Source organism: Dermochelys coriacea, chromosome 7 (genome assembly GCF_009764565.3).
Source record: "Dermochelys coriacea isolate rDerCor1 chromosome 7, rDerCor1.pri.v4, whole genome shotgun sequence".
NCBI classification, from domain to species: Eukaryota; Metazoa; Chordata; order Testudines; family Dermochelyidae; genus Dermochelys; species Dermochelys coriacea.
Window position 1 is genome coordinate 36,061,223 of NC_050074.1, and position 955,613 is coordinate 37,016,835.

A 955,613-nucleotide genomic window follows, 5' to 3' on the forward strand; every position below is an offset into this window, starting at 1 on the left:
TTTAGGCTGCCCCTAGATTTCCTTTCATCTCTTACTGGGATGGGTTGCCACAGCCAGCCTTCAAGGTTGGAGAGGCCCAAGCGCTTACACTCCAGGAGCACCTGAAAGTGAAACAAAAACTGCCTGCTGCTGCCGGGGGTTACAGGGACTCGCTGGTCGCCAGGGGCTGCCATGTGACAGTCGCTTTTTGCAGCAGCACTTGCGGCTGCTCTCCCCGCCTGCGGCTGAGGGCCCTCCCCCGAAGCACACGGCCCCTCCCCACGGCCTCAGGCCCGGTTTCCCCTTCCGCGGCCACTGACGTCCCTCGAATAGCAGCACAAGGCGGGTGATTGTGATTCTGGCGAGCGGTTCGGAGCCTCCAGCAGGCGCCCGGTGCCTCTTGGTCCCAGTGCAGCTGGGCTCATCCCCCGCCCCACATACGCGCCGCCTGACAACAAGCGTTTTGCCCACGGCTAGGCCACTTTGTAGCCGGAGACCTTGCACCGGCTGGGGGCCCCGCATCTCGCCTGACCCTCCCTGCAGCCCTCCCCAGTCCCCCGGGCGCGGGCAGGGAGAATGGCCCAGCTCGCAGCCCCTTCGCCCCGGGCGCTGCTGCTGCTGCTCCTGCTGCTGCCGCCGCCCTTCTCCGTGGCCTCCAAGCTGAACATCCCCAAAGTGCTGCTGCCCTTCGCTCGGAGCACCAGGATCAACTTCACCCTGGAAGCCAGCGAGGGCTGCTACCGCTGGTGAGTGAGCGCGGGGGCAGCCCGCCCGGGCGCTCCTCTGCTCGGGGGCTGCCCGTGGCGCAGGTGTGGCACGGGCGGCCCCGCAAGAGTCAGCCCGGAGCAGCACGTGGGGCTGGGAACCTGGGCAGCCTGCGGCCTCGTCCCTTTGTCTGCAGCCGCCCGCCTGGCTCTGGTCGGGCACCCCCGGGGGAGGCGTCCGCGCGCTCTCCCCGGGGGGTACGGCCGGGCTCTGCAGCCGTTCACGCGGCCCCTGGGAGCAGCCGAGCCTGCAAGGCAGCGGCTGGGAGCCTGGGCCCGAGAGCGTCTGTGCACCTTGCTCTGCAGCACGCCCAGGGCGGGTGAGATCTGGGCCCTGCATGCTGCCGGGGGTGAGAGCAGCGGGCGGGTCCCTGGGAAGGGTGGGCTGGGGCTGAGCGTGGTGTGAAATATCAGCTCCTTGCACTGCCCTAAGGCTGGGCCGCGAGAGCCGCACACACCAGCTCTGTGCCATGCGTGCATCCATGCACAGGGCCCAGGCCGCGCTGCTTAGGTGCCCCGTATAGGTGGGAGAAGGGCCGAGAGAGCCTGTTGCAGGCAAGGCCTCGCCGTGCTTACAGTGTAGTAAATGGGCGTGAGGGGCACGGAGTGCAATAAAAAATAAGTGGATGCAATGTAGGATGGGGGAAGAACTGAGAAAGGCTGTTGCTTGTATGCACCCTTTGATGGCCCCATTGACATTTTCATATGTAAAAGGTACCTCAGGTATGCTGGCAAAGCAACCTGTAGTGACTTTTTCTGATGATTTGAAGGTGTTCAGCAGCCTTTGCTGTGAAGGATACCTATTTTTTTTAAAAAAGCATGCATTAATTATATTGGGGGGAGGGATAGCTCAGTGGCTTTAGCATTGGCTTGCAAAACCCAGGGTTGTGAGTTCAATCCTTGAGGGGGCCATTTAGGGATCTGGGGCAAAAATCGGAGATTGGCCCTGCTTTAATTAGGAGGGGGTTGGACTAGATGACCTCCTGAGGTCCCTTCCAACCCTGATATTCATATTTTAACTTGACACTTTATCATGTAATAGTGGGAATCCAATATATGCATTGGCTAGCTCATCCAAGGATAGCACATACGCTAGGTATTGCGGGAACACCAGCCATTCACCCATCCTGTGAACACTGGACACTCAGCTGCTTTTGCAGTGTAAAGAAATAATGAGAGGGAAAATCCGTAAGGAAAATCTGATCCTACATAGTTTGAAAAACAAATCTCATAATTTTCTACCCTCTGCATGAAAAATTCCACACCCGCTCAGCACCAGATCCACAGAGGAAGTTAGGAGTTTAAATAGCTTTGTGGATCTAGACGCTGAATCCTGGGCAAGAAAAAAAGCCGGGAAAGTATTTGCATATCGGGCTGGATGAGGAATTTTTAGGTAGAGAGAAATAAATACTCACACCCTGCATGTGAAGTGGCTTTGAATATATCACCCACCCATATGTGGGCATGGTAGTAAGGGAGGAGCTAAATGCTTAGATGTCAGTCCAGATACTGAGTCAGATTCACCCCTGGTGTTTCTTCATTGGGGATTATGCCAGAAACAAAGCATGAGATGTAACAACTAACCCCTTTCTCAATCCCTCTGTCCAAAAATGTAAAAATTAGGCAATACCTCACTGTCATGGCTTATTTAGACAATATGCTAAGCATGTAGCCTCAGGAGAGACTGGATCAAAGAGGAACACTGTGTCAGGTTGTTCTAAAAGGTAAAAGATGCCCCAGTGTGAATAATTGTACTGACTTCTGGTCAAGATGTCAGAGTAAGGATACAGGATATAATCAAACACTGCATGGGCATGGAATAGACATTTCTACATTGGAAAGCCTGCTTGTTCACATGAAGCAACACAGAGGTTAGATGATAGATTGGACATGTTGAACTCAGTGGGACTGCTTGCTGAGTAAAGGAACACATACTGTACATGCAAGTACTTGCAGAATCAGAGCCATAGTGTTTCATGATGGTGCTAATATCTTCGTGCTAAACTACGTTTAAGTAACACTTCTCTGATTTGCAGTAGCAGTGAATGTGAGGTGTCTAGTTAAAGAAATGTTGATATTCCAAGTCTTCATGATTACATCTGCACTTGCTCTACTTTCATGTTTGTAGCAGATTTTAGTTGTTAAATTTGTGGTTGAAAACCATTAAAACTCATCCCAGTGGAATATATTTTTCCTTTGTATCAATGAACTTAAGCTGTCACTCAGACTTTTATGTACTTGTATATTTGCCTTGATATTAAATATTTGAGAGGCTGATCAAAAACCTTTAATATGGCTACTTACAAGTTTGAGTCCCGCTCCTCCCCCACCCAGGAAGAACAGTAATCAGAGTTGCATCAAAAGTTTATTTTAATCCTAAACTACATGTGTAGGAAAAAAAAGAGGAAGCAAGTAATAAGTACAACAGTTTTTAAATGGAAACAATAGTTTGCTGTTTGCTATGGAACTGTTTAATAATTGCAAATGTATTCTACAGATATTTTCTTATCATATTTCTTTAAAGGTGGCTGGAGTCTATGCAGAATCATTTTACCAATCAGTTTGGCTCATTAAAAGAAAAAAAAAGTCACAAATTAGGGATGTAAAATATTCAGTGGTTAACCCGGTAAGCATTAGTTTTACCGTTAACCCACCCTAACCGTTAACCCCTAGCCGTGCCAGCCGGAGCAGCCCCGGGCCAGCCCAACCTGCTGGAACAGCTCCAGTCTCTGCCCCCTCCCTTTAATCAGTGAATCAGTTAAACGATATAATTTTAATAGTTTAAACGGTTAACTTTTAAAATGATATTTACATCCCTGTCACAGATGCGTCACAGTGGTACTCAGTTTGTATAGGCAATATATCTTCATTATTCCTAGTAAATGTGTGGAAAATAGTGAACTTCCTCTCTCTCTCTCATATTGATTAGTTTATAGGAAAAAATAATGATAAACTTTCTTTGTACCAGCCATCCATTCAGAATGTCAGTTTCTCTATTCTGCACGATTAAAAGCTTGCAGTGGTAGTTAACATTAATTAAGAGATGTGTGAATCCGATAATGATCACAGTAGAATTGCACCCTTAGGCAGTATGGCCTAGTGTATAGGACACTGTACTGGACTCAGCGAAACCTGGGTTCTGTTCCCAGCTCTGCCACTGGCATTCTGGATGACCTTGGGCAAGTCATGTCACTGCTCTGTGCCTCAGTTTCCCCAGCTGGAAAGGGGGGTTAATGAGGCTGACCTCATTTTGTAAGGCACTTTGAGAGCATCTAATGAAAAGCACTGTATTAGAGCTAGGTTTTATTATTATTTGAAGGAGAAAGGCCCAAGATCTGGCATCAATTTAGACTTACAACGGTATGCCCTCATTTTCAGCCTTCGTGATATAAATCTTTCTTAACTTCTCTCTTGCAGAGCAACAGGCAGGATGTGGGTGACAGTCTATGTATATCCATAAAACCTTTTGGAGGAAGTAGCAGCTCTCTGTGAGGGGCTGAATATAAGTGATGAAGATGATTTAGCAAAACTGAAAATGTTTAGTAAATTGCATTGATTAATCTTTCTTTCCTGTCTCACAACCACCTGCCAAAAAGCCAGTCTTTAACTAGAATGCGTTAGGAGGAGACTTAATATGAGGGCAGACTGTTGTACATCTGCTTATTACCAGGTTCTCCTCTGAAACAACTGGTTCTGCCCATTGTCAGAGACAGAAAACTGGACTGGATGGACCTGGGGTCTGATCCAGTCTGGCAATTCGTATGTTTAACTCCCCCTTTGCTTCCGCCCAAACCTTTCCATAAATATGCTGGTTGGAGTTGCATATGCAAGAAAAAACAAAGTATCAGAATTACAAGATACAAGTACATATGTCTGAAGAGAGGATTGAGATTGTGTAACGTGGAGCAGTACTACCATATATCAGAGGTAACAGTATAAATATTTAGGGCATTGCTATCATTTTCATCATTTCTACTCTGTGAAGATACAACAAGCAGATAAGGGTGGCATTTGAATTTCTCCTCTTTCTAAAAGAGAAGAAACTTTTATAGGCTACAGAGTGGTAGCCATGTTAGTCTATCAGCAGAAAGAACGAGGAGTACTTGTGACACCTTTGAGACTAACACATTTATTTGAGCATAAGCTTTCATGAGCTAAAGCCCACTTCATCAGATGCATGCAGTGGAAAATACAGTAGGAAGATTCTCTCTCTCTTTCTCTAGAGAGAGAGAGAGAGAGACAAAGAGAGAGAATGAAAAAATGGGGGTTGCCATACCAACTCTTAACGAGACCAGTCGATTAAGGTGGGATATTATCAGCAGGAGAAAAACAATAACAACTTTTGTAGTGATAATCAGGATGGCCCATTTCAAACAGTTGACAAGAAGGTGTGAGTAACAGTAGGGGGAAAGGTTTCAGAGTAGCAGCCGTGTTAGTCTGTATTCGCAAAAAGAAAAGGAGTACTTGTGGCACCTTAGAGACTAACAAATTTATTAGAGCATAAGCTTTCGTGAGCTACAGCTCACTTCATCGGATGTAGGGGGAAAATTAGCATGGGGAAATAGTTTTTAGGGAGTGTAATGACTCATCCACTCCCAGTCTTTATTCAAGCCTAATTTAATGGTGTCTAGTTTGCAGATTAATTCCAGTTCTGCTGTTTCTCGTTGGAGTCTGTTTTTGAAGATTTTTTTGTTGAATAATTGCGACTTTTAGGTCTTTTAGGTTCAGGGACGTTGAAGTGTTCTCAGACTGGTTTTTGAATGTGTTAATTCTTGATGTCTGATTTGTGTCCATTTATTCTTTTGCGTAGAAACTATCCGGTTTGGCCAATGTACATGGCAGAGGGGCATTGCTGGCACATGTTGGCATATATCACATTGGTAGATATGCAGATGAATGAACCTCTGATAGTGTGGCTGATGTGATTAGGCCCTATGATGGTGTCCCCTGAATAGATATGTGGACAGAGTTGGCAAGGGGCTTTGTTGCAAGGATAGGTTCCTGGGTTAGTGTTTTTGTTGTGTGGTTGCTGGTGAGTATTTGCTTCAGGTTGGGGGGCTATCTGTAAGCAAGGACTGGCCTGTCTCCCAAGATCTGAGAGAGTGATGGATCGTCCTTCAGGATAGGTTGTAGATCTTTGATGATGCGCTGGAGAGGTTTTATTTAGTTGGGCGCTGAAGGTGATGGCTACTGCATTCTGTTACTTTCTCTGTTGGGCCTGTCCTGTAGTAGGTGTCTTCTGGGTACTCTTCTGGCTCTCTGTCACAGGACGCAGACTCACCCGACAACGCCTCCTGCTGGTCGTCTCGGGGAATTAGCGTCCAGCCTCCGGAGTGCCTCCTTCAGGCCGGTGTCTTGCCGCCCCTGGCCCCTGTGTCCCTCCCGGACCCCTGTGCCTTTGTCTTGGTTGCTACCCCCTGGCAGTACCCCCACAGTTCTGGGTCTCCCCCTCCCAGGGGAACCCCCACCCACTATCCCCATCTTGCCTCAGTCTTAGGCTACTGCCAGTCACCAACTAGCCCCTGCTCCCTGGGGCAGACTACAGTATAAGCCCCTCATCACAGGCGAAGGGGTTTGGACCTGTTGCCTCTGCCTACCCTGGCTGCCCCTGCTACCCCTGTACCTTCCCAGGTCTGCAGCCTGGGGCTTTCCTAGGCCCGAGCTCCCCAGCTCCCTTGGCCTTCCCCAGCCCTGCTCCCATTGATATGCATTTTTTTTTTTAACATGAAAGCTCAGATTCTCATGTAATTAAATGACTCCTAGAGCTGGGGTTTCAAGAAAAGCACAAAATATCATGAGTCCCGTGAGAAAATTATGGGAGATGACAAAACTACAAGCATGGCTTTAAATATGCTTCTGACATTTCAGGAGTCCATTGCTTTCTTAAGGTGTTACTGTTACTCTAGTAGCAAAGAATAATTTTTGTAAATTAAGTTTTAATCTAGATTTGTGAGGTTTCTAGGTATAAACATCATATATAATACTGGTAATTTTTTTTTTTTTTTTTTGCAAAACACAGTACCTACAGAGAAATGAAGACAAAACTTAATTTAAAAAATGCTCCAAATTTATGGTTACTTCCTAATCATACCGGGGGAAGGGAAGCATTCAGAAGCAGTGATTTTAAAATAGCAGTGCTCGCTGGCTGAACTCTGCATCACACAATTGCAAAACCTCCTTACATTGCAAATTAACGTGTGGAATTTATATTTAAGTCCACATGTGGCATATAAATATGCTTACGTTCTTGGAACACACTCATATCCGCATCTCTTTTGTAGAAATGGCATGCATCACAACACGGACCTCTACTGGTAATGAAGTATTGCTGTGTTAAGAAATATTACTAACTACGGGTCTGATCCAATGCCTGTTGGAGATGGTGGAAAGTTTCTGTTGACTTCAGTGGGAGTCAAATTGGGTTCTAAAGCCTTAGAAGAAGATTGTTTTAATAATGCTGAAATAATAACACAGGATTGAAAACTTATCCAGATACCCCCTATGTAGAAATAGACTAAAATTGTTAGCTGATGACTGTTACAAAAGATGGTCAACAAGGTGTTGGGGCTACATTGTGCTGAAGTTCTATCTAGGTACTGTCACTGGACTCTGCTTAGGGTTCACTCTTTCATTGCCACTGGAAAGTGGGCATTTGATAAACTTGAAGTTTCTCTGCCCCTTACCATGATTCCAAATAGTTGCAGTAAAATTGACCAGTCTTGTTCATACTCTTAGGAAAGAAGACTAGGAGAATTATTATTACTATTATTCTTTAAATAGAACGCTTAAATGACTTCAGTAGGTGTTGAGGGCACTCTGCACCTTTCAGGTTCATGCCCTTTTTTGTGTCAGGGTCTGTCTTTTGTTCTTGAAGCACTTCCATATCTCTGCTGCTGTAGAAATAAAAATCTTTTATAATTTTTGTCCATGATCAGAAAAAGAAATGTAGAATAAACATATGATATATTTTAAAAAAATGTAAATGAAATAATGGAAGGGTCACTGGAGCATTAAATTAAAGGAATGAGCAGGGCTGGCCAAATTAATTATACCTCTTGTGGAGCTTTGTGCTGTTCAGTGCATATCTGACAAGATAAACATGCTCACTACATGGTGAACTTTGCCATGTTTGCATGTACAGTGCATCCTATCTTCTCTCCAATCACTGGTGAGAAGGCTAAGAAATAATAGTGTATCAAGTGTCGGTCCCAAGGCAAGAACCTGGGTGTCTTGGTTCCAATTCCACAGTCAGTCCCTAACTCCCTAACCTAAACTGCTTTCCAGCAAAGTCACTGAATCTGTTATCCCAAGTGAAAAATATGGATGATAATAATTTATACTTTTCACTTGCATGGTGCTTTTACATCCCTACATCTCAAATCATTTCACAAAAGTGGATAGAAACCATTATCCCCATAAAGAAAAGGAGTACTTGTGGCACCTTAGAGACTAACAAATTTATTAGAGCATAAGCTTTCGTGAGCTACAGCTCACTTCATCGGATGCATCGGAAGTGAGCTGTAGCTCACGAAAGCTTATGCTCTAATAAATTTGTTAGTCTCTAAGGTGCCACAAGTACTCCTTTTCTTTTTGCGAATACAGACTAACACGGCTGCTACTCTGAAACCTGTCATTATCCCCATATTATAGTTCATCGTACTGAGTATAGAAGATTAAAGCCATTTGCATGACAGTCTCCGTGGTCTAGCAGATACGGGTCTACTACCTCAGGGCAGTGCTCTGTTCCAAAAACAGTTTTACATATTTTCTTCAAGCTTTGCAGAAACCTTTGCTTTTCGAGTAATCTGGCAATTTTTCGGGCAAACTAATTTTCCAGACCAAAATTATAGGGAATGAAGAGAGCACTTTTTGCTATAGTTGGTTGCACACTTTACTATGGAGAGTTTATTGCAGGGGTCGGCAACCTTTGGCACGCGGCCCATCAGGGTAATCCATAGGCAGGTCGTGAGACTTTTTGTTTACGTTGACTGTTCGCAGGCATGGCCCCCGCAGCTCCCAGTGGCCGCAGTTCACTGTTCCCAGCCAATGGGAGCCGCAGGAAGCGGCGGGCCACAGGGATGTGCTGGCCACTGCTTCCTGCAGCTCCCATGGACCTTTACAGGGTGAAAGCTATAAATTCTTAACTGGATTGGAGAGGAAGGAGGGGTTAATTTTTCCCTCCTCTTGGCAAACCTGTTTACTTGGGGGAAAAAAAACAACTAGGAGTACTTGTGGCACCGTAGAGACTAACAAATTTATTAGGGCATAAGCTTTCGTGGGCTAAAACCCACTTCATCGGATGCATGCAGTGGAAAATACAGTAGGAAGATAGATAAAGATATAGATATAGATATATATATATATAGAGAGAGAGAGATGCAGAGAACATGGAAAAAATAGGTGTTGCCATATCAACTGTATGCCCACCTGTATGCCCAACTGATAGCCCACCTTAATTAATTGGTCTTGTTAGAGTTGGTATGGCAACACCCATTTTTTCGTGTTCTCTGTGCGTATATATATCTTCCTACTGTATTTTCCACTGCATGCATCCGATGAAGTGAGTTTTAACCCACGAAAGCTTATGTCCAAATACATTTGTTTGTCTCTAAGGTGCCACAAGTACTCCTCGTTCTTTCTGCTGATAAACTAACACAGCTACCAGTCTGAAACCTGTTTACTTGAAGTGAAGGTTTGAATGTGAAGGAGCCTTCTTCTGAATTCGTGAATTTTTTGGGGGAGAATGGGGAAAGAGGGAATCACCACAATGGCTGTCATCGCAAGATACGGTGGCATGAGTTCTCACCAGGCATGCAGTAATACCTTGATTCTCCTTTTGATGATTTATACAGTCAAACCTTAATCTGTTTGGATTGCATTCTAATATTTGGATTATCTAGTGCTTTTAAAAAAAACAATTAACTGGCAGATGGCTAACATGCTTGTAGCCTTTCTGTCTGTACTCCTTCTAGCTTGTTGCATAAACATTTCAGCAGTTATAATAAAATAACTTTTGGCCACCTGTCCATGGCAGTTACTTTTGTTATCTTTTCCTTTTTTAAAAATCCAGCCAATATTTCCAGTTTGGTTGGATCATAAACTTTCTTTGTGGAGAATTAACCATTTTCCTTTACCGTGAATAGCTTGCTGTCCATAACCTCTTGGGAATGGACTATTCTGTTTTAGAATTTGTAAGGTTGCCTGGGAAATCTATGAGAACAGCAGCTGCAGCAGAGAAATGCCACTTTTTCAGAACAGCAATGTGATGGCTATTTTAGAGCTTTTCTGAACACCAGGAAAGGTTCAATAGTATCTAGACAAAGATAGGCTAACTACAGCAGGGCAGGGGAAAAAATGTTTGTGAAGAATCTCTGGGTGTCTGGCTGTGCGAGAACCTGGCTATTCATGTATTTAACAAACCTAACATGCCTATACCCTGCCTCTGTTGAATATAGATTTAATGAAAAACTGGGATCCTGTTCTAATGCACAACTGTCCCATATACTTTATTACACGTTTATGTAATAGCTACATACAAAAACCTCAAAACCATAATTATTCATTCAGAAGCTTTTTTCAGTTTTAGGTCAAGGCAAGAGGAGGAAGGGTCCAAAATATCAGTTCAATGAACTTATAAGGAAGCAATATATCAAATAATTGCCTGCATTTAGGATGCATGATGTTAATTTTGCTAAACACAGTCCCAGCTAAAATTCTGGAACAAAACCCATTATGCTTTGGGGAATATACATCTTGTTTGGTTATATTCTACCTAGTGAAGATAGAGGCAGAACAATCCACAAAATTAAATCATATATTAGTTAGAGCAGTGTATTGTAATATTCAGTGAAGGCCAAATCATGAGGGACTTACTAAGATTAAAACCCCATTGTAGGTTTTGCCTAAGAAAAAAATGAATGATTAAGATCTTTTGGATTTAACAATGTGATAGATTTGATTTCAATTGGCAATCTAGGTCTGATGTTCAAAAGCAGTCACCGGTGGCTTATCTCCGCTCCTGTTGCTGTCCATAGGTGGGCCAACTCACAGCCCTATTGAAAACCCCACTCTGAGCAAAAGCTTCACCCTTGGCTACTCTCACTGTGTCCATCTATTGCATTTGCCTCTAAAACATAGGACAGGATGGAAATCTGTTTGCTACTCATTTTCTCAGTACAATTGGCCTGAGAGAGGATCGAGTAGACTTTTTAAAAAAAAAAACCCAAAAACCTCCCTTGTAGGTTTAAAAACTCATGCAAATAGGGAAATTCTGTTCCATCATGAGGAGGGCAAGGCTGTGGAATCTTAAGATTCCCTGGGAATCTATTTGGAACCATAATTTGCTGATTCAGATAAAATTGCTTCTGTGTTGTTTCGGCGGCTGTGTAGTCAGTTTGGTAAATAAACAGTAAATTGGGTCCTGAGATTCACTGTGAATATAGCACCAAACATATTGTTCAATCAAGCCTCATCAAACTGTTGAAAGGCTTTACATGCCAGTTGATGTTACTGTTTCCATCTGGCTACATGTCTGTAAATGTTTCTAAGTTAAGTCCTGAAACATTAGATAAGCTGATAATTATTTATCATCAGAGAGACTTATTTTTGCTAATTAGACATTCTGAAGAGCAGTTATTCTTTGGTATTTAAACTGTGCAGTCTGAACTTCTCTATAAATTGGCGCAAGCATATTCACCAAAATAATGCTAAAATTATGGGGAAGGACATCCGTTTGCCAATACTTTAAAATGGATTATTAACAGCATTAAATATGGTTAGACATATTCACCCAGGATACCCACTTACTTTGTTCCTCTACCATGGCAGATAGTTGAATATTATTCTTTTAATTTTGCAGTACAGTAATTCCTCACTTAACGTCCTCTCACTTAACGTTGTTACGATCTTGCGTCCCTGCTCAGTTACAAAACATGCTCCATTTAAAGTTGTGCAATGCTTCGCTATAACGTTTTAGAGTAGCAGCCGTGTTAGTCTGTATTCGCAAAAAGAAAAGGAGTACTTGTGGCACCTTAAAGACTAACAAATTTATTAGAGCATAAGCTTTCGTGAGCTACAGCTCACTTCATCGGATGCATTTGGTGGAAAAAACAGAGGAGAGATTTATATACACACACACAGAGAACATGAAACAATGGGTTTATCATACACACTGTAAGGAGAGTGATCACTTAAGATAAGCCATCACCAACAGCAGGGGGGGGAAGGAGGAAAACCTTTCATGGTGACAAGCAGGTAGGCTAATTCCAGCAGTTAACAAGAATATCAGAGGAACAGTGGGGGGTGGGGTGGGAGGGAGAAATACCATGGGGAAATAGTTTTACTTTGTGTAATGACTCATCCATTCCCAGTCTCTATTCAAGCCTAAGTTAATTGTATCCAGTTTGCAAATTAATTCCAATTCAGCAGTCTCTCGTTGGAGTCTGTTTTTGAAGCTTTTTTGTTGAAGTATAGCCACTCTTAGGTCTGTGATCGAGTGACCAGAGAGATTGAAGTGTTCTCCAACTGGTTTTTGAATGTTATAATTCTTGACGTCTGATTTGTGTCCATTCATTCTTTTACGTAGAGACTGTCCAGTTTGGCCAATGTACATGGCAGAGGGGCATTGCTGGCACATGATGGCATATATCACATTGGTAGATGCGCAGGTGAACGAGCCTCTGCTTGTCACCATGAAAGGTTTTCCTCGTTCCCCCCCCTGCTGTTGGTGATGGCTTATCTTAAGTGATCACTCTCCTTACAGTGTGTATGATAAACCCATTGTTTCATGTTCTCTGTGTGTGTGTATATAAATCTCTCCTCTGTTTTTTCCACCAAATGCATCCGATGAAGTGAGCTGTAGCTCACGAAAGCTTATGCTCTAATAAATTTGTTAGTCTTTAAGGTGCCACAAGTACTCCTTTTCTTTTCGCTATAACGTTGTTTTGCTTCCTGCTTTGTCCACAGCTGGTAGCCCCCCTATCAGCTCCCCTATGCCCACCCCACAGCACCTCCCGCCCGCCAGCAGACCCCATGGATCAGCGCCTTCCCCCTCCTCCCCCTGCCTCCTGCCCGCGGCGATCAGCTGGCTTGCGGTGTTCAGGAGGGAGGGGGGAGGTGCGAGGACTCAGTGCGCAGGCTCCCCCTCGATCCCCTGCCTCTTGAACACTGCTAACCAGCTGATTGTTGCCGGCAGGAGGCAGGGGAGGGAGGGGGGAGGCTGCGCGCCAAGTCCTCGCTCCTCCCCCTCCCTTCCCTGCCCCCTGAACGCTACAAGCCAGTTGATTTCTGTGGGCAGTAGGGAGGGGGGAGGAGCAAGGACGCAGCGCGCCTCCCACCTCACTCCCCTGCCTTCTGCCCGTGGCAGTCAGCTGGCTTGCAGCGTTCAGGGGGCAGGGGAGGGAGGGGGAGCCTGCGCACCGTGTCCTTGCTCCTCCCTCCTGAATGCTGCAAGCTAGCTGATTGCCGTGGGCAGGAAGCAGAGGAGGGAGGAGGGAAGACCGAGGATGCTGCGTGTGGAGTAAAGGGGGGTGGGGGAGGAGGTGGGTTAAGGGTGGGGGTTTGGGGGAAGGGGTGGAGTGGATGGGCCGAGGGTTGAGCCCCTCCCACCCCAGTGCTTGCAGAGTAGGGGAAGCAGCCGCTCATGGTGCGCAACATGCTTCTCCTACTCTACAGCACCTTCAGCCTCCTTGCCTGCCTCTTTGTTCCAGTGCCAATGGGCTCTGCCTGTGTGGGGTAAGGCCGGGGCACCTCTCAATTATAGTACTGTACTGCATGGAACATTTTTTTTTTTCCCTGGAAGCTAACCCACCCATTTACATTCACTCTTATGGGGAAATTGGATTCGCTTAACATCGTTTCACTTAAAGTCGCATTTTTCAGGAACATAACTACAATGTTAAGAGAGGAATTACTGTATTTTTATAGGGACAAATTTAAGGCCCAATCTTGTCCCATTGATGCTGATTCGAGTTTTGCTACTCACAGCAATGGGGACAAGATTGGATCTCTAAAGCCTAAACCTTAAAAAGTTGAACATAATGTGGTAGAAGGTACAGAAGTCAGTGAGAGTGCTGGGCAATCACCTGAAAGTAGAATTTGGCCCAAACTGTGGGAATAAAACAAATGTTGGGACATAAATTACATATTTCTTTTGTTTTGCCCTCCCTCTTCGCTATTCAGCTTCTTCCCCACCAGCACCACCCAAGCATTGTTTTTACTACTAGATGCTATTAGCGGTTTTAATATGCAATTCAAGAAGTCCTACCAGGTACATATTGGTAGAATCTAATGTTGAAATATTAGTAGCTCTTCTAGCATCTAATTACTGGCATGCTGTCCCAGGAATTAAAAACACTGCAGTAGTTAGGATGTGGAATAAATTGTGGAGGTATGTGTTGCTTTGTGAAATAGTGAATTGTTTATTGTCTGTATCACAAGACTAAAATTAGCTCTGTGGAGGGAAGAGCATAACAGAGTACAAGACACTACTGTAACAATGTTGTTTCAGTTAATGTCTTAATCATCCAACCTACAATTATTACGCCCTATTTATGGGCAAGTATAGATAGGATTCTTATTAGTGAATATTAATGTATAATAACATTTTCTCTATCAGGACTTGACTTTCACACTTTTAAGTACATAAACTTAATTGTTTTCTGTTTATTTTCAGACTTAGACAATTGATCAGTTCTTAAACTGCCCATAAATAACTGCTGATAGCTGTTCATTTGTTGTGATTTGGTGTGATTTTTGTTTTGTTTTGAGTAGGCCAAATCCTGGTACTTGTTTCAGAAACATCAGTGACAGTTGTACCCCGTTCTTTAAACCTAGTCCTTACTTGGGCCAAACATCTGTTGGAGTCATATTAATTAATACATTGACTTCAGTGGTGGTCATTTTGCCTAAGGACAGCAGAGTTTGGCAAGCAGATATGCAAAACCGTATAAATCCCCACAAATCTGCATTTTCATGTGCAATTCATATAATTACAAACCAAGTACTTGTGTACTTTACAGATCCAGTACTTTACTCATACCTTTAGATTGTAAGCTGCTTAAAGCCTTTTTGTCATGTGTTTGTTCAGTGCCTGCTATGGTGGAAATCTGGTCCACGCCTAGGTACAACTCAATACCAACTGTGTACAATGGTTACATGTCCATTTCTACAGTTATTCATGTTCTGTAGTTTTGAAAATGTATTCTAATTTAAACCTTATTCGTCCTGAAACTGATCTGTTACATGTTTCATTTGAGGAGCCCAACTGTGAGACTTGCAGAGTCTCTTGAACTTCCATTGATCCTGCTTGGAGTTGATGGTGTTCAGTATGTTGTAAGGCTGGATTCAATATTAAAATGGTGATTTTTGTTGAATGTTACAATGGGACAAAGAATAATTTATTCTAATTAATATAACAAAGGTGGTTCTGTGTTCTTCTTGACTGGATAACTAACTGAAAAAGAAAACTGCAAGTACTGCAAAATGCAATGTGGTGGTGGTGCGTTTATAATGGGCACGAAGTAATCACGAAGGAGCTAATTTCTTGATTTGGTTAATTTGTTAATATCAAATCCAAGCCTCAGGTTTGGAGAGAGAGTTGATGAAAATCAAAACATTTCTGTTTCAGGTGATCTCCCATAGATCATTGCTTTGTGAAACTTTTCCAAAAATTGCCATTATTTGGAAATAATTCCAAAAATAAGGTCAGTTCTTCAGCTGATATAAATCAGTGTAGCTTTGCTGTTTCCACCAGCTATGGATCTCACCCATAGTTTTGTTTATTATTTTTTAAGAAAACCCAATAGCCAATCAACTGTGCTTTCATCATCACCATAAAGTCCCCTTAGAGAAATGCAGAATGTTTCGAGCTGTGACTCAACCCTCTCCCCTCCCCCAATCCTGCTTCCATTCAGGCCCTTGCAACATTTAAGAAATTAGAAATTTGGGCCCCAGTCCTGCAATGAATTCCACATGGACCCAGGGCATGCAGAACTCACTACAGGATTGGGGTCTTGCTTTTTAAAGAAACAGTTTTGAGCAAAAATGGAATTGGTCAAATAATTTATAATGGTTCAAACTGTTGTGTTGATTTAAATAGCACCAAATAGTATTATATAAGCTTCTAAATCTAAATTGCATTGCATACATTAACTAGACATTAGATCACATTTGAATTTCTTAATTAGAAAAATGTTACTCATCACTTTTACTGTTAATTGGGCTCTGCCACAGCAAATCTATGGATAATTGTGATTTTTTTGTAACTGGGAAAAACATGAGTCATCATCCATACCTTTGCTATTGAAAATGCTAATTATGATTGCACGTGAGGAATAGCACTTATCTTATGATGCTAATTGATAGACTTAATCTTAGGTTGCACTTCATATTCTGTTTGCATTTTATCTTACTATCTCTGCTTCTAATTTGTTAAAACACAGGATGAAGGATTTTTTGGCTTAGTAAATGCATAGTTTTTTTTTTTTTTTTTAAAGCAAAATGACTAGCATAAGTTGGCGTTCTTTTGCTGCAGTGAAGGGTATATAGATATAGCAATAGGCTTATGGCATGTTTTTTCCCCAGAAGTGCTGACCAACTTCAACTTTGGTTGAAATTCCTGGTAGATGTGGGCACTCTGCACATGCAAAAGTCATTCCCATATCTTGTAATATGAAGACAAAGATTTTACATACGGTAATGGTGGTGGTGGTTTAGATAAAAAGGTTACTGTTGCTTTTAAATAAGAGTCTGTGCATTTTCCATGATAGCTGACTAACATTCCAGTAACTTTCAGTGATATTCTTGTAGGTCTTCCACAAGGCCAGAAGTTGCCAGCATAGAACCTGCAGATCACGATGAACGCCAATGTTCTCAAAAGGCTGTTGTCCAGGCACGTTCATCGCAGCCAACACGTCTGACAAGTATCATTTTTGCTGAAGATATATGTAAGTTTTCAGCTTTTTTAAAGTCGCATTTTATTGTGTGGGTTAAAAAAATTGTACAATACTGCAGGTTTATGAGCCCTGTGACATCTTTAAGGGATACAGACATATACATACTGTATATGTAACAAACATTCATTCATATGTGCACTTATATATAAGCTTATAGATAGAAAAGACCATATGAACCCTGTTCCGCAGAGGTCTCAAGTCAATGTGGGTAAGGCATCTGAAACTTTCAGGGGTGGGTAGGTGTATCTGAAACCCTCTCAAATCTGGGGATTCCTAAAAGTGAATGTTTCCATTTTAATTTTACATAATTCAGCTTTAGATATGTGGGATTTGGAAAACTGGAGTTTACTTCCATGCCTTACCTCAGTGCAGGGTACTGTCTGCCTTTAGAAAGAAAGATATGTAAAGTAGATGAGTTAATAGACATTTATTTGAAACGTAATCATTGTATAATAAATTGGCTACGTTATATTGCACTTTTCATCCCAAAGGAATATAGGGTGTTTTATGAATGATACGTGTAGGGGGCTTCTACCCATTTCAGTCATTGAATTGTGTCCAGGGAGCTGCTATTCTGAAACAGCAACACTCTACAAAAATTTTCTGGAGGGGAAATAAAGCAAATTTTCTTCACTGACAGTATGGTGGGCGTTGCAAATCCTATACAAACACTTTTATTTTGAGCTTAGAAGGGAGGAACTACTTCTCTTGTCTTCAGGGCCTAGTTTGTTTTTCAGTAGCATTCAGGACCTGGATTCCATCCCTTGAGTGGCAAAGCTTTGTGCTGCCCCTAGTTTAGATCTGCCAACTGGTTAATTTGTTCATTTTATTTGCTTAATAATTTTGGTGGTGATCGTGCTCAGTGCTTCTGACTTAATGTTTTCTATTGTTTCCTTAAGTGACTGGTCAAGTGCTTCGTTGTGATGCCATAGTTGACATAATTCATGGCATCCAAATTGTGTCCACGACAAGAGAACTTTATCTTGAAGATTCACCGCTGAAGCTGAAAATTCAGGCTTTGGATTCTGAAGGTCAGAGGCTTACTGTTAAGATGTGAAAGTGTTAATGAAGTCGTGTGTGTGTGTGTAAAGTACTCTGCTCAGACTTTACCTAGGACAGGACTGGATGTTGGAGCCCAACCCAGACAATGTGTAGGAGAATTGTCCTGTTGGCGCACAGATACTAACCTATTGTAACATTTGTGGTTAAGTATAAGAGGGCTGACCAAGCAATCCCAAATATCCAAATGGCCAGTTGGACATTGTTTCATATCTGACAATTCCTGTTCAATTTTTTCTGTGTTGCTCAGGAATCAACTTTAGTATTAATGGCATTTCAAATATCAGAATCCCAAATAAACATATTTACATGTAAAAGCTCTAACTTCAGGGAAAGGGGGTGAGAGAAACAAAAAGCAGGAAGTAATAATGTTTGCATTGCTGAAATGTCACATCAATATTTGGCTGGTCTGGTCAGGGCTGCAAGGAAGATTGAAGCAGTAGTGATACAAGTCTGTGAACTGCACTGTAAATTCGATAGGGTTTTGCTAAGTTGAGGCAAGGAGGATGCATTTTTAAGGCAAACCTGTAAAAAAGACATTTTATATAAGGTCAATGTGTCTTTTGTTTAATGTGTCTTTTGTTCACACTTCTGTCCCTGTTCTAGCCACCAACAGCTGGGCTTCATATCCCTCAATCTAATATAATCTAGATTTTTTTTATAGTTGTTTCCCCCAACATAGGGTCTGACCCACTGGAGTCAGTGGGAGTCTTTTCAGTGACTTCAGTGGAAGATGGATTGGGTCCTTCGTATCTAAGAGGAAGAGGAAACCTCTACTTGCCATAGTGTATGTAATAATCTGAATGCCTTCAGGAACTTCAGACCTTGCTTCAGCAGCTCAATTCTACACACAAAACAAAAGGTTTTGAAAAAACTTAGCCAATTAAGGAGGCTGGCCGACTTAAACAGCAGTAGAAGCTTGATGTTTATAGTTTGGATACTAGAGGCCTAAACAACATATGTTTACTTATAAATCATAAAAGCCAGGCTCTGTACTGCAAAATATCAATAGGTAGAACTGTTAAACTTCCTTACTGTATTTGTAATTCCAGAATCTTGGCTTGGTGTTTCTGTAGACTCTCAAACATACTCATCTGACAAATTTTTTTGGGAGCCATCCAAGTTAAAGTTTGAACAGAAGCTATGGTTTAAAACACACAAAGAACACTATAATCTAAATTGCTGGAACAAGATGTTCGCTAGGAGCCTAAGTTTAAACTTTCAAGCTTAAATTAATGGAAACTGATTGCTCAGCAGCTCTGAAAATCACTTTTTTGTAAGTGATTAACTTTAGGAACTCAACTTTAAGAGTTTTGCTGATGGCTTTTAAACTGCTATGGTGTTCTCTTACAGTACTTTCTACAGATACATCTCCTTTTGCAAACATTGTTCCTCTACTAACAGGTGACCAAGTTTTAGAACATGAGCAGAGTTATTGAAGACAGTCTTTACATTTCAGAGGTGCTTCCTTGTCATGTAAGAAAACTGAATAAATGACTTTTAGACAGTAAATTATTCATCCTTTTGCATACAAGAGGAGCAAAAATAAAGGGAAAAATAAGCTTGTAATTGGTGAACAGTTGAACACTGCAAAGGGCGTGTAGCTGGCTTTTACTTTGGACTTCTGCTCATATACATGATTATATTTGGTAGATTTTGTAGTAACTTGTATGTTGTTTTATTTACTCACATAATGGAATGTTAGGGAATTTTTAAAAATGTTATCTTTGTTTCAGACTGACCATATACTGTACCTCATTATTGCATCTTGTATGAAAGATCAGGTCATGCATTACTGTGAAGCTCAGGTCCTGTGACAGAGGATGCTGTAAATAGCAGTACCTAGATATATAGTTCAGTGGTGCCTCCCTTTACACATACTACTTTGGAATTTTGTCACGCACTTAACATCCTATTGTATTGTATGCAAATTATTTTTGTTAGTGACAGTAAAAAAGGAAGACACTTTAAACATGCACATTAAATATGGTCTAACATGTATTTTTTCTGATGACACAAGTTATGGTGTGCTATTTAAATCAGCACTTAGCACTTTCCCCAAATAGTTTTGCAGCATTGCTGAAAAAAATTAGGACAATAGTTACACCATGGGGAAGTTGGCCTCATGAATGTAGGAAGAAGGGAGATGATATTCAACCAATCTTTGATACTATGAGCCAAATTAGTCTTGGTGTAAACTCTTGCACATCACCCATTATCTCAAAATAGCTTTATATCAAGACATTTTGTAAACCCAGAGAATGTTAATGTTAAAGCCATTATGTAAACTTTTAAAAAACTTGTTCACAAAATTACTGTGCATGTACATGTCTTCATAGCTTCTACTTGATTCTTTTTTGTACAGTGTAAAATGAATCAAAATTCTGATTAACAAGTTCTGGACTAAACTTCCTACCAAATATTTTAGGAAAGTTTATTTTGTTATGCTTGACATGAATTATGGAGAGTTAAATACAGTGAAAGCTTCTCATTAAATGCTTGAACTTCCAATTGTTGGTAACAGAGCAGAACTCTTAAGATTAAATTCCATCTGAACATCTTAAAAGTACCATAACATTAGCTTAGCTCACATGATTAGTCTTGAGTTCAAGAATAGCTATTTACGTTTGTAAGTGTTTATAGGACGAAAACAAACTTGCAATCCTTATTAAAGGCAAAAGTCCCATTGAATTCAATGGGATTCTTATCTGGATAGGGCCTGTGGGATCAGGGCCCAAAGTAATTTCATATATAGGATTCCAAAAGCTCCTGGAACCATTTCAGTTCGCTCTCTCTCTGTGTGTATATATGTGTGTGTGTGTGTGTGTGTGTATATGAATTTCAGCTGCTTAAAATAGTGATTTGTCCTAGAAACGATGAGTGATTCTTGACTTAGATCCTAGCAGGAATCACTGTAAAGTATATGTTACACTTGTTTTAGCAACCCTTGGTTCTGATCCTGCGTTTAGGTCCACATGGCTGGTAACTGTGCTGTGTCTATCATAACTTTCTGATCTATGTTAATCAGTATGTTGCAGTACAATAGGAGAATTGCTTCTTTTAATGACCTACCTCTTACATAGTGCTCTTTATCAGTGTATCTTTAGATGAAGTCCCTGAATTGCTGTGTGTTAGTTATCGCCTGTATTCTCTGTGACTAACTAAATACAAAAATTCAGGTCAAAAGTATTTTGAAGGGAGTAGATTTGAAATTGGATTTTATTTAAAAAAAAAAAAAAACAACCCAAAACAACAACTTGTTTTTTTTATCACCAAACTGAGGTGTATTGAGAAACTTCCTGACACAGTTCCCTATTTTTGAAGGATCTCCGTACCATCTGACAAGATAATATATTGAAAAAAATAATTATTTTTATATTGAGGTTGTATGCTATTTTGTAGCATAATCTGGGAATGGTGAAACTCCAGTCTTATCATAGCTCAGTGTACCAAAGAATTGGTAGGGCTGTTGCTTTAGAACTACTGTCATAGAACCGTTAGCAAGAGCAGGGTGGGGAAATAATCCCGATGTATCTAAAATGACTTTTTAAACTCCTGTCCAAACTTAATCTTTACTTGATTGATCAGTGTGTTCTTGGCGTAAACTCTGTATAAGGATTAATGGAGGCTAATCAAATCATAGTGGGACTAAAGTGCTTTCAGTTTCTAACAGGCAGAATGAAATTTAATATATCATGCCACTCTTTTTAAATTATACTTCGGGCTAAATCCTGCTACTAACTAAAGTCTAAATGGAATTTTTCTGTTGACTCCAGCGAGACTAGGATATGACTTTCTAACATTTATTTACCTTGGATAACTCATGTGCTTCAGAGGCCCTGACCCCGTTGTCCCAGCAGGGATTTCATTGTGCTTCTGCTGAGTGTTTGCTGCGGCACTGTTCAGACACATCTCTGGACCTGCTTGCATCTTTAGTTTGAGCAAGAATTAGGGAAGACTTGTCTTAGCTTTGCAAAGCTAAAACATTTGTTATGAGAACAGCTAATTTAGCTCTGCATCTTAAAATATCCTCAAGCAGTTTGAAACATGTTGCCCCTGTAACAGACTGAGTTAAAGAAAGAAGTTTTAGAATGGAAGAATAGAAAGGTGCTTTTTATAGTCACAATCTTGTTGCAGGATACAAAGCTATCTGTGTAGTATATATTTGAGAGGGAAAATATGTTTTGAATTGTATTACCACTGTTACAACATTTCTGTGGTTTAGATGATGCCATAAACCTTTAGCTGTAGGAACTTGGCAGTGAAGTTGCAGTGGTCACTATAATTTGCCAGTGAAGAATGAGAGAGGAAAACTAAGAATATAAATGAAAACAAATTATTATTAATTATAAAAATACTAGCAATATAAGGCTTCAGCTCTGCACCCATGAATGTCAATGGGAGCTTAGTAATTGATTTCAGTGGGTGCAGCATCTCTCTCCAAGACTGAGAACTTTCTAAAAGACTTTCAGATTCAGCATGAGACAATTTATCTGGCTTCAGTGTGTTTGTTCCATTTATAATCCTTTAATATCTGTTATTTCACATGTTGCAATGACTCAGGGCTTGTCTACACTTACCAGGGGATCGATGAGCGGCGATCAATGTATCAGCAGTCAATTTAGTGGGTCTAGTGAAGACTCGCTAAATTGATCGCAGATCGCTCTCATGTTGACTTCTGTACTCCATTGGATTGAGAAGAGAAGGGGGAATCAACGGGAGAGCATCTCCCGTAGACATCGCACAGTGTGGACCCTGCAGTAAGTAGATGTAAGCTACATCGATTTGAGTTACTCTAGTCACGTAACTCAAATTGTGTAGCTCAGACTGAATTTCCCCTGAAGTGTAGACAAGACCTAAGATCTAGCCCCCCAAAAAACATGAATGACTTGAATTGTCTATATTACAGGTAAATCCATTTCAGGTTTAAAAAAGTCATATTGAAAGTGCATTTCATTAAAATGTGGATCCCAAATTCCCCAAAGAGTATCTCAGATCCATATGTCTCAAAATGCTGGATTATACGCTTGGCTCTGAGTTAGCTGAAAGTTGTATAAAATTATATGTAGGTTGATAGTTCCTTACTGATACTATGTCTGAAGTGTCTCTCGTATGTGGTTTGTTTCCACTAGAATGTGGAATATATGGTACTTAGGAGATATGACTGTGACATACATATGCCATAAAAGAGATTTGCCATTGACTTGAGGGGTAGTTGGATCTGGCCTTCTGCAGACAGCCAAGGTGAAGGACTTAACCCTCTCCTTTTCTGCCAAGCCACTGAGTTGTTTAAGGACTTGTATATCTGCCCTAATGTACCATTAGGGAGTCAGCAACACTTTGTTATGGAGTCTGTGAGCACCTATGATGCAAAAATGCTTCTAATTTTAGGTGGCGCACACATACTTCAGGATTGGAATCTATCCTGCATGTGAAAATGAGTTTGACATAAATTCTATTGTGATGTTTTCAACATTCAAACGAAGGTGCCTCATATCCACTTGGCCCAAAGAGCATGGGAGTTTTGCTGATTACCAGGAATGGATCCATTGTCACATCTGACTTTTGTAATAACCTGCATTGAAGGATGCATGTGTCCTATTGGTATCCAAAAAGTAGTCACAGAATCTAATCATGGTTTAGGTAGTTATTGTTTTGAAGGGGATAAGGATGTGATTTGCTTATTCCAGCAGTATCTTATTAAAAATTCAAACAGTTAATTCCCTTTACTCTAGAGCAGACATGCTGGTACACTTAATGTGACCAGAAAATACAAATTTGTAATTGAGCAGTGAGGGTCTATGATAATACCTGTATATATGTACTGGGATCCAAAGTATGCCCAGTGTCGTATGTTGGGCATAAAGTGGAACAACTGCATTCATACTGCAGATATTTATGGTCACCACAGGCTAATGGGGTCATTGTCTGCAGATGGTGTCTTACGCTTTTTGGAGATGTTGCAAGAATGCCACAAGACGTTCTGGCGACCTCCATTCTGCAGCTGGCTTGTAACATCCAGGATAAAATTCCACCAACTGAGGAGTGGAGGCAGCCCAGAGGCAGACCCCTTATTATGGGGGCATATCAAGTCTGTTCCAGTGTTGGACTCTTGGCCCATCAAGCCCTTGCGGCTGCACGGGAACAGACCCAATGGCAAACAATGGTTACGGCCGACCATTTGGCGAAGTATTGAAGAAGAAGAAGAAGAAGAAGATCCAAAGCCACATATCAGACCATATGCTGGAAACAATTCTCTATTCTATTTTGATTCTTCAAACCTTCCAGTTATCTGGCTTTAAAAAAAACCCCTCCTTTTTAACTTTAATGAAGAGCTATTTTGTTTGAATGATCTTAGCAAATTTAAGATGCTCCTGTTCCTGTTCATTGATGTTTTTGTTTGTTTGTTTGTTTGTTTGTTTGTTTGTTTCCAAGCAGCAGGAAGACTTTTGTCATTTTGAATTTTGTTACCTAGTTATTCATTTGATTTATAGGAAACACTTTTAGCACATTGGCGGGGTTAGCCTTTGACTGGACGATAGTAAAAGATACCGAGGCTGATGGCTTCTCGGATTCCCACAATGCATTGCGGTAAGCACAATTTACATTATTCTCAAGGGCCCCAGGTTTAGTCATGAACAAAAGTTACTTTGCTGAATCTGAGTCTATAAACTGAAATGATAATATCCAAAGTATTGTATACAGGTTCATTGTTTTAGATTTCTAACTACTACAATTGCCAATCCACAATTCTGGGCACATTCACACCCATTTAAAATTCACAATAATAAAAATACAATTAATGATGTTCAGAAGTTGCCCATATAGCTCTAAACCACCAATAAAAATTTAACAATAGACTCAACTGTGCCAGAGCTGACCCCTCCCCAAACAACTGGGGAAAACGATAAGGTATTAGTGCTGCGATTAGTGCATAAGGTAGTGGGGGTGGCTGCAGATGTCAGAGGTTAGCCTCTTGTTTGGAAGATGGGGCTATGGCCCATTCAATATTTGGCCTCTCTGCTGAGACTGCCAACAAGGTGGCCAAGATGGTTGCGGCGTTGGTAACTCTCAACACCATTTACAAGGAACTGTATGGAGAAACAAATATTTCATTTTTTAAAAGGTTTTAATGAGCTTTTTTAAGCTTTCAGAGCAGGGCATTTAGCATTCTAGTGGAAGATGTAGCAGTTAGCCTCTCACCATTTTGAAAATCCAAACCACTGTGTCTTGCTTGGCACTTATAATCTGTAGGAGCCCTACGCACCACACTGGGACCTATGGTCCCATCGACTTGTGAGTAGGATCTGGCCCAAACTCTGAACTCTAAGTGAAACTTCCATCCAAAGGTCTTAAAGTGTTTTGCAACTTCTTAATGAATTAAGCCTTGTAACGCCTCTGGAAAGCAACGAAATACTATTATCTGTGTTTAACAGATGGGAAACTAAGATACAGCTAGGTTAACTTCTTGCCCAACATCATACTGAGAGCTTGTGGCAGGAATAGGAATACTCCTAGCTTCCTGTGCTTACCCAACAACAGCCTTCCCCTCACTTATAGGTACTGCATAAGCTTTCACTGTACCTACTTTAGTATTCTGTTGATTTCCTTTGACTGAGAGGAGTCACGCTACAAGGATTTCAGTTTCCACACTTATTAAACTCATCAACTTTGAAGGCTACCCAGCATTGTCGTATTTGGGATATTTTTCATTTTAAGTTCCCAAAGTCCTGGTTCAGCCTTTATGTTGATACTGACTGACTGGTAATAGGCCTTTAGCAGAGCAGGATTATTTTGTCTATTAGAACTTTACTAATATCCATCATAGTAAATACTACAATGAATGTTAGATTTGCTTGATATGAATGTCAGCTCCAGAAATGCTTGCCTGACATACTTTTGAGTTTCTAGTCATACCAGAAGCATATAAAACAGTAACTCAATTTTCTTTCCTATCAAGCAGTTTCCACACACTAGCCAAGTAGAACATTAAACTGACGTTCTTGTAATATATAATCGGGATGCTAAGACACAATAGATTCAAACTCAAGTGCCAGGATTTCCATTTACTTAAGAAAATAATATCCAGCAAAATTTAGTTAGTAAGGAAGTGAATCAAAGCGTGAGGCAGAGGAGATAGGAAAGTATATTGTGCTTTGAGTCCTGCCCATTAATGTGAAATATCTATGTTGTTGTGTCTGTAGTACTCTGTTATATTGGGTGTGTTTTTTTTTTAATAGTAAACCGATGTCATTTCTCTGATCAAACCTACGTTATTTATTTATTGCCAGTATTTCCCCTGGGTTTTGCCTGTAATTGGAAAACATGTCTTTTTAGCAGCTTATATGGCTAGAACTCTTTCTGCACTAATGTGTGTGTGTGTGTGTGTGTGTTTTGTTTTGTTTTGTTTTTTTAGATGGTGCAGCTTTTGTGTGTAGACAAGCCCTGAGTCACTTAAGTGCTTTTGAAAATCCACCCCAGCTCTTAGAAACAGACATCCCATCTTGATTTAAAAATGCTAAGGGATGGAAAATCTGTCACAATTTTAACATATAATATTTTTAATAAAGTGGTTGTGTCAACCGCCCTTCCCCTCAACCCCCCCAACATTTTTTTTTGAAGCAAGAAATTCAGAGTTTAAGGCTGATTTTTAAAGAAACCCAAGGGAGTAAGTTGCTGAACTCCCATTGAAATGTAGCAGAGGTCCGGTGCCTAACATCATTTAGCTCCTTGGAAAATTTCATCCTAAGTTTTTTTTGTTTTGTTTTTGTTTTTCATGTTTTTTTGCAAGCAACCTTCAAAATTTGACCCTGTTATCAACACCTACCCAGATTCTGTCCACCAGAAATTCCTTTTCTCCTAATTACTATACCTCATCTAAATTTCCAACCCAGACCACATAATACACAGTTTACAGACTGCCCGTGCATATGTAATCAGCACTTTCTATCCACTTCACATCAAATGCCCTTCTAGTTCATTTGAGCAAAACACCATAATGTTATCGTAATCACAAACAAACCCGCAATGCCTTTCCCATTTACCATACCTCACTGATCTAGAGAATCCTCTATACGCAGACTAGAAACATCATTGGGGATACCTCGTCCATGTTTCCTGTATGTCTCTAAGAAGGTCCTGCCTTCTATACATAGGCTTCAGATGCACTTTTATCCGAGTCACTACACAAATTAGCCACAGAAACCAGAGTACCACAGTGTCAGAGCACACAGATATATTGTGCACTATATGTCCATTGCTGAATACAATGCGAACTCTGAATTATCTTGGTACTGAATACAGTTATGCCTAATAGTCACAGTACAGGTTATAAAAGGTACCTGCACATAGGTATTACAGACATCTATGTTTTCCAGTCCTACACAAGCCCATACAGCACCCATGAAAGCTTAATTTAACGTTTATGTGTTCAGGAATATAAGTGAAAATTGAGCCTCTCCTTCCTGGCATAAGATAAGCACCTTACGTTTGCTGTGGGCATTTTTGCTAGAAGTAAACAATACTGTAGTTCTGATATGGGTTAGCATACATTATTCATGACTCTTGTTTCATAAAGTTGTTCTGTTCACTTTTCAGTATACTCAAATTCTTAGAATCTACCTACATACCACCTTCCTATATATCAGAGATGGAAAAAGTTGCCAAACAAGGAGACACCGTTCTGGTGTCTGGAATGAAAACGGGTAGTTCCAAATTAAAAGCAAGAATACAAGAATCTGTCTATAAGGTAAGAAATTCACATGGTTCATTTATTATTTATTTTTCATGGCAGAACTTCCCTAGAGCCACATTAATTTTCCCTCTCATATTACTACATACTCCACTCCAACATTTCTTCCTTTATCAGCTATTGTAGCACTGCTCCTCTTTCCCAATGAGTAGATTATGTGGCTTTTCGTGAGGTGGTTGCCAATACTACTCCATTGATTTTTGCCCAGCACTGGGGATGGATAGTGCAGTTGTCCTGTTTAATGAGCACTCCAGATGATGTGGGTCCCAAAGCTAGTTTCCAAACCTGTCTCTGTGATATGATGGTGTAGATATCTTGTTCCTGTGTTATTTAGTTTGTTTTACAAAGGAATGCACTTTAAATTCACAATTTCTTTTCCTTCCCTTTGATCATTAGCTCTTCAGGGTAGAGACCGCCTTTCACTCTGTTTATATGGCACCTAGTACAGTGGGGCTCCATTTTTCATTAGAGTCTCTAATTACTGGTGTAATACCAATATTTAATAATAACGTGAACTTATTGTGGTGATGTGCAAGCCAGAAATAAAACACCTTACTTTTGAAATCCCAGCTTATGTAAGGCTCCCAGTTATAAAACCAGCTGTTTGCTTGTAAACTGTGCAAACTTCTGCTGGAAGTTGAAAAGTGATTATGGGGAGGAAAAAAAAAAGGGCATTTTGGGATTCCAAGTTCATTGTCTTTGAATCAGAGCATAATGACACTTGGATGCTTGCACCAGTGCTTTGACATCATACATCTTAAATTAAGTGCTGCTGCTATTAATGTTTGTTTATTAATATCCTTGGACAACATCTGCCAGATTCTGGCCTTCACTTAACGCTGTGCAGCATTGTGTAACTCATCGGGGCCCTGATTCAGCAAGACACCTAAACACATGTATCTTTAAGCATGCAGGTTGTCAGCTTGATTCAAGTCGGGGGGGATGACACACAGTTAGGTATCTGCTGAATTGGAGCCTTGATCTACTACTGCTACCGAATAGAAGCATTCCCTCTGCTTGGTGATTATCTGCATTCATTGTGGGATGAGGTTTTGGCCCTCTGGCTGCCTATCAACAAATATTAAAGATTTATCTGATGGATTTTTCTATCTTGAGCATTGTATTGAATCAAGACCACCCCCTTAGTTCCCTGCATCGTACCAATCCTCATTTTGTAATCAATTCTGCCTCATTAGATTCCAGTCTCAGAAAGCAGTGAGATCAAATGCTAATAAACAAGTGTGTTTAACTATAGCATTGGCCTTTTTCCCAGCTCGCCTATCGATTTATGCTATTTGTTACTTTGTAATCTACAGTAACAGTGTTTTCATTTTAACCCTAGTAATGAAATTTATCCTTTCTGTTAGTACAGACATTTATCTCTCTCTTTTTTTTTTTAATGGGTTATTTCCTACAGGAATGTTTTGCATTTCATTAGTATTTTAAACTTTGCAATATTTTAAGAAATAAATGTTCACTTACAGTATTTTTAAAAAAATCCATCCAGTATCTATCCAATTACTTGATATATTGCCAGTTTCTCTATTAAACAAAATATATTGGTTTACATTTTTTAGATACTGGTTAAATAATCTACGGTCCTCTGAAAATATTATCTAGAAGTACAAAAATAATAGTGCAACTTAAGGACCATATTTTGGTTGCAGTGGTGCAGTTGAAAAGTAATTCTGCTCTACTCCTTGCAATTTCTCCAGATTCACACTATTGCTGATGAGATCAGAGTATGGCCCGGTATTACTAATGTTTATTTTTGCGGTGGTTCTTAGCAACTTGTAGTTGGTTTTGTTTTTTATCTTCGTATTTATTTTTTTCTGCATTGGTTCTGGCATCATTCTGTAAATTTTGATTGAAATAATAGTATCCTGTGCAGAACTTTATATGATTTGCTTTGTTACTATTGTCCTTACATCTTTCAGTGGAAAATCCCTCAAGCAAATGGAATAGAACAGTATTTGATTTTGTGTAGTGTATTTCATATTCTTGATTTTATAAACAAAGGAGTTACACACAGATACCATAGCACAGTGTTAGAAGACATGCCTAGCACAGTGTTAGAAGACACTCCAAACAAAGGTATGTTGGACCACCCGGAAAAAAATGCATTTCCAGATCTCAGATTATCCATTGTGTGCTTGCCCCCAAAAGTCATAGGGTGGGACGCATTCTCCACATGATTAAATTGAGCAGGTGCCCTCCACCCTATCCTTCTGCAGCATTGCTGAACAATGTATAATTTGGAATTGCTTCCTTCTTTGAGCTGCTGCAGGGACAAGCTTTTTGCATCTGCAGCTATTGCAGAGTGACAGGCAGTCAACAAATTCTAAAGGACCACTGAATTTTTCGGCTGTGCCAGGATGCAGACCATAATTTATGGCTGAATTCTTGCACTGAAATCCTGACTCCACGGACGTCAGTGGCAAAACTTCTATTGACTTTTGTGGGTCCAGGATATCACCCAGGCTCTTGGTGTTTTTCCCACTATCCAGGACAGTAAACCTGAAAGGTGGAAGGAGGACAGAGCACTACATTTTGCAGCTTCAAAGTGTTCACTGTTGTATGACCACTTCCATTTTTTATAAACGCTTTTTGGCATGTCTTTGGCTATAATAGCAAATATAAATGGCTTACATAAGAAGGAAAGGACATAAGAGAGATCCATCTCTATATAAGTAAATTAAATTCCCTGTTAATAAAAAAAAACCCCAAGAATTTCCGATTAACCTGCACCTTCTTATTTTTTCCTATCAAGAATAAACCAAAATATGAACAAACTTTCAATGCACTGAGCCTTCTAAGTTGTTCTACCTGGATATGCAAAGACCATAAGGAGAGAACATCTGATCATAAAGGGAAGCATGATTTAGTGGCCGAAAGCACACGTGATTCATGAACTCTTCATTATATATATTCCTGGCTGCAACATAGTGTGGACTAATTACTTATACACTCTATGCCTTAGTTTCCCTATCTGTGAAATGGCATTAGTATTCCATTGTTGTGTTGTGAAGTTTATTAATGTCAGTAAAGAACTTTAAGGTTTTTGATTGGAAAATACTATACATTTGAAATTATTATTTGCTAATTGAGATTTTTATTCACTTCCTATTTAGTAGGCTTTTCTACTCAGAGTCAGTTCTCAAAGTACATAAAGCCATGCCATGGCCAGTTGGATTGAGCTGGAGGTCAGGGATGGTGGTGTTAACCTGGAAACTTTTCTGCTGGTAGTACTGGCTATGCCAGTGCACTCTGTGGCACTGTTGGCACTGGTATGTGAAAGGGATAGTTGGCAAATTAGAGAGCAAGTTAATGTGTGGCAAGCCAGGTCTCTGTGAATCTACAGCACACCAGGTCTCTGTGAATCAAGATCCATGTAGACACAGCTGTGGCGTACTGAAAGTTAGCATACTATACTTTCAAATGTAGCACGTTTAAGCCAAGCCACACTTTCAGTGCACTGTAGCAGTGTCCACATGGGATGTTACTGCATCGCAAGATGATGTGCTACAGAGTCACACCCCGGCTTGCTGCACAGTAGCTCACCATGTAGCCTCTCACATGGCAATACGTGTTTCTTTGCCAATAAACTAAAACTGGCCTCCTTCAGGCTTCCTTGACTATTTAACAGCCATTTCCTCCCAAAAGCCCCACTTTTCTCTTCACTGTCCCCTCCTCAAGAAATGTAGGCTTGTAGGCAATTTAGAACTGCAGGCTTTAACAATGTGTACAATTTTTAATCTAGGCCATAGATTGGAATATAGGTGGGGGGATTTTAAATGTGTGATAAGGTTTAAAAAAAATTCCCAGTACTTGAAAAATGGAGAATCCACTCTTAAGTCTGGTACATATGTAAATGCCAGTTCTTCATAAAAGTATTCTGCATTTAATACACCTGAATGTCTCTTCTGAAGCAGTTCAAATCTGTCATGCAATTAGAGAATATAAATGTTTGCTGCACTGTAGTATAAAAAGAAAAACACTTGTAGCAAATACCTACTGAGCTTGTCCTATTCTGGGAAGTCATATTTAAAAAAAAAAAATCTGTAACAGTTTGGTATGATGCATGATACCGTACAGACTTTTGGAGTTCTGCTACATTTAATCTGCTTGGACCCTTATAAAAATGCTCCCTGCAGAGCACAAACAGGTACAAAAGTTGATGATACACTTAACTTCTTTTCTGTGCTGCAGAAGATGGGTATATTCCTTCACTGAAATCCAGTCTTTTTCTGTCTAGTCATGTGTTATTCTTAGCTATCAGTATTTATTAAATAGTGTACTTCAAACAAGCCAAAAGCCCTGGAAGTGTGCCAACGTTGAGATTTTTCAAGTTATGAAATTTTGAGAGCAGTTGTGGAAGGCTTTATGAAAACATTAGTTGATTTTAAATAAGAGGTGCACAACAAGTACTATTGTAATGATTAGAGAGGAATGATTCTGACCAAGATATTTTGATTACCTTGTCTCTAATGCCCTGGCCAGGTTTGTTTGCGTATTTATCTATCTATTTATTTATTTATGCTTGCCTTCTTTCATGGTCTTTCCTCATCTCTGTATTTCTGAGACCTTATCGTTGTATTCATCACTTGATATTTTACACATTAATCATTAAGTTAACTGTTTATTGGCTTGACCCTGCTCAGATATGTTCAAATGTCTCATTTTGCTTATCTCCTTTAGCGTCCATAGCTGATGGTGCAAAGTGAAGCTGTGCTTCTGTGCACCACTATGTGCTCTGAGTTCTATTGCCATTAGAAAAGTGGTAGTGTGAAACTGTTCTTCAGGACAGAAATAACTTTACACATATTTTTAATTTGTGGATTATGAAGCTTTATTAAAATAGATATGTTTGTAACTTTAAAATGTGGCTTTTGTTTTTTCTTTTAACCAATAGAATGTACATCCTGCAGAAGTTAGGTTGCTTATTTTGGAAAACATTCTTCTAAATCCAGCCTATGATATCTACCTGCTGGTAGGAACATCACTTCAATATAAAGTTCAGAAAATAAGACAAGGCAAGATTACAGGTTTGTCTCCTCCATTTTTCTTAATATTCCACATTTCAGTATGAATTTTTCACCTATAAGTGGAAAATTAAAATATTGTGTATACTGATAAGGAAACGGTCTTAAATTCAACTTAGATTGTTTTAACTTTCATAATCAAAATTATGCTGAGAGATCCTTTATTTCTCCCCTTTCTCTCATCATGCAAACACTTACGCATATGCTTATTTTCTATGTAGGAGTAGTCCTATTAAGGATTAGTTATGTGCATAAATGTGAGCACATTCATAACAGTTTGCAAGTTTGGGACTCAGGTCTGTATTATTCAAACAAGTTCATCTGTCTTTCATATTGGGAAACATTTGAATTTTTAGTACATTTGTTTTCAACAGAAAGGCCTCACTCACTTTGTGAAATGCTTGATTTAGATGTTACTCCATTTTCTTGGCTCGTTAATATGAAAATTGGAAAAGGGTTGAACTAGCTGCATACCAATTTCAGAGGATGAGGAGATTTGTTATTAAGATACGGGTACAAGTACAAGACGCTTGCAATATTGTTGATGGGAGTTATTTTAAGAAACCAGATATGAAATAATGTATTCACTTAGACCTACTTCAGCTCTCTAGCTGGCCGTATGGGATGCAGCAGCTTGGATTTCAGTTGCTCATGTAAAAAGTTCTATTTGCCAAGACAAGAAATTGGTCTGATGTCGTTCTCCTTTAAGCAGGAAGGCAATTTTAGTTGGAGGCTTCAACAATGGGAAAAAAATATTATTTTATTCATCTAGCTTACATTATGTTTCATGCCTGGGTGTAGAAAATGCATTTTCTACAAAACTATTTAAAGCGCCAATTTAATACGTGCTAAGCATCAAATAAAAAATTAATCGGTAATAATTAACAGGGTCCAAACAGTGACACTTTGGCTTGTGTTGTTTCATATGTCTTCTTGCTTCATGTACAGAATTAATGATGCCTTCAGATCACTATGAACTGCAGCTTCAGAACAACATCCTGGGTCCTGAGGGAGATCCGGCTCGGCCTGTTGCCAAGCTGGATCAGGCAACATCAACGGTAACTGCATTGCAGCAGGGACAAATTAATCTAGTGCTGGGGCACAAAAATATCCTTTCTGTGGGGTGCTCTTTAGTTCAGCATTTAGTGCCTGATGTCAGGAGGCAGATTTTCCACTCTCTGCCACATACCAGGATAAAACTCTCCATGCTTTGCCCAGTGGTCTGAAAATCAGCACTAGCTGATAGAGGTGTAGAAAGCATTGCTCTGAATTCAGTCACAGTACTACCTCCAGATACCTTGACATGCTCCTAGAAATTAAGGCTTTAGGGCTGGAAAAATCCATTACATTATCTTGCCGGTTACCTTAGTGGGAGGGAGGAGGAGGGACAAAGAGAGTATGTGTGTAAACCAGTATATTCTGGAAATGCTCACTCTCTTAAGAGAGCTAACATTTTTTTTGTCCTTCTTTTCAGGAACATGGAGTCAGTTTTAAATAGCATTAAACTATTAGCCAAAAGTTAGTTTTAATGTTCTTGTTTCAAAGCCTTTTAGTTCCTTGACTGAGCTTGCAGGTATTCGCATGCAAAGTGTTTCCAGATTACCAAACAGCACTATCTATGTTGTGGATCCTGGGTATTTAGGTTAGTATTTGCTGTTACTCTTTGGAGTGTTTATTTCTTTAACAAATTCTCAAACTATTTACCTGTATCAATGCCTAGTATTGGTGCATATGGTATCTAAGTACCTGTACCTGCTCACATATATAAACTGTAGTTAGTAGAAATGTCTTTTTAATAAGAAAATGTTTCATATTAAGCAATTTTGGCTTTAACGTGATTTCCTCTCTGTTTCTCCACCACTAGTCTTTAGCAATTAAAGCACATCTTTAAATTTTATGAACCAAAATGTTTGTGAATATATGATACATAATAGTTCATCACATAAATGGCCTTCTGGTCTATGCTGTTGAACGTGTTCTGTTTTACAGGATTTACAATTCATCCTGGTGACAGATGGGTTCTAGAAACAGGCAGACTTTATGAAATTACAATAGAAGCATATGACAAATCAAGCAATAAGGTGTATTTATCTGATGTAAGTACAGTGTTAGTGTATGTTTCTATTCTGTGTTACTGGATGTTGTGTGTCTAGCAAATCTGTAAAAATTTTTGTGGAATTAACTAAGCAGCCGTTTACTTACACAGACTTGGAAAGTTGAATATTTTTTGTTCTTAAAAAGCATGCTGGGTAGCTCTGTCAGGGGACACATCTTAGCACATGTGACAAAAAAACCGAGAGAACATTGGCTGCATCTCGGCAAGTTTACGATAGAATGAAACTTCCAAACCAGTGCAGCCAGTAAGGATGAGCACCAAGTGTAGTTAGCAGACATTTTTAAGCTATTGAATCTTTTTTGAACCTCTTGTTAAAGGTGTTTCTTATCTAGTTTTATGGAGTAAGTTTACATATTTACACAGACGTAGCCCCCAGTGTAGATGCAACATATATTGACAGGAGGAGTTTTCCTTCCAGGGTAGGAGGAACACGATCACAGGCACATCAGCTACACCAACACAATCAGTCTTCTGTCGGCCTAGCTGTGTACACACTGGGGGGGGAAGAGGGGGGTTTGTTGGCATAGCTATGTTGTTCAGGGGTGTGGTGTTTTCTCACCCCATACCACATAGCTACACCAGTGTAAGTTTTAAGCCAAATTATGAAGAAATTTTTTGTTAGGGAAATAATTCATATATTTCCTTGCGTATTAAGGATGACAAAATAGAGAAATTGTAAACTGGAGGTTGTAAAATCTGAATTGATTAGTTTAGTGATAGAAGTAGTGCTGTCCTTTCCTGCCACATTACAGGTTGTTTTTGATGGAAATAAATTCTCTTAAATTATGATGATAGAAGTGTTTTTGGATGCTAGTACTCTGTCCCATAGGAAACCAGTAAGATGATCTTGATGCACTGGATGATATCTGTCTTAAAGGGGGGGGGAAGCCCTCTTATATGCCTGAATTTCAGATATGCTTGTTTGAACTATATATAGTTATACAATGTAACTTTACAACGTTTGCTTACGTTATTTATATGTCAACATTTTCAAACTTCAGTACCTCCGGTTAGGCATTTGAATCCATATTCATTCACCTACATGAGTGATCTGTTTTGGAAGTTGTCTGTGCTCAGCACATCTGAAAACCTTATTTAGCTTTCTAATCTCAAGCACCTAACTTGGAACTTTTATCTTAATCTTATTTATTTGTCTGAGAGGAAGGTTGGATATTTGGGAGTTTATTTGTTTGTAAATTGACCATATATGTGGAGTGTGACTTTTTTTCTGGTTGGATTTTCTGATTTTTTTTTTTTTAACAGAATACTTTTTTTGGCTGTCCTGAAATGTATTCCTCAATGTTGTTAATCCATGGCAACACATAAGCAATATATTTTAATTTCAGAATATCAGAATTAATACAGAATTGTCTGAAGAATATTTTGAGATTCTGAAATCCTCTCTGAATGGATCATATCACTATGTGAAAGCAATAAAGAAGGGTCAAACTATTATCGATGCCGCTTTAACATCTGTAGTAGATCAGGTATGTCTTACTAAGAAACGTTCTAGTTTGCATGCTTAGAAAAATTATCAAGTACACACACATCAGAATCTTTTTATTGGTATACTCCTCTGAAAGCAAAAATAGGAATTAAGTGTCTAAGCCATACAAAAATAAGAATATATATAAATGGATGAGGGGGCAGAGCCTGAATTCCTTACTTAAGCAAAACGCTCAGCAAAGTGTTTTTAATCTGTATTTGTACAGTGCCTAACACAATGGGGTCCTGGTCTGTAGGTGGGACTCCTGAATGCTACAGAAATAGAAATAATGAACAATAGATGTTTTGCCTGAGTAAGGCTTGCAAGATTGATACCTAGTTGTGTGCCATTTACCTCTTGTTTAGAGTGATTGAAATGCACTGCTCTGAATTTCTTCTCTGGTAGCTATCAGGAATACGTGGGCATGGCTTGTAGCAGGGTGCTGACTAAGGGCCCAGTCACATACTCTGAGTAAATGTCAAGGCTTACTACTGCGTGTAGGGAAATTCTGACTCACTGTGCCATGTCCTAGCTCTGCTTTGCATGACATTAAATTTTGGGACACTTTCTGTCATTTGGTAAGTGACCATTAAATGGTAGAAAGAAGACCTGCCAAACATACAAGCCTACAAACCTCTTAAAAACTAATATTGATTAAACTTTTCTGCTACCGGGCCAGTCTTGGTGGCTGCCAAGTATGCAGCCACCAGGGCACTTCTGTTTGGAAGGGTTCCTCTCCATTCAGCAATTTGGTTTTATGTCTGAAAGTTGATGGGGTTCAAATACCTAGACACATTTGTTCTCAAATCTTTTCCTAGCCGCTCCTTGAAAGTGATGAACCAGTTCCACCCTCTGCTTCAGGCAGTTGGCCTCTCTCTGTCAGCTTCTCTGAAAAGGCCTCTCTCTCTAAGGTCTGCGAGAGTTGCAGTGTTTTCAGAACCCCAGCAGGGGGAATGACATCTTCATTGGGAATCGTAGTCATGGAAGGCTCTTGATGGAAACGTAACAGCCAGTTTCAGAGTATGGTATTAACAATCCCTTCCTTGGGCATAGATGCATTATTCTCCACCCACAATCTGCCCCTTTCCCTCTGAACAGGATGTAGTAGGTAGGGGGCTGAGCAGGGTGTGAAGAAGGGTTATGAAGTACAAGGAGTGGAGAAGGGGTAAGTGGGCTCCTTGTTACTTAATTTACCAGTAAATTGCCATGTTCATCTATGGCTCCAGAGTAATGACAGTGGTAATATTTATCTAATTTAGAGTAGGCATTGTTCCAATGAGTTGCTAATTTGCTCACAGGAAGTGCAGAGCTAATAGTAAAAAAAAAAAAAATGGTGCTAAATGTATCCTTGTGTGTGTGTGTGTGTGTTTGTTTCCTCAGTAACCTAATTATAAATAAATACAGAATTTTATTTTAAAAAATGCTGTGAATGTCATTTATAATTATACATGCTGTTACTTATTATAGGATGGAGGTGTTCATACATTGCCTGTACCAGTACGAAACCAGCAAGAAGTTGAAATTTATGTTCCCATTGTGCTTTCACCAAGCATTTTGACATTTCCATGGCAGCCAAAGGCAGGAGCCTATCAGTACACAATAAAGGTATGCTAAGGAAGCCATCTAAATGCAGGAAGTGTCACTCTGGCAGATTCAGTGAGGCCAGTAGTTGTTTGGGGAATCTGCTGCTACATATTAACTGTGGATGCTGCAGGCATGTTCATGTTAAAAGTGTGTCTGGTAGAATTTCACTGGAGTTCAGTTGCACTGACTGGTAACTGCTTTAAAAAGGGTTGCACCTCTTATTTTTGTCTCTGTTGTTGTACCTTTTAAAGTAAAGCATAATTACAAAATAGCCAAATTTAACAATAATTGAGTGTGACAGATTTCAGGCAATGAGAGAGGCACTTAATTTATTGCAAATAGGTTCCCTGAATTAGTTGGCATAGTGACTGCCAGGAAGCCATCTTAAGATGAGTGAGCAACTCCCTAGAGCATTGATGTTGGCATTCTTCGTTCCCTGCCTATCTCCCTGGCTGTACCAATAACATGGTTATTGGAAGGGAAAGGCCACAGCTATCTTTACAGTAGATTCAACAACGGTAGTTTTTAAAATTCTCCTTTCTTGTACTCCTCCTGTCCTTCTCATGCTGCCATGCTTGCCGAGGCACACTATTAAACCAAACCAACTTTTGAATGTGCTCCACTGGAAGCAGAGTTTACAAAGCAAACAGTATTTGTTTTATGTTTTTCTCCAGTTCAGACTGTATTCTTAAATCAGGAATCTTTTTGTTTACTGCTTTCAAAATTTGAATCCTTGAGGTGGTTGCTAAATGAAGATTCCCCAACACATTTGGCCTCAAAAATATTACATATGCAATTCCTGTCTATCCACTCAGCATATGTGTATGCTGAGATACGAGTCTTTTCTCTTATCGAACTGTCCAAGAAAAGATACGAAACAGCCTCCATATGGTAAAACAAGAGATTTGAATGGCTTATTTTTACACTTCATACAGGGCCAAATTCTGCTCTTCCACAGTGGTGTAAATCTGGAATGACACCATTGACTTCATTGGCTTCAACTGGATTTTTACTTGTGAGAGACCAGAGTTCAGCTTACCATACTCAGTTACCCTATACATAACCACGTAAAAACGCCCTGCACTGTTGCACATTTCTGTTACAATACTGTAACTCAAGTTGGTTGTTCCCGGTGGAGAGTTGAACATTTGGCGCATGCTCATTCAAAATGTTCCTTTGTTTCTTCTTTTAATCTTTTTTTTTTATGCCATCGTGGTGGTTAGCGCAATATGAAATGTCCAACTGGTTACATTGATTTTTCATAAAAAATAAATCATTAGATGTTCTGCTTTGATTTCCTTAAATTATAAAGTGGGTCTACTGACAAGTTTTACCTAATCTACATTTACAGCAGCATTGTATTAATTTAGATGGAATAAAGGGGCCCAGAGAGTCACAGGGGTTACAATGATCCTAACTGTCCAATGGTAAACAAGGTTTGGGGTTTGGTGTACAGAGACCACAGCCTGCTTGGTACCATGGCAAACAGGCCATGACAAATCCTTGTTAACATTTTATTGAAAATAAAGAAAAGGAGAACGGGGGGAAGGTGAAAGCATTTGAAATGTAAAATATTGAATAAGGCTTTCATTTTAAACATATCCCCTGTTCCCTTTCCCCTTTGCTGGAGAAAGTCGTCATCCCCTTTCTTCCTTCCTTCCTTTTTTTCTTTCTTTCGTCCTTCCTTTCGTCCGCTTTTTCTGGTGAGAGTCATGGTAGCAGCATGGAGAGTAGGAAGGACCAGACCTCCTTTTCCACAACAGGTTCTAGCCCCTCTGGGGGATTCTCCAGCATCCCCAGACCAGCCAGGAGATATAATCCCTCCAGCGTGTCTTGTGTTGACCTCAGGGCCTACACCCTGTGGGACGTGCCCGGTAAAGTTCCAATGGAAGCCCCAAGTGGACATCCTTATCAGGTGCCCAAACAACCTCAACTGGCTCCACTTGATCCAGAGGAGTAGTGGCTCTACTCCGAGGCACTCCTATATAGCCGAGCTCCTCACCCTATCTCGGAGAGTAAGCCCAGCTACTCTGTGGAGAAACCTCATTTCCGCCACTTGTATCCGTGATCTCGTCCTTTTGGCCATTACCCAAAGTTCACGACCATAGGTGAGGATGGGGACACAGATTGACCTGTGAACAGGGAGCTTGGGCGAGAACTCAGCTCCCACTTCACCATCATGGATCAGTACAGTGCCCGCATTGCTGCCGCAACAATCCGCTGGTTGATCTCACGCTCCCGTTTGCCATCACTCATGAACGAGACTGCTAGATACTTGAACTTATCCACTAGGGGCAGCTGCTCCCCCCTCACCTGGAGAGGGCAGTTCACTTTCTTCCGGGAGAGGATCATGACCTCTGATTTGGAGGGGCTGATTCTCATCCTAACCGCTTCACACTCAGCAGCAAAACATTTGAGTCAGCGTCGGAGATCACAGTCTGAAGAAGCAAGAAGGCCAATATCAGTTACAAGCAGCAGAGATGCCACCTCAGAGTCCCTCTAGTGGATGCACTCCATAGCTCAGCTGTGCCTTGATGTCCTGTCCATGAAAATCACAAACAGCGATGGTGACAAGATGCATTCTTCGCGGAGTCCAACGCCCACTTAGCACAAACGTGACATGATTCCAAGAATATGAACGCAGCTCTCTCTCCAAGAATAGAGGGATCAGATAGCATTCAAAAGCGGCACCGACACCTCATACGCCCACAGCACTTCCCACAGGACATCTCGTGGAACGCTGTCATACGCTTTCTCCAGGTCTATAAAACAAAGGTAAACCAGATTAGCAAATCCCTCGACCCCTCAAGTATCTGTGAGAGAACAAAGAACTGGTCCATTGTTCCATACTGGGATGGAATCCACATTGTTCCTCCTGAATCCGAGATTCAGCTAGCAGGCGTAACCTTCTCTCCAGTACCCTGGCATAGGCTTTGCCAGGGAGGCTGAGGAGTGTGATCCCCCTCTAGTTGTAACACCTCCTCTGGTCTCCTTTCTTAAAGATTGGGACCACCACTCTTTTTTGCCAGTCCAGAGGTACTGCACCTGCCTTCCATGCAACATTAAACAGGCACATTCACCACAACACCCCACATTGTCCAGGGATTTCAACATTTCCAGGTGAATCTTGTCCACTGCTGCTGCCTTATGCCTACTATGAAGGAACTTTACTGCTATATTGACCTCAGCATCAGAAATAGATCTGATCTCACCGGAGGTGTCTGACACTGCCTTCTGGAAGGGGGAGGCATATCCATCGACTTGAGGAGTTTCTCAAAGTTCTCCTTCCACCTCTCGACAATCTCCTTAGTCGAAGTCAGTGTTTCACCACCCTTACTGAGTACAGACTGGGCAATGTCCTGCTGACCCCTTCGAAGGCAATGAATGGTTTTCCAGAATACCTTTTGAGGCCATCTGGTAGTCATTATCCATGGTTTCTCCATACTCCTCCCAAGCCTGGGCTTTTGCTTCAACAACTGCCACAGCTGCAGCATCCTTAGCCAGCCAGTATCTCTCAGCCATATCAGGAGTCCGGTTCGTGAGCATTGTTTGGCAGGCCTCCTTCTTTGACTTGACAGCTTCCCTCACCACTGGAATCCACCAGTGGCCCTAGGTTAGCCACCATGGCAGGCACAAACCGCCTTTAAGGCCACAGCTTTTCGTGGCTGCCTCAACGATTGGGGTCCTGAACAAGGTCCACTTGGACTTAGTGCCCAAGACTTCACCCAGAATGCAAGAGAGGTTCTCCTCCTGAAAGTATTTTAGAAAGGAAAAAAACACATTTCACAGTTTCTTAGATGATATTAAGGATGGTAATAACTGTCCTTTTGGGGAAAAAGACGTTAGTTGAGATGGGCTGTTGTTGCTGCTGCTGCTGTTAAAGTGCCGTTTCCTAAAAGAAAATACACAAAAAGGGAGAGAAAAAAACAGCAAAGATAGAAAACGCAGCTTCTGTCTCTAATGTTAACTCTCACTTGTGATCTCACTGCTGGAAAAACACAGACATAGCACATAATCTTACCAGCCATTCCAAGACCTGGCACACTTGTTACTAGCATTGGACTGTTTAGGACATTGCTTTGAGCTGGCTCATTCTGGTCACAGGTGTACAGCAGTGTTGCAAAATATGCAGTCTTCCTGGCTAAGCCAGACTCTTATTAGACCAAAGGAAAAAGGCGAGAGATGGGAAAAAGAAGAAATAAGGTAGGGAAGGAAAAGGACACATTTCAGGTGGGAGGAGACAAAGTCTGACATCCCAGGTGGTCATCTCTAAGGAGTAGGATGAAGAAGGTCCTGGGTCTCAGGAGATGGTGAGGGTGGCAGCCAGGACAGTGAAGCTCACTCCAGGAATCAATTTTTCTCCCAAAGTCTCCTTCTTTAAGAACCCCAAAAGGAAGTGATGGGCGGAATAGCCCATCTCCTCATTATTTTGTCCATCAGTTAGACCTAATTTCAGACACATGTATTTTGATTCATTGATTTCCGGTCCTCTGCTCCTCATGTTTACCGGTCACAATCTTAACGCAATCCTTGTATTATAACAGGGGGGCTTTTTTCTTTTTACTAATTCAGTCTTTCCATCTTGCTTTTCCCATCAATGCTTGTTGTAATAGCCTATTGTGACATTTCATGAATTTTCACTTCTCATGGCTGCCCTCACAATTAGGGCAAATTTGTAGGCTTAATTATCACAACAGCAGTCAGTTCTCAGTTACAACTGGTTATTAATTGCGGTAGACAGTTTATTATTGCCATTCTTGCTTTCAGATCAGTCTCCACCTCTTGCTCAGTGGATTTCGGATCAAGCCCTTTTAAGTCAAGGAATAAACTCCCAGAGATTTTGGTGGGCTTTGGACTAATCCCAAAATTTCTTTAATCTCTGAAAAGTGTTTCTGCCCAAATAGCATCATGGGGGTTCCATGTTTATTTTATGTCACTGATTTCTTGATTTCTAAACTGGCTCTGAATACATGTAAAAGTGAGTTTAAACATCATTTTACTTTACTTGCTTTAGGAAAGCCAAGTGTCAGCCCTACAAAGCTAGAAATCTGAAAGTCAGGTTGTGTTTTTTCTGGTTTGTGCATCATCAGTAATACAAATTGTGCAGGTAGGGCCCAGTTAACAAGTCCGTGGATGATGTGCAAGTCAGGATAGAATCTAGTGTATTCTCCCTGAGCTGTCCAGTAGTAACTAGAGTAAAAAGTAGCAACACTTTTTTTTTGGCTGCCTAGTAAGAAGATGCGACTCTGCATACATATGAGAAGGTAACATTTTTACAGTCAGTCTTCTGACTATTTTAACTGAAGCTCTGTTTATCCAGATATACCTGATGTCTCCAAAGCATTTTGAATAAATAATTCTGCATTATCCTAAGGAATCTGAGCTTTCACCCTTCTAGACTGGTCCTATTTCCCCAAGTTCCACTCCAACTGTTGCCTATTTGCCCTGTAGTTTTTCATTTTTTTCTGATGATTTTCTGTTAATGGGCCATGCAGAAGCACATGAGAGAAAAGGAACTACCATATTAAATCGCCTCCTCTTTGATTCCTTTGGGAAGAGTCTGCTTGCATGTCTGTCAGCTGTTCCTCCTTTTAGACCTATGATTACTGCCCACACGAACCTTGTTTTTCATTGTACTTGGTTTTCATCAGTTGAATCCTGAAACTGTTTATAGAAAATGTGTATTATGCTATAGAAGTTAACCCCCACATAATTTGAAGCTTCTTGTCATATGACATTATTCTTTTTGTATCTTTCATTATGGAGCATTGTCTCACAGGTTGACCATAGCATGTGGAGAACAGCACCTGGGTGGTAGAGAAAAAGACTTTTTGAAAAAAATGCAAATTATTCTCAGTATCTTTTGCTGTGCAGCACAATGTGCCACAGAATTATTTTTGTAACTTACCATAGTGCAGTTTAAAAACTATGAATTCTATAGCAATGGTTTTCTTTATATAAGAATGTTACAGATCGAGAATAACATTGTTACTTCTGATGGGGCAAACTCGGTGGTTCTTGACTAAGTGTGAATGTGAAACTTAAGCAGATAGTATTCTGCTTTGATTCCAATAAGCCACAGAGTTACCATACTACTTAGTGGGCAAAGTCATTCATCTCTCTTGTGACACAGACCATAAGACTGAATAATTAGTTGTTCCCACTTGCTCCATTAAACTAAACTAAAGTTAAAATCTTGGCAATTTATCTTAAAATCCTTCATGAACTGGAAAGCTCTGATTTTTGGGAATGGTGCCTTTTGACTTGAATATCTAGGTTTGGCAATGATTGAATCCTTAGAGAGCCTGGCTGAGGATGTAATCTACACCGTGTATGGGCTCTGTATTGCCCAAGGTAAGTGCAGGCAATCTACGTTGCTACCTATCACTTACTCCTGATGGATAAATTCCTGAAGCAGTATGTATGCTGGATGTACAGATACAGAAACATCTGCTAACATACCCTTCAGGCTAAAAATAAAGATGTGATGGCAGCAAAAAATCTGTTTTTGTTTCCTTTTCTCTGCCCTCTTTTGCTTTTTAGACTTCTTAATTCCTGTTGGTAGAATCCAGTTGCCATAGTACAGTAAGCTAGCTGCACTGAGACCTAAAATCGTCCACTTGGCTGTCTTTGGCTTTCAGCAACAGAAAATTAATCGGAGTTTTGAAAAATACAGCAATCACACACGCTGGGCCTCTGTTGTGCTGACTTGTGAAATGATATGCTGACAGCAAGTGCTATTAATCACAGGGATCTTTGAGCATTAGAATTCTGCAGCAGTGGTAGAAATAGGCGTTTAGGTTAGCAGCAGTGATGAGCAAAATGTACATGTGTGAAGAAATCTGAAATTAAAATGAAAGAAGGGCAGGAATCTTTTAATCCCTGGCCTTGCTGATTTAAAGTGTTGGGGCCTCAGTTTCATTGTATTTCAGTGCTAGCATTCTTAACTCTACTCAGTGTGTCTAGCATTTTATGCAGTATGTCCAAAGTTTGGGTAGATGGTAACCAAGAGAACAGGGCATCTTATTAATACAAATTAAATATTTTTTCCTTCATGTTTTAGGCTCACGGTGGAAGTGGAAATTTCAGTTGGTCCTATTCTAACCAGGCTGTTGCTACAGTAACAGTCAAAGGAGTCATGACAACTGGAAGTGATATTGGTGTCAGTGTTATACAGGCAAATGATGTTCAGAACCCACTGCACTATGGAGAAATGAAGGTAAACAGTATTTTCTCTGGTCACTTTTGAAAGTTGGCTTTAGTGGCTGTAGAGAAGGCAGGGAGAGCTGTCAAGGAGCAAAGTGTCTCTTAAACCGCAATCCCTGGTCACATGTCCCATAGAATTCTACGTCCATGCCCTGTGGCGGGCAAGCTGAGTCAGAGCTCATGCTACTCAGGGCTATCTCTTTAATTACTATTTTAATGTCTGTTCCAGCCATGAAATTTAGCCTGTCCCTTTACCTCCTCTCCCAGGAAAGGCTTTTCCCAGTTGAATTCTTTGTTTAAAAAATAACACACACTTACTAGCTGCCGGCCAAGCAATTGGCCTGATAACCCTAAGTAAAAACGTGTTTAGTTTCCTGCAGAGCCTCTGCGAGAAACAGTTTGTTTTCCCCTTGTGTTAAATGATAAAAGATACCATCCAGGTGGATGGGCATTTCTCATCAAGGATAGAAAGCCAGAATTTTACAAAATCCCACATGACAGACCCATTTGAGTTCCAGATTCCAAAACAAGCTAAAACTGTGTTTAGAAAAGACACCATGATTACTTCTGTGGGTTATTGCTTCACACAGATACAGGGGACAAAAAAATATACCTCAGTCAGGAGGCATTTGGAAGCATTGGCCACCTCTCTGCAAACCCGCACCCGTTCTTACTGCTTTTCCAGAATAATCATTGCTTGCGGTAGTGACCTAGTGGGGGAAAAATCTAGGAACAAGCATCGCAATCTACGTACAAGAAAATCTCTGACAAGAAGTGGGGGAGCAGAAAATTCCCTAATTGATACTTATGATGGAGCTGCATGAATTTAAATACTTTTTCCTAGCATTTTTGCAGCTTTGGAAGTTTTCAGTTGGGGGAACTTGCATGATGCCCTGTTCCTTAATGGAGAACTGGCCAATGCCTTTAAGTAATCCTGAACAATAAACTGATAAAAAATAAATTGAATGGATAAACCATATTATTTTATTTATTTATTTATTTATTTTACAAAAGAGAAATCAGTAGGCCCAGTTGTTCTGTTCAGATTCTAATTTGGGTAACTGCATCTGTCGTCTTCAAAAACGATGCTATTTTTCACTGTATTCAACTGTTGTATGGCATTCATGGTGCTCTTAGGAATACAGGCGGCCCCAGTCTAGCATGGCACGTAAGTATGTGCTTAACTTTTTAAGCTGGATTGGGGCCAAAATGGGCATTCTCTTGTCTGTATCAGCCTCAGTGAAATTCAGTGGAGCATGAGCATGGCCTGAATGCAGGCTTTTGAAAAAGGCAGAGTAGAAATATAGCTTTGAAAAGCTAAACATTGTAGAGAGAACCTGAATTGAAGGGTAAAAGCTTGCTCCTGAACTCCAACAGTAGAAGTAAGAGATGGTGGTTGAGAGCTGCAAGTTTGTGTGTGAATTATTTGACTATTTTGAGACCTGGAGCCTGTATATTTGTGTACAGTATGGTCATAAATAGAGAACTCCTCATCTGGAATATGCTTATTTATGCCAAGCAATGAGAGACCCAGTCTGGCAAGCAAGCTTTCACCCTTACATCCAACTGAGAACCTTGTAAACAAAAACAACATCAACAAAAAAAATGCTGTCCATCTCCAAGAAAAGGTGGCAGTTGAGTTTGGAAGAGCATTTGTAGACTTGGAAAAGTGCACCTGCATAACAGGTTCATGGATATAAGTTAGCAGCTGATGTGAAGTGAACTGATAGGATTAAAATTGCAGATACTGGTGACCCAAAATGCCTAATCGCTTTTATGACCTCCTGAATCCAGCATAGCTAAAATCCTGCAGGTTCCACATTGTACCCTTGTTTGCTTCAGACCTCCTTCTGGCAAGAGTGTGAGAGAGTATGTGCTTGTCAAACTCTCCAGTACTGTACCATAATGAAAAGAGAGCTATTTAAGCAGCCTGACTTTTTTGTTTGATATGCCTGTGTTTGGAAAAATCTTTCGAAACAAAACTTGCTGGGTAAAACGGCATCTACAACAGCTTTGCAGGGTGCACCAGCTTGCTTTTTAATGTATTTTAAGTTAACGACATCAATTCTACGAAATGTAGTTTAAATGGACGTTAAACATTGTGTTTAAATGTGTAAACAATGATGTTCTTCTGGCTGTTAAACCAGTGTTAAAGCAAGATGGGACCTACTTTACAATCTTTCTGTGACACTAAAACATATTATCTGTGTCCCAAAGATGTCACTTTTAGCAATATGACAGTTTCCTGCAGGAGGTTCAGAAAAGATGTTTTTAATTAAAACTCTATTTCCAAATACAATTCAAAGTTTATAGACAGTAATAACTCAAAAAAATGTTTCTTACCATGCAAGCTTTTAGAGCAGTACACTGAGCAAACTGAGCATCATGTGAAGGTACTAAATATCTCTGCTAACGTGTTAAACGCTTGGAATAAATTGAAGTGTTTGGGGTAGGAGCTTTATCTGCTGACCTTGATAAGCAAGTTATAAGAATAGTCATTTATGTTCCATGAGAATTACAGTTTTAACACCATACCATATGGTCTAAATTTGCCCTGAAGCTTTTGGCAGATGGTTTAAAAAGTTAAAGATGCTGCAAATGAAAAGCTTTGATCACAGCAATGGTTATGAAGTGTTACAATCCGTCTGTGATGGTTTCTTTAACATTAGCGAGAAGGTAACAAATCGGAGTAACAAACAAACACCATTCAAGGGCCTGCTCATCAACATTTCAGATAATGTCTTTAAATGTTCTATTAATCGTTTCAGATCATCTAGATCCTAGGATCTGATGCTCCCTCTCTTACTTACACACACAACCCTTTTGATTTCGGAGGTGCTTCTCATGTAAAGATTACCTGCATAAATAAAAGTTGCAGGATCAAGCTCCAGATTGTCAAGGGTGCTCAGTGCTTGGTATAGTTTGGGGTTTTTTGGTACGATAGTGGAAATCTCAGTAAGTAAAAATGACAATCTCTTATAAATACACTATTGAAAAAAGACTTCTTTAATCAGAGTCTATTAACATAGTTAAAGAAAAAATTAATACAAACCACCACCAGCATTTCCTTCATACACTGCTGCCATCTTCTTTCTTGATCCAAAGCCTATTGAAACTGGTTGAAAGACTCTCATTGACTTCAATGGGATTGGCTCAAGCCCTTATACCAGTGGAACTTCAGCTCAGAAACTTCCTCTGTTGGAATCTGTGGCAGTGTCTTATGGGGGGGAGGTCCAATGTTTTAAAATGATCCCAGAAAAAAATAGGCAACAGATAATAGAGTGCTTAAAAATAGGTGCAGGTTTCAATGCACTTGTGAAAAGATCACTAGTCTGGCATTAGGGAACACTTCTAGACACACTTTCGCACCCCTCCTCATCCCCCCCCCGGTAGTTTTGGGGAACAGCACTGGTGGGGCTCTGAACGGTTGTTCCTAGCCTTCTTCTCTCAGAGGGAAGCTGACTGTGGTGAGGTGTCCTTGGGAGGGGGTGTTTGGGAGGAAAACATAATTACTGAGTCTTAAACTTTCTTTCTAGTTCCTTATGTAGCTGTGTCTTACCTCCTTGTTTTTTCTTGTCTGTCTCAGGTATATGTAACTGAACCTAGGGGCATGGAGTTCACGCCGTGTCAGGTTGAAGCACGTGTGGGTCAGATACTGGAGCTGCCCTTGAGGATTAATGGCCTAATGAATATTGAGACTAGTGAGATGGTCACACTCAGCGATTGTTCACATTTTGATTTAGTTGTGGAGGTAGAAAACCGTGGTGTCTTCAAACCACTCCAAGGTGAGTTTAAAAAACAAAACAAACAAACAAAAAAACCCTATGTATTTAGTTCAGGTTACAAGACAAATAGAGATGTTACAAATGTAAATCATTTACCTACGTGTAATGGCCTATTTTAATGGATTCAGGGCAGATTACTAGAGAGATGTTGGACTGCTGTGGTCTCTGTATTTGCAGTTGGACATTTCCTGTATATTGAAGATACCCATTTTCTTTTTTTTATGGAGGAGCATTTTTATTTCTTTGTCTGTTTTTTAATATTTAAGGATACCAAAATCTCTGGCAACAAATAAGCCGAATATGCTGAGGAATGTTCAGACTCACATACATGCTGCTCTATCCAGACCTTTCCACTGTTTTTTTCAAAGTCCTTGTTGTAACAAACCTGATGGTTTCCTCACTAGAGATGATCAGTTATGTCAGGTTTTGGGAAGGCATATTGGCCGATGGGAAGTTACCAAACTCTTTCACTTATGATACCTTTGCCCAAATTTGCATAAAGTTCCCTTTTCAGTTCTATTAAGTCATTCACCCATCTGATTGTTTGCTTGTTTTCTGAGAGACATAGGGGCCAAGGATAGCAATTTCTTAAATTCCATTCCCTGCAGTCATTGGAGCAGGGCCAAAGCACTTTCCTGAAGCTTACTATTTTAAGCAGTGCATTTCCTCAGGTGCTTCCCTAGGTGTTTCTACCATTATAGCGCTTGTCTGACCAGAATATGGAATGTGCAAACTCTTCTAAATTTGCCATTAGTGAATCCTTCTGCACTAACAGGCTGAGCAACTTTGTTGTCATCTGGTGTCTGCTGGACCTTGCACCCACAATCCTTTGTTAGCCTGCTTCTTGTTAGTTCTTCCTTGTGGTGTATTTATTGAGCCAGCCAAAGCAGTTATTGTTAGAATTACAGCGTCTGCTTGCTGAAGAGGCAGCTCTTTTAAATGTCATTCTACTTAGTTTGTATATGTACCTTATTTGCCATTGTTCTGTTTAAAAAAAAAAATCCAGTCAAACCGAAAAAAGGAGAGCGAAGAAAAAAAACCCCACAAAACACCTGGGTCAGCAAACAGGCACATGCCATGAAACTAGCAACTTAGTTTTCCCTAGATAAAACTTAGAACTTAATGATTAACTTGAATTTAGGTAATACATCATGCTCTGTGCAGTAAAGTTTGTTTTAACTGTGCATTTTATTTTGGCTTAATTACAAGCCAGTTTCAATTTAGAACAGCAGGGAAAAAATACTCTGCTAAAAGGAAGAGCAAATTATATTGCTCTGTATCCCAAAGAGAAGACTAATGTCCTTTTAGAAAAATTTGGAAGGAAAAGAAGTTTAATAAGTTTGTGTGTTTTCATAAGGTGTCAGTTTTGAGGCTAATGACTATACATTATTTAATAGAGCTATGGGTATTGCATTTCCTCCATGCCGTCACTGAAATTACCTGTACATATTCCCTGCATGTTTCTAGCACAAAAGTAATACTATCAAGAAAGCTATATTAAAATCTGTATTAACACCTCACTTATTCTCCCCAAATGTTTACTCTTGTTTGTTTGTTTTTTTGACAGGGAGACTTAAGCCAAGTTCTGATTTTTGCAGTGGAGTCAGAGTGAAAGCTGAGGCACAAGGATACACAACACTTGTTGTTAGTTACACTCATGGTCATGTCCACCTTAGTGCTAGCATCACCATTGCTGCTTACCTACCACTAAAAGTACGCCTGTAGTAAAATATTTTCTCTTTAATTGCTGCTCTTAAAATAGTCTACTTTTGAAAATTCATTTAACTCCTAACTGAGATTTGATATTATGTGCTAGTCTGTTGATTTGGGATGTTCCAATTCAGGTAATCATGTCTTTTAAGCACTGCTTAAGTACTTTTCTGAATCCAGGGCCAATACTTACTGCAAGCAGTTTGATTTCTGCACCACGACTTCCCTGATGTCTTTGACATGTTTCTTGTCCAAATCCATGCTCCAAGCCAAATAAAGGACTTGGTAGAATTCTGTAGTGGGTTAGTGCACTGTATTTCTGTTTCTCCCTTAGTTCAGAAATGAAAAAGAGTTTGGTGCTATCTGAAAACAATCACAGATAGACAGGACTCAAGAAAAAACCTAGGACTAGAATAGCAGGGGATACTGTCAGCATGAGTGTTGATTTGCTGGCAGAGTGGTGCATATAAGAACAGCTATACTAGGTCAAACCAAAGGTCCATCTAACCCAGTATCCTGTCTTCCGACAGTAGCCAATGCCAGGTGCCCCAGAGGGAATGAACAGAACAGGTAATCATCAAGTGATCAATCCCCTGTCGCCTATTCCCAGCTTCTGGCAAACAGAGGCTAGGGACATTTCATGTGAGAATAGGAGAACTTGGGTGTACATGCTGTTCAGACTATTCCTGTATCTAGCTAGTTTTGCTAGTCCTTAACTTTCATGAATATTAAATTTGCCCACAGTCATCTTCACTTTAAAAAGGAAATATAAAAAGCACAGTAATGAAGCAAAGGCAGTGTATTGCAGATCTCAATAAGAGTAATGTAAAATCCTGGGAGATGAAGGTGCTATTAGGTGAGTTAAATAGAGAAAGTATGCTGCTAAATGATAACACATAGAACAAGATTTATAAAGGGATCTGGACTTATCAGTCAGTTCAAGAAATTGAATCTTTCTGAACTCAGATACAATATTTTTCTCCAAAATGACTGTTGAATTTATTAGTTACTCATCAGTAAAATTCAAAGTGATGGGAGGTTCAAACCCTTCCTTGTATCTAACTGTCTGTTTAAAATTATTAACAATTGGCCTAATAAGCTATTAATGAGAGCAGTCACAATTGCATGGCCACAGCAGCAGGTAAAAGCAAGCACAGCTTATTAACCCGTTAGTCACAGCACATAAAACTATTATTTGGCAAAAAGGCAGAGTCTGGTGGCCTGTATAATCTGTGGAACTGAGTGTTTTTTTCCTTGCAAACAATGAAAATGTGTTTCACCATTGGACAGGTTACAAAGTGAAATAAGACCCTCATTTAAAAGATAGTGTTCACAAGTCCAAGGAATGATTAAGAAGCATAGGACAGTGTGTCAGCTTCATGATTAGATGCCAACGACTGAATCCACAGAGGGTACCACTGCTGCAAGTTAGGATAGTAATGTTTCAGAATCTGGAATGAATCAATTTTCTTATGTCTAATGATGATTTCACTTTAAAAGATAACGTTCTGTCCAAGAGTTGTTTCTGCAGCATTGATCAGAATAAAAGAAATCTTGTTTCATCAGTATGGAACTAAAACACTAATCTTGTGTTTCATTCCCCAAGGCTCATTGTAGAGATTTATGGACAAGGGCAAGTTCTGTCCAACAATCTGAAAGTGGGGATCAATTTGGAAATACACAGTAGTCAGTCTTAACCCAGTATACTCGAGTAACATAGTTAAAATAAAATAAATAAATAAAATAAGAGCCTGTTTGCTGCTGTGTCCCACTCCCGTCCCTTGAACTCTGCTTCACCTTTGCCAATAATCATTCCATCTTCTTAATTGCTGGCTATATTTATTGCAATTTTACTTGTATAAAGTATTCTAAATTCCGCTCCAAGTACTACATAAAAAAAAAAACCTAACTCCCAATACAGTTTTATACGGCAAAGATGCCATAAATTTTCAGTTCTGCAGCTATGAACTTGGTAAACTGTTGGGTGTTTGAAGATTGAACACAGCACATATAGTAAATTCAAAAGATTAAATTGACATGTAAGAGTTTATACAAGGGAATATAGGTATTGTATTAACAAGGGGCTGGGGAGTCCATTCAACTGGGAAAAAGTTATACGAATTACATCAGCTGAAGAATGAGTGTTTCATTTCTTGGTGTTTAAAATAAACAGATTGAGATTACAAAGTGGAATACACCAGGTTTGGGGAAATTTAAATATAGCCTTTAACAGAAGCAATAAATGGATTCCATATCAGATCAAAGAAGTCTTTAAAAAAAAAAAAAAAAAAAAAGAGATCCTTGCACATTTTTCAGACAGGAGGATGTTGAGATATCCAGAACAGAATAAAAGATCTTCTCTCCCATTCAGTTAAGATATTGGCTATTCATTAGAAGTAGTACAGGTATGACATCAGTGCTTCCCTTCTGGAGGCAATGAATAAAGGGGACATGGGTATATGGAAGGGGGGAGGATAGACTACTTTAGGGATTACGCTGTTATCTTTTCATTATTGGCCAGTGCTCAGTTAGCACCGTGACAGGGCCTTTAGAAAGACCTTAGAACTTTTCTAAGTGGTTTTCAAGCAGTGATCCATAGTACCCTTCCTTGTTGTTGCCATCTGAAGAATGAAATATTTTTATATGTAAAAATGCAGGGGTGAGACATTGGGAGGAGTTGTCTTCCATTAAAATGTCTCTTACAAAGTGGTCCACAGAGTGAAAAAGTGGAAGAATCCCTGCCATAAGAAGACAAATAGTTAGGAGCCAAGGGCAGAGCAAAAGCACATGAATGAATAAACTTTACAGTTTTGGCAACATGTGGATGTCTGTGCAATGAGAATAACCTATGAGGGTTGAGTGAAGATTAGTCTGTGCCTAGCATTTATAAACATGTTCGTCAAACCAGCATGCATGAATTTTCACAGAAAGTATTGAGCCATCCTATGTCCAGATCAGTCTTGGTCTGTCTTACTAACATCGGGTTGTGAAAAACTTGAAACAGATGATTCTTTGTGCATTAAAAATGTCAAACCAATTTCCGTGTTGATTTTCATTGCAGGCAATGTCAATGAGATGGGATAGGATTTAAATCAGTGCAGAATTAGTTCTAGTATTCCTGTAGGGTTTTGAAGTGAGACCTTTGTTTCATTTAGTAGGGTAAATAAAGTCAGGGTGTAAAATGCAGGTTCTGAAGAACAGCTGTACCTGGGAGATAAATCAACCTGAAGGGTTTCAAAAGATAGAGGGTGAAATCCAGCCTTATTTAAATCAATGAGAAGATCGCCATTTACTTCAGTGGGACCAGGATTTTACTCAGAATCTCTTCCTCCTGGAGTAGCTCAGTTAATATAAGAGGGGGAGATTGGAGAATTATCATCAATAGAAGGAAAAACAGAGTTCCTGAGGCACTGTGGGCATAGCCCTAATGAGCAAAGCTTGCTTTTAATTGTTGCTAATCATTTTAATACTCCTGTGTTCTTAATTAACCATATTTATAAAAGTTTTGGGAGAACTGATCATTGGCTAAACAGAAATGATAATCAAATGGCTCTTACACAGAGAATGAGAAAAATGTCACATAAAGTATGGTCACCTGATAGATTTCAGTATAAAAGATATATATAATATATATATATATATAATATGTATGTATGTATGTATATATATGTCATGGTGTATATGCATGAGTATAACTTTTGTTCATTTCCAGACTATAGATCCTTCTTCTGTTGCCTTAGTAACTTTGGGTTCTTCCAAAGACATGTTGTTTGAAGGTGGACCCAGACCATGGGTACAGGAACCTTCAAAATTCTTTAGGAACATCACTGCTGAAGATACAGAAAGTATTGGTTTATCTTTATTTGGGCCTCCAACATCTCGGAATCATTTCCAGCACTGGGTCAGAGTATCTTGCAAAACCCTGGGAGAACAAGTAAGTGCCAGAAGGTGTTTATGTTGTTTTCTGTCAAATCCAGGGCATGGTAATTGAGAAGAGAAACCAGATTGATTTATGATAAAGTATAGCCTCCAAATGATTAACAGCTTTTGTAATAAGCCAGTATGGAACTTGAATAAGTACATGACTGCCTATTGCTTATGAACTGTGTTCAGTCTGGTATCAGTCAAGAGTGAAGCATTTTTGAAATTGTTATAAAGATTACAATGGCTTTATTGTAGTATGAAGTCAGTTCATAGTAACCTTATATCATGGAAGGTATTAGAACAGATAAATCCTTATAGCTGCTGTTGAATGTATTTACCATGAATACGATAATTGTAAAAGGTTATGTTAAGAAGAGACTGAACTCTTTAGTCTAACTTGCTATACTGGACCTAATCCTTGGTGTAGCTCCATTGACTTGAATAAATATCAGAAAGGGGGCCCCAAGTTCTCTCCATGGTGTACCAATCTGGTATGCCACTTTTCCAGACACTTATGGGAAAGCGCCCAGCTCTAATGCTCAAAGATTGGGTACACACACAGCCAAGGTCCATTAACACTTGTTTCTGCAAAATGTAGTAGAAGTGAATTCTCCTGCCTGCAGATACTGTTCAGTTTGTATATTGCCTTGCTGTGGTCTACATTTTGACCAGTTATCTAATCATCTTCCAAGGGCTATTAACTACCCAATATAGCTGGCATCCCAAAGTGCATACTCCACAAAACCCAATTGAATCTAGCAGGGTTAGTCCAAAAGAAACAGTTTCTTGCTGTTACCTCCCCATCGAGGACTCTTGTAACAAAATATAATTCGGAACCTTCATGACTCAGAAATGGTCACATTTTGAATGGCATTGCAATGATTCTCACCAATAGCTGATAGGGATTATTCACAGACAGCCAACAAGGGGAAAACCCAAGGTGCCTATACTTAATTCAGTCTGATATTATCATGTGAGAGAGAGCTGTGGGTAAAAAATGAAAAAACAAATGAAGTTTTTAAAGCTGCTGAAGTGGTTACAGGACCTCCAGCCCAGTTCCCTGTTGGCTTCCTTTCTCTCCTATGAGAGAGTGACCCCAGATGACTATCTTTATAAGCTCTGAAAGCTGCCGCCTTGTCAGTTTGGTGAGATAGTAATAACTATGAAAAGGGACTGAAAATTTGTGCTTTGATAATGGTCTGGAACAGCGTTTAAAATAAATCCTCTTCACTTGTCTGTCTGTGGTATAGAATGTGATTGGGACATCAACTCATGAGCCCTTCATATCATAGCTTATTTATTCTTTCTTTCAGAGTAGCAGCTGTGTTAGTCTGTATTCGCAAAAAGAATTGTGAGCTACAGCTCACTTAAAGCTTATGCTCTAATAAATTTGTTAGTCTCTAAGTGCCACAAGTACTCCTTTTCTTTATTCTTTCTTGACGCCAGAAAATAACAGAGATGCCTCAATCAGGATAGTTGTACCTGTAAAATATACCTGCACTCAGTTGTTTTTTGCTTTCATCTACCTTGTTGACTTTCCCAAATGTTATACAGGTGATTGCCTTAACAGTTGGAAATAAGCCCACAGTTACCAACCCTTTTCCAGCCATCGAACCTGCCGTTGTGAAATTTATTTGCGCAGCCCCTTCCCGACTCACTTTGACTCCTATTTATGCAAATCCTCAGCTTGACCTTTCCTGCCCTTTGCTGCAACAAAACAAGCAAGTGGTAAGTCTGATAATGACACAGGAGCAATCCATTCATTTCACTTCTAAAAGGCAAAGTGTGCTTCCATGTGGCAGTATCCCGAAACAGGCGTGCTCACAGGCTGCAAGAGCAGTGACATTGAGCACCTATGTTCTGACCGACCAGCACTAGGTCCAACTTCACCCGTGCTAAGAGAAAGAATAATCAGAGCGTAGGGGTATTAAAGGGATTGTTTGAATGTGTGTATAGGGGCCATACCAGGTAATAGGATGTGTGTGCAAAACCATGTGGGTCATGTCCTCTGACCCCCAAGTGCCCCTGTAAGAGGGCCTCTTGAATGACGTCTCCTAGGATTTCATGGGTCATCTGGGATAAGGACAGGGGAACTCCTTCCTTGTATATACTCTGTGTTATGCATGGGTTTCTTGCAAAATTTGATTCTGTTCTGTTTCCTTCTCCTGACCTCCCAGTTGTTCTTGGTGTGTATTTGATAACATCCTTGTTTTGTATTTTTGTTTGAAAACTTAATGTAAACAAAATGTAGGTTCATCTGACTTTAAACAAAAATATGTCTTTGACAACTCTTTCTGGGTACAACAATTGTTCCTCATACCCTTTGATTCTAATCTGGATGGTCCAAGTTTATTGTATCCATAGACCTAGATTTTAAAATGCTTGCAAGTACACACATGTGCCTAACTTGTGTAGGCGCAACTGTTTGTGTACAAATACTTACATGTGTGCATGAATTAGTGTGGGAGAGAGTGTTTTTTGGGCATATGTGAAAGTGCATGCATGCTTGAAAATCTGGCCCAGAATACATAGGCAATGTTTATTTGGTGGTTATGCCAACATTAAGGACGTATGACTCCATCATCCAAATGAGTAAAACTTTGTGCTCCCCTGTTAGCATGCGATATTCATGGCATCCTAGCATCAGCATTCATAAGTACAAAACGTTTTAGTTGCACAAAATTAGAGGTCTTGCCTTTATATGTAACTTTATATATTTTCTTTGTTTTTTTTAATGTCTTGAGGTAGATATTTTGACATGTTATAAAACAGTTTGAGGTTGAACAGTTGTCACAAACTCCTCAGGCATCAGACTTGCAGTTTATATCATCTTAGTAGCCCTTGGAAAGATTTATAACCCTGAAATGCATCTTGTGTGTAATAGCAAGTTAATATCTCCAGACCTCTTTCATTTTGCAGAATCCAGAGACTGCTTAAGTGTTTTATAAGTAGACTCATTGGCACACAAAAAAAAAGTTGAAGTACAATCTAATATGGTATTTCATTGGTGGCCGTTACTTTTCTTATGAAATGTTCTGATGACAAAACTTTACCTTAAAAATCTCATAAAACTCAACAAAGTGATGTCTTTGTTCGAGAGTTGCCATTCTGCTGCATATAACTGTTTTTCAGGGATCAAAATGGGATCCTAGCAAAATGGGATCCAGTCCAAATTTTTTTTTTTCCTTTTCAGGTTCCTGTTTCAAACTATCGCAATCCAGTATTGGACTTGGCTGCTTTTGACCAACAGGGGCGTAAATTTGATAATTTCAGTTCCCTTGGTATTAATTGGGAATCAACAAAAGTTTCCTTAGCCAGCATTGAGCCTAGTATGCCGATGGAGCTGTCTCTAAAAGAGGATGGAAATGGTCAGAAAAAAATGCATGGTACAGATCACTTAAGATTATGCACTGTTGTTTGGAGGAAAACTGGGTTAATTACAATTAGTGATGTTTACGCTAAAGAGGGGTGGGCAAACTTTTTGGCCCGTGGGCCACTTCGGAATGCAAAACTGTATGGAGGGCCAGGTAGGGAAGGCTGTGCCTCCCCAAACAGCCTGACCCCCCCACTCCCTCCCACTTCCCGACCCCTACCTGACCCCTCAAAACCCCCGACCCCTGCCTGACCCCTCAAAACCCCCGACCCACCCACCCACCCCTGCTCCTTGTCCCCTGACCACCCCCTCCCGGGACCCCACCCCCTATCTAACCCCCCCACCTCCGTGGCTGCTCCCCCAGAATCTCTGCCCTATCCAACCGCCCTTGTTCCCCATTCCCTGACTGCCTCACCAAACATCCGCCCCATCCAACTGCCCCCTGGGATCTCCTGCCCCTTATCCAACCCCTTGGCCCCCTTACCATGCCACTCAGAGCAGCATGTCTCGGCCGGAGCCAGACGCGCTACCCTGCATGAGCGGGCAGCCCCGCTGCCCAGAGCACTGCCCGCGCAGCGGCGTAGCTGCAGGGAAGGGGGAACAGTAGGGAATGGGCCGAGCAGGACGGTCCCACAAGCCGGATGTGTCCCATGGGCTGTAGTTTGCCCATCTCTGTGCTAAAGCCAAGAAAATGGAGTTCTATAATCTGACCTGCAAAACATTCAATCAGCTTTAATTTTTTAAAGCTTGTTTTCTAACTGGGTGTGAAATTTTTCCAAGAGAAATCTGTATGTAAAAAAGAAAATCCTTGGCTGTTTAAAAATGTATAAAATGAAAGTGGAAAATATGTTGAGCATTAATTTTAAATGGCCATAACCTCCCCTCTCCTTCTGCCATGCAGCCTGATTAATATGACTTCATTGGGGGTGCTTTAAGCTAAAATGTAGTAAACAGTTCTTCCTGTTGTTAATCTGTCATTTTGTTTTTGTTTCAGGCTTGCAAACTGTTCAAGTTCATCACAAGACTGGAACAACTGCTGTCTCTGCTACTGCAACCGGATACCAGCAATCTCATCTTAGTGCAGCTAAAGTGAATATACCGGTACTTTGAAGTATAATTTACTCTCTGCTTTTCCCATAGTGCCCTAATGAGGATTGCCCTATATATTCATTTCCTTGCTGCATTATGCTTAATTAGTTTAAAAATAATAAGATAACCCTTTATTAGCATCTTCCCAAGACAGAACCATATCAATCTATTTGTATAATGTCCTCAGTTGTTTTATTTTTCTTTATTCTTATTTATTTACCTACCTTAAATATAACTGGTTCTTTTTTCACAATCTGGGTAAGAGGATTATAAAGAATTTTCATACTTTATTTCACTTAATTTTCTTTGATTCAGGGTTTTTTATGGATTGGTGAAGCTTTGTCAGGTTGCCCTTCACTAAAGCAACCATTTGCTTGATACAACTGTCATTGGGGAAACTTATTTAGGATTTAGTTGCAAAATAGAGCAGAAAGTTTCAGCTTCTACAACTCTGACATATTGATGATTGTCAGACTATCTCTGTAGTTCGGCTTGACTTGCGTCTGTTAGAGCAGTGAGGTTAATATTTGTATAATACCAGCCATGTGCCAGCTAGGGGATGTATATAGATATATAAAAAGCCATAGTACCTGCCTTGAAATACTTAACTAAGTAGACATTTTATAAACACAGGGAAGGGTGGCAGCAAAAAGCAGTCTCAATAAGCAGTGAAACCTGACTCAAATTAGTGGCTTAATTTTTGAAAAAATACATATTTTTAAACTGGAGAAGGGAGGATTGTGACCATTTTCTTGTGGGATTGGCTAGGACTTGTACACAGCAAGTTACTAATTTACAAAAAACAAATCCAAACAAACCAAAATAACCCTGAATCACATATCAGTTGTCTTGGAGATCTAATTACATGTGTAAAATAAATTAAACAGTGTTAGGGCTTTGCTAAAAAATTTTTCTAAGTGGTTCTTTGAAAACCCTGCTAAGGGCGTAGGTGTATGTAGGATTCATGCAAAGTGCAGAATTTATTGCCTGGGAGACTGAGGTTATCTTAGCTTATAACATACATTTGGATAGCAGTCATGTGAATTCCTCCCTGCTTTGTCAGTATGCCCCAGCTCTGCTCTGGAGGTGAGATCCCGTAGGAGTGGGAGGATGATCAGAATTGCCATTCAGTCCTTAACTCTGCACTGAGATGGCCAGCAAGGATCCCAATTTGTTCCAGTTCGGAAGTTGTTTTGTATCATGTGTGGATGTGCCCATCTAGCAATTAGACTGAAACTAACTCTTGGAAGCCATCCAATGGTAATTACTCTTTTTGTTCATGATTACACAGAACTAGATTTAAATTGACATAGAGGGTGACTGGATCTGTGTCTCTTTTTCCCCTGACCCATTCAGTCCCTCTTCTGTAATTTCTGTAAGAAAAGTGGAGTGTAATAGGAACATCTGTACCCTGGTATTACTATATGATCCTTCAAATTCTACCTTTATTTTAAGACAAACAAATAACAATTGCCCTATATTTCAACACCAAACATCAGGTTGGCAGTCTGAGAGATCGACAGATACCTAGAAATAGTGACTTTGTAGAATTTTTCTTCATGAGTTTGGAAGATTCTACATTTTTTCCCAAATATGCAGGACTGATTTCTTGGTCTATCCTTTCCATAAAACATCCACACAAAATGACTTCAAACATCTGTAAGGTACCAAGATTTGGCTTTCGTTCACTTTGAATTCCAGATCTGGGAGAAACCTGTATTTTGTCAAGGCAAAGATTGGTTACACAGCCAGTTTCTGCTAGTCAGACACATACGTCAGTAATAGTCAGACACATACATCAGCAATTTAAATGACAGAAAATATTGATTTGTTTGCTCATTCTTGTTGCAGTATGAACATTATGGCAAAGAAAGCTGGCACTTTTTTTTCCCCCCCCTTAAAAACAAAAAAAAACCCAAACAAATATCTTGTTAATAGCTATGCTAATTAAGATGTCTTGATTGGTTGTCCTCTCTTTAAGTAAAGCACCCAAGTGTTTCATTGTGGATGACATCCCTCTCTATATTGAGCAAAATAATTTAACTAATTGGGTTGAGTGGGGATAAAATACTTAACTTCCTCTGAAAAGGCTGTTCTGCATTTTTCCTGCTTAACCTAATGTCATTGGGATCAAATGATTAGACCAGGTTCAGTAGTACAATTTTATATATCGGTTATGTACTTGCAAGTAATTGTGGGTTGATTTTATTTTATTTGTTGATTTTTGTGGATAACTTTGTGCATTTCTGAAAAGGAAATGTGGAAGGACAAGAGAGACTGAACGCTATCATCAGAATTCTATCTAAACTTGGAACACCAGGCCTCCAAAATGTCTTTGGTGATCTAATAAGCCCTACACATTTATGTCAATCATTGTAAATTAATCCTTCCAAGCCTTAATGCACAGGCCTATACTCTTTGTCTTGCTCTTTTGGGCATAATGCAGAAAACTGCAGCATGCATTGTGTACCTCTGCATGCATAACAGATAAGCAACTCCATCTGTACCTTGATTGTTGGAGACATTGTGTTACCTAATCTCCACTTTCGTTGTCCATTTACGTATCTGGGTAGTCCATCCTTCCCTACATAGAGGAGTAACTGACTCTCCTCTGGGTTTTAATTGTGTGCTACCCCAGTTGATCAATAGTCTGCATTATTCCTTTCAGTATGAACCTCTTATCCCTGTGTCTGCCACTATTGAGCTGATACTTGTAGAAGACGTGAAAGTGAGTCCTAGTGATGTTACAATCTACAATCACCCTGATGTCAAGGTAAATAATCGTCTTACTAATTATATTGATTTATATCTGGGGGAAGGTGGAGTGTCACAAATACTCAAAGTAAGTGTGTTACAGTTTTGGCAATGTACTAAAAAGATGTAATCTCGCATGCTTTTCCTTTTTTGCAGGCAGAGCTGCTCATCAGAGAGGGTTCTGGATATTTTTTCATCAACACCAGTGTTGTAAATGTTGTAAAAGTGGCTTATCAAGAAGCTCGAGGCATTGCTTTGGTGAGTAGAATAATACTTCAGTGTATTTATTTTAATGATCTGAGTATGCTAATCTCATTGTTCAGTGTTGCCTTTTTGGTATGGTGAGAGATAACAGCTTGTTGTTATAATTCATAATAAATTGTACTATTAACAAATTATAAAGAAGAGGGAAGAACTTACTAAAAGATTGTAAAAATCCTTTGATTTTTTTTCCTGTTGGTGCCTTTCCATTTTCTGTTATCACACCACATTTGACAGCAAGATCTAGTGATCTTGCACTCTTTACGGTCAAGATCTGTTAATGGTGATCATATATTGTCCATCCTTTTGGTTAGGAAACAACGGGGGAGTTTTAGGTTTGCATGGCAAGGACATAAGGAAAAACTTGACACTAATATTTGACATAAATGCTCTTTGTAGGTGAAGTGGTCTCTTGTAATAGTCTCTGATTGTAGAATACTTTCCAGGTATTTTATTTGTGCTAATTTGTTTTTGTTATCGTAGTAGGTCTCTTCCTACAACATAAATGACTTATCTGGTATAAGCATTTTTGTCCTTTAAAACAAAAAACGAAGTAAATTTGTCAGATTTAAATATTTATAGTTGCTGTTTAAAATCTGTTCTTCCTTTTATAGAGCTGTTATGAGACTTTCTGTAGTGCTGTTCGTTGAGGTCTAAAGCTGAGATTTTTAGATGTGCTCTGTACTGGTCTAACTCTGCTCTCATGGAAGTCAATGGCAGTTTGAGCGGTTTTGTAAATCCGAGCCTAAATGCTTCCCAGATAAATGAGACCTTTATGGACAGGTCCAGAGTTGAACTTCATGAGTGTTTTGTCCTTGTCCTTTCCATGGTAAAGCAGTCTGTGTCATGCTACATTTTGCCCATGATATAGAAATTATTCAGGTGTTACTATAACCAGTATTAGGTCCTGATTCAGTGAACACTCATGCATGTGCTTCATTTTAGTACCATGAGTAGCACCATTGATTTAAATGGGATTACTCATGGTAGTAAAGTTAAGCGTGTGCCGCGGCAGTCAAAAAAGCGAACAGAATGCTGGGAATAATTAAGAAAGGGATAGATAATAGGATAGAAAATATCAAGTTGCCTCTATATAAATCCATGTTACGCCTGCATCTTGAATACTGTGTGCAGATGTGGTCGCCCCATCTCAAAAACGATACATTGGAATTGGAAAAGGTTCAGAAAAGGGCAACAAAAATGAGATATGGAATGGCTTACATATGAGGAAAGATTGATAAGACTTGGACTTTTCAGCTTGGAAAAGAGACAGCTAAGGGAAGATATGACTGAGGTCTATAAAATCATGACTGGTGTAGAGAAAGTAGATAAGGAAGTGTTGTTTACTACTTCTCATAACACAAAAATTAGGGGTCACCAAATGAAATTAATAGGCAGCAGGTTTAAAACAAATAAAAGGAAGTATTTCTTCACACAACCCACAGTCAGCCGGTGGAACTCCTTGCCAGAGGATGTTGTGAAGGCCAAGACCATAACAGGTTTCAAAAAAGAACTTGGTAAGTTCATGGAGAATAGGTCCATCAATGGCTATTAGCCAGGATGGGTAGGAATGGTGTCCCTAGCCTCCGTTTGCCAAAAGCTGGGAGTGAGAGATGGGGGATGGATCCCTTGATGATTACTTGTTCTGCTTATTCCCTCTGGGGCACCTGGCACTGGCCACTGTCAGAAAACAGGATACTGGGCTAGATGAATCTTTGGTCTGACTCAGTAGGGCCATTCTTATGTTCTTATGGGTATGCCTGTTTGCAGGATTGGTGACTATCTCCTGAATGGCAACATCTTCTTTCAGGGTACTTACAGGAGTCTGCAGGCAATCAGTACAGAATACAGTTGGTACACCTTGAAGGAAAATGTGCCACTCTCCATTTACTTTATTATGTCAAGAATTATCCATTCAATTTTTTAATCTGAAGATGGGAGTACAATAAATTATAACAATGAAAAATGCACCATACTAGAGATACAAATGTATATTTTAAAAGGAGCAGAAGGTAGACTTGGATATCAATAGAAAAATGCACTTATAAATGCATTTCAACAACTTACTTTTATTGTAATAATAAAACTAGCTACATGACAGACATCCTACCCTTATTTCAACACATATTGCCATAACTCTAGCAATCTGCATCTTTTTCCACGCTATGTCAGTCCATTTTCCTGTTATGATTTTCCATTGTATACATCCATAAATCAGTGCTAATGTGACTTCGGAAAGAACACATTCAGAACTAGAAATGCAGATTGGTCAGATCCTTTCCTAGTCTCCTAAATATTTGTATAAAATAAATATATATATTAATTGGGTGATGATAACTCATCACAATTCCTAGCTGTTGCTCTGGCGAGTTGGACTGGATTTTTGCAGCAGATGGCATGTTTGGCACTTTTCAAGGAAGAATTAACTGTCTTTTCTTCCTTAATCTCTTACCCAGGGATGATGACAATGCTCCCAGCAGTTCTACAATCAATTTTTTTTTATTCCCTTTCTCAGCAAAGAGATCTTTAAATTACTTCCTCTGTTTTCAAGTCCCCAACACTTAGCATGTCCCCAAGGTTCTTCTTTGAGTATGAGTCAGTGTGGATCCACTGGAGGTGTGCGTGCACGTGGGATTGGATTTTGTTTTGAAAGAGGTGCCACTGGAGCCATACTTGTGCTCTGTTCCCAATAAGGGCATAAAGAGCAGGGCAGCTGCAACCCTCCCTCAATTTCCTCTTGCTGCCCTTGGCAGTGTGACTGAACCTTGACGTGGTGGCTGGCTCTGGTGCCAAGCTCAGGAGGGCAGAGCTCCGATCATTATTTGACTGATGCGGCTGGTATTTCTTATTCCACTATCCAGAAGGGATACCTCTTGCCAGTCACCTACAGCAGGAGCTGCACTGACGCACACCCTGCAGTAACTGTGGTTCTTTGAGATGTTGTCATCAGAGCATGACTGCCACCACTCTCCTTCCATCCCCACTTCTCAGCAACATGGGCTGCGAATTGAGAGGGAACTGAAGTAGGGTCATTCCACCCTCCCTTCATAACCTCGAACGGAAACATGAAGAGGCACAGGGCGGCCCTGATGGGGAAAGTGCTATTCAAAAGAATCCAGTTCTACATGTGTGAAGCGGGTGCTTACCCAGAGTGGGATCAACATTGACTACAACATCTCAAAGAACTTCAGTTACTGTGCAGTGGTTTTCAAACTTTTATACTGGTGACCCCTTCCACATAGCAAACGTCTGAGTGTGACCCCCCCACCCCCAAATAATTAAAAATACTTTAATATATTTAACACCATTATAAATGCTGGAGGCAAAGTGGGGTTTGGGGTAGATGCTGACAGCTCGTGACCCCCCCCCCCCCATTTAATAACCTCGCAACCCCCTGAGTGGTCCCGACCCCCAGTTTGAGAATCCCTGCCGTAGGGTAAGTAATTTCTTTCTGGAGGGACTGTTGAAAGTTGAAATGGACCTTGGAACCATTACATAAAGTTAAAGAGAATCATGAGGGAAGTCAGCACACGCCTCAGTATGAGTGAGACTAGAGGCTACAAATCAATATTAGGGTTGTGCAAATTTAAATCGCAACCGTAGGCGGAGCAAATAGACAAATTGTGATACATCGTATGGGTTTGTTGTTTTGGGGAAGGGATGGGGAGCTGGTATATAGATTATAAATTCAAGCCTGAATGAGGCTTGTAAACTTTGCAAATAATAGAAATTTTCTGTCAAATACATTTAAGCCAAAATGAGTAATTTTGCAGAAATGTACTCATAAATACACAGAGACCTTGCAAAACTAAAGTTGCTTTACCCTGGTTAAGAACACAGGCCACATAATATAAACTCCACTTGTGCTCATTTGCATGCTAATACTCTGAATGCCCTTGTAGGTCAGAGAAACTGTCCATTCTCAAGAGATTTGAATGAGAACAACTGAAACTAGCTGAGTTATTACCATAACCAAAATGTTATTGTATCTAACATCCCTACTTGAATAAGCAGCACTCATATAGGAATGGCCAAACAGACAAAAAAGCAGTTAATCTAATTGGCAGGATAAAGGTTTATATCTTTATACTAGACTTCAGAAAGCAGTAACAGCAAAGGATTCTAAGGCGATTAAAAAAAATCTATAATAAACTCTCCAATCATTAAAGTGTTATGAAAACACAAAATTGTTCAGAAATAACATTTATAAAAGATAAGTTGATTACAGCAGTGACATTACAATATTTGTTTTAGGTCAGCAAAGACATTTGTAAAATCTTCAGATACTTCTAATAATGCTAAGGGAGAAAGCTGTCATATTTTCTAACTTCAAAAGGATAGCAGTATTGTAGCTAAAGATGGAAAAGATCTGTTTATGTATCAGGCCCACGTCCTACAGGGATATGATGTAGTCACCCGGAAGAAGATGCATTAAGTATTACTTTGCAGCTATGCTTGATTTCATCCATCGATGATGTATTTGAATTAGGAATTACCTGCAATGAGCAATAATATATATGCATCATATTCTTTACTGGCGGCGGGGAGGAATGTTAATGCCATGACAACATGCAGAATTCTTAGTAAATGGCAACAAATTTAACAAAACTAATAGAATTAATTCAGTATTAGTGATATCAGAGATGACAATTCTTCATTGCTGGTGGTGTTGATTGATAAAAACACATCTCTGTACAGTTGTAGAAAGAGGGAGTTCACAATACGTTCACAGGGAGACTGTCAGCTAGAGGGGAAAATAAGTTTGTATTCTAAGAAGCTGAATTTATTTTTGAAGTTTATGCAGTTGATCTCGGTTCTTAAAATCTCTTCAGTCAGATCTCCCATGTGGCTATCGGAATACTATGCCTGATGTCATATGAGTTTCATCTTGGAATGGTAGCCTTTAGGAGTGAGGCAGTGAGGAGGCCTTGTGAAATATATGAAACAAGATCTGTTCTTCTTTGAGTAGTGTCCCTGTGGGTACTCAACATCAGGTGCCCAAATGCCTCTCGAGCCCTTGATTGGAGATTTTTCATTAGCAATGTCCATTCGGCCTCCACAGGTGCTCTCTACAGCCTTATGCCACGTTCTGAGGGTATATAGGGTTGGCCTGAGACAGAGCTCTAGTGTGTCCACCTCGTACATGCCTCAGCCTGTTTTATAGTTGTTGTTTAGTTAATTTAGTGTTTCTAGTTAGTGTTAATTGTTGTTAGGATAGAATTAGTTAGGTAGTTGTGAGAGATTTCCGTTTTTCCTCTCCCCATTTTATTTCTTCCCCATCTCCTCTGGGGAGCTTATTTGGCCTGGCTGGGCATGCCTGGCCCACCAGGTTTCAAACACTGTAGCTCTTTTTGGGAGGCTATCTCGATCAGCAATGGCCACTCGAAGTGTACCTGTTGCTTGGGAGAGTCAGATCTCCCAAAAGCATACCCTTTTTCCTGGCTCTAAAATCTAGAGTTCAGAAGATTCAGGAGACCAAACAGCTGATGAAGGAGCACTCCCTTCAACCTGCTTCCGAGTCAGGTCAGGAGACCACCTCCCTGCCCCATACATTGGCCTCCAGGCAGAGCCAATATCCCTTCAACTTTGGCTAAGGTCTTGCTTAAAAAGGCAAAGATCTCAGAGGTCTCAGGGAAGGCTTTGAAGAAGAGCATCTCTGACTCCCACCACAAGGAGCCAGCTCCCAACAAGTCCTGATCTCTGTTGGGTCTGTGGCATCAGAGGCCTTGACCTCTCGACTTGGTACCATGAAGATGGAAGACACTTCTCCAGTACAAGCAGAACAGGGAGATCCTTGAACGCTTCGGAGAAACATGGTGCTGGCAGGGCCTTTGTACCATCTGCCTCCAGATAAGGACCATCTGTATCAGACTTACCAATGGTGCCTTCCGATTCAGCTCCATCTGTACTGACAAAATCAAAGCACGTGCCTTTGTCCCCAGTGCCTGTGCACTCCAAACCAGTGGTACAGCCCAAGTCAACTGCTGAGTTGGTACCAACCCCCTCACAATTGCAGGAATTCCATTACTCTGGGGACTTGTCAGAGTTAGATGAACTGGAATCCCCCCTGCCTATGGGTACCAATGACTCTCTTTACCATGACCCTAGTTTCCAAATTACCAGTGCTTCCCAGTACTGCAGGATTCTCCTTCCTTTTCTCCTGGGGCACCCCATTGAAGGATGTTGAGGAGGATGAAGGAGACATTCATTCAGTCTCGTCCTTATCAGTGTGAGGTTCTTCTCCACATTATTATAGGAACTCATACTTTGACAAAGACTCTCGCCCACATCTGTCATGGTGGGATCACCTTTGGGTACAAGACCCTCTCCTGTGTGGGCCTCCCCAGTGGCCATACTGGGATCTTGAGCAGTATATCTGCAACAATTTGCCATACCTCCAGCTTCACTGGTCCAGGAAACTAGAGTCATACAGTCTCCTCAACCAAACACCCAACATAAGGAGACCTTTGAGGAACAGGAGGCTAGGGCAAACAAAGAGGCTACACTTCAAACCCCTATTTCATCTTCATCTCTGGGCAAGGCAGTCATGCCTCCACCGCCATCAAGGGCTGACAATTTTAATAAATTCCAGGACCCTGTGAACAGGATGGCAGACTCCCTTCAGATACTTCTGGAGGTTAAAGATTCACATCATGAGCTCCTGACTCCATTTTGCAGTCAGCGACACCCAGCTGGGTTGCGCTATCCTTTAATGAAGTGCTTCTGGATCCATCAAAGATTGTGTGGCAAACTCCTGCCATCATACCACCAACTTGTAAATGGGCAGATAAGAACTATTATGTTCCCCCTCTGGGATTCAGAATTTTTGTTCTCTTATCCCCCACCAAATTCCCTGGTGGTGGATGCTGTAAACGAGCATTGTAGACAGCACTATGCTAGATCTACTCCTTTTATGACAAGGACCAGAAGGAGTAGACCTTTTTGGATGGAAGGTCTGCTCATCCACAACCCTCCAGTTTCGGATCACAATCCATCAGGCAATCATGGCCAACAAGGACTATACAAATGGAAACAAGTTTGCATCCTTTATTGAACATCTGCCACAGGAGCATAGATAACTTCCAGACCATCATTAAGCATGGTCATCTATTAGCCAGAGCCTCTCTCCAGGCATGCTTGGATGCCGCAGATGCTGCCACTAGATCAATCTCTACAGCAGTTGTCATGCCCAAGGCATTGTGGCTCCAGTTTTTGTGTTTTGAGAGAGAGAGAGAGGTTCAGAATAGGCCCAGGGTCTCCTGTTTGATGGTCAGAAGCTCTTCTCAGGAACTATGAATGAGTCCCTGCACATGCTGAAGGACTGCAGGGCCATGTTGATATCTCTGGGAATGTACACCCCTATAAACAAGAGGAGATTTAGTAGGTCTCAAACTCCCCACAGATCACACCCAGTTCACTTCTCTGGTTTTCACAAAACCACCCTGACACGTTGCACTACATATGTTTATGGAAATATGCTTATGAGTGTGAATATAACGTAACTGGAATATGCTTCAGATTAGCAGCCGTGTTAGTCTATATTCGCAAAAAGAAAAGGAGTACTTGTGGCACCTTAGAGACTAACAAATTTATTTGAGCAGAAGCTTTCGTGAGCTACAGCTCACTTCAAGTGTAGCTGTAGCTCACAAAAGCTTATGCTCAAATAAATTTGTTAGTCTCTAAGGTGCCACATGTACTCCTTTTCTTTTTGGAATATGCTTTATTCAGAAGGTCTCTTGTAAGGTATCATTACAAATCTTATAATCTACTGTGTGTGTTCATTTTATTTGTATGAATGTATCATTCTTGTATCTAAAACTAGAAGTATGAAGTATTACTCTGAGGTCCTATTGTAATTATGCAAAGTGTGGGCCATTAATGGTGGCTTAGAATCTTGATGGCTCCCATTAACTGGAAAAATTGGTTGTAAATGTCTCTGTTTATTTGTAAGCCTTCCTGTATATGTAGATGCCAGCCAGCGAGTAATGAAGTCTCACAGAACATGTGAACATGTCACATGATACTGGAATCCATCTTAAATCTGGTGCTTTTCCATTTAGAAGGAAGGGTGGGAACCCAGAAAGAGACAAAGGATTTCCCCTTGTGCCAAAGATATAAAAGGGGATGGAAAAGAACAAAGGGGGCAGCAGTCATGAGAAATCCCCTAGTTACCACCTGAGCTGGAACTAACAAGAAATGTACCAGGGGAAAGGATTGGGCCCAGACTAAGGAGGAGTCTAGTCTGTGAAACAAGCTTATTGGAACATCTCTGAGGGTGAGATTTACCGATATTCAGTTTCTTAACGTATTAGGCTTAGACTTGCGTGTTTTTGCTTTATTTTACGTGGTGACTTACTTTGTTCTGTCTTTTATTTCTTGGAACCACTTAAATCATATTTTTTATTTTTAATAAAATCACTTTTGTTTATTATTGAACCCAGAGTAAGTGATTAATACCTGGGGGAGCAAACAGCTGTGCATATCTCTCTATCAGTGTTATAGAGGGCGGACAATTTATGAGTTTAACCTGTATAGGCTTTATACAGAGTAAAACTCATTTATTTGGGGTTGGATCCCATTGGGAGCTGGGCGTCTGGGTGCTGGAGATAGGTAACCTGCTGAGTGGTTTTCAGTTAGTCTGCAGCTTTGGGGGGGTTGTTTAGACTTGGGTCTGTGTTGTAGCAGACTAGCGCATCTGGCTCAAGAAGGCAGAGTTCTGGAGTACCTGATGGAAAACGCTGACAGGGAAAACGGGCTCAGAGGTAGTTTCAGCACATCAGGTGACAGTTCCAAGGGGGTCTCAGTGACCGAACCCCTCACACACCCAACCTGCTAGAAGAAGACAGATAATCCAGAATAAAAGAGCTTCCTACCCTCTTTCAGCTAGCACCCAATTGTAATCAAAACCATTTTTGACAGATTGGTCAAGGGCTCAACTCCTCCCTCATCTCTAGTTTGTAAGCTGCAACCATTTGGCCACCTCCAAACTTTTAGAGCTGTGATTCTCAAACTTTTGTACTGTTGACCCCCTTCACACAACAAGCTCTGAGTGCGACCCTCCCCCCCCTTATAAATTAAAACACTTAATATATATATTTATATAAATAATTTTATATATATATTTTTAAATTAAATTATAAGTTAAATTATATATATATTTAACACTATCATAAAATCTGGAGATGAAGCGGGGTTTGGGGTGTAGGCTGACAGTTCACAACACCCCATGCAATAATCTCATGACCCCCTGAGGGGTCACGACCCCCAGTTTGAGAACCCCTGTTTTAGAGAGACTGCCTTTTCCATTTCCAAGAGGCCTGGCAGTGTATTACAACTGACAAGTGAGTCATGGAGGTTACAACATTGGGCTTCACCATCACTATACATCCATCCATCCCTCCCCTGTTCCTTGACACTCTTCAGGGACCCCTTTCATAAGAATATACTGAGTCAAGAATTACACTCCCTCTTTTCTTTAGGAGCAATAGAATGATGATGGTCAATGTGGCTTGCATGTTCTGTATCAACAAACAGGAAGGAGCAAGGTCCCCCTTCCTCTGTGCCAAAGTTAAAAAGTTATGGAACTCGTGTAGACCATCAGATTCAGATCTTAGGCATTTACCTTCCTGGATTCCAGAATGTCACAGCTGATATGGTCAGCAGGCACTTCTCCCAAGACTACAAATGGGAGCTGGATGCCCAGATCCTGCATGGGATATTCCAGAGATTGGGACTTCTATCGCTGGACCTATTCATCACTTCCAGCAACAGGTTGAACTAAGTCTATATTTTTTAAAGAGTAAAATGTTTGATGTATTTAAAAAACCCAGTATTTAAAAAACCCACTACCTGCTCTCCTTCCCCTCTGCTTTGGACTGTTCTGGTTGGCTGTTCAGATAGGGCAGCTTACCCGGCAGCCCAATATACCCTGGAAGTGCAACATGAGACTGTATAGAGCAAATGCACAGGCCAAATGAACACTGCTAACAGATAATCTCCGCTCAAGGCCTCCAGAGGCACATGCGCACCCAGTGGAACATCCATGGGGGGCACATCTTGAACCACAGTTACTGCATGAGGTGAGTAACCTTTTGTTTTAACTACCTGTATGATTAAAAATACTGGCTTTTTTTAAATACATCAAACATTTTACCCGTTAAAAATATAGACTTAGTTCAACCTGCCTGCTCTACTTCAGTGAAAAATCCATATTTCTTGTGGATTTTCTTTCATTTCCGGTTGCAGGGCTAGCAGAATGCACTCCAGTCTTCTTAGGAAGGTGGCATTCTCCAGTCTGAAATGTCAGAGTGGCTGTACTGGATATCAATAGGGCAGGACCACGTGGAGTAGTCTAATGATGCCAAATGAAGTACTTTGGTAAATTAAATTCAACTTTAAAAGCTACCTGGTAATAATTATCTTTATTTAAACATGGAATTCTTTTCCATAATGTGAAGCAAAGTGAATCGAGTGCAGTCACAATGGGCAAAATGACAGCTTTTCCCACCTCAATTACAACATAGCTCCTGTGATGATGTAAGGTAACATTCTGAATACTGTAGGTGCCGTGCTGCTGGTTTGAAAGTTAGTCTTCCTTCCTTCTCCACCCCAAGAAAAGTGTTTATTGCTCCAGGTGATTTGTGGTTTGGGTTTTTTTTTTTTTGTCTTCCTGATAGCATAAGAGTACAGGACCCCAGGCTATCCCCACATTAGGGTCCATTACTGAAATTGTTACCCAGAAGCCATTTAAACTACCTCAGTGGTATGAGATTGCTTACATAAATTTTACAGCTTTACTTTTGCTTCAGTGGGTAAAATATCTGTGTCTGATCCTTTGAGATAAAGAAACTTGTTTATGTCCAGAATTTAGGGTCCAACTTGATCTGTACGATAAGGAAAATAAGTTTAGTCCTCAAGAAGACACAAATTAAAGTTTAAAAAAAAATTGCATCAACTAATAGTTTTTTCTTTTGGCATTTTAGGTATATCCTTTATTTCCAGGAACTTTAACGCTAATGATTCATGACTTGTGTCTGACTTTCCCTGCTCCAGCTAAAGCTGAAATCTATGTATCTGATATACAAGAACTATATATTCGAGTTGTTGACAAGGTCTGTATTTTTTCAACAGCCAGAATTGTTGATTGTCTCAGAATGTCATCGGCTTTTGAGCTGGTTCTTAATGTAAGGCTGAGGTACTCATGGTGTGGTGGTTACAGCACTGGGCTGTGACTGGGGTTCTGTTTCCCTCTCTGCCACTGACCAGCTGTGTGACCTTGAACAGGTCACTTCACTTCTCTGTACCATTGTTTCCCCTCCCAAGCTTGCCTATTTAGATTGTAAGTACATCAGAGCAGAAGCCAATTCTTACTATGTATCTGCCTAGTCTGTAGCTCAATTGATCCATGATCAGTTGGTGCTTCTAGGCATTACCATAATACAAATGATTATGAATAAATACATGAATACTTCTGAAAAAATACTAATTCACGTTGTCTTGCTTTTCTGAGAGTTTGGGAGAGTGATTCTTGTACTAATATATTTTGTCAAGGTCATTTTCCATATGTCAGATAAACATTTTACTTGCACGTTTCAGTACATCTTACACAAAATGAAAAGTTTTGATATTTCTGGATGTTTGAATTATGCCCATGCCAGTTGAAACACCTGAATTCATTCATTTCACTTGACACTAATGATGCCTGGCAGTGAGGGCTGCTTAACGCTAGAGCCTCACGGTCCAGTCTTAAGTTTTTATTAGAGCATTAAAAGTTTTACACGTTACAATAAAAAGACATTTATGCCAATAAATAAGAATGATGATTAAAAATATCTTTTCAGGGAAAAAGTCAATGATTGTGAATATATATTGCAGGTGGAGATTGGGAAAACCGTTAAAGCTTATGTTAGAGTATTGGATGACTCGAGGAAACCTTTTCTGGCTAAATATTTCACCGTCATGGATTTAAAACTGAGGGCAGCATCGCAGATTGTGTCGCTGGTGTAAGTTGATTCATGGTGTTTTTTCATGAATTTAAAAGCAATTCCCTAATAGGGAGAAGAAGCAAAAGTAATATTGTGGAAGTATTTTCTTACTATTTGAATGAATTTGATGGGTAATGTTTTTAAAAAGGCCTCCATGCAGCCTTCATGTTATTACTCCCAATTAATTGCAGGCAGAAAAGTACACGTCGTTTTTTAAAAATTTTGTCTCGAAAGAAGTCTCTCTCTGTGGGGCCTGGCTATACTTAAGGTCCAAATTCAGCTAGGGTGTGAGCATTTATTTAATTCCCATTCACTTTTCAGCTTCAGGGCCTTAGTCGTACACAAAAGCACTTCATTAAATTCTGAGCATCGCATGAGCAGAGAATGTGGTGAAGTGAATGAATGCCTGCCTGGAGATCAGTATGAGAGTATCCAACTCATTGTATTGTGTTTGTTACTGAGTCTTTAGAAATGACAGAGTGGTATCATCATATCATCTAGAAGCCCTTTATATTTTCTAACTTGGAAATAGCAGTTCTTAAACCTTCATCTATCAGTGGAAACAGAAGCTTTCTGTACTCTGACTACAGAGTAGCAGCCGTGTTAGTCTGTATTTGCAAAAAGAAAAGGAGTACTTGTGGCACCTTAGAGACTAACAAATTTATTAGAGCATAAGCTTTCGTGAGCTACAGCTCACTTCATCGGATGCATTTGGTGGAAAAAACAGAGGAGAGATTTATATACACACACAGAGAACATGAAACAATGGGTTTATCATACACACTGTAAGGAGAGTGATCACTTAAGATAAGCCATCACCAACAGCAGGGGTGGGAAGGAGGAAAACCTTTCATGGTGACAAGCAGGTAGGCTAATTCCAGCAGTTAACAAGAATATCAGAGGAACAGTGGGGGGTGGGGTGGGAGGGAGAAATACCATGGGGAAATAGTTTTACTTTGTGTAATAACTCATCCATTCCCAGTCTCTATTCAAGCCTAAGTTAATTGTATCCAGTTTGCAAATTAATTCCAATTCAGCAGTCTCTCGTTGGAGTCTGTTTTTGAAGCTTTTTTGTTGAAGTATAGCCACTCTTAGGTCTGTGATCGAGTGACCAGAGAGATTGAAGTGTTCTCCAACTGGTTTTTGAATGTTATAATTCTTGACGTCTGATTTGTGTCCATTCATTCTTTTACGTAGAGACTGTCCAGTTTGGCCAATGTACATGGCAGAGGGGCATTGCTGGCACATGATGGCATATATCACATTGGTAGATGCGCAGGTGAACGAGCCTCTGATAGTGTGGCTGATGTGATTAGGCCTTATGATGGTATCCCCTGAATAGATATGTGGACAGAGTTGGCAACGGGCTTTGTTGCAAGGATAGGTTCCTGGGTTAGTGGTTCTGTTGTGTGGTGTGTGGTTGCTGGTGAGTATTTGCTTCAGATTGGGGGGCTGTCTGTAAGCAAGGACTGGTCTGTCTCCCAAGATCTGAGAGAGCGATGGCTCGTCCTTCAGGATAGGTTGTAGATCCTTGATGATGCGTTGGAGGGGTTTTAGTTGGGGGCTGAAGGTGATGGCTAGTGGCGTTCTGTTGTTTTCTTTGTTGGGCCTGTCCTGTAGTAGGTGACTTCTGGGTACTCTTCTGGCTCTGTCAATCTGTTTCTTCACTTCAGCAGGTGGGTACTGTAGTTGTAGGAATGCATGATAGAGATCTTGTAGGTGTTTGTCTCTGTCTGAGGGGTTGGAGCAAATGCGGTTATATCGTAGCGCTTGGCTGTAGACAATGGATCGAGTGGTATGATCTGGATGAAAGCTAGAGGCATGTAGGTAGGAATAGCGGTCAGTAGGTTTCCGATATAGGGTGGTGTTTATGTGACCATCGCTTATTAGCACCGTAGTGTCCAGGAAGTGGATCTCTTGTCTGGACTGGTCCAGGCTGAGGTTGATGGTGGGATGGAAATTGTTGAAATCATGGTGGAATTCCTCAAGAGCTTCTTTTCCATGGGTCCAGATGATGAAGATGTCATCAATGTAGCGCAAGTAGAGTAGGGGCATTAGGGAACGAGAGCTGAGGAAGCGTTGTTCTAAGTCAGCCATAAAAATGTTGGCATACTGTGGGGCCATGCAGGTACCCATCGCAGTGCCGCTGATTTGAAGGTATACATTGTCACCAAATGTGAAATAGTTATGGGTCAGGACAAAGTCACAAAGTTCTGCCACCAGGTTAGCCGTGACAGTATCGGGGATACTGTTCCTGATGGCTTGTAGTCCATCTTTGTGTGGAATGTTGGTGTAGAGGGCTTCTACATCCATAGTGGCTAGGATGGTGTTTTTAGGAAGATCACCAATGGACTGTAGTTTCCTCAGGAAATCGGTGGTGTCTCGAAGATAGCTGGGAGTGCTGGTAACGAAGGGCCTGAGGAGGGAGTCTACATAGCCAGACAATCCTGCTGTCAGGGTGCCAATGCCTGAGATGATGGGGCGTCCAGGATTTCCAGGTTTATGGATCTTGGGTAGCAGATAGAATACCCCAGGTCCTGGCTCCAGGGGTGTGTCTGTGCGGATTTGTTCTTGTGCTTTTTCAGGGAGTTTCTTGAGCAAATGCTGTAGTTTCTTTTGGTAACTCTCAGTGGGATCAGAGGGTAATGGCTTGTAGAAAGTGGTGTTGGAGAGCTGCCTAGTAGCCTCTTGTTCATACTCTGACCTATTCATGATGACGACAGCACCTCCTTTGTCAGCCTTTTTGATTATGATGTCAGAGTTGTTTCTGAGGCTGTGGATGGCATTGTGTTCTGCATGGCTGAGGTTATGGGGTAAGCGATGCTGCTTTTCCACAATTTCAGCTCGTGCACGTCGGCGGAAGCAGTCTATGTAGAAATCCAGGCTGCTGTTTCGACCTTCAGGAGGAGTCCACCTAGAATCCTTCTTTTTGTAGTGTTGGCAGGAAGGTCTCTGTGGGTTAATATGTTGGTCAGAGGTGTGTTGGAAATATTCCTTGAGTCTGAGACGTCGAAAATACGATTCTAGGTCACCACAGAACTGTATCATGTTCGTGGGGGTGGAGGGGCAAAAGGAGAGGCCCCGAGATAGGACAGATTCTTCCGCTGGGCTAAGAGTATAGTTGGATAGATTAACAATATTGCTGGGTGGGTTACGGGAACCATTGTTGTGGCCCCTTGTGGCATATAGTAGTTTAGATAGCTTAGTGTCTTTTTTCTTTTGTAGAGAATCAAAGTGTGTTTTGTAAATGGCTTGTCTAGTTTTTGTAAAGTCCAGCCACGAGGAAGTTTGTGTGGAAGACACCCCTGGAGCCAGGACCTGGGGTATTCTATCTGCTACCCAAGATCCATAAACCTGGAAATCCTGGACGCCCCATCATCTCAGGCATTGGCACCCTGACAGCAGGATTGTCTGGCTATGTAGACTCCCTCCTCAGGCCCTTCGTTACCAGCACTCCCAGCTATCTTCGAGACACCACCGATTTCCTGAGGAAACTACAGTCCATTGGTGATCTTCCTAAAAACACCATCCTAGCCACTATGGATGTAGAAGCCCTCTACACCAACATTCCACACAAAGATGGACTACAAGCCATCAGGAACAGTATCCCCGATACTGTCACGGCTAACCTGGTGGCAGAACTTTGTGACTTTGTCCTGACCCATAACTATTTCACATTTGGTGACAATGTATACCTTCAAATCAGCGGCACTGCGATGGGTACCCGCATGGCCCCACAGTATGCCAACATTTTTATGGCTGACTTAGAACAACGCTTCCTCAGCTCTCGTTCCCTAATGCCCCTACTCTACTTGCGCTACATTGATGACATCTTCATCATCTGGACCCATGGAAAAGAAGCTCTTGAGGAATTCCACCATGATTTCAACAATTTCCATCCCACCATCAACCTCAGCCTGGACCAGTCCAGACAAGAGATCCACTTCCTGGACACTACGGTGCTAATAAGCGATGGTCACATAAACACCACCCTATATCGGAAACCTACTGACCGCTATTCCTACCTACATGCCTCTAGCTTTCATCCAGATCATACCACTCGATCCATTGTCTACAGCCAAGCGCTACGATATAACCGCATTTGCTCCAACCCCTCAGACAGAGACAAACACCTACAAGATCTCTATCATGCATTCCTACAACTACAGTACCCACCTGCTGAAGTGAAGAAACAGATTGACAGAGCCAGAAGAGTACCCAGAAGTCACCTACTACAGGACAGGCCCAACAAAGAAAACAACAGAACGCCACTAGCCATCACCTTCAGCCCCCAACTAAAACCCCTCCAACGCATCATCAAGGATCTACAACCTATCCTGAAGGACGAGCCATCGCTCTCTCAGATCTTGGGAGACAGACCAGTCCTTGCTTACAGACAGCCCCCCAATCTGAAGCAAATACTCACCAGCAACCACACACCACACAACAGAACCACTAACCCAGGAACCTATCCTTGCAACAAAGCCCGTTGCCAACTCTGTCCACATATCTATTCAGGGGATACCATCATAAGGCCTAATCACATCAGCCACACTATCAGAGGCTCCTTCACCTGCGCATCTACCAATGTGATATATGCCATCATGTGCCAGCAATGCCCCTCTGCCATGTACATTGGCCAAACTGGACAGTCTCTACGTAAAAGAATGAATGGACACAAATCAGACGTCAAGAATTATAACATTCAAAAACCAGTTGGAGAACACTTCAATCTCTCTGGTCACTCGATCACAGACCTAAGAGTGGCTATACTTCAACAAAAAAGCTTCAAAAACAGACTCCAACGAGAGACCGCTGAATTGGAATTAATTTGCAAACTGGATACAATTAACTTAGGCTTGAATAGAGACTGGGAATGGATGAGTCATTACACAAAGTAAAACTATTTCCCCATGGTATTTCTCCCTCCCACCCCACCCCCCACTGTTCCTCTGATATTCTTGTTAACTGCTGGAATTAGCCTACCTGCTTGTCACCATGAAAGGTTTTCCTCCTTCCCCCCCCTGCTGTTGGTGATGGCTTATCTTAAGTGATCACTCTCCTTACAGTGTGTATGATAAACCCATTGTTTCATGTTCTCTGTGTGTGTATATAAATCTCTCCTCTGTTTTTTCCACCAAATGCATCCGATGAAGTGAGCTGTAGCTCACGAAAGCTTATGCTCTAATAAATTTGTTAGTCTCTAAGGTGCCACAAGTACTCCTTTTCTCTTTGTACTCTGACTAGTTAGGGTTCAGGCATCAGTGTTGTATCCTATACGTGTGCTGTGCTATCAGTGTTTCATCCTGGATGTAAAGGTACTCCAGCTTCAGGCAGTTAAGAAGTCAATATTCCTGCTGCTCCATACTGAACTGAGATCCCTATGTATTATTCTGCTTAGGACTTTGTCGCTTAAAACTTCTTGAGATGATAAATGAACCCCTTGTACCCTAAGTCACCCTTCTATTAATGTAATTCCTTCAGTGACCTCTCTAATTTAATGTATTTTCTTTTGCTGCAGTCCTCTCGATGAAGTTCTTGATGACCATACTGCTGCTTTTCTAGTTCACGGCACAGTCATAGGTCAAACCAGCCTTACAGCCACAGTCGCTGATAAAAATGGACAAGAAATCAATTCTGCTCCCCAACAGATTGAAGTAAATAACTTCATTTCTAATTGTATGTTATCTGAAATGCATGTTATGTTGGGGCCGGAGTGGTATGAAAACACCAATTTGGCACTGTCAAGGCTTATTCCCCACTCTGGCACTTACTGCAGAAGGTGGGGGCCCGCAAGGATTCTAAAAATTAATACTGGCCACTCCAGGCTTGTATTAAACTCCCAAGGTTACAGCTTTTTTCTGACCTTGGATGGGTAGATGTTGCCACCCCCCAAGTGCAGAAAAGCCCTTTGAGAACCGAGGAAGGCACACTTGGGAATTCCTCCAACCCTCAGGCCCTTTCAACCTCCCTTCCCCCCCTCCCCCAGAAGAACTGAGAAAGAAAACAAAGGAAATCAGCTGTTGCCACCAGCTAATTAAACCAGATACACACAAACCTCTTAGGACACAAAAATCCAATCCTGTTCTTAAAAAAAAGGTAAATTTTATTAAAAACAGAGAGAAAATACATTTGGAACTTATGCTTTTTGCTAGATTTAAAAAAAAAAATTACAAGGATTAAGCATCAAGGTAGCTCTCTTTAGGTCCAGCTTAAAGGTTACAAGCAAAACAGAAGCACCTGGGGTTAGCACAGAGGAGTCCACAAGCCATAAAGAAATAAAAGAGAGAAACCTAATCGCATTTTCCTAGACATTGCTTGATCTACTTACATATCTGGGGTTTCAAATCAGTAGTTTTTAGGTATGATCTGGTGATTTTTTTTCATACCTGGCCTGAAGCTTTTTACAGCATAGTTCCAGCCCTGTCTCTGCTCTCTGGGAGAACAACAGAAACACAAAGGGGAAGGTATTTTTTTTCCCCCAGTTTTAAAAAGTTCTAGCCTTCCCATTGGCCCTTTTGGTCAGATGCCCACTCCCTTCCTTTTACCTATGCAGGGAGACTTTTTAACCCTTTACAGGTAAAGCAAGTAGAGAACAACTACCAAGAGGGATTTTTAGCTAACTGGTTGGCTGGGTGTCCATAAAAGGGAGCAACCCTCCCCCCGCCCACCCGCTTTCATTTATATCAGGCACAATCTGCATTTTTTTCCCCTGTAAAATACCTGAGAAAAATATTTTTGTTTTCAAAATGTGTCCAAACACTACTCTCCTACAGCATTCGAGAAGTGTAGTAGTACTTCTCTGCAAACATTGCTAAGGTCCTGGGGTTAACAGCACTTTCTAGAGGCTTAGCTTGCTCAGGCTAAGCAAGTTGCCACACACACCTATATATGCCGTTCGAAGGCATAATTTATGTAAATCAGATAGTGGTGAGAACACAAATCTTTGTGCTTTCATTTCTAGGTTTTTCCTCCATTTAGGCTACTGCCGAGAAAAGTTACTCTGATCGTAGGAGCAGTGATTCAGGTGAGGTATTTTGAGATTTGTTCCACTGTAATTCCTGTTTGAGAAGTCGTTCTAATACATTATTAGAGAAGTGCTAACTGCTTTGCTTCCATGATACTATCGTAATTTTTTGTTGGGTGTGTTTTTTTTTTTTGATGGATGTTGATATTTAGCTTGGTAACATAGCTACATTCATACCAGAACTCCTCTCTAGCACAGAGGCCAGTTGAATATCTTCACACTTGACCACTTTTCTGTTCTAGCATGTAGTCAGAACAATGTTTCAGTATTTCTCACTTGAATGAAAAGCCAGCCCTCCCAGGATGAGTTGTGATGTTCAGTAAACCTGTCACCAATATAAAACTGACAGCTGTGGGCTAAGTACACAAAGCAAGGCACAGAGCAGAGTCACTCCACCTGTGAGGAATACAGGGAGGCAGAATTGCTCCTTAAAATCCCTGGCATGGGGATGCAGCATGCGTGCTGCAACAACCCTTTAAGTGTTTAGCTTCTTGTCCCCATGCACTGGTCCTCCTCCATGTGCTGGTGTGTGGGGTAGATGGGGGTCTGGGTGCTGCTGGGGGAGTAGAGATACCCACCCATTTGTCCTTGTGTAGTCTGTGCAAAAAAAGGAAGCTACAAGTAGCCTCCCCCTCTATTGTGCACCCTGGCCCTGTGCAAATGTTAACTAGAGCAGAGCTATGATAAATGCAAACTATTGATGAGCATTGGTCTCTGTGTAACTACAGATTACTTCAGAAGGAGGCCCTCAACCTCAGTCCAACATAATTTTCTCCATCAGTGACGAGAGAATTGCATCAGTGAACAGCACTGGCCTTGTAAGAGGAGAGGCAGTTGGAAATGGGACAGTAACTGGAGTGGTTCAAGCTGTTGATGCAGAGACTGGGCAAATCGTGGTGGTGTCGCAGGTAACACTTTATCATCTCATGTGTCACAGAACCAGTTAATGTTAATCTTGGTTTAGTGCATGGACTGTGTCCAAAATCAAAAATAAAATCTTATTACAATAACTTTACAGGTTCCATTGGGATAAAAATAGCGATTTCTCACTCCCCAGATTGTGATTTAGTGCATTCACTTTGGAACATGAGAAATATCTTCAATATATCCTTAAATTGTGCATCTCACCACCTGAAAGTTCAGTTCTGCACAAAACCCAGGGCGATCTCATGACATTTGACATCTGTAAGCTTGGCTGGTAAAACTGCCAAAAGAATCTGTCCAGACCGGTCCTGCCACAGTAACAAAGGTCGAGACTGCTGATACCTAGAAGTTACCTCATGGTTGCCTGGAAGGGTTTGTTTTTTTTTTTTCCCCCCCCTTGATGTCCATGGCTTCCTTAGATAACAGGTCACCTTCTGAAGTATCTCAGTCAGCTGCTAAGTTTGTGGGGGAGTGAAGCAAGGCCAGAGTTAGTCCTCTGCTGTAGTCTGTGCCATGCCGCCCGGTACAGGCCATGAAACCCAGGAACTGCTCCTGTTGGTGCCAGTAGTGAGGGCAGTGGCTAAGCCTGGAGGTGGGTACAGGCAGACGGGTAGAGGCCTGCTTCTAAAGCAGAAAAAGTGCAATGTTCTCTAGGGTGTTGCACATGAGGCTCATAGCTCTTTGTCTTTGTGTTTGCCTGAGGTAGGGTTCAGGCAACTACTGCACAGTGAAGCCCTTTGGCCTTAATGGGGGGCACAGGGAGATTCCCAGATGAGACAAGCAATGGAGACAGATCAGAATTTTGTTAAAGGATTTGCTGTGTCTGTAACTCAGGGACAGCAATGACTGCCTGTGGCTTCTGCAAGGGAGCAGATTGAACTAGGAAACCAAATCTCCTACCTTCTGACCACCAGGTCTGGTCCTGTCCCCACAACTATACTTCAGCGACAAAACTCTGGGAAAGACAGGAGATACAAAGAAGAGAAATCACCAAGTTTCACATCTATCTACCTCTCATTCTTACTCTTTCCTGTTCTCGTTCTCCATTCCACCCTTCTCCCCTTAGTTCTCTTCTTCCTATGTTTCCATTTTGTGATTGGGTGGCTCCTTTTCCGTCTTGCACTGTTACGCTCCCCATTTGGGATCACTCACTTATTTTCCTCCTGGAGACCCCATCTTCTCCTTCTTGGTCCTGCTAGTCATCAACTCTGTAGTCTTGAGCAAAGACTATTTTTTAAGTAGTGCTGTAGACAAGCATAGCACCATACAGACACGTTGGAAGACATGGCCTCTTCCCCTGGTGGTTTACAATCTATCTTGCTGTCAGATTGACAATCATACTGAATTATGCCAATGTCTATATTGGTCTTCTGCTATAGACACATCCTCTACAAATTAGACTTCAGTACAGTAGGTAAGTAAACCCATTCCATATTTTATCTAAGACAGAATTAAACAGCAATCTCCGGACCACGTCCATTTAAAACACCACTCCATTCTCATCTGGGTGCCTTTTAAATTAAGCACCAATTAATATGTATGTGTGACTTTGTTTTTCCCCTTCTGCCATAGTGGTTTTTTCAGTCTGAGAATGTAAATCCTCTCATGTTGTTAGGACTTTACTCAGCTGGATTTTGATGTGTCCTTTTATGGAAAAGCGTTCTGTAGTGAGTTGACTTTGCTTTGACATTGGATTTATAGTGTATTGATTTATATCAAGTCTGTGATTTCATCTGTTGTGTCAGAGGATTTCAGTTAAACTGCAAGGATTTTTTTTCCTTCAGTTTTTTTTCTGCAAATTTGTTTGTTGTTTTTTACAGGGAGAATAAAAGAAAACAACCAAGTCATAGCAGTTCATTACAGTGTGTGGCGGGGGAGGGGAAGCAGTTGGTTTGTTTTCACACTTCCATTTTAATCAGGATCACACAAACAAAAAAATCTACAAAATGAATCATTTTTATTTCTTATAGGAAAGAGACATTTCTGTCATGCTGTCTTTTTAAAAAAAACATTGTATTCTTTTAAACTTTAACACTTGGTGCGAGAGGTTTTGAAGACACACATGCCAGTGAAACCCACTTGTTATGGGGAGAAGCGTAATCCCTTTGTCTCCAACTGCATCATAAAACCAGGTGTTTTAAAGCTTGTTATCTCTGCTTGAAGTCAGTGGTTCCAGTTGTTCAGGTAACAAGATCAGTTCCCCGGACAAAGATCCTGGCTGTGTCTGTCAGTGCCCACTGCCTCCCATTTGTTTGTACCTTAGGCTGCTCCAATCCCAGCCTTGCAATTTTGAGGCAACTGGGGTGGATCCAGTGCAGCTGTTCATTACAAAGGCCCTGATCCTGCACTGAGCTTTGAGCAGACAGAAGGCTCTGCTGTGTGAACCTCAGGGTAGCCTATGGTAATCAAGGGCAAGCCTGAAATCCCTGCTTTGATATGTATAGGTTGGGAACTTGTCATCTAGCTAATACTAAAAATCTAGTTCACGGTTGTCATTAAATGAAATGGTCTGCCTCTTACAGAGCTTTTTTTTCTTTTTAGGATAAAGTGGAAGTTGAAATAGTACTGCTTGTGGCTATTAGAATCCGTGCACCCATTACACGAATGAAAACGGGTACACAGGTTAGCTGAATTACACTTACAGTTCTTTCTCTCCTACTCTTTTTTTGTTTGTTTATTTTGATATTTAATTTTCAAAGGAAATGTGCTAATGAGGTTTACAAAGAAAAGGTTATTAGTTTAGTTGAAAAGCATTTTCACATCAGCCAGCCAAAGTTCTAAGCTTGATCTGGTAGAATAAAACATTAACTCATGATTTTTTAAATTAATTAAATGGTGATGCAAACCTTCATTCTCTTCTCTGTGTTATTCTGGGCATCTTTCTATTTAACCTAATTAGACACTATTTATTTGTGCCACAATAAAGCATATGCTCTTACACCAGGGGTGGGCAAACTACGGCTATGGGGCCACATCTGGCCCTCAAGACATTTTAGTCCAGCCCTCGAGCTCCCGCCAGGGAGCGGGGTTGAGGTCTTGTCCCACTCTGCGTGACTCCCGGAAGCAGCGGCATGTCCCGCCTCTGGATCCTATGCGTAGGGGCAGCCAGGGGCTCCACACACTGTCCACGACCCAAGTGCTGCCACCGCAGCTCCCATTGGCTGGGAACTGCAGCCAATGGGAGTTGCTGGGGCGGCGCCTGCAGACACAGCAGTGCACAGAGCCGCCTGGCTGCACGTCCACGTAGGAGCCGGAGGGAGCACATGCCACTGTTTCTGGGAGCTGCTTGAGGTAAGTGCTACCCGGAATCTGCCCCCTGACTCCCTCCCGCGCCCCAACCCCCTGCCCCAGCCCTGATCCCCCTCCCACCCTCCGAACCCCTCAGTCCCAGCCTGGAGCATACTCTTGCACCCCCCAACCCCTCATCCCCAGCCCCACCCCAGAGCCCACACCCCCCAGCTGGAGCCCTCATGCCCTTCCACACCCCAGCTCCCAATTTCGTGAGCATGTATGGCCCGCCATACAATTTCCATACGCAGCCAAAAAGTTTGCCCACCCCTGTCTTACACTCATGCTTCTTCATCTTTAATGGTAGCTGCTCCTTTAAGACAGTGTTTCTCCAACCACAAGGAGACTCTGACCTCTGTCAAGAGAGGATAATACAAAAAGGGTGCAAACAGGAAGAAAAGGAATGCTATTTCTGTTCTTGCTTTGGACTTGCTAGAGCCAGAACTCAATGTAGAACCAAATATGAGCAATCTGCCATGTTGGCATGACCACCAGGGAATCTTTTCATTTGGAGATGGGTTGTCCGGTCTATTCTCCTTTCAGGAAAATATGTAGTATGTCCACTAAGTCCAGACTGGCTCTAGTATTTCAAAATATGGGACCTCAACCAATTGCTTTGAGAGACTATTTCAATCTTCGTCATGTCTCTGTTAGGAAGCTGTTTCCGATATTTAATCTAAATCGTTTCTTAATTTCATCCCATAAAGCCTAGTTACGTACTTGTACCAGGCTAAATAATTATTCTCCTTGCTTGGTATTTTCACCTTTTGGAATTTTATTATATGTATATCATGTTGTCACAAACTGTGGGCATAGAGGAAGGAGCGGGTTGGAGCAAACAGCCAATCAGCAAAGAGGAGAGCATGCCTAGTGAAAACAGTAGCGAATGTAAGAATGTATAAGATGTTTCTGTTGTTAAGGGGGCCACATAGGATGAGTGACTCCTCCATATGACCAGCTGCTGAGGCTTCTGATGAAATGAATCAGCACTTGGTTGTGGTAGAGCCTCTTACCAAAGGGAATGGTTTAAAGTTTTTTAATGCAAAAAGATACTGTCATTGTGAGATTCCTGTACATGATATCACTTTAAAGGTGCACTTAGTAACCCAATATTTTTAAAAAGTATTATTACTTGAATAATAAACCTCTTCAGGTTTCAGAGTGGCAGCCGTGTTGGTCTGTATCTGCAAAAAGAAAAGGAGTATTTGTAGCACCTTAAAGACTGACAAATTTATTTGAGCTGTAGCTCACAAAAGCTTATGCTCAGATAAATTGGTTAGTCTCTAAGGTGCCCAAGTACTCCTTTTCTTTTTGCGGAAACCTCTTCAGTTGGCTTGGGAATTTTGTGTTGAGTTACTGTGTTCCTTCCTTACTTGTGTAACTAATTTCTGTCCCAAAGTTGCACCTTTTTCAAGCAAAGCTCCATTTTTGTCTGCTTTCAGATGCCAGTTTATGTGATGGGCATCACCAGTAATCAGACCCCTTTCTCGTTTGGCAATGCGTTGCCAGGATTAACGTTTCACTGGTCTGTCACCAAGAGGGATATCCTGGACATCAAGACAAGACACAGTGAGGTAAATTCTACTGTGGGCTCAGAAATGGATGGGAGGGAGGGAGGGAGTGTGTGTGTGAGAGAAAGAGAGAGAGAGAGAGAGAGCAAGCATGCCCCTTTTTTTGTAATGCTTAAACTTCCCCAGGATGGGAATTGAGGAGATCCACTGCCTCCATTTGCTCAAGAGGAGGGTATCCACATCAGGGATAAAGATGGAATTTCTTTCTTGTCAACTCCAAGTATTTCCTTGAACCAGTTAATGAGTATTTCCTATTTCAGGCTTCTCTTCAGCTTCCAGCAAAATATAATTTTGCTATGGATGTTTATGGCAGAGCGAAGGGAAGAACAGGGCTGAAGGTCATTGTGAAAGCCCTTGATCCTAATGCTGAACAGTTTCGCAGCCTGGAAGGAGAGCTGTCAGATGAAATCCAAATTCAGGTAAAATGTTCTGGTCAGCTTGTCTCATTTTAAACAAGAAACTACAGTATTAATCAATATTACAGGTCTGAATTAAATACGTTAGAGCAAGGAATGCAGATGTAAAGATGCACTTCCAGTCTAAGCCCCCACTAGATATCGGTGCATAGGTGGCATCTCCCACTATTAAAAGAGAAGATACCCATCTATTAATTTGGTGTTAAGTGTTGAGCATTCCTTCCCTGATGGTGTCTGAATTAATTTTGTTGAATTTTCTTTTTAGATGGGACAGTACTGGAAGTGCCTTTTGATTGGCTGTGGTATTAAGAAAAAGTAGCCTTTAACATGCTATGGCAAGTGGCTCTTTCAAATTACATGTCAGTGGCCCCTGTACGATATAGATTAATTTTGTGTCGTGGTGGTGCACAATCACTGCAGGCCATATAATGGTTTCTTCAGGTCTTCACTGCCATTTTACCAGTGTGGTCTGATCTCAGTAACATGGATTTAGAAGGGTTTTCTTGATAGTAACCTAGATCCATATCATGCCTACTAGATCCACTCAGAGAAAGAATTTCATCTTCACCACCCTGGGGTCCACAAATGTGGCATTTGGGGGACAAAATCCAGCTCTCAGGGGGCCAGTGTGGGGAGAGCATGTCCACTCCCTGGATTTTACCACAGGTGGGAATGATCTGAGGAATACATATTATAAACAATGTGATGGAAATTTCAGTGTTGTCTTTTGAAACAGTGAGTAAGGTCACTGTTGCTGTGAGTCGAAAATAAATGTGGGGAGAATCCAGTGAAGAAATGTTAGAAAAGTGTACCATTTTAGTCAAATGTCTAGGTTCAATGTGAAGAGAAATGAGTATTCTTCAAGAAATGAGACACCCAGCGTTTACCTTCCTCCTCACAAGCTGTTATGTTGAAAAGCCAGCTGTGCCTGGCTTTGACAAGAGAGACTAAATCTTTCCAAGTTCTAAAATGTAAACACCGCTGTTGCTTATTATTAAAAATCATATTTTAAAAGTTTCTCTAAAATTGCAGCCTTTGCATTTTCACCTTTGCTCCTAAGTGACAATACTTCAAATGTGCACAGTATGTTGTTACAGATAAGTTATGAACAGCAACAATTTGTGAATATTTTTTTCTTTTCAGTTTATAGCAGGGAAACATTTCAACCCTGTTTTTGCAAACATGCATGTGAGCAACTTTGCCTTTCAAGTAGGTCCATTAAAGCTACATGATTAAAGTTATGCACACGCATAAGTGATTGCAGGATTCTGCCTTATTACAGAAGTATGTTTTACATCATATTAAAGCACAAGGTGGTGCAAGATTTAACACAATCTTCTTTATCTGCCAGTTGCTATGCTTCTCATTCTTAAATCTTGGCATATATTGTGGAATGGTGGATTAGCATTATTTGCCTATGGGTTTAGTGGTTAATATGTCACGATAATCAAATTAAAAATCTCAAAGGTGGATGTAGAAAGCTATTAATATTTTAATACTGGCCTTTTTTTTTTTTAAAGGTCATTTGAGGTCTTGAGTCTAATTATTTAAGTGATGGTGTTGATAATAGAGTTGGAAGCTTCATGAGTCAATTGTAGTTTCTTAGCTGGATTCTTGATACTCATTGTTAGCAGCACCCTGAAATTCAAATGGTGCATTTCAAGGTCTTTAAGTTGCAAATTAGTTGAATGGGGGAAAAATAATTGTTCCCCTTTTTAAAATGAGTGGCTATTCTGTACAGTGGTTTAAATTTTTATTCTTTAACGCCACACCTGGGTATAATGAACACTACAAAGTATCATTCAAAAATGAGCGTGTTGGCAACTTCCCTCTTTTGTGATTCTTTTTTACCCCTTGCCTCAGCGAGTGGAGGAGCCCCTGTCTCCACTGCCTAAGAACTGCAGGGACAGAGCTGGTAGGAAGCCCCACCAAGCCCCTCCCCCAGTAACAGTGGGGGTCCGGGGTCACCTCTAACCCCTTCCGTCTCCCGTCCCCTGAGCACTCTGGCCCCCTGCCCAAGTTTTAGTCAAAGTCATGGACAGGTCGCAGGCCCATGAATTTTTGCTTACGGCTTGTGACCTGTCCATGACTTTTACTAAAATACCTATGACTAAAACATAGCCTTATGTATAATATACATGTACATGTGTGCATATATGTATATACAATAAACTTATGAATGAATTGCTCCACATCTACAGACTCTCTAGCATGACATCATATCCTTGTACAGAGAAACAATTGGGAAATACAATATATATGCTTATAGAAGTGCTTTTTTTTTTTTTACAGGAATAACGGGGACAAAATATAGTATGTAGCATAATCCAGAACCTTCCTATGTGATCTTTAATCTCATATTTTTCTGATTTTTCCACTACTTCATATAATAGAAATATTTAAAAGCTGCTTTAAATTTTAATTTTTCAAAAGATTTTTAACACCTTATTGCAAGTTCCTTCTAATGAATTCAATCTAAAACACAAAGCTGGGGAAAACACAGCAGACTATGCTCTGTCCAGAGATCTCATCCGTCCACAATAAACTGAGAAGCCATACTATTTCTCATCATCTACATAAATAAAAATCTCCCCACTTCAAAGAGAAACAGGGAGCATATGTATTAAATCGGTGATTTTTATTTTCATTGCAATTTGTTCTGTTTGCCTTGCTAATTTTTTTTCTTCAACTGTACATCTTTTCAGTATGCCGTACATAGAATCCTAGAAGTCGTAGAAATATAAGACTGGAAGGTACCTTGAGAGATCATTTAGTTAAGCCTCCCATGCTTGGAAGGACAAAGTAAAGCTAGACCATCCCTGACAGGTGTTTGTTCAAACTGTTCTTAAAAACCTCCAGTGATGGGAATTTCACAACCTTCGTTGGAAGTCTATTCCAGAAATCAACTATCCTTATAATTAGAAAGTTTTTCCTAATATCTAACCTAAATCGCCATTACTGCAGAATAAGCCAGTTATTTCTTGTCCTACGTTTGGTGACATGGAGAACAATTGACCACAATCCTCTTTGTAACAGACAGTAACATACATGAGGACTATTATCAGGTCCCCCAGGTCTTCTTTTCTCGAGACCAAACATGCCCAGGTTTTTTTTAAACATTTTCCTCATAAGTCACATTTTCTAAACCTTTTATCACTTTTGTTGCTCTCATCTGGACTGTCTCACATTTATTCATATCATTCCTAAACTAGTGTACAATTTGTTAATCCTGTATATTAAAATATAGTTAAGGTATTATCACTATGAAGCTCTTGTTCTAATGTCCCTATTTTGTGTTCTTTTTCTTAATTTTGTTTTGGAAGAGGAAGAAAAAATAGAAGTAAATGTTCCTTAGTAGCTAGCTGCTCGTAGAAATAAACAAGGCTAGTTTTTATTTTCCAGGTATTTGATAAACTACTTCTAGTTACTCCACAAGTGGATGCAGAGCAGATCTTAATGTCACCTAACTCATTTATTAAACTTCAAACAAATAGGTAAGTGGTAATTTTTTACAGTGTGTCAGCAATTTATTGAAGCTATAAAGTATAATTCTAGATGTTTAAAATAACTTTTTTGGGGCTGTTTCGTTTAAGAATGTACAGAGAGACTTTTTTTTTTTTTTTTAAATATTGAAGGATTTATCTGATGATTAGTAGCCCTTTATCTCTACATTCGTTTTCTGTCAAATCTTGTACTGGTCTTTCCTTGGTTAGAAAGCAATACCTACACAGTCATATCCGTCTAAGAACTTTTAGGTCTTGGTTTTAAGAGGTGCTGGGAATCTATAGCTGACTTTAACTTGAGTTGTGGGTACTCAGCACTTCTGAAAACCAGCTCCTTGATGTTTTTCTGACTGAGCGGCTGGGACTAGATTGTGAGAGCAGAAAGTGTTTTACCTAAAGACCACAACTTAAATCCACGATAGTTGGTAACATGTTACGTTTTTGTTTACTAAATCACATCACCATGGTAAAATCTGCATTTTGTTTCTTAAAAATAATAAATACTGATTTTTGTCTCTTGAGATTTTTTACATGTCACGGTTACGTAAAATGATTGTATTTTGAGAAGTAGCAGTGTAAAAAATGGCATGTCATTCTAGATGTATTATTTCTTAATGATTTCCAGCTCTAGTTTACAACTAAGAAAAGACTATTTTTTTGGCCCAGCCAGACTTGATCTGCAAGTCTGGCTCATGTATTATCACTAGTAACTCTGGTCTTGGTTATACATCTGTAATTCTGTCTTCAATAGGATTACAGAGGTGTAACTGGGAGGTTGGGGACAGCAGGACAGGATTTTTCCCTTCATTTGGAACTTAGTTAACATCTCTCATGATGGCTTGTGAGTCTGAAAAGAAACCTGCTTTCATTCCCAATTCCTAACACTGGCTATACAGAGCTATAGGGATTGAAAAAAGCAGAAATGTTTTTCCTACCAAAGTCAGGAAACGGATCTGCTGAGTAAGGAGGTGCCATTTTTTATATTGTCACTTTTCAAAGAAATGTTCTTTAAACTTATTTCAGACTTGATATAGTTCGTCTTAGCATCTGAAAATTTCAAGCTCAGTGCTAAAAAGGGGCAGCTACAGGGGATTTACCCAGGGGGTCAGGACAGATGGTGTTTGCACCACTGCTTTCTCCAGGTGAGGAAAGCTTTAAAGTTTGACCAGGCTGCATCAGTCATGATGCACTGAATTCATTCATGTGTCTTAACAGTGAACACATTAATTAATCAAAACTCAGTCCTGGTGCTGTAAACACCATGCAATAAAGGATCTCCCCCCCACCCCAAAAACCCCCCAGCAGAGTTAACAAGATGCATTCATACATGAACAATCCCATGAGTTTAATTGTAATCCTTGTTCTCCTTCCCCCAACTTCCCTCCATTACTCTCATATTATGAGCTGTGGTGTTATTTCTAACATCTAGTGTATTGTTTCTAAATCTCATATCCTTGCTCATACTGAATAGTACCTTACTCAACACATAGCGCTGTTGGAGATGATGAGACTCCTCATGATGTAAAGTGAGTACGAGTATCAGAATCTGCCATTTAGCCTACAAGTTATCAGGGACAAGAACCGTGTGTCTTGTTCTCTAAATGGCCTAGCACACTTGGTATGGTCGATAAATTAAAATATTCCTTATAGCTCCCTGTCCTCTCCTCTTAAGGCTTTTTGTGATTGCTCTGAGCAGCTGAAGGCCCAACCAATGGAGAATAATTTGCATACTCCTGTTCATTGCACATCTCCTGCAATGGTCAGACCATTTCCACTATCGGATATTCTGCATCCTGGGATATTCCTGTCACAGTTTAGGGCAACTGCACATGTATTCTCCCCTCGTGATCCCCCAAAGGAATCTTCTCTATGCTTCCGCCTCCTCGGCCTTCATCTCTTTTGGGTAGAGACCCGTAACTCCCTCCCTCCTGACTGGGAGTTTTCCAGACTCCACTGTTCCTTTCTTACACAGGGATATTCCCTGCAAGCAAAACTGCCTAACTAGGCCAGTATCTGTGCTTGGCTTTCTCGCCAAAGGCTATGAACAACGTAATTGACCGCAGTTACATGTTACCACGCAGCTCTTTCTAAGCAAGCACGTTTATTCTTGAAGTGAAAGCATTGCAGAGTAGACATATAAAAACAATAAAAGAATCTATACACATGCTAAAAGCTTACCACAGGTCATCCATTAGTCTTAGGGGGGCCATGCTAGATCAAGTCTTCCCAACTCTTCTGCAAGTATCGAGGCCCCCTTTGGACAGAAAGTTCTGACTGTTGACTGGATCAGAAAGAAGGCCTTGAGTCTGTTTAAACTCAGGCTATTTATCCAAAAGTCCTTTCTTTTGTCTGTTGGCCTCAGGAGAATCCAGTTTGAACTAGTATATGTAAGCCTCTCTGGGAAGTGATACCTTTGGGGGCGGAAGAGAGAAACAACAACCAGGCTGATTCCCTTAATCACCACTCACAGTTTCAGTTCCTAGAGGAGCTATGGTTATCCTGCATGAAGAAGAAAAACATAATCATACATAAACCATTCATTTAAAATAATGGACCCTAAAGATGCTCTGTGGGGTTGCAATATCTGTCACATCTCCCCCAGAGAGGTTACTTACAATCCCAGCCCACAATAACACACAAACTAAGGCCTTTTAAGGAGAGTACAGGAAGTTGCCATATCTGTCACAGCGCCACCAGAAACAGTTTATCCTGTGGTGTAATCAAGTCTGGCACCTTCACTATTTGACCAGCCAGGAAGGACCATCAGGATACAGTTTTCATGTTGGGTTCCACAGAAGGGAAATGCTGTATTCTCAGCTGAATGGAAAAATGCATTGGGGGCAGGGGGAGAGAAGAGAAGGTTGTTTATATGTACTGTAGAACATGTGTAAGTGGTTCTTAAAAATATCCAATGAGTCAGAATGCCTGCTAATTGGAGTTTATACGTTTGCTCACTTTACTTATTAATATGCTAATACCATGGAGTGTTTTATTCTAAAAATTAACCTTGTGTACAATTAATTTTCAGGAAACTGATGAGCACTACTTAGTCATGTCTCTGTCTTTATCTTTAATACCAGTGTTGACCCTGGTAGACTAATCTGCTACTGAATACTGTTGACAGAAAATGTCTGTGAAAGCCCATGCTGTACCCTTTTATACATTTAATATTCTGAATCAAGTTCATATCAGTGAATGATGACACTGTAAGGTAATGGACAGCAAGTGGATTTTAATATTTAATAATATTTTAATATATGCTCAAGCATAGATAAGACTTTTTCCAGGAAGGCTTGAATCAGGATCTGAACACTTGATTCTTAGATTAGATTACAGAGCTTTGTGGCTTTATAGCAAAAACACGGTAAACACACACATCAGATAGCACTAGTTTATGCTTGGTTTAAATAAATCTGGTTGTAAATGTGGATTTTTTTTTTTAAAGCTTTCTGTTTTTGCTTTATCAAGGGACAGAGTAGCTTCCCTGAGTTACCGTGTCCTGGATGGTCCCAATAAAGTTCCTGTTGTACAGATTGATGAGAGAGGCTTTCTGAATTCGGGGTCCTTGATAGGATCATCAACAATTGAAATAGTTTCCCAAGAGCCATTTGGAATCAACCAGACCATTGTAGTTGCCGTTAAGGTAGTATTTTTCCCTTTATCTTCACTAGTGTCAGAACACAATTAAGGCTAATGCAGTTTCATCCGTTAAAAACATGCTACTATGACACCAACTGGATAAAGTTAATTTCACCTTTAAATTCTGCAAAGCGTAAAATGCACAGATTAATGGTCAGTTCAGTGTTATTTTTAACAAGATGTTGGAATACCAGTTTGGTGGTGGTGATGAAGTTTTAAAATGTGCATCTCCTCACATTGGAGAATTCTCAACCGTAGCACAGTTCACCAAAAAATGTGCCTGTGGGTTGCATGTGCACTTGTAAGCTAGAAAAATATTGTCCTAAAAAAAAAAATCTCTTCAGAAATGTTTTCTTTTAGAAGTGTTTGATACTCTGTAGCTACTGACATCTATCATAGGTGGCTCATTTCTCAAGGAGGGGAAAGGGATAAAGCCAGCCAGAGTGATGAATACAGTGTCAGCTATAAGGTGACTAACAGTGGTGCTTGAATTTTTAGCATGTCTGTGTTGTGCAGAAATATCATTTTCTTTCTTCAGCTTCCAAGTACTGTAGCTCTTAACAGACTCTTTCTACAGGAAATCAAAACAGGAGAGTGACTACCCTCAGGTTCAGATTTAGCTGTTGTCCAATGTCCAGTAAACTGGGCAAGAAGCGTGTCCAGTGTTGGCGCATGTTGCTTATACTGCTAAAGTTCTCTGAAGTGCCTTCGCTTCAGAGAAGGTGCAAAAGTTACAGTAGGAACCAGCAGTGAAGGGATTAAATTGTCAGCCTGACAAATGCTCTTTCATATGATTACCATTATTAAATTGCATGGACTTCTGCTTGGGTATAATCATGCATGTTTCTGTTTCAGAACTTTAGACACTGATGGCTCTCATGTCTGTCCTGCACTGTCTTAACCAAAGTAATATGGAAGAGTATGAGTACTTTCCGCATCCCTCAGGCCAAAGCTTGCTTCCCCCTCCCTAGTACTTAGCCTAGACTCTGCTGGGTCCTGATCAGGTGCTTGTTATAGCCACGGAAAAGACTCCTATTGATTTTCTTGGGAGCCGGATCAGATACCCTGGCCAGCATGTTGGGGTTGTGGAGCCATGCTCTCTCCATTCACTCATTCATCCTATCTGTTCATGGAGCCAGCAAACTGCAGGATTGAGGATTTAAGACTGTAAACTCTTTAGGGTGGGGGCTGTCTTTTTATTTCACATACATACAGCTTCTGCCGTGACCTTTCTACCCATCTTAGGTACTTATCTGGCCCTGTTGCCATCTGAACTCCTCATATCTTGAGTATCTTTATCCTCACAATGTCCCTATGAGGTAGAAAAGTTATATTAGCCCCATTTTACAAATGGGGATTTGAAGCACCGAGAAACCAGGTGATTTGTCCAAGGTCACACAGGGAGGCAGAGCAGGAAATGAACCCAGGTGTCTGAGTCACAATAAGCTAGTTCTCTAAATACTGGGCCTTCCTTCCTGTATTTATCAGTATATACCAGTGTGAGTATTTTGGCAGTCTTTGCACGGGAGAGGCTGTATTACTGAAACAGCAGGAGGCCATGAAAGTAAGGAGCGATATACTATACCAGGGTTTTGTGGGGAGGTAAGCTCAGCACTTGCTCACATGCCGTCTGGCTCTAGTCAACCCAAACATCAAAACATTAATGCTAGAAATATTCAGAAAGCTGAGATGTTCTTAAAAAGTAAATAGCTGCTTTCATCAATATTAGATTTAGCAGTTGTCTCTACAGACCCTGTTTTGAGACTGTTAAATAAAACAGGCTTGAAAGTCTGTCATGGAAAATGGCATTTTTGTTATCTTGTTACATCAGTTAGTTGGGCAGATGGCCATATGCACTGATATTTTAGCTTATTACATCAGCTAGTGAAGCAAACAGCTGTACATACTGATATTTTAGCCACAGTTTTCAGACTCACCAAAGATGCAGTTTCCTTGAGGCCAAAGCTGTCCTTTCCTTTTCAAGTTTTGACACATAAATTTTGAGATAAAATGTAAAACTCTGTTATCTGAGCCTCTTAGCTCAGAAGTAAGGTATGCTTGAGGGGGGCATTTAAAGTACTGTTCTTTATACAGTTGAAGCTTTTTTTTTTTCTTCTTCCTTTATCCTTCCATTATTTACTGGTATTTTCCAAAAGCTGTATCAGAGGAAACACACGTTGTCCCTTTACTTTTGATAGCTAGCCTAGATAAGTCAAGCAGGTTTTCCTTTTATTAATTAATAATGGAAATACATTTCCACAACAAAACATTTGTGAATTCATCATTGTAAGAACAATTCCCTGCAGGTAAGTGTTGCTGCAAAAATTGTCTTTATTTTTGCACAAACACTTATTTCTTTAAACAGCTTGAAGGATGGGAGCAGTGATTGCAAACCCATTCTGATTTTCTGGGGCAGCTTCCTGACCCATCTGAGCTTAACAGATGCAAGGTGGACCCAATTAATCAAGCCATAGGAGAGTTTATTTGAGAGTGGCCTGATCCTTCTCCAGCATTAGAAGTGGGCACTCCCTTTGAACATCCTGGCTGAGATGCTGTGCTGTGCCTCTTAGCAATGCAATACAGAACTCGCTCTGTGGAAGTTATATAGCTAAAGTGGCTTTAAGCCAGCTTTGTGCCCTCCCAGTTTTGGGCAACTCCTGCAGCACCAATATAATAGAGGTAGCGCAGGGGAGCTATCTGAATTGCAGCAGCTTCTCCCTGGCTCCCCATAATCTCCACAGTGCTGGAGCCACACCCCTCTGTAGCAGGTCTTGAGAGGTGGACATTGGAGGGCGGCCTTACAGCTGTCTTCCACTCTTCCTGCGCTGGGGGAAATCTTCCCCCTACCAGATCTTGGGCTTTTAGAGTCCCTTTATGCCACTCCAGCCCTTTTACCTGGTGTAGAGGGACTGGAGCAGATGTTAGAATCGCATCTTTTGTTCATATGTAGCTCATGCACCACTCACCCAGGGGCTGATATTTGGTGATGTATAATCTTTGTATATCCACCTTTGCTGAGGAGAAGCCTGCAGGTTATTAGTTGAGGTGTGTATCTGTTGAATTTTCTGGTTTTGTTTTACAGGATAACCCCATCATCTCTGTAATTTTGTGCATTTATTATATGTCATTATTGTTTCTCAGCTCCTGGTGCTATACGAACAGGAGATACTTTGCAAGGACTTTATGAAACATAATATGCCCTGTGTGAAATATAAAGCTCCATCTCTCAATGCTGTTGTAATGTCCAGACTAAAAATATGTGTGGTTCATAAAGAACTCAACACATATCTGTGTCTGAAAATTATTTAAATGGCTTTATTTAATAGGCACCCCACAGTCAAGGGAAAAAAGCACTTTACAGAATGTCGTCTTTTATTAATGTTGTACAGGTGTCTCCTGTTTCCTACCTGAGAATCTCCATTAGTCCTGTTCTGCACACTCAAAACAAAGAGGCTCTGTTGGCTCTACCATTGGGTGTGACATTAACCTTCACAGTCCATTTCCATGATAACTCTGGAGATACCTTCCATTCGCACAATTCTGTGCTCAACCTTGCAACCAACAGGTAAGTATCTACATCAGAGTGTTAATTATAGGGGCCCCTAAGAAATGTAAAAGACATTGTATTACCAGTCATGGTAACTGCCCCAGCAAAAGAAAGGGGATAAAGCTATGTCAGCAAGAGTGTGACTGTACTTCTGGTGGCAGATTGGGATCGCAGGCTTGGGATCATTGATTGACTCCTGAAAAGTGGACAGCCTTCAGAGATGCCAGAGAGAAGGGCACCAGTTGGTCACCAGTATTGACCTGACAAAATGAAGTCATGCCTAGGCAGAGGGCCAGTGGGAACAGGGGGTGTATGTATGTTTATACTTCTAATGATTCTGAACCATTAAGTTGTACACATTGTTGGCATATGTAACAAGTTGATCTTGTAAGTGTTGGCCTTACCCTTCCTTTCCTTCCTCCCTCCTGCCGTTTGTCACGCTCGTTGCAGCTTGTCTTAAACTTAGGGAATTTGGAGTGGGGACTGTGTCTTCAGATGTGTTTGTACAATCTTTAGCACAATAGGGATGTGATCCTGACTGGGGCTTTTAGGCACTACCAGGATACAATAAAAAATCATATTTGGTCAGTGGGATGTTCATCAAATTCCCCAGCGATTACTGCACAAAGTTTGTCTTCCACAGAGTTCCTTGTGTAAATACTTGGGTGAGAGTCATGAGGAAAAGAAAGATATGGGTTTTTTTAAGCTATCTTGTCTTTCCCCCACTCATATAGATATATCTTTGTATTAGTAGTGTCAGGAGTGTGCAATGTTGGTGAGCGTGCATATCTCAGTAGCAGTTTGAAGACACTGACCTAGTAGAGTTAAGAAATTATGGCTGACCAGCTGCAATTAGTGTTAGACCCATTCATAGGGTTTTCATTTTATTGCTTCTTTTTTCTGTGAAAAAGTGAAAGAAGAGGCTTGCCTCTCTTTAAGAGCTGCTTGAAATGCTAGAAAATGATATATTAGGTCATTAGGCCCTCATGATTTTCTCTTCTGGACTCTGACTCATAGACTTTAAGGTCAGAAGGGACCATCGTGATCATCTAGTCTGACCTCCTGCACATTCAGGCCACAGAACCTCACCCACTCCTGAAATAGACCTCTAACCTCTGGCTGCGTTACTGAAGTCCTCAAGTCATGGTTTAAAGACTGCAAGCTACAGAAAATTCACCATTTACACTAGTTTAAACCTGCAGGTGACCTGTGACCCATGCTACAGAGCGCAATGGTTAGGATTCAGATTTTCTTGAACGACAACTAAATACATCATTTGTATCTTTTGCTCCTTTTTGTTAATCTCAGTTAATTAATAACCATCCCAAAAAAGGAGTCAGGCAAAGTAAGATTTAAAAAAAAAAAAAAAATGGAATAAATACCTATCAGCTAGGAGGAGAGTAAAGGGAATAGCAGAATTTTCTGAAGTCCAAAGCCATTTTTTTTTCCTTTTATTTACAGAGATGACTTTTTGCAGATTGGGAAAGGAACCACGAACAATACATTTGTAATTCGAACTGTAAATGTAGGCTTGACCTTGCTTATGGTTTGGGATACAGAGCACAGTGGAATTGCAGATTATGTCCCTCTTCCTGTGCAAAATGCCATTTTCCCTGAGCTCAGAGACATGGTAGTAGGTGATGTCATCTGTTTTAGTACTACACTGATGAATCAAGAAGGTAAGAAACACTAGCTGTTTAAATGCATTTCAATGCTGGCTCTGAATTACCATGGAAACTTTGTAGTGCTATGTATTTTGACAGTCTAAGGAAACCAAATACATTATTTATGATGATGATAAGAATCAAATGACACACGCTGTTCTTTTTAACACCACAAATAAGTTTGATAAACTGTAACTTTCAAAAATTTCACTTGTGTTGAGCTCTTGGGCATCAAACATCTGCAGTTTCCAATTCAATTATTCTTAAAATATAAAACATTCTGGAAAAGACTTAGTAATTTTTTTTAACAGGGATAATAATACAAAGACACAGTCTTGAGGCCTTTACTCAATCCTCTAATTAGTTCTTTGGCCTTAATGGGATTTTTGTAAGAGCTGAACTTCTGGTGGTGTAACTGAGAGCAGAATGCGGTTCTGAGACAAGGACCTCAGAATCTAGCCCTCGCACATTGGATAGCATAGCTAATAATATGCATGCGCGCACACAGAGTGGTGGGAATTGGTGTATGTAATAGTGGGTACCTATAGATAGACACTCCAGTTTCAAAACAAACATGGCTAGCATATTGCAACCCTGTTAAGCAGTTTAATTTACAAATAGTCTTTTCTCATAGGCTTGTCAGGAGTCTGGAGCTCTTCACTGAGCAGTGTTCTTCAGGTTGACCCAAGGACTGGTGTAGCTGTGGCAAGGGATTCAGGAGTTGTCACTGTTTATTATGAGATTCCTGGACTACTTAAAACATACAGGGAGGTGAGAGACTTTTAACTTCCACTAGGTCTGTTGAGGTTTGTTTGCTGTCTGTTAGGAACATATTTCTACCTACAGTCATTTTTTTTTTCTTTTAGCAACAAAATTTTAAGCTTCTGTTGTCACTCATTTAATTTTTTTTCTTGGAAATGTATAAATAGGTTCCTATATCTCTACTGTTCATCTTGAGCAGAAGATGAATTGATGGGGAAAATATTTGGTGTACTTCCAAAGCCATCATGGTTATAGTTTGTGTTAAAGAAGGCAATTTAACATAATAGTTTGTATTTTGAGCCTGTACTATTTTTACATGGCACACTCCATTTCTTTGCTTGGCTAAGCTGGTTCCAGATGCTAAACAACTTTTGATTAAGGCTATGTTGTTCTGAATGAAGTTTCTCTACTTGAATGAGATACCAACCAGAATTTTTTTAATGTGGTACCATATGTACTGTACATCGGCCAGTCAGTATTACTGAATTTAAAGGGAGTTGCATTTATTTGATCTTCAGTGAAGTAGTTCTGTCTACACTGAATTCACTATATCAGCAGACATAAGAGCACCAGACATTATTTTTAATTAAATTAAATACAGCTTTTTTTGTGCCTATTAAGCAGACTGATTTATGAGGGATTAATAGAAATAGTAAAATGTTTTTCTAACTTAAGCTGCCTAAAAAAGCAACTGCTAAAATTAGAGAAATGCAGCATTTCTTTAATAATAATAATAATAAAAGTGCATCGTGTGTGTGAGGGAGAGAGAGAGGAGATTCAGTTTTTGACTTACTCAAATCCGTTCCTGCCTTAATTTGTTTTCATTTAACAGTCTTCTGTAATAGGGTTATTTGACTTTTTTTAGGTATCGATCAGTATTCCTCAAAGGACTATAGCGATGCATGTAACTGGAGTGAAAACAAACTTACAAGGAGTTGCAGCTTCAAAAGTTATAGTTGCAACTGGGGATAGAAGCAAAAATTTGAAAGGTAGTATGCTGAATCTTCTGCTTTCCTGTTCATTACTTAACCGCACATGCATGATCTCCTCTAGCATCTAGGAGTGTAGCAAGAAAGGATCTTGCACTAGTGTTTCACCATTGCCTCGCAAGTTATGTGGGAGTCATCATGGTCATGTTGCGAGTTTGTAGGGTCTTACTGGCTTTTTCCTTTCCCCGCTAAAATCTCAGAGTGAGAAGACCATGGGCATGCTCCTGAGTCACTACACACAATGTTGGGGAAGTGGACAGCCAATGAGAACTTTCGGGCAGCTGGGCTAGAACCAGGACCAGGAGGGAGGGGAGAAAAAACCCAACCTTTCCCTCCCAGTAGCCATGAAAGATGGGGAGGCAAGAGCTGAGACTCCCTGTCACTCTCAGCAACTGTGCTATGTAAGTGAGATGTTCACAACATTGTGTGGTGAATTGAGCCAGGAGGTTGCATAGTGTGAAGATACTGAATTGCAGTGAGGCATCATCATATAGTGATATACCATTGTGATGCCACATACTATCAGGAAGTCACAATGTGATTCTTTTGTGGCCAAGGAGCTGTCCAATTGTTAATATGGGAGTTCTGCTGTCCTATGCTGTGAGCTCTTCATAATCATCGTAAAGCCTATGGGTATGACTATACTAAAAAAACCCAAAACCCTATGGCAGAGAGCCTCAGAATCCTTGCTGGGTTTCAGAGCCCAAGGAATGTCTACGTGGCTTTTTAGCTCTGTAGCACAAGCCCCGCCTGAAACTCACTGCTGTGGCAATTTTTCTCCGTGTAGATGTACTCTTAGTGCTATGAGCCACAATATTGTCACAACCACAAGGAACTCAGAACAAGGTTCTGACATGTTAAATTGGAAAAAGAGATGAACATATTTTTGAACTAATATAAGAATCTCTAAAACACTCTTTCATACAAATGACTGATTTGTAATACGTGTACAGGAATCATTCTGTATTTTTTGAGGGTGGTGGAGGAGTTTGAACCATTGTTTAAGTATGGGTTTTAAAATATTGTCAGTTAACAAACTCAAAATAGCTCAGTGAATTTTCATCAACTTTCCCAAGAGAGTTAACCTTTGGGTTTCCAAAAAGGAAAAAAGTTGAGAAAGTTGATCAGTAGAGCTGATTTAAAAAATGTTCACATTTTGGGGATAAAAATGGGGAGAATTTCAACAGTTTTAGCAAAAAAGAATCATAATAAAAATAATAATCCCCTACTTTTCAACCAGCTGTTAGAGGGCTGTTTAAAATTTTGAATTTCCAAATTAAATAAATGGGAGGGGTTTCAGAAATAAAACTAGTGTAATTTTCCCCTTTGCTCGCAACAAATGAAGGAAAAAAGCTGTACAAGGAAAGTGTATTTGAACCTGACTGTCACGTTGTCATAGGCCATTAAAATATAGTCTGCTTGTATTTAGTGCTCATGACCCGCAGTAAAGTCAGGGCCCTGCAGGCTGACTCCCTCTTTCTGCAGGATAGGTACAGCACAGGCAGAGTCTATTCAAGCCTTCCACACATTATCTCAACCTTGTGTGGGAGGAACCACTGCCAGAGTGAGAGAACAGATTAGTCTCCAGACCTGTTCAGTTCTTGATATCTCTGCTGAGATTGCCAGCAAGAGCATCATTTTGTAACAACAGTTTTTGTGATCTAGACACTTTTCTGCTAGCACATAGAATGATGCTATCACTTAACTCACACAGGCCATGTCAGAGTCCTTTCAGGCAGTGCTGACAGACTGGATTTCAATGGGAAACATAGTGAAGAAAGGCTTTGTATCTAATTACCAGTTCCCTGAGCCATCCAATTCACAATTTTGACCTTATGAAAACAAAACAAATTTTAAAATCACTCAGGTTTCTTCTACTTAAATACTGAAGGTTGTGGCTTCTTGTCAGATGCAGAGAGAGAGAATATTTTAGGATACTTGGGACAGATTTTTAACTGAGTACCAATTGGCTCGAAAACCCAATTTTCAGCTTTAATAGGAATGTTGTCATTTGAAAATTTGTTCTTCTGTATTTAAACAGAGAAAACAGAAATGCTTGTGAAGTTTGTTTTGTCTTGATAAAGGTCAAGTCTGACCCAAACCATCATTTTTCTGCAGTGTTTGTTTTCAGAAGTTCCAAGCTTGAAATATGTTTTTTTTTTTAATTGGGCTTTTGTTTTTCATGCAATGGGCATGGAGTAGTATGGAACCTCTGCTAACACTTCTGTATAGAGCTCTTTTGGAACTACTTTGATTTATTATTTTTGTGAATTATGGGTGCTTTCATGACTTTTTTTAAACCAAAGAGCTTAATAAATGTCTCTGCGTTTCTTACTGATGAAAAGGAGCTAGTAGTCAACCAACAGCTTGACTGATTCGCTGTTATAATGTAATTGACTTTTTAAAGTAATATATTTAGCATTAAGCATGCTTATGATCACCATTACTGTGATTGACGATTGCTCCAAAAATATTTGTTTTTTAGAATCACTTTACAGGTGAAGTTAAACATCATATTTTCTCTTCTGATTAATGAGCCATACTTGACTTAATCACAGTTCCTTTTTGTTAATATTGAACAGTCTTAAGATTCAGCACTTGTTGAAGTGATATTTTTAGTATATTTTTGTGTGAACTGTTGGCCTGTTCAAATCCAATAATAAGTTACATTATCCTCTTGACAACTACTGAAAAATACATTTTAGTGGGGTTTTCAGAGTCTGCCTAACTTATGAGATACAAGCTATAGGAAAAAAGTATAAATGAGCTGAAATCTATGGTTCAATATGACTCACTGACAAAAAAAAAATCTTTTTTACTTATCTAAACTATCATTATAAAACTTTCAATTATACATACTCTTTCCGACTACATGTGAGACAAGACAACTGCATTACTTATTGTAAAACATTTTTATAGTATGTCTGAGATTATAATGAGGGTGGCAGAATGACTTGAAATTTCCTCTCAGAGATGATGTTGAGCCATCCTTTTGTGTTAGCAAAGTTCACTTTTATTTTACATGCCTGTTTTTTTCCCCCCTTAGGGGACTGTTCACCTGTTCAGATTGAAGCCATTAAAGAACTACATCCAGAGTCCAATATCGGCTGCCACCTTCATTTTAACAATGATGCATTTGATTTCGCAGCACATGATATTTTTACAGCAGAACCTGGATTTGATGCAGTTTCAGGTAAGATGGGGAAAGAAGCTGAGATTGTAAATGCAGAGCTACAGTGCTACTGCAATTTGTTCTAACATTCCTTGTGCATCCAAAACTCCTGACTCCAGTGGGGGTCTTGAATGCATAAGGAATTAAGGAGTGGGTCCCAAGCATAAATTAGGGTTTTTAATGTTAGTTTGTTACTGATATGTAGTTGTCTGACATTTGTATAATCTCTGTTATTGTTTGCTCTATACAGCAGTCAAGATCTTAATGTTTTCAAACAAGTCCTGAACCAGTGGGGGTTCATTAATTTCCACATTTCCTCCTATCTATATAGTGCTGTTTTGAGAAATTTTAGGATACAACCCTGTGTAATTTCATGATGCATTTGGTAGAATTTTTGGGCTGCATCCAGACTTTAATGCTAAGGAATCACTACCTAGATCACTTCCAAAAAGGTTGAAGGTACAAATTAAGGTCCTGATTCTGCAAACCCATATGAGTAGCTTCACACATATGAGTCTTTCCATTGCACCTTGAAATGGATGGGAAGCGAGTGCCATCTGTGGAATGGAGGCATAATGTGCTCATGCTGATCTACTTCACAAAACGAGCGGGGTGCCATATTTGACCGTGCTGAATTGTATAAAGGTAGCCTCAGATAGTTTTCATTGCATTGGCTCAATCTGGATGTGGAAAAGGCAAACCTGATCGCGTGAGGAAAGGCTTCAGTTTCTTAGCTAACTGCAGATGACAAGACAAAAACAAAAAGTACAAGCTACCACTGCTACCTGAGAATGCATGAGCACTCAGGTGTCAAGAAATACCCTCACATTGGGAACCTCTTCAGCAGTGGAAGGGCCTAACCCATCAACAGGTGGAACAATTACAATTCACATCAGTTCCTCTAGCTGCTTCTCCTGCCAGGCACCAATGTCTTTGTCTTCTATCTAGAGTCAGGCAGATTCGTAGAGTTTACGCTCAGATGGGACCATTAAATCACCTAGTCTGACCTGTAGAGCACAGGCCATTAAATTTCACCCAGATAACCCTGTATTGAGCCCAATAACTTACGTTGGGCTAAAGCTGATTTTCTCAGTCTGTTCACTGTACCTGTCTTGTGCGGGTATTGCAGTATTCTCAATGCCAAGGATTCAAAAATCACAAGAAGGGCTTAAAAATTGTACATTTTTTTAACCTAATGCATTTGAAGTTCTTCTTTATTTGGTTTGTGAACATTTTAGGGATTCATGTTTTCATGTTTTTCCCTGCAACCGTGAGAGCTAGAAACTTTTTCATTTTAATGAAAGCTAAGATTCTCCTCTGATCCCATGATACCAGGAACTGGGACTTTAAGACACACCAAAACATTGTGAGACTTGGGAAAAAATCATGAGATTTGGCAACACTGGGAGAGCAGGGGGAAAGTGTAGATGAGTCACAATATGATTTTTAAAAAGCACAGATTATGTGGAGAGCATTCTTATAATAGTCTGTTAGATCTGCCACTCTGCATAATGGAGGTTACCTTTGTTGCACAGTGCTGCAGAAAGTATGCTATCGGTGGTAAAATGTTGCAGTTTCCTTATATAGAGTTGAAAAAAGGGGCATCTATTTATCCTTACTTCAGGTCTGTGCTTAAACACATGGTCAGCCAAACCTTCTGAGGTGCGAAAGTGTGGTTACTCCCTCCCCCTCAGATTCTTCTTGAGAAAAGCATCTGTCTTATGATATGAGTGATGGAGAAAATGGCAAGGAAACTGATGTGTATGAGAAAATCAGCTTGTACTGATAATATCCACTCGGCTCACTTTGGGATTCTTTTTTTATTTATTTTAGTAATCTAATGGGATGACGTTTAAGGGGTTGGAGGGAATCACTGAATATCTGAGCAGTAATGGAGCAGTGTGCAATAAGGCAATATGCAGGATGGGTTTCTAAAGAACAAATCATACCAGACAAAGTTTATGATGATGGTTGTTGGCTAGATGGATGAAGAGAACAGAGTATATGTTGTTATACTTGGATTGGAATAAAGCATTTGATTCAGTGTTCCCAGAAATCATGCACTCAAAATTTGTTTCAAACCAGCTGGGCACATGAACAATTTTACTTGAAGGGAGTCTTCTAATTCAGTACCACTGGGAATTATTGGTAGGCCCTATCCTAGGGTCCCATTTGTCCACTGCACCTTCGTGCCTTTTTCCACTCTTGGGACGCCCTTTCCATTGTGGTTTGTCAGGGCACCTCCTTCTCCTTATTCCGTTCCCCTCTAAAGTCTCCCTTTTTTCCACAAGAAATGTTCTTGGATGTGAAGAGAAAAACGATAAAGAAACTCAAGTAAATTAACAAGGGTTGAACTGTTTTCATCTTTATAGGACACTATACCTGTTCCATTACAATGCACAGACTTACTGACAAGCAGCTAAAGCATCTAAGCATGAGCAAAACTGCTCTCATAGTTACGGCTTCAGTCCAGGGCAGCCATTTCTCTGGAGAGCAGATCAGCGCTGAAGTGCCATTCAATCCAGGGTTTTATGCTGATCAGACTGAAATTCTCTTAAGTAACCATTACACAAGCTCTGACTTGAAAATATTTGGAGCCACTGAAATTCTTGACAAACTGGAGGTGAGTATGTCACGGCAAATTCTCATTACATATTTAAGGCTGTATTGAGCCGTTGGGTGCATTTGTGAGCAAGGGGCCAGTGTGCAAATTTCATCACCCTGGGAGTATTTTCAGGAGGCAATGTGACTCTCTCATCCCTCTGATGCATAACACCCTCCATGCTTTTCCCTTGCTCCAGGGGAGGAGTCATTTATGGCTGGCTTATTCCTATAGCAAATTATAAAACACACACCCACCCACCCACCCCCCTACTTGCTCAGTGGTGCTGGCCAGCTTGTCATGGGAATTGGTGCCTGCCTGGTGTTGGGAATGTTTGCCCATCTGTGTGGCCAGGCCCACGTAGCCCATGCAAGTATGTAAGGAGGGGCTCTTGTTTTCCCATGTGTGCCATGCAAGTCACAGAGTAGCCCATAGTGTAAATATACATGGCGCGTCACAAAAATATAACAGTACAAGGTCAGAGCATTTGTACGATGATAGTCCCAGGAGGTTGGGTGTAAATGAATGAGGTAGCTCAGGAGAAATCAAGTAGCTGTAATAGGCAGGATTTTTCAATAGGGGTAAAACCTTTCTCAGTATAAATCGGAACAAATGGACCTGAGCAAAACACAGGAGGGAGGTTTCCCGACTTGAGGTTCACCCAGCACCCTCTTCCCCCCAGCAGCTGTGCTAGTAGAGAGCCTTCCCAGAGCCATTCTCTCTTTCCAGCAGCCCTGCTCATAAATCTTCCCCTAGACATCTATGCAAGGGGAGGAGAAGGTGTAGCTAAAATTTAACCCCCTATGTATTAGGGAGCAGTTAGTTCCCCTGCACCCCATCACAACCAGCTATAACCCGTTGCCCATTGTTATACTTGTGTGGATTGTTAGATCCATTCTTAGTAGCTATTGTGAGAAGCCCAAACAGACCTGGTTATGGATAAAAATAAAGTATCATGTTTGCTAATTTAACATCTATCCAGAGACCATGTGCTGCACTTTCTGTGGACTGACTCAGTTCTTTGCCATCTGTAACTGCTGTGATTCTCTGGTTTTATGTACTGATACATGCATGACCTTTAAAATTCAAAAATGTCTTCTGACAGTACCTGCTGTGGTGTGAACTGCAGATGTTTATAATCTCTACAGAGGGGAAAGATTAAAACACTAGTTTTTGTAATTGCACATACAGTTGTGTGTATTTTCTCCAGCTAAGTAAACCATATTTGGGCATATCTAATATTTGATTGTTTTTCCTCTCACCCCAGGGACTAAATGCAGAAACTCATCATAAAATTTGTGATATGATATTAAAATAATAATAACCTGTGTTCATCAACCTTGCTAAGTTTTTTAAAGCATTTTAGTATTTGACTCACTGTATTGACATTACCCGACAGTAGAAAGATTTAATTTGTAGAAGGATAGGAGGATCTTTTAAGTACTGTAGCCGACGTTAACATTCTTGTATCCACCAACTTGAGAAGCTAGGATGGGCAGGGATGGTGTCCCTAGCCTCTGTTTGCCAGAAGCTGGGAATGGGCGACAGGGGATGGATCACTTGATGATTACCTGTTCTGTTCATTCCCTCTGGAGCACCTGGCATTGGCCACTGACAGAAGACAGGATACTGAGCTATTGGTCTGACCCAGTATGGCTGCTATTATGTTGAGAATCACATTTCTGTGTGAAAATATACTATTACATTTATTGTGTTGTACAAGTATTATTACAAGTAACCCTGGAGGTCATGCAACAGGTAGGGAGCAGGGAGTGAAAACATTTTTCTGTTTTCACTTTGTTACCGAACTGTACAGCTAGCTTTTACTATCTAGTTGATGATCACTCGCATGTTTGTTTCATGCCCTGGCAGGATGATATTGCTTTCATATGCTACTGTGTGGGGAGTTCACATGCATGTTTTTCTCCAGGCTTGCAAGAGAGGGTTTACCAAAAGTAGCAGCAGCAATACTGAAACTGAATAGGCAACAGATAGTTGTGTGAGCAGAGAGGGAGAGTGAATCTGAGGATGTTTGGTGGTATAGCTCTATGGTTACAACATATGCTCCTCTTTGAAGCAAATTTTCCTTCCAAGAGAGTGGTAATTCTTATGCATCTCATTGGCATAGAACCAGGAAAAGAGAGTGTGCACAGTGCTTGTTCGGACAGTATGTTTGTCTTGCAGGTGAAATGTGGGTCACCAATGGTGAAGGCCTTTGAGAAGGAGAAATCATATGGACTGCCTAGTTATGTAATCTATACTGTTAGTGTATCTGATCCAAGAGTTCCAAGCCAGGAGTCCTTATCAACCATTCTTACCATATCTAGCCCAGTGACTGACCAGTCTATCGCTGTACCAGTGACAGTGATCTATGTAGCTGAGAGAAGCGAGCCAATGAGACGTAAGTTTATCTATCTGTATGTTTCATGTGTCAGAATAAATCTCCAATGTTCATTAGTGTTCAAGGTGGTAGTGTAGATGTGTGTGGCTTAGATTTGAGCTGGGGTAACAGTCAGCTAAAAAGTTGTCTGATATGTAAGATAAACACTAATATTCTAACAGCAAGGTTTGCATGCAAATGCTCCTTGTGGCTGAAGCTGGACACATTTCCCTTTCTGGGTCAGTCCAATTACTGTCTTTGGAATGTGCTCTCTAATGGCTACTTGCCCACCCCAGCTGACATAAGTTTCATAATGCTGTAGTATCCAACAGTATTTCTTGCTTTAATTTTTACATACTCTCAAACATGGCTTGGCATTTCCAAAACTGATTAGTGGGTTAATGTGAGAACAATGTATGCAACATTTCAATCTATTTTGAGTTATCACCAACAAGCACATTTTGAACATTATAGTGGAAATTGCCATTGTAATCTAAGTCAATCATGTTATTTAAACTAATAAAGTATATCGTGAACAAATAAATAATCAAAATGAAATAGAAAAGAACTAGGAAAAGAGCCCAGTTGTCAGTAGAGGGGATTAAAAAGATACAATGCTATTTATAACATCATATGATATCTCTCCTTTTCAATCGGTTCCACAGACGGAGCCAGCTTATTCCAACACTTCCTTGATTCATATCAAGTAATGTTCTTCACACTGTTTGCACTGCTGGCAGGGACAGCTGTTGTGATCATAGGTAAGGGAGTAAAAAGATGCAATAATATTTTCTTAACTTTTAAACATTTTAGCTGTGATTTAAAGGAATAACTTCCACTCTGAAATGTTTTTGATAATGTCTTTCAGCCTACCATGCAGTTTTCTCCCCAAAAGAACAGAACACTTATCCAGCATTTACCCCAAGGACACCTCAACACAGCTATAACAGTAAGCAGCTGTTATAAATAAAATTAATTGACTACCCTAGATATTGCATCTGAATTAGTGCAAGGAGGTTGCACTAAGAGAAGCCTGTATCCTGAAATAAATTACAAGGCTGGCATCTAAGTACCATACAACTTTTTGTGGTCCTGATTCTGTTTTCTCACACATCTGTTCTACACTGGTGTGACTCCTTAGACCTCAGTGGAAATACTTGTGATTTATATTTTTGTGATGGAGACTAGAATCAGGATTAGTAAATGGTATTTTGCAAGAAATACTTGGGAAAAAATTCACTGCAGTAGTGGGAAAACTAAGGTCCAAATCCTGTTCCTATGGAATCCAATGACAAAAGTCCCCATAGCTCAAGACCTTCTATGGATGTTACTTTGCCTTTTATGTAACATGCACATCAGAAATCCCAATGTTACTTTGGGTACATACTTAGGTTTGATCAGAAACATAAAGAAAAATCAGAATTCTTTGACTGTCAGTAGTTGCACTCCTGATTGAGAGAGAAATTTTTAACACCTTGTCTTAGTCGCAATCTATGGGAAATTCCACTGAGGGTTTCAGTGCAGTTTCCTATGCTGTAATGGAGATTTCAGTCCCTCTATGGCAGAACAGACACACTTTTATTTATATGTTTTATTTGTTTGTTTGTAAAATATCCTTGGTGGAATGAAGGTTAGCCAAAAGAGTGCCCTGGGTGAAAGGGTTTAGAAATGCTTCAGGCTCCATTGTTGATCATGGAAGATTCAGGCAAGGTCAAGACTCCCAAAAGCTTTTACCATCATCACTGCCAAGTGTGTCAGGAAAGAAAATAAAATGTGGAAAGTAGTGGCATGTTCCCTTCTTTAAAAAGGAAAACAATGAGCGGAGAGACTATATTTAAATTTAATTTGGAAATCAAGCCCAGCATAACTGGGAAATACTCAAAATTCTTATATTGTTATAATTAGTAAAATGTGCTTAGGTTTTCTTTCTTCCTCCTTGGACTTACATTACCCTTTATTAAAGTCTGAGCAAGGGCCTGCAAGGAATCAAAATTAATTACCCGGGATTCCAGTTGTTTTAGTGATCATCTCTACAGTATCTTCTACAATGTTTCATGTATTAAATGAATCTTATGAAGTATCCAGCTTACTGCAGAGGGAAACTTCCTCCTCTGCATAGTCCTACATAGAGCAGAGAAGGAAACATCTTTACCTTCAAATAAAGTGAAGGTCCCAGTGTTAAATCCATGGGAACAGAGTGCAGAAGGGCTGGAAGCCTCACTAGCTACAAAAAAATCCCTGAAGAAAATGGAAGAATATATCTGGTTTGGGATTAGGGTGACCATATGTCCTGATTTTATAGGGACAGTCCCAATTTGTGGATCTTTTTCTTATATAGGCTCCTATTACCCCCCACCCCCATACCAATTTTTCACATTTGCTGTCTGGTCACCCTATCTGGGATAAAGGAAGTGATTAAGAAAGCCAGGTGCAAGGAAAACTGGAGGAGCCTTTCACTTGCTTCTCCTTGTCTCCTGCTTTCCCATGGCACTGAAAATCTAAAAAAAAAAACTGCCACAATCATCACTAAACTACTCCAGGGGTCAGAGAACAGAAAGTAACATACAGGGAATAAAATCACCAAACTTCCAAAGAAATTCTTACTCCCACCATGCATCTTCAAACAGCACCTGCAGGACCTCCCATTTTGCCTTGTTCCTTTTTTCCCCTTGGCCAGAAAAAGTAATTATTTAAAACCCTGGATTAATGAATTCAGACATGATAGACCAACTGTTCTGTTGATGCTGTTAGGGCCAGAGCTCCCACTACTGTACATTCAAACTTATCCAAAAATCTAGGCTTCAAGAGCCAACGTGCTCTTTATTCTGTTTGGACAAAACAGAATGTAGCTAAAACAACTACAGCTGGGTGAAATTTTCGTACCAAAATCTTTTCTTGACATGTGCCTGGTTTGGGGTTTGCAAAGAATTCACAAGATTTTGTTCAATTTTACTACATTTTAAAATTATTTGGGGGAAAATAGATCTAGCTGTCAAGAGACTTAGCTTCTAATCATGTCTCTGACACTGACTTGCTGTGTGAACTTGAATGTAACTATGCACTTTAAGTTCCCCTTTTAAATAGTTATAGAGATTTACCTATTTCCAATATAGACCTAAATTTGCTTGTAACATGTTAAGGTGAGTCATTGGTTGAGGTGAGAAGAGAATTCACAAACCTCTCATTCCCACTAAGTAGGATTAGTTTTGCAAACTCCACCACGTACTCATACTCTTCTTTTACTTTTTGCAATACTGTTCATATTCTTTTTCTTCCTTGCTTTTTGTGTGCATTTGAGTTTCCATGTACCTGCCCATGACAAATGTTCAGTTTCTTGGACTGCCATGGAAAATCAAAACATCAGATGGTCAATAACCACATAAAATTAATTACTGAAAAAATCACATTAACTTTCACAAAAAAACAACAGATCAATCAATTTCACACAAGTCACTGAATACCTATTGCAGTGTAGGACCCTGAGTCAGCAATGCATGTGAATACACGAATAATCCAGTTTACTTCAGTTGGGACTACTTGCTTATTGTTAAGCACATGCTTGAATATTTTGCTGAACTGGAGCCTTGCTTCATATTAATGACTTTTCGGTATTCAGAGTGAGGTAAAACAAACCCAGATTATTAGTTACTCTCATTATTTACTGAAATGAAATATAGGTGTGGCCCTTAAGGGTTTTATCAATGCATTAATTCATGTTGCTTGTGAGAAGAAATACAGAAGTCCCATCATTCTCATTTGATAAAAATGTACCTGACAATATAAAGGTAGAGCTTTATTTTCAGTGAGTCCTTAGACTCCCTTTCCAGTGTTAATCCAATCTAAGAGCAGCTGTTGGTTTTTCACTCCCTCACTACCCCCCTTCTTTAATATGATTGTTTTCTCTCTTTCTCCACGACTGTAGGTTTTTCTGTTTCATCTGCAATGTCTCTCAGTCCTTCATCCTCAGATAGAAAAAACAGTCCTCCCTCCAGGCTATGGAGTACTGGTTATGCTTCACATTAAAGAAAGACTACAGGACTCATCTGCACAAGGACATATACTTGGGTTAAAAGAAAAGTCAATGCTTTTATTAGTAGCAAACTCATTTCACTCTGGAAAATTCTCAACTAGGCTTAAAAACTTTCAAATGCTTAGTGTAATGCAAGTCATCCTAAAAATGCAGTGTAATATACTGTGCAACATCTTTTTTTTAATGCATAATGCTCTTTAATTTTTTAAGGGGGATTCTTTCAATCCTATAAAATCTGTTCCTGTGTCTTTTATGTTATGGTCAGTTGACAAAGATGACTGGACAATTAGCTTTCTTTGTGCTAAGCTAGCTTTCCTGCATACTTCACGCAATTAGAAGGTACACTTAGAAGAAAGTGATTAAGTATTGCGGGTTTTTTTATTTGCTTCCTGTGGAAATTAACTTTCTTTTAACATGGTTTTCAAAGAAGGAAAATAGTAAAACAGGTAAAATGTGAGCCAAAAATGTGAAGGAGTCTGTGTTTCAAAGGACTAAAGTTTTCTTTGGGCTCCAGTATTATCATCATGAGACTCAGGAATGTACTGCACTGATAAGTGTTCTTGTATTTTAGCCTTACAATGTGATTTAGCTTCATTATTTGCCAGTTTAAAAATAAGAAATGTTGTAATAACTGTGAATAGATTAGTCTGTGTTTTTTTTTTTTTTTTACAGAAAATTATAACTGTGGCTCCCCATAGGTACAATTGCAGTATATTTATAGATACTGTACTCTCCTGCGCTAATGACCGAGAATGCTAAAAAGCATGTGCCTTTCTAGAGTAACCATAATTTATGAAATAAGATTTCTAGAATTGTTACAAAGGAGTATGATGCAAATCTTTTTGATTTGAAGGCAGTTATTTTTCATTTGTTTTTGGCTTTTTATTTGTTAATACAAACATGAAGAACAGTGTATTTTTATTGATTGATTTTAGAAATATAGGTACCTCAGCAGATACTGAGCCTCCATGCATCACCACTACCCCGGTTACTGCATTGTGAACTAAGTGGCATGTTATATGATAAAAATGAAGTATGAATTTCCCTTAGTTTAATCTGTTTGTCTCTGGTACAATATGGGCACCTGAAAAATGTTGACTTTTACTACTAGCTATTAATGGTATGTACAAGCAGGGCATAGTATAATTAATATCTTATCTAATAGTAAAAAGAGTGCTTACTGTATAACAACTACTTGTAATAAGTGTATGCAGCATATTGCAGAGGTAGTAAACTATTTTATTTTTTGTTCAGTTTTTTTAAGTTTTGATTGGCTAGAACAGGCCCATATGACTCAAACTGCGTTATCGACAGAAAAGTCAGAAGCTACTTTACTAAACCAGGAGGTAGATCACTGCACATGCTCAGACATGCTGTGCTTTTCAGAAGACTGCCAACAAAGTACACACGAGTGAGATTTTTACATGTTTTAAAATAAACATGAGAAGAGAGTGATTTTCAAACCATAGCTTTAAAATATTGCTCCTAGGAGGGGAAAATTACCTCAGTTGTGATATATTAAATCCTCTGATGATTAAATTGAAATATTAGTCATTTTCTTGCATCCTGTGGGCAGTGTTTTGCAGCTATCACCCTCAGCCTCAGGCTTTGTTTACATGTATATAATACTGTCAGAGTGGCAACTGAGAATAATTTCCTTAGTTGTGAATTGTCAAAAAACCAACAAAAAGTTTGATGAAGGTAGTCACAAGTGATCTGTTATAAAGAACATAATATTGTGTCATTACATTGCGAGCCAGTAAACATTCAGCTCTTCTTGTGAGAAATATATCAAATATGCAAGATTATACAGGCAAATATTCGAAAGACATGAATGTATACACAGACAAATTCTGTGGCATTGTAGATTTTTTTTTAACACTGTATTACTGGAAAATGCCACATTGTTCAATAATATTCCTTTGTCGGGTTTTGTATAATTTATTTACTAGTGTTTGAGAAATACAGATGTGCCTTACCTGCTGGTGTTCCTTAAAATTGAGAGTTTGAATGTAAATATGAGCATTTATACTTGTTTTATTTAATAAAGCTTTATAAGATTCCTTAACATAGTGTTGCTGGCCATTTTTATGTCTTGGCTGCTTAATAGCTAAAATTACATTACAAACTGTTTACCTCTTGTTATTAATGCCCCATGCTATACCTTTATTGTCATGTTGCAAGGTGACTGTAAACTTGTCATGTTTATTGGCTCTAATGATTAACGGGCATATCAAATTTGCTTAAAGTGAAAGTAAAACATTGTTGGGTTTTTTTCTCATTGTCAGTCCTGAAAACTCACCATAGGATTTGACAGTCAAGACACGCTCTTTTCTTCTCACTCATCACCACCACTAACACCACAAAGAAAGATCCTGCACACCAGGTTATGCCCTGAGTGACACCCGTGCAATTCCATTGTCTCCAAACTATGCCCCCCAATTACACCGGTACAATTTCTTTTACTTCTATTATAACTGGTGTAATTTATGGCATAGTTTGAAGACAGCAGGATTATGCAGGTGCCACAAAGTGTAATTTGCCCTACAGGATTTTACAGGTGGTATGAGAAAAATAATCTATCTTGACTGTCCAAACCAAAAGTGAGTATGTAAATTTACCAATTGAACGGGTTTAAAAAAACCCTTTTACTTGTAAACTGAGCAAATTTGACATGGAATCACTGAAATACAGGTAAGATGGAACCCCCTGGATGCCATTTTTACTAAGGCACTTCGCAGAGTTGAACTGATCTGTAAAGAAGGTAATTATAGAATGAAACAAAACATTTGGTTAAGCCCATGAACAGCAGTGTTAAATGCAAGTTAGTGGCTGTCACCTACGCTTATATCTTGCAGCTGATTTCTTCTGATATATCCAGATGAGATGTCCAGATTATCCTTTGATTCTGTTCTTTTTTTATGAACTTGACAGGGAGTGGCTGAGAGTTCTCATCTGAAATAGGTGAGGAGTTCCATAAATCTTCTGTGATTGAAATGGTGGGGAGGACTTTGGGCCCTTTCCTTTGAGTTCCTCAACATTAGAGTTGCTCAACATTTTCCAAATTTTGAGGGGTTGTTTGTTAAATCTTTCCTCAAAAATATAATTTTCTATTTAAATATTTTTGTCAAATTTTCATCTAAAATGGGTAGGTCTCTTTTTCAGTCAGCTCTGCTGAACATCTCAATTCCCTTGTGTTCAGTGATGGTAAAGGATGCCTTAGTTTCCACAGCTCTAACTTGGGTTTTTCAGAAAAATGGCAATTTTTTCCTCTTAGAGCTAAAGAGATCTGAGAGATACTGAGTTGCTATGGTGATAAGTACTTCAGAAATGCTTATAGACAGGTTTATTCTCCTCAACATAAAAATGTCTCCTCTGTTCCAGTACTTAGTCTCTTCCTAGTCTAGGCCACCAGTTCTGTGTTGTATGTATTTAATTAAGCGAACTGCTCTAAGTATTAAATGACTTGGTGGAGTGCTTTGGGAGCAGCTTGTTGTATATTACACCTCTTGGGGCCCCTAGATGTAGTTTCTTGGCATGCATCCAACTGCCATAATGGTGACTTACCTTAAACTGCTAATGCTCAGGGAAAAACTCTAAAAGCAAAATGGCTTGGCTCATGAAATGGCTTGACACAAGAGGAAACAAAGCTTTTGAGTTAGAGCCCTGTATAGTTGCATCAAACCACTGGTGCTCTGGAGGGTTATTGGATGTAAGCGCACTTTGTCTAAACAAATTTCTGCCGCTGTAAACTCAATCTTTTCTTAAAAGAACAATTTGACTAGAATAAGGTTCTGGCTTTCTGCACCTAATGCTGTGATTTCTTTCTCATACATTTATTGTAAGCTGATGAATTTTCAGCTATGATGAGTAATTTCCAGTGGAGTCATAAACATCGTGCATGAGTTAAATTGATTCTTGTACTATGATGCTATGACCAAATGTCAGTGGAGCACATAAGGCCAAGTCCTTGTCCATTAATACTTAGTCCTGCCATGAGTGCAGGGGACTGGACTAGATGACCTCTTGAGGTCCCTTCCAGTCCTATGATTCTATGATTTAAGTTCTATAGGAATTTTGCCATTACCTTGAGTGGGATCAGGATTCAGTCTTTGTTGCAATGGCTTTTGGTTAATCAGCAAAATTATTTCCTAGTGTTGGTTCTTACAGTGAATAGAATCCTTCAGTGATTGACGTAGAACTAGTTGCATACTGAAGGGGAAAAAATCAAAACCCAAATCTGTGAATATTCAAATTTCTGAAGAAATGACTTGGTCTGTTTACAACCTTGTGTTTACTTCTCTGAATATCCAATTGAATGAGTTCAGTGGCAGAAATGCTGGCTTGCAACAGCGAGTGGTAAGTGACTGACTACTGCAGAAAAAGTCCAGGAAACAAATAGTTTAAATTGATAATTGCAAATATTTGTACTGGCAACCTGATTCTAAGAGTTATGCTCATGTAGCAAGGGAACAGAAATGTACCCTGAAATAAATGTAGCCAGTCCAAGCAGCTATTACTTAGGGTTGTCTGTACTTGAAAGTTAATTCAGATTAAAGTAGGATGTGAATTTAAAGCACAATAGCTAATCCTGAATAACTCCATGTGCAAATGCTCTTATTCCAGAATAAAAGCCCCTGTCACAGGCTGGCTGATCAGTCCTTTAATGGAAACAGGCTCAGTCTTGGCTGTGGCATAGCAGTTATCCCCAGCTGATCCTGATGGAGTGACTTAATTACAACTAGTGATCCCAGCTATGAAAGGGCCAGGGTGGACCACATAGAGAGGGAAGAGAACTCAGTGAGGGAGAAGACCCGGGGAGAGGAGCAAGGGGAGTTCTTTTTCTCTGGGAGGGCCTTTTGAAGGCAGGCTGGCGAGGACCACAGAGAGCAAGTCAGGCTCCTGTGGGAGGCCTGAGGATAGGGCCTGTGAGAAAAACAGAGTCCCTGGGAGGAAGCTATCAGAGTCCCAGGAGAGGGGAAGCTGTGAGGAAACAAGCTAGGAAGAAGGGCCTCTGGGGCGGGGGGAGTCTTGGAAGGCAGTGCTCAGACAAAGGAGCAAAGAGGGAGCTCTGCAGGGCCTGGGAGTAGGGTTGAAGAGCAGGGGACTGAAACATAGCCTGAGGGGGCAGAAGGATCTTCTGTTTGGATGTTGGAGTGGGGTTTTTTAGTTGGACTTTTGTTACCCTGGAAGGGGACAGAACTGGAAAGAGGTGAGCTGACTGAAGGACTGGCATGGAAGATGTAGCCAGACAGTCCATTTCTGACCAAAGAAATGGTCAGTGGGGCACTGGAGATGAAGACCCCTGTAATACCATGATCTGATGCTAGGGCCACTACAGCGGTAAGTGGAACCGTTTACAGTGTTTTGTTCCAGTTTAACGTAATCCACTTTCATAACTCCATGTGTAGACCAAGCCCTTAGAATATCTAATAATTATGAATTGCTCAGGAATGAGCTACAAACGAGAAATTATTCAACAACTAAGAAAACCATATTCTGTTTTCAGATGACTCTCAAACCAAAAAATCACTCTTCCAGTGTGACAAACTCCGATTTGTTTTGAGCTTCTTGCAGTACACAGCATGAGTAGATGATTTAGTTCCTCGTCTTGTGCATCCAGTGTTTTGGAGACCTGACAACATTTTTACACTCTGCTTCTGTTACCTGGGTAGTTCCTAGGCTAATGATTTTAGAAGATTACAAAGTGCTTTTGTTCTTTTGTGTATATTAAAGCATACCAAGAAAGACTTAACATAAGCCATTTCTTAATAAAATATATGGGCTACAGTTTTTTGAGATCTTTGATTCTTTAAAAGGGAGAGGTAATTTTAGCTAATATTTCAGTAATGAAAACCAACATTTTTTAAAAATTGGTTTTATTAAATTTCTAACCCAAGAGCCTTGCAAAAATGATTGTAGATTTTTCTGACTTTGTTCTAAGAATAGGTTCAGACTGTCTGGAAAGGATCATGGTAAATGTATGTCAATTATAAAGATCCATTTTCCTATAATATTTTTTAAAATGCTGTTGTGCATAAAAGTAAAAAATGGCACACAAGCAGGAAACTTATCTCAGCAAGGCTGAAAGTCACAACTGTGCAATCAACTGATCTGTAAGATATGGCTGCACTTTCTGTATTTGCTCAGCCTTTAGCATTAGCAAGGATTAGAAAAGGAATTGGCAATGCTTGTTTTAAAATAAGTTATCATTAAGTCCTACTCAAGTTGTGGCTTATGTCACTGATGGAACCCTTTCTTCAAGGGGAGGAACGTGTCATGCTAACGAAGCAGGTGATGTTTACTGAATTATGATGGTCAGACTTTCAAGTGCTGAACATAAGAACGGCAAAACTGGGTCAGACCAAAGTTCCATCTAGCCCAGTATCCTGTCTTCTGTCAGTGGCCAATGCCAGGTGCCCCAGAGGGAATGAACAGAACAGGTAATCTTCAAGTGATCCATCCCCTGTTGCTCATTCCCAGCTTCTGGCAAACAGAGGCTAGGGACACCATCCCTGCGCAACCTGCCTAATAGCCATTGATGGACCTATTCTCCATGAATTTACCTAGTTCTTTTCTTTTCTTTTTTTCTCTTTTCTAGTACTGGGGTGAAAGAAAGTTAGTAAATGAATTTCAATGAAATAATTTAGGGGATAACACCAGAATAGAGAACTTAACGTAATAGGTATCTCTCCCCACTTACTGAAATTCATACAGTACTGTTACATTTCTGAAATCTTTTTCTACTAATTAAGTTGGCCTTGGGTCTTCTGTCCCTTTCATGTACATACCAAGACAAAACTAGTGTACAGGACTTTATTCCAATCCCATACTCTTTGCTACGTAATTTAGATCTGCCTTCAAGGATTTATCCCCAAACTACAACTGGGAAGCTACTTACTCGTGGCAATAAGTGTGCAGTCCTCATAAAAATGTAATCAGTTGTAATTTGCATAATACATTATGCACTTTCCTTTTATGTTTTTTTTTTTTTAAATAGAGAAACCCTGTATCATGCTGTTGCCCCAGAGAATGAAACAAGGAAGGGCTTAGTTGAAGCAGGGTCATTTAGCAGCATCCTTGTGTATGTGAGCTTTGTAGTGCAACAAAGCAAGGTACAGGATGCTTAGTGCACAGATGGCATATTAAATTGGTAATGGGATAAAGCGCCTTTTGGTCTCAGCTCTAGACTGGCGCATTGCATCCAGACCATTTGCTGCCCACCAGTGGTTGTTTAATAGCCCAGGTGAAAAGAATGATGTTCTCGCACTAATCTCTAATGTACAGCTTTTAGATCAGTCTGGTTCTTAGTGCAACATCACAGAATTTACCATTATTCAATGATGTGCTTTTTGGGAGTCTCCTCTCCAAAGTGAGGTCACGTGTCACAGCTAGAGGTTGTTCTTCCAGGCCAAGCATGAGGATGATTGCTGTAGGGGAAGCTTCTTCTGTCGATAAATAAAGAACATCAGTCTCTTGGGCTGTCTAGCTAGCACCTTTCCTGAGCTCTATGTTTACTTAAAAATGAGGAGGCAGATTTTCTGCCCTGTCTGGCTCCCTTTTTGCACCCCTCAAGAGGTGATGGGGGAATGGAAATCACCCATGAATTCCTTGCTGAGGATTCCCCTAGCATAGGCAGTCACCAACAGGCACAGAGCCAGTGTAGCCAACCCACAGCTCCCTTCCTACAACCTACACCTGGAGGCATTGTGGAGTAGCAAGAGCATGCTGCCCTCTGGCTATTCCTTCTGGTAGAGTGTGTCCTTTTGGAAACTATAGTCAGCTAGAGCTAGTTAGAGCAGTCCACAGACTGCTATAATGTGTGCCAAGGCGATTGCTGGGTCAGAACCAGGTTGCTCCTTGACAGTCACCTTAGTCGGCTGTGCCAAGCAGAAACTGGGTATAACATAAGGCCCAACACCTTATAATAACAAATATTCAATAGGCTGGTCGGAGGTAAATTCTTGAGTAGAAAACTATGGGAGAAATAAACATTAGAGTCGATACAAGTGTGAGAGTTAAACCTTGCTTTGGGTTGTATTGGTGCCTTGAGGGAGTAGTGAAATACCACAGGAAGCTTCCATCCTCCACTCTCATTCTGCATGCAAGTTCAACAGTGAGACCAGGTGCCTCTTAGCTCTTCACTGAGCTGTAGGAGCCTGGTTCTCTGGTGTTGCACTCATTTCACAGGTTGAATGAATCTGACATTGATGTAGCCTTGTGGAGACGTAGATTCATAGATACTAAGGTCAGAAGGGTCCATTCTGATCATCTAGTCTGACCTCCTGCACAACGCAGGCCACAGAATCTCACCCACCCACTCCTACGAAAAACCTCACCTATGTCTGAGCTATTGAAGTCCTCAAATCGTGGTTTAAAGACTTCAAGGAGCAGAGAATCCTCTCAAGTGACCCGTGCCCCATGCTACAGAGGAAGGCGAAAAACCTCCAGGGCCTCTCCAATCTGCCCTGGAGGAAAATTCCTTCCCGACCCCAAATATGGCAATCAGCTAAACCCTGAGCATATGGGCAAGATTCACCAGCCAGATACTACAGAAAATTCTTTCCTGAGTAACTCGGATCCCATCCATCTAATATCCCATCTCAGGGGATTAGGCCTACTTACCCTGAATATTTAAAGATCAATTAATTACCAAAATCACATTATCCCATCATACCATCTCCTCCATAAACTTATCGAGTAGAATCTTAAAGCCAGATAGATCTTTTGCCCCCACTGCTTCCCTTAGAAGGCTATTCCAAAACTTCACTCCTCTGATGGTTAAAAACCTTCGTCTGATTTCAAGTCTAAACTTCCTGGTGACCAGTTTATACCCATTTGTTCTTGTGTCCACATTGGTGCTGAGCTGAAATAATTCCTCTCTCTCTCCGATATTTATCCCTCTGATATATTTATAGAGAGCAATCATATCTCCCCTCAACCTTCTTTTAGTTAGGCTAAACAAGTCAAGCTCCTTGAGTCTCCTTTCATAAGACAAGTTTTCCATTCCTCGGATCATCCTAGTAGCCCTTCTCTGTACCTGCTCCAGTTTGAATTCATCCTTTTTAAACATGGGAGACCAAAACTGCACACAGTATTCTAGGTGAGGTCTCACCAGTGCCTTGTATAATGGTACTAAAACCTCCTTATCCCTACTGGAAATGCCTCTCCTGATGCATCCCAAAACCGCATTAGCTTTTTTCACGGCCATATCACATTGGCAGCTCATAGTCATCCTATGATCAACCAATACTCCAAGGTCCTTCTCCTCCTCCGTTACTTCTAATTGATGCATCCCCAACTTATAACTAAAATTCTTGTTATTAATCCCTAAATGCATAACCTTACACTTCTCACTATTAAATTTCATCCTATTACTATTACTCCAGTTTACAAGGTCATCCAGATCCTCCTGTATAATATCCCAATCCTTCTCTGATTTGGCAATACCTCCCAGCTTTGTATCATCTGCAAACTTTATTAGCACACTCCCACCTTTTTTTTGGTGGGATGTTAGTAATGCACCTACCAATAAAATATAGCCCCACAGGGCACGGTCTGCTGGCTTGAATGTGGTTAGATCCCTGTGATCCCAGCATATATGCTACAGTCAGCAACTCAAACTAAAGGCACAAACAGCCTCCTGATAGAGGAGCAAAAGTGTGTACAGGAGAACGTATCATATGCCTGGCTTCCCTCAGATACCCTGCTCTTTGCTAGCAGGATGGGTCCAGAGGCCCACTGTACAACTGGCAGCATTCCCCTTTCCCCCATGCTCCATTGTTTAGCCTCTGAGTGAGGGCAAGTTTTGGGCCTTACTTTTATACTCTCAGCTGCTTTGTTACTGGTCATTACTGTGGCATTAGGCTTGTGGCTATGTTAATCGGATGTTCCATCACTGCATTGAAATTGCAGTGAAATCTCATGATGTGTGCACTACACCGGAGATGTCATTTGTTCACTGTGCCAGGTACATCAGTGAAACAATGTGTTGTTTTAAAATCCATTGCTGTACTTTAAATTTTTTTTTTCAGAAAGAAATGTGGCTTGTTCATGTTTTAATAATAACATAGCTTACATTCATAGTCACATGACTAGGTTAATCATGACCTAAATCACCTACAAACATTCCTCCTGCTTCAGAGTCATAGATGTTAAGGCCACAAGGGACCATTGTGACTCTCTAGTCTGAGCTCTTGCACAGACTGTAGCATTTCAAGTAATAATCCCTGCATCAGGCCCATAACGTCAGGCTGAGCAGGACCATATCATTCAACAAGCTTTGGCTGTCTGAATTAAAGATTTCAAGTGACCTGGAATCTTCCCTAGATGATTTGTTTTAATGGTTAATAAGATTCACTTAAAACTGTGTGCTTAATTTCCAGTCCGAATTTGTCTAGCTTCAATTTCCAGCTATTGACTTCAATGGAACTACATGTCTGCTTAAAGTTAGGCCCAGGCTTGTATGGGGATTTAGTTTTTCAGGTTCTCTTCCAGCTTTCAAGCTCAAAATTAACAGCAAGAGTATCGAGCTGATTTTCATTCTTCTTTATATTCAGCATCATTATATTTGAGTTATCGTGAACTCCTCACTTCTACTCTCAATAAACCCAGCAATGTTTTCTATACTTTCCCCACTACTGCTTGGCCTTTACATCTGCAAGGCTATTTTTATTGCAGGTGGTGACTAGTGCTGTTTACCACTGCAGGTGGCCTGCTCCAGAGCTTTTTGTATTTATAATCCTGTTCCTGCGATTTATAATGTCTCATAACAATTCAACACAGCATTGTTTCTCCTGTGTGTTGTTTTGCTTGGGTGTCAATGTTTCAGGAGCTGTGCAGTTTGTAATAATTACTAAATGGTTTGCAGAGAGTAGTTGATCGTTTCCATTTAGCAGCAGATACATCTGTTTATAATTCACTCTGATTGTGTGTGTCTCTCTCTCAATCCTGCTTCATCTTTTAAAGTGGTGTTTCTACTCTGCTCTATCCAAAATGGCTGTGTGGTCACTCTGGCTCTTACATTTTATTGATGCGTTTAGCATTGATAACTATATTTCTAGGGAGCAGTAGCTGCTGTTGTATAAGTAGTGGCACCGTTATGACTCACTTAATTTTTCATGGTTATGAGTACTTTTGGCCTCACTGCTTTTTCCCATGGAAGAGGTTCTTTACTGAAGACATTTCATTGTCACAGTAACCTTGAACAATGTGTAGTTGCAATCAACCAGATTGTTACATGCTCTTTTTTTCAATGCTTCTTAAAGAAACAGGACTGTTAAAACACAGCACTGCCCCCAAGGAGCCTCATAACTCACAAGATCCCACTGTGAAGTTAGAACTTGTTTAAACGCAAAAAATGTACCTCTTTAGCTGTAGTGAAAGCAGCCTAGCCCCCTTAGTATGGATGCCGTTATATCAGTATAAAGGTGGGTTTTACTAGTACAACTATTCCTATATGGGCAGGTGAAGAAGTTATATCAATATAAAGCCCTTTTCTACAGTTCCAACTGCAGCAACGTGGGATGGACTGTGGGATATTCTGATTTGGGTCTCTCTCTCGATCTCCTGTCCAAGCTGTTCCACTGTGGATAAATAATGAAAGCAAGAAGACTGGATTCTGGGTCTCCCGCCTTCCAGGAGAGTGCCCTACCTTCCAGGTTACAGAGTTCTTTTTCGGTCCAGTGGCTATTTACATAATTATCCGTGGAAAGGCCTCAACAGGAGTGATTGAAAGGGAACATCATCAGAATATCCGACAGCCTAGTGGTTAGGGCACTCTCCCAAAATGGGGGAGACTCGTGTTCAATTCTTTTCTCCCCATCATGAAGAGAAGGGAATTGAATTCAGGTCTCCCACATCTCAGGGGAGTGCTCTAACCACTGGACAAAAAGTAAGGCTGCTATTTAGGTGCCTGACTCCAGAAGAGGGTTCATGGCTGTGGATTCCAAGAGGAGAGAGGCACCTCCATCCAGCCCAGACTGGGACATCTAAATCTAATCTGAATTGGCTATATTAAATCCAAGATAGGGAAGCAATTTACTAATCACAAATTGTTAAAGTTCCTGGACTAGCTTACAATAATATTTGGGTGCCAAATGTACTAATCTTGGGAGGAGAGGGGGAGAGAAAACCAGAGGGAGGAGATATTTTCCATTTGTTTAATGGAACAAGGGACTGGCAAATAATTTTACTTAGAGAGTCAAATACTGAGAAGCTGTGAAGTAATAAGAAACTGCCCCTCGGAACAAATATTGTAAACTGTCATCTTTTAGCTAAAGGAAGAAAAAAGCTTTGTTTACTTTAGGAAAGAATCACTCATAATTTGATAGCATGAGTCACTCAGAAATTGAGTTGTTCATAAATAGAAGAGGCACTGAAAATGTAATTTTAAAACCTAATTGGGATAATCTGGAGCTCACAAAATGTCAGTGGGAGGGAAGTCAGCAATTGTAAGGTCTGATCCAAAGGGTCTGATCCTTGGAAATCAGTGGGAGTCTTTCCACTGACTCCAGTCACATTGGATCAAGCCCCAGATCTGATCATACAATCTTCAAGTCTCCCAGTTGCTAGCCTTTGCAAAACTTTGGTAAGGTTGGTAATTACTCAGACATAGGATGTTCACTTCTGTGAGTGATTTTACCATCTGTAGGTAATAATTGTAGTACAGCAGAAAGGAACAAAGCGATCAGGACAGAAGTGAGGGAAGACAAATGGAATGGAAAGAAAATAGTGAAAATTAAAGATAAGTGGAAGTGTGGGGGGAAATAAAAGAATTAATGTGAGGAGAACAAAAATGTCAGTGTGACATTTATTTTGCTATGTCCTAAATTTGGATCAAATATTGTGTTATAAAAATACTATGGAATCATACATCACCATCTGAGTTAGAATTAGACTTGCTACATGATATTTCTACATAGGTTTTAGAAAGTCTATTGAAATGGATTGCAATTGCTCTTAATTGTGTAAAGAAATTGTTCCTTGAAAGGTCAATAAAACGGAAACTCTTGAAAAGATTGGTAAATTGATATGGTGGAAATTTGCTTCGTATGAACATTTTATAAGATTAATGGCAAAAATGAAGACTGTTGTGATATGAGAAGAATTTGTCTCTTAGCTAAAAGAAAAGATGTGAAAAGTCTGTAATTTTGCTAGGAAGGTGTCACAAGATGGGTGAAGAGTAATAATTCAGACCTTTTTTGTTTCTCAGTTAATGTGTCCATTTTTTATTATGTATGGTTTATGAAATCAATAGACATTGTAAAAATAAATAAATGAAAAAGCTGTTTTAAAAAAAAATTCTACATAACCTAGCAAACATGGAGCCTGATCCTAATTCCATTATAGTCAATCAAAAAAACTCTCTGACTTCAATGGAAGTTAGAAGAGACCCATAATTAGGAAAATACTAAAAGGTCTTGAGTTTCTATATTGAGGGCCTGGTCCTACAAACAGACACACCAGCATGGACTCTTATGCCCCTGTGGAGTTTGATTACAGTCAATGTCAGCCACTGTGCCTCTATTAACAATATTTGGACCTAATTATGTAATCGTAGGACCTTGAGAGATCAATTAGTCCATCCCCCTGTGCTGAGGCAGGATTAAATAGAAGTTTGAACAGAAGTTTGTCTAACCCTTCTGAAAAACTTCTGATGGTGGAAGTTCCACCGCTTCACTGGGTAGCCTATTGCAGTACTAACTATCCTTAGGCTTAGAAAGTTTTTCCTAATATCTAACCAGAATCTCCCTTGCTGTATATTCAGCAGATTACTATTTGTTCTACCCTTGGTGAATATGGAGAAAAATTCATCACTATCCTTTTTATAACAACATTTTACATATTTGAAGACTGTTATCATGTCCCCCATCCATCTTCTCTAGACTAAACATGCTGTAATCATTTTTTGTGGGCAGTCTTTGGTCTTTCTCCAGATATATCAATAGTTTGAATTTGGAAGGGGCGGAAAATTTCAGAATAGCAGCAAAGATAGTTTTCTTCCCATTATGAAGAAGGAAGACGACAAATAAAATGATGGCATCACTTAACATCTGATTACACAGAAATCTTCCAAAGCACGTGGAGATGTGTTTTGTGTACACTGTGAAGTGAATAGAAGGAAAGGCAGTAAATCAAGATAAAATACCAAGTAAGATGACTGTCATGCAATATACAGATGCATTCACACAAAGAAAACTGTGGATTTAATGGGACAAACAAAATAGCAAGAAAGGTGAAAGTTAAATTGATCAAGTGGAAATATGACAACTAGCTTCTTTCAACTGATCTACATCCTTTACTAGACTTCATCATTTCTTTGGTTACTTGCATGTTATAAACAATAAATCTGCAATAACGACAAGCACAAAAATCAATTGTCAAATGGAAAAGATTCATCTTTAACAACAGATGCTGTTACGAGAAGGAAAAAAATGCAAGTAACTTGTGAGTGAGTTTGGATTAGTGAGGAAAAAACAGTTCATGACCATAGCCTATTCCACAGAATTAAACATTCCTAGCATTCTTGCCACTTAGTACTGAATAAGGGCACAGCAATGCTAACACTAATCCAGATTTCTGAACTCTTGAGTTTTGAAGTCTGCCTGCAGATTTTTTTGTATTTCCATGCATTCTGAGCTTCCCTTCCATTTATTAAGTTCTGGTCTTGCTAATCAGAAAGGCAAGGGTCTGCACTACACACCTATATCAGCATAACTACATCTCTCAAGGGTGTGAAAAATCCACATACCCTGAGCAATGTAGTTATACCAATCTGTTCCCCCGTGTAGACAGCACTGTGTTGGTGGGAGAGCTTCTCCTATCGACATAGCTACCACCTTTCAGGGAGGTGGATTAACTATGCTGATGGGAGAAGCTTTCCTGTCAATGTGGGAACGTCTTCACTAAAGTGCTACAGTAGTGCAGCCGTGCCACTGTAGCGCTCAGTGTGAAAACAATCCCTAAGGTGGCAAATCAGTGTACTCCGGTCCTTTTGAGTCTGCAGTTAGAGGAAGTAAATCACTAACGGAATTTTTTTTTACAGGGGAGGCAATGTGGTCTAGTGAACAGGGCATTGGACTAGGAGTCAAGAAGCTAGAATCTGTTCCCAACTTCCACCTATCAGTTGTGTGACCATAGGTGAGTCATCACTCCATGCCTGTGTGTCTACACCCACACTTTGCCTATCTTGTCTGTTTAGATCATCCTGGCTTGACGAGCTTACTGTCTCTCACAGGGTGTTTGACTGCGGCCTAGCATAATCTCCATTGGTGCCTATAGATATTGCCATTGTGCTACTAATAATTTTAGAACTGCTTCTCAAATCTTATGGACAAATTTTGCCCTTAAATATGCACCCACAAGCTCCATTAACTTCCACATGAGTTGTGAGCATGTATCTGAGGGCAGATTGGATGTTTGTATTTTATCTGTGCTCATATTATTGCTTTGATAATGTCTTTCATTGCATTTCAAATGCTTGGGCAGCACCCAAATGCCTTGGTGAGGAGGTGCAGTATATAACATCATTACTCTATTATGTAAGTGCAGAGGATCATAGTTCTGATTTTCTCTTGCTTGGTGTGTTCTGGAATGGTTAAATTGGATTAGACTTGGGTTCCTTATAAATGAACCTACACATTGTACTTTTGGATGCATGTAATCCATTTACTGGTTGACTTATCCAAAGACATCTGGGAAATGTACAAATCCACATGTTTTCTCTGATTTCTAGATCTGGTATAATGATTTCTGATTGAGTTGAAAACTAGATAAAAAAACAAGTGTAGCCACAGAGCCATCTGTTAGCTACGTTTCTCAGGAGATCCAGGAGTGTGCGCTATCCCAGATAAGGGTATTATCTTGACAGCAATGTGAATATGAGGAGCCACTGGTAGGGTCCATATGTCAGAGAGGGACTTTCTATGTCTAGCACCACTTTCTTCTGCTTTTTGGATGTGATGTTTGCCCAGGATGCACTAAGTCCCCAGCTACTGGGATTCATAACTGTATGTTACACAGATTATTGCAATTACTGACATTTTACATCCCCATCCGCAAGGAAAAACCTGTGAAAATACAAGGAGATTTGGACCTTAGTCTCCGATTTTCTAACAGTAAATTGGATTAAATCAATTGAATTTACCCAGAGCCATTTTGAAAAAGGTCATTCTGAAGCCAAGTCAGTCCCTCCCTTTTAAAAGCAAAACATCAACAGAAGCTTCCTTTTCCTTCCAGCTACACTTATACTTGCATCCCTTAAAGCTGCCCATATTTTTAAAAAGTTTCATTGTGTGATAACGGTGCTACAAATATCCCAGCCTCTTAAAACACAAACCTATGAGTGAGATTAAGAGCTGGATCCTGGAAGATGCTGAGCACTTGGGCCCTTTTCCATCAAAGCATTTAAGCACATCCTTCAGTTCAAGCAAATAACCAGAGTGTCCACCAACACTTAGTGGGACCAATTCAGGCCTCCAAAACATTTTTTGTCCATATTCACCCGCTGAAAATACTGTAATAACAAATGCAATTCAAAGAGGGACACTATATTCCAGCAGCCAATGTTTTCTGTGGGGCTCATCCGACAGTTCCACCTACTTCTGCATGATAAGTTACGGTGATGATCATGTAGTTATAGAAGTTTAAGGTGTATTCTGTATTTGTTGTCCTGAGTGTAGCTCATTTACCAAAGATCAGTGAAAGATGTCAGATTTCTGATTTGTATGAATAACTGCTCAGCATTTACATCAGCATTAATTGTTTTCCTGGAAAGGCTGAGATGAAATTCATCTAACCCTCCCGACGTTTGCTACATATTTTCTCTTTCCACTGTAAATTAGTTTTCTTCCTGAGCATTACAGTATTTCCTATATAAGCACAAGGGTTTATTTCCCACTCTATTAACTGTGGTATCATTTAGATCAAATTAAATTAAGTGTATTTTTGTTGGAGAGAATGAAATGTAACCATATGGATTCTGCCAGGACCTTAATCATACATAGCCACTTAACTCTCAAAGCACGTATGCAAGGCATATATTTTTAGAGAAAATATAATGGTTTATAAATGTGTTTTCTCAACATGTGCATGGAGCCTTGAAGATTTCAGAGTTTTTTTTCCTACACTTAGTCCCCTTCTCCAGCCTTGTGAAGGCTTTCCGCATGGGCAGGTAACTGATCATGTATTGCAACTTGCAGTACAGGAACCCACTGAATGCTATAAAGTACACTGCATCAGAAAACAAGTTATCTATGCAACCCAAAGAACTAGAAACTTTAAAAAACAAAAAGCTTGTTTTCTGCAGCATCTGAGACTGTAGTAAGAGCCAGATATGTTTGTCAAGTAGGCTGAATCTGACCTGGGGGAACAAAAGTAGGATAGTCCTGGCTGAATTGCTCACGTTTGCACTGCAACTGATCGTGGGGGCAAGACTAAAGTTTGTTTTTTTTGTTTTTTTTAAATCAAGCCCTTCATGTTACATTCAGACATGGCAGTTATGGCATTTTCACTTACATTAAGGGGCCTGTGACGACAACAACATGCAATATGTTCCTCTCAAGGCCTGAGTCACTAGTAAGACTTAAACTTAAGGGTCTTTTCACGCAAGTGTCCTGTTAGTTTAAAATAGCAGCTCTGCTGTTTCAGCCAAGCTATCACAGACACTGGTGTACTTCACCTCCATCCAGGACACTGTATTTTTAGTTGGTTAAATACCTAACAAAAGGTTTCTGTCGCAGGATGACTGGCCCCTTTAAGTGGAGATGGATACAGCTCCACTTCTGATTAATCAGCTACCTCCCAGCTGAGCCTGTGAGAGGAGGAATCAGGTCATAGCCTGAACAGCACCTAGTCCTTATAAAGAGCTCAGTTCAGTGGGTGAAATGCAGGGGAAATAAGTTATCTAGTAGTTGACTTCCAGGCAGATGGTCCAGGCAGTGTGAACTGTAGGGAGCAGGTGGACTTGGGTCAGGCTGAGAGAGATGGGGAGAAAGTCTCTGGGAACTATAGTCCCTGTTGAGCAGAGGAACTCCTTTCTTTTCGTATTTTGTCCTAGTTTTTGTTGAACCAGTTAGTTGTGCCCTGAGGCAAGGGCATGAAGCAGACATTGATCTTTCCTGGGCAGGTAAGAGCACCCACCAGCTTACAGTTCCCTAATACACAAAGCGTATGGAAAATGTTCAGCTTGACTAAGCAATGATCATCTGAAGATAACAGATTGTAAGTACATGAAGGACTTTTTAAACTGTCTGCCATTTTAAAGTGCAGTTTATGAAACATGTGCAGCATATTCTGAAATGAAAATAATTTCATTTGGATCTGTGGAAACCAGACTCATGTTTAGCCATTGTATTATTGTGGTGTTAATGAGTCCCATGATCACTCGCCATAAAAAGCAAGTATGTGGTTCTTCTACACAGTAGTTGAATACATTTCATAGGATTCATACTTGGTATTAATCACAGGTTAGTTTGAGAAATAGGAAAATGGCCCTTATAATATGATTAATCTTGAAACTATTTTACATGGTGCAAGTAGGGATATAAATCACATTTGTAATCCTATAGGACACTGCTTTACATTAGGTACTGAAGTGTGTGTGTGTGTGTGTGTGTGTGTGTGTGTGTGTGTGTGTATATATATATATATATATATATATATATATATATGTTTATATATATATATATATATATATATATATATATATATATAAAAACAATGAAGTCATTTTCAGAATGCATACATATTGCATAAAGAGAGCGGATGGGGGATTATCTGTGAAAGTTTTAGCTTAATTCACTTTGGAAGTGAATTAAAATAATAAACTGAATTAAGGCCATTTTAATTCTGAGTGAGTGTGTCCACACAGAGGTTTAATGCAGTTTAACTAATCCACTTTAAATTCACACCTTTAGTTAATTCAGATTAACTTTCCTGATTATCACTGTAGAGACAAGTCCTTGGTCCCTGCTTTCTATTTTGGTTTAATTCTGGTGAACCATTATTTGATTTATTCTTGGGGAGTGGGGACAGAATACTTACTTTATAAAATGAAAAAATGAGAATTACTGTATAATCTATTCTATATTAAAAGGTACTTCTACTCTGAAAGATGACTATGTAAAAATATTACCTACCTAATCAACTGATCTTTGTGTGTATTAAGAAACATATCTGCTCAGTAGACAATAAATTCACCGACTGTTTAGGATGTTTTCATATCTGTTAGCACTGCAGAATGAGCACACGTAAAAGTGAACATACCGTAGATTCTGTTCCATCTTGTTCCAACTTCAGGACCAAACTTCAAAGAGAAACTGCTGAGCTTCAGTTCATTTGCAAATTTGACACCATCAGCTCAGGATTAAACAAAGACTGTAGATGGCTAGCCAGCTACAAAAACAATTTCTCCTCCCTTTCGTGTTCACACTTCAACGGCTAGAAGAGGGCCTCATCCTCCCTGAATGAACTAACCTCAGTATTCCTAGCCTGATTCTTGCTTGCATATTTATACCTGCCTCTGGAAGTTTCCACTACATGCATCCAACAAAGTGGGTATTCACCCACGAAAGCTTATGCTCCAATATGTCTATTAGTCTATAAGGTGCCACAGGACTCTTTGTTTTAGTCTGGATAAATAAAAGCAGCAAACAGCTATCCCTCTGATACTTGACACCATGCAAGGCACTGCATTTGGCCATATGGAGTGGAAATCCATCAACCTCATGAAGAAACTTGCACAAGTACAGACAGATATCATTGTCCTTTCCAAATTCAGACGGATGGACATCATACCAAATGGACTGAAGGTGAAAAATCCACTGCTATCTACATACTACACAGACCACAGTAAGAGATTATGCCACACACTATCAAAGAAACTGAGGAACCACCTGATCAGCATCCTATACAGGAAAACATCAAAAAAGAGCTCTCCAACCTGGAGACTCTCATAAATAACCAACCTTCCATACAAACAGACTTTACTAAAATAAGACAGGAGATCTACATTATACACTTCACCTCTCTACATAGGAAAAAGGACTGTAAGCTGTCTAAAATCCTACCTGCCACTTGGGGCCACAAGAGTGGTACCCCTAACTCACCCAGCAATATCGTCTATCTATCCAGCTACACACTCAGCCTAGCAGAAGAGTCTGACCTATATCGGGGACTCTCCTTCTGTCCTGCCACCCCCACAAACATGATACATTTCTGCTGTGATCTAGAAGCCTACTTTAGCCATCTCTGACTCAAAGAATACTTTCAAGAAAACACTGAACAGCACACTGATACACAGATACCCACCCACCAACAGCACAAGAAGAAGAACTCCACATGGACTCCTCCTGAGGGTTGAAATGACAGTCTGGACCTATACATAGGATGCTTCTGCGAACGTACACAGGCAGAAATTGTGGAAAAACGTCGCTTGCCTCATAACCTACGTCGTGCAGAATGCAATGCCATCCACAGCCTCAAACAACCCTGACTTTATAATCAGAGGCTGATAAAGGAGGTGCTGTTGTCATCACGAACAGGTCTGACTATCAAAAGGAGGCTGCCAGACAACTCTCCAATACCAAATTCTACAGGCCACTTTCCTCAGCTCCCACTGAGGAATATACTAAGAAACTGTATCATCTACTCAGGACACTCCCTACGCTAACACAGGAACAAATCAACATACCCTTAGAGCTCTGACCAGGGTTATTCTATCTACTACCCAAGATCCACAAACCTGGAAATCCTGGATGCCCCATCATCTTGGGCATTGGCACTCTCACTGAAGGACTGTCCAGATATGTGGAGTCTCTACTCAGACCTTATGCCACTAGCACTCCCAGCTATCTCTGTGACACCACTGATTTCCTGAGAAAACTACAATGCATTGGTGATCTTCCAGAAAACACTATCCTAGCCACCATGGATGTAGAGGCTCTCTACACAAACCTCCCAACACAGATGGAATACAAGCTGTCAGGAACAGTATCCCTGATGATGCCACAGCACAACTGGTTGCTGAGCTCTGTGACTTTATCCTCACACATATTCATGTCAAATTTGGTGACAATATATACCTCCAGACCAGTGGCACCACTCTGGGGACCCGCATGGCCCCACAATATGCCAACATTTTTATGGCTGACCTGGAACAACGCTTCCTCAGCTCTCGTCCACCCATGCCCCTTCTCTACCTACGCTACATCGATATCTTCATGATCTGGACCCATGGGAAGGAAACACTGGAAGAATTCCACCATGATTTCAGTAGCTTCCACCCCATCATCAACCTCAGCCTGGACCAATCTACATGGGAGATCCGCTTCCTAGACACCACAGTGCACATAAGTGACAGTCACGTTAACACCATCCTATACCGAAAATCCACCAACCGCTCTGCCTACCTTCATGTCTCCAGCTTCCATCCCGGACATACCACACAATCCAGTGTCTACAGCCAAGTGCTGAGGTACAACCACATTCGCTCCAACCCGTCAGACAGAGACCAACACTTACAAGATCTTCACCAAGCATTCTCAAAACTAAGATACCCACACGAGGAAATAAGGAAACAGATCAACAGAGCCAGACATGTACCCAAAAGCCGCCTGCTGCAAGACAAGCCCAAGAAAGAAACCAACAGAACTCCACTGGCTAACACATAAAGTCCTTGGCTAAAACCTCTCCAACGCATCATCAGTGATCTACAACCCATCCTGGACAACGATCCCTCATTTTCACAGGCCTTGGGAGGCAGGCCAGTCCTCGCCCACAGACAACCCACCAACCTGAAGTATATTCTTACCAGCAACTACACACCGCACCATAGTAACTCTCTAATTCAGGAACCAATCCATATAACAAATTTCAATGCCGACTCTGCCCACATATCTACACGAGTGACACCATCACCAGACCTAACCAGATCAGCCACACCATCACCAGTTCATTCACCTGCACATCCACCAATGTAATATATGCCATCATGTGCCAGCAATGGCCCTCTGCTATATTCATCAGCCAAACTCAACAGTCCCTACGTCTAAGGATAAATTGACACAAATCAGATATTAGGAATGGCAATATACAAAAACCTGTAGGAGAACTCTTCAACCTCCCTGAACACACAATAGCAGATTTAAAGGTGGCCATCCTGCAACAAAAAAAACTTCAGGACCAGACTTCGAAGAGAAACTGCTGAGCTTCAGTTCATTTGCAAATTTGACACCATCAGCTCAGGATTAAACAAAGACTGTGAATGGCTAGCCAGCTACAAAAGCAGTTTCTCCTTACTTGGTGTTCACACTTCAACTGCTAGAAAAGAGCCTCATCCTCCCTGATTGAACTAACCTCGTTATCCCTAGCCTGATTCTTGCTTGCATATTTATACCTGCCTCTGGAAATTTCCATTACATGCATCTGATGAAGTGGGTATTCACCCATGAAAGCTTATGCTCCAATACATCTGTTAGTCTATAAGGTGTCTAACAAAGTTCCTCCTCTGCCTTGGTGGGTCCTGTGCGTATTGGCGGATTTTCTCATCTCAGAGCTTCACACTTTCGTGGCTCAAATCTGCCGTTCATTCAGTTAGCCTCATCACTAACCAGCATGGGGAAAGGAAGAAGAATAACCCCCCACAGTTTCTGCTGATCCACCTAGTGGATCGGGGAACAGGCCAGAGACCTTCCCCTCTGGTGGAACCCACAGTCCAGGTCAACTCCTCTGGTATCAAGTAGGGAGTTGGGGAACCCGGGCCTGCTCTCTACACTGGATTCCAGCCCAGGGCCCTGTGAATTGTAGCTGACTACAGCTGTGTGACAGCTACAACTTCCTGGGCTACTTCCCCATGGCCTCCTCCCAACACCTTCTTTATTCTCACCACAAGAGCTTCCTCCTGATGTCTGATGATGCTTGTACTTCTCGGTCTTCCAATAGTATGCCTTCTCACTCTCAGCTTCTTGCACCTCTTGCTCCCAGCTCCTCGCATGCACCACAAACTGAAATGAGCTCCTTTTTAAAACCCAGGTGCCCTGATTAGCCTGTTTTAATTGGTTCTAGCAGCTTCTTGATTGGCTGCAGGTGTTCTAATCAGCCTGTCTGCCTTAATTGTTTCCAGAAAGTTCCTGATTGTTCTGGAACCTACCTGTTACCTTACCCAGGGAAAAGGGACCTACTTATCCTGGGGCTAATATATCTGCCTTCTATCACTCTCCTGTAGCCATCTGGCCTGACCGTGTCACAGGTGCCACAGGACTCTTTGCCGCTGTTCCATCTTGTGTATCTTCAACAGAACCGTTTGAAAAGTTCCATTCAGTGATACCTTGTGTAAGCCTATTGAATGCAGTGGGGATTTATAGGTCTAACTAAGGCCTAATTGGAAGACAGTGGCATTGCACAGATTTAACAGAGGGCCTAATTTGTCCTGAAGAACCTGTATTGCTAGTAATAGTGAATTAGAACAAAAGAACAAAGTTGGACCCTTAGATCCCAAGGGGAGTGTGCAGAGGTGAAAGTTAGGGAAAATACCTCCTGTTTTCATTTGTCAGCTGAGCACATTGGCTATGGAAATCACAGAGACACCAACATGCAGCCTTCCTGATGCCATTTTACAGTCACTTCAACTACACTTTTAAAGTCTTTTTTTGTTTTTAATTTTTAATCTTTGGGTATTTCTGAACAAAATTTGTATTGATAAAACAGAGAAATGTTTCCAGATGAGAGGGTGTGCAGTTCTTTTGGTGCCCACTAGCCGTAGTGCGTCCTGTGCCCAGGGAGAAGCAGCCCTACCGAGTCGCATGCCGGCTTCATACCACCATCTGAGGTAATCAAGGGCAGCTGAGTATAGTTGGGTCAGCATCCTTTCTGAGATGGGAGGAGGGGAACACTCAGGACCCAGAACCCAATGAGCTGCCTTGCTTTAGAAAGTTTTGTATGGTGTGTGAACTGATGAGCTACATGCAGGAAACATGGTAAGGGACTTTCTTAGTGAGTGGCAATCTAATTAAACCAGGGTGGGAAATTAGTTTAAAAAAAAAAATTTGAAAGCACATGGAGGATTTTTGCTGGTTAGCTGGTGACTTGTGCTGAGTGTGTTCACCTGTGAGGCTAACATGGCCCATCTCCCACCTGGTTCTGGTTACTGAACACCTTGCTTTCCACAAGGTTAGATAGAGCACCATTAAACCTGCTTGGAAACTGTCCATCTGTTGGGGTAAATCCTCTTAGCACCAGCCTTTAGATTGAATGCTAGAGTGTAGCTGATAGTGAACTTGCTCTATAGCTTGGCTTACCTCATACAATTCCATTGTGACCAGATAGTATCTCCAAAGAAGCTGCTACCATCTCAGTGGAATGCTGGTAGTCTGGCAAAGTTTACTTTTTTTAAGTAACACATTCCTGTTGTCCACTGTAGGTATTTGAAGTTTGACCCTTAACTGCAGGTCACACACAGCCATAATGTTCCTATAACTAAAGCACAGGTGCTGGAATTAGGGGTGTTGGAGGTGCTGCTGCACCCCCTGGCTTGAAGTGGTTTCCATTATATACAGAGTTCACAGTTTGGTTCAATGGCTCGCAGCACCCCCACTATATAAATGGTTTCAGCTCCCCTCTTACTTCATACATTTTTATATAAGATAGAAAAGAGATATCTATATTGTGTGTGGTTACTAAGGTTCAGGCTCCATAAAGATAGAAAATCTTTGATTTTGCATGGTGGTGGAGACAGAGCAGACCCAATATCGTTCAAAGACGATATCATGGATTAATTTACCAACAATCTGTGCAACCCTAGTAGACTGAACTTCAAGGCTGCATTAAAGAATGAGGAGGAAATAAAATGGAATAGGGCTCTACATAAGGCATTAAAGCAGTAAAATTTCCTGAGCTAAAATAGCATCACAGATATTATACGGATCAAGGGCAGAGCTTGACTGTGAACATTTCAGTATAAAAGCTCCTCTATCCATATTGTCATCTTACCAAATGTACAACATTGCTGCCTTGTTGGATAGTCCTGGGCTAGCATAAATACAAAGGAAAACCTGCTAATCGCCAGAGAACCCCAAAGTATTCACTGATCTTTCCTTCCCTAAATAGGATGTTGAGGACATGCTCAGAATCACACTTGCCGCTGGTCCTAATTGGACAATGCGAAAAATTTGAATGCCAGAACGCCCCTTCCATAAGGTTTTACTCAGAAAAGGGAGAGGATAGCCCTATGTTGGATTTAGTCTAAAGATGTTTGAGCCAATGTTTTAGCTTTTTCTAGTCCTCTGAGTGGATTGTAGTGAGTCTCTGTGCTTAAATTCAGGTTTCAGAGTAGCAGCCGTGTTAGTCTGTATTCGCAAAAAGAAAAGGAGTACTTGTGGTAGTCTCTAAGGTGCCACAAGTACTCCTTTTCTTTGTGCTTAAATTGAATGCAATCTGGTGCCTCAATGGAATTCGTACAGCATTGCCAATATATTCATTAAATTAAATCAGAAGCATTAACATTAGCATTAATTGCGGCCTGGGATTACTTTAAATCAAAGCTGCAGAAGCTATCGGAAGCCTGTATCCCAAGAAAGGGGAAAGAATTCATAGGCAGGAGTTGTAGACCAAGCTGGATGAGCAAGCATCTTAGAGAGGTGATTAAGAAGAAGCAGAAAGCATACAGGGAGTGGAAGATGGGAGGGATCAGCAAGGAAAGCTACCTAATTGAGGTCAGAACATGTAGGGAAAAAGTGAGACAGGCTAAAAGTCGAGTAGAGTTGGACTTTGCAAAGGGAATTAAAACCAATAGTAAAAGGTTCTATAGCCATATAAATAAGAAGAAAACTAAGAAAGAAGAAGTGGGGCCGCTAAACACTGAGGATGGAGTGGAGGTTAAAGATAATCTAGGCATGGCCCAATATCTAAACAAATACTTTGCCTCAGTCTTTAATAAGGCTAAAGAGGATCTTAGGGATAATGGTAGCATGACAAATGGGAATGAGGATATGGAGGTAGATATTACCATATCTGAGGTAGAAGCGAAACTCAGACAGCTTAATTGGACTAAATCGGGGGGCCCAGATAATCTTCATCCAAGAATATTAAAGGAATTGGCACCTGAAATTGCAAGCCCATTAGCAAGAATTTTTACTGGATCTGTAAACTCAGGAGTTGCACCGAATGATTGGAGAATTGCTAATGTAGTTCCTATTTTTAAGAAAGGAAAAAAAAGTGATCCGGGGAACTACAGGCCAGTTAGTTTGACATCTGTAGTATGCAAGGTCCTGGAAAAAATTTTGAAGGAGAAATTAGTTAAGGACATTGAAGTCAATGGTAAATGGGACAAAATACAACATGGTTTTACAAAAGGCAGATCGTGCCAAACCAACCTAATCTCCTTTTTTGAAAAAGTAACAGATTTTTTAGATAAAGGAAATGCAGTGGATTTAATTTACCTAGATTTCAGTAAGGCATTTGATACCGTGCCACATGGGGAATTATTAGTTAAATTGGAGAAGATGGGGATCAATATGAACATCAAAAGGTGGATAAGGAATTGGTTAAAGGGGAGACTGCAACGGGTCCTACCGAAAGGCGAACTGTCAGGTTGGAGGGAGGTTACCAATGGAGTTCCTCAGGGATTGGTTTTGGGACCAATCTTATTTAATCTTTTTATTACTGACCTTGGCACAAAAAGTGGGAGAGTGCTAATAAAGTTTGCAGATGATACAAAGCTGGGAGGTATTGCCAATTCAGAGAAGGATCGGGATATTATACAGGAGGATCTGGATGACCTTGTAAACTGGAGTAATAGTAATAGGATGAAATTTAATAGTGAGAAGTGTAAGGTTATGCATTTAGGGATTAATAACAAGAATTTTAGTTATAAATTGGGGATGCATCAATTAGAAGTAACGGAGGAGGAGAAGGACCTTGGAGTATTGGTTGATCATAAGATGACTATGAGCTGCCAATGTGATATGGCTGTGAAAAAAGCTTATGCGGTTTTGGGATGCATCAGGAGAGGCATTTCCAGTAGGAATAAGGAGGTTTTAGTACCATTATACAAGGCACTGGTGAGACCTCACCTAGAATATTGTGTGCAGTTCTGGTCTCCCATGTTTAAAAAGGATGAATTCAAACTGGAGCAGGTACAGAGAAGGGCTACTAGGATGATCTGAGGAATGGAAAACTTGTCTTATGAAAGGAGACTTAAGGAGCTTGGTTTGTTTAGCCTAACTAAAAGAAGGTTGAGGGGAGATATGATTGCTCTCTATAAATATATCAGAGGGATAAATACAGGAGAGGGAGAGGAATTATTTCAGCTCAGCACCAATGTGGACACAAGAACAAATGGGTATAAACTGGCCACCAGGAAGTTTAGACTTGAAATCAGACGAAGGTTTTTAACCATCAGAGGAGTGAAGTTTTGGAATAGCCTTCTAAGGGAAGCAGTGGGGGCAAAAGATCTATGTTTTTTTAAGATTCTACTCAATAAGTTTATGGAGGAGATGGTATGATGGGATAATGGGATTTTGGTAAGTAATTGATCTTTAAATATTCAGGGTAAATAGGCCTAATCCCCTGAGATGGGATATTAGATGGATGGGATCTGAGTTACCCAGGAAAGATTTTTCTGTGGTATCTGGCTGGTGAATCTTGCCCATATGCTCAGGGTTTAGCTGATCGCCATATTTGGGGTCGGGAAGGAATTTTCTTCCAGGGCAGATTGGAGAGGCCCTGGAGGTTTTTCGCCTTCCTCTGTAGCATGGGGCATGGTTGACTTGAGGGAGGCTTCTCTGGTCCTTGAAGTCTTTAAACCATGATTTAAGGACTTCAATAGCTCAGACATAGGTGAGGTTTTTCATAGGAGTGGGTGGGTGAGATTCTGTGGCCTGCGCTGTGCAGGAGGTCAGACTAGATGATCAGAATGGTCCCTTCTGACCTTAGTATCTATGAATTGCTACCCATGCTAGGCACTTGTGATTGTATATGGGAGTAATGATTCTGTGATGATGATGGTTTCTTTCCCCTTTATTTTATTTTATTTTGTTTTATGGGAAAATAGTGACCATCTCCATCTTGGGGCTCTGTAGTGCTGTGGTCACCAGTAGAGCAAGTTGGGAATTTTTCATCAAAATGTGTTTTTTTCACCAGGAAATGCTGATTCATCAATATTAAAACTTTTTGCAAGACTGTATAAGTTCTGATAAAAATGTTAGTAAAGATTCTGAGCTCTGGGATGGATTTCTCCCCCCCTCTCTCTCTAAGAGAGAGCCACCAGCATAGCTAATTTATCAGTGGTGAGGGCACTTAACTGGAGTATCAGGGTCCCTTGTTCAAGTTCCTGCTCTGCCTGATATGGAGCAGGGTCTTGAATCTGGGTCTCCCACATCCCATGTGAGTGCCCTACCTGTGGACTATACTGTGGGAGGGAGGTTCTTTCTTTCTAAATATTTCAGGACGGAAGGAAAACTCTACTTTTATAGTTCCAGACTGAAAACAAACGTAAAAACTTAAACTACTCATGAGACAGAATTGTTGTTTCCCAGCCAGCCTTAGGCACCAATTGTGACAGTGCAATCCCACACAGTATCTTTGGGGAAACATAGTGTATTAAAGTTATGAATGGTTTATGTATCACTGTGGGCCAAGGATTGTATGCAACTCCATAGAGGGAGGGTTACTAGGAGGGAGGGTTGTATGCAACTCCAGGAGGGCAGGGTGGATTTATTGTATTTTCTCTGTAATGTTCTTATCTTAAGAATGAAGATGCTTGCTTATAAAGAGCTGTGTGGTGATATGTTACTGCTGGCAATCCGCTGTTCATAACCCTTGGGGAGAAAGAAAGGCACAAGTGCTGACCCTTAGACAGAATGGCTTGCTGGGGATATCACAGTGGATGGCAGGGGACTGTGAAGCCTTAAAACTCCCTGGTCAGAAATGTGGGACAAGGGTCCCTGCCCAGAGACAGGTGATGGCTGGAGATCTGAGACCTGACTGGGCACACCTGGAGTGGACCATGGAGAGACAGATACAGGTGCAGTTACCTTGAAACCAGTCTCTGTTTTGAAATGATCCTTGGGAGCACCCATTTTATATCACAGCTCAGGCAAGCACTGCAGGCTCGGGGGCTCCTAGGGCTCTATGTATTCTAGCACCTGGGGGGTCCCAGTCCTCACTCCCCAACTGCCTTCAACACTGCACTCCCCTCTGAGCCCCAGATATCTTGCGTCTGTGACCCCTGCCTGGTGAATGCCATACAGCCTTCCCCTGTTGTTATCTTGGGCAGGAAGAAAAGAGTAGCAGCAGCTTCACCTCATTGTCCTCTGCTGACCCATTATGGCTTAGCTGATTCACTAGGTGATGATATGCAAAACTTCATCTTCTGGGCAACCCCAGCACTGATTTATCCTCCTCTGTATTGAGGAACAGCCATCACCCTTGCCTTGCTCTCCCCTCAGCTGTGTGTACACAGTTGTTCGTTTTACGTACAGCGTTGTATTGGTTTTGCATAACTTTAAAACCTGTGTTGAGTCACGTGGCTCTCTGATAAATGATGTGGGTATCTAGGATACGTGGCAAGTGAGGGCAGGATGTGAGCCATAACTCTATAATGGTCTGAGTATATAATTTCCTAAATGTGAGTTACAACTTTTTTTTTTTTTTTAAACAGAGTTATCTTAAATAATAAGGTTGGGAGTGGATGGTTTGGTTCTGGGTCATCTAATCTGACCCCATACATCCAGCAGGATCTGACGCTACTCAACTCTTGCCTTAAATAATATTTTACTTTGTCATAAAATTATCTAACCTTGCTGTAATTTTAAAGACATGATTATTGTGCTGTGTAGTCTCTGATCCGTTCCTCTCCTGGGGACAGTGGAAGGTTCACATGCCCAGGAGAAATTCAGTCTCCCCTAATGAGGTCAGATGCTGCTAAACAAGCTGCTTGCTGGTGTTAGAACTGTTTACGTTTGTCATCTTGACTCCTTCAAATGTTTACACTTTGTTTTTGGCTTTATTTAAAATGTCTGCAGTCTCCTCCCACTATTAACTTCTCCTTGCCTACTACATTGTCTCAGCTGAATAGAAATTAGCCCAGACAATCTACTTCTAACATCTGGTGGCTACGTAGAACTACATGCCTCTTGGCCCATTTCTATTTCTATCTAAGCATAGTTAAAATCATAATGGAAATGAGATCTGTACAAATCAATCACTGTCTCCCCATAGCAAGCTAATTAATCTGTCAGTCTGAATTCCATCCACTTCAGTCAGCTAGTGCTGCTCTTGTGGGTATACCAGTTCTCATCCGCTCAGCTCTCATGGTCACTATTAATCTCTATACAAGGTACAGTGCAGTCTTTTGTCATTTCTCTCATGCTTTTGGCATAGTTTTACTGTCCAAACTGGGAAAATAAAATCCACTCTTCTGTGTGATTTTTTTTTTTCTTCCCTTGCTATTACTCTAACATGTTTTACTCTGAAGGAAGTAGTTTTCTCTGAACCCTTTTCTGTGCCTCAGGGTGATATTTTTAGGGTAATTCTCAATAAATTTGATCAGGCATACTGTAGCCTGATTAGTGTATTGATTATTGATTAATTTCTTAGACCACAGTGGTCAATAAATGATCAGCCTCCTGAATGGCTACAGCATCAGGAAGATTATTACCAATGTTATTAGAATGAGAGACCTGAGGAGCATTGCAATTTGTCACAAGTCCCTTTTTATTAACAATTCCATTAAATAGATAAATAATCCTACAAACACTGAAGTATGACATCAGATAGTCATAGGGCTAATCACTTTGCACTCTGGCATCACTCACATCTCCTCAGGGAAACCCTGGAATGTCAGTTGTTATCTTCTTCCTCTTCATCTTCATTGTCACCATCATTATTAGTGGGTGTCATCCTGGCATCTCCCAAGGCACACAGACCCAGATACAACTTTCATAATGTTTTTATGCTGACATCCACTGGGCTTCATACCTGTTTGAGTGCTTCAATTTCCTTATCTGAACTTCCACACCACATGACTTTGGGTTGCCCCATTTTACATAGTCCAATTGCTTAGTTTCCCTTATGCTCATTAACACGTATATCACTCAATGACTATACCAATTTGTGGTTAGCACATTGCTGACACCTTAGGTCTGCAAAAGTCCCAACAGTATTCTGACTAACTGGAACATTGCAATATATATATTCTGTAAATATTAGCAGTTTAGCAACACTTAATGCAGCATTCTATCGCATGACACCTTGTGATATAGGGTCATTGCTATCTTGTGACAACTTATGTTGTAGGGTCACTTGATGGTTAGTTGCTTATGTCAAGTCTTTAGGCCTTAGGGCTTGTTTGGCTAAGCTGAATATCTTACAAGCTTGTAAGACGCATGTTAGAACATTAAGTAACACTTACATTTCACCTCTATGTCCTAAATAGGCCTGATATTGTTTATTGTTGGTAACAATAACAAATGTGTTTATACAGCTCAGGTGAGACGGGAGTATCTAGATCCTGCCCTGAAGTTGGCAGAGACTGGAGCAATCCTGCTCCTGGAGCTGGGCAGAAGCCCCGAGTTGCCTGCCCTGCATGTAGGGATTTGTGAGGTAGCAATGGTGGGCTAGCTGTGGGGAGCTAATTCATTTTCCAACACACACTATCAGAGGGATATGCTATGAGGAGCTGAATTTGAATTAAAGAAGTGAGAGTCACCGAAGTGGGAAGTATTGGCCAATGGAGAATCAGGAGTTTCTCTTCACCCTTCTGTTTTGGACTTCACTATATGTCATGGCTCTCAGGGTATTGGCTGAAGTAAGTTGTCATTTATAACATAGCTCTGGGGCTTAAGCTATTTGTCTGGGCCTTTTAAAGATAAGATGATGATTGGGGGTACATCTACACTGCAGGCTGGAGGTATAAATTCCAGCTCAGGGAGACATACTCTCGCTAGCTATGATTGAAGAAGAAGAGTAGCTACAGCGGCGCAAGCTGCAGGAGGGACCAGCCACCCTGACTATGTACCCATTCAAGATACAACGTGCATACTTCAGTGGTTAGCCTCTCACGTGCTGTGGCTACACTTCTATTTTTAGCACACTAGCTCAATCAGAGCTAGCACGGGTATGTCTACTGGAGATGGAATTTACACCTTCAGCTCCAAGTATAGCTGTACCCTTTGTGTTGCAACAAATCATGCCACACCGGTATCTAATCTGTACTTCCAACTCACCATCTTTATGTACAGAAATGTGTTGTTCTCTCCACTGCCCTTAATGTCTGCTGTCACTTTTTCCTTTGAGGTAGCTCACAATGTGAACTGACTTAATGATACATGGCACCTGACTTTCAACCTTGAAAATACTGTTGATTTGCTGCTTTCTGGTGAAAGGCCAGTCCATGTAATAATCTTAGAATCTGAGTTTGGTGGCTTCATTGTGACGTACATGTTATGTTTACCCACATGCCTCTGCAGTCTTGTGTGATAACACTTCGTCATTCAGTAAACACACTGATGGCATGACATCTAACATTTTGCCAAATTAAGCTTTCTGTGCAGGTTTAAGAATTGCTTCAGGTCTGATTCATCCAGTACCTAATATAGTGTGGAACCTTCATTATTTTAATATTACTGGTCTATACTCTGATGTACACACAATTTGATCAAATCTGTCAAACAGCACTTTAAAGCCATTAAATGTGCTCTGAAACAAAGCAGCCAGAATTACAGTATTACAGATGTTACTTTTGTGAATGCTATCGTAAATGTGTCAGAATTCATTTTGGGGATTAACAGGGTTTTCTTTGAAAGCATCATCTTGTTACAATTAGTAATTGCTGTCATCAATAAAAACTCAATCTGGTTTCAGCAGTAAAACCAGCCTGTTTATATAGAGAACCCAAAAGTGAACAGTACCTTACATATATGTTTACCTGTATTCTTACCAGGCAGGATGCATGGCTAAGCCTTCCTCTTACTAAAGGAACACTAAAACACAGAACTTCAAACTGCCACATAAATTAAAGACAGTGAATATTAAGGTAGGGAGAAAGATGGCTGTCTTTCGGGCATACTCTAAATGCCTGCTACTGAGGCCCACTGTTCGTCTGAAAGGCTGAGATGTAGAAAGGATTAGAATTAATTACATATCAACAGAAAACAAACGCACGCACATGAAAAGACAATCCTTGAACCAGAACACGTACTGTCTGAGAAGCTAAAAGTGTTTTAAAAGCATGAGAGGGATACAATAAAAATATTACTCCTGGGGGATTCTAGGATATTGTGTATGTGCATAATTAATGAGCCACACACATTTTTATTTTGGGGGGCAGAAAACAGCTTTTGCTGAAATGTTGCTGCAGTTCTTCCTTTTGGTCACCAGAGGGCGCTGTGACATAAGAACAGCTGCAGCTCCCTACAGAAAATAACTCATGCAGTTCTGCCTTTTGCCTACCAGAGGGTACTGTTGTGATAGAACACAGCAGCAGCTCCCAGCCAGCTAGGGAAGAGAAAGAACCTGCCTTCTTCGTAGTGCCAGTCAGGCCAGATCAGAGGACTGGGGCTATGGGGAGACAAACGGTGTGGGGCTGCTGGGGGGGGTGAGACAGCAGCTCAGAAGAGCTAGTGGGAGGACAGACTGGGGCAGGGGCTGAATGGGAGTGGAGGTGCAAGGCCACAGGAGAGGGAAGTGGAGGGCCAAATGGTGATGGGGGAAGCGGTGCAGAGCTACACGGGGACAGAGGGTGGCGGACTGGGGGCACAGAGACACCTGGGGATGGGGAGGGGGTACAGAGCCACATAGGGACAGGGGGAGGAATAGCTCAGGTTTGTGTTCAATCCTTGAGGGCTCCATTTAGGGATATGGGGCAAAAATTGGTTGGCTGATTTAATTGGGGATTGGTCCTGCTTTGAGCAGGGGGTTGGACTAGATGATCTCCTGAGGTCCCTTGCAACCCTGATATTCTATGAGGGGGTGCAGGGTCACATGGGGCTAGGGGGAAGAGGGTGACTGGGGGTGGAGGGAAACACATGGCCATGGGGATGCAGGAACACATGGGTCTGCATGGGGGAAGCTCCCTAACAATTCATCCCCACCCCCCAAAAAAACCTGTATCATACTTTTCCCACTCCGACCCAACAACCCTTCAAGTTCATACCCAGGCTCTTTCCCAGCAATTTATTTCCCTCTCCCTCAGCTCCTCCACTACCCCTGACTCCCGCAAACCTTTGCACTGCTTGTGAGGTGTGTGGGAAATACGGTTCTGTACTGTAATTTAAATGAATTATTAGTCAGAGTTCTGTATTAATATGCTTAGTTAGGAATCTATTTGTCAAAAAATGTTTCCTGAATCTTTTTTGTTGTCTGTATTGTTACAGACATACTTGCTGAGAGGTATTTTGAAATAAATGACCAAAAATAATTGAAACTGGTGTGATTATATTGTGGTGTTTTGACCAAATATGCAGAATTTTGCAGAATATTAAAATATTGTGTGCAGAATTTTTAATTTTTTGGTGCCGAATTTCCCCAGGAGTAAAATGTATAAATGTAATAGCTATTATATTCCTGGATAATATGGAGGTTGGGGCCATATAGTGTATGAATAGGGGCAGAGGTATTTTTAAGAAATGTGTGCATTATATCTGCTCACTCTCCAGCCTAGCCATTATGAGTTAGCCAGTTTTTTGACGGCATCACAGAAAAAGTGGATCTTGAAAAAGATGAGGGGCCTCATGGATTGGTTCAGGGCGGGTGTTCCAGGGTAAGGGGCAGTATTTCAAAAGAATTTTGAGGTATTTATTCTCTTCTCCCTCAGATCATTGCAGAATTCCTAAACTGACTCCTTGTTTGATTTGATAATAAAACTGAAAGAGCCCATAATTCATGGTATAGCACTCTAAAAATATAAACCACTTTGTAATTGTATTCAACCTAATAATAAATGAGTCTCATTTTCCTATTGTATTCATTGGTAGCTGACAGCTTTTCATAAAGCTAAAACATTTTAGTTCCACTGATATTGAATTTGTAATGAATGTACTAATGACTTTGTTCATGTTCTCCTCCTAAACTATTTAATTTATGAATGTCAAAACTTATCAGGTAAATGTAACATTATAGACGTATCTTTCAAATTATACTGGTTATCCATAGATTACACAATGTGGTTTGGAGTATTAGAAGCGCACTTCCTCCCTGAAGAATCTAATGTAAAAACCTGCACACAACTGCTGTGCAACTCTGGGCTATTGTCTCTTCAAATCTTAGATGTTAAGTAGCATTAGGTCTGGATGGTATCTACATAGGAGAGCCTAAATTCAGTAGGAATTGGTGTTAACCACATAGTAGGCAACCAACCCCCCTTGAGGGTACACTTGAATATTGAGTCATGCGTTATTTGTATTAACTAATAGGATTCTAAAATCTGCTGTAATCAGCAAGCAAATGTTTACTCGTTATGTTTTCTGGTCTGTATACAGTAAAAATTACCATTGTGTGAAAATATGACTAAAAATTCAAGTGTAGTTATACTTGATCGAACATCAACATATGCCTCAAAATAATAGTAGGGGACGCTATGCTGTTCAATTCCCGTTCTAAATAGTTAAATCATTATGCAGCATTGCTTTCAGCAGCAAGCATTCAAGTGCAGAGGGGGGAATGAACTGGAGTGGAGGGTGGCAAACTCAGGTTCATTTTCATCATGTATCCTGTGCCTCCATTCTAGCTCCTGAGCCTCTGCCTTCTCCCCCTCATGACACTGGAGTCTGAACTGTCCTTTAATGGGAGGATTTCTTGGAACAGGGGGGCTATGCAAAAAAAGCAGTACAGCCTGAGGCTACCATCTTCTTAGCAGGTTGTCCCAGGATTCGGGGGAAAGGACAATGCACCCAGAGCCTGTGTCAATACAGTAACTAGCAAGCTGGTGCCCTGATCTTCGTCTCGGACGTGTTCCTGCACTCTCAGCCAGCTGTTGTGGAACAACTGACAATTATGGCCCTAAAATAAAGGCACCCCTCAAAATGCAATACTGGGAAAATCTTTGTGTAATGATTCACAAACAGAAGGTTGGACTTGGAATGAAAAAGTCCCTGAAAACCATGTTTAAAGAAATATTGACACATCTGAGTGACGTACCTGCGCTGTTCTAATCCCCAGCATAGACACAGCTAGGTTGATGGAAGAATGCTTCTGTCGACCTAACTACTGTCAATCAGGGAGGTGAGGGAAAACCCCCCTTTCATCGTTGTAGCAAGCATCTACACTACAGCAGCATAGCTACAGTGCCATAGCTGTGCCACTGTAGCGCCTGAAGTATAGACATGGTCTAGATATTTAATAAATAAATAACCTTCTTCCCTCCAAACTCCAGTGTGTTAGTCACTCACTGTGTGCTCATCTTTCGCTATTTCTAACATTGTTACTTGCATTGATTGATTTTCTAATTTTATTATTTAAAAATAGTCTATTCATGTAATCAGTTCTGTAGCAACTAAATAACACAGAAGTGGATTATCTATCTACCATGCTTATATGGCCCCATTCGCACAGAATCTGAGCACCTTACAACACCACTTCAAGGTAGGGAAGTGCTATTATTTCCTCCTGCCCCCTGCCACGTTTTTACAGAAGTGGGACTAAAGCACAGAGACCCTAAGGGCCAGATTTTTAAAGGTATTTGAGAACTTAACTTCCGTTCATTTAAATGGAAGTTATGCATCTAAATCTCTTTTAAAATTCAGGCCTAAATGCCCACGGTCACACAGAGAATGTAAGCAGAGAATGTAAAGCAGGTGTCCAGTGTCCTGGGCTACTGTCCTATCCATTGAACCATTCATCCATTCTGTCCAGTGTGCTCTTCATTTTCACAACAAAGTATGAAGTTCCAAGGTAGTGTTCCACAAGACCCACCAGGCTAGTGTCATGTCTTGCCAGTTTCTCACATTTCTTATCAAGAAATTTATTTATTTGATATAAAAGAGAAATTATTGACTAGCGGAATTAATGACATTCCGTAACTGATATAAACACAGCAAATTTATTATGTTGTATCAACTGTGATTCTGTGCATTTCTGTCACCCATTTGTTTCACTCGGCTAAGTCAGTGACATTTGGACCCAATTCAGGAAATCCTCCCTATTTAGGAAAGCACTTGAGTCCAGCTGAAGTCAGAGGGACTTGAGTGTTTGCTTGAAGTCAAACATGCTTTCCTAAATTGGACCGTAAAGAGCTCCAAGTCTTCCTCCAGTAGGAGTATTCAATACTGGAAAGTTTAGTGAGTGGCTGGCAATAATTCTTGCTTTTTTATATATTTATATTTATATTTATAAAATTCCTTGTATTTGTTATATATTTGCTTCAGTATCTTATAAACACATAATAGACATCCGGCAAAGCACTGTCCCTTTATGGCCAAATAGGCATATATTATGCATCCCTTATGTTCACTAAAAATTAATAGTGCTACATTAAAAGTGCAGATGCAGGAGCAAGGCAACATGTTCCTGCAACCAAGTCATTATTAATACACATGGGGAAAAGAAACTCTCCATGTAAACTAGGACACTAGCTACATCAAGCATTTCAGTGCTGGGGGAGGCAGATGGGAATAAAATTGGACAAATACTTCCTAGGGAATAACTTAATTGATTGATTTTCCCTCTCTCTTTTTTTTAAGTTTTCATTAATTTTTCCAAATACACCAGAATACCAGATTCATCATGTCACGCTGTCTGAAGTGGCTCACAGCTGCGAGTGCCAATCTCAGGCCATACTGCCAGAAAAAAGGGCAAACTGGTGGTATATTCTATAATTAGATTTCACCAAGTCAGTAACAAATGTGCACTCCTGGATCACTATTCTAGTTTTACCATGAAGTCACAGACAGTCCCTGTAGGCTGTCCAGCCCATCTTGCCATGCAGACAAACTGGACTTTGTAATACTGGTTGCTATACCAAATATTGTATCACATTAGGTTATTCCCAACTCTAAAGGGTCAGTCACTTACCTCCAGGTCAATGCGATTAAAAAAATTAATAATAGAATACCATTTAAAAATATTTTGGATGTTTTCTACATTTTCAAATATATTGATTTCAATTAGAACACAGAATACAAAGTGTACACTGTTCATTTTATATTTATTTTTTTATTACAGACTAATACAAGTACTATATTGCAATCTCTTTATTATGAAAGTTGAACTTCCAGATGTAGAATTATGTACAAAAAATAACTGCATTCAAAAATAAAACAATGTAAAACTTTAGAACCTACAAGTCCACTCAGTCCTACTTCAGCCAATCGCTCAGACAAACAAGTCTGGTTACAATTTGCAGGAGATAAAGCTGCCCATGTCTTGTTTACAATGTCACCTGAAAGTGAGAATGGGCTTTCGCATGGCACTGTTGTAGCTGGCCTCGCAAGATATTTACATGCCAGATGCGCTAAAGATTCATATGTCCCTTCATGCTTCAACTACCATTCCAGAAGACGTGTCCATGCTGATGACGCATTCTGCTAGATAACGATCCAAAGCAGAGTGGACTGATGCATGTTCATTTTCATTATCTGAGTCAGATACCGCCAGCAGAAGATTGATTTTCTTTTTTGGTGGTTCGGGTCCTGTAATTTCCACATTGGAGTGTTGCTCTTTTTAAGACATCTGAAAGCATGCTCCACACCTCGTCCCTCTCAGATTTTGGACAGCACTTCAGATTCCTAAACCATGGGTCAAGTGCTGTAGCTATTTTTAGAATTCTCATATCGGTACCTTCTTTGTGTTTTATCAAATCTGCTGTGAAAGTGTTCTTAAAACAAACATGTTCTGGGTCATTATCCAAGACTGCTAGAACATTAAATATATGGTAGAATGTGGGTAAAACAGAGTCAGAGACATACAATTCTCCCCCAAGGAGTTCAGTCACAAATTTAATTAACACTTTTTTTTTAAAAGCATCATCAGCATGGAAGCATGTCCTCTGGAATGATGGCGGAAGCATGAAGGGGCATATGAATGTTTAGCAGATCTGGCACATAAATACCGGCTACAAAAGTGCCATTGAATTCCAGTTCTCACTTTCAGGTGACATTGTAATTAAGAAGAGGGCAGTATTATCTTCCATAAATATAAAAAATCTTGTTTATCTTAGCAATTGACTGAACAAGAAGTAGGACTGAGTGGATTTGTAGGCTCTAAAGTTTTACATTGTTGTGTTTTTGAGAGCAGTTCTGTAACAAAAAAATCAATATTTGTAAGTTACACTTTCATGATACAAGTATTGTAGTGCAATCTCTTTATGAAGTGAATTGAAAAATAGTATTTCTTTTATCATTTTTACAGTGCAAATATTTGTAATAAAATAATATTAAGTGAGCACTGTACACTTTTGTATTCTGTGTTGTAATAGAAATCAATATATTTGAAAATGTAGAAAAACATCCAAAATATTTGGTATATCAATTGGTAGTCTATTGTTTAACAGTGCGATTAATTGAGATTAATTTTTTTAATCACAGTAAAAAATTGAGTTAATCGTGTGAGTTAACTGTGATTAATCGATAGCCCTAAACATTTCATTAGTTTTCAGGCAGTTTACACATCAAATATCTTCTCATCTTAGTACTAAAATACGCTTTGGTCTAGGAGTATCTAATTACAGGGTATACATAATGTAATGTGATAGCAATCAAGTTATAGACAAGTGAAGACAATATCATTCACATTTCCTTTGAAACACTGGAGTGGGTTAGCACATTTACCATTTCTTTGATATTCATACACAAGTGAATTGTCCTGAGATTCTGGCAGACACTGGCAGCTGGCCTGTCAGCATCATACTATACAAAGAAAATAAAGTGGGTTAGGATTAAGCGGGGAGGGGAAGCAAAATATATATCTTCAGGGTCAACGTTAATCATAGACCTCTGGAGAGGCAGCCCACGTTGCTTTGAATATTTTGGGTATTCCCTTTCTACAGAATGCCAGTTGTTTGTTAGGTGCAAGTTTAGCTAAATCATTGAGCCAGGCATCAATATTTGGTGGGAATTCATTTTTACAGAATTAATTTTTTTAGCAATCAAAGCTGCACATTGCAACAATGTGGCCAGGTAATCTCCAGGAATCAGGAATATATCCAAGAATGAAATTTAAAGGGGAGAGGATACACTGGTTCTTGTTCAATCTGAACCCAAAGGGGGTCTGTGAGGTCATATCTAATAGCCACAAAGATGCTATGCTTAACAAAAAGGAGATAAAATAATTTTCTAAATTGGGAAAATGAAATACTCCCAGAGATAGGGGGAGCTATAATTTGTTCAGAGCCAGTGTAGGTTTCTTACCTCTGCCCCAAAGAAATTTTCTGAAAATATTATTGAATTTCTTTAAAAAGCTTGAGGAATAGAAATAGGGAGATCCCTCAGGATATACAAAATTCTGAGGAGGACATTTATTTTTCAGTACATTATTTTATGACACAAGCTGAGGGTTAACCAACTCAGTCTTCCCCCAAGTCATTAGTCACTTGGACAGTAATTGGTTCTAAATTTATCTTAGGGATGTCCTGAATAATTTTGGGAATCAGTATTCCTAAATATTTCAAAAAGAGGGTTGCCAAATTTGAGAAAAGGTGCCTGTAGGCGTATTTGTTTATATCTAAGATTTCTGATTTACCCCCAATTAATTTTATATCCTGAGAGAAGTCCAAATTATTAATAGTGGGTAGAAGGTTAGGAATGGTAACCTCAGGCTTTGATACAAATACAAGAGCATCATCTGCAAAGAGCACAATTTTGTGCTGTGGTTGACCCCACCCTGACAACATGAATAAGTTGATTTACTTAGATAGCAATGGCTAAAGGTTCTAGAGATAAATCAAACAGAAGAGTAGAAAGGGAACAGCCCTACCTCATACCCCTCTGGAATGAAAACGGGGCAGAAATATTATCATTGGTAACTACCCTGGAAGTTGGGTTAAAGCAGTGGCTCTCAACCTATTTACCATTATAGGCCACATATGCAGCTCTCTAGGTGTTCTGTGGGCTGCACCCACACAATATATATACTACCTGTATGGCCCTGAGGATATCAGATGGGCTGCAGCTGTGTGCTGATTGGGCCTCAAGCAGAACCACTGGGTTAGAGCATAAAAGCTTAATCCAAGCAATAAATTGTTTACCAATGCCAAATTTTGCTAACACATGAAAAAGTCCCAGGCTATGCAGTCAAAGACTTTTTCAGCATCTAAAGAAATGACATCTAAAGGTTCTTTAGAATCTCTTGAAGTGGCAATAATATCAATTAGTTGACACAAATTATCTGTGCCATGTCTATTACGAAGGAAGTCTACCTGATTTATATATATAATGTGTGAGAGAACTTTGTCCAGTTGCACAGCAAGAGCTTTGGCTAAAATCTTAGCATTGCCATTGATTAACGAAATTGGTCTATAATTACTACATAGTCCAAGATCTTTCCAGGTTTAGGAATAAATGAAATTACAGCTTCTCTTAGAATAGGTAGGAGACTTTGCTCATTCTTGGCCTCATTGAGCATCTTCAGTAATGTAGGTGTTAAAGTTTTAGAGAACATTTTTGTAAAATTCAGTTGGGAACCCATCTATGCCAGGAGTCTTTCTGACCTTCATTTCTTTTATAGCCTGAGTCACTTCCGTGATTTCTAGAGGGGTATCTAAAAGTTCTTTCTAGGAGTCAGAGATTTGTGGCAGAGACAATCCACTAAAAAAAGTTATCTAGGGCATCTGTACTGATTCCCTTTTCAGCTAAATATAGTTTTGAATAAACTGTTGAAATTTATTAATATCTGATGTGACAGGGTTAGGCCAGATGGCTATAGGAGAGTCATAGAAGGCAGATATATTAGCCCCTGGATAAGTAGGTCCCTTTTCCCTGGGTAAGATAACAGGGAAGGTTCCAGAACAATCAGGAACCTTCTGGAGACAATTAAGACTGGCTGCAGGTATTCTAATCAGCCTATCAAGAAGCTGCTAGAATCAATTAAGGCAGGCTAATCAGGGCACCTAGGTTTTAAAAAGGAGCTCACTTCAGTTTGTGGTGTGTATGTGAGGAGCTGGGAGCAAGAGGCGCTGGGAGCTGCGGCTGCAGACTGTTAGAGGACTGAGGAGTACAAGCATTATCAGACACCAGAAGGAAGGTCCTATGGTGAGAATAAAGAAGGTGTTGGGAGGAGGACATAGGGAAGTAGTCCAGGGAGTTGTAGCTGTCGCCTCCTGGAACAGCTGTGCACTCTAGACAGCTGCATTCCACAGGGCCCTGGGCTGGAACCCGGAGTAGAGGGCGGGTCCGGGTTCCCCCCAAATCCTCCCAACTCCTGGTCAGACATAGGAGGAATCGACCTGGACTCTGGGTTCAGAAAAATGGCTAAGCCGAAGGCTGCCGTGAAGCTCCAAGGTGAGCAAATCCACCAATAAGCGCAAGACCCTCCAAGGTAGAGCAGGAACTTTGTCACACTGACTATGTTGTATATTTATAATTTATTGCTACTAATGTGAACAGCAGTAATCTTATTTCTGTTCGCCTTTTGTTTAAGTCTGTATGCCAACAGCCTGCCAGCTCTCTCTCCAAATTCCAAGTAGTTTTGCTTTAAACGGAATAAAGCAAACTCAGGCTTTTGGGACAGAAGTTTGTTGATTTCATAGCTTAGATTGATGAGGGCTCTCAGTTTCTCTGTGGAGGGGGCAGAAGCATAGTCTACATCCAAAGCCTTAATTTCCTTCAAAAGGGTATCAATTCTGTGTTCTCTCCATTTCTTTTTAAAGGTGGCATAAGAGACAATATGGCCTCTGATGAAGGTTTCAGAGGTTTCCTAAAGCGTGGCAGCTGATGAAGTGGTGGGGGCTTTTGTTTTTAAAAACAGTTCTAACTCCTGCTGGATAAAGTTTACAAATGATGTATCAATCAGCAGAGTGGTATTCAATCTCCACATTTTAGTTGGGGGTGCATATACCCTGAGGGCCTAAAAGACATATGTATAGGAGCATTGTCACATACAACATTAGTACCAGTACCACCATCAGTGACAGAATTGATCAAGTTTTGCAACACTAAGAAATAGTCTAATCTTGAACATGTTGAATGAGCTGCAAAAACAAACAAACAAAAAAAACCCAACCCTATAATCTCTGGCAATAGGATTACCCAATCTTCAGACATTTTATAAACCTAAATCAGGCATGTATGTAAGGCAGATCTCCCCTGTTTTTCCAGTGCTTTCAGATTCAGAGAGAACGATGAAGAGCTACAGGGCATCTTAGGGGTTCCAGTAATCAGGTGCAATAGTTCTTGGAGTTGGATGGTAGGGTTTAGAGAATGGTGTTTGGAGATTATCTGTGGGCCGCTTCTGTGTCCAAGCACCCTGCCTCCACATTGGTCGCAGCACCCTTTGGTGTCCCCAGTTTTGCCTCTTTCTGTTTCTGGAACTGATTTACAATTTTCTCATATTCATTGTTCATATAATTTCTCTGAATAAGTCTTAGAAAATAGGTTGCAAATGGGAAGTTCACAGTCACTATTAGCTGTTCAAATCCTGTTCCCTCACAGGGGGAGAGTATATTCTTAGTAGAGCTGTGAGACATTTTTGGATGAACAGTTTATTTGATGAAAAATTCAGTTTCAGTCAATCCCTAACTATTTTTGAATTTGGCATGTTTAGTTTTGGCTATTCACAAAATGGTCAGAGGAAATGATAGTGATGTTGCCAATCCCCCATTTTTATAGCCTTTAGCTCAGTGGCTAAGGTGTTCACCTGGGATGTAGGAGACCCAGTTCGAATCCTTACTCTAGAGCAAACCCCATACTGACTTTTTTGACTCACCAAAAAGTTTCAGATTTGGTTTGACCCAAACAATATGACTTAAAATGTGGAAAGGATATGAAAAACATCATTACGAACTTGAAGCTCATAGTAGAAAGATCAATTGAAATGGGGAAAATAGTATATTTGTATTTCATGGACTTCCAAAAAACACTTGACAGTATATACAACTACAAATTGCTCACTATATTAAAATCTGTAAGGCTTGATGGATATGAACTCTGAAGAATAAAACAATTATACTGGAATCAGGAGGCAATTGTAACAAGAGATGAAAATGAAAATCTAATAGAGCTCAAGAGAGGAGTGAGATAAGGTGTATAATGTCACTCACTTTATTCAATATTTATAGCGAGGGTTTGATGAAATTCATTGATGGAACAGAGGAAGGGATTAAGATTAATGGAAAATGGGTGAATAACATTCACTCTGCAGATGACGCAGTGCTGTTGGCTGATTCAGAAGAAGGTTTCATGAAGTTAGTGGAGATTATATACAAATATGTCCAAGAATATGGTCTAGAATTGAATGTGGACAAGACAAAAAACTATGGTGGCATGCAAGGACACTGGGAAAACATGCAAGATTCCAGTGAACGACACAGCCTTACAGCAAGTGAGAAATTATTGATATACTTAGGAAACATCATTACAGAAAATGGAAGACTAGTACTGAAGTCAGCAACAGAACAGCAACAGCAAAATGGACACTCTGGAAGAATATGCATATGATAAGGGACATAAATCTGAAGACTAAATTCTAACTCTTAAAGATTTAAATTTGGTCTATGTTAAATGATGGCTGTGAAACTTGGATGTTCGAACAATTGATAATAAAGAACCAAACCGTTTGAATTGTGGTGTTATAGAAGAATTCTGAAAATATAATGGATAGAGCCCAGAACCAACAAAAAATTGAGGTATGAGTGGAACTCAGCAAACAGAAACCTCACGAATAGAGAGAGTCAACTGTCAGGGCACATTTTAAGAGGTTCATGGGTGATGTGTGTTTACGAGCATTGGAAGGGAAAGCAGATGGCAGAAGAAGATGAGGCAGAAAAAGATTTTGGATGGATGATGTGGTATCTTGAGTGGATTAAAAGGGACTGTTTATATGCAAAGAGATTAGCAGAGGAATGTACAGAAAGGGCTAACATGTTTGCAAACCTCATGTAATGGAAATGCCACATAAGAAGAACTGGTGGGCTGTTGTTTTTTCAGAACTGCTACCAAACTGAAAAATCAGTTATTTGACCAGCACTACCCTTAACATTAGGTTTTAGTGCAAATATTTGGGTTTCTGAGCTCAAAAGTGACTCTCCATGATTATTCCCTAGTGCATGCTTAGAATTCCATTGTTGCTTTACAAGTCATGCAAATAATAATTGAGGGCTAGGTGTGGATAGGGTCCTAACAGATGTGTCCATTAGACTTGCCTCTCCAGCAAAAAGTAGGTGTCATTTAAGACTGCATCCTGCAATCTTCTTATAATAGAGCTGCTGAGGTGCAGGTGACTGTGGAGCAAAAGTGCTATACCAGCATGTGCCTTTTAACTAGCCTATGTGATCCATTCCATTGGATGATTAAGGTTCAGTAGACACATCTGTTAGGACACTATCCACACCTAGCCCTCAATTATTTGCATGACTTGTAAAGCAACAATGGAATTCTAAACATGCACTAGGGAATAATCATGGAGAGTCATTTTTGAGCTCAGAATCCCAAATACTTTTGCACATGCAAATCCAAGGTGGCACCTGGGCATAAGGTAGGCTTGTACACCTGCAAACACCCAATTGGTATGTACATTGGGCATTAAGTGTGCACCGTTTTGAAAATTCAGATGCATTTACTTAATGTTTGCAAAGTGCTTATCATTCAATGGAGAATGATGAGAACATGAACCCATCAGAACCCATTTAATAAAGGTGTCCAAAGCAACAATCAAACACAACCCTTAGAAACAAGGTACAAAATATTTTAACCCCCTGTGCCACTCAATTGTTTGGATGTTCTTGCTCAGTCTACCCAACTTGAAAGATCATGTGTGTGGCATTCTTCCTCTGGTTTAGCAGTTGGTTTAAGCTGGTTTCTTAATAGAAAGCTTATGTCTTCAAGAAAATTGTTATTTACTTAGTATCAAGCACTGGAGCTTTGCCTAGTTACCCCTCTCTCTAATATGTTATGCATTACCCTTCATGCGTCCTAATTTCATGACCTTTTCTTTCTGGCAGTTGTCCTCCCCTAATTGAAGTACTTTTCATATTTTTCTAATCCTATCAATTGTGTTGATTTCTTTATGAAACATTTCAACCTATAAAACTTGTTTGTTAATCCAGATAACTTTCTATTTTTTTTCTTTTCTATTTGCTTTCCAAAGCTTATAGAGAAAGCTAGTTCAATATTTTGCTTTTTCTAACAGGGCTGGCACAAATGAATCTAGAGTCTCACATGAAGCCACTTGATTAAGCCTCAAAATCTAATGTGTGTCAATTTCCCCTGCTGCCCAATTCCAATTCCATGCGGGAAGGAGGGGAGTTAGTCTCATGAGATGGGGATTAGAAGGGGGAATATGTTCAGAATTGGTTTTGTGTGTGTGTGTGTGTGTGTGTGTGTGTGTGTGTAAGAAAGAGAGACACTCGATGGAGAAAGTTAGAGTAATAATAATACATGGATGTTTATCTTCAAGCAGGAGGAGAGGAGAAGCTGTGTTGAGCCCTATTTCCACTCATGATCACTGGAGAGAAGTCCTGATTCCCCAAGGGCTTAGCTATTGGTACAAGATGTTCTCCCTCAGTACAAAGCAGCTTGCACATCACCCCATACGACACAAGAAGAAATTACATCCATCAGTCTCTGTTGCAGTACAGACTCTTGAGCTGAGGCACTTAAAGCTGCAGGTTTGGCAGCAATGCTCAGGCCAGTCCTGCTTTTTTACTTTGCATCCACTATTTGACTCCCCAGTTGCAGCTGGGCTCATTTACCAAGGAAGCCAGCACCAAATGGGGAAAGATTGTTGTGATTAAAGCACAAATCAAAGCGATGAGAGAACTGGATTCAGTCCCCATATCTGGTGGAGATTTGTATGACTTTTAGGTTGGTCAGTTATCCTCTTTCTGTGTCATTCTCTCCATCTGTAACATGAGTTTAATAATGTCTTGGGGAAGGAGAGGACATTTGATTCATCACTGTTTGCAAAAGTGCTTTGAAATGCTTGGATAGTAGGAGCTGCAGAAGTCCAAAGTATATGGAATACTATGTGCAGTACCAGTCAGCCCATATGAAAAAGGTTATTGTAGAATTAGAAGGGGTTCAGAGAACAGCAATGAGAATGATTAAGTGGATAGAAAAACTCTCACCTGAAGAAAGACTGACAATGGCATTGTTTACCTTAGAATGGAAATGAATAAGAGAACATAATAGTATATAAAATGAAAGAGGTTACAGAGAAGGTAGATCAGGAACTTCTGGTCTCCCTGTCTCATTACACAAGAACAAGGAGACATTCAGTGAAAATGAAAGGTGGAAAATTCAAAACCGACCAAAGGAAATATTTTTTCACACCCTGTATGGACTGTTTTCAGAGTAGCAGCCGTGTTAGTCTGCATCCGATGAAGTGAGCTGTAGCTCACGAAAGCTTATGCTCTAATAAATTTGTTAGTCTCTAAGCCACAAGTACTCCTTTTCTTTTTATGTGGACTGTGTAACTCATTGCCATAGGATGCCTCCAAAGACCAGAATTTAGCAAGACCCAGAAAGGGACTGGGCAGTTATATGGACAGCCAGAATATCCAGAGTTACTTTCGTTAATGCTAAGAAAAAATTTGGAAGGGAAATAAAACCTACTGCTTTAGGTTTTAACTCAATGTCTAACTATTAGGCATCAGGAGGAGACTTCATGGAGGACAGATTATCCCATATCTGCCCACTAAGGAGTTTCTTGCACTTTCCTCTAACTTCTAGTGCTGACCACTGCCAGTGACAGGATACTGGGCTAGATTGACATTGTGTCTGATGCAGATGGTCTGGCAACGCCAATGGTTCTGTCTCCTCAGACTATAAGAAGAACTTCTGTGCCTTGGGTATTGTGAACTTTGAGGAGAGGGTCCTTTGTCCATCCATTAGCTGTTCATATCTAAAATGAATCTGCATTTTGTAACCTGTTGCTGGGAAATGCCCAAAATTTGAGGTTACATTTTTGAAAACTTGGCCTTTAACCTGTGTGTGTCAACTTTCTTATCTTTAACATGGAGACACTAATATTGAACATGAAGATGCTATGGTGAAGGGCACTCTGTAGTTATGAAGTCTGGTGCTTACCCTACCTCATGGGATTGTTGAGAATTAATGAATATTTGTACAGAGCTTTGAATCTGTAAAGCACCAATATTATAACAACACCTAGCTCTTATGCAACACTTTTCATGAGTAGATCTCAATGTGCTTTACAAACGAGGTCAGGATCACTAGCTGCATTTTATAGTTGGGGAAACTGAGGCACACATATAAGTGACTTGTTCAAGGTCACCCAGCAGGCCACTGGCAGAACCAGGAATAAAACTTGGGTCTTCTGAGTCACAGGTCAGTGTGCTAGCCACTAGACTACACTGCTCTGAAGAGAAACCAGAGTATAAATGGAAAGGATTATTTCATATACACTTACATAAACAATGATATAGTCAAAGTGACATGCAGTCCTTTTACATTTCTTGGACATGCAGTCCAATCCTTACATTTCTGAGGATATAACCTGCTAACTTTATAGAAAATGATTTGCTTGCCATGCTAAAAGAATAAAGCTGTTAACTGAAGAAATAGCCTGTGAGCCTATGGCAGATGTGAGCAATGTTTCACCAAGCTCATTTTAAATAATACTCTGCTTGATAAAGTAAGAAGACTGCCTCTGTTTTTAGTGCATTACTCAAGATATTGTTGCTCAAAATCAATCAAATTTCTGCTTTCATGGTGATTAGTCATGCATGAGAAGGGTAACCTAAGGCTCTGAAAGAGAAGAGACATGCTACTGCTTGACTACCTGTCCTTTTTTTGGAAGTAGATTCTTTAATGATAGTTGCACCTTAGTAAAGATCTAGCTGCAGCTGATTGTCAGACTTGTACAGTTTCAATTAAAAAATATAAACTCTAGAGAGGCTCCTGTCCGCTGTGAGGTGCTGGATGGAGCTATCCAGTGCTACTCTGCACTCGTGCCAGCAGCAAAGGGGGCTGGCTTCTCACACATATTGCTGCTGCTTCTTGCTGGCCAGGTCCTTGGCTTTCTCTGTGGCTGATAAGGCTGTCTCAGCAGGCATGCAAATATCTCTCTGCTGGAGAACCATACAGCTTCAGAATTGTTTGGCTGCAGTACAGCTAAATATGTTTAACAGCGGTAATGCCTGCCAGTTAAAAACATTGTGGTTATAGGGATTGCTTCTTCAGTCTTGCTCTTTCAATGTGAAATAAATATATTGGGCCCTGATTCAGCAAGGTACTTAACTATGCTTACAACTATGCACACATCGCTAGCCCCATTCAGGTTTGGACTACTCACAGGTTTAGAGTTACTCACGTGCATAAGTAATTTGCTGAATCTGGGCCTTTTGAAAGAGAAAGGGAACAGAATCTGATGGAAATGATCCTACTGGATAGAATCCCTAGCTATAATACAAAATAAGTGCTGTTAAACGTTTGGGCTTTAAGGACCTGACTTATCAAAGCACTAACCCCCATTGATTTCAGTGGAATTTGAACAAGTGCTTAAGTGTACCAGGGGTAAATCTGAGATTTTCAAAAATGCAGGAACTTTTATACACTGTCTCTGTTTATAAAAGCAGGCAGCAAAGAGTTTTAAGACATTTGGTATGAAAGAATTACTACATGTTGGAATAAGGTAGAAATCCGTGATAGATCTTTCATTATTGTTTATTATCATTATTTACAACACTTGAAAATTAGACAAGAATAAATTTAATGGAGCTATACAATTCCATGGTATTTGGAAGGAAGTTACTTTCCCATGCACCAAACAATGAATTTTTTTAGTGCATTGCAATTACAGTGGCATTTTTTTCTTTTAGCAAGGAAAAGTTACTCACTGTAGATAGTTACCTCAGTATTTGCAGCACTTCCCCAGTTTCCTTATTCTTACTACAGCGTAGGAAGTAATTACTGGGGTAACATTGTTGACTTATCTAAGGCAATTGGCAAGTTCCTATGGATCGCAACTGCATGCAGACAAAGGGGTTAATGCAGTGTGTGAGAGCTTGTTGTTTATTTTTAATGTCATTGGCAGAGCATTCATCTAGAACTTTAGCAGCAATGTCCCTCCACAATTAAATATTTTTGTTTGTACCATGATGCTCTGTGTGTACGCGACCGCATGTGTGCGGTGGCCTCCAGATGGAGATTACTGCAGGCCACTATATGGCCCAGAAAATCATGACAAGCACTGAAAGTTGCATAACGCTTCTTTGAACTAACATTGTTTTATTGCTGCAGTGAGTTTGAAAGGGATGATGTTGGTTTTATTTTTTTTTCCATTTGACTTAAGTTAGACAAAAGGACAACAATAGGGCAATGAAATTGTTCCAGAAGCCATGACAATTTGATGGTTTAGAGCAGCTTTAGATGTGCTGAATAAAGTGCCTGCACAGAAAGAGAGAAAATTAAAATGAACCCAAAATGATTAGAGGGCTGTTTAATAAATCTAAAACTAGTGTAATCTGAGTGTTTATCATCAGTTTTTGGTTATTAAAAACAGTTACAGGTAAATTAGCTACAGCAATTTAAATTTTAATAGGCAGGAGCATTGTGTGCACAGCTTATACTTTGTGTGTAGTTGCACTGTGCATCTACACAAGGAGCAGCACACAATGTGTGGAGGTTTACGGTTAGCATGAAGTGGCAGCAGGGGGCTTTAAATGGCCTGTGGCTTTGTCTTTATTGCCCCCAAAGGAGAGGGTTGATTGGGGGATAACTAATGCAAGTTACCTACTTGCTGTACAGTCCTAGTTGCACCTATAGTTTCACCATGAGATCAGCCTCAGGTTGGCATGCAGGGCTGACCTTGCCTAGCTACTTCATGGTAAACACTAAAGGGACCTTGTGTCCATTAGGAGTTTATAGCAGGATTGCACTACACATTAGTTACCCTTTTGTAAAGACCAGCTTTTTCTTTTTACAGTGAACACATTTCTGCAGAATGCTCCTGTGTCTCCACACCTCTATTTCCAAGGTAGCATCCTTCTTGACATTGTCCTCTCCTCCACTCTCCAAAGCATTCCAGAGAAGAAAATCCACATGTAAAATATGCGTTTGTGCTGGAAACTGGCTGTCACAATTACAGGGCTTACTTTCATTTAGACACAGAGCTGTGCAGGGCTATGAGCAGTGTTACACTGTTATTCCTTGGGTGAGGCCCTCTAGATCCCTTCTCTCCTGCTCGGAGGCTACTGCTACACTGGTGAATTGAACCAGAGAACAACACTGGTGCAGTGTGTCTAAACTAGAGCTGGTGAAACTTTTTTTGACTAGTAGTTTATTTGACCAAAAATGCAGGTTGGATCAACTTGAAACCATTTAAATTTGATATGAATAGTTTGGGCCATTTACTCAATAGCTGGAGAAGGCGATAGTGCTACCACAGACACCTTAACCTTTAGCACCATGGTTAGAGTGTTTACCTAGAAGGTGTTCAGAGTAGCAGCCGTGTTAGTCTGTATTCTCAAAAAGAAAAGGAGTACTTGTGGCACCTTAGAGACTAACAAATTTATTAGAGCATAAGCTTTCGTGAGCTACAGCTCACTTCATCGGATGCATCCGATGAAGTGAGCTGTAGCTCACGAAAGCTTATGCTCTAATAAATTTGTTAGTCTCTAAGGTGCCACAAGTACTCCTTTTCTTACCTAGAAGGTGGTAGCCTCAGGTTCAATACCTGCTCTAGAACAGACCCAAAACAGACTCTTTCAATTCACCAACAATTCCAAAAAATTTCAGATTCGCTTCACCCCAAACTGATTTTTTTATTTTATTTTTTTTGAACTTGCCATTGAGCAGAAATATCAGTTATTCACCCAACTCTCGTGTAAGCTAGTCATGGTGTTTCAGGTGCAATTTTGACCCCTGTCCACACTTGTGCTGTACTACCCCACTGTAATTGCACTGACTTCTAGGTAACAATTCCACAGTTTTCAGCACAGCTTCCTGAAGCAGTGGCTTGTAAGAGCAGAGCAGGGTGGATAAAAATCAATTAAAAATAAATAAAATTGGATTTTTTAAATTTAAATTGGATTTTTGATAAAATGATTTTTGAGGAGAAAACCAATCAAAGATATGAGATCATCATGTAATAGGGATTATAAATTCTAATTCTATAGTATAAGACAATATATTAATGTTTAAGAAAAGTTTTGTAAATGAGTTCCAATAGTTCATGGATTAGGGACCCAATCTTATGGGGTTTCAGGAGCTTCTGTATAGATTATTTAGGTTAATCTTTCTATCTACCCAATGGGACTCAGTGTTCAGTCTAGACGATACCATCAGAGATGCTTAGTTTTGCAGTTCTCAGACTGTGGACTTGTGTCTCCAGAGATAACACGCTTGTTAACAGCAAAAATGTTTTAAAATAATGTATAGAGGTGAGAAATAACAGACCTCAGCCCTATTGTCACTCTGAAAATTTGTGTACAGAGTCAATCCCTTACCTTTCTCTAAAAGTGCAAAGTTTCAAAAAGTTGAATGAATGGAAGATTGTTGGGGACGGAATAGATCTGGACAAGGAGAAGAAGTCTGGAGATAAACTGAGAAGGGAGGGACAGGCAGTAGAAACAAAACAAACTGTTTGAAGAGCATATTTCAGAAGTCTTGAGGTCTTTCTGAGTGTAGCCTTCTTTGATTTGAGATCTACCATATCATTCTCTCACTAGAAGGGAAAACCTATAATGGCAGCAGGCCGTAAAAGAGACCCAGTTTGGGAATATTTTAATGAAGTTCCTTTACCTGTGGGTAAGACAGGAATGCATGCAAAATGCAAATAGTGCAACAAAGAAATGGAAGGCCTGGTTGCCCAAATGAAACAACATCATGAGAAGTATTCCTTCTCAGGAGGAAGCTGCATTGAAGATGATGAAAGGAACACGCAGGATCTTCAGGTGGTAAACTTTTTTATTTTATTACTACTTTCTTGAGGGCTGCCTGTCCTCCTTCTGGACTATTCTTGAATTCTTATGTTTGAGCAAAAAATATAGTTGTTACTCTATGGTACTATCATTTTAGATGCAGTTGTGATAAAAAAATAAATAGCTGAAATATGCAGATCTTCCTTTTACAATTTCACCTTTAAAGTAGTACCGAGTGTCAGTGAATGCAATGAGTAATACTAAATGAGCAGTAAGGTAATAATAATAAAATAACTATATTGACTGACTTTGTTTAGGAGAATCCATCCTCAACATACAGGATTATGAAGACTATCCACCTTCAAGATCACCATTTTCTATAGTTTCAGAGTTATCTGCCAATGATGTGTTTCAGTCACATCATGTATGTCATATAGCCACAGTATATCACCTATAGCAAAAAGAAAAAACGCTCCATTATCTAGAAACAACCATAGATAAGTTTGTGATAAGAACCAGCAGATTACAAAAAGAGGAAATTGATGAGAAAATTACCCAGTTTGTTTATGCAATAAACTCTCCGTTCCATATAATTGAGAACCCACACTTCATTAATATGGTCCAGTCATTAAGACCAGGATACAGTCCACCCAACAGAGCAGATGTTGCAGGCAAATTGCTAGATAAAGTGTATGAAAGAAATTGAGCCATGTGCAAAAAGTCGAGGGTGAAATTGTTAACCTGAGTCTTGATGGGTGGAGCAATGTCCACAATTGATACATCAGCAAATGCACACACAACAGAATACTTACAAGAAGTAGCAATAAAAGCTATAACAGACTGTGGGGAAAACAATTCAAAATGTCTAGTATGCAGCTTGGTGACTGACATTGCTGCAAATATATCCAAGATGAGAAGAAATTATTTAGAAGAGAGTCACAAGCTGATAACATATGGTTTTGGTGCTCATTTGATACCCCTCCTAGCCAAAGACTTCAGTGTTCTAGAAATAAAGGCTAATGTTGTTGAAATTGCAAAATACTTTGGAGTAGCTGCTCTGAAGGAAGTGGGAGGAACCAGGTTAACGCTCCCACAAGACGTACACTGGAACTCAGGAGTGGACTGCTTTGAGCACTAGATAAAGAACTGGCCGAATCTGATGACAGTTTGTGAACAAAATAGTGAAAAAATAGATGGCACTGTCACAGCCAAAGTTCTCAACATTGGGCTTAAGAGAAATGTTGAACATATGCTGAGTACCCTGAAGCCTATTTCTGTGGCCTTGAACAAAATGCAGGGAAATAGCTGTTTTATTGCTGATGCTGCTGAAATTTGGAAGGAACTGGGTGAGATCTTAAAACGAGAAATCTGCAATGACAGAGTTAAATTACAAGCATTAAAAAAATGAATGGGACAAGCACTATCTCCAGCTCATTTTTCTTGCAAATATTCTCAATACTTGGTACCAGGGTCAAACCTTAACTGCTGAAGAAGAGGAGTTGGCTATGACATGGACATCCAGCAATCATCCCTCCATAATGGCAACTATCAAACTTCAGAGCTAAGGGTGAACCATTCAAGAAATCTGTTTGCTGATTATGTTTTAAAGACAGTTACACCAGTGAACTAGTGGAAGTCACTTAAGCACTTGGATTCAGAGACTGTTGAAGATGATCAGAATGGTCCCTTCTGACCTTAGTATCTATGAATCTAAGTGATAATCTCACTTTTAACACCAGTAGCTTCTTCTGCCAGTGTAGAAAGAATATTTTCTTCCATTGGACTAATTCATTCCAAATTGAGAAATCGTTTGGGACCTGAAAAAGCAGAAAAGCTTGTTTTTCTTTTCCAGCTTGTTTTTCATTTCCCAGGAAAATAAAGGTGAAGACGACTGAGTTAGCTGCAGAAGCTAATATTTTAAGTTTCTCATGTTGACCTGGCTGACGTAGTCAATTTAATTTTTTTTTTAAATTTCATTTAACTATTTTAGTTAAAAACAAACCTGATTTTAAAAAACTTGAATGTTTAACTAAATTCAAAAATTCATATGCTGTTTTGTTAAAATATTATGTTTGCTGTTGAAGAAAAAAATCCAGAATACATAACGTTGTTGTTTTAGTTAAATAAAACAATTTAAATGTCTGTCAGGTGATGTTCTCCTGCTAATACAGCATGACAAGAAGATCCCCCAAATATTAATGATTAACGTGTTGAAGTAGAGAGAGTTTACCTCCCAATGACTTCATAAATATCTGCTTCAATTACCTTTAGTAAATGAAATAACCAAGCAATCTTTCATTTTCTAATATAGCTGTAAAACTAATCTGAAAAGTTTTCAAAATAAATCACTTTAAAAATGTATAGTGTGTACCTTCTAAAAATGAAACCTACATCTCTCTCTGAGTTGTGAAGAATATGTATTAAGGTTATAACAACCAGCAAGAATGCACTTTAATGTAGAAATCCATGATTAAATCGAGTCTTCCTGACTAGTGATTTAAATCATGATTTAAATCAAGTTAATTTAAATCAAATCCACCCTGGAGCAGAGGTCAAGCTCTCATAATTCCCTGGATACCAATGTAAGCCTCTGGGAAATGGCAGCTGTCATGGATCACAGCGTGCTACACCCTTTTCCCCCCTGTGGTCTCTCGTGAGTGCACCCACCCTAGTTCTAAGCTCTGGGCCTCCACTTCACTCAAGGTGGAGCCCCGGGGCTCTGCCACTCTTAATCTGGGTCTGTAGGCTTCAGCACCTCCTGTTTCTCACAGTTGCTCCATTAGCAGGACTATCTGACTTGGCACCCTGCAGGAGTCCTCTCTTGGGAGCTTTGTAGACAGTTTAACCTTTTCAGAACAAAGTATTATTTATTAGTCAACAAGAATGCAGTCAGAGATGAATTAAAATCATAGAGAAGGCCTATGTGCATAAAGCACACCTAACCTTTATTTGTTCCTTGCTAGCTTTGGCTAAGTTCCACTCAGGGCCGGTACCCTTGCTTCTGGGCTGAGAGAGACAGACAGTCCCTGCACCATTCTCCATGTCAGGCTCATCTCCAGCTGCTACTGCCCAACCACTCCCTTCCTCTCTAGGCAGGGGTCTTTCACAGTTTAATACTCCTTTGATCCTGGGTTTTTCTAGGAAAAATAAACCTGCTATCATGGCTGGAGCTAGGCAGGCAGTCATCCCCCAATTAATAGCTTCCCCCATTGTTCTATTGAGCGTCCTTAGTATTCTCTCTGGAGATATTTTATCTCTGTCATTGTTTCATTTCCTGTTTGTTTCCCCTATCTACCTCCTTTGATTTACCTGCATTCACTCATACAGAATAATATTAACCGGGTAAATTGAGACACAAATAATCTTCACAGAAATGTCTCATGTCCTCCACCGCAGCCAAGATGAACACTCAGCTCTAGCTTCCCACTCAGCAAAAAATGGTTCCTGTGGGTGATTTTGAAAAGTAGTTTTATAGCATCTGAGGCTGCTGTATAAGGCAACAAAGGGTGTTCTAAAAGGACACAAGCCAAGACTAGCCGATCATGGAGTTGCCGCTCCAACAGTTCATGCACCACCAACACTTGGAATAGCCAAATCTGGGCCATGCTTGAGGAATGGTGGTCTGCTGAACTGGAGCCTGACCCACCCGGCCTGGCAGAAAACTATTTACTTACCTAACATGCAGGTGTACATGCACTTACCAGCTGAAATAACTGCAAATCAAAGGGTGAAATCCAGGCCCCTTTGAAGTCAATGGCAACACTTCCATTGACTACACTGGAGTCAGCATTTCTCCCAAATCTCCCGCCCCCATTTGTGCTGAAATGACAGTGATCAGGAAAATATTACAAACCCTGTTTCACTAAGGGACAGTTAATGGAATAGTGCTGCAAAAGGGATGTTGTATCACTGGGATACTGAAATAGCCATGTAGTTTGAATGACCCCATTTCCAGAGGATGTCTGTAATAAGACTGAGAAAAAAAAAAGATCGGACATGGCATTAGGTTAGGGTTGCCAACTTTCTAATCCCACAAAACTAAACACCCTAGCCTCGCCCTTCCCTGAGGCCATGCCCCCTTCCCCGCCCCTTCCCCAAGGTCCTGTTCCCTGTTCACTACATTTCCCCTCCCTTGGTGGCTTGCTCTCTAGGGTTGGGGTGTGGGAGAGGCGAGGGCTCTAACTGGAGCTGCGGGCTCCAGGGTGGGGCCAGAAATGAGGGGTTCAGGGTGCTGGAGGGGGCTCTGAGCTGGGGAGGAGGGTTGGGGTGCAGAAAGGGTGAGGACTCCGGCTGGGGGTGCAGGCTCTGGGGTCAGGCTGGGGATGAGCGGTTTGGGGGGGCTCAGGGCTGGGGCACGGGGTTGGGGCTTACCTATAGTGGCTCCCAATCAGCAGTGCAGCCGCCTGGGGCCGCAGACTATGCTGTGCCCTAAAAGTGGCCGGCAGGTCCAACTCCTAGGCAGAGGTGTGGCAGGCAGCTCTGTGCTGCATTGCTCTCACCCACAGGCACCGCCCCTCCCGCTCCCATTGGCCATGGTTCCCAGCCAACAGGAGTGCAGAGCCGGTGCTTCAGGCGGTGGCAGCGTGTGGAGCCCCATGGTCTCCCCCGCCTAGACCAGACCTACTGGTTGCTTCTGTGGCACAGTATGATGCCAGGACAGGTAGGGACTAGCCTGCCTTAGTGCTGCAGCACTGCTGGCTGAACTTTTAATAGCCCAATCGGCAGTGCTGACTGGAGCTGACAGGGTCCCTTTTTGACTGGACACCTGGTGACCCTACTTAGGAAGGGCAGTGTCCTATTTGCCAGAGGTCCACGCTTCCTCATTCTCCATTGGATTAGGCACCCACTCTCATCAGTGAGGATTGAGACTGCATCCAAGGACCAGGGCAGTGCTGGAAAGGGGGTGGACTGCTCAATAAAAGTACAGCAATGCTGCCTCAGGCCATCTCATAAAGAGCAGTGAAGGTTCTACCTACCCATACTCCTCTGTAAATGGTGCAGCTAGTACAGTTCTGATTGGAAGGGAAGATGTATTGTTGATTAACCAGCTGCATTTGCAGGCAATCACTTGAGTAATGGCAAGAAACGCATTTTCCTGATAGGGCATAGGTTTTTGGTAACCTATGGGAGGATTTGTTTCCCCTCTAGACCATTAGGCTGGCAGGGTAGGGGAGAGAGGGAAAAAACATTTCTAATTAGTATTAACTGCAGTACTGTTGAATGGTAATTTTGCTTTGTACATTTTGCTCTGCTGGCAAATACACAGGCCCTCTGGGGATGGTTTGCCTTGAAGCTTTTTGGTAGGTTATTTGTAATGAGGTCATTCCCCTGCATGCCATTAACATAGGCAATGACAATCACTCAGGGAAGGAAGCATTCATTATTGCAATAGTATGGCCCATGCCAATAAAATCTTCTGCTTCCATTAATCACCCCATATATCACAAGAAATACCCCCATCTTTTTCTGTTCAGAGTTCAGATCAGCCATATAAACATTAAAGGAGCAGGTCATCCTAATTGCATGGTGTTTAAAGGCTGGGGAGATGAGTTGGAATTTGCTGTTCTTTGAACTTAGAATTACTCTGCTAATCAATATAATCTGTGTCTTTTATGGCCAGGAAAGAGTTCAATCTTTTCAGCTGCATCTGGAGTACAAATACTCAGCCACTTGAGTACCGCAACAGTCTTTTAAAGTGAATGGGTCTTGCTGTTACAGGGAACAAGCCAATATGACTATGAGATGTATGCTTCAGCCATACCTCTTATTATGCAAGAGCTAGGTATTATTGTTTATGACTATATCTATCTAGAAAACAACATTGCACAAGTGCATTACTTATACAACATTGTCGGGAAGTATCTGTGTCCTTGGCAGAATATTAGAGTCAAATTATTGATCAGGAACCCTTGATCTATGCAGCACAGCTACACCAAGCTCTTGCCCATGGCAACATTCTCTCTACCCCCTCCCCGCCCCCCCAGATCCAGTCCAATCTTCCTCATTATATATTTATATATTTATCTTCAGTTTTCAGTGAGCCACAGTTTTTTACATGACAAATCCATAGCTGCATGATAGACATCACTGGAGGTTTTGGCAGCTGGCAAGGGGCAATTTGGGCTTTCAGCACCAGATGACAAGGGGATTCCATTTGTTCATCTTCCCTTCCTTACCCTTGCATACTCTTGTCAGCTGTTTCACTGCATCCTGTCCCAATATTTGCTACTCCCTCCTCCAACAGTGGAAGAAGTAGCTCGATGTGTCTGCTAAAGTAGTCAGCAGTGAAAAAACAAATATTGACCTATAATTTAGCCTCATTAGGTTTCAGGGCCTACACCCCATTTGAGATGAAATGGGGGGAAGGTAGTGCACACTACTTTCAAAGCTGTTATTTCAGATTGTTGGCAGACTTGAGAAAATACTACTGTGTTGGTTGACAGTGATTTAGCAGGTTATCTTTGTAGCTGTAAGGACTAGAGGCTTTTTTACTTTTTAAAATATAAGCCTATTTTTGGAGTACATTTAATCAGTGGATTTTAAAAGGAAGGACATTTATACAGCCACAAAATCACACTATACATGGGGACCTAATCTTGGGGCATTGTGAACTAAAACGGCTAAAGTCAGCGGTTATTAATTTAAACCTATAGTTCATGCTAAAATCCAGCATTTGACATCTCCCTGACTCCTTCAGGAAGCTCTTTAAAGGCTTGAAATTTCAAAACTCTTCCTAAATTATATATATATATTTTCCATTTCAAGATTGCCTTTATGAAGCTATCATTTTTTGCAAGATCATTAACAGTGGCATTGTTATCACTTGGCTAGCAGGCATAAGACATTTTGCTACACAGAGAAAGCTCAGAATCATGCTCTGAAGAACAGGCAGAGCAAGGTCCCTGTTTCAGACTGGAAATCAGAAGATAGAGGATAGCCAACTCAAAATTGTCTTTTTTCCAACATCTTTATTGCATTGGGCTGGGTTGCAGGCTGGCATGAGGAGACTCCAGTGTAATTTTTAACACAGTTTTCAGCCAAATGCTGACTGTCTTTTATGTATGTGAACCCAGGATACAGTCAGCATGGAGAGTCAGCCCTCTGAAAAACACCAAAACAGCATACACTTTCAAGACATGCTCTCTAATTATGAGTCTGCAAAACACCACCCGCATATATTTGTGTTCACATTTCATTGCACATGAGTGCAGGAGATCAGACTCTCCTGTGCTCCTCTGCACATGCAAATTTAATAATGGTGGGTTAAAATTTTGTTTTCCCTGGAAGGCGACTTCATTGCATGCTATGGGTACGCTTTGTAATTGTTTCAATTAACATGGATTCTGGTTACAAAAAGAAGAATAAGTATTGAAGTCCCTTTGTGTCCCAAGTTCTTTTGACTTTTCACATAGATGAAAACATGATCATGGAATATATAAACAATCTTTTGTACAAACTGAAAGTCTCACCTTAAACTGGAAATCTTTATCACCTCCATTTCACTCAGTTGGGTCTCCAGCTCAGTCAGACTACCACTAGAAAACTCTTCATAAGCCCATAAATAAATCTACTAACTTGCTTGACTTTCACAACTTCCTCCAAATAAAATCCTGGACTTCCCCTTACAAGAAGATTGTGCGGAACGATGATTTAGCAGATGACCTGAGACTTTTACTTTTAGACTATAAGCTCTCTTATTTATTATATATTTGTACAGAACCTAGCACAATATGCCCTTACCTGATTTAGGCCTCTAGACACTGCTTCAATGCAATAACTAACTTCTTGCTGTGGTCCTTAGTTATTTATTAATGCTTGCTTGTGGATACAGATTTACACTTTAAAAAAAAAGAACAGATAACATCAGCAAGTCTTATTACTGTAAACTTATCCATGTTTAGTTTGATTTAAACTATTTTAATGTTATTCATATTTCACTGTACATCTTTTAATACATGACTTATGCTTACACTGTGTATGATTGTCTAAAGTCACAACTTATCTCTGAATATATATGTACAGTTAAGAAACGATCTTTTGATAAGAAAAAAGAAATCTAACACTCCACAATAAAACTATTTTAGAAAAAAATGACAGAGATAAGAAATGAAGGATGAAAGTACGTAAGATGAAAGCAAGTACACAGGGAGGATACACATATGAATTGCATAGCTGGGGGCCAGTTTGGATTTGTTCTGAAGTTCAGAGCTACTTTACAATGTTGTTTTAACCCACTTTCCCACACTTTATTCATTTCTTTTTGAGTGCTGATAACACCCAAACTGCAGTAGAATTTTTATTTTCTTTGTTTCTGCTTATTTTGCCTTTATACAACAGGCATATTTATGGCTATAAGGCTTGGTCTGTACATTTGAATGCTTGAGTAACTACTGGGAGGTGCTGGGCAGCCCAACTTCTATTGACAAGTGGTTTGATATTAACTTACGGAAAAAAAGATGCTCGCTCTGCCAGAATTTACTGCGTTTTGAAATTTATTCTATTTATAGAACACACCCACATGGGATATTTGGTAATGTACTAACATCCAAACTTGTCACCTATGTAGATGTACATGGGTTATGCAGAGAGGTTGTGGGAACCCCCCCCCACCACCACTGGAGGTTGTTAAGAAACTTTTGAAAGTGGATGTTAAAATTCACTATGCACTGTGTAGGTACTTGGGTTCTCAGCTAAGTGTAGTTACAGTAGAAGTATGAGAAATGCTTAATTCATTTAGTTCTTCCTTTTGCCTATGATGACATCCTATTTACTCTCTAGAAGGTTCCTTACTTCTCTGAATGTCTTCATTATCCCATAGTTTGTACTTGGTTTTCTTAAGGTGTCAGCTCTCTGGCTGATGTCAGCCACTGTGTGAATTAGGTTACATTGCCATTTTTCTGCTAAGGACTATGTTTGGCTATTATAATTGCTGCTACCATTTTCTAAAGTAAGGAGGCTTGGATTCTCCAAATAGTCCTTTAAGAGGTATAGTGAGAAAGGTATTGCCATACTTATTGTGTGTCACAAGTATATCCCAAAAATATGTTTGTTAGATGCATTTCAGTTAGCGTCCTGTTTAAAAATGTGCCACTGTGCACCCTAGGGACTTCACCTTCCTTCCTTTTACAGCTGCCATAGATTGGAATTTCTGTCAGGCGGACAATGGCCAGCAGAATCTTTGATGGTTCATAAAATGCCTATGAATAATGTCATGTATATTTTCTCCTGGGAGAAAAGGAATGTTGTTTCTAGCTTATTAAGATGCCTGCTCTGATGCTGCCAGATTGCCACAGCTCAGATTCTGTGGCATGTCTATGTGTTTGTTTTCTTCTGGTGTAGATCCTTCCTAAAGCCCCAAGCACTAGAGAGATCCAGAAGGGAAATTCTAGCACCAGAAGGTGGCCACAACCTCCGCTAGGTTGAGGGATTCCTTGAATCACCTGAGCAACCTCCTCTGGTGGGACTCCTGCAGAGCTTCAGCCACAGCATAGAGATAATCAGAGAATCATAGAAATGTAGGGACTAGAAGGGAGTTCAAGAGGTTATCTAGTCCATCCCCTCATGCTGAGACAGCACGAAGTAGACCTACACCATCCTGAGAGGTGTTTGTCTAACCTGTTCTTAATAACCTCCGGTGGTGGGGGATGTGTGTCCCACAACCTCTCTGCATATCCTATTCCAGTGCTTAACTATCATTATAGTTAGCTTTCCCTAATATTTAACATAAATCTCCCTTGCTACAGATTAAGCAGATTTCTTGTCCTATTTTCAGTGAACATGAAGAACAATTGAGCACCATTCTCTTTATAGGAGCCTTTGGCATATTTGAAAACTGTTATCAGGTACCCTTCAGTCTTCTTTACTCAAGACTAAACATCCATTTTTTTTAACCTTTCCACATAGGTCAGGTTTTCTAAACCTTCTATCATTTTTGTTGTTCTCCTTTAGATTCTCTCCAATTTCTCCGTATTTTTCACAGTGTGGTACCCAAAACTGGACTCCATCTAAGACCTCAGCAGGTCAGTATGGTGGGACAATTATCTCCTGTGTTTTTCACATGACATAGCTGGTAATATATCCTAACAAATCAGCCTTTTTTTGCACCTCCGTCACATTGTTGGAATATACTCAATTTGTGATCACTATAACCCCCAGATCTTTTTCTGCAGTACTATTGCCTACCCAGTTGTTTTCCATTTTGTATTTGTACATCTGATATTTTTCCTTCCTAAAAGTAGTGCTTTCCATTTGTCCTTATTGAATTTCATCCTGTTGATTTCAGACCAATTCTCCAATTGGTCAGGGTCACTTTGAATTCTAATCATGTCCTCCAAAATTCTTGCAAACCCTCCCAGCTTGGTATCTTCCATAAATTTTATAAGCATGTTTTCCACTATGTTATCCAAGTAATTAATGAAAATGTTGAATAATAAAAGCAGGCCTACTGGCTCCCTTCAGCCAACTGGGCTGAGCAGCCAATTGGGAGGTCTTACCACATACCAGGTCAACTCATTAATCTGCCTGGAGGCTGGGCTGGCTAGTCCTCAGGATCATCTGAAGCTCTCAATGAAGTCCTGATGCTCCCGGATGCTATGTAGATAAACCACTATCCCTGCAGATCCCTCACCTGCTTCCTGAAGGACACCATCAACAGACACCTGCCTGGTTTTCTTCAGCAGGAACATGCAGGCCACATTCCTAGCAAGTGAAGCCCAGGACCTGGCTAGAGCCTCCAGGGTCAGGATGCTTGTCTGGTGAGGGCCCCCACAGGTGCAGGCAGAGGAAAAGCTAGCAGTGGTGTGGGAGACACACTGTTTTCTTCCCATTGCAGGTTCTTCCTTGCAGAGTACCTGGGATTTGAAAGAAAAAAACTACCTCTCTGCCTTCCTTTGTTGGTGAACTCAACTGGCTAATTCCCTTTGTCTCCAGCTGCTTTCATCTCACTAGTCCTTAAATCCCTTCCAGAAACTCTACTGTAGGGCAGATAGTGTTAGTACAGGAAAAGATTATGTAACTAAACCCAAATGGCAAGAAGAGGCTTGTCTTTGCTTTAGCCAAAGCTGGAGTGCCCATTACTCTGTTTAGGTGTAAGGATCACCTCCTTTTCATAGGCTTTTCCCCCTTGCTTCCCTCCCCGCCTCCCCCCGCCCCCCGTAGAGCTTTCCAAAACTGTTAATGAAGATCATGTCTCATTCAAGTATAGGAAATAATTCCTAGGACACGTACCTACAGCAGGCAAGGTGGAATGGCTGACAGGTGGCCTAGAATGGAAGCCTTTGTCACTAGTTAATAGCAAACATAATGGACTTTATTCTCTTCTCACTTACAATGCTTAGACACCAGCAGTTTCACTGACTTCAGTGGAGTTATTCCTGAGGGAAGGACCAGGACAGAGCTGATATTTGGAAGCTAATTCAGTTGTGATGGCTGGAGCTGTAAGCTTTGATGAAGGCATCTTAGCCAAAGTGTTGGCAATTCTCTGCTCTGTATACAAAGCCTGACATCAAATGAAGATGAGTCTGAGAATGTGAGGAGCAGCTTCCTGTCTAAAGCTATTTAAGTACTTGTGGCCTCTCGAATGTTCATCTCACATGTACAGCCAGAGATGTTTTGGAAGGTAAAAAACCCTAAAGTATCAGCTAGTTCAGTCTCTGTCTTTTGGCGAGGAAACCTGTAACCTATTCAGAATTAATATGATGTTACTTTAAAGAACACCTTGTTGGAAAAAACCCACTCCAGAAGCCAGTCTCAGCCTATAATATGTAGTGGTGGTTTTGCATTTATGAATATTGCAGATAATCCTTTTCCCCTTCTTCTGCTCAGTTTCAACTGCTATAATTGTCAGTTGTTTCGAGGGACCAGATAAAATCCTGTCACATGTTCTGAAACAGAGCCAACCAGAATGTGCCATTTGCGAAGGACATGTCTGCAGAATGAAAATGAACATTGCTCTCTGTTGCTCATTTTAGACAAGGTACTGACTGAGCTTCCCAGATCCAAACCACCTTTTACCATGGCCAAGAAGGTTGCTCTCAATATTCTGGAGATATCCTATTTTTAGAAAGGAATTTATTGCTGACAAAAGATGCCTGTTTGATGCTTAAACCCTTGAGTCACAAATCTGGCACAGTGCAAAGAGAGGCAATGCAAGCCCAGAAAAGAAGCCTAAGGGTTATAGGCCAGTTTTGAATAGCTAAGCATAGTGGGTCAAATTCCTCCCTGGTGTGACACCAACTGAAGTCAGTGGAAATTTACCAGCGATTAATTCAATCCCTTCTGTTTCTTTCTCTCTGGTCCAAGTTTTACCTCATTAAACCTTCAGACCTGCTGTGCTCACAAAATATAAGGAGTTATGAATTCTAAGTAGCAAATACCTCCACATCAAGAGGTGATGGTTTGAAGTTGATCCATTGGAAGTTTTTTTGCTTTTTTTTTTAAAGGCAAAGTTACAATAAAATGTTAAAATACTACATCGTAAAAACAACGGACATGGGAAGCTGCCTGCTTACTGAGGAGAAGAATTCCATGATGACTTAACCAGGCTGACCTTCACTTGACTGTACTGAAGCGGCGACAGGGTAGATCTTTTACATCATTGCAAACTTCCACCTCTTTATAGCCTTTTGGTGGGATCCTCTGGGATTCTTTCTTTTCCTCTCAGTGTTCCCTGGACACTCAGAGGCCCTGTGGCTACTTCCCATCTGGCTGAGGGAAGGGAAATCACTCCTGAGAGTGGCAAGCTGCTGCCTCCTGGTCCATCCCTGCTTCTCACTGCTTCCAGTTGCTGGCTATCAGGAGCAAGACCCAAGCTCAGGTACCCTGTGTAGCCATGCAGTGAGGGGCTATTAGACTCCCAGGCCCTTTAAATATTTTTTTAAATGCTAGTTTATGTGAACTATTTTGGAAAGTTTGGGTGATGTTTTGCATTAGCAAAATGTTTGCTTTCTTAGTGTCAGTTTGCTCAGTTTTGCCTTAAATATTTAATAGGGTATGTCAGATGTGAAAATGTATTGATAGGCTGAGTGAAGCAGCCTTGGGCAGTGTGGGTCTCGTTAGGGAAAGCTTCTGAGTGAGCCTAACTCTTCTAAGCCCGCAGTGCTAACCAACCACTATTTGCTGATTACAGCTCTGGCTACCTGCTGCTCTTTATCTCACTTGTCTGTTATCTTAGGGGCTGATCCAAAGCCCATTGAAGTCAATGGGCAGCTTTTCAAATTATTTACTTTGGATCGGATCCTTAGACTACAAGCTCTCTGGGGCAAAGACTATCTCCTGGGGAATATTCATTGAAAGATGCTTAGTGTTTAATATTCTTTGTATGTGCCTGGAGTATCTACAGGCATCCATACAGAGTACGAATGTACTTCAGACTTTGGTTTATTTTGTGACCCCTCTTTTGCACATAATTTGCTATTTAAATGGCAGCATGTGTACTAACCCAATAGAAATATCTGCTTTGATTAGAAAATAGAACTGTGTTTTTGTCTGGGAGAGTCACTCCCCATGGAGTGCAGTTCTTGTTGCCATTATGATAACCTTTTACATATGTTATAATTATTCTAGAATGTCCCCTGCCCCTTAGAGAAAAAAATAAAGGAAATGCATTGTTTTGCCTAGAAAGGAACAGGCTCCATGAGCCAGTCTTGCTAATAATCTATTTTCCTCTCTTGTTTCTGTCTCCCTTTGTCCCCCCACCCACCCCCTCATTTACAGCTGGCTCAAGACTGAAACAAAGCTAACAAGTAGAAGCTGGAGAGGTTCCTCTTAGTTATATTCATGGGAGGCAGTTTCAGCAGCAGCCCAATTCTGCAATGTGACCTGGACGCATGGGGTAATTTGCTTCCTTTATGGAGCTATAACTCTGAAATTACAGCTCTGAGAAACAAGATCTGAACCAAATAGCTGTTTTGTGCTTTTTGTTTTTGGGGATATAGACTAACATAAATGAAGGGGAAAGACTTCAAGGCAGAGAGAAAACTCATCATCCAACTAATCATGCAGACAGGTCGGGGAGGAAGGGAAAGGGAATTTGTGGGTGCATCTGGAATGCAGGTTTGGAGCCACAGTTGCTTCTTAACCCTCAATTTTGTAGGGCCTCATAAATTATTTTTTTGTGGTGCATGAGCACTCACCCTGTCTTTTATTAATCTCTTCTATATTTGTTTCTGAAAACATCTTGTAATGGGTTTGGCTGCTGTTATCTCTTCTAGTAAACAACTATGACTCCATTAACACAAATAACTAGAGACTATGTTTTACAGAGAATTTACCTATTTCATTGTATTTAGGAAACCAAAGTTCAAATTCAAAGGAACTACAGACTCTTTATATAGTCTATTTCCATATACCTTTTTCTTCCTAAAAGAACCAGTTTTCCAGACAGTTACCCATTTAGTCAACAAATCAGAGCAATTCTAGAAGCAGCAATTCTACAAATCCTTCAGCAATATCTTTTCACTCATGGAATAATTTCCACAAGCTAGTGCAAGGTTACAGCCAATGTATTTATTTTAGTTTTAAAAATAACTATAGCGGAGTGGCCTTGTTTGGCTGCTTGAAATCACCTATCAAAGGCCATTTGGTGACGTAGTGCTTCTGCGTGGCTCTAATACTTTTGAAAAACAAAGTAAAAATTTTAACCTTTTTTGTATAATAAATTAGTATTTTCAAATCTGTAAAATTTAAACTAAAATCTGCCTTCTGATTTTACTGTTTACCGCCTACATCCTTGATACGTTAGGGAAGAAAGGAATTTGGTGCTTTTGTTGAGGTGGGATCTGGGAGAAGGAGTGGCTTGTGTGTAAAATATGGGGCTGAGAGTTAGATCTAGATTCTACTCCTGGCTCTGCCACAGACTTCACATGTGACACTGGGAAAGACACTTAATCTCTTTGTGATGTAGTTTCCCCATCTGTAAAATGGGCATGAAAACTTTCAACCACAGAGGGTTGTTGTAATGGTCAATTCATTAATGTTCTTGCAGATCCTTGGAAGGAAGGGTACAAAGTAGTATATTTTATTAACAATGGGCAGAATAAGGAGAATTCTGACTCCTGAATTGCAACACTGAAGTGCATTCCTTAGTCTACCAATGATTAATGTTACTGATTTCTCTGTATTTTATTTCAGTTGGGTTTGTTTTGTATTTTTCTCTTGCTTTCATCCTTCAGATAAAATAATGAAAAGTCTCTTCACATTATAATTTTATTGTAGTTAATAGCAAGGCATCAGTGACATTTTCTTAACAGCAAAGTCTTGACTTGTCACATGAAAAAGTGGTGACTCCATTTGATGAAAATGCTGGATGTTCTGTTCTTTCAGGTACAGTAAACTTATCCTTAGTAATGCACTGAGGCATCTCAAATAAATTATTCAGATGGGTTGGCTTTTACCTGTCTCTTTTCTGATTATGTTGCTTAAAGACAATACAGAGCAAATCACAGTTATAATATGATTTGGCTAATAACTCACATACTCACTTGGATGAATTACAAATTCTGGTTTTGAAAAAGTATAGTAAAATAGTGTTTTTTCTTTAAATTGGGGTCTAGATTTCTGATCAGAGCACAGAGAAATCTACCTTGGAGACCATTATTTATTCCTTAAAGATGATCAACTCAGACTCCGCCTCCCCTCCCCCACCATATGTATCGATGAGGCCTTTTTAGCACAGCAGTTTAACTCATTTAGCATGATAAATGACAGGAAACATTTGCTCTATTTTTCTTTCCTAAAACTCTTTTGGAAACGCACTGTATTAGCATCAGAAATACCCTAGTGAAACCAATCCTATTAAACATTAAGAGATGCTTTCATACATGAGAGAAATTAAACCCGCTCAGATATTCTGGCTAGAAAGGGGAAGAGGGCGAAACAATTCTCTACATCAGTGGTTCCCAGACTTGTTCCGCTGCTTGTGCAGGGACAGCCTCTGCCGAGCTGGGCCGGTTTGTTTACCTGCCACGTCTGCAGGTTCGGCCGATCGCTGCTCCCACTGGCTGTGATTCGCTGCTCCAGGCCACTGGGAGCCGTGATCGGCCGAACATGCGGACACGGCAGGTAAACAAACCGGCTTGGCCCGGCAGGGGCTTTCCCTGCACAAATGGCAGAACAAGTTTGGGAACCACTGCTCTACATTCTTCAGGCCTGACTCTGCAATTGTCCTATATTAGGCTGTGTCTACACTATGGATATTACGCTGGCATCGCTATATTGGCGTAGCTATGCTGGCATAACCCCACAGTGTCAACACAGCTACACAAATGGAAGAGTTTTTTTTCTGTCACGGCATGTCTACATTTTAAATGCTGTGTTGCTGTGGTGCTTCACTGTAGACACTCACTACTCACATTCACTACTGTTGAATGGGAGCTGGTAATCTGAGAGGGGTTCTCCCATTGCTGTAGTTAATCCACCTCCCCAAGAGGCAGTAGCTCAGTTGATGGAAGAATTCTTCTGTTGACCTAGCACTGTCCCCATCGGGGGTTAGGTTGGCATAGCTACTTCTCTCAGGGGTGTGGATTTTTTCACATCCCTGAGAGAGGTAGCTATGGCTATGTAAATTTTCAGTGTAGACAAAGCCCCAGGAACCCTCAATGAGCCTTCAATGGGAATTGCGGGAACTTAGCATCTCTAAGAATCATGCCCAGTGACTCACATGGCACAACGATAGAATTGGACCTCTCAGATTACCAGCTTCCATTCAACAAGGTATTTAAGTACATGCCAACTTCAAATATGTGAAGTAGTCCCCATGAATGGAGCCTGCAAGTTTGCTTCCTCCAAAAGCATGTCCAAATCCTTCAAGTTGTTCCCAGTGCTCAGATGGGCTGTGGCAGGGCTAGGAAGAAGTTCTGAGCTGGAAGAGCATTCCATGTGCTGATAGGCACTTCAATCTAGAATGCTGAACTGCCACAGCTGATGACACAGATGAGCAGGGTTGACCTACTTAACCAGATGGCCTGTGTTAGCCCTACTTCTGTTCCAAAGCTCTGTTATGGTTTCTACCCAGTTTTCACTGAACTCAGTGGAAAAACTCCCTTTGACTTCAGTGTAAGTTCTCTTAGGCCTCAGCTATAGATATTCTGAAGCAAACTATGGTGCTCTGTTCTCTCATTTGCAGATGATTACCCAGAATTCTCAACAGAGCTCTTAACAATGCAATTCTCTGGGCTCCTGGAACAAAGTTCACATTTGATTTAGGATGCAAAGGTTTGTTCTCAGGTTTTTGTTTGTTGGGGAAGGGGGCAGGGGGTTGAGTCAGAATTGTGAAAGGCCTCCCAACTCTTACTCATCTCACCTTTACTATGTCTAACTTTTAAAAATTATCATAGGAACTAAAAATAAAGGTAACATTTGCAAAACCTGAACAAGACAGAAGAGAGGAGGGTCAAAATCTCCATACCAGAGAATTTATACTATAACATTTAGTCAGGCAATGCTCTTGGATAAGACAAAAAATTTATCATGGAAAAACAGCCAAAACAGTTTTAAACAAAATGGTCTACATTCATTCTTAAATGCAGAAAAGACAAGATGGAAAGTACTGAGTGGAGGCAAAAATCCATTTTAGCTGATAGCAGCATTTACTGAGGAATACAAGTCTGTGTTTGAATATACTATGTGTCTGAGCCAGTTTAAAGTGGGGATGGGGGGAAACAGTTCTGATCCCAAGAATGAACAACCCAGTCCTCTGAAATTGAAAACAAACAATGTGTGGGCTTACATTTTTACTTAGTGCTATTTAGCCATTTTTGTGATTCCCTTCAGGAGTGGAAGTAGGGAAATACTGCACAAGTGGTTTCTAGCTGTTGGATCTAAATGGCCAGACTGCCTTGTGGTGAAGGAAAGTCAAGAAGCCTTTGTGAGGGCATTACTGCAAACACTTGTGCCAAGATTCTCAGCTAGTATAAACTGGTGTAGTTCCATTGACTCCAAAGGAGCTACACTAATTTACTCTAACTGAGAATTTGTCTGCTTAGATGTTTTTTCCTAGATCAAGCTTAACTTCAACAGTCTAATTAACAAATTGCACTAGGGAACTGCCAATGATATTTCTTTTGCAACCTTCCTTAATTCAGTGAGCCTTAAAATGCAATCTTTAAAAGTACAGGGACACGGGGAAATTTTCAAAAACACTGATCTTATTGAGGAGGCCAAGTCCAACTTAAGCATCTAAGAGACTTGGACTCCTCAATCACTGAGCAGCATTTGAAAATTTTATCCATGGACACTTTTTTGCACATCCAAATCAAAGAAGGAGCAGGCATCAGTGACTGTAAGGAGATGACAATGGGCACAAAGGTAAGATTATGTAGGGTTTTTTTCCAGGCTTTCATGCTGGCACAGACGCATTCAATTTAAGTGTTGAGAATTTCGTATGAGTGTTTGAAGTGTATTGGGCACAATCCTAAGTGGAATGTGGAGTAACCAAGAAAGAAGTTAAATTGATCTGCTTGTAGAGTGGAGTAGTTTAGCAAGAGAAGATTCAATAAGATTATCATTGGATATGAAAGCTTTTGTTAGACAGTGAGGCCTCCTGCTAGGGAGGGGAAAATACCTGCAGAAGGCTACATCAGGTGGTGCAGTGGAAGCATCTGGTTTGTATTTGTACCGAATGGTACTAGTTTGCTTCCACAGACACTTTTGAACTGAAGCAGCTCAGTGGCAAGGTAAAAGGGCCTGTGGGTCTTGAAGTTAGGCCTATAGCTTCTTGGGTAGTCTGTACTTCCTGGCCATGAATGAGCAGCCCACTCAGAACTACTGGAAGTGAAGAGCTAGCAGAACTCTGACCTTCCCAGAGGCACTGCCTCTCCCAGAGGCTGCTGCAGTGGATCTGATTCTTACTTGATCCGTGGTTCCTGATTCTGCCTCTGACTCTTGGCTTGGTTCCTGATTCTGGATCTGACCCCTGGCCTGGACTCTGGCTCAGTCTGACCACCCCTGCCTAGATCACTAGGTTAGAACACCCACGTCCCAGTCCTGACACAAGCTATAAATAAACTCACTGACTGTTCTCATAAAACCACATGGTTTTGTTACACAGAGCATTGTGGGCTACCCATTTGGATGTAGCCTCAGAGAGCAGGAGGCACTGGCAACCCACCACTCACCTGGCAGAGAGCCAGGTTTTGGCAGGGTGGGAATTAACTGTGATAACAATAAAAGAAGAGCTTGAATTCTAAGCCCATTGTCTCCAGATTTTGTATCATTCAGTGGCTATGGTATTCAGTTTGCAATGAGGGAACTTGGAGGTGATGAAATAGGAACGCCTGCACCTACTGAGCAAGAGTTCAGAGCAGTTCATATATTGTTATATGCTGAGAAGACTGGGAGTGGGCCACTTTGCCCTTTTACCGTCATGAGCCAAGGCTATTAGTTGGAGAGCTGAAATTATGTCAGTTTTAGTATTTCACTTTCATGCTCCTTCTCTGCAAGAAACATGCTAATCCCGAATCCTGTTTTAAACAGCCTTTTGTACTATATTTACAAAAAAATACCTAAGTTATGGAAATAATTCTGCAACCTGCTTTGAAGACTGCTCCTTGAGTGTCAACTTCCAGTATGATTGTGTTTTATACTTTAAAGGATCCCAAAGAACTTGAAGAATTCTGGTTCTTGTCCTGAAATCCTTATTCACATGGGTATTCCTTACGGCAATGGTTCTATTAAATTCAGTGGAACTTGTCATGTGAGGGCAGCTCCACTGATGAAGGGCTGCAGGATCAAATCTTTTGGTTGAGAAGAATTGCCTCTCTCATGATTAAAATGTGGCAATCTCTGGTGCAGAACACAGCAGGGCTGTAACAGTGAACACTTCACTGTAGTTACGAACATAAAATGATTAATATGACAGCAAAGGGAGTTTATGATGGGCAGTAGGGACCAAACTTGTACTGGAAAAGCAAAAAAAGCCACATATTTAGTATTCACTATTTTTTATATTGCATTTCAGAGCTTGATTTTCATCAAGTGCAGTGCCCCTAAAATTCTTCATGCTATGGCTGTGGCACTGGTTTGGATTTGATGTAAATGTGACCCACTGTGGGTAGTTGTGGCCCCTAGAAGTGGATTCTGCCAAGCTAGGCAGTGGCATGGAGATTTCATTGAGATCTCAGCATGGAGATTGGGGAGCCTTCACCCCAAAATAGGCTCAGACCTTTAGAAAGGGACATGGTTCCACTCGAGGGCTGGGAGCAGTCAGCTTTGCTGACTAGAAGCCAGGATGAAAACATCTGGAGATTAAATAGCTATCCTGTTCTCATTGTTTTGTAGCATCTACAAACTGTCAGGGTGCTTGACGGGAATGTGGCCAACGGCTCTGCTGGCTTGTTGTTATGATTCATCATGGGGAGGGAAAGTATGTAAATCTGGAATGGGTCTGCTTTATGTGGGACTCTTGCTGAATTTCTGTGCAGTTCCATGAGCCCTGGCCCTGTCACATACATTAAAGTACTGGTAACTTTTTTCCCATATCCCTGTGTTGGTATGGTGGCAGCTCCATTGTATTGAAATACATTCCCATAACATAAAAGTCCTAGAAATGTAGGGCTGGAAAGGATCACAGGAGGTCAGCTAGTCCCCCCATGCTGAGGCAGAATTAAGTAGACCTGGACCATCCCTGACAGGTATTTGTCTAACCTGCTCTTAAAAACTCCAGTGATCTGGGTTCCACAGCCTCCTTAAGTAACCTATTCCAGGACTTAACTATCTTTAGAGTTACAAAGATTTTCCTAATATCCAACCTAAATCTTCCTTGCTGCAAACTATGCCAATTCCTTCTTATCCTACCCTCAATGGACATGGAAAACAATTGATCACAATCCTCTTTATACCAACCTGTTACATACTTGAAGACTATTATGTTGCCCTCTTACTTTTACCTTCACTAGACTAAACCTTCCCAATTTTTTCAACCTTTTCTCATATAACACATTTTCTAAACCTCTTACCATTTTTGTTGCTGTCTTCTAGACTGTCTCCAATTTGTTCACATCTTCCTGCAACCTCTCACCCCCCCCTGCAGCAAAGAATATGCTTCCATTGTCTACCAAAATACATTACAAATAGAGAGCAAATTGCTCCCTTACAATGTTAGTTTGCCTAAATGTTCAGGTTTGATTGTAATCTGTGAATAACCTTCCCTCCATAGGTCTATTCCATAACTTTGTTTTGTATGGACACCTCTTCCAACGGTGTATGTGCAAACACCTCTGTTTAAAGGAACACCTAGCCTTCACTCTAGGTACTACTTGTCACACCAATTCTTAAATATACGGCTATGAAATGGAGCATCCCAGAAACTTGCTTCCCTTCATCCATGAATTAACACATTCATAACAGTCCGCAATAACCCAGCAGCAAAACACTTTTTCAAACTTTAATAGAAGATCTTCAGGAGTCTGTTGTCTGCATGAGGCATGAGCTTAAAGCCCCTTAGTACCAATGGCCATGTAGGAAATGGAAGATATTTAATAGTTTTAAAAATTCATTATGTAGCTAAACACTGAAAATGAAACATCCAAAGTGAGTGGGGAGCTTTCCATTTTCTGAGGTAAAAGAATAAAGGAGATTTGCCTTTCCACAGAACCACCTGTCACATGTTTCATTTTGAAATGAATTGTGTCTAATGCGCCTTTTGTATAAGGATCAAAAATACTATGTGGAAAATGAGGTTAACGGTTTCTTGCTGCTTGAGGCCATAGAAGTTCAAAGGCTAACAGTACAAGAATCATATATCTTTACTATCTGATTAAAATAAACCCTCTCCCAGCCTATTTCCTTGTCCTTCACAGGACCACCATCATCCTCTAGTGATCTGCCACGGTCCCCTTCTCAGTTTCATATTCTCTCCATGGCATCACCATGGCCCCAGTCCTATTCTCCTCACACACCAGAGACTCCTATTATATTTAGTGTGAGCTTTTAGTATTCAGTATTGGGCTCTTAATGATGGAAACCTCAGGCAGTGGGACAATAACTAGGAAGGTAAGTGGCCATTTGAGCTAACACTGGCATGAATGATCAATAGTAAAGGTAGCATCATTATCACTTACTTGCGGGAGAAGGGCTTGTGGAATTACTCTAACAATATAAAGCTGAAAATATGATCAGCTTTTTATATTTATTAAACAATTAATACATTGTTGTTAGTAGTTAATGTAAGAAAGCATTATAGATGTGCAAAGTAGTAACATAGTTATAGAACTTTGTGAATTACTAAACCTGAAAATCATTGCAAATGTGGTATTACTGCTACTGTTTTATCAAGACTTAATATGTGTTCGGTGATCCAGTTTTAAATGGGACACACATATATCAAATCTTGCCACTTCCTTTTGAGCTGGGTGTCCTGTTATGCACATAACAAGCTGTTATTAATACATAAGAACAGTGATCCATAAAATGTTCCCCCCTTGCCCCATTGCAACCCAATTATATGAAGTCATTGTGGTCCTTTGACTGTTGTATTTTAACTAATAACTCCCTATTTTAGTCCTTTCCTGTGCCCTTTTGTGGAGCACTTAATAAAAAGTTAATTCTTCCAAAATATCTAATGAAGCGTTGCGTGTAGTTTGTTTATATCCTGAGCAGTTGGGAATCATATATAATATAACCGTACAACTGCTAACAGCAAGCTGAGCACACTAGAAAATTCAGACTTTTTTTTTTCTGGACATGATGAACAGATCTTGAAGCTGTCCCTGAGGAAGTTCTATTTGATCTTAAAAGCAGCCAGAGAGATTAGCCTCATTTGAATTATACATGTGAGTTTGCATTTTGCTGTTATTAAATGAAAACTAGATAACTTAAGCAATCTGTAGTAAAAAGACCCTTACCCAATTCTTGCTTTCTCTTGTTCTGCAGCAATTCATTTTTATAAATGTGAAGAATATGCCTGCCTTTGCACAAAAGATTTGATATTTAGTGGTTGAGACCAGAGGTTACATTTATATCTCAGAAAATTCTTGCTGGGCCTTCACATTAAGGGTACGTTTACAAATAGCTTATAAAGGCTTAATAGATGTTATATATTATATATGTTTCAGAGTAGCAGCCATGTTAGTCTGTATTCACAAAAAGAAAAGGAGTACTTGTGGCACCTTAGAGACTAACAAATTTATTTGAGCATAAGCTTTCGTGAGCTACAGCTCACTTCATCGGATGCATTTTTATATATATATATATATATATATATGTAATCGATGTTACAGATGTAAGGAATATATGTTAGAGATGGTTATAAGCACATCTGTAGAAGGTGTTATAAATGGCCTAGGTTATAAGCAACATTTTGACCTGTTGGACTTTAACAATAGAATTATTTATTCAAACATCTATTACAATTAGTAATTTAACCCTTAATGAACAGTTTATAAATGTACCCTTAATAAAAATCATGGCCAAATTTTTACAGTGCCTATTACTGTTGTATGTAGGTATGTTATGTGACTTATAGAAACTATGAGCTCCACTAAGTGAAGTGCTAGAGTGGCACAAGTATAGTGGGGTGTATCACTATGAGAGGATATCTGTCCTGTGAAGGTCTTTCTAAATTAGTGTTGGAACATGGAATGTAGTAGAGAACAGGGAATGAGGCTGTGATATGCTGTCTCAAGGTTTTCCGGTGTCAGAGATGGGCTGCTGCACTAGTACCCACTGTAGTTTCTTCATCTGCTTCTTATGCACAGAGCATGTAGAGACAATTGCAGCACAAAAACACTAAGTGCTGTGTCAAGACCATTGGCTGAGAAGACTGGAAAGCATCATCTCCTTGCTGGAACAAGGAATTCTTAGTGCCTGATCTCGCAGGGCTGAGTTCAGCGTAGTCCCAAGACTCTTAACCAACCAAGGGCAGTTGTCCTGCAGAGAGGGTGAGGTAGTGCTGTCCTCTGCCAATCCATTTTCCAAACAGAATCACCTCATTCCCTTGGGTTTAGTTTGAGACAGCTGTTCTTTAGGGGGCAAGGACTGTGGTTTTGTTCTGTATTTGTACAGCATCTAGCACGATGGGGTAATGGTCCATGGGTAGGGCTCCTAGGCACTACCTTAACACAAATAAAGTTAAGTGGGAGACAGCACTGTCTGCCTGGAATGAAAAGGGCACCTGTCATCACCATGTGGCTGGGATCATAGCCCAGGTTGTACATGTAATTAAATAGAGTAGTGACTGGACTGAGCATTAAGGAGCTCTGCATGCCAGAGCTCTGGGAAAGAAGAGCAGTTCCCTATCGAGGGATCTGTTGGATAGGAATAAGCAGAGCCAGCTTAGCCTGAATCTTCTTTACAGGCTATGTCCTCCCAACATTGCAAAAAAGCATGTAATGTGAAAACATGCAACAAAAATTCCTCTCCGACAGGGTGATGTAAAAAGCACTCAAGCATTCCATCAGCTAACTCCCAGATGAATTTTGATGCTAGTCCCTGTCAGTGAATGTGGTTTCATAAACAGGTAAGGTCCAAACAAGGAAAGGGCAGAAAACACATCTGCACTTCTGACTCTTGGAGACACCCAGCAGATTGTGCATAATCCTGGTTAGTAATCCCTGTCATGCTCGGAAAAAGGCAATGCCAGGCAGCAGGGATTAGCTCACTCAGGCATAAAGATGTAAGAGTGTGCAATAAGGAAGGGGTGTGTAAAATACTGTGCATAGCTCCCAGAAAGGCAGGTTACATGGAATAGGAGTAGGATATATTGGGGTGGTATAGGGATCATGGATGTCTGGCACAAGTACAGATTGTGGTAGTACTGAACTCTCAGCCAGTATAAATCAGCTGCTGCCGCCACCGCTACTTTGAACTCCTGTAACTTCAGGGCACCGTACCCTACCCTTCTATTGCTCTGTTATCTCGTGCAGCATATTACTGGGTTTGAGGGCAGGACAAGTCAGATAGAAGCACCTTAGCTCCAGAATGTAAAAGATAGAGTTGAACTATGTGCCACACCACTGGTGACAGATACTAAACAAAGCAGCAGAAAACCTACATCCCAACAGGATATAGTATTTGTCCTTTGTGAAGAGAATTGACCACAATCCAGTAGTCCATTATGTGCTAACTCAAAGCTCAACAGTGAACAGCATGCATCCAAAACCAAGCAAGTTCAGATGGATTCAGTGCCTGTGCTAGCCCACTGGGGGCCCTACACAGGAATATTTTTGGGGGACCCCCACACAGCACATACTGATATTTAATAGGTGGCCCCTTGAGCTGCTTGGGCAATTTCCCTTGTCAGCATGAAACTGGTTTATTTCAAACATGTAGTGTCCTCTCATAAGTGATTCATAGGCTGCCACCTAGCTCTTGGCACAGACTTAATTAACCCAGAGCACCACAAGATACAACTAATTGACTTCACTTCTAATTTTCATATAAACATCTTTGCAGCGCTGTGCAACACAGCATATATTTTATGTCAATAGAATTATGCTTCTACTGCACATTATGGAGAGAAGCAAAGGAGTGACAATTTCAGACAAATATGAGGGAAAACTCATGGAAAGAGGGGAGCCAAGGCTATTTTGCTTGCTTTCCCTCTTTGCAGAAGTTCCCTACCCCCAATACTAACAAATGTCTAGGGCTTCATGGGAAACCAGGGGATGAAGGTGGATAAAGGAGGGGAGCCAGCTCAGGAGTTGTTACACCACACAGCTTGATCCCCTAGAGAAAACTTTAATTTCCTCCTACAGTTGACCACAGAACTTGGTATTAAATTAACAATGCATAGTCATGGACTGAAAACCAGCAGTGACATGGTCAGAGACCCAGCTTTAATGTTAATGAGGAGCTCAGACATGTGTGTGGATGGGCAGATACTCTGTGTGGATGCCCTAAGATCTGCAAGGCTTGGGTCAAGATTCATCACTGATTCTTGTGTGTGGCTTTGCTTCCATCCCTTTTGCCCCAAAGGGAGACTATGTTGAGCTCTGTGACCTTTCCATTGGATATACTTCGTGACATTTTTTTACTTTCACAAGCCTTTTCCACCAGGCATGAGAATTAAGGAAATAATTTCTATTTCTTTTTTCCCTTTATGTAAATGCTGGAGTTTGGGAAAGGTGAGAGTCTGACAGCCTTAAAAAGTGACACCTTCTTTACCCTTAGAACAAGTGCAGCAGTCAGTAACACCAGCGCAAGTTCCACAACACCACTTTAACTCTGCCTTGCAGTCATCTCTAGGGTTATTTAGTCCTTGGAATCTCCACTGAAATTGATTCCGATGGTAGGTTTTAGAGTGCAATGACCACATCAAACTCATTTCTAATGAGGCACTGAACAGCTGGTAACAACTCATGGTTACTGTTCATCTTGGCTGCATTTGAACTAGTTACCTAGGGGAGAAAAGCACTATAGTCTACCTTGTTACCAATCCTGAGGCATCAAGCAACCTAGTAAAAAAAAATATGTTTTAATGTGTCCCCTTCATTCCTCAGTTATCAAAGGATGCCTGGTCTGACTGACTGTTTTATTAATGTTATTCAGACATTATTTTCGGTGTAGTTTGTATTTGTAATAATAATATCTTTTCATCACCATGTTTGTGCTAATGCCTTCATTTTATTGCTCTTCTGACTCCTGAGATATAAAGCATTCCCTGGAAGGTAGAATGTCATATTTATCTCTAGGCTTAAATTGTTTGCCTGTCTTTTGACTACTATGGAGAGTTATCATTTTAAACCAACAACGCAAATCTGCTCGATGCTAACAAAAGTGAAGCTGTTGTTCTTGTGACAAAAAATCATTACACAGTGCTCCCAATAGTTCACTTTCGGCAATAAGCAGGCAGCAGTCTCCCTACAAGTGCCCTGTGTCACAAAGTAATCTTTTTCAGAGTTTGCTTTATCTAGAGCAGTGGTTCCCAAACTTGTTCCGCCGTTTGTGCAGGGAAAGCCCCTGCTGGGCTGGGCCAGTTTGTTTACCTGCTGCATCCACAGGTTCGGCCGATCGCAGCTCCCAGTGGCCGTGGTTCGCTGCTCCAGGCTAATGGGAGCTTCTGGAAGTGGCAGCCAGTATGTTGCTTGGCCCGCACCGCTTCCAGCAGCTCCCATTGGCCTAGAGCAGCGAACCGCGGCCACTGGGAACCGCAATCGGCCCAACCTGAAGACGTGGCAGGTAAACAAACCAGCCCATCCCGGCAGGGGCTTTCCCTGCATAAGCGGCGGAACAAGTTTGGGAACCACTGAATTAGAGGAACTTTCGTGGGGGGAGGTATCTCTCAAATGTCATTCACTTAGCACAGACAGCCAATAACCTTTCTTGTTTTTCATATTTTCCCTTGTAACATTTGCTAACTGTTGGACATATTTGCATGTAATAATGATATTTGGCACTTACTGAGCATCTGTCATCCAAGAATCTTTCCTTTGTGAGTGGCCAAGCTCTTTGAGAACATCAGTTGGAAGGTGTGAGAGACATCTGAAAGCACTTTACAAAGATTAATTAAACATGGTAACCCCCCCGGTTTGGTAGTTAAACATCTTACAGCCAGGCACTCGAACTGGAGGTGTCGTTCCCAGCTCAGGCAGATGGATGGGTCCTCTCTGTGATAGAACTAGCACACTAAAAATAGAAGTGTAGTTGCAGCAACATGGATGGCGGGAGAGGCTAGCTGCCCCACATACAAACCCATCTGGGATCCTAGGTAAGTACTTAGGCCGCTAGCCCATCCTGCCACCCAGGCCTCTGTGGCTACACTGTTTTTTCTTGTGCACACTAACTCAATCAAAGCTAGTACGCGTCCATCTACCCGAGCTGGAAATTACACCTCCAGCTCATGTGTAGATGTACCCTGAGATTCAGAGGGGTATAAATGTCTTCATGAAGGTCACATAGCAATCCAGTGGCAATCGAGCACAGGAATCCTGACTAGAACGGTTGGAAAAGGTGTGGGTAGGTTTGTTTTTCACAGAAAATGTCAATGATTTTTTTTGTGTGGAAAAATCAAAAGATATTTTGATTCTGAAACTCTGTTGTGGTGCCTCATGCTCCATTTAGGTAAGGCCTTCTGGTCAGATGACATATCCCATGCTCTCCCTTTTTGGTGAGGAGAGGTGCTGCAATGTGGCAGTCCCATGGCCTTATGCTTATGCTCAGTCTAATCACTGGACACAAAGCCTTACCTTCCCTTTTAAACTCAGAGTTTGTTCCTCCTTCTCCCAGATTCCCCTTCAAACCTGATCTTGTTGTAAAGTCAACATTCTGTGACATCACCTCCCTTTCCGTGGTAATTGGCTATGACATCACATTTACAAAATCACAATGGTTTTGAAACATGTATATAGCACTTTAACTAGAAGAGTATACAATTACATCAGAGCAAATAATTCACAGCAAACCATTTATGTGATTTATTTTATCTCCTTTTTCTACTCTCAGATTGTGGTTTCTTGAATATATTCAGCCATTGTCCTATAGGCTGACTGCAAATGTTCTAAATTTGAACTGTGTTGCTTAATCGTGATTAGTGAGATAAAATCATGTAGTTCCTTGACTGGATGAATGCACAAATACTTCTGGCATCGCCAATGAAATTCACAGAAATTTACTCTCTGGGACTATTTGGGTCAGTAAATTAGCCCGTTTATTCCAGTCCTGGTACTCTTTAGAGAAGTCAGTGGGATAAGACATGACTACCTAAAGGGCCACCTTTCCCCTGGCCCTGCTCCGAGAATATTGCATTCAATAGGTACCAATGCAGCCAACATTAACCTGGACTAAGTTTCACAGAGGTGGATACTGTTATGTTCATGGCATACACACAGAGAAGTTAGCAGGGGATAAAACTTCTTTTTGGAAGGTTGCGACTAACACCATTTTATTTCTTAGAATCCAGAACCTTAACACACAACAATCAAAACCAGGGAGAGCAGGCGCCTCCCTAAAGCAGAGAGGTGCAACTCATCCCTCCTTGCATTAGGCTGGCTCTTTCCAGACTCTCTCTGAGGACTTAGATCACAGTTTTCCTCAGAGTTCACAAGTCTGCAGGCAGGGCCAGGAAACCCCTTACAATTTAAAATGGTAGCTTATCATTTTAACACAGTTTTCAATACATTCCAGATACAAAGGACCTGGACCTATTGAAGTAAACAGCAATACTTCCACTGACTTCAGTGGGGCCAGGATTTCACCAAAATTGTACTGAGTGACAGGCACCTGACTTTAAAACTCTTTACTGCAGGATTCAGAGTAGCAGCCGTGTTCGTCTGTATTCGCAAAAAGAACAGGAGGACTTGTGGCACCTTAGACACTAACAAATTTATTTGAGCATAAGCTTTCGTGAGCTACAGCTCACTTCATTGGATACATTCAGTAGAAAATACAGTGGGGAGATTTATATACACACACAGAGAACATGAAACAATGGGTGTTATCATATACACTGTAAGGAGAGTGGTCACTTAAGATGAGCTATTACCAGCCTGTAGGGAGGGTGAGGGGAAGGAAGAAAACCTTTTGTGGTGATAATCAAGGTGGGCCATTTCCAGCAGTTGACAAGAACGTCTGAGGAACGGTGGGGGGTGGGGGGGAATAACATGGGGAAATAGTTTTATTTTGTGTAATGACCCATCCACTACCGGTCTCTATTCAAGCCTAAGTTAATTGTATCCAGTTTGCAAATTAATTCCAATTCAGCAGTCTCTTGCTGGAGTCTGTTTTTGAAGGTTTTTTGTTGAAGAATAGCCACTCTCAGGTCTGTAATCGAGTGACCAGAGAGATTGAAGTGTTCTCCAGTTGGTTTTTGAATGTTATAATTCTTGACGTCTGATTTGTGTCCATTCATTCTTTTACGTAGAGACTGTCCAGTTTGGCCAATGTACATGGCAGAGGGGCATTGCTGGCACATGATGGCATATATCACATTGGTAGATGCGCAGGTGAACGAGCCTCTGATAGTGTGGCTGATGTGATTACGCCCTATGATGGTGTCCCCTGAAGAGATATGTGGACAGAGTTGGCAACGGGCTTTGTTGCAAGGATAGGTTCCTGGGTTAGTGGTTCTGTTGTGTGGTGTGTGGTTGCTGGTGAGTATTTGCTTCAGATTGGGGGGCTGTCTGTAAGCAAGGACTGGCCTGTCTCCCAAGATCTGTGAGAGTGATGGGTCGTCCTTCAGGATAGGTTGTAGATCCTTGATGATGCGTTGGAGAGGTTTTAGTTGGGGGCCCAACGCATCATCAAGCATCTACAACCTATCCTGAAGGATGACCCATCACTCTCACAGATCTTGGGAGACAGACCAGTCCTTGCTTATAGACAGCCCCCCAACCTAAAGCACTCTCCTTACAGTGTGTATGGTAATACCCATTATTTCATGTTCTCCGTGTGTCTATAAATCTCCCCACTGTATTTTCCACTGAATGCATCCAATGAAGTGAGCTGTAGCTCACAAAAGCTTATGCTCAAATAAATTTGTTAGTCTCTAAGGTGCCACAAGTACTCCTTTTCTTTTTACTGCAGGAGATCAGGATGAACTTGCCTATCTCATGAGTCATACGTTTGCTATTGCCTCCGCTAAAGAAGACTTATGCATTTTGGGTAGTGATCCCTTTTCCTGGTTAATACAAAGGCATACCCTACCAAATGATGAGGCTGCCTATATCGCATGGTGTTTGGTGCACTCTCAATATGTACGTAGATATGGAGGAGTTGAAGGTAATTTCAGGATTTCAAACTTGAGAGACAGATAGTATAGAAGAGTTGTCAATGGTAACACAGGAAAGGCAAGGAATTAGGAAGAAAGATACAAAGTTCTGTTTTTTGACATTTTTCCTTAAAGAAAGCAGCAGTAGATCCAAGAGGAAGTATTGGAAAACAGGAAGAGATGTGACCCAGGACAATGGAGGTAGATTTGACAGTCATGAGAAATGGAGAGAGAGGTCAGTGGATAAGATCATCCACAGGGAGAGCGTAACAGGGAAAAAAGGAAATATTCAAGTATAAGACCCCCACAAAGAAGAAGGAGGGAGGGGGCATACAAGTTCTTTGACCCTGAATGAAAGCCTGTCTTTGAAATAATTAGGGCTGATATTTTTAGAAAAATATCCATGCAATTTTATACTTAATGCTTCAAATGACTAGTTAGACACTTTATTAGTCATTTTCACATGTAATTATTATGAATGTTAGTGCAGATGTACAGCAGTGCATCCAATTTTTGCTCAAACAATTGTACCCACCTTTTTTTTTAAATGTGGGTCTCAGTGCTCACGAATATTCTAATTTCCTGTCTATTCCCTTTCTTTGCATTTGAAACACGCATTCTTGACAAATGTTAGTCTGTATCTGGGGAAAGTGGCAGAAAATGTTTGTGTGGCAGGCATGCGTGTATTTGCCTCAAACAATATTCTATTAGCTTCTTTTAGATAGAGATCATTAAAAAAAATGAGAGAGAGAGAGAGATGACACTAGAAAATTCCTTGTAGCTGAATGCAACCTGTTCTTTTTAAACAAGACAAAAAATGTAATTCTCAGAACACCATGCTTGCTTGCCTGCCTTCCTCCTTATATTCAGGAAGGTGACAGAACAAACGAAAACATAACCACTGTGGCATGCTCCAATGTTATGCTGAGAATAGTGTATTATATTGCAATTATGATAATATGTCTTTATTATTTTTTCACACCAGAAGCATGCTTTGGAAAATCCATCTATTACTTGTGTGTGCTGACTGAGAGAGGAGCAAATCACATTTTTATTAAAAATAAATGATACCCAGGGATTGAAATTTTCACTGGTATAAGGTTCAGAACTTACTACATTCAATCTTCAAACACAATCAAAACAGCTTTGCTGGATTGTGAAGGACCACAATCTACCAGTGCTAGGAATGACTGCTGTATGCAGGAACATGGGAGAACAAGCGTATCTAAGGGTATTGAGCATTTGTTTACACCTGCCAAGGTAGAGAGAAATCAAACCTTAAAATCATGTCATTCTGATTGCCATCTTTCCTTCCTACCCCCACTTACCTGCCTCAGCTGAATTCTGACACAAGTTTTATGGATGCTATCTCTTCCTGCTAGCAGTAAGAACCAGTGCTATAAGCTGTCTCAGAATGTATTGGAGACCCAGATCTCAAATGCATTACCAAGATCATATCCTGCTTTTAAGAAGGGTTGAACATCCACAATCTATTGGCCATTAATGGGAGCGGCAGGTATTTAGCACCTTTCAAAATTAAGCCATTAATTTACAAGCTCCAGTATTTTATGAGATCATCTGGCAAAATCATGTCGAGGGAGAAGAGAGACAGAAGAGAGATGGCAGTCAGAATCAGAACGTGGTTTTGAGAACCAATGTATCCTGACTGGCTGGAGCTAGAAGCTCTGCAGAATAAATACATTCAGGGACCAGTAAAATTTCCAAACCCTGGGTCGGTGATCAGAAAGGGAACATTTGAGTTGCAGATGACATGCACTCACTTTTGTGACCTTGGTGAAGCTTGGCATTTCAGAGCCAAATCCCAGCCAACTGTGCAAAGTGATCAAGGCAGTTGGGGAAGGCTAAATCCAACAGGCAGGGCATGGGACATCTGTGGAGCAAGTGCTGTTCCATCACTTGGAAGTCATGAACCTTTCCATAGTCCGCTCCATATCAGATTTGTTGGTAGTAGATGCAGTAAGTTTTCAGAAACACCATTGCCACAACATTCTCTACCAGTGACTTTTCCTCAGTGGGTACTGCAGAGAGAACTAACAAGGAACTCAACAATAGGACCCATGCAGGGGAACTGCATGAACCCTCCATTTCTAGCAACCTCTGCCTATTCCACAGTTACCACCACTACCACATAGTGAAACATTGCAGCCCTACTGCATTCGAGGCCTTCTGTGGCCACAAGCAGAGCAGGAAAATCTGATTCTTACAGAATGCTGGTATCTAGACCTCCCACCCCTATCATTTCCAAGTGCCTCACAATAAGCAGGAAAGTATTAGCTCAGTTTGGGGTGACTTGACCCATGTCACACAGGAAGTCTGTGGGAGAGTGAGGAATTGAAACCAGATCTCTGGAGTCCTCGATGAGCAGCTTAACCACTGATCCATCCTTCGTTTCTGGAGAGCTTAGTTTAAATATTGTGCCAAAGATACAGGGAAACAAGATGCATTTCATTTTCTTCCTAGGCAGACTGGAACAATGGGATTCACTCTGCTGTTGGACTTTATGTCCAAAAGACACAAGTCTTTTGATGTTACATAAATTGGCCTTTTTGTGTTTGTTTAACTCTGCCTCTTCGTTTTATTAATGCAGTCTTAGCCTGGCCTAAATATATACAGAGATAACAGATAAACAAGTTGGCTTTACTTTTAACACATAAAGGTACTTTCAATATTTCAAGGGATTCTGATAGCCTGTGAAATGAAAATATGTGCTTGACAATTTGGATATATCTTGGATTTATCTTCACTTGGAGTCTGACATGAATTTCCAAAACACTTTAATCTGTGATTACAGCAGGTTTTTTTTTTAATTTCCTCCCATTGTTTCAAAGAAAAGGTCATCTGGCTAGTGGCCACAAAATGACACATTAAAAGCTCTATAAATTTAGTTGTGCACAGGTGGAAACAAAAAAAGGATATTACCAAATGTTTGCCCTGCAAATTACATCTGATCAAATTATGTATAGTGGATAAATTATATACCAATTTTAACCCTTTTTCTGATCATGAATTGTTGATGATGTGATCCTGAGTCCCAGGAATGTATTAATTATCTGCAAGTATTCACCAAATAATTTGTAAATATATTGCAGTTTATGCGTTGTTCACAAACAGTTCATTTCAGCTGTTCACTATTTATATTATTCATGGTGCATAGCTGGTCACTTAAATGACCAAGTGTGCTTTCTCCTCTTTGATTGGATGAGTGAAAGTTTTTAAACCAGAGAACAATAAATGCTGAAGAATGAATTGTACTCGTGAAGAGATATTTTTGTGCCTTCCAAAAAACCAAAAAAACCAAAAAAATAAAAAAACCCACCACATCTGACTCTTCATCAATTTAGTTACCATTGAGATAGTTACGATGTCACAGAATATTGTGCCTGCCAAGGATGAATAAACCTTAGGAGCTGGTGTCTTCTTAAGAAACAAGTTTTCAGGTTTCAATATTGTGATAAGTCCATTAGAGAGAAAAAAGAAATCTCTTTCAGAAAACATTCTTGTTTCTAACTGGGATGGATTGTTAGCTTTACATGGGGTACTGTGGAATTTTTAAATACCTTACACTGAATCCTATGGTATAAAGTAAAAACTGTTTCCCACATTCGCAGCACTCCAAACTTTCAAAGGTATGTTTCTGTTGTTGTTTTAACAGTCATTGAAGTAGAGACAACAAAAGAAAATAAAGTGGGAGAGCAATCTGGAAGCCAGGCTTTCTGTGAGCTAATGTTTTTGGTGTTCCGGCTGAAATAGATTACAAATATCAGTACATGTCAATGAGCTAGGAAAGGAAGTTGTTCTTGGCAACGACTCTCTAACTGGGTGGAGGATAAAGATGATATTCTACTGCTGAGTAGGAAAAAACATACAGTCAGTTGATCAAATTTCCAGGCTTCTGTTGTGGGGAAGGTTATAGCAATATCCTTTCTACAGCATTTTCACTGGAAATCACTGTAATAAGGAAAGAAAACAGTGGCAGTGCAAGCATGTGACTATGATAAATTAAAAATAAATAAAAAATCCAATTATCTAGTTCTTTCTGAGTGAAATTCTCATTGAAGCCAGTGATAGGAGTAATGCATGGTAACAATAATGTCATGGTCAGTATCACTGACAAATATTTAATGGGATTAAATCTGTCTTCTGCTCTAGATTTATATGCCACTAGTATGGCATAAACTTCAATAAAGTTCTAATAGAGATTTGAATTCTGATTAGGAAATTTCATTTTAAAACAACATATCACATCAGTTTTATGTTCTCCGTTTTCTTCCTATTTGGTCTTTCCAAAACATATTCCCATCAATTTTATGTTCTCATTCTGTCCTTTACCTTCAGCTACTTCTGAGCTAGCCCTTTCAACACTGCAGTACTCACCATCTGGTTACATGCTTCCCACACAGGGCTTATATGACATTGGTCCCAGTCCTGCAACATGCTCAGCACCCTCAGTGCCCATTGAAATCAATGGGAGCTGACCCATTCAGCAAAACTTGCACAAAACCGAACACCCGCTTCTACGAGGCCCCACCCGGCTCACTCCATCCCCGCTCCCTCTGTTGCTTGCTGTCCCCCACCTTCACTCACTTGTTCATTTTCACTAGGCTGGGAAGGGTCCCTTTTCTGCCAGGAGTTCTGGTTGAAAACTGGATACCTGGTAACCCTTGCAGGATTACACCAAATAATTTATAAGTAAACTGGTTGTGTGTTTGTGTGTGTTGAGTAGGAGTTACCACTTAGATTTTCACATGGAAATCAAATATGCAGAGAAAAACCCTTTTCCTATTTGATTAAGCAAAGCACTTATCTGTATGCTTAATTTCATCCCTATTTGGCAAATGATGAAACCTGAGCATACACATAAGTGCTTTGCTGAATCAGAACCTAAGTACCAATCTGTGTAGTAAACAGCTATAATTTAAAGGCGTGTATGTGTGTATCTCTCTCTCACTTGAAATCAAATAGTAGTGGCAGGACCCTGGGTTATTCAGTGGCTAAAGCACTGGCCTTTCACCCATACTACTAATGTTTAAATCTAGCTTCTACTACTAAGTGAAATGAGTTTGAGGCTTGTAATGGGTAGCTGCCCCTTTAAGGGCCAGGTTTTCCCCAGTCTCATTTAATTAGCATCACTGCACCACACCTGTGCTGGGTGTAGGATTTAAAAAAGGATTGGAAAGCGGCAATGAGGAGTTGGCTGGGGAGACCAGTTAAGCTGGGTTGGAGCTGGAGTGCAGGGTCACAGGAGTGGTGCTAACTCCTGCAGTAAGCCCCTGGAATAAGGGGTTAGGCTCTAAGATGACAATCCTGGGGCTAGTGTTCCACTCGAGGAACAGGGAAGTGAAGAGAAGCCCAGGAGGGGTGGAAGACCAGTGTACAATATGTTGTACTTGGACTCCCAGCAGGGAAAAGCCTGTGGAATCAGTGCTCTGATAAGAGTGAGAGGCATTGAGAGTTGAACCCCGAAGGAGTGAAAGACTTTTTGTTGGTTAATTTGGGACTGTCATCAAAGGTGTTTATTTTGGGATTTTGGCTGCTCTGAGGGGACTGAACTCTTAAGTAAGCTGGCTGGAGGAGGGGGTAAACAAGGCAAAGACCCGGCAACCTCACATCAGCCAGTGAATTACTTCTATGCAGGTATGGCTCATTCTGGAGTGGGATCCTATATCGATGGTTTAGTGATTCTATTTAATTTATAGCTATGACTATACCCAGTCTGTAGGAATCCCCATTGTACACTCAACTCTTATAAATTGTTAACAGTCTTTACCATGTTTTCACTTGTGACTTAAAACATAAGGCTAGTATCTTTTTTTTATCCAAGTTTCTAAAGGTATATTAGCTGTGTGTGAAAATTCTTGTTGGTGCTCTTCTAATATCGACAACATCTCTACATCCTTACAGTTAATATGAGCAGAGCAGACACTTCAGCTACTAAACTGAAATATTGATCTTATTGAGAAATGTATAATATGATGAACCTCAGTGGTACATAATCTCTGTCTTCACATCAGTTTGCAGCATCATTTATTTTTCAATTGCGTAGTGTGACACAAACTTTGGGGGCTTCACAGCATTTAAAATAACACTAATACAAACTGCTAACCAGACTCATTAATTTTTTTCGCTTACAAAACCCCAACTTAATTCAATTTCCATACAGTCCAAACTCTTGGTAGGACAACAATACCACTGCCTAGATGGTACAAAGATGCTACATTATTTGAATAGCCTTCTAAAGGAAAATGTATACTCTCTGGTATTTATCTTGTAAATAAGAGTTTGGATTATATACTAGTGAGTGAACATATGTCTATTTAATTAAAACAGTTATTCTGTATTTTTGGAAATAAATATTTACTGTTTATAGAAGTTTCCATTATAAGCAGTGTGATACCAAATTACATTAAAATATTAGGAACATGGGGCTACTTAGTACCTATGAATATTACGATATCCTCCTTTGCATTATTTAGGGTTCGAAAAGACTTACATTATAAAAATGTAATAAAATGTTTAAAATCTAATGCTTAATGTTCAAAGTCTAGAACAGCTGTTTCAGTGAAAAACATTTCTGCATTCTCATTACAAGTAACTCCACAATGCAACTGACTCTTCTGCTGTCACTGCATATTCCATTCAGGTGCATAACTGAGATGGATCCAATTACTGTCATAGAAAAAGGATGTTAATGAATTGCAGAATTGTGCATTTTTCTTCTCCATAAAGCACATGAACTGCACATTTTTTCCCAAGATCCTTACTGTTTATAGCAGGTGGGAGAATTGTTCTATGATAAACAAAAGTTTATTATAAACCACTTATACAGAATTTAAAAATCAGAATTAAGGACTATTTTAAAATGCAGTTATTGTGGACACAGCAGTGCACCCACACAGCATGAAATGGGGGAAGAAGTTCAAGATCAGATTTTTAAATATTTATAACTGAGCTAGAAAATTATATTCTGGATTGTTTAGATGGTAACTTGAAGAAAATTCCTGTTTACAAGATAACCACAAACTCAACTGGGGGGCAAGGGGGGAAGGTGAGACAGATGGTTGAAGTGTTGATTGGCCTAATGCTGATTTATATTCAAATCTCCAAACGTGATTGCAGCTCTTGCAACCATCTTGGTTTTAGCTAGCAATACATGGAGGGCCTGAAGTTACAAGATGGCAAAGCTGTGTTATAGACAAGCTCTCTGCTAGACTCTCTTCAATGACACACAACGATGATAGAATCTGTTTGACAGAAAGTTGTTTAGGATCTGAAGGTTCCAGAGTATTGGAGATAAACCGAGGCAGCAGAAAAAGACCGGTATAGATCCTTAAGCCTACAGTATGTAAGGGATGGTTACAGTAAGATCAGCCTTGTATGTGCTAATGAGAAGCCCAAGCAGATGCGGTTATGAAATACTTTGTATCAGCAGATTTGTCCAACAGTAAAACTACTTCCCAGGGAAGTACAAAGTAACACTGATGCAGTGTCCCTCACAAGAGGAAAGAGACAAGACTCGGTTGCAATGAATGAGAAGGGGATTCTTTATTCAGGGTGCTGGAAACATACAAATCCTCCAGCTTACAGACTGAAGAACACCGCTTATTCTATTCAGTGTCACCATGCGTGATCTGCCTAAATCTGGACCCAGATTAAACAGTCATGGAATGAGGATGGCTCCGATTATATTACACGGAAGAAATTTTCCACATACTGAGACTTGAAATGACAATGACCCCCCCCAGGAATTGTTACACTGAAATATCTAATATGTCTGATGTGACCCTCTTTCTACAGTTGAACTCATTTCAGGAGGTGCCTAGTTTAGTGAGATACCTAGGGCTTAGGAATGCAAGCTGAAGGCAGGCTGCTACCCAGACTAAGAGATGCATGTAACAGTTGCTTCTATGCATGCTCAGCAAAGATCTTTCCTACAACTCCGCCTGCTTGCCACATCGCTTGCTGTCAGTGAAAGCAGTAGTGATCTGTCTAAGAATTTCTAGCTACATGAACCCTACTTGCTTGCTGTACCACTTATTGCCAACAAAGTATAATTGTTGAATATTTTTGAGATGTAACTGGATGTCTTTGTCTGTCCTGTGGATGAAATGAGAAGTTGAGGAGGCCAACTGTTGCGAGCATATAGATGCTGAGTTCTGAGGATGCCAAAGTACAGGGATTATGATTCTATACAGTGAATGAAAACTAATGTACATTTGAGAATCGGTAAATGCAGATAGTGCAGGGAGGATTACGTTCTTGTGGCCATTCCATTCCAATATAATCTCTTCTTAACAATGACTAGAATGTATAGGTAATTCAATGTATGATAATATCAAGGGTATGCGAAGGAAGGAGGCAAGTCACATTGTCTAAACATCCAAACTCCTCATGCAGGTAGAGAGGTCCTAAAGCGGCACCTGTCACCTCTCGAGTGGTGACACGCAGCCTCGTCCCCCACAAAGAGCACTTTGGTTCAATCTTATTCCCCCCAGTTTCTCTCTCAAATCTTTCTAATCCAGCTAGTAGGGGAGGGCTTGCCCATCACTGTATTAACTAAGTTGCATATTGCAAATTACAACAGATTCAATCATTCTCCCAGGTCCAGTGCACTCTGTGAATGGGTCTTCCTTGGACCACAAAGGAAGGTAGAAGTCAACTGCCTCTGTTCACTCCCAGAACTCTAAATCCACTCCACAATTTCTTTACAGGGAGAAGGTGATTAAAGGCCTCATCTGGGGTACTGTGTCCAGTTTTGGGCTCCACACTACAAGAAGGATGTGGAAAATTGGAAAGAGTCCAGCGGAGCACATGACTTATGAGGAGAGGCTGAGGGAACTGGGATTATTTTGTCTGCAGAAGAGGAGAATGAGGGGGGATTTGATAGCTGCTTTCAACTACTTGAAAGGGGGTTCCAAAGAGGATGGATCTAGACTGTTCTCAGTGGTACCAGATGACAGAACAAGGGGTAATAGTCTCAAGTTGCAATGGGAGAGGTTTAGGTTGGATATTAGGAAAAACTTTTTCACTAGGAGGGTGGTGAAGCATTGGAATGGGTTACCTAGGGAGGTGGTGGAATCTTTCCTTAGAGGTTTAAGGTCAGGCTTGACAAAGCCCTGGCTCGGATGATTTAGTTAATAGATTTTTCTATGATAAAGAGGCTGGAGGGATCCATACACGTTGTCTCTCATTCTACTGCCAAACCCAGTGGGAAATCTTGCAGCCTACAAACTGCACAGAGAATCTTGGCAATGAGAAAGGACACTTCAAGGAAAGCTGTGCAGGCCCCCACCTGGGCAGGGTTCTGGAGGGAGGGAGCTGGAGTGGGTGTAAGGGCCTCAGGATTGCTGTGGAGGTGCAAGGACTCCACAGCAGACTCGTGGCTGCAGCTGATCTATAGTCCTGGAGCTGGATGATGTCCTCCCCCTGAGAAAAAGGCTACGCTGTGTTTTCCACGCTGTGTTTTCCTCTCTGTAGAACTCTGTTTTGCTTGCCTGTGGGAGGGTGGAGATTTCCACCTAAATATTATTTACTATTAACCTGATATCAGAACCATTTGTGGAATTAAAAAAAATCCATTCTTTTTTACATATTCTCATTAACATAGTGCAAAATACTATTTTCCCAGCCTATTTGTAGTGTAAGTCTGTATCTTTGTGTGCTATAATATGTACAAATGCAGTAAAGACATTGCAAAAAACACTATAGGTTAAGGGGGCAAATGCATTGTTGGACTTACTTTTACTTTTACATACTATTAACCTGGAACACCAAAATGCTGTTGGAGGAGGCAAGAAATAGATAAATATCTATTTTTCCCTCTAACTTATTCTTTTAGTCCCCATTTCTGACTGTACTTTAATATCTTTGTTAAATGTTAGTGATTGTATTCTGACTTTCCTGATGTTCTGTTGGGGCGAGGGGGGTGGGAAAGGACTGATTATTTCTTTTGATTGCACAGGAAAACATTTTCATTATGCCATTAGAAGCTGTCTCTTAGCTTCCTGTTTCATAAGTCTGGTTTCCCTCTTGCAGCTCAGCAGACGTTGTTCTCTTAAGACTCCATGTAGTAGAAATGTGGTACATAAGCGGCAATATGAGTTCAAAAAGCCTTCCAGCACACTTCCTTATTGTACCAAATTAACTGGTAGAACAACGATTCCCTGTCTTTTTTAATGTTACCTGTTGTCTCTCCTCCTTATCCCTGGTGCTTAGCTCTGGATGGATTTCACTCTGCAGTCCAACAGGAAATGCTCACTGCACCACTGGTGGACCACTGATCCCATTTTGGGAACCGTGTCAGTAGACAGATGCCTGGGACAGTGCATGAGTCTGGATGTTCGCCAGTCTCCTCACTACTAACCTTCAAGCCACTGTGCATTATTATATACGACCAAGAGGGTGATTTGTTTGGCTATAGAAATTGGGGCAGGAGGGTTTGAAGTTATCCAAAGGCGCTTGCCACAAATATAGCTCTTCACTGCTCAGATCTCCTCTTCACCAGCAATATTGGGTGGCCTCTTAGCAACCTATTTGCCTGGCTCTGTGTCCTCTAAAAAATTGTTTGGCCCATTTAATAAAGTCAGAGGAGCCATGTGCCAAGGGGTTGTGATGGGCAGTTTGCCTAATGCTGCCAAGACCCCTTCTTCTAGGACAGCACTGCCATATTGCTGCCACATGTCCCATTTGCTTGACAATACCTGTTGACACTTATTTGCTTGAATGATTCAACTCAGTGCATTCTCCTGTTTATCACTCTGCATATGGCAATTACTCAGTGTGTAAGCCTTGTTCAATAGGGTGATTCACATAATTGCATAAAAGGCAGTTATTGTTGGCATCCAGTGAAGGAGGCGTGACCTCATCCCTCACTGCTATTTGACCACACAGCAGCTTTAGCTGGGAGGTATTTCTGACACCAAGCGTTTGTTAAATCCCTCATTGTTATACTTGTCCACAATCTATGTTCAGTAGGAAAATAGCAGAAAGCAATGTGGCTCATTATGCCCCTTGCATTTTTCCATAAATCTTGAACTGACTAACAAGAAGTGTCTCTTTAAATACCAGGCTGGCTAAAGGGCTCTGCAATCGCCATATTACGATTGCTTTGCACCGACTGCTTTGATAGACCCTGTAAGTATTTGTCTCAGATGCTGGAGGTCAGTTTGCCACGTTCCTCCACTTGATTTCCTTACATCGGAGAGATTTGTGCATAGAAACCATGCTGCTGGAAGTTTCTGGTCACCTTCTAGAGAATCGGAAGACAATATCACCTGGGAATGAGGTCATCCACACAGCTGACAGAAACCAAGATACATGTTGTACTGTTGCTTTAAGTAGTCAGCAACCAGAGAGAGGCAAATGACATTGACAAATTGATGCTAGAGCATATGATTCTTTCTATTGTGGAGCAATAGCCAAGGGGCGGGGAAGAGAGGGGAATTGCACAATGTTTGCTCAGCAGTAGAAATACAGATGGTTGTAGAGGATGCCAGTGAGAACCAGCCAGTTAGTTTTCACCACTGAGATAGAAATAATGTAGATGCACACAGCTAGGTGTAATCATCAACAGACAGTTAAATGGTTTATTTACTGCCATATACTTAGTGGGTTGTTTCAATCCAACTTTATTTCAGAAATTTAGTACATTGATTTTCTGTACATGGAGCTGTTACAATCCAGTCTCCCACTAATCCACTTGCTAAGGGGAATCAAGAATCTTCTGATTAAAAATGTCCCCAACTTGAATGTGACACAATTTTCTGTTTCACGCCCCCCTCTCCCCCGCCCTTTCTTTATCAAGCAGTAACAGATGTCTAGGGTGACCAGACATCCTAATATTTATTGGGACCATCCCAAAATTAGGGGCTTTGTCTTATATATGCAATTATACCTCCCCCCCCCAGAAAGTATCCCAATTTTTCACACTTTTTATCTGGTCACCCTACAGCTGTCCAGAACCAGGTTGGCTTCCCAGTGGAGAGGAAATCAGTGACATGGAGTTTGGGTGTACTCTAAAAGTAACTTGTTCAATTTATATATATATACATCAGTCATGTAAGTAACATGGTGACAACCCACATGCAGGCAATTCCTTCTTTCAGGAATCTCAGCCCAACACCAACGCCTGGTTTCCAGGGAGTAACTCTGCCCCAAGAATTTATTCCAATCATAGGACTGGAAGGGATCTCAAGAGGTCATCTAGTCCAGTCCCCTGCAGTCATGGCAGGACTAAGGATTATCTAGACCATCCCTGACAGGTGTTTGTCTAATCTGCTCTTAAAAATCTTCAATAATGGAGATTCCACAACCTTCCTAGGCAATTTATTCCAGTGCTTAACCACTCTGACAGTTAGGAAGTTTTTCCTAATGTCCAACTTAAACTGTCATTGCTGCAATCTAAGCCCATTTAAGCTTCTTGTCCTATCCTCACAGGTTAATGAGAACAATTTTTCTCCCTTCTTGTAACAACCTTTTACGTACTTAAAAACTGGTATATCCCCCCTCAGTCTTCTCTTCTCCAGACTAAACAAACCCAGGTTTTTTCAATCTTCCCTCAGAGGTCATGTTTTCTAGACCTTTAATCATTTTTGTTGCTCTTGTCTGGACTTTTTCCAACTTGTCCACATCTTTCCTGAGATGTGGACCCAGAAGTTGAGCAGAAGAATTACTTCTTGTGTCTTGCCTACAACACTCAGGCTAATACATCCCAGAATGATGTTTGGTGGCTTTTTGTTTTTTGGAGTTTTTTTTTGGAAAGTGTTACACTGTTGACTCCTATTTAGCTTGTGATCTACTATGACCCCAGATCCCTTTCTGCAGTATTCCTTCCTATACAGTCATTTCACATTTTGTATGGGTGTGCAACTGGTTGTTTCTTCTTAAATGGAGTACTTTGCATTTGCCTTATTGAATTTCATCCTAGTTACTTCAAATTACTTGTCCAGATCATTTTGAATTTTAATCCTATCCTCCAAAGTACTTGAAAACCCTCCTGCTGCTCATGCAGTTTCTTTGGGCTAGAACTATGCATTACAAAACTCACCACACCGTACTGCATATGCCTTTCCAAGAGTGAACCTTTGCTTTCGTTCTAAGAAAAAGGACTTGGGAGCTACCAAGTTCACCACCTGGTGGCACCTGCTACAACACATATCACTGTGCATTAAAGAATCCCCAAGTGGGTATTTATCATAAACCCCCCCCCAAAAAAAAAAACCTTTGGAGTCTTCATCTTTCTTGTAACAGAGTTCCTAAATACTCTTTAAGAGATGTCTTAAACATTTCCCCTAAGCTTTCACCTCTTTGTAAATAATATTGTAATAACAGTTCAGGCATACAATCTCTTCAAATTCTGATGTGGACATCAAAAATACTGTCCTTACAATGACTCACTCCAGTATGCACAAAGAGAGAGAGAGAGTGAACAGTGCTTGGCAGTGATGGAGTTAAATGCCTTCATGTTAGGAAGGGAAAGAAAATTTTCCCCAACAGGATGGCATTCTCTCTATTCTTATCAGGTGAGAGAAATTCTTTCTGGTGAGATTGACTGAGGTAGGACAATAATAAGAATCATTTAATAAACTGGTGTTATAGTAGCCAGTGGGTCCCAGGGTATTGGGTTCAGGAGGCTTGGGGAGTGAGGTAATATCTTTTATTGAACCAGGCAGAGAAGGTCTCGCCACAGAAGCTGATCCAATAAAATATATTAGCTCACCCACCTTGTCTCTCTAATCATTTAATGACACAGATAAAGAGTGAAGCAGGTTTCCTCTTATTCCTTGCTAAGCTCTGCTCTGAGAAAGAGTTTAGCCCCATGTGGAGGAGGAGACCTTGTCCAATACTTTTTATTATTATGTCAGCTGTAAAGATGGTTATTTGATGGTCTGGCTATAAGAAACTTTTAAATGAATTTTTTTGTGCTGATGAGTTACTGGCCACTTTCTGACTTCAGCTGCTCAATGATTGGGTCATCTATTCTATTTACTACACTGGCACAACATACTGCTCCAAGAACAGAGTTTGTTTTAATTCTGAACTGTCTTGTTCTTGTGGGTACTAATCAACTTTGGAGGGATACATTTTTTCCATGTGTAACAGGGAAGATTTAGTTGCACAGCTCCATTAATGTTAATGGGAATCATATGGTTAAATCACTATGCCGGAACACACTTTTGGTGGCTTTAATTTAGTTCTGCCACCAGGTGGCACTGGCAGAGGATTGATGATCAAATGTATATTATCTGCTGCACTCTAAGATAAAGCATCAAAATTGATTTAAGACAGAACCCCATTTACAAACATAGATTTCGCATAAAGGAGGAACTGCATTTCTTGCCACTTGGCGTTGGTAAGAACTGAAATGCATCCTGCTAATTTAATGTTTTTCTGTGGAGCTGTATATTGGTTGGCCTGAACTATTACAAATGTGTATTTTAGTCTGTGGATGGAATTCGTCATACTTGTTTTTTAAAAGAACAGAGGGGGGTGTGCGAGTGTGTGTGTGTGTGCGTATGTGCCTGGCTCATGGTTTTGCTGACCCTGAGTATGCAGATGTGATGCATAGCTGTAAGGGCGCTAAAAGCGGAATTGGGTTGATGGCTTCAGATAAAGTCATCAGCATCTTTCTCCCAAGCAAAAAGGCCCTTGTCCAATTATAGCTGTGGTTACAACAAGCAGAACAAGGGCGATGTCTGGCTACTGTAGCTTTAGCAGCAGGGTATTACTTACAGGGATAAATCCCTTTTGTGGCAGACATTCTCTGAAAAGATACTGCATAATAAAGCAAGGGCCCGTGTGCATCGATAAGCTGTGCTCTTGCTTTGGGTGGGGAAATACTCCTGCAGCTGGAACCCAACTTCAAAAGTGACTTGGGGAAGAACAAGGGCAGCGTTTAGCTTTTGTCCCCAGGCTCAGTCTTGTCTGGAGTATATGGCTAGAAAGATGGCAGAGGGAACAAGAGAATTTTTTGAAGCTTAAAAAAAAAAGAAGTTAGGTGACAGATAAAGCACCAGTGTAATTGGAAGTAATACCAAGAACACCCAAGATGGCACATAGATCATTGAAAGTAGAGTCATATGCACACTTCTTGTCAAAGAGCATATTTTTTTTTCTAAAAACATAAGCTTTATTGCTCTGCAGGAAATGAAATGTTAAGACGAAAAGTCTGTTGTACATGGGAATAGACGGAAAAGAGGAGATAAAGAAAAAAACACAAAGGGTAAGGGCTGAAAAATCATCCCTAGGAAGCAAGGAAACCTACTGTTCTTTTAGCATCAAACTTGGGTGTAGGCTTCAGGGTTGATTCTTTGTTAATAGATAAAGACACATAGAAGGAAAATGCATTTGAGTAGATATAAGGCACAGCTGGAATAAAAATAAATTCCTGCAGCTCTATTTTAAACAGCAATTTCCATCTAATAGCTAATAGGGGAGTTACACATCACTGGTCATGACTTTGAAAAAACCTTAACTGGAAGGCAAATTGGCCACAAGGTGAGAGAGCCCACAGCATCCTGGGCAGGTCATATGTAAACAGTACATGGGAGAACTATGTTTCATGAGTCTTCATTAGAGGTGAGTGAAATTAAGGCAGGTGTATGTGAGCATTTATTTAAGCCACTTCACCTGTATCTGCAAAAGATGCTTTCCTGTGCTTGATCACATGACATTCATAGTCTATCTTTGTTCTGTATTAGTTCAGCAATTAGATGAGTGACTACTATAAATCCTAGAGTCTTTGACATATGGTATAAAGGTTGAAAATACAATTCCAAAACTATCAAAGGCACCAGTCCCTGTTGAGAACAATGAAATAAGTTGCATGTGGCATTTGGATTGACAACTACTTGTGATATGGCATCCCCCCAGCACCGCTCAAATTAGGAGATTTTTTTTACAAAAGGGAAACTGCTAAATCTGATACACACCTTGTTGGAAAACTCTGAGGTGTTTCAAAACAAAACTTCCTCTGACTGAGCAGCATATGTGATGCGGTTCAGGCAACTTAGTTTCGTTTTGGCAAAGTTAGGTCAAAATCAGAATTATAAAGGGAAACTGGTTATGACTCCAACTATTTCAGTCACTGGCTTAGCAGCTCCATAATATATTTTCCAGAGAGGAAGCAAATTCCTCTTCATGCATCCCTGGATGTAGAGTTCCAAGTAGATGTCAAAAATGTCTAGATGGTAGCACTGGAGCATCTTCAGAGTTGTTGTTCCTGAAGGGAGACATTGAGAAGGCCAATTTTAGAAGGCTCAAGTCCAACACCTATCTCTCTGCACATCACTGGTCATGGAATATTTTGCTGTTACCAATACTTTTTGCCATCCTTGATAACTGACTTTTCTGCCTGTATAGCCAGCTCTGGACAGATGGCTCAGAATCAGACACAATCTTGCCATCATGACCGGTTGCTCCTCTTCATTGGGAGGCAGCTGGAGTGAAGAGCTTCCTTATCTCCAGGAACTTTGAAGAACTGTCTCAGGTTTCTCCGGTCCTTCCACACACAAGGCTGGGTTCCCACTGCAAGAGAGAGAAACCCAGCCTTCTTTGCCTCTGTGGCAATTACCAACTAGCAAATATTTTTTTCATGTTAGCGTTGACAGAAATAACTCCCATATCTGTAAACCTACATGGAGTTCAACAGAGCTTAACTACACTGCTGTAGGGCTTCTTGATGTAGATGCAGCAGAAATGCTCATAAAACAGAGGCTGACAAATTACAAGTACTGTGTAAAATACTTTAAGGTCCCTAGATGCAAATTGTAAATAGCACTCTTGTTATAATGATATATTATACATCCACCCCTCTACTCCCTCCTATATCCCTTTCAACAATAAAAATGAGAAGGGATGGGAAAAGAATGATTGTCTGATCTCAGCATTTACTGTTGAGTTTTCCATTCTCTATTTTTGAATCTTCATCAAAGACGACATGCTGCCCTTGAGATTTAGCCCCATTTATCAGTACAGAGAGCAAATAAAATTGATTTGTTTAGATTGTGATTTTATTTTATTTTTTTTTGGTGTGGGTATAATACTACACAGTCTGAACTTCCAAGTGTATTTTTAAACCTCAATAGTTGCTCCAAATTTCATTACTGTGAAAAGAATTTTTATTTTCCCTCAACTATTATCAGTGATATAGTTGCTATATTTTTTCCATTCCCATTCATGAAATTTAAATCAAAAGCTATATTTCTTTCCCCACCATATTTTGAATAGAGATGCAGGCTATCATCAAAAAATAATAAATGAAACAAAAATAATATCCACAATTGCAGATAAGTCAGAATGCAACTATGGTGAGTCAGAAAACAGACTACCCTAACTAGACTAACAAAAGGACCTAAGTCATGTCACAATCATGATGGTATTAATTTACCAAACTTCTCTTAGCACAATATCAATCTGTAAGCAAGACAGGGGTCTTACATTCACATTATAGGACATTTGTCTGCTGATCACTCAGGATGTGCCTCCACAAGGAAAAAGGTGGCTTCAATACACAAGATAGTTATATCATTGCAAAAACCAAGATAAGTGATTCATCCTATGGTTCACCTCAACCAGATGCATCCAGGTAAAACTATCACTTATGTTGCTTACACTGGGTTTTCACAATGAGATAGCTATCACATGTTAGCTACAGCACTGTAAATACATCTTCCCCCCGCCCTCCCCCCACACTTCACTAACAATTAACCACTAGACATACTGCCTCGCTACTGTGATAGACTTGTGTTCAAGGAGCAAACACACATTGCTATGTTAAATAGAACTGGGTTTACAATGCTGCCAATGGCACCATCACACCGGGTCTACACTCGGAAGGGGCCAATTATAGTTGCCAGACAATTGGATTGTCTGGTAAAAAAAATGGACAAAAAGCGGATCTGGCAGTGTCCTGCTGATCAGACAGTAAAAATCCAGTTACAGGAGTAACCGGAATCAGCTTCTCTGCCAGAGGGCAGGAAGAGCAGCTGCTGCTACCTGGAGGAGCTGCAGCTCAGCTGGAGAGAGAACTGGCTCCACCCTTCCCCAGAGGGATCCTCTATGCTCCCCAGCCCCTGCCTCATGCTGGAGACAGACTCCCCACCACCCCACTGTGCCTGCCGGGGGCCCACAAATAAGTGGCACCAGGCCCACAAAAGGTTAAAATAAGTAATAAAATAAAAGAACTATCTTTAACAATTTAGAGGTTTCCTCTCTAACAATCTTCAGTCTTTCTAAGGCACACATCACTGTAGTTTCTGAACACCACCTTCCTCACTCCTGTTGTATGACTCTAGCTCACAGAAATCCAGTTACCCTGGTTTTAGTTAATAGCCATTTATATGGTAAAATACATGTCCTTTTTGAGAAATTATTACTGGTCATCTAAAGCAGAGAAAATTGGGCTTGGTTAGCTATGATAATGCTTAAAGGACTTATATTGGCATAAAAGAGCCTGGTTTTAACTAGCAAAAGGTAGAAATATAATAGGTGTGTTGTAATGAAAGAGCATAATACCTTGAGACAAATGTATGTGGGGGGGGGAGGGATTTGACCCTGTGGTACCATATTGGCTCCCAGGTGGGTCATCAGCAGTGCTGGAAGCTTTAGATCCACAGCACAGACCTCTCTGCCACTTGGGCTAAGTAACTTGACACCAGCCATAAAAGGGGAGATGAGGCACATTTTGACAGTGGGTGTAGCTCACGAAAGCTTATGCTCAAATAAATGTGTTAGTCTCTAAGGTGCACAAGTACTCCTTTTCTTTTTGTGGATACAGACTAACCCGGCTGCTACTCTGAAACCAGAGGAATATTGAGACTCAGGAACCCTGGATTCTAATATTGGTACTGATGGGCATATACTTTAGTGGTTATAGACCATTCACTGTCCTGGCCACCCCAAACTGGAGTGTCTGCCCAGGCTGCTCCAAGCCTGTCTTTGTCCCAATCTCAGTCTACCATGCATAACAGCTCCTCATCCCAGTCTCTTTCCTCTCTCAGGTTCCAGTCTTTCCACCTAGCTCTCAAGTATTTTTCCCCCAGACTCCCTCTACTTCAGCTCCTTGTCCCAGTCCCCCCCAATCTCCATCAGTCTATCCCATGGACACCATGCCCCTTCATGCTTGGCTCTTCACTTCTCTGCAGCCTATTTGAAATGCATCCTCCTCCTGAGGACCACTGAGAACACAGGAGTGACTATCATCATTTCCTGTGCTCAGTGATGCAGTGGTCCTTGGCAGTCAGGTAAAGTAATTGTAAGAGAAGTCCTGCTCATTCCCTGCATTCCTGGGATGGAACATGCTTAGTCACTCTGTGGGGATGGCACATGTGCAGTCCAGTTGCACACAGAAAGTGTGAGGGGATGGAGCATACTCAGTGCAGACACTCTTCAGAAAATGTAGCTGCCTAACACTAACAAGTATCTGAGAATGTGTGAACTGTGTTTTGTCTGAGGGTCATAGCTGTGCCAAACTGGGGCAGATTTTGGTGGGGACACTGAAAGGCACATCCATGGCACTAAGGCAACCCCACTGCCAAATTTACAGTCTCCGCTCCAAAACCTGGAGACACTAGTGCTTCCCAAAGGTTGTAAGAATCTCTTTTTACATGGGCAAAACAACATATTTTCCCCTAACCTTGTTCTGAAAAAGAGCTGTACTGTTTTTATAGAAATTTTCCAAAATAATTCCACCTGAGGCAGATATTGGGCATGGAAAATTTCAGCCCCCCTGGTTAAAGTTTGCAAAGTTATAAACCACTGAAAACAGTGTCTTATTATTGTTGGGTAAACTTAACTATAAGCAGTACAAGTAGTGATACCTATGATGTAATGTATAAAATAAAATGTTGGATTATGGATATAACTTTAATTCAATTAACAATCATTTGATATGACAGTGTTACCTCATAAGTTGTTACTTTTTAGTTTCTTATTGGAAAATAGACTTCTCCAAGAAAGCTCTCTGTTCCTATTTGCTATTTAAAAGGAGTTTGTATTTATTGACTTTTTACTGTATACTGTGTATTAATACTTGATAAACTTGGCTAAGAAGGATGTCACAATGAAGTCATGTCTGATCGTTTTAAGCTACAATGGCAAAAAACATAGAGAAAATGAATAATTTAGCATGCTGCCTTTTTTTTTCCCCTTCAGTGATTGTAGCAAAGTTGTAATTTTAGGACAAGTTTTATTTTTTTCATTAATTAGCTTCCCAATCTCTGTAATTTTGATCCCTACTTTTTTTCATAAGCCTTCTATTCATCTTTAACTAAAATAAAATATTGTTTTCTGATACTTAACTCTGTTCTTCACATGAAATAATGGCTAGACCTATATTTTCCTTTCTCATTCATGTCTTCCTCATCTTTGTTAATTAAACTCTTACATTTTAAAAAAGGTATCCTTATTCAGTCCAGCTTTGATTTGGCTTGAGTCAGAGCTTAATTTGCAGAACCAAGGGAAATTATTTTCTGCCCTGTTTTAAAAAATAACTTGTTTAATTATAGGAGGCAGAGATGAGGTTGTATTCTAAATTTAATGGATCCTCTATAGCTAAATTTGAGTTACAGATTCTATTCTAATCCCACTTTTTCAGTTGCTCACACCTTGCTCAAGCATATTTACTTAGGGTTAAAACTGCCCATGCTTAAATCCAAAAGGTTAATTTTGAGACGAGCAGGAGGGATGTTTTAGAAAAATGTACTTGGTCTGTTTTGCATTATGAAAGCATGAGAAAAGAAAATCTCTTCCCCCAAAATATTCATAGTTTTTGTGCTCTGATAACTTAAAACAAAAAAACCCAAACTGTCCAATGCTTGAATCTTCAAACTTGCCTTTTGCCTCAAAAAATAAGACAAGTTTTAAGAATATTCCATTTAGTAACTTTAAAGTTATGAACATTTTAAATTGCCAATTCCACATGCACAGTACACTTTTTCTGTTGTCTGATTTTGGGCACACATTTTTGGTACTCAACCTAATTCCTCCTAAACTTATTGTGTATAATATCTAATATGAGACTGTCTCATATTACAGAGACTAGAGCTTGGGATGTCTTTAAGCAAGGATATGATGAATTGAGGTGTTTCAAAACAATGGTCTCACACGAAGATATTCCAGATCTGGGTTATCCTAGATTTTTTTCAATTCTTCAATAAGATTGTAATCAAGGGCATCATAAACACAAGGCATCCCAAAGTAAGAGGGCTCAAAAGTCTTCCTAAACCAGTGCATCCTGAATTTGAGGTATCAAAAATTCAATCTTAAACAATTGTTTCCCAGATCTAGGCTGTTCTACTAGTAGAGCCTATATCTCAAACCCACTGAATCCTAATTTCAGGCAATTTTTAAGTGACTCAAAGGGATGTACGGTTAAGGTCTATTCACAGCCCCATATGCACCCCAGAAACTTAACACAGTTAAAAATCACATTCATGCTTGTCTGGTGACTATTCAGAACTACATTCATATGCGAGCTTTCCTCTCATGGACTCTCCTCTCATGGACTTTGTCTCCATGGACTCTCAACTGTTGATACTCAAAATATACAGTAGCATACACAGATGTCCTCACTATGTATTTTCACACATGAGATTGAGCACTTGCATGTACATTTATCTCTAGATGTGATCCTCTGAACAAGCATTCCCTTTACCGTATAAGCACATTACAGTTCTGTCCTCTTCCACCACAGATAGACAGACAGAAATGTTCCTTCCCAGTCTCTCCCAGCTCCATTCCTGCACAGACAGCCCCTATTGGTTTATTATTTATTAAGCACTGACAGTGCTGAAAGGACTAAAGGAAGAAGTGATTCTTGCCTAAAGAGCTTGCATGTCAACTGTTCTTGTCCAGGACACATGGTTTCTCCTGCCAAAGGCAATTTTGAGCTCTGGGCTTCTAAATAGAAATCAAAACCAAAACCCAAGAGAATGAATAGAAACAGCCAAAAATATGAAGGAAGACAGAATTTTATTACATACACCATAGAATTAAAGACTTGGTTAAGTATGGCTGGGTTTATCAGATGTCCAGACTGATTAGCATCAGATCAAATTCTTCTGATGAAGAAGAACCTGTAGAACTTTTAAGCTACACAAGCTGGAAAAGCAAATATTTTTAATTTTCTTTACAAATCGATGTAATAGAAATGTCTTACAAATAGAAATAATTAATGCACCAAATTTAAGAAACGAAACACTCAAGGTCAGAAAACAGTTCAAATTGAACACTCAACTCTACCCCCTTAGGTGTATGCCTCTAAATATGATCTGTTATATCTCCGTGTGTCATGCTTTGCTTGCCATGTCTTACCTAGCTTGTAAATGCCTAAAGGCAAGAACACTGTCTAATTCTTCAATGTGCTAGGTAGACCTGTAAAACTATTATGTGGTGGTGTTGTGTAATGCAGACTGGGGATCTAATGCTATCTTGACAAGAAGACAAACCCAAGTGGTACTCTCACAGGGACAGGTCAATCCCAAGGAGAGGGTGTGGAAGCTCAGGAAACTCCAAGGTTAATCCTGTAGAATTCCTTTAGTCTCCCCTTTAGGGGAAGGATTAAAGGACCCATGAAGGAGGCACGGGTGAGCCTTCTATGGAAAAGAACTCCCAGTCCTGCAGAAGGACCCACACAGGTGCACAATAGCACATACAGACCAGGTCCAACAAAACGTAATGCTACTTCAAGCAACATTCATGCCAGATCAGGTTTTTCAAGAGAAAATCCTCATGTTCAGGAGGGTATAAAACTATGACAAATGACTTCCTCCCTCTCCCAAAGAGTGCCAGAGAGAAAGAACAATGCTGTATGGGGTGCCCTTTCCACACACGCCAGCTGGAATTTTCTGGCTCCCAATCACCTCTGCTTACGAGTGTGGTTGTGCCATAGTGAAATGATTCCAGGCCTGGAGAACATGTCATATAATGTGAGGCTAAAGAATTTCAATCTATTTCGTTTATCCAAGAGAAGGCTACAAATACCTACATTGGGGAAGAGATTTCTGATAGTAATCCAGCAGAAAAAAACAATGATATCCAATGATTGTCTGTCTTCAGCTTTCAAATTAGAACACACTAGAAATAAGGTGCCAATTTTTAACAGTAAGGGTAAATAATCCACAGAACAATTTACATAGTAACATGAGAGATTCTCCATCATTTGAAGTAGATTCGATCTCACATTTGCATGGGTTTTTTTGTTTGTTTGTTTTAGATATGCTATAGTTCAAACAGAAGTTATGGGACTGATGCTGAATTTATTGGATGAGGTTCTTCTCCATGTGCCATGTAGGTGGTCAGAGTAGATTATCATAACAGGCTTTTCTTAAAAATCTTCCTTAAAAATCTATGACTCTCTGAAAATAATACAGCAAAAATTAACATAGTAAAAGAGAGAGAGAGAGTAAATATTGCTTCCCCTCCAATTTTTTAAGACATAGTGTCAGGGACAGAGTTAAGGTTAAGCACAAGTCACTGCACTGACTGACTTTTGGAGATTTGGTTTCTCATCTTTAATGTTGCACTGAGCTAATTTATGGCATGGAACGTAAATAGCAGAGGAAAGGATTGCTGCTTATATTCAAAGCCTTGCCCTGAATTTCTCTTTCCTTAGTTTGGATAAGTATCATTCGTTCACAACTCGCAGTCTTCACTGGTATTTTCAGTTAAAATATAATGGGCAATGCTCTTTTCTTGAAGGACTGAAAATTAACGCAAACTGTGTACTGTAATGGAACATAGTTGAAGGAGGGTGCCAATAAACAGCATATAGCAACATTACACAATGGTTTAGGGCAGTGAATTAAGAGCAACAACCAACTGAAACTACAGGAGAATTTCAGAATACATAGACTGTAACTACCTGAGGAAGAGCTCCGTGTAAGCTCAAAAGCTTGTTTCTCTCACCAGAGTTGGTCCAGTAAAAGATATTGCCTCATCACCTTGTCTCTCTAATGTCCTAGACTAACATGGCTAAAACAACTACCTAAGGCGACAGTCCCAGAAAAGAACATGCAAAAATGTTTGGGTGCTCTTATCCATGGCAGGCATGGGTACAAGAACAACTTTGTGCTTACAAAACCTGATTATAAAAAGGCAAATCAGAGTCTGCATGTGCACATCAGAGTTTGGGCATGTACAAATAATAGAGCTGTTTGGAAATTTTCTGATGTAACATTTTTGCATTGGAAAGTGCCAATACATCAACATTGAAATGTTCCACAGGAATATTTTGTTTTCAATAAAATTCCAATGGAAATCAGGCAGCTCAACTACTGGGCAGCTCCTCAGCAGCCCCCATTGTGGGATGAAAAGCCAGGGAGCTGGGGAGTCAGGACTTCCAGGCTAGCTCTGAGACAGCCCAGCTCTCTGGGCAGCTTGGGAAGCTTTGGAAATATTTCAGAAAGGTCAAACTGAAATGTTTTGACTTTTTCTAAATGAAATTTTGGCATTCCTGTTCTGTGGGAAACATTGTTTCATTTTTTGTTCTGTATCAAAACAAATATTTTTGAAATTTCAGAATTTCATTAGAAACAGGAATTCAAGTGTCCAACAGGCTCTAGCAAATTATTAGCAGCATTATAGTAGCACTTAGAGGCTCCAACCATGATCAGAAAACTATTGTGCTGGGGGCTGTACAAACATAAATAGTGGGAATCCCTGCTCCCAAGAATGTACAGTCTAAGGGGACAGACAAAGGGCAGGAGAGAGGAAATATCATCACTGTTTTACAGATGGGGAAACTGAGGCACAAACAGATTAAGTGATTTCCCAAGGTCTCACAGGAAGTCTGTCTGTAACAGATCCAGGAATGGAACTCGTATTACCTGAATCTAATTTATTGCCATAGTCATAAGACCATCCTTCCCCCATAATCATAAACTGAGAACCAGGTGTAGGGTAAACACTCAAGGCAATAAAACGAGCAAGTATCTTAATGATAGCCTTCTTTTCTGGGTCCTTCCACCACCATTTAGCCAGGACACTGGATTTAACACTCTTACTCTTGCAAATAGTGCCATGGGCTACTGAATGACCATAAGAGGTCAAACTGTTATATAATACATCTCAACTGAAAGCACAGTGGCCCGTCACCCTGACAAGGGGTGTTTCTTCATTACTGGCTAGGTGGGGAAAGCCCTCCAACATTTTCCCTGCACTTTCCCATGCAACAATTGACCAGGCCCTGATTAGCTTATGAAAATGGGCAGGGTCCTATCCCAAGGTAATAGGGTTGCAAATAAGCAAAATGCTATTTCTGTAGCTTCCATGTTTAAACAGGTTAGGCTGGAATTCCCCATATTGTTCTACAGTACAACTCGATCTGTTGTAACAAACTGCTTGCACCTGCCCCACATTCGTAGGGAAACCGAATGCGTTACTGATTCCATTAATATGCTTATTTTTTGAGTTTGCACATTTTCTTAATGTATCCAACATGATGTGGCATGCAGGCCCTTTGGGAATCAAGGGAATATTGAAATTGGCCCTATAGGGCAACTACCCTGCTTTTGCAATGTATCGGACACTCGGGGGGGGTCTAGGAAACCAGCTGTTGCTCTTAGGGAGCTTCTGGAGACTAGATGTGCTCTCTCTCTCCAGGCCAGCTGGTGGGTTCCTTAGAATAGAATTCCTGCTGAGTGGGTATGAGTTCCTCCCTCTCTAGTGAGGCTGAGAAAAAGCAGCTGGACTTCTGACTGACAGCAGGCAGATCTCATTAGCTTGTTAATGAACTCAGGAAGGTAGACAAACTACTGCTATTCTCTCAGAGAAAGGAGAGGCTCCTGACAGACAGCTGGGACCTTTCTGATTTAGCTTATTTATTCCTCTAGTGGCTTATCTTAAAGGGTACTAGCCATGTAAACATGACATAGCTTTGTAGTTGAAGAAATGAGGGGCTTCTGTTTTTTATCTGTGGAAGAAGTTAAAATCGTAACCCCAGGAAGAGGAAAATGTTTCTTTCAATCAAGTTTAGTGTCACTTATGCCAATGCTGCCTGGGCCACAAGAATCTCTATCTACAAATGTCTTTTAAGCAGATACTAGTTGTATTAAGGGCTGCTATGCTTCTGCATGTGAAATACTTAATAAGCCTTTAATGTATACAGCTACACTAATTAATTTTGGGTGTCCTAGTTTGCATTTTATTGTGCATATATGAATTTCTCCACTCTTTACCACTTGATTTAACCCTGTGATGAATAACCTGGCTGCCTCAATTAATATTGTGCAGTTTGTTCAACTGGGAATAGCTGTGATGAGAGATTCTTCCTGTTTTACATCTCTTCAGCAATTTGTATGAAAATTGTACCCACTTTTTTCCAATGTGATGAGTTTCGGTAGGTTTACAAATATTTTGAAACATTCTAAAGCTGTGGCTACACTGCCACTTTCAGCGCTAAAACTTTAGTCATTCAGGGGCATGAAAAAACACCCCCCCCCGAGCAACCAAATTTTTGTAATGAAAAGAGCCAGTCTAGACAACGCTTTATCACTGGGAGCTGCAATAATTTTCAGCAACTTTCTAGTGAGGCAAAGGTAATCAAGCTGTGGAAGGTTTTAGCCTTAACCTATCACCTTCTGTATGGGTTACAATAGTTGTAGTAAAAACAACGAGGAATCCTTCTGGCATCTTAGAGACTAACAAATTTATTTGGGCATAAGCTTTCATTGGGCTATAACCCACTTCATCAGATGCATAGAGGGGAAAATACAGTAGGCAGGTATAAAAATACAGCACATGAAAAGATGGGAGTTGCCTTACTAAGTGAGGGGTCAGTGCTAATGAGGCCAATTCAATCAGGGTGGATGTGGTGTAGTGTAGTTGTAGTATATTTAACAGAGGCCATGGAAGATTCACCAGACCAAAAGGATTTTTCTGCCCATTCAGAGGAGCGTTAGTCCTCACTGGTTCTATAAGTTATATTGTTCATGATTCAATTAGTCTGTTAAGAAAAACAGCCCTTTACTGAAGGAAACTACATTTAAGTGAAATAATGGGATTTGATGATTCACATACCTTGGAAAATAAAGTTTTAATACAGTTAGGCTAATTGCCAGAGAGGAATCTCTTCATTTCAGGATTTTTGTTGGTTTGTTTTCCCCCTATGTTCATAAGTCAGTTGTACTGGGGAGATGGAAAAAGAAATCTGAATGCTGTACCAATGCTGTAGTTTGGTGAGGTATGTGTCTGTTTTTAATATTCTATACTGAAAAAAAAAAGATGGTATGAAAATTTTCAGCTGCTGGGCCTGTGGATAGGGGGAGAGGTGGGATAACTTCCTAATATAGTAGCCATAGCTGCTACTGGCCCTCTGGTTTCCACTCTGCTGAATCAGCCATGCTCCAGAGGCAATGTATCCTGGCAAAGAAGGAAAAATGCAGCCTCCAGAAGAGCTGACTCTGCAGAGGAGGGGGACCAGCGAATTACTGACAAGACAGCAACACCAGTCAGAGACATTGAAAACTTCGCTTTTTGGGGGCAAGGGAGTGAGCTGACGATGAAGGAAGAGAAAGAAGGGGGGAGAAAGGAAAGAAGAGGGGGGCAGGGAGAAAAGAGGAAAAGAAAACAGAGTTCCCTCACATCTCCATCATCCTTCTCCTTCCTACATCACCGCTGGCACTTCCTTCCTGAGCCCCCCTATTTTTCTAAGCACTCTCTGCATCCATTCTCCTGGATTTAGCCAGGAGACAGGGAGGGCCCTGATTCCCCATGACTTTCTCCAGCCTGATGGGGTCTTAACAGACCACAGTGTTTCTATTAGAAGAGGTGTGAAATGTCAAGGAGGCTGTTGGAAGAGGCAGACTGTCTCTTTGGTACGCTGCACTACTACCCCGAGCAAGAATGACTTCAGGCAGGCTGGGAGTGAGGTCACATCTGTGAAGCACCCAGCACACGGGTGCTATTTGCATAATAATTACTCCCCTGTTCCAGCAGGGAGCCTTATTCTTCCAGCAGGTCTCTCACACTCCTGCATCGCTGATGGCGAGGTCGATGGTTCTAAAAATGCAGTATGGCCTTAGGCAATCTCTGGCCTGCCTGTAAGCTTGGAGCGGCAGAGCTGGGTTACTAAAAGAGCAAGACTCTAAGCCGCTTCCTGCCTTCTGCAGGGTCAGAAGGGGCGAGTGATTGGGTAGGTGCACGGCTGTACCACACCCAGGGAAGGATCCTGCCGTTTTAAGGAGGATCCCCCGCATTTAAAAAAAAAACAAAAAACTCTTCTTCACTCGGTTTGCTCCCCAGCTCGCTGGGGATGGAGGGCAGGGGTGTCTAGTGAAATTGAACCCCCCCCCCCGCCAAAAAGCGAGGTTTAAAGAGGTTTCCACCTGCACCGGGGGTTCCCCTGCTCACTTGCTGAGAGAGTTTTCCACTGAGTGCACCGTGGGCCCCTCTCCTTCAGCGGTGGGGCCGGGCTGGGTGCAGCGCAGGACCAGCCTGCTTCTCAAAGGGGACGGCCCAGAGGAGGTGCCCGGCTGTCACCTCTCGGGGCCAGTGGTATCTTCCTCCGGGCCGTCCTCCCCGCTTCCGTCCGAGCGCTGGCCGGGAGGCTGCCCGCTGGCCACCCCTCGGTCCGACCCTCCCCTTCGCCCAGCCGTGCCCAGGGGCGGGGGAGTGGATCAGCCCGGCGGCTCCCGCAAGGCAGCGCTGGGATGCGTCCAGCGCCCGCCTCGCCGGCCCCAGCCCCGCCGCTTCGCAAACTCCGCGCGGCCGCCGGCGGAGGCAGCTGCTGCTACTTAAAGCGCGTCAGCGGCGGGGCTCAGAGGGACTCGGGCTGCGCGTGCGGCGGCCAGGCGGCGGGAGGCGAGAGCTGCGCCGGGCGAGCAGCCGACTCAGCCCCTCGCCTCCCGTGTCCTGCTCTCTGAAGGGCTGCTGCGCGCCCCTGCCCCTGCCGCCGCTGGCAGCGGCTTCCCGGGGGCGCGGAGATCCGCGGGCGAGAGGCTGAGCCCGCTCCCGCTGGCGGGGCTCACGGAGGAGGCGGGTGCAGAGCGGCGGCTCCTGCTGCGGACACCGCGCCGGCTGCAGCCCCGGCCGGCTCAGTCCCCTCGGTCCGGACCAGGCGGAGGAAGCCGAGCACCAGCAATGGCGGCCCGGAGCCGCTGCGCGCCGCTTTGGCGCTCTCCTGGACATCCCTAGCTCCAGGCAGCCGGCTACCAGCGGAGGAGTGGCCCTGCCGGGGGGTGACTTATTCCCCCCCCCTCCCCCGTCGCAAGTTCTCAGCGCAGCAGCCCGGCCAGCGCCTCCCGCCCCTTCCCAAAGCCGCCAAGGGGTGGGGAGGGCGGGTGGCGAGGTCGGTGGCCGGCCAGGCCATGGAGAGCCCGGCGGAGAACCCCAGCAAGGCGGCGGGGTACCTGAAGGAGCTGAACAAGATCATCGAGACGCAGCAGGAGCTGCTGGAGAAGCAGAAGCGGAGGATCGACGAGCTGGAGCAGCAAGTGGCCAAGTTGTACCACGAAAACGCCTGCCTGCAGGACGAGCATCACAGACACCTGGCCACATGCAGGCTGCAACAGGGCATCCTCCCTGCGTACCCGGCGGGGCCAGGGCCGTCGATCCTGGGGGCCATCCAGGAAAACGCACAGCACGAAAAGTAAGAGCTGGCTGGGCTGTATTGGCCTTCTAAGGGTCTGTGGGGTCACCGGGTCCTCTCCCCCACTCCACAAAACACCCGGAAAGCAGCCCCCACGCTCTGCTTTCCCCTATATTAAGCCCGTTCCGCTTAATGGGCTGGCGGGCTCGGAGGAACTGGTTCAGAGGGGTTAAAGCACATGGCTGCGTGGATTGTGGTTCCCCACAGGCTCAGTATCCGAGGCACAGGGTCTCGCAGGGAGCAGGGTAGGTGGGGATTGCTTGCCGCCGGAGCCGGTTCTGGTGAGCACTGGAGCCAGATCCCGCTCGTAACCGCTTCTAGTAAAGCGGGTCCTGCCGCTTTGCGCTCAGCCAGACGCGCTCCAGAGCCCCGGGCAGCGCTTTGCGCTCCGGATGGAGCTGCCTGGGACGCGCCGAGGCGCAGAGCAGCAGCCGCCGCAAGGTGTTTCAGAGTAGAGGGAAGTGCAGAGGAGGTGCCCGGGGTCACCTCTCGAGGCCAGTGGTATCTTCCTCGGGGCCGTTCTCCCTGCAGCCCGGCTCTCCTCCAAGCGCTGGCCGGGAGGCTGCCCGCTGGCTACCCCTCGGTCCGACCCTCCGCTTCGCCCAGCCGTGCCCAGGGGAGGTGCTTGCTGCTTTCTTCCCGAACCCAACCTCCACAACCAAACTCCCGAATATCTGGGCAACCCGACTGTGTCCGTGGTGGAACGCATTTCGTGGGATACCGGCCCGCCATGGAGCAGTGGCTTGTTAGTCTGAGAGGAGCCCAATGGCATATCTGTCCCTCTGGCGCTCCCCATATGGGTTAGTGTGGGGGGTATCGCATGCGTTCGGGTGGCATACCGATACATTCTCAACCGGTGCTACCGGGGGAGCTGGAGTAGCTTTTGGGGCCCCTCTGTCAGCGTAGACAGCTGTCTCTCCCGCAGCTAATGAAGGTGGCTCACAGAGGGTCAGTAAACATTGGCAGATGGCCACCTTACCAGCTGTGACTAGTTCAAATATAAACGGGTTCGTCTTGGAGACCTGTTTGCTCTCAGTCTCTGTTTTGTAATTCATCATGTGCTTCTTACCGCGCCGCGAAAGCGGTTTAATTGCGCGAGATTTTTAAGTAACACAAGAATTCAGGAATAGCAAGAGTTGAAATAGTTACACTGGCCCGACTTGGTTGTGAAATAGTCATTAGGAATTAGTTTGACTTGAGCGGAGTGGGCAAAGCATGCATCGTATTATGAGCCCGCTTCTCTCTCCCAGTGCAACACAATGGGCCGTTTGTATTCGGATACATTTTGGTTCTTTATATTTATAAACTTGTGCCTTGGAGTGGTGGGCTTGTCTCTCTCCACCAAAACAGCTTAATCTTCAACTGTCCTCTCTAATTGCTTACTCATTAATACACCAACGAAGGCACATTCGCTGACCCATTAGTATTATTGCATAACCAGGACACCAGTAGCACAAGGTGTTTCTTACTAGCTCTGACAAGAGGAGAAGTGAATTATCACTTTGCCAGCTCTTTGCTGCGGGTGTGTGAATGTTTCCGCTCCTCCGCCTGAAGTATACAGGCAAGGGGCGTGGGGTGTTTTTGTTGCAGATAACACTCAACCTGGCCCTAAATCCTGTGCAGGTCTGATCTCCCGGGCTTCCATTGGTTTTCCTGTGAATTACCGAAGTAAATATCTATGGCCTAAAATAGCACGCACCCTGCATGCGGGGTATATGGTACCCTTGGAGGTCGTGGCGTGCTGCTTTGGTAAAGTTGTTGAAAATCCACATTGTGCCCTTGCGGGAGGTTGATGAGGATTCACTTCTCTTTGGCTTGTGTGTTTTCAACACACCTTTCGGCGGGCAGGGGGGAAATCGCTGCTATAGAAGCAAGAATACAAATCGGAGCATGACCACTCTTATGTGGAAATAAACTCTTTGCCCGTTTCTCTCTTGTCGCCTCCACACGTGGTGACTGCCCTTGCGTGTGCCTCTTTTGATGACCAGTAGTGAGTTTGTGATAGGAGGAGGCTGTGTCCACACGTGTCCGAACTAAGTGAGGTTGGGTGAGCGGCCAATGTCCAAGACCTCCAGCTGTGTGAGTGGGATAGTGTTACTCCAGCCCCATCGCTCTTGGAAAGGCCAGGGTTCTCCAGGGTATCGACAGGCCAGGAATAAACCCGAAGGCACGGCCTCAGGGGTCGAGCTGATGACGGTATTTTTTCCAACAGGGGGAGGATGGGTTACGCTAGGATACCAAGCGCTGCTTTTTAGACTTCCTCCCATGTGCTGTCCCGTGGCGCTCTGGCGTTGTTTGTTTCAGCTATTTAAAAACAATAATTCCCAGAGCTGTACTGAAATGACTTCTGATTCCCTGCTCAGAGTCCCCAGATTGCCTCGCAGGCACCTGTTGCCCGGTGTTTGGATTCCCTTGCGTACGTGTGCACCTTACTGCGGTGACACCACCGGCCTGCCGGAGGCACGTTCACTGAACCCTTGTGATTAACACGATCCTGGGCTGTCTCTTCCCAGAGTCTCCCCAACCAGCCAAACCTTGAGGCCGACTGAGAAAACAGCAGCTCTTTGAATAACCAGAGCAGGAGCCAGGTCTCCGTGCCAGCCGCTTGTTTTCAGACAGAAGGGCCCTTTGCAGGGCACACACAACAGCTCTGAAACCCTGTCCTAGCAATTCCTGCCCCACCCGTGGGTGCCTTGTTTCGGGTTCCGCGGGCTGCAGGAAGAGGTGAATAAACTCTTCAGCCGGCGGAGGCTCGTCTCCCCTCTTTGCTGAGCAGCTGCCTAGAAATCGCACCCGTGCCTTGCAGTGGTCCATGAATGACGCTTTTTCCTCTCCAGCCCGCCCAGGCCTCCCTGGTTGCAGCCTTGACGACTCGGGGCTAAGTCTGCTAAGTGGATTTGATGCCGGCTCGGAATTAAGCTGGGATATTTATGGCCGAGGTCTCAGCGTTCCGCGGTGCAGGTCCCAGGGCTGGGGAGAAAGTTGCACGGCCCCGCTGCTGAGCCCCGGGGGAGGGAGGGGGGGTTAGGCCTCCTCCGTCCTGTGCAGGCTCCCCGCGGCCTGGGCATGGTTGCTGCAGCAGTGCAGTAGAAGCAGCGGCTCCCCCGGGATGGCTTCCTTAAAGGAGCCGCCGCACTCTTTTTCTCCCCCTTCCCTTCCCCCAGGGGCTGCTGCCTTTGTTTACGCTGGTATCTCTGCTGTTCACGGAGCCCAGAGTGTAGAGGAACCGCCAGCCATGCAGGACCGACTGAAAGGTGAAGGCACGTAACCACCTTCCTGATGTGAATGAATAGCTGGGGGACCCCCGTTCTTGGAGGACTGTGCATGTTCCTGTTGGCAAGGCCTTGCCTATTTCCCAGTCTTGCAACAGCGGTTTCCCTCCCTTTTGTTTCCAAACCCTGCAGATTCTGGTTGCTTGTTATCTGCTATTTATAAATGGGGAAACTGAGGCACAACTCAGGCTCAAGTATGAGTCAGTGGGAAGCAATGATGGGGAAGCAGGGCATCAGTGGAGGCTGGCCAGAATCTCACTGGGGTGCTGGGACCCCCCCCCGCAGCTAGTACCCCATGGGACTAGTTGTCTGAAAGTGGCTGTAAAATGAAATTCAGAGGTGTGTTTCTCCCCCTCTCACCACACTGTGCCTTGGGCATGAAGTAGTGAGTATGCTGCACCAGGTGTGCAGGAACAATTTTTCATAGTTGGGGCACCGGTGATGAAACCATGTATTTGGTATTTTGTTGTTCCCACTTTTAAGCCAGGGAGTGCAGGAGCACCCCAAATTCCAGCCCCACTATGCTTCACCCTCTGCTTGGGCTTTATCCCTGGCTTGGCACTAACCTGCTGTCTGACTGTAGGCAAGTCGAGTCTCTTCTTGATGCCTCTGTTTCCCCTCCAACCTTCTGTCTCGCCTGGTTTAGATTAAGTTGTTGTGCCAGAGACACTGACTATGTGTGTAGCACAGCACACAATGGGGCCCAATCTTGGTTGGGACTTGGTATTTCAGTGGCACCTAAAATATTTAATAATCCTCCTGTGGCCAAGCCAGGAACAGAACTCGTGTTTCTGAATTCTCAGTCCAGGGCTTTACGTACAAGATCTGCTATCTTCATTTGCCTACGAGTTTAAAGTCTCATGGGAGTGGCTCTCTCTGGCAAAGTCACGTTAAGGTGATCCAGGGCCCTAGCTACATCATGACATGAAGCGCTGCCACAGATCAGCTGCAAGGGGGGCCCCTCTTCCATAACAGCAAAGCAGGGGTATTGGCAAGGGATACCACCCCTAAGAGGAAAAATCCCTCCCACTGCTCCCAGGAGGTAAAAGCCCCCATGCACCCCTCTTCTTCCAGAGAGGCAGTGACCTGGGGCAAATTGGCCTGACCCCCGAGTATCAGCAGGGTTAGTCCTCTCCCCCCACCCAGAGAGGTGTGGGTGATGTGGGGAGGCAGTACTTAGTCCAATTTCAGGGAATGTCTGCCTAGGTGGGCAGGACTTGTTGCATTCTTCTCCTCCTGCCACCTCTTGAGCTCTCTGCTGGGATGATATTTAGGCACCCCACAGCAGTGGGTCTTGGAGTTGAGACCCCACTGGAATGAATGGGGCAAGTCACATCTCTTGGAGCTATTGTTTCAGGCTTCCTGCAGGTTGAGGTGGATATCACTTCATCAGTTTCACTTGTCTCATGTTGTGAAGACCAGCTTGAAAACCCTGAGGACTAGAAACTTAAAAAATAATTAAGAAACATTGAGATTCTGTTGTAATCTAATGATTCTAGGAGCTAGGGCTTTAGGCATGGTCCCATAGTGTCTGTACCTTAATTCAGTTTCTTTGCAAGATGTTTATACCCAGGCCTCTAACAACTTGAAGGAGGAAGGTTTTTCAAAAAGTGATGAGGGAGATTTTAAGGGTTTGTCTAGACTAGAGGCTGGCACCAATACTGATATTGTTCCCTAATCTAGACAATGCTGCCCCAGTGCAAAATGGGGCTTGTACTAGTTTGACTTGCCTTGGTAAATTACTGTGGAAAAAGTCATTGGGCTATTACAGTTCTGCCACCAGCAGTTTCTGTTTTCTCTTTAGGAGCTTCTGGGTTCTGAATACTCTCTTTACAGTCCAGCCACTTAATGTAGCTATATATATTCCCAGATGTAGCAGAGCACTCTTGAAAATTTTTCTCTATGTACAGTAGAAGCAGGGGGGATACTTTTTCATATGGTACACACATCTGAACCACTTTTACTTTTACTTTAACTTAGCATGGAGCCACTCAGATTTGGCCTGGCTACCCCCTGTCATGATGGAGGGGCTGCTGGGCCAAATTTATTGATGGTGTTGCAACCCAGTGTGCCAGGTTGCAACATCCCCTTGGTTTGGGAGCCTCTTGAATGGGGTTCTCTGGGCAAACTGCCCCCTACCCCTGTGGGTGGCCCTGCCCCGGCCAGTGGTACGCACACTGTGCAACATGCATATAACTCTGGCTGCCACTCTGTGGAAGTGCTGCACTCTCACTTTTCTCAACACTGTGTCGTATTGTGATACTGATTTTATTTATTTAGTTTTAATTGGACCTTGATGTTTTCAGTAGGGAGTTATGTATGATAACTGCATGCTATTTGGAGTTCTAAAATCTCTTCTTTTGGTATAACTAATAGGATTGGTCAAAAATCAGAATTTCCCATGGAAGGAAAATTCTGAATGCGTGTCTTAGTGGTGGTGGTTTTTGTTTTTTTTTTTGCCAGAGGGAGGGAGTGGGGAGTTTTTGTTCAATTTTGGAACAAAAAGTAGAAATTTTTCATGAAAGGAAAAGTAAAAACCAAATTTGTGAAATAATTGGAACACTTAAAAAATTTTAAAATGAAATTCTACCCGGGAGCCGAATTGACAAATAAATTGGCATTTTTTGATGGAAAAACATTCACTTGGAAACTTCTGATCAGTTCTCATATGTAGCCATACGAACAGCTGCTTATTACACTTCCTGGATGGATGCCTATGATATGTATTAACTTTTAAGACCTTAGCCCTGTTTTCTCATTACCAAAATAGAGCATATAACTTAAATTAGTTAAACATTTCAGGAGCACAGGCATAGCTGAAGAACCTCCTATTGTTTGATATCTTGAAACCACTATTGATAATTCAAATAATTTTAGTGGAAAATAGTCACTCTCCAAAAGAGTAAAAGTATTCTAGGTTGGGTCCTTGCTTGTATAAAAGATCTAAATGGAGAGAGTCTAATGGATGCTCCCATTTCCATTGTTGGTGTGTTTTTTGTTTTTGTTGGGGGTGATTTGAGTCTCACTGGGAAGACACTATGCCAGATAACTTACTTTTAATGCTGCATCACTTGGTTCAGAAGCAGTAAGTGACTATAAAATTAACCTTAGAATAAACAAATGGGGCTGCTGATAGACTAGTTGATTATAATGCTTTATATTGGGGGTAATGAACCAGTATATTAATAATAACAATGGGTACTCCTCTCAACAAGGAGCACAAGTCTCATTTTCAGTTGATCTGTTTCACTTAACATATAGATGGGGAAAACAGGAAAGCCTTCCAAAAATTACAGCTCCAGCTCACATTCTCTGTCGTCAAAAAAATAGTACTTGCTTAAGTGATCAGATTTAATAATGCTACTTTATCCGCTATGTGAATGTTATAAAGTGCTTTTAGGATCTCTTCAGATGCTGTGTAACTGTATGTACAGGAGTTATTCCAGGATTTCAAAACTGTTTAAAATTTATCAGCTTAGGTGCAACATTTAGTCATCTGTTTTTTACCAGGTTGAATGATGAAGAAAATGGGGGAGGAGAACTGGTGTTTTCCACATACTTAAAAAACAAAACAAAAGTAATTTCTCTTCTCCCTCTTCCTTATCTCTCTGCATGCCTTGAGTGGGGACCTGTTTGTTATGGGCTGTTTATAATGTACTGCAAATAATGGAAAGTAAAAAAAAACAAAACAAAAAAAAAACAAAAACCCAGCTGAACAAGTACTACTTAAACTCTTAGGTTGGCACTGAATTTATAGACCACAATCACAATTTATAGCAGTAAAACACCTCTATCTTATTAGAAAATATTGTCAGCCTCAACTGAGGCCTCTGTATAGTGTGAACTAGTACCTTAAGATTAGACTTTGAGACGTGGTTACCAGATCAAGGCAGCTTAAATAAGTTTGTAGTTTCACGTGTCGCTATTAGACAGCAAGTTTAGCACTTAATGCCATCTCGGCAGAGATGCCAAAAACTACATTAGTGTCGCGTCTAATTTGATTTCTCGTTCCTAGAGGGCCTCTACAAAGCAGGGATGAGGCAGGCTGTAGGTGTGAGGTAGCTTATGTTCCATTGCTTGGGCTGTATCACCCAACGGAGGTCTTTGGTTTCTTAGCAGCATCAATCTTGGCAGCTGTCATAGGAAAAAAGTCACCATCAATTACTATTCAATAGAATGCTTTTTCGACCTTTACCTTTCTGCAAATGCAGGATGTAGTCAGTATTAACCAAAATATAAAATGACAATTGTTTCAAATGTTTTTTTAGATAAAACTTTTTAAACTTCCTGTTCTACATATAATAGAATTAAACTAGAAACAGATAACTACTGAGCTACCAGGATAAGAACTTAATGTTCAGTCATGGGAATGTACATATCAAAAAGAGAACACGTGAATCTCATTAACTTAATGCAACTTACACGTGAATTAACAGAAAACTGCATGTCTTATAATACAGAGGCATTTTGTTCTGTCAGACAGATGTAGGTAAGTAAGCAGTATGAAAAGTTAAATATACGAAGACTAGAATCTTGGGGAAAAAAATAATCTTTATTCCTTCACCAAAATTGTCTGTTAAAAATCTTCATGTTTGTAACCTATCTCTAAAATGAAGTGAAGAGACACTGAGACCACTTATTTTTACAAATGATGGATACCAGAGGGTTTTATTTCATTATGCTGGCAGCCTACAAACAAAACTACTGTAAGCAGCAAATGGCATGCTAGCGTCACCACTGGCCCTGAACATCTGAGGGAAAAGCTGAATGTACTCTCCCAAAGGAAACTATTAAACAAAAGACTGCACTGAGGGATAAAAAACAAACATGACAAAAGGTGCCAAATACCGCAACACAATGTTGTGTCTAAATCCAGTTTCAAAATCTTAGTGCATATGGAGCACCCAGGGCACCAGCTGACCCTAATGAGAGCAGCAGGTGCTCAGCAGTTCTGAAAATTGGGCTCTTAAATGAGACTCTTCATTCTGCTGACACTGGGAACATACGTTTCACTGTAGCTTTCTGGATGAAACTGTCAGCAATTTTATTTACATCTAGGGTCCCTGGTATTTATTTTGATGCATGTTAAGGACAGCTACATTGTTCAGTTGTCTGTTCCATTGATGACTGGAGATAATTTTTTAAAATCTTCTGAAGCAGGAGAATGAGCATTCCACAGATCAGGATGATACAGGCACAGTGAGAAGGATCTTATGAATTTGCAGTACTCTGGAAACCTAGTGCTTCCGGAGTACTGCAAATGACACCCATCAAGAAAGATCTTGGAATCAGCTAACTTAGGCACCATCATTTTGTATATATTGTTGGGATTATATTTTGCCATGTGCATTACTTTGCATTTAACACTAAATTTCATCTGCCATTTTGTTGCCAAGTCACCAAGTTTTGTGAGATCCCTTTGTAACTCTTTGCAGTCTGTTTTGGACTTACTATCATGAATAATTTTGTATCCTTATTTACTCCTTTTGCAGATCATTTATGAGTATGTTGAACAACACTGGTCCCAGACCAGTAGAAGCCCCTCCTTGGACACCACTATTTACCTCTTTCCATTCAGAAAAGGGACCATTTATTCCTACCCTTTGTTTCCTTTCTTTTAACTGGAGTGTCTGGGAATGCTTTCAGGATCATCTAAGGATCCTTCATTTCATTTAATGACAAGGCTTTTGTTTTCTTAATCACCCTGCCTCCCCCAGCCAGCCCTTCCATGCCGTCTGGGGCTCCCGTTGATTTAAAGGGCCTGGGATGCCATGGCAGCGGCATATGGAGCCCTGGGCCCTTTTAATCGCCACCCCCAGGACTGCTGCTCCCTTTGCTCCCGCCCCAGGCCCATTGGCGGCCGGGGGCAGGGTGCAAAATGGCAGTGCCACGGCAGCGCTTTAATGTTGCTGTGCCCCCCACCCCATTGGCGGCCCTGCCAGTATGGATCCTACCAGCCGCCGACAGGGGAGGCAAAAGGGGCGGGCTGGTTCTTACCGGTCCGCCGTACCGGCTCACTTTCACTCCTGACTTGGATGGGGGAGATCTCAAAGAAAACCTGCCTGACATAAGCAATTTTCTTTCTCCATGTAGAACCAGCACCCCAGGTTGGTGTCTTGTTGACTTTGCATCTTTTGGGTGAGGCATAAAACCAAGGACCTGATCCTGACAACTATAGTTACTACTACCAAGATATTGTGGCATGAAGGGTGCTGGCCTATGTGACATGGATAAATTTAAATCTGGGCAATTGCATTCTACCTTGCAATGTCAATAGATTTAAAATAAGGGTTGTGCAATATTTCTGTACATATACTAATGGCTGCTGAGTTCTGTTTGTAGCTGTTCCCATGTGTCAGCAAAGTGCTTTTAGATTCTTTTAGAGGAAAGGTGCTGTCTCAATGTAAGCCATAAGTCATTTAAAGTGTGCAAAAATGGAGAGTAAAAATTGTACTTAGTGATGCTACTTTTGCAGAAAACGTACATTACTGAGTCTGAGATGTTAAAATTTGTTACCCCCTCTCCTTTTTAAGAGTCTGCCACATAATTAACTTCTCAGTGAAACAAGTAAAATGCCGGCATAAAAGCAACAAACACTTATTTTCAGGCTTGATTCTTTTTAGTAGAAGGATATTCTTGGAGGTTGTTTTTGGCAGGGGAGAGAGACAGACTTCCATCATCCACTGGGGAAGATTTCTCCTAGCTAGAAACAAGTTGCAGCTTGTTTTTGAAAACTTGAAGTGGATGAACAAAATACATCAGACTCATAGGAATCTATCTGTTGGGAAAGCCTTGTTTTAGTGGCAGATGGTGGAAGCTATGAGCAAGAATGTGGCATTTGAGAGTTTTTCCTTATGGCATACTGACAAGGGAAGTAAATTATTAAATTTAAACTTGATACATTATTAAATTTTCTTTGCAAACCAGCATCTCAAAAAATTTAGTTTTACAGGCTGTAAAATGAAATTTGGAGGCCTTTATTCATGTAAGGGCCAGAGATTTTAAATTGGATCCACTGAGCCAGATTCATTACTCTAGGTCAGGCCATAGCCCTTAGAGGCAGAAAATCTGCCTAGACTGGCTGCAGCAATGCAAACTGCCTGCAGTACCTTCCTGTATGAACCTAGAGTTGGCCAGGGCATAGGCAGTCTAAGTGGGCAATGTGTACCCTAGAGCCCTGGGCAGGACTATTTTTAATCCCACTCCTGCTATTATGGCAGCAGATCCTGCAGGACCCGTGGGATCCTGGTCCCACTGCAGGCTCTACACTAGGCCTGCACAGGGCTCTATACCCAGGAAATATCCTGATTCAGCATGCTTCCTGAGTGCCTTCAACCTGAACGCTGCTACCCATCTCTGGCAGGAAATGGTGGCGCCGTTCCCTGCCCTCCCTCTGTGGACAAATCCCTGGACAGACTATTCCACAGGCTAATAAATCTCATAAGCAGGAAATACTCTTTCCAGACATTCGGCCCAAATTTTTCCTCTTGGTTTCATTCTGTTATTTCCATTTATGCTCCCCTTTCATTATGCTATAATCAACTCTCTCCTCGGTGTCTGTGCTCTTCAAATATCTGTAGACTGTTACTATTGCCACCACTCCAGCCCATGGTCAATGCTTATCCAAACTATAAACAAATGGGTTCTGCTCTGTACCCTTGCTCCATTTTGTTAAACTAGAAACACAAACCACTTGGACTGAGTCTTCGTGGAAGATTGAGCAACATGAGTCAAGGAGGTTTCAAATAAGTTGTGCATTCTGTGACTGTCGGTTTTAGACTTCAGTGGTTGTGTGCGTTTGTGGGGGAGTGTTGTCCTTTCCACAAGGACAAGGAATCACTTGGGTGATTTCCACTTGCCTACCTTTCTGTGAAATGATAGGAAGATTCTCAGCTGGTGTAAATCAGCGTTGCTCCATTGAAGACAATAGAGCTATGCTGACTTACATGAGCTGAGGCTCTAGTACAAGTATGTCCCTTTGCCTTGACTGAATATTTAACAGTATGGTTCTATGGATGAAATGCAGAAAGAGAAGTTATGAGAAATGGGTTCTGTTTCTAGCTCTGACAATGAATTGTTGTTTGAGGCTGTAAAAGCTTGAGCACAAGGGTATTGATTGACTGACTTGTCCATTCTTAAACATTAGCATTGCCATTTTACCCTCTTTTTATAAAGTGTTTTCAGAACTATGGGTGGAAAGTGCTATGTATAAGTGCTACATATTGTCATTCGAGAGAGAGGGGTGGTTTGTTTTTTTTTTGTTTTGTTTTTTTTAAGTATTCTGGGTGAAATCCTACAAAAGCTACAATAGCCACTATTTCAGCGACTCATATAAAATAAAAAGAAAAGGAGTACTTGTGGCACCTTAGAGACTAACAAATTTATTAGAGCATAAGCTTTCGTGAGCTACAGCTCACTTCGTCGGATGCATTTGGTGCATTCATCATTTCGATGAAGTGAGCTGTAGCTCACGAAAGCTTATGCTCAAATAAATTTGTTAGTCTCTAAGGTGCCACAAGTACTCCTTTTCTTTTTGCGAATACAGACTAACACGGCTGCTACTCTGAAACCTGTCATATAAAATAGTGATTTGTGCTCCCTCTGCTGGCTTGTTAGCAGTAGTTCACTGTTCCCTAGATAACAGATTAGTCTCTGAAACTAGTATATAAACCAAATCTCTTTTGATGAGCTCCAATACAAGTCAGAATGTTTGATTTATTGAAATGAAAAGAGACTCTCTTCCAATTTTAATTACATCCGTAACACTGGAAAAAAAATAAACATAAAATGGCTAAGGATAGACTAATCCCGCATTGATTCTATCCTAACTGTAAAATCGTAGAAATGTAGGGCTGGAAGGGAGTTCGAGAGGTTATCTAGTCCAGCCCCTCGTGCTGAGGCAGGACCAAGTAGACCTGGACCTTCCCTGACAGGTGTTTGTCTAACCTGTTCTTAACAACCTCCAATGACAAGGATTCCACAACCTGTCTACGCAACCTATTCCAGTATTTTTAAAGTTAGATATTATGGAAAACTTTCTAATTTAAATCTTGCTTGCTGCAGATTAAACTGATTACTACTTGTCGTACTTTCAGTGGACATGAAAGGAGAAAATTGGCTACCATCCTCTTTATAACAGCCCTTAACGTATTTGAAGACCGTTATCAAGTCCCCTAAGACTGGATATGTTTAGGCTTTTTGTTTTTTTTTTTTTTAACCTTTCCACATACATCAAGTTTTCTAAACCTTTGACTGCATCATTTCTGTTGCTCTCTTCTGGACTCTTCATGCTTTAGAAAAGATATGGACCAATTGGAAAGACCAAAACTAGACATAGTACTCGAGGTGAGACCTTTCCAGCGATGAATAGAGTGGAACAATTATCTCCTGTGTCTGACGTATAACACTCCTGTTAATATACCCCAGAAAGATAGCTGCCTTTTTTCCAACTGCATCACTTTTTTGACTTCTATTGAATATGCAATCCACTTTAACCAGCAGATTTTTTTTCTGCAATACTACTGCCTAGACAATCATTCCCCATTTTGTAGTTATGCGTTTGATTTTTTTTTCTTCCTGTCTTTATTGAATTTCATCTTGATTTCATACAAATTCTCTAATTTGTCAAGGTCATTTTGAATTCTAAGCCTGTCTCTCAAAGTGCTAGTATCCCATTCTAGCTTGGTGTTCTCTGCATATTTTATAAGCATAATCTCCTCTCCATTATCCAAGTCACTAATGAAAATGTTCAGCAGTACCAGACCCCTGTGTAGGGTGATCAGACAGAATGTGTGAAAAATTGGGACACTTTTTTTGGGGGGGGAAGGTTGGGGAGGGTATAGTTGTTTATATAAGACAAATCCCCTAATATCAGGACGTCTGGTCACCCTACCCCCGAGGAACCTCACTAGATAAGTCTCTCCCCGCCCCTGTTTAACAGCAAGCTATTGATAACTAGTCTTTGATTGTGGCTTTTCTACTTGTTTTGCACCCATCTTCCAGCAATTTCATCTAGACTATATTTCTCTAGTTTGCTTATGAGAATGTCATGTGGGAGTATGTAAAAAACCTTAATAAAATCAAGATATATCATATTCTCAGTTTCCAACTACCGATTAGGCCAGTAGCCATGTCAAAGAAGGAAATTAGATTAGTCTGGAATGATTTGTTCTTGACAAATTCTTCTTATTCTCTAGATGCTTATAAATTGATTAATAATTTGTTCCAGTATCTTTCCAGGTATCTAACTTGGGCTGACAAGTTACCATGTTAATGCAGAAGGCTTGTCTGCTGATGTTTCACTACAGTAGTAAAAACCGTTCTATTGCAGATGATCTAGAGAAGTGTAGTACTACACTTCTGAAACTCCCAAATCTGTTTGAACCCATGCCTTCCTTTTTTTAAAATGATGTTGATCAGACAAATCATGCCATGGTATGAGTCCTGACATCCTTACAAAACCGATTATCTTCAATAATTACCATTGACTACAGCAGAAGGTCTGCGCCCGCCTGCCCCAACGCTCCCTGGGTAAGTATGTCAGAATGGGGTGTAATATTTTTAGCAATCTCTTGCTTTTAAAACCTCCTACTGAAACTGGCAATTACACTGTATAAACTGCATTGTTCTTGTCACTAATTTTACAAAAACAATTCAGATGGGAGGTACTCTATAGTAAAGAGATTAAAACTAGAATTTGAGTAAGTACAATTTTTCTGCAAATTTGATATAATTAGTTGTCAGAGCCCAACTTTCAAAAAGGACCTATGGTCATATGATGATATTAGTTTTTAAATAGAACACCGGATTGATCAATGGCATGATGTGGCCTTGAGTCACTATCCATTATTTGGCAATGCTGAGCATTATTTCATTCAGGATAACTTTTTTTTTTACCACTTCCTTAACTTTCTTTCCTTAAAACAAGCAAACAAAAACCCTTACTTCCGTACAACATTACTCTAATACATATATAAAGGAAATGAGAGAGGCCTGAAGACATCTGTCTGGATTGAATGAGATATTATTTATAAATAATACAGCAATGAGAATTCTTCTATTAGAGTAATTTTCTATAGCAGTTGATCAAAAATTGCTTACATTATTTGCATTTCAATGGGAGAGTTGTAACTAAACTTTCCCGATGAATGGGAGTACAGCCAAAAGTATTCATATTGTACATCAGTAAAGCTGAACTGCTATTATTTTGGTAATAAAATATTCTTCTCTTTGGAATAATTGGAAAAGATGCGGCGGAGGTAAGAGTAACTTTTATTTTCTTGAATTCTATAGTGTTTTTCTGGGATCCTGTATTTTCAATGGATTTCTAGTCACTGGAAACATCTGCAGGTTCTGTGGAAAATTCATGAACAGGAGGTTTTTAATGACTTGTGGGATTGAAACATGCTGTTTATAAATTGATCTGATTGGATGGTCTTTTATTAACAATCCAGGCTTGCCAAATAGTAAGCATTCTCCCAGGCACCAGAAATGGATGCCCACCTTCTCTTAGATCATGAGCACCTTCTCTAGTTGTTCTGAAAGGGGTTTTAGCTCCTGAGTAAGTTGTGCTGCCAGGGTTGCCTATTTATGGGCTGGCCCTCTGAGGTGGTGTGGCCTGACTTTTCATGTTTGTCTTTTAGGTCTACCAGATTTGAAGGCTGACCTCACCCCCTCCTGTTCCTGCACCTATCCATGAGAAATAAATCCTTTCTGTACCCTTTTTATAGGGCTATTTTATAGGAATTACAAGCAGCATGTTTTATTTCCCTCCAGTTTCCTACCTACTTGTGCTGTGATCATGATTGTCAGGCCTGTGACTGAACTCCTGTGATTGGACTATTTTCACTCTCTGCTTATAAAGTAGAGATTTGACTTTCTAAATTGGCATGTGTGGCATATGGGATGGGACTGTTTTTTTTTTTTTTTTTTTTTTTTTTTAAAAGGCTTTTAAACATGTTCGCCATGGCTATTTTGGGGACCTTTTCCTTGAACTTTTTGCTAATAGTTATTGACTCTGTCAGTTCAAGGGTCCTTCTCAACATCCTATCTGAAGTTTTTGTAGGGTTTCCTCACCTTTGCTTTAGAACTGGCCTTAGCATTTTTGGGCAATTTTCCATGCCCATTTTCTTCCCTCACCTACCTACCCAAACCAACCCACCCCCCCCAATTCCTTTCTTTGCCCACTTTTTAATCATTTCGTGGCCACCATTATGCATAGGACTGGCCTGAGGATTTCTGGAAGAGTGATCCAGATGCACTGCAAACTTAGTTGACTAACTTTTATATGAGAAGTGATGTGGGTGAGCGCGCTCTGTTATGAACACACACTATTGCTTATGTAGAGGTGGAGTACAGCAGCTTGTTTCCTTCAGCTCATATAATCCGATTACATATGCTTTGAAATGTAAGCCTGTCTTTCTTGAAGACTAGAAACCTACTTTAAAAAATTTCAGAGATTCTCCTTTACATTCCTAGTTCTTCAAATTGCCATTGCCCTGGGCTCTGCCTGCAGCATAGAACTTGCTCTTCTTTTGACACTCACCTCATTTAAGGCCTGACCAAAGTGCCTGTATTTGTGTTACACTGTTCCTAATTGAACTCAGGGTCCCATTGTGCTAGGCACTGTGTAAACTCAGTCAATGAGAGAGTGTCCCTGCCCTGAGGTATTCTCTCTCTAAATAGTAAAGAGACAAAGGATAAGAGGGAAAAACTGTGGCAGAGAAGGTGAAAATGCCCAAGGTCACACAGCAGTTCAGCATCAGAGCTGGAAACTAAGTTCAGGTCTCCTGATGCCTAGTTCAGTGTCATGTCCATGGGACCCCTCATTGAAATGCAGTGGAATTAGATTGGGTACTTAAGGTGCTTCTAAAAAGTAGGGAAGGATTAATACTTTTTTTTCCATGAGTGTTCCCTACATTTAATACCTTCCCTTTTAGCCACTTCCCGTGCCCCTTTTTTATGGTTTTTGTTTTGAATTTGAAACTATTCGTTGTGGTCTTAAGAGGATATTGGTCTTTATTTGATGGATTTCAAAGGTGCCCATCACCATGGTACAAAATGCTATTACTGAGGTAGCATGTTACCTGGTCCATTCTACAGGTTTGCTAGTAAGGGAATGCCTGCCAAAAGAAGAGTCTAGTTTACAGATGAGTAGGGGCAAAGTCTGAAGTATTCTAGATGGGTTATGAATGAAGTGCCCATTCCCAGCTGTTGGGTTCATTGTATGCAAAAATGATTAAAATGAAGTTAATTACTGATGATTGTGTTCTGTAATGGCTCTGCAGGTTCAAAGTTGAAGCAGGGGAAACTGGATAGAGGTTATTGCAGTTCAGTCTATTGTAGTGGTTCTCAAACTTTTGTACAGGTGACCCCTTTCACATAGCAAGCCTCTGAGTGCAACCTCCCCCCCCCCCATAACTTAAAAACACTTAAAAATATATTTAACACCATTATAAATGCTGGATGCAAAGTGGGGTTTGGGATGGAGGCTGACAACTCGCAATCCCACATGTAATAACCTGTGACCCCCAGAGGGGTCCTGACCCCCGATTTGAGAACCCCTGGTCTATTGGAGGTTGGAGAGATGCAAGGCACTCCTTTTCCCCAATGACCTTTGCAGCACTTATTGCTCCTAACAGGTTGGGGAATAAAGGAGTGGGAATCTAACAAAAGCCTTCTTTATGGCAACACAGAAGACCATACTAGTACTCAGGGTCACTTGAAATAGTGTTGTGTTCTCACTGAAATAACAATTTTAAAAAAAAATTCTTCTTGACTACAGATAGGACCTCTGATGCTCTTCTATGTGCCAGATCCTAAGAACTGCTCTGTACCTTGGCTCTCATTACAGCCAAAGGGAATTATAGCACTCCGAACATCTCAAGATTCCATGAAAGTTGGATGTCTCTGGGACTAGCAATATTTATAATGCTCTGCCACATTTATACAGTTTTATTTTAAATAAATGGAAGGTGCAGTCTCTGAGTCTGAATTATTTTCAAATGTGGTTATTGGTTAGGTCAGCACCTACATTTAAAAAAAAATTCATATTCAAATGGGAATTTAGCAGTCTGACACTAATAGGTTGTCCACTTGGTAAGTACTGGGTGTGAGTGTGCAGGTAGTGCGTCACTCCAGGATTCAAGGAATTTCCACCTTTTGCTAGTTCCTGATAATGTTATGTCATTTGTGAGAACTCTAAAGATACGGGGTGTGCATGTAATCTTTGGGCATTGCACCCATGTAAAACAGAGCAGAACGGAGTTCTGTGACAGTCAATGGGCTTTTTGCCATTGGTGTAATAGTAGTAGTAATTGGCCTATAAAGTGTGTAATTTTATTTATTTTAAATCATAAACTTACTTTCACGTAACTTTTTTCAAAAAAAAAAAAGAGCATCTCTGGATTGGTGAGCATATTACTTCGTAAAGGAAAATTTTCTACATAATTGGTGCATATGGGAGGATGGTGAAAAGAACATTCTGTTTAAAACAGCATGAAGTGAGTAGGGAGACTCGGACTTTTAGGAAGGAAAAAAGAAATTCTAAACAATGATTGTCTTCTAAAGATCAACAATGAAAACATTGCTTTGTAGAATTCTTCTTTCAGAGGTTCTGATGTCTAAAGGACTAACTTGTCATAAATGTGTGTCTGTTCCACTTTGTAGAAATAATTCAGGTATTGGATCAGGAACTAGAACCCAGCTCTTTTTCCCTTTCCTGCCCCCAGTGGTGCCCTAACCTCCAGCCTATAGAGTCTCTCTCTCTCTCTCCTCCTTGTGGAAAAGCTTCAACAGGTGAGATTTAGACCCACCCCTGTAGCCTGATGGGTAGGGGACTCGCCTGGGAGGGGCAGACCTGAGTTCAAGTCCTTGCTCTAGGGTCTCCCATATCTGAGATGAGTCCCCTAACCACAGGGCTAAAGGTGAAAGGCAGTGCCCCACGACCACTTCTTCCCACCTGTGTTTTATGAATGGCACCTAAATCCCCTTGTGAACTTAGCCTGAAAAATCTAAATGTTTCATTTTGATGATTTGTTTAGACACTTCCAATTTTTTTTTTTACCCAAACGTTTTATAAATTTGGATCAATTTTGGCAACTTGTTTTGGATTTATTCAGATCTGCATTGTTTCGGGACGGGGGGAAGTTTCAGCTGAAAAGTTTCACCCAGTTCTAAGCATCATGCATGACTTACCACTTTCCTATTTTGATCTCTCCACTCAGTTTTTTTGGGTGGTTGGTTCTGACTTGTATCATGTGCCAGAGTAATCAATATATAGTACAAAAGGAGCAAACAATGCAAATGAGAAACCAAAATCGAGAAACAGCAATAGTTATAATGATCACATTTCTATAGTTACAGAAAATGGGTGCATGTCAGCTTTTATAAAGCACATAGTACATTCATATGATGCCCATCTACAGCGCCTCTCATCTCAGAATCTCTGAGCACTTTTATAAATATTTGTAAGCCTCCCCATCCTGCTAAGTAGTAAAGTATTATACTTGGGGGGGAAATCTGAGGCATGGAGAGGTTAAGGACTGCGCCCAACTGAAGAAACAGAGGGCTTGATATTTCTGAAGCTTTGGCACCCTGAAGCAGGGCTGCCAGACATTAGTCATCTTAAATAATATACATGTGGCATCCCTGTCACACGTCCCCACATTCTTTCTGGGATATCACGCATCTGGTAGGGGTGCCAGGACTCCCCTGCAGCTCCTCCTCCTGGCTGCCAGGAGGTTCTGTGGCAGAAGAATTGCAAGCAGTCAAGCTGTTCCTCCTTTGCTCTCACTGCTTACCTTGCTGCGGTACCTTTTTGTAGAGCAGTTAGGGAGGAGAAGACAGTAGTGGCAGAAGATGATTCAGGCTCTGTCCAGCTTCCTGGTCTTCTCTCACTCCATTAATGTGCTGCCTGCTTCTACTGTGCACCCAGTCATCAAATGCCACTCTAAAAAAATTAGAGCTTGATGTCACCCATATAAAAAAATAGCAGATTATTTTTGAAAATGTTAAACTAGTTTCACATAGTGACCGACAATGTTTCTTTTATAGGGTGGTTTTCTCACATTGCTATGCTTGTTTTATATTCTGCATTACTGTACAGTTTCCATGAGCATATTGAGAGGGGGGGCTGTGTGTGATTGGAGTACATTAATTATTGTAGGGAAATTCTGTAATTATCACTACAATTATGAATTACTACATAGTTCTGAGTTACAAATTTATTATAAAGAATTAGGACTGACCATTTTGTTGTTGTTGTTCATTAATTGTTATCGACCCCTTGTACATAGACTTCTAGACACAAGCTAGGCTAGAAGGCTTAATTGGCTGGATAAATGTCTCCAAGCCAAGGGGGATGTGGTATTTTTATCCTGTCAAAAGCACTCCAGGTAGGCCTATTTCTTTCTCCCTGGCGGGCCTGGCTGACTTGTGCAGATTATCTGAAACAATAATCAAAGTACAGCTTTACTGCTGATAGTGCTTTTAACTGAATGAAAAGCAAAGTTATTGGCAATGATGTCAAAAACAAACACAAAACCCTTCATCCTTAAACATGTATTTTAGGGTGTTTTTTTTTAATGTATTTTTTTTTAAATTCTGTTAAATCTAGATAGTTTAATAATTGAATTTATATTGGCCCTGGAGGTATTTTAATTTTGGGAGATGAACAAAACAGGGATGATAATAGCTCCTTTGCACATATGCCTGACTTATGAAGTAACTTGGAATATGGCATGTGAGTATTAAAGTGTAAGAAGCTGAACATTGAGCCAAATCTTGAGGACTTTACTTTGGCCCACTTTTGTCCTGGGAGAGAGCGGAGAGGGAGGAAAATATCCATGAAGATGCCCTTTTGTTTCCTGCAGAAAACATGACTGGGATAGCTGCCAAACCCAGTGGATCCTTCAGGAATCATAGAGGTCAGAGTGGCTCCTTCCCTAACCACCTGTCTGCATCTCCTCCCATTCTGGTTCCAGAGCTATGGAGTACAGTCTGTAAGGTGTGGAGGCCAGAGAGAAGGTGACACTGAAAAGAGACTCAGCCTCTCTTTGTGCATTGTTCAATGGCTGACCTCCAGGTCACACCCTTCTGAAGTATTCTTTCCAAATGGTTCAGCTGGAGGATTTGGCCTGCTCACTCACCAAACAGCTCATGGGGCCTGCCTATATACCTAGTGGATTCTGAGTGATCAGCAAGAGGCTAGACCACTTAAGCAGAGGGTCTTGTGTCTCCAATGGACCCTGCGCCCCCTAGTAGTTTAGTAATGGAGACTGGAGACTTGCCTAGCCATAGTGGCATGGGACTGTACCTGGAGGAATGTTCACCATTGCATAAGTAGCTCAGTGAGAGAGGCAACTTCAGCCTAATCATTGTGGGGCTGTGTAGCGGGGTGGTCACCCACTCCTGCTTGGAAGAGCTTAAAACAGCCCTGGGAGAGGGCTGGGGCAGCGGAAAAACTGGGCTGATTGGGAAGCAGCTGCAGCTGGGGCCATGCCCCAAACTGACCCAGCTGGCCCTATTAAGGCCAGGGAAGCCAGGAGCTGAAAGAGTCTCCTCTAGCTGTGAAGGGAGAGGGACCTGGCTGTTGGGAAAGTGAGAGAGTACCTGAGGTGGAGCAGGGATGGGGGAAGGCCAGAGGAGCTAGGGGAGCTCCAGCCTGGAAACCCCTAGGCTGCAGGCCTAGTGGAAGGCCAAATAAGTACTGGGGGATGCAGGGGACAGCCAAAGGTAGGCAAAGGCAGCAGGTCCAACCCCCCCCCCCTTACCTGTGATTAGTAGCACTTACATTGCAGTTGGCCCCATGGAACAGAGGCTAGGTGATGACTGGCAGTGACCATAGACTGAAGTGAGGTGGGGATAGGGGGTGGGGGTTCCTTGGGGAGGGGAGACCCAGATCTGTGTGGGGTACTGCAGGTGGTAGCACCCCAGCATGAAAGGGAGCACCGGGGTCCAGGAGGGACTCGGGACCCAGCGGCAAGCAGGACACCAGCCTGCGGAGGGCACTCCAGAGGCTGGAACGCTAATTCCCTGGACCTCCAGCAGGAGGCGCCGAAAGGGTGAGTCACTGCACTGCTACAGGCTGGTATGAGGAGGATAGACATTTTAGTTCCTCCATGTCCCCTCCACATCCAATGCAGTCCCTTTTTGCCACACTGATTTCCACATCTGAAGAAAGCCCCAACTCTGCAGGGACCTGAGAAGTTGGAGGAGGCAGGGTGCTATGGCGATGGCTAATCTCCCGCCTCCCACGTAGGAGAGGTGAGACCCATGGGAAGTATGTCTGCTCTACATGTGGATGTAGGGCTCCATATAGCCCAGAGTAGGTCCTTGAGATTTCGCCTGTTGTATCCAACTGATTAAAATGCTGTCGATGAACAGAACGATCTGGACCACTTTGTAAGGGTGGGCCCCATGACACAAAATACTTTTTAATACAGCCAAATGCAAGTATGTACATCTAGGAACACAATATGAAGGCCATATGTCCAGAATGGGGGGGGTCTGTATCCTGGAAAACAGTGATTCTGAAAAAGAATTTAAGGGTCACTAGTGAACAAGCAACTCTGCATGTGCTCCCAGTGCAGTGCTGTGGCAAAATGGGCCAATGCAATTCTTGAATGTATAAAAACAGGAGTAAGGAGGTGATTTTACTTCTGTACATGGAATTGGTGAGAGAGATGCTAGAATACTACATACAGTTCTGGTGTCAACATTTTTAAAAGGTTGTTGCAAAATTGGTGAAGGTGGAAAGAGTCATAAGAGTGTTTCAAGGGCTAGAGAAAATGCCTTGGCGTGAGAGATTTAAAGAGCTCTCTCTGTTTCACTTGTTTCATAATAAATTGAAAGGTGACTTGATTGCCATGTATAAGTATATTCATGGGAAGAAAATACTGAGTGGAGAAAAGCAGAATCACCCCCAGTGCTGGAAGCTGAAGTCAGAAAAATTCACATTGGGTCTTTTTTTTTTTTTTTTTTTTTTTAAAAAACAGTGTGGGTGATTAACCATTGGAAGAAATTATGAAGAGAAGTGGTGGACTCTTTATTTCTTCTTCTCTTCAGATCAAAACTGGATCCCTTTCTGGAGGATATGCTTTAATTAAATGCAAATTATTAGGCTCAATACAGGAGTAACTGGCTGAAATATAATGGTCTGACTTTTTGTGTCAGACCAGATGATCTAATCATGCCTTCCAGCCTTAAACTTGATGAATGTTTGAACAATGAAGTGTTGATGGTTTGAAGTGGTCTAGAAGAAATTTGTGAGGAAAATTATGTGCTATGTTGGCCAAAGTATTATATCCTAAATTAGGTTCCTACGGCATGCTTTCAGTAAAGGAATGGAACATAATGGGGCATTCTAGATGAGAAGGGCTCTGTGTTACTACGAAGAATTATTTCCCAGATGTCTGGCTGGTGGGTCCCACCCACATGCCCAGGGTCCAACTGATCACAATATTTGGGGCCAGGAAGGAATTTTTCTCCCAGGTCAGATTGGGAGGAGACCCTGGGTATTTTAGTCTTCCTCTGCAGTGTGGGGCATGAGACACTTGCTGGTTTGAACTAGAGTAAATGGTGGATTCTCTGTAACATGAAGTCTTGAAATCTTCAAATCTTGACTTAAGTAACTCAGTCAGAGATTATGGGCCTATTACAGGAGTGGGTTCGTGAGGTTCTGTGGCCTGCAATGTGCAGGAGGTAAGACTACATTATCATGATTCTTTTATGGCCTTAAATTTATTAAAATAGATCCCAGTTCCATGAAAATGTAAAGCTAGTAAATGACTTCATTTGCTATTCCATACCAAAACATGGGATTCAAATATTTGGTAAATGCATAGGTGCTAGCTTCCTCTGGGCCCGGGTGATCCACCCCCTGCTCTGTCCCAGCCCTGCTCCCAACCCCTACCCCCAAGTCCCACTTGCACCCCGCCTCTTCCCACTTCTTTCCTGTCCAGTTCCGCGCGCCCCCACACTGTGACCCACCCCCACTCCTCCCCCCCTCCTCCCGCCCGGAGCCTCCTGCACCCTGCAAAACAGCTGATCGTGGTGGGTGGGGAAGCACTGGAGGGAAGGGTGGAGCTGGCTGCAGTGGGTGCTGAGCACCAATTGCTTTTTTTTTTTTTTTTTTTTTTGAGCCTATGGGTAAACAAAATTATAACAAAATGCTGGCTAAGATTTAGTATTCTGTTTTCTTATGCCATCTTGTTATATATCTAACATAGGGCCTGATCCTGCAATCATTTAAGCATGTGAGTAACCTTAAGTATTTGCAGGGTTGGGCTGTTATACAGTCAAAAACCATATCCTTGTCTGAGGCTCATCTGGTAGGTGATCAGAGGCAGTTCTGAACCTGCCATTATGGAGCTACTAGAGTAAAAGAACCATGTGTAACAAGTTTCTGCCATATGCTCTTTCTGCAGAGAACAGTGAGCAATCAATTTTGGTGCATCTAGAGATGGGAGCCCAGATCCAGAATACTGGAAGCATTACTCTGTGAGGCCCACCATAATAGTTATAACTCAAAACGTGTTTAATATAAGCAGGAAAAGGCCCAAGATACTACTTCATCTTCTAAATGGACTAGATTTTAAAGTATGAATGAAGAGACTGACAATAAACAAAAAGCTTAATGGAAAAAATAGGCTAATTTTGAAAATAAGGAACATCCCAAAGTACATGAACAACTTCTCAAGATGGGAATGTTTGGCCTCCCTTGCTTCTCAGACATGTTCTGGAGCTATTGAAAATGGGATTCCCTCCTGCAGGCTGAATCTAAGCTACAGTGCTTTGTCAATGTGGGAAGGAAGTGGGTTGTGTGTGTTTGTGTTTTTTTTTTTTTTTTCTTTTTTTTTGTTCAGTTCCTCCGTTTTGTGTCTTTCACATAGTGTCAAGGACAGAAACACACCAGGAAATGTGATTGTAATGCTTTTGGCAGGGGAACTCAGTGGCAGGTAGAGTGCCTGAAACTACTTCAAACTCATTATTTGAAACTGACTGCATTTCAAATTTAATTTCCCTTTTAGCTAGAAAAGAAACTTTTTCAAAATATATTTGGCCTGTGTCCTCACTCAGGCCAAACTCCACATAAGCAGTAAAAACTTGAGTAAGAGCCACATGATTGATACCAACAAGTAATTTTCCTTGAATTGCACCTTTTGGGGGAAAAAAAAAACCTATCAAAAATGGCTTTAATGCACAGTAGAAAAGATTACTTTTCCTCCATAAGAAATTCTAAGATAGTTCTTCTTAAAACACTCAAAGGGGGCATTTCATAATAGATCATTTTAAATAGCATACTAGAAAAAACACACAAACTTTTTAGATTAAACATCTTTATTTTACTAATTCATAATATGAAGGGTTTTTAAGTATAAATTTATTTTCCAAGAGCTACCCCCCAAAGCCCCCAAACTCCTTGAAGTAATAAATATAGCCCTCATTTGGAAGTTGGCAGGAAAATAAGATAAAACTAGGCAGACAACTAGTATTTAAATGTCATAAATTATTCTAATAGAAAGCCTTTTTTAATCTGTAACATTTAATCTAGAAGGATTGTACTTTAATTTTTTTCAAGGCTTTCAAAAGGCAGCTGTATATTTACACTCCTCCTGCTTGAAATCTAGGGTGAAATTGTTTTGGTTCTGTCTCAAATGTAAAACTGGCAAATAGAGACGGAAAGTGGGTGAGGCAATATCTTTTATTGGACCAACTTCTGTTGGTGAGAGAGACAAGCTTTCAAGCCACTAGAGCTCTTCTTCATACAGTTGTATTCTTTCTATGCTTATGAAGACATTTGTATACATTTAGACTGTATCCAGTAACCTTAGCTTAATATACTAAATCCTGTATTGAATTGGATGAAAACAAATAGTTGATGACAAATGTAAACAAATTATGTAATGGACTTTAAGTGATTTCAAGTATAATGCTGATGGGAATAAGAGGACGCAGAAGCAAACTTTTCTTATGGAGAAAAAGGGGGGAGCATGTTCAGAAGAAATGTCAAGATTCTTTAACTTGATGTAAAAAATAAAAATTGTATGTGTGATAGTGCTTCAACAAAACAATCAAACTTTTAATCTGCAGATTTGCAACCTACTGTACCAGAAACACACTACTTCCAAGTGTCATTACATAAGCGTGGGAGTGAGGGGGGGGAACCAACCCCAAGGAAGATATAAGTTAAACTTGTGTTGGTCAGCTAATGTTTTACCTTGAGCATAACTTCTAGTGAATAAGGTTTTGTTTTTTGTACTGAAGTATTTGAGGCTGACTTGCCATCTGGGATTTGTTGTTCACTAGGTTGATCAAGTCTAATAATTTAACTGCCTTACAGTGTGACGCACAACTTAAACCAGACTGAAATTATGCTCAGATAAACTTGTAACTTGGTTCATCCTTTTTTTGTTTTGTTAAGCAAACAAATTTTTTTTTTATGAGAGGTCATCCTGAAGCATGTGCTTGAACTTTTGCTGTCTTTTTGAAGGAAAAAGTACAATTTTTTTTTTTTTTGGAGGATCTCTATCGACAATAAAGGAAGCAGAATTATTTTCAAATTATGCTTTCTGACTTTTGCACATGTATGTGTGGGCTTTTCAGATATGCACTTCTACTAAATGTAGCCGTCATTCTCCTTTTTTATCAAATGGTTGAAACACTGCCAGTCATCTTTGAACAGATATTTACACCCCTACAAACAATTCTGAACAAATGATTTTTAAAAATCCCTCTGCATAGTTCAGTCCTGAATCTTTCTGCTGAGGTATTTCTAGCAGTACCTCATGTGTACTTACCAGTAGTGAACAGTTCTAAGCTAGGTATAAACTGTCTCTCTATATCAGAATCCTGTCCAGACTCTTTTAGTCCTCTTCACCTGTTCTCTTACTTACATAAGTAAACTTCCTTTTAGAAGACTACCTCTGTTTCCGAACCCATCAAATTCCAGTTCCAAAATGTTCTGCCAGTCAGTGTGCTTTCCCTGCTTTGTACTTTTTTTAGCCCCATCAGAGAGCAAGTAATTGCTATGGTTTCCTAATACTGGGGTGTGACTTACTGGCTCCTAATGTGTAACAACTGTATAGTACTGCTGAGACATTGACCCTATTCTTACAATGTTCTTATGTTAATATGGGTCTCTTTGTATTTATAGTTTCCCCCTCTATTTTTGTATTGCTACACAGCTGAGTCTTTCTCCTTTGGTTTACACTTTGTTTTCAAAGCTACACCATAAAGGAGGCCCTGCAGATGTATTTTGTTTAGTTCACATTTGGTAGCCTGTCATTTTTCCAAGGCTCCTTTAAAAATGTTGAGCTTGCAATTAAGTTGCATAAATAAAAACAGCACAATTAAACTATTTATGGGAAGCTTTCCTTCTCTTACAAACCCATGCTCAGTAGCCTTTGGGTTAGAGTTGAGTCTTTTCCACATGAAGGTAAGAAAAGTAATAGTTTAATGTTTGTATTGAATGTTTGAAACGCTACATAATTATGTCATTGAGGGCTTGGAAAAAGTCTTTGACACTTACTAGCCCAAAGATGAAATCTACTAGCCAGGAGAAAGTACTTGTACTCTCACTAAGTCTTGATTTTTAGGATTTTCTTATTTTTATATTTCTTCTTCCATTGATTGCAAAGTGCCATTCAAACAATGAAGGCTGAGAATGCTTCTCTGATGCAGGTGACTGCTACTATGCTTATTTTAGAGATAAAATGAAGTTAAGGGACTTGTTCAAGGCCCCATATGAGCTGGTGGTCCAGCATTACCCATACATTCAAACTTCTTGTGATATTGGGTGTCAGTTTTTTCCCCCCCTTAAAGCTGCCAGCTCATAGCCATAGGAATGTGTGAGAATTTCAGTTTGCTTTTTCTTACGTGAAAATTTCTAGTTCTCATGGTGTGATGATTCTCTGGGTACCCAGGACTGAGAATCACCTTGTTAGCCCCTGCTTCTCTAGTGATAAGGGAGTCTTGCCTGAGGTTGCTGGGTGTTGGCAGCCTGTCAGCCACTCAAACACTCTCCTGTGGACTAGGCAAGCTTTGGCTTTGCCTTGGAGGTTAACAAGAGGTACACCTCAGTCTGCGTCCCCTTGAAGCATTCCCCTATGATATCCAGTCCTGACACTGGCTCCTCACAGAAATCCCAGATGCTCTGCTCCCAGTTTTACTTTAAATCACTGCTCTGCATAATGCACAGCACTTGTGAGCTCTTAAATCTTCTGTTTTATTCTAAGACAGAATAGGGGTTCTCCAAGACACAGATGTTGGCTTCCTCCAGGCCCTGGGGGCGCTGAACCCCACCCCGTTTCCCAAGGCCCCATCCTGCCCTGCCTCTTTCCACCTCCACTCCACCCCTGCCCCACCTCTTCCTGATCAGTTCTGCCCCCTCCCCTGAGCATGCCCCATCCCTGCTCCTCCCCCTCCCTCCCAGCACCTCTTGCATGCTGCAGAACCACTGATTGCAGTGGGTGGGAGGCACTGGGTGGGGAAGGAGTTGATCACGGGGGCTGACAGCTAATGGGAGGCACTGGGGCTAAGATTGTCGGGGGCTATGCCACGGAGTCAGTGCCTATACTCCTAGAAACAAGAGAGTGATGGAAATTAATGGTTACAATACAAAACACAATACTAAAAAGTGAACTAGGACCTAGGCTTATTAATAACTACCTTTCCTAGCTAATAAAATAGGTTTTCCCGCAAAGTTCAATCTGTTGTGGAGCTAGATGGCTTCACAGGAACCAGGATTCAAATTTTCATGAAACACCCCCACTCTACAAGAAGTCTCCTCAGTGAATGAATGCAGAGCATCTGTGCAATACTGAATCGATCTTTTGTCTTTATTCATAGATGGGGCAATCCACTGTGTGTTATGTTCCTTTTTACCTCCAATGGTTTTGATTCTTTGCAGCTGTCTTTGGTTTTCCATTAACTGTTCTGGGATGGGGCAAGGGTAGACAATTGATCCTTGCATTGCATTACTGGCTGACCAGGAGGGGTGACAACTCCTTGCCGCCTGAATAGGCTATCACTGAGACACATGATTCCCTGCTGACTAAGTTTTGACTTCAAGACTATATAGCTTAGTTTTCAATATAATTCCATTATCCCTTAAATATTAGATGTACATACATACCTCTCTCATTGGTTGAGTATTGATAAGTTGCAAACTTTCAGTAGAGACCGTACATGTTGCCCCTCAAAGATGAGTACCATGAAAGTGGTGTACTAGGTGTAGTGAGTGTGTCAGATCTGAGGCAGGAGTTGCTTGTAAAGAGCAGTGAACCCTTTGTCGGTTAGAACAAATAGGCCTCTGTGTCACACATGGTTGCAGAGGAATGGAAAAATGTGAACCTTTAAAGACTCAAAACCAGAAGACAGACAAAATGAACCTAAGGTTTTATTTTTAACCCTTTCTCGTGATTTGTGAATGCTTGGGGTTGACCATATGCTTGTGAAGAAGAGAACCTTTAGAGAACTAAATCTATATTTCTTCTTAGCCAAGCTACACCCATTTAATGCTAACTCAGTGATCCTACAAAGGCTTACTCACGTGGGCAAGTATTTGTAGGATTAGGGTTTAAGGGCCAGATTTTTAAAGATATGTAGACATCAAACTCCCACTGATTTCAATAGAAGTTAGGTGCCTAAATCCTCTTAAAAATCTGACCTTAAGTCTCTAAATATTGGAAGGACACAAGCACCAATGAGGGAGATGAGTTGTTAAGGATTGTGCAAGGCGTATGACTAGGACTATAATTAGACAGTGTAAATATGTTGTTGTTTATGAACCATCATTTTAATAGCTATGGAAGAAATGATGTTTTTGCGGAGGGAAGAGCTCCAGCTGTTTCCTGAGACTACAATGGGCAATTCAATAATTACTCCTAGCCTATGCTGCAAAGACACAATCTTTCAGAGGATAGGCAAAGTTACCAGGGGTGACTATTGAAACCTCTCAGCAGTAGCCAAACTGTGCTCCTTTTAAGCTCGGTGGGCAGAGTTAGACCAGTGTGGAACACTTCTGACAATTCCATCCACTACAGATTTAGAGAGTCTTCTACAGTGCATGTGTATACTGAATTGCACTTCACTGCTCACAAAGCATTTGTTTACTAGGCCATTCATTCAATGTTCTATCGGAGGGAGATGTTCTTGTTTTTCTTCAAGGATACTTACTGTATGGACATCTACAGGAAAACTTAGCTGGGGAGCCAAAAAAAAGTAATTGGTTTGATTCTATTCAGTGCACTCCTCTGAGCTTTCAGTTTCAGTACTCTAAAGTGGAATAATTGGTTTGATTTAACATTTCAGATTGGGTTCTTTTTAGATGAATTGGTGGTGATGGGAATTCTGAGTCTCTGTACTTGTGTACTGAATATCTGCACCTTCAGAGCAGCATGTTAGAGTTTTTATTTGAGTAGTCTCAAATGACTAGTACAAGTTTTCATCTTGTATTACTGTATGTCATTACAGATTAAATGCCATTCTAATATGGCATAATCCACCATTTCTAATTGAATGGAAGGCTGCAATTCTAACAAGGGGTTCTGAAATAACCCCCTTCCACAAAAGAGCACTAACCCAGAGAGGAATTTTATACAATAGTGATGGATAGGATTTGCAAATCACTTCCCTAATTCTATTGAAATTTTTTGTTTCTCTTCTCTAAGGTAATTTATTGGTGTAATGCCCAAATCAAATTTAGGCATTAGATTGTTTGGTCAAACAAGAGTCACTGATAGATGTAAGACAAACACTGAAAATCATACTTTAAAATCTAGAATGATCCTTATAATAATGAAATTGCAGAACTACTAACTGTATGGTATGTAATCTGTTGGTTAAATCAGCCTCTGTACTAGAAGACTGGTGGATAGCTAATGTGGTGGTGGTATTTTTTTTAAAAAAGGGCTCTGTCAGGATTCTCTCCCCACTCAGTACCCTAGAATTCAGATGTGGGGACCCGCATAAAGACCCCCCCCCTCAAGCTTAAGTTAAAAACTTCCCCAAGGCACAATCCTTCCTTGTCCTTGGACTGCCACCACCAAGTGAGTTAGACAAAGATTCAGGAAAAGGACCACTTGGAGTTCCTGTTTCCCCAAAATATCCCCCCCAAGCCCCTTCACCCCCTTTCCTGGGGAGGCTTGAGAGTAAACAAGGTGAGCACAGACCAAATCCTTGGATTTCTAGGACACTAAAAACAAATTGGGTTTTTAAAAACAGAACTTTATTATAAAGAAAAAGTAAAAGAAGCACCTCTGTAAAATGATCTTCCATCCTGATTTTACAAAGGTAATAAGGTTTAAAACACAGAGGATTCTCCTCTAGGCAAAACTTTAAAGTTACAAAAAACAGGAATAAACTTTCCTCTTAGCATAGGGAAAATTCACAAGCTAAAACAAGATACTCTGCATTTCCTTGCTATTATTTACAATTTCTGTAAATTCAGATGCATCATTTCAGCAGAAGCTGGATTACTTGCTTGGTCTCTCTCTGTCTCTGAGAGAACAACAAAGAGCACAAACAAAAACTCTTCCCCCCCCCCCCCTCCAGATTTGAAAGCATCTTCTTTCCCCATTGGTCCTTCTGGTCAGGTGCCAACTAGGTTAATGGAACTGATTAACCCCTTACAGGTAAAGGAGGGATTTTATGCTACCCTTAGCTGTATGTTTGACAGGCTCCATAAGTGATCCCGGTAATTACAGGCCAGTAAGCCTAACTTCAGTCCCAGGGAAACTGGATGAAATTATAGTGAAGAACAGAATTATCGGAAACCTACATGAATGTGAGTTGTTGGGGGAAGAGTCAACACGACTTTTGTAAAGGGAAATCATGCCTCACCACTCTATTTTAATTCTTTGAGTGGGTTAACAAATGTGGACAAGGGTGATCCAGTGGATATAGCGTACCTGGACTATCAGAAAGCTTTTGACCAAGTGCCTCATGAAAGGTTCTTAAGCAAAGTAAGCAGTCCTGGGATAAGAGGGAAGGTCCTCTCATAGCTTAGTAATTGGTAAAAGATAGGAAGCAAAGGTTAGGAATAAATAGTCCATTTTCAGAATGGAGAGAGGTAAATAGCATGTCCCCCAGGGATCTGTACGGGGACCAGTGCAGTTTAATATGTTCATAAATTATCTGGAAAAAGGGGGAAACATTGAGCTGGCAATGTTTGCGGACAAGACAATATTACTCAAGATAGATAAGCCCAAAGCAGGCTGCAATGAGTTACAAAGGGATCTCACAAAGCTGGGTGATTTAAGCAACAAAATGATAGATGAAATTTGATGTTGATAAATGCAAAGCAATGCACATTGTAAAACATAATCCTAAATATACATACAGAATGATGGGGTCTAAATTAGCTGTTACTACTCAAGAAAGAGATCTGAGTCATGGTGGAGTCATGTTCTCTGAAAACAAATGCTCAACATGCAGCAGCAGTTAAAAAAGCTAACAATGTTAAGAACTATTAGGAAAGGGATAGATAATAAGACAGAAAATATCATAATGCCACTCTGTAGATCCATGATATACCCACACATGGAATACTGAGTGCTGTTCTGGTTGCTCCATCTCAAGAAAAGATATTAGAATTGGAAAAAGTAGAAGGGCAACAAAAATGAGGGGTATGGAACAGCTGCCATATGAGGAACGATTAAAAAGACCAGGTCCATTCAGCTTAGAAAAAAGATTGGGGGTGGGGGATGTAATAGAGGTCTTCAAAATCATGAACGGTGTGGAAAAAGCAAATACAGAAGTGTTACTTAACCCTTCACATAATACACAAATCAGGGGTCACTCAATGAAATGAATAGGCAGCAGGTTTCAAACAAACATAAAGAAGTACTACTTCACACGCTTCCCATAGTCAACCTGTGGAACTTGTTGCCAGGTCAAAAGTATCACTGGATTCAAAAAATAATTACCCAAGTTCATGCAGCATAGGTCCATCTATGGTTATCAGCCAAGATGGTCAGGCATACAATCCCACGCTGTGGGTGTCCGTAAGCCTCTGAATGCCAGATGCTGGGAGTGGATGAAAGGGGATAGATCACTTGAATAATTGCCCTGTTCTGTTCACTCTCTCTGAAGCCACTGACATTGGCCACTGTTAAGACGGACCATGGGTCTGAGGCAATATGGCCATTCTTGCGTAACATAAAAGGAAAGAACTTTTCTTCCACAACTTCATTTGTCCCTGCTTTCTCCACCAAGTGTCCTGCAGTTTTCAGGCTGTTGATGGAATTACTTGTAACTTTTGAGGACTGGAAGATCTCCGTTAGCAAGCCGGGCCCTTGCCTGGCTACCATTTTACTGCAGCAATTTTGTTGTCATGTATTTACTCACAGGAAACAGCTTTAGCATTCCCTAACAATTTCCCACAAAGTTCATCCCTCCTCACCAATGGGACATGCTATACTACTGAGAATTTGCTTAAACTCCTTCTTTTCAAGTCTTATTGGCTGTGAGCAGACATGAATCCAGGCCTTTTACACTGGAAGGAGAGAGTCGCTTTGAGACCATGCTATTTAACTGAAATTATAGTTTGGTAGTGACAACTTTTCCAATGACCCATGATGCTCAAATACCTACATAACGTTAATTAAATGTGTTGATAAAACAACTGATTTACCAAGGCCTTTGGCGCTTTGTTTAATTTTAGTTCATTTAGATCTTTAGTCTAGCCTACCTCTGTCCATTTATGTAGTTGCTGTACTCCCTCCTATATTATGGTCTAGTTAATACAGTGATAGCGAATTAAGTGAATAAATTTTTTTTTATATATTGTAGTACCACTAAAATGCAGTGGGTAAATCTGCCTACCTAATGTTTGCATTTCTGTAAGAATTGAAATAAAACCAGTAATAATAATAAAAAGATTCAATGGAGAACACCCAGAACTAGAGGTGAGCAGAAAACTGTTTTGCTGTCCCACCAAAATTTTTGAGACCTCCAAAAAAAAAAAAAAAAAATCTTCCTGTCCCAGGTTGGACTGAAGTGTCAGACTTGAAAATGTTTCTGGTTTGTATGAATTGAAACATTTCAGTTTTGACCATTTAATTTTTTTAGCTGATGTTTTGAAACTCATTTTGAACCAGAAAACAAGACTTTATCTAGAAAATGCCAAAACAAAACTTTGCAACAATTTCAAATCTTTTTTTTAATTAGTTTTTGTTTGAAAAATTTGTCAAAACTAATGCCTTCCCACATTCCATTTTGGTTTCAATGAATTGGCATTTTTCCAATTTAAAAACGTTGGAAAATTACCAACCAGCTTTATCCAGAACTCTACAAAAAAGGCCAAAGGCAGAGGGTGGCCTCCATTTAAAGCAAGACAAACAAAAAATCAGCAACAAATAAGGCCATTTCAAGAGGGAAAAACCCATTTCAAGTAGATTCTTAAGTCCCTTGCTAAAATGAATGCCTACTAAATATTTCAAATCTGGCATGTCAACTGTTCAGCTAAACGCAATATTTCCCCCTCACTGTTCAGCTGAATAGATGTTTCTATTGGTGGAGAGTATGAATGATATTTCACCAGTAATTCTTATTCATCCAGAACTGATCACAAGTTGCCATTATGTAACCATTATAGATCTGTTCCCTTTTCAGATAAGGGGATTCTTTCAAGAAGTCAGTCTTAATAATTGATGGCCATCATATCCCATTATCTTCACCAATTAAAATGAATTCTGTTTCTTTATTCTAGAAAGGGAAAGTAATAGAAACTAAATTAGAATGTGCTGCTTCAGGCTTTCCATCAATTTATCAGCTAGCAATTTTATTTGGATTGTGTTTGTCAAGAAGGGACAAAAGATTCATGACTCAAGCAGATCCCTTCCATTTCTAAAGAATAATGAAGTGTAGGGTAAATCAGTGCTCCCTGTTTGGGCTGCTTGCCCTGGTACAGTACTGGGGGGAGAGAGGGCATTTGACCTTCAGTGATTTTAAAGTCAGCTTTCTAATCCAACTAAAATCAAAGTCTTAACAGATAATAATGCCTGCACGTGGTTACAATACCTTAAATAAATGATGATGGCTTGAGGACTCAGGCTTTGTTCGACTGCCAAAGCAGATGCTTTGGCCTTTTTCTTTATTTGCTAATGTAATTCCATATTTCGATTTTAAGATGATACAGAGGGAAACTGTCATTTTGCTTAACTTTATGACATAATGTCAAAAATAAAGAATGGTTGGCTACTATTAACTCAGACTTGCACTTATAATAACTAGTGCTTTTCATGTGTAGCTCTCACAGCTTCTTACAAGGGTGAATAACCACAACTGTCCATACCCATTTTACAGATGAGAAAATTGTGGCACAGAGAAGCTAAATGACTTTTTTCAGCAAATGTAGCAAGTCGGAGTTCCTGACTCCTAGTCCACTACCAGATCCATTGGAGTACTTTGCTTCCCTCTATAGTAATTACTTTGCAAATACATATAGCTATATTTCTCCAAGGGCACCATAAAAATCCCTTAAATTAGAAAATGTCATGGGTGGATGGCATGCTGCTTTTGCAGTGTGACGTTAGTCATAATTAATTCACAAACCATATGTGATAGGAAGGGAAATTCAAAATGTTTAGCTGGAATATATAATGGAATAAAGAGAAATGAAACATTATAGTCGGAGTATATCTTGGTTAGACATTAATTGTTGTCTGCCGTTCCAGCAGGATAGCCTTGAAAACAAAACACCTTATCTGAAGGATTTATTCTACTCTAAAAACATAAATGAATAAATAGCTCTTGTTGACTTGTTTGCATACACAAATTCCATAGATGAGCATTGGGCTTGTTTTAAATACACGGTTATTTAGTCTCCGTTATGGTCTTTGTGAGCTAGCAAAGTGGAGCTAATATCCTGCTAAATAAAGATGTTCTTCAGAAGGCTTCTAAAATTCCTCTTCTGTTGCTTCTTAAACTGAATGAATGGAGTTGCTGGTAGTACTGGTTTGCTCCCTCTGAACTCTAGCACCAGAAAAACAAAGTGCACGAGTGAGAAGAGCACTCACTACTTGAATAGGCAGTAGCTCAAGTGCCCAAGCACTTTCTTCCTGCTATTACTGGTGTCTTCCTCCCCATCCTGTCTACTGTCACTAAACCAAATGGTAGCACATGGCATAGGGGGCAAGCAGGGGGAAGGAGGGAAAGAGAAAGGGACACAACTGATGGACCTCGGTGGAGGGTTAAGACTGGCTCACGTGGGAGAACAGCTGGCATAAAAAAAGTGCAAAATCATGTACCCTACTGCTTGCTTCCCTGCATGGTCAGGAAGTACACTCCTCTCCACTCAACTGAGGCACTTCTATTGCATACAACGCTCCTCCCTACTCACAGCCTTTCTAGCCCCCCGGAGTTTGAACCCTGTGGCGTGGTGTGGTGTGCTTCTTGGTTTTAGTTAGACGCTGACCGTCTCTGAGGGAAGCTCTATCATCCGCTTCACCACTATGGATATGTCCTTGTGTCATGCCCTGGCATGTTTGCTGCATCTTGCCTCTTCTTTTGCTTCCTCCTCTTTCTTATGCTCCTCACTGACTCTCTTCTTCAGGTGGCTTATCTAGTGGTGTTTTTTTTTTTCATTCTTGATTTTGCACTTTTTTTATGCCAGTTTTTCAAATTGGAGGAGCAGCAGATAAACCGGCCTTTTCACCAGCACAGAGAAGCATTGAGAAAACAGAATCTCAGGAACATGCTATGGGTCAGACTTTGCCCCACTTAAGCCAGTCTTAACTGATGGACCTTGGTGGAGGGTTGTGTTCCTTTCTCTCTCTCTCTCTCTCTCCCCCTCCTTCCCCCTATGCCATGTGCTACCATTTGTTTTAGTGACAGTAGACAGGATGAAGAAAGATGTTGAGCAGCATCACTTTGTGGAAGGGAAACAAACAAAGAGCTGGGGAGTGTGTGGAATATGAAGGCTTTGTGGGGTGGAGCTTCACAGGATTTAATAGTACAGCTATGCATCCGTGCTTTCAGATGCTTGTTTGAATCTTTCCATTATTTTTATTTATTAACAGATCTTTCTTTTATAACAAATCTTTATGAAACTTGTTTTACAACTTAAAAAGATTATAAATTGGTCTATGTAAGTCCTTAAAGCTGTATTGATGAGGTCTGCTATCAATCACTTTCTTCATTAGTTCTATTTGTATGTTTTGCTTGCTTGATGTTGCAGACGTTTTTGTACATGGTGTAGAGGCTAGCTTGGTGTAGGCTGTTCTATGCCGAACCCCTCACACTATGTATTTTTGCGAGTAGTAAGGGGCTTGTGTGTCCAGGGTTTAGATTCTGTTTGCACTTGTAATCTTCAGAAACAAAGCAAGAATTTTTAATGGAGTTTGAGATTCACAAGCAAAGAGGGCAAATTTGGTATGTGTTAAACATTCTGTCTTATAGGGTGTGAGCCCCAAACCAAATCTATCTCACTTGCTTTCAATTTTTACTAGCTGAACAGCTATTACTTTGTTTCTTTTCCTGTTAAAATCCTCTGAACATGGGTTGCAAAGCAGTGACCCTAGATTGCCTCTTGTTCCTCTGACTTTAACTTTTATGTATTATACCTAGGGGGATAAATTCTGTGTCCAGTTATACCTGTCTGACCCCACTGAAGTCCAGTGAGTTGCATGGATGTAACTGGGGCAAAGTCTGACCCATAGCATGTTCCTGAGATTGTTTTTTCAAACACTTGTGCTGCTGAAAAGGCCAGTTTATCTGCTGCTCCTCCAATTTGATGTAATTCTATTAAACTTCCATTTGCTGATCTTCAGTCTTGTGATTCTATGTGCAGTACATAGTAATGAGATCTACAGTCTTAGCAGTGGAAAGATCCTGTCTAAGGAACAGCCTAACTGCCCACTGCCATGGGTACATGTACCTCCTGGTATATGCACCGGTGGGTCTCCACTCTCAGTGGAAGATGAGGATACCGGGCACTCAAGCCCAGTGCACGATCATATTTCTCTGTGGGTGCTCTGTAGCTTTGACCCATGGTGCTGTGGTCTGATGTGTTGTCTAGGTCCATGACTAACTTTCTTCCCATGTTCTGTGCAATTCCCACATAACCACAGGATAAGGGGGAAAAGTGTCCATCTGTAGTCACTTTCCTATACCTCCACTGTTCTGACACTCCATGTGTATGTGTCTGAGGGAGACAGAAGTGTAGTAATTCTGTTTATAACAAGTCTTCCTTCACTTAAGCATTCAGGCCTGTGTATGTAATAAAAACCGACTAAGCTGCACTCCAAACACAGTGTGTTAAAACCACCCTATTTAAAGTTAAATTAAACGTTGTCCTCTCCTTCTTGCAAAATAAAGTCAAAGGTGGTAGCTATTCCACTACCATTTCTGTTTAGGATTTTGCAAGCATGCTGTCTGTTTGCCATTATTACTGCCCAGTTCCCAATAAAAGGAAAGAGCTTGCCTGGTAAGCTATGATGTATCCAGGGTTACAGCCCATTTTCAGTCATCTTCCTTTCCCTACCCCTTACAGGAGACAGAAGTTCATGTCTTTCCAAGTGAGTTGGAGTCTGATGACAGCAGCTGTTCTAGGAGACTTGTTACTGGGGGCTTGCTCTGATCAGACAGTCTATAAGCCCTGCAGCGATCTCCTCCTGGATTTAATTTTTTGCGTTTGCCTCTCCTTCCTGTTTTGAGCCATTTAAATGTGGGGTCCTGCTGCTTTTTCTGGACTCCAAAGTAGTTTAACATAGGCTTTCTTCCCTGATATATATATCAAATACAGATCCGTTTTGCGTTTGGGTTTCTTTTTTAAAATTGAGATAAGCATGTGCAGCTTTCTGAATTTTGTACTGTCCAGAAAGCTGTGGAAATTTTCATTTGGATGGGGCCATTAGTCTTCTGAGACAAAGTCAGTTGCTGGGAGACTGACTGTTAAAAACAGGATTATAAACTTCAAAAGGTGATTACACAGCAAAACCCGATTTCCTATTAATTGTGTTGTTTCCATGTAGTTGCTTTTGAATCTGCTTCTTTAGCTGTTCTGTGCAGAAGACTCTCATTGAAGTCAATGGGAGATTTACTAATGGACTGGCTGCTGAACAAGGCCCTTTGTTTATAAAGAGAAGGGAAACCATAGGATTGCTGGGATGCTATATCCCTGAGTTAGAGCTGATGAGTTCAACTTGCTCTGGATACCAAGTAGAGTCAGCAGAACAGTTCCATACAAAGTCTGAAATCCAGTCACAATTGTTATGGTTGGGATTAAGAAGAATGCAAATATTAAAGGGGAATAACCGGTTAGGCAGTAGTACTGCAGAAAAAGATCTGGTGGTTTATAGTGGGACACAAATTGAGTGAGTCAATAGCGTGGTGCTCTTGTGGAAAAAGGCTAATGTCATTTTGGGATATATTAATAGGAGTGTTGTATGGAAGATGTGGTAGGTAACTATTCTGCTCTATTCAGCACTGGCGAGGCCTCAGCTGGAGTACTGTGTCCAGTTTTGAGCACCACACTGTAAGAAAGATGTGGACAAATTGGAGAGAGTCCAGAGGAGAGCCACAAGAATGATGGAAGGTTTAGAAAACATGATTTATGAGGAAAGGCTGAAAGAATTGGGTAGGTTTAATTTAGAGAAGAAAAGATTTGGGTGCTGGGGGGGAAAATAAGTCTTCAAATATATAAAAGGCTATTATCATGAGGATGGTGTTCAACTTTTTCTCCACATCCATAGAGGATGGGAGAAGAAATAATCATCTTAATCTGTAACAAGGGAAATTTTAGGTTAGACATTAGGAACAGCTTTTTAACTATAAGGATAGTTAAGTACTATAATAGGTTTGCAAGCTTGATTGTGGAATCCAATCATTGGGAGGTTTTTAAGAGTAGGTTAGACAAACCCATGTCAGGGATGGTCTAGGTATACTTGGTCCTGCCTGAGTGCATGAGGCTGGACTAGATGTACTCTCAAGGACCGTTCCAGCCCTACTTTTCTATGAGTCTATAATAATCATTTCTAAGTAGTCTGGAGTTCTCCAGGAAACATAAGCATCTCTTTAATTTTTAGGTGCATTTCACACTGTATTCATTTTAAGAAGTGCATCTCACCTTTCAAACATTCAGCCAATCATTCTGTGCAAAATGGGTCTAGATTTTCTTTAAGGAATTCTCCTTTGGCTTTATCTTCTACACTTTTGTCACATATACATAAATAATTATTTGTTAGACCTGAGAAAATTTAGGGCACCCAAGAGAGCGTTATTTTCAGATAGCATTTTTTCCCCTCAAGCTGTCAATGTGTAACAGATACATGGTACACGTATCCTCAACATATTGCGTTTAATTTCTCAGCAAAAATGTATGTTTTAATTTTTAATGAAAATCCTGTGTGTGTGAGTGGGTCTGATGTTGTGTATGGCCAGGAAAATAGGCAAATGTAACGAAGCAAAAATATTAATTCTGCGTCTTAAGCTTTTTACTGCATTTTAGAATGAAATTAAAATGCATCATATTGTTCTAGCTCTTGCTGTTTTCACCCTGTGTGAAAGCTAATAAATCTCATTCCTCTTCTTGTCTCAGTTAACTTGAATTTTTCAGCAGTGATCTGATAGTGGGTTCTAAATAAAGCTGCTGGAAAAAGAAGAAAAGAACGGATTTGAAATAACAGTAATATTTTGGCTTATTTTCTAAAATAACTTTCTCTTTTTAAGCTTTCATACAGAAATGTGACACACTAGAGAACAGTAGTGATGTTAATCAAAGGCTGTTAAAATAAAAAAAGCCTAGTGCATCACTTAAGTTTTTTAGAGATTTTATTATTCTTTGTGGTTTCTTTTTTGACTAATCCAGTGTCTACATTTCAATTTAATAAATTCTGATTTCTCTTTTAATGGTGTTTCTTGCTCAGTTTTTCCATCAACTCAAGGATGAAATTTGTCCAAATGTAACTGACCTATAAATGTTGTTTGAGCCCTCTGAACTGGTGTGACTTCCCCACCCGGCACCTTTGAATACATAAAACACTGTTCAGGAACACTTAAGTAGAATTTAGGGGTCTGACCTTGGAGTCTTTATTTCTCATGTGAGCGGCCCATTGATTTAAAGTAAGTCAGGGCTACTCCTGTGTGTCAAAGCTGTTGGATCAATTCTAGCATTTGCCCAATTTTTTAAAATTCTTGTACCTTTCTTTAAATTTAGTGCGTGGGTTTTGATTACTGACTAAAGATGAACAAATGGAGGTTGCACAAGGCATTATGATAAGAAGGTAGGGGATGTTGACACTTTCTCTTTTGTCCCATATAATTCTTACGTTAAGCGTGAATTACTACCTAAGTTCTACTGTGCAATCAAATCAATGGGGTGACTCATGTGAGTAGGGAAGCATTTGGCTCTGCTGCATTGTGCTCAGTGTAGCACCAAACCCTGTCCCCACTTCACCAGAAAACTAATGGAACTGAAACTTAGTTAATTTAAAATCCTTTGCGCTTTTGCAGCATTATTCATTTTGAGGCTCATAGCATTTCACAAATAGTTGACCTTCACAACACATCTGTGAGACAGCTAAGTAGTCTCTCAGTCTTGTAGATGTGGACACTGAGGCCATGTCTATACTACAGAATTAAGTTGACCTAACTTACATCTGCATAGAGCCGCCACAGTAATTGCATCACTTGTGCATGTCTGTGCTTTGCTCCTTGTGTTGGCGGTGCACGTCCTTACCAGAAGCACTTGTATCGATTGTGCTGTCAGTTTGGGGCATTGTGGGATGGCTCCTTAAAGCTAGTAACGGTTGATGTAAGCAATGCAATGTCCACACTGACACTGCATGCCCAAACTATATAAACCTTAACTCTACGCCGCTCACAGAGGTGAAGTTATTAAGTTGGTGTAGTAGGGCAGTTACATTAGCAGGAGAGAAATTTTAGTGTAGACACTGATATAGTTAGGTTGATGAAAGCTGCCTTGCATTGATCTAATTCTGTAGTGTAAAGCAGACCTGAGGTTGCTAAATAAGTTGCCCAAGGTAAAATAGCAAGGAAGTGACAGGGGGAAACAAAAATCCAGAAGCCCTGATGATCAGTCACCTGCCTTACCCCTAGAGCACGCTGTCATAATTCAACACTTGACTTCAGAAATGTGGAAAAAAAATCTGATTTTTTTTTCGGTCTCCACTTTTTGCAATTAGGGATTTAAAAAAAAAACCACATCCAAAACCCAGACTAGAAATTTATGTCCATTGGGGCTGGCAACAACTTTGTTTGGGCTGTGTTGCTAAGGTCACTGAGTCACTGACCAATAAGAAGGTCAGCTGCTAAATTTTTCATTGGTAGCTTATTGCCAGTTTGTAAATAAATGGACCTCAAATGGCCCGTGTGTACCTGACACTTCCATGACTAATAGCAGAGTTGTGGGTGCTCATAGGGGCCCTTGTTCCATGTTGTATGTAAAAATGTTGTTGTGTCAAAAATCTGTGTAGGCTCTAGAGGAAGCAATGTTCCCAAATATGTGCTAATTGATCATTAATCTGTGAACTTTTGCATAAAGACCAGGGGTGAGTGAAATCCTAGTTCTTACTGGTTCTGACTAGTTAAAGTCAATGGAAACTTTGCCACTGAATTCGGTGGATCCAGGAATTCACCAAGATGTATATATTTTTTTTAAAGTAGGTACATAATGTTGGATTCCTAATCCCAAGTGCCCAATAAGTCTGTGTCTGGAAAAAACCCTCCAACCTCACCAAGCTCATAATCTGAAGTAAGCTCCCCACAGATCCAGGACCCACTACCTCAAAGCAGCACCAACCCTGCCATAACAGATGCAAAACCTGCAGACATATCTCCACTGCTCTGCTGATCAATACCCCCCATAACACCCCTTTCAAGATCCCTGGGTCCTACATATGCCTATTGCAACAGGTGGTGTACATTATCCACTGCACTAAATACCCCAACAACTATGTGTATGAAACAAGACTATCCGCTCAAATAAATGCACACAGAAAAACGATAGACAAAAATACCACAGAACACTTTTTTTCACAAAACAGTCACTCCATATTTGACCTCTCAGTCCTCGTCCTCAAAGGAAATCTGCAAAAGATGAATCTGGAAGCTTCAATTCATAACTTTGCTAGACACCAATAATCATGGTCTTAATAAAGACTGGATTTATGACTTATTACAACAATCTCTAACCCATCTTTTTCGTCTTATGACTGCAGAGGCGGTAATGGGCCACTTCACTTTGAACGGTCGGTTTGAATATTTAACTGCTTATGCTAAACAATCTGTTCCACCTTGGATTTAGCAGTGATGCTCTGAGACTATGTGTGCACTACACAGCATTTAGCGACACGGTTCTCCTGCCAACAAAAAATTTCCAACCCCAATGAGTGGCGTTTGCATTTTTGGCAGGAGAGTGCTCCTGACGACAATGCTCTGTTCACACTGGTGCTTGTCATGGAAAAACTTTTGTCTTTCAGGGATAGGGTTTAACACCTCTGAAAGAGAAGTTTTTGTCATTCAGTTGCAAGTGTAGACGTAGCCTGAATATCTTTCCCAGACCTGAAGAAATTTGTCTCTTTCACCAACAGAAATCAGTACAATAAAAGATATTACCTCACCCCCCCACCATATCTCATTCTTTGAATATATCAACCATGATTTTGAATCTGAAAAAAGTCTGAAATTGTCTGCTACACTATAGCATTCAATATTTACACACCCATTTAGTTAAGAAAATCTGAAGGCTGGATGGACTGACAATAGCCCAACATTGCTAGTTTACAAGTTACACACGTGACTCGGTCATTTCCTTCTCTGAGTTGCTGAGCATTCTAAGCTCCCATTCGTTTTAGGAAAAGCGGAGACTGCCTGTTGCCTTACAGGACTGGTCCCTTTGAGAGGGGTGAAAAGCTAGTGTAAAAAAATCTAGTGGCCTGTAAGCTCTCTGAGGTGAGGGGGGAGCCAAAACCAAATCTACCTTGATGTGCCTTACATGAAGTCACTGGGCTGTTGTTAGTCTCTTAGATGGGGTCAGCATCAGCCTGACAGTTACCTGTAAAAGAGGAATATAATTGCCATATATTCTATTAACCATTCATAATAGGTCTTTCCATATATTGAACTGGATGATGCAACATGCATACAAAATGACATAGTCAATCTGCCGTGATTTAAATAAAAACACCCTGTACTTTAACACTGATAAATTTTAATAGTATAAAGGTACCTAATATTTATGAAATGCAGCATAATGAGGGGAGCCTGCCATTATCTGAGTACCTGACTTCATTTGTATTGTGGCAGCTGTTGCTACTCCATTTGGTTCTCACTTAGATAAAACTCCCATTAATTTGAAAGGGAGCTTTGCTTGAGCCTAGTATAAAGTTGTACATAAACAACAATGGAGGAGTTGAAGAATATCTTCATTATATTTAGTAGTGATAGTATTGCTTAATTGAAAATGGCAATATGGAATGCCAGCCAATGGGAGTTGCAAGGTTTCTAAAAAATTACCCTATTTATTTTCCGCTAAGTAAATCTCAAGTCTGGCATACTGTATAACTAAAAAAGATGGAAATGAATACTTTATGAATGCAATAGAAAAGTATTTTAGCACAAGCCAGGAATTTAAAGACTGGTTTTGCATAAATAAGAGAATGTTAGGAGTACTTTCCAAATGAATAACAAGTTAATTAAAATGCTTTAGTACTGGGGAAAAAGTGCAGGTCACAGGAGCTTGCTTATCATCTTTTTGGAGTTGAGCTGAGCTGTTCTTCAGTCTTCTCCATACCTGGATAACAAATTTCTGGGCTGAAATTAGACAGGCAACACCAGTACTACCACCTTACACTAGTCCTTGTAGTGTTTTTTAAAAAAAAAAAAAAGTCTGTCTTCCTTCAGTTATAGATGCCATGTAACTAGGGCTAGATGAACTGTTTCTGTTAAAATAAGCACCGTTCCAATACTTTGTCCTTCACTTTAACCAGACACAAATATTTTTTGTTTGTTAAAACTGCTAGTTTGGTTAAGGGCCCACATTTTAGCTGGCTTTCATTACTACTTCCCTATGTTATGTTCTCAAGGATTGGGGGAAAGGTTGCCAATCCACCCACCCTAATCCAATAAGGTATTCTCTCCAGGATGCGATCTGGTGACTTGCTCCCCTGCTGTTCTTTCCAGCCACACTGGCTTAGTGGGACCCAGTTTCCCCCTCTGATAGTGAGGGTGATACAATGGAGTTAAAAGCTGTAGGCATCCTGGGGCTTCCCAGTAGTTTACATAACAGAATATATTGCAGGATCATGAAATCCAAAACGGCATGAGAATTTCCTCCCTTACTGCTGCCTTGTCTGATGATAGAGGCTTTTTGCAAGAACCCTGTTCAGTAATTAATATTTTGTGTGGTCTTGTTAAGACTTATCCAGTGCAACAACTGATTGTCTTCATCGCTATAGAATGAGTTGCTAAATGTCAAGGAAAAAAGACAGACCTCCAGTGTTACCATTAGTGTTTCTTAAATGGCTCCTTAGATTTGCAAACAATTTGAACAGGAAATTTGTGATGTTGTCGAACTCTGAACTGGCAGCAGCAGACACTGAAGGCAGCATGTTCCTCTAACTCAGATTTGGCTGGTGAGCTAGAAAACCTTTCAGGAACTATATAAATAAGAATACAGGAGTTACTGCAATTGGTTCTCTCTTTTGGTTTATTTTGTTTCCCGCTGTTTGTGTAGGCACACACTCATTTTTTTCATAGATCTCTCCTTATTAGCAAATTTCATCAATACGAGACGGTTCCTAAAAGGATTATTTATTGCAATACTTTATGCAGCCACTCTCCATTCATAAATATAAAGTTGTTCAGGTCACCGTGGAAGCATCCTGATACCTCTTATATACTGTTTAAACACAGTGTGATTTAGAGGGTAAATTAGCTAGGCTGCTTATTCCCTTTTAAATTCCCTTTTTTAAAAATCTTCCCTTACAACAAAATGGTAACTAAGCATAAACTAGGATGAAACAAAAGATGTATTTGTATAAAATACTGCTAAAATCTCAAGAAGAAGGTTCTTAAAAACAAGGAGCAACTTGCATAAGGAAAACTTTGCCATAGAAATGTATCCTTGAAACTATCAGTAGGAAATTAAACTGTCTCCTACCATGTAAAACATCCTTAAGCATGCCTTGAGGTTACTTAGTCCATCCAGTTCTTACCATTTTCACAGATCTCTTATCCTGGTCTCTCTCTGCTTTAAGAAAAGGAGTACTTGTGGCACCTTAGAGACTAACAAATTTATTAGAGCATAAGCTTTCGTGAGCTACAGCTCACTTCATCGGATGCATTTGGTGGAAAAAACAGAGGAGAGATTTATATACACACACACAGAGAACATGAAACAATGGGTTTATCATACACACTGTAAGGAGAGTGATCACTTAAGATAAGCCATCACCAGCAGCGGGGGGGGGGGGGAAGGAGGAAAACCATTCATGGTGACAAGCAAGGTAGGTTTCAGAGTAGCAGCCGTGTTAGTCTGTATTTGCAAAAAGAAAAGGAGTACTTGTGGCACCTTAGAGACTAACAAATTTATTAGAGCATAAGCTTTCGTGAGCTACAGCTCACTTCATCAGATGCATTTGGTGGGGGAAAAAAAAGGCTAATTCCAGCAGTTAACAAGAATATCAGAGGAACAGTGGGGGGTGGGGTGGGAGGGAGAAATACCATGGGGAAATAGTTTTACTTTGTGTAATGACTCATCCATTCGCAGTCTCTATTCAAGCCTAAGTTAATTGTATCCAGTTTGCAAATTAATTCCAATTCAGCAGTCTCTCGTTGGAGTCTGTTTTTGAAGCTTTTTTGTTGAAGTATAGCCACTCTTAGGTCTGTGATCGAGTGACCAGAGAGATTGAAGTGTTCTCCAACTGGTTTTTGAATGTTATAATTCTTGACGTCTGATTTGTGTCCATTCATTCTTTTGCGTAGAGACTGTCCAGTTTGGCCAATGTACATGGCAGAGGGGCATTGCTGGCACATGATGGCATATATCACATTGGTAGATGTGCAGGTGAACGAGCCTCTGATAGTGTGGCTGATGTGATTAGGCCCTATGATGGTATCCCCTGAATAGATATGTGGACAGAGTTGGCAACGGGCTTTGTTGCAAGGATAGGTTCCTGGGTTAGTGGTTCTGTTGTGTGGTGTGTGGTTGCTGGTGAGTATTTGCTTCAGATTGGTGGGCTGTCTGTAAGCAAGGACTGGTCTGTCTCCCAAGATCTGTGAGAGTGATGGGTCGTCCTTCAGGATAGGTTGTAGATCCTTGATGATGCATTGGAGAGGTTTTAGTTAGGGGCTGACTTAGAACAACGCTTCCTCAGCTCTCGTCCCCTAATGCCCCTACTCTACTTGCGCTACATTGATGACATCTTCATCATCTGGACCCATGGAAAAGAAGCTCTTGAGGAATTCCACCATGATTTCAACAATTTCCATCCCATCATCAACCTCAGCCTGGACCAGTCCACACAAGAGATCCACTTCCTGGACACTACGGTGCTAATAAGCGATGGTCACATAAACACCACCCTATATCGGAAACCTACTGACCGCTATTCCTACCTACATGCCTCTAGCTTTCATCCAGATCATACCACTCGATCCATTGTCTACAGCCAAGCGCTACGATATAACCGCATTTGCTCCAACCCCTCAGACAGAGACAAACACCTACAAGATCTCTATCATGCATTCCTACAACTACAATACCCACCTGCTGAAGTGAAGAAACAGATTGACAGAGCCAGAAGAGTACCCAGAAGTCACCTACTACAGGACAGGCCCAACAAAGAAAACAACAGAACGCCACTAACCATCACCTTCAGCCCCCAACTAAAACCTCTCCAACGCATCATCAAGGATCTACAACCTATCCTGAAGGACGACCCATCACTCACAGATCTTGGGAGACAGACCAGTCCTTGCTTACAGACAGCCCCCCAACCTGAAGCAAATACTCACCAGCAACCACACACCACACAACAGAACCACTAACCCAGGAACCTATCCTTGCAACAAAGCCCGTTGCCAACTCTGTCCACATATCTATTCAGGGGATACCATCATAGGGCCTAATCACATCAGCCACACTATCAGAGGCTCATTCACCTGCACATCTACCAATGTGATATATGCCATCATGTGCCAGCAATGCCCCTCTGCCATGTACATTGGCCAAACTGGACAGTCTCTACGTAAAAGAATGAATGGACACAAATCAGACGTCAAGAATTATAACATTCAAAAACCAGTTGGAGAACACTGCAATCTCTCTGGTCACTCGATCACAGACCTAAGAGTGGCTATCCTTCAACAAAAAAGCTTCAAAAACAGACTCCAACGAGAGACTGCTGAATTGGAATTAATTTGCAAACTGGATACAATTAACTTAGGCTTGAATAGAGACTGGGAATGGATGAGTCATTACACAAAGTAAAAGTATTTCAAGTGAGCTGTAGCTCACGAAAGCTTATGCTCTAATAAATTTTAGTCTCTAAGGTGCCACAAGTACTCCTTTTCTTTTTGCGAATACAGACTAACACGGCTGCTACTTTGAAATCTCTCTGCTTTGTCACTTTATTCTGTATGGTAGATAGAACCGCCCTTTTCCATCGAGGAAGCAATCTCTCTAAGAATTCAAAATCTCTCTCTCAGCCCCATGGTGGGTCCTCTTGTGCTGTAGAGCAACAGAAATTCTCTTAGCTGTGCCGTCTCTTCACCTGACTGTTAATCCTTTCTGCTTTAAATCTCACCAAGGTATGCTGCAGTATGCTTTTATCATAGCAGCCCTCCAATGTCTACTAGAATGCCCCTGAGTTACAGGTTAACTTTATCTATTCAGGTTTATAAATTCCTGGCAGGGGGATGGGAAGATGACATTTCAACAGAATGCACACACAAGCCAAAAAGTACAGATTTGTACTAATAGCAAAATCATTATGTAGTAAAATTAAACTGGTTTCCTGATGTGCTTCTACATTACAAACATTAAAACCACAATGACTTCTGTTCTAGTCGACTTTTTTAAATGGATAGATAAATAATTTTACAATTAGTTTGGTACCAAGTGGTATCGAGTATACTTAAAGAGCCTGCAGAACTTTGAGAGCTTTTTTTTTTCTTCCTTTCTTATCTGTTTTTGATGTTAATGCAATTAAAACCCAAAGAAGATGGCAGTGCCCAACTTCAGTCTGGGTGGCTTTGCACAGTACAGGTCATTTTTAAAAAATAAAACAAATGTTGTTATATCACTACAGATGCATTTAACTGTCTGTTACCAGGAGAAATTTAATGCCCATGGACAGTGCCAGATTGACAACCCTGAATACTGAAATCCTCTTCGTGGCCACAGAACAGGTACAACATGTGCAAATTCCTTCATCTCTCTATTCCCTCTCGCAGCTGTTCCAATTCCTAGCTCTGTTTTGGTTTTGTGTGTGGGTTTTTTAAAATTATTAATGCTAAGGTGCCTATCCAATAGCTTCAGGCAGTCTAGCGCTACTTAAGCATGTAGAAATTCCAAATGTAAAGATGCTATGCAGCCTTGAACCACTCCCAACAAGATCCCACTCCATTAAATCAAAATAGCAAATTGATACCCCATTCCACTTCCAGACTTACCTCCTCTTCCCTACCCAAATGCACACACGGGGCAGCTCTAGCAATTTTGCCGCCCCAAGCAGCTGCCACCAAATTGCCACTGCCACAGCAGCAGTGGAGCGGCCGCCGCATTGCCACCGCGGAATATGGACTGCCACCCCAAGCACCTGCTTGGAAAGCTGGTGCCTGGAGCCGGCCCTGGCAATACACAAGGATTCTAATTAGTGCCAGCTGTTGTGGTGTGGAACCTTCCCATTGGGAACTGGACTATTGGACTCATTTTTCATAGACTACTTAATTGCCATTAGATAGAAATATCAGGCCAAATCTTGCTTGCCTGACACCAGTAAGACCAAAACCGTTTGGCCTATCTTTCATTCACTGCTGACCTGGGTTGGATTTGAACTGGTGGCCTAACGCTGAAAATCTCATGATCCCATTACCAATCTCTTGAGCCATCTAGTCTCTAATCTCTTCCTTAAAAAAAAAATTATTTAACTAATTGTGCACTTTTATTAAGTGTATTAATCATGCACTTGGCAGATTTTGTTAGATTTTTCAAGCTTTTTTTGTTATTTTAGAAATCAACTACAGGACATTAGCCATAATTAGACAAGTATCACCATGTTCAGTTCTCAAACTTTAGATAATCTCAGTGTTAATATGTCTACTAATCTTTTAAATTATCCATTTAGCAAGCTGTAAGTTTTTTACTGTAGACACCATGATGTATCTGCCAGTGTAGCTTTACTATACTTGTACAATTATTTACTAACATTATACAGTCTTTTAATTTTTATAAATGTTGATATAAAAATGAACTACCATCTCATAGTCTCTATTTATGTAGCTATTCTTTTGGCCACTTGATATGATTTTTGTTTTAGTATAATATCTCATGCCAAATAAAACTGGACTACCTTTCAATAGGTCTTAACTGATCTTGAAATATAATTTTTATGTGCTACTTTTATGGTAACAAAGACACTTTTGTCATGTGAAACTGTTCCAATAAGTCATTGTTTAATGCAAGTTATGCTGGTATATAGCTACAGTCAGTGTCTCCAACAAAAATTACTGTGTGTTTCAAGTTTTTGTTCAGTCCAACCCATCTCAGTAAGTTAGCGTAACAGTAGACTGTCTTATGCCAACAGCTGGCAGTAATGACTACTGATTTCAGACTAATAATGGTAATTGACGGAGAAATGCTGGCAAATTTTTAGTACCAGCAGTTGGAGATGGTTATAAGCAGTCTTAAGACTGACACTTTGTCACACTATGTAATATACATAGTTATCTAAAGTTCCTCCTCTACCTTGGTGGGTCTTGTGCTTATTGGCGGATTTGCTCGCCTTGGAGCTTCACGGCAGCCCTCAGTTTGGCCGTTTTCATGAACCCACAGTCCAGGTCAACTCCTACTGTGTCTGATGAGGAGTTGGGAGGATCTGGGGGGAACCCGGGCCCACCCCCGTTCCAGCCCAGGGTCCTGTGGAATGCAGCTGTCTAGAGTGCCTCCTGGAACAGCTGTGCGACAGCTACAACTCCCTGGGCTACTTCCCTATGGCCTCCTCCCAACACCACCTTTATCCTCACCATAGGACCTTCCTCCTGGTGTCTGACAATGCTTGTACTCCTCAGTCCTCCAACAGTCCGTGTTCTCACTCTCAGCTCCTAGTGCCTCTTGCTCCCAGCTCCTTACACGCATACCACAAATTGAAGTGAGCTCCTTTTAAAACCCAGGTGCCCTGATTAGCCTGCCTTAATTGATTCTGCAGCTTCTTGATTGGCGGCAGGTTTTCTAATCAGCCTGTCTGTCTTAATTGTCTCCAGAAGGTTCCTGATTGTTCTGGAACCTTCCCTCTTACCTTACGCAGGGAAAAGGGACCTACTTAACCTCGGGCTAATATATCTGCCTTCTATTATTCTCCAGTAGCCATCCGGCCCGACCCTGTCACAATAGTAACACATTATTTGACTTTCCTATACAGATCAACAGATTGAATGTTGTCAGCATAAAAATAGTAATTTAAAAGCTCTTGAGCACAAGAAGAACCTCCCAGCACTGCAGTAATGTGTTTTTATATGATGTATTGCTGGTTTATATTTGCTAGGGAGGAAAGTTTAGAGTAATGTCTTGATTTACTATGAACAATAAAACATTCTTGTCACTTCTTCTGGCAAGAGTTGTGGATGGGGAATTGAAGTGAATTGTTTATTCAAAACTAAATGTTTGTCTTATTGTTAATAATGCAGTACTAGCAGTTATGCTGGAATAACATTGGCTTGTTGTACACACCTGAATTTATACTTCAGTAATAAAATACTTTTATGCTCACCAATGTGTATACGAGAACCAATGTTTAGTCTTTGGAAAGTAGAAGTGCTGTATATATTGATCTTCTAAGAAGCTAAATTGATTTAAATCCAGATTAAAATAATTAAACCTGCACTAAAAGTCATCCCTGATGTCTTCTAGCTGATTCTGAGGCTCATTTCCTGCAGTGTGGATGTTTTCATTTAAGAAACAATGCACAAGAGCCTGTTCTGGATATTAGAGAAGTCATCCCCTCATAGGTATTGTGTAGAGCAACTAAGTGCCTGATCCAAAGTCCACTGAAGTCAATGAAAAGACTCCTGTTGACTTCAGTGGGTTTTGGATTAGGCCCATGTGCTTCTGTTTCCAAATGGTGTAAGTAGCAGTAGGTTCTTAAAGGTATAAGTAAATTAGGTAGACTTAACCTGCTGTTACTACTTACACATTGCTAAAATGAAGTTACCTCTTTCATATCCATTGGAATGAGAGCTTTCTCTCAGAGGGGGAAGAGGACTGGCAAATATGTAGCTAATTCACTTTTATATGCCTTACAAAAAGGCTTAGCACTTCTACATGTAGTGAACCTGTAACTTGCCGTTCTTAAACTTTTTTTCCTTCCATTAATGTTAAAACTATGGATGAAATTCTAGCTGCTTGGAAATCAATAGTAAAACTACTATTGGCTTCAATGGGACCAAAATTTCACCCTCTATTTTTAATAGTTTCTTAGGTATAGACAGTTTGTTTATCCTTGCATACTTCCTAAAATAATTTAAGTGGCATGATCCTTGGAGGCACTGAGCTCCTTCCCGTCTTATTGATGCCAACTGGAATGGAGGCTGATCAGTATCTTGCAGGACTAGGCCCTGAGGCCCCAGTTCAGCAAAGCTTGTGCTTAAATAAGCATGTCAGCAGTTCTGTTCAAAGTCAACAGGACTACTCTCCTGCTTAGAGTTAAGCATGTGCTTAAGTGTTCAATTGAATCAGGGCCTATATGAAAAGTTTAGCACTTTGTGATAGCCAAGGAGTTCTAGGATTGTTACTATCATTATCTTTGCCCATGTGGCATTGTTTGCAGGTTGTGCTCTTGCTGCATTGTTTCCTTTCCAGGTTGTGGTGTTCAGTATGCACAAAGCCTACTGTCACCAACAGACTTGCACTCTCCAGGATTCAAAAATTGTAAAAAGCTTCAAATATCTCCCCTCAGCTCCAAACAATTCTCTGTCCAGCTTCTGGCTCAAACTTTGTAGCTATGGAGAGAAACCAGGAGGGGAGTCAGAGCCAGTGCCAGCTGGAGAAGGCATCTAAATAATTATAAACAAAGCATTCAGAAAAAGTTCCCATTGATCTTGCTTGCCAGGCATGTACTCTTTGCAGACCACACGTTCCATCCAAAACCTGTGGAATATAGTATTTCCTGTGAAACCAAAGGGTGCAATATTGTTTAGTATGGAAACAAAGGGTGAGGATTGGGGTTATGAATCTTGTTTGGGGGCAAGGAAGAAATTGTAAGGTTTAATTCTGTGCTGACCATCTGGAAGGTGTAATGTTGACAACTTTTTTAATATTTGGTATTTGAGTTTAAAGCACCATCTATTGCAGTCATGTGATGCTGAGATTCTCAACTTTTTTCTTTTTTTAAAGTTGAGTTTCTAGTTCTCATGATTGCAAAGCTTGAAAAAGTGACCTGAGCATACCCCAAAGGTTAAAAAACCAGAAGGTAAATAACCCTCTCCCAAAATATCCTTAAAAAAATCTTATGACTTTTAAGCTAATCTTATAATGTTGGTGGTCATGGCTCATGATTATTGCATGATTGGGGTTGGCAATACTGAGGGTGGTGAACCTCACTATAACAGGAAATCTGGAAGAGTTACTGTAGAATGACTTTAATTTTGAGGCTCCATGGAAAACTACCTATGTAGAATGTTCAATAGCTACTACATTTCTGAAAGCTCTTGGAGAAAACTGCTTGTCTAACATACAAACAGTATAGATCTGTTGGCATAGGAAAAAATTAAGGTAAATTGGTGCCATTGGTGGGTTTTATGTAGAAGTAACACTCTCAGAACGGAATTAGGAAGCATAGTGAAGTCACCCCCAAAGTAGGGATGGATGAAAGGTTTACATTTCCTGATTAGAACAAATATTGAATATCAGCTCTGTCATAGGAGGAAGCTCTTTCCAAATATTCACTAACAAGTGTTTAGGCTCACATTGAACTACAGCTGCACACTCCTCATTCTTCCAAGCAATGTGGGAGAGGAACCTTTAGCACCATGCAGTCATAAGGATCTCTCGTACACATGGCTCCAACCATCCTCAGGGATTGCGGGAGATGGTGGTCCATTAGCAGAAGGGAGTTCCATGTAAAATGGGATATGGATTTTTAATGTATTTATTATATATACACACACACACACACTACTGTAATAATCTCTATGGCTGCAATTGCATAGATATGGATGATTATTGTTTAAACACAAAACAAAATTACTAAGTGTGTCCTATGTATGCTCCTAAAATGCAGACCTGAGGCCCAATCATCTTCATAGTAAACATGTCGTGGGGAGGAAGACGGTGTGAAAGAAGGAAGGGGAGGAGAAATGTAAATGGCCTCATCCCCCAAAATCTGTGGGCCAAGGCCTGCTCAGTATGGAGGACTTGATGGTGTTAAAGGTTTGTGGCCAAACTCTGGGTCCTCTTTCTCCCTGAAGCCTGATAGGGATTTACAGCTACAGACAAAACTAAAAGGGTCAACATGATTTAAAAAACAAAACCCCCCAAAAAAGAGTGATGGAGAATATCGGCTTTGGAAGGATGAGGAATGGCTGAAATAGGTTGAAACCCAGTCAGTCTGACTTATATACTTCCATCAGTGCCACAGTACGCACACCTCTGTGTAATATTCACCCTGTAGAAAGGACAATGCAGTCGTCCTCTTCCTAGCTGCTAACCTCCTTGGACACTGTCTGGCCCAGAACTCCTATCACAAAATACAAGTGCATTTTGATTGATATAGTTACCATGAAGAGACGAAATGCATCTGATGAAGTGAGCTGTAGCTCACGAAAGCTTGTGCTCAAATAAATTTGTTAGTCTCTAAGGTGCCACAAGTACTCCTTTTCTTCATGAAGAGACGCTAACTGTTAGTAGCACAGGAAAAATGCAAAGTATCCGAACCAGTAAAGATGCAAAATCCTTGTCATGGTGTTAGTGTGAAAATTAACTTTTTAAGAATAGGGTGCCAGGAAGGTGCTCAGTGCAATCAGTTTTGGGAGTACCTATTGAACTCTTTACTACAATTTTGCAGCCTAAACAGGTTTTTAAGATTTTTCTAATTTTAGACACAACAGAATTATCCTGCAGAGGCTTTGGTTGTCTTTTTAAATCAGTAAATCCTCTGGATTAGCAAGTAAGAGCAATAGTGGCATTCATATTTGAAATGTGAACAATTCCATAATGAGACAGCTCTGAGCTTTCATATGTTAGTTGTGATGCAGGAAAGATTTGTTTAACTGCATCACATACTGTACCTTATTTTATGGGACTAGAATCATTTGTGTTCTCCTACAGAGAAACAAGAAACCCCTCTAGGTTTTGATCTAAAGCCCATTGTAGTCTATGGCACTCTCTTCAATTACTTCAATGGGCTTTGGATCAAGACCATGGTGCCCCTCCTTCAAGAATCTCAAAGTATTTTACAAACTGAGAGCCCTATAGTGGTCCCACTGAAAGCTACCAGAGTGGCTTATACTGCACTGGTAATAGTTTCTCTGTGCCTTACTGTATTGTATCATCAAATAATATAAACTGGTTTTAGATCACAGGCAAAATGCAGGGCTTGTCTAAACAGAGAAGTTGCACCAGTTAAGTTAAATGTATGTGTTTTAATTAATTCGTTTGTTTTTAAATCTGTTGACATCTCCCTGTGAACATGTTTTATCAGTTGAAAATTGGTTGCATTGGTTTTGCTTTAATTTGTGGTCTTATCAATGCAAGCTAACCCGATATAAGCCAGGTTTGTATCCACTTAAGAGTATATTAACACACAAAGTTTCAGTTTAATTAAAGTGGTTCAAAGTCAAACCTTTTACTTAAACCAGTGCAACCTCGTGTGTAGAGCAGGACACACTGACTCCAGTGATGCAGAACTGTGCTTCAAATCTGGAGTGCTGTTGAAGTTGAGGGAGTTCACGGCAAGCTGGGGCATGAATCCTTCCCTGCATTAGCCTGCTGTGCGCTAAGGGAACCCTGCTTTTGCAAACTACCAGTTCCCTTCATGTGTTTTCATGAACCCCACTTTAAAACAGGAATAGATCAAAGAGCACTAAGGAATGATTGGTGTCCGTCAGCAGCATCAACCTGGGCATTTAGCCCATGGCAGCTAGTAGGTATAGATTTACACCCCTGCTTGTTGCAATATAACATTTGTGTAAACATGCCCCTGGTCCTTACTAAGGCATAGCTTTCACTGACTTCCACACAAATCTGAACATGCACATGAGCACAAGGCAATGTCTTGGGTCATGATCTGATAAAGCACTTAAGCACATGCTTAACTTTAAGTCTCGTTGTTTAAAGCATGACTTAATTAGTGATCCTTTGGCCAGCTGACTTAGTGGAAGGGATGGGGTATCAATTTAAAACAAACTAACTCACTCCTGCTTAAAAGTGAGTGACAATCTCATACTCAACTGTCACAATGCACTGGATCTTTTTGCCTAATTACTTGATGATGGATCAGTGATTGATAATCTGCAAGGACAATTTGAAAGCACACATTTTATTTTTGTTCATAACATTATTTTTTTTTCTTTTCGGGGAAAGTAATAAACCTCAATATAAAGAGAAATATTGATGAAATCTTCAGAAGTGAAATGCTTTCTTGTTTTTCTGTTGTAAATTTGTGGATGGGTTGAACAACTTCTAGAAATGACCTCGTGAGAACTGTAGTCTTGGGTATATTTGTGATCTGCCTAACATCAAGTAAAGAGCTAATAATGGATCTCTTTTAGCAGAAGACAATGAAATGCCATGGGGCTAATGCCGTGCATTATGCTGCCTTTGAATTTTGAACAACTTTTTTGCACTGTGAAATATTTTAACTGTTGTACTTATTGGAAAAAAATACCAAATCTGCTACCATTTCAGTCTGTATTGGGTTATGTTGTTTAAATTATCTGTAATTCAACATAGACTTGTAGGACCATGTTTACATTTTCAAAAATCCAGTGTGATACAGCAGTCATCTTTTTACAAATCAGCATTGCCAATATTTAGTTGTTAGCAGTGTCTCATATCCTAGTTCCCCTTGTATTTTGGAGCAGAAAATAACTGTGGTAACTGGTGTGGCATTTATTGGCAAATATTAACTTTTTAATGACAAAATTTGTATTTATTATTCCAAAATATAGGTGTTAGATCATGAAAAAAATCATTAACATCCTCTTACTTATATGTTGATATGGAGTGACTTTTTATATCCTCTGCATAATTTTAGTCTAGCAAAGTTTCGCTTATTAGTATATAAATCAGGCCACGCTTGATAAATCAAAAGTTTAAACACACTCTTTAGGGTCAGCATTAATTTTTATCTCTGTTCATCCAAGTTATATTAACACTTGCAAGGATTTCCTTCTCAATTTAGAGGAGATACAGAAACATGTCTGAATTTGCTGTTGAAACACTGGATATTAAATTTCTGACTCTACACCAAGGACAGTTTAAATGGAAAGGGTTTTGGTCCACAATACTTTCGGATTTTCTTTTTGGATCTGATTCAGTGTACTTTTCTCATGCAATGCACAATGGTGCAGAAAGAATATCTGTCTTTCCGTTTAAGTACTTACATGGTCACTGTTACCATAATATTCCAAGTATTTAAAAATAGAGATTACAACACTTTTTTTTTTTCTGTCCCAGCCTATAGCGAAATGAGCTTCACTGGTTCATCGGATTCTTGGTTGTTTCCTTGTTTGTGTTTCAGTGTGGCTGAGTATGTGTAACTGTGTGTTTTGTTTGAGGGAAAACTAAGTTGAAGACTTGAGTTCCTGCATTTGGGTCTTTGGTTCATTATCTCTTGCAGGAGTGAGTTCCATAGCTTAAGTCCAGCTTGTGTGAAAATTCTGTTACACTCTTAAGTCTCCCCCATTGGTTGACAGATTCATTGTTCTGTTGAAATGTAGCTATTGTAGGAGGAAGAGCCACTGTCCTTCCTAGTGAAGGATAGTCCTATGGAGGGCTTTGAATATCATGATAGACACCTTGTACCACACTCTGTATTCAGTGGGCACTAGCACAGCTTGCAGAGCACCGGGTAATGTTCACAGCAACCTGTCTAGCTAAGCAAATGGGCTGCTGCCATTTGCACTCTATGGAGTATAAAAGGATGGGGTACAATCTTCTAGTCAGTTACAGAAAAAAATTGGTAACCTCTTTTTTAAACCACCGTAGCTATTTGAGCATCCGGTAGCCCTGAGGAGTCCAAGGAGACCCCCCTGAGGCTGCAGGCCAGCTTAAGTCTGAGGCAAAGCTGAGAGATGGTACAGAGGAGGCAAGTTCTTCAAAGCACTTTCCTCTTCCTACCACCATGACTTTAATCTTAGCCGGCAAAAGCTGAACCCCGCCGCTTTTCTTCAAGGTACCAGGCACTTGGAGAGCTGGCCGATTGGTGCTGTTTGGTGTATATGTGTAGAACATGGTGTCCGGTATGTTGCTGGTGCTTAAGCCTGTGTTGTCTCACCAGCTTTCCCAACAGCTTCAAGAACACCTTGAATAATTTGACAGAGAAAATTTGAGCCTTGCATGACTGCACAGCAGAGGATGGAAGAAGAGTTGGCCATAAAAACTGTCTGAGATGAAGGACCTGAGCTATTTCCTAGCATTCTTCATTCTTGCAGCTTTTCGGAGGCAGGGCAGGAGTGTGTAATATTAATCTTTTCCCAAATGTTGCAGAGATCCTGGTAGGATGAGTATAACCCTTCCCCATGGACATAGGGAAGTCATTCACCAGAGGAACAAGTGCTGACGTTGTCCTGTTTCAGGATAAGACACGGTACTGAGATGGATTCAGCATTCTAGCAGTTAACAGGAGTTTGAAGCTGGTTTTATTAGCATTTCCATTATCTTCCTTAGAAAAAGGTTAGACACCTTTTCCACAACCCTGTAAGACTTGAACATTGTTTCTTGCCTCTTCACCAAAGAGAGGAACTCTGAGGTCTCTCCTCAACTTGTATTTCCAGCATGGAGATCAGCATGCTCCTGACAGAGCCACTGAGTTGTCTCCTGTTAGCTGAACAACATTAATTAAAGTTTTGTTTTATTTTTCTAAATTCTAGAACATAGGGTTTCATTCAGTGGCCCTGGCAATGGACTGGCTCTTCTGGCTTTGACTATCATGGAAACTAATCCTGACTCATGAATCAGAATAATTCCCCCTCCCCATAGAATTTGAATTCCTACCTTTCACCACACCACTGGGAGTACAGTATTCCTACTTCCATTATCCTTATTAGCTAACACACAGGGGGCTAGGGCTCAACAGAATAGAATGTTCTTTCAGAGTACTGGTCAATTTCTGACGGACATTGCTGTGCTCATTTGCTCCTAATAGCTGACAGACAAAGGTGGTAATTCTGTATTGATATACTCCAGCACATTGCCGGATTGCAGCTGGGATCAAGGTGACTTACCTCTGCCTTGCACAGTCTAGACATGGGGTAAAAGCCTATGCAAAGTATCACTTATTCTGCTTGTTATGAAAAAGCTTTGTATACCCACTCAGAAAAAGTATGAATTGTCTTCAGCTGTTTTTCTATTTTCTAAGATTAAAACCTCATCTGATTCCTTTGTACTGGAATTGGGGCCAATCTGCTCTTGACTGTGGTGCCAGTTCATTCTGCAAATCTGTGGATATAGCACAAACCTTCCATGCCCTGTATTATCACCTTAAAAGGTTTACATGCTTCCTGTGCAATATATACCCTCTTTCTGGCATCAGTAAGGATCCACGAACCTTGGCCTCCTCTTTGTCCATTGTCCAGTTAGTTTGGTTGGGACATAAATATCAGTCTATCTTTTTATGTGGAAAGGTATTTGTGGCTCCAATACAGTATTCTTTTTTTGTTTTTGTTAGTGACAGCAAACTTCCTGCAGGAAAGATGGCAATTGTAATATTATGTATGCTGCCAATCTTGGGCTGGCACTATTTCCTAGAGAATGCAAGATACCACTTTGTAAGTGGGCACCATGCCATACTAACACACAGGTAGGCATGCAAGCAGCCCAGCAGTCATATTTGTTGTTAAGGATATTTGTGTGATTATAGATACCTGGATAGAATTTCTGCTACAGCAGTCTGGCTAGAATGTCTGTGCTTAGGTTATTAGGGGATATATCATTGCTACTGCAGCTCAGAGCTGGATTAACTTCAAACGGCTAAAAATAGCTTGCACAGCCATGAAAAGCAAGAACATTTTTTTTTTCTCTAGTGAATCAAGTGTTTTGAAGGGAGGATGTAAAAATTAAATCTTCACGGCCTCTTCTTCTCTGTGGAAATCTTACATAGAACTGGCTAAACAATAGGACACACTGTTGTATAGGTTGAAAAGGCAAAGAACTTTCCACCTATCTTACAAAATAATACATGATGGTTTTAAATGGATTGTTAAATTTAAAATGAATTTAGTCAAGAAATACTCTCCATGTGTTCCTGAATTTGTTTCTTTTAATCATTGGTGTTTTCACCTTTCAAATACTGGAATCCATAAACCGTTGTCCTGTCTCCCTACTTTGTCACTGAGCCAAGCTATTCTTAGTTAGCTCTTTCATTATTTCTTCATAATTCAGTCCTGGAACATTTATTATTTATAACAACACTTACACAGATCATTTTGTGTTGCTCTTTCAACTCTTTCCAGTTGATTGCTATCCTTCTGGTAATGTTGTACCAGAATTTAACGGACTATTTAATGTGTGATCTCAGTAGAGCTGTAGAAAGAGGGACTATTGCTTCTTGTCTCAAAAAGCTCCATATCATGCATATGAACCCAATGGCAGTGACTTCTTCTTTTATACCCATATCACACTGGAAACACACACTTACTTTTTCACCATCACCCCAGTTTCTCTTTTAGCATTCTTGTTTCCCAGTTCCCACCTCCCTCCAATGATCTGTTTCATATATTTTTGCCCAGATACATTTAACTTGCATTTTTCCAAGTTTCATTTTGTTGTCTTCAGACCAATATTGCCAATATTTCTGGTCCTTTGTGATTCCCGATCCAAAAGAAGCATTTGCAATTCCTTCTCTCAATATATCATCTATAATTTATCTTTGTTAAAGTTACTCATTAAATTTTTTTTATTAAAAGGCCACATTATAAAGAGAGGGGCAAACTCATCTGAACAAATTATGAATTAACTCAACTAATGGAAGTTTGAAAGTTCAGCTGAAACTTGAACAATATTAAGTTCACACTTGCCATCTGAAGGTAAGAATTGGGAGTTAGTACAAGACAGAGAGGAATGGGATAGGAAAATCTCTAATGGAGTAGGAAAATAGAAGGGCTGTTTACAAGCTGCACAGTTGCGTTGGCCTAGGAGGGTTGGATTCTATCTCTGATGCATTGCACAGGCTTGCAGGATTAAATCCTTAGGCCTCAATCGTGCAAAGATTTAAGCACATCGTTAACTTCACTCACTATGAGCAGTCACATACAAGTCAATGGAAGTATTCAACGGTGTGCAAGCGTTTGCAGGATAGAGACCTAAGACTGTAAGCTCCTCTTGTGTGGAAAGAACCATTCACTCCTATGGTGCTATTAAATAATAAATGAGGTGAAGTGACTGGAAGTTGTGCACGTTTGTCTATGGGTAATGTGACAGGGTCGGGCCAGATGGCTATAGGAGAGTAATAGAAGGTAGATATATTAGCCCCAGGCTAAGTAGGTCCCTTTTCCCTGGGTAAGGTAACAGGGAAGGTTCCGGAACCTTCTGGAGACAATTAAGACAGGCTGATTAGAACACCTGCAGCCAATCAAGAAGCTGCTAGGATCAATTAAGGCAGGCTAATCAGGGCACCTGGGTTTTAAAAAGGAGCTCACTTCAGTTTGTGGTGTGCGTGTGGGGAGCTGGGAGCAACAGGCACTAGGAGCTGAGAGTGAGAATGCGGACTGTTGGAGGACTGAGGTGTACAAGCATTATCAGACACCAGGAGGAAGGTCCTATGGTGAGGATAAAGAAGGTGTTGGGAGGAGGCCATGGGGAAGTGTAGCTGTCGCACAGCTGTTCCAGGAGGCACTCTAGACAGCTGCATTCCACAGGGCCCTGGGCTGGAACCCGGAGTAGAGGGCGGGCCCGGGTTCCCCCCAAATCCTCCCAACTCCTGGTCAGACACAGGAGGAGTCGACCTGGACTGTGGGTTCAGAAAAACAGCCAAGTTGAGGGCTGCCGTGAAGCTCCAAGGCGAGCAAATCCACCAATAAGCACAAGCCCCACCAAGGTAGAGCAGGAACTTTGTCACAGTAGAATTTGGCTGAGTGTTTATCTATTTAAATTGGATTTTGTCACTTAATCCTTTTTTCTATTATCCTGACTTGTAGATGTGCAATACACAACAGCTCAGACAGAGTAGTTACCAGCAATGGCATTTAAATATACTTTGACTCCATGCTTAGATTCAACACACACCTCTCACTGTTGGCAACGTGGAGACCCTGGCTCTTGCTGTACTGCTTCAGAACCTATTCCTCTAGAGTAGAATAGTTCTTTCAGCAGTTGATAATGAGAAAACAGGGATAATGTAATAAAAAGGAATTACTTATCCTAAACATATATTTTCAGTTAATGAGATTTGGAATTGCTACTGGCTGTTGGGACAGACACTGTTAAACATTCAGCTGTCTGCTGGGAAGAGTAGTCACCTCAAGTCACTGGTAACTTCAATGATTTTCAGAATCATGTATTCAAAGGATTTCAGAGTGTAAATTAAAATTTTTGGTAGACTTTTATGTCCAGAGATAGTTTCAAAAGTAAAATTTCACTTCAGGTATGGAAGTTAAGAGAACATCTTGTGATGATACTTGCTGATTAAAAACGAGACAAAAGCTGTGGAAAACTGAAACATGGTTCTTGAAGAATTTTACTGCAGAACTCTTCAAGTTTTATTTAAGGCTGCAGCTGTAAATTATCCTCTCATCTTTGACTGTATTTAGAAACTGATTTCATCTAAACAGATTATTTTATGAGACGTGCACCCAAAACTTTTAATTTGTGCTATGCAAAAAGTACAAATAACAATAACAGGACTTTTCTATCAGGAGCATATCAGGGTTGCATGCAAATATCTCTCCCCACTCGGTTTACATTGAAATAACAAAGTTGCCAACAAAACTGTTTTCAATGTATCTGGTGCAAAGGAGCAATGTCTTCAAGAAAGGCTTCCTTTTAAATATGAAGACAAAGCATAGACTAATAGTAAGGAAAAATGAAAGTAAAGAGAAATGGTTGAGGTAGGGAATATGAAGGAGAAGGGAGAAATCTGTCTCTTTCCACCTATGTCTATTTACAGATATATCAAGCCAATCAAATTATTGTTAGGGAATAAATCTGACATGTAAATCAAGTTCTGTTGCACAACTGTAAAATTCTTTTAGCTTTGTTTGTGCTTCATATGTTTTGCTCCCCATTCTCCCCCTGTCTCCTTGAACCCTTGCTGTTCCTTACTTTGGTCTGGAAGTGACAATGCTCCAAAAGAGGCTGCTGCCTTGCTACTTCCAACATTTCTGAAATCAGAACGTCTTATGAGGTTTCCAGCCAGACAAAGTTCAAGGAAGTGACACCTATGCATCCCTATCTGCTCAGCCTGATGAGGTTCATCCAGACCTATTTTAAAAGGCAGAATGAAAGTTGATTTTTAAAAAAAAAAATAAATTAAATAAAATAAATACAGTCTTAAGGGAAGAGATGCATTTAATGGTACATTGTAATGGCTATGAAGAGGGATCATTGTAATCTATTTTGCCAAACTTTCTCACAGGATCTTTAAATTACGGAACAATTCACAAAGTATGTGTGTGTTTAATATGATTCTTCAGGTGACAGTTGTGGACATTAAATAGTAGGGAAGATTTAAAGTCTTGCTTTCTGGAGTGAGGGGGTGTTTTAAGCTGCAGCCTTGAACAAAACAGGGCATAATGTAGTACTCATATATTATAGGTTTCAGAGTAGCAGCCATATTAGTCTGTATCCGCAAAAAGAAAAGGAGTACTTGTGGCACCTTAGAGACTAAAAAATGTATTTGAGCATAAGCTTTCGTGAGCTACAGCTCACTTCATCGGATGCATTCAGTGGAAAATACAGTGGGGAGATTTATATACACAGAGAACATGAAACAATGGGTGTTACCATACACACCGTAATGAGACTGATCAGGTAAGGTGAGCTATTACCAGCAGGAGAGCAGGGGGGGAAAAAGCCTTTTGTAGCGATAATCAAGGTGGGCCATTTCCAGCAGTTGACAAACACATCTGAGGAACTGTGTGTGGGTGGGCGGGGGGAAATAAACATGGGGAAATAGTTTTACTTTGTGTAATGACCCAACCACTCCCAGTCTTCATTCAAGTCTAAGTTAATCGTATCCAGTTTGCAAATTAATTCCAATTCAGCAGTCTCTTGTTGGGGTCTGTTTTTGAAGCTTTTTTTGTCGAAGAATTGCCACTTTTAGGTCTGTAATCGAGTGAGCAAAGAGATTGAAGTGTTCTCCGACTGGTCTTTGATTGTTCTAATTCTTGACATCTGATTTGTGTCCATTTATTTTTTTACGTAGAGACTGTCCAGTTTGGCCAATGTACATGGCAGAGGGGCATTGCTGGCACATGATGGCATATATCACATTGGTAGATGTGCAGGTAAACGAGCCTCTGATAGTGTGGCTGATGTGATTAGGCCCTATGATAGTGTCCCCTGAATAGATATGTGGACAGAGTTGGCAACGGGCTTTGTTGCAAAGATAGGTTCCTGAGTTAGTGGTTCTGGTGTGTGGTGCTGTCTGTAAGCAAGGACTGGCCTGTCTCCCAAGATCTGAGAGAGTGATGGGTCGTCCTTCAGGATAGGTTGTAGATCCTTGTAGATGCGTTGGAGAGGTTTTAGTTGGGGGCTGAAGGTGATGGCTAGTGGTGTTCTGTTTTCTTTGTTGGGCCTGTCCTGTAGTAAGTAACTTCTGGGTACTCTTCTGGCTCTGTCAGTCTGTTTCTTCACTTCAGCAGGTGGGTATTGTAGTTGTAAGAATGTTGATAGAGATCCTGTAGGTGTCTCTCTGTCTGAGGAGTTGGAGCAAATGCAGTTGTATCGTAGAGCTTGGCTGTAGACAATGGATCGAGTGGTGTGGTCTGGATGAAAGCTGGAGGCACGTAGGTAGGCATAGCGGTCAGTAGGTTTCTGGTATAGGGTGGTGGTTATGTGACCATTGCTTATTAGTACAGTAGTGTCCAGGAAATGGACCGCTTGTGTGGATTGGTCTAGGCTGAGGTTGATGGTGGGATGGAAATTGTTGAAATCACGGTGGAATTCCTCAAGGGCTTCTTTTCCATGGGTCCAGATGATGAAGATGTCATGAATGTAGCGCAAGTAGAGTAGGGGCATTAGGGGACGAGAGCTGAGGAAGCGTTGTTCTAAGTCAGCCATAAAAATGTTGGCATACTGTGGGGCCATGCGGGTACCCATCGCAGTGCCGCAGATTTGAAGGTATACATTGTCCCCAAATGTGAAATAGTTATGGGTGAGGACAAAGTCACAAAGTTCAGCCACCAGGTTAGTCGTGACATTATCGGGGACACTGTTCCTGACAGCTTGTAGTCCATCTTTGTGTGGAATGTTGGTGTAGAGGGCTTCTACATCCATAGTGGCTAGGATGGTGTTTTCAGGAAGATCACTGATGGATTGTAATTTCCTTAGGAAGTCAATGGTGTCTCGAAGATAGCTGAGAGTGCTGGTAGCATAGTGCCTGAGGATGGAGTCTACATAGCCAGACAATCCTGCAGTCAGGGTGCCAATGCCTGAGATGACATAGTAGTGGTGGTGTCGGGTGGGTGGTCTCTATTTAACTACATAGATAAAATTGGATATGTAACCAGAACTTAAAGCATCAATAAAACTGAACATACAGCACTAGGTCTCTTGCTATCTTCATGAGAGAAGATAACGCTAGGGCCATTGAAATCTCTATTGAGTGTTGGATCTGTCTGGACAGGATGCTGAAAGGGATTTTATGAAGTAATTTCCATTTTTGTTTTCTGTGTTATGTAGTCCTCTTTTCTGTACATTTTCAATGCTTGAATTGTCTACAATTGTCTTTTAGAGAATGGATTCAAATTGCCCTCTTTTAGTGGTGTTTTTTTATATTCAAACAAAACGTTTGATTTTCTTTTTTTTAAATAAAATCCTTATCAAATTACTGTTCAGAGCGGGAAGGAAACTCGTTTGCAAGCTGACACTATATTCCATATGCTATTTGCTAATAAACAGCAACAGTGAAGAATTGCTCCGTTTGTAGCGACAAGCTTGATTTTATAATATACTCCACAGTTTATTTTTGGCAGCTTTTTTCACAGTCTGAATAAAAGCAGTACAGCTTTTGCAGAACAAACATTCCTTTTTCTAATCTAAACCATCCTTGTCCCCTCCATGCATGTCCTTTTCCACTCTGCTCACTATCAGGAGGAGATACCTGGGAAGGACAAAATCAGCCTATGACAGCACAGTCAAATGGTTGCAGTAGCTGGTGTAAACAGTGAGTTGAATTTTAAAAATCAAAGGATTGTTCGGTAAATGGCAGAATCAGTACGTGGTTTAGTGACCAAATTGGGAGGAAAAAAAATTTGAAAAACTTTTCATTCAACTTGAAATGAATTGTTTGTTTTTGGTTGATTCTGTTTTTAATTTTACCTCAATTTTATTTAAATAAGGTTAAAAGGTAATTTTGAATAGAAAAATCCAAACTGTTTTGAAAATGCCAAAATGAAATGTTCATCACAGACATTGCTGCCAAGTACCTGTAACTTTTTTTGGAACGTTTTTCTCATTTGGCAAATTTGTAAAATGTTTGTTGAACAAAATATGCATTTCTGAGCCCCACGCTCCAAAATATTCAATCTGAAAAATTTCACCTAGTGCTGTGTGTAGTACGGTACCTATATTGACTGAGGATTTGGACTTCAACTTCAGTTGATGGGATGTACATGTTAGCTACACATATCTTTAGAAATTGCATATCTATTAGGTCACTTCTAACTGTGGAAGATAAATTCTATATCCAAATTTTAGTTGTGTAGAAATTTCGATTAGTCTACTATATTTGGCTTTTTCTTCATTATAGTAGCTATCTATTATGTGGAGCAAGGAGAAGGAAGAAATTATTTGATGTCTGAACTCATAGTTAAGGTTAATTAAATTTTAAGGAAAGAGAATTATAAATATTGGGTCCTGCTAGCTCAAATTTTGGTGTCCGGAGTTGTGCTATCTGTACATGCATATGAGAACACAGGAGAGCAAGGGACTTCCTGGGTCGCTGACGACAGTCCTCTGCTCTGAGGCAACCATGTCATATAATCCCTTTCATAAATTTATCAAACTCAAATTTTCACAGAGCCTTTCATCCAATGACCTCAAAGTGCTTTTTTGGTTAACCCTCATAACTGTCCCTCCAAAGAGGTAAGCCGCATTATCCCTATTTTGAAGATGAGCAAATAGGAGTGAGGAAAAATGCAATGAATAGTCCAACATCATACAGTGTCACAGGCAGTCAGAAATAGATTGAGGAATTCTGAGTCCCCGTCCTCTGTTCTTACCCCAGGGCCTGCTCCCCTTTGACATCCTTGATTAAATTTAAAAGGAATTGCCTGAGTTCTTAATGGCCATAAATTATTGCCGCTATTATTGCCACACTTTCATATGTGTTCAGCCTGCACTCATCCTGCTAGGAAGGCAGATAAATGACTCCCCAGGGAGCTGATGTCAATGTTCAGTTTGTAAAGTAGCCATCAGGTCAGCACAGCACATAATGCAGTAAGAATCCATTATATTCGTTTGGCTTAGACCTATAGGTATGATCAGTATGATAGAGTTTTGGGGTGGGTTTTGTTTCTTAGTATAACTCTTTTAGAATTAAAGCTGAATGCACTATATAATTAGCCAAAGTGGAGGCAATGTTTCTTACTGTCTAATTGCTGGAAAAGTCTGATATGAAATGAATATTTATTTTACAGTTAAATATACTACAGAAGATTCTCTTGTTCCTATTAGAAAGCTAGAAAACTACTAAGAATACATTGTCTCTCCATATCATCGTTTTTAAAAAGCTTTGGGAAATTAAAAGTTCAGAAAGTCCAATAAACATTGCCTTTTGATTTCTTTTAAGATACATTTTTTTCCCCAAGCTCATTTGATGAAAACCTTGTAAGGCTAATTTGGTGCATACTAACTAGAAAACCACAGCAACAGTGCTCTCCTGTGTAATTAAATTAACACTAATAAGGATTCCTCCAATGTGGTTGCTGAGCTTGTTTCTGGTGCAGGTCTGTCTGTACAAAAAGGGAATGTGAGAAAGGCATGAGAAAATGTCTAGGCAGCAGGCTGAACAGCCAGCAATCTTAATCTCTGATATTTATATGAACTTTGCAAACTGTAATAAAAATGACTTTCTCAGGTTTAACACTGCCCTTGGGTAGCTTTAGTATACATAGAAATGTAGGGCTGTAAGAGAAGTCCTCAAGTCCAGCCCTCTGCACTAAGGCAGGACCAAGCAAACCTAGACCAACCAGTTCTTAAATACCTCCAGGGATCAGGATTCCACAATCTCCCTTAGAGATGAAGGTGCTACAAGTACTCCTTTTCTTTTTGAGGATACAGACTAACACGGCTGCTACTCTGAAACAATCTCCCTTGGAAGCCTATTCCCTATCTTAACTACTCTTATATTAGAAAGATTTCCCCCTAATATATAACCTAAGTCTCCCTTGCTGCAGATTAAGCCCATTTCTTCTTGTCCTACCTTGAGTGTATATGGAGAACAATTGATCAACATTCTCTTTATAGCAGCCCTTAACATATTTGAAGATTATGAGGTCCCCCCTCCCCCTGCCTGGCCCTCAGTCATCTTTTCTCAAGACTAACATGCCCCACTTTTTTAAATGTTTCCACACTAGTCAGGTTTTTGAAAATTTTTATTATTTTTTTTATTGCGTGTCTTTGGACTCTCTCCAATTTTTCTGTGTCTTTCTTAAAGTATGATGCCAAGAATTGGATGCAGTATTCCAGCTGAGGCCTCTCTAGTGCTGAGCAGAGCAGGAAAATGACCTCCTTTGTCATATATAAAACACTCCTATTTATACCCCAGAATACTATTTAGTCTTTTTTGCAGCTGTATCACATTGTTGATTCACATTTGATTTGTGGTCCACTATAACACCCAGATCATATTCTGCAGTACTACTGCCTAGCCAGTTGTTCCCCATTTTGTAGTTGTGCATTTGATTTTTTTTCCTTCCTAAGTGAAGTACTTCGTACTTATCTTTATTGAATTTAATTCTGTTGAATTCAGACCTATTCTCAAATTTGTCAAGGTAGTTTTGAATTTCTAATCTTGTCCTCCCAAGTGCTCTCAACTCTTTCCAGCTTGTTGTCATCTGCAAATGTTATAAGCATACTCTTCACTCCATTATCCAAGTCATTAATGAAAACATTGAGTAGTACTAGACCAAGGACTGACCCCTGTAACACCCCACTAGAAAAGTCCTCCCAGTCTGATAGCAAACTATTGAGTATGTCTGTCAACTGGCTGTGCACCCACCTTATAGTAACTCCATCTAGACTGCATTTCCCTAGTTTGCTTATGAGACTTTCCTGGGGGATTGTGTCAAGTCTTACTAAAATCAAGATATATCACATCTACTCTTTCCCTACCATCCACTAGGCCAGTAGCTCTTTAAAGAAGGAAATTAGGTTGATCCAGCATGATTTGTTCTTGTCAAATCCATGCTGGCTATTCCTTATAATCCTATTATCCTCTAGGTGCTTACAAACTGATTGTTTAATAATTTGTTCCAGTATCTTTCCAGGTATCGAAATTAGCCTGGCAAACTATAATTCCCTTTGTCCTCTTTTTAAAGATAGGCACTGTTTGCCCTTCTCCAGTCCTCTGTGACCTCCCTCATCCTGCCTTTGTTCTCCAAGATAATTGCTAACTGTTCTGAGATTGCTTTGGCTAGTTCCTTACGTTCCCTAGGATGAAATTCATCAGAGCCTGCCAACTAGAATACATCCAATTTATCTAAATATTCTTTAACCTGTTCTTTCCCTATTTTGTCTTGCGTTTCTTCCCCCTGGTTGTTAATATTTGTGTTTGATGGTCACCATTAACCTTTTTATTGAAGACTGAAGCCAGATAGGCATTGAACACCTCAGCTTTCTTGATGTCCTCAATTATTAGCTCTCCTTCCCCGCAATAAAGGACATACTCTTTCCTTCATCTTTCTCTTGTTCCTCATGTATTTAAAGACCCTCTTATTATTGCCTTTTATGTCCCTGCAGGTGTAACTCACTTTGTACCATAGCCTTTCTGATTTTGCCCCTACATGCTTGTGCTATTCTTTTATATTCCTCCTTAGCAATTCATCTATGTTTCCAGTTTTTGTAGGATTCCTTATTTTCTGGTCATTGGAGAGCTCCTGATGGAACCATATTGGCCTCTTACTATTCTTTCGCATGGGTATAGTTTACCTCTGTGCCTGTGATATTGTCTGCTTGAGAAACTGCCCGATCTCCTGAAGTCCTTTTATCCTTAAATTTTCTTCCTATGCAGGGGTGTGTGCAGGGATTTAAATGGGGGGAGGGGCACTGTAAATGCTGGCCTCCCCATTCATCATCCCAGTGCCCTGCTGCCTCCCCCCTACCCCCACCCATTGTCCCAGGCTCCAAACACTTACTTACTGGAGGCTTTGGCGAGGAAAGGACGGGGCTCAGCAGGCTTCCCGGGTCCCCTTGTCACAGAACTCTGCTGCTAGCCCAGCTTCCCTGCTCTGGGCGCCCTCTAGTGGGGCTCAGTGGGAGCACTAGCTGCAGTGCCTTTCTGAGGCACATCTCTTCAACTGCGCTCAGCCAGACTCCCACCCTGGCAGAAAGTGGGGAGGATGGGCTCAGGGGAGGGAATCCCAGATGGGGGGCCAGGCCAGAAGTTGCGGGCAGTAGCGGAGATGATTATTGAGAGGGCTTGTCCCCCCCTGCGCACGACCCTGCCCCATTCCCATGGCACCTTACCTACCAGTTCTCTGAATTTGTTACTCTGCTTTTTTGAAGTTCATTGTCCTTATTCTGCTGCTCTCGTGCCTTTCTTTCCTTAGAATTATGACATCCTATCATTTCATGATCACTTTCACCCAAACTGCTTTCAGTCTTCAGATTTGCTACCAATTCCTCCCTGTTGGTCAGAATCAAGTCTAAAATAGCCGTTCCCCTTGCTACTTCCTCCACTTTTCTGAAACAAAAAGCTTTTTCCAATACGTTCTAAGAACTTACTGAAAATTTTGTGTTTGCCATATTACTTTTCTAACAAATGTCTGGATAGTTAGTCTGCCATTACTATCAGATCATGTGTTTTGGATATTGCGGCTGTTTTGTCTAAAAATGCTTCATCCACCTCCTTGTTCTGATTTGTTGGTTTATAGGAGATCCCTACTATGATGTCACCCCTATTTTTTTTATCCCTTTTATCTTTACCCAGAGACTTTCAACTGTTCTGCCTCTCACCTCATTCTGGACCTCAAAACAAGCATGTATATTCTTGATATATAATGCAACGCATCCTTTCTCTTTATCCTGCTTGATGTTCAAGAGCAAGCTGTACCCTCTGCCAATATTCCAGCCATGAAACCTATCACTTGTGATGGCAATTGTCAAAATTTAGCCTATGGACTAATACTTCCAGTTCTTCCTATTTACTCTTTGTGTTTGTGTATAGACATTTGAGATGCTGAGCAAATTCTCCCACTGATTTCCCTCTTGTTGCTTCTATGACCCTATTTTAAATTTACATGGGACATTTTTGCTACAGGATTACATCCATTTTTGTCAACACTAAAAAATTCCTTCAAACTGGTGCAAGCTCATGGCACAGATGCATAACTCTGCCCTGTACAGTATGTAAATAAAAGCTTCTGCTTGAGTAATTAACCCTTTGGTTGCTGTCTTCTTTGGATATGGATTGCTTTTCCTTTTAAACACAGATGAAGGAAATGTGTCCAAATTTCCCTTCCTCCTTCCCATTTCACTTAGGGATGAAGGGGAACCAGAGGAGGGAAAAACAGGACTCTAGCATTTTCCATTTTTGCACTTTCTTACATTATACATTGATATATATTCTACAATCAGTTTATCTCCCTTTAAAAAATGGTGGCTGTCTTTATTTCCCAGGTTTGTCTTTTAAATGTGCATTTGAAAATTAGGTGACAGAAGCACTATATTGTATGATTTCTACTCCACCAATGATAATTAGTTGCAGCTAGATTAAAATATATAGATTTGTACACAGATTAATGCGCATTAGTGTGCATTAATAAAAAACAACCAAACTTTAAAATAAATGTCACTCCAGACTGAATTAACTATTGCAGAAGACTTTGATTCCCAGCTGAGTAGCTGTTAGTTCTATTTTTAGTACCTATCATATTGTCTGTCTATAAACCAAAGCCGCCTTCTATGTAAATGAGTAATATATTTTTTTAAAGTCTTCCGTGTTCAGAGAGGCCTTCTTTAGGGTGCTTATGTGCTTCATCAGTCTTAAAATCAGGAAACGACAACCTTTCCTAGATGAAGAACCTCATTTATAACTGCGATGACTTTGTTGAATAGAAGAGCTCCCAGTTAGATAAGATGCAGACATAATTGTCAATGCATATATTACTATATCTTGAATGGATAATCTGATATTGTGAACTATTTTAAAGAAAATCAGTGAAAAAGTTTATTTCCATTGCCAACCTACTGATCAAAAGGAGGACAACTAAAATTGGAAGGCACAATTTGCTGTAAGTGCTTGTTGTTTTAAACACAAAAGAATAGAAAAGGAAAAAAATAGGCCAAAGAGAGAACTCTAATTCTCTAATATGCCAAGAAAAAAATTAATGCAACATAAAAAGTAGAGAAATTCAGACTGCCTTTTGTCTCTCTTCTTCAGCCACACAGCCAAGCTCTCTTTAGCAAACACCATGTGGGCGTCTTCCTTGGTGTGGCAGAGAGAAGCATGACTTTGATGATTTTCCAATATATTTCCTCCCCCCCCCCCCCCCCGTCTTCAGTCTACACCAAAAACCTGGGCCATTTCCCACTATCATCTGCACAGCCACTGGCAACATGTCCCAAGGAGAAATGCAACCAACTAGCAGCCCTTCATTTTTTTAAAAAAAATATTTGTTTTTGTGTGTGGACTAGGGCTATCAAGCAATCAAAAAAATTAATTGTGATTAATTGCATGGTTAATCACACTGTTAAACAATAATAGAATACCATTTACTTAAATATTTTTGGATGTTTTCTACATTTTCAAATATATTGATTTCAATTACAACACAGAATACAAAGTGTACAGTGCTTACTTTATATGTATTTTTGTTTACAAGTATTTGCATTGTAAAAAAACAAACAAACCAAAATAAATAGTATTTTTCAATTCACCTAATACAAGTTCTGTAGTGCAATTTCTTTATCATGAAAGGTGAACTTACAAATGTAGAATTATGTACTAAAAACACTGCATTCAAAAATAAAACAATGTAAAACTTCAGAGCCTACAAGTCCACTCAGTCCTACTTCAGCCAGTCACTCAGACAAAAAAGTTTGTGTTTGCAGGAGATAACGTTGCCCGCTTCTTGTTTACAATGTCACCTGAAAGTGAGAACACGTGTTCTCATGGCACTGTTGTAGCAGGCATTGCAAGATATTTACATGCCAGATGTGCTAAAGATTCATATGTCCCTTCATGCTTCAACCACCATTCCAGAGGACATGCATCCATGCTGATGACAGGTTCTACTCAATAACAATCAAAAGCAGTGCAGACTGACGCATGTTCATTTTCATTATCCAAGTCAGATGCCACCAGCAGAAGGTTGATTTTCTTTTTTGGTGGTTTGGGTTCTGTAGTTTTCTGCATCGGAGTCTTACTTGTTTAAGACTTCTGAAAGCATGCTCCACACCTCATCCCTCTTAGATTTTTTTTTTCTGAAGGCACTTAAGATTCTTAAACCTTGGGGCGAGTCCTGTAGCTATCTTTAGAAATCGCACATTGATACCTTCTTTGTGTTTTGTCAACTCTGTAGTGAAAAGAAAAGGAGTACTTGTGGCACCTTAGAGACGTGCTCAAATAAATTTGTTAGTCTCTAAGGTGCCACAAGTGCTCCTTTTCTTTTTGCAAATACAGACTAACATGGCTGCTGCTCTGAAATCTGTAGTGAAAGTGTTCTTAAAATGGGTCATCATCCGAGACTGCTGTGACATGAAATATATGGCAGAATGCGGGTAAAACAGAGCAGGGGACATGCAATTCTCTTTCAAGGAGTTCAGTCACTAATTTAATTAATGCATTATTTTTTTAACGAGTGTCATCAGCCTGTCCTCTGGAATGGTGGCCAAAGCATGAAGGGGCATATGAATGTTTAGCATATCTGGCACATAAATACCTTGCAATGCCAGCTACAAAAGTGCCATGCAAATACCTGTACTCGCTTTCTGGTGACACTGTAAATAAGCAGAGGGCAGTATTATCTCCCTTAAATGTAAACAAACTTGTTTCTCTTAGCAATTGGCTGAACAAGATGTAGAACTGAGTGGACTTGCAGGCTCTGAAGTTTTACATTGTTTTGTTTTTTGAGTACAGTTTTATGTAACAAAAAATCTACATTTGTAAGTTGCACTTTCACAACAGAGATTGCACTACAGTACTTGTATGAGGTGAACTGAAAAACTATTTCTTTTATCATTTTTACAATGTAAATATTTTTTAATAAAAATATACACTTTTATTTCAATTACAACACAGAATACTAATATATATATAATTGTATTCTGTGTTGTAATTGAAATATGTATGAAAATGTAGAAAAACATCCAAAATATTTAATAAATTTCAATTGGTATTCTATTGTTCAACAATGTGGTTAAAACTGCGATTAATCACAATTAATTAATTTTTTGAGTTAATTATGTGAGTTAACTGCAATTAATCAACAGCCCTAGTGTAGACTAAACTCCTTTCCTGAGTTAAGAACATAAAAATGGCCATACTGGGTCCGACCTCTAGCCCAGCATCCTTCAAAGGGAATAAACGGAATAGGGCAAATTGAGTGATCCATTCCCTTCCGTCCAGTCCCAGCATCCATCTCCTTCCATCCAGTCCCAGTCCTGGCAGTCAGAGCTTTAGGGACACCCAGAGCATGGGGATGTGTCCCTGACCATCTTGGCCAATAGCCATTGATGGACCTATCCTCCCAGAAACTTATCTAATTATTTTTTTGAGTCCAGTTATAGTTTTGGCTTTCACAACATCCCCTGACAATGAGTTCCATAGGTTGACTATGTGCTGTGTGAAGGAGTACTTCCTTATGTTTGTTTTTAAACCTGCTGCCTATTCATTTCATTGGGTAACCCCTGGTTCTTGTGTTACGTGAGGGAGTAAATAATACTTTTGTTCACTTTCTCTACACTATTCAGATCTCTATCATATCCTCCCTTTAGTCTCTCTTCCAAGCTCAACAGTCAGTCTTTTTAATTTCTCTTCATATGGAAGTTGTTCTTGTTGCCCTTCTCTGTACCTTTTCCCAATTCTAATGTATCGCTTTTGAGATGGGGCAATCAGAACTGCACTCAGTACTAAAGGTATGGGTGTACCATGGATTTATATAGTGGCATTATAATATCTACTGTCTTCTTATCTATCCCTTTCCTAATGATTCCTAACTTTCTATTAGCTTCTTTAACTGCCACTGCACATTGAATGGATGTTTTAAGGGAACTACCCATGATGACTCCAAGATCTTTCTTGAATACTAACAGCTAACCTAGACCCCATCATTTTGTATGTATAGATGGGATTATGTTTTCTAATATGCATTATTTTGCGTTTATCAGCATCAAATTTTGTTTTTTTTGCCCAGTTACCCAGTTTTGTGAGATCCCTTTGTTCTTTTTAAAATATGGAGTATATAGCTAATATCTTCCATTCAGAGATGCTGATGCTTACCAACACTGATAAATTAAGCCTCACAGCACCTTTGGAGATAGGTATTACCCCTTTTTTATGTTTCAGAGTAGCAGCCTTGTTAGTCTGTATTCGCAAAAAGAAAAGGAGTACTTGTGGCACCTTAGAGACTAACAAATTTATTTGAGCATAAGCTTTTGTGAGCTACAGCTCACTTTATCACGAAGATCTGATCGGATCCGATGAAGTGAGCTGTAGCTCACGAAAGCTTATGCTCAAATAAATTTGTTAGTCTCTAAGGTGCCACAAGTACTCCTTTCCCTTTTTTATCGAATGGGGAAATGGAAGCACAAAGGTGTTAAGTGATCTGCCCTAGATCACGTGAGAATTCTGGCAGAATTGAGACAAGAAGCCAAATCTCCATAGTCACAATTATGTGCTTTAATTCAGAGACTATCCTTCCTCTTTGGCCCTTTAGGGTCTTCTGTGAACTCAAGCACACACATTCCTTCTCTTTGAACTTCACCAGTTGATTAAGTGACTGCAACTGTGGTGTTGAAACACAGTGTCACCTTTTGGAATTTAGTGGCAGACAGAAATAAACCTGTTGATGCTGTGCATCCTTTATTGTGTGCAAACTATGTTCATGGAATAGGCTTTCTGATTTTGCAAAGTGCTGTTTTTGCAGGTTCATTTTCTTTGCTGTCCTGTAAGCAAACTTAGATTTTGTTGTTTTTGTTCACTAAATGAATGACTTGGTGTTGTTTTAATTTTTAAGGGTGTAAAATATTTCAGCCATTTTAAGATATTTTGGAGGGCTCTCAAATTAATGCAGGTTCATAAGAACTTTTCCTCCTCTTTTATATTTATTTGTAAGTCCTTTCACAGTTCAGTGTATTCAAATTGATGATGTCTCATGAGCAGGACTGTAACGTTGAGTATTCATGTAGTTCTCTCATCGGGGAAATAGTAATATATACAGTATACTGTTAATTCCAGTGTCTCTTTGAAGCATAGATAATACCCCACTCAAGGCTTCTCAAAGAATGTGGATAAAGAGAAATCACTAAAAACATTTAGCATGTTCAATAGTCATTCTTTTTAAAGTTGATGATTTGTTCTACTGAGTATCAGGGATGGGTGGAGGAAAGGTGTAAGTTGCTGTTTGAATTTTTATTTTTTTTTGTAACTTTTGTAAGGGTGCATAGAGCTCTGGATAAGTAGAAATCCGAAGAAATAACAAATAAAAATACATGAAGTAGTGTTTGGACTAAACATGTAAGTAGTGTAACAAACTGCAACAGGAGCAGAGAGAATTTTATACTCCTGTTTTTTTGGAATAGCTAGGGAAGAGTCACCTAGACGGATGCCATGCAATCTTTAATTTGGTCTAAAACCTCTACTGACTAAGTTAGTAGGTGGACCCCAATTATCTCCCGCTGTCTATATGTACCTTTCTGAAGAATAATTCAAAAGCGGGTGGCTTAGATAAGGTATAGACTCTTGCCTATTTGCCATGATACCAGAACACCAGTCGTCAAAAGGAAGAAAGCTGTTCGCAGGTGTTGGATTTTGATGACTACTTGTATGGGTTTTTTTTCTTTAATTAGCTACATTTATTTTTGGCCATAACTTTTTTTTCACCTTGAGTCTTACAATAGTGAGATTAAGTCATATCTCTAAACATATTAGGTTATGTTCAGTCTGTCTCCTTGTTGACACAAGATTGTTCCCTGTAGGACTTTGTCCAAGCCAATTTTAAGTGTTGCATAGGATGGTACTTCTACCACTGGTAACCTACTAGCAAACTTATTTGGAAGCTGATTGGTGTGCAAACGTATCTGGCAGGGAGAGGAATCAGATGTAGTTTGATGACTATTGAATAAAAATATTTCACACTTCAACACCCACTTCCTTCAAAAGCCCAGAAAACACTTTACAAACATTTAATGCAATAAACCACATAACCCTATGAGATAGTGTGATTTTTGTTCAGCTGGGTTTTATTATCCCCATTTTATAAAGAGGTAACTGCGCCACCTACAGCTGTACAGATGTTACGCACAGTGCATCCCATTGGCAGGGGAAGAGCTACGGAGGGCAGTGCCTTCAGCTGCTCCTGGGCATACTCAGTGGCTGCAGAGGAGTTCAGGGATGGGCATAACACTTGGCAGGCGGGGCTGAAAGTCGAGGGCTGAGTGAGGCATGAAATCAGTGGGGGAGATGCTGAGGACAGTAGTTGCAGCAGGGATGGCTCCAGTGGGATTGGTGGTAACACCTGGGATCTCCAGCTCCCCCTGCACTGGCTTGGCAGCCCATGCACATGGGAACTGCTCTGCTATCAGTGGGCGACTGTGTTTTTGTTTCCTTGCTTCGTATGGGAGTTTTGTTGGAGAAGAAACTTTGGGCTGGCACCTGTGGAGCACGTTCCTCCCACCAGACACACGCACTCTTTTCCTCTGGATACCCTCTGATCACCTGCCACCCCACCCTTCAATTTCCTGGGCCCCACTGACCCTCATCATCTCCCCACTGAGGCTTTTATTGGTTTATCCTTTCCTTCCCTCGCCATACTCCTCTATTTCTCCTCCTTTGTTTTAATTTAATTGCCTGTTTTGCCGGTGAGCAAAGACAAAAAAGTCTAGGTGCTAAGTTAAAGTGGGATTTAACTTAGTGAGATTGGTTCATTTCGGCGTACCATGTGACAAATTTCTGGGGGGGGCCCTGCACTGAGAGAAGGTGAAGTGACTTGACCAAGACCATGCAGCGAGCCAGTCACAGATCTGGGTATAGACTTGTATTTCCCAGTCTGGGGCCCTCTCCACTTGACACTGCATCTTCCCACATGGTGTTATATTACAGCCATTAATTAATGGGATCTATCTGATACTTGTGGAGAGACTTGTTCCCTTAGGCTGGATTGGTTGTGTGTGCTGGAACTAGCTTGCCCAGGCTCTTTTTAAATTAATGTTATTAATCAATATCTACTGAGAGCCAAGGTTGTATCTTAATTACATTTTTTTGGTCTGAGAATTAGATCAAGCATTAAAAGCCTGATGGGCTGTAGAACTCTATTCCTATTATTAAAGATTTAGCTCTGTTTAGTGTGCCTGGTACTTCACAGGCATGAAAGAAGGCCCCACTTCTGAGCAGATTGCAATCTAAAAATCCCTTAAACTTTCAGATATACATTGTGGGCATTCTAATTGATGATGAGCAGTCTCATTTAAGTTCCTGCCAAACCAAATGTGTGAGCTGTGCTTTACAAAGAGCCAAATGCTATGTAGTCATAACTTAGAAACTTGGACACTGCTCCTGCTTTTTGTGGCTAATTTATAGTCCTTAGAGCAATTATGCTGGTTAAAAATGGCACTTCTCACTCAATGTGGCAAACCAACCAGCTTTGGATCCTTTGGAAATGATTCTTTATGCATTTTAGTTTCCAATGAAATAGACTCTACAGCATAAGGAATGTATTTATTTGTGGAAATTGCATGTGTATGATTGTGTTGATATATAAATTGTGTGTATTTGATTATTCTCATTACTTAGTATACCAAACATATCTGTGCTATGCAATATATTTCAACTATGGTTTATGTGTGAAAAGAATATACAGTTTTAATATATATTGACACCATTTTAATCTACTCTTGATCCTTTCCTTTCCTGTTTGGGAGCACTCTCACACTCACTCTTTCAAACAGATGTGACTGCCTCTCTCTGGGGAAATGCTTATGCAGGAAGCTGTATTGAGGTTTGCTAGTGAAGAGACTGCCATTTTCTATGCAAAAAGCTCCCTCTATTGTTGGTAAACAAGTTGAAATGAAGAGGTGTGGTAGCAAGTTCCAGTGTTTTGTTGACTGGTTCTTCCACTTTACTAGAGACTCTCACCAAAGCCGACTTGTTTGGAGTGAAGTAGAATATACTCTGTTTCTCCTGTTGCTTTTTTCCTGCCTCCCTGGAGAAGAGTTGAGGCCATCACCCAGAAAAGTACTTCTGTTGGGCTAAGATGTTACACTAACAAACATTTTAATTACATAACTTATGGAAATGTATAACAGCGTTCACACTGTTCCATTTTGTGTTTACTGACCCCTAGTACTTCCTGTTCATTCATTGCTTGTAGTAACTAGAGGGCACAGTAAAGTGAGTCGAGGCAGGAGTATCTGAGCATGGAGGGGGATTCAGGCCAGGAACTGCACAAAACCGGTAGTTGTAAGAGAAGATTACTGCTTCTGCAACACACAAATTACCATGCTGGATGTTCAACCCAATGGTCCATGTAGACTGGTATCCTGTCTCTAACAGGAAGCACTACCAGATTGGTACAAAAACCCAAAAGACAATGTTTTTCCTAAACCCACATAGTTAGCAATTCGCTTATGCCTTGCAGCATGAGAGATTCTTTCATAATTTTTATCCTACCTGTGGTAATTGTTTGTTGTTTCCTTTGTCCATTTGAATATCTAATCCTGTGTTGAATCTTATTAAATTCTTGCCCTTGATGATATCTGGTAGCAAGGAGTTCCACAGGTTAATCATGCAGATTTTCAAGTTAAAAATTTCTTTTCAGCTTCAATGAAATGCTTGTTGTTGCATTTTATGAGTGGGTAAATGGGAATGGTTAACTTTCCATCTTATGATTCGTTATTTTTTGTTTTTATTGTGTTGTCCTGTTGATGATCATTTTTACAGACTAAACAGGACTAATCTTTGTCATCTTATGGAAGACTTTCTATGTCTCTTTTAGCCATTTTCATCTCTTGTCTCTGAAGACCTTCTTCTCCTACTATGTCTTTTGTTTTTTTAAATTAGGTGACAGAAGCACGGAAGGGAGAGTGTGGAGGCTTTAAGACAAAACTAAAAGCAAGGGAGAAGACCCAGAATGTAACAAATTGGAATAAAACCCATGATGCCAGTCTTTCTAAGCATCCAATGTCCTTGACACAGCAAAAAGGAAATTGGATGCAATTCAGTTAGTTTTCAGAGTAGCAGCCGTGTTAGTCTGTATTCGCAAAAAGAAAAGGAGTACCCGTGGCACCTTAGAGACTAACAAATTTATTAGAGCATAAGCTTTCATGAGCTACAGCTCACTTCAAAAAAATGCATCCGATGAATTGAGCTGTAGCTCACGAAAGCTTATGCTCTAATAAATTTGTTAGTCTCTAAGGTGCCACGGGTACTCCTTTTCTTTTTGCGAATTCAGTTAGTGTCTCTTTGACTTCAATGGACTTTAGATCAGGCGGTTATTTAGGCTGATTGTAATAATGACTGGCTTATTTCAGATTCTAATTAATGAAAATTTACCAAGTGAAGGAAGTTAGAAAACTTAAATTTCAGATATGAAGAACTACATAGAAAACCTGTATCTCCTGCAATAGAGATTGAAGGAAAGGCAGAAGAAATGTTTGCTGTAGACATAGGACAGAGAATATTCCAAATATTTTCCTTCAGTTCCCTCATGATATTTGGACTCTGCCCATCTATAACAGCTGTGCAAAAGATAGACAATAGTGTCTATTACTTTTGTTTCTCTCTTTTTCTTTCACACTCTATGCAGTGCTGGAGGAATCCAAATTCTAAAAATTGGTTAAGTTTGAATCCCAGAAATGCTCAAATGATGCTGATTGGTATGAGGAGAGGACAGTAGTATTAGGCAGAGCACTTGTCCTATGGCTGCAACACACTATGTCCATGGTGCTCTATAAATAACAATTTCCCTAATTCTTGATGGGTAGATTCTTCAGACAATCAATGTGAAGTATAGTCTAGCCATGCTTCTGAGCTACAGCTGACTTTTGTTTAATCAGATTCCCACAGTATGCTGTACTTAGGGCTACCTACCAAATAGATCTTCTGCCTGGAGCTGGTGAAAAATCATTATTTTCTGGTTTAATATTATGTTATCTTGTGTTAGCATTGTATTGTACTAGCTAGAACATGTTGAGAGTATTGGTAGACACAACTAAATGGCACATCAAACCTGGAGTCTGAGATCATTTACTTTTTGGGGCGGGGGTGGCATACAGAGGATATAAACTCTGGAAACCATATCTCCGATGACATTTCTCCTCTGAATCCAGTGGTAGGGACATATTTGGCATTTTGTTTAATAAGATAGAATTTCTACCATCTTCACAAATGACTCTCTCAGGAGTCACTGCCCTCATGAAATAAATGCTAATGTATTCATTTATTATCTGTAAGATACCTGGGCTCTCCAGAAAGTCCAGCTTCACTGTTTTAGAAATATTGTCCTGTTTATCCCATTTACTCATTCTTTTCTGGAAAGGTTAAAGACTTTTGACATACACAAATAGTGAGATGATAGATATAATCTATGACTTTCCCAGCCATGCAGCTGCCCAGATTATTCCTTTTGGGTGAGATGAGGGTTTGAGACTGAGTTCCAATTATTCATTATGTAGAGTGATATTTTTAATATATAATATATTTAATGAGAAAATGAACAAAAGATTTGTGAATTTATAGCTAATAAAAATTATCACTAGATTTTTTTAAAAATTTGTCAAATGATCAAGTCCAGTAATAAGATTTTCTTTCTGGCAGTAGAAAATCGTAGATCTGTGCATCTCAATCTTTTTATGCATATTTCCAAGTAGTAAATGAAATAATGTCAATAATGCTTCAAAACTCTGTTTGAAATTCAGAAAATACTTGCTTGTCTTCCATAAATAGTACTGTCTAACAGTGGGCATTGAAAAACGAAAACCAAAGTGATTTAAAAATATATCTGCTAGAGAAAATGGAAACCTTCCTAATAAAGAGAGATCTCACAATTACCTATAAGAAGATGCCTGATTCATGTAATCAGCAGTTCTGTTTTAGAGAACATGTGCATATGATGCTCATTGATAAAAACTGAACAACCTTTGAAACATGCCTAATTGGAATAGAACTAAAAAACTGAATGAGTGTGAACAATGTGATAGCGAACGTAAAGATAGATTCTTGGTGGCTTTGCCTGGTAAAATATGACTGGGACACTCAAAGGAGTTAGGCTAGCTCCCATTGTCAATCCTAGGGAAAGTATAGCTGTGAGAGAATAAAAATGCAAAATACTTCAGACTATAACTTTTCAGGACTACTTCATGTGAATCTCAATTTGCTGAACAAGGATGGCTAATGCAATAGAAATGTATTCTATTAATAATTTGTCCGCTGTGGGGATTTAAAACTGTTTTAAATCTGAATGATATAATCATCAAATTCTTCACTCAGCTGATCTTCGTAACTACACCTGATCCTCCCTTCCCTTTTCCTTCCTATTGTTACATGATCTTGTCTTTAATGTAGATTGTAAATTCTCCAGGGCAGAGATTATCTTCCCATATGCTTGTACAGCATCAAGTTCAGAGAGACCCTGACCCTGATTGGGGCCTCGGAGTGCTATTTTAATACAAATAATAATAAACTATTTTGTTGTTGTTGCAGTGGAAACCTGAAGTGGTATCAGTTCTTTTGTGCCTTACCCATGGAATGCACAGATTTGCCCTCTTGGCTCATGCTGTGGCATATGTAACCACCTGAGCGCTATTACTGTTTTGCTTTTAAAAGGGTTTCTCTAAAGTGAGAGCTGTACGTTGTTCTGTGTTTGTACTTATTTTTTTTATGTAGTGTTGGACTAGTTTTAGAGTCTAGCCCCTGCAGTTTAAGTATAACTATGTTTGTGCTTTTTGTAGTTGAGAAGATGTTTTTGACCTGAGGTAGGCTGCATGCATTTGGTTCTGAAAAAGACTGCAGAAATGTTCTGTGCTGTGAAGGGAATTTGCCCACTCTGAGCCCAATTCAAACTTCCAGTGCTGTTAGTAGAATGACTCCCGTTGATTTCAGTGGGATTTGGATCCAGCCTTATCGTGCCTACCTCCAAAAGTTTCATGTTACAAGATATAACAGCAGCAAGATATAAGCTGTTACTGCAGCACTGTGATTTATTGGTGGGAGGGCAGTGACTAAGGTGTGGGAAGCAGTGTATTATTTATAGCTATTTTTGTTTAATCCAGCATTTACGCAGAACTCATGGTATTGACTCCAGGTTTCCTGCTTGTGTGTCGTGATTGATATTCCTCCTCATTAACTCTGCCCTCTCATTCTCTCCTTCCTGAGGAAGCCTGCCAGCTGTGAATATCCATCTAGATTGGGCACCTGCTTCTCTCTCTTTTTTCCCCCTTTCCAACCACCTAAAGATTTAATACAATGTCAATGGCTCTGCAGCACTTCTGAGTTCTTCATTTCAAATGTAGCCAAACTTGTGAGATTGGGGTGGGGTGGGGGAATCGTAAACAAAACTGCTAGTTGACTTTGTCACAGTCTTCAGAACAAAGTGCACCTGTGCAACACTGGCATCTTGTTTATATTTCAGGTTCTTAATAAGTAGTTTCTTTTCAGGGATACCAGGTAAGACCTATTGGAGAAGGATATAAAAGTTATTCTGTACTGGGCATACAAACCCATTAGAGGTTTATAAAGGGAATTATTTGGGGTTAGAATCGCCCTGCTCCAGGTTTGTCTAAATCTGTAAATTGAAAAAAGGGAGAAGCTGTTACGAGAGAAGGGAAGTGATTTCAGGAGTGAGAGCACATCCTGCTGACCTTGACTTTGCCTATAGATTCTGAACCAGAGTTGTAAAGTGACCTGGAAATTCCTTTACTCCTGGTGTTAAATGGCTGGCTCCTGTTTGTTCACATCCAGCTTTTCTCTGAGATTTAGGTGAGCAGGGCAGGCTGGGAATGGCAGGTCATCACAGCTTCCATAGTTGTAGTTTTAGCTTCTGGTAAAGCCTGCTGGGAAATAGAAGATGTAAATAAACGGCAACCTACTCATAGACCAAGTAGAGACTTAGAGAGAGCTAACCTGTTTGGATAGCCTGTTCTTGAAGGTAGGTTCTCTTCTGTTTATATTTTATAACCCTTTGTTATGTATTGTCTCTGGGCAGACATCTCTGAAGACTGTCTAGAGCAATCCCTCATTGTGGGTAGCTCTTGCTCTAGGTTGGGAAAGTTAAAATAAAGTTATAAAAACATGAGGGATTCGTTTGTTAGCATGTTCCAGTGTAGGCTTTACTTCTTTTGTAGGGCAACCTCTCACACAAGATTGCTCAGACATTTTAAGCTTGTATGTCTATGAGGTGCTGAGTGCCACTTGTGGGCTGCTGAGTTGCTTCAGATCAGATGTCCATTGGCTTTAATGGGAATTGAGGGTAAGAGCTGCTTCAAGGATTAGGCCTTAAATGCACATTGGGATTACTATCCAGATTTTCTTATAATACATACAATATTTAACATTGTGCTTGATGGAGCAGAATTGTCTCTGAGAGCTCTGCAGATGTATTCTGGGGGGTAATTCTCCCCTCTTGCACATGAGGCCAAATTAATTATTCCCTACTTGCTCCTTCTTACACGTGTGCTTTGTGGGGGTTCTCAGTCAGGCAGTGAAGAACATAAAGTGACTTTTGCCTCGACTTTCAATCTTTGAAGGTATGCTCCTACAGCACTGCTGCCTTCCTCCCTTACCAGTTAGTTTTAAACCTTCATGCCACATCACCCCTTTCCTTCACTCTGTTGGCTACTCTCTGGAATGCAGCTTCAGGTGAAAGGAGAGACCAGGACCTTCAAGCTCTAACCTCTTTCCCCTTTCAAGACTTCAGGTAACCCTTCTGCTTTTAAAAAATGGCCTAGAAAATGGGTCTGGAGCCACTCAGTTGACCTCACCCATGTTTGAGCAGAAAAATTACTCTTGAAAAAAGGTGGGATCACTTCCGAAGAATAAGAAGTATTGTTAATGCAGGATGAGTGAAGCAATTATGTGACTGAGGAGAAGGGCTGGGGCTGCTCCTTTGCTTCCTCTTGAGTAACTTCCACTCATATGGATACTGCTGTATCATCCTTGCCAGAGGTAACCCTCCACAGGTTCTGTATAAATATTTCTAAAGAATTTGTTTTGTATCCACTTGCACCAGGTGTCAGGTACTTTAACCTCCCCCACCCCCGAAATACCTAAATGCCCTTCTAAAGCTACCCATGAGGTCCTCATTTCACATTGTATGAGCTGAACAGTGTGGATACTTACAGGGAACAAATGATATGCCTTTCCAGCTGAAGCATGTAATGGAAGATTATTTGCCAAATAGTATTGGGTCTGTCCTTGGTTATACTTACAGGAGGCAATAAGAGTGGACTCCACAGTGTCTCATCCTCTATGCAAGCACACCATGCCCCTGGTATGTGATGAAGAGGGAGATTTTTTTTTTATGGGAGGCTCTTATTGGATAATATTGGCAGCACACCAATGGCTTGGCTTGTATGCATATGAGCTTTCTGCCTCTTGAATGGCTCTCAGCCATAATGCAGATGTATAATGATGCTGAGGGAGGAAGACTTGCTTTGGTTTTTTTGCTTCGTCTTAGGGCTTTCATAGCAAGGTGACCTTCTTCAATGCTTAGCTGAACTATCAGCCATAATGATCATTCACCATTTGCTACATTCCTGTATTGCCTTAAGGGCTTGACAGGCCAAGAGTCTAACATCAGAACAGACTTGATGCACCTGTGTAATAGGGGGTCTGCCTCTGGGCCAACTCCACCCCTTGGTTGGTGCAATATTATCCTGGATGTTACAAGCCACCTGGAGAACAGCACTTGCCATAACGCCTTGTGGCATTCTTATCACATGTCCAAAAAGCATAGGATGCCATCTGTGGACAATGGCCCCAGTAGTCTGTAGACTGGAGTGACCGTAAACATCTGCATTACAGATGAAGTCGTTCCACTTTATGCCCAATATATGACGTTGGCATTTTGTGTGGAAAGCCTCCAGCTTTGCCCAGACTGAGCGACATAGTGTCCATGTTCTGCACGTACAGCAGTACAGAGAGGATACAGCTTGAATAGATCCTGAACTTGGTGGCTGTGTCAAGATATGATGTTGATTCCATATTCATTGTAAATGACCCATGGCAGATTCTGCGATACCTATATGATGGAGAACCTCCATGTGAAAGTTGAAGGAACTGGTGAGTATAGAACCCTAATAGCAAAAGCTGGAGGCTGCTTTGACAGTTTCATTATTGAAAGAGATTGGGTAGACCTGATCTTAGATTTTGCAGCTTTGTCTTTGACCACAAAACATAAAGGCCAACCTTAGCTGACTCCTTAATTTGTTGGAGTGCCTTGTGAAAACTATCAGGGTTCTGAACAATGTCATCTGCACCATCAAGGTCTGAGAGCGAGAGACCACCAATCTTAATGGCCAGGGATCTAATAGAATGCTGCATTTGGAAATCCGTTGCCCAACAAAAGAGCGCAGGGGCCAACACATGCCCTGCCTGACATCAGGTACCGATTTTAAAAGGTGCTGACATCTGATTTTCAAGATGTCTATGAGCAGTGGTTTTGTTATGTAGCTCACTAATCAAGTCCAGCAGAGTGGTTGGGAGACTTGTGCCTTTAAGGCCTTCCATAGCATGACTTGATCAACTGAATCAAACACAGTCTGATGAATGACATATGCTATATAGAGGGACTTCTTGAACTCACGATGTATCTCTGCCAACACGGAAAGCAAGGTGATCGGCCTGTAGCTCTTACATTTGCTGCGTGGTCCCTTGCCCTTATAAAGTGAGATCACAATACTGTCCTCCCAAGGGGTTGGCCAGGTTCCAGTTCTCCACACCAGGCAAAAGATGGCCAGAAGAGATTCCGCTACATGGTCAATAGTGCATTTTAGCAGCTCTGGAGAAATGCCATCAGCACCAGCTGTGTGTCCATTTTTCAGTTTGCAGGTGGTGTGCTTCACTCCATCCAATGTTGGTGCATCAGTACAAGTGTCTGGGTCCGATACCACAGTGATGACCAAATCATCCAGCTCTGAACACGCGGCAGCAGGAGGCTGGTTCAGGGCACTGTGATGATGTTCCACCCAACATGAGAGGATGTCGCCATCTGATCTACATGGATGGCCTTGTACATGGATGGTTGTTCAGGATACCATTCATAGTGACTACCTCTTGAGCACTGAGATTGCAGGTCCTGCAGAATGCTGGGTTTAAGTGTCACATGGCTAAGCAGAGTTCAACATCATTCACCACTAGGTTATAATATTCTTTGTGATCACAAAGTGCCAGGGCATTGAACTTTCACTTCAATTGATTACAAATGCATTTATTGCCACGCTGGTGGGCTGTGGCCTTCAATTTAATTGTCTGGAAGGCCTCCTTTGACAGCCATGGTCGACATGCTGGGCACCTATAGCTGATCATCTGCTCAGCAGCTAGGCAGAGGATGGAGATAAACAGAGATCAGGTGACCTCAACATTGTCTGGCAGGTCAACTAGGGCTGAGAATCTATTGCTGACATTGATACAAAATGTTGGCTAAACCCGGCACGCAGAGAAGTGCATTGATGCCAAGGGTAACCTTCCCTCTAAATAAGTGTAGTTTTCCCACAGATTCAGGATCAGCGGCCTTCCAGGAGCTGTCAAGGCTTTGAAATTGCTGGATTTTGTCAGTTGAACTGGGCCTTCTGTGGTTTGCAACCAAGCCATTTTAATACTTAATGGACATTTTTTCCTCATAAAGATTTATTATGAAGTCAGAACTTTGTCCTAGTGCTGTCGTATCTGTTTTGCCATCTGTGCAAGTTAACATTAATTAGAAGGCACTGTATATTCCCTACATCTCTTAGAAAGGCTGAGGCTTTGATTTTTACCTTCAATGTACTAAACAGATAGACCACTGAAAGCAAAGTACAAGTTTTTTAATCGCTATTGTACATTGAGCATATCTATACCAAGAGGTGTATATAGGGTATTACCTTTAGTGTTTTGCATTACGCATCCACTAAAAGAAATGTTCAGTGATAATCCAACAGGAATGCATAATTACTATGCAAATCGGAATATGGTTGTTTAGGACTATATGTGGTAATCTTGTAAAGAAAATAATACAATGTCTGCCTTGTAGCTTGGTTGTACTAATCCTGCATGACAGAAAACTAATCTTGTTGTTGTTCTGTTTGTTGTTTTTAAAGTGAACAGACTAATAAATTGAGCACTGTCGATTTTTGGTGGTTTCCAGTCTTGGCCATAAAAACAACACAAAGCAAAATAATTGAGGAAACCTAACCAGAGTTAATTAATAGGATTCTAAAAGTAACTCTCCTGTGCAATAATCTTTGCCTGCAATAACTAATAATGAACTGTGCTGAAGATGCAGCAAACTTTCAGACTGCTGACACTAATGTATGGATGGATTGAATGTTTAATTGAGTAGAAGTGTTTGATTACATTAATACTGTTGGGAAAATCAGTTAGATTTTAATTTTATGCATATAATTTTTCACTTGGGGTACTGTACAGGTATTTTTAGAAATGAAAGAACTCTGATTCATGTATTCATGAAGTCCACTTTAATGTTAAATAGGAATAGACTTGTGTATATATGTGCATAATATGCATAATATACAAAAACACTACAGAAATCTTTAAGGAAAAAAAGAATTTTTGTATCTACACTTGGTGCAGGAAAATGGGGAAGTGGGAGGGGCAAAGGCACCATAGTATCTCCCTGTAGGGTGACGAGATGTCCCGATTTTATAGGGACAGTCCCGATTTTGTGGTCTTTTTCTTATATAGGCTCCTATTACCTCCCACCCCAGTCCTGATTTTTCACGTTTGCTGTCTGGTCACCCTATCTCCCTACATTGTGTCCCCAGTCCCTGAAAGAAATTAGAGTAACCTGAGGTTTGCTCTGATTTACACTCTGATACCCACAACTCCATAGGGGTCTTCTGGCCCATGAGCACAGCTGGAATGCAGCATGCTCTGGTCACACAGCCCCATTCTCTCTCCATAGCTATACACCATCCAGGGAACCCCTTACGTGTTTGTTCCCCAATGAGGGGATCTGCTTGATTTACAGTTACTTTATGCTGACAGAGGAGCATGAAGGGCTGATAATGCAACCCAGATCCCAGTCAAAGATTATTTTCCCCATAGGCTTTTAAAATTAAAACAACCTTTAAACTTTGAGCATAAATTAAAGGTGGCATTTTAGTTTAAAAGGGTTGGAGATTTAGTAAGAAATAACATCTATAAACTAACTATTACAACCATATTACTGCGTTTTGTGACCTCATGCTGTACAAATTTAAACAAATTATAAAGTTGATAATTATAACACTTTCTAGAACAAATAAATTTTTAACTAAATCCAGCACTTGGCTTTGATTTAACATTACTGGTTGTGTAAAGTTGGGATGGGAGTGAGTTTCATAACCACAACACATGCAGATTATAGGGAAGAGTTATGCACAAAGCTGCCATGGAAATGGACTGTCCACCTGGCCAGCTCATTCAACAAGAAATCAGTTCTAGGGAGCTGTTTCTTCTTTATTCTGCATCTATGCATGGAGAGGATTAAAATGCAGACTAGGCAGTGCATGCCTGTCTCTGTGGATTGGCTTGCCCCCACACTTCTGCTACATACAGATTGTTTCAGGTCTGGGATTGCTGCTGTAATTGGGGGGATTGGATATAGAAGCTTGCCTCGCTCTTGGGAATGAAGACGGAATCCTTCCAGAATCCCCAGTTTTACTTTCCCTCTCTCCACTCCCATTCACAGAAAAGTGCCATCTTCAAAGCAGGATGATCTGGACATGTTTGTCTCCAAAGCTCCTCCACACTAATGTGAGCAGTGATCAGAGCTAGCTGTTTCCCTTGCAGGGTCCCTATCCCTTCCTCTGTCTCAGGATGCCACCTCGGCAGCAATTCTAGCTTCTACTTGTTAGTAAAGCTCAGGAAAAAGTGTCCATATTGCATAACTGCTTATCTCACCATGGGGAAATTGTAGGTTTTTTGTGTTGTAATGCATAGTCTTTTATCCATTTGTGAAACTCGGTTCCTGGGGTTAGTAGTCAAACGTTGCAGTCAATTAGAAAGTGTGTGTACATTTTCCCTAACAGCTATAGAAACTGAATTAACCCTTTACCATTCACGAAACATCAACCAAAGAAGCTATTGATTGTAGATTACAGCAGGAGCATTAGCCAATTACAGTACACTGTCACAAACGCATACAATTTCACTAAGGTCTGGGTTACAGACGTCACCCATGAAAGTCTCATATTGGTACCTTCTTTGCATTTTGTCAAATCTGCTGTATCATCGGAAACTGCTATAACATGAAATATATGGCAGAATGCAGGTGAATCAGAGCAGGAGACATACAATTTTCCCTCAAGCAGTTCAGTCACAAATTTAATTAACACTTTTTTTAAACGAGCATCATCAGCATGGAAGCATGTCCTCTGGAATGGTGGCCAAAGCATGAAGGGACATATGGATGTTTAACATATCTGGCACGTAAATACCTTGTAATGCCATACGAACACATGTTCTCACTTTCAGGTGACATTGTAAATAAGCAGGCAGCAATATCTCCCATAAATATAAACAAACTTGTTTGTCTTAGCCATTGGCTGAACAAGAAGTAGGACTGAGTGAACTTGTAGGCTCTGAAGTTTTACATTGTTTTGGTTTTGAGTGCAGTTATGTAACAAAAAAATTCTACATTTGTAAGTTGCACTTTCATGATAAAGAGATTGCACTACAGTACTTGTATGAGGTGAACTGAAAAATACTATTTCTTTTATCATTTTTACAGTGCAAATATTTGTAATAATATAAAGTGAGCACTGTACACTTTGTATTTTGTGTTGTAAAAGAAATCAATATTCTTGAAAATGTAGGAAAGCATCCAAAATATTTAATAAATTTCAATTGGTATTCTATTGTTTAACAGTGCGATTAATCACAATTAACTTTTTTAATCACAATTAATTTTTTTGAGTTAATCGCGTCAGTTAACTGTGATTAATCAACAGCCCTAATTTGTAGACATACAACACCTAACGCACATACATACATTGTCATTTGTGTTTTATGCAAGTCCAAGAAAACAGAAGATAGTGAATATTACACATAGGCAGTAGTGTGTGATTGAAGACCCTATTTTGAATGGAGGTAATTGGTCTCTTGTGCTCATTCTTTGAAAAGAGCATAGGTTTTGCTGGGGTAGAATGTCTTGGTGCACTAGTAGCCTGACAACAAGTTGGTTCTCTTAAGCAGATGTACTTTCTTTCCAATTCTTGCTATCGAAGGACTTTTTTTCTTTTCATGTGCTCTGGTTCAAACCTAGATTTTCTTTTTTCCCTTGACTGTATCTGACCTTGCCTTTTTGTGGACTCTGAGCTTTAAACACTCTTTTCAGCTAACATCAGCTGGAAACTGAATACAGAGATATTCATGCTATGTTTTTTCTGAGTCTATATCTTTAGCATTGAGAGCTGGAGCATTGTACATTGTGGGAAATTTTTCTGAAAATGGTTTTAAACAGCACATTAACAAAGAAGATGTAGTTATGAATGATACTTTTTTAGCATTTGAACAGCTGCACCATATCCATATCCAAAATTTCCAACACAACATTTATGTCAACAGAGAATGGAAGGAAAAATTAGGCTTGGTTTGATTTATAAAAACCCATAATCCATTGTGAGGATTGAGTTCCTTTTTGTATTCTGGGCAAACATCCCACTGATTATTTGTTGTTGTTTTAATAAAACATTTTGCAATAAAAATAAAATGCAGTTAATAATGCTTGGAAAGTACACTAGAGGATAAGCACTGAATTTGTTGGTACCATTCCAAAATATTGTTGATTTGAAAAAAAAAAAAAAAACAAAACAAAACAAAAAACCCTAAAGCCTGGCCAATAATGATAGGATATTCTATGGACAGTGTGGCCTCATGACTAGGGCACAGACTGGGACTTGAAAGACCTGAATTCTGTTCCAAGTTCTGCCACTGGTCTGCTGGGTCACCTTGAACAAGTCACTTCACTGCTCTGTGCCTCCGTCTCCCCATCTATAAAATGGAGATGATGATACTGATTTCCAGTGTAAAACACTTTCAGATCTGTGGATGAAAAGAGCTAAAGCTAGGATACTTGTTTTAAGTAACTTGTTATACAAATCAGAAATCTGTTTGGAAAGCCTGGAAAAAATTCTGTGTTCGCTGCCAACCCCCATATTAAATTCTGATCTCACTAAATCGAAATGTTTTATGATCCAATGTAGAAAGCGCAACGAATTGATTCATGCCCCCTTCTGGTAGCCAGTTGCTTTGGTGCAAAGTATCTGTGTTATTGGGAAGGTTTTACTTTCTCTTGCAACATGTTTCACCAAAGTATGGGAAGTACAAGTCATGGAAAAATATCCCCATAAAGGCTAAAACTAAATAACTGTACATGGAATCTTTATATCATTTTTCAGACACACATTTATCTGTGGTCACATTCTCCATCCATCCATTCTGTCCTTGTGCTGCATTCTGTGCAGCCCACCATAACTACAGCTCCCTGACCCGATCCTGTATACCAGACCTCTCCCACTCCACCTTAAAGTCTCTGCTTAAAATGCACTCGGTCCTTCCAGGTGGACTATAAACCTTCATCTTTATAAAAATCTTTATAGAATCTTTAAAAAAAAAAATTCAAAATGCTTAGACATGTGCCTTACTAACTAGAGCAGCTGGTTGATTTTACTGCTGTAACTCTTGTCCTTTCTTCTCTCCCCATGGTTACCAACCTTCAATGGATCGTATATAAAATTAGGCCCTGATTGATCAAAGCATATACTTAAGTGTTCTATTGAGTGGGTCTACAGAGCATAAGTTTTTTAGGAAAGTGCTATATTTTATTATTTGTCTCTAATGTGAGAGTCGTATTTATGATGTTGTATAAATAATAACAATTCACATGGTTTCCTAGCAATGCAGTCCTCTAATTCAGTTGTTTCATCCCTATAAACCACAAGGAAAAGCTCTGCCAAGGAGTAAAAAATATAGTGTAATTCTTGACATTTGTAAAGGCAAATCCTTTTTATTGCTTATTGGAGGGACCTCTTCTGCCAGGCTCATTCCTATTGTGTGGCTTCAATGTGGCTATCTGTAGGCTTCTACACAATGTGAGTAAGGCTACCAAATTGGGTCCTTACTTAACTACATCCTTTTCCAGGTCCTTTACTACCCTCATTACAGCTCTCTATCTGCTGTTTATCCTGTGCAAATGCAATATGTTTTAAGTTGATATTAAAAGGCATAGTTATATACATTGCATGTGCTGTACTCCTGAGCTGGGCAATTATAAAAATTTTTTTTTATGAAAACTGGAACATCTGCTGCACCTGCTCATTAGCTATTTTCAAGCATAAATATCTGCACTCATTGAAAATATTTTGTTTTAAATACCATAAGGCACCAGTCCATGATGAAGACTGATTAAAACTAGAAACATTTTAAAGTAACAATAATTTGGTTAGAACTTTGAACCACAAAAACATCTCCTTTTGGTTTTATTTTTAAAGCTTTTTACATAAACTTGATTTTAAGTAAGAACTTATTGGTTGTGCTATTTTAGTTCTAGGTCTGAGCCTGTAAATGCCTAGAAAATCTTAGCACATCTTGCTCTAATAATTAAATAATATTCAAATGGACTTCCTTGTGTGTGAGGGGGCATAACCTCAGAATCTCAGAATTTCACTAGGAGGGTGGTGAAGCACTGGAATGGGTCACCTAGGGAGGTGGTGGAATCTCAATCCTTAGAGGTGTTTAAGGCCCGACTTGACAAAGCCTTGGCTGGGATGAGTTAGTTAGTCCTGCTTTGAGCAGGGGATTGGACTAGATGACCTCCTGAGGTCTCTTCCAACCCTAATCTTCTATTGTTCTAATCTCATTTTGTGAGTTGAGTCTCATCTGCTAATTGGACCAGAGGTAGCTAGGGCCTCAGTCAGCAAAGCATGTTTTTAAATTTAAGCATGTTAATAATCCCATTGAAGTCATTTCTGCCTGCCTTGAAGAGTGTGCTTTTGCTGAATTGAGATCTGCATGCTGGCTCTTTCAGACAGGAGGAATTGACAGGTAAGGGACAACATTTTTCCTTAATGACCTTAAATGATGCAAAATCAATGGAAAAAGATATGAATTGATATTACAGGGGGGTAATGCATGGAGTTTTGTAATTGTTTGATTTTTCTGGACAGTACATATCTAGCCCCTTTTGCCTTTCACAAGCGTGAAAAGCTGCAGTTAAGTATTATTCACTTAAATTATTTCAAATAAGTAGCAATTTATGATGAAATAGAGATAATTGTTACATGATTTCATTAAAATGTCATGAACATACTAAAAATATTCCTGGTATAATTGTTTCATCAAGTTCTACATATGCTGTCACTTAATCACTGCTTAAACATTCTTCCCTTGAAATATTGAGGTCCTACTGGGTTGACAGACAATACAATCTCTTTTAGACATACATTTATCTGATCTGCTGAAGGTTATTACTTAAAGCGGCACAATGTGCATATCAGGGAGGGATATAAATCTCAAATAGGAAATATGCCCTTTTGTGAATAAAATGTCTGAGAAATTGTTTTGTAATAATTTAATTATTTGGAAAGAGTTTGCATTGAACTTTCATGAGAGGAATGTCTCGGATATACTGTGTAGGTGGAATTTACCAGAATATAATCAGTCATTGTTTTTCTCCTCTTCTCTGGCAGGTTAATATGTGAATCACTTGGTAATCTAAACTGTTGTCTTGCCAATTCACCAGAAATAACTGCACTCATCTTTCTTTATTGTACTTTGACTTTCTGTTAGGACATTAAATGCCAGATCATGTACAATAAAATACGACATATTAAAAATGCAATAGAAATATAATGCCAGGATTTAGATGAATGCGATTTCAGTGTTTGATATGAAGCATTGTGATGTAGACAGGTTATGTGAAGTTTTCCTGGAAGCAGATGCACTCTTCATAAAAGTTGCAACATCAGGCCCCAATCCTGCAAACACTTCAGCACATGCTTGATTTTACTAGTGAGAAGTACCAATGAAGTCAATGGGACTCTTATGATAGTAAAGGTGAGCACTGGCATAAGTGTTAGCAAGATCAGGGCTTTGGATGTGTATGTAGGTTCTTGAGCCATAAAACTTCCTCTGTCCTATAAGGGATTTCCAGCACTGTAGAAAGAATTCCATTAACACTTTCTATTTAATAAAGCCAAAACAAAGCACTACCTTCCTGCATGATCCGGTAGAATTTTAAGGTTCCAGGACAATACTTGAAACATAAACAAAATATCATTCCTGCTCTGTGTTTCAAAAAGCAAATTTCTTCAGTAAATATCTCCTTTGGAATGTTTCATATGTATTAGACTTGTATTTTGGCCTTACAACTCTCAGCATCTTCCCTAGACCCCAGAATTCTCACAAGTACATCTTCTGCAGTGGACTGATAGAATTTTAGAAGTTCAAACCTTTTGAAACTTTTCTATCAACGGTTTTGCCTACCAGGTGATCTCCTTTTTCTGTCCCCTCTAGCAATCCAGGAGTGAAGGAAATGGAAAAACTTTCACTGATCCCATCTGAGAAACTGATTTTGCAATCTGTCTATTACTGTTAATAAATATTTGAAATAGTTATTGCCATTGTTTTATAATTTTGTGCATTTCGTTTGGTTTCTGTGTCCTTGCCACCTACTTTTGTCTAGAATTCTGCTCGTTCTAATCAAGGCTAATTCGGGAGAATGGAAGACAACTTCTTTACTACCAAGAAAACTCCATGACAGCAGTATCCTTGAGGACCTTCGCAACCATAGAAATCTGTATTAATAAACCCATTAGAAAGAAGTTGCCAATGGCCATTTCAAAAAAGTTCATAGAAGTCATTTAAAAAAAAAAAAGCTTTCATTCTCTTCCACTCTCCATCCCCCAACACAGTAACGAATAGCCTTGAGCAGCTGTGTGCTAGTGTATTGTCTTACCTTGTATCTTACTGGGTTACTTCCTAGTTCAGTGGTTTTCAACCTTTTTTTCATTTGTGGCCCCCTAAACATTTTCAAATGGAGGTGTGGACCCTTTTGGAAATCTTAGACATAGTATGCGGACCCCAGGTTGAAAACCGCTGTCTTAGTTTATCACCAGTCTGTGACTGGCTGCTCCATGTGTACTCAGGGGGAAAAGGTGCAAAGATCCACCCTTTCCCCACTCCCATATTCCCACATAGGGGGTGGTCACAATAAATCCTTGTGCTCGTCAGTGTCACTAGCCCACCCTTAAGGACTGTGGTCCTGATACCCTTTCAGCACTGATTGGCCAGCTGACAATGGGAGCACGTGCTGCACAACTGCCCTTCCCATGCACAGCTCAGGGCATTTCACAGTGCCTGCTGGAAACCCTCTGGCTGCACATCACCCCCAAGGCAGGCCAGTGCCTTCCAGGCAGAGTAGAGTTCTCATGCAGTAAATGTACTCCATTCGATTTCTAATGACTGTACAAATTTTGTATCAATATCCAAAGGGACAGAGACAGTGTTATTTATTTTGTGTTGTCCCAACCACACTGTCTGCAGTTAACTAATAATGATTGCAAACCCAATGGGATGTTGTAGATGAAGCCTGAGAGGCTTTCCTAATGGTTGTTAGGAAAAGACCAGTTTTGTCCACAGAACACCTGTATCCATGGCAACTTGCAGTTAATCATTTGATTTTTCAGCATGTCCAAAGGTAATTGCTTTTTATTTTCCTGTTCTTATATGTTCATGGTTTGTTAGAGCAGTAATTAGTGTCAGGTTGGGCATTTCCTGGGTGGTAATTACTTGCTGGGTTAAGGATATATGGCTGTGGCTAAGGTCCTCAACTTCTCCAGCTATTTATTAATAGCCAGAAAAGGCTTCACTCTGAGTTCATCATTGCCTAATTAAAGTGTTTTCAATTAAATCTGGTAATTGTTCATAGATATTTGCTTAGGCAATATGCCGATGGAGAAAATGGCACAACATTTCGTTTAGTAAACCACAAACATTGTGCCTAAAGTATCATCCCGGTTAGAGACCATCATTTGGACATACGTTTTCTTTGCTTCAGAAAACAATAGCCATGCACAGACCTTCAGGGAAATGTTTATCTTCCTATAAAGATAAGGCTGAAGCACCCAGTGCTGTAAACTGAGCATTTCTGTAAAGCAGAACTATTGATGCAAAATGATATCTTGATTCAGCTGTTTTGCAACCTTACTACATGTTTGCCTGTGTTTAGTGTCTCTTACCGAGACTTGGAGTTTTATCACAAAGGATGCAGATGTCCATTAGCTCTTCCCCAAACTAGCAGTTATAGTGAGTGGATCTAGTCCCCGCTGTGACAAAAACATTTTTGGTAGCTTGAGTGAAAAGGAAGTTGAGGAGGAAAGATGTTGAGAGCTGCTGTCTGCACTTTGGGGAAAAACAAAATGAGAGGAACAAAAAAGTGGGAAAAGATAAGACTCTGTGACAGGAAGCATCTGTAGTGTTCTTAATTTCTCTTGTCAGCAGGGAGATTTTAAGAGTTATTGTCTGACAGGGATAGTGATTGGCTAGTTCGGGGAAACCTGTTCACATGGAATGACTTTGTCAGTGAGGCTTGTATGGTAGAATATTTATTATGACAGACTTTTGGTTTGGTATGGTGTGTCTGTGTTTCAGATGGGCATTATATAGTACACATAAAATATTAATGGTATCAAAATATTTTTGTGTTGTGCTTTTAACCTTAACCCATTGTAAAGCACAAATGGGAATTCTAAGACCTTGTTTAGCATTGTGGGCAGTAAACTCTGTCGTAACCTATTTGCAGAATACTGCAGTGCTGACTTTCATGATGGCACCTTTGTTACACATCCTAGAATATCTTTTATACAGTGCTGTGTAATCACTTGGTATATGAGCCCTTAGTGTCAAAGTAGATACATCAGGGTCTAATGAGTACTTCTGCTTATGAAGCTTCAGAAATAGGGCAGGGCAAATATACACTATTTAGATTCAGCTGTTGATTCAGGGCAACAGATGTAGGTTCCTCATGTATCTTAATGATGACATAGATGGCCTGAAAGGGCTAATCCCTTTTCTGGAGGTGAAAGATACCTGGTTCTACTCTGGGCGGAAGCTGTCTGATTGGTCAGCTTTAATAAAATGGTTTTGCATTAAGGAATACTATCCACTGGGAGTTTGAAATGTATACAGTCAAACTCCTTTCACGTAGTCCTTAGCATTGGCTTTGAGCCATGTTCTTACAAAGTAACAAAAAATTGGTTCCATAGAATCTTATCTTTCAGTTAAGAGTCTCATGAATATAGTTAAGGTGGCATCAGAATCTTCTGTTTTTCATGGATCTGTACCTCCATGTCTCACTCCACTCCCCGAATCCTTTTTTTTTTTTTTGTTGTTAAAAATGCACTGGGGGAATTTGAACCAAATTTCAGCCACTTTGTGAGTGAGAGAGAGAGAGAGAGAGAGAGAGAGAGAGAGAGCGCCTTCAATGTAAACTGTGTGGTTTTTATGTCGTTGGTCTTTTTGGGAAATTTGGGAAACTTGACTCTCCCCTACTTGGCACAGTGCATATTTGCTGCCCCCTTCTGCTGTCTGAGCAGTAACATTGTGACATCAGAGATAATTGGCCCCTCATTACCCGCTCCTTCCAGTTCATTTGCATACTTGGGGACAGTTACAGTAGCCACAGTTGTCATGGCAATGCCTGCCTTTGATAACTGATGTACCTCAGATGACCAGAACATTGTAACAAAGAAGGATCCCAGGAGGAGCTTCAGTGAAAGCAGACTGGGTTATGATAAGCCCAGTTGAGGTCCTTTTGGGTTTGTACTGGGGTAAGTTACACTGTTTCTTTCAAAGGATAATTTTTGTTACTTTCCTCAGATAGGGTTACCATGACAATAAGAGACAAAATTCCAGTTCATTTTCAGGTATGTTGCTTGTTTGATTCTTACAAATTGGGGACTGAGGCTTTCTGAATATTTTGCTTTTTTAAAATAAAAAAAAAAGTGGAAAATTGCAACTATGAGCCCCTACTTATTTTTCCGTTAGACTTTTTTAAAAAAAGTCTAATTCCCCCCCGCATACAGTGAAACCTGTATATTTCAAGCATTATTTTTGCATGGCATTAACTTCACCCAAAATACAGGGAGATGTATTAAATTCATGTTGACAATGACATATTTACATATGTTTGATTTTCTATGAACAATACAGCTTCAGTTTACAAATGCTGTATAAAACATTGTACTAAATAATTTTACAACAGAGTTATTTATATGTATATAAAATGTTTTCTATTTAAAAAACTAAGGATATTCACAAACTTCTTTTAATGTTAAGGTTTGCTATCATCAATAAACTAAATTAGGAAATTCAAAGGAAAGGATTAAAAGGTTGCAAAGTGAAGTACTCACAAGTTGAGAAATACCAGAATTAATGTTGCCCATGCAATTTAGCCCCCCTATGTGTTTCCATCATGATACAGTTTTCAATTACCGACGCCCTGGAGACTTGGGTTCTATCTCTGCTTCTACCACTGAGTTTCTATGTGATGCCTGGAAGGTCATGTACGCTAAACTTTTCACAGTTAATCACTTCTGCATGTAATTAAAGGTTGTATCATATGCACAAGAGGGATGAATCCAGGTTGTATGGACAACATTCATTCTGGTATTTCTTAACTTGAGTGCTTTACTATGCAAACTTTTAATTCTTTTTAGTCCTTTAATTTTATGTTTCCTAATTTTTAGGGTTTATTTTGATTGATGAGAGGAAACTTAACTAGGTTAAACAACATTTTTATTTTTGAATAGAGTAAGAAATGGGAGGAAACTGCAGATTACTGACTTTTAATTCAGAGGCTCTGATGACCATGGAAATTGAAAAGTGAACTTGCGCAGTTTGTGTTAACATTGGAACTTTCAGTAGAATTGTGGTTGTGTGTAAACAAGTCCAGTTCCACAGTTGTTGTTCTCACAGAAAAGAAACCCATTTCTGGCACAAGACGAAAACCTGTTTGGGGAAACAGGTCTCTAAAATAGAGTAGGCCTAACACAAAGTAAAATCTCTTCATAAAGGCCTGCAGTTCTTGGGATGCTAATTCTAAACAAGCTTCACAACACAAAATAAGCCATGAAAGTACATATGTTGGGAACTCTTTTTCACAGGGTTCAAAGTTTGTTTTTCTACAGTCAGCAGGAGTTTCCTTCTTAGAAGCCTACCGTCTTTATTTGTGCTTTGGAAAATTGGGTGCATTTGTCCTGCTTTCTTCTTTTGGGTTGCTAAGGGGGCTCTTCTGGGTCCTAGTCCCTATCCATCACACAGATAGTTTCATAGAGTTTAAGACCAGAAGGGACCATGAGTCATCTTATCTAACCTGTATACACAGATTGCGAAAGTTCATCCAGATACCCCTATATTAATCCAAAGACTATAGTTAGACCAAAGCATTTCAGTCCTTGGGAGACTAAACTGTGTGCTACAGGCAGAGAACAGGAGAGACCAAGGTGCCATGTTGTGTCCCCATGCTAAAGAAGCTGGGACATATGGTAACCATGACTACAAGGGCCACTTTTGAATCCTGAAGGGTCTGTACTATCTATTATGCTCCATAATTTTGCACTTTGTTAATTTTATTTAATACATGGATCTCAGGCTGGGGATTAGATGCATGTTTTACACACTGATATTGATTCCTGTTTCTTACCTGTTTATACCATTGTTCTCCTGTTCTCCTCTTCTTCACTGTCTCTGTGCTTCCAACTCTAAATAACTACCACTGTTTTCTCCACTAACCTTTCCTTTCAGTCTGATTTTGGATAGCTTTCCTCTCCTGCTCTAGCAATGTGTTTAATTCCACTTTTTATAAGATCACTATCAACTGTGAATCACGGCAGGGATTTGTTTGTTTGGATTGCAACATTCTTCACTGTTTGAGTTTCAGTATTGTTCCCCATCTCCGTAATGTGTCCATTACTGGAATATTCAATGTACATCACCTAGGTTAGATCAAATACAAAACTACCACTTCTAAAAAATTGGGAGCATATACCCCAGGTCCTTTCCCCTGCACCAATCTAACATTCCTGAAAGATCCAGGGGTTAAAGAATCCCCAAAGCACAACTTGTAAATTTTAAAACTTGAACAGGCTACTCCAGTACTTTAAATCCATTCTAATTATCTTGGCCATGACAACAGCTCTTTATCCTATTTAAACTGTCTGTCTCCCAAGTGTGATATGGAATGCATGCAGTATACATTATTCATTAAAGTGTTATCTTGGGACAATGAGTTGGGAAGTGATTGAAGCAGTGAGATGGTTGGGTGCTTGTACTATTCCGTTTCTTTTAGGATCATATTGCTGTGGTAGATGTATCTTTTTGAGTGTTTGGGGAGAATAAGGTAAAGAATGATAATGATGGTCTACTGACTGTATTATGAGTGCCTGTTTCAGTTTTTACTGCAAACTGGACTTTCTGAGCCTCTCTGTAGAATATGTGTATTTATTTCCTCCATCATTCAATACATTTAGACTGAGGATTTAAGTGTTTAGACGATGAACCTATCAGGGCTCAAAGGCTTTGCCTACAGTAGAGTATATTGACATTGGCACTGCCACTGCAATTCCCCAGCAACTCCTCAACACACAACAGTGATCAGATATTTACATAATCATTGGGACTGTAATTGCACTTGCTCTGAGCAAAGCTAAGAACTTTGCATTCTGTGCTGCATCCCTCTACCTTTTGTAGTGCCAGTGAGGATGCCAGACAGATGCAACAGCTCAACTGGTCCTCCCAGCATACTCCCAAATGAGCCTGACTGTGCCCAGTCCTAACTGATAATGAGTGCTCTGTACTATCAAAGCTATGTCCTCTTTCAAATCACTCCCCTACTAGCTATATACAGACCTGTGACCAATTGAGAAAATACTCTCCTTTTCCACGTAGATACTTGGAACCACATATCGTTTCCCATAACTTACAGGATAAATGAACAGTAATATAGCTTCTTTCAAAGACCAGAAAAGAAATCTCTTTAACACTAAAATAGCCTTAGATGAATGATATATGTCTTAGGGAGTGGTATCTGTATGGCATTATTGTCTGTTTTACATACCAATGCTCATCTGATGCATTGCTGAAAATGTATAATGCAAAACCCTTAAAATGTCTGGCCTTTCTAATTTCTTCTTTGTTACAGCACCAGGCCAAATACCTGGGTTTCCTGTGTAGCTCACTTTGACAAACAGCTCAATAGCAAGACTTAAGTTTTAGTAATTCCACTCACAACTCTAACCATTCTCCTTCCTTTCCTCTCTCTCTCTTTAGCCTCAACAACAACAAACTGGTTTTCCTCTGGAAAATGTCTGTGGAGACTGCAACTAAGATACATATATCTCCATTAGTGGCCTCATTTTGTTCTGTTTACATCAAGGATTGCCACCATCTCCACTTTTTTTTTTCTTCCTCCTCTTCCTGGAGAAATCTAGTTTTGCTGCAGTTATAGAAACATTAGCACCCAGAACAATAGATTTCAACCAGACTCTTGTTCTGGAAACCCACCAAACTCTAATTTGAGTCACTAAAATCATTCTGACAGCTTACCCAAGTGTCCCCTTTGTTTTGTAACTGTAATGACAAATCCAAGTATAGCGATCCTTAATCATAGGTTTCTTTCTCAGTCTAGTCCTCCTTCGATTAGAAAAAATCAGGGAGAAGAAACCATTTGAATTCTTCTTATTATTCATATCCTTGAGAAAAGAATATTCCTCTTATGAGTTCTCAGGAGATTTCATAGGACTATCACTTGAACTTTGAGCAAGTATTTACAACATTGTATGCCATAATTTTTCTGATGAGAAACTAGAAAGTTCAACTAGATCTCTATTACCTATAGAGAATTTGGTGGGGGGTGGGGGGGCCCTCTTCCTTTTACATTTTAATTGGGAGAGGGACCCTTCAGGTATATTGGGTCATTCTGGCTATTGAAAATTTCTCAAATCTCATCACAAAATACTTTATAGGCTATGTAAAATCAGACTTGAAGTATGGATATTTTTCCTTAAAATGAATCAGTAGTGCAGATATGTACCAAGAAATCTTCCATCTTCATAAAGTACTATTTCTTTTAAACAATCAACTGATAAAAAAAATTGAATGCTGCTTTCAGGAAAGGTTATGTTGTCACAGCTGTATGGGGTACATAAGCTGTCAGCCTATTTATAGATTATCACCTGAGACCAGAGGGTTTCTGCATATCTTGGGAGCATTTCTTGTATTGTTTTAAACATATTCCATGGCTAGTATTCCTAGCAATGAGTTATCCTGTAATCTCCACCATTTGGAAAAGAGTCCATACTACATCTCACTACAAAAGCAATCATTTCTGGAGCCATCAGAGAGCAAAAGGCAAACAAGATAATATTCTGTATACTGTATCATCTCCAAGCTTAGGAAAGTTCATAGCATTTGTGTGCTTTTTTTCTTTTTCTTTTTTTTTAAAAAGCCTCAACAGTTTCAGTGCCTACAGATGTCAGATAATGGATAGTTTAATAATAAAAGTTGCTCATTTTTAAATGAGCATGAATTTTTATTAATACATAGTACTTGCACCTAGGGCTAGACAGCATACCCACATATTTAGCTACCTATAGTATCTCGTGTGGTCTCTGGAGTGTGGTTACTTTTAAATCCTGGAAGTTTTTTTTTTTTTTTTAAAGTAACTATCTAAACTCTGTGCTATCAACATTGATACTCCCTGAGAGACAAAATAACTATTGAAACTTCAGTGACGGCCAAAAAATCTATTGATACGACTTGGATACTAATAAGACTGTCTCATTGACTATGTGGGAACATCTGTGTTGTCTTCATGCCAGGAATATGGGGTCCATTAGAAGAGTGTAGATGCACTGTCTCTTCTAGAAATAAAAGCCTTTCACAAGGCTATTTTAGCCCATTGGCATTTCACAAGCCAGTGGTGATTAATTATGGGCAGAAAGGTAAAGTACGGTAATGAATCAGGAACTGATTAAAAGACAGAAAACACACACAATAAATGAATAACTTTTAAAATGGCAAAAGTTAACAGTACAGTGACCAAGCGTCTGTATTGGGACTCATGCTGTTTAATGTATTTATTAAGGATTTAGTAGAGGTTGTGAAGAGTAAAGTGGAAACACTTACAGGTGATGTAAAAGATTCGTTAAGATTAGAGAATGGATTGAAGAATTTCAGACAGATCTAATCAAGCTGGGTGAAGGGGCACCATGTTAACAATTAATTTCAACATCATGAAGAAGCACATTGGAAAGAATACCTTGAACAACTCATCCATGTTGCTGGGTTTTAAATTAACTAAGGGCATGTTTATGCTACAAAATTAGGTCAATTTTTATAGAAGTCTATCTTTAGTAACTGATTTTATACAGTTGATCATGCATGTCCCCACTAAGCACATTAGTTTGGCAGAGTGTGTCCTCAATACCATGGCTAGCATCGACTCACAGATTGGTGCACTGTGAGTAGCTATCCCACAGTCCCTGCTGCCCATTGGAATTCTGGGTTAAGCTCCCAAAGCCCAATGGGGCAAAAACATTGTTGCGGGTTGTTTTGGGTACATGTCGTCAGTCTCCCCTTCCTCCCCGCTTCCCTGCCTGAAAGCAATGGCAAAAAATCATTTCACACCTTTTTTCCTGGATTATCCATTCAGATGCCATATCATGGCAAGCATGGAGCCCACTCAGTTGCACACTGCTTTTGTGAGCAGTCTAAACACCTCACGCATTATTCTGCAGTATGTGCAGAGCTTGGCTAGGAGCCTTCAGCACAAGGATATTTTTGAGTAGGACATGTTCCTGAAAGCACAGGATGTGGCAATTGGGATATCATGGCGGCATTGGGGCAGGTTGATACAATGGAACACTAATTCTGGGCCTGGCAAACAAGCACAGACTGGTGGGACCGCATAGCATTGCAGGTATGGGATGATTCCCAGTGGCTGCGAAACTTTTACATGTGTAAGGCCACTTTCCTTGAACTTTGCAAGTTGCTTTCCCACGTCCTGAAGCACAGGAATACCAAGATGAGACCTGCCCTGACAGTTGAGAAGCGAGTGGCAATAGCCACCTGGAAGCTTGCAGTGCCTGACTGCTACCAGTCAGTTGGGAATCAATTTGGAGTGGGCAAATCTACCATGGGCCCTGCTGTGATCCAAGTAGCCAAGGCAATCAATAACCTTCTGCTAACAAGGGTAGTGACTCTGGGAAATGTGCAGGTCATAGTGGATGGCTTTGCTGCAATGGGGTTCCCTAACTGTGGTGGGGTGATAAACGGAATGCATATCCCTATCTTGGCACCAGACCACCTTGCCAAAGAATACATAAGCCACAAGGTGTACTTCTCAATGCTATTGCAAGCACTGATGATTACAAGGGCCGTTTCACTGACATCAGCATGGGATGGTTGGGAAAGGTGCATGATGCTCGCATCTTTCGGAACTCTGGGCTGTTTGAAAAGCTGTAAGAAGGGACTTTCCCTTCCCAGACTAAGAAAATTTACCATTTGGGGATGTTGAAATGCCAGTAGTTATCCTTAGGAACCCAGCCTACCCCTTGCTCCAATGGCTCATGAAGCCATACACTGGCAGCCTGGACAGCAGTAAGGAGCAGTTCAACTATGGGCTGAAAAAGTGCAGAATGGTGATAGACTGTGGCTTTGGACATTTAAAGGGGTGCTGGCACTGTTTGCTAAGTAGGTTAGACCTTAACACAACCAATATTCCCATTGTTATTGCTGCTTCCTTTGTGCTCCATAATATCTGTGAGAGTAAGGGTGAGACGGTGTGGGAGGTTGAGGCAAATTGCAAATGTTGAACAGCCAGACACCAGGACAATTAAAGAGCACAGCTAGGCGCGCTGCTCATCAGAGAGGCTTTGAAAACCAGTTTCATGACTGGCCAGGCTACGGTGTGACAGTTGTGTGTGTTTGTCCTTGATGCAAAGCCTCCCTGTTTGGTGAATGTACTTCCCTGTAAGCTGATTCCCCTCCCCGCTTCAACCACAGCTGGCAAAGGAAATAAAGTTCCTATTGTTTTTAAACCATTCTTTCTTCTTTTTTCTTAAGAAAGAAAGAGAGATCACTGACAAGGCTGACTAGTAAAACGTAGCCTTGATGAGGTGGGGGAGGAGGAAGGGAAAAGGCCACATTGTTTATTGTAGCCACACTACAAATCAAAGCTGTTTGAATGACTGCCTTCTGGTGCTTGGGCCATCCTCTGGAGTGGAGTGGCTGGGTGCCTGGAGGCTCCACCTCCATCCCTCCCCATTCTTGGGCGTCTGGGTGAGGAGGATATGGAACTTGGCGAGGAGGGCAGGAGTTTACACAATGGATGCAGCGGGTGTCTGTACTCTAGTTGCCTTTCCTGCAGCTCCACCAGATGCCTTATCATGTCTGTTTGCTCCCCCTTTAGCCTCAGCATCTTCTCCTGCGTGTTTCGATCACGCTCACTGTATGCTTTCCTGGTCTCTGCCATCAAATGCCTCCATGCATTCAGCAGTGCCTTCTCAGTAAGGGAGGACTGCATGAGCTCTGAAAACATGTTGGCGTGAGTGTGTTTTTTCCGCCTTCTAATCTGCGATAACCTTAGGGACAGAGTTGATACAGGGAGCACAGAAACATTTGCAGCTGCACGGGGGGAAAAAGGGAGAGTAAAATTTAAGGTGCTACAGTTCTGAGAACAAAAAGGAGACTCTTTCACTGTGAATCAAGCAATTCACAGCAGACAGCACATGTGTTTTAGGTACAAGGTTGCATTTTGTCTTTTATATTGAACAGCTGTTGGTATAGTGACACATCACAGATGGCAGGGCAACAGAATTCGGTTTCCAGGCAGCCATGGTAAGCTAAAGGGTGTGCGGGGTTGGCGGCTTCTTCATTCATAACATGTGGGAATGGTTTCAAACTCCAGCACCCTCCTTTCCCATAGCAACCAATGCCAGTTGTTTTTGCCATTTAAAAGGAGGGCCTGCGGTTGCCATTTAGAAGGAGGGGCTGCAGGTTTTGGGGTGGATGTGCAGCACATCCCCGCCCCCGGGTGGCTATTCTCCTAGATGATCCCTTTTAGCCAAGCGCAAACAGCCCAGCATGACCAGGGTCAAATGTGCCGGGGATCACCAAACAGAAGGGATTACTGTTCCTTTACAAAACTTTCCATATTTCAACTAGGTGACCATGAATGATATCACTCTCCTGAGGCTGACACAGAAAGATAAAGACCAAATGTTGCATGAAGGCAACTAAAATCCAGGACCATTCGCTGCTGTGTTTTGTGCTGCAGTGATTCCAAACTACTTGCTACTGGCTTGGCATGGTAAAATGTCCTACTGTGGTGGACAAAGTAAGGCAGCCCTCCCCAGAAACCTTCTGCAAAGGCTTTCAGAGGGATTCATGGAGATATCCCTGGAGGATTTCCGCTCCATTCCCAGGCACATTAACAGACTTTTCCAGTAGCTGTACTGGCTGCGCATGCATCCCAATTCTTCAGGCCAAATCAAACATTAAACACAATTGCTTTTAACCCCTGTAGTGTAGTTACAAATGTGCATTCACCCGAGGTCCTTCTCCGCCTTCAGGGTCTGGGAACAATACGCTCTGGGAGGGTGATGGAAAAAGTTCTGGCTGCTGGGGAGGACGGATTCTTCACTTGCCTTCTGCGCAATCTCCTCCTCCTCTTCCTCATCCACAAAGTCCTCCTCCCTGTTGCGTGAAACTCCCCCATTGCAGGTGTCCACACACAGGGTAGTGTCTCCCCCTAGAATGCCATGCAGCTGATCATAGAAGCGGCATGTCTGGGCCTCTGACCCGGAGCTGCCATTTGCCTCTGTCTCTTTTTTTTAGTAGGCTTGTCTGAGCTCCTTAATTTTCACGTGGCACTGCTGTGTGTCCCTGGTGTAGCCTCTGTCCACCATGCCCTGTGTGATTTTGGCATATATATCCGCATTTCTTCTGCTGGATCAGATTTCTGCCTGCACAGACTCTTCTCCCCATACAGCAATCAGATCCAGTGTCTCCCGTTTGCTCCATGCTGGAGCTCATTTGCGATTCTGGGACTTCATGGTCATCTGTTCTGCTGAGCTTGCCACACTGACCAAACAGAAAATTAAATTCAAAAGTTCCCGTGCTTTTCCTGTGTATTTGGCTAGTGCATCAGAGTTGAAAGTGCTGTCCAGAGTGGTCACATTGGAGCACTTTGGGATAGCTCCCACAGGCCAATACCATTGAATTGCACAGCACTGCATATACAGTACCCCAAATTCGACCCAGGAAGGTTGATTTTAGTACTACTCCCCTTGTCAGGGAGGAATACAGCAGCTGATTTTAAGAGCCCTTTAGGTCGGCGTAACGGGGTTGGTTGTGTAGCCGCATTGCTTATAAAATTGACCTAACGTGGCTAAATTCGACCTAACCTCATAGTGTAGACCAGACCTAACTAACCATTCAGGAAAAAATAACCTAGGCATCATTTTTGGACAGATAATGAAAACCTCAGCTTAGGGCAGAGCAATGGACAAAAAAGCAAACAAACTATTAGGATGTATAAAGAATGGGATAGAAAATATAACTGATACTATTTAAAATGCTATTATATGAATCAATGGTATGCCCTCACCTGGAATAATGTGTTCAGTTCTGGTCACTCTGTCTGAAAAAAATATAGCTGAAAGAGAGGGGAGTCAGAGACTTGGGGATATTCTGTCTGTACTGGAATTTTGGATGATTTTTTGAAATTATGTCACAGAAAGTCTATAAGTATGTAGATCTGCCACGAGTTACCAGGATTGTCATGTCTCTGCCAGGCCAGACACAATGGTGAATTGTCAGCATATAATGATCATCTCTTCAAAGTAAAACACCTTGGAACAAGAGGTTTCCTCTATCTAGGAGATAACATGTTCCCCTCTTGTCTATAAAAGAGACTCACAGGGGAGAAGTGGGGAGGATGGAGGGTGGGGGGAAGGCATTTTGAACTAGGTTAAGATGAGGGAGGCTGCTGCAGAGGCAGGGTATGCAAGAAGGACCCTTGCCCTGTGTGTGGGAGCACAGATTATCCCCCAAGAATTCTCAAGGGAAGGGAGAGTAAGCCCTGGTTTACACTACGGGGTTAGGTCAAATTTAGCCATGTTAGGTCGATTTTTAAAACGAATGCATCTACACAACCAACCCTGTTCCGTTGACCTAAAGGGCTCTTAAAATCGACTTCTGTACTCCTCCCCGGCTAGGGGAGTAGCGCTAAAATCAACCTTGCTGGGTCAACTTTGGGTTAGAGCAGACACAATTCGACCATATTGGCCTGTGGGAGCTATCCCAAAGTGCTCCAATGTGACCACTCTGGACAGCACTTTCAACTCCGATGCACTAGCCAAGTACACAGGAAAAGTCCTGGGAAATCTTGAATTTCATTTTCTGTTTGGTCAGTGTGGCAAGCTCAGCAGCACAGGTGACCATACAGTCCCCCCAGAACTGCAAACGAGCTCCAGCTTGGGAGCTGGAGACGCTGGTTCTGATTGCTGTATGGGGAGAACAATCTGTGCAGGCCAAATTCTGATCAAAAAGAAGAAATGCTAATATATATGCCAAAATTGCATAGGACATGGTGGAGAGAGGCTACAACAGGGACACACAGCAGTGCCACGTGAAAGTTAAGGAGCTCAGGCAAGCCTACCAAAAGACAAAGGAGGCAAACAGTCACTCTGGGTCAGAGGCCCAGACATGCTGCTTCTATGATCAGCTGCATGGCATTCTAGGGGGGGACCCTACCATTACTACACCACTGTCCGTGGACACCTGCAAGGGGGAGTCTCACGTAACAGGGAGGAGGATTTTGTGGATGAGGAAGAGGAGGCAGAAGAGGAGGAGAATGAGCAGCAGGCAAGTGGTGAATCCATTCTCTCCAGCAGCCAGGACCTTTTCATCACCCTGGAGCCCATACCCTCCCAAGGCGTGATCCCTGACCCTAAAGCTGGAGAAGGCAGTTCTGCTGAGTGCACATTTGTAACTACAGTACAGGGTTTAAAAGCAAGTAGTCTGGAATCATTGCAGCACAAAGCATGGCAGTGAATGGTCCTGGGTTTTGGTAGCATTCAAGCAACATTTGCTCTATATCTTTTGGGGGTGTTAGCCTCAGGAGAGTGATATCATTCATAATCACCTGGTTGAAATAGGGGAATTTTTGTAAGGGAACAGTAAAAGGACCCCATTCATGTTGGGTTGTTTGCACTTGGCTAAAAGGGACCATCCCGGAGAATAGCCACGCGGTGGGGGGAGGGGGGAAGGGATCATCCTAAAGAATAGCCATGCAGTGGGGTGGGGGGATGTGTGTGCTGCACATCCACCCGAAAACTGCAGCCCCTCCTTTTAAATGTGAAACCCAACCGACATTGTTTACTATGGGAAAGGATGGTGCTGAAGTTTGAAACCATTCCCACATGTTATGAAGGTGTAAGAAGCCAACCCCGCATATCAAAAGGCTTACCGTGGCTGCCTGGAAACCGAATTCTGTTGCCCTGTCATGTATGATGTGTTACCATATGGCAGGCGCTCAATATAAAAGACAAAATGCAACCTTGTACCTAAAGTGTATATGCTGTCTGCTGTGAATTGCTTGATTCACTGTGAAAGAGTCACCCTTTTGTTCTCAGAAATGTATCGTCTTTAATTGTACTCACCCTTTTTATCTCCTCCCAGGTGCAAATATTTCTATGCTCCCCCTTTCATCTCTGTCCCTGAGGTTATAGCAGATTAGAAGGTGAAATAAACGCACTCGAGATAACATGTTTTCCGAGCTAACGCAGTCCTCCCTCACTGATAGGGCACAGCTTAATGCATGGAAGCGTTCAGTGGCAGAGGCCAGTAAAGTATTTAGTGAGCGTGAAGAGCAGAGGCAGGAGGCGATGCTGAGGCTAATAGGGGAGCAAACGGACATGATGAAGCACCTGTTGGAGCTGCAGGAAAGCCAACAAGAGCACAGACACCTGCTGCATCCATTGTATAACTGCCTGCCCTCCTCCCCAAGTTCCATATCCATATGCCCAAGAATACCTGGGGGAGGCTCCAGTCACCCAGCTACTCCACTCCAGGGGATGGCCCAAGCAACAGAAGGCTGTCATTCAAACAGTTTTGATTTGTAGTGTGGCTACAATGAGCAATGTGGCCTTGTCCTTCCCTCCTCCCACACCCCACCATACCTGGGCTACCTTGTCAGCTATCTCACTTTTTTAAAATTAATAATAAAATTATATATAATTATATTATTATAATTATAATATATAATATATTTTATATATATATATATATAATTAATAAAACAATAATTACTTTATTTCCTTTGCCAGCTCTGATCGAAGGGGGGAGGGTGGTTGGCTCACAGGGAATTAAAATCAACAAAGGGGATGGATTTGCAGCAAGGAGAAACAAACAGAACGGACACACTATAGCCTGGCCAGTCATGAAACTGGTTTTCAAAGCCTCTCTGATGCACAGCGCACCTAGCTGTGCTCTTCTAATCATCCTGGTGTCTGGCTGCTCAAAATCAACCACCAGGTGATTTACCTCAACCTCCCACCCCGTCATAAACATCTTTCCCTTACTCTCGCAGATATTATGGAGCACACAGCAAGCAGGAATAACAATAGGAATGCTGGTTGCACTGAGGTCTAACCTAGTCAGCAACCAGCACCAGCGAGCTTTTAAACATCTAAAGGCACATTCTACCACTTTTCTGCACTTGCTCAGCCTATAGTTGAACTGCTCCTTACTACTGTCCAGGCTGCCTGTGTACGGCTTCATGAGCCATAGGAGCAAGGGGTAGGCTGGGTCCCCAAGGATAACTACTGGCATTTCAACATCCTCCATGGTAATTTTCTGGTCTGGGAAGTAACTCCCTCCTTGCAACTGCTCGAACAGCCCGGAGTTCCGAAAGATGCAAGCATCATGTACCTTTCCCAGCCATCCTACGTTGATGATGGTGAAACGTCCCTTGTGATCCACCAGTGCTTGCAGCACCATTGAGAAGTACCCCTTGCAGTTTATGTACTGGTTAGTAAGGTGGTCCAGTGCTAAGATTGGGATATGCGTTTGGTTTATTGCCCTACCACAGTTAGGGAACCCCATTGCAGCAAAGCCATCCACTATGACCTGCACGTTTCCTAGAGTCACTACCCTTGATAACAGAACATCAGTGGTTGTATTGGCTACTTGGATCTCAGCAGCCCCCACAGTAGATTTGCCCATTCCAAATTGATTCCCGACTGATAGGTAGCAGTCAGGCGTTGCAAGCTTCCACAGGGCTATCTCCAGTGATGAGCTGCCAAAATCTTAACAATTGGTTCCCTATAAAAAGTTCTGATTTAAGGGATGTGCCAAGAGGTTGAGGGGGTGGGGGTGCAGTGGCAGGGAAGAGATTGCTCAGAGGCAAAAAGGGGTCATTGCAAGGGGTGCAGTGGCAGGGAGAGAGTGGCACAAGGGAGAAGTGGGCCGGAGGGGGTTGTTGCAAGGGGCTGGCAGGCAGGGGGGTGTATGTGCCCGGGGTTGTTGCAGGGGGGTGAAGGTGGCAGGCAGGGGTTTTTCACAAGGGAGGAGTGGGCAGGAGGGAGATGGCAGGTGGTGCGGGGGGAGTCCCAAGGTTGATGCAGGGGTGAAAGTGACCGTGACTGGCTGGGGGTGGTTGCTGGGTGGAGGTTGCCCAGAGGCAAAAGTAGGCAAGAAAGGGTGCATTGTTGGGGCGGGGGGGTACACAGGGGATAAGGTAGCTGGTTAGTGGGTGTTGGAAGGGGTGGCACTGGCTGGGGGAGGTGTGCCCGGGTTGCTCCCACATACACCATTCCCCAGGCAAGGGACTGGACCTGCCCACCCCCTGGTGCTCCATGGTCCCGTGTGGCTCCCTGCAGCCCGGCTAGGTACCTTGCAGGCGGAGTAGACACCCAACTTCTCCACCTGAAGAGAAGAGTGCAGCTGCTCTCAGGGCTCTCAGTGGCAGTGCAGGCAGCCAGCCCTGCTGCCCCCAAGCCGGGCTCCCAGCCGCCCCCTGGGCTTTCAGCAGTGGTGGCACAGGCAGCCAGCCCCCTCCCTCCCTTCCCCCCTCACATGGCGAAGCTGGCACCCCCAGGGCTCTCAGTGGTGGCGGCAGCAGCCGCCACTGCTGAGAGCTCCGGGGCGGTGGGGAGATTGGTTCAGCCCACGGCACGGGAAGAAGGTGCAGCTGCTAGTGCTAGACCCTTCCCTGCCCCGCTGCTGGCTGCTCCCCTGGGGGAGGGACTGGCTGTGTCGTGGGCAGCCCCTCTGGAGCTGGGAGGCAGAGAGCAGCAGCAACCTTGTGCTCTGCTGTTTAAAAATTTGGGGGGAGCACTGCTTTTTGTCACCCCCAACCACTTGGCACCCTAAGCGACTCCCTAGTCCATCTAGTGGTTGCACCGGCCCTGCCCAACTGACCCCCCGGAACGCCCATGCCTACCCAACCCCCCCATCCCCTGACCGCCCTGCCCCCAGAACCTCCGCTCCCTCCAACCACTCCCTGCCCCTTATCCAACCGCTCCTCCCAGCCCCTGCCCTGCCCTGCCCTGCCCCGCCCTGCCCCATTACCATGCTGTTCAGGGCAGCATGTATGGATGCCGTGCGGCCTGCTGGAGCTCACAGCCCCACCCCCTTACCATGCTGCTCAAAGCAGCAGGAACTGCAGAGCTGTCCAGGGCGCCGGCAATGCGGCACACTGAGGCTCTGCGAGAGTGGGGAAGGCGGGGGAGGGGGACGGGACGAGGGAGCCTCCCTGGCCGGGAGCTCAGGGAGCCATAACAATTTTTAACAACTGGTTCAAAATTTAACAACTAGTTCTTGCGAACCGGCTCCAGCTCACCACTGGCTATCGCCACCCACTTCTCAACTTTCAGGGCAGCTCTCAACCTGGTATTCCCGCGCTTCAGGGCAGGGGAAAACAACTCACAAAGTTCAAGGAAAGTGGACTTACGCATGCAAAAGTTTCGCAGCCAATGTGAATCATCCCATACCTGCAAGACTATGCGGTCCCACCAGTCTGTGCTTGTTTGCCGGGCCCAGAATCAGCATTCCACTGTATCAACCTGCCCCACTGCCACCATGATGTCCCAATTGCCACAGCCTGTGCTTTCAGGAATGTCTGTGTTCATGTCCTCATCACAATCATCCTTGTGCTGGCGTCTCTTAGCCCAGTTCTGCATGTATTTAGCATGTTTTATGTGATCTGTGCTCTATCCGTTAAATAAAGAGCATAATAAGCTGGTCGATTATACAAAATATGTTTGCGTATTGAGTGTTTCACAACTGCTGTGTGCCCCTGGTGAAGTTAACCTGTAAAACCGGAAGCTTCACACTTTTGAGGTGGAGTTCTGGAAGAGGGGGGTGTTAAATACTGGGGAGTCTGAAGGGTCAGTGCTGTGCCCATAGGGACTAGGTGGCTGGACACTGGGTTCCCACACTTGGAGGGGGTGCCAGATAGACAGTCTGACCCCTGAGATTGTGCCTATGGTCCCTGAGAGTGAGGCTGTAGCTGGACTCTGCTCAGGCTACTGCAGCTTAATACACTTCTGGGACTCCAGAGTGAAGGATCTTGGATTGTCCTTACAGCAATCCTAGTGGGTGGCCAGGAAGGAGCACTCACAAGGGCCTGCTAAGGACAAGGCAACAGTAATTTAAATTGAAAGGCAACAGATTTAAAGCTGGTGAAAGGAAATTCTCTTACATAATGCATCATTTTAATGTGTGGAATTCATTGACACAATATAATATTGAGGCCGACAAATTAGTTGTTTTATCTGAGACATGATACTGAACTAGACAGACCACTGCTGTGATCTGGCATAGCAATTCCTGTGTCAGTACTATTAATGTAGCTCTTCGCTTATATCTACCAAACAGTTTACGGATTATTCTGAAAGAGTTTCTCAAGCTCTCATATTCACTAGCATGTCATCTTTTGCCCTAAAGACATTCCATAAAGCAGGAAAGATAAGAGAAGGATGGCAGTCTGAGCAGTTAACCCATTCTTCCTGCAGAAGTGACTTCAAGGAATTGGTGTTCAGTCAAATCTGCCCAAGCTAGGTCTTGCCGCTCCAAAATTAATGCCAACGCATGAAGTTTTGCAGCCATTACAAGAAGGCAGACATATTTTTGTTAAATGCTTCACAAATTTTGCCATCAAATTGTCTGCTTGTGCTAAGATGTGCTGTGCTATTAGTTGGAAAATTCTCTGCTTTTCCAATAGATTGGATGGGAACTTCAGATCTGCTGTTTAGCGGGAAGGCGCTCTGAGAATGAATGCCCTGATACTATTAGATATGTTGCATGCCTCCCAACCAGGTTCTCTTGAGATAGTGGCATGATTCACCCCAGGGCCAGATCCTCAGGAGGTATTAACCAGCAAAACTCTGTTGAATTAAATGGAGGTATGTCAATTTATAAATTCCACCAGCTCAGGATCTGCACCAACTGTCTGGATTGATGTTCTCATTAGTGAGAAAAGCAAAAATTTGTCCTTATCTGTATATTGAGTTTTTACTAATTAGATATACCAATCTGGCACTTCTCCTTACCTTGTTTATCTTGATTGACCAAAGAATACAAATAGGGCTAATATGCAATTGTTAAATATTTAACTGTTTTTGATGGCAGTAGCAACTGCAAAAGAGGACAGATTAAGGCAAAAAGCTATGCTAAAATCTAGGTCTAGAAATTGGTCCAACTGTATGTGAGCAGAGTGGGAAACTCCTCTGTCTGGATGAGTATATCAAATTAGCAAAACCTCATTTTGTAGTATGGACCAACTGTATTTATTGACTACAGACCTATATTGTTCCAGCAGGATCTTCAGTCATGCTTTTTTCCGAACTGCTATTAACTGTGTAGTATATTTTTAGAATGAATTTATCAAAATTGGCTCAGTTATGAGGATGAGAGTGCAGTTTTGAGCCTTTGACTGGCAGGAATCTGTGGAAATAATTTATAGGAACTTCCATGGAGTCAGAGTCCTTTACAATTTGAACAACATTGTTCTTTAAAATGACAAGCCTCCTCTCAGAGAAATTCATACACAAAACTGGCATTAAGGTAATCATGTGTCATCTTAGAGACTGAGAACCCCATTGGCAATCTGGCTATAGGCTACCCCAATAGGTGTAAAAATATACATAATGTGTAAAATATAAACGTCACCTTAATACTTGTTTTTACTTGTATCTTCCTGGATAGGGAAATAGACATTGCGTGTGTTTTTGAATTGACTTCCCACAAATTGCAGTTCTTAAGCTTTGTCCTCACCTTGTAGTTCAAGGGGGAGAGTGACTGCAGCCTCATCTGACCACTCTTTCATCACTATAGTGGTGTAAGTACTGTGTGATTCTCAGGTCAGGATGTTATGGGAAGTGATTCTGACTCTTGAAATAAATGATTGGTGTCTTCATTTGCTATGGAACCGTGGTTCTCAACCAGAAGTACGTGTACTCCTGGGGGTGCACAAAGGTCTTCCAGGGGGTACATCAATTCATCTAAGCCTTGGAAACAAGCAGGGAGAACTGGAGGTCCTGGTGATGTCAAGGAATTATGACGTGATTGGAATAACAGAGACTTGGTGGGATAACTCACATGACTGGAGTACAGTCATGGATGGTTATAAACTGTTCAGGAAGGACAGGCAGGGCAGAAAAGGTGGGGGAGTAGCACTGTATGTAAGGGAGCAGTATGACTGCTCAGAGCTCCGGTACGAAACTGTGGAAAAACCTGAGTGTCTCTGGATTAAGTTTAGAAGTGTGTGCAACAAGAGTGATGTCATGGTGGGAGTCTGCTATAGACCACCGGACCAGGGGGATGAGGTGGATGAGGCTTTCTTCCGGCAACTCACGGAAGCTACTAGATCGCATGCCCTGATTCTCATGGGTGACTTTAATTTTCCTGATATCTGCTGGGAGAGCAATACAGCGGTGCATAGACAATCCAGGAAGTTTTTGGAAAGCGTAGGGGACAATTTCCTGGTGCAAGTGCTAGGGGAGCCGACTAGGGGGAGCGCTTTTCTTGACCTGCTGCTCACAAACCGGGTAGAATTAGTGGGGGAAGCAAAAGTGGATGGGAATCTGGGAGGCAGTGACCATGAGTTGGTTGAGTTCAGGATCCTGACGCAGGGAAGAAAGGTAAGCAGCAGGATACGGACCCTGGACTTCAGGAAAGCAGACTTTGACTCCCTCAGGGAACAGATGGCCAGGATCCCCTGGGGGACTAACATGAAAGGGAAGGGAGTCCAGGAGAGCTGGCTGTATTTCAAGGAATCCCTGTTGAGGTTACAGGGACAAACCATCCCGATGAGTCGAAAGAATAGTAAATATGGCAGGCGACCAGCTTGGCTTAATGGTGAAATCCTAGCGGATCTTAAACATAAAAAAGAAGCTTACAAGAAGTGGAAGGTTGGACATATGACCAGGGAAGAGTATAAAAATATTGCTCGGGCATGTAGGAAAGATATCAGGAGGGCCAAATCGCACCTGGAGCTGCAGCTAGCAAGAGATGTCAAGAGTAACAAGAAGGGTTTCTTCAGGTATGTTGGCAACAAGAAGAAAGCCAAGGAAAGTGTGGGCCCCTTACTGAATGAGGGAGGCAAGCTAGTGACAGAGGATGTGGAAAAAGCTAATGTACTCAATGCTTTTTTTGCCTCTGTTTTCACTAACAAGGTCAGCTCCCAGACTGCTGTGCTGGGCAACACAAAATGGGGAAGAGATGGCCAGCCCTCTGTAGAGATAGAGGTGGTTAGGGACTATTTAGAAAAGCTGGACGTGCACAAGTCCATGGGGCCGGACGAATTGCATCCGAGAGTGCTGAAGGAATTGGCGGCTGTGATTGCAGAGCCCTTGGCCATTATCTTTGAAAACTCGTGGCGAACGGGGGAAGTCCCGGATGACTGGAAAAAGGCTAATGTAGTGCCCATCTTTAAAAAAGGGAAGAAGGAGGATCCTGGGAACTACAGGCCGGTCAGCCTCACCTCAGTCCCTGGAAAAATCATGGAGCAGGTCCTCAAAGAATCAATCCTGAAGCACTTAGAGGAGAGGAAAGTGATCAGGAACAGTCAGCATGGATTCACCAAGGGAAGGTCATGCCTGACTAATCTAATCGCCTTTTATGATGAGATTACTGGTTCTGTGGATGAAGGGAAAGCAGTGGATGTATTGTTTCTTGACTTTAGCAAAGCTTTTGACACGGTCTCCCACAGCATTCTTGTCAGCAAGTTAAGGAAGTATGGGCTGGATGAATGCACTATAAGGTGGGTAGAAAGCTGGCTAGATTGTCGGGCTCAACGGGTAGTGATCAATGGCTCCATGTCTAGTTGGCAGCCGGTGTCAAGTGGAGTGCCCCAGGGGTCGGTCCTGGGGCCCGTTTTGTTCAATATCTTCATAAATGATCTGGAGGATGGTGTGGATTGCACTCTCAGCAAATTTGTGGATGATACTAAACTGGGAGGAGTGGTAGATACGCTGGAGGGGAGGGATAGGATACAGAAGGACCTAGACAAATTGGAGGATTGGGCCAAAAGAAATCTAATGAGGTTCAATAAGGATAAGTGCAGGGTCCTGCACTTAGGATGGAAGAATCCAATGCACCGCTACAGACTAGGGACCGAATGGCTCGGCAGCAGTTCTGCGGAAAAGGACCTAGGGGTGACAGTGGACGAGAAGCTGGATATGAGTCAGCAGTGTGCCCTTGTTGCCAAGAAGGCCAATGGCATTTTGGGATGTATAAGTAGGGGCATAGCGAGCAGATCGAGGGACGTGATCGTTCCCCTCTATTCGACACTGGTGAGGCCTCATCTGGAGTACTGTGTCCAGTTTTGGGCCCCACACTACAGGAAGGATGTGGATAAATTGGAAAGAGTACAACGAAGGGCAACAAAAATGATTAGGGGTCTAGAGCACATGACTTATGAGGAGAGGCTGAGGGAGCTGGGATTGTTTAGTCTGCAGAAGAGAAGAATGAGGGGGGATTTGATAGCTGCTTTCAACTACCTGAAAGGGGGTTTCAAAGAGGATGGCTCTAGACTGTTCTCAATGGTAGCAGATGACAGAACGAGGAGTAATGGTCTCAAGTTGCAATGGGGGAGGTTTAGATTGGATATTAGGAAAAACTTTTTCACTAAGAGGGTGGTGAAACACTGGAATGCGTTACCTAGGGAGGTGGTAGAATCTCCTTCCTTAGAGGTTTTTAAGGTCAGGCTTGACAAAGCCCTGGCTAGGATGATTTAACTGGGACTTGGTCCTGCTTTGAGCAGGGGGTTGGACTAGATGACCTCTGGGGTCCCTTCCAACCCTGATATTCTATGATTCTATGATTCTAGATATTTGCCTAGTTTTACAGCAGGCTACATAAAAAGCACTAGCGAAGTCAATACAAACTAAAATTTCATACAGACAATGACTTGTTTATACTGCTCTATATACTATACACTGAAATGTAAGCACAATATTTATATTCCAATTGATTTATTTTATAATTACATGGTAGAAATGAGAAAGGAAGCAATTTCTCAGTAATAGTGTGCTGTGACACTTTTTTGTATTTTTATGTCTGATTTTTGTAAGCAAGTAGATTTTAAGTGAGCTGAAACTTGCGGGATACACAAGACAAATCAGACCACTGAAAGGGGTAGAGTAGTCTGGAAAGGTTGAGAGCCACTGCTATGGATTACTATGGTACCTGTCCCAGTCTTTAGTCTCTAAGGTGCCACAAGTACTCCTTTTCTTTTTGTCCCAGCCTTATTATTTATCCTGGTTCCTGTGTGTTCACTTATGTCATTGACAGCAGCTCCTTTCACTGTATTTTCTAGTTCACATGGTTTCTCTTTTCATTCAGTAACATGCAGTTAAAGCAGTTGTTTGTAATGCTAATGGTTTCCAGGAGAAATTGCAAAGCAGACATCTGTTTTAAAGCCACCTTTCACATTATTCTGCTATTAGTGCTGCTCACCAGACCCAGAATCTGATTAATTCTAGTCTGGAGTGCATTTTCTAAACCAGTGTCAGGGGTGGGGCAAAGCATTTTATTTGTCACAAAGAAATAACACTGTTGCACTGCTGGTTGGGGTAAAGTGGATATAAATCATTGCATGATGTGAAAATCAGTGAATGGAGATAAAAGAAGAAAATTAACATCTCCACTGAAAACAAAGGAGTCCTTTATGACTCAGGAACTGACAATGGGATACTGAGCTTTTAATTTTTAGTTCATTGGTTCAAAGTCAGTCCAATTGTGTAGTGCCTGGATTCCTGGAAATGGTTGGTTTTTGCCCAGTAAATGGGTAGTCTTAGTCAGAGATACACATCACAACTGGCACCCTGTGTTGTTTCAAGAAAGGACATGGAATAAGCTTGGATCCTTGCTACCCCTTCATCTCTCTAAAAGAAATTTAACAAATCCCAGTGGCAAAGCTTGCCTGTGCTGTACCTGTCCATAAGATAAATACAGCATTAAGGTTACATATCCATAAGTACTAGTAGTTTGTACAGTATATTTTTAGATAAATTCTTAAACTCCTAATAGCTATACAAGTCTACTTTGGAGGTATGATGCAACAATTAATCCTATAGCTAGAAGGGCAGCTGTAAAATATGTAACAGATATTTCTGTAGATAAATAGACATACCATACTATGTTCCCTTATTCCTTAATTTTGGCAAGACGAAGGAAATCTGAGCAAATACCAGAAAACTGATCAGGGAAAAAAAATTTCAACAAGGATTTCTTATTTTGGGTACTTCCCTAAAGATAACTTGACCTTGACAAGTGCTGAGCACCTGGTAGTCTCTATTGACATCAGTGCTAGTTGAGAATGGATCTGATTCTTAGAAATGCTGAGCAAAGTGTCCCAAGTTGCGTATCTCGGTATTAAAATACCTACCAATCAATAGCCACTTATGAAAATTTTGTCCTGATTCTCTTATTGGTATTACTTAAGGTGCTACAGCATACCAGGACATTTTATTTCAACCAAATAATCATTCTAAGTAAGTTAATACGAACATTTACTACAGTTTTTTTTTAAACTAGGACTCTGATTAGAGATTGGCTGGAACCAAACCCCATTTCCAAACACTCCTGAACTTTGAAATTGAGACATGGATCTAAAATTTGTGGCTCGGGCTAATCATTGGCTCAACTGTAGTTAATGTATATATGGATATGTATGAAATTCATCTGCAGTCATCAGTTTTAAATTTATGTGTGTTGACTTATATAGGAGTAAATATATTACCCTAAGGAAATGACTGGAAATCCATTCTGGTTTGCTTCCATGGTGTCTTGAGTCTTAGATCTTCCAAATATAGTGGGTTGCTTTCTTCTATCAACTTAAAAGATCATTATGATACTTCTGTGCTGACAGAATCTTATCATCATTAAACACACCTAGAAATTTATTTTTTTCTGGTTGCCTTTCAGGGGCTGGGTCTATGTATCACTTTTGGGCATAAAACATAATTAAGAGTTAAAATTATTGTATTGAAAATTCCATTGCTAACCACCACCTCACAAAGCTAACTCTTTAAATAAAAGTGGCATTCCCAATTCAATCACTACTTTATCTGAAGGAAGATAAATCCAATGCAGCAGAGAGTGCATGTATGTGGTGTGTATCTTTTTGATAAGATTAACATACTTGTGTATACAACTTTTTCTATGTGCCCATTGCCATAACATGTTATGCTTCATATCATTAGAACAAAGAACTGCAAAAACACATAATGTCCAACTGATACAATCAACGAAACTGTATCATACTAACCAACAGGCAGTTGACTAGAGACCTGGTTGAACAGATAATTTATTTTGCTGCTTTCTCTTCTGAGGGCTGCAAATTCCCAGACAAGAGCACTCATTGTAGAATTGCCTGTTGCCATTTTGATGGACTGGAAGCAGATACACATCACATACCATTGCATAGTAACTTTTTTGTTGTTGCAACAATATAAATACTTTTTTTCCCCTTAAAAGTCATTGGTTATAGGACTCAAAGGTCACCATTGACCAGTAATATTACACCAGTTAGTGACGCATATGAGATATGACCATTTTGTGGTGATATGTGCAAATCATTTGTTCTTAACTAATGTGAATTAAAGAATTTTCGGTGTCAGTAGAGATTAAAACCTGAGGGGGAAGGGAGGGGAACAAAAGTATGTATTCTAACTTGGGCTGTCAAGTGATTAAAAAAATTGTTCGCGATTAATCGCGCTGTTAAACAACAATAGAATACTATTTATTTTAAATACTTTTGGATTTTTTTACATTTTCAAATATATTGATTTCAATTACAACACAGAATTCAAAGTGTACAGTGCTCATTTGATATTTATTTTTAATGATAAATATGTGCACTGTAAAAAACAAGAAATAGTATTTTTCAATTCACCTAAGTATTGTAGTAAAATCTCTTTATCATGAAAGTTGAACTTACAAACGTAGAATTATGTACGAAAATAACTGCACTCAAAAACAAAACAATGTAGAACTTTAGAGCCGACAATTCCACTGAGTCCTACTTCTTGTTCAGCCAATCGCTCAGACAAACAAGTTTGTCTACATTTACAGGAGATAACGGTGCCTGCTTCTTGTTTACAATGTCACCTGAAAGTAAAAACAGGCGTTCACATGACGTTGTTGTAGCTGGTGTCACAAGATATTTACTTGCCATATGTGCTAAATATTCATCTGTCCCTTCATGCAACAGCCACATTCCAGAAGACATGCGTTCATGCTGATGAGGGGTTCTGCTCAACAACGATCGAAAGCAGTGTGGACCAATTCATGTTCATTTTCATCAGATGAGTCAAACGACAGCGGCAGAAGGGTGGGTCTTTTTTGGGTTTTTTTGTTTGTATTTTGTTGGGTTTTTTTGGTTGTTCGGGTTCTATAGTTTCTGCATCAGAGTATTGCCTTTTTAATACTTCTGAAAGCATGTTCCACATCTCATCCATCTCAGATTTTGGAAGGCACTTCAGATTCTTAAACCTTTGTTTGTGCAGTTATGTAACAACAACAAAAATCTACATTTGTCAGTTGCGTTTTCACAATAAAGAGATCGCACCATGGTACTTGTATGAAGTGAATTGAAAAATACTATTTCTTTTGTTTTATTATTTTTACAATGCAAATAGTTGCAATAAAAACAACAATATAAAGTGAACGCTGTACACTTTGTATTCTGTATTGTAACTGAAATCAATATATTTGAAAATGATAGAAAAACATCCAAAATATTTAATAAATTTCAGTTGGTATTCTATTGTTTAGCAGTGAGATTAAAACTGATTAATCGCGATTCATTTTTTAATCAAGATTAATTTTTTTGAGTTAATTGCGTGAGTTAATGTGATTAATCAACAGCCCTAATTATAAGGTAACCAACTATAAGAGAGCCCAGATTTTTCTTTGCAGTCTTCTCATTTTTGTCCTATAAGAAATAATATTCCTAGTGATACTTCTGAAAACACAGGAGAGCATGTGTGGGTATTTATAAGTGTGTAAATATGGAGGGTACACTTGTAATTACATGCAGACCTATGTGTTAAATTCTCTAATCCATCATTAGGATTTATTCTAACATTACAAATCAATCAGCAGCTTAAAATTGCCATCATATATATAATATATAAATCAACCTGCAACATAAATGTTTTCTCCTTTTCTGCCAAAAATGGCATTTTCTCCTGAAAATTACATCTCCCTGAAGATCAGGATGGAGAAGATATAATTCCTGGGCCAGTGACTGCTCTTCTCTACATAAAAATGTCATGGTTTTGAAGTGAGTCCCCTTGCATTTCTTGCCGAGCTACAAATGTAAGATTTTAACCATTTTTAAGAGTTACCTACTTTCCAGTGTAACATAGAACCTACTTTCTAGTTTTTGGAAGAGTTGAGATAACAGGCTTTAAAGCTGTAACATCTTTATGTGTAGAGCAGCTATTTTAGGTCACTCTGAGAGGTTTTTATGGCGCCCTCTGAGCCCTGTACAGCTGGACAATGGCAAATGCAGGGTTATGAAAAATAGTCTCTCGTGTTTCAAATTCTCAAACTATGACAAAAATATTTTTTCTGTGCATATATAGAATATACAATGCTGTGGTATAAAGAGGTTGTCTGCACTTGTTCGGGATAATCTGCATAACTCCATGTATAGCTTCACCACTAATTATTTATATGCCTGTCCCAAACTCCTGATGATAAAATTTGTGCATGAAATCCTAGCCATAATGAAGTCAATGGCAAAATTTCCATTGACCTCAGGGGGGCCAGGATTTCATCTTATATACCCCTGCCACCATCAAAAGTTTAAATCATTCTAATTCACCTGTGTAACTCTACTCTACTTTTGAGAACTAATTTAAAGCAGGATTTCAGAGGCTTGTCATAATTTGATTAGATATTATGATTAGAATGGTTGTATGCACACATACATATATTTGATACATGTGTATTTTATATGCATACATGATATATAGGAAATACATGATGGTGAGGTATGTGGGTTTTACCAACATGAATACAACGTGCAGCACCTGCTGGCAACTTCTGTGGATTGCTTCAAATATTTTTATTTGAAGAATCCGTTTGTAGCTCTTTAAAAAATTGAAAATGTAAAATTATTGTAAGTATGAACCAGCCAAGCACTAGATTTTATTTGTTTGTTCATGTAGTATGTGCAGGTAAATGACCAGTTAGATAACTAACTAGTTTTTTGTGCATATAATTACTGTCAGTGCTTATATATATATTATGCTTGGATGTTTTTGTGCAAAAGACTGCTAAACATGTATCTTTAAACTTAGATACAAATGTATAGATATAAGCAGTCCACAAAATAAAAGTATAGCATAGTACTTTACAGTTGATCAAATCCATTCTACAGTACAGTCTATGTAATAACTATGACTAATCTAGACCATTATGTCCTCTTACTGTTCTCTCTTAATTGCATTTACCTTAAAGAGCTATTAGAAATGTTAGGATTTAACAACACTTTTGGAATTCATTGCAATTCGTTTATTCATATTTAATCAAAGGCAGAACGATCAGCAGGCATTAGAATGTAATAAACTGTTCTAACCTTGTCATGGTAGACTAATGAAATTGTCTGTCGATGTTCATATCTCAATAAATATAACACACACAGCTAATCCCATTTGTAAGGCTCTCTTGCAGTACCATGCATTCTTCTTATAGGAGTGGTTTTTCATCTGTATACCCTCCCATTGCATGGGCTTCTTTTTAGGAGTTAATTTTCTGGAAATAAAAATAAAAAGGTTTTCAGTGTTAAGAGCAGTTTAAATGTCAAGGATAAAATCATCAAATTTAATAGTCCAGCAAATGTACAATATCACTCAACTGTTTCTTTTATAAAACAGTACAGGAGGTAGGTGGATGAAATCATAATCTTCCCTTTCATTGGGAAAATGCCAAAAATACCCATCATGTTTCTCTCTCTTGTTGTGCCTGTCTGCTTACAGAATCTATTGTGTCCTGTCCTCTGCACTGTTCTCTGTGTTTGTAGTAGGTATGGAGCTTGCAGAACAAATTATTTGATAAACTACTCTACATGTTGCACTTTGAGTCACCCTCCAGATTATTATAAAGTGAAAACATCTAAAAATGACCAATACTCAGGGGGAAACTGAGGAATGAAGAAAATCCTGACATTTTAATTTTATTTCTTTATAATCGGAGAAAATTAGGGAAGATCTCTGACCTACATGAAAGACATTAAACAACCCTTTTTTGTAAGCAACTACTGCAAAGTATCATAATCTACACTCTAGAAGAAATGTCAGTTTACTTAGTATAACTCTGCTTGACAACCACTCTGTACTGGTCCGGTTGGTTTACTGTTGAAGAGAGACCTAACTTTCAGAAAATATTCACTTAACAAATCTTTCCTGATGTAGCTTCCACCAGTAACAAAACTGGGTGCCCCTGTCCATCAGACAGGTAAGCCAATCATGGAGCAGAGTTTCAGGCACAACTCCTCCTCTACTTCCCTGTAGGCGGGCTATCTAGGTCTTTCTTGAATCCTGCATTATGCCAGTAAAGCAGCAGGTGCCACCACCTGAGACTACCCACTCCCCCAAGCTACCTTCCCTCTTCCACGCCTCAATTTTCAGTGCAAAAATGACATTCCTAAAGAAAAATAAATGCAGAATTGCAGCAAACCCTACATATTTCCATTGTTGGGGCTATCTGCACTCTGTGCCTCAACCACTCCTCCTAAAATCTTCTATGGGTGTGGGGAATGGAGTAGAAGGAGGGAATGTAAATGTGTCTGAAATAGGTGGTTGAACCTTGCTTAGCTTACCATTCTCTTAGCTCAGCCTACAACCATCTTTGAAAATTAAGATCAAAATTTCATCCTAATGTGCTTTGTTCTTTTATTTTTTTTAAGACAGAGAATGCCATTTATTTAACTTCCACAAACAATTATATAAGATTGATTTTGCATCTCAGACATACATATTTCAGGGTAGCAGCCATGTTAGTCTGTATTTGCAAAAAGAAAAGGAATAGTTGTGGCACCTTAGAGACTAACAAATTTATTTCAGCTACAGCTCACTTCATCGGATGCATTCAGTGGAAAATAAAGTGGGGAGATTTATATACATACACAGAGATTTATATACACCTGCGGAAGACCAGCTGCTGAGTCAGTGGGGATCCTGGCTGCAACATACTGACATGGGTTCTGGCAGTGCTGCAACCAGACTAGGTGTTTTTAGGAAGATCACCAATGGATTGTAGTTTCCTAAATGGCCCACCTTGATTATCACCACAAAAGGTTTTCTCCCCCCCCCTTCCTGCTGGTAATAGCTCATCTTAAGTGATCATTCTCCTTACAGTGTGTATGATAAAACCCATTGTTTCATGTTCTCTGTGTGTGTATATATATAAACTCCCCACTGTATTTTCCACTGAATGCATCCGATGAAGTGAGCTGTAGCTCACAAAAGCTTATGCTCAAATAAATTTGTTAGTATCTAAGGTGCCACAAGTACTCCTTTTCTTTTTGAGACATACATGTGAGTATTTTGTTTTGAATTTGTTCACACAGGCACATTTGCAGCTCTGAAAGTTCTGTGTTGCTGCATTGCACTGAAGTCATCTGTTTTTAGTGTGGAAAGCATGCTTCTGAGTTGGGTCAATGTTAATAACGAGCCTGACACCTTCCAAATATTTTGTATTGATCCAATGAACAACCAAGTTCCTCTTAATATTAATAAGAAAAGTTTCCTATTTCTCTTCCCTGTATATCTAACGTGCTTCTAGGGACAGAATTAGCATAGCAGGACATAAGGATTTACTGTGCAGGCAGACATTACATGACCCTTCATCTCAACCCATGTACATTTCTCTATATATCACCTCCCTAATGGGCTATTTCCTTTAATGCCCTCTCGTCTTCCCCACAAGCATGTTTAATTGTCTGTAGAACGCACTTAGATTATTGCCCTGTATGGTCTCACTTGGCACATTGCTCCATATATTCACCACTCTGTGTGTGTAGTAGATCAAGCTAAATCACTTATTTACACTGTTCAGACTCTGACTTGTGAGATCACAAACCTGAATGGTTCATGAACAACACGGGCCTGATTATTTCAAGGACTGAATATTCACCATAACCCTCAATCTTTTCCAAAGTCATTCTTCTGCCTAATAATTTGCTCAGTTTTGTTGAGCTAGATGAACCTTGATACATCTTCAGAGCTTTGGAGCAAGGATTAAAATGGGCAATTTAATCATTTCCCAGTGATCCATTATCTATAGATTATTGATATTATTAGATTGTAATGGCTCTTGTGAGATATAATTTTTAAAGTAGCTTCATCCTTGTCTTTAAATTTGCATATCTGGAATTATATGTACAATTTGGGACTTTAAGTTTGAGTGTACAAAGTTTGTTTTCTCCACAAAGACTTGACTAAAACAATGCATTCCTAAAAATGTACATGTAAATTTAGAGAACTCTTCTGAGACCTAAACACCTTAATATTCAGATATTAGTCTGCACTATCCAGTATATGCACTAAAGTTGCATATTAAAAGGTATATAAACATTTTGCTGACAAATGCCTAGGTAAAGGAATTTATTGGTAAACATGCAAAGGTACTAGACCATAGGAATGACTAGGGCTGTCCATAATACTTGGAAGAAAATTAAAAAAACCATAACAGAAGAGGTTTTTACATTTCATTTGGATTTCACAAAATGGGACAAATATAGTGAAATCCTTAGGGTGTTTTATTTTCTGAAAAATGTGAACACTTAAATAAAAATGGGTTTTTTAAAATATCAAAGTAGTCCTATTTTCAAGCAAAAAATCCACATTCCTGGGACTGTTTTGACAGATAATTTTTTAAACTTTATTTTTATTCTTATTTAAACACATGAAAAAAAACCATATAAATGTATGCACAAGATGGAAATACTATATAAATAACAAAATTCAATGTTCATTATTTGTAAACCTGGGGAAAAAAAAATCAAACACCTGAACCCATAGAGGTCACGTAGGGCAACAATTGTTAAAGTGACTAAACAGGAAATAAGTGAGAACATAATCTAGAAGTATTGAAGGCTAAACTGCAAAAGCATGCAATAGTTTAATGTGTGACCAGACATCCTCATATTTTTTCCAAGCATTTCTGTGAGTCATTTTTTTTTGCTGTTAATTCAGAAGTAGAGAGTTCGCTACGCCAGTCTGTGTCTGAGGGAGGAATTGCAGATTTCCATTTTTCTCAAAATAACTGTTTTGGCCACTAAAAACTGCAATCAATTTCTTAATGCAAATACCAATGCATCCAGTACCTCTAAAATACACCAGCTTGGAAAAAGGAAAAAATAGCAACATTTAATGTTTTTGACAGAGCACTGAATATGGTGTTCCGGAACACATGCATTTCTTGACAGGTATAGAAGATATGTGAAAGGGTGGCTGGCATGGGGCTGTTGCATCTCCAACATTCACTGTGTGTTGCCAATCCTTCCTTAAACAAATGTTCTGGAGACCAATACCTGTTTAATATCTTGTTCTGAAAGTATCTCACAGATTAGGAGCTTGAAGTATTTTTCACATTAAGTCAGATATCCTCCCAGGTTTCTATAGTGATAGTAAGGCAAAGTTCTTTTCCCCATTTTTTGTTGAGGTTGAGAGGCAAAAGCAGTAAGCCGCCTATAAGTAATTCTTACAAAGTGACTTTTGTTTCCCATATTTCTTAACATGTTTTTCTAGAGGTGAGAGAGTTGAAATAGACCATTGTCCCCTATCCTTGTATAAGTCCTTGAGTGTAGCCACTGAATGGAGGAACTGTGAGATAACGGTAGATGATATTTATTGCATATGTAATCGAAAGAGGCCACTCTATCATCTTGTATTATATCTTTAATGTTTGTTCATCGTTTTTCTATCCAAATTGTCTTAAGCATAGACTTGGCCTTGATCCTGAGGCACAGGTTATCCCATAGTGGTACGAGAAGAGGATTAATAAGATCGGATGCTGTAATCATCTTAACATGCTGCAGGATGCCCCATCTAGATGCAAAGACTGGATTTTTCCTTAAGGGTGTGGGTAGCCTCATAAGGAGCAGTTCTCAATCAGAGGTCTGGGGCCCAGTGGGGGCTGCGTGCAGGTTTCAGGAGGGCCACCAAGCAGGACCGGTGTTAATATATGGTACCTATGTTTAGAAACAATTTTCAGAAGATTAGGCAAATTTTAACATCTAAATAAGTTATTTCCTTGCATATTTGAAATGGAAAATGCTGAAACTGAGAAGAAACTGGTCTTATGGATATAGCCATTGCTTGTGATTTTTATTCCAGTAAGTGCATAAACCAGGGATCTTTTCCAAAAACATCAACTGCATTCAATAATGGTGGGATTGATGAGGTTGGATTCTTCAATAGTACAAAAATGTAATTGGCATATAAGCTGATTTTGTATTCTTTCCTGTTTATAGTCACACCTTCAATGGCTGAATGACAGGTACATTTTTGAAAGGAAAAAAATGTGGAAAGGCAATACTGTTTATGTGAAAGCTTCCATTTTGTGATAATGTTACAAAAATTGGAATTTTATGGTCATTAAATTGCCCCGAATGGAATTGCAAATAGATTTGTTAAATTGCCTGTAAAAATATTTTCTAACTTTGTACAACTAATACATTGACTAATTGACTAATACATGTATCTGTATATTAATAATGAGGTGAACATGTTTGAAAATTTCCATATTCCATTTCCTTTTTTATAATTTAACAGCTGAATGGGTTACTTTTAAAATAACACGATCATACTGATTTGCATCCTATATAGAATCTTTATGGCTGGATTATAATTCCCTGGCACTAATAGCAGGTTAATGGAAATTCAACTCTGTCACCTTAACAGGGTTTGTAACATTTGGGTTTGTGAACACACACAAGGTTTTAAATGCTTAGTTAGGTGTTTTGTGAACCAAAGTACTTATTTATGCATTCAAATCCAGAAAGTACATGTAATTTTGGGAGTCAATTCAGAAAATTGGCCCAAGATCTTAACAGTACCAAGTCCACCTGATGCTGCTATTTCCTACTGACTATTGGCTCAATTCTGCACCACTTAAAGACAATGTGAATTTTGCCATTGTCTTCAGTGGGAGCAGAATTGGATCCTATATGATGGTTGCCCAGTGGGTGTTGATTTAGTATATTTAATACCTCCATAGTTTATGCAGTCAAGTCCAAAATGTAGTCTCTGCTTTACAACTTTAAATTTCTAATAACACTTTTCTTATTATAATCTCCTTCAACTTTTTCTTTCTAATAAGACTTCACCTTTATACCTAGCTATGGGCCTGATTTTTTTCCCCTTCTTTTGCACTAATATAAACTATTGTCTTCAGAGCAGACCATTGACTTCAGTGGGATCACTGTCTGTACGTAATGGACTATTACCTTAACTCTCTTGTAAGTATCCTTCAACCATATGGATGCAAAACTCCAATTTACTTAAGTGGAAATTATTCATGAGTAAGGGCTGCAGAATCAAGCTCATATATGTTGAGAGTAGGGGACTAGCTCCTTTGTAGTAACATCCAGAAGGTGTCTGGAATTGTGAAATAAAAAGGTGTACTATGTATGCTGCTGGTTTTAGGTCACATTGTTCCTTAGGGTTTATGAATTCAGTCCATCTCATGATGAAAGGATATTTTGCCTACTTCCTGAGCTACTTTTTGCATTACTGGGCTTTCATTGTGTATTATTCAGTTGGAGCATCTCTGAAATAGTGAGTCTTGGTTATGTAAGAATCTCCAAGGTTTTAGTTTTCAGATTAGATGGATGAACAAACTTGCACCCACCATCCTTCATATTTCAGGAAATAAAGAGGAAGGCAGACTTCTGATTCTTCCTGTTCAAGAATTTCCTCTGCAGGTATTGCTTTTTCAGCAGCAGTTCAAATGAACCCTTCATCTTTGCAAGGGAGATCTTTAATCCTACTTGTATCAGTGGTGTGAGATCTTAGATTAAAAGAAGTTAGATGAAATTAAATATTGACATTTCCTGGTTTAAACTGCACTCCCTCAGGGAAATCTCTGTTTCTACTGTAGGTCTGGAGGATATTAGTATAAAAATCATGGTTAACTGTCAGTGACTAGACAGTTAAGTAGTTTACCAAATAACTAACCACTGTAATATTAATGTAACAGAGTACAGAGAGTTAACAGCTGAGCCTGCACTCTGATCACTCTGCCACCAATTAGTTTTCCAGAGAAGGATAATTGGGAATGAACTGTCATTAGCTAATCAGATAGCTGTTTCGCTCACCCAGCCTAATTAGCCCATCAGCTGAAGACCCATTAGAAAGGCAAGGGAAGGGAGTGCCAGGGAAAAGGAGCAGGGCTAGCAGAGCCCAGAATTGGAGAGATCTCCAGGAAGACAGACCTCTTCTCCTCTTGTACCCTGGGGGAAGGGCTGAGGATATAAGGGATGTTGTAAATAGTATTGCGGCTCAAAGCTGTAAAGGTGTTGGTGGAGGGAACATAAATAAGCTGTATGAGTTGGTGTAGGGAGGCAAGCTGGGGCCTGTCTCTCTCCAGGGCAGCAGGGAGCCACACTTCCTCACTCCCTTTGGGAATAGCTCTTGCAGGAAATTAGTCCAGCCGCAGGAGTCTTCCTCTATGGCCTTAGTGAAGGTACAAATAAACACAGTGAGCCCCGGCCCTGGTTCAGGGCAGGGCACTGGTGAGTCAGGCGCTCAGGCCCCCAGACAGGGGCTGAGCAGTTACAGTATATAATAACAAGCCCTGGGTCAGGGAGGGGCACTGGCGAGTCAGGCCCTCAGGCAGGGGCTGAGCACTAACAGTATATAACAGCAATAGGCCCAGGCCCTAGGTTCCAAAGGGCCTGGGAGAGGGGGAGATTGCCACCCGCGAGTTGAGTGGCGGGGGGGACGGGACATGCAGCCCCTCCCACTCCATTGCATCCCAGCCCCGGGCCCTAGCACCGGCAGAAGACCAGCTGCTGAGTCAGTGGGGATCCTGGCTGCAACATACTGACATGGGTTCTGGCAGTGCTGCAACCAGACTAGCTTTGGCTGCCCCCAGGCTACTTCCAGACTCCTCCTCTTGAGGTACCTGGGTCAGGGCAGTGTCCTTAGGAGGATCCAGCACCATGGGTTCCTCAGGATAGCTGGCCAGGGACAGGCCCGGCAACTCCTCCAGGTAGCTGGCACGGGGCAGGTCAGGCCAGTCCTCAGGTCTTCCACAGGCCACTGGACTTTTCCACTCGTGAGCTAGGCCGGAGGTGTCTGGCCTTCCCAGTGGCTGCTTCCCCAGTGAGCCATGAGGTCGGGCCTTTATACTTCCGGGGCAATGCCTGACCCTCTGGTGGGCAGGCTCAGAGCTCCGCCCGCTCTGGTGTCCGGAGGGGCTCATCTCTCTCTGTGGCTGCAGGGAACCACACCGCCTCACTACAGGTGGATACCCAAACAATGGAGTCTGAGCAGGTTTCTGTGGCTCAAGAAGGAGCAGACCTTCTTCACAACCTGCTACAATTATCCTTCATTAAAGATTGCATTTTTTCAGGTCAATGCCTTTTTGTAGCATTGCTTTATGTTAATTTTCAAAGACATGACAATACATTACATAATTTAAGTAAAGAATATGCCTCAGGTTCATTACAATATAATTCTGTTTTATTCAGCTATTGAATCTTTCAGCATTTCCTTTCTTCTTAACATTCCAAGTGGTCAGTGACATATGTCCACTGTTTGGTAGTTTCCTTACAAGAACAATTTTAATAACTTCTGGGTCACAGTTGGGTTCCAAACCCTATATATTATGTGTCAGTGTTTATTTATTTAGAGATGACAATGTATTCTACAGCCCACTCTAACCCTGAGTTTTTATTGAGTGTGTGTCTGCTTTAAATATTACTGTCCTCCCAGTTGTCATTGTTATGATCACAGGATGATATGTAAATACAATAATATTCCTTTATCACTGCTCATATTGTTTTTTCCTCTCTACTTTCTGTCTTGTTCTTTTTGGTATTCTGATACTTCAGAAACGGTGTCTCTGCACTGACGTCTTCAAAAACCGGCTATTATTACTCAATAAACAATGCCAAGTGAAACTTTAATTCTCAGGTGCCCTATATTTCTAGTCATTTCTGTGGGGGCAGGCTATGGTGGGTTATAGGATATTTTCCTTTCTTTTATGAAAAGAAGGGTATTGCATTTCATTTTTTTTCTTCAGAAACTTTAGACCTTGTTTTTACCCACTGCTGGTCATTAAGTAAGGCCAAATATTGGTGATATTTTCTGAGACTGAAATGCTGACGAGCATATGGTTAGTTCTATGAAAATGTGATTAGCTACCAAAGTGAGAGGCACTTCTACAAATCCTTAAAATAAAAGCTTCTCACAAAGTATAATGTATTGGTTGTTAATCACCAGGAGTCTTAAGAGACTAACTGCTTTTGTCATTGAATGGCCGCACTGTTTTGCTGTTGCCTCATGGTGTATTCCTGTCCTCAGAATCTACACAAAATCTTTGTCAAGCATAAATGGAGAGGTAAGAGGATCAGCACTTTAGGTGATGTGTTAGGCAGGGCTGAAATCAAAATATGTCCAAAATTCCAATTTGATTATGTACTTCATCCTGATCAAAGTTGGAAGTGTGTGCCATTAAAAATGAGATGAAGAAAATAAAGGATGTCAGTCAATTTATCTTGAAGGATGTATTCTTGTTGAAGCCCAATGAAAACTTGTTCCATCAGGTTTAGTTGCTAAACAGTTTGAGAAATACAAGCATTCATGGAATGATGGATAGGATAGCCGACAACAAAATTATCCATTTTTGTTGAAGAATGCTCAGAAAACCTCTAGACCTGCACAGCATGGGAATTTACATTGTATGTATTGGTTGCCTATAGTCCTTGAAATATAAAATTCTACATCTTCTTCATGATGGAGTGTCATTGTTATAGGAATACAGTGTTTATCTAATGGAATTTTCCTGACAATAAAGACAGTCTCTACAGAACAGGTGAAAATGTAAGGACTACACTATCTTAATCAGACGGGACTGAACTAGCTGTGCCAACTGAAATGGAAATTCTCAACTCAATACTGGAACTGTTAGAAAGGGAAAGGAATACTTGTGCATATGTTATCTGAGCATCCAAATATGCCAGTATAAGTAAGATACTAGGCTGACTATAAAATTTAAATTTGCTTGCCATTCTGGTTCGGAAAATGGAAAATATGTAAAAATATTTTCTGAAAAACTTGTGTGGATATTTGAATCAGGAAAGGCTCATAACTGTAGTGTCATCAATTATTCGTCTCTTTAGAATTACTGATGAGTGGGAGAGGTGTGGAAGATGATATATGAACAGGGCAAAAGAATGAGAGAAGAAACAAGTCAAGTAAAATAAGTTTGTAACTTGTGTCTGATTCTCCACCTCTCACCTTGTTTAATTCTGTACACCTACACAAAAAGTATGTAAAATACTGTGATTCTGATTTGGTAGCTTGTTCACCCATTTTGCTTTCACTTTACACAGTTGAGGTGGACAGTAGTGAAGGATTGGACCTGTAACTGTTAATGAAAACCAGCCAGGAGGGCAATGGGAGCCATGATAGAGAAATGCTTTGATTGAAGACATCAGCATTTTTGTCTATAATCATCAATGTAAAGCCAAATCAGGCTTTATGCATGCGCTCAGGGTGAGAGTCAGGGGACAATGGCGACTTTTCTCATGTCCCAAAACCAAAGGGGTACCATGCTACCCCTGTGTATTGTGGTGGAAGGAGCTCCCAGGGAAACTAAGTCCAATGCCTTAAGCCCTTTGTGGACCTTCTCCATTTCTCCATATTTAGCCTGATATGTAGTGTTAATATAAGTGTTCTATTGTCACATTGTTGCATTACTTTATTTAGGACATCCTGTCCGAGGCCCAACATCATACACCATCATTTACTTTGTTTTCCATATAGTAATGAAAATGTTATGCTGAGACTTTCAAAGGAACCTAGAATAATGAGGCAAAAATATCCCACTGAAATTCAGTGGGAATTGAATTTGATATTGAATCCCTTCCCCCACCCCCCTTCCTTTTACAGTACTGTGACAGAGTGCTAGGAACCTAGAACCAACTTATCACTCTGGTTACTAATGTATTAGCTATTTCTCCCTAGACAAGACTTAATTGGGAGATAGATGCTAAATGGCTTCATTTAGCAGGAGGCTCTTGGGTTAATCAGAATAATGAACCCATGGAAAATTAAAGGAAAGGAAGAAAATGCAAGGGGAGGAAACTGGCAGGTGCTAGGGGATCTCAGGATGGTGAGACCATGTCCTCACCTCACAGCCCACTCTCCAGGGAAGGAAAGTTTACTTCCAGTTGTATGTTGGTGCACAAGGCTGAACTGGTGTTTATAAACTGAGATGTGTCCAGCCTGTTTGTGGTGGTCTAGAGAGCAGAGAAGGGAGCCTGTTACAGGTACTGTGTTGTGGCCTTCAATCTTTAAGTTTAGGGTGAATTCTTTACTGTGGGACAAAGTAACTAGTCTAAGGAAACCTCATTTAAAAGATGGACCATAGAAAATGTCTATTGTGCATGAGTATATATATATTTTGATGGGAATTTTCAAAAGCGCTTAGTGTTGGCTTAATTATGCTTCCATTGAAATTTATGGTAAAACTCTCATTCGCTCCAAAGGGAAACACTAGAGTTAGGCCAACATTGAGCACTGTTGTGAAACACCCGCCACTGGTGTTGATAACTACATGATAAGGTATAATTGTATCAGAGGGATAGCTGTGTTAGTCTGTATCTGTAAAAGCTGCAAAGAGTCCTATGGCACCTTATAGACTGTCAAAAATATAAAGGAAAGGCTAACCACCTTTAAATCCCTCCTGGCCAGAGGAAAAACCCTTTCACCTGTAAAGGGTTAAGAAGCTAAGATAACCTTGCTGGCACCTGACCAAAATGACCAATGAGGAGACAAGATACTATCAAAGCTGGAGGGGGGGAAAACAAAGGGTTCTCTCTGTCTGTGTGTTGCTTTGGCTGGGACCAGAGCAGGAATGCAGGTCAGAACTCCTGTAAAAAGTCAGTAAGCAATCTAGTTAGATATGCGTTAGATTCTGTTTTGTTTAAACGACTGATAAAATAAGTTGTGCTGAATGGAATGTATATTCCTGTTTTTGTGTCTTTTTGTAACTTAAGGTTTTGCCTAGACGGATTCTCTATGTTTTGAATCTGATTACCCTGTAAGGTATTTACCATCCTGATTTTACAGAGGTGATTCTTTTACTTTTTCTTCTATTAAAATTCTTCTTTTAAGAACCTGATTGCTTTTCATTGTTCTTAAGATCCAAGGGTTTGGGTCTGTGTTCACCTATGCAAATGGGTGAGGATTTTTATCAAGCCTTCCCCAGGAAAGGGGGTATAGGGCTTGGGGGGATTTTGGGGTGGGAGACATTTCCAAATGGGAAACCAGACACTTTGGTGATGGCAGTGTTTAACCTAAACTGGTAAGAATAAGTTTAGGAGGTCTTTCATGCAGGTCCCCACACCTGTACCCTAGAGTTCAGAGTGGGAAATGAACCTTGACATAGACTAACAGATGTATTGGAGCATAAATTTTTGAGGGTGAATACCCACTTCGTCGGATGCCATATAATTGTAATTATGGTGTCATACAAAAATATAATTGTAGCTTCATATTACTTTTTGAAGCTGTCAATTCACATGCCATTCTGCCAATGAGCTCAGGGCATCAGCCTCATTATCCCCTTCAATGTTTTGAAATACTTTATGCCTCATTTTAATATTAATTATTTAACCACAAAATCTGTTGGGATCTTACGTTATTCTCAGCAATATCCTATTGAAAAGCATATGACGTACCTTTATGCAGAAAGTTGTTTTTCCATACGTGCACTGTCTATAGTCAAACATTTGGTTTTAAACCTAAATAGCAGCTGTCTGCTAAACGATGAACTATTTAATAATTAAAATATTTGGAAGTGAATTTTTTTTAAATAAATTAAGATATTTTATCCATTTGAATCTGAGTCCACATATGTACACAAGTTTTAGCAATTGCTCAACTTCGATATTAAGATTTTTTGATTAGGTAGGTGAGGGGTCCTAGATTTGTGATTTGCTAAAAAATACACTGAATCTAGGGTGAACGTTGACCAGTTGTTGAGAAAACAACAGTATATTTCTATAATTGTCTTTTAAATACAGGAGGATGGAGTCCTTATTGTCTTGCCATCTTGGAAATGCTTGGAAATTCTCAAAGTTTAAAATGCATTCATGATTCTACTGCATGGAGCCTTCCTTCCTTTTTTTGTACCTATTCTCTGAGATGCTGACCCCGCAATGCACCATTTTTCTCAATCTCCTTTATTGCATTAAACAAATACACAATGAAGCTGAAAGGGGCCTAGTTTTGGATAGTCTGCACCAGTTGAGGAAAGTATTCCAGTAATCTCTGATTGGTATAGGAGACTTGGAGAGAACCATTTTATAAGCAAGGAAAATTCTTTTTTCTAGTAACCGCTGTAACAAAATTCTCCATGATAATACTTATATGAGCACCTATGGATGCTTGTGTGCGTGCTTTTACAAAAGCAGATAATGCTTATAGATGGACTTTTTAAGTCTAAAATTTCAGGAAAAAACAAGATCGTGTGGCCAGATTATTACCTATGCGAGAAATACCTGCATAGGGATCACGAAACGCCATATGTTGTAATTCATGAGGTGTCTGTCCTATTGTTCTTTTGTAAGGATGTGATTTCTGACACTTACCTGCATGCATGAAGTATATAGGGGGCAAGACCCACTTAAACCATAATGTCTTGAGATCCATGTCCTGAAATCTAGTTTAATAACCCAGGGAGAGCAGGGACACTCGCACAGAAGACCCAGTGTTTCCTCCTGCCTCATGCGCACCCCTCAGCATCGACAGCTCAGCTAACACTAGCTTCCTTTTGTAGACAGCTGTTCCAGAATCCCCTTTGGGATAGAAGTATGGCTGGTGTTTCACATATGAGGAGCATGTAGAGGGACTATTACAGGAGATAATGCTGACAGAGCAAACATTCTCTTTTGCAAGGAAATTCTCATGGATTTGTATGGGGAACAACCTTCTGTGGGGTGGGAGTCTGCTATGGAGCCATTACTTCCCTTCCTTCTAACCCCACAGCTGCTTCCTGGTGGATTTTGTCTGCCTTTATTTGTGCTGGTAGGAGAGCCTGCCAAGAATTAGGATTTGTGGGAACTTTGGTATTTCAGGTAGTAGCAGGAAAACTGACAAAAGAATATCCATTTCAGTTGGCAGCTGCTGGGCCTCTCAGGGTCTGAGGCTCTGGGGGCAGTCCCACCTCTTATATTGCCAAGTAGACATACCAACCTGGGTCTGTGGGCTCCGCCTTATGAACTCAGTGTTTTCAAGCCCATACTTGAGTGTCCACACTGCATCGTAAATATGGGCATACAACTGCTGGACCCGGGTCTCTCACCCATGCTAACGGGTTGATACCGCACTACCCAGACCTTCTGGCTTGAGTCTGCGGCTTGAACTGTGTCCACACTACAAAATGGCAGGGCTTGGACCCGAGTCACAGTGGGTCTGAGACTCTGATCCACCCTTTTAGCAGGGTCCAAGGACCTGGATCCTGAGAGCTTGCTGATTTGTGTGGGGATGGAAGGAGGGGTTGGGCTCAAACTGAGTCAGAGCCTGGGCTTAGTGTGCAATGTGGATGTACCCACAGTGGGCAGTCCTGGGCCAGCTCCTCCTAGGGCTGCCAGGATTGAGCTAGGAATCTCGGGTCTTCCAGGCTTCCTGCTGTGGAGCTAGGAGCCAGAGCCACAAGCCTGGGATCTCCTGCAGCTTGCCAGGCAAGCTGGCAGGGAATCAGGCAAGTATCCGGCAGAACTCTGCCTACAATTAGATGAAAACTTGTCAAATCCAAACCATTACTGCAAAACAATTCAGGTTCAAATTGGCATTTTCCAAATAAAACTGTTTAGTCAGAAAATTTCTAACCAGTTGTAGCTAGCAGAAGGTAGCCTATGGCTCTCTGTCAATATTATGGACAGAGTGATAACTCATAAGTTATAATGTGATTCCTCTTATAGATTTGATCACGTTTCAATACACAGCATTATAATGGTAAGTGATTTATACACATTATACACCAGAACTCCAGTTCGACATTGAATGTCAATATGGTTTCTCATCCCTTTGCTGCTGCTCTTTTAAGATGTCTATATTACTAGCAGTCTCTATTCCTACAGTTGTTCACTGACCTAGACCCTTTTTGGCACTGAGTCTGTGAAATCATCTCTCTGCAGTTAGCAAAAGTCCATAGAAGGTGAAAACCTTTCAGCTGAAGCATTTTGTATAGTGAATGAATATTACAAATTGAGCTCTGATCAGAATAAAAGTAATCCAGGTCAAGATTCATACTGGGAATCTAATTCCATCTATTCAAATCTTAATTACATTTTCTAAGTTAAAATTTCATCATGATCAAACTCTGTACTGCATCTAGGTTTATGTCCCCTCTCTTTGGATTTTTGTATACAATGAAGTTTTAAGAAGTGACAGGAAAACCTCACAGGGTTTAGCTTCAATTTGGATGCTTATCAGAGTTCTCCAAACCACCTGGGTCTGCAAAATTTATGCTGGAAATCTCATGCAAGGAAGTGTGTACATGTGAGAGTTCTAGTACTTGCTGCTTCTGTTCAGGAGAGAACTGCTAGAAGAATAGCATCTTTTGCAATATTTCAAAATATCTCCTGGATCTATTCTGAATGTACTGGCATAGAAGTATGTGAAAATGAAAAATAATGGGTGGGGAAGCTGCACACACTTTGGAGTGCTAAACTAGGGTTCTGTATTGGAAGTTGGTTTCAGTTTTAACTATGAGAAGCTACTGATTCTCAGAAAGGAAGCTTGTAATTTTACTGTTTTGTTTTAAGGGATTACAGGGCTAGCTCCAGTAAGCCCGTGCGGACTGCGTTCTGCTGCCGTTACTCACCCAGAGAAGTATGTTACTCTGAGTCCCTCTAATATTACATTTGAAATAATTCTAGCACACCATATGCTGTATAGCAAATAACTCCAAATCAAAAATCTCTCTATTTCTAAAAAATTCTGACTCGTATTGCCACAGAAGTTTCTACCAATGCATGTGGTGACCTGATGCTATAGACCACTCTCTTTGTAGTATGAGTGAACAACCACTCTCTCTGTAGTACGTTGGGCCAATTAAATTGACTAGACTTAGACAAAGACCCATGACATGTGATAACACAGCTACTGTAGCCCTTCAGCCAAAAGCAATATTATTCAATGTAAGTTTCCCTGTTGAATTTTGTTTAGACACTTTTCTGAAAAGTAATATTTTAAAAATATTTACAGCTGTAATATTCGAAAATGAAATTAATCAGTATATTTCCTTTGTCTTTACTAAAAAAAACCCGACTGCTTGTGAATCCCACTGATGATGCATAACTCCCAAATAACAAGAAAGAATGTTAGTCACAATAAATGAATCCTGCATCTTCTAGTTAACTCATATTAATGCAATGCCTGTGCAAGCTTGACAGTGCACAGTTGCATTAATGATCCAGCACACCCCTGAGGATACTGGAGCCAATAAGTGCAGGCCACTTTAAAATAAAATAAAAAAATCACCAGAGAACCAAAAAAATCAATTTAACTTAACAGTCAAATGAGCATGAAACATAAGTCATTCAACCCTATCCAGAGCTTGGTACCAGTGACTGAAACAAAAATAGTCCAGTGACAAATTGTATAGATTTCTTATTTTCCCAGGCAGGATGACTTGACTGTAGGCTCACTGCAGCTCAGCAGCACAGCTCCCTCTTCAAAGGAAATACCAGATAGGAAAAGGTGTTGGAGTGAAAACTCCGTCTATTTTTTTACCTTCCCAGACAGCATGTCTTGATTCTTTCCCATGGGAAGTTTGCACTAATACAGAGCTAAGTCTCCAATTCAGGGCACATCCACAGACACACAGCCTTGAAGCCTTGATGCAGCATGCATAACAAAGTCAAAGTAGACAAATACCCACTTATGGAAAAAGGATTTGAGATTATAACCTCCCCACCCCTGAATTCTCAGTTTTATAGTAGCTTTAGAAGAAAAAAAGAGATGTGTTTAGCACAACTGAAGATATAAGATGTTACACCTATTTCTTTCATTCACTACAAACATCGGAACAGGAGGCAAATGCATCAGTTGTCATCGAAAAATTTTGAAACACACTTTTATTCCATACTTAGCTTTGCAGAAACCTGTCATAGCCAACAAATAAAATCTTATAATAACCTGCTCAAACTAAAATAAGCTTCCTGAGACTTTCACTTTTTTCACTTTTTTTACCACTTTTGAAGGAAATAAAATAATTTTAAAACAAATTAAATATGGATCAGTGTAAAGCCATGTTAACTCTTTGTACACTCAGCTAGTGCCAGCTTGTCTCTCATAGATTCATACATTCATAGATACTAAGGTCAGAAGGGACCATTCTGATCATCTAGTCCAACCTCCTGCACAACGCAGGCCACAGAATCTCTCCCACCCACTCCTACGAAAAATCTCACCTATGCCTGAGCTATTGAAGTCCTCAAATTGTGGTTTAAAGACTTCAAGGAGCAGAGAATCCTCTCAAGTGACCCGTGCCCCATGCTACAGAGGAAGGCGAAAAACCTCCAGGGCCTCTCCAATCTGCCCTGGAGGAAAATTCCTTCCCGACCCCAAATATGGCGATCAGCTAAACCCTGAGCATATGGGCAAGATTCACCAGCCAGATACTACAGAAAATTCTTTCCTGGGTAACTCAGATCCCATCCATCTAATATCCCATCTCAGGGGATTAGGCCTATTTACCCTAAATATTTACCGATCAATTAATTACCAAAATCACATTATCCCATCATACCATCTCCTCCATAAACTTACCGAGTAGAATCTTAAAGCCAGATAGATCTTTTGCTCCCACTGCTTCTCTTGGAAGGCTATTCCAAAACTTCACTCCTCTGATGGTTAGAAACCTTTGTCTAATTTCAAGTCTAAACTTCCTGGTGGCCAGTTTATACCCATTTGTTCTTGTGTCCACATTGGTGCTGAGCTGAAATAATTCCTCTCCCTCTCCTGTATTTATCCCTCTGATATATTTATAGAGAGCAATCATATCTCCCCTCATCCTTCTTTTAGTTAGGCTAAACAAGCCAAGCTCCTTAAGTCCCCTTTCATAAGACAAGTTTTCCATTCCTCGGATCATCCTAGTAGCCCTTCTCTGTACCTGTTCCAGTTTGAATTCATCCTTTTTAAACATGGGAGACCAGAACTGCACACAGTATTCCAGGTGAGGTCTCACCAGTGCCTTGTATAACGGTACTAAAACCTCCTTATCCCTACTGGCAATACCTCTCCTGATGCATCCCAAAACCTCATTATCTTTTTTCACAGCCATATCACATTGGTAGCTCATAGTCATCCTATGATCAACCAATACTCCAAGGTCCTTCTCCTCTTCAGTCACTTCTAATTGATGCGTCCCCAGCTTAAAACTAAAATTCTTATTAATCCCTAAATGCATAACCTTACACTTCTCACTATTAAATTTCATCCTATTACTATTACTCCAGTTTACAAGGACATCCAGATCCTCCTGTATAATATCCCGATCCTTCTTGAATTGGCAATACCTCCCAGCTTTGTATCATCTGCAAACTTTATTAGCACACTCCCACTTTTTGTGCCGAGGTCAGTAATAAAAAGATTAAATAAGATCCAAAACTGATCCCTGAGGAACTCCACTGGTAACCTCCCTCCAGCCTGACAGTTCACCTTTCAGTAGGACCCGTTGTAGTCTCCCCTTTAACCAATTCCTTATCCACCTTTTGATGTTCATATTGATCCCCATCTTTTCCAATTTAACTAATAATTCCCCATCTGGCACGGTATCAAATGCCTTACTGAAATCTAGGTAAATTAGATCCACTGCGTTTCCTTTGTCTAAAAAATCTGTTACTTTCTCAAAGAAGGAGATCAGGTTGGTTTGGCACGATCTACCTTTTGTAAAACCATGTTGTATTTTGTCCCATTTACCATTGACTTCAATGTCCTTAACTAATTTCTCCTTCAAAATTTTTTCCAGGACCTTGCATACTACAGATGTCAAACTAACTGGCCTGTAGTTCCCCGGATCACTTTTTTTTCCTTTCTTAAAAATAGGAACTATATTAGCAATTCTCCAATCATTCGGTACAACTCCTGAGTTTACAGATTCATTAAAAATTCTTGCTAATGGGCTTGCAATTTCAGGTGCCAATTCCTTTAATATTCTTGGATGAAGATTATCTGGGCCCCCCAATTTAGTCCCATTAGGCTGTTCGAGTTTTGCTTCTACCTCAGATATGGTAATATCTACCTTCATATCCTCATTCCCATTTGTCATGTTACCATTATCCCTAAGATCCTCTTTAGCCTTATTAAAGACTGAGGCAAAGTATTTGTTTAGATATTGGGCCATGCCTAGATTATCTTTAACCTCCACTCCATCCTCAGTGTTTAGCGGCCCCACTTCTTCTTTCTTACTTTTCTTCTTATTTATATGTCTATAGAACCTTTTACTATTGGTTTTAATTCCCTTTGCAAGGTCTAACTCGACTCGACTTTTAGCCTGTCTCACTTTATCCCTACATATTCTGACCTCAATAAGGTAGCTTTGCTTGCTGATCCCTCCCATCTTCCACTCCCTGTATGCTTTCTGCTTCTTCTTAATCACCTCTCTAAGATGCTTGCTCATCCAGCTTGGTCTATAACTCCTGCCTATGAATTTTTTCCCCTTTCTTGGGATACAGGCTTCCGATAGCTTCTGCAGCTTTGATTTAAAGTAATCCCAGGCCTCCTCTACCTTTAGATCCATAAATTCTTCAGTCCAATCCACTTCCCTAACTAATTTCCTTAATTTTTGAAAGTCAGTCCTTTTGAAATCAAAAACCCTAGTGGCAGATTTATTTTTGTTAATCCTTCCGTTCAGTTTGAACTGAATTAGCTCATGATCACTTAAACCAAGATTATCCCCTACAACCATTTCTTCTATGAGGTCCTCACTACTCACCAAAACCAAATCTAAAGTGGCATCCCCTCTAGTCGGTTCAGCAACTACTTGATGAAGGAATCCATCAGCTGTCACATCTAGGAAAATCTGAGCCCTATTATTATTACTAGCACTGGTCCTCCAGTCTATATCTGGGAAGTTAGTCTCCCATGGTCACGCAGTTTCCATTAGTATTTACTTTATTAAAAACATTAAAAAGGGCTCTATCCATATCCAAATTAGATCCCGGTGGTCTATAGCACACCCCAAGCACTATTGTAGGAGAGGCTCTCCTAGTTATCTTTCCCAATGTAATTTTTGCCCAGACGGACTCTGTCTTATCCATTGCATCACTTCTTATTTCTTTACATTCTACCTCATCATTGATATATAATGCTGCTCCACCACCTTTACCTTTATTTCTGTCTTTCCTAAACAGCACATACCCTTCAATACCTAGTAGTCTAGTCATGACTATTATTCCACCATGTTTCTGTTATCCCTATAATATCTGGTTTCACTTCCTGCACCAGTAGCTCTAGTTCCTCCATTTTGTTACCTAGGCTCTAACCTAGGTTAACGGGATATGTAGCAATATTCTCACTTGATTCTTTATTCTTTATTTTAGTGGAACCAAGGACAAAATACAAATTTTGGATGTTTTACTGTAGATGAAAGTAAATGTTGATTTATTTCACACATACCACTTGCTCTCTACCCAATTCATTCAGGTTGCTTCTTGTTATGAGAAGATCTAAAATGCTGATATTGTAATGGAGATATATTCCAATTTTCAAATCAAGACAGCGTAACAGTTTAGGAGATTAGGAGGATTCTAAATTATGTATAACTCTTGTTACTCATTTTGACCGAAGAAGTTAGTCAAATTGGAGATGTTGTGACTCCGAGTTGTTCCAGTCAGGAGAAATTGATGAGTCAGGTGTTTTTCTTTGATGCACACTTGTTTATTAACAAAGAATGTACAAAATCCTGTTTCCTTAGACACAAGAGGAACCAAACTGGAATTAGTTTATTTGGTTACACCCCCAAACCTGGTTAGCCACCACCATACCCAGAAGCCCCCTTTCACAGCTATTCCCTGGGTCAGGGTCACACATTGTGCTTATGTTTATGTGTAATTGTGTCAGACAATATTCAGTAAACCCTTCCCCCTAGGTTTCAGAGTGGTAGCCGTGTTAGTCTATATCAGCAAAAACAACGAGGAGTTCTTGTGGCACCTTCCCCCCAGGTGATTTGAATTTCTGAGCAGCCTTAAGTATTTGCCTTTGTTTTGGGTGGAGACATGGGCCTGTCTTTTGGGTTTAGTGACTGTAAAGTGACTGAAAATAATAACATTCATACTGCATGGAAGGCGGCGGTTATGCGCAACCCCTACTGAGGAGGTTTAACTCAACCTATCCACAACACTCAAATACACTCTCCTTTCCTTCTCTTCAGGCTACTTTTCTGCTGAAGCACAGGCCAAAGTTCAGTCTTTTCAGGACTTTTACATCTCAAAAGAGTGTCCTACAATGCTAAATTAAATGTTATTCCTCATCTATTACATCTGCAGCCTACATTTGGAATACTTGTGAAAACTTTCCCTTAACAACTGTTATGTGATACCTCTATTGTTGTCTTCCAATGCAGATTTCCCCACTTTGTTGCTGGTACAAAAGTTTTTCAGTGCAAAGTGTAAGTTAGCATGCACGTGCACAAGTACCCACTCCCTGATCTCTTCAAGGAGTTGACTTCTCAGTCTTTGCCACATGGCATCAAAAGCACAGGTATGTCACCTGGACACAGTACTTATAGCCAGAGAAGAATGGCACCCTCTTCCCCACCCTCCCCCATAGTTTCCCTCCAAAATCCTTGGAATCTCCTCAACGAAAAGCAGCCTGAAGATTCTCTCAGCCAGCAGAGGTTCCAATCCTAGAGTCAAGAGCTAACTTCTCAGCTCCCAGTGAGACATGAAGCCTGTTGTCTGCATCCAAAGTAGCACAAGCTTTGGGATGCAGCTCTCATGGCAGATACCTCTCACTTCTATGTTCAGCTGCTGAATCCACAGATCAGGTCCCAACTCTCACGTATTTATAGCCTTTTCCACCCACTGAGCTCAGCCGGGGGAGAGTGGAACCTGCTAGACTGCTTGCCCTTTAATGGAAACCCTCTGGACAGCCCCAGAAAGCTCTTGAACGTTCTGAGTACCTACCATATGCCTATGGACCTTCGAAAAGCCCTTCCCTGCTTGCTTTCCGCACATGAGCGGAGACACAGAAGAGTCAACAAAAATTCAGGTCTCCTCCCCACTGCGTCTCACCCTGTTTTAGACTTAAAAAACAATCAGTTGCTGCCATACAAGCATGTAGGTTACAAGAAGTTTAACCTTGAGATATTTGATAATTGCCATTGGTAAAGTAAGTGGGTATCTGGAAAAAGGATTGTGCTGCAAGTATAATGTTCTCGCTGTATTTAGGATAAATTTTCTGAGTTGATCTGGATTTTAGCTGCATGGCCAAAATAACTATTTGTGGACTCACATAGATGGAAACCTTATGCACTGCTTTGCAGTATATCTGGGTGTAATTGGAAAAGTCTTTCTGCACACCTCCAAAATTAACAAAGAAAACACACTTTCACCAACAACGTCCTTGCCATTGAAGTTCTGACCTTTGTTCAGCCATGATTGACAATCCTGATATTAAATAACATTTCTGCAATAGTCACAAATGGAGACTAGTCTGGAACCATGGAAATCATTATCTCTATAAATCAAAATTCAGGATTTGAACCCACCTGAAAGGTTAGTTCATGTATTTAATGTACTGGCTAGCACCCTTTCTAGTGTCCTCCTCGATGTTTGATTTTAAAAGTACTTGAATTTTATTATGTCAGTGAATTTATAGCACATGAGAAGAGAGAAATTATTATGGAGTTGAAATGTATATAAAGAATCCTCTGGAAAATAAAACGTGGAATTAAAAAATTCCTTTTAAATGTGGAATACTGATTAAGTTTGATCTCTGAGGTCAGCTATTTTCATATGAGTGGAATATAATTGCTCCGTAATGTTTAAGTATTCTGAAACTGGTACGTCATTGGATAAATGCCTGAAGGGAAGTCACACCTTCCCCGCAGCTACTGCACATAAACTGCAGAGTGGTTGGCAAGTAATAAATCTGATGATATTATACATCCTCCAAATATATTTAAGTATGACCCTCTAAAGGGCAAAGCTTGGTTAAGCAATCCATATATTGAGTAGCAAACAAATGTTATCATAGTTATTAGCTTGAGGCAGTGCCGTTCATCAGGCACTATTTAAATGTTGATGGCTCAAAGCATTGCTAAAAATAAAATAATCTTTTTCCAAAAGGGATTTGACAACAGCAAAATTAAAACCATCTTATTTGTTGAAGGTGGAGGCACAAAGCCAAATAAGTGCTGATAATTTGCTGCAGTTTTGCTGAAGTATGCGCTGTTGTGTGCTTGTTTTTTTCTCCCCTCACTCTTCTTTCCTTTACCATAAGCTTCTGTGTGCATTCCAGAAGAAAACACAGCCCAGAACAGGAAGTAAGGGGCAGAAAAGGAGTTGCTGGAGGAGTATTCCAGGGCAGGGCCTAGAAGGCAGACAGCCACTACTAGGCAGTATACAGGCACATGGTAACTTTTGTAGGATTAATCTCTGAGGCCAAGCTGCAGAATTCCCCAAACTGACTGTAGATGTTTGGGTGATAATTCAGGTATTTCTACAGGATAGCCTTCACTGTAGCATAGGCAGAGCCTCCAGACCTTTGATGTGCTGAGGGGAGAAATGGCAAGTAAAATTAGCCCAGAAGCTTGAGGCAGACAAATAACTCATGCAAACCGTATTTGCTATGTCAATTGAATGAAGAATTTGAAGTAAATATGTTGTGAAACATTCAGTAACATTAATTTCCAACAAGCCTATTGCCACCATAAACGACCACTTTATAGCCTGGAAAAACTACTGTGCAAAAAAATGGCACTGTGGGATTCCATGTTGGTGTGTCAGCAGCTTCCAGAGCAAATGTGCTGGGAAGTTCACATGGGAAAAATATTTCCCCCAACTTTTAGTCTAAAAACCCCTAACTTGTGATGCTAATATCAAGATGGAATCACTAATAATAAAGATCCTACTGATCAAACTGGGGCCACCTATATAACTCTCCTGTCTTCTGTGTAACAGACTTGACTTTAGTAAATAACTCCTTTAATGATGCACATGAAGAAATATACTCCATCTCTCAGACTTTTAGCTCCGTTTGCTTTCCAGTGATAATAGGAGTTAATTATCACTGCTCAGTTAAGACTATGGGATATATCCTGAGCTGGGGTAAATTAATATTGCTCTATGGAGGTCAATAGAGCTATGGGAGTTTATTCCAGCTGAGGATTTGTCCCTTAGTCCAAATCCTTAAAATGTCCCTTGTCCTTCAGGGGATTTCTACCCTTGAAGGGTGACCTCTATTGAATAACATTGAGTTCCTGTAAAAAAGAGAATACATCAAATAGGAAATGTGGAATTTTAAGTCTCCAGAAATGCCCTTCAGTCATTAAAGAAAGTAGATCCTAGTCTGAATACACACTCAACAGATGTGTTTCCTTGTACAGTAGTGCTGTTATTACACAGCAGCTTGTCAGAGTGGGATTGTCCCTCAGCATAGGCCCAAGACTTCCAGTAAAAGTTTAATCAGCCTTTGAGTTTGCTGCTAGACAACTGATTGATTGGTTAAACAATGTTTCACACAGAAAAAAATGACAATAACACAACTGAATTGTTATAATTTTCTGGTAATTACCCACGAAGCACTAGTCAGACAAGGCTGGCATCACTGGAAGACGGGGGCAGGGAGGGACCAAAATAACACACATTCGATAAGCAGACCATGGCAGGGCTTGGAAAACTGTGCAAGGAACTTGACCTTGATGCAGGGATGGAGCAGCTGGTGGAGGGATTCAAAGACTGAGCTGGCATAGTTAAAATGATGGGCTAGAAAGATGATCTTGGCATCAGAATTTTATTTGGGCTGGAGGAAGATAATGTTGGCATCACAAAACCATCTATGCATAAGATTTTGGGCTTCATCTGATCCAGAAAACTGATCCATTCTGGTCTTGGATCCAACCGAGAATAAAAACTATGGGGGCAAGTTCCACATCTATTTCGGGATCTGAATCCAAGAATGCCCTGAAATACTAATGTTTTGGGATTCAAAGTTGGTCCATCTGTAGTTTTAAATCCTGATCCCATTGATATCTTTTTTAGAAAAAAAAATCTGGTTGAAGCCAAATGGGTAAAATTTTCAAAAGTGCTAAAGTTCCATTTTCAAAAGTTAGTTAGGCACTTAGATTCTTAAGTGCCTAAGTCACTGGAATGGGACTTAGGTGGTTTTAAAACTTCAGCCCGTACACTAGTATATTTTATGTAACTTTTTTGTAGTAGCTTAAATTGTACAGAAAAGCTTTAGCTGGTGGACTTTCTGACTTGTAGCTGTTGGATCAATGAATCTATAGACTTATCTTTTATACAGCACAACACTAAAGAATATGGGAAGAAAACAATAAAAGTTAAGTCATGACTGAACTTGACCTTTTATCTCACAGTGTTGTGTTGTATAAAAGATAAGTCTATAGATTCGTTGGGATATTATGCTTGAGGATTAAAGAAATGAATTCTGTGGAAAAATCATTGGCTCGGTGTTATGAAGTCTTTTTGATTGGTAATTTTTGCTCTAATTCCATATTTTTATTTCCCCTTGACAAGAAGCCTCTCTAGGTACTTCATAAGTTTTATTAAACAGACAACAGAAATTCTTATAAATGAAAGGTTAAGCTTGACTTGATCACTTTTAAAGGTTTAAGATTGCTGATTACCACATATATTTTGAGTTTAAATTGACTATAAACACTGATATCTTCTTCAGTCTGAAGAGAAAAAGTATGGACAAATCATTTAGCTGCCATCAGAGGACGAGATCTTGTTGATGAGAGAACATTTTAATTAATTGGTGACACACCATCAGAAAGGCACACTTTCTGAATTTTAATTTTTCATTCAAATTAGATATTAAAAGCTATATGGTGTGGTTAAAAATATATATATTTTTAAAGAGCAAAATGTACTTATTTATGTTGGAACTAACACCTTAGCTCAGTGATTCTTAACACTTTCTGTACTATATTACAACAGCAAAAAGTGTCAGGACTCTACTCCTATCTGCCATAAAGAAAGCGAGGGTGGCTCATAATCGAATGCACCTATTCTTGACAAGAGGTGTCATGAACCTCAGGATGAGAATCCAGGAATTAAATGATTAAAACTATATAAAAGAATTATTAAAATCTCATTTACTGTTCAATATTGATTTGCTTTTTTCATTTTTATCAGCTGAGAAAATAAAAATAATAGTAGTCCATTTCTCTAACTCAGGCTCTTGTGCCTTTGCAAATAAACCTGGATAGGATTATACTAAAAGTACACGGGAATGTTTCTGTTTAAGAATTTTTTCCTGTGTGCACATTAGGTTACCATGAGTTCCTAAAAATTAAAATTTTCTACTTATTCTAGCTTTTCTAAAAGCTTATTATTGTACCAAATCTAAATTATGAGCCAAATTTGACAAAACAGTCCCTTTAAATATTTCTGTTAAACTTACATTTTCATTGCTTTAGAAACATTTACTTGTCTAGATTTTTGTAGAATCTTATTTTCGTTTATAGGGAAGAATTGAGATCATTTTCCTTTAATACTTTGAAATTGTGCTGCTGCTTAGATTTTCATTGTAAGTGAAATGAATATATCCTGATATCTGCTGGGAGAGCAATACAGCGGTGCATAGACAATCCAGGAAGTTTTTGGAAAGCGTAGGGGACAATTTCCTGGTGCAAGTGCTAGGGGAGCCGACTAGGGGGAGCGCTTTTCTTGACCTGCTGCTCACAAACCGGGTAGAATTAGTGGGGGAAGCAAAAGTGGATGGGAATCTGGGAGGCAGTGACCATGAGTTGGTTGAGTTCAGGATCCTGACGCAGGGAAGAAAGGTAAGCAGCAGGATACGGACCCTGGACTTCAGGAAAGCAGACTTTGACTCCCTCAGGGAACAGATGGCCAGGATCCCCTGGGGGACTAACATGAAAGGGAAGGGAGTCCAGGAGAGCTGGCTGTATTTCAAGGAATCCCTGTTGAGGTTACAGGGACAAACCATCCCGATGAGTCGAAAGAATAGTAAATATGGCAGGCGACCAGCTTGGCTTAATGGTGAAATCCTAGCGGATCTTAAACATAAAAAAGAAGCTTACAAGAAGTGGAAGGTTGGACATATGACCAGGGAAGAGTATAAAAATATTGCTCGGGCATGTAGGAAAGATATCAGGAGGGCCAAATCGCACCTGGAGCTGCAGCTAGCAAGAGATGTCAAGAGTAACAAGAAGGGTTTCTTCAGGTATGTTGGCAACAAGAAGAAAGCCAAGGAAAGTGTGGGCCCCTTACTGAATGAGGGAGGCAAGCTAGTGACAGAGGATGTGGAAAAAGCTAATGTACTCAATGCTTTTTTTGCCTCTGTTTTCACTAACAAGGTCAGCTCCCAGACTGCTGTGCTGGGCATCACAAAATGGGGAAGAGATGGCCAGCCCTCTGTAGAGATAGAGGTGGTTAGGGACTATTTAGAAAAGCTGGACGTGCACAAGTCCATGGGGCCGGACGAATTGCATCCGAGAGTGCTGAGGGAATTGGCGGCTGTGATTGCAGAGCCCTTGGCCATTATCTTTGAAAACTCGTGGCGAACGGGGGAAGTCCCGGATGACTGGAAAAAGGCTAATGTAGTGCCCATCTTTAAAAAAGGGAAGAAGGAGGATCCTGGGAACTACAGGCCGGTCAGCCTCACCTCAGTCCCTGAAAAAATCATGGAGCAGGTCCTCAAAGAATCAATCCTGAAGCACTTAGAGGAGAGGAAAGTGATCAGGAACAGTCAGCGTGGATTCACCAAGGGAAGGTCATGCCTGACTAATCTAATCGCCTTTTATGATGAGATTACTGGTTCTGTGGATGAAGGGAAAGCAGTGGATGTATTGTTTCTTGACTTTAGCAAAGCTTTTGACACGGTCTCCCACAGCATTCTTGTCAGCAAGTTAAGGAAGTATGGGCTGGATGAATGCACTATAAGGTGGGTAGAAAGCTGGCTAGATTGTCGGGCTCAACGGGTAGTGATCAATGGCTCCATGTCTAGTTGGCAGCCGGTGTCAAGTGGAGTGCCCCAGGGGTCGGTCCTGGGGCCCGTTTTGTTCAATATCTTCATAAATGATCTGGAGGATGGTGTGGATTGCACTCTCAGCAAATTTGCGGATGATACTAAACTGGGAGGAGTGGTAGATACGCTGGAGGGGAGGGATAGGATACAGAAGGACCTAGACAAATTGGAAGATTGGGCCAAAAGAAATCTAATGAGGTTCAATAAGGATAAGTGCAGGGTCCTGCACTTAGGATGGAAGAATCCAATGCACCGCTACAGACTAGGGACCGAATGGCTCGGCAGCAGTTCTGCGGAAAAGGACCTAGGGGTGACAGTGGACGAGAAGCTGGATATGAGTCAGCAGTGTGCCCTTGTTGCCAAGAAGGCCAATGGCATTTTGGGATGTATAAGTAGGGGCATAGCGAGCAGATCGAGGGACGTGATCGTTCCCCTCTATTCGACACTGGTGAGACCTCATCTGGAGTACTGTGTCCAGTTTTGGGCCCCACAGTACAAGAAGGATGTGGATAAATTGGAAAGAGTACAGCGAAGGGCAACAAAAATGATTAGGGGTCTAGAGCACATGACTTATGAGGAGAGGCTGAGGGAGCTGGGATTGTTTAGTCTGCAGAAGAGAAGAATGAGGGGGGATTTGATAGCTGCTTTCAACTACCTGAAAGGGGGTTTCAAAGAGGATGGCTCTAGACTGTTCTCAATGGTAGCAGATGACAGAACGAGGAGTAATGGTCTCAAGTTGCAATGGGGGAGGTTTAGATTGGATATTAGGAAAAACTTTTTCACTAAGAGGGTGGTGAAACACTGGAATGCGTTACCTAGGGAGGTGGTAGAATCTCCTTCCTTAGAGGTTTTTAAGGTCAGGCTTGACAAAGCCCTGGCTAGGATGATTTAACTGGGACTTGGTCCTGCTTTGAGCAGGGGGTTGGACTAGATGACCTTCTGGGGTCCCTTCCAACCCTGATATTCTATGATTCTATGATTCTATGATAAGTGATACCACACGTTTATGGATGTATAACTTCATTATCTTAAACTGGGCTATCATTTAGGGAATACTTTGGGGTCATTTAGGGCATTCTACTAAAGCTAATGGATAGTTGCTGATAACTGTAGTAGTCCTGTGTAGGACTACTTGAATATTTCTGATCTTCCATCCAGGGGTGCCATTTCTGATTTTTTTTGGGGGGGGGGCAACTTTAACCGTGTTTTCAAGGGCTACTTAGGCACCTGAAAACTAGGGTGTTGGTTGTTTGTTTGGTTTTTTGCAGATAATTTAGAAATTAGCTGATAGGAGCACTGTATCTAATCCCTATATTAAAAAAAGAGGGTTTAATAAATATTAGACCCACTCATCACTAATAATAATATGTTCTCACATCTTATCAAGTCACTTAAGTAACACTAGTTAGGTTTAAAATTTTAATGTATATTCTTTGTTACTAACTCTTGAATACAACAATTGAAACATCTGTAGAAAGATCTATATTACCTTCTTTCACTTTTTTTGCAGTTCACCAACCTTGGAATAGATTATTTACCTTTAGAAACATCCTACTAGGGCAAGACCCCATGAGTTTATACTGCACCTACCTGGGGCTCTAGAGATGTTACCTCACTACAAATAATAGACTAAAAACTAACCTTAAATGGGAGTGAAACTGGCACTTTCAAGTCACTTTCACAGTATTGCCAATCCCAAATGTTCAAAAATCATGAATCAAGGTCACCAAAAATCATGAGATTGGCTTTAAAATCATGAGCCTATGTAAAAAATAACAGATTTGTGGTTCTTTTTATTTGCCTTCTGCTTTTTAAGCCTTTAGGGTGCACTGGGGTCACATTTTGAAGCTTTCTCCACAGCCACATGGTCTAGAAACTTCATTTTTCTTTAAGAATGAAGGCTGAACTCATCACATCTCCACTTGACTCTAGGAGCTGGGGCTTTAAGGAAAACAATTATCATCAGACTCATGACAAAATCATGAGAGTTGGCAACACTGCTTTTATGTCTGTTTAAAGGCAAGTTACTTTCCAGAAAGCTCTTAAACACAACACTACAGCGATTTAGTTGCAGTTCTCACAGGAGAATATTTAAAACCAAACACCAAGAAAATTCTACATTTTAAAGTTAAGAAAAAAACAGAGACATCAGGGCCACTGCAGGCAGGAAAGGAAAATAAACAGGCACAGGAGCTCTGGGCGGCTCTTCCTTTAGAAAGAAAGTTGAAGGGTCAAATCTTCTAGTCCTTTATTAACTAAAACTTCTATTGCCATCAGTGCCTCCACTCATAGATATAAACATCATAGTAACCATGTGATGATGTGTGGTCAATAGCTATACACTTCATACTTAAATATCTGAGCCATTTTATTAAGAGTTACACATCTTATATGCATTGGCTCAGGGGCTGGATTTTCTGGTAATTTCTGAACAGTGCTGAGCATGCAGTTGGTGCCCAGTGATTAATGCAAATCATGACAATAATCATCGACTTTATGGACTCTGTGGATGCAGTTTCTATTCTTTGTTCTGGAATTGGCCTGAATACAGCTGCAACCCTAAGAATTTGAGGTATAAACACATCTGATACTTATATGACACTTTCTCATTCCTTCCTTTTCTCAAACTCAGAACAAGAAATGACTGAACAAATTAGTTTTCAATTAAAATGTAAAATTGCACAGCAGCCATTGCTGTACAACCCCTCTCATCTGACTCTCATTCTCCATCCTTCCTAACCTTTGGGCTGCTTTTTATGCTATCAACCATGTTGTCCATCCTGGGACCATTTGCTGGAGTCTCAGATAACTGGCCGCCTTGGTTTTGCTCCCATCTATCAGAGTCCTCTTTTTTTGCAGTGTGCAGCAGAGAAAGAGAGGCTGGTCTGCTAGATAGGGAGCTAGCCCTGAAACACCTGGGTCCTACCCCCCCGCCCCATAGATTTTCTGTCTGACCCCGGGCCAGTGCTTTAAAGACAGAATTTCAAAGGTTTTTAGGCACCCAAAGATGCAGCTAGATATCTAATGGGGTTTACAAAGCACCAAACCTAAGTGCATTTGAAAATCTCACTAGCTGCCTAAATACCATTGCAAATCTGGCTTTTAGTGTATGTGTTCCTCAGTGCCCCATCTGTACAATGGGGATAACAGCATTGCTCTACCTCACCGAGAGGCTGGGAGGAGAAATAGGTTAGATATTGTGAGGCACAGCATCAGATACCATGGTGATGGGGCCACATAAGTACCACAGGTAGAGTAGGAACTTCTCTATACGCTGCTAGCCCTTTCCTGGGTTTGACCCCTTCTTTTCACCTACACTCCCAAGCCTCCCCCTTTTCTGAATGTAACCTAGGCTCAGTGCTTTGCTGTATTTTTTATGAGTCCCCTGTGTCTAAAACAACCTCTCCTCCCACTCTCCCCTCCACAGAAGGATTCCTTTTTTACAGGCTAAACTTCCAGATCCTTAATTTAATCACCAGCCCTTTCTTATCTTAATCACCCTGCCTCTGTTTGTAACAAAATACTGGTTTCAGAGTAGCAGCCGTGTTAGTCTGTATTCGCAAAAAGAAAAGGAGTACCGGTGGCACCTTAGAGACTAACAAATTTATTAGAGCATAAGCTTTCGTGAGCTACAGCTCACTTCATCGGATGCATTTGGTGGAAAAAACAGAGGAGAGATTTATATACACACACACAGAGAACATGAAACAATGGGTTTATCATACACACTGTAAGGAGAGTGATCACTTAAGATAAGCCATCACCAGCAGCAGGGGGGGGAAAGGAGGAAAACCTTTCATGGTGACAAGCAAGGTAGGCTAATTCCAGCAGTTAACAAGAATATCAGAGGAACAGTGGGGGGTGGGGTGGGAGGGAGAAATACCAGGGGGAAATAGGTTTCAGAGTAGCAGCCGTGTTAGTCTGTATTCTCAAAAAGAAAAGGAGTACTTGTGGCACCTTAGAGACAACATAGAGAATGCATCCGATGAAGTGAGCTGTAGCTCACGAAAGCTTATGCTCTAATAAATTTGTTAGTCTCTAAGGTGCCACAAGTACTCCTTTTCTTTCAGGGGGAAATAGTTTTACTTTGTGTAATGACTCATCCATTCCCAGTCTCTATTCAAGCCTAAGTTAATTGTATCCAGTTTGCAAATTAATTCCAATTCAGCAGTCTCTCGTTGGAGTCTGTTTTTGAAGCTTTTTTGTTGAAGTATAGCCACTCTAAGATCTGTGATCGAGTGACCAGAGAGATTGAAGTGTTCTCCAACTGGTTTTTGAATGTTATAATTCTTGACGACTGATTTATGTCCATTCATTCTTTTACGTAGAGACTGTCCAGTTTGGCCAATGTACATGGCAGAGGGGCATTGCTGGCACATGATGGCATATATCACATTGGTAGATGCGCAGGTGAACGAGCCTCTGATAGTGTGGCTGATGTGATTAGGCCCTATGATGGTATCCCCTGAATAGATATGTGGACAGAGTTGGCAACGGGCTTTGTTGCAAGGATAGGTTCCTGGGTTAGTGGTTCTGTTGTGTGGTGTGTGGTTGCTGGTGAGTATTTGCTTCAGATTGGGGGGCTGTCTGTAAGCAAGGACTGGTCTGTCCCCAAGATCTGTGAGAGTGATGGCTCGTCCTTCAGGATAGGTTGTAGATCCTTGATGATGCGTTGGAGAGGTTTTAGTTGGGGGCTGAAGGTGATGGCTAGTGGCGTTCTGTTGTTTTCTTTGTTGGGCCTGTCCTGTAGTAGGTGACTTCTGGGTACTCTTCTGGCTCTGTCAATCTGTTTCTTCACTTCAGCAGGTGGGTATTGTAGTTGTAGGAATGCATGATAGAGATCTTGTAGGTGTTTGTCTCTGTCTGAGGGGTTGGAGCAAATGCGGTTATATCGTAGCGCTTGGCTGTAGACAATGGATCGAGTGGTATGATCTGGATGAAAGCTAGAGGCATGTAGGTAGGAATCGCGGTCAGTAGGTTTCCGATATAGGGTGGTGGTTATGTGACCATCGCTTATTAGCACCGTAGTGTCCAGGAAGTGGATCTCTTGTGTGGACTGGTCCAGGCTGAGGTTGATGGTGGGATGGAAATTGTTGAAATCATGGTGGAATTCCTCAAGAGCTTCTTTTCCATGGGTCCAGATGATGAAGATGTCATCAATGTAGCGCAAGTAGAGTAGGGGCATTAGGGGACGAGAGCTGAGGAAGCGTTGTTCTAAGTCAGCCATAAAAATGTTGGCATACTGTGGGGCCATGCGGGTACCCATCGCAGTGCCGCTGATTTGAAGGTATACATTGTCACCAAATGTGAAATAGTTATGGGTCAGGACAAAGTCACAAAGTTCAGCCACCAGGTTAGCCGTGACAGTATTGGGGATACTGTTCCTGACGGCTCGTAGTCCATCTTCGTGTGGAATGTTGGTGTAGAGGGCTTCTACATCCATAGTGGCTAGGATGGTGTTTTTAGGAAGATCACCAATGGACTGTAGTTTCCTCAGGAAATCGGTGGTGTCTCGAAGATAGCTGGGAGTGCTGGTAACGAAGGGCCTGAGGAGGGAGTCTACATAGCCAGACAATCCTGCTGTCAGGGTGCCAGTGCCTGAGATTTAGCCAGACAAGCCTGCTGTCAGGGTGCCAATGCCTGAGATTTAACTTAGGCTTGAATAGAGACTGGGAATGGATGAGTCATTACACAAAGTAAAACTATTTCCCCCTGGTATTTCTCCCTCCCACCCCACCCCCCACTGTTCCTCTGATATTCTTGTTAACTGCTGGAACAGGGCTGCTACTCTGAAACCTACCTTGCTTGTCACCATGAAAGGTTTTCCTCCTTTCCCCCCCCTGCTGCTGGTGATGGCTTATCTTAAGTGATCACTCTCCTTACAGTGTGTATGATAAACCCATTGTTTCATGTTCTCTGTGTGTGTGTATATAAATCTCTCCTCTGTTTTTTCCACCAAATGCATCCGATGAAGTGAGCTGTAGCTCACGAAAGCTTATGCTCTAATAAATTTGTTAACAAAATACTGACTCACTGCCCCGTGGCACCTCTCCTCTGCAGAATTTACATTTCACACTAATGCTGTGCTGTAGCTAAGAGCTCCACCTGGGAGCTTGCACTCCTCTTGTATGAAACTTGGGGAGCTTCTGTCCTCCCCTACCCTCCTAATTGGTACTCTTGAGTAAGCATCGGTAGTGTATACGCGGTAACCAGCATGGGAGCTCTTTGGGGCAGGGACTGTCTTTTTAGTCTTTGTACAGTGCGTAGCACAATGGAGTCCCTCACTGGGGCTCTCAGGCATTACAGTACTGCATCATCACCTGCATATATCCTATACAGATCAGGGCTATGAAATATATCCATTCAGGGACTGTCTGACTTGATCTCATAATGCCTGCTAGAAGGTTGCAGGAGCTAGACACAGATTAGACTAGCTATCTGGTACATTAGAAAAAAGTAAGCAATATTTGCTGTGTTATTTGTCCTAATGCCAACGTCATCATGCCAAAAAGTGAATGTTTGACCAAACTTTACATAACAGTTCCCATCTTTGGTTTTGTAAATCAGATCTATTCACTCCCGAGACCCCAATTGACCAGTCCATCCCTGTCCCATGTTCTTAAGTCCCTTTGAAGCCAATATGATGAAAATATGTGCCTAAAGCTAAGCATGTGCTTTATTGCTTTGCTGAATAGAGATGGACTTAAGCACATGCTTAAATGCTTGCTGAACTGGCACCTCAGTAGTGAACAGTTTGAAGGATGACTTTTGTACCAGGAGAAAATTGAATTACATTAACCTTTTACCAGTGAGCTAATGCTCACACATCAAAATCAGTAGCTAGAACATGACAGAAATGTTTTTTCGAGAGGGGGACCTGAAGCAGGTACAATTTCAATCTTCCTAATATTAATGAGTATCTTAGTAAAAGGGACTCACAAGACCTATAAAAATTAGTCATTAACAAACCAGAAATATCTGTAAAACTTTTTTAGTGGATTATAAAAACATATGCAGATAAATTCAGATATTGTTAGGTTTTCAAAAATAGATTTTTATTGATCTGATATGCTGAGTTTGAAAGATGCTCCAAAAAAAATATCAAATATCTATTTTCTCACAGTCAGTCATCACTGCTGTCATTAGCAGCTCACTGGCTTCCCTTGATGTTTACAGCCTTAAAGTCCTGATTCTGTAGCTGATTTGTGCATAGACCTCTAATTATTTTCACCTCAGGTCCTGCCTCCAGAATAGCTATTGAAGCGCCTGACTCCATGAGGCCTTGCAAGTAGCAGAGCAGTTCCTGCAAAATGTTGAGTGAGAGAGCCTTCAACTCAAGGTTGGCATTTTGGAGGATCAGACCTGAAGAAGTCATTTTGTTGCAATGTATTGTTGAAGAGTATGATGCAAAGAAGTATTCTCAATCTAAGGCTGTGACTACACTTAACAGCAGTGTGTAGAGTACAGGCACTACACGGGTAACTATCTGTTGCACTGGAGAGATAGTAGGGAAAGGCTCTCGTTGTGGGGAGGCAGTGGACAAAGATTTCAGTAGCAGGGAGCTGCTGACAGAGCCTTTCCCCATTGCCTCTCCCTGCCCAGAGCCTTTCACTGCATCAGGGAATGGCCCCAGCAGTGGGGAAGCAGCAAGACAGTACATTGCTAAAAATAGCAGCATAGATGTTTCACCCCACCTCCAGGGAAGAGTTGAGAAAGAAAAACAAAAGGAATCAGCTGTTGCCATGAGCTAATTTAAAAACATATGCACAAACCTCTTAGGACACAAATATCCACTCCTGTTCTTAAAAAAGATAAATTTTATTAAAAACAAAAAGAAAGAAAATACATTTGGAACTTAGGCTTTTTCCTTGATTTAAAAAAACAAAACAATTACAAGGATTAAGCCTCAAGAAAGCTCTCTTGAGGTCCAGTTTAAAGGTTACAAGCAAAGCAAAAGCACCTGGAGTTAGGACGGAGGAATCCACAAACCATAAAGAAATAAAAAGAGATGAACCTAATCACGTTTTCCTAGACATTTCCTGATCTACTTACATATCTGGGGTTTCAAATGAGTAGTTTCGAAGTATGATCTGATGATTTTCCTACCTGGCCCAAAGCTCTTAGCATGGCTGCTCTGTCCCCCCTCTCCCGAGAACAACAACAAATAGACAAGGGTGAAGTTTTTTCCCAAGTTTAAAAAGTTCTAGCCTTCCCATTGGCTCTTTGGTTTGGTTAGGTGCCCACTCCCTTCCTTTTATCTATGCAGGGATACTTTTTAACCCTTTATAGGCAAAGCAAGTAGAGAACAACTTCTAAAAGGGATTTTATAGCTAACTGGCTGGCTGGGTGTCCATAAAAGGGAGCAACCCCCGCACCCTCCTTTCATTTATCACACACGCAACAACCAAATATAAAGTGTCAAGGCCCATATGTGAGCAGTCTGACCAAATGGCTGAAGCCCAGAATAGAGTTGGGGTTGTAGTCAGCAGTCATGCTCAGGGTCACAACTGGACTCAGAGGGAGAAGCCATGCGAAGGGTTAAAGCTGGAGCCAATATCTGGGGTCAGGCTGAGGCAGCAGGAAGAAGGAGTGGGAACCAGGCAAGGGGGCAGCAGACCTAGCGACTAGTTGCTCAGACAAGGGGTGTGGCAGGAGTAGGAAGCTTTATACTAGGAAGTGATCTATCAGCGATGGGCTGCTAGTCAGTTGATCCCCCTGAGTCAGTGGATGTAGCCTCTGTTTGTGGTGTATCATATGCAGTTTCCTTATCTGCTCTTACAGCATGGTGGTGCAGCACAGGCTTCTGCTTGGCAACCTTGTAGGCCTGGGTTCAAGCAGGGCCGGCTCCAGGCACCAGCTTTCCAAGCAGGTGCTTGGGGCGGCATTCAGAATGGGGTGGCAGTCCGTGTCCTGTGGCAGCAAGTCGGCGGCAGCTCTGCTGCCCTTCCCGCCACAGCGGCTTTTGGTGGCAGCTCCACTGCTGTTGTGGCGGCGGCAATTCAGCGGCGACTGCTTGGGGCGACTGGTTGAGCCACCCCTGGGTTCAAGACCAGCAGTACCTGACACTGAGACATACAAAGTAGGCTGCTACTTATGACAGAGAGGTACAATTCACCCTTGCTGCTCCAGACTGGCCCTTTTGCAGACTGGCTGCTGAGGACCCAGATAGCTCTTTCTTCAGAGCACCTTGCCTGGAAACAGGACTAGGAAGCCACATTGATAGCTTGTAATTTTGACATAGTTTTCAATACACCACAGCTTTTCTTTGGGGAAAACAACTCAGCTAGGCAGAAGTGGGTTCTTCCAGTTAGCAGCAGCAGTAACATCCAGCGCTATTCTCTGTGTGACGCATGTGCAAAGTTTGAGAAATTGAATCCTATATGGATGAGTCTATTGTGTAAGTTGAGGGACATAGTAGCTAGCTGGCTGGCTAACTTATCTGCTTTTTATTCTCCTAGGTTTATGACATGTAGAAAAAGTTCCCAAGCTCTGTCATAGTAAGAACCACATCTAAATAGAGAGCTTATCTTCCCTTCTCCTTTCCCATTGACAATCACGTAACTTTCCTGTGCCAACCACATCAAATGCACACATATAGAAATGTAACTTTGGGAAAGTGATCATGTATTATCTGTCTCTGTTAGGGAACCAGTAGCATATAACAGTAGTATCAACATAGTGCATGCTTGAGTTTGTATTGGAGTCTTTCCAAAAGCGAGAATATGGCTGGGGTTTTGATACAGTTTCATTAAGAAAGTTTTGTGGCAACTTTAGTTGCTCAGACTGTGCATATTCTCTCCTGTAAGCAGTAGTCAGAGAAGAATGGTCTTACCTACCACCAAATAAAGCAAGCAGGAGCTAGTGATTTGGTGAATTTACACCTTACATATAGCTGGAGAACTCTATAAACTGAGCACAGCACTGTTTTTCAAATATTCCCAATGTGCCCCAAAATAGACATCATTGTGCATCCATTTCCTGCAGAGTGACTCTCTGTTAATGGCTCAGGTATAATGGCTTATAATGGGGCCATCCAGGTGGTAGGATGAGGTAGCATCTGCCCAGTGATCACTCTTTATTTGCATGCTGGAGAGAGAACTGTTTTTATGCTCTCACAGTAAGCAAGCAGATGGTGTCCATAACCTTACTGTAAAGCATGCAGCAGAAACTGCAGAGGAACTTGTGTCTCATGAGGAAACATAGAATTTTACATCGTGTCCATTGTTTCTTTTCTTTTTTTTCCTCTTTTCCTGGGGAGAGGAAAATTGGGTTACTGCAAACATGTCCTGGATAAGCAAGGTGACTCTGTGCAAAGAGGATAATCTCATCCCCAGTCCAGTTACCCTGAAACAGAGAAGCAGATGCAACAGAAGAGGAGCAATAGTAGCAGGAACAATGGTCAAATGATCTTGTTCTGAATTTGTCATCAGTGATCAGAAAAGTCTGACAGAGAGCTTGAGATATGCATTTCTAGTACAAAAATAGTGGTGGTAGACTCTCCAGACTCTCGAATATCTAGCTCTTGGGGCAGGGACTTTGTTTTAAATTTGGTTTGTGTAATTCCAGTAGATTATACGTGTACAGCATCTAGCATAGTCAGGATTGATGCCTCTGGGCTGTAATATAAATTATCTATTAATATTACTATCCTCTGCTTACAGGACAGTTGGAGGTATATTTACATATGGCAAACTATTAGAATATTGGAAGAAGAAGAAGAAGTGGTGTCTACTATTTAACCAAGCTGCTGTTGAATTTTTAAGATGTTCATAGTCAAATATTTGGAACGTGTCTTCAGTACAGCAGGGACTATTGGAATTCCCTCTCCACAAAGATCATTGAGAGTATGATGGTCATAGAGAGGAGAACTTGGATAGCACTGAAGGTGACCAGATTTTATAGGAATAGTCCTGATATTCTGGGCTTTGTCTTTATATAGGTGCCTATTACCCCCAGTCCTGATTTTTCACCTTGCTATCTGGTCACCCTCGCAGTAGCATTGAGACAGTTGATAGTAACAAAAGCCACAGTGAGGCTGGGGAGTCTATGGAAGGTATCCTTGTGGATTAGTGATGCATCTGCAATTAACACCAATATATACAAATAAATGCTCTTATATTGCACTCTTGGGAGTTTGTTTACTTTTTTTTTTTAATCTGCCATATGCTGTATGTTTTTTGAAAATTTGTTTGGGATTTCAAAGTTTAAAACCAACAAACATTGCAATTTCCCTATAAACAGGGAAAACAAAGCAATATAGTAAACATGATTATTTAAAGTTTATACTTTTGCATTAGATGTATATCAAATTATTTTTCTGTCATTCTTTATTAAGAACATTGGAGTGGCCATATTGGGTCAGACCAAAGATCCATCTAGCCCAGTGTCCTGTCTGCAGACAGTGGCCAATGCCAGGTGCCCAGGCATTTTGTAAACTATAGTTTTTTGATTTTGCTAATGGCTTGTGGTGAGTTTGAATTCTAATATGGGTGGTTTTCTTTACATTGATCAATGGAGAGGATTCAGATTTGGTAAATGCCTGGTCTCTTGCTTTATCATAGATTTTTTCCTATGTTAGAAATTCAGAATGCTCTTGTATAGCTAAAGTCCATTGCTGCTGTTTTTCATGGAAATTTCCATAGCACAATAATTCTTTTTTCTATATGTAAACACGCTGTCTGGACAGTACAGGAAAATTTACAAAGCACAGTTGGCAATTAGCCACCTTGCTGCCACTGATTTTCAGTGCTTACTGTTGTTTGTGCCTTTAAAAATCTCCCTTTCATGTATTTTTGTATATAATTAACTTCATACCTCACTATTTAAACAATTCATATGATACTTGTCATCTTCTTAAGTTATCAGTATTGATGGTGTTGTTGGATGGGAGAAAGGAATGCAAATTCCTGTGAGACCTGCAACAAGAATGTGCCATTGGCCTAAATATCAGTCCAATTACAATTCATATAGTTTTGATGTGAGTTGTTATAGCTCATCAGTGCTGGAATAGAAATTCCTTTTCTTTGAAGTAGGGACAATACACATATACACTCTCACATAAGCAAACGTTATTGTTACATAACTGAAGAAAGAATTGTTTCTAGTTTACACCGGATATCTTTTATATGTCTGTACCAAATGGGATCCCCTATTATGCTGCTCCTCCTAGGCAAAACATATTCTTGCATAAAAATTAAATCAAGAGGCCTGTTAAAGAATCTCAGGAATATTTTTTATAGGATTTCATTGGCATGACCTTGGAAGTCACTTGAATGCAGCCTATTTCAGCTGTATAATGAAGCCACAGAAATTGGTAGGCCCTGGCCTGCTCTCTTTGATCACAGTGGTCCATTCTGGCTTCATAATCTGTATCCAGGGATGTATATAGCATTAAGAGTAATAGAATAATAGATACAGATGTTAAAAGGATGAACGTTCGATAAATTTATCACAGACAAATAAGAAACCATTTCTTAAAAGTTGACATGAGGTAAAATTTTGAAAAGCACCTAAGTCCAACATTCAAAAGTGTCATTGACTTCCAAAGAGACTTAGGTCGGTCTATGCACAGATTCTGTATTGGTACAATTATTTCAGTTAGGGGTGATTTTTTTTATTATTGTTTTACTGCTTATTCCCATTCCTGTACAGGAATAAGCTATACTGGCATAAGCACTTTTATATCAATATTACTGTGTCCACATAATGGGAGGCATACATACCGATATAGTTAAAGCAATAAACCCTCTCTAATGTGAATGCAGTTATACTTGTATAAAATCACATCCCTAACTGAAATAGTTATATTGTTATTGCACCTAGCATAATAAGGATCATGTCTAGGGCTCCGATGTCCTACCGCAGTAAAAATAACAATATTAGTATTTTATAAGAGCTGTGTGTGGACCAGTGTAACCATGCCTTAGTGGGTCATAGCTGAGGATGCCAAATTCAGGACGAACTGCTGAGAAATAGGGCAAACACAACCCAAAACTGGTGGTTATTCTTCTATAAGATATACCAAACCAGCCACAAAATTAAACCCCGTTTCATGAAACAGGCTAACAAAAAAACATAAAGGCAGTTTCCTCAGGTATTCCAGTTCTTATATCACCACCAAAAACACTGGATTCAGAGATGAGTGGTTCTTTACAACCAGTCTCATCATATAATAGGTTCTTCTGATCCCAAAAGAACAGCCACACACCAGGTCAATATACAACTTAGATCTTACCCAAAAATCACACAGATGCCAGTCCCTTAGTGTTTAAAATCTAAAGGGTTATTCGTAGAAAGAAAGAAAGAATGAAAGGTGAGAGTTAAAATTGGTTAAAGGACTCAATTACATATAGTAATGGCAAAGTTCTTGGTTCAGGCTTGTAGCAGTGATGGAGTAAACTAATGGCTTAAGTCAAGTCTTTGGAGTACATCCACAGCTTGGATGGGTCATTCAGTCCATTGTTCAGAGCTTCAGTTTGTAGCAAAGTTCCTCCAGAAGTAAGAAGCAGGATTGAAAACAAAACAGGGAGAAGATGCAGCTGCCTTTTATAGTCTTTTGCCATGAGGCCTGTGCTTCCTTTATTTCAAACACAAGCTGCCAAGCATATGGCTTGGAAGCCTTAGAGTTCTCTCCATAGGCATGTCCCTGCATGCCTTGCTGAGTCATGAGGTGTGTCTGCCTTCTCTCAGTGGATCAGTTGTATAGCTGATGGTCCTTAGTGGACCATCAAGCAGGCTAGGTAGTGCTGATGCCAAACTGTCTGGGGGTGTCACCCAGAAGCATAGCACAAGTTTGAAATACAGACATACATATCTATAACTCATAATACAAAGGTGATACAAACATATAAACAAGATTATCATATCTGGCAAATTATAACATTTTTGCAGATATCTTACATGGCATAGCTGGTTGTGACCAGTGTCCCAGTGGGGGATAGCTTTGGTCACTCAATAAGGGTGAACTGCAAAGAATGGGGCAGACAATCCCCATAAAGTTGGTGAATATTCCAATACTTATAACTTCACATACAAAAATGATACATGCATACAGATAACATAATCATAACCAGCAAGTCATAACCTTTTCATAGACACCTCACTCAACAATCTTTGTATAATATTTGTTGCAAATATATAACAGTGGTTGCAACGATGATCTATATGACCACATTTTAATCGGATAACGTCAAAACTAGACATAGGACACACTTGAAAGTGGGAATTATGCACTGTCAAGGTTCCTTCCCCACTCTGAACTCTAGGGTACAGATGTGGGGACCTGCATGAAAACCTCATAACATTATTTTTACCAGCTTAGGTTAAAACTTCTCCAAGGTACAAACTATTTTCCTTTTTCCCTAGCATCACCAAGCGTCTGACAGATATATAACTGGGAAAGAGCCCACTTGGAAACGTCTTTCCCCCCAAAATCCTCCCCAAACCCTACACCCCCTTTCCTGGGGAAGGCTTGATAAAAATCCTCACCAATTTGCATAGGTGAACACAGACCCAAACCCTTGGATTTTAAGAACAATGAAAAAACCATCAGGTTCTTAAAAGAAGAATTTTAATAGAAGAAAAAGTAAAAAGAATCACCTCTGTAAAATCAGGATGGTAAATACCTTACAGGGTAATCAGATTCAAAACATAGAGAATCCCTCTAGGCAAAACCTTAAGTTACAAAAAGACACAAAAACCGGAATATACTTTCCATTCAGCACAGCTTATTTTCTCAGCCATTTCAACAAAACAGAATCTAATGCATATCTAGCTAGATTATTTACTAAATTCTAAGACTCCATTCCTGTTCTGTTCCTGGCAAAAGCATCACACAGACAGAGAGTCTTTGTTTCTCCCCCCAGGCCAGCTATCTTGTCTCCTCATTGGTCATTTTGGTCAGGTGCCAGTGAGGTTATCCTAGCTTCTTAACCCTTTACAGGTGAAAGGGTTTTTCCTCTGGCCAGGAGGGTTTTTAAAGGTGTTTACCCTTCCCTTTATATTTATGACATGCACTACATTTGAATACTTGTTTATTGGTTGTGAGCAAGAGCAGAAAATGATTTGATTGTCTAATTATATTTATTTTTAAAAAATGTTTGCTTCTGATTGTACTGAGAGCCCTATCTACTTTCTAGTATTTTACTTTTTTTTGTTAGTTGCCATTATATGTCTCTTCCCAAACTAAATCCTCCCATTCTTTTACAGCAGCGGCTCTCAACTTTTCCAGACTACTGTACCCCTTTCAGGAGTCTGGTTTTGTCTTGTGTACCCCATTTTCACCTCACTTAAAAACCACTTGCTTACAAAATCACACATAGAAATACAAAAGTGCCACAGCACACTATTACTGAAAAATTGCTTACTTTTTTATTTTTATCATATAATTATAAAATAAATCAACTGGAATATAAATATTGTACTTACATTTCAGTGTTTAGTATATAGAGCAATATAAACAAGTAATTATCAGTATGAAATTTTAGTTTTGTACCAAGTTTGCTAGTGCTTTTTATGTAGCCTGATATAAAACTAGGTAAATATTTAGATGAATTGATGTACTTCCTGGAAGACCTCTCCATACCCTCAAAGGTACACCCCGATTGAGAACCACTGTTTTAGAACATTTTACCTGACTTAGACTGTCAACTCCTTAGGTCAGGAACTGAGTCTTTCAATGAGTATGTTACTGACCAAGTACACTGGCACCTCAACATTGATTGGGTCTTTGAGTGCTCCCATGATACAACTAATAAGAACAATGCTTTAAAGTAAAACATGAAACTTGAATCATCCAAAATAGGAATAAAACAGAAAAAATAGCCAAGTAAGGAGCAAATTAAACCATTATTATAGATGGAGTGAAGTTGCCAGTGCGTCAAGGTTGTACAAAACATCAGTCAGGTTTTGGCCTTGGATACATGTTCCACTTTATCTCAGCAATCAGAAGTTAGTGGGGGGAGAGGTTAAATTAGAATACTTTTAGTTTTAGTTCATATCTCTAGTCATTATGTGATTTATATTTACCTTTCTGCTGCTTTGTTCCATCAACCACTTTTTCACTTCGTACAATAGACTACTTAAAAGGATTTATCAGACATGATGCTTTTTATTGGGTAATTTAATATGTAGTAACCTGGAGCATGTGAGATGGAGCAGTTATAAAGACTGTATTATTAAAAAATACTCTGATGTTTAATTCTTTATATCATAAGAAAAACATTAAATGAGTGTCATGCTAGTGAAAGATTCCAGGTTGATTTGACAGTCCAAGAGATGAAAATCTTTTACTCACAGAATAAGTACAACTCATGCAGAGGTAGTGTAGCTTTCCCGGGACCCTACCTGTTCAACACTTTGCCTGTCTTCTGAGACTGCCAACTGGGCTGTTGCTCAGTAATCATGATGGTGTAATGTGAGCACCTGTTGGTCAGGAACTGGACCAAAATCTGCATTTTCTTATAGATAGGTCACTGAATAGACATCAGGTTGTAATGACTTCTAGTCACTACCAACCTCGGTCATGCTTGAACTGATGACTTAGACCAGGGGTCTCAAACACGCGGCCTGCCAAGCTCCCTGCACTCCCCCCCACCCCTCTGAGTTATTTCCTGTGGCCGCCAAGCTCCGCTCACCCGCCGCCCCTGCCCCCCAGTGCACCGCGTCCCCACTCCTCTGCCTACCTCCAGGCACTTCCCACTGCCAAACAGCTGTTTGGCAGCACTTAGCGCTTTCTAGGAGGGAGGGGGGAGGAGCAGGGAGCCACGCACTCAGGGGAGGAGGTGGAAAAGATGTAGGACGGGGTGGGGATTTGGGGAAGGGGTTGAAATAGGGCCAGGGAGGGGGTGGAGTTGGGGTGGGGACTTTGGGGAATGGGTTGGAATAGGGGCGGGGAAGGGATGGGACCTCATGGAAGGGGTGGAGTGGGGGCAGGGCTGGGGACAACGGTGGGGGGGTGTCAGTGATGTGGCCCTCAAACCAATGTACTAGTCCTCATGTGGCCCTCGTGGTCATTTGAGTTTGAGTTCCCTGACTTAGACTGAAAAACGGTTCCTTTGGCATGGTAAGGTTGTACTTGGTGTGGAGGTAGGGGAATTTGGGTGGGGAAAAAGTGGCTTTAGGCCACCCTTTTGTGCCTTTCTCCACAATCTTTGAGCTAACCAGAGGACTAGTATGGTCCCTAGCATAACGTGGAGCTGCTCAGAGGCTTTTATGCCCAGCTTTCCATAGCAGCCAGAGATTGCTCGATCTACACCACCTTTTCCCCATGCAAATCCCCTGTGATGTGGGACAGAAGAGGTGGATGCAGAGTTGCTACGCCTGAGGAATCCCCTCATCTTAGGAGAATCCCCCAGTAGATAATTCAGTTTTTGTTAAGGTGCTTTGTGCCACCAGCCCAAAAGCAGGGTAGCTGTAGTAGACCTTAGGATCTTGCTCTAGGTCACAAAGAACGTTTTTCGTTACCAGTCCTTGAATCACTGAGTTTCCCTAGATCTTATAGTTTATGTTCACAAAAATACTTCAGCCTCATACTTTCTTTCCTGTTCTGTTTTGATTAATGTTTCTACACCCATTGTGATTGTCACACTGTCTGGAGTAACTCATGACCGTGAGTACCAACTGCAGGATAGACTGTCAAGAAGCAGCACAGAGACTCCAAACTGGTTGTATGTTCTGTAATTAGATTTCACCAGCCAAGTAACAATCTGAACTCCTGAAAAACTGAAACAGTCTTACCACAAAGTCACAAACAGTCTCTTTGGCTTTCCAGCCTATCTTGTCACCCAGGCAAACTGAGACTTAGTGATAGTTGATTGCTATACACCAAAGATCACAAAATACTCAGGTTTTTCCCGTCCCAAGAGACCAGTTACTTACCTCAGATTAATTTGTATCTTAGATATCTCACCAAAGACAATACTTGTAGCCAATCCTGTAATAAACTAACTGAAGACTTACTAACTAAGAAAAATAAATGAGTTATTACAAGGTTAAAGCAGGCAATATATATATATATATATATACACAAATGTTTATAGTCTATGGTTTTGAAATGTGATGGAGTTGTAGTAATCTGTCAGCTCTGTATGTTTTTTAGGGATAACCCAGGTTGACCCTGGAGATCTCTGTTTCTGTTTCATAGTTCTGGCCCTGTAATAATTCAAACAGCAAAAAAGAGATTAAAAACTTTCTTGTCAGCTATTTTTATTCTTCCAAAATTCAAACTGATGAGACAAGCCTATTTATATGTAGCCTCTTCATGGGTGTGAGGGGGCAATTAACAAAGTTTTTCTATTGTGGTCTCCCACAATGGCCCACTTAGTTTTGATAGGCCTTCCTGATAAGCGAGAGATGATCCCTCCTGACAGGATTCATAATTTCAGGGCAAACATTTTTTTACAGTTATAAAGCAAAAACTTAAATATTATCTTATAGCACATGATAAACCTATTATAAGTGAGATTAATGCATGCAACAACTTATAAGCATTCTGCAAAGTCTAAACACATTGTTATAAGTTCAATATCCATTTTAAGCATACTAACACGCAGGTGAAACAGACTAGTTTCCAGCAATGAATTTGTAAGTGATCAGCTGAGACATAAAGCCTGACAAGAGCTTGCAGCTGGCACTGCCAGCGTCACAGTGATCATATATGAAAGCCTTCTGGTACTGCATTAAGCACCATGGGCAGCACGTAAACTGCTGGCTGGGGGAGGCTAGCCCCCAGCCCCGCCCCTTTGGCCCGTGGCTCTGTCAGAGCCAAGCACCCCCTGCGGCCACCGGCCCAGTTCTGCAGCTAGCCCTCCCCCAGCCTCAAAGGAGTGCTGGGATGGTCGGCGGCACGCGACCCTAGCCTCCCCGGCCTGGGATGAGGGGGCGGAAAGACGGGTGGCCCACGGCCCCAGCCTTTCCAGCTTTGGAGCGCGGGAGGCACGTGGCCCCAGTCCTGGAGTGGCAGGAGGGTGGGCAGTGCGTGGCCCCAATCCTGGAGCAACAGGAGGGCGGGCAGTGTGTAGCCCCAGCCTTCCCAGCTCTGGAGTTCAGGAAGGTGGGCAACTCCAGCCCCAGAGTACTGGGCTCTGGACTCAAAGCCAGGAAGACTGGAGCCGCAGCCACATACAGAGAACATCACGGCAGGGGGTGGGGTCACACCTGGCTGTTTGGGGAGGCAGCGCCTCCCCCTGCCTATGCGACCCGCTGCTAAGCACCATGAGTAGCACTGATCATATGTGGTCCCTTGGTTTTGTCTGTCTTCTTTCTTTTCCCCAGGGGCAAAGCCACATATGTACTTTTCTATCATGTGTGTAGGTATGTGTGAAGTAAAAAAGTGAGTGCCCCTTGCAAGTGGCATAGAAAATGGTGAAGTTTGTGAAACTTCTTTTCCCCACCTGCTGCTCTTTGAGATCGTGTCTACACAGTACAATAGTCCTGCACTAGAGGGGTGTAAATTGCAATGTGCACTAACTTGTTGCATACTAAGTAGCCCATGTGGAACCTCCTGACATGCACTAAAAGTTTCCTAGTGTACATTACTGTAGTCCCATTGGGATCCATATGTACTAGCTAATGTGTAACCCGCTAATGAGCACATGCACACCATATAGACAAGGAGCCCTCTGGTGCATACTAACACACCTTCTAGACAAGCCCTGTGACAATTACCTGTCTTTGTTGTAGGACAGTGAGTTAATCTTGGTACTGGTTTTAACACAGACATGACCTTTAGGTTTTTCATAAGTAATGTTTTTGTTACTTTGGACCGTCATGTTCCCAATCCTTATATGGTGTGAAGAGATGTGTTGTCAAAAAGGGGCCATTTTGTGGAGCCTGATAAAGAATCTATATCTCCTCTATGATAAGGTACAAACTCTCCATAACCTATCTAAGACTTCAAACAAATAAACACACAGAAAATCTGCTATCTGGCATATATCTATAAATGATTCATGTTGAAAGAATTAAAACTTTAAACAAAAATTTCATGTGGAGTTGTACTTATGGAGCTGAAGGCAAATTTGGCCTGTGGAACAGAAAAGATAAATTAAAAAAATTCTACTAAAGCAGATTTCAGAGTAGCAGCCGTGTTAGTCTGTATTCGCAAAAAGAAAAGGAGTACTGGTGGCACCTTAGAGACTAACAAATTTATTAGAGCATAAGCTTTCGTGAGCTACAGCTCACTTCATCGGATGCATTTGGTGGAAAAAACAGAGGAGAGATTTATATACACACACACAGAGAACATGAAACAATGGGTTTATCATACACACTGTAAGGAGAGTGATCACTTAAGATAAGCCATCACCAGCAGCAGGGGGGGGAAAGGAGGAAAACCTTTCATGGTGACAAGCAAGGTAGGCTAATTCCAGCAGTTAACAAGAATATCAGAGGAACAGTGGGGGGTGGGGTGGGAGGGAGAAATACCATGGGGAAATAGTTTTACTTTGTGTAATGACTCATCCATTCCCAGTCTCTATTCAAGCCTAAGTTAATTGTATCCAGTTTGCAAATTAATTCCAATTCAGCAGTCTCTCCTTGGAGTCTGTTTTTGAAGCTTCCTCGTGGCTGGGAGCTTTACAAAAACTAGACAAGCCATTTACAAAACACACTTTGCTTCTCTACAAAAGAAAAAGGACACTAAGCTATCTAAACTACTATATGCCACAAGGGGCCACAACAATGGTTCCCGTAACCCACCCAGCAATATTGTTAATCTATCCAACTATACTCTTAGCCCAGCAGAAGAATCTGTCCTATCTCGGGGCCTCTCCTTTTGCCCCTCCACCCCCACGAACATGATACAGTTCTGTGGTGACCTAGAATCCTATTTTCGACGTCTCAGACTCAAGGAATATTTCCAACACACCTCTGACCAACATATTAACCCACAGAGACCTTCCTGCCAACACTACAAAAAGAAGGATTCTGGGTGGACTCCTCCTGAAGGTCGAAACAGCAGCCTGGATTTCTACATAGACTGCTTCCGCCGACGTGCACAAGCTGAAATTGTGGAAAAGCAGCATCGCTTACCCCATAACCTCAGCCATGCAGAACGCAGTGCCATCCACAGCCTCAGAAACAACTCTGACATCATAATCAAAAAGGCTGACAAAGGAGGTGCTGTCGTCATCATGAATAGGTCGGAGTATGAACAAGAGGCTACTAGGCAGCTCTCCAACACCACTTTCTACAAGCCATTACCCTCTGATCCCACTGAGAGTTACCAAAAGAAACTACAGCATTTGCTCAAGAAACTCCCTGAAAAAGCACAAGAACAAATCCGCACAGACACACCCCTGGAGCCCCGACCTGGGGTATTCTATCTGCTAGCCAAGATCCATAAACCTGGAAATCCTGGACGCCCCATCATCTCAGGCATTGGCACCCTGACAGCAGGATTGTCTGGCTATGTAGACTCCCTCCTCAGGCCCTTCGCTACCAGCACTCCCAGCTATCTTCAAGACACCACCGATTTCCTGAGGAAACTACAGTCCATTGGTGATCTTCCTAAAAACACCATCCTAGCCACTATGGATGTAGAAGCCCTCTACACCAACATTCCACACAAAGATGAACTACGAGCCGTCAGGAACAGTATCCCCGATACTGTCACGGCTAACCTGGTGGCTGAACTTTGTGACTTTGTCCTGACCCATAACTATTTCACATTTGGTGACAATGTATACCTTCAAATCAGCGGCACTGCGATGGGTACCCGCATGGCCCCACAGTATGCCAACATTTTTATGGCTGACTTAGAACAACGCTTCCTCAGCTCTCGTCCCCTAATGCCCCTACTCTACTTGCGCTACATTGATGACATCTTCATCATCTGGACCCATGGAAAAGAAGCTCTTGAGGAATTCCACCATGATTTCAACAATTTCCATCCCACCATCAACCTCAGCCTGGACCAGTCCACACAAGAGATCCACTTCCTGGACACTACGGTGCTAATAAGCGATGGTCACATAACCACCACCCTATATCGGAAACCTACTGACCGCTATTCCTACCTACATGCCTCTAGCTTTCATCCAGATCATACCACTCGATCCATTGTCTACAGCCAAGCGCTACGATATAACCGCATTTGCTCCAACCCCTCAGACAGAGACAAACACCTACAAGATCTCTATCATGCATTCCTACAACTACAATACCCACCTGCTGAAGTGAAGAAACAGATTGACAGAGCCAGAAGAGTACCCAGAAGTCACCTACTACAGGACAGGCCCAACAAAGAAAACAACAGAACGCCACTAGCCATCACCTTCAGCCCCCAACTAAAACCTCTCCAATGCATCATCAAGGATCTACAACCTATCCTGAAGGACGAGCCATCACTCTCACAGATCTTGGGAGACAGACCAGTCCTTGCTTACAGACAGCCCCCCAATCTGAAGCAAATACTCACCAGCAACCACACACCACACAACAGAACCACTAACCCAGGAACCTATCCTTGCAACAAAGCCCGTTGCCAACTCTGTCCACATATCTATTCAGGGGATACCATCATAGGGCCTAATCACATCAGCCACACTATCAGAGGCTCGTTCACCTGCGCATCTACCAATGTGATATATGCCATCATGTGCCAGCAATGCCCCTCTGCCATGTACATTGGCCAAACTGGACAGTCTCTACGTAAAAGAATGAATGGACATAAATCAGACGTCAAGAATTATAACATTCAAAAACCAGTTGGAGAACACTTCAATCTCTCTGGTCACTTGATCACAGATCTTAGAGTGGCTATCCTTCAACAAAAAAGCTTCAAAAACAGACTCCAATGAGAGACTGCTGAATTGGAATTAATTTGCAAACTGGATACAATTAACTTAGGCTTGAATAGAGACTGGGAATGGATGAGTCATTACACAAAGTAAAACTATTTCCCCCTGGTATTTCTCCCTCCCACCCCACCCCCCACTGTTCCTCTGATATTCTTGTTAACTGCTGGAACAGGGCTGCTACTCTGAAACCTACCTTGCTTGTCACCATGAAAGGTTTTCCTCCTTTCCCCCCCCTGCTGCTGGTGATGGCTTATCTTAAGTGATCACTCTCCTTACAGTGTGTATGATAAACCCATTGTTTCATGTTCTCTGTGTGTGTGTATATAAATCTCTCCTCTGTTTTTTCCACCAAATGCATCCGATGAAGTGAGCTGTAGCTCACGAAAGCTTATGCTCTAATAAATTTGTTAGTCTCTAAGGTGCCACCAGTACTCCTTTTCTTTTTACTAAAGCAGAGAATCTGTAGTTTAAAAAGTGAAAGAGAGAGAGAGAGTTAGCTTCATTCTGTGCTTCCAACAGAGAATCTCTATCAATTCTAATGATGAAGTGTCCGATTTTTTTAAAGGTACCTAAAAATGCAGATAGGCCCATAGAGGAATTTTCAAACTTCCTAACCGCCTAACTCCCATTGATGTCATATCTTCTATGAAGTATAAGTGCTTATATTTCTCATGCCTAGAGCAAACAGTGCTAGTAGGAATGTGGTACTAAAGATACAACAACACTGCTCTATTTACCTTTCATCTGCACATACCATATATATGATTTATGTGGCATCAAACTTTCTGGAGTAATTTGCTTATTTTGTAGAAATATTTTAGTGTTTATAGTCTGGTCCAATGGTATCCTAAGTTACTGGAAGTGCCACCTATAAGGCAACTCTCAGACTGACCTCTAAGTTGTATGTGCCTGGAAAGAACAAAAGAAAAGCAGTTAGGCACTTTAATTGCTCAGTTTTTCAATGGCACATTAGAAATGGCTGTTTTCATACTGTGTGAGAGATGTAATTTGTGGAAGTGCGGAAATACAAGGCTTCTGTTGCTAGTGATTCATGGTACATTTTTTGTTCATTTGTCCTTGATTATTATTAATGCTATGATAGTGACTCCCCAAAGCATGTTTTCATAGTGAAGGTTCTGCCCTTGGTTCCATTACATATGATAACAATATCCTGTTGTTGAAATGATTATAATTAGCATTGGCTTTAAACATACAGATTTTCAGCTAATAATGTGTTCTTAGAACCTTTTAGAAACATTTTACCTTAAACTTAAAAAAACAAACAAAAAAACGAAAACAAAAAAACCCAACCCCAAATACTTCATTTTAAAACCTGTACAATGAGTAAGGTTTTGTAGGGATTTTTAAAAAACAAAACATTAAATTTTTCAAAAACAACTTCATTTCCACAATAGCTGTTTTTCTAACTTTGTCTAACATGCATAGCATTACATATCAAACTTTTAATACAAATACAGTTGATTTTTCCTCTTGATACATGGGAGCTTTCTGTGCATAACTCCATGTAGCATTAATTGGTATTTTGGGCATAAGTCCCAATGCATTGACACTGAACAAGACATCATAATGTGGGATCTTTTTAACACTGAACAAAATACTGCATAATAGTTTAGACCAGAGAGTGATGAATAAGGACATAATCCTGCAAATTCTAATGCCCAAAATTACTGACATGCATAAGTGTCTGTAGGATTAGGCTCTTATTCATCACTTTCCAATCAAAACTGTTCTGTAGTGTTGTGTGCACTGTTAAGTAAATTATACATTCCACCCCAGGGATGATAGCAGTTCAATGGTGTGTGAAGTGATCTTCTATTTAATTTGTATTTAAGAAAAAAGTAGGTAAAGTGATTTTTGAGATCTTTCATAGATGAATGGTGCTCTAGTAATTATTAAAGGTTTACTTTAATAAAAAATTAGTATATAGGGGTTAAGATATCATAAAGAATGAAATAGGAGGCTTCTGAAAATAATAGAATATGTATGGCTGGGAAAATTAAAGCACTATATATTTGCTGTTCTAGGTTGTTTTGAACTTATTCGAGGTTTATATCTTCAATTGCTGCAATTTATATGCTGGCTTGACTTCTTTTAACATGAAACGACTTACTAATAAACAAACCAATGCTTCAATAATTTTTAATTCATTGTATTTAATTCTAATCATGCCTTGTACTTTGCAGAGACTCTAGAACACAAAAGAAGGCATCCTAATTTTTAAACAAGATTTCTACACATGATGGTGCACATAATGCAGCTGAAACAGATATTTTTATACAGGTTTGTATAAACTTCTCAGTGAATGGGGAACAGATTGGGGTTTCTCCAAACTCCTTTCAGACAACAACGAAGAGTCCTTGTGGCTCCTTAGAGACTAGCAAATTTATTTGGGCATAAGCTTTCGTGGGCTTCATTACACCCAGACAGCTCAACTGATACTGAAAGTTGTCTAGGTGTGAATGAGAGCAGAATTTGTTCCAAATCACATACAGCAGCCTTTGCAGATGAAAGAGTTATGCAATTTCCAAGGAGAATTATGAATGAGATAGAATAGAAATTGGAGACAGAATGCTGATGTAACTGGAGAGGAAGCCTGAACATCTCAAAGCTAGTAGTCTGTTTATAGCTGACTGTCTGAAAGGATTCAGAGTGGTAGCCAAATTAGTCTGTATCAGCAAAAACAACGAAGTGTCCTTGTGGCACCATAGAGACTAACAAATTTATTTGGGCATAAGCTTTCATGGGCTAGAACCCACTTCATCAGATGCATGCAGTGACATCAGCAGGACTGCTATGGGTACCCGCATGGTCCCACAGTATGTCAACATTTTTATGGCTAACTTAGAACAGTGCTTTCTCAGCTCTCATCCCCTAACACCCCTACTCTGCTTGCACTACATTGATGACATCATCATCTGGACCCATGGAAAGGAGGACCTTGAGGAATTCCACCATGATTTCAACAATTTCCACTCCACCATCAACCTCAACCTGGACCAGTCCACACAAGAGGTCCACTTCCTAGACACTACAGTGCTAATAAGCGATGGTCACATAAACACCACCCTATACCATAAACCTACTGACCGCTATACTTACCTACATGCCTCCAGCTTTCATCCAGACCACATCACATGATCCATTGTCTGCAGCCAAGCTCTAAGATACAGCCGCATTTTCTACAATCCCTCAGACAGAGACAAACACCTAGACGATATCTATGAAGCGTTCTTAAAACTACAATATGCACTTGGTGAAGAGAAGAAACAGATTAACAGAGCCAGAAGAATACCCAGAAGTTACCTACTACAGGACAGACCCAACAAAGAAAATAACAGAACGCCACTAGCTATCACCTTCAGCCCCCAGCTAAAACCTCTCCAACACAACATCAAGGATCTACAACCAATCCTGAAGGACGATCCCTTCCATTTTCAGTGGAAAATACAGTGAGGAGATTTATATACACACACAGAGAACATGAAACAATGGGTTTTATCATACACACTGTAAGGAGAGTGATCACTTAAGATGAGCCATCACCAGCAGAAAGGTGGGGGGGAAGAAAACCTTTTCTGGTGATGATCAAGGTGGGCCATTTCCTCAGACGTTCTTGTCAACTGCTGGAACGATGGGGGTGGGGTGGGGGGGGAGAAATAACATGGGGAAATAGTTTTACTTTGTGTAATGACCCATCCACTCCCAGTCTCTATTCAAGCCTAAGTTAATTGTATCCAGTTTGCAAATTAATTCCAATTCAGCAGTCTCTCGTTGGAGTTGTCTTGTTAGACTGACCTCACACTTGGTAAGGCAACTCCCATCTTTTCATGAATTTATACCTGCTTCTGTATTTTCCACTCCATGCATCTGAGGAAGTGGATTCTAGCCCATGAAAGCTTATGCCCAAATAAATTTGTTAGTTTCTAAGGTGCTACAAGGACTCTTCATTGTTTTTGCTGATATAGACTAACACGGCTACCACTCTGAATCCTTTCAGACAGTCAGGTATAAACAGACTACTAGCTTTGAGATGTTCAGGCTTCCTCTCCAGTTACATCAGCATTCTGTCTCCAATTTCTATTCTATCTCATTCATAATTCTCCTTGGAAATTGCATAACCCTTTCATCTACAGAGGCTGCTGTATGTGATTTGGAACAAATTCTGCTCTCATTCATACCTAGACAACTTTCAGTATCAGTTGAGCTGCCTGGGTGTAATGGAGAGGAGATTTTGCCCCCTTGTCTATAGAATTCTTCCGTACTATAATCCACAAAGCTTGAATTTTAGCTTTCTGCCTTTAACTGATTCTCCCTCCCTGGTTTCTACATTACTATTTTTCTTATACTCTATTAGTCCCAATTGATTGATCTGATATATAGAAAGGGGGAAATGAGCCATTTATAAGTGGAGTTACTTATCATCTCTGTCAATCTGGAACACTCTTCTAGTGTCTTCTGAGGCCCAGTTGGAGGGTGGTGTCATGGAAGAGGGCTTTGTTACTGCAGAGAACATAGCAACTTCACTTAAAATTATACATCTCAATCTTCCCACCTTTTCATGTGTGACACCAGCAACCAAAATGTTTCACAAAGGACTGAAGTGTGGAGCTGCTGTATCTAATGTGTTGCACCACAATGGGCCGATTCCTAAGGTTTTTAATTATAAGGCCTGTTTTTAAAGGATATTTTCTAATTGTGTGAATTAAAACAAAAACAAAAAAACAAGACAACTGGAAAAACAAATTTTCACTAGGGGCTGTTGATTAATTGCAGTTAACTCACGCGATTAACTCAAAAAAAATAATCATGATTAAAAAATTAATCGTGATTAATTGCAGTTTTAATTGCACTGTTAAATAATACAATACCAATTGAAATTTACTAAATATTTTTGATATTTTTCTACATTGTCAAATATATTGTATTCTGTATTGTAATTGAAATCAAAATGTATATTATTTTTGCTTACAAATATTTGCACTGTAAAAATGATAAGCAAAAGAAACAGTATTTTTCAATTCACCTCATACAAGTACTGTAGTGCAGTCTCTTTATCGTGAAAGTGCAACTTACAAACAGGGCAGGCCTTACCATGAGGCAAACTGAGGCAGCCTCCTCAGGTGCCAGACTGTGCAGGGGGCGACACTAGGACCCAGAGTGTAGAGAATTGTGTCTGCTGCTGGTGCATCTGGATCCTCCCTGCTCTGGATACACAGAGACGGTGGTGTGCTGTGCTGGCAGAAGGAGGGCACAAGAGACCAACAGGCAGGCAGTAGAAAAGGTCAGAGGGATTAACAGAAAGCAGCAGGATCTGCAGGGAGAGAGAGGAGGAGGAGCCTCTTCTGTACCTCTCTAGCACGCCCAGGAGCCTGGACTGATTAACACCAGCTTCTCAGGGAGCTTCCTGTTTCCTGCTGCTTCCCTGAACCCACTTGAGGAGAACAGGCAGTCAACTGAAGTAGTAGAAGCCAGTTAGGCCCTTAAGACGCTGATAGCTTCCCTCACTCAGGCCCTGCTACCAGCCTGCTTATTTGTCCCCTTCAATTGAGCATTGAAAGCCACTATAGCTGGCACAGAACAGCAGTCATGAGTGAAAGAAGAAAACACCCCACTGGGACAGCATTCAGAAAAAGAAAGAAAGCAAAGGGAGCTTTTCTCTCTAAGCAGGAAGGAACTCTACTGAGATACATAGACACAAATGTTCACGGTGAGACTTCTGGCCCCAGTGAGGATGTGAGTGGTGAGGAGATGCCTGATCTTCCAGTTTGTCAGAGTGCAGGTGACCTGGCAGCTACTGCAGCGTCCATATCTCCATCTCAAATGGATGTAACCATGCACATTCCTGAAGAAAAATGTAGATCAGAGAAGAGTGTGGTGGAGGTGCAAGAAACAGATGCTGCTGAGTTTAGTTCCTTAAGTCTAGATGATCCAGGACTGTGGACCCACTTGAGCAGTAGCCTGAGGGACTTCCTTGTACTACATGGGCCACAGCAAGTGAAAAACTTCATGTTCCCCGAAGACAATGAAAATAGATGTTTCCATCCAACACATTACTGGTGTGAAATCCCAATTGTGACAAAGTGGAGAGGCCATGGCTTAGGTACTCAAAACCCCAAAGTGCTGCATACTGTTTTTGTTGCAAACTCTTCTAGTCTAATGTTCCAACCACATTGGGTTCTACAGGAACAAAGAACTGGAAAAATCTGGCTAGAAATATGGCATGCCATGAGAAGGCAGCAAATCACCAGAGAGCATTCTATAGGTGGAAAGAGCTTGAGATGAGACTAAGGTTAAAGGCCACCATAGATTATCAGCATCAAGAGAAGATTGCATCAGAGTCTCTTTACTGGCAAAATGTTCTGAAAAGGCTTATTGCCATTGTGAGAATGCTTGCTACCCAAAACCTAGCACTGCGTGACACTTCAGATCAGCTGTATGTGCCAAACAATGGAAACTTGCTTAAAATTGTGGCGCTAATGGCTGAGTTTGATGCTGTGCTACAGGAGCATCTAAGAAGAGTCACCACCCAAGAAATGTACACACACCACTATCTTGGAAAAACAATTCAAAATAAGATCATACAGTTACTGACAACAAGAGTCAAACAGAAGATTGTGTCAGATCTGAAGTCAGCAAGATATTACTCTATTATTCTGGACTGCACACCTGACATCAGCCATACGGAACAAATGACTTTAATGGTGCGTTTTGTAACAACAACAGAACCTAGTGAAAATGTCCCTGCAATGGTGACTGTCAGAAAGCATTTTCTAGAATTTATTGACACTGATGATACTACAGGAGCTGGTATGACAAATGTGCTTCTTAAAAAGTTGGAAGATACGGGAATTGCGGTAGCTGACATGAGAGGTCAGGGCTACAATAGCGGTGCCAACATGAGAGGAAAGAACAGAGGAATGCAGACACAGATCCGAGAGTTAAATCCTCGAACTTTTTTTGTCCAATGTAGTTCTCATTCATTGAACTTGGTGGTCAGTGATGCAGCATCAGCTTCTAGTGAGGCTGCTGAATTTTTTAATGTAATTCAAAGCATCTATGTATTTTTCTCTGTATCAACTCATCAATGGCAAATTTTGAAAAAACATCTGGGAACATCCTCTCTGACATGGAAACTATGGAGTGCCACACGATGGGAAAGTCGAGTGGAGGCGATAAAGCCTATCAAAATACCAAATTGGGAAGATAGATGATGCCGTAGTTGCCATTATGGAGGATAATGCTATGACAGGAGCTGTTCGTGGGAGAACAGTGGCAGAGGGAAATGGAATCACCAGAAACATACATAACTTCAAATTTCTGTGTGGCTTAGTGTTGTGGCATGACATACTGTTTGAAATAAATGTTGTAAGCAAGAGACTCCAAGGTGTTGACCTTGATATATCTGGAGCAATGGAACAACTGGACAAAGCAAAGTCATACCTACCGTCTTACCGGTCAGACTAGGGATTCAAAACATTCTGAATAATGCACAGAAGTTGTCAGAGGAACTTCACACTGAAGCTATTTTCCCACCCATTCAAGAATACAAGTGTCACGGAAGAAGAAGACATTTTGATTACGAGGCACGTGATAATCCCATAAGAGACCCCAAACAACAATTCAGAGTTAAATTCTTTAAGTAGGTGCTAGATTGTGCAATACAGTCGGTTGAAGAATGTTTCATGCAGCTCAAGGAACACAGCAGTATATTTGGAATGTGTATGACATTCCAAAACTCCTCACTGTACCTGAAGAAGACCTACACCAGCAAGGCAGGGCATTAGACAGTGTTGACACCAGATGACATGTGCAATACTGATGTGAGTGATTTAGGTGATGAACTGAAAGCCCTTTCAAGATACATTTCAGCAGGATCAACTCCAAAGGCTGTTCTGGAATATATGTGCACAAATAAGATGACCATCCTCTTTCCAAATGCTTTTGTTGCTCTGTGCATACTTCTAACACTTCCTGTAACAGTTGCCAGTGGAGAACACATCTTCTCCAAGCTGAAGTTAATGAAAACACATCTACGCTCCACAATGACACAGGAGAAGCTGGTCGGCCTTGCAACGCTCTCTGTAGAGCATGAGCTGGCCCAGACTGTGGACCTCCAGGAAACAGTTCAAATCTTTGCAACCAAGAAGACACAGAAAGCACCACTTTGATTATTCAAACAGATAAAAATGCCAGTGTTTACAATGCAGACAAGAAAAGTTACATTTGCTGTTCAAGCGTTTGAAAGTAAAGTGTTACTTAAAATTTTTGAACAAGGCATTTAAAGTTATTAGTTCTCCTTTATTGCAGTAGGTAGCAGAGCAGTACTATGAGATGAGTAGAACAGGAAGAAGGCAGAATTGAGACCTTTCAAAGTTTTGGTCCAAGCGAGGTGGTATGGGAGCGTCATTTGAACTCCCCGCCTCAGGTGCCAAAATGTTGTGGGCCGGCCCTGCTTACAAATATAGATTTTTTGTTTGTTTGTTACATAACTGCACTCAAAAACAAAATAATATAAAACTTCAGAGCCTACAAGTCCACTCAGTCCTACTTCTTGTTCAGCCAATCGCTAAGCCAAACAAGTTTGTTTACATTTAAGGGAGATAATGCTGCACTCTTCTTATTTACAATGTCACCAGAAAGTGAGAACAGGCATTTGTATGGCACTTTTGTAGCCAGCATTGGAAGGTATTTACGTGCCAGATCTGCTAAACATTCATATGGTCCTTCATGCTTCGGCCACCATTCCAGAGGACATGCTTACATGCTGATGATGCTCATTAAAAAAATAATCGTTAATTACATTTCTGACTGAACTACTTGAGGCAGAATTGTATGTCCCCTGCTCTGTTTTCCCTGGATTCTGCCATATATTTCCTGTTACAGCAGTCTTGGATGATGACCCAGCACATGTTCATTTTAAGAACGCTTTCGTTGGAGATTTGACAAAATGCAAAGAAGGTATTGTGACAAATTTCCTCCTCTGCCGTGGTGGGTCCTGCACTTTTTGGCAGATTTGCTCAGCTCAGAGGTTCATGGCAGCCCTCAGTTTGGCCGCTTCTGCTAGAGGCTCAAACCTGACATTCACTCAGCTAACCTCATCACTGGCCAGCATGGGGGAAATGGGGAACAATCTCCACAGTCTCTATTGTCCCACCTGGTGGGTCGGGGACAGGCCAGATCCCTTTCCAAATTAGACCTTCCCTTCTGGTGTTGCTCACAGACCAGGTCAATTTCTCCTGTGTCCAATCAGGAGTTGGGGGAATGGGGGGAACCAGGGCCACCCACTACACCAGATTCCAGCCCAAAACGCTGTGGATAGCAGCTGTCTGTCTCCTGTATCAGCTGCATGACCGCTACAACTCCCTGGGCTACTTCCCCATGGCCTCTCCCCAGCACCTTCTTTTTCCTCACCGCAGGATCTTCCTCCTGAAGCCGGATCACGCTTGTACCTCTCAGTTCTCCAGCAGTACGCCTTCTCACTCCTTGCTCCTTGCACGTCCCCCACTAACTGATGAGAGGTCCTTTTTAAACCAGGTGTCCTGATTAGTCTGCCTGCCATAATTGATTCTTGTATGTTCTTAATTGGTTCCAGGTGTCTTAGCTTGTCTGTCTTAATTGGTTCTAGCAGGTTCCTGATTGCTCTAGTGCAGCCCCTGTTCTGGTCACTCAGGGAACAGAAAACTATTCATCCAGTGCCCAGTATATTTGCCTTCTACCAGACTCCTGTACCCCACTGGTCTGGGTCTGTCACAATACCAATGCGAGATTTCTAAAGATGGCTACAGCACTCAATCCATAGTTTAAGAATCTGAAGTGCCTTCCAAAATCTGAGAGGGACGAGGTGTGGAGCATGATTTCAGAAGCCTTAAAAGAGCAACACTCCGATGCGGAAACTACAGAACCTGAACCACCAAAAAAGAAAATCAACCTTCTGCTGGTGGCATCTGACTCAGATAATGAAAATGAACACACATCAGTCCGCACTGCTTTGGATGCTTATTGAGCAGAACCCATCATGTCTTCTGGAATGGTGGTTGAAGCATGAAGGGACATGTGAATCTTTAGTGCATCTGGCATGTAAATATCTTGGGATGCCAGCTACAACAGTGCCACAGGAACACCTGTTCTCACTTTCAGGTGACATTGTAAACAAGAAGTGGGCTCCATTATCTCCCATAAATGTAAACAAACTTGTTTGTCTGAGCGATTGGCTGAACAAAAAGTAGGACTGAGTGGACTTTAGGCTCTAAAATTTTACATTGTTTTATTTTTGAATGGAGGCTTTTTTGACATAATTCTGCATTTGTAAGATCAACTTTCACAATAAAGAGATTGCACTACAGTACTTGTATTAGGTGAATTGAAAAATACTATTTCTTTTGGTTTTTTTACAGCGCAAATACTTGTAATAAAAAATAAATATAAAGTGAGCACTGTACACTTCGTATTCTGTGTTGGAATTGAAATCACTATATTTCAAAATGTAGAAAAAGTCCGCAAATATTTAAATAAATGGTATTCTATTATTGTTTAACAATGTGATTAATCGCGACTAATTTTTTTCAATTGCTTGATCGCCCTAGTTTTCAGTCACAATTATAAAGTCATTCTGACATGGGTCTTAAGTAAGATTTCAACCCTGGACCTTCAGACTGCAGCATAGATTTCTACTGCTTAAGGTACAGAAATAACCATTTTCAGTGTGAGCCACCCACTAGAATATAACTTGACACATACTTTGCCTATGGCTTGTAAACTATTTTCTACATGAGGGGCACCATATAAGAACCTAGACAGACGAGAGAGCTGGAATCCTTTTTTCTGCCCCACACTTTCGGATGTAGTCTCGTGGTTAGAGATCAGCTAATCAAATTTAAACATTCAGTTTGAAAGACAGCGTGGCTGAGATTTCTTTGCTGCATTAGAGGCATGGGTTCTATTCCCAGCTCTGCTTGAAGTGAACTTGTACAACCTCTCAATATATTTGTAAAATTGGGTGGACTAATATTTCACTGCTGGCTGTGGGTAGGAGTCCTTGTTGAGTTATAAGGATTGCACAGTAGTACAAATGGCAGTCAGTAGAGATGAGACTAGAATTTGTGACTTTCTACCTCCCAAGGCTAAAAGAACTTGAACAGCATCCTCTTTCCCCCTCTCTCCTGAGTCTATGAAATATTATCTGATGTGGTAGTACAGTAGAACAGGCAGCCTGATTTAGCTCTGAAGTGGAATGTTCTGTAAAATCCAGTAGTCTTGATTTCCGCTTCACATGCTTTGAATTTTGCTTTGTTTTCAGGTTCAAATGAACTCCAAAACCAAAGTGAAACCCAACCAAAACTCACAGTTTTCCCTGGTTTGATCCTGAAACTCTGTGTAGTCCTAGAAATATTAAAAACTGCATTTGGGCTGCTGCAAAGTTTGCTTACTTTGTCCAAGGTTTGTGTTGGTAATAAAATCTAACCCCAAGCTATACCTGGTTCTTGGTTTTGGTATGAATATTTCTCACTACTCGACTTAGGAACAGTCGAGTGAGGAAGCTGAGCCAAGTCTCTGTATCTCCAACTTTGTCATTCACATTGAAGGCAGAAAGGCCTATTTGATTGTGTAATCCTATTTAATGGAGTTTATTCAAGTTCCACTTGCTGTGGGTTTTTTCCTTTCACACACCCTATTGCATATAAGGGGAATTTCAGTGCGTACAGCGGTGCCCTTTCTGTCTGAACATAGGACCTCAATGACCAGCATATTTTTTTGCAAGTGGTGCTGAGTCCCCTTTATATGTACTTTATTTTTAATGGAACACTGTGTAATAACAGCAATAAAGCACTTCCCAATACAATAAAATACAATACAATACACTGTTGAGTTAGGAGTTGATGCAGTGGCATTTGTATATGAAAACATCAATATATAATTTTGTTTTAATGGTTATAAAACAGTTTTCAAGATTAAATATAGTACTTTAATATGTCTTCCTTTTAAAGCCTGTCCTAGGGGCACCTGTGGCATAAAAGGATATTTATATCATGGTATATGTTTCATTTGTGGACATGTAATTTAGATGCAAGTAACAAATCAAATGTCATAAGATTAAAATCTTTATTCTTAGATTCGACCGCCCTGGAAAAATAGTTTCAGAGCACAAAGAAACCAATAGATTTTGAACCCTTCTAGAAGAGGCTTAAAACAAATCACATTTGTGTGATAACCAAAATGTGTTCTGTCTGCTGTTTTGCTATCTGCTTTATAAAAATGGCATGTTACAAAACTAGTGTATGCGTTACCTGTTGATGTGATGATTATAATAGTATGATAGGCACTTTACAAAGAAAAGGCATGGTCCCTGATCTAAAGCTATTGCAAAGTACAGAGAGCAAAATCAGTTGGACAGCTCCTTGGGGGCCAGGTGAATGGCAACAAAGCTATACGCTCTTCTTTTGTTAAATGGCTGCCCGCAGGCCAGGTACAACAACCACATGTGGCCAAAGATAATATGAATTAGAAATTCCGTGGCTTAGGGAATTGTGTGGAATTGGAATAGCTGTACTATATGGCATACTTCTGCTGTAACTTTCCTAGCAAACTGACACAAAAGCTAATGCTGACAGTTTCAGCATTGTGTCTTTCAGTTCCATGTGCCACTGGAGAAGTCTGGGCTTCCCAGCAGATATAAGGCCTGCTAATGATAGGAAGATATGGAAAACAGCCAAGTGCCAGTGCTGGCTGGCTTTGAGGCACGTGGAAGCAGCACAAGTATGTGTGGATGTCCTGATATGCATGGCTTTCTGCCTTTTTATCACCCTGTGGATCTTTAGGGTTTGCTTGTGTACCAGGCTATCCCCGTAGCTCTTGTGCACCTCCCCCAGTTGTGCAGTCCAAGGGAGAGATGTAAAAGTAGCTCCTTGGAAGCTGTAATTTATGAGTAACTTTCCCATGCTGTGTTTTTTAGGGGCATGAGGACATGTGTCCCATGGTTCTGCAAACTAAAACTAATATTGTAGATCAGTTTTATGATATAAAAGGTGAAATTTTCACAGTCTCAACAACTGAATTCTCTTTGTTGGGGAAATTTGAAGTGTGAATAGGATTGCTTGGATCTCTAGTGTAGGCTTTTTCCTTCCAGCTACTTTCTTCCTTTGAGAGACTTGTGAGCATTGATTTTAGTTTCAAGGCTGGCTGCATCACAGCTGGCCATGATAGCATTTGTTCATCATGCCCTCTACTTGAAGTGGCCTGAGATTAAATCCTGCTAGGAGAAAAATGATAGTTTTGTCTCTAGCTGTTCTAATCTTAAGAATATTTGGTTGCCAGTTTAGGCACATTTCCCAAATGGATAAGAGTGATCCGTCATTAAAAAAACAACAACCCCACTTCAGTGATGTGTAAGCATAAATCCAATTCCATTCAGGAAGATTGAGAAGAAATTTAAATTTCTGCAACTGAATAATGCTGTAAGCCAGTAATAGGTGTCTAAAACCTACTGTTCCTCATTTCCTTTATTACAGTACATTAAAATAAAAGGCAGGGGGAAGAGGTAGCAAACTGAGATTTCTTCACAGGTTAAATTTTTATTGTTTTGGAATTAATAAAAAAACTTCGATATGATGCTTTAGGAAACTTTTTTCTATGAAAATCTCTCTCTCTCTCTCTTTTTTTTAAATTAACTGCTGTAGTTAATTATGCAGAACTGTGCTCATCTGTGATGTTCTGCAGTCTTCTGCACTTCAGATCTTGGCTGGGAGGCAAAATAGAGAAATCAGGCAGTGCACTGAAAGAATTTTATTTTGGGCATGGGGTGGCAGTGTTCTTTCAGCTTCTTTTATTCTACCCACCACTACAGTGATCCTCTGGGGTATTTCAGAGGTGTGCTGGATGTGGCTTCTTCTGGAGTCTGCTAACTTGTTTGAGGACGATGAGAGCAACAGAAGAAGCTTTCTACTTCTCTAGTCTGGGGACTACAGGACCAAACTCTGATATGATCTCATACTTTCTCAAGGCACCCTACAATGCGGTTTAATGTATCAGGCTAGTAGTCTTTAAGGTTTAAATTGAGATGCAGTGAGTTGAAGTATAGTGCATTTTCTGTGCTAGTTCTGCAAAAGAGACCTTGTATCTCCTATATTTATTGTATATTTCAGTGATTTAGACACCCAAGTGCCTGATATATTTCTAGCTGGATATTTACCATACGGATTTATTAGTAGGGGAGTTGGTCAAAACATTTTCTGGCCAAAAAATGTTCCTGTTGAAAATTGTATCAAAAGCAACATTTTTCACAGGAAAATGTTTTCTAAATGTTTCAATTGTTTTTGACAGATAACTTAAAAACAAAATTAACAAAATGTTCTTAACACTTAACATGAAATTTGTTTGGTTTTCTACATCTTTTACCACTCTGTAACATTTACAGAGATGTAGAAATCTTGAAAAGTTACAGAAGGAAAAAGGAAATATGAAAAGAAGAAAATGGAAATGTTGGGGGTCTAAACTGTCATTCTGTTGTGCGGAAGAAGAAAGAAAGAAACCAGAATTTCAAAAAACTTGTGGATTTTGAAAACAAAAACAAAAAATTCATTTTGAAACCAATAGAAAAGTTCTATTCTAATTGAAATTTTCCCATGAAAAAGAGAAATTTTGAACGAAACATTCTTTACACTAGCTCTAGTAGGATTGAGGCATGAACTGTGATGAGGGAACTTATTCCAGAGAGGCTACCTGTTCATTCATCCTCTGACACCCACAGTACATATGCATGGATAAGCATATTTAGATGTTTCAAAGGAACACATTCATATGTTTGTAATTTTAGACTATATAGAGACATGGAAGATGAAATAGGTTTTTCCTCCTTAAACATCTATTTTATGTTTATTTTGTTCCAAACTTTGTCAACATTTGCAATATCTGGTTTGGGATCAATGAGATCAAAAGGGCTCTCTTCAGCACTTGATTGTGGTTATTCCACAGCCATTTGGACATAGAAACACAAAGCTATTTGAGAACTTGCCTTTAAAAGAATGTTTTATTTAAGGAGTTTGTAACGAGCTAAGAACATTCCTCCAACAAATTAGTTTGAAATGTTTGTGACATTCTTACTTTGCTACTTCATTTGTAACCTTGTGTTCTTCTCACCAAGCAATTTGCTTGTTCATAGGGCTGACTGGACACTTAATGGGGAAAATACAAACCAGCTCTAAATAGCCCTGTTGGAATTCTCCTAAATAAATTCTAGCATTGCAGGTATGAGTGCAAATTTTGACAGTCACCATGCAAATGTTGACATTTTATTGCCCCTCAGGAAGGTTTGTATGCTGGTAGCCTGTGCCAGAAGCACAGGTTAAAAGGAAATGTTGTTTATCCTCCTTGGTTGCCTCCAGTTCAGCCCCAGAGAACAGTTGATACTGGACTGTGTGCTGTTGTTTGGCACAGCATGACCAGTATAGCGTTGAAAAATCTTGTTTAGGTAACAAATTGCTGTTCCTATAAAGAGAGTTTCTGAATTCCAAGAAGCAAGACAAAATAATGGTTTTCTAGTGAACTAGAGGAAAGGCAAGCTGAGGTTGGCCATTAAGATCTTCTACTGCTGACCTGAGGCAAACATTTTCTGAGCATTAGTAAGACATTGTGGTCAAGAAAATGGGTTTTACTGTAGACCAGTTCTATTAGTGGTGTTGCTATAGTTACCCTATCCATCTCAGCTGTATTTGTACTCTATGGTACAAATAGCTGCATGTAACTTCTATAATTGTTCAGTACATGTCTGTAAATATAACCTTCCAAAATTTTATTCACCTCGATGGTTAGGCGAGTTTTTGCGTGTGTATTTAATTTAAAACAGATAAGTAAAATATCACTAATTTTTCATGGTAGGGTGTGGGTGAGCAGATTTTTTTTTTTGCCTCTGCTAGTAAATTTTCAAGATAATGTATCTGTGTAAAGCTAAGGTGAGTTAAATAATCTTTTGCATGTGTGTGCATGCGCACATATACACACAGATGCACACAACAAGATTTAAAAAAAAAACCCACCCTGGGTGCACATAAAAGCTTTCTTTTAGAAAGATTCTACTGAAATAAAAAATGATGCCCAAAACTACATCTTTCAAAATAGAAGGAACTTTTAAAGTTTTACCAAAAGAGTGAATAATGGTGAATAACGGTCATGAATACCAGCAAAGTGAATCAGCAGAGATACTTTTGAATCCTACTTTGAAATCATCACTCATCACTGTATCTGATTAATAGCAACATTAAGTCCTGGGCCAGTGGCAGTTTTAAAGTTAGATTTTTTGCAACCTGGCATAGGTAGAAACAGTTTCTTTATCCTACTGGAGATCTAATATTCTAAGCCTTCCAGTGAGGTGCAGAGTACAGCATTCATTTTTTATCCCTAGTCAGCCATCAGGTATCGTGGAATTATTATTGATGCAGGGTATTATCATGATGCTAATTTAACCATAATTCCTCATCCAAACAGTAACAAAATGTTTACAAGCATTTGATCAAGATACTTACAAATGGATTAAACACAAAGGTGCTAGACACATATTTGTCGGCTCCAAATTTGTCAGGCAGGTATTAGCAATAACCTTTCCAAGAGTTTACCCTTTTATACCCTTTAATAAACAGGTGGTGTTATTGCCTGATGCTAATTTAGCTGAAACCAGATTTTGGCCGGTTTGAGTTAATTACTGGTCCAACATGCACAATCCTTTCTTATTTACTATCCCTCATAACTGGAGCCTCTTCTTCCTTCCATCTTATCAGTTACCTTTCAGGTCCAGTTTTTCCAACTCAGCCATATTCTTTCAAAGCCCTTCCACAACTGCGAACAGACCAACACTTCACATGATAGATATAGATATATATACACACACACAGATTGAGAGAGAACATTTCATTCTGTCATTAATGGTAAGCATCTCATGGTAACTAAGAAAGCCTGGCTTTGAAGGCACAGAGGGTGGTCTACATTTTCAACAGTGATTTTAGGGTGACTCAATTTTTGGGTGTCCAACCTCAGAGACATTCAAAGGGGGCTACTTGTCAGATCAGTGGAGCATCCGCCTTTTGAAAATCACTAGTTGTGTTTGAAAATGTAGGCTTGTACTGATCCCTTTTGAAGTGCTAAAATATTTCTTTTTTTTCCTAAAAAAAATCTTGTCAGCTGGGAGTCTGTATGTTTTAAGGAGTTTTGTTGGGTATGTGTGAAAGGGATTTGTCAGATTAGGGTTAAATGTTAAGGTGTGCGTTGCTGGTGATTAAATATCATTAGGATATAGCCTCTCTCTCCAAACCAGGTCTTTTAGCTCCACCTGCCTGCTTTGCAAGCTCACTAATGCACAGTGGAATTATAGGCATTTGAATTCTCCAACCTGGATCACAGGTGTCAGGTTAATTGCACTGGAACTGAGCACAGTCAGCCATGGCTTTCTTTAAGACAGAGAGAGGTATGGTAGTGTGCATCCCCACATCTGCCCCCTGCACTGCAGTACACTTACTCATGTCTCTGACTCTCTGGATAGTGCAGACAATTCTCAAAAAGGCTACACTGGATTTCAATAATCTTGAAAATTGTTGCCCTATGTCCAATCAAAAAGGTGTCAATGACCTTCCACGTATAGCACTGAGTGCAGTGCTAACATTTTGGGGTTCAAATGGGCCTGGCACAGAAATGGCTTTGGTAGCCAATCACTTGGGGGTGGGGTAGTTTGCAGGGATCAGTCTTTCCATTCTCTTTTTAATATATACAGAAGACCCTTTAGGAGAGAATTTACTTTGTGTGATCATTCTAAAGCCTTCACTATGTGTTTTCATTTGTACTTGAAACATTTAATGTATGTTTCCGTTATAAATAAATGTATGCTAAGTCAGATACTGTCTTCATTAATGTGAACTGATCTATGGCAAGGGTCAATTCATATTAATTTAACTGACTGCCATTGATTTGTAGATATGTAGGGTTGCTCCACTCTTCATGTTCCTTCTGTGGAAAAAAAAAATTATCTTTGTATACAGTAGGATTAACTTTATATGCCGTAAATAGGACTACATAATATCACTGACACTTTAGAACTCAGGCATTTACAAAGGTCAGGATTGTTCTTCACTAATGCCTTTTATAGGAGATGATGTTATGCTTGTGACTGACACCAAATACTACAGTAAACTACCACCTTTTAGTGCTGAAAGATACCACTAAGCATAGCATCCTCTTGTTAACTGGAGAATGAGGACACCCAGAAATATTTTCAATAATTTTTAAAAGGAGATGTTTGCAATGAAATTTTATCCAGACTTTCTAGGAAGGTGACTACCTGTTCACAAGTTTTGTGTGTTATTTACATCTCCTTGGAATAGTTTAATTATATTTTGTGGTTTGGATTTTACTACATTTTTATTTCTGGTAGTAGCATTCCTTACTTTGCTTAAGGCAGCAGTATTCTCCAGAGCATTAATTTATGTAATTTTGCATTGAAAAGTTTGTGACCCTGCCTGTCAATACACTCAGCTATCTGTGCTCTTTTTACAGCTATTCCATATCTGGAGATCACTTCTTGGTCTGTATTCAGAGCACTAATCACAGCCCTCTCAATGACCAGGGTGCATTTTCTGGCAAATCTCTTTTGTGCCAAGAGACTATGTAAAAGAACAGCAATAATGTTGTTCAAAGTCCCAGCCACTGCCTGCCCAAAAAAGAACATCTAGATCTGATTCAGCTCAGATAAAGCCAAACTGACATTTATTGGAAGTTAAAATAGAGAAAACAGAAGGCAAAAAGACCTTCAACACCTGACAATATCTACAAAAAGATCCTGACAATAAGACACTAAACTTTAGTTAGTTATAGAATCTTGAAAGCTACTTGTTTCCCAATGTGGTAAAAATCTCTTGGCTTTTTCTTAGCCAAAGCTTTCCCTCACCTCTAGGATATTGTTTCATATTCCCCTTGGAGATTATGTATTTTTCTAAACAGGTTTTAGATACAGTCCATTCCTCTTTTCATCCAAAAGGTCACTTGCTTACAGGAGGTATGAAATATTTTGTGTTATAATATGTATTAGTTTTTGATAACGTTCAGAGTAGCAGCCGTGTTAGTCTGTATTCGCAAAAAGAAAAGAAGTACTTGTGGCACCTTAGAGACTAACAAATTTATTTGAGCATAAGCTTTCGTGAGCTACAGCTCACTTCATCGGATGCATTCGATGGAAAATACAGTGGGGAGATTTATATACACACACAGAGAACATGAAACAATGGGTTTTACAATACACACTGTAAGGAGAGTGATCACTTAAAATGAGCCATCACCAGCGGGGGGGGAGGGAGGAGGAAAACCTTTCATGGTGACAAGCAAGGTAAGCCATTTCCAACAGTTAACAAGAACGTCTGAGGACCAGTGGAGGGTAGGGTTGGGGGGAGAAATAACATGGGGAAATAGTTTTACTTTGTGTAATGACTCATCCATTCCCAGTCTCTATTCAAGCCTAAGTTAATTGTATCCAGTTTGCAAATTAATTCCAATTCAGCAGTCTCTTGCTGGAGTCTGTTTTTGAAGTTTTTTTGTTGAAGGATAGCCACTCTCAGGTCTGTAATCGAGTGACCGGAGAGATTGAAATGTTCTCCGGCTGGTTTTTGAATGTTATAATTCTTGACATCTGAATTGTGTCCATTTATTCTTTTACGTAGAGACTGTCCAGTTTGACCAATGTACATGGCAGAGGGGCAGTGCTGGCACATGATGGCATATATCACATTGGCAGATGCACAGGTGAATGAGCCTCTGATAGTGTGGCTGATGTGATTAGGCCCTATGATGGTGTCCCCTGAATAGATATGTGGACAGAGTTGGCAACGGGCTTTGTTGCAAGGATAGGTTCCTGGGTTAGTGGTTCTGTTGTGTGGTGTGTGGTTGCTGGTGAGTATTTGCCTCAGGTTGGGGGAATGTGTGTAAGCAAGGACTGGCCTGTCTCTCAAGATCTGTGAGAGTGATGGGTCGTCCTTCGGGATAGGTTGTAGATCCTTGATGATGCATTGGAGAGGTTTTAGTTGGGGGCTGAAGGTGATGGCTAGTGGTGTTCTGTTATTTTCTTTGTTGGGCCTGTCCGGTAGTAGATGACTTCTGGGTACTCTTCTGGCTCTGTTAATCTGTTTCTTCACTTCAGCAGGTGCGTATTGTAGTGTAAGAATGCATGATAGAGATCTTGTAGGTGTTTGTCTCTGTCTGAAGGGTTGGAGCAAATGCGGTTATATCGTAGAACTTGGCTGTAGACAATGAATTGTGTGGTGTGATCTGGATGAAAGCTAGAGGCATGTAGGTAGGAATAGCAGTCAGTAGGTTTCCAATATAAGGTGGTGTTTATGTGACCATCGCTTATTAGCACCGTAGTGTCCAGGAAGTGGATCTCTTGTGTGGACTGGTCCAGGTTGAGATTGATGGTGGGATGGAAATTGTTGAAATCATGGTGAAATTCCTCAAGGGCTTATTTTCCATTGGTCCAGATGATGAAGATGTCATCAATGTAGCGCAAGTAGAGTAGGAGCATTAGGGGACAAGAGCTGAGGAAGCGTTGTTCTAAGTCAGCCATAAAAATGTTGGCATACTGTGGGGCCATGGGGGTACCCATCGCAGTGCCGCTGATTTGAAGGTATACATTGTCCCCAAATGTGAAATAGTTATGGGTGAGGACAAAGTAACAAAGTTCAGCCACCATGACATTATTGGGGTACTGACAGGTTTCAGAGTAGCAGCCGTGTTAGTCTGTATTTGCAAAAAGAAAAGGAGTACTTGTGGCACCTTAGAGACTAACAAATTTATTAGAGCATAAGCTTTCGTGAGCTACAGCTCACTTCAGTGAGCTGTAGCTCACGAAAGCTTATGCTCTAATAAATTTGTTAGTCTCTAAGGTGCCACAAGTACTCCTTTTCTTATTGGGGATACTGTTCCTGACGGCTTGTAGCCAGCAATGCCCCTCTGCCATGTACATTGGTCAAACTGGACAGTCTCTATGTAATAGAATAAATGGACACAAATCAGACATCAAGAATTGTAACATTCAAAAACCAGTCGGAGAACACTTCAATCTCTCCGGTCACTTGATTACAGATCTGAGGGTTTTTTCAACAAAAAAAACTTCAAAAACAGACTCCAGCGAGAGACTGCTGAATTGGAATTAATTTGCAAACTGGATACAATTAACTTAGGCTTGAATAGAGACTGGGAATGGATGAGTCATTACACAAAGTAAAACTATTTTTCCCCCCTACCCCACCCCACCCCCCACGGTTCCTCAGATGTTCTTGTTAACTGCTGGAAATAGCCTACCTTGCTTGTCACCATGAAAGGTTTTCCTCCTTCCCCCCCCCCCCCCCCCCCGCTGCTGGTGATGGCTCATCTTAAGTGATCACTCTCCTTACAGTGTGTATGATAAAACCCATTGTTTCATGTTCTCTGTGTGTGTATATAAATCTCCCCACTGTATTTTCCACTGAATGCATCCGATGAAGTGAGCTGTAACTCACGAAAGCTTATGCTCAAATAAATTTGTTAGTCTCTAAGGTGCCACAAGTACTCCTTTTCTTTTTGATAACCAACATCCTTCCCTGTAAAGTTGCACAGGCAACCTTAAGTCTGGAATTTCCTAACATCAGTTCTTGAATTTGCAACTTTAACATTCCTTTAACATAAAATTTGGGGTGCAATTTCCCAAGTGTGTTTAAAAAGAAAACTGAACCAGAAATTCTGATTTTTTTTAACCATATTGACAACCCATTCCTTACCCCTCCCACTCCCAAACCTGGATCATCATCAGAGTTTTGACCTTTTGATCAATAGCACAGACCTCTAATCCTTGAGCTAATAGCATAACTAGTAGCAGTAGAAGGCTATTATCTTCTGTGGACCAGGCTCAAGATGAGGATGAGAGGCACTATTTACAAGTGGGTTTCACAACTATTTGCTGACAGCAGAGAAATGTAGAAATGCAGGACTCCTGGATTCAATTCCAGATTCTGGAGCGGAGTGTACTCTACTTGCTACAGACCCCTTCTGCCTCTGGGCCTCCACTCTGACCCCACCCTCTCTCCTCCTCCCTGTGCCTGCGCCCCAATGCTCTGCCTCCTGCCTTTTTGTGGCTCTCCACCCCCTGAACACCCTGGCTCCTGTCCCCTTTCCCTCTACCTCTCCTGCAGCCCCAGCCTGAAGCATGCACAGGGCAGCTCTTCAGAGAATTTAGCTGCCAAAGTCTAAGAAGTCTCTACTGAAAGTGTGCCAACTGAGATTTGAAAACCTCATAACTTGGCCAAATTTGGACATATTTTCATAGGGATGGCATAAGGAATATCCCTGACAGCACAGCAATCCTCCTTCCAAATTTAAAGCCCTTGTTCTAACATTTGAAGTCACTAGAGCTTCTCAACTAAATGGTTGTGAGAATTTTTTTAACTTGTTATTAAGTTAAGGGTCTTCTGTATATACTTAATATAGGTTATTTTGACTAATTTTGTGTTCAGAAACAACTGAACCATATTAGCTGAAACTTTCCAAAAGCAATTCAGCCTTAGGCAGAAACCCAACATGGAAAATTTCAGTTTGAACAGTTAATGTTTGGTAAAACTTATAAACAACTGAAAACAGGGTCTTATAATGGAATGTGTCATATAAACTGGACTATAGGCTCCACTACCAATTCTGCCTATAATCATGTAATAATTAGAATATGTACTCCTCAATAATTCATTACTCATAAGAACATAAGAATGGCCATTCTGGATCTGACCAAAGGTCCATCTAGCCCAGTATCCTGTCTTCTGACAGTGGCCAATGCCAAGTGCCCCAGAGGGAATGAACAGAACAGGTAATCATCAAGAAATCCCTGTTGCCCATTCCCAGCTTCTGGCAAACAGAGCTTAGGGACAGCATCACTGTCCATTGTGGCTAATAGCCATTGATGGACCTATCCTCCATGAACTTATCTAGTTCTTTTTTGAACCCTGTTATAGTCTTGGCCTTCATAACATCCTCTGGCAAGGATTTCCACAGGTTGACTGTGAGTTATGTAAAAATACTTCTTTTTGTTTGGTTTAAACCTGCTGCCTATTAATTTCATTTGGCAACCCTTAGTTTTTGTGTTATGAGAAGGAATAAATAACACTTCCTTATTTAGTTTCTCCACACCAGACATGATTTTATAGACTTCTATCATATCCCCCTTAGCCGTCTTTTCCAAGCTAAAAAGTCCCAGTCTTATTAATCTCTCCTCGTATGAAGAAAAGGAGTACTTGTGGCACCTTAGAGACTAACAAATTTATTAGAGCATAAGCTTTCGTGAGCTACAGCTCACTTCATCGGATGCATTTGGTGGAAAAAACAGAGGAGAGATTTATATACACACACACAGAGAACATGAAACAATGGGTTTATCATACACACTGTAAGGAGAGTGATCACTTAAGATAAGCCATCACCAACAGCAGGGGGGGGAAGGAGGAAAACCTTTCATGGTGACAAGCAGGTAGGCTAATTCCAGCAGTTAACAAGAATATCAGAGGAACAGTGGGGGGTGGGGTGGGAGGGAGAAATACCATGGGGAAATAGTTTTACTTTGTGTAATGACTCATCCATTCCCAGTCTCTATTCAAGCCTAAGTTAATTGTATCCAGTTTGCAAATTAATTCCAATTCAGCAGTCTCTCGTTGGAGTCTGTTTTTGAAGCTTTTTTGTTGAAGTATAGCCACTCTTAGGTCTGTGATCGAGTGACCAGAGAGATTGAAGTGTTCTCCAACTGGTTTTTGAATGTTATAATTCTTGACGTCTGATTTGTGTCCATTCATTCTTTTACGTAGAGACTGTCCAGTTTGGCCAGCAATGCCCCTCTGCCATGTACATTGGCCAAACTGGACAGTCTCTACGTAAAAGAATGAATGGACACAAATCAGACGTCAAGAATTATAACATTCAAAAACCAGTTGGAGAACACTTCAATCTCTCTGGTCACTCGATCACAGACCTAAGAGTGGCTATACTTCAACAAAAAAGCTTCAAAAACAGACTCCAACGAGAGACTGCTGAATTGGAATTAATTTGCAAACTGGATACAATTAACTTAGGCTTGAATAGAGACTGGGAATGGATGAGTCATTACACAAAGTAAAACTATTTCCCCATGGTATTTCTCCCTCCCACCCCACCCCCCACTGTTCCTCTGATATTCTTGTTAACTGCTGGAATTAGCCTACCTGCTTGTCACCATGAAAGGTTTTCCTCCTTCCCCCCCTGCTGTTGGTGATGGCTTATCTTAAGTGATCACTCTCCTTACAGTGTGTATGATAAACCCATTGTTTCATGTTCTCTGTGTGTGTGTATATAAATCTCTCCTCTGTTTTTTCCACCAAATGCATCCGATGAAGTGAGCTGTAGCTCACGAAAGCTTATGCTCTAATAAATTTGTTAGTCTCTAAGGTGCCACAAGTACTCCTTTTCTTTTTGCGAATACAGACTAACACGGCTGCTACTCTGAAACCTGATCTCCTCGTATGGCAGCTGTTCCATACCCCTAATCATTTTTGTTGCCCTTTTCCAAATCTTTTCCAATTCCTATACATCTTTTTTGAGATGGGGCAGAATTTAACAATGGTAGTTATATCTACTTCACATGGGACTTTGATCTAGAATTCGGTGATGGCATTGTTAGATTTACTTGCTGTAACCAAAATTCATTCTGTATTCTGTAGTTAACATCCTCTTTTTGTGTAGAACTGCAGTAATATGCTTATGGGAAGTTGGCACAATGATAGTTCATTTGTGCAATCCCCAGCACAGCTCTTACTATAGGTAATTGAAAGTCCTAAATAAAGATTCCAAAACAATTAAGCTGTAGAGGTTGGTTACAGATGTCATAGTTTCCTTTCATGCATTTTATTTGGCTTCTTACAAAGGATGTGGCATATGGTTTTTGTTCTTCCCTTTTGTCTACAGAAAAAAAAATCAGCTACAGATTAGGGCTGTCAATTAATCGCAGTTAACTCATGCGATTAACTAAAAAAAATTAATCACGATTAAAAAAATTAATCATGATTAATCACAGTTTTAATCGCACTGTTAAACAATAGAATACCAATTGGAATTTATTAAATATTTTTGGATGGTTTTCTACATTTTCAAATACATTGATTTCAATTACAACACAGAATACAAATTGTACACTGCTCACTTTATATTATTATTTTGATTACAAATATTTGCACTGTAAAAAAACAAAAGAAACAGTAACTTTCAATTCATCTCATACAAGTACTGTAGTGCAATCTCTTTATTATGAAAGTACAATTTAGAAATGTAGATTTTTTTTGTTACATAACTGCTCTCAAAAACAAAACAATGCAAATCTTTAGAGCCTACAAGTCATAGATTCATAGATACTAAGGTCAGAAGGGACCATTCTGATCATCTAGTCCGACCTCCTGCACAGCGCAGCCACAGAATCTCACCCACCCACTCGTATGAAAAACCTCACCTATGTCTGAGCTATTGAAGTCCCTAAATCATGGTTTAAAGACTTCAAGGAGCAGAGAAGCCTCCCTCAAATCAACCATGCCCCATGCTACAGAGGAAGGCGAAAAACCTCTAGGGCCTCTCCAATCTGCCCTGGAGGAAAATTCCTTCCCGACCCCAAATATGGCAATCAGCTAAACCCTGAGCATATGGGCAAGATTCAAGATTTAGAGCCTACAAGTCCATTCAGTACTACTTCTCATTCAGCCAATCACTCAGACAAACAAATTTGTTTACATTTACAGGAGATAATGCTGTCCTCTTCTTATTTACAGTGTCACCAGAAAGTGAGAACAGGCATTTGCATGGGACTTTTGTAGCCGGCATTGCAAGGTATCTACATGCCAGATATGCTAAACATTTGTATGCCTCTTCATGTTTCAGCCACCATTCCAGAGCACATGCTTCCATGTTGATGATGCTCATTAAAAAAATAATGTGTTAATTAAATTTGTGACTGAACTCCTTGGGGGAGAATTGTATGTCTCCAGCTCTATTTTACCCCCATTCTGCCATATATTTTATGTTATAGTAGTCTCGGATGATGACCCAGCACATGTTGTTCATTTTAAGAACACTTCACTGCAGATTTGACAAAACTCAAAGAAGGTACCAATGTGAGATTTCTAAAGATAGCTACAGCTCTCAACCCAAGGTTTAAGAATCTGAAGTACCTTCCAAAATCTGAGAGGGACGAGATATGGAGCATGCTTTCAGAAGTCTTAAAAGATCAACACTGCGATGCGGAAATGACAGAACCCTAACCACCAAAAAAGAAAATCAACCTTCTGTTGGTGGTATTTGACTTAGATGATGAAAATGAACATGCGTCAGTCTGCACTGCTTTGGATTGTTATTGAGTAGAACCCATCATCAGCATGGAGGCAAGTCCTCTGGAATGGTTGTTGAAGCATGAAAGGACATATGAATATTTAGCGCATGGCATGTAAATATCTTGCGACATCAGCTACAACAGTGCCATGTGAACGCCTGTTCTCACTTTCAGGTTACTTTGTGAACAAAAAGCAGGCAGCATTATCTCCCTTAAATATAAACAAACTTTTTTGTCTGAGCAATTGGCTGAACAAGAAATAGGATTGAATGAACTTGTAGGCTCTAAAGTTTTATATTGTTTTATTTTTTAATGCAGTTATTTTTTGTACAAAATTCTACATTTGTAAGTTCAGCTTTCATGATAAAGAGATTGCACTACAGTACTTGTATTAGGTGGATTGAAAAATACTGTTTCTTTTGTTTTTACCATGTAAATATTTGTAATAAAAATAAATATAAAGTGAGTATTGTACACTTTGTATTCTGTGATTATAATTGAAATCAATATATTTGAAAATGTGAAAAACATCCAAAAATATTTAAATAAATAGTATTCTATTGTTGTTGAACAGTGTGATTAATTGTGATTACTTTTTTAATTGCTTGACAGCCCTACTACAAATTAATTAATCAAAATGTAAGTTTGTCATCATTACGTCACAAGGATACAGAGGCAAATATTTTAGGTCTTCTGTAGTGCTAAGACCAAATGCATTTTTTGACAGAATCAGACAAATGATTTCATATATTCTGCTCTGGATTCTGCACGTATTCGTGAAATATTAAAACTATATCCAGTTCTGTTTTTCTTCAGAGAAGTGAAATTTGTCAGTTTGAATGATATCCTATTCAATCTCCATATTTAAAAATAGCAAACATGAGAGGGAAAAGTAGGTTTTGCATCATTGTGGATTCATAAAATGGAAGAGAAAATATGATGGTAGCCTTTAAATAACTGCAATAGAGCATATTTTCCTTCACTTTGTCACAATTTAAGAAATATATACAATTTCAAAAAATCATATTTTAGGTTGATTTTATTTGCAGTCCATAGCTCTTTGGAAGCAGAGCAATATTTGAGAAGTCTGGGGATTAGATTCCTAAATGTATTTGTCCATGACCTTTTAATACTGAAGACTGAAAAAAGACTAAAGAATGTAAAAGCTAATCTGCTGCTAATATGGGATGTCAGAAGCTGACATTTTTACTTTACAAATGTGGAACCTAAATCTGTGATAATGCGTATTTACAAAAGGTCTTTATGAAAGTTCAAGAGTGTGACAGCTAACATTTAAGTGTCCTTATTATTGACTTAACTGTTATCTTCTTTTTAATTTTTCCTAACTGATTTCTTGTTACTTTAAGTAGAACCAATTTTTTTTAATTGCTAATTGGTAGTGAAAGTATAAAAGCACTGGAGATATAAAATGAAACTTAAAGAGAGAAAGCATTAAAATGAGTAAGTATTTCTGGCATTTGCAAAACATAAATGAGGGTCTGTTTATTTTATGAATGCAAAGAGCTGAAGTGATGGTGTTCTTAATACTACTTTTTGTTACTTTGCAGGTCTGAAGGTGAAAGCTCAAGAAGCATCAGGTACGTGTTTACATTGTCATTTCTTCCTTCTGTCACACAGTCCCTACAGAGCTGGCTATTTTAATGAAACAATATGCTTTGATTTCTGGCTGAATGCTGCAAGTAAACTGTGTTTTGCATTAAAAAGGCTTGATTTAAAAGCACAAAACAAAAGAGAGAATGTTTTACAATCTTTTTTAACTTTTATTTTAAAATCGGTCCTATTTTACACAAAAATAAAAAAGCATGCTATAGTCATTGTGTTTCAATTAGGACCAACAAATAGACAAGCACAATGTTGGCTGGCCTTGTTGTCTAGCTGCAACAGACTGCAAGAAGGTTTAGTTCAGATTTGTGTACAAGAGGATTTTCTGTACCTTAGCAAAACCAAGACTGGGACAGCCAGGAAACATAATTTCATTGTCGTTTCTAGTGTTTCTTCTTACTGTGTTGCATGTTGGCCATTACTCTAGCAAAGGAGTGCGCCAACTCTTAGTTCTAGGGTGTAACGGCTGTCAAATTCCATGTCAATACAAAATGTCCCTCTTCTCTCATGTTTGGTTGTCTTTGTACAATCCTGTTTCTTTTACGTAACAAAGGAATGAAACTTCTTAGATTTTCTTTAAACTAGTTTGATTTCACAGAGATTCTGATGCCATTGGAAGATTTTGATGGTTAGGGCATCAGACCTTTAATGCATTTAACTTATTTTATAGTTATTGTCTTGGATTTGCCTCACACACTGAAAATATATTTCTCTTCTTTGTCATAGCTATGAACTGTGGAACTCTTAATGGGCATTTAAAATCAGTCAGAACTTTAAAAACTGCACACTTGGAGCCTGTTTCTGCGTTTCACTTGCATTCATACTCCTTTTAGCTACAACGGATGTGTTGATGCACAAGCAATGCAGGCTTGGGTCCATGATTGCTAGATCGAGAATGGCAGCCACAAAATCTCTGCCTAACTTCTGCAGTTTGCTATATTCATGGTTACCATGTTTCCCCATTTGCTGGCATTGTAAGCAATTCCCACCAGAAAATCACCACCATGAAAAAATCAACTCTAGGCTGCTCCAATCCGGAATATTTGCAAAAACTCACTGACTTGCAGATTAATCAGTTTCATATTTGTGTATCAGACACCAAGGGATTTTCTAAAACATGAGTGAAAACTCTGCTCAGAATCACACACCAGCTTTCTGTGCCTTTCAGCTGATTGCTTAATTAGGACACTTTCCAATAAATATCAAATCAATGTGGAACTGACCTGCATGTGGAGTAGAGTGTGGGAGAAGCGGAAAGCATGTATGTTCTGTGCATACAATAGGAGAATTAGAATAATTGGCCAGTAGTTAGAATTGTAATGAAGGAGACATACGCAGATAGACAACTGCCTTAAATTAGTAATTAGCATAGCCTCACATTTCTAGAGTTGAAGAAGAAACTATTCTTAGTATGGTATATTCAGATTATTCATAAAAGAAGGAATAGATAGTTACTATTGGTAAAGCATTTGAAAACACATGCTATAAATATGCTATCTACTGAATTTGTCCCAATGAATAAAACACTTAAGTCCATTTTAAATTTGCCTGAAATAAAGACTGAGTGAAAACTGAAAAGAGAACATAGAATTTTGCCTGTTTATTTATTTATTATGCTGGAAAGGGGCAGTAGAAAGGCCCCCACAACTTAAACTCCTTCCTGGAGTTGCTATAGGTTCCCTCAGTTGTCAAAGATATTATAGGTTGAGTACACAACAGTATATGTTGGTAAGACAATTTTGTATTGCACTGTATTGCCAGGCAGTGGAGTTTGACTACTTTGATAAATAATTATTTATAATATGCAAGTTCATATACCCATAATCTCTTCTTATTCATTGCAATATTGGTCTGCTTAGGGAGCAAGTTAAAAAGAAAAGCCCAAATAGCTAAAATCACATTGGATTATATTCTGATCTCATAGATTGAGAATCACTCTGCTGAAGTCAATAGAGTTACTTGAGACTTACCGTGATATAACTGAGATAAGATTCTCACCCATGATGATTTCCTGCTTTGGCATTTTGATTTTGCTGATTTGCCCTTCTTTGACTTAACTGCTAGCAGCCATTTTCTTATTGCATTTGGTGATTGGAAAAGGATGATTGGCTATCTTCATATGAAGTCACTATGGAGAACCTATTCTATATTCAAGCATGTGTTTACTAAAGGTGCAATTCACCCAGAGAGGGCCTGCTGAAGTTCTTCTATACTATGAGATGCCCGTTTGTAGTCTAGAGGATGCAGATAGAGCAGAGATTCCTCTACAGTGGGGAGCTCAGTTAGTCTCCATGCTACCTTCAAATAAATATGTATTTATCTTTATAAAATGCTTTGTCTGGGCCACCCCATGCTCTGGGTATGAAGTCCATAAATTAGAATTATACAGTGCAAAAACCAAAAAACAAAAGAACTTGACAGTAAGTATCACCAGCAACTATAATGAGGATAATAAAATAAACCCAAACTCTTCAGCCCTCCGCACATCTTTTCCCCTAATACTTGGGAAAATAGATGGGATCTATAGCACTCTTGGAAGATTAATAAATCCAAACTTTGGTGGACTGGAATATGGACTGAGTTGCAAAGTTGGGGAATACCCTGCCAGTAACATCCTGCTTCTTATAGCTAAGGGGTTGTCTAGACTGAGCATCTTCACAGAACAAAGCTGTGACAGTACAGCGCAGAGAGAAGCATTATTTCAGGTAACCAGATCTCAAACCATTTAGTCCTTTAATGGCAAATGCCAACACCTTGAATTCCTCCCAGAGGATAGGTGTAATGTTCTTTCAGCATGAAATTCTTCTCAGCACTAGCACTAGCTTCAGTTTCAGAGTGATCTCAATGTGTAGCCCCAAGTAGAGCGTATTACACCAATCTAAAATAAACCAGCACAAAGGGTATATTTAGGAATAGGCCAGAATTAATATAAATCTAATGACCAGAAATCCCAGCACATGGGGTGACAAAGGGGCAGCATTTGCTATTTCAGCCCATGGGGTATATTCTATACCCTACACAATCCACTTATGCTGAGATTTACAGAGAGTAGATGAATTTAATCCAAAATGGCTTTATATCCTTCTGCCTGTCTGTGTTCATGTTTTTTTTTCCTTCCAATCTTACTACTTTTGCTTTGCTTTGTTTTCCACAAAGGCCCACTTTTCTCTCTAGGCAACATCTTGATCTTGTAGTCAAGTTGCTTGCATTGTTTTGCTTCTTTATTACTTCTTTCATAGTGCACAGCTCAAGGTGCAATTTAATCATCTCAAATGAGGTGATGAAGGCAGTTCAGGGAGCAGCACTTCAGTTCTGTGACAAGAAGAAATAATCATAATTTCTCTACACAAATGAATACATCAGTGAATGTAAAAATGCTGGACAGATCAATATGCTGACCATAGCGTTTGTCAGTTTCTTCTGCCAAATTGTTCTCAATAAAATCCATGAAGTAGAGTAGAGAGGCAAGATCCTGCAGTATGGTGGCAATCCAGGAATAAAATGCTCAGAGTGAATATTTATTGGACAGATAACAGATACTACGAAGGGATTTCATTCAGGGTTTGTTCAATACACTTAGAGATAATAAACAAGAAAGAGAGCAGTGGCTGGAATTCATATATGTCAGACTCTTACTAGCTACAGTACAAAAAGAAAACAGCAATTTGTACTAATAAATGTACCATTTCACAAGCACTGCTTTTGCAAAGAAGTCAAAAAAATAATATGTTTGTAGGATTGGTTAACTAATGGGATTGATAATGAGACATGGTGCTGCTTACCCTTAGGTCATCAAAAGGCATTAGCATCCCCTGCTGTTTAGTGGCCTAATGTATACAGAAGGAGTCTTAATTGACTTCCTTTTGGAATATTGTCCAAGTTATAGCAACCAGTACCATAATTAGCTCTTATGTTTGCAGTCTCAGCAAATGGACGTGGAAATTGCGAGTGGTAGGGGAGCTGGGCTCCTCTCTCTCCTGTAAATGTGCTCAACAGGTCAGAGCTGAGGCGTAGTGGAATGTGGGCTAATTAACTCCTGTGACTCTTAGTTCCTTATATTAACAGAAAGATGGATTAATTTAGTTGGCTCAAATACAAGTTTAATACATTAGTACTAGTCTTGTTAATCTACCATACAAAATTTAATACTAGCAGGTTCTTTCTTGTTTACCAGTACAGAATTTTCCTTCCTTTTTTATAAATGGGCTAAGAAAGGATTATGGACAGTTACAACAATGCTACAAATGGCTGTATTTTTGCAATAATATCAGTAACTTTCTCCATTTTGTTAACAAATAAAATAATAATATTAATGGAATAGTTGACTTAAATGCAGTGTTATGAAATTCAAATGCTTGGTAAGATTTGGACTCAAAGAATAGATTATTTCCTTTTTGGGAAGGAAATGAGTACATAGGATACAGTAATCTGCGTCTAACTTACAATATGTTTATTATTTGTATTATGGTCTTTCCTGGAGGCCCAGCTGAGATTGGGACCCCCTTTTACTAGTAGTTGTACAAACACCTAGTGACAGCTGGTCTGTGTCCAAAACTGCTTACAGTCAAAATAGGACAGAACTGATAGAGGGTGGGAGAAGAAAAGTCTCATGGTATGTGGTGTTTTTGTTAAGGGCCGAGCTCCTGGAGTCATGCGAATACATCAGAATCTCAGCTTTAAAAATAACAAGTTTCTAGCTGCCATGATTGTGGAGAAAAGCTTGAAAATGTGAATTCTGCAACCTCAAAAACAAACAAACAAAAACAGAAGGCAAATAAAAAGGATCCTCTAAATTTTCTTCTAAAATTCCCACCACCCGTGGAGATGTTCTATAAACAAGATGCTGGAAGCTTTTGGCATTTAACTACTATTCTCCAACCCGGCTCAGTCTAAATCTAGACGAGACACTTAAAACTATTGGCTGCCAGTGTCTTGTTTATACTAGAGCTTAATCCAAGTCTGATCTAGTTTACACTCCGGGCCAGTCATGCTGCCATCTATTCTGGGAATGCAGGATATGTAAAGGTGAGTTAAAGCCACTGCAGGGACTGAGCAAACACACTGGATGTAAACATGGCTCTAAACCAGTGTTTCCCAAACTTGGGACGCCACTTGTTCAGGGAAAGCCCCTGGCAGGTCGGGCCGATTTGTTTTTCTGCCGTGTCTGCAGGTTCAGCCGATCGCAGCTCCCACTGGCCGCGGTTCGCTGCTGCAGGCCAATGGGGCTGCGGGAAGCGGCGCGAGCCGAGGGACATACCGGCCATCCTTCCTGCAGCCCCCATTGGCCTGGAGAGGCGAACCACGGCCAGTGGAAGCTGTGATTGGCTGAATCTGCAGACGTGGCAGGTAAACAAACCGGCCAGGCCAGCCAGGGGCTTGCTCTGCACAAGCGGCGTCCCAAGTTTGGAAAACACTGCTCTAAACACATGGCTATGTTAAATACTGCAAAACCAGTTGCAAGTTGTCCATTTACCAGAAGTATTTTGATTACTTTTGTGAAATGAGTGCTGCTGCTGCTAACAATACACTTTGAATGCTCTGACAATACATTATGTGCCTAAAATTAAATAAATGATCTCCAGGTGGAAAATTACTGAAGGTAACTTCTCATCTTTAATAAGAGAGTGTTTACCTTCTAAAACAAACCCTTTTTAAAAAGGTAGATGGTTCATCTTTAGGAAGAACCAAAGAATCCCCACACAACTAATTTCAGTCCACATTCAGATGACATCAGAGCATTTGTGCCAGTCTCTGTGGATGTGTAACACCAACAGACTCCGGTCGTCGGGGGGATCAAACCTGAGACCTCTGGAGCTTAGTTCATGAGCCTTTACTGCGTGAGCTAAAAGCCAACTGTCTGTTAGCTAAGGCTGTAGGGCAAACTCATTAATCTCTCTCTCTAAGTAGTCTCGATGCAACTAGATGGGACAGAACACCAGACCCAGGAGGTTTGTGGGTTACACATGGATGTATTGAGCTGCAGTATAAATACTAAAGAGTTTCCCCTTGATAGATGGTCTTTCTTAGATATTTGATTTTGAAGTACTTACCTATGTTTTGCATATGGAAAGGTATATCACATAAGATCATAGGCGCTGAGTTTCTAATCTGCTGGGAGGTGCTCCCCGGGCTCCCTGCAAGCCCTGCCCCCACTCTGCCCCTTCATGCCCCTTCCCCACCCAGTTCTGCCCCTCCCCCAAGCACACTGCGCCCTTTCTCCTCCTCCCTCTCCCCCAGTGCCTCCTGACACAGCGAAACAGTTGATCCGTAGTAGGATCTGGGAGGGGAGGGGGAGGTGCTGATTGGTGGGGCCTACCGGCAGGCAGAAGGCACTTGGGGAAGGGGGTGGTTCTGGTAGGGGGGCTGCCAGTGGGTGCGCAGCACCTACCATTTTTTTCCCATGGTTGCTTCAGCCCCGGAACACCTACGGAGTCGGCACCTATGCATACGATTATTATATCTGAATAGGGCACTTTTGTTGAGTTGCTTGAATTTGATGGTCAGAAGTTCACACAGCTAGATAGAGGAATTTGATGGTCAGGGTCCCTCTGAAGATACCTGCTCTTCACACTCCAAACAGGCACATCAAAGGAAGTGTATGACAGTGTACCTCAGCTGATTGCATGATGGTGCATATGGAAAAAAACAGTGGCCTAAAAAGTCATCAGGCCCCGGCCAATACAGGACTTTATTTCATTAGTAACATTTACTCTGATTTTACTTTTAAAAAAAAAAAAAAAGAAAAAGTGAGAAAGGCTGTGATCTTACAATCCTCACTCATTTTAGTAGGATTCATGTGACTAGTCCCTTCACTTCAATGGTGGTTCTCTTTGTCTGTGTGTTCTTCCAGATCAATAAAGATTGCCCATAACTTGAAAGAACACTTCTGCAAACTGAACTTCATTAAAATACATTCTTGTGATGTTAAAATATAACAATATTATAGGTTTCAGAGTAGCAGCCGTGTTAGTCTGTATTCGCAAAAAGAAAAGGAGTACTTGTGGCACCTTAGAGACTAACAAATTTATTAGAGCATAAGCTTTCGTGAGCTACAGCTCACTTCATCGGATGCATTTGGTGGAAAAAACAGAGGAGAGATTTATATACACACACACAGAGAACATGAAACAATGGGTTTATCATACACACTGTAAGGGGAGTGATCACTTAAGATAAGTCATCACCAACAGCGGGGGGGGAAGGAGGAAAACCTTTCATAGTGACAAGCAGGTAGGCTAATTCCAGCAGTTAACAAGAATATCAGAGGAACAGTGGGGGGTGGGGTGGGAGGGAGAAATACCATGGGGAAATAGTTTTACTTTGTGTAATGACTCATCCATTCCCAGTCTCTATTCAAGCCTAAGTTAATTGTATCCAGTTTGCAAATTAATTCCAATTCAGCCGTCTCTCGTTGGAGTCTGTTTTTGAAGCTTTTTTGTTGAAGTATAGCCACTCTTAGGTCTGTGATCGAGTGACCAGAGAGATTGAAGTGTTCTCCAACTGGTTTTTGAATGTTATAATTCTTGACGTCTGATTTGTGTCCATTCATTCTTTTATGTAGAGACTGTCCAGTTTGGCCAATGTACATGGCAGAGGGGCATTGCTGGCACATGATGGCATATATCACATTGGTAGATGCGCAGGTGAAGGAGCCTCTGATAGTGTGGCTGATGTGATTAGGCCCTATGATGGTATCCCCTGAATAGATATGTGGACAGAGTTGGCAACGGGCTTTGTTGCAAGGATAGGTTCCTGGGTTAGTGGTTCTGTTGTGTGGTGTGTGGTTGCTGGTGAGTATTTGCTTCAGATTGGGGGGCTGTCTGTAAGCAAGGACTGGTCTGTCTCCCAAGATCTGAGAGAGCGATGGCTCGTCCTTCAGGATAGGTTGTAGATCCTTGATGATGCGTTGGAGAGGTTTTAGTTGGGGGCTGAAGGTGATGGCTAGTGGCGTTCTGTTGTTTTCTTTGTTGGGCCTGTCCTGTAGTAGGTGACTTCTGGGTACTCTTCTGGCTCTGTCAATCTGTTTCTTCACTTCAGCAGGTGGGTATTGTAGTTGTAGGAATGCATGATAGAGATCTTGTAGGTGTTTGTCTCTGTCTGAGGGGTTGGAGCTATGTAGACTCCCTCCTCAGGCCCTTCGTTACAAGCACTCCCAGCTATCTTCGAGACACCACCGATTTCCTGAGGAAACTACAGTCCATTGGTGATCTTCCTAAAAACACCATCCTAGCCACTATGGATGTAGAAGCCCTCTACACCAACATTCCACACAAAGATGGACTACAAGCCGTCAGGAACAGTATCCCCGATACTGTCACGGCTAACCTGGTGGCAGAACTTTGTGACTTTGTCCTGACCCATAACTATTTCACATTTGGTAACAATACAATTAACTTAGGCTTGAATAGAGACTGGGAATGGATGAGTCATTACACAAAGTAAAACTATTTCCCCATGGTATTTCTCCCTCCCACCCCACCCCCCACTGTTCCTCTGATATTCTTGTTAACTGCTGGAATTAGCCTACCTGCTTGTCACCATGAAAGGTTTTCCTCCTTCCCCCCCCTGCTGTTGGTGATGACTTATCTTAAGTGATCACTCCCCTTACAGTGTGTATGATAAACCCATTGTTTCGTGTTCTCTGTGTGTGTGTATATAAATCTCTCCTCTGTTTTTTCCACCAAATGCATCCGATGAAGTGAGCTGTAGCTCACGAAAGCTTATGCTCTAATAAATTTGTTAGTCTCTAAGGTGCCACAAGTACTCCTTTTCTTTTAACAATATTATAATAATACTGGTTTGAGGTTATTGGGGTTCACACTGTTTTCAATATTTATATTGTGTTATTACAGTAAATATGGTCTAGATATTTAAATTAACTAAAGCCATTAAAATAGATAGTTTGAAAATTTACTTTCCCCAAGTAGAAAAGGAGTACTTGTGGCACCTTAGAGACTAACAAATTTATTAGAGCATAAGCTTTCGTGAGCTACAGCTCACTTCATCGGATGCATTTGGTGGAAAAAACAGAGTAGAGATTTATATACACACACACAGAGAACATGAAACAATGGGTTTATCATACACACTGTAAGGAGAGTGATCACTTAAGATAAGCCATCACCAACAGCAGGGGGGGGAAGGAGGAAAACCTTTCATGGTGACAAGCAGGTAGGCTAATTCCAGCAGTTAACAAGAATATCAGAGGAACAGTGGGGGGTGGGGTGGGAGGGAGAAATACCATGGGGAAATAGTTTTACTATGTGTAATGACTCATCCATTCCCAGTCTCTATTCAAGCCTAAGTTAATTGTATCCAGTTTGCAAATTAATTCCAATTCAGCAGTCTCTCGTTGGAGTCTGTTTTTGAAGCTTTTTTGTTGAAGTATAGCCACTCTTAGGTCTGTGATCGAGTGACCAGAGAGATTGAAGTGTTCTCCAACTGGTTTTTGAATGTTATAATTCTTGACGTCTGATTTGTGTCCATTCATTCTTTTACGTAGAGACTGTCCAGTTTGGCCAATGTACATGGCAGAGGGGCATTGCTGGCACATGATGGCATATATCACATTGGTAGATGCGCAGGTGAAGGAGCCTCTGATAGTGTGGCTGATGTGATTAGGCCCTATGATGGTATCCCCTGAATAGATATGTGGACAGAGTTGGCAACGGGCTTTGTTGCAAGGATAGGTTCCTGGGTTAGTGGCTCTGTTGTGTGGTGTGTGGTTGCTGGTGAGTATTTGCTTCAGATTGGGGGGCTGTCTGTAAGCAAGGACTGGTCTGTCTCCCAAGATCTGAGAGAGCGATGGCTCGTCCTTCAGGATAGGTTGTAGATCCTTGATGATGCGTTGGAGGGGTTTTAGTTGGGGGCTGAAGGTGATGGCTAGTGGCGTTCTGTTGTTTTCTTTGTTGGGCCTGTCCTGTAGTAGGTGACTTCTGGGTACTCTTCTGGCTCTGTCAATCTGTTTCTTCACTTCAGCAGGTGGGTACTGTAGTTGTAGGAATGCATGATAGAGATCTTGTAGGTGTTTGTCTCTGTCTGAGGGGTTGGAGCAAATGCGGTTATATCGTAGCGCTTGGCTGTAGACAATGGATCGAGTGGTATGATCTGGATGAAAGCTAGAGGCATGTAGGTAGGAATAGCGGTCAGTAGGTTTCCGATATAGGGTGGTGTTTATGTGACCATCGCTTATTAGCACCGTAGTGTCCAGGAAGTGGATCTCTTGTGTGGACTGGTCCAGGCTGAGGTTGATGGTGGGATGGAAATTGTTGAAATCATGGTGGAATTCCTCAAGAGCTTCTTTTCCATGGGTCCAGATGATGAAGATGTCATCAATGTAGCGCAAGTAGAGTAGGGGCATTAGGGAACGAGAGCTGAGGAAGCGTTGTTCTAAGTCAGCCATAAAAATGTTGGCATACTGTGGGGCCATGCGGGTACCCATCGCAGTGCCGCTGATTTGAAGGTATACATTGTCACCAAATGTGAAATAGTTATGGGTCAGGACAAAGTCACAAAGTTCTGCCACCAGGTTAGCCATGACAGTATCGGGGATACTGTTCCTGACGGCTTGTAGTCCATCTTTGTGTGGAATGTTGGTGTAGAGGGCTTCTACATCCATAGTGGCTAGGATGGTGTTTTTAGGCTCTTGAGGAATTCCACCATGATTTCAACAATTTCCATCCCACCATCAACCTCAGCCTGGACCAGTCCACACAAGAGATCCACTTCCTGGACACTACGGTGCTAATAAGCGATGGTCACATAAACACCACCCTATATCGGAAACCTACTGACCGCTATTCCTACCTACATGCCTCTAGCTTTCATCCAGATCATACCACTCGATCCATTGTCTACAGCCAAGCGCTACGATATAACCGCATTTGCTCCAACCCCTCAGACAGAGACAAACACCTACAAGATCTCTATCATGCATTCCTACAACTACAGTACCCACCTGCTGAAGTGAAGAAACAGATTGACAGAGCCAGAAGAGTACCCAGAAGTCACCTACTACAGGACAGGCCCAACAAAGAAAACAACAGAACGCCACTAGCCATCACCTTCAGCCCCCAACTAAAACCCCTCCAACGCATCATCAAGGATCTACAACCTATCCTGAAGGACGAGCCATCGCTCTCTCAGATCTTGGGAGACAGACCAGTCCTTGCTTACAGACAGCCCCCCAATCTGAAGCAAATACTCACCAGCAACCACACACCACACAACAGAGCCACTAACCCAGGAACCTATCCTTGCAACAAAGCCCGTTGCCAACTCTGTCCACATATCTATTCAGGGGATACCATCATAGGGCCTAATCACATCAGCCACACTATCAGAGGCTCCTTCACCTGCGCATCTACCAATGTGATATATGCCATCATGTGCCAGCAATGCCCCTCTGCCATGTACATTGGCCAAACTGGACAGTCTCTACGTAAAAGAATGAATGGACACAAATCAGACGTCAAGAATTATAACATTCAAAAACCAGTTGGAGAACACTTCAATCTCTCTGGTCACTCGATCACAGACCTAAGAGTGGCTATACTTCAACAAAAAAGCTTCAAAAACAGACTCCAACGAGAGACTGCTGAATTGGAATTAATTTGCAAACTGGATACAATTAACTTAGGCTTGAATAGAGACTGGGAATGGATGAGTCATTACACAAAGTAAAACTATTTCCCCATGGTATTTCTCCCTCCCACCCCACCCCCCACTGTTCCTCTGATATTCTTGTTAACTGCTGGAATTAGCCTACCTGCTTGTCACCATGAAAGGTTTTCCTCCTTCCCCCCCCTGCTGTTGGTGATGGCTTATCTTAAGTGATCACTCTCCTTACAGTGTGTATGATAAACCCATTGTTTCATGTTCTCTGTGTGTGTGTATATAAATCTCTACTCTGTTTTTTCCACCAAATGCATCCGATGAAGTGAGCTGTAGCTCACGAAAGCTTATGCTCTAATAAATTTGTTAGTCTCTAAGGTGCCACAAGTACTCCTTTTCTTTTTGAGAATACAGACTAACACGGCTGCTACTCTGAAACCTCTTTCCCCAAGTAATAAACATGTATACATGGATCTATTAAATAGATCTATCCTTTTAATTAGCTGTGCCTTTTTTCATACAGCTGTGAGTAGAAAATGCAATTTATTTCATGAGTCATTTTAATACAATGTGACAAAGCTCAGAATATTTGCTATGAAAAAAGTAGTATAAACTGTTACTTCAAAGCTTAGAGAAACAAGGCAGGTGAGGTAATGTTTCTTTATTGGGCCAACTTCTGTTGGCAAGAGAGGCAAGCTTTCAAGCCACATAAAGGTCTTTCTCAGGTTTGGGAAAGGTACTCAAAGTGTCACAGCTAAATACATGTGCTAACTACCTATCCTAAATTATCTGTTCCATCAAGGTATTCCAAGTGTAACAGATAAATACAAGATGTCAAGACCACGGTTCCTTAGAATATATGCTAACTATGTATGCTAAGCTATGTTTGATCTAGTATTTAGCAGTGACACTCTGAGTACCTTTCCCAGACCTGAAAAAAAGCTCTGTGTGGCTTGAAAACTTGTCTCTCTCCCCAGCAGAAATTAATCCAATAAAATATATTACTTCACTCGTGTTTTTTCTCTAATATCCTGAGACCGACACAGGTACAACAACACTGCATACTTCAAAGCTTGTAATAATAGCCCATTAGCAAGAATTTTTAATGAATCTGTAAACTCAGGAGTAGTACCGAATGATTGGAGAATTGCTAATATAGTTCCTATTTTTAAGAAAGGAAAAAGACGTGATCCGGGTAACTACAGGCCAGTTAGTTTAACATCTGTAGTATGCAAGGTCCTGGAAAAAATTTTGAAGGAGAAATTAGTTAAGGACATTGAAGTCAATGGTAAATGGGACAAAATACAACATGGTTTTACAAAAGGCAGATCGTGCCAAACCAACCTAATCTCCTTTTTTGAAAAAGTAACAGATTTTTTAGATAAAGGAAATGCAGTGGATCTAATTTACCTAGATTTCAGTAAGGCATTTGATACTGTGCCACATGGGGAATTATTGGTTAAATTGGAAAAGATGGGGATCAATATGAACATCAAAAGGTGGATAAGGAATTGGTTAAAGGGGAGACTGCAACGGGTCCTACTGAAAGGCTAACTGTCAGGCTGGAGGGAGGTTACCAGTGGGGTCCCTCAGGGATCGGTTTTGGGACCAACCTTATTTAATCTTTTTATTACTGACCTTGGCACAAAAAGTGGGAGTGCTAATAAAGTTTGCAGATGATACAAAGCTGGGAGGTATTGCCAATTCAGAGAAGGATCGGGATATTATACAGGAGGATCTGGATGACCTTGTAAACTGGAGTAATAGTAATAGGATGAAATTTAATAGTGAGAAGTGTAAGGTTATGCATTTAGGGATTAATAACAAGAATTTTAGTTACAAGTTGGGGATGCATCAATTAGAAGTAACGGAAGAGGAGAAGGACCTTGGAGTATTGGTTGATCATAGGATGACTATGAGCTGCCAATGTGATATGGCTGTGAAAAAAGCTAATGTGGTTTTGGGATGCATCAGGAGAGGCATTTCCAGTAGGTATAAGGAGGTTTTAGTACCATTATACAAGGCTCTGGTGAGACCTCACCTAGAATACTGTGTGCAGTTCTGGTATCCCATGTTTAAAAAGAATGAATTCAAACTGGAGCAGGTACAGAGAAGGGCTACCAGGATGATCCGAGGAATGGAAAACTTGTCTTATGAAAGGAGACTTAAGGAGCTTGGCTTGTTTAGCCTAACTAAAAGAAGGTTGAGGGGAGATATGATTGCTCTCTATAAATATATCAGAGGGATAAATACAGGAAAGGGAGAGGAATTATTTCAGCTCAGTGCCAATGTGGACACAAGAACAAATGGGTATAAATGGCCACCAGGAAGTTTAGACTTGAAATCAGACGAAGGTTTTTAACCATCAGAGGAAGGAAGTTTTGGAATAGCCTTCCAAGGGAAGCAGTGGGGGCAAAAGATTTATCTGGTTTTAAGATTCTACTTGATAAGTTTATGGAGGAGATGGTATGATGGGATAATGGGATTTTGGTAAGTAATTGATTTTTAAATATTCAGGGTAAATAGGACTAATCCCCTGAGATGGGATATTAGATGGATGGGATCTGAGTTACCCAGGAAAGATTTTTCTGTAGTATCTGGCTGGTGAATCTTGCCCATATGCTCAGGGTTTAGCTGATTGCCATATTTGGGATCGGGAAGGAATTTTCCTCCAGGGCAGATTGGAAGAGGCCCTGGAGGTTTTTCGCCTTCCTCTGTAGCATGGGGCATGATTGACTTGAGGGAGGCTTCTCTGCTCCTTGAAGTCTTTAAACCATGATTTAGGGACTTCAATAGCTCAGACATAGGTGAGGCTTTTCATAGGAGTGGGTGGGTGAGATTCTGTGGCCTGCGCTGTGCAGGAGGTCAGACTAGATGATTAGAATGGTCCCTTCTGACCTTAGTATCTATGAATAGCATGAAGCAACACCTCAGAATGAAAAAAATCTTTTTCTTATCTCTGGATTACATAGCTGAATCTTTAATTGCTCTGTCAAGCAAGACTGTAAAAGAATTCACTAGCAGCACTGTTATCTACCTTAAATTTCACTTTGGGGAGTCACGTGTACTCTCCCCCCCCGCGGTGTGTGGCTACACTACAGTCATAGAGTGTGATTTGTATAGACATACCAGAGCTAGCTTTAATCGAGTGAGCTCAGGAATTAGTGAAATGAAGCCATTGCTGCACGGGCTTCATGCTGGATAGCCACCTGGGTGGGTCCAGGCAGGCTTATACAGACTGCACTGAAGCCCATGCTGCCACAGTTTCACCGCTCTAGTACTTGATGTAGCTAGATTAAAGCTTTCTTGGGTACGTCTATGCTAGCTGCAATCACACCCCCTTCACTTCAGTGTAGGCACATGTTGCGAGACACAGGGCCAAATCCTCATCCTCACTGCAGCAATACAGAGGGGCTGTAAAGAGGGCACAATACTTTTTCCCACCCTCAGGGAAGTGCAGGGTGGTGCAGAGCTGGTGTACCCACTCAAAGCCATCCTTCCACATAGCCGCTGGTGTAGTAACATAGCCAGTGCAGTGGACCTGGTCAAAATGTTTTCAGTGAAACGTTTTTGAGAACCAGGTTCATGTCAGCCTCTTTCTCTTTGGCCCAATAAATATTTAGTTTATATATACAGCATGGAACAGCTCTAACAGGAGAGACTGAGACAGTCTGATTCTATAACCCAGTTGTTCAGGCACTCACCTCATGGGCGTTGCCAGCAGTACCCTTCAGAACATCCACTGCAGCAACCTCATGGGGTCCTTGCTGTGCTGGCCAACATGAAGGGAGGGGATGACTGGGACCTTACCCCCCCAGCCCTTTTGTCCCCTTTCAGGTATCTGAAACCACGGAGTGCTAGTAAGGAGCAGGGAGAATAATCCCCATTGAGATTCAGGCCTGTTCCTGTACAAGAGGACAAAGATAGTGGGGAAGGGCTGGTACGAATTGGGGTCCTGAGAAGGAGTTTCAGATCTGAGCCAAAGAAACATCTAACAAGAAACAAAGCAGCTCTGCACAGTTATTTTACTTTTATTGATTGATTTATTTAGAAGGAGTTTATTAAAACTCAGTGTCTGCTTGCAAATCAATTTTAGGTAAAATAAAGTTATGCAGAGCCACAACATCAATGTCATAGTTGAGGGGTGAGCCACATGAATGTTCAGTTACTATATCGTCTCTCTGATTCACTGACTGCATGTGACAGAGACCTTCTCTGGCTACTTTAATTGTGACATACAGACTTTTCATATGGTATTTATGGTAACCCTAAAAATTAACAAAATTATCACTTAGTATTAATCAAAAATTGTAATTGTAATTGTATTACTTTTCTAAATAGACTCTTAAGCATCAACATTGAAAAGGTCAGGTTGACCCTTCAATTTTACAATAGACAGGAGAACATGCTGAGTTGCTTCATATTAATTTCCTTGACACTTTTATTGTTAATGGAGATAAAATAGACCGAATAAGTACCTGATTTTAAAAATATTTTAGATCTTTATGAAATTCCTTATACCTTTTTAAAGCTATAAAATACATATGTCATTAGACTGAACTTTATGTATGGTAGTGTAATACATTCATTTTAAAATGTTGTCAAAACTTCAGCAGTGCATTTTATAATGAACACGTTCTGGTTTTTTTTTCAATGTCATCACTAAATAAGCTCTGGGTTGACACAAGGTGGTGGGGGGGGAGAGGAAATGGGTTGCTTCAGGAAATAAGGCTGTGAATGTAGTTTTTAAAAAGCAGTATAAATTGAAGACACATTGTACTATGCAATTTGCAAATGTATTTAACGTGCATACTGCATATATATACATGGCTTACAAAAATACATGACAGTATGGAGTAAAGGTTTTAATACCTGAGTTCAGAATGATCACATTACTTAGAGGAGATGAAACTACAAATTAGGTCATCCCAAACAAGTGCTGACCTAACCTTTATACCATACCATTAGGTGTTCTGTATATGCCAGGTAGTTAACATGAAAGTGTTTCACAGATATGTTAAGGAAGTGATAAAAATGTGGTGAGACAATTATTTATATCCCTCCACCTGTACCTCGGTTATCATGGGCCTGATGCTTATCTTATTTACATCCATATGAAGCAGGAAAAGCATAATTAGAATTATTCCCCAAGTATCTAACTTTGTGGCTTCTAAGGAAGGAAAAATAATAAATAATACATTTTAGAAATCTTAAAACAAACTAGCAAGAAATCCTAAAGCATAACTCTACCCTCATCCTTCCCAGTTACACAGTTCATGAGCTCTGGGATATCAAACACAGATAGATCCTATAAGTTAGTGAGGTCGTAATTAAGATTTTGCATTAGATCATGAGAAATGTGGTGTGCGAATTGTGATACTGTACGTATTGGAAGTCTCAGGAACTTATTTATACAGGACCCACAGTCTATGAGGAAAAGTGGTAAATGTGATGTGTTAGTTACAGTTTATTTCAGGAGGAAGCCTTAATGGGACATTTCCTTGCTTGTCAGGGTTTGTGTGGGTAAGTGTTCCCCTTAATATTATTATATGTTATCACAGTAGCACTTTGGGGGCCCAACTGATATCAGGACCCTATCTGGCTAGGTACTGTACAAACACTAGTTAGAGACAAGTCCCTGACCTGAAGAACTTAATGAAAATAAACAAGACTGACACCTGGAATAGGGAACAGAGGTGCAGAGAAGTGAAAGCGACTCACCTAAAGTAACAGAAAAGGTCTGGTTTCAGAGTAGCAGCTGTGTTAGACTATATTCGCAAAAAGAAAAGGAGTACTTGTGGCATCTTAGAGACTAATAAATGTGTCAGAGACAAGCCTAGAAATGTTGTCACCTGCCTCTCACCCCAATGCCCTATTCACTAGAATCACATTGTTTCTTGGCTTTTAATGAAGCTTTTACTTTGTGGGACAATGTGTAAGATACATGCAGCGATACTACATAATACATGCATCTTTAATCACGTTAAATTTGGAGTTTGATAATTAGATGTAATGGTGTGTGTGTGTGTGTATTAGCTTTAAGTATATGTAATTACTTATAGAAGTTCTGGAGTATGAAGATGCCAACATATTAGCTAATAAGCATTCTTAAAACTTGAGTAATGTTTTCCCTGTGAATCTCCTAATTAGAAACACACATCTCTTCCTATTAACATTTTAAAATTAGATTAAGTTCCTATTAATACATAACAGTAACTAAATGTTTTCTCCAATTGTTCTGGGAGCCTATCAAAACAAATTAGCCATTCATTTATTAGCTCAGTCTTGGACTGGTGTATGTATTTATATGCAGGGGAGATTAGCTAAAACTGGATCTCTAAGGATGCAGCTGCTTTTTTAGCCTAACCTTTGTGTGCTCCAAGTACCCCCATTAACCTTAGATATTTTCCATTGGCCTTGTTTGGTGTGTATCTGCTAAGGACCTGTCACAATGGTGGATCCACATACATATAAGAACTCATAATTCAGCATTTTTTCATAATACAAGTTCACAATATCAGCCAGAATTCATAAGCTGCACAAACATAGCCCCAATTCATCACACCCTCATTTAATATTGTACTTTCCTTGACAACAGTAGAGATGCTCCAGTCTTACACTAGTGGTACAGAAAGCAGAATTTGGTGATTTTTGTGTGTTGTAGAAGTGGAATGGGAGTCAGGACTTGAGCTGTGTAAATGTGATGGGTTTTAGAGTTTGCATCCAATCTCACTTAATGAGAGTTTGCTTCCATTATCTTTCCCTGAACTTTTAAAATGGAATGCATGCAAAAAACTCAAAATTTACTCAATTGCAGATGGTCTTAAAATAGCATTCCTTCACAGTGCTGGAAACCAAAATACAGCAGCGTCAGTACTGCGTTTAATCACTTGGAAAAGAGAACTAGAGAATGAAACTAACATAAACAAGATTTTCAAGAGTGTTTAGTGGTGTTAAGTGCTGTAATTTTTTGAGTGACCAACTTGAGACAATTTAAAAGGGTGCTATTTTCAGAAAGCACTGAGCACCCACTCTCTGAAAATCTGGCCCCTTTAAAGTGTCTTGGGTTGGCCATCCAAAAAAATTAACCAAGCAAAATCACTAGGCACTTCTGAAAATCTTGACGAGAAAGCAAAATTGCCAGCCTAGTGTCACTGTTTAAGCTGAAAGAAAAGGAGTACTTGTGGCACCTTAGAGACTAACAAATTTATTAGAGCATAAGCTTTCGTGAGCTACAGCTCACTTCATCGGATGCATTTGGTGGAAAAAACAGAGGAGAGATTTATATACACACACACAGAGAACATGAAACAATGGGTTTATCATACACACTGTAAGGAGAGTGATCACTTAAGATAAGCCATCACCAGCAGCAGGGGGGGGAAAGGAGGAAAACCTTTCATGGTGACAAGCAAGGTAGGCTAATTCCAGCAGTTAACAAGAATATCAGAGGAACAGTGGGGGGTGGGGTGGGAGGGAGAAATACCATGGGGAAATAGTTTTACTTTGTGTAATGACTCATCCATTCCCAGTCTCTATTCAAGCCTAAGTTAATTGTATCCAGTTTGCAAATTAATTCCAATTCAGCAGTCTCTCCTTGGAGTCTGTTTTTGAAGCTTTTTTGTTGAAGTATAGCCACTCTTAGGTCTGTGATCGAGTGACAATTAACATTAAGCTGAATGAAGTTTAACAGTTAACAAATCGTATAAATTATTTAAAAGATTAGCTGTTTTAAAAGCTTTTGGATTTAAGAAACAGATCATTAGTAATATAGGAGGAGCTTAAAAACTACTTTTATATTGAAGCTGTTGCTTTTAGTTTTAATAGAACTATGATTGAAAAAACAGAGAAAAAAATAACCACTGATGTAAATAATAATGGATTGTTTGGATTAAGCAATCTAAACACAAAACTAAAAGAGTCAGATAAACTGTAGGTCTGGCACTGCACTGGCCGAATCATGCCACTACCTGAGAAATTGTAGCTCATGGCTGCATGGTAACAAGAGGTAGCAGGAAGAAGAGAGAGAAAGAAAATAGCTTTTTAACATGACTGCCAGCCTCCAAATTATCTGGTAATGCCTTAAGCATATTGAAGCACTATTCTGGATATTACAATTATTCATAATTGGAATAAAAGCCTGAGATACTATAAGTGCTCCTAAAATAATAACAGCCATAGCATATATTATGTTTTGGTGACAAAACACCTTTTGCATGAGCTAAGCTAACTCTCATCTTATTTCCCCCCTTCCTATTGCTACATTAGGTCCAATTTGTAAAGAAATGCAACAATAGCAAGTGTTTGATATGTACATCTAGGGAAAATGTATTCCAAATTGACTTGATAATATATTTGATATGGCAGTAGCTCCAGAAAGAGCTATAAGCACATAATCATTTTAATGAAATTGTTGGTTCAAGTAATGCACATTATCGTAATAATTTAATGTACAAAACAGATTTATATTTGTAGTGAAAAATAGAGCTGTAACTCCTGTTAATATTCAGCATCATCCAGGTAGATAGACTAGCATTTGTAAACTTCACCTTGAATTCTCTTCTATATGAAATAGACAGCTGTAACTTATGAAAGTTTATAAGGCCTAGATCTGGAAAAGTATTTAGGAGTCTAATTCCCATTGAAATCAATTGAGGATCTGGGCCTAAGTGTTGATCCTGCTCATTGAATTATCTTGACTGATTGGTGGTTGTCCAATGTACAATCTTAAAGAAACAAACTAACCTCTATTAGTGGATTCATGTGTTCAATGTAAATAATTTTAGGCCCAATCCCGCAGTCCTTGCAGGAGCTGTCCTTATTACTGAGTGGTCACATTGACTATAATGTAGGATAAGAACCTTTACCTGTGTGTGCAGTTTAACCTGCACAGTAGATAAATCCTGTGTCTTTACAATATGCTCAATTGAGTGATTTAAGTAATTGTAATTTCCTTCACATGATTTCATTTTTCCAGGGCAAACAACACTCTGAAATACATTCATCTTGTTCTGAAATTCATACAAAGCATTTGGCTAAAGCTGAAGTAACAGAATGCAAGTGTGGAAACAGAAGAAAAATTAGGATTTCTAGTCCAAGAATATCTTTTCTGGAATAGGATGTGGTGTGCTTCATAATGTTCCCCAGTGGTCTCTATTGAAGCAATCTTTATAGTCTCCATAGAACTGATCTTAATTACTTAGGGCAAAAGCCTGCCCTGGCCCATACAGCGAGGTGGAACAGAAGCACTTTTCAGTGTGGGCAGACATGCTTTGGATGTGCTTTACTGCTCCAACTCAGCAGGATGCACCCTTCAGTAGCTCTTACTGCTGTATACAACATATCTGCTGGCTGGCTGGGGAGCTGGGTATATACCCTGTAAACTGCAGAGTTAGAGAAGTTATGCACTAGCCAGCCCTCTGTCTTCCTTGAATGCTATAGACAGATCCTGCCCTGCTGTGTGTACTTAAGGAAGGTGCTCCCTATTCCCTCTATGCATTTGACTTCCAGAAGAGCACAGGGCATGATGTAGCCTTGGAATATAGTGCTATTCGTTCTGGAGATACTGGGACAGACTCTATGGTGTAAGGTATATGCCACTCCTAGAATTCATTTGGGAGGCACATAGGAACTGACTGCGTAATTGGCTCATTGTATTTAGAAAGCGATTGAGAGAACCAACTATCATGACACAAATATGAGTATAACTGCAGCCTTGGTTACAGAAGGGTGACTCTCATTAAAATCCTAGCTAACAACAAAATATGACCCTCTGAGCTTGACTTGTTTATAAACAATTTATAATAAATAATTCAGATAAAAGCATCTATCAAATATGTTAATAGAGACCAGGATTATTTTTGTATATAAGGAAGAGGAATAAAACTGATTTTATGATCAAGTTTAGACAGTTTATTTTATTCATAAAGTATACTAAGCACATAGTCTAAACTGAGCAAACACATCTGCACCACCTGTCTATATGCAATTGCCATGACTGTGCAGGTAAAATGGACAGTTGTGTGTTGTACACACAACTAGGCATTTTGTACCTGCAGTAGTGGTAGAAATTGTGTGCACACTATTGTACATACATTTTCTCACATGCAATTTAGAAAATCATGGCTAGAAGGGAGAAATATCTCTGTGATAGAATTCTATAGTGTGTTTCTTGTTTCCTTGCTGTTCCCAGGACATACTTCACATTTTTACTCTTATTATTGATAGAAGGCTTTTTTATTTCTTTTTTATTTTTTTAAACTGAAGAAGTAAAGGGCAGGACAAATTTCTGACTATGCAGCAGTATTTAGCCACCTTCAGAGTTTATTAATTTCTTTATTGCCTTTATTTTATATGAATTTGTATTCTAGGCCCCTCAGTGGCTAACAGTTTAATTCAAGAATGATCCTGGGAGTAGTGCTTAAACATGACTTAGATATTTTGTTCATCTTCTGAGCTGTTGTAATGACACTGTTGGAAGGATTCCAATAAAAGTGTAATTGGAAGCAAATTGAAGATGAGTTTGGTAAACTTCATTTTGTAAGAGCAGCGAACAATGTAACATTTTAATAGAAGCATTTCCCCTGGCTTTCTATGTCTTCATTGCAAAAATATAAAGCTTGCATTCTGGTCAGTTCTAACTATATAAAATTAATTTATGGGTAGTTTTTAATTTATCTTTAGAATCAAGGTTCAGCAGTTACTATCCAGCATACTAACCTGAACAACTAAAGCGGATACTAAAAAAGGCTTGATCATCAGCCTTGTCTAGTAAGTTTGGGGTGGCAGGCAGTGAATGGTCTACTCTCTCCTTGCTCCCATATTCTCTAAGCTGATGAAAAGAGAGTGCCATTCTTTCTCACACTCTTTCCTTTCACCTTTAACAACTGGTCCCAGTAATCATTATCTTCATCTTGGTAAGATTGTTTGAGCAGACTTTGTACCTGGTCTGGTAAATTGTTATGGGAATTTAGCAAAGATAGACAAGGTTGATTATCTTTAAATCTATACTATTTAAAGTATAATATAGGCTAGGGGTTCTCAATCTTTTTCTTTTTGAAGCTCCCCATGGGCAGCTCCCCATGGACACACCATCTTGGGGACGCTGGCCCCTGGCTGGCCCTGCCCCTCCCATTCCCTCTCTCGCAGGAGCCCAGAGGCCTGCTTCCAACATGTTATAAAAATCCCATGCCCCACCTGTTCCACAACAACTGTTTTTCTGCATATGCAGCAGATTAAAAGCCGACGTTGGGGGATAGCAAGCAGGGCAATTGCCCAGGGCCCCACAAAGTTAAATTTCTTGGGCTTCAGCTTTCAGCCCTGGGCCCCAGCAAGTCTAACACCAGCCCTGCTCTCTGGTTTATTTTGCACATCCCCTGAAACCTGCTCGCAGCCCCTCAGGATGCCCCGAACCCCTGGTTGAGAACTGCAGCTATAGGCTACTATAATAATGACAAAGGGTTAGACAGCACATGAGCATGGAGTGACACTGCCTTCTGTGGACATAGCCATAATGTTGGGTGAGGAGCTTGCTGTGGAGTGCAGGCATTCCACAGGGTAAGTGGGTATGTTTGTTCTCTTGGCTAAAAGTAAAGCCAGTGACTGCAGGGCAGAGGGACGACACCTTTCTAATACTTTTTATGAAAACTTTTTAGAATCTTGTAAGGCCTTTTAAACTCTCAATTTAATTATTCTTAAGATATGTCAAGTAGGTCTTTAAAAGGGAACTGAAACTTTTTTTAAAAAAAGTGCTATACTATTGACTCCATACTGAACATCCAAATAAACCTCAGATTTCAGTAATTGGGCACTTTCACATCTTTTTGTTTTCTCATTTACCAGTCCATAAATGTAGCACTGCAGCTGCCCACATCCCACTCGAGTGAGACTTCTTTATGTACCTTGGTGACATCAGTAACCCTTAAAGTCAGGCTGGAGATACGTAATCTGCATATTTAATTTTAATTTTCCTTCCAGTAATCCAAGCAATTATCTCTGATTTTCATTATTTTTATGTTCTACTTTGTCAGCTATGAAATAAGAAAATTACAGCAATGCTACTTTATTGATAATTCCCCATATTAACCTCACAGCCATTGGCTTACAGTAACATATAGGCAGAGACCATACTCTACTGCTGGTATGATTATCCCAGGATGTATCATTGGAGAATACTGAGGGAATTTTCATTGGGAATTTGAGCAACTTCAAAAGAGGAAATATAATTTGTTAAATGAATTCTAATCATGACCAGTATAAGTGGGCATTAAGTTTCTTATAGGGAAATTGAGCGGTCTTTCTTTGGGAAAAAAAAAAAAGTTTGGTTCACCTTTAAACTATTTCTGATTTCTGTATTGTAATCCCTTGGGTATTCTTGTACTGTGTTTGAAGTCAAAATCAAAAGGAATAAAGTTGTTTATATACAGATTAACTGGAGTATAACTAGCAAAGCATTAACACATTGGCATCTTACAAATAAGATGTAAAATGATCTTAACACTTGAGTTCTCATTTTCCCCTTCCCTCTTGAAAACATTTTTTTTCTAGATTTCAGGTTGTTTTAATCATCAGTCCTGAGCGTAATAAGCAATATACTAAGAAAGGGCCATTCCATTCCTGAATGTTGTTTTACTCTAAATATCTGTAAGTGTGTAACACACTGTTGGTGGTCTGAATATCCCTTATGCACCTTACCAGTAAGTTAATAATGTTTTTTGTATTTCTAATCACTTTTCCCTCCTCGTAATTAGCCTCTGAAAAAAATTTCTTGGGTCATCAAAGACATTTCATCAGATATTCAGAATACATTATTAATTTGATTCAGTCTTAGCCTTATACCAATAGCAATTTGGTTAATCCTTATAAAGGAAATAATATATATCAGTCTTGCTGTGTATACAGATCTTACTGAAGAAAAGCAGGTAAGTAATATATTGTAGGTCCTGAAGGAAGTGTTCTGGGACCATATTTTTTTAAAAGTCACACACAATACAAAAAATAATTCAGATGAGTATAATTAATATAAAAAAATCAGCTTGAGCATTTCTCCTAATAATTTATATGCTCCTTCATTTACGGAATTTATGCTACTTATGGTAGAAAAAAAAACAGGAGAACAAAGTGAAGAACATTGGCGTGACAGTGAGTTACTGTGTGTCTGCTTATAATTTACCATCCTGGTGAATACAGGCTTCAGAGTGGACATATGAAATATGGTTGTGCTTCAGATGTAATTTAATTGGTGGTATATAAGTCAGAATCACAGGGGTGTAAATGCCAACAGAGCTGTGTAAATAAAAGGAACTAGCTACAATTTGTGGGATTATCTAAACATTTAAAAACAAATCCCAAGTATTGTGATTTTCATTTCATAGTAAAAGGCACAGAGTGTGAAATTATTCCAGCCTAAGTAGTAAAAATATAGGAGCAAGTCATTACCTTCTTAAATAACAACGATAAAAGACCACATAGTACTTTTAAAAAGTAATACTCTTCTTTTCATTCAGAACATACTGAGTTTATTACACACCAGTGGAAATTAAATAAACAGAATTACATCAACTATCCCAGTTGCAGACTGCAGATGAAATAATATCCTTGCTCTAATTATCTTCAAAGAATAAGTCTTTCTGGGGGGAGGGGGGAGAGAAACAGGAAAAGTGGAGGGCAGAACAGGGGAAAGAGTTTTAATGTAGTGACTCTCTGTCGCTCCTTCATAATCTTTACTTGCATGTGTGGTGAGCATTGAGAATAGACTTGAAAACTGATCAGCCAAGAGCTAGTTTGCAGATGAGAGGTAGTTGCGGGGCTAACTGATTGATTAGGGAGTGTGGATTTGGGAGACCCTGTCCCCCCACTGGATCCTATTCCCCCACTGCAGGATATAAGTAACTCCCACTGAAATGAATGGACATTGCTCAGATCATTTGGTTGGTATGTAGGGTCCATTGCTGAGATCTTGTCACTGACTGGGATAAGGGCAGTCTAGAGTAGGGATCAGAGGGGGCATAAGGCCTAGTGGTTAGAGTGAGCATCAGTAAACAGAAGCTGGAGCTGAGGATCAACCTGGAGGTCAAGAGCTAGATACCAGAGCTAATGATCAAGCCAGAGTCTATAGTCAGAAGCCAAAGCCACTGGTCAACCCAGACGTCAGGAACTGGAGTGAGCAGAGTAGCAGGCAAGAGGGGGTTCAGGGCTGGGCAGAACGGAGGCAAGGCTGTGTGCAAGGCAGGAGCAGCAGGAACAATGGAATGCAGGAGCTGGCACAGTAGTGGGCCTGAGCACTGAGCAACCAGCGAGGAGCTGCTGTTGCTGGCTTACGAGCTGGCCTGCTGGCCTTTGCATTAAGTTCGTCCTGCTGTTCCTGCCAATCAGGTGACACGGCCAATCAGGCAGCCTGCTGCGGGCCAGGTGTACTGATGAGGCTGCTTGGAGATTAGCTCTACTGCAGGTCCTGATTCCTGACAGATCTATCTCCAGGTTGATACATCTATCAAGGCCATCCCTGGGCAGGAGCAGTAGAATGGGATGTTCCTGGTTACAGATGTCTGCACCTTGCAGCAATGAACAATTTTGTTTCAAGTGATTTCTCACAATGTTTTTGGTGGATGTAATTTTGTGGTTCTATCTTGTTATGTAAATAAAGTTGCAGATTTTACTTTCCTCTTCTATGGGGTGGACTAACTGGAGGAAATGGAGAGGTAATAACTCTTTCATGCACATATTTGTAATTTGAATGAAATGAAGACTGGGTTTCTGTGAATTTTTTTCCTCTTCATTTAGTAAAGACGATTAACTGTAAGCATTAACCTTTTGTACCTGCATTGCTTTGCACTGATCAGTTATCATTAGCTGTTCTCAGTTAGGGTTAGAAAGAGAAAGGAGAGCACTGGTTACTTTTCCCCATAATGAATGCCCTGATTTGCTGAAATCCAGTATTGATCTGCACAATCTTATCATTTTATCAATATATCTGTAAATAACTGTCAGCTGGTCTTGACTAATTCATGCCCTCAGTTTGGCATCTTTAAGTTCTGGTTGATTAAATAAAATACATTACTTAAAATACTCCTATAATTAATTTATAACAGTCAACAACTTTATCATGGGAAGGAGGGGAACTCTTCCTATAGATTGACTCTTGTTGCAAGAATCCAGAAGTACCCGAATGTATACAATGAGTCAAGTATACAAATTTATTTTGACTTCACAAAACATTTGGTATGTTTACCATCTCACAAGTGGAAAATAGTTTAAATCAGATATAATTAAATTATATTGCTTAGCTTCCTTTCATGTTTGTCCAATTCAGTACAGCTCTCTATACGTGGAGTACATGACTCATCACTTGTGCTCATCAGATTGTGCAGATCAATACTCTGTGGTCATGCTGTAGAATTTTGTAATGAGGTGATTAAAGTAAATAGAAAAGAAAGAACATTCCCTGGATATATTTAGTTTGAGGAGCTTCTCTTTGGGCTTTTGTTTCTTAAACAGTAAATCCAGCTTGACTGTGCTTTAAAAATAGTACTGATTGATCATGTCACCCACATTGAAACAGACCTTGGACTTGCATTAAAAGCATCTTGCCTCTAATAAATAAATAGCATCCATGACTTTAAACAAGATAGCTGTAGTTGCAATGAAATATTCAGTTCGAGAAAAATTATCTACCATTTGTTCACTTAGATATCCTAAATCTCAAATAGGTTTTGATTTAAAAATTAGCCCTCCTCCAAAACCCTCAAATCTGAAAATTTCTGAGTCTGGGAAAATTTCCACTCTCATCTGAAGATGAAGTGTGAAGCTCAGACCCATCTCTGCTTTCAATATGTGCTCAGATAAGCTATCGCTGTTAACCTAATCTTCACTAATGATACATGTCACTATGTTTTATTTTATCCCCAGGCTTCTCCTCTTTCCCTGGTTGATTGAAATAAACAGGTAACAGCCTATCCAAATGCAACTTCACTAGGAGTCCCCTCCTTGGCTACCAAGTATCTCAACCAAAGTAACAACAATCCTTTCAAATATGTAACCACTATAGAAGAACTACATGCATTACAGTTAGCACTATTTTGACTCTCTGGCCCAGACCTGTAAATCAAAAATGCTTCATTGACTTTCAAGATCTGGCCCTGTATGACTTTTATTACAAACTATTATTATCTTCTTTGTGTATTTGTATTATAATGGTACTCAAAATCTGCTACCCCTGGGTTGAGTTAATCAGCATTGCTGCTCGACATAGAGCAAAAACCAATGCGCTTCCATTGAAAACCCACAGCCATTGACTAGCCACATGAGAAAAAAGACAGAAGGCAATGGATGTGGTTTAATTAGGCTGCAACTTTATTAATTTAAAATAGCTAGGAATATCTGGCAATAAATTGTACAGCACGGGTCATAATAATTTCCTTAATCATTTCCACATATTCAATCATCAGTCCTCCACCTTTGCAAAATGGTCCTGTCCTCCATTAACTCATCCAGTTCTTCTTTGAACTCTGTTATAAGTTTTTGCCTTCAGAACATCCTCCAGCAAAGAGTTCCACAGGTTGTGCATTGTGTGAAGAAATATTTCCTTTTGTTGGTTTTAACCTACTGCCTATTAATTTCATTGGGTGACCTCTAGTTCTTGTGTTCTGAGAAAGAGTAAATAACACTTCCTTATTTATTTTCTCCACACCAGTCATGATTTTATATCATATATCATATCGTCTATCATATCCCCCGTTAGTCTTCTCTTTTCCAAGATGAAAAGTCCCAGTTATATTAATCTCTCCTCATATGGAAGCTGTTCCATACCGCTAATCATTTTTGTTGCCCTTTTCTGTACCTTTTCCAACTGCAATATTTCTTTTTTGAGATGGGGCAACCAGATCTGCATGCAATACTCAAGATGTGAGTGTATCATGGATTTATATAGAGGCAATATGATATTTTCTGTCTTATTATCTATCCTTTTCCTAATGATTCCCAACATTCTGTTCGCTTTTTTGACTGCCACTGCACACTGAGTGGATGTTTTCAGAGAACTATCCACAATGACTCCAAGATCTCTTTCTTGAGTGGTAACAGCTAATTTAGCCCCATCATTTTATATGTAAAGTTGGGATTATGTTTTCCATTGTGCATTAGTTTCCATTTATCAACACTGAATTTCATCTGCCATTTTGTTGCCCAGTCACCCAGTTTTGTGAGATCCCTTTGTAACTTTGCAGTCTATTTTGCCTGATCATAGAAATGTATCATATAATTAAAGGTCCGGAAGGGACCCCAGCGGGTTATCTAATCCAGTCCCCTGCATTGATGCAGGACTAAATATTATCTTCTTAAAAACCTCCAATGACAGAAATTCCACAATCTCCCTAAGCACTTTGTTCCAGTGTTTATCTACCCTGACAGTTAGGAAGTTTTCCCTAAGGTCTAGCCAAACTATCCCTTGATGAAATATAAGCTCTGTCCTCAGTGGTAAAGGAGAACAATATATAACCCACCTCTTTATAATAATCTTTTATATGCTTGTAGATTGTTATCATGTCCCCCTTCAGTCTTCTCCAGATTAAACAAACCCAATTTTTTCAATCTTTCCTTGTAGGTCATGTTTTCTAGACCTTTAATCATTTTTGTTGCTCTCCTTTGTATTTTCTCCAGTTTGTCCATATCTTTCCCAAAGCAGGGTGCCCAGAACTGTACACAATACTCGAGCTGAGGTCTTATTAGTGCTGAGTAGAGCAGAAAAATTACTTCTTGTATCTTGCTTACAACACTCCTGCTAATACATCCCAGAATGATGTTTGCTTTTTTTGCAACAGTGTTACACTGTGGACTCATATTTAGCTTGTGATCCACTATGACCCCGGATTCTTTTCTGCAGTACTCCTTCCTTGGCAGTCATTAGCCATTTTGTATTTGTGCAATTGAGTATTCCTTCCTAAGTGTAGTTTTTTTTGCATTTGTCCTCATTGAATTTCACCCTATTTATTTCAGACCATTTCTTCAGTTTCTCAAGATCATTTTGAATTCAGATCTTGTCCTCCATAGACATTGCAAACATATGCAATGGTGCAGGGAAGGAGATGCAACATATAAGCTGTTGGGGTGTTAATATGTATTTAACCAATTCTCACTTGTCCTTCTACCTGACAGCACTGCACAGCTTTTCCTGTACTTTGAGCACATATATATTTGTATTCCCAGTGTTGAAGTTTATCTAAGGACTTTCCAAGTTTTCTAAAAATCAAAGCAAATAGTTCTATTCCAAAGTCAGGCTATTAAGACATATGGAAGTTGTTATTATTGCCTATTATTTGCATTAGCACCTATGCATTCCAGACCCATTGCACTAGGCATTGTATGTAAGACTGTCCCTTCCGTGAAGAATTTACAATCTAAATAAAGATGAGAACATACAATAAAAATGGATACAATAAACAGCTGATAACCGGTTATCACAACACACCAGCTTCCTAACCAATCCTGAAATTCTTATTAGTTAATAAGAGTTTACCAGGAATGCACACATGCAAGGTACAGATTTCTCTTATTATACTTACTCACCATCTAAGGAAAACAGGATGTGGCATATTATATGTATGTTAGACATGTTGATATTTCAGCCTTAAATCCAAGGGTATATTCTACATTTGGAAGACATGTAATATTGAGTGGAGGGATGATGGTGTAGTTAATATCTCCTAACTACGTTTCAGCATAGCCACAGACTCGGGCAACTCAGTTAATCTCTTTGTGCTTCAGTTCCTCTTTTATTAAATAGATATAATGCTACTTCATAGAATCATAGAAGATTAGGGTTGGAAGAGACCTCAGGAGGTCAACTAGTCCAACCCCCTCCTCAAAGCAGGACCAACCCCAACTAAATCATCCCAGCCAGAGCTTTGTCAAGCCAGGCCTTAAAAACCTCTAGGGATGGAGATTCCACCACCTCCCTAGGTAACCCATTCCAGTGCTTCACCATGTTCCTAGTGAAATAATTTTTCCTAATATCCAACCTAGACCTCCCCTACTACAACTTGAGACCATTGCTTCTTGTTCTGTCATCTGCCACCACTGAGAACAGCGTAGCTCCATCCTCTTTGGAACCCCCCTTCAGGTAGTTGAAGGCTGCTGTCAAATCCCCCCTTGCTCTTCTTTTCTGAAGACTAAATAAGCCCAGTTCCCTCAGTCTCTCCTCGTAAGTCATGTGCCGCAGCCCCCTAATCATTTTTGTTGCCCTCCGCTGGACTCTCTACAATTTGTCCACATTGCTTCTGTACTGGGGGGTGGGGGAAAACTGGACACAATATTCCAGATGTGGCCTCACCAGTGCCAAATAGAGGGGAATAGTCACTTCCCTCAGTCTGCTGGCAATGCTCCTACTAATGCAGCTCAATATGCCATTAGCCTTCTTGGCAACAAGGGCATACTGCTGATTCCTATCCAGCTTCTTGTACACTGTAATCCCCAGGTTCTTTTCTGTAGAACTGCTGCTTAGCCAGTCGGTCTTCAGCCTGTAGCAGTGCATGGGATTCTTCCGTCCTAAGTGCAGGACTCTGCACTTGTCCATGTTGAACCTCATCAGATTTTCTTTTGGCCCAATCCTCCAATTTGTTTAGGTCACTCTGAACCCTATCCTACCCTCTAGCCTATCTATCTCTCCCCACATCTTAGTATCATCTGAAAACTTGCTGAGGGTGCAATCCATCCCATCATCCCGATCATTAATGAAGATGTTGAACAAAATCGGCCCCAGGACTGACCCCTAGAGCACTCCGCTTGATACCGGCTGCCAACTAGACATCGAGCAGTTGATCACTACCTGTTGAGCCCAACAATCTAGCTAGCTTTCTATCCACCTTATAGTCCATTCATCCAATCCATACTTTTTTAACTTGCTGGCAAGAATACTGTGGGAGACAGTATGAAAAGCTTTGCTAAAGTCAAGGTATATCACATCCATCACTTTCCCCATATCCATAGAGCCAGTTATCTCATCATAGAAGGCAATCAGTTTGGTCAGGCATGACTTGCTCTTGGTGAATCCATGTCCACTTTTCCTGATCACCTTCCTCTCCTCCAAGTGCTTCAAAATGGATTCCTTGAGGACCTGTATCATGATTTTTCCAGGGATGTTGTGAGGATAAATTGATTCATGTTTGTGAAGCACTCGCTACACTGTCGGGAACTCCATAACTATGGCGTGTACTTACAAGTATAATTCTGCATTACAGTTTATTTAGTTATATTCTTGCTTTCTCTAGTGATTGAGAACATAGAAATTTAGGAACTGCATGAATATATCCAATGTAGATACACATTCTTTTAAAAAATCAATTTTCTAGAGTTTCTATGTTAAAAATACAACAGAATGTAGGCTAATAATCAAGTATGGCTAATTGAAGAACATTAAGATTTTATTTCTTCCACCGCCAAAGAAAGTACAATTAGCATTACAATCCTGCAAAGGCTTAAGCATATGCTACACCTTAAGTATCTCAGCAGTCCCCTTGACATAATTAGGATTACTCTTGTGCATAAAGTTATACATTTGCTTGTCTTTGCAGGGTCAGGGCCCAAGTTTGCACAATAGGAAGGATTTTCTCCTTCCTGTTATGGTGCACTAATTCATTAATAGAGTCCAAGGCTAGAAGGGACCAATGTGACTGTCTAGGCTGATCTTCTGTATAACACAGACCATATAACTCCCCCAAACTAATTCCTTTTTGAACTAGAGTATGTCTTTTAGAAAAAACATCCAGTCTTGAAGGCAAAATTGTCATTGATAAATAATCCACCAGAGCTCTTGGTTAATTGTTTCAGTTTTTGATTACCTTCGCTGTTTTATAAATTTACACCTTTATTTCCAGTTTCAACTTCTGACCAGTGGCTCTTGTAATACCTTTGATCTGCTAGATTGAAGAGCTTATTACCAAATTTCTGTTCCCCATGTAGGTACTTATTACTCCTGGGGGAATTCTGTGTTACTGTGTATGTGCATAATTAATGAGCCATGCATACTTTTAAATTTTTGCACAGAAAAAAATTTCTGCTGAAATGTTGCTGCAGTTCCACCTTTTGGCCACCAGAGGGTGCTGTGGCACAAAAACAGCAGCAGTTCCCAGTAGAAAATAACTTCTGCAGTTCCGCCTTTTGCCCATGAGGTGATAGAACAGAGCAGCAGCTCCTGGCAAGCCCCAGCCAGCTAGGGAAGAGAAAGAGCCTGCAGAGCCTTCTTCACAGTGCCTGTCAGGCCAGGTCAGGAGATGGGTTGGGGGAGACAGATAGTATGAAGCTGCTGGGGGAATCAGAGAGGGGCTCATAAGGACTAGTGGGGGAGGACAGACTGGGGCAGGGGCTGAATGGGAATGGAGGCACAGGGCCGCAGGGGGAGGATGGTGCAGGGCCACATGATGATGGGGGAAGAGGTGCAGAGATGCATACGGACAAAGGAGTGGATGAGTGGGGGCACAGAGATACAGGGGGAGGGTGTACAAGGACACATAGGGACAGGGGAGAGGCTGGGTGGGGGTACAGACCCACATGGGGATGGGGAGGGGGTACAGGGACACATAGGGACAGGGGAGTGGCTGGGTGGGGCACAGAGACACATGGGGATGGGGTGAGAGGGTGCAGGGACACATGATAAAGGGGGGGTTCAGGGACACTTGGGGACAGGGGAGTGGCTGGGTGGGGGCACAGAGACACATGGGGATGGGGAGGGGGACAGGGACACATGGGGGCAAGGGGAGGGGTGCAGAGCTACATGGCGATGGGGGGAGTGGGAGCGGAGGGATACATGTGGACACGGGGTGTAAGGACACAGGGAGTGCAGGAACACATGGGGGTGGGGCAGATGTGCCTGACTGAATAGGAGAAGCTGGGGGTCAGCTAGTGTCTGCATGGGGGAAGCTCCCTAACATCCTTCCCCACCCCCCAAAAAACCTGTACCATGCTTTTCCTACCCATACCCAAGAACCTTCCAAGTTCATACCCAGGCTCCTTCCCAGAAATTTACTTCCCTCTCCTGCAGCTCTTCCATTACCCCTGACTGCACTTTGCACTGCTTCTGCGGGGTGTGAGAAATACGGTTCTGTATTGTAGTTTAAATGAATTATTACTCAGAGTTCTGTATTAATATGTGTAGTAAGGAATCTATTTGTCAAAATACATTTCCTGAATCTTTTTTGTTGTCTGTATTGTTACAGACATACTTGCTGACAGTTATTTTGAAATAAATGACCAAAAATAATTGAAACTGGTATGATTATATTGTATTATTTTGACAAATAAAATATGTAGATTTTTTCAGAATTTTAAAATATTGTGCATAGAATTTTTATTTTTTTGGCGCCGAATCCCCCCAGGAATAACGTATAGACCGTGATCAAGTCATCCCTTAACCTTCTCTTTCTTAAGCTAATAGATTCAGCTCCTGGAGTCTATTACCATTAGGCATGTTTTCTAATTCCTGTGGCTCTTCTCTGATCCCTCTTCAGTTTATCAACATGCTTCTTGAATTGTGGACACAAGACCTGTACATTCCAGCATAGGTTGCACCAATGCCAAATACAGAGGTTAAATAACCTCTTTACTTTTACTCAAGATTCCCCTGTTTATGAAGGATTGCAGTAGTGAATTTGCAACATGTTGAACATTTGAACATGTTGCAATACAAAGCACCGGATGATAGATCGTCAGTAGATTGGAGGAGAACAACTACTATCATAATCTATAGTAATCAAATTTCTGCCAAGATGTACTACCTTTTTCCACCATGTGGAAAGTTGCAAACTTGCACCTTTAATGCTATTTGGCTCCAGGATGCCAATATATGACTAGCAGCAACACAATCACTGACAGGAAGAGGCTTGTGGTGTCATATCCCGTGCAGACATCTAATTATCATTATTTTCTGAGAGTTTCATCAAAACTGAATCTGCCTTCATGAGGTCTTGTATTTAGGAGATTAGGTTCCATGAGATTTTTTTTAAATCAGAGTTCAGACTTCAGTGTTCCTATATCCTTTTCAGGGGGGAATTTAATTTGTCCAATAAGAATACACTCGAGGCTAAAAATTGGCATATAGTACAAGGTCCAAGTCTAAGAGCAACTACAGTATTGAATTGGAAATCAATTCATCTGCCATTTTTAAGTGATTAAGTGAAAGAAACATATAACTTTCACTTTTACAGAATGTTTTTTCTACTCCTAAAATTAAAAAATGGTTTAAATTTTTGCAGATTGTTGGTTTTGCAAAATGAATTAATTAATTTGGGCCATGAGGAAAACTACATTCACAATGATCATGTGGGAGCTCGTGTAACCCACACACCTTTTGGGTGTGGTGTTCTGTCCCATCTAGTGGCCCTGAGACCACTTAGAGAGTTACATGAGTCTGCTCTACAGCCTTAGCTAAGAGCCAGTTAGCGTTTAGCTCATGCTGTACAGGCTCATGCATTAAGCTCCAGAGGCCCCAGATTCAATCCTGCCTGCCAACAACCAGGGTCTGTCAGTGTTACACTAGCTCAAAGGTCTCCCACCAGTATGGTGCCATGCCATGCAAATGGGTGTGAGTTCACACCCTGGCAGCAGGCATCAGGAGTGTTGCAGAAGCTGACCAAAGAACAGCATGGATATGGTCTGGAGAGAGAGCCATGTCCAGCCTTCCTTTGAAGAAGGATGCATTGCTCAGTTCAGGGGATCACAACAGACTCCTCTCACTTTTGTTTTAAACAAGTCATTATTTTAGAAAAGTAATTTTCTGCTCATCTGTACAATTAATTTTTCTACAAAGAGGAACTTAGAGAAGGTGTGTGGCGCTTCCTTTTACATGACAGATAGTAATGTTGCCAGGGTGGCATGTGCTCTCTGTCACTCGGTCCAGGAATTAAGGCCTTGATCTTGTTAGCACTTATGCATGTGCTTCACTTTAAGCATGTGAGTCTCAGTGAGGTCTTTTTGAAAATATGAGTGATGCTATTTTAAGTGTGTTCTCTACAGTGGACTCTTAAATCCACAAATTGGTGCTGCTTTAATAAATTCTGGTACCACAAAATGTAAAGCTTAAATGTTATAAAAATCTTCTGTGGCATTCCTCTGGGATGACTCACATGCTTAAAATTAAACATATGTGAAAGTGTTTGCTGGTTCAGGGCTTCAGTTCCTAAACTCTCATGAGAAACTTTTTAATGGTAGCTTTGTAATTTGCCCATATGAATGCCAAAGCAAACAATGATAATGTAAAGTTTGTTTATATGCAGAGCAGATGGCTACCATGTCTATAATATACCCCAAGGTCCACAATAATGTTTTTAAAAAGACCCTAAATCCCCATAATATTTAACCTAATAGTTTAGAAGTCCTAGGAGCCTACACAGTCTATTATGTAAATCCAGGTATCATAAATTATGAGCTCAGAGTAGCTATGAAAGATTCTGAAATGCATATTATTTACACAATGGATCAAAAGGGCTTGTGGGGGAGCAGTATAGTCTATAGCAACATGGATGCACATAATAATGAATCAAATATCTGTGTTTTTAAAGGGCCCTCAAGAATCTCTGTCTAAAAGAGCAATGGTATTTTATGGATTATATTCCATTTGAGTTATTTTGGTCTAGTGTATAAATGAAACACTTACTAATATATCTGTAAAAGTGTTTATAAAAAGTCCCTAAGTATATATTAGCTCATAAATCTTAATGACTCTAGAAAAAATAGTGTATTGGTCTCCTGTGTTGATTATATAATTAGTGCCACCACCAGTGCATTATTTTACAGTAGCAACACAGGCAAAAAACATTATTTAATAGCTAAGAGTTTATCAGCTTTCAAGTCTTTTCCTTCCTTCCTTTCTTTTCTATTATTGGAATAAAAGAAAGTTATTGCCACAAACGTATCAAACTGTATAGATTTGACTTACAGACATTAAAGCCATGTGGTTATTATCTTTAAGTGTTAACAGGACTTGAATATTACATTTATATAATACATTTAGTGTATTACATTACACTAAATAATGAGTTGTTTGAATTATTATTATTGCTGCAAGAGATCTATGTCCCATCTATAAATAAGATTAGATAATTTAAAGCATAGCATCAAAGACCAGAAATTATGTAAATATGTCACTATGTCTAAAATGCAGAAATTTTTCCATTTTCATCCATTTTCACTGAGACTAATAGCCATTGGATTTCGCTCTTCTATTAGATAGTTAATGCCTCTTTCGCTCACTGTTTGTGTCTCACCAAAGCAATTACCAATCTGAGTTTTTACTAAGGGCGTTTAATAAAAGTGCAGTTCAGTAATGAGCAACTTAATTATCATTTCAAGGGCAGAGATCCTGCTGTGGTTTCTGAGCCAAGGCAGGACAATGCAAAAAGTCGTGATTAGAAGAAACCAATGCAAGCTAGGGACTTTTTTTGATGCGTGGCTTGTGGCTAAAATGGTATCAACTTTGCTAAAGGAAATGGAAAACTAATGGGCCTTGACCAATGAAGAATTCAGAATAGAAGAGTGATTAAAAAGTGCAATAAGATTTTTATATGAACAAGGGAATTGGTAGATTTTTTTGTTCAGAATTGAAGATGAGGAACCTACTAATCTAGTGTGTATTTTTTCTGCAGCTGTCTCAGGTGAAAAATATTAGCTCATAAAATGATCCCAAGTGAAATAATAAGTGAAAATTATTAGCTAGTAAAAATGATCCCAAGTGAAATAAACAAACTGAAAAAGTCCTTGGGTGGTGCGTCCACACGGCAATGTAACCCCAAGATTCAAACTCAGGGGCTGAAGTCTAATCTGCCTACCATCTACACACAAATCATGCTAACCCAGGGCTCTGATTTGGAGTCCAAGACCCCACAGGGGTGGAGGGTCAGACAAAGACTGAATCAAGGCGGGACTCAGGATTCAAGCCCTATAGTTTTGCAATGTAGATACAGAGCACGCGTCCTGTGGGGCTTGAGTCTACCAAAAGTATCCCATAATGCCTTGTGCCAACTTTCTTTGTCCTCTGGACAGCCAAGTTTGGTGGACAGTCAAGTTTTCCCACACTGCACCATGAACAAAGGGCTAGAGCAGCCACATGTAGGGAGGGTAGTAGGAAGTCTGGAATATGGGAGGTTGGACTCTGCCCTGCATAATGCAGTGTAGACTCTGGAGCCCCCTGTAGGGACCGAGGGTTCAACAATTCCTAACCTGGGGCTGCAAATGAGTGTAAATGCTCAAGCCCTAGGTTAACAAATCCAGGGTCTGCTAACTTGAGTTCTACTAACCCTAGGTTTACATTGTAGTGTAGACATACTCTAGAACACCTCTAGTGAAGACTTAGTTAACTTCAGCTGTGACATTCATCGACAAAACACAGGCTTTCTTAGATTCCAAGCCCAGAAGGGACCAATGTGATCATCTAATCTGACCTCCTGTATGCCACAGTCTATAGAACATCCCAAAAATAATTTCTAGCACAGATCTTTTATGAAAATATCCAATCTTGATTTTAAAATTGTCATTGATGGAGAATCCACCATGACCCTTGGTAAATTGTTCGAATAGTTAATTACCCTGACTGTTAAAAATGTATGCCTTAATTCCAGTCTGAACTTCCCTGTTCTTCCATTTGAGATTATATTATATAGCTCATATTTTTTAAAAAATTATAGCTGTCTTCACTTCTCATCTAAACCAGGTTAGTTTTATAACCAATACAACCTTCTTCCTTGATTGTGGCTTTTTTGGCATCTAGTAAAGAGTCTTTAAACAATTCCCAATCACATTTTTCTAATTAAATTCTTCCTCACAGCTGATGTGGCTCATAATTGTTTTCAGCTTTGTAATATTGGCATCAAGTATATACATTACAGGCCTACACTTTATTCTGGTTTATGCCCCTTTCTAGTAATGCCAGTTTTGAAGAAAAGGTACCATATGAATAGAGCCATCGCTAGGTACGGCAAATCGAGACGACTGCCCCAGGCCCCGTGCTTTGGGCCCCCCCACACTTTGTGAGGAGATGGGCAGGGAGGTGAGGTGAGGTCCTGGGGGGGCGAGGAGGAGCCCCCCTACCAACCTCCCCCTTCCCCCAGAGCCTCCTGTCTGCCGATCAGTGCCTCCACCTCCCTCCCAGTGCCTACCGCCGATCAGCTATTTCTCTGCGTCTGAAGGTGCTGTGGGGGAGGAGAGAGGAGTGAGGGTGCAGCACACTCGGGGGAGGGGTGGAATTGGGCAGGGAAGGGGCAGGAAGAGGCGGGACAGGGTAAGAAGAGGTGGGGTCTTGGGAGAAGGGGTGGAGTGGGGGTGGAGTGGCTGGAGTCAGGGGGGAGCCACACCCCGGCAGACAGAAACTCGGTGCCTATGTCCTGGGCCCTGCATCCCCCTAGAGCTGACCGTGCATATAAATATGAAACACTCCTGCTCTCTTAGGTGTAAATGAATAAGATCATCATTATAACTTACAACAAGATTTTAAAAGCTAGACAAACGTACATATATTAGAAGTGCTTGCATAGTTCAAGTGTCTGTGTGTGCTTGTGGCCTTTAGGCACTATCTTGACCAAGATAAAGAAAGTTGCAGGGATTCAGGACCTAAGTTCTCCATCCTCTTATCCTATGACAAGCTCTGCAGCCTTTCCTGAACACAGTAGATAAGTGGCGGCCCTTCCCAAAGACTGACCCATCAGTCATTAAGTCTGAAAAAATCCATCCTGATGGGAAGCTAAAGTTTCTACCTCTGACTCTGCGGATGGAAAAGTGGACTCTACCTTAAGAAAACAGTATGAATGGGCACTTAAAGGCATCAGTATGTTCCTTGGTGCTTCTCTGTTTCTTTCAGTCTTCTCTTCTATGTTTCAGAGACTATGTAAAAATCTGGAAGCTCAAAGCCACTTGCTTAGAAAGCTTAAATAAAGCAGCTAGACCTCATTCTCCTTAACAACTAATTTGAGTGGGCAACACTGCCAGAGACGCAATTACAGGACTCATCTGAGTGATGACAACATTATAACTCACCATGTGCAATGGTTAAGACCATGGATGGGTGACTTTGGATCCAAAGTCCATTTTATCGCCCTATCATTTTAGGGAGATCCTCCTCTTTGGGGATAGTTTGGACCAGCCCTTGAATGGTATGGTGGATCTCAAGATATCATTTCCTTCAAACAATCTTGAAAAACCACAGATGACCTCAAATAAATTCAGTAGGAATCAACTGTCTTTTCAAGGGTCCTTAGCTGATATTGTTCCAGGTTCCAGCTGTTCACATACACCACGGTCAACATGTGAGCTTATAGAGCCTACAGACCTGTTAATCAACTGGCCAGGGTGCACAGGCCTTTAGGAATGGCTTCTAAGATAGTTCCTCCTCCTCCCAGAAATTCTGCTAATGGTAACAGGGAGTATGAAGAAATCACTTCAGACTGATGTCTTCTATCCATTACTATTTTCTCACTTTCCTCCAGCTTTTTCATGGGCCTCTTCTCCACTTCCTTCTTCTCCAGAAAAAGACACCAGAGCTGAAACTGTATGTTGTTGGTTGAACATCTGTCCATACGCTCACTTCTTCAGGCAGAAGAGGAGTCTGTTGTCTCTTCTTCTAGTCATCAAAAGATCAGGAGGAAGCTGTCTAGTTCCAAACCTCAAGTAATTGAATGAGTTTATCCAGTTCAATCCATTTTTATCATTTCGGTTGCCACTGAGCTGAGTGAATTTCTCACATCTGTAGAGCTAAAAGATCTAGATTCTATCAGATCTAGATTCCCAGCACAAGCTTTACTTTCAAACAGAGTCTTTGCTCTGCCCTTCTGTCTTGCCTTGGCACTAAGGGTGTTCACAAAGACCGTAGCAGTGGCAAAAAGCCAGATGATTCTCTACTTGTGAAGGGATCATTACTATCGTTATATTTTTTGAAGTCTTCCCACTTCTATGTAGCTAGCTACATGCCTTGTGGTGAGAGAAATATCCCAGAAGTTAGTGATTGGTTATTCTACCTAGCAAGTACAAACCGCAGAGGGAAACTCCTTGATTCACTTGTCAATTGTTTCCTTGTAGAAACCTGATTTAGAAGGAGGGAAAATCTCCCTTTTCACTTGGCATTTTTGAAGAGCAGTAATATTTAATGCAGAATTCACTGCTGGTTTGGGATGTTTGGTGCAGTGCCAATGCTAGCCAGGTTAGTTATCCTGAGTAATTGATATAGGATGCACATGCAAAATATCTATTATAAAGTCATGTAAAATTCATGCAGTTGTAAATAATTGTCTCATTTGAAAATGTAGGCCTGTCATTTATGTTAATTCTTAGAATTTTAATACATTCATTTTCAAACTTTGAAATTGTGACTTGAAGCTATTACCTTTCAACTGGTTTGCAACAGATGGAGCTTTTGCTGGTGCATATCACCATTCTCATCTAAAACTCAAGGTATGTGAATTAATCCTTAAATGAACTTTTAGTATGGAGCCAGTTTGAAATTGATGTTTTGATAGATGCAGGTTAACAAAAGTGTTTGCTTTCAAGACCAGGTAAAAGCAATATGAATATTTGGAGGGTTAAGCATTTTTCTAGTGAGAAAGAATCTGGATTTAAACATGTTCCCAAGAATAGAGTATTTCAGGCTACATCACAAAAATATTTAAATTCACTCCCTAACCTCCAATATATGTACATCAGTCAGTGTGGCATGGCCTTTTTCTTGGTCTAACCCTAGTCTGTACAATTCTCTTGTCACTAGCTTTTTTACATACAGATACTAAAGAGATATATTAAACATATTAATTCTTTCTTGAGGCTGGGGTCAAGAAATGAAGCTACTGCATGCTACTTTAGGATCCAAACCTAAAGCAGTATTCTAGGGCAGTGGTTACCGAACTTGTGCCGCTGCTTGTGCAGGGAAAGCCCCTGGCGGGCCGGCCGGTTTGTCTACGTGCTGCATCCGCAGGTTCGGCCGATCGTGGCTCCCAGGCCAATAGGAGCTGCTGGAAGCAGCAGCCAGTACTGGGAGCCGCGATCAGCCAAACCTGCAGATGTGGCAGGTAAACAAACCGGCCCGGCCCACCAGGGGCTTTCCCTGCACAAGCGGCGGAACAAGTTCGGGAACCACTGTTCTAGAGGATAGCATATCACAAAGAAACTTAACATATTAGTAGATATTTCAGAAATACTTGGAATGTTTTCAACAGATATTTCATTCTAGGCAAAGAGGGGGCCAGACTGTTGAACCTTTTTGACCGGAGTAGCTAGTCAAAGTTATGGGCCCTGGGGATGTTCCAGTTGGGGGTAGAAATTGACAATGGAGTCTGGTATTTTCTTTGGTGCAATTTTGTCTACTTACAAGGAATGTACAAGGTCTTGCTTCTTCAAACACAGGAGGAATCATAAACAAAAGAGTTCTTTCTTAGCTTACAGCCCAAACCTCTAGCCAACACCTAACCCCCAAAACTTCTTTCTCTCTAGCTTTTTTCTGGGGTCATACAGATTGCTGTTTGGCTTTCTTGCCTTTTGCCTCTGTCTTTTCTTCTCCTTTCCCTCTCATACACACACGTTACTCAAAATAATACTCTGCAAAAGCTTCTCCATCCTTTTATCTTAGGTGTGGGGGAGGGAGGTTGTGATTAATTTATCCTTACAGTTATGCTATTTAAAGGGTACGATCACATCCATCAACCTCCCCAAGGTTTTTTAACTCAGCCCATAGTGAGATTTTACTCATCTCAGAACACTACTGTCCCAGTGGTGATTAGCATCCCTTTTGACTCCAGACTCATGGAAGACTCCTAACCAGCCTTGGAAGAAGCTCACTCTACCCTGAAGCTTTAAAACTACTCTTATTTCAGCTCCTGTTCTACAAAGCATTTAAGCGCCCACACTGTTGAATAGGGATGAATTTAAATGTGTGCGTAAATGCTGAATCGGGGCCTCGAAAAGCAGAAATCTTGTCACCCTAAGCAACAGTCTTCATTAACTGTGAGCACAAGGTGATCATTCTTTTTGTGTTAAATGCACACAAAATCTAAGTGTACAAATAAGTTATTTTACTGTACTGATATTTGAAGGGAAGACAAGATTAACCTCAGTAATTACCAGTCAGTTAAGTTGACCTCTAAAATAATAGCTAGCTTGTGTTTAGAAGGGGGCATAAAGAGAATAGTATGTGAAATAATAGAAACTGTCCTAAATGACAGGTTAGAAGAGTACCTATATGAGAACAATCTAATAGAAAATGACAAGTGTGGCACTGAGAGATTTAGATCTTGGTCAACAAGGCTTTTGAGTACACGATGAATAAACTTGATGATCATAACATACACAGTATAATTTATTTGAAAGTTCATAAGGCTTTCCAGGAAGATTTCTGAAAGCTTTCTCTATCTTTAAAGATCACCCTTCTGGAATGAAGGGTTGGTCTTTTCTCCCTTGATACAGTGGTGACTAATAGTGTCAAATAATTTTCAGTGTCTTTCCTTTCTCTCTCGCTCTTATTCCTGGCATCCATTCTGTAGCCTCTCCAGTGGCGGATTAATGATTTTGCCGCCCTTAGGCCCTGAAATAATTGCCACCCCTGGCCCCATATGAACTTGTTTTAGTTTTTGTACAAATTCGTTTGAACCCACCGGCAGCTGTTTCTGCGGCAAGCCTGGGAGGGAGGGGGTAGAAGCGGAGCAGTGGCGCGCTTGGGGGAGGAGGCAGCGGTGGAACGGAGGTGAGCTGGGGCGGGGAGCGGTTCCTTTGTCCCGTCCCCCATCCTGGGTTACTAGCTGTGGCCCACCCCGTGCCCCAGCTCACCTCCGCTCCACTTCTCCTCCCTCCAAGCGCTTTCATGCTGCAAGCTGGGAGGGAGGGGGAACAAGGGGAAATGTGGCACGCCCGTGGGAGGAGGTGGGGCCGGGGATTTGGGGAAGGTGTTGGAATGGGGGGTGGGAAAGGGGTGGAGTTGGGGCGGGGAAGGGGGGGCGCAAGCACCCACCGGCGCTGGGTAAAGTCAGCACCTATGGCTATTATAAATTTGCCACCCTAGGCTGAGGCCTTGTCAGCCTAGGCAATAATATGACACTGAGTCTCTCTCTGCTTCAATTCGGTTTTGAAAACACTTCCCTCTGATTTAGAAATTCTCAGTACACTGTATATATGTAAAGAAAGAAAAGAAACCTGGAAGAGTCCTACTTCTCAATGGCCAGTATAGCCAGGTATTACAGGCTCCATCAGAATCTACTGTTCTGTGCAAACTGGATTATAAGATCACATTAATTACTATGTTTATTATTTTACAGTATCCCAAAGGTTACTTCGTGCTCTGGTTACAGGAAAGAACCTTTAGACTCAGCGAGTAGCAACCCATTTTCCTACACTCTCAGGGAAGATGAGGAATATAATTCTTGGGTTCCACAATCTTGCCTGTTTGGTGGATTCGACTATAATGATGGGGGAAAGATTATTCCTTCCTTCACTTAACATAAGAATGGCCATACTGGGTCAGACAAATGGTCCATCTAGCCCAATATCCTATCTTCTGTCAGTGGCCAATGCCAATACTTCAGAGGGAATGAACAGAACTGGGCAATTATTGAGTGATCCATTCCATCATCCAGTCCCAGCATCTGGCATTCAGAGGCTTAGAGACACCCAGAGCATGGGGTTGCAGCCCTGACCATGTTGACTAATAGCCACTGAGGGACCTATCCGCCACCTCAAGGCAAACTCTACTTTAAAGGCTGCACTGAATAAAAAAGGTTAATGGTTTCTCTGAAAAAAAATCACACAAAATATTGAATATTTGCTATGAAAATACCACTAGATCCCTTGGGAAATTTGTAAACTGTTACAGGAATAGAGGGCCACAGAGATAGGCACTTGTGTTGAGCACATACACTCCACAGGAGCACAGTTTCTCATGAGACACACGAGTGGTTCATTCTAATCTGTCTAGGTCTTGGCACATCTTTCTGCCCTTTTACGTTGGTTCACTTCTATCTCATATAATCAAGTATAAGTCTACATAGCCTATATATGGATCTAAGAATATTTTAAAATTATTCTTGCACCTAAATTGGGGTGTACACAAGTATATAGAGTAATATGTTTTTTCTTCATTCTTTTCTAGAGGTAAATGAATAGTGGAGGGAGTGGGGGAAACAGGGGAGGGAATCTGATCCTGAGAATTGGTTCAGACATTAAATGAATTTCAGTTCAGATGTATTTATGACTCTTTCACTTTTTAGCAGCAGATGAGCATAACTAGTAGAGAATTTTAAGCTTCATTATTTGAGGAAAGTTAATTTCAAACTGTATTTTCAGTTATAACATTAAAGTTTCACTCTGTGTATGTTAGTCATTCATGCTAGCCAATCAGGAAACAGAAGCAATATGATGTGATTTATGTGAATGACCAGTAATATGCAATTAAAATAGTGTTAGGAGGAACCAGAAATGGTACAACAGAACATTAAAAAAAATTGAGATAAAATCTTTAACATAGTCAGAGTTATAAATAGGTATCTAGATGGGGCCATATATAAGCACATAGATAAATCTATTTGAAACAGCATTATTAAAATGATTGTAGTTATAAAAACCTAAATGTCAAGACTGGGAGATAATAAATTAAGATTTCAGCACCATCCTTACCTTGGTCCCTGTACCTCAATCTCTCATCTAACGCTCTACCACAGAACCTCATGATCCTAGAGAAATTTCAACACACTAGTCTGTAAACTGCAAACAGCCTCGCATTAGTTGTCAGAGTGTAAACTTGAATGACCCCCTTAGTACGGGCCAGGGACCATACCATATCAATTGTTAACCTCCACATATGCTTGATCTATTCCTGTGTTTGTATAGCTTGTATAGCCTCCACCACCCGTAGTATCTGAGCATAAGACCTCACCCTTGTTCACCACACTATTATGGGAAAGGTACCCCATTCAGCCACTTCCCCTGTAATGGTCAGAAGCCTCATACTTGGCTACATGCATTGAAATGATAGTGCCATGTTGGTGAGAAATTGATTGTAATGAGATTGGCATAACATGAAACCATAGTGCTTGTGCTAATTGTTAGAGCAAAGCTGGTAAATGGTATACATGTAAGTTCTAGGACTTGTACATTTGTGGAGGCCCTACTATTGGATTTATGCCTTTGGAAAGTCTTACTAAAGAACACTGGAGCTAATTCACCACTATCCTACATAGTTACCTTTTCCTGTGCTGGGTGTCTGAAAAGTGGATAGTATTTTAAGCTCACTTTTCAAATAAGTGTAAACGACTACAGGAAGGCCAAAGCAGAGGAGAATTAGGCCCACTGCATTTTGTTCTGGTTGCTGCCTAATGATGTCACTTTAAAAGACCAAGGGAATTTCAACATGATTGGTCTCAACACCAAAAAGTATAAACTGAGAAGTTAAATCAATGGCAGTCCATCTAGCTCAGGGGCGCGTAAACTTTTTGGCCTGAGGGCCGCATCGGGTTTCTGAAATTGTATGGAGGGCCGGTTAGGGGAGGCTGTGTCTCCCCAAACAGCCAGGTGTGGCCCAGTCCTCGGCCCCTATCCGACACCCCCACCGCTGCTCGCCCCCTGATAGCCACCCCAGGAGCCCTGCCCAATCCAACCACACCTCGTCCCTGACTGCCCCCGAACGCATGCCCCTGACTGCCCCCCACTGCCCCATGCAACCCCCCCTCCTGCCTGACTGCCCCCCTGGGACCTCTGCCCCCAATCACCCCCCCCGTTCCCTGCCCTCTGACCGCCCTGACCCCATCCACACCCCCGCCCCTAAACTCCCCTGCCCTCTATCTAACCCCCCCGCTCCCTGCCCACTTACTGTGCTGTCTGGAGTGCCGGTGGCTAGCAGCGCTACAGCTGCGCTGCCCGGCTGAAGCCAGCCACGCACCGTGCAGCACAGAGCACCGGGTCAGGCCATGGCTCTGCAGCTGCGTTTCCCCAGGAGCTCGGCGCCCCACCGCCCAGAGCATGGTGCCGGGGGTGCAGCGAGGTGAGACTTCGGGGGAGGGGGAACAGCAGGGAAGGGGCTGAGGGTGAGCCTCCCAGGCCAGGAGCTCAGGGGCCAGGCAGGAGGGTCCCGCGGGCTGGATGTGGCCCACAGGCCGTACTTTGCCCATCTCTGGTCTGGGCCGATAGTGTCTGCAGCTTTTAGAAGACAACAGTATCACACACACATGAACAAGTCTCACAATTTATTCAGGAAAGAGGAGTGAGAGGATGGATAGAAAGACATAGTTTATGATTCAGACTGTTACAACAATTTCATTTTCCCATTCTGGAAATTCCCCTACCTATGAAAAAAATATCATAGTATCTCTCATTGCACAAAAGAGTGGAGGAGGAAGAGGAGCAGAGAAGCAATTATGGGGAAGAGGCAAGTTTTGGAGCAGAAAAAGATGGAGGACATGAAGAGAGACTTGAAGAGTCTAAATAGGTGTTACAGATAAACTAAGGTAGATGTGGCCTGGTGAAGAGAGAGAAATAGGGTACAGAGATTAAAAAATGGGGTTTAAAGGAGAGGGAGAGAATAGGCTGTCAGAGGAGACAGGTTTGAGAGAAGACTTATGTAAAAGAAACAGTGAGTGCTAAGAGGAGAAAAACTGTTCCTAAGACCCTTGATGCGGAAAAAGAGCGAGAACTGAGGATTGATAGGCAGAAGTTGCACCTTTAGTTCTTATGCCCCTACTATATAGGCCATGTCTACACTACAAAGTTAAGTTGACTTTATGTAAGTTGACACTGAGCCTCCGATTTAAGCAAGTCAATCTTGTGTGTCCACACTGTGCTCATTGCGTCAGTGGAATGCATCCTCACTAACAGGGCTTGCATGAAGGCAAGGAGCACTGAACTGTGGGTAGCTATCCCACAGTGCATGTAGCCGAGAGGAATTTTGGGTTGGGCTTGCAATGCCTTATGGGACCAAAACATTGGTGCAGGTGGTTATGGGAACATGGCGTTACCTCCCAGGATACACTTACCTCCATTCCTCCTCCCTCCCTGAAATCAACGGCAAACAAACCAAGCCTTTTTTGTGCCTTTTTTCATAACCCTGGGTTAACCGTGCAGATGCCATAGCACAATAAGCATGGGCCCTCTTCAGCTGTACACTGTTGTTGTGAGCATTACAAGCACCTTGTGCCTTATCCTGCTTATTGACACAGTCAATACAGGAGCCGCCTCACAGAACAATGTAATGCCATGCAAGCAGCCCTGCTGGGAGATGTAGAGCAAAGCAATTTGTAGTTGCTGGCAGCAGTCACACATCACCTTGCCATGGTTGAGCACCATTTCGGGACCAAGGAAACAAACACTGACTGGTGGGACTACATCATTATGCAGCTATGGGATGATGAGCAATGGCTGTAGAACTTTTGAATATGTAAGGACACTTCCCATGAACTGTATGAAGAGCTTTCCCTGGCCCTGAAGCACAGCAATACTAAAATGAGAGTTGCTCTGACAGTACAGAAGTGATAGCTCTGTGGGAGCTTGCAACGCCAGACTGCTACCAATCAGTGGGGCATCAATTTGGAGTGGATAAATCTACCATGGGATCTGTTGTGATCCAAGTTTGCAGGGCCATTAACAGACTTCTGCTAAGAAGGGTAGTGACTCTGGGGAACATGCAGGACATACTGGATGGCTTTGCTGTGATCGGGTTCCCTAACTGCGATGGGGTGATAGATGGAAAGCACATCCCTATCTTGTCACCACACCTCCTTGCCAAGGAGTACATAAACTGAAAGGGGTAATTCTCAGTGGTGTTGCAAGTGCTGTTGGATCACAGGGGCCATTTTACTGACATCATCGTGGGATGGTTGGGAAAGGTGCATGATGCAAGCATCTTTAGGAACACAGGTCTGTTCAGAAAGCTGCAAGCAAGGACTTTCTTTCCAGACTGCAAAATAATCATTGGTGATGTTGAAATGCCAATCATGATCCTGGGAAACCCAGCCTACTCCTTGCTCCCAGGGCTCATGAAGCCGTATACCAGCAGCCTGGGCAGCAGTAACGACCAGTTCAACCATAGGCTGAGCAAATGCAGAATGGTGGTAGAATGTGCCTTTGGACGTTTAAAAGATCACTGGCATTGTTTGCTTACTAGGTTAGACCTCAGTGAAGCAATATCCCCATTGTTATTACTGTCTGCTGTGTGCTCCATAATATCTATGAAACAAAGGGAGAAAAGTTTCTGCCGAGGTGTGGGGCAGTTGAGGGAGATTGCCTGGCAGCCAATTTTGAACAGCCAGACACCAGGGCAATAAGAAGAGCACATCGAGGGGCTCTGCGTCTCCATGAGGCTTTGAAAACCAGTTTCAGCAATGAGCCAGAGTAATGTGACAGCAAGGAAAAGTAAGATAAGGGCAAAAGGACTTATAACACTGTGGGGGGAGAAACAAGGAAAGCTTACTTACAGATGCACTGCAATAACAATCACAGATGTGGGAATGGTCACCTTCTGGTCCTTGTACCCTCCCCTGGTGTTGAGTGCAAGGGATACCAATTTCCCACCCTCTAGCATCCAGCTACCGTCCTTGAACCTCAACCAGATGCCTCAACATATCTGATTGCTCCTTCATAATCCACAGCATATCTTCCTGCAGAGCATGCTCTTGTTCCCTGCATGCTCTCCTGTCCTCCCTGTCCATGTCCAGGTTCTTGGACTGTGTAATCCTCCATGCTCTGAGCTCCATCTTGTCACTCTTGGAGGTGTGCATTAACTCACTGAACATGTCCTCCCAAGTCTTCTTTTTCTGCCTTCTAATCTGGGAAAGTCTCTGTCCCGGTGTGCAGAATGTGCCAACGGGCAAGGTTTCAGCTGCAAGAAATGCAAAGCACCAGGGTAGCATTGACAGTACGTACATTGTTTCTGGTGCAAGGTTAATTTTTTTTTATAAAAACCACCACCTCTCAATACACTTCACTGCAAGCCACAACGTCATCACAACCCCTGGCTATTGCAAGGGTCAGTTTGCTGCTCCAGCCATGGTGAGTAAGGCCACGAGGCAAGGGTGAGAGGTCTTATGCCTCTGCTTTTGTGAAGATATCCTTGGGATCTCAGGTTGGAATTTGAGAAAAGCCCCCTTTCCCTTATCAACCTGGATGGTGTTTGAGGACAGGCACCAGTGTAAAGTCCCCCCCCCCATAGTTTGTTTTTTTCAAAAGCAGCACTGGGGGGAGGAGGGGAGACACAAACAGGAAGTCTCCCTCCCCCGCTTTTTTTTTCAGTGCTGCTTGCAATGCCTGTCCAAACACAGCCATGGCACATTTGGGAAAGCATGGTTATGTGAACCAGATTTCACCAAACAGGGGGGTGGCTTACTTGTTGAATTGTTTGCGGCTAGCACTGAAAACTTCCCCCGTTTCCCCTAGGTGACCCTATGCGATATCACTCTCCTGAGAGTAACAGAGGTAGCAAGCAAAAAGAAAAGGAGTACTTGTGGCACCTTAGAGACACGAAAGCTTATGCTCAAATAAATTTGTTAGTCTCTAAGGTGCCACAAGTACTCCTTTTCTTTTTGCGAATACAGACTAACACGGCTGCTACTCTGAAACCAGAGGTAGCAAGGGAGCAGATGCTGCAAGCGTCTGGGTACAGACCTGCTCCTTATTCTGCGATGCTGTGTGCGGCAATGATCCCAGCAGTTAATACCTAAGTGGCGCGGGAAAGTGTCCTACCCGGGTTGGACGAAATAAGGCAGCCCTTCCCAGATACCTTCTGCAAAGGATTGCAGAGGACCTCCATGAAGCTTCCTAAAGATATCTGTGGAGGATTCCCAGGCCATCCCCGTGCAGATAAACAGTCTTTTTCGGAGAGCACCCTCTGCATAGCTGGAGTGGCCACGGATACCCATTACATCTACTTTTTTGTTCAGATTAAACATTAAAAATAATAGCATGTAACCCCTACAGTCTGATTGGCAATGTGCACTCCCCAGAGATGCCTTCCTCGGCATCACGCTCTGCTGCCAACTGGTCCTATGAAAGGGCTCTAGGGTTAAAACCAGCTTTTGGCTGTAGGGGAAAATGGATCCTCCGCTTGCCTGCCTCACATTCTCCTCCTCTTCCTTGTCAACAATGTCCTCCTAGTTGTTGCTTGAGGCGCCCGGGCTCCTGGGAGCATTTTGGGGTAGTAGTGAGGTCATCGCCAAGACTCACATGCAGCTCCTCATAAAAGCGACATGTCAGTGGGGCAGAACCAGAATGACTGTTTGCTTCCCTTGTCCTCCGGTACGCTTGCTGTAGCTCCTTTATTTTCATGCGGCACTGCTGTATATCCCTGGTGTAGCTCTTCTCCCCCATACCACCACACGATCTTGGCATAGATGTCAGCATTTCTTCTGCTGGGTCGGCGCTCTGCCTGCACAGACTCTTCTCCACACACAGCAATACAATCCACCACCTCCTGTGTACTCCAGGCTGGAGTGCATTTGCTCCATGATCAGCTGTGCTGGCGAGCTCTCCATGCTGATCAAACAGGAAATGAACATTCAAAAGTTCCTGGGGCTTTAACAGGGGAGCGGCTTTTTCCTGTGTACCTGGCTGATGTGCAATGGAGTTGAAAGTGCTCTCCAGAGCGGTCACAGCAGAGCACTGTGGGTACAGTGGTACACCTCTCGCAGAGGTGGAGTACAGAATTTACTTCACAGGCCACTTAGGTCAGTGGAAGGTACTCAGTAGTATAGAAACATACATTATTAGATCGACATAACGTGACTTATGTCTGCCTAAGTTTGTAGTGTAGGCCAGGCCAGAGTGTGAGAGATATACCCTGTAGTTGTGAATCAACCAACCTCACCCTAATATCTTTCTGCATTTAAGGATCTGTTCTATAAAGAGTTAAGCATGGGTCTGCTACTCAGGAGAACCTCATTGATTTCCCTGCAGACAGTGCTCCATGCTTATGGAGAGGGGAAGCATAGGTTTTGCTCCATTTGCATAAAAATTACAAAATCTTAAAGAAAAATGGCAAAGCCTGAGGGGCCTATCAGGGTCAAGCAAAGGTACTTTTTATTCATTTCTTTCCAAAGAGCAAAGCTCAGAAAACCATTAACAAACTGCAACGCCTTTTGAAATGCATTCAAAGAGAAATACCATTCAAACTGCAGAAAAAGGAGACCTGGGTCTGCTCTCACTCACGCTGATGTAAATGAGGAGTAACTCCATTGAGATCAATGGAGTTGCATCCATGTAAAGGAGAGGTGAACTGGGCTCAAGGAATCTTGGAAACCCTTGACAAAAAGCAAACTTCTTATAATAAACTCTTCTAGATAAGATGTTTACTGTTTAATCCATAGATGCATAGTGTAGTTCCCTCAGAGAGCCAAAGTCTCCTTCTTCCAGTCATCTGGCAGAAGGAATTGATATGAACATAATATTAACAGATGGATAAAATATTCCTAGCAGGGAGCTTCTCTAAACAGGACAGGACCAAAGTCCCATGAAATTCACTGTGCACAAGGAAGTGGAGTGGAACTTATCTGCTTCATTAAACGCATTTTATGATTTGGAGTAAACTGTGAGAGACAAGATGCTGAGTTAATGAATAGATGAGTGTGTTCTAGGAACTCCCGAACAGCATAGGAGCACCTAGTAAGTCAAGTTTTGTCAGGAATAGTCAAATGTTGTACCACTGATATTCTGAATACCATTCAATTTTCTAGATTCAGATATGGGACATCCCAAATGTGGGCAGCATCCAAGCTGCACTCAGGAGTGACAGCAAAGGAAGAACTCTAGGCAGAGATGTCTGTAAGCCACCATTTTACTCTCCAAGCTTGAGACCATCCAGTCAAATCCTTAGATTAAAGTAGACAAGCCTGCTCTTTTTTATTTACACTGGCTGACAACAGCCTCCAAGGGGCAGATCAGGGATTGCTAGTATATAGGGGCATAACCCATTAGGGAGATCCTCCACTGGTAAGATCAGCCAGGTTTATGGCTGTTTACAACTGCTGGAACAACACAAAGTGACTGCAATGAATCCAAGAACTGGGGCCAGTGTGTATAAAAGAACCAATCAGTGTAAAGCATTTATTACCAAGAGGTGACAGTGATTTTAAATAGCTTTCTAAATTTATTTTCTCTCAGAAAATAATATGTTAATGGCCTTGAGGTAAAGGAGGGTTTAGAGCACTTTAATATCTTTATAATGAATAAGTAATCTTCTTTGTGATGTTAACACAATGCTGATATATGAAAGATGAAAATATACTGCTGCAATTTAGTAGCTCTATTCTTGAAAAGAGCCCTCTTGAGTCTAGACCAAACACAGGCTGCTCAGAGAATAATAATAGGTTGTGGCATGGATTTATACTGTTGGGTGTTTCTAGCATCCAGCAGTCTTGCAACATATTTAAACTAGTCTGTCTCAAATATTTACTAAATTAACTGCCTCTTTAGTCAGTTTCACATATCTAGCACTCTTCTGAACCATATGACCATTAATCTGTAATTCAACAAATGCAGGGGAAGAAACCAGGTAATTAGAACTCATTCCTATTGGCAGCACTTCTCATTGAAATAAGGGCAAGGAAACCACATAAGATGTATTAACACTTGTAAAATTCTGTCTTTGTTGACATTTTTTGCCTGAGCGGGTGACACTAATTGTGTATTTTGATATGCCCAGCGACATGATAAACACAGCACTCTTTGTCAGTGTCTTTTTTAAATAGTTTCATAGTTGACATTCTGCATTTTTTACAATGTCCATTTTGCATAGAAGTCATTATGTATTTTCATTGTCTTCAAGCATTCTATTCACAGTGGCTTATTCCTCACATTTTAAACGGCTGATAGATACAATAAAAAATATGGAGAGGTGGTTCAACCCAGTGACATTAATCTGATAATTTTTACATGTAAAATAAGCCTAAACTTGTCTAAATCTGGAATTTGATCAAATATTTCACACTGTAATATAGACCCAATTTCTCCACAGCACCTTTCTCTCTGTTCTTTAGGCAGCCTCTGCTATTCTAGGTGCTGTAGCTGCAGTCAGCTGCTGATGTTGACACTATCTAAACAGAGAGGATGGAAATTCTGTGCAGAAAGAAAGAAGAAGGAGTGGATCAGCTTGGGCCCCAGAAACACCTAGAATCAGTATGAAATTTAAAAAAAAACACCCATAGATCATTTACTCACCAAGACCACAATTTATAATATGTGTACTGAGAAAGACATGAGCCTCACATATATACATGTAAATTTTGTGTGTGTGGATATATATAGTAGATATTTGAAACAGTATTGTTTTATAAAAATAAAATTTTATTTCTTGGCTGATTTTGTGTAGTTTATCATATGATGACAAGGAAAATGATATGTGGGATCACATCAAAGATTGGTTTGTTCTTGTCCCCTTCCCCCAGCTTCTTTGTTGCTGCTGTAATGATGAGTTGCAAGATATGATCTGGGCATGTGTACATAAGAATATTATTGCAGTCAAGCTGACCTGTTCCCTCCACTTTAAGTGTTCTTTGGGTATCTTCTGGTTGTAGCACTTCTACATTAGTCTAGTACAAAAGTTTAATTGCTATTGTGATAACTTTCAGTGAGCTGTTTTCAGCTACATTTGTTCTTAATGCTCTTCCAACCCCAATAGTTTCAAACAAAAATTCTTCGCTTCACTATCATTCTCATTGAATATTTATGATCAAAGTTACATTTTGGATTTGAGTTGTAAATATATTATTGAGTGCTAGACATGACTATTTCTGACATAAATATGTGCTAGAATGGCTTACAATAAAATATGCCATATGAGAGTACTTTGAATTTAAAAAACAAAACAAATATAGACTGGTGTATTAAGCAGCCTGAGCATGTTTCCCTTTGCCATTTGAATTCTTAAATGAAGGTGTTATCCCATTTAAAATGAACTCATCTTTCTTCCCAACTTGGGCATTTTATACAATAATTCAGCTCTTGATTATATTAACTAATTGTTAAACCATAATTCTGCTGGACAACATTAAAGACCCATCACTGGATACAGTAAAGATGACATGTTCAGAGAAAAGAAGCAGCTGGTGCATGTATTTATTAAAGCTAACAGTCTCTACAAAAAGAGAATGTGTGTGATTATAATGAGGTTTAATTTGAAGCTAAGTACTGTTTCATTGTATAGTCAGCTAGTTATGAATCTGATATGTGCATAAGTGTGGGGTAGAGAAACTGCTATTGACTTACAGTAGTTGATTCATTTTCAAAAATAATAATATACCAATTTAATCTAGCTCTGGCAGAGCAGTTTCTGTAACTACTGACATTTGTCCTCATTGGTTCTTAAATCCAATGGCTGGTTTGAAAAAAGACAACTTATTGCTGAAACTGACCTTAAAATGCTGAGAGCTTTATTTTAGAAAATAACTAAAATCCCTGGGTCAAATTTTGACAAATTACAAAGTACTGGACTTTAAAACGGCAACAACAAAAAAATATAAATAACCTATGTGTAAAATAGGATGCTTCAGGCCCAATTTTTAGAGGTGCTGAACACCCATAACGCCTATTTAAATGAACAGAAATTGTGAGTGCACTTACACCTGTCCTGTGAAGATCTGGTGTAAAAGAAGGGGAAGAGAAGTATATTGAGAGCTTCTTCCCTGATGGCAACAGTCAAGAAAAATACCTCCAGATTAGAGCTGTGCACAGGATAGAAATTCTGCTTTACGAAGGATTTAGAGACTTCAACATTTCTTTGTTCTGGTTAGAAGCAAAAACTGAACATTTTAAAATTCTCTGCAAAAGAAAATTCCTGGGAAAAATTGCTTTGCAATTAAAATGTTTCATTGTGACAAAATCAAAATGTTTCATTTTGATTTCACCATTTAAAATTTGATATATTTAACATTTCATAGTCATTTCAAAACAAAAAATGGAAATGTTTTGTTCTGAAAAAATCAGAATGGGACATTTTGATATTGTCAGGACTCCTTTGTTTTGAAATGACTATAACATTTTTAAAATGTTGAAACATTAAATGGTTCCATCAAAGTTTTTCTGACCCAGTCTGTTCTATAACATACATTAGTATCCTCCAGCTAACATTTCCATGAAGGATTTTGGCTCATTGTAAGCGGTAAGCCACCTCATAGCCAGAGAGCAGCAAAGAGCACTCATCTTTTCCCTGGCCCACTACTCAGCTTACACACTTCTCAATGTGCACAGGCAAGTCAGGGATTTGTGAGCGGGGGGGAAGGGGAATGTTTTGCCTACATGAAAAAGTGCCTCAGTTGTCCAATTATTAACCAGGCAATGAATACATAACTACTTAGCAGAGTTGTACTGGGGTGTAATTGTTTATGAAGCACTTGAGATTCTCAGATGAAAAGTCCTATATAAGTTCACATTTGCATTCTATTGGTGTGGACTTGGAAAGTCACTCTTACAATTTATAACATGGTTATGTTGAAGTTTCGATTGTGATGCATAATCATAACTTTAATGGGTTGTGTATTCTACTCTGTATGCTGGCTTTGCTCTCCACTATTTGGTTATCTTTGCAGTGTGAAAAAATCATATAAAAGCGAGAGAGCAGGCAGGCAAAGTGTACTGCAGCATATTTTACAAGCTTTTGGTGGACCCAGATGTATAAAGTTCATTTAGAGCTGTCTTTTTACAAGATACATATGACTTGAATAAAATATATATATATTTGCAGTACTTAAGCTATCTGGGTTTTTTGCAGCCTAGATTAATAAGGGTGAGATTGCTCTATGCACTGCATTAGTTGCTGACATGTTTATGATGCGGTCTGATTGATTGTGTTGTGGCTTGCAATGCAATTGGTTTATGGAAAGAAAAGAAATGAAATCAAGCTCCCAATAAATGGAATTGGAAATATTTTTAAAACACCTACTACTGAGAGACATGATCAAACATGTTCTGTCAACATCTTCTGACAAATAATGAAACAAAATATGCTCTCTACATTATGACAAGGTGGGTTTACTCTAAAGTAAACACTTGAGTCTGTATTGATTTCTGTATAAATATTATATTTTGTATAATAGCTATTAATGACTATAATTTTAATACCATTAGATGTAAATTATGAAGCTTACAATCAAAGGATTTCTGGGAACTGGAATCAATGTTAACCATTTAAAGTTTGGAAATTTCAAAATGTGCATTATTTTTCAATAAGCTATTTTCAGAAGTACTGAACTGCATTTAGAATGTTTTCTTCTTAATTATTCTATCCAGAGAGAGCTCTGCTCTCTGATATAATTACAGTACATTTAAAACTTGATAAATAACAGAAAGAGCCTTGTTTGAAAGTTAGGGTTTCTCATTAATAGTTTGTAGTATAATCCAAGCTAAGGCAATTTCTGTTTGGAAAGAGTGCTAATTTACTAAATATGGACTAGATTAGCTCTACCAAGTCATTTCTCCCCACCTCAAAAACCTGAAGAATCCTGGATCTAGTAGGTAGGACAAATGCTCAGTCTGAGTCTTTTAATGCAATTGATTTGGGGAGGGAAAAGTCTATTTGTACATTTCACTGGTTACTTTATAGTGCATTGTGAAATGTAGTATATGTGCAAGCCATTGCCAGAGAAAATATCTAGATGTGCTTCAGCCTTGTAAAAACGTGTTTTACAACTGTCAAAACAAAAGTCTTTCTTGCCATAAAGTGCAGAGTGGATTGATTGATTTTCGATCTGAACCTCTTAGCAAAATGGTGGAAAAGCACTGATACTTATACAGAAATTTATTAGATGGGTTCTTAAGGTATCTTATGTCTATGTGCAGTAATGGCTGTTGCCCATTACATTATGTGTGTTCCATTTTCTAAAAACTAAAGTAAATTACCTCTGTAGCAAAGAGAGAAGAGCTACATAAAACCAAGGCACACAGTAATAAGATGTCAACATAGATGATGAACAGGTGGCAACATTTAGAAATAACCATAGCTTCCAGTTCCTTTTCCAAAAGAATGAGGAAGATCTGGTGGTTTATTGAGAGCTTGAGGCAGGGTTAAACTATTAATGGATAAACAAGTGGAGCTGTAATAGACAAGTATGAGATATTATTTTTAGTTCTCGGTAAAAAAGAGGGAAAAGTATGAGGCAAAGCCACGATGACTTTCAGTGTTCCTTAAAATGAATGAAAATGAGTGAAAATGAATGCCATCAATGAGATGATTAGAATTTCAATCTTCTGCTAGTGGTTTGAAACTTAATCATTCTTATGAGGCGCACAAGACTATTATACCTTTATTCCAAAGGTAAATAAATAATAAATGGACTAGTTTAGAATAAAAATGAAAATAAGCTAAATGATAGAATGCAGGTGTAGCATCTTGTTAAAACTTTTAAAAAGCTATTTATTAGCGTTAGGTTTTTAAACTGTTTTCATATTTGTTACTTTCACATGTGGTTAAGAATTTCCATGCATATTTTTGAACATTTAAAAAAAAGAGGAAGTATTGGTTATGATTTCACACTGAAAGTTGTATTCTGCTATGGGCTTAAAATAGGGAATACATTCATGTTTTCTCTACAAGCTTCTCTTTGTGAAATTTCACAGCTCAGTTTTGATGCCCTTTGAATTTTCTAAGTAGTTTTATGTTTTTTAAATACATTTGTAATTGGAAGAAATTGGTCTTTGGCTGAAATCTGTCAGGGTTTCTAATATTTTATTGTGTGTATGTATGTTTAAAACAGCATTTTGTATCTACACAACAAAAATTGGCACAGAGATGAACCTTAAGTATATCTGGTATTGTCGGATGTTCTGTGGTACTAAATATTTAGGATAAAGCACAACGTTTTTGCTCTTATTCTTCATAACATGGTGGACACACATTTTTCTCCTTGAGGAAACAAAAAATTTCCCTATTTCAAAATGGCCGTCATCTCCCATTGTTCTCAGATTAATGCTACAGGCTGCCCTCAGTTGAGATGACCATGATTTCCTTACAGCCTGTGCAACAGGAAACTTAGGCTGCCCTTAGCAATGATGGTTTCTGACTCCTGTTGTTCCCAACAAGAGTGAATCCAAGTTACCCTTAGGGAAGATGGAGGCCACCTATGCCTATCAAGAAGGAGACAATGGCATTGTGAGAAGTAAATGAATGTGGAGGGCATGAGGCAAAAACTGGAATGCATGTGTGTGGAGAAATGTGGAGGGCAGGAATAGAAAACTGGCTGGGGAACCTATGCAAAAGGGAGCCAGAGAAGATGGGATTAGCAAAGGCAGGAGGAATAATGTGAAGGGCAGGAGAAGAGGGATGGCAAATATGGGGGAATCCAAGGAATATGGAAGAACAGAGAGAGAGAGTGTGAATGGGGCAGAGAAGAACAAGAAGTAGGTAGGAGAGTGATAGGGAAGGGGGATGGAGGGTATAATGGCAGCTACTCCTCCTTCGGGGATAGGTAAGGGTAAGTGGAGTCTCCTCCAAGTTCCCGTTGAGAGGTTTGTGTTTGTGTATTTAAGATTAAATTGTGAACCTGAAGTGATCAATGGAAGCAGAAGACTTCCCTCTAAAGGCTCAAAAATCTGAAGGCCAATGGAAAACAACCTGAGATTTATTATTTTTATTGAAGTCTTATGATTTTTAAGCCAGTTTTCTATTTGGTAGTCTGAGTCATGATTTGTGAATGCTTGTGACTGGCAATACAGTTATTCCTCACCCATACCACCACCACCACCACCAGTTCCTTCCACCACAATAGCCACATATATCTTCTCCCCTATGTCCTAGCCCCTAGAAACTGCAAGAGGAGAAAAGGAAGCTCCCCTTTAACTCTGTTACTGAGCCAGTCCGGGGTTTGATGATCTTCCCGTGGCTCACCACAGGAGCAGCTTCTTTGAAGCAAACCATGGGGGAAGTTTATTTGGCTCAAGACTGCCAACAGCTGCCATTCTGAGTCTGGGGTGAAAAGAGACATGAATTTGCAAACTGATGTGACAGCTAATACATTCGGGATACTGTTATAATAGCCAAACAACAAAATAGGAGATCTTTGTAGTCCAGTGACACTGTTTAGTACGACTCTTACACCATGAGCAAGATAAGTCCAGTGCACATCAAGGTATAACTTAAATGTGGACTGTTGCCGCGTCTCCTAAATGTTACAGACATCTGTCAATCACAGGTCACACTTCAAAATCTGAATCTTAATCCATCTAATGCTGTACCCTAAATGTACATAATGGTGAGTATGACAGACAGAGTGCAGTGAGGTTAGGTCCTCAGTTTTGGTAGCATTTGCAAATTTCTTTACATTTAGACTTTTGGAATTCTAGATGCCAAAGCATCAGCCCTTGGCCAGGCAGGAGAGTAAAACCCCCTTCACCTCCCTGCCTAGCCCTGCTTCAGTTGTGACTCTGATTTCAGGGGTCAGGGAACTCAGGAGCTACTCCTCACCCTTTAAGCAAGAGGGTACGGAGTTGAAGGAGCCCTAGTCTTGTCCCCCTCTAAATTGACAGCTACGCAAGCTGGCTGGGTGCACAGCAGGGAGCAAGCTAGTCTATGGAAGGCCAACATCTTTCAATGAGCAGCATACTCTCCAAGCAAGGGGGAGCAGTGGAGGAATTGGAGGTCTCTGCTCCTGGGGCACAATAGCTATGCACTATCCGCTGCTCAGGGCAGATTTTAAAGTTACATTCTATCCCCACATAAATACAAATTTTTATTAGTATTAGCATAAAACAATCTGTCATGAAGTTTATAAAGCTGTATATTCTTTATTATTTATAATAATTATTTATTATTAAGCAACCCATTTGCAAACACCTAGAAGATAATTAGGTGATAAATAACAGTCAGCATGGATTTGTCAAGAACAAATCATGTCAAAGCAACCTGATAGCTTTCTTTGACAGGGTAACAAGTCTTGTGGATGGGGGGGAAGTGGTAGATTGTATATCTTGACTTTAATAAGGTTTTTGATACTGTCTTGCATGACCTCATAAACAAACTAGGGAAATGCAACCTAGATGGAGCTACTATAAGGTGGGTGCATAACTGGTTGGAAAATCATTCTCAGAGAGTAGTTATCAGTGTTTCACAGTCTTTCACAGTATTGCTGGAAGGGCATAACAGGTGGAGTCCCACAGGGATCAGTTCTGGGTCTGATTCTGTTCAATATCTTCATCAATGATTTAGATAATGGCATAGAGAGTACACTTATAAAATTTGCGGACGATACCAAGTTGGGAGGGGTTGCAAATGTTTTGGAGGATAGGATTAAAATTCAAAATGATCTGGAGAAACTGGAGAAATGGTCTGAAGTAAATAGGATGAAATTCACTAAGGACAAATGCAAAGTACTCCACTTAGGAAGGAACAATCAGCTGCACACATACAAAATGGGAAATGACTGCCTAGAAAGGAGTACTGCAGAAAGGGATCTGGGGGTCATAGTAGATCACAAGCTAAATATTAGTTAACAGTGTAACGCTGTTGCAAAAAAAGCAAACATCATTCTGGGATGTATTAGCAGGAGTATTGTAAGCAAGATATGAGAAGTAATTCTTCCACTCTACTCCGCGCTGATTAGACCTCAGCTGGAGTATTGTGTCCAGTTCTGGAAAGATATGGACAAATAGGACATTTCAGGAAAGATGTGGACAAATTGGAGAAAGTCCAGAGAAGAGCAACAAAAAATGATTAAAGTTCTAGAAAACATGACCTATGAGGGAAGATTGAAAAAAATGGGTTTGTTTAGTCTGGAGAAGAGAAGACTGAGAGGGGACATGATAACAGTTTTTTCAAGTACATAAAAGGTTGTTACAAAGAGGAGGGAGAAAAATTGTTCTTCTTAACCTCTGAGGACAGGACAAGAAGCAATGGGCTTAAACTGCAGCAAGTTGGACATTAGGAAAAACTTCCTATCTGTCAGGAGTGGTGAAGCACTGGCATAAATTTCGTAGGGAGGTTGTGGAATCTCCATCATTGGGGATTTTAAGAGCAGGTTGAGCAAACACCTGTCAGGGATGGTCTAGATAATGCTTAGTCCTGCCTTGAGTGCAGGGGACTAGACCAGATGACCTCTCGAGATCCCTTCCAGTTCTATGATTCTATGATTTCTGTTTACTAAAGACTCTATATTGGCGATGCCATGGGATCCTGGAGAGCAGTTCTACTTATGATCATTTTAAGCGGCCCCATGCCTGAAGGCCTCAGGGGCATATGATGCAATATTATTAAAATGTACAACGAAAAATGGCAGCATGTCCCAGAAAACTGCTGACACATCTGTATCCACAGAGTGCTGTTATACTGAGTGAGAGGGTTTTGTACCACGGTGTAGCATTTTACTGAGTAACCAGTTTTTACATCCTGTGGTGCATACTTCTGAGGATGAAGTATTGTTGATGCTGCTACAGGTACTGTAAAGGAAAGTTAATACCATCTTTTAGGGAGATCACAGTTATGGTGATCTATCTGGAAATCTTTCTGGACAAGTGATGAAATAGATGCAAAACATGAACGCTGAATTGCTCATCAGGGAATGGATAACAGGAGAGTTTAAGCTTCCCTTGATAGTCCTTTCTGTAAGAATTACCTACATTTCCCTCCACAGATACAGTTCTATTCCTATAAAAATTCCTAGTAAATTGCAGTACCAGAATGGCAGTGAAAAAGAAGTTTCTTTATCACAGGCTTCTAAGCAGTGATGATTAAAATTTATACCGCTATTATGTCCTTAATATAAAACCTCTAAAGAAAAATAGAAGTTGATCAGTGGCTAGGTTATGCATTTCCTGTATGTCTCTTTACTGTATCTCTACTGTTCTTTTTCCTAAATCAAACTGTTCAATCCAAGGAAGCAACTATTGAAACAGAAAAATTTGAAAATTGTGGACAGATCAGATTTTCAATCTCTCTCAATATCTACATGAGTGCAGTCAGCATTTTTGGTGTAAATTGATTTATGCAAATAGGAGGCGTGACCAAATACAAAATGAAATTAATGCAGGTTCTTTGGTTCCTGTCACCTTCAATGCACATGGAGATGCATCACTCATATGGGATTGAGAACTACATGGGCGATATGTCAGTGTGCCATAAAAATGCTATGCCACTTACCTGCATGCAGGCTTTACTTCCAGCGACATTGAAAGGGGTAACAAGGGTAACTAAGGTGGAGCTGTATATTCACGCTTTACATCATATAGAGAGGGATGCAAAGATGGAAAATACATAATTTGCCTTACAGTTACTGATCTATGCCAATTTGAGTTGCACTGTCAAAGTGTAAACATAAAAAAATGTATCTCTGATGGCAGAGGTCTATGTCTCTGCTAATTTCTGTTTTATGTTGATTGTTGAAAACAGGCAAGAAAGTTGTAAGGAAACCTTGGTAGAACTCACAGTTGCTATTGGAGTCTGGATGGGTATCAGAGTCAGGATAATTTGTCTGGCATTCCTATTAATAAGAAGAAACAACTAGTGACCATCCGAGTCTATTCTGGTCTCAGTATGCTAGTCTGCAGTGCCCCTCACTTAGTTTTTTCTTATTGTAAAAAGGGTGCAAGTTATTTTTTAGATATTCTTTTAAACTTTTGGGGTGCTTAGAATTCATTTAATTAAGATGGTGGTCTAACTGGAAATCCTTTTAAACAAGTGATGAAATAGCATTCAGTTGTGGTCTGGCTAAAGGACAGATGATGGTACATCTTACATTTCATTACTGGCAATGAATGTAGCTAAGGGACTGCATGGAAGGAGACCTCATCATCTGCATGTAGTCATTACGATCAAGATCTGTAATTGTAATAAAGCAAAGAGCAGGTTAGTGTTTGTAATTAGATATACTGTACTGTGTAAAGCAGTATGTGCATGTAGAAAATATTAACCTTAATTTGTGAAATATAGCCCATCTCTTACGATGTCATTGGTTACAGCAGCACTGAATGCTTGTATAATAAAGAAATAACTATATAGTTAATTGCAAAAAAAATTTCAATGAGAGAGGGAGAGAGAGAGAGAGAGAGTTGCACAAACTGAAATTAAATCAGGCATCCCTTACTATTACATACTTTTTAAGCCACCTGTCAAAGAAGGGACACAGCCAAACATTAATGTGGGATTTGATTATTTTCTCAGGATTATTTGTTACACTGATTTGAAAAATAAATTAAAACATATGGGGGATTAAGAGGCAGTGTTTGGCTTTAGTACATGGTGGATTCATACAGGGACTACTCCATGGGGAGAATAGAGATTATCAATACTTTATAATAGCAGATCCCTGCTTGGAAGTGTATTTAGAACAGGAAACAATCCGAGAACAAACAGCAATAATGCACTGCCCTAGGAATAAAGAAAAGTTCCAGAAATGTTTATTTTCCTTCTGCGAGTGTCTGACAGATGTTATCTTTAGAGATACATACTCAAACTGACACCCTCAGAGGAAGACTGATCTGTAAGAGAAATGGTTGAAATTAGGGCTGTTAAGAGATTACAAAAATTAATTGTGATTAATCACACTGTTAAACAATAACAGAATGCCATTTATTTAAATATTTTTGGATGGTTTCTACGTTTTCAAATATATTGATTTCAATTACAACATAATACAAAGTGTACAGTGCTCACTTTGTATTTGTTTTTTATTACAAATATTTGCACTGTAAAATTATAAACAAAAGAAATAGTATTTTCTAGTTCAACTAATACAAGTACTGTAGTGCAATCTCTTTATCATGAAAGTTGAACTTACAAATGTAGAATTATGTACAAAAAATAACTGCATTCAAAAATAAAACAATGTAAAACTTTAGAGCCTACAAGTCCATTCAGTCCTATTTCGTGGTCAGCCAATCATTCCGACAAACAAGTTTGTTTACAATTGCAAGAAATAATGCTGTCGGCTTCTTGTTCACAGTGTCACCTGAAAGTGAGAACAGGCGTTCATATCACACTGTTGCAGCCGATGTCGCAAGATATTTACATGCCAGAAGTGCTAAAGATTCATATGTCCCTTCATGCTTCGTCCACCATTCCAGAGGAAGTGAGTCCATGCTGATGACAGGTTCTGCTCAGTAACAATCACAGAAGATTAGAGTTGGAAGAGACCTCGAGGTCATCTAGTCCAACCCCCTGCTCAAAGCAGGATCAACACCAACTAAATCATCCCAACCAGGGCTTTGTCAAGCTGGGCCTTAAAAACCCTCTAGGGATAGAAATTCCACCACCTCCCTAGGTAACCCATTCTAGTGCTTCACCACCCTCCTAGTGAAATAGTTTTCCCCAATATCAAACTTAGATCTCCCCCACTGCAACTTGAGACCATTGCTTCTTGTTCTGTCAGCTGCAACCACTGAACAGCCTAGTTCCATCCTCTTTGGAACCGCCCTTCAGGTAGTTGAAGGCTGCTGTCAAATCCCCCCTCGCTCTTCTCTTCTGCAGACTAAATAAGCCTAACTCCTTCACCCTCTCCTCATAATTCATGCTACCCAGCCCCCTAATCATTTTCATTGCCCTCCACTGGACTCTCTCCAATTTGTCCATACCCTTTCTGTAGTGGGGGGGGGGCGGTCCAAAACTGGATGCTGTTCTCCAGATGTGGCCCCATCAGTGCCAAACAGAGGGGAATAATCACTTCCCTTGATCTGCTGGCAATGCTCCTACTAATGCAGCCCAATATGCCATTAGCCTTCCTGGCAACAAGGGCATACTGCTGACTCCTATCCATCTTCTCGTCCACTGTAATCCCCAGGTCTTTTTCTGCAGAACTGCTACTTAGCCAGTCGGTCCCCAGCCTGTAGCAGTGCATGGGATTCTTCCGTCCTAAGTGCAGGACTCTGCACTTGTGCTTGTTGAACCTCATCAGATTTATTTTGGCCCAATTCTCCAATTTATGTAAGTCACTCTGGACCCTATCTCTACCCTCCAGCGTATCTACCTCTTCCCGCATCTTAGTGTCATCCACGAACTTGCTGAGGTTGCAATCCATCCCATCATCCTGATCATTAATGAAGATGTTGAACAAAACTGGCCCCAGGACTGACCCCTGGGGCACTCCACTTGATACTGGCTGTCATCTAGACATTGAACTGTTGCTCACTACCTGTTAAGCCAGATGATTTAGCCAGCTTTCTATCCAACTTATAGTCCATTCATCCAGTCCATACTTTTTTAACTTGCTGGCAAGAATACTGTGGGAGATCATATCAAAAGTTTTGCTAAAGTCAAGATATATCATGTCCATTGCTTTCCCCATATCCACAGAGCCAGTTATCTCATCAGAGAAGGCAATCAGGTTGGTCAGGCATGACTTGCCCTTGATGAATCCATGTTGACTGTTCCTGATCACCTTTCTCTCCTCAAGTGCTTCAAAATGATTTCCTTGAGGATCTGCTCCATGATTTTTCCAGGGAATGAGGTGAGACTGACTGGTCTGTAATTCCCTGGATTCTCCTTCTTCCCCTTTTTAAAAATGAGCACTGCATTAGCCTTTTTCCAATCATCCTGGACTTCCCCCAGTCACCACAATTTTTCAAAGATAATGGCCAATGGCTCTGCAATCACATCAGCCAACTCCCTCAGCACCAGTGGATGCATTAGATCCGGAACCATGGACTTGTGCATGTCCAGCTTTTCTAAATAGTCCTTAACCTGTTCTTTCACCACTGAGGGCTGCTCACCTCCTACCCATACTGTACTGCCCAGTGCAGCAGTGTGAAAGCTGACCTTGTCTTGAAGACCAAGGCAAAAAAAGTACTGAATACTTCAGCTTTTTCCACATCATCTGTCAGTAGGTTGCCTCCCCCATTCAGTAAGGGTCCCACACTTTCCCTGACCTTCTTCTTATTGCTAACATACCTGTAGAAACTCTTCTTGTTACTCTTCACATCCTTTGGTAGCTGCAACTCCAGTTGTGCTTTGGCCTTCCTGATTACACCCCTGCATGCTCAAGCAATATTTTTGTACTCCTGCCTAGTCATCTGTCCAAGTTTCCACTTCTCATAAGCTTCCTTTTTGTGTTTAAGATCATCTAAGATTTCTCTTTTAATCCAAGCTGGTCACCTGCCATATTTGCTATTCTTTCTGTGCATCGGGTTGGTTTGTTCCTGCGCCCTCAATAAGGCTTCTTCGGAATACAGCCAGCTCTCCTGGACTCCTTTCCCCTTCATATTAGCTGCCCAGGGGAAATCCAAAGCAGTGCAGACTGACGTATGTTCATTTTCATGCCACCAGCAGAAGGTTGATTTTCTTTTTCGGTGGTTCAGGTTCTGTAGTTTTTGCATAGGAGTGTTGCTCTTTTAAGACTTCTGAAAGCATGCTCCATACCTCGTCCCTCTCAGATTTTGGACAGCACTTCAGATTCTTAAACCTTGGGTCAAGTGCTGTAGCTATCTTTAGAAATATCACATTGGTACCTTCTTTGTGTCTTGTCAAATCTATAGCGAAAGTGTTCTTAAAATGAACATGTGCTGAGTCATCATCCGAGACTGCTAGAACATGAAATATATGGCAGAATGCAGGTAAAACAGAGTCAGAGACATACAATTCTCCCCCCAAGGAGTTCAGTCACAAATTCAATTAATGTATTATTTTTTTAATGAGTATCATCAGCATGGAAGCATGTCCTCTGGATTTCTGTGCCTTTTCTTTTTAGCTTCCCTGTGCCTCTAGATGCCTATTTGGGGGCAGCTGCCTCAGAGGGTAGTCTAGACTTGTCATGCTTGGAGCTGGTGCATCCAAATGCCTGGTTAAATGATGTGTGGACTTTCCTGTTAGAAGAACTTTCAGGTAGGCAAAGATGAATGTTCCTTTGTTATTTTTCCAAGATCTCAATACTGGACAATACTATAAGACACAAGATCCTGGCTTCAATTTTACTGTAATAGCCAATTCTCTTCCACTTTCCAAATGAAAAATGACTAATTAGATGGATTTGCTGAACTCCTCAGTCATTACAAACCTCAGTCATTTAAAGCTATGACTATATAAATGTTCTGTAAATCTAGAGATGTCCTATATATGTAAAAATAGTAAATCACTGCTTTGCTTTTATGCAGCATCTGGTTTAAAATTAATCAAAATAAATTTGTAAAAGTACATTGGACCTTCGTTCATATATTTTAATACATCAAGGAAAAGTATTTGAGATCTTAAGTATGTGTGTCATGTTTCAGTACTAAGATCTGATGTACTAGGAACTAAAGTGACTAGGTCAAGATGGAAGTCAAATCACAATATAATCTATTGAAGATTTCTATCTACAGCACACTTTGATCTCTGTCCTTACAAGAAGTAGGAAATATATGGTTTTGTAAGGCATTTCTAGTTCTTTTTACAATAGTTATAGTTAACCAAGTGTATTACTAAGAAAGACCTAGCTTTAGTTGTGCTTCCCTATAACAACAATTTTTAAAGCCTTCATCTTACTGCTGTTTTCTTATTTTGTGCAAATCTTACCCTGTGCAGAGGGTCAACTCAAGGCTTATATACTGATTATGTCTCACTAAAGCCCTTGTGGCACAATTCAGCTCACATTTAAGTCAACAGAAGTCTTTCCATTGACTTACTGGAGCAGGGCCGGCCCACAACATTTTGTCGGGGAGCTCAAGTGATGCCCCCATACCCCCTCACTTGGGCCAAAACTTTGAAAGGTCTCAATTCTGCCTTCTTCCTATTCTACTCCTCTCATGGTACTGCTCTGCTACCTACCCCAATAAAGGAGAACTAACAACTGAAAATGCCTTGTTCAAAAATTTTAAGTAACACTTCACTTTCAAACGCCTGAACAGCAAATGTAACTTTTCTTGTCTGCATAGTAAACTCTGGCATTTTTATCTGTTCGAATAATTAAAGTGGTGCTTTCCGTGCCTTCTTGGTTGCAAAGATTTGAACTGCTTCCTGAAGGTCCACAGTCTGGGCCAGCTCATGCTCTATGGAACATTAGACTGGAAGAGTTTGCAACAAAAACAGTATGCAGCATTCTGGGGTTTTGAGTACATAAGCCATGGCCTCTCCACTTTGTCACCATGGGGTTTTCACACCAATAATGTGTTGGATCGAAATGTCTATTTTCATTGTCTTTGGGGAATATGAAGTTTTTCACTTGCTATTGCCCATGCAGTACAAGGAAGTCCCTCAGGCTACTGCTCAAGTGGGTCCACAGTCCTGGATCATCTAGACTTAAGGAACTAAACTCAGCAGCAGCTGTTTCTTGTGCCTCCACCGCACTCTTCTCTGATCTACACTTTTCTTCAGGAATGTGCATGGTTACATCCATTTGAGATGGAGATATGGATGTTGCAGTAGCTGCCAGGTCACCTGCACTCTGACAAACTGGAAGATCAGGCATCTCCTTACCACTCACATCCTCACTGGGGCCAGAAGTCTCACCGTGAACATTTGTGTCCATGTATCTCAGGAGAGCTCCTTCCTGCTTAGATAGAAAACTCCCTTTGCTTTCTTTCTTTTTCTGAATGCTGCCCCAGAGGGGTGTTTTCTTCTTTCACTCATGACTGCTGTTCTGTGCCAGCTATAGTGGCTCTCAATACTCATTTGAAGGGGACAAATAAGCAGGCTGGTAGCAGGGCCTGAGTGAGGGAAGCTATCAGCGTCTTAAGGGCCTAATTGGTTTCTACTACTTTAGTTGACTGCCTGTTCTCCTCAAGTGGATTCAGGGAAGCAGCAGGAAACAGGAAGTTCCCTGAGAAGCTGGTGTTAATCAGTCAATGTGCCTGGGCATGCTAGAGAGGTACAGAAGAGAGTCGTCTTCCTCTCTCTCCCTGCAGCTCCTGCTGCTTTCTGTTATTCCCTCTGACCTTTTCTACTGCCTGCCTGCCATGTCTCTTGTGCCCTCCTTCCTCCAGCACAGCACACCACCATCTCTGTGCATCTAGAGCAGAGAGAATACATATGCACCAGCAGCAGACACAATTTTCTACACTCTGGGTCCTAGTGGCACCCCCCACAGTCTGACATCTGAGGCGGCCGCCTCAGTTCACCTTATGGTAAGGCCAGCCCTTCACTGGAGCCTGGACCAAGCTCTTATATTTTGCATAGGCCTTGAAGTGATTGTCTGGACAAGGGCAATTTTCACCCATTGTGGAAATGCAGAATTTGTTTAAAGATGAGTAAACACCACTTACCATATTTTTACAGTTAATAGCTAGGCACAGAACACTCTTCCTTCTCTTAGACCCTAAATTGTTTCTTCAACACATTAAAGTTTCATGTGCATAAAGTGTTGCACTAGTCTAGAATTTGCATAAGACAAATGAAGTTGAATAGATAGGACCCAGTGAATCACCATGCCTAAATGATAATGCTTTCTGATAGAATCTTAATAAATGTGTCTGTAGGAGAAACAAATTGCAGTTCTGTGTTTTTATTGCTTAATGTTTAGAAATTGTGGAGGCAGCAATATTTCTACTATCATAATGCATAAATGTAAAAGAAATATGGTTAGGCATAGTGGAAGATTATCTGTATTTAACAGGATGACAAGGACTGGCACTGTAATAATGTTTGATTTAACTTTAATTCAGAATTGCGTCCAGTCTGTTTTCTAGAGTGTCAAAGAGGAATCAAGAGTTTTTATAAAGGTTTTTGAATTTCTAGTGTGTCTTTTTTCTAAATCCTGTTGCAATACTCAGTGGTTATGCAGGACTATAACGCCAAGGAAGTATTTCCAAAACAAAGTTATCTAAGTGATGACTGTTGACCTTCTGTAGAAGTATAGAGAGTTGTTCCAATAATCTCTGTAGAGTTTCCTCTGTCCTTACAGAAAGGGTGCATTACAAAGAGTGGCTGTTTCATAGTGTGTGCTGAGATCTGGAACAAAGTGCTAATTACACCTGTTCGGAATCTGGAATCTGGACTGTCACAGCTGTTTTAGGCATCCATATTGCCAACTCCACATAGCAGGAAGTCATCAGACAAACCCTGAAAAGTTGCAAGATGTAGCTCTTTATGTACTCTAAAGGAGTCAAAAATGTCACGAAACAAAATTTCCAGAGAATTATATTTTTGTTTATGCACCCAGGCAAGCACAGTCACAAAATCATTCACAAGCAGCTCAATAGTGTTAATAAAATCCATTCCATGCTCTTCTTACTACGTTGGCAGGAATGGTGTCCCTAGCTTCTGTTTGCCAGAAGCTGGGAATGAGCGACAGGGGATGGATCACTTGATGATTACCTGTTCTGTTCATTCCCTCTGGGGCACCTGGCACTGGCCACTGTCAGAAGACAGGATACTGGGCTAGTTGGACCTTTGGTCTGACCCAGTAAGGTCATTCTTATGTTCTTATGTTCCATTGCACACCACATCAATGTCATTATGTCTCAACTAAACATGTCCTTGGAAGGAATTACATTCCAGGGCTTCTTGGACTGAAATCACTATACTCTGCTGGTGAGGAAAAGAAGTTTGTGAAGGCTAATTAAATACTTTGCTAAAGCCTGGCACACTTTGGAGAGAGCAGCAAATTAGCCAAAGCTTGTTTTTACATAAATGTGTTCTTTCTCGCTGCTCCGTAGTGGGTAGCACACATTGTGATGCAGGGAAAGATGGCTAATGAAGCAGGTAGGATGGGGGAGCCAGGTTAGCCGGCAAGGAGAGCCACTCAGATGGAAGGTGGGGTGGGATGAGACAGGGTCATGTGCCCCAATGGGGCAGGGGATACTGTGCCTCCAAGGATTAAGTCCTTACTATAGGATCAAAGGTGGAGCTAGCTTGATTTTGGTTCCTCTTTAGACCTTACCTGGGCTTGGCCTGGGGTTAGCTGCCCAGCTGTTTTCAGAAATCAAACCCTGAAAGCGGGGGGATTGGGAAGAGGTCCAGCTAGTGGATTTTTGTTTTTAAATCTACTTTCTTGGCTCCCTGCAGCTCAGGTGAGGTGAATGCCGTCTTCCCCATGGCTCTGACTCTCCCTTTCACTAACCTATTGGCTCAAATCCAGGCTGGCAAGAAAGGGAGGCTTGGCTGAAATTAACCAACCCCCATCGCACTGGGCTGCAGCGTACAGAGGGATTAAAGTAAAACTAAGGTTTAATTTTCGTGAAATTCACCCTTGGGCAGAGGATAATGTGACACCCAAATCCCACTGATGCCTTATTTTGATGGTTTGTATGATATGATAGGCCAGGAGTGCGCAAACTATGGCCCGCGGGTCAGATCCTGCCCATCAGGGCTTTGGATCCGGCCTGTGGGATTGCCATCCCCATGGCGCTGCAGTCCCCTCGCTGCTCCTGGAAGCAGCTGGCACCATGTCCCTAAGGCCCTAGAGGTAGGGCATAGGGCTCTGCATACTGCCCTCGCCTGCAGGCACTGCCCCCCGCAGCTCCTATAGGCTGGGAACAGGGAATGGGGGAGCCTGCCCTGGCCCCAGCGCACCACTGCCACCCTGGAGCCGCTCCAGGTAAGCGGTGCTGGGCCAGAGCCCACACCCCAAACCCCTCCTGCATCCCAAACCCCAACTCCCTACCCTGAGCCCACCTGCTGCACCCCTCCTGCATTTCAACCCCCTGCCCTGAGCCCCTTGCCGCACCCCACAGCCCTCCTGCACCTCAACCTCTGCCCTGAGCCTCCTCCCACACTCCTTGCACCCTTGCCCTGAGCCCCCTTCCACACTTTGCACCCCCTCTTTCACCCCAACCCCCTTCCCTGAGCCTCCTCAAATACCCTGGACCCCTCCTCTGCCCCAACCCCTTGCCCTGAGCCTCTTCCTGCACACCACAACTCCTCCCACACCCCGCACCCCAACCCCCTGCCCCTGCCCTACATTCATGGCCCTGTATGCAATTTCCCCACCCAGATGTGGCCCTCGGGCCAAAAAGTTTGCCTGCCCCTGTGATAAGCCTTGTGCACAGGGAATTCTACACTCAGGGAATTGAACGTGCATGGTTTAAATAACTATATGAAATGGATACTGTCAGGGACTACATCACAAAGTAAAGAGTGTATCTTCTGCCTCTTGGAGGACATAAACCTTCTGACCATTTGTGACCACTTAAGACTCCATATTATTTTTCAAAGATACAGGGTGCAAATCCCAGTGTTCCAGCCAAATTCCAGTTAAGATAGCTACTTCCTACCTACTTTAATTCTCCCACCAATTTAAACTGGCTGTGGTACTGTTATCTACTTCTTGGCTTAAACTGTTCAGTGGTGCTACTGTGTTAAACGGCTGCTGCACCCCCTCAGCAGTGAGATCCCTTATTATGCTGAAATTAATGGTCCTCATCCAGAGAGGATCTGAGCACTACAAATCCCATAGACTAGAGGAGAGGAACAATGTTCCAATAAGAGCGTAGGAGCTGCCGTGCTCAGCACCTATCAAGATCAAACCCAATGATTGTAAAGTGCTTTGAGAACTCTGGTGCTGTAAGTGTGGACTCTTTGAACTCTTCACGGTTTATTAGAAAGAAGTATAATTCTCAGCAACATACATTAATTTTTCTCATTTATTCTTTCTATCTAGAAAATCATAATTAAAGGTGGAGTTACCCAGGCATGAAGTGCTACATGCTTCCTTGGCTTTTTTTTTAAACTAACATTTTAATAGCAGTTAATGCTTTTAGGTTTGCTTCACTTGTGGCAAAGCCATTTTTAAATGTTCCTTTTTAACACCAAGAACCTGCTCTGCTTTTGTTGAAGTCCATATAAAATCAATCATTGGCTTCAAAAAGAACAGGATCAGGCCTTAACTTGGGGACGACCACTCAACTCTCAAATAGCAGACACAGGCTATGAATAGATTCTCCGATGAAGAAGAATTTATTATGGCATATGTTGTTGCTATTATTGTTATAGTCCTGATGCTGGGCTCTGGCTACAAAATGCTTGATGGAACTCAGGAAGGGTGTGTGCATACACAAAGATAGCTTTAAACCACTGTCATTCCCTTCTGATCTTAGGGACCAGTCCTCTGGTGCCAATTAAAACAAGACTGACCATTATGGCAGCCACAATTGTGTCAGGGCCAGGCAATGTCCCCTTTCCCCCACCCGCTGCCCCATTATGGTGGATCTACATGATGAGAAGATTCCCATGTGCCTGGATTAATCTCATCTGGTCAATTCAACTGTCTTTAGGTGCTTATGCTTTTTAAAATTATTATTATCACTGTTAACTAAAGCTGGTCAGGAATTTTCAATTAATTTTTGTTTTTGTTTTAAAACATTGATTCATCAAAACAGAAAGGGAAAGGTCCCTTTTGACAAATCTCTTGATTAGTAGAACATTTTTTTAAAAAAAGTTTAAATGTCCCATTTTGAAATGGTCAAAATTAAAAGCATCTCTTTCCAGTTTGAAATGGCTTTTTGAAAATTTTAGTTGATTTATAGAAAATAATAGTAAAAATTTAAAAAGTGAAAACTGAGTTTTGATTGACCTAATGGGAAGTTTATTTGGATTATTGGTTTATAAAATCTTTTGAGATTTTGACTTTTCATTCCAACTCAGGAAAGGAAAAAATTCTGAAATCTCAAAAACTCACTGAATGGGAGAATGGTTTCGCACCCAGCACTACAGTTGACCAATCAGTTATGATTTCATTGAGCTATTCCCACTGATACCTACATGTTGTTATTGAGCAGTAACTGTTAGCCTAGAAACTAGGAATGTGTTTGAATACAAATGATTTCTTACAATGTGCACCACCTTGCGATAAACTGGTGTATGTTCACCAACAAGATTAGCTCTTGACATTTCCTTTTCCAAAAAGGGCAATCCCTTATCTAGCTATGATATATATACAGTTTCTCATCACCTTGGGATGAAGACAACATACACAAATATAAAACAGCAAAGGTTCTCAAACAAATGTTGCTTTGTCTCCATCTTCCTAGAGTAAAGGTGTATGTGAATGTATATGTTCAAGCTTTGTTTAAATATATATGAGAAATGTTTCTGGATGTCACTGTTGGTGACAAGCTGAATTGTAAAGGTGTGTCCTACGGTATCCTCTGAACACAGTCAGGTTTGGGCTTAGTGTGATCTCTTCTGGCAAGTAGTTCCTGCTTCTATAACTCCTTCTGGCAAAGAGTTCCTAATCTTGTACTCTCCTTGCTCAATTTTTTGTCATGTTAATGCTTTTAGGTTCTCAAACTTTTCTATTTGTGACCCCTTTCACATAGCAAGCCTCTGAGTGTGACCCCCCCTTATAAATTAAAAACACTTCTTTAAATATTTAACACTATTATAAATGCTGGATGCAAAGCGGGGTTTGGGGTGGAGGCTGACAGCTTGTGACCCCCCCACTTAATAACCTCGCAACTCCCTGACTGGTCCCAACCCCCAGTTTGAGAATCCCTCCCCTACAGTCAACCCTGATCACCATGAATCTAATTTTCAGGATAAAACGCCACTGTATTAGTAAATTCTTTCCCCTTTCCGCCTTGCCCAGATTTCTTCAGGGTTGTGAAGATTAAATGTTTCATTAGAGAACTTGTCTGTTGATACATTGTTTATTGATGGGTTCTTTCCTTTGTTCTTCCTGTGAAAGAGGATTATTCCTTCTGTATGCCTCTGATATCATAGAATTACTATGTTGATAAGATGGATGGCATTCATTTATTCTTTTATTATTTAGTCTATGAGCAACTGTATATTACATTTATTTATAATAGAATTTTCTTAAATATATAGTGTGAGGTCAGCTTCTGCTCTGCTGTAGCATTATGTACCTAGAATAATTCCATAACTTTCAGCAGAGTTGTACTGAATTTACATCAGTGTTACTGAGAACAGAATCCGACCTTGTGTAGTTACGTCTGTCAGAGCAACCACTAAAATTCCCTTTCTTTCCTGGGTCTTGCTAAGAACAACTCTGGAATGGTTTAGTACCTATTGTAAAAATAAATATAAAAGTAATGCATACTGACAGATTTGTATTAAGGCCCTGATTCGACAAAGCACGTAAGCCCGTTTAACATCAGGTATGTAAATTATCTCATCTATTCAGCAAAAGCCTATGCTCAAGTGCTTTGCTGAACTGGGCCCTAACTTTCCTACTGAATCCCTGCAGACTGCCTGACCCACATCCTGCCCACCTTTTCCCCATGTAAGGGTATCCAGCAACCCCAGACAGCCCCTCCATAGTCCGGTGACAGAGAGACATTGTCCAAACGGCAGATTCTTCTGTCAGGGGTTTCCTTCATATGTAGATATAGGGAGTATAATGATCTTGGAATTCATTAAATAACAAAACAAATGAATGAAAAAGAAATAAAGCTTTTCATAAAACAAACTGAGTGCTCCTGTAATGAGCTGTTGCATACAACCATGCAGTGTTCTGTGGCAAATTCCCGGCACTACTTGGATGGGTCTCGCGCTTTCTCTTCTTGGGGAGGGTTCAGGGCAGTGTTTCTTGCCCCTGAACTGGGGTATTAACTGCCCCACTAGTGTCCTAGAGGAGGGGAGGGGAGAGGGAGGGACCCAGGCCCGCCCTCTACTCCGGGTCCCAGTCCAGGGACCCTAGGGATAGCGGTAAACCGCTTGAACTAGCAGTTCCTTCCCTTGGACTACTTCCCTCTCCTGCCCTTCAGCTTGTGGGGCTTCCTGCCCTACCTCTGCACAAACCAAGCGTTCCTTTACCTAGGGTCTTGGTCTTCCTAGCCCACCTCAGCACTTCTCTAAACTCTCCTCTGCTTCCCTCCAAACTGCTCTCTACTCCAACACCAATCCACTCTGCTTCAACTCCTTCGCCTGTCTGATTGAAGTGGGGGTGGGGGTTATCAGGTGACTGGTTTCAGGTGCTCTAATTGGCTTCAGGTGCTTTAATTGATCTATAGCAAACTTTCTTCCCTCTACAGGGAATAAGGCTTCCTTCTAACACTCTCCTGCTGCCCTCTGGCCATGCTGTATCACATATCTTCCCCTCCCCCCTAGCCCCCAACACCATGGGGTTGGGCTACTTGGGATGACAGGCAGTGCTGTTGTGATAGGCCATCAGCGTTGCCGTGTTGGCTTCCAGCCCTATGCTGTACCCGGAAATGGAAGGGCTGCAGGGACAGGAACCACCTAGTCACTCTTGCGTTCTTCTCCTTGTTTCTGTGCATCTACTGGAGTGAGGCATGGTCTGTCACGAGGGTAAACCGCCTCCCCAGTAGGTAGTAGTGGAGAATCTTCATAGCCCATTTTACCGCCAGACATTCCTTTTCAACGACGGCATACTTTTGTTCCCTGGGGAGAGTTTCTGGCTGAGGTACAAGATCGGGTGTTCCTCCTCCTCTTCCATCTGCGAAAGGATGGCTCCTAGCCCTACCTCCGAGGCATCTGTTTGTAGGATGAATTCCTTCTCGAAGTCTGGGGCTATGAGTACTGGATGGTAGCAAAGGACTGTCCTTAAATCTGCAAATGTTCCTTCTGCCGCATCAGTTCACTTTACTTTCTCGGGGCCCCGAGCCTTTATCAAATCCGTCAATGGCCCTGCTCTTGTGGCGAAATGGGGGATGAATCTCTGATAGTATCCTACTATCCCTAGAAATGCTCTGACCTGCTTTTTGCGGACTGATCGTGACCAATCTTGTATTGCCTCCACTTCGTTGCCATGGGGTTTCGCCAAACCTTTCCCTGCTACATGCCTGAGGTAGCTGGCCTCAGCTAGTCCTATCACGCATTTGAGAGGGTTGGCAGTGAGGCCGGCCTTCCACAGGACATCTAGCACCGCTCCTGCTTTTCCAAAGTGCGTTTCCAAGTCAGGGCTATGGATGACTGTGTCATCAAGATAGGCGGTGGCATACTTGGCATGGGGTCACAGCAATTTGTCCATAAGTCGTTGGAATGCTGCAGGGGCCCCATGGAGTCCGAAAAGGAGGACAGTGTATTGAAACAGGCCATCGGGTGTAGAGAAGACAGTCTTTTCCTTGGCATTCTTGGCCAGGGGAATTTGCCAATATCCTTTGGTCAAGTCTAGAGTGGTTAGGTATCGGGCCTTGCCTAACTGATCAACTAGCTCATCAGTGTGTGGTATCGGATAGGCATCGAATTGGGATACTTCATTCAACTTCCGGAAGTCGTTGCAAAACCTCAGGGTGCCATCAGGCTTGGGGACTAGGATGATAGGGCTGAACCACTGGCTGGGGGATTCTTCAAAACCCTGAGTTCCAGCGTCTTCTTCACTTCTGTCCTAATTTCTTCCCTTTTAGCTTCTGGTATTCGCTACGGTCTTATCGTCACCCTTACTCCGGGACTGGTGACAATATGATGTTGGACCAGTGTCGTACGGCCCAACTGTGTACAGAACACGTCCTGGTTCCGTTGGATCATATCAATGACCTCTGTTCGTTGTTCTGCAGTTAACTCAGAAGATGCCTTCACCTGCCCCTGTGGGTCGTCTGTCTGGGGTGGAGCTCCCCGAATGACCAGGCACGTCTCTCGGTCACACCAGGGCTTCAGTAAGTTGATGTGGTAGATTTGCTCTGGCCTTCAGCGGTCTGGTTGTCTGACCTTATAGTCCACCTCCCCAATGGCTTCTACTCTCTCATATGGTCCATGCCAGCTGGCTAGGAGTTTGCTTTCTGCTGTCGGTACTAGCACCATTACCCGTTCCCCCAGCTGAAATCTCCGTACTTTTGCCCGATGGTTGTAATATGTCGCTGGGCCTCTTGTGCTTTTCCCAAACATTTTTGTACTATAGGAGTTACTCGAGTTATTCACTCTTTCATCGGTGTCACGTGCTCAGTGACATTCTTTCCTGGGTTGGGTTGTTCTTTCCAATCTTCCCTGGCAATATCTAATATTCCACGTGGGTGGCGTCCGTATAGTAGTTCAAAGGGAGAGAAACCAGTGGACACCTGGTGGACTTCCCATATAGCAAACATTAGATACGGTAGAAGGGTATCCCAGTCTTTTCTATCCTGTGCTACCACCTTCCGGATCATACTTTTAAGGGTACGGTTAAACCGCTTGACCAGTCCATCTGTCTGTGGATGGTAGACTGAGGTCCGTATGGCCTGGATGCAGAGTAGGGTACATAAGTCTTTCATTAATTTTGACATGAACGGAGTTCCTTGATCTGTCAGGATCTCCCTAGGGATGCCCACTCTGGCAAAAACCTGGAGTACTTCTTTTGCTATTGTCTTGGATGTGATTTCTTAAAGGAATGGCTTCTGGATACTGCGTGGCATAATCAAGGATGACTAGTACATTTCGGTGGCCCTGTGCCGATCTTTCCAGTGGGCCCACTATGTCTATTGCTATCCTCTCAAATTGGACTTCAATAATAGGCAAAGGTACTAATGGGGCCCGCAAGTGAGGTCGGGGGCTATGCATCTGGCATTCAGGGCAGGAGGCACAATAGCGCTGGACCTCTGCACGTATTCCTGGCCAGTAAAACCTTCTTAGGACTCTATCCAGTGTCTTGTCTACTCCTAGATGTCCCCCAAATAGATGACTGTGAGCTAACTCTAGTACTGCCCTTGTGTGTTTCCATGGGACTAAGAGTTGCTCTACTTCTTCCCCTCGTATTTGCACTATCCTGTACAACAGATCGCGTTTGAGCACATAATATGGCCTTGGGCCTTTGGTCTTTCCTTCCAATGCCTCGTCCCTCACATTTGCATATAGCGGGTCATTGGCTTGGTCCTGCCCGAAATTCTCATGTGTGGTACCAATCTGACCTAATTCCAGGGGGCCTGTTTCTAGTCCGCTCCCTAGTTGCCCCTATTTGGGCTAGGAACCGCCTCTGAGTCCTCACTAGCCTGAATTATCTCCTGGCCTCCTGAACAGGTTCGCCTACCAAAAAGGGAGGTTTTCTCGTTCTCTGCTAGAATCCTGGTCCCTAATCTTTTATCTGCCCTCCTTTCCCACCTTGATTTTCGGAGTTTTCCAGGGGATGAGAATAACTCTGGGGCAAATTCAGCAAACGTTGGGGTGAGGCTATCTGTACATGTCTCCGTCTCAGCCCAGGAGTTGCTACCCTCCCCTGGCTCTATTCGGGGGAATAAGCTCTCAAACCTGGGGAAGTCCCTACCAATTAAGATAGGGTAGGGGAGCCTGGGGACCGCCCTTGCAGTCACCCTATAGAATTCCCCTGGATCTCAATCCGTACTGGGATTGTGGGGTAGAAATTTATGGTGCCAAGAACACACGTTACCCCTCTGTTTTTGGCCCGGGTTAATTGGTCTTGCCGCACCAACTTTCCCAAGACCAGCGTGACAGCACTCCCAGAATCTACTAATATTATGGTTTCGATTCCGTTCATTTTTACTGATCTTGTATGCCCATGCGAAGTCATTGCAACCCCTAACAGGCGGATGAGGCCACATTGCTCCCCGTGATCCCCCAAATTACATTGCATAAGCTCTTCTCTGTTGGGGCATTGGGCTGCTATATGCCCCAATTCCCCACACTCGTAACACTGCCCCCTTATTCCGGTTGCTGCCCTCTGCGTGGGGCTATTTGGCCGACCCCCCCCCAGCCCTCTCTTCCCAAACCCCCGGTCCCTTCTTGGCTTTGGGCCATTCCTCGGTGTCTTTCCTCCCAGTTATGGTTCTCCTGGAGTTCTCAACAGTCTGGGGCCTTGGGTTTGGGACTGGCTTCCTGGTTTGCCATGTCTCACCCCCTGGGGTCTGGAACAGTTCACAGGCTGTCAGCTGTCTTTCCACGAGGGAGACCAACTCATCATAAGTGGAGGGGTCCTTCTGGCCAACACAAGCCCGGAGGCCTGGTGGTAGCCCGTCATATACCGGTCCAGTACCAGGAGCTCCATCATCTTCTCAGCACTGAGGGCCGCAGGGCGCAGCCATTTCCGGGTCAGGTGGATCAGGTCAAACAATTGCGATCGGGGTGTCTTGTCCTCCATATACTGCCACTCATGGAACCTCTGGGCTCGCAACGCCTTCGATACTCCAGATCTGGCCAGGATCTCTGCCTTCAGCTGGGGGTAATCTGCTGCAGTCTCCGCTGCCATATCATAGTAGACCTTCTGGGCCTCCCCACACAGGAATGGGGCAAGGATACCAGACCACTGATCTTGGGGCCAGGCATCCCGCAGGGCTGCTCTTTCAAAAGTCAGGAGGTATGCCTCCACATAATCCTCCCATGTCATTTTCTGTAGGCAGTGGCTGGCTCCATATGGTCCAAGTCCCATTGCAGTTGCGGTTCAGCTCCATAAGGGCCTTCATCTGCAGCATCTTGCAAGGGCTCTTGCAGCAGGGCTCAGTCCTGGGCAGCCTGACTCATCAACAGACAATTAGTCTCCTGCTGCATCCGAGTCACCTCCTGTTGGGCGGTTGCTTGGACCTGGGTAGCCTCCTGCTGGGCTGCGGTGTTTTGTATTAGGGCCTTGACCATGTCATCCATCTTAGGGACGGGTCTTAGGGTTTTGGCTAACCTTGGTTTAAGTCCCCAGCGCGTAGATCCCAGGCCTGACACCACATGTGGCAAATTACCGGCACTACTTTGATGGGTCTCGCGCTTTCTCTTCTTGGGGAGGGTTCAGGGCAGTGTTTCTTGCCCCTGAACTGGGGTATTAACAGCCCCACTAGTGTCCTAGAGGAGGGGAGTGGAGAGGGAGGGACCCGGGCCTGCCCTCTACTCCGGGTCCCAGCCCAGGGACCCTAGGGATAGCAGTAAACCGCTTGAACTATCAGTTCCTTCCCCTGAACTACTTCCCTCTCCTGCCCTTCAGCTTGTGGGGCTTCCTGCCCTACCTCTGCACAAACCAAGTGTTCCTTTACCTAGGGTCTTGGTCTTCCTAGCCCACTGCAGCACTTCTCCAAACTCTCCTCTGCTTCCCTCCAAACTGCTCTCTGCTCCAACACCAATCACTCTGCTTCAACTCTTTCCCCTCTCTGATTGTAGCAGGGGGGTTTTATGAGGTGACTGGCTTCAGGTGCTCTAATTGGCTTCAGGTGCTTTAATTAATCTATAGCAAACTTTCTTCCCTCTACAGGGAATGAGGTTTCCTTCTAACACTCTCCAGCTGCCCTCTGGCCATGCTGTATCACAGTTCCCAACTCCCGCCTCCAGGGCATATCTCCAAATTCCTATGTTCATAATACTGTTCCTTATGAGGGAGCATCTCTAAATTATAATCTTCTACGAATGTATCTCTACATCTTCCCTCTTAAGGAAAAACACATTAATTCTTATATATATAAACAGCTAGCAACTATTTAATAACACATGCATTAAATTCTTAACCCATGGGTTACATTTCCATAAATCCCAATCTATGGCAAATTGCCTGAAATCTGCACTGGAAAATTGCGGCCCAAGATCACTAAAGACTTCATTTGGAATTCTATGCCTTGAGAAGATTCCCTTCATGCCAGCTGTCAACGATTTACTATTAGTACTGTGCAGTGTGCACATTTCTGGAAACAGAGAATAATAAACTGTGATTATTAAATAATCCTTTAATTTCCAGGTAAATAAGTCAGTGCCTACCTTCTCATAAGACCTTTGTGGAACTGGATGAGGTCTCAGTGGCTCTGCCTGTTGGCATGGCTTGTATTGGCATTAAAACCTTATTGCCCTTGAAAATCACCCCACCTATCACAGTAAGTTCGTGTCTACAACTCCAATAGGCTCTTATACTTGGAAAGCAACTGCTTATTTCTTCAGGCTGCCCTTTAATGATCACTTCTTTAAGTAGAGTGACCAGATGTCCTGTTTTTAAAAGGATAGTCCCGTATTTAGCCTTCCTGCCGGTGTCCTAACTTGTTCTTTAAAACAGGCAAAATGTCCCGTATTTTCTGTCTCCCCTCCCCCCCCATCAATACTTGTGGGTCCTGCTGCTGGCCAGATCAGTGCTCGCCAGCTGCTCTCCCACCAGCAATGAGTGGCAGAAGTCCAGTGCCCCCTCCCAGTTTAGGGCTTAACCCCTTCCTGCCCATGCTGTAGCCGGGGAGGGGAGAGCACAGAAGGCGGCTGGGTTAGGTCGGTGGCCAGCAGCAGCCTGGAGGTGTTCGACACTGTGCAGGCAGGAAGGGACAAGCTCAGCGTGCTGCCGGTCTGGGGTTCCATCTGCTGCCCGCGCTGCCGGTCTGGGATGGACGGAAACCCTGGGCCAGCAGCGGGCTGAGTGGGGTCAGCGGCCAGGACCCTGACTGACGGGGGCCGGCGGACGGAACTCCAGACTGATTGTGGGCTCAGCGCGCTGCCGGTCTGAGGTTCTGTCTGCCTCCCGTGCTGTCGGTCTGGAGTCCCGGCCACCGGCCCTGCTCAACTGAGCAAGGCTGGCGCCCGGGACCCCAGCTGGCAGGGCCCAGCAGACAGAACCCCAGACCAGCAGCATGGGCAGCAGACAGAACCCCAGACCAGCAGCGGATGTAATCCTCATGCTTCTGGAAAGAATAGCACCTACCCCAGACTGTAAAGCATCTGCTGAAATTTTAATAGACCTTCCTGGTGCATAGAACTTCAACACCTGTTCTTGTAAAAGTTTTTGTTTTAAACCTTCTCATGATTCCTCCTGTTCTGCGCCCCAATATTGTTCATTTTTATTCTCTAGGAGTTTTCTCAAAGCTGCTGCTCTTGATAGATAGATAGATAGATGAGGTAGGCATTTTCCAAGATAATTAACCATTCCCAGGAACTGTTGGACATCGTTCTTTGATTGGGGATGTGGCATCATTTCAATGGCTGAAATCTTCTTTTTTCAGATTTTGCACCTTTGTTGGAAACAATGTCCCCAACAAAAATCAGTTCTGTAACTCCTAAAACACATTTCTCCCTATTCAGTTTGAGATTTGCAACTCCAGGTGCATCAAGGTCTTCCTGAAATCTATAATCATGCTCCTCTTTCATTGAGCCCCAGATGATGATGTCATCTACTGAGGTATCAGCATCATTAATATGTTCATAGGTCATATATATGGTTTTGTGGTATACTTCTGGTGCTGAAGCTATGCCGAAGGGTAAGCATAAGAATCTGTATCTTCCAAATGGGGTATTAAATGTGCATAGTTTTGAGCTTTTCTTCAGTAAATTTTAGTTGCCAAAAACCTGAGGATGCATCCAATTTACTGAAATATTGAGCATTTTTAAATTGAGCCATAATCTCTTCTCTTGTTGACACTTTGAAATGTTCTCTTTTTATAGCCTTGTTGAGGTCTTTGGGATCTAAAGGAGCTCATCCATTCTATTGGCTCCTCAGGTTTTTGTATTACTTGCATTGCTTCCATCCTTACAAGCTCAGCCTTGAGTTTATTACAGCATAGAAATGGCACCTTTCTACATGGCTGGATAACTGGAGGGACCTGCTTGTTTATCTGGATTATATGTTCACCCTGAAAGGAACCCTACCCTTGAAACAGGTCATGATGTTCCTGACAGAGTGCCTCATAGGAAGGTTCAGTATGATCTTGCAGTGAGAGCACCTGTTTTACTAGATCGAGTTTCTCACATGCAGCCATGTGTCACCTCCTTTGGCACTACAATGAAAGGGAGCCTGTACATGGTGTTTTTATGATTGATGTTAGCAATGCATCTCCCCTTCACTGGTATATTTGTTCCAGAATAACCAGTTACTTCTATTTTTGTTGGTCCCAGTTTTGGTCTTATTTTCAGTCTCTCATAATCTTGTTTGGACAGAATATTAACCTGAGGTCCTGTGTCAATTTCAGTGGAATAATTTTTCCATTTACTGTCATAGGCAGTATCCAATCCCTCTCATCAGGCTTGCTAGATCCCAGTATGTCTATGAAAAAATCCTCAATCAGATTGTCTTTAACTGAATTCACTTGACTTTTCTGCATTTGGGAACTGCAGCATTTTGCAAAATGATTATTTTTCCCCATTTACGACTTATTATGATTTCAGAGTAGCAGCCATGTTAGTCTGTATTCGCAAAAAGAAAAGGAGTACTTGTGGCACCTTAGAGACTAACAAATTTATTTGAGCATAAGCTTTCGTGTCCATCCCGCCTGAGCTTCCCCACCCCTTTAACAACCGGTTCTAAACCAGCTTCAAAATTTAACAACCGGTTCACACAAACTGATTCCAAATTAATTCCAATTCAGCAGTTTCTCACTGGAGTCTGTTTTTGAAATTTTGTTGTTGTAGTATTGCCACTTTTAGGAGTGACCAGGGAGATCGAAGTGTTCTCAAACTGGTTTTTGAATGTTATAATTCTTGATGTCTGATTTGTGTCCATTTATTCTTTTACGTAGAGACTGTCCAGTTTGGCCAATGTACATGGTAGAGGGGCATTGCTGGCACATGATGGTATATATCACATTGGTAGATGTGCAGGTGAACGAGCCTCTGATAGTGTGGCTGATGTAATTAGGTCCTATGATGGTGTCCCCTGAATAGATATGTGGACAGAGTTGGCAACAAGCTTTGTTACAAGGATAGGTTCCTGGCTTAGTGTTTTTGTTGTGTGGTGTATGGTTGCTGGTGAGTATTTGCTTCAGGTTGGGGGGCTGTCTGTAAGCAAGGACTGGCCTGTCTCCCAAGATCTGTGAGAGTGATGGATTGTCCTTCAGGATAGGTTGTAGATCCTTGATGATGCGCTGGAGAGGTTTTAGTTGGGGGCTGAAGGTGACGGCTAGTGGTGTTCTGTTACTTTCTTTGTTGGGCCTATCCTGTAGTAGGTGACTTCTGGGTACTCTTCTGGCTCTGTTAATCTGTTTCTTCACTTCAGCAGGTGGGAATTGTAGTTGTAAGAATGCTTGATAGAGATCTTGTAGGTGTTTGTCTCTGTCTGAGGGGTTGGAGCAAATGCGGTTGTAGAGTGATCTGGATGAAAGCTAGAGGCATGTAGGTAAGTATAGCAGTCCGTAGGGTGATGGTATAGGATGATGTTTATGTGACCATCGCTTATTAGCACTGTAATGTCCAGGAAGTGCATCTCTTGTGTGGACTGGTCCAGGCTGAGGTTGATGGTGAGATGGAAATTGTTGAAATCATGGTGGAATTCCTCAAGGGCTTCTTTTCCGTGGGTCCAGATGATGAAGATGTCATCAATGTAGCGCAAGTAGAGTAGGGGCGTATTACTGTGTTTCCTTAATTCTGTGATATATTGCTCTAGGGCAGTGGTTTTCAAACTTTTTTTCTGGTAACCCAGTTGAAGAAAATTGTTGATGCCCATGACCCAACGAATCTGGGGATGAGGGGTTTGGGGTGTGATGGGGTTCAGGGCTGGGGCAGAGCATTGGGGTGCAGGAGTGAGGGCTGTGGTGTGGGTCTGGGAATGAGGGTTCAGGGTGTGGGAGGGGGCTCTGGGCTGGGGAAGGGGGTTGGGGTGCAAGAGGGGGTCAGGGCTCTGGGCTGGGGGTGCAGGCTCTGGGGTGGGGCCAGGGATGATGGGTTTGGGGTGCAGGTAGGGGCTCTGGCTCTGAGGAGGCTCAGGGCTGGGGCGAGGGATTGGGGCACAGGGTTGGGGCATGGGCTTACCTCAGGCAGCTCCCGGTCATCGGTGCAGCAGGGGTTCAGAGACAGGCTTCCTGCCTGCCTTGGCACCGTGGACTGCACTGCACCCCAGAATCGGCCAGCAGCAGGTCTGGCTCCTTGGCGGAGGCACGCAAGCGGCTTCAAGCGGCTCTTGCCCACAGGCACTGCCCCCCCATCCCCCATTGGCCAGTGCTCAGGGAGGTGGAAGTGTCCAGAGTCCCATGGGCCCCCCGCCTAGGAGTCAGACCTGCTGCTGGCCGCTTCTGGGGCTCAGCGTGGTGTTGGAACAGGTAGGGACTAGCCTGCCTTAGCTGGACAACACCGCCGACAGGACTTTTAAGAGCCTGGTCAACAGTACTGACCAGAGCAGCCATGACCCAGTCCCTTCCATTCCCCAACCCAGTACTGGGTCACAACCCACGGTTTGAAAACCACTGCTCTCTGGTATCATCAGATTTTTTGCATGCATGTAAAAATGTGTGTTTCTCAAAGATTTCATTCCTTTTTGGCTTGCAATTTTCCGCAAATGTAGTCAGCATTTTATTTAACTTTCACCTTCTTCAAAGTTGTTATAAATATCCAATGCTTTCTCCCCAATAATATGCAAAAAGATAGATGATTTCACTTTATAATTTTTTCCTCTGCCCCTATGGCAGCTAAATACAATTCAAATATATGTCTCAATTGTTTCCAGTTCTCTGCAACATTAGTGGACAATTGCAAACTAGAAGGAGGTTGCAACACATCCATTTTTGGTCCCTCCCCCATTTCTTAAGCTAGTCAAACTACTAAAGTGCTCACCAAATTCATGCAAAAGCCTCTGTACCTGATGTTTCATGTTCTTCTCTGGTGCTCCCTTTGTTTCCACTTTCAGTTGTAAATACAGGAGTTAACTTCAAAATTACTGTAGTTTCCTTCTCATTCAGCACTTCTGACACCATGTAACAATCTTGGGGTTCATTAAATAACAAACCAAATGAATGAGAAAGTAATAAAACTTTTAATAAAACAAACTGGAGAACTTTTGTAGTGAGCTGCTGCAACCAGCTATGCGGTGTTCCCAACTCCTGCCTCCAGGGCACCTCTCCAAGTCCCTATGTTCATAATACTGTCCCTTATGAGGGAGCATCTCCAAATTATAATCTTCTACAAAGATATCTCTACAGGGAGCACAATCTGACCCTAGGTGAAGTGGGAGACACAGCATTTTAGTCTCAAGTCTAACATGAAACCCTGCAAGCTGGTTGTGAATAAAAACAAAACAAAAATTGATAAAATTTTAAATGTATGAATTGGGCTACTTAATTTGTATTAACTAAAACTTCCTTAGCTACATCTTTTTGCAGAAGTCTTACTAACAGCCTGTCTCATAGGTCACCTTCAAGGCAGTCTCTCAGTATCTTTGTAAACTCTACAGAGAATTTCTAGTATTTACCCTCAATTTCATGTTGTCTCAGGAGGGAGAGCTTTAGAATAAGACTCCAATCTCTATTCAGGATTTTTTAGCTTTTCTGTGTTTTGTTTTTCCAATACCTAGTTGCAAAGACCCTCTCAGCATAATTTCCTCCTGCAGTAGTGTAGGTGGGGTTAAGGATAATCTACCTTTGGGGTTTGTTCAGGGGAGGTGGTGGCTATGTTTTTGGTTTTGTTCCAAGTAGGTTTACAAAATGTACCTAGATTAAATGAATGAGAACACATAACATCATTGTTAGTTTACAGAAATATATTAATCTTCTGTTTATCTCCTAGATGAAGGGTAATTAGGGAGAAGTGGACTAATTTACCCTGCCATCAAATCATTTTACACCTGTATCTAGACATGAGGCATTAGGGAGTTTCGAAGAGCTGAAAACTGTTGCATTCTACTTGCTCAAATATAAACCTGCGTAAGGATAAAATGAATGCTAAGTTAATCTTCAGGGTGGGAGCATAGAGTTACATTTATACCTTCCCCTCAGAGCAGCAGTACAGGCAGGTACATAATAAGAAAAGGGCTCATCCAATAAAATTGGTGGATCCTCTGAATCCAAAGAGTGATTCATATATAGAGTGATTCATACAGAGCCCCAGCTTGACCCCACAGAATGACACACTCTGTATGCAGACTCTTTGAGTCCCTATCCCACTCATACTGGAGCTCCCTTTGGAGTTATGTTGACATTGCCTCTGGTTCACATGCCAGTGTGCTTCCCACTCTTTGATAGGGGTCGAAGGCTGGCTTCACCAACATCAACTCATGGAGAGTTCTAGGGAATATGCTACAGAAGTACTGCTTTCCTTTCCATAGATTTTGGGGGCTTTGGCCTGCAAAACTGAAAAAAGTGTATGGCTCTAAAGGGATGCAGATGGTCTGCCTTTAATCTATTATTAAAAACTTCCATAAAGTCTCCTTGTTTTGGATTAACTCTGCCCCTCTGGGAGATGCCTGTGGCAGGGGTACTCAACTTTTCACCACCCGGTCACAGTTTGAATCAGACTTAAGAACAAAAATCACTATCTTAGCAGGTTCTAGAGCTGGTCAGAAAACAGAATTTTCGTTCCATGGGAAATTCTGACATTTTGAATTTTTTTTTGTTCCAAATAGGAACAAAAATTCTGAAAAATGTTTTTGATTTGGGTTATCAAAATGTGGTGTTTCAATAATGTTGAAATATTTCATTTTGATAGAGTAAAAATGCTTCATTTCAATAATGTCAGAACATCACAATATATAATATTAAATATCAACACTATATTATATATAGTATATAATATAATATTAAAATCAGTATTTTCTTATAAGCTAAAAATTAAATGAATTGAAACAAAGTAAAAACAAAAACCAGAAAAGTTTTACCTTAATGAAACAAGAAAGTCTAATTGCATTGAAAATTTTAAACACATTCCAACACATTCCAATGAAAATTTTTGATTGCAATGCAATTGCATTTTACCTACAGAAATCTGTTCCAGAAATGTTTCAGCCATTTCTTACTGGAACTAAGTGATAAAAATGTTTTAGTCTGACAGAGCGGCCAATACCTGAGTGGTGCTGGAGATTGAACTATCCACTCACCACTCTATGTAGAATAGGAACATTGGTGAGACTCTGTGGAGTAAATTGTGCTACCTATCACTGCTTCTAGTGATAAACTGAAGACTTCCATTTGCAGGGTATCTGGTATCTTTTTAAAGAGCAGCCTTTTAAATTTTGCATTGAAATCAACATTTTTCATGGGAATGTGTTTCATTTAATTTTCATAATTTTTTTTACATTAGTACCTTTTATTAATTTTAACAGGTGTTCAGCAAATTTATGACATAAGAAAATTGTAGGTCTCTTCTGTAAACTGTAAGCAATAATGAAATAAAGTTCAGGAAGCACAGTAATAATCGCATATGTAATCCCAGCTGAATATATTATCTTGATGTTACTTAGTAATATTTCACCTCTACTATAAATCTTTGTTGGTGCTTTATTTCTTCATAGATGTTCTAAGAAGCGTCTGTCACTGGCATTGGGCTTATGCAGAGCTGTGTTTAAAAGATGAATAAGGAGCAGTTTGATATCTGTTGTGGAGAATCACATTAAATGCACTGTTAGTTATAAAATGTTGACTTCTATTTTCAAAAAAAATGTTACCTCCATAGTAGAATTTAAAAAGTAGATCAGATGTATAGTGCTGCATTCAGCATGAGGGATAGAAAGGAGTATTGAGCGTCATGTAATTTTATCTCCAAAATTACTGAAATATAGAGTCTGAAGAAAGAAGAAATGAGAGACCAAATCTTAATTATTTGTCTTAATGCTGCTTCAGGATGTGACTCCCACTCTTTTAGTCATATGGGTTTCTTTCCAAGCTTTACGGGACACCACAATTAAAGATATGTAAAATATTGACTGTTATTTACTATGAATATTTTATTATTAAAGAAGGGGGGGGAATAAAACAGAACACAAACAATAAACAATGGTGACACCTGCTGCAGTCTCTTCTTATGTGTCTCTGTGGAGAGCATTTAACAGATTACACTTTTAGAGGGAGTCTACACTGGAAGGGACTCTTATTTAGGTAAACTACAACCAAAATACATTATTCTCCAAATCAACAGTGAGTTCTGTTTCAGTGTATTAGAGATAATTGAAACAGTTTATAAATGGGCAAAGGACTTTCATTTAAGTGTAGATGAGTCCTGTTTGGTTTATCATGGATAATCTAAACTGTTATTAAATAGGCAAGATGAGTGTAGTGAGTGATGTTAACTAAATCCTATAAAACCGAAGACATTATTTAAATGAAGCCATACATAAGAAGTTGTATTGAGACAGGCAATATAATTATTATTAATAATCTTAAATACTAAATTAAATCACAGTATTTCTCTTGTTTACTAAAGTTAATCTATAAAAACAACAAGGAGTCCTTGTGGCACCTTAGAGACTAACAAATTTATCTGGGCATAAGCTTTCGTGGGCTAGAACCCACTTCATCAGTCTCTAAGGTGCCTCAAGGACTCCTCATTGTTTTTGCTGATACAGACTAACATGGCTACCACTCTGAAAGGTTAATCTATGTCTCCTGTCCAGGAATACATGATCTAACCAATCTGGTTTGTATAACAGGAGAAGCTGTTATTCTCTTAGATTACAATAGCATTTCAATATCCTATTAAAATCATTAGAAGAAAACATAAATCTGATCCCTTTAGCAGTGCTTTGGCAAACTTCATTTTACCAATGATGCTGCAGAAACAGTGCTGACCTGGCAGGTTGCTGCTGCATCTTAATGCTGGGTTGTAGCTTCTTTCTTCTTCTTAGCTGCCTGTTGCAGCTGCTGCTTTCTTGTATAGTGAGTTGAGCTTAGATCAGGATTCTGTGATGAGTGCTACTGCTGAGGTTGAGCCAGGGGAGCAGAGTATGGTTCTGGTTTGCTGAATTCATAGAGATTTTATATTCTCAGAATGTGCATAGGTTGAATAGAGGAAGAAGATGTACCTCATTGAGGGTTTGGCTGGATTCAAAATATCACCTGCAGGCACCTTTTCATAGGCTTATTGCCTTCATAGGATTGTCTTGTTAACAGTTTGAGATCATCAGTAGAATACAGCATAGTCTTCGATGTGGGAAATTCTCAGAGCATCTTTAAAGTGTAAAGTATCAGAGGGGTAGCCGTGTTAGTCTGGATCTGTAAAAGCGGCAAAGAGTCCTGATGCTCCAATATGTCTGTTAGTCTATAAGGTGCCACAGGACTCTTTGCCGCTTTAAAGTGTAGAGTTTTAACTTTCCTTTGTTCAATCCATTTTCCGAGATATCCCTTCAGTTCCATTAGGGTTTAGTAGGAATTGAAATTCTGTTTCAAATGAATCTAAACATGCTTATTTTCTATTTAAAGGTCTTTCAGTTCTCAAAATAATCTTTCAAAACTTGAATACTTACAGAGAGTCTTTAAATGTAAATAGTCACATGATATGTCTACAGTGCCCCACAGCCCAGGCTAAGGGAGTGTGAATATCAGTGCACACTAAAGTGCTGTGTTGCAACTCCCTTGTGTGGACTCCAGTGGGCATGAATTTTAAGGTCCCAAGTTTGCACTAATGTAGTCCTCTTCAAAGGATCCTCAGAACCTTTACATTCACTTCCCCAGTGTCTGCAAAGGGGAGTTACAGAGCAGCACTTTGGTGCACATTGCTGTTCACGTCCCCTAAGTCTGAATTGATGGCCAGTGTAGCTGTGCCATGAGAAGTCATTATCTATTCTTAACAAGCTTTGGAGAGGTCTTTGTCTTTCTGCATTCTGTAAGAAGTTGTTTAAGAATTGCCATATTGCTAACTAATTCCCTAATTAATATAAATGTTCTCTACTCAAATGGTTTCTTAAATTACTAACCATCCTTCATATGGGCATTGGATTGCATATTGGAACATAAAACATCTTACCATTTACATGGCAATGATAATAGGAAGTTATTACATTAGAAGGTTTGCATTAAGTTACAAAATATTTGCAAATATGCATCTCAAAAGAAACTTACACCATGTGTAAGCATTAAGGAATTAAAAGGCTTTCACCATTAAGAGGAAATCTGGGTTAGACAGAAGTAACCAGTATCTTCGGTAAAATATTTTCCAACCATCAATGTTCTCCTAAAAGTTTAAGGAATGAAGACCGTAGAGTGCTTATAAAAGCAACTAATTTAAACAATAATTTTCCTAGAATCCTCTGTTGTGGGGGTTGAAAGCAAAGTTTGTCTTGCAAAGGCAGAGGTAAAGAGAAGCCCACTGTTATGATGCAGTTTATGGCTCTGAATAACACATCCCTAAACATCATTTCTCTTTGAAGTATCCAGAAAACTTATATTTTTACAAAGTCTGTTGCTTGAGATAAAACTGTATAGCAAACTGATATCTTATATATCAGAGGAAATTTTTTTTAGTATTTGATAACACAGTCTTGCTGGTCTGCTTGCCTTTTGATCAAAAGATTTACACCCTACCATTTATAGCATTTACAACTTGCAGTCAAAAACTTAGATCAAATGTTCTATACAAATGCATGAGTCACAATAATATTTATGTACTGCTTTCAAAACATAGTCTAAAAGAAAATAATATAGACTCTTATAGCAAAATAGAAGTTATAAACTGTATTTCAGAGCCTGTATTAACACATTTGGGTGTTCTATGGCCAAGGTTGTTATACTCTTTGACATGAGACCTGTCACACTGACAGAAAACAGAATTCCTCCCAGGAATTGCCTTAGTTAGTTTAAATTTTTCAGATAATTAAATAAACAACTAGATTACAAGCATGCAAGCATCATGTATGTGAAAATAATTGTAGGTATTTCTTAAAGTTGAGTAAAGGTTTAAGCATGTTTGCACTGACCTAATATTATGAGGATACAAATATAATTAATGTTTGCATCAATACTGCATACTTTGTCTGTCACCTACCTATGTTTTAGTCTTGGGGAAAGAGAATATAAATATTCAGGGGTATTTCTGTTTGCTGTAAAATAATACAAAATACTTGGTTTCTGATGTATTTATTTGGTTGGTAGTGTGTGGAATTATAAGAGTTAAGCTACTATTTCCTTTCTTTCTGTGCAACATTGCCACTGCACACTGCGGGATTCTGTTAGAGGCCAAAATATATGTAGGCAGTGTTGTTAAGGTCAACTCTGGAACTGTCCTTGAAGAAGCAAGCTATTTGTTTCTGTAATAAGGAAAGCCTATTGGTAATTACAGTCATAGAATCATAGGGTTAGTCATCTCACTTTTGAAACTTTGACATTGTCAAGTGCTTTTTAGGGGGCAACCTTTTTGGAAAGAGCGGGAAGAAAAGAGAGTTTGACTCATCCACAGGCTTTCTTTAAAAAAAAAAATGAAAAGCATAATGTAACAGGACATTGTGAATCTTTTCATTGCATAGAACATGGCTCTAGTCTCTGTGAAACTGAGTCCCTGAGGCCTGTCTTTGTAGAGGAATAGTGATAGGATTCTCTCTCCATTACTAAATATAAATGTGAAGAAGACACAGGAATACTAGCTGCCAATGCATACATATAAAGGGAGTGATTCTTAGGATGAACTCATAGAAACAAATATGCTTACCATTAGGTTGAAAAAGGGGAAAACCACAAGAGCTATTTTAAACTGTACTAATGTGCTCTTTTTTTAAAAGGAGAGATGTAAAGTGTGTATAGTATATGGGGGACAGGTGGGTGGACAGGCGAAGAGCTGAACTGACTTTGGTGGCATCTGTGATTCCAGCACAGTTAGAATTCAGAACCTCACAAGGACAGTAACCTCCAAAGAGTTTCTGAGATCTTTAATCCCTGCAGGCAGTATTAGCAGCAGGTACAGATTATTCCACTCCCTGTAAGGCCTTCTCAAGAATAAATTAAAAGGTGATCAATGTTAACTAGCACATTTTAAAACCCTACTGTGGACAGAGCTAGTTGTATTTTAATGTATTAGCTTGTCAAGGTAAACTAGACTTCCTGCTAGGGTTGACCTGGACCACCTAACACATGAAATATTAGGGTGTTAAAATGTGCTATCTATCATGATTTAAAATCACATTTTTAACCTAGTCTAGACCTGAAATAAAATTTTCAAAAGTAACTAAGTGACTCAGGAACCTGAGTGCCATTTTCAAAAGTGACTTAAATTAATGGGACTTAAGCTCCTAAATTTCAAAATCCCTTTTGAAAATGGCATGTAGGGCTTGTTTACAGATGAAAATTTATCTGAAATAAGGTAAGGTATGAGTTTAAAGCAGATTAAATATTCCTGATAATTCATTGGGTGGACACTCTTATTCCTGAATACATGCCTTATTCCAAATTAGTTTAATAAACTATTCTGGAATAATTCTCGGTGCAGAGAATTGGCCCTAAGGCTGCCAAAACACTTTAGCGCTTTTAAAAATGCTACCCTTCAGATAAATGAATGGGAGGGGTGCTGAATGGTAGAACTCTAACCTCAAGCTACTTCCACTGTTGGTGAGTAGCCTCCAGCTCAATGTTGTCATTTCCTTTATGGAAGCTGAAGTGTTTTAAAATCAGTCCCTTTAAATTTGTATTGCAAGGTAATTATTAGGTGTATTTATTTATATGTATTACTTTGGTGCATAAAGGCCCCACTCAAGGCTCAGGGCCACATTGAACTAAGTGCTGAACACACACACACATAACAAGAAGTCAGTCCCTGCCCCAGAGAATTCACAGCCTATGAATAAATCAATGTTAATATGGTTTTGAGCTTTACCCTTTTTCCATGTACTGCTCCTCAAAAATAAGTAGGCCTGATTACTGCAGTGAGACTGCTTTCCATTGGCAGGAATGACTTTTTTGTTTGGCAGTTCCCCCACTCCCACCAGCAGGAGTTGCAGGAGGGCTCAAGGCTGGGGACTGGGGTTCAGGGCAGGGCATTGGTTCCCTGCCAATGGGAGCTGCAGAACCGGGGCTTGGGGTGGAACCAGAGGCAGCATGTGGAGCTGGGAGCTGGAGGTCGCCGTTTCCCAGGAGCCAGGTAGGAAACCTGCCCTAGCCCCGCCAACCCCTCCCCCCATAAGCACTCACGGCACCACCCCCGTGGGCTGCGCCCCCACAGCACCCGCGGTGCCCCCAGCGCTACCCCCCCCCCCGAGTTGCCTCCCCTCCAGGTTTTAGTCAGGGGTATATGGTAAAAGTCATGGACAGGTCACGGACTGTGAATTTTTATTTACTGCCCATGACTTGTCCATGACTTTTACTAAAAATACCCGTGACTAAAACGTAGCCTTAAAAATAACTCATTTTGAAATTCTTAATAGGTATGAAAACATACACCTGCTTTTCATACAGCGGATCAATTAAATCTCTTTGATTTAGAGCATCCCTCCTAACTGATTTGCTGGAGTAAAGGAAAAATCTTTCGTAAGAAAATTATTCAACAATGTACAGTATGTAATAGGGAGCCACTGTAAAGTCACATTTTCTCTGGTTGTTTAACTGCCTTCTTGCTTTTGAGAGATTCTGCAGATGATTGAAAATAAAATAGCTTGCTGGATTTGTAAGTCGAAAGGTTAGCAAAAGCACTGCCTAACCAAACCAAACCAAGTTATGCATAATCTGGAGAAACACGACTCTGGGACGCTCTGACTAGGAACACTAGAGCCAGCTGAGGGTTGAACCAGTGTTAACAACACTAGGAAATTTTAAAACAGTAATTACATTCTCTGAATTTGGATGAAATATTACTGAGTTGGTTTTGTGACAATTGTGAAAATAATTTTTATATCTTGCACAGTAGTTTCTAGGTTATATGTAGCAGTAAATTCTTCAATGGTTAGGATGTATGGTCCAGTGACTGTTGCTCACATGACTTCTCACCTTATGTAGTTTAGCCAAGCTCACTCTAACTAGCCTATCTCAAGTGGAGAAACCTCAGTGTAGTGTAATTAAGTTAACTCTGCAGAGAAGACATACCATCAGTCTGTTCTCAAACAGCAGAATTCATTGGATACAGTAGAACCTTAGAGTTATGAACACCTCGGAAATGGAGGTTGTTTGTAACTCTGAAATGTTCGTAACTCTAAACAAAACATTATGGTTGTTCTTTCAAAAGCATATGGCTGATCATTGACTTAATACTGCTTTACTATGCAGAAGTAAAATGCTGGTTTCTCTGTATTTGTTTTTAGTAGTTTATGTTTAACACAATACTGTATTTGCTTTTTTTGTCTCTGTTGCTGCCTGATTTGCTTACTTCCGGTTCCAGATGAGGTGTGTGGTTGTCTGGTCAGTTAGTAATTCTCGTGTTCGTAACTCTGAGGTTCTACTGTAGTTGATTTTGCAACAAACTAGTCGCTCACCACTACTTCCTAAATAATTATGTGAAATAGCTAGTTCCCCATAAGGTTATATACTGGGTTTAAATTACCCTGTTGGTTTCCTCTATCTTTAATAGGTGAGGGTGAGGGAAGCACTTCAGAAGATAGCCTTTGGAAAAAGCTTTTCAACTGTCTTGATATATTTAGGTATAGTAACAGTGCAGCATGTAGAATAGTTCATAATTAGCTTTTAACCAGTTTTAAGACCCTGTACACATACCAAATACCTCTGCTCAACTTTTTCAGCGACAGTTTGTCAATGTGGCTAGTTTTATGAAATTGGAAAATATCTCTTCAGTGAGTTGCATATGCTGGTAAATAAAGATGTCTGTGGCACACAGACTGAAGTGACTAACTGAAGCATCAAAATAATCAAGGGATCAACATAAGATACAGTTCTATGGAAATATTAGACTTTAATTTCATTCCAGTTTCTGTGTGTGTGTGTGTGTGTGAGAGAGAGAGAGAGAGAGAGAATAAATTCATTCTGTTGATCAAATAAGTCTGTATGACCTTTTTTGGGCAAAGCTAAATTCCATGATTTCACATGATAATGGCATGTTATTTCTGCTACTTACCTCTCATAGTGGTTGTTGCATACTGGAATGCAAGGATATTAGAATGCTAATTAATTTAGTGCTACTGAGCAAAGAGAGCAAACTTCAACAATCATATTTTCAGAAAACTGGCTGATGTGATCAATGTTCCCGATTAAAGCTCTTGTAATATCTACTTAAACTGCTGTACTTTGGCACTAGAGAGTTGAACCCATTCTCTGGCATAAGAGCATTTTTAGTGACTTTGCAGTTTGATACTTTAAAATCAAAGAGAAACATTAAAGTTGTCTTGTCTGGGTTTGCAGCTTCATTCTGCTTTCCCCTGAGTTCTGAATTACAAGAGACATTATTTAGCATGCCTGATACGGATGCTGGGCTATGCCATGTCTTTCAGAACAGAAAAATCTCCCAAACTAAATACATATATAGGAAACTCCTGTTTTGTTTATACTTCAGCTCCTCAATTTGAATTTGGGAAAACTCTAAATTGTCTGAAAAACTCTAACTTTCTTTTCATGAGTTGCCAGAAAGAAAAAGTGATTTTGTTTGTTTTGTGGTTTTTGGCATCAATTAGAAGTTTGCTTTATTTAATGAAACTGGTACAGCTTTCTTTGATAAAAGCAAAAATTATAACACAAAAACCAGTATAGCCTGATCAAACTCTGGTATATACTTTTTACTAAACATTCCATGTGTAAATTGAATACTATATGATGTGGTTTTTATACCTCTTTCCTGAATTCATGAAGAACTTACATTCTTTAAAGAAAGTTTCCATTTTATAAAATATGGAGATATACCTGTAACAAAGATCACTTTTGTATTTGTATGATGCAGCTTAATCTGCACAATGTATCCAGAGGACTTCTCTAGCTTTGGTTTTCCTCCTCTCTAAAAGAATGAGATCTTTTTTTGAGAAGGGCTGCTCCAGGAAATGTGTAGTTCAGATCCCAGCGCTGACTTTGTGATCACCACATCTTTATATGGTTAATCCTTGTTCAACTGGCTGGAAAAAAGTGGGGGTTGCCCCTTGAAGGGCTGCCCCTGAAACTGGTTGCAGAAGTGGAGAAAGGGGGCAAGATTACATGTACAGAGCACAGATCAGAATGCGGTGGTGTTTATACCCTGTGCGGCCTGGAGAAGCCTCTTTCACTTAAATCGGGCTGGCAGCCACCCGTGTACCTAGGGAATCTGTAAAAGGATTGGATCCCTTCATGATTTGTTATGCTTTTGCTTGGGGGCTGGTAAGGATTTTTTCCTTCACTGCCAGATTGGCCAAGGTTGGGAGAATTTTTTTGCCTTCCCCACAGCAGGTTTGGGACCCAGCAGGGTTTAGGTTATAATGTTGCAATTTAGCAATGAAAACTTATGGCAGATGTCCACTGCAGGTGCACATTATGGAAGGGATATGGTGATCAGATAAAATGAATTGGAAAAGGATGTAAAGCAAAACGTCCCTTAAGAGAGCTGAGGAAAGCAGTTTGGGGCTCCTAAATTCGGTCCAGAGGGGAGCCAACCCCCTTCCTTTTCTAGCCCCTTGAGCCTCTATAGGAGGGGAGGGCTGTAGGGTCCCAGTTGGGGATGATGTGGAGATGATTAAAAGAATGATGATGACCTGCACTGTACAATGTATCGCCAGGTACTTCCCGATATTTTAAATGAATAAAGTTGCAGCCTAATTAAACCACATCCATTGCCTTCTGTCTGTCTTCAGGCATGGCTAGACAATGACTCTGTGGGGCTGAGACAATCCCTTGACCTCTCTGTCAGTTTCTCTGTCTACAAAACTGGATAATGCTCACCTACCTCACAGGGCTGCTGTGAGATTTAATTCCTTAATGTTTTTAAAGTGCTTTGAAGATGAAAAGCACTCTTAAGTGCTGAGAGTTAGTTTATTATTTAACTCAAACATTGAATGCATGCTACATGCAAAGGTATCATTAAGCTTGTCATATCTATGCAGATAAATCCCTCATTGCCTCTCAAATAAAAAAAATCTGCTTCTTCCAGTTTTATCATGCCATAAGTCTGGTGCAGCTGCATTTTTTTGATAATCCCCCTAATACCAAATTAAGGCAGATAGTTTTTCTCCCTGAATCTTTTTTTTGTTCTGGATTATATACAGTGTCTTAGACCACCATTGTCTAGCTAATTACTAGGGATGTCAGTCATTCCCTTCCAGTCATCCCAAGGGACTCTGTAATGCTTCATGTTTAGACAAGGTGAAGTACCTTTCTGCCATATTTATACACGTAGTTAATTTCAAAGTTTAAGAAAAATAGAAATTTTAGTGACTTTTGCTTAAATCTTCCCCTGTTGCAAATTCTCTATTGTATCTCAAGTAAATCCATCAGTTCATTTCCTAACTATTTTATGAAGATAAAATGCCATATAAAGATTTGTTTGCTTGCATGTGAATTTAGCAGTCCCCACAGTATGCCCCTCCCTCCTATTACTATATTTAATTATCATTCTCTTTAGACAGCTAGTCATTTACTTGCTGCCAGTTTGCCATTAGGTTGCAAATATTTATTTTGCTTTGCATTAAAATGATGGTCTTGGGTCTAAAGCACAGGGCTGAGTTTCAGGAGAGTTGAGTTCCCTTCCTATTTCTGCCATGGGCTTTGGCAAATCATTTAATTTCTTTGCACTTTGTTTCTCCATTTGTAAAACATCTGAGTTCCCTGCTCCAAAGTGTGTTGTGAGGCCTAATCCAAAGTAAATTGTAGTAAGACAGTAGAACCTCAGAGTTACAAACACCAGAGTTATGAACTGGCCGCACACCTCATTTGGAACCGGAAGTATGCAATAAGGCAGCAGAAGAGACAAAAAGAAATACAGTGCAGTACTGTGTTAAATGTAAACTACTAAAAAAAAAGTGAAAGTAGCATTTTTCTCTTGCATAGTGAAGTTTCAAAGCTATACTAAGTCAATATGCAGTGTACACTTTTGAAAGAATAGCCATAACGTTTTGTTTAGAGTTATGAACATTTCACTGTTACGAACAACATCCATTCCTGAGGTGTTCGTAATGCTGTTGTTTTTCTGTACTAATAACAATCCTCACTATTACGTTACAATTCTGGGGAGAAACCAGTTTGCCCTTTCTCAGTTTGTGAGAGGCATCATACTTATTAGCTAGATCTTGTCCTCTTTTTAAATTCTTCAGAATATGTCCTGTGCTCTTCAAGATTTACAGCTATATTCAGTAGCCAAAGAATCTTTCACTGATCTAATCTAAGGTGAATTGGATAAGTCATATCTAACAGAGAGGCCATGGTAAAATGCGTAATTCCCTTTTCTGAAATGCTTAGAAGTTAGATCTTCACCTGGTGTAAATAAGGGAAAGTCCACATCACAGTGCTACATTGGCGCAGCTGCACCGATGCAGTTGTGCCGCTGTAGTGCATCTCATGAAGACACGCTATGCCAATAGGAGAGCGCTCTCCTGTAGGCATAATTACCCCACTTTGGAGAGAAACATAAGTTATGTCAGTGGGAGAGCATCTCCCGCCAACGTAGTGCTAGTGTGGACAGCGCAAAACTTGCGTTGCTTGGGGGAGGGGTTTCCACACCCCTGTGAGACGTAAGTTAGATTGACTTAAGCAGTCAATATAGCTGACTTAAGCTGCCCTCAGTATAGCTCCATTGACTTCAGTGGAATTATGCTGCGGAGCTGTCCCTGATGCTACTTTTTTGTAGGGGTTTTGGTCGTATTGCATCTTAAAAATGGCTTGGCCTACAAACTTCAAATTTGTTTAATTCAAAAGCCCTTGATGTGATCTGTGCACAAGACTGTTTTTGAATAGTTAGTTGGATTTGTCTATTTTTAGAGTTACTTACCTAGGAAAGAGGAATATATGAATGCTCAACCTGGGACTGTATTTATTTTTGTGGACTGTGCAGCACTGAGCACGTTGTTGGCAAAAATCAAACTGATAATAATGTTGTCATAAATATAAAGGGAAGGGTAAACACCTTTAAAATCCCTCCTGACCAGAGGAAAAATCCTTTCACCTGTAAAGGGTTAAGAAGCTAGGATAACCTCGCTGGCACCTGACCACAATGACCAATGAGGAGAAAAGATACTTTCAAAGCTGGAGGGAGGGAGAAACAAAGGGTCTGTCTGTGTGATGCTTTTGCCGGGGAGAGAACAGGAATGGAGTCTTAGAATTTAGTAAGTAATCTAGCTAGATATGCGTTAGATTATGATTTCTTTAAATGGCTGAGAAAATAGACTGTGATGAATAGAATGAATATTCTTGTCTTTGTGTCTTTCTTGTAACTTAAGGTTTTGCCTAGAGGGATTCTCTATATTTTGAATCTAATTACCCTGTAAGGTATTTACCATCCTGATTTTACAGAGGTGATTCTTTTTACCTTTTCTTATATTAAAATTCTTCTTGTAAGAAATTGAATGCTTTTTTCTTTTTTCTTAAGATCCAAGGGTTTGGGTCTGTGGTCACATATGCAAATTGGTGAGGATTTTTATCAAGCCTTCCCCAGGCAGGGGGGTGCAAGGTTTTGGTGAGGATTTTGGGGGGAAAGACATTCCCAAACAACGTTTTCCCAGTAAACCCAGTCGAACGTTTGGTGGTGGCAGTGGAAGTCCAAGGGCAAAGGGTAAAATAGTTTGTACCTTGGGGAAGTTTTAACCTAAGTTGGTAAAAGTAAGCTTAGGAGGTTTTCATGCAGGTCCCCACATCTGTTCCCCAGAGTTCAGAGTGGGGAAGGAACCTTGACAAATGTGAACTGCCTTAATGCTGATACTCTATCAGAGCCCTTCCTATCCTGTGCCACCAAAATCTCCTTTCACCTAGCTACTGTACTGTCACTACAATCCCTTTTCTACATTTTCAACATGGACCACAAACTCTCAACTCCCAAACTGTGTGTCTGTAATATTACCTCTTGACCAAGTGGTAGCAGTTTGCGGGGTTTGTAAGTGGATCAGTTTACAGTTGGAAGAGAGACTCTGGATGTTTATTTATAATATGTGCATGAGTCCTGTGTACGTTGAACAAATGTGGACAAAACAGCAGCAAAACTGCACACCCAGGGCAATTCAGTTTGCAGAAACTACATATAATGCCCCAGTATATGCAGCCCAATAGCTAGAAGAACTTCTTTTCTGACCCTACATCTCTCTAGCCTCCTTTAAGCCCAGTGTCTATTCCTGTGTCCTGCCTGTGCCCTGTGCTCTTACCTGGAAACCTCCTCAGTCCAAGTGACACAGCCATTATTGTTTTCAAGACTATGAATGAACTAGTTCAGTTGAGCATGAGGCATTAATGCGCCTTTGTCCAAACTGAACTACTCAGGAACAGTGGTCCAATGATTGGGGTGCTGGCTAGGGACCTGGAAGATGCAGATTCAGTTTCCTAGTCTGCTCCAGGCTTCATGTTTGACTTTGAACAAGCCAGTTTCAGTCTCTCTGTGCCTCAGTTCCCCATCTGTAAAATGGGGATAACAGCACTTCCCTATTTCACAGCTGTGTTGCAAAGATACATTTGTTAAAGATTGTGAGGTGTTCATGTACTGTGATAATGGGTAGGCATATAAGTACCTTAGATACGCATACCTAAGGTCTGGCTTCTGAATTACTTAAAAAGTTTCTGGATTAAGATTAATCACTTGAGGACACTTGCTGAGAAATTCAACTCGAGTATTGCTGCTTTTTCACATTTGTGTGATTGATGGACCATTCTGAACTAGTTGTTTGGTGGTGGTTGTGGTTTTTTAACAGAAGTGTTTTACCTTTAGATTAGCACATATTGTCTTTCTACAGGAAACTTTGTTTTTCACTGGATTTATGGAAACTGTACTTCTTTTTCTCTGAAGAATATCAAATTAATTAAAAACGTAAAATGAAGCCCTGTGCAATGTTACAAGCAACAGAACACTGTTTAGAGAGATTATACACCTCTTAATTAAAGCTGCTATTAAATTACAGATGTTTCAGTTCTGATTACACTTTTGTTGCAGAAAAATACTCTCTAAATGTTTGTGTTTTGGAACAGTGTCTGAAAGAATTAACATATTTGAATAATATTTTCCTTGGGCTGAAACAGTGTAACAGCATATGTGTGTGGGCATGTCCATCTCTGCATGTACTCTGCATGTATCTAGACAGAGGAGTCAGGTAAGGAATCCTGACATAGGAATCAGGTGAGATTGCTTGTCTGTTCCATTCTTACAAATAATACATTAAAGTGAAAAACAATTAGCAGGGAAAGCAGATTTATTTACGGTGGCTTGCCCTGTGTTGGAAGACAGAACAGTATGCATGTAGCTTAACACAAAGAGGGTGTAGCTTAATAAGAAATGCAAGCAAATCTCTTTTAAAGTTTTAAATAGAAGGAGATACAGCAAAAATATTACAAATTGATTGAGTATCTATCCTTTGCTTGTGCTTTTTACCTTTTTATAGATTGTATTACAGTATCATAACAGCCTTTCAGAAATATAGCTGTAGAAATCTTGGTATGCAAGTATTAACCCTAGAAAATTCTTTTTAACTAGATTTCATCTTAATTATTTGTGTTGAGAGAATATTATTTGACATGGGATAATTATCCTAGGGAAAATTAATTCTCACTATTGACAGTATTTTTATTCAAACATAAGGGGAGTTAGTAGATTTTATCTATATCCCTAAATAATGCTGTGGCATAATGTATCATAACTTATGTGGTTTAATTTAAAATTTACATGCAGTTTTAAAATATTTTTACATTTACCGTAGATTCTGAAAAACGCATATTCCCTTTGCACTCTGTAAATAATTGGAGTAAACCTAAAAAAAACAAAAAAGAAATATTTTTGAACGGTATAATTAACACTATTTATAGCCATGTATGGCTAAATTCCTCTAGTCCCTGTCATATATTATTTTTATAAATGATTCTTTAAAATGTATTATTAGTTAGGCATTCCTTTAAGCCATTGGTTCCGAAACTTTAACAGTCCATGAACCCCTTTCACTAAATTGTGAAATCTCATGAACCCCCTCCTAAAAATGAATATTTCCAGGGATTTAAGTTTAAATTTCCTCCGCACTCCATGGGGCTCCTGCTGCTGGACCCTGTTGACCGCCCTGGTCAACTGAGCTCCACTGAGCTCGGGCTGCAAGCCCCACTGACCGCCGGGGCTCGGGCATTCAGCCCCAACTGCCCGGCCCCGCTCTCCCTGGGGCTCGGGCTGCCAGCTCCACTTGGAGCGCTGGGATTCGGGCAGCTGCCTCCCCCACTGATGGGGGTAGGGCTTGGGCTACCAGTCCCAACTGCTTGGCCCTGCTTTTCCTGGGGATCAGGCTGCCAGCCCCGTGTGGAGCACTGGGGTTCAGGCGGCCAGCTCCCTTGCTGATGGGGGCAGGGCTCGGGCTGCCAGCCCCAAATGCCCTGCCCTGCTCTCCCTGGGGCTCGGGCTGTCTGCCGTGCAACCGGGTCCCACCTGCTTTCTCCAATGGCCGGGGTCCTCTGGCTGCCATTAGTGAAATTTTTCTGGCGAACCCCCTGTAATATTTTGCGAACCCCAGTTTGGGAACCACTGCTTTTACCTGATTTTGCAGGTTGTGTCCCACCAGCCACTGGCATATTGGATAGTTCATTACTATTCCAAACCTGCTATTGAAGGATTTAGCCTATATTTCTTAAGAAAGACTTTCCTTTCACAGTGTCATTAGACATTTTAGTTCATCTCTGCTCTGAAATAAAGGCCTCTCAAAACCGTATTCAAAACTTTAATATATATGTCTACTGAGAAGATTTTTGCAGGTGAGTAGGATGTATTGTTTGGGAAAAGGCCCATGATCTTTCAGTCCAAGTTCCAGAGAGCTAGAGGCTTGTGGAGAAAAACTGAAATGAATAGCATTTTTCATAGCCCGGAGCAGGGCTGCACTATCCAGGCTAACTGAATCAGTGGAAAATTAGTTACACAACAAAAGGTCTATATGGATGTTGGGGAAGACTTTTCACTCTACAGGTAAGTGAAAAATCGACTGACTTCTGCTGTAGCTGAGTTATCCATTATCCAACGTAAAAGAATTGTATATTTTGAGAGCTAGTTGCTCTGCTTAGCATGGCCATACCTAAGTACTAGAGTTCTTTTAAAGAACATTTGTAAAGCTTCTCAGGGTTTATTGTAATCTGGCCCTATCACAGGCACCAACTTTCCATTGTGCCGGGGGGGTGCTTGACCCCTGGCTCTGCCCAGGCCCCACCTCACTCCACTCCTTCCCTCAAGGCCACACCTCCGCCCCACCCCTGCTCTGCCTCTTCCCCTCCCCCAAGTGCGCCTCGTCCTCACTTCTCCCCCTTGTCCCCCGAGCCTCCTGCATGCTGCAAAACAGCTGATTGTGGCAGGCCGGAGGTGCAGGAAGGGAGGGGGTGATCGGTGGGGCCTGCCGGTGAGCAGGACACACTGGGGGGAAGGGGAGGTGCTGATAGGAGGGCTGCCGGTGGGCACAGAGCACCCACCATTTTTTCCCCATGGGTGCTCCAGCCCTGGAGCACCCATGGAGTTGGCACCTATGGGCCCTATACCACCTACTCTGAGGCTTAGTCAGAATAAAGAGAGATTTTCAATAGTTAGATTATTCTCCATTTCTAAAAACAATGTATTATTTTTCCCCAACCCCCAAAAAATCATGTGGTTAACTGGCTATCTAGAAAATTTAAAACTTGAACATTTGTATGCCAGGCTTGCACAACTATGTAACCATTAGGAAAGGGATGGATAAGAAGACAGAAAATCTCATACTGCCACTATATAAATCTTTGGTATACCCACTCCTTGGATACTGCATGCAGTTCTGGTCACCCTCTCTCAAAGAGATATATTAGAATTGGAAAAAGTAAAGAAAAAGTCAACAGAAATGATCCAGAGTATTGAACAGCATCCATATGAGGAAAAATTAAAAAGACCGGGACTGTTCAGTTTGGAAAAGAGATAACTGAATGGGGATATGATAGAGGTTTATAAAATCGTGAATGGTGTGGAAAAAGTGAAAAAGGGCATGTTATTTACTCCTTCACATAACACACGAACCAGGGTTCAACCAGTGAAATTAATAGGCAGCAGGTTTAAAACAAACATAAGGAAGTACTTCTTCAAACAACATAGAGTCAACCTGTGAAATTCGCAGCCAGGAGATGTAGTGAAGGCCAAAAGTATAACTGGGTTAAAAATTAGATAAATTCATGGAGGGTAAGTCCATCAATGGCTATTAGCCAAGATTGTCTGGGACTCAACACCATGCACTGGGTGTCCCTAAACCTCTGACTGCTAGAAGCTGGTACTGGGCAACAGGGGATGATGGATCACTCGATAAATTGCCCTCTTCTGTTCACTGCTTCTCAAGCATCTGACAGTAGCCACTGTTGGAAGACAGGATACTGGGCTAGATGGGCCACTGAACTGACCCAGTGTGGCCATTCTTATGTTCATTACACTCAGATCTTAATTAAAAGAAGGATCTTATTCTGATCCTCTAGCAAAGAGATTATAGTAAGGACCTGATATTTCTCAATGCTGAAATGGGCGGGGAAGGGGTGATGTTGGGAAAGTCATAGAATACCAAGGTTGGTAGGGACCTCAGGAGGTTATCTAGTCCAACCCCCTGCTCAAAGCAGGACCAATCCCCAATTTTTTTCCCAGATCCCAAATGGCCCCTTCAAGGATTGAGCTCACAAGCTTCGGTTTAGCAGGCCAATGCTCAAACCACTGAGCTATCCCTCCCCCTCTAAACCTGCTGTTTATTAGATCTGAGCAAATATTGCAAAAATAAGGTCTGGATATTTACTCATAATGAATTCCCTTCAGCCACACTTGTGCCCCTTTTGTATTTGCTTTCTGAAGACATACTGCCATGCCATGCATATTTTAATTTGATTTTTAATTTCCATGTACTATATCAGTATTCATTTTAGCAGTACTTGTCCACATGATAAAATCAGGACTAAAAAGCCATATTATGTGACCTATATGACCAATCTCAATTAACCAGTTAATAGCTAACAATGAATACTGGCATAATGCTTTTGAATAATTTTGAACAATTAATAAATATGAAAAAATGAAATCTAGTCATGCATATTCCATGAAAGGAAATAAGCTAATTTTTTTTAATTATTTACTTAGCTCTGTTTTTCTGACATCATAAAGCAGCAAAGGTCAAAAGTTTCTTTATTTTCCTCTTCATTTATTCGTTTTAGTCTTCAGTTAATCTTCAGTATGGATTGAGAAAGGGAAGTAAAGCCTGCTCTTTTTATTGTTGAACATTCATCTTATTTTTCTCTCCATCTTATGGTGCTGAGGTTTCATTTTCCCAGGCTCTGTGGCAGTGCTTCATCACATTTAGGTAAAACATATCCACAAGTTTTATGGTACAGTACCAGAGAGATCAGATTTCCTGAAAACTTGTGAGTATTTGACATCTATTACTAAAAGGTATTTCAGTTCACCGCGTTTAAAAAAAAATCTTTTACATCTTCATTTCTTCTAGCTAGGACTGGTCAAAAAGGTTTGAACAAGATATTATCCCGTCAGAAAATAGGGTTTTAGCAGATTTTTTGGGTCAGTAAAATTGAAACAAAACAACTCCCATGATGAACAGTAGCAACTCAACCACTGGGAGAGACCTCAGGGCATCTTGAGAGTTTATAGTCTGGCCCGGGTGACAATGGTAGGAGGAGGGACCTGGGACTGTACCTCCTGTGAGGAACCACAGTGACTTAGGCAGCTACAGAAGTTACTGTCATCTTGAAACAAAACTGTTAGCTTCAGAATTTAAATTTCTTGATACTTTTTTATTCTGCAAAATTTCAATACTTCAACATTTTCATCCCAGTTCAGGAGAGAAACAAATGTCAAAATATCAGAATTTACTGTGGAACACAAATCCATTTAAAAAAAAACAGCTCTACTTCTAGGACAGTCCCAAACTGAAAGACTTCTTGTGTGATGTTAGAAAATCGACACAAGGGATTACAGGAATACTTCCCGAAAAGCCTCTTGTTTTAGTGTGGGAGAAACGTTTTGATGCATGGAAATTAAACTGAAAAATACCTATTGAGTATATCTCTTTTGATTGGAGTCCCTGTGGTTGAAAAAACAAATAACTCCTGTGAAAATGTGGTTGTCAAAAATAAGAAAACAAAGAACAGTGGAAAGAACAGGAGGACTTGTGGCACCTTAGAGACTAACAAATTTATTTGAGCATAAGCTTTCGTGAGCTACAGCTCACTTCATCGGATGCATTCACAGTGGAATGACTTACTGCTGGGTTAGATTAATAATGTAACTATTGGAGAAAAGATGGATGAAGCATAATGAACTGATTAAACACAAATCTTTGCTATTGCACTATGATGAATAGAACGGGAGAAAGAGAGCTGGGTTGAATATAACTTTTGTAATAACAGTATGTATATTGATTGTAACTCATAACATAACCAGCCTCAGATCTGCTGTTCCCATATCAGATATCTTTCCTGTTGCTACTTAGGCAATACACTGTCTCTATATTTTCTTTGGGCCTGATTCTCACTTATACTCATTTATGGCCATAACTTAAGTAAGGATCAGGCCCTTTATCTTTAATAACAAAGAATTAATTTTACCCAAAGTATCTAAAAGTCCACTTAATTGTAAAGATTATGTAGCTAGATAATATTATTTTCAAAATAGTTATGCTTCAATTAAGAAAGTTGGTCTTGCTTCAAAAATGTATTTTCTTAAGTATCAAATAGCTAAGTGTATAGCCTGCATGACTATCCCTGTCTGACTCAGTGAAAAAAATAACAGAGAAAGGTATGTAGTGCAGTTTATTTTTTCATAGCGGGGTCCTTAATATGTTCCAAAGACAGAGCGTAGGTGCAGTGGCCTTGTAGTTGTTTTGGGTTCTATCACTTGATTAGGCTGCTGTGAGATTTGCTGGGCTGCATGGTTCTCTGGGTCTTTTTTTTAATTGTGCTATCTTGTATCAGTGAAATAATTCTTCAGTTGTATACTTTGTCAAATATATACAGATACCTGTTTTGTAAGTAGAATAGGGTGGAGGATCATATACTTACATGCTGTAGCACCGTGGTTCTCAACCAGGGATACATATACCCCTGGGGATACACAGAAGTCTTACATCAACTTACCTAGATATTTCCCTAGTTTTACAACAGGTTACATAAAAAGCACTAGCAAAGTTGATACGAACTAACATTTCACATAGACAATAGCTTGTTTATACTGCTCTATATGCTATACTGAAATGTAAGTACAATATTTATATTCCAATTGATTTATTTTATAATTATAAGGTAAAAATGAGAAAGTAAGCAATTTTTCAGTAATAGTGTGCTGTGACATTTTTGTATTTTTATATCTGATTTTGTAAGCAAGTAGATTTTAAGTAAGATGAAACTTGGAGATATGCAAGACATATCAGACTCCTGAATGGGGTACGGTAGTCTGGAAAGGTTGAGAGCCACTTCTCTAGCAAATGTAGATTTTAAAAATATCCAAACTCTTAAATGGTTCACAGAAGTGAATTCTGGAGCAAGGACAAGTAATATCCTGAACTCAATATTTCAGTTATATTTGAAAGCAATGGTTAATCTATGGTAGTCTCAGGATAGGAAAAAATAATGAAGATTAATTAAAAAGGGAAATGATTCTGAGCCCCTATATTTAGATTGTCTAACAGTTGACTTTACAAAAGATTCTTGCAACTTTTTCATTGTGAAGCTCTTCCACCTCTATTATTTGCAACAGACCTTTGCTGTTCAGTAGAAGGAACAACCTCAGGCTAGGAAAATACCTTTTCTTTGTCCTGTGAAATTCCAGTCAGCTTTTGCTGAGTTATAAATGGTTAAAAATCACCACTTCCCTTCTTTTACTCATGTTCCTCAGGGAAATGCTAGTAGCCTGCCAAAATAATAACTAAATACACAAACATTCTAACACCAGGCTCTCTCACCTTGGCCTGGCTTATGGCTCCAGTAGCCCATGCCTCTGTCTAGGGGCACCAAATGGGGCACAAATCAGGCCAGGCTCTCCCCAATTCTAAAAACCCCACCTTGCACCCATCACCTGGTCCCAGTGGCCTGTTTCTTCCTACCTGCTATAGTGGCACTATCTGGGGCTAGATCTCCCTTAACTCCCAAGGATGGGAGAGAAAGAGAGCAAGCCAGTGGTGAAGCCATGTATGATGTAAGCTAGTATATGTCACCTTTGGAAATACTACCTTGGAAATATTTTAGAGATCTTTAAAAATAGTCATTTCATTTGGACAAACTGTTGTATCTTCTGGTCTGTAAAGTTAGGTGCTTTTGTTACTATGAGTCCAACTGTAAAGGTTTTAGAAGTAAAGAACTATAACTGAATATATTTTTAATTTTTTTTAAAAAAACCTTCTTTTTAAAAAACACAGCTGCACCTAAAACAGCTTTGCTGTGCATTAAAATGTGCTGATTTTTGAAGTCTGGTATCTTAGGACCTTCCAGAGGTAGAAGCAAGTGTTGTATGCCCCACTGAAAGATAAGGGATCTCCTCTTTTCAGTGGCATTAAGCTCCCTTTACATTAGTCATTGGTTTAGAATCTCATACTGGGTCATTGAGTAATGTAACATATTGTGGGTAAAATTCCACAACTGTGCCATTGTGGATAATTCTCTGAAAACAATCACTCAATGCTCAGCAGCAGTCAAAAAAGCTAACAGAATGTTAGGAACCATTAGGAAAGGGATAGATAATAAGACAAAAGCTATCATAATGCCACTATATAAATCCAAAGTACACCTACACCTGGAATATTGCATGCAGTCCTGGTCACCCAATCTCAAAAAAGATATTAAAATTGGAAAAGGTACAGAGGAGGGCAACAAAATTATTCAACGGTATGGCACAGCTTCCATCTGAGGAGAGGTTAAAAAGAGTGGGACTTTTCAGCTTGGAAAAGAGACAACTAAGGGAGGAGGATATGAGAGGTCTATAAAATCATGATTGGTGTGGAGAAAGTAATAGGGAAGTGTTATATAGCATAACACAAGAACTGGGGGGGGTCACCCAATTAAACTAATAGGCAGTAGATTTACAACAAACAAAAGGAAGTACTTCTTCACATGATTCACAGTCAGCCTATGGAATTTGTTCCCAAGGGATGTTGTGCAAGCCAAAACTATTATGGTGCTCAAAAAAGAATTAGATAAGTTAATGGAAGATAGGTCCATTAATGGCTATTAGCCAAGATGGTCAAGGATGCAACTCCATGCTCTGTTTTGTCTCTAGCCTCTGTCTGCCAGAAGCTGGGAGTGGATGATGGGATGGATCCCTTGATTACTTGTTTTGTTCATTCCCTCTGAAGCCGTGGCCACTGTAGCAAGACAGGATTCTGTGTTTAGATGCACCATTGGTCTGACCCCATTATGGCTGTTCTTATGTTCTCATGTTAAGAAAGAAACATTGCTTTGGCAGGTTGTGTTTTATTTAAAATTTGGTGGCTGTAAAACTACTGGGAGGTTTGGAGTGTTTTAAGTAGCAGTGACAGAGTTGGATTAGTTGCCAGAATGTGGCTGAGGCTGTCTAAGATGCATGATAAATACAATTTTGTCACCACCATGCATGTTTTATATAGCCATCTCCACTAACTAGTTTTCTGAACAACTCCCCTCCCTCAAGCTCCCAGAGATAAACCCCCCTGTAACGAAGTGACAAGTTTAAGTTATGGTCTCTTGCAACCACTCCCCGATAGAGAGAGATTCTGAAGAAGTCCAGCCATCAGGTCTCCAGGCACACCAAGTGCTGAGCTCTACTCTGTGTTGAGATAGTCTTGTCTCTTCTTTGTCTCAAATGGGCATCAGTGGCCCTACAGCTGTGGCCAGGGCTAGGAATTGATGTTTCAGGCTATTAGGCTGCCTCAAGCAGGACATACAGAGGATGAGCATCAGGCGACAGTACAGTTTGTACAGCCTAGAGCTGGTTTTGTTTTATGCCTCTGCTGTAAAAGACAGTATGTATTTCAATATATAATATTTTGCAGAACAAGTGACAATGCAAGGTATTGTGCCTTACTACAATCAGTTATTACTTCTAGTCAATATTGTTTCTTAGGAAAACTGCCAATTGCATTTACTTTGAGTGGAATATCCAACTCACATTATGTCTGGCCATTAAAGTGTGCATGCTCACCATATTTTGATTCTCTTTCTGTGAAGTCCCAGAGATAGCAAACACTCTTTATTCTTTTCGATGTCTGAATTCCTTCTGTCTTGAATTTCAGTTGCTTGTTGATATTTTATTCCTCTAGACTCTTGCCTGATTCATTCAATGTACTTTCCTGAGACAATCTGTATGAAATGTTCTTGTTGATATTTTCCCTTTCTTCTTCAATTTGTATACAGCCATTTGTCTCCTGCAGTCTTTCTGCTTTCTTTGTAAACAGCAATCTGTTTTGTATTTGGATGTGTGTTGCATGGTCACACTGATGTAATCATTATGCATATGAAGGGATGAAAATGTACAGAACAAGAAATTTCTGTATGGTCACATGGGCAATATAATATACATAAAGAAGTTATGATTCACTATTGTATTTGTTTATATAATTATTTACTGGAGTATTGTCAATACCACTGTTTGCAATGATTGGGTAAGATACAACTGGAACACAGCTGCATTCTGTTATTGTCCATTTGTTAGAGAAGTAGCTTGTGCTATTTTCAGACAAATGGGACACTTCAAATCTTGATCCCAACTTCACATACTGAATCTAAAACCTCTTTGCTGCTAGCAAAGAATTAGTATCAAAACTCATTAATTTTAGTACGAAGCTAGCTCAAATTGAGGGCATGTTCCATTTTCTTCTTGCTTAAGATAGCTTCTTCAATTGCTCCTGGAAAGTCAGTGGGCAAAACAGATGTTACTTGTGCAGTAAAATAAACAGGAATAATCTATGTTCATAGATTCTACTGAGACAGCTGCCTTGCTCTGTGGCCACCATGTGTAGTGAGCCAGCTGAAAAGCAGGCAAGTGGCTGCTATCAGACCAGTCAGATGCATTCTTTGTGCCCTTATTCCTTTAAGTAAATAAAATAGATTTGGACGCCCAGGATTCCAAGCCAGTGTTGTGGCATCAGCAGTTAAAGTGCCACTAATGTCATCTGTCTTGTGGGTTCAGCTCCTGCAGAGGGCAAGCTTTTTACTTGTACTTTCTTAAAATTTAACTTTTATTTTTAAAGAGAAGTCTGCCTTATTTGGCCATTACTGTCAGGAGGTGCTGGAGAGGTCTGGGGAGGGTTGGGGGTGTGGGACTGGGACTAGCAGTGGACAAGAAGAATGGGATCGTGGCAAACTGGCCAGCAGTAACCTTGCTCTTCTTGCTGGTAAGTTCCAGCCCATTTATTGCCTATCATGATAACAGCAGGGAACAACTATTGTTACAGCAGGACCCTGCTAAATAGATCCAGTTTAAATAAAAAAGAACTTGAAATCATCCTTGAATGAGAAACAAAATTTCAAAACTGTCTGTCACCTTCTAGAAATGTATACATCTTCATTTAGTTCTAGGGAATAGGCGTAAGCAACAGCAGCCTTGAGGCTAGTACAAACATCTCTCTATATTTGCTTGATTCTGTTAAAAAGGCACTCATAGATATAAGCAATGGCTTTTTTAATAGCTAACCATTAGGTTTTAATCTGAAGGAACAGCAAGAGTTCTGTAAAACAAGGGGTACCTTGATTTTCAAAGTCTTATTAGCATTTCGAAATCTGGTATTTGCATGGTCAGATTAGCACTTAGACATATAAATTCCCATTTTTAAAATACAGAACAGCCAATTCTGACAAATGAACCCTAGTGTGAAATGAAGATTTTCCTAATTTAAGTGGTTTAACTAAAATGTCAACTCATTACTATGAAGAATGTTATTCTGTATTAAATTAAAGGCCTCATTTAATTGCTTTCAGGTTTCTCTGGGTTGTGGTTTTAATCTCTGTAATGCAAAAAAGAAACAGCAAAATTTTGGTGTTCTGCTCTATCTGTCTTGCAGGGAGATACGAAGCAGAATGAATTTATTGGTGGTAAAAGAGTAGTGGAAAAATTAAAGATAATTAACATGGACATTGTTCAATACTGAACTGAGGGGAAATCGTTAGCACCAAAACAGTCTGATTACTGTGGGGAAATGCCAGTGACATAAATTGGATGTATACCTCTTTATACCATAAAATTATTCCAGCAGTGAAAGTTTCACTTCTAAAACCATTTAAGGTTGCCAAGTGAGGACAATTTAGTCACTGGTCATGTTATTTGCAAAATCAAGCACTTTACAAGCATGTAAAGGAATAATTAAGGAAATAGTAAAATGTTACGGTGGTCACATGATAGTGTGACCTATGGGTGCTCAGCACTTTTGAAAAATCAGGTCACTTTTATTTTAGAAACTTAAATATGGATATGGGAGCCTTATTTTAGTCATCCAGAGCCAATCTCCCTTTCAGTCCACCTTCTATCCTAATAACATGTCTCCTGAATGGAAGCATGCTTGTAGTCTACATTTGGTCTTCTCTGCAGTTTGTGGTCACCTATGCTTTATCCCGCTTATTGGTCTTTGATTATGTGATCAGTGTGACACCTGGCTCCTCCTGTTCTGTGAGGTCCAAGGGCAGTTCAGAGTTGTTTTCTCCTGAAGAGAAAAATCCCACTCAAAATTCTCTCTCCTGATTTGTTTCAGAGTAGCAGCTGTGTTAGTCTGTATTCGCAAAAAGAAAAGAAGTACTTGTGGCATCTTAGAGATTAACAAATTTATTTGAGCATAAGCTTTTGTGAGCTACAGCTCACTTCATCGGATGCATTTGGTGGAAAATACAGTGGGGAGATTTATATAATGGTTAGTGGTTCTGTTGAATGATGTGTGGTTGCTGGTGAGTATTTGCTTCAGGCTGGGGGGCTGTCTGTAAGCAAGGACTGGCCTGTCTCCCAAGATCTGTGAGAGTGATGGGTCGTCCTTCAGGATAGGTGATGATGCGTTGGAGAGGTTTTAGTTGGGGGCTGAAGGTGATGGCTAGTGGCGTTCTGTTATTTCCTTTGTTGGGCCTATCCTGTAGTAGGTGACTTCTGGGTACTCTTCTGGCTCTGTCAGTCTGTTCTTCACTTCAGCAGGTGGGTATTGTAGTTGTAAGAATGCATGATAGAGATCTTGTAGGTGTTTGTCTCTGTCTGAGGGGTTGGAGCAAATGTGGTTATATCGTAGAGTTTGGCTGTAGACAATGGATCGTGTGGTATGATCTGGATGAAAGATAGAGGTATGTAGGTAGGAATAGCGGTCAGTAGGTTTCCGATATAGGGTGGTGTTTATGTGACCATCGTGTATTAGCACCGTAGTGTCCAGGAAGTGGATCTCTTGTGTGGACTGGTCCAGGCTGAGGTTGGGTGGGATGGAAATTGTTGGGTCAGGACAAAGTCACAAAGTTCAGCCACCAGGTTAGCAGTGACATTATCGGGGATACTGTTCCTGATGGCTTGTAGTCCATCTTTGTGTGGAATGTTGGTATAGAGGGCTTCCACATCCATAGTGGCTAGGATGGTGTTTTTAGGAAGATCACCAATGGATTGTAGTTTCCTCAGGAAGTCAGTGGTGTCTCAAAGATAGCTGGGAGTGCTGGTAACGTAGGGCCTGAGGAGGGAGTCTACATAGCCAGACAATCCTGCTGTCAGGGTGCCAATGCCTGAGATGATGGGGCATCCAGGATTTCCAGGTTTATGGATCTTGGGTAGCAGATAGAATACCCCAGGTTGGGGTTCCAGGGGTGTGTCTGTGCGGATTTGTTCTTGTGCTTTTTCAGGGAGTTTCTTGAGTAAATGCTGTAGTTTCTTTTGTAACTCTCAGTGAGATCAGAGGGTAATGGCTTGTAGAAAGTGGTGTTGGAGAGCTGCCTAGTAGCCTCTTGTTCATATTCCGACCTATTCATAATGACGACAGCACCTCCTTTGTCAGCCTTTTTGATTATGATGTCAGAGTTGTTTCTGAGGTTGTGGATGGCATTGTGTTCTGCACGGCTGAGGTTATGGGGCAAGTGATGCTGCTTTTCCACAATTTCAGCCCGTGCACGTCGGCGGAAGCACTCTATGTAGAAGTCCAGTCTGCTTTTTCGACATTCAGGAGGAGTCCACCCAGAATCCTTCTTTTTGTAGCATTGGTAGGAAGGTCTCTGTGGGTTAATATGTTGGTCAGAGGTGTGTTGGAAATATTCCTTGAGTTGGAGACATCGAAAATAGGATTCTAGGTCACCACAGAACTGTATCATGTTTGTGGGGGTGGAGGGGCAAAAGGAGAGGCCCCGAGATAGGACAGATTCTTCTGCTGCGTTAAGAGTATAGTTGGATAGATTAACAATATTGTTCCCACTGTTCCTCAGACATTCTTGTTAACTGCTGGAAATGGCCCACCTTGCTTGTCACCATGAAAGGTTTTCCTCCTACCCCCCCCCCCCCGCTGCTGGTGATGGCTCATTTTAAGTGATCACTCTCCTAGCCACTATGGATGTAGAAGCCCTCTACACCAACATTCCACACAAAGATGGACTACGAGCCGTCAGGAACAGTATCCCCGATACTGTCACGGCTAACCTGGTGGCTGAACTTTGTGACTTTGTCCTGACCCATAACTATTTCACATTTGGTGACAATGTATACCTTCAAATCAGCGGCACTGCGATGGGTACCCGCATGGCCCCACAGTATGCCAACATTTTTATGGCTGACTTAGAACAACGCTTCCTCAGCTCTCGTCCCCTAATGCCCCTACTCTACTTGCGCTACATTCATGACATCTTCATCATCTGGACCCATGGAAAAGAAGCTCTTGAGGAATTCCACCATGATTTCAACAATTTCCATCCCACCATCAACCTCAGCCTGGACCAGTCCACACAAGAGATCCACTTCCTGGACACTACGGTGCTAATAAGCGATGGTCACATAAACACCACCCTATATCGGAAACCTACTGACCGCTATTCCTACCTACATACCTCTAGCTTTCATCCAGATCATACCACACAATCCATTGTCTACAGCCAAGCTTTACGATATAACCGCATTTGCTCCAACCCCTCAGACAGAGACAAACACCTACAAGAGCTCTATCATGCATTCCCACAACTACAATACCCACCTGCTGAAGTGAAGAAATAGATTGACAGAGCCAGAAGAATACCCAGAAGTCACCTACTACAGGACAGGCCCAACAAAGAAAACAACAGAACGCCACTAGCCATCACCTTCAGCCCCCAACTAAAACCTCTCCAACGCATCATCAAGGATCTACAACCTATCCTGAAGGACAACCCATCACTCTCACAGATCTTGGGAGACAGACCAGTCCTTGCTTACAGACAGCCCCCCAGTCTGAAGCAAATACTCACCAGCAACCACATACTACACAACAGAACCATTAACCCAGGAACCTATCCTTGCAACAAAGCCCGTTGCCAACTCTGTCCACATATCTATTCAGGGGATACCATCATAGGGCCTAATCACATCAGCCACACTATCAGAGGCTCGTTCACCTGCGCATCTACCAATGTGATATATGCCATCATGTGCCAGCAATGCCCCTCTGCCATGTACATTGGCCAAACTGGACAGTCTCTACGTAAAAGAATGAATGGACATAAATCAGACGTAAAGAATTATAACATTCAAAAACCAGTTGGAGAACACTTCAATCTCTCTGGTCACTCGATCACAGATCTTAGAGTGGCTATACTTCAACAAAAAAACTTCAAAAACAGACTCCAACGAGACACTGCTGAATTGGAATTAATTTGCAAACTGGATACAATTAACTTGGGCTTGAATAGAGACTGGGAATGGATGAGTCATTACACAAAGTAAAACTATTTCCCCATGTTATTTCTCCCCCCCATCCCACCCCACCCCCCACTGTTCCTCAGATGTTCTTGTTAATTGCTGGAAATAGCCTACCTTGCTTGTCACCATGAAAGGTTTTCCCCCCCCCCCCCCCCGCTGCTGGTGATGGCTCATCTTAAGTGATCACTCTCCTTACAGTGTGTATGATAAAACCCATTGTTTCATGTTCTCTGTGTGTGTGTATATAAATCTCTCCTCTGTTTTTTCCACCAAATGCATCCGATGAAGTGAGCTGTAGCTCACGAAAGCTTATGCTCTAATAAATTTGTTAGTCTCTAAGGTGCCACCGGTACTCCTTTTCTTTTTGCGAATACAGACTAACACGGCTGCTACTCTGAAATCTCCTTACAGTGTGTATGATAAAACCCATTGTTTCATGTTCTCTCTGTGTGTATATAAGTCTTCCCACTGTATTTTCCACCAAATGCATCCGATGAAGTGAGCTGTAGCTCACGAAAGCTTATGCTCAAATAAATTTGTTAGTATCTAAGCTGCCACAAGTCCTCCTTTTCTCCTGATTTGAGGTCACTAAGAGGAGTTTCCTTCCTCTCAATAGAAAGAGGGGTTTGACAAGGAGCAGAAGGCTGGTCACTGACCTTATGAATAATCTGCACTTTGTGTTCCAAGTCTGAAAATTATCCTCAAACAGAAGTGTCAGTGTACTACTCTGCCTGTGTACAATGTTCTGTCCCTTGAGGTTTTGCCTGTGAAGAACAACACATGAACACATCCTGTTCCTAATATACACTCTCTTAACGTATGGTGCCGTCAGTACGTTGGGGTGGCTTTGAAAAGAGGTAATTTGCTTTTACCTCATATGGAAATTACTATACATATTAGCATCTGAAAACTCCTTGTTTTCATAAAATCAGTTGATGGATGATCCACCATTTGCAGATTACTCCAGGGCGGGGGAGGGGGGGGCGGGCGGGGTGGGAGATTGTACTTTGTACAAATAACAGAAATCACATAACTGCACATTCCCATTTGTACCACCAACAATCACAATCCAGCCAACAGAGCACTGGAGTGAAGTGCTGTAGAATCAGATATCAATTTAGATCTTTGATGTGCTTTTTCCTCAAACAGTTTGCTGTAGTTTCTTATTCTGGTTTTATTCTTTCTGCCATTAAAAGGTGCACTCAAAACTAGCACTTGTACATAGAGATGGCCAAGACTCAGGATTTCTGGTTTGCAAGAAATTGCAGCATTTGGAAATTTGGTTTTTGCAAGTTCTTATGAAGTGGAAACACCAAAATATCGTATTTCCAAATAGAAATTTGCTCCCTGAACCAGCAGCTGCTGAGTGAAATTGCAGTGGTGAAACTGGCAGTGAGCCTGGAAACTTTGAGAGCCCCAGCAACTCAGGGTTCTCAGGACTTCCACACTCCTTGCCATGGAGATCACCATTATATTTTTTTGCCTCCTGCATTCTTCTCCATGCTGTCCTTTCTAAAACTGATACCAGTGCTGGTACATGAATTAGTTATCCAGAGATGCTGCCATTGACCCATCAGGGTCCAACCCTAGACCAAATGCTGCTCCAGGCAAGGATCGTCTTTGGGACACCCCCTCCATTTGTTAAACTTTGCAATACCTCATTTTTTATTGCATTTGTAGCCCATTTCATTACTTTGATGCATGATTTATCCCTGTCATATAAGATGATAAATTTGCATGCTAGGATCTGTAAATCTGTATTTATTCATGCCATATATAAGCAATTAAAAATTCATTTACTCTAAGCTTATAGAAACTTTTTAATTTTAAGAATATCTGAAATGTGCTAACATCAGGAAATTGAACTGTGCACCAACATTGGGTGGACCAGTATTAAATAGTGTTACAGTAGGTGGCAGACTTAGAATGTTAACCCTAGTCCTTTAGTTCAAAAGGTCACTTTTCTCACTTTTGCCCTCACAAACTGAAGCACAGCATCGTAGAGATCCAAAGACTGAAACATTTTATTTTCCCTTTTTTGCTAACAAAGAAAACAGCACCCCGATCCCAGCACCTCCCAAGCCTGGCACCCCAGGTGGTCGCCTGCCCCTAAATCTGGCCTTGGACCCCTCCACAGGAGCTCGACTGCATTGCAGAGGTCTCTAACCCAAGCAGCAAGAGTTCTTGTCCAAGTCCCATTTTCCTGTACCACTGAATGTCTGTCAAGCCATCAGACTAGTTGGGTGTTTAATTTTCAAATAGCAACACTACTAATCAAAGGCATCTGACCTTAAAAGAGAGAAGGGACAGGTTATTTTTTTAAAAAAAATCTTACACTAGCAGTCAACAGGAGGATTTAGACAGAGATCCAAAGGTCACATAACGGGTCAGCTTTCTGCATGATACCTTCGCATAACTCCTTTTGCCATGAATGAGGATTACATTCATTAACTGGGAGTGGAGGGAAGAAAGACTTAATGTACAAGATCACTGACAGCTTCCTAATTACCAACAAAGCAAAATCAACAATGATGTCATACAGTATTAGCTATGGTATATTTTGCATGTTAAATGCACTTTTATATGGGTATTTATTAGGTTGTAATAAAGCTGTGGCCCTGTGTCACTGATTAATTTATCAAGAATCAGATTAAATGAAGGGTGAGAGTGTTCAGATGGTGTTGATTTAGGGCTAATTTATGTCAGTAATGGGTGGAGCCAGACCTGCTTAAGAAAGCACAATTCCACAAATTCTCTGATGTACATAGGAGGAACAGATTCTGTTTTTAGGAACAGACAGATGACGCTATGCAAGGGTCTATCTGCAGGAACTATGTATGAGTGACCAGTGCCATCTGTTGGTAGACAAAACTGAGGCATTCCCTTCTTCCTGTAAGATTAACATGCTGCATACAGCAAGTGCTTCCAAACACCAGAACGTGCATATTAAATGCAATAATGAAGACCTAAATGCCTGCTGGGCATAATCTGATGATACTTAATAATAAATAATAGTAATACTATTCATGTCACCACTGCATAGTGCTGTATACAACCCCTGCCTATCATCATGATGATCTTGAGGTTTTCAAAATATTCTTCTTGCAAACAAAGCGTACTGTTAGGTCCCATTCCCTGGAACAGGAGCTAAAGACAGTGGCTGTAGAATGAGCCACTCCATGGTCTTATTACTGCAGCCCAGAGTTTTGAAAGAGGAGTGTAACACCGACAGACCCCGGTCTTCAGCGGGTGGGATCGAACCTGGGACCTCGGAAGCTAGATGCATGAGCTTCTATTGCATATGCACTCTAAAAGCCATGTAGCCTTTGGTTAAAGTTGTAGAGCAGACTCATTAATCTCTCTCAAAGTGGTCTTGGTTCCACTACATGGGATAGAGCACCACACCCAGGAGGTGTGTGGGTTACAGGAGCACTCCTGGAAAAAAAACATTTTAAAAATAACCATGTGATACAGTGATATATAACTGAATATCTAAGCTGTTTACTTTAACTGGAAAATTACCTTCTCTTTGTTTTACAGACACATCTTTTTGCCAGGAATTTTTATTGATTTTTTTAAGGCTACTGTAGTCAGTGATTTGGTTATAAGATGTAGTTTACTTCCAAGAAAAGTGAAATAATATAGATTGCAGTGCATGAGATTTGAAATAACATCTGAAATCTTGCAGTGCCTCTGCTATTGTGCATAATCTGACAGATACTTAGAAATTTCAAAAACTGAAATGGCTAACTGAGTCATGTAATTTGTTGTATTAGTATTATTGCTGTAACCACATGCCCTTCTGCTAAATTGTTTGAACTTTTCCTCAGTGCTGTGATGAGGTTGCAGTTATCAGAGTAGGTTGGTTGCCTGCAACTGAGTATGAACAATGCAAAATGCTGATCACAAGCTGTATTCCTGGTAGACAGTATAAAGCTGCATACCACTCAGGGATCAGACAGGGATTAATTGCACTTAGCCAGCACCCACTTGAAGAGACTATTGACATTAGAGAAAGTGTTTTTGATTACTGAAGATTTGTTCTGCACCTGAGCAGCAGAACTGCAAATTAAATTCAACTTCCTCAATATGAAGCATGAAATCTATATCAGTTAGCATCAGCCTGGACCCCTTGTGGAAGGAGTGTTCCCATATGATTATAAATATTTGAATGCTCCACTATGGCTTTTTAAATCTGGGGGAGGAGAAGATTAGAGGCTCTCTACAGGATAGTTTAGCTTCCTTTTATTACATAAACTACTCCTGCAGATGCATTGTTTTTGTAAACTTTTTAACTTGGCTGTAATTTTCAATACATCTTGCCTTAGGTTATATCTTCATTCCTAAAATAGATGTGTTCTTAGTATAAACTCCTAGTGGAGATAAAAGAAAAGGAGTACTTGTGACACCTTAGAGACTAACAAATTTATTAGAGCATAAGCTTTCGTGAGCTACAGCTCACTTCATCGGATGCATTTACGATGAAGTGAGCTGTAGCTCACGAAAGCTTATGCTCTAATAAATTTGTTAGTCTCTAAGGTGCCACAAGTACTCCTTTTCTTTTTGCGAATACAGACTAACACGGCTGCTACTCTGAAACTAGTGGAGATAGGCACAAGTAGTTTTCATCTTGATAAAGTTAGTTGAGGTCAACACTTATATGCCCCTCACCTGTGGTTTAGCTAATGGAGGTAAAAACTAAGTGTTTGTCTCAACTATGGTTTTACATCAACATAACTAACTCGAAAAAAGAAAAGGAGTACCCGTGGCACCTTAGAGACTAACAAATTTATTAGAGCATAAGCTTTCGTGAGCTACAGCTCACTTCATCGGATGCATTTGGTGGAAAACTTGTGTTTTTTTCCACCAAATGCATCCGATGAAGTGAGCTGTAGCTCACGAAAGCTTATACTCTAATAAATTTGTTAGTCTCTAAGGTGCCACAAGTACTCCTTTTCTTTTTGCGAATATAGACTAACAAGGCTGCTACTCTGAAACCTGACCATTTAATATCACTAAAGATATCATATTTTACAGGAGTAAGCTTCCAAGTTTTATGCAGTGGCTGGGAGTTGGGTGCGGATTTTTATGGTGAAAGAAAAACATTTGAGAGAGTTAGAGAGAAACTGAATCTATTTTCTTAACCCTTTCCTCTGCATTTCTGCTTCACCTTGCAGTTATAAATGTATCTTCTGATATAAAAGCAAAACCTCCCTCTTTCTCCCAACGTATACCAGGCACATTTTGACTATGTAAATATATGATGTTTCATCATGATCACATTTTGCAAAATCATTCAAAAACTTGAACACTGCTGCAAAATCCATAAAAAATTCATTGATGGAAAACCTCAGAGTATTCATAGTTCTTGATCAGATTGCACAAGTTTACAGTTCCTGGTTTTGGATGCTGATCTCAAATTTCTCCAAACTGTGGAGATCCCCCACTGTGCTCTGACACCCTTCACCCTCCTTCTCCCCAACCGAAACTTGCACCATTCTGCTTGCTGTCTTTTCATCAGAGGTGTTGTGGGCTTTTATCTGTCTGGTTGATATGCTGTCTGGTGTGGCTCACAAACGTGAGTGCCAACCTCAGGGCAGACTCTCAAGAAGCCTGGTAGAAACCCCAAACTGGTTACATGTTCTATAATTAGATATCACCAACACTGTAACAAGTGTGAACATGTAAAGCACTATAACAGTCTTACCATGGAATCACAGACCTTGGGCTTTCCAGTCTATCTTGCTTTCCAGGCAAGTTGGACTTGGTGATAGATGAGTCACTTTACACCAAAAATCACAGCCATACTCAAGGTACTTCCAGTCCCAAAGGACCAGTCACTTACCCCAGATCAATTTGTACCTTAGCTCTCACACCAAAGACAATGTTTGTAGCCAACCCTACAGTAAACTACCTAAGGATTTATTAATTAAGAAAAAAAATGAGAGAATTATGACAAGGTTAAAGAAGGCAAGCATATATACACAAATGAGTTACAGTCTAGTTCTAAAAGGTGACTGAGTTATAGTATTTGTCAGCTCTGAATGTCTTTTAGGGCTAACCCAGGTTGACCATGGGGATCTCTGCTTCTGTTTCGTAGCTCTGGCCATAAGAGAGTCCAAACAGCAAAACAGATAACAAATTTTCTCAGCAATTTTTATTTCCTTCTTCCAGAATTCAAGCTGATGGGATGAGTACTATTGTACATAGCCTCTTTGTGGGTTTCAGAGTAGCAGCTGTGTTAGTCTGTATTCGCAAAAAGAAAAGGAGTACTTGTGGCACCTTAGAGACTAACAAATTTATTTGAGCATAAGCTTTCGTGAGCTATAGCTCACTTCATCGGATGCATCCTAGAGAAAACACAGTCTGCAGGGGACTCCGGTGGGTGTTGACTCCGGAGCCTTCTCTTCAAAAGGGGTCGAGTGGTGAAGAGGAGAAGATGCCACCAGCAGACTCCCCCTGGAAAGACTCCTCCGAGCAACTGGCCAGCCACAGGGGTGTTCCCCAGTGCGGCCATCTCTGCACTGATCCTAAGCAACTGGCCAGCCATTGGGACTCCCCAGAGTGGCCACCTCCATAGGACAATACCCAGCAGAGGAACCTCCTGCTGTGAGCTTAGCTGCCACAGGGTTCCCAAGCTCTGGAAGCTGAAACCTGAGAAGGGGCTTCCTGCTGTGAGCTCTGCCCTGCTCTGAGCTCTGCTCTCTGCACTGAGGAGGGGCTTCTGTAAGCCCTTGCTGCTCTGAGCTCTACTCTGGGCAACTACTGCACCAAGAGGGCACAGTTACCGTACCATCTCTAAAAGAGCGACAAAGAGAAGCCCTGCTGTCAGCTCTGTCACCAGAGGCTTCCACCCTCATGCTCTGAGGCAATGGTACCATCCCCTAAGGAGAGGGGACAGTTACCGTACCATCTCTAAAAGAGCAGCATAGAGAAATCCTTTGGTACCAGATGCAACAAAACTCCCATCTAGGAAGTGTTCTGCACCTTCCCAATCCACTGATACCGACTACAGACACTCCTCTGGGGTTCTGGATGAGCCCATGGTAACATAGGTGCTCTGATACTCTGGAGACCCGTGGCCTCAGTACCCAGGGAGAGACCATTACCATACCATCTCTAAAAAAGTGGCACTAACAAACTTTTTGTACTGGGCAAAACTCTCATTTAGGGAGTGCTCTACCCAACTATTGGTACTGACAATGTACCATGGACCCTCCTCTGTGGTACCAAATGAACCCATGATACTGCATCAGCTCTGGTACCCTGGAGACCTGATGATTGGGGAAGAACCACAATCCCCATTACTTGGTACCAGGACCCCAGTATCGAGCACATCCCAGCACCCAGAATCACTCTTAGTACTGGGCTGTATACTGCCAATACCCCAGTCAGTGGCATCCTTACGCACTGATGCTGGCCACTGACGCTGGCCAGGAGGAGATCATTCCCTGGCCCCTCAAGGTGGCCCACCACCACACTACAAGGGTCATCCCCAATTCCATCACGCCAACCGCCATGCCTGCCTTCCTGCCTCTCCCTCCAAAGGCCATATTGTAACTCTTCGGGTATATACACACACATAGCGCGACCATCTCCGGTGTTTCTCAGGGAGAGTCCACCAGATGGTGCTACAGCCTGGCACCTGAGCCAGGACAGGAGAAAGCTTTCTCAGAACAGGAAAGAATGAGGAAGAAAAAAAAAAACCTGAAGAGGAAGCTCCCTCTTCTGCACACTTCTCCTCATCTCTCCCAGATGAGACTGTGCTGCCGACTCCTCATCACTAGGTGAAGATTTAAGAACTTTCTGGATCTTACCAAAAGGGTGGCAGACGAGCAGCAGATTCCCTTACAGGAGATGGTAGATACACATCACAAGTTGGTGGAAATTCTGCACACTACCTTCTCATCTAGAACTGTCCTCCCAATTAATGAGCTAATAGATCCTACCAAAATCATCTGGCAGAGCCAGCCTCCATCGCATCAACCAGCAACAGAGTGTAAACAAAAAAAACCCTACATCTCTACCCAAAGAGGCAGACTTTGTTTTCAACATCCACAACCCAACTCCATCATAGTGGATGTGGTTAATGCATGAAGCAAGCAACATAATGCCAAGTCAACTCCATGTGATCAGGCTTCCCAAGATAGCATATTCATTGACAACATTACTGTTTAGAGTCATAAATTACCAAACTGTCATGGCCAAAACATTTTTTTTAATCTTGGGAAACCCAGGATGTTTCTGAAACATTACTGGAAACACAAAAAGAACAGATTCAGACCATTCTTAGAGAAGGTCAGTTAATAGCCAGACCAGTTCTCAGATACCACGGGATGTAGCTGTTACAGCTGCCCGCCCATTCTTCATGATAGTGGTACTGAGGTGGGTTGTGGGTTGTTTTTTTTTGTTCGCTACACCTCTCTAGATTGCCCAAAGAGCCACAGACTTCCAATTTGAAGGGCCAAACTCTTTGCGGAGAAGACAGATTTTCTCTCCACATCCTGAAGGATTCTCGGACCGCACTACACTCCTTAGGAATCTACACTGTGCAATAGAAGAGAAGATATACCTCTCAACCACACCACAGATCACAATCTTCTCAATACTCACCATCTCAGTGCTGTTATGAGCCATAGTGTAAGAGGCCCAGGGCTCAAAAGTGAGAACAGTTTGCACCCCAGTCCATGACCTCTCAAACTGCCTCTTATAAGCACTTTGATGAGCTGGTCGGGGGCCTGAACAATGATACCTTACAGCATCAGCTGCCATCTATACACCTGTCATGCCACTTAGAAGTCACCTTAACTTACTTCACAGCAGTTAGGACCAGCTCTAGAGCAAAGAGATTGATTTCTAGCCCTGAACCTACAGGGTGCCTACTTCCATATCTCAATACAACCATCGTACAGGAGATTTCCTACTGCTTACCTTTGGGGGCAGGATCATTATAGGTACAGACTGCTCCACACAGGGTATTCTCCAAGGTTCACTTCATTGTAGTGGCATACTAAGCCCGGTACAGTGACTGGACTTTATCAGCACCAATCTGATGCAGTACAAACGAGAGCACTCCTTTCACTACCTACATTCACCACCCTGGGACACATGTCTCCCTAATATGCTGCGCAGCTCACCTACACAACAACAAAGTTCAGGACAAATGGCCTTCCACAGAAATGGCCTTCCATATCACTCTTTTGGGGCTAAGGGCTATCAGGAGTGCCTGTGCACAAACTCTGCCTTTCATCAAAAACAATACACAAAGGTTATGATGGACTTAATGTGACCTGTATGTTTTGTATAAACTGCCAAGGAGCTGCCAGATCTCCCTCCCTCTGCAAGACAGCATTCAAACTTTGGTATTGATGCACCCATCACAATGTGCTCATCTCAGCTGTCTGTCTACAAGGGATACAGAATGGGATAACCAACAGTCTCAGTTGGAATTTTCTCATGACAATGAGTGTATACTGAATTCAGAGGTGCTTCAAGATATAACCACCCTTTGGGGAACCCGGCCTATGGATCTCTTCACTACTTATCGGAACAAGAAAGGTCCTTGTTAGTGCTCCAGGGTCGGCTTGGGGAAACATTCACTGGCAATTGCCCTCATCTTCCCAGCAGACAGGGCCCAGTTGTATATCTTTTCCCAGTTTCCTACCCTATCCAAGATTCTGTTGAAAATTCAACAAAACAAAGCGAGAGTTATTGTGATTGCCCCTCTTGACTATGACAAATCTGGTTCCCTTACCTGACGCAGATGGCAATATGCCCTCCTGTTCCTCTGACGTCAGCCCATTCCTCACCTGCTCTCTCAAAACAATGGGCTGATCCTTCACCCCAAGTCATGGATCCTCCGCCTCCAGGCTTGGATCTTTCTTTGTTCCAAGGCTTAGAAGCAAAATGCTCTGACAAGCTGAAACACATGTTGCAACACAACCACAAGTTGACCACTCCACATACCTATCTGCAAAATGGAAACAACTCCCAAGTTTGTACCATTCCAAACTGACAGACCCAACCTCATCTTTCCTCCCTTTGATTTTGCACTACATTTTAAACTCTCACTCAGCTCCCTTAAGGTACATCTCATGGCGAAAATGGCTTCCCACTTGGAGTTTGCTCAACCACTAATGCGTAGATTCTTTAAGGGCATTGGGACTCTCCTCCCCCATGTGACACCACCCGCTCCAGCCTGGGACTTTAATCTAGTTCTCAGGGCTTGGACTAGACCTCCCTCTGAGTCCAGGGCAACTTGTTCTCTCTTACACCTGTCCATGACAACAGCATTTCTAATTGCCATCACCTCAGCTAGGCACATAGGAGAAATAGCAGCCCTGATGGCACACGCATCATTCATGGCCTTTGTCTTTAAAATAAAATAAAATGAAATAAAATAAAATAAAAACAACTCCAAGGCCTTATCCCAAGTTTTTCCCTACTTTTTCTGCACTTTCCCTCCATATGGGGGGAGGGATAGCTCAGTGGTTTGCGCATTGGCCTGCTAAACCCAGGGTTGTGAGTTCAATCCTTGAGGAGGCCATTTAGGGATTTGGTGCAAAAATTGGGGATTGGTCCTGCTTTGAGCAGGGGGTTGGACTAGATGACCTCCTGAGGTCCCTTCCAACCCTGATATTCTATGATTCAAATCAACAGATCCATCTCCCTGTTTTTTCCCAAAACTACGTTGTGACAAGTGGGAGACAATTGTGCATATGCTAGATATTAGAAGGACATGAGCATTCTACTTGGACAGGACTAAGGACTACAGGAAATCCCCTAAACTCTTCCTTTTGTCCACAGAAAGATCCAAAAGCTCTGTGATATCTCTTCAAAGACTATCAAAATGGCTCTCTAGTTGCATTAACCACTTAGCAAGGGCGCAACTTGCTCCCGTCCATACGCACTCCATGAGATCAGTTCCTACCTCAGTCACATTCCATAGGGATACTGCTATCTTCCCAATCTATAGAGCAATGATTGGGGCCTCTGTCCGTACTTTCGCAGAACATTATGCGATCACTGAAGATTTGGCTGCTGACACCATCTTCGACTCCACAGTACTCTCTATAGTAAAAGACTCTGCTCCGAAGTCCCATCCTCCAGTGTGGGTATTGCTCCGGAGTCACCTAAAGTGGAGCACCCATAGGAATACTACTTGAAGAAGAAGAGGAAGTTACTCACCTTTTGCAGTCATGATGGTTCTTCGAGATGTGTGTCCCTATGGGTGCTCCACAACCCGCCCTCCTCCCCTCTACTTCAGAGTTCTCTATAGGGCTCTGATGTAGAGAAGGAAGTGAGAGGGGTTCGCCTGTGCAGTGCTAAATAGCCTCGGGGCAGACCACGAGGGAGGGAGAGCACATGTGCGGGCTCAACGGGACACTACTACCAAAAATCTCCGATTAGAGGTGTAGGGGCACACAGACACCTAAAATGGAGCACCCATAGGGACACACATCTCAAGGAACCGTCGTTACTGCACAAGATGAGTAACTTCCTCATCCTCTCTTCCCCTCTCTCTTTCTGCCTCCCCCATCTCCATTAACTCAGTTTTTTCTACACTGAAATACACCTCTATTTATCTACCCTCCTCGCTTGCTCTTTCTGTGCTTCTCTTCTCTGCAGGCCTCCTTTTCTTTATGCTTCCAGCTCCATACTCCATCCCTCTCCTCCACTCCCGAGGTGGTAAGATCATACAGTATGGCTACCATTCCCCTCTGTATTACCCATTTCCCTTCAATGTGCTGGCTCACACCCCATGCCATCACTGAGTTGTATAAGATGTTAGACAGAGAAGATGTCAGCTTTATTGAATTCTGTAGGTGGTTATGGTTATGTGATGTGTATGGTTTGACTGAACACTAACAAATAAGTAATGCTAGACAAGGTCATTGTTAATGTATGTGCCTTTATCACAGTTCTCAAGAGGGGAGAGAACATTTGGCAAGTTCTATTCCTTTTTACATTTCCTAGTGCTTAGTTGTGTAACTCAAAGCTTTCTGAGTTGTTTATGATTTATATATTGGTTAATGTGGTAAAATTTTGTGTACTTCACAGTGAGTGACAATCAGGTTTTGCAAAACCTTATCAGTCTGTTTTCTTTGCAAAACTAGTGATGGATGGGAACTTGCTAATCTAGTTGATCTAATTTTTTCTGATCTACCAAAATTAAGCAGGAAAGACCGGATAAATAGCTTCGGTTTGGGGCTATCTCTAATCTTAAATGACATGTTTACATAATTCAGCTGTCCCTGTAAATTATGTAAAAAAAAATCTGACATGTGGCTCATATGTGTAATGAGGAACTTTGATGCAAACTGTGCATATGTTATTAGTATTTTTTTTAACCTGAGAATCTAAAAATGAGCAATGCTGCAAGATTTCCTTGTGGTACCTACCATTACATAACATTAAAGACCAAATAGTGTGTTAAGATACCCATACACAACTGCTGTTTAAGCTACAAGTATCTGAAGGCAGAATTTAGCATTAAGATACAGCTTTACAAAAATGAGACCTCACTGTGGTAGGGTTCTGTTCTCATCATCTCATGCATAATCTTTATCAATATCAAAGGCAGGTAGATTCCTTTATCAAAGGCAGATTAAGACCCTGTAGTGGGGTTGTTACCCGCTTCTGCCCTGTGGGGTTTATAAGCTAGCCCTGGGAGAGAGTCAGGGCTGAGGGCAAGAGAAGCTAGGCTCATTGGGGAAATGGCTGCAGCTGGGCCATGCCCCAATCAGGCCACAGCTGGGCCTATAAAGGGGCTGCTCAGCTGAAGCTTAGCCAGAGTCTCTCTCTGTATTCAGAGAGGGAAGGGCTTGGCTGTAGGAACCTGAGGGAGAAAGAGCAGGGGAGCTTTGACCTGGAAACCCCCAGGCTGTGAGGCCAAGATTAGGGCCTATTAGGTACTGGGATTTCAAGGGGGCAGCCCAGGGGTAGACAGAGGCAGCAGGTCCATACCCCCCTTGCCTGTGTTGAGTGAGTGATACACTGCAATCTGCCCTGGGGAGTGGGGCTAAGCAATGACTGGCAGTAGCCAAGACTGAGGTGAGGTGGAGGTAGTGGGTGGGGTTCCCTGGGGAGGGGAGACCCGCAGGGATTGTTGGGGTTTACTGCCAGGAGGCAGCACCCCAATGGGAGGCGGTACTGGGTTGTGGGAGGGACTGGGACTCACGGTAAGGCTGATCACCAGACAGTGCTCCAGAGGCTGGTGAGCTAATTTCCAAGGACAACCAGCAGGAGGAGCTGCTGGGTGAGACCAGCTCTATTACAGACTCCGATATGTGTTTTCCACCAAGGTTTCCTACCTCTAGCTTTCGTGCTGCATGCTCTGTAATTCTTATAGTTTGTAATGCTGACTATATAAAAACTGTTGCATCACAATCTCCTTATGCATGCATGTGAAGATCATGGGGGAACTGCATTATTTATTTTTCCCCAATAAAAAAGCCTGTTGGGAGATCAATTTATGGAAACAAAAAATTGGAAAACAGTGGAAGCTATTGATCCCCTTAATGGGAAGCTGATAGTATCAGTGAAAGCAGACAGCTTGGGCATTATGGTGGCAGCAGAAAATAAATGTACACTTCCTTCTCAAGGATGAATAGAAAAAGGTTTATGTGCAGAAAAAGCATTTTGCTGTGATGCTGCTGGGCAGTTCATTAAATTTAAGCTGGATGCAAATTCAACAGTTTGAGGGAGTTGGTTGAATAAACTGCATTCTTGATCACAAATAAAATCCTTATTCCGTCTGATTTATAAGGCACAGAAACTCTTGTTGAGTTTACCATTAATCAATGAAAGCTTTGGTAGAGTCCACTGAATGATATTTATTTAGTGTGTGCCACTGATTCAGAACATTTTATTATATAACTTTAAAAAGTTCTGTGTTTATTTGAAGCTCATATAAATGAGCTGTATTCCATTTTAGCTAAAGATGGGCCCAGCCCATAGAATATGGATTTAATTCCAAACTTCCCTTCAGTTTGGGTTTGGTTGTAACTAGAAGTTTGGGCTGTCATCTAATCTCAGTTCTTGGTCATGTCCATAATTCTTATCAGGAACCATAAACTTGTATGTACAGATGAAAAATGCTTTCTAAGAACTAGATATATTACTTTTTTGCAAAGGTGTATGGAGCTTATTTCCTGTTGTTAAACTCCAGTAACTCCATATTTATAGAGCAGGTCACTGAAATGCATCTTCTCTTTTAAATGGTTCCAAAAAAAGTATTTTTACAGCAAATGTTCATATTTTATAAAGCAAATTTAAAAATGTTTTAAGTAGATTCATACAAAATCTGAGAGTTCCACTTCAGATGGACCAATGTGAGTATACTTTTTGGTTTAGATAAGAGGGGCCTCAACCAAGGCTCCCAGATCTGAACACCTTCAGACTGGTTATTTGGTTGGGTGAGTTGGTGGTTTGAAGTTATTTCAAGATTCAGATTAATATCTGAATTTTGTGATGAGCTCTACATCTAACATCAGTTCAGACTAATGTCTGTTTTCCATCCTGACCTGTGTGTATGTTGTGGTTTGGTTTGTTCTACTTCCCATATTCCCTTACGCGTTGGAAAAATCCAAAATCTCAAAGTAGAACAAGGTCAAAACTGTGAAATCTTGTCCGTTTCGGTATAGAAACCATAAGGAAACCACAAGATTTGCATGGGTTTGATACAAAACCCACAAAATCACCCAGGTTGTTTGGAAAGTTTCAACAAAAGTATATTTGAGCATCATGGTCAGAGTTTTGAGTTTGTGATGAAACCCCAAACAAACGCAAGTTTAATGTGGATTTTAGATGATGTGAATACCGTAGTCTTGAGGTAACTTTACACTATTAAAAATTGACTTGGTTCCATGAATAATGGTCAATTTTTCTCTTGTGAAGGATTGTTAACCTTACTTTAAGCCAGGAGATTTCAGAGAGGGTCTGTTCTCCCTCTTTCTGAAAAACGTCTCTTCCTGTCTTCTCTTTCACCAATCATTCAAGCTCCTTTTCTCATCTCTCCGACACAAACATTCAACCAGACCCTACTATACAGACCACTCTCCACTCACCCCCTTCCACACTTCCATCATTAAGCACTTCAGTACTTAACCTAGCATTTATGTTCAAGAGCCCTAGACTATGCAGAGTTCTAGGAGATAAGATGGGGAAAGTCCCATTAGGTCATCTAGTCCATTCCACTGTGGGATTGCTTTGTGAATATTTTGTACAATTCTGTTTTACACCTATTAATTCATAAGAGTCCCTTTATATAACCCTTCTTGTACACTAAATAGCCACTCTTTCAACTCAATGGTAGGAGGAGGACCTTTCCTGATGTTTTCCAAAAACCTGTTGTTGGATAGGCATTTCATGTATTTGAATATGAAGCACTTCTCTAGGAGATGGAAAAAGCCATTTCCCCAGTCTGTGATTCTCAGAACACATAGACAGGTGCCTTAATCAGCAAATAAGTAACCATGGAGTTGGACTGATTTTCAAACAAAAGTTACAAGCATTCTATTAAAATTATTAGAGCCTTGAAAACAAACCTTAAAGTCTGATTCTGGATTAAAAGTGACTCTGAAATGGCATTTTGGTATTCATTTTTATTGCAGTTCAGTGATTTTGGTATCAGATATGCTCAGTTTACAATTAAAAAATCAGATATTATTACTTTAGTGACACACAATAAATCTCACAACCACATAGAAACAGAGCTAGGAGAGATTCTTTCATGTGGATCGTCAACATAGTTTTTTAGGATGTTCCAGTTGGTTATAGCTGTGCAAACACATTGCAGGCAATGGGACTTCAAGCCATTCCCTCTGTGATATCTGTGAAGACAATGAGATTTCATAGATGTAACTATTGGACTAGCAAAACCTTTATTATTGATGATAATGGAGGAGAAATAAAGAACCCAAATGACCCTTAGTTTCCATGGAGAGTTTGCAGAGCTGGCAATTAGGAAACAAACATTCAGAATAATCTCAAGGGCCAGATCCAAAAAGGTACCAAATTTATCCATCAATTGTTTTTGTTTTTGTTTTTTTTGTGACAACAAAAGCACTTTAATTAGCAATTGATTGCATGGCTGTAAGATGAGTCTGATATCTTAGGTCTGTCTCAGAATGTTCTCCCCTGTGTGGACACTGCAGTGCACAAGTAGGTGCTCTCTTCTAGGTGACTTTCCTTGGCACCTTGGTGGTGGTGCAAATAAACAATCCTGATAGCAAATTATTGCTGGAAAACTGTAGAGGCTCATCATAGCAGCTTAGCTAATGTTTCAGCTCCTTAGAAAATAGTTAATGTCCAAGACTGTGCAGAAGTTATTACCAATCACATAATGGTTGCTCCATTTTCTCTGTGCTGTCACCAAATTTCCAATCATCTTGTAACGCTCTTCAGGATGCCTAGAGTATTTAGAAGAATATCAAAAGAAATTCTGTTCTTTTTCTTCAGCCCCTTGTCTTTGTTTCCTTTGTACAGCAATATTCCTCATCACTCCAATCTTTCTCCCAATTCTTACCTCATTGACTTTCAAACTCCCTCTCCTCTCTTCTCTTCATCTTCTTCTCCCTAGTCATCCCTATCAGCTTCTCGCACTCAGCTCAATTTTCTAATCATCTCTCCTTCCCACGCTGCATCTTGTTCATCTTCTCTCTTGCCTACCTCCTTCTCTTCTGCCTCTCTCTCTCTCACCACATTGGCATACCAAATCCAATTTATGGGGTAGCATATTGATTGAGGGTGAGGTTGGCACTGAAAATGCTCTTTTAAAGGGTAACCTTTCTTTTTAGCCATGTTTAATACTGCTGGAATCAGTGTTTGATAATGTGTAAACATAGCTGTATTTTATTCAGGTTACTGTCAGCATTTTTAGTTCTGTACAGTACCATACAATGCCTTTCAATATGTGTAGTATCACTTATTGGATATATACAGTAGCATTGAGTCCTAATTTTTTTCACTAGGACACTTTCATAGAATCATTTTGAAACTATTCAATCACGAAACTCATAAATTTAGTAATTTGTGATCTACTTTAAAAAGGAAGTGTAATTTTTATGCCATTGTGTGCATTGGTTCAAAGCCTATGTTATCTTTTTTTGTGATCATTAATACATCTGTAATTGGTTCCCTGCCTATATGCAGAATACAGGTACTATTCACCTGAACAGGCTGGGAACCTGTTAAGCCTTTTCATAATCATGCCATTTTCAAGAAGTGCATGCTGTGAAGGCATACTAATTTCTTCAGTTACCAGCCCAACAGACATACCATGCAACTGCAATACATGTCAATTGGATACAGTAAACTGTCTAAGGAATAGGTATTGTATAGTTGTATTTCTTGATGAATGAAACATACTTGGAAGGGGTAAGATCAGAAGTAGTTACTCATATGTAAGCGGGCGAATAGTCCCGCTATTGTGGGGGAACTTTCCTGGCTCCTGCACTACCCCGGTGAAGTGGGCTAGTGAAAGGATCTGAGTCCTCGCTCCTACTTCCTTTACCCAGTGGCCTCCCTGCCCTTGAGGACTCCCCTTCCACTCTCCTGTCTGGCAGAGTCCTCGTAACCCCAACAAGGCTGGGCCCAGGATTCTTGGGGGGCTCAACCCCCAACCCTGCTGTAGTCACCTAGGACAAGGGGCTAGGGTGTCCCCACTCCGGGGTACTCTCTCTGCACTGGGCACTACCACAGCTCTTTACAGCTCTGACCCATTGATCATTACATACAAATTAAAGCAAATGCAAGTTATTTAATCAACCGTTAATTTTAAAAAGAATAAGGAAAAATGGGAAAGGTTAAAGGAAACACCTCAACCCACTCTGTGGCAGGGAACATCACAAACAGTGTCTCTGGAATGTCAGGGCAGTTCAGTCTGTTCCTTATAAGTCTCAAGCCTCCTTCTCAGGCCCTGGCTGTGCTGCAGGGATGCTGTGGGTTGGACACTTGCTCTGGTGGTGGCCACACACTCTCAGGCTCTAGGTGGCAGGACCCTTCTTCCCAGCGTTGCCCCCACCCTGTCAGGGTTATCAATCCCCCTCCAAGTCTGGCCTGCAGAGCCACCTGGCTCAGGCATCTTCCTGTGCTGGGCCCACTGCCCAGGGTCCCCCTCGCTCTCCCCAGATGCTCACCACACCCTGTTCCAGACTGCTCCAGCTCCACTCTGCCTCAGCACAACTGCTGCTCTGCCTCCAACTCCCTGGATTGCTTCTCTGGCTCTGGTTGCTACAGCTCTCCTCCCAGGACAGGTCTGCTCTGCAGGCTGCTTCTGTGACTCTGCTCCCAGCACTGACCTGCTTTGTGGGCTTGTCCCTCTGGATCTGATACAGCTCTGCTCCCCAGCCCAGCTTGGGCCCGTTTTCTCCTTAGCTTGGCCCCACTCTGTCTGACCCAGGCAATTCCAGCTCACGTGGAGGATGGGACCCCACTGGCCTCCTGACTCCCTGATTAGCCTGCCTGCCCTCTCAATCAGGTTGACCTGGAACATTGGCCTCTCCCTATTGTTCCTGGGGACTGACAGTCTCAGAATCCTGATATTTCCTGTTGAACCTTCCCCCTTTTAATATTGGGAGCTAGCAACTAAAACACCCCCACTGAGTGTTAGTAAGGGGGCAACAGTCCCCTAACACATAGGTAAGAACTAAATCATACAAATTGCACCAAATACATTTTACCACAGCTCTTTACAAGAATACTTAAAGTAACATTTGACAGGTCACTTCAGAAATGTAGTTTTTGATTGAGTAACTTCTTTGACGTTTTGGCCATACTTGTTTACTACTTCTCCTCCTGCTTTCTTTGGTACTTAGGGTATTTCATGCCATCTGATGTAGTATCCTTAAATAGTGTCTTTGCCAAATCTAAGGACTTTAATTTCTTTAATTTTTACATTTGGACATCTTTGACTAGCGTCTTCATTTTTTATTTTATTTTTTAAATCATCCCAAGTTAAATGCCACTATGCTGGTGTGTGGTATCTTTCCTCCCTGGAGAATGTTGAACTTAGTAGCTAAAATATAGTTACTTCTTGAAGCAACTTCTGCATGTTGAGAAGGTGAGAACAAGAAGCTTTATTTCAATGTGGCCAAAAACAAGGAGCAAGTAGTGGAGATCACAGAAGAGATTCAATGGTTAGAGAGATGGGCAAGGAGAAAAACCTTTAGCATCTGCCTTTTGTATGGATTGGACTGTGATGATATAGATGTCAGGGAGACCAGAGAGAAGGCAAGATTGTAGCAGTTTAGACAGAAAGTGAAGGTTGAACTTTGCAAATATTAAGGAGGAAGGAATGGCAGGACATAGACACAGTCCAGTTATGTGGAATAAGGGAGAGGGAGGAGTCAAAGAAAACCCTGAGATTGTGTACCTGAGTTACAAGGGGGAATGGTGATTTTGTCAACAGCTCATTTTGAAAGGAACGTCTCTTCTCAACAGCCAATCCAAGTGTTTTCCCATGAAGCCATGTCTGTCCCTTTCACCTTTCCAAACATGCATGAGGTACCCAAAAGATCTATCGTATTCTGATGACTACATAGGCCATCTAGACCTGTAGTCCAGGAGCAACTATATATGCACAGATGGCTCAGAAATCAAGGCGCTGGAGGAGCTACTCTTGTAGCAAATGGGCAGCTCTAAATCATGTTTTGGTTTGCCTGTTGTGTTTATTTCAGCATAAAACCTGTACAGCTGCATCCTAGATTCAGGGATATGTAATTTAGAGGGATATGGCAGTTCTGTGCCATACAATGCAACTTGCATATGGCATAGAAACAGTGCATTGGAGGACTGAGCCAAGGAGTTCAGTTTGAGACATTAAAGTGATGTCAACATCTCTGATATCCAGTATAAGGTGCTACACCTTTCTATTGTGCTCATATAGGGAAAACCTGTTGTTCTTTCTCATCTAAAGCATCAGGGAATTCACAGTTAACTACTAAACTGATTTTGATGCTTTAGCAATACTGATTATAAAAAGCAGAGATGAGCAATTTTGCAGATTATTGTAAATTATAACAACTGGAAAGAGCAGCAGCATTATATTTCTTGACTATTTTTTGAAAAATGTGTCTTCTCAAATGACAGTAGCACAGTTGGAACAGCTGTGCTGGAAAATATGCAATTCCCAAGTGATTAAGCAGAATGCATGCTTTTAGGTTTATAACGATACATTTTGATAATTCCTAAAATGTTAAATGTATTAATGTGCTTCATTTTACTGCACCACATTGACAGACTCTGGCAGAAGACTTTACAGCTGGGGGGATATTATGGAGAGCTGAAAACTGATTACAGCAAAGTAGTTGCTCTGCCAGATAGCTGGGGCCTGATCCTGTGGGGTCCTGGATGGCCTCAATTTCCACTTATTGAGGAAACTCAGCACCACAGAGGAACCACTCAGTACATTGCTAAAAGCCTAATCCTGGAATGTGCTGGGCACCTGCAATCCTCCAATCCCATGCAGCACCTTTTAGGATCAGTCTTTCAAATATATTTATATGAACAACAGCCAGATGACGTTCTGGACTTAATTACAAAGTCAGTAGTGTTATTTTTATTTTATCCTTTAAAGATTCATATAAAGTCTCTGAACATTAACTGAAGATATTCTATGATTACCACATCAGTGATTTCAGGACTTCATTAATCCAGGAATAATAGCTCCTATAAGAGGAATATAAAATAGTTTCAGAAGCAATCACTGTGTTTCAGAAGGAAAAAAATACTCTAAAAGTGTAAATACCCACCAAAAATATTGTATGGAGCAAATCAAGGTACAAACAGTATCAAATATGTATTCATGTATTTACTGCAAATAGACCACAATCTTCCTGTGCTGAGTAAACCTGAATGACTTTCTCTTTTAAATAGGTCTATTCATTTTCTCCTAACAGTGGTATAAAATTCAGGTTTTTATGAGTGAACTAGATCCTTCAGGTGGCCTACTCAACAGGGACATGTTCTCCAGAATGTAGGACTAGTTTATCTCTTCTACCTAAGGATGGCATACTCCATCTGCTGTCTATGGAGTATATTTTAAAAAATATAATTTTACTACAAGATCTACGAAAACTCATGATGTGACTCTCAAATTAGTTTTGTTAATGACATTTCCTATTTTTGCCTTCTGTATTCATGAGATGGACCTCAGTAACTTATACCAGGAAAATCATCAGCAGCAACAAAACAAACAAACAAAAGGAAAAAATTAGGACTGTCAAGTGATTAGAAAAATAATCATGATTAATCATGCAATTAATCACACTGTTAAACAATAGAATACCATTTATTTTAAATATTTTGGATGTTTACTAGATTTTCAAATATATTTATTTCAGTTCATCTAATGCAAGTACTGTAGTGCAATCTCTTTATTATGAAAGTTAAACTTACAAATGTAGAATTATGTACAAAAAAAAACTGCATTAAAAATAAAACAATGTAAAACTTTAGAACCTACGACTCCACTCAGTCCTATTTCTTGGTCAGCCAATCACTCAGACAAACAAGTCTGTTTACAATTTGCAGGAGAGAATGCTGTCTGTTTGTTTACAATGTTACCTGAAAGTGATAACAGGTGTTCGCATGACACTGTTGTAGCTGTTGTTGCACAATATTTACATGCCAGATGCGATTTAAGATTCATATGTCCCTTCATGCTTCAACCACCATTCCAGAAAACATGCACCCATGCTGATGTTGGGTTCTGCTCAATAACAATCCAAAGCAATGAGGACCAATGCATATTCATTTTCATCATTTGAGTCAGATGTCACCAGCAGTAGGTTGATTTTCTTTTTTTGGTGGTTTGGGTTCTGTAGTTTCCGCATCAGAGTGTTGCTCTTTTAAGACTTCTGAAAGCATGCTCCACACCTCATCCCGCTCAGATTTTGGATGGCACTTCAGAGTCTTAAACCTTGGGGCGAGTGCTGTAGCTATTTTTAGAAATCTCACATTGGTACCTTCTTTGCGTTTTTATCAAATCTGCTGTGAAAGTCACCTTAATACGAACATGTGCTGGGTCATAGTCCGAGACTGCTATAACATGAAATATATGTAGAATGCCAGTAAAACAGAGCAGGAGACATACAATTCTCACCACAAGGAGTATAGTCACAAATTTAATTAATGCATTATTTTTTTTTTAATGAGCAACATCAGCATGGAAGCCTGTCCTCTGGAATGGTGGCCGAAGCATGAAGGGGCATACGAATGTTTAGCATATATGGTATGTAAATACCTTGCAGTGCCAGCTACAAAAGTGTCATGCGAACGCCTGTTCTCACTTTCAGGTGACATTGTAAATAAGAAGCAGACAGCAGTATCTCCCGTCAATGTAAACAAACTTGTCTTAGCAATTGTCAGAACAATAAGTAGGACTGAGTAGACTTGTAGGCTCTAAAATTTTACACTGTTTTGTTTTTGAGTGGTTATGTAACCAAAAAAAATCTGCATTTGTAAGTTACATTTTCACGATAAAGAGATTGCACTTCAGTACTTGTATGAGGTGAATTGAAAAATACTATTTCTTTTGTTTTTACAATGCAAATATTTGTAATCAAAAATAAATATAAAGTGAGCACTGTGCGGTTTGTATTCTGTGTTGTAATTAGAAATCTATATTGAAAATTTAGTAAAAAATCCAAAAATATTTAATTTCAATTGGTATTGTTATAAGTGCGATTAATCATGATTAATTTTTTTTAGTTAATCGCGTGAGTTAACTGTGATTAATTGAGAGCCCTAGGAAAAAATGGGTGAGAAGGTGTCATGTATCAGGACTATCTTTACATTGATTCCTCTGTGTCTCTGAGTGCACCTCCTTCAGGTGATAGGCCCTGCAATTCATCCTTCTTGGGGTGGACTCCCACAATTCTCCCACTCTCCAACTGGGTCATGAGGCATAGTATCCTATTTGCCAACCATGATTGCTCAGCAGACCCCACTGGATTCAATTGCCCTGTGAGGTGAGACCAGTATGTGAATACAGTGACCTTGAGGAAAAAAATTTATCTATCTTTTAGAAAAATCAGATGTTTTTAATGATGATTGCTTTCATAGACACTCTGAAGAACATGTGTGATTTGGAAGTGTAGTCTCAATATATACCTTATAGCAGTGTATAGTAATTGGGTAATATCCCTTTTAAATAGTATTTAAATAGTTTGTGAGCTCTCTAGTGGATCTCTTTTGTCTTCTATTGCAGAAACCACCAGAACCTAGCAGAACAATGTTGTGAATGTAGCTAGGCCTAGTCTTTGTATATAGTTACTAAATGCAGGTTTTGGGACACATCTGAGTCTGGTTATTTTTTTCATTCTGAATGTTGTGTATCCCCAAAAGATTTCATTTTTTTGCTAATTTCACAAAGCAAATACCATGATTCGTTCAGCTCGTATAATAATGAGATCATCTTGCGTATCTATAGTATCTTTCATCCCCAAAGTGTTTTAAAGCACTTCATAGACTTATGCTGATGTACAAGCTATATACAAGGATCACTTCATTCACTGCTCTACAGGAGCAAACTCTAGGGTGAAACATAGCAACTGACACACAAACTTCAGCCAGAAAACTGCCTTAAAGAGGCAGTGAAGGATCAGGCATCCTTGTCTGTCTTAAGGCTGCTGTGGGCCAAACCACAATCACATGGAGGACATGTCAGCAAGACGGGTAAGTGACATGCTAAAAGTGGAGGATTCTTTGAACTTTGTTGGTTGCTCTTAGGTATCCTGGGGACTTTTTAGGAAGAGCTGATTGAGAATTTTGTATATGACGTTTTTCCATTCAAAACGCCAATTTGTCAAAATCAAATCTTTCCATGGGAAAGAGTCTGTTTCAATGAATTATTTGCTTGAAAAAAGTTTAGACACTGTCTAAACATTCTATTCTGACATTTTCTAAATGAAAGTTTCAGTTTTTCACTTCAAAACACTTCTGGTATTGATATTAAAGTTCATTTATAGGAGAAAATGAATAAAAACATAAAGGGTAAAATCAAAATGGAACATTTTGATTGAACTGAACCAACTTTTTTTTTCAGGTTCAGTTTACAAAAAATGTTGAAACTTTAATTTTTCTTTCCAATTTGGGATGAAGAACATTTTTCAAAATCTCAGATTTTCCTGGGATAAAAAAACATTTCCCACCCAGTTTTGCCATTAATCCCCAAGATAGCTCAGGATCTGAGAAGTGGAAAGATGGCTTAGAACAGAGGTTCTCAAACAGGTCTATGGATCATCAGTCATCCGAGAGCTCCATTCAGGTGTTCCATGGATAGTTCCCTCTAACGTGCGTCTGGACGGCCGCACACAAGAGAATGAAGGGCCACCCACATAATTAGTGGCTCCACTAATTAGGCGCCTGGACCCTGGAGAAGATGCACATGTAAGGTGAGGTGGTGGCTTTAGAGGGAATGGAGGGTAGGTGGGAGGGGACAATGCAGTGAGAAGAGGGGGTGGGGGGAATTTGGGATGTGCAGGGCTGTGGTGGCCAGAGAAAGGAGCAACTTTCCCCAGCTCCAGGGCTGTAGCTGCTGGGGAGAGACGGCCCTCCTTCCCAGCCCCAGCTTGGGGCCTGCCATGGCAGGGGAGAGAGCGCATATTCATCGCATTAGAAGGGTAAGACTACTAATATTAAAATATGAGTTGTGTGCTTTTATTTGTAGAACAAAAAAATTAACGTTTTTTTATATATCACTTTTATCCAAAGCACTTTACAATAGTTAACTAACAGTACAAACAACATTTGGAAAGATTATTAAATGGTCCACCGAGCTGGGCTGGCTTTAGGATTTTTGCTGCCCCAAGCAAAAAAATTTTTGGCTGCCCCCGCTTTTTTTTTTTTTTCATGCCCTGGCTCTGCTCCACCTCCACCCCTTCCCCCAAATCCCCAGCCCCGCCTCCTCCCCAGGCGTGCTGCATTTCCACCTGCCTATTGCTTCCTGCGGCTTTCCTCCCCCCACCCCCTGCAACTCCTCATCCTAGCTCACCTCTGTTCTGCCTGCTCCCCTGAACGCTCCGCTTCCCCCCTCTCTCTCAGGCGAGGGAGAGGCAGCGCGTTTAGGGGAGCGAGTGGAGGTGAGCGGGGGGGGAGCACAGGAAGTAATGGGGGGGGTAGAGGAACCGCTCCCCAGCTCACCTCTGCTCCTCCACCGCCTCCCCCGAGTGCGCCGCCGCTAGGCTTCTCCCTCCCAGGCCTGCTGCCTGAAACAGAGGTTTCACGCACGGCAAGCCTCGGCGGGAGGGGGGAGAAGCTGAGTGGCAGCGATGCACTCGGGAGCAACCGGAGGAGGAGCGGAGGCCAGCTGGGGCGGTGGGGGCACATTTCTAGAGGCAGCATGGCCGGTGCGGGAATGCCGCCCCTAGAAATGTGCTGCTCCAAGCACCTGCTTGTTTTGCTAGTGGCTAGAGCCGGCCCTGCCGCCGAGACCCTCAGCGATTTTCAAGTGATCCGCATAAAAAAAAAAGTCTGAGAATCAGACTCGGGCTCAGAGCCTCCACCTCTCCTTTGATCCCTTCCCCACAAGGATCAAGCACAGTAACTGCCAGTGGTCAAAGCCTACATTTGATATCTTATCCAAAAGATGGCTATATTAAATGCAGAATGCTTTCTTTCCTGTAACTTCACGCTGACTCATTGGTTCAGTATTGACTCGGAGAAGAGCACCCTCTATTGAGCCATAAGCACCACTTTGTTCAGCATCCTTATTCTTTTTTTTTTTTTTAAGTGCTCCCACACAGAAGTAATGACCTTGTCTGGCTCCCCTTCGAGTAAGTATAGTAAGGGGAAAAGAGAATGAGTTCTATTAATAATAAATTAAAAGGTAAAATGTTTTCCTGTATGCCAAGATTCAATTCCACCAAGTTTTCACGGCCAAGTTGTATCAATTTAACTCTGTTTACAAACAATCTATGCTGATAGAGGATACTTTTATATCAATACAGCTACATTCACACCTCATGTTTCTCCAATTTTACTATATTGATTTCTAGACCATTACAGCTAAATTGATGCAAATGCTGTGTTTAGACCAGGTCTAACTCTACAAATGGGGGAGTTGTATTGAAAATATTGGAAGATTTTTATTTTTAGCTTTACTGATGGAATCAGATGCCACTATGACTATGCACTTTTGAAGAAAAAGTTCATTGTGTTGGTCACTCATAGTCTGGCTATTGTGCTGCATTGTTGGATTATTCAGTGCAGCCCCTGACTTTTGATATAAGATTCTTTAATTGACAGTATTGGATAAATCAGAGCTTCATTTATCTTTTCCTATTTAATTATCATAAATATTGGCTTTTGCTTCAATTGATTTTTATTGAAAAATTTCACTTGCAGGAAAACTATACAATATATTATGTACAGAAACATAACATTGGCTTTGATTTGAGGGTTGTTTTTTTAAATTAATGAGATAGGTTTCTCTCCTGTTTTTTGAGTTATAGTGTACAGAATTAGCAATGGTTTCATGTGCCCTGTTCATAATGACATTTACTGAAAGCTTGACACCTGGAATGAATGTCTGCCAGTGTCAGTCCAAGGTTCCATTGCTTCCTCAGAGTCAAATTAATCCCTCAGTGAATAAAAAAAGGGAAAATAGTTCCCTGTGTAGAAGCTTTAAATTTATGACACAATATCCTCATTAAAATAGACAAGGTGTAGCTTGTCTGACAAAGCAAAAATAAAAACAGGCTAGTTTTGGTTTTATAGTTGAATTCTAGATAACAGAATTTGCAATTTTTAGTCAGTTAGAACTCTTATGAAGAAAAGAAGAATTTTCCCCAAGTTAAGATGAAAGATTTGGGCCTAATGCTGTTCCATTGTTGTAGAGAGGATAACAAACTTAATCCCAGTCCTGCCAGGTGAGCACCTGACAAATCCAGAACTGTAATCTTTTAAATCTGAATTTTTTGGATGATTATTTAAAATGGACAACAAATAGCTTCCATTTTAGAATTTGTGAGGAGACAAATGCGAGCATTACCCGTTAAAGGTATTAATCAATTTAGTGAACAGTACTTAGCGAGAAGTTCTTCCCGAAAAAAAAACATACAATGCTTGAAGCACTGACTCATTAATACTCATCAGTTTTAATTTATTTTTATATTTGCATAATGTGAAAAACTATAGTGGTGTTTAAAACTGTTCAGCAGTGGAATTGTTCCTGTTCAGAGCAGTGGAACTCTTCATACTGTTTTCCAATTACTCTGGCAGGCCTATGCTTCTATAATTTTGTTATCTGTGTTAACTTCCCTTCCCTCTTGGAGCCTGGCTGTTTTCTCCCTACATACAGAATTCTGCACCATCACTCTTGTCAGAAATCTGGTCCTGTAATTGATTTGGTGGTGTGGTTTTTTTGTGGTTTTTTTTCTTTTTCCTGTCAATTGCCTTTTGTCATTTAAATGGTCTCTCTAAATAATCATATATACTTTCTGTACTACTTAATTTCATCCCTTCATTCTTGTAGTAATTTTTTCCTGGAAAATCCTTTTAATTCTTGGACTGTGGATTGTTAAGCAGTTCACTGCACATATTTGATATTCAGAATTAGAAATTTGAATCATGATGGTTGGTTTTTTTGGACACAGCGGTCACATACATGCACATCATTGTGAAAAGGCCAATTTGTGATCTTCCCCGCTCTGCCCCTCATATTCAGAGTCACCACAACACTGCAAACAAAACTTCACATTTGTAGGTTAAAGAAACCAAAACCAAACAAAAAATTCTCTCTCCCTTGTGGAGTGTATGAAAACTGTATAGGAATAGGCTGATACTTTATTTGCAAGGAGTTTGTGGTCCTGCTTGCAGTATAAAAGCTTCTGTAGGAAAGTGCAATTAGACTCAGCCTAGGAAGAACAAGCATAAAATAAGGTGGCTGAGTTATGCCTCTCTGCCTTAGGGAGCATCCTGCTTTGTGTCTCTTTTTTGTTACTGTGTGTTATTTTGGATTCCAAGTATAAAAATAGTGTTTCTTTGCAACCTTCGAGCAAGAGTATTTGACTTTTTTTTTTTAGGGCTGTCGATTAATTGCAGTTAACTCATGCTATTAACTCAAAAAAAAATTAATCACAGTTTTAATTGCACTGTTAAACAATAGAATACCAGTTGACATGTATTAAATATTTTGGATGTTTTTCTACATTTTCATATATATTGTATTATTTTTATTATAACTATTTGCAGTGTAAAAATGATAAACAAAAGAAATAGTATTTTCAATTAACCTCATACAAGTACTGTAGTGCAATCTCTTTATCGTGAAAGTGCAATTTACCAAAGTTGATTTTTTTTTTGTTACGTAACTGCACTCCAAAAACAAAACAATGTAAAACTTCAGAGCCTACAAGTCCAGTCAATCCTCCTACTTGTTCAGCCAATCTGTCAGACAAACAAATATGTTTACTCTTACAGGAGATAGTGCTGCCCACTTCTTATTTACAATGTCACCAGCAAGTGAGAACAAGTGAGAAGTGAGCCATTTGCATGGCTCTTTTGTAGCTGGCATTGCAAGGTATTTATGCGTCAGACATGCTAAACATTCATATGCCTTTTCATGCTTCAGCCACCATTCCAGAGGACATGCTTCCATGTTGATGACCCTCATTAAAAGAAAATGATGCGTTAATTGAATTTGTGATTGAACACCTTGGGGGAGAATTGTATGTCCCCTGCTCTGTTTTACCCGCATTTTGCCATATATTTCATGTTATAGTAGTCTCGGATGATGACCCAGCACGTTGTTCATTTTAAGAACACTTTCACTGCAGATTTGGCAAAACTCAAAGAAGATACCAATGTGAGATTTCTAAAGATAGCTACAGCTCTCGACCCAAGGTTTAAGAATCTGAAGTGCCTTCCAAAATCTGAGCAGGACGAAGTGTGGAACATGCTTTCAGAAGTCTTAAAAGAGCAACACCCCTTTGCAGAAACTACAGAACCTGAACCACCAAAAAAGAAAATCAACCTGGTGGCATCTGATTCAGATAATTAAAATGAACATGCATCTGTCCACACTACTTTGGATTGTTATCAAGCAGAACCCATCATCAGCATGGACACATGTCTTCTGGAATGGTGGTTGAAGAATGAAGGGACATATGAATCTTTAGCACATTTGGTATGTAAATACCTTGTGACGCCCGCTACAACACTGCCAGGAGAATGCCTGTTCTCACTTTCAGGTGACATTGTAAACAAGAAGTGGGCAACATTATCTCATGCAAATGCAAACAAACTTGTTTGTCTGGGCAATTGGCCAAACAAGAAGTAGGACTTGCAGGTTCTAAAATTTTACATTGCTTTATTTTTGAGTGCAGTTTTTTTGCACATAATTCTACATTTGTAAGTTCAACTTTCATGATAAAGAGATTGTAGTATAGTACTTACATTAGGTGAACTGAAAAATACTATTTCTTTTTTTTACAGTGCAAATATTTGTAATCAAAAATATAAAGTGAGCATTGTACACTTTGTATTGTGTTGTAATTGAAATCAATATATTTGAAAATGTAGAAACCATCCAAAATATGTAAATAAATGATATTCTATTGTTTAATAGTATGATTAATCACAATTTTTAATTGCTTGACAGCCCTAATTTTTTTATTTAACTTCTGTCTGTATGCCATGAGCATAATACTCCTAGGAGCTGGTTTATGAATACAAAGGTAGTTCCAAAATAGTCTTAGACTCAAGATTAATGTAAGTGGTTTCCTCAAGCTTGACTACTCTATGGTTGCTTTATACAATGCTTGGTTACTTCTAAGGTTTGTTCCCTTCAGACCTTTTTGTCTCAAACCCATGCTATGTCTGCCAGATGGTTAGTTTCATCCCCATAATCCCATTCAGATATAAGGAGCCAACAAAGCCCACTTAACATTTTCTTAGCAGAACCATCATCTGCCAATGAGATGGGGTGTTTCAGGCACACAATGTCAGCCTGCTAGGAATAACTGTCTGTCTCACCCTGTATTTTGTCACACAGTAGTACACCCTGTGTTGCTTAAGACCAGACAAGACATTAAAAGCAATAGCGGGGAAGTGCTATTGCTGAAGGAAAATAAGAATCATAGGCACTTGCTCCTGTCATGTTTATAACAGCACGTGATATAGGTGTAAGACTTGTATTTGTTTTAAAGAAATAAATTAATTACCAGAGGGAGTTTACACAATAGTAGATGAATGGAAAGTAAGGCCCTGATCTTGCAAACTCTTATGCATGTGCTTAACTTTATTTGCATACATAGTTCCATTGCCTTCAAATATAATACTTATATTATTGAGGGTCCAATTACTTTATTGATGACCAGGCTTTATCAGTTTATTAATCAAAAATAAATATACAAAATACAGAAAGGTGAACACATTATCAATCTGGAAAACAGTCTTGCAGCATCATTACTCTGTTCCAAATTATGAGCTTAATTTTGCCCATATTTAAATTCCTCTTGTTTGTGACAGATAGAAAATTGCACAGATTCCACAGACCTTAGACACTTTTTTTTAATCTAGGTTTTGTACATACCATTTCAGATGTCAGTGGACCATAGAAAGATCTGGACTAACTATACCTAGCTCACAATAACATTCCAGATGCCAGTAGACTGTAGGAATTTCCACACTACCTAGCACACAACTCATATTTGACAAACCTTAGCGAAAGATACATCATGCTTTTTGGCCGATTCTAAACATACAAATAACAGAGCTTATAACAATTTAATACTAGTAGATTTCCACAATAAATCTTAGGAAGAGTACAAGGCATTCTGGTTTATAGTTTATAGTTACACAAATTAGCTTAAATACAAAGTATTCTGGGAGTATATAATATTGCCTAACAACATGAATAAAGATAAGCACGCATGTAAATGTTTCCAGCTTGGGTTCCGAATAAGGGATCTGAAAAGAAAGTTCATTTTCCATTCCCAGGTGTATACAACAGTCAGAGTAGTTACCATTGTGATTTAGACAGTGTGAGAGGTATAGTTAGATAGAAGCAATTGTCTCATGAATGCAGCACATCGTCTTAAGAGAAACTAATAATCTTCTGAATAAGTAGTGCAACAAAAGACAGATGAAGAGATACTGTGTTCCAGCAGAATCATGTTCCAGAAGACTACCAAATTGCCAATATACTCAGTACAGAGAGGCAACAGAGACTATATGCTGTCAAAGTATTGTCAGAAATGGTTGCTGTAAATACAGAACATTAAGGCCAAGTTCCAAGGATAGGTGAGAAGAAATCCTATGTAGAAGCAATGTTTGGGCATGGCTACACTTGCAGATGTAGAGCGCTGTGAGTTAAACCAGTCCTCGGAGACTGCAGCAGGGAAAGTGCTGCAGTGTGTTCACACTGTCAGCTGCAAGCGCACTAGCGTGGCCACATTTGCAGCGGCATTGGGAGCGGTGCATCATGGGCAGCTATCCCACAGAGCACCTGTTCCTATTCTGGTGCTGTGGCTTGTGGGAAGAGGGTGCGGGGCATTCTGGGTCCTGTCTCAATGCCCAGTGATGCATTGCTTCGCATCCCAGCAATCCTTGTGCTTCCATCCACATTTGGCACCATCTTTCAACATTTTTTGTACTGTGCACTCTATCTTTCCTTTTGATCTGTGGAAATGGATCCTGAACTTGTGAGGAATATGCTGATGGGTCTCGCCAGCATGTCACGAATTGCAGTCAAGTTAAGCTACAAAGTGACAGTGAGGAGTCCGACGATGATGTCGATTCGCATAACACATACGACACGAGATTGCTTGTGGAATTCATGGACATGCTCACTTCAGTGGAATGCCACTTTTGGGCTCAGGAAACAAGTACTGAGTGGTGGGATCACATCATCGTGCAATCTGGGATGAGGAGCAGTGGCTGCAGAACTTTCGGATGAGGAAAGCCACTTTCATGGGACTGTGTGCTGAGCTCGGCCTAACGCTGCAGCACAAGGACCCAAGATTGAGAGCTGCCCCGCCAGTGGAGAAGCATGCGGCTGTTGCAATCTGGAAGCTGGCAACTCCAGACAGCTACCGATCGGTCGCTAACCAGTTTGGAGTGGGAAAGTTGACAGTTGGAATCATTTTGATGCAAATTTGCAGGGCCATCGATCGCATCCTGCTCAGAAGAACCATGACTCTGGGCAACGTGCATGACATTGTGGCTGGCTTTCCACAAATGGGTTTCCCTAACTGCAGAGGGCAATAGATGGGATGCATATTCCCATTCTGGCACCAGTCCACCTAGCTTCTGAGTACATAAATCAGAAGGTGTATTTCTCTATGATTCTCCAGGCGCTTGTGGATCACCATGGGCGTTTCATGGACATTAACGCAGGCTGGTCCAGTAAGGTGCATGATGCATGCATCTTTCAGAACATGGGCCTATTCAGGAAGCTGCAAGCTGGGACTTTCTTCCCAAACCAGAAGATCACTGTAGGGGAAGTTGAAATGCCCATTGGTATCCTTGGAGACTGCACTTACCCTTTAATGCTGTGGCTCATGAAACCCTATACAGGGAGCCTTGACAGCAGCAAGGAGCAGTTCAACAACAGGCTGAGTCAGTGCAGGATGACTGTTGAGTGTGCTTTTGGCTGTTTAAAGGGCTGCTGGCGCTGTCTGTATGGGAAGCTGGACCTGGCTGATGACAACATCCCCACAGGTATAGCCGCATGCTGTACCCTCCATAATATTTGTGAAGGGAAGGGTGAAAGCTTCACTCAGGCATGGACCACAGAGGTTCAACACCTGGAGGCTGAGTTTGAACAGCCAGAGCCCAGGGCTATTAGAGGGGCCCAGCGCAGGGCTATAAGGATGCCTTGAGGGAGCAATTTGATGCTGAAAGCCATCAGTAATGTTTGGTGCCCTGCACGGGAGTGAAGTGCAGTGGTTCCAATGCTAGTAAGCATCTGTGTTTGCTACATATGATGCACTGACTTGCAGTACCTGTTGCTTTCCTGGGCTACGGTATCTTTTACTTAATGCAATAAAGAATGTTTTCAAAGCCAAAAAATTCATTTATTGAAAAGAAACACAACTGCTTGGGAAACAGAAAGGGCATGACACATCTGTGCTATGTGGGGGGAGGGAACAGGGGATGGGGAACAGGACAATCACAGATTTGCGTATGTCTTATTATCATACTCAGCCTTCATGTCTGGAGTGCCATGCAATGAGTGCTGCACTTCAGGCTGGCTACAATGCATGGTAATGGGGGTTGAGTGTATTGGGTAAGGGTTGTAGTTTGCACGGCTGGGTGGTGAAGCTACAGGTGTTGGAGGCAGCTGGTGGCAATAAGAAACCCGATGTTGGGGGAAGTGGGTTGGCAGTGACATGGGGGCACAAGGGAAAGAGTTTTGGGACAAGGGCTGTGGGGGGGGGGGGGGAGAGGGGCAGTCACAGATGTGCTCTGTCTCCATTGCTTCGAGCACCTGTATTGAGTCTGCTTGGTGCTCCATGATGCTTAGCAGCCACTCCGTGCTTTGGTGCTGGTGATCCACATTCTGCTGGCGGAGCCTCCTTTCAGTCTCCCGCCACTCCTGCACTTTTTGATTTTCATTAAAGGACTGCTGCATGACTTCATGCAGTAGGTCCTCTTTACTTCTTCGCGGTCGCTTCCTGATTCTTTGGAATCTTTCGTCCGTTGATAACAAGGACAACTGGGATCTCAAGGTTGCACACCAGACAGAGCAATGATTTGGCCATACTTAAAGGCAAGTACAGTGTACATAATAGCAGAAATTGCCCATCCCAAAGAGAGTGCATATAACCCACAGGAGCCCCAAACTAGTGAGTAAGCATAGGGGCAATGGGGACTGATTGTTTCACAGCCTACTGTCCTTTGGGGTTCTGTGTCTTGAGGAGAGCTAACAGCTGCAGGGGGCCCCCTATACTGAACTCCGTCCCCACATGAAAAGTTCCACAGGATAAGTTCATTCTGGAAGATATCTCGCTGCTGAGGGTGACCTGGGAAGCAAGGGAGTGTCTTCTACTATAATGCAGCTTCCGCCCTGGCCCATATGCAGCTTGCCTGTGTGCAGCAATGGTCCCCCCACCCATCACAGAACAGGGGCAAGGACATGTTAGCCATACTGGGACACAGAGCACAGTAGCTCTGCCAAAGAATCTGCGCAAGCAGATTGCCCAGCTTCTGCATGAGACCTTTGAAGAGATCACTGAGACCGATTACCACCATGTGAGAGAGCACATCAACACCCTATTCCACATCTAGGCATGGATGCAGCCCTAACCCTTCTTTCTGCAACCCTCCTCGCCCCAAGAGCCCCCACCAAACAACTACCTTCCCAAAATAAAAGCCACTTATCAGATATCCCCGCTGCTGTTTGTTCTTTCCCAAGCACCGTCCACTGCAACTGGCTACCTTCCTCCTAGCTTGAAAACAGCTCCTGGCTGCATGCATCTAGGGATGCCGCTCTGGCTCTGGGCCCCCCTCCTCCTCAGCACCCTCGCTCCTGCTTTCCTCCTCCTGCCTTGTTGAACTCCGTGCTGCTACGGCCTCTGAAGTGTCCATGGTGGTCTTCGGAGTGGAGGTGGGGTGACCCCCCAAGTATCATGTCCAACTCTCTGTAGAAAAGGCAGGTTGTGGGGGCAGCACCAGAATGGCGGTTTGCCTCCTGGGCTTTGTGGTGGGCATTCCAAAGTTCCTTCACTTTAACCCCGCATTGCAGTGCATCCTGGTCATGGCCCCTTTTCATCATGGCCCTTGATATCTGCCCAAAGGTATCGTAATTCCTACTGCTTGAGTGCAGCTGCGACTGGACAGCTTCCTCCCCCAAACACTGATGAGGTCCAGCAACTCACCATTGCTCCATACTGGGAATTGCCTGGCACGTGGAGGCATGGTCACCTGGAAAGATGCACTGAGAGCATTCCACGCCTTGCTGAGCAAACAGGAAAGGGAATTTCAAAATTCCCAGAGAATTTAAAGGGCAGGTCTGATGGTTGGTCACCTGAGGGCAGGGAAGTAAAGTTCAAAGTGATGACCAGAATGGCTAGAACAGGCATTGTGGGACGCTTCTGGAGGCTGATCAGAGAGCATTAATAAACCCGGGTGTCCACACTGGTGCCATGACGCTCCAGCCTGGGGACAGCAAGCATTATGCTTCTCATGGAGGTGGACTACCAGGGTGCTCCAGCTGCAGAGTTTGGGCGCTCTACGTGCCTTGCTAGTGTGGATGCCTCAGGAGTTAGAGCGCCTGGGGCTGATTTAATGCACTCTAACTTACAAGTGTAGCCAAGCCCTTTGATTCTAAGAATCAATGGCCCTGATTCTCCACGGCATTGAACCTTTACCCCTCTGCAAAGTGGGTGTAAAAAGCTGCCATTCTGAGTTCATGTAAGACCGTAGAGACTCAGATGCAATATAATTAAGTAGGTGTTTAATGTCCAATGAAATACATAGATACCAGAGGAAAGTGTTAATGAAGAAGCCACAGGTTTACTAGCCAAAATGCAAAAGTTGTTGCACCTACTTACATGGTTCTTAGTAATGCTTCCTTAGTTGTGTGTCCCCAATTCCTCCAAAAAGTGTTAAAACCCACACAGTCTGAGATGCTGATAACACCTTTGAGTGGTTATGCTAACAGTATAAAGCCCTAAAATAAAATAACGTATATGGTAGATATTCCCATACATGTAATTCCTCAAGTGATATGGAAAAAAAATTATTGCATACAAACTCAGGACAACATTTTCTCTCCCAGAAATACTTGATCATTTTTGTGTGGATTCTACTCTTTTGTTCAATACACATCTTCATGTATAGCTGTTCCAAAATATCCATGAAAGACAGCCTTGCTGACTTGTGATTTTTATTAAGTCTCATGATAGTTGGATGGTTTCATTTTAAGGGTTCTCATGAATTTGTGATTTCTGCCTTCAATCCCATAAAGGTTTGCCCTTATCTAAAATAGCCAACATTTCCCATTACTGTCAACTAGGGTGACCAGACAGCAAATAAGAAAAGGAGTACTTGTGGCACCTTAGAGACTAACAAATTTATTTGAGCATAAGCTTTCGTGAGCTACAGCTCACTTCATCGGATGTGAATACAGACTAACACAGCTGCTACTCTGAAACCAGATAGCAAATGTGAAAAATCAGGATGGGAGGTGAGGGGTAAGAGGAGCCTATATAAGAAAAAGACCCAAAAATCAGGAATGTCCTTATAAAATCGGGACATTTGGTCACCCTATTGTCAACAGAACTGAAACTACAGGTACTCTCACATAAATTGCTGTTACATGCTTCTGAACATTTGCAGGTGAAAGTGAAGCTTTCTCAAGCAGAGGTGGCTGCAACCTCCTATTGTTTCTAAAGGATTTGTAGCCAGGCTTCTTTTAGGGAAAATGATGACTCCTTGGTCACTTTGTGAGGGCCAGTGAAGAGACAGGAGGATGTGGAGGTGCAGGGAATGAGACTGTAAGAGCAGTAGGGAATGGGGGTGTGTTAGGAATCAAGACCAGAAACTTAGGCATGTAGGGGAGTGACAGGAGCAGAATACAGAGTGAGAGAACAGCACAGATATGTGGTATGGGAGAGAAATTGGATAGGTAGGAGACTGAAGGAAAAGGGAGAGAAACAAGTGAATATAGGGATTAAGTGGGGAACCAAACACTGGTGGGGAGCGAATGTGAATGGTGTTGCTGCCTGTCCTGTCTAGATTGGGAAGGAGATAGAGAGCGATAGAATAGCCACTCTGCGCGTCCCTGTTCTGAGTGATGAACAGAAAGGCCTTCATTTTCTGGGTATGTTTAAGGTTACATTTTGAACCTAAGATGATCACACACAAACTAGAAGTAGCAGCTTCCCCCATGGGGGGGGGGGGGGAGCAGGGGAACAAAAGGCAGATAGAAAATAATAGGATTTATTATTGGGGGTATCTTTTAATCTTGGGGAAGGGTTGACTACGTTTTTTTGTTTTGTTTTAAAATGCATGGGGTTGTCAATACTGGACATACAAATCCTTAGCTATGAATGTTGCTGTTGGGCCTTTAAATAGTTATAGTCATATAAAGAAACCAGTATCTTTAACAAGGAGGATTTAGTTCTGAGAGGATAATGCAGACTTGATTAAGATCAGTATGGGGAAGCTATAAATATTTTAATAGGCTTCCCTTCCCCCAATTATCTGGGGTGTGAGAGAGGCTGTAGAAATGATAATTGAAACAAGTGTTCATTGAGGAGTGGAGTTGGCTCTGGCATAGAGAGGCAGGCACTGTTGGTGAGGGCTCTGTTGCATTTTTGACCATGTGGTCTCTATCTCATTCCTTTGGATGCCCTTGATACTATAATATGTTGCATTTTTCATATATGAAGAGTCTCTAAACTTTGGGACATATTCTGTGCTCAGATATTTGAGCACAGTTTCACTGATGTGTACCATAGCATGCTTGAGCGTACACTTGGGCATGTTGAATGGGATTTCTGGGAGCAGCTCTTTAAAGTACAGAAGTATGCAGATTGCACACATTTTTCATCATCCTACATTTTGCATCTTTGGTACTGCAGCTGGTTCATTTGGCCTGCACTGGCCCTGCATATAGGGATTTGGAACTTTTAAGAGGATTATTTGTAACCTATTGATCATATCAGAAAATGCCAGACCCTTTTGGGAGGGAAAATAGGTTAATTTGATTTTATCCAAAGTAAATAAAGCCCACCAAAGCCAACTTTTAGACTGTATAACCCAACTATCCCCCTCAGAATTCAAGCAACTCTGAACTCATAATGACTGCAAAGATAGATTTGTTGCAAGTGTCATCAGGTCTCAACCAGCTCTCTTATGAGTTAGCTTCTTTTGTTTTAAAGTGTGTTTTTTAAAAAAGACATCCAGGTGAGCAGCAGGTTTACATGACATTCTTAGAAGCAATGCAATTGCTTGAGAAGTTCACAGTAAAGGTAAGATTCTTCAGTGGAATGAATATTTCCCACAGATTTTATTTATCTTCTTGTGTAATGATCAGCGAAAAGAGAAGAGGAATTGTGTGGAAGTTTCATTGCAGGTTATTATCTAACCCTCACTTTTTACAAATACTTACAAATATAATTGTGCATTTCATTTTTATTAAGGCTGACAGTTATTTTGGAAAATAATTCAAGGCAGTTCAAGAATATTTTTGCTATTATAGGATACTATTCTGAGTGGTTTAATCATTCATTCAGTATCCATTGAATGGTTCTGTTTCTGCTTATAGGCTTCCCCAAGGTGTGTTGATAGAAGCATCGTTGCATGATATGAGATGCAGTGTTTTCGAGATATAGAGCTACAACCTTCCCAGTCTGCTGGTGCTATGCAGAGCCTGAAAACCAGCATATTCAGTCCCTTTACTTCCCTTACAGAGGGGGCCTGGCTGTGGAATCCTGAAGCCTAGATAATTGTGTTGCTGGCACAAAATGCCCGAGGCAGGCAACAGCTGGATTCGTTGCTCGGTGTGCATCGTCCAATAATCACAACAGGGTGGAGAAGTAGAAAAGCTTATTTGAAGCTTCAAGCGGTACAGGGAGACAATAATCTCAAATCCTGCACACCAGTGCAAGCAGTTACACATATTTTATACATTCATTCTTTAGCATACTTATCCAATAGCAAGCTGCCCTGAGTATCCATATAGCCAATCCGGTATACCAGCCAGTTCCCCTTTTTCCTCTTATCATCTATTCCCCCATATATGGAGTTGTTTGTTCAGCATTATCTAACTTTCCTGTCCTGCTTGACCTAATCTTGCTCCAGCCAGTCTGCGCCTGCAATACACTGTTGCAAACTTCTCAGCGTGACTGCTGTGAGTGTCTCTGGGCAGAAAAGGGAAGGGGGGGCCATCTGGGCCTAGAGCGAGGGGGCTTCATCGACACTTGTGGTCTTCCATCCCCTTGAGTTACCTAGTGGCCATGCCCGGTGTCCCCAACAACTGGCTCCTAGAATTGACCCTTGGGGCAACTGGTGGGTGGGCAGCCCCAGAATTGGGGGAAGAAAAGCTGGCTCAGAGCTACCTTTGTTTGTCCCCATTCTGACCTGTTCTGTGTACAGCTTGAACCTGGGCCATAATATTTGCATCAGTCTTAAGTTAGGAAATGTCACATACATGTAATAGTTGTTTTATTTTTATAAAATAGCCTAAATATGCTTTTTTATAAAATATCCAATGATGGCCATCTATTGGGTAAAATGTATGAATAATCAGGACAGTAGCTGTGGCTGTCCTCAAAAGTAATTCCATAATCCCTTTGGCTGGCTATATTGTAGATCCTAAATCCCACTTCTACCACTCCACATCACAGAAAATAATGGATTTGTCTATAAAAAAAAAATCTGTAGGCAGGCATAAAGAAAAGATATTAAATTGGTAAAATTGCTGCTGGATACTATTGCTCAAGGAGGGTAAGTTGCTGAAGGATACCAGAGCAGGGTTAAAACCAGAATTTCAAACCTGAATCCCTCTGAATTTCAGAGAGAACTGAATTATAGATATAATTGTGGGTGCACATTAATCACCGTGTTCAGAGTTCCTTTGTGAGACTCTCTCACAGGAACCAATGTTTGATCTAGGTAAGCAATTTCTTTCAAAATAACTTTGTGACATGAAGGCTCCGAGAAGACGCTTCAGAAAAATTCATAACTGGGTTATACAACTTTCACATGCTAATTACAAATATTAATGCCTTTTCATCAATGTCTCATGATTTTTCGGCCTTCAGCTTCTCAGCACGTAGCACAAACTGAAATTGGCACATGTATCTTTTGGATACTTTTTAAAGTCATTGGGCCTGATTCTCCATTGCCCAGCACCCTGTGTAGTCATTTACACCAGTGCAAATTCTATAAGCAGCTGCCATTCTGTTCTCATAGATTTTTACATCCACTTTGCATGGGTTTAAATGACTGCACAAAGTGCAGAGCAACTGAGAATTTGTCCCATTTAAGTTTAAAGAAGAAAATCCCAATGTATCCTATCAGGGCAGCTGTTGCATAATCATATACTATCTGCTTAGTATTTGTAACAAAAAAGTGTTTTCAATGGCGTGCAGCTAACACCCCCAAAATATTGCGCTTTACAACAATTCTATAACTCTTCAGAAAACCGACGCTTAAAATGTGTGGAAATGAGCAATCCACTCACTTTCCTCACTGCCAGTGCAATTCTTCATTACTCACACTTATCCTCCATCTAAACTGAACCTCTAAAATTTTCAAAAATATACATACACAGCAAATTATAATGACGTTATAAAATTCCATTAGTGATTAAAGGATTTCTTTCCAGTGATCTTATAGTAGCATTAATTTATAGATAATATTCTGTGACCAATACTACAGAATCATAGAAATGTAAGACTGGAAGGGATCTTGATAGGTCTTCTAGTCCAGTCCCTTGCACTGAGGCAGGACTCAGTGTTATCTAGACCATCCCTAACAGGTGTTTGTCTAACCTGTGCTTAAAACCTCCAGTGATAGAGATTCCACAACCTCCCTAGGTAATTTGTTCCAGTGCTTAGCCTCTCTGACGGTTAGGAAATTTTTCCTAATATCTAACCTAAATCTTCTTCGCTGCAATTTAAGCCCCTTACTTTTTGTCCTGTCCCCCTTGGATAAGGAGAACAATTTATCACCCTCCTATTTATAACAACCTTTTGTGTTATTGAAGACTGTTTTCATATCCCCCTCAGTCTTCTCTTCTCCAGACTAAACAAATCCAGCTTTTTCAAATCTTTCCTCATAAATCATGTGTTCTAGACCTTTAATCATTTTTGTTGCTCTCCTCTAGACATTCTCCAGTTTGTCCACGCTTTTCCCAAAAGGTGGTACTCAGAACTGGACACAATATTCCAGCTGAGGCCTTATCAGTGCTGAGAAGAGTAGAAGAATTACTACTTGTCTTGCTTATAAAACTCCTGCTAATACATCCCAGAATGATGTTCACTTTTTTCCCCCCAGCTATATTACTTTGTTGAGCCATATTTAGTTCGTGGTCCACTATAACCCCCAGATCCTTTTCTGCAGTACTCCTTCCTTGGCAGTCATTTCACATTTTGTATTAGTGCAATTGATTATTGCTTCTTAAGTGAAGTACATTGAATTTGTCTTTACTGAATTTCATCCTGTTTATTTCAGACTATTTCTCCAGTTTGTCAAGATCATTTTGAACTCTAAGCCTGTCTTCCAAAGTGCTTGCAACCCTGCCCAGCTTGGTATCATCCTCAAACTTTATCAGTGTACTATGCCATTATCCAAATCATTTCTGAAGTTACTGAATAGAACCAGACCCAGGACAGACCCCTGCAGAACCCCACTCAACATGCCCTTCCAGCCTGACTGTGAATTATTGGTAACTACTCTCTGAGTACGCTTTTCCAACCAATTGTGCACCAGCCTTATTGTAGGTTCACTTAGGCTATATTTTCCTAGTTTGCTTATGAGAAGGTCATGTCAAAAGTATCAAAAGCTATACTAAAGTCAAGATATGCCACATCTGCTACTTCGTTCCTATCCACAAGCCTTGTTACACTGTCAAAGAAGGATAATAGGTTGGTTTGACGTGATTTGTTGTTGACAAATCCATGTTTACTATTATTTGTCATCTCCTTATCTTCTAGGTGCTTATGAATTGATTGTTTGATTATATGCTCCATTATCTTTCTGGATACCAAAGTTAAGCTCACTGGTCTATAATTCCCTAGGTTGTCCTTATTCCACTTTTTATAGATAAGTACTATATTTGCCATTTTCTAGTCCTCTGGGATCTCTCCAGTCCTCCACGAGTTCTTATAAATAATCACTAATGGCTCAGAGATCTCTTCAGCCAGTTCCTTAAGTATTCTACTCTGTATGTCATCGGGCCCTGCTGACTGGACGACATCTAACTTGCCTAAGTAATTCTTAACTTGTTCTTTCCCTATTCAGATCCTATCCCATTTACACTGATGATCACTGTTAGTCATCCCACCACTGCTAAACTTTCTGGTGAAAACTGAACCAAAACCACTTTGGCCATTGCTGCCTTTTCTGTTATTTTCTTTCCCTCCTCATTGAGTAATGGGCCTACCTTGTCCTTGGTGTTCCTCATGCTTCTAATGTATTTGTAAAATGTTTTCTTTTATCCTTTCTGTCCTTAGCTAGTTTAATCACATTTTGTTCCTTGGCCTTTCTAATTTTGTCCCTACATACTTATGTTGGGTTTTTTTGTTTTGTTTTATTTTTATATTTATCCTTCATAGTTTGACCTACTTTCACTTTTTGTATGACACTTTTTTTTAGTTTCAGGTCATTGAAGATCACCTTATTAAACCAGGTGGTCTCTTGCCATATTTCCCTTATTTCCTATACATGGGGATAGTTTGCGTTTGTGCCCTTAATAATGTCTCTTCAAAAAAGTGTCAAATCTTCTGGACTTTTTCCCTCACATTTGCATCCCAGGGGATTTTACCTACCAATTCTCTGAGTTTGCTGAAGTCTGCCTTCTTGAAGCCCATTGTCTTTATTCTACTGTTTTGCCTCCTACCATGCCTTAGAATCATGAACTCATCATTTCATGATCACTTTCACCCAAGCTGCCTTCCACCTTCAAATTCTAAACCAGTTCCTCCCTATTTATCAGAATCAAATTTAGAACAACTTGTCCCCTAGTACATTTCTCTACTTTCTACAACCAAAAGGTGTTTCCACTGGATTCCAATAACTTGACAGAAAATCTGTGCTCTGCTCTATTATTTTCCAAACAGGTTTCTGGGTATTTGAAATCCCCCCTCTCCACCTAGTTATGTGCTTTGGATGATTTTCTTAGTTGTTTAAAAAAAGCCTCATCCACTTCTTCCTGGGTGGGTGGCCTGTAGCAGACCACCTACCATATCATCACCTTTTGTTTTTTACCCATTATTCTTCCCCAGAGACTTTCTACAGGTCTGCCTCCTACTTCTGTCTCAACCTTTATGTAAGTATATACATCTTAAATATACAAGGCTAGACCTCCTCCCTTTTCCCCCACCTATCCTTCCTGAAAAAGCTGCATCTGTCTATGTCAATATTCCAGGCATGTGAATTATCTCGCCAAGTCTATGTGATGCCATTTATGTTGTAATTGTGATAATTCACTAGTATTTCTGATTCTTCCTGTTTATTTCCCGTACTTCTTGCATTAGTATACAGACATTTAAGATGTTCATTAGATTTCCCCTCTGTATTCCCTCTTGTCTCTCCTTTGTGCCTGCTGTGGTTGCCCATGTTCCCTCTAGATTGTGACTCTTCACCCAAGTCTCCATGTTATCTGTGGGCTTTTGTCTCATGCCCCTGTTTAAAGCCCACCTTACAAGGTTAGCCAGTCTGTATCCAAAGATACTCTTCCCCTTCCTTGATAGGTGGACTCCATCTCTGCTCAGCAGTCCTTCTCAGAACAACATCCCATGGTCAAGGAAGCCAAAGGCTTTCTTGCTACACCATCTACACAGCCTGTGTTCACCTCCAGAATGTGTGTATCTCTGCCTGTGCCCCTACCCTGGACCAGAAGCGTTGATGAGAACATCACCTGTGCCCCCAAGTCCTTCATTCTCACTCCCAGAGCCCTGTAGTTGCTTCTGATCTGCCCAGGGTCATACCCTGCAGTATTATTAGTGCCCACATGGATGAGCAGCATGGGATAGTAGTCTGAGGATTGGATGATCTTGACAATCCTTCTGTAATGTCTCAGATGCAGATCCTTGGCTGGCAGCACACCTCTCGGGATACAGGTCAGGCTGGCAGATGAATGTATATGTTTCCTTTAGAAGGGTGTTGCCGAGCACCACAATTCTTCATTTCCTTTTGGCAGTGCTGGCTGCAATCCTCCCAGCCCTGTGGGGGTATATGACTTTTCCTCTTCCACTTTTGGGGGATTCCTCATCCCTTGTTGCCGGGACAGCATACTGGTTTTTGATCTCTATGAACAGTGGGTTGGGAGCAGGAGTGGAGTAGTGCCTGCTGCCAGAAGTAGCCAGCAACCAGCTTCCTCCCTGTGAAGGAGCCATTTGATCCTCCCTGGTTGCGACTGCAGTTCTCACCAGCTGGATTGTTTCCTTAACTTTGGAGGTCTCCATGTACATATTTTCAATGAATTCTTCATGTGCACAGATATTCTTGTCTAGAGGAGCCTAGAACTGTAGACTCAGCAGGCAGTGAAATCCTAGTAGTTGGGGAAGGCAGGACAATGTAGTAGAGTACTGTGGATATGGCAAAAAAAAATGAAGGTGGCATAAAGTAATCATTATGTTTTTTATTTAAACAAAATCAGGCCTTTCGTGTCTGAGCTTTTGCAAGTTTTGTGAAAATGGAAATGTTGCTGGTTTTGCTTACTATATGAATTGCATTGCATACTATATGATTTTAGTGCAAGTGTTGTAAACTCTACCTATGCTATGTGAAAGATTATTAATGCAGATTTGTTTTATGTTATATGTAAGTAGATGGGAAATTGTGACAGTGTGTACCAGGCCTTCACAGCCTCCTGCTGGAGGCCCCACTGCTCTGCTATATCCCGCCCCAGGAAATATATTTCTGAGAGGAAAAGAGCAATGAGCATTAGATCTTGGGGCATACTTAGAGAAGCATCCTGGGACCAGCCATTCCAGGAACCATTAAGGTCTGGTCCTTCAGGAACTAGAAGGGTTGGGGATCAGCAATAGCCATTCAAGGCTCAGCAGGCTGAAATAAAAGGAGCTGCCTGCTGCTAGCAAGGCAGTTCCTGGCAGGAGACTGTGGTGTGAGGGGAGAGGCTCCCTAGGCAACAGCCAAAGGCACCATGTTGAGCCAGGGCCTGTTTCAAGCCGAAATCAGTGGCAGGAGTTCAGGAAGAACTCTGCTGATTTGATTCCTGGGAGGGAACTAAACATAGGCAGTGACTTTTATTTTTCACCCGGGGTGCTCCACCCGTGAGGCCCCACCCTTACTCCATCCCTTCCCCCAAGGCCCTGCCCTCACTCCGCCTCTTTCTGACCCCGCTCTGCCCCTCCCCCAAGACCCCACCCTCTCTCTGCCTCTTCCCACCCCCACTCCAACCTCTCCTCCGAGGCTCCCACTCACTTGCTGCTCTCTGCTGACCCCCAAGTGCCTCCCCCAGCCGCGAAACATCTGATCTGTGGCACTGTTGAAGAGCAGTGTCTAGTGGGTGCTGAGCACCCACTATTTTTTTTTCCATGGGTCCTTGAGCCTTGGAGCACCCACAGAGTCAGCACCTATGGAACTAAGCCCCAGAAGGGTAGGAAACCATCTTATTTATAATTGACCCTTAAGCACAAGGAACTTCTTGTAGTGGAATTTCTTGTACCCTGGAAGGAGTTTGAATTGTGTGACCGGCCAGAGGGCTGAGCCATACAAGACTTGCAGAGGTAGGCTGCCAGCCTGCAACAGGTTCTGGAAGCTGAAGAGAGGGGTAGTATCATGCCCACACATCAAGGGGTGCTCACAGAGTTGAGCGCAACCAACCACAGTATACAATATACGTATATTGTATTTAAAGATAAACTGGGAAGGCACTAAAACTTTTCAGTAATATTATTCAAATTGTTGCAGTGAATTTAAATTCTTTAATTCAGTCTAAAGACTTGCAAACTCCCTTCATAGCTTTACTTTGACCATTAAGACGGGAACAAATGAAACTAGCTTACTCCTAACATTCAATAAATATAGTGCTCTGGAAAAAGTTCCAGGAACTCTGCCATGCAATATAAATGTACACACTGATGAAGTGCACTTTTAAAATCTTATTAAAACAGTGATTTCTTTTTTCTGCTTTTTTAAAGGGTTCTAATCTGTTCTTACAGCCCTCCTTCACACATTTCTCTTCCTTTTTTTTTTTTTTTTTTGCATATTCCTTTCGGGTTTTTTTGTTCAGCTATTTTATTTTCGGTTGTAAAGCCAAATGTCTCTCCCTTGTTTTGTGAAGTTTTTTCTTTATGCATCTTTAGATATTGTGTTCTGGCAAACATGGCAGCTGATTGCACATTTTCCCATGTAATCAACGGTTTATTGTACTTCCACATCAGTAATTTTTATGCAAATTGCCAATATAAAAAGACACCATCTAGACTTCTAGTCATAAAAGTTACAGATTCAAAACACAGTTGATTCCTGAAAGGCATGTGATTGCTTTAACTATTATAGTTTCCACTGGGAACGTATTCCTGAAGTAGCAAAAATAGCACATGTGAAATGATAGCGTAACATACATAATTATAATGTAATGTAAAGTGTGATTAGTTCTGTGTTTGTTTCTAGGTAAGGTACACTTGTTATGTGCTTTAACCAGGAAAAAATTCATGACTACAGTCTGGTTACTGGCAAATGTTTGTACTACTATTATGTCTAATATGGAAGCATTTCTAGGTAGTATATGTAGGACTGTAAGAGTATGTCTACACTACGAAATTAGGTTGAATTTATAGAAGTCGGTTTTTTAGAAATCATTTTTATATAGTCGATTGTGTGGGTCCCCACACAAAATGCTCTAAGTGCATTAACTCGGCGGAGTGCTTCCACAGTACCGAGGCTAGCATTGACTTCCAGAGTGTTGCACTGTGGGTAGCTATCGCACAGTTCCCGCAGTCTCTGCCACCCATTGGAATTCTGGGTTGAGATCCCAATGCCTGATGGGGAAAAAACATTGTCGCGGGTGGTTCTGGGTACATGTCGTCACGCCAGCCCTCCCTCCCTCCGTGAAAGCAACGGCAGACCATCGTTTCGCGCCTTTTTTCCCGAGTTACCTGTGCAGAAGCCATACCACAGCAAGCATGGAGCCCACTCAGCTCACTGTCACCGTACGTCTCCTGGGTGCTGGCAGACACGGTACTGCATTGCTACACAGCAGCAACCCATTGCTTTGTGGCAGTAGACGGTGCAATAGGCCTGATTATCATCGTCGTCATGTCCGAGGTGCCTCGGTAAGGTTGGTCAGAAGCGCCTGGGCAGACATGGGCGCAGGGACTAAAATAGGAGTGACTCAACCAGGTCATTCTTTTTAGTCCTGCCGGCAGTCCTATTGTACCTTCTTATGGCGAGCAGGCAGGAGATGAAGATGGCTAGCAGTCCTACTGCACCGTCTGCTGCCAGCCAAAGATGTAAAAGATAGATGGAGTGGATTAAAACAAGAAATACACCAGATTTCTTTTGTATTCATTTGCTCCCCCTCCCTTCCTCCATGAAATGAACAGCCGACAATTGTTGGCGCAGTTTACTGACTTGGTTAGACCTCAGCGCAGTTTACTGACTCAGTTTCACCTCAGCGAAACCAATATTCTCACTGTTATTACTGCTTGCTGTGTGCTCCACAATATCTGTGAGAATAAAGGGGAGACGTTTATGGCGGGGTGGAAGTTTGAGGCAAATCACCTGGCCGCTGGTTACGTGCAGCCAGACACCAGGGCAGTTAGAAGAGCACAGGAGGGTGCGATGCGCATCAAAGAAGCTTTGAAAACCAGTTTCATGACTGGCCAGACTACGGTGTGAAAGTTCTGTTGTCTCCTTGATGAACACCCCCCCCTCCACTTTGGTTCACTCTACTTCCCTGTAAGCTAACCACCCTCCCCTCCTCCCTTCAATCACTGCTTGCAGAGGCAATAAAGTCATTGTTGCTTCACATGCCAGCCTTCTGTTGTTTGGGCAATCCTCTGGGGTGGAGTGGCTGGGTGGCCGGAGGCCCCCCCCACATTCTTGGGTTTCTGGGTTAGAGGCTATGGAACTTGGGGAGGAGGGCGGTTGGTCACACAGGGGCTGTAGTGGCGGTCTGTGCTCCTGCTGCCTTTCCTGCAGCTCAACCATACGCTCGAGCATATTAGTTTGATCCTCCAGCAGTCTCAGCATTGAATCCTGCCTCGTCTCATCATGCTGCCGCCACCTTTCAGCTTCAGCCCTCTCTTCAGCCCGCCACCTCTCCTCCCGGTCATTTTGTGCTTTCCTGCACTCTGACATTGTCTGCCTCCACGTATTTGTCTATGCTCTGTCAGTGTGGGAGGACAGCATGAGCTCAGAGAACATTTCATCGAGAGTGCATTTTTTTCACCTTCTAATCTTCACTAGCCTCGGGGAAGGAGAAGATCCTGTGATCCTTGAAACACATGCAGCTGGTGGAGGAAAAAAAAGGGACATTGTTATTTAAAAAGACACATTTGATAGAACAATGGGTACACTCTTTCACGGTAAACCTTGCTGTTAACATTACATACATAGCACAAGTGCTTTCGTTCCAAGGTCGCATTTTGCCTCCCCCCACCACATGGCTAGCCCCTCACCGCTCCCCCCTCCCCATGGCTAACATGGGGAACATTTCTGTTCAGCCACAGGCAAACAGCCCAGCAGGACCTCTGAGTGTCCCCTTAAGAAAAGCGCCCTATTTCAACCAGGTGACCATAAATTATATCACTCTCCTGAGGATAACACAGAGAGATAAAGAACGGATGTTGTTTGAACGCCAGCAAACATACACTCCAATGCTTTTTCTGCAATGATTTCCAACTATGTGCTACTGGTCTGGCGTGGTAAAGTGTCCTACCATCATGGACAGAATAAGGCTGCCCTCCCCAGAAACCTTTTGCAAAGGCTTTGGGAGTACATCCATGAGAGCTTAATGGAGATGTCCCTGGAGGATTTCCACTCCGTCCCCAGACACGTTAACAGACTTTTCCAGTAGCTGTACTGGCCGCGAATGCCAGGGCAAATTAATCATTAAACACGCTTGCTTTTAAACTGTGTATACTATTTAAAAAGGTACACTCACTAGAGGTCCCTTCTCTGCCTGGTGGGTCTGGGAGGCAGCCTTGGGTGGATTCGGGGGGTACTGGCTCCAGGTCCAGGGTGAAAAACAGTTCCTGGCTGTCGGGAAAACCGGTTTCTCCGCTTGCTTGCTGTGAGCTATTTACAACCTCCTCATCATCATCTTCCTCGTCCCCACAACCTGCTTCTGTGTTGCCTCCATCTCCATTAAAGGAGTCAAACAACATGGTTGGGGTAGTGGTGGCTGGACTCCCTAAAATGGCATGCAGCTCATCATAGAAGCGGCATGTTTTGGGTTCTGACCCGGAGCAGCCGTTTGCCTCTCTGGTTTTCTGGTAGGCTTGCCTCAGCTCCTTAAGTTTCACGCGACACTGCTTCGGGTCCCTAATATGGACTCTGTCCTTCATGCCCTGGGAGATTTTGACAAATGTTTTGGCATTTCGAAAACTGGAACGTAGTTCTGATAGCACCCATTCCTTTCCCTGTACAGCGATCAGATCCTGTACCTCCTGTTTGGTCCTTGCTGGAGCTCTTTTGCGATTCTGGGACTCCATCATGGTCACCTCTGCTGATGAGCTCTGCATGGTCACCTGCAGCTTGCCCCACTGACCAAACAGGAAATTGAAATACAAAAGTTCACGGGCCTTTTCTTGTCTACCTGGCCAGTGCATCTGAGTTGAGAGTGCTGTCCAGAGCGGTCACAATGGAGCACTCTGGGATAGCTCCCGGAGGCCAATACCATCTAATTGCGTCCACAGTACCCCAAATTGACCCGGCAAGGCCGATTTCAGCTCTAATCCTCTTGTCGGGGGTGGAGTAAGGAAATGGATTTTAAGAGCCCTTTAAATCTTAAAAAAAAGGTCTTCATCTTGTGGATGGGTGCAGGGTTAAATCGATTTAACGCTGCTAAATTTGACCTCAACTCCTAGTGTAAACCAGGGCTAAGTATACCAAGAAATGCAATATATCTGTAAGTACCAGATATAAGTAATTAACCAAAGAGACTCTGTATGCTTATCACACATGGAATCTTATGCTGTAGGCAGTGTTAACGATACATATTTCAGTTAAATTACCAGTAAAAGTAGTACATTCAAGGAAACTGGTTCAGAATTTATCAGGTTCAGGGGCTTGCGGGGGCGGGGGGAACTACTCAATACAAAGAAGTAGACTCATGATATAAAGGAACAAGTTAGAGAACGGCAGAATAAAACAACTTCTCTTCTATATTTTCATTTGTTATGGGTCTTTTCAAATGCATGTAAAGTAGTTTGGTGTAAACTTAGAGTGGAGAGGAAAAATCATAATGTGATCCATATTCTTTCCCAACTCTTTCTCTGTTTTTGAGCAGTAAAAATATGAAGTTAAAAGGCATTCCTGGGATCAGTTGAAAATCTGCAAATCCTATATATACAGTATGAAAGTGTGAAACCTCCAGTAAATATTAACTTTATTAAATATAAAATATAAAGTTATTTACTTGTGGTTTCACGCTTTCCTTCTAGACTTCACTAGAAATTGAGCACTTCAATTTGCTAAACTCTCTAGAATTCTTATTCCCACTGCAAAACAACCTATAGGACTAAATTCATCCCTAGAATAAGAAGGGCCAATCTGAAGTCACTTGGCTTCCAACCATTTACACCAGGGTTGTAAGTGGCCCTAAGACTCTGTAAAGCCAATTAGTATATTCCACATATATGGGACATATACTGACAATAAGGTAAAAAGTAAAACGGAATACTTAATTTTAATGTGTTCTCTCATTCCATTTTACATTTCCTATGTCCTTAATTATAATGGCTGTTGGATTGAATCAAATATCTCATAGCTTTCTAATGAGCATACTTAAGTAGTGTGATTAAGAGTATACATTCATTTGTTCTTCCAGACCTTTTTCTCTTGTAAAAGTTTCAAGTTCTGTACATTAGAGACATAGTCAATACATATCACAAATATATTTGCATCCCCTCCTACGATAAGGGGTCTATTGTCTCAACCATCAGTTTACTGACTTTTTTCTTCTTTTGCTTTCATGTTCAGAATCCCAAATGTGATCAAATCCATGGGCAGTTCGTGAACACCCCCTTCTTGGAGGCTAGCCCCTCCTCTTTTGCCTGAGGCACTGCCCCTACCCCATCACTTCCACCCACCTCACCTGCCAGAGCCCCAAGTCTCTCTCTCTATCCCCGCTCCCCACTGCCGGAGGAGCCCTGGCCCAGCCACCCCGGCCCCTAGGCTACCGGCCGGCTAGCCCCAAGCCACCCTCTGGCCAGCCCCCGAGCTGACCCCCCCCCCGCTGTCTTCATGGGAGAGGGGAAGCCTGGATGGGACCTTGAACTGGTCATGGGTGGGGTCATGGCCTGCATTAAGATATCTGCCACCCATGATCAAATCTATTCAGATTGTCTACTAGTTTTATTAATGCATTTATGCAAGCACTTTTTCTTCATAACTTTTATTCATCTGGACTACATACAGGCAATGTATTGATTGAAATCATAAAGAATAGCCTCTCATTTTGTATTTACAAAGAAATAATATGTGTAACTGCAAGGCAGAGTTCAAAAGTAGAGAATTAACAGAAGACATTTCTTCTGATTTAGAAGATGTTCTTCATAAGAAATATCTGAGAACATTCACATTTTGTGTAGCAAAGATTTATATCCTTACGAGTATAAATCTCCTTTAGATGCCCTGATCACTGCCATTAAGACTAATGTATGCACAGCTATCTATAAAAGAATGAAAGACCCCTCTATCATTCTTTCAGAATATGTGGTCAAGGACTTCAAGCAAGGCCAGTGACTGCTCAGGACCCTATCTACTTTGTGGCAGCCTCAGCAATTCACCACAAGTGAAATTCATCTATGTGTAGAGATCCAGCCCAAGGCCTATGAACCACTTAAGTCTTGTATCAGCCATTTGAGAGGTTAATGGGCTTTAAGTGGCACATAGGACTTGTGCAGATGCATTGCACAGGGGTGGATTTTACATACTCTTTCTGAACTGTGAGAATTAGATAAAGAGGGAAGACATGCAACAGCTGATTTCTTCCCATCCATCAGCACTTGGCAATGCCTCCCAACCCAGTTCTTCTTGGTTGGGCCTTATGAATCATGAGGCTGCCACTGGTACTATGACAAACTTAAGTTTTAGGTGCTACATATTCATCTTGCTATACAGGACCCTCTTTAATGTTGTTGGGAGTTTAGAGTAGCAGCCTTGTTAGTCTGTATTCGCAAAAAGAAAAGGAGTACTTGTGGCACCTTAGAGACTAACCAATTTATTTGAGCATAAGCTTTCATGAGCTACAGCTCACGATGCATCCGATGAAGTGAGCTGTAGCTCACGAAAGCTTATGCTCAAATAAATTGGTTAGTCTCTAAGGTGCCACAAGTACTCCTTTTCTTGTTGGGAGTTTAGTTACTAAATCCATGAACACCATGCTGGAAATGTAAGTCATGTATTTTTCGTACTGCCAAGCTTTGTTGAAAGTATCATAGTTTTCATCAGAGACCAGGAGAACCTGACAGACGGTTGTAAGCTTTAAATTCTATCAGAACTCTTAACCTCAAGTTCTTAGGTTACAATATCCTTGACTTTTTTGAGCATTGCTTTACATATTATTGTGTTGTGACAGAACACAATTAAGAGTACAGTTCTTAAGCAATTGCTTAGCAGATTTAGAATGGAAAATATTTTTTAAAACATCTCTTTTTCTTTAAAAAAAAAAAGTTGTCATTACTGTTTCTACTCTTCTTAATACTGCTTGCCCAAAATAAGGCTGTACACCTGTTAGACTTAACACTTCAAATTTGGCATGGACATAGCCCATATTGAGGAAGACATGCTTTTCTAGATGAGAAAGAATATGGTTGAGAAATGGAAACATTTTGAATTAATTAAAATAGCATACTTCAAATATGTAACAGTTCTGTTTTCCTTAACAATGTAAGTGTGCTCCAGGTGTTCGGATATCTGGATATTCATGCACAACTTTTTGTGTTAAAAACATTTCTAGACTCAGCCAATCCATTGGCACAGTCCCAGACCATGCAAATTTTAAATAAATAGGCTATCTATTAGGATCAAGCATTCAAATGTGTATTTATTTGAATTTGCTATGCAGCACTCATGTGAATATACTTTTAACATTCAGGTTTCTCTCCTTTGCTTAAGTGTTCCCAAGTATGCTAGCATCTTTTTTGTTTAGAAATGAGATTAAATACAAATGTTACATTAATACAACACTGTAATCTAGGTTTTTTAACACTTGTCATGAATTCAGTGTTGTGTTTCCCACAACTTTCCTTAGCTACATTGAACTTATCCAGTAAGAGTTCCAGCCCCGGTTCAGCAAAACACATAAGTATGTCCTTAAGTTCCACTGAAATCTATGGGAAAAAATAATACATGGTATGTCTTTTAATGCAAAAACTGCATTAATGAAAAATTAGGATTTCAGCAGAGCTAAAATCACAAAACGTTAGGAAATACAAAATTTCATTCATACTATGTTTTGTACATAGCTTCACATATAATCAGAAAAATAGAACTAAAAATAACTCTGCCTGAATTGGTTATGAGTATCGTAACCGGGCTGTTGGAACCGTGACCTTTGTGATTCCTGATTTTCTGTGATTTTTTTAGTTGTGAATCGGTAATGTCACAGTACTGTGGGGTTTTCCATTTAATGTCCTTAGAGTGTATTTTCCCTCCTCCCCTCTTTCCCCATACCAGTAGCAAAAATCCTAATAATGTTGGCATTTAAATAATTACAATTTGACTAGAATTTCACATATTGCTGAGGTGACTAGGATGTTAGAGGTCCAAGATCCCAAATTGGCTGAAATGTTGGGGGACTGGAGTCAATTTTCTGCAAGGTAAGCCTAAAAGTGATAGATCTTCACAACAAACAAATACATAAATAAAATTAATAAAATTATTGCAGAATGCAACTGAAGTTGTTGTTTACGATCTATTATTTTGGTCACGTCTTCAATTATCTCTTGTCCAATGATGTTACGGGGGGGGTCTATCTCTTCTGCTCTATACAGGTTCTTATACAGGTATCATTACGGTAGCATCTCTACATCTTATAGTAGATCATTAAGTAACATGATCTGTGATATGGGGTGTGTGTGGACTTGTGTTTCACTTAAAATGCCTGGCAACTGTGGCTTTTCAGGGAATTGGCAGCTCCTTTCCTTAGACTTGAATTAAATGTCCAGTCAACATTTTCCTTCCCTGTCCTCCATTTCCCATTCCTTTCCATTTTCTCTCCCCTCTTTAATTGTTCCTGCTTCCTTTTCCCCCATATTACAGCATCCTCTTGGGAAGCCCTTCTTGACATGTAATTTTACCATGGTCAGCTCCACTTTCAGCTAGTCAGTGAGGCACAGTATGTCAGCCATTCATGGATAAGCTTTCTTAATCAACTTTTGGCAATCAAATTCCGCATCTGCCTTTAATTTTCCTATTTGTTTTTAATTATATAATTTAACACCTAGGAAAATTCACATGGTGCCTGTTTAAACTTTGAACTTAAATATTCATTTTTATGAGGAATGAGAAAATAGCATCTGTTGTCTGACTTTTAAAGTAGTTAGACACAATGCTGCCTGGCAAATAAAAGGTCTCAATTAATGTGGAGAAAAAAAATACATTCTGCCATCTCATTTTGATTTTGTATTTGCTTTCTTCTCTATATGGGATTGTTTAACAGCCAAAGATGAAATCAAATTTCGCACTGTTTGAACAAGAGCATAATCCATAATAGATATTAGGTTTGCAGACTAATGGTAGAGTTAGCTATGTGTTTGCAGATTATCGTGTTCCAGCAACTGGATTAATGGAAAAGGCAGCATTTTCTAGTTGTTTTTAAAGCTCAGGACTGGAAGTTGGAGAGATCTGTACTCTATTTTTAGCTCTGCCACCAATTTTCTTTGACTTTGAGCAAGTCATTTAATCTCTTTGCGTCTGTTTTCTTGTCACTAAAAGGGATTGATAACACTTTCATAGATTCATAGTGATGTTGGGAAGCTTAATTCAGTAGTGTTTATAAGCACTTCCATATCTTTGGATGGAAGGAGCTGTAGAAGATAATTCATACACTATTATTAAGCATTGAAAGAAATCCGAATGGGTTCTTTCTGATTCTTCAATACAAAATGATTTATCTCTGTCTCTATTTTCATGATAATTCTTGTTACAGCGATTGAGGGGAATAATTAAGGTAAAGATCAGTGACCATTGGTTTCCTATTTCAAGAGCACAGCAAGAAAGACATAGCTCAACCTCAGTTGTCTGGAAAATAAGGACCATTTGTTTTCTTAATAATTTAATCCCTATATAACAAGATTTTTATAATAATTACGAAAGCTCCAACCTGACCAGTTACATAATGCAATTTTGTTTCATTTGTGGTTAGCTCCTGCCTATACACTCTCTCTCTCTCTCTCTCTCTAATTGTGACTGTATTTTAAAATTCTGTTTTGTAACTATGGATAAATGACCTTATCTAACTGTTTCGTTTGTTACCATGGACAAGATTTCCTCATGTTAAAGTTTGGGGGAGGTCCTGGATGCCTAGAAAAAGGCTAAAGTAATGCCCATGTTTTAAAAAGGGAAGAAGGAGGATCCGGAGAACTACAGGCCAGTTTTGGGGCTGGTTTTGTTCAATATCTTCATTAACGATCTAGAGTATGGCACTGATTCCTCCCTCAGCAAGTTTGCAGATGACACTAAACTGGGAGGAGTGGTAGATATGCTGGAGGGTAGGGATAGGATACAGAGGGACCTAGACAAATTAGAGGATCTGGCCAAACGAAATCTGATGAGGTTCAGCAAGAACAAGTGCAGAGTCCTGCACTTAGGATGGAAGAATCCCATGCACTGCTACAGACTAGGGACCGAGTGGGTAAGCAGCAGTTCTGCAGAAAAGGACCTACAGGATACAGTGAACAAGAAGCTGGAAATGAGTCAACAGTGTGCCCTTGTTGCCAAGAAAGCTAACAGCATTTTGGGCTGTATAAGTAGGAGCGTTGCCAGCAGATCGAGGGACGTGATCATTGCCCTCAATTCAGCATTGGTGAGGCCTCATCTGGAATACTGTGTCCAGTTTTGGGCCCCACGCTACAAAGAGGATGTGGGAAAATTGGAAAGAGTCCAGCGGAGGGCAACAAAAATGATGAGGGGGCTGGAGCACATGACTTATGAGGAGAGGCTGAGGGAACTGGGATTATTTAGACTGCAGAAGAGAAGAATGAGGGGGGATTGGATAGCTGCTTTCAACTACCTGAAAGGTAGTTCCAAAGAGGATGGATCTAGATTGTCCTTTATATGACAGAACAGGGAGTAATGGTCTCAAGTTGCAGTGGGGGAGGTTTAGGTTGTATATTAGGAAAAACGTTGTCACTAGGAGAGTGATGAAGCACTGGAATGGGTTACCTAGGGAGGTGGTGGAATCTCCTTCCTTAGAGGTTTTTAAGGTCAGGCTTGACAAAACCCTGGCTGGGAAGATTTAGTTGGGGATTGGTCCTGCTTTGAGCAGGGGGTTGCACAAGATGACCTCTTGAGGTCCCTTCAAACCCTGATGTATGTATGTCTATAATTCTACAATTCTCTATGATATTTTAATTGAGGAACAGAATGGGCACAGTTTTTAAAAAGGGATGGGTTAGAAAATTTATAATGAGGTCCAGAACCTTTTAATCTCTCTATGTCACCAGCTCAAAACTGATCTAGAATGATAGTAATTGAATTTAACTTGTTCCTGATCTTTTGTTAAATGAGTTGGGCATCTTGATCTATTTCCATATGTAAGCAGGGGAATAGTCCTGCTATTGTGGGAAACTTTCCTGGCTTCTGCACTACCCCAGTGAAGTGGGCTAGCAAAAGGATCTGAGTCCTCGCTCCCACTTCCTTTACCCAGTGGCCTCCCTGCCCTTGAAGACTCCCCTTCCACTCTCCTGTCTGGCAGAATCGTTGTAACCCCAACAAGGCTGGGCCCAGGATTCTTGGGGGGCTCAACCCCCAACTCTGCTGTGGTCACCTAGGGCAGGGGCTAAGGTGTCCCCACTCCGGGGTACTCTCTCTGCACTGGGCACTTCTCTGACCCACTGACCATTACATACAAGTTAAAGCAAATGGAAGTTATTTAATCAACAATTAATTTTAAAAAGAATAAGGAAAAATGGGAAAGGTTAAAGGAAACACATCAACCCGCACTGTGGCAGGGAACATCACAAACAGTGTCTCTGGAATGTCAGGGCAGTTCACAGGCTGTTCCTTGCAAGTCTCCGGCCTTCTTCTCAGGCTCTGGCTGTGCTGCAGGGATGCTGTGGGTTGGACATTTGCTCCGGTGGTGGCCACACGCTCTCAGGCTCTAAGTGGTGGGACCCTTCTTCCCAGTGTCGCCCCCACCCTGTCGGGGTTATGATCCAAGCCTGGCCTGCACAGCCTCTTGGCTGAGGCGTCTCCCTGTGCTGGGCCCGCTGCCCAGGGTCCCCCTCGGTCTCCCGAGCTGCTCACCGCACCCAGCTCCAGACTGCTCCAGTCCCAGCTCCACCACTCTGTCTCTGTACTGCTGCTGCTGCTCTGCCTCCAGCTCCCTGGGCTGCTTCTTTGGCCCCTCTGGCTCTGGTTGCTGCAGCTCCGCTCCCAGGACAGGTCTGCTCTGCAGGCTGCTTCTGTGACTCTGCTCCCAGCACTGACCTGCTTCCTGGGCTGCTTTTCTGGCCCTTCTGGCTCTGGTTGCTGCAGCTCTACTCCCAGGACAGGGTCTGCTCTCTCTGGGCTGCTTTTCTGGCCCCTCTGGATCTGGCCCAGCTCTGCTCCCCAGCTCATCTCAGGCCCCTGCTTTCTCCTTAGCTCGGCCCCACTCTGTCTGACCCAGGCAAATCCAGCTCCCATGGAGGACGGGACCTCCCTGGCCTCCTGACTTCCTGATTAGCCTGCCCGCCCTGTCATTCAGGCTGAGCTGGAGCTTTGTCCTCTCCACATTGTTCCTGGGGCCTGTCAGTCTCAGGGTCCTGATTCCCCATCGACCCTTTCCCCTCTTTTGTACTGGGAGCTAGCAACTAAAACACCCCCACTGAATGTTGGTAAGGGGGCAACAGTCCCCTTACACATACAAATGTCCACATCAAAAATACCACTGTACCGCTTAGCTGAAAGTCTCAGTAGAAGCAAAGGATTGAATTGGTTTGGAGAGGATGTGACTCTCTTTTATTTCTAGAGGCCCTTTGAAGTATGGGATGCTAACACAGTCAGGCTCAATGATTTCACTTGCACTGCGTCTGATTTAAAGCAAAACCAGATTCAACTTGTTAAAAAATTAATAAAATATGTATTAGACTCCAGTCTCACAGGGCTAATATTCTCTCCGACCTGTCTCTCACCATGTCTTTCAACAAGGGTCCCTCAACTGTGGCTACTGTTGCTTTCTGGGGCTGTGCCAGAACATCCTACTGTGGACAACTGTTGACTCAGCCTACCTCTCATGTTACAGAGGAGCAATCGCAAGTGTATCACTTAGCTGGCACGAAAGTGAGGTCCCTTCAGAATCTGCATTAATGACTGAGCAAAGCTCAACTCTTTCTGGCTGTCACCTTGCAACACACTGGGGAAGCTTATATTATTAACAGTGCTTTACGTGTCTTGTAGGTAGGTGCAGAACAGCAGTCTCCAAGGCTGCCAATAAATTTTTTTTTGTTGGACTGAAATTCACTTCTCAGTGGATGGGTCTAACACCTTTTTATTAAGGTAAAACAGTAGTAAATAATAATCACTTACTCATCCATGGGAAGCTCATCAGGACACTCACAGTCACCTCCAGCACCTGACAATTCACAGCTTCAGCTTCACTTTGTTTAGGCTGACTGATTTATAGCTTTTGTTATCTTTTCTTATACATATGTATTAGCCTCTCATTTCCATGTTAACTCTCCCCTGTCAATTCAGGTTTTGAGTTAGTTCAAACCAGTTTCTTCTAGCTTTTTGGCTACTTTATCTTTTATTTTCCTCACAAACACAATTGTGCGGCATCTATTTTACACATGTGCAACATCAAACATGATTACTGTGCAATTTCTTACACATTCTCAGATCTACTTAAGCTTAAGATGTTAAACATTATCAGAACAGACTCTTGAAAATTATAGTAGGCTTCTGTCAGGCAATATCCCTTTGCTCCCAACACTTTTCATAGACACTAAATTCACACCATGGTATGTTTTGCAAGTGTGTATAAAAAACCCAAACCCAAGTGATCCGCTACAAGAGAAAAATGAGGAGCAAAGCCAGGTACTCAGAAACATCAATAAGTTTTATAATTCCAGTTCTATCTCAGTCACAGAGTAGACTTTTTAACATTTTCATTTCTATAAGTATTGTAAATTCTTCAGAAAAATAAAAGCTTCATCCAAATTATCAATGATCTAGTTCCTAGCATCCTACCTGTCATTCTCCAATTTTTTTTCAAATCATTTACATATAATTAAACTGATCTCTCTCTCTCTCTTTTTTTTTTTTAGTGAGTTAACTGTCTTATCCGCCAGCTTGCCTGCATAGTACATTTATCTCCCAGCTCTGTTTTGAAGTTTTAACAGAGAAGCTGTACACACTTCACTGAAGCCAAAATCTCTGAGATATGATCATATTTCCCATGGGCTCAAAATCACTGCAGTCAGTGGAGCAATTACAAGTGGATTCTATGGACGAGAAGCTACAGCTTCTTAACAAATGTGTGGGGGTTTCAAACGGGTTAGCAGAGGCTGTAGTGAAGGAAAATCTATCACTTTCTTTTTTCTCATATATTGGAAAGCACTGGTCACTGACATATGAAATATGATAATAAGACCATGTTTCCTTGGAGATATGCATGCATTATGATGTACATGCTGGAAATTTCCTTATGAAACAAGTGCTACATTTAAGAATTCTGAATATTGCTACAAATATCAGTGTGCCATGTGGTCTCAGCATACCAAAGGGTCCCCCAAACTTAGATGAGGGGCAAATTTTAATCTGATTTATAAAATAATATTTACTAAATCTATTTAGTTTTTAGTCCTGAATCATTGAAAGTTGTGGATCTCTTAATGCAGCTGCATATTTAGACACTTCTGGGTTTGATATTGCTGTAATAGTTGTTTTCTGAAAAAATTAAAACAAATAGTACCTCACTTAAAAAACAGATGTTGCGTCTCAGCTGAACAAAGCTTCCCCGAGTAAATAAGTTATGTCTAAGAACAAAAACAAAATATTGCATTAAAAGGAATAGAAATCAGGGGTTTTTTTTAGATACTTGCCTATGTTCTAAGTTACACTTTTGTACCCAGAATAATTTCTGTAATTGTAGATGTTTGTGTTTCTTTTAGGGCTTGGTCCAGCAAAATGCTGTTCACCCTCAGCTACTATTGAGTTCAATGGGAAATGAGGGCAATCAGCACTATGCAAGATGGAGCCCTTTAAAACAGCACTGCTTCCACTATGAAACAAGATGAAAGCACCAGTATGGAAGTTACTGCTCATCAAGCGTGATGAAAAGCACTAAGCTCGCACAAAGTTTCTGGCACATTACCTTTAACTTTATCTGTCATAGTAAGTAACACAAGAATATTGCGTTTTTTCCAGGGCCAAAAAATGGTGACCCTGGCAAATGTAATAAGGCACTTCCTAAATGGAAAAACTAAACTGATCATAGAAAAATAAAATTAATAATTGATTTCTCTATTGCTAAGGTTTTCTTGCGGAGCCTGATCTAAAATCCACTCAAGTCACTGGAAGTTTTTCCACCAGCTTTAATGGACATGGAGTCAGGCCCATAAAGAGGTGATTCTCATTGGACATCTCCAAGTCAAAATTGAGTCCTTGGCAATCTGTTCTTTTTTTCAGAGATTAGATCTTTTCTCATATCCTATACATCTGGACCCTATTAAAAGTTCCTTAAATAATTATTCAGATTATCAGCTATTGCTTTGTCCTGACACATTCACAACTATATGAAATGCTGATCATTCTCAGAAATTCTAAGAGAAAAACGTTGTGCAAAATGTCAAATGTCTTAATTCTTAAAATATAGGAGTAATTTAACGGACACGTTTCCTGTAGTAATTTAGGGGGCGGATTTCAAAGGGAGTTATGGGCCTGACTCCCTTAAGCCGCTTTGAAATCCTCAGGCATTGTAATTAGCAAAGCTAAACATCAAGGTTTAGCAAATTTGATCACAAACACCTTCAGTTACTAAATCTACATTTCCACTATGTTTTACATTTTCAAGAGATTTAAGAATTCTGGGCCTTGAATTGGTCATTGTGGTAGGGAAATCAAATATTTAATGTCCTAAACAGCATGAATACTTACTATGTACAGCCACTAGAACCTGCCCAGATATTTGTAACTGTGATTTGTGCTGCAGATTTCCAAGACCCATTCCGTCTAAATTAGAAGAGCTAATATAGCTCCCAGCTATGATCTAGCAGGGTTTGAATGTTAGAGTTGAACACTTCCCTTCATGTAGGCCTCCAGGTAGGGTGACCAGATAGCAAGTGTGAAAAATTGGGACAGGGAATGGGGGGGTAATAGGCCCTACATAAGACAAAACCCCGAATATCAGGACTCTTCCTATAAAATCGGGACATCTGGTCACCCTACCTCCATGGAAGGGAGAGAAGAAAATCCCCTGCAACTTCTTCCTCTGGGGATCAGTGGCGGGAGGGAGGGCTGGAAAGAACTTGCAGACCCCTGGAAGGACCAGAAAAACACTGACCCCACTCTGAGATATCACCTTGAGTTGTCCTGGTATGTCCTGGAGCAGTCTCTGAGATATGTGTTGTGTGGAGTAGTAATATTTGGATTTGAAGATCACAATGTCGTACGACTAGCTGAACCACTGAATACAGTATCATCTGGATGTGAATACTGGGGGCCTTTGCTTCATTATTGCATATATTTTTTCTTTAATCTGCCCTCTCCATTTTAGTGGGAAGATAAAACAGTTATTGTGAATATCTACAGTACTGACTGAAACCAACAACTGAATAGAGCTGAGCCATGTTCTGCTAGCATCTCTTCATTCTGAATACTTGCTGCATAATTTTGATAACAGCAGTAGTACTTATGCTTGCCTGCATATAGCTTCTTTTTCTTAGAAATGGAGAAGCTGTTCAAAGTTTTCTACAGCTAAGCATTGCCCTCTGCTGGATACTAGATTCACTACATGCCAAAACAAAAACCTGAAGTAAAGATGTTGTACCTACTACTGCATAAAGAAAAGGAAGTCAACCCTCTCAAAATCTAATTCTGATTCTATGAACTGAAATGATTTAATCATTTCAGAGTCTTTACCTTTTATAAAGATTAAGTGGAGCAGATACGGCAATTGAATAATAATTCAGATGATTTCAGCACTTTATTCCAAGACATCTGATTTATCAAAAACTTTATAAATTCAGTGCACTTGGGATTATTGATTCATGAAAATAGTTCTTTATAACTTGTTGGTGCTTCATGGAATGTTATGTTTTAGCTAAGAATAGTTTATTCATCTACCTACTTTTAATGGACACTGATATAAAATATCAAAAAATACTCAAGTTTTAAAAGGTTTCTAGAAATTAATCTTGTTCATCTTAATCTTTTAAATGGGCAATGTGCATATTTATAAAATTCAGCCTATTTTTCAACTACCTGACTTTTCACCCCTCACCCAAAGAATAGTTTCCATTGAATGTCTAGTTTTCTTTGAATGACCTTTGTTACTAGTGTAATATGATGTTTGAAGTTACAGAAATGGTGAAAAGGAGCATTATTTATAAAGAGATTCAGAAAAACTGTTCTATTTTTAAAAAATAGAGTTTCAAAGGCAACAGGAATGTTCTTCTAGTTATTGAAGAATTATACTTTGACTAAAATCTTAGTGATTTAAGTTCAGAAGTATGCTGGTTTGGCTGTAAATCTGAGTGGCCCTCAATATATAATTCAAGAGTTACTGCATATCTTATGTAATAATTCCACAGCATCTCTTGTTATTAAGGAGAGAAACAAAGGGGGGAAGGAAAAAGAGAAGGCTTCACTTATTAGCCATGCTTCCCCTACTCCACCTCTTCCCACCCCTGCTCCATCCCTGCCCCTCCTCTTCCCCACCTCTTTCTGCCCCGTCCCCGCTCCTCCCCTGTCCGCCCAGTGCCTTCTGCACACTGCTGAACAGATGTTCCCTGGTGTGCAGGAGGCATGGGCAGGGAGGGGGAGGAGCTGATCGGTGGGGTCAGTGGCCCTGACATGATTCCGCCCCCTCCCCCAAGCACACCCCATCCCTGCTCCTCTTCCTCCATCCCTCCCTCCCAGCGCTTCCTGCACACCACTGAACAGCTGTTTAGCAGTGTGCAGGAAGCGCTGGGAGAGAGGAGGAAGAGTTGGTCAGCGTGGCCCACAGACCCCCTGGAGTACCCTTATGGACCCCTAGAAGTCCAAGGACCCTGGTTTGAGAAATGCTATTCTATTCTATTTTAATCATTTTTGTTGCTCTTCTTTGGAATTTTTCCAATTTGTCCACATCTTTCCTGATATGTGGAGCCCAAAACCGGACAATACTCCAGTTGAGGCCTAATCATAATTGCTATCATACTAGCATGTAAGTGCCAAAGGTAATTGAAACTGGTAATTTTGTAGGTAGTGATCTTCCATGCAGATCTGTGGAGAGGAATGGTATATGCTGCAGTACCCATGCAAACAAAATGTAACACCACAAAAGAAAAACTGTATGCCTTCCCTCTTAAATTCCAGTTCTCATACAGATTTCCAAAATCCCCATTCACTCAGAAGTAGAACCAGAAAAGCAGAGACCGGTTTTGGGAATGACCAACAAGTATTAACCCATTTGCCATATTAACTGTATTGGTGTATTATGCTAACCCATATAAACCTAATATTATGTTGATTTACAGCAATCTTTAAATTATACCAGCTTGAAATGTCTTTATATTTGTATAAATACTATTGTAGATTTAAACAGGGTTTTTTTTTAATAACGGTGATAATCAGGACTAACAAATTATAGGCTGGGAGTGGTATTTTCAAAGACATTTAAGGGAGTTCGGTCCCTAGTCCCCAACTGACTTTGGAAACTCACTCTTCCCCTCGTCCCACACTGTTATATCATTTAATTATGTTGAAACTCAGATGAAATATTAAGGCTGTACAAATATAGTTTTCTTGCCCAACACAATGAATTAGCTACACCACACCTCATTTGACACTCTTGTTTAAAAAAAAAAGTAATTTTAGGTAACTGCAGCTGTGGCTTTGTAAATTTATTCACTGCTTCAGTGCTATTCTACTCTGAAAAGTGACTCTGCAAAGTAGTATAAGGGCTCTATCTATACTGTTACTCGGTGTAAGGCAATGTGAACTTGTTCAAATGGAAAAATAGTTCTTATTTGAGTGCCTCTGCATATTCCCATTTCTGTGTAAGCAGAGTCAGAATGAGCTCTACCCTGATATCTGGTGCTGAGCTGTGGAAAAGGATTTCAGGGACTGATCTAGTTTGCATGGGCACACCCACCCTGCCTAGCATGATGGGACTTCTTGCCCAAATGGTCACTTTGGCTGCTGTGGGATCCCCAGTCTCTTTGTTATTGGGGCAGGAGTAATAAAGTGTTGTTATCCTGATTATGTGAATCAAGGACAGTAGAACTGTACTTGGCATTTTATGATGGAGGGACTTGCCCTAAACTAAGTAGCACTCGCTAGGCAAGAGACATGGGTTCCAAAGCCCAGTGAATTGAGAGAGGCTGTGGACAGGTATGCGTACCTGGTAGTGTAGACCCCTTCTGAGAGTCCTAAGCACCATGTTGACCTCTCCTCTCTCTACAGTGTAATAACAGAGCTAATTTTGACTCTGTTAGAAGTCTTGTTATGTGCTGCAGAGCTGAAATCACTGATTCCTAGGTTTAAGCATTAGACTACCTTGGGCCAGTGGTTCTGAGTGCGCTAGCACTCAGGCTCCCCTGCTAACAGCTGAAATCACTGAAAGCTGTGTTAAGTGTGTGGGGGGGGAGGCTGAAGAATTGTTGGTGAGCGGCTGGCAGAGAGGAGCGGATGGCGGTGAAGACTGCAGCAGAACTCCACGGAGAGGCATAGCAATCAGCCAACAACCCGAGCAGCGGAGCATGTAAGGTGCCACCATATCTCCATGCCCCCTTCCACTCAGGCTGGGAGGTAAACTCTGCAGATGAACTTCTGAACTCGGGGGCTACACTGACCAAGGACAGAAACTGTGGGAGGGGTGCCTTGGGTTGCTGGATTTAAGACCCTGAGAGGAAAAGGACACTGCCACACTTACCTGGGGGAGGGTCTTTTGCTAATGGTTTGTGTTATAAATCCTGTTTGTGGTGTTTCCCCACATAATGCCACATTGTTTCCCTCCTTTATTAAAAGGCTTTTGTTACACTCGGACTCTGTGCTTGTGAGAGGGGAAATATTGCCTCTTAGAGGCACCCAGGGGTGTGATATGTAATTGTCCCAGGTCACTGGGTGGGAGCTCAAGCCTGTTTTTCCTTGTGTATTGAAAAGGAACCCCTCGATACTGAACCCAGCCCTTGTTGCTGCTAACTCTGATGGGCAGAAGGGTTACATATGGATAATGCATTGACTGGTGCAGCTAATGATGGAACCTTCTCCAAGCAGTGCCTGCTATAGTGCCCAGGCCCTCTCTCCCATCCTTCCCTTCAGTGTTTGCACGCATTCTGAGGGGACTGGTATAAAAGAGGACACTGTGCCCTCTGCCACCTCAGTTCCTTCCAATTGCAGTTCCAGACAGAAGATAGGAAAAGATTAGATACCCTTGAAAGGAAAGTTTTCTCATTTTCACCACTTGCTATTAGGGTAGCTAATTACCATGCGGCAATGTCCAACTACCAGTTTCATTTGTGCAGAAAATATGGCTATATTTATTCAGCATTTATACAATCAAAGAAAATTTGCCCGTGGTATCCTGACAGAGGGTCAGAATGTAGCAAAACATGCTCTCAGGGCTTCTTTTGACATTTCTGATTCTGCGGCCAGGGCATTAGCATCTGCTGTTACGTTAAGACATGCAGGGTTGAGCTCATCTTCTCTGGCTAAGGACACCAGGTTTAAAGTTGAGGACCTCCCTTTTGTACGTGATGGCCTTTTTAGTAACAAAATCGATGAACACTTGAAAAATTAAGAGGCCATGTCTACTGCTTGATCACTGGTTTATAACCTACTGCTAAAAGGAGACCACTTACTCCTCCTTTGTGTTATCAGAGGCAACTTTATCCACAATCCTCTTCATATTTTTTGGCTCAAAGGTGGCAACAACAACAGCCTTCTTCTTTCTCTGAGTCTCGACAAAAGAAGTCTGTTTACACTCAAACCAAAGTCAAAGCTATATGCTTTGTCCTCTTCTTCATGGTGTACATGATCACAAATTTGATATGAGGATTGAGAGTTGTGGACCATCTGGCATCATTCTTTTCTACCCATTGTTTGAAGACAGGCTAGCCCATTTTGTCAGCAGTTAGAACCTTATTACATCAGACAAAAGGATCCTAGAAATAACAGGAAAAGGATATGCAATACATTCAAAACACTACCTCCTCTCTATTGCCCCTACACTTCCCTTTTCAGGGAGTTATCTGATTAGCTTGTTTTTCTGTCAGAAATTCAAAAACTCTTTCTGATGGCAGCAATAGAGAAAGTTCCAAAAGATCTATGGAGTCAAGAGTTTTAGTCAAGATATTTCCTGATGCAGAAAAAGATGAGGGTTTCCATCCAATTTTAGATTTCAGAAAATTGAACATGTCCATCTGGAACTTTTGGCTTAGAATGTTAACCTAATTCCATGATTCTTTCATTCTCAAGTATGGATTGTTCGCAAGTCTTGATCTTGAGGATGTACATTTCTATTCAACCACGTCTTCAAAAATACCTTCATTTTGTGACAGGAGAGACATTTTTAGTCCAGGTCCTCTCATTTGGCTTTTCTGTAGCTCCAAGAGTCTTTACAAAGTGCCTGTCTGCAGTAGAAGTGCATCTCAGGAAACAAGGTATTTTTGTTTACCCATATTTAGAGGATTGGCTGATGAAGTCAGCATCACAAGAGGATCAGTTAAATCACATTCAGGGAACAACTTTCCTTTTTGCAGATCTGGTTCTGCTTCTCAAAGCCAGGAAGTCAAATCTCTGTCAAACTCAAAATCCTTTTCATGGGATCTTTACTGGATTCAGTAGCCAGAAGGGCTTTTCTCCCAGAGGATCAATTTCTGAAGATAGTGGCCTCAGTATCAGTGTTTCAACATCATAAAACCCAAAAAGGTGCTGTGACCTCAGAGCACCCCAATGCCAGAAGGAAAGGGTCCCTGGTATGTAACATTAAAACTCACCTCGTCTGACCAGCTCATTATATCTCACACACTGTTGTCATGATATTTATTTTAAAAGTGTCATGTAATGTATCATTTGAAAACTAATAACACACTGGTCATTAATATCACTGTGAAAATGTTTGTAACAACACTGTAAGTGAAATTATGTATTCTCTATTATGTCTTAGAGACTGTAAACAAAGAAGGCAAAATAGTTTTTTTCCCGATAATGGGGAAGCCAAAGACATCTGCTTTAGTGGCAGATCAAGCCAGGTGTGACCAAAGACATGGACAATGGACTATTCATTTTCACTGGAGATTGTAGGAAGGCATTTGCATTGTAAAATCACAGGTGACTGCAAATAGTATCAGCTCCATGGGAGACACAGCAAGCTGAGCCCCTAGAAGGGATTCCTGACTTTGAAGTCAAAGATGCACTTCAAGGAATATAAGGAACTGTAGTGGTGCCTACGCTGATGGGTGAGCTTCTCATGTTAATCCTCTCGAGAGGCGGTAGCCATGTTGGTGGGAAAAGCTCTCCTGCCGACACAGTGCTATCTAGACGGGGATAGGTATTTAGCAGGGACACTCTGACGCTATGGCTACACGACCACTTATGTGGATATAACTTATGTCGCTCAGGGGTGTGAATAAGCTGCCCTCCTGAGCGACATACATTACACCGACCTAAGCACAGGTGTGGACAGTGCTATGTCAGCAGAAGAGCTTCTCCTGCAGACTTAGCTGTCACCGCTCACTGGGAATCAATTAATTTAATTTACTCAACAGAAGAGCTCTCGACAGGCTTAGAGTGGCTCTACTAGAGAGCTTACAGTGGTGCATCTGCACCTCTGTAAGCTCTATAGTGTAGCCATAGTCTCAGTTAGTGTCCCAGATCTGAAGAAGAGATCTGTCTAAGCTTGAAAGCTTGTCTTTCTCACCAACAGAAGTTGATAAAATAAGAGATAATATGTCACCAACCTTGTCTGTTCATTTTTACTGTCAGCCTTGTAAATTCATCCTGCAAGTTGAATGTCAAGCTGTGTACTTTCTGGCTCAAGCATGGTTACTAGTAAAAATGATACTGTTAGTCAAATTCTGCCCTCATTTACACCCATGCTACCTCAGTGTTCTCAAATTCTGCCCTAGGGCACCCCTGTGAACCTTTCTTGCCTTCAGTGGGGTTGCACAGGTAGAAGTGAGGGCAGAATTTGATCCTGGAACTGTGACTCAGTTAGCAACCTTTCTGAAATATATGAATCAGAATCCAATCCAGCTTGCTCTCCCATGTCTGTTATGGCTTTGCAGTGCTAAGAGGAGTAACAAGTAATCAAAACATAACTTTTTTCCCTAAAGTCAGCCAATATGATTCTGAATACACACCAGCAGTTGATTTGAGTCAGGAGGTGCCATATTGAGGTAGATGCTTTTCATAAGAAAACTGCCTTTTAAAAAATAAACATAAAAACTGCTGAATTGGTAAGTGAATCATAATTATACATTCAAATGTATTTAGCCATGCTCTGCAAAGTGTGCCTGGCACAGCAGAAAATGTATTTCAGCTCAGAGAATAGAGTGGTTTGTGTGCTGACTACTAGCTAAACTTTTCACTTTAGAATTGCAGCATTAGTAGTCAGTGACTCAGACCTCCTACAAATATGCCCTAAATAAAGGCAGACTGGTGCTGTATTAACATCAGTGTCTGCATGAAGATAGCAAGTCAGAATCACTGAGTCACAGTAGTGACTCAGCTCATGTTAGAAAAAGTGCATACTGTTTTTAATCTGCAATACAGGAGCAAACCTAATAGGGAATCTGCCTAGCATTGTATTCCCTAAAACACTTTGACATGCACACTGCACTAATAGAAACTAAAAATGCATGACTAACACACAGTGAAGATCCATTTTAAAGCTTATTCTTTCCTTAGCAGGTGAATAACCTATATTTCACTACCAGCTGGCCTTCCTCCGGGCAGACAGGTTAGTCTCTTCACCTGCTAAGAGAAAAAATAACTTCAAAATTGATCTTTGTTACCTGTGAGTCAAGCCGCTTTACTTTTTCAAGGCACTGCTGAGTGCATAGAACCACATGTCTGGTGGCATTCTGTATGCCAGGAGCCAATTGACTTGAAGGAGTGACCAGCAGTCATTGTTCTCATCTAAGGAAATTTGTTGTAATGGTATAAGAATCTAGGCTATTGCTGTTGCTATCACATACTATTTTGAATCCTTTGGCAATTTTGTACAGAAATACTCACTCAACATCACATACAAGATGTATAAAATATCTGTAACATGATACAGTACTTATAGAGAAAATGTGGCCCAAAATAAGGAAATTTATGTCTTGATTTTTTTTCTCTCATCCTCACATATTGTTGTGGAAAATGTATTGTACTTTAAGTGGTTTATGTTAAATTTTACATCAGAGTATCCTGGTATCATTTGGAGAATAAACTTTGAACTCTGAGGTACCTACAATAATAATTTCTGTCAGTTTACTTTAACTATTTTTTAAAAATTCTGATATATGCATCCATACAGTGATTTAATTATAAACCTTAGAATCTCTCTAAATTATTAATCTTTGTAGGTTATCTGCCATGTATTGATAAGATTGTGATGGGTTCATATTCTGTGACAGCTGATAGATAGATAGATTAGGTAACATTTCTCACTGTGATATGGATGCCTCATTTTTACCATTTAATTTTCTTTATCAGTCAAAAGACATTCTTTGCTCAGCTGAAATATTTCAACCATCCTGTTGGATGAAAAAAAATTATAAAATGTATACACTCTTGTGATATAGCTAAGTAAATTCTCACCACATTTTTTAAAATAAAACTACCTAACAAAAGTTCTAAAAGCCCCCAAAATTGAAACTAAAAATCAAGCAGAGTTAGGAGGGAAAAAAGTAGTAATAGGTCACTCATGCCATATCTATCAAACAATTTGTGTTAGAAAAGGTGTAGACATTTAGAAGGCCCACTTTGGTGTGGTTCTAACTGGAAAAGCTATTATATAAAAATAGCTGTGCTTGCTCAAAAGATCTGCTTCTTGAGTATATTCAGAGTTAGATCTGCATTTTAATGACAAATAATTTGTTTTTGTTTGCTTTGTTACTTTAGCACAATTTCTGTTAAGGGCTAGACAGTGCATTTGCCACAGGCCTCAAATAAGGAACATCATATAGTTGTGTTGTATCTGAAGCAGACTGGGGAACATATTGCAATTCAACACTGTGATCCAATCATTCTCACTTTGGTGCCTTAGAATCTCCTTTTTGGTACTTTTCTCCATTCTGATCTTGAGTACACTTTCCCCTTTTCCACTTGTCTTAATGTATAGCTGCACAGCTTGTATCTCCCATAAGGCCTCAAGCTTTGCTGACAGAACTGGTTCCCTTTCTAAGCACCATATCTGCTTATGTGTGATTGTTGGTTGTGTTGTAATTGTGTATGTGTTTTGTGCTGAAAGATTTGTACAGGTGGGAAATAAGAGGAGTGAGGAGCTGTGTGTTTTTGTTGTTGTTGTCTGGGTTGGTTGTATTGATTTGTGAGTAGGGGGTGCAGCAATTGGGCCAAGTAATCCAGCATCTGTGCAGACTCCCTCATGTACCCAAGAAAATTGTTGCATGCAAATTAGCTGTAAAGTAAGGATGGTGATTGGTTGATTTACCTCTGATATCATAGCGATCCATGATTTTTGGCATTGCATATATACCTGCTTTACTGCAGCTGTATAGCACTTGTAATTCGTAAAGTCAAAATGTCTGAGAACTTAAAAATCGGATGGTAAAAGACTGTGGAACCCAGCAATGATTGAAACCTGTTGGTATTCTGAACAAAAAAAAGCTCTCAACCATGCTTGTAGCTGTTTCCATTGCTTCACACTAACTGTACAGACATAATAGCTTCAGAGTGATACATAGAGTTACATTCCTGGAATTTTAGCATATTGTTTGTCCATTCCAAGGTTTTTTGCTCTTTCATCAGAACCATATTACTGTTGATTATAGGATACGGGACTGTATGGACCACTGGTCTCATCCAGCATGATAATTCCTATTGTCCTATCTCTTTGTAAATGGTTGACAAATTGTGGTGTCTTTTGAGGATTTAAAAAAGCTTACCTCAAGCGGCTCCTGGAAGCAGTGTCGTGTCCCTTCTCCGGCTCCTACGCGAGGCGTGACCAGGCAGCTCTGCATGCTGCCCCATCCGCAGGCACCTCCCCTGCAGCTCCCATTGGAGTGTGTAAGAGCTGGAGCGGGGTCATGTCGCACCTTCTGGGAGCCGCGTGGAGCGGACCCCAACCTTTTGCCCCAGCTGGAGCACCGGAGCAGAGCTGAAACGCATGGTGCGGCCTCTGACCAAGCGCCCCGGCTGGAGTAGGGCTGGGCCACGTGGTGTGGTCCCCTGACCCAGCACCCCCGCTGGAGCGGGGAAAGCCCCAGACCCCACTCCCCAGCGGGAGCTCGCGGGCCAGCTTACAATAGCTTGTGGGCTGGATCCGGCCTGCGAGCCATAGTTTGCCCACCCCTGATGGAGTAGAGAATTTTGCCTATCTTATTTCAATGAAATATGGGGCAGAGGGAGAATGTATACAAAACAAAAAATATTGTTTTGCTTAGTATATTTTGGCACCATACATTAAACATATTCAGCAAATATGGAACAACATAAGTTCTTCTGTTGACATTATTTGCTGTCTTTTTTTGAAGACATTTCTGGTCAAACTGCATATCCTGAAATTTTTAGTAGTTTTTGGAATTCACTCAGAGAAACTTGTCATAGTTATTTTAAATGTTACACCAAATCTAGTTGATACATTTTAACAGAAAAATCAATGGCTCTGTTTTATCAGTTTATGGATAATATGTTATCCATAATATGTTGTCCTTTTTCACATACACATGAAAGTCAGATAAATTATCCATCATGAATTCTAATCATGAATATCTACTTTCATGGCTGGTGTATGGCCCAATTCAGTAAAGCATCTAAACACATTAAGGCATATGCTTAAGTGCTTTCCTGAATCAGGATCTAAGGCCAAGATTTTTAAAGGTATTAGGTGTTGCTACTCCCAGCAACACAATGCCTAACAGATTTTCAAAAGGAATTTAAGCTCTTGGATATCTAAATGCTGTTGATATTGTTGCTTTCTGTGACTTATCAGCAAGGGCCCTGTCCAGCAGAAATTAGACATGTTTTCCTGGCTATATAGTGTGGTCCCCAAATTACTAGTTTATCAAACTCTCCTAAATTAGCATACGGAATCATTTGTCATTGTGACCTATAGAATAAAATAAAATTGGAGTTTCTAGGCCAACTTGGTTCTGCGATATGAGTTCAAAGTACTTAGGAATCTTTTCAAGACATGAACAGCACCTAATTTTGCCTGGACTGATCTGCTTTACACCACTTTGCCAACACAAAGGGGATCTAAACTTAGTGAATCTGGCATTTAAAGGATTTCCTGTGTGCATGAGGACCCTTAGCATCACAGAGCTTCTATAGCAGCTCTTACCCAACTCATTTACATCTGCTCTGTGTGTGTGGGAATGGGGATGGGTGGCCTGACAAAACAAGGCATAACTGTGATTCTCCATCCTCAGCCGCAGTAACCTGTTCTTAGGAGCTACTCTAATCTACACCAGGCAGTTGACACGGTGAATATCCAGTTCAGGATTAGGAAAGTGTAAGAGGTACCTTCAGACCTCACTCCTCCACCTCTGCCAAGTGCTCCTCAGCGGCTGCTACAGCTGAAGATCTGTCTCGTTAGCTCTAAAACTGTTAGATTTGCCTAAAATGTTCAAATAAACAAACTCTGGCCTGAGATCTCACATGGGGAAATTTCAGATTTGGGAAAGTAGTCATGACAAGGTTTCTGTTGGAAACTTAATTTTAGTCTTAACTGTGGAGAGACCAGTGCCTCTTCATAATATACTGTACGTAAACATATATGGAATATTTTTTAAAAAAAAATGTAACAAAGGAACTGTGAAGCAATATATTGGGCTGTAGATTAAACATGACAAAATGTTTCCCTTATTTATGAGCAGAAAAAATTGGCTTCATATTATGTGCATATTGATATTCAAGTTGGTAGAAAATTCTGTTTCTGGCCTTGGCTATAATGCTGACAGGGTTATAAGACATGAAGACATCTGCTTCAGATGATGTTCCCAAACTAACCATTTGTCTAGCCTTGTGGGAGAATTCCTGACATCCCATTCTGACTCTTCCTTCCTCATAGGTGGGAGGTAACGTGTATATTTAACACCTGTCTTAGGCAAAGGAAAAGATGCTTAATTTATGTGAAGAGCTTGAAAAAAATCTCTCAAATTCCATATTATTTGCTCAGAACAATGTGATCTTCATTCAATCCATCCTGGGCTTTAACACGCTAAATGAGATTTTTTTGTATGCTTTTCAAAGCCTGCCAAGTTACATCATAAGCCTGACTGCTTTCCTCTACTTTTCATAGAATCCTCTTTTTTAAATGGTTTTAGCCAGCATTCATTTTCCCTATCTCTAAGCAATTTCCTTATGATCTTTGTAATCTCCCCCAAACCTAATGGTTTAGTGTCTGCTTATGAGAAGTCTCAGGTTCTTTGAGTCAAGCTCTTGTAGATAGAATTGTGGCATCTTCAGTTTTTACCTTCAGGAATCCAATAGAATATGCTTCATAAAGAAATCATTTACTGTGTTCCAGCACAGCACTACATTGTATTGCAAGCATGACATTGGTTCTAAGAACATCTTATGTCTCATACTAAAAACCAATCTGGTCCTGTAGAAGAAATCTAGCTGTCCAGGTATAGGTTTTAGGTCAGGATGGTTTTTGCCCAGCTGCATAAATTGCCATAGTAATTGACTTGATATTGCAGCAATAACCGGAGAGCGTGCTCTAATTTTCTGAGGGGACTAAGTCTTAAACTAATCCTCTGAGAAAAAGAGATCCAGGGATGTAACATATATTTCAAAAATTATTTCTTGCTTCTGTATGAAATCTTAAAATCTTTAATTGGTGTCATTACAGCCAGAGGAAGAAAAGGGAGATACCTCATCAGGAACCAAGGTGCAATAAAATGTGTTTGGATCACTATGCCCCTCTACTCTTGCAACACATATTACACTAGGTACAGTAAAATCTCCTAACTCCACAGCGTCACTATTTTAATCTGTAGTATTTTGGAAATTGTAAGTATATTTTATAAGATCATGTGCTAAATAAACAGAGACTTTTTAAATTAAATTATTTCTGAGAAGGGATGGAGATGCAGATGAATATTTAAAAAACAAAACAAAACAAAAAAAACACCCAACCAGTCTGACCCACTATTAAAACTTGAATTGAAAAAAAATTGGAAATGTTTGCATAACATTTTTCCCTCACACTTCATTTCTGCATTTCCAGATTCTAGCTGAAGCTGGTTGGGAGAGAGGTGTGATACCACAATAAAGCCTATTCTCCCAGTATCTGAAGCAAAAAGAATTAGCGATTTTACTAGAATGAGAGAGAGAGACTCTTCTTGTGTGATATCCAGCCCAATTTGCAGATCCCTCGGGTATGTCTGCACTAGAGTTTTTACTCCTATTTTAACTTGGATTAATTTATTGTCATTTAACTCAAATTAACTAACATCTTTGTAAATCTTGTCCTAGAACAAATGTTTTGTGGCTAGATTAGCATTATAAAGGTATTAGTTAACTCAAGTTAATTGGGAATCAACTCAGTTTTAAATAAGAGAAAAACTGTAGCCTAGTCATACCCAAACAGGTCTGAATAGCTCAAAAAAGCACACAAGCATACTTTGCTACTGGTATTGGTCCAGTCTGAATTGCACATAGAAACTTTTTGGTGTTAATTCACTATTGCTTTGGAACATTAATAGCCATTGTAGGTATGAGAACAGCACCAACTCTTCTTACCACAACTTTAACCCCTTCCTTCGTCACTAGTTAGACAAGATGTTGTCCCTGGTCAGCATTGCCATTTCTTAGTTTCTCTTGTGAGGAAGGAAGAGGTTCAGGACAAGGAGAAGATGGGTAATAAACTATATCAGCTCAGACCCTTAGAGCAGTCTAGATGACTAGTGAGAATGTTTTGTACAGCACCAAGTAACTGTCAACTATTTAACAAATAATATATTTATAATAATTGTCTAATCCAGGCATTTAAAAATAGAAGTCCTATACATGTTGAAGCTTTTCCTGCTGGACCAGATTGAATTGATACAAGTTTACAAGAGATGAAAAAAATTGGTGAAAATAACTAACTTTTGCACCTCTGTGTTTGAATATTAATGTAATACTTTACATAATTTGCACATTGATAGAACTTTTCACCTGAGGACCCTGGTGTGCTTTACAAATATTAATCAATTCAGCTGCAGAGAGGAAAATGAGATCTAGGGAGTCAGCTTACATCACTTAAGTCAATGGAAAATGTACCTTTGATTTCAGTGGGAGCAGAAGCAGGAACTTACATGAGTTGGAATGTCACACAGGAAGTATATGACAGAACTTCGAAAAGAACCGAAAACTCCTGGCTCTTAGCGCTAGATGAAGTTACAAAATAGAGAAATGAAAAATAAATATGATGAATAATATTTTAAAATGTTTAAACAATTTTGAAATCTGTTCACATGTCCTTTGCTATTCAGTCTCAATGAGTATTCCAGGAAAATGAGATTAGTGCAAGGAATTTCATTGAAACAATAAACTTTAAGCCAATATTCAAGGAAGGCTAAATTTTGAATTTGTAAATGTGGGTATTCATGCTAAAAGAAAAGGAGTACTTGTGGCACCTTAGAGACTAACAAATTTATTAGAGCATAAGCTTTCGTGAGCTACAGCTCACTATAACTGTAACACTAACACTTATGCTTATCCATTCAGAGAACAGAAATATATCACGTCACGTTTGTGTCTATAGAAAATCCAATGTTATGGGAATAAGAATAATGTACATTCATATTGGTTTTGCTAATTGCATCTATACTATATTGTCATCAACTCAAACATTTTAAAAATGCAGCCAATCACATGACTCTGTGATATCTTTTAGACTTCTTTCAGAGAGTAAAGAATATCTGACATGTTGCTAAATAAATTGTATGGAAATTAATTTTTGTACCAGAAAGTCCATGTTAGATGCCTGAGGGGGAAAAAAAGCAAGGCCTTGTTTTCTAGTGGTTTCACCCTGCAAAATGTTGAGCACATTGAGGTTGGTCCTGCTTTGAGCAGGGGGTTGGACTAGATGACCTCCTGAGGTCTCTTCCAACCCTGATATTCTATGATTCTATACCTAACTTTCATCCAATGAAGTGAGCTGTAGCTCACGAAAGCTTATGCTCAAATAAATTTTTTAGTCTCTAAGGTGCCATAAGTACTCCTTTTCTTTTTTTAATCCCATTGAAATCAATAAATAAATCAATGGGACTAGTCACTCTTAAAAGTTTTGCTGGATCAGGACCAGGAGTTTGACATTTTATAGGATCAAACCCATATATTATGTCTCTGCCTTGCCCACCTGTGTTAGCTGAAAATCCCTTGGAACCTCCTCTCTCAGTATTTGTGTTCTGGTCTGTTGCTGGAATCTGAGTTGGCTGAAGATGGACCTTGATGGTCACTCTTTAAATTAAAAAAAACAACAACTAGTTAATAACTATGTCAAAATAATGTGGAGAATTTTTATATTTTTGGCATGGAATTTTTTATTTTGTGTTTCAGAATTCCCTCAAGAATTAACAGGCTGAAAATACAATGCTCTGTTTTTCAGAATTTTTCATAAGAAAGGGAATTTAATGGAGTTGGGAGAACAAACATTATGTTCAAGGACATTAAAATGAGAAAAAACATTTACAGAATTTACACTCCTACCATTATTAATTTGTCTACAATAACATATACTTCCATGAAAGTTTATATTATAAATGAGATACATTACATCTGAGGAGTATTCATGTTTGGCACTTTGATAAACAGTTGAATAAACAGCTTCACATTAATATAAATGTATACAACATGTGGTGGTGACAAAATAGCTTGAGTATCAGCCAATCAAATTTGAATTTGTTAGTTAATAATTAAATAAATAAAGACCTACCTTTTATCTATGACAGGTTTCAGAGTAGCAGCCGTGTTAGTCTGTATTCGCAAAAAGAAAAGGAATACTTGTGGCACCTTAGAGACTAACAAATTTGTTACACAAGTACAAGTACTCCTTTTCTTTTTACCTTTTATCTAGTGCTTTTCCTCAGTAGATATCAAATCAACGGGAGTTAGGCATTTAGGTGCTTTTGAAAATCCCGTTAGGTTCCTATCTGCATCTTTTGGCACCTAAATAACTTTAAAAATCAAAGACATTTTTGAAAATGGTGCCCTATATTTTGTATAAATATACCATAGAATTTGCTTACAAGACAGAAAGTTAAATCAGATTGAGGAGAAAGAGGGAGTTGTGTGTTTGTGTATGTGGAGAGAGAGAGAGAGAGAGAACAAATATAGTATGTGCACCCATAGAATCTGTGTGATGATATCCTGCCTGCAGTCATAGAGATAAATCAAAGGAAGGGAATACCTCAGGCTTTGAAAACATGTCAAAGCTAAGACACCTGAGGCAAACAGCTTCAAAGGAGTTAAGTTAACAGTGGCTGGGCCATCAGTTGGGAAGAGGTTGCCTACCTGGCTCCATCCAGGCTTTGAATGGTTTACTCTTCCGAAGACTAAGCCTGGGATGAAAGGAGGATGCTAAACTGTTACAGGACCTCTTGTATAGAAAAGGCACATGGTTAAGTGCATGGCCAGCAGCTGCTCAGGAAGTGTGGTGAGAGCTTAGCAGGCTGACAAGGAGGCAGAGAGAGACACACACACAAACTGCAGCACAGTAGCTTGCTTCTCCCACCTCAGACCTACGTCAGGCCTAACTCCCTTGAGACTATTTTATTAAAGAACAGAAATTGCAAAGCGATTATGAAGTTTCTTACCATGATCTGTTGAGACTGACACAGCTAGGGAACCCTGCTGCTTTTTCAGATGAATACTGACAAGTTTAGTTTCTCCCTCAGTTAAATATCCAAAATCATTTTTGGAAGCTGATTAATAGTTTTGAGTGACACTATGAATTTCCCCCATTCACTAATACGGTATATTCTGAGACCTTCTCTTCAGGAAAGCAAATTAGTTCATGTGCTTTTTTCACACACACACACTTTATTTCTTTGAAACTACCATTTGCCAGTGAATTTGCATAGTCAGTCACAGAACAGAATATATTCCAGAATGAAGACTTGATTTTTCTTTAACATAATAACTGAAATTATATTAGAGATAAATCCGTTTTATGGTAATACTGTATTCATTTCCAAGCTACAGATGGTCAGTGGCTAGGTGAATCTTCATTATCTATACAAACTGTTTGATCCAAACTGACTTTTAGGGGGTACATTTTCAAAGTGATGCAAGGGGATTCTCCCATTATTATCAATGGGCATCTCAGAGCTATATATCCATGTGTCACCTTAAAGATTTACTGTTCAGGAGAGAAACTTTCTGTTCACATAACCCTCTCTGCCAGACAAGGATGAAATTAGATCCTTAACTCTTCCAATTCCACAAAAATATAATCATGCAGATTTCAAATCTGGTATGAAACGAACACCTTGACCAATAAGTTTGAAATGTGCTAGAAACAGCATTAATTTAATAAGTCTTTTATCAATATTGTATACTTTAAACATAAATGAGGGAAATCCTGCCCTTAATGAAGTTAATGGCAGTTTTGCTATTCACTTCAATAGGGCCAAGACTTTGCCTGTAATGAAAAAGCACAATAAAAGGAGCAAAATTACAGGAGAGCTGTTCAATATTCATTTTCATCCTCATTCCGTGCTTAGCTCATGTCTCCTACACTTCACACTCTGAAACCCCTGGACTAACATCCTTTTTTTTTATATATTCTCCCAATGGCTCAAGACTTTTCCTTCAGACTTTCAATACCCAGGCTGAAATTCCATGTACCAAATTTCAACTTGATATGTAAAAGTCTTGCAAAGTTGTTACCCCATGGAAGTGACCTGTTAGTGCAGCTGTAAATATGGATGTTCCTAGGAGATCAGACTATAATTTACAAGCATGAAAAGTGTCAAATAGACAATAAATATTTGCTTTTAATGTTAATATCTGTAAACAGTGACATCATTGAGGGGGAAAAGGAGGAAAAGAGTGCAATAGATTAAAGATAGAGGAACTTTCTTATTTTATTTTATTACCCCTTTAGATTTCTGTGATTGCTTCCCTGAGCTTGCAAACCTCTGATGTGAATACCCTCAAACTAACAGGCCAAATTAGATGGTATCTGACTTCCCAAAGGATCGCACTAGAGGAGCTGGCCAGCTCCCCGAGCTGCCGCCACTCGGAGAACAGCTGTCTGAACAGCCTGATGTCTCCCTGCATGAAATAGCGTTGGCCAGTTCCACAACCTCTCTTTTCAGCTAAGGGGACTGGCAAGTGGCCCACTTTGGAAGTCTTTTTGTATGCACTGAAGTCCTCTTGACAAGATAACTTGACTGCGTCCAGGTTTCTGCACTGAAATCTTTATGCTCTGAAGTCTCTATCTGCAGAAGGACTTGAGCTCATTAAGGTTTTGCAAAAGAAACTTCATGCCCTGGAAACTTTGAAAATTGTATATATATATTCCCCCAAATAATAAAACAAATAGTGACTGTCTGCAGGGGATCAGTAGTATTAAAACAAAAAATGGAGTAGTTCCTTTGACTACATGAGGTCGGGATGGCTGTATTACTCTCATGTGTCAGACTGGGATTCACAAACTTCCTAAGATCTAGCTAAGAGCCAAGATTTGCCAGTGAAAATCAGTGGTGACATCTTGAGGCTTCTTTAGATCAGCTTGAAAGTATATTAGAGAAAGTGAGTGTCAGCACAAATAACATTCATTCTAAAGCTGAAGCTTCAGAAAAGAGGTCAGTGCATTTCTAGGACAGACCTTAGGACAGGGGTGGGCAAACTTTTTGGCCCGAGGGCCATATCAGGGAATAGAAATTGTATGGCGGGCCATGAATGCTCACAAAATTAGGCTTGGGTGAAGGAGAGGGTGTGGGCTCTGGGGTGGGGTCAGGGATGAGGAGTTTGTGGTGTAGGAGGATGCTCTGGGCTGCAACTGAGAAGTTCGGAGGGCGGGAGGGAGATCAGGGCTGGGGCTGGGGGTTGAGGCGTGAGGAGAGGCTCAGGGGGTGCAGGCTCTGAGTGGCACTTACTTACCTCAACCTGCTCCCAGAAGCAGTGGCATATCCCTTCTCTGGCTCCTATGTGGAGGTGTGGCCAAGCGGCTCTGCACGCTGCCCGATCCGCAGGCATCGCACCTGCAGCTCCCATTGGAGTGTGTAGGAGCTGGAGTGGGGCCATGCTGCGGTTTCCGGGAGCCGTGTGGTGCAGTCCCAACTCTGCACCCCAGCCAGAGCAGGGCCAAGCCATGTAGTCCAACCCCTGACTCAGTGCCCCAGCTGGAGTGGCAGAACGGCCTATCCGTGTGGTGCGGCCCCCGACCTAGAGCCCGTTTGGAGCACTGGAGCGGGGCCGAGCCGCTGGTTGGCTGGCGGGCTGGCTTGAAACAGTTCACGGGCCGAATCCGGCCCATGGGCCATAGTTTGCCCACCCCGCCTTAAGAGGTTGAGGGCAGTAAGGAGCATATTGCAGAGGCATTTAGGAAAGCTCATAAATTAGGGAAATCAGGTTTCTACAATACTGAAATACTAACCTTCAACTGACAGTTTTGCATATTTGGGGCCTACCTAAGGTTCAAGAGGAACCAATTGAAGTACATATACACTTGGGAGAATGCATTTCCACAAGTGATTCCTTTTGATTTGAGAGGACATATATAAAAAGCCTTTAAGAAACATGGCTAAAGCCACAAACAGTGGAGAAACAATAACTCTCTACCATTCAGAGCTCAGCCATAAAGACTGCGTGTGTTTAAAAGCCGCACAGAAAAGAAAAACACTCCGGAAAAAGTATCATGTGTTAGGTAATTGCATGATGTGGTGCCAACTACTTGGATAAAAAGATGTCCCTTTAGAAGAATAAAGGCAGAGCAGAATGCATTCTATTGTACCTAGTCAAACTGAAGGTATAATATCAACAGAAAATATATCTTTGGGGGAACTGGATGGCTACAGAAAAATCTTTTGGATGAATTAAACAAGGAAGCAGCAGCAGCTTGTGAGTAAACCATAGATTTTTTTATTTGACAAACTATTATATTATTTTAATTCTAAAATTGTACAAAACACCAGGAATTTTAAATAGGACATTCTTGGTCACAAAATTAAGTGCATGGTGGCACATGATTTGAAATATATTAATTGTGTTCTGTGTTAGTAGCATTTGAGAGCTGAGTCATAATTTAAGCTCCAAAAGGGCTTAATGAGGAATGGCAAACTTAAATATTGCTGTAAGCATTGGACTTTTTAAAATGTGCTTCCCAAAATAATTTTCGAAGTCTTGTTCTAAATACCTCAAAATGGTGGATGTCCTGCATTTGCCCTGACCCTGCAAGCACGGTATGAAGTCTAGTAGGTGTGCAAGTGTTTGCAAGATCTAGCTATTTTATTCATTCTTTAGTATGATTATTCAGAAGATCAGTAATGACTTGTCTTCTGAGAGGATATTATGGATGCCTTGTCATTTGTGATAAGTGGATTGTACCTTTATTGCATGCTATTTATTTTATATACAATGTTTTATTCTTTATATTGAATTTTCATGCTGTACTGTCTTGGATAATAAGTTGATCTATTAGTCAATGCCTGGCAATTCCTTGCATTCTATAGTTATCTTGTTTAGTTTACATCAGGCCTATACACAAATATTTCCCATTCCTGTTGTTTAATCATTTTATGGCAGAAATTTTATATAGGGCCTGCTCCCACTGAAGTTACTGGCAAAACTCTTACTGACTTAAGTTGGAGTATAAATGAATCGTAAATACACATTAAGCTCTGCATTGATGAATAGCTTTTTCAAAATTCTTTAATGATTCTAAAATCCCCAGACCTCTTTGTGTAATCTCCAACGCATCATGGTCGTCTTATGGTTTCTTGCTGGCTTTCCTTAAAGATGAGCTAAAATGCTTTAAAAATATATATAAATGCAAAACATGATTAAGATTTTCAAACACTGAGTTTGAGAGTTGCTCTGCCTGCTATTGTCTGAGTATTTATTCTCTATGTTGATTGAGCATGGGACCCAGAGAGGTGAAATTCACCTTCCCAATCCCGGGGACAGGTCTCAGTCTTTTAGCTGTTACTACAAGTTATGGACTGGGATAGCAGCCTCAGCACCAATTGCATGGGTCACTGGGTCCACACAAATGCAGATTCCTGGGCCATGCCCAGGATTGGCTCTCGGCACCAGCAAAGCAAGCACGTGTTTGGGGCGGCACAATTCCAGGGACAGTATTTTTTTGCTTGGGCAGTTGCGCTCTCGGAGCTTGGGGTGGCAAAAAACCTAGAGCCGGCCCTGGCCATGCCCTGAGGACCTTCAAAGTGACCTCACCTTCAAGTGACTATCTGTGCTGGCCTTGGACATACTGTCATGGAGACCAGTTCTGTGGCAGATGGGGGATTTGCAGGTATCTCCTAGCTATAGGTCACCTGGCCAACACCCCGCCACTCCTGCAGGTCTTTAATGCAGTGGGGCGTTGAGCTGACTCTTCATGCTAGAGGTGAATTTGCCTCTAAGAAACCATATGGGTAGCCTTAAAATTACAAATAAATATAAGGAATGCCACACTCTCCCCTAGTCCACATCTGCCAAGTCCCCAAATACCTACTGCTCACGGCTACACAAGGAACCAACCAAATACCTGCTGCTCACTGGTATGCAAGGAACTCCTCCTAGCTGGGCCACCTGTTGTGCAGGGGTACAGCTCTGCGGAGTTCTTCTCCCCCAAATCCTGCCATTGTCATCCCCATATACAACCAAACAATACCAGGTCACGGCCAGGGGCCCCAGCACCAATAAGGTGAGGGCAATTTTTGTTTACCCCCAGTGACTCAGAATCTTAAACCACATTTTAAAATTACTTAGACACCATTTCAGTTTCCCTTTAAGTCTAGTAATCACAATCATGTTGTGGATGTCCATTATAATCTGCATTTAAGTTTGTTACTTAAATTTCATGTTTATACCATTGATTACTGTATAGCTAATTTTCTATATTCACAATCACTCATGGGGGGGGAGGGGAGAGAGAGAGGGTTTATGGTATTTGCCTGCATATACACACTTATCTGCACAAATGCTGGACGTTGAAGCTCGACAAATACAGACTGGAAATAAAGAGTAAATTTTTGACAGTGAGGGGAAGGAACCATTGGAACAATCTATCAAGTGTCGTGGTGGATTCGCCATCACTGACAATATTTAAATCAAGATGGGATGTTTTTCTAAAAGATCTTCTCTAGGAATTATTTTGGGGAAGTTCTATGGCTTGTGTTATCCAGGGGGTCAGGCTATATGATCACAATGATTCCTTTTGGCCTTGGAATCTTTAACTCTATGAAATTTCCTGATGTAAGTTGTCTTCAGTTATATTTATTTATATTAATATAATTCAATGAATTCCTGGAGCATCTGGGTAACATTCCAGGTGCAAATATTCTATCTGGTGCATTAAGTAAAATCAAGTCTAATAAACTGGAATCACAAGATTTATTATTAGTCTGGTTGCTGGAGTAATTGCATGGAGAAAATCTTCAATTTTAAATTGTCTGAAAATGTTTATATCTCGCTGAATTTTTACTAAACCAGTTAAGGACAAAATGTTGGAAAATAATTGATCAAATTAATAATAAGAAATCCCAATTATATCTAGTTTATAAATTTGTATGGAGGAAAAGAATATACATGATGCTTTATAAGACGATCCAATGGCTGGAAGTTGAAATCAGCCACGTTTAAGCTGAAAATAAGATGCACATTTTTAACAATGAGGATAATTAACAAAAGGGGCAGTAAATACACCATGACTGGACATTTTTAAATCAGGATTAAATGTCCTTCAAAAAGAGATGCTCTGGTTCATCCACTAGATACAGTAATCACTGGGTGCATGACCTATGGCCTGTGTCATGCCAGAGGTCAGATTAGTTGTTCATAGCATTCCCTTTGGCCTTTAAAGTCTATGAAAATAGAAGCTGATCATCCAGACCATTTCCAAATATTAATATATACACAGCACTCTATAACACAGTGCAATATAACAACATCTGTGGTCATAAAAATACATTTGTTTCTTTTTTTGTATCTGTCAAATAGTATGTCATGTTGTCCATTAGTTTGAGATTGTGTAGTAAAACACTTTTTGGTAACAAGGATGCTGCTTATGGAGCCCAGGAGATCTGCAGCCTTTGACCATGCTTTAGCCACAACTTCTCAGCCAACTCTTATTCCTCAGTCCGTGCTTCTTAGGCCACGTCTACAATTACCAGGGATCAACACAGCGGGAGTCAATTTAGCAGGGCTAGTGAAGACCTACTAAATCGATCACAGAGCACTCTCCACTTGACTCCAGTACTCGACCAGAATAAGAGGAGTAAGCAGCGCAGTGTAGACACGACAGTAAGTCAACCTAAGATATATTGACTCGAGCTATGTTATTCATATAGCTGGAGTAGCATACTTTAGGCTGACTTACCCTGGCAATGTAGACAAGGCCCTTAACTATTCTGCTCCATTGCAGCCTGCGCAACACAGAGGGGCATGCAGCAGAAATTCTACACAGTGGAGTATGCAGATATTAAATTCCTCTTTTCCATTCAGAGGATGAGGGAGCATATCCGCTTGAGGAAGAAAATCATTTGTGTTTATTCTGCATAATTAACAAGATAATAAATGTATTTAAATTCAAAACAATCAGCAATTAAAACCAAAATCCTAATTCTGAAGAAATGTTATCACTTTTCAAATGCCTGTTACAGGGTAATTCATTAGACATATATTAGTTTGTTAGTGAGGACAGCAGCTGTGCCCTGATGTCATGAGGCACAGACCAACAGCTTAGGCCAAAATACTGTACTGAGTCCTTTTCAATAACTGTTTCCAGGCTGTATTCCAAATATTCCTTCTTCTGCAGTTTCTAGTTTGCATATCTGAAACATTTCAGTCTCAGAATGTTCCTGCCATTTTGATCTCTAGTTCAGGTCTGTTCTGTTCCAGCTCCAAAACATACTCTTTTTAAAGGCTTTCACCTATATTGGTTCTCTCATTTAAGCATAATTTTGGGTCTTCCAGAGTGGTTTGTGGCTAGAGTAGTGTTCTTTGTGTCATTTGCAAGCTGAAGTAAAGAGCTGCACTTTAAAAAGGGGTAATTCAGTCACAGTGCAGCCTCTTGAACAAATAGTATTCTTTTCAGTCTAGGAAATAAAAACAGGATGATTAAAATAGGAAACATGCACCATGATCCACATTGTCAAAATAAAACCTCGAGACCCACAGTTGAGACCTGTCTGCCTAGAACCTTGGCTTAAAAGGATCCATAAGATTGGGATAGAAGGCTAAAAGGACAACCCTTGTTTTTGGATGTTTAGTGTATGTTTTAAAGCAGTTGTTCTCAGTTTGGGGATTATGACTCTCGAGGAAGTACTCACCAGCAGTTTATGGGGGATTCAGGTGCTGGCTCTCATTTTCAGTCTCTGGTCTTTGGAAGCTGATTTGCTCAACTGCCTCAGGGATAAGAAAATCTGGAAAAATTAGAGTTGCTGTGGTTCCTCCTATAAAGTATCTTAAGAAGTGGTACAACATATGCTGGGATCAATCTGAGGATGAGTACTTGTAAGTGTTTGTATGTGGGGTTGTAGTACCAGATTTTCCATGGCCAGGTTTTCAAGGGCTCAGCACCCACAATTGGGGCCTATAATTGCAGAAATGCTCAGCAAACGGCAGTTCCCATTTTGACGCTTATGTTCTGATTTTCAAAAGAGCTCAGCTCTCAAAATGCTCTTTTGAAAATCAGGGCATCTGTTGTGATGCCTAAATGCTGTTTTGACAATCTGGCCTATAACATGGAGCAGCTTAGGGCTCCTTTCTTATGGCATTCAAATGATTTTGCTGAGAAGATTCTAGTAAGTCGGAAATGTAACAGTTTTGTCTTAGCAAAGTTCCTGGTAGCTGAAATATGTTTTAATGAAAGCACCGGTCACATAGGGCTAGATCCTGAGAGGTGCTGAACGCCTTCAACTCCCACTGACCTCACTGGGAAATGCAGGTGCGCTCAGGATCAGGACCACAGTAATTACATGGGATCCAGTATACAGTGCCGTATAATTTAGTGAATTATTTTTTAAAAATAATCTTTCTTTGGAAATGTATAACCATAGAAGCTAACTTTCTAATGGTCAAACTATTGCTGATGGATTGAAGAGCCCACTGAACTAGCCTGTGTAAATGCTGCCTATTGTTACTGCATTTTTCTTTTAAAATATTAGTTACTGGAAGCTTCCGTTTCTCTGCCACAGAACATGAAAGTTCTGGCAATTACATATGAATTGATTTTCAAGTGATGGTCTGGGCTAAGGAACACGAAGCATGACATTGCTATTTAGTGTTTTTTATATATATCACGACTATGATGAAATGATGAATAGTTAGACTAGATGATTGCTAAAGTTTTCTTCCTAGTAAAGTATTCTTTCATTGTATTTCTGAATATTTAAGATGGAACCTTTTTCAATTATCAGTGGAGAACATTCTGCAGTTAATTTAAGTATCAACATAGCCCTAGTAAATTGACCATAGGTGACTTTAGAACAGCTCATAAGAAATCTGGTGGAGTTTGTTCTGAATATAATCATACATGGGGTATAATTCGCTTACATATGGCTACAAAAATAACAGCAGGCGATGCATTTGCACACAACATGTGTAACACAATACCCTTCATCAACACAAATTGCTGCCTATAAAGCTGCATTAAATTGGAACGTAGAAGCCAAATTTCTAATTGTTAGACTGTGGCTGGTGGATTACAATAGTACAATATTAGGATCTCCAGGAATTTTAGTTTTGAAATGTTGCTATTAAATCCCTTTTAGACTCTGGGTATGACTTGGAAAGAACAGCTCCTTTAAAATACACACGTTGCTTTACAGTTAGGATATCATCAAATTGTGGGACAAGGAGGCAGAAACAATATAGACACTGTTAACAGCAGGTCCCCTACAATGCAGTGAGAGGTTTTGTGCAGACTGATCCTTTGCAAACTCCAGACCTCTTCTTGCTCTTCAACAGATATCAGTCTAGATCACAACAAACACTGGACTAGAAGTACATAACACACTGTAAGTGATCCAGTCAATAAACTTAAGCATGCGTGACTTGTAAAACTCCTGACTTGCCCAAATGAGGGGTAGGGATGGAGATGCTACCTGTGTTGCAGGAATCCTGATAGCCAGGGTAGGACTCCTCACAGCAAACTCCTCTGGGACTAAATCCTGAAACACACATTCAGATAAAGCAGGTGTTTTGAGCAAGCACATCAGACCCCAGAGCAGAAAGAAATGTGCACCTCCCATCTTGCTGCCTGTACGGGTGATGGCAGCATACAGTATATGCTAGCTGTCAAGGGTCGAATCCCCTTGAGCCTGGAAACGATGTTATGCTGCAGTGTGGTGCACAGGCTGGCATGTCAGTTGGCTGCTCTTCTTGGCATGCTCCAGTGCCATCGAGGAATACATATAAAACAATACAAAAATAGGAAATGTAATACCTAGAAAAATAAAACATTTTAAATCCTTGCCTTAAAATATGGCAGTGAACCAACAGTGAGGTTTTCAAAAAAAAATAATAATAATTTTGCAAAAAGCCATCATAATAGGAGAAAGCTCATACAGTAGTTTGCACATGGAGTAATACGGAACAAAACAGTGACAGAATGGAGATTCCAGAGTGTGTGTGTGTGTGTGTGTTCAAGTAAATAAAACAACATAATGAAGGGGTTTGATTGCCAGGCAGGAGACTTTAAATTGATTTATTAAAGTAAAATCTATTCCATGAAGGCGCTTACATGTGTTGTTTGTGAGAAACAGAACTGCAAAAGATCCAGATGAGCTGAAATATTGTTAAGTGATGGTGGCTTGGAAAGGCAAGCTCCTGGCAAGCTGTATCTATCCAAGAAAGACTCGGTGCATGGACTTGTGTTTTGACTGCTCTGGTAGTTAAACACATGTATAGTTGTTTGAATTCCCAATTCAGGAAAGTACTTAAGCACATGCTTAAGTTTAAGTATGTGCCCAAGTGATTCGCTGAATTAAGGCCTGAGTTGTTTAACAAATAGCGGAATATACACTTTTAATAGTAGAATCACTATGTCGATGGAAAGATAAGTCACTGTGAACAATAATACCCAGATTTCATACCACAGCAACCAGAGTGATATGCATAGTGTACTGTGCCACAACTCTGGAGTCATGATCCTCTGTCACTGCAATAGTAGTGAGTTAATATTTTGCAGAGCAGTTGCATTCATTCTCAGGAAGACATTAAAATAATGTTATGTGATATTTTATCCTTTATTCTTCATTGCAACCATTACTTTTTTATGGCTACTGTGAGAAGAGAGTAGATGTAGTATAGTTATACATATATCCAAGGGAAGCAGTGGGGGCAAAAGATCTATCTGGTTTTAAGATTCTACTTGATAAGTTTATGGAGGAGATGGTATGATGGGATAATGGGATTTTGGTAAGTAATTGATCTTTAAATATTCAGGGTAAATAGGCCAAATCCCCTGAGATGGGATATTAGATGGATGGGATCTGAGTTACTATAGAAAATTCTTTCCTGGGTATCTGGCTGGTGAATCTTGCCCATATGCTCAGGGTTTAGCTGATTGCCATATTTGGGGTCGGGAAGGAATTTTCCTCCAGGGCAGACTGGAGAGGCCCTGGAGGTTTTTCGCCTTCCTCTGTAGCATGGGGCATAGTTGACTCGAGGGAGGCTTCTCTGCTCCTTGAAGTCTTTGAACCATGATTTAAGGACTTCAATAGCTCAGACATGGGTGAGGTTTTTCATAGGAGTGGGTGGGTGAGATTCTGTGGCCTGTGCTGTGCAGGAGGTCGGACTAGATGATCAGAATGGTCCCTTCTGACCTTAGTATCTATGAATCTATGAATCTATATTGTAATACATTTAGTAATGGTCCGTGAAATAGTTCATTTTGTGTCATGAAATTTTAGGCCAAAATTTTCTAAAAATGACTAGTGATATCGGCTGCCTCAGTTTGTGGATGACCAGTTTGTTACCCCTTCCAATACTTGGTTTTTAGGTAGTGCTGAGTACTTGTCCTCTGAAATTCAGGCCCTTTCAAAGTGTCTCAAGTTGGACACCTAAAATCAGTAGCTATTTTTGAAAATTTAGATTCTAATGTGTGGCTAGTGTAAGGTTTTATATAATATAATTATGAAATCAGTACTCTGTCCTCTCAATGTCTTAGGATATGCTTTACATGTCCTGCACAAAGCCAGTTGAGTAATCCTATCAATTATAGTACTTAGGACATGGAAATTAATTGCTTCCCTTTCTAAGTTCATAGCCCTTGACCTGAAAGAGTTAACTGCTGTTATTTCTCCTGTGATGTTTTAGCAACAGGTGCATTAAACCTTAAGTCATTTCCAGTAGCAGTAAAACAGCAGGAATAGAGCAGGAAAAGTGGTTAATAAAACTAATAATTTATGGGATTTCATCTGCCAATGTAAACAGTCAGAATATAATGTTAATAATTTTCAAGTATGTAATAGGTCACAGTACTCACCCCAGGGGGCTAATAGCATGTGAGTAAAATGGTCAGCTATTTGTTTTATAATATAGTAATGACATTCTGTGAATCAGAGGGACTAGTGTAATTTGTCAAACTGACAAGTTGTGATTTTAAACCACCCCTGCACTGGGGTATTCCACTGACACCCTCTATTTTATTATTTATAAGGATGTTGACATTTACAAAATATGTTTAGACAGAACAAGAATACAGGACATTGTCTTGAACAAATTGTGCTTGTAGTCCATAATTATTTCTCTGATGTAGTGGAAATATTCATCTCCAGAGCACAGTGTTTAGAGAACTTGCTTAATGTGCAGAATTATTAATTAGCACTTGAAATTGCAAACTAATCTTTCGGGCAATGAAAACTATAATGAGTAGTAAAGTATTTCCCAGACCATACTTTTAACTTTTAAAAGGTAAAATTTTCAAAAGAAAACTCAAAATTGGGACATCATGGAAACTAAGGGGCAGATTCTGATCTCAGCGTCACCATCATAAATCTTTCTTTGAGAGGTTTGTACAGATACCCATCACTATAGTATCTATGTAACTTTATCGAAATCCATAGAATTTCTCCTGATTTACACCACCATAAATGAAAGTGCTCTCCTACTGGTTTTTGAATGTTAGAATTCTTGATGTCTGATTTGTGTCCATTTATTCTTTTGTGTAGTGACTGACCTGTTTGACCAATGTACATGGCAGAGGGGCACTGCTGGCACATGATGGCATATATCACATTGGTAGATGTGCAGGTGAACAAGCCCTTGATGGTGTGGCTGATGTGGTTGGGTCCTATGATGGTGTCCCCTGAATAGACATGCGGACAGAGCTGGCAACGGGGTTTGTTGCAGGGATTGGTTCCTGGGTTACTGTTTCTGTTGTGTGGTATGTAGGTGCTGATGAGTATTTGCTTCAGGTTGGGGGGCTGTCTATAATTTTTTGTATGAGATTTGTTGCAGTTGTTCAACCATGGCAATATCAATGATGTAAATGGTCATTGTAATGGGGCGGGACTCACTACCGCAGTGCCTCCTGCTGGCCATCATGGGAATTAGCTCTCGTTTTGCTAGAGTGCCCTCGTCTAGTGGTATCTCGCCTGTCGTCATCTTGCCTCCACCTCTAGGATCCATGTCGCTCCCCAGACCATGGTGTCCTCTTCTGGATACAGCCCTCCAGCTGTGCCCCACTTGGTTCTCTCCCTCCTTCCAGGGGACCCAACAGTCCTCAGTCCAGCCACTTACCTTGGTGGCAAACTGCAGTTTCTGGTTTAGCCACTTGCCTTAGTGGCAAACTGCAGTCCATGCAGTGGCCACAACCCTTGGTGGCAAGTGGGGGGGGGCAAAAGGGGTGGGGACCCTGGGCCAGGCCTACCCGCTGGGTCCCAGCCCAGGGACCGTATAGCCAACAGCCATCTACTACCCCTCCTCGTACTCCACCATCTGTTTCCCTGGGCCACTTCCTCGCAGCCCTAGCACCTTCTCAGCCCTTGTATCACGGCTGCAGTCTGGAGCTCCCTCTTGCTCCCCTGACCCTGCCCAGTACTGCTTTGTCTGTGGTGCTGTCTCTCTCAACCCTCCTACAGGGTAGCCAGTCTTCCTTCCTTGGCCTCCAGGGAGAGACAGCTTCTGTTCTGCTCAGCAGCCCTTCTTTTATGGGCCAGCCTGGCCCTGATTGGCTGCTTCACTAAGCCTTATCCCTATTGACTGGCTCAAGAAGCCCTCTTCTAATTGTCTGGGTTCTGCGCAGCCTCCCCAAGGCTACTTTAACCCTTTTTCTGCCTGTATAGGGCAGCTGCCCCACCGCAGTCATATTCAACCATTCCGCATCAGACCAAGACATTGTTAATAATAAATGATGCCGCACAAAGCAATAATTTACATTGTAAGGAGTCTGTAGAATTAGACCCATTGTGTGAAATGTTGGCCCCATTGAAGTCAATGGGAGCTTTTCCATAGACTTAAATGGAATCAGGATTTCACTCGTATTGTTACTTTTAGATTGTAAACGGATTAGGACAGTGTCTTTGTCATTTTTTATGCCTGTCTGACCCATGCCTGCATGATGAGGCACTCTGTCCCCCTCTAGTGGCAGCCAGACCAGCTAGAGATTGATGAGCCAGCTACAGTCTTGGTTAAGTCTTTTAGCTCATGCAGTAGAGGCTCATGCTTTATGCTCCAGAGGTCCCAGATTTAATCCTGGCCACCAATGACTGGGGTCTGTCAGCGTTACATCTGTACCTTTCCCAGCACACTTTAGACAATGGTGTCATATAAATAGTAATTCTAGGGCCTATGTTATGCATGAGTCAGAACAGTTGAAATGTTAAGGAAAACTACCAAGAAATTTCTCCAAATTCTGTCAAACTGCCTATATTTTGTATATGAAAGGGAAAAGAGAAGCTTTGGACATAGATTGCTTGATAGTGATATCTTTCTTTAACTGTTATTGAAAATGTATTTTAAAATATTTGAATTGAAATAGCATTGTGGTTACTTGGTTGAGATGCAATGATGCACAGATTATCCTAACTTCATTCATTACACCAAATCCACAGTAATGTCAAGGGAGAAAATTGGCATGGTACATGGGCAATGCACTTCAGGAATAAACTTGCATTGGCCTTGATTCAGTAAGCACTGAAGCACATGATTAACATGAAACATGTGAGTAGTCCCATTGACTTCAGTGAATCAGCAAAGGCTAGTTTTGGGTGCTTAGATACAAAGATACTTAGGCATTGCAATGGCACTAAACTATGGGATATTCTGGAGTGAACCTCTCTCAATCTCTCCTTTAGAAACTGTTCCACTGTGTACAAATAATTAAATATAAAAGAGTGAGAATGACTTTATGGTCCACTGGGTAAGGCGTTCATCTGAGAGATGCGATACTCAAGTTCAAACCCCATCTCCAGCTCAGGCAGAGTGGGGGAAGTGAACTTAGGTCTCCAATATCCCAGATATGTGCCCTCAGCACTGGGCTAAAGGTTATAAAGGAGGCCACCTCCTCCTCCCACTTCTGGCCGTTTTGTGTGAGTTTAGGTGCGCTCAGAGCACGGATACCAGATCAAGCTTTGCAGGCAAGATAGACAGGACAAAACTAGTTGAGGATCCTCCTGGGATTTAGGAGTGAGAGTGGCCCCTGGGCCTCTAGACTAAGGCAGTTGTGCATGTGCTTGCTAGGAGAAACTTAGGCACCTAGGAGACTTTAATGGTAGAAACTCAGGTCCCCAGGGATTTTATGTGCCTATTGGCTTAGGTGGCAGTTGAGCAGAATCTCAGTGGTACCTAAACACTGGACTTGGGCGCTCTCAGTAGCAGTTAGGTTCCTAAGTCCTTTTGGGGATCTAGCTCCAAATGTTTTGCTGAATTGGGGACAGGTCAGTTTTTCTAGCTGTTTTTTTTTCCTGGGTAAAACCAAACACTCAAGCCAAACAAAAAAGGCCATGTAAGCAACTAAGTGGTACAAAAGTAGTGTGCTTTAAAAAAAGTCAGACAGACACAGATAATTTGAACAATTTAAGTTTTTCTGAATTGGGGGGTGATGGTATGCCTATGTTCTGTTTTGACATGTGCATGAGTGGTCTCTCTGGACACCATATTGCAAACAAACATTGTACAATTAGTAGCTTCAAATATTGGTAGCTAGAATCTTGTAAAATCTGTATTCCATATCCAGTTGGTATCTATGATAACACACTGAAGAATCACTGATAAATAAACCAGGAAGGCTTCCATCACACATAGAGACCACCCTGAAGGCAAAGTTAGTGATCTTTGAGCTAGCTGGCGCACTTGGGATCCTAACTCCTCAGGCCAGCTGTAGAAAAATCTAATTTAAGCAGTAGGTAAGAGAATGAACCAATGTTCCTGTTGAGTCAAGTACACATACAGCAGTTGAGAGTCTTCTGACAGCATTAGATTTAGTGAAATCCAGATAAAGCATCTCATTGCTTAATCATGTTGCTTTTACTTGCTAACTTGGCATTGCAGCCTGCATTATTTGTTGGACTGTTTTAAAAATTGTTTTAGTACTTGTAAAAAAGTGACAGATAACTATCATGATTGGTTAATCTACGGGACCACTACAGCAGGGAGTTACCCAGCCAATTCAATTCACTCTTGGCTTGAAGTGACTACCACACCAGGTGCATTCTTTTATATACGAGACTACCATTGATTCTTCATGTTCATTCCATCTTTACCACCAGATTATCACAAACCTTTTTGGAAACAACTTGAGATGGTTTTTCATACATTTTTTTGCTTTGGTATCAACATGTAATTAATCAGAAATAGAACCTATGCTTCTACTCCTTCATTTTCCTGCTATAAAACTTCCATTTTATTCCGCTCCTTCATAATAAATGGGTATCAGTTAAGGGCAAATGATAGAAAATGTTGGTGTAGCCACAAAAATACCAGATACTAAACTAATTTGTGATATTAGAATCTCCAAGAAAGAGAGATTAAAGAAAGAAAATATTTAATTTTACTTTCCCTTTGGTGTCGATTCATTATAATGTAGAGTAATGTAGTATCTGAATGAAAAGGCTTTATTGGATGGAACACTGATTATTTTTAGAGTATAATATATATGTACTTATAGGCCATATTCAATATATTTACAATCATTCCCTATCCATTTTAGTCAGTCTTACTTCGTGTGAAAGTCATGCAACTTGCATGACTTGCAGAACTGAAGTCTGTCAGATTGCTTGCATGTATAGGAGTTGCAGGCTCCAACTCTTGGGCCTCGGCAGTCTGCCAGCATGGACTGCAATGCAGGATCAGAGTCTGTGGTTAACCCTATGTTTGATGTGTGAGGTAGCATCACTTCAGTGGTATGTCTTTACACATGTGTATCTCTCCTAAAGTCATCAAAGTTTTATAAATAACCATAAAATGTCTTTTTATTTTGTTAACATTAACAGGAAATAAAATTATGAAACATACAATGTATCTGTAAAACAAGATCCTAACCTTAATGCTTAGCCTAGCATGAAGGTACAGGAAAGAATTGACAAGAACTATGTCAGATAAATAAACCCCCATCTTTAAACTTACCTGATTCATAGTAACTAGCAGATAGTATTCCCACATGGACTATCCTGCAACCCATAACACTCTGCGCTGTGCTAATCAGAAACTGATCAAGAACATCCTCTTTTGAGAGAGATTCCTGCTTCAACAATTTTTCATTTCCAAAAATTATGAAATTTAGCAGCAGCTACCTGGCCTCAAGCATCTCTATTGCCTGTTGAACTTAACAGGTATTGCTGTTATAAGGAGAATTTGGTTAACGACCTTCTCACTCTCTTAGCCTGCTGTAATATTTCCAGGCTGTGGAACAGTCTTGAACTTATCACTGGATGACAGCTGATGAGCTGCCCTCATTAGACTGTCCTTATATATATTTAACTTAATAATATGAACAGACGGCTATTATAGTGATTCATCAACCGAAGGAGCCAGCTTGGCTATTGTCATTATGTGAGAACTGAGCATCTAGCTCTAAAAATGAGGTGAGGGTTGTCGTTTGGAGACATGGTAGACACTGAACAAATTGTAAGAAGGTTGAGTGACCCATCAGGTCTCTAAATTCAGGTCATTGCTCTGGGGAAGAGGCAGTGTTGGTCCTGTTTGTACAGAGGAAGTACAGCATCAAGTTTGTGCACAATCTGCACTGGTGTAATGAAAAAAATGTGTTCAGTAGCAACAGTATTTCTCACTCTGTGCCACCGCTATTAGTACAATTGATGGCAAGTCACTGGGAAGAACATCAGAGAGTAAAAGATCGTGTTTAATTAATAGCTTATCTGTAATTTTCTGTATAAAAGAACTTTGTTTAGCTGCCATCTGCCTTAAGAACATTTTAACAGCATACAATGTCTGACTGAAGAGCAAGCAAGATGCCTATTTACATAGCACACGTTAATACAGGTATACTGTCACCTGCACTGTGGAGTTCATACATTAACAAGCCATGCTGGGTCAAAGGATCAGTTCATGCATTTATTTCTTCATTTTGGGATAATAAATACTCAGTCTGGAAGAATAGTCTGTTGTTGAACCAAGAGCCTAAAACTAATCCTGTGTTTCTGTTCATGTTTCCCCTGGTCGTTGCTTAGCCTTGCTACCTTATCAGTTCATATCATAGTATGTGACTATAAATTGACTTTGCAGTGAAGAGGGAGTACGGTTTGCCTCCACAGATGCTGCTGTTACCATGGAGATAAAAGGACCAATGGCCTTTTTCTGAGTTGGACTGTACTACAGTGTTCATAGAGAGATGGTGTATTCTAGAACTACATCATTTGCTCCTGAAATATCAAGCTGAATAACCCATAAGGAAGCATTTTTTTAATGTTGTAGATGAATAATACATGGAGGTTTTCACAGGAAGCAGAAAGCAAAGATTGTGAAAACAGCACTGGTGGTTTACATATTTGCTAATCCTTCTCCTTGGGAAGAACCTTTTGGCTTTGCAAAATCTAACCCCTTACAGCCTGTGGGTTCATCTGATGCAGTGTTTGATGCTGGTTACATCACAGGCTCACTTTGCTGTGTTATTCTTCCGTGGTCAAGCTTGAATGAGCATGCAAAGGCAGTGAATGTAATTTTTTTTTTTTTGCTTGTTACAAGAGTGACCTGTTCTACTTCCAATTGCTCGAAACAAGAGGGGAAAAAACAAGCCCACAACACATTTGAGGATGGCTTGCAGAAGGTGTTATTTGTGAGTACTTTTTCCTTTTTCATCTGTCTTCTAGTCTCTGACATCTGGATTAAGGATTCCAGACTTTTTGAGACAGAAATATGAGTAGTTATCAGTTTCTTGCCATGAACCATTTTTTGGGTGTTACCTCTTTGGCAGATTACTGATGTGCATTTTAGAATGGTACAGACAAGGGATGCTTGTAAAGCAGCAGAAATAAAAGTAATCCAGCGTATTTTTATAAAACACCTATTCTACAGTTAGTAGTGTGAGAAAAATGAGATATTTTGAACAGAAAGGAAGGAGCACAGAATTCTCAGAATAGGTCTATCACAGGAATTGAAATATATCTTCCATCTTGTTTTAATGCTTTATTCTATTAAAATGTACACTGTCATTTAAATACACTACTTATTCTAAGAAATGGTGTACCATCGTAGACAATGTGACCTCGATGATGTATAAAATTATCTCATTCTATGCTTCATGAGTATCATATGTATGTTGTTTTCTTATACCCTAATGATGCCGTAAATGCTTGGGAATCAGTTAATATGATATACATAATATTAGCAAGAGCATTGCAGGCAACACAGCTCGCATTTAATGTTTCATTCATTTAATGCAGTGTAGCATGAGTTGTCACCTGTGGTTGAAGAGCTAAGTGCTTGTACACTTGTAGCCAAGAGTGAAGGATGTTAAAGTTTGCATATGCTTGTGGCATTACACAATCTAAGTATGTATGGAAACTGCATAAGGCGATTTTATTCATGTGTGTTTTGAAGGATCAAATGGGCTTTGACTCTCAAGCTTGCTGCCAAACACACGATAGTACCACACCAATGTGTCATCCCACCACAGCCCAAAATCAAAACAAAACTGATGCAAGAGCATAACCCAGTTCTCTGTTTTTATTTGCTATGAACACCAGTGTTTCACTTCTAACCCATAATAATTCATAAAGACTGTGCCCACTACTTGCATTCATCATTTCCATTTAAAGATTCTCTCCTCCTAGGACTAAACTTAATTTGATCAAAGCACCCTAAGGTCTATGCCAGAACAGCCATTTCTAGCCTCAGTCTCAACAATTTCAATAACATCAACCTCAAACCGTCCACATTCTGATACCTTTATTCATGTTCAATAATACCTATTTCATGAGTACTGCTATTAAAATCAACTACTCAAGAATAAGGTGACACTCAACATTAGTAAAGAACCTGTCCCTAAATTTTCCTTCTCTGTGTGTGTGAGTGGCAGTGGGATATGGTGGGTGAGAGAATATATTTAAATATTCTAAAATTAGGCTGAGCTTTTATATGTTGTGTTCAGTTACACACAAGGAGGTTCAGGTGAGAAAAGTGAACTCAGATAATAGGTTGTTGTCATCAACATGGATTTGCTCCTAAATGCTGGTGTTTATACCAAGTTAAAAAAGGAAAAACACTCTGTGTACTGGATTCCATTTGTGTGTTTGGTTTTGGGGTTTCTGGCTTTCATTACTGTCTATAACAGGACAGCGTTTGTTTTAGTGCATAGCTTGTGTCAAGTAGAAAGCCAATGTGTGTGTAGATGATTTGTCCCTCAATGTGCAATGTAATAGAGTTCTGTAGTAAGTTATTCTTGTACTGTAAAGGGATTTTATTTTTTGCCAATTGTTATAATAGTCAACTGCTCCACTATACAGGTAATTTTATATTAAGAATGTAGATTTGGCAAGTTTTTGTTGCCTGCTTTGTTACTAATCTCATCATGATTACTATTGCAACTGACAGGTTTCAGAGTAGCAGCCATGTTAGTCTGTATTTGCAAAAAGAAAAGGAGTACTTGTGGCACCTTAGAGACTAACAAATTTATTTGAGCATAAGCTTTCGTGAGCTATAGCTCACTTCATCAGATGCATTCCACTGTAGCTCACGAACGCTTATGCTCAAATAAATTTGTTAGTCTCTAAGGTGCCACAAGTACTCCTTTTCTTATTGCAACTGAATTGGAGTTCATTTTGTCCCACCATAAAAAAATTGGAGGTTATTCAGTATTAGTGAAGAGCATTTAACTCAAAAGATTACTTCCTTTGACAGTGGCATTGCTGTCTCGTTTATAGAACCAAATGGCAATTTATCTCCCTCCATTACTGCTTGTTTTTCTAACGTTCCTCCATACATATGACAGCATTTACTGTAGGAAGCAAGACCTGACCAGTCACTTCTTCTGCAAATGCACTTTTAACTTGGTTAAGAGAAATTAGATGCATAGAGATCTGTATAAAGAAATATTGTAAACCTAGGTATTTCAGAAATATTTTTCTGTAGTATTATGTATTCATGATCTGTGTACTTGTCTTTTTAACTAATGAGCTATTTCTTGTGGTAATATATCAAATATCTAACACTGTGGTAAATTAAAACTAGTGGATATGCACAAATGTTAATCTACATGCAGTAGATATTAAGGTTTCAAATAATGCTGTAAATAAACATGTTCTGTTTCTAAAGACAGATAACATAGCCATTCATAAACACTGTTTCCTCCTTTCAGAATACTGCATTTAATTTAGAAACCTAAATTCCTTCTTCTCAGTCTTTTCAGATGAAAATCAACCTGAATGTATGATTTAGTAGAATTACTATGTTTATAGATACTACACTGAGTGGAACATATGTCATTCCACAATGGTATTAGGAAATAATCTTTGCCTTGCTGTAAAGCTCTCTCCCCTTCATTTGCTCACTCTCTCTCTCTCTCTCTTTCCACATTACTGTTTTTTCCTCCCATTTGAATATTAGACTAGAAATTCATCAGTCTTGCTGCTGGCACATTTGGTTTCTGTGTTTTTAGTGTAGACTGAAACAATGTAAAATGACAAATATGCTATATAAAATATCTGTGTACAACAAGATCCCTACTATCTTAGGAAATTCTGATAGTATGTTAATGAAGTCAGAAATGTAGAAAATATTATTTCTTCCTCCCTCCATTAATTTTCTGATCTTCTCTAACAGCATTTATTCTCCCTTTCCTATGCTACTTCATTTCTCTCTTTCTAGGCTCTTCTGTTTAATTTTAGCTTTGAAACTGCATCATTTAACTCTGGGATACAGTTTTGTATGAAAAAAATCAATAGAAAATAATTTCATTTGTGCTGTAAATTGATTACTATTGCCAGACCTTTAAGAATAGATCTTCTTAATCAAACTTGTGAAGGGAATTGAATGCTCCAAAGTATAGGTAGCTACACATTACTATTCTTAATTAAATTCAATCTAATTAATTTCCTACAAGCTGTACTGTGGATTAATATATAAAAATAGCACCTGTTGATGTATATATTTTACAAAGAATTTTTTGTGTGTTTACTTGACATCAATATTGTTTGGAAGAACTGTTTTTTATAGCCATAATGTATAAAGTAAGTGCTCTACTTACTAGGATGCTACAAAATAGAAGGCATACTCCATGGTTACTATGCTGGTATACATTAAAATGTTTTATCAAGTCAGTGGTCCTAGTCTCCCAGGAGAGTAGCTGGTGATTTATTTTAGGGCCACTTTGTTAGAGTGTAGGAGCACTAATAGCCTACTTACCAGTGCTTTTAAAAAGGTGATAATTTCTAGCTACTGACATTTGGGTGGGAAATAGAGGAAAAAGAGGAGGAAGGGGAACAGATCTTACAGAAAACCAAGCCATTATTCTGTATATATCCTGTAACACTCACACACAATGGGGGTGTTTGACCATACTGGTAATAGGACAAAAATCGTGTAGTTCTTAGTCCTTTTGTAGGCAAAATTATGGTTGAATTTAATAGGGGTTTAGAATGCAAAGGACATGGTAAAGACCAAAGGATTTAGCCCATATTCATGAGATTCAATGGAATTATCTTTTACTTCTTCATTTTTATTTAAATATATGTTATCCTTAAATGCTTTTAATTCTTCTATATGACCACCATGCTCTTTTGTACCAAAGAACTGAGCCACAGCATATGGCAGTGCTGCTTTTTTTCTTTTAAGTCAAAATGTCAAATTACAGTATTTGCAGATCCTAGCCCTGCATCACTAGTATGAGATCACAGGGTGGGGATGGAGGGAGTCGTTCTGATTAATTGCTTAGGATAAACAGAAAGCATGGTATATAGTGTTACTTGTGTTGACACCTATTTGCCACCAGATGTCTCATTTTCTTCCTGCAAGTATATGTCTGGGCAGCTGTGTACTGAAAAGCATCTTGTAAAACTAAAGAAATGAGAGGACTAAGAGGCTATTGGGATATGTATTGAGAAAAGTATTGCTGGACATAAAATCGAGTAAGTTACAAAAAGCTAAATTAATAAAAAGATTTTCAGTGTAGATATAACGTCCAAAGTGGAGTCAAATTGCAAAATATATTGTGGAAAAAGAGCTCACACAGTGAAAGGGAGGTCCTTGCTGCCAAAACAATTGCAGTTTGTCCTTGTAACCTTGAACAGAACACTGACTAGGTGAAATTCGCCTCTGTGCAGAGGGCCAGCACAAAATTCGGATTTAAGTGGTGCATAAGACTTTTGCTGGTCTTTTGCATTGAGTCAGTGGGGGAGAGTTTCTGAATAGCAAGATATATCCTAAGAATAGCAAGAATATTAGGAATAGAGCAGTCCAAAGCAATTAATAAATTGCACACAGTAACATTGCCATGTAAAAGATGACCAAACCCACCTGATGGACCCAATTTCAGAAAAGAGAGCACTCTTCCAGAAAGACTGTCTTTATAAGAATACCTTTCCCAACCAGACTTGGACTTTATGCTGAGTGTTAATGCTGTAGTACAGTACCAAGTACCTGAGTAACTCCCACTGTTTATTAGGTCTTCTGTGGAATGAGACATTAAGCCAATGGTCTCTTCTACCCATATGTGATAGCTGATAATTTTGCTGGAAAGAAATTTGCAAGGCCATCATAATGATTAACAATGATGTAATTGTATTGGTTTTCTTACAGTACTTATAGGAATAGTAGCGATAATTGAAACAAAAATAAAACACACTTTATAAGTGCAAGAAAAAGTATGTAAGCGGTTGAATTTCCCACCTGCTCTCTCAATATGGTCTGCGTGCACTTTATAGTTGAAAGTTTACATCCGTCCTGTGGATTGTCTGTATTAGTATTTCAAATAACCACCAAACAATCTCTGGAAAAGATATCTTCAACTTTCTCTCAAAGCTGAGCTACTCCTAGAGTTTCCCTGCAGAGAACAAGAACAAGTTCTGTCCCAGACCTTAATTCTTACTAACCAAAGAGCTACTCTCACGTCCCTCATGTCCCAGGTGGAGTAAACAGGCCAGACCTGCTCCAGTCTGTCAGCAGGAATCAGTTAGCATATCCTTACAGGGTACCAACGCTTGCTAATAGCGCTGTTTGACAAAATGACCTTGTCACCCTGTTACGGCAGGCAAGAAGATATTCAATACCTTGCAGAGATGGTTTACTTTGAAAGTAAGGGAAGAAAATAGCTCATCAAAGTATAAGCGATTTAGAGCTAATACCCTGGAATTCCTCCAGTTTATGTTGTATTCTAACATTTGAGAGTCTACTAAACAAAGGACTTTTCACACCAAACACTGGGGGATCTGAAAGAGATGGCACCACACCATCTGCCTGAAGTTAAAGTTAATATGATGTTCTGCGAATCTATTTCTCTATATGTTCTCTGTAGATTGAAGCGAAGATTCCAGTGCCAATATAAAAATTAATGGTGAGAGTGGGCATCTCTGGTTAATGTCACAATGAAATACAAAGGTATCCTGTATGAGAATTCATTTACAGTCAGCATACTGGGAATTTATAGAGACGGGCTTGAGCCAAAACCTCAGATTTAAACCTTTTGCAAGCTTTGGCTAAATATGAAATTATATCCAAGCTTTGCAACATTGGCTCATCTCTTTTAATTGATACTATTCTGAGAAGAAATATTTTTACTATTTGGGAGGTCTGTTTGAAGGAGAGATCTGTAAAAGAATATAAATATTTTAGGTGACAAGCAAAGCTTTCAGTTCAAAGGAACCTTGGAAATTTGTGGAGATCTGAAACAAATTGACTAGCATTGAAAAGAATTGCATAGCACCTATTGGAATGTTACAAAAACATCTTAGAAAATGAAATTGGTAGAGTAAGCATCTGTCAATCTTTAAGCATTATCTTGAATCAGTGCTGAGGTACCCATGCTGTATTTAGATCTTCGATCAACTCTCTCATAGAGCTTTGAAGACCATAGATTGGAGTTTAATAAGTCAAACTTAATACGGCTAAACATTTTAGATTCTGCAGACAGATGAGGGGGAAGGTGATTAAAAACTCAGATTATTCAAATATGTTCAGATGTAATTTTAGGCATTACTTTTTAGAAACTGTATCACAGGCTTATTTCAGATACAAATTTATTTCAAACGTCTATGGAAAGGGTTGAATTACTGTAAAACTTACATTTTCTGACTTCATAATTTACATATTCAAATGACTATTACTTGGACAGCTATAAACAGTAACGTACGGAGGAAAAAATAGATGCTACAGCAATTGGTTGAAGGCATACAGGATCTGATTCTGATCTCACTTATACCAATGAAACATGAAGTTCCATTAGGTAAAACTGGAGTCAGGGGGTCAGACTTGGGCTCATGGTATCTGATCTCAGAAGTAATTGGAATGCTGTCAGTCCTTCAGAACTAGAGATGGGTTTAAACCAAATCCCTGGATCCAACAAGCCAAAACTTTGGATCTGACGCTGAACTTCATGATTGCCTCTGTGGGTGTAAATGAATTGAAATAGAAATATGGATCTTAACATCCTGAGGCCTTGGAAAGTGGAGATATAAATCTGTATCTGAACACTGCAACTTGGTTTCATCTGTAATTAAAATTCAGAATATCTGAATTCCAACTCTGCAATTTGTTACTGTTTCATCTCAGTACAGCTGATGGGGACTACCACAATACCATGCTTCCCATTCAGCTGTTAAATACCTCTTCACTCTGATTTTATGTGATCTCAATATGGTTATTACCTGATCGACAGGAGCCACCTACACACTATATACAATAATTGTATTTTGCATTTACAATGCACCTTTCATATGAGAATCTCAAGGCACTTAAATATATTCTGCCTCCAAAACCCCTTGATAGTAGATGATTAATATTAACCCCCTTTGCAGATAGGGAAACTGAAGCACAGAAAGCATAAGGAAAAAATCCTGTCAATACAGTTGGAACTATTAGAGCAGGGGGAAGCCAAAGTGGAGCAAGTTGGTTGTTTTTTGTTTTTCTTTTTCTGCCAGAAGTGTCAGCAGAAGCTGTTTATGAGTAAGCAGTGTGCAAAATCCTCTGCGCTGAGCAGAACAAAGTCCAAAGCCTCATGTCCAAAGCCCAATCCTCTGTGCTGAGCAGAACAAAGTCCAAAGCCTTACTCTCAAGAGTAAGATATTGGCAGGGTGGAGAATGGATGTGTCTGAAAAGACATGGAGTTAATGAGCACAGACCTCTCCATGTGAAGGGGGCACTTAGCTCACATGTCCTTCTTTGGTTTCCCTCTTTGGCCTTGCCTTTGCTTCTAGATTGGAGAAATTTGATGGCCGTATAGCAGTGCTCTAAACAGTACAGGGTCAGATTCCCTATACTGGCCATTACTTTTTACCTTGCAATTCTCTCTCTCTTTTATTCATCACAAGTCAATATCTAGATTGTTCGGCCACCTGACTGCTGTGTCATCAACAGCTGCAAGGTGTTGAAGTCCACCCTCCAATCTTCTAGTTGTGCACTCCTCCACCACATGTTTGACCATCTGCATTGCTGCCCCGCAGTCAGACTATAAGGATTGGGCTTGCAAATGATATGTGCAACACTCCATGCTTGTGCTGTGAAGCATGAAGTCCACTTCCTCTAATAAACCCATGTTTTACTTATAAAAAATAAGATTTTCTGAAATGTTTTTCCTGCTTTTTGATGTGTCCCTTTTAATAACCATTTTCTCCAGGAATGCCCTCCTCCCACCCCCACCCCCTTCAATCTCTCCATCCTCTTTTCCATTGTAAGTTGTTTGTGAAGTTGCTATCAATTAACAACTATGCCATGACTGAAAAACATCCTCCCACAGTACTTGATATTCTTCAAATACACACATGGTGGTTGTTTGATGAATGTTTTTATTTCTTTCCCAAGGGTCAAGTTCTTTTGGGAGGAACCATCAATTGCCATCCTTAATCAGGAAAAACTCACTCACCTTGGCCTTGAAGTTGCTGACACAATTGTTGGCAGCAGGGATCAGAGCGACTTGACCTTCATCTTTAAAGGATTAGTGCCTGACTCCTTTCTTTCTGAAGAAAGACTGTGTGGCATTTTTCTGCTTAACTACTCCTTTTGATCTTATAAGAGGATGACCTCATAGGACTCTCTTTAAACACAGGGAGCCTTTAAAAAAAAAGGCAATCCTTTTATGACACTCAGGAGAATGCTGTGAGCAAAAAAAATGAAGGCCAGAAATGACTTATATTTCAAAAAATCATAAATAGTCTATATGTTTTATTTTTTAAAATAAATTGGAGGAAGAATATCTGTTTAGCAGGCACATCTTCTCCATGTAGATGCTGCAGAAGATATGAAATATTGGTTTGACTTTTCATTATTTTTATCTAGTTTCCAGAATGCTGTTTTCAGGAAATTTGATTTGCTTGTTTCGTCATGCAATACTTACTGCACTAAATAATTTGTTTAATGCTTCCCTAGACAAATACTAAATATTGAAGAGCACTGCTGTGCATCATTTATAGATTGTTCACATTTATCTTCAGGTGTGGCATTTTGTGTTGCCTTGTACCTTTTACTTAGTTGTGATTTTACTAGGTTAACTGTACTCATCCATAGTAGTAGTAGTAGTAATTATTATTAATAGTTATGAAATGCAAAATGTTTGGTTTTTATTGTGAAATAAGGACTTAATTTTGAACATGTGGCCATAACTTATTTATATTACTGATTTCAAGAACTTTTTCTTTTAATTCAAATGTCAACTCACATGCAGTAAGTTAAATGATCAGACTTACAAAGCAGTATGGTGCAATTTATTTATAGTGGCTGGGCCTTGAGAGAGTTTAAAGGTATTATGTTCGTTTATTTACATATGCATCCCTTTCTCCTCCTCACGTTTGTAAATACTGTTATAATACAAATAGCAAATACAAATAAAACAGCTTGACTGGTGCAGAGTAATTCACATATTTGAAATTTTATATTTCTACAGGAATTTTAACCCTTAATCTCCATTATCTTTGCTGCTGTTGTTCCACATGACAAGGCAAAAACATAAAGTCATAAATTAGCACCTTTTTCTTGTTTTGTTTTGTTCTTTGCAACAAAATTTCTCTTTGTTGCAATAGTTCATCATAATCATTCTTGATGTATACATAAATTTGGGACTATTCCCCTTTATTTTCTTGGAATCAGAGTTGACAGTTGTACTACTTCAAATTTCATTCAAACTTATGGAAAGTTTCAAACATACCTTTTCCTCAAAAGCCCCTTTCTAGACACTTGGTGTTTTGACTTTGTGTTTTTCCTTGTGTCGTAGGTCTATAAATACTCTGCACCAGTTTTGCTGTCCAGCACCATTGTACCATACCCAGCTAACTGTCCCTGCCACACACTCAGAGTACAGGTAAGAGTAGACATGGTCCACCCATCTACTGTTGTTAAAGAGAGATCTGGTTTTATAATCTTATATGATCAAATGATTCTCAGTTTGATGTAAAGCATCATGCAGCATTAGATAAAATCAAAATAGATTTTATATTGAATAAATTTTAAATCCAGTAGGACAATCCTGTGTCTGTTGATTTCTCTCAAGCACTGCTAAATGAGGGAGAGTGAAGTTATCTTTATAAATCATAGGCAGCAAGTCTCCCTATGAGAAGGAAAAACATTTTGTTCTCACAAGACAAATGTATTAAATCATTTAATTCTCCCTTTATCCCCTAATTTACAGTAAAAAGAATGTGAACCTCTTTGCCCCAGAATACTTTGTTACTGTGTGTAAAATAAGCCACATGTCTGGCTCTCCAGGGAGTAAGGACATGATCCTGCAAGATGCTGAGCACTCTCCATTCCTTTTTAACTCAGTTCAGTTAGAACATTCAGAACATCATAGGAAGCACTTGGCAAGATCATGCCCTGCATGGATTGAACAATGCCCTACCAGTACAGCTAACTGTTCCAGTTAGTTAGATGTAGTGCATGTGGATTTTGAAATTCTGTTTAAGTGTAGACAGTGAATATTATATACCCCCACCAGAAAATTTGTAGAAGCATTGAGTTATTCCAGTGACCTTTATAGAAACACAATAGGGCAAGTCATCTAAGGTATTTAAACATACGGAAATTATTAAGAAATTGTGCATGCTGTGGAAGGCTTGTCTTTTATTTAACTTCTACTATCAAATTAGCTAGTGATAATTGCCAGCTCATGAATAATACTTGTACCAAAATATTAGAAGTATGTGCTGAAAAACCATCTACTCACCTTGTGGTGGTAATAAGGAAAGAAGAAAGCCAGCAATGAATCCTAAATCTGTAAATGCATAAACACATTTTTTTATTTTCTCTGTTTCACATGTTAGTTATCCCTGATCATGCATGTGTTGGATGCGTTCCATCTTTCACATTTTCAGTCTCCATCCATCTCTCCTCGTGTTGGCTTCATTTCATCAGCAGTATCCGCACTCCATGTTTGGCAGTGGAAATCTATAATCCAGTTGTAAACAATGACTCTGAACCTCATCCGGTACTGACAAGTGTCCTGACAATGTGCAGGTTCCCACATCTTATTTCTTCATGAGTTTTTAATTTTCCTTTGTGTTAAATGAATAGATATGAAGGCCACAGATGTTTTAGTTTCTTGACCATGTTTGGATAACTTTCTGGAAGTGGGTTATTTACTAGCAACAGCAGTATTGGTGCTATTGCCATTTCTGTTTTTGTTTTATAATTAATTTATACCCACATGTCATTGTGTATTTAAAGTCCCTTAGAGCTGTAGGTTAACCTGAATGGAGCTTTGCCTACCCCTTCAACATGCTACACCCAGCCAGCCACATTGGCTAAAGTTGGCAGTGTGCTGTATCCTATCTGTAGCAAAGCAGTCCTTCCCCAGGAAGGAGCCAAGGGGACTATGAGTCACAATTCCTTCCCAGGGTTCTTCCTTGGCTGATGGAATTCTGTGCCAACCCGCACGCAGGGCTAGTAGCAGTGTCTCAATGGATTCCAAGTAGAACTGGGCAAAATGTTTGGATGAACAGCCTTTTGCTGAAAAATGCAGTTTTGGATTGACTGAAATGCGAATTCGGCTTGAATTCAGTGAATAGTTTCAAATGAGAAAAATGAGGGGGGAAAAAACTGAAAAAATCTCAACATTTCATTTCAACATTCTTAAAACAAACGGTTGTGACTTTTCATTTAAAAATGATGTATCATTTTCAAATTTAGCTAGATTTTTTTTAAGGTTTAAAAAACACCCGAAAACTAAATGAAAACAAGAAAAAAGAAAAAGGAATTGTTTTGGATCAAATGAAACATTTTGTTTGACCTGAATTCCTTCCCACACACCCAATTCAGCAAGAAAAACTGAAAATTTTCTGTTTCAATTTTTTTCAGATTTTTTGGTTCAAGCCTTGAACTGAAAAATCAACTAGTAGCTTACCTCTAAATCCAAAGTTATCTGAGACTTAAATTAAGGGCCAGATTCTGATATCTCTTCATTGTGAGTAAGGCTATCAGAATCTGGCCCCAAGTAATTACTTGTTGTAGATATTGCTTCTGGATGTATGAAATTATAATATAATATCCATATAAATACAGTTTATTCAATAAGTAGTATGCAAACTACAAGCCTGACCTTGTAAGTACTCTCTACATGGAACTCCCATTGATGATAATGGAAGCTCAGCCTATAAAACATTTACAAATTGGGCCCTACATTTGCATATATTTTAATAACATTTAGTGTAGCCTTAAATCTTTCAATTTTTGTTAATAATGCAAACCACTGGAAAGAAAACAAAAACTAAGAATGGATGGTTAATTCTAATTTTAGGTTTTTGGCTTTATTTAGAAAATACGCAAAGGGATTAATTTTGTACCTCAGAATTAAAAGTGAAATTTGCTTTGAAAGAGAAACAATTAATGAGTGCACTACAGTGAAATCTGGAGCATCTCTGATTTGCTGTTAGCTAATTGCTGGATCTTTTATTCACTCCAGCAGTTTTATTTCTAGCCAAGATGATCCTTGGCATCTGTTTTGAATTGTTAATAAGGAAATAATGCATTTTAATAACTGTAACTATTGCAGTAATTTCTTGCTTGCTCATTTTTACATTGTTCAATGTACACTGTAATAATACAAGATGTTTCTTAAATTTTTGTAATATAAAAAAGAGAAATCACAGTAAGGTAATACATGATGCTAACTCCAGCTCGTTGCTTGTCCCTTTGTGTACAAATTAGCCCCTACACCTTGCATCTTTGTCCTTTTTTCATTCATTCTAAGAAACAGATTGTAAACAGAATACAGTTTGAATAGTTAACAACCTGCTGTTCAATAATAGCAACAATCATTTGATTTAGCAGAAAATGGGGGAGAGGTTTAAAACCAGATGCACCCTACAATTAAGAGGGTACAGTTTCCATAGAAGCCTGCCCAAAATCCAACAGTGAATTATGTAAATTTGAGTGTAAATGGCAAAGTAATGTAATTTATGGAATAGCTAAGTACTACATTATTATTTATCCTTATTTAGCTAAGAAGCATTATCATTTACCCACTAAGCCCTAGTCTGTACTACAAATGTATATTGGTATAACGTCATCACTCAGGGGTGTGGAAAACCTAGACAGTAATATTGACCTAACCCCCAGTGTAGGCAGCGCTGTGTTGATGGGAGGGCTTCTCCTGTTGACATAGCTACCACCTCCTGGGGAGATGAAGTACCTACCCGGATGGGTGAGAATGGCAGGCAAAATAAATAATAGAAGGTCTAAAATAATGCTGTCTACCCCTTGTTTGAAGGGGAACACGCTTTTCCCAGCATTACAAGTCAAATTTCAAATTCAGCCCTGCTGTAAGCAGGCTTCAGTTGGGAACTGAGCCACTATGCCAGAGCTAAATGTGGTCACCAGTTGTAACTTACATTGATTTTGTACAGCCACTGGCTGCAAAATTGCTGTATGTTATTTTACCATTCAACTTACATGACTGTTTGCACCGTCACTGAATTTGATCTTTAAATAGCTGCCTTCGCAAGCTGCGGATTCAACCTGCCACTCTATTCATGTAAAAGGAGGGACTTCCAAGTCTGTTAGATGTAGTTACTTAATGCTCATCTTATTGCTCAGGGTGCTCAAGCTTCTGTACATAAGATTAAGGCTAAGATTTAATGATGGGTATTTTTAGTAAAAGACATGGACTGGTCATGGACAAAAAACAAAATATGACGGGGGCCTGCTACCACTCCAGCTGCAGGAGGGGAAAGCCCTGAGGGCCTGCTGCCACTGCAGCCACTGCTGTGGGGGAGCCCGGGGCCAGCTGCTGCTCCAGCCGCCCTGGGATTGCTGTGGGGAGCTCCTGAGCTGTGGCTCCTCCTGTCTCCCCGAGGACTGCTGCTCAGGTGGTCCCTTGAGCCAGCCACATTGGCTGCTGCCCGGGGCCACCACAGCAGCGACTGATGAAACTGGCTGTGGGGCCTTCCAAGCAGCTGGCTGCAAAGCCACTCCAGCAGCGGCCAGTGTGGCTGTTCCCAGGGCCATTCAAGCAGGTGACCCCAGGGTCAGCTGCTTGGGCAGCCTTGGGGTCAACCACACCAGCTGCTGCAGAAGTCACGGAGGTTGCAGGAATCCATGACTTCCGCAACCTCTATGACAAACACAGAGCCTTATATCTGATCAGTACTGAAGCTGTGATGGTTGAGTGCAAATAGGAGGATAACCGGGAGAGAAAGAGTGTGTATGTGGAAAATATACCTGTATATACATATTTGTACTATATGTGCATATGTGTGTATATAAGCATGTACATATTACTACAACTGGACAGATTTGTTTAACATTAATGCTTGAAAGACATTGAAATAACTGTTTGAAAGGCTGAATTCCATTTGATCTGATCTATTTCTTTGTATGAATACTATTTCTTTGTTTTATTGTGCATGAAATAACAGCTCCCAACCATACTCCTCCATCTACCCTCTTCAGCGTTCATTACTGATATTTTCAAACTAAATGCCTTGTCATGTCCAAAGATGTTTTCTAAACTCTTGAAACTGGAGATTTCCTTTTCTTGTCTTTTTTTCCCCCAGTGATGCCTCTGAAAACAAAAAGATATTGCAAAGGATGTTATAGTACCAAAGAAACCCCATGATTTTCTTGCACTCTCTGCCTGCATAATGTTTAATCAGCACCTCTGTGAGGTAAAATTATTCTTCTGACAATTCTGTACTTATTCTGAAATTCAATACAGAATTTTTCAGTTTTAACCAGCAACGTTGGCTAATGTGTAACAAACCACTGCATCAAATATGGCAGAATGTTTGGTCATGCTCATCCTTTTTGCCTGTGCCAGTAGTAATCATAGAATCATAGAATCATAGAATATCAGGGTTGGAAGGGACCCCAGAAGGTCATCTAGTCCAACCCCTAGTCCAATCAGTGTAGCCAAATATTACAGTAATAGTTAATAAGGAAATCCACCCTCCAATAATAAACCAAATGCCTAGCTGTTAGCTGTTGATGTATAAGTATCAGGTTTCTTTTTCACAATCAGTTTCTCAAAGTGTTATGTGAAGTATTAGCACAGTCAGCACAATCAAGGAAAAATCAATTTTTGTTAGATTCCTGCAAGTGAAACTTTACTAATTTTTTCAGGTTAAAATAGCTTTTTCTACCCTCAGATTCACTTCCCTCATTCAACAAAAGCACAATGTATCCTAGTCTCAGAGAAAATACCCCAAACTCCTCTGTAAAATCTCACATAGAAATGTCTTTTTGTCCTAGAATGCCATGTTTTTCAGGGAGCCTCCCAACTCCACAATCTTCTAGTGAGGGTGTCCTGATGTGGTTTTCCAGCCAAAAGTCCATCACACATACAAATGTGTCCAATGAGCTACATTTCCCAGAATACACTGAGTGGCTAAAATGACAGCTTACTAAGGCTTCACAAAACACCAGCAGTTGTTGGGAAGGTATCTTCATTTCAACGAAATAGCAATTTGCTAACTATGACTTTTTAACACATTTTTAATTGTTGTAATTTTCTTGTTTAAAATTCCAAGTTAATGCCAGACCATATTATTTCAAACTGATCAGAATGATAAAAATGACACGACTCATGCAAACTGGAACAGAAGTTCATAATTTTGATTACTCCTGAGAGAAATATAGCAATTCCAAACAGAGATCCGAAGAATCAGTCAAACAATATATTCGGTAATAAGAGATTTCAGTGCCAGTAAATATGATTTTCATTCTGTTTAAATTGCCAAGTGGCATAGGAAAGATAGTATAAAAATAGAATAATACTTGAAATTTCTCCACATTCTGACCTAAAAGACCTAGATATGGAAAAACTGTAATCTACACATTCACAGCCAATACATTGTTAAAATCAATTGGTAGATTATCTTAAGAGCTACTCTTTGTCTTTAGATTTTCTTGTTTTCCTTCCTTCATTGTATTCCTTTCCATCCTTCTTCTTTAGCCTGCTATATAGTTAAACAAAATGGCCACTGGTGGTGGTGTTACTGGTAAAGAAGTGACATCATGCAAGCTTCCTGATAAGCCGGCATCCCTTCCTCTATTTCCTCCTACCATAGAGTACAATATAGCATTACAGATGTAGGTATTCCAGATTGCTTTTGTAATTTAATAGCCTATGTAACTTCTGATTTATAGCACTATTCATGATGCTGGCAACTCTGAAGGCAGAGTTCTACCTAGCTTAAAAGAAAAAGGAGTACAGCCCTATCTGTAAGAAATACTTCTACGCGTAAATCACCATGTGAAAAAATTACGCCTCCACTCCTATATTTTCAATTAAATACATTTGGAAGTCCTCATGGAGTCTGTCTCTTTGATCAGTTAAAACCAAGGACCTTTACCCTACAATAGATTGGGGCAGAGTGAGAAATTCAATGAATTGTACACTTTGAATATTTGAAATCATTTTTCTAGTGGTAAAAATAGAAATCAGCTTTCTAAAAAGTAGCTAGGCACTTTGATACAAAGCTTTCCACCTCATACAGTCTTTACTGCCATAAACATTAACCTGAGTCTGTGCTGTCTTTTGATTATTGCATGAAATCTACTGAAAATGAGGCCCAGAATTTAGCACCATGTATATTCTCTCAAAGAGTCTTACGAGCCTTGCAACTGGGCTACCTTCCATTGCTTATAGATTGGCTGTACTGTTTTTAAATATTGTAGCTTAATTCTCTTAATGTTGTTCCCTTGTGATTCTGTTCCTCTCTCTCTCTCTCTCTCTCTTTTCTTTTTTGCCCACCTTGGCAGGGAAGATAATGTTCTCCACCAGTTCTGTTGTCCACCTTCTGGGTCTAGTAGTCCATCCTCAAGATAACAGAGAAGCTCTGGGTCGCTAAGTGGGCAGTCAGAGGGCCACATCTGTATATTCCATCTCCCTCCTCTTCTTTCTCTTGCTGGTGTGTATGGGACTGACACTAACTTGCATGGAGACACTAAAGATTCTGGTTTACATGGAATTTAAATTTACTCAGAATGCCTGGTAACTTCCACTCTGCACTTTCTTCTCTAAGCTTTCACAGCTCACTCTTTCTGTGCCAACTGATTAAAATGCATATGGAGTGTAAACAAAAATGTAAAATGCACAATATATTTTGAACCAAAATAAACAGTGCCATAAATCTCCAGTGTACTGTGCATTTTGTTATCACATGCAGTCATAATGATTTCTTATAGGCAGTAGATGTGCTAACTAATGTGATTTATTTTCTTTCAAATAAATTTTTATTCTCTCTGAACGTGTATTGCATTAAGCCTTTTGGAACAGTCTTGAATGCATATTTCAAAATTGGGCTTTAGCTGCATAGTTCAGATCCAAATCTGAATGTGACCAGTGTTTAGGAATGTTCGAATCTGGGACTTAGGTTCAACTGCTTTTCTACTACTGTAGGTGTCATCTGACTATTCCGGTGATTCTGCCAGATGGGTACTGTAGCTGCAGAACCATATTTGCCTAGGTTTTGAACAGCTGCATTTCTCAATGTTTTTTAAATGTCTGTAAATCTACCAATTGAATAGTTAAATGTTTGTGAAAGAGTCATATTCTGTATTAGGCACTGATAAACACACCCAACTGAATAAGTGTCTCTTTCTCTAAGCTATATACAGTATCATGTAAAGGCCCAGATATGTCCGTGGATGGTTATGTAGCTCCCACTACAGTGAATGTGAACTGTCCGTGTGCATCCAAGAGCTCCGAATTCCTGAAACCCAACAGGTACTTGGTAGGTGGAAAAGAGGGATGGAACTAGAACATACCACCTGCAAATGACCGTTTGAGGGCTGCAGCTGTTTGGCTCTGCTGAACTTAAAGAGCCAGATCCAGAAAGCTATTCTGGGAAATAAAGATCCTATAACAGAGCAACCCCACATTTTGGGATTGAATGCATCTCAGTTTCATGTGGTTCCCAATCAGGGTTAGTAGGGAGCAGAAAATTGCTGAAGAAATTGTTCTTGGGAGAGGGGCTACTTTGGCGTTGGGTCTATCACACCACAAGATATAATTCTAAAGAATAGGAACTATCTGGGATTTAAATGGACTTAGAGGATGGGGGGGGGCAAGATGAAAGGCTTGCAAGAGAGTTGATGTTTTCTCTTAATTATATGTGGTTGTAAGGACAGGGGATGGAAAGGATTGGGACCAGTAGGATCAGGGTAGGAAGCAGACTGAGACAAGGCAGGGTAAGGGTCATCATATTCTTCTCTTGTTCCACACTACACACAATTCAAGGTCCAGTAATGGCCCAAAATGTGCCTGTTCATTTGGAGGACAGAAAATAGGGAATTTGCTCTTTGGGGCAGTTTTTGACTGCCTACTCCTCAATTTTTCTCCCAGTTACCCCATGTGATGCCATTCTTTAGATTACTTCATGACCATGCCCCAGATACAAGTGTCACATACCTGGGGAAGAATCTGGCCTTAAGGAATGCAAACCTTGGTACTGTTTGTCCATTTGTAAGAGGTTTTACACTACCCTCAATCTGTTTCTGCAGACTGAGAGAACTATATGGCTTGAACCTACATTTGGGGATTGAATGCATCTGATTCATGTGGATCCCAATCATATAGCATAACAGTGGCATTAATGAGCATTCATTCTCTATGAGGAATTTGCAGATCATGCATGCTGAAACTGTTGTTTAAAGGATTTCTCCTTTTTGATACAGATATATCAGTGTTCTCATGTTTACCATGTTAGGCAAAGTAGAACATTAAAATGTCTGCATGTCACTGACATTTTCTTAGCCTATTATCTCTTCCATTAATTAGGCAGGAATTTCTCACAGACTTGTTACACTTGGCTAGAAACAGTAGGGATCTGTATTATTTTGACTTGCTTATCTCTGTCACTAGCGTAAACAATAATTACGTCTCTCCACTCAGTATACTGATCTGAAGAACAGTAATTATTCTCTACCACAGGCTGGGATTTGTGAGATCTTCGCGTCTGTATTTTGTTTGTTTGTTTGTTTGTTTGTTTGTTTGTTTGTTTGTTTGTTTGTTTGTTTGAAGAAAAATAGAGGAAAGACATATGTACATGAAAGTCCAAAAGCATTAATTCTGGGTGCCAGGCCTTTTGCAATGAAGAGAAAGCATCATCCTGAATGTAGTTACAGTTCATACTGCCTCTCATGAGAAAAGGCAGTCGAAGGCAGATCTGTGCTATTGTCTGTGGCAAAGACAATACGATCACTTGGTGTTGTCTGCATTTTGCCCTTTCCAGTTAGAAGCAAAATTTGTGTCCTCAGAAATTGTTGGCATACAAAACTGTCAAGTCAGTAACTACGCTATCTTCAAACCATGTATTGTTCTGCACTAGAAAAGCTGACCTCCACTGATGCAGTGAAAGTCAGATATGGAGAAGTGCACATTTTCCTTTTTAAATAAATAATGCCTAGCTAAATAAAACATGCTGTATATCTCAGGCTTCAGCACTGGAACTGGGTAGAATTCTTTTCTAGTTACCTCATCCAAGTTTTAAGCAGATGACCTAATCGGTGCACATTGTCATAAAATGGAAGGGAAGGGCTTCATTGAAAACTCTCTTTCCCTTTTCTTCTGATTTCTATATACTTTCCATAGTTGGGAGTGTGGAGGATGCCTCTAGTTGTGCATGAATTAATCGTTCAACAAATGGAACATAACACATACATCTTTGATATGGAAGACTGGGGGAAAATCGTTTAGCTGCTGTTGTCATGGTTTATTCACTTATTTTGTGTGAATGCATTCCAGAGTGCCCCTGCGTTAAGGGTTGAAGAAGATTTACTGCTTGGGTGGTTTCACATAGAAAATGTTTTATTAGGCACTTGCAAATTGGTATCAATTAAGATCTGGCTCATTTTTATTTTTCCATTTTGAATACAGGGGCTTCTTTTGTGATCATATTAAGCTTTTAGTCATGTTTCTTTTTTGGATGGTTTTGGTTACAATGCACATACATCATACAGCCTTCAGAACTTTGCATGCATTGCAACTGCTGCTTACTTTCATTTGCCTTGTGCAGATATGAAGTTAACTTTCAATTTCTCTGACTGTAGGATATACTATTCTATATAGTGGCCAGACTCCTTGTTGTATTGAAGTAGTTCTTAGAAGCCCCAGTCAGGGATTGGGGCCTGATTGTTCTAAGTACTGTATACACACATTGCACACAGAAAGTCCCTATCCTAAAGAAAAGGAGTACTTGTGGCACCTTAGAGACTAACAGATTTATTTGAGCATAAGCTTTCGTGAGCTACAGCTCACTTCATCACTTATTTGAGCTCACTTATGCTCAAATAAATTTGTTAGTCTCTAAGGTGCCACAAGTACTCCTTTTCTTTTTGTGAATACAGACTGACACGGCTGCTATTCTGAAACCTGTCTTAAAGAGCTTTCAAACTACATAAACCAAGTTGATTAAAGCTGTGGAGTGTGTTGATGACATATGACATTGTCATTCCAGTGTAGACACAGATTAAACAGATGCACATTTGGTTCAGTTGTTCATTGTTTTGAAAATTGCTATTTAATGCTTCATGCTCATATTACATTCAAGTACACATTTTGGTGAGTCACGCTTAACCATTGCTTTTAATCTTTTCATTACAAATACTGAAATTGTTTAGGAAATATAAGTTTTCAAAGTATAGAAATACTAGGGCATAAAAAATACTATGAATCTCTGTAATAGAAATACAAAATGCACCTTTTATTTGCTATTAGATGTTTAGATGTTATGAGTATTCTAATTAAGAATATTTTTGTGAGCAACAGAGATAGATTTTACATAACACTAAGATTCCTGCAAATGGTTGCTAGAGGGAGCTCTGGGGCAGTGCATTTCAAAGCTTTCACAGTATTTGCTCATTGTGCTTTACTGTCTCTTGAAAGCGTGAATCACAGATAAAAAGGAATTAAGGTATGTTAACCTGCACCTTTATGCACTTATTACTTGCTATTTACGTGGAGACAGTGGAATGACATATAAACTGACAAAATGTGCATGTGTTTTCCACTGTGCTCCATAAACTTTTCTTTGCTGAAAGCTAACGCTCTGTGTTAATTTATTAATATTATTGACTGTATGCAGTTTGCAGTCTTAACAGTTTTCAATGTTATCCAGCTATATATGGCTCTTTCCCCTATTAAGTTAACATAGAATTTATCCTTAGGAGAGTGCCTCTGACTCATGAAGTTGATAACAGTACAAAATACTTAAATGGAATCTTATTTGAAACCTGTACTGGGCATATTCTTCTGAGGTAGAAACAGCAACAAGATTTGAAGCAAATATTTTGGACCCCCAGCATAACTCCATTAACTCCAATGGAGTTATTTCTGATGAACATGGTCATAAATCAAAGGAGAATCAGGCCCTCCTTTACAAGTGATTTGTCCGTGTTAACTTTGTCTCCCTTACAAGCAGCTTTAAGAACATCTGGCAGATTCAGTCGATCTGTGGATACTCCAAAATTTGCAAAATGGGCATTGCCACCAGTACAGCAAGTACTGTTGTTTGGGTGGGGAAATCTGTAAGCAGACACAGCTGCAAAGAAAGTCTGAATCATCTAACACAATAACAGCCCTGTTGAGCTGAGTCATATTAGAAGTTTTTTTTTTCTGGTTGCTGACAAAGATACAGACTCAACCTCTGCTCTGAAATGAAGTTCCTACCTCTGTTGATGTACAGGATGATCTTAAAGTTCCAGACTTACTTTAATCAGCTGTTCTGGGGGAAGGGGAAATATCCTTAGCATATATCAGAGGGAGGCAGCACGCTGTGATGAGTACAGCAGCTGAGAAGCAGGAGACCTATGATCAAATTTAGTAGGGACATAAGTAGGCGCATAAGTCAATGGGAGTTGTGGCTGTTTATGCCTGGGCTAAATTTATCCTCCCCATTCCACCACTGGGTGACTTTGGATGAGTCACTTAATCACCCTGCTCTCAGTTTCCTCATCTGTAACATAGGGAATGATAATATTTACCAATCCTTGAAATAGCTTTGAGATTCTTAAATGAAAATCTCTGTAGGAGATTACTCTTTGGGTTATTGCCTGGGGCAGTGGGGAAGGATAACAACTGAAGGAAAATGGGGTATCTATTCATATGTTTTCCTCCGTCTTGTATGGTAAAGGCTCATAGAAAAAGGTGTGGGGGCTATTCATTAAGGGATCTCTCTGTTAAAAACCACATGGTAAAAGTGATCCTGCTTAACAAATGCATTAATGATCACAGGAAACTTCTAGGAGTCTGATTCATTGAAGTCTATCTCTGCCTTTAGTACTCATATTAACTGCTGATGGAGTTTAGGCTCCTAGGCACCTAAATCCCTTTTGAACATAAGGTTTAGGCTCCTAAATCAGTTGGGTGTTGTAACGCTGAGCACAACAATGCCTAAATACTGTTAAAAATCTGGGCCTAAATGGTCACATAGGAAGTCTGTGGCAGAGGAGGGAATTCAATCTAGGTCTTCCAAGTCCCAGGGTAGCACCCTAACCACTGGTCCATCCTTCCTCTCCAGGAAGTCCAATGAGAATCCTTCCATAGATTTAAACAGGTGTTGGATTAGGCTCCTATATGAAGACACATGGCTCATTTCAAAAAGGGACACTGTCTCCTGGTATGTCAGCCTTATTGCTAATGCTTTTATTGATATATCATGTACATTTTCAAATGCATCCACAACACCAACAGATGCCATTGTGGAGACAGAGATTAAAAAAAGAAAAAACAAAATTATAAAATCTGACAGCTGAGTGGAGTAAGAGAGAACAAGACATAAAATAATGGAGCATTTATTTGATTTTATGAGCTCAGCCTAAAGTAAATTGGAGTTTCTGTACACACAGTCATTTGTGTTCACAAAAGACAGAGACTGAATGTGCAAATGGTATTTACAAGGGCAGGTTGGGTAGTTAGAAGTCCAAATGCCCAACATACATGTGCAAATGCCATTTGCTTAGATAGATTCTGATTTTGTTATTGCAACTGAAAACAATCTATGCATAAAAAGAAAGGTTTTATGAAGCTTTGTAAGGAAGACATGGTAATATTTTAATTCTATTTTTTCTAATTTCTAATGATTGTGTACTGTATTTTGGGTGGTTTCCAATCACATTATGGTATTAATTTACATTTCATTCATTTTGTTGTCCACATGTATTTTGTGGTCTTAATCATTTTTTAGCTGATGCACCCATATAGTAAAACAGATAAAATCAACCCTGTCTATGACCCCTGAGTGTAGAGCCCAGTCTTCTCAAAGAAATTTGCTCTCCTCCTTCCCCTTTCTGTCCCCCACTCCTGGGACCATTTCCCAAGCAGTCACTCAGAGCCCTTCCCTTAAGCAGCAGTAGACCTGAAAACTGAGCTTATTTGCTGTCACCTTGGATGAAAAAGTGTCCCAGGAAAAAGTGTGACCAGACACAGTAACTGATCTTTCATCATAAGATCACAGTAGGTGCTGCTATAACACAGAAAATTATGTTTATGCCACAAATGTCACTAAAATAATTTCATCCATTTAAATCCCACAATGTCTGTGTTAATCAGGTAACGCATTTGTAACAGTGGAGAGAGAATGGGTGACTAGCCCGTTGTGTAGTCTCTTGGATGCAGCAGATGTTTCTGACAAATAAGTTTGCTTGCTTGCTGGCCACGCAGTGTCTGATTAAAGCAATTTCCCTCTGCTTTGTTCTTTGTTAATCTGTGAGATGTCAGCTCAGGCATGTCGATATCATCTACCCATGAAATTGACAAGATCGCTACTGTGGTAAACAAAGCTTCTCCTCAAATGACTTTGGCTTTTCTAAAGTCCACATATACACATCTTCTATTTTAATCATATCTTTCACAAAAAATATTTTTGAAATCCTTTTAACAAGTCATTGGATATCAATGAAACAGTATTTAATTTACTGTTGCAAATAAAATGCTGTGTTCCAGATGAAAAGTGAACAGCAGAGTGGATAGCTGTAGTGGCCTTTTTCTTTTCTGTAAACTGGTGAGTTAAATTTGTATCTGTTTAATGCTTCAAGGCGTAAAAGCAGCCTATTTTAAAAAGAATAAAGTATCACGGACTGTGCATTATTCAAATCATTTAACAGTTTCATCAGAGGCTCAGGGATGAACAAAGAACAAAGAAAGCAGAGGTTTAGTTACACAAGTGAAACAGTAGGAACCTGTCACTGTACTTCAAACCAGTCTACCTGCTCCCATGCTTTAGTTTCACGTTTCATTAGTCGCTTGTCTTCCACAATCAGAAAATGTATTCTGTCTCCTAAAAGTCTTACATTCATTTTGCCATTGAGAACTTTGGCTGGGCTGTTATGGTGGCAAAACAAATGCTTTTATTATAAATAGAGTCTCCATGTAAATAAGGTGTCTCCTACCACACTCTTGGTTGGAAAACATCTTGTTCTATACAAATAATTCAGAATTGTTGTGGCTAGAAGCAAAGATGGAAGTGGTGGCTGCTCCAGCCAAATGCCGTATTGTGAGAGTTGACGGATCATCTATCTCGTCATTGTTATGCCAAAGAATTAGAGCCTGAGTAACAAATGTGAAATTAAAGAGAGTGGCAGCCATGATGAAACCTGTCTGGGATGGGAGGTTTGAAAAATAAGGAACAATTCTTTTTTTCTAGACAATTTCACTGCTTTATTATAATTATCTGTTTTCCCTATTTTGAGCTAAAAATAGCAAGAAGAAAATATACTCCTGATGCAAACATGTTTCAAACTCTGTGTGCGGTCTCCAGCAGGTACCAAGCAGGGAGCCATTGGCCATCTCTGGTGGACAATGTGGTGATTACAGTCTATAAGTATCTACATGGGGAACAAATATTTAATAATTTAATAATGGCTCTTCAATCTAGCAGAGAAAGGCATAACACAATCCAATGGCTGGAAGATGAAGCTAGACAAATTCAGACTGGAAATAAGGCATAAACTTTTGACAGTGAGGGTAATTAACCATTGGAACAATTTACCAAGGGTTGTGGTGGATTCTCCATCACTGACAATTTTTAAATCAAGATTGGATGTTTTTCTTAAAGATCTGCTCTAAGAATTATTTTGGAGATGATCTCTGGCCTGTATTATACAGGAGGTCATACTAGATGATCGCAATGGTCCATTCTGGCCTTGGAATCTATTAATCTGTATGAATCTGTTTTGCAGCAGACATGCTGATGTAGAACCAGTTGTATTTGTTTTCAGGTTCTATAAAAGTTTGCTGGTTGCATGTTTTTTGATTTACCAGTTGTTAATCTTCTTCTTCCAGCAAACAAAGTTGCTTTCAGAATTCTAACCCCATTGGCAGTCCAGGGGATTTGTATTGAAATATAGGCAGGAAGCTATTAAAATGTTTACAGTATGTATGCTCTTCACAAGTTTGTGTGCCCAATATTTAAGGGAAATTTCATTTTATGACTGACTGATAAAGCACATTAATGTAATAAGAAATGGCACATTAATCATAATATTCAAGTATTGTGTACATAGTTCTTTAAACCCACTTAAGCAGTTTATATACAGCAAGTGTCTTCCTGGGAAATAAAGGGCCTGTTTGCATTGGTCCATGGTAAACATTCTTAGTAGCCTGACTTCATCTCAAATATTAATCGAATTAGACTGATTTTGTTATTTGTTGGCATGCAAATAAACAGTTGACAGTGTTTGACTGTAACCACTGAATCTGTAGGAAATGATTGAAAACTATGTGAATTTGTGACTTGGGTTACTGCTGCTCCTGCAGATCCAAAACAGTGTTGTGATGGCCTGTGAAAAATTAGATTATATGTCCAGACTGTGGCTCCATGTTGTCTGTTTGCACATCTGCATAGGGGTCTAAAGAGGAATAAAATCCCCTCTATGCCCCTGCACGGTCTCTAAAGAGCTTAGATCCAGGCACATGGGAGCGAGCAGGTGCAGCATGCTAACAGCTCTCTACACAATGCCTTAAGGAGGAGAGCAGGAGTGGATAGAGAAGGTGGGAAATAGGCAGAGCCTTGGTTTCATGCACCCAAAGTGCTGACCAGCAGAGTTCAGCTGGGAGGTTGAAATGTATCTGCTACAGATATAGTTTAGTAGCAGATTACTACCTGCTGGAATGAGGTGGGAGCAGGGAAGGTAATTCTCTGTGGTATCCCTATGATAGTGCAGCTGTGCACCACCCAACAGCAGGGTTAATTCTAGCCATAAATGTATTGGGTATTTGAGCTGACTCGTTCTTTCTGCTGTCAGTAGCTATAGTGTTTGTGAATGTAGATCTCGGGAGATACTCCTGCAGAAATCTCCACACTCTAATGACATTTTTAAAGGATTCAGTCAGAAGGAAATTGTGCCATGCTCTCAGGAGATAATGTAATGGAGCTCTGGGAGACCACCTGCGCTGCTGTCTCACAGACTTCTCTTCCTCCTTTTATCTTCATTTCACTGTCAGTCACATTTGTGCTATATTGTGTTTTTATGGAGCTGCACATAAGAGTAATGGCAGTGCAGCTGTAGCTCGGAATACACTGCTAGAAAGTATTAACAAACATTTGTTTGAATAAAACCACAAATCCACTTCAGCTTTACTCATTTCTCCTTTATATTCATTTTCTATTATCATTCATATAATAAGTGAATTTGTGTGTGCGTACGTGCGTGTAAGAATATTTGTAAAAAGCAAAAGTCTTATGAAAACTGATGCAGATGTTTGTGTGAGTGTTTGTACTAAAAGTGGTTATGCAGCCATTCTGAAATCTCTCTGGTTATCCTCTGCTGTTGAGTGAAAGTAGTATTATGTGACTTAGGTGATTAGTCACATACCAAGAATAGTGCCTAGTCAAAGATGACCTCCTCTCAAAGTATATTCTTCAGACAAAAACCCCATAAGCATAAAATGTTCAAGTGCTTTCAAATAATGAACAAATTCATAAACATCAAAGTCTGTTCACAGATGATTTATAAACAGAAAAAGGGTTAAAATGCTCCAATCTGATATTTCTGTAAATACTTTATCCTGTTCTGACTGTAGTAAACATCCTTATGTATTAGTTACGGAAAAGAGATCATCTTAAACACGGTATATACATAGTGGGAGAGTCGGCCATGAATTCCGAAGCTTATGCTCTTATGATATCCCAGTCACACATTTCTTTATTCATCTAAAATAGTGTGTCTTAGCACATTTCTGCGGGTACAGCAGTAATGCTTTATATGTAATTATTAAAGCCTAACCAAACTATGGTTTAAAATATGGGCTTTGACTAAATTAGACATTTTTTTTGCATTCTGATAAACATCTGTGAATTCCATTTTTTTAGCTCATGCAGCCATACAATTATCTAGTCAGATAATTGTAAAATTTAGTGGAATCAAATTCAAACTGAAGATTTGCCCCCTTGCCTAATTCTAGTAATTATCTAACCCATCACAACATTGAGAAATATCCAGCCATATTGTTAAACAAGGCATTTTCAAACATTTCAATTCTCAGATTACATTAGCATCCTGGACACTTGCCTCATGAAAGATTAAACACAGTAGTTCTGGAAACTTTTAATGTCTATAAATTAAATTATATACAATTGGATGCCATACATTAGCAGTGCATTCTCTCTTCCTTTTTTGGAAACATAAATAAATTCCCATGGTATGTTATGTGGGTAAATTTGGTTTTATGGTTCCTAAATAAAGAAATCAGCAGAGAAATCAGGAGAGCTTGGACTGGCAATAAGAGTTGGCAACAAGCAGCAGATCTGTATGTAGTTATTCTGGGGTAATAAAAATGCTGTTCAAGTAATGAAGTTTGCTAAACACTGTATTTTAACATGAACAGGCTAGTTCTTATGGTGAACTGCCATCTTGAATGGCATTGATCTGGATAGTCAATAAGGACCAGATTTTCAGAAGATTTTGCATCAGTTTTTGGGTGTTCACTTTAAGACACTTTGGGCATGTCTGCACAGCTAAAGTTGTGCCCGGGCTAGCCTACTCAAGCTAGCGCAGGTAACAATAACAATGAAGACATCACAGTGTGGGCTTCAGTGCAGATAGTATAAGCACAGCACAGTCCTTAGCTCACTAGCCTACTTTGAACTCTGCACTGTGCAATACCTGGATTCCAGCTAGCGCAGCTAAGCTCATCCCTACACAGCTTTTGCTTTGTAGACATACTCTTTATGCCTGATTTTCAAAGGCACAAGGGACTTGCAGCATCTTTGGCTATCTCTGCATTGCAGCTGGGAGTGTGCTTCTGTGCATGGCTAATAGACACACGCTAGCTGTGCTCAAGCTAGAGCACTAAAAATAGCAGTGTAGCCAGGGGTAGCAAGGATGGTGGTGCAGGGTAGCTGCCTGAGTACATACCACGAGGGTTCAGGTAGGTTTGTGCTGAGGTGACAAGCCTGAGCTGCCACCATGATGACACTGCTATTTTAGTGCTCTAGCTCAAGCAGAGCTAGTGCTTGTCTGTTGACTCATGCTGGGAAGTAAGTCCCCAGCTGCAGTGTAGATGTACCCTTAGTGAATCTGATGCTAGAGGTCTCAAGTTGGACATCCAAATATGGAGGCACAGAATTGGTGAACTCTTTTGAAAAATGTGGCTGCCAGCCCTTCTGTGGATGAAAAGTCTTGGTTGGCAGAGTTATTGATACTTGGGGATGTAATTTAAAAAAAAAACCTAGTGAAGAGCAGGCCATCTTATGTCCTCTAAGGCTTCTAGTGAAATCCTTTCTTACCACAAAGTTCAAACTAGACCTTTTCTTAATGAGCTTATTTTCCTTATTGCCACAATGTTAATTGCTCACAGCTACTGAGTTGGGGATGAAGACCACAGCTTTCTTTATAATTTATCAAATTCTGGTACCCTTATGTAATTTTGCCCGTTCTGTGTAGAAAATTTATAGGCTCACCAGTCAGCAGTCCTCTCGATACTGGTAAAGCCACCTCTATGCTCTTTACTGGGTTCTGAACACAACAATAATTCCCAATCTAAATATTGTGTGATTACTTTATGGTCTTGCTGGAATAACTTGGCTTCTCACCTTATTGCTTATACTATAAATCTGAAATCTAATCACGGTACCATGATTGTAACTCACAGTCTGAAAGGCATGACAGAAGGATGAATGGTTCGGTGCACTCGTATAATCACATTGCAGCCTTTCCAGTACTCCTGAGCTGATGGAATCCTAGAACCTTGTGACATGTACCGCTCATCCCTAAAGCAGAGGAACAGAAAGGAAAGGAAACATTTAGTTTGCACACAGCCCAACATAAATTACATAAATTTCCAGCATGTCAAATAGAAGTACATCCAAAGACTTCCTAGACGTTTGTTTTTCTTTGATTTGTTCTTCCCTCTGTGGTGAAACCCCTTCAGGGCACTTAGTCATTTGTTACATGGTAGATAGAGAGCCAGAAAAATATTCTAATAAATCAGCATTTCCCCCCACAATCTGCTAGCTGGGATAGGCTCGTATAATCTGCTCTTTGAACCATTAGCAAGTTTGACAAGCGTGCTAGGTTCTAAGGGTTGCAAAGCATGATGTGATTTACCACTGGGAATTCAACAGTCCTTTGAGGGAGTCTCCCCCTCTTGTACATGCACATGCCTGACAGAACTCTGTGGAATCTTCAGGTCTCTGCTAGGTCAAGTTCAGGAAAGTTTCCCTATTGTCAACAGCAATTAAACATGTGCCTATGTGCTTTCCTGGACTGTGGCCTGAGTCACTGAAGTATGTAGTGTAGATTAGAAAGAGAAAAATAGAGAGACCATTTTTAAGGGACGCATTTAAAGTTCGATAATATCTTCATCTTATAGCCATTTGAGTCTAATTAGTAGATAGCATTAGTGTGACAGAAAAGCAGCTTAGAAGTTTATGGGCTACATCCTCAGCTGTAAACTTATATAGTTCTGTTGACTTCAATACAACTGATGCCAGTTTACACTAGCTATGAATCTAGCCCATATTTTTAAAAATCTTCCCCAGTTCTTTCCTATTTACACTTGTGCAACCCCAGTGAAATGCATCCGATGAAGTGAGCTGTAGTTCACGAAAGCTTATGCTCAAATAAAATTGTTAGTCTCTAAGGTGCCACAAGTACTCCTTTTCTTTTTAATGAAATCAGTGCAGTCCAGTTTTCTAATTGCTTTGGTTATAATGATCTCATCCTGGTGATGGATGAAGATTACACATCCATGCTTATTTTTTTAGATCTGACATCTGCCTTCAATACCGCTGTTAATGAGATTGTAATGAGATGCCTGTAATCTCTAGCACAGGTAGATGGGATAGAAGAGTCCTGCTCCTTTGTTTCTGAGAGATCCTTGAGGGAAGCATCCTCCTTGGAATTAGACCACATGTATTGCTGCAAGGGGAATAGACTTTAGGAACTTTAAGAAACATACAGTTACTGATACTTCTTATATTAATGCAGGATATAGCTGCTCACTGGTTAAATGGAGCTTCATCCAGACCAGATATCACACCACAGCTCACACCCACATCTGCATAGGCTTCCCATTAGTTTTGGGGTTTGATTTTAATTTAGCATACACTAAACACTGCCTCTATCCTCATAGAGCACTATAGTTGTAGTCAGTGGAGGCACCCTAATTAACAACTCCCTAGTTTAACATTTGAATTGGCTGGTGGCAGGGCATATTTTGAGAGAGGATCTTGACTCTGAAACTTGTCCCCCAGGAGGTTTGGCAGATACGCAGGAAAAACCAAAGCCCACTTCATTAGTTGAGGGGATCGGTTGAAGGGATTTGGGTGGTAGAATGTGAGAGGTTATATTTTGGGAACTATACAGCAAAGGCATTACCTGTTGTGATTTCTATCCTTGGTTTTGTATATTAAGTAATTGCACAAGTGCCTTCAGGACTGAGATTCCTTTATACAATTGAGGAAATAAATATGAGTGTACAGAGGACAGAACATAGCCCATTATGTCTTGTGGAAAAGCAAAGTTATAAAAGCAGACATGACACTATTAAAAACTAGAGCATTTTCGTGTTGCTTTTTTCTCCGTGGTTAGGAATGGGTTGGAAAACACATGGGTACTTCTCATTGTGTGGTTGAGAAACGAGACATCCTGGAATGCCATTAATGCTAATGGAAGTTATTCACAGAAAGTTCATATGTTTTTGCATGTACTGAGGCATAATGAGCCAAAATGGTCCCTACTGTGTCTCCACTGAAGTTGTCTGGAGTTATAACAGGCAAGAATTTGGCTATTATGTTCGTAAATTGGAGCCCTCTAATGTAGTAATTATTTTCCTTACAAAATGTTCTTATTATGGCTCCAACTCTGTGACTCTCAATAGTACTAGAAAGCATTACTCATACGAGTATTCCCACTCACTTCATCGGGACTGTTTGTAAGAGTTCAGGCTAGTGACATGAATTAGGGCAAAATACCTGGAGATTTGTTAAAAATGAAAACCGAAATATGGAAGGATGATTTTGTGCCCAAACCACAATATTGGGAGACAGGAGAGATGGCTTCTGTTCCCAGCTTTGCTACACCACTTCTTTGCGGCATCAAGTAAAGTGTGTGTGTGTGTGTGTGTGAGAGAGAGAGAGAGCGCGCATGATCTTTTTGTCATTGAGTTAGAGAATTAAGCCGCCTGATCCTCACTTGTACAATGGGGATAGTAATACCTGGCCCATTTTGAGGCTGAATCCTTTAATGTGGGCAGATTCTTAGAGATCCTCATCAGCAAGGTGCTACTGAAGTGAAAACTGTTATCACTAGTTGTGAGTAGCACATTGCAGTGCAGTGAAATAATCTGGGACTTTCAGTCTTCTTAATAATTCACTCAGTGGAATATTGCAGTATCAAAGCTCACTGTAAGTGAGTTCCATTTGTTCTACAGTACATTTTACACTATTTAATAGAAATTCCTATCTGCATTGAAGAGATTGTGTGACAACATTATTCATTGAGCAACATCCTGTACAATGTTCTAGACAGTTAATATCTTAGGCCGCTCTTCCTTTCCTCTGCATTAAACTGATTGTATACTATACTGCTCCCAGATTTAAGGAATATTGCATATCAAACATTTTGTAGAGGCTGTCGGCTATTTTCCCCAAGCTATTACCATTTTGGAGATAGCATAACTTTGTATCTTATTTATTGTTTCAAATATGTTTCACTTGCTGGACAAGAAGTGATATCTTTAAAGAGCTTTATTTTTAAGCAGGATCAAGATGTCAGTTTGTTGCAGCTAAGATGAATTAATCTTGATCCTTATGATTTTTAGCTGCTAGTTGAAGAACATTGGTTTTCTTTTGGCATTGAAAATCTTTCTATCCTTCCATAGAGTGTCTCACCATGATATGTAGCTTAATCAAAGGATTATGTAGCCTGTACCAACATTAAGGTGTATAGTGCTGTAGACATTCACTTAAAGCAGTCAAAGTCCTGCAGTCATCTGTTCTGAAAGAAAGAGAGTGTTTTCCTATAGGAATTCAATGTCACTCAATGGAGTTGATGCTGTAAGACAGGAATCACCTGTAGGACTGTGTATTGCAGCTCAGTGTGGCTGTCTCTCCAGCCCAATGCATGGATTCTCATTGAGTGGCTAATGTGAGTAAGACAAAATTGTGGAAACACAGTGAGAAGCCCAAGCATCCCCTCACACCCGCCATAGATCATCACCAAAGAAATACATCACATAGTATAAGTAGTTTGTAACAAGCACAGGGTTAGTACTTGGCTATTAGATTTGCCCTTGCCATTATCTTATGCTGATCAGTCCCTACAAGTCTCTCCCCTCTCGACACTATGGACTCTAGTGAAAGCTTAAAGGAAAACTATCATGTAATAAGACACATTAAAATCATTATAGCTACAGTAATCGCAAAGAAGATTGAATTACACAAATGTCTCCTAAATAGAATAAAAAGGAAGTGTTATCTGAACAATTTGATGATACAGCTTTGTGATTTCCATTGCTTTCTAAGGGAGGAAGCTAGGTTTTTCTTGGCCCTACTTTGTGTGATCAAACAGGGTCATGTTGAAAAGGAATCTTTAAGAAGGCAGTCCCCACTGAGGAAGAGACAAGCTTATTTAAAGGAGAAGTTCATCTTCACAAAATCCTAAACATTCCGCAGTGGTTGGCATGGGTACTGGTGGAATGGCTGTGAAGTTATGGTCCCACCTTCAGTCCAGTACATACTGGAAAATCCCCTACTCTGTGAGGAAAGGGGTGACAGGGGCAGGTAGCACATGACTGGAAGATTCCCCTCTGTTAGCGGAATCCAAAGTTACTGCCTTAAGGCATCTTTAAATCGCCATTACACTTTCAGAATATTGCAGAGGGGACCTATGAGAGGTTGAGGTTCCAGCCATATATATATAGAAGCTGTGGATCATGTACTAAACTGCCTATCTCACTTGCTGCAGTAGAGTTTTGATAGGGCAAGAAAAGTCAGAAATCTGCGTTATGGGGTCTGTGGCAGCTGATTCTCTATCTCATCCCTTCCTGCAGTGCTTGCTGTTCATCCACAGCCACACATGCCCTGTCTGCCATCCCTGGCGCAAGCCAATCAGGCTTGTTCCTGCAGGCAGAAGTGTGAGGGGGACAATGGTGGGATCAGGCTTTGTTCCTTCCTCCTATGGTCCTATTGGTCATTTCAGGGGATTTAGGGAGCTGATTGGCTCCTTGGCATTGTGTAGGAAGTCTCCCAGGTGTAGGAAGCCTAAATTGGCACCCAGATTTCCTGCCCCTCTTCCATCGCATAGACAGATGTGCTGGATCTCTTGGATCATCTGTGTGGTCAATTGCCTTTCTTGAGGTCTGGAAGGGCTTTTCTCACACACCAAAACTGGCAAACAGCTTTGTGGGTTTTTTTACGTGGCATCCCGGATGTCTGGCCTGGCTGGGGGATACAGGGCTGTTGTTACAACTTGTAGTGGGTTTCCAGAGCCAGAGCAGAGCAGATTCATATGCATCAGTTGTGGGCCTGAACCTCAGTCTAGGGAGTTATTAAGGCATTGATCCTGGCCACTGGTTTGGAATAAAGGGAGTGACAGCCTCTGTCTGTTGCAGCTTGGGATCCCCCATCTTAATACCATACCTCATACAAGTCTGAGACATGTGTCCTGAGCCAATTTCCTTAGCTGGTGAGTAAGGGGAAATGACCTCCTCCCTTTTTGTTCTATCATTGGTTATTGTGATCATGCTGAAATCCACAGTTAAGCTCTTCTGTCATCCGTGGTTTGGAGTGGCATTACCCCCAAATTAATTTGTTAATGAACACTTTCGTAAGGTTGCAGCCTCTGCGTTTAACCCATATTGCTGTGTCTGTGTCTTTTCGTGTTCATCTCCAGGTCAATAGTGGTGTTCGGTGAATCCCTTTCATACTACTGCAGATAAAGAAAGCAAGTTTTAGACTGTAAACTCTGGAGGGACGGCACTGTCTGTTCTGGGTTTATATAGGACAGAGCACAAATAGTGATCAATTTTTATCTGGTCCTTTGGGTCCAAGCTTAATGTATATGAATAGTTATAAAAAAAGAAGCCATTGTTTGATTTAAAAATAAATTTCTTTGTAATGTTGCTAGAATACAAGACTTGTGGGTGAAATTGTATTTATAGTCTGAAAACACACAAACAATGATCTAAGTCAGCGGTTCTCAAACTGTGGGCTGGGACCACAAATTGGGTCGTGACCCCATTTTAGTGGGGTGACCAGGGCAGCGTTAGACTTGCTGGGGGCTAGGGCTGAAGCCAAAGTTTGAGCCCCATGCCCTAGAGCTGAAGCCAAAGCCTGAGGGCTTCAGCCCTGGGCAGTGGGGCTCAGGTTACAGTCTGCCTAGGGCTGAAGCTCTCAATCTTTGCCACCCCACTCCCACCCCTTCCCCGGGTCATGAAGTAATTTTTTTTGTCAGAAGGGGATTGCGGTTCAATGAAGTTTGAGAAATCCTAGTCTAAGTATATACATTAGATTTCAATAAAACATTTGGTAATAGATATTGAAAGCCATATTTATTGGGGATTAGAAACTCTAATAGATACATGCCCAGACAGGTTTATCATACGCTTACGTTTAAATACGTAATTGAAGAATGTGGGGGTTGGTTGTAGATGTTGGTGTATGTTGCCATGCGCAGCACTTGAAGTAGCTATTTGTGTCCCCACCAAATCTTTGGAACTATATGGCATAGTAGATAAAGATGGTGACTGATTGTCTTGTTTAAATGTTAAAAGACAAATTGACTGATGCGGTTACATCTAGTTTGATAGCTGTCAGGAATATTGTTTCCTCCTAGGTAGTACTTTGCAGTGGAGGCCTAATATCCTTTTTTTCTTTCTGCTGGTGAATGGAGAAAGACAATGAGTTCATAGCAAAGTTATAGTTAAGTCTTAGCTGAATTCATGTTTTCATAAGACTCTTTCAGGTTCAGAAGAGACTGTGTAACCACTTGCTACACCTGTTCTTCAAGCTCCAGGTGAACACATTAGATCAGAAAAAATCTGATTGGACACAGGCCTTTGTGCCAGCCTTGATGTTACAGGGCATATATGATCCACTTTGCAAAAAACCTGCACAAACAGGCATGTGTTTCAGACTAGTTGACAGTGACTAACCACTAAACCCAGTGCAGACTTCCTCTGCTTCCTATCCAAAAGGCCCTTGCAAACTCTATGGAAACTGAAGATGGAAAAAGATCCTTGGGGCATCTAGTCCATTTCCCTGCCACTGCAAGGTGATCCTGCAGTACATATTCTACTGTCCAGTGCCGTTTTACCATCTCATATACTGGTGCTTTCACTGTTTCCCTTGGAAGATTATTCAATAGCTTAGTAAGAGCTCTGACTGTTTTGAAGTTTATTTCTTGTGTAGGTACTAAGTGGAAATTCTCTAGCATTCTTTGGACTAGCCTTCCCCCTACTGTAATATCTTTTATCCTGATACTTTGGGGACAGTTAGGGTTGCCAGAGTCACCACAGTCTGGAACGCCTGATCGAAAAGGGACTGGCAGCTCCGGTCAGCACCACTGACTAGGCCATTAAAAGTCCATTTGGCAGGGCTGGGGGGGCACGTTCCCTACCCAGCTCCACGTGGCTCTTGTAAGAGGCAACATGTCCCCCTCACTCCTAGGTGCAGGTGCAGCCAAAGAGGGTCCTGTGCTGCCACCTGACCTGAGAGCCAGCTCCGCAGCTCCCATTGGCCAGGAACTGTGGCCAATGGGAGCTGCTGGGGTGGCACTTGCAGCTGGGGGCCGCACCTGCTCCTAGGAGGGAAAGGGACATGTAGCCACTTCCAAGAGTCGCCTGAGGTAAATTCTGCCCTGAGCCCACACCCGCTCCCACACCCCAACACCCTGCCCCAGCCCTGAGCCCCTTCCTGCACCCTGAAGCCCTCATTTCTAGCCCCACTCCGGAGCCCTCATCCCCAGCCCAGATCCCCTACCCCCTCCCACACTCCAACCCCCTGGCCCAGCCCACAGTCCCCTCCCACACTCCAAACCCCTCAGCTCCACCCCAGAGCCCCATCCTGCACCCCAAATTCCTCATCCCCACCCCAGAGCCTGCACCTTCAGCCGGAGCCCGCACCCCAACCCCCTGCCCCAGCCTGTTGAAAATGAGCGAATGATTGAGGGTGGGGGAGAGAGAGCGATGGAGGGAGGGTGTGGGGCCTCTGAGAAGGGTGGGGCAGGGACATGGACTCAGGGGCGGGGCAAGGTGTTCGGTTTTCTGGAGATAGAAAGTTGGCAACCCTAGGGACATTACATGGTTGTGTTTTCATTATCTGGGCTACATATGTATTGGGCCAATTCTTTTTCTGGTTCCTTTTCAGTGCTTGCTTCTGGCCCACTGGACTGGCTAATGTCTTTTGCCCTATTATCCTTCTGTTTCTGCTGCTCCTCAAGGGCAGAATAACCACTGGGGTGGTTGAAAGACTCCCCTGAGACTTGCTCTCTCTTTCTATTGTTCCTCATAGTTGCCACAATGTAAAATTTTCTTTTTGCTCTTCAGTATCCCAACTGAGGACTCTGTCTGTTTCCTTCTCTTTGTGCTGTCTTCCTTTTGGTTTCCTCTGTTTATTCAAATGCCTACAACTGCTGTTCAAGTCCCTCTTGTACTTCACTTAAATACAGATTTGGTCCTACAGGCCTTCATCTAGAAAAAGGAATGCAGCACAGTTTCCACAACAAGGGGTTATTTTGATTCTGTATCCATTCTTTATCTCAGTAATGTTATTTCTTCAAAGAAATTACTTCACATGTTTGGGACTTAACAGCAGCCAGATGTTCCAACCTCTGTCACTCAGAGCCCTATCGAGAAGTTCCCGTTTGCTGTTGACGGAATTTGTGGAGTTACAGCCTGGTTTACCTATGTCAGCTCTGACCCTTTATTATCAACAATACCTATGGGCCTCTAGTTGCTTGCTTATCCAGCCCCACCAAACCTTGTCTAAACTAGCAGAGTTTTCTAAATATTTCCCACCACTACTAACACTAGTTCAGCTCTATTTGTGTTAGCAACATTGGCAGCTGTAGCACAGACAGGTTGCCAGCTACTGTTGCTGTCATAAGCACCACATTGATTAGATATACTCTGAGCAGAGTTAGATGACATGGTGGTTAAAACTCCAGTTAACAGTCTCCACAAGCACTTCCAACATTGTTACCACTGTGGAAATGAACTGGTGTTAGCAGCAGTGGGAAATTTCTAGAACATTTCACAAGTATAGACCAAGCCTTTCAGCCAAATTGCTTCACAGCCCCAGAAACAGTTCTTGAATCTTTGAAAACACAATGCCATAGAAATCTTCAATAGAAAAATGGAGTAGAGGAATGGAAACAATTCATCCCACATTAAAATCTTTCTCCTGAGTCTATGTTTCTAATTATTTGGGGAGTCTACCTTTCTCTGTGTCTGAATTTAGAAAGAAAATGTACTATTTTTAATGAATCTGTACTCCCGCTACTTGTGACTGGGTTCCGAGTCCCTAAGGTCACAACACGCTCAATGTCATTCTGCACAATCAAGGTTCTACTGGGGCCGCAGGCTAATCAGTGTGGCTTAGTGTCTCATTACCATCTCTTCACTATGCACAACATATTGTCCCTGCACAAAGACGCTGAGAGTCTGTTAAATATTTATTTATAGTAACAAGGGCCAAAACCAGTTAATACAGATTTTAAAATATTCAGCTGAAAGTAAGACAAAGTCATGGTCACAGAGCAGGCTGACACTTCCACATGAAGACTGTGTTCAGCAATAAACTAAATTACTAGTAAATTAAGTTTGCCCTTTTCAATTGTCAAACTAACAAAGAGCCACAAGGCAGACATATGTAAACCACCCCTTCAAAATTCATTACTATTCACAAATCTTGAACTGTGCTGAAAGCAAACAAATTACAGGGCGGAAAAGGCACTTAAAAGGCATTTTAAAGCTATGTATGTATGTTATGTAGTTAAAGGCTATTTGGACAATATGGTTTTTCTTCTATTCTTGAAGAGCTCAATTTTGCATACACAGTGCTTATACACTTCCTGTTATCATTCCCTAATAAAGCCCAAGTTATTTATGTAAAGATATTAATCTCAGCACCAAAACTGAGAAAGTACAATCAATTTACAGCAATACAATCTAGTTAATTCAATTTCAGTTTTGCTTCCATAAGCCTTCATAGACCACAGGCTCATTGCTTGGCCATCAACATTTTATTTGGAGCAGTTTGGCTGTATGTCAATTATTTGCATATAAGCAGGTAAGAATAAAATAAACATTTTCAAATATATATTTGCTCATGAAGGAGGAGTCATTATGGTATTTGGGATAAATAAGTCTGTAAAAATTTGACTTCCTTTCTGTTTTTTCTGCCAACATCAAATTGTGTATTAGAATGGATTAAATGTAAGTGTTATGCATATCTATAGCCCAGGTAAATAGTTAATATAAAATGCCACTCTTAAAAACATACTCATTTAACTCAGATAAATGGCTATGGTTACCTCTTTACTTGCAGCAGACTAAGCTTAAACTTTCCTGTATCTATCTTGTAGGGAAGACCTAGAATATTGCAAAGACTGAGGTAAAGCTATGTAGTTATCTAACGCAATTGACAAGCATTTTAAAGAGTGACCATTCCAACAATAAATAATGGTAAAAATGTGACCAAATGTGAGAAAAGCCAGCAAATACATAATCAGGGATGCCTTCTGGGCAAAATTCTCCTCTCTCATCTGTCCAGGCAACCCACTCAGGAAAGCAGAGTACAAGAGTCAAGTTTAATGAGGCTCTCATAGAAGAATTTAGCCTGTCTCCCTATTGTATGCAGCTGTTCTATTTTTGCATGGTTGGGTATATTGGGGATGAACTGAACTACTCTCCCATCAGTGTGCACATGTAAACCACACAGACCAGCTCTGCTCTTCCATTAATATGATCAATTAACTTGCATTGTGATTCATTCTGTAGTTCTTTTCTGCGCAGAGCTCTCTTTGAAGTCAGTGGGGCTTCCCCATGGAGCAGCTATAGAACGGTGACAATTAATGATAATGGGACTTACTCATGTGGGGAGACTTAATGTCAGCATTAAGTTTTCAAGTTGGTGGAAGGAAGTTAAGGTCAGGAATAAGTTCCACATCCAAGTATGTGATTTGGCTGGTGAATTCAGATTATTTTATGTGGGAAGAAGTCAGGAGTTCTGAGAGGAGCATACATTTTGATTGTCTGCAGTTCATTTGTGTAATTTTTAAAGTTGACAGAGGTTTTGCCCAGTTCCAGCATATACATATGTACATATCAGTGCCTTCTATTCCAAAGTTGCTCGGCTGATATCAAAGATGCCTAGATGAGCTCTGATTTTCATTGCTGGCTATTCCAGTGCTAGGCTGAATAACAGAGGGCAGTGTTCTGAAATGCTCAGTAAAGTAAAATATATTGACAGCTGTAGTACATAAAAAAATTGTAGAAGCTGTGTGAAAGCTTCCTCTTCTTTCACCTCTAACACAGATGAAAAAAAGACCAAAATAGAGCTGGTTGGAATGTCTTCATCAAAAAGTATTTTCAGAGAAAACTGGCTTTTCATTGCAAATGAGTATATTCACAAAAATATATTTTGACAATATATTCCATATGTTCATCTATTTATTTATTTACTTAGGAAAACCTGGAGACCAAAATGTTTTTGGTTAAAAATATTTTACTTCTGTTCTTTTTTTAAATTTAGTATTTAAAAAAATCAGTTTTTGAAACCACTTTGACTTCCAAACACCAAAAATTTTGTTTTGGTTTCCACATCAGTTTTTAGCCTAAAAAGCTATACATTTTCATGAGTGATTTTGACAAAAACAGGAAGAAAAGTCCACAAAGAGGTATTTTTTCATCCAGCGTTATCCAGAAGATTTAAGTTTGTGTAAATGTACATTTGTATGAATTTCAAGTGTTTTTGCTATATATTTCATATGCCGTCTTGCAATGTTTTTAAAACATTGAGACCTGACCACAAATATGCCTAGTAAAACAAAAATGCCTAACTATGTTTAATGCAGTGTTGTTGTAGCCGTGTTGGTCCCAGGATATTAGAAAGACAAGGTGGATGAGGTAATATCTTTTATTAGACCGACTTCTGTTGGTGAGAGAGACAAGCTTTTGAGCTCACACAGAACTCTTCCAATAAAAGATATTACCTCATCTACCTTGTCTCTCTGACTATATTTAAAACATTTCTTCAGCATATACCATTGTACACATGAGAATCACTGTCAATTATTTTTTCTAAATAAATTCATAATTATTTTTTTAAAAGCTCATGGTTATTGACATTATAAAAACGTGAATTATAAACTAGTAATAATCCTAGCAAGAAAAACCTAACACTTTTAAACTTTTGATGACTTTTATGTTTTTAATACTTTGTCAAATCATTGTTTTAATATTTTGTACCTTTATTCTTTTGCTACTATCTCAGGACCTCGTTGGAAACAAGAAGCAGCATCTCAACTGATCCACTAAGGTACTGTAAATTAATATATGTTAAATATAGAACACAAATAGCAACCTCAGCATCTGTTCTATTGAAAAACACTAAGTGCACAGCATATAATCTTAATTTATAATACAAAGCTGGGAAAGGAATGATTTGATTATTTACCAAACCTCACATGTAGTATCAGAGAAAACAAAGGATAGTTTCCCCCTCCCTACAAACATGAGGTACTTGAAAGCTTCCAACATTAAACACTGTGCAATCTTGCACACATTGTTTGTGTCCATGCATGCACGCACATGTGTCTGTGTGTGCACATATGAAAAAAAAACCACTAATTCCTGTAAAATCCCATCCTATGTTGAAGGGAGGTTTGGCTTTTTGTGCTGGTTATATACCACTTTTTAATGAGTGGTGCTGATGATTGCATCTGGATTCCTGTGGTTTCCCCTTTGCTCAGCATTCCACAAAGAGCACAGAAGGTGCTTTTACATAAATCTTTGCAGTACCTTCCATTTTACTTTGATCACTGTATTTAATTTGGAAAAAAAGTTGGCACCATTAATGTTAGATATTAAAGGGGCACTTCTGCTCCCTGGTCATACAGTTACACATTAAAGAATGCATCAAAGATGCATGTTTCGTTTGGTTAATCTGGGGCAGAATCACTTTCTCTTAAAAGAAAAAGCTGGTGATTGTTTTCAAGAAAGCCTGCCTTTTGGGTTGGTCTGTTAGAGGACATGTGATTTGCTGTGCCTAACCTTATTTGAACCAGAAAGTAATTGAAAGCTGTCCATTCTGTTTGAAATAACTCAAATTAAAGGACCCCATGGTTATTTAATCTCCTGTTGTTTTCAAAGCATGTGAATTATTGTAATTAAAGTGATCGAATGAGTCAGGGTTCCTAAAAAAATACAGCAAAATCTTTTTAAAACATCCTTGTCCCCTCACTCTCCTCATCATTGGCATAACAGCACTGGGTGATACTCAGCCCTGACTCCAGTGCCATTCAAATAATCATGGATTGGCTTGCACACAGTTCCCAGTTTGTATCATCACTCAGATACAGTTTCTGGTTTTGCCTTTTCCCTATTGCTCTGCAACCTCATTTTATCTCAGGGCATCATGTGGCTGGTGTGTGATGTGACATTCCCTGGGAGCGAGTTACCAGAAACAATCATTGCAGCAGGCATTGTTCTGAATTAAGTAAATCTTTGTGCAAGGGGCAGGTTTAATGCAATACTTTGTGTCTTTTGGGATTACTTCCCCTGGGCAGATGACAACAAGGAGGATTTAGGGAGTAGTAAATGAAGGAAGAAAGGGAGAAAAAAATCTAACAGCTGAAAAAGGAATGGGGAATTCTTTATGAACAGTGTCAACAACACTCTTAATAAAATATCTGTCCTTTAGTTTGGGGTCCATTTAGAAATGCACAGGGGAGACAAATAAATTGACATTTTTATATAATTGTTTTATAAAACTGTTTCCCCAAATACTTTTTTAAAACTAGACCTGATGATTAATATTCAGTATGTCCATTATCTTTACCCAGTGGGAGTATGAAAGATAGTAAATTCATATTACATGAACCAAATAATATGCATGGCTAACATATTATTCTTATTGCATTGTTTTTCTTGACTTACACTTTCAGTTCCCAGTGTTATTTTGTTGAAACTGCTAACAGAGAGATGCTGTCTGATATGCATTCCCTGATGTACATCCTTGTATTTCCAGTCAAATAGTCTTATAACAACTGGCACTATTATAGTATCTTTATCACCAGGTACTATAAAAAGGCATCAGTTATGATTGGAGATCTTAGGGCTTTTCCCTTTTCTGCCCTTCTCCCTTTACCCAAACTCTGTGTAAAGCCACTCACTGAACTATTGTAAACAGATTTTCATGAGAATATTTGTATTATTGTCTCAGAACTGTCAGTGGTTTCAGGTATGCTTTGCAAAGAACATGTACACAGATGGAGAGTTATACAAAACCTTACAAATTAAGACCAAGCCCAGGTTTCGACCTCACAAAACCAAACCAAGGTCACTAAGGTTTTGCAATCCTCCCCTCTCCTCTGCCTCCAAAATAAAATTTGGCAGCACATAGGGCATGGTGAATGATGGATATATCCACATCTTTCCAGTAAATGTACCCCTCCATTTCATGGTGTAAGTGAGGGGAAACAAATGGAGATAGTGCATTGTTTTCTTGTATGTTTTTTTTTCAAAGCTAAGGCAAGGGTACATAATTTTTTCAGGATGACAATGTGTTTTTTTTTAATTGCTGCTTTTGAACTACTAGTAAATGCAGTTCCAGAGCTCCAAGTGAACAAAGCAATCAGGAAAAGATGTGTTAGTTTTACATCTAATAGGAGTTTCTCTAAGGTAGCTATTTTATATGAGGGCTAAATGATACTGGAGAAATAACTTGCAAAATCTAGTGTATATTAATAAGGTCAAGGCCTGATTTAGGAGTGCTAATACAATAATCCATGAGGCTGATTCTTAAAGCTCTTCAGTCACAAAATGGGATGAAGCAAAAGGAAGATTTCTATTATTGAACATGGTGTGGACATCATCTCATCAGTTTGCTCAAACAAATCTACCACTGGTAGAGCATAAAATAAGGTACGTGCAGTGGTGCAAGTAAGCCAGTACGGTCAGGTATGCTGTACCATTAAGAAATTTATTGCCAGTACGCCTTACCAGACACATTTTCAAGAATGAATTGTAGAGACCTGCGTGGATACAAATTTATACCTGCATATATCTGCGGATAGAAATTGATATCCGCTGAACCGCAGGGCTCTCCTGGGAACCACAGCGGTGAAAGGAGCAGAACGTGGGGCTGCTGCTCCCAGAGCCAGCACCCTGTGCTGGCAGATTCTCCAGCACAGCTCTACTGCCCCCAGCCCTGCCCCCAACCCTATCCTCCGCTGGGGCTGTACAGACCCCAGACAGGAGATGCAGCTGCGTTGAAGGGCTGGGGGCAGGGCTAGGCGTGATACAGCCATGCCAGAGGAGCTGCCAGCGTGGGGCACTGGCTCCTGAGAGTGGCGGCCCCACATGCTGCTCCTTTCACCGCTGTAGTTCCCGGGAGAGCCCTGCAGTTCAGTGGATACCGATTTCTATCTGGGATATCCGCATTTATGGGTATAAATTTGTATCCGTGCAGGGCTCTAGTCACGGAACATTTTTTGTGAGAAGGGGCAGGGGGTAAGAGTTAAAATCTACTTGCATCACTGGGTACATGATTTCTTTTAACACACTGAATTTCCCAACAGACACACAATATTCTTCCAGGGATGCTGTGCTATCTGGATGTCCATGTGCTATACCTTCCTGGTGTCTTTTGTCCCACCACTAACTAAACAGATCTGCCTTCCAAGAAGATGTGACTAGCTCTGCATGCCAGGCATCGTGCATTTGTGAGAACATCTAGTACCATTTCCATTTTGTATGTATCTGGTATAGAACACCAGGGGGCAGGGGCTGAGCTCAGTTGCACCGGAATATCATAGATCCAGACTCTTCATTTGATTAGATTTTTTATTTTAGTCTTGTACAAATTCCATACCAAAGAGCATCCTGTGACTACATTGGATTAACTCCTTTGACTACATTAGTCTAGATTTACATGACAGTACCTGAGATTAGGTTTGGGTCCATAATAATTAAAATATCATTATTACCATTATAATTCTGCTCACTTTCGTTATGAAGGGGCCTTCGTGCAAGTTATTATGCTGTCTCGCAGTAAGTATTATATTTTGCATAAGTTGTCCTCTGCTATATATTGCATTAGAACAACTGACCTATACACCCAGACATCTTGAAGTGGGCCCTGCCATCTTCTACCCAGTATCTGATGTGGTATGGTTTCCTAATAACTGAGTCTTAGCATTAGACCCTGAACTTATTGATCAGTTGAGACCCTGAATTCTAGTCTTACCCAGAAATAATGCCAAACTTTCCAAAATTAAAGCATTCAAGCCTTGATTTTGTGACTGACCTCAGGGTTTCCTTTTATCATAAGCAATCTGCAGTGGTTTGTAGTTTAAAGAATAGGGATACAGAGAAGATATTCAGGAGCAAAAACCATCACAATGAATTTCAGCTCAGAATGATTTGGTGCCTTAGAGCCCTAATCAATGAAGATGAAGGATAATGTCAACATAAATTATGTGTCTGTGGGATCACGTAACCCTACGTCAGAATTGTTTAAAACAAAAGAAATCTGTTTTGGGGTATTAGAGCATTCCAAGAGTCAATATACTGTTGAAATACTGAACACAAAGGAAAACTTGAGGTTTCTTCATTAACCTATATGTTTGTCTATGGTGCACATCGCTGCAGTGTTTGGGCACCTCACAAACGTCAAAGACTTTATCCTCTGAACATCCCATGAGATAGGGAAATATTCTTTATGTTTTACATTCCATTATGCTAGTGGGGAAGCGAGGCTCTGAGAGATTTCAATGACTTTCCACCAGTCACACCAGAAGTCTGGCAGAATCAGGAATAGAAACCTATCCTCTAGAATCCCCCTCCAGTGCCTTAACCACAAAAACATCCATCCTTACACACTTTGTTCAAGGAGCCTAGGAAATTCTTCCTACAGTCTATGTGAGGAGACTACATGAATTCTAACACTGAGACTGACTCATTTCCTTTACACAATAGATGTAAATTCTGTGTGTACTCTGAGGCTTGAGCTGAGTGGCTTTAGGCCTGTAAGACGTCATCACAGGACCTTTGTAGACACATAGGACCTTACACAGCCAGCAGCCCAAAGCATACACCCAGACTCCCACAAATATGGTCCACATTTCCCCATCCACAATCTCATCCAAGGCTGATGTACACAGGTTGTGAAACAAAGTGAATGCTATAACGGCCCCTTTTTACTCCCAAGCCACACTTTGGCCCCAGAACATTAAACCAGGGCTAATGGCATTCTTGAAGCTGTTCAGGGTAGATATTGCTTCTTGGAATTCTGCAAGGTTTAAGCAAATTAGAGACCTCCTATTGTAGGCTTGCAAAATTGAATCTGCCCACTTGCCTAGGTGAGTGAGTAATTCTACTGGGCCAGTAAAATAGGTGAGGTTTTTCATAGGAGTGGGTGGGTGAGATTCTGTGGCCTGCGCTGTGCAGGAGGTCAGACTAGATGATCAGAATGGTCCCTTCTGACCTTAGTATCTATGAATCTATGAATCTAAATATCATTAAGCTTTAAGATGCTCAAATGCCTAAATAAACAGTCGAATTTGTAACATACATTTTTCATATAAAGTGGGGTTCAATGATTGCTTAATTTCCATGACAGTTTTCAAGGCTGTCCTATTGTCATGCAAGCAAGTGTAGCTAGCTCTAAGTTCATGCTGTATTTATTTTATAGCGCAATCTCTCTCACTAGTAGTATGTTTGAGTACAGCCTCACTACTCCATGGATTGTCAAGACAACCATAGCTAATGGAGGATTTTGTACTGTATGTTTTCAACTTTGCTAGTCTTTTTAATGGCCACTTTAGATGGGCCGGTTAAAGCACTCAGCACACTGCTGCCAGACCTGCCTCCACACACTGAAAGTATAAATGAAGATGGAGATGCTGCACAGTGCTCTCTTAGGGTTACAATGCTGAAGCTGCACCACATCCAAAAATTGCTACACGATTAGACCTATGAATTCTAGACAAAGAAAGTAGCAGTAAAATGCCTCTTTCAAAGTTTTATATCTAGGCTGAGCGTGAGAGGAAGCTTAATGTTTTTCATTACTTGTTTTCCAGGGGAAAAGATGAAGAGCGTGTGGAGAACATAGTGGTTTTCCTTTACAAAAGTCCTAATTAGCATTTTCCGTGCATGCAGTACAGGATAATCAGTATTAGTTTTTGTCAGAAAATTCATAGACAAGTAGCTTTTACTCACTGAAAGTTGTGGATTTAAAAATATGTAATTAAGGGGAGAAACACAGTAATTTCTTCTGGAAAGGTTATCACTAGCAAAGAAAGAAATTGCCATACAGTGTGAGCAGGAAAAAGAAGTGTTTTCTGAAAGCTGAGTTATTTCAGGAGCAAATGTTTTGATGGTGTCCTACTGGCTCAACAGTCTGGCAGATATTACCCTCTTTTCTTGTGATCCTGGTGAATAATTTTTGTTTAAATTGTGGGGTGAGTTTGCTGGGTTTTGTGAGCTTTTCAAGCAAAAGACTAAATATTACAGTTTTCAGAAAACCTAAAAGTAAATTTTAATAGTTTCCCCTGCTTCATTTATTTTATCTTTATCTGGACAAAATTTATAATTTCTTCTAGTTTCTGTTTCTGTTAGCAACAGAAGGCCAAATTCCCCTCTCCTTAACACCCCCACTCCTCGCAGTGATCTAACTCAGCTGTAGTCAGTGAAGTAGCACCAGAGAAACAGAGGGGAGAGTTTGGTTATTACCATTAGGTATCAAACCCTGTGGTGCTGAAATTCAGTCTGTACTCATGTAAAACTATCATGTAATGTGGGAGCTGTTCTTGTTAATTCAAATTCAAAAGCTGGAATGGAAAAAAATAATATAAGTTTAATTTTCCTCTAACATGTCTGCGTAATTTCCTTGCTTGAAAATAGCCAGATTAATAAAGTCAGTGGGAGCAGCGTTTGAGTAAGGACCACAAGATTTGGCTTTCATATTATATAGGATTGTTATAGGGGTCTGCTTTTCAAAGGTAACCAGTAACAACTCTAGCTGTACTTTCTCTGAGATCATTTCTACAGTACCAACCTCACTGTCAGTGGGAAATAACTAATAAGAGATAAACACTGCAGAGGGAGAAAATGATAAGGTTCCTTTAAAAGAGACGTTCATCCTGCTCATACTGGCTCCTACAAGTTACACACAGATTTGTGGTCTGTTGCATTAATTTGGATGGAATAAAAGACCCAAAGAGTCAAAGGTGTTAACATGACTCTGTAAGTGTCCAGCCTTAAACTGTTTTAAACAATGTAGGGTTTGGTATATAGAGTCCTTGGTTTGTTAGTTTCCTGGCAAACACACTAAGCAACCCATGCACAGAGTTTAGAAATTTATTAACTAAGATACATAAAAGAAGAAGAGTTACAATGCAGTTCAAAATTGAAATTGAATGATTACGCAAAACAATCTTAACCAAACCTATCGAAGTCCCTTTTTAAGAAAGGTTTCAGAGTAGCAGCCGTGTTAGTCTGTATTTGCAAAAAGAAAAGGAGTACTTGTGGCACCTTAGAGACTAACAAATTTATTTGAGCATAAGCTTTCGTGAGCTACAGCTCACTTCATCGGATGCATCCGATGAAGTGAGCTGTAGCTCACGAAAGCTTATGCTCAAATAAATTTGTTAATCTCTAAGGTGCCACAAGTACTCCTTTTCTTTTTAAGAAAGGACATCCATTAGTCTCCCTTGCTTACTCGTGCAACCCTTCTTAATGGGAAGGAAAGGGTTTGTGTTGTTGCTCAGTTCTGAGATGTGAAGGATGGTAACTTTTCCTGTTTTTAACAGACCAATAGACAGACATGAGGGGGAGAAAGAGACAGGACAGTAAAAGTGGAGGACATATGACTTTTTCTGATGTTCTCAGGATTCCAGGGCCAGGTCAGATGGAGGCTAAGGGTCGGCAGGTCAGCTGCAACAGCAGTGCACTGGACTCTGGCTCTTCTCCTGGTCAGGGGTCTGAGATATCATCTGGTTGGTCTGGTCCCTCTCCTTTACCAGTGTCTCTTACTCTGGACAGAACTGGCTAGAGCTGGTTGTACAGTTTCCTCTCCCTGTGCTGGAGCCATTGGTACAGTTGGCCACCGGATCAGATTTTATGGCAAGCTGAATGAGGGGGGATATGAGGAAAAATAGTGGGACAGAAAGGAACACACAAGGTATGGGGAGACAAGCAGGATCTTATGTGTCCCTGACTGGAGTCTCCACTGATGCAGTGGTGATGACCAGCTATTCCCACTAGTGTGACAAAGTCTGGACTTCCCGATGATTGATTGTGGCAATCGTTGGTGCCCCAGGGGAAAGGGAAAAGTCCCTGGGGCAAAGCAGGATGGAATCCTAACAGCCCTCCTGCTCCTCCAAGAATTCCCCAGTTGGTTCACATGTCCTCACCCCCAACAGTCTCTTTTTAAGAGTCCCAAAAAGGGGGTGATGGATGGAATAGTCCATCCTATCACTACTTGTTCACCAATCAGGCCTAACTTCTGACGTACAAAGTTTAGTCCATTAACATCCACCCACACTTTTTTTGTTTACCAGGTATGGTCTCAACACAGGCCTGGAGTTATATCAGTAAAGCCCTTTGTTTAGACTAATTCAGTCTTTCTGTTTTTCACTTTTATTAATTTATATAAACTTCTGTAACAGTCTAAGTTGTACTTCCATTATCTTTTCCCAGCATCCTTTGTTATTACAGGTAATTGAACCATTTTATAAACTTCCATCCATCTTCCCACAGTTAGGCTCACAACTGGAGTAGGTCTTCTAGGTCCCAGTTATTACAACATATTTCTTCATGCTTTCTCAGCTAATTTCTGGGTTGTGCATTTATTTGTGTGGAAACATAGGATGCAAACAATGGCATGAAACAGTTTTATAGATACCTGTATCAAGACATATTTTTAATGTTTGTGTTTATTTTATTGTTAATGAAACGATTGCTTCTTACTGAAATACATGCAGTCACATTTCAAATAAATCTATATGAAGCAATTTTCTAGATGCTGGAAGGCACGAAAGTTAGCAAACCGAGAGAGTGTGACTGAGTAATACCAGAAACCAAAACAGAGAATCCCTAAATATAGTTTATTATCCAGGCACTTGGGGAATTAGATATGCCACAAGCAGAAGAAACTTCATTTTAGATCATCAAACCATTTTACAACGACAAATTAAACTGCTACAGGTCATATTTTTCAAAAGTGACTTAGGCACTTAGGATCCTAAGTCTTGTTGACTTTCAGTGTGATGTAGGCTCCTAAGTGACTTAGGTACTTGTGAAAAATGTATCCTAGATTCTCCTTATTGATGTATTTTCAAACAACTCTACAAAATGAGAAGTCTGCATATACCTATTTCCACTGCCAAAATCACAGCTAGTAGAAGAGTAAAAGTCACAGCAGTTTGAATGCAAAAAACAAGATTACACTCTGGTTTTCCAACAAGATATTTGTTTTTGTTGGTAATGTCTATCATTTGCTACAGATATTGTACAGCCTTAGCTCTCCCTTCCCCCAAAAACATATGGCACAATTGTGCCGTCTTTGCTTCCACCGAATGATGTCTTTTTCCATTGAAATCAGTGGAACTGCTTGCAGAGTAAGCTACTACTCAAAGTGAAAAACGGTGGCAGAACTGGGCCTCATAGTGTCTCTTAAAAGATAAGAGTCCAAATGGTTTGATGTTCTAAAAAGGCAGAAAATGAAAACTGCTTTTGTCATGCCTGTTCTAGCCAAAGGATTTTAATAGAAAATGCCACTAATTTTGACATTTATTTTCTTAAAGCAGCTCACTGTTAATTGCTTCTGTGCTCTCTTCAGAATAAAAATGGGTTTGGATTTCCACTGTAACTAAATGACAACTAGCTGTTATTTTGCATTTCAGCTCATTAGTCCAGCCCCAAATTCACTCTCAGCTGATGAGGTTGCTATGAGTGCCTGAGCATTGCTTGTTACAGAGACATTATTTCCCTGCAAGCCAATGAAAAGCTGTCATCAAGGTTCCATTTTAGATTTTATCAATGTGTTTCTGTTGCCCTAGCAACTGGAATCAGCCTATCTCAGGGAGGCTTTATCTTGCTGGCTTTTATAGCTGGGAGCTTGCCCCACTGTGCACCATGTGGTTCAGATGATTAGTTTTTCTTCACACAGACCTAACTGGCTAAGTGTGTTGGGAATAAGATAAGCATAATTTATTTTTTGAATGGGGAGGGTCCACACTTTTGCTTGTCATTTTTTCCCCTGTCATAAGGAAACCCACATTTTTCATAGGTGCTGGCAGACAATGGAACAGATGTGATTCACACCAGAGGAGCTGACTAAAACAGTTGTATGCTGCTAGAAAACTGAGGAGTTTCCATAGGATGGGACGTTAACACTACTGTGATTATAGGGCAGTTGTTCTCAGACTGATTGGGATAATTGCTTGCATTTTCCTAAGGGCTGTGAGCTTCAAGGATGCTTTCCAGGGGGGCCATCAAGAATCCTAACTGGAATATATACTAATTGTTTGTCCAAAGAGCTTTCAGAATGGCCTAAAATAGCAAAAAGGAGAAGTTGGATTTCTGAGTAATAACAGCTACATTGATTGTGTTTGGAGGCATTTGGAAAGATAGACTGAAATCAGGCTCCAAGAGCGCAGTAAATGAAATTCTAGCCTTTGTGCTACTGTCTCTTTGTATTAAAGTAGTATAACAGTGCAGGTGCTGAGCCATGTGGATGGGTCGCTTCATACACTGGTAGCAATTAGAAACACTTATGCTGCAGCAATAAGGCGGAGGGAAATTGGATTTGAGTCAGTCAAATCAAAATTTAAAAAGTACTGTGTTTTAAAAAAAAAAAAAAAGCCAACGAGCTGCAGACTACAGTTGCTGCAGTAGAACTATTTGAAAATGCTGAAGTTGAAGGCCTTCTGCTTGGATTACTGGCAGTTTTTATGTCTCCAGCCTCTTCATGGTTTCTATAAAAGGTAAGAAAACATTAACTTTGAAATGTTTTTTCAGAACTGGATGGCTGTACATCATGCCACCAGTGCATTTACTTGCCTCTTCTGTTCAACTCTTGAAAGGCAGGAGAAAAAGGGAGTGGTGCAGAAATTAATGGGAACTTGTGGTAAATACTATAAAGCTGCTTATTATTGCATTAGCTGACACCCCTTTTGTGCCTGCAAATGTAGAAGGTGATATTGTTTGTTGTTAACATTTGTTGTAAATCAGATTAACTCAAAAGTAATGTGTGAATTTGAGTTCTATCTGACTGTTTTATTCTCACATATAGTAGCTGCTGCTATTTAGTTTAGGAAACCTAAATACCATTATTTATCCGATGCATCCGATGAAGTGAGCTGTAGCTCACGAAAGCTTATGCTCTAATAAATTTGTTAGTCTCTAAGGTGCCACAAGTACTCCTTTTCTTTTTGCGAATACAGACTAACATGGCTGCTACTCTGAAACCTAAATACCATGAGGAGATTGGGATGTAATGGAATTTTATGAAATAAGACTTTTTCTTGCAGGAATATTTGATAATACTACCTTTCATGTTTGCTTTCTGATAACAGAATCAATGCACATCATAATCATTCAAAGCAATGGCACTTCTCCCAGGCAGGTCTGACAGAAAGCTTAAATGATTGATAGTGAATAGTGATCATAAAGAATAGGGAAGGGCATCAGATGCGTTGAGCTTGCCTATTCATGGAAGAGCAAAATAAGCAATTTCATTTAATGCGTACACTGAACTTACCCTGATGCGGTGTTTTTTATCTAAACTTTGGATTTCTCACTCATTAGAATATGTTATTAAATGGGGAAAACTATATGCAGCTGAACTTTCTTTTTGGATATCCACAATCAACCCAAAATGGTGTTCATTTGATGGTTAACAAATTTGGTGTGATTCTTTAAAATAACATTCTGTCTTTCATCTGTACACTTTGTATTGTCAGCTTCTATTATCAGCCCACAGAAAGTGCTTTGTACTAAAAGCTAATTGCAGTTGAATTTATCATGCAGTGAAGAAGGGAACTATTCTGATCATTTTCAAGGAATTAGGTCTCCCCCTAACCCATAATTCAGTATTCTGTCCGATAGGATCCTCAGCTGTGACTGCCTGAAGATCTGTTTATACTCCTGTTTTTGTTGTTTGTTTTTTCATGAGCTTTGTTTTAAGTAGAAAGATTCCAAAGTTAGTCATATGTTTCAGGAGATTTAATGTCCCTACAAATGAAATAGGACGTGTTATATTCTCCTGCATGTGACAACTTGGCCTAATACTTTTCCCCCAGCCTATTGTGATGTCTTCCTTTTATGCTAATAAACTACATAATGCGATAGAGATACTGCCAGATTGTTTTGAGGTGGATAGTCAAATACAGCTCAACTATAGCTTTATGTTTTGTGTGCCTGGCTAATTCTCAGGTGTGTTACAAACTGCCTACCCTATAGCTGTCTTATTTCTCTTGGTAGATGGCCTGAACAGTAGCCATGGGGCTACTATGTTCATTTCCATCAAGACTATTCATTTGTTTGTCACCAAAACCAATGTGAACTCAGGCCTTGATTCTATAAGTGCATCTACATAAATGGACACAGGAGTCCACCCAGGCAGATATGGCCAGAGAGATCCAACGGGAGAGCAATGGCAAAAAATCAAGGAAAACTGACAACTTCCTCACACTTTGTAGAAATAAAAGAGATTAAAAACAAAGCCAAAAACAAAACCTTAATTTTTCACTAAAACAGAGTGACAAAATGTGAAGTACTGATTAAAAATATATGCCTCACTTTCACTTTAAATTATTCTTCATTAGTGATGTTAAATTAGCATAAAATGTTCTTGGAATAGAGCCTAATGCTGGCTATAAAAAAGGAATATATCTGTAATTTAAATTAAGTAACCCAAAATGGAAACTTGATTAACACTTGCCTTACATAGTGCTCAGCACATGAGCTTTTGGCAGTCGCATTATTTCTCATCTGGTCTATGTTGTGCTGATGGCTGTGGGGAAGGGAGAGGGAGTGAGAGGGTACTTCAAGGAACCTTGGCAGGAACATGACAGACCTTATAGGTGGTGCTCCCTTGAGCTCTAGGTGTGGGGCCTGGCTAACATGCCCAGTGACAATCTGTAGTCCTAGGAGAACTCAATGAGACATCTTGGGGAAGCAGGTTCAAATCCTCAGCCTGGTCCACCATGCAACTGTAGTGCCATTGGCAGCTGATGCTTTTCAAAGCAACACTTGAGAGTACTGCAGAGCATGTTATCCCTCTTGTCTCTTAGCCATGCTGCTCGGCACCCATATCTCGCTTTCATAAGTATAGCTGAGCAAGCGTTTTGTAACAAGTAGTATGACTAATATCTTCTTTTTCTGTTTGTGGAGTGTCTCAGCAGAGTGTGATTTTTATGCTCACATTTATGCATTATTCAAAATGATTAAGCAACATTAATAGCACTCTGGCTTACTCTTCCAAGTTCAGTAACCAAGCTGTATTATTTAGTTGCTATTGGTCAGTAACGTCATACTGTATTGTCTCTGTTTCCTGACTGGATGAATATTCTTATTTGGCCTGATATTGCAACAGGATTCACTAGCACTAACTCTTCCACCTATGTGGAATCTCATTGACCACAAAGGGACTCCATGAAGGGTCAGTTACAAGATGGGGGGTCACATGTAATACTGTAAGGCTACTGTGGTGTTGGGTATATGTCTGTGTGCATCACAGAGAATAAAATAATCAAGTTTCTGGTATGAGTGCTCATGAAAATGCCCTGGCCAGTATTTCAACTGCAAACTTGAGATTCACTTCTGTGAGCATTTGTGCTCATGGAGCTGTTGGTACGATTCCCCCAGTGTGAAATGTGTCTGTGTGCAGAGGCTCAGCACAGGGTCGGTGCACCACTTAAGCCCTATTTGTGGGTTTATGTGTGCCTTTGTTAACGCATAAGCCTCGTGTTGACCCTTTGATGGGTGTATTTCACTCATCTGGCATACTTGGGCCCTTAGTTTCTTTGTATCCTTTTTATTTGGCACAGTATATCCAGAGGGGCACTGTATGTTAAATCAATCACATTGTGGGTGGAGAGATGCCCTTTTAGTTTACATCTGCCCAAAGATACAGTATTGACTGAAATCCTGGCTTTGTTGACATCAAAGGAGTCTTGCCATTGACATCAATGAGGCCAGGATTTCACACATAGTGTCTTTCATGGCATAAAACATTTAGTCTTCCCTTAAAAAAAAAACCAGTTAAAATGACTCCCTGTTGAGTAATGACAGGGATGCCTCAAGTAATTTTGTGTTCCTGCACTAATAAACTGCTTTTGTCTGAGTCTCAGTGTACAGCAAGCCACTTACAGCAAGTTTATGAAAAATACTTCATATATAAATGCTTAATGCATTAACTGATGATCATTTCTGTAAAACTCAAATTTCCTGTCTCTTTTCTTGATGACAAAATACTGGCTAATTTATGATCAATGCCATAGCCCTTAGTTATATTGGTGAGATTTCAACACTCTTTGAATTTAAAGGGCACAGGCATAGTAAATATCCTTCCATGATGGATTATAGCCCAAAATGAACAAATCACTCCTGATTTTTTATGGGTATTTGAGAATGAATGTGTCATGTTTAATCAGATGATTATGATGATGAATTGCAGACCCACATGACTTTACTTCCAGTGTAGAGTGTGAAAGTGAAGATTCCCTTTAGTTCAGCCACTCTTCTGGTGCATCATAATGTCCATCTACCAGGTGGTGTGTAATAGCCCAAGTGAGAAATGTTACCACTAGCACTGTATTAAAGATAAAGCATAAGTTGAGAAAAATCTGTCACTGGGTATGAGAAAAGTGGGGTCTGTAACCTTTATTCAGGCTCAGTTCTCCTCAGTACCAGATAATTAGATATAAAAAATCAACTAGCCACACTTTTTTTAATCTACTGTACTCCAGTCCAGTTGCTTGACACTGTAGTTTAATTTTTTAAACAGTGAAATTATTTAACAAGGAACTGAAAAATACCATTGCATGGACAATATCTGAGCCTACTTCTTCTTAAACAAGCATAAATCCCTGTTACAGAACAGCCAAGAGCTTTTTTAACAAGCTTCACTTTCGAGATGTCCCAGTGGATGAATATGAGATAGTATGGTAGGTGAGAGAGACATCTTTTAGGCCTTCCACAGGTTCAGAAATCACGGATTAACTAGAATTATGTTTCCAACTAGGAATTATAACAACATTCTTTCAGGCCATGATTCAGGACATGCTCAAGTTCATCTGTGTTCACGTCAGCCCTGAAGAAGTGTTCACATGTAAGAATGTGCTTAAATCCCATTAAGCTGTTTTAGTGGTTGTCCTAAATAAAGATGCCCTCCTGAATCAGGCCTTAATTACAGGCAGCATGTAACTAACCATAAAAACATTCACCCTATCCAACTCTGTTGTCTAGTATTGTAGCAGTTGAGGCTATTAGAGAAATCACTAGCCTTAGTTTAGATGCAGTTTGTAAGAAAGGCATAGATGGTCTAGATTGTTGTTGTCCTGTAGTTTTATTCTTTGTTTAAAAACATGCTTCATTGGTTGTTATGGAGCCCTGGTACTTATTGGCTGTACGTAGGTACTGTTACTGATATTTCTAGGACAATATTAAGTTGCCAGAGATATGCAAGATAACTTTGCTATTACACAAACAATAAGGAAATATGAAAGTTGTATTAACTGATTTTTGTTTAACAGAAAGTATGCAGTTGCTATTACACAATTACAAATGGAATGAAGTTTTCGAATTTATTCTTATTAAAAAAGAAAGTGGTAAGATAAAGGGGAAGATGGTATCTGGAGTAGTTATCTGCAATATCAAAAGGTCCATCCAGGGAGCACTAGTCATAAACTACTCTAAGAAGACAAAATACAGTCATAATTGCTCTGGAGAGAGAGAGAATACTCTGGTCACCTGTGTGTGTGTGTGTGTGTGTGTGTGTGTGTGTGTGTGTGTGTGATTCTACTCACACAAAACCAAACACCCTTGCCCTGCCCCTCCTCCAAGCCCCCACCCATTCTCTGAGACCCCACTCACTCCATTCCCCCCTCCCTCTGTCGCTCGCTCTCCCCACCCTCACTCACTCACTCATTTTCACTGGGCTAGCTCAGGAGGTTGGGGTGCAAGAAGGGGTGAGGGCTTCTGCTGGATGTGCGGGCTCCAGAGTGAGGCCAGAAATGAGGAGTTCAGGGTGCGGGAGAGGGCTTCAGGCTGAGGCAGTGGGAGGGGGTGAGGGCTCCAGCTGGGGGTGCAGACTCTGGAGTGGGGCTGAGGATGAGGGTTTTGGAGTGTGGAAGGGTGCTCCAGGCTGGGATCGAGAGGTTTGGAGGGCAGGAGGGGGATCAGGGGTGCAGGCTCCGGGAGGCACTTATCTCAAGCAGCTCCCATAAGCAGCGGCATGTCCCTCCTGCGGCTCCTACATGGAGGTGTGGCCAGGCAACTCTACGCACTGCCTCATCTGTAGACACCACCACCACAGCTCCCATTGGCTGCAGTTCCTGGCCAATGGAAGCTGCAGAGCTGGTGCTTGGGGTGGGGGCAGTGTACGGAGCCCCCTGGCTGCCCCTATGCATAAGAGATGGAGTGGGAAATATGCTGCTGCTTCCAGGAGCCGTGCAAAGCCACGGCAGGCAGGGAACCTGCCTTAGCTCCGCTGCACTGCCAACCAGACTTTTAACAGCCTGGTCAGCGGTGCTGACTGGAGCCACCAGCGTCCTTTTTCAACCAGGTGTTCCAGTTGAAAACCGGACACCTGGCAACCCTAGTGTGTGTATGTATGTACACACACACACACTTCATAGTCCACAAGACTAGTGAATTTCTTTCCCTTGCTTTTAGAGATTAGTGTCAATTGGATTATTATCTTTCTGTTCTCTTACCTAATGAGTTTCTCTCCTTAAGATTGCTGTCTATCCTGAGCAAAGCAATGGCAAAGATGGTGGAAAAATAACTGAAATTTTGTCTTGAACTTGTATCTAGAGTTCACTATATATGTTACTAGGACCAAACAGTTTGACAGTGACTTCATCCAGAACAAGGCTGAGTCATAACGCCTGCAGTGCAGCTCTTTAGGGAGGTTAATGTTTGGCAAATTTGCTGTAAAGTAAAGAACAGCTGAGAGTATGAAATCTCTCTTCTCCCCCATAAAATCAACCATCCCTTCATGGGGTTATTACAGTGCATACAGCACATGTTGCAGAACTCTTCTCATTTCAATATAGGAAATGATAGGGTGAAACCCACCAAAAATAAATGTCTTAAATAGCAAAATACTATGCAAAAATACTTTTAAAATGATCTAAGGTTTTACTAGCATCCTTGCGCTACTAACCAGTTTTCATGTATTGTCCTTCCACTCTGTGGCTTTATGCTTAAGATTCTTTGAGTATGAAAATGATGTAACTGTCCTTTGTGCTTTTTTTTTTTTAAGAAAAAAGGGACCTGGAGTGGTAATAAAATTGACTGTAATACGCAGGTAACCGTGAGAACCCTGAAATAAGTAATTGTCTATTTTATAAGTGTAGAAGGATTCATATATAACAACTGTTTGTTCTTGTTGTTCTCTTGGTCACGTCTTGTGTCTTTTGGAGAATATCTCATGAGGGAAGGTGATAGGTATATCTACGTTGGTGAGAGCTGGAGACTGGGGCTTCACCTTCACTACAGAGTTAACTCAAGTGATCTACCCTTGAGTTACTTCCCTTCTGTTAACCTATCACAAGGAGAGCAGCCACACTGCAGAATAACAGCTGAGTTGCTGTAACACCCTGAATCCACAATGGCACTCTACTACTTCCTGTGTGGCACAAAGACTTCTGGGGGAAGTCAGAACTTCCTGGTACTAGTCCTGGCTGTGTTGTTGTGTCGCCTTGGGGAAGTCCTTTAATCTCGTCATGCCTCAGCTTCCCCATCCTTAGTAAAGGGATAAAACATGGGCTGTCATGCGGTTTAACGTTTTGAAGGACTTTGGGACTCTTGGATGAAAGACATAGTATAAAAGTGATTCATTATTGAGAAATTCATCCTCCCTATTGTAATAAAGTAAACTGATGATAAATCTAATTTGAGGTAAACAACCAAAACTCTGAATTCTTATTCATATATTTCTTCTCCACCTCATTCCTGCTGTTTTATTTCTCTGCCTCTCTATGATATCCAACAGGCCAACCAACTAGTCCTCCTTCCAAAATGTCCTTCATCCCCCTTCCTCTCTACCAGGAATGGGAAAAGACTGTCCTATGTCTCTCCCAATTGCCCCTCCTTTCAGCTTCTCTGTAAACTCCTTCAACACAGACAGCTTTGAAAGGTTTATCTCAGGATCTTGTAGAACTACAGTGTCTATCCTGGATCCCATACAGCTGTGCAATTCAAACCATTTGCCCATCAGTTATGCCCCCAGAGTTGCCTGCCAGATTCTTCTTTCAGTATCTGGTGTCTACCACACTCATTGATTTAATTGATGGACAGGCCCTAGCACTGTCAAATTTTAACTGTGCATTTGGCTGTTGGCCCAACAGAAGGACTTGGAGTCCTTCTGGATTCCCTCTGATAGTCTTCCAAGCAGAGGGACTTGTAGGGAAGGAGGGGTAAACATACAAACTGGGGACTCATGAAGAGAAAGAGACTGTCAGAAGTTGCAGGTGGAAGAGTGCTAGAGGGGCTACGTGTAAACAGCACATATTGACTGATTTATCAACTAGATTGTGGGGGAATGAGGTGGGATACCCCTTAGCCAAACCTTTCTGAACTTTAAAAACACTTTGGTTTGATTCCATAACAGAACTTGGATTTTGACCAGTTTTTAGTGTTTAGCCATCCCTGTTAGAAAGAGCAAAGAAAACCCAGGCCAAACGTATCAGATTATTTTAAAATAATATGTTAAATGCTCTGCAAATTCTCCTTTTCTATTGTCTAGAATGTGCCTATAAGGGTAAAATCAGAGAAGGAAAGGAATATAGAGCAAAGAGTAAATGACGAAAAAAATACAAGGTAAAAAGGACAGAAGAATGAGTTTAAATAGAATATACTAAAAATGATTACTCATTACAAATGAAAGATCTAAATATACTGTAAATTGCCTAAATAGCCAGAGTGCTTTTTGATCTAAAATTTTAAATCCTTCCATTTGAAAGGCTTCTGTCCATCCTTAATTGGTAGAAACATTCCCTTTAAGCAGTCACTTACCTAGCTAAAAATAGGTCTAGAACTGCCCTGACATCCAGAAATATATGAGATAGTTGCTAGCTTCAACACTTACCCATGCCTCTCAACTGAGGGCCCTACAAATATCATCTGTCAACTTCATAGTAAAATTGCTTTGAAAATCCTGTTGCTTGATCATTTCTTGCTAGAAGAAAATATTTAAAAACAAATAAACAAACTTGTTGGGCACAGTAAATCTGTACCCCTTTTGAATGTGCTTTTCCTAACTCATTATAACAAAAGAGCGGCAGTACCGTTTAATTAACAAGATTACTATAGTTTAAAATACGTACTGTGTAAAGTGAGGCATATGTGCAGAGCACATGACTTCATCAAAAAGCAAATCAGGTAAGATGTCTTGGATGATTGTTTCACCAGTGAAGCACTTCAGAGTGACTTACATGACAGGGATGACACTGTCAGGCTATCTCCTTGACTGTACTGGCAGAACACTTTGCCTATTGAGTTAGCTTTTATGTAGAATATAGATAATTCTCAGGGGGGTGGAAGAAAATAGAACTTGATCCTCTGACTTATGTGTAACCTTCCTGTTAATATCACATAAAAGTAGTAAACCGCCTACAATATCTGTTAGAAGGATGCTTATAAATAATATATGTCCGTTTAACTGTTTTTATCTGAAACAGAATTTCATTCCGATGTAAGAAATACGAGCTAATGTAAAATGTGAATACAATTCTGTGTCCTTTGTATCTCTCAAATAGTTCCCAAATAGCCGCTCCCTTTGAAAATGTATTCCTCACCCCACTCGTTACAATATTGTTTCAAGGGCACTTACATGTCAGACACACGTTCAGTGAGAAAGACTAAGTAAGGATTTAAGAGGCAGGCTGGGGTTCAGGGCCTTCCTCCCAGTAATGCATATTTAGAGAGAGCTTTGTCCACAGAATGGATATTATTTTTATTAAGGAAATGAATGTATGATCTTTGCTTTTAGAGTGAGTCTGAGAATGGTGGGAGAACATTTTATCTTAGTTTTTAGGAAGAAATCCCTAATTCATGCAAAGATATGAAAGTACTTCACCAAGATGGATGGTAGTATCTTTATTTGATACAAGAGGAAGCTGAGCTAGAAAGAGGAAAAATGACCTGACCACTTGACACAGAAACTAGTGGCAGTCAGGAATAGGCTGGCGGAAGTCTAAATTCTGATGTAGTCTGCTGGTGTAAGGTACCACAAAGTATTATTAGATATATTAACAGCCATTATGATACTTACCTGAAATGCAGGAGACCTGGGAGAACAAGGTTCAGATCCTTGCTGTGCCTGATTCAGAGTAGGAACTTGAACCCCGGTCTCCCACATCCCAGATCAGTGACCTAGCCACTAGATTATCGAGTCAGTCTGCATGTCCCTTTCTTAATCTCTCCAGTTGGAGTTGTTTCCCTGTGTATGAATAATTAAATGTTCCCTGGGATGGAGAGAGACTGACTCTCTTGCCTAATAGTTAGGTCACTTAACTAGTATGTGGGAGTCCTGCTCCAATGAATAATTATTTATATAAAGGGGAACAACTCCAACAGGGCCCACCCCAGAATAGCCAATAGCCTGGTTCTTCAAGGCACTCTCCTTGGATGTACAGGGTGGGTGAGGGATGTGTCTCTCAGAAATTCCACTCTGCCCCTGAGAAACCTTTCCAACAAAAGTTTTATTGAAACTGCCTCTTTTGCTGGAAAAGGGGTTGGGGGTGGTGAATCAGCATCATCTGACAAAAAACTGTTTCATCAAAAAATCCTGACCAGCTCTGTTCCCAAGGGTCACATGAGGGGACTGATGCACATGAGCCTAGAGTTGCTGGTCCTTAGCATCTCTCAGGATCAGGCCCTTGGTCTCTAGGGGCAGAAGGACCCATGGAAGAGCAATAGACTTTCCTAGACAACAGTTTTCTAAAAACAACCCTCATCCCCAGCCCACCATCACCCCCATTTGCTGTATTGATTTGCTCAATGTGTCAGTGTGTAAGAAGATCGTCACTTATTGCAGTTGTTACAGTAGATTATGATTGATGTGTGAAATGGAAAATACATGTCTAATGTCCGTAAAATAGACGTGGTGCCAGGGGGGACCCTTCTGTGCTCTGGCATATCCTGACTGGTGTCATCTAGTGAAAGAGAGTAAGTCTTCAAAAAAAATTAAATCACTTGATATGCTCTTCTCCATTGTGTTTCAGGCTCACGAACATCAGGGGGAACTAAAGTCAAGGAAACTAAATAGCCAAGACAAAAGACACTAGCTGTGTCACTGCTGCCAAAATCTTTCCCCTCTCTTCCCAAATGAGATTTTAAAAATAAGTGAGAATAAAGACCTAAGGAAAATGCACAGTTTAGGTAATCAGTCCATTGTCTCAGCCGAAAGAAAGATTAGACACAATGGATGTGGCTTCATTAGGCCACAACTTTATTCACTTAACTTATGTTGGAACAACCAACAATAAATTGTACCATGCAGGTTGGTCATCATTATTTCCTTAATCATTTATACTTATTTGGGAGGGCTGCCATCAGCCCTCCTGCTTCCCATCCTGGTTCTGGCAACCTGTTGTTGGTACCAGACCAGCATCCTCTTGTATGAGGGTTAAGAGGGGCTGGGAAAAAGTGGGGAGGCTGTCACCTCTGCTCTACCAGATATTACATCTCCAACCCCATTTCCTGAATTTCTCCCCAAAACCCTCATCCATCTTCTGTTTATTCTTGAACCATATCCCTTCTGCAACAAATATTTGCACAGGATATCGGCCAAACCTATTGCCTACTGAGTTGCAGCATTATTGACCTAACCGCTATTCCTGTCTCTACTGGGTCCCTGACCAGCTGTGGGGAAACCCACCCCACCTGATCAATGTGACAATGCAGGAAAAATTCCTTCCAGCCTAAAAGGAGCAAGATGACTAGTACAGCGCCCACAGCCAATCATAGAAACCCATTCTACTCTGACCTTGTGGGTGGGTATTGCTGGCCTGAGATGTGGAGAGAGAATTCCTACCAAGGTACACTGGGTATAAATACCTCCTCTGCTCAGGCACATGTTGAGCCAGTTTTTCCTCAGACTTGGTCCTACCATTTCCCTTTCCTCCCTGACTTTGTTCTGGTAAGTTCCCCTTCCCTGTTCATCACACTAACTTTGACTGCAGTTCCTTAAAGAGCTTCTTTCTTTGTATAGCCAGACAAGGACTTAGTCAGTTGTAGTGAGCACATGCTCTCTTTGTAGTTCTTTTTGTCTCTTGACCCTATAGCAAGGGTACAATTTACCAAGGAGCAGACTACAAAACAAGGCAAACACATGGTCTTCTTAGGGTATGCACAATGTGCCTCAGGTGGCAGGTGACCAGGATTCATCACCGAATTTGGTCTGCTGGTTGGATCATTAGCTTGCCTGGGCCGGGTACTGATGGGGAGTGACGGGTGGGGGGCAAATCAGCCACAGGTTTTGTTAATTACCAGTTCACAATAAGAGAATGCCTTGTGTACAGAGATCATTGTGCATTGGTAATTTGCAACAGCTGTTGGGGGATCAGTTGCACTGATTGACTGTTGTTGCTGGGGCAATGATTGAACGTGCTGCTCCCCTTCAGTGAAGCCTTGCCAAGCAGATGACAGCAGGTGTTAAGCATACCTCTGAAATGTCCCTCATTTCGAGGGACATCCCCCATGTACTCCCAAAGTTACCTACATTCCATTCAGATTTAGTGGCCTCTGAAATCTATTGTAGAAAATTATTTACATCAGAAATAAAAAATAAATAAATTATGAAACTGTAGAAAGTTATTATCCCCAGAAGAATAAATCCGACAGCATTTTAACTTTCCTGTGTGTGTGTGTGTGTGTGTATATCCCTCATTTGATATCTTTGTCACACACTGAGTCCCAAATGTGGGTGTTGGCAGGTTGAGGGCAATGAGAATTCCACTCCCTGCAAAGTGCATTTGCCTGAGACCTCACTCACAGTTAGTGAGAGAGTTGGGAATGGAATCCAGATGTCCTGAGTACCAGTCCCTGAGACCATAGTCCTTCCCTTCTGTGGTGTACACCATACTAGCAAAGTGCGGACATGACAGGAGTTAACATCTAAGTTTTATTTATGTTAATATGAGATGATGTAGTGATATGTTACACTTTATGGCATCAGATGGAACAGAATTATCTGCACAATGAAAAGCTGGCAACATTTAAAACAACTCAATGGAAAAAAACCCTCTTCTCATGATGGATCTCAATCTGGTATCTTTCTAAATTTGGCTTTGTAAATAGTATTTCTAATGCGCTTCTCGCTGCAGTATCTAGATCTTCTGTTCCCTCTACTTTCATAGATTCCCCCATTGATGTAAACAGGTCAGCTTATGTAAAGATGTTACAATATCGCAGTTTAGATCCAAGAAGAGAATGGAGCCTAATTTTGTGTCTTCCTGAACAAGTAAATTATAGAGATACAAAAACAGAACAAGTAGATGCTCAAAGAAATACCAACAGACGTAGAAAGCTAAGAATTCCCCCAAGCTGTACAATACCCCCAATAGAAAAAGGGATAGGTATCTATCTTGTGCAGTGTATAAAATATATTTGTTAAATGAGCTATTCCAGATGCAAAAGAACAATTCCAACTTGTAGGCGTGACGTGTCAAGTTTGTAAATTAAGAAGATGAACTGGATCCAGTTGGTCTGTATGATGAAGTTGTATGGTGTCCTTCCAATGCAGAAAGATTATTTTAAATGGTTATGTTAATAGTGTCTCTCCAAGAGTTTTCTGTAGTAAATAAATCCATTCTGTGTCAAAGCTGCTGGTTTAAAATGTGTAACATGCCTTGTTTTTAATTTTTTTGTGAGAAATTACTAACTTGGTCCCAGAATAATTGCTAAGGGACAGTGAAACAGGGTAGAATTCAGGATATTTGACATAACCTGTGAGAGTTATTAGACCAATTTTGTGCATTTTGACTGGATATCTATAATGCTTTATGCAGCAAGAAACAAAAACAAGGATTGGAGCAGAAAAGTGTGTTTGTTCCAAGAAAAAAGCAGCCTGAACTTAATTCTTTCCTTGCTTACAGACAGCCCCCCAATCTGAAGCAAATACTCACCAGCAACCACACACCACACAACAGAACCACTAACCCAGGAACCTATCCTTGCAACAAAGCCCGTTGCCAACTCTGTCCACATATCTATTCAGGGGATACCATCATAGGGCCTAATCACATCAGCCACACTATCAGAGGCTCGTTCACCTGCGCATCTACCAATGTGATATATGCCATCATGTGCCAGCAATGCCCCTCTGCCATGTACATTGGCCAAACTGGACAGTCTCTACGTAAAAGAATGAATGGACACAAATCAGACGTCAAGAATTATAACATTCAAAAACCAGTTGGAGAACACTGAATCTCTCTGGTCACTCGATCACAGACCTAAGAGTGGCTATACTTCAACAAAAAAGCTTCAAAAACAGACTCCAAGGAGAGACTGCTGAATTGGAATTAATTTGCAAACTGGATACAATTAACTTAGGCTTGAATAGAGACTGGGAATGGATGAGTCATTACACAAAGTAAAACTATTTCCCCATGGTATTTCTCCCTCCCACCCCACCCCCCACTGTTCCTCTGATATTCTTGTTAACTGCTGGAATTAGCCTACCTTGCTTAGAGACTAACAAATTTATTAGAGCATAAGCTTTCGTGAGCTACAGCTCACTTCATCGGATGCATCCGATGAAGTGAGCTGTAGCTCACGAAAGCTTATGCTCTAATAAATTTGTTAGTCTCTAAGGTGCCACAAGTACTCCTTTTCTTTTTGCGAATACAGACTAACACGGCTGCTACTCTGAAACCTGTTAATTCTTTCTCTCTTTTATAATAACATAAATGTTTGTTTAATGTTTTTCATCCAGAAGGATCCAAAGCATTTCATTCTTGACCTCTAAGTGGAGGGATAGTGTGATCTGGTTGGGCTGTGCATGAAGCTAGGAGACGGGATCTGAGCCCTAATCCAGAGGCAGAGGGCGGTGAATTAATTTACCCAAGGCCAGTAGCAGAGCCAGAAAGAGAACCTATGTCTTCTGAGTTCCAGTCTAGTAGTCTATCTACTGAGCCATACTGTGTCAATAGAATACTGTGAGAAAAACCTGTAAGCTTGACATTAAAAAGATGTCAGTGGAAATATTTCATTTTGTTGCTATATCAGGAATTGTAGGTTAACCCTTCGGTTGGGGCTGCTGTGTTTAGAATTTTTGAGTGGTGTCGGTAGCCATGCAAAATAAATTTAAATTGGCCTTTTCCAGTTCAAGAGTTCACAGCACAATAAGAAAATCTCATGTGCACAAAGAATAGTTTTTTTCCCTTTTATTCAGACTTTACCATTTCAGTTTTGAAAATTTAACTTACAAGCTAAGTCTCATAGTTGCTATAGTCTCTATTGAAAGTTCATGTTTCCTGTGTGTGTTCATGTACGGCTTTGGAAAATGACTCATTACTTCTTTTGGCACTAAAAAAGTTTATTACATTTAGACAAGTAAGAAATTTTGCAGACAGTTGGGAGTTTATACAGTCTCAACCATATGATTTAGGGTGTATTTGGTAAGCACTTGCAGGTCTAGTAAATGATATTCAGGGGCCCTGCAGTCAGACTACTTTTTAGAGTGGAATAAACTAAGCTAATTTTTCCTAGGGTGCTACATAGGTTTTCCTTACTTGACAATTTGGGACAATGGCCTGTTACTCTCCAAACAGCCTTTAATAATGTTCTCTGGTTTGCGAGCGATATAAAACCACAATTATTGTACATCATGAAGGAAGTAACTTGAGACCTCAGATGAGAAAGCTGGCTTCCCTCTGCAAGTTAGTTTGTTTTAGTGAGTGGAAGTCGGAGGAATCATTTAGAGATGATGATTCAGTGCCTGGCTGCTGCATGAACCTTGGACTAACTTTGTCTTATATCTGCTGAACTTATTTGTTCCTTACGTTCTTTGGAATCTCTCTGATTTCACAAACACTTCAAAGCACGTCATGAAGGGAGATGGCAGTGCAATTTGGAATCTGATGTGGAAGTACTGCATTTCTGTCAGGACAATCAGGTACAGTAAGATCTCTTTAAAACTTCAGTCTATGGTCAGTATCTTTAAGTTGCTTGTGTTACAAATTGATCTCTTCCAATAGCTGTATTATTTTACCCTATATAGTTATCTACTAGCTATGGGAGATTATCATTAGGTTTGATTCCTCTGTTTTCCCGCCAAAACTTTGAATTTATAGTACAGTGTTACAGTAATAAATCTGGGAAAAAAGTGGCATTTCCCTGCTTTTGGTATCTTGGGAATATTTCCATCTAGAAGCCCATTCCACATGCCGTCGAATGTTGGAATATGAACGAAATCTTGTTTTACACGTATTTGCCAGTTTCTTGTTTTTATTTTGCTCTCTTGGCTCACAATTACTGCATGTGCACTTTGCATTTCCTTTTCTGAAGCAAACACTGTTTATGGAAAAGTTAAGATTACAGAATGAAAAGCTGAAGTTGTAAATAGGCAATGCTATTGTACAACAAGCTGAATCTTACCTGTGCGTATTATGTGAAAAGGCAGCTTGTTTCAATCCAATGACAGGCTGTGGGTGCTGTGCATCGCTGTTCACATTCTTTGAGTGGTTCATATCTGGCATTCTGCGTGGTCCTTGCCAAACTCAGTTGCTGTCGATTCCAGCGGAGTTTATTCTGGGAATGAAACCATTAAAGTGACACACTCAGTGATTGTGTGTTCTCGCAGTTGTTGATATATATTTAAACACAGCTAGTCACTTTACTCCTTCTATGCAGCAGGGTTGTATGTTTTGAATGGTGTGTTTTGTGGTGCCAACCTCCCTCAAGGAATCGCATACTCTAAATAATTTCTACATTTCACACTGTGTAATTATTCACAGTGCCAAAGAAACAGTCTAGAGCCTGAATTCCTACATGAACTTTCACAACAACTAAAAAGGGACTCAGAAGCCTCTTTACCTTGCAGACCCTGACTTCAGATAGCAAGTCCCCTGATCCACAACAGTTATAGAAACTGGATTTGATTGGCAAAACTCTCTTTAATAGAGGATTGAAAGGAGACAAAATCATTCTTAAAGATCATCTGGGTCAGGACTGAAGGCACTGGGAAAGTGGCTGTCTGAAATGAACCTCGTTTGTGCTTAAGTACAAGAGCTGCACTCTTCATAGCACAAACATTTGCCCTGACCTAAATAACATTAGAAGTTCTCAAGGAAAGTGCTGTGCAAAATATACAAAAAAAAAATACAAGCATATGCTCTTAATAATGCAGAAACTATTAAAAATTACCAGAAGGGTTTCAAAGATCTTTGAAAAGAACAGGAGTACTTGTGGCACCTTAGAGAGTAACAAATTTATTTGAGCATAAGCGTTTGTGAGCTACAGCTGCATGAATCCGATGAAGTGAGCTGTAGCTCACGAACGCTTATGCTCAAATAAATTTGTTACTCTCTAAGGTGCCACAAGTACTCCTTTTCTTTTCGTGGATACAGACTAATATGGCTGCTACTCTGAAAAAAGATCTCTGTTGGCATTTTGGTTGTAGTGGTTGATCTTTTACTCTTTATTTAATATTCAGCATTCAAGTCATGTTCATCAGTAAATAGCCACTTTTATTTGTTTGCTTCAGAACATTTGTTTTTGTTTAGAATATGTAGGTTGAACACTGGATTAGTTGCTTTCAGCAATGCTTATATGTACCATAGCTTACATTGGCTGTCATGGCTAGTGCAATGCAAAATAAAATTCCTCTTTGCATAGTTCTGTGAGCATTATTTATGAGGTTTTTGGTTGTTTTAGTAGTTAATCAGAACCTGTTTTCTTTGGAGGTAGTGGATACTGCCTGTGACTGACAGGGAGTCCAGAGGAAAAAGAATATTGCCTTTCAAAAATCCCAACTGCCTTCATAATTTCTCTCTCTGTACTTTGTATTATTTTTCTTAATCAGCCCTCACACTCATTTTCAGAAAGCTGAAAGCTACCACTGACTCATCCTGTTTGCCTCTTATTTATCTCCATCAAGTAGCAGCCTCTCTTTCTCTATCTCTTTTTTTTGTTTTGTTTTGTTTTTCTCTTCTGCCCAGAGGGCAGCTGCTGCAGGAAATGTGACGGGTTCAGATTTAGAAAATGTGAGGTACCATCTTGGAAGTTTAACCTAGGATTGAATCATATTATGTCTCAGCACAGCAAGATTCACTTGAAGCAGTGTATCATGATGGCATATGGGTGTGTCTAGTATTGTCCTAAGTATCTGCAGTTGGGAGAATGCCCTAACCTTCTTGCCACACTGCAAGGTATCTATACACAATTTTTGGACCAATAGAACTATTTCAGTTAGGGATGTGAGATTTTTATTTTTTGTTTTTAACTGAAATAGCTAAACTGGTACAGCCCCTAGTACAGATGCATTTATGCCAGTATAAATGTGTATAGCACCAGCATACCTTGTTCCTCTTCCACTACAGGATTAAATTATACTGGTATAAGCACCTTTATAATGGCATAAGTGTGTTCACACTACGGATTTTAAGTCATGTTAAGTATACTGCAGTATACTAAGTATAAAGCAGTACAACTTTTGCGGGTAGACAACCCCTAAATGAGAAATCATAAAAATAAATGTCTCTCTGTGAAGGAAAATAATTACTGCTGTTGACCCTGTCCAGCTCTCGTTAAAGTCAGTGGAAAGATTCCTATTGACTTTAGTGAAAGCTGGATTGGGTCCTTGTTGCAACTGTCCTTAATTAGAGTGTGAGTGTGTCGGAGAGGGATCATGTCTGCCTACAGCTCCTATCTTGCAAATGCTCATGCATGTGTTTAACTTTACTACCATGAGAACACCCACTGAAATCAACGGTAGCAAAGTTAAGCACCTGCATAAGTATTTGCAGAATCCGGACCTAAGTGTGGTGTTAAAGCACTTAGCATAATGGGGCTCAATCCTGCCTGGAGTCTTTGCACAATACTGTCATACAAAACAATACTAAAACCAGCAGTCCAGTGGTACTTAGAAATATACTTAACTGCCTAATTCATACTTTCTTTTCAACTACAGCAGAACCTACTTAGGGTATGTCCTTCTACATAGCAATTAGACTCCTGTGGCTGGCCCGTGCCAGCTGACTCGAACTCGCAGGACTCAGGCAGTAGGGCCGTTTAATTGCAGTGTAGACTTCTGGGCACAGGTTGGAGCCTGGGCTCTAAGAACCTGTGATGTGGGAGGGTCCCAGAGCTTGAACTGCAGTCCCTGCCAGAAGCTGTGTACTGCCATTAACCAGCCCCACAGCCTGAGACCCATGAGCCCAAGTCAGCTGGCATAGGCCGGCCGTGGGTGTCAAATTGTAATGTAGACTTACTTACTGTCTAGCAAAATTCCAAAAAGTGAAACTCCTTCCATCGATGAAGAAGTGAAAGGGAAGTCTTGAATTGCTTCAGTAAATTTTTGCTCTGCTTAACGTGAAGCTTCATTCCATTCGAAGGATTAAATTCTTAAAACCCACCAAAAGTCCAGCCAACTGGGTTGCATTTCATTGTCCCACACAAGGGGCAGCAGGAGGGGACAAATTCAGACAAAACCCATCCTCACAATATATGGGCAAACAACAGAATTGGTACTTCAGGCGACAGAGAGCGACAGGGGGTGAATTTTCATTGTGAAGTTTCATGCCATTAAAATTTGGTCCCACTGCACAAATTCCCTCAGGATGTAGCAATTGTTATCTGTTAACTAGGTTTCAAATGCTTCAGATCAAAAGGATTGTACATTTCCCCGCCTCTTTTCTACCTGTGAAGGGGGGAAAATGGTGTTTGCCACAGTCCAGGGGTTCCCAAACTATTGTACATGTACCATAGGTGGTATGTGATCTTGACGTTCCATCCACTTACTTCAGAACAATTTTTTAAGAAGGTGGTATGTGAACTTTTGGGAGCTGCTGCACTCTGCTATTGAGTGAGGGGCAAAGAGGAATCTCTCTGCTTGTCTTATTGCAGCATCTTACATCAAAGAGTGGGAAAAGGCCAGTCCCGCTACAGTTACTTCCCACTCCCCGATAAACAAGTTGCCTTCCAAAGCACCCTGTGCATGTGCAGAAGATGAAGGGTGCACCTCTTGCCACTCCTGGGTTGATTAGGAAAGAATCTTTTACTAAATAAAGGCTTTTCTGCTTATAGCAAATCTCCACTTGTAGTGATGAAAAACTCCCCTGCTGTAAGAGGGCTCCACTGTATACACTTACCTTGCAAAACATGAACATGACCTTTGTGACTAGGGCAGAACACAACACTATTCATTTAACTTGTTAGTGTTTCCTTTTAAGTACCTTTCCACAGTTTGGCTGCATAATATAAGCAAATATTTAATTAGTATCCAGTTAACATTTTTATTATGCTCCCAGTTGTTATGACCACTGCATTTTCACAGAAAATATAGAGTGGCATGTACTGTAACAGGACTGGAATAAAATCATTTGCCTATTAAATTGCTAGTGCTCTTAATAATATGCCATATGCTAGCTTACTCACGAGGATGGGGTTAGTGGTTAGAAGAGCAGACTGGAACCATTTGAGTCAGCAAATCCACAGCCCACAGAGAATAAAATGAAGGGTTTATAATAAAATAACACATAGTTTTCAGATTGCATCTTAAAGTTCCATTTGCAAGTAATGGAGTAAAATAGTCAATAGTTTGTTTTCCTTGCTCCACACATCTGGAAAAAGTAAAAATTTGTTCTTTCAGTATGTGAGTTGTCATGGTACTTCCTTACCCACCCAGCCCAACATTTTCCATCTTGATTCAGTCATCTTACTTTGTTTTTAGTTATTCCATATATTTTGGTCAAAATAGTGACACAAGAACAGTTTGACTTTTCTTCATTTCATCAGGAAAGAACTCTTCTTAGGGGTAGTTACTAAATATTGCATGGAGAGGCCCCAAAACAATACTAAAAAATAATGCAAAATAGAATATTTCATGGTGAAGAAAAATATATAGGCTTTGTCAAAGTGTAATATTAGATTAGAGGCAGAGACATAGTCTAAGCATTGGACTAGAAGACAAAAACTCTTGAGTTATAATCCAGACTCTGACACTGGTTCTTTCTGTGGATCTGCACAATTTACACGGAGCTTAATCTGGTAACTTGTATTTAACTCTTTCATGTAGTCAGTGTGTACGAGTTACATGATCAGAATCTTAATTTGTATGCCTTAATTTCCACATCTGAAAATAGATATAACAATAACCACCTCACATGGTGGTTGTGAGGAATGACTACTTCATGTTCATAAAGTACTTTGAAGATGAAGAATGCTGTATTTGTTCAAAGTACTATTACTATAGGCAGCACAAGTAGCAATGCCTATAATTAAGATTACCCAACATTATATTAAAAGTATGTCACTAGTTATCTTCAGGCTAACAGTTTAAACACCAGTATGTAGTCGTAAAAATTTTAATGTATTGGGATGTACACTATCACTAGTTCAAACAAGTCTTTCATATAGGTTACCCGACTTTTAGAATCTGTATGATTTGTATGGGTCTCAGTTTCCATTATTTCACTAACTGACCTGTAGTTTTAATGTTGTTTTTTAAATTATAACTCCCATCTGCAGTGTGTCAAATTCGGAAGGCTGTAAGACAAAGATGTTTGAGTCATTCTAAGTGCTCTGAAAACGTACATCTTTGTAACTTCATGCTCAGCACATGGCTCTTTTTATAGCCATTCTTCTCCTGGTTTAATGTAGTGCAGTTGTAATTATCTTAACACAAACTGTCCTTTGGGCTGTAGGATCTCTTTAGACTGAAAGCACCAATAACTACACACCACTTGGGGAATCTTTAAAAAGTCATTGCAGCTGCATAACAAATAAATTATATTGTGAGGTAAGCATAAAGTAGGTGATAGTCTTTAGAATTTACATATTAGGTATGTCAGTGGACACAGCCCCTGCATTAAGTATGATAAAGAATATTAATATAAATTAATTGGAAAGAACATACTGTTTTCTGATGATGTCTCTAGTCTCTATATAGGACTAGAGAGGAAATTTTAATGTACTGACTAATCTCTGCACACAGCAGCACCCTCTACTGTAGACTTGTTCTACATATGAATCATCATTTCTGCTCTTCTGCTTTAACTTCTCTTAACTCTTTAACGTCTTCAACTCAACTAGGGACCCATGTGTTTTGAGAGCAGGCTGACCTGAATTCTACCTTCACTTGTGACAAATAAATTGTGGGCCACTGTGGTGAGCTTTATAGTGGAAGTCAGGGGGCCTGAGTGGTCACAGATCCATAAAAGCATTTAGTGGTTAGAGCAGGAGACAGCAACTAGAACTCCTGGCTACTGTTTTTGCCTCTAACTTGAGCAAATCAGTTAACACACTGTGAAAGTTACTTACCTCTCTGTGCCTTATTTTACCTCTGTATGAGATGGATATACTTAACAAAGGTACTGAGGATTAATTAATATTTGTAAAGCACTGCAAGATCTTCTGATCAAAGTGGTGTTGCTAATTATTATTATTGTATATTCTCACCTTGATAGACTTGATTTCCCACAGAATCAAAAGTTACACATGCATATGAAGGAGAGAGCAGTCCAATAAATTGAGTGATCTCCATCTAATCACTACTGAGCTTTCATCCATGTTTCAAAACCACTACCCTTGGCATTTCTACACAGTTAAGAGTCTTTGTTCAAAGCTAAAGATTTGCAGGTCAGGGGTGAGTGCCATTGTATATGTAAATAAATATAGAGCTTGCTAACACTGGCTCAAGTCAGTAAGGTTCATTTTCACAGCATTTAAAGAAAATCATTTAATCCATCAATAAACATCTTTTTTAAAGGCACACTACTTTATTTAGGAAACTTCTGTTCAAATTTGCTTATGTTGATTTTTTTTTATCATCAGTTTGCAAGAAAAGGACAATTTGTTATAGATCAGCGTAGGATCTAGGGACTAGTTTACCCACAGACGTGTAACAATTTAACTAAATTTCTTTCCTAAAACCAATTTAGTTATTTAGATGCAAGTCTGTGTTTGGACATACTCTTATTCTGGAACAATAGTGGCTCAAGTAGATGTAGCTAGTCAGTTGCAAATTGACTTTAGCTAAATCAACTTTAACTACTTTTATTCTCAGTAAAGAATTTCCACACACTAGCACCAAAATAATAGCACTGATTTTAATTGACATGTTTTATTATTTTGATCCAAATTAGTGTGTAGACCAGCCTTAGGTGCTAACCTAAATTATGCCAAAGTGCTGTATTTTCATGAAACTGAACACTAATGGTATGCAATGAAACCCTAGAAGTCAGAAAGCTGATCCAGGCAGCCTAGAGAAGTTAACAGGAACTGTTTTATTATTTATTTACACAGAAGCGTTCAGAAGAGCTTGTTGACGCAGGTCCATAGCATACTGGCCTGGTAAAACTGTTTATTTTGGGATGGGGAAGTTAGATTATATTTAGGGTACTTTATATTTTATTGTGCTCACCCAAAGTGATGCATACATCAAAAAGATCTATTTCCTCTGTTTCCTGAGACAGGTTTGGGGCGTCCTGCATGTGGCACTACTGAGATGTTTAGTGTTTAGCACATTACTTTCACTGGTTGGTTGTTTCATTGCTTGACAGTTCTTCAAGTCACCTAGAAATTATCCTTTAGTACTGATATTGGCTTGTCCCTGTAGTTCTCTGCCTGTGCTATTAATATTAAATTTATGCACTCATTTAGTTTTTGAACTTTTTATTTTTAACGTGTTTTAAGAAATCCTGAAGATAAATCATTCTTGTACTTACCTTTATAATCTGAATCAGCATTTCAGTGCCTTGTGTAGGACCCCTTTCCTGCACTAAATGCCATTAGAGACTGTAAGGATGTGAAACTTAAATCTTTTTAGTTTAAATGGGATTATTTTCTGAGTTACCAAAGAATAAACTCGGTAGGGGGGAGGGGATATAAACTTTGAGCTTTCATAGCTGGATCTCACATTCTTCCTGGAGGAACTGGATCGCTTTTAAGTAATTGGTGAGTACTGATTAATTATTGGCAGTTTTATTAGTATAAATGGACACTAATGTCTGAATGTACTTTATTAAATGTGGGATATGCAATAACATTTTCTTTTTATAATTTGTAATGTTTAAATTATACCTTTTTCAAAACATCAGCTAATATCTGGAAAAGGTTTTTATCATTCACATCTTAGTTTTTTAATAGATTTTTTTTTTTGCTACCCAATTTAATCTCTTGTTGTTGATATCTGAGTTTTTTGCGTACTGGAATGAAGTTGCATGTAAGGACTTTTTTTTTTCTATGCTGTCCATACAATATCTGCATATCAATCATTTTCCTTGGCATCTACAATAAAAACAGCAAGAATTTTGTGTAGTAAGCAGAGTCTTGCTATCATCTTCAGTTAGGAATGAATTCATTTTCTCTTGCTATAATTAACTGTGTGACAGTTAAAGAATGATTGAAATGTTTGAAGTGTAGTTTTTTACCACTAGACGGGTAAAGGAAAAAAATTAAGGGTGCGATTTTATTTTACTTTGTTTATTAAATGAGTAGAGGTTCTGGGGATGTTTATGTTCCACAAAAACTGTTTAAAAGCAAAAACTAGACATCTGCTTAGTTACTTTAGAACCTCAAGTTTGCTTAGTTAAAAAATTCTGTACAGAATTTGAATGGCCAACACCAATTGCTCGACTAGGCATGCTTGTATGGAATGTTTCTATGATGAAGGTAGACTGAAGTCTGTAAACCTGAATGTCACAAACTGATCAATTAAAAATGGTCTCAAATTAGTCACACCGTCTTTTCCAAAAGTCTTAGCAGCATGCATTGTATTTTGCCTTTAATGTGTTCCTATTATATTGTTACATCGTGGTAATGAATGGTATTCTTTCATAGCACTATGGGGGCACTTTGATGATCTAATGGGGCCAATTTTGCATTGGGAGCAATAACATATTTGTAAATTACATGGGAGGAATTGTTACCATGACATGAATGACTGATACCCAGCTTTCTTTGAACCCATCATTTACATGCAGATTGTTTTTATAATTCTGATATGTACCTTGGTAATATGTTCTGTTTATCATGTCGCGGTTGTGGGGCAGCCTGCATTCTCATGGCATATAAACAGCCACAGGTAGGTCACTCGTTTCCTTCCCTAATTTTCACCAAATGCTACAACCCTCTGGTTGTTAATCACGCATTTAGATGCACTCTTTCAGAGAGAATCACTGTTTGTGAAAGAGAGTCTGAAGATTTATGCCTATTAATTGAAATGGAGTGGGCCACAATGAGCATATAATGCATGCGCTCTGTGCTCTGCATTGACTGCCAGTGGGCTGGTAATGATCTGTTAAAGCACAAATGGTGTGAGGAGAAACTGCCTCTCCCTCTACACTCAATCACTGCAGTTAAGATCAGCTGAGTATTTCTGCCGCCAGTTCCTTGGACAGAAGACTAGGTATGCCTCAAGGCATTTGCACTAGAGCAGAGTGGAAAAAGTTTGTCAAAATGTGGTGGTGGCTTTTTGTTTTGAATGTCAACAGGAGAAAATTCCCCTTCTCTCCAAATATCCTATATTTTGACCAGCTTTAACCCTTGACCTCTTGTACTAGCTCTGACATTTGGTGTCTTCAGGATATATTGTTAGGCATATGGATTGAACAGACAGTATATTATTCCTATAGAGAGGGCTCTAAATATACATGACTTAGTTTGCCATCTGTGTACACCAGCAAGCTTTGTCTCCCTCTAGCCCTACATCCCCGCCTTTGGCCTTTAATGTAGGCATCCAGATTAAACTAAAAGAGCCAAAGTTTTCAAGTAAGACTAGAACAGTGACCCACACAAAATGCATGCAGGCCCATTTTGCCGCTAACCCCACATTTTGCACAGGCAGGCAGAGAGACTGCTATTGGCAAATACATTTTTATGAACTTGTTTGAATCTGATTCCCAATCAGCTTCACGTCAGAGAAGTGTGAGTTATTTCCTCTAAGAGGTGGGCTAGCTTGTGATTTTCAAATGGCCTCTGGTTAAGTGATTTTCTGATGACTGAAACTGGATTGTGTATTGTAATAAGTATACACTTTCTGATTATTTTTTTTTAATCAGACAGTTTGGTGCAGCTTCATCTGACACACTGTGGGTATATGGATCTGGACTGAAGCCTGCTTCCATGAATGAAAGATTCCCAAAAAGCAACATTTGAGAATTTTAGCCATTGACATACTAAGTTATGTAACTTTCCAGACTGGTGTATATAGAGATCTGATGATAGAATTTCACCCACAGTTTGTGTTTGTTCAAGTTAATGCAATGAACATATCTAAGGACAAGTCTACGGTACAGCACTACATCTGGTGAAAATGCCCTATGCCGATGGGAGAGCGCTCTCCAGTCAGCAGAATTACTCCACCTCAGTGAAACTTGCATCGCTCACGGGGTGGCTTTTTCACATCCCTGAGCAATGTAAGTTATATCGATTTAGGATGTAGTGTAGACCTGTCCTAAATGGCAGAGAGTCATTGAGAATAGAGAAAAAATATGGGATTTTTCACAAAGTACTCTCAATATTTTTTAAAAACCTTGCAACTTTAAAGAAGAAAAATTTCTTAAGGCAACCATCTCAAGCTGTCAATAACCTTTTTTCCCCTTTCAGTCCCTGAAACCATACCATCCTACATTTTAGCCCATCTGCTTAACCTTGTACTTACTAGGATCTCCATTATTCAAAGGCAAGTGACCCCATTCATTCCTCTGAGCCTCACACTAGAGCTCAGATCTACTTGTGAATCCATTCCATCTCTGCATGGAATTTGAACTGATGCCTAACTTACGAAGAAGAATGTAGTTCGAACTTCTGTAGGAATAAGGAGAGCCAACACTGGTGAAAGGAGTCTAACCCATGCTGGCAAAGCCTACCATCTACTCCAATCCTGTGAAACAAACTGCTGTTAAACAAACCTTGCTAGGTCACACTTTTTCAGCAAACCCTTAAAATCTAGATTTACCATGTTGTACAACTTTGCAATTGCTTCAAGTAAAAATGACCCACGCTCACATCTGACAGTAACTGTGATGTCCAAAACATACACACATACTGACAAACCCACAAAAAATTGTTATTAAAATCACCCACCCTTTTAAGAAAGGACATTACCAGCATTCATCATCAGCAGGGGTGTGGCCATTATGACTACTCTGGTTAGCTCCACCACTCCTGATAATATATGAATCTACCTGAACAAAGGAGAGAGACGGTCAGCTGAAAGCCCCTAAATGTCCAAAATTAATATAAAAATCCATTAAAAAACAGCCCCCCAAAAAAATCTAAGATTGGTCATTTCTGCACCCTACCCTTCATATTTAGCAGGAGTTCAACCATGCTATAAATGCTTGTTGCCTTAGTTTCACTAGAAGTCTTGGAGGTTTTAGGGTCTGGTTTTGATCTGCTTTGTTTAAAGTTTGGATTTTAAATGGATGGAATGTGCCTGTACTGCACATACTAAATATTACTAATGCAAGCCCAGTATTTTCCCCCTCTTCAGGTTTCCTTTAAAGAGAGTAATTACTTAGCTTTTTCAGTGTGCCTATCATGCTCTATCAGGGATCTATCTATCTATCTAAATGGGATTGAAAAGTTACTCTTTGCTTGTTTTTTAACCTTAAAAAATTAAGGAATGTAAGCTTTTATTCTTCTGTTTTGCTCAACCCTTAGTTAGAAAAACTTCCAAGATACTTTAAGTAAAGAGGTTTACTCCCAACTGGTTCCTCAGAAATTTGAATTCAATTGTTGCTGAGTGTAAACAATCTAAATGCAACAGGGTTCTACTTGGTTGGTATCTGTGATGTTCTAACCCTTCTAGTTCTCCAGCTGTCCATAGAATATTACAAAAAGATATGTAAAGTTTGAATTTTCTAATGTGAAAATGAAATAAAGTAGTAAGAGAAAAACTCAGGCATCCTTTATACATAGTAAGGATGAAAAAGGTTGAAAATACATTTTTCCCCTTTGCAGGTCACCCTCAGAGACATTTTTCTATTAGATGGTGTCTTGCTATCTCTCAGTACCTGTTCATAACCGTCATCAGGCTGGGCAATTTTTTCTTCCATTAAAATTTGGCTGGGTCAGTCTTGGGGCCTTTACCATTACTATTCCATTGCTCATGATGTTATTAATAAGAAGAATTGTACGCCTAATTCTCCATTTGGGCATTGAAAAAGTGTGCCTTTTTGTCCTTGGAGTGCAAATGTACTGTACATGTCCAAGATAGATGAGAGGGTGATGATAAACAAAAGAGACCCGGGACCCCAGTCTAACCCATTTCCATAGCACCTTCTAATTTTTCTTGTCCCCAAAAGCACAAAAGATGGATTTCATTGTGTCAAAATCTGCTGAGAGAGGGAGGGGGGAAGTGTTCTGTTAAGTCATCAGAATTCAGCTAAAGGGATCACAACTTCTACAAAGCTTAAAAGAAAATGTGTAGCCCTGAATGTCAGCTGTCCATTCATTGTTGCTAGCTTTTCTTTTAGAACAGTAAATTATTAAAAAAGCATAATTCTAGGGTCCATTCAATGTTGTGAAACTATCTTTGAATACCTTGGAATTTATCTTTTGCCTATGGTAATTTTCAGTCTTCTGAGCTCATGTGTCACCATTTCCCCAAGGGCTTTTAAAATATATTCATCTAAGGGAAATCTATGGTCCATATGGACTGTTTGTCTGAATATATTAATAAAAATCAAATGTAACATTTTGAAAGATAAAGCCTATTCACCAGAGAAAGTCACTCTTCTCTGATGAAATGACATGCCAATTTTATGTGACATTAACTAGTGGTTTCTGGATCTCATCTGTAATGAAAATTTTCCTAACAGAGTTACAAATTACCTAGAATTTTCCTCTTCGAATTAAAATACAAAAAAATTGATAAAGTCATGACAATTCTGTTGAATGAGTTCAGTGTCAGGGGAATTTGCTAATGATGAGGATTTTCTGAACCCACGTATCACACAACATTTGCTGTTAAAGGCTGAAAGAAGCTAAATTTAAACAAGCCATAGATCCAAATTAATATAAATACTACAAGTTGCTTATTTAGCTCTCAAAAAAAGAAAAGCACATAGCTGACAGTAAAGGTCTCAAGCTAGAGTATCTTGTTTTTTGGCACACATTTACATGTGCTTCCAAATCCTCTTTGAAACATAGATCTTTCTAATTAAACAACTATGACAACAAACACTGTCCGCTATGGGTCAGGAAGAAAGTTCAAATCCCAGATGGTCACTATCTATACATGACCCGTCTACCAGATGCGTCCCCATCATGTTCCATTAATTTTTTTTCCCCTCCAGAGTTAAGGCAATTTGTTATAGTCCTAATCAAATATGTATGGGCCTCAAGATTTTTGCTAGGAAGGATTCAGCTAGTGCTTGGTTTCACTGCAGCATATATGTGTTGTAATTGAGAAGTATTTTTCAGGTAGAAAATAATGGAAAGGAAATAGTGGAGGTAAAGGAGCAAAGAATATTATTTTACTTCTGAAATAGAGTGAAAGAAGTTAAAGAAGTGTAAGATGAAAAAGCACTTTGGTATAGTTCAGTTTTTTTTTCAGTTGTACTCTCTCTGTGGGAAAAGAGAATGGTTAGCTAAAGTCCTTACGTATATTGTGATATTGTCCATCTTGACAAAAATATTTGACATTTTTAGTAATCATCACCAAGAAGCCTAGGTTGGCTGTAAAAGCCTATTGCCAATGACAGCTATAGAAATAAAAGGCACTTCTTATTATGACTTAATATTGTGATGGAATGATATTAAGCAACATACAGTAGTGCAGATGGCAGTATGTTGACTTAAAGTGAGCTTCTTAATTAAATTTTGAATATTTCAGAAACCAGCTTTCTTTTGGAAATGAAAACTTCTATCTCAAAGTCTTTGTGTTTCTAGATCTTGTTTCAGAGTAGCAGCCGTGTTAGTCTGTATTCGCAAAAAGAAAAAGAGTACTTGTGGCACCTTTGTGACTAACAAATTTATTTGAGAATAAGCATTCATGAGCTACAGCTCACTTCATCGGATGCATGCAGTGGAAAATACAGTGGGGAGATTTTATATACACAGAGAACATGAAACAATGGGTGTTACCAAACACACTGTAATGAGAGTGATCAGGTAAGGTGAGCTATTACCAGAAGGAGAGAAAAAAACCTTTTGTATTGATGATCAAGGTGTGCCATTTCCCCATGTTTGTTCCCCCCCTCCCCCCCCCCCCCCCCCCCCCCGTTCCTCACACGTTCTTGTCAACTGCTGGAAATGGCCCACCTTGATTATCACTACAAAAGATTTTTTTTCTCTCCTACTGGTAATAGCTCACTTTACCTGATGACTCTGGTTACAGTGTGTATGGTAACACCCATTGTTTCATGTTCTCTGTGTATATAAATCTCCCCACTGTATTTTCCACTGCATGCATCCGATGAAGTGAGCTGTAACTCATGAAAGCTTATGCTCAAACAAATTTGTTAGTCTCTAAGGTGCCACAAGTACTCCTTTTCTTTTTAAATTAGATTGTTACTGGTTTCCATCAAATTGGTGACATTCCCAAACAATGGTTAACATTCATCAAAGCCTCAAAACTTTAGCATTTCAACCTATACTAGATTAGAAACAGAATGTTGCTATAATTTGGGATCCTATCTATATGATATGCCTGTCTAGCAAACAGTGTGTGTAATTTTTTTAACAAGTTAAACAGACAGGCCCAAATTTTCCCCGGCGCTGCCTATCGATATGTGAGCACACGTATTTGCAAATGCCTAATTGGTATATTTGCACCAATTAATCTGTACAATTTACCTTTGTGGAGACCCTTTGAAAATTGGTCCATCGTATCTAACCTGTGGTGCTACTGCAATTTTGGGGTTGAGGAATCACTTTCATTCTGACTCTATTGCTATCTTTTCTGGTGTTTAGTCCTAGCAAAATAGTATGTTCTAAATCTATCTTTGATAGGGAAGTGAATGTGTCTGAGATGGGTGAGTACTGAAATATCTAGGGAGAAATTCTGGGTCCATTGAAGCCATGGTAAAACTCCAGTGGGTTCAGGATTTCACCCCTACCATGTGAGTACCACTTAATTAGCACCCCTACAAGGTCCAGTATCTGACACTAACACGTGGAAAAATACATGGAGATTTTCTTAATGGGAAACTTTCTAGATTCTTCATCCCTTCCATAATGGTCACAATTTCCCTCACCTTGGATCACCACTCTTCAGGCAACCTTACAGCCCCTAGCCTATCCTTTCCCTCATTTGATGGTGTTGACTGTAAACATTACTTTATTCATGTTTTAACAGCAGTTTTAAATATTTTAAAGAGTACAGGTACAGATTTATGAATAATCTGTGTGTTTTAGTTCAAACCCTGCACAACTAAAGTAAAGCAATAAGAAATGAACAGATGCCTGAAGTCCAAGAACGGTCTGACTTATTAATAATGTGGAGTAACCCAGAGTATCCTTTCTCCTCTAGAGTACATACTTCATACTCACATCTGGCCAAGTTCCTTGTCTCTATTATCATCCAGTCTGATTGTGCCCTTCTTAGACTGCTCTCCTTAGAAAAGGACGTATACAGATGCCCGGAGATAATGATTCGACTCAGTTCCTGTAGTATCTTGATCACACTGTGACATTACCCAAAAGAGTTCCCACTCCAGGAAACTGACATTTACAAGGGAAGAAAAAGGGAGGCTACTTCCCTATCTGATTTTCTCCTGAAAAGCCCCCGTGAACATGTCTTGATTGCTGGCTCTATTGCTCAGAGATTGCAATGCAGAGATTATGCTGCAACAAATATGTTTGTCATGCAATGCCACTTTCGTCACAACTGAACTCTACAGTGACATCCCAAAGCTAAACAGTTAAGTGTACACACGAGAACCTCATTTCATGTAATATTACTGAATAACTTTTGAATAGCTGCAGGAATTAAAAACAGATCATGTTACTCAAGGTAGTTAGAAGTTGAGCCACTAAAACCATGCTATTAATACAGCTTTCCCCTCAAACTGCAGTATAGGTGTATGATTTAAAAATGCATCTTTGCAAAGGCACTAGCATAACAAAGTGAGTGAGTTTAAGGCATTCAAAGTTAAAGTAAAAATGTACTATCCAGTCAAGACAGCACAAACGCAATTAATAAACGCAAACAAATATGAAAGGTAAATCTGCCTATGTAGATATTTGTTCTGTACCATGGTGTCTGAGTGTGGTATGTGGTACATAAGTACAAACAATACTACAGCTATCATCGCTATCTAGGTATGAACATTCTGGTCCTGATTCTCCTTTACAGACATAAAGTGGACAATCAGGCTCATTGTATTTTTAAACACTACTCTTCCGGTGTGAGTTATGTGATTTTTTTTTAAAACACACAAATGTTGCGCCTATGCAATAAGTATGTTAACTCAACCATGTCTAGTCTAATGTAACCAGTGCCATAGCCAAATGCCCTGGTAAAGCGATAAACACTGTAGTGATCATCTGCTTTAATTAGATTTAATGTGTTTAATTTTAAATTCAAGATGAGACCTGAGTGGGCGTTCCAAAGAGATTCCCAAGTTGGCATTAAAGCATCTGTCTGAGTATACAACCTTTAGTTCAAAAGCTCTCAACAATTTACCCACGCATGGACTAAGAAGAAAGAATGAGTAACAAACAAAATTCTGTGATCCACTGAGCCTTGAGAAGAAGCAGAGTGAGGATGTTGAGTTCTCACCAGGGCACTTTTAATTCACCATTCATTTTTAATAAACTCTCTCTAGTTGGGTGAATTTGTCAAGAGTTTCTGTTTTTTATATATAAAAAGCTCTCACAACTCTCTTCATTTTGCATATTGCTGTGACTTAATTAGTTATTTTTGCAGTGGGCAGCCCTATTAGCAGGTGAAGAGATCTCAGTTTGTTTGCTCAGTTAATATCACTCCCAAATTACTATCATTCTGAATTTGATCAGCTGGCTGTTTTACAGATGATGCCTCCTGTGTTTTTTCACTTGGCTGTAAAAACAAAAGCCAGTCATGCATGTGTTTAACTTTCTGATTGTTTGCTGTGGTACCAGAGGGGACTGTCAAGCTAACTGGGCAGCTGGTAGACCCACTTATTTTAATACAGGCTAAACCCTACTCCCAGTCAGTGGTCCCCATCCAGCAATCTGTTTTCTAGGACTAAATTAAAAGCAGTTTTAGCATATTATTAGCTGTATAATAAGACCATGCTAGAGGTTTGGAGAACAAAAGAGTGGAGAAAGGGAGAGGGACATACATCCTATCATTTTGTGTTCCATGATTCAGAAAGGAACAATCACTTTCTAAAAATTGCACTAAATACAATAGAAGAATATTTTAAACAGAGAGTCATCATTTTTGAGCAACAAAAGATGCTAAAGATTCATTTAAAAAGTTTATTTTTGTGTTCCTATGACACATTAAATAGCTTAAATGTTCCACAATGTGGCTACTCTGTCCAGTACTATATATGGAAGTGGTAACTGTGTGCTGTAAACATTATTAGGATTGTGTACACAGTCTTAGCAAGCATATCCTCTAATACCTCTGATTCCTAGGGCTCAGTTGAGCAGTGTGCTTCTTGTGAGTAGTTTAATGGTGGAACAAGCCATGCATGTGAGAGTGGGGAACTGGGAATAGGAAGCCATGGAATTGGTTGGCAAACATGCAGGGCTGGCTCTAGGTTTTTTTCCACCCCAAGCAAAAAAAAAATCCTCCCAGAATGCCACCCCTGGAATTGTGCTGCCCCAACCACATGCTTGGTTTGCTGGTGCCTAGAGCCAGTCCTGCAAACATGAAGTAGTCTACACTTAAACTTCTTTTTTCAATTACACCCATTGAATAGGGCTGATTAAGCCATAAACATGATTGGTCCAGATCAGGGGCTCCAGCTTTTGGGGTCATGTGATTACATCATAATGTAAGCTATCCCCCCTCCCTCTCCCCCCCCCAATACAGTAAGATTTAGCCCACATGCAATCAAGTAAACCTGAAAACCTGTTCTCTGTGTAATCAATAGAGGGATGTCTGAGTCTGCAGGTAGCATAAAATGAAGCTCTGAGAATAGTGGACTTGTCCCATGCATCTCAATAGGGTGTTAACTCCCAGACCCACTGCTACAAGGGCTCCTGCCAACACCACTCTGCAGAGGACTGTGTGTGTGTCTGGAGAAGAGCGAAGTAGGCCCAACCCACACAGCTGAGCAGATATGTTCTGACTGCTGAAGTAAGTACTGTGGGCCTCCCTTCTGCTCCCAACTGGAGAAGAAAGGCTGCTACCCTGCTTGCATTCCTTGGGAGAAAATTGCTGCTGCTGTCACAGGGTTAGACTAATGGACAGAGCCATGCAGGCAGGGAGCCAAGTTGTATGTTTCCTTAATCCAGCCCTACCGTTTGAGAATGAATTTCATTAAAACAATTTTGAGAAACTTTAACTGATTGGGAGAGACTTCCTGATCTGCATAGGAGAGGATCTTCATCTTCCTCTTTAGCTAGTGCTGGAATTAAAATAACCACAAAGAAACCTAAAGACTGGGTGTAATATATAGGTTTCCCAAATACTGCCTATATATTTAAAGTTAGATAAATGTGGTTTTAGGTTGTCCCCTGTCTCTTGATGGCATGCATGTTATGGATTCTACTTCTGGGAAGCAAATAGCTTAGCTTCAAATGACACTAACAAAGTGTGTTTAGTGGGAGGCAATTCTCCACAGGCATGTATCTCCTTACCCAGGAAAGGATCTTGTGGTCAAGGCATGGAACTGAGAATCTGGATTTTTTTCCAGGCTCTGCCACAAACTTGCAGAATGACCTTGGATCAGTCACTTAACTTACGTTTGCCTGACCTTTCTGCAAAATGGGGATTACCCCACGGGTACTGAGGCTTAAAATATTGCTTATAAAGCCCCTTTGAGACTGTATTTAAATGTTAACTATTATGATTATATATTACACAAATAAATTCCTTAGGTACCAAAATTACCATCATTTCAAGAACATACTGGAAATGACCATTTCTGCTACACTATAATTTTTGTCAAGTATAATGAGAGACACTATGGATTCTATAAATGATTAATATTTTAATTTAATGTGTTACCAATAACAACCATTACATTTTCCACATTTATTTGGCTTTCATATTGATTATTTTTATTTTGAACAATGATTATATTAGGTTGAGTAAATTCAATTTTTGTCAAACAAAATTTAATTAAACTGATGTAACGAGCTGTGGGGCAGTCTCAAGGATCAGCACTAGTATTTGTGTACATGTCATACATGCAGTCCTGGTATTGCTCCCTATAGCTTGATGCTCAACTGCTTGTTATGTTTGGGTCCCACCAAACTGGACCCATGTGCTTTAAGCCTCTTGAGTCTAAACAGTCCAGGTGCTGTCCCTGGTTGGGGTATCTAGGCGCATTTAGGGGTGCATCTGTGTAGTACTCCCTTCTGAGAAGTGAGACCCTGCAATCCAACTGTTTAGTCCTGGTATTAGTGCTGATCCTTGAGACTGCCCCATAGCTTAGGGACGCCCGCTTCTAGAACTCCAGCCATGAGGGTAGTCTGGGTTTATAGTTCCCCTTCAGGGGCACATGACAGTGAAAGCCACCAGATACACAGATAAACTTTGCATAGGATTCTAAAACAAATGACTCTTCACTTAAATAGCATGACAGATGCACAGATCTAGGCAAAACAATAAACACATCTATATGCACTTCTCTGCCTCAGTTTCCTCACCACTCTGGAGAGTTCTTTGGGTTTAGGATCATCCTCTGGGATGTCCAGGATCCCCCTCTCCTGCACATGGCCTCTCTTCAGAGTCCTGGTGTGTGTTTCTCCCTCTCTGCTCCAAGTCAGCTTGCTTTCTTTCACCATGCCTGGTCCTGCAGTTAAACTGGACCCCTTGCTATGACAGCATGCCCCTCTCTTTCTCTTTCCTCCATGAACTTTCCTGTGTATCTGAGTATTTCCAGACCCACCCAGCCTCTGTGTTTTTTAAAAGCTTGCATCAACACTTAGATTTCTCTGTTTTGATGCTGGGGATTTGCCATTCACCATTTCCTCAGCCTCCAGCAGAGAAACTTGGTCAAACTGGTTTCTGTAGCCAACACATTGTCCCAAATTTCTTCTACCTGAACAAGCAATCATTACAGGTCTTACACCCCACTGTTGTACCTGGTCTGGGAGGATGTACTACAGCCCGTATGGAAAATGGCTGATTCCACATCTACATTGATGTATTCTTTGGTACAACAATTTCATAACTTCTTAACATTCACCAGAATTCTGTACATAGGCAGATTCCCCAAATTGTCACAGTACACAAGAGCATTCTTCTGATGTATGGGGCTTAGAAACCGTGACTCAGCCCATACATCGGGGAACATGAAATAACTCTAGTTGATTACTTTTTTTTGTTAGCTTTGCTGTGAAATTGCACAGAAGAACTGCCTAATTCCCGTGAAAGATATGCATACATTAGGTATAGTAGATATTGCCTTGAGAATTTCTGGGTTGAATCCTCAGATGTGCCAGTGTAACAGTAGCATGGGGGTATGTGACTTTTTGCCCCCTATCCAATCCTTGGGAGCAGCTGGGAGGGTAGATTGCTCTACATTGTGCTGGGTTGTAAGGTCTTGTCGGGACCATTACACCAGTGGGCATTGCAAGAGAAGAGCACACTCTGGCCATATCCCTTCCAGTGCCTGCTAGGTGCTAGAGAGCCCCTGAGGGGAATCCTAGCTGTCCCCTTAGGGCAGCTTTAAGTCCCTTTTAGCACTGCCTAAGAAGCACAAAAGGGACTTAGCATGGGAGCATGGGCCAGGATCTGGCTTGGTGTCTTTCCTGTTTCTCCACAAAAAAATTCTTAAAAAAAGGAAAATACCAATTTGAGATGGGTCTGACCCAAACCCAAGGCCTGACCAGCCCTTTATGGGGAAGATGCTGATTCTTCACTGTGACTCATAGCTGTGTTCTTTCCAGTATTATTCAACCCTGAACAAATCAAAACAAAATTAACATGTGCTGACATTTTGGGGAGTCACAAGTTCAGAACAAGACTCCTGGCCCACAGGTGAAAACAGAAAGAGAACAAGAATCAATCCTCGAAGGATGTTTTGGAAGAACTCACTTCTTGTGAGAAGCAAAGGAAATGAACTATGATGGGCTCAGCCAATCCCCATCTCCTAAGATCTTCACTACTATAATGGAAAACGCTCCCTTATCATACCTGTAGCTTCAAAAATATTGAGAACTTGATCTCTCCCAGGAACTGATCCTTCCCCTATGCTGCACTGTATTGAAACTAAAATAAGCACAGACTAACTCTGTACAATTCGGACTCACTAAATTTTCATTTTGGTGACCTGAAGTTACAAATCTCTGCTCTGAAATGTGAAGCTGTGGCATACATTAAATAGAAGCCAAAAGCATTAAAATATTTTACAGAGGTGTAATTTAAAACGTAAGTATAGACATTTAATAAGCTATATAACTGCACAAGTGGAATTCATTGTAGAAATACAAACAAGTCTGAAGGCCTGAAAGATGTCTATAGAATAACATTGCATAAAGGTGATATTATCACTATGTAACTCTTCAGAGTTTCAAAAATCACAACTCAAACATGAAGCCTTGTCATTTCAAGGGGAGATAAAAGCGTAGAGTTTAATTAATCTGATCACGTAGAGAGGGCTAATGAAATGCAGAGTTTGGGTGCTATGCCAGCACACACATGGTTGGGTGTCTGATTTAGCCTTTTAGATTACAAAGGCTTTACATCCTTCATATATAGAGCAATATCTTTTAGAAGTAATTAGAAATGAGCACAAGCCAAGAAGTTGGCACCCTGATCTGAACTTTCCACAAGCTTTGGGGGCTGTGGTTTTAGTCACAGCCCATCTTTAATATGTAATCTAATGTAAGTGGGGCAGCTTTGGAAACCCATAAGGAAGATGCTGAAGAGCCTAAGGTAGAGTTGGGTGAAATTCTTCAGCTGGACCTCTTTTTTTTGGTGAAAATGCAGATTCAGTGACACCAAAATGTTTTGTGAATTCTTGTTGAATTCACCAGATTGTTTCAGCCAGGACCCCTATTCCCCAAAAGAAAACAGTCTGAAAAAATCAAAATGTTTGGTTTTCAACATTTTCAGAATGAAATATTATGATTTTTTTGGTTCAGAGTAACCTTTCTTATTGAAGTTTCCTCAAATTTTATTTGCAATTTTTTAAAAAAATGCTTGAAATACAAATTAACTGTTTCACTTCAGGTTGACTGAAACATTTTGTTCAACCCCAAAAGAACTTATTTTTAACTGTTTTGATTCTCCCAAAATTTAGAAAAATTTTGTTTTCAGATCAATCTGAAATATTTTTCTTAATTGCTAGCGAACTGAAAAATCACATATTCTCACAGCTCTGGCCTAAAGTCCAAGCTCCAATTCAGCAAAGCACTCAAGCATATGTGTGTCCTTGATTGCCAGTAAGATTGCTTGCGTTTAAAGTTAAGCTTATGTGTAACTGCTTTGCTGAACAGGCCCAAATCCTCAAGTCCTTGCTCAGTTCCTCTAGCATTTTGCTTGGGTGAGGACTTCAGAATTTACACCTGTAGAACCATGTTTGAATCCTAAAATAACATATCTTTCAGTGACTGAAAATATTGATTTAAAATTTTTAATATAGAAATTAAATATATTATCTAAATCTCAAAAGTAACACCAAGGGGCTATACATATGAGTAAAGATAAACATGAGATTATGTATGTAGTCTGAAATTTGTCTGAACAAAATTGGATTTCTTTTTAAGATTGTCTTTGCATTTAAAAAAAGCAAAAATAAACATCTTTTATTCTATTATTAATGATGTATTAGGGTGCCTAGAGCTTTCGATACATGTCTTTTTATTATTTTAAATAAATGCATATTAAAATAAATTACAGTATTTACAAAAAAGATATCTCCAGTAACTAAGATAGCTTTAGGTCAAAACACTTTGTCTGGAACTGAAGAAATTCAACAAAAACAATATACACACTCACAATCTACTTTACACAGTAGAGTAACAATAGTCCCAGGGCTCTAGGAAGACAGAAGGTGGTGCCATTTACCCAGGAACCTGCCTGAAATGCTCAGCTTAGCAAGCAACATCTAAATATTCAGTCAATTAATTCTTAATCAGTGACACTTTAGTAGACACTTTAGTGGTCCAAATGCATCCGATGAAGTGAGCTGTAGCTCACGAAAGCTTATGCTCTAATAAATTTGTTAGTCTCTAAGGTGCCACAAGTACTCCTTTTCTTTTTGAGAATACAGACTAACACGGCTGCTACTCTGAAACCTTTAGTAGAACAGTTATGCAGACAAAGTTTATTATTCTGCATGCACTGTATTTGCGATGGCAAAGATTATTGTTCCAATTTTTCAAAATTGGGTTCATAAGGTACATAAGTCCCTTTTTTATTCAACCTAAATAGGTGGCCTGATTTTCAGAGGTGCTGAACATTTACAGCTCCAGCTGAAATCAATAAGAGTTGCTGGGTGCTAGGCATCTCTGAAAATCAAGCTTATGGCCCTGATTAAGCAAAATACTTAAGTGTGTGCATAATTTTAAGCACATAAATATTTAAAATCACATGCTTAAAGTTACACACATGCTTAAGAATTTAAATAGAAAAATATTAATATTAACTGTAGGTTGTTTGAGAACATTTACTAGATGCCCAGAAAGCCACACTCCTACAATAGAGAAAGAAGGGCTACACTCGTTAAAAAACTAACCTGACTTAGGTGGGGAGGTGAAAGCAGCTATGAAAAAATTATATATAAAGAAGTTGATAGCAATGAATATAAATCAGAAGCTATGAATTGTAGAAAATTGATAAGGGAAGTAAAAGGACAAAAAGAAAAATCTGTGGTCAGCAGAGTTATGGACAATAAGGAGGAGTTTAAGTATATTAGGAATAAAAGGAATCATGACAATGGTATTGATCCATTACTGGATTGAAATGATAGAATTATCAATAATAATGCAGAAAAGGCAGAAGCGTTCAATAAATATTTCTCTTCTGCATTTGAGCAATTAAACAGATGATGTATTCATAGTATCGAGTGATGATGAAATACTTTCCCTTCCAACAATAATTCAGGAGGATGTTAAACAGCAGCTACTAAAGTTAGGCATTGTTAAATAAGTGGGTCTAGATAACTTGCAACTAATAGTTTCAAAGGGCTGGCTGAGGAGCTCACTAGATGATAAATGTTGATTTTCATTAAGTCTTAAAACACTAGAGAGAGGCCCAGGGGACTTCCTATTAAATAGGAAGACCCAAGTACAGTGGAACCTCAGAATTACGAACACCTAGGGAATGGAAGCTGTTTGTAATTCTGAAATGTCCGTAATGCTGAACAAAATTGTTGTATTAGTTCTTTCAAAAGTTTACAACTGAACATGACTTAATACAGCTTTACTATGAATGAAACTTTACTATGCAGAAGAAAAATGCTGCTTTTAACCATCTTAATTTAAATGAAACCAACACAGAAACAGTTTCCTTACCTTATCAAATCTTTTTTTAAACTTTCACTTTATCTTTTTAATAGTTTACATTTAACACAGTACTGTACTGTATTGCCTGATTGCGTACTTCCAGTTCACAATGAGGTGTGTGGTTGACCAATCAGTTTGTAAATCTGGTATTCGTAACTCTGTGGTTCTACTATAATAATAGATCTATTTGCCCTGACATCCTGGGCAAAATTATTGAACAGCTGATACAGGATCTGATTAATAAGGAACTAAAGAAAGGTGATATAATTAATGCTAATCACCATGAGTTTATGGAAAATAGATCTTATCAAACTAACTTGATATCATTTTTGATTACAAGTTTGGTTGACAAATGTAATAGTTTTGATGTGATATATTTAGACTTCTGTAAGGTGTTTCACTTGGTACTGCACAACATTTTGATTAAGAAACTAGAATGATACAAATTTAACATGACACACAAAAAATGGATTAAAAATTGGCTAACTGGTGGGTCTGAAAATGGAATTGTAAGCAGAGAAACATCATCAAGTGGCTTTGTTTCTAGTGGGGTTCTGCAGGGATCAGTTCTTGATTTTATGCTATTTAACATAAAAGAAGAAAACATAAAATCATTATCGATAAAGTTTGTAGTTGACACAAAGATTTAGAGGTGGCAAATAATGAAGAGCATGTGACTAAAAGAACCAGACAGAGGAACAGACGGGCTAATGAAGGAGAAATAGAGCTTAGGAACAGGTTTGCAGAGTTGGAAAATGAAGAAGGGGCTCAGTAGGTAGTCGCTGAAAGTGGAAAAGGGCAAGGAAGAAGAGAAGAGAGGCTAGTCCTATAGGAAAAGGGGAAGAGTCAAGGAAGACTACACCAAATATGAGCCCCAGGAGGATACAAGATGGGTTGAAGAGGATTATAAGGGAAAATAGGAATGGAAAGAACTTGCAGCCAGAGGGAACAGGGGAGAGACTGGAGAATAGCACTGTCACCAGGAAAAGGCAGGTCTGTGTGATTGGGGACTCTTTATTGAGAAGAATAGACAGGCCTGTAACTAGAGCTGATCCAGAGAACAGAAGGGTGTGCTGTCTTCCAGGTGCTAAGATACGGGATGTAGACCTGAGGTTGAAAAGGATCCTACAGGGAGCGGGAAAGAATCCCCTAATTATCCTTCATGTGGGAACAAATGATACAGCTAGATTCTCGCTGGAAAGTATTAAGGAAGACAATGCTAGGCTGGGGAAGATGCTTAAGGAAGTCGAGGCTCAGGTGATCTTTAGTGGGATCCTGCCTGTTCCTAGAGAAGGGCAACAAAGGTGTGACAAGATTATGACTGTCAACAGATGGCTTAGGCAGTGGTGCTATAAGGAGGGCTTTGGGATGTATGGCCACTGGGAGGCATTCATGGATAGAGGACAGTTCTCTCGGGATGGACTTCATCTGAGTAGGGAAGGAAATAGACTCCTAGGATGGAGGCTGGCACAACTGATAAAGAGAGCTTTAAACTAGGAATTTGGGGGAGATGGTTGGGAGATGTCCAGGTAATCTCCACGCCAGATCTTAGCATTGAGAGGGAAGAAGATGAAGTAAGAAAGGATACATGGGTAGGAGAATGTATGTAAGGAGCGAGGGCAGTGTGGATACCAGTGTAATAGGTTATACTGGCTGTAGAATGACTGTGCCTAATAGGGTACAAAATGTGAGCAAGGCCAAAGAGCAAAAATTAAGATGTTTGTACACCAATGCGAGGAGCCTAGGTAACAAAATGGAGGAACTAGAGCTACTGGTGCAGGAAGTGAAACCAGATATTATAGGGATAACAGAAACATGGTGGAATAGTAGTCATGACTGCACAACCTATATTGATGGGTATGTGCTGTTTAGGAAAGACAGAAATAAAGGTAAAGGTGGTGGAGTAGCATTGTATATCAATGATGAAGTAGAATGTAAAGAAATAAGAAGCAATGCAATGGATAAGACAGAGTCCGTCTGGGCAAAAATTACATTGGGGAAGATAACTAGTAAAGCCTCTCCTACAATAGTGGTCGGGGCGTGCTATAGACCTCCGGGATCTAATTTGGATATGGATAGAGCCCTTTTTAATGTTTTTAATAAAGTAAATACTAATGGAAACTGCGTGATCATGGGAGACTTTAACTTCCCAGATATAGACTGGAGGACCAGTGCTAGTAGTAATAATAGGGCTCAGATTTTCCTAGATGTGACAGCTGATGGATTCCTTCATCAAGTAGTTGCTGAACTCACTAGAGGGGATGACATTTTAGATTTAATTTTGGTTAGTAGCGAGGACCTCACGGAAGAAATGGTTGTAGGGGATAATCTTGGTTCAAGTGATCATGAGCTAATTCAATTCAAACTGAATGGAAGGATTAAAAAAAATAAATCTGCAACTAGGGTTTTTGATTTCAAAAGGGCTGACTTTCAAAAATTAAGGAAATTAGTTAGGGAAGTGGATTGGACTGAAGAATTTATGGATCTAAAGGTAGAGGAGGCCTGGGATTACTTTAAATCAAAGCTTCAGAAGCTATCGGAAGCCTGTATCCCAAGAAAGGGGAAAAAATTCATAGGCAGGAGTTGTAGACCAAGCTGGATGAGCAAGCATCTTAGAGAGGTGATTAAGAAGAAGCAGAAAGCATACAGGGAGTGGAAGATGGGAGGGATCAGCAAGGAAAGCTACCTTATTGAGGTCAGAACATGTAGGGATAAAGTGAGACAGGCTAAAAGTCAAGTAGAGTTGGACCTTGCAAAGGGAATTAAAACCAATAGTAAAAGGTTCTATAGCCATATAAATAAGAAGAAAACTAAGAAAGAAGAAGTGGGGCCGCTAAACACTGAGGATGGAGTGGAGGTTAAAGATAATCTAGGCATGGCCCAATATCTAAACAAATACTTTGCCTCAGTCTTTAATAAGGCTAAAGAGGATCTTAGGGATAATGGTAGCATGACAAATGGGAATGAGGATATGGAGGTAGATATTACCATATCTGAGGTAGAAGCGAAACTGAAACAGCTTAATGGGACTAAATCGGGGGGCCCAGATAATCTTCATCCAAGAATATTAAAGGAATTGGCACCTGAAATTGCAAGCCCATTAGCAAGAATTTTTAATAAATCTGTAAACTCAGGAGTTGTACCGAATGATTGGAGAATTGCTAATATAGTTCCTATTTTTAAGAAAGGAAAAAAAAGTGATCCGGGTAACTACAGGCCAGTTAGTTTGACATCTGTAGTACGGAAGGTCCTGGAAAAAATTTTGAAGGAGAAATTAGTTAAGGACATAGAAGTCAATGGTAAATGGGACAAAATACAACATGGTTTTACAAAAGGTAGATCGTGCCAAACCAACCTGATCTCCTTCTTTGAGAAAGTAACAGATTTTTTAGATAAAGGAAACACAGTGGATCTAATTTACCTAGATTTCAGTAAGGCGTTTGATGTCGTGCCACATGGGGAATTATTAGTTAAATTGGAAAAGATGGGGATCAATATGAACATCGAAAGGTGGATAAGGAATTGGTTAAAGGGGAGACTACAACGGGCCCTACTGAAAGGCGAACTGTCTGGCTGGAGGGAGGTTACCAGTGGAGTTCCTCAGGGATCAGTTTTGGGACCAATCTTATTTAATCTTTTTATTACTGACCTCGGCACAAAAAGTGGGAGTGTGCTAATAAAATTTGCAGATGATACAAAGCTGGAAGGTATTGCCAATTCAGAGAAGGATCGGGATATTACAGGAGGATCTGGATGACCTTGTAAACTGGAGTAATAGTAATAGGATGAAATTTAACAGTGAGAAGTGTAAGGTTATGCATTTAGGGATTAATAACAAGAATTTTAGTTATAAGCTGGGGATGCATCAATTAGAAGTGACTGAAGAGGAAAAGGACCTTGGAGTATTGGTTGATCATAGGATGACTATGAGCTGCCAATGTGATATGGCTGTGAAAAAAGCTAATGCGGTTTTGGGATGCATCAGGAGAGGCATTTCCAGTAGGGATAAGGAGGTTTTAATACCATTATACAAGGCACTGATGAGACCTCATTTGGAATACTGTGTGCAGTTCTGGTCTCCCATGTTTAAAAAGGATGAATTCAAACTGGAACAGGTACAGAGAAGGGCTACTAGAATGATCCGAGGAATGGAAAACTTGTCTTATGAAAGGAGACTCAAGGAGCTTGGCTTGTTTAGCCTAACTAAAAGAAGGTTGAGGGGAGATATGATTGGTCTCTATAAATATATCAGAGGGATAAATACAGGAGAGGGAGAGGAATTATTTAAGCTCAGCACCAATGTGGACACAAGAACAAATGGGTATAAACTGGCCACCAGGAAGTTTAGACTTGAAATAAGATGAAGATTTCTAACCATCAGAGGAGTGAAGTTTTGGAATAGCCTTCCAAGGGAAGCAGTGGGGGCAAAAGATCTATCTGGCTTTAAGATTCTACTCAATAAATTTATGGAGGAGATGGTATGATGGGATAATGTGATTTTGGTTATTAATTGATCTTTAAATATTTAGGGTAAATAGGCCTAATCCCCTGAGATGTGATATTAGATGGATGGGATCTGAGTTACCCAGGAAAGAATTTTTCTGTAGGATTTGGCTGGTGAATCTTGCCCATATGCTCAGGGTTTAGCTGATTGCCATATTTGGGGTCGGGAAGGAATTTTCCTCCAGGGCAGATTGGAAGAGGTCCTGAAGGTTTTTCGCCTTCCTCTGTAGCATGGGGCATGGGTCACTTGAGGGAGGATTCTCTGCTCCTTGAAGTCTTTAAACCACGATGTGAGGACATCAATAGCTCAGACATAGGTGAGGTTTTTCATAGGAGTTGGTGGGTGAGATTCTGTGGCCTGCGTTGTGCAAGAGGTCGGACTAGATGATCAGAATGGTCCCTTTTGACCTTAGTATCTATAAGAGGACTGGTCATTGATACAGAGCAATTTGGATTGCTTAGTAAACTTGGCACCAGCAAACAATACGTGTTTCAATGTTATCAAATGTAAGGCCATACATCTAGGAACAGAGTGTAAGCCATGACTCTATCATGGCAAGTAGTGACTCTGAAACAGAGTTGGGGGTTATCATGGATAAGCAGCTGAATATGAGCTCCCAGTGCAATTCTGAGGCCAAAAGGCTAATGTGATCTTTGGACATAAAAACAGGAGAATAGCTAATAGAAATGGAGAGGTTACCTCTGAATTTGTCACTGATGCAACCAGTCGGGGAATACTGTGTCCAGTTTTGGTCTCTACAATTGAAGAAGAATGTTGGAAAACTGGAGAGGATTCAGAGAAGAGCCACAAGAATGATTAAAGGATTGCAAAACATGGCTCAAGGAGCTCAATCTGTTTAGTTTAACAAAGGGAAGGTTAAGGAGTGACTTGACAACAGTCTGTAAGTACCTACGTGGGGAACAGAAATTTGATAATAGAGGGCTCTTCAGTCTAGCAGACAAAGGTATAACAAGATCCAGTGGTTGGCACTGAATTCCAGTCAATTCTGGCTCAAAATAAGTCCTTTTAAAAAAAAAAAGCCATGAGGATAATTAAGAATTGGAACAATTTATGAAGGGCTGTGGTGTATTCAATAGATATTTTAAAATCAAGATAGGATGCTTTTCTAATTGGATACTTTTCTAGTTCAAACTGGGATTAATTCAAGGAAGTCTGTGCCCTGTATTATGCTGGAGGTCAGACTATATCATCACAACTGTCCCTTTTGGCCTTATAATCTATGAATCTGTTGTTGCTGAGCCAGGCCCTTGGTGCCTAATCTGAGGCATCCCCATTTGAAAATTTTGGCCCCAGTATTTTCAACATAAAATCTTTACCCACTTCTATTGAAAGGGGCACTTTTTATTAGAACATTCTTAAGATAAAAAGAAAAGGAGTACTGGTGGCACCTTAGAGGCTAACAAATTTATTAGAGCATAAGCTTTCGTGAGCTACAGCTCACTTCATCGGATCCAAATGCATCCGATGAAGTGAGCTGTAGCTCACGAAAGCTTATGCTCTAATAAATTTGTTAGTCTCTAAGGTGCCACCAGTACTCCTTTTCTTTTTGCGAATACAGACTAACACGGCTGCTACTCTGAAACCTGATTCTTAAGATACTTATTTATAATATATTGTACTCATTTGTATAATTTTGTAAGCAGTAAGTGTGTGTATGGAGTTGCACGTTACTTTGTCAAAGTTATCAGTAGAAGGTCTACCAACCCACCACTGACGAAGTAAAAGGAAAACTCTGCACTCCTCCTTTTGCTCCCCCATATTTCTGTACTGATGCTGACGTTTTGTCTCTCATGCTGATAGGTTCTTCTTCAAGGGTTGATGCAGGATTGAAACATAATCTTCAGCAACCACAAGAGGCAAACTAGAAAAAAGAATTGAATGTGGGATATAGACAATTACCAAACTAAATCAGGGAACAAATATGTAAAGATTTATTGCATTTATCATGCTTCATAGATTTTATTCCACTGATGTTTAGACATTCATGCTGTACATATATAGTATAGATAAAACAATTATGTTATGTAAAATACTGTACCTTTTTGTTTTGCTTTATGGTTCAGAATGTTAATACTGGTGAGCAGCCTTCTAGGGAAAGGTACTTGCTATGCTTTAGTTAGTAGGTTTAATTCATTTCTATTATAAACTTCATTTTCTGTGGTTTGATACCTAGTATTGACAATTTGCACTAGGCTGAAACGTGTATGTTTTGGTCTGAACACTTCTCCCCCTCTCTCCTCCCACCCCCACTTCCCCACCAGTCTTCCTTAAAAAAGGGGGGGGGGTTGTATATTTAGTTACTTTACATTAGAGAAGTGCAAAGAAAAGTTCAAGTATTATAAATGTCAGTGTACTGATTACAGTCAATTAGTATCTCAGTTTTATAGGTACTTAATTACCTTATGGCTGCTTTCCTCCCCGCTCCCCAGCAAAGTTACAGAGCACATGCAGGATGGTTTTGTCACTGAAAATTTTAATGCTGGGTTTTGGTCAATGGATTTACAATTCTTGATAGGCACTTTATTGCACTTGACTCAACACCTAATAATGGCTCTGAAGGAGCTATTAAATTGTATCGGATCAGGGAACTGCAAACTGAAAATTCTCTGGAAATTGTAGATTTTGACCGCCTATTAATCCATAAACTAAACATAAGCTTAATACTTCGTAGCAGAACCTTTTAGAGTGCTGTGTGAAGGATCTTCATTTTAACATTTATCTACTAATTTTGCATTTTTAAATGTCCTATTCATTTGGCTATTAGTTAAGATGTATGCAACAAATAACTTTTAAATGCATTTTTGGCAAAGGAAAAGAATTTATGTGCTAGAACTCTCTCTCCAAAAAGCACTGTTGTCTAAATATGTTTGTTCTCTGGCATGGAGCATTTCAGTGAAAAATTCACCCTTTTGCATGAATCTGTTTATCTGAAAAATATCTATTACCCATGCCAACCCCATTCCATTTGGAATTCTATTATAATACCATAGAAATGAAGAGAATTCAATTTCAAAAGACTTTTAACCTTATTCAACTCTCAGATTGGGGTACATCCTTTGAACCAATGAAGCTACGCAAACATCAAGCTGGCATGAAACAAACTCAGGCACACATTTTGAAAGACTCAGAAAAGCACTGAGGTTTAATTATGAGATTCTCATTCTGCATTATCCCATCAGGTGGGACATAAAGGAAAGAGAATCAACCTGAGTTAAAATCTGAAGACCGGATCCTATTGGTCTTTTGTGCTACACTTGTCACACCTTGAGGAACACTTTACGGCTATCTTTGTACCCCTCTGATCTTGGAGATAGCAAGGGGCCAATTATTGTCCTCATGTGGGTTAAAGTACCCACAGAGTGGCTCTAATTTGTGCCATCTGGAATGGCCTTAAATTACTGGAGAGTAACATATTCCCGCCACACCCACTCTTAGTTCAGATCTGACTGTAGCAAAGAGAAAAATGGGTGAAACAGAGGCTGTGTGTTTCATCAGTGAATATTGAATTTTCTTGGTTTTGTGTGTTTAGATCACGTTCTTGTTATGTGATTTTTTTATTTGTTAGTAATTAAATATACCATTAGAAATACAACTAAATTAGAACAATGCTGGGCAGATGATTTGTAATGTCTTCTATCTCAAAGTCTGTCTTTCAAAGCTCAATTAGAGAAGATGCAGTTTTCTTTATAGTGGTTTTGCATTCAGATCCATTAAGTAAGATTTGGTGGAGACATTCTGAACTGATTTGCTGTGGATGTTTTCAGAGCTTTGGAATGACTGGAATAACTTTGGTAATGTCTAACTTGGAACTCCATTAGGCAGAGTGTTGGTTTGCAGACATCAGGAGAAAGTGCCTTTGACCTTCCCTTGTGTTTGTCTCTGGACAGTTTTACTAAGAACTCCTTGCACATATGGAGCAGTCTTTTAGACATGACATACTGTACATATGGCTTTACAGCACCCTATCATTAATTACTTCTTAACACAAATGATATCATCGACTTGTTGTTCTCTCAGGATTGAAACCTTAGACTCAAAACTAAGCACAGACACTGAGGGTTTGGAACAGATTTTTTTTTTTAGTTACTCTCGTCAGTGGCAAAAGCAAAGTATATTATTTCATTATTCCTTCTTAAGATTAGCTTTTAACAGCTTGTACATTAAAATACTGCTGTCTTGATAATAAGACTAAAAAGCACAGAGAACTGCAATGGTGACGTGTGAGAACCTCCAGCATTCTGACTTAAGTTACTGATCATTACAGGCTATACCAGAGGTTCCCAACATTTTCTTATTGCATACCCCCTTCCAGATCTATCCACTGCCCACGTACTCCCTTCCAAATCTACCACATGCCTGCATATCCCCTACCCTTCTCATCACTGATACATTGTGTGTTTTACTTAACACTACCTGTACTTAGCCATCTGTCCATATTTGCCTGTTATGTACAAATATAGTTATAGTGAGACATGTACAACTTAGGAAAAAAAATCTTGACTAAGTTCTGAGCTCAGTTAGACTGGACAGTTGCTGGGAAACTGAACCCGTGCTGTACAGTGTTTGGAGTGAGGCTCTGTACGTCAGTGTATCTATGTTCTCCTTGGTGCATCTTGAAGTAAATTAACTATCATCTTTTATATAACAAATTCCCACAGAGTTTTAAAGCTTCGTCAGAGTAGCCTGTTATGAAAATGCAATAAATAAAATAATTAATAAATAAAACCCACCATTACACAATTGCTCCTGTGTACCCCCAGAGATGTCTTGTACCTTTAGACAAGTAATTTGCTATAGATCTTGCAGCCTTGTTTCCGTTTTATTTGTTAAAACACCCAAATTTATGACAACTCAAAAAAACTTACTGCACAATGACTTATTATTTATTATATAATAATCATAGCTGTCTCTTAAGTAGCGCTTTGGTCAGTAGATCTCTCTGTGTTTTACAAAGGAAGTAAATATCATTATTCCTACTTTGCAGATGGGTAAACTGAGGCACAGAGTGGTGAAATGTCGTGTCCAAGGTCACCCAGCATGCCAGGAATATAACCCAGGTTTCCTGAGTCCCAGTCCAATATTCTGTACAATAGACCACACTGCCTCCCCAATTGTTATTTATGCATTATTACTGTTGGTAAATCAAAAAGTTTAGTCCACCATAGGTTATTGAATATTATAATATCAAAACACTTGCTTAAAAACTCAGTTACATAGATAGCTGAGATTCTCTTACACAAAATAGTGTGGGAAGACTTTACCTCTTCATCCCAATGTTCAGATATAATCAGTTTGAGGTTACCTGTCAGCATAAGGAGACAATAAGACCTCCCGCATAGGGTTGTTGAGAGGATTTGTTAGCCATTAATCATGAAACATATTCTAAATTCTAAGCGTGATTACTATTAGTTCTGTCAGCCAGATGTCAAAATTACTCCCCCTTGTGCTGTATCCTATAATGTTACTTTTATCCTCTGCTGCTATAAAGATGATAGGAAGGGAGAATCTAAAAATTGTTTATCATCGCTATCAAATTTCCTTTATAAAATAGAAAACTGTTGAGCTAAGAAGATGTTGGCAAAATTTGTTGGCTTTCTGGATTCACTAGCCAGCAAAAATGCACTCATGAATTCAGGTATCTGAAGAGTATAAAGAGAAAATTAATGCTGCATTCTTTTCTAAGTTGCTGGGAAGGTTGGAGATTTTTAAAACTTGTCATGGCGCACACTATAGGATTTTTTTCAGGGAGCTGGTATTTCATTTCTTCTGTAAATTCATTGTTTAGATCCCCTTGTTCTGCTACCTACCAACCCACCTGATACCCTCTATAGCAGGGCTGCACAAAGGCATAGGTTACAGACATGTGCAAGCAGCTAGAGGACTAACCAAGGATGATGAGTTATTGCCATCTGCTAGATGATGAAGCATAAGGATCACTTTTTATCTTTTAAGTAGGAAAGATGCCCTGCATTATCTGGCACCATTTTCATTATATTCCTGACTCCACTGGGCAGCCTCTCCTCTGTCCCTTAAAGGCATCAAAAGTGTTTCCATATTAGGCCCAGGGATGACTATTTCTGGCCCTTGTGAGATTTTATTAAACACAGCTGTGGCTGAGTGGAGTGACATCACTTGATGATGTGGCATCTGATCAACCCTTAGAATGACCTTCCTTTTTCCAATAAAGGAAAGCTATCTGACAAGCTGATAGGAACTGTAGCTGACACTGCTCTCCCACTTTGGCTTGGGAGTGGAGATTTGGTTTAACACTGTTCATGAAGAGTTCATTCCACTGTGGAAGTCAGTGGAAAGTTCCAGTAGGCACTGGATCTCAATCCCTAACATCCCGATTCAGCAACCCTTTCTTATTCAGGAAAGCAGTAAGTGACCCACTAACTTTAATGGGACTTAAGCATGTGCTTAAAACAGAGCATGTGCTAAAGTGCTTTGTTGGATGAATCAAGGCACAAAATCTGGTTAAGACAGTTCCAGGAACAGAGCCTAGTAAAAACAATAGAACATTGGACAATATGCTGGCTGACTCTATCATGGTAACTGTGTGTGTGTCGGGAGGGGGGTCTAAAACCTCACCATGTGGGGAACATCTAGAGAGAAATGAGAGACTATGGCCATTCATCCTGGTTCCTCTGCTTATGGTAGCTGCTATTTATTTTCATTAGTAGTAAGCAAGAGTCTGAGAACCACTGATGTCTGAAAATTATTTTAAAAAGTCTGAAATGGGTCAAGTAGCAGCTCTCTCTCTCTCCCCCCCCCTCCCCCCACCAGAACGCCATGCTATCTCTTCCAGTTTGCAGATATATTTAATGAGATCCCCTGAGGCGGGCAAAGCGTGATGTTGTGATACTGCATTTGTTGTGTTAATTAAAAACATAATGAGACGTTAACAGCAATTGTCTCAAAGCCCAGACATGGTGCCTCTTATAGTAGTTCTTCTTTGGATTAATAATTGTATAGTGTATTTAGGTGTCTATGTGGAAGATTAACATGTAGCATCATCATTTATAAACAAAATAAAGGGTTTAGTTAGAGTCAGTATGAAACATCAGCTAGAGCTGGAATACTCAAGCATGTGTTTGATAAAACTGTTTTTCTGAAAACAAAATAGGTGCAAAAATACAGGTGTAGCATTGTAACAGTACTCAGTATTATTTCCCCTATGAACTGGTGCATTTTGGAGATACTGGATTAAATGCTGCCTGGCTGGCATAGTGCAAATCCTCTGTCATATGAATCCTGACATCCAGGGCACTGAAGAGTAGGAACATATTATTGATCTTCTGCAGAGAACCAACATATACACATACCAGTCATTGTATGATCACACTACCTAAGGGTATGTCTACACTACGAAATTAAGTCGAATTTATAGAAGTCGTTTTTTTATAAATCATTTTTATATAGTCGATTGTGTGTCCCCCCCACACAAAATGCTCCAAGTGCATTAAGTGCATTAACTTGGCAGAGTGCTTCTACAGTACCGAGGTTAGCATCAACTTCCGGAGTGTTACACTGTGGGTATCTAGCCCACAGTTCCCATAGTCTCCACCGCCCATTGGAATTCTGGGTTGAGATCCCAATGCCTGATGGGGCAAAAAACATTGTCATGGGTGGTTCTCAGCACATGTTGTCAGGCCCTCCCTCCCTCCCTCCTTGAAAGCAATGGCAGACTATCGTTTCACGCCTTTTTTCCTGAGTTACCTGTGCAGACGCCATACCACGGCAAGCATGGAGCCCACTCAGCTCACTGTCACCCTACGTCTCCTGGGTGCTGACAGACGCGGTACTGCATTGCTACAGCAGCAGCAACCCATTGCCTTGTGGCAGCAATAGACAGTGCAATAGGCCAGATAACCATCGTCATCATGTCCGAGGTGCTCCTGGTCACCTTGGTAAGGTCCGTCAGGAGTGCCTGGGCAGACATGGGCGCAGGGACTAAATTAGGAGTGACTCGACCAGGTCATTCTCTTTAGTCCTGCTAGAAGTCCTATTGTACCATCTTCTGCCAGGCAGGCAGGAGATGAAGATGGCTAGCAGTCCTATTGTACCATCTTCTGCCGAGCAGCCAGGAGATGTGGATGGCTAACGATCCTACTGCACCGTCTGCTGCCAGCCAAAGATGTAAAAGATAGATGGAGTGGATCAAAACAAGAAATACACCAGATTTGTTTTGTATTCGTTTGCTCCCCCCTCCCTCCCTCCGTGAAATCAACGGCAGACAATCATTTCAGTGAGGTCTGTCAGGGGCACCTTGAAAAGTTTAATGGAGATTCAGTCCTGCTGGAAATACCAGGGGGAGGGATAGCTCAGTGGGTTGAGCATTGGCTTGCTAAACCCAGGGTTTTTAGTTCAATCCGTGAGAGGGCCATTCTGTGTGACAGTTGTTTTTGTTTCTCCTTGATGTAAAGCCACCCCCTTTGTTGATTTTAATTCCCTGTAAGCCAACCCTGTAAGCCATGTTGTCAGTCGCCCCTCCCTCCGTCAGAGCAACGGCAGACAATCGTTCCACACCTTTTTTCTGTGCAGACACCATACCATGGCAAGCATGGAGTGTGCTCAGATCACTTTGGCAATTAGGAGCACATTAAACACCACTCGCATTATCCAGCAGTATATGCAGCACCAGAACCTGGCAAAGCGAAACCGGGCGAGTTGGCGACGTCAGCGCGGTGACGAGAGTGATGAGGACACGGACACAGACTTCTCTCAAAGCACGGGCTCTGGCAGTGTGGGCATCATGGTGATAATGGGGCAGGCTCATGTGGTGGAACACTGCTTCTGGGCCCGGGAAACAAGCACAGACTGGTGGAACCGAATAGTGTTGCCAGTCTGAGACGATTCCCAGTGGCTGCAAAACTTTTGCATGCGTAAGGGCACTTGCATGGAACTTTGTGACTTGCTTTCCCCTGCCCTGAGGCACAAGAATACCAAGAGGAGAGCAGCCCTCACAGTTGAGAAGGGAGCGGCAATAGCCCTGTGGAAGCTTGCAATGCCAGACAGCTACCAGTCAGTCGGGAATCAATTTGGAGTAGGCAAATCTACTGTGGGGGCTGCTGTGATGCAAGTAGCCAACTCAATCAAAGATCTGCTGAAATCAAGGGTAGTGACCCTGGGAAATGTGCAGGCCATAGTGGATGGCTTTGCTGTAATGGAATTCCCTAACTGTGGTGGGGCCATAGATGGAACCAATATCCCTATCTTGGCACCAGAGCACCAAGCCGTCGAGTACATAAACCACAAGGGGTACTTTTCAATAGTGCTGCAAGCACTGGTGGATAACAAGGGTCATTTCACCAACATCAACGTGGGATGGCCAGGAAAGGTACATGACGCTCGCATCTTCAGGAACTCTGGTCTGTTTCAAAAGCTGCAGGAAGGGACTTTATTCCCAGACCAGAAAATAACCGTTGGGGATGTTGAAATGCCTATAGTTATCCTTGGAGACCCAGCTACCCCTTAATGCCATGGCTCATGAAGCCATACACAGGCAGCCTGGACAGTAGTCAGAGCTGTTCAGCTACAGGCTGAGGAAGTGCAGAATGGTGGTAGAATGTGTATTTGGACATTTAAAAGCGCGCTAGTGCAGTTTACTGACTTGGTTAGACCTCAGCGAAACCAATATTCCCACTGTTATTCTGCTTGCTATGTGCTCCACAATATCTGTGAGAGTAAGGGGGAGACGTTTATGACGGAGTGGGAGGTTGAGGCAAATCACCTGGCGACTGGTTACATGCAGCCAGACACCAGGGCAGTTAGAAGAGCATAGGAGGGCGCAGCCCGCATCAGAGAAGCTTTGAAAACCAGTTTCATGACTGGCCAGGCTATGGTGTGAAAGTTCTGTTTGTTTCTCCTTGATGAACCTCCCCACCCCCCTTGGTTCACTCTACTTCCCTGTAAGCTAACCACCTTCCCCTCCTCCCTTCGATCACCACTTGCAGAGGCAATAAAGTCATTGTTGCTTCACATTCATGCGTTCTTTATTAATTCATCACACAAATAGGGGGATAACTGCCAAGGTAGCCCAGGAGGTGGTGGAGGAGGGAAGCACCGGGAGGAGGGAAGGACAAGGCCACACAGCACTTTAAAAGTTTAAAACTTATTGAATGCTAGCCTTCTATTGCTTGGGCAATCCTCTGGGGTGGAGTGGCTGGGTGGCTGGAGGCCCCCCCCACCGTGTTCTTGGGTGTCTGGGTGAGGAGGCTATGGAACTTGGGGAGGAGCGTGGTTGGTTACACAGGGGCTGTAGCGGCGGTCTGTGCTCCTGCTGCCTTTTCTGCAGCTCAACCATTCGCTCGAGCATATTAGTTTGATCTTCCAGCAGCCTCTGCATTGAATCCTGCCTCCTCTCATCACACTGCCGCCACCTTTCAGCTTCAGCCCTCTCTTCAGCCCGCCACCTCTCCTCCTGGTCATTTTGTGCGTTCCTGCACTCTGACATGGTCTGCCTCCATGCATTCATCTGTGGTCTGTCAGTGTGGGAGGACAGCATGAGCTCAGAGAACATTTCATCGAGAGTGCATTTTTTTCACCTTCTAATCTTCACTAGCCTCGGGGAAGGAGAAGATCCTGTGATCCTTGAAACACATGCAGCTGGTGGAGGAAAAAAAATAGGGACAGTGGTATTTAAAAAGACACCATTTAATAGAACAATGGGTACACTCTTTCACGGTAAACCTTGCTGTTAAAATTACATATAAAGCACATGTGCTTTCATTACAAGGTTGCATTTTGCCTCCTCTCTCCCCATAGCTAACAGTGGGGAACGTTTCTGTTTAGCAACAGGCAAACAGCCCAGCAAGAACGGGCACCTCTGAATGTCCCCTTAAGAAAAGCATCCTATTTCAACCAGGTGACCATGAATGATGTCACTCTCCTGAGATAACAAAGAGAGATAAAGAACGGATGTTGTTTGAACGCGAGCAAACATACAGTGCAATGCTTTGTTCTACAATGATTCCTGACTACGTGCTACTGGCCTGGAGTGGTAAAGTGTCCTACCATGGTGGACAGAATAAGGTTGCCCTCCCCAGAAACCTTTTGCAAAGGTTTTGGTGTACATCTAGGAGAGCCGCAAATGGCAAGGCAAATTAATCATTAAACACGTTTGCTTTTAAACCATGTATACTATTTTAAAAGGTAACTCACCAGAGGTCCCTTCTGCACCTGGCGGGTCCGGGAGGCAACCTTGTGTGGGTTCGGGGGGTACTGGCTCCAGGTCCAGGGTGAGAGACAGTTCCTGGCTCTCGGGAAAACCAGTTTCTCCACTTGCTTGCTGTGAGCTATCTTCCTTGTCCCCAAAACCTGCTTCCGTGTTGCCTCAATCTCCAGTGAAGGAGTCAAACAACACGGCTGGTGTAGTGATGGCTGAATCCCCTAAAATGGCATGCAGCTCATCATAGAATCGGCATGTTTGGGGCTCTGACCCAGAGCAGCCATTTGCCTCTCTGATTTTCTGGTAGGCTTGCCTCAGCTCCTTAAGTTTCACGTGGCACTGCTTCGGGTCCCTGTTATGGCCTCTGTCCTTCATGCCCTGGGAGGTTTTGGCATTTCAAAAACTGGAACGTAGTTCTGATAGCACGGATTCCTCTCCCCATACAGTGATCCAATCCCGTACCTCCGTTCGGTCCATGCTGGAGCTCTTTTGTGATTCTGGGACTCCATCATGGTCACCTCTGCTGATGAGCTCTGCATGGTCACCTGCAGCTTGCCACGCTGGCCAAACAGGAAATGAAATTCAAAAAATCGCAGGCCATTTCCTGTCTATCTGCCAGTGCATCTGAGTTGAGAGTGCTGTCCAGAGCAGTCACAATGGAGCACTCTGGGATAGCTTCCGGAGGCCAATACAGTTGAATTGCGTCCACAGTACTCCAAATTCGACCCAGGCAAGGCCGATTTCAGTGCTAATCCCCTTATCGGCAGTGGAGTAAGGAAATCGATTTTAAGAGCCCTTTAAGTTGGAAAAAAAGGGCTTCGTCGTGTGAACGGGTGCAGGGTTAAATCATTTTAATGCTGCTAAATCCGACCTCAACTCCTAGTGTAGATCAGGGCTAAGAGTCTTAGTGTATGATCTGGCATGTTAGTGAGTCCACATCCTAACAACCTTTTGAGTGCTTTAGAGAAGGTTGGCTTATGTGGCTCCTTTCACACCTTCTTTCCCCAACCTTGCACATCATACAGTGTTTGAGGTTTGAACCAGACACGGAGGGTTTGAAATAATCCTCTCTTTTTAATCACCATGTTCAGTGCTGTTTTACAATTCATCTGAGGATTTGCAAGAAATACTTAGATGGTGCCAATTAGTCATCAAGGCAACCAGTAAGTATAGTCATTATTTATAACAATGAAAGAGAGTTCATTAAGCAACTCCTACTTAAAGTTAGCTTAAAGCAAATAATAGTATTTATTGTTAGTCACTCCAGGAAGTTTTAGATATTGAACACCCACAGATGAATGGTTATTTTTATTACCAGTGACTTGAGGGAAATATTTTGAGAGTGGTACAAAATAGCGCATTATAGTATTAAATATTTGTACAGGGTAGGCCAGGAAAAGAGAGCAGCCCAACTCAAACATTGGATACCTTAGCTGAAATGTATTAGAGAGAGGTCTTGTCTGGGAGACTGAGTCAGGAGGTCCTGAGTTCTAATCTCAGCTCCAATACAGCCTTTTCCTTGTGACCTTGGAGAAGTTATTTAAACTTTGGTAGATCCTCAGCTGGTGTAAATTGTCATATCTCCTCTAAAGTCAATGAGAGCAATGATAATTTACAGCAGCTGAGGACTGGACCCTCTGTGCTTTAATCTTCCCGTTTGTAAAATGGGAATAATGATCCATACCTACCACACCCCACAAAGCGCTGACAGGATAAAAAACACAATGGAAGTGATAAATACTATGATTCCCTAAGAAGAATCTAGAGCATATATCCACAGTATCACTCACAATGAAGCTTTTGGAACAGGTGACCCCACGTAATGGAGCGGACTCACCCCTGCGGCACCTCCTGCTGGTCATTGGGAATTAGCGCTTTTCCAGCCTGGAGTGCCCTCTGCAAGCAGGTGATCCACACAACTCTGCCTCCCCGTGTCCCTCATAGACCACAGTGCCCCTTTCTCTGGGGTTCTTCCCCCTGGCAGCATCCCCACACTCTGCCTCTGGGTCTCCCCTTCCTGGGGAACCCCCAACCCACTATCCCCACCTTGCCTCAGTCTGTGCTACTGCCAGTCATCACCAAGCCCCTGCTCCCTGTGTCAGACTGCAGTGTAAAGGTCACTCATCATAGGCAAGGAGATTCGGACCCGTTGCCTTCCTCTGCCTCCCATACCATTATGGGCCTTGGGCCAAGACTTACAGCCTGGGGAGTTGCCAGCCTGGAGCCCCCAGCCTGCTCCTTCCCCAGTACTGTACCAACCTCAGTACCCTAGCAGCTAGGCCCTGTTCTCTCCCAGCCTGGAGAGAGACTCCTTGGGCCTCTGGCTGACAGTCTTTTCATACAGGCCAGCTGGAGTGTGATTGGGGTATGGCACAGCTGCGGCTGCTTCCCCAATCAGCCATCCCCAGCCACAGCCCTCTCCAGGCTGCTTTTAACCCCTTCTATTTTAGGAGCAGGGTAGCCACCCCATTACACTCCACATAAGGGAGTGGGGGCGTGTGAAAAAGTTCCATAGCATGAGACCAAGGTGCAAGCAATGTCCAGCCCACCCCCAAACACTGACAGAATGAGATTGAAAGAAGTGGTGGTGCCCCATTGATGCAAAAAGCTATGTCAGCATTTCACAGAGCACGGAACTACACACAAGGCTAGAGTTAAGTTTTAAGAAGTAACAAGTAATTAAGGCACCACTAGTTGTTTAACTAACCAAAGAAGCAAGCAGTCAGGATGGCTCCAAATTTGTTTAACCACAGTATCCATAGCATAATAGTATAAACAGCAATACCAAAATAACAATAGCAAAATAACATAAGCATCCAGAATAACTAGCATCCCTTAGTGAGAAATGTCAGGAAAGAAAGGTCTCTTTCCCCCGCACCTTTTGCCTCTTTTAAGCTGGTATCTTGCTGGGGACTGGCCAAGATTGTCTCTTGCCAAGTTGCTTGCTGGCAATCCAAAATGAATCTTTGAGTTCCTTTAATTTTTGACTATTTCAAAACTTTCCTCTATGTCCCTAGTCTTGGTCGGAATTCTGGGGACATTACTTGCCTTGTAGGACATAATTTTTACAACTATCTGTCCAATGTTATCAATACAAAGTAATAAGACTCAAATGCTGACTGTAACATTATCATGTCATCCTGCTTTCTCCCAAATATTTTAGAGTTATGGGTTATCTGCCAGGGAAGTGCAATAAAATGTAGAAACGTGTGTGTGTGTGTGTGTATATATATATATATATATATATATATATATATATATATATATACAGAATTTACTGATCTAGAAGTTTTGTCTTCTGCCTTATTGCTCCATTTTTGTGAAGTACCAAAGAGTTGTGAGTTCATAAAATGAAACTTGAGTTCTGAGTCCAAATATGCTTATCCTTATTATCCAATATAATATGCTTAATTATTTTCTCTATGAATGAAAAATAAATGGTGGTACATATAATGTCTGCATAAAAAGTTACTTAGTCTACATACATTGATACAGTGTCCTCTGGGAGAGTGTGCAGATGTATGCAGGTGAGGTATCTGTTCTTTGCAAGGCAATTGATGGAAAAAGGAACCTGCAAAGAGATTAGGAGTTTCCCTTGACTTATTTTCTGTTAAAACAGTGCTCAGAAAGGCAAGCTCTATGCCCATCCAGTCTCCAGTAACCTGGATAGATGACAGAGTAATTCCAGGGCCATTGGTACAAACTACCTGTGGATCCCACCAAAAAGCTAAATGCTGCACTATATGATGATGAACCATTTTACTATAGCCATTTAACTGAGGGCATGTCCTACTTTGAGTTGGGTGTGTGGAGAGGAGGTGGCTGCTTGTGGCCAGTTAGGATGTATAATGGCCAGATGTCCTTCAGGCAAGGAAGTAATAGTAAGTAAGCCTTGAAGTAGAATGATCTGCTGTGGCAATGAGCTGGTGAATATGTAAATAACTTAAAGCAGGTGTGCCTTCTGGGAAGCACAATGGGTTAGCACATTAGCTTTGGAGATATTGGTACAAACATGGTTTAGGTCACATGTATATAAATGAGCAACCTCTGCTTAGCTGAAGGTGAATCTCTGCATCACAAACTATTCATTAAAGCAATGTTGACTTAGATTTGTAGTCTAAGGGTGGAACAGAACTGGAATATATATTTATTTATAGTTTTATAATGTGCTGATCACATTTTCTCAGGCTTTAACAGATCAGAATTGAGTTGCAGCTAAAAAAAAATCCTATTTCCCAGAGTAGAAGCAACAGTTGAATTTGCCAACCAAGCCAGAGTAGACTTTGTGGTAAAATAAACTACAGTTTGATTGCTTGCTTCTGCAAAGCACAATTTGATTTGATTTTAAGGAGCAGTGGTTCTGTGGTGTATTTTTCTGCATCCTCTTGCAATTACAAACTTAGATTGTGTTGCAAGAACCAGACAGTTGAATTTGCAAATCAGTCCTTGACTTTATATATTCACTGTTTTAACAGGCTTGATTGATTTTCTCTCTCTCTCTCTCTCTTTATATATTGTAAGTATATATAATGTGTGCATATGTGAATAAGTATATATGTTTATATGTCTGTATATATGTGTAAAATGAAATCAAGTCACCCTATCGTATTTTCGGGACGGGGGGGTAAAAAAAACACCATAAGCCAGAATCAGCAAAGAGTAATACTGTACGAGTCATATGATGTAAAGTAGCACATGACACAGAAGAGTAAGCTAAGGAATATGGGAAACATAGACATAAACAGCATTTTCAAGAATTAATTAAAAGCTAAAAAAGCATCCATCTCATTTCAGAAATAAGAAATATTTGCAGAAAGCATGAGAAACTATCCGATAAGACCTGTCCTCTTGTAAATGGATTGTAAGCATGTTAGAATTCATTCCCTATGTGTACATGGCTGCTCTGATGCTCATGTGAAATGTGTGGAAGCAGAAAATATGTTGTTTTATTCGCAAGAAGCTCTGATTACTAGATTGCTCTATAAAATGCAAGGTGAGAACCCCAACGTGTTTTTTGCTGCTCATATAGTAGCTGAAGATTATTCCTGTTTTAGGGATTCTGAAATAAATTACAATTCACAGGTCAAAAATGTCTTTATTTTAGATCAAACTACGTATGTTAACGCTGACCCAAAATGAAAGACTTCAGAGGAGTGACTGCAGAATCTGTTAGGAAAGAGCCTGAGAAATGCATAGAGAAAGATAGCTTTACAACTGTGCTTGCTGGTGTATCCACTGACAATTCTGCATGAGTCATGGTGCATGAGATTAGGGCAGGATAGGACAGTAATTAGTTTAGGATGGGATTCTCTATTGTCTTTGCTGATGTGGTAGACTTGGAATCCGGGACATCTGGTGGTATCAAATAGAGAGTAAAAATAGCTTTAATAATTGTGGAGATCAGGGCAGAGGAGTACAAATGAAAACTGTTTTGGTCTGAGTTTAGATGGTGAACCAGCGAAGATGGGCTTTTCAAACAGTGTGTAGATCAAGTTTGGAAAAGGTACTCCTCGTGTTCTTGTAGTTGCGCACTGTATCAACCACAATCTTGAGCTTGCTATTCATGATCTGTAGAGAATTTCCCCCATCTTAAACAGTTTAAATGTTTTGAAAGACATTTTAAAATATTACTATTTAAGTCCTAAAAGTGCAATTTCAATATCTTGCTGATACTTTTGACATAAGATTTTTGAGTTACCCATTGTGTGTGCTGGCCAAAGCACGGTAAGATGAGATCAGAATTAATCACTTGCTTGTCATCTCTCTTTGGATCAGAATTTCTGCCATATTGTGAGCTAGGGAATGATATGCCATGAGTTAGATGTGTTCTTAAGAAGATGAAATCAGGCATACATGTGGGCAAATTGAATTTCATGATGGACTTAATTGCCATGGTGACTGAAGTCTCCCCTCTTTTTGAGGAGAAAAAAGCTCTTGTATGAGGCTTTGTGAAAGCTAGAAAGTGCTGTGCTGAAACTCTCAGCAATGAAAGCCAATCCTGAGCCTTCTGTCTACAAAATTATTCTTAGAAATGGGAAAATACGTAGGGGTAAACATTTCTGGGTCTTGAAAGGCAAAGCTGCAGAAACTTCAGGGCTATCTGCTGGAGATTGCCACTGAATATCAGGGGTTCTGGAACAATTTTTATAGTGGGGGTGCTGATTTTGGAAACCATGGAAACAATATATTTGTTGTTTGTTATTACTACTTCAAGTCAGGGGGTGCGGCAGCACACCTAGCACCCCTAAGTCCAGCACCACTGCTGAATATGTGGATTCATGGAGGTACAGAAACCACCAGTCACATGATTTCAAGGCTTGAACACTATCCAGTGAGCTAGTGGTTAAAGAAATTGGCCAATTATGGTAACCAACAAACTGAGAGTCAGTTACACCACTTTTCGTAGTGAGAGGAAAATGGAGAGCATCCTACATCAGTGGCTACTCTCTAATTATACTTTAAACATCATAAAAGCCACACAAAATAACAATGCACGTGCATGTTCAATAAGGCTTTTAACTACCTGCCTTTTAGGATATTAGGGTCTTGGTGGAAATACTATTCTCATTGTATTATTACAGTGCACTGGTAGAATGTTGGTTTCCCCAAATTAACATACTTTTCTTGAATTTATGGTGCCTGTTTTCAGGCATGCGAGGTAATGTTTTTGAAATGAGTGCGGTTGTAATCTACAGAGTGATCTGCACACAGGACTAGGAGACAGGATCTGAGTTCTAATTCCAGCTCTGATATAGACTCACCCTGGGGACTTGGCAATGCTCTCTCTCTCTGCCTTGGTTTCCTCATCTGTAAAATGAAGATGATAGTTCATCTCTTCTACTTCACTGGAGGGTAATCAAGATTAGCTAGACACCATAGGCCAGTGGATAGAACCCAGCAATGAAAATCAGGAGACCTAGATTCTATCCCATTTCTGCTACTAACTCATTATTTGGCACATCCCTGCACCTTATTTACCCTGTCTGAAAAAAATAGGGAGAATAATATTTATATTTTTAAGTATAATATATTTTGGAAAATAAATGTGTTATATGGGTACATCTACACTGCAAACAAAAAAACTAACAAAATACCCCGCTGTGCCATCTCTTAAAGTCAGGGCCTACAAACTTGGGCTCATGAGACTCAGACTCCTGGGGATCATGGTACAGGAGTAAAAATAGTGCTTTAGACATTCCCACTCAGACTGGAGCTCAGAACTATGAGACCTACCTCCCTTCCCGTGTTTCAGAGCCCAAGCTCCACCCTGAGCAGGAACGTCTATACTGCTATTTTTAGCTCCATTACATGAGCCCAAGTCTGTAGACATGGGTTCTGAGACTTGTTACGGCGGAGTTGGTTTGGGTTGGATTTTTTTTTGTTTTTGTTTTTTTCCATATAGATGTACCCAATAAGGCTAATGCTTCTCTCAGGTAGAGTTATTCAATAATGCAGCTGCTGTCTCGCATGTGGTAACATCCAACAGATAGAATAATAATACGTCTCCATCAGTCACTTGGTAGGATAGATATTAAGTTAATTTAAAAGAACATTGTAAAGAACAAAAGTTTCCTGCTTTATAAATAAACATAATAGTTTATCTTGGAGATGTATTTTTTATTAAGTGATGAGGCAGTGCAGCAGGCCACTGTTAATGTTAAATTCCTCTGACGCAGTTATTCGGGCTATCTCTTTCCAACTCACAATTATCCTTCACTAATTTTGTTGCAGTTTCTTTGGATACAGCCTGTCTTCTCTCTGATTTTTCACTTTGTGTCTATAGAGTTTTAATTAGCCAGGAAAAGTTTCTGTTGAAGTAGATAACCATGTATGTGAAGTATAAACATTCCACCTGTCTATTACAGACTTAATGCTATCATTTGTGGATATTTATTAGCTTTTCTGTTAAACTGGTGCATTTACTATTTAGAGACAGAAATATTGTTTCTTTGATAAAACTAGCTCTTCTTGAACGATGTATTCTACCTTCCAATCTAGTTAGTTTAAACAATAGCAGATATAGATATATAAACAGGGGTTTTTGGTTGTCATGATTTGTTCTTGGTAAAAGGGATGCGTTACCTTTGTTGACGTTTAGGTCCTGTACGATAAGTCTAGTTGTGGGCCTCATTCATTATAATGTGTTTATCTTGTACAGTCACAATTGGCTTTTCACATCTTAAATCAACCATGACTGCATATCCTTTCATTCACTGGATACAGGTTCTGCAGATTTTCTTTGCATAGGCTTTCACGCTGGTCTTAGGGAGATAAAAGTGAACAGTACTGGCTAGAAACCCTTGAAAGCAGCAGTTACACAGACTGGGATACTGAAAATCAATCTAGTTATAACTGTTATAGTGGTTAAGGAGCAAAAGAAATTAGCAAAGAGTGAGATAAGAGGAAAGTGCAAATAGGGACCAAATTGCAATTGCTTTGTTCAGATGAGTAGACCCATTGATTTCCAGTAGAATTTGGCTCAGGAATATCTTTGCACAGAAAGACCCAAAGGTAGAAAAGTCAGGAGTGTAAGACAAATTGCTCCCCTGGTTCTTCACTTAGCTAAAAAAATTATTACAATTACAGAATAACTTCAATCAATCTGGATGAAACATAGCTAGAGAGACAGCCAGTCAAAATAAAAAGAAGAATCAAGGAAAAATGGTTCTAGCAGAAATGGAGACCTTAATTTTCACAAAAAGCTTAAGGAAAGCCACAGCTGTTGGAAATTGTGGATGAGAACCATAAAACACCCATAGAGAAAGGTGTCGGCAACCTAGAAGCGAATGAAATGTGACAAGGAGGCATTCTGCAAACAGAAAGGAGCAGCAAGAATGGAAAAGGCAAGCCTGCAAAGTGACAGCGAGAAGTTTACTGAGATGGTAGTGTAAAGGAGTTCTGTGATAGGAGAAGGTGCAAGATGGGTGGACAGAATCAGCAAATGCTATGATAGAATCAGGGAGTGTAACTAAGATGATGTGCTGGAAGCAGGAAAGCGGTGGTTCCAAGGGAGATCATAGAATAAGTATTTAGGAGTAGAAGAGATCTTGCTTATGGTATGCTGACAATGACTTGATCATGACAAGAAAGAGATTACTAGTAAACTAACTGAACTTGAGATGGAAGCAGCTCTGCACTAAAGAAGACGCAAAAAAGGAAAATCTAGGGTATCTGAAACATTTCTGCTGAAGTCCTACAAGCTGAGACACCTGGGAGGTATTAAAAAAAGAGAACAAAACTGATCCCAAATTGTGCATTAGAAGGAGGATAAACAAGGGGGTAAAGACCTGATCCTGCTAACAGTTCCTCTTGCAGAGCTGGATCCCCCAAGATGGTGAACACTCTAACACCAATTTAGCAAAGCATTTAAGCAAGCGTGCAGCTCTTTTGAAGTCAATGGATCTGCTTGCACAGTTACAGATAAGCACATGTTTACATGTTTTGTGGGATTAGGACCAGGAGATTCAGCAACTTGCAGAATCAAACCCATAATTTGGCCTGGACAAAATCCCATTGAAGACTGGATTGGATTAGACCTTGCTTGAATATCAAGAACATTTTGCATCAGTGAGGTCTACTAGTCTGTAGAATAATTGCCCACTGCAGTGGTGGAAACATCATTACTTGAGTCATTTAAGAATACACCATGCAAAGCATTGAAGAATATATTGTAGAAAACAATACTGTACTGGCAGAGGATAGACTAGATTACCTGATTAGATTACTCCATCTCTAATTTCTGATTTCATGATATCAGAAGTGGTGATACTTGCTTGGTCCATGATATGTTAGAGAAGCAAAGCATTCAAAGACTTAGGTTTTAATAAATGAGAGCTGACCACTGATTGTACATAACAAAGTTGTAGTGGACGCATTGAGCTCTTCCCCTGAAAACCGAATCTTACCCAACTCGGGGAGGATAGCAGTGATCACTTGTAGACATCAGAAATACCCTGAGACTCACCTCTCACACAATAAAGATCAGTATGATAGGCCTACATAAACCAAAGGATAACACTTCGCACACAACTGCTGTAGGGTTGCCAGGTGTCTGGTTTTCAACTGGAATGCCCCCAACCCCGGGAACATGAGTGAGTGAGGGTGGGGGAGAGCGAGCGACAGAGGGAGGGGGATCGAGTGAGCAGGGGCAGGGCCTCAGAGAAGGGACGGGCCCTGGGGGTAGGGCAAGGATACTCGCTTTTGTGCAATGAGAAAGTTGGCAACCCTAGTCTGCCGCTGCTGAGGTCAGGCTACAAGCCATGACAAATGCCAATATAGTGCCATTGTCAAGCTGGCAAAGTCCTTCAGTGTTTTGAAGAATGTTGTCTGTTGGTTTGGGTACAGGACTATGGGCTCAGAATTCCTGAATTCTAACTCTGATTCTGCCACTGACTTTTTTTTTTTTATGACTTTAAGAAAGTTACTTCGTTTCACTTTCCCCATCTGTGAAATGGAGATCCTGATATATGCCTATCCCACATGGCTGTTGTAACAATCAGTTAATGTTTGGAGAGCCCTTTGAAGAAGTAAAATGCTATATAATTCATATTATTGTTATTTATTATTATTATTATTATTTATTATTATTATAACACAACAATAGTCCAGACATACAGTATATATTTTTGTTCAAGCAGTAACCTCGTGACCAACCAGTGTGATGGAGTGTGCAAAGATGCCTTCAGTAGAGTGGCAGGGTTTATTGGACTCTGTCAGTCTCTACTCTAAATTGCCCTTAGCTGACTATTATTCTGCTATAGCTTATTTTTAGGTCTTGCCTAGTCATTTAACATCTCCCCTGTGACTACTAGCCAAGCAGTTTAAAAAATGAGATAGGAACTGTTGACAACTTGTATTTAAGTCTTTCCCCTCAGTCTCTTAGCATAAAAGAAGATGGTATACACTTCCATAATGTTATTTAATGTATATATCATACAATAGTATACAATTCTTTGTTTCTTTTTCTCAAAAGGCTCTTTTCTTTCTATCCTACTGAGAATGTCAAAGAGTTTACAGAATTCTTTGTCGCTTTCGTAAAAGTCAGAGATGGAAATGATCTGTTCGATAGTCTTGTCCATCTCCTTTGTCGGTGCCATATTGGTCCCTACAAAATATCTACAAGTGCTTGGTTTGTTTGGTCCTATGCTAATTTCAGACATTCTACTACATTAATTTCATGCCAGGTTTGTCTCAAGTTAATTGGAAATATATTATATATGCCATTGCATACAAGCGATCCTCAGCCCTGTGTCGCCAGTCAGAATTACAAATGAGGAAGTTTGAATGTATCAGAAAGATAATGAAATCATGTGATACAATATCACTATTATGTTGAATTGATCAAAATAAATTACTTATGGAACATGAATTAAAGTTTCTAATTGTTATAATTGGCTATAATTGTTACGTCTAATAGATTTCAAATTGCATACAACATGTCTGGATTTATTAGTGTTACTTGCTTATGAAGCACTCAGTAGTCAACTCAGTGCACCCACAAGCATGCCCAGACCTTTAGATAGAGAGAATAATCCTTCAACACAGCTATGAAGTAGTTGTGAGCTGGAGAAACATGCTGGCTATTGGCCTGTAAAGGAACACACCAAGTCGCCTGCTTTAACCTGCTTTAACCTCAGAATTCTTGAATCCACCTCTGTCATAATCAGTAGTTTAAACCCAGTTCAGACACTGAAGCCTGTTTTGGAAGATTAGGTTGACTGGCCTGGTGTACAACCAGACACATGCTGGCCTTGAAGAGCCTCATCACCACTGTTTGTTTGACTTTTCCTAGTGTAAGTGAAGCTGGGTATATGACTTCACACTCAGTGGAGGCTTGCATGGAATTTAAAAATGAGGAAATCTTTCCACATTTAAAAACTACATAGGAGTTTACACTATTGCACCCAGGCTTCTCCAGCTTAACTGTGGGTGCTTAAAATAAGTAGAACGACACTTTCAAAAGCTACTAGTATTGGCAACATTGGATGTAGGCATTCTGTGGCAAAATAGAACAGCTGATATGTCTGTTTTTCATTATAGTAAGCAGAATTCACTTGTAGTACACAGTTGTTTGTTAGCAGTGCTAGTGTCTGAGCCTAGGAAACAAGCCAAAAGGTTTGACCATGATTCCAGGTGCATGCTGAGGGTCAAATCTTCCTAAGAAGTCTAAGTAAACTAGGATGAACTTTGGGGATCAGAAACCTTCCCCCATTCCCTTGCTGTTAGGCACCAGCAGAGTCACTTCACAGCACAGGACTACAACAGCCTCCATAGCTGCTGACTTAGCTGGGAGTGTTAATTATGTTTTAACACGTGTTAACTAACACAGGTGTAAAACTTTGTTGAAACAGGGCACAGTGTTAGTTCTCAGCCGTGTTTATCATGTGTGGCTACACTGGAATTTGCAACTGCGTCAGTTGACATGTTAAAACACAATTAAAAATCCCAGTGCTGCAAAACCTATGCGTGTGTGTGTGCCACGAACCTGTGCATGGGACACTGTAGGGAATGTTTGTGTGCTGTCCTCATTCAGTGGCTAAACAGAGTATTTCAGGGCCCAAAACTGTCTGTCTGGCCCCTTTCACAAGCTATGATGTGACACAGAAGCTAAACAAAATGAAGCGGGCAAGCTGAAAGGGGAAATGAGTCAATTTAAAAACACATCTAAATAAAAGTCCTTCTGGCAAACAGCACTGAGTCAAGACAAAACCTATGCTACATGAAGAAGTTTCACGAGACACCACTGACTTCCTGAGGAAACTACAATCCATTGGTGATCTTCCTAAAAACACCATCCTAGCCACGATGGATGTAGAAGCCCTCTACACCAACATTCCAAACAAAAATGGACTACAAGCTGTCAGGAACAGTATCCCCGATAATGTCACGGCTAACCTGGTGGCTGAACTTTGTGACTTTGTCCTCAACCATAACTATTTCACATTTGGGGACAATGTATACCTTCAAATCAGCGGCACTGCGATGGGTACCCGCGTGGCCCCACAGTATGCCAACATTTTTATGGCTGAATTAGAACGCTTCCTCAGCTCTCGTCCCCTAATGCCCCTATTCTACTTGCGCTACATTGATGACATCTTCATCATCTGGACCCGTGGAAAAGAAGCCCTTGAGGAATTCCACCATGATTTCAACAATTTCCATCCCACCATCAACCTCAGCCTGGACCAGTCCACACAAGAGATCCACTTCTTGGACACTACGGTGCTAATAAGCGATGGTCACATAAACACCACCCTATATCGGAAACCTACTGACCACTATTCCTACCTACATACCTCTAACTTTCATCCAGATCATACCACACGATCCATTGTCTACAGCCAAGCTCTATGATATAACCGCATTTGCTCCAACCCCTCAGACAGAGACAAACACCTACAAGATCTCTATCATGCATTCCTACAACTACAATACCCACATGCTGAAGTGAAGAAACAGATTGACAGAGCCAGAAGAATACCCAGAAGTCACCTACTACAGGACCGGCCCAATAAAGAAAATAACAGAACGCCACTAGCCATCACCTTCAGCCCCCAACTAAAACCTCTCCAACGCATCATCAAGATCTACAACCCATCCTGAAGGACGACCATCACTCTCACAGATCTTGGGAGACAGGCCAGTCCTTGCTTACAGACAGCCCCCCAATCTGAAGCAAATACTCACCAGCAACCACACACCACACAACAGAACCACTAACCCAGGAACCTATCCTTGCAACAAAGCCCGTTGCCAACTCTGCCCACATATGTATTCAGTGGACACCATCATAGGGCCTAATCACATCAGCCACACTATCAGAGGCTCGTTCACCTGCTCATCTACCAATGTGATATATGCCATCATGTGCCAGCAATGCCCCTCTGTCATGTACATTGGTCAAACTGGACAGTCTCTACGTAAAAGAATAAATGGACACAAATCAGACGTCAAGAATTTTAACATTCAAAAACCAACTGGAGAACACTTCAATCTCTCTGGTCACTCGATTACAGACCTGAGGGTGGCTATTCTTCAACAAAAAAATTTCAAAAACAGACTCCAATGAGAGACTGCGGAATTGGAATTAATTTGCAAACTGGATACAATTAACTTAGGCTTGAATAGAGACTGGGAATGGATGAGTCATTACACAAAGTAAAACTATTTCCCCATGTTATTTCTCCCCCTCACCCCACCCCCCACTGTTCCTCAGATGTTCTTGTTAACTGCTGGAAATAGCCTACCTTGCTTGTCACCATGAAAGGTTTTCCTCCCTCCCCCCCTGCTGCTGGTGATGGCTCATCTTAAGTGATCACTCTCTTTACAGTGTGTATGATAAAACCCATTGTTTCTTGTTCTCTGTGTGTGTATATCAATCTCCCCTCTGTATTTTCCACCAAATGCATCCGATGAAGTGAGCTGTAGCTCACGAAAGCTTATGCTCAAATAAATGTGTTAGTCTCTAAGGTGCCACAAGTACTCCTTTTCTTTTTGCGAATACAGACTAACACGGCTGCTACTCTGAAACCACTACTAGAATTGGTAGAGTTACAGGGTCTGTTCTGGCTTTAATCCATTTTACCTGGGGCAACTCCACGGATAACAGTGCAGTTATTCCTGATTTACACCTATGTAAATGAGAATAGAATCAGGGCCATGTTATCTGTGGGTTTCTCTCATTCACGCTGGGGAGGTTTACTTGAGATACTCTAACACAATTAATACAAGACAGGTTAATAGCGTTAAAAAAATTCTCATATCATTGCTCATGCAACTGTAATCAAGGTTGTATCAGTATTCCCGTTAAAAACTCCTTTCCCAGGATCAGTAAGTCCTTTGGCTTCCCTATGCCCACGCTGATTTTCTTAAATCAGTGAATGTGCTTAATCTTCCCTAGTGTCTGTGTGCCACAGTGTGACAAGTGATAGGCAAATTCTTTTACCTGAAGGTAAAACATCACAACTGATTGCTGTAGAATTACTAGTATCACAGCGAGAGAGGATTAGGAGCTTCAGGTGGGAAATAAGCAGCAGGAGCCAATGATCTCTTATGGAACAAGGCTCTTGTTTTCATGCAAATAACACCAGATAAACAAAGGAGGGGAAAGTCCAGGAGAAGGAGAATACAGAAACAGAGCTGTTTACAGAATGTCAGACTTGTCACATTAAAACAGACCAATCTCCTATCTTGTCTATCTCCTGCTTGTGAAAGTGATTGATATTGAACATTTCAGAAGAAAGCAAGCTCCCCTACCAATCGACCCCCAGTCTCCTAATTGGACAATATTATACCACTGGGAGAAATTTCTTCCCAGCTCCTGCAAGTGATCAACTTATACCCTGAAGAAGGAGGAGTTACAACTCTTGTACATTTATTGTAGCTAGTGTAACTGCGGTAGTTATTATTCATGCAAATGATATCATAATAATACTTTGCACGTACACAGCATCTTTCATTGGATAATCTGAAAAGTGCTTTATAAAAGTTGAGGATTTTATCCCTGTTTGCAAATGGAGAAACTGAGGCACAGCATACAACATGTCGAGTGTGTCCCAGCTAGCCGGTGACGGAGCTGAAAACTAATCCAGTTCTGCTGACTCTCACTCCTGCTCTAATTGCTTGGCAATGCTTCATCCTAAACTAGTATTTAATCCTTTCTTCTGTCTATGCAGTAAGCATAAGATATAGAGAACAGAGCACTAGCTTGGGAGTCAGTAGACCTGGAATCTATATCGAGCCCTGCCACTGATTTGCTGTGTGGCCTTTGACAGGTAATTTCTTTTCTATGTGCTTCTGTTTCCTCTCATCCTCCCACTCCCTGGTTTGTTGTGTTTATTGAGATTCAGGGCTGTTTGGCTGTTCAGTGACTGGGACCATTGTTATAATACAAATAGTAATAATCACTTATAAAGTACTTACCACCTTAATTTTTTTATTCTTATGAAACTTTGCCTCAGTGATATCCTGGAGCAGTGAATCCCACAGGTTAACTGCACATTGTATAAAAAGTGTGTCCTAGTATCTGTTTTTCAAATGTGTTGCCTCTGAGTGATATCTGATTCTTTTTTATTAGAGGAACGAGGAAATTGGAATACCTTTCTCTCTTGCTCTGTAATGTTTTTGCTTGTATCCTATCTCTTCTTAGTTACATTTTCCAATTTAAATAGTCCTGACTGTTAAAATCGCTTTTAATGTGGGAGCTGTCCCTCATAACTACCCATGCCTCTCATCATTTTCTTTATCCTTCTTTGTTAGTATGTGGCTAAGTTATTTCTAAGTATAATGTGCTCCAAAGTTTTTCATGAGATGCCACTGACCCAGTAAACTAAGCAAGCTGAATGGAGCAATGTAGTTTTATGATAGTAGAGCACTGAGAATAAATCCAAGGGGGAGCAAAGGAGAGAAAGTGGCTAGAGTGCTAGCCTGGGACTTGGGAAACCAGAGTTCAATTCCCTTCTCTGACAAAGACTCCCTGTGATATTTGGCAAGTCATTTAGGGCCAGGTATATAATAGTATTTAGGCACAGAACTCTCATTGAAATCAATACCTTTAAAAATCTGCTTTTAGTCTCCCTGTGCCTCAACTCCCCATCTGTAAAATGGGGATAATAGCACTTCCCTACCTTACGGGGCTGTTGTGAGGATAAATACCTGCAAGATAGTGAGGCACTCAGGTATTAAGGTAACAGGCCATATAAGTACCTTGCACAGATTGAAGGAAGACTATATTCCATAATTTATTTGTTATTTCTATTAATTATTATTTTATTAAAATAAAGTTGTATGCTAGCATTGTTTTAAGAGTTCAGGTCTTTAGAAAATTAGCTAAGAATTTTAGCTCAGGCAGGTGTCCCTTTTCAAAAGCCATCAAAGCCTCTATCACACAGAGGAGATGTAAAAAGAAAAGGAGTACTTGTGGCACCTTAGAGACTAACACATTTATTTGAGCATAAGTTTTCGTGAGCTACAGCTCACTTCATCGGATGCATTTGGTGGAAAATACAGAGAGGAGATTGATATACACATACAGAGAACATGAAACAATGGGTTTTATCATACACACTGTAAGGAGAGTGATCACTTAAGATGAGCCATCACCAGCAGCAGGGGGGGAGGGAGGAAAACCTTTCATGGTGACAAGCAAGGTAGGCTATTTCCAGCAGTTAACAAGAACATCTGAGGAACAGTGGGGGGTGGGGTGGGCGGGAGAAATAATATGGGGAAATAGTTTTACTTTGTGTAATGACTCATCCATTCCCAGTCTCTATTCAAGCCTAAGTTATTTGTATCCAGTTTGCAAATTAATTCCAATTCCGTAGTCTCTCATTGGAGTCTGTTTTTGAAATTTTTTTGTTGAAGAATAGCTACCCTCAGGTCTGTAATCGAGTGACCAGAGAGATTGAAGTGTTCTCCAGTTGGTTTTTGAATGTTAAAATTCTTGACGTCTGATTTGTGTCCATTTATTCTTTTACGTAGAGACTGTCCAGTTTGACCAATGTACATGACAGAGGGGCATTGCTGGCACATGAAGGCATATATCACATTAGTAGATGCACAGGTGAACGAGCCTCTGATAGTGTGGCTGATGTGATTAGGCCCTATGATGGTGTCCACTGAATAGATATGTGGACAGAGTTGGCAACGGGCTTTGTTGCAAGGATAGGTTCCTGGGTTAGTGGTTCTGTTGTGTAGTATGTGGTTGCTGGTGAGTATTTGCTTCAGACTGGGGGGCTGTCTGTAAGCAAGGACTGGCCTGTCTCCCAAGATCTGTGAGAGTGATGGGTTGTCCTTCAGGATAGGTTGTAGATCCTTGATGATGCGTTGGAGAGGTTTTAGTTGGGGGCTGAAGGTGATGGCTAGTGGCGTTCTGTTGTTTTCTTTGTTGGGCCGGTCCTGTAGTAGGTAACTTCTGGGTATTCTTCTGGCTCTGTCAATCTATTTCTTCACTTCAGCATGTGGGTATTGTAGTTGTAGGAATGCATGATAGAGATCTTGTAGGTGTTTGTCTCTGTCTGAGGGGTTGGAGCAAATGCGGTTATATCGTAAAGCTTGGCTGTAGACAATGGATTGTGTGGTATGATCTGGATGAAAGCTAGAGGTATGTAGGTAGGAATAGCGGTCAGTAGGTTTCCGATATAGGGTGGTGTTTATGTGACCATCGCTTATTAGCACCGTAGTGTCCAGGAAGTGGATATCTTGTGTGGACTGGTCCAGGCTGAGGTTGATGGTGGGATGGAAATTGTTGAAATCATGGTGGAATTCCTCAAGGGCTTCTTTTCCATGGGTCCAGATGATGAAGATGTCATCAATGTAGCGCAAGTAGAGTAGGGGCATTCGGGGACGAGAGCTGAGGAAGCGTTGTTCTAAGTCAGCCATAAAAATGTTGGCATACTGTGGGGCCATGCGGGTACCCATCGCAGTGCCGCTGATTTGAAGGTATACATTGTCCCCAAATGTGAAATAGTTATGGTTGAGGACAAAGTCACAAAGTTCAGCCACCAGGTTAGCCGTGACATTATCGGGGATAGTGTTCCTGACGGCTTGTAGTCCATCTTTGTGTGGAATGTTGGTGTAGAGGGCTTGTACATCCATAGTGGCCAGGATGGTGTTTTTAGGAAGATCACTAATGGATTGTAGTTTCCTCAGGAAGTCAGTGGTGTCTCGAAGATAGCTGGGAGTGCTGGTAACGTAGGGCCTGAGGAGGGAGTCTACATAGCCAGACAATCCTGCTGTCAGGGTGCCAATGCCTGAGATGATGGGGCGTCCAGGATTTCCAGGTTTATGGATCTTGGGTAGCAGATAGAGTACCCCAGGTCGGGGTTCTAGGGGTGTGTCTGTGCGGATTTGTTCTTGTGCTTTTTCAGGGAGTTTCTTGAGCAAATGCTCAAGAGGAGATGTAGTGGACATAGCCTTGAGATTGGACTAAGGGCTTTTCTTCATTAATGGGGAGATTAATGCTGCTGCAATCAATGCTGTGGGTGTCGATTTAGCCTAATGAAGACCCACTAAATCGAAAGAAGACTGCTCTCCAGTTGACCCTGGCTCTCCGAAAAGAGTAAGGTAAGTTGATAGGAGAGTGTCTCCCATCGACACAACACAGTGAAGACAGGGTGATAAATCGACCTAAGCTACGTTGTCTCCAGCTACTTTATTCATGTAGCTGGAGTAGCATAACTCAGGTCGACTTACCCCAGTAATGAAGACAAGCCCTAAGAAAGAATGACCTTGTTTAGTCTTCTTTTTATTGCCCCTCTGTGACTAGCAGCTGTATGAAACTCAGCAACCTGTGACCATTTGGGTGTGGAGAGTGGGGTTGTTTTGGATGTATTTTCAGATTTGTTGTGAGGTTCAACTAAACCCCAAAATCAGAAGCAAAACTGAGCCCACACCAAGTTTCATCTGGTTTTGGATGGAGCTATTTGAAACCCTAAATCAGTGGCTCTCAATCTTTCCAAACTACTGTACTACATTGAGGAGTTTGATTTGTCTTGCGGGCCCCCATGTTTCACCTCATCTAAAAACTAGTTGCTTACAAAATCAGACATAAAAATACAAAAGAGTCACAGCACACTATTACTGCAAAAATTGCTTACTTTCTCATTTTTACCATATAATTATCAAATAAATCAACTGGAATATAAATACTGTACTTACATTTCAGTGTATAGTATATAGAGCAGTATAAAAAAGTCATTGTCTGTCTGAAATTTTAGTTTTGTACTGATTTTGCTAGTGCTTTTTATGTAGCCTGTTGTAAAACTAGGCAAATATCTAAATGAGTTGATGTACCTCCTGGAAGACCTCTGCATACCCCCAGGGGTACCTGTGCCCCTGGTTGAGAACCACTGCCCTAAATTACCCCAGGCAGCTACAAAGCCTAGCCACAGAACATCCGTGAATCTGGCCCAAGTTTGGGGCTTTATTACAAGACACATGGGAATGCTGCAGTAATAGCAAATAAAATACAGATATTGTCCTTATAAGGGGTGCTTGTCTAGAAGAGGATGGGACAACTTTTCTTGCCCTTATAAGGCAGAGCAAGCCTGGGAGACTAAGAGCTTAACGGCAAGAGGTGCTGAGCAGCCACAATTCCCAATGAAGTCAGCAGGTGCTCAGCACCGTCCAGCTACATAGAAAAATTTGATTGACAGGGTGCATATTTCTGCCTCATCTGATTAGGTGACATTGGAGAAGAGAGTCCAGAAAAACATATTTCAAAACTGAAATCACAATTATATATCAAATATTTGTCCCTGTGCTTGGGCACAGATTTAGCGTTATGCCATTTTCATACATTATATTTAGCATATTAGCCCAAATTTGAAGTCTATGTCAGTGTCAAGTGTTTAGCTGAAGACCGTACCAATTAAATATAATGTTTTTAAGTCAGGGGCTAGTTTGATTCTGGAGAACCACATGTAGTCTCATCTTTTTTATACATAAAGTTAAGCATCTGCCACTTAAGTCCTCTATGTCTTGTAAGGCTGAAAAGGCCACTGACCTTGCTATAAGATTGCTTAATAGCCAGAATCACCATAAATATTGGGTATTAGTCAGGTAACACTGGCTATGAGAGCTGCTGAACAGAGAAGCCATGAGGTCCGGCCCATCAGAACGACATTAGGTAAATTTGCTGATCAGTACAGTATATCCGTCAGCTAAGAGCCCTGCACTCCCTGCTTCATAACGAGGCATTGACCCAGCTTTATCCTCCGGTAGAACCAGCTAGCTTTTTTTAAAAAAAAATATTTTTACTGCACATCCACTGCAAAAGGAAACTGTGACAGCTCCACCTGGATGTTTGATTTTATTTATTCATGTCCTGTGGAACAATGAAGTCAGAGGTAGGTGAATGATGCAGTGCAGGAAGTTACTGCAGCACTAGCTTTTGCTGGAGAGATGATGAATTAATGTACCAGTCTAGCGGCAGAGGAAAATGTTAATAAAATCTGTTTTGTTATGCAGGAGTAGGGTAATACTTGCAAGACAGAGCTTTCTTTCTAGGTGCAGTATGTACTGTACATTTTTTATTTATTGTTATTATAGAGCGTCCTGTTTTCCTTAAAGTAGTGCTGTAGAGAATGGGTGTTGCTTTCCTTAAAATCATACCTAGGAACCATTTTTTCAAGGGAAAGTATACATCTAACTTATCAGAATTAATGGAATATTTTATTAGTTTGTTCCTATAAACGGTAATGAGTTCCTAGCAAGAAAGAAACATGCCTGTCATTGGAGCTGATGCACTGTTATGCAGATCATTATAATTGATTCTAGACTGAAGGTTCAGACTTCTTATTTGCATTTAGTCAATTAAGCACATGCCCACCCTGAATCACTTCTGGTGAGTTTCTATTGATTTATTACATTATTCAAGATTATTTATTCTTCTCAGTTTATATGTTTTTAAACAAACCTTCAGCATGAGAAAACATCCCTTTTGCCTGTGAACAGAGACAGCAGCAAATTGAAAATTGTAGGGAAGCAAAATAATTTTATTTTATAAAACCACACAAAATCTGCCCAATTTTTAAAAGGAACTTTTTAATCTAAACAGAGAACATGTTGTTAATAAATGTGTTCTCTTTAATTGTAAACATTAGTCATATAGGTTATGGAGAAAGACCTGTTAATAGATTCTTAACATAGTTTGTAAACCACATTTCAGATAACGGTGTACAGAAATAGGTACTTTATTGTTATATAATGGATAACAAAACCATGTGGTTAAAGTGGTTGAAAGTTAGTTATGTTAGTGTACTAATGTATCTTCTTAAAGTCATGATTATTGTAATTCGTGTTTGGTTTTTAACGTGCCTATATAAGGAATGTCCCGCTTGTTTCTACCTATGTCATTGGGTTTGACAGCTTTGAAAACAATAATGTAAGATTTATTTATTTACTTAATTACATACAAGAAGCTGTTACTTTAAATTCTTTTGAATTTTGTTTGACTGCATGTTGTCAGAGTTGAAATATTGTTGGAACAAATGAACTAGAAATCTGACACACTGTCAGCCAGTGTTGGAAAACATACCAAATTGGAGGCAGGAACCTCCTAACTCATCTGTAAACTAAAATATAAAGATGAATAAATGTGACTTGTCAAGAAGACACTGTCCTTAATCTTTATACATTGGTTTGATGTCTAGATAGCCTTTTTATAGTTATTTTAATGTATACAGCTAGAAGTGCAAAAATGAAAAATCTCTTCAAGTCAAATATCTGGCACAGCTTTAGTTAAAATTCATAGCCAGATGAATGTTTTATGAGAAAGTGTGTAAACAGAATGAATAATGCCCTGAATTGTCATATGCTCACTAATATACGTGTCAGAAATGTTCATCTGTTACATGATGAATAGAGATGAGTTCAAGCCACAAAATTTAGGTCCAGATTTTGAACGCTCTTAAAGTTCAGGGGTGTTTTGATTTGGGATTTTGAATGAGGCCCATCTCTATATATGGCATTTCCTTAAGCAGACAGCAAGATGCCAGCAGTATAGTAGCATCAGGTGATTAAAGGTTACTTGGGGGGTGAAAGTACATGTCATTTTGGGAAGGTCATGCATAAAAAACTTAAGGTCTTTCTCCCGGGTATGTACAAATTCTGTTGTCCTTATACTTTACCATTTTGTGGCCTACAGTGCAATTTAGCACAAAGACAAACGTTTGCAGGCATTTCTGCCTTCACCATTTAGTTCAGTGTTTTGGAAAGTGCCTGTCAATATGCAGGTTGGGCTTTTGAATAATTAAACCCTAATCTTTCAAATCAGTGTTCCAGGTGTATAGGCCCAAGCAGCAAATTAGCAACTATGTTAAAAATGTGCTTTATGAAATACAAAATACTGGGAATTGCACTTTCTCTTTCACCAAATTAGCCATCAGATGACTTAAATACTGTAAAATATGTATTGGAAGAATTTATGCCTTCAGTTTCTTTACTTGATTGATTTTGATTTTTTTAAAAATATTATTCTATAGCACTTTTGTTCTTGTTAAGTTTTACATTTTCCCCCTTGTTTAAGTACTAATTTAGGTCTCAATCCTGCAAACACGCACATTGACTTCAATGAGACATCTCATGCTTAAAGTTTTGTACATGATTACACACTAGAAAAACTGAGGCCTTTAATAGTAGGGATGTTTTTATTGTCTGTTCAGATGCTACAGAAAAGTTACCTTACTGATTGAATGCCTCTTTGCTAGAGAGCTCACAGTTAACCTAAAAGTTACTCTTCTCCAATCATCAAATTGAGAGGGGACCTAGGAAATCTCAGTTCTGCTTGATAAAATCATTAATTTTTTACAGGGTAGGCGAGATTGAGGCACTCTACCATCAGGTCATGCTCTTTATGGTAAGAAACTCTACAAAAAACTGAATGTCTCACCAGCAAACTAACGAAAACTTAGTTTCTATTTGCCCAGTTCTGGATTTGGAACTGTATTCATGAAGGGCAATTGGCAAATATACCACATCAGCAAGTGGAGTGAAATAAATCTGAGCTCTTTTTCATATATCCATCAACACAATTAGAATTTGTAGCTGTAGATGATAATGTTTATGCTATGATGCACCAATGAACACATCCCAGTTTGGTAAACTGAAGAACCAATCCCAGTTTTCTGCTTAAACTCTTAAATTCACCTCTGTTGAATTCCCCAGACATAGCTTCTGTAGCACCCAAGAAGAAAGAAGGATATTAAAGGGATAGCCTTACTAGCAAACTCAATAACCATAAATCACTCCTGGACATAGCAATTGGGGAAGCTGCAGTGTAGCCAGAGTTTCATGAAGTTTGGCAGTGTGGACAAGGGCCATGAAATTAAAACACTTCAGTTAAAGTGCCTACTTGCATTGAGAATTTTCACATTTGCAAGAAGCAGGAACAAGGTTCTGCAGCTCACTCTAAGCAAAGTAAGACTGGGTAATTCAGGCAACAGGAAGGGACCTAAAATCCTAAATGGAAAAACTTTGCAACAAGATTGGGAGAACAGTACAAACATTTGGAAAGATCATTAAGTGGTCCACCAAGACCCTCAGCAATTTTCAAATGGTCCATGGAAAAAAAGTTTGAGAACCACTGCTCTAGAGCATTTCCAAACTTCAAAAGCTACCTATTTCTTAGGTGAAACCTAATGAAAATACACCTAGTGTGCACACCTCCACCAGTACAATTCAAAGAGAAGTAAATGACCCCTTCACTGGAGCGGTTTCCAATCTGCTCAGATCAGAGATTGCTGGGTTTATTGCAGAGGTGATACATTTATTATCTGGAGAGGAGGCAACCTCCCTGAGCATAGGGATGCTTTGCAAGCTGGCAAAGGAGAAACAGTGGTGATGTCAGCTAAAATTGCCTAGTGTACTGGCTAGAAAACAAGGTGAGGGAATCTACTGAAGCATGAGAAAAAAGATGAGAGGGACAGTAAAGGTTTGTTTGTTTAAATAGCTGCATTCAAACATGCCAAGGTTATAAATGTATAAAACCTGTGCCTAACGTTTGCAACACCATTAATGGCTGCTTTTTTAAACCATATGATGAAGCCAAAAGATTATCAGTATAGGCTAGGGTTATCGAAGGGTCCAAGCACCCAAATCCCATTGAAATTCAATTGGATTCAGGGTCATGCCTCCTTCCAGGCTCTGAAAATCACAGCCCTCTATGCAAAGAATCAATAGTATGGATTTTAAGAGTTGTAGCCAACTGTGTATTAATAAGATTGATTTTAAAAAAATCTAAACAACTGTAAACCAAGATATACAAGCTATAGTGATGGGAATTATTTTCTAGGGTGATAGTTTTAATCTAGCCTTAACCTAAGCTGTCATAGTATTCCAGTTACAGACAGCTGTAATCTGGGAATTTGTAGCATTAATATAATAGGTCTGATTTAGGCATTTTACTCAGGCTTTTGAGGAGAGGTTGGCTGAGGGGAGAAGGAGGTTAGTTTATTTTATGATCCTCAGTTTGGTTAGTGGATAGTTATTTATGTGTCAAAGGGAGATGAACAGTTCTTCATGTCTATGGCATGAGTAGCTAGAGCCTGATCAAAAACTCACTGACGTTGAGCTGAATGGCTTTATATCAGGCCCTGTCCGGAATGTTTTAGTATAGACACCTAAAACAATACATGTGTCAAATCATACATATAAAGCTTTTTATCTTCGAAACATCTTGCAGAGATTGCTGATTTATATTTACAACATCCTTCTGAGGTCAGGAAGCAAATATTTCCCAGGTTTTTCAAGGGAAAGGCAGAGAGATTCAGTAGTTTATGCAGCTGCACAGCCAGGGCTAGAACACAGTAGTTCCTGGCTCCCAGTCCTATACTCAGACTACTAGTTCTGATCATTATAGAGGAAATGTTTTAAATACTCAAAAAATGGGAGGAAATGCAATATTGAAAGCTATTGTATAATGATGATAGACAATGAAACTTAGAACGCACTGTGTATATGGAAAGAGCAAAATCAGATGGCTGGCAAAGATTAATTTTTCACAGGTTATTACTGCAAAAAGTGAAACCAGTTCAGGTACCTATGCTAAAATAATAAGTCTTGCAGATTATGCTGAATTGACTGGCTTTTATCTGTGCATTCAATCTCTAATGCTGTATATTAGAGTACAATTTATTAACTGCATTCCAGTTTTTACCAGTGTATTTTGTTAAAAAATAGAACACTATTGGGTAAGCCCTTTGGATTTTCCGGAGTGAACGTAGCAGTCAGGACAGCATGAATCATTAAGAGTTACAGTAAAATAGACAAGAGAGGCTTTTATATTTTTATTTTATTTTTATTTTTTTGGTCTATAGTATTTTGTATTTTAAGCTCTTCCCATCTGATTTCTTCTTGCAGTGTCAAAGCTAAAACACACTGTGCAGATAAAAAGGCATTAGTTAAACAATGCGTAAGCTGTACAGTTATAGTTATAAAATAAAACCTAATTTTTCTGGGCAAAAGTGGGATAGATGGCGAGCTATTCAGGCTCTGAGTTGAAACTTTAATATTGATGTTATGCATTCCAACTGTATTTTGCTAAGATTTAAGCCTTGCATAGAATCAATTGAGACAGTCCTCAGGTCAGCAGTCAACAGAAAAGAACACAGGGATCAAAGAGAGCTGTTTGAGAAACGGCCCATCATGCCACGGAGCATTTATTATGTTATTCAGAGTGTGTAATAGAGGGTGTTGGTTCAGCTGCATGCCCCCTCCATGTACTGTTTCATCTAGAGACTATTACAGGACTCTGTTACAAAGAGGAAAAAATAACACTACTTTTTAGACACTACTCTCTTTCTCCCTGTTTGATAGCTGCTGCCAAAGTGTGCTGGCTTGAGATATGTTCCTTTCCAGTGCAAGGGAGTAGGAAAACATTTCCTGTTAGCAAGACTGTAATGCATGGATATTATCAGTAATGTGTATTGGAGGCATTAGTGTAACTGGGATGTTTTGCAAGGTGGTTCTGTAACTTCTGATTAGCATAATGAATTGGCTAATGGAAAAGTACAATTCCACTGTTTTATCAGTAACAAAACTGATGAGATAGAAAATGAAAAAAAAATTCACCCTGTTTAAGTATGTATTCAGCATAATGCAATTGCATTCCATGTCACAGCTTATCTGTACCTTTCCAGTGTTAAATCAATAGCACACAGTGATTTTCAAAAGCATTGTTTGGGGTTTGGAATGACAAACACTGGATTTCTGAAAGCATAAGAGGCTGGGTTGAAGGAAATAGGCCAGTGAAAATATACTGCTGATTTTTTATTCAGCTACCATTTCCCTCCTTCCTTCCCTCCCTGTTTGTGTGTTACTTCGAGTCCTGTTGTCATGGCACTCATCTATAATACCATTTGTTTTGTCACTTCATCTCACCCCAGCCCTTACTCAGCTGAGCTTTATAGCTTTCCAATATCATTTGCTTGGCTGCTCTGTTAATCTCTCCACACCACACCGCACTTCAGAAATTCCTATTCCTTCCCCTCAGCAAAACATATAGCTACAATTTGATATGCAAGTCCGACTCTCCAAATAATGAAATTCCTTGTCTCAATTCAGTCCCCAGAGTCCACATCACACAAACCTTATCATCAACAGGCAGCCTTCTTGGCAATCTTGGCAGAAGGACCAAGAACTGAATGCATCCTGGTGACTGAGCTATTCCCTAACCCCCACAGGACTGAGTGTGAGGAAGAGTTGTGTGATAGTGTGAGGAATCTTACTTTTCCATTGCCCATGCTACACTCAGACCCAGCAACCTTTTTGAGCACAAAATTCACATATCATATACTTTAATGTAGCAGAGAACAAGGGGGAAATTGTATGATCACTCTCTCTTGCCAAGGCTGTGAGTGGAATTAAATTTCAGGTTTGGCCAGAATAAGGAAGATCTTAATTTTTTTCTGAAAGTGTTACTCTGGGATTATTTAGTCTTCAGGAAAGAAGAATGAGGGGGGATTTGATAGCTGCTTTCAACTATCTGAGGATGGATCTAGACAGTTCTCTGTGGTAGCAGATGACAGAACAAAAATTACACTGGGGAAGAAAACTAGTACAGCCTCCCCTACGATAGTGCTCGGGGTGTGCTATAGACCTCTGGGATCTAATTTGGATATGGATAGAGCCCTTTTTAATGTTTTTAATAAAGTAAATACTAATGGAAACTGCGTGATCATGGGAGACTTTAACTTCCCAGATATAGACTGGAGGACCAGTGCTACTACTAATAATAGGGTTCAGATTTTCCTAGATGCGATAGCTGATGGATTCCTTCATCAAGTAGTTGCTGAACTGACTAGAGGGGATGACATTTTAGATTTGGTTTTGGTGAGTAGTGAGGACCTCATAGAAGAAATGGTTGTAGGGGATAATCTTGGTTCAAGTGATCATGAGCTAATTCAGTGCAAACTGAACAGAAGGATTAACAAAAATAAATCTGCAACTAGGGTTTTTGATTTCAAAAGGGCTGACTTTCAAAAATTAAGGAAATTAGTTAGGGAAGTGGATTGGACTGAAGAATTTATGGATCTAAAGGTAGAGGAGGCCTGGGATTACTTTAAATCAAAGCTTCAGAAGCTATCGGAAGCCTGTATCCCAAGAAAGGGGAAAAAATTCATAGGCAGGAGTTGTAGACCAAGCTGGATGAGCAAGCATCTTAGAGAGGTGATTAAGAAGAATCAGAAAGCATACAGGGAGTGGAAGATGGGAGGGATCAGCAAGGAAAGCTACCTTATTGAGGTCAGAACATGTAGGGATAAAGTGAGACAGGCTAAATGTCAAGTAGAGTTGGACCTTGCAAAGGGAATTAAAACCAATAGTAAAAGATTCTATAGCCATATAAATAAGAAGAAAACTAAGAAAGAAGAATTGGGGCCGCTAAACACTGAGGATGGAGTTGAGGTTAAGGATAATCTAGGCATGGCCCAATATCTAAACAAATACTTTGCCTCAGTCTTTAATAAGGCTAAAGAGGATCTTAGGGATAATGGTAACATGACAAATGGGAATGAGGATATGAAGGTAGATATTACCATATCTGAGGTAGAAGCGAAACTGAAACAGCTTAATGGGACTAAATCGGGGGGCCCAGATAATCTTCATCCAAGAATATTAAAGGAATTGGCACCTGAAATTGCAAGCCCATTAGCAAGAATTTTTAATGAATCTATAAATTCAGGAGTTGCACCGTATGATTGGAAAATTGCTAATATAGTTCCTATTTTTAAGAAAGGAAAAAAAAGTGATCCGGGTAACTACAGGCCAGTTAGTTTGACATCTGTAGTATGCAAGGTCCTGGAAAAAATTTTGAAGGAGAAATTAGTTAAGGACATTGAAGTCAATGGTAAATGGGATAAAATACAACATGGTTTTACAAAAGGTAGATCGTGCCAAACCAACCTGATCTCCTTCTTTGAGAAAGTAACAGATTTTTTAGACAAAGGAAACTCAGTGGATCTAATTTACCTAGATTTCAGTAAGGCATTTGATACCGTGCCACATGGGGAATTATTAGTTAAATTGGAAAAGATGGGGATCAATATGAACATCGAAAGGTGGATAAGGAATTGGTTAAAGGGGAGACTACAACGGGTCCTGCTGAAAGGCGCACTGTCAGGCTGGAGGGAGGCTACTAGTGGAGTTCCTCAGGGATCAGTTTTGGGACCAATCTTATTTAATCTTTTTATTACTGACCTTGGCACGAAAAGTGGGGGTGTGTTAATAAAGTTTGCAGATGATACAAAGCTGGGAGGTATTGCCAATTCAGAGAAGAATCGGGATATCATACAGGAGGATCTGGATGATCTTGTAAACTGGAGTAATAGTAATAGGATGAAATTTAATAGTGAGAAGTGTAAGGTTATGCATTTAGGGATTAATAACAAGAATTTTAGTTTTAAGCTGGGGACGCATCAATTAGAAGTAACGGAGGAAGAGAATGACCTTGGAGTATTGATTGATCATAAGATGACTATGAGCTGCCAATGTGATATAGCTGTGAAAAAAGCTAATGTGGTTTTGGGATGCATCAGGAGAGGCATTTCCAGTAGGGATAAGGAGGATTTAGTACCATTATACAAGGCACTAGTGAGACCTCACCTGGAATACTGTGTGCAGTTCTGGTCTCCCATGTTTAAAAAGGATGAATTCAAACTGGAACAGGTACAGAGAAGGGCTACTAGAATGATCCGAGGAATGGAAAACTTGTCTTATGAAAGGAGACTCAAGGAGCTTGGCTTGTTTAGCCTAACTAAAAGAAGGTTGAGGGGAGATATGATTGCTCTCTATAAATATATCAGAGGGATAAATACCGGAGAGGGAGAGGAATTATTTAAGCTCAGTACCAATGTGGACACAAGAACAAATGGGTATAAGCTGGCCACCAGGAAGTTTAGACTTGAAATTAGACGAAGGTTTCTAACCATCAGAGGAGTGAAGTTTTGGAATAGCCTTCCAAGGGAAGCAGTGGGGGCAAAAGATCTATCTGGCTTTAAGATTAAACTCAATAATTTATGGAGGAGATGGTATGATGGGATAATGGGATTTTGGTAATTAATTGATCTTTAAATATTCAGGGTATATAGGCCTAATCCCCTGAGATGGGATATTAGATGGATGGGATCTGAGTTACCCAGGAAAGAATTTTTCTGTAGGATTTGGCTTGGTCCTGCTTTGAGCAGGGGGTTGGACTAGATGACCTTCTGGGGTCCCTTCCAACCCTGATATTCTATTCTATGATTCTATGAATCTTGCCCATATGCTCAGGGTTTAGCTGATCGCCATATTTGGGATCGGGAAGGAATTTTCCTCCAGGGCAGATTGGAAGAGGCCCTGGAGGTTTTTCGCCTTCCTCTGTAGCATGGGGCACGGGTCACTTGAGGGAGGATTCTCTGCTCCTTGAAGTCTTTAAACCACGATTTGAGGACTTCAATAGCTCAGACATAGGTGAGGTTTTTCGTAGGAGTGGGTAGGTGAGATTCTGTGGCCTGCGTTGTGCAGGAGGTCAGACTAGGTGATCAGAATGGTGCCTTCTGACCTTAGTATCTATGAATCTATGAAAACAAGGAGTAATGGTCTCAAGTTGCAGTGGGGGAGGTTTAGGTTGGATATTAGGGAAAAACTTTTTCACTAGGAGTGTGGTGAAGCACTGGAATGGGTTACTTAGGGAGGTGGTGGAATCTCCTTCCTTTGAGGTTTTTAAGGTCAGGTTTGACAAAGCCCTGGCTGGGATGATTTAGTTGGAGATTGGTCCTGCTTTCAGCAGTGGATTGGACTAGATGACCTCCTGAGGTCCCTTCCAACCCTGATATTCTATGATTCTATGATTCTGCATACCTGCTGCTAGATACCTATTCTGTTGCACCCTGTGTTCCTCCTGCTTTAACTCTACCTTCAATGCCCAAACAGTGACCACTACCACCTCCTGGCAGAGGAGAACATGATGGGATTCCCCTTGGTGCCTATAAGCGCTGCTCATTTATGGAATAGAGCAGTCACTGTTGAGCAGCACAACTCCTTGATCTGAGAAGCTGGGTTCCTGGAGGACTCCAGCTCTCAAGGGATTGTGTGTAGGTGAGTCAAACCCTCAGCTTTGTATGGAGTGTCTCCACTATGCCAGAATTTAGGATTTCAGCTTGTTTCTCCACACTGGGAACTGGCAGTGAAGAAATGCATTAAACAGCATGGTGGAGTTAGGTTTCCAAATGTTTTCTGTGGTTCTTTCTAAGTATGGTGACAATCCGTCCTGTTTTGGCTGGGACAGTCCCTTTTTTAAGCCCTGGCCCAGCCGTCCTGACTTTTTTGGCAAAAGTGGGCATTTGTCCCATTTGCTCTTGCCAACTTTATCAGTTGGCAAGAGCAAACAGGACCAAGACCCACTTTTATCAAAAAGAGGGGTGTGGAGGAAAGTGTGGGGGGGAGTGATGATGCCAGCCCTGCATGGGGGGGAGAGGGAGGCAGTTGGCTCGGGTGGAGGGGCAGGCAGGGCTCTAGTGAGCAGCAACGCCAGCCCTGCGGGGGCAGGGTGGCAGGGCTCGGGCACAGTGATGCCAGCCTCACATGGGGGGCTCAGGCCAGCCCCACACGCAGGGCAGAGGGGGGCCTACGATCAGCTCCTCATGGGCAGGAGGCAGGGAGGGCTGGGGCTGGCCCTGTGGATGGGGCAAGGGGTTGGGAGGCTCGGGCCTCCCCTGTGTGGTGTCCTATTTTCCCTTTGGGAAAATATGATCACCCTATTTCTATGAATGGGCTCAGTCAAAAATCCTGCTTCTTGCCACACCAAGGCATGGAGGGAGTTAGGATCTAGATCCCTACTTCACATCTGGCCATTATCTCTGCGGTGAGTTGAACCTAGAACCCAGGAAACAAACACCCCTCAACTTTGCAGGTTGCGCCCAATTCTATTTCTTATGACATAGTTTATTCTTCCTTTTCTTTAGGATAAAAATGAATTCCACAAAACAGAGCTGAATGCACTCAACTATACCTTCTGTTTCATTCCCAGAGCTGCAAAGCCAGCAGCTGCTACTCAATAACTGTCAGCTAGAAAAGGGTTCTGAGTATTAGTATGCAGAGAAGCAGCCCACTTTGTTTTGAGGTTCCTACATCCGGTACAAGCTGTTTGCTGTGCCTGTGTCAGATCTAGGAATTCTGAAGCAAAGTGAACTGCCTGCTGTGTGTGTTTGCATATCAATACCAGAATGGTTTTCTAGTTTCACAGATGATTCATAGCAAGACTGGCTTGAGCTCTGGTAATAACGTCAGGTGTCTGGATATGTGTGAATACAGTGAGGTTTTTATGTTTGTTTTCAAGGCCAACCGAGGAAGGCTTTCCTCAGTTTGAGCCACCTTCATTCATTAGTTTGTGTTGTAACCTGTATACAACCTGTACTTAACAAGGTCTGGTTACTGCACCATGCTGATGGATCCTGACAAGGAAATATATATGTCTGCATTTGAATATCTGGAGTGGCTGTACTTCGTTCATTGAAAAAGCTTACCTGGGGTTTCAGCCAGGATCCTGCAAAGATTTACTCAGATGCTTAACTTTAAGCAGAAGAGAAGCACACTTGAACTCAAAAAGCAGATTTAAGAAAAGTTAAAATTGGGAACTGAATGACTCAGTGGGTAGAGTCTTTATCTCTGCATCATCAGTTTGAATCAGATTGGTAGCAACCAAATTTAGCTACCATCTGCAATATTGCATTCATATTCAATTACCTATGTGTAAATAGGTGGTGATCTCAGTCCAGTTGCTAGTATACTAATTTCCATGGAATGGAAATTCCAAGTTTCAACCACCTCTACTGAAGAATACAGTTGAGCTATATTGGTGGGGCAGTGTAAGGAATCCTGACAGCTGATTGCATTCCTTCTTGCAAAGAGAGATCATTGGAAGAAAGAGAATACTGCTTATTAGTGGTTGTTAGGATATAAAAGAGGGAAAGGGATTTTTGAACCAGGACTGACAAAAAAAAGTCCTAAATATATTAATATTTAGGCCCTCAAAAATACCATTAGATGCAAGTTCTGAGTTTGATATTTCTTGAAGTATATCTTGAGTAACAGAGTTAAGGACATTATGCAGAACCAGTGCTGAAAAACAAAGCTACCATTTAATTTCTATAGTTCTCTCTGGATCTCCCTGGTTATGCTTCTGCAGCTCCGTTAAGGGCCTTTATGGGGTCTCAGCTGACGCAGTGGCAACATTTACATAGAGTCTGCAGATTAGGTGGACAAAGTGAGATATTGTATTTACTGACCTACAAGTGGGCTGAACAGTGTGTTGGATGAATAGTATCATAGTAGATAGGGTCTTTGATCAGGGTGGAACTTAAAATTCTTAGAAGCATTTGAACAGTTTATCTACTAATGCAGTTTTCCTGAAGACCTCACTTCTGAAGGGGCCTGGCAAGGCTTAATTAGAATGGTGTACTCACTGATGTGGAAGTGGATGACTGGTCAGGAGTCCCAGATGGAACTGACTGAGTTGCAGTTTCAGTTGACTGCCCTTCTAGAGACCCAGGGGGGGTTGACTGAGCAATCAATGACCAGTTAGACACTCAGTAAGGTCAGCACTGGAAAAGGAGAACCAAACCTACATGGGAGGGAACCGAGATAGCCTGCTGACCAAAATAAGGTCAAAAGCAGACTCAGTGGACCAGACCACGGAAGGAAATTGTATCCATTCATTTGCATGTAGTTGGGCAGTAGAACTCTGTTATTAAATAGACTTTCCTTTGCATACCTTTCATGAAAAGTCCAGTGTGGATATTTGAAAAATTCAGACAACGTGCTCTGTATATCAACAGTGGGCCATTCTCTTAAAATATGTTTATACAGTCTTTTGAAATGTTTCTCTGACATTTTTATTTATCTTGGCACAAAACTACCAAGCTGTTTCCCCTTTATTGAGCTCATTGTTTTTAAAGGAAGTTGATGTGCAGACACTTGCTAGAGATTTAAACAATTTGGTAGGAAAAATGCAGATAAAAAATAATTACCCCATCTTTCAAGAACTGTCCTCTAGCCCTCTCTGGTTCTCATAATGAAACTAAAAATCATAAATCAAGAATGTAGAGCAATCTCTGTTTTGTAAGTCTCATCCTTGTATGAATGTGTTACTGTGACAATAGAAGTGTTTTCAAAGGTTAGTTTGTGTGCTGTAAATACCTTATCGTATTACTGAATTTTACTTTACTAAACCTTTCCAGACTGGTTGAAACAACCTAACTCCAATGGATTCACAAGGTCTATCATTTCAATAGATGCCTCTTAGCAGCTTTAAAAGTATTTCAGTGCCTCTGAATTTGAATTATTGCAAAATGGTTAAGATGATATTCCAGCTTCTTTTAGCAATTCGCAGACCCTAAACATATTTGTGCACAATAGAAATTAAAATCAAGAAATGCTCTGTCCTTTAATAAATCCATAGAGTCTGTGTTTATGAATTGCCTGATTATTTTTACTTGTAATATACACCTTGCTATATGACAGAACTCAGTTGCTTGAGACACCTAGCAAACAGCAGAGAGTAAAATAATAAGCCAAACATAGGAAATAAAATTTGCCCACAACATTATTTTAAACTGTAATGGAAGGAGATAAGTAAATATGCACATCTAATTTCACTGTAGGTATAAGACTGCCATACATTTCCTAATGTATTAGAAGAGAAGATGGTGTTTTCTTTCATTAAACAGAGTTCATTATTTGGATGAAAAAATATTTGGCATGCAAAAAAATTGCATAGTGTTTGTCATCACAAAAGATTCCCCAAACCCTTAAACATATGTATAAACCATTGAAATGTGGCCACTTCCAGGGTAGGTGATAGCAGCCAGTTGGTACTGACTGCACGCACAACGCTGTGGGGAGCAGAAACATGGCCAAGGTCAGTGGGCAGATCCCTTCTCTTACAAGAATTGCCATGGGAACTTTAGGGTGGGATTTCCAAAAGCAATCAACATTGGCCCTACTTTGCCCCCATTGAAGTCAGTGGGAGTTTTGCCATTGGCTACAGTGGGAACAGTTATGCACGAAGAGAACAGTTCTGAAAATCCCACCATGGTTGTATACAAGAGATAGGCTTCTTTCAAAAGATCCCATTTGCCCTCCTCAGAGCTGCAATTCTAAATAGAGTTGCCCACTGCCTAGGGGTTTTCCCAGGATCATCCTTTTTTGAGGTAGCTGTCCCAGGAAATCTCAGCACACACTGCCAGTTTTATGGGCTCAGTATCATCCCAGAGGTCCGTTTTTTTGCACTTCAGAGGTGGCAACCCTATTTCGAAAACAGGCCATCATCCTCACAGTTAAGGAGTTTGGTCTCTACCTAGTATTTGTTATCAAAATAGCCCCATGATACAGCACTCAGCGCCACAGTGTTACCACTCTGCTGCTGATCCCCTAAAACTGTCTCATGCACCACAGATGTCTTTATTCCTATGAGGGCCACATGTCAGCCAGCTCCTCTGTCAGGGTGGAGAAATCCCGCTGTTCATAGAGGAGGGGATACATCCTCACTGGCTCATCCCCATTCCAGCAAGGTCGGCTTCTAACGTTATTCCCCCCTCCTGGTTTATCCCATCAGAGCTGCTCGTGCAGCAAGAGAAAGCAATGAGAGCACAGGGAAGAGAGCCAGGGGTCATCAGCAGAAGGCAGTGGGGATTTCAGTTACCACTTCAGAGAAAATGTGAACATGCTGTTTAAAAAAATCGTTTAGAAATATAAATTTGCTGGAAATGGAGAGCCTGTTCATGGCAAATACAGCAGCACCAAGCGAGTCACACAGCGCCAGTCTTAATCCCGTCCCTCCTGCTGAGCTAATGAAAGGGCAGGAGCAGAGAGACAGTTGAACGTATGTGCTAGGCACCCTCCTGTTTATACTGCTGAGCAGAAGCATCACCCCGATCTGTGCATATAGTGCCTGATCCAACACCCATTGAAGTCAGGGAAGTATTTCCACTCACTTCAATGGGCTTCAGATTAGACCTATAAATCAACTGTGGATTTCTTTCATTTATGTCCCAGGTTAGATCTGAAACTAAAGCCTCCAAAAGTGAGGCTAGTGCATTCACCTCACCCCCACATACTAATATGTGACCTACAAGCACTATGTAAAACAAGAAAGATTAGCAAAATGGGAATGTTTGCATTTTTTGGTACATACAACAGGATTTTCTTTTCTAATTTTTGGTAGTCAGTCAGTCTAAAACCTTGACTGTCTGCACTTTGGGCAAACCTCTGACCAGTACAGTACAAACTCCAGTCTAGCAATGTTGTTTCTCACTAAAATTCACTGCAACTCATCAGAAGGTTTAGAATGTGGAAGATAAATAGGGTGAATGAATGGAGCGCCTCTCAACTTATCAGCTGAATGGAATCTACTTCTGGGGCCTTTCTAACCATATTTTAATGTCAGAATGGCAGAGTGGCGGAAGTAGGTTTGCTCCAAAGAAAAGAATAAACTGGATATTTTCAGTTTTAAAACAGTTGATGTAATTGAAAAAATAGAAATTTTCAAAAGCTCTGTCTTCAAACTCAAGCTAACTTAATACATTAAAAGCCATCAGCCATCATATGCTATCTTTTGCATGCTGAAAAATAATGGGGAATTTTGTCTGCAAGTGTAAGGAAATGCAAAAGTCAAGGTTCCTAGAGCAAAGGAAATTCACCCAGGCTGTATATGATCCAGTGGGGTTTATGGTGTACATTTTATGACATACTTGTAAATAATAATATATTAAGCTGCACATTTAACCAGAAAAAAATAGAAAATACTACACGTGAGCAACACTGCTGAGTTAGTGTTTGTTGTTAGACCCTTACTATTTGCATTTCCTGTCTTAGTTATTTAACTGGGCATTGTAGTGTTTCACTAATATTGATTTGTGCATTTCATTTCCTTGGTTTTCTTAAAGAACAAAAACTTGTGCTTGATAATACTAGTATTTCAGGTTTCAGAGTAGCAGCCGTGTTAGTCTGTATTCGCAAAAAGAAAAGGAGTACTTGTGGCACCTTAGAGACTAACAAATTTATTAGAGCATAAGCTTTCGTGAGCTACAGCATGAAGTGAGCTGTAGCTCACGAAAGCTTATGCTCTAATAAATTTGTTAGTCTCTAAGGTGCCACAAGTACTCCTTTTCTTTTTACTAGTATTTCAGTTGACCTAATTAGACTCTGAAGTTGATTAATATAAGTGGGATCATCTTGCTTCCATTGTTTGTCCAAACACCATTTAGTTAATGGTGGGTTAACTGGGCAGATATATTGTGACATCATTGTATTGACAATGTGGTTAGGAGAGTGTGGTGTTACAGGTTTTTGCCAGAGAAAAAACTACATAACAACCAGGTCAGGCTCTAGGGTTTTTGCTGCCCCATCAAAAAAAAAAATTTGGCCGCCCTCCCTGCCACCCTGCTCCTTTTTTTTTTTTTTTGGCTTTTACACATGTTTGTACTTTGCAATGTTTTTTTGTTCTGTTTTGTTTTTGACTGTGTTTGAAAGAATAATTTTCCCCATTTTCTAAATATATTCTCCTGTTTAGCACTTTCTTTATCAAAGTGACAGAATCTGCCAACCCTATTGCTGTTCCAGTGCCACATTTCCATGCTATGCTAAGCCAGTCCTTTTGTAGGGAGTATTTCTTGTTAGTATGGCACGGGAAAAAAGGTAAAGCACACACAAAATCTGTGGAGGTTCCTTTGCTCTGGCAGGAAAGGGGAAAAAATAACTGGCAAATCTGGTTCACAACTGAGATCAGACTGATTGATTGCAGTAACAACGCCAAGTAAAGTTTAACATGGATTTAAGGTTAACAGTGTGGCCTTGTAAAAGACCATTTGAACTTTCTGACTACAGTCTCTGGCCTTTGTCCTTTTGGGGCACAACCTGACAGTTACTTGTTATCTGTATTTATTTTTTTGGAGTTCTGATCTCAGAGCATAACTTTTTGAAGAATATATTGGTACATCTGTAAAAGAATTTACAGCTAGAGTGGAGGAGGTGGCGTGAGGGGCTGTGCACAAGGCTGCTCAGCATAGGCAATTTATTGCTCCAGCTGTTTGGACAAAGACACAAAATCCTAAGAGGGGAAAAGGTGGCGGATTTGGCAGCCCAGGAGCGGCGGTGCATTGCCTGCCTGGAGCCAGGCTTGTGGGAACTGAGCTGGCAGGCTCGGAGTGACTGGGATTCCTGCCCCCTCCCTCCCACGGGAGGCTGGCGCTGGGCAGAAGCGTTAGGCACCTGCCCAGGGCGGGCTTGGCTCAAACGCTGAGGCCCCAGCACCACTAGAGAGGGGAACCCTCGGCGGCCAGGGGCTGCTCCCGGGAGGGGACCCACCTCCCCCTGCAAGTGCCCGGACGGAGCTGGCGCTGCTGCCTGGGTCTAGCCACCGTCTGCTCCCCCAGTGCACAACCCTGTGCCCGGGCGCAGCCACCTGACAGGAGCAGCCCATGGGCACGGGCTTGTGCCCCATTCGTGCTGGTGCAGCTGCCTGGCATTAGCCCATGGGCTGAGCCGCTGCCCGGAACTAACCAGCCTCCTGCGCTGCCCAAGTGCTCCAGCATGCTTTACTTCCAGATGGTGATCATGGCAGGGACCGTGATGCTGGCTTATTACTTCAAGTACGTGGACACCTTCACGGTCAACGTGCAGGGCTTTTTCTGCTACGAGGGCTCCTACCCTGGGCCAGCTGTAGGTTGCCGCCCCTGGAAATGTGCACATCACATTGTCAATACAATGTGCACTTCACATTGTCAATACAATGATGTCACAATATATCTGCCCAGTTAAATTGCAAAGTAATGCACGCCCCAAGCATGTGCTTGCTTTGCTGGTGCCTAGAGCCGGTCCTGACGACAACAACATACAGCTAGTTTTGCAAGCTTGCAGTGAATATTGAACATGGAATAGTCTTAATAAACAGAGAAGAGGAAGAACATTCTAATGGTTCCTGAGGATAGCATTGCCTTGGAGGGTTTGATGCAGATGCATTTTTAATCTGGAGGTATTTCAGAGAATAGAAGTTACTTATAATGAGTATTTGTACGTTTCATAAAATTGTGCAGCGATAACTGGCTGGTCTTGGATTTTTAAATAAGAACAGAGATTGTCCCTGACCTTTTGCCCCATAGCAAGCTTATTCAAGAGGAAAGTAGGCTTTGTTGCAAAGGGTCCTCTGTCCCCAAAGAGCCATCCTTTGGGCTGAGGAATGATGGAGCAGCTCTTCAGGGAGCTTCTGTTGCATATCAAAGATGCCTTTGTACTATTTAACTCCCTGCTCTGAATGGCTTACTTTCACCTACTGATTTCTTACCACCCTACACTTGAGTAAGCCACACAGACCTCTGAAAAAATCCAAGTGCAGCCAGCCTAGGAAATGAGTAATAAAAAAACCAATATTTATCTGCTGGTGGATGGAGGGCCTCTCTGACGCAGGAATACTGGGAAGGAGGCCTCCTGTTCCCAAATGCTAGAAAGGGATTGGACAGACAACACTGTGTAGCAGTTACAAAGAAGAAAACACAACTTTTAAACAGGGATCCATTTCCATGGCTGCATAACCAGAGAAACCTGCAAACTGTCCATGGGCCAAGAACCACAGAGGCTTCTTTCTGCTGAATAGGGGTTTACTCTATGAATGTTTGTATTTCAAATTTAAATAATTGAGTAGTGTCTTGCACTACTAATACAGTAGAGTACTAATAACAGTACAGTAGTAATTGCACTAAACCATACAAACATTCAGACAATCTGAAGGAAATAGAATGGTCAATGAGAATTAAACAAACCAGAGAGGGGACCACAAGGGAGATGGAATTGCTAATAGTCAGACAGTAGAGAGGAAATATGGTTTTTTACATCTGTGCAAATTGCAAATCTAATTTCATTTTAGAGCAGACTTCTATGCTAAGCAATTAATTTTAAACAAAGGCTTTTGAAAATAGAATGAGGCGGTTGTGCTACCAACCATGGAAGTGTAGGCCAGTCGGGTTTTCCTTATGTAGAATGTAGTGTATATTTCAGCTCCTGACATTTGCTTTGTTAGGGACATTTGCGTTCTTCATTTCAGCAAAGCCCCTGACTAATGGAAAGAATTATAGCATTACAAATATATAAGGATAGCTGATGTAAATAAAAAGTATCCATTTTATCTGGCTGCCTGGGCTGATTATTTCTTTTTCTGGCCCTGATTGCCCCCTCTTGGATAAAGAACTCCAGTTAGGGAAGTTTTAATGAAAGAATCTTCATTAACATGGGATAAGAGGGAAGGTCTTCTCATAGGTCAGTAACTGGTTAAAAGATAGGAAACAAAGGGTAGGAATGAATGGTCAGTTTTCAGAATAGAGAGCGGTAAATAGTGGTGTCTCCCAGGGGTCTGTACTGGGACTAGTATTGTTCAATTTATTCAGAAATGATCTTGAAAAAGGGGTAAACAGTGAGGTGGCAAAATTTGCAGATGATACAAAATTACTCAAGATAGTTAAGTCCCAAACAGACTGCGAAGAGTTACAAAGGGATGTCACAAATCTGGGTGACTGGGCAACAAAATAGCAGATTAAATTCAATGTTGATAATTGAAAAGTAATGCACATTGGAAAATTATAATCTCAACTATATATATAAAATGATGGAGTCTAAATTAGCTGTTACCACTTAAGAAAGAGATCTTGGAGTTATTGTGAATAATTCTCTGAAAATATCTGTTCAATGTGCAGCAGCAGCCAATACAAACAAACAAACAAAAAAAGCTTACAGAATGTTAGGAATTATTAGGAAAGGGATAGATAACAAGACAGAAAATATCATAATGTTTCTATATAAATCCTTGTTTTGCCTACATCTTGAATACTGTGTGCAGATCTGGTCTCCCATTTCAAAAAAAGATGTATTGAAATTGGGAAAAGTACAGAGAAGGGCAACAAAAATGATTAGGGGTATGGAACAGCTTCCGTATGAAGAGGGATTAAAAAGATGGACTTTTCATCTTGGGAAAGAGTCGACTAAGGGGGGATATGATAGAGATCTATAAAATCTTAACTGGTGTGGAGAAAGTGAATAAGGAAATGTTATTTACTCCTTCACATAACGCAAGAATTAGGAGTCACCCAATGAAATCCATAGGCAGCAGGTTTAAAATAAACAAAAGGAAATATTTCTTCACCCAATGCACAGTCAACCTGGGTGTCCCTAGCCTCTGTTTGCCAGAAGCTGGGAGTGGATGGCAGGGGATGGATCAGGCAATGATTGCCTGTTCTGTTCATTCCCTCTGAAGCACGTGTCATTGGTCGCTGTCAGGAGACAAGATACTGGGCTAGATGAACCATTGGTCTGACCCAGCATAGCCATTCTTATGTTCTTAAATAACATTTCCTTGTAGGGGTTCCCCTCCAGCATGCCATCAGCAAGGCAGATTTAGATCTTCTCTGTAAGGCCACCAAACCTTGCAGCTCCACTTGGTCCACAGCCATCCCAGAATATAATATTTTAAGCACATGCTGTTCTCATTCTCTATTTTCTGTTTTTAATTTTGTATAAAGGGGTTGGGCCTGGGGAGGGGAATCAGTCAGCAGAGTAAGAAATAAAGATTTTAAATATCTGTGACTTTAGGCGGAGGTTGCTTGCCTATAAAAGGATCCAATCAGATGAATGCTCAGAGCTACACTTTCCAAAGCAGGGTGGAGTAGTGAGTTTTAAATGCTGTACTTTCAGTCATTGTCATCCACCCCGCTAATGGTCGATGCAGAGTTCAGATCCAGCTGTTTTATACTTATGATCTCATGTCCGTTATTTTGAATCCACTAATTATGAACACAATTCTCAAGATTATTTTTTCCTTGTGCTCCCTACCCATGAGATTTTCTTCATTAACTTGTACAAAGCATCTACAGTTCATAAATTCCTATTCCTGTCGCTTCTTTAACGTATTTTGGCTAGTTGCATCCCTACACTTCTGAACTTTTTCCAGTGCACTGCCATAGTTCTGGCACCGAATACAAATGACTTCATTTATTTTTTTGCTGTGTATCATTTCACAGAAAGAAACAAAAAAAATGGACCACACTTTTAAGAAGTTCTAACCCATTTTCTGCTTTGAGGATGCAATAATTAAAGGTGCAAATATGCAGGCGCAGTCAAGTACTTAGGTCCTAAATGTCATTATTACATTCCCAATTAATTGTGGTCACAAAATTGGAATCTGACTTTAAAGAAAATTGCCACTAAATGTATGTGGTGGAGCATTCTATATCAGCCACTCCATAAAATTCTCCTATGCATAGTTTGCACTGGCACTGGGATTTGGCTCTAAGCTACCATTTATAGTAATACCACCTTCCATGTCCTGTGATAGTACCAAAGTACCATCCTCCATATCATGTGGTATTTTTCATTAATCCAGTTGGTGTTTCATGACAATTGAATGCAAAATGTTCTGCTGATGCAGTTACCAACCACAAAGGTGGGGAGCAGACGATTTCTAGCATCCGAGGAAATATTGACATATTTGGTTCACTTTTGGCAGCAGATTTTTCCTGTCAGCATATCGGTGGAGTGCTGTGACTGCATGCTGCATCTTGGCATGGATTAAGCACCTAGCGTCCAGCTGAACAAGACTAATCCTCGGGACCAACCTGAATGAACTGCTTGTAGGCCTGTTGCATAGCAAGTTCAGGAAGACTGGCATGCTCTGAGGAGTCCTTTTAAAACACTTTCCAAAAGCTGCTCTTCCAGCAGGCTGCCTGGGGTGCTGAGATCTTTAGTCAGGTTAAATAAAGAGATTCATAAACAGTCACCTGTTCCATCTGAATATACCACAGAGGATTTAACCTGTACTTGGCTTTGTTTTAGACGCCATTCCATTAGAGCTCAGTTGCCTCCAAGTCATATTAACCTAATTATTTAGATCCTTCATTATTACTTCAAGGCAGAGGGGGTCCCACATTTTTATTCCTGATTTCTAAAATCACTGCAGACTCTATGGAGCAGAAGTACGATTCTGCAGCTGCTCTCCCCACAGAGTATCCATTAGCCTCTTTGGCTGTGCAATCCATTCCATATAGTGAGAGAGTGTTTCCCCCCTTAGTAGCAGCCATATAATGCCAAGTTAGGAATCATGCATCCCTCCATATCTGCTCCTTTCTCACAAGTAAATACTCTGGTTCATGACACAGCAGGGACCCCTTTCTTCCTCTTTCCCAGTGGGGTTGTGCAAGACTCATGTAGAGAAAGGGGAAGGTCCAGGAGAGGATACGGGAATGGCAAATGCCCAGATTTTCCTCCCAATACCCGCTCAGTTCAACAAACCCTTGGAACCAAGTAAATTTATTTTTTCCAAGGGAGAAAGGGATGTGGGAGGAGGTAAGGATTAAAGTATGTATAAAGCTAGCTTCTTTCCTGAATAGGGCAGCATGTGGCAGAGCCAGCATCCAAGTTCTTCTGGGACCTTTGCTGAGTTAGGACTCTAGCTGCAGCTGCATTTCAACATGACGAAAATGGAAGCAGCAGTGTGATGAGGATAAACCCACTCTGTTGGGGTTCTTGTTTCCAGAAAGCAAGTGAATAAGCAAGGAACTGCTCCCATGTTAGTTTTCATTTCCGTTTCCGTAGTGCCTGGGTAAATTCAGGGGGTCAGAAAGCTTTTAAGTGTAGTTGTACAGTCAGTCCTACATTGGAAGTCTTTGGATATGCATTATACAGATTTCTGTGAAATGTGGGGTGCAGTGCAATTATTGCTGTGACACTGATCTCATGATGAGAATGACTTGAGTAATGAAAATTGTCTAGCCTATAGAAGGAGTTCATGTTGATGCGGCAGCATGCTGTGGTTATGGGTGTTTAATTTCATAAGAGCAGTAAACTAATTTCATATGTATATACATGCAGAGCAGGGTACATTCAGATAAATGCCGAACATCCAGTAGACCATTCCAGAACATGACTTGAAAGGGAAGCTACATAGCACAAAATGGAAAGCATGACAGCTTGGTTATTTTAAAAATTATCTGTATCCCTCTAATATTATCAATAGATCATAACAACTTGCACTGTAAACAAGCCATTTACCTACATTTGAGTTTTTGAGCATCTACTGAAATGAAAATTCAAGACTACATACATTTTCCCCTTATGTATAGTTCAGGTACCTGACAGGAAGGCTCAAAGGGAAAGTTCTTCATTCCTGTGCAGGGCGCTGGAATTTGCTACCCTTTTATATAGTGTTTCTGCAGTGGGCTGAACACGCATAACTCCAGCTAAAGTCAACGGGAGCAGTGAATGCAAAGCAATTCTAAAAATCAGACCCATGTTCCCATGCAAACTGGATTGTTATGGTCCTAAGTATTTCAGGATGAGCTCACACCAGTAGGTACTTCAAATGGAGAGACAAGAGGTGCGGGGGGAGAGAGGGGAAAAAAAAACCCCATGCATGGATGCACTCTGACCCCAAGGATAATCTAAATTCCTAACTTCCTAATATGCTATTATGCTAATATGCTACAAGTGAGTTATACAGATCATTTCAAACAAAAGATAAATCCCTTGCAACGCATCACATATTGTGTCTCTGCCACATTTTACATTAAAAATAATTTAGTTTTAGAGTGTTACAAAAAATAGTCCCAATAATTTTTTTAATCTCAGCACTTTTAAAGCTAAGCACCTCAGTTACTATGGGTTTCAGACGGAGAGAAAAATTAAAACCATAAATAATCTAAAATAGTTTTCCTAGATCTAAAACTATTGTGAAATTACATTCAACTCTGTCTCATGCCCTTTCAGTGTTAGAAGTAGAAGATGGGAATCTCCCCTTTTCTATGAGCTAGAGCTACCATTTTCTATCCTTGTGGGGCCATGACTTTAGAACAGGGGTGGGCAAACCTTTTGGACCAAGGGCCACATCTGAGTGGGGAAATTGCATACAGAGCCATGAATGTAGGATTGGGGCAGGGGGTTGGGGTGCAGGAGGGGTGTGAGGTGTGGCGGGAGCTCAGAGCAGGAGGTTGGGGTGCAGGAGGCATGCGGGGTGCAGCAGGGGGTTGGAGTGCAGGCAGGGTGCAGCAGGGGGTTGGGCAGCAGGAAGCAGGAGGGGTGCAGTCCCTGGCCCAGCACCATTTACCTTGAGCAACTCCAGGGTAGTAGCAGCACACCCCGGGGTCAGGGTAGGCTCCCTGCCTGCCTGCCTGCCCTGGCCCCGCGCTGCTCCCAGAAGCAGCCGGCACCACAGGGGAGGAGGGGCATAGGGCTGTATGCGCTGCCCTCGCCTGTGGGTACCTCCCCCGAAGCTCCCATTGGCTATGATTCCCCATTCCTGGCAAATGGGAACTGCGGGGGATGGTGCCTGCAGGTGAGGGCAACATGCGGAGCCCTCTGCCCCTCCCTCCACCAGGGGCCGCAGGGACATGGTGCTGGCCCACGACACCACAGGGGTGGCAATCCCACAGGCCGGATCCAAAACCCTGACTGGCTGGATCCGGCCCGTGGGCCGTAGTTTGCCCACCCCTTCTTTAGAATGTCTCCATTGTTTCATCAACAACAACTGTTACTGAACCCAGACTGAGGGTATGTCTACATTGGGAGAGTTACAGCACTGGCAGTTACAGCGCCACTCAGGGAGTGCTGAAGGGAAACCGCTGTTGTGTGTTCACACTGTCAGCTGCCTGCACAATAGCATGTGGCACTTGCAGCAGTATTGGGAGTGGTGCACTCTGGGCAGCTATCCCACAGAGCATCTCTTCCTCTTCTGCTGCTAAGAGTTGTGGGAAGGCAGAGGGAGGTCGTGGAGCATCTTGAGTCCTGTCCCAATGCCCCATGATGCATTGCTTCACATCCCAGCAATCCCTGTGCTTCCGTCCTCAATTGGTGCCATCTTTCAGTGGTTTGTGTACTGCGCGCTCTGCCTCTTCGGTCTGCAGGAATGGATCTTGAACTGGCTGAACCGTATGCTGCTCACTCTGACCAACACATCATGAGTGACAGTGGAGTTATTCCTTAAACTACAAAGGCAAGAGGAGTGTGACATTGATCTTGCCACAAGTAGTAGCTATGACAAGAGAATGCTTTTGGCATTCACAGAGGTGCTGACCACAGTGGAATGCCGCTTTTGGACTCAGGAAACAGGCACTGAGTGGTGGGATCACATCATCATGCACGTCTGGGATGACGAGCAGTAGCTGCAGAGCTTTCGGATGAGGAAAGCCGCATTCTTGGGACTGAGTGATGAGCTCATCCCAGGCCTGCGGTACAAGACATGAGAATGAGAGCTGCCCTGCCACTGGAGAAGTGTGTGGCGATGGCACTGTGGAAGCTGGCTACTCCAGACTGCTACTGATTGGTCGCTAACCAGTTCAGAGTGGGAAAGTTGACCATTGGACTCATGTTGACAGAAGTGTGCAGGACCATTAATTGCATCCAGCTCCGAAAGGCCTGTGACTCTGGGCAACGTGCGTGACATTGTGGATGGCTTTGCATAAATGGGCTTCCCTAACTGTAGAGGGGCAATAAATGGCACGCATATTCCAAATCTGGCACGAGACCACCTAGCCACTGCATATATTAATTGGAATGGGTATTTCTCAATGGTTCTCCAGGCGTTTGGGGATCACTGTGGGTGTTTCACAGACATTAACGCAGGCTGGTCCAGAAAGGTGCATGACTCTCGCATCTTTCAGAACACTGGCCCGTTCAGGAAGCAGCAAGCAGGGATTTTCTTCACGGACTAGAAATTCATCACAGGGGAAGTCAAAATGCCCATTGTGTTCTTGGGAGACCCCACCTACCCCTTAATGCCATGGCTTATGAAGCTATACACGGGGCACCTTGAAAGCAGCAAGGAGTGGTTCAACAATGGGCTGAGCAAATGCAGAATGACTGTTGAGTGTGCTTTTGGCTGTTTAAAGGCCCGCTGGTGCTGCCTGTATGGAAAGCTAAACCTGACTGATGACAATATTCTATGGCCGCATGCTGTATGCTCCATAATATTTGTGAAGGGAAGGGTGAAAGCTTCACTCAGGGCTGGACCACTGAGGCTCAGCACCTGGAGGCTGAATTTGAACAGCCAAAGACCAGGGCTATTAGAGAAGTACAGCGCGGTGCCATAAGGATCAGGTATGCCTGGAGGCAGCAATTTGAAGCTGAAAGCCTCTAATATTTGTTGCTGTGCTCAGGAGTGCAGTGTTTGTAATGCTAGGAGGTGATTGTGATTGGTACAGACGATGCAATATGAAGGTTTAAGATAATTGCCTGTTGCTTTGCAGGGCTCTGTTTGTTTTCAATGCATAGAGATTACTTTCAAACCAACACAATTATTATATTAAAAACCAACAACAGGAGGAGAGAGTCAAACAAAAAACACATCAGCACTGAGGGGGATGGGGGAAGAGAAGGTCCCAAGAGGAGGTGGGCTCCTGGGATGGTTAAAGATTTGTGTTTGTCCAGGGATCATATCCATCCTTATCCTTTGGAGTACAATGTAGTGTAGCAGGTACTGTACTACAACAGGGCTAAACTGCAGAGGGATGGATGTTGAGTGCAGTGGGTAGTGGGAGTCCACAGTGCTGGACTGTGAGGGGGGAGGAGTGGAATGCTGTGGGTACAGCCAGGAGGTTGATAAGAGTTTGTTGGCAGTGTCTGGGGGGCGCATGGGAAAGAGTTTTGTGACTGTGGCTGCAGGAGAGGGCAGGCACGGAGCTGCTCGATTTGCAGTGCTAATATCGCCTGGAGCATGTCTGCTTGGCACTCCATAACGTTTAAGAGCTGTTCCATGGCTTCATTCTGGCGTCCCGCGTTCTCCGTTTGGTCCCTCTTCTCGCTGTCCCATCACTCCTTCAATTCCTATTTTTCGGCTGTGGAGTGCATCATAATGTCATGCAGAAAGTCCTCCTTAGTTCTTCGTGGCCGCTTTCTAATTCTGTGCAGCCGTTCAGCCAGCGATAACAAAGCAACTGGGCTCCCAAGGTCATCTCTGTGAAGCCAAAATGCAACATTTTACAGAAGCAATATTGTTTGCAACACACAGAACACTGATTCAGTGATTTAAAACACAGCCACTATTCACATACCTGTCACTAAGTGGCTGACCCCAGGCAAGCACACATGAGCCACAAGACCCCCAAAATGGTGAGTAGCCACAGGGGCAGGGTAAATCAGTGTTCCCAGACCCTTCTGTACACTGGGCATCTGGCTCTTGGGGAGAGCCAGCGCTGTAATGGTGGCCTGATAATCATTCCTGTCCCCACATTTTCCACAGGTTGTGTTCATTATGGAAGATATCTCACTGCTGAGGGTGAGCAGGGAATCAAGGGAGGGTCTTCTCCAAGACTGTGACTTCTGCCCTGGCCCTTATGCGGCTCACCTGTGTGCAGCAATGGTGTTGTGTGTCATCCATCCCGCCTCCCTCCCCGTGATGGAAGAGTGGCATGGGAAAGTTTCCCTTAATGGGGCAAGGAACAAAGCCACTCTGCCAAAGAACCTGCGGCAGTGGATTGCCCAGTATCTCCATGAGAGTTTCATGGAGATCTCTGAGGCAGATTCCCATGAAATGAGGGAGTCAATCAACAGCCTGTTCCACTCAGACTAGGCATGTGGTGGTACACACATCATACAGACACAAGCCTGCTTTCTGCAACCCTCCTGTCCCCAACAACTCACTTCAGTGATTCCCAAAATCAAATCCACTTACCAGGGGCCTCCTCTCCTGTTTGTGCTTCGCCAAGATCCAAGAGCTGTGACTGGCTAGCCTCCTCTGGGGTAGAAAAGAGCTCCTGGCTGCATGCATCTCTGATCTCTGAGTAGTCCTTTGCCTCTGGGTCACCCTCTCCCTCCACATCCTCTTCCAAGGTTTCTTCCTCCTGGTTCAGTCCACTCTAGATTGGCACGTGAGCCACCGAAGTATCCACAGTGGCCTTCGCAGTGGAGGTGGGGTCGCCACTGAGTGTTGCGTCCACCTCTTTGTAAAATCAGCAGCTCGTGGGCGCAGCACTGGAGCGGCGGTTTGCCTCCCGCGCCTTGTGGTAGGCATTCGCAGTTCCTTCACTGCAGTGTGTCCTGGTCATGGCCCCTTTCTGTCATGCATCATGAAATCTGTGCATAGGAATCATAATTGCTACGACTGGAGCACAGCTGGGACTGGACAGCCTCCTCTCCCCACATGCTGATGAGGTCCAGCAGCTCGGCATTGCTCCAAGCAGGGGATCGCCTGGTGCATGGAGCAGGCATGGCCACCTGGAAAGATGCGCTGAAACCACTATATGCATCACCGAGCAAATAGGAAGGGGATTTTCAAAATTCCAAAGGAATTTATGGGGTGGGGTGACTGTTGGTCACCTGAGGGCAGAGCAGTAGAGTTCAAACCGATGATCAGAGAGGCAAGAACAGGCATTGTGGGACACCTTCCAGAGGCCAATCACAGCACTGTAATCAACCAAGGTGTCTACACTAGCACCACGGCACCGTACCCCTGGTGCAGAAAGCTGTACGCCTCTTGTCGGGGTGTTTTTGTTTTTTTTTACAGTGCTGGAACTGCACAGTTTCTGCACACTAAGTGGCTTGGCAGTGTGTACACCTCGGGAGTTACAGCGCAGAAACCTGCTTTACTGCGCAGAAACTTGCCAGTGTAGACAGGGCCTGAATCTTTCCTGTCCTGAACCTCAAGTAATATCGAGTTGAGGAGGAGGAAAGATTTCTCTGGATGGCTGGTCCAACTTGAGTGTTGGAGGGGCAATAAGATCAGCTATTTGAAGATTCTTAAGGTGGTGGAAAGTGAGGTTAAATCCTGGTGAGATAGATTACTAGGCAGGTGATATGGATACGACCATGTGATAGATAAATGTATCACATGTTTGTCACCTCAGCCCATATGGTGTGTGTATTTATTGGTGAAATCCTGGCCCTGGCTTCAATGAGGCCATGACTTCCCCCTGTACGCGGAGGGTATAAAATTATGTATATATACATATATTTGTGTGTGTATCTATGTGGTCATTAGCCTGGTGACAAAATTGTTAAATAAAAAAAACTACTTGACTAATAAAGGGTTTCCAACTATCCAAAGCTTTAAGCTTAATGCCACAGGCAATTCAGGGTCAGTAAGACTCCGCATGACCTCAAGCATCTGCATTGTCTAGCAGACCTCAGGGTCAACATTGTGGCATTTTGTGTTATGACAAAATGGCTAATGCAGAATACCCACTGGAATAGTGGAGCATGAATAATATATCATCTAGTAAATAGCCCCGTCCAAGTGATGTCCGTATAAGCACTGCATATTTCAGAAAAAGTTCCTCCATTTATAAAATAAGAATATGCAAACATGCCCTTTCTAAAATGAAAGAGAACTACAAGGCCACATTCACTTTATTCTGTAATTCTGGTAGCACGTTAGCCCTTAATGAGAAACAGAAGGTACAAGACTTTCCTTCATTGTAATTCTTGGCCTGGAGCAAAGATAAATAGTGAATTCAATACATTTCAGGTGAGCTGCCATTGCTCTACTAGTGCTTCTGGTTACAGTTGCTGTCAGATCCTAGTTTGGAGGAAGAAGAATAGCCAATTAAGTTTTGTTTTTGTTTCGTTTTGTTTTTTCTCAATCTGGAATGTAATAAACTCTGAATTGTCCTTAAGAATTTATTAGCAAAATATGCACTTTGTCTTTCATTTGCATGTACGTGTGTCCTTGAAAATCAGCAGCTCCCTAAGTCATTATTCATTTCTTAGGTTGCCAGGTTAGAAAACCTATGAACTAATCACAGTGATAAACACAATATGATTTTACAATTATATCTGTTGATTATGCAGCCCGTGGATGCCAATGATGTGCCAAGAAGTCTATCCAATTAAAGAATGACAGTTTTATTACATTAAGAGGTAGATTGTTTGGGGGGAGTCCCATTTCATATTAAATGCTTAATTTTCTTCTGGTTGCTGGTTTGTGTCACAGCAGGTTTAACCTCTTTCTCCCCTGGTGTGGCCTGATTTCAGTGCTCTTGCCTCTCAGCTTATTTAATAAATAGTGGATCCAAGAAAAAGATTATCACAGTAACTGAAGGGAAGAAATAAATAACTAGAAACCCACTTAAGGAGACTGCAAATGATTTTAGTTATCTCTGTGCCTTTGGGAAACATTTTTGTATATGAATAGGCTGTGCATTTTAATACTTTTAGAGGCATAACTTTATAGGCTATGTACAGTGTGGCCAGTGGAGTCTCAAAGTCGATATTTTAGGTGGCTAATACATCCCATCCATCCCTCCTTCCCCCAAAGGCATTTTTGATATGCCCCTCAGTGCTCTGCTGATGCATTTGGGCTGTTCAGTGATGGCCCATTGCTGATTCTGCTTTAGAGACCCCTACTAGTGTGCCTGTTACCACACTTGCCATTCAAGTAGCTGAGTGCAAAAATGGCCATTTTTGAGCCTAACTCAGGGCGGACAACATTTTTGGCCTGAGGGCTGCATCAGGATTCAGAAATTGTATGGAGGGCCAGTTAGGGGAGGCCCCACCTCCTATCCCTCCCCTGCTTCTCGCCTCCTGACAGCCCCCCCCCGGGACTCCTGTCCCATCCAACCCCCCCATTCCCTGTTGGCCCCCCAGGGACCCCTGCCCCATCCACCTCTCCTGCTCACTGTCACCTGACTGCCCATGGAACCCCTGCCCTGACTGCCCCCCTGCCACCCCATCCAACCCCCCCTCCTTCCTGACTGCCCCCCGGAACCCCTGCCCCCATTTAACTCCCCAGTTCCCCGCCCTCTGACCGCCCTGACCCCTATCCACACCCCTGCCCCCTGACCACCACTCCAAACTCCCCTGCCCTCTTCAAACCCCCGCCTCCCCTGCTCCCTGCCCCTGGGAGCCAGCCACACCACCACGCAGCACAGAGCACCGGGTCAGGCCGGGCTCTGCAGCTGCGCTGCCCCAGGAGCTCACAGCCCTGCCGCCCAGAGCATGGCGCCAGCAGCACAGTGAGTTGAGGCTGCAGGGGAGGGGGAACAGCAGGGGAGGGACCGGGGGCTAGCCTCCCGGGTCAGGAGCTCAGGGGCCAGGCAGGAGGATCCCGCGGGCCGGATGTGGCCCGTGGACCGTAGTTTGCCCACCTCTGGCCTAACTACCTAAGACTCTTGTATGTCCAGTTATCTAATTTGGGTGCATAATTACAGTAATCATGTGCAGAAGGAAAGAGCTCCATGTGTGTTTGCTTGTGAACTGTTTAAAAAATCAGGCCCTCAAGATTTGTTTTTTTCTGTTTAAATATTTTGGTGAATTTACTGACCACAGAAGTGAGGAATTAAACTAGTGGCCCAGTTCTGATACTGTCTGAGCACCTCCAGCCAGTTGTTGAGCACGCTCAGCTCCCATTGATTGTACACAGCGATGAGGGTACTGAACGCCTTTCAGATTCAGGCTCCCAGAGCCTTGTGGTAGGCGTTCCGCAGTGCCTTCACTTTGACCCTGCAATGCAGTGTGTCCCGGTCATGGCCCCTTTCTGTCATGTATCGTGAAATCTGTCCATAGGTATCATAATTCCTACGGCTGGAGCACAGCTGGGACTGGACAGCCTCCTCTCCCCAAATGCTGATGAGGTCCAGCAGCTCGGCATTGCTCCAAGCGGGGGATTGCCTGGTGCATGGAGCAGGCATGGCCACCTGGAAAGATGCGCTGAGACCACTGCACGCATCACCAAGCAAACAGGAAGGAAACATTCAAAATTCCTAAGGAATTTAAGGGATGGGGCTCACGGTTGGTCATCTGAGGGCAGGGCAGTAGAGTTCAAATCGATGACCAGAAAGGCGAGAACGGACATTGTGGGACACCTCCCAGAGGTCAATCGCAGTAATGTAATCAACCAGCGTGTCTACACTGGTACCGCGGTGGTATGCCCCGTGCGCAGAAAGCTCTTCGCCTCTTGTCGGGGTGGTGTTTCACTGCTGCAACTGCGCAGTTCTGCAACTAAGTGGCTTGGCAGTGTGTAGACCTTGGGAGTTATACCGCAGAAATCTGCTTTACTGCGCAGAAATTTGCCAGTGTAGACAAGGCCTAACATTTTGTTTTTCCTGTTCATTCACTCACTCATACAAGGCCTGAATCTGTTCCATTACACAGGTTACAATCGGAAGCGACTCCATCATAGCAAATGGATTTTGACTACTGTAAATGCATATAAATGAGATCTCCCTAATGTTTTGATACTCTAAAATTTCCCCATTCTAATATCAGAATGTCCATTTTTATACAGCCCATGTACACTGTTAGTCTTTCTGGGAGGATTGTACATTAGAAACTACAGTTCAAAGAATATTTCTAGCCAAGAGCTACTGCACTAGTTCCCCATATTTCATCAGGCAGATTTTTATATAAATTCTCCCTAAAAAGATTTGTTATCATTTATAGATTTGGCTTTAACTTGCTCTTTGTTATTATGATATGTGTGGAATGGCATTAAGCAACCATAAATTGATAATATTCAGTCTATTTGATTTAAGAATTCTGATCTTTAAATAAAATGTCAGATTTACATGAAGAGACAGAGGCAAAGACACAAATGTTTCCTAAAGCCAAATTTGCATTTGCTTTATCAAACCAAGCTTGTTTAACAACAGCATTATCACTAGTGCAATGTTTTGATAAGAACTGAATATAAATATTGAGCTTTCTCAGAAGAGATTTTTATTTTAATACCCTTCTCCTGCTCTCCTAGGCTGTTCTAGTCACTGCATCAGTGTTATGGTAAAAGCATAGAGAGACAAAACTACATCCAGAGAGACAAATAGTGCATTCTCTGCTTTTTTTATCTTTCCTTTTAGACAGACATTCAGAGACTTTATTCAGAGACAAACAGCTCTTTTCCTCAGACAAACGTTAGCCGGGCAGGCCAAATTGCTACAGAAAACAACAGTGATGGTACCTGCAGGGGCCAGATGTATTTCCTAGAGTACTTTTTATTATCTGCTTACTGATGTTACAAAAAAAATTGAAGCTGTAGGGACTGTGTATAGAAAAAAGATATTGAAACTCTCTGATTAAAATTTGAGATACTCTTTAGGGATTGTTAATAGCTTTTAAATGGAATGAGGCAAGTAACCCAAGAGAGCATCCCCCAACAGGCTTCAGCTTTTGTTCCTGAGATAGTTGCCTCTTATTTTTTAAAAGCTGTAAATCTGAAGCTGTGTGACAGGTCAATAAGATCCATTTATGAAATCCAGGAATGTATATAGACTGATCCTGTCACCATTATATATAAGCAGTTTCAAGAGCCTCAGCAGGAACAGAGACACAACGAAGGAAGCATTGGGCCCTTGGAATATCATCACTGTGCTAACATTGTAACTGGAGTAATGAGCTCTGCTGACTGCTTCCCAGCCTCTTTGCCCTACATTTAAATGGTCAAATTAATACCTTATAGGATGAATTTGGCCTGGTTTTCTAATATGCAAACAATATTTGTTAAATCACCACCAAGACAAGGGCTAAGTCTGGGTCACTTAAGTCATGTAGTCACACTGAGATAAGACACGCTGGAGTTGAGAGAGGAGCATAAGAACCGTGCAAGCAGTGCAGCACAGAAACAGTCAGATCCTGGCTGTGCACATGAGGAAGTAAGTGGGATCTACCTAAAGTAAAAATCCCACCTAAGGAGGCTTTTGGGAGCACTTCATGTGCTCTCATGCTGGGGGGGAGAAACAATGAAAGCATGACTTCTGCATCATCGTCAGTCTTTGCCAAGTTTGCCAAGATAGAAGTTGGCCCATTCCTTATAGAAAATAGCCAGAATTAGATGGCATTGTACCTCTGCTGTTTCCATGGACTGAAGGAGACATTATGCTCCTTCAGTGAATTTATTAAGCCTTTCTTAGATGACACAGTCTTTGAACATTCAGTATGTTCCCCGATGCTTCCTGCAACAGAGGCTAAACTGGTTCAGGGGCTAATCTCCTTCTTGGGTTTTAGCACAGTTCCCTCATTCTATCAGTGCCATTTAAAGAGGTAGCTATGACTCCCTCATCCCTAAGACATGCAGCCTGTAGCCTTAGACCATAAGAATGGCCATACTGGGTCAGACCAAAGGCCCATCTAGCCCAGTACCCTGTCTTCTGACAGTGACCAATGCTAGGTGCCCCAGAGGGAATGAACAGAACAGGTAATCATCAAGTGATCCATCCTCTGTCGTTCATTCCCAGCTTCTGGCAAACAGAGGATAGGGACACCATCCCTGCCCATCTTGGCTAATAGCCATTGATGGATCCATCCTCCATGAATTTATCTAGTTCTTTTTTGAATCCTGTTATAGTCTTGGCCTTCACAAAATCCTCTGGCAAAGAGTTCCATGGGTTGACTATGTGTTATGTGAAGAAATACTTCCTTTGGTTTGTTTTAAACCTGCTGCCTATTAATTTCACTTGGTGACCCCTAGTTCTTGTGTTATAAGAAGGAGTAAATAACACTTCCTTAGGTATTTTCTCCACACCAGTCATTATTTTATAGACCTCTATCATATCCCCCACTTAGTCATCTCTTTTCCAAGCTGAAGAGTTCCAGTCTTATTAATCTCTCCTCATATGGCAGTTGTTCCATACTCCTAATTATTCTTGTTGCCCTTTTCTGAACCTTTTCTAATTCCAATATATCTTTTTTGAGATGGGGCGACCACATCTGCATGCAGTATTCAAGATGTGGATGTACCATGGATTTACAGAGAGGCAATATGATATTTTCTTATTATCTATCTCTTTCTTAATGATTCCCTACATTGTTATATTTTTTGACTGTATCTGCACATTGAGTGGATGTTTTCAGAGAACTATCCACAATGACTCCAAGATCTCTTTCTTGAGTGATAACACCTAAACCTAATCTGTCATTCTAAAGTTAACCCTAATTTAGCATGCTGTGGTCTAAGAGGGTTCAGCCTTCAGATCAGCTACACTTGTGAGGTTGTTATAAAAATGAAGACCCCAAGACACACAGGGAAAACAATGTAAAGCCTTTATTCTTATTAGCAATTTATTAATAAGTCAAGCAAGATCACACACATTCCTGTGTAACAAAGGAGAAAGAGATAATACAGAATGTCCAGCACTTGCATTTCTCACATCAGCCTTTGCGAGAAGCCCAGAAGAAGGCCAGGTGATGCCTAAGGAGTCAATTGGTGGTCATAATATTGATGTATCCCACTGTGTTATGCTGGGAAACATTCTTTATACTGGGTAATACTAAAGCCTGCTGCATCTTGTGCATATTCATGAGGGTTTCAGCACCTTTTCCTTATCTGAACTTCCACACCCAACTTCTGTTGGGGTCCTCAGTTCCTATAGGTTAATTGATGTAATGGTTAATCTCATTAGTATTTATGTCAATTAATTGCCGTGGTGCTTCTATCATATTCCCAAAGTTAACACATGTAAGTTTCAGTTATACTTATTCCTTAAACTTATCCTTGAATACCAATAGCCCTTATTTGTGGTTTTATACTTCCTACCAGTCAGCTTTCTTATGACTGGTCTTAATCTTGTGACTTGCTGTCAATCGCCTGTTAGTTCCTTATATGAAGCTACTCATGTCAAGCTAGGGCTTAGTTATGCTAAGCAACCTATCATACAGGCTTAGGGCTTTCTATTTGTCACTTATATCATAGCCTTAATCAATACTTTTCTTACCCAATATATATGCAAGGCTACCGACGTTCATTGGGCATCCAAAAACACTTACAAACTGGAGTCCGTTCCATATTTAATTTCCTGTATTTCTGACTTTCGTGGAACAATAGTACACGGAGCCTTCACTTTTACTCTTAATCTTCTATATAAATTGTAAATAACTCTATAACACTATAGTCCAGAAGTGATCTTCTATAGATCATGTCACACTGTATGTGTGCATGAGCATGTGTGTGCACTTGTGTGTCCGCATGTGCATATATGTAAAATATTCACTGTGTTTTAAAAAGTCCAAATACCTAAATGTATTCTACAGGGTAAAACTGACTGAGATATTTTTTGAAATATGATGATAAATAATAAAATAGTATACCTTAGTTTTATGTGGATAATTTTGCCTTGACATATATATATATAAACTAAGTCCAGATAAAAAAATTCTGACTTCAGATTGAATTTGCCTGAGTGAGGAATGAAAGAGAGACATTTTTATGCAGTGATTTATAGATTGGGAATAACAAATTTCTTAAAGAACTGCAATGTATTTTTATTTGAAAACTTTACAGTATCTCTGGGTTATTTTTTTGTACTAATACATTTAAAGAAAATTATTCATTAATTTATTTTTTAGAAATATATGTATTCAAAAACATGTCCACAGGCTGTGCGTGCCATTGCAGGTGCGACGTAGGGCCCTCCACAGGACTATCCTAGTGCTATGTGTAGCCAAGCAGAGTGCATGGAGTAATCTTCACCAGATGTTGCATGAAGGTATATTTCCACAACATGTAATCAGATTGTATATGAGGCAAGGATTCAGTGTGTATTCTCTGATCATGTAGAGCGAATGTATGCATGTGTGTGTGAGACCCACACATACCAGCGATGGGCAAACTAGCTCAGGTAAAATGCCCCCCCCCCAAATGTTCTCCCAGCAGCCCAATAATCAAACCAAAGTTGAATTTCTGAAACAAAGTGCAAATGATTTCTCTCTCACGATTCCTACCTGAGTGTGCTGCCGCTGCTCTTTGGGGCTGTGACCAGGACTGAAAGCCATAGTGCCAAATTACAATTTAAGTGGCAGCTATTGTAATATTTCTGACCCAAACAGAGACAAGTGGCAATTGTATTAAATCTTGGCTTCAATAGGGTTGCAGGGGTATCAGTCAAGGAAGAATCAGGCACAATGTTGTTAAATGACATGAAAATCTGAGCTAGGTACCATGCAGATAACATCAGGACAAAGTTCTTATTTTAAAGGTTTATTCCTATTATGTGCATTTCATGCTTTGCTATTCATAATAGTGGTGCACATCTAGAGAGGAAGCACTGAAGCACAGGACTGGAAGTCACGCAGTATTTATTGGCAATTCTTTAGATTTACTCCTGGGCTTTGGGCAAGTCCTAGCACGTTGTCTGGGCAGCGTGGGGGAGCTTGTGCTGCCAGTGTGTGTTCTGTTGCTACACAGAAGACTTCGCTCTCCTTTGCTGCCTGTTGCGCTCGTTTTCGTTAGTGTGAGTCCATTAAAAATATAAATAATATATACAAATAAGGATATTCACTCTGGTCCAACTCCATTTGGACAGTCTGCAGTCCCTTCCCTTCATCTTACATACAGGGAAATACCTGAGGCAAAAAACAAACAAACAAACAAAAACCTTTTACAAAACTTCTCATTAAAAGATAAGTCCCATAAGTTTAGAGAAGAGTGTCCCAAGGGATTACTCATATTTCTGTTCAATTTCCAGCTGGAAATGGTAAGAATGGAATATTATCTATTCATATATTTGTCTGTATCCCTCTGTTCATCAACAACAGAGCCTGTCACTGTAGTATCTGAGTGCTTGTGTAGACTGATGCACTTGGGTTTGTTTTTTAGCAGTAAAAAGTGAATAGGAGTAGTTTTCCTCAGAGTACTCCATAGACTTTGCAAAACTCTCCACAGGTACCAGTATGCATCTGTGCAGTTCCCATGTTGAAAGGATAGGTTATGTGTTGTATGCCTCCATCAAAGGAAAAGATCCAGCTGTGAGTACACAAGAGACCCACAAAGGTGCTTCTGCAGCATGTTCAGGCTTCTCATCCTGAACTTCAAGGCCCATGACTGTATTCTACTTTCCTTTTCTTCTGTTCCCCACCCAAGCTCACACCGTGGCTGCTGCTTTTACAGACATCTACCCAGCCTCCACTTGCACTTGAAAAAACATCTCTCTGACTAAACATCAGGCAGTTCAGAGGCTTTGCTGATTCCATAATCCAGGTTAAAGCAGGGTGAATTACTTCTTTGGTATTCAGCCCAGGTCAATGCATTGTTGTTTATAATACATAGAAGAAGATTAACAGTGTAAGCAAAGAAATAAGGTGATTATTATACCATTTTTCAGTGATAGATCTGTCATATGTGGGAGAAAAATTACTATATAAATGTTGTGTGATGAATAGCAAAAAAAAATTGCTCTATATGGGATGTAGGAGAAGACTTTCTGAAGATGTCATGCAAGAGAGAAATTCCAGAAAGATTAAATAAAGTATTTTGCTAAGAACTACTTGTATGCATTACAAGAACATCTGAAAGATCTTGCTGGCAGTGGGAGGGGAGTCACTGTGAAATCAATACAAGGAATCATAGAATCAGGTCATCAATAATTTTATCTCTGACCCTCTGGTAGAAAGAAAAAGTAAACCTAACAAGGACATCTTTTCTGGCCAAATTTGTGATATTAATTTTAAACAAGTTATCCTTGTTTTTTTTAATTACTTGCAGTTCACAATTTAAACAATAGATGGTGGAATACCCAAGCTGGTGATCTAATCAAATAATATTCAAGGATACTAAATGTGCTTTTTGAAGTTGGGTATGGATAACTTCCTTTTCCCTCCCTCTCAAGGAAATCTTGAATGCTATTCCTCTGATACTCAGTGTTTGCTACAATCTCCCTGCCCTAGTTACTTGGGATCCAAGTAGGCAGGTCTTGGATAAATATAAATTTAAGGACATGTTTTATTATGAATACAGAGATTCCTTCTTTGATTACTGAAGAGTACAACAAAAGTCTTAACACTACCAAGGTAGAATATTTTACATGGTATTCAGCCCGAGAGCAGTTATCTGCTCATGGTGTATGAGAACAGGTTGATTTATTATAATACCTCTTAAAAAATACAGGCTTTGGTGTCAAAGAAGATTTTACAGTGCATCTTCACCAGGGAAGGGAGCTCAAACACCAGTGGAGAATAAGGGTGAGTGAGATTCTTCCACACCTTGCCCACATTCCACTCTTATACCAGGGTAAAACCTGGGGTAAATATATTGATTTCAGCAGACTTCAGCTTATACCACTATTACCAAGAGCTGAATTTGGCCCAGTATGTTCAAAAGAAACAAATGTTCTGATGATAATTGAAAACACATTTGTCACGAACACACTGTTGTGCAAGACCAGTTGTCCTTCAGGTAGAAACTTCCCCAACAATCTGCCATGATTTATGAGATGTCCACTCCATCTTCTACTATGTATGTGCATGGTGGTTGCGCAAATTAATGTTTTCGTACATTTATTGTGGGGGTAGATGGAGCTCGAATCTACATTTCAAGTTTGGGAAGCATTTTCCTACCAAACCTTTTCTATATTCTCTGTCCATTAGACTTCTAGCCTATGAAATAGCCAACTCAAGTCATACGGGTTTTCAAATACCCAGGTAGCTATCATGCTTATTCAATCGGAAAGCCATTTTCAGCCTCTTTAATTTTCACTTGGACTGTCCCCCAAGTTTGCTTAGGATAGCACTATTTGTAACCTCAGGATTACACCCACATGATATATGTCAACAGCAAGTGGTACCAGATTACACATAATTGGCCATTTTCTGTCCACCATTACCACAATGCAATCCCATTGACTAGATAAAAGGCCTTTGCAAAGAAGTTAATTTAGTCTTCTGGATGGTAGGCAAATGAGCTTTGGGCAGTTCTAATGAGATAAATTCAACCCTAGAGGATGGGGAAGCATCTCTACTGTGTTAAAATTAAAGGATATAAATGGATAAAATCATCAGGGCTCTTCAACTTGTTTTTAAAGTAGCAATTGCAGAGGCCCTTTAAATCCACAATGTCTGTCTTCAATATTAATGAGGGTAGATAGTTCTGATACAGCGAGTCCATCTGATAAGATTATAGTGAGCACATAATCTATTGCTATTTAAGGATCATCCAATTACAACAAATTCTCCCTCATCCATTTTATTAGTGCTCATTCATTTTTACTTGCCAAGATGCAACAGTTTGTATTCAGACTTCAAATGGATTAGAGAAAAGACAAACCTCTGCAAGAAGGAGAAAACGTATTTGCCTTCTTGTAACAATTTCATTTACTTTGCTGGCTACTTCATGTTTTATTCTACAAGTTGTTCACAACCAGCTCCTCGGAGAGTTGAGGATTCTTTATAGTGGAAGGTAACTTTTTGCATTTGAAAGGCCTCTTGGTTGCTCAGCATTAACTATACAATGTTGTTAATTAGCAAATGGATTTCCATTTTATTTTTATCTCAGGTTTGCACGGGACATGATTTAATGAATGAGTTCGGGGATAGGACAAGAAGTCAACCAAATGTTAAAAGTTTTCTTCCCAACAATAGATAGATTGTCTAGGGAATCTCTTGGCTCTCTATGGCTGATACAAACAAAATGGGATTATTTGTATTGCCTTTTCCACAGCCTAAAAACAGTGATTTAAAAGTACATTTGCATGTAATCTAATTCTCTCACCTCCCTCCAAATACTTGTGAACAAAATGGAGCTGTTGCAAGGAACAGTCTCTTTTGGATTAGCAGAGCTGTCATCAAAGGGAAGATTTATTACAAGCAAACTTTTCCATCCGGTACATTGCAGTGGGAGCAATAATGCTCACTGGTCAAAGGCCATTGATTTATTTTGTGCATGATGATGCTTCTTTATTGTATTCCCTTTTAATAGAAGCCAATATTGGGTAATAATTTCAACAGTTTGATTGCTTAGTAACATCTTAGATCTTGCCATTAGTTCTATATTCTGGTTGGTGCACAGGTGTGGCCAAGTATTACCTAAGTTAAACTTCACTAGTTATGCCTGGACTCGCAGTTTAACTAAAGGACAACCAGCAAGTAAAAGTTTTAAATATCTTTTGTTTGTCACATAATTAATAAAGAGGCAGAAATTTTGTATGCTGCATGTGCAATATATGAGCATAAAGACAAGGCCTTTCATGTCTTATCATGTACATATCAATCCATCATCATTTGTAAGATATTTTTACTACTCAGCACTCTGCTAAGGATGTCTTACAGATCTGTCAGGCAAGTCTGGCATAAACCTGTTTAAACAGAGAGCTATGTTCTACTAACATGAAAAGGGAAACCAGGACAGTTTCTGAGTGTTCCCTGTGGAGTGGAGTGGAGAGTAGGTACACCTATAGCCTGGCCCTCCACCTACTGATTGGCAAATGTTGTTGGTTTGCTGTGCACAGGTAAGGGGAGTAAAATCCTGCCCTCTTAAGGAGATGAAGAAATTTGCACTCAAGAGCTTCAGACAGGCATTCTGCTGGCCAGTTTTCCCCCTTAAAGGCACAGTCTTGCTCAAAATTAGAAAGAAAAGAAAAGAGAGAAAAAAAATTGAAGGTACTCTCTTCTGGTGGCATTGTTTTGCCAAATGTGTACACTAGTAGCTGGGCAAATGTTTTTGAATAACACCACTGGTGCCTACCAGTTTTTTCCCCCATACATAGATTGGACTTTTGGATTTTCACCCTTTCACAGTTTTCTTTACAGCTACAGTAGAGCCTCAGAGTTGCGAACACCTCGGGAAAGGAGGTTGTTCATAACTCTGAAATGTTCATAACCCTGAACAAAATGATGTTCTTTCAAAAGTTTACAACTCAATATTGACTTAATACGGCTTTGAAACTTTGCTATGCAGAAGAAAGGTGCTGCTTTTAGTCATCTTAATTTAAATGAAACAAGCACAGAAACAGTTTTCTTCCCTTGTAAAATCTTTTAAAAACTTTTCCTTTATTTTTTTAGTAGTTTACATTTAATACAGTACTGTAGTTTATTTGCTTTTCTTTTTTCCTTTGTCTCTGTTGCTGCCTGATTATATTTTTTCCAGTTCCAAAGGAGGTGTGTAGTTGTCTGGTCAGTTTGTTAATCTGGTGTTCATAACTCTGAGGTTCTACTGTACCTGCTTACATATGCATCACTCTGTTCTGTGCCATCATTCACAGAATGACAGATAGATGAGAGCAGTATGGAGATACCGGTGGGTCCACATAACAGAACAGGTATTAGATTCTCCTTGCACGCTAATTAATTATTTACCCTCTAGTTGTGGATATCCCAATTTTCAAATTCCCAATGTATTGTGTATAAAATCAGAATAATTTCATTTTGTACTTCCTGATAATTTCCTTGCTCTTTCGTGGGTTTAATAATCTCTAAAAAGATGATTATCTCCTCTCATAAAATGCTGAGCGTCCTAGAGTCCTGTTCTCTGAGCACTCCCAATGCACCAAATTACTTAGAGAAAACAAGGAGAGCTTTTTAAGAATGCTGCACTGCTTGGGGGGTAAATCCACTGTGCTTCAGTTGTTGACAGGACTGGCTCAAGGCACCAGCAAAGCAAGCACGTGCTTGGGCATTCCGGCCACCCTTTTTTTTTCGCTTGGGCAGTTGCACACTCGGAACTTGGGGCAGCAAATTTTTTGCTTGGGGCAGCAAAAAGCCTAGAGCCCGCCCTGGTTGCTGGAGATATCCAAGCAAAAATATTCCTTTTCCTTCCTTTTTAAACTTACTCGGTGGTAGTATGGGAAGTTTCTGTCCTGAGGAGTTTGGTGTATCTTTTATTTCTGCTAATCATTTTACTTGTGTTTGAAAACAAAATATCTTTGAAAACTTCAATTGGATACAGTGGTCACCATGGCAAAAATCAGTATTTGCTACTGTAATCCACACTAGAAGAGAAGGGGTACTGAAGATGTTACAGCTGTTTCTCAGAGTATAGGGAACAACTCTGATTCTGCTGTGTAATCACCATTGGCAAATATTATTTTTTTCCTGGGCACTACTGGTTGCATTATGTGTAGGATCTTAAGTCGCAAGCCAGCAATTGTTCTGCATGGGTGGACCATTGAACCCACATGGAGCAGCTTGAGGGTTCAGGACCTTATTGTGGTAAGCATGTGTGGTTGCCAAAAGCCAAGCAGTCTTTCTCTATAAATATATGCACTTGAGTTAGTCAGTCTTTTATCTAACTGACTAACAGAGTAACTCTTAATATTGATGTATTTGGCAAGCACAACATGAATGTAGATATGTTTTCTTCCTGCATTAATCACTCTTATTATATTGGTTAAGTATATTAGTATGGTAATGCTGAATCAATTCAAATGTTTTAGTCTAATAAGCTGTTACTAAATGTAACACCCTTATCATAATTCCCTCCATATATGATTGACTTAGTTTTAATAGGACTAAAAAGTGATTTATGATGTGTTTAAATTAATATTCTATCTTTGGGTAGAGATTTTATTTATGTATAGGCTTACAGTGGTGCTCAGCATTGTAGTAACATGATTGAATTGACAGTAGCTGCAGCAAAAAAAGAATTCCAGTGCAATATAGGCTTTAATCACATGAATTTCTCTATTCAGAATAAAGAAAAGGAGTACTTGTGGCACCTTAGAGACTAACAAATTTATTTGAGCATAAGCTTTCATGAGCTACAGCTCACTTCATCGGAAGCTTATGCTCAAATAAATTTGTTAGTCTCTAAGGTGCCACAAGTACTCCTTTTCTTTTTGCGAATACAGACTAACACAGCTGCTACTCTGAAATCTATTCAGAATGTATACTGGAGTATATACTATAGTGGAGTGTGCCGTATTTACTTACAGATGGTGCATACGATGCATATAGCACTTCATTATGACATGTATTTATATTTACTGAGCCAGATCACAAAATGCTAGCATAAAGAAATAGCATCTTATTGGATGTAAATATCCACATTCAGAGTATTTTTTCATAAATCAATCAATAATGAATTTTACAAGCTGTCAGATGGAGCCTGGTTTGAATATCTTTTTTGTGATCAAGAATAATCTTTTATGTGACACACAAAAAATCCCATTCTGAAAAATTAGACAATTGTAGAGTCACGTTGCTAAAAGCATTCATGTGCTTTCTCACAAGCATGGATTGTTCATGTAAAACACACAATGTACATGTACGCACACATTTTATTGTCAAAAATATGGACTATACTAAATTTAGAAAGTTAAAAAGAAGTATAAAACAGATGACAACTGGGGCACAGGACTTCTCAGGGGGGATTGAGAGGCACTTAAGAGCTGTTGATGGCATGAAGCACATCCAAGGAGCTTTAACCTCAGTTTGCCATAAATCCCAAGGAAATGCCTTGTGAAGAGGTCATTATTACTGCCATCAGATGAAAATGAAAAAACTATAAGTGTATTGATATTTTTTATGGGTGATTCAGTTTCAGTTGGTATATACAAGGCATTTCAAGAGAATTAATATCCTGTATGTTAGCCAGTCAGATCATATGAATCATCTCAACATCCCACTCCTCTTTTATTCTAATGTAGAGATATTTTACTTAGTGAAAGTACTGCTTACTACTTAACAGACTACAGTGCACATAATTCCACAACATCCTCTTTCAGTGGCTGTATTGTAGCTGTTCAGCAGTTATACCTAGTAATTCCAGAAAAAGTCATGAATAATAATTATATACAGTTTTTAGTACCCATTACATTCTTGCTGTTTGCTGGAAACATTACCTTAATGGCAAAAATATGTTTGATATATGTTGCCCTGCCTTTCTGTTATGCCATCAGTACACATATTGGTTGCCACATCAATAGTGGTTGCTATTAAATGTTTAAATATCTCACTTGGTAATAGGAAAGGAATACTTGCGGTACCTTAGGATGCCACAAGTACTCCTTTTCTTCTTGTGGATACAAACTAACACGGCGGCTACTCTGAAACCTGTCACTTGATAATATTATTGTCATGACCTGATCCAGTCCCACTGTTTGTTGTGAGATGATCCAACCATTGAGTCCCATGTGCTTCTAAGCCCCCTGCTGGGTAGTGACTGGTCCCTGTTCCTAACTCTGGTCTCTCAGGCACACTCCCCAGTGCCTTCTTGGACACTAGAACCCTATAGTCCACTTGCCTAGACCCCAGAACCAGTGACTCAGCTCTCCTGAGCCCCTCCAGTTGCTTAGACACTTTCTCCCCGGAATCCACCTGGCTGTGGGAGCTGTGGGTTTCTTAGTTACACCCTTCAGGAACAACATGGTATTGAAGAAAGGAAACACAAGCTTAGCAAAGGAATTTCTTATACACACGCACTTTACTCTTTAAAAACAAAAGAGAGTTACGAATCCATGAAAAACAACAAATTCCTGAAGACAGTCCCCCTCTATGTCCTCACCACCGCTATGATTTAATCAAAGTCCCTCCTCCTTCCACTCTTTCCATCTGGGTCTTTGTTTTCTGGTGATGAAATGACTTTGTTATTGTTTTTATTACCATAGCACCCAGGCGTCCCAGTCATATTTGTCTTAGAGAGCATACCTTTTTTAAAGCAATCTCTGATACCTGTGTTTCTGCTGGATAATTTCCAGTTGTCAGACCTTCTCCCTTTTGTTTCCTTTCCCATGGGCTTCTGGGCAGAGAGTCAAAATCAATGGCCCTATTAGTAGCAAACCCATTATTCCACTGGGGTAGAACCATTCAAAATTGATTGCTCTGTCACAGCTTCCCAGACACAGTTTCTCCACTAGGTGTCAACTTTCAGCTACAATAATGAATGCTCAAAGTCACTCTGAAAGTTACGTTGAAATATAACTTGGCATTCACAAAACCAAAATGGAATTCATAAACTGACAAGACCTATTCCTCAGTCTGTCATAACTGTATCCTAGGAAAAGTTAAATATCCTGCCTTATGCTGTATAGTTGGTATTTCAGTGAGAGAGAGTTTATTTTCTAATGGCAAACAATGAACTCTGGTTAGGATGGAACTTCAAAAGTGTGTCTGAGCTGAAATTCCCACTATGAGCTGCACTTGAAAAGGTGAGTCATGGAGAGGAGACAAACCTAAATCAGAAATAGTGTGAAAAGTGTAAATTATCTAGAACTTAGAGGAGCATTACAGGAACATAATACACTGAGTACAAGATGTGCTCCAAGTTAGTGCTTCAGAGCCTGTTGCTGCAAACCCCTCTTGACAGAACAAATCCTCAGCCATGGGAGTGCATCCATCAATTGGATGAATACCATAAATTAGAACTATTAGCATAAGTGAGGTCTTCTAGGACTGGTCATTTATTTTGGAGGAACAAAATGTAATAGATTTCAGAGTAGCAGCCGTGTTAGTCTGTATTCGCAAAAAGAAAAGAAGTACTTGTGGCACCTTAGAGACTAACAAATTTATTTGAGCGTAAGCTTTCGTGAGCTACAGCTCACTTCATCGGATGCATTCGGTGGAAAATACAGTGGGGAGATTTATATACACACACAGAGAACATGAAACAATGGGTTTTATCATACACACTGTAAGGAGAGTGATCACTTAAGATGAGCCATCACCAGCAGGAGGGGGGGGAAGGAGGAAAACCTTTCATGGTGACAAGCAAGGTGGGCCATTTCCAGCAGTTAACAAGAACGTCTGAGGAACAGTGGGGGGTGGGGTGGGGGGAGAAATAACATGGGGAAATAGTTTTACTTTGTATAATGACTCATCCACTCCCAGTCTCTATTCAAGCCTAAGTTAATTGTATCCAGTTTGCAAATTAATTCCAATTCAGCAGTCTCTTGCTGGAGTCTGTTTTTGAAGTTTTTTTGTTGAAGGATAGCCACTCTCAGGTCTGCAATCGAGTGACCGGAGAGATTGAAGTGTTCTCCGACGGTTTTTGAATAATTCTTGATGTCTGATTTGTGTCCATTTATTCTTTTACATAGAGACTGTCCAGTTTGACCAATGTACATGGCAGAGGGGCATTGCTGGCACATATTATACGAGGCACTGTAGTTCAGTAGTGTCATGGGGTGTTGTCAAGGTTCCTTCCCCACTCTGAACTCTAGGGTGCAGATGGGGACCTTCATGAAAAAACCCCTAAGCTTATTTTTACCAGCTCACGTTAAAACTTCCCCAAGGTACAAACTATTTCACCTTTTGCCCCGGGACTTTATTGCTGCCACCACCAAGCGTCTAACAAATATATAGCAGGGAAAGAGCCCGCTTGGAAACGTCTTTCCCCCCAAAATCCTTCCAAACCCTACAACCCCTTTCCTGGGGAAGGCTTGATAAAAATCCTCACCAATTTGCATAGGTGAACACAGACCCAAACCCTTGGATCTTAAGAACAAGGAAAAAGCAATCAGGTTCTTAAAAGAAGAATTTTAATTGAAGAAAAAGTAAAAGAATCACCTCTGTAAAATCAGGATGGTAAATACCTTACAGGGTAATCAGATTCAAAACATAGAGAATCCCTCTAGGCAAAACCTTAAGTTACAAAAAGACACAAAAACAGGAATATACATTCCATTCAGCACAGCTTATTTTATCGGCTATTTAAACAAAACAGAATCTAACGCGTATCTAACTAGATTGCTTATTAGCCCTTTACAGGAGTTCTGACGTGCATTCCTGCTCTGCTCCTGGCAAAAACAACACAGACAGAGAAAACCCTTTGTTTTCTGCCCCCCTCCAGCTCTGAAAGTATCTTGTCTCCTCATTGGTCATTTTGGTCAGGTACCAGCGAGGTTATCTTTAGCTTCTTAACCCTTGACAGGTGAAAGGGTTTTTTCCTCTGGCCAGGTGGGATTTAAAGGTGGTTAGTCTTCCCTTTATATTTATGACAGGTGTATAGGCCCCACACTGGCCAGGCAGTCAAGGAATTAATGCAGGAACTACCAGCCAACGTTGATTGGCAGCCTCACAGCAGCTGAGAGAATAACAGAGCTCAGAAGTGGAAGAGCAAGGTGGCTACCAGAGGAGCAAGCAAGCAGGCTAGAGAAAGAAGGTCCTGCCAGCAAGCTAGTGAGAAGCTTCCCAAGAGTGACAGCACCCCAGAGAAGGGATGATCAGAGTCCTAATCTGCAGAAGCCCAGGGTGGTAGGAAGGAAGTCACGGTACAGCAGGAGAATTGCTGAGGATTGATTCTGCCTGCCTGGGTTAAGGGCCTTGAGTTGGAGCCTAGTGAAGTGAGTGTACCTGGGTTACCCTACTTACCCCTCTACAGAGACTTAAGAGCCAAAAGAAGTTCCAGGCCTGTTGAGGACAAGGCCCCACATACCACCGCCTGACCCCCTTGCCTCCAGAGTAGGATTATAGAGATTCAGACAAGAAAAGGCGGACTGACTGCCCTGCCGAACCAAACAGACTCTGCTCAATGCAGTATCTGGACAAAGGGGTGCTTATGCACTGTGGGATCAGAAGTTCTGGATTCTATTCCTGGTTCTGCCACTAACCTGCAGAGTGATCTTGGGCTTCAGTTTCCCCATCTTTCAAATGGGGTTAATGCTACATCTCTTCTTTTTTAAAGTGCTTTGAGATATATGAATGAAAAGTACTTTAAGACTCTGATCTATCACCCACTGAAGTCAGTGGATAAGATTTACATTGACTTCAATAGGCTTTGGATCAATTCCTAGAAGAAAATAGTCTCTAAGGTGCCACAAGTACTTCTTTTCTTTTTGCGAATACAGACACAGCTGCTACTCTGAAATAGTTTTGTTGTTATTGTTCTATGGGGATTCACTGTTATGTCTACTTCGTGGCAATACATGTGGTGCTGCCAGTAGGCATTTCCCAGTCGTACTGTACTTGTTGAAAAGCATCACAAGTTCATTTAAAAACAGAAGCAAAGTTGGAGCTACCTGCTGTTTAACTCTGATTTTTATTTTATTTTATTTATTTTTATGTTCATATTTTTAAAAATCGGCAAGGCAGAAAGCTAAAGGAAATGAAGGAACTTGTTCAAGACATCTGATTTAGAAATTCCTTTTAGGGAGACAAAAAGTACAGTAAGCACTCAATGTATCAATGCTTAAAGAGTGGCCTGCTATATTGGAGAATCTACATGGGACTCCAGCCTATGTGAAAAATCATCACCATACATCACATTCTCTTGCAGTTGAAGAACCAAGGAAACATTTATCACACCAAAAGATGGTCTCTAGGAGACAGTATTCCATATGCTAGAAGCCCAGAGTTACATAAGGAATATTTCATTTCCCTTAGCAGTAAAAATAGTGGAGAAAGGGTATAGAAGGCAGGGAATTCTTCTTTCTTATTCTCTTCCCCTTTTTGAGAATATCTGACCCATATGCAAGTGGGTACAATGACTCTGCCATACTTTGTTTGTTTCCTTCTAGACTAGCAAAACTTATTTATGACACAAAATGTGTTGGAAATGAACTAAGATATTCTCAAAAGCTGCTCTGTGGAAGGAATAATGGGCCTTTTAACTGTCTTGTGTTTTTTTCCTAGGATACAACTAACTAGTAGGTTTCAGAGTAGCAGCCATGTTAGTCTGTATTCGCAAAAAGAAAAGGAGTACTTGTGGCACCTTAGAGACTAACAAATTTATTAGAGCATAAGCTTTCGTGAGCTACAGCTCACTTCATCGGATGCATTTGGTGGAAAAAACAGAGGACAGATTTATATACACACACACAGAGAACATGAAACAATGGGTTTATCATACACACTGTAAGGAGAGTGATCACTTAAGATAAGCCATCACCAGCAGCGGGGGGGGAAAGGAGGAAAACCTTTCATGGTGACAAGCAAGGTAGGCTAATTCCAGCAGTTAACAAGAATATCAGAGGAACAGTGGGGGGTGGGGCGGGAGGGAGAAATACCATGGGGAAATAGTTTTACTTTGTGTAATGACTCATCCATTCCCAGTCTCTATTCAAGCCTAAGTTAATTGTATCCAGTTTGCAAATTAATTCCAATTCAGCAGTCTCTCGTTGGAGTCTGTTTTTGAAGCTTTTTTGTTGAAGTATAGCCACTCTTAGGTCTGTGATCGAGTGACCAGAGAGATTGAAGTGTTCTCCAACTGGTTTTTGAATGTTATAATTCTTGACGTCTGATTTGTGTCCATTCATTCTTTTACGTAGAGACTGTCCAGTTTGGCCAATGTACATGGCAGAGGGGCATTGCTGGCACATGATGGCATATATAACATTGGTAGATGCGCAGGTGAACGAGCCTCTGATAGTGTGGCTGATGTGATTAGGCCCTATGATGGTATCCCCTGAATAGATATGTGGACAGAGTTGGCAACGGGCTTTGTTGCAAGGATGGGTTCCTGGGTTAGTGGTTCTGTTGTGTGGTGTGTGGTTGCTGGTGAGTATTTGCTTCAGATTGGGGGGCTGTCTGGTAAGCAAGGACTGGTCTGTCTCCCAAGATCTGTGAGAGTGATGGCTCGTCCTTCAGGATAGGTTGTAGATCCTTGATGATGCGTTGGAGAGGTTTTAGTTGGGGGCTGAAGGTGATGGCTAGTGGCGTTCTGTTGTTTTCTTTGTTGGGCCTGTCCTGTAGTAGGTGACTTCTGGGTACTCTTCTGGCTCTTTAACTCGTATGGAAAGAACTCCCTTGGTATGGTTATATTGTCTTTTGAGTAACCCCCTTGGTCTAGCCAAGCAAAATCAAGATAAATACCCATTTCAAACTTCAAACTTTTAGATCTATGTGAATAACACTGTATTGAATGTGATTAAGTTTGGAATTACTCTTAACCAGGGTAATAATTAGTGTAGATTTAGATGACATGTATAAATTGCTGTGCGCTTGTAATTACAAATTGCATTTGTTGCACTCTGGGGGTTTATAAATCCTGATATTTTAGCTATTAACACATTAGGTTATCGTGATTTATGCAAATTGTTAGATAAACCAAAATTTCAGTGTTGTGCTTTACATGAGTTTATACTTCTACAGCAGGAACAAAATAGGGTCCCTTTTAAGATTAGTCTGTTCTGCCTTCCTGGCTGCCAATGACGTTCTCTGTCAAGTTAGTATCAGACATGCTAACAGTAACAAAAATGGAGTATTGGTATATGTTAATTGGTCACACACACATGAAAAATGTAGAGTGATAGAGCACTGAACATTGTTAGCAAGTGCCACATTAGACCAATCAGTGTGTTTGCATCAAGTTTGTTTACTCCCTTTAGTATTGGACTGATCTGGTAACAGTGGGAAACTGAAGCAGAGAGGTTAAAGGCTTGATTCTGCTCTTAAGGCATGGTCATGCAAGTGATTTTCTTACTGCTACTTTCTTTGATGCTTGAGGACAGCTGTATCCTGATGTCTTTGTGCTACCATAAGAGCTGATGAGATTACAATAGATAAAACAGTGTTGTTTAAGGCAGCTGTAAGGCTATTCGCTTTTACAGGGAAAACACAGAGACTTGAACGTGGAAGGTAAGTAAAGGGGAAAGTGATTTTTTTTTTTTTTTAATTCAGAGGAGGTCAGCAATGCTCATGCACCTCCCAGCAGAATCTGATGTTGTAAAATGTCTATCCATGCAACACCTACCCTCTTGCTGTGGACTGTGCTTGAAATGAACCAAGACATTTTTAAGTGAGCTGAGCCATGGAGCACAAGTAACACCAATGAATAAAGTATAGTAGGGAGTCTGGAATATATTGTTATGTTACTTAAGGGGTATTCCCCCCCACTTCTCTCTATTTGTATTTTCCTCTTTATATAAGAACATTTAGTAAACATATGCCCTATTTAAAACTTGTAATGCATCAGAACCTTAAGGAAAATGAACCTAAAAATTAAGTTTGACTTCTATTAGTTGTGTAATTTATTTACTTTTTAGGGACAGTTTCTGGCTAGAGATCTGCACAGGTTTATGCATATGAAAAGGAATAAATATAGTTGTGTTAACAGTGTGTATATAACTAGGCTCCTAAAAAGCACTGTGCCCTAAATCAATCAAGTTTCCACCTCTGTGGAAAATCACAACCACAGGGGTTGCTTGATTGAGAGCTGCTACTAGTAATTTGGGACCTGGTTTGGCCAAAAATGGGTGTAGTATGGCCAAAAAAACCCCAGCATTAGGTTCTTTTGTCTTTCATACCACACAGATAGCCCTCTGTATGGCATGGGCAGAATTTGGTTTTTAATGTTTAATTTCTCTTTATGGAAATATGAGAGGAATTCTATCTTGAATACTTAAGGGATTTTTATGTTTAATCTCTACATTGTATTTCAGGGGTAGGAATTACAATTTTAAAACCCAAAGTGAATTTACAGGTACTTATAGCAGAATGATCAAAACACCACAATTGACATTTTCGGGTTCTTTAGACTCGGGGAGGGAAGGAGCTGAGGGGCTGATTCAGATAGAACAGAAAGGCACCGCTATATCCATTCTGGTTCTTTGTATAAGTATATGGGTTTCTGACCAGGCATGTTTATATCTGTAGAAGGAGGATCCAGTTTGAAGCTTAAGGCCTCGATTCAGGAAAGCGCCCTTCTTCAGTAAGCACTTAACATACATGCTTAAATCCCATTGAAGTCTAGTTAAGCACATGCTTAAGTGCTTACATGAATCCAGGCCTCACTGTATTGTGCACGTGGTAAATAGTTACCCAGGTAAAACAAAGCTGATGTGTAATGCAGTACCATATTCAGAAAATGAACCAGACGTGGTGGATTTTGCAAGTTGATGGGATCAAAATTCTGACTTACAGCTAGTTGGAAAATGGAATTTCCATCTCATGAGAAATTCTAGTATCTAATAATTTGGTTTAATTCCTAATCAGATCAGAACGATCAGATCAAAAGTCAAAATTTCTACATCGTAATATAGTAAAATATTAAATATTACATCATATTACATTTATTATAATTCAGTTCAATTTTGACTTCTTATAAAGTAAAAACTTATCAAAATGAAAGCATCACTATCTAAATGAAATAGTTAAAATGATTCATTTTGTCTTTTTCCAATAAAAAATGTCATTGAAATCAACATGTTCCTGCAAAAAGTTTTGATGTTGGTGAAACTGTATTTTCCAATGGAAAACAGTTTTGTCAAATACTTTTCAACCAATTCTACTCATGATACCTAACCCTTTCTTGGCCATTCATTTTTCCCCACCAAAATACAATGCAAAATTATGTACCAGCTGCCAATATCTAAAGTGAGTGTAGTTAAAGTTTCCTTTGATCTTCTATCAGAAGGAGAGATATTATCGACTCTGCTGGTATTCCCCCTTATAAGTATAAGGAATGCTGTACCTGCTCAAACCAGTCATGCCTTATCTACTGTAAAAATGTTAAAGGAACTCACTATATGGAAGAAAACAAGATATACCTGTAAATTAAGGGAACAGTTGTGCCTTGGTTTTTTTTTGTTGTTTTTTTACACCTGCTTTATTTGAGCAATGATTTTAGTGTATTAGTTAACAAAGCCCTAACTAAGTTCTATAAAGCTATGATGGGCCAATGTTTTCTTTTGATTTATTTTCATGCATTCATTCTCAAAGGGCATAATTCAGATTGCTTTGTTGCTGCATAAAGGTTGTGCAAATGATTTGTGAATAAGACCTTTTGTAGTAAAACATAAAATGTAAGATGTTTCCTACATTTGTAAAATTAGCTTCCAGTTCTCTGGCAACTTAATGTGTACAAAGAGAGGGCATGGTTAATAGTTTGTCATCTTATGCAGACATGATGCTTATTTAGACAAAATGAAAGTAATTTGGAGAGGAAAACAATTTTACACTCCCTTGGAACATTTCCCCTGGTAGCTCAAAACACTTATAATTTGCATTACTTTCTTGTACAGAATCTTAACTGTATGCACATTACAGTTATTTCCGTGCACTATAACTTCATTGTACTTGCAGGCTACACCATTTGCCTGTTAGTTTCAGCGTGGAGTTTAAGGTGCTGTCCTTTTTTTTAAAAATTTTTTTTTTTTTAACCTATAAAGCCACAAATGGCTTGGGACTTGCCTACCTCAGTGACTGCCTCTCTCCCCATGCTATACTGCTACAGCTGTGATCACCAAAAAGCTCGTGTTCTGGTTTAAATGGGAGCGAGCAGCTGGTAGGGTGATCTCTAATAGGGGTCATAGACTCTGGAACTAACTTCCCCTTTTGGATCTTCACAGCTCAGATTGTTGATGTTCCAAATACACTGTAAGGTTCAGTGTTCTAATTTTTGTAGCTGTGCACACACACACAGCAAATAAGAGGGGCTCTTAAAATAAATAAAAATATTAAAGAGGGAGAGTTCTGCAACATGCTGGGAGATGTGATTGCTTCTATTTATGAGTCACAGCATAATGGCCTGAATTCAGATTTGCTATTTTTAAATATTAGTTTTATTATTGCAGTTTCCAGATACCTGTTAAGGATCTCGTACTTCAGACGCATCTAGTGCAGTTAGGTGAAAAAACTGGTCTGGATAAACTTAGGTTTACATACTGTATGTTCTAGAAAGATTGCAGTATGTTCTCTAATGCTTCATTTTATTCAGCTTCTGATGGTGCAATCAGGTCTGATCTTAAACTTACGAGGCTATCTCCTAAGAGCTCTGATAGCACTGAGAACTTACATGGTCCATATTTAAACAGCAGCCATTGGGTATAGAGTCAAGCATGTCAAAATCCTCAGTGTACAGGAATGTTTTTAAAGTTCTTAAAGAAAAAAGTGGCATAATTATTTTCAAGATAGAGGGCAATGACCTCATTCATAGGAAAATGGCTGTGTTGTGGAGTGAGTGGTGCAATGTTGAGAAGTGCGGGGGACTGGGAGTCAGGAATCCTGGATGCTAGTCCCAAATCAGCCAATGACTCCCTGTGTCACCTTGGACTAATCCGTAAACTTCTCCATGCCTCGGTTTATCCATCTGTAAAATGGGGATAAGGTTTCTCACCTCTACTATCATCAGCATTAGCTATACCACAAAAAATTCCATGGGTTTGGATGGAGGGCTGCCTGGGTATATGATGCTACAGAATCTGCACTCCTTCCAGACCAGGAGTCAGGGGAGCAGAAAGGAGAATATGGCTCTAAAACACTATTTTCATTATTCATTCACGCATCAGCAGACCTTAATATGCCCATTCCTTTTTTGTATATTTACTGTGGGCTGATTTCTTCACTGGTTTCTTCCTTCTCTTCATTACGCTCTACAATAGTAAAGAATAGTTTAGGTGTTTTTGCAAACAACAAGTCATCACATAGTAGTGGAATACACATGCTGTATAGAACACAATCAACATTTGAATTAATGTTCCCACAAATATATGTTGCACTAATATCCAGAGTACTAACAAGGAAACTAGACTTTGTTATTTTGAATGACAGGAGCCAGAGTACTGACAAAATGGCTCATAATTCCATGGTCACGCGCTTTGAATTAATATATGGAAAATAAGTGGAATTTTTGTGTCACCAGTATTTTGCAATGTAGCTCCCTGCTTTGAGTTATGATGTAAGAAAGCAGCTGTATTTTTTCTCCAGTTCTTATTCTGGTGTATTTAAAAATATTTTTAGCCTTGCTATTTCTGGATACTGTGCACATGGACCATTTCGTGGAAGCTTAAATGTAGTTGGTTAGAAGCTCCAAAAAAGAAATGCAAACACACCCTTCCTCTTTGTCACAGGGAATCTGTTCTCTGATAAAATGCCTTTGTTTGCATTCATTGCTTTGAAAGAGAGATTCAAAATACTTTAAAAGATAATTGATAGAGTTTAAGTAGTTAAAAAGGTGGGCAAGGAAGAATAAAGCTTATCAAGGCTGTCAAGCTGACACTGTGTGAATGAAGTGAGCTGTAGCTCATGAAAGCTTATGCTCTAATAAATGTGTTAGTCTCTAAGGTGCCATAAGTACTCCTTTTCTTTTTGCGAATACAGACTAACACGGCTGCTACTCTGAAAACTGTGTGAATTAGGTAGCTATCAACAAATTATGAGCAAAATTATAAATGTAAATATAAATAAATATATAAATATAAATTATAAATATCTCATCAAAACCCATCTTGCAAAATCCTTTAAAGTGAATATTTTAAAATCTGCTTTAAAATTAAGCCCAAACCAGGAATTCTTGCTCTAAATGAGTGAGTCTTTTAGCCTATAAGGGCCTTTCTTGCATTCCTTGTGCACACTACCTAAACTCCCACTGCAGTTATGAGCCTTAATTCTGACCTCACTTATTCCACTGTAAACAGGGACTAACTCTGTTGAAGTCAATGGCGTAACACAGGTGTGAAAGGAGAATAAGGCCCAGCAGGAGTTTGGCGTTTTGCAGTAGTCCCCATGCGTGCATCTCTTCTGGGAACTAATCACTACTAAAAACCAATCTGCACCTGACCCAACGGAATGTATGTGGAGTATCTGCTTTGTAATTAATGGAGATCTGAGCTTATCTTAATGCTCCAGTGTTAATTAAGTTTGGAAACAATTATGAGAGGCCCTCCCCGCTTGCAGGAGAGAGATACTAGGAGACACCTGCCTGCTCCTAGGCGGCGGGGATGCGTGGATTTGAGGGGGGTTGAGAGACGCTGCCTTTAAAGCCGCGCCAAGTGGGCTGCAAGCCAACAGCAACGTTTGTGGTCACCGATACGAGCGCGAGCCTGGGGAAGGAGCCGCCAAGCTGCTGAATAGCAATGAAGCCTGCTGCCTCTCCCCGCCTCAATGCAACGAGTAATAGAGCCTCTGCTCTCCCCCGACCTGAGGAAGGGGATGTGGAGGAGGAAGAGCCAGGAGTAGCCTCCTCCCCCCGTCACATTCCTGCAATGCCCAGAGCTCGCTCGACTCCAGCCCCGGCTCTTTTCCCGGGGCGGGGGCCGCCTCCTTCCCCTTCTCTCTGGCAGCCAATCTCCGCTTGATCAGATCCGTGCACCCCTCCCCGTGCAGGCATTTGCATTCCCTGCCTCGCGTTGCTAGCGGGACGGGGCGGGAGCCGGGAAGGGTGGACCGGCTCGTGCCTTCCCCGACCCGCTGCTAGCAGACTCACCCGGAGAGCGGACTGGGGGGGCGGGGGTGCCCACGTGTCACTGTGCTGGCCTGGACAAGGGGAGCCGAGGCGAGCCCGCAGGAGGCTATGCTGGCCGCCTGGACACCCCCTCTCGCGACTTCTCTGCAGCCATGTGGTGCTTGCACTGTAACTCGGAGAGGACTCAGTCCCTGCTGGAGCTGGAGCTTGACAGCTGGTAAGCTATTGCCGAGTTGCGTGTGAGGCGCTGGGAAGCGGTGTGGCTTGTAAAGCAGGCTCTGTGCGTGCAGATTGATTCTCGCTTCCCCCGTGCGCCAGTGCCAGGCAGCTCTCTATGGAGCTGAGAGCATCTCTCTTGTCTAGCCGCAAACACAGCTTGTGTATGTGTGTGGGCTCAGCTCACCGAAATGTGTGGCTGCAAATGCGCCAAGGATCCTGTGGCACAAAGGGTTTTCTCTTTGGTACTTCTAGCCTTCGCTGGCTCCTTTTTTTTTTTTTTTCGTGAGGCTTTAATTGTGGAGGGGAAAAACAACAACCCACTTCCACCTGGAATTTCCATCAGTGTGGCACACGCTGCTGGTGTGTAAGGAAACGATTTTACCAAAAAAAGCCCGACTTTTTCAAAAGCTTGTCCACTTCCTAAAGCCCACCGTGTATAATGGGGTACCTCTTCTCTGAACCATATGTGCATTTAAGGATTTTCTTTGCCTAGGGCTAAAGACATGACACTGTGTAATATAATCTGGCTAATTACAGCCAACTGTAGCTTTGTATTAGACGACCCTGTGTTTTTCTGGAGCTTTTATAGTTGGCTTTCATAGCACCCATACTTAAGGTTTAGGGGGGAAATGCAGTTGCAATGACATCTGCCTTTTATAGACATAGGCCCAAATGAATAGCATAGCCATTTGAATATGGGATCAAAAGTTGTTTAAAACTTATTGCTGCTTATTAGTGACAGCCGATACTGCTGTTTTTATCCTTCCTCTTATAAAGAGTGCTGATATGTGCAGTATTTTACACACACCTTTTTTATTCATTTTATGATGTATTTCATGAAAGCATGTGACTAATATCAAGTTAACCATAAGCTCTGCTTCAAGCCATTTTATGTACTGATCTTTATAGTTGTCAGAAATCCTCCAGGGAAACCAGAGTTAATGTTGTTGTCAATGTTTTTAGCATAAATGTGCTGAAGTTAATGATGTTTCCTAGGATCAATTGTGATCCACAGTCTTTGCTCCCAGCAAAATAATAATGATCAGTTTTTATTCGAAGACTTTAATATTATGTGTGTGATAAGCAACTAATTTAGGAAAAACAGAATAGTGATAGTATTGGTTATTTTGATATGCACATAGGAGTCTCCACATTGCTTCATATTTAATTTATTTAAATCTTTAATTACCTAAATGAGAAGAATGCTGAAACCTGTGGTGTTAACCATTGGCTATATTAGTCAATTGTGGAAACTGGTATCTAGGCAATATTTTAACTGTGCATAACAATGCACATTTTAAAGAGTCAAGAAAAACAGTTGCTTTCTCATATGTAAAAGTCCCTATTCAAAATAATCTCTTGTCCATTTAAAAAATGTAATCCAACAAGCAATATGATATTTTGTAGTGATTTGTTGAATTTTTTTTAAAGCTTAATTAGGCAAATGTATCCAACATCTTAAACTGGTAAACTTTTAAAAAAGAGTAGTATAAACAAGTCTAAAAAAATGACTAGATACAATGTGGCTTTATATGGATACAGAAAGAGGTATATTTTCAATAGAAAAGAGAAAATGGACTCATGAGGAAAAAAATTAAAATACAATTTACTGTAGCGTCTAAACAGAAATATAATGAGTCTAAAGCCTAATATACTTACTGAAAAAGTAATTGAAGTTGTATAGGAAATCTTCTTTACTTGGAAATTTGGAACCTCATGTGTTGCTTTGGAAAAAATGATACACTTCATGGATGGAAATGTGGCACTTTGCCACAGTTGTGCACACTGAATAATATTTGACTAAATGACATTCCAACTGGGCAGCAGATTACAAAATATAATGCATAACTTGTTTCATTAATAGCAGAATGACTGTCCTTGCAGAGCTACATTTTGCCACTAGGTCACCATTGCAGTCCTATTCTTCCTTCTCCATGTGCATGTGTTCATGCTCTTCCTTTCAGGAAAGCCTGATTGCTCTATCTGCTATGTCGTGTTTGAGGAATTGCAGAGCACTCTGTTTACTATAATCCTATTTAATTGAGTCTGTGCTTGTAGGGTAATGCTCCTTTTTTTTTTTTTTTTTAATAAACACAACATTTATTACATCTAACTGCTCCCGCTACAGGATTTCAGTATTGTTGATTAAAATTATGTATTTGTCATTTTACTTTTTTTATACCATGGCTGTTTTCTAGCTGTGGTCTCCCTTTCTAATCCCCTGAAATTGCTGATGTTTATGATCCTGTTATATAGTAACTAGAAGTTTTCATTCTCTTCGTTAAATAGGTGGCTTAGTTAATTCTAGCATTTTATGTGTGGAATGGGCTTCCAACCATTTAACTCATCTTTGTAATAGTATTTAAAATGTTAAATCATTTTAACTTTCACCAGAGAGATTCAAAGTTTCAATTTCAATAAAGTAGATAATGCAAACTAATGAAATATTGGTTCTAGACACTGTGCAAGGATGACTTTTTATTAGGGGGCGGCTGTATCAGAATTCTGATTTGAGAAGGAATTCCACATCCCAGCCCTGCCCAATATAGTTAATTGATAACACAAAGAACCATGCAATTTTATTAAATCTGTGCTGCTCAGGTGGGAAAATCCAAAAGCCCAAGTACCCTCTCTCATCTGAGAAGTGCAGCTATCCAGCCTATCTGTGCCTCTTGATTTGTTTTTCCTATAATAAATCTTTACCGAAACATTTTCTAACAGATGGCTAGTGAGTTTACTGGATACTCACTGGTAGGCCTCTCCATCACTGAGTCAGTCCTCCTTTGCTGGGGAAAAAAAATAAAAAATTGTGTTCAGTTTTCACTGGCAGTGTGTTTTTCTGCAATATGAGCTGCACATGCCTGGGCCACAAGTTAGCTCTGATCTAACTGAGGGATTTCTCTGAGCCTTATGCCAGATTCACATTCTGCAGAATGAAAACTTGTTTTGGTTTGTTTGTTTGTTTGTTCTGTGCCCAGAATGGATAGAAATTGAAGAGAGACTTCTGAATGTGAAGTAAGGTCCTATTATCTTAGACAGCCTGAAACAACAACTTAAAAAAAAAAAAAAAAAAAAGCCAGCTGCCCCTATTCATCTTGGTGGTGTCAGCTTTGAAGTTTAAAGATGACACTTTGAAGAGTAGATTTTCTTATTGCAAAGGTTGCACAGTTGTGTGACTAACTTACACACAGTTACTGCACATGTGCTTGCAAACTGGATAACTGCACATGACCAAACCACAAAATTTAGAAATAGCTGTGATTCCAAAAGTGGATCTGCATCATTTAGCCACTCCTGACTGCTGGAACAGTAACAACAGTTTAGACCAACATTTTCAGAGGTGGCCTCAGATTTCGATAACTGCAGATTCGGGGTCTCCAAGTTGGCGGTATCTTGGGCTTTACAAAAGTGCTAAACACCTGCAGTTCCCATTGGCTCCTGTTAAAACTAGGGGTGTTCAGCACCTCTGAAACTCCAGGCTCAAGCTGTCTCAAGTTGAGTATCTGGAGACAGAGGCATAACAAACCTTAACATTAAAAATGTAATTCAGCCCTCATCACAGGGCTGGTTTTTGGGAAACTGTGAAATAGTGATGGTCATAAGACTGAACTGCCAAGCATCCACCAGGGCCAGACAGAGTCCCTGTAGTTTCTCCTTTTGGAAACTGCAGGCTCAGGTTCCCTCCAGCTTCACTGTCCCATTCCTCCTTCACCTCCAAGTTCCCCTCAACTGCCCTTGTCTCTCAACATCCTCACCTGTCAGCTTTTGAGGTGTGCAAAAATATAGGCTCCAGCCTCTCTCCCACCCCCGACTCTCACTCATTCCTGGCCCACTGTATGCAGACAACGGGGCACAGCCTGAGGAAAATATAATTACTTGCTCTCACTGAGAGTATTACACATGGATCTGTGCAAAGCTTGGCATCTATGTCTGTGTTGCAAGAATTCATCCTCATTTATGAGAAAACTTCACCCAGCATTGTAAATTTTTTGTACATAAAGACAGATGTTGGGGTGATATTTTCAAAATGTGTTAATTTTTTTCAGCTGTTTAATTTTAATAGCACAACACACTGTATTTGAGTTTTCTCTTTTTACACTGGAATGGATTATGGGCCAAGGACCAAATTCTGTTCTCAGTTTCACCCATGAATTTCCATTATCTAATGAGATTGCATAGGTGTGAGGGGAATCTGGCCCAGAATTTGAATGATAATTTTCAGCATCCTGGATGTTGTCATCTTATGTCAAAAGTTATAAATATAAATATAGATTGTGCTTAATTTATATGGCTTGGGTTTGCAAAAATAACTACTGATCACAAGCTTCTAGTGATACTTATTAACAGAAATATTTTAATCACGTACCCATATAACTTCTTATGTCATGCCAGATTATATCATGGTTTTGTGAGGTAGATGTTTGTAATTAGGATCTGGATGGAGACTACAGATTTATTTCACTGTGACATAATGGTTTGATTCAAGTTGCCAGAGAACAGAGACTGGTGCTTTGATCTTCTATACCACAAAGCCCTAAAATATCTTCATTTTAATGTTAAAGGTGACCTGCAAATGACAAGAATAGTTTTTGCCCTTTTTTGATTCTTTATGATGGACCAAGAAGGCCTGAAAGTGTGTTTAATTTTTTAAGGTTATTTTTTTTTCTGATCAAGTATATCCAATTTTGTGGGTTTTTTGTTTTTGTTCTGGAGAAGGGGAGAATGAGAGCTTTCACAGCCCTCAATTCACAAAAAGTGGGGTGTTTGTATATCTTAGGCTTTCTCTACACTGCCAATTGAATGACACAACTTTTGTCGTTCACAGGTGCTTTAAAAAGCCCTCCCCCACTTCCTTCCCCTCCCCCCCAAGACACAAGTTTTGCCTTGACAACTGGCAGTGTAAACTGCTCATTGTTGGCAGGAGTGCTCTCCTGTTGACAATGCAAACCCCGCTCATAGGGGGTGGAAGTTTTTTGTTGGCAAAAGTGCTGACAAACAGCATTTACGCTGCCTGACTTTTAGCAACCCTTTTAGCCATGTCCATAAAAGCTGTGTAGTGTAGACAAAGCCTAACAAACTTTTTTTTTTGTTAATACCTATTTAACTCAAATGTCTTCCAAACAGCTGGAAGTACAAAGGGCCTGATTCTCTGATATCCTGCACAGTGTGTAGTCATTTGGACAGTGCAAAGTGGATATGAAATGCTACTGTTCTGATGTGTATAACTTTACACTCACCTTGCATTGATATAAATGACTACGTGGTGCAGAACAATTAAAAAAAAATCAGGCCTTTTAACCCTTTTGAAAAATACTGTCTGGTTCTCTTTCTGTCCATTGAGTATTCCAAGCTAAACAGGGTAGACATGTCCTACATTTCTAATGTGCTTTTAAAACAAATAAAAAAACCGCAAAACCCCTCCACACCCTGCCGACAAAAGGGCCCAAAACCAATATTTTTTTTGTCTTGTATGGAACTCTTTAGAGTAGTTACGAGCTCCCTCCAGATCTGAGCAGCTCCCAACTATGGGAAAGTTCAATTTTTGGATTCAGATCTGAATTTCACACCTAGCCTTAAGTGGTCAAACCACATCTGAACACCTCTGAAGCTTGGGGAAGTTGTAATTGTGGCTCAGGCTCATCTGTGTGTTAACATGTTCTTGACTTGGGTTAGCGTATACTTAGCCTGCAGCCATAACAACTGGTTCTGTGATCCTTTCAGTTCCCACAAGCTGAGCAGGGTAAGGCCAGGTCAGTACTTGCAAGGGAGAACTCCAAGGAAAAAAGCTGCAGGAAGCAGTGTGGGTGATTCAGTTAGTAGCTCTTCCTCCTTTGAGTTAATGTTCCACCAGTACCCTGGTGTTGTGTTCGAGATTCTGTATTGCTGTGGCAGGAGATGCTATCAGTCAAATGACACGTACAACAGAACTCCTGATCATCTGTGTGTTTGTTAGAGCTCCAATAGTATTTTCTGTATGAGTGGGGCTGTTAAACTTTGGCTTCCTGGTCATGTTCCAGCTCAGGTAATTACTTTTCTCTTGACCTTCTGCACTTTCAATTGGCTATAGAATTTACATTCACTTTTCCTTCTTACACTCTTATGTAGTTTGCCATTAAACAACTGTTGCGTTCCATTCCAGAAGTGGCTGGACTGATCCCTATGCAGAGATGCCTTTGCTATCAATATCTCACAAGCGTGTCATGAGTTTTAGTTAATGTTTATAAATGCTCACGGATCTGCTAAGAAAAGGTGGCGCAGAAATACAAAGTATTGTTGATTATATACTCTTGTTACATTGAGCTACATTGTCTCAAACAATTTTCTATGCACCTTGGTAAGAAGACATCAATATTGTAAAACGCTGAACAACCGATGTGCACTTTTTTTTTTAAGATACGGGGAGAGGAGGATGTTTCTTCAATATGCAGGGAAATGGTTGTAGTTGTTCGGTTCGCTGCAGCCTCAAGTTTTTTTTATTTTTTAGTAGCGGACCGTGGGGGGAGAGAAAGTTGAGTAGGACAAGGGCATAATTAAAAAGAAATAATGTAGTTTATTCCTACCCTACCATGTTGGTGCATGTAATACAGGGTTAGTTTAGACTGACTGTTTTCAAAAGTGGCCTCTGATTATTGGTGTTCAGTTTGTCTCAAGTTTGGTTAAAAATACTGAGCACCCATCTTGGTCTTTATTTCTTGCATCCCTAGAAAAGTATTCCCTGGGTCAGAGAGATTAGACTGTACTCAGCCATAGCTAATGACCTATAAAGCCTATGTGTTCTGACTATTTTATTGGGGGAGGTTTGTTTCCTTGTCTGGAACCAACTAGTATTCACTAGGCTAGATTCTCTAATCTGCTAAGTTGATTTTTGCATTGCCTAAGCAGCACACAGTGACCTTAAAAAGGCCAGAAATTCCCCCTGGAGAATTTCCATTGTGTAGAGGGACTCTACACTGGTATGAAAGTGGCAAGGTGGCATAGCATCCTTCTCTGCCTGCTGTCCCTACCTGTCCCCAGCATAAGGTGAAGGAGGGGGCAGGGACAGGCTTGGTAGGAGTGAGTGAGGTGGAGCTGAGCTCTGTATGCCCAGTTCCCAACCAGTGAAAGCTCTGTTAGTGGACATTAGAATAGGCCCCTTGCTACTAGAACATCCCTCAGGGCTGAGTTGCTGGGATTATGGAGCAGTGAACTCACCACTGTTCACTACACCTCAGTACAGCTTGAACATAGTGGAGAATCAGGACCTGAGTAATCTGTCTCAAAAATAAGCTATGAAGTGGAGGGGGGAGAACTCTCCAGTGTTAAGAACTGTTTGCAAATGGCCAATAGCCTTAGAATTTCTCAAGGGTTACTTTACTCTATATGCAAAACTATCTTCATGAGGAGAAAGTTCCTGGCTGAAAGCAAGCTGTAGTAGACACCCAAAACCGCTGCATCTTAAGGATATGTTTCATTTCATACAAACAGAAAAAATAAATACATAAAATACTCTTGCTGAAAGATTGCAATGTAACACTGTTTCTCAGAATAACAAGACCCCGAAACCAGAGAAAGACAAAACAGGTTGCTACCTAACTGAGAGAGGCACAACTCAACCCACCTTACTCTAGGCTATTTGTCTGTAGGCTGACTTTGATTGAAGGCTTCCCTACAGAGCCTTTTTGTCTGAAAGCAGGACCAGGAGAACCCCTCTGAATTTCAAGTGATGGATCATAATTTTAACACTGTTTTCAACACATCACAATAAGGCCCACCAGTAGTGTCCACCTTTTTGATACCAGGGACCGGCTTGCTGCCTTCCTAAACGGTCAGGAAGATCTCAGGGACTGGCACCAGTCCATGGACCAGTCATTGAGAATTACTGCCCTAGTCCTACTTCACCTTTTTACTGTGATCAGTGAGCGGCAGGGCTAGAAAACTCCATCTCCAACCCACTGAGAATCTGCACTTAGTCCACCCCTAATAGAGGTGGGACCATTAAAATGGCAATTGGAGATCTGACAGATCGTAGGCTCAGTTTAGGGGAGAGGAGCTGGAAAAAGCTGACTGTCAGATAAAAAGCTGTTGATAAATCTTGTACTTGTTAGAGACTAGGGGGTCTGCTGGTTTGTGTCTCACCCTGGGTGTGAAGGGGTGCACACAGTAACACTGTATGTGTAGTTTTTTGTACAAGACTTCGTCTTTTTTGTGTACTTTGATTTATTAAATTATTTTCCCAGAATGTAAGAAGCTCTGATATTTTATCTCCCCTCAATACAGAACCCATCTCCCTTCCAGACAGTTTTCCTAAATACTGTGCATACAGTATTTGTAATAAATTTTAGTCTCTAAGGTGCCACAAGTACTCCTTTTCTTTTTTCACTGTGCATACTGCAATTCTAGAAAACTCAGTCTGTGTTGCAAAGGATAAAAAATCACTTTTATGAAGAGGTCTATGATTAAAGGCTGCTCACCCTTAATTACATTTCAGTGAGTCACAATATAAAGACATCTTTCAGAGTGTGTACCTCACTCTTGGCCAGTTCCTCATCTCATTGATGTCATAACTCTCATCTACTTCATTGAGTGCAGGAGCAAGCTCTGTACAGTAACTGTTGTGTCTCTCATCCAATGTCTTTTACTACTCAATGAAGTAAATTCTTGTCTGTTTGTGCACATTTATGCGTGTTGAAATGACGTTTTTCTTTGAAGTAAAACACTGCCAAATCCTCTCCAAACTTGAGCTGGATTAAGGGGCAGCCAGAGTGGAAGGGGGTTGTGCTGCATTGTCAGAGGAGTACTGTTTCTAGATGTAGTGGAAAATAAGCAGAGTTAAATTTGTCTTGGTGTGCTGGCATTCTCCAGTTATCTTCATTTTGAATTTGACTTTTCACAATTATCCAGCTCTAACATCTTCAGATTTATTGATAGCTGGGGAAAATCCAGCCACTGGGGGAAGACAGTCTTGTTAAGTTGTAAGAAGGTGAAAAATCTATTCAGACTCTTAATTCTTTTTTTGTTTTTAAAGTAGAGAATGGGGCATCCAAAGCTCCAGACTAATTGTAAATCCATTCCCTGTTCACTCATCGGGTTGTGTCAGAGTTGAACCGGCTTTGGTGGTTAACACAGGCTTTTGAGGAGGCATGAAACTGAATCCATTTGTTGTTTAACATACTTTCTGAATCGTTGATCTTCCTTTAGAATATTTGCTTGTTACCTAAATTAAAATGTTTTTTTAAATAAACCAAGTTGTGAGGTGTTATGTAAAATAAAACAGCATTTGTTTTTGTAGTGGTTGCTGTTGCTTGAGGCCCTTCATATGTTCTTCAGTTCCTGATTAGTTCCTTAACTTCCTTCTGCCTCTGAACACTGAGGTACTTGAAGGGGAAGGCTGGCCTGCTCAAAAATTGTTCCCAGCTGTGTAGACTGTATTAGCAGTTGTTCCAAATAGCAAAGGAGAAAAACCCTGAAATAGGTCGAGTGGTAGAAGTCATCAAATTGATTTGATTTAGGATCCTGGTGTAACTTTTTTGCCTGCATGAAATTTCAACACATGAAACATTTTCTGGCTCAATAAATGGCATTTCATTGTCTATTTTTAAATAGACAAAATGTATCGGGTAGGAAACAAAAATAGAAAGAGAATATTAACAGGGTCTGAAAAGAAGTAAAGAGCAGGAATCTGATGCTTGGCTTCCTACAGAGCCTAAATGCCAACAAGCTGGATTTTAATTCTCTGGGCAGTGATATCATTCAGGCTTACCTCTCCCTCTGATTGGCTTGACACAACAGCTGAAGCCACAACAGAGTAGAAAAACAAGGGTGGCTAGTCTGAAGACAAGGATTATTGTTGTACTGTAGCAAATGCTGTCTCAGCTGTGCACGCTGATCAGTTCTTCCCCAGCTGCAGAAACTGAATCTTTCTTTTTAAAATTAGCATTGTATAGGCTGCAGCGCGTATCATGGTAGCAAAATATTAATATGTATTTTGTAGCTACTCAAAATAAAAAGGGGCTTCCCCATGCCAGATGATGCATCTAAACAGATCATCTCCTTTTGTAAATAAATATTTCAGAGCATAATTAATTCTAACATTAACACTGAGAATTACCCAAATAAAATAATATACAACATGAATAGGGGGAACAGAATCGGGTCTGGTGGTAACTGAAATGTTACAGGTATCAAGGGCTTCAGTTTAAAAAAAAATAAGTCATGTTTGAAAGAAAAAATGGCTGTTTTATAAAATGATGTATGATTTGATTTTACTTTTTCTGTGGAGTCTAACTATTTTGATGCACATGAAACAGCCATTAGCATTAACATGCTTTGCACATGCACACAAACTCATAGATCCTGTGTGATACCAACTAAATGTTATAAATTCATAACCTATCTTATGCTGGAAAAGGTATTAATAGTTTCCTTTTAGTAATAAATGTTTGTTGTTTTTAATTTAATTAGCAATGAATTTACACCACACTTTAAACTTTATAGAGAGCTGAGAAACATAGTTTACAATTAAATCACGTCCTAACTTTGCCAGAGGTAGCAGCATGCTATTAATCCGCACAAGTTCTGTTGGCTATTTCACAACTTCTAACAAATAAAAAATAGATAAATGAAATTTAAAAATACAGCTTTGACATTGGCATCAGTACAGAAGATGAGCTTGACAGTGCAGTAAATAGGCATTTTGAGGCTTTTTTGTGCTTGTTTTGAAGAAGTACTTCCAGCCACTAGTCCAATGTGTTGTCTCTGTTTGAAGTAGTCAAGGCTGCTCTATCAGTTAGTTAACCTTCACCATCTTTCTTGGGATAACCCTCAGCTTCCAAAGCAAGCTCTTTTTAGATCTATAGTAACAGAGTTTAAGAGACACTGGTTATGAGATTTTGTTTTGTTTTTCCACCTTTTTGTGCTTACCTCTCCTTTGAAAAACAATATGATTATTTTTTTCTTCTACCTGGACTGGAGCAAAAAATTACATTACCCCATTAAAAAGGGCATAAGATTATAACTCAAAATGTGGAGTGAAGGAAAGGCCTTTTGACTTATTTTCTATTGCCTTTTACGGGGAAGATAGTTATTCACTGGGGGTGCCATTGAGATCAGTGGGCATTTTGCCACTGGCTTGAGTCCAGGATTTGGCCCAGAGGGCAAAATTGTCCTTTGCAATCCATATGGTAGTACTTGGCTTTAGTATTCTGATATCCCTGCATATACAGATTCCATCCACAGTTGCCAGCAAAATATCTACATTTTGTCCTACAGTACACAACAAATTTTGCCCTAAAACATCCTGTATCATCATGTTTTTGTTACTGCTGAGAAACATGCAACTCTATCTGGGTTTTTCTTTAAATAATTCTAAATTAATAAAATCAACTGATTTGTGACATTGCTTTGTGGTTTTGAAGGTTACATATTTTGGTTTTAGCAGAAACAGCTGAATTTGTGAAAGAGCTTTCTAAGTAAAAGAAACTGGCCAATATTTCTTTCCCAGATCAAAACCTTTGTCAGTACCCAGGAATGATGTTGTCAGTTGCAAGGACTTTGAACTTTGTGACATCATAAATTTGAAGAGAGATTAGCTGAGGAGTTTGTTAGCATTGTTGCTGCTTTTGTGGGGGTGGGGAGAAATTAAACCAGTTCCCTTAATATAACTGACAGTATCATTTACTAGCATTTTTCAAAATAGAAATGGGAATGAACTAGATTCTCATCTGTAAATGTTGCAAATTTATCTAAACTCACTTTATCTTGCCAATTGAAAATTGCCTTGAAATATTGTACTGTGGAAAGAAGCGGTTATTAAAGCAGTCGCCAACATGAAATATCTATAGAAAAAGTTATGTATATTAAAGGATACTTTTTAAATTTCTCACAAGAAGTCATTTGAGATAATCCAGCGCATACATCAGAGCTTTAATGAAACAGACCTCCTCTTTCTCAGTTGAAAGCACCACAGGTGTATATAAATCTAAGACAACTTTGAAGCAGTGGCGTGCACTGTATTGTCAAATACTTAGGTTAAAGTTCAGTTATGCATAGTGTGGCATAGCTTTGCGTTCAGCCTCGTGTGTGTGTGTGTGTGTTTGTGCTTGTGTTTTGAGATAATTGTGGTTTAAGACTTGGGATTCAAATGAGATCTTGTAGCTGTCATAAGCACCAAATCATATGTGAGAACTCCTTTTCTTAGATGATAGTTCCTATGTGAAATGCCTAGATTTTGACCTGAACACTTTTTTTGCCACTCTAGTGCTTTTCCCAGGCATTATCTCAGGAGGGTCTAACCATAGCAGCTGCTTCTGCAGCTGCCATTCTGTGTCTCTGTATGACTTCAAGTCAGTTCCACTGATGGCTTCTGGCCGCATACTGCTTTCCCTGAACCAGGTGTGAGAACTTGAACTTGTAGCGCCTACTAATTATAGATGCTGCCTTGAAATGGATTCAAGAGGCATTGGTGTACTTTTTTTGGAAACACCTAGGGCATGAAGATTCATATTTGATGCAAAACTGATAGGCAGTTCTGCTCCCCTCCCTGATATTTAGGCACTCAGTAATATTTGTTTTTAAAACTAGGACAAATATTTTGCAGTGGAATACTTTTATAAAGCTGCATTCTCATATAAAACCTTCACTGTTTGATTTGAATTTAAACCCTCTTCACAAGTCTTAGGACAAATTCCTCAAGTGCCTACATATTCCAGTTCTGGATGTTTTTGGTAAAGTTTATGGATAGAAGTGTAGCTATCACAGGAAGAAAGTAAGCAATCTTGTAAAATTATTTTCTCTCCTGTATGACTTAACATAGTATGTTTGTATACCTTTCTCCTGGGCAGAGGTGGTTCAAACAGATTTGGGGAGGGAGTAGGAAAAATGAGAGCTGGAGAAGGGGCAGATTTGATTGAAGAATTTCCCCAAATTGGCACCTGTGGAAACAGCATGTGATTTCAAAGTATGTGGGGACAGAACAAGATGATGGCTTGTCCTCTTTAGATATTTATGGAATCACAGGGCACTTGATGGTTTAGGGCAGTGTTTCCCAAACTTGGGACGCCGCTTGCTCAGGGAAAGCCCCTGGTGGGCTGGGCCAGTTTGTTTACCTGCCGTGTCCGCAGGTTCAGCTGATTGCGGCTCCCACTGGCCACAGTCCCCCACTGCAGGCCAATGGGGGCTGCGGGAAATGGCGGCTGGTATGTCCCTTGGCCCGCACTGCTTCCCACAGCTCCCGTTGGCCTGCAGCAGTGAACCTCGGCCAGTGGGAGCCACGATTGGCCGAACCTGTAGACGCGGCAGGTAAGCAAACTGGCCCATCAGGGCCTTTCCCTGAGCAAGCGGTGTCCCAAGTTTGGGAAACACTGGTTTAGGAGGTTGGAGGCTGCGTTATCTAGTGACTAAAGCAGATAAATAACAGTCAGGAAACCTGAGCTGTGTTTCTAATTCTGCCAATGAGTTGCTTTATAACCTTGAGCAAGTCACTTAACCTTCCTTGTGAGATATTTATAAGTTTTGAGATCCTTGAAGGAAATGCCCTATATAGGAGCAAATTATTATTATTTATTATTATTGCAATTGTATATAGCAGCCCGCTTCTCTAGGTTAGTAGTCTGAATCCAGCCCCTGGGAGTAGTGACTAAAAGTTATAATGATCTGATGGTTGAACAAGGACCTGTGTTAAATGAGGTTAGTGGTCTCCACACAGTTATCAGTGGACAACTATTCGAAATAAATATTAAAAAAAACCCAAACCAACATCATCAGAAGTGGTTCTGATACTTTGCTAGGAATGCCAACAACTGTTTGGTCAGGGATAATGAACTTCTTCTCTTGTCTCTAGAAATGAAGCTTATGGAGGCAGCTTGCACTGTTCATGCTATACTTTGTTCAGAGATACTCCAGCAGTGATAATCAAGAATGTATCATGAGCACTAAAATTCTATTTTATAAAGGAGAATGTAAAGCAACTTCCCCATTTTAATGACTACTTAATATATATCAAGAGGGGAGTTTTTACTGGCTGCATCTTTCACATTGGGTCCAATTGCACAGTGAATCCTGCGGAAAATAAACTGCCAAGAGTGAGTTTTGCTTTATGCAGTCTTAGTACAGTTCTTACTGGCTTATTCACAGAAAAGCTTCCTACTGCTTCAGCTGGCATAAGGCTTGAACAATGAGGATCCTGGACCAACTCCCAACTGCGGTATGGTACAGGATGCACACACCATGCATCCAGAAACTGAAGGGAGAAAAGAGGGCTCTGTTATTAAGTCTTTTCTATCCAGCCACCAGTTGGCAGACTCAACAGGAAGATTGCAATTCCCGAGGCTAGGGTTTGTTTGCATTTCCTTGCAAAATATTTTTGGTCTGGTGATAAGGAGGCAAATGGCCTGGTCGCTGCAAACTAATATAAATGCTTTAACGTCACAGTAGAATACATTTCTGGAAAAATGTAGCATCTTAATAAAAAAAAGAGAGAAACTTGGGCATAAATATTTCATTAGGTTTTGTTTTAATTCAGATTGTGTAGACTGTCTGGAGTCTGGACTGCCATTCCTGGCAACGTTTAATCCCAGCCAGGCTTTAAAAATTATCTGCTTCCTATAGAACAGAATGTGAGTACTGTCATGGACAAGTTGAGCGCTGGTGGTTTTGTGGAGTGGCTTTTTTTTTTTCTTTTTCTATCTGACGTCAACTGGGAAGACAAGAAATTGGCTCTCTTTCACTTTCTATTCATAATCCTCAATCACACCTTTAACACCTTAGCAACTAAGGAATTTACTGTGCATGCCTTAGAATTCATGTTCGTTCATTTTTATATGGTTACAAAACATTATGGTAAAATGTCTAAGACCAGAGATCTTGGGAGATCCACCTGTAGGACCAGAAGCAATGAAAGCAGGGACTACTACATTTGGAGGGAAGGGGTAAAATGGGTCCCAGCTAGGGACCACTCTTCTCCTTTGCACCCCTCTCCCCTGGACTCAAAACTGTGTAGGGGAGACCCACCTACCGAGATTCTGGGGGCACTGGAACCCAGATGGTGTTTCCCCTCCCTATGTGGGCTTAGGAGAAAATTGCAGAGAATAGCCAGCCAGAGCAGAAGCAGCCAAAGCAGGGACCTCTGGGCATTCCAATCAGAACTGTAGAATATTTTTGACTGTTTCTGCCCTGGCTGATCAACGGTTGGCTCCTTCCCTCCTCAGTCCCCTCACCTCGGCTTCACTTCCCACCTGTCCCTTTTATTCTTGAATCCTGCCTCGCCTCCTTAGCCCCCTTCCCTTTTCTGTCCATTTAAATGATCTCTCCCTTTTCTTCTCCCCCCCCCCCATGCGGAACTAATATCAAATAGCAAAACCATGTTAAATCACGCTGTTCCCTCTAAAAAGAAAAGGAGGACTTGTGGTACTTCTCACGAAAGCTTATGTTCAAATAAATGTTAGTCTCTAAGGTTCCACAAGTCCTCCTTTTCTTTTTGCGAATACAGACTAACACAGCTGCTACTCTGAAAGCAGTTCCCTCTGCTTTCATTTCTACCCCTTCCCTTCCCTGCATCTATTTTTGTCTGTTTAGATTCTAAGCCCTTCAGGGCAGGGGTCATCTACTATTCTGTCTTTGTACAGTGCCTACCACAATGGGGATTCATTTTGGGCTGGCCCTTAGGCACTACCTTAAGAACACGACTGATAATATAGTAGGAGTGAATAGGCCAGACAGGCTCAGAACCACCAACGCAGGCTATTGCATGCCTATAATTTAGTCACCTTTCTCAACAAATCTTAAAGGAATAAATAAATAGTGCTGATATCTCTAATCCGTATAAAACCACAGGATTCTTTTTAATTCCTGATTTTGTCCTCACCTCTCTGTACTGCCAATTCATAAGCCCATTTTAAATCCTCTGACGAAAAATAACCAGTGAGTTCATATAGTCTAAGTAAAATATCCATTGGCAAAAATTCTCTCAAACTTTTTTTATTCCTCCCTCAATTTAATCAGATGGAGGGGCTTTCTAGTGTGTTTGCTGTTCAAAAACTGCATGTTCTGCTATTGCACTGTTCAGAAACATGCTGATTTCTCTGCTACTTGATTAATTCAGAATAAAATCTACAGCGTGCTGGATTTCAACATTTGTGCCGTTACTGTTGCATGTGTCCACTTATTCCCTCAATTTCTGAACCCATTATAGCCTTATATATGCATTCAAATGCTTCATGACCTGAGTGACTTCAGGTTTTTATTTTACATTGTCTTGAATACTGAATGTTCTCTTACATCTGAGGGGTTTTTTTGTTTGTGTTTGTTTTTTCCAGCATCTTTACACTCTGATTTAGCTGCTAAGGATCACAAGGTAGAGTTGTCTGTAAAACAGATATTTTTAAAGATGCAGCAATGAGACTTCTGTAAAATATTAATATTTACCATCTAATATGCATTTCTTGATGTTTCTGTCGTATCATGGTGTGATATTTGAGCATTAAATGTGTCCACCTGCGGAGCCCAGTCTTAGAGCCTCTGCAGTCAATGGGAGTTTAGCCATTGATTTCAGCTGGGAGCAAGATCAAGCCTGTAGTGTATAAATACGCAAGAGAAAGCTCAGGGTTTACTTTTTACTTTCCTATAATTTTGGGGCAGCCACCAGTCTCTGTATTTGGCCCAAATGTGAATGTTTTTGTATTTTTTTTTTTTTTAGTTGCCTTTGTTTATGTTTGTGTTGTACAGTGTCAAGTTAAAGGTAGGTAAGATTTGTAAGGAAGGGAAAATATGAGGGTGCAAATGAAAGGGCCCTGTTGTTCATCAGTAATATTAAATATGAAGATCCTTTAGTGTTTTAAAAACAAGATTCTTAAATAATCGATTAAGCCTCGCAACTCATTTGTGATCAAAAGTATTATTTGCTGCAATCAGGTGTAAACTAAGACGCAGAGACAATAAGAAACTTGTCTAGGATCACACAGTGTGGCAAGGCCAGGTCTGGAACACAAAAGTCTTGACCTTTCCTGCTGTGTCCTAACCACTAGACCACTTTCTCCAATTGCAGATTTAGTGAAGGTCTTGATAAGTTGAGTGTACAGCTGCGGTTTTGCTCACTTGTTTGTTTGTCTGATAAGTAATCCCAGATGACTTCTGCTATCAAAATTGTAGGAAAGGATTTTAAAGATGCAACAAACTTTGTCATTATTAACATCCGTTTTGCTAATTGTTGTCCTGGTTATATAGTATACTACTTTGGCTTAGTGTGAGGTTGGATCCTTCAACCTAGTCTTCCTTGACATCCAGATAAATTAGTTAGAAAATCAGCTTTTGGCAGCCATGGTCTCACATAGCCATCATTCTTTGATTCAAACAGAGCAGCCAGCTTTGATTCTGTAGCTGTTAGAACTCAGTGTGCATCATGGGTAATGCAGTGTAAGTTGCACTACAGGCATGATCGCTGTCTTATTGCCCTGCTGATGAGATGAACAGATCCTACTTGCATTCACATATGTCACTTCTATTGATGTATTTTCATTTTTTAAAGTATGTATGCTTGTGTGTGTTAGATGAGGAGAAGCTATTGCAAGATCTGCACAAGTGGTGGAGGGCAGAGAACCTCCGAACCCATCTATATTTAATTTTCCACAGCAGTTTTTATTCCTTGGGGGGATGGCAGGTTATTTTGAAGTGTTGATTTTTCACCTATAATCTTAAATATCTGTGAGAAGTGAAAACGTATCCAATTTGTTTCCATGTCTCTCAATGCCTTCCTCCTCCCCATCTCCTTCCCCCTTTTCTACTGCCTTTTTGTGCCTTGGTGCTATTAAAATCTGATAGTTTGTGGTCTCTGCAGGCTTCTTTATAGCAGATCCTTGCTAATGTCAACTGAGCCAGTTCAGATGGCTTCTTTGCCCCCCCCCTCTCCCCCCAAAAAATTGAGGTGCAAACAGCATCTTAAAAGGATTTCCTAGGCCCAGTAGAAAGCCTTATTTGTAATTAGTAATGTCAATATCACGAGTTATTCCAAACCATAACTTTCCTTTTTTTCAGTCTGTCCACTTCATTCACTCCTTCGGTACAGTGCTGGCAGCAGCCTTTTCCTCTTCCTGGCTTCTGACAACTAAATTCCACCCTTATATTGAGACTGGAATGATACAGTATCACTAGAGTCAGTCAGTCTGTCCCTATAAAAAGAACAGGAGGACTTGTGGCACCTTAGAGACTAACAAATTTATTTGAGCATAAGCTTTCATGAGCTACAGCATCCAATGAAGTGAGCTGTAGCTCACGAAAGCTTATGCTCAAATAAATTTGTTAGTCTCTAAGGTGCCACAAGCATTCCTTTTCTTTTTGCGGATACAGACTAATACGGCTTCTACTCTGAAATCTGTCCCTATACTTAGTCTAGTCTCCTTTTTTGTTTTGTGATTTCAGTAGTGAGGCTGTTGATGCTTAACCTCCTAATGTGTCATCTGAGTATTGTGGGGGAGAGGAACCAGTCCATAAATCCAAAGTCTTCTTAAATAGACAGGAGCCCTGAAGAGTATCTTACTATAAATTGGGAATATCAGTGAGTATCATAAATAATACAGGTACATCTCAGTTGGATAAAACTAGGAGATGGTGGAAGCCCCAAATTAGAATTGACCTATAGTAATAAACCCTCTCCTTGGCCCAGTTGTGCCTTGAAGGGGTGGTGATCAGTTTTTATTGAGCACGTCGCTGAGGAACTCGCTGTGCTTTACAAGCATGAATGTAGTTAATCTCACACAAGTTCTTCCAGGAAGTAGTCGTATCCCTCTCTTATAGAAGGGGGGGGGGGGAAATGAGGCACAGAGTGAATAAGGCCTACGTTTTCAAAAGTGGTCACTCCTTGAGGGGATCTCAGCTTTGGATGGCCAATTTAAGATACCTAGGCCTGTATCTTCAATGGGTGTTAGGAGCCCAAATTCTTTTGAGGAGCTTATCCCTAGAGTTTTTTTTGTTTTGTTTTTGTGTTGTTTTTTCAGAGATGTCTAGCACACACAGCTCCCATTGCTCTGAATCTGAGTTGTGGGTGCTCAGTAGTTGATCAGTGACTGCTTCTGAAAATTTAGGCTCAAGTAACTTGAGGTCTCCTGACTTCCAGTTCTCTTACCTTAATCACACATCCATCCTTTCTCCCCTTGTATGGCAATTCAGCAGTGTTGGAAATGGAAGATGCCAGACTAATCCAGGAGGAGAAGACTGATAAGAGGAGGGAACTAAAGGAGGCAGGAGAAGCTGAATGACCCCTAGTCCGTCTTACGCCTCCTTGCAAATGTGCTTCAGTGACTACAGGTTAATTGGCAGGTGGCTCCTTGCAAACCTCCTGCATTCCTTCCTTGCTCCCAGCATGCCCTTAGGCATCTGCCCACCAACCCATGCTCTGCTTCTCTTGTCCTGAAACATTCAGCACAGCTGCAAGCGTGTGCAAAGCCTGATCTAACAGAGCCACTAATGAGTGATCAGCTGAAGCAATGTGGGGCCTGCAGGTGAGATGGGTAATGAGGAGAGCTGGCAGAGAGGGTGAAAGAGGATGGGGGACCAGCAGGGGAAGGAGGGAGACCAAAGAAATAAGAGTTTAAAAAAAAATTGCCAGGCCAAGAAATAAGAAGATTAAAGGCAAGAAAGGGGCTAATATATATCGAAAGAAGGAGAAAGGACAGGGAAAAACAGCCTGGGCCCAAAGCATGGAATAAGAACTGTGTCAGGGTGTGTGTACTTGTTTCCCAGTGGGCAATGGGGAGGGGAGAAGCCCTCTGTGGCTTCCCCCCCACTCCAGGTGTGGAGCAGTTAGACAAAGTGGGGGTTGAGGGGAGCCCATCAGGAGCCTGTGGGGTAGCCAGACTCCTGGCCGGGAGCTGCCAGAGGAGCTGAGAGACTGGTGTCTCAGCTCCCCACACTTGCCCCTCCTAGGTTGGTGGAAGTGCTCCTGATGAGGACGCGTACCATGAACCCAAGGAGGGTAGTGTGGACATACAGCCACCTCAGCTATTACTGCAGTGGTGAAAGTCGACCTAACCTAGGTAGACTTACATTTCTAGTGTAGCCATACCCTGAAAAATCGCTGTTTACCCTCCCAGACAGAGTGAATCTCATGATTGTAATGGTCACTACAAGGGCAGAGCAGTGTCCTCACACAGGATGAGAATGTGACTCCTAAACCGTGGCTGGGTGAAAGTCTGGTGATGGCCTCCTCTTCTGCTAGTACTCTGAGGAACTCGTATCTGGAATCCATTTTGGAGGAAATGAGTTACCTTTTAGTACTGTGGCTCTCAACCAGAGGTACACATACCCCTGGGGGTACTCGTTCTTCCAGGAGGCACATCAATTCATCTAGATACTGTATTTGCCTAGTTTTACAACCGGCTACACTAGCGAAGTCAGTACAAACTAAAATTTCATACAGACAATGACTTGTATTTACATTTCAGTGTATAGAGCCGTATAAACAATATTCCAGTTGATTCATTTTTACTCCTTTAATTATAAACTTAGAGTGAGCAATTTTTCAGTACTAGCATGCTGTGACACTTGTATTTTTATGTCTGATTTTTGTAAGAAAATAGATTTTAAGTGAGGTATAAATTGGGGGTACGGAAGACAAATCAGACTTCTGAAAGGGGTACAGTAGTCTGGAAAGGTTGAGAGCCACTTCTTTAGTATAACCATTGTCAGGAGTAATGGGGTGGAGATGATCCTCACCAGCCCATTGCTATTGTAAAATAAGACCTACTCTCCTAACTGCCACAGTTCTGTTTAAATCCTTTATATGATGGGGCAATATGCAGCCCAATAACAGTTTGGAGAAAATGACTTTAGCTGTCCTTAATACCAAACACAAATCACATTTATTAAAATGGTCATACTTGCCTTGAATGATATTTTTAATAAGGAGGGGGAAGGTGTGGTGTTTGACAGGTGAATTTCATGTTTGATTCTGTTCTCACTCGTGCGCATGCGCATACACAAGCAACCTTTTAAATTAGTGGGCAATGAAGGTGGAGAAATGAAGAAAGCATCCAAATATGCAGTGGAGATCTGGCTTGCTTACTTGAAAAGTCTCTCCCACATTGTGCAGGAGGGCTGCATGTTGTAAAAGATAATTACTTCACTGCTGCTTCAAAGGTCAGACATGTGGTACCAGGGAGGGGGTTTACAACCAAAATGAGATTAGCCATACCAATCATTCAGGGCTTGCATTCACTGCTGGGAAAAAAAACCCCTAAAATATTAAGAGGGAAGATGCAAGAATTTCAGAAAATCCATGACTTGGCCCCAAAAAAAACAATGTCTTTCAAATCAGTACTGCAACTTTTTATTAATGGCATTGAAGGTCATTAAGAAGCCATGTACTGAAATAATCATTATTAAAATGTCAGTGTGGTAATCATCACAGTAGAAGGATTATTAAACATTTTATAATTTAAGAGGGGAGAAGGGCAAAAAATGTTAGCGCTAAGAAAGAAAAAATATTAAAACTTTGTGATAGTCTGGCATCGCTTGTCATAACTAGAGTATAAAACAAAGTTTAATGTGCTTGTACTGAAACTACTTACGTGGATAGATTTTAATTAGGAACTTACTAGGTACAAACAAATGCAGCCTAACAATTCAACCCTCAACTGGAAAAATTCTTTTTAGCGCTGAAAGAGGCAGTATGATGCAGTTTGATAAGGAAAATCTCAATGGAATTTATTAAGATGGAAACTGTAAGTGTAGATTTTTTTTAATTTTATTTTTTTTAAATGGGTGGCTTCATATTTTCAATGTCAGTTACTAAATTTTGGATAACTAATTTTTTTAAATTGAAATCCAGCTGTATTTAAAGGGAAAGGGATTTAGTTTCCTGTCAGCTTCCTTTTCGGAAAAAGTGATTTGTGTATAGATTGAAATCTTTCCAGTTTGCATGTATGAAAACTCCTTTTTTTGAGAGAGTCACATTTTGGTGGGGCAAGGAAAGAGGAATTGCTTTCAATTTTAAATGTTTGTTGAAATATTTGGAGAAATCTAAGAGCCTTTTTTTCCCCACTTACACAACTACAAACTGTTCAAGCCAGAAGAGGTTTGACAGTGTTAACTTTGATCTGTTCTGGCACTGCAATCCACTGGAGAATGTTCTTTCAGAAATCACTCTGTACTTTGAACTGCTGAAGGGACTGCTGTGGTGTGTGTCTAACAGGGACCTTAGCGTTTCATTTCTAAGAGACAACAGAAAAGCTTTTTTTATGTTTGAGTGTATGTGAGCTGTATGAAAGTAATACATGAGACTGTAAATCAGGGTGAGGGAACACAGAATTTTATTTCTTGCAAGTCCTGGTGTATCTCCTCTTAAAACAAAAGGTAGATAGGGAAAGTGTGTGTTTTGTGCACACGTGGGAAAGGGAATGTTGCTGAGTCTTTTGAAAACCAGTGTAAATGAAAATCCATTTCCTGTCAACATGGTATGTAAGCAGGATAAACATGGAATCTGTCAATGTTTGATTTGAGCTGTATGAAAAAGAAATATGGCATCTTGTACTGTAAGAGTTTTCCTAACATAAATGGAAAAAGCTAATGCAATATGCCATTAAAGAATAAATGGTACTTCAAGGTAAACTTTGAACAAGATTCAGTTTAGAAAAAATTCTGTTTATATGTCACATTTCCTGGATTTCTCTTCCCTTGGTTCTTTAGTATTAGTATTATTTGTATGAAAACAGAATATTTGTTTCTGAGAGGTCTCAAGTAGTCCTAATGCATATTCCACACCTGAAGTTATGGTCCTTTTTGTTAGCTAGGAAACACCATCTCCTGGGGTATTTTAAAACTTGATTGGACAAAGTTCTACCAAAATATAGTGTGAGAATAATCCTGGCAAAGCGATTAGATGACCCTCATAAATATTTTTCCCCATCTTTAATTTCTATGAATGCATTATACCTCACAGGCCACAGAAAATCTCAAATTTACTTTGGGTAAGGGGGAAAAGAATATTTTTATGCTGCATTGAAACTTAAAGATGTGACATTATTTCTTATATTTTGACCTACATGACAAATATAAATATACATTTTTGTGGTTTTCAGTGGACTGACATAGAAATGAATGGAAGAAGCTCCTTTTGGAAATGTTTTTTTGCCTATAAATGGTTAAGTGAGTTATTCAGAATATTACTAAAAATTGTTACATAAACAGGAAATCTCACTTTTGCTGCCTCAAGACCTCTGCAGCAAAAATAGAAATGTTTAAGTAAATGCTAAATTTATGATAGTTGGCCTATCCCCTACATGATCCTACAATATAAATAACTACAGGTGAATTTTAACAAATAGTGAATTAAGTCTGGATAATCTGAAGCTAAATAGATCTGTACTAATAGTTAACTGCTGAGATCTTTGGTGTATAATACTTAATAGAGGCTTCCCCCCCCCCTTTCTTTGTTTATCTAGTGTTGAAGGCGAAGCTGCAAGTAGTGAAACTGGCACATCTTTGGATAGCCCATCTACTTACCATCAAGGACCTATAACCCATAGTTCGGCTATAAGCCCAGACCATTACGACCATTCTGCTTACGGGCTGTATTCTGTCTCACCTGGGCAGCAAAGATCTCGGAGGCCTAAGCTTCAGCACTCAACATCAATACTGAGAAAACAAGCAGAGGAAGAAGCTATTAAAAGGTCAAGATCACTTTCTGAGAGCTATGAACTCTCCTCAGACCTACAAGATAAGCAGGTATTTAAGCTATCTTGCTTTATTTATGAATAAGGCAAAAGGGTCTGTTTGCCAACAAAAAAAAGCTTTAGGGAAGTTCACGTGTGCTGCTGAATGACTCATTTTTATTTGTCTGAATCCAAGTTAGTTCAAAGCTGGCATAGTTGAATATTATTAAAATTCCATCCCCTCCACTCTGCTTTTTCTTTAGCTCACTGAGGCAACAGCCAAAATAAATGAAAACTTAATTCTCCCAGTGGTTATGATTTTATGCATTTGGCTTATCTTGTTCACAGTGTGAAATAATGCAATTTTTTTTCTCGGTTAAAATTAATAATTTTAAACTTGGAATGGTTTTGGTGCTATTGAAAGAAAGAGACTGTTTTCTCTATAGTCGCACTAAATTCAAACTGCCAAATCTTGAGTTGTTCGTTCATTTTTTTTTCTCAGTCAGGCAACACTCCATTTGACTTCACTAAGATCTGAATAGAAGTTGTATAAAGTCTTCCGGAGGTCTCTCTTAAAAAAACAAACAAAAAAACAAACAAACAAAAAAACCCCTTCTTTTCTAAATGTATGAAACATTTTAAAACCACATTTGAGGTATCTTGACAGTAGCCTTATTTGGAATGTTACCTTCCACATTCTATCCAGTGTGTCCTTTTTGAACCAATGGTTTCACAATCTAAAATAGGTAAAGCACGTGTTTTTTTGTTTTTGTTTAATTGAAAGGTTTGTAGTAAACAATACACCAATATATGTAGGTTCTGCTACAGAGATCATATTTACTATACGCTATTTTGTTTACTGTGAGCCATGCACTAAGTCCTATGTTGGTTTGTTTTAATGTTTGCTGTGACAGCCATGATCAGCTGAAAAAAATAAAATACAGGAACATTATCTAAAAGGTAAGATATTCTAGATGGGACTAGAATTAAGCTCTTTGCCATTTTTATTAGAGTATGCATACTGCAAAAAGAGGTGCACTTCAAAAGAATATGCATTTATACAGTATATTTCTGAGTTACAATGATCTCTGGTGTATAAATTTGTATTAGTAATGGAACAGACAAGTTTTTCCAATTTAACAATGATCAAGATCAATTTAAATACAATGTTTTAGCTCATTTTAAAGTCGTACAAGATATTTGTAGGAATGAAGTTCATTCTGGCACATACTAAGCTTCATTGACCGACCAATTTTATAGGTAGTTATTCTTCGAGCTGTACATTGATCTGTGAAACACAAATGCATTCAAAGCTGTACAGAGGAGAGAAAGTGACCTGCTCGCAGTATTTGGCCACGTATTGATAGTAAGTGGCGAAAATAAGGACTCTAGTTTGCAATTTATTAAAAGATTCAGACACAGCTTTTGGGTACCAGGGAACATCAACACATTGAGACACGAAGGACCACATTCTGAACTGCGCCTAGGAGGTACAGCCCAGGGTTGTGGGGTAAGTGTGGCTTTAAGCCAAATTCTGAGTCTGGCTGGGGGCATGTCCAACCTGCAGTGCAAGTTAGAGCAGCCACAAGGGTTTCTCTAACTACGTCAGCACTGAATGGCCCTTTATGGGCCTTTTTGCCAGCCCTGGCATCCCTGGCACACACCTACACCGGGTGCTGCACAGAGGATCTGTATAGAGCTCTTGTCTGGCTGAAGAGGCCCCCTGCACTGCAGATATTCCACAGGGTCTAATTTCATCTGCCCCTCTTATGCCATCTTAATGGAGAATCAGGGCTGCAGATGTTACATTATGAAGCATGCATTTGGCCTCGCAGACCTATACTAAAAGATACTAATCCTTCAAAACAATATAAACATGTGGTGGATCGCTGTTCTGGAAAGCTTTAATTGCAGTCATGAAAAATATTTAAGCTGTTAGCAAATATAGGCAAGGGTGTATCAGAAAGCAAGATAAATAGTTGAAAGATATTATAAAATGTAGCCACAGGGCTAGTGAGTAATTGTGTGTTTTGTTTTTTTTTCCCCCCTTCCTCCCTCTCCCCCAAATACTTTTCAATTGAAGGGCCCAACAAAAAAAGTTGATCCTGGTATACTTGATGTGTTGGTGTCATCTTCTGGATGTGGCTAAAGGATAATAACCTTAGGATGTTTTAAGGAAAAACAATCCTTGCTCACTCTTGGGAAATATATTTTATGAAATGTCAGCTTTAGTTTTACTGTTCCTTTTGAATTGACATTAGTAGTTTTTTAAAGACAATAAAAATCATGAATTATTCATACAGTGTTTTGAGATTAGTTAACTGAATATTCTCCCACACAAAATCATATACATTAATTTGTATGTTTAGCTATTAATAGATATAGTAGTAAATCTATTTGATAGGAATTGATCGGTTATGGTAACACTAGGTCATAACAACATTTCTGATCTTCAGAACATTTTACCAACATCCTCGCAGCATCTCTGTGAAGTAGATAAGTCAGTATTATCTCTGTTTTACAGATGAGAAGATTGAGGTAGAAAGTGTAAGTGTCTTGTTGAAAACCAGGTTAACTTAAAATACACCCCTGTTTCATTGCTTCTTGAGGTTGCTTGAAATATTTGCAAGCTAGAAAAGGTGAGCAAGCAAGTATCTTAAGCACACTGCAGCTGCAACCATACATCTGGAATGGTTTCTCAGAAAAATATACATTCTTTATATATATATATTAAATAAAAATTGGAAATGGCATTATGACAAGCTTTTTTTTTTTTTTTAAAGGACCACTCAAATAATTTTATACGAAATTTATATAGCTGATGTACTGAGTTTGAGGGTTTTATTTTTTTACACGTTGAATATTTGTCTCTTTGAAAGTTCTTTAGATGTATATAAATACCACAGAAAATTTTATATTTTAGTTAAAGATCTATCTAAGCATCCGGTGTCAGCTAGTAACTTTTTAGTGAGTCCTTGCATTATAAAATATTTATTTATTTCCTTTCTAGGTGGAAATGCTAGAACGGAAATATGGGGGCCGTCTCATAACTAGACATGCTGCTCGTACTATACAAACAGCTTTTCGCCAGTATCAGATGAATAAAAATTTTGAGCGGCTTAGAAGTTCTATGTCTGAAAATCGTATGTCAAGACGCATTGTGCTGTCCAATATGAGAATGCAGTTTTCCTTTGAAGGACCTGAGAAAGTCCATAGCTCCTACTTTGAAGGGAAGCAAGTTTCTCTTACAAATGATGGGTCAAAAATAGGAGCCCTTGTCCAATCTGAATGTGGTGACCTTGGGGAATCGGCCACAATGAAATCTCCAGCAGCATCCACTGATTTTGCTGATGCTATAACAGAACTGGAGGATGCTTTTTCAAGGCAGGTCAAATCTCTTGCAGAATCAATCGATGATGCACTAAATTGCCGTAGTCTACATTCTGATGAAGTCCAGACTCCTGATCAAGTCAGAAGTCGTGAAATGGAGAGGGATAGTTGTAGTCAAATTAAGCCAGCAATCCATAATGTGGATCATAGGAAACTTGATGAGATGACTGCATCGTATAGTGATGTTACATTATATATTGATGAGGAAGAGCTATCTCCACCTCTTCCCCTTTCCCAATCAGTGGACAGACCGTCTAGCACAGAATCTGACTTGAAGCTTCGGTCAGTGAACTCTTCTCAAGAGTACTGGTCCATGACCCACAAGGATGATAAGATAGACACTGATACGAGCTGCAGGAGCACCCCTTCACTGGAATGCCAGGAGCAAAGGATGAGAATGGATCATCTGCCATTGCTAACCATAGAACCACCTAGTGACAGTTCAGTGGACTTAAGTGATCGCTCAGAAAGAGGCTCATTAAAGAGACAAAATGCATATGACCGGGGAATCACTAGTCAGCAAGGAAGCCCGAAACATATCCCACATAGTATTCCTACCAAGATTATATCCCGAGAAGAACAGGAGGCTAGACACAAGCCAAGGCCTATTGATAGTCACTTAGCAATTAATGGCACAGCAAACAGACAAAGCAAATCGGAGTCTGATTATTCTGATGGTGATAATGACAGCATCAATAGCACTTCCAATTCTAATGACACAATAAATTGCAGTTCTGAGTCCTCTTCTAGAGACAGCCTAAGGGAACAAACCTTAAGCAAACAAACGTACCATAAAGAAACTCGGAACAGCTGGGATTCGCCTGCCTTCAGTAATGATGTTATCAGAAAACGCCATTATAGGATTGGACTGAACCTTTTTAATAAGTAAGTACAATGCTGTTCTGTTTTCCCCCTCATTATTTGGTAATATTTCAGTCCCTCAAATGAAGGAATATGTAACTGCGAATCGGAGGATGAATAAGACTGATAAAATAACCCCCCAGACCTACCGCTGGAGGAGTTTTAAGTAAGAAGCAAAAAGAAAGCAGTATATGTGCATAGAAATCATAGCAGTTAGATATGGAAATGTGCCAGTTAGGTCATATACCTGTTCCCTTGTCAGTGCAGTGCATGATAGTTCTGTGTGGCGTGTTACTGGTCATCATGAATAAAGTTGACATCTTTACAGTTAGCAATGAGTATGAGAAGAAAAATAGCATATGGCAAGGCTACGATTTACTCACTGAGATTGTGGAAGTCCTGGAATCTGTGACTTCAGCCTGCAGCGGTCAGAAGCTGCAAAGTCCCTGCTGTCCGCAGGGACAGGGAACTGCGGGGTACCTCCACCGCCTCTGGAGCTCCAAGCCAAGGGTGGGGGGGGGGACCCTTGAGCTCCGACACCCAACCCCTGGTGGGGACCCCTGGAGCTCCTAGCCCCCATGCAGCTGCCTCACTGTAGGCAATGTGGGGACCCTCAGATCCCCCATTTTGTCACAGATATTTTTAGTAAAAGTCACGGACCGGTCACGGCTTGTGTGAATTTTTCTTTATTGCCTGTGACCGCTCCGTGACTTTTACTAAAAATATCCATGACAAGTTTTTGCCTTACTAATGATTTGAAGAGACTATAGGACAAAATAAACCACTAGCTTCTGGAAAATGATTCACCCTGTCTGGCTTTTGGTCATTGTAGGTATAATAGAATCAACTTTTTTCCCCCACGTAGTCATATGTGGATGTTATAAATTTTGTCACCCATGCATTTAATAATGCCAGGATTTCACTCATTTTTAAAGTCAATGGGGAATTTTGCTATTGACTTCAACAGATAATTTCTTCACTTGAGACCATTGTGTAACTGTTAAAAGCAACCAATACAGAGAGTATAGGGTAAGACATACTACTTTTTAAAAATTCTTTGTCTTCAAATTACTGGAGTTAAACAGTCAAATCTAATTACAAGTAATGTAATCTGATGGTTAGAGCAGTGATTTGGTAGTAGAATTTCTAGATTCCATTCTTGGCAGTATTATTGACTTTGCTGCATGGAAAGATACTTTTGTGCCTCTGTTTTCCCCATCTGTACAATGGGTATAATTATATTACTTAGTCACAAACTTCTTCTGGGCTTAGTTAACATCTATAAACCTCCTCTGTATGTGTAGATGAAGGGTGCTGGACAAATGCCAAGATTCATTCTTCTTATCCTTTAAAAAACATTGGCAGCCATGGTGCTATTTGTAGAAGTGTTAGGAATTCTCCTCGAAGTGTTGCAGGACCTTTTTTATGAGAATTATATAGCTTCTAATGAGCTACTGGGTGCTTCAGTTTCCATTGCAATTTCATACAAGTCAGTTTACTGTTCCTATTCAACTGCCAGCATTGCAATTTTTGTTTTATTTGGATTAATAAATCATCAGTGTGTCTGTTATATGCTTTAACATTGCAAATCATATAAATCTGTTGACCCCTTCATGTATGGCTTCATATTCTAGTACAATACTAAATATGGATCAGCCAGGTCTGACTGTAAAAACCTTAAGGTGTAGGGGTGTGTGTGCTTTTTGAGGTTCTTTGCAAAGGGCATTTAAAGTGCCTCTAATTCACTGGCATCTTATAAGGGGAAGGGTGTTGCAGGCTTTTCCTGCCTAGAAAGTGAACTGGGGGAGAAGGGCATTTCCATTTTCTATTTTTAGAATATCTTCAAAGATTCAAGTTGGTTGAAAAAGGAGAGAACAATGAAACGGTTTGGATGACCTTTTAAAATGCTTGATGTGGTGATGCATTTCTGTCAAGTCATGAGTCCCTGAGCGTGGTGTGAGGTTTTTTTGTTTTTTTTTTTTTTTCATTGAGCTTCAGGTCTGACATACAGCTCTTTTGGTGGGCTGTAGAAAACAGACTTAAGGAAAAGTACTCAGGCAACACACACAAATGAATGATGGCATTTGAAACTGTCAGCTGCTCCCTGGTCACATGCTGCCCTGTCAGTATGGAGCTGACGATGCGGGGAAAAACCAAATAAACCCCAAACATGTACAGAAGAGAACAGAGGAGACTGTTTTTCAAAAGACATTTAAGTGATCTTTCTGCATTGTTGGTTGGACAACTGAGAGAATAAAGAATGCTTTTGAATTTACTAAAAAGAAAAGGAGTACTTGTGGCACCTTAGAGACTAACAAATTTATTAGAGCATAAGCTTTCGTGAGCTACGGCTCATGAAAGCTTATGCTCTAATAAATTTGTTAGTCTCTAAGGTGCCACAAGTACTCCTTTTCTTTTTGCGAATACAGACTAACACGGCTGCTACTCTGAAATCTTTGAATTTACTGTTAGTGATACAGTGTTTGTTTTTTGTTTATCCTGTCAGTGGCAAGACCTCAGAAACACAGTAATATACAATAACTCAGGTTTACTCCTGGGGGAATTCTGCACCAAAATGTTAAATTATGTGCAAAATATTTTAAATTCTGCATATTTTATTTGTCAAAATAACATATAATCTCTCCAGTTTCAATTATTTTGGTAATTTATTTCAAATTACCTGTCAACAAGTATGTCAAAAATACAGATGACGACAAAAAAAATTCCACCAGGAGTAGAGTTAAAGAAATCATTTCGACAAGCCAATTTCAGTTGGGAGGTACTGGAGGGGGCTGTGTGGGGCACTCCCAGACACTTGCACCGCATTCCCCACAGAGCCTAGCTGTGGAGCATTCCTAGAGACCAGACACCCGCACCTTACTTCTCCCAGAGCCCATACATCCCCCACAGAGCCTTTACTCCCCCCAGCTTCTTTTACCGTCCTGCCAGAGGATGAAGTGTGGGGTGGCTCTGTCCTTCCTTATCCTTTACCAGAGCTGGGTCTCCCAGTTCTTCTCCTGTCCCCAGGAGAATGAGGATAAAGCTGGGCAACCAGAGCATGCAGAGCTAGGCTGAGTGCTCTGCTCACTGCAAGCAGGAGAGCTGGATTCCGCAGAATCCAGTGGTCCCTAATGGCTGCCAGCAGCTTTGCAGCCCCAATTCTGCAAAGGAAACATGAAAGTCTGTGCAGAGTTAATTTTGCACACGTTCTGCATTGTGCAGTAGCGTAGGAGTACAGGTTACACCTTTTGTGTGTGATTTTTTTTTTTAATTGTGTGTTTGATTTTCCCATATGAGCGTCCTATGTTGGCACATGGCTGCCAAGTCTTACAAACTTGCACTGAGTCACCCAGATTCTATGGATAGGATACTTGCACAGATCATGCCAAGTTTCATATAGATCTTGCTTGGCACTAGAGCTCTTCTTTAAGACCCATGGCATTGTGTAAGACTTGCAGATGCTGGCTCTGTCCAAGAGGGCAATTACACCTTCTTTTGGCAAGGTAAAAGCAGCAGAGAAAATTATTAGCATGGTGTCTGTTTGCTGTGAGAAACAAGTAGGTAAAGCTCCTAGAACAGTAGTTTTCAAACTGCGGGTCGCGACCCAGTACAGGGTTGCAGACTGTAAGGGACTGGGTCGTGGTGGCTATGGTCAGCACCGCCAACCAGGCCATTTAAAAGTCCCGTCGGCGGTGCTGACTGGCTAAAACAGGCTAGTCCCTACCTGTTCTGACACCGCTGCTGACCGGGAGTTGCCTGAGGTAACCCCACACCCCAACCTGTGCCCCAAACCTGGAGCCCCTTCCTGCGCCCCAAACCCTTCATCCCCAGAACCTGCACCCCCAGCCTAGAGCCCTGATTTCCTCCTGCACCCCAACCCTCTGCCCTATCCCAGAACTCCTTCTCACACCTTGAACCACTCAATCACAGCCCAACCCTCTGCCCCAGTCATGAGCCCCTTCCACACCCCAAACCTCCTCATCCCCAGCTCTGTTGGGTCATGGACATCAACTGGGTCACCAGAAAAAAAGTTTGAAAACCACTGTCTGAGAAATACACTGACTTCCCAATGGGTATCATCTCACTTAAACTTCAGACAGTCATCAGCTCTGTGAACATCATTAGTGCCAATGCAGCAACACTCATAACTAGCCCCGAGGAGAAGGATATATTTTATGACTCTTTGCATCAAGTCATCAAAAGAATACCAGCAACTGAGCAACTTTTCCTCCTTGGTGGTGATAATGCAAGAGTTGGTGCAGACAACAACTCGTGGCCAGATTGCCTAGGACATTTTGGCATTGGCAAGATGAATGAGAATGGCCAACGACAACTTGAATGCTACGTCCAAAACCAAATGTGCATTACCAATTCATATTTTACAGGAAAAGATCACCACAAAGTGTCATAGTGACATTCACAAGCAGGCCACTGGCACCAATTAACAAAGTACCTTGTTATCATAAGGAGGAAAGACTTACCCTTCGTGCAGAATACTCGCACATTCCACAGTGCTGGTTATCTGGACCCATGGAAAAGAAGCCCTTGAGGAATTCCACCGTGATTTCAACAATTTCCATCCCACCATCAACCTCAGCCTGGACCAGTCCACACAAGAGATCCACTTCCTGGACACTACGGTGCTAATAAGCGATGGTCACATAACCACCACCCTATATCGGAAACCTACTGACCGCTATTCCTACCTACATGCCTCTAGCTTTCATCCCAATCATACCACACGATCCATTGTCTACAGCCAAGCTCTACGATATAACCGCATTTGCTCCAACCCCTCAGACAGAGACAAACACCTACAAGATCTCTATCGTGCATTCCCACAACTACAATACCCACCTGCTGAGAAGAGAAGAAACAGATTGACAGAGCCAGAAGAGTACCCAGAAGTCACCTACTACAGGACAGGCCCAACAAAGAAAATAACAGAATGCCACTAGCCATCACCTTCAGCCCCCAACGAAAACCTCTCCAACGCATCATCAAGGATCTACAACCTATCCTGAAGGACGACCCATCACTCACAGATCTTGGGAGACAGGCCAGTCCTTGCTTACAGACAGCCCCCCAACCTGAAGCAAATACTCACCAGCAACCACACAACAGAACCACTAACCCAAGAACCTATCCTTGCAACAAAGCCCATTGCCAACTCGGTCCACATATCTATTCAGGGGACACCATCATAGGGCCTAATCACATCAGCCACACTATCAGAGGCTCGTTCACCTGCACATCTACCAATGTGATATGCCATCATGTGCCAGCACTGCCCCTCTGCCATGTACATTGGTCAAACTGGACAGTCTCTACGTAAAAGAATAAATGGACACAAATCAACATCAAGAATTATTCAAAAACCAGTCGGAGAACACTTCAATCTCTCTGGTCACTCGATTACAGATCTGAGAGTGGCTATCCTTCAACAAAAAACCTTCAAAAACAGACTCCAACGAGAGACTGCTGAATTGGAATTAATTTGCAAACTGGATACAATTAACTTAGGCTTGAATAGAGACTGGGAATGGATGAGTCATTACACAAATGACAAATCCTCATGTTATTTCTCCCACCCCCCCATTGTTCCTCAGATGTTCTTGTTAACTGCTGGAAATGGCCTACCTTGCTTGTCACCATGAAAGGTTTTCCTCCTCCCCTCCCCCCCCCCCCGCTGCTGGTGATGGCTCATCTTAAGTGATCACTCTCCTTACAGTGTGTATGATAAACCCATTGTTTCATGTTCTCTGTGTGTGTGTATATAAATCTCTCCTCTGTTTTTTCCACCAAATGCATCCGATGAAGTGAGCTGTAGCTCACGAAAGCTTATGCTCTAATAAATTTGTTAGTCTCTAAGGTGCAACAAGTACTCCTTTTCTTTTTGCGAATACAGCCTAACACGGCTGCTACTCTGAAACCTGAGTGCTGGTTATGACTCTGACCTCTCCTTGATTTATCAGCAAAGCGAAGATTACAGCCAAGAAACTACATAGAGCAAAACCTAGGAGCAAGCCCACAATCAATGCTATTTACACTGAAAACCAGAAGTAATGCCAGGAGTTTGTGAAGGCTTTGGAACTTGCCATACATGGGAAGTCATTACCAGAGAAGGCAGAGGAATTTTGGGAAGATTTAACAAGAACAATCCTTAAAACAGCTTTAGTTACGTTTTGGGGGAAAGAGATCATCAAAAAAGGACTGGTTTGAAGAAAATGAAGTGGAACTATTACCTATCTGGAACACAGGAAGCCAACAAAGAGCACCAAAGTGAGACTTTGACATGCAGAAAGTGAGATACAATGAGCAAGATACAAATCGTTACTGGATCAAGCTCTGTGAAGAGATACAGACAGCCTTAGACATAGGAAACCTCAGTCATGTATAATGACCTGAAGAAAGCTCTAGGTCCCACTGTCAGAGTTGCCCCTCTCAAATTGCACAGCGGTGAAATCCATTACAGATAAAAGCAAGCAGTTGTCTCATTGTGCTGAACGCCATTCAGAGCTATACACACAAGAATGAAACACCAGCAAATCACTGGACCAAATACATCTCTACATGTCATGCCAGAGCTAGATGTGGAGCCCACTGTAGAAGAGCTAAGCAAGGCCATTGATTTGCTATTAAGTAGCAAGGCTCCTGGAAAAGATGGCATCCCAGAGGAAATTCTCAAGTGCAGGAAAGACAGCTTATTACCATATCAGCTGCTACTTAAATGCTGGAAAGAGGGTGAGGTACCACAAGAGAGGCGTGATGCAAACATCACTTTGTATAAAAAGACTGCAACAACTACAGGGGTAACTCCCTATTAGGCATAGCAGGAAGAGCTTTCGCTTTCTGAGTGCACCTACAACAGCTGGCAAATCATGAATCACAGTGCGGATTGAGGGCTGGAAGATCAACTAAACATGATATTTTCTCTGTGTCAACTCCAAGAAAAGTGCAAAGAGCAAAACCGACCATTGTTACAGCATCTTTGTGGACCTAACCAAAGCATTCGACACAGTCAGCAGAGCAGGTCTATTTGCACGAACCCCATTAAGTTTTATATGTTCATTCCACAACAACATGAGAGCAACTATCCTGTTTGACGGGTCCACTTTGGACAGCTTTGGGATGAAAAACAGAATGAAGCAAGGATGTGTTCTTGCCCCGTCACTCTTTGGAATCTTCTTTTCAGTACTCTTGAACTGTGGGTTTAAAGATATGGAAAGATGGAGTGTATCTCCACACAAGATCAGATGGGGAAACTCTTCAACCTGTCCTGACTTAAGTCAAAAAGGTGCCAAATAGGGAACTTCTATTTGCTGATGATGCTGCCCTTGTAGCCCACAATGAAGATCTATTACAAGAACTCATGGACTGCCTTTCAAGTGCTTGTCAGACATCTGCTCTCAGCATCAAGAAAATGGTTGTATTAGGACAGGGGGTTCCACAAGATCCTTCAGTTACCTTAAATGCAAACCAGCTCAAAGTAGTCCAAAAGTTCAGCTATCTAGGTTCTACAGTGACCACTAACCTCTCACTGGATCAAGAACTAAATGTTTGCATTGGAAAGGCTGCCACCACCTTTAGCAGACTAACTAAAAGGGCATGGAACAACTCAAAGCTTACCAATAAGAACAAAATGCTGGTGTACTAAGCTTGCGTCGTCAGCACTCTCATGTATGGTGGGAAACATGGACAACTTGTGCTTATCAGGAGAAAAGGTTAAATGGTTTCCACCTACATTTGTTTACGCCTCATACACAACACCAAATGGCAAGATAAAGTCGCCAACTCAGAGGTTCTTCAAAGGGCAAGTTTACCAACTGTGATAGCCCTGCTCAAGCAAAGACGACTGCACTGGCTGGGCCATCTGAATAGGTTGGAAGACAGACATAGCACCCCATATACCATGTCCTTGAGTATATCTCAGGGAACAAGAACAACAGGACGTCCCAGCTTTGCTATAAAGACACACGCAAGCGAGATATGAAGGAATTTGGAATGGATCCTGACCAAGGGGAAATCTTGGCAAGTGATTGTAACAAGTGGTGCCATCATCTCCATCAGGGTTCAAAGTCCAAGCTGTAGGAGCCAGCTCCTGTCATGAAGAGAAAAGAGCCCATAGGAAGCAGGCAGCTCCTAACCAAGATATGTGCATTTTTCAATAACTGCCAAAGATCATGCAAATCTTTTTTTTTTTTTTTTTTTTGGCCTATTCAGTCACATGACATTGCAAACTATCTATATCATAGACTGTAATTCCCACCACCTCTTGCAGATGAAAGGCTGCCAACATGGCATTGTGACATTTCATGTAAACCCCTTGTTGCTCCTGCAAGTAATCTCTCTTTCAAGAACAGCACCTGATAGAATATGCAGCTTTAACACTTGTGAACAGGTGGTGGGAAAACAACTTTAAGGATACTGAACTTCATTCTTAAAAGTTTTAATAGGAAACTACTGAAGAGAGAACCTGTGGGACTAGAATTGCTTTGGGGCAATTGATATGGTAGAAATTGCTTTAGGGTACCTCCTAGGTAGCACTCTCTGTGGTTTACAAGTGAAATTCCCTTCACTATCAGTTATTCCATTTGATTGCTTTGATGCACTGTACAGTGTCGGTTTGAATTAACTTTGGAGTTACCTTCAAATAATGTCATGTGTCTATTGCTCTTAGTGCACAGGTATGTCATGGTATCTTATACGTCCAAAGGTAATTTGAAAAATAAGTCGCATCACTGTAGATCTGTTTCTCTAGCAATAAGCTACACTGTTCATCCAAGTATATCTGGGGAGGTTGAAAAATTCCACTGCCCATAAGTGGCTTCAGAGCCACTTAACTGGAGAAGTCGAGGTTTCCAAAAGTCTGCATCTTACAGAAGACCATGCAGAGATGGTGTTTAGGGCTGCTTTCATTTCATTTTGTCATTGCCGTAGTTCGGATAAATAGAAAACTATATATAACAATTCCGTTCTTTTTGAATTTTAAATTGAAGGAGATACACTTTCGGAGGAAAAAAAATTGCTAAAAAGGGGCTGAACTCTCCTTTTTAGAGGAGGAGGTGCTCTGTTACCTAATTGAATGATTTTTTTAAAATTTATTTTTTAGTTATGAAACAGCAAGGCTTTAAAAGTACAGTAATGAAAATCACTTTCCATTGCCACAATAAAAATGACATCCTATGAATTCCACCTAGCTCTGTTGGAAGTATATGCATGATTTTACTTGCTTATACAGCTGAGTGATTATTTTCAAAAGCCATAGCACACTTTTCTTTCTAAAGACCTTTTGCCTATTTTGCATGGTAAGCTAGGATGTAGTAGACAAGCCTAGGATGATTGCTCCAATTGCCCACTTGTTGGCTGTCTTCTGCAAAATGTTAGCAGGTCAGAGATCATCAGGGAACAGGACAATAGAGAGCACAGCCATGAATACAACAAAACGTCTATTTCCAGGAGTTCATATCTTTGGCAATAACACTTGTTTTTAGGCTATAATTTGGCATCAGACTAGGAGCAGTTGTTTAATGTTGCTAAAAATACATACATTTTTAAAGATGTTTAGTGGCATCTGCTTCATCTGAACTTCTGTTATCCCCAGAATAGACAGAATTTCTACCTGAAAAGCAGTCCTGTGCACACAGATTTTTAGTTGTAACCGAGTGAACAGACCCTGTGCATGGGTTGGCGGGAAGAGTGTTATATCATTCACTCCCTGAGTAGAGGAAAGATCATAGCTGCATGCCCTAACTGCAGGAGCTGGTAGGGAAGTCTGGTGGGGCCAGCTGTGTTTAATTAGGCAATTCCCCCAACACAATCTGAGGGAGATGTGATCTGAATAGCGAGATCTCAATGACATTAGAAGCCATTCCATCTTTGTAGGTAGGAGGAAAACACTACGTGGAAAGGCTTTCTTTTGATGAATTCAAACTTTGTAGTTGGGCTCATTGAGAAGCCAGACTGTAGGAAGACTTTGGGTTGTTAATTTTTTTTTTTTTTTTAATGAATGGCCATGGGTTTGTCCTTGTTTGTTTTTGACTGCAGTCTGGAAATGCCTGGTTTACCAGTCAGCTGTACTTGAAGACATTGGGATATTCAGGTCCTATATCCCACCAATACTGCCTTATTAGTACTAATTAACGAAGTACAGTGATTATACAGTACTGTATTTAAGTGTGTAAGGTTGATATGGTAGGTGACAAATGTTTCTAAGGATCCACAGATAATAGGTGGAGTGGTTTTAAAATATGTTGTATAAGTGGCCATGTCTGTGGTAGTGTAAAGTAGGAGAGATCCTTCATGGAGCCGGGAGCATAGGCATGAAGGAGCCACCAACTAATGTGCCCAACAGCTGTGGGACCAGAGAGGAACTAGCCCACCAGGGTTCCTCACCCTCCTTAGGTGGCAGGACGTTCCACCACTTGATGTTGGGGCAAGACACGTGGATGAGGAAATGAAGGGTGTGGAGCATGAGCGCACACGGCTCAGAGTCAGACGTACATAGTGGGTGGACAGGGAGGCTGGCGGGGCAGGGACCTGATAATAAAGTGCTGAGGGCCAGGGGCGAGAGGTGGGCAGGGAGCACCTTCCCGTAGGATCCACTCAAGGAAAATGCAAGAGATGGGCAGTAGGGCTGCTCTTGCCTTCTGGAGCACATGATGGGGGGGCGGGGGCACGAAGGATGGAAAGCCCCATGCGCTGGCCAAGCACCATGGGGTCCTCCAAGTCCCCCCAATTGTAGTGCAGGCATTTTCTGATCCTGAGGTACCAGCTAGGACCAGCCTCTGGTGCACATCCCTCTTAGAGTGTTAGAGGAATTGCCAACTGCACACCTAGATGTAGCTTGTATAGCAGAGTTCTGCAAGGAGGTCCTCCCCCTTCAGTGCTGCCAAGGATCTGGTCGCTGAGACTAGCTTCCACGTCCTGAGGAGGTCCTGGTAAAAGACCAGCAGCTCAGAGAGGTCTTGAAGGAGATCTCTCTAGGTGAAATAGAAGAGTTGCCGATCGTATTGAAGGCGGCAGAGGTAGGCATGTGCCGGTGTGCTTCACCCCAGACTACTTGCACCATAAAGGAGCCTCTGCCAGGCCAGAAGCGGAAGACGTGGTCCTGACTGTGGAGGTAGAGTAGGCCCTGTCCACCCTCTTCCAGTGGGAGGCTCAGGGCCCCTCCCTGCATTCCACACAATCTTGTCGCTGTTTACTGTTACTGTAAATCACTGACATCAGCAGTATTGAATTGAGGTTATAGAGTATTGTTTATACATCACTTCCCGCTTTCTATTCTATATTGTGTTGTATCCTGGCCTCACTTTGGGATTTGTCACGTTTTAAAGACCAGTGTTGCATGTTTGTCTTGCAGGGATGTCATTTCTATTAATGCCATATATTTATAGAAGAGAGGCTAAAGGCTGTAAGTGTTTTACATTAAAAAAAATTCCTAAATTTCCCCAGATCCCTTTGAATTTTTTTCATGTATAGTCCTCTTATTTTCTAGAAATTATAGATCTAGAAAACTACTCTCCCTGTATCAGATCAGCTTTTCCATTTAAAAATACTCCATAGGTTCCTGAGTTTCAAATTATCATCATGATCCCCCCGTTCCAAAATTCTCCCAGAGCATTTCTTGACTTTGCCAGAAGGTGTGAGAACAACGTTTGTATTATGCAATGATAATATGTATATTAAAACTGGGAGCCCCAAAAGCCCTACTTGTGGATACACTGGTAATTTTATTTTGGGTAGATTTTTTTTTAATGAAATCCTTCCTTGGTATCCCTGGATATCTTGGATATTCCCACCAAATATGGAGAAAGGTACTTTACATTGCACATGCTTTCCCGCAATTGTTTAATACATCTCTTTTTCAAACATGAGGGTGTCTTTATCCACTGGAAGAGTAATTAATAATAATTTTCTTTTAATTGATATGGATAGAAATGTAGAACTGAGAGGGGCCTTGATACGTCATCTAGTCTAGTCCCCTGAACTGAGGCAAGACTTAGTATTATCTAGTCCATCCCTGACAGGTATTTGTCTAACCTATTCTCAAAAATCTCCAATGATAGAGATTCCATAACCTCCCTGGATACTTTGTTCCAGTTTTTAACTACCATTACAGTTAGAAAGTTTTTCCTAATGTCTAACCTAAACCTTCCTTGCTGCAACTGTAAGCCCATTACTTCTTGTCCTGTCCTCAGTGGAGAACTATTTATCACCTTCTTCTTTATAACCTTTTACATACTTGAAGACTGTTATCATGTCCCTCCTAAGTCTCGTCTCTTCTCAGACTAAAGCCCAATTTCTTCAGTCTTTCCTCTTAGGTCATGTTTTCTGGACCTGTAATCATTTTTTGTTGTTCTCCTCTGGACTTTCTCCAACTAGTCCTCATCTTTCCCAAAGTGTGGTGCTCAGAACTGGACACCATACTCCAGCTGAGGCCTTCTCAGTGCTAAGTAGAGCTGAAGAATTACTTGCTTACAACACTCATGCTAATACATCCCAGAAAGATGTTTGCTCTTTTTGCACCAGTATTACATTGACTCCTATTTAGTTTGTGATCCACTAAAGCACCCAGAGCCTTTTCTTCAGCACTCCTTCCTAGGCAATTATTTCCCACTTCGTATTTGTTCGATTTGATTATTCCTTAGTGTAATACTTTGCATTTGTCCTCATTGAAATTCATCTTTTTTAATTCAGACCATTTCTCTAGTTTGTCAAGATCATTTTGAATTTCAGTCCTGTACTCCAAAGTGCTTGCAACCTCTCCAAGCTTGGTATCGTCCACAAACTTTATAAGTGTACTCTCTATGCCATTATTTAAATCCACTGATGAAGATATTGAATAGAACTAGACCCAGGACACATCTCTGAGAGACCCTACTCAATATGCCTTTCAAGCTCAATTGTGAGCCATTGATAACTCCTGAGTACAGTTTTCCAGCCAGTTGTGCCCCCACCTTATGGTAAACTGTCTAGGCTATATTTCTCTAGTTTGTTTGTGAGATGGCCATGTGAGGCATTATCAAAAGCCTTATTAAAGTCTAGATATGACATCTGTTGCTCTTCTCCCCCCCCCCCCCCCCCCCCCATCCACAAGGCTTGTTGCATATGGAAGAGTGAGCTGTCCTATGCCAAATAAGTAACTAGTGCTCGATGGGAATTTCCTCATTTTATTCATGGGATTATGTTTGTCATCCATATGAAAGTTAATAAGACCACTATATATCTTTGAAATGAAATTCTGGAAGCTTCTATTTATCACTTTTTTTCAATCTCTAAGTGATCTTGAAGTCCGTCATTTTTGGAGGTTTGACATAAAATGTTTTAATTATATGTAATCGTATATAGGTACCATATCTACACTGAAAGTCTTTTTGCATTGTTTCTGGGTTCTTCATTTTCTTCCCTTTTAATTGACTGCTGTATTCTTTGCAAACCCACTTTTTTCCCTTTTTTGTAAAAAGGGTTCAGTGTCTCCTGGAGAGAAGCTTGGATTTCATCTAATTCTTTGTAGATGGAAGGGTCCAAAGCTGGCTCTCACTTCATACATGAGGCAAAAGATAGGGTCAGAGGAAATGCAGAGTGGGAGTCTTTTTGAAAAAGACGTGGGTGTTCTGGTAAGAAAATAGTCTTTAAGGTGGTAGTGAAAGCTTCTTTCTCAGCCTCTGTTGCTACCTTCATTGCATGTAAAGGCCTGTAATTATGCTGCCCAATACTGTCTCCTTAAATTTGGGGCGACCACCACTGGTCTATAAAAGGATGTTACAAGTCTAAGGCTCTTATTGCCCCAAACATACTATAAAACTGAGGATTTCAACTCTTCACAGGGATTTCTTTTAGAAGTCTTTGAAATAAGAATGCAATTTTGAGAAGAAAGGATGTATCCACCAATTCAGTGTTTTAGCTTGTCCTTTTTTATTCAGTCTTTAAGCCTATTCAACAGAGGCACATAATTTGCATCATTTTTTTCTAGATTGGAGGCAATTTGGACCACTAGAAGCTTTGAGTTCATAAAGCACTGATTTTATACTCCTGCAACTTCTTCCCACAGTTCTTTGAGTAAAGGATGGATTGGAAATCTTTAAAGGCTTCGGTCGGGTTTTAAAAAGATATTTTTAAAATGCTGTATCCAATTACCTCACCCATGTGTATGTTGCAAATAATCCTCTAGCTTAATAAAGCTAAAAACTTTTAGTACTCCAACTTTTCACTCTTTTTACTGATTGTGTACTTTTTAAATTTCAATCTGGTTTGGAGGTTGGAAAAATAATTTCCCATTTATTTATAGTCCAGTTCTCCTCCATTCTCATGCATCAGTTCAATGCTGTAATGTCTGGGCTGCAAAATCTAAAAGAGGAATTTTTTAGAACTGACTCTATTGGAATTTTAAAATCAAAACTTAATGGAGACATTTGCTGGTATTAGGCTTTGTATAAGTTTATGAAGAGGGATTCTGATCAGACAAGGTTCTTTAAATTTTGTAATTTTTTTTTTGTGGACCCTTCATAGCTTGCTAAATTGTGTTTCTTCTGTGAAGAATATATTTAATTCTACAGAAAAAGAAAATGGGGGGGGGGAAGCTTGCCTAGAACTTCATCTCAGAAGAATTTGTCAACCTACATTGATTATATGCAGTGTAACAGGGATGTTACTATTGTTACTGCAACATCTGGATAGCAGATTACTCGGCAACAGACAGGTCCAAGATATAAATTAAAATCAAAGCTCTCAGTGTAGTTGGTCCCCTAACATGCAGAGGAGTATGGAAGAAGAAGAAAATGTTCATAATATGACTTATTAGTTCTAAAAACACTAAAGGAAGGGTCCTGTGTTTTTGATCTGCCTTTTTGTTTTACAAATCCTAGTATCTTCCCCCCCACCCCCGGACCTCTTTTTCAGTAAAATGGGTGCTTCAGAGTACATAGTGTTCTGCCCAAAGAACATCTGAAATGCGTAACCATGTGAGATTCAGCATATCCGATAGTGTATTAAATGCTGATTTCAGGTATGCATGTGGGGATTCCCTTTGACATTAAAAGAGAGTATAAACTTTACCAAATGTTGAAAATGAAATCTAGCCTTTGAAAAGCTGCAGGGTCCCCAGCATAAAGGATGCGTGAATGTCTTGTGGAACTCCTAAATGAAACATTACCTCACTGTCAGCCAGTCAGATCCTTTTGCTCTTAAATATTCCAAGCACATGTTTCCCTCTAACTGCTCCGTGCTAGGAATAGGCAAATATTCTGCTTTCACAAAGCCCGGATGGGCATTTGGGATTTTCTTTTTCTAGAAAATGACCATTATAAAAGGAGGCATTTGGTTGGCTGCCCACAGTTCGAACCAAGTGAGTATCTGAGATAATTGTGCAGGCCAAGACTTGTCAGCTAGTTTATTTTCCCCTGAAATCCCCTGTGACCAGATTTTCAAAGTGGGGAAAAATGGGAACAGCTGCCTGTGCAGCTATGCAGAGGCCTCCAGTTTGGCCAGGGGTTAGGGAGATGTGCACAGAAGGGTTTTCAAAGCTGGAGCCAGGAGAATGAAAAAAGGGTGCCCAGTCTTGCCCCCTCCTCCACAACCTGGTATTCTCCTTCCTTCCTTCTGCCCCACCATCCTGTGGATTTGACTCTCTGTAAGGGAGGCTTGGCTTGAGGAGTTGTGCAGGTGTTGTGGGGGGAGAGGAGCTGCACAGGGCAGATTATTCACATGTGATAGGTCTGGTGGGGGAAGTCCTTGAGCAGCATATTTGCTTAGCAAGCTTTGTACCAGTTTCACCGGGTCATGTAATCATCAGCTTCTTCAGGTTTGGGTTTGCAAGAGCAGGGACAAAACACTTCTGCTCTTTTCTTGGGGAGGGAGGGAGAGATCATGATCATGTGCAGTAGGGACACTGGGACAGACCTGTAAAACAGGAACAGTTACTGATTTCCAAGGACATGTGGTCACCTGACTTAAATCACATCTGACAGTGATGGTGACAGCTATGGGAGAACCATTTAGGAAGTGATACTCCACCTGTGCAAGCCACACTTAAGGAGCCCATAGACCTCCTGGGAAGTCTAATGTCTCACTGGAGCTTCTTTTGCTCTACCTAGCAGAGTGAACAAAGCGCTGACTGCACAAGATCACTTGCTCCCTGTGTTGCCTGAAAAATACAAGATTGAGACAAGGGCAGATGAGGGTGGGAGGTGGCCATGGAGTGAAGTACTGAACAAGCAGGCCAAAATAACCAGCCAGGAAAAGGGGTCAGGTAGAGGGAGAAGAGGAGAAAACCCTCCCAGCAGCCAAGAGAGAGGGAGTCTTAAAGAGCCACAAAACAACCACAGCATGGTTTTTTCAGCACTTTTTTTTGTTCCCTCCCCCCCTTTTTTTTTTCTTTGTGAGAATAATGCAGATTTTAGAAGCAGTCTGGCTCCTAAGGCCAAATCCTACTCTGCTCACACTGAAGTCAGTAGGACAACTCCTCTGAGTATGGGTGAGCAGGATTTGGCTCCCAAAGTTGCTGTTTGCTTAACAGCACTTATGGGGCTCAGTCTGTAACTGCATCAGAAATTTCCCAGTGCCCTAGCAGCTTGGCTGCAGACTGCCAGTCCTGTTTCCATGGAAGTTGGTGTCTGTAGGGGGAAAAGGGATAAAGGGTTTTATGATCTTGTCTTTTTCAGGTGATAATTTTCAGACAAGCCAGAACATTGCACAGTACCAGTCATACTGTGTGGTACATAATTTACCCAGCACTTTGCCACCTGGTGGGTAACATAAAGAAGCTGCTTTTTGATCTCATGGAAAGTGATGCTGGAACCATTTGGTTAAATTCTCTATTCAGTTTTCTGAAAAGATGGTTACAGAGTTCGTTCCTCTTATTATTATTTCCCCACCCCTTTATCAGCTAAAACAGGACACTAAGATCACTTCTTTAGGGATGCACTCTAAATTACACCCATGTAAATCCTCAGGAGCTCTGTTCTCTGGATAGCAGGGATGTAACTGAGAGTGGAACAAGGCATTTTGGCCCAATCTTCCATTCAGCAGACGGCCTGAGAAGTAGGGCAGGGCACTGAGTAGATGTGCCTGGGGCAAGTGTGGAAGAATCCTTCCTCCCAAGCCCTGGAGTTGCTCTGCAACTACCCTCTGGCAGCTACCTCAGACTCTATAGGCCTTTACACAGCCCCTGTCACAAGCAAGAGGATGGCAGCTCCTATAAAACACTGGAATCTCTGTCCATGCCCTACTTCTCCTGTCCGTAGCTGCAAAGGAGGGGAAAATAGATGTTCCTCAGTAAATAGGCCCCTTCTAATAACAATTAATACCTAGCTCTTGTATAGTCCCTTTCATCTAAGATCTCAAAATGCTTTATAGTGGAAGTCAGTATCATTATCCCCACTTTACAGATGGGGGGGGAAAAAGAGGGAGACACATGACTTACAGATTGTTTTTAGAACTGGGAATAGAAATCAGCTCTCCTGAGTCCCAGTCCAGTGCCCTTACCACTAGCCCACAATGTTTCTTCATTTTATCAGAAGGTACTTGCCTTTTAAAATTTAGAGCTTTAAACAGAAGTGCTCCTTAATACCAGAAAGATGCAGAGAAACTGGAGGGCATTTTATCAAACCTACAAAACTATCGAAGGGACTGTAGAGAACGATTCACAAGAAAAGATTAAAAGAAATAAACATGTCCCTTGTTAAACCACATCTAAGAGGGGACATACCTGTCTACAGGTATTTGAAAGGTGCAGACATCAAAGCAAGCTATGAATTAATGGGTTACTAGTGGAGGAGGGAAGGAGATAGAGTGATGGAATGAAATAAAGCGGGAGTCTTAAAGCTGGTTAGCAACGAAAACTACCCGACACTGAGAGATCCCATGGAATAGTTTATCGGGGAAGGGGAAGTAGTGAAGTACCAGAATACTGAACAGATGTCTTCTATTTCTAACTTTTATGGCTGTAGGTAATGCCAAGACCCAATGTTTTATTATCTGTCCAGTAGAACCTCAGAGTTATGAATTGACCAGTCAACCACACCCCTCATTTGAAACCGGAAGTACACAATTAGGCAATAGCAGAGACCAAAAAAAAGTTCCAATACAGTACTGTGTTGAATGTAAGCTACTAAAAATATAAAAGGAAAGCACATTTTCTTCTGCATCGGAAAGTTTCAAAGCTGTATTACGTCAGTGTTCATTTGTAATCTTTTGAAAGAAAAACCATAACGTTTTTTGTTCAGCATTACCAACAACCTCCATTACTGAGGTGTTCGTAACTTTGAGGTCTTACTGTAATTCAACACCTGTTTACACTCCTTTAGCTCTGTGTGGTGGGTTTTTTTTTTTTTTTGCGCTTTACATCTTACTTGTATAGCTGGTGATGTAACAACCCAATTTCTGATAACTTGGTGACCAATTTTTCCCTCCAAAGTATTAGTGAAGGGCACCCAAGCTTGGCACCAATGGGATAGCTGAGGCATGCCAAATGAGGAGCAGACAGTCTGTGACTGGCTTCCCTGTTTTCTGTGATGATCCTGTGAAAGCCCATCTGCAGCCTGGGCATTCAAACTATGAGCTTGTATCTTGGCAAGACTGGAGGGTGTGTGGTGGGATCACTGCTCTCCATGACATCATTTTTTCGCCCTCCAAAGCCATAGGGATTGTTCAGCATGAAGTAATGCTGACTCTGTTTGCATCATTTTACACGGTCTTCTGTTTCACGTGCTGGGGAGAAGATTTAGGGAGTGGTGAGCATGGAAACAATGGAGCCTATGAGGAAGATGAAAATAATACAGAGGTACTGGGCCCTCGCCAAAAGCACCTCTCTTCTGCAAGTGTCCCAAGATCCACAAGATTTCCACTGAATGCATCCGATAAATTTGTTAGTCTCTAAGGTGCCACAAGTACTCCTTTTCTATTTGCAGATACAGAATAACACAGCTGCTACTCTGAAAGATTTCCGTGTGTTTCTCAGCTCTTCTGTGGGCTAGAAGATTCACATCTCATACCCACTCCCCTGACCCCACTAAGCACACACAGCCAATGGCCTACGCTGAAGAAAATAGCAGGTTTCAGCTTGCCGAGTTTCATTGCCCGTAAGTGGGTTTTTGCTGATCAGGGGATGATATCTCCCTTTATTGCCAGCAGAAGCAGGTTTTACATTTAGTTCCTCTTTCTGTTCATTAAGCAGTTTCTCAGCATTAGGACGGTGTAGATCAGACACTGCAGTCAATCTGTCTACTAGTCTTCCTTTTTTTTATCCCCTTCTTCCCTTGCCATGTTGTGGAAAGAACTCTGACCGAATGTTCCTTTGGCTCTGATTTTTGTAACATTTTAAGGTTGTTGTTTTTTCCTTCTTTCCCAGAAGGTTTAAAATAAGCTCAGTAATTTCTTTTAAGTAGCTGCAATGCTGCAGTGGTAGGAAGCTGAATACAAAGGAAGAAAAGCAGTGAAGTTATCGAAGCAAAACTTTGCTGCCTGCCAGAATTAGTGTGTCCAGTCAGCCTACTATTTGCCATCTTGGCTATTTAAAAAGTATTTTGATTTCTAAAACTCAGACTGAGAGATGTCTCAGATTCCTTGCATTAAAGGATTAATCTTTCCTGGAACAAGGTTGTGGTACTGTAGTAGATTTCTTTGTGTAAGTTTCAATTACAGACTAATCCTTGGTTGTATGAGTGCTATAGAGATTTTCAAACTGGAATCACTACTGATGCTGTCAGTAGACTCCAAGAAGACTTACTGGCATTAAAACTGGATTGATTTCCCCCTTGTGAAAAGTGTTCCTAAGCTTCAAAATGTTGACCATTGCTCTGTATAATATAGATGGCCTTTAAACTGAGGTCATGCTTCTTGCTCTCATTTGCTTGTTTATTAAGTGCGCCTAGCTCAAAGCTCCATCACAGTAGTGCATTTGCCTGAATTTAGGGGAGAAACTGAAAAGTATGAATGTCCTTTTGGAAGGACTGAATTCCTTTATTGATGCTTCACAAATGGTTGAGGGTTTCTTCACCTCCATCAAACCGGATAGGAATTCCAAGTTTTAAGAGGGTCAAGCATTTGTGATTGTACATGTCTTGTGAATAAATCCCGACTCTAGTTCAAAAGCTACTAAGCATTACTGAAGACAAAATCTAGCATAAAGGGAGCAGCTTGGTGTGCATATACTACTCCAGTGCCCCCATCCATGTTTGTGTCTGTTTGCTATTTTCTGAGCTCTGAAAATGAACTTTAAAGGATTGACTGACTGACTGGTTTTGGATGCATTGATTCTGCATGTTTTACAAGTCAGTAGTATGGAAGAGTTTTACCTTCTGTGACAAAGCTCTGTCCTTGCCTCTGTGGGTCCTGCATTTCCTGGCAGATTTTGCTGCCTCAGAGGCTCACTATGACCTTCTACGTAACTCTTCTTTCTCTAGAGACAAGGGTCACGGTCTAATGAGCCATTTTCATCATAAGCCAGTGAGGGAGGTGAGGAGAAGTTATCCTTCCTTGCACAGTCTCTGTTGTCTCCCAGGCTCAGTGATTAATCAGGGGCAAAGGTGGGGGGGAGCCAGGGCCCACCCTCTACTCCAGGCTCCAGCCCAGGGACCCTAATAGTATCAGCTATGGTAGCTGACCTTTTAGAAACATGACATGTACAATTCCCTGGGCTACTTCCCCCACAGCAGCCTTCACTTCCTCAAGCTCTACTTCATCCTTGCCTCAGGGCCTTCTGCCTTGTACCTGATATGGTGTGTACTACTCAGCCTCTCCAACCACGCAACTTCTTCCCACAGCTCCTGACATGCACCCACACCTGACTGACTTGGAGGCTTTTAACTAGTTTCAGCCAGCCCCTGATTGGCTTCAGGTGTCCCAATCAACCTAGCCTTCTCCCTGCCTTCTGGAAAGTTCTTAATTGGTCCTAGGTGTCTTAACTGACCTGGAGCAGCTGCCATTTCACTTATCCTGGTACCAGGGATTTGTTTAGCCTGGAGCTAATATATATCTATCTCCCACTACTCTTCCATAGCCATCTGGCCTTGCCCCGTCACACTCCGTTTAGGTTCAGTGCTTTGATTTGTGTTTTGGTTTGTATTCCATTAAGAGCAGTTAGGAGGAGGGCCCAACAAATAGATCGATTGTGTAACCTGAAGCGCTAGAGTCCATGTACACCAAACCCTTTTGTACTAACTAAAGCTGGCCAAAACTGTTTCTGGTACCTTTTTTTGTTCAAAGGAAAGACTGAAAATTTTAGCAGAAAAATTTTTTTTTTCTTTTTTTTTTTTTAATTTTAGATGAAAAACCATAAAAGTGTGGTTTTGGACTTCCCCTTTCTCTCCCTTGTTTCTGTCCCCCTCCCCCCCCATTACAGAATGAAAACCAATTTTTTTTCCAGTTTTTGTTTAGTTGAAAAATGGGGGGGGGGGGGGGAAGGCCACACACAAAAATGGAACAAATCCTTTTATAACCTGTCCCGGCTAATATGGCAGAGGCCAGGGGCTAAAAAAGAGCAGTCTTGTGCCAGAACCCCTGGTACCTACCTTTTATTACATACAAATTGAGTGTACAGAGATGTTTTGAAGATCATTTTTCATATCTCAAAGTAAAAACAAAGGTCTGATGGCACTTCAGGGTAACTGCACTTGTATTCCGCACTCCGTGGTCCACTCCAGGTGTGCCCAATCAGGTCTCAAGTCTCCAGCCATCACCCGTCTCTGGGTAGGGACCCTTGACACGTAGTCTTCTGATTTGGGGCTTTTATCACAGCCCTCTGCCATGCGCTGTAATATCCCCAGCAAACCAGATTTCCATAATGGCAAGCCACTGTGCTTTGATTCCTCTCTTGAGGGCTATGAGCAGTGTATGCCAGCAATTACAAGTACCCACACAGCTCTTTCTAAGCAAGCAAAACACATTTATTCTTAGGATAAAAGCATTTCAGAGAAAAACCATAAATACAATAAAATTCCTGTATACATGCCATCAGCTTACCAGAGGTCACCCATCAGTCTTACGAAGCCTTAGCAGGCCAAGTTCTTCAAACTATTCCTCAACGGTTAGGGCCGCTCCTTGACAGAAGCACCTGTTCTTTTGCTGAATCTAAAGAGGGCCTTGTGTTAGTTCAAACTCGTCCTGTTATACCAAATGCCCTTTCTTTGTCTCCTAGTCTCTTGAAAATCCATTTTGAACCAGTATATGCAAATCACTCCAGTGAGCAGTACCTCTCTAGAATTGTTTAGTCTCAGTAACTTGCCTTAATAATCTCCATTTGTTTTTAGTTCCTGTAGGAGCTATGGCAACCCTTCCCCATGGAGCAGAACACATTCCTACATTGAACCATTCATAAATGTAATACTGTACAGTTGTCCCCAAAGATACTGCAACTCCATGTAGTATCTGTCACAGTTTGATCATAGGGTCAGGATACTTTTGTACAACCACAGTGGATAATTTAGTATGCCCACTGTTAGGTGCAGAAGCCTTGAGTGGTGATTCAGACATATAAGGCATATGAGCCACGTCTGATGGGTGGTGATGCTGAGGCTCTGGGACTGAAACATACTTTCTGATCTTTGCTCATACATCATTTGTGGTGGGCTGGAAAAATGTTTCCCTATCTTGGCAAATCACAGATCATTGGACCTAAGAGCATGATGTCACTGCACTAAATTATTTTTCCAATATTTGATATCATTTGAAAATGTGATTTTATTTATTTTTGAATATTTAAAAAAAGGATTCCGTATTTTATGGAATTCAAGGGCTAGAAAGAACAGCTATTCGTCATTGACAAGATGGGATTTGTAGCTAGCCATTGATGTGCAGTACTGGTTACTGTCCCTGTTGGTTTGGTGAGATCTGGGCTCAATTATCATCTGGCGTAAATCAGGGTAGCTCCATGGCATGTGAAAATTATCATTGGTCATTCAGAAGTGACACAAATTTAAGGGACTTACCAGACAGACCAGGATACTTCCAGCATTGCACATATTCAGGGTCACTCCATTTCTTCTCAGGAATTCTTGAATGAGATAATAGGAATAGAAATGTAATGTCTGATGCATTAAGCTGCAGCAGAACATTTACATAAGTGTGTTTTGCTCAGTCCTGTGAAAAAATAATTGAACTCTTTCTTCCCCCCCCCCCCCCACCCTTTTATATGTGCATTGTTTGGTCAGGTGGTAACTTCTCTCCAAAATGCCCCAGAGTGATCAGTACATAGTGTGGTATTTTCATAGGAGCAAAGTACATTTGTTCCAAAGAAAAAAGTTCATTTTTAGAAGAGGTTAATCTAAAAGTTATACTACCCCAGCCAGCTGACCTTTCTGTAGCTTTTCAAGGTTGCTTGTCCACTTGTTAAAAATAGGACAATTCTCATAGCTAGCAGCTTTTGCATCACGTGCTGTAAATTGCTGTTTGTGATAAACAGAACTTCTCGAGAAATCTACACAAATGTCAACCTCTACTGAATTTACACTTTCAATAGTGCAAACCGATCTTGTTGAGTAAATAGATTTTTATCATTAAAAGACCTTTTGAATTTTTTAACTACATGAATTTAAAACCGAACACTGGCTAGGGGACACAAGACAAAAATGATAGAGGGCATGACTTTGTAATTAAATGACTGTGTAGCAGAATTCCAGCCTGGTCATAGTTTAGCTCCTGGAGTGTTTATCCTTTGTAAGAGTCTGTTTTTCATATGTTGTTGTGTGGTGCAACATATGTTAATCAGTTCTTGTGAAGCTTGCTTTACTCCCTCCACTTGCTCATCTATTTGTCCTCCACACACATCGCTTTGGGACCTCATAAGATGTCTTGGTTTTCAGTCAGAGTTCCCTGTACGCTACAAGATCTGAAGTAAAATAGAACAATCCCTGATTGGTTGGGTTTTGGTTTTTGTTTGATAATTAAGCTGCTTGAAAAATAAATGAGTACAGTTTACAACGTTTTTAGAAACTGATTGTTCTGAGCTATTTTACTTCCATTAAGAATATATCGACTAACTTTAAGTATCATTCAGTCTAAAAGTGGAAGCCCAAACCTCAACAAACAGCAAAATATTGTTCTGTTCATGCAGTTCCACTATTACAGGTTCACAGACTTCATCTCCACACTTATTGGAGGGTAGAATTATCAAACCAGCATCAGGAATTTTTATACCCACCAAAGACCATCTTGACTAAAAATACAAATCAATCCTGCTTCAGTTCTGCTTAGGCAGAGTTCTGGGTGGCCTCTATTCTGAGTTGCTTCATATTTGAGGGGAAAGTAATAAATTTTGGTTACGATTAAAACCAACAACAAAAAACAGTAATAGCGTCATCTATCCACACAGCTATTGCTGTCAGCAATAGGATTCTTTCTTCCTTGTAACAGAGGAAACCAAAGCAATCTTGCAGGAGGCCCTAACAGCAGCTTTTGTTTGTTCGTTTATTTATGTTGCTGTCTCTCTGGCTACATCTACACTAGAGACCTTTATAGTGGCCTGGCTGTACTTTTGTAGGTGTGTCGCTGTAAAGTCTCCTGTGTAGCCGCTCTGTGCTGATGGGAGAGAGAGTCTCCCGCCAACATAGCGCTGTCCACACCAGTGCTTCTGTTGGTGTAACTTTTATGTTGGTCAGGGGTGGTGTTTTTTTTTTCCCTACGCCCCTGACCAACAAAAGTTTTACCGACAAAAGTGCTAGTGTAGACATAGCCGAGAGAGAGATGTGGAGCCTGAGATAAAAGCCCTTACTCTGTCTCAAACAGGCCTTTTCTCCTATTTACCAAAACTTGAAATCTATAAATAGGAACGTTTGGGGAGAAGGGGAGGGGATGATTTTAAATTCCATTGAAATACATTGGACCAAGATAATGCTGGAGGGAATAGAGAGGGGAAATAATTCATTTTGTATTAGGAGAGGGGCAGGGCATCTTCCTGTGTACCTTTTTTTCTTTACTCATTGTTAACTTTTACAGGAAGTTCAGGGTAGGTACCACTTCTAAAATTCCAGAATTCTATGTCCAAATCATAGAACACCCAGTTAAATTTTCTCTAATTAAGCCATTTAAAAAGAAGAAGGAAGAGGGAAAAAATCTGAATAACTGATTCTTCCCTTTTGCTCAAAATATGACAGAGGAATATGAGTCTTCATTACCCTCAAGGGAAGCTTTCCTAAGAGATCTTAATTTAAGTTGAATTAATACCTGATTTAAAATACGAGTTAGAGCAGGGCCTCCTAAGGAAACCTTTCCAGATGACAATAAAAAGAGGCTGGAACTGTTCAGCACTACCTCAATTACAGAAAGTGTGAGATGAAAATGTGTATTCTGGGTAAGAAACATGCTCTTCCTCAGGAATTTAATACATGAATAGCGATGGATACTTGCTATTTATATAGCACTTTAGACATTCAAGGCACAGTATAAACATCAATCCTCAACATACCTTGCTATCCAAGAAATTAAGTAGTAGTATATCTATTTGAGAAAACTGAGAAAAGGAGCGGTTAGCTGACTTACCCAAAGCCATGCAGCACGTCTGTGACAAAGGAGTAAGAATTAGAATTCAGGCGCTGCAGGCTACTAGACCTGTGTTCTGCCCATTAGGCAAGATTGTACACTGTTACTTTAGACAAGTTACCAAAGGACCAAGTTGAGCCTTGGGTTCCAGCTTAAAAGCAATTCTGCCAGTGTTGCTTGTTTCAAGAAGTCCTTTCAAGAAGTCCTATTCCCAGTAAAAGTATTACTATCTGGTCATTTTGAAGACAGATAAAAGTGGTGTAAAAGAAAGAGTTTGAATTCTCCTCCCAAGAGGGAGGTGGCCGTTCTCAATGTACCATTAAATTCTGGAGTTCGGAGTCCATGGAGTTTCTTCTGGGTTATCACTGGTGTCACCAAAGTAGAATTTATCCCCAAATATCTTAATCCAAGAGATGTAATTACATTTAAAAAAATCCTACTGAGATAAACAAGGATGTTATGAAATGCATGGAACTTTTTAGCAGACTTTTTTTCATCAAACACTAATATTGATATAGTCAGTATTTTTGGAAAAACCACGCGTCTAGTATTGCCCGAAGAAAGCTATAGCTCTGCTCACCGATAACCGATTGTTATGTGTAACAAAAGTTATTGACTTTTTTAATCAAGGTTCTTTTTTGGAGAGGATTTATAGGCTAACATAAAGCTTTAAAGGACTTTTTAAAACTCAAGACTTTTTTTTTTCCCCACGAAGTTGAAAGAAAAAACGCTTTACTAATCTCCTGACACCACTTTTTCAAATGATTCGAAGTGTATGATTTGCCATAAACCAAAGTTAAGGACTCTGGATTTTTTTTAAATCCAGACATAAGGGACATTTGGATATTCTCATGGCTTAGAAACTGCAAAGAGGGTTTTAGGTTTTGATTCTTTGGTATCCCTTTCTTAGAACATTATTTTAGAGGGCAGGATTTCAGTTCCTTTTGTTATTTATTTACTTTTTACTTAAGGGGGAAGGAAAGTATAACTCCTAAACGCCATTAAATGTATATTTAGTAACTTTTAAGTTCTCTAATTTCTTGATTGATTCCATAGCGTCACCTGATGGAACTTGGGGAATAATGAGAGAGTTTTTACTTAAATCTACAATGTACGATAATCATAGGAAATATAGGACTGGAAAGGACCTTGATAGGCCATCTTGTCCAGTCCTCTGCACTGAGACACGACTAAGTATTATCTCTAGACCATCCCTGACAGGTCTTTGTCTAACATGTTCTTAAAAACATCCAATATCAGAAATTCCACTACATCCCTAGGTAGTTTCTACACCTTACAGTTAGGAAGTTTTTTCTGATGTCTAACCTAAATCTTCCTTGCTGCAATGTAATCCCACTACTTCTCCTTAACCACTGAGGACAGGACAAGAACAATTTATCACTAGGGCTGTTGATTAATTGCAGTTAACTCACGTGATTAACTCAAAAATAAATAACTGCAATTAAAAAAATGAATCACGATTAATCGCACTCTTAAATAATAGAATACCAATTGAAATGTATTAAATATTTTTGGATGTTTTTCTACATTTTCAAATATATTGATTTCTATTACAACACAGAATACAAAGTGTCCAGTGCTCACTTTATATTATTTTTGATTACAAATATTTGCACTGTAAAAAGATAAACAAAAGAAATAGTATTTTTCAATTCACCTCATACTAGTACTGTAGTGCGATCTCTTTATCATGACAGGGTAACTTACAAATGTAGATTTTATTGTTCCATAACTGCACTCAAAACCAAAACAATTTAAAACTTTAGAACCTACAAGTCCACTCAGTCCTACTTCTTGTTCTGCCAATTGCTAAGACAAACAAGTTTGTTTACATTTAAGGGAGATACTACTGCCTGCTTCTTATTTACAATGTCACCTGAAAGTGAGAACATGTGTTTGCATGACACTATTACAGCCGACATCACAAGATATTTACGTGCCAGATGCGGTAAAGATTCATATGTCCCTTCATACTTTGGCCACCATTCCAGAGGACGTGTTTCCATGCTGATGATGCTTGTTTAAAAAAAAGAATGTGTTAATTAAATTTGTGACTGAACTCCTTGGGGGAGAATTGTGTGTCTCCTGTTCTGTTTTACCCACATTGTGCCATATATTTCATGTTATAGCAGTCTCAGATGATGATCCAGCACATGTTTGTTTTAAGAACACTTTCATAGCATATTTGACAAAATGCAAAGAAGGTACCTGTCATAAACATACAGCTAAGCGTAGCATAAAATCCCTTCTTTACCTGTAAAGGGTTAAGAAACTCAGGTAACCTGATTGGCACCTGACCAAAGGGACCAATGAGAGAGAAGATGCTTTCAAAATCTGTAGGGGCAGGGGTTTGCTTTTGTTCTCTTTGTTGCTCGCTCCAGGTCAGCGGGGAACCAGGACAGGGAAAATACATCTCCCTAAGCCATATCTGAACTAAGCATCTAATCTTACAGAAATAGTTAATAATAGCAAGGAAATGCATTAAATTATCTTTTGTTTCAGCTTGTAATTTTTCCCTGTGCTAAGAGGGAGGTTTATCCCTGTTTTTGTAACCTTAAAGTTTTGCCTAGAGGGGAAACCCTCTGAGTTTTCGCAAAAAGAAAAGGAGTACTTGTTGCACCTTAGAGACTAACAAATTTATTTGAGCATAAGCTTTCGTGAGCTACAGCTCACTTCATCGGCTGCATTTGGTGGAAAAAACAGAGGAGAGATTTATATACACACACAGAGAACATGAAACAATGGGTTTATCATACACACTGCAAGGAGAGTGATCACTTAGGATAAGCCATCACCAGCAGCGGGGGGGGAGGGAAGGGGAGGAGGAAAACCTTTCATGGTGACAAGCAAAGTAGGCTATTTCCAGCAGTTAACAAGAATATCTGAGGAACGGTGGGGGGTGGGGTGGGGGGGAGAAATAACATGGGGAAATTGACTGATCCTTCACCCCAACCCATGGGTCCTCCACCTCCAGGCTTGGATCTTTCTTTATTCCAAGGCTTAGAAGCAGAATGCTCTGACAAGCTGAAACACATGTTGCAACACAACCACAAGTTGACCACTCCACATACCTATCTGCAAAATGGAAACGACTCCAAGTTTGTACCATTCCAAACGGACAGACCCAACCTCATCTTTTCTCCCTCTGATTTTGCACTACATTTTAAACTCACTCAGCTCCCTGAAGGTTCATCTCATGGCAAAACTGCTTCCCACTTGGATTTTGCTCAACCACTAATGCGTAGATTCTTTAAGGACATTGGGATTCTCTTCCCCCATGTGACACCACCTGCTCCAGCCTGGGACTTTAACCTAGTTCTCAGAGCTTGGACTAGACCTCACTCCGAGTCCGGGGCAACTTGTTCTCTTTTACACCTGTCCATGACGACAGCATTTCTAATTGCCATCACCTCAGCTAGGCACATAGGAGAAATAGCGGCTCTGATGGCACACCCATCATTCATGGCCTTTGTCTTTAAAAATAAAATAAAATAAAAATAACTCTAAGGCCATATCCCAAGTTTCTCCCTACTCTTTCTGCACTTTCCATATGAATCAACAGATCCATCTCCCTGTTTTTTCCTAAAACCACATTGTGACAAGTGGGAGACAATTGTGAATATGCTAGATATTGGAAGGACATGAGCATTCTACTTGGACAGGACTAAGGACTACAGGAAATCCCCTAAACTCTTTCTTTCATCCACAGAAAGATCTAAAAGCTCTGTGATATCTCTTCAAAGACTATCCAAATGGGTCTCTAGTTGCATTAACCACTTAGCAAGGGCGCAACTTGCTCCCGTCCATACGCACTCCATGAGATCAGTTCCTACCTCAATCACATTCCATAGGGATACTGCTATCTCCCCAATCTACAGAGCAATGATTGGGGCCTCTGTCCATACTTTTGCAGAAAATTATGCGATCACTGAAGATTTGGCTGCTGACACCATCTTCAACTCGACCGCACTCTCTGTAGTAAAAGACTCCGCTCTGAAATCCCAGCCTCCAGTGGTGGGTACTGCTCCGGAGTCGCCTAAAGTGTAGCACCCATAGGGACACTACTCGAAGAAGAAGAAGAAGAAGAAGAGGAAGTTACTCACCTTGTGCAGTAACGATGGATCTTCAAGATGTGTGTGTCTATGGGTGCTCCACAACCCGCCCTCCTCCCCTCCCCTTCGGAGTTCTCTATAGGGCTCTGTGGTAGAGAAGGAAGTGAGGGGGGTTTGTCCGTGCAGTGCTAAATAGCCTCGAGGCAGACCATGAGGGAGGGAGAGCACATGTGCGGGCTCAACGGGACACTACTACCAAAAATCTCAGATTAGAGGTGCAGGGGCACACAGACATCTAAAGTGGAGAACCCTTAGGGGGACACATCTCGAAGAACCATCGTTACTAACCTTGTGCAGTAACTTGCTCTTTAAGAATCTGATTGGGGTTTTTAGTGTCCCTAAAAACCCAAGGTTGGTCTGTGCTCATCTTGTTTATTCTTAAGCCTCCCCAGGAAAGGGGATGTAGGGCTTGGGGGGGATGTTAGGGGGGTGATAGGGTTCCAAGTGGCCCTCCCTAAATGTTTGTTTGAATTACTTGGTGGTGGCAGCATTTACCTAATCCAAAGTACAAGGGAGAATTTTTGCCTTGGGAGGTTTTTACCCTAAGCTGGTAAAAATAAGCTTAGAGGGTCTTTCATGTGGGTCCCCACATCTGTACCCTAAAGTTCAGAGTGGGGAAGGAACCCTGACATGGTGGTAGAGGTGGGATCATTTTGAACCAGAGATCATTTTGAATCAAAAGCACAAACGTTAGGAACTTTTTTTCCTTCTTTTAGCTGCTTGGGGAAAGCAGGAGTTTTCTTTTCCTTTTCTCTCTCTTTGCCTGGAGGCAGAGGTGTTAAGTTTTGGGTTTTTTTTTTTTTAACAAAGATGTTAGCTACAGCCAGGAAATTCACAAGCTGAGTTGTTGTTTTTTTTCTTTCTAGCTCTTGGGTTAGGCTAGGTTAAGTACCAAAAAAAAACAAAAAACAAAAAACCAACCAACCAACCAACCAGAAAAGTGACTACCAGTGGTGCAGCTACTAAACTAGAGTTGGCTAAACTGAAAGCAACAAAGAAAGAAAACAAACATAAGAAACGAATCAAATTTAAAACAACTCGAGAAAGCCAAAGAAGCTGCCCACAAGGAAGCTATGGAGGCAAAAAGAGCCAAAAAGGAGGCTGCCCTCAAAAGAGAGATGGAGGCCCAGAAGCATGAACTGGCTGTTATGGAGTTGAAGAGACAAACCTCTCCAGCTGCTGGCTCCACTTCTCCAAAAATCCACAAATGGGAGCGACTATACCCCCAGTACGATGATACCAGTGATATTGCCGAATATTTCGTCACCTTTAAAAGACTGTGCACCCTCCATGCAGTTCCTGATGATCACAAGATAACCACCGTGGTAGCAAAATTGACTGGCAGAGCTCTGGACATATTCAATGTGATGCTACTAACTATCGTAAATTTAAGGATTTGGTTTTAAAACCATTTCAAATTACCCCTGAAACTTATAAAGTAAAAATTTAAAGCCCTTAAGAGAGAGGCTGGTCTAAGTAATGTGGCTTATGTAAACCAGATGACGAATCTGTTTGATAAATGGCTCAAAGAATGGGATGTAACTAGCTTTTGAAGAAATGTGGAATTTGATGATACAGGAGCTGTTCCTGACTAAAACCAATGATGATGTAAAACAGTGGTTATTGGATAAGAAAATGGACTCAGCAGAAAGGCTTGCTTCTTACACTGATCAATTTGAGCAGTCCCAGACCACCAAAGAGGCGGGGAAAATTGGAACCAAAGGGGTGGAGGTAGCAGAGAGGAACAACCCTGGTCGCAGTTTGGGTGAATACCGGAAGGGACACCCCGCGACCACACCACACCACTGGGGGCAGCCCAAGGCCCCACCTAAACCCCAAGGAAAACCCCAGACCCCTTATCGTCCCACCATACCATTCTCCAGCACCCATCTTGCACCGCTGGGCGATGTTTTAAATGTAATGAGCTGGGGCATGTGAAGGCCAACTGCCCAAAGAACCCCAACAGATTACAGTTCATTGCACCGGGGTCACATCAAAGGTCCTCAGGCCCAGATGCTTCCTAGATACCCTCAGAGCGAAGGGAAACTGTGAGTGTGGGTGGGAAGAAGGTTACAGTGTGGAAGGACACTGGAGTGCAGGTGTCAGTTATCCACCAATCCTTAGTAGACCCCTTCAAGTCCAACTCTTTTTTGATTTGCTTACAGCCAAGTTGCCTGTCCAGTATAAGGGATGGTCAGGGATGTGGACTTTTGCAGTCTATGATAATTATCCTATTCCCATGCTGCTGGGGGAAGACTTGGCCAACCATGTGAAGCTAGCCAAGAGGGTGGGAATGGTCACCCGCAGTCAGGCTAAGCAAGCTTTCACACCTATCCCTGTTCTTGTGCCTTGGAGTTTTTACCTAAGCTGGTAAAAATAAGCTTAAGCGGTCTTCTTTGCAGGTCCCCACATCTGTACCCTAAAGTTCAGAGTGGGGAGGGAACCCTGACAGTACCAATGTGAGATTTCTAAGGATAGATCTAGCACTTGACCCAAAGTTTAAGAATCTGAAGTGCCTTTCAAAATCTGAGAGGGACGAGGTGTGGAGCATGCTTTCAGATGTCTTAAAAGAGCAACACTCAGACGCAGAAACTGCAGACCCCCCTTCAATATACTCTTCTAGCTTGACTGCAAACCACTGATAACTACTCTGAGTACGGCTGTCCAACCAGTTGTATACCTACCTTATAGTAGATTGGTCTAGGCTATGTTTCCCTACTTTTGTTTATGAAAAGGTCATGTGAGGCATTATCAAAAGACTTATTAAAGTTTCAGAGTAGCAGCTGTGTTAGTTTGTATTCGCAAAAAGAAAAGGAGTACTTGTGGCACCTTAGAGACCAACAAATTTATTTGAGCATAAGCTTTCGTGAGCTACAGTTCACTTCATCGGAAGCTTATGCTCAAATAAATTTGTTAGTGTCTAAGGTGCCACAAGTACTCCTTTTCTTTTTGCGAATACAAACTAACAAATTTATTTGAGCATAAGCTTCCGATGAAGTGAACTGTAGCTCACGAAAGCTTATGCTCAAATAAATTTGTTGGTCTCTAAGGTGCCACAAGTACTCCTTTTCTTCTTACTAAAGTTGAGACACATTACATCTATTACTTTCCCAGTACCCAAGCATAATTTTGTTACCTTGTCAAAGAAGGAGGTAGGTTAGCTTGATGTGATTTGTTCTTGTCAAATCCATGTTGACTGTTACACATTACCTTCTTATATTCCAGGTCCTTACAAACTGATTGATTTGATTATTTGAACCTTTATCTTTCTGGGTACTAATATTAAGGTTACTGCTCTATAATTCCCTCGGTTGTCCTTTTCCCCCTTTTTTATAGATAGGTACTAGATTTTCTTTTTTTCAGTTCTCTGGGATCTCTTCAGTCTTTCATGAGTTCTTAAAGATAATCTCTAATGGCACAGAGATCTCTTCAGCCAATTCCTTCATTTTGGGATGTATTTCATTAGGCCCTGCCTACTTGAAGACGTCTAATTTGTAATTCTTAGTTTGTTCTTCCCATATTTTAGCCTCTGAATCTTCCTACCCCATTCATACTTATGTTCCATATGTTAGTTATCCAACTACAGCTAACCTTTTTGCTGAAAACTGAAACAAAAAAGGCATTTAACACTTCAGCCACTGCTGCATTTTCTGTTGTTGTCTTTCCCTCCTCACAGAAAGAAAAGGAGTACCCGTGGCACCTTAGAGACTAACAAATTTGTTAGTCTCTAAGGTGCCACGGGTACTCCTTTTCTTTTTGCGAATACAGACTAACACGGCTGCTACTCTGAAACCTCCTCACAGAGTAATGGGCCTACCCTGTCCTTTGTCGTCGTCTTGCTTCTAATGTATTTGTACAGTATTTTCTTGTTACCCTTTATGTCTTTAGCTAGTTTAGTCTCATTTTGTCTTGGTCTTTCTGATTTTGTTCTTATTCATCTTTTGTAATTTGATCTAGTTTTTACTTTTTTGTATAACTCTTTTTTGAATTTCAGGTAATTGAAGATCTCCTGGTTATACCAGGGTGGTCTCTTGCCATAATTCCTATCTTTCCTGCACACTGAGATAGTTTGTCCTTTTAATAATGTCTCTGTAAAAACTGCCAACAATCCTGAACACTTTTTTCCTTTAGACTTGCTTGCCATGGGATCTTACCTACCAGCCTTCTGAGTTTGCTAAAGTCTGCCTTCTTAAAGTCCACTGTCTTTATTCTGCTGTTTTCACTTCTACCATGCCTTAGAATCACGAACTCTGTAATTTCATGATCACTTGCACCCAAGCTGCCTTCCACCATCACATTCTCAACCAGTTCCTTCCTATTTGTCAGAATCAAATCTGGAACACCCTTTTCCTCAATAGAATCAAGGAAGCAATCATCCAAAGCCCATTGCTGCACTTGGAGTGAATGTATGGATGGGTGTGTGTATATGCTCCAGCATGAAATACTCACTATGTTAAGTATCTGTTATCAGAAGATCAATTAAAGGACTTTCATTAAGATTGTGGCCGCTGGTCGGAAAATGCGTTGGTTACATGTCAAAGTGTAAAAGATAACAAAAGTTAGGGTAATACCGAAGTTAGGAGAATCTCTTTCTTCCTTAGAACATTAATTTGATGGCTGCCATCCGTCATCCATTTGAGCTTATAGCTACTAACCTTTTTCTGTTTTAATCTTTTATAAAGTTGCTTTATTAGTCATATTTGCCTCTGCTAGAAGAGTAAATGAACTGTTTTTGTTCCGTTTGCATACATCTGTTTGTTGTTGATTATGATAAAATAGATGTTTGAACTATTCCCAGAATCCTTCTTAAAATCAACATCCATTGTCAACCTAAAAATTTCACATCCATCTCTTTGCCCTAAGCTTAGATAGAAAAAACATCATGGGACCTTCTAGCTATGACCAGTTTTAAAACTGTACATGGACCACATAGTTTTTACTCTTTGGTGGACTAAAGTATCATCTGTGTGAAATAAGTAGCTGACAGGTATCAGCATAACAAAATGCCAGAGTATTTAGCACTAATGGACAGTCTCAGCAGATAAGGCCAGGAATTAGTGTGAAATATCTGAAAAGGTAGTTTGGCCTCTGTCTTAGAGGTGGCTTCTCCAGGTTTGAGTTGAATCACATGGGTGCATCATTTTGGTAAAGCTAACACTATTACCACCAATGCTGTATTGTCATGTGGGTAAATGGCAGCCCTTGTTCTGGGCTCCCAGTCCGAAGATTTTCACAAGCAATGTTTTTGTTTCATACTTTTTATAACCAAATGGAATTTTTCTTTTTCAAAAGATTTGATTGCTTGACTCTCTCTGCTGATATTTCACTAAGGCATTAAGAAAGGGCAAAATGCCTCTGGCCTCGACTAGCTAAATAGATTTGTAGGTCAGTTTTGGAGGCTTTTATCCAGTGTCTGTTAAAGTGATTTCATGTTCCTAGACCAAAAGAAAAGCTTCTGTGAAGAGCGAGACCCTCAGCTGTGCAAAGTGCTGTAGTTCCATAGGATCTGGCCCAAAATCTCTAAGGCAGCCTCCTAGACTCGACACCTTTACAGCTTTTATTAGAGCCTTTATGCTGTAGGTCTCTAACCTTTATAACAGTCTCTTCTTTTCTTTCTCATAATTGTTCCTTTAAGTTTTTTTTTTTTTAGGCATGGTTAATTTTACTTATTATCACGAGTCTGTGTTATGAATATTTTATAAGCAGAAAGGAAAATCCCAATGTGTAAACTTTCTTACATGTAAATTGGGGTTCCAGAAGTTCCAGGAATGTGGATAGACACCCATGCTACTCTTTTCATGATCATATTAACATTAATTTTTGGTTTGGAGTTTTTCTTTGAGGGGGGGAAAGATGAAAGCAGGTAAAGTTATGATTTAGCCTGGGAAAAATTATCAAATATCTTCTCAATCTGCAGAAGATACAGTCTCTGGTGGATGGGAGAAGCCTTACTTTTTTGATTAGTCCTTTGTTTTCCTTGCTTAGTAACTGCTGGAATGGAAAGTTCACTAGTAGGGAAAATTTCCTGTCATAGACTTTTTTTTTTTTTTTTTTTTTGTGGTGTTAAACTAGACGTTCAGGGACATCCAGAATTCTGAAGTATGATTCAAGAATATAAGAATGCAGCTCTTAAATATTTTTCTTCTGATGAAAACTGTTTTGGATTAGGGGAGGATTATTTTACAAATTTGTCCTCATGTGGTAACTGCATACACTACTTCTTTAACTTCAAATGAAAAGAGCCACCAGACTTGATTTAAGAGATTCTGAGTCTAACGTTTTTGAGACTAACAAATTTATTTGAGCATAAGCTTTCGTGAGCTACAGCTCAAATAAATTTGTTAGTCTCTAAGGTGCCACAAGTACTCCTTTTCTTTTTGCGAATACAGACTAACATGGCTGCTACTCTGAAACCTGTTTTTGAGACTGCTCAGTTTTGATGAAATACATATATTTTTCTGATCGGCCTAACCCTTAGTTGGGCATCAAATGTGTAATAGTGTTATGTCGCAGAAAATGGGGACTGAATACTGGGTTATTTGGTAATGTTGTTTTCAGTGTTAAAAACAAAACAAAAAAATGTGAGGAAAGGGTTGTTGGATCATCCTTGTATAAAAATAGCAGGGTCACCTTGTTCTTTGAAATTGATTTCACTAGCATTAAGAAATGCAATATCCTTCTGCTCATCCAGAAAGCTGCAAACCATTCATTTTTACAGGTGTCCATTGTGTCCTAGTCTTTAGAAAATAGAGAAGGCAATGAAACTACTGGAGCTGTGAAAGTATTGCATTACAAATTGCGGACATCTGCTGGGTAGCAGCGCTGGAAACATAACATACTGTTTATGCTGTGAGCAGGACTCTGTCATTTAAAATGCGAGCAAAAAATATATGACTGCCTAAGCCACAGATTTATAACAGGAAATCCTCGCCATTTAATAGGTTTGTCAGAAAAATAGCTGCGTACTTTTCATTTTTGTGGGATCTGAAATCACGCAGAGCTAAATTTGGAGGTGTAGAAAAGAGTGTAAATTACATAGAATTAAATGATTGTGAAGGAATCAGAATCTAATAGTCATATGTATATGTATATTTTGAGAAGCTGGAAGAAGTTGTAAATTAAAGGAGCAGGTTACCCCTTCTTTGATTTACCTTTGTAGTAATTGCATTTTCTGTTGCTCTTTTCTTCTTGTCTTTCAGCTTGTGAGTTGCATCATCTTAGATGCCTCTTACTTTTCCGCATACTCTGGGATTTAGATATGTTAGATTTTTTTTAATTGTTTTCATAGGACATGGCGCTCTCTCATTGATAGCACAAGGTATGTCTTCAGTTTGGTATCTGATGTTGATGGTCATTCTAGACTTTGGCTTATGATGTAATAACTTCCGTGGTACTTCTGAAGCTTCTTACGTGCTGTGATTGGATAGCCTAGCTCCTGGAAAGATCGGGGAGAAGGGTCAACCTAGTTTGGATGAGTACTGCAGAAATGCAGTTGGAGAGATTTTCAGTGCCTCTTCACCTTGAAGATCCATTTCAAAGCCAATACATAATTTAAAAATAAAACAACTCTATGGTTTTACAATATGACTACAATTATTTTAAAACTACAGCAGTCCATCTTCTAACTCAGCTAGTCTATGAATAGATGAGGTTTTGGGAAAAATTCAAATGCACATGGGAATGAAGGAAATTAAATAAGTGGCTTTGTGTTTATATTTCTCCCTAGAAAACCCGAAAAAGGAGTCCAGTACCTAATTGAAAGAGGTTTTGTGCCGGACACTCCAGTTGGTGTCGCCCATTTTCTCCTGCAAAGGAAAGGACTCAGCAGACAGATGATTGGAGAGTTTTTGGGCAATCGACAGAAGCAGTTCAACCGAGATGTATTGGAGTGAGTAGTGTGTGAGGGGATGGGATGGAGCACTCAGGTATTCACGGTGTGCCCTGTGGGACACTTAAAGGGGCTAATGCTCATGGAATATTTTGTGCATGGAATGAAAGTGTTTGTTTTCAACGAAAAAACTGCCAGACTGTAAGGATAACAAAGAACTGGCAAAAATAAATACTCTACCTTACTTGCCAACAATGCTAACATTTCTCAACAAAACTGATCAAGTAGGATGCTTATAAGGATTTATATACACTATAGAATTCACATTTGCTCTAAATTTATGTTGTAATTTCACTGGGGAGGACTATCTGTTAATTTTGAGACCGTTTTCCTTCCTCGAGCTCTGAAATAACTTACTGTGTGAAATTTAAAAAAAAAAAACAACCAAAACCCATTATATGCTATATGACACTTCATCAGTAAAGGAACATGAAAATAACCATTACTATTTTATAGATACACAGACACTTCTTATGCTGGCATTTGTCTAATAAGGGTGTCTGAGAACCAGTTTCTTGCAAGGGATTAGATAAAAACCTATTGCAAAAGGGGAGCAGCAAATTACACTCACCAACAGTTTGGTTAAGGTTATTCAGATACTGTCTGTTAAGGATGGAGGTTGCTTTTGTTTATTTTAAGTGATTTGATATTTCCTTTAGCAGCGACGCTTTTCAAGACCAGTATAGATGATGTGCTCAATGACAAAGCTCGTTGCATCTTGCCCCAGATTTATTGACTTGTGCGCATGTGACTTGCATGAAGAATTACCACTTACTGCACAAACAGCCAGTTAGATGTTTAACAGGCTATGTAACTGCATCGGGTACATGGTGGGGAAAAATACCCTTTTCCCAGTGTAAAAAGACAAAACAAAAATTCTAAGCTCACAGTTTTGGCCAAGACCACTGCAAAAAATTGCTGAGATTTGCATAGAAATACTCCTTATTGAGGACTGAATGCCTTTCCTGGCTTTAGGGCCTGTGGAGGATTTTAAGTTTAAAAACGACTGGAAAATCACTTTCTGAGCCTGGTCAACAGAGGCTTAATTCAGCCCCCATCGAAAATCTTCCCTTGACTTTACTGGAGGTGAATCAGGCCCAAGGAGCCCCACTCAACATTACTAACTCACTAACCTCTTGTGATGTTATCCCAAATCTCATGGTAGTCGATGTTTCTCTTAAAGCCAAGCTCCAGGAGCCATGTGATTACATGAGAACCTGGGCATTTATTTTTTTTAAGTACGTTTCTAGCCCTAATCACTATGGAGGAAATCCTTAACACGTGACCCCCTAAAGCCACAAAAACCAGAAAGCAAAGTAAAAGAACCCCCAAAGTATTATTTTTTAAATCTCATGGTTTTTAAGCCATTTTCATAATTTTGGAGATCTGAGTCATGATTTTGAAAAGCATGAGCTTTTGGCAGTGCTGCTGCTTTGTGGTATCATTGCTTTCCTAAACACTGGGGTGAATCAATGGGGACCTCTTGTGTGGCAGAATGCTCCATGTGAACTCTTCCAGCTGCCCATGAAGGTATCATTGATGTCATCACCTGACCCCAGGATCTGGGACTGTAGGCATAGGTCAGTTGTCCCAAATGGTTAGTCTAGGGGTCAGCAACCTTTCAGAAGTGGTGTGCCGAGTCTTCATTTATTCACTTTAATTTAAGGTTTTGCGTGCCAGTAATACATTTTAATGTTTTTTAGAAGGTCTCTCTCTATAAGTCTATATATTTATATAACTAAACTACTGTGGTATGTAAAGTAAACAAGGTTTTCAAAATGTTTAAGAAGCTTCATTTAAAATTAAATTAAAATGCTGATCTTACGCTACTGGCCCACTCGGCCTGCTGCCAGCCTGGGGTTCCATTCACCTAGGCTGGCAGCAGGCTGAGCAGGGCGTGAGGCCAGGACCCCAGCTGGCAAGGGGCTGGCAGCCAGAATCCCAGACCAGCAGCGGGCTGAGCAGGGCCGGTGGCCGGGACCCCAGATTGGCAGTGGGCTGAGCGACTCAGCCCACTGCCAGTCTGGGGTTCCGTCCGCCGGCTCCTGACAGCCAGGGTCTCGGCTGCCGGCCCTGCTCAGCCCACTGCCGGTCTGGGATCCCGGCCCTGCCCACATAGAGTGGGTACGTACCTTCTCCCTGGTTCTAGCCCATTCTCTTCCTCTCTCTGCGCTGACATGAGGGTGGGAGTGCGCTGAGCACAGGGCTGGGGGTGAAGGACCAGGCTGGGGTTAAGGGTCTGGCCAGGAGCTAGAATGAGGGAGAGGGCTCACGGTTGAGGCAGGAAGTTTGGGTTTGGAGTGCTTACCTGGCCAGCTCCCATTTGGTGCAAGGGGTGCAGGTAGGAATGTGGGGGGGTGCAGGAGCTCCCCTTTGGTGCTCAGGGTTGGGGTGAGAATGAGGGGGGTGCAGGAATCAGGGCAGGTGGTTTGGGGGGGCTGGGTATGTGTGGGGGGTGCTGGAGTCAAGGCTGGGGTTGTGGGGGATGCAGGGGTCAGGGCAGGAGGCTGGCATGTGGGGGGGCACCGAGGTCAGGGCAGAGGGCTGGGGGCATGTGAGGGGGGTGCAGGAGTCAGGGTGTGGGGAGTGTAGGGGTCAGGGCAGAGGGTTGGGGGGAAGTGAGGGGTGTAGGGATGTGGGCTAGGGTTGAGGGGGTGCTCCCAGCCCCCTGCCCAGAGCAGCTCATGGCAGGGGGCTGGAAGGCCCCATCCTCACTTAGTCTCCGCTTCCTCCCCAGAGCAGCGAGGCTCCGCTTCTCCCTCTCCCGCACAAGGGCCATCAGCTGATTTGGCAGCAGGAACCCAGCATGCTGGGGGAAGAGGCGGGGGAAGGGGACCTTGCCTGCCCTGCAGCAGCAGCTGGCAGGACCAAGCTTCTTCATCCTGAACCTCTGTGTCTCAACTGTGCAAGCTGAACAGTGTATTTAGTATAGTTTATTTGCATTTATACACACACCATAGATCTTTGCTTACAGGGCCCAGGAGCCTTTTATTTGTAAACCTTCTGGTTCAAGAGCTTCATCTTTACTTTTCAAACAGCAGGAGGAGGTAACTGAAGAGGGAATGTGGGTTCTACACAAAGGTATGCAGTGAAGTTTAGTGTCTTGCCCTAAAGAAGTGGCAGATTTCAATTCAACAGTTCATCCAATCAGGGCATTCAGCAGGAAGTCTGGCTGGCCCACTCTAACCATTTGCAACCATTCCCTGGATCTGTGCCTCTATTAGACTGGGGTGAAGATTTTCCAAGGAAGGCGTATTGTCTAATCTGCGGTGAGCAAGGAAGAGGCTGGATTCTAACCTAAAATGAGTCATTGATTCACTGTGATCTTGGGCAAATCATTTAACCTCACTGTGCCTTGGGCAACCTAGCAGAAAATTGAGTAAGAATCTCGTTGATAGCCAGATGGTGTATGTTTGATGAGATTTCCTGGATGGGTAAATTGCCAAAAAGGACATTGATCTGCCTATGACCTCTCGACTGTATTTTTGCTGCAATTAATCTGTTCTTAAAATAACCTGCCCCAGTCATGTTAAGAAAAAATAGTGTTCTGAGGCAACCCCAAGATAGCCTAATTGACTCACATATAGCACTTTGAGCCTTGTAGCAAAAAAGCACAACGGTTTTAACCAAGCCGACCTGCCATTAGGGATGTTCACACGCATTCTTTGTTGCGCTACAACAAAATGATGACTGTTTTTCCATCTGTGATAAAGACATGCTATCAGACTTAAAATCGTGGCTTAAATCATACTTGAAACACGATTCCATTCTCCCGTGATAATAGCAGCAGCTAAGGTAGTAAAAATAATGTTAAACATGTAATTATTTTCCATGATTGATGCTTTTATTTTGAGTGCTTGTGACTATATATTTCATTTGCCATTGCGGTGCACTTCCTGGTTCTCATACATGAGCATAAACATGCATATATTGCATGGGAACATTTAATTGCTTTAAAATGTCTTCACCGTGTAATTTTGAAAACCTCCAAGAAAACAATCTACATTTCAGACTCTGGGCTGGATCATTGCCACTCTCCAGCTGCTTTGCGGTGCTTCATAATTGGCTATCTGGGGATTCCCCTAATGTGAGGGTCTCCCTGGGTGGCATAATGACTTGATGCTATACCCTTTGCCAGGATATGAGGTGTGTCAAGGGGAATGGCTAGAGCACTGCTGTACTGCAGTGATCCCTGACTGCTAGAGTACCCCCTGGTGGCCATAAAGACACCTTTCTCCCTCCTGCCATGTGTGACACAGTTCCTCCTCTGCCTTTGTGGGTCCTGCACTTATTGGCGGATTTGCTCGCCTCAGAGGTTCACGGCAGCCCTCAGTTTGGCCACTTTCGTGGCTCAAATCTGCCATTCATTCAGTTAGCCTCATCACTGGCCAGCATGGGGAAGGAAGAAGAACAATCCCCGCAGTCTCTGCTGATCCACCTAGTGGATCGGAGAACAGGCCAGAGACCTTCTCCTCTGGTGGAACCCACAGTCCAGGTCAACTCCTCCGGTATCAAGTAGGGAGCTGGTGGGGATCGAGGGATGGGAGGAACCCATGCCTGCCCTCTTCTCTGGGTTCCAGCCCAGGGCTCTGTGGATTGCAGCCATCTACAGTGGCTCCTGTAACAGCTGTGTGACAGCTACAACTACCTGGGCTACTTCCCCATGGCCTCCTCCCAACACCTTCTTTATTCTCACCACAGGACCTTCCTCCTGATGTCTGATAATGTTTGTACTTCTCACTCTCAGCTTCTTGCTCCCAGCTCCTCGCACACCACAAACTGAAGTGAGGTCATTTTTAAACTCAGGTGCCCTGATTAGCCAGCCTTAATTGATTCTAGCAGCTTCTTGATTGGCTGCAGGTGTTCTAATCAGCCTGTCTGTCTTAATTGTTTCCAGAAAGTTCCTGATTGTTCTGGAACCTTCCCTGTTGCCTTAGCCCCAGGTTGAGTAGGTCCCTTTTCCCTGGGTAATATATCTGCCATCTGTCACTCTCCTGTAGCCATCTGGCCCGACCCTGTCACACATGCCATACCAGCACAGCTGAGGATCTGACTATCTATCTGCCTATGCACTTTCTTTTAACAAATGGGATTTGTATTAAAAAAACAAATGTCTAGCAGTGTGAGTGGATAGTTAGATAAAACTCTCAGCATCCAAGTGACATTTGGAAAACATGGTGTTGTGTATTACAACCTCCTCCTTTCAGTTACATCCATTACAGAATTCTTCATAAAGCCTTAAGACCATTGTGCTCTCCCCAGCAGTACAGTAGGGAGCTAACCCTCAGAAGCGGTTGTGGTGTTACACTGATGGGGAAAAGCAACTGAATGGGTGTTCCTTTGTACCCTTCTTTTTTCACTCTGCATAAGGTCTGCAAAGAAACGGCAGGCAGAGAATAGCCACCAGGAAGAAGCCATACTAAGTGGCATGTCGCCCTCCACACATACACACACACACACACACCACAAAAATTTAAGAAGACCTGGAGTAAAAATCATGGAAAGCTAATGCTGATTGAAGTTGGTACTTACAGTTATGGGCTCTAACCACTGGCAGCTTAGCTACTGTCCCTCTTGCTGATGAAAGGATGTTGGAAGGAATAATGGAGGAAGCTTCCCATTGTGCTGCTGGCCAAGGATATTTGGAGATCCAGATACCCCAAATATCTTCACTTTCCATTTTATTTGACTTTACCACCGCTGGTCCAGGTACCTGCTGTTCCACCCCTTTAAATAAGTAAATAAATGAATGAATAAATCTGCAGTGTTGAAGAGACAGTGATGTTCCAAACCTCTAGAGTTTACAATAGTGATTCTGTTGTGTTTGTGGAATCAACATTGTCCTTCTAGGGATGAACCTGGAGGAGTGCACATCTCCTTTGTTTCTCTCCTGCACTTTTGCACAGAAGGAAAGAATACGGGCTTTGGAATTAAACTGTGGTAACACAGTGCTTCATCCTGCAAGAGAAATGTGTATCCTAGTCTATCACTGTACATCAATACATTTAATAACAAACCTTTTAACCTGGATCATACTTCATTATTGTAGCATCGGCGTTACTGTGCTATAACTTGCAGTGATGCATGTTTGGTTATTAAAACCTAAAAGCCAAGTTAGAAGAAAAGGAACCCATGACTCTCTGATTTGAAAGTAGATTTTAAACAAGGTGTTAGAGTGATATAGTTTGATCAGTGATAATCCTGTTTTAATAGTTCTCAGTACTGTCTATCCCAAGCAAGAAGATATTTGCCTTGTTCAGCATGAGTAAATTGAAGGATGTGGTGAATGATGAGATGAGATGAGATTTACTGCAAAAAAATCGAGATATCCCATAAAAATATCATGCAAAGCCAGAAAATTTACACTGCTGTTAAATAAATAAATAAATTCTTGAACCCACAGCCACTTGGTATAGGATATCCTATTTTCTGCAGCTGTTGGAGTCAGTATTTTAATCCTTGTAAAATCTTTTTATTTATTATTTTATTAGAGCTGCTTGGTGATAATTTGCTGATTTGAGAACACAAAATTGACCATGATTCATGGCAATGTGGAGTTGTTTACATTGATCAGCGTCCGTCACATCAGCAGCTCTGCAATGAAGAAAAATTAATAGCTTGCTTACATCTACTCTTCCCTCTCCTGCCTGCCCACTCCTAATTGATGTATTCCGTACAATTCTCCTCTTATGCTTTCATGGACAATTACTGCAATATGCTGATGTTCTGAGACGTCTTTGTGGCTTTGTATTTTACTAGAACTGGGGGAATGCTGAAGACGCTGGAGGGTTTTTTTTTCTATATAATGTATTTTGAATAATTATATATTGTTGGAAGGGCAAAGAACAAATGAGAATGTGTTTTGTCCTAGCTGCGTTGTGGATGAGATGGACTTCTCAGCAATGGAACTGGATGAAGCACTCAGGAAATTTCAGGCTCATATCCGTGTTCAAGGAGAAGCTCAGAAAGTAGAACGACTCATTGAAGCTTTTAGGTATGGTACTGAAATAAGTTGTCAGAGCACCTGACGTGATCCAGCTGTCACATGTGAGACAGGGAGGTTGGGTAGAGTTAGGCTATTCCCTGCTTTATTAAGCTGCCTTTGAGAACAATAGGGATTTTTTTATGCAGTTACATGATGGTAGGTGTTTACTTTATACATTAAATATAGAATAAGGAAGTTTTATGTGCTATTGTTAATGCATATTGTTAGTGTAATTATTTTTTATGCTTTTATATAATATAGCTGTACTTCTAAATTGAAAAATTCCCTCCAAAATCTATATATATATGATTGGCAAGATTTTTTTTTAACTTCAAATATCTGTCCCTGAAAATTCACTGTTGTAATTTAGGAGCTTGGTTTCTGTACATCAAGGCATTGGACTTTGTTTACATTTTACAGTATCTCTATGTACTTTTTTTAATCTTCTGTTAAGCAGTTTAGCACAGTGGGGCAAAGAGCATTAATTTATTAAAGCCCACACAAATGTTCTTTATTGTGGAAGGAAAAAATGTAAACCATCTAAAATATAAATGTAAAAATCCTGGCCAGATCCTCAGCTGCTATAAGCAGGTGTAGCTCCACTGGAGTCAGCAGAATATTGAAGTTAATGAAGTTACCCCAATTGAGGATCTGGTCTGGCTAATGAGTTCACTGGTTGAAAAATGGAAAACTTAAGCCTTCAGCATTCTAGGATGTTAGTTCCGAGAATGTGATTGGGCAGAGAAGTACTATAGAAAACTAAATGTGTATGAAGTATAAAGGATACCAAACTTGGCCTCTTGAATGTAACAGTTCATTGATTTGGTTTTAGTCACACAGCTTTTGTTAACTCTGGCCTACTTCCCCCCTTTGTTTCTTACAGCCAGCGATACTGTATCTGCAATCCCGGCGTTGTGAGACAGTTCCGAAATCCTGATACCATCTTCATCCTAGCTTTCGCAATCATATTGTTAAACACAGACATGTATAGCCCAAATGTGAAACCAGAACGCAAGATGAAGCTTGAAGATTTTGTTAAGAATCTAAGGGGTGAGAAAACTTGAATGATTGTCAGCAAAGCTTTTTATTTTTTAAGGAAATTACAATATATCAGATATTAAATTGTATCTGAAGTAGGTTTGCTTTTAGGATGGCTAGGGAAATTGTTTATAAAATGTTATATATATAAATAATATATATAAATTTCCTTAACCATCCTAAAAGCAAATCTACTTCAGATACGGTCTAAAATATATAGAGATAAAATATAAAGAGCCTACTTGTGATTTTACTTACTTTGCTTTTACACTGCTGTGAATATATTGACTTCAGCAATGTTATCCCTAAAATAATATGAAAGCAGAATTAGGCTTATAATCCTTCATCATCCATATTCCATCCTCATTATAAAGAACTTCTATTCAGTCTTTTATTCCCAAATCCCTTGAGATATGTTATAAATATCTTCTATCTTGTATTCACATCTCTGTAATGTGCCAATTTCCTGGATATAATTGAAATTTGGCATGTTAGCACCCTTTGTGTAGTCAGATGGTAGCTCATAAAGTTTGTAATTTTACATACATGAATGAGGCCGAATAAACCTATTATATAGTAAAGTTGTCCAACAAATGAAAGAAGGTACAAAGATCAGTAGTGTTTAATGGATGATGTAGCCAGTGTTTGTGAAATGGGGAGTACAGTGTGTAGACAGGGATAGGTAACTACATGGTAAGCCCACTAATGACTTCCGTACTCATACCTTTTGTGAAGTGTTTCTGCCTCTGTTGACCAGTCCATCACCAAGGACACTGGTCCTCGTTGCTGACAGAATTTTAGAAGTAAGACCTTTTGCAGCGTTCTCCAAAATCTTGAATTTCATTTTTAAAATGAAGTTTCTTTCACTGCCTTGTTTCAAAGGAAGCTTTCAGGATAAACTTTTCTGTCTGTTGCCAGACAGACAAGTTAGTCCTCCATGAACCAAGAACTCTCCCACTCATATTAAATGAGAGTTAATGTGGGAGCTGCATATCCACAATGATTATCCATGTTCTCAGAGATGGAAATTAACAACTTTGTTTGCTAGACCCCCATCCATCAAATGTTACCTAAGATAACTTGCGCTGTGAACACATAAATATATATAAAAGTCTGGAAAATAATCAGTGTGCCATGCTGAAGGCCTTCTGAAATAAACAGAGGCTTTAAATCCCTGAGAAAAAGTCAATTCTAAGGCCCTTGTAAAAGTCAAGTGGGAAGGAAACTGAAACCCAGCTAACCCAATTGCATTGAATTCTGCATCTGTGTGGATGTGGAATCCCCATTCCATGACTTGAAGAGTGATCTTCAGTCAAGAGATTTAATCTGTCCTCCAGCCCTTGGCGCTCTGAAACCCACAGTCAGATCCCACACTTTTCTGCTTTCCTGGTTCACCAAAACTATATCCCATATCTCCCCACATTATATGCTGGTTCCCTCCCCAGAGATGCAAAATCTTGTCCCATTCACCAGAGCATGGCTTGTTAGAAAAAAGAGCAACATTATTTTAAAATATTTTTGAATTCCCTCCACCTTTTGCTTGCAAGCCCAGCTCTGGTACTGACCTAAACTGGCTCTCTGTGCCACAGATAAAGAACCAGACTGTGCCTGTTAGACACAAGCCCAGATAGTGTGGAGCTGCACCCCCTACCCAGGCCTGAGGTTGAACTTGGGAGGAGTGGACATATTGCAGCATGTATATGGGAAGTGGATGGTTCAGCATCTACAGCTCCATAGTGGCCAGCTCTGTTAGGGTGCTGGACCTTTTCCCCGCCCCACACCTTTTCAGGTTGTTGATGCCCCAGGGGGCACTAGGAGGGACTATGATTATCTCTGGTCCTTGCATGAAGGGCACAATAAAGAGAAGGCTGCTTATGCTTGCCCTCTCCCACCTCAACTCCCATGCAAGGGTCAGGCACAATCCAATCCATAGTGTTTCTTGTGACTGGTAGCATTTGATTGTGGTAGAGTATGGGCTTAGTGCAGTAGCAGAACAGACACAGGAGCTATGCCAGCAGTAAGCACAAAGATGCTGTAAAAAAAAACCAACAAAACACCTTTTTCTCCATAGCACAGTGTAGTTAGCTGCATGGTAGGAAGAAGGCAGTGGAGTTCATTAGTGGCTACTGGCCAGACTTAGGTCTACATAATTCAGACAGTTGCCAATCTTCCCTTCATATCTACAGATGCAGTTGGTTCATCTTGATGCTGATTAAGTCACGGATACTGATGTATTCTGGAATTTCAGATCTTGACAATGAAAGTGTCGGTTGTCCATTTCATTCCCTATAAATCAGTATCGCACGCTGTCCTTGGCAGACATTTTAGTGTAGCGTGCAAACTAAACGAGATTAAATTTAGTATTGTCATTTTAGTTAAAAGTCTACAGAAGAATAAGGTTGAAAATGGCCTGATACTTCTACCTTTTATACTCATTTAGCAGCTATGTTCTTGAGTGTTTTATCAGAGCTAGGGTGTTTCTAGAGGCTCCCTCTTACTGGATCCCTACTATTGCTTTTTATATATAACTTTTGTCATAGAGAGCAGTCTAGTAGGCTATATTGTTCCTAATTTGTAATGAATGGATGGGTCTTCGGCTATGGTCTGTGGAGCATTTGCAGCTGTTCACATGGTGCAAGCTCCCCCTTGCTTCCAGCTGCTAAGAAAAGATTAAATTGTGTCATCAGACTACTTATGTAAGCAATTGCTGTAGTTGCCACAAGGATGTTATGTGTTTGCAAATGGGAAAGAAGGTGAGCACGAATGGGAGGGGAGATATCTGTTAAGATGTGGTCCAGCCCGTGTTAAAACATTTGAGGAACCGTGCTTTAAATTACTCACCAGATTTGATGTGCAAAAGGTGTATTTGGATTCTGTTCATGAAAGTTAGGAATTCAGGAGCAACTTCCAGGATTCTGTTGCCCTTGTTAGAATACTCTCAATAATTTATTCAATATTAAAAATTAAAACAGCATGATAACAAGACTGATGTGAATTAGTGCAAAATGCTCTTCTAGAGTAAACTGCATTCTCTCAAAATTAATATTTAAAACAAGAAATGATTTGCTAAAATTATTTTAATCATTAACCAGCACGCTTGTATGATAGGTGTCTAACATGTCATCTCAGACTGGATAATAGTTATTAATTATGGTAGAAGATCTAGCAAATGAGATGGGTGAGAGAGAGAGAATAATGTGTATTATTAGTTTGGTTTGTATAAGATGTGTGGCTATGACTTAAATGAATAGTTTATTAAAAAATGGGAGAGAAAAGTGTTTGATCTGGGATGTGGGATTCAGAACTTCTGGTTCACTAGTCCAAATTCAGCTGAGGTCATTAGTGACTGAAAGTCACCAGAATGTGAAAACTGTTAGGTGGCTTTTGTGAAATGAGTCATACTCCTTGGGACTGTGTGTGTTGGTGCAAAGGTATACCTACCCGGGCAGGTCTGCTTGCAGAATGAGATGCTCAGGGTGCTTATTCTCTTCCTGCTAGACAAATGTCCCCCTCACCAAAACCACCACCACAATGCACATTGTTTGATTGGCACCCTTGCTAGTAGTCTCCGCAGAGAGGGGCCAAGGACTGAACGGACACGAAGACTGCACTCCCATCTTACCTGTAGAGCTGATCCCTGCAGGCCAGGGCTGAGGAGCACTGATGAGGCAGATTGGAATGATAGTACTGGTTCTGCCCTATGCTATACTGTTCTTGGGACAAAGGTAGAATTTAGTGTCCAAGAACATTATCTGGTAACTTTCATCTGCATTAAATTCACTTAAACTTTAAGATACTGGGGTTTTTTTATTTCATCTGCCTTAGTAACTATGAAGGTTTGCTTAGGGAATTGCTCTTGTTGTGGGCAAATTTTGCTTTAGTAATTTAAAAAAAAAATCAAAAGTATAATTCACAATTAAAATATTTCAATCAGTGGATGTGTGGTGGTGATGAGGGGGGTGAAAAGTAACACTTTTTTTATTTTTTAATATATAACAGTGTTTTCTTCTGCTGTAAGATTGGCAAAATGACAGTGCATCAGAAAAGGATTTAGACTACGTCAACTTCTTGTTGGCTGAAAGATTATTTGACTATATTAGGTCATGGAACAGAACTACTTAGATTAACAGGTATATTAGTGATCCATATAAACAAGGCAACTCCTTCTTTATGGTTACTAAGGTAAATAAACAGTACCTGTGTCCTTTTCTTGTTCTTGCTAAGAAGCCCACATTATTGAGCTGTAAGTGTGGAGAGGAGCCAGTGTGTGTTAGTCAGGTCATTGTAAGCCAAAGTGGTAATGAAAGCTGTTGGTTTCTGCAGGTGTAGATGATGGTGAAGATATCCCACGAGAGATGCTGATTGGAATATATGAGCGAATCCGCAAACGGGAACTGAAGACAAATGAAGATCATGTATCCCAGGTCCAAAAGGTCGAAAAACTCATCGTAGGAAAGAAACCAGTACGTTAATTTTGCACTAAAACTTAAGCTGATTATGCCAGGTGACTGAGAGTTGCAGGGCAAGGGATGCTACCTGAGGCTTCTTGTAAACATAAATTGGACTGGACAATGACAAAATATGGGAAGTATGTCAATGTAATAAAATTGCTACAAAGATGGCCTTGTTTTCATAACTTTCACTAAGCAAGTGAACATTTCTCTGCACTCTAGTCTGGACAGTAGTGCACATCTGTGTATGCTGAGGTTATGAATATCACAAATCTTTTTTTTAAATAAAGATTATAAAATGTACCTGTTTTACCCACATATTCTCCCTGTTAGTTCCAATCCTGAATTTTGGCTCTGAAATGTCTGCATTTTAATAATCTTCAGTGATTATATTTCAAAAGCATGTTGCTGCAAAGTGATGTCTTAGAAAAACATATTTCAGCTTTATACCTTTTAATTAAAGATTTTATTGATGTCAGTATTTCCTCCTCCTTAAAACAGGCTGTACAAGCCAGTGTTTAAAAGAGAGAAGATCTGTGTCAGAGAGTGATGTAATCTTATGGTCTAAGAGATAATCTGGGAACCAAGTTCTCTTGAGTTCTAATGCTGGTTCTGACATTTGCTTCCTCCCTCCCTCTCTAGGCTTTGCAATTCACTTAACTCCTCTTCCTCACGCTCTCTATCTGTAGGAACGGGATAATAATATTTACTTAGTTCACAAAAGTGCTGAGTATGATTCTGACTGTTTTGTACTTAGTTACTGATTTCTATCCAGGGATCTTGAAGTGCTTCACAATTGTTAATTACTTTCTCTTCACAACATCCCTGTGTGGGAGGGAAATATTTTTATCCCCTTTTTAGAAATGAGGCAACTGAGGCACAGAGAAATTCAGGACAACATTTTTAAAAATGTCCACTAATTTGGGGTGCCTTGGTTTTTGGATCCCCCCCAAACCTGCAGCTGAAGTCAGTGGAGGCTCCAGATACTCAACACTTCTGAAAGTCAGGTCCACGGGGATCTCAAGTTGAGCATCTTTTGAAAATGACAGGTTTCAGAGTAGCAACCGTGTTAGTCTGTATCTGCAAAAAGAAAAGGAGGACTTGTGGCACCTTAGAGACTAACAAATTAAGTGAGCTGTAGCTCACAAAAGCTTATGCTCAAATAAATTTGTTAGTCTCTAAGGTGCCACAAGTCTTCCTTTTCTTTTTTTTTTGAAAATGACTTGCCCAAAGTCACATAGGAGATCTGTGATAAAGCTGGAGGTAGATCCCAGACCTTCTAACTCCTGAGGTTGTGCTACAGTTTTTAATGGATCCTTGGCTACCATTTGAGCTTCAACTTGTTACCTGCCATAGGGAGTTTTAGGTGAGTAAGGACAGATTAGGAACTGAGGAAGGATCTCAAGATTTGCCCAATTATTTGTAAAGAGCTTTGAAGATCAATGCTAAGTATTATTTATCTAACCTGAGACTATCCCAGTTGGTTTAAAGCAGGGGAATCAGGGCATGAAAGAGAACTGAAGACCCCCTAGAAGAACTGGGGGAAGGTGTCACCAAATATCAGAAAGCTAATAGTGTCTTACACCATGTGCTTCAGGGGGAAAGGAAAAACTTCTTGACTGTTCAACAGTAAGTGTTTTGGGGGGGGGGGTCATATTTATTGTCATATAAAACTTTCAGTTGATAGTATTTGTATGTATTTCTGCTCCTGTCTGGTTTAGGCACATAGCATTCCAGACACAGGGCTTGATCCTGTAGTTTGCTGAGCTCATGCAATCAATGGAGTTAGGCTGTTAAATGTCCCTTTCTGGAAGCAGTGGTTTTTCATAGAATCAGGTGCATTTGATGAGATTTTTTTTTTTTTACTGTGTGAAAGAAAATGCAGGAAATAGCCACATATATTCATAGAAATGTTTGTTTTTACTTTATAGGAGTTTAGTCAAGTAAGTAGTAGTAAGACCATGAAGTATTTACTTGCTATGATACAGTATTGTGTTTCTCTGAAGTTTAATAAACTTGTATGTGTCTTTCTACTGTAGATTGGATCTCTGCATCATGGACTTGGTTGTGTAGGTATTCCTTTTCATATCGATTCATGCTTTATAAACCACACTAATCAGAAGCCGTTTAATATTCAGGATTATCCCTTACTAACTCTAAAATTTTTCTGCTGTATTTTTGGCTTTTTCAAAATGTAGGCTTCTTTCAATTTATTTATCTTTTAAGCAAACTTTTCTCACTGTTGACTTAGCAAAAACATGCCAACACTTCCTTCAGAAGTCAGTTCATGCTCTAAGGTATAAAGATTTGCTAAGAATTAAAGTTTTTGATTCGTGTAGTTTGTTTATATTTCATTGCCTAGAGTTTTTTAGATTTTATTTTTTCTCATGCTCTGTCTTCTTTTTTTATTTGTGCATTACTAATTCAAATTGTCACCAGACTATCTATCTAGGGTGCCCTATGTAAAAATGAAAATCGCACTGATTCTGCCCCAAAAGGCACACCTTATCAGCTAGCTCTCACTTATCAACTATTCCTAGTATGTTTCAATATTTGTTTGTTTGTTTCCTAGGAGGATATTGCCAATTAATTTGCAACTCTCTTTTTTTAAAGGTAGATGAGTACAACAGGCATTAAATAAAAATTGAAGTCCCACACAAATTCAATTGTATTCTTAAAATTGAATCTCCTAATGAAGAGTTCCACTTATTTTAATCTCAGGCTAGTGTTGCCAATAATAGTAAAAACCATTTTTTAAAATTTATTTTAAGACAGTGAAAGGCAAATATAAACGCTAATTCCCCATCACCTGACTTAGCTTTGTACAACATAGCACCTTCTGTCAAAAGATTAGATGTCATTTTACAAATTTCACTTTTAATGATTTTTTTATTATGATCATTTTCTTTTGCATTATTATTTTATTCTAGGATGATCCAGAGAATATACTTCCCTGTTACTTCTCACTTGCATTGCTTTTAATCTGCTTGCCTCCTGCTGTCCTTGCATGAACAGTCAACATGGAAGCCTTATTAGAGTGGTGGAAAGCTTTATTTCAATAGTCTAATGAAAGTATCTATTAGTACTTCCTAGGTGTGTGTTTAGCAATGCCTGCAGACTATGGAAATGCTCTGGAGGACACTTCTGTTGATTATTAAGAATGAATACATTTTCCTTTCAGTTTAATTCCATATGTAGGTCTCTCTGTAGTTAACTCTAAATTAATTAGGTTCAATTTACTCCTTACAGTCTGTCATCTTGCAGTGCAAGATGCCAGGCTGCCAGCCCCAAGGGGAAGTAAGTCTGTCTGGAGTTGGGGGGAGAATGATAACCCACATCTAAGCCCTCTCTGGTGGCAGCCCACAACAGCTAGTCCAGCACCAAAAGTGGGAAAGGGTGACCTCTAGGGAAAACTGATTCAGCACCTTTTCTCTAGCATTCTCTGCCAGCCGGATTCCTGTAGAGCATTAGCCAGGTTTTAAAACTCTCCTCCCCTGGCAAAAACCCCAAGAGAATAAGTAATTAATATAATGCCACAGGGGCATTGGGGGTGAAATTCTGGCATGATTGATGTCAGTGGCAAAAATCTCATTGATTTCTAATAAGGCCAGGATTTCACCCATTGAAATGACAAAGAGGAGGGGAAGGTGTCCATTTATCAGTTTCTATATTAAAATATAGGCCATACTATGAACAAGTTTGAGAACCACTGATTTAGAGGAATAGTGTGTACTTACTAATAATCTCTCTGCTTTTCAGCTTCCTTGGCCTAATAAACCATATTGTTCCCATACAGAATCAGAGGTGGTAATAAAATAGTTCATTTAAAATAAAAAAAAACAAGTCTAGGTACAAAGGAATATTCTATGCTTTATATGAAAATATAAATTTAAAACATCCCTTTTTAATATGATTGGCAGAATAATCTTATTTGCATTTGAAAGACATGAAGTCTCAGTAGGTTCAGAATAACTATTTTCTGTAGATGCTGTAGGCAGGAATGTTTCAAGGTAGAAAGTGGGAAGTTAATATTGGTTTTCTTATCAGCATGAGAAAAGAAGTCAGGCTGAAAATGCATTTATGTTTTCCTGATGTGCATGCCACCTTTCCTTGATGTTACAAATGCATAGGTAGAATTAAACAATTAAAAACAAACCCACCAAAGCCTGGTGTATTCACCATCTCACAAAAGGTGAGATAATTTTGCATCCCCTGTTATTTGGTATTAGATATTTAAAAGTGTGCAGCAAAATGGAAACAATTTGCTTTGTGATCATTCTTTCTGCTTTATTTTACTCAATGTTTTATAGCTATACAAGCTAGGGATTGCTCCTGCTCCTATTGAAGTCAATAGCAAAACTCCCATTGGCTTCAATGTGCAGGATACAAGACTCTACAGAATATCTGACCTAATGATTTCATTATGTTGTGGATCTGTTTCAACTCTGCAGCAGATATATCTGTGTTATTAAATTGTTCATCCTGTGATGAAAAACAGTCTACTATTGGTCTTAAAGAACTAAAGATATTAGAAGTATTTGCATAATCATAAAGACTTCAGGCAAGAAAGATACTCTTTATTAACTGAGATCAGCCTTGTACTTTTCTGTATACCATAGGTTCTCTCTCTACCCCACCGGAGACTTGTTTGCTACTGTAGGTTGTTTGAAGTTCCAGACCCAAATAAACCTCAGAAGCTTGGTCTGCACCAACGAGAAATATTTTTATTTAATGACCTCCTTGTGGTATGTATTTTCAGATACAATGTTTGGGGTTTTTTTTAAGATAAGCTTTTATTAGCACACAGATTCTGATAAGTAGAGAGACTTCCTAAGTATACTAAGAAGTGTGTAGAAAACTATATTTTCATTGCTAGATTTCTGCTGCCATTCATTTGTTTATCTTTACTTAGAGGGAGACAGCTTAACCTTTGCCCTGATAGTCTTATCAGCATATTTTTGGCACCATGGCTGAAGGGTTTTTTGCTAGAGAGCTTTGCTAGCACTATCAACCAGGTTTTCTGTGACATGATGATGATTTTCTTGCTTATAAGGTCCAGCTTTCTAAAATGCAAATGTTTTTCAGATCTTGCTAAAGGCTGGGGGCCAGACTTTTAAAGATATTAGGGTGCCTAAGGTGTAGATGGCACCTAGCGGGACTTTCAGAAGCGCCTAGGTGCCTAACTTCTATTGATTTCAGTAGGAGTTATGCATGTAGGTGCATCTTTAGGCACTTAAATACCTTTAAAATCTGGCCCTTGGTCCTTCTTGGAGCTGAGCACTATCTGGATGGAGCTTGGTGCTTTGAACTCCCATTGATTTCCATGGGACTCAGCAAAAAGAAAAGGAGTACTTGTGGCACCTTGGAGACTAACAAATTTGTTTGAGCATACAGCTCAAAATCCAAGAGGCCATATGTGCTAAGAGGCACAGCGTTATGAATTTAAACAGCTGTAAACTAAGGATTTTGTATCCTTTAGTTATCTGCAACATAGGTTCCCCTTCCCGTCGCATATGCACACATGCACCCCTTGGAGGAAATAGAAGAGTTTAGTTTACAAGGGGAAGTTCTTGTCTGAATAGTGAGTATATCTGTGCAAATACGTTGAATTTTAGAAATTGAGTTCTACTAATTCAGTTTATCCTTATAATAAATTAAAACAGTTCTAGCAAATCTACAGGGAAAAAAAATGTTGTTAGGGCTATTTATTGCTTGCATGAATATCATTAATACCTCATTATATCTAAGCCCGTCATTTTCCCCAGGCATTTTGGAAAGGGATACCAGCCACGGCTTTGGATTATTTTTATTATCTGGCTTTAGCTGGTCAGTAGTTGTTTGAGTCAAGATGGGCTGAGTACTCCTTTGTTTCGTATTGTGCACTGTTTGATTTATTTGTAGGATGACACCCAGTGCATGGGACTGGAGCCTGGGTTTTTATAATTCAAATGCATTTAAAAAATAAGAGTCATGGATAAATTCAGAGACGCTATTTAAAATCCAAATTGTGTTCTAGTGATCCATGAATATGACCTTGAGCCTCAACTTGTCTAGGAAGCGTTCGTGTCCAACTGTTTATAATTAAGGCTGCGAGTCTGTCACGGAGGTCACAGATTCTGTGATTTTCTGGGACCTCTGTAGCTTCTGCAGGTGTGCCTGACCCCAGAGCTGCCCGAGCAGCTTGGGCAGCCCTGGAGCTAGCTGCACTGCCCCACCCCCAGCAACAACAGCGGTCCCAGGGCACCCCCCGCCAGCAGCATTGGTGGCGGTGGTCCCGGGCCAGCCCTTACTGGCAGCGGCAGTCCTGGCTGGCCTCCCATCCCCCGAGCTCCAACGGGCGTCCCGGAGTACACACTCACACACCCGAAGCCCCCCACGAGCACCAGTGGGCACCACGAAGCTCCCCCAGCACCAGCAGCCTAGGTGCCCCCCCAGAACACCCAAGATGTATTCAGGGGTATATAGTACAAGTCATGGACAGGTCACGGGACTGTGCATTTTTGTTTATTGCCCATGACCTGTCCATGACTTTTTTACTAAAAATATCTCTGACAAAACATAGCCTTGCTCATAATCATTGATGATCCCCTAAATATATATTTAATCAAGTACATAAAAGGTTGTTACAAGGATAAGGGAGAAAAATTGTTCTCGTTAACTGCTGATAATAGGACAAGAAGCAATGGGCTTAAATTGCAGCAGGGGCAGTTTAGGGTGACATTAGGAAAAACTTCCTAACTGTCAGGATGTTTAAGCACTGGAATAAATTCCCAGGGAGGCTGTGGAATCTCCATCATCAGAAATTTTTAAAAGCAGGTTAGACAAACACCTGTCGGGGTGGTCTAGATAATACTTAGTCCTGCCATGAGTGCAGGGGACTGGACTAGATGACCTCTCCAGGTCCCTTCCAGTCCTACAATTGTCATCCTGTGATTTTTGTTTGAAATCTGAAGATTCTTTCTTGTTACTACTATTAGTTATAACAAAATTGGTTTGGTACAATAGTTTATTGTTGCAGAAAATATTTGTGATAGTTCCAGTTTACCTGTTTCAAAAACGGCTCATCTAGCTATTGAGATAAAACCGGAAAGGATAATTACATCTGGCTATTGATCTGTGTTCAGTTGATCTGTTATGATCCAGACGTGTCTATTCCCTTGAATATAAGTTGAGTAAGTTGAAATACGTTTTACAGTTGACTTTCCTTCCCAGCATACATTTAGCTTGACCCAGTGTTTTTTAAAAATACAAATAAAAGGAGTGACAGCTTGGAAGCATTTAGTTGAATTACTTTCAAAAACAGGAACACTTGTAGTACTTTGTAGTCTGAATGTATTTTGATTTTTAGCTGGAGAATTAAGTTGGTTGGATATTGTATGCCATATTTTGTTGTGAGTGATAACATAAAGGTACATTGCCTGCTCGTTATTTATAATTTGTACTCCTTACTCAGGGCTTGAACAAGGCAGGCTTTCCTTTAAAAACAGAAAAATAACCTTCAAATCCAAATGTGATCATGAGTGTAAATCAATGCAACATTGTCATCCTCTGCAAACAGTCTGTGTTTTGTCTCCCTTAGTCTGATGCTAATAGCTTTGCCAAATTGTATCAGAGTGAAAACTGACCAGAGTCTTGTTAGTTACCAGTGGTGCAAATGCGGAACTCTATATCCAGAAGTTAAAATTAACAAGAACTGAATCAATTTTATTCTGTCACAACTTGAGCAAGCTGTGAGCTGCAGCAGAGGCAGGATCTAGTTATGGTGGAGGAGGTCCCAAAAACAGACGCTGAAGAGCAGGTTATTAGTTATTATTTGTATTTCTTTAGTGCCTAGAGGCCTCCGTCAAAATCAGGGTTCCAGTGTATTAAGCGCTGTACAAACACAGTCTAATCAGACAAGACAGACCAAGGGCAGGAGGAGAATCAGAGGCACTGGGAGGTGAAGAGACATGGCCAAGATCACACAGCAGGTCAGCAATAGATCCCAGAATAGAACCCAGGTCTCCTGAGTTCCAGGCCAGTGCCCTGTTCTGCCTCTCTACAGTCTCATTGTAGTACAGGGGACACAGAGAGGAAAAGCACTTTCTGCCATCTAGGAGCCAGAAGGGATGCGTGCTTCAGATTTATCAGACACCACCTAGTGAGAGGCTACAAAAGATAATCCCACCGACCACACACTGATAAGAATCCTACCACCGTCCCTGTGAGTTGGCTCAGTTTCTTATCTGAGAGTAGCTCCTGGACTAGTGAGTGGTTTAGTCCTTGAGCTGTTTTGGGTAAATCTACACAGCCTATGGAAGTGAACCTCTCAGCCTGGGTCAACAGACTTGGGGTGGTGGAGCTCACACTAGCTCTCTCTAAAAACAGCTGTGTAGACAGCACTTTGAAGTTGCGGTTCAAACTGGAGCGATGGCTCTGAAGCCTAGGGAGGGAGGTGGCAGAAGTAGCTTGGAAACTCACTCATGTGGCCTATGTAGACGTACCCTAAGTGTCTGGTAAACCTCTCAAGCCCTACATATGAGGAATAAGAGAGGGAGTGAATAGGAATGAGGGTGGAGGTAGGAATGAGGGTGGGAAGAGGCTGATAGAATAAGGTAATAGAAGGGAGAAATAGTCAAGAACTGAGAGATTTTTGGGGGGAATAGGAGAGACAAACAACTATGTGGCAGAGATAGGAAAGTAAGAGGTTAGAGAGAGAGAGAGAAAACAGTCTAAAAATAACTAAAAGATAAACTCTGATCAAGGATAGAGGGAAAGGCGTGAGACATAGCAAGTTTCCGTTGAATGACATATGTAAGCTAATTGTGAATATGTTTCAATTACATTCAATAAACAATATGTAAGTGTTTCATTTCTTTAAGATTTAGGGGCAGCGGCCTTGGGAGATATGGTAACACACAGATACTTTCGCCCCAAGCCCTCTGGGTGGTAGGGGTCATGTACATTTTTCAAGCCTTGTTTATCTTTCTGCAAGCAAAGGTTATAGAATCATATCTCAATAGACTGGTTCCAGTGCAGTGGAGGGGGGGAAGCAAAAGTAGCAAATAGTTACTGTATTGCAGACTGGAAGCTGTCTTTGGGTAAAATATATATATATATTTCTGATATGCCAGTACCAAGAGTAATTAAAGTAGTGTGAATAGAATTGTTTCACTATTATAGTTGAATACTTTCCAACGATGTTCAGATCAAAGAACATATTCTTATTTTGTCTGGGTTTTTTTAATTGATATTTTCAGGTCACCAAGATCTTTCAAAAGAAGAAGAATTCGGTCACATACAGTTTTCGACAGTCCTTTTCCCTATATGGAATGCAAGTTCTTCTTTTTGAGAATCAGTGTAAGTCTTTCTCTCTATTTTTCTCCATATGGTTTTTTGATATCAGGATGAAGAGCTGCCCATCAGTTTCTTAGGTCTAGGAGTGAAGTCAGTATGTGCTGGAACTAGCCCTAGATTTAAATACAAGATGCTCTTTGAAAATAGCAGGACTGACAAGAGACTTCTGGCCTAAGGATCGGAGGAGTCACATCTGGCTCAGAATGGTGTTTCTGAATGCAGTGAGGACAAATTTAGTGTATCCTTTTTCTTCAGCTGCAATTAACAGATATAGTTCTAAATAATGATTGAGAGACAGATTTAAGTAAAACAGTCTTTCAGCTGCTGTTTGTTTGTTTAATATCTTTACTTATTTATAACTCAGCTCCGTACCTAAAAGATTAAATACAAAATATAGTTAGATGAAGTTTCTGTATTAAAAACCTGCATCTCCTGTCCCCAGATGTTCCCGAGGTAATTTAAATGCTTCACCCATCAGATGTACCAAACTCAGTCTTCAGGAGACGGCCAGAAGGGGCCTTCCATATGACTATCTTGCCACTGCTCCTGGAGAGTTGAACTCCAGGAATCAATAGCAATAGCAATGTAACAGAAAGTATAGCTGTTTCTATGGGACATAAGTGGTTTCTCTGACATTTGGCACCCAGACCATATATGGCTTTCAAAACCTTGAACTGTGTAACAAATCCAGTGTGGTTCAGTGGTACAATAGTTTCTGGTTTTTCAAGGTGCTCCTTGCCTGCCGTTCCCATAACCCCTGAAAATGAGGTCACATGCTCAAATGGCTCATCCAAATAAAGAAACAAGTTGGTGTATTTTACATGAGCTGAAAAATCCAGATGATTTTTTTTAAAGGGTTACAATTACGGTTTATTGCTGTAATCTAGCCGTGAGGTTACAAAGGCATGACTTACTCGGGTACAGTCCACATCACACAGGAATGTTTGCAGCCTGGTCATAGATGAAAATAGATGTCTGCCTCTGCTGTCACCTGGGCATCCAGAAGCAGCTACAGAGCTAACATAACTTCAACTGCAAACTACACTGGCAAAGATCAGACATACACCTTCAATAGAGGGCACACTTACTGACTTAGCCTAATCCTAGAGATGCTTCCCCATGCCTTTTGCTATCAATAAACCTCTTGGCTCTTGTCCACATCCTCACTTCTGTGTAAACATAAAGACCTATGGTATCTTGGAGTCAGCGGAAATTAAGCATAGCTTTGAGTGCCGCCCACAGACTGCTGCTGCTGCAGCCCAAGCCATCTCATTATGTGTCGCCTCTTGCAGAAGTGAAGGCACATTGAGCAGGTTCCCCATATGGAAGAAGCCTTGAAGTTTCTTCTTAAAGGGAAAGGAGCAAACCCACTGAGGAGGATGTTGTGTCCATCCCTCAAAGATCCTGCAGATGAGTCAACAGAATCAGTCACACTCACAAGCACATTTCAGAGTTGTATTAACCCATTTCCTTGTTGGAAAGTAAAGCCTGATCAAATTTTTAAAAACTGTCAAAATAAAAATAGTTTTCCAAAGAAGTTAAAAACCAAAGTGTGCAGCTAACCTGTGTATAAGCTATTTATGGACAAAGCTTAGAATGTGCAAACAGTACATTAGAAGGGGAAGAGAAAGTCTAGTCCCCTGTAACCTGTGAACTTCATATTCTCTTACACTCCTGTGGGTGAGAAGAGACTAACTCAAAGTATTGCAGGGCCAGCAAAGCAGGCAAGTAACCAATATCAATCCATCCAGTAAATCTGCATGTTGCAGCTGTCAGAATCAACTTGTTCTCAGGGAATGCGAATCATGAACATTCTGAGGCCAGTGTCACTAACACAAAGGGAGCGAAACCTTTCAATTTAGCTGATGCCGAGTCAACTGAAATTATTGGCATTGCATGGTTGATAAAGGTAAAATATATTATAGGATTTGTTGGCTCCAGACAAGGAAGTATGGGCATTTATCTCTAGTGCATAAATAGGCCACAAGCAAAACATTTATATTTACAAACAAACGTAATTTTAAAAATGTTAAGGTTGGCAGCGTATTTTTAGTGGAGTCCAGCTAACACCTAAATTATTTATCTCAATGTTTGCTGCTGTAGGAATATCAGTTGTATTGATAGCAGCACTGGGCATAGGAGTTTGTTATTGGGGAGTTTGGTCTGTGTAGTAGAGCTGATATGTGCAATTCACTAGCTTGAATTTCTCTCTAAGTATCCTCATAGTTATCAAGTTGCCTTGCTTTTCCATGCTCAGCTGTTACGGATGTCTTTTTTTTCCCCTTAGTTCTGTACTTTTTCTGGTTTATAACTGAATAGCTAGTTGGCTCCTCTTCCAGCCAAGAAAGGTGATTTCCCTTTTGGTTGAAACTATGTATGGTGCATAAGTCTTTGTGTAAACTGTAACTGTATTTGACTCTGCACTTTTTAAGGCAGTGTAATACTTTTTTTTTTTTTTTTTTTTTTTTTTTTTTTGGAACACAATGACCTTGGCAGCTGGGGGTAGAAATTGTCGCACACCAGATGGTGTTTCTTGAGTGAATGACCATGAGAGAGGATTTGTTCTGCTTAAATAGAAATCTACAATGCTTGAATTCCATTTTGTTGTGCACTTGGAAGCACCCTGTGTTGGAGTAATGGATCATGGACTTTAATACATGGAAGAGATCTGTATTTACTTAGTATTCAATCTGGGGACCTTCTGTCGATCAATAAGGTCTGATGGCTCAGGAAAGACATTTTATTAAATTATTTATTGCACATGTTCTAAGATTGTGTGAGGCCTCATTTCCAGGGGCCAGCAGTTCAAGCAAAAACTCAAATAGTTTTCTGAAGTGGAGAAAATCTTCATTATGTGTGTATATCTGTGTGTCTGTATCTTTCTGCTCAACTGGCAGATGTTCATGTGACCAGCTGTTAAGACCTGCTATGTTAGATGCACACCTGGACTGCAGGCAGCTAGTTCAAGAATTAAAATGAAGACAATCTGATAAGCAAGGGCTGTTTGCTCCATCATTTACAGTGGGATTTAATTAAATGCCTTGAAAATGATCCCCATTGTTGTAAATAAAGGTCAAGATGTCACTGTACATGCCCTACAGAATAAGAACATTTTTACTCCCTTGAAGCATGACATTGGTGGGTAACATTGAACAAGAAATGTGATTAGAGAACTGAGGTTAATACAAAATATTCCTGCCTGTTTACTCACAAACAACCAAAACAAAATGACCAAAAAGAATCTATAATTCTGAGGGTTAGTGCTAGAGTCTTTGCTCAGCAAAAACTCCCACTCAAACATGAGTAAGGTGGCAGGATCAGGACAATTGAATATAAATTATCAGACCTGTTGGGAAGAGTTATGCATGTATTTTCTCATGGATTTTTCTTCCAAGCTACACAGTACTGTCCATGCTTAAGGGGACGAGTGTATAAAGCTTAAATACTTCAGTATTTATTATGGAATGTTAAGTTAAGCAGTTCCATATATAGAAAGTTCTAATACGCTTCGAGGTGTTTTCACTAAGCCCCTCTGTCTCTTGAGCTCCTTAGGCTTTCTTTTTGTTATGTCCACTATAATTATGTACCTAAGTGTTATATTTTCAAGGCGACCCTGACCTGCTATCTCAAATTACATCTGTACATTTTTCAGTTACAGTTGTTTGCATGTGCAGACTAGGTAGTTGTTCATCTGGCTGGTTCGCACATGCAAAACGAGACTGTTGGTGTGCTAGCAATTGCATGTGCAAAGATGCCAGGCATAAGTTCTGAGAAAGTTTTGAAAATCTGGCACATAATGAGTAAGAATATTAAACTTAATTTATAAAGTATGTCATTGTTTGCAATCTGCTGAATCAAACTAATGTAACACACTAGATGTATACAATTTTATATAAATTTTTAAAATATATTATTTGTGAAGACTTTCAATAGATTTTGTTTGCTTGCTTACTGCAGTATTGTTTAGGTCTTTAGTAATGTTAGGGTTAATGTTTTCATTTAAACTAGACATGTTTGGTTAGCCTTTTTGTTTGTTTGTTTTAAATCCAGGGATACTGACTGGGATTTACTTTACTTTAGCCAAGGTTAGCTTAAGCCTAAACAAGTTGTCCCTTTTAGCAAATCAGCCAAACCTGTTTTTTTTATTGGCATTGTTACTACAAACAGATTTCATTTGTGTGTTAGTGTTATAATTGTCTATGAGGATGTTCAGTGAGATTTATCTTCCTTTAGAAAATGCATCTGGGTTCTGAGCAGATAAAATGGCCTTCTGAATTTTTGAATGTGGTAGTAAAAACTGCTTTTCTCTGATGTCTGTCAGAGTTCGGAAATGATAACAAAGAGAATTAGTGAAAAAATAAGTAAAAATGGAAGAGAATAAAATAAACATTATTTAGCCTCGTCTTTTCTCCCTTTCCCCCTCCCCACCCCCAGATTATCCAAATGGCATACGGCTTACATCAGCTGTTCCAGGAGCAGATATCAAAGTCCTAATAAATTTCAATGCACCCAATCCTCAGGATAGAAAGAAATTTACGGATGACTTGAGAGAGTCTATTGCAGAAGTTCAAGAAATGGAAAAGCACAGAATAGAGTGTAAGTACAAAGGTACATATAATAGAGTATTTTCAAACTAATCAACATTTAGTAAATCAGTTTAAGTTGTATGTAACATAATCCACCAGGATTTAAATCTTAAAATAATGTAGCTCCCCATCTGTGGCTTTGATATTATTTTAGAGATTAAACAGTGATTCCTAAAACTCCTGCCAGGATCTTTTGACTGATAGCTAGTGTACTATGTAATTGCAATGGAAATATATCTTAAGCGCCAGCAAAAACTGACTGATGAGTAAGTAGAGGGTGGGTCTGTACCAAATACAGTGAATAAATTGTACTTAAGTTTTAGGGCTATTTTAAATGGCTTCTTAAAAAGAGGTATTGTCCTTTGGAGATGGGCTTTAGAAGAACGTTCACTCTATTTCTCTTAATATCAAACTTTATTCTTTTGAAAAGCATCATGTTTGCTGCTGCTTCAGTAGCTGTTGTGCAAATGAACATACTGGAAGCTGCAGATATCTATCTGTCTATCTAAACATAAGGTTTTATATTCTATTTTTCCAGCATGTGACATCCTTTCATCACATGTTATGTTATAAAGCCACTGGGACAGGAATCAAGTCTTCCTCCTTGTAGACTTCAACTCCACAATAAACTGACATCTCTGGATACATAATAATATTTGGCTTGTCATGTCATTGGCTCCATTTCATTATAGTCAATAACTATGAACTGTACAATCATTCTCTTTGTTTCAGCTGAGCTAGAAAAACAGAAAGGTGTGGTACGTCCAAGCATCTCCCAGTGCTCCAGCCTCAAAAAAGAATCTGGCAATGGGACGCTGAACAGAGCCTGCCTGGATGACAGCTATGCCACTGGAGAGGGACTGAAAAGGAGTGCACTCAGCAGCTCCCTTAGAGACCTCTCTGAAGCTGGTAAGCACCACATTTATTCCCTGCTCCATACACCAGTGCGTGCAAAGAAGTGTGATAGATAGTTAAACTTTCTGTATTGCTTCTTTACATGGTCGCCATTCACAAATGAGCTTATTTTTACATCTATTTGCTTTTTTTTCTTGGTTTTATAGTTGGGTTTGTTTTTATTTATTTTATTTTACCTTTAGTGTACTGAACAAACTCTTTGAAAATATCAAACTGTTATAGCTTGCTATGTATACTTTTAAAGGAGAATGGAGACTGAGGAAAAATTGTAAGTGTATTATAGAAAAATCGTTGACTAGTGCTAGGAATAACCCACTTAGAATTCCTTTGTTTTTTCTCTTATTTTTTTTCCTCCTTGTTAATGTAGACTTAGAAAGAAAACAGAGGTCCCTATGCAATGACTGCTTCCTGTGTATTTTGTGCTTAAGTGTACCCATGTACTACACTGATGAATGAAATTGAGTGAAGCCCTACTAAATTCTATCTAGAGTGATAGCATCAGTCACATAGTATAACTGAATTATATCTCATCGTTGTATTATGCACAACATAGGTCCTAATTCTTGCTGAAGCTGTTGTTTGCAAAATACTATTGCCAGAGTAATGGGAAAAAGCCCTGCTGGGCACAGTAGTAATGTCCCCTAGACTCATAGCTGCTGCTGTGGCTAAAATTGGAACTGACAGATCTAAATGGGGTTTTCTAAATATTTATATGTTACAAAAAATAGAAATGGAAAGATTGGTATGTGCCTGTTTTTATTTTATTTATTTGTTTTGCTACATGTCATTAATTATTAGTAATTAGCACCCTCATGTTTTCCAGACTTCCAGGGGCAAATGTTCAGCCCTGTGTTTAGAATGTTAGGCACACTGCTCCTGTTATTGCTAATAGAAGTTATACCTGTAACACCAGCCACACCACACTGACAGTACCCATAAGAGTAGCAACAATTGAATTTTTAAAAAAGTTGTATCTGGCTGTATTATTTATTTTGATTTGTTTTTTAAATGCTGTATGATCTACAGTGGAGGCATAATTTTGTAATACTGTGTATATCTTGAATAGTTAGCCCCAGTTAGCCTTTCCTTGTAATATCAAAGAGGAGGATTTAGTTGTGCTGCAGTAAATAAAACACTGGTAAATTGAATATGTAGAGTGTGTGTGCATGTGTGTGTGTGTGTGTATGTATGTATGTGTGTATGTATATATATATATATATACGTACATACACACACACCCCCACCACCCCTCTATTATCACTTGTGTTTACTCTCTGTTTATATCCATCTATACCCATCTGCCTCATTAAAAGACATGGGACCTGATCCAAAGCCCAGTTCAAATCAGTGAGAGTCTTTCCATTGCCTTCAGTGGGAGTTGGATCAAGCCCAAGTCCTCATCATTATTAAATCTAAGCTGTATGGATACCTTCATCATTTTGTGTTTTATTTTAAGTTCATTTAGAATGAGAACAGCCATGTTACTGGATGTGGGAGTTTCATGGCTATACAAACCAATTTGCATGGTTCCTGATTAACTCTCTTCATCCCAAAGGAATTTTCCATCACAGTCTTCCAAATATTGCCATGTACATAAATCCCTTTACAGGGTTATGTACAATAAACAAGATGAATTCCTCTTGATCATGAAAACTTTTATATTTCAAAACTGTATGCCCACTGTTGGCATGCTTATTACTGAAAGTAGTATTTTTCCATGATAGAAAGTAGAAATCCATTTACAGACTGGAGGGTTTATCGATTAATTTGTTAAACCCAACCCAACTCAACTTAACTTAATTTTAATATTTACCCACTGACAGTTATGGAGAGCTTCTGTTTGGTCTTGTGCAGTGCAATTAACTTGAAAATTACACACCTGTCACGTGATTTAGGTTAATAAAACACCATTTTCAGTCCCTGGGTACATACTACTATTTCTGTGATACATCAAAATCACTGTAGTGAGTTTACAAGTACCTCCTCTAAATTTAGCTTGCTTGGGGGGATTCACTCTGTTTTAGTATGGAACAGATGACCCCTAGAAAAATCAAAGAAAAATTTACCAGTTAGCAGAGTCATTGTGGTTCAGTGACTGCACCAAAGCAGCAGACACACAAATAACTTCTGAAAAAGGTGGCTGAAATTAGTTCATCCTAATTCTTGGTGTTTATACTGTCATGGCATGAAATATAGGATGATAAAGAAAGAGGATCTGGTTGTACTATGTGTGTTTGTTTAGAAAATGGGGATAGTGGATTTTTAAGGGGTTTCTTAATTCTGCAAAAATCCAATTTTACATGTGCAAACTGAGTAATTTTGCAAACTCTGAACTTTTTGCAAACAGAGTTCAGTGCATAATTTCTTAAGGAACTGCAGAGGGTTTTTTGAAAGCACTCTAAAAATATGGTTCTATGAAAGGACAATCTGATTCTGTAAAGAAAGTTTTGGCTATGCAGGTTTCTGATGAAGCTGCAATTAGCAAAACATTAGCTAATTTCCCCTTGCCAGAAGTCATTATACCTATCACAGAGGAATAGTAGTAGGGAAAAGTGCCTTTAAAATGTTTTCTATGCTGAAAAGGAAAAAATAAATTAAGTCTCAAATCTAAAGAGAAAAAATACTGTTTGACCCTTTCACCCCCTACAAGCTGAAATTGGTTTTTGGAGAGCAATACTTCAATTCCACAACAGGCAAACAATATCTGATATTGACCTAGTACTCTTTGCTGCTGGCTATTTTTCCATGAAAACATAAGTTGTATTTGCAAAAATTAAGTGAATGGGAGCTTTGGGGGTTTTAAGGTTAGTATTTAATAACCCTTATCTTGTTCACTCTGATCTGACATCTGCTGCCATGGAATAAAAAGTAGAAATGGGAACTGGCAGCCAACTGTGTTACAAAACATGAATGAGTCAAAAGCATTTAATACTTCATCCTTTTTCAAATATGAAAAGCGTGAACATTTTTGTTGCTCATAACTGAACTGTCAGCCTGAATTGTCAGTGTGATTAGCTCTGTCCACTGAAAAATAGTCAAGAAAAAACATACTTATTTACCCTAGAATGTAGAATTCCAAATTCATGTGTAAAATGTTAGGAAACAAAACACAACTAGAAAAGGAGTGGATTGTGCCAAACTCTAAGAGAACTTTAGACAATTCCAAAGCTTTCTTCCATTTATGATATTGAAATGGGCCTACTCATAGATATGAAGGATGAAAACTATCCCATCACAATTAGTAATGGGGGAACAGTGGTTTTGTGATTAAAAGACAGGACTGGGGAGGATATGTGGGTTTCTGATTCTATATCTGCCACAGATTTCCTGGGTGACTTCAAGCAAGTCACAACCTGATTTTCAGAAGTGCTGAGCACCTGTAGTTCCCAGTTACTTTATATGAAGTTAGGAGTGCTCCGCATCTCTGGAAATCAGGCCCTTAACCTCTTTTTGACTCGCCATATAAATGTGTAAAATGGGGACAAATATTTATTTTCTTTCCAGAGGTGTGGTGAAGTTTGATGCACTCCTGTTGGTAACATGCTTTGAGATAGTGCTACAGAAGTGCAAGGCTATTGTTACTACAACTGCAAGCGGGCACTGTTCCTGGTAGTCTCAGCAAATATACCCAATACTTATACTATAATAATATATGAGTATTGACTGGCATTAAGGGCTAGAAACAATAAAATATAGCCCAAGTTTAAAAATTGTCCCTATGCTTCTTGTATGTTGCCCCAAACTTCATTTGTTGTCCCTTTTTTTTTTAATACTCTTCCTGCCCTGGAAACCAATACATAATGGTTTTTATTAATCCTTTGTAGTATTTTCCAATTTTCCTGTTGCCCACAGTTTACTCTCTGGGGAAAGACTGCAGGGATCTTCATTACCCCATATGTTCCATATACAGAAGCAGACTTCATGTCATTGCAGAACCCTTACCCACCAGTAGGAGGAGTCTTCAAAGGAATGGTTCAGGCTCTAAGGTCCTCTTCATCCACATGATGCTGGGAGAGATTAAGTTTCTCTACTCACTCTTCTCCCTTGGGCTGAGGTGGAAAGAGGCAAAACGAACACTATTTGGGGTTTGAGACATTAGAGCTCTTCTCCTGCCTTAGCAGTCAAGATCTCCAGGAGAGTAGAAGGGCTGAATCTGTTTCCATAGAGAAAGTGGTGCAGGGGAGATACAGGACCCTAATGCCACAAGTTTCCTCTTTCCTTGCTATCATTGTCATCTTCCTTCTGCCCCCATTGGATGTTAGTGATCTCTGGATGTGTGTACTATTGCCTGCTTCTATTGATTCTCATTATATACCCCATTTTTAACCAAGTGGATTCTTATGAAAAAATCTGGTACCTTGTGTTTATGTAAATACCCAAAGCATTCTGCAAAATCTATATATATGCAGGGATCACCCACACACTCACCCCTGAAATGTAGTCGCCACCAACACTACTCCACTGGTTTATAGAGGGGAAATTATTCACTTCTCCAAGGCCAGGGGAATTTAGGTAGGCAGGATGTAATTACGTGCACTGAATTTGACCAGTGTGCCAAGGATAACATTCCTCAAGTGAAGAGAGCCAGGAGTTTTTTTTAATCATCACAAGTGGTCAAGACCATACATAATTGCATGCCTCAACCAAAAGACAGGATTAAAAGACCCCTAGAAGTGGTCCTTCCAGATTATGATTGTGGCATGTCAGTGAGGTAGTATTGGGCATTTGAACTACCTCTGCTTGTGTCAGGCCTGGCCTCTGGATAACTAGATGGCAACAAAAACAATGAAGAGTCCTTGTGGCACCTTACATACTAACAAATTTATTTGGGCATTTGTGGGCTATAACCCACTTCATCAGATGCATGGAGTGAAAAATACAGTAGGCAGATATATATATACAGCACATTGCAAGATGCGAGTTGCCTTACCAAGTGGGGGGCCAGTGCTAATGAGGCCAATTCAATCGGGGTGGATGTGGCCCATTCCCAATAGTTGACAAGAAGGGGTGAATATCAACAGAGGGAAAATTACTTTTTGTAGTGCTAACGAGGCCAGTTCAATCAGGGTGGATGGCAAAAGTTTCCACTCTCATGAATACTACTTTCACAACGTGCTGAAGCTAGTACAGTGACTCATTATTTGGTAGATGGCTGTTAAAATAGTTTGCTTCACTAAGAACATAATTTGAATCCTTTTCCAGACTATTTTAGCCAAGAATCACAAACTGAATCACAAGAAGTGCCCTTGATCTCAGTATGCCTCTCATTGGCATAGAGCATATAGACCCAAGAAGTACAGTACAGTAGTGACAACTGAAATTTAACATTTCCTGTAACATTCTGCATATCTAAGGTCAATTTCTGCAAGGACATAATGGATTTTCATTCATGATTCCCTGTAAGAGCTCACAGAATTTGCAAGTCTCTGTAAGGATATTCTAATTTCTAACGGTTTCAAGTTTAAAGTGACCTTGTTTGTACATGTGGAGATATGTTGCAGTAGTGCACCTTTGTGATGCTTACTCAGAAGCAGCATACAACCTATCACAGTCCATTACCAACCATGACAAAGTGAATTGGTCAAGAGAACAAGAATTTAACTTTCGAAGGAGAGGAAAGAGAGCTGGAATTTAATTTTACAAAGAGAGGAATGAGAAACGGTGTTGTGTAACGACCTTCAAAAATGTTAAAAGTAAAACTCAACTTGCTGAGCACAATTAGTCATAAATTTGATAAACATTACCTAGTTTTATAGCACAGCAGCTAATAATCATTCTAGTGTAGGGTTGTGCTATACGTAACAGCTGAATAAGCTCCTTCTATCCTGGAGTTACCATTTCCCTGCAATGCCTTTTGAAGACTGCAGCTCAAAGAAAATATTTTAAGCTGGGATGGATGTAGCACTGAAAAATAGTTTGTAATAAAACAATCCTACACTGGCAAGGGAATACTCTGTAGGATGTAATAGGTCATTTCCATTTCTGATTGTCTGTCTACAGCCCATAGTGAACCTGTTTCACTTTGTTTTTAAGAAACTATGTCTTTGCTCTTGGAAGAATTTACCAGAGGGCTCTTTACTGTACAGTAGTGATTATTATAGATGTCACAAATATGATTTCACTTTTTTCTGCTAGTATTCCTTTGCCCACAGTCATCTTAGGTACATAGACAGATGCTCACATATCTGTCCACATATACTGCATTCATACCTGTGGCATATGAACATTTTCACTCCTGCTTTACCTTCAGTGGGAGACTTAGGTTTTTCTACGTTCCTTCATGCCTGGCCACTTTTATTCACCTAAGCCAGTGTAATACCTATCTCCCCATTCAGTGGTGGATATCTTCCTTCAGGATTGTGGATTGGCTGGCAGGAGTGATTTGACTGTCACAACCAGCACCATTATTACTACCAATAAACAAAGAGCAAAATTTACCTCTGACTAGGCAATAAGAATTCTAAGATGATCAAAACCGCTTCTCTCTCATGGTGCACAATACAGTATTGACATGTTTTCAAGCAAGGTAAAACTGCAGTAAAGAATGTACCACAAAGGTTTTGGCAAAGAGCTCTTCCAAAGGAACTGCTCATCTGCAAACACATAATCTCAGTTTAAAGTGTTTATGTTGAGAACTGTGAATTGTTGCAAAAGTAGGACCCTTAATCATAGCAAAGGGGAAAGGAATATCTCATTCATCTCCAGCAACACTCTTCGGAGCAGCAGTGGCAGGCTCTGAAGAGAACTATATCAAGCCTTGCGATACAGAAGGGAGGTTTGCTGTGACACGGGGCACTTTAAGAAAAGTGGTGGGGCATCAAGAGAGAAATATGGAATGCATGTGGCTTTTGGAGATGCTTGGAGAAGCTGATCACTCCTCATCCTGATGATATCTTAGAGACTAACAAATTTATTTGAGCATAAGCTTTCATGAGCTACAGCTCACTTCATTGGATGCATGATGCTGTAGCTCACGAAAGCTTGTGCTCAGATAAATTTGTTAGTCTCTGAGGTGCCACAAGTCCTCCTTTTCTTTTTGCGAATACAGACTAAAACGGCTGCTACTCTGAAACCTGTCATCCTGATGATGTTAGCTTTGTTTGATCATCCCCTAAACAGAACATTCTTACATTTGTTAGCTTAATATCCAACAAGCTAAATTAAATAAAAATAACTATTCTATGTAGATGCACATATTATCTCTGATGAATTAGCTGGGCAGCCCAGTTATTAAATCTGGGTGCATAATCTTATATTTGGGCATCCTGTTTTTCAGCACTTAGCTTTCTAAAATCAGTATTTAGAAGCCAACCGAGGGTTCCACATTTAAGGTTTGGGCAACTAACTTTGGCATCCACCTTAGGAAAATTCGGCCCGACTACTTTGTCAGCCTTAATACCTAAATGTAAAGCACTGCACAGCTAGACAAACAAAATCTAGCAATAATGCAGTGGCTACATTTAAGTTTTATTTTTCTTTTTAATCATCATGAAAGAAGATTATATGAAATCCACTGAGGTTCAAAATAAAACATTCAAAGGATGAGATTTTCCATTTCCCCTCCCCACTGAAATCAGAAAGTTCCCCATAATTCAAAACAAAACAAAAAAACACCACCCACAACACTGTTTGAGGAAAATAGATTTATGGACACATTTGAAAATTTGCTTCTAGGAAATTAAGAAACTAAAACTCTAGCCAACAGTGAACATTATGACCCCACTGCTTAATGTAGAGACTAAAATATACATATTTTAAGATTCTTTTTAAAAAAACAACACAGAAAGGATGACAACTTGCTTCAAAACAAAAGGATCGTCCTTTATAGGATACGTAGAGGTACAGAAACTTAATTTAATTAATTAACTTAAACTTTAAGTTTCTGCCTTAGTAGTTACTATACCAGTATAACCTACCATAATAAATTAGTTCCCCCAAGGCCCCTCTAGTTGCGTTTAGAGGCTCCTATAGTAATTCAGGGAAGTGGATATTTCTCACCCAGGTCTTGTCTCAGTCTCTAATCTATGATATTGCATGTCCTGGGCAGGCAAGCGTGGGCGTCGCAGCAGTGCAGGATCGCTAGACAGCAATATGGAAGTAAGTAGGAAGTTACTGATGTCTAGCTGGATGTGATGATGTGCATTTCAAACCTTTCTTTTATATACATATTTTTTTGCTCTCTTTCTTCTAACATATAACCTGCCTGCCTCAGATAAAATGCATGCGTAGGCTACTCACCTTGTATTATTCCAGCTTAAAAAACACTTATGGCTTGTTTTAGACCAAGCACCATTTTTGGTTTCAGCTAACCTTGTTCCCTCCTCTGTTCCTGCAAGCATGGTTAAATGAACATGATGTGTCCTTTTGCCACCATTTCGGTCTGATCCCAGCCTGAAGGCCCACTTGCACTTCGTTACACAGTACACTATTCTATGCTGTTTGATATCTAGCTAAAACTATTGACTTTCATGCTCAGCCATTCCCATTGCTTATTTTATAGTTAAATTGCTAAATGTTTGCAGTCATGATACCATGGAATTGCACTGATAGGGCATGGGAGGAGAAAATGAATAAGACAGATGAATTCAATGTGGATTTCATGAGATTTCATTCATCTTCAAACCATTTATATATACTGTTCATGTCGTTGAATTCAGCTTGCAGATTTATTTGTGTGTGTGTGTGTGTGTGTGTGTGTGTGTTTGCGTTGGATAGATTGCAGTTTAAATCTAGCACATTATTCTTAAGTACTGCTTTGTCCCTAATTGTTTTTTTAAAAAAAAAAATCTCCAAAAACTAAATAGACAATTCAAGGCTAAATAGTAGGGAACACTGGGCCATAGGTCAGAAAAAAATCACCACGTAGAAATCTTATTGAAATGAGTTGTAGAAGTATTGTTGCAATCTAACATACAATATAAAGCTAGGTTTATGAAGCAGCACAATCCTTCCCTACTGCAATTTACAATAAGAAAAAAATATTTTTAAATTTTAAATTAAAAAAAATCTATTATGAAATTGGAATGGTAACTAACATTTGTTACTGGTGTGTTCATTTCAGTTTAATTTAATGTAATTTTTTTATTTTAAGAAAAATGTGACTGGTATTTTAAAATGCATTTTTTCTTTAAAACAAATTCCCAGATATAATGTCATCTTTCATTGACATTTCTCTTAAATTAAATATCAGAATTTTACAATAAAAGTACTAAAAGAGAAACCAGACAATGGCTATTAATGTTTATAAGCATTCCAAGAAGGGCATGAATGCCTCAACTGTAGCTTGAAGAGAGAAACTGTCAGAAGAGAAATTCTGCTATAACGCTTAACATAGTCAGCCCATGTGAGCATGTAAGGAAGATTTGATGGATCAGTGTGAACTTTTTCTTTTAAACATATTTTAAGATTTTTTTTTTAATTTTCATTTCTATTAATTTCTTTTAGGGGTCCATCATTAGCAGTCCTCACATGCGCCGAAGAGCTACATCAACCCGAGAGTGTCCATCTCGCCCTCACCAGACTATGCCTAACTCTTCCTCACTCCTAGGTTCCTTATTTGGTAGTAAAAGGGGGAAGCCACCTTCCCAAGGCTATCCACCATCTGGCCCATCGCAGCAGCCTCAGCACCCACCTGTAATCCCACATCAGCAACACTCTCAGCATCCTTCTGCCATGCACCATGCAGGGCCAGCTGAGGGGCAGACGCAGGCACAAGTGCACACTCACCATTCACAGTACTGCCACATGCAGCAGAACCCACCCCCTTATCATCACCATCATCACTATCATCCTCCACAGCACATCCAGCACACGCACCAGTACCACCCACATGTGCCTCATTCCCAGCATGTGGCACATTCTTCTTACATGCAGCACCCTCCTTCACAACATTCCCACCCTCCCCACCCTCCATTGCCCCCTCCTCACCCTGGGCACTCTTCTCATTCCCAACATGCTCAGCATCATCATGGACAATCAGCTCCTCCTTCCACTTCAAGCAGCGCTAAGCCCAAACACAGTGGCATCAGCACAATAGTCTAGAAGTATTTGTCCTTCTAATAATGGTAGTTTTAGGCACAGTTATAAAGGCACTTAAAGGAAGCAGCAAATAAAATGTGGATTTTACCCAGCCAAACAATTTTTGACTTCTGCAAGCTTAAGGACTTGCTGTTACTAAATACAACCATTTGAATTAGTGTGATCAATATTGGTTTTACTTATCTGTTCAGCGGAGGCCTGCCTTCTGGCCAGTCCTTATCTTCAGTTGCCTTGAAAACATACTGCTTGCTGAATACAAGTTAAGCTTCCTTTTTCACCAAATCCCATGACAATTTTACATGCATAATAAAAACGTAACCTATTAAAAAAAAATGATTCAGAACCAAGTGTTGCATTCTTGCTCTTTTATTGTCAATAGGCAAAAAAATAAGTAGACCTGATATGGTTGATGAAAGTACGTAAGTAAACTTTATGTAATATAAATATATATATAAATATATATATACTGTATAGTTAACAATTGTGCTTGGAAAGCAAATTTCTCAGTCCACAAAACTAGCAATATAGACTTTACAAGGAATTACACTTTCTTGATAGAAGGACAGTAACAATATAGCATATGAAAGAGTAGACCAAAAACTTTAAATGCTAGGAATAAATTTCAGACATTTCAGTATTTTAATTTAAAAGTCCTCTAGACATATTAAGACTCTAAGCAATCATTACTAAAATGTGCCAAGTAACATAGTATTTAACTGTTGTAGTAAAATATTGCTTTGTATAAATCCTTATTTTTATTAACATAATATCATATGTAATCAGTATTATAACTGCTCTGCTATTTCAGGAAAGCAAACTAGTTAAGATGCAGTAACTATACAGTAGCAACATGGGATGACCATTTACCACTGGTTATCTTAAAGCATTGGTTACACAAATTCTTAGACACTTTAAAGGCTGTGATAACTGTGAATTTACATGATCCGCATTTCTTTTATATGCATATGATTTTATGAACACATATGAAGAGTTACATGAAAGGTGCATGCATACACTGCAAAAGCATTCATCTCAAACATGATGAAAATTACAAACACCCATCCTTCTCAGTCACTTCATTTTCCTATTCACCATGACTTGCTCATTTTTTCAGTTAAAATGAACTATAATCTGACAGTGTTTCCAGATGGAACTGCTCTAAAATTTTAAGGTGTATTTTAGTATCTAGTATAGTGCGGTTATTTGGTTTGGGTTTTTTTAGTAGTGTAATTCCATATAGCCATATGCTAGCGGCAAAGTGGGTTCACCATTTTTACTCATCACATTTGTTAGTTTACACAGCACTCAGCAGGCTGAGTTTATGCTCAAACCCTCACTGTCCTACTCCAATTAGTTGCAAGACATCATATAAAAGCAGGCTGTGCTGTTGTTGTTTGTGTTGTAATCAAGCCATTTGCAAATTCATATGAGATTTTTGTATCCCTGAATCCTATACGAAGTCATACATGGAGCATACTTTGTAGTTTCAGCATTTTGAGCCACTGCAAGGACTTTACACCTAAATGGTAGAAACAAAGGAACCACAACTGCAAAACTACACCAGCTAAAATGCAAAACTTGAAGAAGGAAAAAAAAGAAGTTCCCGTGTGAGATGGGTAAAAAGAAGTCGGAAAAGAACCAGATCTGTCTGTTTATTTGAACAATACAAATATACGGTAGCGTTGTATAAGGAAAGGATGAATTTTCCGTATTGAGTTACTCATGGTATCTTTAATTTGGTTTTTCCCCTCCCCCTTTCTCCTACAATTGATATCCTAATACCAGCAAAACTGCAAACTGAGCACTTTGTTAATCTTCATAAAGAGCAAATATAGCAATCTAGAGTTTAGCCTTTTGCTAAAATCTGTCCATGTTTGTTTCCCCCGTGTACAATATCTTTGATCCCTTTTGCTCCTATAAATTAATCTTACATGAAATGAGAATAATACAAATATTTTTTAATATCATTCAAGCTATCCTAAATTCTGTGTCTTGCCTTACGAGGCTGATCTGGGCCCTCGGAGTCTCTATTCCTTGCAGTTTAAAAAATACTGTTCTTATAAGGGAAAATAGAATTGTCTGCATGTCATCTAACATTAATAGTGTGAGGCTACACTCTACATATTGTATATTTGCTAAATACATCAGTGTTACTGTTGATATTAGTTGAAGTAAAGGGATACATATTTAAATATGTCTGCTTTTCTTCATACCGCTGTACCAATAGTAGAGTCTAACTGTAAGTTATAGCTTGTTCCAGAAAAGATAAAGATACCATTTGGATACAAAAGTCTTTCTGAAACTGCATCTTTTAATGAAAACTGAGGTGAAAATGCTCCTCTCCATCGCATACTATATATTCTGAACTTGTTCTGTATGTGGAATTATTGATGTCAGTGAAAGTGCTGTGTGCTGAACAAGTGCAAAATATGTACAGGAGATCTGCATTGTACCATGGAGAGGAAGATTTGGCCCCAGATATGTTGTTTACTTAGCATGCAATGCCTTAAATATTTTAGCACTGAAATAATTCACATTTCTTTGGTTTGGTTTCACATTACTACTTAGGTTCATTTAAGAAAGGCGTAACAACAAATAGCCTTAGATTTACACTGTGGGCCAGGTTTTAATTTTGTCAGGCGCAATTGATTGCGTGCAAAAGTTGTCACAAATTTTGTACATGTAAGAAACCATTTGCACATGATTTTATGCACGTGCGCATACACACACATACGGAGGGGGCGGGCGGGCCTACTTAGTTGGCACACTAATTCCACATGGAACATCGGAGGCCATCTTGTGGCTGCTAAAAGTATTGGGTCCTTTTAAGAGCACAATATTTGAAAACTTTCTCATAGTTTAAAATCATTGAGAAGAAACACAGTATGCTCGTTATTTCTTTCTTTTTGGAACTAATTACCTTTAACAAACATCTTGGTGTCAGCATAAGTCTCGAGAACCTCACTATTACTACTTCAGGAGAACAGCCTAACATGTCAGAATACATCTGAGATTAATAGTCGCGTACAACACTATAGATCACTCCTAGAATGAGAAGATGACAGTATTCTGTTACTGTGTGCACTGGAGAAAATGAAATAGTAGACGTTGAAAGGTTTTAGTCCTATTTCCTTATTGATTAAAAATTAGCATAGATCGCTACCGGGGACCATGTTTCTCGGTTCCCTTGAATAATGTCAGTTTGAAAGAATGAAAGGGAAACCTAAAGAACACAGATGACAAAAAACACAGATCTTTTCTGGGACAACGGTCAAATATGTATTTGGGTTTTTTAATTTTTTTAAGTTCATGAAATGTACAACAATGTAAAAAAACAAAGTTCATCCTAATAAAATGTACGTCTTGTATTGCTAAAAAAAAGTCTTCAAACATACAGTGTAGAATGATTTTCCCATCATGTACTGCATGCAGCAGAAGCCTCTTGTTTCTTGATAAAATGAGCTGAAAGACAGTCAGCAGATATTTAAACAATGAATCTCTAGATGTTGACTTGCTGTTCCATATGAAGCTGTGTGTTTTCTGCAGTTAAGCATGCATTTTGCTGTTTCCGTTGTAAAATATCATTGCACTTGTTGCCTGCTAAATGAGTTAGTGTGTATATAGTTAAAAGAAAAATGAAACCAAGAACAAGATTACATTGTGGGGAGGGGGTGGAGGATGTTGGAAGTGGGACCAAGTATGGGGAATAGATAATTCTCTAAATTGTATATAGTGTGTAAATTAGTATTACTATAAGTTTGCAGTCACTTTGAGGTTGCATACAGTACCTATCTCCTGCTAGGAACTTTAATCCAGCTTTGAGTTGTATTAAACTGTTAGAATTAGGTCTTGAATGCAGACGGTTAAAGACTTCAGGAAACATCATGCTCACAAGAAGCTTCTGTTCTGGGGAGGCTCAAGACCCATTTTGTAATTGCAGAGAAGAAAGGAGTGCTTTCATTTTAATATGCATTCTGTTTGTAAGTAGTAACAAGCCCTATTGATGTAAAACTATAACTGTGATCATGTGGAGAAATCAAATAAATCATTTAAAACTCTTTCCGTTTCTCATTTTTGTGCAGTGGAAGAACATCAGTTCTGCAGACTGGAAGAAAAGAAAATCATTTCAGGTGAAATGTTGACCCCCTGAAGTCAATGGGAGTTTTGTAATTGACTTCAAAGGGGCCAGGGTTTCACTCTGAATGTTTAAGTTAAAGCTGAGGGGCGAGAATTGCAATTCTATTATCAAAGTTCTGGTCCAATCACTTAAGGTTTTGGTTTGTTTAATGTTCATGTGGGTGAGTGTACTCCTTAAGAAAGTTAAGGAGCAATGCAGGTGGTTTGAGCTGGACAAAGCAAGAGGTGACACTTGAGCAAGATTCTTCACATGACCCTCCTAAGTCATTTTAACCTAGATATGTGGGAACCCAGTCCTGATGTTTCATCTTAAACAGAAACTATCTGTCATTACCAACTGGGTAGTGGTTTTGTGCTGTGGACAAATCGGGGGGGGGGGGAACTAACCAATATCTATAGTGAAAGTTTAGTTTTATTGTGTATATTGTTGGTGATTTTTGTCTCTCTTAGAACCTGACCTCACTGAGGACCTGATCCAAAACCCATTGCAGTTAATGGGAGTCTTTCCAGCGGCTGTCAAAGATACATAGATTATAAGGTTAGAAGGGACCATTGTGATCATCTAGTCTGACTTGCATAACACAGGCCACAGGATTTCTATTCATTAAGTCCTACTTCAAGTCTAAATAACTGTGGTTGAGCATATCTTTTAGAAAAACATCTTGTATTGATTTTATAATTTCCAGTGATAGCGAATCCACCACAAGCTTTTTGTGAGTTATTCCAAGGGTTACATACCCTCCCTGTTAAAATGTGTGCCTTATTTGTAGTCTGAATTTGTCTAGCTTCTGCTTCCAGCCATTGGAACTTTTTGTACCTTTATCTGGTAGATTGGAGAGCCCTCAATTATCAAATATCTGTTCATAGGTACTTATAAACTGTGATCAGACTACCCCTTAACCTTCTCTTGAATAAACTCAATAGATTGAGCACCTTGAGTCTTTCACCATAAGGCATGTTTTTCAATCTTTTAATCATTCTTGTGGCTCTTCTATGAACCCTCTACAATTTTACAGCATCCTTTTTAAATTGTGGACACCAGAAGTGGATACAGTATTCCAGTAGCACTCACATCAGTGCCAAAAACAGAGTTAATGTAACTCCTCTGCTCTTCTTCAATTTCCCCATTTATATATCTAAGGATCATTCTAGCCTTTTTGGCCACAGCGTTGCACTGGAAGCTCATGTTTTACTGTTTATCCATCATGTCCTCAATTTTTTTTTTCCAGAGTCCCTGCTTCTGATGATAGAGTTGCCAATCTTGTAAGCATGGCCTATGTTCTTTGGATCACGCTTGAGAATACAGGAAGTCCATTCCTAGCAGCAATTGGGTAGGCAGGGATTCACCACCTCTGTAAATGATATATCTGAAAAAATATGTTCTTGTTATCATCTATACCTGAATCTGTTTGTTGTGTTGCTTATCTTCCAAAACCGCAAGATGACCAAATTTATTTTCACATGTGACCTATGCAGGATTTGAGGTTGTGTTCCTCCCATTGCTTTAGTTAAAATACCTTGGAGAGTTCATTTGTTTCAGTTTTTGTTTTTTTCCTATTTTATTTCCCTGTTTTCAGGGGAATTATAATTAGGTTATAAAACCTCAATTAAGACTAATCGTCTTAAGAGTTCTGTGTAAACGTTGTTTCATGTTTGCTTGTTTATTTATTTATTACAAATTACAGGAGAATCCTGAGTTGGTTTGGGGAGATAGTCAGCTGTGATCTATTTCTGAATTACTGTCATTGCAAGAAGTATATTCTGAACAATGATTGTTTGACAGGTAAGTACCCATACATCATAAGATGTCACCCACAGCTCCCCATTGTGTTGCATTAGAAGATAATTTGTGCTACTGCTCTGCCATATAAGCTCCTGATTTCATATCTCATTTACTGAGTAGAGGGACATCTGCAATAATGTAATCTATTGGGCATAATATGAGAATTGCAGTAGTTTAAAAAAGTCTAGGTAAACCTGAGTTTCCTCTCCAGGGCAAAGGCGGTTTGTCTCTTACTATGTGTATGTACAGTGCCTGTCACAATGGGGTCTAGAGAGGTCTCAGTTGAGGCACTAGGCACTACTATAAAAACAAATAATACATATAACTTTTCCTCATCTACCTTATTTGAATTATTTTAAAACGAGGACCTAAATAGCCACTAACTCCTAATTGCTTGCAGCTCCCTGCCTCAGTTGAAGCCTAGTCTTCAACCATTTAGGATCCTCCACCACTGAAGCCAAAGGAAATTAGCATGTTCACAGGAAGTAAAAGCTAGCAATTCTGGATATTGCATCAGTAGTAGCAACAGCATGAAATTTAAAGAAAAAAACATAGTGTACGCAAGGCTTTTGTTACAGTCCCACTCATGTTTTAAACATTTGGCTGATGATTGACATTTTTAATTTACTTTTAGGCTGAGATTCTAATCTCAGGTAGGTGTTGCACATTTTGAAATATCTCCCGCTGAGCTTTCATGCACATGCCTACTTGGAGAAGGGTTCAGAATAAACAGTAATACTCCCTCACACCTGAGATTACAATCTAGCCCTAAAATAAGAAAACATTCCAAGTTTCCCAATAGAAAATCAAACATTTTGGAACACAGAGCTCTAGTCTTTGAAATCTTATCTTCAAATTTATTCTCATTTTTGTGCATTTGATAAACATATTATACGGTAATGATATTCCAAGTTAACTTCTATTTAATGCCAAACTGTGCAAACATGCTTTCAGACAGCAGTTTTTAAAAAGGGCAGTTTTATAACCATTTTCAGTGTTATTTTGCACAACCAGGAAATACAGTAAGTATAATCCTAAATTGGCAGGGAGATTGTGTAGATGACCTAATCAGTCTTCTCATATTTTATTTCTGTTATCTGTGTGGAAGTCTATTGTTTTTCTTCGAATACTTGGCAATGACCAGTTAGTGACATTCACAGGAATTCTCTAGTCAGGAGCTTTTATGTAGAACAGTTTTTAACAGTTGCTATTTTAAACTACATGAACATTTTACTAATTTATTTTGAATATATACAGAGGTTGCAAGAAGCTACACTTAACACAGTATTCATGAACTGCATTTGAAATAATTTAGGGTCAACAATTTCTCCCTTTTTTCATTCTCTCTTTCACAATATTGCAGACATTGACTTACAGAATTACAGGCGCAATATGTTTTCATTACTTTTTAACAAACATTAATGCTGACCCTGAACCTTGTTGATGGAGCTGGAAACATACCTACCAAAGATATTGTCTTTTAGCCTTTCATACAATTGCTCAAACAGTTGTCACTAGATATCAGGATTACGCTCCTGTTAGCATGATGTGATAAATTGTACTTCACCAAGTTATTTAATTGTATAATATTAACAATGTATTACAAGAACATGCCACACTAAATCTATTAAAGACCGGTCTGCTAACTTCTTTATATATAGTACAAGCAACTTTTTCATCAGGAAGCATCCCATGTACTAGGACTACTGAGTTGCCATTTGGAAATAGATAAGTTTCCTTGTTTATATAAAAGGCAAGCAGGTAAAGGTAACACAATTAACTTAATGTACTTATTTAAAAGAAATGACTATGGAAAATCTTACACATTTTTAAAATACCCTTTGCTTTGTGGGAATTTGGGAAAAATATCTAGTAGTTCAAAGTTTTAAACATTAAAATGGATGTTTCTTCGCATACTGGGCAAAAATAATTTTCAGTATTAGCTGAAAACAAGACTTTTGCTCTTATAATTCAGACAAATGTATTTTCAGCTAAGGTAGATGTGTGGGAAGTTTTGAGCAGAAAGACTATAAATAACAAGGATGTATGCACAAACTTCGGTACAGCACTGGAAATGTGCCCCTTTGGACATTAGTGTTCATGAGAGAGAAAAATGCCTTGTTTAGGAATAATGAGGACGGTATATACGGCTGAAAGGCTAGTAACAATAGTGCAAAATGCCCCCTGCATCATGTCAGCCAAATTTAATTTTCTTTGATAATGGGATAATGGACCTATAGTTTGCTAAAAGCTATGGATATGTATGAAATAAAGATCTGTTTGAAATAAAACAAATTCCACCAGCCAGGCAGAAATGTAATCTCATTTTGTGCAGTATAACAAGATAAGAATCTGGTGCTAATCAATATTGGACTATTCTAGGGTCTTACTGGAGTGATATCTAGAGTCATTCCAGTGTCTAATACTTCCCAGTGAGTGTAGATATGATGATGGATCAACAGTATTGGCCAGATTGTGTCTGTATGCTGTAAGGAAATGCAAGAGCATAGTGGGGAGAAGACAAGACCATACTAAGGGTTGCAGTATATGCACATACTTGAGTTTAGGGAGGCACTGCCTCACCATCCCCAAAAGGAGCAAGAAACTAAAGCCAGAACTGAGACCCTGTGTTGCTATGCTGTACATCACAAGAGAGCTGCCATTAAAAACCCCAAACCCACATCAGTAGAGTATACTATGGTAGTAGCCATAATAAAAATATCACTGCCATATCCTCTAGTTATTTGCTATAGTTGATTCATGTACATGAATAAACATACATGGGGCCAAATCCTGGTGCCCTTACTCAACTTTTACACTGTTCTTACCCAGGCAGAAGCCCCATTGGAACGCGGAGGGTGAAATCTTTGCCGTATGAAAGTCAGTGGTAAAACTCCCATTGACTTCAATGGGGCCAGGATTTCGCCCTGGGAGGTATGCCTGAAGAGAGACTGAGTAAGGACTTCAGGATTTGGCCCATTGATTGGAATCTGGCCAGTGTAATGGGTTAGTGTGCAATTAAAATTATAGCTTTCCAAATCCATGTCTCTGGAATTCATATTTTGAATGTTGCTTGCCAAAGCACATACTCTACCTGATGTGCACAGCAGAAGCAGCGGAGAGGTTTTTAATCACCATTTGCATATCTCTGCAGCTCTGAAAACTGCAGCCTGTCAGCATGAGCCTGTCACATTAACCTGTACAATCGGGTGATGGAGGAACAGTGCATATTTTACTGCGCTGCTTCAGTAAAGCCAGTGACAGGCTTGTCAAACACATTTCACTGGAGGCATGAAGCTAGGCTTGAATTCTAGACAACGAGGCGGAAGGTCAGTAATTTCTCTCTATGTTCACAATGAAATTATTATTAGGATGCAAAATCACATCTACATTTTCACCAAATCACCAGGGGAACATTAACGCATAGCTGTTGCATAATGAAAACCTCTGGGACATGAAATTGGAAAATGGACACTAATAACACTAGATGTAATAATACTTAATGTGGAGGGCCTGATTCTCCTCTCTCACCAATGTAATTCAAGAGTAACATCACTGGACCCAATGGAACGCTACTATGAGGGGAGAGCTGGGCCCGCAAAGACACAAAATCCATCACTTTGTGATTTAGTGACACTCCCTTGAGGATTTAGGATCCTGAAGCAATTAATGGATTACTTTGATCCATAAAATTAACAGTTTCATCTGTGACTGACATAATCTTGATCTTGTGTTTTTCATGGCACCTAACTTTCAGAACACCATGTCTGAGGGAATACATGTGAATGGGAAAATGCTTTATAAACGTGGTGCAAACAGATCCAGTGTACTGTATGGTACAACATAGGTGGTTGTAACTTGCAAACTTCTTAGGGTGCAAACCGTTGTACATGTTCCAAATGCTGTAAAATTAAATAACTTGCGTATACATTCATGCCATTCATCCCAAAATGCTTTACACACTAGACACAGGGATCACTTTATCCCCACTACAATAAAACAGAACTGTGACCTCAGGCATGTCAGCTGATCGCAACTGTTGTGGTACTGGGTAGAGAGAAGCCAATTCTGAGGCACCTAGAATTTAAACTACTTTGTGCTTTACAGGACACAAGTAACACCTAGAACTGCACCTGGAAACGAACTGGAAGGCACTGCAGATCGCCACAGGTGTCATAGGTTTATAGAGAAGTGCTAATAGTCTCAGTGCCAGGAGCTAGGAAATCCTGAGGACCTTAGAAATTGCCAAGGTTGTTTTTTGCCACCATCTTCTCTATGGTGTTCCCGCAAACAATGGAGATTATAGACAATAGAAATCGGGCAATCATTCTCAAGGTTATTTTAACCAAGCAATGCTATCTTGAGCAAGGGCCAACAATTTCTGCTTTTATGTCAATTGCGCTGGTGTTTTTCTTGCAACATCAGATTGAAACCCCAAACTCGTATCTTATAGGCCAAATTTTAAATCACTCTCGAGCTGGCCTAGATTCAAATCAAAGACCTAGAAGTGAAAGGCTGTTTATCCCATTACAAGTCCCTTGAGCAGCCCAGTCCCTTACAAATTTTTATTCTTAAAAAAACAAAGAACAAAACCATTGTTCCTAAAAGGCTAAGTGTGAAATAGGAAATGGTATCTGCATAGTTAGTTCATAGCCTCCTGGACTTTTGGAGAGGTGAAATTGCTCTACAACCATGATCTAATAAATACTTTGCCGTTGCTACATTGGTTAAGAAGTAAGAGTAGATGCAAAATTGCAATTACTTAATTGGTTTTACTTCCTGCACAGTCTCTTTTTTTTTTAGTCTTGTTTCAGTTACCTCTTTAGGTTGCACATGCTGTTTAAGTGGGGACATATATTGGTATTTCAAGCGCATGTGTACATTTTTCATTGACTTTTTAATGCCTCAGAGATACATTTATAAATCCAAAATAACCTGGTAGCGTTATTTATTTGTTTTTTGAGGGTGGGGTAATAATGTGAGATCATCAGATCTTGTGGTTTTCTGGCTTTATACAGCATTTAAACAACGGGGGGGGGGGGGGATGGCAGGAAACAAATAGAGACAAATTCAGCTGCATTTGGCTTAACTTCATTACTTCTACTTCCAGTTATATTTAGATTCCTGTGAAATACACAACCCTATTATGAAGTGTGAGTTAAGATTTTGTTAATACAATTTTCAGGTTTGTGAGTAGAGGAAATGGGGATTTTCAGTCACATCCAAATATATCATGGAAATAAAATTTCCCTCCCAGAATAAAACACACAAGGCCAAATTCTGTGCTGCTTACTTAGGCAAAACTCCCGTTGACTTCAATGGAAAGACTGCAGGGTTAAACACATAATGTTGGGAAATCTCAGCTAAGGCCCTTTCCTCAAGAGGTCTCCAATCCAAATAATATTTGAACTAAGAGCATTTTTGGTACAGACTGTTCTGTACAAAACGACAGCTCAAGAATGGTTGCACTGTGCAGTGAAGTACTCAGACCTAGTCAGCTGGTAGGTTTCATTATTTTTACCAAATTCAGGGCCTTTAATTACCAAACTTTTGGGAAGCAAAAGCTCATTTTACTTAGCATTTTCACAGTAACTGAGATGTGAAATTAGCCGCATGGTTCAGAAGACATATCAGCCAGCTGAAATAAACAGTTATCCCAGAGCAGGGTAATAGAGAGAGAGAACTTCTTAGTTGTGCAATAGGATAACATTGACAGTAACTTCAGCTTTCATTTGTTTCCCTCCTTATAGAGATAGTGATTTTAACCCACGCAGATAATAAAGACTCTGTTGTTCTCAATATGAATTAACTATTTCTCGTGTTAATGAAGATTTATGCATTTTGAACAGTGGAAAAATATTTCATATCTACACCTACTCATTACCGCTGCAAAATAAGACTTTTAACGAGTGGTTGGCAAAGAAGTGTGAAGCTCTTTTTATCTTAAACAGCGAGAGCAATCAATCTGCAGCTGCTCCAACTCAGCAGACTAATGTATTGTAATAATGTCACAACAGACCAGAAGAATCAGGTAATTAATTCATTCCCATTATAAAACAGCTTTTAATTAGGACGTAATGCACCATTACCCAGTAACCCATTGGTTATGTGCACTGTTACCCAGACATGCACCGTTACTCAATAACCCATTGGTTATGGGCACCGTTACCCAGTGCACCGTTACCCAGACATGCACTGTTACCCAGTAACAATAGAAACTGGGAGTGGATGGGTCATTACACAAAGTAAAACTATTTCCCCATGTTTATTCCCCCACCCACCCCCCAGTGTTCCTCAGACATTCTTGTCAACTGCTGGAAATGGCCCACCTTGATTATCACTACAAAAGGTTCCCCCCAACCCCCACCCCGCTCTCCTGCTGGTAATAGCTCACCTTAAGTGATCAAAAAGAAAAGGAGTACTTGTGGCACCTTAGAGACTAACAAATTTATTAGAGCATAAGCTTTCGTGAGCTACAGCTCACTTCATCGGAAGCTTATGCTCTAATAAATTTGTTAGTCTCTAAGGTGCCACAAGTACTCCTTTTCTTTTTGCGAATACAGACTAACACAGCTGCTACTCTGAAACTTAAGTGATCACTCTCCTTACAGTGTGTATGGTAACACCCATTGTTTCATGTTCTCTATGTATATAAATCTCCCCACTGTATTTTCCACTGAATGCATCTGATGAAGTGAGCTGCAGCTCATGAAAGCTTATGCTCAAATAAACTTGTTAGTCTCTAAGGTGCCACAAGTACTCCTTTTCCTTCACATTGGTTAGGTGCACCGTTACCCAGTGCACTGTTACCCAGACATGCACTGTTACTCAGTAACACATTGGTTGTGGCTTATCAGCCCCACTTTCCTATCTCATATGCCAAGATCAGACAGAAATGATGAAGAAAACATAATTTATAAAATATTTCCCTGTTATTTTTCCATCTCTTGTATGTATAATTTCATTCTAAATGATAGAGTAGACTACATGCCTTAGAACCTTAAGATCTGGATAGCTTCTAGGATCCAACTTTTAACAAGTAGGTTATTTGAAGTTGCTCTGGCTTGAATTGGAATTATTTCCCTCAAACTAATTTTAAAAACAAAAACAACCCGCACCCCCCACACACAGTTCACAAATTTGTCTTCAGACCTTCAGCTCCACTCCGATCAAATAACAATGGCTACTTAATATTGGCCTTATCTGAGCCTTATGGTATCATCTCCTTGTAATGTTTATATCACTTATTTTTCCATACTAATAACTATCTTCTTTCATTCTCCTTTCTGTCCTCTCCTTTTCTTTCTTACTTTAAAGTTATCCACCATTACAGACTTAAAAGCAATGGCCTGATTTTGATCTTCTTTACACTGATTTTATACCTGTGTAGTTCCACTGCCTTCAGTGGAGTTAATCCTGACTTATACCAGTGTGAAATCACTAGCAAGGACAAAATCTTGACCCCATGTTAGTTGGGCCAAGTTTCACCCTAAGGTCTTCATGAGATACCTGCTTTGCCACTAAGATCATTTGTTATGTACTTCCCTTTGTGCTTTGTAATTATACCATAGTAGTGTCTCTTGCTTTATTACTGAGAACTTAACAGAATTTAACAAAATTGTTTAAAAAAACAAAATTTTGAAAACACCAGTTTCTCAAGCAATGGCAAATTCAGGGCCAGGTTCAGGAGTGCACTTAAGCATATGCAATAGGACTAAAACAATAGGACTTAAGCATATGCTTAAGTCTATCCATACCCAAGACAGCACTTTAGCACATGTGTATCTTTAAGCATATGCTTAAGTCCTATTGTTTTAGTGGGATTTAAACACAATCTTCATGATAAGCAAATGCTGAAGTGCTGCCCAGACTAGGGATGCTTTCCTGATTTGAGGCCTGTGTGTATAAGCACATTTGGGTGACCTTGGTTGAAATGAGACATTCCCAGAAAACTACAGCACCTCTGAGATTCTTACTGCGACCAGAATCCTGTACTATCTACATATTAATGTAAAAAGGAACAGATATAGAAAGTGAACTCCCTTACCTTGCCCACTATGTCCCATCCTTCTCCCATCATATACGGTCTCTGAGGAAGGGCATCTCTTTCCAAAGAATCTTTTCCCTTTTATGGTTTTCCATTCCAGCTTTCCCCATTCTGCTTCTTCCACCATCCTCCCTCCCATCCTTCTTTATTCCTATCCTATCTTCCTGTTCCCCTTGCCAGCCCCTCCTGCCCTTTTCCCCATGTTGTTTCCCTCTTTTCAAGCTTCTCTTTTCAGTCTGCGTTTTGTCCCCACTTGTGGCACTGCCTCCCAGTGTGGCCCAAAATTCCATGAAATTATTGTACCTAAGGAATGGACATTATGTGCCACAGATTCAACTTTCCAGAGCTTAGAGGGCATATTTATTGCACCTCAAAACTCAGTGGATGAAATCTTAAAGAACAGTGACAAACACAGCTCCCTAGCCCTGTGGAAAATGCACCGAATGTTGTATGCTTCAGGCATTAAGAATGTTGCATCTCTGCAACACTTTATCAATGTTATTTAACTTCTAGCAACAGATGCTAATTACTTTTCTGTCACAGTCTGTAAATTGTCCATGTGTTCTTTTTACACCTGACAAAAAAATATTTGATTTCCGTAATGACCTTTTGCAAACTTTGATCATCTATAAGTCTCCTAAGCATTAGTTTGGCTGCCGGTCTAGAAAATACCATTGTTAAAATTAATTTCATTTCATCAAGACACTTCCCACTGCAAGAATCATTTCACTTACACTGCCTGTGTGTATACATATTTATATTAAAACAGCAGAGATTCCACAATAGTGGAAGTTTGAGTTCCAGTTTTCATTTCAATTCCATCTTCCCCGACCTTGCTTGCTCCACCTCTTCCCCAGTTGTTCATTTCCTCAAGCAAATTCTTTTTGGATTGAAATGCCCCATGCTGGGTCTTTGGTACAAAGGTGATTTCTTTTGTAGAGAATGGCAACATCTTGAAATCTCTTGAATCATTTTTGTGAAGAGCAAGAATAATCTGTTCATAAAATTGACATAGGAAATGTGGGCTAATGAATGTGCTGCTGACATACTCAATTTACAAACTAGACTGTATAATCAGACACATTTTTCCTAATATCTTCAGTGCAAACACATATTTACCTTTCTAAAGGCATTCCTGCAATAAATAGGATTTTAATGATATTTTTGTATATTTGCACACCAAGAATTGATTTATTAAACAGTTCTCTCTAGAATACATAGTAAAACATCACATCTCATTCAAAATATAGTCCAACTGCCAGCCAAACTCATTCCATGAGAAATGCTATACAAAAAGATTACACTTCCATTGCAGACATTAAAAAAAATGGAAAAGAATCAGACAGCTAGAAAGCTATGGGGTATAAGAGAGAACATTCTTGCAGGGGACTCACTTTTGCCTATCTGCCTAGTTTAATCTCTTTATTTACAATGGCAATTTGATAAATATACCATCTTTGACTCTCATATAAATTGAAACAGTAACATTTACTGTTCTTTTAAATTAAAGTCTCACTCACTCACTCACAGAGAGAGAGAGCCTCTTTGGAGTTGGAAATCCAAGTTTATAATCCTGAGAGAGAATTTGAAAAGCAAAGCCTCTAAGGATTACATGCTTTTTGGAAAAATCCATTTGGCTGCTGTATATTAGCACTGATCCATAAAAGGTCAACTAAACAATTTCTCTGACAACCAGGAACTTGTAATAATTTGAAAGAGAAGCAGACAATAAAGCAGTTAATTGTATTCTGGGTCTGTCCATCTGTCCCTCCATGGCTGATAGAAAAAGATACCTCAGCTGGGTTGGATCAAACCATTTGCATAAAAGTCAACATTGGTACAATATTCTTGAGATAATGAAGCTCTGTCCTTGCTATTGGGTAAGAAAGGGAAACTATCAAAATTTAATGTTGGGAGAAAAGACCCTGAAATGAACATTAAAAATCCCTTGTCAATGTTGTCAAGATTTGTAGATGCCTTACTGAATCATTGCATGTTCTTTTTACGCCACTCTTGTTCCCTCCCTTCCTTTTCACCTTCATTTTTGTGTCATATTGAACTTAAGCACCAGTCTTGCAAACCGCTCTTCACTGATGACCATGTGGAGCCCCACTGAAGAAGCTTCCAGGATCAAGACCTTGTACTGTGTCTTCCTTGGGGCAGGGACTTGAAAAGAACTGTAGTACATCTCAACTGATTATTTGGGAGGTCGAAATAAGTATTTCAAAAAGCAAAATATTGTTATGCTTTCTCTTAATTTAACGTGACACTCCCTGTCTAGTCTTTTCTAATGCATTTCTAATTTTCCTACCACTATATTATCAAAGCACCAATATTCCCTGACTATACAGCTCTTCTTGAATTGCAAGGAACCTGCTTGGCCGAGTGTCTCTCTTTTGCAGGTACTTCAGTTGATAGCCACAGTACAATGGTTTTAAATGCCTGTACAAATATATTATATTGTGGTTGTGCTAGCATCAGTGATTCAGATACATTACAACTACACATGTCACCAGGAGCAAAAATGGAAAAACTAGTTCTTCAAGTGATTGCTCATGTGCATTCCACAATAGGTGTGCATGCTCACCATGTGCATCGGTGCCGGAAATTTTTCCATTAGCAGTACCTGTAGGGGAGCACCCCTAGCAACCTCTGGAGTGGCGCCGCTATGGTGCGGTATAAGGGGCACTGCGTGCTCTCCCCACCTTGAGTTCCTTCTTGCTGCCAGTGACGGTGCTTCAGAACTGCTCTGCTCCAACTCTGCTGAAGCTTCCCTGTTTGGACTTTGTTTAGTTCGTAGTTAGTAAGTACCTGTAGTTAGCAAGCCTTGCTGGGAAGATCTGATTTTAACATATGGGGCTCAATGCCAAAGTTTGCGGACTCCCTCCAGGAGCATAAGAAGGAGTTTAAGGTTCTTGTTGAGGAGGGCACAGCTGCTGCCAGAGCGGCCCTTCAGGCAGCCTCGGACTCCCTGCATACGGCTGAAGGTTTTTTGGCCTCTGCAGTGTCCATGAGAAGAGTGTCATGGCTCCTGTTGTCAGGGCTGTCCAGCAAGGCACAGAGCTCCTTGCAGGACCTTCCATTCAATGGCAAGGCCCTGTTCACAGAACAAACAGATGTGAAGTTACACGGTCTCAAGGACTCCCGCACGACATTAAATCTTGGTCTCTATGTGCCAGCCCTGGCCAGGACCAAGTTCAAGCCACAGCAAGCCCCAGTCATGCCACCCACTCCAGATATGAGCCCCCTTAAAAAAAATCAAGGGACTATAAAAAGTGCCCACAGCGGCAGTCTCGGCTTGCGTCCCAGCCTGGGCCCTCTAAGGGCAAGCAGGTGGGTAAGCACCAGTTTTGATGGGACGCCCGGGGACAACTTGCCAGTTTGTACCAGGAATCCACCCGATCTTCTCTTCTCCAGCCGCCGATGTACTTTCCTTCCAGAGTGGTTGCTGCTGACATCAGACCGATGGGCCCTCAACACCATCTCCTGGGGCTATACCCTCCAATTTTCTGTCTACCCCACCTACCCTCCCTCCCCATCCCTCTTCAGGGACCCCCCTCACGAGATCTTAGTCGAGCAAGAAGTGAGGTAGCTCTTCCACTAAGGAGCAGTGGAGGTAGTGCCGGCAAAGTTCAGATACAAGGGGTAGTACTCCCACTATTTCCTTATCCCAAAGGCAAAATGGGGACTCAGGCCTATCCTGGACCTCCAAGGCCTGAACCAGTACATGGTAAAGCTCAAGTTTTGCATAGTGTCTCTGGCCTCCATCATCCCCTCCCAGGATCCTGGAGACTGGTACTCCGCCCTCGATCTACAGGACGCGTACTTCCACGTTCACATATTTGAGGACCACAGGCATTTCCTCTGTGCCCGAACATGTGCTAGCCTCCCTCCGCTGGTGGTCCACCCCGGAGAACATGCTCCAAGGGGCTGGCCTCCGACTGTAGATGCATCGGACTTGGGTGGGGAGCCCATGTGGGAAACCTCCAACCCAAGGTCTGTGGTCCATGCAGGAACTAGCCCTGCACATAAATGTCAAAGAATTCAGGGCAGTCCCTCTAGCCTGCATGGCCTTTCGCTCATGCCTAGCAGGCAGGGTAGTCAGGGTTCTCATGGACAAGACAGTCTCGATGTTATACATCAATAGGCAAGCAGGCCCACTCCTCAGCTCTCTGCCAGGAAGTCTTCAGGCTGTGGGATTTCTGTATAGCCCACGATATCAACTTGGAAGCCCACCACTTACTGGATGTTCAAAACTCTCAGGTGGATTGGTTGAGCCAGGACTTCTCCTCTCAGCACAAATGGTCGCTGCACCTGGAGGTAGGGCACAGGATTTTCTGAATGTGGGGCACTCCCCAAGTGGACCACTTCGCAACCAGGGAAAACCGCCAGTGTCCTTGTTTCTGCTCCAGAGGAGGACTGGGCATGGGCACGATTTTCAACACTTTCCTTCTGTCCTGGTCGGGTCAGTTTTTGTATGCCTTTCCCCCGATTCCGCTGATCGGCAAGGTCCTGGAAAAGATCAAGACGGACAGGGCTCACGTCCTTCAAATCGCCCTGGTGTGGCCAGACAGCACTGGTACGGGACTCTCACAAGCCTGGCAGTCACTACCACCACCCCCCCCGTGGCGGTTGCTAACCCACCCGGATCTTCTGTCTCAGGACCTCCTCCACCCCAACCTACCAGCCCTCCACCTCATGGCGTGGTTGCTCAAAGGTTAGGCCAAGAGGAGAGGACATGCTCAGAGGGAGTCCAGCTTGTCCTACTGGAGAGCAGGAGGCCCTCCACGCGTCAGGCCTACCTGGCAAAATGGTCTCACGAGTGGCTGCCCTGCTCCAGCTTATCCTGGATTACCTTCTTCATCTCAGAGCCCAGGGCCCTCGTCTGACAAAGCGCATCTGGCAGCCATATCAGCCTTCCACCTGCCAGTTCAGGGCCACATGATATTTTCTCATGCCATGACTGGTCGATTCCTTAAGGGCTTGGATCACCTTTTTCCTTATGTGAGACCCCCCCGGTCCCTCAGTGGGACCTGAACTTGGTGCTGGCCAGACTAACAGGACCTCCATTTGAGCCGCTTGCTACATGCTCCTGGTCCCACCTCTCATGGAAAGTGGCCTTTCTTGTGGCGATCACCTCTGCTAGGAGGGTCTTGGAGCTTTGAGCCCTGACCTCCAAACCCCCATACATGGTTTTCCGTAAGGATACGGTCTAGCTCCACCCACACCCTTCGTTCCTCCTTAAGGTGATCTCCGCCTATCATATGGGCCAGGATATTTTCCTGCCGATGCTCTGTCTCAAGCCCCATGCGTCCAGTGAGGAATGGTGCCTCCACATGCTAGATGTAAGATGGGCTCTGGCCTTTTACCTAGAATGTACGAAACCATTCTTCGCCACGGCTCAATGCATGAAAGGTCAGCTGATCTCCATCCAGCGGCTCTCCAACTGGATCACTTCATGTATCCGGACTTGTTACAACCAGCGGGAATTCTCCCGTGGCCAGTTGTGAGGGCGCACTCCACAAGGGCGCAAGCCTCATCGGCTGCCTTCCTGGCTCACGTCCCTATTCAAGATATTTGTAGGGCTACCACATGGTCATCGGTCCACACATTCACCTTGCATTATGGGATAGACTCCCAAACTAGGGAGCACGCCGGGCTCAGCAGGGCAGTGCTGCATCCCAAGTGTCAGTGAACTCCTACCCACCTCCAACAGATATAGCTTGGAATCACCTATTGTGGAATGCACATGAGCAATCACTTGAAGAAGAAAAGACAGTTACCTTTTCCATAACTGGTGTTCTTCGAGATGTTGCTCGTGTCCATTCCACATCCTGCCCTCCTTCCCCTCTGTCGCAGTTGTCTGGCAAGAAGGAACTGAGGGTGGGGGGAATCTGCAGCACCCTTATACCGCACCATAGCGGTGCCACTCCAGGGATCACTAGGGGCGCTCCCTTACGGGTACTGCTAAGAGAAAAACTTCCGGCGTCGGTGCACGTGGCGAGCACGCACATCTATTGTGGAATGGACATGAGCAACACATCTCGAAGAACACCAGTTACGGAAAAGGTAACTATCATTTACTGCTCTTACCTTTCCTGCAATTTAATTTTGTAAGCTGATGGGCTTTTTTTAATAGTAAAAGTTAGAATTAGTGCATCATGTCATGCTCACAGGGTAATAGTCATGGATTTCAAGTGCATAACTTTCCTACCATCTGTCATATCACTTTTTCTCCTTAATAATTATTCTAAGGGAAGGAGATGCTATTTAAGAAAAAGAGAGTTTTATCTTTCTTCCTGAAAAGCAGTGCAATATGATATCAAGGTTGTGGGCCAGAGTGACTTTAAGGATGGTGCGATTACTGAGAGCTGTGAAGAAGGCAGGGCTGGGGCACATAAACTACTGTGATTCTGTTTTCAATTGGGGCTGCACATCCAAAAAAACATCAGACAGAGTTGTAGATATGGGACAAAATAAAGATAGGATCGTTCTAAAGTGGAGATGTATATTTTTGGTGTCATCAGCCCAGAGGTGAAACGAAGATTATATCATTACTATAGGAATTAAATTTCATCCATATTTTTTGTCTATTTATCCAGACTACAGGATTTACATTTTTGAATTTTTCATAAATACTCTGCAATACTTCCCAGGTAAAGTAAAATCTGGGTATTTTATGATTTATTAATCTCTTAACTGTTCAATGCTACTTTAGTAACCTAATATTTTAAAGTCTTTAATCTACAAGACAAAACACAAGGATAGTTGAATAAAACTGGGACATGTTAAAGCGAATCTTAAAAAGGAGAGAGAAAAACAGGTATAGCTCAAAGCAGAAAAATCTGAGAGTTAGAAAAAAGAAAATGTGATTAAAGGATACTTGAAAAGAATATTTGAAATGTAAGGAAGGTTCGTTTGTATGTGCATTTTAGTATTCATAGACAAAGTGCATTGGTTAAAGAACTTTTATTCACAAACACACACACGCACACATACAGAGGTTTCTCTACTCAAGAAACAGAGGAACACAGAAACACAAGAAACAGGAAGTGCATCCGATGAAGTGAGCTGTAACTCATGAAAGCTTATGCTCAAATAAATGTTAGTCTCTAAGGTGCCACAAGTACTCCTTTTCTTTTTGCGAATACAGACTAACACGACTCCTACTCTGAAAAGAGGAACACTTGTTTCATTCCTAACCAGATTCCAAATTTCTAGGTAATTATTTTACTCATCTGTATGTTTCTTGCTGGTTCCTCCCTAGCATCTGAATGGGAAGCAGACAGAGCAGGATTTAGCTGTATAGGAGACATAGGAAAGGGAGAAATGCTGGGCCAGGATCTTCATTGCGCTGCTCCTTTATATAGCAATTTACACCATAACAAAGTGGATGTAACACACTACCAGATCAGCAGAGTGGTGTTTTGTACCTACTTGGCACTTATTTTGCCTTGTGTAAATGACTACACCTGTCGCAGGGCACCAGGCAGTCCCTCTGTATCTGCCCTATACTCCTTCACCTTCTACCAATCCTTCAGAAGCTGGTGGTCAGAAAGGGCTGAGGTTGATGATTGTTTTCTATTAAGATTTCCTCTAACTAAGTTCATACTGACCCAGTCAGCATTATCCTACACTGATGGCCCCTTCTGCACAGTATTATCTACCAAAATTCAGGGACTGCAATTGATCACTTGTACAGATACTGAGAAAGCAACTGTTTAATCCTTTTGACATGTATCTGGTGAGTGTGATCAGGGGACAAGAAACTGAACAAGTGAAAGACAGGATAGGGCAAATCATGATTTTAAATTACATAGGGGAAGCATTTACTACTTTTTACAAGGATTAATTGAAGTAGTATGTTAAGAATAAAATTGCTATTTTAATTTTTGAGACTTGTCTCTCTCCTCAAACCTCCTAATGTGTGTTCTAAAATATGGCAGCATAAAACATTTTTCATTGGCATAATATGTGACATGTATGAATGACTTGTAAACATTATGTAATTTGTTAACATTGTGGCCAGGGCCTATACCTATCCTCTCCACCCCCTACTGGTCCCCTAATAAAATGTTCTGCTGGTCTCATCTTTTCTTACATAAACATACAGCTAAGGGTAGCATAAAATCCCTCCTTTACCTGTAAAGGGTTAAGAAGCTCAAATAACCTGCTTGGCACCTGACCAAAAGGACCAATAAGGGAAGAAGATACTTTCAGATCTGTGAGGGAAGGTTTTTGTTTGTGCTCTCTTTGTGTTCTCTCTGGAACAGAGAGGGACCAGGGCAGGAAAAATACATCTCCTAAAGCCATATCTGAAATAAGCATCTAAGATTACAAATTGTAAGTAATAGCAAGGAAATGTGTAAGGTTATCTTTTGTTTTAGCTTGTGAATCTTCCCTGTGCTAAGAGGGAGGTTTATTCCTGTTTTTTGTAACTTTAAAGTTTTGCCTAGAGGGGAATCCTCTGTATTTTAAATCTTATTACCCTGTAAAATTACCTTCCGTCCTGATTTTACAAAGGTGCTGCTTTTACTTTTTTTCTTTATAATAAAGTTCTGTTTTTAAGAATCTGATTAGTTTTTAGTGTCCTAAAAACCCAAGGGTTTGGTCTGTGCTCACCTTGTTTACCTATTTGGTTGGTATATGATTCTCAAGCCTCCCCAGAAAAGGGGGTGAAGGGCTTGGGGGGGGGTATTTTGGGGAAACACGAACTCCAAGTGGTCC

At 40.7% G+C, this 955,613-nt stretch overlaps 2 protein-coding genes and 2 long non-coding RNA genes across 25 annotated transcripts; all 4 read left to right on the plus strand.

Annotated features, from left to right (window-relative positions):
• Nucleotides 1-261: 261 nt before the first annotated feature.
• NUP210 (nucleoporin 210) lies at nt 262-115,402 on the plus strand. 2 transcript variants are annotated; one of them, XM_038410021.2, is made up of 40 exons: nt 264-725; nt 16,551-16,687; nt 17,596-17,727; nt 24,250-24,346; nt 27,353-27,503; nt 32,419-32,551; nt 33,497-33,655; nt 34,122-34,190; nt 34,538-34,644; nt 36,011-36,151; nt 37,618-37,755; nt 44,798-44,953; nt 48,527-48,725; nt 50,293-50,438; nt 54,148-54,369; nt 55,914-56,087; nt 57,553-57,745; nt 58,727-58,833; nt 61,490-61,594; nt 61,732-61,833; nt 72,819-72,947; nt 73,711-73,838; nt 79,342-79,477; nt 80,785-80,847; nt 81,576-81,755; nt 84,313-84,393; nt 86,502-86,633; nt 86,891-87,049; nt 90,449-90,540; nt 94,018-94,192; nt 97,578-97,753; nt 99,197-99,414; nt 100,034-100,170; nt 101,027-101,150; nt 104,197-104,343; nt 106,695-106,945; nt 109,109-109,325; nt 109,970-110,065; nt 110,173-110,253; nt 113,227-115,402. In XM_038410021.2, exons 1-40 carry the CDS (start codon nt 556-558, stop codon nt 113,325-113,327), a joined length of 5,661 nt encoding a protein of 1,886 aa, XP_038265949.1. In that variant the 5' UTR covers nt 264-555; the 3' UTR covers nt 113,328-115,402. The 2 variants fall into 2 exon arrangements, with proteins under 2 accessions (XP_043374433.1, XP_038265949.1); XM_043518498.1 differs by lacking the exons at nt 106,695-106,945; nt 109,970-110,065; nt 110,173-110,253; nt 113,227-115,402 and having other exon boundaries at nt 262-725; nt 109,109-109,286.
• An 87,122-nt stretch (nt 115,403-202,524) lies between these two features.
• Nucleotides 202,525-213,959, plus strand: LOC122460894. The gene is made up of 2 exons (XR_006282502.1): nt 202,525-202,589; nt 213,312-213,959. It is a non-coding gene; the product is annotated as an uncharacterized LOC122460894 (long non-coding RNA).
• An 11,458-nt stretch (nt 213,960-225,417) lies between these two features.
• IQSEC1 (IQ motif and Sec7 domain ArfGEF 1) lies at nt 225,418-936,977 on the plus strand. Of its 21 annotated transcripts, none has more exons than XM_038409151.2 (17): nt 225,466-226,536; nt 430,719-430,748; nt 654,759-654,845; nt 685,915-685,959; nt 853,616-853,898; nt 856,836-858,100; nt 895,409-895,570; nt 902,442-902,564; nt 903,439-903,605; nt 907,917-908,056; nt 910,084-910,113; nt 912,664-912,789; nt 917,284-917,383; nt 921,815-921,988; nt 922,699-922,875; nt 930,929-930,978; nt 932,326-936,977. In XM_038409151.2, the coding sequence occupies exons 1-17, from the start codon at nt 226,256-226,258 to the stop codon at nt 932,920-932,922; spliced, it is 3,837 nt and encodes a 1,278-aa protein (XP_038265079.1). In that variant the 5' UTR covers nt 225,466-226,255; the 3' UTR covers nt 932,923-936,977. The 21 variants fall into 21 exon arrangements, with proteins under 21 accessions (XP_043373992.1, XP_038265079.1, XP_038265080.1 ...); XM_038409152.2 differs by having other exon boundaries at nt 225,475-226,536; nt 921,815-921,976; XM_038409166.2 differs by lacking the exon at nt 930,929-930,978 and having other exon boundaries at nt 225,475-226,536.
• On the plus strand, nt 595,887-603,848 carry LOC122460895. The gene is made up of 3 exons (XR_006282504.1): nt 595,887-595,898; nt 596,198-596,202; nt 603,761-603,848. It is a non-coding gene; the product is annotated as an uncharacterized LOC122460895 (long non-coding RNA).
• Nucleotides 936,978-955,613: the final 18,636 nt, after the last annotated feature.

Coding starts and splice junctions, on each gene's coding strand:
- NUP210 (XM_038410021.2), top strand. CDS start 556: ATGGCCCAGCTCGCAGCCCCTTCGCCCCGGGCGCTGCTGCTGCTGCTC. Junction 57,746..58,726: donor TGGTCAGAAAAAAATGCATG/GTACAGATCACT, acceptor TTTTTGTTTCAG/GCTTGCAAACTGTTCAAGTT. Junction 94,193..97,577: donor CCATTGTAGTTGCCGTTAAG/GTAGTATTTTTC, acceptor AATGTTGTACAG/GTGTCTCCTGTTTCCTACCT.
- IQSEC1 (XM_038409151.2), top strand. CDS start 226,256: ATGGAGAGCCCGGCGGAGAACCCCAGCAAGGCGGCGGGGTACCTGAAG. Junction 654,846..685,914: donor GCCACACACTCAGAGTACAG/GTAAGAGTAGAC, acceptor CTACTATCTCAG/GACCTCGTTGGAAACAAGAA. Junction 853,899..856,835: donor CAGACCTACAAGATAAGCAG/GTATTTAAGCTA, acceptor TTTCCTTTCTAG/GTGGAAATGCTAGAACGGAA.